Below are 1,086,766 nucleotides of genomic sequence, written 5' to 3' on the forward strand. Positions count from 1 at the left end.
AGTGAGTTTCTAGCTGGAATCCAGTCAAGATATTCAGATGGTTTATGCATCAAATAGTGGATGCTTGAGTAGATTTCTGACTAGAAAGTATTTGACAAGTTTACATAATTTATATGGAGGATAATGAAATAAATGTTGATTCTATAGGCAAGAATCCAATAGACTAATTAAGATAGCAAAAGATGCCTATGGTATATTGTGCTGTCTCCTCCTATAATTTGTGCACCATGGAATTTAAAGTTCAAAGTTCAACCTACACTTATTATCGAAGTATGTGTATCATATACAACATTGAGATTCATTTTCTTGCAGGCAGCCACAAAGTAAAACAATTGAATCCAGTAAAAAAGAACAAAGCCAAGACTATTAAATGCACAATGTGTGTAAAAAAGAGGAAGTTGTGTAAACAATAAAAGAGTGAACAAACAACGCACAGAACATGAACCACAGAGTCCACAGTTCAGCAGGCAGTCCAGGAGCCCATCAGCTGCAGGTCACAGCCACACAGCCAGTTCAGCATTGAAAAGTAAAGCCTCATGGAGCAGTGAAAGGAATCATCTTTCACCCTCAGCCACAACGCTGTGATATTTTTCATCCGGCTCGGTGCCTAAATTGGCTAAACATCATTTCGTTTCTTGTTCTCAGGCCTAGGCCCTGCCACTCCAAACCGGCCCAAAGCTTCAGTCCAGCTCCAAGTCTGCTCCAGCAATGATCATTGTATTCACGAGAACTCAGTTTGCAGAATCCCCCAGGATACCGCAAAAACAGCAGGTTGTACGAACGGTTCAAAAGCACAGCTCCCAAAGGGAAATTGCAGGCTACGCATTGCGCTGAATGTAGCCCAGAAAACGTGCATGTAATAAAATAGTTATTAGTTCTGTTCTCAGCCCGCAAAATGTCACTGTGTCCTGCCAGTGCCATTTTGGGTTAGAAATTACAGTAAAACAATAATTACAGTAAAAAATATAAAATGTAAGGAACCCCAAGAACTTCAGTTTGTATCTTACTCCTTGAGCCCTCCGTATATCTTAATACAATTGCACAGAGACCAAGCGTGTGCTACAGCATCCAACAATTGCACATATAATTTCAATGATGCCAGTGTACCCTTGGTGTATGTAATCTGCTCGTGCAGAAGAATGTCCTCCCAGAATCTCTGATGTCTACTTTAGTGTGACATAAAGAAGACATTACTGATCAACCATTTGCCTTTATTCTCCATGGTCCTTCAGATTTGGGTTAGTTCTAGACGAATTAAAAGCAGAAAAATGTTGAAAACAGTATTAGAAAGCATCAGGGGAAAATGAAACAGAATTAACATTTCAGATCTGAGGTTCTGCTGAGGGGTCCCAGACCTGAAATATTAACTGTTTCTTTTCCCACAGATGCTGCCTAACCTGTAGAGCAGGGGTCCCCAGCCTTTTTTGCATTGCGGACCGGTTTCATATGGACAATATTCTTGCGGACTGGCCGACCCGCGAGGGTGGGAGGGGTAGGGTTGCCAACTGACAAGAGTAGCAGTCAAATACGTTGTGTTTACCCTGAGAAAGACTACAATGACCATGAAGCCTTGCGCGGGTACCAGTGCGCATGCGTGACCTGCGTATGCGTGTACGTGCCGATTTTTTTCTACAAATCGTTTATGGCGATTCTGTTCGGGGCAGGTGTTAATCACGACTGGAATATAGGTGATCAGTGGCTAATACGCTCAACTTCATTTCTAAAAGGGTTTATCTGACAAATTTAATATTAAACACACACTGCATATTTTCCGCGCATGAATATAGCGATAAGTCAATTATCGGGGAGCTTGAAGTAAGTGTTGAACGAACTTCCAGTAGAAGTGGTAGAGGTAGGTTTGATATTATCATTTAAAGAAAAATCGGACAGGTATATGGACAGGAAAGGAATGGAGGGTTATGGGCTGAGTGCAGGTCGGTGGGACTAGGTGAGAGTAGCGTTCGGCACGGACTAGAAGGGCCGAGATGGCCTGTTTCCGTGCTGTAATTGTTATATGGTTATATTGTTATATAAGTCAATAGCATCATAGCATTTTAAGTAACGTTTGGATATTAAACGCACAGCACATATTTTCCCCGTATGAACATATAAAATCATTGCAACACACCAATATCGCTGAATCAGTGGGAGCCCTGAGCTTGTTTTCCTGCAACAAGATGGTCCTATCGAGGGGTGATGGGAGACAGCGATACTCGAAGGGGGTTCCTTATGTCCAGTCTATTCCGCAATTTAGTTTTCGTTGCCTTCATTGCAGAGATGTGTTGGAAATGGAAGCAACGTTTTCAGTGCTTTCGTGGCTATCTCAGGATATTTAACCTTGACTTTGATCCGGAATGCCAGCAGAGATGTTCTGTCAAACATACTTTTCAGCCCGCCGTCATTTGCAAGCTTGAGGAGTTGATCTCCTTCCCGCGCTGACATGGATGACGCGTGGGTAATGACCTCGTGCGCGTTCAAGCTCAACAGTGGCCGTGACAGGGAATGAGGAAAGGTGCAGCTGACTCATATCGCCAAATAATATCAGTTCCTCGCGGCCCGGTAGCGCATACTTTGCGGCCCGGTACCAGTCTGCGGCCCGGTGGTTGGGAACCACTGCTGCAGAGTATTTCTAGCATTTTCCACTTTTGTTTCAGATTTCCGGGATCTGCAGGCTTTTTAAAAATTTTATTTTATATTTTCTAATCTTAAAAATGCTTTATTTTTGAGCCTCATGCTCGAATGGATTTCCCAAACACCAGACCCAAGAATTATATGCGTAGCCCGCAACTAATTGAGTGCCAAAAATGCTTTCACAGCCACCACCCAAGCTGTAGGCCATCATGTCATTAATATAGAAAAATATCCCTTGGCACTTTACAGAATCATTCAGATTAAAGCCGAGCCCATGCTAGAGGGATAGTGTTCAAATGTGAATGTTATAGAGTCATAAAGTTAGACAGCTCAGAAACAGGCCTTATGGTCCTTCTGGTCCACTCTGATCAAGTCTCTTCTCCAAAAGTCTTATTTGCCTGTATTTGGGCCATATCCCTCTCAAACTTTTCTATCCACGTACCTGTCCAAGTGCCTGTTAAGCATTATAATTCTACCTGCCCCTAGCACTCTCCTGGGCAGCTCTTTTCATACACTAACCACCTACAGTATGAGTGAAAAAGTTTTACTCAGATCCCTTTAAAACTTTTCCCCTCTTACTTTGAATCTATACCCGCTAATATTAGACTCCACTATCCTTGGAAAATGACTGTGACCATTCACCATGTTGTCACATGAACAAAGTCACCAGAGAGACTCAGTTGGTAAATGCAAAAAGTCATCTTTTTATTTAAATTAGATTATGAGGACACGCAGTCCTCTGTTATTGTCATTAAGAAATGATACAATATTCCTCCAGTGTGATATCACAGAAACACAGGACAGAGCAAGACTGAAAAACTAACAAAAACCACATAATTATAACATATAATTACAACAGTGCAACAATACCATAACTTGATGAAGAACAGGCCATGGCACAGTAAAAGAGTTCACAGTCTCTGAAAGTCCCACATCTCACGCAGGCGGGAGAAGGAAGGAAACTCTCCCTGCCATGCCTGACCACAGTCCGACTCTGAGTCGTCTGAAAACTTGAAGCTCTGATCAGCCCTCCAACACCGAGTACCGAGCACCATCTCTGCCGAACGCTTCGACCTCAGCCTCGGTCACCAGCAGCAGGCAAAGCCAGGGATTTTGGGGCCTTCCCTCCAGAGATTCTCGATCGCACAGTAGCAGCAGCAGCGAACCGGGCATTTCAGAAATTTCTCCAGATGTTCCTCTGCATCTCACGTCTGTCTCCATCAAATCAGAATTGTGCACGGCATCCTAATTACAAATACGATATCATTTCACCGGAGAGCTGCACGCGCTGCGTCGCGTCACCATCTTCTCCTCCTGCCTTGATACTCATACTCACAAATAAGCTGACAGCCCTCTGGACTCATGAGAGAGAGAGAGAGACCCTTTCCGAGCAAGAGGTCTGCCTGACCCAACACTACACGACATTTTATACACTAAAAATCACAGGAGAATTCAAGCTAAAGATCACTCACCCAGTAGCACAGTAGCACTCACATTTATGGTGATTTATGCTTTGAGAAGTTGGTCATGGCTGGAATGAACTCCTGCCTCAGCAAGGACCTGGACCTCTGCAATTTGCCTAATGCCATAAAAGGTCTAAGGCAGACACAATCTCAATGGCTCTTCACACAGCCTTAGATCACCTGAACAATTCAAACACGAGTAGGATGCTGTTCATTGACTATAGCTGAGCATTCAACATCATCATCCCCACAACCCTGATCGAAAGTTACAGAACCTGGGCCTCTGCCCCTCCCTCTGCAATTGGATCCTCATCTTCCTAACCAGAAGACCACAATCCGTGTGGATTGGTGATAATATCTCCTCCTTCCTGACGATCAACACTGGCAGACCTTAGGGGTGTGCGCTTAGCCCACTGCACAACTCTCTCTATACCCATGAATGTATGGCTATGCATAGTTCAAACACCATCTATACATTTGCTGATGATACAACCATTGTTGGTAGAGTCTTAGATAGAGATGAGGGGGTGTACAGGAGTGAGGTATGCCAGTTAGTCGAGTGCTGTCACAGCAACAACCTTGCACTCAATGTCAGCAAGATGAAAGAACTAATTGTGGACTTAGGAAGGGTAAGAGGAGGGAACACAAACCAATCCTCGTAGAGAGATCAGAAGGGGAGAGAGTGAGCAATTTCAAGTTCCTGGGTGTCTGGTATGGGGGGAGGGGTTGCTACTTCACTGAACACAATATCATAGAATTAGTCAGCTCCACAGTGGGCACTAGCCTTTATAGTATCCAAGACATCTTCAAGGAGCAGTGCCTCAGAAAGGTGACGTCTATTATTAAGGACCCCCATTACCCAGGGCATGCCTTTTCTTACCATTATCATCAGATAGAAGGTATAGAAGCCTGAAGGCACACATTCAGTGATTCAGGAACAGCTTCTTCCCCTCTGCCATCTGATTCCTAAATGGACATTGAATCCATGTTCACTACCTCACTTTTTTACAATACATATTATTTCTGTTTTTGCACTACTTTTAATCTATTTTGCTATAAATATATACATCCTGTAATTGATTTACTTCTTTTTTTCTCTCTATATAATCATGTATTGCATTGAACTGCTGCTGCTAAGTTAACAAATTTCACGACACATGCCAGTGATAATAAACCTGATTCTGATTGTGAAAAAAGACAACCACGTACTTACAAAGCTTCCTTTGGACTACACACCACCCGCACACCTCTCTCTTCGCAGCCACACCACAGACACCCAAACAGCAAATCGAAATCAGCATTGCCTGGTCTTCCAATTAAGTGTGGTGCCTTCGAATTAACTGTGGTTCATAGTTCTTAGAAACCCTTCGTTCAGAGTTGTGTTTTAAATTTAATCCACAGATCATATTTGTTTCTGAAGGCTGGTGGCTGAAGTAATTTGTTGAACCCTAAAATCATGCTAACAGCCTTATCTACATGCTCCATGATTTTACGTACCTCTATATGATCACCCCTCAGCCTCCTATGGTCCAGGAGAGAAGTCGTAGTCTATTCAGCCTCTCCTTATAGCTCAAGCCCTCCAGTCGTGCTAGCATCCTCCTGAAACTTTTCTGTGCCCTTTGCAACTTAATTGCATCCTGGGTGATCAGAGCTGTGCATAATACTCCAAAACTGGTCTCACCATAACTTGTACAGTTGCAACATGACTTCCCAACTCCTGAACTTAATGCCTACATCCTGTCTGCCCTCTACCCTGGACCCCCATCAATTTGCCGATCCCACCAACAGGTCAACAGAAGATGCCATCTCCACCGCACTTCACTCTGCCCTGACCCACCTGGACAGCCCCAACTCTTACATCAGAATGCTGTTCATTGACTTTAGTTCAGCATTCAATACTGTGATCCCCTCCAAGCTGATCACCAAACTTCGCCAGCTTGGTATCAGCGTATCCCTCTGCAATTAGACCTTGGACATTCTGACTAACAGACCCGAATCAGTTAAGTTAGACAACCTCTCCTCCTCCTCCTCCTCTCTCACCTTGAACACCGGCATGCCTCAAGGCTGTGTGCTGAGCCCTCTTCTGTACTCCCTTTTCACCTATGACTGCGTTCCTGTACATGGTTCTAACTCCATAATCAAGTTCGCAGACGACACCACGGTGGTTGGTCTGATCAGAGGGGATGATGAGACGGCTTACAGGGACGAGGTCCAGCACCTGGCTGCGTGGTGTGCCGACGACAATTTGGCCCTTAACACCCAGAAGACCAAGGAGATCATCGTGGACTTCAGGCACACCAGGAGTCACACTCACGTCCCCATCTACATCAACGGAACTGTAGTGGAGCGTGTATCAAGCTTCAAATTCCTTGGTGTCCACATTTCCGATGATCTCACCTGGTCCCTGAACTCCTCCATCCTGGTCAAAAAGGCGCAACAGCACCTTTATTTCCTGCAGAGCATGAAGAAAGTTCACTCTGTCCCAGGATACTGACAGTCTTTTACCGCTGTACCATTGAGAACATACTCACCAACTGCATCTCAGTGTGGTATGGCAATTGTCCCGTATCGAACCACAAAGCACTCCAGCGTGTGGTGAAAACTGTCCAGCGGATTATCGGCACCCAATTGCCCACCATTGAGAACATCTACCGTAAACGCTGCCTGGGCAGGGTGAAAAGCATTATCAGGGATGCATCTCACCCTAACCATGGACTTTTTACTCTCCTCCCATCCGGTAGGTGCTACAGGAGCCTCCGCTCCCGCACCAGCAGGCACAGGAAGAGCTTCTTCCCTGAGGCTGTGACCCTGCTGAACCTCACATCACAGCGCTAAGCAGTATTGCACCCGTATTGTACTGTCTCAGTACTTTTATATTTGTGTGCTGTAGCACTTACTTTATTTGCAGTTATTTTGTAATAACACTACTCTTTGTATTTCTGGTCAGATGCTAAATGCATTTCATTGGCTTTGTATCTGTACTCGGCACAATGACAATAAAGTTGAATCTAATCTAATCTAATCTAATTCCTCTCTAAAAGGAAAAATCTGTTAAAAAAAAGATAACTGGAGGGAATTCTAGCAAGGTGGCCCAGATATTTATATTTGAAAATCCAAAGGGAATGATTCCTGTAATATTTAAATGCTTCAGAGGGGACCTGAGAAAGAACTATTTCAATTCTGAGCATCACACACAAATGCAGGAGGAACTCATCAAGTCAGACAGCATCTACGGAGGGAAATTAAACAGCTGGCATTGCAGACGGAGACACTTCATCAGGACTGGAAAGGAAGGGTGGCAGAAGCCAGATTAAGGTGGGGGGAGGGGAAGGAATAAAGTTAGCAGGTGCTAGGAGAGACCAGATGAGGAAGATGGGTGGGGCAAGGGGGTTCAAGCTGGGAAGGGAACAGTAGGTGGAAGGGGGTAAAGAGCTGAAGAAGAAGGAATCTAGTAGGAGAGAACAGTGGTCAAGGAAAGGAAATGGGGAACCAGTGGGAGATGATGGGCAGGCATGGAGAACAGAAGGGATTACAAAAATGAGGAACGGAAAAAGAACGAAGGGGGAGGAAGAAGATTTGTGTCCATTTTGTTGAGCACCGTCTCTCTGTCCACTGCAAGGGAAGGATCCTCCAGTAGCTGCCCAGTTCAATCTGACTTTCCACTTCCATTCTGACAGGTTTTCCCATAGCCTCCTCTATTGCCATGATGAAGTCAAACTCAGGTTGGAGGAGCAATACTTCATGTTCCGTCGGCGTAGCCTCCAAACTAGTGGCATGAACATCGACTTTTCCGATAATCACTCCCCAGTACTCTCTACTTTTATTCCCCATTCTGGTCACTCTCTCACCCCTTCTCTCATAGATTGAAGAAGCCTGGTTTTCTGGTGCATGACTATGAATTTTCTGGTACAAGGTGGTGCTGCTGAATGTGAGTAACTACTTATCGGTGATTACCAAAACAAGGAATGCAACTAAATACTTTATTAATAAACACTGTTCCTGCAAAAAGTATGGTAAGCAATTGCCACAAACAATGAAGGGGAGAGGTCAGGGCGAGGTTGTGGCATGTTTGAGGCGAAGTTGAGGTGAGGTCAGGGCAAGGTCGTGGCATGTTTGAGGCGAAGTTGGGGTGAGGTCAGGGCAAGGTCGTGGCATGTTTGAGGCGAAGTTGGGGTGAGGTCAGGGCAAGGTCGTGGCATGTTTGAGGCAAAGTTGAGGCGAGATTGAGGCATATTCAAGGTGAAGTTGAGGTGAGCGGAGCAGAGCAAAATCAGAACGGAGGAGAGGCAGATTCGAGGCCTGCCCACCTAAACCGAGAGGAAGGTTTGATCGATCTAACACCAGGCTGATTTACAAAGGTCAGGTACGAGCCGAAACATGGTGGCGGGGTCCAGGCCCACAGCCTATCAATGCAACAAGGCCCAGGTCATAGAATGAGGAATGACCCGATGTTTCGACAACTTAAACGCCGGGCTGGATGGATTGAAAAGGCGGGACAAGTGGCAAGGGTTGGGCCAGTTCTGCTCGCTGCTGCACGACGTTCACTCTGCTGTGTGCTGAACTGAGGCTTTGGCCTGCTCTAGCGGCTTTGGGCTTCATGTTTGAGGACTCACTTCTTTTCTAAATCCTATTTGCTTATTTTTATCGCTTCCATGATTTGTTTTTTTTTCTCTTTCTCTCTGCACGTTGGATGATCATTGGATATTTATGGGTTCTTTGAGTTTCTTTGTTTTGTGGCTGCCTGTAAGGAGCAGAATCTCAAGGTTGTATAATGCATACATACTTTGATAATCAATGTATTTTGAGCTTTGAAGAGCAAGTACATAACACTTCCAAGAGGATCAAAACCTTGCCGTGGTTTGGAAACTTGCATAGAAACATAGAAAACCTACAGCACAATACAGGCCCTTTGGCCCACAAAGTTGCACTGAACATGTCCCTGCCTTAGAAATTTCTATTTTTCTAAGCTCCACGTACCTATCCAAAAGTCTCTTAAAAGACCCTATCGTATCTGCCTCCACCACTGTTGCCGGCAGCCCATTCCACACATTCACCACTGTCTGAGTAAAAAACTTACCCCTGACATCTCCTCTGTACCTACTCCCCAGCACCTTAAACCTGTGTCTGCTTGTGGCAACCATTTCAGCCCTGGGAAAAAGCCTCTGACTATCCACACGATCAATGCCTCTCTTCATCTTATACACTTCTGTCAGGTTACCTCTCATCCTCCTTCGCTCCAAGGAGAAAAGGCTGAGTTCACTCAACCTATTCTCATAAGGCATACTCCCCAATCCAAGCAACATTCTTGTAAATCTCCTCTGCACCCTTTCTATGGCTTCCACATCCTTCCTGTAGTGAGGTGACCAGAACTGAGCACAGTACTCCAAGTGGGATCTGACCAGGGTCCTATATAGCTGAAACATTACCTCTCGGCTCCTAAATTCAGTTCCATGATTGATAAAGGCCAATACACTGTACACCTTCTTAACCACAGAGTCAACCTGCGCAGCTGCTTTGAGCGTCCTATGGACTCGGACCCCAAGATCCCTCTGATCCTCCACACTGCCAAGAGTCTTACCATTAATACTATATTCTGCCATCATATTTGACCTACCAAAATGAACCACCTCACATGCCTCAATGACCCAGAGAGCTAGGTTGGAGCCAGTACTTCATGCTTTGGCTCTTGGTGAGGTCCCCCATGCCAAACAGGTGAAAAGGTAAAGACAGGCTAACAGTAGGCCACTGCTCCTCCAGGTTCAAGGGTTCAGCTTAGGGCTAACAACCTTGAATGGTAAAGCAAAATTGTTACAGAAAGAATGAAGAAGAGTCCTTCTACATCTGAGTGCAACGGTATTCCTGAGTCTCCACCTGGGACTTGCATGACTGACAGTAGTGAAAACTGAGAAGCTACTGACATGACGATGGAAACCCTGAACACTGCCAGAGTAGGGGGACCTTCATTGCTGCCCTAATCACCAGCGGTGTAACAGGCAAATAAGTATTTACATAACAAATAGGTTTTTGGACGTGGTAGCAAATTGCAGCTAGTGCCTTTTGAAGTATGTTAAATTATGAATACTAGGGATTAAGTCATAAGCAGGAATCTAAACAAGATATTCAGTTGGTTCTCTGTGGATTCATAATTCTATGGACTGTATTCTAATCAAATAGTCCTGTGGTTTACATGAAACGCCAAGGCTAATTAGGAATTACGAATTATAGAACATAATCTCATTAGGTTTTTCAGAGGTACTTGTATAGAAAGTAGGAATCTGGAAACTTGAACAGTTTATAACGTTATTAGTAAAGGTTAAGTTGTATATTTTCCTTCAGAAGTGTTTAATTGCTATAAACTAGGATATTCTAAGGTTATCAAAATCATTATATATATATCTGTTCTTTACTTATTTCTTTGAAACATCTCAATTTCCCTTTCCTTTAAACATCAAGATAACATTTAATAGCATAGTGTATGCAGTATGGTTCATTGTGGTTGACTGTAAATGTTCATAATATTGAAGATTTTATGGGGTATAGGGAGGGAGAGATGAGTCAGAATGTGGTATAATTTCCACTTCGGTTTTTCCTACTCTCATGAAAGCAGTAACTCATACTGAGAGATCCTTCCACAGGCACAAACTGCACATTGCTGCCTTGCCCAAATATTTATTCCTTATGAAAGCAAAATACACTGGATGCTGGGAATCTGAAATTAAAAAACAAATAAAAGCAGGGAATGATCACCAGCCCAGGCAGCATCTATAGAGAAAGGAGCAGATAATATTTTATTTCCTTAAACTTTCATCAAAACCAGGCAAAATTTGTGACAGAGGAAGTTTTAAGATGCAGTGAAAGAAGGAATCAGAGGAAGCAACAAAGGGGAGAACTTGTGAAAGGATTAAATAACAAAGGCAGATGGTGCGAGGAAAAAGGATGAATGAGATAATTAACAAGGGATAACTCTCAAGGAAATATAAATAAGAGTAATTGAATAATTTATTTAAATTATTGAACTTGTACATTGTGTAACTTTTCAGCAGGCTTTGAAGAGCTGTAATTAGTGCTCTGATAGTAAGTTTTGGTTAGTCATACTCATCCAGAGGTGTCCGGGAAATCCCCACATTTCTTTGCAGAGGAGCTGCCAAGTTTTGGATTCCCGAATGATTGGAAATTCTGAAACTCTTGGCTGTTCTGCAATTTCTTGGCACTGAAAGTCCAACAGCAAAGTGGGAACTCATGGTGATTCCCCAATGCCTGCCACCCTCAACATTAAGAACTGAGAGGTTGTTTAATTGCAAGTTGAGAACATGTGTGTGTTCTTAGCTTGTGGTGAAGCTGGGTGTATTGCTGCTGAAAGCAAGTTCTACACACCTTGAACTATTAATTCTCACTTCTCTCCTTACAGAACTCTCCCCTTAATGACCTAACTTCAGTCTCCTACCTCTCCTCCATCTCCATTATATCAGTGCTTCTTGCATGTCCTACTAATGTTAAGGTTTCCCTCTACCTTTTTAAACAAGTTTCTTGACTATGTTTGCTCCATTTCCAGCATTTTCTTTATCCCCCCTTTTCCTCCCAGCCAGGACAATGAGAAGGTGCCACTTAACCTCATTTTCTACCCTACTAGCTTTCACAGTCAAAATGTTTTTGAAATTTATTGCAGCACCAGGGAGGTGGGATAGTCAAACCCACCCTCTCTATTTCAGAATCCCAAAGGGGCTATCCAGTTGACAATGCCTCCAACACTTCTCGCTTTCCCACAGCACCCTTCCAAACTAGTGGAGGTAAAGCTATGTCATCCCTTTCAGCTCCTGCCTTGCCATTATCCTAGGCACTCACCACTCCTTCCACATAGGCGATGATTTTCATGTACTTCTTTCAAGCCATCATACTACTTTTACCAGTTATAATGTGGCTTCCAGGGACGGATTAGTTGACGATGATCTCCATTTAGATCTCAATCATGACCCAAGATTCCACGTTTTATTTTATTCCTCCATCTGTTTCCACTTCTTATATTCATTGAAAGGATGCAGTCTTCATAGGCTGAGCCACCATTTAATTGCTGACCCCTAGTTTCCCTTGAGAAAGTGCTGTTGACTATTGCAGTCATTATGGTGTGAGTATGTCCAGAATGTTGTTTGGGAAAGAGTTACAGAATTTTCACCCAGTGACAGTGAAGGCATGGGCGATATAGTCTGATGGGGCAGTTTTTGCCATTGTTGTTTCTGGTGCCTAGATTGATTTTGGATGATATAAAACAAACAACAGGAATTCTGCAGATGCTGGAAATTCAAGCAACACACATCAAAGTTGCTGGTAAACGCAGCAGGCCAAGCAGCATCTGTAGGAAGAGGTGCAGTCGACGTTTCAGGCTGAGACCCTTCGTCAGGACTGAAGAGCCGAAGAAATTACAGATGGGGAGCAGTGAGAGATGGTTTCACTGAACTCCCGTCGAAGAGAGGATCTAAACTTCTTCGGTGTAGGCATCACCGGAAGAGGCTTCGCAGTAGTGAATTTAAGGCAAACAACAGGAATTCTGCAGATGCTGGAAATTCAAGAAACACACATCAAAGTTGCTGGTGAATGCAGCAGGCCAAGCAGCATCTGTAGGAAGAGGTGCAGTCGACGTTTCAGGCCGAGACCCTTCGTCATGACCTTCGGATGATATAGTTGGTTTTACTTGCTTGTGGCTTTCTAGTGGTTTATTACAACTGAATGGCTTGCTAGGCGACTTTAGAGGGCATTTCGGAGTGAGCCATATTACTATGGGTGTGAATCCTGTGTAGGCCAGACGAGGTAAAGATGGCAGATTTCTTCCCCTATAGGAGATTAGTGACCATGTTACAACAATCAAAAGGGGTCAGTATTAAAGTTCTTAAATTCCAGAATTCAAATTTGAATTTATCACTGTCTACTGTGGCAGGATTAGAACCCATGAACTCAGGCCACTGCCCTAGGTCATTAATCCGGTGATAACATTACTGCAGCATCACCTCTAATGGCCTGCTCATTTCTAATGTAAAAGTCACTGGGCTAAAATATTAGTTTGGTTTCATTCACAGACTCTGCTCAATCTGCTGAGTGTCGTATTTACTGTTTTGATTCCCACTCAAACATGTCTGCTTTCATCCCTTTAAACCCATCCAACGTAAGGCTGTAGATTATCATTTCCTCTTTCATTATGTGTCTTACACCTTTCCCACCTTGAGTTCACCAATTTCAGATAATAATTATTTTCCCTGTAGGCTCCTTTATTGTTGAAATATTTCCTTTTACTGTCCCTGTTGCCTTCCTCTGTAATCCCATGTTATTTTGTCTTCTCAGCCCTTCTTTTTTATTATTTCACACCTACTCATTAGCCCCCTCCTCCTTCCTCCCACTTTACTTCTGAAAAGAGGTCATGAATTGGAATATCAATTGATTTTCTCTCCTCATACATCCTTCCTGACCAGCATTTTCTATTCCTAATGCATTCTTTGTGTATGAGTTTCAGATAATAACTCAAGTAAACGATTATTATTCATCATGTCCAGAGTTCTTGGTCTGGATTCTGGGGTCCCACCAGTGCTAGTACTGGGGCTGAAGCCCAGAGGTTGATCGGAAGTTCAAAACTCGAAACTCGATGGCCGAAGTCCTGGTCTATGAGTCTGATGTCCACTAGGGAAGTCAGAGTCCTGCTGTCTGTCAGTATGCTGCAGGTGCAGAGGCCAGCCCCGGGGTTGGAGAATTGGCTGTGTGGGTGGGAGATAGGGAGGAAAGGGCTTTTTTTTTTGCTGTTGTTGCTCTCTTGCTGTGTTATGTTTTGTTGTGTTCTTTGCTGTTCTGCTGAGCATTGTATGCTATATTGGCACAGGAATACTTGGTGACACTTGTGGGCTGCTGCCCGCTTTTGGTTGTGCTTGATGTTAACACAAACGACTGTATATTTTGATGTACATGTGATAAATAAATAAATCTGAATCTGAATGCAAACCTTCATTCGCCTTCTCATTGTCAATAAAAAATTCAAGGCTAACCAATCATGAAATTGATAATTTGGCATCAAATGCTGATAACTTCTACAACAGCACCATTTAAACCCATAAATCTCTACCATCAAGAACGACGACAGCTCAGGCACAAACACAACCAACAGCTACAAGTTTTTATCCAAGTTTCACATTATCCTGACTTGAAAGCATTATTGCTGGGACTAAAACGTTGAATTTACCACCCAACAGTACTCGTCAGAGAAACTGCAACAATTTTAGAAGACAATTCAGCAACACTTTCCTAAACCAGTTAGGGGTGAAGAATAAATTTTGACCTCTCCTCACTAACAAACTCTAAATGCTTTTTTTAAAAAAATCACATGAATGAAATCTCATTCTTTGTTGCTTTACCAGAAGATTAAAGACCAGTCCAAAATATTAGTTTAAAATATTGCTTTTTAGGATAAATATTTGTGTTGTTTCAATCTAAGTGAGGATTGGTTAAAGAGCTACATGGTGAAAACAGGCATGTAAGTTTTGAATTTGCTGGTGACTTTTCTGGCCAAACATCTTGTGAAGCTATAAAGGCAGAGTCAAGAATTCTAGATGAGATGCAGTTCCTTAGGGCTTGTCAATGGCCTTCATAGGGAAACTACAGTCCTGATTACAACCAGCAAAATGTTGAGTTTGACCTAGCTCTTTGTGTTTTGCAGATCTATTGTCATGTGTGACACAAGGATAGATGGACAAAGTGCTGCTAGGAGAAAATGATTTGAAGTACATTCCTGATTCCTGTTCAACAATTTAGTGTATGTTGGTGGTGCATAGGGACAAATAATGGGCCCCGATTTCAATAATTTGACAGTACTCCTCATTTTTAGCTTAATTTGAGAACAATACCAATGGAAGACTGCTGCCATATTTTGAGTAATATCTAAAAAGGCTTAGAAGAATTGTAAAGATAGCGGAACTAGATGAGACCCTAAGACTAGGCCCTAACACATGCCCCCGGCTCTTTAGTCCCCTAACCAAACCTCAAGAAATTCTACCTTTCTCTGCATTTGCCAGCCACCTTAACATCTATCTTAATAACCAGGAAGAAAATTGAAAAATCACAGGTACAAAGGGACTTGGAAGTCCTTGTGTAGAATTCCCTAAAGGTCAACTTGCAGTCGATGGTAACGACTGGAATATATGTGATGCTGATGCTTTATATGGCATTGATCAGACCGCACTTGGAGTATTGTGAGCAGTTTTGGGCCCATTATCTAAGAAACCATGCGCTGGTATTGGGGAGGGTCCAGAGGAGGTTCAGGAGAATGATGCTGGGAATGAAAGGGTTAACATATGAGGAACATTTGACGGCTCTGAGCCTGTACTTGATGGAGTTTAGACAAATGAAGGGAGAGATCATTGAAACCTATTAAATAACATCAGAATAAAGGGACGTCCATTTAGAATAGCGATGAGGAGGACTTTCTTTGGCGAGAGGGTGATGGATTTGTGGAGGCCAAGTCATTGAGTGTATTTATAGCAGAGGTTGATATGTTCTTGATTCGTCAGGGCATCAAAGAAGGCAGGAGAACAGAGTTGAGCAGGATAATAAATCAGCTATGATAGAATGGTGAAGCAGACTCATTAGGCACAATGGCCTAATTTGCGCCTATGTCTGTAGACTTATGTCTTTTGTAGATCAGATTGCAATTATTTGTGACTGCACTTTGGAAGATTTTACAATGTTTAGGGCCTTATTGATCATGAACACAAGAGCAGCTTTAATGTTCCCTCGAGTCCACCATGCCATTTAATGTGACCATTTTTGTTCTTCAGAACAAGCAAACAAACTGCACTCCTCCACCTGCCCCTTATAACTCCCTCAGTCCCAAAGATCTATTTCCTTCTATCTTGAAAATATTCAACTGAGTAACCATGACCCACTGAATCTTAGAGATCTATGGCAAATGGAAGGGTGGATTACATCAAGTTCTAAATTCTCTATCTAAGGGAAGATTACCTCAACGATCCTATTTTTATAAAAATTACATAAATTTCTGTGATTAAAATGAAGTAGTGTTTGATTACCGTGTTGATCTTCTCCTTCTCTCCACATAACCTCCATTTTCTGGTTCTCCCACTGATTTCTTTCCTTTAAATTAGTCCCTACATTGAGGAATCTACTATTAATTAAATATCAGTCACGCAGTTTACTTTCAAAAACAAGAGGGCCAAATAGGATAGCAAGTCATAAATTTTATTTGCGTTGAAAGGAAACAGGTTTCTTTGATGACATGAATATGTCTTTTCTACAACCAGGGTTCCCTTCTTCTGTATAGGGAATTGTTCAAATTACTGAGTACAATAAGTTTGTAAAAATTAACATTGCTTCTTTAGGTTAATGCTATGAAATGAAAAGCAATGCTTATACAGAGTAGGAAATGTATGGGATTAGATTAAAAGGATTAGCAAATGGTCGAATTGGGAAAATAATTAGGAAATATTTGCTCTACGAGGGAATGTGGGATGGAAGTTTTCTGAGACTGACTGATGGAACCCCAGCATACAGGTCATAAGTTTCAAAATGTTCTTTTAAAAAGTAAACATGATTCTGATGAAGATTCATTGACCTGAATTGAAAACTCAATTTCTGTCTTCATGCAAGCTTTCTGATCTGACAGATACTTTGAACTTTTTATCTGTTTTCATTTAAAAAGTAGGAACTTGCCTTTCATGACCTAAGTACATAACACGATGTTTTACAGACATTGAAGATCATATAAAGTGTAAAATAATGTTGTAAAGTAGGAGATACGATTGATAAATAATTTAGTACACACTAAATTCTCCCCAGTAACAATGGAATAATTTGTTTTGATGACGTTAGTTGAAGGATAAGCATTGGACAAGACCTTTCCTATTCTGGCAAATGTTTCAGAGTTTCTAAAGCCCAACTGAGACAGCCCAAATGTAATCTCATTAGAAAATCAGTCCAGGATACTCACAGTACAGAAAGGATGGATTGTGTACTGGAATCCCATGAGTACTGTAGGTCTTCAACTGCGCTGGGTCAGAGGGCATAGCAAAGCCATGCTATACTGTATTACCATATTTTATTCATCTTCCCACATGATACAAGGAAACTTATTGAGACACTATTTGTCTGTTTTTCAATTAAGTAAAATGTAACTATTGAGAGAAGATGCCTGAGATATTAAATCAGTGTTCATAACACTCTTGTTCTTGACAAAACACTTCAAGGAGGTGCTTACTTTATCCAGAATCAGAATACAGTACAGGCCCTTCAGTGGCCAATGGTCTCTATCTGATTGGTAAAAGTTGCATTTATTTTGGTCAAGTAAAGGCTAGGCCATAATCATTTCATTCATTTTTGTATTGCTCCCATTTTAAGGAGTTTAATACACCCCCACTTTCCCTTGATGTCTGGGGTGTGTGGGGGTTGAAGTCCTTTGAAGTGGGAGAAGGCCTTATAAAGACATTACCACCAGGTTAGTTTCTCCATAATTTAAACTTTGTAATATTCAGTATCAATTCAAAATTAATTCGGGAGGCTCTGAGCATGACCTTGCAAAACTTCCTTAGTCCTCTGTTGAGTTCTGTGGCCTTGGCCAAGCTGACAATAAAGAACTTGTTTGGGAAAGCGCAACACAAGTGTGTTTAGTAACCATGGTATCAATACTGATGGCGCTGGCTTTGGATGAGATATGCACTGTCATTTGTGCCTTGGTTTTCCCATTTGCTTCTAAGGATTCATTGAAGGTACTGTTAGTGATGCTGTTGGAAGTCCTTTCAATGTCTTTCATATGTATCCCAGTATTCAAACCAATAAACAAGGGTTGATATGGCTTTAGATTTGTAGACAGAGAGCTTGATTGAGGTCTAGGGGTCATAATTTAAAAATGCCATGCACTGGATTTCCATAAGGAGAGCAGACATATTTAGTCTTGTGTGGGATGTCTTTGTCAATGTTTACTTTATTTGAAAGAAAACTTCTGGGGTAAACAAAATGCTACAAGTCAACTAGTTCTTGTACTTCACTCTTGATACTTTCTGGTGACATGGGCTGCCAGGTTGATGTAAAGCTATTGTTCCCTCAATGTCGGTGATGAATCCCAGTCATATGCATGCATTTGAAAAGAAGTTTGCAATGTTATGCATGTCTTCCCTTGTGTGTGTCACAAATCGTTACTTGATAAAGGGTCTCTGCCTGAAACGTTGACTGCTTATTCCCTTCCATAGAAGCTGCCTGACTTACTGAGAATTTTGTATGTATTCCTCAAAATTTCCAGCATCTGCAGAATCTCTTGTGTTTAAATTCAGAAGTTGGTGACAAGTAGGCAACGTTGAATTTTTTCTCACTCACTCAGTACTCAGTTGCACCCTTAGCAGTGATACTTGCTGTCAGGAAATGGCCTGAATCTAACCATTACAGAAGAATGTGGAAATCATGAGTTTACAGGAGGTCTCAATGTTGCCATACATTATCAGTAGCCAAGCTTAAGTAGTTATCGCCAAAGAACCTCATGGTTAACAGAAGACATCAGAAAGATCAACGAAGGTCACTATCAACTCCCGGTAATGCAATAAGATTTATTCTTTGATTTGCCTGGCTACAATTATCATGTCAATAGCTCCTCTTGCTAACAAAAAGCCACACTGAACTGAGAAGGATACTTCAGAAAGGGAAAAAAATGGGCAAAGTATTTGACAGCAGTGTGGAGAAGAGAGATGCCATCTCTTTTATAAGGGAAGCTCTATGGTAGCTCCCCACAGTCAAACTTACCCATCCTTTTGAAGATGTTGTCTATTTAGCATATACCAGGATTTTCTTCAGGTGTTAACTCTGATGCAATAGTCCACTGGTCAAAGCCTCTCCTCTAGTTTCAAGGATCCCTGTTGCAATGGTATCCAAAGAGAACTTAGTTTTCTTTGCCTTTAAAACACTATAAAACTTACTGAGAGGTTGGAGAGCAGGAGTGAGCATACAGATTGGGGATTGAATAGATGATATTTTGTGGCTACTGTGGTATGGACTCATAATCTTGTATTCAATGTCATTCAATGTAATTCAGTGACACCCATGCCCATTTTGGAAACATTGGTATGTGCTTTGTCCATCCAGCTTTGAGAAAAGCTGTCCTTAAGGAAGATGATACCATCTGGGACAGCAAAGTGACTAAGCTGAATGAGTTTGAACTACAGGTGTACTAAAGAGTCTCCACATGCCATGTATCAATGTATTGACCCAAAGCATTGACTATGCCTATGTCTCCACAGATGCGGCATGACCCACTGAGTTACATCAAATATACTGTTACAGATACTGTTGGGGGTGATGACCTACCAGAGACAGCCAGGTCCCTGGCACTAAGTCTGGCACTATCGTTCAGAAAGGCAGGGGGCAGAGGAGGAATGCAGTGGTAATAAGAGATTCCATAGTTAGAGAAGTAGATAGGAGAGTCTGTGGACATGATAGAGACACCCAGATGGTATATTGCTTCCCAGGTGCTAGGGACAGAGATATCTTGGATTGTGTCCACGACATTCTAAAGGAGAGACTGAGTAGCCGGGTCGTGGTACATATTGGTACTAATGACATAGGATGTAAAAGAAAGGAAGTTCTAAAAAGAGAATTTAGAGAGCTAGGTAGAAAGCTGAAAAGCAGGATAGTCTCTGGATTGCTGTCTGTGCCACTTTCCACTGAGGGCAAGAATAGGATGATTTGTCGGATGAATATGTGGCTGAGGAACTGGTGTAGGGTTCAGGGTTTCAGATTTCTGGATCACTGGAATCTCTTCTGGGGAAGGTATGACCTGAAACCAAGAAGGACCAATATTCTTGCAGACAGGTTTGCTAGAGCTGTTGGGGAGGGTTTAAACTAATTTGGCAGGGGATGGAAACTGGAGTGATAGAGTGATAGGGCTGAGGATGCAGAAGTTGGTTTACAAGTAGATGCAGTGTGCGGTGAGACTGTGAGGAAGGACAGGCAAATGACAGGGCAAAATTGCACTCAGTGGAAAGGTTTGAACTATAAAAAGGATGGCAAATACAGGACAGAAGGAGTTCTATTTGAATGTATGCAGTAAAGGAATAAGGTAGATGATCTTGTAGCGCAGTTAGAGATTAGCAAGAATGACACTGTGGGCAACACTGAGTTATGGCTGAAAGAAGGTTATAGTTGGGAGCTTAATATCCAAGGGTACATAATCTATTGAAAGGGCAGGCAGGTACAGAGGAGGAGGAATGACTCTGCTGATAAAAAATAAAATAAAATCTTTAGCAAGAGGTAACATTGGATCAGAAGATGTAGATTCTTGTGTGTCAAGTTAAGATGCTGCAAGGGTAAAAAGACTCTGATGGGAGTTACTTACAGGCCTCCAAATCGTAGCCAGGATGTGGTCTAGAAATTATAGCAGGAGATTGAAAAAGCATGTCAAAGAAGCAATGTTACATTAGCCATGGGAATTTCAATATGTAGATATATTGGGAAAATCAAGTTAATGCTGGATCCCCAGAAAGTGAAGTTGTGGCATGCCTCTGAGTTGTTTTTTGGAGCAGCTTACGGTTAAGTCCACTAGGGGATCAGCAATTCTGGATTGTGTTTTGTGTAATGAACCAGATATAATCAGGGAGCTTAAGGTAATGAAACTCCAAGGAAACAGTAATCATAATATGATAGAATTCACCCCGCAATTTGAGAGGGAGATGCTAAAGTCAGATGTATCAGTATTGCAGTGGAGTAAAGGGAATTACAGAGCATGAGAGAGGAACTGGCCAATGTTGAATGGAAGGGGCCACTAGTCAGAATGACAGCAGAACATTAATAGCTGGAGATTCTGGGAGCAATTTGGAAGGTGCAATATAGATACATTCTAAAGAAAAAGAAATATTCTGTAGGCAGATGATGTAACCATGGCTGACAAGAGAAGTCAAAGCCAACATAAAAGCAAAAGAGGGCATTAGTGGGAAGCTAGAGGATTGGAAAATTTTTAAAAAGTAACAGAAGCCAACAAAAAAAACCATAAGGGGACAAAAGATGAAATGTGAATGTGAGCTTGCCAATAATATCAAAAATGATACCACATATTTTTTCAAATAAGTAAAGGATAAAATAGAGGTGAGAGTAGATATTGGACCACTGGAAAATGACACTGGAGAGATAGTAGCAGGAGACCAGGAAATGGCAGGCAAATTGAATAAGTATTTTGCATTAGACTTTACTGTGGAAGGTACTAGTAGCATGCTAAAAGTTCAAGAGTGTCATGGGGCAGAGGTGAGCGTAGTTGCTATTACTAGGAAGATGGTGCTTGGGAAACTGAAAGGTCTGAAGGTGGATAAGTCACCCGGACCTGATGGATTATACCCCAGGGTTCTAAAAGAGATAGCTGAAGAGGTTGTGGAGGCATTAGTAATGATCTTTCAAGAATGAATAGATTCTGACATGGTTCCAGAAGGCTGGAAAATTCCACTCTTCAAGAAGGGAGGGAGGCAGAAGAACGGAAATTATAGGCCAGTTAGCCTGACCTCAGTGTTTGGAAAGATGTTGGAGTTGATTGCTAAGCATGTGGTTTTGGGGCACTTGGAGGCACATGACAGAATAGGCCAAAGTCAGCATGGTTTCCTTAAGGGAAAATCTTCCCTGACAAATCTGTAGGAATTCTTTGAAGAAATAACAAGCAGGATAGAGAAAGGAATATTGATGGATGTTGTGTTCTTGGATTTTCAGACGGTTTTTGACAAAGTGCCGCACATGAGGCTGCTAAACAAGATAAGAGCCCAGGGTGTTACAGAAAAGATATGAGAATGGATGGAGGATTGGCTGATTGACAGGAGGTAAAGAGTGGGAATAAAGAGATTCCTTCTTTTTGGATTGGCTACCCGTGGCTAGTGGTGTTCTACAAGGGTCTGTGTTGGGACCACTTCCTTTTATGTTGCATGTCCATGATTTGGAAGATGAAATTGAAGCCTTTGTGGCCAAGTTTGCAGATGATATGAAAATAGTTGCAGGGACAGGTAGTGCTGAGGAAACAGAGAGACTGCAGAAGGATGTAGATTAGGAAAATAGGCAAAGAGGTGGCAGATGGAATACAATTTCGAGAAGTGTATGGTCATGCTCTTTGGTAGAAGGAGTAAAAGCTTAGACTATTCTCTAAGCAGGGAGAAAACTTTAAAAAATCTGAGGTTCAAATGGATTTGGGAATCCTTGTGCACGATTCCCTAAAGGTTGTAGTTTGAATCGGTGGCAAGGAGGGGGAATGCAATGTTAGCATTCATTTCAAAAGGTCTAGAATACAAAAACAAGGATGTAATGCTGAGGCTGTATAACACACTGATGAGGCCTCACTTGGAGTATTGTGAGCAGCTCTGTGCCTCTTATTTATGAAAGAATGTGCTGACATTGAAAAGGATCTGGAGGAGGCTCATGAGAACGATTCCGGGAATGAAAGGATAATCATATGAGCAGGGATTGAAGGCTCTGGGCCTGTACTATCTGGAATTTAGAAGAATGAGAAAGTATCTCATTGAAATCTATCAAATGTTGAAAGGCCTAGATAGAGTGGATGTGAAGAGGATGTTTCCTTTGGTGAGAGAATCCAGGACCAGAGGGCACATCCTCAAAATAGAAGGTTGTCCATTTAGAACAGAGATCAGGAGGAATTTCTTTAGCCAGATGGTGGCAAAATCTATGGAATTCATTGCCACTGGCAGTGGTGGAAGCCAGGTCACTGGGTGCACCTAAGGCAGAAGCTGTTAGGTTCTTAATTATTTAGGCTGTGAAAGGTAATGGGGAGAGGGCATTGAGAATGGTATTGAGAGGGAAATGGATCAGCCATGATTAAATAACGGAGCAGATAGGCTGAATGGTCTAGTTCTGCTCCTAAGTAGTATAGCCTACTCCTTGTCAGCACTGCTTGCGATTGCAATTTGGTACTCCATGAGAGGGAAACTTTTCAATGTTGCCTACAGTCTTTTGTGTCTTTATATATCAAGTCTGTGTGCCAACTCCTGGATTTCCCATGAGTTATCCTTAGCTATTCCAGATTTCTTTAGTAATTCTGCCTCTATATATTGCTGTCAGCTGCACTTGCAAAACTTCATTGTTGTTTTGCCATTCCCAAAACAGAGCCCAAGAAAACTCTCTCTCTCCCCCCTCCCTCCCTCCCTCTCTCCCTCTCTCTCTCACTCCCTCCCTCCCTCCCTCTCTCTTTCTCTCTCTCTCTCTCTCTCTGATTTTGGAAGGCCCTGTAGATGGCCATCTACATGGCATACTCAGAAACTTTAGGCTTCATCACCCAATATTATCACAGTTGATCTGACAGAAATGATGCCCAGATCAAGAGTTTACTGGAGCTTTATACTGCACTTTGAAGCTGGGCCACAAATGTGGCCTGAACTTTAATTTTAGTCCTTGATCAAGCCACTTCAGAGAAGCGGTAATATCTAGTCTGTCGTACTACTGTGCGTCCTCTCTTTCGACTCGCCCACCAACGGGGTCTGTGCGAAGTATAAGCTACTATGCACATGTTCTCGAACTGAGAATGTATTATAAAAGGAAGACTGGTTATCCATGAATGTTGCATCTCAATGTGTTCCGTGTGGATTTCCATTGTGTGAGGGATATTTCAGCATTGCAAAGTCGTCGGGAATGCTATTTGACCTCTTCCAGTTACTCTATTTATTGTGTGTTCTACTATCATAATGTCATCAAAGAACTTCTATCAAACTAGTCCTACTATCATATGCCTTGGACTAGTTCCATTGCTTTAGAAATTTCTTATTTCATTATTGTTGCTCTGAATTCCTGAAACGGTTTTTGTTAAATATATAAAAAGCTGCCCCCACATTTGCATGAATAAAATATTTTTCGCTGTTTTTTTTATATTAATGAATGACTGAACACTTGTTCTCTTTGTTTTATTAAACTCCATGTTAAATCCATTCACATTAAAATCTACCGAACAGCTTCGAGTCTGAAGGAGATGCTCACCACTCCGTCCGGTTCTGTATTGTCAGTTTAACCAGTGTACCACTTACCAAGTGCCATTGACCGACTGTAAGTACGACACGAGAAATCGTCATAGTGAAACCTCAGTAGATTAGATTTTTTTTAGATTACGGTTTGAATTCGAACTGAATTGATAATCTTAAATTAATTACTAAAATTCAACCTTCCAAACACAGAACAACGTTCCCAAAGCATTCTAAAGGCGGGAGAAGCAATTTCTAATCGTATTTTTAAAGAATGTTTTCCCTTGGATACTCTACCGTCTGTTTCCACCTGGAATCAGTTATGTTCTACTTGAGATTTATAGTGCAGTATTGGTTGAGTCACGAGATTTGCAGAGATGGTAAAACAATTTATTTCCATGTCTGCGATTATTTTTTGAGTGGGTGGGTCATGCTCCATCTATTTATAGTTTTTTTTGAAGAACGGTTCCTCTGCGTTGCCAAGACTCGTGCCAGGGATCTTATTTTTTACAAGACAGTAGAAAACATTTGCGGATTTAAACGGCATATTGCGCAGCAATCCCAATGCATTTTAGCCGATGTCTTTGAAACATTTGTGATGTGTGCCCGAGCGCCCAGGGAAGGTTATGTGTTTATCTGTGAATAAAACAATTTGGTAGAAGAAGCTGTCTGTTGTCATTTGAAGCTGGAGATTCAGAACTATTAATAATAATCCGCACTACCCCGCCTTCTGGCTGCATAATTATAATGTTAAAAATGAGGATAATTTGGTGCAATTTTACAAAATCTACGTAAATTTCCAAATCCTGGTTATTCATTTCCGGATGTTGCGGAGTTACTGGCAATATTGCATCAGGCGATGGAAATACTGCGTGTGTGAGGTGGACAAGGTGGGGTTAGCTCGGTGAAGACAGGACAAAACCCCGATTAAGGGGCGGGATTACTGCCGGGATTGGAGGGAAGGTGGTGGAAAGATGGGGGCAGCGCCTTCATTATCAGTATATGTGCGTCTTCTTTAATAATAATTAAATATATAGATAGCTCAGTACCGGACTGTCTTCAGTTTCTTTGTAACCGGAGGAATCTGTCAAACTGTGATACGTAACCGTGGGGTTAGAGAAGGGAGATCGCTAATCAGTGATGATATAGTGTGTGTTTGAGTGTGTGTGTGTGGGGGGGGGGTGGTCGTCCTCCCGTTTAGGGAGTTTGTCCATGTAAGGAGGAATTTTGTGCAAAACTCGGCAACAATACCGAATTGTATCGTTCCCCCCCGCCCCCCCCAGCACAGCGTGAGGTGCCTAGGGTCAGTTTCACTGCGAGAAAAAAATAACAAAATGACCGATGTGTCTAAGATGAGTATTTAAAAAAAAACAGTTCGTACAGTTTTCAAATGTGACAAAGGAACATGTTTTTTTCTGGATTTGTGTTTACTTTAGTTAAGGGTCTTTCTGCATTGTAATCAGACTCTACAGGAACAAAGTATTGTTTTGTCTACCAAAACTAAAACTATAATTAACGAGAACCCTTCCATATGTTTTATTTACTATGCAACTCATAAACACTTTTTAAAATCCATGCTTAGATGGAAAACACCTTTATTGTGCATTTTTACTAGAAAACGCACTAAAAAGGGTAATGCAAGGGTTAACGGAGTTTCTTCATATCACAATACGTAATAATCAGGAGAGTTTATTAAATATACATATGCATAAACTGGACATGGCTATTTTACCTGTATTGCAATCAGGTTGCTGCCAGACAAAAAAAGGGTCGCGTATAATAATCTAATTGGTTTGATAACCTGGTTTGCAGCTGCAAAATTGTTATTGTAGCTGGTGTGTAGTGATAGAGATTTAAAAGGCCGGTGTCTGCAATACACATTGTCCTCACTCAGCAAGTCTGCAATAGCATAGTAGATTCTGGCGTAAACAAAGAGAGCGCGGGGCTGCCAATCAAGACAGGCGCACCCTTCCTTCCTTCTCCACCTACTGGGTCTCTGCCAATTAATATGAGTGGCAGATGCAGCAACCAATAGGAGGAGGAGAAGTTGTTATGTAAAAGGCCAATCGGAAGACAGAAGTTAGGAGGCGATGTAGCCAATAGGAGCGAAACGGTGTGGCTATGACGAACCCTTGTTGGTTAAAAGGCATCGAGGTGGTGTTACAGACAAACATCGCAAACGCGGCACCGTAGTAAACGGACCAAAAAATTTCTCCCTTCTTTTAAAAAAAAGGAATCCTGCCCCAGGACTGTGCTTCTCGTTCCATTTAGTTATTGCTATCGCTGACTATTTGCAGAAGGAATCCCTGGTTGGTTCTGCATTTTGCTGCGCTCGTTTGTGTTCGGGTTAAAGTGCCCGCTATGTCCAGCGTGCAGCAGCTCTTCAGCAGCAGTTTGGAGAGGATGACGACGAGGAGAGCATTCCCTCACCAAGCTAGTACCGCCGTCTGCAGGAGTCTCTTCGGACCCATTGACCACGAGGAGCTGCGCCGGGAAACCAAGAACAAACTGCGGGAGATCAGCGAGCAGGCCCAGCAGAAGTGGAATTTCAACTTCGCGACGGACACCCCGCTGGAAGGAGGGGAGTACCAGTGGGAGGAAGGTAGCGACGTGCCCGGTTTCTACCGGGAGATCATCCAGAAGGGAAAGGTCCGCCTGCAGTGTCCGGTTGTCGAGTCCTGCAGCTCGGAAAGTGAGAGTAGCGGTTCCGCCGTCCTGGACTCCCCGGAGATCGTCGACCGATTGTTAGGGCTGGAAAGCAGAGAGACCAACCAAGAAAACCGATCGGATAACTTGCACTCAGGAATTAAACCAAGCAGACTAGCATGCGCGCGGAAAAGGGGATCTACTGGGCACATCACAGGTGAGAGGAAATTCCTGACCACATCTACACCTCCTCGTCCTTCGGCTCGTTAGTGAACACTTTTTAAAATATCGTTTACCTTGCGGACGTATGCATTGTGGCTTTTTCTGGTGGTTGTTATTTAGAGGATGAAAGACGAAAAATTCCTCTATAATGTAGCCGCAATTCTTCTCCCAGAGAACTGCTTACACAGCAACTTTTCGTCCAGTGAGGAAAGCGAGAGATCTGCGCTAACAACCCGATCTAATAATGTTGGAGTTTATTACCTTTACTTTTTAACATTTAAGAATTAATTTCACCCAACATGTTCGCGTGTCTCCTTTAACTAGTTTAGAATTTATTTGTTTTGTATATAACTTGTTTATAGTTTGGGAAAAATGCTAGATTTAAATGTGTGCGTGTTTTTTTTTTCTCTGATTAGATTTTTTCGCCAAGCGAAAGAGGACGATCGTAGCCAAAGCTTCGAGTGAGAACGGGTCTGTTTCTGTTCTGCCGGGAGAACAAACTCCGCGCAAGAGAATACGATAAAAAAAAGGACAACATAAATAAAAGTTAGTAGATCGCGTGTCGAACAACTAGAAATCATGAACTGGGAGAAAAACAACTACGGGGTCGGACATGAGCAATGGCTCGTAGTAGCGAGTAGTAAACAACTTGGTCTTTTTACGTCAGGCCAGTGGGGCGAGGTTTGAGCTGTCATTGTCCCGTGACTCTGATCAGTATTTTGTGAACTGCAGTAACCGAGCACAGTTGCAGCTGAAGTCTCGAGTCAGCTGCAACTTTTTTTTTGCTTGTTTATTTTTAAGAAACAGTGCTGTAAATGTAAATTTCAGATTGTGGGAACGGTGGATGAGTTAGCACCATCCATGTGGAAATTAACTCGCCTTGGAAAGTGGCAATGATTTTAATGTCTCCGCCTCACGATATTATTAAATATTTTAGGATCTTAAAAAGTTATAAATGCAGCAGTATCTCCCGGGAGCCAGTGACGTCAGAGCCGTGTGTGTGAGCTGGGGGAGGGGTAGCATGCGACGTCACGGTGCCATCGGATTAAGCTGACTCACCACTAATGAGGGCGCGATCTGGTTTAGTAATACCATTGACAAATCTGATGTATGCTTCGAGACCTGGATACTAATACTGTTTTCTTTCTCTTCTTCCCTTAACCGTGTAGTTATTTGCACTCTACGTTTTTGTTCTTGGTATGATGAAAGAAGTGGCTGACAGGGACCATCGCCATCCTTGCTGTTCCTAAGACTGATCAAAAGAAGAGGACTCTGACCCGAAAATCAGAAGAGTGGATGACTGACCGCCTTTCGATTGTGTAGTATGCATATACAGTAAATGTAGCAAACCAGCCCCCCAGTGGTGGAAAAACCACTGCAGCCAGTGTTATGGAGCACAGCCAGCAATTTAAATCTGAACATTTTGTATCTACACTGGTTTGAAGTGTAATGCTTAACAATGAATATAATACGGGGAAAATTAAGTTCTAAATAGTGCTCTGCTGATAATCTCAGTACAACTCGAGATGTAAATTTGTAAATTACAAAAGCTTATACTAACTTATATTTCCTATTTATGTTAAGAATGGTTTCATCAGTTTCTGGCACCCAGTGAGCTCCCTTTGTTTTGGGACCAAAAGGGCATTCTTGCTTTATGTACAAAGTCTGTAAATAATGTTTTTTTAATTTTTTTTTAGTTTGTGTCTTGCGTCCACAACTTGTTTGTAGCCAAACTGTTTAGTATACTTGAAGGTTGAGCATAGGGTTCCATGTTTTTTTTTGTTTCTGAGCCGTTCATGTACCACTGCCACTTTTGTGTTGGTAAAATTTGGAAAAACAAAAACATCGCATTTTGCAGCTGAATAAATGAATACAGTTTATATTGTTGTGTCTCGTTTTACCTTCTTCACATTTGTCCAGTAAGAATAATTAGAAACTTCAAATTTCACTTTTTGTGGCTGGTTTTAACAATGAAAATATTAGGGTATATTAACAGTTCAGACTTCAGTTAGCTGGATTGTTTCAAAACTGCTTTAATTCCTCGTTGCCTCCTTGCACGTTTTAAAAAAAAACACTGAATAGGTTTCAGTATCAAGGTGGATCAATGAGGACCTGATTTGCAATTTCAATATTTAAAAATTGGTTGGTGGTTCTTTAGCATTCGATGCTGAAAACTGCAGAAATTGGCCAGTCAGCTTATAAAAACATTTGGAAATAAGATATTTTGTATTTTGCCAGTAAGGACTTGTGTAAATATAAGGCAGGTCTGAATGAGAGATCATTTTGACAATGATAGCTCGGTATCACTTCAGTCTGTCTAATTACATGTATCGGGTACCTAGGTGTTCCCCAGGTCCTCATACTAAGGCTCTATTGACTTTTAAACACCTGGCCATATTAGCTACAAAGCCAACGCCAGCCGAATTCCCGCCTTCTCAGTTTGATTCTTCCAACAACAAAACCCTCAGGGAGTTGAGTGGGGGGAGGGTGACTCGAGATTGATGGCCCGTGTGTAACTTTCTCCTTGAATCAGGAAGGCATCTCTTCCATTGTCCCGAAGCAAGTTAGTTAAGAAACATGTCCTATGATATGTCAAAGACACGCGTTACTCTCCAAATGCTTACATATTTCCATTAAAATCACCGTCAACAAAGGATATAACTTTAGAATTGAATCCAGTGAGCCTTTAGAATAAGATGAAAAGTAAGATCATCCAGCCCTTTTACGTTCAACATTGACTCTTATTCTTTTAAAGAGTTGCGTGAGTCCAGTAGGATGTGTTATTTTTGTTGAGTTGCCGTTAGTATAACAACAGATTGCCTCTCATCAACTACTTTGTTCGTATCGACAAAGCCTAATCACCTGGAGTTATGATTTACCTCGTGTGTGTGGGTGTATGTTGCGTAAAGTGATGGGGATGGGGTGGGGGGAGGGTTGACAACGAAAACAAGACCATCATTTTAAACGTTTAACCCAAACTATCTCCGTGAGCTTCTTGCTCTCAGAGCAACTGTATCATCGCCTTTCCGTGTCAGCATTTCTCCGTCGAAAATAAACAAGATGTAGTTGGGGAATTCGAAAATAAATTGTCTGAAATTCCAATCATCGGCGGACGCTCCCTCCCCAACCACCCAGAAGACACAAAGATGCCAGAGAAGGAACCCAAAACAAAAGATTATCGTGGCTGGCAACTCAAAAATAAAATCAACACGTGCTGGAAAACACCCAGCACTCATACAAATTCAGAATGAAATGGATAACCAAATAATAAGAGGCTGGTCGGCCTCGAAATTACTGAGATTGAATGACAGCGAGTCTCCTCAGCCAAAGGCGGAGAGAGTGAAACCTGCACAATACAGAGTGTTAGCAATATCATTTTTATTTCCCGAGGGGGAGGGGTAGTGGGAATGGTCTTTGTACTTCAGTGACCATGTTAAACAATATTAACAATGGACTCAGGAAAGGCAGCTGTATGGAGCCCGATTTATAGGCTCTCTCCTGCTAGAATGGAAGCAGGTGTCTTATGCACCATTGTGAAGCCAGTCTCCAACCAAAATAGCCTCGTCGAAATCACAATGACTCACTTATATAGTACTCTGCTCCAAATATATGAATCTGATGCTAGAATATGTGTGTGTGTGTCGCAGTCATGTAATATAGTCAGACATGTCCATCACTCTGTGCCTCAGGTTGTAGATGATTATTGTACTGTATTTTTTTTTGTAGTAACAGTGCAGGAGCCCTGTTCTCATTACGGACACAAGGCACACTGGGCCCCTATTATTCACGAGGTTTGTAGCCATATGGCAAATCCGTGTAGACATCGTCGAGATCTATTTATTCGGAGCGATAATGTCTTGCATCGGGAACAATTGGAACTTTGTTTGGCTGCTTTATATAGAAGCGAATAAGAGAGAGGGAGGGGAGATAATCTAACTATGAGAGATATCCAGCTAATTATAAACCAAACCCATATGTGTCTATAGTTTTAGAGTAATTGAATGAACTGGACGATACTGCGGGGTAAATAAGCCATATGAGTGGATATACTGTATGCAAAAGATGAAAAAATCCTTTTGTTACCTTAAAACACTGATCAGGAAGTAAGTGAATAGGGAGATATGCAATATAATATAAACTAAAACCAAAGCCACAATGATCCAATTTTTAGAGCAGGAGTTCACGGGCCCCTCGGTTAATGGTAGGGGTCTATGGCATAAATAAAGTTGGGAACCCCTGCTCTAGAGACTCTGTAGAGATGCGCCTTATTCGAGGCAATTTATTTCGGGATAATCGGTCTACCTAACTCTAATTTAGAAAATTCGGCTATTATTGCATATACTAAAGTATATTTGCTTGACATTAAACTCGATACAGCCCCTCCCTTGTATTTATACACACATACAGAAAGAAGGCATTTATAACCTGTATTCTTTATGCAGCTAAAATAAAACGTCAATCTTATTTGCTATCACAAAATAACTCCCACAGACGTATTACTAATACACCCAATATCTGCTACAAAACTGTTTAGGATAAATGCAACTATTGTTTATTAGAGTTACCATGGTAATCATGACTGATATCAACAGACCTGTCTATATATGCTAATACTCCTTGTAAAGAAACCCACATACATTAACAGTGGATTCAATGATTCACAAACAACAGAAAATCTGCAGATGCTGGGAATCCAAGCAACACATACAAAATTAATTCAATGAAACAGTAGGTTCTAAATTTTAAGGAGAAATGATTGATTCTTTCCACGTGACGAATATATTTTAATCAATAAATGCCCAGACGATAAAATAAATCACACGGATAATATTACTTATTAATTAAATAGGAGAATTCATTACGTATTTCCCTAAGTATTCCGTATCCTGTTGAAAATGCACATGCTATCTAACAAGATCATCCACCTCGTTCCATTGCTCCAAATATATATATATATATATAGTTCTGGTGGAATGAATGTAAACATTGCACTGGACGAATTAAACCTTCCCGTAGACTTTGGTCTGAGAAGGTGGTTTCAAGATTCACACATGGTGAAAACCCAGACGAATCAAAATCAACATCACTCCAGACACATTAAGCAATCTCAGAGGGCTCAACGTAACTTCATCATGTGTGTATCACTAGCCACAGCATCCGTTTACTTATTACTCATTGACCACCTAGACAAACTCATGTTCAGTTCGATTTAAAGCGGAGGGAAGACTTTGGCTCGATCGTGTGTTCGAAATCTCTGATCTTCAAAGAGGCGCCCACATAGCTCTTCAAACACTTGTGAAAACGTCAGTCATTGAAGAAAGTAGCGACCCTCTAGTCTGGACTAACACATCTGCATTGGGGTGCTTTATTTGATCCATGTAATTTACCTGCTACTAAAATCGGTCTACTTATAATTATATTATTGAATATTTTATTCAGTGGGCATACAATATCGCAACAAGTTGTGTGAAACCTAAATCTTTAAATAACTGTGTGGTCTCCGTAACCTAATCTGCTGTCATTGTATGCGTAAAGGTTTCATTTCTTCCATAAGGCGATTATCACCACTGCTGTATAATACTTATTGCGGTCGTATTCAGAAATAATCCTTAGCTGTAAAAGAAAGTGTTGCGTCTTCCATGAACCATTCATACCTTGTATTATTATTATTAATAACGCCAGGAATCTGAAAGCCAAAGTGCAAAAACTGTTTCGAGTTTATCTTGCATAAGGCATCACATGCAATTTGACCGAGGGATATTGTTAACTTGGGTCAACAAAATCCATTGTCTTCAGGAGAGGGAGGAAGAGAAGATAAGTGAAATAAGGAAGAATCAACCAAATAACCAATACAGTTTTTTTTGTTGCTTTTTCGGATGGAGATTGTTTACATTTGCTTGCGAGTAGGTGAGGTCTTCGTTCAGAATCTGTTAATCACACTGAGAACCTGGAGGGGTTTGCTAACTTTACCGTCATTTTAAATTGCGACAAATGGAAAACTTAAAAAGAAAAAAAACTGTGGTCCAGAATGCAATGGTTTGTCTCATGTGAGCTTCAAATATCACGCTCCCTTCCACTGAAAGTAAAGTATTATTTTTATCAGAATTTTATTTTATGTATATATATATTATGAAAAGCGGCTGCGATCCCGGGTCTTTGAACAGCCAATCCTGTTGCTTACTGCAACAGTCCGTCGTGGTCCACTCCTCCTTCAGTAAACTCTATTGTGTAACGCAAACTATTGTTGCTTTATTTTTTAAAATAAATCATATATTAAGTAAACAGCGAAAACCAAATACTGATTTTGAGAAAGAACTTAACGTGACCCCAGCATGAACCTAATGGCAATTTCCTATAAATCCGCCGAATATTGGGACAGTGGACTGGTTGGCGAGGCTAGCTTTACACTCAATGTTACAAAGCTGATTTATCAGATTTAGCACATTCAAGGTCTGGATGGGGGACCGCGCCTCGGTTTAAATCCACAGACATTCCTTGCCCATCTGCAGAGCAATACAATTTAATTCCGGGGGGGGGGGGGGTGTATAGAGAGAGAGAGAGAGAGAGAGAGAGAGAGAGAGAGAGAGAGAGAGAGAGAGATAGAGAGAGAAAGCTAAGACAATTAGCATTTTACACAGGGCATCTGGCACTAAGGTTTGTTTTGAAGCAGACGACGTTTGTGGATGAATAACAAAAGAGAGCTTCATGGCGCGTTTAGGCTGAGGGTTGGAGTGAGCGTGCCACGCTATTGACCTGTAAATAAGCTATTGTACCCGAATTAAAGCACTCCCGTCCCGGGGCTCGCAATCAGCTCGATCGACCTCAATCAGAACGAAAACACTAATGAGTGCCGTCTGCCTTCTCACATACTCGCATTATGTAGCCAGGGTCCCGATAACAACAAGAAGGGTCTACGAAGGTGATTAGCGGTATCAGCAGCTCCTTGGGTTGTACCTCCTCTTCCAGCGCACCCTGAGGAGGGGTCATGGTGTTAACAACCTGTCTCTCTTAATAAATTATATTAGGCAAACCACAAATACTCGGTCGCTGTGACTTCTGTTATTTTATGCGTTGAAGCATTGATATCAAATAGTTTTGTGAGTGAGGTTGCGGACCAAAAAAGGCGCAAGAGGCGGGAAAACATTTCGTTGTCCCGTCAAATTTTGCCTAGGAGAAAATCGATCACTTGTTTCAATTTATTACTCCGAGAGATTCACACACAAAAAAAACAAGGAATTTCACTGTACCCTGGCGTCTACGACAATAAACTAATCTGAGATACGCAGGAGTCTGGCAAACTAAAGTTTTAAATAACACCCGAGAAAGTATATTCATTTACTTCATGTGTTTTGAATTATGCTGAAATACAGGGTCAATATGAAGCAACCTACTGGGCTTTTTGCATCCGCCTCTTTATTTTGTGCAGAAATATTTGGCAATTAGAAATTGTACCTGAACAGATCACGCCCATCTTTCGCAATGATTGTATGCGCGGGAAAAGCGGCTCCTTGACTGGCCTGGCCTCTCGGAGGAGCGGCATTGCGGAGAGCGCTCGGCAATCTTAGTCTCCTCGGAGCGGGCGGAACAAGACCGATCGATCAATCAATCAGTCTTAGGGGCCCGAATGAGCGCGGGCTCAGGGGAACAGCTCACCAACCACCAGGCGCGACCGATCAATCGTGTGTCCCTGGGCCAGAATGAAACCGACCGACCGTGTGGAAACTGGGAGGTGGACAGTACAATCAGCAGAAAAGCGTCGGTTAAAGCACAGTTATGTTTAAAGAGCGGGACATAGCCAGCAAGGAACAACTTCTTCGCAGAAGTAACGCTGCAGATGAAGCAGTGCTCCTTTAAGAGCAAATGCAATACAAAATAGCCGACAATTTAAAGACATTGTAACAAATACCCAGAACTAGCCCACCCTAGGCATTCAGTAGATTGCTCATACTGTTGGAAAATAAAAGGGAATCTCTACACATTTTCTGACCTGACTTAGTACAGAACTTTCTGTTTTTATTTATTTAAATGCGAAGAACTAGCCTATCTTTTTAGCAACTACCGGGAATTAAATTGGTGTTGAGTTGACAGAGCTGTTTATCTTGCTGTAGGGATATTTGTTGCTCGCTTGAAAAATGTAAAATAAAGACAAAGGACTCCACTTCGGTATTGTAATTCACCCCCTTCGCTTCAGTGTCCTTTTAAAATGCTCTTAAACCCAAGCTGTTGATTACTCTGCACTAATATTGTCTTGGTGTCGAACTTTGATTGATAACTCCGATGAAGCGATTTGCAACGCTTTTCTAGATTAAGTACATTCGATATTGATACAGAGCGGAACAGGCTTCGAGCCGAGTTGCCCGACAACACCCGATTTAATCCTAGCCTAATCACGGGACAGTTTACAATGGCCAATTAACCTAGCTTTTTAACAACTACCGGGCACTAAATTGGCATTGAGTTAACTGTGGGAGGAAACCGGAGCACTCAGAGAAAACCCATGTATTTATTATACGGGGAGAACGTACAAACTCCTTACAGCATCGCGCTCACCGCTATATTAACTGTGGCGCCCACAATTTACATGAGTGGTATTAGGTATGTGCTCCATTGCCAGAATTGGGCGAATCGGACACCAACATTTTATCTTGCCCTTGTTCACTCGAAGCACCTATTTAGCCACCAGTGCAGTGAAAAGGAAGAAGCCGATTTTCTCCTCTCGTGCTTGGTCGCTCCCAGGTGTTGGGAGCGGTTGCTTGTTTTCCAGTTGCATTTATCTCCAGTGCAAACAATGGAGACTCATTCAGGCAAAGCGGCCAGGCAGGAGCCTGAATGACAAGGACTCGTGGCAGCTTGTTCGATGGACAGTGAGAGGCCGGCTTCGCCGGACCGATTTCTCAGCACAGATACGTTTACCGGAGAATTCTAAACCCCTGCGAGAGTACTGGAGGAAAAATACTAGCCGACGCAGCCCAGGACGTGTTCGCTGAACCGGCCGTGTTCCGTTCTGCTTTCACCCCGCCCCCTCTGTTTTTATCGAAGCAATTTATTATAAGATTAGGGAGTGAGGCTTATCATACGTTACAAATCTGAAATCAGGAGGAAATAGTCTTACCACTACACAGAGTTGTGGAGAAAGAAACACGATAAGGAAAACAAGTAGTCCGGTCATATATGTATTTACGTCGGGCTATTTGGTCCAAGGGTTAAGTAAAGAGAAGGGATGCTGTTCAGACCACTTTCAGCTCCACAGGGTCTTGCAGAGAAGGGCACATCAAATGCATCCAAACTTTCTCCCTCTGTTGACGATTGGGTAGCAAACTTCAAGCTACCACTAATCTAGATGAACCACCTTCATGACCCTTCCACCTACTGGCCCAGAATTATTGACTTCCATTGTACACCCTGGCACAGCCAAATTCTCAGCATCCTGTACCCACAAATGGTATCACAGACTCTTGTAGTATAGAAACAGCTCCTTCATCTGTCTGGACCAACCAATCGTCCCAATTCTATTCACCTCAGACTAATCCCTTTTAAAATTCTCCACAGTTTTAAAAATTCTCCCCCTGCCACCAGGTTCTATTGCTCACCTACATAACTTGGGAAAGGTGGCTGCTCTTAAAATGGGAGAACATGAAGGGCAGTAATATCCTTGCAGGAAGGGTTGCTAGTGCTGATCCAGAGGTTTTCAAAGGGTTGCAGTGCGATAGGAACCAGAGTGCAGGGGCAAATAGTGGAGTAGTTGTGGGGAAAGATGTAGTTAAACCTGCATACAAAGACAGGAACTGAAAAGTTGAGCATGGTGGGAATAAGGTTCTGAGCTGTGTCTAGTTCAATGTAAGAAGCATTAGAAGCATTATAGGAAAGGTGGATGAGCTTAGAGCATGGATTAGTATGTGGAATTATGACATTGTAGCTATTAGTGAGACTTGCTTGCTGGAGGGGCAGGACTGGCAGCTGAGTGTTCTGAGATTCTGCTGTTTTAGACGTAATAGAACAGGAGGGATTAAAGGGGGAGGGGTGGCATTACTAGTCGAGGGAAATATCACGGCAATGCTCAGACAGGACTTGTCGACTGAGGCCATATGGGTGAAACTAAGGAATAAGAAAGGTTTGACCATGTTAATGGGATTATAATGTAAACCTGCCAATAGTCAGCAGGATTTAGAGGAACTAATTTGTTGATAAACAAGACTGTTATAGTAGGTGACTTTAGTTTTCCACATATAGACTGGTACTTCCATACTGTGAAAGGACTAGATGGGATAGAATTTGTCAAATGCGTTCAGGAAAGTTTTCTTGATCAGTATATAGAAGTCCCAATGACAGAGTGTGTGATACTTGATCTGTTATCAGGTGACAGAAGTTAGTGTTAGAGAACACTTTGCATCTAGTGATCACAACACCATTAGTTTCAAATTAAATAAGCAAAAAAGATAAGTCTGGTCTGTAGGTTGAGATTCTAAATTGGAGAAAAGCCAATTTTGATGATATCGTAAATGATCTGACAAGTGTGGTTTGGGACAGGCTGTTTTTTGGAAAGGTGTAATTGGTAAGTAGGAGGCCTTCAAAAGCGAAATTTGAATATGACTCTAATGCTATAAAATGCTTAATGGATTGAGCTTGCTAAATGTGTTCAGGAAAGTTTCCTTAATCAATATATAGTGAGTGTGATACTGGATCTCCTATTAGGGAATGAGACAAGACAGGTGACAGAAGTGTGTGTAGGGGAGTGCTTTGGATATAGTAATCATAATTTCATAGGTTTCAAGATAATTATGGAGAAGGATAATGGTTGAGATTCTAAATTGGAGAAGGGCCAGTTTTGATGGTGTCAGAAACCATCTGGAAAATGTGGATTGGGATAGGTTGTTATCGGGCAAAGGCATGCTTGGTACGTGGGAGGCCTTCAGAAGTGAAACTTTGAGAGTACAGAGTTTGTATGTTACTGTCAGAATAAAAGGCAAGGCTAACAGGTTTAGAGAACCTTGGTTTTTGAAAGATGTTGAAACCCTGGTTAAGATGAAGAAGGAGATATATAGCAGGTATAGGGAGCAAGGAATAAATGAGGCACTTGTGGAGTATAAGTAATGCAAGAAAACACTCAACAGGGAAATCAGGAGGGCTAACAAAAAGATTGCTCTAGCAGACAAGTTGAAAGAGAATCCAAAGAGCTTCTACAGATATATTAAGGGCAAAAAGATATCAAGGGACAAAATTGATCCTCTTGAAGATCGGTGTGATTATGGAACCTAAAGAGATGGGGGAGACATTAATTGGAATTTTTGCAGATGGATTTACCTGGGAGATAGACACAGAGTCTATTGAACGAAGGCAAAACAGCAGTGAGGTTATGGGCTGCATACAGATTAGAATGTAGGAGGTGTTTGCTGTCTTGAAGCAGATTAGGGTGGATAAATTTATATGGCTTGACAAGGTGTTCTCTTGGACATTGTGTGAGGCTAATGCAGAAGCTGCAAGGGCCTAGCAGACGTATTTAAAATGTCCTTAGCCATGGGTGAAGTGCCAGAGAATTGTAGGATAGCTAATGTTGTTTAAGAAAAGACCTAAGAATAAGCTGAGAAACTATAGGCTGATGAACCTAAGTCAGTAGTGGGTAAGTTATTGGGAGACATTCTAAGGGACCAGATATAAATGTATTTGAATAGACAGGGCCTGACTAGGGATAATCAACATTCTTGTGCATAGTACGCCATGTCTAACCAATCATTTTGAGTTTTTCAAGGAGGTTACCAAGAAATTTGATGAAGGAAAGGCTGTGGATGGGAACACAATGGACTTTAGCAAGGCTTTGACAAGGTCCCACATGGGAAATTTGTCAAGAAGGTTCAGTTATTTGACATTCAGGATGAGGTAGTTGTTATGAGATGCTCCTACCCACGCCAACTTCCGAGATGTAAACGCTCCAACTCTCCAGAGTACGGAGGGCTAAAGGAGGGCTTAGGACGTTCCCATTAATTGGTAATTATGCTTTGGCAGCTAAGAATTGAGTATTTAAGGGACTTATGAACATAGGTTCAATGCTCAATTGTAACCCTACCAGTGATTTCGTCTAGTGTTTGACTTGTGCTCAGTTTCTTAATCCCATTTGATAATGTGTCTCGATCCCAGCCTTGCATATTTGGGTCCAAGCCATTCTCATCAAAGACTTTGGTCACAGTATGACTGAGTCAACATGGACCCAAGAGGGTATCAGAGTCTACGTCTGCTGTGACCAGCCATAGTGAAGATATTTCCAGATAGGGCCTTGAGATTCACGACCTCCATGTAGCCATTGGTCAACTTTTGCAAGGAGGAAGACAGAGTCACTTGGAGGAACCAGATGGTCCCGCTCTGGAGCCAGTACATCTTCCAACTTCATAGAGATTCTTCAGTAATCCAGGCTCCTGCTGCTACTTCCTCATTCAATACTCATTAGTATTTGAACTTCAGCTATCTCAGTTCCCTTTGGAGCTTGCAAAAATGGCCTTCATTATCGCTCTCCTGACTGGAAGAGCCCTGGCCTGGATCGCCATGCATTGGGAACGTAGGTCAGAGTTCTGTGCGGATTTGGAGGAGTTCATGGTCACCATGAGGAAAGTGTCTCATCACCCCACCGCAGCCAGCCAAGCCTCAGACTGTCTGATGAAGATCCAATGGGGGGACGGTCAGCGGTCGACTACGCGGTCGAATTTTGGACCTTGGCCCAGGAGCGTGGTTGAAACAAGGAGGCCTTGGCCACACTATACTGCCATGGACTCTGAGATGAACTAAAGAATGCCCTCACCTTGGGAGAGCCAGCAGAGAACTTAGAGGTTTTCATCGACCAGTCCATCTGTCTTGATAATCGCCTGGAGAGTGAAAGTGGAACCACTTCAGGAGATCGAAGAGAGCTGGTCCGAGCCCAGTCCCCAGCCATCACAGTTCCACTCCCCAACCTTGGACCATGACCAGTACATCACCTGCTCAAGATCCAGTCGAATCCATGCAGGTCGGTTGCATTAGACTCTCTGCCAATGAGAGGTCCTGGTGTCGAAGTCAAGGCTGCTGCTTTTACTGTGGAGAACCAGGTCACCTGAGGACCAAACGTCTGAACCTGCAGCCACCTGGAGAACTGTTATGACCATCCAGTGTCGGGAGGACTGTGACAACAGCAGCCACTGTGTCCAATTCCATGGATTTTAGATTTGCGATAAGAACTCAAGGCAAATGAAGGCTTTTGTGGACTTTGGGACCATGAGTAATCTTATAGATTTCGAAACTGCCCATCAGTTTGACATACTGCTGCAAAAGTTGAGTCAGTCCTTGCTTGTAACCGTTTTGGATAGCCGAACACTATATTCCTGGCAGATCCAGACTGTGGATAGGGAATCATGTAGACGGTATTAATTTCTGCATTATTGACTCACCACTCGTACCCCGGATCCTTAGATATCTTTGGCTGTCCCAGCATAACCCATCCATGGACTGGAGAGAAGGGAGAATCATTGCTTGGTCCAGTCATGGTAAGAGGCTTTACTTACAGCATGGTGTTCTGACTCTCTATTGACCAGTGACCAATAAGAGGGCAGGCTTCAGTACAGGGAACCTGAGACCTTCTGGAGACCTATTCCAGTCCTCAAGAGCGGACAAGCCAGTTCTGGCCAACAGAACAGTGCAAATCATGACCCAGCCTGGTTGGAATCCCACAGGAACTAGAGAGAGGGACTTACTAGGTCAGGAGAAGACCAAGGAGAGGCCTGAGCAGTCTGGGAGACTTGGTGCTAAGCTGAAGGGAACCAGCCACCAGGTCTCAAGAAAGGGAAAGACTCCTTTACCACGATCCATGAAACCAATCCCAGAGGGTGCAAGAAACCTCTGTAACACCTCATCGTCGTCGCCTTTGGGGAGTCAGACTTTGATTTGGCCATTGTTTCCACAGATGAACTTGTGAGCTCTGAGGCCCGTTGACTCACCCCACACAAAAGAAATCTCAGGAGTCATCCTTGAAGGAAGGTCCAGAGGAGATAGCAACACCAAAACCAGTTGAAATCCCCTCTGTTTACAAGGACTTAGAGGAGGTTTTCAGCAAGGGAAAGGCCTCGACTCTTCCACCGTACTGACCCTATGACTGAGCCATAGACCTGCTATGCAGTATTTGTCCTCTGTGGGATAATTTTTACGTGCTCTCAGGCCCAGAGAGAAACATAAAGGAAGCTCTTGCCACAGGCTTCATTTGGCTCTCCACTTCACCTGTTGGCACAGGTTTCTTCTTCGTACAAAAGAAGATGTGAACCTGCAGCCATGCATTGATTAAACTGCATAATGACTAAGAATCACTACTCCCTTCTTCTTATGCATTCAGATTTTGAATTACTCCAAGGGGTGAGGGTATTCACAAAATTAGACCTCCAGAGTGCTTACAATCTGGTTCATATCAAGGAGAGCGATGAGTAGAAGATGACATTCAATACTCAGACAGGACACTGTGAGTACCAGATTATGTCCTTTGGCCTTGTGAACACACCAACCATTTTCTAAGCCTTTAGAAAACCACGTGCCATGGGATACTCTCCATAAGTATGCCTTCACTTACTTGGATGATATCCTAATCTTCTCGAAGTCTATGCCCATGGAGGAGCACATCGCTCAAGTCATGGGCATTTTAAAGAGGCTGCTTGACCATGCACTTTACGTCAAGTTGGAGAAATCCCAAGTTTCTGAGTTTCATGTGACGTCTGTTTCATTTTTGGGTTTCATCATTTTAAATGGTAGTCTCAAGATGGACCATACCGAGGTCCATGCAGTCAGAGACTGGCCACCATCATCCAATATCAAACAGGTCCAACGATCCTGGGGTTTGCTAACTTCAGGAACTTCAGCTCGTTGACAGTTCTACTGACAGCCCTAAGTAAGAAATCCATGGGCCCTTTTGTTTGGACTACTGAAGTGTAGGCTGCTTTTGCAGAGCTTGAACAGTGGTTTACTACAGCTCCCATCTTGGCTTCTCCTAACCCGGACCTTCCCTTCATTGTGGAAGTGGACGCCTCAGTCATTGGAGTAGGGGCCGCCTTGTCTCAACGACCACCTTTGGACAGTAAACTGCACCCATGTGCATTCTTCATTACTGATTGGAGGGGGACAAGAACCTTTTTATTGTTTGGACTGACCATAAGAACCTGGCCTATATTCAGGAGGCCAAGAGGCTGAATTCCAGGTAGGCCAGTTGGTCTTTGTTTTTTAACCAGTTTAATTTCATCCTGACCTAGCGACTGGGGTCTAAGAACCAGAAGCCTGTTGCCCTGTCCCTCCAGTTTGACAAACCCGAACGAGGGGGGCAGCCTACCAACATTTTGCCGCAAGTCAGGGTGGTATAGCCAATTCGTTGGGGGATTGACGCGCTTGTTTACAAGGCCCAAGCGCAAGGAGGACAGTCCTCCAACACAAATTCTGCCCAGTCCTAGGTACTGCAGTGGGGACATTCATCAAGAATGACCACACACCCAGAGATTGCCAGGAACCTCGAGTTTATCAAGAGGAGGTATTGGTGGCTGGAGTGATGAAAGAGGTTTGGCAGTACGTGCAGGCATGTGAGGTGTGCGGCGGAACAAAGTGTCTCGCACCCAACCTCAAGGTCTCCTCCACACCTGACCATTTTGAAAAGACCTTGGGCACACATCTCCATAGACCTTGTCACAGGTCTCCCACCATCCAGTCATCATGGTGGTTGTCTATCGGTTTTTGAAAGCTTATAAGTTCATTGCCTTAGAGAAGCTACCTTCCGCGGTGGAGACAGCCGAGACCACATAATTATAACATATAGTTACAACAGTGCAAAACAATACCCTAATTTGATAAAGAACAGACCATGGGCACGGTAAAAAAAAGTCTCAAAGTCTCTCGAAAGTCCCATCATCTCACGCAGATGGTAGAAGGAAGAAAAACTCTTCCTGCCATGAGCTTACAGCACCGCAAACTTGCCGATGCATTACCCTGGAAGCACCCGACCACAGCCGACTCTTGAGTCCATCCGAAAACTACAAGCCTCCGACCAGCCCTCCAACACCGAGCACCGAGTGCTTTGACCCCAGCCCCGGCAACAGGCAATAGGCAAAGCCGAGGATTTGGGGCCCTCCCCTCCGGAGATTATCGATCGCACAGTAGCAGCGGCAGCGAAGCAGGCATTTCAGAAGTTTCTCCAGATGTTTCTATGTGCTTCTCACATCCATCTCCATCAAATCAGGATTGTGCACAGCACCCTACTTACAAATACGATATCATTTCGGAGCCGCTGCGTCACGCCGCCATCTTCCCCTCCCCTGACCAGTGTCTTAATGAGGCTAAATTTTGAGTATTATCTACAATTTTGGCCACCTACCTATCTGAAAGATATCAATTAGATTGAAAGAGTACAGCCAAAATTTTCAAGGATGTCGCCAGTTCTTCAGGACCTGAGTTATAGGAATAGGTTGAACAGGTTAGGACTTTATTCCCTGGAGCATGTTGTGACAGTGTCCAAAGTCATTGGAGAGACACCGAAACTGGTGATACGGAGGTTTTTATTCATCACATCAAGCAGGCTTCATTCTGGAGACACTCTCAGTAGAGGCTCACAAACCCAAAAGTATATAGGTGATAGTAGGCGGTACAATACAATTTCAATAATTACAATGACTTTGTTTACTTCAATATTTTGAGTTGACAATGATTCCCTGAATTTATTTACAATGGTGCAATTTACCTAACCCTGTAGTTGTCTGGATTGCTGCTGAGCAATTAATACAACTCCATTGCCTTAATGTGTAGCTCATGCATATACAAACATCTCGGTCACCATTTTGGAAATCATACCTCTTAGTCTGCGGGCTTTTAACTTCAGTTTACTGTTTGCAAATTACAATAAAAATTGAAGACAAGTTCTTGCTTGATCTAATACCGACTATATTCACATAAATCCAGAAATACTCCCTAACAGAGTGAAAGAGAATGAGTGGAGATTTAATAGAGGTACACAAACTTATGAGGGGTATAGATATGGTAAATGCAAGCAGGCTGTTTCCACTGAGATTGGGTGAGCTAAGAACTAGAGGTCATGGGTTAAGGGTGAAAGGCGAAATATTTAAGGGGAACTCCTTTTCTTAGACTGTGTTGAGAGTGTGGAATGAGCTGCCAGCGGAAGTGGGGCTTGCCGGTTCAATATCAACACTTATAAGTAGTTTGGATAATACATGGATGAGAGGGTTATGCAGGGCGATGGTCCAGGTGCAGGTCAATGGGACCAGGCAGTATAATAGTTCAGCATGGACTAGATGGGTCAAAGGGCCTGTTTCTGTGCTGTAGTGCTCTTTGACTTTATGACTCAATTTGTCTCTGGACAATAAAAGCACACTGCTTTTTGTGTATAGCTAAACACGCTTGTCTAGCAGGTTCAGCTAAAACCTTTGAGGTGGCCTTCTCTGATTCAACAAGAATTCCCCATAGATTACAGCATGTCATCTTCATGGTCGTCCCACTGCAGAACAAAGTGAGCTATGTTGTAAGAAGTGCCTCCACTTGCACCTTCAAGTGGAGCTAAAAAGTCTTATATCACTAGCTCTAGAAGGCAGGTCAAACATCATCTGATCAAGTCCTCATTCAGGGTTTTAATCTGAAACATCAACAATTCTTTTCTTCCCATTGGCGCCGCTCGACCCACTGAGTTTCTCTGTTGCTTGTTTGCTGCTCCCGACTCCAGTGTCTGCGGTCTCTTACATCTCCATCTTCTGACTCTCCTACAGAAGTTGTACCAGTTTCCCGATATTTCACGATGGACTTACAAGAAGCCATCCAGTTGGTGGAATGCTTGGGACCTCAGCAGAGCCTGATCTTCTGAGCTTTCCAATTTTAGATTACCAGTAAATTACCTTCCACTCCAATGTCTTATTCCACTCCCCCACTGTACTCTCCCTAACTACATCTGAGCTATTAACTAGCCCACCAAGCAGGAAAAAGAGAAAAGAAAAAAGGTAAAGAAAACGATGATGAATCGAGGTATGGAAAGAGACAGAATAAGTAGAAGATAATCAGAAATAAAAGTTTTAAATTAAAACATGTAAATTACTGCAGGAATAGGCCACATGTCTCTTTGATACTTAAGTTAAAGGGTGAGCCCCATCATTGTCCGGTCCTCCAGATAATGTCATATTGATCTCCGTAAAATTCGAATTGTTGGACATCATGGAAAGACAGCTAGTTTCAGAGAAAATAGTGAAGGAAGAAAAGATAAGATATTCATGTTGGGTAACCACCGTGTTAGTTAATCTGCTGCAAGTGCCTGAGGTTGACTGTATGTGCATATTTTATGTGTAACTATTTTCCATTTACACTTTTCTTTGAAAATTACCCTGCCCCTTAGGGAGGACATGTGGTCTCTGCTTCTTTCTCTCTTCAAAGAAACTCTATTTTCTAAATATATTACTTTGTTTGATGTACAATGAAATGTTTGCTGTGAGTCCACTGTGAGCCCCTCCTTCAGTCAATTGGCCAATATGGTATTGTCAATAAATATTCCATTTCAGAAAGAAATCTCATTTATTTTTGCAGGTTAACTCAAGGAGAAAGCAGATTTAAAATTAAAATCTGTACACATTTTTTTCTTGATAGAAAAAATGTACAAAGTAAATCACAGCTTCAGGGACTGCAGTTGAGTATGTCATAATCAGCTTTTAAGATTGGTCACTCTGCCAATAGTTATTACGTATTCCCTGTTCCTGATTCATGCCTCTCCTGGTGTAGTTTTTGGACTGCAAAACCTAGGATTAGCAATTATCATAACTATGGTAAAACTGTAAACTGAACTTTAATTAGTCTCCAGTCAATGTATAAAGCACAATATTATGTATATGTCAAGACCAGTATGAGCCACAATTATATTTATGTAACTATTATGAAATACACTGAAATACTCTGCAGCTACACTCAGCAAAGCACAAGGCTATATACTGAAAGCATGAGTTGTATAAAAACAAAAAAAAGTTTCGATAGAAAACATTGCCAGTTTAAAACTAATTTGATTTAAGGGAGCTAATCAGAAAAGGCAGCAGAACATTTGTTTGAAAGATGCTTTCTTAAGGTTGCCCTTAAAGTATCAGCTCCTAAACTTGCTTCTTTGATCTTCAATAGCATCAGATTAACAAAATTCCTTTAACAGGGATATAAACTAACAAGAGCAAACTGATGATGAAAAGTGCAGGAAGTCCTTGGCAATTGATCTGTGAACATTTAGGCAGTTTCACAAACTTTGCAGTTCAAACAGTTAATAGAAGGACACTAAAATATACCTCCTTCACAATATTGTGGGTGTACCAGATGGCACAATTAAAATTCAATTCAGAAGCCCAGACATCTACAACATCATCTGCGAGTATATACATTCTGTTTCTGCACAGATGTCCACCAGCAAAGCATTGGATAAATGAATGAATTTGCATTTCAAGCAATTGCTGAGGTCTATTCCCAGAACACCAGGAAATGTCTGACTTCATTTTGATCAGCCTGATAGAGCTACCTGCACAATGTAAAGTGTAACGTAATGACATATTCTAACACAGTTGTGTATTATCAACACTTATTCAAGACCAGGTTAATATTTCCACCTCAGGGTGAAGCCATCTCTAAAGTGGAGGGCTTTCAAGATACTTATTTTCAAATCACTTCAAAGCCTCAACTATCCCTGCAACTTTCTCTTTCTCTGGAATTTCAACCACATAACATACCCCCCTCCCTGAGATACATCCTTCTTTTCTAACCTCCAGCTCATCCTAAACTTAATTGCTCTATAAATGGCAGTTGTGTCTTTATCTGCCAATGCCCTAAACTCTGGAATAATCTTTATAAAACTCTTCAGCTTTCTGACACTTTTTGATCCCAACTCTTTATCAGTCTTTTGAACTAACTCTTTGTTTGCCTCAGCATCAGACTTTGATTTTTTTCAGAATCAGTATCAAGTTTATTATCGTTGATTTATATTGCGAAGTTTTTTGGTTTGTGGCATCTGTACAGTGCAAGACATAAAAAAACAAGTTAATGATGTAATAAATGAATAATGAGGTAGGGTTCATGGACCACTCAAGAAACTGATGGTGGAATGGAAGAAGCTGTTCTTAAAAACCGAGTGCAGCTTTAGGCTCCTATACCTTCTCCTGTGCTCTCATGATAACATTTAGAATGTTTTACCATGTTGAAGGTGCCATATAAATACAAGATGCTGTTGCTGTTACTTTGGAGATGATGTACATTTGAGATTTGGGTTCATATTCGGTCCAGAACTGAACCCTGATTTCAGCCGAGGGTCAGTTTGTTGCATGCTCTCTTTGCACTAAAAATTTCAGCTTCAGGTCATACTCCAGAGAATGGAGTTTAGCCTAGTAACTCCAGCGGAGAACCCGGTACTGTAGTTGTTCCTTTTAGCACCATGTGGCACACCGGGTGGCATTTTTGGCTGTTTCTGTGGCACTTGACTAATTTTTTTTTATGAGGCTGAATTGCTAGCTTGATGCTCAACCCAGCACAGATGGAAAGCATGCAGGGAACTGGCCGGATTCGAGCTCTGGACCATTCACCTCAAAGTCCGGCGCTGATGTCACTGCACCACCGGCCGGCAAAGGAGCACCAAATGAATGCTGCACTACTACTGGTGTTGGCTTCCAGATAATATATTACACTAGAGCTTTATCGGTTCTCTCAGGTGAACATAAAAGTCACCTTGACTCTGTTTTATAAAGGCCTAGGGTAATTATCCTTGGTGTCCTTGCCAGTGTTTATTCCTCAGTCACCATACCTAAAGTACAGGATATTTCATTATTGAAATAATGTACCAACCAAGGCAGCCACATGAGTGGTAACAGTGCCATGGTTTTAAGTAAAAAGTTAATACCACTGAAAGTATTGAATGTAAGATGCTTTGTGCTGTGTTTATTCTTTTGTATATATTTTTACTATGAATAAAGTGTATATTTGAAAAGTAAAACAAATAGTCACTCTTGTTGTTTATGGAAGCTTACTGCATTCAGATTGACTGCTGTGTTTCCCATGTTTTCACAACAATGACACTTCATAAGTACCTTGCTGGGTGCAAGCACACCTTGGGACGTTCTGAGGGAATAAAAGATATTGTATCAATGGAAGTCCTACTTTGAATAGTAATCAGAATCATTATCAGTAATCTGTTCATAATTTAGTTCTGAGCTTTGGCATTCTATCCAGTGGCACTCCATGCTAGTGCACCAATTGAGATTTTATATTGTTCCTAGTAAGTACTGTCTTCATCAACATTACTATAAAGATGATCCTTGTCTGTAGAATCTGGCTGTTCAATATCAAAGTTCCTTCGAGCAATGCCATTAGCATAAACATCTTCAGCTGCTTCAGAAGTAGGGATGTTTTCTGGTGAATGCATGGCATTTCATTCTACTGGCAATCTCCCACCTTACGAAGCAGTATGTGCTAAGCAGCTGAACTGGTGAAATGTTTAGCCTTGGCCTAGTAAGAGGCAAGTAACAACGACAGCATGGCTGCTTTATTTGGCATACCTGTACACCTGCCCATTGATGCAAATATCTAATCAGCTAATCATGTGGCAGCAACTCAAATGCGTCATGATCAACAGGTTCAGTTGTTGTTCAGACCAAACATAAGAATGGGGAAGAATGTGATCTAAGTGACTTTGACCATAGGATGATTGTTGGTGCCAGATGGGGTGGTTTGAGTATCTTAGAAACCGCTTATTTGTTCTTGTGTTCATGCAGAACAGTCTCTAGAGCTTACACAGAATGGTGTAAAAAGAAATATCCAGTGAGCAGCAGTTCTGTGGGCGAAGATGCTTTTTTAATGAGAGAGGTCAGAGGAGAATGACTAAACTGGTTCAAGAAGATAGGGAGGTGGTAGTAACTCAAATAACCATGCTTTACAACAGTGGTGTGCAGAATAGCATCCCAGAATGCACAACACATCGAATCTGAAAGACCACGAACATACACTCAGTGGCCACTTTATTAGGAATTTCCTGTATCTAATAAATTGGCCACTGAGTGTATGCCACACTATTGTCAGAGAAGAATATGCCACATTACTGTCAGGCAATGATTATCCCCTGAAGGAAACACTTTAACCACCCCTCATGTGGTCCGAGCATGGTGGCTAACCCACTGAGCATTCTCCATTTTATTTTGGTCTGTCACCATTTGCAGTGTTTGTGAATGGTCAAGAAAGCGCAAAAACTGATCAATGTCAGTCTTTCAGAAATCTGGATAGTTCAGGCTCAGACAATTCAGTTGCCAGTCATCCTCAGTCAGAGTGAGAAGGTTGCTTGCCCTATGAGTCACCAGTCTGATCCATTTGTGAGATGCAGAGCAATTGCTACATGCTTGATAAAACTTTCAGCAGCAAAGGCCAGAACGGTGGTGATGACTTTGCACATTATTTCAGTGTACTTACTGTACTGGAGGTTAGTTTCCAGCAATTGACGCAATCCTACCACTCCTCTTTTGACAGATCCATGACAGTATCTGAGCCTGTGGCTGTAGCTGAATGCGTAGCTACAGTGTGTTTGTAATCTAAAACAGCTGCAACCGTACCTGTCTGTTGTCTCGTTTTTATTCTTCCAGTGACCTGGGTTGAATCCTGATCTCCAGTGTTCTCTGTGTGGAGTTTGCATATTCTCCTGAGTTTCTCCTTGTGCTTCGGTTTCATCCTACATCCCTGAGGCACCCAGAGGGCTAGACTAATTGGCCACTGTAAATTGCCCTTTGTGGCGTGGCGTAGTGGGAGATTCTGGGAGGGGAAGGATTGTTGCTGGGAATGTGGGCAAAAGTGTTACTGGAACAATTGAAGACTAGCGAGATTGTCCTGTGCACTAGCATAGATTCAATGGGCCAAAATGCCATTTTTCTACAAATCATTTGGAAATATGGAAGTAATCTAAATGTGGAAATATAGCACATATTCCACCAAATGGTAAATGACATCTAAAATTTTGACAAACTTCTATAGATTGTAGTGGAGAGTATGTTGACTGGCTGTATCACAGCCTGGTATGGAAACACCAATGCCCTTGAATGGAAAATCCTACAAAAATAGTGGATATGGCCCTGTCCATTACAGGTAAAGCTCTTCCCACCATTGAGCACATCTACTTGGAGCAGTGTCACAGGAAAGCAGCATCCATCATTCTGGACCCCCACCACTTAGGACATGCTCTCTTCTCACTGCTACCATCAGGAAGAAGGTAGAGGAGCCTCAGGACTCACACCACCACTAATAACTAATAACTAGAACAGCTATTACCCCTCAACCATCAGGCTCTTGAACCAAAGGGGATAACTTCACTTGCCCCATCATTGAAGTGTTCCCACAACCAATGGACTCACTTTCAAGGACTCTTCATCTCATGTTCTTGATATTTATTGCTTACTTATTTATTATTATATTTCCTTTTTGTATTTGCACAGTTTGTTGTATTTTGCACACAGGTTAAATGCCCGAGTTAGTGCGTTCTTTCAGTGATTCTGTATTGGTTATTATTCCATAGATTTGTTGGGAACACTCGCAAGAAAATGAATCTCAGGGTTGTATATAGTGACATATATGTACTTTGATAATAAATTTACTTTGAACTTTGAAATAGTCACGGCTGGGTAAGCGTGGAGAGAGTGGCTGGCAGCCTGCCTCAGTGAGCGAGTCTGCTCACTGCTCCCAGCTCTGCTCAGCTCCAGCCAGCCCCTCACTGTGGCGACTGTGATGAGGAAGTTAGGTGGAGGGGGGTCGAGAGAAGGCAAGCAGAACTGCCATGCTTCAGCTGGCAGATGATGCTCGCAACCCCATACTCGCAGGCAATTCTATTCCTATCCGTCTCTCAGTGTTCCTTCATTTTCACAGGCCGAACATAAGCTGGATGTTCATAACCTGGGTAACCCTTTTGCTGTAATATGTCCCAGTGGAATATGTTAAAAGCTTAATCAGATTTACATTTTTCCCAAATTTGTACTAGATTCCTCTGTCTATTACCTTAACTGAAGAATTAACACAGTGAGTAAACTAACATCTCCCAGTGTTTTAAGGATTTAGCTGTCCAAACATTATTTTGAACTTTTTTAGTAGGTATAGCAGACATCATGGTGAAACAGGTGTCTCCCTGAAACAAGGAGCCTGTGCACATTATTGTGACAACTAAGTGCAGACGAGGTCACTAATTTCTTTCAGTGAAGATATGCTGGCTTTCACCTGTTAAAGATGTGCTGTGTTTTTCTTTTGAAGCTTAAAGGCTGCATGCAGATGGATAGAGGAGCTCCTGTAACCTGATCCTTAACTCACAACTCAAGGTCAGCCTGAGGTCACTGGCCATACAAGCAACTCCATTGAAAGCTTTGTTGCTGGCCTGGGATGTTTAGTTAGGCAGAGCTGATGTTGGGACAAAGTACAGCCTCATCCATCCAGGTGTACAGGAGAAATGCAGTCACTACCAAGAGTAACAGGCTCTACCATATGGGGGGAGGGGGTCAGCTCTTAACTCAAGACACATGTTAAAATAAATGGTCAAATCATTTTAAAATTTACTTCAAATATTATGACTTTCTTCTCTATTTTTCCAACAAGTACAGTTATTTTTTTTATCCCCGCTGTGGTGGTTGTAATTTGATTAAAACCTAAACCTGTTTAGTTTCTGCCCCTTTGACAAATCACCAGACATCTCTTTCAAAGGGGAGGTCAAGTTCTCGGCCATGCCCGCTCTATCCTGTCAGTAGTTTGGGGGCATTTCATCTGGGACTCTGTGACTACTTCAGGGTCTACTGCAAGCTGAACTATAAGATTTGCTGACTTGCAGCTTGCTTCTGCTGCCAATAGGCCTGGTTCCCTTGTGGGCCTAGTATAGAATCTGAGACATAAGGCAAAGGAAATGAAAATAGAGGGATTAATTCCTTTCACAGTTTAAGCTATCAGTTCCATACAATTATAGAGGGGCTATTGGATCAATCTTTAAAGATGGCAGGAAAGGTGAACGGACTGTGAAAATAAAAGGCATATGGCATCCTTAGTCAATAATAGACAATACAAAGTTAAGTATAAAATACTGGTCAGATATCTGCTGGTCTTTAGCAGGTAGTTCTGCTTTCACATGTTTCCATAATGCGGAATGACAGATGAGGGACACTACTTTCATTAAACATTATTGGATATAGTTCAATCATGATTTGGAAAATCTATTTAAATCTGTGCTTCAACAGCAACTATAGCATTTTCTGCTATCATGCAGCTTTCTGTAATACAAGGTTTCTATCACTTTACAGTAAAACTAGTTGTGTTTATTTTTGGAGGCTGTGTTTTAGGGAGACTTTTCAGTCTCTGGTGCAGAGGTGGTGATCAGGATGGCCAGAAGCCTGGAAAGATAGGGGATACTGGGATTGTCATTACCAGGCTGAGAAGAGATTTTACAGCAGTTTCCAAAATCATTTTGGTTTTGGTATGATAGCAGAAGGCAAACTGGAGTGAAGGAAGAGTAGGTGATTAGATTCTATGTTCTTTCATTGTTTGGTTCTAAGTAATGTTTCACCTCCTTCTATTTTGTCACATCCTAGCACGACTCATGTCTTTCAGGACAGAAGGGACTGACTCCAGACACCAGACTATGATTCCTCGAGTGGAGCTTCTAAAATCATCAAGCTGGGCAGGTTTGGATTTTAGACAAATTACACCCGTCAGAACAGAGATGACAAAAACAAACAGTGCATGTTGGAAAATAGAGAAACAAAAATATTGTAAATTTGTGCACAGAATACTTGAAGTAAAATTTTAAAACAACAGCTATTTATGCTAAGTTGTGCCTTGAGTTAAGTCCTGTTATGGTTCAGCCTGTTCCTTTTTGTGTGACTGTTTCTCCTGTACACCTGGATAGAAGTGGCTGTACTTTGTCACAACATCATCTCTGCTTAACTAAACATCCCAACTGAACACCAAGCATTGGCACAAATCAGAAGCACAGGAAAGAGTTTCTATTTTCTGACGACATGGATGGGTGCCATTCAGTCTGTTCAGCCCATGCTGGCTCTCAACATGGCTCCTTCAATCTCATTTCACCATTTTTTCCCTGCAACTCATTCTCTTTCACTTGCCCATCAACCCTCATCAATTCTTCTATCACCCATCTGATCTAAGGGCAGTTTACAGTAATTGATCAACACCTTTGGGATGTGAGAGGAAATTGGAGCACCAAGAAGAAGCTCATGTGGTCACAAGGGTCACACGGGCAGCAGCAGCAAGGTCAGGAACAAACCCATCTCTCCGATGTTTTACTAGCTATGCTGCTATGCTGCCATGTCACACTAAAGTTTTGTCCTGTTAAGATCTTCTACTCCTGGGTTGGCACCTATTTAAACAGCTTTCCCATGCAAAGCAAGAGGGACAAGGCTATGACGTTTTGCTTTTCTGATCTAATGGCAAATTGGGTTAAGTTTGTAGGAAAACATTCCTGCATCAGTGCAAGAAAATCTGCAGAAGCAAAGAAAAATCTGCAAATGTTGAACATTTGAAATGAAAAAAAAAAGCAAAGACTGCTGGAAATACTTAGGTCAGTCAGCACCTTACAGAGAGAGAAAAACAGAGTTAATGTTTCACATTGGTGATGTTTTGTTACGATCAAAGATAATTTTTTCAGTTTTTCTCTCTCCACAGATGCTACCCAAATTGTGGAGTATTCCCAGCAGTCTCTGTATTTATCTGAGCCCAGCTGATTTGCATCACCCTGAGGATCTAAGTGACATTTGGATGCCATCTGCTGGAGCCATACAAACAGCAAAAGTTACTTCAAAAGGTGGGAACGGAGGGTCAGGTTTAGAGGCCCTAGGGCCATGTTTATACATAACATGCTGAAGGCTTTGTTTTGAATTCTATTGGCACTGAAACCTGTGGCGAGTTGAGTTGAAGGGTTTGTGTCCATTTTGTATAATTTTGTGACTCCAAGTAGTGACTAACTTTCGTTTCCCACTTCTAGCTGTTAGGCTCGATGAGAGAGAAAATGGAGCCTTGTTTGAGGACCATCTGGCCTATATAAATAAGATGGGTTCAGACTAAGACAGGCAGAACATAGAGATCTGTTACAAGCATCTTCCCCTTAGTAATAATGATCAGAGAAGCACAGAGAGAATCTTTATTTACCGATAAGTACCTTTATTCTCTTAACTAAGAAGTATGTGAATTTACACAACCGACTACCTGTGTGCACACCTAGTAAGTTTCCCTGATCCATTGAACAGTCAATGAAAAGAAAAGGTATTACTGTAGCCAGTAGTCAATGCTGGACAGTCATTCCTCGTGGTCCCGTTCCAATCTCCACGTGGCCGTGGGGTCTTCTGAGATGGTTGGTCTCTTAGCAGTTGTTGCTGCCTTACATTCAAAGCTCATTACTCAAAAAGAAACAGTAACAGTTCAAATGGTGCATTTCCATTTTATTGGCTCCAGGTCACCTGACCTACCTGGGTTACCTTCATATTCGCTCTGGTCCAGGGCTACAACCAGCATTTTGTAAGAGTGCTGTTGTGATTGGCACCATATAGGGTGGGTGGCATATCCTGTTCACTGCCATCTTACTGTAAAGCTAGAGCAATGAAGTTGATTTCCTTTAATCTAACAGAAATTCAGATTGAGGGATGAGAAATTCTGCTTGTTCATGTGATGCAACAATCATGAGTACCCACTTTCCTCAGTTAAACTTACTGCAACCCAGAATTCTGCTTTGAGCTATTCTTAATTTGTTCATTTCTTGGCTCACTGAGATTTGTCTTCCAGGATGCAAATCTGATGATGTTTTCAAAAGGCACTATTCATTCAGCTCACTTTCTGTGGAGCTCCAACCCACATGCTGTACCATGTAAGTATCATACATTATCAGCACAATGATACACCTCTTTTAAAACAGCTGCAGAAAACGTTTGGAACAGGAACACACAGAAGTCATTATCTGTAATGAGTGTGGTGCTGAACCTCATGTCTGGACTTGGTCCGACAAAATTGAGTTGTAGGGATTTCAGTTGATTCTGACCAGTTTCAATTTCACTTCTTTTTCCATGCTTTAAGGTGACATTTAACCTTGTTTATTAGCAGAAATATTTCTCATTTATTATGCTGCTCTCAGAATTATTCAGGAATTTGTGGAACAGAATTTATGATGACTCGAAGCCAGCAGTTCTGAGTTCTAGTTGCCGTTGCAGAAAGCATGCCCACTGATTTGCCCTCAGTAGGGACCCTGATCAACAATGTGTTAATGGTCTGATATTATTGTAATGATGGCTGAAGATTATATATTGAATGTCCATTGGAGGCAACTGTTATTCAGAGTAATACTGGACTATTTTCAAATATCCACACTGGACAGTCATAGCGTGGACTTAAAATCCTGGGCAAAAGACCTTCAGTAGTGCACTATCCCCTTTCTCTTGCCCTGGTGTATCAGGCTGTATGTCCTCGTGTTTCTGGGGAGTGACTTGAACTCACAACATTTTGACTCAGAGGCAAGAATGAGAAAGAGTTAATGTCCCAACATGTAAACATTTATAATTCAAAAAGACAATATTTCTCTCATTACTTTGTCAAATTTAGAGTGCTCTGCTCGCAATCTGGATCCTACTTGTGAGGGGTGGGTGATTTACGTAGAAAGCTCTGCATATTTTGGCTGGGGTTATGGAGCCCTTCCTCTTATCACCGCACAAAATAGAATAGAGTAAACACCTCAAATGACTGCCGAGGAATAGCTAAGTGCAGCCGCCACAAAACACTTTGATCGTACAGTGTTCGCAGTCTTTAATCTCAACCAGCAGATGGGCCAATACATTTGTTCCCTGAGGGACAGCTTCCAGCAGCCAAGAACAACAGAAGGAGCTTAAATGAAACTGGTTCATTAAAATGCAATTAATGCAATTCTAAAGAGCTATAAAGAAGTGTTCATGGTATGTTGGGACTGTGTTGACATAAATGTACAGTACATTAAGAGTAAGTGGAGTAAATTACCTGATCCTTAGGCTTAGTTTAAGGTAAATGTTTTGGATAGTAATAGGCATTCAGGACCTCTACAAGAATGTTTGGCTAACCTGCAGAACTTTATCTCAATTTTCCAATGACAGGGAGAGGAAATAACTGAAGAATTTAAAATATTGCAATCTCTTTTGATGAAAGCACAGAATGCATTCACCTGCTGTTTTTACTAAACTGGTGATATTTAACAGATTTGATCTGGTTAATTTTATAAGGTACACAACAATCTTCTGAGGCACCAATTACAAGTACTGTACGTATATAATATTACTCAGAAAGAGGTTGCTGGATTACACTTACAAATCTATTCCATACCCACCCATTACTTTTGAGACAAATTAGATGGAAAACTCTCAACTTATTCCATTCAGACTCACATCTCAAATGGGTGTAGGTTACTAGCAGAGCCACAAGATCTTGAAATACAGTATTCTACATCTACACACTTACCTCTCTATGTACAATTACATTGTCTACTTCTTCACTCCAATTTTTGACTTCCGGTCACATTTCTCTTCATGGATCCCTTTATCTCTAAAACATGCCCCCCCCCCACTATTAACTTGCAAGTACTAGAAGATCAGGTCTGTCCAGTTTCCTTCCTAAGTTCCATTACTCTATCACTCCTGTAATAGTTTGCACATCTGCCTTTTGTTGAAGTTGGTTCATTCTGTTTCCCATTTACATCGTTGTTCTCTGAATGTAACAGTGAAACGTTATTGTGACGAAGGTTACACCTTTACCCTTTGTGCTCTTCCATCTTGCAGAAGGCAGAAAAAACTTTAGAGAATGGAAGTTTGGATTGACTCATTTTCTTCTAGATTTAAATGGGTGGACAAAGCATCTTGATCAGATTTATTTAATGCAATTTATCTCTGCACAATAACGTAAAGAGAATAACTGCATCATGCTGTTTCACTTCAGTAGTTTACTTTGCCCATCACGCACAAACCAGCTGAGAAATATTTGGTCATAAAATGCAATACTAATGGAAGGGAGAATTGGGAAATGTGTAAAATAGAATCACTTTCACACTTCTTGTCTTACTGAAGTCATCCTGATTATAACCTGAGTCTTATCACAAACAAGAGAAAATCTACAGATGCTGGAAATCCAAGCAACACATTCAAAATGCTGGAGGAACTCAGCAGACCAGGCAGCATCTATGGAAAAGAGTACAGTCGACATTTTGACCTGAGACCCTTCACCAGGACTGGAAAGAAAGATGAGGAGTTAGAGTAAGAAAGTGGGGGGAGGGGAGGAAGACTCACAAGGTGATAGGTGAAACCAGGAAGGCGGGGTGGGGGGGGGGGTAGTGAAATAAAGAGCTTGAAAGTTGATTGGTAAAAAAGATACGGGGCTGGAGAAGGGAGAGTCTGATAGGAGTAGACAGAAGGCCATGGAAGAAGGCCAAGGGGGAGGAGGACTAGAGGGAGGTGATAGGTAGGTAAGGAGATAAGGTGAAAGAGGGAAGTGGGGAATGGTGAAGGAGAGTTTGGGGGTGGGTGTATTACTGAAAGTTTGAGGAATTGATGTTTATGCCATCAGTTTGGAGGCTACCGAGGTGGAAAATAAGGTATAGCTCCTCCAACCTGAGTATGTCCTCATCACGACAGAAGAGTAGAGCTGAGCACCTATGCTCTGCGATGGAGCCACATGCAGGCTGAAGGAGCAACCTGATGAAGGGTCTCGGCCTGAAATGTCGACTGTACTCTTTTCCATAGATGCTGCCTGGCCTGCTGAGTTTCCCTAGCATTTTGTGTGTGTTGCTTTGGATTCCAGCATCTGCAGGCTTTCTTGCGGTTCTGACTAGAACTTCATTCCGCCTTTTCCATATTTTCTGGGACCTTCCTACCTTACTTGTATTTTCCATGAGAGAAGCTTAGTTAATAACAGATGTCAAATACTGTAGCTACTGTGTTCATGTGTGTTCACAATTGGAACAGGATCAAAAGCCTTTCACTGATGGGCATAACCATCAGGTTGATTAGATGTCGGTTGTTGCTTAATAATTATACTTTTCAAGGTTCACATTTCACTTCAAAGACCAGCACAAAATCCAGACAGACGACCACTGCAGTACTGAGAGAGTGCTGTACACTTGGAAGTGCCATCATTCAATTGAACCATTGATTATTTGCTGGCTTGAGTGTACATCAAAGATTCCATCTCAATCTTTTGAAGAAGATGAGCCAAACTCTGCTTGTTGCCCTGACCTAGTATTTACCTGTTAACCAGCATCTCATAAACTGATCATTATCTCAATGTACTGTGTATGCTGAGAGCTCATGAAAAGTTCTATATAATGTAAACCTCTCTTTCAGAGTTCATATTAGTTATGAGAAAATAATATACTTGTTTGCATCTCGGTCATCTACTGTCAGACTTTTTTAGTTTGATTTTCCAAATTTCTAATATGGGAAAACAGTCGAACTATCTCTGACACATGTTCACAAGTTGAACATAGAACATAAAATAGTACAGCACAGTACAGCCTCCTTGGCCCACAATGCTGGGCTGATCCTTAAACCCTGCCTCCCATATACCCGGCCCCCCGACCTTAAATTCCTCCATATTCCTGTCTAGTATAGAACATAGAATTGAGACGGAGAAAACCGACAGACTCAGGAAGTGCAGGAAGTTTCACAGGCAAGTCCAATGCTGCTGCCTTCCAATGTGAAGAAAAGATGAACTGCAGCAAGGCTTTCTGGATTGCAATTATGAATTGAGAGTCTTGGCTGGTAATCCTCTCCTTAACCCGGGGTCAGTGAGAACAACCATGTCTCCTCTTTTGTTATCCTGGCCGACCTTGGTTAACTCAGTAAAGATTAGTAATGAATGATAGTAATGCTAATACAGTTCGCTGACTGAACTTACTGAGCCATGAGGATAACACTTGTGCTTTTATTTTATTAACAGGGCACTGCGAGAACATTGAGTCAAAATGCCCAGCTGTAGAAACATAGAAACATAGAAAATAGGTGCAGGAGTAGGCCATTCGGCCCTTCAAGCCTGCACCGCCATTCAGTATGATCATGGCTGATCATCCAACTCAGAACCCTGTACCAGCCTTCCCTCCATACCCCCTGATCCCTTTAGCCACAAGGGCCATATCTAACTCCCTCTTAAATATAGCCAATGAACTGGCCTCAACTGTTTCCTGTGGCAGAGAATTCCACAGATTCACCACTCTCTGTGTGAAGAAGTTTTTCCTAATCTCAGTCCTAAAAGGCTTCCCCTTTATCCTCAAACTGTGACTCCTCATTCTGGACTTCCCCAACATCGGGAACAATCTTCCTGCATCTAGCCGGTTCAATTCCTTTAGGATTTTATACGTTTCAATAAGATCCCCCCTCAATCTTCTAAATTCCAATGAGTATAAGCCTAGTTCATCTAGTTTTTCATCATATGAAAGTCCTGCCATCCCAGGAATCAATCTGGTGAACCTTCTTTGTACTCCTTCTATGGCAAGGATGTCTTTCCTCAGACTAGGGGACCAAAACTGCACACAATACTCCAGGTGTGGTCTCACCAAGGCCTTGTACAACTGCAGTAGTACCTCCCTGCTCCTGTACTCGAATCCTCTTGATATAAATGCCAGCATACCATTCGCCTTTTTCACCGCCTGCTGTACCTCCATGCCCACTTTCAATGACTGGTGTATAATGACATCCAGGTCTCGTTGCACCTCCCCTTTTCCTAATCGGCCACCATTCAGATAATAATCTGTTTTCCTGTTCTTGCCACCAAAGTGGATAACCTCACATTTATCCACATTAAATTGCATCTGCCATGAATTTGCCCACTCACCTAACCTATCCAAGTCACCCTGCATTCTCTTAGCATCCTTCTCACAGCTAACACTGCGGCCCAGCTTCGTGTCATTCGCAAACTTGGAGATGCTGCATTTAATTCCCTCATCCAAGTCATTAATATATATTGTAAACAACTGGGGTCCCAGCACTGAGCCTTGCGGTACCCCACTAGTCGCTGCCTGCCATTCTGAAAAGGTCCCATTTATTCCCACTCTTTGCTTCCTGTCTGCCAACCAATTCTCTATTCACATCAATACCTTACCTCCAATACTGTGTGCTTTAAGTTTGCACACTAATCTCCTGTGTGGGACCTTGTCAAAAGCCTTTTGAAAATCCAAATATACCACATCCACTGGTTCTCCCCTATCCACTCTACTAGTTACATCCTCAAAAAATTCTATGAGATTCGTCAGACATGATTTTCCTTTCATAAAACCATGCTGACTTTGTCCGATGATTTCACCGCTTTCCAAATGTGCTGTTATCACATCTTTGATAACTGACTGGAGCATTTTCCCCACCACCGATGTTAGGCTAACCGGTCTATAATTCCCTGGTTTCTCTCTCCCTCCTTTTTTAAAAAGTGGGATTACAATAGCCACCCTCCAATCCTCAGGAACTAGTCCAGAATCTAAAGAGTTTTGAAAAATTATCAACAATGCATCCACTATTTCTTGGACTACTTCCTTAAGCACTCTAGGATGCAGACCATCTGGCCCTGGGGATTTATCTGCCTTTAATCCCTTCAATTTACCTAACACCACTTCCCTACTAACATGTATTTCCCTCAGTTCCTCCATCTCACTGGACCCTCTGTTCCCTACTATTTCCGGAAGATTATTTATGTCCTCCTTAGTGAAGACAGAACCAAAGTAATTATTCAATTGGTCTGCCATGTCCTTGCTCCCCATAATCAATTCACCTGTTTCTGTCTGTAGGGGACCTACATTTGTCTTAACCAATCTTTTTCTTTTCGCATATCTATAAAAGCTTTTACAGATTATCCTCAGCCAGTTCATCAGAATAGAATAATATGCAGAAGGAGTGGTGGGGAAGGGAATAAAGGAGTAGTTCACTGGTTCATTCTTCTGCAGCTCTTAGCTAGTTCAAGGTAGCAGGGGAACAGGAAAGGATTGATGCTATAAAAAAAGCTAAATCACTCCTAAAGTTATTAAGAAATTGTAGAGTTGAGAATGCCCATTGCTACGCTCTGCTTTCTGCATGGCAGCTTGGCTTTGAATCAAGCACCGACCAGGGAGTTGAACATTTGGCACGTTATAAATCATTAGTTAGGATGCATCAAGATGGGATCCAAATTTGATTGAGCATGGCCATACTTAGCAACTTAAAAATGACTGTCACACCAGATGGAGAAGGAGCATAGGTACAGTAGTCAATATTCTTTTTAAGAACTAACTTAAGGTAGAGAGTTTGGGCGGATCACAGGGGCTTTACTTTGTACACACTCCATAATGCATCTTTGGTGTAGAAAATGGCACTAAGCTATATTTTCCAAATATACTTGTCTTTTATCATGAGGGCATACAATGTGCAATGGATGAATCTACCTCTGACCTGCATAGCCTAGTATAATCCTCCTGTGGAATGTGGTAACCTCTAGTTTTGCTCTAAAAACCTGTCCATCTCCAGGCTTGTAACAGAGACTTACCCTCTCCTTAGCTGATGTTTTTGAAAAGTGCATATTTGGGATCTTGATAGCATCAGCTAGGTCTTCCTAATTCTGCTGGCAAAACAATTTTGGACAGACCCTAAGAGACCTTCTCACATTTGACTGATGTGCTGAAGGCCTATTATAGCTGGTACCGAAGGTAAAAGGAAGAAGGATGACACATGAGAAAATAGCACTGATTTATAACATTATGTGATTTGTTCTGAAGTATTTTAAATAACTTTGCCAAAGGAAGGAGAGAAGTGCATGCTCTGTTACACCTCAATGCAAGGAGGTTGCTTCACTCTAGTTCTTCATCATTTACCACCCATACCTGACTATTATTTAACTCAATGGCATTATAAGATCCATAAAGTACCTAACCTTGCAGACCTCCAAAGCCCATGAACACAATGATCCAGAACATTTTTTATATAATTGAAGAGGAGGCAAAGGAAGAAGCCCTGTTTAGTAAAGCAAAAAAACTAGAACAAGAAAGAGTAGGGGAATTAAAATAATAAAGAGCAAGTCTAAAGTGATTACATCGGACAACAAAGATTTTGTTTTCTGAATACTTTTGGATATACCTTATGGATTTTGGGCTGCTGATCATGAAAACCACCATGATATTTCCCTATCACACACTATATTTTGAAAATGGGAGGGGAGGAGAAGAGGGCGGCGTAACGCAGCGCACGTGGCTGCTCCGAAATGATATCGTATTTTTGAAGTAGGTACCATGCACAATCCTGATTTGATGGAGACAGCTGTGAGAAGCATGGAGGAACATCTGGAGAAACTGCTGAAATGCCCGCTTTTTTTTACCATGCCCATGGTCTGTTCTTTATCAAATTACGGTATTGCTTTGCACTGTTGTAACTATATGATATAATTATGTGGTTCTTGTCAGTTTTTCAGTCTTGGTTTGTCTTGTGTTTCTGTGATATCATTCTGGAGGAACATCGTATCATTTCTTAATGCATGCATTACTAAATGACCATAAAAGAGGACTGCGAGTCCTCATAATCTAAAAAAAATGCCTTTTTAAAAAATTTCAATTCATAATTCAAGTCAATTCAAATGTTGCCCTGAATGTAAACTGAAAAGCTTTCTATCTTGTCCAGGGATGCCTGGTCATGCCTAGACAGGGTGCATTTTGCGTAGCAGAGGTTTTAGAAAAGCTATAAACTTCCGTGAGGAATTTTGATATTTGAGACAAATGTTTCCCAGAATAACTGATGCCAAGGTTAAAGAAGGTATTTTTGTTGGTCCACAAATCAAACAGGTCACTAATGACAAGCAATTCGCAGAACTTCTGGTGGGACCAGAGAGAATCACATGGAAGGCATGTTGTTGAAACATTTCTTGGCAACTACAGAGCATCAAAATACATACAGCTGGTTGACAACATGCTTCAAGCACACAAGACCATTAAATGCAACATGTCACTAAAGATTCTTCTTTTTTTGCATTCCTATTTAGACATCTTTCTTGTAAATCTTGGTGCTGTCAGTGACAAGCATGGTGAAAGCTTGCACCAGGGCATTGCAGTCATAGAGAAAGTGTATCAGGGCAACTGGAATCCATCAACTTTGGCTGATTATTGGTGGACACATTAAGCAAGAAGCCTCAGACACTAAGTGCAAATGAAAATCATCAACACAACATTTTTAGCTCGGTTGAACTATTGCAAAGCATCAGCACCTTTATGAAATTAAACACATATTAAAAAAGTTAATTTTGTGTTTCTTCAAATTCCTATGTGATACAAATAGTCAGAATGTATATTTGTGTTTAGCTTCAAGAATTCTATCATAAACAAAAAAAAAATTCTGAGGAAGGAACACTTTTGAAAAAATTAGTTGTCCTGTGTTATTAATGCAAATGCTAAAGATGCACTGAAGAAGCAGGGTTTAGAAGAATCCTCCCATCTGTACCTTAAACAAAACTGTGCCAGAGATAACACAGAAGGATGAACAATATCAGCAAATCAGAGATAAAAAAAAGGAAGATCGAAGCTCGCCGCGAACAATCACTCAAAGCGTTAGCTGAAGCATGTCAATAAGCAAGAGTAGTCAAGACCCAGGAACTAAAGTGAACTTGCTGCGTCAAGCCAGAGCAGATGCTCCAGTCAGCCATTGGATATTGAAAATATAAATAATGGAGTAAAGTTTGCAGACAATGGTAACCGGACCAAGGACAAAACCTTCGCGGATATTGTCAGCAGCTGAGTAGCCATGCAGCTAAGAACCTACCGACAACAATGGCAAAAGAAGAAAAGGGAAGGAGTGAGATGGCTTGTGCCTGAATACGGCCTGGAGCTGCACATGCTGTCGTCGCCATAGAGACTAACCTCTCCCTTGAGAAGGTTTGATGGAGTATTGTCTGGAAGACATAAGATGTGTCATACACCAGATGGTCGTGTGCTGTATAACTCAGTTATCTGTCAGCATCAAGTGATGGAATGTAGGTTGCAAATCGCTTCAGAAGACAGAACAGGACACCATCTGTTCCTTTAGACTGAAGGCACTCATAAAATATATGGGGAGGATTTACATGAACAATAGCTGATCAAGAACAAAATGAAACGTGTGCATAAGTTTGGCAGGGAGTGGCTGGGGGAGGGGAAAGCCAGGGAGAGAAGAGAGAAAATGTATGTTGGATAAGAATATATAATACTACCTAATAAACAGAGCTATAGGTTTGACACCTGTGCTTGTTCACAATGGAGAGCAAAGGTAACAAATTTAAATTAATGATGCTTTGATCTTTAAAAAATCACTGTATAAAGTCAATTACCATTCACTGATCAAGAGCAAGGTCTCCATGTGCAGAGGTACATGTTTGAGGTGTGGAAACCCCACTTGTTGCACCGAAATGGGGTACAAATTAGACTGATGTTCAAGTGACTTCATTAGTGACCGTGGGTGCAAAGCAATGAAGTATTTCAGGGGAGCTTGTGCATGTTAGTTAGTGTGACAGTCCAGATCACAGTGCAGCTCAGAGTCACAACATTTACACTCTCACAAACGATCTCATCTCCAATACCAGTACTCAGTATCATTAAACCAAAACCACTAGTGTCACCTGACCTTTATTCTGTACCGGACTAATATCACTTAATCCAGTGTCAGACTGAGATACTTGCTGTCCCATACAAAAATTATGCAGCTCAGTATTAAAACAGAATGATGTCATGCCGGAGACACGGGAATCCCATGACATTAGTTACTGTAACAGAATCACACAGTTTATAAACTGTGATACTGAATAATAGCATTGGAATAGCAGCACTAATTAATACTGTGATACAGTGACAATCTGTACTATGCTAAGGAATACATAGCACTCACTTTACTCTATTATTAATATATGGTTAGTGCTTTGCTACTGAACAACAGTATCTGTCATATGCTATTGAGTCAAATGCTTACAGGTCTGAAAACCATACAACCTACTATCTACATTGTGACATTCTTGGATAACTTTAACATTAACCACCAAATGAAGGAACTGATGGAATGAGATCTGGTGCTTGTTTTGAGCTCTGTACAATTTTATCCCTTCACCTGAACTCAGAGTGAGAAAGGTGCCAATGGGTGCAGGAAGGGGAGAAAAGGCACATTGAGATCAAAACTGATTGACTCAAAGGGAGAGTGTGGAATGAATGGCCAGCACAAGTGGTGCATGCAAGCTCGATTTCAACATTTGAAAAGTTTGGATAGGTACATGAATGGTAGGGGTATGGAGAGCTATGATCCTGTTGCAGGTTGATGGGAGTAGGCGGCTTAAATGGTTTGGCGTAGACTAGATGGGCCAAAGGGGCTGTTTCTGTACTATATTTTACTAAGAAAGCAAATTAATGAATGGGAACATTTACTTTGAAAGATAATTAAGTTTTAATTTGGGAATGAGTATGATTAACAATATTTCTCAAATCCTCCAAACTATTTATAAAAATAGACAATGGTCAGTAAATCAGATTGGGGAAAAATGAACTTAACTCTGCTGAATGTGCACATTGTTTCATGAGGGCCTCTTTCACAGGATTTTATGTGCTGTGTCAAGACAAGTGTCATTTAAAACCAGGCCACAATTAACAGAGCTTTTGCTTTTATTTGAGGCTTGATACCTAATTGGCATCTTCAAATTTACACACAATATTTGAGTTAAAAAAAGAAAGCATCTTATAAAATTGAGCTTATAAATCATAGCCTGAGTCCCAGATAATTTGCTTCATCTGTAGGTAGGTTTGTGAGCTGCACATTTGCACTGGATTGAAATGCAGGGAAAAGAGCCTAACAAATCATTGAAATCTTAGTCTACTCAGCAGAGAACCAAAAGATGTCCTGGAAATGGGCGAGGAGAAGGATGAAGGCGAGGAAGGGAAATGGAATAGGTGAACAGATAGTAAAGTGAAAAGAAACAGGCTGAAGCAGGGAGAGAATGGGAAGAGGAAGGTAAGGAATTGGGAGAGACTAAAAGGACAGAGAGATGCAAAAAATGAAGATGGTGGAAAGGCAAAACAGAAAGCAATGAAAGAGAGAGAGGAGGTAGAAGGAAGAAAAACAGCAATGCTTCAAGAAAATCATTAATCACCAATAACCTTAAGTGAAATTGGAAAGGCCAAAAATACTGGCATTGCCCATACCTTGCGAATGAATAAGGAGGAGGCTATTAGAGGAAGACAGGAATGAATGGAGTGTGAAAAAAGAAGGTCAAAACAGGGTAGAAAACAGAAGGAAGGGAGGACAATGAGAAAGTGACAAGGAAGGAATCAGATCTTACTAAAATAATGGATGTAATTGAATCAATTTAATTTGATGAGGAAAATTTATAAAAATTACAAGATACCCCAGGTTGTTTATACCAGTAAAAAATCTGCAATATATATTCTGTTTTTTTTTTACACAAAGATAAAAGGACTCTTTAATCATTTTGTAGCTTGGCATGCCAGCATCAGTAGTTGTCAATTGCAAACAGATCCTTCTATACAGCATCAGTGATCTTGGCAGGCACCAAGTGATTTCATTCTTAAAAAGAAAACGATTAGTTATAGTGCTTTGTGCAATAATCATGGCATCATTTACACATTTGAGATGTACTGGACTTCATTGATTTTCTCTAGCTTAGAATATCATCGGTTTCCTGTTTTGCAAGTCTTTTGAGCTATATCTATGGTTGACACAATGGCTCCATTTTCATTTACATATTGTGCTCTCCCGTCTCTCAAAGAGGCAGCACACATGAATCAACTCCTTAGAGAAAACTTCCAGGTTTGATTTCCAGGACTAGCTTGGTTGAAGTATTACGCTCTTCCATTGTGAAAGCAGTCTCCTCTCATCCTCTTTCTTAATATCAATTCATAGAGGGCTGTGAGGGTGTTGGTAGATGAATTATGGTCCATTGCAGTGATGTTCTAAATCTGAAGAATACTCCTGTTTTTTTTCTAGCACCTAGTGTTGCAAAAGCACAAATTACGAAAATTTACTCATTCCTTCAGTTGCATTTAGCTGGTAAGGGGCTGCCAATCTGGTAATCATTTCACACACTGCCACTTGCCGAAAGTAGCAGGGGTCATCTAAATTGGAAGAGTCATTCCGAAGGAATACTATGGCAGCATCACACTGTGGCATATGGTGCAAGCCTTGCTATGAACCTTAACAAGAAAGTTGATCTTGCACTGGATCCTAGTTAATCCCAATGTTGATGTTGTTAGATATCCACGTGACTGTGGTTGCTTGGAATTGTGACTGACTTTTTAACCCCTCGTCCTGCTCCAAGGTGCCAGAGTAAACTTCCCAGACCTGCTTACTGCTGCCCTTATTCAAGGTAGCTGAGATCTAGCTCAATTCTTTCCACAGACTTAATACCATAACTCCTAAATATGATGCACAAAAAGTTCAAATGGAGATGGACAGAGGCATGAAATGGGCAACTTTGGATGTCTAACCACTCACCGAATCATACAAATGTATGCTACTTACCAAGATCATTTGACCCATTATATCAATATTGGCCAAATATAGACTTCAAGTAATTTGCATTTTCTAGGCTTTGCTACATACTCTTGTAGGACATGACTATACAATCCTCAGTGCTAAGCCCATCCCTTCAACATCCCACCCAATTTTCATTTCAATTGATTTCAAAGTGATGGTATTTCTTCTGTGTCTGACTGTGGATTATAACTCATCCAATCATGAATTAATTTTATCTTCTAGGACAGCTGGAGCTGCTTGACCTTTATCATTCAACTGATCTTCTGATAAGCTGCTGCAACAGGGCAACAGTAATTCCGGTAGCTTGTAGTCACAGACTATATTGGTTATTGACAAACAGACTCGACTCATCGATCTTTGGTTCCTGGATGACCTGACAGATTGACACCAGATTTGGAAAGACAGCATTTCACAAAGGCAGTTTAAATTTCAACTCAACATGTTACAGGACCCACCATTAAACTGATGTGTCCTTTGGAATCAAGGGTTTGGGAGATTGTGTACTTTTCCTTCAATTTGTCTGATAACAATGACATTAAGGTTATAAAAATCAGCTGCAGAAAGACAAGAGAGGGCATAATATCGTGCCCTGTTATATAATGGTGGACAGACATTGGCAACTTCACCTCATTTGAGACTGAAGTATATGGAAATAAAATCATGGCACAAATTTTAAATGGATGACTGCTTCACTGTCATTTGCTTTTGATTCCAGTTTCCTGTAACAACGTGAGTTTCCTCCGAGTGCTCTGATTTTCTCCCACATCCCAAAGGGTTGTGGGCTGCTGGGTTGACTGGCCACTGCAACAAGCACCAAGCATGTGGATGCACGCTAGAATCTGAGGGGAACTGGTGAATAGGCAGAGAGCATGGCTTGCAGGAAAAATTAGATTGGGAATGAGAAGGCGAGTCCTTTAAGCTAGTATAATTGCATCATCTGAAATGACCCGCTTCCATGTCATAAGGTAATTTGGCCATCATGCTGTCAGAAATCCCCAGAGTGAATTCCTTGAAATCATGCCTGCAGTGAGCATTGAAATATAAAACCACTTCACATCGCGTGGAAAAGAGGATGCTCACTAAGGGAGACTAGGATAACCACAGACTTGAGGACTAGCAAATCCCTTGTAAATTAATCTCCGGTTGTACTTACAGTCTGGGGGATGGTCTGCTATTGCAGCTAAAAGGAGAAGTGTGGCTCCAGAGGTAGCAACTGACTTGCCTGAAGACATTCAAAAATAAAAGAGAGAAGTGAAACTATCATAATAATCGAAGTGAAGTGTGGATTACTGTAGCTTTTATAAGAACATACTTATCCCTTTATGGTGCTGAAAACAAAACAGCAACCTGGCCTATCTGGAATGAACTGAGATAAACATTTTAGAGAACCTGTCGATGCTCATCAACCTGCTGGGTTTTTGGAGATTTACATGTGGTGTAAATTGCCTGTGCATTACTCCTCTAGTCAGTCTACCTGCACAGCAGAATGGACGAAAGAGACAGTGGATTTTCACAGTTATGCTGTCACTGAGCGGTTTGGGGAAGATTGCACTGACACTGAGTTAGCGTTCATACATCTTTCATCAACCATACAATATTTTGAATTTTGCATTTAAAACAAATCTATTCTAAAAAGGATTACAATTTTTCTTAACATTGGGTGCTATCAGTCTTTTCCTCCAGCCTTACAGACAGTCTAAGCATTGCCTTCACCTTTTCCTAAACAAGTAACCAGAGGGGCATTGAAATGTGCTTGGGAGATGTCCAACAGAATGCTACGAAGAACTCTCTGTAAAACCAATGGAATCCATAAACCAGAATCAGAAGGGACATTTATGTCAAGAAGGCAGATAGAGTCCAATCATGGCTGGTTTCAAGTTTCACACACTTGTTCAGTGCATTGTCAGCTCCTGAAGGTTCGTGTCGGTTATGTGTATAACCTTGAGGCTTACTACACAGCATCCAAATGGTCTCTCTTGCAATCTCATGAATGTGGTTGAACTTGAAACACCAGAGGGTCGAGGATTAGGCCATGTTGTCTTGGTCGTTCCTGTGCACTGTCAGCTGCTCATAGCTGGGTAGAGAGCTGTGTCTCGAGGAAACACGTTGTGAAACAGTTCCCTGCAGCATTTGCTGAGCCTGCAAGTGTGAATGTCCCTCCTGGTTGGCAACCAATCGGTGCAGCATGTCTGTGATGGCGTTTAGTTTCTGGTCCATGTCCACAACCTACCAGAAAAAAAATAGAAACACAGTCTCTCAGTGGAGGGCAACAAAAGATGAAGACTGCAATCAGCTGTTGTTAGTATCAGAATCAGAAACAGATTTATTATCACATCGACCCTCTGTGATGTGAAGATTGTTGCTTTGCAGCAGCAGTATAATGCATAGACATACATGAAAAATTACTACAAAATACAAAATTAATTATTAATGCAAAAGAAAGGAATAACGAGCCAACTTCATTAAGTTTTGATATTGGAAGCAAACAAAGTAACAATACTTCTCAGAATTTCAGAGCACCCCAGGCATAAGACAGCCACTTAGAGGACTTTAAGCATTGACTCTGGTGTTTCCAATTCGTACATTGCAGGGCCCCACAGACTGAACTGTGATCATGACCCGCCAACTTGCTTCTGTTGTGAAGCTGGTGTAAGGTTAATTATTATTAACCATAGTCTCATTGTTTCTATATTCTGTGCTTTCACCCTTTCTTCCTCGCTTTTTTGTGCAAGGAAGGGGGATTCGGGGGCTGATGTTCTTGTGTTTTTTTGCGAGGAGAGGTGGGTTTGCAGGTTGATGTCCTTGTATTTCATGGGGGGAAGGGTTTGGGGGGAGAGTTATGATTCTTTTTTTATGCCAGGGGTGGAATGGGTTTGATGTTTCTCTAGGAGCTGAACTCCATGGTTTTCTTTGTTCCGTGGCTCTCTGGAGAAGACAAATCTCAGAGTTGTATACTGCATATATACTTTCAGAATAAATGATCCTTTGAACCTTCTGAACTTTTATTGGCCAGCATGCCAAGGAGAAGTCCCCTGCCTTTCTTGTGCTATGTGATCTTCTCCATCCACCTGTAACTACAAATGAAGACTTGGTTGCCCAAAGAAAGTTACTTCCAATGGCATTACAGCACTCAATACCATGTGTAAGTCTCTGATCTGCCATCCAACAGCAGTGCTGCTGCTGTGTAATTCAGCCAATAACTGTACACTGAAGTTGAGTAAAAGACCTACATCCTGCTAAATCTCCTTAGTTTAATCGAATAATTAGTAAAGCTTGAAGTGTATTTATTGTCAAAGTATGTATACTATATACAACCTTGAGCTTCTCCTTACGGGCAGCCACTAAACAAAGAAACCCAATAGAACCTGTTAAAAACAGACCGTCAAACACTGAAAGTGAAGAAAAAACAAACTGTGCAAACAACAAAGACAAGCAAACAATGGAAGTTCACGAAGATGAATCCACAGCCGTAAAGTCAGCTGTCACTGCAGCCGATCCAGTACCCTGTTAATTGCAGGGCACAGCCTCAGTTCAGTGCAGAGATGAATAAACCTCACAGAGCAGAGAGCTGAACCAGTCTATCTGGCCCCGACGCCCTGACCTTTCATTCTGGCCCAGCACTTAATTCATCCAGACCTCAGCTTGTTTCTCGCTCTCTGACCCAGGCCCTGACGTTTTGCTACCCTCTTGGGCCTGAGCCCTACAGTCTCGATTCAGTCAGTAGTCGATCTTTCCAATTTGGCCTGGCATTTAGATTGATCAAATCTTGGGTCACTCCTTGCTAACCGGACTCAGGCCTTGGGCCTGGACACTGCCACCTCGATTCGGCCCGTAGCCAACCTTTCCAAAATGGCCCACTGCTTGAATTGATCATACTTCGGGTCTTTACTGGGCCTGGGCCCTGCTGTCTCAACTCTGCCTCACCTCGGTTCTGTTGCATCAAATCACCTCCAAGACTGCTCCAGCAATGGCCAAACATTAGCTCATTCCCCACTGTTATGCCTGGGCCGCACCACTTCAGTTTAACCCATACATGCCATGCCACAACCATCCTGCACCTTTGGGACTTTAGTTCACACCACAAAAATACCAGGTTGTTCAGGCGGTTCGAAAGCTCCAAAAGAGATATACAGGTTACTCACTGCAGTAGTCATTTCCCAGAAAAAGTGTGACAGTAAAGTAGGTAGTAGTTTTGTTTGGGTTTTTTTGCTGCTGACAAGAAGTCACTGTGCTTCACCAATGCTAACTTAAACCGGAAGATTTAATTTTTAAATCAGTCTGCAAACTCCACACATTGGGAGTGGTGTGATATGGTTTTCCTTGTCAGAGCAAATTAAATTTCTAAGGCTCAACAAAGAGGTGACAGGAGATCTCCCGTTAAAGAGTGATCCTGAAGCAGGGTTCTCAACCCTTTTTATGATATGGATCCCTACCACTAACTGAAGGGTAGCCAGGTTAGGAACACTTGCCTTAAAGTTAGTTTCCTTGGGTCTTGGGGCATTACATTGGCCTGCGCAGTCTCAAATAATCATTACTGACATCACCATACTCAGAATCAGAATCAGAAGCACGTTTAATATCACTGGCATGTCATGAAATTTGCTGTTTTATGGCAGCAGTACAATGTCATACATAATAACAAAAAAACCATAAATCATATATGTACTGTATTCATAATTTAATTAAAGAAGTAGTGCAAAAAGAGAGGAAAAATATTGAGGTAGTGTTAATTGTCCATTCAGAAATCTGATAGCGTAGGGGAAGAAGACATTTTTGAAACACCGAGTGTGCATCTTCAGGTCCCTGCACCTCCACTTTGATGTTAGCAATGAGAAGAAGGCACGTCCTGGGTTGCGGGGTCTTTAATGATGGATGCCGCCTTTTTAACGAGGCTAGTGCTCATGATGGAGCTGGCTGAGTTTACAACTTTCTGCAGCTTTCTTGAATCTTGTGTGGCCCCTCCGTACCAGACAGTGATGCAACCAGTTAGGGTGCTCTCCACTGTAGGTCTGTAGAAATTTGCGAGTGTCTTTGGTGACATACCGAGCCTTCTCAAACCCTCAATGAAATATAGCCGTTGTCATGCCTTCTTTGTAACTGCATCGGTTTTTTGAGTCCACGATAGATCCTCAGATGGTTATGGTCCAGCTGCAGGTAGACGGGCTTGGCAGAAAAATTGTTTGGCATAAACTAGATAGGCCAATTGGCCTGTATCTGTGCTATAATGTGCTCTTGTTCTAAGTCACATGCCATACTGGAAAGATATTGACGATCCTTCATTACTTCAGAGATAAAATCCATGACTGGTTGAGTGCTACTTTTGCCATAAGGCAGTGGCTCATCACCACCTTCTCCGGGACAATGATGGTTGGAAAAAAATGCTGCTATCACACATATCCCGTAATGTGAATAAAAATTAGGAGCTGATACACCCTTGTTGGTATGGTGGTAGAAGAAGGATGCAATGTTGCAGACTGATTCTAAAATGCAGGATGGTGAAGTCTACATAAGGATTACCCATGAAAGGAAAGCAACTGTGTCCTTGTTATATATGGAGAGCTATATATAGTGAGAAATGGTTCCTGCAGATTACACTGTTCAGGTACAACATGGGACAGAGAGTCTCTGAAAATGTAAATAAAGTAGAGGCTGGTACATGTTTACCAGCATGCCTTTAAACACTTTATTCTTTTGAAGATACTATATAAACTGCAAGTTCCTGTAGTTTTATATTAAACAGTTAAATAAAATCTCCAAAGACCAGCTTGGGCATGTTTTTTCCTCTTTTACTCTTATGAAGGAACAAACACTTTTGTGTTACTTGTCACGTGGTTTAAACAAATTGCAGATTGCAGCACATTTTTTCCCAAGACCCAGTCTTTTCTCCCATAACCTGCCCAGGTAATTTATTTTGATTATAGAAAATAGGTTTTATGCAAACAGGGGAGTCAATAGGCAGAGAATTTCACAGTGTGGGAGGTGGGAGAGTCGGCATTGTTTGGCCAGGTGTACCAGTGAGATTAGCGTTCTGCCTCTGTTGCAGGCCAATGCTCACGAGCTGTTTTAATTACCAGCTAAGCTGGGGTTTGAGACCAGGTGCAAATCCCTACCCCTGCTGTTCCTTTCAAATACATAATACAGTCTACAGTTTAATATTGATGTTCTGCATTGACAATGTAATTGGAATTGTGTGAAAATGGGACTTCCAATGTTACCAGACTGGCCGGGGTAGTTCATTGAAAGCCCGACTTTCCGACAGGGAATCTTGATAGCTAGGTATGCATATTCAATCTGAGAAAACGGAGCATCTGGGGTTAACATCAGGGGTGCAGTGCTAATTTTTTAGGTGCCGGAGCTGACAAAATGCTTGCCATTTCCTATATCCTTTCTCTATATATGTGATACCCAATTTGTGTACCTGCTCATTTCATGTACTGGGCAACTTCCTTGCCCCATTCATGTAATGAGCAGGTACACAAGTAGGGTGTGACATATATATATATCTATGAATATGTGTTCTTATAATGTCAAGCACTAAACCAAGATGAAAGAAATATATGAATTCCAGAGCTCCACAGAAATATAGTGATAGTTAAGGCATTAACAATATTATAGCCTATCACTACATTTCAGTGTGTAACTGGTACAATAAAACATATAATACTTAATTTAATAATATGACAAAGTATTGCAGGGTTGCACTCACTAATTATCATATAATTATCAAGTAAAGAAAAAGACAGTAATCATGTATTTTACCAATTTAAAAGTAATTACCAGTAATTATATTTAGTCTTTAAATATATAAAAAGTTAAAGAAGCTTGAATCTTTACATGAATTATTATCATAACTATACAAATAAAAATATCATATTTTGGAAGTGACAAATGATACAGGGGATGAAAGCAAACATTTGGGAGGTTTGGAAATGCGTTTCGCCTCTTTCATTGCCTCACTAAATTACTCTTTTTCCTGTCAACACAGAGAGAAAAAGAACCTCTTTCCCATCAACTATAGTTGGTGGAGCTAGACCAAGGGGTTGATCCACTAGTAATGATAGTTGAAATGACGTAAAACTGGTTTATAGCCTAGAAATGTTTTTTTTCCATTTGGCTCGTAAAAAAAACTAAATTTATCCAGGTGTAGAAGAGGATTTTGGATGATTACCTTGAATATTTAATCAAAATCAGGCTGAAGATCAGCGAACAGCAAATTTTTCTTTCATTATTTTTGACTTTTAACCTTAGATTTCGATGGTCATTCCTTGCTTAATATAGCTCCAACCTGGAACCCAATGGTACCCGTTGGAAAGAGCAGAAAAATGCTCACACTTGTGTACAGTCATCCCTCGGTATCTGCGGGGGATTGGTTCCAGGACCACCCCTCTCCGTGGATACCAAAATCCGCGTATGCTCAGGTCCTTATATAAAATGGCGTAGTATTTGCATATAACCTACACACATCCCCCCCGTATACTTTAAATCATCTCTAGATTACTTATAATACCTAATACAATGTAAATGCTATGTAAATAGTTGTTATATTGTATTGTTTAGGGAACAATACTCAAACAACAAATGCTGGAGAGAGACTGAGGATCTGTGAAATGGCGGGAGGCTACAATAGACAATAGACAATAGACAATAGGTGCAGGAGTAGGCCATTCGGCCCTTCGAGCCAGCACCGCCATTCACTGTGATCATGGCTGATCATCCACAATCAGTACCCTGTTCCTGCTTTCTCCCCATGTCCCTTGACTCCGCTCTTTAAGAGCTCTATCTAACTCTTTCTTGAAAGAATCCAGAGAATTGGCGTCCACTGCCTTCTTAGGCAGAGCATTCCACAGATCCACAACTCTCTGTGTGAAAAAGTTTCTCCTCAACTCTGTTCTAAATGGTCTACCCCTTATTCTTATATTGTGGCCTCTGGTTCTGTACAGCAGATATGCTGGGACAACAGGTTGAGCAAAGAGGACTTTCACAAATACCTAAATAAAAAATAGTCACAGCTCTAGGATTTCACCAAAAACGATCAAATATCCTTATGTTATTAGTGGTATTTTCCCTACCAGCCACCACCCCCTCTCCCCAACCCCTGCTTCCGTAAAATTCCCTCTATTTAATATGCGGCTGCTGTTAAATTTCCCGCTTGTTTACTTTGACTTTTTTTTTACAGAGGTGCCGGATCGGTGCTCCGGTGAGCTCCGGCAGCACTGCACCCCTGGTTAACACCTTGTTAGAGGGATGGTACCTCAATCAGTACAAGTGTTCCTTAATGTCCTTAAATCTAGGACCCATAAATCTCTGAATCAGAAGCAAAAGTGTTGGCAACGAGCAATAGTGAACACTAAATCATTACATATTAACAAACTATGAAACAAATAATACTTCTTATTTAAAAAAAGCAGTGCTACTGGCTCATTTCCCCAGCTGTGTTTAGTTTTCAACAGCACCTCTGATAAATACAAAGAAAATATTTAAATGCCATGCGGGAACTATATTCTGGAGGAGTGGAGTCCAGTCAGGTGGCCTAGGGCTCTGCTATTTCTGAGCTTTGTGCCTCCCCCTGAGAGCAGCTTCCATTATAGTCAATGGCAAAGCTTGGGTTTCAGTCAGATCCCTGCCCTGAAAAGGAACATTCAGCCTGTGCCCATGAATCTGACTCTCCACTTCCCCTTATCTCGTCTCATCTTTCACTAGTCTGTGCCTTGTGGCAGGTCACTGCATTGGAATGTTTAAATATTACAGGTGCAGATCTTTTTTGCTAATGGCTTTTATACACATTGATGACTTGTTTTCCTAACCAGGCCTGCACACAAGCTATCCACTTACCAATCTCTCATATGCATGTTATTTACTCTAAATTGTGTTGAACGCTAAAACCCACACTCTATGTCTGCTATGGATAAATGCACCAGAGTGCCAATTGTCCCATCACTAATTTTTTATTTTACAGGGGAAAGATTGAATCAATTAAACCAACTTTTCTAGACACGGCTCAGATTTGTTGGTAGCACCTTCATCTCTGGTTGAGGATTGCGAGTTTGAATCCAGCTACAGAACCTGAATGTATTATTGGGTAACAAGTCTGAGCATTTTCATAGTTGCAATAAGTAGGAATTGGAAAGCTGATTTATTTTCACACTACCTACTAGTCTTGAGGCCAATTGAAATATCCTTGATAACCATTCCAAGTTGTCAGTTACCTCAGGGGTTGGCCCCTTGATTCTTAGGACCTGCTCTGCCATTCAATATGATCATGGTTGACCTACTCCAGGCCTACAATTCCCTGTAGCTCTCAATTTTATGATCTTAAAAGCTTGTATCTGCCTCTTCTTGGAATCTCTCCAATGACCTGGCCCCCACAATCCTGAGTACATAATTGAAGAGATTCACTTTCCTCTGCAAGAAGCAATTCTTGCACACCTCAGTTTTAAGTGACCACTATCCCTCATGAGGATGGATGAAAATTTACACTTATTTACTGAATCATCCGAAGTACTTTGCAAGAACCTTATTGGACAGAATTTGACACCTAGCTACATAATGATGTAGATGACCAGAAGATAGGTCAAAGCACTGGATCTTAAGGACTCATTTAAAGGAAGGAAGGAACATGGAGAGAAGACACATTTAGACAGGGAATTACAGAGCTCAAATCTCAAGTGGTCACAAACAGTGAAGTCTTTAACTTTCGAGTTGCATAAGAAGTAGGAGTTAGAAGAACTCCATTATCTTGTACGGGTGGTGGGTTGGAGAAGGTTACTGATATCAGGAACAGGCAAGAGCATGCATAAATTTAAAAAGAATGGTTATTTTAAATTAGAAGTTTTGCTTAATTAGGCAAATGTAGGGTATTAGGTAAAAGGGTGATGGGTGAATGTGATTGCAGCTTACAGTCATACTTATACAGCATAGGAAAAAAATCTTTGGTTCATTCTGACCAAGACATGAGAGGTTCTGCAGATACTGGCTGGAAATCTTGAGCAAGACACACAAAATGCAGGAGGAACTCAGTAGGTCAACACCATCTATGGCCGGGGGCGGGGGGGGGCGCGGAATTCATAGTTACTTTTTGTCTGTTGCTCAGGATTTCCAGCATCTACAGAATCTCTTGTGTCTCTGCTTTGCTACTCCACTGAATTTTCTTCAGGGTATACGCTGATGGAGTTTTCCTCTGTTCTTTTTGGCCCAAAATGTCGACTCCGCATTTCCCCCCATAGACGCTACCTGACCTGCTGAGTTCCTCCAGTGTTTGTGTGTGTTGCTCACGTTGACCAAGCTGCCTACCTGAGCTGGCCCCTTTTTACTGTGCTTAGCTCATATACTTTGCAACCTTTCCTATCCTTGCATGCGTTGGTGCAGAGAGGGTTTAATAAATATTATTTTGCCATGGTCAGTCACTGGAATCTAGTTGAAAATATTTTCGAACAGCAAAGACTAGAAAGCATGGACAAAGATTTTGCCAACACATGAGCTAAGGCAAAGCTTTGGTAGGGTAGAGTTATAGACATAGCAACAATTGGATTTCATGTTTGAAATTCTTATGTCTCATTTGCAAACAGTTTGGTTTAACTCTGGGCAGTTTTCAGGCAGAGTGATGAAGTCAATGTCTGGGAAATGGATCACTCCAGGTTACAGACATTACAGACCCCATTTCAACAGTTTTAGAATAACGCAAGTTCTCTCAATGTTGTAAATAAAGTCCTTCTCTCAACCCCAGTAAAGCTAGATTAACCATGTCTTAATGTTTGTGTGACCTTAAAATGCACCAAATGATTTTATGGAATAGCATTGGCCATTCCATCTCAAAGTAACTTACTGCACATAAGAAACCTTGGTCTATTTTTGAAATAGGTATAAAAATAGCAGAAAAAGAATTATATATGATCCACTTTGCTAAACAATTCTGTGCCTGACTGAGTTTGCACACAAGCATTTCTGATATAATGTCTCAGTTGTCTTTTTTGTGGATAATACCATCTTGCTGATTTACATCACAAGATCACTTTGTATCACTTTACATCACTTTGTAAGTGATAAATGTACTCAATCTCACCATTTGTGTTTTTTTTATATGACTCCATGTGCCAAATCCCACCCATTGGGAGCTTGTAACAATTGTTTGGATCCTTCCCACACTTCCATGTTTGAATTAGCTAACAACCACATATGCCTGCTTCTATCTGGTCTCCTCAGAATGTTTGGTTGGTTTGTGCAATGCCTGGCACAGACCCAGATCATTGCAAATATAAAGTATTGCTTCCTGGATGAGCTGCAGGGCAGCTCATGTTTCTTGTGATTCTACAAAAACTCCATGTCAAGAAACCCTACAGTAAAAGATACAGCAAGAAAAATTGATAAAACATCTGCCATCTGTGGGGGCAGCATGACCTTGGGAAGGAAGTGAAAAAAAATTGCAAAATTAAAGAGGAATATTTGAAAATATGAGATATTCTTTTCTTTCTTTACAGAACTGCAGGTAGCTATTAATCCATCTAATTCACTCCTTTAATCAGTGGCCTCATCACAGTTCTAACGATTGCTCCCTACATTGAGTTGCTCTTCTGGGAACTGCAAGTGATGAGTTAACATCAATCATTTTGTTTCAAACCAATTCTGGTTCACCAATTCTAAATCCTCTCAATAAGAAAAAGTCATCCAAAGTTCTGTATCTAGAGCATATTATCCAATCCATGTAACTTCCCATCTCTTCTTCCAGCTCCTTCTCCTCTTTCTCCTTTTCAGAGAGTGAAATTTCACCTTCCCTGAAATGGAGGGATCACAAGTGAGTTGGTCTCACTAGGCAAAGGTTTAACTAATACAAGATTAGATAGGGTAAACAGAGGAAAGAGCTTCTGATTCCTAGAAGTTTCAATTTCGGCTGAAAAACAAGGCTGTAGTAACAAGGTAGGGTGGAGGGGGTTGTAGAATTGCTGACAGGAGAGTCTGAGGATAAACTTTTAATGCAGAGAAGAATTTGATCTGGAAGCGACTGGCTGCAGGATGGTGTAAGCAGAATCAACCAGAACTTTCAAAGGGGAATTGTACTGGTACTTGAGAGAGAGTAACATGCAAAATGCTGGAGGAACTCAGCAAGTCAGGCAGAGAGAAACTTGCTTGGTGGTAGAGAAATTAGAGGAGAGAGGGAGTGACAAGATTCAATGAGTTGGTATATATCCAATGAGCCTCCTTCTGCGTTCGAACAGCTCATTGACTTATATGTCACCTCCCATGTCTGAATCACACCACATAATGATAATGACTTCATTTGAAATGCTCGGGATTTCTTGTCTGCTCTTGCAACCCTGCCATTTCTTTACAATTTAGCAGCAAAAATTGTCAAACAATAACAAAATATTAAATCCCCTACATTCGTGTTCTCTTGTACAATTTCCCCATTCCATCTGAAAATGTCTGAGTATCCTACTGCAGCCAGTTTTGACTCCTGAATAGCCAAAATAAAGCTACTTTCAGATTCCCTACTGTACATTTCACGATGTTTCCCCCTGGAACTCTTATCAGATTCATTTCACTCTACTGTTTGATTCTGTAGTTCTCTCATTCCTATTCTGCCCCACGACAGTTACAATTTTATTTTATATATTATTTGCAATAGTCAATTCCCTTTTAATCTGCTGTTTTTTCACTTTTATCTTTTGGTCTCAAAATTTTCAGAAAAAAATAACAATACAGTATATTGTGGAACAAAATTTACATCTGGAATATGATTATTCGTAAGGCCAGTGATGTTGTGGGGATGGAACTGGACTCTCTGACAGTGGTGTCTGAAAAGAGGATGCTGTCCAAGTTGCATGCCATCTTGGACAATGTCTCCCATCCACTACATAATGTACTGGTTGGGCACAGGAGTACATTCAGCCAGAGACTCAAACCACCAAGATGCAACACAGAGCGTCATAGGAAGTCATTCCTGCCTGTGGCCATCAAACTTTACAACTCCTCTCTTGGAGGGTCAGACACCCTGAGCCAATAGGCTGGTCCTGGACTTATTTCCTGGCATAATTTACATATTGCTATTTAACTATTTATGGTTTTATTACTATTTATTATTTATGGTGCAACTGTAGCAAAAACCAATTTCCCCTGGACTATGACTATGACTATGACTATTGCATATAAGTAATTAGAATATAGTTATGGAGACATACAGCACACAAGCAGACCCCTTGGCACATCACGTCTGTGCTGATCATGAAGTACCCATTCTTATGTTTTGTAACTCCATAACATAAAACTAATCAGAAGAAAAACACGGGAGCCCAGGGTTAAAACTTGTCTACTTCATTTTTACTGTAGTGAGGCACATACAGATGACAAGGTAGCGCAATGATGTAAGCCAAGCAAATAATTGCACTCTTCTCCAAAGAACCAGGAAAAGTATTTGCACAGTTCCGGAGCAACAACATGTCAGTACCTGAACCAATCAAGACAGCAACTGGAAGAGTATATGGGAAAAAGAAGCACCAGTACTCAATGGCTGAAAGACCGACAAGCAAGCCTCTGAAATCTCCCAACCAGTCACCATCACAGCAGTAGACGTCCAGTGATGGGTAGCAAGTATGAAGAACTGGACATCCCCAGGGCCGGACATAATCTACGCCTATTGACTGAAGGAACTAACAGCGTTATATACACATCTGGCAACTCAAGTGAACCAGCAGCTTTGAAGCAGGCTCCCACCCTGACGGGCTAACTCAGGGAAGGACAGTACTCATAATGAAGAATGAAGGGTCCTCAAAAAGGAGCAACAGCATCACACCGTAGAGATGTCTGTTATCTGTCAAGTAGGGGACCGTACATAATTCTGATTTGATGGAGACGGACGTGAGAGTACGGAGGAACATCTAGAAAACTTCTGAAATGCCGGCTTTGCTGCCACTGCTACTGTGTGGTAACCGGAATCTCCGGAGCTGAAGGCAGCTGGGGAGAGCTCGAAGGCGCTCAGCAGAGGATGACGCTCGGGAGGCTGTATCGGAGAGGCTGGTCGGAAGCTCGAAGTTTTCGGACGGATGGACTCAGTGTCAGCTGTGGTCGGCTGCTTCCAAGGCATCGGCAAGTTGACGGTGCCTGGAGGTTTATGGCAGGGAGTTTCTCCCTTCTGCCGCCTGCTATTGGGGACTATTGAGACTTTATTTACCGTGCCCATGGTTTGTTCTTCATCAGATTATGGTATTGCTTTGCACTGCTGTAACTATATGTTATAATTATGTGGTTCTGTCAGTGTTAGTCTTTGGTTTGTCCTGTTTTCTGTGATATCACTCCAGAGAAACACTGCATCATTTCTTAATGCATGTATGCATTTCTAAATGACAATAAAAGAGGACTGAGTGTTCTCATAGTCTAAAAAAAAACACAAACTACCAGCCTATAACCTGCTTGTCACCAACATGGAAATTCCTATCAGGCATCACAGCCACCAAGCTGAAGGAACATGTGTGTAAATCCCTGAGCCCTGCTCAGAGGGGGTGGGAATTAGAACCAGAAGCTCCAAGTACCAACTACCGGTAGGCAAAGCAGTAATGTGAGATTCCAAGACAGGCAAACTAACCTGACCCAGCCCGGATCGACTACCAGAAAGCATATGACTCAATGCCCCACACACGGATCCTAGAATGCCTGTATATGTACAGGTCGACAAGACACTAACAACCTTCTTCAGTAACTCAATGGGCCATTGGAGGACAGTGCTAGAAGTTAACTGAAAGCCAATAGCACAAGTGACCATCAGATATGGAGTATACCAGGGTGATGCCCTATCCCCACAGCTGTTCTGCATAAGCCTGAATCCACTCAGCCAGATCATCTCAGAGAGTGGATATGGGCACAGGTTCAAGAGTGGAGTGACCATCAGCCATCTCTTGTACATGGACGATATCAAGCTGTATGCCAGAAATGAAAGAGACATTGACTCACTAATCCACCTGACAAGGGTGTACAGCAGAGACATTGGGATGTCATTGGACTGGAAAAGTGCAGCTGGATGGCAGTGAAATGAGGTGAACTCATCAAGACTGAAGGAGACGAATTTCTTGAGGCCATATACCAGATGTAAAGGACAGCTACAAATACCTGGGGATCCTGCACGTGTATGGAAGCCACGGTGAGGACCCAAGGAAGTCTGCAACATCCAAGTACTTCCAAAGAGTGAGACAAGTCTTAAAAGGCAGCTGAATGTGAAGAACAAGATCAGAACCATTAATACATTAGCCCGACCAGTCATCAGATATCCAGCTGCAATAATGTGCTGGCCAAGGAACGCCAGTCATCAGATATCCAGCTGCAATGGTGTGCTGGCCAAGGAACAAACTGGAATCCACTGACATCAAGACCTGGAACTACTCACAATACATGAAGGATTCCATCCTGAGTCCAATGTTGATCAACTGTCCACCAGTCAGAATAAAGGAGGATGGAACTTGGAAGTGTCAAGGACACAGTCCTGGAAGAAATGCGAAACATCCATGAGTGTGTCAGGAAGGTGGCCCCTAAGGATCACCTGCTGGAGAATACCTCAGACGGCAGGCAGGGGATATGGAAATGGAAGTGGGTGAAGCCAGAGGACCAGAGGCCATGGCAGGACTAGCCACTGCACGGGATATACCATCACCAGATATTAGAGGTGGCTGATATAAGAAAGTCCTACCAATAGCTGGAAATGGCAGGGCTGAGGAACAACACAGAGGTGCTTCTCATTGCTGCACAAGGACAGGCGCTGAGCACAAGATCAATAGAAGCAGGGGTCTATCACACTAGACAAGACCCAAGGTGCAGACTGTGCAAGGAATCCACCAAAACCATCCAGCACATCATAGCAGGGAGCGAGATGTAAGCAGAGACAGCATACACTGAACGGCACAACCAAGTCGCAGGAATTGTGTACAGGAACATCTACGCTGAGTATGGATTAGACACTCCCAAATCCAAAAGGGAAACACCTGAGAAGGTAGTGGAGAATGACAAAGCTAAGATGCTTGGGATTTCCAAATACAGATTGATAAACAGGTACTGTCCAACCAACTGGACATGGTAACACTGGAAAGGAACAGAGGGAAGCAATAGAAATACATGTGGCAATCCTGAATGACACTAACATTTGGAAGAAAGAATATGAAAAACTACCAAAATTCCAGGGCTAGAAAGAGCAGATAAAAAGGATGTGGAAGCTTAAAGCCAGAGTAATCCCAGTGGTGATAGGAGCACTTGGAGCTGTGACACTCGGACTGAGAGAGTGGCTCCAACAAATCCCTGGATCAACATCTGAGATTTGGGTCCAGAAGAGCGCACTACTCAGAACGGCAAGGATACTGTGCCAAACCCTCAAGCTCCCAGGGCTCTGGTAAAGATCCTAAGATTGAGGGAAAAACACATACACACCATCCATAAGGGGTGAGCAGAAAAAAGATGATATATACATAAGAGAGAGAGAGTATACTATATACATTTGTAATACAACTACTATATAGACATCCATGACATTTTAAGTTGTCCCTTTCAGGCCTGAAGATTTAATTGCTGTGGAGGGTTTCTTACTTTTGTGGGATAATTTCTTTCCTGACAATAGAGTGTCACTCTGCTTGGCTGGTGATATTTGCGGCTGTGAAACCAGCTCAGGTTCTGAGGCCTTCCCTGTGGTGGTTGTAAGAGTTAGCTCCGGGGCTGTACGGAGTGGTTCTGACACTCTGGATGCCTTTCTTCTCCAATAATTGACCTTGATCTCCTCAAAGGATCGATGTGTCATCTCCAGATGACACCTGACACAATCTCCACTGTGTAGGAGAGTGGTCCAGTTCTGTCATTAATCTTTCCGAGTACCCACTTTTGATCACCTCTGTAGTCCCTCACCAGAACTGCTCGTCCTGGAGTGAAACATCAAACATCCTTGTCTGAGGAAACCTCAATTTGTCTCAGCTGTTTGTCCTTTATACCCCTTCTGAGACTGGGTTTGAGGAAATCCAAGCGTAAGTACAAGGGATGACCCAAGAGCAGCATAACTGGTGAGTTGTAGGTTGTGGAGAGTGTTGCATTGCGATATGTGAGGAGGAAATTGGCGAGCTTCTGATTCAATGTCAGTGTAGTGTGTTCTGCTGACATTGCTCGCAGTGTATTCTTTAGACTCTGGACAAACCTTTCCACCAAACCATTTGTAGCTGGGTGGTATGATGCAGACTTAATATGTCTTATTCAACACATTTTCAGGAATGACTGAGACTGTTCAGAAAGAAACTGTGGTTCATTGTCACCCACTAAGTGCTCTGGAACATCAGTCCTTGAGTGGAGGCTTCTCAACACGTCAAAACTGTAGTGGAAGTGATTGGGAGCAATTCTGGTTATTTTGTCCTGCATCCACTACTACCAAGAAATTTTTGCCCATAAATGGTCCAACAAAATCCATATGAATCCACTGCAAGGGCAATTCAGGCTATTCCCATTAATGTAGAGGTGCTGCTCTTGGCATTTTCTGTACATGTTGGCATCCTGAACACCGCATGGCAAGCTGATTGATCTGCTGATCTGTCTCAGGCCACCAGACAAAGCTTCGAACTAATGCTTTAATTTTGACTTTGCCTAGATGACTGGCATGTAGCTCCCCCAACACCTTAGCTCTCAACTTCGATGGTACGACAACTCTCACATAAGGCAACCCCGATCCAGGGCAAATTCATTCTGGTACTGGCAAAAATGGAGGAACTGGAATTTCTGCTCCACATTCCAGGCATTTTTGGTAGCTATATAGACCTGAGGCAGTGTGGGGTCTTTTCTGGTTTCCCATTGGATCTCCTCTGCTGTAAAAGGGAGACTTTTGATTTGCATTAGGGAGAATACGCCGAGAAGTATCCTCTGTTGTAAGTTTTTTGGGTACATTATCTCCTTATCCAAGGGTAAACAGGACAATCCATCAGCATTTCCATGATTAGATGTCCTCTTGAATTCAATCTTATAATTGTGTCCTTCAAATAAGTGGAACACCCTCTGTGGACTGGAAATACACACTAGTGGTTGATCATCAGTAATGAGGGTAAACTCTCTCCCATACAAGTCTGGTTGAAATGTTTTATAGCCCAACCAAGACACAAGGCCTCAATGTCAGTCTGTGCGTAATTTTTCTCTGCAGTGGTAAGGGAACGTGATGCAAAGGCCATGGGGGTGTTCACATCCATTACTCCTAACATGCGACATGACCGTACATGTACAACAAGGCAATGCATCAGAAGCAAGCTTTTCTGGATGATGTGATCATGGAGTGTAAGTACAGTATCTGCCATCACCATTTTTTCTACCTTTTTGAAAGCCACCTCACATTGCTTTATCCATTGCCATTTTTTCCCAATCTGTTAAAATGAGTTCAGGGGGTGGACACAGTAGCCAGGTTTGGCAGGAGCCTGTTATAGTAATTGACAAATCCTAAAAAGGACCTCAACAGCAACATGTCCTTTGGCCTTGGGACATTCACCACTGCTTGAATTTCCTCAGCACACTTGCGTAACTCCTGAGCGTAAATGCTATGATCACAGTAAGCGATGCTTGGCTTGAAGAATTCACACTCGTTGCATCATGCTCTGAGCCTGTAATCTTCTCAACTTTTTAACACTGTCTTGAGATCTTGGAGGTGTTCCTTGTCAATCTCGCCAATGACAATGATGTCATCCAGGTAATGCTGAGTGCCTGGGCAGACTTGCATCACTTGGTCCATAGCTTTCTGCCAGAGTGCAGGTGCAGATGCTGCTTCAAAAAATAAGCCTATTATAGCGATAAAGTCCTTTGTGAGTGTTTATGGTGTGAACCACTTTGGACTCTTCTTCCAACTCCATCTGTAGGTAGGTCTAGGCTAAGTCCACATTGCCAAAGTGTTTTCCTTCAAAAAGGTTTGCAAAGATATCCTCTATCCTGGGCAGAGGGTGTCAATCGACTTTTAGTACTGGATTGATGGTGACATTAAACTCACCACAGATCCTAACACACCCATTCTTCTTGGATACTGGGATCTCTGGTATTGCCCATGGGTCCACTTAAACTTGGAAACAACTCCTTCAGCCTCTATGTGATCTAGTTCACTGGCTACTTTATCACGGACAGGAAAAGGATCAAGACAAGCTTTGTAAAACTTGGATGTAGCATTTTCATTTAACACAATTTTATCCTTGATATGTTTGAGTTTTGCATTGACATCCATGAACACTGCTGTGGCATCATCCTGTACCTTTCTGAAATTGCTTTCTGTTGACTCTATTGCAGGGATGTGGCATGCACATGGTGGATAGATTGTCAATCAACTTGTAGTTGTCTGAGCCAATCACAACTCCTCAATGCTAGCCCTCCTGATTTTACTACATATAAGCCCAATATGGATTGTCCATTGTTGTATTTCACTGTTATGAATGTCATTCCCACGGGAGTTACCATTTCTCCAGTGTAAGAGTTTGATATCTGTCAGCTTCAGTTCAGTAGCTTTGAAATGACATTCAAACTCATTTTGTGGAATGACTGAAACTGCTGAACCAGGGTGCGATTCCATTTTAATTAATGCTTCTAATATAAGGTAGCGTAATACACACTCTAAGTCTCAAGGCTACCTAGTCCTGTGTCACTCTCATCATTATCGGATTTTTCACCAACAGCATGCAGATTAGTGCTCTTTTTGAAACTGCAACTTGACTTTTTGTCTTGTTCTCTTCCCTGTGCAGTCCATTTATTTTTGTTTACCTGACTGACTCTTTATATGCTTCCTACTTTGTAGCTTTTTCGGCAAGTTTTGCTTTTAAATCTACATTGGTCTCCTGTATGTGAGCCCACACCACAATGGTAACACAATTTGTCTGGCCAGGCTTGTGTCTGCTTAAAGGTTGCAATTTTGTCCACACTCACTTTCATTCCAGACTGCAACTCAATTGTGTCTCTGGCTGCTGTTTTCAATGATACAGCTACTCCAACTGCTCTTTTAAATGTTAGTTGTGCTTCAGATAGGAGCAGCTTTTGAATGCCTTCTTGTAAGATTCCACAAACTAAAACGATCGCTCGGTGCATCATTACTAAACTGATAATGCTTCGACAACCTCTTCAATTCAGCCACGTACATTGAAATAGACTCTGCTGCCTTTTGATTCTACTTATGAAACCTAAAGTGTTCTGCAATCAACAATGGTTTCGGTTCTAAATGTTCCTGCAATACTTTCACAGTATCAGCAAAGCACATTTCAGTTGATTTGATTGGAACAGTTAAACTTCTAAGCAATCTGTATGCTTTTCCACCCGAAGCTCTCAGCAAATCTGGCATCGATTTTCTTTGGCTATTTCATTTGTTTCAAAATACTGCTCAATTTACTCAGTATATAATATTCACTTATCTCTTGTGCAATTGAACACAGCTATCTTTCTCGCATAGCCAGTTATTTCTGCTTTTCTTTTTATTTATGATTATTATCACTACTTTCGAACCCATGAATTTCATTTGTTTTCTTCCTTTTTTATAACTCAACTGTCTCTGTCCATTCCCAAAGAAGCCTGTGCTGTCCTTTTTTAAAACTCAGATGTTTCACTGTACATTTTTAACTTGAACGAACAGATGTGCTTCAAGAGGTAGGTAGTCATGTAGGGTTCATTTAAAACTTCCTCGTCTCCACTGTTACAATTTGTAACTCCAAAACATAAAATTAATTGAAAGAAAAACACGGGAGCCCAGGAATAAAATTTGTCATCTTTATTCTTACTTTGGTGGGGCATGCACATATGACATGATGGCATAATGACATATGCCATTCATGTACTTTTATATATAAACCATAATGAGTTATGTAAAGAACAAAGAATGCTTAATCAAACAATATATTTACAATCTTACTCAAATATTAAGTACATAACTCCTATTTACACTCACGCCAATCACCAGCACTTGCTATGTGGCTTGCAAAGTGTTGGCAATTCAGGCGCTTGTCTAAATATTCCTTAAATGTTTTGAGAGTACCTGCCTCCACCACCTACTCTGGTCGTGTGTTCTAGTTTAGAACCACGCAGTGTGTGATGACATTTTCCTTTAAACCACTTACCTCTTAAGCTAAATATGTCTTTCAGTTTTAGATACCTTAGCTACAGGGAAATATTTCTACTCTCTGTACTGTCTTTACACCTCATAGTTTTGTATTCCTCTATCAAGTCCCCACTCAGCCTCCTTCAGGTCCCCCTGTATTCCAATAAAGTAAAAACTCTGTTCAAGATCTCTGTAGCATGCTTCTTCAGATGAATACATCATGAGATATGTTCAATTTTCTTTACTGGATGGTGGTTTTGAGCAATGCATTGTTTTCTTTACAATACACATGCAGTGTGCTGAGTTTGGTTCAATTCATAGCAGCCAAAACGTTTGAACCAAGTATTTCCAGAAATAGGCCATTGCAGCTGAGGAAAGTGTTAACAGAAATGCAGATTCTGTTAGATTAATTGGGTCTGATTGGCCTAGATCTGGACCAATCCTTGAACTCACCTTGTGCCTGCACCAACCTTTTTAGAAAGCAGAGAACTGGTAAGCTGTCTTTTGTACTTGAGGGGAGTTCTGTCAGGTGGCTTGGGCTCCCTGTGGCAGCAAATTCTCAGCAGGTAGATCTTGAGGCCCTGCCTTGTAATGTTTGCTGCTATCAAACCCATCGATGCCAGGAACTTTCTAACAACAGTTAGAATAAATAAATATAAATAGTTTAATACCAAGAAAAATAAACTGGGACGTTTTAAAAGTGCCACGGTACCATGGCGATTAGTACGATGCTATTACAGCTTGGGACGTTCCGGGGTTTGGAGTTCAATTTCTGTAAGAAGTTTTCATGGAATATGTGGATTTTCCCCAGGAGCTCTAGTTTCCTCCCACAGTCCAAAGATTTACTGGTAGGTTAGTTTGTCATTGTAAATTACCCTGTGATTAGGCTAGAGTTCATCAGGTTTGTTGGGGCTGGCTGCAACGGCATGGCTTGAATGGCCAGAAGGGCCTACTCCACGCTGTATTACTAAATAAATAAAAGTAAATTCATTGATCCTTTGTACAAGGGGTTGTCAACCTCAGGCAAATGAATAGGTTGCGATCCTCCTATCAGTCAGACCCAGTATGAAGTTATGGGACAAGGACACCTGGCCACTTACCACAGCACACTAGAAGCCCATTGTTGGAGGAGTGGGGGGAGGATGACCTTCAGATCATCCTCGCATTCTGCACTTCAATGCGTGGATGTAGATGTCTGAGAAGAGTTGAGCAACCAGATTGAGGAGCTGACAGTTCCTGAAAGAGCTACTGACAGAAAGTCAGCATTGCTTTGCTCAATGGCTTTTCAGAAATATTCTAGGTAATCAGAACCTTCATAGGAAAGGGTAAGGTAAACAAATTATCTTTCAAAATTAGAATTGATGATAGAAATGAAGGAGACTTAATTTTAGAAGGGTATCTGTAAAATAATGGTTTAGCATTAAATTGATATTTTAATTGTGCATATAATTAAATGTAATGATTACTTTCACTTGTTTTCTCTATGTTTAATAAAGCTGATAGTTATTTTAATTTTAAACAAAGTCAGACTTGCTGCCCTCTATGTTTTAAAAATCAAAGTTAAATGTTATGGAGCCTTAATGAACAAGAAATACTAAATTAAGTTTACAGTTTGTTTTTGTCAGGAGTGTTTTCAAAAGCTTACACATAAGTAGAGGAAACTGGGACTCACCCATAAAAGTGATCTAAGATATCAGAAGCAGGATAATTCATGGAAAGATTAAAAATGCATCCTAAATTTAACAACTTATAAGAGATAGGAAATTGACTTTAAAGCACTGATTCTTTTCTCCACATTATTCTGTTTTGAGTAGCTTTTTTCCATTTATTCCTCTTAAGCCATGTTCGATCCCCACCCGTAATCGTTATTTCCAAAATTCAATTAACAGACCTGAAAACGTCATTCATTATTACTCACTTATAAAGCCAGTATTACTTTCCCAACCACACATTTGTACACCAATTGCAAAATAAAATCCAAAAGTACTTCAGTCGAGATTGTTACGTGGAGATATTTTTCTCTCTATGTCTTGTCCAAATTGGAAGTGATTGCAAATGTAGTTTTATTTTCTGACGTTTAGGCCTTCCATTGTACCTCCATTTCATCTGGTGGGGTTCCACACCACCAGCTTTTCTCATATAATTTTGGTGGGTGCTTTCCTTGATATGTCACAACACCACTTTCAAATCCCCGAGTCACTTCCTTTCTCCAAAGATTACACTGTTTAAATATATAGGTTTTAGTAAAAGTTGAAATGAACTTCCTATTCACGTTCATTCTTCTCCTCCATACCCTTGGATTTGTGTCCATATATGTGTCTACATATTTAACTTCTTCCCAATGACTGGCTCACATTGCACTCTTTTCTATTCCTTGCTTAAACTGTGACATCAATGGAAATTGTTACAACAGCTATACTTCAGCGTTCTTCAGAAATGATCACAGCAGGACGGGACATAGAAACTCCTCTCCTACATGTACAAATCTAGATCTTCTCGATCTCCCTCAAATTAGTCCAAAGTGCGGAGGGCCAGTAATTTCTAATCCATCTCCCCACTGTTATTTTTCTCTTTCCATTTCCATGGTTTCTGAAGGCCGTTTTATGGATCTTCATCTCCTTCTTTTGTTTTCCCTCATCTCAGTGAAGTCCCGAAACACTGCAAGCAACATGCCATTTGGGATTCCCGGTAGTTCTTGAACTTTCATCTGGTAGTACCAGTCATCTTAAATGTTGATCCTTGCCACTGGGAGCCATTAAAACACAAAAGCTCTTCCTTCCTAAGTTCTATTGCTGAAAATCTGTCAAATATCTTTAGCTTCACAGGTTTGCTGCTTTGTTTTTTTTAATAAAGCCTTAAGTCATCCATCCAAATTTTGTTGTTGATTTCACTGTCTTCCTTTATCAAACTGGTAACAACTTCACAGAAATACATTGCTTCACATGTCCTGCTTCATTGCAGAACTTAACAACATTAATCACTGAGCCTAACTAGTCATTTGGGGAGAAATTCAACTATCTGCAACCTTTTCCCCATCTCCATTCCCTCCACCACCACCATTTACCTCCCAGAGCCATTAATACCTATCATGGAATACCACACATGAACTGTTAAGCTCTTCAGTCAATATTGCAGTTCAATGGTCCACAAGCAAATGTGAATTCCCAAATCCCGTATGTGGATTTCCATTTTATTCTGGGGAGCTTTGACTTTGCTATTGTTCCTGATTCTGTGTTGTAAAACAATACTGCAGCAGCACTCAGGGATGCTAAAGGTTAAAAGAACAGCCAGCAGCCAAACTCTCCTTAAAGGGAAATGACAAACTGGCAGATTCATTTGTTTTATTCAATTAATAGAACCCAATTGTACAACCTAACACAATATCAATATTTACCAAAATTGTCAACCGTTTGTTAACACTGAAAGGGAACTTCTCCTTTCTTTCTGTCAAGAGTGCAAAGTTCCCAGGGTTTTACTGCAGAGGCTTGAGTTCCTTTGTGGGCCAAGACCATAGGCTCAGGCTGAATAACTCACTTGATTCTTATTTAAGATGCATTTGTTCAGGAAAGCAGAATTAGGTGAAGAAGTCAAATAAAATTCTTCACTGCGAGTAAAGTGAATTCAAGTTTCAGATGTCAAATTAATACAGGCTGTTTGGGTAATGTAAATTTGCCCTTGGAGAACTCACAAATTACTCACCAAAAATTTGAGATATGAAATAAAATTTTCTCTCTCAGGTTTTATGTGAAAGAAAGGTAAAGTTTCTCCAGCATGTTGTTTGTGTTGTTCTGGATTTCCAGCAACCACACAAACTCTTGTGTTTGTAATAAATAAACATATTTTATTCCCAGCTTGCATTTCATCACGCATGTCCAAGTGACATGGATTTGTATTGAGGAAAATCAAGAAATGGATCATTTACTATCAAAGTAACCTACTGTAATGTTGAGCTCATCTGTAGCCACTTCAATCTTTGAAATTTTCCAGTTTTTTTTGCTGATTATTAACTGCGGGTAATTGTCCTCGGTGTGACATTGTCTGTGCATTACCAACCAAGGAAAGATTCCTCTCATTTACTCTTTTCTCCAAGGAGCTTTGATAATCAAATAGTATTGTCTGATAATTACTTTCTTTTTCTACTTCACCTCATGTTCTCAATATTTATTGCTTATTTATTTACTATTACTATTTCTTTCTTTTTGTATTTGCACAGCTTGCTGTGCTTTACACACTGAATGAACACCCAAGTTGCTATGGTCTTTCACTGATTCTATTATAGTTATTATTCTATTACGGATTTATTGAGTATGCCCACAAGAAAATGAATCTCAATATTGCATATGGTGACATATATGTACTTTGATAATAAAATTACTTGAACTCTACTTGTTCCTTTTGCAAAGTATATACTTCAACAGTTGCCTTCTTCTTTTTTTGCCTTGACATGGAATTGAGACTATGCCTAAAATGCTGTGTATAGGTCTGCTCTCCTTACCTATGAGGAGAGATTGAATAGTTCTGGAAATTGAAAGGCGATTTCATCAAAACATACAAAAAACCCTGAAGCGACTGACAGGCTGGATGCAGCAAAGATACTTCCCCTGGCTGAGGAGTCTAGGACCATGCAGCACTGTTTCAGTATGAGGACCAGGCTGTTTAGGACTGCAATAAGGAAATAATTCTTCATTTAAAAGGTGGTGGATTTTAGAAGCCTCTATCCCAAAGGGATCCGGAGGCTGTACCAATGAATTCATTTAAAGCACAGATCAATCGATTTCTGGAAATTACGAGAATGAAGGGCTATGAAATTAGTGCTGGAAAGTGGCACTATGGTAGCAGATTTAACTAATCTGAAAGGAAGAATCTTTTATCAGTGAGTATGAATTGTCATGAAGCTGTGGATTTGTGATAAAAGTTGAACTGGGTTACCATGCTCTTGAGGGAAAAAAAATCAGTCATCTTTACCCAGTTCAATGTACTTGAGATCTCAGTTCAATCATACAAAATTTTAAGGTTTAGCAAGCCTTTTAGTGGTGTTACATTACTATGAGTGATACACAAGTCAGATTGCCACCACTTTCTCAAGCTGGCTAGGCAATGCTTGTCAATAACAAACTCAGAATGAATTAAATAGATCCAGCCTCCAGATAACTCAACACTGAGGACTCATTCTAATTGTGTCTGCATTCTTTAAGTGCTGTGTAATTGGAGAACAATTTCTTTTGAATAACTGTGATGATAACTACTTCTGCATTGCTTTGTGACACTGTAGAAATTAAACAGGGAAATTGCTGGCCGAATCACTTATGGAACCCTGGCCTGCATCCTGCTTCGTCAGGGATGCCTTCATTTCCTCATGTAACACATCTTTTGGAACAATTGAGATGAACTTGGATCAACACTGTGATCACATCACTGGAAATGCCCAAGGCCGCATGGATTTCCCACGCTAGCACCTGTTCTGAATGCTTGCCAGACAGGTGAATTGCTTCCCTTCATCGACAATACCGCATGGATCTCTGCCCACCATTCCCAAACCTTTGCCTCATCCCCAAACACCAAACAGATTTCCTTCACGACCCTGCAATTCTTCACCTCATTGAAAATGCTAATTTCTCATACCCCTCCAACCTGTCAGCTTCCTTATCCACCGTCATCGTAACTTCCAGATTCTGATGAAGGAAAACATGTTGCAGGGTTTACTATCACTCTGTCCATTTGTCTTGCTACTTACAAGGAGCCAAGGTCCTTCCGTACATCAATGCTCCTAAGAATGTTGCCATTTATTATGGTATTACTTTTCCATTCCTTGGTTCCTTAAGGTTGTTGTAGCTGGGGGTGGTGATGCGGTCAAGCTCCCACTACCTATTAAATGCTCCCAATGACGTGTGCCTCAAATAGCCTCTGACAACCAAGTCCAGCTCTTGGCCTCCATATGTGGCTTAGCTACTAGGCCCGGCAGAACCGTTTCTACCACAGGAGAATGGGCAAAGGCAGGTTACTGGCACCTTAAAACCGGTCACTTTGGGCAGGTGGAGTTCATCAACCACGGAAGGCAGCTCACCTAGGAGAAGGAAAACTCTGATTTCAAACCTCTGTTGCCTCATGGCTATACCCACTTTGGGAGTAAACCCTGAGAGAAAAAACTGGAGTTGGAGTCCCTGAAGCAGTCCTGCATTAAGTTCAATGCTGACTGGCAACTCCTGTGACACTGCTGGTACCAAACTGTATCGGTCTCCACCGTTCCTTTGGATTCATCAGATGTATGGAGAGGGGGAGCTCGCTACATGGGCCACAGCTTTCTCTCCGTATCTAGGCAGCTAGGATATAATATCCATGGGCAAATCTGACTGACGAGACCTCAGGCCAGCTCAGACCTGTTGCATTTGACCTTCCAAATTGCACCACCTCATACTTGTCTGAATTAAGTCCTATCTGCCATTTCTCTGCCCAAATTTCCAACTGTTCTATATCTAGCTGCCCCCTTCCTCCATATCCACAGCTCCAACATAGTAAATATTGGCAAATACAACCTGTTTAATGCTTACTAGAGGTGAATGCAGATCTCCATCAAGTAAACAAAGACAAAGCTTGCATTGTTGTTATACCATTCAGGTTGTCTGGGCATTTTATAACCAATAAAGTCCTTGTAGTCAGTGTTGTAATAGAGTAATGTTGGCCCACCTGTTCAGTGCAAATTCCTACAAGCAACAAGGGAGAAATAGTGAGTTCCCTGTTTTAGGGGTACCAATGGTCAGCAGATATTGGGCAGGCTAACCACAAGAACTTCCCTATGGCTCCTGGAATGACATCTTGTGTGTGCAAAATCAAGGAAAGATGGGGCTATGGTTCAAAAGGATATCCCACCTAACTGTGTGGCATTTTGTTACCATGGCATTAGGGTGTCATCTGGATTTTGTGGTCAAACAAGATAGTTTGAGAATTGATTAAATGCATTAACTAAAGTGTGTACAGTTAGAGTCATAGAGTTATGGAAGACTACAGCACAGAAACAGACCTCTCAGCCCAGCTAGGCTGTGCCAAACTATTAATCTGCCTACTCCCATCAGCCTCATCTGGAGCATAGCCCTCCATTCCCCTATCATCCATGCACCTACCCAAGTCTCAAAGCTGAGAGTTGAAATCAAACCTGTATCCATCACTTCCACTGGCAGCTTGTTCCACACTCTCGCCACCCTCTGAGAGAAGATGTTACCCCCATCATGTACTCCTTAAACATTTCACCTTTCACCCTTAACCCATGATCTCTATTTGTAGTCTTACCCAACCTCAGTGCATTTACCCTATCTATACCCCTCATAATTTAGTATTAAATCTCCCTTCAGTCTTCTACTATATGTTCCAGGGAATCAAGTCCTAAGCTATTTAAACTTCCCTATTGTTCAGATCCTCATGTCCCAGCAACATCATTCTAAATTTTCCCTGCACTCTTTCAATCTTACTTACATCTTTCCTAAAGTAGGTGACCAAAACTGCACATAATACTCCAAATTAGGCCTCATTAACGTCTTATACAAATTCAAAATAACATTACAACTCCTGTACTCATTACTTTGATCTATGAAGTCAATTTGCCAAAAGCTTTCTTTATGACCCTACCTACCTGTGAGGCTATTGTCAAGGAATTATGGATCAGTATTCCCAGATCCCTCTGTTGTATTGTGCTCCTTGCTGCCCTATCACTTGTTGGCAAATCGTCACACAGCCTGTCTTGCTTGAGAGGGATTCAGAGATATTTTCTCTTCCTTCTCATCAGAGTTCTTAAGTGCAGCAAGGATGGGAAAATCAGAGTCCTTGTCATGCCTCTCTGGAGTCTGGCATGTTTCACTTGAAACACAAGACTCTGAAACTGCACTCTGATCTCAGTACTGGTCAGTAGAGCCAACTCAGACTATGGGCTGAGATCTATGGCATGAACCTATAGTCTTCTAGAACCAGCATGAATGCTACTTTGAACCAGGGTCGGCACTGGAATTTAATATATTAAATCCTCCTTCAAAATACTGTTTAAGTTGCTTTTCTGAGGACAAGATGGTGTGAATTTGTTCTTCCAGGTTACAATGCAGGTGCATGTGGAGCATGAGAGTGTGATTTTCATATTTTCTTACAACAGAAATGCAAAGGATCATTTAAGTCTATATTTAGTGCACTATATTATCTTGGAATGCATGATCATATGTAACATGCTGGATCCACTTTCATGATCTGAGGTAGTGACATGGAAAGATGGAGAATTTGGAGATAAGATTTATGAAGTAGGTCTTGGACTTACATGAATGTGTTGCATAGTCAATAGTGGGTTGAAGTCAGAGGAATCAAAATGGTGAATTTGCTAAATTGCTAACGAATTCACTATCACCTGCTTAACACAATTCACCACCTTTAGATCTACTCTTTTGGATTTAACATTAAAACTAACAACCACGCTTTTTTGCATTTATTAATTTTAAGATGATTTACATTTTAATCATCTTTAAACAGTGCAAGCCTGAAAGTTTTAGCCACTGTTATAGGCTAATAAACTTCAAATCAACAACAGAGTGGCCTTCACCTTTGCTGAACAGAACATTCTTTCATTGGTAGCACACTGTATGCCTCAGCAGTTTTATAAACAGACAGACCTGTGATAAATATGTATTAATCAAATAGGAGATACCATGAAGCATGAAGTATTTTGACCTTTTTCCAGTCACTGGACTTGAAGATTCCCTCCAGATACAAAAATACTTCCAAATAGTAATACAAACAGCATTATAATTCTGCAAAAACACAGTGATCATGTGGTGTTTATGAGTGCAAAGAGCCAGCCTGAACTGGTTTCAGTTGAATACAGTGGTAAAAGTCCAATCTTGGCACACTATCTGGCCTTGATTTCTCACTAATACAACATGAAGTTCTGAAGTAAACACCAGTGCCTGCAGAAAAAAATGTATACACACTTGCCTGAGGTTTGAAAGCAAATACATCATGAGGATGTTTTATTATGGAGGATAAGATCTGCCTTATGCTATTGTCAATTACCTTTTTATTAAACATTAGGGATTAGTCAGTGCTTTGCTTTTGTGAGGGACATTTGGTATTGATCAGGAAATCATCTGCAAGATCAGACCAAAGGTGCACCTATTTACAAAATGTCATATTCTTCTGTCATCTTGCAGCTGTTGAATTATCTTTGTCAATATTATGCAGGAAAATTAGGAGTCAGGCTTGTTTTTTTTAGGCGTGACTCCTGAAGTCAATCACAAGGTATTTCCTGTTGGTGTAAAATTCCTTTGGCCTACTGTAATTGTCTGTTTCTTCTCCCTGTTTTTCAGGGTGAAGTCCATTTCACTGGTCTTTGTCCTTCTGTCCATTTACCCAAGCTTTGATCAAAGAACCACAGACATTTCAAAAAGGCACGTGGAAAGCTTAGAGGCATGAGAAGAGGCTGGCATTTGACAGATAGGGGCAAATTGGTGCTGCTGGGATTTATCAACAACCTATTTTAAAATCTATTTAAATATTTACAGTGATTGCTATCAAAGGCAAGCAGTGATTAAGTTCCATTAAGTATATTTTTGGAGTAATCAATCTGTGGTGATTTTGCTTCACTGTCATTCATACTGAGACTGTGATGAATTTGGTCTGAAAAACATGTCTATGTTAGATTTACCCTCAGCAGACCTCTTGGCACTGCAAAATACATCATTCCTCTCACAGCATCACCTGCAGGTGTGAGAGCTACAGCACATAATGCTGACCTTCACTTATCCATGTTAAGATATGTTAGAAATTGCATTCCATAGTGCTGCGACCCAAGAAGTACTGTGCATTTGAAATTGACACAGAAAATGCTGGACGCACACACCAGGTCAAGCAGCATCTGTGAAAAGGGCGGAAAATGGTCAACGTGTTAGGTCTGTGACTCTGATGCTGAGTTCTGGTTGTGTTATCTAGACTGGAATGTGCTGAATGAGGCCCAAAGTGAAATTGAGGGGAACAGGGAAGAGTTTAAATGTCAGTGGGTTGAGGTAGACTCCCAGAGGCTCACAGATTTGCACAAAGTACTGATATAGACCCTTCGGTCCAATTTGTCCTGCTGACCATGAGGTAGTCTCATTCAGCCCATTAATCCTTTGCTATCCAAACACATTTAAACATTGTAAACAAAGAAGGAAATGAATGTAATTGAGCCTCGGCAAGCTGATTCATAAATCCCAAACTAGTCCCAAGTGAGCACGCATTACTATGGATGGAAATGGGCTAGGGAGATGGCATATAATCAAGGCCACGCTGCAGGGAATAGTTGGCCTAGTGTTGACTTGTTTCTCCTCCTTGGAGGATTCTGTACACATAATGTTGGTGCTACCTTTATCTTTCCAGTGGCTTTGAGGCATCAGATCTAGGTCTCAGAAGCATGTATGAGGACAAGAGTCATTCTACCTGGTAGAACATGAGCTTTGTGCCAAGACTGAGGTCTTGTTATTACTCCAGCGAGGTGTTGGGAAGGAAGAGGAATGAAGTCTTCTGTGTCTTGGCACTAAATGGTCTTGAGACCCTTCATGAGTCTTGATGAAGGGTCTCAGACCAAAACATCGACTGTTTCTTCACCTGCATAAATGCTGACTGACTTGCTGAGTTCCTCCAGCATTTTGTGTGTGTTGCTCAGGATTTGCAACATCTGCAGATTCTCGTATGTTTCTGGTTCTTACAACGTCCTGCCACTTGGTTAATTTGATGGAAACTCCGAAACAACTTCCAGCCCTCTTTTCTTTGATGAGGTGATGCCAATTAGATTTCCACAGTTGGCTGAAGTCGATTGGAAACTGATTGCATAAAGCAAATAATTTATAAAGCATGGGATGTTGATCTTGGAGAAAACACTAATGTTGGCCTGCTAATTAACTCCCTATCCTCCTTTCAGTGTATGTGTTGCTGCTTGATGCTCGCTTTGCTCAGCTGACTTCCGCTTGGCGTTATTTATAAACTGGAGTCTTTCAACATCACATGAGCTAACCCATTTAGAAGCACTGTTGGTTTACTCTGATCCACAGGTCATAGAATCAATAGTCATGAAGCAGTACAGCACAGAAATAGGCCCTTCATCCCATCACACCCATGCCAGCCTATCTCAACTAATCCCACCTTGCCTGCACTAGCTCCTACATCCTTCTATGGTTTAGAGGGAAATATCAACATTACATGATGTCATGTTGATAAGGTCCAGTATCTACTTGCAGAATTAGTAACAAACTATTAACTGTTTGGTTAATCCAACAGTTCCGGATACCAATTTCAAATAGTCTGAAACAAATTTTAAGTTTTTCAGAATAAGTTTCTTCAGGAAATGTTATTTTACATTTTTACCTTATTTTTAGATTAGATTAGATTAGATTATGAGGACAGGCAGTCCTCTTTTATTGTCATTTAGTAATGCATGCATTAAGAAATGATACAATATTCCTCCGGTGTGATATCACAGAAACACAGGACAGACCAAGAATGAAAAGCTAACAAAAACCACATAATTATAACATATAGTTACAACAGTGCAGCAATACCATAACTTGATGAAGAACAGGCCATGGCGCAGTAAAAAAGTTCAAAGTCTCTGGAAAGTCCCACATCTCACGCAGACGGGAGAAGGAAGAAAACTCTCCCTGTCATGCCTGACCACAGTCCACCCCTGAGTCCGTCCGAAAACTTCGAGTCCCTAACCAGCCCTCCGACACCGAGTACCGAGCACCATCTCTGCCGAACACTTCGACCCCAGCCTCGGTCGCCAGCAGCAGGCAAAGCCGGGGGTTTTGGGGCCTTCCCTCTGGAGATGCTCGATCACACAGTAGCAGCAGCAGCGAACCGGGCATTTCAGAAGTTTCTTCAGATGTTACTCTGTGCTTCTTACGTCTGTCTCCATCAAATCAGAATTGTGCATGGCATCCTACTTACAAATACGATATCATTTCATCGGAGAGGCTACGCGCGCTGCGTCGCGCTGCCATCTTCTCCTCCCACCTTCTCGATGCCTTTTGCTGCCAACCATATCTTTTGATGAAATTTCCACAATCAAGCAGCAGATTTGTAAAATAAAAGTTACTGGTAAGTTACATACAGGTTCAAACTTCAGGGAGAATTTCAAACTTACTGGCTGTGCACAGAAGGATCAGTATGAAGCTCCATAAAGCTGGGCACAGCTGAGCCTTCCTACTATGAAAAGAGCAAAATTGCATTGCTTTTCTTCTTTGTGAATCTGCCCGAAAGCTGAATCTAATCTAAAATAGATTTGATACTGATTGATGTTTCTGACTGCATTATACTACCAATCTGTTACTTTGTAAGGAGTTCTCCCTTAAATCTGGAGATTTATAAGGGATGCTACGGTTCTTATTCACCTCTGTCCTCCCTCACTGTAAGGATAAACAGAGAAATAATGGGTAAGGTAGATGAAGGAACAGAAATAGAAAGAAGGAGAAAACAAAATAAATGATGAAGATATGAGAAAAGAACAGGTGAAGATGCAAAGAGAGTAAAGAGAAGGGAAGTCAGATCGCCTGAAATCCTCTAGGCAGCCATATGGTTTTGTCAGAGTCGTAGAGAAGTACAGCACAGAAACAGGCCCTTTGGCCCATCTAGTCCATGCCAAAACCATTTAAACTTCTTACTCCCAACGACCTGCACCTGGACCACTCTCCTCCATATCCCTACTATCCATGTACCTATCCAAACTTCTCTTAAACATTGAAATTGAGCTCACACGGACCTCTTGTGCTGGCAGCTCATTCCACACTTTCACGACCCTCTGAGCGAGGAAGTTTCCCCTTCTATTCTACTTAAACTTTTCACCTTTCACCTTTAAGTCATGACTCCTGGTTGTAGTCCCACCCAACCTCGGAGGGAAAAGCCTGCTTGCATTTAATCTGTCTATATCCCTCATAACTTTATATACAGTACCTCTATCATATTTCCACTCAATCTCTGCATTTTGAAGAATACAGTCCTAACCTATTCAATCTTTCCTTATAACTCAGGCCCTCCAGACCCGGCAACACCTTGTATATTTTCTCTGTACTCTTTAAACCTTATTAATATCTTTCTCGTAGGTAGGTGATCAAAACCGTACACAATACTGTGCAGTTGTAAATGCTCCAGGACGGCATTGGTGAAACACGGTGATGATTTACAGGCAGCTTACAAAACTATTAAATATACTTCATCTGAATTTCTGGCACTGCAAGCTGCAGTTCTACTTATCAAGAGAGTTTTCCTCCCATGAAGGTCAATGTTAACCAAACACTCGTGGTACTGAGTGCAGTGATTAGCAAACGAGAAACAGGCTACCCCGACGCCTTGTTGAGGACTTCATTCAGGCTTATTTGAAGAAATCTCTGCTCAATTATCATCAACATACTACCTGCAGCACAAGGGGCCCCAGCACACTCAACCACTGTCACACTACAATTAAGAATGCCTACTGTTCCAACCCTAGACCGCATTTTGGTAAACCTGACAATTTGAGGTTAAAGAGGCAGAGGCTAAAGAGCTAAACTCCAGAGATAAGGACAACAAAGAAGTGGGTGTGGGAGGCAGGGGAGTGGGTATGGGATTGCTTCAAGTCAGTGGACTGGGGCGTGTTCAAGGACTCATCAGAGGATCTGAATGAATAAGCTACCGCTTTCATAGACTTTATAAAAACAGTTGTAGATGACTGTGTCCCCGCAAAAAAATTCAGAGTCTTCCCCAACCAGAAGTCCTGGATAAACCAACAGATCTATTGACAGCCAGATAGGTCGTTCACGTCTGGTGACCAAGTAAGCACAAAAGGTCCAGGTACAATGCCTATAAGAAGTATTCATCAGCTCTATGATTCAATGTTGTAAAACAATAAAACCTGGAAGCTTCCAAGGGTGGTGAATACTTTTGATAGGCACTGTATGACCCTCGGAAAGCCGTCTCACATGTGAAGTTGAATCAACTGAAGGACGCTTGACAGCCGTGGCAGGGCTTGAATGATATTACCTCCTACAAGGTGAAACCAAGTGACATAGTTGATAACAAGGTTTCGCTCCCAGATGAGCTCAGTGCTTTTCATGCTCTCTTTGATCATCAAAACTGGGAGGCATCTTCCCTCAGCCCCTGACAATCCAATGTAAGAGCATCCTTCAGGCAGGTAGACCCACGGAAAGCATTCAGCCCAGATGGGGTGCCTGGTCGCGTTATGAAGACATGTGCTGATCAACTGGCTGTAGTGTTCACTGATACCTTTAGCCTCTCACTTTGGCAGTCTGAGGTACCCACCTGCTTCATGAAGGCTTCAGTTATACCAGTCCCTCAGAAGAACGTGGTAAACTGTCTCATTGACTATCATCCAGTAGCATTTATATCCACTATGATAAAGTGCTTTGAGAGGTTGGTGATGAAACATATCAGTGCCTGACCGAGGTGGGACTTGGATCTGCTCCAATTGCCTACCGTCACAACAGGTCAACAGTGGATTCTACTTCATTGGCTCTTCACCCGAACTTGGAGCTTCTGGACAGTGAAGATGCACTCAACATTCAATATGATCAACCTTTCAAAACTAATCAATAAGCTCCAAGAACTAGGCCTCAATACCTCCTTATGCAACCGGATACTCAATTTCCTCACTTGCAGACTCTAGTCAGTTCGGATTGGTAACAACATCTCCTCCACAATCTCCATCAGCACAGGTGCACCACAAGATTGTGTGCTTAGGCCTCTGCTCTACTCGCTTTATACTTATGACTGTGTGGCTAAACACAGCTCCAACGCCATATTTACTGCCATATATACATTACTGTCTTTGGTCAAATCAAAGGTGGCACTGAATCAGCATATAGTAGGGGGATTGAAAATCTGGCTCACAACCTCTTACTCAATGTCAGCAGGACTAGAGCCGGTTATTGACTACAGGAGGAGGAAACCGGAGGTGCATGAGCCAGTCCACATCGGGGGATCAGAGGTGAAGAGGGTCAGCAGCTTTAAATGCCTCAGTGTTATCATCTCAGAGGATCTGTCTGGGCGCAGAACGCTACAAAGAAAGCAAGGCAGCTCCTCTACTTTCTTAGAACGTCGCCAAGCTTCAGCATGTCATCTAAAACTTTGACGAACTTTTATAGAAACAGCAATGTTCTTGAATGGAATATCCTCCAAGAAGTAGGATTATGGGTAAAGCCCTCCCCACCATTGAGTACATCTACACAGGGCGCAGTTGCAGGAAAGCAGCATCCATTATCAAGGACCCCCACTGCCCAGGCCATGCTCTCTTCTCACTGATGCCATCAGGAAGAGTGTATGAGAACCTCAGGATCTGCACCACCAGGTTCAGGAATGGTTATTGCCCCTCAACAATCAGACTCCTGAACCAGTGGGGGATAACTTCACTCACCCCAACACTGTGCTGTTTCCACAACCTTTGGATTCACTTTCATGGACTCTTCATCCCATGTTCTTGACATTATTGCTTATTTTTTATTATTAGTACTATTTTGCTTGAATTTTTTTGTTTGTTGTTTTGTATTTTCTGTGAATGCCCGCAAGAAAATTAAACTCAAAGTAGTATATGGTGACATATATGAAGTTTGAACTTTACTTTTAAATTTACTTTTAACTTTGAACTTTAAATGCTTCACATTTACCAGTTCAGCCATAAGCTGAGGTTGAATCTAAACTGCAATATCGAAAGTGGATAGGATGCTGGTTAATAATGGTAGTTTAGTCAAGTAATTTTTCCTTAGATCTTCATATAGTATTGGTATTGGTTTACTATTGCCACATATACCAAGACACAACAAAAAAGCTTGCCTTGCATACTGTTCGTACAGATAAGTCATTACACAGTGCTTTGAAGCTTTGAAGTAGAATAAGGTAAAACATTAGGAATGCAGGAACAAAAATAGAATGATTCCAATTGAAGTAACGAGTGGATCTGCTGGGAGCAGTTTGTAGAAAGTTATCACATTCTGGCGTCCTTCCAGTTCAAATCTAATCAATTTTTGTTTTCATTCTTGTTGATCCCAGAGCTCGGCACTATTTTCAGTTGCATGTCACCCACTTTCTATGATCACATTTGTGACTCTAGAAGTTATGGGAGAAAGTCCTGCTTGGCTTATTTAATCTGGTTATTGAAAAAAAAGTTTGGAAGTGAATGCATATTTTATTAGAGAGAGGAGCCAATTTCCAGTGTTTCTTTGCCCTTGCTGATGTTTTCATAACTTGTCACTGAGTAGAAGACTATAACCGTGTTTCATTGAAATACAAGCTGCTGGTGTTAACCTCCCTCTTTCCATTACTAGCTACACCGTCATTCACACGGAGTCAGTACACTTTAACAGCCAGAGTCAAGTCTTTGGGTTTGCTCTTGGAAGGACATCACAAATGGGTTGTTTTCATCCTAAACTGCAAAGGCCTTACTACTATGCCTCCGTAAATCAATGCTCCAAGTCGTGCACAGAACTGTCAGCAGCAGAGCTACTACCAGGAATCACAGGGTCGGTTTTGACAATTCCATCTATCTGCTGTGCAACACTGCTTGAGAGGCAGCTCCTGGCGTCTTGCGCCATTGATTGTTATGTTCCCCAAAAGCAGCAGCAACTTGTCTAAACACAGCAAGGCGCAAGCCATTTCAAATTCAGGAGACTATACAGTTAAATTCTAGTTAACTGCTGAGATCCAGGTTAAATGGAACCAAGGAGGTCGATCTTAACTGCACTGCTGACACTGGCATGGTGGAAAAAAACAAACAAGTTCTTCCTGACATTGCTGACTTTGACCTGAAGAGATTGGCAAGTGATGAAGTAACTGCTCGAAGCTACCTAATGCATGCAAGTCTCATCCTTGTACAGAATGTTGACAGAGTCCCAAATGCATTGTAAACACGAAAACAGGCTATTCAACTTATTTAAAAAAACCATAGCCACAAGGAATGCAGCATCTTAGGAAGAAGACTATTGTCACATGTTTCAGTCATCTCGGTATAGTCTAACAAATTTGGTCTTCCAGTGTGATTCATATACTGAGAAAATTTTCGTAAAACATTTGAGCAATGTGCAGTTATTCCCCTATTACCACTGTAGTTCTGGAGTAATTTGGAACACCTTACGGTTTCACACAGCAGCTTTCAGAAAGTGTGGCTGTTTTTAGGAAAATTCCCTGAAAACAGAACTGAAATGAGCTGCAGCTTAAAGTTATCGTTCCATGTTAGCTATATCTGGCACACAAATGAGGATTGAATAAGGTCCCATTCACCAATATTTACAACACCACTTGCCTTTGTTGAACTCTGATAGGGTCAACATCTGGAATTAAGGTTTACTTAACTTGTGCTAATGATGAAGAATAATGGTTGGAATAAATAAATTTTAGTGTGTTCATTTCCCTGAACAATCACACCTTATATTTCCTTAACCATTGATCATTGTACTTTCTCAAAACTCTGCCACCACTCTCTTCATCCCAATGTGCTTCACAGCTCAGGAAGTATCTTTGATATGTAGACATCGTCGCGCTGCAGGAATTGCCGTACCAAATTGGTGCATCGTAAACTCCTAATGAGTTCTGGCCGGTGGGAAGATAAAGTGTGGGACTGCTGACAGTATTGTTCTCAGATGAATTTGTACAGCCTATGCAGAAAGTGGGTGTCTAAGCCGACTTCTCAATTTCTTTTTTTCCTCTTCATCTTTCTAATCTATCCCCACTTGCCCTATCTACCAAATAACGGCAACATTGTACAGGCTACAGCAAATACAAGGAAGCATTCTGTCAAGTGCTACAGCATTCCTCCAGTTAGATTCCAGATCCGAGCAAACCATTCAGCCTGATACTCATATAGTGATGAGGGACTGCAGTATTAAAGGTGATGCTGTCATTCCAACAAGTCATCAAACAGAAACCCAAAAAGTTCATGTAAAAATTTCAGTGCACTATTTCTTAGAAGAGGAATTAACTTCTATAACAGTGACCTACAGAATATCCATGGCTCAATCAACTTCCCTGACACAGATTTTCTAGAAATTATCACATTGCTCATTGTGGAAGTTAGCTGCTTCATTTCCCACAAAAAGTCCCCAATGACCATACAAATTGCTGGGATATTCTGGAATAATAAAATGCATCATAACATATGCTAGCCTGACTTCCCCTCTCTTTCCATCTAATTGAAAACAGAACTCTGGCAGTCTATAATGATATGCAGTACTTGAATCTACCACTTAGCCCAACCATCTCATTGATGTTCTGCTCCAATCTTCTTCTCATGCCTCCCTTCATGTACATCTATCAGTGAAACCCTCTGTTACCTTCTTCCTCAACTGCATGTCCAACTTCCTCTTACCTGTATTTTACCACGCATTTCAATCATCCTTTGGCAGCAGCTTTCACTTCCTCACCTCACATTAGGTGAGCTTGTCATTTGTCAATCCCCTAATGGATTTCATGGTAACAATCACCTACTGATGGTGTCTAGCTATGCTCTTTCTCACATGGAAATATTCTCTCAATATCCACCTTTTATCCTTTGGAATTCTTCTAGAAGGCTGCTCATCAGCTGTCATTGCTCAACGGAAAGAACCTCTGTCTATACATTTTTTGTACTCTCTGTCTCTTCGGGTATCTTCCATGTGAATCTTTGCAATTGTACCTGTGCTTCTAAGCCCTTCTCATATCAAAGAGCCAAAACCTGTAGACAATACTGCAAATGTAATGAATAAAAGATTAGCATAATTTCCCTCATTTTTTTGCCAAGGAAAAACATGCTGCTGGAGATATAATTATGATCCTGAGTGGACTAAATATGGAGAAAGAAGAAGTACTAAAATGATGAGGTGTATTTGAATGTAGATAAAACTCTGGTTCAGAGGGATAGTTACTAAAAAAGAAAGACAGGAAATTGCACTTGCATTACCCATAACTTTCTAAACATCTATTGGTTCAGGAACGTTGCCGGGGGATGGAAAGTAGGAAATATTATCCCCTTGTCCAAAAGAAAAGGTTAGAAGAATAAACCCAGTACCTATAGTTTCAGCTTGGTGGTGAGGAAAGTTCTGCAAACAGTAATCAGGGACAGAATTGTCCGCCACTTGGATAAGACTGGATTCATTAGAAAACTATGACATGAATTTGTTAACAGTAGATTGTATCTAAATTGAGAATACTCTTTTTCTTTGAGGAAGTAACAAGGAGGATCAATGAGGGAAACGCAGTTAATGTGCTATATATAAAATTCCAAAATGTGTTTGGTAAAGTCCAAGTATTTAAAGCAGGTTTCTCCTTCTTTGTCTACACCAGAAATGCAATCTGGTATTGCGGTAGAATAGCCTTGTTCATCACAGTGGCAGAAGAAAAAGGAGAAAGGCAGCAAGATTAGTTGTGACATAGGATCGCTGGTGTTTGGAATTGATTGCTAACATTGATCCTGTGGGTGGTCATTAATCTTCACCCAACTCTGGAACCAATCTTTGGGACAATTCACATGCCTACGCTCCCATTGTTCCCGTAATTGGTATCAATGCTCCCCAACAAGCACAATATCTTCTAGCAGTGGTCGGATTCCAAGGACAATTCTCATTTATGGTATGCAGAGGTGACATCAATTAGCAAAACTTGTTACAGTAATTTCAGGACTCCTGAAATTACTTGCCTTTACCATGTACTAATGAGGAAGACAAAGTTATTAGCCTCCCTTACGTCTTGCATGAGCTGTGCGTATAAAAATTACACACTAATGGCATGTGGACATGATGGCAGAGGTTCTCTCGGACAGACCTATTTTCTCACACGCTTTTGCCCATAAGTGAATTGTTCAGCCATCAGGTCTAGAAATCATAACAGAGTAGATAAAAGTTTCAGCGGTGGAGAGTCTGAGGTAAGTGAAAGTAAGTAGTCATAGTAACTCACAGAACCTGTGGTTTGAAGTTCAGCTTGGACTTTTGCACAACCGTCTGGCTGTTTTGAAAATCTGATTTAACCTTATTAAGAAGCCAACAATGGATTTGAGAGCTCAAATGTAGAGCTTATGATGAGGGCTGAGAGTATTGTCATTGGTTTTATACTAGGTTGGTGGAGGAAATTTCTACAGATGGGATTATTGGTCAACAGCTGATCCATGGCCACAGATGACGTCACCGGAGAGAAACATGCAAATAAGGAAGTGACTACTTCATCACTATTCCAGCTCGCAGTAGCCTCAATATAAGTGATCTGACTTGTTCATCTGTGTTTGCCCTCTGGCTGTTCTAATTTGCTTTGTGCTGTGGTAAAATGACACCTCTCTTTACACACACACACACACACACACACACACACACACAAACACACACACAAATTCATGCAGCTATTGCTTCCGCCTCCCACCAACCACTATACCCCGTATGTCCTGACTTGCTGGGGCACTTCAGCTTTATGCCTACATGTGAACCTGCTGCCTGCATTAGCAAACTACCTGTCATTTACGGAAACCACCTTATTTTCAGTTCCATGCAAAATAAACAAATTGCATTCTCGGGAAGAATGGCTCATAGAAATAAAGAAGGCTGCTTCATTTCGATTTCTGCTTGCTGCTTAGTTAACTGAGAGCTTGGTTGGTGTGACAGAGTGCCATACAGCACAGAAACAGCCCTTCAGCCCATTAGGCCTGGGGCAATGATCAAATCCCCATTTGCACAAATCTAACACGAGCCCACTTTATTCTGATCATATTCCCATCAACTACCCTCAGTTTCTGCCACTCACCAACAAATCAGGAGCAATTTACAGAGCCCAATTAGTATGCCAACCTGCAAATCGGATGTGGGAGCACTTATGGGGAAACTCACAGGGTCACAAAGAGAGTTTGCAAACTACATAGAGGGTAACAAAGGTCAAGATCGCACCCAGTCGCTTTTGCTATGAGGCAGCAGCTCAGTTGGCTGTGACACCGTGCTAGCCCATTGTTTGGGGCTCATGCAATTGGATTCAGTAACTGTGCTTCAGAAAGCTGAGGGTACTACACAGAGTCACTATCCTTCAAGAGGTTAATGCAGCAATATAATAACTGTTGGACTTTAGTAGCATTCTCCACTGAGCCTTAGACCATAAGACTGTAAGACATAGAATCAGAATTAGGCCATTCAGCCCATCAAGTCTGCTCCACTATTTCATCATGGCTGATACCGGATCCCACTCAACCCCACACATCTTCTTGCCATAATCTTTGATGCCCTGACCCAGCATGAAACTATCAATTTTCATTTTAAATATACCCATGGTCTTGGCCTTCACAGTTGTCTGTGGCTGAGCATTCCACAGATTTACTCTGGTTAAAAAAATCCTCCTTACTTGTGTAGATACAGGTATATCCAGAGGCATCACAACTTGGTCTGGCATCTTCATACCTGAATGAATATGCCTCAGCTGTCGCTGACTTCATATTTTTATGCCATGGACCAATACCATTAAGGAAGGGGTCTGTGCACTCCAGATTGGGAACCCTTTGATGTAGAGGGACATAGGTCAAACCCAGACAGTTGGGACTAGCTTAGATGGTAGTCTTGTTTGGCATGGACCAGTTGTGCTGAGGGGCCTGTTTCAATTCTGTATGACTCTATGACTCCAGAGTCATTCCAAAGTAGTCACTGACAGTCTCACACACCTTCAGTGCAGGGCTCTCTAACACAAACCTTTTAAATATTCTATACTAACAACACATAAAATGCTGGAGGAACTCAGCTGGCCAGGCAGCGTCTATGGAAGAAAGTACAGTCGATATTTTGGGCCGAAACCCTTTGGCAGGACCCTTCTAGGCTGCTAGGGTCCACTTTCTTGTGTAAGACCCATGATGATTGTGAGTTGCTTATGTGTGAATCTGTTTCACAAAGGAGGTGTCAACTGAGCATTGCACCAGGAGTGATCCCTACCCTGTCCTCTGTGTACTTTATGTCTGTGCACAGTACTTGCACAGGACCATCCAATGAAAGGCTTGTGCTATAAACTTTGAGCTAGCACTGCAGTCAATTCAAGCTTAAAATCAACTGCACAACATGCAGAAAATAAAATGAAGCCGATGTCCAAACTGCCTTTGCAATCCTGTCCACAGCTCAAGTCACTCCCTGTCCTTGGGTTACAACAGCCTTTGATGTCTGGTTTCGTTTCAGCTGATGACTGTAGACTCTTCCAGCATGTTATGTTTTTTCCAGCTTCGCGCTTTTATCCGACCACTCCCAAACTATTTCTTCTCCACCTTCATATGTGGTTTTAAATGTTCCATACACTTTCATTCTCCTCTTGCCCAACATCCAGAGCCACCTGCTAATTGTATTCATGGTTTGTTGAATTGGTTATGCTTAATTATTATTTGTTAAATCCTTCAGGATGCTGTTCATGAATGCAAATTGTTGTTGTAAATTGATAAAATTGTTGTTGTAAATTAATAAAAGTGCATTATTTGTAGTGGCCATATTTGTAAAGGGAGGGTGCAGAAAAGTTATAGAGTGCTGAACGCGTTAGAATTTAAGCCATATGCTTTAAACAATTCTACTATTAACAAATTAAATTTAGCAAGTTCATGTTTTTTTCTGCTTCCTTCTAATTTGTTAACTTGCTTATTCTCTAAAAATGTAATTAGTTAATCTCAACCTGGTCTGAAGGTAGTATAAGCAAGTTTCTTGAGAGTGTGTTTGTCTGATCCCCCTTGGGACAGCGTAGAGGTAGGGCCAACTGGTTCCATATTAAACCACTTAAAACAGTGTGGATTGCCACTGACCTTTTAAATTTCTCTTGCTTGTTCCTAATAGCTTCCAGTGTTCGATCCCTGCTGCAGTCCCCGCACCTCCCTGCTCTCATTCCGTTCCATATGAAAGCTCCAGTTGATTTTTGGTAAGAATTACACAGAATTCAGTGCACAATTGTAAGAGAAACTACAACACTAAAACTGGTATTCAGCTTTTCACATCTGTGCCTAATTCCTCATTAGTATCTTCTCTGACCCCAACATCATCTTATATTCCTTCCTTCCTCATAAAATTACCTAATCATCATTTAATTTCATCAGTTTGAGAGAAAAGAAGACCCTCTTAATTAACGCTATGGTATTATCTTGAAAGTTGCCTTGAAATTCTATTGTACATCACATCACTTACGTGTTCTCTGTGATGGAAATTTATTTATTTATTTATTTTAATTTAGGGATACAGGGCGGACCAAGCCTTCCTGGCTCAGTGAGCTGCACCATTCAGAAACCCACCTATTTAACCCTAACCTAATTACAGGACAATTTACAATGGCCAATTAATCTAACTGCTGTGCCTTTGGACTGTGGGAGGAAACTGGAGCACCTGGATGAAACCCTTGTGCTCACGGGAAGACCACTCAAATTTCTTACAGATGGCATTGGAATTGAACTCTGAACTCCGATGCCCTGAGCTGTAATAGCATTGCGCTAATTGTGGCGCCTACTTCTATGGGAACAATTTTTTTTAGAGCAAACCAGGACAGGTGGCATGGATTATGAGATCGTAATTTTGTTCTCCAGAGTGTATTATTATGTTCTTGAACCATTAACACAAGGAGGTGCCCAGATACGTGAAGAGATGTCCAACTTGGGCTTTATTGGAGCACTGCTTGACCTACAGGGTGTTGGAGCCAGTCATGTAGAAGCAGGCCCAACAACACACAAGAGCTTGCTTTGTCTTTTGGAAATCCTGTGTCTGGGAATCAACTTCTACTAGGTCTTCTTCAACATAAAACTTACCCCTCAATGAAAGTTTTCTTTGTAACAACCCAAACCTCAATCCCACCCTGGTTGCACACTTTAGCCAGATCCCACACCACTGCCACAAAGCCATGTCCCCTTCTCCATTGGATGACAAGGGTAGTAGTGTTCCCTTCAGCAGTCAATTATTATTTTCCCTGAAATCCCTACCCAAGCCTCCCTAGCCTATTCTCCACTCCAAAGCTTAAACCTCTCCTCTAAATATGTGGACTGTTTCTTCCTTGCTTTCCAGGGACCCTGAACTAGGTTGGCAATGTCAGTGGGAGTGGAGCAAAGGTCTGGGAGTACCTGACAGTTTAATGGGTGCTGGAAAATGTCTAGATAATTTTGTTTGTTGTTAATGAAGTCATTGCTCATGGTGTGTGAGTGTCAGGCCTGAGTCTTCACTGACTCTATAGCTTATGTTATGGAGGCTCTAAGTCTTTGAGTTGAACAGGTCAGGAACAAATCCCTTTGGTGCACTATGTCCATGCTGAAGATTTGGCCCATTTGCCCACATTAGGACCATGTCCTTCCATACCTTGGCTATTTAGGTATCTGTCTAAATGTTAAATGTAGTAATTGTATCTGATTCCACACTTTCTCTGGAAGCACATTCCATGTATCAAAAATTTTCTATGTAATAAACTTACCTCTTGATTCTCCTTCTTATCACCTTAAACCTATATCCTATTGGTACCTTACCATGGGAAAAGGATTTTGAATATCTATCACACTGTAGGGCTCTCAGGAATACTAGATGGACTGTTAACTGTTAAATGCTTATTACCAAAATGGGTTCTCAGAAGTGTTATATTAAATTGGCTTCTTGTAATGTTAACTGCTGAGCAAGGGGTTCTCTGTAACAGCAACGTTTGGGTTATACAGTGTGATAATGAAAATTGTATTCATTTGTTAGTCAATGGAAGTCATGTTCTGTTATCTTGTATATGTGTGCTGAGTCCAGATTCGCGGGCTTTTTCGGGAGGCAAGCAGACAGGGCGGATATGTGAGGAACGGATAGCGGTTCCAGGGCAGCGGACACTGGACCTCGGGGGTTTGGAGGGTGGCCGGAGTCTCGGAAAGACATTGTGGACGGAATCAGAGGTGTGAGCTCCAACATATTAAAATATTATGTGCATAAGACTGTTAAGTTACTTATGTGGTGCCTTGTCTTTTAGTTGTTGCTACTAACCCATCACCAAAAATTTGCTATAAAGTATAATTCTTTACTCGCACTTTTGTATATTGTTTCATATTTGTGTTGTGGCTGATCATTGGGCGACTCACACCTTATCCGCACCAAAGCATTTGCACTGTTTGGTGGGGTCGACGGCTATTCACCCTAGGCAACAGGAATCAGTGGGGCAAAGACCGTTACAACACCTATGCCTCATAATATTTTATAGATTTTTCAGGTCACCTCTCAACCCCGCAAACCGGTGCAGCCTATCCAATCTCTCCCCATTACTGGTGGCCTCCAGTCCAGGCAACATCCTGGCGAAGCCTCTCAGGACTCTCTCTAATACTGTAGTGGCAAGAAATGTACACAATATTTCAAAGTTCTTTCAAGCTACTGAATAGATACATTTTCGATCGCACTGATCAAATTCCAATTACATGATTATTGCTGCTGTGTTGGGTCAACCCATTCTGAGTACTTGCTGACTGATCACAATATTGTTCCACTCATTACAAATCATGCTCTGCTGCTAATTAACTACGATACACTAGACCACTCCACTTCACATCAACTGGACTGGATTTATACAGATCCTTGGCATATGGCTTTGGTCTCCTTGACCAAGGAAGGATGTACTCAACACAGAGGGGATGCCGCAACAGTTCGCCAGACTTTATTTAGGGAGAGGTTAAACTGGCTTGTTCCGCAATAACCAGAACTTAGGAGAATGAGAGGGGATATAAATGAAGCTCAAAGTTCAGGTAGGGTAGATGGACTGGATGCAGGGAGGATGTTTCCACTGGTTGGGATATCCATCCAATGTGTAACAGCCTTTGGTTACAGGGAAAAGGGTTTACAATAAGGTGAAGAGAAATTGTTCATAGGAGTTCACCACTGCAGAGCTGTAAATTGCTGAAATATTTTAAGATGCAAATTCTAAATATAAAAAGCATCAAAGGACTAGGGTAAGAGCAGGAATATGGTACAAAAATTGATGAGCAGCAATTATAAAGCAGATTCAAAGGGCCAAAGAGTCTACTTCTATAGATTTGCGGTGGAGAGTGTATTGACTGGCTGAATCACTGGAAACACCAAGGACCTTGAACGGAAAAACCCGCAAAAAGTAGTGGATGCGATCCAGTTCATCACAGGTAAAGCTCTCCCCACCACTGAGCACATTGATATTCATTGCTTCAAACAAGAGGAATTCTGCAGATGCTGGAAATTCAAGCAACACACATCAAAGTTGCTGGTGAACACAGCAGGCCAGGCAGCATCTCTAGGAAGAGATACAGTCAACGTTTCAGGCCGAGACCCTTCGTCAGGACTAACTGAAGGAAGAGCTAGTAAGAGATTTGAAAGTTGGAGGGGGAGGGGGAGATCCAAAATGATAGGAGAAGACAGGAGGGGGAGGGATGGAGCCAAGAGCTGGACAGATGATAGGCAAAAGGGGATATGAGAGGATCATGGGACAGGAGGCCTAGGGAGAAGGAAAAGTGGGCGGGGGAAACCCAGAGGATGGGCAAGGGGTGTAGTCAGAGGGACAGAGGGAGAAAAGGGAGAGTGAGAGAAAGGATGTGTATATAAAAATAAATAACAGATGGGGTACGAGGGGGAGATGGGGCAGTAGCAGAAGTTAGAGAAGTCGATGTTCATGCCATCAGGTTGGAGGCTACCCAGACGGAATATAAGGTGTTGTTCCTCCAACCTGAGTGTGGCTTCATCTTTACAATAGAGGAGGCCGTGGATAGACATGTCAGAACGGCTTTATTTATTTTTTGCTTAATTATTATCATTATTTTTCTTTTTGTGTTTGCACAGTTTGTTGTCTTTTGCACATTGGTTGTTCATCCATCTTGTTATGTATGGTCTTTCAACAATTCTATTCTGTTTCTTTGTATTTACTGTGAATGCCTGCAAGTAAATTAATCTCAGGGTTGTTTATGTTGATATATACATCTTTTCAATAATAAATTTACTTTGAACTATGTTTCTAACTACCTATTCTGGAAAAGAGACAGCTATCAGAATCAGAATCAGAATCAAATTACTAACTTCCTGATTTTCTTTTTCTGTCACTTGTGACGATAACTGTTTAACGTACATCATGGAAAGAAGAACTATTTATTCATTTTATACATAGCACATTTTTCAAGTCTAGCTGCCCAAAATGCTCTCTGGCCCCTTAACAACACTTGCAGAGTACAGGAACAACAGTATAGGCAGAGGCATATGGAAGGAAGTAAAAAAATAAATCCTCAAGGGTGACTATTTTATGTTTTCACAATGCATGGCCTGAGCTCATTGCCAATTTGACATGAATACTGATGATGGCTTCACACTGTCTGTAAAAGTCAAGGTCAGATGTATTATGGAGACTGTGAGACTATTGGTGAATGGGGATTTGGGACTGACATGAGTTCTAGTTGAGCTTTAATTAGTAATCTAAAACTGGTACCTGTAATGTTAATCACAAAGCTACTGAATCATCATAAAAAAACTCTCTAGTTCACCCAAAAGAACATTCGCCAGCCCTATTTCACTTGGGTCTATATATGACTCCAGAACACACAAATGTCGTGGACTCACATTTGTCCACTGATATGGTCTAGCAACTGAAACTCAAATTACAAAGTGAGCTTCTTGTCAGAGAGGTCCTTATCTAATAGATGATGAGGGTTACTGGTAGATCTTCACAGAACCAGGGCAGAAAGAGACTGTCATAGTTTCTTCTATCTTCTCCTCCTTCTCATTTATTCTTGAAAATTAGTAACAAAATCACGTATGGATTTCATTCTTCTGTGGGTTTCATTGGAACAGGTCTCACTACGACCTGATTTCATCAACATCATTAGAAAAAGGAAGAGCAGGCTATAAATGTGACCCAGAGAGATTACAGACTGGCACCTAGCCAGCTTTGCTTCTGAAAAAAAAAGAGGGTGGAGAGACTGTAAATGGGCCTCAAGAAAAACTGGCGTTATGCCAATTTGTTTGTCAAAAAGAGTGTAAATGGGGCCCACAGAGAGATAGGCCTGACTATAGACTGGCAATAGGCCAGTCTTTTAATGAAGAGTTCAAATAGGTCACAGACATGAACATCAATATGTCCTGGTACTAAGTCAGCCCATTTATTAAAGTGAGGATGTGACAATAAATTTAATAGGCTTATAATTAATGGTATAGTTTCTTTCCCAGGACCTCAGAACTGTGGAACTTTACCTTTCTCCAGCTTTGCTTTCCATTATAATGCTAAATTTAGCACCACCTAATCCATTACTATGATTAATTTAGTTATGGATTAGGTGATACTAAGTAACTCCTAGCCTTTTCAAATTTGATAGTATTTGGATTTTCTAAAGTATTTTGAAGGAACTGTAATATCTGGGTGGTAGTTTTATGTTTCCCATGTTAGAAACCTTCCCCTCTTTAAAGCATACATGCACATACTTTAAACCAACAAATGATACCTCAGTAAGAGAAGTACAGAGAACATTTTAGATGATTTGAAATACTAATTCCCCAAATGAAAGCAAATTTCAGACAAGAAGAACAGAGCTGTGCACTTGACTGTTTTCCAGATTCTTTCCATTTCAATTAATTTGTCTTAAAAGCCCAAATTATGGACCACTTGGTTTTCATGCGTAAGTCATGGAAAACAAATCAATTTAACCCAAAGACTACCCTAGGGACAACTTCCAGGTGAAATAGTTTCTGTGATGTATCTGTTCTTCCCGATTCTATGACGCTGTCCCTGTCCTCAGATTCTACCACTCGTCTATGCACTACAGGCAATTTATGGTGGAGAATTAACCTTCAAACTAACACATTTTTGGGATGGTAGAGAAAGCCTGATGACTTGCGGTGACAGGAAAGTCATACAGGTCGTGGCAAAGGTCAGGATTGAAACTAGGTCTTTGGAGCTGTGAGATAGCTGTGCCAAGGACATGAAATATATTCCTACTTTACTCCACTAAGTAAGCATTCTCACACAAGGAGACAGTTGGACATTTCTCCCTCTGACTCTTCCTTTGTTTGCACTGGCTGGTCTCCTGGCTCCCTACATGCACGGGGTATCCTTCCTACTATATCTCTCTCTACTGAGAGCTTCTGCATCCCTTTTAAAGAATCTGGACATTTTCTCCCTCTCATACAGCCTCTACCTCTTTGATGTTAGCTATGGTAGGTTTTACTGCTTTCAGGCTATCATGGGAAGTGTGGATTTAAAGGTAATCTCAGATTGGTGTGCATATTCACTTGGCAATGGTAGTAGATCCTGACTATGCCAGTGATGTTCAGATCTTGAAAAGCAAGGAGAAGTAAAATAAACTGGGAAAAAAGTAACTTCTTTAGGAATTATTCAAGCCTCACGAATACGGTATTTTTCTGGATCTAGAACTGTCTGACAACATTTCAAGTAACTCTTTGTACAATTTTAAGATTTTTTTTGTTGGGTATCCAATTGGATTTTAGAGCAGAACACATTAATGATTTGAAGCATCATGGCCATGTAAAATCCAATTTCAGGGGGCAAAAAAGTTGAGAAAACAGTGAATATTGCACAGTGGGAAGATAAATCTGTAGTTGTTTGGGTATGCTGAGGGGGAAGGAAGTATTAAGATGTATGTTAATTATGGGTTAGATGTTACCCCATCTGTACCAACACAGAAAGGGTACCATTTGCTTGAAACATTTACAATCAGTAGGCAAAGTATATTTGAATTCAGGTGGCTAATCAATCATTTCAAAGAAATATTCTTTCTCTCTGTCCTTTCTCAGTTTGGTTTTCCTGAGCAAAATTTTTGACCTAATTATTGTAATTAGAAAGCTCCTGGGTACATATAAGTAAAATCTTTATATTAATATCTTCCTATACTTGTGCCACGGTTCCTTAATATCACAATTTGGTATGGCAATTGTTCTGCCGAAGAACTCAAGAATTTGAAGAGAGCTGTGAACATGCAAACCAGCCTAAACTGTAGTGAGGGAAAAGGTGCAGGGGCAGTTGTAGTGCTTGTCATACTTGCAGAGATAAGTGCTTGGAGGGAGATCAGCAGACAGGGACGAGCGGAAAGCAGAGTGGGGAAGGAAAGATAAGCTTAGTGTAATAGGATCCTGTTGGCGATGGAGGAAGTGATAAAGAATGATCCGCTGGATATGGAGTCTCATGTGGTGGTAAGTAAGCACAAAAGAAACCATAATCTTGTAATGACAGTGGGAGGATGGGGTAAGGACAGATGTGTGGGAAATGGAAGAGATGCGTGTAAGGATAGCTTCAATGGTGAGGGAAGGGAAACCCCATTCTTTGAAAAAAAGAGGACATCTCAGATGTTCTAGAATGGAAAGCCTCATCTTGAGAATGAATGTGGTGGAGATGGAGGAACTGAAGAAGGGGATAGCAATTTTGCAAAAGACAGAGTGAGAAGTGGTATAGTCAAGATAACTGTGAGAGTTGGTAGATTTTAAAAAGATGTCAGTAGATAGTCTGTCTCCAGCAATGAGAGAAGTGAGATCGAGAAAAGGAAAAGAAGTGTCAGAGATGGAACAAGTAAGTTTAGATCAAGGTAGAAGTTGGAGGTAAAGTTGACAAAGTTGACGAGCTCAGCATTGGTGCAGGAAACAACACCAATTGATTCCATTGAATCTGTTACACTTTCCACTGCTTGAATAAGGCACTAAACATAATCACAGATCCCTCCCACCCTAGTCCTTCTATCTTCTCACTTCTCCCATTGGACAGAGAAGTAAAAACTGAGGTACACATACCACCAGACTCAAGCACTGCTTCTTTCTGCTGTTATCAGACCCTTCATGGACCTCACATACTTTAAAGATGAAACATTGATCCCTCAATCCACCTCATTGAGGCCCTTCTGTTTTATTTGTCTACCTGCACATCACTTTCTCTGTAACTTCAACCCAATATTAGAAACATAGAATCATAGAAACCTTACAGCACAACACAGGCCCTTCGGCCCACAAAGCTGTGCCAAACATGTCCCTACCTTAGAACTACCTAGGCTTACCCATAGCCCTCTATTTTTCTAAGCTCTATGTACCTATATAGGAGCCTCTTAAAAGACCCTATCATTTCCGCCTCCACAACCACTGCCAGCAGCCCATTCCATGCACTCACCACTCTCTGCATAAAAAACTTACCCCTGACATCTCCTCTGTACCTACCTCCAAGCACCTTAAAACTATGCCCTCTTGTGCTAGCCATTTCAGCCCTGGGGAGAAGCCTCTGACTATCCACACGATCAGTGCCTATCATTATCTTGTACACCTCTATTAGGTCACCTCTCATCCTCCATCATTCCAAAGAGAAAAAGCCAAGTTCACTCAACCCATTCTCATAAGGCATGCTCCCCAATCCAGGCAACATCCTTGTAAATCTCCTCAGCACCCTTTCTAAGGTTTCCATGTCCTTCCTGTAGTGAGGTGAGCAGAATTGAACACAGTACTCCAAGTGGGGTCTGACCAGGATCCTATATAGTTGTAACATTACCTCTCTGCTCCTAAACTCAATCCCACAGTTGATGAAGGCCAAATGCACCGTATGTCTTCTTAACCACAGAGTCAACTTGCGTAGCAGCTTTGAGTGTCCTATGGACTTGGACCCCAAGATCCTTCTGATCCTCCACACTGCCAAGAGTCTTACCATTAATGCTATATTCTGTCATTATATTTGATCTACCAAAATGAACCACTTCACACTTATCTGGGCTGAACTCCATCTGCCACTTCTCAGCCCAGTTTTGCATCCTATCAATGTCCCGCTGTAACCTCTGACAGCCCTCCACACTATCCACAACACCTCCAACCTTTGTGTCATCAGGAAATTTACTAACCCATCCCTCCAATTCCTCATCCAGGTCATTTATAAAAATCACAAAGATTCGGGGTCCCAGAACAGATCCCTAAGGCACACAACTGGTCACCGGCCTCCATGAAGAATATGACCCCTCTACAACCACTCTTTGCCTTCTGTGGGCAAGCCAATTCTGGATCCACAAAGCAATGTCCCCTTGGATCCCATGCCTCCTTACTTTCTCAATAAGTTTTGCATGGGGTACCTTATCAAATGCCTTGCTGAAATCCATATACACTACATCTATGGCTCTACCTTCATCAATGTGTTTAGTCACATCCTCAAAAAATTCAATCAGGTTCGTAAGGCACGAGCTGCCTTTGACAAAAACATCCTGACTATTGCTAATCATATTATGCTTCTCCAACTGTTCATAAATCCTGCCTCTCAGGATCTTCTCCATCAACTTACCAACCACTGAAGCAAGACTCACTGGTCTATAATTTCCTGGGTTATACCTACTCCCTTTCTTGAATAAGGGAACAACATCCTCAACCCTCCAATCCTCCGGAACCTCTCCTATCCTCATTGATGATGCAAAGATGATCACCAGAGGCTCAGCAATCTCCTCCCTCGCTTCCCACAGTAAACTGGGGTACATCCCGTCTTGTTCTGGTGACTTATCCAACTTGATGCTTTCCAAAAGCTCCAGCACATCCTCTTCCTTAATATCTACATGCTCAAGATTTTCAGTCTGCTGCAAGTCATCCCTACAATCGCCAAGCTCCTTTTCTGTAGTGAACACTGAAGCAAAGTATTCATTAAGTACCTATGCTATCTCCTCCGGTTCCAAACACACTTTCCCACTGTCACATTTGATTGGTCCTATTCTCTCACGTCTTATCCTCTTGTTCTTCACATACTTGTAGAATGCCCAGGGGTTTTCCTTAATCCTGTTTTCCAAGGCCTTCTCATGTCCCCTTCTGGCTCTCCTCATTTCATTCTTAAACTCCTTCCTGCTAGCCTTATAATCTTCTAGATCTCTATCACTACCTAGTTTTTTGAAACTTTTGTAAGCTCTTCTTTTCTTCTTGACTAGATTTACAACAGACTTTGTATACGTTGGTTCCTGTACCCTACAATCCTTCCCCTGTCTCATAGGGATGTATCTATGCAGAACCCCATGCAAATATCACCTGAACATTTGCCACATTTCTTTTGTACGTTTCCCTGAGAACATCTGCTGCCAATTTATGCTTCCAAGTTCCTGCCTGATCGCCTCATATTTTCCCTTACTCCAATTAAACGTTTCCCTAATTGCCTGTTCCTATCCCTCTCCAATGTTATGGTAAAGGAGATAGAGTTGTGATCACTATCTCCAAAATGCTCTCCCACTGAGAGATCTGACCCTGACCAGGTACATTTCCCAGTACCAGATCACGTACAGCCTCTCCTCTTGTAGGCTTATCTACATATTCTTCATCCTGTTTTCCTTTTTTGACTACTTCAATTTACTCATATCTGAAGTGCATGCATGGACATCTCTTACACACGACTGATTTCCATGATGGACAGGAATGTATCCACAACTCTGCGATTTCCTGAGAAAAGCCATACCAAGCTGTGATGCATCTAGATAGGCACAAAGTAAAATCAGCATTGCAAATTTGCAACACCATAATTCAATGCAAATTGCCCTCACATAATTCAATGCAAATTGGGCCCCGATCCCACTCAAGAAGGCCTACATAATCATCAAAGTGGGAAATGATAATACCTAACTATTTGGAGAGATGCGGGGGGATCAAATCTGAAACAGTCAGCATGGCTTTGTGCATGGGAAGTCATGTCTGACAAATCTCTTGGAGTTCGTTGATGAGATAACCAAGAGGGTAGAGCAGTGGAAGTTGTCTGAATGGACTTTAGCAAAGCTTTTGACAAGGTCCTTCATGGTAGGCTAGACTGGAAGGTTATATCCAGGGGATCTAGGGGGTTATAGCAAATTGGATTCATAATTGGCTCAGGGGTTGGTAGCAGAGGGTGATGGATGAATAGCTCTTCGCTGACTGGAGGCCTATGTCCAGTGGTGTGCCACAATGGTGTGATGGGAACTTTGTTGTTTGTAATTTATATAAATGAATTGAATCTGAACTTATGAGGCATAATAATGTTTGTGTATGTTACTAAAATAGATGTTGTTCTAGAAAGTGCAGAAAGTTATGAAAAATTACAAGGTTATCTTAGTCAGCTAGTTATGCGGTCTGAGGATTGGCAAACAGCTTTCAATCCAGATAAATATGAGGTGTGCATTTTGGGAAATCAAACAGGGCAGGGCTTATACGGTAATTTGGTGGACCTGGGAAGTGCTATAGAACCGAAGGACTTTGGAGTGCAAGTGCACAGTTCACTGAAAGCAGTCTCGCAGGACAGTGAAGATAGCATTTGGGACACTGGCCTTCTTAAGTCAGAGCAGTGAGCATTGCGGTTGGGAGGTAATGTCACAGTTACATATGATATTGGCAAGGTTACATTTAGAGTTTTGTATACAGCTGAAGCACTGTCTGGTATGGGGAAGTGGGTGAGGGGGGCTACCGCACAGGACCGAAAGAGGCTGCAGAGGGCCGTGAATTTAGTCTTGGGTACTAGCCTACAAAATACCCAGGACATCTTCAAGGAGCAGTGTCTCAGAAAGGCAGTGTCCATTATTAATGGTGTCCAGCAGCCAGGGCATGCCCTTTTCTCTCTGTTACCATCAGGTAGGAGGTACAGAAGCCTCAGTGATTCAGGAGCAGCTTCTTCCCCTCTGCCATCCGATTCCCAAATGGACATTGAACCCATCAACACTACCTCACTTTTTAAATATATATTATTTCTGCTTTTGCGCGATTTTTAATCTAGTCAATATACAGACACTGCAAGTTATTTATTTATTTATTTATTATTTTTTCTTCTATATTATGTATTGCACTGAACTGCTGCTGCTGCTACGTTAACAAATTTAATGAACATACTGATGATAATAAACCTGGTTCTGAATTTTGATTCTGATCTTTTGTAACCCTGTTATAAGAAAGATTTTAGTAAATTAGAAGGAGTGAAGAAATGACTTACCAGAAAGTTGCCTGGACTTGGGGGCCTGAGTTACAAGGAGAGTTTGCATAGACTAGGATTTTATCCCCTGGAACATAGGAGATTGAGCAATGATCTGATAGAGATATATAAAATTATGAGGGCATAGTCTTTTTGCCCGGGAGAAGTTGCTAAATTCAAGATCAGAACTGTGTGATTTAAAAGGGTCATCAAGACACCATCTTCACGAAAAGGGTACTGTATAATTGGAATGAGCTGCCAGAAATAATGGCAAAATTTAAAAAACTAATCCAGATAAGTAGAGGGTGATATGCCAAACTCAGATAGGTCTAGCTTGCTGGACAACACAGTCAGCATGGACCTGTCGGGCCAAAGGGGCTGATCCAAGCCGTATGACTCTATGTATGGAATGATTAGTCTGACTGGATGGTATGGAACGAAAGCTTTTCTCTGTATCTATTTGAAATAGAAAAGACCCAGTGTAAATTGGGTTAATCTTATGTATAAAATGAGCTGAATCAATCCAACTTGGGAGTACAGTGAAGCCTATCATCAACTCTGAAATAATAGATACATGCTTAAATCTAAAACTATAAAATGACTCCATTGGTAAACTGCATATTCGTGAAATTGATGTGATAATAGTGGCCAAGCTTAACTCACAACTATGTAGCCGGTCATGAAGAAGAAATTGAGAATCCAACCAAGATGTCGGTGGAGCTGGTGGAAGATGGTGACTCAATATTATGACAGTGATTGAGGAGGAAGGCTGCAGCAGTGAAAGGACCCCAGTCATCTAGCAATTCGTGCATCTGGACCTGGACCACCTGATTGGTGGCTGCCCGTGCACGCTAAACAAAGTCGCACACAGGCATTTTCATTAAGGGAATCCACCCTTACATCTCATATTAAGTCACGTACATGGACAGCCCTTTAGGAGAACAGTGTACTCAACCCGAGTGATTACACTACTACTGCTATTAATTAGAATAAATTAGCAATGCCATTACGATCCAGATGGCTAAGTTGCCTGAGAAGCATTGTCAAGATAGAGCGTCATTTTAACTCAAACAGAAGCTATCTGGTTTAACTGTATCTCGATGTCTTGCTAGTCTGAATCTCCCACTTTCCCTTCCACCCACTGCAGATGATCCAGGGATAGGACAGGGGGATGTTTCTTCGGTCTGAGATCTGTGCACAAGTCTTGGATTTGGCTTTTACATTTAAATTAGAATTAATCCTTTTATCTTCCAGATACAACAATGATCTAGCATCTCTGCATATAATCTGAAATTAATTTTTAAAAAGGTGTACTTGGTACTTTTGAATTCATCAAGATGAGAGCTCTCTCAGGGAAGATAAACTTCTTCATTTCAGCTTTTAAGGTTGGGAGTAGGGGAGAAACTGGTGCTTGCTGAAACTCTGTCTGAGAAATTGATGTGAATATCAATACCAAACAGTTTTTAGGAAGTACCTTCAAAATAATATTGCGATTTTTTTTGTGGAAATATAGACCAAGCAGAACTCAACATAGAGACACAGGAGGAATGAAAGTGTTATAAGCTGATTAAAACTAAAGCAAACCAAATGAGCTGACAACATGGGCATGGATATTACATAAGACTGCCAGTCAGGCTGTATATTTTATACATTCTTTGATAATAAGTGCACTTTGAATCTTGAATTTCTGAATCTTTAAATTGTGTGACTGACACAAGCTTCTTGGAACTAATTTCCAAGTATACCCAATTCCCCATGTTAGACTTGGATTGGCTCCTGAATACTTTGACTCAACATGCACAAGGTCCCTGAATTTCCTGTTGAGGCAGATCAGAATCTGCTGCCAATTATGCAAAAGAAACCTTAAATGGAACCAAAAGGTACAATGATTTCTTGCTGCCTATTTAAATTTCACGTCCCTACTTCCCTTGATGTTCCAAACTTGCTTGCACAGATTGATTAATTTGGTGATTTCTCCTGCACTTCGAAGAAAAGGAGGAAAAATATCATGTATTTTTTCTAAATGCAGGAGCTAAATCTTGTATATTTAATTTGAAGTAGAATGGATGGTAATGCTTCTAAAAAGGACAGATCACTCTATGAGAACAATGATGATAGAGCTTGCAATATTTGCCTTGCTGTCTACTTTCTCCAATGACTAGTCTACTACTATTCTCACTGTTCTACATTCCCTCCTGTGGCTGGTTTGTTCCATTCTGCTCATTAGCTTCCATTTTAATTTTTTTCATTTCATTTTATTAAGTTCCAATACAGCCACTTCATCAATATTCAGGGGCCACCTCTAACAGCAAAAAGATGTATCAGTTCCACAAGGTCGATGTCTTCTTCAGCATCCTTTGTGAGCTAAGGAACAGGTCCCAAGGAAGCCTTTCACTTCCCACGTACACTCAAAACCCTACCATAAATATCAGAATCAGAATCAGGTTTATTATCACTGAATTATAGCATGTGAGATTTTTTTGGCAGCAGTACAGTGCACAGACAAAAAATTACTATAAATCTGGTCAATTGACAGCATAATGGTATTCCCAGAAGGATCCACTAAGATGGGAAAATAAGATTTTACAAAGCATTGTAGTACCCAAAGGAAAATGTTGGTGGAAGTACATTTTTGTTAATACTTCAGCAACAAAGGATTCAAAATTAATATAATGTTTGTAATTCTATACTGCAGAAGAATTTTAGCTGTTTAAGCAAAATACTATGTTTCTGAAACAAAAACAGAAAATGCTGACATATTCAGCAGTTCAGACAGAAACTGCACAGAGCAGAACATTAACAGTTTGATGATTTATTACAAATCCCAATGAAGAATCAGTAACCTGAAATATCAGTGCTGTCTCTTTCTTTGAGGATACTGCTTGCCATTTCCTGAATGTTATTGGCATTTTCTGTATTTTTAATTTATTTAATTACTTAACTTTATTATTGGGAATTTTTTTCAGGAAAACACCATTCTAGTTTAGCAAATGGAAATAAAGCATTAAGCTTCTGCCCTGAGACTAGTAGCCAGAGATTGGAAACCAGCCAGGTAGTGCCTCATTATATAGAAAGTGCAGCACGTGTGTGTCTGAATGTACATGCATATTTCCCCTTGCAGTTGTTAAAATTTAAATATGCAGTGGTTTTGAACAGTGCCTGCACTGTTGAACCTCTCAAATATATATTATATAATTTATATAACTCACATACAGTATATATAGAGACTTTAACACAGTAAATTCCACAAGGCACACCACAGGAGTATAATTAAATGAAATTAGTCTCCAAGCCATGCAGGATATATTGGAATCAGAGGTATGTACTAAGGAGTTTCTTAAGGGACGGATTACATAACTATGCACTTTGGTGGAAGAAATAAACGATCAGACTATTAATTAGATAGAGAGAGAATTCAAAATGCAGAGATGCAGAGGGATTTGGGAGTCCTTGTGCAGGATACCCTAAAGGTTAACCTCCAGGTTGAGTCAGTAGTGAAGAAGGCGAATGCAATATTGGCATACATTTCTAGAGGTATAGAATATAAGAGCAGGGATGTGATGTTGAACTCTACAAGGAACTCATGAGACCACACTTGGAGTATTGTGTGCAGTTTTGGGTTCCTTACTTTAGAAAGAATATGCTGACATTGGAGAGGATTCAGAGAAGATTCCCGAGAATGATTCCAGGAATGAAAGGGTTACCGTATGAAGAACGTCTGGCACTCTTGGGCTGTATTAAACATAGAAACATAGAAAATAGGTGTAGGAGTAGGCCATTCGGCCCTTCGAGCCTGCATCGCCATTCATTATGATCATGGCTGATCATCCAACTCAGAACCCCGCCCCAGCCTTCCCTCCATACCCCCTGATCCCCGTAGCCACAAGGGCCATATCTAACTCCCTCTTAAATATAGCCAATGAACTGGCCTCAACTGTTTCCTGTGGCAGAGAATTCCACAGATTCACCACTCTCTGTGTGAAGAAGTTTTTCCTAATCTCGGTCCTAAAAGGCTTCCCCTCTATCCTCAAACTGTGGCCCCTCGTTCTGGACTTCCCCAACATCGGGAACAATCTTCCTGCATCTAGCCTGTCCAATCCCTTTAGGATTTTATACGTTTCAATCAGATCCCCCCTCAATCTTCTAAATTCCAACGAGTACAAGCCCAGTTCATCCAGTCTTTCTTCATATGAAAGTCCTGCCATCCCAGGAATCAATCTGGTGAACCTTCTTTGTACTCCCTTTATGGCAAGGATGTCTTTGCTCAGATTAGGGGACCAAAACTGCACACAATACTCCAGGTGTGGTCTCACCAAGGCCTTGTACAACTGCAGTAGTACCTCCCTGCTCCTGTACTCGAATCCTCTCGCTATAAATGCCAGCATACCATTCGCCTTTTTCACCGCCTGCTGTACCTGCATGCCCACTTTCAATGACTGGTGTATAATGACACCCAGGTCTCGTTGCACCTCCCCTTTTCCTAATCGGCCACCATTCAGATAATAATCTGTTTTCCTATTTTTGCTACCAAGTGGATAACTTCACATTTATCCACATTAAATTGCATCTGCCATGAACTTGCCCACTCACCCAACCTATCCAAGTCACCCTGCATCCTCTTAGCATCCTCCTCACAGCTAACACTGCCACCCAGCTTCGTGTCATCCGCAAACTTGGAGATGCTGCATTTAATTCCCTCATCCAAGTCATTAATATATATTGTAAACAACTGAGGTCTCAGCACTGAGCCTTGCGGTACCCCACTAGTCACCGCCTGCCATTCTGAAAAGGTCCCATTTATTCCCACTCTTTGCTTCCTGTCTGCTAACCAATTCTCCACCCACACCAATACCTTACCCCCAATACCGTGTGCTTTAAGTTTGCACACTAATCTCCTGTGTGGGACCTTGTCAAAAGCCTTTTGAAAATCCAAATATACCACATCCACTGGTTCTCCCCTATCCACTCTACTAGTTACATCCTCAAAAAATTCTATGAGATTCGTCAGACTTGATTTTCCTTTCACAAATCCATGCTGACTTTGTCCGATGATTTCACCGCTTTCCAAATGTGCTGTTATCACATCCTTGATAACTGACTCCAGCAGTTTCCCCACCACCGACGTTAGGCTAACCGGTCTATAATTCCCTGGTTTCTCTCTCCCTCCTTTTTTAAAAAGTGGAGTTACATTAGCCACCCTCCAATCCTCAGGAACTAGTCCAGAATCTAACGAGTTTTGAAAAATTATCACTAATGCATCCACTATTTCTTGGGCTACTTCCTTAAGCACTCTGGGATGCAGACCATCTGGCCCTGGGGATTTATCTGTCTTCAATCCCTTCAATTTACCTAACACCACTTCCCTACTAACATGTACTTTGCTCAGTTCCTCCATCTCACTGGACCCTCTGTCCCCTACTATTTCTGGAAGATTATTTATGTCCTCCTTAGTGAAGACAGAACCAAAATAATTATTCAATTGGTCTGCCATGTCCTTGCTCCCCATAATCAATTCACCTGTTTCTGTCTGCAGGGGACCTACATTTGTCTTTACCAGTCTTTTTCTTTTTACATATCTATAAAAACTTTTACAGTCCGTTTTTATGTTCCCTGCCAGTTTTCTCTCATAATCTTTTTTCCCCTTCCTAATTAAGCCCTTTGTCCTCCTCTGCTGAACTCTGAATTTCTCCCAGTCCTCAGGTGAGCCACTTTCTCTGGCTAATTTGTATGCTTCTTCTTTGGAATTGATACTATCCCTAATTTCTCTTGTCAGCTACGGGTGCACTACCTTCCTTGATTTATTCTTTTGCCAAACTGGGATGAACAATTGTTGTAGTTCATCCATGCAACCTTTAAATGCTTGCCATTACATATCCACCGTCAATCCTTTAAGTGTCATTTGCCAGTCTATCTTAGCTAATTCACGTCTCATACCTTCAAAGTTACTCTTCTTTAAGTTCAGAACCTTTGTTTCTGAATTAACTGTCACTCTCCATCTTAATGAAGAATTCCACCATATTATGGTCATTCTTACCCAAGGGGCCTCTCACGACAAGATTGCTAATTAACCCTTCCTCATTGCTCAAAACCCAGTCCAGAATAGCCTGCTCTCTAGTCAGTTCCTCGACATGTTGGTTCAAAAAACCATCCCGCATACATTCCAAGAAATCCTCTTCCTCAGCACCTTTACCAATTTGGTTCACCCAATCTACATGTAGATTGAAGTCACCTATTATAACTGCTGTTCCTTTATTGCACACATTTCTAATTTTCTGTTTAATACCATCTCCGACCTCACTACTACTGTTAGGTGGCCTGTACACAACTCCCACCAGCGTCTTCTGCCCCTTAGTGTTACACAGCTCTACCCATATCGATTCCACATCTTCCCGGCTTATGTCCTTCCTTTCTATTGCGTTAATATCTTCTTTAACCAGCAACGCCACCCCACCTCCCCTTCCTTCATGTCTATCCCTCCTGAATATTGAATATCCCTGAACGTTGAGCTCCCATCCCTGGTCACCCTGGAGCCATGTCTCTGTGATCCCAACTATATCATAATCATTAATAACAATCTGCACTTTCAATTCATCCACCTTATTATGAATGCTCCTTGCATTGACACACAAAGCCTTCAGGCGCTCTTTTACAACTCTCTTAGCCCTTATACAATTATGCTGAAAAGTGGCCCTTTTTAATGCTTGCCCTGGATTTGTCGGCCTGCCACTTTTACTTTTCTCCTTAGTACTTTTTGCTTCTACCCTCACTTTACACCCCTCTGTCTCTCTGCACTGGTTCCCATCCCCCTGTTGTGAACTAACCTCCTCACGCCCAGCCTCTTTAATTTGATTCCCACCCCCCAACCATTCTAGTTTAAAGTCACATCAGTAGCCCCCGCTAATCTCCCTGCCAGGATATTGGTCCCCCTAGAGTCAGGAGAATGAGGGAGGGATCTCATAAAAACATTTCGAATGTTAAAAGGTCTGAACAGATTAGATATGGTGAAGTTATTTCCTTTGGTAGGGGAGCCTAGGATAAGAGGGCATGACTTCAGGATTGAAGGACAGCCATTTAGAACAGAGATGTGGAGAAATTACTTTAGTCAGAGGGTGGTAAATCTGTGGAATTTGTTGCCATGAGCGGCTGTGGAGGCCAAGTCATTTAAGGCAGAGAAGGATAGGTTCTTGATTAGCCAGGACATCAAAGTGTATGGGGAGGAGGCAGGGGAGTGGGGATGACTGGAAGAATTGGATTAGCCCATGATTGAATGGTGGAGCAGAATCGATGGGCCGAATGGCCTACTTCTGTTCCTATATCTTATGGTCTTATGGCTGCGGATAGGACATTAAACTAAAGATTAGCGAGTTCCATTTAACAGCTTGGAAAAGTGTGGATAAAGTAAAAGGGGTAGGAAAGAGTAGGAAAGGATGCTGAAGACTTCAGAGTAGAGAATAAGAAAATATTTAGAAAGGCAACATGGAGACAAAATTCAAAAAAAGTTTGGTGAATACCAGACTAAGCATGTTATGTTTGAATGTCCACACTATACAGAATAAGTTAGATGATCTTAGTGTGCAGTTAGAAATTGGCAGGTATCATGTGAACATCACTGGGTCATGATTGAAAGAAAATCACAGTTGAGAGCTTGAATTCCAAGGATAAACATCGTATCGAAAGGACAAAGAGCCTGAGGTGGCTGTGTTGGTAGAAAATGAAATCAAATCCTTAGAAGAAATGACATGGGGTCAGAAGATGTAGAAACCTTGTGGGTAGAGTTAAGGAAAGGCAAGGATAAAAAGATCCTGAAGGGAGTTATATATGAGCCTCAGGCCAGTAGCCCGGATGTGAGGTACAAATTACAATGGGGATATAGAAAAGGAACTTTATAGGGCAATGTTACAATGGCCACATGAGGGACTTCAATATGATGTTAGATTGGGAAAATCAGCCTATGAGATAGCTTTTTGGAGCAATTTGTAATTGAGCTCACTAGGAAAAAGGTAATTCTGGTTAGGGTCTTGTATAATGAGCCAGATCTAACGAGGGAGCTTGAAGTAAAGGAACCCTTAGGAGACAGTGGTCGTAATATGATAGAATTCACCATGAGTTAGTCAATTCACCCTGTAGTTTGAGAAGGAGAAGATAAAATCAGATGTATTGGTAATACAGTGGAGTAAGGGAACTACAGAGGCATGAGAGAAGAGCCTAAGTTGATTGCAAAGATTACAGTAGAAATGTCTGGAGATTCGGAGTGTACATCAGACCACTGGAAAATAATGATGGAGAGATAGCAATGGGAACAAAGAATTTGCAGTTGAATTGAATCAGTATTTTGCATCACTGTAGAAGAGCATATCTGAAATTCAAGAGTGTCAGGGAGCAGAAGTGGTAGTAATCACTTTTGCTAAGGAGAAGGTACTTGGGAAGCTGTAGGATCTGAAGGTAGCTACATCATCTAGACCAGATAGACTACACACCAGAGTTTTGAAAGAGGTAGTTGAAGAGATTTGTAGGCAGTAGTAGTGATTTTTCAAGGATTATTAGAATGTGGAATCCTGAGGACTGGAAAATTACAAATGTCACTTCAATCTTTAAGACGGGAGGGAGGCAAAAGAGATGAAATTATAGGCCTGACTTCAGTGGTTAGCAAGAAGTTAGAATCCATTATTAAGGATGAGCTTCTGGGGTTCTTGGGGGCAAAGGCTGAATTCAGCATGGTTTTCTTAGGAAGAAATCTTGCCTGACAATCTGTTGGAATTGTTTGAGGAAATAACAAGCAGGAAAAAAAAAGAAAAGTCAGTCTATCTTGTTTTCTTCGATTTTCAGAAGGCCACACATGAGGCTGCTAAACATGATAAGTGCATTAAGCATGGACAGAAGATTGGCCAACTGGCATAAAGAAAATAATACAAATAAAATGGTTGGCTGCTGGTGACTAGTGGTGTTCTGCAGGAGCTGATGCTGGGACCACTTCTACTCAAGGTATATGTCAATGATCTAAATGACAGAATTGATAACCTTGTGGCAAAGTTTGTAGCTAATACAAAGAGAGGAGGTGAAGCAGGTAGTGTTGAGGAAGCAGAGTCTGCAGAATGATTTGGACAGTTTAGGAGAATGTGCAAGGAAGTGGCAGATGGAATACTGTTTAGGAAATTGTATAGTCATGGACTTTGGTAGAAGGAATAAAGGCATACTCTAAATGGGGAGTGAATTCATAAATTGCGAGTCCTAACATAGGATTCAAAGTTTAAAGTTCAAAGTAACTGTAAAGATTAACCTGCAGGTTGACTTGGTAGTAAGAAAGGAAAATGTAATGATAGCATTCATTTCTAAAGAACTACGATATAAAAGCAAGTATGTTATTCTAAGCCTTTCTAATGCATTGGTTGGACTGCATTTCGAGTATTGTGAGCAGTTTTGGTTTCCATATCTAAGAAGCAATGTGCTGGCATCAAAGAGAGTGCAGAGGAGGTTTACGAGAATGATCCTGGGAATGAAAGGGTTAACATATGAAGACCATTTGATGGTGCTGGCCTCACTGAATTTTATAAGAATGAGGGGGTATTTCACTGAGGCCTACAAAATATTGAAAGGCCTAGATAGATTGGAACATGCAGAGGATACCTCCAATATTGGGAGTATATGGAACCACAGGACAAAGCCTCAGAATAGAAGGACATCCCTTTAGAACAGAGATGAACAAAAATTGACCAGGGGATGGTGAATCTGAGGGACTTATTGCCATAGACAGCTGTGCAGGCCAAGTTACTGGGTACTTTTAAAGTGGAGGTTGACAGTTTCTTGATTAGTAATGGCATCAAAGGTTCGTGGGAGAAGGTAGGAGAATGGAGTTGAGATGAAAGATAAATCAGGCATGATCGAATGATGGAGTGGACTCAATGAGCAATATAGCCTAATTCTACTCCCAAGTCTTGTTGTCTTATGAAAGATAGGCATTTAGAATTAGTGAGGGAGTTCCATAGATTGAAGTCTAGGCATTTATGTGTGTGGCCACCAGAATTAAAATTATGATAATCAGATACCCAGAAGATAGTTGGATATAGATCCTAGTGTCTCGATTTGTATTTTATTTCAAAGGATAAAGCTCAATAGTGGATAACTTGCATGACTATGGGAAATGAGCAGAAAAATTGGACTGATCGAATGTTTTAGCTGGCACAGGTTTGATGGACTTCATTTATACTACAGTTCTACAAGTGAACTAAATCATTACAGTAAGAATAGTTATAATAATCATTGTTGATACTGTGTCTGGCTTATGTGAAAAATACTTTATTTGTAGATGAACAATTTTGCCTCGCGACCTACCATTGTTTCCTTATGTTTGTTTTATTTGGATGCCTTTTTTTTCTAGTCATGTGCAAAATTCCTCCTTAAGTCAGTGACATAATCTTTTCCAGGAAAAATCATTTTCAATTCTGGTTTTTGCCCTTGACTATAACAACAATAAGATCTAATAAGCTTTGATCACTATTACCCAGGTGTTCCTTTCCTAAAACATTGAACACTTGTACTGCTTCATTCCTCAGAAGTACATTAGTGCTGTCTTCCTCTTGGGAATAAAAATTAACTAAATAAATTTATATGCGCATAATTAGGAATCCTTCAACCTGTTTGCCTGTTGCTTTTTTGTTCTAGTTGATTAGAGTGGACTGAAATGTTTCTATTATCCTTACATGTCATGGAAATGGCTCACTGATTTTCTGTTTCTCATACCACAGCAGCTTATATCAAAAACAGAAATGGAGCAGCAATTTTTTCTTCTTACAGTCATGAAAATGGATTTAGCTTTTGAATCCCCCAAAAATTCATGCCTTTAAAGAATTATGATATCATCCTTGATCTATGCTGGTACCCTCCACTACCAGCACAATTCCGTCTCATAAGATTTTTCTCTATTTCTTCTCTTCAGAATTTGTGATAGCCAGGAACATTTAGCGTTCACAACTCTTTGTTTCTGTTATAGCCATCATATCGTAAAATGGTAATTTGAGCCTGCACCTCATCGATCTCATACATAGCACTCCATGCATTAGCATCCATGTGCTCCAGCACCAAGCTTGCTTACTGTGTTATTTTCCTTCTTTCAACATTAATCATGGTGTCACTTGCCCCCCTTCTGTTTCTTTTCTGCACAGTCTCTCCTCTCTGTTGCTGTGTCCCTGCATGTAAGAAGGCCTCAACAGTAGATAAGCTGAGGCAAGTATGCAATCAGGCAATGTTATGGTCAGTGTTTAATTATATCAGGGGCTGGTTGGCAGGAGATATCAAGGGGGTTACAGAGGGGCAATTTGAATGTCAAGATGAAAGCAGGCAGCAAATGGGTATTAAACTAATCAAATTCACCTGCTTAAAAGTCTGGATTATGGCTGCAGTCTTGGAGCTAATTGCCAACAGTGCCTACCGCTCCTCACTGGTGGCTTGATCATTTCTTAATTAGGACAATGTGCACGCGACATACACACACACACACGCACACACCTATTGAGTGCATGAGGTTCACAATGGCATGTTTCATGAAGGTTCAGGGTTCTGGAGTAGGCTGAAAGAGTTCTTGGGATGCTGTGATGTTGGAGGAGGGTCAGTGGAAGGGGTAAGAGGAGGGCCACATGACTAACTGATGTGGTAATGTGGCAACAGATGACTGATGGTGCCTGCTACCCACAGAATGCTGCTCCTGAGCTCTACTAAAGTTAACATCTTGACGTAAGTGGCCAATGTCTTACAATTTAGTTCAACACCCACATACTTACTATTTACATACTCCACACCACTGTATGTTTCGCAAGCATTGCACAGATCTCTTCAATGAGTGCAAGTGTACGCACACACATGCTTTCTTACTTCCTTGTCCCAATTTATACACGGTCATCATTCCTTCCTTAAACAATTCCTTCCATTCACAATTGTCTCTCCTCCCTTACACAATCATCACTCCATCCATTCACAATTTTCACTCCTCCCTTACACAATCATTACTCCTCCCATTCACAATTATTACCCCTTCATTCCCAGGGACTCACGACCAGCTGCTTTTCAATATCCCAAGGATGCAGCCTAGAAGCCAAGTGTACCTTCGAGGTTCCGAGGCTTCATAGCCCTGTGGACAAGCCAACTTTATGCTGGTGTCTCCAAGTGAAGAGTCATGGGAGAAGACAGAATAGTGGGAACAGCGAATTGTCTGTCTGTCTGTCTCTCTCCCTCTCTCTCTCTCTCTCTCGTTGGTAGGGGAGAGTTTGCTGCTGATTCTTGAGTCAAATCACAGCAGACTTTATCATCACAAATCAGTTGTTTTCTTATGTCTCCCCTCTTGCTGTTCAATGGTAACACCTCTCTGTCCCTTCATTGGGGAGAGAGAGACCCTGTGGTATGTCAAATTGCTGGGTGAATGATTAGCTTTTGTTGTACTGTAGACCATGGGCTTTCTTGGGACCTTTGCTATTGCTTGCTTGGTGGGTGGAGGATGATGATGCTTTTTTTTTTGCTGAACTAAGTGGGGGAAGGGGAGTGTCACTGCTTTGCTACTGTCTGTGTGTGGGAGGGTGTAGTAGGGGAGTTTGGGGGTTCTAATGTTCTTACTGTCACTCATTCTTTGGGGCACTCCTCTTTTCATGGATGTCTGTGAAGGACAAGAACTTCAGGTTGTATATTGTGTAGATTTCTCTGATATTAAATGGACCTATTGAATAATTGAACTATTTCCATTCTTCTCTCTTCCATCCGCTGATCCACCTATCACTTGCCAGCTCTGGTCCCAACCCTTCCCCTCACTTCTGTATACTGGCTATCCCCACACTCCCATTTCAGTCTGGATGCAGGGTCTTTTGATGAAATGTCAACTGTCCCTGTCCCTCTACTGCTACTGCTTTGTAAACTGAGTTCTTCCAGCAGTTTGTCGTTCTCTCTCTCCAGATCCCAGCATCTACAGCCTCCCGTTTTACTCTACATTGTAATTGTTGCTATCCTGTGGCTGTGAAGCATTTTAGAACACCTTAAGGTCATGAACGGAGTTCTAATAACATATGGCTGTGTTGTCAACAGACCACAAGTATACAAACAATCAAAACCAACAGACAGGTGAAATATGATTATCCAGCAAGACTGCCGCACCCCATGGTACATGAAGGAGCATGACAGAACGCTTGCTCACTCCAACCCAACGTCATTTTTCTGTGCCCGGCAGCCACACAAGCAATCCAACAAAATACAACTTGCCCGTACATCCTTTTAGACGTCAAGCACAGTTGAGCTGGTAGTAATCGCCTCTCTGAATTAGAGTGTACGTCTACTCCTGAGACTTCTGGTGCCAAAGTCTTGTTAATCATTTGAGTCCTACAACATGGAAACAGGGCTTTCCACCCATCTCATTCATGCTGACCAAGATGCCCAGCTAAGCTAGTCCTCATTGCCTAACGTGATCCATGTTCCATTAAATCTTTCCTGTCCATCTACCTAGCCAAGTGGCTTATAAAATGCATTATTAAATGACAACAAAAGGGGACTGCGTGTCCTCATATCATAATCATAATCATAAAAGTCGGTATTGTTACCTGTCTCAAAAACTTCCTCTGGTAGCTTGTTCAATTTATGGGCCTAACGCCACATAAAAAAGTTGCTGTTCCAGTGCTGTTAATTTCCAATGGGGGACACTAATATCAAGATCTATCAGCTCCCTCAGGCAATCAGTTAAGATACAGCAAGATCAGTTAGAAAAGGAGCAGGAGGTTAACTCTATTACCCTCATGTTTAACCTTACTACACTAGTCAATATACATCTTACCACGAAAATTACAAAAATATTTCAAATCATTCTCATATTGTCATTTATGGCAGCTTTCTGTGTGTGAATTGTCTGCCATGTTTTCTTCAATATAATGTGTTGTAGGATGCTTCAGGGCATTTGGAATTCTTGAAAGATGCTGTATAAATGTAAGTTTCCTTTTCTTAATTAATTACAAGATATTTTTAGGAAGCATTTCAAACTTGAAGTGAACATAATGCTAGATTGACATGAGTAATTGATTTTTCAACCAGTCAACCTAATGCTAATTAGTGCAGGGTTCTGCAAAAGATCTCAATTATTTTCTTCACCTTGATCCCTGGACCTAAAATCTTGCATGGATTGATGACTTAAACTGAGTGTTAGCATGTATGTGACTTTGGAAAAACTGACTAATTTTATGATCACTTCTCCTGTGATGGTATTGGGTTTGCTGACCACAGAGCTCTAAACTCAAATGAAAATTTTAAGCCTTGTCTGATGTTGATAGCTACAGGTGCCCTCACTAAAGGGAGGTTACGCTGTAGCTACCTACCCTTCAAAAACTAGTTCATTTTCCTGTTTATCCTACATAGTGAGCTTAGCTGCTAATATCCACTATTTGAGCAATGGGTCCTCTCTCCCTACCAAGCAGGAGATACGTCTGGCTAACAAAGTAGTTTAAACACAGTTTATTTATTTTTTGTGATACACATTTAAATTTAAATAAAGTTCTTAAAGCACATTTAAAACTCACAGAGGTTTTTTATCTTGTAAAATATATCCACATTACAAACAATTTCAAAAACACAAAGGATTTCTAAAACATAGGTACAATTCCTCTAAGCTAAAAAGACATACCAATAAGTTGCAGATGAACAAATCATACATCACAGAAATCAATGGCAGAGGAATGGACTCTAGATCACCCCGTCTTTCTGTCATTCTTCTTCATGTTTCTTAAACATTCCTAACAAGCCTGACTACTGTCTTTTGCCACTTGTGTCACTGTTCACACATGTGATTCTTTTTTCAGATAACCTTTCACAAAGGTGGTCTAAAACAGTGGTCCCCAACCTCCAGGCTGCGGACCGATATATTGCCATGAAGCATGCAGGGGTGCAGCAGTAGCCAGGACGCATCCAGCACATCTTTAAGAAAAAAGCTGAAATAAACAAGCTAATTGATTAGGTGCCACCCGGCACATAAATGTCGGCCCAGATCAGAGGTGATTGCTGATTGCGTCGCCTCTGATCTGGGCCGACATTTACGTGCTGGGCGGCACTTAATTAATTAGCCTGTTTATTTTGGCTTTTTACTTAAAGATGTGCTGGGTGCGTCCTAGAGGTTGGGGACCACTGGTCTAAAAGCTTCTGGGGAGAGAGTTCTCAAGTGCCCATAATTAATGCTATGTAGCTTACTATTTGAGTACACAAATCTTCCAACTTCCATAGATCAGCTATTTGATGTGCTAAGTGATAGTATCAATCTGGTCTGCAAACTTTCCTGAACAAAGTAACTTAGCCCATGTTGTTTGTTTTGACTCAAGCCAACTAACAATGGTCCCATTGTCCTATACTGTGACCAGCTGAGTGTTATGGGCCAGCATCTTGTGTTCTGTAGACTGTGCCATTTGTTAGCAAAGTTGTTCTTTTAACTTCAGGCTGATTATTGCTTGCCATTTACATTAAGAACTGAAGAGGGGCTCCCATTTATGACGAGAATTTGAACAAAGAATTTTGGTTGGAAGTTTAACTTGCTCAAAAACAACTCCTTAATCTCTGAAAGTATCAGCTGCTGCATTTATAAAGCTGAGCTTGGCAAAAACGAAAGGCATTCTGGCCCAGACAGTGAATATACATCACACTCCTGGTGTCTATTTCTTCAGCTCTTTCCTCATAGAACCAATCCTCTGCTTGCCAGTGGATCGGCTACCCCAAGTTCAAGCTGATGTCCACTGCAAGAAGTCAGATAGCCACTGAATAACAAGGGGTATTAGTTTAAAAAAGTGTGGCTTAGGCATTCAGGAATATCAAGGAGTCAGTATGTTTTAATTAAGGAGCACAAGTCCTCATGAGGTTAGACCTTCTTACTTTTTCTTTTAAGTTTTCTGTCCAAGATGTTCCGAGTGTGTCCTGCAACCCTCCTTGCAGCATCTGAAGCTGCAGCCGCTTGTGCGGTGGAGATTTATACCACAGGGTGTAAACACACACTTTTCTTTTGTGAACAGTTGCTGCAGCGAGACCGGGCGGGAAAGGAGCACACAGCACACACAGTACGGTGAATGTGGGCGGGTATCCCACCCTTCACTCCTGTCCTCCCCACCCCCACCACAACTCCTTATTTTGATATGTGGCTGGTGGCTGAAAGCACTGACTGAGTCAGCAGTTCCCACTACCCAGACCACTCGGCACTGCCGCTCTGAGGCTCCATTTATCATTTCCTGCAAGAGAGTTTCTTGGCTTCCCTCCTTTCAAAACATAATTTCAAAAACAATGCAGCATTCCAGCAGACTCAGAATACCAGAGCGTATATCCTTCTCTGTTCTCTGGCTGTTTCTCATTGCTGAGAGCTAAATCTTTCGATCCTGTTTTTAAAGCTGCACATACCCACTCCTGGTGAACAACGATAGCATTTTAGGGTGTCACAGCCACAGTTTTAAACTTGCATTGATATATTGATTTTCCGTGCAGTGTGCACTGCCTCCCCCACCCCACTCCAAATGAGGAGGAGAGAGATAATTGCATTTCTTAGTGCCCATCAACAGCTCTGCAACAGTGAGAAGGAAGAATTATTATTACTGATCCAAAGCATTTATAAAATACTTGGGATGTGCTGTCAATTTTGGAAAAGTGGTGCACAGAAAGATGCCATAATCAGCAAGGGGATAATGAACTGACAAACTATTTTGTCATTGGTGGAGGAGTACGTCCAATCTCTGTATAATCCCTTTACTTTTTGAGCTGTGCAATAGGAGCCCATAAATTCTATTGCATACTGCAATTTTTGGCCATTAAATTTATATGCTGTAACTTCTGTAAGTGCAACTGGGGAGTTCCTACAAAATTTTCCTTCCAGCAAGTCCATTTTGCTGGAATACTACAACAAGAGTACACAATTGTCCAACGTACTGCAGCACATAACAGGGTGCCCATCCCCAGATGTCCTTCCATGGACAATGCAACCCACTTATACATGGATATGACTGTTCCCACTGAAATACAGCTAGAACTGAGCATTGGTTGTTAGATGCCAGAGAGCAACAGATGCCACTGCATGATACTGCTCTGGTTAAGTCCGATGGGCTGCCCATATTTCTTCAAGACCAAGGTGAAAAACTTACAAGATCTCACATGGTTGAGCAACATGTTTCAATGGTGATCATGGTGATTATGTGTGCAGTGCTTGAGGGCAAGTGTGAGGCAGCAGAGTTCCTGACAAGAGTTAATAGGTATTCAAAGTGGTGACGGAGGAGCAGAATGGCAGCAGAGAGGGTGTGGGAATGGGGTCCAGTATGCTACTGGACAATCTCACAGGCTAACAAGTTTTGGACATAAAGCTCTCCCCTCTCCTGCAATATACCCACTGCCTGGAGGAATATAAGTAAATGCCTACCTACCAGTCTCCAGCATTTTTGTAGAAAGAGAATTCAGAGAGAAAGGTAGAGAAGAATAGAGAGGGAAGGAGAGAGGGAGAGGGGGGAGAGGGGGAGGGAGACATGGGGATGGGGGGAGAGAGAGAGTTAGAGAAAGAATAAAATATGTAGGGGGAGTGAATGACAGTGGTAGTGTGGAAAGTGCTGCTTTCATTATACTACACCATATAAAATAAGTGTAGGGCTCTCAGTAATACTAGATGGACTGTTAACTGTTAATCGCTTATTACCAAAATGGCTTCTCTGAGGTGTTATATTAAAATGGCTTCTCATACTGTTAACCACTGAGCAAGGGGTTCTCTGTAACAGCAATGTTTGGGTTATACCATGTGATAATGGAAACTGTATTCATTTGTTAGCCAATGGAAGTCATGTTCTGTTACCTTGTATATGTGTGCTGAGTTGAGGAGCGCGGGCTTTTTCGGGAGGCGAGCAGAGAGGACGGACGTGTGAAGAATGGGCAGCAGCTCCAGGGCGGCGGATACCGGACCTCGGAGGGTCGAAGGGTGGCTGGAGTCTCGGAAGGACGTTGTGGATGGAATCGGAGGTGTGAGCTCCAATGTATTAAAATATTATGTGCACAAGTCTGATAAGTTACTTATCTGGCGCCTTTTCGTTTAGTTGTTGCTACTAACCCATCACCAAAACTTGCTATAAAGTATAATTCTTTACTTGCACTTTTGTATATTGTTTCATATTTGTGTTGTGGCTGATCATTGGGCAACTCACACCTTATCCGCGCCAAAGCATTTGCACTGTTTGGCGGGGTCGACGGCTATTCACCCTAAGCAACGGGAGTCAGTGGGGCAAAGGCCGTTACATAAGTCAATGTGCACACAAATAGTAAACCCTCTTTTTCTGAAGATCTATTGATCAATTGCTTAAAGGCCTTTGTTTTTTTTGAATGCATTTTTATGCCAGGATTTTCCATTATTTTTACATTTCAAGATTTACAACTTAATTTCATATGAGTGGGAAACACTCATGAAGAGTTTGAAGACTCATGACTAGGAGTTCAGCCCAGAAAGGGTGGACATTTTGTTTCATTCCGTGGGTTTACTGAGTTGAACAAGCCACACTCTGAAGGGCCCGTGGAACAGTATGGTTGTAGCCACAACAGTGAGATGAACATAAAACCACCTTGTCGTTTGGAGGCTATTTCTCGAGATTTATTTTCTCCTGCAAAACCCCAATGTTTTTCCAATATTGACCTTCTCACTCACCCACACACCCAACACCTTATTTTATTGGTGAACTGAGCAAAAAGTGTGATGTTTATTTTTGTTTTTTTCTTCATTGAGTTTCTGTGCTTACTAAAGCAAAGGTTATCGAGGTTTGGAATGGAACTTTTCTCTCACTTACACCCACTCAAAAGATAAAGCACTTTCGGTGCTAAATTGTGTATAGATAAACTCAATCCTTGCAGAACTATCTCTACTCGCCCCTCATTCCTATTCTGCTGTTATTTGGTACTTATCCTCACGCAAAACCATTTTTCATTCAGTTGTATCCATTCATCAAATTTCTCTGAGGGGGTAGTTCATTTAGTAGTAATTAAAGACTCTATCACCTAGTTTTATGCTGGTGACCTTCAAGTCAATGTTAACACAGTATAGGCCACATTCACTGGCAACAACTGAAGTAGTATTGTATACCGGCAAGTGCCTATAATTTCCACGGGCAAGTGGATGGAAAAGGGGGCCTTTTAACCTTTGAGAGTGAGCAAGTAGGATTAAAAAGCCTGGTCTCATGGGTAAAAGGGCTATGCAATGTAACGAGTTCCATTGTTTTGTCCTTTAGGAGAATGGGCTCATTTCCTTTGTTTAGCTAAAAGGGAGAGCTCAATACTGAATCTCGCCCCACACTCAATCCCAAGGTCTGGACTCAGGTACACATTGTTTTAAGGATGTTATGGATGGCACTGAGATGCTGTATTCTTTCCTTTTTTTGATAGCTTTGATCTGCAGTCATAGTTGGCAAAAGGGGGTCCACCTGCAGCTTTAAACTTGAATATGACAGTTCGATTATATTTATAAAAATAATCCTAAATTCATACTAACTTCCTTCAGTTCAATGCTAAAACCCCAAGTATACACTTTCTCATGAGAATTTGACTATAAACAATTAAAGCTGTGATGGACATGCATTTGCTCAACACAGAAATCACCAAGTAATTAGATAATTGATTTCTATAAACATGGCATGTCAGTCAACTAGATGTGACAACATTCTAACACTGTGTGCCTGTTCCTTACCCAGAGTTAAACAGAGGCAGGCCTAACAAAACACAACATGCTCTGTCTTGAAAGTTGGAAAGAAAGGGAAGTGAAATGTGGGTCAGCAAAATAATAGTAGAATTTGTGTTTACTGAAGCATAGAATAATACTCCCCTATGGAACCAGCAAGCAACCACAATTCTTATCCAAGTTTCATGGTTTTTTTAAAAAATTCATATGATCAAAATTATAACTACAGCCATGGTATGCCATGTACTGCCACGTGGTCAGAATGATGCTATTATAGCTCCGGGCATCAATGTTTGAAGTTTAATCCCAGTGTCCTTTGTAAGGAGTTTGTATGTCCTCCCCATGGAATGCATGGGTTTCCTCTGGGTGCTCCAGTTTCCTCCCACAGACCAAAGACATACCAGTTAGTAAGTAACCTGTTCCACCATTAGGCTAGGGTTAAATCAGAGATTGCTAGTGGTGTGTCTCGAAGGCCTGGAAGGGCCTACTCCACACTCTATTTCTAAATTAAATAAATAAAATAGCCCATAATATATGCAACTGTTAAAGGGTTATCTCACATATAAGCCATTCATTCTTTTCAAATCTTGTTCTTCTCCAGTTCTTGATAATTTGAACTTTACCCAGACATCGACTACCTATATTCCAAATTCCATATATGCCCACTAAACTTTCACTTATACCTATATCAGCAATTCCTCATTATGGAAAACCCCCTTCAACTGTTTTATGCTCTCATCCCTCCCTCCCCCCATAACCATTTGTAATAATAATCCTCTGGATTATTTTGTTCTTTGTTCCACTGTTGTTGGCTGTCTTCAAATGTCCATCTCTGGAATCTCTTTTCGAAGTGTCCTTGCCTCTCCACCTTTCTCTTTACATTTTATTCCTCATATAAGTTAATCACTTAATGGCCATAGAGTTCCACCTTAATGATACTGTCAAATAGCACTTGGGATATGTTACTTTGTTATGCAGGTAGTTGTTCTGTCAGTCTCAATACCTACAAGTATCTGGCCCAAATGGGCTGGTATTTTTGTCTGAGACCAGCCTGGGATTACGGACAGGTCATTCAGCCTAGGATGATTAGGGTCAACTCACTCATTTACATTGGATATCATTAAATCATAGAAATTACATAGGAGGCCATATAGCTCATGGGTCCATGGCAGGTCCTTATGAAAAAAAATTATACAATTCCTTTCCTCAGCAGGCAATGAGTTCCATGTTATAGGTAACCATGATATTGAGGCTTTTCCATACTTCCTTGAATGATCTTGCACATCTCCAAGAAATCTCTGTTCAACTTTTTTCACCAAGAAAAAATCCTAGCTCTCTAGTCTAACTTTGTAGTTGAAGTCCATCATCCCTGGAACCATTCCACTCAATTTCTCTTGCACCCTCTTCAGAGCTTACGTATTCTTCCTAAAACTCAATCACATGAAATTAGACCTAAAACTCCAGCTTTGACCCTCTGTAAGAGTTTGGTGTGGCTCTCTGCTTCTGTGTTCTATTGCCTTTATTGGCAAAGCCCAGAACTCATTATAGGTTAGGAACCACTCTGTGAGTATGACCTGCCATTTTCCAAGACTAGTGTATACCAATTCCCCGATTTCCATTTCTGTGTACCCTTTAGAAATATTCCATTAAGCCCATATTATAATATCACCTGTCTCTCTCGGTAACCATTGACTCTTTCAGTATATTTTGTCTGCCACCTGTCTGCAGCCCTTGATCAATTTGCATAGATTACCTCCTCGGTGTCCAATCAGCTGCAACCCTCCTCCAGCTGCTTTACATACCACTCAAGGTTTATGGATTTCCTTTCATATTAGCTGCATTTCTATTTTTATATTCTCTCTTTGTCTGCTTTAGTTTTTTTTTCACCTTGCCTCCCAGCTTCCTATATTTACCTTGGTTCGCTCTTATAATTTGACTGATCTGAACTGTTTTTTGCTTCACCATCCTCGGTGGAACTGTCACTCTGGGTCTCTCACTCATCTCCCCTGCAGGACTCAAGCTAGATGGTGCATTGTTGGAAGCCAGTAGAGCTGCTGCTTCACAGTTCCAGTGACCTGGGTTCAGTCCTGACCACAGGTGCTGTCTGTTTGGAGCTTGTGTGTTCTCCCCCTGACTGTGTGGGTTCCTATGCTCCACCCCACCTAATGTACTCCATTTTCCTCCCACATTCCACAAACGGGCAGGCTTGTAAATTTGTCCAGCATAATCTGCACCTAGCCTGCAGAACAGTGGTGTAATTTGAAGGGAAGATTAGATTAGATTATGAGGACACTCAGTCCTCGTTTATTGTCATTTAGAAATGCATGCATTAAAAAATGATACAATGTTCCTCCAGAATGATACCACAAGAAAACACAGGGCAAACTAAGCCTAAAACAGACAAAAACCACATAATTATAACATATAGTTACAACAGTGCAAAGCAATACCATAATTTAATAAAGAGCAGACCATGGGCACGGTAAAAAAAAAGTCTCAAAGTCCTGATAGACTCATCATTCCATGCAGGCTGCAGAAGGGAAAAACTCTCCCTGCCATGAACCTCCAAGTGCCACCAACTTGTTCATGCAGCACCATTGGAAGCACCCGACCGCAGCAGACTCTGAGTCCATCCGAAAACTTCGAGCCTCCAACCAGCCTCTCCGAGCACCATCCTCTGCCAAGCGCTTTGACCCCACCCCAGCCACTGAGCAACAAGCAAAGCCGAGGACTCGGGGCCTTCTCCTCCGGAGATTCTGGACCACACAGTAGCAGCAGCAGCGAAGCAGGCATTTCAGAAGTTTCACTAGATGTTCCTCCGTGCTCTCATGTCCATCTCCATCAAATCAGGATTGTGCACAGCACCCTACTTGATAAATAACAGACATCACCACTGGAGTGGACGCTGAGAGCTGTGTCGCGCTGCCATCTTCCCCTCTGTTGGGAATGTGGCGAGAATAAAATGGATTACAGTAGAATTAACATAAAATGGGTGCTTGATGTTCAGCAGGAACTTGATGGGCTGAAGGGCGTGTTTCCATGTATGTTATCTCCTTCTATGACTCTTTCTTCTCTATAAAGGTCTCTCATTGTTCTGACACATTTTTACCTATCTGCCTTTACTCTCTTTACCCTAACCATTCAGTCCACTGGTCAGTCCCCCTTCAATGAGCAGTATCATTAGATTGGTTATTGCTCTTCTATGTTAATAAACTAAATGAAAAGCTCCAATGATTAGCCTTCCCCAAGTAGTCCTCTGCTGATACATTGCCCACTTAGCCACCTCATCCATAGAAGGTCATTCAACCACAGCTCCTTCCTCATTGGGTGAAAACATATTGGCCAACAAATTTCTCTTGAACACACTTCATAAAGTCTATCCCTTCTCTTCCCTTTATCCTAACATTAGCCCAATATATATTGAGGTAACTGAAGTCTTCCAGTTCACTAAATCTCTGAAATCTACCAGAATCAGATTTATTGCCACTGTATTATATGACGTAAAATTTGTTGCTTGGTGGCAGCAATATAGAAAACTATTATAATTACAAAATAAATAAATAGTGCCAAAAAGAGAAATAATGAGGTCGAAGCAACACACACAAAATGCTGGAGGAACTCAGCAGACCAGGCAGCATCTATGGAAAAAAGTAAACAGTCGATGTTTTGGGCCGAGATCCTTCATCAGGACTGGTCGGAGGGCAGCAGAGATCACAGAGGGGGCCTTGTCCTTTGGAAGGGTCTCAGCCCGAAGTGTCAACTGTTTACTAGATGCTGCCTGGCCTGCTGAGTTCCTCCACCATTTTGTGTGTGTTGCTTGGGTTTCCTGCACCTGCAGGTATGCTCTGGTTTGAAGTAAAAAAGTCGTGTTCATTGGTTCATGGACCATTCAGAAATCTGATGGTGGAAGGGAAAAAGCTGCTTCTGAATTGTTGAATGTAGGTCTTTGGTCTCCTACCCTCCTCCATGATGGTAGTAATGAGAAGAGGGCACATCCCTTATGGTCAGGGTCCAAACAATGGATGCTGCCTTCTTGAGGCACTGTGTCTTGAAGATGTTCAACAAAATTCACGACATATGCCAGTGATATTAAATCTGGTTCTGTTTCTGGTGGGGATTGCTGTGCCCGAGATGCAGCTGTCTCAGCCTACAACCCTCTGCAGCCACCAACTGCTACGTTTTGCATAAAGCACACAAAACTACTAGATACTCTTATAGATACTCTTCTTCTGAACTGCGGTCATTGCAGTCTGCAGCCTGTAATTTCCCTTTTAAGGATGTCCGTTTGAACTGACTAAACAATCTGGTGCTTTTGCAGTCTCCAGGGGCATTCGGCGAACGTGACTCTCAAGAGTGCGGGTATGGCCGGGGTGGCCGTCGCTGGAGTGGACATTGCGTCGAGGCCTGACGGTGGAAGATGAGCCAGTGGTTTGCACCGATTAAAGCAACGAACAAGATTGTTGAGGACGAGAGCAGAAAATGAACAGTATTCAGCGCCATCTGCCTGCGTTTGACCGGTCTGTCTTTCTTCTCACTATGACTGTCCAGTGGGAGATGGAGAAGTCTTGGGTCCCACGCCGCCAGGTTCAGGAGCAGTTGTCGCCCAGCAGCCATTAGGCTCTGAGACGGCTTCACTCGCCTAAGCACTGAATTAGCTCTAGCTCTGGGCTCCCTTTCAGAGACTCCAGCAGTTCACGTTCCGTGAGATTTTGTTTACCTTTTTTAAAAACTATTTGCACAATTGGCAAAGGATGATCCAGTGTTCAGCTCACTATTCCATGAGGTTTACTCACTTTAGAGCTGAACTGACTCTGCAGCTGCGGCCTGCAACTATCGGCACTCACCTCAGTGAGGACTCACGATCGGGGACTTTGTGGTTAATATTCCATGTTTTGTTTGCTTTTTAATCATTTGCATGACTTTTGCTTTCACACATTGAGTGTTTGATGGTCTTTGTTTTGTGGGTTTTTTAAAATGAATTCTATTGTGTTTCTTTGTTTTGTGGCTGCCTGCAAGAAGGTGAATCTCAAGGTTGTATACAATATACATACTTTGATAATACTGTAAATATACTTTGAACTCTTGCAATTCTGGAAGAGGTTTAGAGCCTCAACCAGACAAAATGCTCTCCACTGTATATCTATGGAAATTTGCAAGAATCTTTGCTGAATCTCCTCAAACCCCAAATGAAATAAGGCCTTTGTCTGTTGATATGTCACCAATTTGATGGTCTGCAGTGGGCCCAGGTCCTTGCTCAGGCAGGAGTTATTTTAACGATAACCGATCTCTTGAATCTCCTTGTTATGGTAGATATGACTGCTAATGATTGATACTCATTGAGACAGGTCATCCTGCTCTTCTTGGGCACCGGTATGATTGATTCCCTTTTGAAGTAGGTGGGAATCTGGGCAGGAATAGTCGTGTCCTCTTTTTGAGATGTGTTTAAATTCTCACCATTGCCACTGCCCTGTGTCTACAGCTCACTGGGCTTATTCACCAAACTCTGTTATTTTTATGGTACTTGCTTTGTTCATTTACCCTCATACATTATAACCTATCTTTGTTTTCCTTGTGTTCAGTTTTCTACTCTACATCCACCTGTCACTCCCATCCTGTGTGCACCTCTCTTTGGCAGCCATGTGTGAGTGCTTAACTATACACTTCCCTGCAGATGTACTGGACAGCAGCCAGGAACCAAAAAGGGTGTAGGCAACTGCAGAGAAAGACATATACTGGCTGCGGTCTAAGTATCTATCTTGCTGACTGACGTTCCATGATTCCAGCAATAAGTGAATCAAAAATTATCTGTTCCTTCCCTAGTGTCACAACAAACAATCTGCACTGTTCCAGTTTCTCTCTTGTACTAGCCTGCAGCCAAAGACATGAAATTATCCAAAAAACACTTCAATCTGGCTGTTCCTCCAAACATTACGATTGTTCCAGGTCCTTGCAATTGCACAAGCCCGGAGTCATGCTGTTTTTAAGAATTACAATAAAATTCTGATAATCCAGAGGCACAAGAGACGGCAGATGCTGGAATCTGGCGCAACACATGGAAAACACTGGACAACAGCAGCATCTTTGAAGGGATATGAAACCCTTCATCTGGACTACAAGACTGAGGGGAGGCAGCCAATACAGAGAAGGTGGAGTGAAGGAATGGAGCAAAAACTGTCAGTAATAAGTGCAGCCAGGTGAGGAAGTCCCAACAGCCAAATGAGAGAGGGGGCAGAGTGAGAATGATGTTAAATGCTGGGAGTTGACTGCTGAAGGTACAAAGGGCCGAAGATGATGGAATTTGATAGGAGAGGAAGGTGGACCCTAGAGAGAGGTGGTGAAGACAGATGGGGTAAATCTACAAAGAGTTGTCATTGTTGCAATGCAGGGAATACAAGCAATTGGTCATAGAGTCATTGAGAGATTCAGCACAGGATGATCAAAGGAAGGAGAATGTGCGTAATGGACAGACAGAGGATGAGAGAGGAGAAAATATGGGGTGATAATCCCTTTGGTGGTGCCAAACTGGCAGACTTTCCAGAATATTGCTTGTTCCTGCAATGAGTACTCCTAAAAAAAAGTTTAATTAACTTTATTTTAGATGTTACACAATATTGTAATAAATTTTTCAGTGAACACGTTAAGTTTAGAGAAAGCTTGGAAGACAGGGCCCCAGTCAGTTTAAAAAGAAGTCTGTAACTGCGGCCCTGGTGAGTTTAAAGAGAGAACAGGAAACAGGGCACCATGTGCTTATTGTGAACATCACCCAGTGAGCCAGATACCAAGCCACTGGGAGTTATAAACAGCTGAACAGCACATTGCTGGAGGTTTATTACAAGCACTTTCTTACTATTTTTCTCTGCTACCACCCCTCACCTTTAAGAGACAGCACTGAGGCAAAATTCCACAGTTGTGGTTGAATTCCAACATCTCAATAGAAGAACCATTAGCTTACTATTTATTATGAGCCCCAACAATGAGTTTAGCCCTCCTTGGGTATGAAGAACACCCTCTAATGCAGAAACACTTTACACTAGGGCTGATTGCAGCAATAGCGGTCTTGACCACACCCATTTAGCACAACTCAGAAATCTACAATGCACACGTTAATGCTGGCACATACACTATTTTACCATCTAGTCCAATAGGCAAATGCCACATTTGTCGGCAAATGTAAAAGTCTTGAGATGACTCTATCTCCCCGATTGTATTGCTATAAGACAGAGCAACAAAATGGTTAATTAAAAAAAAATTACAGCTTGCCAGAACTTTGAATTATCTGCAACAAAGAAGAGGGAGGGAATGGAAGAATTAGAGCTCTGAAAAGTAGGAATTTGAAGTTGAAGGAGGTAATTCCTATTTAAATATTACTGTTTTAGAATACCGATAACGTTATCTTACTACAAGGCTGTGCATCAGGAGAAGACTATTACAGTAACAGATTCTATCAGAAGACTGTAGGTAATTATTTTTACCCAATCCCACCCTCAAATCCTCCCACTTCATGTAAAACATCTCCCACTACTTGTAAGGATCACACTTGTTCTTAATATCTTTTGAATATTATATTAATGCCTCTGAACAACCAGCTGTACATCCCTGCAGACAACTGTCAGTGATTCACGCTTGATTATTTATTCTGACAGCCTTTGGCTGACTTAGTCATACAGTTACACTTCTCATTGGAACACAAGTACAGACAGGGTATTCAACCTGGAGAGCGTCATAAGAAAGAAAGCTTTTCCTCAGCTGACAAGAGAGATTATTATCATAGGTTCCTACAGAATGGAAGGAGGTCTTTCGACCATCAAGTATCCATTTACACTAATCCCATTCTATTCCACCCCCCCAACATTCATCTATCACACCCCCCACCACCAAAAAAAAGTATCTGCCTCTCTCACTATGGCTACTTAACTATGAACCTAACCGTCTCTGGGAAGTTGGAGGAAACCAGGACACCCGGAGGAAACTCATTCTGTCACAGGGGGCATGTGCAAACTCCTCACGGAGAGCATTGGAGATTAGAATTGAATGCAGTCGCTAGTGCTGGGAGATAGCGACTCTCCTTTTTTTGAGCCATGATACGGAATAGGAACTTGCTTTATCAAACAGAATGAACTGAAGTTAGTTCAACCATCCACCATTTGCAAAGTTGGCCCTAGTTCTGACTGAACTTCCAAGTTCAAAGATGATTTTAAGCTAAAACCTCTTCATCTCTTTATCATCCCCTCTCTTTGACTGCAGTTGTAACCACGTAAGATACAGCAAAGAAAGGTTGGATGAGGATGTCAAACTTCCATTGGTCTGACAGTGGTTTCAAATTTGTAAGCAGGGGTGGCCCTGGTTATTAGTGATTACTGCAGCCAAGGCTCAATGGCAGAAAGGTCAACCTAAAACCCAGATACAAGCATAAGATCTTGGCTGAGACTTCATTGCTGTACTGAGGAAACCTGTGCTTCCTAGATGAAATGTTAAAGCAAGGTCTAGCCTGATGCAGGATTAATTATCCCATGCATAAAGCGCCTTCCATTGTCCCTGATATTTATCCCTGAATCAAGATCTCAAACAAATGATCTATTCACCACCTCACTGCCATTTATAGAGGCACCTACCTATTCAACAATGGGTGAAGAGTGTGGACTTATTGAGTTGAAGAATTGTTTCTGTGCACTGTCTCTCTATGACTCGATGACCAATTGCTTGTAACATTCCCTACATAACAACAGTGACTACTCTTTGCAGATTTATTGGTTGTAAAGCACTTTGTAACATCCCAAGGTTATTAAAACTACTTTATAAATTATTTGTTTCCTTAAAAGGTCTGCCCTAATAAGTCATACAGAATATTGTGGATCCAAGAAAAAGCTCAAAACTATGAAAATATTTTGTAAAAAAACAATGTGTGCATTTATATTTTAATTCCACATCCAAAATCTTAACATCCGTGACATGTTACTTACTTCATAGTAGCTGACATAATTAAGCTGTACTCAATCAAATAAGTCCCTGGACAAATACTATCAGAGAGAGAGAGCGGCATAAATGGCAGAAAGGTGGCAGCTCAGTTTGGGGTCTGCACACTGATGAACTGAAGCTGAGTAGCTAGAGAATTCCAAAAGCCAGTCTGAGCTCTCTGCTCAGCTTGTCACTCACAGAATAACTAGGTGACAAAACACAGTGATGGTGCATGTGACAGAGCAAAAAACATAGCAGCAGCCGGGCTACAGAAATCAGTAACAACCCTATGAACAGCAGTGACACTCTTATCAATCAAACAAACATGGAAGCAAATGACATGGCTGCTTTAGATGAAAACAACCTTGATTAATGGTCTTTATTGCTATTCTGTAATCCCTATTTCAAAATATATGGGCCTGTGTAACAAGCAGAGTAGGATTGTGCTTGCCTGAGATTTGTCATAGAGTCATACTGCTAAGAAACAGGCCCTTTGCCCCACCATGTGCATGCTGACTATCAAATGGATATTCATACTGATCCCACTTGGTCTTTAGCTTTCTACGCCTTGGCAATTCAAGTGTTTGTCCAGATCCGTAGAGAGATCAAAAAGAGTTAAAATTTGGGCCCAAAGGCACAAAGAATAGAGACCTGGGTGCTGACTGTATACTGTAAACCTCCTCAGAGAGAAGAGGAGGGGGACAAGTTGTATTGTGTTGTGAAGAATTTGCACTGATGTCCTCTAAAATGTGCATGCAAGTACCAGTTACAGAGTAACCCCGGCCTTTGACAGGAAGGAAACCTCATGGTCTTGGACTATTGTGTGGATCTAATGGGTGTTTCATCACTTGCAATGGGAATGTCAAATGCTGATGTTCCAAATTAACGGTACTGAAAAATAAAGACAGCTATGTCTTCTCTCTTATCACTTCTCCATGCTTATTTCACTGCTCAGTGTATTCACACAATTCCACATGTCCTCAGTCCCAGTAATTAGTGTAGGTTTAAATTTTCCCTCAGCATTGTCCTTGCGTATGCCCAACTCAAAAAAAAGTCTTTCTCTCTCAATAGTTCCTATAAATCAATTATGTATAGTAGTATTGTTAAGGAGACGGAGACACATGGCTCACTACAAGTCAACTATACTCTGAAGCCATGCTTGGGACAGAATGTCGAAGGCAAATTCGGTCAGTGGTCTGGTCAAATCCTGCACTCTGGTAAGGTCCCATCACAATTGCCAGAAAGAGTGCCAGCATCTTGTAGAGAATGCTGGGAATCAGCTCCGTGTGTCCACTGCAGGATGTTCAGTGAAGGGCTGAGCGGCGGTGGATGGAGACGGTGGGGAGAATACAATGTAAGCTGTACAGTGAAGTTTTGAGAACAGATTATCTGTCTGGAAAGATGTGATTCAGGAAAGCAGCAACACTCGCATTTCCTGAGACAAGACATCACTTCCAAAATTAATTTATTCTCAAAGATTTATGATTATAATGCTAAATCCTCATAATTTAGAAATGGCGAGGGAATAGGATAAACCTAAATACTAAAGAACCTGTCCTTGCTCTGCTAAGATTTATTTTCAATCAACCTTAGCTTGGACTTCACAATCACCTAAAAATGCATTCTGGCACAAGTTATGTTCTAAAGAACTGCACTTCTGAAAGGTAGAAACAGAATACACTTGTATTTCTTTCCGGTCCTCTCACTCTCTCCATAAACAGCGTCGTGATACAGACATTCCAACAGAACATGACAGAGTTTACCCTGGCCGACAGAGGAAAGCTGCCCTGAGGGTCTCCAGAAGGAGAGTATCTGCCATTACCAGAAAGCTGGCCCACTCAGGGGCAATGGTAGTATAGTGATCTCAGGATGCTCTGGAAATTGAAACCACCTGCCAAAACATCTGTTGATGCTCTCTGGAATACACCCCTTTTTAAGTTCAGGTAAGCTTGAAAAGAAGGGCATTCTAAAGTGTGCTCAGAACTGGATGGAGAAAGTGAGCCCAGAACAAATTCTCCAAGATGAGGGTCACAAGCCTGTAAAAAGCAATTTCAGAACAGATATGAGTTGTCAGGCTGAAGAGTCAAGATTAAGGGAGCTGACTTACTTAAAAAGAGGCTGAAAACTATAATGAAAAGTGACCCAGTAAAAAGTAGAAGTTTGAAGAGCTTTGGCGTGTCACCAAAGACTTCAGCAAATTTCAACAGATGTGTGGTAGCATTCTGACTAGTTCCATTATCACCTGCTGTGGAGGCTCCAATATGCAGGATTGTAAGAGGCTGTAGATGGTTGTAGCCTCAGCCAGCTGAATCACAGGCACAGCCCTCTCCACTATCGAGGGCACCTTCAAAAGGCAATGCCTTAAGAAAATAACATCCATCACAAAGGACCCAGACCATCTGGGATATACCCTCTTCTCTTTACTACAATTGGGGTGGAAGTCCAGGAGCCTGGAGACACACACTCAACATTTTGCGAACAGCTTCTTCCTTTCCACCATCAGATTTTTGAATGGTACATGACCCATGAACACAACCTCTTTCACATCATCTTCCTGTCCACCCATCCACTTTTTGTAACTGATGGTAATTTTTATGTTCTTTCATTGTACTACTGACACAAAACCACAAATTTAATGTGATATAAGACAAGGGTAATAAACATGATTCTGATTCAATTTGGCTGTAAGTTACTCAAGAATCTAACTTGTGAATTAATCAGCAATTAGTTCAGAGGAAATATGGAGGTGTACACGCAACACACACAAAATGCTGGAGGAACTCAGCAGGCCAGGCAGCATCTATGGTAAAGAGTAAATAGTCGACGTTTCAGGCCGAGACCCTTCATCAGGACTTTGGCTCATGAGCATTTTGTGTGTGCTGCTTGGATTTCCGGTATCTGCAGATTTTCCCGTCATGAACGTGTATATACTTATTTAGTTCTTGTATACAGATTTATTTTTAAATGATTCTTTGAGTACACACAATACTTCCTCATTGTGCAGATATATTTTTAAATCCTCATTGATTAATGTTATTGTTGCATTTACGTGCACATGGGAGAATTTTACTGTTGCGTTTAAACTCACTGTTCTTTTCATTAATTTAAACATTTCCAATAGACCTCTCCTCCATATAACAGCAGTCTACTCGTGATGCAATACGCTCTGCCACAAAGCCAGATTATACAGGCTGTCCTGTGAATTCCTGATCTCAACTGTCTCAAGTGGAGGATGGCCATTTCCCGTGGGAAGGAGGGAGAAACATTGGAGACAGAAAGGCACAATCAATTCTCATGCACCTCCATGCTGGCTGCACACCAAGGTTGGCAGTGGTTCAGGAACAAGTGGCCTCTCAGTTCTCTTATTTTAGGCAGATAGTGCGGGAAGGCCACACGAGATGGGGAAACAGATAAAGATAAACAGACTTTATGCTGCATACTTTATTACATTTCCCTGTAACACTTTAACACAGCTAGACCATTTAACAATAATCCTATGAAAAGTCTGTCAATGAGCAATGGGCTAGCCAAGTTCTAATCGTTGCTCAGGGGATTCTATTGTGAACTGGCAGGAAAGCTTTCACCATCTAGTTTGCCAAGTCTCACCCATTTTCTGGGAATCTTCGCCCTTCATGAAATACCAGGTCTCTGCCATAGCTCAATGGGAGCACTCCAACTCAGAAATTGAGTTAATATTTCAGATTGAAACCCTTTCCTCAAAAGGACTCTAATGAAGTGTCTTTGACCTGAAATGTTAATGCTGTTTCTCTTTCCTCAGACACTACCTAACCTGCTAAGTGTTTCCAGTATTTTCTGTTTTTGCTTTACAAAACATTGGTTTAGTTTGTAACTTGAGTGTAGTCTGGACACCCTTCTTCGGGAAAGGTGTAAATGCCTCAGATAAGGCTGCAGAAAACATTTGCCAAAATGATTCCACGGAGGAACTTTATTGATATTGATGGATGGAGAAGCTGGGGTTGATCTTTTGGGAAAAGAGAGAGTTGAAAGGGTGTCTGTTCAAACTATTTTAAATCACGAAGGGGCTTGACTGAATAGAGAGAGATATTGTTCCCATTATTGGAAGAGTTAGGAACTAGAGGGCGTAGAATAAAACTGGCTGGCAAAGGTGATGTGAGGAAAAAGTATATTTTTAAGCATTACCTGTAGATGTAGTTAACCCATATTTCAATGGTGACGATGAAGTGGGAGCAGTGCAAAGCACTTGAAAGAGAAGAATTTAGCAGGCTAATACAATAGGTTTCAAGAAAAGGATGCTTGATGGTCAGCAGAGTCTTGATGTGCAAAAAGAGCCTGCTTCCATACTACATGACATTGTAACCTGTATGGATATGGGAATAATTTGGGGAAGGGGGATGAGCTGGAGGGGGGACTAGCTTGCTGAGTATTGGTATGACTTTACAGGCTGAATGTCTGCCATCCTGTGAAGAATCGCTTCCTGACTTGCTGCACCTAGTTAGCATGAAAATCCCAAACCTTGGTTAATCACAAAGAAGAGAAAATCTGCAGATTCTGGAAATACAAGCAACACATACACACAATGCTGGAGGAACTCAGCAGGTCAGACAGTATCTATGGAAAAAGAGTACAGTTGACATTTCGGGCTGAGCCCCTTCATCAGGAATAGGTTAGGTAGGAATTAATCCCCTGTATGGCTGACAGATGAAAAAAAACAGAAGCAAACTTCAAAAGCTTTGTTTCTGCAAAAGCAAGAAGGCAGTATTTTTTAATACTGACATAAGCAGATCAAAATCCAAGGCAAGTCAAAATAATCAGAAGTGTCAGGGAAAAACAAATCTAATCAGTAGACCTGAAACATTTTTATACAGACTACCAACTGCTGCCAAAAATTTAACTGGGTATGACCGTACCAAGGTCTTGTGTATGAAATAAGCATTAAGCAATATTGTTTCCTCTTTCAGAACATATGTGTAGCCTTCACCGTATCACCTTCTCATTCATCTCTCTATGGTTCTTCTTAGTAGATCAGCCTTTACTCCTTCCTGCAACACCATTTTGCTCACTGCCACAATGGTGCCTTTGCTCCCTTTGCTGCCTCTTTGTGATGGTTCTGTGATCCCTCTCAGGTGATTAAGGTTCAACCACACTGGTGAGTCTGGAGTCATATTTAAGCCAAGGATAGCACCCTTACTGCACTAGGGGATAGTAATGCATTAGATTCATATTTCTTCATGACCTAGGTAGAGATATTTGAGTCCAGGCAAGTCAAGGCCAACTCGAAGAATAATCCAATTCCTCCATGTAACCTATTCTCCCCATATTTCCATTGACTCTCCCCCATTTTACAATGACCAGCCAACCTGTATGTCTTCAGGAGGTGGGAAGAAACAAGAGCACCTGAAGGAAACCCATCCGAGCACAGCAAGAACGTGCAAACTCTGCACAGACAGCATCGGAGATCAGGACTGAACAAAGGTCACTGTAGTTGTTACACAACAACTTTACTAGCTGTGCCATTAAGCCAGTCTTGGGTTTTATCACAACACTACAGTTTCACAATCACCACTGATGAAAAAAGGTTTTATATTAAGTTTTATATTAAATTTCCAAGTTTATTTATTTCCTTGAATTTTAATTCCCCAGCTGCAATGGTGAAACTTAAACATGTTGTTGGTTCAACGATGTAGGCCTCTGGTGTACGACCCAATGATCTGGATCGACTGCTTTACGAATAAATTGAGGCCTATTTGATGAAAATGATTTTCAAGGATAGAGGGTGTGTTGTTCAGTACACAATCAGATAATGGCAATGTGCTTTGCTTCATTTGTGAATCCATTTACCTTAATTTGCCAGTCAATTCCCACCACTGTCTGTAAGCAGGTTGTGCATTCTCACTGTGACCTCGTGAGTTTCCTCTAGGTGCCCTCCGAGACTTCAGTGAGCCTCCTCCCCGCCCCAAACCACCATCTTATTCTGGTGTCTTCCCCCTTCCTTCTCAGTCCTGATGAAGGAGCTCGGCCTGAAACGTCGCCCATCTACTCATTTCCACAGATGCTGCCTGACTTGCTGAGTTCCTGCAGCGTTTGTGAGTGTTGCTCTGGATTTCCAGCATCTGCAGGTGCTCTGGTTTCCTCCCATGCTTCAAAGGTGTACAGGTCAGTGAAGGTTAATAAGCTTTGGGAATGCCATGTTTACGGCATAAACATAGTGACATCTGTGGGCTGCCTCCAACATATTCTCATACTATGCTGGTTGTTGGCACTAAACAAACCACATCACTGTATGTTTTTAAAAACGCAAACACGAGGAAATTTGCAGATGCTGGAATTTCAAACAACACACATAAAAAATGCTTCATCAGGACGAAGGGTCTCGGTCTGAAACGTCAACTGTACCTTTCCTATACATGTTGCCTAGCCTACTGCATTCACCAGCACTTTTTATGTGTGTCACGGTATGTTTTGATGTATGTGTGACAAATAAAGCTAAGATTTAAGATCCTTAAATTTCTTCTCTGGTTTATGACTAGCTGGGGTAGGGACCATAGATCACATGGTGCATTGCAACTAAAGTAAGAATTAAATCTGGCAATTATATAATGCATTTCCCTGCTGGAGTACACTAAATTACTTTTGGAGCATAGTCATTGTTGCAATGGTTGAAGTGCAACTAATTTGCACTAGAAACTCTCACAAACAGCATCATGGTGTTAACAGAATAACTGCCTTGTTCTTCTTTGAAATTAGCTATGGGATCCTTTACATCTATCTAAGAGCACTTAATGCCTCATCCTGAAGAATCCCTTCAGTATTATACTAGAACCTTAGCAGTATTTTTTAGATAGCCAAGCTGCTGAAGTGAGACTTGAACTCATAACCTCTGATTCAGTGGTGAGTGGGTGAGCAATTTAGCCACAAGATAGAATAGAACCAAGTAGTCTTCTCCCATGTAAAAGTTACTCATGACTTCTTGATGGATTACTTTGTGGGATATTAATCCACTGCCTCAAACACTCTGACTACCAAGATCCTCCGGGAGACTGATTTGTAGAGAAATAGTCTCCTGTGATCACATGCAGAAATAGAATCAAAGGAAAATAAATACTATCCTCTATTGGAGTGAATTTTTTTCACTGGAATGGTTAATTGGATTAGTATTTGTTTTCAGACAGAAGCAACAGTGGAAAGAATGATATTCCTTGCCTTTGAGATGCTGGTGAGGAAGTGTCCCTTTGAGCAACAACAATTCATGTGGATAAATTGCTGCCACCATGCCAGTTGGTAAAGGAGTTCCAGGACTTAGACAAATTGTGTTATCGACATTGCTCTGAATAGCACATCAATATTACAATGTAGAAGTAGTCGCCTATTTGCAAATAAGTTCCCACACAAAGCTATGTGATAAAAACCTGATTATCCGTTTTAGCAGACAGAAGAGAGTGTAGATGAGGAGCAACACCTAAAGCAGCTGGAAGAACTCAGAGGGTCAAGCAGCATCAATGGAGGGAAATGGACAATCAACATTATGTTCCCCCATCTCCTCTGAGTGTTGATCTGATTTAGAAATTTTGATTTGAAAGGTACTACTTTGCAAAGACTCCAGGCATGACACCTTTCCTATTCTCCATAATGGTCCCATAACCTCTTTCATACTCATCTGTGATAATTTAGACAGTCACATTTGCTTTGAGTCAGAGGTTGAGTTCTGCCACTTCGAACGGTTTCCCTCTGTGTTGAAACCTCTCCTTGACCTCACTCCTTCCTAAACCCATTCAAGCCTCATGGAACCTTCTTCAAATTCTGTCCTCTTGAGCATCTCCCACTTCTTTCACCCCAGCACTGGAATTCTCCCGGTAAATCCCTCACCCTTAGCTTTTTTTTCACTTTTAGAGACTCTCCTCATCAGTCCTCCTTGACCAATTATTGACTGTGACAGTGCTGCTGCACAGGTGGCTCAAAGTCTGGCTCTCTGTTGACAGCGTTCTAGCCTTCCAGGTGACAGGCTGGGGGTTGTAACTTGGATGATTCAGTAATAGAAATGCAATAAAATTAATCATTAATGAGCAATTTTAAACAATCCCTGGGTTTCAAGGTTCCTGTTCAGTAAAAGCTGAAATGGCCTGCTGTTCGGATTGATAGTAGTCAATAAGGATGAGATCACCTAAGCTAGTGTAATGAAGTGTGGCACTGAAAGCCGTTGCGAGGCATTCCTACAGAACAGCTCACCTAACTGACTAATATTTCTACTGACGCCTACATTTTCAATTTCACTCACTTCTGGTGTTTTAATTGGGTTCTGTGCCTTTCTGTAAAGATATATATATGCTCCCCAAAAAATTACTGAAATGATACATGCCTGCTTAAAGAAATCATGATTTTTGTCCAAATTGTAGGGGCTAAAATCACACCTGGAATTCACAGAAGGCAGCTGTCCACAGAGCTCGGAGTTGACGCGTTTTGTTTAGCTGCAAGGTGCAATTAATGCAAACACTCTGCGGCAACCATACAAACTGGACAAAGATGATGGGAAGTGGATAGGGAGTGCAGGGAGTGAAAAGGGAGGGGGAACCCTGGGGCGGGACGGATGGAGGGGGAAAGGTTAACTAACTTGCACATGGTGTGTGACGGGTCTTCTCGGATTTCAGAGTGGTGTGATCGGGCCTCGTGCCTCGGGAGGACTGTTTAAGCATTGGTCACCAGGGTCATATTTTGCAACAGACAGTGCTCAGATAGCCTAATCTTTATCAGGGCTACTTGTCTGCAAAAAAGGCAGAGGGTGAAAAATGAACTTTGGGGAGTCGATGAAAACAAGCACTGCATTCGCCTTCACCTCACCTCTGATGCCCGACTTTCTCCGGTGACCGGGAAATGAGTGTCAAAAAAGGTTGGGATTTATTGATCAGCCAGGGATGCCTGTTCCGATGCTGTCATCAGATGCACAAGACGTGGCGCTGGCAGACAGAGGGCACCTACATGGGGGGGGGGTGGATTGCGCCAGGGACGGACAGAGGTGGGCACAGATGTGTGCGAAGCGCTTTTGCGGTGCGTTGGAGTAAACAGACGCAAATAGCTCGTTTCTAATCTTACTTGATAAGGGTGTTCCCCCCCTCCCCCACCTCAATCCGAGTCAATCAAATGGAGGTCATTGTTTTATGCACAAGCACTGTGAGGCACAGGTACAGTGAAAAACTTGCTCGAAACAGCGTCACAGGCGCGTAGATTTAGATAACACGCAGAATTTAAATTACACGCAAAGTGTGAAAGAAAAACCACAAACCCTTGCAAACAGAATGAGCTTGCCAACGTTTATTCCCCCCCCCCCCACACAAACAGTGCCCCATTCCGAGGCGGTAATGTACTCCTTTAAGAACTGTGAACCGCTGGGGAAAACAAAGTCTCAGCCTGTGTCAGCTCTTTTGAAATCAGCCACGGGGTTGTGTGTGTGTGTGTGGGGGGGGGGGGGGTAGTTGGAAGAACTTCTTTTCCCCCTCGGTGTCCTGCAGTTGCTCAGAGAGCAACAGACTGTTGCTCTTGGCTACTCGCTCCGAAAGGCACCACCTGAATTTGATTCTCTTCGGTTTGCTCACTCGTGCTCTAACCTATGTAAACACAGGAAGCAGACAAGAGATGCCGCGGAGATGGAACATTATGTACCCTGCGCACTCTTGACAGGAACAGCACACAAACCCTTTCATGGCTTCTGTACTGCCTGTCTGCAGCCAAAACGTGTCTCGCAAGTGATTCAAACTGTTAGATACAAGGCTTTAGAGAACAGCACAGCTGAACAGAGTGGGGAAAGACTCGAAAGATTTTAATGTGATCTGTCTCTGTGTTTTTGGAGGCTTTTAATAGTTTCATTTTGCGTCAGTAAAACACATTTTCAAAGTGCCCAGTTTGGCTCGCTCGACTCTTTCCATACAGCTGGAATTATTATTGACATTCTAGAATAAAAACAACAGCAAATCCCCACCCCCACCTCACTCAACTACCCCCCCCCCCGCCCCACACCCCAGTCATTCGATCCGCGGTTTGCTTGTTCAGGTGAAGCAGCTTCCCCTTGCCTTTGGGGAGCTGGGGGCGGGGTAGGGGTTAGGGGGAGTGAAGAACTCTTTAAAGGACCATTGTCTTCATGGGAAAGTGTTTGGCAAACCTCTCTCTACGTTTGCAAACAAAACCATCTGATGAATTCATTTGCATAATTATAGTGTCATTATGGCATCATGTTACACACTGCGCTCTCAGGCATTGCAATTATGTAAATTAAGCCAGATTGTTTGCAAATTCAGAGAAAGACCTGTTAGGGGGGCTTCTATAATAAACCATGTCCCTGTAATTAAAGATACAAGCTGATTAAAAACACATTATTTTTACGCTTCTGTGAAGTGCATTGGACTATCTCTGCTAAACGGCAGCAGAAACATGTTCAGGTGGATTACTGGTGCTCCTCCAGCAACACTAACATTAAATCACAGCAAAAGCATCTTTTACAAAAAGGCACAGTTCGTAAAAAAAACAGCAATTCAAAAGCAGCTCTGAAGGTAAGCCAAAGGTATATTTATACTAAAAATTCAAGCAGTCATGGGCCTGTAAGATCAGTGGTTGGCATTTCCATTCTATGCACATCAAGGGGCAAAATTCCATCAGCTCTATTCATTCCTTATCCCTATCCATTTCTGTTTCACCCCAGACGACGAGGTGTCTAGAATAGGATACCACCCTGCAGTGGATGGCATCTAGCTCAATAACATCAAGTGAAAACTGGGCCCATTTTTAGTTGGCATGGGGTCATCACTTCAGGTTTTTAAGGATTCCAGGAGTTTAGGGATCTGAATTAGGCACAACAGCACCTCCTTTGCCTCAGACAGTTGAAGAAGTTTGGTGTGGGCCCCCAAATCCTAAGAACTTTCTATAGGGGCATTATTGAGAGCATCCTGACTGGCTGCATCACTGCCTGGTATGGGAACTGTACTTCCCTTAATCGCAGGACTCTGCAGAGAGTGGTGCAGACAGCCCAGCAAATCTGCAGATGTGAACTTTTCACAATTCAGGACATTTACTGAGACAGGTGTGTAAAAAAGGCCTGAAGGATCATTGGGGTCTCAAGTCACCCCAACCACAAACTGTTCCAGCTGCTACCATCCGGGAAATGGTACCGCGGCATAAAAGCCAGGGCCAACAGGCTCCGGGACAGCTTCTTCCACCAGGCCATCAGACTGATTAACTCATGCTGACACCATTGTATTTCTATGTTATATTGACCACCGTGTTGTACATACTATTTATTATAAATTACTATATGCACATTGCACATTTAGACGGAGATGTAACATAAAGATTTTTACTCGTCGTGTACAGTATATGAAGGATGTAAGTAATAAAGTCAATTCAAATTCAATTTATAGTTGGAGGGGATTCTCCCAGATTCCTTCCCTGGTTTATTATCTGATTTCTCACTTCTCCTGGGCGTGGTTCGCCACAGCTCCACACTGAACACAACCTTCCTCATGTCAATGGGAAATATTGGCCCTTTGCTTTCTTCTTTATTATGAACCAGAAGGAAACTATGTAGTCAATGGATCCAGGCTGGATCCCAGTAGGGGATTCCCACTATTCCCATCCACCTCTCCTCATTCCTCTGTAAATCTCTCATGTTCATCAACTCCCCTCTGATTTCTTTGCCCACTTTAGGGGTAAGTTACAGTAAACCAATTCCCCTGTCAACATGTATATGACTTAAGTGACTCCCACATTACAGTCAAAAAATGCAAGTTGGAAAGGAAATATATTTTGTGTTTAGTTCTTTGCATTCCCCCACCACCCCCAGTTCTGTGAGTTGTGCAAACTCCTCATCTCAGTGCCCTGGAATAGACTTGAACCAGAATCTCTTGTGTTATGAGGAAGCAGTACTCTACGAACTGCTGTGCCACTGTTCCATTCATAAGAGTCTGGTTCAGGTCATCCAAATACCTACAATGATTTTCTTGACCAAGGGATGTTCAACCCTGGCGAGAAAAACTAGGATCTTTCAATTAAATCAGTCTGGCTCAACGTTCACTTCAAGAAAACATTGAAAGTTATCTCAAACCCAAGTAAAACTCACTGTAGCTCCTCTAGAAGATCTTCCGGTCATACATAGTACAGTGGTGGGGGGAAGGGGAGGGTTTAGAATGAGGAGGGTAGGACTGAAAGAGAGGCTATAGGAGGGAGGAGAGTGGAAAGTGCAGGAGATGGAAGGATAGGATGAATGGGAGGGAGAAGAAGGAAAAGGGAAGGAAGAAGAGGATGGGGAGTGAGTAGGGAGGAGGAAGAAGGTTTGATAGTGGTGTGGGAAGGAGAGAGGAATTGATAGGGAAAGGGCTCGGGAAGATAGAGGAAGGTTAATGCAATGAGGAAAAGAAGATATGTAGGAAGTAGGAGGGAAGGTTTAAAGGGAGCAGAGTTGGTAGAAGAGTGGGCAGGGCAGGAGTGAGAAGAGATGGTAGCATGTAGCATGGAAGGAGAGAGGGGAGGGATGATAGAGTGTAAAATGGGATAAGCAGATGAGGAGACAAGGTGAGACGAGGGAGGGTTGAGCTAAGAAGAAAGGAGGTTGTTTGGAGAGATGAGGGAGTTTAGGATGGCATTGGGAAAGTTATGATGTGGAAAATTAAAGAGGTAAGAAGGAGGATGGGATGATGTTGGAGAGAGAAGGGAGAATAGGAGGGAGTGTAAAGGAAGGACGCTGCAGATTAGCAAGAAGAAAATTTGGAGTGGAGAATGAAAGCATGGGTGGTTTGTGGTAGAGTGTGTGGAGGGAGCATAGGAGGAAAGTGAGGAGGGGAAGAGTTGTAATGGGTTAGAAGGGAGGAGGATGGGGAGGTAGGAAGAGGGGAGGGAATAGTAGTGGGTGTTGGCAAGTGGAGGGATAGGAGTGATGAAGTATGGTGCAAGGCATGGAAGGAGAGTTTGATAAAATAGGGTTTGAGGTGCGGTAGGAGAAGAGGAGCAGGTCTTAGGAGGCTGGGGGGCAGGTTAGAGAAAGGAGGAGAGAGGAGAGGAGGGAAAAAGGATGTGTGGATGAGATAGATGAGGGGATATGGGGGGCTTAGGAGGGGTTAGAAACTGGGAGGGAAGAGAAAGATAGGGGGAAAGTTAGCGTGACGTAGTGGGAAGTGAATGATGGATATGGAGGTGAATGATATGAGGTTGTCATGATGGAATAGGAGGAAAGGTGGAGCATAAAAGGAAGGAAATAGGATGGGGAGAGATTGGGAAGGAGGGAGGAAGGACTAGGAAAGGAGATTGGGAAGGAAGGTGGAATAGGGGACAGATTCTGGGAGGGAGTGTACATGTAAGCAAGAGGAAAGACAAAGGCTCAGTTTAGCAACCCCAACAGTACAGTAGTCTCTCAGAACCAGGGTTTCCGCCTTGATCTTGCGATCAAGCCTCCAAATTGATAGTTTCAACCCTTTTCAATGAAATATCCAGTTATTCAGTCAGTATAATATATCCCCACAAAACTGCCTGACACCATCATTGGCCTCTCCTTGGCAGGAGTCTAAGGATTTTCCAGGATCTCTGAGGATACCTTTCACCTCTATGATTGGGGAAGTTGGAGTGCTGTGCATTTTTACTTCCTGCTTCCTAGTTCTCTTTTTGTGAACTTTCTAACTAAATTAAGTCAATATTATTAGGGCCTCACAGATCCCTTATAAAACTTGGCATTTCTCAGGTTGGGAACCCCTACTCCAGAGTAAGAAGTAAATCTACAGCATTGTTTTTTGGCCCAGAGTCAAGTGTGTTAGCAAATGAGCCATAGCTGACAAGGCCCTAAGCAACGTGGGAAATAAATTCAGAGCACCATTAAATTTATGTAATTTTTCTCTGAGCTAGAGGTATTGGAAATGTGCTGTAAAGTCTGAAAATCACGTGTCTTCCATACAGATGATTAAATACATTGGTAGGTTAGTTGACCAGTTGGTAGGTAAGTTGCCTCTGGTGTGTAGGTTGTGGGAGAATCAGGGAGGAATAAATTGGGATCAATGCAGGATTAGTGTGAATGGGTGGCTAATGGTCACCATGGATTCAGTGGCCCAGGGGGCCTGTTATCCACCATGTCTCTATGATGTCACATACTATCTCAAGGATGGATTCATTGAGTGACTGTGGGGCCAGGATAAATAGTTAGAAGTGATGTGGATTCTACTTGGGACTGAGACAAAAGGCAGCTCGTTTATTGCAGATGGTTGTAAACCTTGGGAAATTTCAACCTAAGAGGGCTGGTGTTGCCCTGCGCTTGAGTATTCAAGGTCAAGATCCATGAGATCAATAGATTTTTGGAGACACAAAGGATCAGGATGTACAATAATTGGATAAGAAACTGAGCGGCAGAGTAGAATTAATGAGCTAGTTTGGCCACCCCCACTGCAGTTCACTGTTTTCTTAAAAGTATCCATAACAAAGTTTCCATCCACGTTCGGCAACACCAGTGCCGAAGGAACACCCCCATTTTTACAAGTTACTTCAGATGTACATCAAGGTTATGACTGTGACAGAAGATCCAGAGCCCTGGCTTAATGCTGTGAGGGAAAATAGTTCAATTCACTCGCCCGCAGTTTGGAAATTTTAAATGGCTTTAATAAAGTTTTTCTCAAGGAAAAGCTGCATCAGCAGTGATGACTGTGAAACTCTCAGTCTGCATTAAAACAAAACATTTGGTTCACTGATGTCCTTTAGGAAAGGAAATGTGCCATGCTTACCCTGTCTGCTCCACAAGTGACACCAAGCAATGAGCAATGTGGTCAAACCATAACTGCTGCCTGAAATGATCAGGAAACCCAGTCATTTGTACAAAACTGCTTTTACAAAGTGCTAAGTATGAATAAAACTGGATTAATCATACTGGCTTCAAATCTCAGCTGTTAATATGACAAAGGCAAATACATATCCTATCCTGCCAACCCTACAAAATCTTCTCATTGATATCTGGAGATGTGACTGGGAGAACTTTCTCAAAGGCGTGCAAGCAACAGATTGATGCAATCATATTCACAGAACCTTGGCTTTCAGGCAATGCCCCTCATCTTCTGTATTAGCATGCAAGGAAAGTCTCACCAGAGTTAGGGTCACAATGGCGCACAGGCAGGAGAGAGCATCACTGAGAGTCCTCAGTTTTGACTCTGAATATTGACACCCAAATTGTCTGCAAGTCAGTACTTCACTCTCTCAAACAAGGTTTGGAAAAAACAGTAAGAGCTTCAAGGGCATACAAGGTACTCTGGGTGGGAATCGCAGTAACCCTCACCAAGTATGGACCAGTAACAATCCTACTGATGGAGGTGTCTGAGTCCTGAAGCTGTAATCCCTGGATTGGATCTGCAACAGGTGGAGAGAAGAACAACAAAAGGGAAATTGTACAATCTCATCAATCAAACTGTTACATATGATGGAGGTGGCCATCAGATGTTCACACAGAGACAAAGTTCCACCCTCAAACAGGTGACACCCTACTTCCAGCAGATCTTGCATATCAAAAATTGGCATCTATGAGGCAATACAAGCCAAGAGCAGCAGAGAAAACTAGCTTCGCAAATGCAAGGAACCCTTCTGACAGGAAATTCTCATCCAAAAATGAAAAAAAAGCATCAAAAAGCGTTGGCTGTCAATCCTTCCCTTTCAGTGATTTCCTAAACCAGGGGTTCCCAACCTTCGTCCATGGACCCCTTGCTTAATGGTATTAGTCCATAGCATAAAAAAGGCTGGGACCCCTTGTTCTAAACAGAACCTGAATCGCTTTATGTAACATTGGTCACTAGATCCTGAGCACAGAACTTGCAAATGACACTTAGTTATTCCTACAGCATTCAAACAACAAGTTAGACACTTAAGACTGTTCTGACATATAATGAAATCATTGCTGATCTTGATATTCTCTTTTGTTCCAAGTGTCTTAACATCTTTGGTAAAGGAAGATCTATTGATCTTAAGTTGAATGTTACTATTTTCTTTAATACCATTTTTGTCCTTTATGCGGAGATATTCCTCCAAACTTCACTCCTGTAACTTATGACTGAGCACTCTGCTGCCTCGACTTGCCCAGTAATGAAAGCTTTCTCTCTTTTGTTCACCCTTCATTCAGGAGTTGGAACCACTCACAAGTGCAGGAGTGATGGAGAGTGGGGCCCACACACTGCTGAAGCCAAATGTGGATTGTTGGCATCAAAGCAAAGCCCTGTACTTAACTGCTATCAATTTACTGTTCTTCCTCTCTGAATACATTGACAGCTCGCTGGGCTACACTTCTGTGTCCATTCATTTTCCCACACTAGCTCTCTCAAATGATCATTTTTCATGTGTGAAGCCAGAGAACGAGGCTGGCTATGTTATTGCAGAGACCATTGCAGCCAATCTTCAATCACCACCCATTCTTGCACACTTCAACAAGAGTGTTATGGGGTGACAATCAGCGACAAGAACCCTTGGCTATTTTCCCTTTCCAAGCCCAAAGGATAAAGGCACCAGAGTCAAATCTCTGCATTGCTCAATGCCATCATCTACTGAGATACTGGAAAGCAGAAATAAAGAAAAACAGTATTTTGAATTGTATATTCACAATTTATATATAATTGTATATTTCAAGCTACTGATCATGCCTTTGTTGTTTTTAATGATAATAATGCACCTCCAAATCCATTATATTTTATAACAACAGCATTAGCTCTCATGGGAAAGTAGCAATTATAGGGAGGTGAGGAAAACACTCAGTTGGAAAGATTTTGTCCAGGGGATCACAGAGTTCAAGATACAGCTGTGGATGTTGGGCTTGATAATGCTTATTGATCGACAATCCAGGGAGCTGGAGCAGGAGTTCAGGGAATATGATTCAAATCACACCACAGCTAAGAGTTTAAAAAAGAATCAGAAAACAATGCTGATAGTAGTGGAAGTGAGCATAAAGTTCACAGGGTAGTGAAAAACAAAAGAGAGAAAAGACTGCAGATGCTGGAATCTAGAGCAAAAGGCAAAGTAACACACGGTGTATGATGGAGGAACTCAGCGAGACAAGCAGCATCTATGGAAATGCATAAGCATTTCAGGCCGAGGTCCTTCTTCAGGATTGGAAAGGAAGGGGGAAGATGTCAGGATAAAAAAGTGGGGGGAAGGGAAGAGGCTAGCTGGAAGGTCATTTGTGAAGCTAAGTGGGTGGGAAGGTAAAGGGCTGGAGAAGAAGGAATGGTTAATGTTCTGGGCTGAGACCTTGTATTGAGACCTGATCCAGGTTCTTGATCCAAAATGTCAACCACCCTTTTGCCTTCACGGATGCTGCCTGACCCACTGAGTTCCTGTAGCAGTTTATCATTTGCTTGTTGTGAAAGCCAAACTGGTTCAAGTTCTTTAGGGAAACTTGTCATAGTTAAGATTCACCAGACTGGTTTTAGGGATGGCACATACACTGTATGAGAGACTGAGTAAACTAGGACTGTATTCTTTGGAGTTTAGAAGATGAGAGGAGATTTCATTGAAATCTGTAGGCTAGATGCAGTGAGGGTAGAAAAAGGGGGACAGCCTCAGAATAAGAAGTAGGTTCTTTGGGACTGAGATTGGGAGAAATTTGTTCACCCTGGGTATTGTATGATTGGAATTCTCCATCCTGGGCAAAGGTAGAGGCTGTGTCATTATATATATATTCAAATTACACATATTCAAATTAGATCATAAAGCTGAAAGGCATAGGAGCAGAATTAGGCCATTCAGCCTATCAAGATGCTCCAGCATTCAATTATGTCAATCCTATTCTCCTCTTCACTTTTGACACCCTTACCATTCAAGAACCTACCAGTAAGGGATATTATGATAGTACAAGAAAAATGAAGTTGAGGTTTTTGAGAAATGATGGAGTAGGCTGGAAGAGTTGTGTCCCTGCTCTCATGGTTTTTTTTTAACTGAAGGGAACTCATTGTCTTTACCTACACTGCTGATATAGGACTCCAGTCTCACCAATGTAAATGGATGCTAGTTGGCCACAACTGCACCTTACACAAGGAAAGTCTTGGCTGAGTACAGATTCAAGTCTTGCCAGTAACATTCGCATCTCTAGATCCACTAAAGTGAGTGGAAGTTAGGAGTGGAATTTTTTGAAATACATTCCAGTCAACTTCTGCTGATGCAATAATTGATCTCAGAGGTCCAAAACTTGCCACCTAAATCTTTGTCACCTGAACATCCCCACAACAAGTGCTGGAGAAAAGCCATACAACTGGACATGGTCAGTGAAACTCAACTTTCTTTGCACTCAACAACAGAAGAAACAGAATGAAGAGTAAGTCCTTTTGCTCCTTGTGAAGCAATAGTGCCAATTAGCTTCCCCAGGAGGAGAAGGTTGGTGTCACACAGTGGAAATCTTGACCAATACACACAAAATGCTGGAAGAAGTCAGCAGATCATGCAGTTTCTATGGAGAGGACTAAACAGTTGTGTTTCAGGCTGAGACATAGACTATTTATTCCCTTCCACTGATGCTGCCTGACCTACTGAGTTCCTCCAGCATTTTTAAAGTTCAAAGTAAATTTATTATCAAAGAACATATATGTCACTATTTACAACCCTGAGATTTGTTTTCTTATGGGCATATACAATAAATCCAAGAAACACAATAGGATCAGTGAAAGTCCACACCAAACACAACAGATAAGCAACCAATGTGCAAAAGACATCAAACTGCACAAACACAAGAAAAATAATAAATAAATAATAAATAAATAAGCAATGAATATTGAAAACATGAGATGATGAGTCCTTGAAAGTGAGTCCATAGGTTATGGTCGCAAACACGAGGAAATCTGCAGATGCTAGAATATCAAGCAACGCACATAAAAGTTGCTGGTGAATGCAGCAGGCCAGGCAGCATCTCTAGGAAGAGGTACAGTCGACGTTTTGGGCCGAGACCCTTCGTCAGGACTAACTGAAAGAAGAGCTAGTAAGAGATTTGAAAGTGGGAGGGGGAGGGGGAGATCTGAAATGACAGGAGAAGACAGGAGGGGGAGGGATGAAGCCAAAAGCTGGACAGTTGTTTGGCAAAAGGGATATGAGAGGATCATGGGACAGGAGGCCTAGGGAGAAAGAAAAGGGGGGGGGAAACAGAGGATGGGCAAGGGGTATAGTCAGAGGGACAGAGGGAGAAAAAAGAGAGAAAGAAAAAGAATGTGTGTATATAAGTAAATAACGGATGGGGTACGAGGGGGAGATGGGGCACTAGCGGGAGTTTGAGAAGTCAATGTTACCATAGGTTATGGTAACAGTTCAGTCATGGGGCAAGTGAAGTTGAGTGAAGTCACCCCTTTGGTTCAAGAGCCTGATGGTTAAGGGATAATAACTGTTCCTGAACCTTGGGTCCTGAGGCTCCTGCATCTTTTTCCGAATGATGGCAGTGAAAAGAGAGATGGTGTGGGTGGTGGGGGCTCTGATGATGATACTGCTTTTCTGTGACAATGCTCTGTGTAGGTTTGCTCAATCATGGGGAGGGCTTTACCCATGATAGACCGATTCACCACTTACATCTTATTTATTTATTATTTATTGAGATGCAATGAAGATAGGCCTTTCTGGCCCTTCACTCCACATCACCTAGCAATCCCCCAATTTAATGTGAGCCTAATCACGGGATGATTTGCAAAGACCTACTAACCTATTAACCGGTATGTCTGTAGACTGTGGGAAGAAACCGGAGCATCTGGAGGAAACTGACGTAGTCACGGGGAGAATGTAAAAACTCCTTATAGGCAGCAGCTGGAATTGAACCCAGGTCACCTGTACTGTAAAGTGTTGTGCTAAACACAACGCTTCCATGCCATCCCATTAGTGTTCCATACCAGGCCTTGATGCAACCTGTGAATATATTTTCCACCATACATCTATAGAAATTTGTCAAAATTTTAGATGTCATGTCGAATCTTCACAGACTTTGAAGGAAGTAGAGATGCTGCTGTGCTTTCATTAAATGGTACTTATGTGCTGGGCCCAGGACAGAGCCTCTGAAATAATAACACCAAGGGATTTAAAGTTGCTGACCCATTTCACCTCTGATGCCCCAACGAGGACTCCAGTTTCTTTCTCCTAAAGTCAATAGCTCTTGCTAACATGGAGTGAAAGGAAGTTATTGTGGCACCACTCAACTAGATTTTTAATCTCCCTCCAGTATGCAGATTCATCATCACCTTTGCTCAGCATTTTCTCTGGTTTACTCAAGATTTCCAGCATCTGCAAAACCTCTTCTGTCACTGTGCGACGCCTACCTTCTCCCCTTGGAGAAACTAATTTGCACCAGTGGAAGGCCTGGACTAACTACTTTAGAAATAGAAGGAGGAGTAGACCATTTGGCCCACGTTCTTGCCCTGCCATTCAGTAAGATCATGGTTGATCTTTTATCTTCTATTTTCCTGTAATGTCCCCATATACTTTGAATCTAATAATATCTAAAAGAAGAGCGTTAATCTCAATCTTGAATATAATCAGATTCAACCTAAACTTCTAGATTTGCATTGACCTCCAACCGTGGTGTCCTGGGTCTCCATGACTCCTTCATCCACTTACCTTCTGTCTTCGACCTTCAGGCTTCTACCTTTGGGTTCATCGTGCTCTGGACTTTGACCTTTGGTTTTTCCCTCCAAAAATGGTAAGCACCTGGACTTGCCAATATTATCAATAACTGCACCTCTGTAGTCTTCTTGTGTAGATAATTCCAAAAATTCTAACCCTTTAGGTGAATATATTTCTTCTCATCAGTGACTTGAATGGTTTATTTTGAAAGTTTACTAGGGGAAATATCAACTCCTCATTCACCTGTCAAAGTTGTAAGAATTTTATGTAATTCAATCAAAACATCCATCCAATGACAAGCCTTGTCATTGGGTTTGGAGGTTTGCATGCTTCAATGACCAAGAGAGCTATGTTGGCTGGAGTCAGGGCTTTGTGGTAGGGTCACCCATGCCACACAGGTCAAAGAACAGCAGCCAACCTAAGAGTGATCCACCGATCCTCCAGGTTCGGGGGTTCAGCTCAGGGCTACCAGCTCTGATTGGTAAACCAAATTGTTATAGAATCCTTCTACATATGAGTGCAAAGGTATTCCTGAGTCTCCACCCAGACTTTCATGACTGACAATAGTGAAAATTGAGAGGAAGCCACTGGCATGATTAAGGAAGCCCTGAACACTGCCAGAGATGGTGGAGCTTCATTGATGCCCTAGATGCCAGTGGCATAAAGGGCACTAACGGGCAATGATAACATCTCACTTCTGAACTCATGACAAAGTAGGCTTACTTTGTTTAACTTCTCCTCCTTTGATTAACCATCCATCCCTGAATGAACCTGGAGGACCTTCACTCCATTCCCTTTATCACAGGCATCCACTTCCTTTCAATAAGACAGAGTGTGTTTTTTCCAACTGTTCCTGCACTTCATCCACTTGCTGGTGACCACATATGGAACACTGATGCCACTTTGTGAGATATTGGCCAGGATTGGTTCAGTGATGCCACTTGTGCCTTTCAGTCAGAAGTTCAATCCCACTTCAGGGAGTTAATCACACAGTCTGATTTTACACTCAATTCCCACATTATCAAACATGCAGATTATTTCAGAGTAAACTTCGACCCCATATTCCCTCTTGCCAACATAAAAGCTACCATGGCACAAACAGGAGGAAAGTGAAAAATTTGGGATAATATTTTCTCCTTAATCAACAGCATGAAAAATGAATAGACCTTTAAACTTGTTGACCTTGGTAGTGTTTGCTGCATTTTCCTACATCACAGAAGTGACTGCACTTCAAAACTCTTTACTTGAACATGAGGCACTTTGAGATGTCCTAAAGATGGTGTTTTATAAACATGAGTTAGTCACATGTACTGCAAGCAATTGCTGTTTTAGTAAAAATAAGTGCTTGCACGTGGGAAGGACAACACAATACAGCGCAGTAATAAAAGCTGCAACAAACCCACTGGTATGGTTTATGCAATGCACCTTTCACACAGTAATAAATAGCCAAGGGATAACTTTTCTCCTTATATGTTAAGTGTTATCTCACCACCCCCTAACTTTAGCCCTGAGCTGAACCCCCGAATCCAACTTCTTTTTCATATGTTAAGATTTTTGGAGAATGGCCCTAGCTGGTTAATATGTTATGTTTATATATATATATATATGCCTCTCTGTCTCTCTGGATTTCAAGATGAACTGAGTGCAAAGAAACTTTTTTTATTGTCTATTACAAGTGCTCTACTATGGGATCTGGGCGGTAAGGGCTTTTTTTTTGCTGCAGTCACAGTGAAAGAACATTGTGCAGCTTCCTGTTTGAAGAGGAGAACTGCGTGTTCTTGATCTATTAAAACCACATCCTACTTTGCAATGTCCTGCGCGTGCCAGAGATATACAGCCAGCTGTTCAATGAATTCTGGCAAAAATACTTTGCATACAAAGAAAAAAAAATATAGTAAGAGCTGCCACCTGAGGGTTGGGGGAGTTGAGGCAAGATGCAACCACCTCACTCAAGAAAAAGTGTTAACTCTATATTTCCCACTCACCTGTTTCGACACCCAACAAAACCTGAAACAGTAGAGTTAAATTAATGGTAACTAATTTGGAGAGGACTGGGGCATGGTTTGAGGCACAAGGTATTTGGATATAGATGAGGCAGACTCTGTCCTGCCTGAAGTTCATCTGTTGGGAAGGGGTGTAATGGTGGAAAGGATCCCGGGTTTTGGGGGAGGAAGGAGAGTTTGCAGTAGAGGCACAGCTACATAAAAAGAGCTGAGAAGAGGAGATACCTCATCTTAGGACCAGAGTTATGCCACAACAAAAACTTGAGACTTGTTCCACAATGGTTCACACCATTCTCCTGTCCCACAAGACTGCACTTGCCCTCAGCTTTCTAGATTTATATTCAGCAATAATCTTCCTAAACCTCCTGAAATACAACTGCTTGACCAAATATTTTCTTACTTGCGTTTGCTTTCCACTCTTAGTCTTGGTAACAATTTTTCTTGGTAGTGCTCACAGTCACTCTCCTTGTAGTACAGTATCTTATTTTAATAGGGCAATATATAAATGAGGGTTGTTCTTGCTCTCATTTCTGATGAGCCAAAAATGGTGGCGTCTAGAAGTTCCTCAAGAAGAAGACAGGAGTCAACCTGTCTCACAAAGACAAAAGATTCTGAAGAGGCTTGAAATCTTGAGCAATACACACAAAATGCTCAATGAGCTTAGCAGGTCAGGCAGCATCTAAGGAGGGGAATAAACGGCCAAGACTTTTCATCAGGACTCATGAAATCCTGTTGAAGTGTCTCAGCCAGAAAAGCTAACTGTTCCACCATTATAGATTCATCTCTATAAATAATGCCTGACCTGCTGAGTTTCCCCAACATTTTGTGTGTGTCAGCCTGTATCACTCTTCTTCATCTAATCTGCTCCACCACTCAATAAAAGCATGGTTGATCTTTTATCTCAGCATCACTTTTCTGCATTCTCCTTTGATTCCTTTAATATTTGAAGTTCAAGCTTCAAGTTTAAGCTTAATTGTCATTCAACCATACATGAATACAGACAAATGAAACAGTGTTAGTGCAGGGCCAAGGTGCAAAACATAGTGTCAACACTCATAGATAGCAAGCACATATAAGATATCAGTAAAATACTGTCAAACAAAAAAATGCAACATTGATCTGTGTTTTGAATAGTTAGTGACTGCCTTCTACAAAAATTTGTTTTGACTGTTTTACTTTTCATTTTCATACTGTAACATCTGGTTCGAGAAATTCCAGCTAGGAAAAACATCATAACTGCATTTATCCCACCAAAATCCCTCAGAAGTTAGTGTGACGATACTACAGCGGGGGGTGGCAGATTTTGCAGTTCATTTCTGGTGCTGTCTGTGAGCAGTCTCTGTACATTTTCCCCACGGAATGTGTGGTTTTCCCTGGGTGCTCTGGTTTCTTCCCACAGTCCAAAGATGTATTGAGTAGGTTAATTGGTCATTGTAAATTGTCCTGTGATTGGGTTAGGGTTAAATCGAGGTTTTCAGGGGTTGCTGGAGCAGTGCAGCTTGAAGGGCCGGAAGGGCCTATGACATGCTGTATCACTAAATAAATTAATTAATTAAATAAAGCCCACATGTTTCAATGGGATCAACTCTCATCTTTTCTGCACTTAAATAAATACACACTCAGTCAGCTTAACCTCTCCTCTTATTGAAATTTTGTTACCCCAGGAATCAAACTTCATTGCACTCTTTTAATCATAATTATATCCTTCTTTAGGGAGTGAGATTACACACTATGTTCCAGATGCAGATCTTTATATAGCTGAAACGTGACATATTTACTTTTGTGCTTAAGTCTTCTTGCAATAAAGTTTAAACATCATTAGTCTTGTTAATTATTTGTCGTTTCTGCCTATTAAGTTCCAGTGATTTGTGTACAAAGACACTTTCTGATTAGGAACACCTATCAGAATCCCACCAATTAAAAAAAAAGTACTCTTCTGTACCAAAGCTGATGCCCCTACATTTTCCCACATTATATTCTAACTTTCATATCCCTGCCCACTTAATTAAGCTCCTTATATTTTCCTCAAGCTTCTCAACATCTTTCTCAAAGTTCACAACTGCCACCCAATTTTGCATCATTTGCAAACTTGGCTATATTATACATGGTCACTCCTGAAGTGATCAAAATTATGAGTAGCATGGATTCCTATAACATTAGTCACATCTTGTAGCCAAAAATGCAAACAACAGGAATTCTGCAGATGCTGGAAATTCAAGCAACACACATAAAAGTTGCTGGTGAATGCAGCAGGCCAGGCAGCATCTCTAGGAAGAGGTGCAGTCGATGTTTCAGGCCGAGACCCTTCGTCAGGACTAACTGAAGGAAGAGTGAGTAGGGATTTGAAAGTTGGAGGGGGAGGGGGAGATCCAAAATGATAGGAGAAGACAGGAGGGGGAGGGATGGAGCCAAGGGCTGGACAGGTGATAGGAAACCATTCAGGGCCCCAAACAGTCCTTCCAGGTGAGGCAACACTTCACCTGTGAGTCGGCTGGGGTGATATACTGCGTCCGGTGCTCCCGATGTGGCCTTTTATATATTGGCGAGACCCGACGCAGACTGGGAGACCGCTTTGCTGAACACCTACGCTCTGTCCGCCAGAGAAAGCAGGATCTCCCAGTGGCCACACATTTTAATTCCACATCCCATTCCCATTCTGACATGTCTATCCACGGCCTCCTCTACTGTAAAGATGAAGCCACACTCAGGTTGGAGGAACAACACCTTATATTCTGTCTGGGTAGCCTCCAACCTGGTGGCATGAACATTGACTTCTCTAACTTCCACTAATGCCCCACCACCCCCTCGTACCCCATCTGTTACTTATTTTTATACACACATTCTTTCTCTCACTCTCTTTTTTCTCCCGCCGTCCCTCTGAATATACCCCTTGCCCATCCCCTGGGTCCCCCCCCCCCACCGTCTTTCTTCCCGGACCTCCTGTCCCATGATCCTCTAGTATCCCTTTTGCCTATCACCTGTCCAGCTCTTGGCTCCATCCCTCCCCCTCCTGTCTTCTCCTATCGTTTTGGATCTCCCCCTCCCCCTCCAACTTTCAAATCCCTTACTCACTCTTCCTTCAGTTAGTCCTGACGAAGGGTCTCGGCCTGAAACGTCGACTACACCTCTTCCTAGAGGTGCTGCCTGGCCTGCTGCGTTCACCAGCAACTTTTATGTGTGTTGCTTGTAGCCAAAAATGAGTATTTTTGTCTTATTTTGCCTGTAAACTAATTCAGTGTTCATCAACATGTCATCTCTTATGCCCTATAATGTTCTGCAATAATTTAGGATCGGGTACCTCATTGAAGGCTTTATTAAAGCCATATTGATTAGTTATCTTTTTCATTGGAAACAGCCTCAAAAATGCCAACAGAATTGTAAAAAACATTGACCCCCTCCAAATCCTATTAAAATTTTCAAAGTGCTTTGTAACCCCATCTGTTATAATAGATTCTTACACTTTCCCACTGCTATCACTTTCCTGCTTTCTCTCTCTCCCTCCTTTTGTATATAGTGCAGCTATTATGGGTTTCTTCCAGTCAGTGAGATCCATTCCTGAATTTATAGGAGTTTGGAAAATGACAATCAGTACAGCCACTATTGCCACACCATCTCTTTCGAAACCCCAAAGACAGAGGTCATTGGGTCCTGAGGAGATTTTTGCTTTTTACTTTCACTAACTTCTCCAACACTAGTCTTTTGCTAAGGCTAATCTTTTAAGATGTTACTGGTAAGACCAGCATTTAATTGCAACCCCCAAATGCCACTGAGCTATTAGCTTAATAGGTTGTTTCAGTAAGCATTTAAGAGTCAACCACATAAGGTGGTCTTGGGTCACATATAGGCCAGATCAAGTAAGGTTGACAAATTTCATTCCATGAATTATTTTACTGAACCAGATGGATTTTTACAACCTAATAGTTTTGTGTAGTCGTTACCTTGGCCTTCCTTTGCAGAATTCAGGAAGTTTCCCAATCTTATATACTTTTATATACTTTATACTTTATTGTCACCAAACAATTGGTACTAGAACATACAATCATCACAGTGATATTTGATTCTGCGCTTCCCACTCCCTGGATTACAAATATTAAATATTAAAAATAGTAAAAATTAGTAAATATTAAAAATTTAAGTTATAAAATATAAATAGAAAATAGAAAAATGAAAAGTAAGGTAGTGCAAAAAAACCGAGAGGCAGGTCCGGATATTTGGAGGATACGGCCCAGATCCGGGTCAGGATCCGTTCAGCAGTCTTATCACAGTTGGAAAGAAGCTGTTGCCAAATCTGGCCATATGAGTCTTCAAGCTCCTGAGCCTTCATCCGGAGGGAAGAGGGACGAAAAGTGTGTTGGCTGGGTAGGTCGTGTCCTTGATTATCCTGGCAGCACTGCTCTGACAGCTTGCGGTGTAAAGTGAGTCTATGGACGGAAGATTGGTTTATGTGATATGCTGCACTGTGTTCACGAGCCTCTGCAGCTTCTTTCGGTCTTGGACAGTACAACTTCCATACCAGGTTATGATGAACCCTAGAAGAATGCTTTCTACGGTGCATCTATAAAAATTAGTGAGGGTTTTAGGGGACAGGCTAAATTTCTTCAATTTTCTCTGGAAGTAAAGGTGCTGTTGGGCCTTCTTGGCAGTGAACTCTGCTTGGTTGGACCAAGTCAGGTCATTTGTGATATTGACCCCGAGGAACTTAAAGCTTTTGACCTGTTCCACTTGCGCACCACTGATGTAAATTGGGTCGTGCGGTCCGCTACTCCTTCTGAAATCAACAACCAATTCCTTCGTCTTGCTGACGTTGAGGGATAAGTTATTGTCTTCGCACCATGCCAACAAGTTCTTAATTTCCTCTCTGTACTCAAACTCATCATTACCTGAGACACGGCCTACAATTGTTGTTTCATCAGCAAACTTATATATTGAGTTCGATGGAAACTTGGCTACACAATCATGGGTGTACAGTGAGTACAGCCGGGGGCTGAGTACACAGCCTTGTGGAGCACCAGTGCTCAGAGTGATTGTAGAGGAGAGCTTGTCCCCTATTTTTACAGCCTGGGTCCTGTCTGTGAGGAAGCTGAAGATCCAGCTCCAGATCTGAGTGCTAAGGCCCAGGTTCCGGAGCTCAGGAATCACTTTATTTGGAATGATGGTATTAAAGGCAGAGCTGTAGTCCATGAGAAGGAGCCTTACGTATGCATCTTTATTCTCCAGGTGTTCTAAGGAGGAATGTAGGGCCAGAGAAATGGCATCTGCCGTTGACCTGTTGCTCTGGTAGGCGAATTGCAAAGTGTCGAGGTTGACCGGTAGGCTGTGGTTGATGTGTGCCATAACCAATATCTCGATGCACTTCATAGCAATTGATGTCAGAGCCACAGGTCGATAGTCATTCAGGCATGCCACCTTGCTCTTCTTCGGCACTGGGATTATCATTGCCTTCTTAAAACACAAGGGGATCTTAGACTGAAGCAAGGAGCAGTTGAAGATGTCAGCAAACACTCCAGCTAGCTCGCTTGCAGAGGCCCAGAGAGCCCGTCCTGGGACGCCATCTGGGCCCATCGCCTTCCTTGGATTTATCTTCAGGAAGGCCCTTCTAATGTCCTCCTTGGTGATGACGAATCTCGATGCCACCAGGTCCGGTTCATCCGGAGGGAGCGGGACGCTCCTCTTCTGTTCGAATCTTGCGTAGAATACGTTAAGTTCGTCAGGAAGAGAAACACCACAGTTATTGATATTCCCAGCCTTTTCTTTGCGCCCGGTGATCTCACTTAGACCCTGCCATAGGCTACTGGCATCCCTTTGGTTAGTCTGGGCTTCCAACTTGGCTCGATATTGTCTCTTGGCGCCCTTAATGGCTTTCCGGAGCTCACGCCTGGATTTCGTGTAGCAACTGGTATCCCCGGACCTAAAAGCCGCAGCTCTAGCCTTTAAAAGGGACTTGACCTCATAATTTATCCAAGGTTTCCAGTTAGGGAATACCTGGAACGTCTTGCGAGACACACAGTCCTCCGTGCATTTCCAAATAAAGTCCGTCACAGCTGAGGCATACTCATTGAGGTTAGCTGCCGAGTCCTTGAATACTAACCAGTCCACCAATTCAAAGCAGTCATGGAGGACCTCATCCGTTTCCTCCAACACGACACTACTTTTGACACCGTGACCTCCGGCTTCAGTTTCTGTTTGTAAGCCAGGAGGAGGAGTACGGCTTGATGGTCTGATTTTCCGAAGTGAGGTCGTGGGATGGAACGGTAGGCATCCTTGACTGCTGTGTAGCAGTGGTCAAGTATATTCGGGCCTCTAGTGGGGCAGGAGACATGTTGGGAAACTTTGGCAGCACCTTTCTGAGGTTGGCCTAATCTTCAGCCTCATTACCTTTTTTCTGGAAAGATTACATGTCTTTTCCTTTGATCTTAAACATTAGCATTATCTGTTTACTGATGTATCTTTTAATGTCATTTCCCAATTTACTAAAGCTAACTCACACCTCATTCATTGGGAATCTGCTTTATGTAGATTTATGACCATGCCTTTAGTTTGAACTGTCATCTTCTCTTTCATAATATACAATTCTGTCACTGTTCTTTAAAGACACTATAGCTATCAGATCCTTACCTAATCTTTTCTCATTTCATAATACTCAATCTAAAAAAAGCCTGATCTCTTGAAAAAACTGATCGAAGAGGTCATGTCATGCATACTTTGAGAATTTGTCCTTCACTCTGTTACTGTTCATTTGGTTTCACCAGTTCTTATGTATATTATTCCCCTGTGAATAATTTCATGTCTGGCTTATTAACTGTGTGTGAGAAAGTAAGTATGAAATTCGAGACAAAAACCAATTCTAAACTGATTTTATGCAGCACAATTGTGCACTGATATTTTGAGAAAGGTCATAATCCATTCTAATATATTTTTCTTGAGTACTAATCTCTGGAATGCTGTAATAATAAAGATGAAGTATGAGTTCAACACCAAGCTCCTATTTCCAATTAATTTGCAATGACAGCGTTGGCTTGGTGAACAACAACCCTCTCCCATAACAATATTGGTGGGGGCCATTTGAAGAGAGACTGGTAGTGATAGAAACAGAATGAGAGACAATTCATGTACTTTATAACTTCTTTCACAATTTTACAATATCCTAGAGTGTTTTACTTTTGAAATGCAAACTGTTATAAAGTAGGTAGTCTAGCGGTCATTATTTGTCCTGACCAAATAAACTTATTTTTTAACGTTGAGAGCAAATTAGAGCTTTGAGTACATCCCTATTCTTCATAATAGTGCCATGTGGTCTTATTGGTATAATATCTTACCTGAAGGACATCCTGTCCCACTTGGAAAATGGTGCCACATATGCCAGGATGCTGCTTATTCAACTTCAGCTTGGCGTTTAATATGATCATCACTCAGAAGCTAATGGGTAGAACTGTCCTCACTGGGTCTCAACACCTCTCTCTGTAACTGGATCTTGGACTTCTTGACAGAAAGACCAGTCAGTCCACGTTGGCAGCAACATTTCTAGCTCCACCAGGCTGAGTACTGGTGCCCCTCCAGTGCTGTGTGCACAGGCCGCTGCTGATGCATCAACTGCACTGCTAGATCCAGCTCCAATGGAATCATCAAGTTCGCTGATGATGCAACAGTGGTTGACGTCATCAGCAATGATGGCGAGATGGCGACCAGAGAGGAGGCAGAGCAGCTGGTAGAGTGCTGCAAGCACAATAACTTGAGTCTCAATATGGACAAGCCTAAAGAGGTGATTGTGGACTGTAGGTTGGTTCAGGCTGACCACTCCTCACTGCACATAAACAGCTCCTCCGTGTAGAGAGTTAGGAGCACCAAATTTCTGGGAGTGCACATAATGGACGATGTTACCTGGTCCCTCAACACCACATCTTTAGCCAAAAAAGCACAGCAGTGTCTCCACTTCCTGAGGAAATTGAGGTGATCGAGGCTTCTCTGCCCCCCCCCCCCATTCTAATCAATTTTTATAGATGCCCCCTTGAGAGTGTCCTGACCAGTTGCAGCACCGTCTGGTTCGGGAATTGGAAGGCATCTGACCACAACACACTACAAAGAACTGCTGAGAGGAACATTGGGGTCTCTTTACCATCTATCCAATATATTTATCAGGAGCACTGCGTTCATAGGATCCTTAGCATTGTCAATGATCCCTCCTATCCATCCATCCATCCAACAATCTTGGAACTCCTACCATCAGGCAGGAGGTACTGTAGCAAGGACTGGGGAAAATCTCCTTCCCAGGCTGTGAGACTGCTGAACTTCCTGCCACATCCCAGGTTTCATCATACATTAAGTGCCAGTAGCAAATACTGTTCACTTTTTGACTTGTGTTGTAAATGCACATTATTGATTGTTAAGTTATTTGTGGTAACATTTCTTTTGGGCTGTTTGTGATTTATAAGTACTATTCTGTGCACTTTGGTCCAGAGGAACCTTGTTTCGTTTGGTTGTATACAGCTGAGTGACAATAAACTTGAACTTTGCACCTCTCCACCAGAACTTCAGGGAACATAAAAAAATCCATCAGCCAACAGCTTTCTACATTAGTGTGTTCGTGCTAACACAGAACGATTGTTGAAATTACCACAAGTATTAGTGAGAATCCCAAGCAGATTGTTTGCCTCTCTCCATATACCTTCCTCAATTCCCTTTGGCAGTACTCACCTCTAATGTCCCCATTGTAGGGGATTTGCTGCTGCTATACATGATTAATCAACTGATCCACTACCTCTCATTGCAACTACTTTTGATGCCAGCAGTCAGGTCTTTCTAGCATTCAGTTAAACAAAGGCATGCTGATGCCCTAAACCATGCCTCTTCCCATTTTACTCATCTCATACAAGCGCCATTTTGACAGAACAGGTTTGCAGTGCTAATTTTCCTGCTAACCTTGCCCTTTGTCTGGTTAGTCACTCCTCCTCGTTCTGTCCCTGGTCTGGTTTCCCCAGTAGTTCACATATTTTGCTCTCCCATTCAGCAGTTCTTGGCAGTTCACGATTTACACACCCCAAAAGTAAAATAATCACTAGCTTGGCTGATCAAAACAATCCCTTCAGTTCACATGCTCTACTGGTTTATAACTCATAAGCATAAGAACTCTAGACACAGGCATTCCAAACAATTTCATTTATTTTCACTCACCCCATTATATCAATTTGTAGACAGCAGAACGGTTCCAAAAGACCCAGGGGCAGCTTAGGGCATCCAAAAATAATGCCTGGGTTAGTGGGAGCAGGCACACTACACCCGACACAAGCAACAACATTGGTGGGGAGACATTATTCTTTTCTGTTCGTCTAAGCATGTGGACACTGATCTATGGGTTTAACTAAGGTATTCTTTTGTGGAATAAAACTGAAGGATGTTAGAATCTCTGTTTAAAATGTTCCAATTCTGCATTTGAAATAATTATTATGGTTTGGTCACATGATTATCTCGGCTCACCTCCGCCCCTCCCAGACCAATGGTAGAATTTACTGGTCCTTCTTGGCCAGGCGAAGGCACATTTAAACCCTCAGCCTGGCCTTGCTAAAGAGGTGTGGAGGTTGAATTTAACAATGGGTGAATGGTTATTTTGGAAAGTAAAAGACAAAGTGTGTCGTGGAGAAAGTCTCTGTATATTTGTAAGTTTTTGTACATACATGTCTGTTTCCATTTGTCTATTTGTAAGTACTTTTTACTTCTCAACTTTTGGGCAGCACTTGCATTCTTTTCACCAGGAACCAAATAAAACCCCTTGCACAAATGTGCTGTTGTGGCTTACCATCTGTTCTTTTCCAACTGGTGACCCTTGTCGGGCACGCTTACCCACACCTGATAGCAAGGTGTGACAACCATTTTCTCTTCCTTTCATGCAAGTGACAGGGCAATGAGGTGACCCTTCAAGGAGAGCTGCTACCTCAAATCGTGAGAGTCCCAGGTTCATTCTTGACCTCAGGTGCTGTCTGTGTTCCACATTCTCTCTGTGACAAGGGGGGTTTCCTTCCACATCAGAAAGGACTGCAGGTTGATAGGTTAACTGGCCACAGAAAACCTAATCTTAGGGTATACTGTAGGTGAGAGGAAGAATCCAAGAGCAGTTTACTTGGGAAGAATATAAAAAGGAATTAGCGGAGAATAATTGTAAGTACTCCTTCGATAGTCAGCAGGGACTCCTGACCAGAGGGCTTGTTTCCATGCTGTGTGACTTCATGTCAAACCAACAATTATGTACAAAGTATAAACAAAGTTTTAAGTGGTAAAAAAAAGTCACACAATGCACTGATTATGCTGAAAAAAAGAAGGGATATCCTCTTCTGACGGAATAATAGATTTTACTGATTTAGGTGTTAACCCTTCATTAGAAAAATGAAGAATCTGAACCAAACCTGTGAGTCTGTGACATACTTTCTGCACAACCTGTTGCATATTTCAAATATTAGCAATGCTTATCTTTTTCCATGAAAAAGGAAGCAGACCCTTAACTTCAGTCATTTTTCACTGATTTAGCACCCCCCCCCATACATTCCTTGTCATTCTGCAGTGGGTGTTTCAGTGAGGTTTGCATATCCTTGCCTGGGAAAGAAGAAGAGAAAATTACTAGGCACAGAAGCAGATATGCCAGCGTGTAGGCCGAATGGTGTCATCTGTAGCAGATGGTTGAGAAGGTACATCGAAAAGATGCAACTTCTAACTAGTTGGCCAGGAAGCTTCAGGAAGTAGTAGCTAAGCTGGAACATGCAGTGAAAAAGTGGCCAGACCAAGAGATGAAAATGACTGAGCCAAGTGAACAATCAATAGGGCCAAGGGTAGGAACAGCAGCTCTGATGACAGATCACTGAACTGCTATGTTAGCTCTTGTTCTCTCTCTGCTTGACATGCCGAGTGCTTTCAGCATCTTCAGTTTCACTGTCTCATAGCAAATAGAAGCTGGTCAAGGGGGAACGAATTTCAGAACTGGGTCGAGAAGTGCCAGGTCACGAGGGCAGCCAATGGTAACTGAGTGAAGAGGACAGCCAATAAACACTTGGGCCAGGTTGATGGCCAATAATTTTTGGGCCCAGTAGTTAGTCAACAGTGGCTGAGTCAAGAACATAGCCAATAATCATACCGCTATGAAAAGAGGCCTAAATTGTCCATGTTGATCATGAGCTAGTCCAATTCGCCTGCCTTAGCCCATATTCTTCTAAACCAAAGGTTCCCAACCTGGGCTCCACGGACCCTTGTCTGATAGTTTTGCTCCATGGCATAAATAAGGTTGGGAACTCCTGCTCTAAACCTTTCTCATACATGAACTTGTATAAATGCTGTAATTGTAAAAGTTGTACTTGTAACCACCTCTACTAGTTCCTCTGTTAACTTGCTCTATATAGATACCACCTTGATTGTGAAAACTTACCCTTTAAACCCTTCCCCTCTCACCTTCACCTGGGACAAGAGAATGGACAACAGTCAAGAGTGTAGTTAATAGTAATATGTCAAGAAACCCCAAGAGTAGTTGAGCTGGGAAGATAGCTAAACTCTCTAAGCTAAAAGGACAGTTGATTTTAGTTGGACCTACAGTATGTCTCATAGTTCTCCCCTACTTTCTTAAAACATGGAAAGAAGTCATTCAGCCCATCAAGTCTAAGCTGACTTTCAGTGCAATCCCATAAAGCCCATTGACACACTTATTTCAATCTAACCTCCTTTTGCAATTCAAACCATCAGTGCCCCCTTGATTGATCTACCACCCTCTTACACAATGGTAATTGAAAGTGGCTGATTAATCTTTGGAATGTGGCAAGAAACTAGAATCCCAGGGAGAAAACCCATGCACTCACAGCAGCACCGGAAGTTGGGACTCAATCTGGTTCACTGCTGCTGTGAAGCAGGAGCAAGAGTAGTTAATAATAATAATAACTAATAATATTCAAGTCAAGAACCAAGAACATAGCCAGATGTAGCTAGATATAATAGATTCTCAACCGCAATTGGGATTGAGATGAAACCAAAAGCATGTGGAACTAAAAAAAAGTGCAATTAATAACTAAAGAGATTAAGATGTCATTATCACCAGACTATAAAGTCTATTATTCAGATAGAATGCATTTGGCCAAACTTCCTATTTGGTGGGTGGGATAGGAGCCGAAAATCCATATATCATTTTAATTCAGTGACTTTCATTTGAGTAACACCTACAAAGTGGTAAAATGTCCCAAGGCGTTTTAGTAAAACAATCATCAAATGGAAGCCACATCTGAGGAGAAATGAGGAGATGACCAAAATCTCAGTCAGAGAAGTACTATATGTTTATGGAGCTCTTTAAAGGAGGAAAGGTGAAGAGTGGACCATGGCAGCTGACGACATGGCAATGTAAGCAGCTGCAACGAGAGACACATAAAATACGACAGACCCATGTTCCAGACACGGTAGTGGGTGCACAGAAGAGCAAACAGCAGAAGGAGGACAAGGGAAATAAGCTTTTGTTCAATCAGTTTTATCTAGTGCACGGAGCAACAATAGACTTCAGTACGTAATTGCACTGCTGCTGTCAACATGACAGCTGTAACCAAGTACTACAGTTAAAGGGAGTCCAGTCTGTGTTTAGAATTACAACACGAGAAGCAAATATCAGGGAGTGTTGATAGGACATGAGCAGATTTGTTAGCTCAGTGATGATTGATAGCTTTTACTTTCGTGCTAGACTTTCCAAGATGTCAGGAGCTACTCTTAACAACAAGCTCACAATTAGGGAAAGTGCTGACTCAACAATCAACATTCACTGCCGAAGAAAGCTGCAGGTTAAAACAATTCCAGGAGAAATGCTTTCAGCATTCAGCTCATTACTGAGAGGTGAAAGCAAGCAGGGAGTTGCTGGGTTGCCAAACCATTGAGATTGGCCTGGAGTCTCCAAGAATTAAAGTAATCATAAGGGCACTGTTGCAACCAGAAGGGAACTCACAGGGACTGAAAAAGAAATACTTTCATTTACTCTATTGTGATAGTTCCCTGCATGAATTACAATACAGGCAAATAAAGTGTCGCTTATCAAAAGCGTAAACAAAAACCTTTTCACTTTCAAACCGGCCTGGGTTCCATGAGGATGGATGTTGTAGATAACCAGTGTCAGAGGTGTGGATGAGAAGCTGTAGATGGCAGGAGGTTGTGGTGAAACCTCCAGAAAGGCATCCACTGGGAGTTGGTGACCCTGCTGGTGCATGCTTGGAGGGGTTGCTGGTGAGGGGAATGATAAGAGCAGGGAGTCTTGATGAGTCATTGGAGGCTAGGAGGGATCCTTAATTTCTCCTGAATGAATTGCCTTCTCCATTACAGACAGTCATACAGCACCGGGAAAAGTTTCTTCGGCCCATTGAATCCATGTCCACGTCTACCATCAAGCACCATCTACACTAATCCTACTTTATTCCCACCACATTTCTATCACCTCTTTCTAAATTCCACCACCCAACTACATATTTGGGACAAATTACTGTGACTAAATAACCTACCAACTCACATGCGCCGGGGATATGGGATACACATGCAGCACCAGAGACTGGGATTGAACACTGGAACTGAGGGGCAGCAGCCCTACCAGCCCCGACACCGTGCTGTCCCAGTCTATCCCTCAACAAAGACAGCTTGTGATCCCGCCGACACACTTTTAGAGAAGTACTGCTGGATTTGTAGCTTTGCAAGTGATCTACTAAGCAATGTGCTCATGTACGGTGAAGCAAAAATCAGTGGGCCCCAGATGGCTTGTCACCTTCTTAACATCTACTGTCACAGTCAATGGCTCCTGGTCTGGCAATGCTCTGATTTTAAAAAATTCTTCCAAATACATTTATGGTCACACTCTCCTCTTCAGGGATCTGGTCTGGTTCTCCAGCAGACCGCCTCCACACCCCTGATTTTTAAATTACTCCATAATATTGGAGGTAATTTTTTCAGCTGTTTGACTCCCTTCTCTAAATCTCCCTGCCTCAAACTGACCTTGACGAAGTTACATCTCAACCGCACCTGAAATAATACCTTCTCGTGTGGCTTGGTAACAAGTTTTGTTTGACAGCACACTTCTAAAGCAGCTTTCCTACATTAGAGCTGATATAAAACTGCACATTATCATCGCGGGTACATTTTCCAAGCAATGTTGAGGTCTGCCAAACAACCTGAGGTAACCACATGTTTGACCCATCTATCTGTCAGACCCAAGCAGCGTTGCTGCGATCATTGCTGAAGCCCCTGCTCTAGGGAGTGCGATGAAGAAGGACCAGCAGTGGCCCCTGCTGGAAGGTCTGCATGTGCGGACGTCACTTCAGAACTGGAGTTGCAGGCTCTGATGCTGCTTAGGACTGAGCAGCATCAAGACTGTGGGCAGTGATTAGCTGCCTGATGTCCAGCACCTCTCCCCCCCACCCGAGACTCTTGGACAGGGAGCAACCATGGGAGAAAAAGTAATGGTGCACAGAAGTAACATATCACCATGCAGCAGGCTTCACTGGCAGAAATATGGGCCTTGAAGCGCATGATATAAACTGTACACAGTGTCAAAGGCATTTTACCTCAGAAATTTGATGCTTGCTAATGAGCAAACTGCCTGTGGTCCTTGAAGCTGAGCCAGATTGGTGGCACGTTCTCAATAATGCTCTTCAGGTGTACTGCCTACTTATTGTCGACATCCCTGTTCAAATGCTGAACTTAAGGCCGCTTAAGTCTCTTAAAGGCAGCCAATGCTTCTTCAAGAGGAGGTACAATCTGGTTGAAAAATAGCTGCAGGAGAGACAGACTGAGGATGGAGGTTGTCAGATTAAACATAGTAGACCCTGGTCCATGAGAGGCATATGATACAGGAGAACTCTTTGTCTTCCAGACAACATTAGATCACCTGGACAATCAATGTGAACCTAGATTCAATCTGTGATGATGTGCCTCACTGACAGTGAACAGGATATTGAGGATGCATTGTCACTCCATATTACCTAAGTGTGTACTGTACCAGTTAAGAGGCTGACATGAAGCATCCTTTGGAAATAAATGCAGGGCTGCTGTCTTCATCTGGTGAATCAGTGGCCAGGAACTGGAGCAGGTGAAAGGCACAAAATTGTTGCAAGTTGAGATCACGTTCTCGTGCTGTTACAAATGATCCAGAGTTCACCTCAAGGGTTCATGCGTCTGAATAAGGCTGATGGATGAACATCAGTGTACTCCAGGGGTGCCGGGCAACTTGCCAGTGAACATGCTCTCATAGTTCATGGCATGGAACTGTTCAACCCTTACTGGGGTAGACATAATTCTGTGTAAAAGCAGCCCAACCAGAAGACTGCCTGGACATGATGTGATGCCCATCATAAAGGAACCACTCCGACAGTTTCTATGGATTGTCGCAAAGCTGTCAGAGAACAGTAAATCAGACCTCAGCCATATTGTTTATCCCCAGACTGAACCTCTGCACAATGGGCATTCTCTTATGCCCCATGGTAACACTGTTGTATTAATTTGGAGGGCAGAGTTTGAATGTTTCCAGAAATTTGAATGACTTTGGTATACAAATCATGCTAAACATGATGGAATGAATACACTTTCAGAAGTATTCCTTGCATTCTGTCTAACAGATGCTAAAATGATTAACATAATACAGTTATACATTTTACTCAGTAAGTCCAGGAACTGTGATAACATCTCCATCTAGGTGAGCCCCTAAAGGTCTGTGTACTTCCTGTGAATGTGCTTACATTTGAACCTTAACAGCAAAACACTGAAGACCAGTTCGTAAAGGTCTAATTTTCCTGTTTGAAGAGTGGCAGAGTGGTGCAGTAATTAGAGTGCTATCTCAGAACGTCAGGGAGCTGGGTTCAGTACTTACCTTTGGCGCTGTCTGTGTGATATTTATACCTTCTCCTAGTGACCATGAAGCTCACCACTCAGGCTTTCGGTTCTATCCACTTCCCAAAAACCTCTAGGTTGGAAGGTTACCGACCACAATAAATTACACCCCTCCCCCAACTGTGTGCAGGTAAGCGGCAGATTCAAGAATTGATACAAAGGGGATTAGAGTAAGTAGGTCCTTGATGTCTGGTACATGCATGGTGGGCTCAAGGTCTCCTTCCATGATATATGTATCCATAACTCTCATTGAACCAACTGGTTCAGCCAGGAGCAGATATCATCAGGTGGTTCCCAACCTTCACAGAGTGTTTCGACCCTTAACCACGACACTCTCCAGTTGGTGGGCCGGCAGTGGTGGCCAAGTCACTGCCCATCTTCTCCTGGCTTCCAGCTTCCCTCCTCTCGCCTACTCCAAATCCAAAAAGAGGCTCATTCTGCCTCTTCTCCCATCCTACAAGCTGCTTGTTTTTTGCTCCTTTCATCCAGGCCCAGATCTGACAACACCCGCCATGCTGATTTGGCTGGGAAACCTCTGCAGCCGATCTCCACAGGGAGCAACCATGCCTGCCATCCCTTGTCTTTACACTCCTGCAATAAGGGCTGGTACTTCAAGTCCTTTCTCTCGTGGGCCTCTTCCCATCCCTCCTCCCATGGCACAGTCAGCTCAACCAGAATTATTTTCTTGACTTTGGTTGACCACAGTACAATGTCCGGGTGTAGGGTTGTCTGCTCCACATCTGAGAACTGCAGCCTGCTTCCTACATCGACCCTCATCTCCCAGGACCTGGCCGTTAGCAGTAGATTACACTGTTTACATTTATTTGTCCCAAATATCTGCAAACTACCCCTAGATTCCACCACTCATATACACTCTAGGGTAATAACCCTGGCCTAATGTATGGACCTAGACACTTTTGGGATGTTGGAGGACACTGGAGTGCCTGTGGGAATCCATACAGTCATGGGCAGATAACTCCACACAGACAACACCAGAGGTCTAGAGTTGTTGGAGTTACGAGCCAGCAGCTTTACCAGCTGTGCCTCCATGTAGCTCAACATTTATTTGCAATATTTGAATGAAAATGTTCATTAAAATATTCTGTGGCTCAATACATGTCTGGAATTTTCTTTACAGATTTCCCTTATATGAGAAACTAAAGAGTAAGGAGGCACCTGACTACCTGAAGTCATATGCAATGGCATACAGCACATATCTGGGCAACAAGTTTTTCTCAAGTTCGATTCTCATCAGCCAGCCAGAGGGAACTTGCCCAAGCAAGTTATAGGCTTTGTAGTCTGGTGCTAGGAACCCAATTCAGGTAGGTCATCTTTAAATTAAAAAAAAACCCTCTTGGTGGCTCTCCCTGCGTCCCAACACATCCATTAGAGAATTTCAACAGCCCTCAAAGAAATTAATTTGTTTTCATGCAATATTTTCTATTTCAATTCAAATTACCAGGGAACCTTGGCAGGTAAAATGAGGGAGGGCTCATGGTAATCTGAGAGTTTCTTTCAATGTCCATGCCAACCATCAACTATCTATACTGAACCAGAAAGTCAAAGGACAAACTTCATAGAACATAGAACATAGAAATCTTCAGCACATTACAGGCCCTTCGGCCCACAATGTTGTGCCGACCATGTAACCTACTCTAGAAACTGCCCAGAATGTCCCTAGCGCATAGCTCTCTATTTTTCTAAGCTCCATGTACCTATCTAAGAATCTCTTAAAAGACCCTATTGTATCCGCTTCCACCACTGTCACTGGCAGTGCATTCCACGCACCCACCACTCTCAGTGTGAAAAACTTACCCCTAACATCCCCTAGTGTTAGCCACTAAACTATGCCCCCTTGTGTTAGACATTTCAGCCATGGGAAAAAGCCTCTGACTATCCACACAATCAATTCCCCTCATCATCTTATACACCCCTATCAGGTCACCTCTCATCCTCCATCTCTCCAAGGAGAAAAGGCCAAGTTCACTCAACCTATTCTCATAAGGTACACCCCCCAATCCAGGCAACATTCTTGTAAATCTCCTCTCTACTCTTTCTATAGTATCCACATCCTTCCTGTAGTGAGGTCACCAGAACTGAACACAGTACTCCAAGTGGGGTCTGACCAAGGTCTTACATAGCTGTAACGTTACCTCATGGCTCTTGAACTCAATCCCATGGTTGATGAATGCCAACATACCACACATCTTCTTAATAACACTGTCAACCTGCACAACAGCTTTGAGTGTCCTATGGACACAGACCCCAAGATCCCTCAGAATCTTACCATTAATATTATATTCTGTCTTCAAAGCTGATCTACAAGAATGAATCACTTCACACTTATCTGGGTTGAAGTCCATCTGCCACTTCTCAGCCCAGTTCTGCATTCTATCGATGTCCCGCTGTAAACTCTGACAACCCTCTATACTATCCACAACACCCCAACCTTTGTGTCACCAGAAAACTTACTAACTCACCCTTCTACTTCTTCATCCAGGTCATTTCCTCTCTAAAACCTTTCCTAAATGAAGACTGATCATGACAAGTCATCGCCGAGCATGATTTACACTGACTTTTAAGTCCTTGCTTGAACATTTTAGTTTTGCATTCTGACCAAGCAGAGCTACCATGTAAGTAAACGGAACAAGGCAAGATCTGGGTGATGAATGGTATGACAGACAGCCTGGGCTATCTAGATTGCTGTGCCTCATTTCTCTTTCTCATCTCCTAATCTTCCACTACTTCCCACTCCAAAGCTAGAGTCAGTCCTCAGATAATGGCAACAAAATGCACAGCACAAAGAGTACTGCAGGTGTAAGAAGCATTGCTGGTCAGTTGACTGCTGTATATATCCTGTGCGGCAGCCTGACAGTCTCCCTTATCCACGTTTTCCTCCCCACTGATCTTCCTGGCACTTATCCCTGTCAGGAGGACAAGTGCTACATCTGCCTCTACACCTCTTCCCTCAACATCATTGAAGGCCCCAAACAGCCCTTACAAGTGAGACAACACTTCACCTGTGAGTCTGCCAGGGGGCACCTACTGTATTTGGTTTTCCCAGTGTGGCCTCTTCTACATCTTGAGACCTGACATAAAGTGGGGGACCACCTTGTCGAGAACCATCGCTCTGTCCATCTCAAAAGGCAAATTTCCTACTGGCCACCATTTTTAGTTCTACTTCCCCTTCCCATTCTATTAGGCCCATCCATTTTATTCTGTACCATCACAATGAGGCCACTCTCATGTTGGAGGAGCAACACCTCATATTTTATTTGGGGTAGCCTCCAACCTGATGGCATGAACGTCAAACCCTCTAGCTTCTGACAATTTCTCCCTTATCCCCCTTCTCTCATTTTCCATTCCCCAATCTGGCTCCATTCTTATCCCTTCTATTCTCCTCTATATAAAGATAGGTGGAGGAGCAGGTAGTGTTGAGGAAACAGAGAACCTGCAGAGAGACTTAGATAGCTTAGGGGAATGGTCGAAGAAGTGGCAAATGAAATACAATGTTGGAAAGTGTAGGGTCATGCACTCTGGTGGAAGAAATAAACCGACAGTCTATTATTTAGATGGGGAGAGAATTCAAAATGCAGAGATGCAAAGGGACTTGGGAGTCTTTGTGCAAGATACCCTAAAGGTTAACCTCCAACTCGAGTCAGTGGTGAAGAAGGTGAATGCAATGTTCGCATTCATTTCAAGAGGTATAGAATGTAAGAGCAGGGATGTGATATTAGGCTCTATAAAGCAATCGTGAGACCACACTTCGAGTATTGTGTGCAGTTTTCATCTCCTTATTTTAGAAAGGATATACTGACATTGCACAGGGTTCAGAAAAGATTCATAAGAATGATTCCAGAATGAAAGGGTTACCATATGAGGAACGTCTGGCAGCTCTTGAGCTGTATTCCCTGGAGTTCAGGAGAATGAAGGGGGATCTCATAGAAACATACAAAATATTAATAAGCCTGAACATATTAGATATGGCAAAGTTATTTCCCATGGTAGGGGATTCTAGGACAAGTGGGCACAACTTCAGGATTGAAGGATGTCATTTTAGAACTGAGATGCAGAGAAATTACTTTAGTAAAAGGGGTGGTAATCCTGTGGAATTTGTTGCCATGAGTAGCTGTGGAGGCCAAGTCATTGGGCGTATTTAAGGCAGAGATAGATAGGTTCTTGATTAGCCAAGACATTAAAGGGAGAAGGCAGGGGAGTGTGGATGACTGGAAGAATTGGATCAGCCCATGACTGAATGGTGGAGCAGACTCGATGGGCCAAATGGCCCATTTCTGCTCCTATATCTTATGGTCTCATGGTCCTCAACTGCCCATCACTTTCCTCTGGTGCCCCTCCTCCTTCCCTTTCTCCTACAGATCACCCTCCCCTCCTATCAATTCCTCCTTCTTCAGCCCTTTTACAGTACTTCTTCTACCTATCACCTCCCAGATTCTCACCTCATCCCCCTCACCACACACCCACCTTTCCCCTCACCAGGTTTTACCTATCACATGCTAGCTCGCAGTTCTTCCCCTCCCACATCTCCTATTCTGCCTTCTTCTCCCTTACTTTCCAGTCCTGTTAAAGGATCTTGGCCTGGCAAGTCAACTGTTTATTTCCCTCCATAAATGCTGCCTTACTTGCTAAGTTGCTCCAACATTTTGTCTCTGTTGCTCTGGATGTCCAGCATCAGTAAGATCTTTTGTGTTTATTTCTCATTATACCATATACCTGCTGCATATGTGTATTGATGGTGATCCACAGTTAAAGTCCATGTCTTCAACAAACAGTCCTTTAAAGCTGGTACCACCCCCCCCCCCCCACACACACACACAGTGCAGATGGTGCACAGGACTGTTAGAGGTCAGGGTTTAGGACAGCTGGCCAATTCTCTACTTCTGGCTATACATTAAGGAAGTGAAATGTTCTCCCAATCCAGTTTATATCCAATTTAAATGGAGTATTTACTTGGCACATTCACGTTTCCTACTGCAATCTCTACCCAGCCTGGAAAGTCCGCCTAGTTCTCTCTAGCAAGACACTGAAATTAAATCTGACTTGTTGACGTAAGAGGCTTATTGACCTCCCTTATCAACAGTAGGTGGTAAGTGGAGGGATAGCATAAATGTCTCCAGCTCTATCCTGGAAGGATCAAGAAGGTGCATAGGGCTTCAAGACTATGGTGGCTTTGGCAGTCACTGGCAGTGTGGTCATTTCCCTGTTCTGGGATTGCACTGTAACCACAGACATCAGAATGTCTTCCTTACGGAAGATCTGACTTAATGCACAGAGAACCAGCCAAGATTCACGTAGGATATTGATCACCGTGTGTGGATATTGCCTTCTGTTGAGAGTCCTTATTATTCCCCCCCCACCCCTCCTGCCCCTACTCTGTTCTATGTGCCCTCTGCTCATTTTCCCCATAAAACTGTATTCAAGGGGAATGTCTACAAATATACAAACGTCTTGGAACAACTGATTTATGCAGAAGCCAGAGAAGTTCAGTGACACATATCAAACCACATTATGCACACTTTTGCCGTATAAATATCTGTGGCTGATATTAAATGCTCAGTCATTGCAACAGCCCGATGAAACCCATTAGCCTGTGAGCATTTGATGACCTTTCTAAATAGTAGGGCTTGGGGACTCCCCTGCTGCTCATCACATTGCTAAGGAAGGAAGCATTAGAGTTGGGGGTGAAAGTAATATAATTTTGTTATTGATAGGTCTGCATTGCCAATTTCACACTTTTGTTGAAGGTAGCAGCCACTTCCTCACTGGTACATGGTGAGCCGCTTACTTTCACTTCTGTTCCAAAGTAACCTTGCAGGTGTCAAACCATGCTCTGTACATTTTGATGGATCCAATGTTGCTTTTGTTGTGTTTTACCCACGGACGTGCACCTTCTCATCAGTGCTAATTTGGAATTGGTCCCTAAAAAACACTTCCACCATGTTGCCTGTGGTCAAGTGGAAAGGTGGAGCCGAGGCAAGGCTTGGGGCTGCACTGAAATGAGCTGTCTGCTGATAGATGGCTGAAGGAAATGTCAATGACTAATTATGCTCTGTAGTCACCAGATCCCTCTGAAGTACAGACATTTAGAAGTTGTGGGCTGCAACACCCAAGGATCTTTAAGCAGTAAAGAGTTGATGAATGAGGAAAGGGTTCACCATTACAGCACTAATTAGAGAGAACATGCCCAAGTGTGAATGATAATTAAAGTCCTCAGCCTGGTTAAGATGAAGGGAAATGCAGGAAACCAATGAAAGGAAAACTCAGTAATCCAAAGAATGACTGGGGGTCAGAGTGTGATAATGGGCTGCCTGGGAAGGTAATTTTCTGTTGTCTAAGCTAATTTCATGAGCAACAATATTGATTGGAATATACGAGTTTTGAGCACGAGGTACTGCCTTTTGTATTGAAGGCCCACTGCTGGTCAGCTCTACTATCCTGAGGTAGAGGTGCTGGAAAAGCACGCTGGATCCCTTTCAATCACCTTGTGGACATCCAGCACTGTCACAGTGAATTCACCGATCACCCTGGATCTCTGCAAACCATATCCCAACTTGGTCTTTAACTATAATCAAATCACAAGTCCTTGATGGGGTGGGTGGGTGTGTGTGTGGGGGGGGGTGGGGAGGTGGTTGGGGAAGAAGAATCTTGATAGAATTCAAAACAATCCTTTGTAGCAGGGAGAAGAGTAATTTTGGACCCTGCCCCTGACAGACACAAGCTGGAGAACAAGGCTGCGCAGGCAGCAGATTGCCAGAATCGAACAAGGCTGCAAAAGTACACCCATCAGACGTGGTTTACTGAGGCATGGCTTGCATTAAAGGGTGGATGGAGTGGCAGTGGTGGATATTTGAACCACAGCATTAAAACCACCCCCTTGCCTTTGTCAAAAATAAAGGCAGGAGTAAGCTAGCCAGTATAAAGAGGATAGAGAGGAAAGGGTGGGGCAACAGGTGGCATGTGACAGGTGGATTCAAGTGAAGGCGCAGATGGATAGGCAGATTGAGGAGGAGGGATGGAAGAATGGGATTGATGTTCGAAAATGGGAGCTGATAGGTGAAGGTGACATTGGATTGAAAAGGATGGTAACTGATAGGAGTGGAGCATGGAGTAAAGGGTGGGAGGTGGGGAGGGCAGAGGCAAATAGTGGCAGCGGCAATCGTCGGAGGGGTGTGTGGGTGACGGGCAAATGGAGTGAATGGGAGGAGGGCAAAGAGGTGGGGTGATGGGTGCAATGGATCAAGAGGAGAGAGGAAAGAAAATGGGAAAGGACAGAGGGGGTACATTTACCAGAAGGTACAGAATTGCACTTAGTTTAATCCATTTTTCTTTATTCATTTGCAAATTAGAACATTTGCATCATCTAATTGTATCAATCAGCAGCACACTAAGGGCAATTTATAATGGCAATCAACCTATCAAGCGGTACATCTTTGACCTGTGGGAGGAAAGCAGAGCAACTGGGGGAAATCCCATGCAGTCACAGGTGGAAGACAGTCTACCGGAGATCAGCATTCTACGCAGGTTACTGGGGTTGTGAGGCAGCAGCTCTGCTAGTTGCATCACCATTCCCCTTGACCTTGAAACGGAGATAAATTAGCATACTGTATTGGAGAGTACATAATGTTAAGATAAGGCTTGGTTAGGGTTGCAGGGTGGTGGAGCTTGTTGGTTTTTGGGCAGGGAGAAGGAGAGGCTGAGGGCAGTCTATTCAGTGGTCTAGCAAACGCTTGCTGAAAATTCTTTCACCTTGCTATGATTGAAGCTCCTTGACAAGCTCTTGGTCTGCACAGCAGTTGTCCATTTTACAAGGAGTGACACTAGCTGCTTCAGGTTTTGTGTTCCAGTTTCTGGGCAAAACACTAAGAAAACTTTATATATATACACACACACACCCTCCTCAATTCCAGCCAAAACTGAATGCATTTCTCAGCAATATCATTTAAAAAGCAAATAGTGTTTGGAGGAATTTAGAGCTGGGCACCATTCAAATAATCAAGCCATCATTGAAAAAGAAGCGGCCTTGAATTTTTAAGAGCAGTCCTTTATAAGCAGAATCAATTCTATTCAAGTCAGTGTGAAGTTCACTGAACTCACTCAATTGTTCCCTGTCAGGTTTATTTTTTAATTAGCTTCTCATTGTATTGAAGGGAAACATGGTAAACTTAGCTCAAAAATGCTGGTAACATTCAACCTGTTCTGGTTATTTGTCCCCATTGCTCCCCCAGTAAATGCTCTCAACTTGTTCTCATCTCTTTCCATTTACTGCATTCCGTCTTCCAACCCCACTCTCATTCCTGAGCACAAATGCAACTGGCAACAGCTGTCACTCTCTTTAAGATTTATGTTTGCAATGGAAATCCATTATAACAGGACTTCCAAGGTAGTAATCTCTGGATTACTCCCAGTGTCATGTGTTAGTCAGGGCAGGAATAGGATGATAGTACAAATAAATGTTTGACCAAGGGAGTGGTACAGGGGGCAGGGTTTCAGATTTCTGGATCATTGTGATCACTTTTGAGGAAGGTATGACTTGTACAAAACAGAAGGGTTACACCTAAACCCGAGGGGAATCAATACCCTTGTGGGTAGGTATGCCAGAGCTATTGGGGAGGGTTTAAACTACGTTTGTAAGTTGGCAGGGGGATGGGAACTGGAAATGATAGGGCTGAGGATGGGGCAGCTGGTATACAAATAGATGCAGTGTGTACTGAGACTGTGAGGAATGACAGGCAGATGACAGGGCAGAATTGTAGTCAGTGGGATGAGTTGAAGGGTAACATGGAGGCATAATTGAAAAGGGTAATGAATACAGGATTGGAAGTGTTATATTTGAATTCCTGTAGTATACGGAATAAGGTAAATGACCTTGTAGCGCAGTTTGAGATTGGCAGGTATGATGTTGTAGGCATCAAAGAGACGTGACTGAAAGTAAATTATAGTTGGAAGCCGAACATCCAAGGATACATCTTGTATTGAAAGGACAGACAAGGGAGCTGAGGTGGAGGCTGTGCGTTTACTGTGGTCCCAGATCGACTTGAGCACTCGCAGCAGAGATGGCTGAAATTTGGAAAAAGTTGGTGATTGTTGGAGATGGTGCTTGTGGCAAGACATGTCTTCTGATTGTCTTCAGTGAAAATCAACTTCCTGAAGTGTATGTTCAAACTGTTTTTGAAAACTACATTGCAGACATCGAAGTGGATGGCAAGCAGGTTGAACTTGCACTCTGGGACACAGCTGGGCAAGAAGATTATGATAGACTTCGACCTCTCTCCTATCCAGACACCAATGTTCCTTTAATGTGTTTCTCAATTGATAGTCCAGATAGCTTGAAAATATTCCTGAGAAGTGGACACCTGAAGTGAAGCACTTTTGTCCCAGTGTGCCAATAATTCTAGTCGGAAACAAGAAGGACTTGAGAGATGATGAAAACAAACAGAAAGAACTTGCCAAGATGAAACAGGAACCTGTAAAGCCAGAGGAAGGGCAGGATATGACCAACAAGATCAGTCCTTTTGGTTACATGGAGTGTTCTGCCAAAACAAAGGAAGGTGTCTGGGAAGTCTCTGAGATGGCCACACGGGCTGCATTACAAGTCAAACATAAGAAGAGACGCGAGTGTGTGTTGTTGTAGGGATCTAATGCATACTATCACATGTACTGTATTAGACGTAATAACATTTATCAACTTTTTACACAGCATATGGAGACTTGCTGTGCCCCTGGTTTCCAAATGACTACTTTTCAAACACTATAGTCTGAGCCGTTGACTTGCTGTGTAATGCTTAGTATCTGAAATAGGGCAATAGGAGGAGTTTAGAGTTGACCTGACCATGAACACCAGCACCTCATGACAGGGTGGGTTTAAGTATTGTATGATCAGGGGACGGGGAAATGGGGGTGGGATTTGATACCATTTGGGTATCTTCATTGTTATAAATTCATTATAAAACAAGGTAACCATAGTGTCAAATACAACTTTTATGCATAGTTCCATTAACTTGAACATTTAATACAAAGCATGAATTAGTTTGTGTAAACATTTTATTCTGTGGCCTTTTATATTTTAAAAAAAGATAGGACATGCAACTAGGCGGAGAGGGTAGGGTGACTTTGTTTGGCGAGAAAATGAACTCAAGTCCTTAGAAAAATGTAGGATCGGAAGATGTAGAATCATTGAGAGTGGAGCTAAGAAACTGCAAGGGTAAAATAATACCCTGATGGGATTTATATCCAGGCCCCTGAACAGGAGCCAAGATGTGGGATCTAAATTTCAACAGGAGATATAAAAGCATGTAATAAGGGCAGGTAATAGTCATGGGGGATTTCAATATGTAGGTAGACTGGGAAAAACAAGTTGGTGCCAGATCCCAAAAGAGAGAAAGGGTTTTTAGAGCAGCTTGTAGTTGAGCCCACCGGGACAATTCTGGATTGGGTGTTGTGTAATGAACCAGATTTCATTAGGGAGCTTAAGGTAAAGGAACCCCCAGGAGAGAGTGATCATAATTATGATAGAATTCACCCTGCAGTTTGAGAGGGAGAAGTTAAAATCAAATGTATCATTATTACAGTGGACTAAGAGGAATAACAGAGGCATGAGAAAGGAGCTGGCAAAAGTTGATTGGAAGGGGATGCTGTCAGGTATGATAGCAGAACAGCAATGGCCAGAGTTTCTGGGGGCAATTCAGAAGGTGCAGTACAGATACATCCCAAAGATGAAGAAGTATTCTAAAGGGAGGATGAGGCAACCGTGGCTGACAAGGGAAGTCAAAGGCAGCTTAAAGGAAACCAGAGGGCATATAATATAGCAAAAATTAATGGGAATGTAGAGGACCATGAAGCTTTTAAAAACCAACAGAGGCAACTAAAAAAGCCATAATGAGAGAAAATGAAATTGAAGGTAGAACTTGCCAATAATATAAAAGAGGATCCCAGAAATTTTTTCAGATATATAAAAAGTAAAGAGAGAAAGAGAGGCAAGAGTGGATATTGGACTGCTTGAAAATGACATTGGAGAGGTAGTAATCGAGGATAAAGAAATGGCAGATGAACTTAACAAGTACTTTGCATCATTCTTTACTGTGGCAGACACTAGCAATATGCAAGACATTCAAGAGTGTCAGGGGGCAGAATTGAGCGTAATTGCTATTACTAGAGAGAAGGTGCTTGGGAGCTGAAAGATCTGAATTTGGTAAATCACCTGGACCAGATGGACTGCACCCCAGGGTTCTGAAAGAGGTCGTTGAAGAGATTGTTGAGGACTGGTAAATTTCAAATGTCACTCCACACTTTAAGAAGGGAGGGAGGCAGAAACAGAAAAATTATAGACCCATTAGCCTGCTTTAGTAGTTGGTAAAATGTTGGAATCCATAACTATGGATGAGGTTTCGGAGTACTTAGTAGGCCAAAGTCAGCATGGTTTCCTTCAGGGGAAATGGTGCCCGACAAATCTGTTGGAAATCCTTGCTGAAAAGAGCAGGCAGGATAGACAAATGAGAGTCAGTAGATGTTGTTTACTTCGATTTTCAGAATGCTTTTCACAAAGCCTTTTTCATGTCTTACAAGGTGCAGATTGGAAGTCTGTGTGGGGCACCACTCCTCACACAGACACTAGAGCAATATGTGGTTAAGTGCCTTGCTCAAGGACACAAACATGCTGCCACAGCTGAGGCTTGAACTAGTGACCTTCAGATCACTAGATGAACGTCTTATCCACTTGGCCACTTGCCCAACATGAAAATGCCCGACACAGGCCTTATGGTCTGAGTCGACGTACCCTCCCACCCTCCCCTTTTCACAAAGTTCCGTACATGAGGTTGCTTAGCAAGATAAGGAGGGGCCATGGTATTGCAGGAAAGATACTGGCATGGATAGAAGATTGGCTGACTGGCAGGTAGCAAAGAGTGGGAATAAAAGGGGCCTATTCTGGTTGGCTGCCAGTGTGTAGTGCTGTTCCGCAGGGGCCAGTATTGGGACTGCTTCTTTTCATGTTGTATGTCAATGATATGCATGATTGAATTGATGTCTTTTTGCCAAGTTTGCAGATGATACAAAGATAAGTGGCGGGGCAGATAATGTTGAGGAAGTAGGGAGACTTAGACAGATTGGGAGAATGGGCAAAGAAGTGGCAGATGGAATATAGCGTAGGGAATGTACGGTCATGTACTTTGGTAGAAAGGATGAAGGTGTAGACATTTTCTAAATGGAGAGCAAATTCAAAAATCAGAGGTGCAAAGGGACTTGGGAGTCCTTGTGCAGGATCTCTTAAAGGTTAGCTTACGGATTGAGTTGGTGGTAAGGAAGGCAAATGCAAAGTTAGCATTCTTTTTATAAGTGCTGGGATGTGATGCTGAGGCTTTATAAGGCACTCGTTAGACTGTATTTGGAACATTGTGAGCAGCTTTTGGCCCCTTATCTATGAGAAGATGTGCTGGTCTTGAAGAGGGTCCAGAGGTGGTTTACGAAATGTTTCCAGGAATGAAAGATTAACATATGAGGAGCATTTGATGGCTTTGAGCCTATACTCACTGGAAGAAATATACATCTGTATGGTTGAATGACAATTAAACTTAAATTTGAACTTGAACTTGTATGTGTATAAATTTGGTCTTGAACAGGATATAAGCCTTCATTACAGGGAATGAAATAAGTTACAGACCTTTTGGCACTAACTGTACAGATATACACTTCTTCAAATCATGAAGAGCAGATTTCATTTGGACAGTGGTACAAGCAGACCTACCTGGGTTGCTAGACTGAGGGCTTATCTGCAGCAAGCAGGTCTCCATTATGCTTACAAGATGGGCTCAGAACTCTGCCGAGGAACTTTAGCCCATGCTCCCAAGAAAGCCAAGCTTACATCGTAACACAACAAGATTTTCTACATGTAACTGGGGGAGGGCTGAAGGTGAATCATCATTGTTCAATATGTTTTAGCTATTTCTCCAAGAAAATTGCAGTCATCCTTTAATTCCTGGAATTTTAAGACATTTGGCTCTGAGGTAAGCAAGCACTGGTGAATTCAAGTTGCAACAATTTGTTAAAAGGGCTTGCTTAAAAATAGTCAAATTCAAGTCCTCTTAATCTGCCACACAACCTCTGCAAGCAAGCGTCCATGCTCAATATATTGCATCCTAATTGGCTTAAAGATTATGCTGAGGTTTGGCAGTAGAATTAGATTTGCTCCTGTAATAAGCTTTCTGGGTTCATTGCCGTTTTTACGAGTTTCTGGACCTGTCTCTTTCTGTGGATCATTCACAGAGTAAATAGAAAGCACAATTTGTGAACCCAGCAAGGGGAGTGGTCAAAGTTAAGAATCGAGTCTACACTTTCAATGACCTTCAAAAAGCAAACATGCTCTTCCCATCCCCCATACACAAAAGCCTCAGAGCACGTTTGGAGCATACGTGTCAGATGGAGCAAACCCCAAGCCCCCAACCATGGCCGCTTTTGCAAGCACCAACTCTATGCTCCCTCTCACTCATTTAAACCACAACAGAAGCAAAGGAAGCCTGACAGCTAGTAAAGAACTAGAGGCTGGTCTCCTCCTCTTGAAGGGTGTTTATGTTTACACATTTAAACATTCTTTAAATCAAGTGCAGCTTAAAAGGCTTGTCTTTTTCATAGGTTCTAGTGTTTTCAAAGTTCAAAGTACATATATGTCACCATACGTAACCCTGAGATTCTTGCGGGCATTCATAGTAAATACAAGAAACACAACAGAATCAATGTAAGACCATGGAAGAAAGAGAAGGGGGAGGAGCACCAGAGGGAGTTAATTGCGAAAACTGTCCCCCTCCTCACTTTCACCATTCCTCATTCTTGTTTCCTTCTCACATCTTCTCTTCTTATTTGCCCATCACCTCCCTCTGGTGCTCCTCCCCCTTCCCTTTCTTCCATGGTTTTCTGTCCTCTTCTATCAGATACCTCCTTCTCCAGCCCTTTATCTCTTTCACCAATCAACTTCCCAGCTCTTTACTTCACCCCCGCTCCCTCTCCCAGTTTCACCTATCACCTGCCACCTTGAACTTTTTCCTTCCCTCCCCGCACTTTATTATTCTGACTCCTTCATCCTTCTATTCCAGTCCTGATGAAAGGTCTATCCCAGTCCCGATGTCGACTGTTCACTCTTTTCCGTAGATATTGCCTGGCCTGCTGAGTTCCTCCAGTACAGTGCATGTCTAACTGATAATAGATTCTCTAATTCTAAATCAAGCTTGATGGAAAAGCAGAAATCTCCCATGTTGTTATGTTGTCTTCCAAAAAGCATTTTATTCTGTCTCATACTCATGGTTAATAGAATATATATAAACTACACCCAATACTTGTGAAATTCCACCAACATCTAATGAAGCATTGATTGGCATGCTATAATCACCCTATCTATTAAAAGCCAAAAAAGAACAACCACTGTTATCAAAATAAATCAAGGCATTTTCCAGGGTAACACTTTAGGCCCACAATGGTTTTGTCTACCTTCAAAACCACTCTCTACTTTATTGAATCAGATGAAAATTGGTTATCAAATCAAGAAACAGCCAAACAAATTGTACTTTGACATACCCTCTACATATGGATGATTTGAAATTATATGTTCCATCAGTAATGCTAAAGCAATTTAAATAGTAGAACTATTTTCTAAAGATATAAACATGAACTTTGGAGTAGATAAGTGCAGAACATTGCACATAAAGAAGGGTGCAATAGAGCTAGTAGAATATAAAACAGAGCAGCAAAACACAATACAGCTTATGGATGAATGTGAGTATTTGGGAAATCAACAAGCTAAGAAAATAGATCATGGTGCGATAAGCCAGCAAGCACTGTGAGGGTCATGTTTTTTGACTTCTCCAGTGTGTTCAACACCATCTGCCCTGCTCTGCTGGGGAGAAGCTGACAGCGATGCAGGTGGATGCTTCCCTGGTATCATGGATTCTAGATTACCCGACTGGCAGACCACAGTATGTGTGCTTGCAACACTGTGTGTCCGACAGAGTGATCAGCAGCATTGGGGCTCCACAGGGGACTGTCTTGTCTCCCTTTCTCTTCACCATTTACACCTCGGACTTCAACTACTGCACAGAGTCTTGTCATCTTCAGAAGTTTTCTGATGACTCTGCCATAGTTGGATGCATCAGCAAGGGAGATGAGGCTGAGTACAGGGCTACGGTAGGAAACTTTGTCACATGGTGTGAGCAGAATTATCTGCAGCTTAATGTGAAAAAGACTAAGGAGCTGGTGGTAGACCTGAGGAGAACTAAGGTACTGGTAACCCCTGTTTCCATCCAGGGGGTCAGTGTGGACATGGTGGAGGATTACAAATACCTGGGGATACGAATTGACAATAAACTGGACTGGTCAAAGAACACTGAGGCTGTCTACAAGAATGGTCAGAGTCGTCTCTATTTCCTGAGGAGACTGAGGTCCTTTAACATCTACCGGACGATGCTGAGGATGTTCTACCAGTCTGTGGTGGCCAGTGCGATCATGTTTGCTGTTGTGTGCTGGGGCAGCAGGCTGAGGGTAGCAGACACCAACAGAATCAACAAACTCATTCGTAAGGCCAGTGATGTTGTGGGGATGGAACTAGACTCTCTGATGGTGGTGTCTGAAAAGAGGATGCTGTCCAAGTTGCATGCCATCTTGGACAATGTCTCCTATCCACTACATAATGTACTGGTTGGGCACAGGAGTACATTCAGACAGAGACTCATTCCACCGAGATGCAACACTAAGCGTCATAGCAAGTCATTCTTGCCTGTGGCCATCAAACTTTACAACTCCTCCCTTGGAGGGTCAGACACCCTGAGCCAATAGGTCGGTCCTGGACTTATTTCCTGGCATAATTTACATATTACTATTTAACTATTTATGGTTTATTACTATTTAATTATTTATGGTGCAACTGTAATGAAAACCAATTTCCCCCGGGATCAATAAAGTATGGCTATGACTATGACTATGACTAAAGGGAAAACTTCTGACAGAATTTACTTCAAGGCTTAAGAAAATAGAGCTCAATAGTAAAAATATAACAAAGGCAATAAACCCCATATTAATGTATTCTTTTGGTGTAATACCTTGGACCGAAAGCGATCTGGTAAATTCACAAAGAAAAATAAAAATTGAAATGACAAATTTTAGAAAACTCTATGTTCACTCAAATGAACTTAGATTAATCGTACCTAGGACAGAAACAGGAAGAGGAATAACAGACATAAAACAATTACACATCAATCAGATAAAGCTTCTGAGGATATACTTCCAACAACGAAAACGGGATTCAGCACTCCATGTGAGCATTTGGAATTCTGGTAAGAAGTACACAACACTAAACCCAAATGAAAGCACAACCAAGAACAATGAAGAAATTGTCAGTAGAGAAGAGAAAGTTAATCTAGGGAAGAGTGTGACCCTCCATGGAAGACATTCCCATGATCTGAGCAGACTAGATGCCGACAAGGAAGCATCAAACGCTTTGCTCAGAGGTGGAGTCCTCTTCCCAGAAACAGAGGGGCTCCTTGTGGCAAAACAGGATCAGGTGGTTAACACAAAAAAATCAAAAATACCTAATAAACGACCAACAGATTCAAGACGATAAACACACAAAATGCTTCCAGAAACTAGAAACAATCCAACACATTACAACAGCAGTTTAACTCAATCTGATTACTTACACAGGCACAATCAAGTAGCAAACATCATTCACCGAGATCTTGCTTTAATATATAAACTCATAAAATACACCATGGCTTACTATAACTACAAGCCTGATCCAGTTTTAGAGTCAGAGACATACAAATAGTATTGCAACTGATTCATTATTACAGATAGGTCAATCCATAATAACTGTCCGGATATAATGATACAGGATTAACAAGCAAGAACTGCTTGATTAATAGATATATTCATTCTAAGCATACAGAAATCAGTAAGTGAAAAATGCCTGAAATATGCTGAATTACAAGAGGAAACTGAAAGACAATGGAACATGAACAGGGTATACGTTGTTCCAATAGTAATATCTACAACTTTGGGATAATATCTATTATCCCAAAGTTACTACACAATACCAAATGAAACAATCAGGTCTACAAAGCAATATTTATGTAAATCTCCAGGAAGTTATAATAATAAATACCACTAGAATAGTCCAGAAGTTTCTAGCAATTGAGAAATGAATGTGCTTCGTTAATTCAAAGAAGGAAGTCTGAGAATCGGAGCGGGAGTGCGGAGGAAGCCATTTTTGAATTTTTCGGTTTTTTTCCATCGGTGTTCAGAGAGGCGGGACTGCGCAGGCGTGCGACATCGGGCAGTGAAGCGCGGAAGATTTAAAAGGAACAGAGCTTCATACAGTGGGCAGCGTAGTTTGCGGGCTGCGGAGAGAGCCGGGAGCAGAGTGAAGGCTTAAGGGCTTCGGCTCAACGGGCTTAGGCGGAAACGGGCGAGGTGAGGAAGGTTTGGTAATCATTTTTTGTTATTTGAGGAAAGGGGTAGTATGAATGTGAGGGCAGCTTGTTGTCCTCGGTGCCGGATGTGGGAGGCCCTGGAGTCTCCAAGCCTCCTGGACGTCCACATCTGTGCCAGGTGCGCCGAGATGCAGCTCCTAAGGGACCGCATTAGGGAACTGGAGCTGCAGCTCGATGACCTTCGTCTGGTCAGGGAGCATGAGGAGTTGATAGAGAGGAGTTACAGGCAGGTGGTCACACCAGGGCCACGGGGCCACAAGAGGCAGACAAGTGGGTCACGGTTAGGAGAGGGAAGGGGAAGAGTCAGGTAATATAGAGTACCCTAGTGGCTGTGCCCCTTGACAATAGGTACTCCTGTTTGAGTACTGTTGGAGGGGACAGCTTGCCTGGGGGAAGCGACAGTGGCCATGCCTCCAGCACAGAGTCCAGCCCTGTAGCTCAGAAGGGTAGGGAAAGGAAGAGGAGGGCAGTAGTAATATGGGACTCGATAGTAAGGGGGTCAGATAGGCGATTCTGTGGACGCAGTCCAGAGACCCGGATGGTAGTTTGCCTCCCTGGTGCCAAGGTCCGGGATATTTCTGATCTCGTCCAAGATATCCTGAAGTGGGAGGGTGAGGAGCCAGAGGTTGTGGTACATATAGGTACCAATGACATAGGTAGGAAAAGGGAAGAGGTCCTGAAAGGAGAATATAGGGAGTTAGGAAGGGAGTTGAGAAAAAGGACCGCAAAGGTAGTAATCTCGGGATTACTGCCTGTGCCACATGACAGTGAGAGTAGGAATGCGATGAGGTGGAGGATAAATGCGTGGCTGAGGGATTGGAGCAGGGGGCAGGGATTCAAGTTTTTGGATCATTGGGACCTCTTTTGGCGCAGGCGTGACCTATACGAAAAGGACAGGTTGCACTTGAATCCTAGGGGGACCAATATCCTGGCAGGGAGATTAGCGAGGGCTACTGAGGTGACTTTAAACTAGAATGGTTCAGGGTTGGGAATCAAATTAAAGAGACTAGGAGAGAGGAGGTTAGTTCACAACAGGGGGATGGGAATAAGTGCAGAGAGACAGAGGGGTGTAAAATGAGAGTAGAAGCAAATAGTAGTAAGGTGAAAAGTAAAAGTGGCAGGCCGACAAATCCAGGGCAAGCATCAAAAAGGGCCACTTTTCAACATAATTGTATAAGGGCCAAGGGTGTTGTAAAAGCAAGCCTGATGGCTTTGTGTGTCAATGCAAGGAGCATTCGTAACAAGGTGGATGAATTAAAAGTGCAGATTGTTATTAATGAATATGATATAGTTGGGATCACAGAGACATGGCTCCAGGGTGACCAAGGATGGGAGCTCAACATTCAGGGATCTTCAATATTCAGGAGGGATAGACATGAAAGAAAAGGAGGTGGGGTAGCTTTATTGGTTAGAGAGGAGATTAACGCAATAGAAAGGAAGGACATTAGCCGGGAGGATGTGGAATCGATATGGGTAGAGCTGCATAACACTAAGGGGCAGAAAACACTGGTGGGAGTTGTGTACAGGCCACCTAACAGTAGTAGTGAGGTTGGGGATGGTATTAAACAGGAAATTAGAAATGTGTGCAATAAAGGAACAGCAGTTATAATGGGTGACTTCAATCTACATATAGATTGGGTGAACAAATTGGTAAGGGTGCTGAGGAAGAGGATTTCTTGGAATGTATGCGGGATGGTTTTTTGAACCAACATGTGGAGGAACCAACTAGAGAGCAGGCTATTCTAGACTGGGTATTGACCAATGAGGAAGGGTTAATTAGCAATCTTGTCGTGAGGGGCCCCTTCGGTAAGAGTGACCATAATATGGTGGAATTCTTTATTAAGATGGAGAGTGACATAGTTAATTCAGAAACAAAGGTTCTGAACTTAAAGAAGGGTAACTTTGAAGGTATGAGACGTGAATTAGCTAAGATAGACTGGCAAATGACACTTAAAGGATTGACGGTGGATATGCAATGGCAAGCATTTAAAGATCGCATGGATGAACTACAACAATTGTTCATCCCAGCTTGGCAAAAGAATAAATCAAGGAAGGTAGTGCACCCGTGGCTGACAAGGGAAATTAGGGATAGTATCAATTCCAAAGAAGAAGCATACAAATTAGCCAGAAAAAGCAGCTCACCTGAGACTGGGGGAAATTCAGAGTCCAGCAGAGGAGGACAAAGGGCTTAATTAGGCAGGGGGAAAAAAAATTATGAGAGAAAACTGGCAGGGAACATAAAAACTGACTGTAAAAGCTTTTATAGATATGTGAAAAGAAAAAGATTGGTTAAGACAAATGTAGGTCACCTACAGACAGAAACAGGTGAATTGATTATGGGGAGCAAGGACATGGCAGACCAATTGAATAACTACTTTGGTTCTGTCTTCACTAAGGAGGACAGAGATAATCTTCCGGAAACTATTAGGGGACAGAGGGTCCAGTGAGATGGAGGAACTGAGGGGAATACATGTTAGTAGGGAAGTGGTGTTAGGTAAATTGAGGGGATTAAAGGCAGATAAATCCCCAGGGCCAGATGGCCTGCATCCCAGAGTGCTTAAGGAAGTAGCCCAAGAAATAGTGGATGCATTAGTGATAATTTTTCAAAACTCTTTGGATTCTGGACTAGTTCCTGAGGATTGGAGGGTGGCTAATGTAACCCCGCTTTTTAAAAAAGGAGGGAGAGAGAAACCGGGGAATTATAGACCGGTTAGCCTAACATCGGTGGTGGGGAAAATGCTCGAGTCAGTTATCAAAGATGTGATAACAGCACATTTGGAAAGCGGTGAAATCATCGGACAAAGTCAGCATGGATTTGTGAAAGGAAAATCATGTCTGACGAATCTCATAGAATTTTTTGAGGATGTAACTAGTAGAGTGGATAGGGGAGAACCAGTGGATGTGGTATATTTGGATTTTCAAAAGGCTTTTGACAAGGTCCCACACAGGAGATTAGTGTGCAAACTTAAAGCACACGGTATTGGAGGTAAGGTATTGATGTGGATAGAGAATTGGTTGGCAGACAGGAAGCAAAGAGTGGGAATAAACAGGACCTTTTCAGAATGGCAGGCAGTGACTAGTGGGGTACCGCAAGGCTCAGTGCTGGGACCCCAGTTGTTTACAATATATAGTAATGACTTAGATGAGGGAATTAAATGCAGCATCTCCAAGTTTGCGGATGACACGAAGCTGGGTGGCAGTGTTAGCTGTGAGGAGGATGCTAAGAGGATGCAGGGAGTGGGCAAATTCATGGCAGATGCAATTTAATGTGGATAAATGTGAGGTTATCCACTTTGGTGGCAAAAACAGGAAAACAGATTATTATCTGAATAGTGGCCGATTAGGAAAAGGGGAGGTGCAACGAGACCTGGGTGTCATTATACGCCATTCATTGAAAGTGGACGTGCAGGTACAGCAGGCGGTGAAAAAGGCGAATGGTATGCTGGCATTCATAGCAAGAGGATTCGAGTACAGGAGCGGGGAGGTACTACTGCAGTTGTACAAGGCCTTGGTGAGACCACACCTGGAGTATTGTGTGCAGTTCTGGTCCCCTAATCTGAAGAAAGACATCCTTGCCATAGAGAAAGTACAAAGAAGGTTCACCAGATTGATTCCTGGGATGGCAGGACTTTCATATGATGAATGACTGGATCGACTAGGCTTATACTCGTCGGAATTTAGAAGATTGAGGGGGGATCTTATTGAAACATATAAAATCCTAAAGGGATTGGACAGGTTAGATGCAGGAAGATTGTTCCCAATGTTGGGGAAGTCCAGAATGAGGGGTCACAGTCTGAGGATAAAGAGGAAGCCTTTTAGGACCAAGATTAGGAAAAACTTCTTCACACAGAGAGTGGTGAATCTGTGGAATTCTCTGCCACCCAAACAGTTGAAGCCAGTTCATTGGCTATATTTAAGAGGGAGTTAGATATGGCCCTTGTGGCTAAAGGGATCAGGGGGTATGGGGGGAAGGCTGGTACACGGTTCTGAGTTGGATGATCAGCCATGATCATACTGAATGGCGGTGCAGGCTCGAAGGGCCAAATGGCCTACTCCTGCACCTATTTTCTATGTTTCTATGTTTCTATGCCGCACCTCAGGTTTTACCAGCTTGAGCTGAGAAAAAAGCTATAATAAGAATAAATAATTACAGCAATAATACTAAGAAAAAATAAGCAATAACTCTCAAAAACATGAGGTGAAGCGTCCTTGAAAGTGAGTCCATAGGTTGTGGGAACATTTCAGTGATGGGGCGAATGAAGTTCAGTGAAGCTATCCCCTCTGGTTCAAGAGCCTGATGGTTGTGAGGTTAGGAAGAAAAATTTATTCAGCATTTTTCACAACCTCAGGACACCCTGAAGCACTTTGCAGAAATAAAGTATTTTTGGAGTGCAGCCTTTACTGTAATTCAGGAAATACAACAGCCAATTTGCACACAGCAATCTCCCACACACTGTAATGAGATGTACATACAGGAAGTCTCTTTTTTCAAGGCAGACTGGTTCTTTGGGCTGAACCATGCAATCCTTTTAAAGAATAAATGCTGCAAGTCTGAAATAAAAAAAAAATGCTGAATCTTTTGGGGGTGACACGGTAGCGTAATGCTACTTCAGTGTTAGCAGCCAGGTTTAATTCCTCTGCTGTCTGTAAGGAGTTCATACACCCTCCTTGTGACTGCATGGGTTTCCTCCGGGTGCTCTGGTTTCCTCCCACATTCCAAAGACGTATCGGTTAGTAGGTTAATTAGTCACATAGGTGTAATTGGGCGAAGTGGGCTAATGGTGCTGGAAAGATCTGTTATCACACTATATTTCTAAATCTAATTCTTTATTATGTTAGAATATGTGGGGTCCTTTATATTTCAAGATTCAAAACTCTTTTCTCGTCATTCTTCAGTACACAAGTGTAAAAGAGAATGAAATAATTTACAGATGAAGACAGAACTTCAGTTTAGCAGCTGACTAGATTGACTGAGGAGGTCTCGGTTTAAGATCACCTTGAGCTATCGCGTTAATCTTGTCCACAATACTACATCCAGGGAATGACTTCAAATTAAATACTTGGTCCCAGTTGACCACTGTGCACATTCACCATAACTCAACTCACAAAATCCACACCCAGTCAGCTTTGCAACAGGTGGTACAGTGGAGTGTAGCTGCCTCACAATATACTCCTGGCCTCAGGTCATGTCAGTATGTTCTTCCTGTGACCAGATAGGTTCCCCCCAAGGTGGTCTGTTTCTCTCCCACTTTCCAAAGACTAGCAAGTTGGGAAGTTATTTGGCCATTTCAAATTTTCCCTGGTATGTAGGTGGATGGCATGTTCTGGAGAGAGTTGACGACAATGTTGGGTGAATTAAAAAAAAGGATCAATGCACATGGTGCTTGATGGTCAGCACAGACTGAATGGGCTGCAGGGCCTGTGTCTCTGCTGTTTCTCCCTTTGCCTCTAAGAAGTTAACTGTCACTAGCTGTGGGCTTGAATAAGCCCATAAGACATAGGAGCAGAATTAAGCCATTCAGCTCACAGAGTTTGCTCCACCATTTGATCATGGCTGATTTACAATATTTTCCTCTCAACCCCATTCTCCTGCCTTCTCCCTGTAACCTTTGGTGCCCTTACTAATCAAGAACCTATCAAATTTCGCTTTAAGTACACCCAATGACTTTACCAGCAATGCGGCAGATTCACCACCTTCTAGTGAAAGAAATTCCTCCTCATCTCTGTTCTAAATGGGCATCAATCTATTCTGAGATTGTGCCCCCTGGTCCTACAATCTCCTACTATTGGAAACATCCCTTGGAAACATCCTTTCCACATCCACTCTATCTAGGATTTGCAATGCTCACAGTGCATAATCTAGTGTGAACAGTTAACCCCGATTGGGTTTGTTTTTCACATGTTACAGTAAACCAAAAGACCAATTCAATGGCATTATTCCTCCTTCAGTTGACACCACCAGTACAAATTTACCAGTCATTTAATGTTAATGAGGCCTAACTGTATGTAAACTGACTGCAGAATTTATCGAGATTGTGAGAATGACTGCATTTCGAAAGCATTTCTCTTGCTGTGACACAACCTCCTGCAAATATTTAATCAAAACTGACGATGGTAGCAATGATCAACAACAGAGTGTTTCAGCCTGTATGTTTGTGATTCAAAAAAAAGTTGAGGGAAATAAAAAGATGAGTCCTTGTTACACATCAACCATTATTCTGGTAAAAATTGAACTATTAACAGCACTTACTAAAATCCTCCAGCACAGATACAGTCCTCCTGCAAAACCACAACCAAATGTTATGCAAACTTTGTGTTGAAGTTGCTGCATTGGAAGAGTCCAGAGTCTGGGCCATTTATCTGATCGTTACCTTGGTGCAGGAGAAGTGATGTGTGTTACCATAGGAAGGCATGTCTGAGGGATACTGGATGTAGGCCAGTCAGTGCTACTGAAGTGCCTTAAATCTCATTATAAAAATCAGACTGAAGCAATTCCTAGTGTCGCTGAATCAAACTTAAATATCTGCCATTACTTGCTAATGTTGCAACATGATGAGCTACATTTAAATATTAATTATTGTTGCTAAGCTCAAAAGTAAATCGAAATGACTAAAATACTCAATATTAGCTAAAGGCAAAAATTAAACAGATCTCTGCACTCCATGACACATTTGATCAGCTGTGGGTCATTGTGTTTGAGTGAGCAGATGGAAAGCAAACTTTGAAATCTTTTAGAGCTGTCGAATCCTTCTATCGTGGGCCTGGGGGTGGATACAATCAATCAGAGGCCTGAGGAAAAAAATTGTGAAGGTAGGAAACTTGAGGATGCTACTGAACATCCCTTGTGTGATAAGATGGACCCTTGACATCACAGTCTACCTCATTATGAACTTGAAGTTTACTGTCTACCTGCATTGCACTTCCTCTGTAACGGTAGCACTTTATTCTGCACTCTGCGATTGTTTTATCTTGCACTACCCCAAAGCACTGTTGTAATGAATTGATTGGTATGATTGGTATGCAAAACTATACCTCAAGGACAATAATAAACCATTTTACTACTTTACATCTGTGTTCCCTGGGAATGGTCCAATATAATGGCAGGTTTCTGTTGGACCCCACTACTATCCTAACACTGCCACATACACAGCTAGAGAAGGAACAGTGGGGTAAGGAACAAAACATCTAAGGACCCTGCAAGAGAAATTTTGTCTATGACTCCCATTTGGTTCACTACGACAGTAATTGGTCAGTTAGTGTTTGGAATATCATAAACGATTATGGGCCTGTATCTATGGAAAGATGTACTGACTCTGGAGAGTGTCCAGAGGAAGTTCACAGGAATGATCTCGGGAAAAAAAAAGGGTTAACACATGAGGAGCTTTGGTTTTTTTCTCAGCCTGTACTCAATGGAGTTCAGAAAGATGGGAGGGGAGGATTCTCATCAAAACCTACTGGACACTGAAAGGCCTGCATAGAGTGGATTTGGAGAAGAGTCAGGAAATGTAGATGGGGCTTGATCCAAATGCAAAGCAGCAAAGATGATTTAGTAGTAAATGATATTTTAATAATAAACTGCAAATTAACAATCTATGAATTCCAATAAAATAAGAGCAAGTGGATACTTAACACAACAAGGTAGATAAAAGCGAAGGACAACCGGTTGAGGCTGGTTGGTTAACAAGGACTATGGATGAGAGTTGGGTGTAAATAGGCTGTAGGTGATTCCTGTTAGCTGGGTGGAGACTGGGAGTTGCCGGTCTGTGCTAGCCTGACAGGAAGATGTTTCCATAAATAGGAGATTCTAGGATCTGAGGGCACAGCTTCAGGAAAAAAAAGGTTGTCCCTTTAAAACTGAAATGAGGGGGAATTTCTTCACCCAGAAGGTGATAAATCTCTGGAATTTTCTTGCCATAGAAAGCTGTGGAGATCGATAAGTTAATGCTTGGTAAGGGGTTAAGGGTTACAGAATGAAGTTGCGAGCATGGTGCTAAGAAAAAAAAAGTCCTGATTGAATGATGGAGCAGACTCAATGGGCTGAATGGCCTAATTCTGTTCCCCTATATTATGGTCTTATGGACACCACTTCCAGCCAGGGAGTTAGGGCAGTTACATGTCTCATAATGGACAGGAAAGGCCCATTGCCTTTGAGTCTCATATGTGTACAAGGACCAAGATGACTACATCCAAATAGAAAGAATACTATGGGCTTCTGAGGAGGACAAGTTATTGTTATGAAAAGGCTACTGACCACAAACCATTGTTGACAATTTTGAATTAGGTATGGAATTCCATAATGGTGGCCTCAAGAATGAAACAATGACCCGTCCTTGTGTCCCAATTTCCTTATGATATTGAATATCAAGCAACCAAACAGATGTGTTATCAAGATTTTTCTATTAATTGTGGAACACTGATACACATTGACATACAGTATATGTAGAGAATGGAATACACACATGGCAGGATGATTAGAGAATGTTTTTCTTGTTCTGGCAGTGACAATCTCTAAAACTGACACAATAAGATTGAATATTAAAACAAATCTCTGGAAACACTTTGAATGACTGGACTGATTTGGACAATACAACACCTTTCCATCAAAGATATGAGTTTTCTATTAATCAGGTCTGCATCAAGTGGGGTCACAGAATAGTTATATCCAAAAAACTACAAAGCAGAATTATGAGGGAAATTCACTCTGACCTCATGGACACTCAAAATCGACAGATATAAAGGAGCCTGCCAGCAAGTGCCACTGGCAGACATCAACACAAGATCTATCCAGTCTTTTCAAGTCGGCTATGGCAGTGAAGGTCCTGTTGTTAGTGCACAATAATTTTGAGTTTAAGCAGGTGAGTCATGTAACACCACTGAGAGCACCTGTGAGAAATTCTGATCAATTTTAGCATTGTGTTTTGAATTGGTGGCCTGCTATCCCGATACGAGTACATGACATTATGAGAGACATAGTAAGGTGCTCAAATACAAGAGAGAAAAGTTTTAAGGTGAAAGGAAGGAGATTTAAAGAGGATTAGAAGGAGAAGTTTTTCTTACACAGACATTTCTTGGACATTGCTTCACATCTCCTAATAATGCTACCTCAAACAGAGAAGCTGTGAGATCAGCACACACAGTGAGTGAACAAGGCACTAAGGATGTGAGTGAACCTGGAAGTGAAAGTGGAAATACGCATATCACATCGAGTAATGGGGGGTGATTGAGATTACATTAAGATACATGTGCTGAGAAAATCAGGAAGGACGGAAATGAGAAATGGGAAAAACAGAAGGATTGTGGAGATATATGTTTCCAAAGATGATCTCGGAACTGTAGAGTCAGAAATGTTGGTAGACTACCTGATCTCAGCATGAGATACTGAGGTGAGTAGTAATGAACATACTTCTGAAGTAAGTCCTTTGATTGCTGAAGGCAAGTCAGCAGAGTGAACATGATTGAAATGAGTCAAGTAGTGATTCCTTCTTAGGTCCAGAAATTGTTGCCACAGTAACAACATCTGTTCAGCCTCCAGGACCAACACAAGCGATAGTACATCAAAACACAGTTAATGTGTTTAACCAGTTGCACTCCCCTTTTGAAGGAAGAATCAGTGTTGTAAGTATGACTTCAGGGGATGATATATTTGACCAGATGTGAATCATGGTATGCATGGTGCAGTTCAGGAAGAACCTCAAATAATCCAGTCGCATCTTCTCATGCTCTCAGTATTTCCTGCATGCTACTATATAGACTCTGCATGTCACTACAGTGGAGACCAGGAACCCACAGGGGCATACATATTACCACTCTGAAGCCAAATCTGAGTTCCATTTCCCATTCACTGACCCTTGTCAAAGAAGACATTTTGTCTGTCAATAAGCAAACTAACACAGGCTTCATTAACAAGAAATGAATCTGTCTAAACATCAAGGCGATAACTGTACTCAGTTGCAGCCAGGGAATATTACATTCAAAAAACAGGCAAAACTTTCCTGTTCACAGGGTAATAAATGTAATTATTTCCCCCCCCCACCCCTTTAATGAATCTGATGTGACACTACATTGGATAAAGTCAGTGACTTCTACATTTTATCAGGAAGAATATTATATTTTATAATTATGAATGTGGAGATATCATAGAACAGAGATGATTTCATGGAATTATTGATCCAAAGTCTATAGCAAAAATGATAACTTCTATTGATACAGCACACTAATATAGAATAAGTGCCAGAAAATGATTGATTGGATATCATATATTAAAAAAACAGGAGAAACGAAGCCACATAAAGAAGTACCAGAACAGGTGATTAAAGGTTTGTTCAAAGGGGTCAGCTGCAAGGAGCATTTTGAAGGAAGAAAGAGAAGTTAAGAGGTGGAAAAGTTTAAGAGGAAATTCAGCAGATTGGGCAGCTGCAAGATGAGCTGCAAACAGTAGAATATTTAAGTGTGCAAATTTCCAGGTTTGTCTGTCCAGGATTGGAGGAGAACAGCTGTTTTTGGAGGGTGAGGGAGCGTGAGGAGATTACATACATAGGCAAGGGTTAGTACATTGAGGATTCAGAATTTTAAAAGTCCTAGTTTTATTGAAAGTTTAGACTCAGTGTAGGCCAGCAGATGCAGGGGTAATGGACTTGGTGTGAGTGAGTGAGTTTTGGATAACCTTAGGTCATCACAATTGGAATAAAGGAAGCAAGCTAGAAGTGCACGGGAAAGGTCAAGTGTGGAGGTGACAAAGACATGGGTAAGGGTTTCAGCAACAGATTGGCTGAGGCAAAGCCAGAGTCAGGTGATGTGAGGAGGTGGAAATAAGAAGTCCTACAGACAGTGTACATATGATGTTCAAAATTCAACACAACGCAGAAAATACTGGGCTAGTTTTAGACAATTGCCAGGGAGATGGACGTCTTTAGTGGTTTAGGATCTGTTGAGCTTTTAGGTGATGGCTTTAGTTTTTCTAGCATTTATTTGGAGTAAATGTTTGCTCCTCTAATCACAGGACCGAAAGAAGCTGCAGAAGGTTGTAAATCTAGTCAGCTCCACCTTTGGCGCTAGCCTACAAATTACCCAGGACATCTTTAGGGAGTGGTGTTTCAGAAAGGCAGCGTCCATTATTAAGAACCTCCAGCACCCAGGGCATGCCCTTTTTCCACTGTTACCATCAGGTAGGAGATACAGAAGCCTGAAGGCACACACTCAGCGATTCAGGAGCAGCTTCTTCCTCTCTGCCAACAGATTCCTAAGTAGACATTGAAGCTTTGGACACTCCCTCACTTTTTTTAATATACAGTATTTCTGTTTTTGCACATTTAAAAAAATCTATTCAATATATGTAATTGATTTACTTGTTTACTTATTATGTTTTATTTATTATTATTATTTTTTTCTCTCTCTGCTAGATTATGTATTGCATTGAACTGCTCCTGCTAAGTTAACAAATTTCATGTCACATTTCATGGTGATAATAAACCTGATTCTGATTCTGATTCTATCTATTGTTACTTATTTATTCAGATAGATAGATAGATGGATAGATACAGCATGGAATAATCCGTTCCAGGCCTTTCAAGCCACACTTCCCACTAATCCCCTGATTTAATCTGTGCCTAACCACAGGACAATTTACAATGATCAATTAACCCAACAACCAGTACATCTTTGGACTGTGGGAGGAAACTAGAGCACCCGGAGGAAACCCACGCATTCATGGGGAGGATGTACAAACTCCTTACGGGCAGTGGTGGGAATTGGACCCAGGGCTCTGGTACTGCAAACCACTGTGCTAACCACTAGGCCACTTGTGCCGATGTTGGGGAAACAAAATTAGATGCAGAGATGGGCGGGGTGAAAAGGACGATGTTGCTGAGGTAGAGTTAGTGATATTAACATACATTTGGAAACTGACACTGTATTTTCATATCTGCCACTGATTGGACTATTCTTTGATATTTAGTCTATTGAGCATGATATTAAATACTAATGCATCAGTTTGAGAATATGAATACAGATTTTAAAAATATCTAGGAATAATAAGTAAATATAAAGCTGTCTTATATTCTCTGTTGAAGGATAATTTCTGTGCACAATAGTGCTGTTTATACAAATGTATATGTGACTCAAGTTCTATGCTTATATAATTTATTTTAATAGTGGTGGCTTTGGATCATGGCCAGAAAAGGATGGACAGTAAATGTTGATCTTGGCAGTAAAGATCACTTATAAAGAAATAGACCTGAACAACACAGTCTTCCCCAATATCTCTCCACTAATTCTGGCTCGCATTCTTGTCTCCAGATAACACCAAGGAACGTGGTAGGGCCTGGAATAGTTGTTCTCTCTCAGGATTCTACTGGGGTTTACTTGGTCCACATGAAACAAGTGCATTCAAAATGGAGCCTGAGAGTCTCAATTCATCGAGTGATCCAGACATGAAAACAGCAGTTTGACAATCTTTCAGTTGGATTCAAAAAGAAAGAAAATATTAATCCTCTTTTTTGTAAGACTTACATGCTTCTTTTAAGGATGACATCACTAGGAAAGAAGTGAATATTTCTGAACTAAGTTTAATAGTGCAAAACAGAAACAAATACATGAAATATCACGACAAAACCTCCTTCAACCAGACCCTGGTATCTTGTTACAGAGCTCAGTTTGCATAGGTGTATCTAGTAAGAATTAGGAAGTCTCTCCATTGTATCCAAGATTGCCCAAACACAGGACTGTCCTTAATACATTTCCTTCCTTTATGATCTCCTCTGTGCTGTTTCCAGCAGAGATGTTAATCTCCATCTTGTTCTACAGTGCACCTGATTCCAGACTCCCTAGACCACACTGTGGCAATAAAGTTGCAAAAAGGCAATTCCCATGCTTGTGGAATGCAAACGCAGATTCAAAATTTCCGTGGAGCTACCCCACCAATCACTGTTGTGCCTTAAGTGCAGGAAAGCTGAATCCAATGATTTAATGCAGCTACTGGGATGAAGCATTGATGTGAAATCTCTCTACCTTTCATGCTTGCATACCTTTTGTTTTCAAAGACAAAGGGAAATTGCAGAGCCTGCATCATCTTGAACATTTAATGTTGTCAGTCAAGGATGCAGTTGCTCCCTCAAAGTTGTGAGATCAAGTGGCACAGAGGAAGAGAAAAGTTTGGCCAGTCTTTTTGCTGGAGGCAAGAGTTTCCATATAGCAAAGAAAAGGCAAAATACAGGCTCCCAAAATTATTGGTTAAATAGCATAGGATTATTCTTAATTTCTCAGTGGTCGAGAGGAACATGTTGAAAGGCAAGCCATGTTCTGGGAGGGAAAGTGTGCTGCCAGTACACTTAATCTCCATTCTCACAGTTTGCTGTATTGCATAAAGCTCCCATGGTGCTGTTACCTTGCAATGGACATATGCTTTTTTTCTGCATAAAGAACACAGAGGAGTTTGGATCATTAACATGGGTTGAAATGATGCATGAGGCTGCTGCACATTACTTGATCTCACCTGAGAAACACGAAAGCTACACAAGCCTTCAAAAATGTTAAGCTTATCCAAGAACCATTGGCGCTAAATGTATTAACTTGAAGAGAACTCAATCAATAGTGGATCGGTAATTTGAATTAACACGTTCATAGGTGATGATATCTGTAACAAAGACAGCTAGGTGATGGTGCCTGTCAGCTATGTTGGAGAAGAAGCCAAAACAATGCTCCCCACAATTCCTGGGCCACAAGCTGAACGCCTGAAGGAATATCTATCAACTCTGCGGTGACCTTTGAAAAATAATATTCATTTTTTTCAGGCAGGTGCCACTGGCAAGGCCAAAATGTATTGCCTTTCCTTAATGGTCTTTGAGAAAGTGGTGGCGTGCCACCTTCTTGGACCTCTTGAGAAGGGGCTCCAATGTTCCGATAACTTAATTGCTCTGTCAGCACGGCTCTGCACTAGCTTTGACCCAGCTTCTTCAGACAGTGACTGCAGGCAGGGCTCGTCTGGCCTTGGGGGGATATCCTGAGATCTTATCACCATTTTGGAACCTTGCTTTTTTTTGCTGTATGGGCAGCTCCTGACGGGGGCATGATGCACAGAATTGCGTCTATTAGACGGATGCATTACCAGTTGGACAATTCTCCCAACTTTTGATGATCTTAAGACAGCATGTTCCTGCTAGAAAACACAAGGTGTGTTCAGCTTGGGCTACACAGACTGAAGGGTGGAGCTGATATGGTCAAGAAAGTTCAGTCACTAGGCATTCAAGATGAGCTAGTAAATTGGGTTAGACACTGGTTTTGTGGGGGAAGCTAGAGAGTGGTAGTGGATGTTTGCCCCTTTGACTGGAGGCCAATGACTCGTGGTATTCCGCAGGGATCAATGCTGGGTCCGTTACTGTTTGTCAGTTATATCAATGATCTGGGTGACACTGTGGATACCTGAATCCACAAATTTGCAGGTTACACCAAGATTGGGGGTGCAGTCGACAGCTAGGAAGGCTATCATGGCTTGCAGCAGGATCTGGGCCAGCTGGAAAAAAACGGGCTGAAAAATGGCAGATGGAATTTAATGCAGATAAGTGTGAGGTGTCACACTTTGGTAGGACCAACCAGGGTAGGTCTTGCATAGTGAACAGTAAGGAAATATTGAATACGTTAGGACTTTATTCCTTGGAATGTCGAGGAATGAGGGGGATTTGATAGAGCTATACAAAATTATGAGCAGTATAATTCCGTAAGTGCAAACTAGCTTTTTCCACAGGTTGGGTGGGACTACAACTAGAGGTCATGGGTTAAGGGTGGGGGGCGAAAAGTTTGTGAACATGAGAGGAAACTTCTTCACTCTTAGGCTCATGAGAGTGTGGAGCGAGCTGCCAGCGTAAGTGGTGCATGTGAGCTCGATTTCAGTGTTTAGGAGACATTTGGATAAGTAAATGGGTGGCAGGTGTATGGAGGTATATAGTCTGGGTGCAGGTCGATGGGAGTAGGCAGTTCTAATGACTCAGCACAGACTAGATGGGCTGAAGGGCCTGTTTCTGTGCTGTACATTTCTGTGATTCTATGACTCTAAAACCTCTGCTTCAGAAAGGTTTAATTATCATTAATATATCAGTATATCCGAGCCAGTTTGAAACCTAGAATATTTTATGCATGCCATCAGTGCTTAAAGTCAGGAGATCTATAAACAATGCCAACAGCACTGGCAAGTTCAAGAATTGGGTTTGGACATAGTACCACCCACCATTAAACAGTCTGTAAATATGCAAAGATGAATCAGCAATTAATACCTCTAGAGATCATCACAGTAAAAGTACAATTCCTGAATGCTATGAATTGATTGTCAAGATCACTTAAACTAAAATGAACAGTTTAGATCCAAGATTTTGTGGTTAACTCATCATTACAGCTGTAGGTTGGATGTTGGCATGCGCAGGAGGAGAAGAAGTTTTGCAGATGCATCCTAAGGAGGCAGAGGCAATTATTAGGAAATGCTCAGGAAAGAAGACAAAAATTATTGTATCTTTAGGAAAAACCTAAAAAAAAACCTCAAATCGTTAACATTTTCTCAAGGCTGAAGGGGAATCTGGCTGACATGAAATAGGCAATAATGGACAGAAAGAGAAACAACTTTGAAGGTAATAATCCTGAATGATCTAATGGAACAATTGCTTACTCTGCTCTTGCCTGTCAGAGTGGAGATAATGTTGCATGAAGTGTTCAGAAGGTGGACTCTATTTGTAATCCAGCATGCCTGGAAGACGTTAGAGACCTTACTTGAACCTAAACTAAGTAATCAGCTTAACTCTTCTCTTCGTCAAACTCACATCCATTTTGTTGACATAGTTTTTCTGCAGGAGGCAGTGGTTCATATACGGTGATGAAAAGGCAGAATACAGGCGTCCATTTAGTTGTAAATCAACATAGAATAAAAACTTTGATTTCTCAATGGCTGAGGAGAGCATTTTTGAAGGGCAAACCGCATTCTTGGAGGGAAAATGTACTTTTTTGGAGGCGATCCAACATCCACTCTTCATAAATGTCAGTTCATCCAGGATGTTGTTATATCCTAACCCATATCAGGTCGACTTTACTCACGTGTATTCAGAACCAGAATCACAATCAGAATCAGGTCTAATATCACCGGCATATGTTGTGAAACTTGTTGACTTAGTGCAGCAGTACAATGCAATACACAATAAATATCGCAAAAAATAAATAAATGAATTAATAAATGAATAGTTAAAGTAAAAATAGTAGTGCAAAAAAAGAAATAAAAAAAGTGAAGTAGTGTTCATGGATGGGTTCAATGTCCATCTAGAGATTGAATGGCAGAAGCTGATCGAACACTATCTCGGATTTAGATCCCTATGTCAGATATGAAGTTGACAAGTGAAAAGTAGCCTTCTCCCCATTAATCACTTCAAATGTAAGTCAGGCTGCAGGGTGAAGTACATGCCCCTGTCTATATCAATAGTGCTGAGATCATTTAGAGCTTCAAGTTCCTATGTGTACATATCACCAACAATTTGTCCAGATCAGACCATATGAATGCTGTGAAGAAAGTGCACTAGCATCTCCACTTCTTCACAAACCTAAGGAAATCTGGCATATCTGCAATGTCTCTCACCTGTTTTTTTTACAGGTGCACCTTAGAAAGCATCTGCTCCAGGTGCATAACAGCTTGGCATGGCAACTGCTCTGCCCAAGACCGCAAGAAATTGGTGAGAGTTACAAACGCAGTCCATTCCCTCAGTCTTCCTTCCATTCAATCAATCTACATTAGAAAACAGCCAACATAATCAAGGACTTCTTGCAACCCTCCCTGCACCCCTTTCCTGTCAGGTAGAAGATACAAATACTTGAGAGCACATGCCATCAGGCTAATGGACAGCTTCTATCCTACCTGAACAGACCTCAAGACTCTCAAAAGTGAACACAATCTCCCAGTCTACTTCACTGAGGCCCGGCCGTTTAACTTGTCCATCTGCACTGCACTTCCTTTCCAAACATAACATTGCTTTTCCTTTATACTACCTCAATATACTTACTTATGTTTGTAATGATGTCTAAATGACACACCAACAAAAACCTTTCATGCTTTTAACATATATCGATATAAGTGACAAGCTAATATGAATTCAATTTCCTATTGGTGAAATGCTGGTGGAGCCTCATAAAAGGAACTTGCGTAAGATGTTTGGTTAACGAAATTCCATATTAAAATCCAACTGTCCAGCCAAATAATTAACCTTTGTTCTAGACTTTGGATGTAGTTGTGGGGGTCATGGATTCAAAGAGCGCAGGTGGATTGATTTTATGTTGACTCTTTCAAAGAACTGCTGATTACTCTTACGTTTCTCGTACCTTCTCCACACTGTGTAAGTTCATCCTTTTGGAGCAACTATTTCTGTTTTGAACATAATCACGGAAACTGCCTTTCAGAATCAGAATCGGGCTTAATATCACTGCTTACAGTATGTCGTGAAATTTGTTGTACAATACAGTACATAGTAATAGTGAAAAAACAGTATGTATATATATTAAATAGTTAAATTAAATAAGTAGTGCAAAAAAGAAATTAAAAAGTAGTGAAGTAGTTTCATGGTTTCATTGTCCATTCAGATATTAGATAGCAGAGGGGAAGAAGCTGTTCTGAAATTATTGAGTGTGTGACTTCACACATATTCTGCATATTGAGGTCAATTATAATCAGCCATAGAACTATGGTGCTTTATGCGCTAGACATTTCATAGGAACTTTATAAAACACAATCTGAAACTGAGCCATATAAAGAGATATAATAGAAGATAAATACATCAAAGTAGCTTCTAAGAAGGAAAGAGGGGGTGAGAGGTGAGGAGCTTTAGGGAGCAAATACCCGTGCGTAGGAGCTTGCCAGTTGAAAGTCTCACCACCAACTGTAGAGCTGTTAAAACTGTAGATGCACAAAAGGCCACAGATCTAAGGAGGCTAAAGAAGGATTCAGAGATTAGAAGGTGAAAGGTGAAAGGTGAAAGGCCATGGACAGATTTTAAATCAAGTATGCAAAAATTAGAGGTATACCATAACTAGGACCCAATTTGACTTAACAAGCATAATGGGGTACATGGGTGATGGGTGAAGGGAAATTAGTTCAAAAAAGAATGCAGGCAGTCATTCTGTACGATCTTAAGTTCCAATTTGTGTAAAACAAATTCTCCTTGACTCTCTCATGGTTATTTTGCCAAGTTTCTTAAGGGTCAACCTTACAAACTGCTGACTCAGAGACAAAAGTCTCTTCACTGAGCCAAGCTCGTGCATTAAGTAAAAAGCATTTGAATTGTTGGCAAGCTTTGTTGAGCTTGAGCTTTCATATTTACACATGCACAGACCCTGAGAGATATTAGAGCACGTCTCAGTCTGAAAACTGTCTAGGGCAAACAACAGTGAAACCAGATATGGAAGGACTCCAGAGACTGTTCTCAGCTTGCAACCAAGCTGAGAAGGACTGCCGAAGTCAATGACACACAACCTCCCGAGCTGGAAAGATGGGAGTGCAAACTGCAGCTTTAGAGTTTAGTTCATTACTGATAATGCAGCTCTGTAATTCCACTCAAATTCATCATCCACCAATAATGAGCATTGTAGGCTAATAAGGAATTTGATTAGTTGCTGAATTAACAGCCAATTTAATGTCAATTTTTTGGGGGAGTATGACAATGTTAGATTAATACCTGTACCCATACAAATACACTACCACCAGTCTCAGGGAACGATGATTGTCTTATAACTGACTTGCAGAGCTAGGGGTAATTTTGAGTTCAGAGGTAAAGATGAGATGGATAAGAAAGGAAAGGGTATGGTCTTATTTCTCAGAAATAGAACATGGAAGAGTACAGCATAGGAAAAGGCTCTTCAGTCCAAAATGTTGTGCTGAACTCATTAAATTAATAATCAAACACCCAACTAAACTAATTCCTTCTGTCTACACAGTCCATTTCCTTCCACTTCCTGCTCATTTGTGAGCTTAACAAAGAACCTCTTGAATGCCTCTATTATATTTGCCTCCACAGTAACCAAAGGCAGCACATTTCAGGCTCCCGCCACTGTCTGTGTAAAAACTTCTACCCGCACATTTCCTCTGAACATTACCTCTCTCACTTTAAATGTGTGCCCTCTGATACCACGTATTTCAGCTTTGGGCAAAGCTACTGGTTGTCTGTTCTACCTATCCTTATAGTAATCTTATAAGCACCTATCAGATCTCCACTCAGCCTCAGATGCTCCACAGAAAACAACTCAAGTTTATCCATCCTCTGCTGACAGCACATGCCCTCTAAACCAAACAACATCCTGGTAAGCTCCCTCTGCACTCTCTCCAAAGCCTTGACATCCTTCATATAATGAAGTGACCAGAACCTACTGCAATACTTTAGATACAGCCTTAATGGAGTTTTATGAAGCTGCAACATAACTTCCCAACTCTTAATCTCAATTCCTCGACTAATAAAGGACAGTATTCAATATGCCTTCTTTACTACCCTATCAACCTGTATTGCCATTTGGATCCCAAGATCCCTTTAACACTGTTAACAGTCTTGCCGTCAGTAGTGTACTGTTAATTGCAAGACCCTTTCCGCTTGAACCCTGCAGGACCTGATACATTATTTTGACCTAAATAGTTGATAATTCCTTTCCTCCCACAGTTGCTGCTCGACTTGTTGAGTTCGTTCAGTAGATTATTTGCTGCTTTGTGTGTTTAAACTGCTGCTAACACTGTTGATGGAAGGAGAACTTCTTGGTGCCTTAGCCAATATTAATTCTGGAACTGACACCTTGCTGAGCAGTGCTGCAACAACAACCTCTTGCTCGGTGTCTGCAAAACTAAAGAACTGATGGTTGACATCAGGAAGGAGAACAAGGGTGAACATGCTCAGCGATGGAGATGGTCAGCGGTTTTAAATTCCTGGACATTAACATATTAGGAGACATGTCCTGGGCCCAAAATATTGACGCAATCATCATACGGAATGCGTGCCACCATTTTTACTTCCTTGGTAGGTGAAAGAAGTTTGGCTTGTCACCAAGTGTGTCTAAAAAACTTCTACAGATGCATTGGTAAGTTAATTCTGACTGGTTGCTTCACAGTCTGGTACTGAAGTTCAAATGTATATGGAAGTGTGAAACTGCAGAGCGCAGTAGACTCTACCCAATGCATCATGGGCACATTTCTCCCCACCACTGGTAGTATCTACAAAAGGTGCTGCCTCAAGGAGGCAATATCTAGCATCAAGGATCCCCCCATTGAGCCATGCTATTTTTTTACAGGTACCATTGGGTAGGAGTCTGAAGTCCCACATCACCATGTTCAAGAAAAGCTATCAACTATCCAGCAAAACTCTAAACACTATACTTTACTCTATGAGCACTTTGACCATTTTGCATTAAAATTAACTTTGTTTTTTATTGTCCAAATTTATGTTTACCGCTTTATCATCCCCTTAAAACTAATCAATAAACTCCAAGACCTATGTCTCAATACCCCCTTGTGCGACTGGATCCTGGATTTCTTCACTTACAGACCCCAGTCAGTTTGGATAAGCAACAGCATCTCGTCTACAATCTCCATCAGCACAAGTGCACCACAGGGATGTGTGCTTAGCCCCCTGCTCTACTTGCTTTACACCTATGACTGTGTGGCAAAACCCAGCTCCATATTCAAGTTTGCTGATGACATCACTGCTATGGGCCGTATCAAAGGTGGTGATGAATCAGCATACAAGAGAGAGACTGAAAATTTGGCTGAATGGTATCCTAACAACGACATTTCACTCAATGTCAGTAAGGCTAAGGAACTGATTGTAGACTTCAGGAGAGGGAAGCCAGAGATCCATGAGCAGGTCCTCATCAGATGATCAGAGGTGGAAAGAGTCAGTAACTTTAAATTCCTGGGCATCACTATCTCAAAGGACCTGTCCTGAACCCATCATATAAAAGCACGACAGCACCTTGAATTCCTCAGGAGTCTATGGAGATTCAGCATGACATCAAAACCTTGGCAAACTTCTATAAATGCGTCGTTTGCAATTACATTTACATGATGGGTCCATGTCCATGGAGAGTGTGCTGACTGGCTGCATCACGGCCTGGTATGGGAACACCAATGCCTTTGAACAGAAAACGCTACAAAAGGTAGTGGATTTGGCCCAGCACTACACGGGTAATACCCTCCCAACCATTGAGTACATCTACTTGAAATGCTGTCATAGGAAAGCAGCATCCATCATCAAAGATCCTCACCACCCAGGCCATGCTCTTTTCTCACTATTGCCATGTGGTAGAAGATGCAAGAGCCTCAGGACTTGCATTACCAGGTTTAAGAACAGTTAGTAGCCTTCAGTCATCAGCCTCTTGAACAAGACAGGATAACCACACTCATCTATTGAGATGTTTCCTCAACCAATTATCTCACTTTATGGACTCTACCTTGTTAACTCATGCTCTCGTTATTTATTGCGATCTATTTATATTTACATTTGCACAGTTTTTTGTCGTCTATGCTCTACTTGATCTTTCATTGATCCTGTTACAGCCACTATTCTATAGATTTTTTGAGTATGCTCACAGGAAAAAGAATGTCAGGGCTGTATGTGGTGACATATATGTACTCTGGTGATAAAATTTGCTTTGAACTTTGCTCTTTTTTGTAAAAAATGTATAGAATTAATATTTAAATTATGTTTTTTTTTGTAAATGACGTGTATCTGTTGTCACGTGCCTGTAATGTTGCTGCAAGTAAGTCTTTCATTGCACCTGTGAATACATGTACTTGAACAGATGACAGAGACCATAAGTTCAAAACCTGAGGTAACACTTAATGTAGCTGTAGATGAGGAGTGGCACAATGAAGTAGGTTTATAATGCTGCCTCACAGCTCTGGTGATCCAGCTTCCAAGCTGGCCTTGGTACTGTCTGTGTTGAATGTTCACCTTCTGCAGACGACCACATGGTTTCCCCCGGGTGCTGCAGTTTCATCTCCCTTTACAAAAAGCACACTGCTTGGCAATATCCCCTCGACTCACTGGACTCAAGGACCTTTCATCTCATGTTCTGGATATTTATTGCTTATTTATTTATATAATTGTTTCTTCTTTTTGCATCAAACAACACGGAACAGCAACAATAAAGTGAAAACAAGCCTCTTTCCTGCCTCCCACCCCTCCACCCCCCAGACACATCCACATAGACAGCCCTTCTCTCCCAGGAGAAGCCACTGGGCCTCCAGCAGACTTATGGACAACAGGACCCTGTCTTTCCGTGTGCCCTTCAGACTGGTAGATCCAGGGCTTCAGGCATCAGGTTTTGACTTTCAGACATCCAAACGTACTTCAGGCTCGAATCTTCGACATTGACTCCTGGACTAGCCAATGTTGGGACCCCGAACTCCAGGCTGTGATCTCCAGACTTGCCGACTCGTGTACCTAGGGTGTCACTGGCTCTTGAGTCTCCTGTCTGGATGGACTTCTGATCCAAGGACACACCATCCCAGGGGGACTAGCTGACCTAGTGGACACCAGACCACATTCTTCTTGGTCATTGTCTACAGCACTCACCAGCCTGACGTACACAGGTGTCCTTTGTCATACGTCCACATCTCTGGCCTTCAAGAGCAGTTCTTAGGTCTAGACTCCCAACGTCCTTTCTCACACGTCCATGTTGTTGGTTTTCGAATGTAAAGCGCAGAGTGGAGGACTAACCTGAACTCTAACTCCTCCACATCCCCATCCCTAACCTGATGCCTAATTCCTCAGTCTCTGACTCACAAATCTTCCCCACAAGCTCAAAAAACAGCAAAAATGGAGCCATGAACCAGCATGGATTACTTCACTCACCTTAACACCGACCTGTTCCATAGCTTATCAACTCACTTGTGTTCTTATTAATTATTCTTCTTTATTATCATCATTATTATTATTCGTTTCATTATGCATTGGTTGTTTGCCCGTCTTTCTTTGTGTGTGGTTTTTCCTTGATTCTGCTGTGTTTCTTTGTACATCCTCACAATAAAATAAATCTCAGGGTTGTATCTGGTAAAATCTACATATTTTGATAATAAACTTACTTTGAATGTTGATGGTGACTACAGCTTGGCGTCATCTTGACTGGAGAGAGAATGGATCACAGGGAAATAAGATGGTCGGTTAATTGACCAAGGGAAATTGTCACATGTACGTGTGTGGTTGGCAGAATCTGGAGTGTATTGACTAGAATGTAGGGAGAATGAACACAAATGGGATTAATGAAGGATTAACATAAATGGGCAATTGTTACCGTGGGCTTAGTGTGTTGAAGGGTCTGTTTCTCTGTTCTATCTCTCTCTGTGATAAGATTGTTCTGAAAGCTAGAATAGACTCAGTGGGCCAAATAGCCCCCTTTATGTCATGTGACAATTTATGAATTGTCTGTTATCATTATATTACTTGTGAACCCTTGTCAGGTGCCTTTTAGTTGTCACATTTCCTATCCTGCGTAACAGAATTACTTAACTGACTGTAAAACACTTTGGATTGACCTAAGGTAACAAAATGCAAGATAGAAACTCATATCTTGCATTTTTCTTTTTATTAGGTCCAAGTCCCGTGTCAGTCTAACTGGAGCTTTAGTCAGGTTTTAATTGTGATTGTCCTGACCTAGGGTTTGGTTGGATACAGGCCCACAACTTGTGTCAAGCCAGAAGCTCAGACCCTAGAAATCAATAAAGAAGATGACATGGACCACAAAGACACCTTTGATTCTGCCACTAAGTAACTAGAGCACTAATGAAGACTGGACAAGAGAGTTGGCGCAGTGTTTTAAAATGGGATTGAAGGAAAACGTGAGACTAAGACCTCAAATGGCTCAACTTCAGCGCTCCTCTCTCCTCCTCGAACCTTACCCCTCTGACGCTCTACCCTCCACTCCCTCAGCACCAACCCTAACCTTACCATCAACCACACTATAGTGTAGTGGACTCACCTGTACCTTGCTGAGGCCAGGCAGCACCTCGCAAACACTGCATCTTATTTACCTCTTGAAAAGGACCTCACTCAGGACCATCAGCAAGGTGTCTCCAACACCATCACGAACCTCATCAATTCTGGAAAACTCCCACCCTCTGCCACTGAACTCATAGTTGTCAGAAGTGGTCCTCACCCTCAACAGTTTCTCCTTGGGCTCCTCTTACTTTCTCCAGACTCAAGGAGTCACCCGCATTGACATTAACTTATGTCTGCCTTTTCATTAGCTACGTAGAACAGTCCATGTTCTAAGCCTTCCTTGGCAATGCTCCCCAACTCTTCCTCTGCTGAAGTGATGACTGCTTTGGTGTTGCTTCATGCAGTCAAGCTGAGCTCATCAACTTAAACAACTTTGTCTCCAACTGCCACCCTGCTCTTAAATTCACTTGGTCCATTTCTTCCACTTCTCTCCCCTTTCTCGATTTCTCAGTCTCCATATCTGGAGATACTGTCTATTGACATCTTTTATAAACCTACAGATTCCCACAGCCATCTTGTCTATATTGCTTCCCACCCTGTCTCCTGGAAAAATGCTATTCCCTTTTCTCAGTTCCTTCGTCTATACCACATCTGTTCCCAGGGTAAGGCTTTCCTTTTCAGGATATCAGAGATGTCCTCCTTCTTTAAAAGTATAGGGGCCCCACCATTGATGCTGCCCTCACTCACATCTCCTCCATTTTGCTGACATTCACACTCACCCCATCTTCTCGTTGCTTTAACACAGATAGAGTCCCACTTTTCCTCATCTACCATCCCATGAGCCTCCCCATCATTCTCCACAACTTTTGCCATCTTCAACAGAATTCTACCATAAAACACATCTTTTCCTTCCTACCCCAGCTCTCCGCTTTCCCCAGGGGTCATTCCCACTGTGATTCACTTGCCCATTCATCCCACCCCACTAACCTCCCTCTTGGCACAGATCCTTGGAATTGATGGAAATGCTACACCTGCCCACTTATCTCCTCCCTCTCCTCCACTTAGGGCCCCACACGTGTGAGACAATACTTCACCTGCAAATCTGTTGGGGTTGCTCATTGTATCTGGTGTTCCTGGTGTGGCCTCCCCTACACTGGTGAGACCTAATGCAACTGGGGGGACTGCTTCATCAAGCTCCCCTCTGCTCCATCTACCAAAGGTGGAATTTCCCGGTGGAAAACTATTTTATTTCCTATCCACATTTCCCTTCTGACATGTCAGTCCATGGTCTTCTCTTTTGACATGATGCGGCCACACACAGGGTGGAGGAACAACACCTATATCCTGTCTAGGAATGATGACATGAACATTGATTTCTCCTTTTGGTATTTTTTTTTGTTCCCTCCCCTTCCCTCTTCTATTCCCCACTCTGGCCTCATACCTCTTCAATTCATCTGCCTATCACTCCACCCACCCCACCCTTCCCCAGCGCTCCTCCTTCCCTTTCTCCTATGGTCCACTCTCCTCTCCCATCAGATTCTGTTTTCTCCAGCCCCTCCCCCAACGTTTTTATTCTGGCATCTTCCCTCTTCCCTTCCAGTCCCAAACAAGTGTCTCAGACTGAACCATCGACTGTTTACTCATTTCCGTAGATGCTGCCTGACCTGCTGAGTTCCTCCAGCATGTTGTGTGAGTGTTGCATGGGACTAAAAAAGCACTCCCTTTTCCATCTCTCTTGTGTCTCAACAGCCAGCACATGTTGTTTTGGTCAGCTGAACTGCAGCTGACTACAAGGCTGTAAACCCAGCTTTGTGGTTTCTCTTGCGGTGCAAAGGCTGGCTGTTTTTTTTAACGATACTGAGTGCAGAGGCTGGAAAGAGCAGCTTGCATGCAGGGTTTGGATCGTAGTGTTTAAGACAAGGCTGTCCACAACAATTTTTCCATTACAGCTCGAGACTGCAGATAATTTCCTTTGTTTTTTTTTCTCTCTTTTTTTCCATTGGTATTCGCCAGACTGCGGGGGATGGGTGTGGGTGGGCTCAGCAAGCTTATTTTGTTATGAGTGCAGTTGTAACGTGCACAGTGTCAGTTGAACATCATAAGCAATGGAGAACAGCTTTATTCCAGTGCTGGGTAGGCCCATTTTCTCAGTCTGCTCCTGGCCCGCTGATCTCTTGTCCACACACCTCGACTCCATTCTATCCCCTTTGGTTCAGTCCCTTCCCACCTACGTCCCTGACTCCTGACATGCTCGCAACCTCCTCAACAACTTTCAAGCTGTTCCTGTTAATCTCCACAAGCACAGAATTACACAATGAGTTTAGTTGTGTCAGAACTATTTTGGTCTTTTAAAGGAGATACAAGAGATTGTAGATGCTGGAATCTGGAGCCAAAAGAAAAAAACAACAATGAGCCCCATCCCTGGGGGGAAATGGCTGGCAGTTTTGAAATTCTGCATCAGGACTGAGAGAAGGAGGGCTGGTATAAAGAGGAAAGGGGGAGTGGTGAGACAGGGGCCGGTTCGGTGACAGGTAGATCAAGGAGGGATGAGGGACAACAGGCAGAAGAGACCATTCAGGGGAGGGTGAGTGGTGGTGCTGAGAGACAAAGGTAGATGGAGGTGATTGATAGAATGAGATAGTTGGACTAAAAAATAGTGGCTGATGGAATCAAGTGGGAGAAGGGAAAGATGAAAATGGAGACAGAGGCTGGAGGACAATAAGTGAAGTTACAAAGGCTGCAAGGGCTGAAACCTGATGAGGCAATTTTGTTTCCTTGACTGCTTCCACTTTTCACCCAGCAGCCACAGTCTCAACCCTCCCCATTTAATGCTGGCTATCTCCCCTCTCCACTGTCAGTTCTGATGCAGGGTCTCGAATCGAAACACCAACCAATCTCCATGGATGCTGATCACGCCGACTGGCATGGAGGTATGGAGGCACAGGATGGAAAATCTCAGCCAGTTCCATCAGGGACACCAGCTTCCCCAGCGCCGAGGACATCTTCAAGGAGGCAGCATTAAGGACACACCATCTGGAAGAAGCCTTTCCCTCATGACTACCATCAGGGAGAGAATACAGGAGAAGGCAGGCCCACACTCAATGTTTAAATAACAGCTTTTTTCCTCTACTATCAGATTTCTGAACAGTTCATGGACACTAACTTGTTTTCCCTCTTTTTAGTTATTTCCCTTCTGCATGAGAACATAAGAAATAAGAGCCGGACCAGGCCGTTTGGCCTGTCGAGGCTGTTCTGCCATACAATAAGATTATGGCTGATATGACCATGGACTCATCTCCACCTACTGGCCTTTTCCCCACACCCCTTAATTCCCCGACTATGCAAAAATCTATCCAATCTGTCTTAACTATTGTTGTATTGCAGCTGTATTGTAACTTATAGTAACTTTTTTGCCCTGTACTGTACTGCTACTACAAGTCACCAAATTTCACAATGTGTAGTCGTGATAATAAAGCTGATTCTGATTCAATGGTGTGTGTTTTACGTAGTCTTTTAAAGAGCGTTTTCACTTCCGAATTTAAAGTTTTATTTTGTGTGACAAGAGGAACCAGCAGTGGGAGTAGCCTCAACATGATGGAGAAATGGCAGAGTGAGGGCAGGAATCTCAGGCAGAGGGTGACGGCTGGGATTGGGGGGACCCTCACACTGATGGCAATGGCTAGCATTAAGGCCAGAGATTCAGTATTAGCAATAGTTTGAACTGAAGGTAGGAGACAGTGAGGACAATGGCTGGGAATGAAAACAGGAGACAGTGTGGACAACGGCTGGGAATGAAGGCCAGAGACAATGAGGACAATGGCTGGGAATGAAAACAGGAGACAGTGAGGACAATGACTGGGAATGAAGGCAGGAGACAGTGTGGACAATGGCTGGGAATGAAAACAGGAGACAGTGAGGACAATGGCTGGGAATGAAAACAGGAGACAGTGAGGACAATAGCTGGGAATGAAGGCCGGAGACAGTGAGGACAATGGCTGGGAATGAAAACAGGAGACAGTGAGGACAATGGCTGGGAATGAAAACAGGAGACAGTGAGAACAATGGCTGGGAATGAAGGCCGGAGACAGTGAGGACAATGGCTGGGAATGAAGGCAGGAGACAGTGAGGACAATGGCTGGGAGTGAAAACAGGAGACAGTGAGGACAATGGCTGGGAATGAAAACAAGAGACAGTGTGGACAATGGCTGGGAATGAAAACAAGAGACAGTGTGGACAATGGCTGGGAATGAAAACAGGAAACAGTGAGGACAATGGCTGGGAATGAAGGCCAGAGAGAGTGAGGACAATGGCTGGGAATGTAAACAGGAGACAGTGAGGACAATGGCTGGGAATGAAAACAGGAGACAGTGAGGACAATGACTGGGAATGAAGGCCAGAGAGAGTGAGGACAATGGCTGGGAATGAAAACAGGAGACAGTGAGGACAATGGCTGGGAATGAAGGCAGGAGACAGTGAGGACAATGGCTGGGAATGAAAACAGGAGACAGTGAGGACAATGGCTGGGAATGAAAACAGGAGACAGTGAGGACAATGACTGGGAATGAAGGCAGGAGCCAGTGAGGACAATGGCTGGGAATGAAGGCCAGAGACAGTGAGGACAATGGCTGGGAATGAAGGCCAGAGACAGTGAGGACAATGGCTGGGAGTGAAAACAGGAGATGGTGAGGACAATGGCTGGGAGTGAAAACAGGAGACAGTGAGGACAATGGCTGGGAGTGAAGGCAGGAGACGGTGAGGACAATGGCTGGGAATGAAGGCCAGAGACAGTGAGGACAATGGCTGGGAATGAAAACAGGAGACGGTGAGGACAATGGCTGGGAATGATGGCAGGTGTCTGAGTGTGGCAGTGTAATGGTGGAAGTAGAGAGCAAGAGACTCAGAATTTAAAGAATATTAAGGGAACAAGGGAAGGGTAATAAAAACCCGTACAATAGATTCACCAAAACACCCCAGCTCTTATTTCACCTATTGCTACTGAGTAAGTAAGGCATGAAGATTAAGACACGAAAACTGGGACCAAAGGGGTTAAAATGACCAAGAGCTGAAGTTTGGCAAAATAGGGTTACTCCCTGAAGGAACTTATGAGAGGCTGCTTTGAAGGACAGTACGCTCTGACAGACAGAAGAAATGATTTAAATGAAAGTCAGTCTGGGGTTAACTGGGGAAAATTCAAGGGACATAGTTTAAATGTGATAATATATTGCTATTTACAACACTGAAACAATACAAAGTCTCCTTGAACATCCTCTAGTCCAATTAGAATCCAAATAAACAACATTTCTTAGATTCTGTGCCTCTGACTCCCAAATATTTGCTACATTATTTCAAACCACAACTATTTGGAGGTTTCTAGCACTAGGGCAATGTTTTCTTTCTCCAGTATGCATGTAATACATCTATGCTCCAAAGCAGCAATCGCTAATTGTTACGGCTTATCTGCTACGATGATTAATTTGATTAGTGCAATCTTTAACTAGACTTGGCTCCACTACAAAGATCCTGCAGTGGGGAAACTGCGCCTTCAAAGCACTTTAAAACAACAAATTGGTTTGTAAATATTAGGCTTTTAATACTCAACCAAACTACACTGTCACTTAAATCACTTCAGATTATTCTAATTTATGAACTGTTAGGCTTAGTGCAATATTCCTAAAAGATGTACTTACATCTTTTGAAAATCAATCTACAAGAAAAACAACTATTCTGCATAAAAATCATGATTGCATTCCATAACAGAGTTGTTCGGTAGCCCATTGTATTAGTGGGGCAGTAGAAAGTAGAGAAGGATGATGGCACAAACAAGTATTCCAACTGGAGAGAGGAATAGGATGGGTTATTCAATGTTACAATTACAACAGTTGTTTGTAAAATATAATTGAACAATATTTGAATATAGAGAAAACATGTCAAAGATTATGGATAATCTAAAATTTGTCAATGTGCAAATAGAGGGAACCTATTTGTGGCACACTTCAGAAGGGTATTGGTTGTGAAGTGGAGATTCATACAGAGATGAAGTTCAACAAAATATGAATAAAATTTCCTGGCTGTCTTTCATGAGCTGCAGGTTGAAAAGGATGCAGAGCAGGAAAAAGATCTTCCACACTCAGTGACTTAGAACAGTGGTCCCTAACCACCGGGCCGCACGGAAACGATATGATTTGGCGATATGAAATGATACGATTTGGCGATATGGAACGATATGATTTGGCGATATGGAATGATATGAGTCAGCTGCACCTTTCCTCGTTCCATGTCACGCACTGTTGAACTTGAACATCCCCCCAAACAACAGGAATTCTGCAGATGCTGGAAATTCAAGCAACACACATCAAAGTTGCTGGTGAACGCAGCAGGCCAAGCAGCATCTGTAGGAAGAGGTGCAGTCGACGTTTCAAGCCGAGACCCTTCGTCAGGACCTCCCCCTCGTACCCCATCTGTTACTTATTTTTATGCACACATTCTTTCTCTCACTCTCCTTTTTCTCCCTCTGTCCCTCTGAATATACCTCTTGCCCATCCTCTGGGTCCCCCCCCCCCGTCTTTCTTTCCGGACCTCCTGTCCCATGATCCTCTCGTATCCCCTTTTGCCAATCACCTGTCCAGCTCTTGGCTCTATCCCTCCCCCTCCTGTCTTCTCCTATCATTTTGGATCTCCCCCTTACCCCCCAACTTTCAAATCCCTTACTCACTCTTCCTTCAGTTAGTCTTGACGAAGGGTCTCGGCCTGAAACGTTGACTATACCTCTTCCTACAAATGCTGCTTGGCCTGCTGCGTTCACCAGCAACTTTGATATGTGTTGCTTGAATTTCCAGCATCTGCAGAATTCCTGTTGTTTATGACTATAGCCATGTTCTTTTCTTACTTCAATGAAAGAATCCCTCTTGGCAGGCTCCACTGGATAAGCTGTGAGAAAATGAAGAAGTCATTCCATCATTCCAAGACCCACAGCCACCAACACGTGGCTTAAGGAGATTAAGACAGCAGCAAAATGTGTGTACCATGTGTACCATAAGCCACCAGGGCTGAGTAGACTTATGACCAGGCCGTGGGTAAAAGGTGACATAGGCCAAGAAAATGTAGAAACCTTGTCACCATCTGCTGCTCACAGTACAGTCTTTCCAATTCAGTAGAGAAGTCACTGGTCACTGCTGGAGTGAGAGGAGCAAGATGCTCACACACCAGTAGGAACAGGAAGTATAAACTGAAGATTGAATGAAGCACGATGAGCAGGAGACTACCAGCCTACCTTAAAACTTATATGAGATGCCAGAGAAAATAAGCAAGCTTAGTTCCAACTATACACGTGGTCTTGTTTGGAAACTGGGGCCCATGGAGAATCACGTGTATCGGGATATATAAATTGGAATTTACCTCACTGATTTTAGAATAACCAAGCAGCAGATGTCCTTTAGGTGCTAAATAGTGAGGCTTCACATGTGTTGGTGACTAGCTGGCGTCCATTTTACAGATGGCGTACATTAAAGGCATTGCTCCTGCACCTGAGAATGATGCTGGTGACAGATGGAGATGAAAATAACAGTTGGTAAATGTTCTGAATAAATCCAAGTTACTTCCACACCTCTGGAGCTGCAGCCATAGACAGAATGAACAGTAATCTTGCCCACAAGTGGAGGAATTCTTACGTCTTTGAAGCCATACCTATGGACAAATAGAGAACTTCAGCCCACTCACCCCCTGACATGTTCTTACAATGCCTTTGCAAAGTCTGGAGATGAATCCCACAATGTATAACTTTCACCCTCTGTTGTGCTCTCACTACCCAAATGGCTAGCGTGAGTCATTTCCTGGTTAGTGGTGAACCTGAGGGTGCTGGTGGTAGAATAAAGCCATTAAATGACAAGTGCAGGAAGCCGGGTTGATCCTTCATAGAGGATCATTGTGAGGCACGTGCACAGCTTGATGGCAATTTGCCACTTATCACTGCAAAACTGATTGTTACCAAGGTCTTGCCTGAGCCGCTTCTCCACTCCCTTATCAGCAAGTGGCATTATTATTTGAACCACAAGGTATTTGGAAATGTGTATAGAAATGGATGGTCTACCATGATCTTCCTCTTCATTCTCCAGCAGGCATTTGAGATACCCTCATTGAAATTAACTGCTTCTCTGCAGCAGTACCAAGCAACAAGTGGGTGGTCCATTCTGCTATGGACTGGATGGGATTATCTGACTGGTGTAGACATCAAAATCTTTATTTGACCATTGTGATGGTGCGCAAGGTTTTCCCAATGGTTCTGGTAGTTAATAGGCTTGCCAGCATCTCCAGGATCTTTGACTGGAGTAAAGGCACATCATTTCAAGTAAATTCCCAGTCACACCCTCTTGCTCAGCAGTTGAAACATAGCTGACAGCCTCAAAATGAATGAATCATGCAGGCTTTCTGGGTGGAAGGCACTGAATAGCAAGTTCTCTGGAAATTGAGCGAACATCTGCTCAATTAAAGAGTGATAATGTATGTTCCGTTGGTATCTACAAGAACTTCACATGGATGTGAACATTATGCTTGTGACTTAGGCCGATCCACATGCCTGCTCTGTAGCAAAAGTTTACAGGTTTCAAAAAGATGGTACTTCTACATGAAATGATCCAAAGAGAGAAAGGCCAAGCAAGAGGGACTTTCCACTCTTCAAGGAGAGTTGGGTCAGCCATAGCTGGAACTTCAAAATTCTTACATTTGCAGATTAATTGTAACCTTTCATTCAAAGCCTAGTGTAGAAGCCTTGTGTATAAAGAGTCTCAGGGTGGATCATCATGGGCAGATCCTTTTCATCTCCATTGATAAGGGTTGTTTATCCATGGCCCTTTTCCTCCTACTTCAGGAGTTCTGTACCATGATGGATCTCCTACAGTTTATATGAACTCATATCTGCATATGATTTGATTCCTGCATTTTAACAAGAATAGGGCAAACCAAATGCAAAATGTCTTGTGCAACCCTATAGAGAATAATGGGCTTTCCTTTAAGTCAATCCCCAACATACCTCCCTATTGAAGAATCCCTTTAACTAACTGAAGTATGTGGCTTCTGTTTGCTGTTTATTCACATTATCCTTGTGAAATTGTTTGTGATCACACAAATTAACACAGCAATTATCACAAGGCAAATAGATTTGCAAACTGATATGCCAATTGTATTTGCCATAAAGAGTTATCCATGGTGATATGAGGGTGAATTAGTATGCCAATCACATTTGAAGAAAGTGATTTTAATAAAGAAAAGTGGCATTTCTCAGAATTCAGTCAGTGCGAAGGGTGCTGGGGGGAGGGAGAATGGGGGTAGAGAAGGGGGGAGCGGTGTGGTTGAATGTTAGATAGTATTAAAGAAGAGATGGAAAGGTTTATGGAGAAAATTCCAAAGAATAGAGCCCAGAGAATTTATTTCAATGACCTCAGCTGGGTCACAGAGAGGTAAGTACACAAAAGGCCAGAATGCGGATGCAGTGTTCGAGCTCATTAACGTGGGATAAAGTAGGCACCAGTGAATTTGCCTATATTAGTTTATTGAGTACTATGAATGAAGGGAAATCATAGGAGAATTGGAATAATTGAGTCTGGGGAAATCCTTGCAAATAGCTCTATAAAGTTATATTATTGAAAATATAGTCCTGATCTTATGATTGGCGCTGAGTTAGAAATCTCTTAAATCTGCAGTTTTTAAGGGCAAGAAGCACACACCACAATTAAGACTTTAATTCTTTCATTTGTGTAAAGCGAGAAGCAAGACTATCTATGTGACATTCTTGAATATGTCAACACTGAGATTCTGTCATTTAATGCTAGATGTTTAAACTAAATGTAGAGTTCAGGTGAACAGGATTACAGGGCAGGGGATAATTGGACAGAGCTTGCAACAATATTCATTTTCCAATTTAAAATTATATATTCAGTTCTTATTTTAGAAACTATGTTAACTTTCTTGTTCTTTAGAATTATATACCATAACAAGAACAGCTTGAGAATTAAAAAGTAGAGTTGATTTGTATGTCTTTAGAAGTTAACGGGAAGCAGTAGAAGGATCAATAGGTTCATGAACCTGTATGACAGAATGTGGTAAGAATTCTTTTTCCATGATTGGAACCAATAGTGATTCGTACTTTACGCTAGTGATGTTATGATTTCTCGCATTCGATTTGGCCATTTGGCTGCTCACCCAGAATTCATACAACCTATAGCCAGTGTGGGGTTTGAATCATGATTGGGTGGGAATATTGCCATGAAAGTTCACTACTTAAAGTTGGTCAGAGCTCAGCAACTTATATTCGATACAACTTGAAGAGCAGGGAGTAAAAACAAAGGCAGAGGCAAGTAACTATAGCCTGAAAATTTGCTCAGAAAATTTACATTATAAATGGAAATATATAATCTCTTTCCCATTTTATGTATATGATGACCATTTACAGTTTTGTGATTGGTTCTGACATTTGAGAATCTTATCTCTGATTGGCTGAAAACTGATTCTGTTGATGCCATAACCAGGCTATATTATCTTGGTCCAACTCATAGTCCAATCACCATCTGGAAAACGGTTTGTTCTTGGTGTATTCAGGGCTAAAAAAAACAAGATACATTTTTCCAGAAGTTGAGTTGGTTCATTACTGGTGAATAAAATATTGTTGCATTTAGTACAGCACCAAATCAGGCTCTTTTCTCAAGAAAAAGGTTATGGAATTGGTCAAAAGCAAATGAACAATATTAAAATGTGACCTTCATGATTCCCAACGGGAATTGCTGAAATTCAGCACAGCTGTTGAAACTTTCTGCACAGTAATCAGAGAACGGTATCAGCTCTTAAAGGCACACGGCCCACCATAGCCTGAGAGCAGCAGCCTGCAACCTGACTGAGTTTGAGTAGTGACAGGCCGCAGGAGAGAGGAAGAGTGATGAAAGGGCCAGTGAGATGTGAGTGAATGATATGCACACCATCACACATGTGACTAGCTGTCTCCTTTACATGTGAAGAAGTGGTGGATAGCCACAAGAAATAGTATGACCTCACATGCTAACAACGATTGAAAACACTGCTCTGTTGGGTAGTCTACAACCTGATAACATGAACTTTGATTTCTCAAACTTCTGGTAATGGCCAACCCAACTCCCCCTTCGCCATTCTGAACCCCTTTTCCCTCTTTCACCTTATCTCCTTATCTCTCTATCGCCTCTCTCTGGTGCTCCTCCCCACCTTTCTTTCTCCCATGGCCTTTTATCCTCTCCCATTAGATTCCCCCTGCTCTGTACTACAGGGAGATTTCCATTCTTTTACTTAATCCATTCCCTCGCACACCTCACCTTTTCCTAACACCAGTTCCAATCTTCTCCCTGCTATTGACCTTCTAATCCCCTTAGGCTGAAGCACTGAATTTAAGACCCCAAGTGTATGGTCACCTGATGCCATTCATCTCCTCAATTTAGGCTAAAACTGCAAGGAATATGAGATGACCATACAGATGAAAACAGGGTCCACTGGAGTTCAGTGGTTCACCTGTCTGGATATCCTGATTCTCTTTTGGGGGAGGGGGCTCAGGGGGTATGAACAGCCTTTCCTACTGAGACATTATGAAATTTTCCAGGCATTCTTAGCAAATATTTCATTTCCATCACCATTATTGCTATCCATGGCGCTACGTTACCATAATATTGTTCTGGGTGCAGCTTATTGATTCAGTTCTCTTCTGTTTCGACTATGCTATGAATAAGAGCAAGCTAAAGCTGCACAAGCCTTCCCTGAAAACTTGAGCAGTCTTCTGTCAGGTCACTTCTGAAGCTGCTTTAAGAGATGTTCTGATGTCGGTAGTGCACCCCCTTAAATCTCTAGTACAGGAACGGGATAGCCTGGTGTGCTCTAAGTCCTCCAGAGGCTGCCTCATGAGAGCCAATCCCTGCAGCTGTGGGCTGCAATTTATATTGGGGGCTGAAGCAGGCATTGTGCAGAACAGGTAGCGTTATTAGGTAGGCACAAGATGCCAGGAAAACATCAGGTATGGTAACATTGATCATGAATAGAAGTGCTTGATTCAATTTTGCAAATGGGGTGATTTCACCCAGAGAAAATTACATCGTTTGCAGATCGATTTTGGACTGTGTAGTGCTGAAAAAACAGCGCTACGTGATCTAATTTCTAAGCGATTCTGTGGTTAAAAAAAAACAAACATTTTTCAGTACCTTTTTTTGAACTAGTCAGTGAAACAAACTCCAGATGTTCTGAGGGAAAGGTGAAGGGGGAAGGGAGTCCTAGCATTAAAACTGGAATCTGTGCTTCACTTCAGTGATTTATATCTCTGTACCAAGAACGCTGTCCTGCAAACACAGTGTGGGTGTAGGGCACTACCAGAAGTGAACTTCCACTAGTCCCGCTATTGTGAGCATGCTCAGCAGTCAAAGTAAACCAGATCTCCAAGCAAGTCTAATTGACCTGAGCAGACTTTTGCAAACATTAGACAGAAGATCATACCACATTTTTCAAGCCGTGACTACTGATGTAGCAAAAGAGCAGAGCATTTATCAAGCTGTTCATTTCATTAAAATATTTGGCAGCCACGCAACATCCCTTGGCCTTAATCTGACCAATATATTTTGGCTTGGCTGGCCAAATGTTAAGCAGCAAAAACAGTTTACAATTACTTGGTGCTTTCCAAGCAAAATTAATTGTGGATGTGAAGACAGGCGTGATAATAAGCAAGGGTAAAATGAGGAGAAAACAAAGGCCCAAACAAAGATATTGAACATTTTTTGGAGGAAGCTTATGAAAGCAGAAAGGGAAAGAGCAAGGTGGAAATATTTGACAAAAGAATTCCATAAGACAAGAATATGGTGGACGGAACATAGGAAAACACAATGTGTGGACCTACTCATCAGTGGTGGGTTAGGAGAGGAGGATAAGAAAGAAGAAAAATGCTTTTTGCTTTTGTCATGTCTAGTGTACACTACATTTTTCACAAAACTCAAACAGTCAGCTTGTTTAAAAAATCTCACCAGTCTTGCTCAAAGCCTCCAATTATTGCTAGATATGTTCTACCCTTTTAATAATACATACCTCTTGAAAGGTTGGTGGAAGAAGATGCAATGGTAACTTTAAAATGAAATTGGAGTTATACTTTTCCAGTAAAGGGTTGCAAAGATCTGTGGAAACAGCAGCTACATATTTTCCGTGTTATATGATTCTGTAAGTAATTATCGATATTGCCCCAAGCCAGGATTTTCATTGTGTAGGGCATTACATCTGTGACCAATTCAATTCGCAGCCAATGCACTTGCACGCGTACATGTACATGCAAGAGTATTTTATAGCACAGGTGACTGGGCTGGAATAAGGACCAGGCTTAATTTTCACATCTCCCATCAGAGGAATGTGGTTAGTCAAATAACTCAATTGTCTTCGTGGCTGAGATAGATAACTAAATAAATACTGGGAATCAAATAAATTTTGTCTTGATTGTTCACCATAGTATTAATCCAAGCAGCATAATTACCCATTGGATTCAGTTGTCTTTTTAAATAGACAATCTCTGGAGCGGCAGGGAACAGACTCAGAGAAATGGTGAGATGGTGACTCCAGCTTCACTACAATTTTATTCTCTACAGGGAGCAACCATTCCTGTTGATGTTTTCTTTTTTTGCTATGTCCCTCTGGCTACTCTCTTACCACTGTTTATTCAGCACTCAAAATATTCTCTGTCGCTTTATGTGGCAGAGTTCAACTAATGGCTGTAACTGCTTCTAATGAAAACAATCACTCCCCACATGCTACTATCTCTTGTCAGAGAACAGTTTATTACAGGTTTATTTTTGTTACGTCTAATGAGCAAGGAATTTGTAAAAATCACAGAGTGAGAGCCTTCTGCCATCATGTACAAACTTCAGATTATGGCAAGCATCCCTAAAGCTGTTCCAGAATGCCAAAACAGTTGTGATTGTCTTAACCGAGATTCCTGAAGAGCAATGGCTTGAAGATGTTGGGTTATATGAGGGTTTATCCATAAAATGAAAATCTTCTTCCTCAGCTGTTTGCAAACATATTCTGAACTACTTTTATCTGGCTTTCTGCACAAATTTACTTAAATTTTCAGCCAGCAGCTCCACTTGGAGAGAAAACAGGTATCTGCAGAATGGTTCAGGCTGTGGTTCATACTCCAGCCTTTGATGGTATGATCAAAACTGAAACTGGGCTACTTTGACAAACTTCCATAGATTTGTTGTGGAGAATGTATTGACTGGTTGCATCATGGCCTGGTATGGAAACGCCAACAGAAAATCTTACAAAAGGTACTGGAATTGCTCCAGTACATCACGGGTGAGGCTCTCTCAACCATTGAGCACATCTACATGAAATGCTATCAAAGGAAAGCAGTATCTATCAACAGAGATCACCACCACCTAGGCCATGCCCTTTTGTCATTGCTGCCATCAGATAGAAGCTACAAGAGCCTCAGGACTCACACCATCAGGTTCAAGAATAGTTTCCACCTCTCAACCATCAGGCTCTTCAACAAAAGGGGATAACTACACTTACTTTCCCATCCATTGGGATGTTCCCACAACCAATTACCTCACTTTCAAGGACTCTTTATCTCATTATCTCATGTTCTCATTATTTATTGCTATTTATTTACATTTCCCTTTGCACAACTTGTTGTCTTCTGCACTCCAGCTGATATTTCATTAATCCTGTTATGGTTACTATTCTATAGATTTGCTGAGTATGCCCACAGGAAAATGAAATTCAGGGTTGTATATGGTGAAACGCACACACACTTTGGTAATAAAATTTACTTTGAACTTTGAACACTGTGGATTTTTCCCAATGCCACAATGCAAAAATGAATGATAGTAAATTATCTTCTCATTTTACAGCTCATATGAGTTTTATTTCTACTGAAAACAAGGATTGGATTCATAGGCAGCTTTATGACTCAAAATCCATTTATTGTTACTTAAAAATGCCATCCATTTAGATTTCATTAATAAGAATTGTTTGCAGATTGAGACTTGCACTTTGATTTACCAAATGGATCCAGAGCTAAGAAAACCTTAGCAACTACAGAAACCATGGCTTCTCTTTTAAGCATTCCAGTCTCCTGGCCAAGCTATAAATTCAAATAAAAAGATAAAATATAGAATTTCCTATGAATTGAAACTGGACAGGTCCCAGGACCCATCATAACATGTAGGAGCAAAAAAGTGCAGATCAAAGGAGCTTATATTGTTGCTACTGGCACTGGTCAAAGCATTGTCTGGAATATCATGTGCAGTTCTGACTGCTTAGTCATAAGAAGGATAATTAATATTCCTCTTCAAAAGATCCAGAGGCAAGGAATGAAGATGATTGTAGCTGGAAACATTTCCCTGTGGGTTATGTGCTGTGGAATTATAAACATATTGATAAAAAGCCCAGGTGAGAAAAGCCTGTGGATGTGGGTCAACTGAAAATTTCAAGGCTGGGTTGACAGATTTTTATTCATGAATTATTTCAAGAGATTTGGATCAAATGCAGGCACACAGATTTGAGGTCTCGGTTACCCATGAGCGAATTGAATGGCAGTACAGATTTGAGAGGCTGGATGGCTTACACCTGCTCTTATTTATGTTATGGTTCAGCTTTGGGATGGAAACATCACTGCTATCTCTGGCATTTCTTGCCTACTATCATCGTGCTTGGGGTAGTGACAATGAACTGCCTTGTTGAACTGCTTTTGTGTCGGGAATTCCAAGTATTAGGGCAAGCAGCAATGAAGGAATAGTGATACATTTCCAAGACAGCGTGATATGGAGGGGAACCTACAGGTGGAGGTGTTCCTGAAGTTGTTGGACATATCGTCTTTTTGTTCTTTCTTTTCAAATCTTTTTATTATTATTATATTATTCAAAAATAATACGAGTACATCGCAGTAAACAACACTTACAATATCTCAAGGAAAAAAAAAGGATTGAAAAATTTTTGGTGATAATAAAAAAAACCTACTAAGCCTACTTTTTGGTGGCCAACTTTGGTGTAGAGATGAGTTCATAGATATTAGCCTAAAAAGAATGATTACTAAATTAAAAGATAGAACTAATCAGAGCAAACGAAAAGGTGAAGATTGGGAAAGAAGTTATCTCCGGAAGTGTCACTGATGCCCAGTAGAAATGGGTTCAAGATTGGATTCAATAGCAATGACTTCGCAAATCATGGAATTCCTAAATGATGGATGTACAAATAATAAAAGCCACTTCCAGCCTGCCTATTCTGAAAAAAAAACAGAACGATGAATCCTTTCATTAAATCATTAGTTTTTCAAAGGATTCCAGGGATTCTACCTTAATCATTCCTACGTACATTTTTCCCAAGTGTTAAGAATCCATTGGATGAAGAGAAACAAGAAGATTCCAAATGGGAGGTGCCCTGCGGTGCACCAGTACGTACTGATGTCACCGTTCCTTGAACATCATTGGCCCCTACTCTACAAAGCCTTCCCTAATGGACGCTGAGACTATCTGCACCATATGGACTGCAGTGATCAGGAAGGAAGCTCACCACCACTTCTTCAAGGGTTACGCTATAATTGCTGGCTCTGATATTAGTGTAACCATGAAGAAACTTCCTCATGCTCATGTAATAAACTTTTTCAGACCTGTGAGAAGTTCTCCATCCAGTCTGAGGAGTTATTTTTTGCTATTTAGTGTCCAACATTTCCACCTGAGGAAGATAAATGAAGATTTTGTCTGGAATATCTACATTCGTTGTTGTTTCTGGAATTAGGTTTTTGGAGGAATGATCCAATACCTGTGAGGGAACAGTGATAAATGTCCACCTGGGAAGCAAACATCAATGTCACAGTGATGACTTTTCCCCAACATTGCCTCCATTGCTGAAAGAGACTGCAAAGGGAAGCAGTGCCTCTTAAGTAATCTTATTGCTGTCCACCTTATAATGAGCCATGCACTCAACATCAGCAAGTTCAAGGAATTGATATGGACTCCAGCATGGGGAAGTTGGGAGAACACACAATAGCACCTTCAAGTTCCTGGGTTGCTAAATCTATCGTGGCCTAACATATTGATACAATCAGGAAGAAGCCATGCCAGCGTCGTACTTCATTAGGAGTTGGATTAAAATTGGTATTCTGGCAAATCTCTATAGATGTTCTGCGGAGAGCATTCTGACTGGTTGCATTACCACCTGCTATGGCAGCTCTAATGCATAGGCTACAAAGGTTTGCAGACTCAGCTAACTTGAGTATGGGCATAAGTCTCCTCACCACCTTCAAAAGGTGAATGCTCAGGAAGGTGGCATCCATCAATAAAGGCCCTCACCATCCAAGACATACCCTTTCCTCATTACCACCATCAGGGAGGAAGTACAAGAGACTGAAGATACACAGTTAATGTTTTAGGTTCTCCTCCAGCATCAGATTTTGGTCCATGAAAGCATGATCACTACCTCACTATTCCTCATTTGTACTACTTAATTATTTTACTTTAAATTGTAACTGGCAGTAATTGTTTTTATGTCTTGCACTGTACTGCAACCACAAAACAATAAATTTCACGACATATTCTGTACTTCACTTCCAACTAGCTTTTTTGTGGAATGGGGCTAATCTACAGGATATGTAGAAAATCTGTTCAAGCTTTGTCACTTCCACTGCAGAACCAGGGTGAATCCAAACTAAGCTGCTGAAATACACAACATAGAGCTAATACTGTGTACGTGCACTTTCAGAGACAACTCCAAATTGACACCTTTACCGAACTATACAAAAGAAAAGGCCTGACAAGACCAGGAGGACAAGGTTCCTCAGCCAAAATGACCTTGCACACAACACAGCCCTCCCTTCTTCCCACTACCTGAATCCACAGTGAACAACTGGAAAGCATGAAACCCTTGTCATACTTAAGGAGCAAAAGAAGGCATTGTTGAGAAAGTTCAGTACTGATTCCAGTACTCCTGCATAGTCCTTGGAAACTGGAGAGGTAAATTGTATTGAAGAACATGGCCTTAAATCCGGTACTAAGCTCACGTTCTATGAAGAAGCAAAGGTTTCCACTATTCTTTTCATAAATAGAAGACATCCTATACTATCAACACTGTCTCTGCAAAACCCTGTTCATCACTTGACAGGATAGGTGAATAAATGGAAGTTTCCTCTGCCAAAGCAATATCGCCAGGCTGTGATGATGCCCACCCAGGAAATGGGCTGATCGTATGCTTGCTGACATCAGAATCCCATAGCAAGCACTCAGCACTGTCATAGGAGGAGAGCTGCAAGAGGACAGAGAAAACACTTCAAGGATTAACTCCACATCCCCTAGAAGGACTGTAACATCCTTATTGAGTCATGGGGCTCCTGATAGCTTGCAGATGAGGAGAAGCATCCATGAAGACTCTGAGAGATAATGGGTGACAGGAGAACATGAAGGTTGTGTGCAGACATTGGAAGCAGCAAAGATCATCCCGAACAATCGACTCTCCTCCCCCATTAAGCACCAGCTGTCCCATTTTTTGGCTCCATAGTATCCAAAGAACTGAGCCAAATCATCCTTATGGGTCTACTTATAAAGAATAATATATTGTACACTTCTGATGCAGGGGATAGACATTGAGCCTGTGTAATTTTAAATCAGGTTCATGGGTCTGGTAAGTGAGATGGGAAATGCACTGACTTTGAATAGGTATATTAATAATTTATTTACAAACAGTAGAAATTTGACCAAACATTCATGTTCCCCAAGTTATAGACAATACAAAGCTGAGCACTCAACAAACATATGTACATTCAACAAATATTCTCAGTTAAAAGTGCACAAAGAGTATTCCTTCCCAAATGTTTCACTTTAAATAAAGGAAGAAGAGAGCAGGTCCCTTCTCTGTGCTATTTTATATACCCATGATATATGAAAGTGGACACCAGGCATCTATCCAATGGGAGAAGCAGCTGCAGCTTCTAAACTAACCAATCACAACGGAAGCCACTTTTGACAATCAGAATAAGGCACGCCCCCACAGCACAGCCCTATGTTAGGAGCACAGTGTTTTCTCCTGGATGACCCTGAACTTGGGTTTTGTTGGAGTTCTTTTAATGCATTTGGAATGTAAATTTAAAGACAAAATCAAGCACATTAGCAAGGTGGGATTTTTCACTTGGATAGAGAATGCCTGCTGTTTATTAGATTACTCTTCTACAGCTAATTAAGTTTACTCCTGAACACTTAATTGTCAGGATATTGACATAAACTAACAGGCTACTAGCTGTCCATGCATGAATTGGTAGAATTTAGAGCAAGGCGATAGGACATTTAGTCCAATGTTTGTATACCCAAAAGAGCCTTCTCTCATTCTGTTGGTTCTATCTTATCAGCATAACCTTCTGTTCCTCTGTATTTATCTAGATTCCCCTTAAATGCTTTGTTTAGACTACTGCTTCCAGAGCAGTATCTGTGAGCATGATGCTTGGTGAATAACCCATGTTATACCAGAGTCTGCATCTCACACAGAGCTTAATGATAATGTTAATTTAGTTTCCCAGGCAACTTCTTTTTATCACATAGGAGAACTGAAGTAAATCTTTGTGGATCCCACAATTGCGAGAATTTCGTAATAACTCACTGTCTGCAGTCAGTGATCTGTCATATCATGCTGAACCCACTGGATGAAATGAACTAACAAGAGGTTAAGAAAACAAAGTGTTGAGCCAGGTTACTGGAAGATAGAGTTTAACTGGAGGACAGCCAGTTCCAATCAAGTTCAGGGTCAAGAATAATTTATTTACTTGCGGTGTGAGTGCAGTAAGCGAGATATAAGGATGACCTGTTTATCAGCAGGCCTTTCCATCCAAATGCTCACAATACTTCAGCTCCCCTGCACATAATTTATGCAGACCACCACGAGATGTTCACATCCACATCAACCAGGCTAATGACCAATCAACAGGAATTCTGCAGATGCTGGAAATTCAAGCAACACACATCAAAGTTGCTGGTGAGCGCTGCAGGCCAGGCAGCATCTGTAGGAAGAGGTGCAGTCGACGTTTCAGGCCGAGACCCTTTGTCAGGACTAACTGAAGGAAGAGTGAGTAAGGGATTTGAAAGTTGGAGGGGGAGGGGGAGATCCAAAATGATAGGAGAAGACAGGAGGGGGAGGGATGGAGCCAAGAGCTGGACAGGTGATTGGCAAAAGAGATACGAGAGGATCATGGGACAGGAGGTCCGGGAAGAAAGACAAGGACAGGGCAGGGGGACCCAGAGGATGGGCAAGAGGTATATTCAGAGGGACAGAGGGAGAAAAAGGAGAGTGAGAGAAAGAATGTGTGCATAAAAATAAGTAACAGATGGGGTACAAGGGGGAGGTGGGGCCTTAGCGGAAGTTAGAGAAATCGATGTTCACGCCATCAGGTTGGAGGCTACCCAGACAGAATATAAGGTGTTGTTCCTCCAACCTGATTGTGGCTTCATCTTTACAGTAGAGGAGGCCGTGGATAGACATGTCAGAATGGGAATGGGATGTGGAATTAAAATGTGTGGCCACTGGGAGATCCTGCTTTCTCTGGCGGACAGAGCGTAGATGTTCAGCAAAGCGGTCTCCCAGTCTGTGTCGGGTCTCGCCAATATATAAAAGGCCACATCGAGAGCACCGGACGCAGTATATCACCCCAGCCGACTCACAGGTGAAGTGTTGCCTCACCTGGAAGGACTGTTTGGGCAATCAGCTATTTTCAAATATTAATTGACAGAGATGTAAATAGTTAATATAATTCAATCAATTGCTATAAATAGACCAGATTTATGTTTGCCCATCGCCCTCAGCATAGTGAAATGTCCCAAATCTGTTCACGGGAGCATAGTCAAAGAAAATGTGACATTGGTGTCTAAGAAGCTGAAGGGAGAAGAGAGAACAGAAGAAATGAAGGAGAGGTTTTAGGGAATTCTGGAGCTGAATTGGTAATTGGTACACCACAAGAGATAAACATAGAAAAATAAATGTGATTCTGAAGAGGATCTTGATTAACTACACCAGCAGGAGAAGGTTTATAGCTGTGTGTCGGCCTTTGAATTCAGAAACTTTAGAACCAAATAACCCTGAGTAGTACTTATATTTTTCTTAAAAATATACTTCATTCACAAAAATTGCAGATATCTAATGCAGTGCTCACATTTGTCATCATTTACAGTAAGGCGTATTGACAATAAGATTTACATTATATTAGTACGTCATCATTTTTTCTTTTACATATATTCCACAAGCACTAAGTCCAGCAGGTTTTTGCACGGGTTTCAGCTCCTCACTGTGTGGTTGTTCGAGGATGCAATACAGAGGCCTTTTGCCAAAGGGTCTTTGGGACAATGCACCAGGCTTCAATGGGCTCTTCAGCACACAATCCTGTACTTTGGTTACACCTGACCATGGGTGTGGTGATATGACGTGTCAGAATGTGATTGGAGAGAGTTCTGAGCATGCACAGAAATGATAGAATGATCTGGAACATGGCTTGGTAAAAACGTGGTTTGGTTTTGTTGCTGTAAATAAAAGTTCTAATTTTTCCAGAATATGATTCTTTATTATTAACCCATGGTAGGTATAAATATAAAGAACACAACAATGGGGAGTTCCTTGCAACGGAGGACCAGCTCAGAGGACTTCATTCACCAAGCTCATAATCATTTGTCAGCAAAGATCATAAAACATTGGACTGTAGCTTGGACCACAATATTGTTCCAGCCTTTTAAACTACTCCATGATCAATCTAACCCTTCCCTGCTATACAGACCATAACTCTCCATATTTCTTTAATCCTTGTGCCGATATGAGAGTTGCTTAAATGACCCGAATGTATTTCCCTCTACTTCCATCCATGGCAATATATTCCAGGCCCTTTCAATGGGTACACTCACAACACGCTGGAGGAACTCAGCAGGTCGGGCAGCATCCGTGGAAAAGATCAGTCGACATTTCAGGCCAGAACCTTCCTGCTGACGAAGGGTTCCGGCCTGAAACATCGACTGATCTTTTCCACGGATGTTGCCCAACCTGCTGAGTTCCTCCAGCGTGTTGTGATTGTTGCTTTGACCCCAGCATCTGCAGATTATTTTGTGTTTACCTTTCAATGGCTGGTGTTTCTCTCAGTAATGAACAGCCTATGGGGCTGTTACGCGAGTGTTTGAGCTGAACCTCAACAAGCTCACTGCGTTCTCTTTCAGAACCTTCTTGGCATGCTCCAGAAGGTGGTCTCACTTCCACTGCATTGCCGCTGTGGAAACGTGAGATGGACCTAAATCCAGCTCAGGTGATGGACACTCAACACTGGAATGCAGTCTCCACATCTTGTTCCTCAGAAAGTTCATTCAATAACTGGCCAGGGCAATAGACAAGTCATGGCTAGAAAAGGAAAGCTTATCATACCCATGGTGGAGTGCGATCATTAGTAGCAGTTGACATAGGAAATTTAGCAATTGCTCTCAGTGATCTTGCAGGCTGCTGGTTAAGCAGACACAATATTCCCTTCTCTTGGCTGCAGTGGACAGCAGCATTCAATTAGAATGAATACAAACAGAAGAAGAAAATCACAGTACACAATGAGGCCTTCCAGCCTCTCTGACCCATGCCAGCTCCTAGTAAATGCACTCCTATTCATTCCATTTTCTGATTGTTCCCCATATCCTTCAACCAGCCATCCAATTCTCTTTTAAAAGCCATTTAGCTCTTTGTCCAAATAAGAGCAATCCAATTTGTTCACTCTTCCCTATAATCGTTCATATTCTTTCCTTTCAGATACTTATCCAGCTCTATTTCAAAAATGATAACTGAATTTGCTCATATCAGACTCTACAGGCTGATGAACCAGATCATACATACCTAAAGCACGAAATGTTTTTTTTCCCTTTTTCTACAATCACTTTAAATCTGTATGTAGATTCTTCTGCCAGTTTCTCTTTATTTAAGCTGTCTGGATCCCAAATCAACACTCAACCTTTTCAACTCAAAAGAGAACAAGTGTATCTCTGCAATCTTTCTACTTAGCTGGTCACTCAGCCTAAAACCATTCCAGTAAGTCTTTTCTGCACCATCTTTTAAAGCTATTGCATCCTTTCTAAAGTTCAGAATCTAGCATGGACATAACACTGAAATAGTTACTTAACCAGAGGTAATAAAATTCTTGTTTGCTTTTTCATCAGTCTCTCTGCTTACTCTGTTCCCTGTACTCATTTTAGAATGGTGCCTTTTATATTGCATTACTTCCTCTAATTCTTCCTACCTGCACTTTCCTGTACTAATATCAACTAGAGCATGTTTGTTCATTCTATCAGCCCCTTGAAATCACTCACTATAATCTTCAATATTCACTATGTTTCAACATCTGCAGATTTTGCAAAGTTAGTTTGTTACCCACACAAATCATTTAGGGATCAGTGTTAAATGCTGTTCTTACCAGCAATGTCCACAATGCCTGGGGTTCAGTGGAATCCAGGATCAGCCATGATGGAATGACGGAGCAGACTTGATGGGCGAAATGGCCTAATTCTATTGCTATGTCTTATTGTCTTATGGTCTAATTCATAATGAACAATAAATTTGATATGTATAAAGAAAAACAGTGGTGCTAGCTCTGATTCTTGGAACAATATCTCTGTCTCATTATTACCAAGCTGAAAAACAACACTCTTTCCTGTTACATAGACAATGCATCTAAAATTGTAATTTTTTGGAACAACCCCATTTGTGGCACCTTAACCAACATCTTCAGAAAACCCATATACACAAATCAATAGCAACTCCTTCATTAATCCTTTCTGATGTCTTGTTATAAAATACAGGTTTTATTAAACAAAATTTGCCTTTAAAAATATCCATGGCATCTGCCTTTATTAATCTACACTTGCCCAAATGATTCTAAATGATCATTTCCAGCATCTTCCCCACTGCCAAGATTTGACTGACTGGCTGGCCTACAGATACTGGGTTTATCCAAGGTTCCTTCTTTGTATAAGGGTGTAACTTTGGCAATTCTCCAGTCCTCTGGAACCACCCTGTACACATGATGGAATGGAAAATTATAGACACCACCTCTGAAAACCTCTACCTCTCAGCAACCAGATGTATCCCGTCTGGAGCAATTACCATCTGCTTTAAGTAGAACCAGCATTCCTAGAACTTCCTATTAGTTAATTTTAAACCTATCCAGTATCTCAAATACTTTCACTTCTACTGTGACACTGGCAGCAGCAACTTTGTCTGTGGAGTCTAATGTAAAGGACTCATTTAAACCTATTTAGTGCTCTTTGCATAGACCTTATTTGGTCACCAAAAGGACATATAGCAAAGAAATTGACCCTTCAGCCAACACATCCATGTAAACCATTTTATTTATCTATAATAGTCCTATTTACTTGCAAGAGGCTCCACCAATCAATTTATCACCACTTACTAATTATATGCTAATAGAAGACTTCTGGATACTCATTTTCTGCTCACCACAAACCCCTTACTTAATCTGTTTTTGTTCTTATTTCTTTTACTCTTCCACCTTCAGCTGGTTTTCACCAGTATCCTCAAACTGACATGTGTCTTGCATCAGTGTATTCTGTATCTCTGCTTTTTTCAGGAGAATATTGGCTTATATTGTTCCTACCTTTTCTGCTGGTAGAACTGTAAATGGACCGTTCCCAAACCATCTCCTCTTTAAAGACTTCAATTGTTTGATTACGGTTTTTTCTGCCAATCTTTGATTTCAGCTTACCCTGGCCAGATCTGCTTTCAACCCTCTCAAACTGGCCCTCCTCCAATTAAGTATTTTTATTCTTGATTGCTCTTTGTCCTTTTCCATTGCTAATCTAAACCTTATGATACCATGATAAAGTTCCCTTAACATTTCCCCACTGACACATGATCCACTTAACACAGCTCATTCCCTTGAATGAGAGCTGGCAACATCTTCTTTCTTCTTGGGCCAGAAATGTAAGCAAGTTCCCTTGAACACAAACTCCCCTCTTATCCCTATGTATATTCACTACTCCAGTCTGAGAATAGTTAAAGTCTCATATTATTGGTATTCTAGGGTTCTTATGTCATAAAATGATTTCCTTTAAAAGCTGCTCCTCCATATCTACCCCACTTATTGCTGGCGAAGAATATATATTCAAAAGTGTAAGTGACTTACATTTTTTGTCAACACTATCTACTGAATCCTTGATCTGTCAAGCACATATCTCTCCAGCACAGTAAAATTCTTGTTAATAGTGTCTCTTCTATCTCAACTAAGATCTTCACATCCAAAAATATTTAGACTCCCAATCCTTCTCCTTGGTTGTGTTCATATTCACATGTGATTAACACACACAAGATGCTGGAGCAGCTCAGTGGCTCAGACAGCATCTATGGAGGGAAATGAACAGTCAACATTTTAGGGCAAGACCCTTCATCATGTTGACTGTTCATTTCCCTCCATGGAAGCTGCCTGACATGCTGAGCTCCTCCAGCATTTTGCGTGTGTTGTTCAGGATTTCCAGCCTCTGCAGTATCTCTGCATCCCATGTGGTTACTTGTGCCTCCAGCTGACAAAATTTTTTACAATTTTTTTTTGTTTATTCATCGACATGATGTTATGCTCTCCCTTTGTCACATCCCATTTAAAACTATTATTTCTTACACTAGGACCATCTATCTCTGAGTCTGGTGCACAGCTTATGTCTCCTTTCTAAGAATAAATCCTCAAATTTCTTCCACTGCCCTACTTTAAACCATTCTTAACTTCATCAGTAACTTCACCATTCACCATTACCCTCATCATGATGATCTCAGTTCCATCTTGACTTTTGCCATCCCCACCTCCTGATGCCACAGTTTATTCCCCTCTGTCATTAGGTTCCTAAATGATCCGGGAACCCATGAACACTATCTCACTGTTTTTGCTCTTATTTTTAAAACACCGTTTATTTACCTATCTATCTATTTATTTATTTCTACTGTATAGAAAAATATATACACCGTGGCCACTTTATTAGGTGCTTTAGTGGAAGTTGGTGTGGTCTTCCACTGCTGTTCTCCATCCACTTCAAGGTTCAACATGTTACGCATTCAGAGATGCTCTTCTGCACACCACTGCTGTATCGCGTGGTTATTTGAGTTATTGTCACCTTCCTTTCAGCTTGAACCAGTTTGGCCATTCTCCTCTGACCTCTCTTATTAACAAAGCATTTTGGGCTCAGAGGTGCTGCTCACTGAATGTTTTCCTTGTTTCTCGCATCAGTCATTGTAGACTGATGTGCATGGAAATCCCATGAGATCAGAAGTTTTTGAGATACTCAAACCACCCCATCTGGCATCAACAATCATTCTATGGTCAAAATCACTCACATGAATGTACAAACACTAATTTCTTCGCCATTCTGATGTTTGGACTGAAAAACAACTGAATCTCTTGACCATGTCTTGAATATGCTCTTCTGCATTCAGTGTGTGTGTGTATATATATATATAATCTAATCTAATATACATACATACACACACACACACACACACATATATTAGAGGTTCCCAACCATTTATATGCCATAGACCCTTACCATTAACTGAGGTGTCCATGGACCCCTGGTTATGAACCCCTGTTATATAGTATATTTTGTTTTTCACTACTTCCTCAAAACGACAAATTTCATGGCAGATATTAGCCATAATAAACCTGATTCTGACCTAGCCTCCTAGTCTCTCCTCCTAAGTGAAATCGCTCCCACCAATCCATAGTCTGGTGAACCTCCTTTGCACCCTTGCAAACATTAACATGTCTTTCCTAAAGTCTGGTGACCAAGTACGTTGTTTTCTGAACTTCCACTATGGTATGGTTCTGATAGTAATATGAAGAATGTCACCTTCAAGGTCTGTTTTTCAGAAACTCATCTTCAAAATCTGCCTGCAAGTCCTCATCTCTCTTTGTCCTCAAGTCATTGATGCCAGTAAGGACTATGTACCCCATCAACTTCCCACTAGAGAAGATTCTGCAGCAACATGGAAACTCCACACAAGTACCATGAAGACAACCTACAATTCTTTAATTACACCTTCCTAACTGGTCCCTATTCATATTTGTCTTCCTGGCTCACATTCTCCCCCTTCCCACCTGACTCCCTGACTCCATTGTTCAGTTGAGTTCCACTGACTTGCCTGTCGGCTGCACCCCTAAAAAGAAATACTGGCCTCACCAGAATTCACAACACTGATAAGTATGTAAGCTGCACTTAGGAAACTGCTTCACCGGCTGCCCTGTCTCTCTAATGGTCACCCGTTCCTCCTCTGTCTCAGTCTTCTTAAGATAGTGACAGATCACTTTCTAAAACATGTCATTATGTATCCTTCCTCAATCTCACAGATACGCTGCAGTGATACCCTTTACCAGCAGAAGGCTAGAGCCCAGTCTATTTTGAATATTGGTTCTTTCTGCCTGTGTGATTGTCCAGAGTAACAGAGACATACTGGAATTCCCAGAAAGGATGCATAAATATGGACGGTAGTACCTCACATTGTCTCTCTTTTTAGCTGACTACTGACTAAAATTTACAAGCTCATTCGAAAAAAAACAAAGGAGGAAAAGGTCTGATTTTGGTTCCAATAAATATGTTTTTAATCTCCATGTGTGTAAAACCAAACAAAAAAATTTGGTTCTTTTTGTTCATTTGAAGCATATTTCAGTTGGAGATAAAAAACGAATGAATTAAGCCTCTTCAAATTTGCACTTATTATTTATTATTTTCCAGAATCTCTGAGGAAGGCCCACACCCTGGATGTCTCACAGAGCTACACTGTCATTAGTATCTTTACTGGAAATACCATCCCACCCAGCCATTTTTTCATAGAAAGTGTAATCCTATAACTCGAAATTTAAGTCATTTGTGTCAAAGGAATCCTAAAATGTAAATAGGAAAAATTTGCAAATGCTGAAAATTTGAAGTATAAACAAAAACTGATGGAAAAATCAGTGCACATCTGTCAAAAGGCAAACAGTTTATGTTTCAGGAGATACAAGAAACCAAAGATGCTGGAATTTGGAGTCTTCACCCAAATCACCTCTATTTCCTACAAGTCTCCCCCAGACAGGACAGGGATGAAATTACTCTGAACCTCACTTATCACCTCACCATCCTATGCATCCAGCATATTATTCCTTGTAACTTCTGGCAGCTACAATGAGATCCTACCACCAACTGTGTCTACCTCTTCCCACCTTCTAAAAAGATCATTCTCTCCATAAATTCCTCAAACTTTTTCCACTGGTGCACCTCCATTCTTGCCTCCCTTTATTTGATACTTCATCTACTTCTCTTATCTGGTTCCATCATCTATGGCGCCTTGCCACTTCCACAAATTACAGCTTCTGTGGCTTCTCCCCTCCCCATCTGTCTATCACCACCCCCACCCCCACTGTCCCTTCCCTCCACCTTTTTCAACTGCATATCTCCCCGCTACCTTTCTGTCCAGATAAAACATCTCAAACAGAAATATCAGCGATCCATTTCCCTCCAAAGGTGCTGCCGGACTGCTGAGTTTCTCCAGTTTAAGTTTCACATCTGGGACGATTCATCAGAGTGGAGAAAGAAAGAAACAAGTAAGTTTAGGTTACAGAGAGGATGGGGATAGGGAATTTCTCTGACAGAGTGAAAAAATGTAGCTGCTTATCTCCATTTTATAATATGTTGCTCAAGTCAGTGTAATGTTGCAAGGTCCTGCCCACTGGGACTTGCCTAATAAGGCAGACAAACCAATGAAAGAAATAGGGATAAAGGGATAGAAGGCAAAAGTGGCCAGCCCTGGTACAACCAAGAAGAGCAGGTTGTCTAATGTCAGCATGTTGCAGGTGGCAAGGTATTCAGAAGTACACTGCAGGTTTGCTCTCCAGTCTTCAGTGTGTGCATCCCCGTGACCACGTGGATTTCTGGTTTCCTCCCACATCTCAACGTATGCTGCTGGATAATTGATTATTGTAAATTACTCCTAAGGTAAGTGTCAATAGAACTAAGGGGGAGGTGATGGGCATGTGTGGCAGAATGTGTTATAGGAACAGAGCAGGGGAAGGAAGAAGAATGGAACTGACGTGATAGGTTTGCCGGCAGTTATAATTGACTTGATGCACTGAATGACCTCGATCTATGCCAATAATAAGTAATTTATGTTTTATTCAACTACTGACAACAGAAGTCTCAGCAAAATGGGTCAACTATTAGCTGCTTCTGTTGATTCATGATATTGCTGCTGAGTTATTGCAGACTAAAGGGCACACAATGAAAAGTAAACACGCCGTCATGTTCTTATCTAAGTGACTGATAGCTGCATCTGACACAAAGCCAAGCAACAATCTCCAAAAGTTACAAAGCAAAATGCTATAATGTCACCGGGTCACAAACAGATACATGCCAATCATCTGCACTGACCATGAGACACCCACTTTCATACTATCCTACCCTCATTCAGTTTATTCTCCCTAAATTCTCATCAATTCACTCTGAATTTTACCTCTCTTTGACACACTGGGGGTGACTGAAAGTGGCCCATCAACCAACTAACCTACAGAACTTTGGGATCATGCATGTGAGAATGCAAACTCCACACAGACAGTACCAAAGGTCATAGTCAAACCACAGTCTCTGCAACTGTGCACACCTGTCCTTTCTATGGAAAAGAGAGTACAGTCCATGTTTCGGGCCGAGACCCTTCAGCAGGACTGGAGAAAATAGATGAGGAGCAGATTTAAAAAAGGCGGGGGGAGGGGAGAGATAAACGTAAGGTGATAGGTGAAACCTGAAGGGGGAGGGACGAAGTTAAGAGCTGGGAAGTTGATTGGTGAAAGAGATACAGGGCTGGAGAAGGGGGAATCTAATAGAAACATAGAAACATAGAAAATAGGTGCAGGAGTAGGCCATTCGGCCCTTCGAGCCTGCACCGCCATTCAGTATGATCATGGCTGATCATCCAACTCAGAACCCTGTACCAGCCTTCCCTCCATACCCCCTGATCCCTTTAGCCACAAGGGCCATAACTAACTCCCTTGATCCCTTTAGCCACAAGGGCCATATCTAATAGGAGAGGACAGAAGGCCATGGAAGAAAGAAAAGTGGGGAGGAGCACCAGAGGGGGGCAATGGGCAGGCAAGGAGATAAGGTGAGAGAGGGAAAGGGGAATGGGGAATGGTGAAGAAGAGGGGCGTGCGGGGCACTGCCGGAAGTTCAAGAAATCGATGTTCATGCTATCAGGTTGGAGGATACCCAAACGGAATATAAGGTGTTGTTCCTCCAACCTGAATGTGGCCTCATCGCGACAGTAGAAGAGACCATGGAGTGACATATCGGAATGGGAATGGGAAGTGGAATTAAAATGGGTGGCCACTGGGACATCCACTTCTCTGTCGGACGGAGCGTAGGTACTCAGTGAAGCGGTCTTCCAATCTATGTTGGGTCTCACTGATATATAGGAGGCCACACCAGGAGCACCAGACACAGTAGATGACCCCAACAGACTCACAGGTGAAGAGTCACCTCATCTGGAAGGACTGTTTAGGACCCTGAATGGTAGTGAGGGAGGAGGTGTAGGGACAGGTGTGGCACTTGAATCTCTTGCAAGGAGAAGTGCCAGGAGAGGAGATCAGTGGAGAGGGACGAATGGACAAGGGAGCCGCATAGAGAGTAATCCCTACGGAAAGCAGAAAGTGTGGGGGGAGGGAAAGATGTGCTTGGTGGTGGGATCCCATTGGAGATGCATTTGATGCATTTGAACTCAGCTCATCCGAGGGAACAATCCGTGCCACGGATTATCTAGATAGATTTTCAAAGCTTCTATTGAATTCAAGGCAGCAATTATATTAGTATATCTTGGAATTAAGCTCATCTGAGCATCTGAAACACACCAGCTTACGTCATGTGAGCCGGTGCTTGATTAAAGTATCCCGGAGTCCCTGCAAGAGGTACATTAAACGTGAAACTGAAGCATGTGAGAAGCATCTCAAATCTTGCTGCTCTTGCCACAGCACAACATATCTCAGAGCAACTCCTACATTGTTGACATGCAGTAGAAATTCTGATTCTGGAAATAAACAGAAGAGCTTGGTGCTCTTCCGATGGAGTAAATTAATGGATGGATGTTGCTCAGGAATTTCCAAGCCAACGATTCCTTGTCAATTTACCATCCTGACATATTTGGACTAGGTGCACGGGACTGTTAGTCCATAATCTGCAACTATTATACCTGCAGACCTCCAGTTGTTCCATTAATATAGACTGCAATGCCAGTGAGGGCAATACAAGAATAGCATAGATTGTCTACTGGTGAAGCCTGAAGTGGCATAACAAGCTACAAACCACTCCAAAATATTAATGGCAGACGCTATACTAATTTCATCTTGGTGCACCGAGTAGTATCTGATTTAATAAATGTCAAAACATTATACAAATAATATGAAATAATTTCGCCAGGATGTCTAGTTCTCATCCACTTTGATCCTATGTATCACCAAGTGTGAGAGCTGATACACGACAAATGTGCTCACCTATGGATGCTTACCTCTGTGACTGTTTGAGCAGCGCGCAATAGCAGCACAAATCACAGTGTATACATATCACACTAGGTCTAGCCTGAGCTTGTGTTCCTCCTCCTCTCGGCTTGGTTTGATGACCATGTTCTAGCATGCCCGCTGAGATTAATTCACTGAAACTTCAGAAGAGAGAGCCAATGTATTTTAAAGTGATATTACTACCACTTTTTTTTCTTGCAATAATCTTATGCCTAGGGGCTGTGTATTAGGCAAACAGGAATAATACAATGAAGCAGATAACCTTTGCTGATCATAAATTACCGTTACCTTTTATTTTATACAATTCATTTGATCAAGTGCTGGGAAATGACTTGTGCACTTCAGAATGATGCTGTCCTTTCAAATATGAAAGCAACAATTTATAGTTTCCTCTACCTGACCAAATATTCAGTTTCTTCTTTTCCATTTAGAAGAATCAAGAGATAAAGAGTTAGTGCAGGAATACAGCATTGAGATGAAAGAGCAGCCATCATTTTATGGAAAGGTTGACATGGCACAAGAGTATGATTGGCCAACTCCAGTTTCCATTACTTATATGATGTGTTTGATTACTGTAGTTGTGCATCTGAACAAGCTGCCGTCAAACAAAACAAGCATGATAATGCAACTGTTGACATGCTTATATCAGGACAGTCTGACAACATGATTGATTCTGATTTTAAGATGGTGCTTCTGAATCTCAGTGATTTCTAGCTGGTGGCTATTGAAACAAAATAAAACAATAAAACACTTTGTTAGTCACTCTTTTTCTGGTAAGTGATCAATGCCAGTGATAGCCTGTAACTTCCCTTTGGGCTTGGAGGCAATTCAATGTGGCAGAACTGAGAAGAGGCAACGGGCCTGTCACTGAGTGCAAGGTTGACTCCAGATTCGATTGATTTCGGTTCCGAGCTGAATCAGAAAGGTCGGATACAGGCCGAGTCGAGATGGCAGGGTCCAGGCCCCAGAGTGTATCGAAGCAACTGAACCCGATGTTTGGACGATGATTGAAAAGGTCAAGTTGTCGGCGCCCAAGACAGAGGACTGGCCGGTTCAGATTGCTGCTCTGCTCTGCGCTGAACTAAGGGTCTGTGGACTGATTTCAGTTCAGAACGTTATTTACTGGCATTTATTCTTACATGATTTGGTTTTTTTTTTCTCTCTGCACATTGTGTGTACACCAGTCTTCCATTTTTTAATGTGTTCTTTTTGGGTTCCTAGTTTCCTGGCTGCCTATTCGGAGATGAATCTCAAGGTTGTATAATGTATACATAATTTGATAACAAGATGTACTTTGAACTTGAACTTTGATTCTTTCAGTTTGTCTGAAACAGTGCTGCCTCAACTAGTTCCATCTGATCCCCTCTCTGATACTATTGAATCCCTCCACAGGACAACCTGATATAGTCAACCCTTCCTTACAGCCACAGCTACTCTGGATACAATCCTACCACACACCACCACATCTGCATATCTGAATTCCCAAGAAACAAAGGAAATACTGCATCAAATGAAGAAACAAAACCGTTAGTGCAGAAATTTCAACATGACTATTCAAGATGGAAAAAAAATTACTTCACGTACTTTTGTTTGCTGCATTACCCTGGTAATACTGACCATGTCAAACTGAGATGAATGATAATCTCCAGCTGTTTGTCCTCCAAATCTGAGAGGGATGACCTCTCTTTGAATAGATATTTAGAGCAGAGAAAAAGTCCTTGTGGATTCATCAGAAAGCCTTATGACTTGAGCAAGGTTATGTCCTGGAAGCAATGACACTTGCCAAGCTTAATACAAATGTTCTGATCCCAAGAAAAAAATATAGTTCCATCCAGGAGTAGAAGTGCATCTTTGAGTTCAAGTTGGGCTAAACCAAAGGAAAGGTCTTTCTTTAGTTTAATAATTGAATACCCATAGAATCTTTACACATGGAAAATTCTGAGCTTCACCAACATTAAATTTAGAATATATCTCCCATTTTAAAATAAGAGCATCATTATGCTATTTCTTTTTAACATTTAGTGAGCTTTGTGGATACTTTTTAAATGATGTATGTTATTTTTTATTGAGTGGAGCAAAAATGACTGTAAGGCTGATAATTATATTGTCCTGCTATCATTTCATTTGACATACCCTGGCCAATTATAATTCACAACTCAGGTACAAATGGAAAAAAAAACAATTTAGACCAATTTCTCCCAATTTAAGAGAAGATTGAATGAGTCTCCTTCTGATTTAGATGTCTCAATGAGTGTAACATCAGAGGTACAACCATAGCCTTCAGCACCTATTGACTACCAATACGAAGGGTGATTGATATGTTCGTGGTCTAAGGTAGAAGAAGTCAATTTTAGAAAACCTAGCACATTTATTTTTCAACATAGTCCCCTCCTACATTTACACACACAGTCCAGCGGTCGTGGAGCTTCTGGATCTTGGACCTCCAGAAAGTGTCCACAGGTCGGTGATTGATAAGTTCATGGCCTAAGGTAGAAGGAGATGAGTTATATAGCTCCCGTTAAATGCACATGCACGTCAACTCTTTGAGTGACTGTGCAGAAATTTTGAAGTTAATAACTCATCTCCTTCTACCTTAGGCTGCGAACTTATCAATCACCCCTGATGAGTTATTAACTCCAAACTTTCTGCATAATCACTCAAAGAGTTGACCTGCATGTGCATGTAACGAGAGCTGTATAACTCATCTGCTTCTACCTTAGGCCATGAACTTATCAATCACCCATCTGTGGACACTTTCTGGAGGTCCAAGATCCAGATACTCCACGACTGCTGGACTAAGTGTGTACATGTAGGAGGGGACTATGTTGAAAAATAAATGTGTTAGGTTTTCTAAAATTGACTCCTTCTACCTTAGGCCACAAACTTATCAAACACTTGTACTTCCTTAGGATCTCACTAGAAAGCAATCTCGACTGTCCAGTCGTAAACCTTTGCCACGTCAACAGGAAAGCAATAAATGCACAAGCAAAGCCAGTCATTTATATTTGCATGGTTATTTTAATGCAGATGCAACAAAATGTTCCAATCTGTTTCGCAGCAACAATGCTGGTCAACAGAGACGATGGTGGGAATAGGACTTTGGAGTACAGCTTAGAGGACAATAGTTATGGAGAACAGAACAAAGGCCAGGCAAGTCCATAATTGTTAAAAAAAAAAGTAAGGGGTTGGATAAAGAGGCAGATTGAGACTGTTTGGTTTAGGGCAGATACTTAGCTCAAAGCTCGCCTCCAGGTCAAATATGAACCTTAAATCAGACTTCAGGTGGTGATTGGGTAGATAGGTGGAGTTGGGGGTTTGGGAAATAAAGCTTTAGTTTTGCTTTGTTGCTGGGTGATGTGCTGAAGGGAGCCTGGAGTCTGGCATTCAGATGGCAGAGGGAAACAAACAGTGACTGCTCTCTTTAATAGGAGCTTCCTGGAAGAACAGCCCTTCAGTCGGCCTATACTTTGTGCTCAAATAGAATAGGCACTTGAAGTACTCTTAATCAGCGATGCCTCAAAAAGGTGGCATCCATCATTAAGGACCCCCACCACCTAGGACGTGCCCTCTTCTCATTGTTACCAGTAGGAAGGAGGTATATATAGAGGCCCGAAGGCGATTCAGGAACAGCTTCTTCTCCTCTGCCATCCCATTTCTGAATGGCCTTGGAACCCTTGAATGCTCCCTCGATGTTCTTTTCTTTCTGTTTTCGCACTACTTATTTAACTATTTAATATACATGTTGTTGTTGTTCAATCATTAAGTCGAGTCCGACTCTTCGTAACCTCACAGACCATAGAGTCCATAGGGTTTTCATGGCAAGATGTGGAGGTAGATTGCCAGGCCTTTCTTCCGCGCAGATACTGCGGTAGGGACCTGGCTGGGTTTGAACTCAGGACTGTCTGCCTTGAAGTCCAGCGATGATGCCGCTACACCACACCACCCCCCCCCCCAGCCCTACATATTCATATGTATACATACTTACTGTAAATCACAGGTTTTTTTCTATATTTGTCATGTATTGCAGCTGCAAAGTTAACAAATTTCATGACATAATGCCAGTGATATTAAACCTGGTTCTGACTCAGTACTTCCGTCTAAACCGGACGATTGAAGTATTTCAGTCAGCACTGCAGTACAGCTGGTAGCACTGCAGCTTCCGTAACCTGGGTTCAATCCTGATTTTTTGGTGCTGTTTGTGTGAAGTGTTCACATTCTCCCCATAACTGGATGGGATTCCTCTGGAACATCTCCCACATCCCCAAAAGGGGCATTGCTAGGTCAATTGGCCACTGTGTGTTCCCCCTAGTGTAGAGTTGAGTAGTTGAGTCTGGGGGAACTCATGAGAATGTGGAGAAAACAACAGAGTATTGACGTACTGTAAATCAATGCTTGCCGGTCAGTGTAGAGTCTGTAGGCCAAAGGGTCTGCTTTTGCATCTCTGTGACTTTATTGCTAAGCATATTACATACGTACAATGAACAGTAGTTTACTTTCTCCTCTTCCCTATAGACTGGCCCCTTCACTGCCCTGCTGCTGATGTGATTTGCAACCTATGCATAACCACAGTGAAGAAAGTGAAGCAACACCTTCCCCTAGACACCAATAAACCATGGCCTTTGGCAGTAGGGAAGCTTACCTCACAGCTACAACCGGACACCCAGTAAATTAATTCTGTGCTTCCTGTCCGGCATGGACACCCTATGACCGTCTTGGTGCAGGGATCAAAAGTAACTGCAAGCAACTATGAGGAATCATACAGGAGTAAGATTCCTGGGGGGGGGGAAGGGTCACAACAACACCTCAATGTCAGCAAGACTAAGGAATTGATAACGGACTTCAGGGAGGGGAGCACATGAGAGCACAATCAGTTCTCATTGCTTCCCTCCTCCATCAGATCACTGAATGATCTGTGTACATTTCTGTTTCCTTGCTTTTTAAGATTGCACATGTGAATGATAATATGATCTACCTCATTATTCCACTTTTGCATATTTATTTATTTTTGTAATTTATAGCAATTTTATGTCTTTGCACTGTACTGCGGCCACAAAACGACAAATTTCAGGTAATCTAGGACAGTGATAATAAACCTGATTCTAATTCCGATATGAAAATATGTGGTATTTTTAGCGTGTTCTAATATATCTGAGTTACTCAAAGTTTAAAGCAAATTTACTATCAAACCATGCATATATCACCAAATACTACCCTGAGATTTAATTTCTTGCAGGCATTCACAGCAGAACAAAGAAGTACAACAGAATCGATTAATAAAAGCTACACACGAAGGCTGATAAGCAACCAATGGGTGCAAAAGTAGACAAACTGAGCAAATACAAAGAGAAAAAAATACTAATAAATAAGTAATACTGCGAACACCAGTTGTAGAGTCCTTGAAAGTGAGTGCATCGTTGTGTTCAATGATCAGTGTTGAGGTGAGTGAAGGTGTCCATACTGGTTCAGGAGCCTGATGGTTGAAGGGTAGTAACTGTTTACCCCTTAACCATCATAACCGTGCAATGATGGTGTTTTTCCTTAGAAATGGGAAGAGGTGCACAATGCCATGGTTCCACACAGGATATAGTTCTGTTTCCTTGCTGTTCAATATTGCACATGGGAAAATGATAAGGAATAAGTTAAAAGCAAATTACATTTATGTAGCAATTTTTTTAAAGAAATCTGTAGACATTGGGAATTCAAAAAGGAAATAGATAATGCCAGAAATATTCAATCATTTAAGCAGCATTGGTGGAAAGAGAAAAAGTTCAGATTTCAGGTTGAAGGGTCCTTTTACAACTTTAAGATGCCTTCTGCATTTATGTAGCATCTTTCATGAGTACAAGGGACTGCCTTCTGCGATTACTGACAAGCAGTCATTGACAGGTTCCAGTAAATGCTTCAGTCAATTTGCAAGTTGCAAGATTCAAGAAGATGCAGTATGATCATGAAATTGGTGCAGATGGGTGCTCGATCATTGACCTGGAGTCGAACTGAGGGGCCTATTTCCATGTTCTGTTGGTCATTAATAATGACCTGATAAGCTGACTCCATGCACAGATGTTGTGGGATATATATATATATATATATATATATATATATAGAGAGAGAGAGAGAGAGAGAGAGAGTCCAGGACACTGCAATAATCCCCCAAAGTAGAGTAATGGGATATGTAGCATCCACCTGTGAGGAAAGGCAGTCTTCTTTAGTTCAATTGGCACTTTCAACACTGTGACATTCCCTCAGTAGTCCAGTTATCCTACAGTATATGCTCAGGTTTCTGGAGTGAGGTTTGAACCCATGAATTACTGTCTCTCAAGGTAAATTGACTGCAATTCAGCTGTAGTTGACACACAGCTGGTTTGGATGCTTGTCAGAGAGTGGAGGACTAATTTTGTTACAAATCCACCAGTAACCTTTTCAAGCCACATCATTCATTTCTGAAGCATAATCAGTTAATGCAGCTTTGTCAGCATTTCTGGATATTTTTGTTACAGACTGCTCTCCTCGATGTGAAAAATAATATCAACTATGTTCAAAGAGTCAGAGTACTCTTAACTCTGACTGCAGGGGAATGGAATGTCCTTCTCAGGGACTAAAGGTGAAGAAGGTCACACCATAGATTTGTGCAAAGTCCAAGATACAACATACAAAGCAAAGTGGTTATCTGCAAGGTTTCTGTATCACATTTTGTAAAAGAAAACATAAGTAACATTAATATTGTCAACAATCATACTAAAAATAAACTTATGGATTGAGTGATATTGCTTGTTGAGCTGCACTGATTTTTGGAGGGTACTTTGGTCGAGTTTTTCCGCATCTGTTTCTAGCCCCATATTTTTAAAAATATTTTTTGAAAGGTGAGCATAAAAAAGGATAGAAGAATTCCTTAGCCTGAGGAAAGCACTTGCCAAGTAAAGGGACACAGCAAAGGTGGAGAGAGGCAAGACCAAAAGAAAACATGCAACGATTTCTTATTCGTTAGACTATTTCATACTGATACAAATAAGTATTTAACTCTTCCAGGGGCACAGCAGCAGCAGCCAGGCCAGTGGCAATGTGGCCAGCTGTAAGGCTGAGCAGGGTAAAGTCAAAAGGAGTGATAGTGATAGAAGACATGATGGGAGGATGGAGATTCTGTGACCACTAAAGAGACAACAGGGTTCTGTGTTTCCTTCCAGCTGCTGGGGTCCAGGATGTCTCTGAGTGGCTGCAGAAGATTTTTGGAGTGTGAGCAGCCAGGGGTTGTGGTGCATATTGGCACCAATGACACAGATGAGTAAATGAGCATAGAGAGATAGGGAAGAGGCTCAGGAGCAGCACCACCAAGGTAGTAATCTCTGGATGACTCTCGGTACCACATGCTAGTCAGGGCAGGGATAGGATGGTGGTGCAATTGAATGAGTAGCTGAGGAAGTGGCCCAGGGGGCAGAGATTCAGATAGTCATAGTCATAGTCATAGTCATACTTTATTGATCCGGGGGGAAACTGGTTTTCATTGCAGTTGCACCATAAATAATAAATAGTAATAGAACCATAAATAGTTAAATAGTAATATATAAGTTATGCCAGTAAATTTGAAATAAGATCTCTGGATACTTGAGATATCTTCTAGGGAAGGTATGACCTGTATAAAAAGGATGTGTTACATCTGAACCCGAGGGGGCCAATATCCTTATGGGAAGGTTTGCTGAGCTGTTGTGGAAAGTTTAAAGTAATTCTGCTGGGGGATGGGAACCTGAGTGATAGGGCTGAGGATGGGGCAGTTGGTATACAAGTCAAAGCATTGTACAGTGAGGAAGGACAGGCAGATGATCGGGCAAAATTGCAGTCAGTGTAACATGCAGACAAAGTCAAAAAGGGTGATGAAAAGTAGATAATCTTGCAGTGCATTTAGAGATTAGCAGGTATGATGTTGTGGGCTTCAACGAGTCATGGCTGAAAGAAGATCGCAGTTGAGAGCTTAGCATCCAATGATACACTTTGTATCGAAAGGGTGGGCAGGTAGGCAGAGGGGGTGAGTTGGCTCTGTTGGTAAAAATTAAATCAAATCCTTAGAGAGAGGTGACATAGGATCAGAAGATGTAGAATCCTTGGGGTAGAGTTAAGAACCTGCAAAGGTAAAAATACCCTGATGGGAGTTATATATAGAACAATAACCAGGATGTGACAAATAAATTACAACAGGAGATAGAAAAGGTATGTAAAAAGGTATTGTTGCATTAGTCACGGGAGATTTCAATATGTAGGTAGCTTAGGAAAATCAGATTGGCACTGGATCTGAAGGGAGGGAATTTGTAGAATGCCTACAAGATGACTTTTTAGAACAGCTTGTGGCTGAGCTCACGAGGGGAAAAGCAATTCTGGATTGGGTGTTGTGCAATGAACCAGATTTGATTAAGGAGCTTAAGTTAAAGGAACCCTTCAGGTGGAGTGATCATAATTTGAGAGAATTCATCCCACAGTCTAAGAGGGAGAAGATAAAGTGAGATGTATCAGTAATACAGTGGAGTAAAGGGAATTACAGAGGCGTGAGAGAGGAGTTGGCCAAAGTTGATTGGAAGGGGACACCAGCAGGGATGACAGCAGAACAACAATAACTTGTATTTCTGGGGACAATTCAAAATGTGCAGGATAGAATTGTCCCAAAGATGACTTATTCTAAAGGAAGGATGAGGCAACTGTGGCTGACAATGGAAGTCAAAGTGGCATTAAAGCAAAACGGAGAGCATATAATATAGCAAAAATTAGTGGGAAGTTAGAGGATTGGGAAGATTTAAAACCAACAGAAGGCAACTAAAAAGCCATAAGAAGAGTTTACTGCTGGGTTCCTCTTGCTTTTCTTGCATGCGGCTTGGATTTCCAGCATCTGCAGATTTTCTCATGTTTATAACACAAAATTGTCTATAATTTAGCACTGCTTGGAAAGTAACATTGATTCTATCAGGAGAAATCAGCAGGAGATGTCTCCCTGAGATTGGGAATTTCTAACAGGCAACATTAGCTCAGAAGGAAATTGTTTCTGGCCCATGCTAGGGACGAAGTCCATCACTTCTCAGCAGAAAAAATGGCTCTGAGCAGCAGCTGACATTCTACTTTATTCAAAATCTTCACCACAATATCATAAAGCTGCATTTCAAATGCACTCTTAATATTTTAGGACTAAATCCAATTAAAATTAATTCCAAATGATGAACTTTAAGACTAGTGTTGAATCCAGTCAACCCAAGAAAGGATACTGCACTGAGATTCTAATGCCATTCTCTGTGAGGAGCTGTGATCCTGAAAATTTTCTGTGAGTAATGGACATAATTGTCACACACTCAGCTATGTGAATCATAAACCAGGACTGGGGTCAATTTTCTCTGAGGAAACTCCACGAGGGAGTAGCCAACCACAAATGATAATCTATTTACTATTACACTTAGAATACAGCTGCAAAATGACCACTTGGAAGACTACTTCCCCTTTGCTCCTTGCAATTGTGATTTTGGCCATTAAAACATGGGTAGAAAAATATGCTTTAATCTTGGTGTGAATTGCCATGGGAAGAAATTACCTTTGTTGGTGCAAAATGTGACCTGTACCATCAACCCTGCCTGATATTCAGGCATTTCTTTCTTGGTGAACAAAGAGAAGTTGTCCATTTAGTGCCATCTTTTTGACTTGGTGATTTTAATCAATTAACTCATCAATCTGCATGTAGAACTGGCACAGCTCAAATGCCATCTATAAATTTGCCGACAACACCACTATTGTTGGCAGAATTCCAGATGGTGATGAAGAAGGCATAAGGAAGCCAGATTGATCAGCTGGTTGAGTGGTGCCGCAGCAATAACCTTACATTCAAGGTCAGTAAGACCAAGGAATTGATAGTAAGATGAGGACACACATACCAGTCCTCATCAAAGGATCTGTAGTGGAAAGAGCTTCAAGTTCCAAGGTATCAATATCTCTGAGGATATATTCTGGGTCCAACATATTAATACTGTATTTCATCCAGAGTTTGGGGCGAATTGGTATGTCAGCAAGGCCACTTGCAAATTTCTACAGATGTACCATGGAGAGCATTCGAACTGGTTGCATCACCATCTGGTATAGAGAGGCCACTACACGGGATTGAAAGCTGCAGAAAGTTGTAAACTCCTCAACATCTAGGCCACCTTCAAAAGTTGATGCCTCAAAAAGGCAGCATCCATCATTAAAGACCCACGTCACCCATGACATATCCTCTTCTCATTGCTACCATCAATGAGGATGTACAGAAGCCTGAAGACACAAAGTCAGCATTTCACGAATAGCTTCTTCCCTTTTGCCATCAGACATCTGAATTGACAATGAACCATGAACACTTCCTCAGTATATTTTCCTCTCTTTTTACACTACTTATTGAACTTATTTTTATTACATATATACTTTTTTATTGCAATTTACAGTTTTTATTATTATATATTGCATTCTACTGCTGCTGCAAAACAAAAAATTTCACAACATATGCTGGTGATATTAAACCTGATTCTGATTTTGAACCTGAAGAATGACTGAACATTTGAAGGAGAAGAAATGTTAGGCCTGGTGTTTTTAAGAGTCAGGTCATGTAAGTACAGAACAAACTACTGAACAGTTGTTAATGCCAATGTAGATCTCCCCCAGCTCTTCAGTCCACCCAGAGCCCAGAGTAAGATCCAGCACCTTCAGCACAATGATTAACAAAGTGTGGTGGGAACCTGGTCTCTGTTTCTCTTAAATTTGTCTAGTGATTGACAGTGTGGACAGTGTGGCCCCCACTTCCAAATGGCATAGATTGTGTTAATGAGGTGGCAGGCTGCTACCCTGTTCTTAACTGACAACCTCCTGATTTATTTTGATCCGGGAGCCTGGAAAACATAGGGTAGCAGTCTATCTTCATCACCCTGCTCTCCAGGGACTCTCCTTGAGACGACAAATTGGTGAAATAAAGATATAAACTACTTTTTTTATATTTAAAATCATTCTCCTCTCCGCCCTGTCTCTTTCCCTCCCTATCTCCACTTGCCCCTTCATTCCTGAAAGAGCCGAGCTGAGCCCTCCTTCCCTGTACAGATTGAAGGATAATTACAGGAAATAAATGCTTCAAAACAGAAGCCATGAAAACCTGTGCATTCATTTCACAGGACAGGAGAGGATCTATTTGCCTTAAGAAATCTTTCATTGTAATCAAGAACCCCGTTTACACAGATCATTCTCATCTTTCTCCCCCCTTCCATCAGGCAGAAGATAGAAAATCTTGAGAAGATGCACCACCAGGTTCAAGGACAGCTCCTAACCTACTGTTATAGGATACTTGAATAGACCTTGAACGATAAAGAAGAACTTTTGATCTCACCATCTATTTCATTTTGGCCCTGCACCTTAATTACCTACTGCACTGTACTTTCACTGTAACTGTGAACTATATTCTGCATTGTTTTTGTTTTCCTTTAGAACTATCTCGATGTACTTAGGTAGGGAATAATCTGTATGAATGGGTTGCAAACGAAGCTTATCACTGTATCTTGGTACATGTGACAACAATAAACCAATTTCCAATTAATTTAAAATTTTAGTCAGAAAAACACCTTAGTATGGCATTACAGCAGTATCAGACTGTCAGCCTTTGACATGACTGCTATCTGTGGCTTTCCTCCTACCATAGGATGCCATTCGGCCCATCAAGTCAATTTCAGCTCTCAGTTAATTCACTTCGATTCCATTGTTTCTGTCACTGTAATCTTTTCTTTCTCATTTTGCCCCAGGTCTCCTGTCACCCACCTACACAAGCAGTAATTTACCACAGCTGATTAACCCAGCCATTAATTCAAAGTCAAAGCTAAGTTTATTGTCACATGCACAAGTATGTGTGTGTACAGGTGCAATGGAAAACATACTTGCAGCAGCAGCAACACAGACGTAGTATCATATGAGAAAGATCATAAAATATGTGTAATTTTTACAAGAAAGCACACAATTAGAACAAATATGCCAATTTTTGAGCAAAATGATCAAATTGGGAAAAGAATTACGAAACTGTAGTACAAAGAGGTGTTCCTGTTGTTTCAAGAACCAGATGGTTGAAGGGAAGTAGAGATGCTGAATCTGGTGGTGAGGGGCTTCAGGCTTCTGTACTTCTTGCTTGATGATAGCTGCTTATAGATGGCTTGGCCTGGATGGCGGGGATCTTTGATAAGTGATGTTTCCTTCATGAGGTTGCACCTCTTGTAGATGTCTTTCGGATGCGGTTGAAAGCCAGAGTACTTGGAGGAATTCCAGGCAGTCACAGGTAGCACCTTAGAGGAGGATCAAATGCCAAGCACTGGAACTGTATGGTGACTGTATGGTGACTGATTGGAAAGGAGGAGTGCTGCTACTGAGTTGTGACCGAAATCCATTTTTGGAATGGAGGCCATTGCAAAACTGCAGTGTTTCCTCAGGTGAGGTGGGACAAATCATGAAGGAAAAACAAACTTAAATTTATTCCTGGCAAGAAGAAGTTGAACACTGCTGGCAGTAGCAGTCAGATTAGGTGCTCACTAATCTCAGTCAGATAGGACAGGGGTGGAGAGTGCAAAAAAGAAAGTAGAAAAGTCCACAAGCACCAATAAACAATGCAGAGAGTATTAATTTTGTATTTCATGAAAAATTCCACTCTTTACAATTAAATTATTCTCATAATTTTTTGGTACATTTTGTGCTGAGATAAGCAATTAGGGCATTTTGCTGGAGTCATGTGCAACAAGGGCAGTAAATTATTCCCAGATGTAAAAAATCTGGGAAGATTTACTGCTGAGTCGACTGAAACATGGGCTTCAAGGAAAACATTGCGAACCCCAGAAAAGGTCATGAACCTGGGCAATTTGAGGTCATGACCTGACGCATGTATATTCTGGTGTTGACAAAGTATCTGCTTTGCGAAGTGTTGCTCGACCGAAGTCTGGCACGGATGCCCTTCTCTCATATTACACATCAATTATGCTCATCGAAAAAACTTGCTGCGAGCAAGCTTATCGGAAGATGGCTGGGCAGGGAAATATAGAAGAAGGGGATAGGATAGGCTGCTTCTAAAAGTGATGGGAATGGAGTAATTAAGACTCTTTGGTGTTTGTATTACATGTTGTACAATAAACAAAATTTGTAATATTGTAGGCTACATGGACACATTGATAAGCATTGCTGCTTATCCTTAAGAGCTACAGCCCAGACTTTATTGTCACACATACCATTATTCCTTCTTTCTCTAACGATCCACTCGACCCATGATTATTTCTCTCGCTTTTTATCTGAAAACGTGTGCATTTGATTTTGCATCCTGCCTTCGTATTCTAATCCCCTTAGTCACTGGAAACAGTAAATGGTCACATCTACCCTGTAACATTCCACCACACTTCTTGGAAATAAACCCTTTAATCTCCTCTGCATTAACAAAAAGCAGCTCCAGGTCTTCAAATCATTCATCTGCTACACCAGTGAAAGGTCAAATAGCAACAGTTCTGAGTCTACAATGAACTATGAGTGGATTGATTGAAGACTTCGAGAGATTATTTATGCTTGAAGCTATTGCTGACATTTATGCCTCTCAGTGCTTCAATAAAATAGAGCAATTTGTGTTTAGGAGGTGATTATTAATTCTATCTTCCCCTCCCCCTCCTCACCCTTCCTTTTCTGGACTCATGCTGGACTAGGTTTTGCACGTAAGGGATGACATAATGTCCTGTTATCATAACAGTGTCATGACACATGAAGGATTTATCACTTTTAATTCTCTTTAGTGTGATACGTTTATTAACCGCATGAACTCCAGGACCAATAAACTAGCAGCAGCTTCTAATCTTCAGTCTCATTTCGCCTATTTTAAACACAGCCTCAACAGCACTAAGCTTCTTGTCGGGTGATGCTTCATGTGGTCACTGCTTGTCTTGCACTAGGCAGTGAAGACAGTGGTAGTGGGGTGCGCAAATATTTGAACACAGTGAGCAAAATTTGCACAGGGAAGGTGGCCAACTTTATGGGTTCTCTATGGACAGTCTGATATGTCTATCCACGGCCCCCTCTACCGTAAAGATGAAGCCACACTCAGGTTGAAGGAACAACACCTTATATTCCGTCTGGGTAGCCTCCAACCTGATGGCATGAACATTGACTTCTCAAACTTCCGCTAATGCCCCACCTCCCCCTCGTACCCCATCCGGTATTTATTTATTTCTATACACACATTCTTTTTCTCTCTCTTTTCTCCCTCTGTCCCTCTCACTACACCCCTTGCCCATCCTCTTGGCTTCTCCCCTCCCCCTTGTCTTTCTCCCCGGGCCTCCTCTCCCATGATCCTCTCATATCCCTTTTGCCAATCACTTGTCCAGCTCTTGGCTCCATCCCTCCCCCTCCTGTCTTCTCCTATCATTTCGGATCTCCCCCTCCCCCTCCCACTTTCAAATCTCTTACTAGCTTTTCTTTGAGTTAGTCCTGACGAAGGGTCTCGGCCCGAAACGTCAACTGTACCTCTTCCTAGAGATGCTGCCTGGCCTGCTGTGTTCACCAGCAACTTTTATGTGTGTTGCTTGAATTTCCAGCATCTGCAGATTTCCTCGTGTATGGGTTCAGCTTGTAGTTTCTGGAATTGAGGATTATAGGAGGCAGCTCCTGCTGTTGCAGTATGAACATACAAAGCCAACATCCATCCAGATGGTTCTGCAGTACTTTACGGATCTGCTTCTTACTCATGCTATTGCCTCCTTCAATCAAGGGGATTGAATGGGTAGAATAGAATTCAGCATTGAGGTTACAATAAAATTATCTGTCTTCGTTAATGACAAAGTGATCTGCGACAGTGGTAAGACAGGTGCAAGGAAGAAGGAGTCTGGCCCACATCTGAAAAGTTGATAAATTCACTCGGCAGAGCAACTACATCACAAGAGCATTACTTAAGTACTCACTCGCTTCAACACTGGCCAATCAAAGATGCAGTGTGCACCATCTACAAAGCACCTCGCAGCTATTTTTTAAGGCTACTTAGGCAGAGCCTGCAAAGACTGTCCTCAACCATTTAAAAGTCAAGGACGTGAGACACATGGAAGCACCACTGGCCCTGTGCTTCTTTAAATGTCACATCATCCTGCAATACTTCTCCAATCCTTTATCATCATTGGGTCTACATCTTGCAAACATATTCAATGGTATAATGGGATGATATTCTCTGGAAAGACTCGAAGGTTCACCACTTCCTTTTCAAGGTCAATAGGAATGGGCAGCACCACTGCCATCTCATTAACTAAGGCGTGCAATGGTTGAGTAAACAACTGACGAAGAAAGATTTAGCTTTGAAATACTGGACTTAGAAGTCCATAGCAACAAGTTACTGCCATGAGGCAAACTACCTCAAGGAGACATTTTCACTGCTCCAGTCAGTGCCAAACTTGTGGTTGAAGAGGACGCTCTGAAATATGGATTAGATTGCAGTTTCAATTCACTGACTACGATCTTGCATTGCCATGAGGATGGTTTTGTTTTAATTCATTTTTGAGATACAGACATCTTTATCAAGGCCACCACTTATTGCTTATGACAAATTGCCATTGAGAAGAAGTGGTCTTCTTGAACCAGAAAATAAACCCACAGTTCTGTTGTGTAGGGAGTTCCCGGTTTGCAGTGCTAGTGAATGGTCAGCTTGCTTGGACCTCAAGGAAGAAACATATGACATCTTTTTCCAAGGAATCTAGTGATCAGGGTCACCAGACAAAATCTGGCTGCACAGTTGAATTAGTTGCCTCTCTAGCTGCTTGGTTCTGGTGTCTGCCTCTAGGGAAAGTGGTGAACTTCACATTGTGAGCAGAAGCTCTAACAGCTTCTCATTTGTTCAGTTTGGAGACCTAAGCATGATGATAACTGTTTCTATAATTATTGCATACATTATTATACTTGTAGAGCTCCACCCTCAAAATATATATATCCCTGGTGTGTGGAATAAACATTCTTGATGGCAGCAAAGAGTTAAAAAAAAACATAACCAACTTTTCATACTAATAACCCCAGTGCACCCTGGGAACACTTAACCTACTTAACCCTGGAAAAAGCTTAATAGTCTGTTTGTAAAACAATTTTTTATCAGCAGGCAGTATTGTCGAACAGAAACAGCTGGGAAGAACAAACCTGCCAATGGGGGCATCATTTCAGTAACATGCATTAATTTCAGGGGAAAATGGTGTAAACTCAATTTAGACAACTGTATTTCAAATGTTAATTTACTTCACATATATCTCTGTTATTCAATAGCTAAGGAAGTAATGCACCCAAAGCAATCAAAGCAACACTCACACGCCCTGCTCTTTGAAACTTATTTAAAACAAGTGCACAAAGAGTTTATATGGCATATGCAAGCCCTGTGTGAATTGATGTTTTGAGATCATGTGCTAACTGATCTGTCCATCACTCAATTTATACTTATTAATCAGAAGAGGAATTGGACCGAAGTGGATTGCCATAAACCAGCAATGCTCATGTATCAACCAACATCAAATTTATATGATAATATAACCATGCTTTAGAAAATAAGAGACTCGTTTCACCACTCTGTCAGATTATTATCAATCTTATATTGTGTCCAGAATTATAGTAAGATTATTAATTTTACTATTTTACTTTTGGTTGATCACCTTCATGCGAGCACTTAAGTGTCACTTTTGAATTGTATTAAATACATGCCATTTTAGTTTGTCACCTTTGTAAGTTCCTGTAAGGTCATAAAGGGAGGCCTCATGAATGCTGCCCTGGCCTCAACTCTCTTTCACTGATATGACAAAAGTCCTGCAATGTACCTCACACATGAGTACACCCCTCACTCAAAGTCAATTACCCAGTGACACTGGGCCAACAAACCATTAACAATTGCCTAGAGTCCCGTGTAATTACCCATTCATTCACTGACAATTACAGATTAAAGGAGCAGCCTAATCCAGGCTGGGCTCTTACAAGGAATTGACAATCAATACAGTCAAACTCTTTCAAATCTTTCTCACGTATAGAGTGAAATAAACAGTGACCTTCAATCATTACAGTCATTTTGTAATATCATCTCTCCCTCCCCCTCCAGCACTTGTTCAAAACTTTTCCTTCCCAACATCACCAATTTCACCCCCCACCCCCAACCTCTCACCTAAACTCCCCACGCTCCGCAATGTTTCTTGACTGAGAAGAGGATAGACAATCCAACCCTCTACTAACACAATCTTGTCATACTCCGGAAGCCCTGGATGTGGAGTTGCCTTGGATTGAGTTCTCTTCCTTCATGGTGCAGTGAACCATGCACTGCCACATTAAGTCTTGTTCAGTGCCTTCTCTGCAAAGATCAGAATCTCACAGTACAAATCCAAGGCACATAACATCTGCAGACTGTGTTGTCTTGCAAAGTAGGGAAAGAATAGAAAGAAAAAGCCAGCAAAAACCCACGTATTATGGTCAGGGTTAGACACCGACAGACAGCTGTTGCACTTAGCATAAGACTATAAAACCATAAGACATAGGAGCAGAATTAGGCCATTTAGCCCATTGAGTCTGCTCTGCCATTCCATTATGATTTATTTATATTCTCTCTCAACCCCATTCTCTTGCCTTCTCCCCGTAACCTTTTCATTCTGGTGAGTACAGAGCCATCAAATTCTCCTCATCTGTTAAACGCTTTCATTCCTAGGATCATAGTTGTGAACCTCCTCTGGACCTTGACCAATGTCAGCATATCCTTTCTTAGACTGGAGGTCCAAACTGCTCATGATACTCCAAATGTCACCTGACTAATGTCTTAGCATTACATACTTGCATTTATATCTTAGTCCTCTTTAAATGAATGCCATCTTTGTATTTGGCTTCCTTACCACAGACTCATCTTGCAAGTTAATTTTAGGGATCCTGTACTAGGACTCTCAAGACCCTTTGCTCTGCCTTCCTTAAACATATCCACACCATGTCATCCCAACTTTGCAATATTCTCCAGTGCTTTAGGCTCTGGAAACAACCTGCTTATACAGGATTTTTTTTTGACAAAACAGGCTACTCCTTTAATATATAAGATCCACATGAGCCTCCTCTAACCCAATTGCCTTGGCCAATAGTTTATCCTTTGGCTAACACTATTGTCATAATCAGCAACAAACAATCTGCTGGTGGAACTCAGCAGGTTGAGTTTGTGGGAGGAAAGGAATTGTTAACATTTCAAGTCTTGTCATCCCAAAATGTTGCCCATTCCTTTTCCCCCACGGACGCTGCTCAACCTACTGAATCCTTCCAGCAGACTGTTTGTTGATCCAGATTCCAGCACCTGCTGTCTCTTGTGCCTCTTTCTCATCATCATCATATGATTATTCTTGGGAACTTGCTATATAGGGATTAGTCTCTACATTTCCCAAGTTACGATAGTACCTCCACCTAGTCACACCAGCTGTTTTGAGGTCATTCAAATTCTGCTTGCATGACCAAGAACTAAAGAAAACAGGAGTTGGCTATTCAGCCCCTTGAGCCTGCCTTGTCATTGCTGTACATAAACTACTTATCTTGTGTATCTTATGCTGACATTTTCTTTATTTGGATATTGCACTTCAACAAGAATGTGTGTGAAGAACTGAAAGGAAGAAGGCTGGACAAATACATTTTTTTTCTATTCATGTATTTTAGATCTGAGCGGGTGCATGTGCCTGAAATATTAATGAGGGAGAATTTCCTCTGCAAGTACATTGACATCCTAATTTAAGGATAGATGTAGATAATTTGCACGTCACTTGACAACCCTCCCTGGATGTTTTGAGATGTTAAATAACTTATCCTGAATGCCAAAAATATCTCATTTTTGGTACTGAGAATAAGTTATTTAACATGTAATTTTAATAAAAACAACATGTTAAAATAACATGTAATATGTATTTTTTCCCAATAATGCAAAAAGCTTTGTGAAATTCAGGTAACAATTAGGGAGGAGAAGATGGCGGCGCGACGCAGCTTGTAGTGGCCACTCCGGTGAATGATATCTGTTATTTGTCAAGTAGGGTGCTGTGCACAATCCTGATTTGATGGAGACAGACGTGAGAGCACGGAGGAACATCTGTGAAACTTCTGAAATGCCTGTTTCGCTGCCGCTGCTACTGTGTGATCCAGAATCTCCGGAGGGGAAGGCCCCGAGTCCTCGCCTTTGTTTGTTGCTCAGCGGCCGGGGCAGGGTCGAAGCGCTCAGCAGAGATGGTGCTCGGTGTCGGAGGGCTGGTTGGAGGCTCAAAGTTTTCGGATGGACTCAGAGTTGGCTGCGGACGGACTCAGGGTCGACTGCGGTCGGGTGCTTCCAATGCATCAGCAAGTTTGCGGCGCTTGGAGCTCATGGCAGGGAGAGTTTCTCCCTTCTACCCTCTGCGTGAGATGATGGGGCTATCGGGACATGAGACTTTTTTTTACCGTGCCCATGGTCTGCTCTTTATCAAATTACAGTATTGCTTTGCACTGTTGTAACTATATGTTATAATTATGTGGTTTTGTCAATTTTAGTCTTGGTTTGTCCTGTGTTTCTGTGATATCTTTATGGAGGAACATTGTGTCATTTTTTAATGCATGCATTTCTAAATGACAATAAGCGAGGACTGAGTGGCCTCGTAATCTAATCTAAATTCCTTAATGACCCAGCTACAGCTGGAATGCATCATAGTCAGGTAAGCAGAGTCATGATACTCGTGCATTTCATAAATGTTGAATGTATTGGGGCTTAATGAAACGTTTTGTTGCAAACATTTATCTTGATTTCAGCTTGGCATCACGACGTACTTAAGGTTTACAATTATAGTGCAAAGTCATTGATTGCATCTGATTCTATCATTACATACGCTGCCTGGCCCACTGAGTATTTCCACCCATTTCCAAGTTTTATTCCTACAGAGCTTGAATACTGTTCAACATAATTCTGACAGGAGGTATTCAACACTCTTCTGGAGAATACTGATAGCAAAAGATCATTTTGTAGTCATAGTACTGGCAGATTCAAAGGACCTGCAGCTGTGTGTTGGATTCTCCGAACAATACCATTTGGAAATGCCTTTGTGTAATCGTGGCTGTTACATGTGTTGCATAGAAACCAGTCTTGCAAAGTGAACTTTAGAAAAGCATATCAAATTTAGTAAAGGATCAAAGATTATCACCCTCAGTTTAAATGGCATCATTTCCCCTTGATAGAATGTACTTAGAGCACTATAATTTGAATTGGCCCCCCACCACCATCAGCTGCATAACCAGGGCTCTGCTAAAGAAGTGTTGGACCATCAGAGATGACTACGTTTGACTGAGACATTGAACCAAGGGACCACATACCCTGTCAGGCGACTGCCAAAGATCCGATGGAATGATTGAAAGAAAGGCAGCTGAAGTTTTGCTGAAGGTAATTTATGTAAACGGTTATATAATGTGTACACATTTGGGGCTACTGTTACTTGAATGGCTGGTTTTAAAATGGTTGAGTTTGGAACTTGCTTTCATATACCATGAGCAAAGAAAGACATTAGTATGTTGGAATCTTGTTCCCAAACTCTGTTTCATTGAAACCAACAGGAGCAAATTTTGGAAGTGGAATACAATATGCATACACTATACTTAGTGCATCGGCCAAGACAAAGTTTCTACTATAAACTCAAAGTTCAAGGTACATTTATTATCGTAGTATGTATACTCTGTGCAACCTTGAGATTTGTCTCCTTACAGGGGGCCACAAAATAAAAGAAACAATGGAACCCATTAGAACAAGAAGACTGTCAGCACACAATGTGCAGGAAAAAAACATTTGTGCAAACAATGAAAGCAAGTAAACAAGTGGCATTCATGGAAGTGAGTCTTCAGCCGCGAAGTCAGTCATCACTGCAGCCAATTTAGTAGTCTATTAGTTGTAGGCCACAGCCTCAGTTCAGTGCAGAAACAAGTAAACCTCACAGAGCTGCGAATTGAACGCTGGCTGTTCCTCCGGCTCTGACACCCTGACTGTTTGAATTTGGCCCAATGCTTACCTCGTTCAAACCTTGGTCTCGGATCCAGGCCCTGTCACCTTTGCTGCACTCTGGCCCAGGCCCTGCCACCTTGATTCAGGCCGTACCCGATTTTTCCAATATGGCCTGGTGCTTAAATCGATCAAACCTGAGGTCGTTCCTTGCTCTTGGACGCCAGCCTTGCTGCTTCAATTTGCTCTTGGGCATGTGTCCCACTGTCTCGGTTCGGCCTGCACCTGACCTTTTCAATTCAGGCTGTGCCCTGCCGCCTAGCCTCTGCTTTGCCTTGGGTCTGCTGCATTGAATCGCCTCCAAGTGCACTCCAACAAAGGCCAAACGTTGGCTCATTCCCCGCTTTCGGGATGGGGCCCTGCCACCTCGATTCGGCCCTAGACGCCGTGCCACAACCTCCGAGTCTTCAGCTTACACTGCAAAAATGCCAGGTTGTACAGGCAGTTCAAAAGCTCAACTCTAAAAGGAAAGTTACAGTCTATTGATCGCAGTGGATGTTCACCAGAAAATGTGTGATTAATAAATTAGCTTGTATTTTTGTTTATTTTGCTTGCTACCGAAAGAAGTTGCTGTGTTTCACCAGTGCCATCTTCAACTGGAATGTGTACAAGTGAAGTTTTTTCCTCGTTTTTGCTTCTGAAGTTTAGCTGATGAGAGCTGTGTGTATTCTCCTGCATTTATACTGGCAAACTGAAATGCTGAAATCAGTGTCAACAAAACCATTTACCTAATAGATAACAAGCTGAAATAGCCAAGGCTTCTGCTACATGTGTCTATACTACCCAATGGATTAGTTCACTGATGAAGTTTGCAAGATTTTATGCTCACCTTCTGACATTCAGTAATCTGATCTGAACCAGAGGTTACAGATTCAGAAATGGCATGGACTGTAAATCTCCCAAGCACAGACACACCGATCAGTATCTCGTCTCCCACCCCCACCCCCAACCCCCATTCCTCAGCCCTCCAGACTCTAACAGCAGCTGGAGGCAGCTGCAAGTTCAAAACCAACTACATGGCTTCAGGAGAGATTCTACGAGAGCTCTGTTTTAACTAGTCTTAACATGAATTGCATGTGGCATTTACCATCTGGTTTCCCAAAAGAGTCAGGCAGAAGCTGCCAGTGCTTTACAGTTAAGCTCCGCCTGCTTCCGTGACTGAATGCAATCAGACGAAAATGAAGTGTAGGAATGAATCACTGCAGGTTAATTGTATTTCCAGATAAAATAAATGGAAACTGTCAACAAGGTCAGAAGCCATTCCTAATGGCTTGCCATGCTGCAGATGGATTGTATAGGGTCCAAGCATAACCCATGTTCTAATGAAGGTAATAGTATATGACCTGCAGAGACTTCAGATCGTTATGTAAATAACTGCACAGATTCCATTCAGATACAGCATTACAATTTGAGTAACGTTTACAAAATTTGTACTGTTTTAACATACCTAATGTCGAAACTTCTACAGAATTTCTAGAGCTCCAATATAAAAATGACAAAAAATTCTATGAAGACACCATAAGCTAATCTCTGTAATCATGTACAAAATTCTTACGCCCATTTTCAATCATGAGTAAAAAAAATTTGAATCTATAAAATACACGTGGTGTATGTGACTGTACATAGCCGGCACAGGCACTTTCTAGTACTTGTGGTCTCTAAGTATCTGATATAGCGACTGTCTATAACCTGAACAAGCAGGTTCTAGTGTGCAGAATCCTCAGCAAAGCTAATTAGTAAGTACAGCTCCTACGGAAAGTCCCGTGACTCTCCTGAATCTGGCATAGCTCCAGGTTCCTCATTGAGAGTTGGAGCCTTCAGGGAATGTAGCAAGAACAGTTAGTGAAAACGATGGAGGAAAATGAATACAAGAAAACATTTCAGAAAGAATAAAAACTACCAGCTTCTGAGAAGGTTACATAGCAGGAGGTAGATGTTTATGTTCAAGTATCATGAAAATTTATTCCACTTTATTTCTACTGACTCTTTTTCAAACGAGACCTTTACGTTGCAAACAGAATTTTCTCTCCTCATGATCTCTGATATACAAACCTAGTGATCGGTTCAGCAGGATGTTTGACGTCACTCAACCTTTGGGTCAATGAATAGAAGTCAAAAAGTACTGACTCATTTTCTCCAAATTAATGTTAGGCTCCGACTTCCAGTGCAGGAGAAGACACGTTGTTTTGATATACTCTAGCATCCTTCACTCACTAGTGTGCTTTACAACCAATTAAGTAATTGTTTCAGAATACAATCCCTCATCTAATATTGAGAAAGCAGCAGCCGATTTGTGCATGAAATCAATCATGCTGTAAGTTTCGGTGAAGAAGAAACAAAATATTATATCTGCTAAAAACCCTCAGAAGAAGATACTCAACGGGTCGGGCAGCATCTGTGGAGAGAAGCCGAGTTAATATGTCAGTTTAGTGGCTTTTCATCAAATTTTATTGACCCTGTTTCTCTTTCCCTAGATGTGCCTGACCAGTGATTATTGCCATTATTTGAAATTATTCACCACCTTTATTTAAGTTTCAGTGAGGTTGTTTGAGGACTAAATACCAGCCAAGGCAATAGAATTAAATGGTGCTGTCATATTGTTTTACATCATTCTTAAGGCTTGGAGAGGCACTAATTTAATATCTCATCCAAAACACAATGCAGCACCAGATTCACCAGAATGGGACTCCAGTCCATAACTTTCTGACTTAGGGACAAGAGTAAAACTCCCTGACTATGCACAAATTCTCACACTTAATTCACAAAACAGAAGTGATTAGAAATTGCATTGTGCTTACAGCATTCACCTTCGCTTCAATTAATAAAACTGTATTTTGGAAACAAAGTACAAACAGCTGTGATATATGGTTTCAGACTGATGCATAACTTACTCCCTCTCATTATGTAAGCTCAATAATTTTCTGAATAAATTTACAATGAGAGGAATTCTAACACTCCCTCTTTCTAGTCATAGTCATAGTCATAGTCATACTTTATTGATCCCGGGGGAAATTGGTTTTCGTTACAGTTGCACCATAAATAATAAATAGTAATAGAAATAGTAATAGTAATATTACTATTAGTAAATAGTAAATAGTAATAGTCATAGAAATAATAAATAGTAGTAGAATAGTAATAGAAAATAGTTAAATAGTAATATGTAAATTATGCCAGGGAAGTCCAGGACCAGCCTATTGGTTCAGGTTGTCTGACCCTCCAAGGGAGGAGTTGTAAAGTTTGATGGCCACAGGCAGGAATGACCTCCTGTGACGCTCTGTGCTGCATCTCAGAGGAATGAGTCTCTGACTGAATGTACTCCTGTGCCCACCCAGTACATTATGTAGTGGATGGGAGCCATTGTCCAAGATGGCATGCAACTTAGACAGTATCCTCTTTTCAGACACCACCGTGACAGAGTCCAGTTCCATCCCCACAACATCACTGGCCTTACGAATGAGTTTGTTGATTCTGTTGGTGTCTGCTACCCCCAGTCTGCTGTCCCAGCACACAACAGCAAACATGATCGCACTGGCCACCACAGACTCGTAGACCATCCTCAGCATCGTCCGGTAGATGTTAAAGGACCTCAGTCTCCTCAGGAAATAGAGATGGTTCTGACCCTTCTTGTAGACAGCCTCAGTGTTCTTTGACCAGTCCAATTTATTGTCAATTCGTATCCCCAGGTATCTGGGGATACATTTCAACGGAAGGTGTACCAGATCTTAAGCTGAGCAGCTTTATGGTCATTGCACTTAGATTTCGAGGTTTTTTTTAGCACTTATCCTGCTAAACCTTATACAATTTTAATCTGATGGCAGACTTGTAGAGGTGGGTAAATGGTGTGGTAGGGCCTTAGGGAATGATTGTAAGGATAAACTGGTTTTGGGTAGCAGACAAAAAAAGATGAGAGCAAATCATTTGGGAAAGAATTTAATCAGAATTCAAAATTAGCTATGTTTTTATTAACAACCATTTTCTGTGATCACAGAAGACTCACGTTCTCAGTATTATTTTCTTTGCACAGTTTTGCATTCTTTTGCACATTGGTTGTTTGTCAGTCTTTGTCTGTCTATGTGTAGTTTTTCATAAATTTATATTGTATTTCTTTTTTCCTGTAAATGCCTGCAGGAAAATGAACCTCAAGGTAATAATTGAGTTCCACTGGGAACACCTCTCAACCCCAGATCCATTGATGTCATTAGGGGTTAGCCTGTCTCCATTCCTCCCGTAATCCACAACCAGCTCCTTTGTTTTTGCGACATTGAGGGAGAGATTGTTCTCTTGACACCATGTGTCAGAGAGGTGACTTCTTCCCTGTAGGCCACCTTATTATTGTTTGAGATTAGGCCAATCAATGTAGTGTCGTTGGCAAATTTAGTTAGCAGATTGGAGCTGTGGGTGGCGATACAGTCATGGGTATACAGAGAGTAAAGGAAGAGACTCAGTACGCAGCCCTGAGGGGCTCCTGTATTGAGAATCAGAGGGGTGGATGTGAGAGAATCTACTCATACAAGCTACTGATGATCTAACAGGAAGTTCAGGATCCAGCTGCACAAGGCAGGGTCAAGGCTGAGGTCTCTGATCTTCTTGTCGAGCTTGGATGGAACTATGGTGTCGAATGCTGAACTGTAATCCAAGAACAGCATTCTCACATAAGCGTCCTTCTTCTCCAGATGTGCAAGGATGGTGTGTAGAGCTGTGGCTATCATGTCATCAGTCGATCGGTTGTGCTGGTAGGCGAATTGTAGGGGTCCAGTTTGGGTGGTAGCAAGCTGCAGATGCAATCCTTGACCAGCCTCTCAAAGAATTTGCTTATTTTTGACGCAAACAACGGGAATTCTGCAGTTGCTGGAAATTCAAGCAACACACATAAAAGTTGCTAGTGAACGCAGCAGGCCAGGCAGCATCTCTAGGAAGAGGTGCAGTCGACGTTTCAGGCCGAGACCCTTCGTCAGGACTAACTGAAGGAAGAGTGAGTAAGGGATTTGAAAGTTGGAGGGGGAGGGGGAGATCCAAAACGATAGGAGAAGACAGGAGGGGGAGGGATGGAGCCAAGAGCTGGACAGGTGATAGGCAAAAGGGATACGAGAGGATCATGGGACAGGAGGTCCGGGAAGAAAGACAGGGGGGGGGGAACCCAGAGGATGGGCAAGGGGTATATTCAGAGGGACAGAGGGAGAAAAAGGAGAGTGAGAGAAAGGATGTGTGTATAAAAATAAGTAACAGATGGGGTAGGAGGGGGAGGTGGGGCATTAGCGGAAATTAGAGAAGTCGATGTTCATGCCATCAGGTTGGAGGCTACCCAGACGGAATATAAGGTGTTGTTCCTCCAACCTGAGTGTGGCTTCATCTTTACAGTAGAGGAGGCCGTGGATAGACATGTCAGAATTGGAATGGGATGTGGAATTAAAATGTGTGGCCACTGGGAGATCCTGCTTTCTCTGGCGGACAGAGCGTAGGTGTTCAGCAAAGCGGTCTCCCAGTCTGCGTCGGGTCTCGCCAATATATAAAAGGCCACATCGGGAGCACCGGACGCAGACTGGGAGACCGCTTTGCTATATACTGTGTCCGGTGCTCCCGATGTGGCCTTTTATATATTAGCGAGACCCGACGCAGACTGGGAGACCGCTTTGCTGAACACCTACGCTCTGTCCGCCAGAGAAAGCAGGATCTCCCAGTGGCCACACATTTTAATTCCACATCCCATTCCCATTCTGACATGTCTATCCACGGCCTCCTCTACTGTAAAGATGAAGCCACACTCAGGTTGGAGGAACAACACCTTATATTCCGTCTGGGTAGCCTCCAACCTGATGGCATGAACATCGACTTCTCTAACTTCTGCTAATGCCCCACCTCCCCCTCCTACCCCATCTGTTACTTATTTTTATACACACATCCTTTCTCTCACTCTCCTTTTTCCCCCTCTGTCCCTCTGAATATACCCCTTGCCCATCCTCTGGGTTCCCCCCCCACCGTCTTTCTTCCCGGACCTCCTGTCCCATGATCCTCTCGTATCCCTTTTGCCTATCACCTGTCCAGCTCTTGGCTCCATCCCTCCCCCTCCTGTCTTCTCCTATCATTTTGGATCTCCCCCTCCCCCTCCAACTTTCAAATCCCTTACTCACTCTTCCTTCAGTTAGTCCTGACGAAGGGTCTCGGCCTGAAACGTCGACTGCACCTCTTCCTAGAGATGCTGCCTGGCCTGCTGCGTTCACCAGCAACTTTTATGCGTGTTGCTTATTATTGAGGTGAGTATGACAGGACGTCAGTCATTCAGGTGTGTTACCTTGGTCTTTTTTGGAACAGAGGCAACGGTGGATAATTTGAAGCAGGAGGGCACTCAACACTGGGAGAGGGAGAGATTAAAAATGTCAGCAAACACACCTGACAGTGGTGCTGCGCACATTCCAAGTACTCTCCCTGGGATGCCGCCTGGTCCTGTAGCCGTGCGACTGTCCACTCATTGGAAACATCCATGTTCCTCAGCCTCAGAGATGACCAGGTTGCAGGTTGTAGCGGTGGCTTTCCTTGGAGGCTCAGAGTTAGTGACGTTGAACCTAGCATAAAAGCGATTGAGCTCATCTGGGAGAGAGGCCGTGATGTTGGCGGCACCATAACATTTGGCTTTGAAGTCAGCGATGGGAAGCAGCCCTCGCCACAAGCCATGTGTCACAATGGATCATAATAAACTCTGCGGCATTTCAATCCTAATGTGGTGGTGTCGCTAATGGCCATTGGAAATACTTCTGGACACAATAAAAAAGAGTGTCAGCTGTTAAGAAGTAGCTATTAAATGGGGGGCTGGGTGGGGGCAGAGGAAGAGGGCTACTGTCTGCTCCACAATTTCAGATCATCAAGCCTGTGACACTTTGTATTGCTTCAGTGATTTCAGTAACATGCAGAAACAGGCCCACCTGCTTGTATATACACCTCTTTAACACAGCCATATTGCTCAAAATAACAGAAACTCAAAATGACATTTATCATCTCTTAAAATGGAAGGCAGTTTTACCAAGTAAGGTTCATTAAATCAAATTTGGAAAGTGTTATGATTTGACTTAAGATTCAAAATGCCGTTAAACTGACTAAGGAAGAGCATGCACTTATTTAGCTCTTTATCATACCTCATAGCTTATTTAGCTTGTTATCACATCTCATAAGATATTTTAAAATGGCTGAATGCAAGTGAGAAGTGATGATGTCCATCCACTCTTGTTCTGTAGGGGAACATGTAAACCATGTTTTGGTTCACAAACCAAAACATTTTTTGCACAGCAAGATTCCACAAACAGGACTGAGAATTTATTTATTCATTGAGATATAGTACAGAGTAGACCCTTCCAGTCCTTCGAGCCAATCCCCGATTTAATCCTAGCCTAATCACTGGACAATTTACAGTGACAATTAACCTACTGGGACTGTTGGAGGAAATCAGATCACCCGGAGGAAACCCACACGTTCTCAAGGAGAATGGATGTCCAAACTCCTTACAGGCAGTGGTGAGAATTGAACCTGGATTGCTGGTACTGCAAATCACTATGCTATTGTGCCAGCCAGTGAATGAGTACCTAATCTTTTTTATGACTTCACTCTTATAAAGGAGAGAAATGAAATTATACAAAAGCAGTGCCCCAAAAGGGAACCAAAAGGAAAAGCAGAAACTGAGCCAAAATACAAAAGGGAAGCAAATACAATGAACGTACAGAGGGAAGAAAGTAGAAATAAAGAAACTCAATGAAAACAAATAAGCTGAAAAGCAGCCAAGAAAAAGACCAGTGCATTAAAAGGAAAATTAATGTTAAAAACAAACGTAAAAATTTGTCACAAACAAGTGAAAATCCGCAGATATTGGAAATCCAAGCCACACACAAAATGCTGGAAGAACTCCATAGGTCAGGCAGCATCTATGGATTAGAGTAAGCAGTCGATATTTTGAGCCGAGCCCTACATCAGGACAGGAAAAAAAGGGTGAACAGTCAAAATAAGAAGCTGGGGGGGGGGAGGGGAGGGAGAAATGCAAGGTAGTAGGTGATTGGTCAAACCAGGAGAAGGAGGCGGGGTGAAGTGAAGAGCTGGGAAATTGATTGGTGAAAGAGTTAAAGGGCTGGAAAAGGGGGAATCTGATCAGAGAGGACAGAAGGCCATGGAAGAAAGGGAAGGGGGAGGAACACCAGAGGGAAGTCGTGGGCAGGTAAGGTGATAAGGTGAGAGAGGGAAATCGGAATGGGGAATGATGAAGGAGAGGGTGAGGGAGAAGGGCTATTACCGGAAGTTTGAGAAATCAACTTTCATGCCATCCGGTTGGAGGATACCCAGAAGAACATAAGGTTTTCATCTTCCAACCTGAGGAAGTTCTCATTATGGCAGTAGAGGAGGCCATGGACTGAAATTCAGAATGAGAATGGGAAGGAGATCCTGCAGTTTTTGGCAGATAGAGCATCGGTACTCAGCAAAGCAATCTCTCAATCTCTGTTGGGTCTCACCGATGTACAGGAGCCCACACCGGGAGCACTGGATACAGTAGATGTATCAGTTTCTTGGCAGAAAGAGGTCAAAGGTTGCAAATCTACCCCACTGTCTTGAATATTTAATGCAGTCTTTTGGAAAATCACTGGCCCCCATGTACACTCCCATTAATTCTTTGTGCGTTTTGCACTGACCCAGCAATCTAGCTATTGAAGAACTTATCATGGGTGAATAGGGTTTGAAAAAGGTGGGGTCAGTTCACCCAGAACCTGGTGTCGCTCCAGCATCACTTCCACCTCTGTCCACTCCACTGCGCCCTTTCCAACACACAACCTCTATCACAGCACTCCATTCCCTTACTATATGTGAAGTGTGATCTGCTGCCACAAATAACAAATTTCACATGATATAAGGCAGAGATAATAAAACTGTTTATGATTCTGATGGGTCCAATAGGAGGGAGGGATAGGAGCAAAAGAGAATAGGACTCTGCATGTAACATCTAGTTATCAATTATCAAAATTTAGCTGAAATAATCATTGATTAATACAATTAATTTTGCAAAATGCATGTAACTTGAAATAAGTTACATGAAATAGGAGAAGAGGAAGAACAAAAAGACAGTTAAATGTAGGGGACAGCACAGAGGAGGCACTTAATATGTAGAATGAATTAGTGAGGCAACAAAGACAAAAAGATCTGCAAATTTAAAAAAACTGCAGAAATAATAACATAGAATTCTGAAAACACTCAACAGGTCAAGCAGCAACTAGTGAAAGAGAAACAGAGTTCCTTCATCAGAAAAATTCTGAGTAGGAGTATGAATAGGTCACTCAGTCCCTCAAGCATTGAATATGATCTGTCCCAGGCCACATCTCCTCTCCTAATCTCACTTAACCCTCACTTCCCCAATATTTCGAAAAAGAAAGATCTATATGCCTTTTGAAATAAACCCTGGTGATCTAGCCTTTACCATTCCTCTCAGACAGAGAGTTCCAGAGATTCACCAACCTAATGAGAAGAGTTCAAGGCTTGGTAACTCATAAGATCCGAAGGCCAAAGTCACAGGGGCAGAATCCGGCCATTTGGCCGATTGGAGTCTGCTCCACCATTTGATCACGGTTGATTTATTTTCCCTCTCAACTCCATTCTTCTGCTTTCTCCCCGAAAAAGCAAAATTGATTCTATAAATTTGCTGAGTATGTCCACAGAAAAGAAGAATCTCAGGGTTTTATGTGGTGACATCTATGTACTCTGATAATAAATTTTACTTTGAAATTTGAACTTTTTTTGAACTTTGAGAACTTGGCCTCAGTACCTCTTTGTCCAACTGAATCCTTGATTTCCTCACTTGCAGACAGTTTAGATTGGCAACAACGTCTCCTCCACAATCTCCGTCAGCACAGGTGCACCACAAGGCTGTGTGCTTAGTCCCCTGCTCTACTCGCTTTACACTTATGACTGTGAGGCCAAGCACAGCTCCAATGCCATATTTAAGTCTGCCAATGATGCCGCTGTTGGCTGAATTAAAGGTGGTGATGAATCAGCATACAGAAGGGAAATTGAAAATCTGGCTGAGTGGTGCTGCAACAATAACCTCTCAATGTCAGCAAGATCAAGGGGCTAATTATTGACTTTAGGGAGAGAAAAGTGGAGTCCATGATTCAGATTTTGTTGGGAAATCAGAGGTGGAGAGTATCAGCAACTTCAAATTCCTTGGTGTTATCATCTCAGATGTGTGGTGGATAGTATATTGACTGGTTGCATCAGAGCCTAGTATGGAAACACAAATGCCCTTGTATGGAAATGACAACAAAAAGTAGTGGATATGGCCCAGCCCGTCACAGGAATAATCCTCCCCATTGTTAAACAGATCTACATGGAGCCCTCTCACAGAAAAGCAGCATCCATTATCAACTACCCTCATCATCCAGGCCATGCTCTCTTCTTGCTGCTGCCACCTGGAAGAAGGTACAGGATCCTCAGGATCTACATCACCAGGTTCAGCTACAGTTATTACCCCTTAACCATCAGGCTCTTGAACCAGCGGGGATGACTTCACTCTACTTCACTTGCCTCATCGCTGAACTATTCCCACGACACATGCACTCGCTTTCAAGACTCTTCATCCCACGTTCTCGATACTCATTGCTTATTTATTTAATATTATCATTTCTTGTTTCCTATTTCTTTTTGTATTTGCATAGTTTGTTGATTTTTGCACTCTGTCCTGTTGGGTGTCAACACCTCAGAGGATCTCTCTTGGGGCTCAGCACATAGATGCAACCATAAAGAAGACATGTCAGCGTATCTATTTCTGACAAATCTAGGGAGCCAGAATATCATTAAAGGCTCTGTCAAACTTCTACAAATATACAATGGAATGCCTCTGACTGATTACATCATAGCAGAGTATGGGAACTCCAATGCATAAGAATGCAAGAGAGTAGTGGACTCAGCCAGTTCCATGAAATTTCAAATGTTCAGAGGAAGATTACTGTCAAAGTTTATGTTCCCCATATACTACCTTGAGATTCACTTTCTTGTAGGCATTTACAAGGAAAAATGAAGTAAAATAGAATTTACAAGAACTATACATAAAGAGACAATGTACGAAAGAAGACAAATTGTGCAAATAAAATAAAATATAATGCTGAGAACAGGAGTTCTTGAAAGTGGGTCAGAATCGTTTCAGAGTAGTGGCAATCGAGGGTTCAGAAATGCAAAGGGTGAGCAATTTCAAGTTCCCGGGTGTCAACATTTCTGATGATCTATTCTGTGCCCACATATTGATATGATTACTAAGAAGGCATGACAGCGGCTATATTTCATTAGGAGTTTGTGGAGATATGGTACGTCACCAAAGACACTCAGAAGTTTCTGCAGATGTACTGTGGATGCATTCTAACTGGCTGCATCACTGGCTGGTATGGGGTAGCGGGTAGCACTGTACTAGATGGAAAGAAGCTGCAGAAAGTTGTAAACTCGCTCAGCTCCATCATTGCTACCATCAGCGAAGAAGGAGAGGAGCCTGAAGACACACATTGAATGATTCAGGAACAGCTTCTTCCCCTCTGCTATCAGATTTCTGAATGGACATTGAACCCATGAACACTACCTCATTTTTTTGAACGACTTATTTAATTTAACCTTTTTAAATATATATATACTTCTCACAGTAATTTACGGTTTTATTATGATGTATTGCAATGTGCTGCTGCTGCTGCATAACAATGTATTTCATGACATTCGCTTGTGATATTAAACCTGATTCTGACCGTAATTTAAGTTATCCACGGTTGTTCAGGAGCTTGATGGCTGCAGAGTAATACCTTTTTCTGATCCTGGTGGTGTGGGAACTTGGGCTTCTATACCTCCTGATAGAGGTGAAAAGAGGGTGTTATAGGGTGGTGGGGCTCTTTGGTGATGGATACTGCTTTTTTTGTGGCGTTGCTGCATGTAAATGAATTCAATGGTGGGAAGGGTTTTCCCTGTGATGGACTGGGATGAATCCACCACTTTTGTAGCTTCTTTCAGTCCTGGGCAATGGACACCTACAAGAGGCAATACCTCAAGAAGGCGACAACCATCACTCAAGACCTCCACCATCTTCTCATTACTGTCATCAGGTAGAAGGTATGGAAACCTGAACACCATCCGCCCAAATCAGCCTCCGCCCTGGCATCCCGAAGTTCAACCACGGTTTCTTCCCCACTGCCATCAGGTTCTTAAGCCAAACTGAAATTCCTTAATTCTATTTCTGATTATATTTCCCTCAACTTGCACCAAAGGAATTTATTTTATTTTGTTGTGTAAGCTATGTAGAATTCATCTTAATTTAAGTTGATGTAATTGATGTTTGTCATGTTTTTGATGTACTGTGGTGCTCCTTTTGCAAAAATCTGATTTTCATTGCATTTATTGTATGGGTGTATATGCCATTAACAATCAATGTGAAGTTGGTAGGTGCAGATATGGTGACCCATAGGGCCTAGTCCATTGTAGGGAACGTGCAGCCAATTTGAGCTCAGACAATTTTGATGGACATCAATGAGGTGACAACTGGTTAATTACATTGCATGAGAGATAAATACTGGCCAGATGGAGATTGTTCACGTCTGAGGTTCTGTGATGGGACTTTCAGGGCCAATTTATATTTTCTAAACGACAGTGTAACAGGGGAAGAATGTAAATAGGTCACTGCAATGCTTAACAAGGTTGGGAGAAAGTAATTTTTATTGCAGTCACTTCTAGAAGCCTGGAGGAACAGGTGCCGATTGAAGCCCAAGTATATCTGGGACATGGAAGCCTGAAAATATTGTTGTTTGGCGACTTTTCTTCTTTTCATCACTTGCAGATGTTGCTTTATTTCCAGGCAGAGTTTTTGAGAGCCACACCTTAGAGGGATCCTGGGAAATCTTGTAAATTAGCGAGATTACAATCAAGAAGTAAATTATAGTTTTGGGGATGAGGGTGGTGGCAGAATATACAGTATTAGGTCTGTAACTTTAAGTTTTCAGCTTCGAAACAGACTCCTTCAGTTGCACCAGTTTTCTGACTTCTCCTCGTGTTTGTAGCCTTTACTTTGCATTTAATTCCTGGATGCCTCTACAAATGCTGGTGAAATTTGAAGCTATTCAGTGCCTGGCCTGGTTCCAGGCTTTAAACAAAAACAAAGTATTTGAGAAGCAGTCGCTGAACACGCAGCCATGCAGGACACGGGATACGAGTCTCCCCTGCTCCGATGCACTGGTATTTTTGCCCTCGCTGGCTGCATGAAGGGATTTTGAAGGCAGCTCTGATTGTGACCAGGCTAACAAAGGGGAAAGAGACACCATTTCTTTAACTGACAGGAGTGATAGCGTTAACAGTGATAAGGAGGGAGAGAGAGAAAGAGAGAGAAATAGCACTACAGACTTAAGGAATCATTCCTCAGTTATTTCCCCGATTCACTGTGTTTATTTCAATGGAGAGACAGAATGTGGAAGAGAGTAAGACTTGCACAACAAATGGAAGGAGTCAGACTTGTAGAGAAAGCAGAGGAGGGGAGAATGGGAGGAGTCACGTCAACAAGAAAGTGAAGGCGGGTTATGCAATCAAGCCCTGAACAGCTCACCACCACATTAGACCTTTGCCAAATAAGCTGGGGTCGGGAGGGGATGGTGGTGGTGAGGGCTAGGATCGGAATAATGCCATGATTCTACGCTGCTGAATGAACACCAGCCTGGCGAGGCCGGTGCCAGGTACAATCAAACAAACATTGTGGCTGAAATTGGGCGGGACCAGGCGGTGTTAATTTCCTCCTATGACTTCTAGGTGAACGTAAGAGGAGGGAATGTGCAGCCGTGTTCATTACAACAGCAACTGATCTGACTGCCAGGAACTGGCCTCGCCTAGTTCTAACCTGATCCTTCCAAACCTTGCACCACTTCTTAAAGTCCTGGCACTTGGCGTGTTAGTAATAAGTTGGACAAGCACAGAAGGCTGCTGTGACAGTGGGGATTGGAGGTGGGGAATCTTGCATACTTGTGTTTGTAAATTTAAGGGCTGGTGAAGGAAGTACAAAGTATTTTGAATTGTCACAGGAAGGTGGATACCAGATTAATTCTTGCCTCACGTGAAGTAGAGTGTGACAAAGCACTGTCACCTGATGCTTGCTGATATTATCGTACTGTCTTACACTCACAAGAAACTGGAGAAGGATGCCAATTCCCTCAAACCTGCCTTGACATTCAATATAACCATGGCTGATCATGGCCTGCTTCCCATAGTTCCCTGAATTCCCCGATCTTTCAAAAATGTATCTATCTCCTCTCTCAATATCGCCAGTGATTTAACTAATGAACTTCTGGGCTGGAGGATTTTTGAGACTAGCAAACTTTGAGGAGAATGAGCAGCCCTCATGGCTAATTGTAAGAGTATATCGTTCAGCTCACTTTTTCAATCCCCCTCTGTCATTGTGGCATAGACTGTCATCTGTGACAGGGCCGAGGTGAAGGTTCATCTTAGCGCCTGGAGTAATTGTGAAAATTGTGCACTGTTATGGCATGCAGAGAATCAGAAATCTGATTCAGAGTCAGGTTTAATATCACCAGCATAAATGGTGAAATTCGTTGACTTTGCAGCAGCAGTACAATGCATAGATAATAATAGAGAAAAGACTGTGAATTACAGCATATTTGTATATATTAACTAGGTAAATTAAATAAGTAGTACAAAAAAATGGAAACAAAAACGTAGTGAGGTAGTGTTCATGGGTTCAATGTCCATTCAGAAATCTAATGGAAGAGGGGAAGAAACTATTCCTGAATCATTGAGTGTGTGTCTTCAGGCTCCTGTACCTCCTTCCTGATGATAGCAATGGAAAGAGGGCATGTCCTGGGTGGTGGCGGTCCTTAATGATGGATACCGCCTTCATCAGGCACTGCTCCTTGAAGATGTCCTGAATTCTACAGAGGCTAGTGCCCATGATGGAGTTGACTTATTTTACAACTCTCTGCAGCTTACTCCGATCCTCTGTTCACTGGATTATATTCCTCATTGAGTTTGCCTGAACTGCAGCTGAGAGCTCTGACCTTTTTAAAAAAAAATGTGTGCACAGCATTATGGAAATAAACATTCTGCAATATATCTTTCTCTCTTACTGAGTGAATATAAGAGACAGTTCAGTATTTTCCCCACACTGTACATCCTTGACATGTATTGCACATTATGAACAATTATTAAGTAAATTTCTGTGAAATCTGAAATAAAAATAGAAATAGCTGGAAATATTCGGCAGATTGTGTAGTGTTGGTAGAGAGTGAGAAGGTAACATCTCAGATTAGTGGCCCTGACAAAAGATTAATGGCATGACATAAAAACTGCCTTCTTCCAATGTCTTCTGTACTCTATCTACTGAATGTATTCCTGTTTTTATTTCATTCATTGACTTTTGGGTTAGTGCATTTGCCGATGACGCAATCTAGAGTGGATAGTGTAGAAGATGGTCAAAGGGTGCTGCAGTTTATAACTCAGTTGCAGAAATGAGTGGTGAAATGGCCGATGGAATTTAATCTGGCCGGTTGTGAGATGGTCCACTGGGGGACATCAAATGTAAAGGGTCAGTACACTGTGAATAGAAGGATGCTCACCAATGTTGATGAGCAGATGGTCATTGGGGTCCACAGCTCCCTGAAAGTGTCCAGACAGGTTGACAGGGTGGTAAAGAAGACATGTGCAATGCTTTCCTTTATAAGTTAGGGCACTGAGTTCAGGTGTTAGGAAGTTATGTTGCACCTTTATACAGCTCTAGGTGGGCCACTTATGTCCGCAGTTCTGGTTGCTGCATTACAGGAAGAATGTCAAGGCTTTGGAGAGAGTGCAGAAGAGGTTCACCGGGATGCTGCCTGGGTTTCAGAGTGTTAGCTTTAATGAGAGGTTGGACAAATGTGAATTGCTTTCTTTGGAGTGTTGGATGTTGGGGATGACCTGATCAAAGTATATAAAATTGAGAGGCATCCCCACCACATTTCATTGGTTTTCTCAAACTACGTTGTGTTTAAACTTAGAAAAAATTAGAAGTGTTATTTATGATCCCTCCATTAAATTTGAAAAGACTTGGAGGCCATTTATTCCATACTTGCATAAGATGTAATTTGACCTTTTCCAAACCTATTCTATTTCTTTTTAATAGATGTCAAGAGGAGAGGAGTTAACGACACTAATGGTTTTTTTTTGATGTTACGTAACAGCCCATGTTTTTCTTTCTTTAGTTTAGTTGGTTAATATTGTTTAGGCTTGGTTTTCTTTGGGAGTATTTTTTTTAATCTTTTTTTTGTATACTATATTTGTATCCTGTACGATTGAGAAGTTTAATACCCGTGTGTCAACTGGGTTCATGTTTAAAATATGTTAACTACAACAATGTAATCCCAATAACTTTGTAGCAATACTATGTTATGTTTATCATTATGAAACTAATAAAAAGATTGAAAAAGAAAGAAAAGAAAAGAGGCATTGACAAGGTAGATAACCAGAGCTTTATTCAGAGGACGGCAATATTATCAAATACCAGAGGGCCTAGCTTTAAGGTGAGAGTGTGCAAGTATAAATGAGAATTGCGAGGGAAGTTTTTTTTAAGCACAGACTGATCGATGCCTAGAGTTCACTGATGGTTGAAGAGGCATTTGGACAAGCACATGGACAGGCAGGGAATGGAGGGATATGGGCCCCATACAGGCAAGTACACAGTTTAGATGCCATGATTGGCACAGACTTTGTTGGTCAAAGGGCCTGTTCTGGTCCCTGCTATACTGTTGTATGTTGTATGTTGTATGTTCTGGTCCCTGCTATACTGTTGTATGTTCTGTGTATCCATTGCTCTTGTACTGAGTGGCTTGCTGTACCACTGCTTAGAGATTAACCATATTGATGGGTCTGGAGCCGCATTTAAGCCAGTGTGGCAGATTTCCTTCCCTGTTTGGATAAACCAGATCAGTTTTACATCAATTTAGTGGTTTTGTGGTCTCTGCTACTACAAAAGAAGTTTGTTTTTGAATTGCAGATTATTAATTGAATTTAAATCCCACAGCTGCCATGTTTTTTTTTATTAATTCTGCAGATATACGTATGCTTCACAGGCTGAAGCAATGTTTAATTGCCCAGCCTTTGAACAGTGGTTGTAACCACCCTTCTTAGACCACTGCAGTGGTTGAGGTGTGAATCAATGCTGAAAGGGGGAGAGAGATCAAAAATTTTGACCCAGTGTTGGTGAAGGAATGGTGATAATTTTACGAGTCAGGATGGTGTGTGGCTTGGCAGGCAACTCCCAGGTGGAGATATTCCCATGCTTTTGCTAACCTTGTCACTTGGTAGAGTCTGTGAGTTTGGAAGGGATTGCAGTTGCTGTAGATGGTACAATCTGCTGCCACTGTGCATCAGTGGTGGAGTGGGTGTTCAAAAGTTCAAAGTTCAAAGAAAATTTATTATCAAAGTACATATATGTCACTATATGCTACCCTGAAGTTAATTTGCTGAGTGAACGGATGTAAATGTGGTGCATATCAAGCAGGCTGCTACCTTGAGCATCTTGAATGTTATTCAATCTGCTAAGAGTGAGAATTGGAGAGAAATATGAGGAATCTGATAAGCAGCTGAAGGAATTGGAAATCAGCTGATTTTTGTCCTCTCATCGCAATCAGTTCAATCAGAATAACACAGCTACTAATTTCAGTGTATCCATCTAGATAACTTTCAGTTCTTGCTGGATTACAATCCCATTAAGAGCATTGCTGATGGCTTACTGACTTGAGTTTTAGGGTTAGAGTGGAGGAATTATTTCTTTGCTATTTAGATTCGGTGCTATCAGTAGCACTAGCTACATACAAGGAAATGCCAGTCCTGGAATCAATGCCAGCACTGAACCAGATCTGTTCAATGAAATGCCTGGACTAGCTTTAATAGCAGCATCAGTACTTGTCCTGTCTGATGACATGTAAGGAATAAAGCCAATGGCAGCGTTATGCCAGTAAAATGGAACACCCTGCCCAGGATCAGTCTCAACTAAATTCCAACATAATGATTTGTCCTGTCTAGAGTCTGTGCCATTCCTAACCCATTACAATGAGACATTCCATCGCAGACTAGTGTACATACTTCTCTAACAGAACAAACTGGTCAGTTTGCAGAAGTATTGAAAGCATTGGTGTGACGGAGCACTCGGACTGTTGGCATTGAGTGTACATGTATCCACTGCAATGTATGCTCACCACAGCTGCTTTTCTGTACTTGGACACATTTGTTTAAAATAACAACAAATTTGCATCACACTAGGCGTGGGGGGGGGCAAGGAGAAGAGAACTAACAGTTCAACATGTTGTTTTAATCTGTATTATTTGTAGGACTTGTAAAATTCAGCCAATGAAATTGCACACACATTGGTTTCATTAACATTATTAGTGTTCTGAAGTTGTCAATAACATAGAGAGGTTGCACTGATGACTGACTGCAAAGACCTGCCTGGAACTTTTGCTATTCAATGCTTCACTTTCTGGTGTAAACTGACCTACTAAACTCCCAATATGGCAAGCAGGAAGAGTTTGCAGAAACCATATAATTGTAGATCCCACCATACTAGATAGGGTAGATGTGCTTTCACCAAGAGTACACGTTGGTAGTAATTACAGACCAGAACAACTTATTTAAACTTATTTTGGTTTTGTGGTCGCTGTAGGACCAATTGCTCAAGTTTGGACTGCAACAGAGTGTTGCTTAGCACAGACTCACGTAACGCTTAATGACTGAGTGAATCCCTTTCTTATATGGATGACACTATGGAAAAGAATGAAAATTTAAAGATTAGCTTTATTTGTCACATGTACATCAAAACATACAGTGAAATGTGCTATTTACGTCAAATCAAATCACGAGGAAACTGGAGCACCTGGAGGAAACCCACGCAGTCGTGGGGAGAACGTACAAACACCTTGCAGACAGTAGCGGGAATCGAACCATGATCTTACAGTCAGTGTTGTACAATGTTCCCCAATGCCATGCTAATGTACTGCCCTTCATCACCCAAGATTAAAAGAATACTTCCCCTCCTTCTCTGCAGAGCACCTTAAACAACAACATACCATACATGGATTTTCCATCCCAAAAGCATCAATCTCTGACTTCTGCCTCAACCTCCACGCCCATTTCTACCTGAGATCTCCCAGTTGTTCAGTTCTTTCCAGGAGATTTGATGTAACTCAAACAGTGACCCTGCTTTCAAGAAAATGTGTTAAAAATTTGCAATTACCAGAAAACCAAGATAAGAACAGCAAAAGCTGCAAACGTTTAGCAGGCCAAATGGCGATTGTGGAAAAGGTTGAAGACCTTTTGTCAGAATATAAGGGAGAAAGATAAAGTTTATTTTAAGTTTTCAGAGAGCATCCACTCACTCCAGCGTTGGCTGACTGATGTTGTCTCCCAGTTCAACAAGACCTCCATTTTGGAATTATTTCTTTCTCAGATCTCTCCAAGGCTTCACCCCTTTTTATTTCTGTAAACTCCTGTAGCACTCTCTTCAATTTATTTTCTCTCTCTCTCTCTCTCGCTCTCTCTCTCATTTCTGGCAAAGGGTCTTCAACCTATAAAACACAATTCTGTTTTCCCCCTACAGATGGTGCCTGAGCTTCAATTTTTATTTTAGGTCTATTTTCAATCAAGCCTTGTGGAGAAACGGGAGATTGCAGATACTAGAATCTGGAGCAACATACAATTTACTTAGATACTCCTGTCTCCATGCAAAGTTTCAAACTGAAATATCAACATATACACCCCCCGCCCCACTACTGAAATATGCTGCTCAAACTACTCAGCTTCTCTGGCAGATTTTTTTGTTATTCAGTGAAGCCTCCACTGACAGCTCCAAACAACGGTCCCTTGAGTTTTGGAGACTGACTGTCTCTCATCAGCTGTGAGATGCTTGATGCCTGGAGGAGAATGGGTAAAGAAAAAATAATTTCATAAAGAGCACTCACAAAGGCAGTGAGTACACCAGTTACCAGAGTTAAGTGTTGATTTAGTGTTGTGCTTTTGTCTTACCATAGTTAGCAGTATGACAGCTATTAGTATGAAGAACACCTTTTTTGTGAAATTATATCATAAGACAGTCTATTATCCATGGCAGTGGGTCTTAAGTCCAATATCGAGGGTGTTTGACCCAGAGAAAATTCCCAGGCATGTGTATAGCCTAAACATAAGGCCACAAATCTTAGTCAGTGTTCTAATTGCTACAATTGACTGAGTATCTTTAGTGTTGAATAGCAAAGCTCTTCCTCAATAATGCAGTGGCGGCTGCAGGGAAATACTCTGGCTTAATGCCAAACCCTCTCTTCATGTTCGCCCCCGCCCCATCCATATTGTCACCCAATACCACCTATGGTTACACTGAAACTCACCTACCCTGGAGGGCAGTCAACATCCAAGCAACTGAAGCCCAACAAAAAACAGCCCTTCTGGTGAAGAGAGAGTGAAGAGGGGAAAATGAAAGAGAGGGGCCTTTAGTGAGGGGTATTTAAATTGTGTTGCGTCTCTCAGGTCATCGATATTGCCAGTTGTCTGATACAGCATGTGAAATGGGTGCTTTTGTTGGAGGATGAGCAGGCATTTTTACACATGTTTTTGTTTTAAGTGTTTTTCTTAAATTACTAGTTGAGTGCTTAAATTGTGCTTGTGGACTGGGTCTAATGTGTTAACTGCACCAAGAGACCATTAAGCACAGATGTTACACAGCAACACGACCAATTAATTATTTAACAATGCAGTAGTTCATTGAAGAACTGCTCCAGAAAATGTTAACCCCTGTAAGTCTGGAAAGAACCGTGCAAAGATGGAATTTCAGAAATAAAGGTTTGGTCACCTACGAATATGAGACACAAGAAAATCTGCAGATGCTGGAGATCCAAAGCAACACACACAAAATGCTGGAGGAACTCAGCAGGTCAGGCAGCATCTATGGAAATGAGTAGACAGTCACCATTTTGGGCCAAGACGCTTCTTCAGGACTGAGAAGGAAAGGGGAAGATGCCGGAATAAAAAGGATAGGGGAGGGGAAAGAGGCTAGATGGAAGGTGATAGATGAAGCCAGGTGGGTGGGAAAGGTCAAGGGCTGGAGAAGAAGAAACCTGATAGGAGAGGAGAATGGACAATAGGAGAAAGGGAAGGAGGTTGGGACCCTGGGGGAAGTGATAGACAGGTGAGAAGAAGTAAAAGGTCAGAGTGAAGAATGTGTGGGGGGGCGCAGGGGGGAAAATCGATATTCATGCCATCAGGTTGGAGGCTACCTGGATGGAATATAAGGCGTTGCACCTCCCTCCTGAGGGTGACACATCAGAACGGGAATGAAAATCGGAATTAAAATATTCGGCCACATTCATCGCTGCTGTTTAACAGCGTGACATTGATTTAATGGTAAATACTGTGAAACAACAGCAAACAGACTCAGCACCTAACTGTTAGACTTACTGCCACAAGTGGTTAGTTTAAGCTTTATTCTCACCAATTTTCTAATCAGCTCCTCCTCCAGTTCTCAGATATCTTGCATGAGGTGTGATCATTAGACCATAAGACAGGAGCACAACTAGGCCATATGCCCACTGAGTCTGCTCCGCCATTTTAACATGTCTGTTCTATTATCCCTCTCAATCCCATTCTCCCGCCTTCGCCCTGTAACCTCTAATTCCTTTTCCAATCAAGAACAAATAAATCTTTTCTGTAAATATACCTAATGACGGCCTCCAAAGCCGTCTGCGGCAAAGAATTCCACTATCCTCTGACTCAAGAAATCCCCCCTCATTTCTGTTCTAAAGGGATGTCCTTATCTTCTGAGGCAGTGCCCTCTGTCCTAGACTCCCCCACTATAGGAAACATCCTCTCTACATCCATTCTATCTAGGTCTTTTGATATTTGATATGTTTCAAAAAGATCCCCCTCATTTTTCTGATGCTAGTGAATACAGGCCCACAGCCATCAAGTGCTCCTCATACGTTAACCCTTTCATTCTTGAGATCATTCTCGTGAGCCCACTCTGGGCCCTCTCCAATGCCAGCACATCCATTCTTAGATGAAGGGCCCAAAACTGCTGATTATACTCCAAGTGCAGACCAACCAATGTCTTATAAAGTCTCAACATTACATTCTTGCTTTTACATTCTACACCTCTTGAACTGAAGGTTAAACTTCTTCAATACCAACTCAATGTGCAAGTTAACCTTTAGAGAATACTGCATGGGGATGCCAAAGACGCTTTGCACCTCTGTTTTCTGAATTTGCTCTCTGTTTGGAAAATAGTATATGTCTTTATTCCTTCGGCCAAAGTACATGATCATAAACTTCCCTACACTGTATACCATCTGCCACCCTTTGCACAGTCTCTTATCCTGTCTAAGCCCTACTGCAGAGTTCCTGCTTCCTCAATACTGCCTGCCTCTCTAAAAATTTATCTTTGTATCATCTGCAAACTTGGCCGTAAAGCCACCAATTCCATCTTCCAAATCATTGACGTACATTACTGAGCAAAAGTTTTAGACAACCTAGATTTGTTACATGATTTCAGGTGGTATGGCCTTCACAGAGCCCTGATCTCAACATCATCAAGACTGTCTGGATTACATAGAAAACATAGAAAACCTACAGCCCACAAAGCTGTGCCGAATATGTCCTTACCTTAGAAATTACCTTGGGTTATCTATAGCCCTCTGAGCTCCATGTACCTGCCCAGGAGTCTCTTAAAAGACCCTATCGTATCTGCCTCCACCACCGTCGCCGGCAGCCCATTCCATGCATTCACCACTCTCTGCATAAAAAACTTACCCCGACATCTCCTCTGTACCTATTTCCAAGCACCTTAAAACTGTGCCCTCTCGTGCTAGCCATTTGAGCCCTGGGAAAAAGCTTCTGACTATCCACACGATCAATGCCTCTCATTATCTTGTACACCTCTATCAGGTCACCTCTCATCCTCTGTTGCTCCAAGGAAAAAAGGCCAAGTTCACTCAACCTAGAGAGACAGAATCAAGCGAGACAGCCAAAGCCTAGAGAAGAACTGTGGCAAGTTCTCCAAGATGCTTGGAACAACCTACCAGCTGATTTTCTTATAAAACTGCACAACAGTGTACCTAAGAGAATTGATACAGTTTTAAAAGCAAATGGTGGTCACACCAATTATTGTTTTGATTTAGTTGCTTACTGGTTTATTTCTCTTTATAGTATTTTTTAATATTTAGAAACTTTCATTATTTTTGAAAGCTTCTTCACTTTACAGAATTTTTTTACATGTGTATAAGACTTTTGCACAGTACTGTGTAATGTGAAAAGAAGTGGTCCCAACACCGATCCCTGCAGAACACCACTAGTCACTGGCAGTTCGCAGTAACTCAAGGCACCATTGTTCAATCGAAAGTTGGCAGTGCATTGAATGAGAATAACTTTGCCCGCATTTTGTCTGCGACTTTAGCTGTCTTTTGGCTGAAATGTCAAATTGAGGCTCAATCTGTTCTCGCAGATCCTGTTGCAGTGTTTCAAAGAGTGGAGTTCATGCTGTCATGGCCAATATTTAGCTTTCAAACAGTATGATGAAAGGAGATGATTTGGTTGTTAACACATTGCTCTTTCTAAGACATACTTGTGTTCAAAATTGTACATAACAACTGTCAGCTCAAAAATATTTCATTGTCAGTAAAAGGCCTTGCAGCATTCTTAAATGATTAATAAACTCTTTATAAGTCCAAATTCTTTTTTCTAGAGAATCAGTTTATGGGTCTCAGTCAGCAGTGAGTGTTGGCGAACTTCCCAACAGTGTGGTACACAGCAGCAGCCATTCCTTAATTCCTCAATCATGCAACATTAACGTGCAGTTCCAGCAGTTTTTAAATGGCCCATGCTCCTCTCCAAAATGCACGGCCACTGAAGGTAACCTTGCTCTTACTACTCTGTTTGGAGCAGGGCTGCAGTTTGTACCTGGGACTGCCATGATCCAGATTTCTCAGATACATGCTGCATACATTTCACAGCCATCACTGAACTGGTTGTATAGTGGTGTAACCATTTGTAGTTACTAGGTTTTCACATCTTCCTCCATCACTTAATACAATATTTTCCAAACTCCAATACAGCCTTCCCTCCAACGATACTTCTTGCTCCCTCAGTAAAGCAGGCAGCATAATCGAAGACTATCCCACCCCTGACATTCTCTCTTCTCCCCTCTTACATTGGGCAGAGGACACAAAAGCCTAAAAGCTGTAACTTAATGCACCATTGTATTGTTGGAAGTAACCTGACAAGTAACACTATGGTCTGGCAATATGAATGCACAGGAACAAACTGCACATTCATATGTGAATGATCACAATATATGTGCATTCATATGTTCATATATTCTGTGGTGTACTCAGCTGATTGCACACAGCGCTCCCCATCAATAGTAATATCTCCAGGAAGTGCCACCTCAAGAAGGCAACATTCCTCATCAACTATCTCCAGCATCCAAGCGACACCATCTTCTTGCATCTACCATCGGGTAGGAGGTACAGGAGCTTAAAGTCCCACACCACCACTTGATTCTTCAAGCAAAGCCCTAATAACAACATGTTAGCAACACTACGATCACTGTTTATTTTTGTTCTACTTATGTTCTTTCTTGTAAAATGAATATGTATAATTTGTTTTTCATATGAATGCTGCTTCGATGATGCTGTGCTCCTGTGATGCCACTGCAAAATGAGTATTTCATTACACCTGTGCATACGTATACTTGTGTATATAACAATAAACTTGTCTTTGACTTCAATCCAAAGCTAGATATTGACAGTACATTTAATAAGAGCAACTTTGCCCGCATTTTGTCTTACAGTTTTTCTGTTTTTCAGTTGGAATATCAAACTGATGCTGAAACTGTCACTGGCTCTCCACTCATCCTTGGATTAGCTGGACAACAGCAATACCTTCATCAGGCTACTGTTGAGTGATTACAGCTCAGCGGTCAACATAATCGTACCCACAGTTCTAATCAATAATCTCCAAAACCTGAGCCTCTGTATCTTCTTCCACAGCTAGGTCCTTGACTTCCTCACTGGGAATCCGTACAGGTTGGAAATAACATCTCCTCCTTGCTGACAATCAATACTGGTGTACCTGGAGCATATGTGCTTCACTCACTGTTCTCCTATCTCGACAGCCATGACTGTGTGGGTAAGCATCTATATCATCTCTAAAGTCGCTGATGACACAAATATTGTTGGCAGAATTCCAGATAGTGACCAGGAGCGAGATAAAGCAATTGGTTCAGTGGTGATGCAACAACACCTTATGCTCAACATCAGTAAGACCAAGGAATTGATTGTGGACTTCAGGAAGGGGAAACACACACCAGTTCCCATCAAGAAATCAGCACTGGAAATGGTGAATGGTTTGAAGTTTCTGGGTGTCAACATCTCTGAAGGTCTATCCTGCATCTAACATATTGATGCAATTGCAAAAATGACTCGACAGTGGTTATGTGTCATAAAGAGTTTGAAGAGACTTGGAATGTCTCCCAAGACACTCACAAATTTCTACTGGTGTACCGTGGAGAGCATTCTAACTCGTTGCATCACCATCTTGTATGGAGGGGCATAGGATCGATAAAAGCTGCAGAAAGTTGTAAACTCAGCCAGCTCCATCATGGCCACTAGACTCCACTGCATCCAGGACACCTTCAAAAGGTGCTGCCTCAAAAAGGCAGCATCCATCATTGAAGACCCCCATCACCCAGGACATGCCCTCTTCTCATTGCTACCATCAAGGAAGAGGTACAGGAGCCTGAAGACAACACTCAGCATTTCAGGAACAGCTTCTTCCCCTCTGCTATCAAATTTCTGAATGGGCAATGAACCCTCCAAAAATACCTCACTATTGTTTTTGTTCTTTTTGCACTACTTATTAATTTTAATTTTATATACATTTCTTATTGTAATTTATAGCTTCCTTTTAAATTATTTTGTATTGCAATGCACTGTTCAAAGCTTAAAGTATATTTATTATCAAAGTAAATATATATGTCACCATATACAACCCTGAGATTCATTTTCTTGCAGGCATACTCAATGCAATAACTATAATAGAAAACTGTACCAGCAGGGCGGACACCCACTGAGGAAAAGACAACAAACTGCGGAGATACAAAAAGAAAGAAAGTAATACATACATAATAAAACAAATGTATAAACAAATGGATGAATGAATGCATGAATGGATGCAAGCAAGCAATAAATATCAAGAACATGAGATGAAGAGTCCATGGAGTCTATAGGTTGTGGGAATAGTTCGGTAATGGGGCAAGTGAAGTTGAGTGGAATTATCCCCTCTGGTTTGGAAACCTGATGGTTGAGGGATAATAACTGTTTCTGAACCTGGTGGTGCCAGTCCTGTTGCTCCTGTACTTTCTTCTTAAGGTAGCATTAGGAAGAGAGCAGAACCTGTGTGGTATGGGTCCCTGAAGATGGATGCTGCTTTCCTACAACAATGCTCTGGTTGGATGTGCTCAACGGTGGGGAGGGCTTTACCCATGATGGAGTGGGCTGCATTTACCAGTTTCTGTAGGATTTTCCATTCAAAGGCATTGGTGTTTCCATACCAGGCTGTGATTCAGCCAGTCAATATACCATCAGCTACACATCTATAGAAGTTTGTCGAGGTTTTAGATGTCATGCTGAACCGTCACAAAACTCCTAAGGAAGTAGAGACACTACCCTGCTTTCTTTGTAATTGCACTTATACGCTGGGCCCAGGGCTGGTTGTCTGAAATGATAACACCAAGGACTTGCTGACTCTCTCCACCTCTGATTCCCTGATGAGGACTGGCTCATGGACCTCTGGTTTCCTCCTCCTGCAATCAGCAGTCAGCTCCTTGGTCTTGCTGACATTGAGTGAGAGGTTGTTATTATGGCACCATTCAACCAGATTACCAATCTCCCTTCTATATGCTGATTTGTCACCAGCTTTGATTCGGCCTATAAAGGTGGTGTCATCGGGAAACTTGAAAATGGCATTGGAGCTGTGCTTAGCTGCACAGTCATTGGTGTAAAACAAGCAAAGCAAGGGGATAAGCACACAGCCTTGTGGTGCACCTGTGCTGATGGAGATTTTGGAAGAGATGTTGTTGCCAATCTGATCTGAGATGGGACCGCAAGTGAGGAAATCAAGGATTCAATCCCTCGAGGAGAAGCAACAAAACCAACAAAATAGCAAACTTCACAACATATGCAGGTGATATTTTGACCTGATTCTGATTCGGAAATCATCCCTCCCATTGGGTAGAAGATATCCACCAGGCTCAGCAGCCATTTCTATCCTGCTGTTATAGGACTGTTGGAATGATCCTCTTCTACAATACGATGGATTATTAACCTCAGTCTACCTTGTCATGGCCCTTGCACTTTATTGTCTGCCTGCACTGCACTGTCGCTGTAATTGTAACACTACTTTCTGCATTCTGCTATTGCTTTTCCTCTGTATCGTGAAATGATGCGCATAGATGACATCCAAAACCATATTCTTAGCTGTAAATTGGTACATATGATAATAAACCAATTTATCAAATCTCATGCTTCATGGCTAATTATAGCTTATTAATCTTCCATAAGCCACTCTCTCTGTCAGCAAACCCGCTTCGTACAGCATTTCCACGAGTTCCATGTACAGTATCAACTTCCATTCCCATGTACAGTGTCAACTTCCGTTCAGTGGCCACTTTATCTGGTATACCATTAATGCAAATATCTAATGAGACAATTATGTGGCAGCAACTCAATCTATAAAAGCATGCAGACATGGTGAAGAGACTCAATTTTTGTTCAGACCAAACTTCAGAATGGCTAAGTAATGTGACCTGTGTGTTCTCACCTCTGGTAGCAAAGTAAATATGCTGATAGAATTTAGGCAGGACTCTTTTTAAGTTAGTGTGGTTGAAGTCGTCAACAACAATAATATTATCCTTCAGTAAGGTGGCAAGCTTGTTTGATTTCAGTGGGTTCTACAGGGTCAACCAGAGGTGTTACTGTCTTTTTTAAGGGACTTATTCAAGCTGGAAGTCTGTAATTAGTAGTGTTCCACAAGGATCTGTGCTGGGACTTCTGCTGTTAATGACGTATGACCTGGATGAAAATGTAGATGAATGGGTTAATATGTCTGTGAATGATACCAGGATTGGTGGAGTTGTGGATAGTGTAGAAGACTGGCAAAGAATACAGCATGATATAGGTCAGTTGCAGATATGGGCAAAGAAATGGCAGATGGAATTTAACCCAAATAAATGTGAGGTGTTGCACCTTAGTAGGGTAAATGCAAGGAAACAGAACATTGTTAAAGTCAAGATCCTTAATAGTGCTACTGAGCAGAGAGATCTGGGGATCCAAGTTCATAGCTCCTTTAAAGGGACTACACAGGTCAATAAGGTGGATAAGAAGACTTATTCAATGCCTGCTTTTATTCGTCGAGGAATTGAGTTGAAAAGTCAAGAGGCTAGTTGCAACTTTATAAACCTCTAGTTGGCCAATATCTGGACCATTAAATACATTTCTGGTTGCCCCTCCATAGGGACGATGTTGAGGTTTTTGAGAGGTTGCAGAAGAGTTTACCAGGATGCTGCCTGGTTTAGCTGGCATGTGCTATCATGAGATGTTGGATAAACTTAGGTTGTTTTCTCTGGAGTGGTGGAGGTTGAGGGGAGATCTGATTTAGGTTTATAAGATTATGAGAGGCACAGACAGAGTGGGCAGAGAGTATGTTTCCCAGAGTTGAAATGTCTAATACCAGAGGGCATGCATTGAAGGTGAAAGGGGGCAGGTTCAAAGGGGACATGAGGGGTAAGTTTTTTATTCAGACAGTGCTGGATGCCTGGAATGCACTGTCTGGTATGGTGGTAGAGGCAAATACACTCAAGGCTTTGAAGAGCCGTATAGATAGGCAATGGATGGCGGGATATGGACATTGTGTAGTTAGGAGGGATTAGTGTTCAGGTGTTTTTGATTTACTGTTTAGGTGGTTTGGCATAACATTGTGGGCTGAAGGGCCTATTTCTGAGCTGTACTGTTCTATGTTCTATTTTCTATCTATTTTACAATAGCAAGATCCTGCTGGACATTAAAAACTTAAAGTTCTGCAGGTCTACCCCATCCGCGAGTTGCTCGTTAGCAGAGAAACTGAAGGAGCTGAACTTGGTGTGGATGGTGTTGCCTGCACCAGAGGAGTCGGGGTACCAAGCAGGTGAGCAGTCTAACAGCGAGTGATCGTCTTAGTCTCTTTTCTTGTGATCGTTAAGACCTCATTGGATATTGTTAATGTAACCGGATGACGGTGGGATCTTATTCAGTATCATTAAAAGTGTACTTAGGTATCCATCAGGGTAATGCTAGAATAGTTGTCTGTGCCTTTAAGGGAGAAGGTGATGTCATTACGCTTGTGTGGGATAGTGGGGAGACCATTTTGTTTTCTGCTGAAGATGCTGGTGGGGCGTTGGAATTGACTTCCTCCCCGAGACTGGGCATGGTGAGGAAAAGTGAGCTTTAATTGACAATATCCATGTGAATTTGTTTATGCTTATTTGTGAATCGAGAATATCGGAAATTTGACATGTTTTACATGTGGATGCTTTAGATTTTTACGAGTAAAGGGGTGTGGATCGAAAGTTAAACTGAGATTGTTTTGCGACCCTCTGCTGGCACTTAAACATCTAAAACAGATAAAGGAATTAAAATTTGAAAAAGTATTTGTTGTTCTGAGCGTGTACTTTTTCCCAGGCTACAAAATTAATATGGAATGCAGCAAGTCCAATTCACTGAGTTATTGGCGGACGACGAGGGTGAACGGCAGGGGAGCTGCGTGTCCTCAGCAGTAGCAAGGATTAGGCCTCAAGCCGCAGTGTCGCTTGTTTATGGCTGCCCAGGAAAGACGATCAGGAAAGTCATCTCCTAGCATCCTTTGTTAAGTTTCACAAATAATCTGATTACCTGGCTACAGTAACATTGCTGTTAGAGAGATCATTCTATGCAAAGATATTTTCACCAACAGTTGTTAGTATACCTGATAAACAGTTAACAGGTGTACAGCTCACTTGAAAGTCATGAAGAAGCCTATAATGAAAGAGGTATTTTTGGCTCTTTATGGTCCCATATATGTTTTCCAGGGTATCTCAAATAAGTTTATTGGAGAGATTTTGGGAAAGATATCCAGACGGATAGGTGGATGATAGCACAATCACAAATCCAGCCATGAAGGGAGTGAGAAATGCACGGAGGGCAGAATTAGAAGAACAGCCAGTTGGATTGTAAAGAGTTGTAAGGCTAATGGGTGGAGACAGAAAGCGGATGGCATCATGTCATGTAGAGCTTCAGGCACTAAGACATTTGTAAATTCTAAATTTTGAGAGACTAAGTGTCAAGGTGACTTAATGTATGAGCTTGACTTGCTGTTCAGTTGAATATGGGCAGCAGCATTATCTGCCGCATTCTCCTGCAAAGACCACAGTAATAACATTGACCTCATCATACTAAAGTGGATTTGGGAAAGCTATGCCACAAATACACCTGGGAGCTCGAGAAAAGCCATCTTGAAACATCATTGAGAATAAATGAAGTACGTATATCCCCGTGTGCTGCCTGAAGATATTGCTCCTTGAATGACATTGGGCAGAACATTTTTCATATTGTGATAAGCAGGCCAGGCAGCATCCATGGAAAAGAGTAAACAGTTGATGCATTAGGCTAAGACCCTTCACCAGGACCCTTCATGAAGGGTCTCGGCCTGAAGTGTCGACTGTTTACTCTTTACCATAGATGCTGCCTGGCCTTCTGAGTTCCTCCAGCATTTTGTGTGTGTTACTTGGATTTCCAGCATCTGCAGATTTTCTCTTGTTTGTATTGTGATAAATTTAGTTGGTAGAGTTACAAAATGAGAGTGGCTGGAAAAGTCTGCTCTCTTGACAGAGTTTAGTGCACTAGGTTCACATTCTGGTGAAGCAAGGAGAGAATTCTCCTCCATCTGAGATGCACCCTTTAAGGTCAGGCCTTCAAACAAAATTACATCTCCCTCAGGTACATAAAGAAGACATCACAAAGAACAAGGTGTATTGGCAAATATTTGTCACTCAGCTAATAAAATTAAAATAGGTAGTCTGGTGATTACCACATTTCCAAGAGTTTGATGTGTACCAAACTTTCCATCTGATAACAGCACTTACATTTCAAATATAATTTTCTGGCTGAGACATCCTGAGGTCAAAGAAGGCATTATATAAGTGCAAGATAGTCCCTCGTCTGGCACATTCCAGCCCACATTGCTATAGGTATCACATAGATTCACACATTACAGATGCAGAATTTAGACAGGCAGTCCATTCACCAGGGATAGGCAGCTACACAAATTTATCAGTAAAAATGTACAGGAGTCTGCAGATGCTGGAAGAACTCGATGGGTCAGGGAGTGTCTGCACGGGGAAATTGACAGGGGGAAATTGGATGAAGATTCTTCATCTGGACTGAAAGGTAGAGGAGGTACGTCTAAGAGAGGAGGCAAAGATCTTCAAAGTGGGAATTTCTTGGAGACATTTCACAAAATTCTCATTCAGACCAAATGATGGGTCTTGAGCTGAAACATCAACGGCCCATTGTCCTCCACAGATGCTGCCTGACCTGCAGATTTCCTCCAGCATTCTCTTTGTTGTTCATGCTTTTGATGCTGAAATGTACCCCTACAACCCCAACAAACCAGGTGTGTGCATCCAGTAAACAATAAGGATGTATATTTATCCAAGTTCAAAGACAACATGTACCAACAAGAAGGACCAAAACAATTATAAACCCACTAGATCTGATTGTAATCTGCACTTCCCCATACCTGTTCAAATTCGTTGGCAAAGGTAAATGGAGGACATCTCATAAAGACAAGAGCACTAGGAATAAGATCTCCTTCTCCTTCCCTCCCAACCAGTCAAATGTTACATCTGGAATAAAGGCATAACATGCTGGAAAAGTACATAGACTCTGTGAAAACCGATACAGTTAATGATACAGCAAAAGCAAAATCAGTTTGCTGAAGGAACTCAGTAGGTCAAAGCAGTATCTGTGGAGGCAAAGGGACGATCAACGTATTGGGCTGAGCTCCTGCACCAGGACTGAGAGGTGTAGATGGAAGGTAGCTGCTATAAAGAGGTGAGAAACATTCTCAGTTTAGCACCTTCTGAAATGATCAGGTCTGGGGCCCTTCAGTACTAAGAAGGGAGAAACTAATTATTCTACATAATGTAGCTAATGCCTTCTATAACAAGGGTTCCCAACCTGGGGTCCATGACCCCTTGGTTAATGGCAAGATTCCATTGCATAAAGAAGGTTGGGACCCTCTATTTAGAGGTTAGGGAAGGGCAGAGAGTTGAATAAATGGGATTTTTCTGTTAAGGAGAAGTAATAGAGGCAAATAAGATAAGTCTAAATTTTTTAATAATAATTTGTTGCTAACGTATACAATCTGTGCAAGGTTGCATGGCCTGGCTACAGAAAAAAAAAGGAAGAAAGAGGAGGCACAAGATAGCGTACAGATGGCAGAAATCTGGAATTACACATACAATGCTAAAGGAACTCAGCAGGTCATGCAGCACCTATGGAGAGAAATGGACAGCTGATGTTTCATGTTGAGGCCCTTCATCTAAAAAGCAATGGCAGGCAAAAACAGCCAGTCCTGATACAGACAGAAAGCATGGAATCTGAAGTTGAAGGATTCAGTACTGCATCCAGAAGTCTGCAACATGCCTATATGGAAGATGAGGTATTGATCTTTAAGTTTACATTGTCACTAGCATTGAACCAATGTCCAACGCTATTGGACCAGGCATATGTGTGTGGATGTCAGATAGGTATCTCTTCTCTGCTTGTCTCTGCCAGAATAAGAGAACCCATGGTGTCCGCTGCAGAGACATGCTGGAGAGGGATTGCAAGAAAATGCAATGGCAAGCTAGGAGGCGGAAGCCATTACTCAGCTTTAGTAGTACCGCATACCTATCAGGCAGTGGCTGTCTTTGAGGATAAGCACTAAGCCATCAGGAATGGAAAGAGTGAGAGGAGAAAGTCAAGAGAAAGGTTGCACTATCAATATGCAGCTGACTGGCAAAGAGACATCTGTACCTTCTGTGGTGGGTTTGTGATCAACTTAATACTCATGAATTAATATATGGTCTGGTGGGCACGTGGCCAAGTGGTTAAGGCACTCGACTAGTGACCTGAAGGTCGTGAGTTCGAGCCCCAGCCGAGGCAGTGTGTTGTGTCCTTGAGCAAGGCATAACACACTGCCCTTCCCTTGGACAACATCGGTGTCATGGAGAAGGGAGACTGGCAGCATGGGCAACTGCCGGTCTTCCATACAACCTTGCCCAGGCCTGCGCCCTGGAGAGTGAAGTCTTTCCAGGTGCAGATCCATGGTCTCCCAAGACTACAGGATGCCAAAAAAAAATAAGCTCATCCGGGAATTGTTGCCAAATCAAAAACATGACTGAGTTTTAGAATGACAACATTCTCAATCCTTGGGCTCCAGCTCCTCTGGATTCAGTTGCTAATCTATACTGAATTCATTAATGTCAGCTAAGTCAGTAGTCAAGGATAAGGTGATTGAACTCAGCACCAATAGACTACAGGGCAGAAGGAGGAAGAAGCCCGGGGTTGTGCCCATGAAATCGAGTTGGAGCAAAAAAATTAATTTGTCGGTGATTTTAAAGATATCTGTTATATTACAGATATGTATGTCCATTGTACAAGATATACGAGGGTGATTGATAAGTTTGTGGCCTAAGGTAAAAGGGATCAATTTTAGAAAACCTAGCACATTCATTTTTCCTACATTTACACACTTAGTCCAGCGGTCGTGGAGCATACGGATCCCTTCTTTGTAGAAGTTGGCGTCTTGGACCTCCAGAAGTGGTCCACAGCAGGGGTGATTGATAAGTTTGTGGCCAAAGGTAGAAGGAGATGAGTTATTAACTTCAAACTTTCTGCATTTTCACTCAAAGAGTTGAATGCACGTGCATGTAATGACAGCTGTATAACTAATCTCCTTCTACCTTAGGCCATGAACTTATCACCTCTGCTGTGGACCACTTCTACAAAGAAGGGATCCGTATGCTCCACGACCGCTGGACTAAGTGTGTACACGTAGGAGGGGACTATGTTGAAAAATAAATGTGCTAGGTTTTCTAAAATTGACTCCTTCTACCTTAGGCCACAAACTTTTCAATCACACCTTGTACAAATATACAAAATATTTTCACATTTTACTGTCTCATTTTCTAAATTTAAAATATATTGAAATAGGATTTTTGAGCTAATCTACAAAACATTGTGCATCATGTCAAATTAAAAGCAAAATTTCAAAACCTGTCAACAATTTACTAAAATTTAAAAGCTAAAACTATGAGGCTGAAAAGGTGTTCATCCCCTTTGTAATTATTAGACTAACTTACCTCAGTAGCAATATATTACCTTACCAACTCACCCAATTTGCTGATGTGGAAAATTGGAGGATGATTGCTTTCAATGAATTTATAAACATATTATAAATACCCCCTCTCTCTCTGTATGGAGTATGGTAGATTTTTAACAGACCAAAGAGTATTCAAGACAAGTCAGGAAAATGATAATAGAGAAGCACAAATCTGGGCAAGGGTACAAAACCATCTCAAAGGCACTGATCCCTGGAGCTCAGTGCAGACGTCATTGAGAACTGGAAAAGGTATGAAAACCCACAGCCACTCTGCCTAGTCGGGCCGGCCTTCTAAACTTAGTTGCCAGTGAAAAATGGCAGTCCTAAGAGAAGCTATTGTGATGACAACAGTCACTCTGAGGGAGCTGCAGAAGTCAATGGCTGCAACTGGAGATGAAGTTCATGGTTCACAATCTCTAAGGCCTTGCACATAAAGAATAAATATGGAAGAGTGGCAAGGAAGAAGTCTTGGCTAAAAAAAAGTATATCCTTGCCCATAAAGACCTTGCAAAGCATCACTTAAAAAATACTGCAAAGATGTGGAATAAGGTCTTGTAGTCGGATGAGACTAAAGTGCAACTTTTTGGTCTCAGTACTAAGTAGTACGTGTGGTGTAAATCTAGTACTGCACATCAGCCAGGTAACACCGTCCTTGGTGGAGGTAGCATTGTGCTATGGGGATGCTTTTCAGCAGCAGGGACGAGAAATCTGGTCAGGATTGATAGGAAAATGAATACTGCTAAATACAGAGAGATCCTGGATGAAAGCCTGCTAGCCTCTACCAGGAAGCATAGACTGGGGAGGAAGTTCTTTTTTCAGCAGACTGTGACCCAAATCACACTGACAGAGCACCATGGAGTGGCTTCAAATTGAGGAAATTGATTTCCTTGAGTGGCTCAGTCAGAGTCCTGATCTTACCCCGATTGAATATCTCTGGCAAGACCTCAAGATGGCTATATACTGCTGCTCCCTGACTAACCTGGCACAGTTTGAGTAATTTTGCAAGGAGGAGTGGGCAAATCTTGCTCCATCACATTGTGTAAAGCTAATAGAGACTTGTCCAGAAAAACTACTGGTCATAATAACTGTGAGGTGGTTCAGCTAAGAACTGAGCAAAGGGGACAAGAACTTTTCAACTGCTGACATTTCAGTATTTGAATTTTTAGTATATTATGCTTTACAATTTTCCCTGTTTTTGAGGCTCTACGTGAAAAAGAGGCATGTGATTCAAAAATAAAAAGTATCAGTTAAATTATTAGAGATCCCTGATTGTAATACCCATTTATGTGAACAAAGGGTTGGGGACTGAATACTTTTTACAAGGCTCTGTATAAGTCTGAATGACGGATATCACCTAGCATTTATTTATTTATTGAGGATCAGGTGGAATAGGCCTTTCCGCATCCCCTACCCCACAACACCGAGCTGTGCATCCCAGTAATCCCCTAATTCAATCCCAGCCCAATCACTGTTGAATTTTTAATGAACAATTAACCTGCCAACCGGTATATCTTTGGACTGTGGGAGGAAACAAAATATTATAAAGCTTTGACATATTGAGCATTTTGTTCTTTAGGAGGATGTTTATCAGAACACTTTATCTCTGGTAACCACAGCGTCCCAAGAAGAACAGTGTAACTGTAGCTAACTTAATCAAACTCAGCTCCACGCAGCATTAACCCTATGTTAACAACAATCAGGTAACTTTGCAAGGCTTTCATTTTCCAGATACAGTAAATGTATATTTCAATCTTCATTTTAAACCTGTCTACAATCTAATTACAAAACTAAATAATTAACATCATGCAGCACAAATACAGAAGTTTGACCAGGTATTATGTATCACACACCACAGATATGGGAGTTAGACTGGGTCATCAGTTTCACACATCACATAAACAGGAGTTAGAGTGGGTCATCATTATCGAAAAATATTTACAGCTGCTGATCTGAAACAAAAGCTTTCTGGATATTAAATAAGGGAGTTGTGGAGGCAGAGCCAATGTTTCAGGCTGTTGAATCTTTCATTGGAATTTGGAAAACTTACGAAATAGATTTTAGCATGTAGAGAACAAGAGGTGGAGAGAAAATTTGTGAAGTTTCATGATAGGGCAAGATGCAGGAGAAAATGAATGATACAATTGGTCATCTAACTAAATGAAAAAGAGAGAAGGAGGTTACAATAAATAACAGATTTGTCCAGAAGAAGTGAAAATAGACAAATAAAAGCAATAACATCTGAAATGACAGCTAAAAAGATTTGCAGAGAGTGGATAAGTAAATCGCAAAATATAGAACTATGATGCAAATCACTGGGATTGTTGAGTCCAAAAGCTTACTGTGAAATGAATGAGACAAGTTGGAAACTGAGGTGCTGTTCCTTGAACTGACATTGGCCTTCCTTGGAATATCGTAGATGGCCAGAGTCAGAAAAGTCATGGTGGGAATAAAATAGTGAACTGAAGAGATAGACCACTTCCTTTTTCAAGGAAGTTTCCAAGCAAGTTGATGAAGGTAAAGCAGCGGATATTGTCTTCATGGACTTTAGTAAGGCATTTGACAAGGTCCCACATAGAAGGTTCATCAAGAAGGTTCAGTCGCTCAGCATTCAAGATGAGATAGTAAATTGGATTAGACATTGGCTTTGTGGGAGAAGCCAGAGAGTGTGATTAAATGGTTACCTCCCTGACTGGAGGACTGTGACTAATGCAGTGCCATAGGGATCAGCACTGGGTCCATTGATGTTTGTCATCTATATCAATGATCTGGATGTTAATGTGATTAACTGGATCAGCAAATTTGTAGATGACACTAAGATTGGGGGTGTAGTGAACAGCGAAGAAGACTATCAAAGCATGCAACGCGTTCTGGAGTAATGGGAAAATGGGCTGAAAAATGGCAGATGGAATTTAATGCAGACAAGAATGAGATGTTGACCAACCAGGGTAGGTCTTACACAGTGAATGGTAGGGCACTGAGGAGTGCAGTAGAATAAAGGGATCTGGGAATACAGGTCCATAATTCATTGAAAGAGACACACAGGTAGATAGGGTCATAAAGAAAGCTTTTGGCACATTGGCCTTCATAAATTAAAGTATTGAGTACAGGAGATGGGAAGTTATGTTGAAATTGTATAAGATATTGGAGAGGCCTAATTCAGAATATTGCATGCAGTTTTGGTCACCTACCAATGGGAAAGATATAAATGAGGTTGAAGGGCTACAGAGAAAATTTACAAGGATATTCCTGGGTTTGGAGAACATGAATTATAAGGAAAGAGTGAATAAGTTACTTTATTCCTTGGAAAATAGAAGATTGAGAGGAGATTTGCTAGACGCACACAAAAATATGAGTGGTCTAGATAGGGTAAATGCAAGCAGGCTTTTTCCATTGAGGTTGAGTGGGACTACAACCGGAGATTAAGGGTGAAAGGTGAAAAGTGCAACGAACATGAGGAGAAACATCTTCGCCCAGAGGGTCATGAGGGTGTGGAATGAACTGCCAGCACAAGTGATGCATGCGAGCTCGATTTCAACGTTTAAGAAAAGCTTGGATAGGTACATGGATGGTAGGGCTATGTTCCCAGTGCAGGTTGATGGAGTAGGCAGTTTGGCATGGACTAGATGGGATGAAGGGCAAGCTTCTATGCTGTATTTTTCTATGACTCTATGATTCTATAACTGATAGCTCAGTATCTTCGTCGTGAACTGAACAGAGGTGCTATGTAGTCAGGACAAAACTTAAGAGCGGCAATAGATTGTGATAGTGGCTAAACAGAGGTGATGTCATTCATGATTGAAGCCATGTCAAGAGCAGAAATATGATTGGGGGAGGGGTGATTCAGACAAAGAGGACTGGAAAGATGGACACATATTTGCAAGTCTCCAACATGCTCAAGAACTCTCAAGAGGAAGGTAAGAGATTGTTCATATAGACAGTATCTAGGATTGGATTTCTGAGAAGAGGAAGTGAGGGGACTGTATCTGAGGAAGGGAAGCAATGAACAACAGCAAGTAAATCAGGCAACAAGACAAGAAATCAGGTTGTTATTAGTTTAGTGGGAATAGAGTGGAGAGAGCAAAAGGTGTTTCGTGGACATGGCAGTTCGTAGATAGCTGAAGGGGAGTAGGAATGGAAGTTAGGGATAGCTGAAGTTGCAGATTAAGGCTGGGGTTTAACAAAAGGTCCAATAATCAGAGCACAAATATAGAATGAAATTACACTCAGTGGCCACTATTTTAGGTACAGCTCTACACCTGCTCATTAATGCAAATATCTAATTGGCAAATCAAGTGGCAGCAACTCAATGCATAAAAGCTGGCAGACATAGTCAAGAGGTTTAGCTGTTGCTCAGATCAAACATGAGAATGTGGAAGAAAGGTGATCTTAAGTGACTTTGACCATGGAATGATTGTTGGTGCCAGACAGGATGGTTTGAGTATCTCAGAAATTGCTGATCTTCTGGAATTTTGATGCACAACAATCTACAGAGTTTACACAGAATGGTGTGAAAAATGAAACAAGAACATCCAGGGAGTGGTAGCTCTGTGGGCCAAAATACCATGATAATGAGAGAGGACAGAGGAGAACGGCCAGACTGGTTCAAGTTGATAGGGAAGCGACAGTAACTCAAATAAACATGTCTTACAACAGTGGTGTGCAGAAGAGTACCTCAGAAAGCACAATATGTCAAACCTTGAAGTGGACGGGCTACATCAGCAGAAGACCACAAAGATGCACTCAGTTGCCACATTATTAGGTACAGGAGGTACCAAATAAAGTGGCCACTGAATGTAAGTAGACAATATCACATGGTACTGAACTAACTTTGTGCAATCAATATGATATGTTCCAAGTACTGGTTTTGGGGGAGGGAATTGTGAAGTTTAAGTCATTTCCTGCCCAGTTACACAGTAATGAAAAAAAATGTCAAGTTCAAATGTTATCAGAATTTTCCCTAGAAACCTTGAAACCTCTTAAAGAGGAACTAAACCTATACTGGGTACTCATTCCCTCCCTCCCATTGTCTGTGATAATTAGGGACAGACTGCTTCACCACTACTGCTGTGACATTAACATTCTGATGAGCATATTTTATTTATTTAGATCTACAGCAGGGTGATAGGCCATTATGGCTCAATGAACCCCTACTGCCCAATTACACCCGTTTGTCACATTAACCCACCGACCCAAATGTCTCTCGAATGTTGGAGGAAACCAATGTAGTCACAGGGAAAACGTACAAACTTCTTAAGGATAGGGGTGGAATTGAACCTGAATTGCTGACTTAATAGCACTATATTAACGGCTACAATATTATGCCACCCAGGAAAACATAGACTAGCATTCATTAAAATCTTTCCCTTTAATTTTTCCCACGAGTACCTCATGGAAACCATTGGATGGAGCAGGAACAGCGACCTTTGAAAAGTGGAGGGACTGAATAAAGAAATGCTTGATGTCAGTTTAATCTTTATAGTTTATTTCAAGATTGAAAGTTAAGCCACTTAGGAGGTACCTTCAAATTTAATAAATACAAAAATGCCAGCCACATTCCAGAAGGTGATGTAGCTAGTGGAGAGGACTAAATCTGGCACTTGAACATGCAAAATGATTTGGGTCAGAGAGCTCTGCTATTGTAATTTCCTCAAATTGTGTGGTTTTCTGGGTCAATGCAATTCCTTACTGCTTTTTATATTGTAAGGAGGAAGCATGTTCTGCATGGCCTTACTAGTGAGGATTTTGAGGAAAGCCGTATCTGGGAAATAATAACATGCAGAGCAAAACAGTGTACTCAACTACTTCAGAAACAATTGGATGGGCTGGGCAACATACAATCTGCTGACTGTGCACTGAGCACACATCAGCATCCCGTAGCTTGCTACTTAAATTAAATCCCAGCTTTGCTTTAAGGTCAAAACTTTGGCCATCTGATGTGTCGCATTATTTTTGAGAAATTTGATCTCATGTGGTAGAGTCACTGATTAGCCAAGATAAATCTATTCACCAATTGATGGGTAGCTTTGTGCAAAATTGTTGCAGGTTGACCTAGTTTCAAGAATTAAGACTTTCAAAAGCAACTTTTAAGTCAGGTATACTGCATTTGAAATATAGAGTGTTAGGCATATAATAAATTATCTTTGAATGCTAAAGGCAGAATGTAAGGATAGCTTGCCAGTTTTCCTTATATTTCCTTCTTGCCTGGGCATGTAGGGATCTCAAGTGAATCTTTACACAAGGAAAGTGGCCATGAGAGGGCTTCCAGTGAAAGCTCACTATGTGACAATCTGCTAAGGTTCTCCTCCCCTGTGACCTGTTTCTATGTTCCTTTTCTTGCTATGCCTGCTATAATCTTGGGTAAGTAGTGAGTACTCCAAATAGCATAATTATGCAGATGTCCACAGATGGTGAGAAGATATTTCACACTCAAATGGGAAATACTACATGAAAAACACCCAAGAAGCATAGACATTAGAATTGATTCGTAAGGCATCCAGTGACATTCTCCACCAGATTCCAGATGGTAATGCTTAAAACTGTTGTCTGCTGTACAAGCCAAAGAACAGAAGAAAGACATAGTCCTGACCCTTCAAATTCCCTCGCTGAGTGGAAACAGTTCCCAAAATTTCTGATAGATTTTACTGACCATGACAAATTTCTACAAATGGATGACCAAAAGTTGTGTGTTGAGGGAATGATATCTCTTGCAAATTTTGCAGAGCTCTCAATTCAAATTGGTGCTTCAAGGACAGATGTGTGCAGTACACTGCACCCTCTGACACTTCCGGCAATTTTCACAAAACAATATGATCCCCTCAGCATAATTCTGTCTCACCAAGGAGAGGGAGAGACTTTCTCCTCAAAGAAAAAGGCCTGTGTCAGTGAGCTTCCTACCACTGTGGGGAAGAGAAAACTGGGACATAACACAGGCAACAACTGCCATCATACTGAAATTCAGGGCAATGGTCACCTTGACCTCTAGGAAGGAAATGTCTAAGCACAGGCTCTTGGTTGCAGGATGTATCTAATCAGTTTCCACTGTCTTTGAAAATCTGACTTCACTCCTCTTGAAAAGCTATAAATTGGGTCATGGCTGCTAGGAATTAGTGTCTGCAAACATTCCTTTATCTCTCCTCAGTGACAACACTATTGCATATTGAGTTATGTACAGTATCATACATTTTGGGACTATCATAGAAATGCCCATATTAGAAATCTTCTTCCTCTTCTCAGCTGGTCCTTGGAGATCAAAGATACCTTGCTTCCATTCTGGCTTTTTGAATTCTGAGGTAGCTAATGGGGCCAATGTAGGAATCAGAGCCTTTTCCATAGATGTGGCTGGTGGGGCGGACAGATGGCCAGTTTCTAAGGTGGTGTCCTCCTTCTACTGCTTATTGAATGAATTCTTCAGGGGCAAGCTGTGACTTAACTGAAGCAGGAAAAGGTATTATGAGCTGAATACTTAGGGAATCATACATGCAGGGGATGTTGGGACAGAAGAGAATACTTGTCTTTCCAGTGAATTTGGAGGTTTTTTTTAGAAGTGTTGGTGTTTTCGCCAATGGTTTGAAATTCCTCTGTAGGTGGTACATGTGTCAGAGGGATCACTGCTGCCAGGAGACCATGAATCTGTCCAGCATTCCTAGTATTGAAAGCCTGGCTACTCTCCATTAGATATGTGTGGGCAGGTCAAATCATTTGCATTCCGAACACCCAACCCCCAAAACAGATACGCTATTCCAAGTACAGTGCTAGGAAGATTTTCCAAGTGGACAGATGAAAAGACTGGAGGAAGTGCTCAGATGGGTAAAATCGCAAAATCCTTTGAGTCCTGGGGATCTCTGATGCATGACTACTGCAAGTGCTCATGGAACATCCGATGTGGATTTGAGAACCTTGCATTCAGACATCAGCAGTATACAAAAGGCTTTGCGTAAGCAGTGGAAGGAGATGAGCAGCTTTCTCTCCTTGCCGGCGGCTAGATAAGGCAGCTGCCCCCTGCCCCATCTACAGTACCGCAGGTCGTGCATTGGTTTTATCAGCCATTGCAGAGCTTGTAAAGCTGGACAGGAAACAAGTCATCCACTTTCTCACAGGACTGCCTAGGAATAAAGGAATAGCATATAGCAATTATCTTCGAAACCATGTTCACTTTCTGTATATGACTGACTGAAGCATCCACACCATCAACAGCTGTAGCCAGATCAATAGAAAGGATCAGCATCTTTAAATTCCTCAGTGTTATCATTTCAGATGACCTGTCCTGGGACCAGCATGTAAGTACAATTATGAAGAAAGCACGGCACCATCTTTACTTCATTAGAAGTTAGCGAAGATTCAGCATTACATCTAAACTTTGATAAACTTCTATGGATGTGTGGTGGAGGGTATATTGACTGGCTGCAGCACAGCCTGGTGTGGAAACACCAATGCCCTTCAATGAAAAATCCACAAAAAGTAGTGGATATGGCCCAGCCCATCAGAGGTAAAGACCTCCCCCCACCACCACTGAGCACATCTACATGAAGTATTGTCGCAGGAAAGAAACATCCATCATCGGGGTCCCCCACCACCCACTTCTCACTGCTGCCAAGAGGAGGAAGGAACAGGAGCCTTAGGATCCACACTACCAGGTTCAGGAACAGTTTTTGCCACTCAACCATCAGATTTTTGAACCAGTGAGTTTAACTTCACTCAACTTGACTTTCTCCATCACTGTAATGTTCTCACAAACTATGGACTCACTTACAAGGACTCTTCATCTCATGTTCTTGATATGTATGGCTTATTCATTTATTATTATTACTATTATTATTTCTTTCTTTTTGTACTTGCACAGTTTGTTGTCTTTTGCACACTGATTTCCGGTCAAGATGACACCAGCGAGAAACAATTTCTCAGGTGGCATCTGAAAGATAAGCCAATCTCTTAATTTTTTCTACACCTTCTGCTTGTTCTTTTTGTCTTGTTTGTGTTAGCAAAACTGTTGGAGCTTGTGACGTGCAGTTTGGAGCTTGATCAAATGATCTTCTGTGTCCGAAGAGCTGCTTCGTGGGGATCCAAGACAGGGACCCAAAGAGAACCGAGAACACAAAGTGACTTGTGGAAAACACTAGAGATGGGGCGCGGGGTCATGAGCAGCCTCATCTCGAAGCAGCAAGGAAGATTGAAGCAACAAGGTGAATTGCTAACAATGGAGGCCTCCGGGGTGATGACGGTGAGCAGCCGGGTTTATGGCATTCAGACCCGGCGTAGTTACTCTTCATGGAAGGACAGAGTTCATGCAGTCGCTCTTCTTGTATGCTGACAGAAAGATGTTTTTGATATTCTGACATTTATGTGATTATTGGACTGTACTTTATATTGGTCTCCTTCAGTTTTTCAGTGTTTTCTTTCTTGTGTCCGATTGATGGGTGGGTGATTTGTTAGCTTTTTTGTGTGCACCGCCGGAGGTGGGGGGAGGCGTGGATAGGGTTTTGATGCTACTGTTGCCGGTTTTTTTTGCGAGTGAGGGGGTTGGGGATTGTTACTGTCACTGTTTTTTTTCTGCGGGGGAGGGGTCTGGGATCTGTTGCTATTATCTTTGTTTTCTCTCTGTCGGGGAGGGATGGTTGCTTTGATGCTATTGTCGCTGTTTTTTTTCGGTGGGGAGGGTTTGGGGATTTTGAGGTTTGCGAGTTTGTTTCATTTTCTTTTTCATGCTGGGGGAGGGGAAGTTGATGTCTTTTTTTTCAACAACACCCATGGTCTTTCAGTATTTCATGGCTATCTGGAGAGGATGAATATCAGAGTTGCATTGTACATGCATACTTTGACAATAAAATGAACCTTTGAGTGCCCAAGCTGGTGTGGTCTTTCATTGATCTTATGATGGTTATTATTCTACTATGGATTTTTAGAGTATGCCCACAAGAAAATTACTCTCAAGGATGTATATGGTGACATATATGTACTTAAATGAATTTGATTTTTAAAGAGACAAACCATCTGTCATATCAGGCAGAGATAAATAAAGCAACAGAGGTATTTGATGAAGAGCTGCTGCCTTGAGCAGAAACAATATCTAGTCATCGTGTCATCATGGGTGCCCTGTACTATGTTGCTGTGTGCTGTTAGGCTGCAACTCTTACTAATTCCATGAGTTCCTTTGCAGGCAATTGTCCACTGATGGCATTGGACTGCTGAATTTTACCCTATCACGATATTAGAAAGAGAGTCCAGGTGATTAAATGTTGTTTGTAAATAAGCGGGCAAAAGTTCAGGTCTTACTGATTGTTCATTTCTACCATAATTATTTGTGTTGAATATTAATAATACATTTTCTGAAGTGGCATTATAAATCAGAATCCTCTTTAACCTCACCAGCATATGTCATGAAAGTTGTTGTCATTGCAGCAGGCAGTACAATGCAATACATAATAATAGAGAAAAGAAACTGTGAATTACAGCAAGTATATATTATATATATTAAATAGTTAAATTAAATAAGATGTGCAAAAATAAATATTAAAATAATTGGATGGTGGAGGGAAAGAAGCCGTTGAGTGTGTGTCTTCAGGCTCCTATACCTCCTTCCTGATGGTAGCAATGAGAAGAGGGCACGTCCTGGGTGATGGGGGTCTTCACTGATGGATGCCGTCTTTTTGAAGCTTTGCTCCTTGAAGATGTCCTGCATGCTGTGGAGGCTAGTGCCCATGATGGAGCTGATTAAGTTTATAAACCAGAATATGTGTCAGTACTTGCTGAGACTACCTTGCATAGTTAGAAACCTGCAGGCTATAGAATGTGTGGAGCCAGTTAATGTAAGCAGGTTATATTTTGAACTGTGCTGTGGGATAGGTGGAGTCAGTGGCAAAATCTAGTGGTACGTACATTGTATTTGCCTTCATCTTTTCTCCACCCCCTGTAAATAAACTATTCAATGTACTGAATCCATGGAGCTTTTAACTTCCACTATTTGTTTGTTTCTTTGAGAAACAGGATGTGGGGGAGACAGCAGGTGCAGTGACAATGGACAGCACAGAGTTTTGTTCAGAATAAAAATGGATATGCTTTCAGTTAGCTTAGAGAGGATATCCTCACTTGTTTTAGTTAACAACTATGATTTTGAAAGCTAAGAACGAGAATCTGGTAATGTGGTAGTCAGGCCTGTTTCAAAATGTTTGATGGTAAAGCTCAGCAAAGAGGAGTGAAGCTCACAGTTGAAGCTAGTCTGTACAACAGGAGGCGGGTAACAAGTCAGATATAATTCATGCACAGACCTCGAATTATGTTAGAGGCAAGGTTACAATTAGTCATGATTTACAATGACCTCTTTCTCTCCTAACAGTATATTGCTCTTTCTCTCCTAACAGACAATCACATAATGTAATGCAAGGTAAAAATAAGGGAATAATGAAAATAAGAAAAAAAGTCACAAACGCTCTGTAGGTCAGGGTGAATCTGCGGACGGAGAAATAGTTAGCATTTCAAGTCCAAGACCTTTTGTCAGTAGTGGGAAAGAGAGAAAACAAGATTGTTTTCAGTGGCAGAGAAGGTGGAGGAGGGCAGGACAGAATAAAGGGAATGTGATACCAAATGGGTTAAAATAGCAGTTAAAGTGGCAGTTGGAAGCACATTCTGGTCTGTGTAATATATTGTCAATAGTAAGGCTGTGACACATGTCCAACAGGCTATACTAGTAGAAAAGGAAAACAGAGCTAAAATGATTCTGGGTAGAAATGGCCTGTTCTGATAAATACCAAACGAGAAAGTTAAGTACCTAAAGTTGGTGAATTCTGTATCGGATTCAGGTGGATTCAATATGCCAGACAGATGATGAGGTGCTGTTACTCAGGTTTGTTTTGGCTCTGGCTGTAAAAACACAGGAGGCTATAATGGGAGTGGAAGGCCGGTGGGAAATTAAAGAGGCAGGCTACAGGAAGCTCAGGGTGTCTCCTGCAACTGAAAGCAGTTATTCCAAAAAGTGGCTCCCTTTCTGCTCTTTCCCAGGAGTTCAACTGTGCTCTTTCCTCCCTATCCACCTCCCCTACCTCCTCAAACTTGCTTGATCTCTCTCCAGCTTAAAACATTTTCTGCAAATGCTGCTCGATTTGTTTTGTACTCCCAGGATTTTTATTTATTATGGCATTGTGCCTTTTATTGAATATAAGATGGGTCACCCACGATACATAAGCAGTGATTAAAGTGGAGTTACAGATTTATTGCTTCCTTGGAACAAATCAAAATGATCAAGCTTCCCCAAAATCCGCTTAACACCACAACTATTATACGTGGAGTCAAACACTGTATACAGGTGTTCCCCGCTTTTCGAACGTTCGCTTTACGAAACCTCACTGTTATGAAAGACCTACATTAGTACCCTGTTTTCGCTTTCGGGAGGTGTTTTCACTGTTACGAAAAGAAAGCAGCATGCGATAAAAGGCAGCGCGTGCCCCAAGCAGCTGCTCTCCCCTGGATTTGGAACGCATTCTCGCCTGCATCACTTAAACACGTGCCTGAGAGCAGCCATTTTCAAGATGAGTTCAATGGTATCAGAAAAGCCTGAAAGAGCTCGTAAGGGTGTTACACTTAGCGTAAAACTAGACATAATTAAGCGTTTTGATCATGGTGAATGAAGTAAGGACAACGTGAGTTTGGCTTGTGGAAGCTGACGAACATGATGTTGAAGAGGTTTTGTCATCCCATCACCAAGAACTGACAGATGAAGAGCTGATGTAATTGGAAGAAAAAAGGATAACAATCGAAACCGAATGAGTAATGATAAAGTACGACTTTAATTTTGAAAGGGTACGTTGGTTTAGGGGATATTTGCAGATGGTTTGAGTCCTTACAAAGAACTGTGTGATAGAAAAATGCGCAAGACTCAGCAGTCAAGCAAGCCTTCCACATCAGCCACAGCAGATGACGAACCTCGACCTTCGACATCGAGGTGGGCAGTCATAGGAGAAGATGAGTTGCCTGATCTAATGGAAACAGATGACAAGATAACTCTCCAGTGTCCCACCACCACAACCCCCAAGCCATGGACAGATTCCGATTCGCGGAGAATGCAACAGTAGCTGGGAGGTACATAGCAGATCTTTAAGAAAAAAGCTGAAATAAACAAGCTAGTTAATTAGGTGCCGCCGACACGTAATTGTCGGCCCAGATCAGAGACAACGCAATCAGATATCAGCACTGATCTGGGCCGACAATTATGCGCTGGGTGGCACCTAATTAATTAGCTTGTTTATTTCGGCTTTTTTCTTAAAGATGTGCTGGGTGCCTCCCGGCTATCGCTGCATTCCTGCATGCTTCGTGGCAATGTATCACTTGGCGGCCTGGAGGGTGGGGGCCACTGCACCACCCCAGCCTGCGACGACTCAGTCTAACACACCATCATCCGTGTGCTCGGCAAGCTGTCTTCCTAATTCTGGTAAGTGATACTACACTGTACATAAGTTATTTCTACTTTATATAGGCTGTGTATTTTTACGTGTTATTTGGTATGATTTGGCAGCTTCATAGCTTAAAGGTTACTGGAGAGAGTGTTCTTGCCAACAGCGCTTATGTGAGATTTTCTGCCGAGAGCGCTTGCATGAGATTTTCGCTTCGGAGAACAGTTCAGTAATGATCGTGGAAAAGTATTTCTACTTTATATAGGCTGTGTATTTATCATATCATTCCTGCTTTTACCATATGTTACTGTTATTTTAGGTTTTATGTGTTATTTCACATGATTTGGTAGGTTGTTTCTGGGTCTGCGAACGCTCACAAAATTTTCCCATATAAATAAATGGTAATTGCTTCTTCGCTTTACGACATTTCGGCTTACGAACCGTTTCATAGGAACATTCTACCTTCGGATAGCGGGGGAAACCTGTACTGTGATGCTGCTCAAATGAATGGCATCTACAATCCATCTTATCATACGAGGTCTTTTTCAACATACCAAATACCCTGACCAAATACACATGATCCATGAGAAGTCTACATTTGTACAATGACCATCTCGATACTTTTATTATTATTTTTATCCCTCCACAGACGCATATCGACAGAGATCAAGAATAAAATAAATTAGCTTTAGCCATAGATAAAACTTTGTCAAAAACATTCACAGTGGACTAATGGTAACTCTATTAACAAGGCCAAGAAGCTGATCATTGACTTCAGGAGGAAGAAACCAGAGGTGCATGAGCCACTTCTGATCGGGGGATCAGAGGTGGAGAGGGTCAGCAACCTAAGTTCCTCTGAGTTATCATTTCATAGGATTTGTCCTGGGCCCAGCACATAATTGCCATTATGACAAAAGCACGGCAGCACCTCAACTTTCTTAGAAGTCTGCAAAGATTCAGCGAGTCGTTTGGAAATTTGACAAACTTCTGTAGAAATGTGGTGGAGAGTATATTGCCTGGTTGCATCACAACGTGGTATGGGAACACCAATGCACTTGAGCAGAGAGCCTACAAAATGTCATGGATATGGCCCAGTGCATCATGGGTAAAGCCTTCCCCACCGATGAGCACATCTACATGGCGCGCTGCTGCAGAAAATCAGCACCCATCATCAAGGACCCCCACCATCCAGGCCATGCTGTCTTCTCACTGTAGCCATCAGGAAGAATGTACAGGAACCTCAGAACCCACACCACAAGGTTCAGCCCTCAACCAACGGGCTCTTGGATTAGAGAGGATAACTTCATTCAATTTCACTCATCCCATCACTGAACTGTTCCCACTGAAATAGGGCTCACTTTCAAGGACTCCATCTCATGTCCTTTATATTTACTGCTTACATATGATTATTATTTTTATTTTTTCTCAGCTCAAGCTGATAAAACCTAAGGTACAGGCAAAGCCAAGCACACTCATTTTTCGACTGCTAGGAACTTTCAGACTACTCAAGTGTTGTTTGGAATTGTGGTTTCCTGGAGATTTATGTAAATATTTCTGTGTAGCCTAATTGTTTAATGCTGTTGTGCAGTGAGTTTGAGATGATAGCAGATGTAGATATTACTGTTGGGGCAATGTATACCCTGATCATGTTCCTTAGTCTATTGATTTATTCCTTTAATTCAGCATATTTCTGGTGTTTTCACTTATTGATTTCTGTATGTCATGTGTGTTTGGAATAGCTGTACCTATTAAGTAAGTTGTTCTTGCTTCTTTATCCTGTAATATTATATCCGAATGGATATTATAGATTGTCCATCCACAATAATGGATCAGTTGTAGTATAATTTGTAGGACTCTGATTCTAAAACTGGATCTGGCTTGTATTGATAGTAAGGTATGTTGTCTTTTATCAGTTTATATTTTCAAGCAAGATTTTGGTGGAAGACATTTACCACTTGAGTGTGCCTGTGTAAGTAATCAGATTGAGTTAAACTGCTGCTGGATCCTGAATTTGTTGGATTGTTTCTGGTTTCTCTTGGCATTTTCTACATTTATCGTCTTGAATTCGTTGGTCTTTTATGATGTATTTTTGATTTTTTTTGTGTTAACCATCTGGTCCTGTATTGCTAAAAGGAACTCCTTTGTTTCTTGGAAGAAGTCCCTAACTCTGAGCCAGGCATTTGCTGCTCCCTTGTCAACATCTCGTCTGCTCAGATTGTGGGGATCATGATGTTGATGATAATGATGATTATTGGAAATAATTTGAATGATGTGTAGTTTGGATGGTTGAGGGTTATGTTGAGTTGTTCTCTGATCTTGGCAATTTACTTGCCAACGTTTCGTCACCAAGCGAGGAGATATCGTTAGTGTGCTGTTGATTGCAGTATGTCCTCTGAATACTTGGCCCTTATATACTTTTCAATTCAAAATGAGATCCAATAAGAAAGTAAATTGGCAAGCTCAGAGAACAACTCAACACAACCATGATAATTATTATGATTTATTTCCTTATTTCTGCATTTGCGCTGTGTGTTGTCTTTTGCACATTGTCTGTTCGTAGTGTTGGAAGTGCTCTTTCGTTGAATCTCCCAATGGCGACCCATTTTAATTCCACTTCCCATTCCCATTCTGACATGTCAATACATGACTTCCTCTTCTGTCGCAATGAGGCCACACAGTTTGGAGGCACAACATCTTATAATCCTTTGGGTAGCCTCCAACTTGATGGCATGAACATCAATTTCTTGAACTTCTGGTAATGGCCCCCACCCCTCCTTCACCAATACCCATCCCCCTTTCCCTCTCTCACTTTATCTCCTTGCCTGTCCATCATCTTCCTCTGGTGCTCCTGCTCCCTTTTCTTTCTTGCATGGCCTTCTGTCCTCTTCTAGCGGATTCCCTCTTCTCCAGCCCTGTATCTCCTTCACCAATCAACTTCCCAGCTCTTTACTTCACCTCTTCACCTCCAGGTTTCACCTTTCACCTTGCATTTCTCCCTCCCCTCTCCCCACCCTTTAACTCTACTCCTCATCTTTTCTTTCTACAATCTTGCTGAAAGGTCTAGGCCCAAAACACCAACTGTACTCTTTTCCATAGATGCTGCCTGGCCTGCTGAGTTCCTCCAGAATTTTGTGTGTGTTGCTTGGATTTCCAACATCTGTAGATTTTCTCGTGTTTCATTGATTCTATCGTGTTTGTTGTATTTACTGTGAATACCTACAAGAAAATGAAACTCCGGGTTGTATACGATGACATATATATACCTTGATAATAAATTTACTTTGAACTTTGAAGTTTGTGTGAGAGTGGGAATCTGAGAGAGAGAGAGAGAGAGAGAGAGAGAGAGAGAGAGAGAGAGAGGGAGAGAAGGGAAAATCTCTAAACAAGTAATCCGTAATAGCCCAAGCCATTGAGTAGTTTGCTTATGCAAAAACAAAAGGAGGATATAGAGTAAAAATATATTATGCTTCTTCCCTGCCTTCCCTGGATGAGGAAGTAGGACTTATATTGTTGAAAACATAACAGTATTTTAGGTTTCCTTGCACAATCTTAACCATGATTTTTATTAAAAAAAAGCTTCAGTATTTACATCAAACTAGACTCTCAGTTTGACTCACACAATTTATTGGATTTTTTTTTACATTCACTTTAAATGTACAGGAAGAATTCTGTGCAGCAACTAGAGGTGTTCAATAGATAACAACCCATTGTTACAAAGTGCCAGAGGCTGTGAGTGTAACATCACACCATGTCGCTGAGAAAGTTACAGCCAGGCTCACGGAGAGCAAAGGAAAGGCAGCTGAATGATCAGGAGAAGGACACAAGAAATTCTACAGATGCAGGAAATCTTGAGCAATACACACACACAAAATGCTGGAGGAACTCAGCAGGTTAGGCATCATCTATGGAGGGAAATAAATAACCGATGTTTTGGGCTGAGACCCTTCATCAGTATTGGTTAGGAGAGGTGGATGTGGAAACAGAGCAAATGAAGGAAAGTGATAAGACCTAGAGAGTATGTAAAAGAGTGTGGGAAGTGGTAAAGGAGTAGGGAGAGAGGAGGCCTAAGAGATAGGGACTGAAAGCATTAGAGATGGGGCTACTGCACAGGATCGAAATAAGCTGCAGAGAGTTAGTCAGCTCCATCATGGGCACTAGCCTCCATTGTATCCAGGACATCTTCAAGGAACGATGCCTCAAAAAGGCAGATTCCATCAATAAGGACCCCCATCACCCAGGACATGCCCAATTCTCCTTGCTACAATCAAGAAGGAGACACAGGAGCCTGAAGGCACACACTCAGCAATTTGGGAACAGCTCTGCCATCCAATTTCTGAATGGGCATTGAACCTATGAACACTACTTCACCACTTTATTGTCATTTTTATTTTTGGAATACTTATTCAATTTAACTATTTTATATATACCGTAATTCACAGGTTTTTTTTCTCATTTTCTATATATATTATTGTACAGCTGCCACAAAGCCAACAAGTTTCATGACATATGCTGGTGATAATTAAACCTGATATTGAAACAAGGGAGAGTTCATGGAGTGAAATGTGAAATACTATGTAATTGAGAAGGATACAAGAAATAAGGATACAAAAGAAAAACAAATGAGGTTCTTGGATGGAGAAAGATGACAGAGTGAATGGGCAAGGCAGCAGTGTGGAGAAAGTGAGTGGAGAGAGTGAGTGGGAGACAAATGTGCCCTAAGACATAATGAGTGAGATATGCCACAAGGGACCCAGAGAGAGTGGAGCCACTGAGTGCAGAGGAAAGAAAAGAGTTTGTGGCTACAGGCAAAAAAATCATCTGTTTATCTCTTGCAATGCAGATATTACTGTACTTAGAGGTGATAATGATCCTTTTCAACAAAGTGATATGATAATTGAAGGCATGAGTTTTATCTGTCAACTTTTACCCAACTCCAGTAACACATGCAGTGACAAAACATCTATATATAATCAGGCAATATGCTTGCACAGTTATTCTGCATCAGAAAAAAATGTGAACATGCGTAGTACAAATGTCAACATATACAGTATAATCATTTCCTGGAAATTTATTATTAAACAATTACTTAGAGTTTTCTGAATCCAATAATTCTGAGCTGAGTTTCACAGAATTAAGTCTCCTCAGCACCTTCTATTTTACAAGTCTGCTCTGCACTCTGCAGCCTGTGATCTCTGTCGGGACTTTCCCCATTACGTATTTCCTCCTGTCATCTCCAAGTACAGATTTGTCTGCTTCCTTGGCAGAGTGGGGGAGGAAGGTGAGAGGAGATTCAGTTTGATATTAAATGTTAGTTCTTCATTTATAATGCTGTATATCCGGCAAAGGGAAGAAAAGGGATTTTTTGTTATTAATGAACAAGTTGTGATTTAGGGAAGAAACTGCCTGAAATGCAACCTCTTCAAAGTGGAATAGGTTAAATGATTGAAAACAACAGAATCTTGAAAAGACAATGGAGAGCGTGTGAAGGAATGGAAGCAAGGTGGCAGATTGTTTAAAAGCATATATACAATTGACCAAGTAGCCACTTTTGTGATGACATTTAAATAACTCAACTGCTTGAGCCACACAGATTTGCGCACAAGTATTCAAATTTGCTTCTCCACTTTTGGAGGGGTTATCTTAAACGGGTACATGCTGAAGACGTCCTCATATGTACATGTCCTTAACGTGCTTAATGATTACTGGAGGAGGGAAGGGAATCTGTGTCCCACCCCTGTGAATATCTTGCTTTAATCATGTTCTGTGCACTAAAGTAGTCTGATGCACTTAGGAACTTCAAACCTAGGTGGGAGATTAACAGGATAGAAATAACGCCAGTTCCTGCCCATCCCATCACCAAGTATTAATCACTGGAGAATAATATTTAATAACAACCCATTACTGTGGGTTTCTCAGCTTCCTAGTCAGGTTAAAATTCATTTTCTGTTCCCACCCACTAGGTTGCTGCACAATTCAACACGGCTTGATGTACAAGGGGAAGTCACAGATTCATCATGGACAATTGATTTAAATGAAAAACGAGAGGGGATGGCTAGGGGATTGCCACTTAATTTCTATTGTATCTGTGAACAGGGTTGGGGCCACAAAGACTTGACATTCTGAGAAAAGCAATATTGCTATTTTTTCTTCTATTGAACTGATATTTCTCTGAACTCGTAATTCCAAGTCAACCTTTGTTGATAATATCTGATAAAATACTGGTTGATCACCATGCAGAAGAGGTTTATAACCAGCAGAAGTAACAAGTAACATTTGAAAGGGTTTTCTTTCTTGTATTAAATATTCAATTGAAAGAAAGCCCCTTTTTGGTTGCTTTTTCTACAATGAATGGTTGATACTCTCCATCGACTGAACCCTGTTCTTTTGCTGGAATTTCATAAGATTCCAAAGCAGTCTCCTTGAACTTTAACTAGGACTAACAGAATCTCGGTTTAAGGATGCACAATGTCACATTACTCATTAGCAGCTAACCTCAGTCATTATTCTTTCTTTCTGAGTAGGAAGAGTTCACTTTATAGACCTTTGCTGGACCAGATACAGTGGGAAGTTCATTTAAAACAACTGGCTATGCACTATCCATGATTTTCTGTCCACGTTGTTTGAGGAGTTATCTATTATATGGCTGACTGCATTTCAGGTCTCAATGGTGCCTCAAAGAAATTCCACCCTTCTCCAAACACCACGGGAGCAACAACTTGGAATGGGAAAACTGACTTTATTTTGTTCCCCTATCTCTGCACCACGACACTGAAGGCAGTTATAGCACTGGGTTCCAATCCTGGCCACAATCAACTATTGACACACAAGAGTGTCTTGCAAGGTAACTGTGTCTCAAGTTAAAGTTGTAGTACTCAAGAGCTAGTCAAAGGAGTATTAGATGAATCTATGCATACAGCTGTATAGCATCAATTAGCCAATGTACTTTCTATAAGATGAAGTGTGCTTTTATAACCCAGTCATGAGCCTCTAATCTCATACTTCAGAATGCAGACCTCAGAATCTATACAACAAAGGTATGTTGAGGACAGGTTTTGTCACTGGTGTTAGAAAATCTAACTCCTTACACAGGAGGTGCAAATGCTGTGTCTGAGAGTGAGGTACCTCATAGTTGGGAACCATTTGTTTTTCCCTGACTTCACCACCAGGGATGGCAAGAGAGCTGCAGCTGATTTGCTTCTCCATTTTTTCCCTCCTACATACGTGTCCTGCCATCTCCTTCAACACATCTCCTCAGTCTGCGTGGATGTGCAGACTGACCTGGATGTGTGTTGGATGTACATTACCCAATGTCAGAACTGAACCCTATACAAGAAGCAAAATAGCTGGGGTGTACTCATTAATACCGTGAGAAACATGAGATTCCTTCAAAATGGCTAGTCCTGGTCAGCAACAAGATTTTGGTACAATATGTGTGCAATCAGTCAGCCAAACATGTGTTAATTGTACAGCTGTCTTACCTTCTCTTCCACTCTGTTAAGCCTAGCTCCAATTGTGTTCTTTCCCCTGTCCTGGCTCTTTTCTGAAACATACCATGAGAAAAAGAATGAAATTATTACTTGTTCAGTATTTCACAAAAGTTGATAACAATATGTTTGGATAAATATTTTTACAACTGATAAGAATAAATTGCATTTCAAATCTATGTAACTGGAAAACTCATTAAAGTATCAAATACACATTTTGAAATAATTTTCTTCACACCAAAGAGTCCCTGCTGTAAACTGGATTAGTTTTCAGGCAGATTGGGGTTGTTAAGTCTTAACACTTTACAACTGGCTCACACGTTTAACCCCTGTAAATGAGATGTTCCAAGTAAGATATTAAAGTACTTCTCACCATGAGCGGTGGATAAATTCTGATCTTCTTTGTGTCATGTCAGATAAATTGAATTTAATAATAAATAATGCCAAATTACCTTGTAACACAAGGCATACAAGATGTAAAGATATACTGTACTTCAGGGTCTTGGCTGGTATGGTTTCAAAACGGAAGAATCGTCTGTGCATCACTTAATATGGAAGGGCATCAACGCTGGAGAATGGTGAATATTTCTTTATGTCAACACAATGACAGTAAGGTCAAGTAGAGTATGATACTTTATGTGGAATGAAGGTTCCTCTATACTGCTGCAAACTCAAAGTATCTCCTGCCAATTGTCTTCATGGAATATTTTCAAGCAGCTAACCTCAAGGTCTCTCTGAATGAGACTTGACAATTTAGTGCCAATAATTGCTAGAGTGTGTAGAAAATCTACTATGGACTCACGCAGAAAACTGCACATAATTTCGGCAGCCATTACATTGCCAAGTCACCTCATTTAAGAATTACTTCCGCATTCAACTTGGTTGGGATTCAAACCCAAATCCTAGTTCTCCACTTTCTGGCCATTTTCTATTCACCTGCCCCTCTTTCTTCCTGAAGTCATCGCGTTCAGGCTGAGATTTGGATACGCTGGTGGTTGACACCCATTGAAGTCTTATCCCGATTCATTAGTGATCAGTGAATTAGGACAGTCCGTTCTGTTGTGGGACATTGTAGTTAAATCTGTCTATATCTTTATGCAACGCCCAAATACCAGCATGGATGTCTCCACATGGACAGGATTATAGGCTGGTCCTCCTCTCTCTAATCTAAAACTGCATGTTTTGACCATATATTGTCTCATGACATAGAAAGAGACCATTTTCACATCACAATTCCAGCAATCTTATTCCCTTAGTTATTCCCCTGTAATATGCTCTCTCTCACATGCAAATGTATTCTATTTTAACTCTTCTACCACCCACCTATGCAAGGGCAAATTTATAGCTGCCACTTGGTCTATCAGCCTGAGTGGCTTTGAGATTTAGAAGGAAACTGGAGAGCCCAGAAGAAACCCAAGCATTCACAGGAAAAGCATGCAAAGGCCACAGAGCCAACAACTTGAGGTTTTGACTAAAGATGATCACTAATTCTGAAAGGCCTCTGCACCACTGTGTCCAAGAAAGGAACAGGTTTGGAGTAGAATGACACCAGTACACAGTTCACACCCACTGTGAACCATTCCCAAGTCATCACAGTTTCCATCCAGATTTTGACCCATTCATAGTCCTATTGTCCATATCGTTCTACACAAGTGCACAGTAGCATAGTGGTTGGCACCATGCTTTACAGTACCAGCAGCCCGGGTTCAATTTTCACCACTGCCTGTCAGGAGTTTGTACGTTCTCCCCATGACCATGTGAGTTTCCTCCACAATCCAAAGATGTACCAGTTGGTAGGCTAATTGGTCATTGTAAATTGTTCTGTAATTAGGCTAGGATTAAAATCAGGAGATTGCTGGGCAGCATGGCTCAAAGGCCCGGAAGGGCCTATTCTGCTCTGTATGTCAATAAATAAATAAACAAACAAAGAACACTGTACTTCCCTGATGTCCCTGCACACCTCAACTTCAAATGCCTCAGACACACTCGACTTAAGTTCCCTTATCTCTGAATGGATCTCTCTCCAAACCTTCTTTAAAACGTTATTCTTTGATCTTGTAATCCGTCCTTGTTAGTAAACCACATTGTATAATGCAGCCTTCTTGACCTAAGCTCAACAAGTGCAGGTAACTTTCTTCCTCTGTTTGAATCAGGACTGAGCAATTCTGGTCAATCCTCCTGTAACTCATAGATCTGTAAGTCTAGATCAGTTTTTATCTCTACTAGCATGTTTCAGCAAGATGAGTATTCCCTACAAGTCTGCAATTCACAGCTTTTTTTGCTTGTTTGTTCAGCCCTCATTAATCTATTAACCAAAACAATCTCATCAGCATATAGTTTTACCCTATTCCCTTCATCTCATCCTCTCCCCGCCCCTCTCCCTCCAACTCCCTCTACAACTTAAAACTGATTTTCTTTTCTATTTTTCCCAGTTCTGTTGAAGCGTCTCCTGCCCTGAAACATCAACTTCTTCTCTGCTCCCACAGATGCTGCATGACCTGCTGAGTGTTTCCAGCATTTTCTGTTCTATATTTCAAATTTTTATCATCTGCAGCATTTGATTTTCTAAACTACATTCTTCTCAGCACTATGAAGCAATTTAAGATGTTTTACTAAGTTAAATATATTATTGCGTGTTAACATCAGTGCAATGTTTTGCGGTTTGCTATGTTTTTTTGTTGTTGACACCAACTAACCCCTACTACATACAGGATTTGAAACTGAAATCATCTTGGTTCCAATGTCCACTTTAGTTGATGGTTGCTGAATGGGAGGCAGTAAAGTTATCCTGCATTTTGATGTCGATGATATACTTCCATTTTTCGTTAGGTATCACCCGATTTAGGTGATTGATATATTTACCTGACACAGATAGGAACATGGTTGGTTTTCCCAAGGACTGGTCTAGCCTAAGAGAAAGAGAAAAAACTGAGTTAACAATTAATGCAGCAAATGTTTAACATTATACATAAGATATGATCAGAGACTCACCACTTTCAATAACTATGAGTAATACATTGTTGATAGCAAAGACACAAGAAGTTAGTGTTCTTGCTTTGGGTGTTATCAGTCACCTTAAAGACTTTAAAATTGGCTTGCAAGTTTGACTTGAATGTTTAGGTAAGATATAAAAAGATTTCTCACCTTGATAGAGTTGCATTTTGCTTGCACCAAATCATGTCTATAAAATTATACCAACTTGAATGTAGATTTCAATCTTCATGAACCCCATAATTTGCATTTTGCCAAGATTAATGCCCATGAAGGCACAACATAACCGTTCAATGTTCCAGAATTATTTATTTTTTATTTTATTATTGTTTATTATTTATTAAGATACAGCACAGAATAGGCCCTTCCGGCCCTTCAGTCACAGCAATCCCCCTGTTGTGTACATACATCCATTGATGCTTCTGGACACATCTTCAGTGATGTTCCTGGAATCATCGGGTGTTTCGGGTCTTTCAACATCATACAATCTCCTCCAGGTAACCCTGCCGGGGCTGATCAGACCCCAGCTTGTGTCCAGATGGCTAGCTACTTATGACTCCATGGCTCCCCTCTTTTGAGCCACAGCCATCTTGAGGCCCTCTCTGCCGCGTCGGTGGTACTGCGGATGGCTCTCCTCTTCCTCTCTCCCTCAATACCCAAAATGCTGAAGGCTCTAACTAAAGAACAGGAACATCTTCATCAAACTGCTTCCACAGTGAAGTCATGTTAGCTGCAGGCCACTTGATCCACCTCCTGTTGGACTTCATGTTCGAGGGGTTAGTTTGCAACACTTGGAGATTCCGGGCACTATGGGGTGACTCCGGGCCTGGCCCCTCCTTCGTCTCACCAGGTTGGACACCTGCACGTTGTGCTGCTCCTGCTCCTGCCAAACACTTCATCCTCGCTTGGTAGATCTTCAGGCCGCGATCGTTCTTGCAGATTTTACCACATGCACACTGCTTCCTCATCGTCGTTTGTTCATTGCCTGGGTCTGATGTCGTTGTGTCCATCCGACTGGGGTGCTCATCCTCCCCCGCCTCTCGGGCACCCCTGGGGGTATCTTTTCCTTAGATTCTTTGTAGCTTTTGTGGGGGTCCTCCTTTCAGAGGACACAGATTGGGTTGCCAGCCCGTTCTGCCCTAGTTGCCGTCTCTCCAGGCTGTCACTGACTCTCCAGTCGTCACCACTCTTTTCGTGGTTGTCTCCCAGTCTTTCCTGGTTGTCACTGATTAACTCAGGGTGTAAGCTGTGTACATACATCTATTGATGCTTCTGGACACATCTTCAGTGATGTTCCTGGAATCATAGGGTGTTTCGGGTCTGATTTAATCCTAGCCTAATCGTGGGGCAATTTACAATGGCCAATTAACCTACCAACTGGCATATCTTTAGGCTGTAAGAGGAAACTGGAGCAGATGGAGGAAACCTACGTGGTCACGGGGAGAACGTACAAACTCCTTACAGGCAGCGGGGAGTATTGAACCAGGGTCGCTGGTAGAGTAAGGCATTGTGCTAACCACTACACTACTGTGCTTCTCAAAATATTCCTAATTGTATTCAGAGTTACCTTGAGAAAACAAATTTAAATAACTGGAAGTGGTTTAAAATAGTGCAGAACTATTTTCTGGTTACATTCATTTACAGTGATCAATTGCTTAATACTTCAAAAAAAAAATTCAACTGCTTTGAAAATGTGCCAGGTTAATTTTAAGAGCCTCCTTGAAGCCCTGAAAATGGGCACAATTACTGGAAACTCCCAATGCTGATTAGTTTGATCTGGAGTATGGCCAGTTTTGTGGACAGGACCAGTGTACAACATGATTTTCAAACCAGCAGAAAAGATGGCAGAAAATCAATTTGCCATGGACTGAACTTATGCTTTGATTTTTTTTTTGGATCTATTGTAACGGTTTGGTCAATTTCAAGCAAATTGTACTGAAGTATAAAGTCCAACACAATAGAAAAACTGGCCAAAATATGTAAGACAGAGGTACAACGATTGCTTAATTTTTCTCTTTTAAAATCTGGATCTATGCATTGTTTCTCAAATTCTCATTTTACATGATCTCCTAATCATCAATTGGATGTATGAAGAATGCTTTGACATTATATTGTGTTTTTCAGTCTGGATCATAGATTTTGACTCCCTGGGTAGTTTAGGAGTACTTGTGAAAGCGGACACCACTATAGCTCCTAATGTAAGGAGACAGGCACTGAAATTTGTCCAATTCCTTTTCAGTGCTGATCCAAGAATGAATGAGAATTGTCATGCACACAATGTTCCTTACAGTGAAATAGCTCCACTGTCTGGTAACAATGAATGCATGTGCATAGTCTGGAAAAACAGTATAATCGTGTTTTCCAGGCCTTATTTAATATTCTACACTTAATATTCAATTCTACTACTTAAAAATTCTCTGTTTAGTACCAGTCGTCATTCAGTCAACGTGGTAGATTTAATGGTATAATGCAGCATCAGTTCAAGCTGTTCTTCTGCATTTCCCGTGGCCAGTCAAAATGACATTGGGACCTTTGCAGCAGTGCCTCTCAGACCAGCCTTCTGAATGAAGAAGCAAGGGGACACTGGTCCAGCAGGTATCCTGACTGTTTTTGAGAAAAATGGAACCTGGACAATTAAGTATAACAGCTCATGAACACTCGACATGTTACCCTGACCTCCCCTGAACTTGGAGCACATGTGTGTATAACCCGCAGTCCTACTTTTGAGTTTCAGAATATCCCCTCAATCCACCTGGTCGCACAGACTTGTTAGTTTTTTTTCCGTCTTTGCATTCTTCCCTCAGAGAACAGTTTAAAGCATGTCTGGCTTGCCAGAGTTCATCAGAATTTCCTACTTGATTAACTGTCTGGCAGGCCACGAGATGAAAACTCCTTCTACGGTCATACCATGTGCGCCCATCACTCATTTGATAAGCAGGAGCTCATCCACCCACACACCACAGCCCCAGCAGAGCCCTTTGGATGCAACTGACCTGCAGCAAGTCAACACAAAACTCAAACATTCATCTCCCACATGGTGAATGAAATTTGATTTGGGAATAGGAATGCTCCCGCAAAGCCTGAGTCTCTTTTCTTCATCACACAAAAATTAATGACAGAATTGTTTACTTCTAAATGGGTTTCAACTCACGATGCAGATTTAAAATGCATTACAATATTCTAACTGGGAGTATATGCAGCAGTTGCATAGAAGCCAATGTACAGTTTATCTAGCACGTGACCAGGCATCTGGGCGTGGTGGAAATGAAGCAGTGAAGTTAGACTGTTGTTTGACTACTCCAAACAAGCAAATTTGCACCAGAATTATTGCCCTGTAAATGCATTGTAAATATCAGGTGTAACACAGACACTGGTGCTTAACTTTGGCAAGTTGTAGAGAGTTAATAACTAGGCTGCAGATATATTCTTAAGGATTAATCCTTACTTTTTTTTAACAGAAATATTAGGTCATCTCTTACTCTGTCTCATTGCATCTCAGAGAAACAAAGTAATGAAACTTCTGAAGTAGGTCTCCCTTCTTCAGTCCAGTTTCAGCTGGGCTCCAAGCTTGCTTATTAGCAAGTTTAAAAAGGGAAGTGCCATGCAGCTGAGCAAATCAACTTGGAGTCAGGTGTGAGGAAGGACATAACAAGTAAAGAGGACTAAAGATTAAAAGCTGAATGTACTGTTAAAAAATATTTTCAGTGTGTTAACATCTACTTTCCATGTGTTTCAGATCCTTTGATATGTAGGGTGGATTCTTTGGCTAGAGTCTCACTGGTAACCAGGAAAATGCAAGCAACGGGTACGTGTCGACATCATGACCAGCGATGCCAAAGTGCTCCAAAATAAAGTAACTATTGCTTTTTGAGCCTCTTCCAAGACTCCAATGAATAAGGATTTTAGAGCCAATGGATATCAAGGGGAAGTACTTCAAATAGCTGAAGTCATACTTCACATGAAGAAGGTGATTTTGGTGGTCAGAATATAATGATGTCAGTCTCAAGACATTGATGTAAGATTTATTATTATTAAGGACCTCCCGCACACAGGACATGCCCTTTTCTCACTGTTACCATCAGGTAGGAGATACAGAAGCCTGAAGGCACACACCCATCAATTCAGGAACAGCTTCCTTCCCCTCTGCCATCCGATTCCTAAATGGACATTGAAGCTTTGGACACTACTTCACTTGTTTTAATATACAGGATTTCTGTTTTTGCACATTAAAAAAAATCTATTCTATACATGTAATTGATTTATTTATTTATTATGTTTTATTTTATTTATTATTATTTTTTCCGCTCTGTGCTAGATTATAGAAACATAGAAACATAGAAAATAGGTGCAGGAGTAGGCCATTCGGCCCTTCGAGCCTGCACTGCCATTTATTATGATCATGGCTGATCATCCAACTCAGAACCCCGCCCCAGCCTTCCCTCCATACCCCCTGACCCCCGTAGCCACAAGGGCCATATCTAACTCCCTCTTAAATATAGCCAATGAATTGGCCTCAACTGCTTCCTGTGGCAGAGAATTCCACAGATTCACCACTCTCTGTGTGAAGAAGTTTTTCCTAATCTTGGTCCTAAAAGGCTTCCCCTCTATCCTCAAACTGTGGCCCCTCGTTCTGGACTTCCCCAACATCGGGAACAATCTTCCTGCATCTAGCCTGTCCAATCCCTTTAGGATCTTATACGTTTCAATCAGATCCCCCCTCAATCTTCTAAATTCCAACGAGTACAAGCCTAGTTCATCCAGTCTTTCTTCATATGAAAGTCCTGCCATCCCAGGAATCAATCTGGTGAACCTTCTTTGTACTCCCTCTATGGCAAGGATGTCTTTCCTCAGATTAGGGGACCAAAACTGCACACAATACTCCAGGTATGGTCTCACCAAGGCCTTGTACAACTGCAGTAGTACCTCCCTGCTCCTGTACTTGAATCCTCTCGCTATAAATGCCAGCATACCATTCGCCTTTTTCACCGCCTGCTGTACCTACATGCCCACTTTCAATGACTGGTGTATAATCACACCCAGGTCTTGTTGCACCTCCCCTTTTCCTAATCGGCCACCATTCAGATAATAATCTGTTTTCCTATTTTTACCACCAAGGTGGATAACTTCACATTTATCCACATTAAATTGCATCTGCCATGAATTTGCCCACTCACCCAACCTATCCAAGTCACCCTGCATCCTCTTAGCATCCTCCTCACAGCTAACACTGCCCCCCAGCTTCGTGTCATCCGCAAACTTGGAGATGCTGCATTTAATTCCCTCATCCAAGTCATTAATATATATTGTAAACAACTGGGGTCCCACACTGAGCCTTGCGGTACCCCACTAGTCACCGCCTGCCATTCTGAAAAGGTCCCGTTTATTCCCACTCTTTCCTTCCTGTCTGCTAAGCAACTCTCCACCCACACCAATACCTTACCCCCAATACCGTGTGCTTTAAGTTTGCACACTAATCTCCTGTGTGGGACCTTGTCAAAAGCCTTCTGAAAATCCAAATATACCACATCCACAGGTTCTCCCCTATCCACTCTACTAGTTACATCCTCAAAAAATTCTATGAGATTCGTCAGACATGATTTTCCTTTCACAAATCCATGCTGACTTTGTCCGATCATTTCACCGCTTTCCAAATGTGCTGTTATCACATCTTTGATAACTGACTAGCATTTTCCCCACCACTGATGTTAGGCTAACCGGTCAAAAATTCCCCGGTTTCTCTCTCCCTCTTTTTTTAAAAAGTGGGGTTACATTAGCCACCCTCCAATCCTCAGGAACTAGTCCAGAATCTAAAGAGTTTTGAAAAATTATCACTAATGCATCCACTATTTCTTGGGTTACTTCCTTAAGCACTCTGGGATGCAGACCATCTGGCCCTGGGGATTTATCTGCCTTCAATCCCTTCAATTTACCTAACACCACTTCCCTACTAACATGTATTTCGCTCAGTTCCTCCATCTCACTGGACCCTCTGTCCCCTACTATTTCTGGAAGATTATTCATGTCCTCCTTAGTGAAGACAGAACCAAAGTAATTATTCAATTGGTCTGCCATGTCCTTGCTCCCCATAATCAATTCACCTGTTTCTGTCTGCAGGGGACCTACATTTGTCTTTACCAGTCTTTTCCTTTTTACATATCTATAAAAGCTTTTACAGTCCGTTTTTATGTTCCCTGCCAGTTTTCTCTCATAATCTTTTTTCCCCTTCCTAATTAAGCCCTTTGTCCTCCTCTGCTGAACTCTGAATTTCTCCCAGTCCTCAGGTGAGCCACTTTCTCTGGCTAATTTGTATGCTTCTTCTTTGGAATTGATACTATCCCTAATTTCTCTTGTCAGCCACGGGTGCACTACCTTCCTTGATTTATTCTTTTGCCAAACTGGGATGAACAATTGTAGTTCATCCATGCAATCCTTAAATGCTTGCCATTGCATATCCACCGTCAATCCTTTAAGTGTCATTTGCCAGTCTATCTTAGCTAATTCACGTCTCATACCTTCAAAATTACCCCTCTTTAAGTTCAGAACCTTTGTTTCTGAATTAACTATGTCACTCTCTATCTTATTGAAGAATTCCACCATATTATGGTCACTCTTACCCAAGGGGCCTCTCACGACAAGATTGCTAATTAACCCTTCCTCATTGCTCAAAACCCAGTCCAGAATAGCCTGCTCTCTAGTCGGTTCCTCGACATGTTGGTTCAAAAAACCATCCCGCATACATTCCAAGAAATCCTCTTCCTCAGCACCTTTACCAATTTGGTTCACCCAATCTACATGTAGATTGAAGTCACCCATTATAACTGCTGTTCCTTAATTGCACACATTTCTAATTTCCTGTTTAATACCATCTCCGACCTCACTACTACTGTTAGGTGGCCTGTACACAACTCTCACCAGCGTCTTCTGCCCCTTAGTGTTACGCAGCTCTACCCATATCGATTCCACATCTTCCCGGCTTATGTCCTTCCTTTCTATTGCGTTAATCTCTTCTTTAACCAGCAACGCCACCCCACCTCCCCTTCCTTCATGTCTATCCCTCCTGAATATTGAATATCCCTGAACGTTGAGCTCCCATCCCTGGTCACCCTGGAGCCATGTCTCTGTGATCCCAACTATATCATAATCATTAATAACAATCTGCACTTTCAATTCATCCACCTTATTACGAATGCTCCTTGCATTGACACACAAAGCCTTCAGGCGCTCTTTTACAACTCTCTTAGCCCTTATACAATTATGCTGAAAAGTGGCCCTTTTTAATGCTTGCCCTGGATTTGTCGGCCTGCCACTTTTACTTTTCTCCATAGTACTTTTTGCTTCTACCCTCACTTTACACCCCTCTGTCTCTCTGCACTGGTTCCCATCCCCCTGTTGTGAACTAACCTCCTCACGCCTATCCTCTTTAATTTGATTCCCACCCCCCAACCATTCTAGTTTAAAGTCACCTCAGCAGCCCCCGCTAATCTCCCTGCCAGGATATTGGTCCCCCTAGGATTCAAGTGCAACCCGTCCTTTTTGTACAGGTCACGCCTGCGCCAAAAGAGGTCCCAATGATCCAAAAACTTGAATCCCTGCCCCCTGCTCCAATCCCTCAGCCACGCATTTATCCTCCACCTCATCGCATTCCTACTCTCACTGTCGCGTGGCACAGGCAGTAATCCTGAGATTACTACCTTTGCGGTCCTTTTTCTCAACTCCCTTCCTAGCTCCCTATATTCTCCTTTCAGGACCTCATCCCTTTTCCTACCTATGTCATTGGTACCTATATGTACCACGACCACTGGCTCCTCACCCTCCCACTTCAGGATATCTTGGACACGATCAGAAATATCCCAGACCCCGGCACCAGGGAGGCAAACTACCATCCGGGTCTCTGGACTGCGTCCACAGAATCGCCTATCTGACCCCCTTACTATCGAGTCCCCTATCACAACTGCCCTCCTCTTCCTTTCCCTACCCTTCTGAGCTACAGGGCCAGATTCTGTGCCGGAGGCACGGCCACTGTCACTTCCCCCGGGTAAGCTGTCCCCGCCAACAGTATTCAAACAGGAGTACCTGTTGTTAAGGGGCACAGCCACCGGGGTACTCCCTATTACCTGATTTTTCCCCTTCCCCCTCCTAACCGTGACCCACTTGTCTGCCTCCCGTGGCCCCGGCGTGACCACCTGCCTGCAACTCCTCTCTATCACCTCCTCACTCTCCCTGACCAGACGAAGGTCATCGAGCTGCAGCTCCAATTCCGTAACGCGGTCCCTTAGGAGCTGCATCTCGATGAACTGCTGCTGCTAAGTTAACAAATTTCACGACACATGCCAGTGATAATAAACCTGATTCTGATTCTGATTCTCATCTGATCTGACGCCTAAGCTCTTCAGTTCTTTTATATGGTCAGAGCTGCTCCTGATCACTTAGTGTAATCATTGTATCACCTCTGATCGTGAGACTTTCTATGCTTTGTAGCTTGCAGCAAGACCTAGGCATCACTCAGGCACTGATTGATGACTCTAAACAACACACAAGGAAGGACCTAATTGCTATTACATAGACACTTACGGGCATTAACCCCATCAAAACAAACACATTCAATGGCATAAGGGTCATCATTAACCAGAAACTTAACTGAAAAAGCCGCATGAATTCCATGGCTACAAGAGTACGTGGGAGGTTGGCTATCCTATGGCAGCACCTTTAGTGAGCACCTGGTCCTCCATCCTTGAAGCACCTTCAATTACTCCAAAAGACTGAGGTTTGGTAAAATACTGAAAGGCTTTTATTCGCTGTACAATACGACCTCCACAGTGAGTGTCTGCCCCCGGACTGAGGGGGAGGGGCAAGGCAAACTCCTTTATACAGGACTCTGTGGGAGGAGCCACAGGGGCAGTCAGCAGAGGGGTGTGTCTAGACAGGTAACCGAGTTACAACATATATACATGGTTTACCACAATCCTAAACTTGCATGTTTGTCAACACTGGATCACTATGAACATCATACACAAAATGCACTTCAGCAACTTACCAAGGTTTCTGCGTCCAGCACCCCCCACCAGCACTGCCAAATATTTAAAGAGTCTGCAAGTTATTGATCATAGAAGTTTCACCAGACTACAGCCAAAAAATCTCCACATAAAATATCTAATATTTATACTGAAACAGGTCAAGGGTAATCATTCATTTCAGCTTTTGCAGTGTGTGTCTGAAAGTTCATATAACATCACATTTATTGAAAAGTCCAACTAGATAATTCTGAAATACAGGAAACAGATAAAGATAAAATTAAAAAATAAACCACAAAGATAAACAAAAAGAAAATAATTGAGAAAATGACAAAGTTAGTTTAAGAGTCTCGATACTATTAAAGAGGTGAAAAACTAAGAATTATAGAGTTAAAATTTCCTCTTTGGGGTGGTGAGAATGCCAATTCAGATTCCTCAACCTTGATAAGATTTACTTAATCTTTCAAAATAATAAAAGATCACAGGCAGTTCTGGCAATACAGGAAGCACCTGTTGAGAGAAAAACAGATTAATGTTTCAAACTGCAAATATTACATCAGAATTGAATGAGATGAGAGATAAACAGGGTTTAAGTGCAGAGAAAGAGGGGATAAGACAATGTACAGAGAGGTCTGCAAGAGGACGGAAGATGAGAGGCATTTGATGTAAAAGATGATATTGCAAGATATCAAAATCTGAGGGGAAGCGAAAGTACAGAATAATTATCTAAAGTTCCAAAGGAGCAGGAAAGGGGAAATCTGAAATAAAAATGCTGTAAATCATAATGTGAACATACAAATTAGGTGCAGGAACAGATCAAAGAGGCTCTTCAAGCCTGCTCTGCCATTCAATCAGATCTTGGCTGATCTGACTCTAACCTAATTCTACATTCTTCCCTATTAAAATATATCTTTCTTTGCCTTATGAATATTCACAAATGCTTCTTCCACCGCCCTTTGAAGAAGAACGTTCTAAAAACTCACAGACACTGAAAGAAAATATCTTGCTTCATTTCAGTGTGAAACAGACACCCCCATGCTTCTGAACAATGATCTTTAATTCTGGTTTCTTTCCAGAAGAAAACACTCTTTCCACATCTACCCACTTGAAGCAGACAATGAAAATACATTGCCATTTCTTCATGGAGACAGAAGAGAATACAAATACTGGATTCTGCAGTAACACATAATCTATAATGATATCGTATTTGTAAGTAGGATGCCATGCACAATTCTGATTTGATGGAGACAGACGTGAGAAGCAGAGGAACATCTGGAGAAATTTCCGAAATGCCCGGTTCGCTGCCGCTGCTACTGTGCGATCGAGAATCTCTGGAGGGAAAGCCCCAAAATCCCCGGCTTTGCCTGCTGCTGGCAACTGAGGCTGAGGTCGAAGCGTTCGGCAGAGATGGTGCTTGGTACATGGTGTCGAAGGGCTGATTGGAGTTCGAAGTTTTCGGATGACTCAGAGTCGGACTGTGGTCGGGCATGGCAGGGAGAGTTTTCTTCCTCCTCCCGTCTACATGAGATGTGGGACTTTCGAGAGACTTCGAACTTTTTTACTGTGCCATGGCCTGTTCTTCATCAAGTTATGGTATTGTTGCACTGTTGTAACTATATGTTATAATTATGTGGTTTTTGTTAGTTTTTCAGTCTTGGTCTGTCCTGTGTTTCTGTGATATCACACTGAAGGAATATTGTATCATTTCTTAATGCATGCGTTACTAAATGACAATAACAGAGGACTGCGTGTCCTTATAATCTAATCTAATCTAATCTCCTGGAGGAACTCCATGGGTCAAACAGCATCTGTCGGGGGGAGGGGAGGGGAAGGAAATTTCAAAGTTTTGGATTGAAACCCAAAAGGTCTTGATGCAGATTTTCCACCAGAAATATCAACAATTTGATTTCACCCCCCGCCCCCCACAGATGCTACTCAATCCACTGAATTCCTCCAGTGATTTGTTTGTTTCTGTCATTGTTGTGTCTGATTAATGGAGCTCACTCCAAAATAACTTGACCAGCCTGAATAAAGAACTGCCACAGTTTTATAAGGAAGCTCACCTCCACTTTTTCCAATTAAGAATGATACCCACATCTATAACTGAATAAAATATTATGAATAGAAGAAATCAGTATTTTGAAAGGAAGTCACCTTAATGGCTTCATGGCTTTATTTTATTTGCCTTAACAGAAGAGATTCTGCTGAAAATCAAGAATAACACACACAAAATGCAGGAAGAACTCAACAGGACAGGCAGCATCTATGGAAATGAATAAATTGTCGACATTTCGGGCCAAGACCCTCCTTTCCATAGATCCTGCTTGACTTGCTGAGTTCCTCCAGCATTTTGCGTGTGTTTCTTTTCGATTTATTTAAATAATTTTGTGGGTTGTTTCCCCACCATGCCCCAGGAGCAATCATCATGGTTCCACTACACTGTGCTACTGAACTATGGTGACTGGAATGGACAAGGAGGAAAATAAACCTGAAGTCTGACCCACAGTTTAGCAGGCTAGAAAGTAATGCAGGGAAGTACGGGAGTGCAGTGGGGAATGGGAATGGAGACTGAGGATAAAAAAACAGCCATACTTTGCCTTCCAGTGCCACCGAGGAAAACTGAATCCTAAAGCATTCAGCCATTTGAACTGCATACAATATCAGAATATATCCTGAAATGTGTTGCTTTATGGCAGCAGTACAGTGCAAGTCTTAAAAAATTGCAATAAGTTACAATAATAAATAAAAAAATAGTGGGGAAAGAAATAGTGAAGTGTTCATGAGTTCATGTACTGTTCAGAAAGCTGATGGCAGATCTGGTGGCAATATAAAGGAGTTTAAAACTATGCTTTCCACTGGCTAATTATTTTCTCACAGTTAACGTATACCCTTTCCTACTCTTAGCTTTCTTGTGGATGCTGCAGCTGGATTTTTTGAAGACTATAATCTTAATTGAAGTGCCAAGGCACACAATGCTGGGTAGATTCAGGGCTGAACTAAGTCATTATCCATATGCCATTTCAGCTGACAGAATGCATGTGTTTCTTTGGCCTGCAGTGTGGTGAAGCTTTCTTATGCACTGATTCAGACTCTTGGGTTATTGTCTCCTGCAGGTCCTGTAGCTTTGGTCACATGCCTCAAGTAAAAGGTGTTTGTTAACTGACTGGATTTGATGGCAGAGGTAAAGGGAAGCCAGCTGTGATAATGCTTTCTTCAGAATTTTCAAACTTTTTTAATTGGCACTCAGCTGATGTAAATGGCAGATATTCCAGAACTCACATTGCTTCGTACAAATGGTGCGAAATACCCAGAAAGCTTAATGCACAGTCCAAGCCGAAGAGTTTTATTCAGTTGTATTCTGCAATACATATGCTTTACTTTTCAAGCTAGAAGAGTGGTGGGGGGGGGGGGTGAATGACAGCTCATTAACTTTCACTCAACCCAATGAGCATAGCGCCAGGATACTGAGCAAACTAACACACAGCCAACCACTATAGGACCTTATCTACAAGGAGCCCTCAGTTCTGTAGGATGCTAGAACAATATCCTTCCAATGTTATAACAGAAAGAGGATGGAGTCCATGAAGTTGGGAGATGAGAATGGAGCAAGGGCACTAAGCATAAGGCTTAGAAGTTGAACGGAATATCAGAAATAATTTATTTCTTTACTGATTTAGAGATACAGCATGGAACAGGCCCTTCCAGCGCTTCACGCCATGCTACCCAGCAACCCTCCAATTTCATCCAGCCTAATCACAGGACAATTTACAACGGCTAATTAACCTACTAACTGGTATGCCTTTGGACTGTGAGAGGAAACTGCAGCACTCAGAGGTAGCCAACACGCACACGAGAAGCAACGTACAAATTTGCTTACAGAGGACGCAGGAACTGAACTCCAAACTAAGATGCCCAAGCTGTAATAGCGTTGTGCTAACCACTATGCTACCATGGGACAGAAGTAACATTTTATAGGCTACACTCTCAAGATTGATTTTTCTTTTCCAGAAAAAAACTAATGGTACAGCACCCAGCATCTAATAAAGCATGTGCAGTTTTATACATATGCAAATTAGAAGAGGTAGTAGTCAACCCAACCTCATTTAATAAGATTATGATTGATCTGACTCTAATCTCAATTTTGGCATTCCTGCCTGCACTCAGTAACCTTTCGCCCCATTGAGTAGCAAGAACCTTTCTATCACTACCTTAAAGATGTTCACAGACTCTGCTTTCACCACCACTTGAGGAAGAGAGTCCCAAAGACTTATGGCCCTCTGAGAGAAAAAAATAACTTCCACTTTTTTCTGTCATGAATGGATGATGCCTTGTTTTATAAAGAATAGTCTCCAATTCTAGATGTTTCCACAAGAGAAACTATCCTCTGTACACCAACCTTGTCAATATCTATTCAGTCTTGTAAATGGAGATACTGGGTTAGAGATGAGAATTTATTGTACTTGTTGGGGGGTTGGGGATGGGGGTGGTTGTGGAATAGTAAGTCTACGAGTGTAGAATCCACACTTTTGTAATTGGCATTGATCCCACGACAAATGTGTGGATTCTTTTTTCGATTATTCACTGAGGATCACTGAAAGGGAAAAGTTAGATCCTTGAGGGCATCATTAGATACTGAATACCTGCCACTTTGACCCCTTTGAGACATTAGCTCCAGATTCAAAAGGCCTTCTCAGAATCTTTCTCAGAAACCTCCACCTGGCAGTAATTGTGTTTACTCTCAACTATTTGTCTTTTGGTTTCTCTCACTTCTCTCCAAACCAAAGGTATAGCCAAGGGTACTTGTATGGTCTCCAGTTCTACCTGCCTTCTCATGCGGAGCCATCCATATTCCAAAATTAGCCAGCACTGTTTCTCAATCCATGCTCTGCTGTATTGATGGATGCATTGGTGTTACTTGCATTGGTATCAACTTTGTTGCCAACATCCAGCCCACCCTCAAATTTAATTGGTGCATCTTTGACATCTCTCTCCTTTTCATTGAACTTTTTCTCAGGAGACAAATCCACTGACAAGTTCTACAAATCCCATTGTAATTCCCACAGTTATTCAAATACATCTCCGTTAACCCTGCCACTTGCAAGGATATTATTCCCTTTACTCAGTCCTCCCGTCACTACTACATTTGTTCTTATGAGGAGGCCTTCTATGCCAGGACATCCAAAATGTCCTCCCTTACAGAAGTGCTTTGAGTCTCCATAAGCACTTGATATCTTGGTTTAAAAAAAAGTGGAACAGGAGTTGAACATTATTCACTTAATTCCTGCACCAGTAGCAATGACAACTGGAAGCTCTTCCACCTGCACTGACTTGCATGCACACTGCCAGCACAAAGTATTACATATATATTGTTTTCAAACAAAAAGGTGCTGTGTTTGCTTATTCTTCCAAATCTCATCCCATCCATCCCTTATGTAACTCATGCCAGATATGAAACACTGTCAGAGCCAGAATCAGGCTTAATATCACTGGCCTATGTCATGAAAGTTCTCATTTTGCAGCAGCAGTACAATACATACATAATAATAAATAAATAAATCTATCAATAAATATCTCGTGCCAAAAGAGATGAAAAATAGTGAAGTAGCATTCATGAGTTTATTGTTCATTCAGAAATCTGATGGCAAAAGGGAAGAAGCTATTCCTAAAACACAGTGTGTGTCTTCAGGCTCTTGTATCGCATCATTGATGGCAGCAATGAGAAGAGGGTATGTTCTGGGCAATGGGGGTCCTTAATGATGGATGCCGCCTTTTTGAGGCATTGTCTTTTGAAGGTGTCCTAGGTGCTGTGGAGGCTAGTGCCCATGATGGAGCCAACTGGGTTTACAACTTCCTGCACCTTTTTCCGATCCTGTGACCACTCCATATCAGATGGTGATGCAACCAGTGAGAGTGCTCTCCACAGTACACCTGTAGAAAGTTGTGAGAGGCATCATTGACATACCAAGTCACCTCAAACTCTAAATGAAATATAGCTGCTCCCGTGCCTTCTTTGTGTAACACTCGGGGAAAGGTTTCACTGCTAATGTAATGGTTTTTCTGTAGCAGCAGTGTTTGGGTTTTGGCTAGAGATAACGGGGGCTTTGGAACAAAGCAACACGCACAAATTGCTGGAGGATCTCAGCAGGTCGGGCAGCATCCGTGGAAATGAACAGTCAACGTTTCGGGCCAAGACCCTTCGTCAGGACTGAAGAGGGAGGGGACAGGGGCCCTATAAAGTAGATGGGGGGAGGGTGGGAAGGAGAAGGCTGGTAGGTCCCAGGTGAAAAACCAGTAAGAGGAAAGATCAAGGGGTGTAGGAGGGGAAGCACAGAGGGGATAGGCAGGAAAGGTGAAGAAGGAATAGGGGAAAAACACAATGGGTAGTAGAAGGAGGCAGAACCATAAGAGAGATGATAGGCAGCTGGAGGAGGGGGCAGAGTGAAACTGGGATGGGGGAAGGGAGGGGGAAGGAATTACTGGAAGTTGGAGAATTCAATGTTCATGCCTGAGCCGTCCAATGAAGGGAGTGCTTTTTCTTGTTGTGTGCCTGCGACCGAAGTGATCTGGGTCTTTTGTTCGACGGAAGTTGAGGAGCGAAGACGCGAGAAAGGAGAGGTCATAGACAGCAGAAAGGAGTGGACTTGGAGTGGAACCGGGAGTCGACAAAGCCCAGGGAAACCGATGGAGGGCCTGCGGAAGGGAAACCATGAGTTCCAACTGCTGCACATTAGACTGTTTCATTAAAATGGGCCCTTTTTCTTTTTGTTTTTCTTTACTAACCCTTTAGTCAAATTAAGAATTATAAAGCCAAATCATTCAATTGCATATGGTGTACTGTCTGATATTTCATGGTACTGATTTGTAACGAGGGAACTGATCAAACAGCATCCACACAAACAAGTTTTGCATCTCAGATTTCACACGTTTGCTGGGGCCAGAGGCTGTCTTCCCTGGACTAATGCCGGCAGCCAAACCTGAGGATTACATTTGTAATTGCATCAATATGTTGGGCCCAGGATAGATCTTCAAAGATGTTGACACCCAGGAACTTGAAACTGCTCACCCTTTGCAATTCTGATCCCTCAGTGAGGGATTGTATGTGTTCCCTTTACTTCCCCTTAAAGTCTACAATCAATTCCTTGGTCTTACTGACATTGTGTCTCAGTTAGCTGTTTCAACACCACTCAACTATCTCACCTGCTGTCCAGGTGACCCAGGGCCGAGTGAACAGCCAGTAAGATAGTGTCCGCTTTAGACCTATTGTGGAAATAGGCAAATTGCAACAGGTTCTGATCCTTACTTAAGCAGGAGTTGGTTCTAGCCATGACCAATCTCTCAAAGCACCTCATCAAAGTATGTGTGTGCCACTGGATGATATTCATTGATGGAGTTCACCCTGATCTTCTTGGGCACCGGAGCGATTATCATCCTTTTGAAATAGGTGAGAACCACCAACTGCAGCAGTGAGATCTTGAAGATGTCCTTGAACACTGTAGTCAGTTGGTTGGCACAGGTTTTCAGAGTCCTACCATGTACACTATCAGGGACGGACACCTTGCAATAATTCACTGACTTGAAAGGTATTCTGATGTTGGCTTCTCAGACTGAGGTCACATGGTCACTAGATGTAGCAGGGATTCACACAGGTGTTGTTTCATTCTCCTTTTCAAAGTGTGCGTAGAAGACATTGGGCTCATCTTGGAGTGAAACATCACAGCCATTCATGATGTTATGTTTCACTTTGCATGAAGTACTGGCCTGCAAACCCTGCCAGAGCTGGCATGCATCCGATTCCATCTCTAACCTCAATTGGCGTTTTTTTTTTTGCTCTTAAAATAGACTTCCATAGGTCATACCTGGACTTGTATAGTTCTGGATCACAGGTTTGGAATACCACGGATCTAGCCCCTAGCAGACTATAAACCTTCTGGTTCATTCACAGCTTTTGGTGTGGGCGTATCCAGTATGTTCTCAAAGGCACAAACTTATCCACACAGGTCTTGATGAAGTCAGTGACAACAGTGACATATTCCCTGAGATTCGAAGATGAATCCCTGACTATTGCCTATTCGACTGACTTAAAGCAGTTCCTGTAGGTGCTCCTCCACCTCCCTTGACCGTATCTTTTTGGTCCTCACTGCTGGTGCTGTGGTCTTTAGTCTTTGCCTGTACGCTGGGAGTAGAAGAATAGCCAGGTGATCGGACTTTTTAATGTGTGGACGTGGAATGGCACAGCAAGCATTCTTGATGGTCAAATGTGTTGGCTCCTCTGGTTTCACAGGTGATATCCTGGTGGTAGTTGCTCAGAGACTTCTTCAAGCTGGCCTGTTGAAACCCTCACAGTGATAGGAAAGGCATCAGGGAGCACTGTTTTGTGCATGCTGATTGTGGAGCACAGCTCCTTCAGTGCTGGGATGGAATGTACACCGCAACCAGGATGATGGCAGAGAAGTCCTTCGGCAGATAAAATGGACAAAATTTGACCACTAGATGTTTCAAGCTGGGTGAGCAGGACTGAGATAGAACTGCTACATCTGCGTACCATGATGAGTTAATCATAAAGCATTCTCCACCTCCTCTGACTTTAAATGACAGAGCTCTCCTGTCTTTGCAGAAAAGAGATGAAACCATTGAGCTGCACTATTGCATCTGAAATGGCGAGGGAAGGCCATGATTCTGTGAAGCATGCTACACAGCAGTCTCTGATGTCCCTCTGGTCCAGCAATCTTGCTCTGAAGTCTTCAGTTTTGTTTCCCAGGGACTGTATATTCACTAGCAGGATAGTCAGATGTGGGGTCCAAAGCCCTTGTGTTTCAATCGTACCTGTAGATCGGCTCAGCTTCCACACTTCAATCTTCTTAAAAGGATAACTGCAGTCCAAGATCCATCAATTTTGAGTATCAATTGATTATTTTAAAATGTCTTAAAAAAATGTTGCTTACTGAAGTACCCATAGCTGTGACTGTGGATTTCACCTTAGCAGACCTGAAAGGGAGCTGCATGCAAAGAGTCACCCCTTATTGGAACCATCTTATAAACGAGTCTGTTTTAGTTTCTGTATTCCTTTGAGTAATTCTGCCAGAACTTTTAAATGCACTGATAACGCAGTAACCTGAACTGATTTTAGTGCACAAGAAAGACTGCTGGGTGAGGTACAGCTGCATCAGTCTCAAACACACACTACTGCTTTTTGCAAACCTTACAGCACTCACTGGAGACCCTCTGACCATCTAAAGGAACAACATAAAGTATTCTCCACCTCCTCTGACTTTAAATGACAGAGCTCTCCTGTCTTTCCAATAAAATGTTTGAGAAATCTGAACGCATTGTGCATTCTGTTTCTTTGTTTTCTAAATTACCACCTGCTTTGCAAGAGTAATCACAAGGAAAACATGCTATCTCTTATCCATTTACCCCTCCCCACTAATCTCCCTCCCAGCACTCATCCCTTCAAGCGGCCAAAGTGCTATACCTGCCCATTAACCTCCTCCCTCACCTCTACTCATGGCCCCAGGCAGTCCTTCCAGGTGAGGCAACACTTCACCTGCAAATCTGCAGGGGTTGTCTATGGTGTCCGGTGCTTCCGATATGATCTGCTCTACATTGGTGAGACCTGTTGTAAATTTGGGAACCGCATTGTTGAGCCAAAAGCAGAACTTCCCAGTGGCGAAACATTTTAATTTCAATTTCCATTCCAGTTACGACATCTAAGTCCGTGGGCTCCTCCTGTGCCACGATGAGGCCACTCTCAAAGAGGAGCAGTAACACCTTATATTCTGTCTGGGTAACCTCCAACCTGATAGCATGAATATCAATTACCCTTTCCAGTTAAAACATATTTCATCCCCCACCACCCTTCTATTCCCCACTCTGGCCTCTTACCTCTTCAAACCTACCTATCACCTTCCTCTGGGTCCTCTCCTCCTTCCCATTCTCGTATGGGCCACTCTCCTTTCCTATCAAATTCCTTCCTCTCCAGCTCTTTACCTTTCCAACCCACCTGGCTTCACCTGTCTCCTAGCTATCCTCCTTCCCTTCACCCCACATTTTATTCTGGAGTCTTCCTCCTTCGTTTTCAGTCCTGAAAAAGGATTTCAGCCAGAAAACTCAACAGTTTATTCATTTCCACAGATGTTGCCTGACCTGCTCAGTTTCTCCAGCATCTTGTGTGTGTTGCTGTCAATTTGTCTGAGTAGCTTTTTGCATTTATCATATTGAAAATTATATAGAGGTCTCAAACCATGACCAATTTCAAAGCAACTGAGAATTTGTATCTCAGAATTTTGGTCCCTTCTGAAAAACTTCTCCAAGCTGTGATTAAATGACTGTAGGAAAAGTCACTTTGAGTCACAACTTCGTCCTGGCTCATGAACTTCCTATCCAATACACCTCAGATAGTCAAGATGTGTTATGTTTTATAACTTCAACACTTAAAAATTAATTGAAAGGAAAACAAGAGTGCCAGCAGGTAGACATGCTTACATTTGTTTTTTCTTTAAGCGATATGCACACATACCATGGGATGGCATGATGACATATGCATTTATGTAATTTTTACAGATAACCTGTAACCAACATAGAATGCGTAATCAAACAATATGTTTATAACATTACTCAAATATTACTGAACTATTAAATACACAACATTGCTCCCTGTTTAGCTATAAACTCCAACTCAATGTAGAATGCATCTGAACTTAAACACATATATATACAATATCCTATATAATACAGCTACTATATATGCATCCATGGCATAGTAAATCTTAAATTGTCTCATTCAGGCCTATAGATTTAATCACTGTGGGAGATTTCTTAGTCTTGTGGGCTAATGTATTTTCTGACAAGGGTGGGAGAGTTCGTCACTCGGCTTGGCAGGTGAGACTTGTGGCTGTGAAACAATCTCAGGGTCTGGGGCCTCCTCGGTGGTGGTTGTAGGAGTTGACTCTGAGACTGCAGGAAGTGTTTCCAACAGCTTTGGACACCTTTCTTCTCCTTCTCTCAGCTTTTTTCTCTGGATCTACTTGGAACCTTGCATCTCTCCTTTTCAACTTCTTGTCTTTCTTTTCTCACCTTCCTTTTTCTTCTTCTAATTTCTTGTGAGTATCTCTGAACTTGCTAGTTTCTCAAGAAATTAGGGCTCGTTTATCCCATTGCTATAGCACTTATGTCATCCTCCTTTTCCTTTTCCTTTTTCTTCTTTCTAGGATGTGCATCTTGATCTTGGGATGATGCAGTTAGTTCACTGGAGTAGATTTAGATTAAGAATTAGACTAGATTTAGATTATGAGGACACGCAGTCCTCTTTTATTGTCATTTAGTAATGCATGCTTTAAGAAATGATACAATGTTCCTCCAGAATGAGATCACAGAAACAGAAGACAAACCAAGACTAAAAAAACTGACAAAAACCACATAATTATAACATATAGTTTCAACATTGCAAAGCAATACCGTAATTTGATGAAGAACAGACCATGGGCATGGTAAAAAAAAGTCTCAAAGTCTCTCGAAAGTCCCATCATCTCACGCAGACAGTAGAAGGAAGAGAAACTCTCTTCCTGCCATGAACCTCCAGCGCCGCAAACTTGCTTATGCAGCACCCTGGAAGCACCCAACCACAGCCGACTCTTGGGTCCGTCCAAAAACTTCAAGCCTCCGACACCTAGCACCAAGCACAATCACTACCGAGCGCTTCGACCCTGGCCCCGGCAACAGGCAATAGGCAAAGCCGAAGATTTGGGGCCTTCCCCTCCGGAGATTCTTGATCGCACAGTAGCAATGGCAGCGAAGCAGGCATTTCAGAAGTTTCTCCAGATGTTCCTCTGTGCTTCTCACGTCTGTCTCCATCAAATTAGGATTGTACATGGTACCTACTTAAAATATACGATATCATTTCGGAGTGGCCGCGCACGCTGCGTCGCGCCGCGTTACGCCACCATCTTCCCTTCCCCTTTATTCTCTTAATAATCCTTCTATTGTTCCATTTATGATCAAAGAAGCTGTCATTGATGGAGTGCTCTGAGGCAGAGTGGTAGGGCTTTCGCTCATTTGGGCTTCGGCGAAGTAAGTGGGTAGGTGGACTTCGTTTCTTTTCCCTTGCATTTTTTTTGGAGGATTTAGAGCATGTCTGTAGGGTTAGTACTTTGTTCTAGGTGTGAGATGTGGGAATACTGGGATAATTTCAATCTCCCCCATGGCCACATCTGCACCAGGTGCATCGAGATGCAGCTTCTGAGAGAACGTGTTAGGGATCTGGAGCTGAGGCTCGATGACTTACAGCTTATTAGGGAAAGTGAGCAGGAGATAGACAGAAGCTACAGGGAGTTAGTCACCCCAAGGCTGCAGGAGTTAGATAAGTGGGTGACAGTCAGGGAAGGGAAGGCAAGGGAAGAGCTCAGATAGTAGAGAGCACCCTTGTAGCCATCGCCCTCAATAATCGTTATCTTGTTTTGAATGCTGTGGGGGGGGGGGGGTGACCTGACAGAGAACAACCACGGCGATCGGGTCTCTGGCACTGACCCTGGTCCCACGGTGCAGAAGGGAAAGAGGAAGCTGAGGAATGTGGTAGTCATAGGGGATTCCATAGTGAGGGGAACAGACAGGAAGTTCTGTCAGCCAGATAGAGATACCCACATGGTGTGTTGCGTCCCAGGTGTCAGGGTACAGAGTACCCTGCCATAGAGGGAGTACAAAGAAGGTTCACCAGATTGATTCCTGGGATGGCAGGACTTTCATATGATGAAAGACTGGATGAACTGGGCTTGTACTCGTTGGAATTTAGAAGATTGAGGGGGGATCTGATTGAAACGTATAAAATCCTAAAGGGATTGGACAGGCTAGATGCAGGAAGATTGTTCCCGATGTTGGGGAAGTCCAGAACAAGGGGACACAGTTTGAAGATAAAGGGGAAGCCTTTTAGGACCGAGATTAGGAAAAACTTCTTCACACAGAGAGTGGTGAATCTGTGGAATTCTCTGCCACAGGAAACAGTTGAGGCCAGTTCATTGGCTATATTTAAGAGGGAGTCAGGTATGGCCCTTGTGGCTATGGGGATCGGGGGTATGGAGGGAAGGCTGGGGCGGGGTTATGAGTTGGATGATCAGCCATGATCATAATAAATGGCGGTGCAGGCTCGAAGGGCTGAATGGCCTACTCCTGCACCTATTTTCTATGCCTCTATGTTTCTATGTATTCTGAAGGGAGAGGGTGAACAGCCAGATGTCTTGGTACATGTTGGTACCAATGGCATAGGTAGAAAAAGGGAGGAGGTCCTGAAGAGAGAATTCAGTGAGTTGGGCAGGAAGCTGAAAAGCAGGACCTCCAGGGTAGTAATCTCAGGATTACTGCCTGTGCCACGTGCTAACGAGTGCAAGAATAGCATGATCAGGCATATTAATGCATGGTTGAAAGACTGGTGTAGGGGGCAGTGCTTCAGGTTCCTGGATTATTGGGGCCTATTCTGGGGGATATGCGACCTGTACAAAAAAAATGGGTTACACCTGAACACAAAGGGGGCCCACTATCCTAGCAGGAAGATTTAATAGAGCTGTTAGGGAGGGGGTTGGAAACCGGAGTGATGGGCTGAGGAAGGGGAAAACAGAAATAAATCAAAGATAGTGTGCAACAGAAATGATAGAAAGGACAGGCAGGAGATGAGGCATAGTCACAGCCAGTGGGATGAGTTACAGGATAATAGAGACATGCTGCAGTTAAAACAGAAAGCAGCAAAAACTGGACTGGAAGTGTTGTAGTTGAACGCACGCAGAATTAGAAATAAAATGGACAATCATGAAATTCAGCTACAGATTGGCAAGTATGACCTTGTGGCCATCTCTGAAACTTGGCTAAAGGATGGCTGCCATTGGGAGCTGAACATCCAAGGATATATGGTGTATCAGAAAGATAGATTAGTAGGCAGAGGGGGTGATGTGGCCCTGTGTATAAGAAATAATACTAAATCATTAGAAAGGGATGACAAAGGGAAGGTGTAGAGTCTCTATGGGTTGAGTTAAGAAATGACAGGGTAAAAGGACCCTAATGGCAGTTGTATACAGGCCTTCAAACAGCAGCTGGGATGTAGATTACAAATTACAGCTGGAGGTAGAAAAGGAGTGTCAGAAGGGTAATGTCATGATAATCGTTGGGGATTTTAACATGAAAGTGGATTGGGAAAACCGGGCCAGTACTGGACCTCAAGAGAAAGAATTTGTAGAATGTCTGAGCTCACTACGGGATCAGCTGTGCTAGATTGGGTGATAGGAGAGCTGAAGGTTAAGAAACCGTTAGGGATCAGTGATCACGATATGATTGAGTTCACTTTGAAATTTGAGAAGGAGAAACTAAATTCCAATGTGTTGGTATTTCAGTGGAATAAAGGAAATTACAATGGCGTGAGAGGGGACCTGGCCAAGGTTGACTGGAAAGGGACACTAGCAGGAAGGACAGCAAAACAGAAATAGCTGGAGTTTCTGTGAAAAATGAGGGAAATGCAAGGCAGATATATTCCAAATAAGAAGGAATTTTCAAATGGAAGAAGGACACCACCGTGGCTGACAAGTGAAGTCAGAGCCAAAGTAAAAGCAAAAGAGGGAGTACAATGAACCCAAAGCTAGTGGCAAGGTAGAGGATTGGGAAGCTGTTAAAAACTTGCAGAAGGAAACTAAGACGGTCATTAGGAAGGAAAAGATGGATTATGGAAAGGAAGCTGGCGACGAATATCAAAGAAGATACTAAAAGCTTTTTTAAGTATATAAAGGGTAAAAGAGAGTCAAGGGTAGATATAGGACTAATAGAGAATGACGCTGGAGATATTGTAATGAGAGACGCAGAGATGGCAGAGGATTTTGCGTATTTTGCATCAATCTTCACAATGGAAGACACCTGCAGTATACCGGACATTCAAATTCAGGAGTGTCAGGGAAGTGAAGCATGTGCAGTGAAAATTACAACTGAGAAGGTGCTCAAGAAGCTTAATGGTCTGAGGGTGGATAAATTTCCTGGAGCTGATGGAATGCACCTTCGGGTTCTGAAAGAAGTAGCTGGAGAGATCGCGGAGGCATTAACGATGATCTTTCAAGAATTGATAGATTATGGCATTGTACCGGATGACTGGAAAATTGCAAATGTTATTCCGCTATTTAAGAAGGGTGGGAGGCAGCAGCAAAGAAACTATAGACCTGTTAGCCTGACATCAGTGGTTGGAAAGTTGTTGGAATCAATAGTTAGGGATGAGATTCTGGAGTACCTGGAGGCACATGACAAGATAGGCCAAAACCAGCATAATTTCCTGAAAGGAGAATCCTGTCTGACTAACCTACTGCAATTTTTCGAGGAAGTTACAAGCCGGGTAGACAAAGAAGATGAAATGGATGTAGTATACTTAACAAGATAAGAGCCCGTGGAATTACAGGGGAGTTACTAGCATGGGTGGAGCATCGGTTGATTGGCAGAAAGCAGAGAGTGGGAATAAAGGGATCCTATTTTGGCTGGCTGCCGGTTTCCCAGTGGAGTTCCACAGGGGTTGTTGTTGTTGGGACCACTGCTTTTTACGATGTATATCAATGATTTGTACTAGGGATTAATAGTTTTGTGGCTAAATTTGCCAATGATACAAAGATAGATGGAGGAGCGGGTAGTGTTGAGGAAACAGCGAGCCTACAAAGAGATTTAGATGGTTTAGGGGAATGGGCAAAGAAGTGGCAAATGAAATACAATGTTGGAAAGTATATGGTTATGAACTTTGGTGGAAGAAATAAATGGGCAGACCATTATTTAGATTTAGAGAGAATTCAAAGTGCAGAGATGCAAAAGGACTTGGGAATCCTTGTGCAAGATACCCTAAAGGTTAACATCCAGGTTGAGTTGGCGGTGAAGAAGGCGAATGCAATGTTGGTGTTCATTTCTAGAGGTATAGAATATAAGAGCAGGGATGTGATGTTGAGACTCTATAAGGCATTCGTGAGACCGCACTTGGAGTATTGTGTGTAGTCTTGGCTCCTTATTTTAAAAGGATATACTGACACTGGAGAGGGTTCAGAGAAGATTCATGAGAATGATTCCAGGAATGAAAGGGTTACCGTATGAAGAACGTCTGACAGCTCTTGGGCTGTATTCCCTGGAGTTCAGGAGAATGGGGGTGTGGGGAGGGGAAATCTCATAGAAACATTCTGAATGTTAAAAGGCCTGAACAGATTAGATAAGGAAAAGTTATTTCCCATGGTAGGGGAGTCTAGGACAAGAGGGCACGACTTCAGGATTGAAGGACGCCCATTTAGGACAGAGATATGGAGAAATTACTTTAGTCAGAGGGTGGTAAATCTATGGAATTTATTGCCACGAGTGGCTGTGGGGGCCAAGTCATTGAGTGCATTTAAGGCAGAGAAAGATATGATCTTGATTAGCCAGGGTATCAAAAGGTATAGGGAGAAGGCAGGGGAGTTGGGGTTACTGGAAGAAATGGATCAGCCATGATTGAATGGCAAAACAGACTCAATGGGCCAAATGGCCTATTTCTGCTCCTATATCTTACAGTCTTATCTTATGATCTGATCTCTTCTCTCGGTTTTCTCATCTACAACATTATCTGACAAACCCACTGTTTTCGTATCTCCATCGACTCCTTTCCTTTTGACCTTCCATTCATCCAGCCGGGTTTTGGTCTTTACATCTACTTTTATAAGCAGCTTTTGTCTCAGTTGAAGTTTGTGCAATAACTTTAATGCACACAGAGTGGATTCTAGTTCTTTATACTCACAAGGGCCAAAGGCTTATAACTTTCCCAAAGCTCCCTGAGCTCTCTTCCAGCTTAAAACCAAGCCACATTTCACAAGTAACTGCCTAAATAACATATCAGAAGCTTTCTCAGATATGTTGCCTACAAAAACTGTTGTAGTTGGATTGCTGCTTTTGTCACTTTCATTTTTCCTCTAAGTAGCTTGGCCCTTTCTTGGTCCAATTTGCTTTTTAACCAGAGCTCAGAGGTTGGGACCAACATCTGTTTGCCCCCTGTTGGGCAAAAGTTCATGGTACAGCAGCTGTAGTTGCCTCAGCCCTCAGATCCCCACATTGCTGGCCCTCTTGTTTTTACAACGTACAAGCCCAATGTGGCTTGTTGATTGTTGTATTTCACTGTTATGAGTGTCATTCCCACAGGAAAGATCTCTTCTCCAGAATAAGTTCTTAGTTGGATAGCAGCAGGTTTCAATTCAGTATCTTTGAAATGCTGCCCAAACTCATTTTGTGGAATGAGCCAAACCACTGTCCAATACCATTTTAATTAATTTGCCCTTCACTTCTGGTGTAAGCCATATTGCTTGTCTATTTCAAGTTTTCATATTATAAATCTTACTACTCAACCTTGTGTCAATCCCATCATTATCAGATTTTTCATCAACAGCATGCAGATTAGTGCTCTTTTTGAAATCGCAACTTAACTTTTTATCTTGCTCTTTGACTGTGTCCTAATTTGTTGCATTATCTACAAGTTTAGCCTTTAAATCTGTGATTGTCTAGTGTATGGGAGCCCCTGCCACATTGATAACACTATTTGTTCAGCCAGGCAGGCCTCCATCTAAACACTGCAATTTTGATCACATTTTACTTTATTTTCTGACTGTAACTCAATTGCATCTCTGTCTGTTGATTCCATTAATACAGCTATTTCAACTGCTCTTTTAAATGTAACTTGTGCTTCAGTTAGGAGTTATTCTTGAATGCTTTCTTGTAAGATTCCACAAACTAAATGATCTCTCAGTGCATTATTAAGCCCATCATTGAACTTGCAATGCTCAGACAACTTCTGCAATTCAGCCACACACACTGAAATTAACTCCCCTTCCATTTGATTCTGCTTATGAAACCTAAAGCATTCTGCAATCAACAATATTTTCAGTTCTAAATGTTCCTGATTTACTTTCATGATATCAGCAAAGTTCAATGTGGCTGGCTTGTTTGGAGCAATCTTTTTTAAGTTGACTGTGCCAGTCTCCTTTTCTGAAGAAGCACATGCTGTGCTGTTTTTTAAACTTGACTATTTCTTGCTGAGTGTTTTGTTAACTCGAACATCTCACTGCACTTCAACAGGTAGGTAGTAGTTTGTTCTTCACTTAAAAAATACCTTGTCGCCACTGTTATGTTTTGTAACTCCAAAACATAAAAACTAATTGAAAGGAAAACAAGAGAGCTGGGAAATAAGCGTGAGTTTGTTTATTTTTACTTTAAGCGAGGTGAGTGCATATCAAGTGGTGGTGTGATGACGTGTGCCATTTACTTATTTTTACAGGTAACCCGCAGTGCGTTATGTAAACAACAGAGAATGCTTAATGAAACAATACATTTACAATATTACTCAAATATTTCTGAAATGTTAAACACACAAGATGCAAAACTGCACCTCCCTCCCCATCATCCACAACATGGATGCCCCCAGGGCTGTGTGCTGAGCCCATTGCTGTACACTCTATTCATACATGACTGCACGGCCAAACACCCACATAATCACATTGTCAAGTTTGCCAATGACATGACAGTTGTGGGATTCATTCCCAAAAATGATGAGACAGCCTACAGAGTGGAGGTGGAAGAGGTCGAGGCTTGGTGCCAGGTCAGTAACCAGTTACTCAACATCAACAAGGCAAATGAAATGGTTATCCACTTCAGGAAGACTCGCACCACTCACACTTCTTTACCTCGATGGCACGGCAGTGGAGACTGCAAGCAGTTTCAAACTCCTGTGAGTGCACATCTCGCACAGTCTCTCATGGTCCCAGAACACATCCTGCACAATCAAGAAAGCTCACCAACACCTTTGCTCTCTGAGGAGGCTGAACAGAGCTAGACTACGCAATTGATATTCACGACTTTCTACAGATGCACAGTAGAAAACATTCTAACATACTATATCACTGCATGGTACGGAAACTGCAATGCAGCAGACAGGAAGGGTCTACAGCTGGTAATCAAAGCTGCATGATGCATCACCAGTTCCAGCTTCCCCTCCGTCAAGGACATATATACAGAACGGTGCCAGTAAATGGCCAGAAATATCTTGAAGGATCCGACCCACTGTGCTCATGGACCGTTTATCCCACTCCCATCAGGGAGGAGGATACATAGCATTTAGGCTAGGACCACTAGAATCAAAAACATTTACTTTCACCGAGCAGTAAGGCTGATCAATACCTCCATCCACTAGCCCACCACACCACTCCCCCCAACACCACAACTTTATCATTTCCTGTCAGGTCACTCTACATAAAGCCACTCCTGTAGATATCACTTCAGGCACATATAATCAACCTAAGCAGATAAGCTATCTTTTGCACTTATATTTATTGCGTTTTTGTGCTGTTTATCTTAGTGTGTATTTTTTATATGCTGCATTGGATCCAAAGTAACTGTTATTTCATTCTCCTTACACTGTGTACCGGAAATGACATTAAACAATCTTGAATTTTGAATATGGAACTTTGAAAACCGTTATAAAAACCCTGATTGTTCACATAAGGAGTGCCTTGATAACAGTTCTTTGCCATCTGCTGTAAGGCCTGGTGAGCAGTTCAAAAAGAGAACAAACATGTATTCATACAATGTTTTCAAATCTGGGGGGCATCTCAAGAGCTTTATGGTCAATTAAGTACTTTCTCAAGTGTGGTAAAGGAGTGAAATGCAGCAGCTAATTTATGCACAGTAAGAACCCAAATAATCAAGAGATTAATGACTCATTAATCTGTTTTAATGATGTTGACTGAGAACAAATATTAACCAAGACGCCAAGAGATTTTCATGCTCTTCTTTCAATATTCCATTTATGTTCAACTGAAAGGACTTTAAAGTCTCAGGCATAGAACAGAACTTCTGATAGTGTAGCACTCCAACAAGGCTGCACAGGAACATCAGTCTGAGTTATGTGCCAACTTCTGAATTGGCTTGAGCCTACAGCCAGTGTTATTATGAGTCAAAGTTGAATAGGAATTGTCTTAGATATGTGATGTGTCATGGAAAGTCAGATTTCGTTCTTTTAAATTGAATGTCAAAGCTTAAGAAATGATTCATACTCATTTTGAGCATCAAATTCAAGTTCCATTGCCTCCCTTGCAATTTAGCAGAACTGGCTTTCTGTTTGAGCAGTTCCCCTTCATTAATATTATCCCAATTTTTAAAGCACAAATGGAAATGTATAAAAGTCATAGTGTCATCGCATTAGAGAGCACAGCACAGGACTTTTCATTCACTAAGTCCACACTGACCATCAAGTATTCACCTACACAAATCCTACAATTCAGAATCAGAATCAGAATTAGGTTTAGTATCACCAGCATATGTCGTGAAATTTTTTAACATTGTGGCAATAATACAATGCAATACATGATAATACAGAAAGTATATATATGTATATTAAATAATTAAGTTACAGTAAGTAGTGCAAAAAACAAATTTTAAAAAATAGTGAGGTAGTGTTCATGAGGCTAGACTGCGCAGGCGCGTGACGTAGAGTGCTAAAGGTTTAAAAAGGAGTGTAATTTTCAACAGTCTTTTTTAAGTCAGAACAAGAGGCCGAGAGAGAAGGAGTAAGGAATCTCAGAGAGAAGACATTTTTTTTTTACACTGCTCGGGGAAAAGAGGCTAGACTGCACAGGCACATGACGTAGAGTGCCAAAGGTTAAAAAAAAGACCACCATATACAGCAGGCAGCGGAGTGAGAGGGAGCAGAGTGGGACGGCTTTGGTTCAACAGGCTTCGGCGTGAACAGGCAGAGGCGAGGGAAGGTTCCGGTAAGTTTTGTTTTGTTTGTTTAGAGTAGAGAGAATGCCAGGCAGGATGTTGGGATGCTCCTCTTGCAGGATGCGTGAAGTCAGGAAGATCTCCGGTGTCCCTGACAATGACACCTGCAAGAAGTGCATCCAGCTGCAGCTCCTAACAAACCGCATTAGGGAACTGAATGACCTCCAGATCATTCGGGAGAATGAAGTGTTGATAGATAGTAGCTTCAGCGAGGTAGTTACACCAAAGGAGCAGCACACAGGTAATTGGGTTACCGTCAGGCGAGGGAAGGGGAAAGGGCAAGCAGAGCAGGGTTCCCCTGTGGCCATTCCCCTCAACAACATGATTTGGATACTGCTGGGAGGGATCACTTACCTGGGACAAGCTGCAGCAGCCAGATCTCTGGCACTGAGTCTGGTTCTGTAGTGCAGAAGGGAGGGTGGAAGAAGAGGAGAGCGGTAGTGATAGGGGACTCGATAGTTAGAGGTACAGAAAGGAGGTTCTGTGGTCGTGACAGAGACTCCCAGATGGTTCGTTGCCTCCCGGGTGCCAGGGTCAGGGATGTCTCTGATCGTGTGCACAGCATTCTGAAGTGGGAGGGTGATCAGCCAGATGCCATGGTACACATCGTAGGATATACGACGTAGGAAGAAAGAGTGAGTATAGAGAGCTTGGTAGGAAGTTAAAAAGCAGGACCTCGAGGGTGGTAATCTCAGGATTGCAACCTGTGCCATGTGCCAGTGAGGATAAGAATAGGATGCTCTGGTGGATGAACAAGTGGCTGGGGAACTGATGTAGGGGGCAGGTTTTCAGATTTCAGGATCATTGGGACCTCTTCTGGGGCAGGTGGGACCTGTACAAGGGAGACAGGTAACACCTGAACTACAAGGGGACCAATATTCTTGCAGGGAGGTTTGTTAGTGCTTTTGGGGCGGGTTTAAACTAGATTTGCAGGGGGATGGGAACCAGAGTACCAGAACAGATAGTGGAGCAGGGGTGAAAATAAATGATGTTAAAATTTCATGCAAAGTCACAAACAGAAGGGTTGTGTGTGGTGGTAATAATCTTCTGAGGTGTGTCTATTTCAATGCAAGGAGTATTGTGGGGAAGGCTGACGAGATGAGGGCGTGGATTGACACATGGAATTATGACATTATAGTCATTAGTGAAACTTGGCTGCAGGAGGGGCAGGACTGGCAGCTTAATGTTCCAGTATTCTGATGTTTCAGACGTGATAGAGGCAGAGGAATGAAGGGTGGGGGGTGGTGGCATTGCTAGTCAGGGAAAATATTACAACAGTGCTCAGGCAGGACAGATTAGAGGGCTTGTCTACTGAGGCCATATGGGTGGAGCTGAGAAACAGGAAAGGTACGACCACATTAATGGGGTTGTATTATAGACCATCCAATAGTCAGCGAGAATTGGAAGAGCAGATCTGCAGAGAGATAGCAGACAACTGCAGGAAACATAAAGTTGTGATAGTAGGGGATTTTAATTTTCCACATATTGTTTGGGATTCCCATACTGTTAAAGGTCTAGATGGGTTAGAGTTTGTAAAATGTGTTCAGGAAAGTTTTCTAAATCAATATATAGGGAGGGGAACGTCGACTCAGACCATGAGAGGCCTGCATCGGGCATTTTCATGCCTTACAAGGTGCAGATTGGTAGAGGTATATATATAGGGGACTTGATAGTTAGAGGTACAGAAAGGAGATTCTGTGGTTGCGACAGAGATGGTTTGTTGCCTCCTGGGTGCCAGGGTCAGGGATGTCTCTGATTGCGTGCACAGCATTCTGAAGTGGGAGGATGATCAGCCAGATGACACAGTATGCATCGGTATCAATGACGTAGGAAAAAAGAGTGAGGAGGTCCTGAAGAGTGAGTACAGAGAGCTCGGTAGGAAGTTAAAAAGCAGGACCTTGAGGGTGGTAATCTCAGGATTGCTACCTGCGCCACATGCCAGTGAGGGTAGGAATAACACTTTGGTTCCAGTGAACATAACACCATTAGTTTCAACTTGATTATGGATAAAGATAGATCTGGTCTTTGGGTTGAGGATCTAAACTGGAAAAATGCCAAATTTGAAGAAATGAGAAAGGATCTAAAAAGCGTGGATTGGGACAGGTTGTTCTCTGGCAAGGATGTGATTGGTAAGTGGGAAACCTTCAAAGGAGAAATTTTGAGAGTGCAGAGTTTGTATGTTCCTGTCAGGATTAAAGGCAAAGTGAACAAGAATAAGGAACTCAAGGGATATTGGAACTCTGAAAAAGAAGAAGAGAGAGATGTATGACATGTATAGGAAATAGGGAGCAAATAAGGTGCTTGAGGAGTATAAAAAGTGCAAAAAAAAATACTTAAGAAAGAAATCAGGAGGACTAAAAAAAGACATGAGTTTGCTTTGGCAGTCAAGGTGAAGGATAATCCAAAGAGCTTCTACAGGTATATTAAGAACAAAAGGATAGTAAGGGATAAAATTGGTCCTCTTGAAGATCAGAGTGGTCGGCTATGTATGAAACCAAAAGAAATGGGGGAGATCTTAAATGTTTTTTTTGTGCCTGTATTTACTAAGGAAACTGGCATGGAGTCAATGGAAATAAGACAAACAAGCAATGAGGTCATGGAACCTATACAGATTGCGGAGGAGGAGGTGCTTGCTATCTTGAGGCAAATCAGAGTAGATAAATCCCCAGGACCTGACAGGGTATTCCCTCGGACCTTGAAGGAGACTAGTGTTGAAATTGCAGGGGCCCTGGCAGATATATTTAAAATGTCAGTATCTACGGGTGAGGTGCTGGAGGATTGGAGGATAGCTCATGTTGTTCCGTTATTTAAAAAAGGCTCTAATCCGGGAAATTATAGGCCAGTAAATTTGACGTTGGTAGTAGGTAAATTACTGGAAGGAGTACTGAGAGTTAGGATCTACAAGTATTTGGATAGACAGGGACTTATTAGGGAGAGTCAACATGGCTTCGTGCGTGGAAGGTCATGTTTAACCAAACTATTAGAGTTTTTCGAGGAGGTTACCAGGAAAGTGGATGAAGGGAAGGCAATGGGTGTTGCCTACATGGACTTCAGTAAGGCCTTTGACAAGGTCCCGCATGGAAGGTTAGTTAGGAAGATTCAGTCGCTAGGTATACATGGAGAGGTAGTAAATTAGATTAGACATTGGCTCAGTGGAAGAAGCCAGAGGGTGGTAGTGGAGGATTGCTTCTCTGAGTGAAGGCCTACGACTAGTGGTGTGCTGCAAGAATCAGTGTTATTTGTCATCTATAATAATATCTGGATGACAATGTGGTAAGTTGGATCAGCAGATTTGCTGATGATGGAGTGGACAGTGAGGAAGGTTTTCAAAGCCTGCAGAGAGATTTGGACCAGCTGGAAAAATGGGCTGAAAAATGGCAGATGGAGTTTAATACAGACAAGTGTGAGGTATTGCACTTTGGAGGACAAACCAAGTTAGAACATATAAGGTAAATGGTAGGGCACTGAGGAGTGCAGTAGAACAGAGGGATCTGGGAATACAGATACAAAATTCCCTAAAAGTGGCATCACAGGTAGATAGGGTCGCAAAGAGAGCTTTTGGTACATTGGCCTTTATAAATCAAAGTACTGAGTATAAAAGTTGGACTGTTATGGTGAGGTTGTATAAGTCATTGGTGAGGCCAGATTTGAAGTATTATGTACAGTTTTGGCACCAAATTACAGGAAGGATATTAATAAGGTTGAAAGAGTGCAGAGAAAGTTTACAAGGATGTTGCCGGGACTTGAGAAACTGAATTACAGAGGAAAGTTGAACAGGTTAGCACTTTATTCCCTGGAGCGTAGAAGAATGAGGGGAGATTTGATAAAGGTATATAAAATTATGATGGGTATAGATAGAGTGAATGCAAGCAGGCTTTTTCCACTGATGCTAGGGGAGAAAAAAAACAGAGGACATGGGTTAAGGGTGAAGAGGGAAAAGTTTAAAGGGAACATTAGTGGGGGCTTCTTCACACAGAGAGAGGTGGGAGTGTGGAATGAGCTGCCAGATGAAGTGGTAAATATGGGCTCACTTTTAACACTTAAGAAAAACTTGGACAGGTGCATGGATGGGAGGTGTATGGAGGGATATGGTCCGTGTGCAGGTCAGTGGGACTAGGCAGAAAAATGGTTTGGCACAGTCAAGAAGGGCCAAAAGGCCTGTTTCTGTGCTGTAATGTTCTATGGTTCTATGGGTTCAATATCCATTTAGAAATCAGATGGCAGAAGGGTAGATGCTGTTCCTGAATCAATGAGTGTGTGACTTCAGCCTTCTGTACCTCCTTCCTGACAGTGCCAATTAGAAGAGGGCATGTCCTTGGTGGTGTTGGGTAGTTAATGATGGATGCCACCTTTTTGAGGCACCACTCCTCGAAGATGTCTTGGACACTATGGAAGCTGACACTATGGACCTGACTAATTTTACAACTTGCCGAAGCTTCTTTCAATCCTGTGCACAGAACTCCTCTCCCCTCCCCATACCAGACGGTGTTCATGGTACATCTGTAGCCCAATTTATTCTCCCAATACAAGCTTCCCACAGGTTCTACCTCTCGCTTACATATTGCAGGTAAGTTACAGTGACCAATTAACCTGTCAACCCACTTGTTAGGGCATGGAAGAAACCAGAGGGATATTCATGCAGTCACTGGTAGAATGTGCAAACTCCACACTGGCAGGATCCAAAGTCAGGAATGGATCCAGGTCTCCAGATCTGTGAGACAGCAGCTCTATTCACTGCACCACTGTGCTGCCTTGTTAGAGGTGGATTTTATTGTCTATTTCAGTGAACTCTATGGACAATGTGTTTTTGGCTGCAGTGCTTTGAGTGGCAGAAGAGATGAGAAAATAACATATACTGTATTTGCTGCCATGACCATGTGCAAACACAACTGCAGCTTTTTTTGTTCGGGTAACTGCAGATCGCTTTGTTGAGCCAGAATGATTTGGCTAACAGAATTGTGAAATCTAATGTCAGTTTCAGCATTACTTTCAAATGACAATTTCAACAAGCTTCTGCCTGTTTTTTATCAACACCTGCAAGCAGGAAGTGGCAGTGTTTTCCAATCTGGATAGAACTGTTTTAAAGCTAAGAAGAATGTGGAGTGCCATACACCAATTCCATCTGCTCTGCAGTTCCGTCAGCAAAAGCAGCAATTGCCTGAAGCAGACAGAACATATGTTTAAGATGACTTGGGGGGTGGGGGGGTGATCCATTTGTGTGAAGGGGATGTGGTCAGCGATATACTGTGTAGTCCCTTGGTTCAGGTTCGTAGAATACCACATCGCTGCCACTCACTTCCTTAAGTGATGAATATTCAGAGTTGTTAAGGTCTGTTACAACATAGAACGAACAGTGTATGATGTGTATTTTAACTGTTGCTTTGTTCTGTCTCTTCTGTATTATGTTGGCATGTCGATTTTGCCAGATCTTTGTGCTTGCCATTGCCACCAGTTCAGTGGCAGCAGACAGCTCAGCTCAATAGGTTCCCTAAATGAATGGCCCCGCCTGAGGTACTTGGATGGGAAATCAATAGATTGCCAGGCTGCAGGAAGCTTACTCTGTCACATACACCGGTCCTCTGCTGTCTGACGAACAGACCCCATCTTTGCTGATAGTTCATGCACAATGAAAGGTACACGATTAACAACGAGATCCTTAGGAGCAATGATATACAGAAGGATCTTGGGGTGCAAGTCCATTGCTCTTAAAAGTGGTAGCACAAGTGGATAGGCCGATGGCATGCTTGATTTTGTCATTTGTGGCATTGAGTATAAAAGTTGGGAGCTCGTGTTGCAGCTGTGTAAAACTTTAATTGGGCTACATTTGGAGTACTGAGTACAGTTCTGATCACCACTCTGCTGGAAGAATGCGGTGGCTTTGGAGAGAGAGCAGAAGATGTTCATCAGAATGTTGCCTGGACTAAAGTGTGTTAATTATATGGAGGGTAGACAGATTTGGACACAAGCGACTCTGCAGATGCTGGACATCCAGAGCAACACAGACAAAATGCTGGAGGAAGTCAGCAGGTCAGGCAGCCTCCATGGAAAGGAATAAATAGTCAACATTTTGGACCAAGACGCTTCATCAGGCCCTGTTGGTGGACAAACTTGGGTTGTTTCCTCTGAATTGTTGGCTACTGAAGGAAAACCCAATAGATATCCATTAAATGATGAGAGAGATAGCTACTGGAGTCTTTATCCCACGGTGGAAATGTCAAATAATAGAAGGTGTGGCATTAAGGTAAGAGGGGATATGCTTAAAGGAGATATGTGAGGCCAGCTTTACATTGAAAGTGGTCAATACCTGGAATGTGCTTTCAGGAGAGGTGGTAGAAGCAGATGTGGTTCCAACGTTTAAAAACATATTTAGACAAAACATTTAAACAGGCAAGGGTAGAGAGATACAGACTACATGCAGGAAGATCGGATTAGATAGACTGACATCGTGGTTGGTGCATACAGGGAAGGCCAAAGGGCCTCTTCCTGAGTGCCCTGTTCTATGTTTTATGGAACACTTACTTCCAAAATAAAATTAAAACTGCATTTCCTATTGCTTCATAGCCACAGTCCAACTTCTCTGACCACTTAAGTAGCATTCTGTACAGGAGAAGCGGAAGTGTCCATTAACTTAGCATTAGGAAGGCAGAGGCAGTTGTCTTCATTCTTTGGCACAAGATTCCTTGCTGAGTCACGACTTCCATCCCTCTCTCTGTCAACTGCTTACAGCTGTGGCTGTATATTTGACTGTTGGACCACTAATCCACACTGTCATTAGGACAGTCGGTTTCCATATATCTTAACTTATATCATCTCATTCTCTCAAATGTCAGTACTTGCCCACCTACACCACCTCCTCCTGGATGGACAATGTCTCAACTCTTGCTTTTGAACTTCCTCTATGACTGATGTTCTCAATTCTATGCTCAAGTATGGCTGTTGAATTGTCCACTATCTAATTGGGGCATCTGCTTAATTGGGCCAAAATGTACTGGTACCAATTAACCAGAATCTGCTGTATTTCCTTATTGCTACAGTTTAATAGACTAGTTATAATTTCATTTAACAAAATGCTAAAAAGCATTTGAAGAGTGTTTTTGTTATTGGTAACTGGACAGAAATTGACTTTGATACTTTCAGGCCTTAGAAGACATCTATATTTTTGCATCCTTTCACAATGAAAATCTGCTCTGTGGTTATTAATAGATCTTATATGTGTTCTGTGTTTCCACAGAAGAGATGTTGATTGCAAAGCTGTGAAAGGACAGTAGCAGGTTAGAAAGGAACAGGATGTTTTTGGAGTGCTGTGCAGGCTGGTTACAAAAAAACAGGTTCCCTTTACTGTTGGTGGTAAAATCTCAGAGGAGGTATGCAGGAGTGAAATGGATCGGCTAGCTGAGTGGCATCGCAATGCCAACTGCACACTCATTGTCAGAAGACCAAAGAACTCTCCTTAAGGGATCAATGGTGGAAAGGGTGAGCTTTACATTCCTTCAACATCTTGGAGGATCTATCCTGGACCGAACAGACCGATGCATGAAGAAGGCATGCCAGTAGCCCAACTTTGTTAGGACTTTGAGGAGATTTGGTTTGTCACCAAAGACTAGCAAATTTCTACAGCTGCATCATGGAGAGCATTCTAACAGGTTGTATCATCACCTGACATGGAGGCTCCCCTGTGCAGAATCAGAAGAAGTTGTAGAGGGTTGCAGACTCAGCCAGTTTCATCACAAGCACAACCCTCCCCACCATCAAGGATATCTTCAAGAGTCTTTGCCTCAAGATGGTGGCATCCATCATGAAAAAACCTCACCTTCTGGGACATGCCCCCTTCTCTTTACTACCATCAGGGTTTTAGGCACAGGAGCCTGAAGACCCACACTCAACAATTCAGAAAGAGTTTCTTCCTCACCATCATCAGATTTGTCAATTGTATATGAGCCTATCAACATTGCTTCTTTTTGTACTTTTCCCTTATTTTGTAATTTAAGACAGTGACAATAAACATGATTTTGATTGTTTGAGCTATAGATGAGTAAAGCAGGAGATTATATAAAGTGGTACAAAGCCCAGGTTAGGCCACAGTTGAAGTACTGCATTGGTACTGGTTACTGTTTTACAGGATGGATGAAGGCCTGAGAGAGGGAAACTGAAGAGACTTCCGAGGATAGTGGCCGAGGTTGAAGGACATTGGGTACGAGAATGACTGATCAGGCTGGGATCTGTGACGAGAGGCCTAGATGAGGATAGTAAGGACCCAAGTGTTGGAGTAACCAAGACTAGAATCGAGATGCGATTTCGGGACTGAGACAAGAGGGGGTTTCTTGACTAGACGCTAGTTGAGAACTTATTGTCACAGTCATAGTCATAGTCATACTTTTTTGATCCTGGGAGAAATTAGTTTTCGTTACAGTTGCACCATAAATAATTAAATAGTAATAAAACCATAAATAGTTAAATAGTAATATGTAAATTATGCCAGGAAATAGGTCCAGGACCAGCCTATTGTCTCAGGGTGTCTGACCCTCCAAGGGAGGAGTTGTAAAGTTTGATGACCACAGGCAGGAATGACCTCCTATGACACTCTGTGTTGCATCTTGGTGGAATGAGTCTCTGGCTGAATGTACTCCTGCGCCCAAACAGTACATTATGTTGTGGGTGGGAGACATTGTCCAAGATGGCATGCAACTTGGATAGCATCCTCTTTTCAGACACCACAGTCAGAGAGTCCAGTTCCATCCCCACAACATCACTGGCCTTACGAATGAGTTTGTTGATTCTGTTGGTGTCTGCTACCCTTAGCCTGCTGCCCCAGCACACAACAGCAAACATGATCGCACTGGCCAGCACAGACTGGTAGAACGTCCTCAGCATCGTCCGGTAGATGTTAAAGGACCTCAGTCTCCTCAGGAAATAGAGACGGTTCTGACCATTCTTGTAGACAGCCTCAGTGTTCTTTGACCAGTCCAGTTTATTGTCAATTCATATCCCCAGGTATTTGTAATCCTCCACTATGTCCACACTGACCCCCTGGATGGAAACAGGGGTTGCCGGTACCTTAGCTCTCCTCAGGTCTACCACCAGCTCCTTAGTCTTTTTCACATTAAGCTGCAGATAATTCTGCTCACACCATGTGACAAAGTTTCCTACCGTAGCCCTGTACTCAGCCTCATCTCCCTTGCTGATGCATCCAACTATAGCAGAGCCATCAGAAAACTTCTGAAGATGACAAGACTCTGTGCAGTAGTTGAAGTCCGAGGTGTAAATGGTGAAGAGAAAGGCAGACAAGACAGTCCCCTGTGGAGCCCCAGTGCTGCTGATCACCACACTGTTGCAAGCACATGTACTGTGGTCTGCCGGTCAGGTATTCAAGAATCCATGACACCAGGAAAGCATCCACCTGCACCGCTGTCAGCTTCTCCCCCAGCAGAGCAGGGCGGATGGTGTTGAACGCACTGGGGAAGTCAAAAAACATGACCCTCACAGTGCTCGCTGACTTGTCCAGGTGGGCGTAGACATGGTTCAGCAGGTAGACAGTGGCATCCTCAACTCCTAGTCAGGGCTGGTAGGCGAACTGGAGGGGATCTAAGTGTGGCCTGACCATAGGCCGGAGCAGCTCCAGAACAAGTCTCTCCAGGGTCTTCATGATGTGGGAGGTCAATACCACCGGTCTGTAGTCATTGAGGCTGCTGGGGCACGGCGTCTTCGGCACAGGGATGAGGCAGGACGTCTTCCACAGCACAGGAACCCTCCGGAGCCTGAGGCTCAGGTTGAAGACATGGCGAAGTACTCCACATAGCTGAGGGGCACAGGCTTTGAGCACCCTGGTACTGACACCATCCGGTCCTGCAGCCTTGCTTGGGTTGAGACGTTTCAGCTGTCTTCTCACCTATTCAGCCGTGAAGCCCACCGTGGTGGTTTCGTGTGGGGAAGGGGTATAGTCATGAGAGCAGGGTGAGGGACTGTGAGGAGGGGTAGGAGGGGAGAGTGGAATATGTGTTGGTTGGGGGCTGACAACAGATGAATCATGTGGGGGATGGGCAGGGGCCACAATGTCAAATCTGTTAAAGAACAGGTTAAGTTCGTTGGCCCTGTCCACACTGCCTTCAGCTCCTCTGTTGCTAGTTTGCCGGAACCCAGTGATGGTCCTCATCCCACTCCAGACCTCTCTCATGTTGTTCTGCTGGAGTTTCCACTCAAGCTTCCTCCCGTACCTGTCTTTAGCCTCCCTGATCCTGGCTTTCAGCGCCCTCTGTATTGCCCTCAGCTCCTCCCTATTTCCATCTCTAAACACTCTCTTTTTAGCGTTCAAGATGTCCTTAATGTGCTTTGTTACCCATGGCTTGTTATTTGAATAACAAAGGACAGTTCTTGTCGGAACATTGCAGTCCACACTGTTGATGTAATCAGTGATGCACCCTGTGAGCCCATCAATATCCTCTCCATGTGGCTCACAGAGGGTCTGCCAGTCTGTCACCTCAAAACAACCCTGGAGCGCCTCATAAACCTCCTCCGACCATTTCCTCACTGTCCTCGAGGTTGCGGGTTTACTCTTCACCAGAACTTGATGAGACTAGTTGAGAATCCAAAGGAGACGGAAATCCTAAATGCAATAGCAGGCTGAACCAAAGTTGAGCTGATGACTGAGCACCGAACCCGAGTTCAGGTGCTCTTTAGATTCCAAATCTTGGTGCCAAGATATGGCTGCCAATTAGTGGAGCAGACCAGGATCTTCAAAGGGACAGCACCAGCTATCCATACGCTGGAGAACTGGAATGTCTAAACCAAAGGGGCTAGTATGGTTGGGTGTGTACCATAACAGGATTGCTTCTATGTTAAAGGAAGATTTATCCGATGCACAAAACGTTTAAGATGGGCAGAATGATAAGTTAAAATGGCAGAGTGCTGCATCGAATAGATACCAGATCCCAGCGATTTGGGTTCAATCTTGATCTCCGATACTGTCTGTGCAGGGTTTGCACGTTCTCCCTGTGTCGGTATGGGTTTCCCCGGGCGCCCTGGTTTTCTCCCCGTTTCAAAGACATGCAGATTAACAGGTTAATTGGCTGCTGTAAATTGCACCTAGTGGGTAGCTGAGTGGCAGAATCTGGGGGGGGTGGGGGAAAGTTTATAGGAGTATGGCCCTCCGTCGGTTGAGGTCGACCATGGATGTTTTGTCCTAGCTATCTACGTTGCTGGTTCAGTGCCGTCTGAGGCTGACGAGACCAATGCAGGAGTGCCAGTTTGTGTTGCAAAGGTCACATATGAAGTGGTCCATCCCTGCTGGAGACATAGCGTTCCTCTCTATGGGCCCGTTTCCCTTCAGCTGCTTTCAGGAATTTTTCCTCGCCTACTTAAGGTGTTGTTTCAGGGTGCTTCTTCACGTGGTGCGGTCGGCTGCATATTCCTCCAAGGACTCAGTGTTGATGTCCAGCACCTTCATGTCCTGCCTGCAGATATCCTTGTACCAGAGCTGAGGATGACCAGTGGTTCTCTTGACTGAAGCCACCTCACTGTAGAGGATGTTTTTTGGGATGTAGCCATCCTGAAAATGGCAGCCATGAACCAGCCAGCAAAACCTATGCTGCCTGAGCAGGGTGTACATGATACAGAGACTGGCATGAGGGAGAACCTCTGCATTGGGTCCCTCCAGGAAATGCCAAGATACAATAAGATGGGAGTGTGGGGAGAATAAACTTGGATTTGTATAGAAATATGAAGAATTGACTAAGATTCATGTAGGATTGTGCAGGATGTTTCAAAACCTGGGCCTCTGTACCTCCCTCTGCAACTCGATACTTGACCTCCCCTTGAGGAGACCTCAGGTCAGAGCGGATCAGAAATAGCATTTCATCCTCACTGACAATCAACACAGGCACACCTCAAGAATGCATGCTTAACCCACTGCTCTAGTCACTCTACATTCATACTGTGGAAAGCGTTCTGAGTGGTTGAATCACCTTCAGATGCGACCACTCAGAATCCTCTCCCCTCTTCCCAAGGCTTGAATGCCCAGGATCTAAAAAAAAGCTACAGAGGGTTGTAGCCACAGCCAGCTCCATCATGGGTACCAGCCTCCCCACCATCAAGGACATCTTCACGAGGTGGTGTGTCAGAAAGTTGGGACTCTCGCTATCCAGGACACACCCACTTCTCATTCCTACCATCAGGGAGGAGATACTAGAGCTTGAAGAGCCCTTAAATCCTTGAACTTACACAGTTCATGCACAGATGTGATGGTTCTGTCTCAGTCCTGCCCTCCTGACCTGGAACGTCCAGTGTACAACTGTCCTCAATTTAATCTGCCAGGGGAGTTACCTGCTGTCATTCTGGTAGCGCTGTACATTCCACCCCTGACCAATGTAAAGGTGGCACTAGAGGAGCAGAGCACCATGACCAGCAGTCACGAAACAGAGTACCCTACCCCTATCAGTGGGGGGTTTCGATCAGGCCAGCTTGAAGAAGTCTCTCACCACCTGTGGAACCAGAGGAGCCAAGACACCTGACCACTGTTATACTACCCTCAAGAATGGTTGTGCCCTCATTTTGCAAAGTCCAGTCACCTGGTTGTACTTCTACTCCCAGCATACAGGCAGAGACTAAAGACTGCAGCACCAGTGGTGAAGACCAAGAAGGTATGGTCAAGTGAGGCAAATGATACAAGACTGCTTTGAGTCAGTGGACAGGACAATATTCAGGAATTCGTCTTTGAATCTGAGTGAATATGCCACAGTTATCACCGACTTCATCAAGACCTGTGAGGAGGAATGTGTGCCTTTGTGAACATACCCCAGACATGCCCAGACCAGAAGCCTTGGATGAACCTGGAGATTCGTAGTCTGCTGGGGGCTAGATCTGTGGCATTCAAGACCAGTGATCCAGAACTACACAAGAATTCCAGGTGTAACCTATGAAAGGCTATTTTAAGAGTGAGAAAACAATTCTGATTGAGATTAGAGACGGAAACAGATGCATGTCAGCTCTGGCAGGGTTTGCAGGCCATTACTTCCTAAATGACAAAAGCTAACATCATGAATGCTTCACTCACAGATGAGCTCAATGCCTTTTATGCACACTTTGAACGGGAGAATAAAGCTACATCTGTGTGAATCCTTGCAACATCTGGTGACCTTGTGATCTCTGTCTGGGAAGCCAATATCAGAACACCGCTCAAAAGTGTGAACTCTCAAAAGGCATCAGGCCCTAATGGCGAACCTGGTAGAGCTCTGCCAGCCAAGTGATGGGAATATTCAAAGACATCTACAGTCACAGTTTCCCACCTGCTTTTAAAGGGCACTAGTAATACCGCTGCCCAAGAAGAGCAGGTGAGCTGCCTCAATGACTACCACCAAGTGACACTCACATTTACTGTGATGAAGTGTTTTGAGAGGTCAGTCATGGCCAGAATCAACTCCTGCTTAAGCAAGGACCTGGATCTGTTACAATTTGCTCATTGCCTCAACCGGTCTACAGAGGGTGCAGCCTCATTGGCTCTCCACTTGGTCTTGGATTACCTGGACAATAGCAATGCAACGTCAGGCTGCTGTTCCGTGATTACCACTCAGTATTCAACACTATTATACACTCAGTACTGGTAAACAAGGTCCGAAACCTGGGCCACTGTAACTGGATCCTTGACTTCCTTCATCGGGATACTACAGTCAGTGCGGATCGAAAATAACATCTCCACCTCACTGACAGTCAGCACTGGCACACCGCAAGGATGCATGCTTAGCTCATTGCACTACTCTTTTCACCCGTGACTCTGTGGCTAGGTACAGCACAAAAAATCTATAAATTTGGCGATGATATAACTACTGTTGGCAGAATTTCAGACAATGACAAGGATGCGTAAAAATGTGAGATGCAGTAGATCAGCTAGTTGAATAGTGTCACAACAACACCCTTGCACTCAACATCATTAAGACCAGGGAATTGATTGTGGACTTCAGGAAGGGGAAATTGAGGTATCACATTCAAATCTTTGAGGGTTTGGCACTGGAAAGAGTGAGCAGTTTCAAGTTCCTGGGTGTCAACATCTCTGAAGATCTATCCTGGGTCCAACATATTGATGCAATTACAAAGAAGGCACGACAGTGGCAATATTTCATTCGGAGTTTCAGGAGACTCTGTATGTCACCAAGGGCTCCAGCAACTTTCTAACTGATTGCATCACCATCTGGCATGGAGGGGCCACTGCAGAGGATCAGAAAAAGTTGCAGAAAGTTGCAAACTCAGCCAGCTCTATCACGGGCACTGTCCCCCCACCCCCCAGCATCAGTGATATCTTCGAAAGGCAATGCCTCCAAAACATGGCATCCATTATTAAGGACTCCCATACCCAGGACATGCCTTCTACTCATTGCAATGATCAAAGAGGCAGTACAGGAGCCTAAAGGCACACACTCAGTGTTTTATGAACAGCCTCTTCCTCTCCACCTTCAGATCTCTGAATAGACAATGAACACATGTACACCACCCCACTACTTTTCTATTTAGTTTGCCTTTTTTTGCTCCACTTATTTAATTCAATTTACAGTGCCTTGAAAAAGTATTCAGCCCCCCAACTATTTTCACATTTTATTGTCTCATTTTCTAAATTTAAAACATATCGAAGTAGGATTTTTCAGCTAATCTACAAAACGTTGTGCATCATGTAAAATCAGTAGAAAAATTCCAAAACCTGTCAACAATTTGCTAAAAATTAAAAACTAAAATTGTGAGGCTGAAGAAGTATTCATCCCCTTCGTAATTACTACATAATTACTTAGTGGCAATATAATACATTACCCACTCACCCAATTTGTTGATGTAGAAAACCAGAGGAGTAACTGCTTTCAATGAATTCACAGGAATACTCTAAATAAAATTCAAAGTTCAAAGTTGGAAGTACAAGAGTTGAATTGTTGAAAGTATATTTATTACCGAAGTGTGTATTAGGGCATATTCTGGGGTTAGGGTATATAGCAAATACTAATTTCAACAGCAACCAGTCTTTAGATTTGAGTGTGGATTGTAGATTGAATTTAAAACACAGCTCAGAACAATGGTCTTCCTGGAAATGCAGACTGGGGTTGAATGCACACCAGGAAACAGCATTCATTTGATGTCTGCATTTACATGAATGCAGCTAGAGAGAGACAATGCTGTTTAACATTCATTTTGGGTGTCTGGAGTGTGGGTGTGCAGAAGGAAGTGTTTGAAAATTATGGAAGCATTATGGATAACTATAGAATTGCCCTGCTATTACCTTTGATCTTTAGCATATAAAAAAGCCATGTAATATTGGGTCAGGCAAGCCTCTTCTTCCAAGGCTGTCTCGAATATAATGCCTGCTGCTTGTTTTTTGCAGAATAAACACCTCTATATCCATTAGCTTCAGTGTCTGTTTGGTGATATTGTTCAAAGTCACAACAGTGTGCATGCAGTATACATCCCTGAGAGTCTTCTTCCCACAGACAGCATGAAACAAAGAACTATCCCCTCTCTCTTTGAGGTCCAACAGTATGGTCGACTTACAGCAAAGCAAACCAAAATGAAGACAGAAATGCATTCAAGACAAGTCAGGAAAATTAAAACAGAGAAACACAAACCTGGGTAAGGGTACAAGATCCTTTCAAAGGCCCTGAACAAACCTCAGAGTTCAGTGCAATCCATCGTGAAAAAGTGGAAAAATTATGAAACCACAGCCACATTGCCTAGGTCAGGTGCATCTCGAAACTTAGTCACTGGAGAAGAATGGCACTTGTAAGAGAGGCTGCTGTGATGCCAACAGTTCCTCACAGTGAGCTGCAGAAGTCATCGGCTGCAACTGGGTTTGAAGTTCAAAGCTCGACCTCTAAGGCCTTGCACAGAAAAGGTATTTATGGAGGAATGGCAAAGAAGGAGATCTGGCTTTTAAAAAAAGCATATCCTTGCCCTTAAAGACCTTGCAATACAATAACTCAGAAGATACTGCAAAACTGTGGAAGAGGTCTTGTGGTCAGATGAAACTAAAGTGGAACTATTTGGCCTCAACACTAAGTGACACGTGTGGCATAAACCTAATGCTGCACATCACCAGATAATACCATCGCTATTGTAAAGTGTGGTGGTGGTAGCATCGTGCTATGGAGTTGCGTTTCAGCAGCAGGGACTGGAAATCTGGTCAGGATTGATGGGAGCATGAATGCTGCAACATACAGAGAAACCCTGAATAAGAACCTGCTCGCCTCTGCCAGGAAGCTTAAATTGGAGAGGAAGTTTGTCTTGCAGCAAGACAACGACCTAAAGCACACTGCCGGAGCAACCATGAAGTGGGTCCAAATGAAGAAAATTAATGTCCTTCAGTGGACCAGTCAGAGTCTTGGCCTTAAACCAATCAAATGTCTTTGGCAAGACCTCAAGATTGGTGTCCACCACCATTCCCCAACTAACCCTGCACAGCTTGAGCAATCTTGCAAGGAGGTATGGGCAAATCTTGCTACATCATATTGTACAAAGCTAATCAAGACTTATCCAAAAAGACTGCTGGCCGTAGTAGCTGCGAGAAGTGGCTAGGCCCAAAGCGTTGACTGTTTACTCATTTCCAGAGATGTTGTTTGGCCTGCTGAGTTCCTTCAGCATTTTGTGTGTGTTACTTTGGATTTCCAGCATCTGCAGATTTTTTTGTGTTCAAGAGGCAGTTCAACTAAATAATAGGCAAAGAGGATGAATACCTTTGAACAGCTGACATTTCAGTTTTAGAGTTTTTAATTTGTCATGATTTAAATTTTCCCTGTGTTTTGGGCTCCATTGTGAAAAAAGGAGCATGTGAATCACAAACAAAAATTCTCGGTAAATTGATCAAAATCTCTGGTTTTCTATATTTTCTTACTGTAATTTCTAGTGTTTTAAATTATTATGCATTGCACTATACCACTGCTGCAAAACGACAAATTTCATGACACATGCCAATGATATTAAACTGATTCAGATTCTCTACCTCATTATTTTTCTGTCTTTTAACACTGTAATTTATATATATATATATACTTTTCATTGTAACAATAATTTTTAATGCATTTCACTGGACTGCTGCTGTAAAGTAACAAATTTCACTGCATATGCCAGTGATAATAAACCCGATTCTGATACTGAATTAGTGTCGTTTATCATTTGCCGGTCAGCATGAACTCAGTGGGCCAAAGATTTTAATAGAGTGATTAAGGAAGCCATATTGGCTCTGGCAGAGAGCCATCATTTAGAGAGCACTAATTTAAGTTCAAACCTACAAGGCTACACTTAAAGCTGGGAAGCAGCATTAGTGGTTAAAACAAAGTTCTTTTTATCTAGCAAGGTCACAGTGGGCTGAATTGATTTTATTTGATTTTTCTGTTCTAGTCTGAATGCCTGAAAGAAAATGAATCTTAAGGTAGTGTATGCTGATATTTACGTACTTTGGCAATAAATTTACTTTAAACTTTGAACTTTGGCTCCCTTTCATATTGAAGTTTTCTATAAATCCATAACTGATTAATTATTCATTCCCAGGCTATTTCTTGGGTAGGGAGATGGAAAAGTCACTGATCCCAAGAAAACTGCAATACTCAACACCAATGATTGCAGCAAAGAAAAGTACTAAAAACAATACCTTCCCTCTTCACTGGTGCAGCCTGCACTGCTCAGTGTTTCCAGTGTTTTCTGACTCCCCCAACATCCACGGAACTGTTCTACTCTTAGTTCCTACTTTCCAATCCTCCCCGACACAACAAGTATAGCATAGATCTTATGTTACACTGGACGTTTGCTACTGATCTGACAATAGTCATTTTAAGACATAACTACATAGGGTCCAATAGGGTCAGGCTGGAAAACTTGAGGAGATGGGTGACTTTGCTCAGGAATATAGAGTGCCCTGGAAGTTTACATTCACCAGTCTGTATGCTGCACATTATGGAACCTGTTTACTTTCTACAAGCAATTCTCAGGGTAAACTGTTAAATACCTTCTCTGCAGTTCCTTGATTCGCACCATCAGGTTGAGATGACCCTGAGAATACTGCTCGATTACATCTCTGACATCATAAGGCTTTCTGGCTTGCTGTGAAACAAAAGAAGAATTTGCAGAACCATGAGACAAAGCAAGTTTGGAAAGTCCGGTGTGTTTCTCCCCAGTATGCTGTGAAGGCAGAAGTAAATGCTTACTGGCATCAGGAAGTCAATGAATATTATTACCTTAAATGCAATTGTATCCAAGATTATTCTCATTATTGATATGAGGTGGAACTGGTCTTGGCTATAAAATTGATTAAAGCAAAGAGCCAGCCCTGCAATGTAATAATGATTCATTGACTTTAATGGAGAGTCAATCAGGTGAACTGTGAAATGTGTTATTCTCTGCTTTGGATAATCACCCAAGGCCAATCCTACCCAATAGAATATCGTGGCTTGATGCAAGCATGGAGTTTTAAATCTCAGACTGTAACAGCTTAGTTTCCCTAGGGTTTTGTGGATTTATTTGCTGTTATTATTGTACAAGCCATTATCAACTAATTGTGACTGTTTAATAGAGTCCTGAGGAATTTTATGCTTCACAGGCAAGGAAAATAAAGATTTTTGTGGCTCTGGTAACATTAATAAACCAAAGCTGTTGTAAACCTGTGGGAGCTGCCTGTGCAGAATGATCAATTCCAAAAACTCAAACATGAGGAATCCATACGCAAGGTTCAGTTCAGCCTATTATCAGCAATGAAAAACCCTCAGTCTGTGAGACCAAATGTTTCAGAAATTGTTTCACACTGAATGGCTCCCAGAATTTCCCACTGTTAGAAATGTATATACTTAACAGTTGGTATGAATATATTTGAATCTTTGGATCTGAGGCAGCCTCTAAGTAAATATTTTGGGCCATAGTCTTTGAACCTGAGAGATTTATGTGGTGTGAGAGCTAAGAGTGATGTTACAAATGTTTCCAAGCTCTCTGCAATAGCCCTTGTTAAATCAAAAAATGGGGCAACAAGCGCAACAAGGAATGCCTTCGTGTCTCCTTTGATAATATTAACCATCAGGATTGTTCACCATCCTGTGTCTTCATCTTTGAATCTAGACTCCCTGGGCTCTGTGATATAAGTAGTAAACATTATTCTGGTGCAAATTGGGCAATATTGGGTTATAACACTGCTCCACTCTGAATTTCATTGCCCCTATCGTAATTGGTCTCATCTCCACATGCAAGCATCGATTCAGGCTCTAAACCCATTTCCCTCGCATCTGCTGTTTTTCCGTTTCTTTCCAATGAACCCGTGGACAGCAGAAGTGGCCCACGCCCAGGAAAGGGAAAGTGAAAGTGACCTATACAGAGCTTCTGATTGTTTTCTCATGGAAGGTGAGGACTACAGATCATGAACAAATCCGGCCTTTGAGGTTCTGCGGTCCTTTATCTTCTATCTCTTAAGATGGTGCAACACTTTGTTGTTGCCAAGCACCCACTTCCTGGCAGGGATCCTCAAGCCATCCAGTGTGAAAACATGATGATCCTTGCCCAGTAAAACTGGATTGCGGTACCATGGTGGCTTCCTTTGTTTTAACATTAGAAACTGACGTTTCCTACTTTGTCTGATCTGACTTGTTGTATTTTCATTTTAAAATTGTTAACATAGCATAATGATCCAAGTAAGACTTCTGATTTGCAAGAAAATTCAGTGTGGTACTCTCAGGGAGAACTAAGCACAAGACTTTTCTGGCAAAGCATCACCACCACTAGCTGAAAGAGTGGAGTATGCTTTCTTTGGAATACTAACACATAGTATCATAGAGTGGTGACACAATAAATACCTTGGTGAGGGTGAGCGCTGCAGGTGTGAGAGAAGCAGCTGAAGTGGGTAAGATCAGCAGCATTTTGAGAACACATGTTTAATTTCCTCCACCTCCTCCCACTTCCACCTATAATTGAGGGAAAGGGGACAGGGCTTGTTCTGCAGAATAGTGGTAAGGATGAAATGAATGGTGCAGCCGATAGCGCTGCTACCTGTGAGATCCAGCGACCTTGGTGCTGTCGCGGTCTGTGGTGCTGTGTGTCTGAAGTTTGAACATTTGTCCTGTGGGGTTCCCCAGAGTGCTCCAGCCTCCTCTCACATCCCAAAGACGTGTTGGTTGCTGTAAGTGGCCCGACGTGTGGAAAGAGTGGAAATACCGAGGGTTTGTTTTATGGGAATGTGTGAGAACAAAATAGGATTAATGTAGGATTAGAGTGAATGGGCCCCTTCTGGTCAATATGGATTCTGTGAACTGAAGGACCTGTGTTGCTGCTGTGTGACCTTGCGACCAAACTGAGTACTGACAATAAATATACAACAGGTCTAATATGCAATTAATTGCACAAAGTAAAATAAATGGTAAAAATGAAGGAGAGCAGAACATGCAGAAATGGTCACTGCTTTGCACAGCATCATCTAGGAAAGGCATTAGTTAAAAAATGGGTCAAAGATTTGCAACAGACTGGCTTCTTATCTTGTAATCAAGTAACTTCACACAAGGGATGGAAGTGACTGCAGAGTCGATGAAAAGAAACAGGAATGTGTTAGTGGAAAGTGATATACATAGGTGCTGAAGTTGAAGAGTCAAGGTCATTGGCAGAGAGAGAAATAATTTATATTCATCCAGGTCGAGTTTCAGCAATGCCTGTTCTTCCATTCCTCGTTGAAATAATCTCCTCCATTAAGGAGCCCAGAGAATAAAGGGTAGAACTTGCAGCCTTATAGAAGATGGTTACCTCTGCTAGCCGTTCCTACAGAGTCCAAATGAAACAATGGGAAATATTTTTTTGACTTTCCCTTCTATCATTAGGCACTCACCTGAAATTTCTTCTTTGCTACAAAATACTGCATCCTGCGAATCACCTTGATGGTGATCCTGTGGGAATCCCTCAGCCTGTAAATAAAGCAGGAGCATGTTAGGAGTGAAGACCTTTGAGAGAAAGACTTCTTCATGAAGTTTTATTTTCTGAGTATAATTAAACATCCTCTTTTTAAAGCTATAGTTCATGTTTTATTGTTGAAACAGAAAAAATGCATTTTCAATTTTGCACATTAAATAACTAAATACATTTTAAATGCAGGTTAAAAGATTTTCCCATCCTATTTCTTCCTTTCCTTCTGCTCTCCTACTGTGTTTAATCCATCACTGGAATATGATTTCATTAACGCCAATCTCTTTGTTTAATCTGGGTTGCAGTTCTTCAGCTTGTAGCTGAGACAATGTGCATTAAGTGAGTGTGACAATGTGCAGTCACTGCAAAACTTCACTGGTTAACCAGAGTCTCTTTACTCAGTGTCTGCATGCAGGTATGTCTACAGATATCATCATCAAAAAGGAATTAAAGATCACTAAAGTCTTTCATAGGACTTCCTTGTTCACACCTGCTGATCAGAAGGTCTCAGCCTGAAACATCAATTATTTATTCCACTCCATGGCTATTGCCTGACTTGTGGAGTTCCTCCAGCATTTTGTGTGTATTGTGTGTGTTGATCAGAACTGGGTCCTTCTGAATTTGATTGCCTCAGTTAGGTCAATGAGCAACTCATCTTTAGGAATTATGAGCTATTACATATTGGTACACTGAACAAGATTAGAGCAAAATTATTGGGCCAATCAAGTTGAAATTTAACCTTTTTTTTCAGGGGAGAGCGCAAACGCAGTCCCCCACTACAACAAATTCTGCGTTCGAGTATCCTGCATTTGGGGATATCGCAGGTGTCAGCACACCTGAAGTGCAATGGGATAGCCTTGTCCTGGAACCTAGGCCCTCCTGACCACCGATGGCTCCCTATCAGGAAAGTACCTTGGACACAATGACCTCACAACCGTCAGGCTCTTGAAGAAAAAGGGATAACTACACTTACTTGCCCATCCATTGAGATATTCCCACAACCACTTACCTCACTTTAAGGACTCTTTAACGTGTCATCTCATGTTCCTGTTATTTATTGATATTTCTTTATATTTGCATTTGTACAGTTTGTTGTCTTTTGCACTCTAGTTGATCTTTCATCCTTGACCCCTTCGCCTTTCTTTCTCCCTAGACCTATTGTCCCATGATCCTCTCATATCCCTTTTGCCAATCACCTGTCCAGCTCTTGGCTCCATCCCTCCCCCTCCTGTCTTCTCCTATCATTTTGGACCTCCCCCTCCCCCTTCCACTTTCAAATCTCTTACTAGCTCTTCTTTCAGTTAGTCCTGGCGAAGGGTCTCGACCTGAAACGTCAACTGTACCTCTTCCTAGAGATGCTGCCTGGCCTGCTGCGTTCACCAGCAACTTTTATGTGTGTTGCTTGAAATTCCAGCATCTGCAGATTTCCTTGTGTTTGTGATCTTTCATTGATCCTGTTACAGTTACTATTCTATAGATTTGCTGAGTATACCCACAGGAAATTGAATCTCAGGGTTGTATATTGTGACATATATGCACTTAAAAAATAATATAAACTGTGAACTTTGAACTTAGAAGGACTAGATGTACAATGCCCCAGTGGTGAAATTCATTTCCTTTGGACTTCAATAGTTAGCACTGGTGATCCCAGGTGAATTTCAACTCCCAATTGTCTTACCATTTCTTTCAACATCTCCATTGATTAGTTATTAAAATCCTAAGGAAAATGAAAAATCAGCCGTTTGAGTGGCCAGGGCAACTGAAAGTGAGAGTTCACGCAATAAATCACCAGGAAAACATCTAACTGTAAATATCAATTCTAAATCTTTTCAATTCAGAGTTAAGTAAGCTTAAGTAAAGTTACTCAATTTACACCAATTTACACAATAGACTCTGTTGTCATTACAAAGACCTTAACAATGAGCTATCTGGTCATGCATGGGCACGCTATGCAAAACAAACTGGCGGTATTTAGTTTAGATATGCGCTCAGTGTACCTTCTGTACCTAATAAAGTGGCCACTGTGTGTATGTTTGTGGTCTTCCATTGATATAGCCCATTCACTTCAAGGTTCGATGTGCTGCGCATTCAGAGATGTTTTTCTGCACACCACTGTGGTAACATGTGGTTATATGAGATACTGTCACCTTCCTGTCAGCTTGAACCAGTCTGAACATTCTCCTCTGACCTCGTTTATTAACAAGGTATTTCCATCCCCTGAACTGCTGTTTAGCGGATTTTGTTTTGTTTTTCGTCCCATTCTCTGTGAACTCTAGAGACTGTTGCGCATGAAAATCCCAAGAGATTAGCAGTTTCTGAGATACTCAAACAACCCTGTCCAGCATTAACAATGATTCCATGATCAAAGTAACTTGGATCACATTTCCTAAGTTTTTATGCATTGAGTTACAGCCACAATGATGGCTGATTAGATATTTGCATAAATATGTGTACCTAATAAAGTGGCCACTTTAAAAAAGATTTAAAAGATTTAAAAAGAGTGTTTAAAAAGATTTTAGTGATTTGCTTTGTGACGAATATTAGTGGGGCGTCCATCTTGGAATGAGGAGCTTTAAGTAGCTAAGTTATTCCTTTGTGCAGTTGACATATCACTGCAATCTACCATTTATATTTATATCGATCAGGGTTCATTTCCTACTGCTGTCCAAAGGGAGCTTATACATTCTCCCCATATCCATGTGGGTTTCCTCCAGGTACTCAGGTTTTCCCCCACCTTTCAAAGATGCAGGGAAGTTATTAAGGTTAGGGTTAGTAAATTGTGGGCATGTTATGTTAGTGCTGGAACCAAGCAGGGCGACACGGTAGACTGCCACCTGCACAGCCTTCGACTGTGTTGGTCGACGCAAATGACAAATTTAGCAGGATGTTTCTGGTAGTGTGATTTTTGGGTTTAGCATATCTAGCAAATGACTTCAGCCACCAATCTTCAAATCTGAATTATACAGTGGATTATAGATTAAATTTAAAATGTATCTTTCAATGATAGGTTTCTAAAAGCCTTGAATCACAGACCAGAAAATGCTGATTAAAATTCATTTAGATGTCTGTGGTGTGGGTGCGGATCAGGAGGTGTGAATTTTGTGTGTAGTTTCAAAGAAAGCATCATGGATGCGTCGTAAATATGGATTGTCCTTTGATGTTTAGCACATAAAATATTAAGGCCCATGTTGGGCCAGCCAGATATTTCGACTGAAAGGGCCTCAACATGATGCCAGCTGTATCTTGTTTTGTCGAATAAAGAAGCTGATTCATATTTGCCAGGACTTTTCTCCGGTGATTTCATTCACGCAACAACATTTCGATGTATATGTGACAAATAGAGCTAACCTAATCTAAGCAACACACATCAAAGTTGCTGGTGAACACAGCAGGCCAGACAGCATCTCTAGGAAGAGGTACAGTCGACGTTTCAGGCCGGGACCCTTCGTCAGGACTAACTGAAAGAAGAGCTAGTAAGAGATTTGAAAGTGGGAGGGGGAGGGGGAGATCCAAAATGATAGGAGAAGACAGGAGGGGGAGGGATGGAGCCAAGAGCTGGACAGGTGATTGGCAAAAGGGATAGGAGAGGATCATGGGACAGGAGGCCCAGGGAGAAAGAAAAGGGTCTTGCCCCGAAACGTCGACTGTACCTCTTCCTAGAGATGCTGCCTGGCCTGCTGTGTTCACCAGCAACATTGTTATGTGTTGCTTGAATTTCCAGCATCTGTAGAACTCCTCATGTAACCTAATCTAATCTAATATTTATAAGTAGATGATATATATCATTATATTTTATTGAAGGTTCTGGAAAAAAGGATTCCACAGTCAAAATTCATACAATTAGAATATCCCCTGCCTTAACTAGTGATAATTTTATGCAGTTTTAAAACATATAGGATGTGGAAACATTTTAGGAAAAATGATTTTTGGCAAATCTGGGATTATTTTACTTTCTAGATTTACAGCTTTTTTTTCCAATACAATTTCTACAGATACAAGTCAAGGGGCCATAAATTTTCCAGAAAAAAAATGTATTTTTCCAAGTAAAATGACTATTTTTTGTAGAATAGCAATTACAGACTGGAACAGCAAATGTACTGGGGTTTATTTTGCAGTTCGCGAGCAATTGCGAGCATCAGAAATTTGATAGTCCCACTGAGTTCTCACTGCTGCTGAGACAAGTTGGATTAATTACAGAAATATCCAAACTTTGGTCATAAACATTCAAAGCCAAGCCCTGAGTAACTTAAAATGCTTTTACACCAAAAACAACAATGTTATGTCTTCCATAAAACTTGGACTAATTTATATTTTCTTTCCCCCCAATTTCTAGCTTTCAGTCACCGATTAAGCATTGCTTAATAAAAAGTAGAGAGCATTTTTTCAAATGAGATTAAAAGAGGAAGTCATTGAAAAAATTGTTGACACAGATAGAGACAAAGAAGGAATGAAAATTACTGAGTGTGGAGGCAAATAGGGTAAGCAAATGAAGGAGCCAATTATAAGAGATACAGATGTAAAATCAGGCACAGAACAGCAACCAGCCAGAGAAGGAATACAGATAAATAGTGAAGGGGAATCACTCAATGAGAAAAGAAGAAAGAAAGATAATCAAAGCAAAAACTGACACATAAAAACATTGCAAGATATATGGAGCATAACACAGAAGGCTGAACTGGTAAGTCTGCAGATCACTATACAAAGTGAAAAGTAAAAGAGATCATTAGATGGATAGAAATAGGACATACAAAGCACGAGAGATAAAAATCACAGAGAGTGAACCAGAGGGAACAACGCTCTGATGGAGAGCAAGATAAAAAGACAGAGCTGGACCAATGCCAATATCTTGCCTTTGATCAAATTCATTATCATTCACTCGACTGCCACCTTGCTTTTGAATTTTAACAAGGTTTCAAGGTATTTTTGTTTTTTTTTCAGACATTCACTTAAGTTGCCTGATTGCCTGTGGCTTGCAGGCCTGCCCCAGCTTTCCAATTTAAGGCATCATTTAAAGAGACTATAACTTGATCCGTATTATGTCACCCCATGAGGCAAGACCCACTGACCACAAGACAGAAAACTAATAATATATTGTCAATAAAAGCTAACATGAAAACATAATTAGTGAACATGAAACTGCTCCATTAACAAATCTGGAGCCTTCAATTTCTATTGAGAATAAAACCAAAATCAAGAACATATTGCATATCAGCTTCCCCTGTACATAATTCTTAATGATGTGAGGTTATATTGCTGCACTTGCCACCACTTGATTTGCATGCAACAACAAAGGGCAGGCTGCAGGCAAATCTACAGAAACACCCAACAGTGAATTACTAATCCCAGCCACACACACTTAAAATACTCGGGGATCTATCATTTAAGGGAACAAAATCTTCCCAGCAAAGTATTCTAGCATGGAAGATGAACCATGCTGTCTTTTCTACTGTCCTCAGTGTGGTACATACTAATAACTATGATGCAAAGCAACACAGACAAAATGCTAGAGGAAGTCAGCAGGTAGGCAGCATCTATGGAAATGAATAAACAGTCAACATTTCAGGCTGAGACCCTTCTTCAGGACTGAGAAGGAAGAAGTATGATGCCAGAATATAAAGGTGGGGGGGATGCTAATGACACTAGCTGTCAGGTGCCCCTCCCCTCCCATTTTTAGTCTGGCATCTTTCCCTGCTTCCTTCTCGGTCCTGAAGGCTCTCAGCCTGAAACATCGACTGTTTATTTATTTCCATAGATGCTGCCTGACCTGCTGAGTTTCTGTTGCTCTGGATTTCCAGCATCTGCAGACTTTCTCATGTTTATAACAATGATGATGCAATTAATAACTCAGGATTGTTCACCCAAAGAAATAAAAAGGTAACTTGTCAGGTTTAAAGAGGCAGGGAAGAAGTTCACTGTCGTGGGTTAATAGGGTAAAGAAGAAAGTATGGCCAGTACTTTTATTCCATTGCTCCCACTGGACGAATTCATCAAAGCTTGGGTCACAAAACAACTCAAGTGGTGAAATATCAACAACAATGAAGAATTATACAGAGTCTTCACCATACAAAAATGACCCAAGGCATGACATGAGGTATTTTATTAAAATTTTACACTCTGCCACAAGGAAGTTGAAGACAAAGTTGATATGGTTAAAAGTTTGGTCAGAGAATATACTGTAAAGGGGTGCTATAGGGGAAAGAAATGATGAATGGCAGTTCATTTTTGAGAGGGGATTCCAGAGCTTGGGGACTTGGTGGGTGAAGGAGAAGAACAATTAAATTTAGAAATTATTAAAAGACCAGACTTGGAAGGTTGTAGAGGTTGAAGCTATACCAAAATCATGGAGACTTTTGAAAAAAGCGTGAGAATTAGAAGACTGTTGGATGAATAGGAACTAGCATAGGTCTGTGAGCACAGTGGTGATAATTGATTTGGACTTGATGCAAGCCAAGACATGGACAACAGAACTTTGCATGGCCACAATTTTGTAGAAGTTTAAACAATGGAGACAGGCCGAGACCAGATTTAAATAGTCAGGTCTAGAGGTAACGAATGGCACAGTTGGCTTTTCAGCAGCAAAGGAGAGTATAGAGTTGAACAATATAACAATAGTGATAAAAAAATGCACAAAATGCTGGAGGAACTCAGCAGCTTAGGCAAGATCTGATCAGGCTACTGTATTACCACCACTCACGAGAAAGTTAGAATCATTGGGAGCTCATTTGACAAGTGATCACTGCCGGTCAAAAGCCTGTAATAGAGTCACTATTTATGTTTAAGCTTTCCATTCTAGATCATTTTGTTAACTTCTATCAAGATTTGCATACATGAGTAGCCAAAAGTCACGATGACAGACAAGTGGTCATAAATGATACTTGCACAGACATAAAGGCTTATAGACTATAAAGGAGGTTTTCATTTTGGATTTTGGGGTAAAGTGTAAACAGTAAACTTATGATAAAAGCTGAAATGCTTTTCTTGGCTGGACCTATCAAACCCCATGAACTTTTAGCAAGCACAAGGAGGAATTCAGTCTGAAACTTTGACTGTTAACTCTTTTCCCTAGATGCTGCCTGGCCTGCTGAGTTCCTCCAGTATTTTGTGTGTGAACTTTTAGCAACTACTTTTTCCATTGCTCTTCATGTTTTTTGTTATTTCTTGAATTTTGCTTTCTATCAATTTTACAGAATATAGCAGGTCCACTAGTTCAAGATGGGGGCAAGCTTCAGGTTTCATCTTGTATTTGGAAAATGCAAAATAATGCTTAGTCACAATCGTCCCTTAATTACTAATTGTAGAACACAACCACCTGTGGAACTATGCAGTCTGCCGGACTGCTGAATATAAAAAGAAGCCTGACTTCAAAGGCAACCTCATCCCTAGAAATCTTATGACTTCACAAACCACCTGCCCGCCATCACTGTGCCCTCTTCTGTGATCAAAGTAAATTGTAAACTTAATCCTTTGCCACTTGCCGGAAATCTTCCAAAGAAAGCCATTCAGTTTTTGATTGTTCTCTTTGAGTGGGCTGTGGGTCAGAGGAATGGAGTGCTTTTCTAATCATCAAGGAGCATAGCTTTCTCCTTAACCAACTATAGTCTGAGAGTAAGTGCAAGTATTAAATATATCTTTGCTGTGACCTAGCACCAGTCCTAGTGCCTATGATTCTAGGCAAATATTTTAATGCCATATCGAGCAACATTAAATAGAGGCACATCTCAGGTTTATTGAAGAAGGATAATGACCATGTTTCAAGGAAAAGCATGTAAGTTCTCCCTACTAACCTGGCCAATTTCTATTCCTTCACCAGAATTATTACAAATGGGTCATCTCATCAGTAACATGTTGTTTTTTGAGGACACATCCTCCACATATAGAAATTGGTTCACTAGCTACAAAATATCTTGGGCTAACCTGAGGCCACAAAAAGTATTCTATAAATGTAAGTTCTTCTTTTTTTCATATTTAAATTAGCACAACTGCAAACTATATATGAGGCGAGCCATGTCTGACAATGACAGGGTTGACCTGCACAACTTTCTCCAAGGATCACCTTAAGTGACTACCTGTAGGGGAATCTACAGACTGGTTACCATCTTGCTCAACGTTGGAAGGAGAAAGAGGGCTTGCAGAGCACCCACTCCAACATGTGGTATGAAACACTTGGAAAGCAAACTTATCAAATGGTGAATCACCCATCATTTCCTCTCATTAAATCTGGAAATCCCACCACCCCTGACGGAGCTGTACAAAACTTAAAAGAATTGATGTCATTGTTATGATAAGCTTATCAAAAAACCTTCAGTTAATTATCAGCTTTTGGCATCAAAATGATTTCACTTCACCTCTCTTTTCCAACAAGTTGGTCACCCACCACTACCTTCAGAATGGTGTGACCACGAAATGGGACCTGTGAGAGTTAATTAACTTAGCCCAAATCACAAACCAGCTGAGATGTCTAAATAAGTGTCCACATTTACCACTTCAAATGTTACCCTGTTAAGTGAGGTTGGGAGGGGGGAGTGGTGAGGGAAGTGAGAGAGGGGGAAGCAAACAAAGAGATGACATATACCATAGTGACTCTTTGAAAAGAACCCGGCCTGACATGATACTGTAAAGCCCGGCTCCCAAGTGGCCCGCCAGGCAGACAAAAACACTCAAACCTCTGACCTCTCATTTACTTGACTCCAGCGTTGCCATAACGACAGTAAGATCAGTGAAGGAAAACATTAAAGAAAAGTGACGCATCCCATAAAGCTGACTGCAGTGGTTAAAAATACTCCAATCCCGATTATCCAGAGAAACAACATTCCTGCTTTTTATGTTCTTTCCAGGGAGGCTTTTGTATTCATTATTTTAACAATTTGTGACTTGGTTTTTAAAAATCAACTGCGAAATATAAATTGACAGCAGCGGATATAACAAAATAAACACTAAAATATTTTGTTTAGTCAGAGAAAGAACCTAAAGGTTACTTAAACACCAAATTGGAAGAAAAACATTCAGACTTCATTTCCTTCACCTTTTATAAATTAACTAGTCCAAGAGAGCTCATTGGTACAACAACTTCCAGAAGCACACATTTAAAGCTTAGAGTGGTCCAGTAAAGACTTATCTTTCTGGGAACTATGAAGGTTAATTTTCAATGGATCTTGCCCGATTAATTATTGTAATATAGTCACAGTCAGTATGAGCAGAGATCTATTTTTGCTACATCGCCTATGATTCAATGTTCCATCTAGTACGTATTCTAGTTAGGCTTTGAGCTATGAATGTGCATCTAACTATATTAAAAGCCATAACACTTAGGCACACAATTTCCCAAGCATATTGTCAACTAAAATGGATGAGCAGAGGTGATGAAGTATACAGTTAGTGAAAGTACTTTAATGAATACAATTTTGAGCTATTTGTGATAAGTTTCACCCTGTTTCTTTTTGCTTTCAACAGGTGATCAGGGAAACAATGCAGAAGGAGTTTTGACAGAGGCATTTTGTACCATAAAGCCACTGTAATGGAACAATAAGCTTTAAAATGGAGTAATCAAAACCACCTACTTATGAAGAAGAAGCACTAGGGCAGAATCTTGAGCCCGGATACACATGAGGGAGATGGTGTTCACTAGTTAGTACAGCATGGGAAGAGGCCGTTTGGCCCATCTAGTCCATGTTGGCTCTGTGTAAGAGTAGAACTGTTAAACCTGCTCTTCTCACTTTCCCACCCCTCCTATTGCTTTGCACACTAATCCTTTTCAAATGCTTATCCAATTGTCTTCTGAACACACTTCATTCTTAAAAATTACTATCACTCTGCCCCCTGTCACTTTGTCATCTCCATCCTTGCTACTGCTGCCTTTGTTATTGCACAGCCTCTGATGGCTGATATCTCGCACTTTTCTTAACAATACTGGAGTGTGTTGGGAATCATTCTGCCATTACGACATTACGGATAGCATAATTACGGGTTCACAAATACAGGGAAGTCTGCAGATGCCGAAAACCCAAAGCATCACACAGAAAATGCAGAAGGAACTCAGCAGGTCAGGCAGCATCTATAGAAAAGAGTAAACAGTGGACGTTTCAGACATTCATCAGGATGGAGAAGGAAGGGGTAAAATGCCCCAGTAAAAAGATGGGGGAAGAGTAAAGAGGTTAGTTGGGAGGTGGTAGGTGGGAAGGGTCAAGGGCTGGATATGAAAGAATCTGATAGGAGAGGAGAGTGGGCAATTTGGAGAAAGGGAAGGAGAAGAGGTTTATGGATTAACTAAAATGAGAATGAGCCTTCAGGAAATAAATCCTGTACAGAATTTAACTCCCACTGATACCATGTGGCTAGTGAAAGCAATACAATAGATCAATATTCCTAACATAAGGTGTATCCCTGCTGCTTAAGGCACAGTTCAGAACAGATCTGTTGGCCACTTAACTTTCTGGTTAGCTGTATAAATATGGTGCCATCCTTCAACACTGTAACAAAAGGAGAATATTTTGGGTGTTTCACTTTTGGAAATGACACCTGTGCTGAATATTCAAGAGGACCCTGCTGACTGGATGTGATTGTAAATATGTAATACTGTAATTTTTTTTAGATTATAAGAACACTCAGTCCTCTTTTATTGTCATTTAGAAATGCATACACACATTAAGAAATGATACAGTGTTTCTCCAGAGTGATATCACAGAAAACAGGACAGACCAAAGATTAACATTGACAGAACCACATAATTATAACATATAGTTACAGCAGTGCAAAGCAATACCATAATTTGATGAAGAACAGACCATGGGCACAGTAAAAAAAAAGTCTCAAAGTCCCGAGTCGATTGACTCCCAAGTCCCCGATAGTGGCGGCAAAAAGGAGAAATTCCCTGCCATAAACCTCCAGGCACCGTCAACTTGTCGATACCTGACTATATTGAAAATGTTAAAGTTAAGTAGGGGATTATGGAAATTTAAACCTTGGTTAATTGTTCATTGTTATTTTTGATTTGAAGAAGTTTAAAACATCATTTCAGGAGAGTGAGATTTTCTTGGAATCTCCTGGGCTCTCTCTCTCTCGGAGGTTTGTTGTGTGAGCAAAGACCCTTCTATTTCCAAGTTACAGCTTCTGTGTGGCTCATTTTGAGTCATTCACAACAGATTGTTCTAAAAAAAAACACACATCCAAATTGCTGCCAATTCTAACTATCAGCATTACTTATAAGAGTTTCTCCAGTACTGAGACATTTGCTGTGCTTGTCTTGTATCCTTTCTTAAGCAGGGTGAGAAGCTGCTGTATAGAGTATTGTATCAACAACTGTAAGGACTTGGCTCCTATTTGTGGCCCTTAATTTGATCATATCCCTTTAAATTTACCTACCAACACTTGCAAGCAAATTCCTTCACCAGTCACTCAGTTCAATGCCAATTTTGAGGCAAGATCATTGTGATATCAATTCCAGAGCATTTCAGAGACTTCAGTGGAAAGAATGTCTTGATCTTAATTTTAGTATGTTTAGGTGCACTAACCATGTGCGAGTGTCCAAATGGGTCATCTGAAAAAAGATTGGAGATTGGCCAGAAAAAGAAACAGGGTCATATAGGCTAATACTAGAATCATGCACTGACTGAGATGGACATCTCAGTCCGAAGGCACAATCAGTGGCGGGAGCAGAACACAGTTGTCGAGGATTCTCGCAGGTTGATGACACTTGCTTAAAAGGAGAGCTTCGCGGCCATTTGGACATTCCAGAGGCCCAATCAGTGGCTGGAGCAGAGCGGAACAAGTGGGGTGACCATTGTCAGCGTGGCCATTGTTGTGAGGAGGCTAGTGGTGAGAGTGGGAATGTCAGGCATTGGCTCAAAGGAGGCTTCAGCTCAGAAGAGTCGTTGGCTCTGGAGAAGTTTTTGTTAAAATTCCCTTTTTCTCTCTCTCTTGCTGTACATAGTGTAGTAAATGGCCATTGTGTGTTCTTCATGCTGGATGTTGGAGACCTGGGAGACTAAGAGTCTCCAAGGGAAATACATCTGCGTGAAGTGCATCCGGCTGCAGCTCCTTGAAGATTGTGTCAGGGATCTGGAGCAGCAGCTGGATGACCTTCGGCTTGTACAGGAGAGTGAGGACGTAATCGTTCAGAGTTACAGGGAGTAGTCACCCCGAAGCTGCAGCAGGTGAGTAGCTGGGTAATTATCAGGAGAAATGGAAATGTGAATAGGCAGTTAATATGAATAGCACCTCAGTGGCCATTCCTCTCAATAATAAGTATACCATTTTCGATACTTTTGAGGGGGATGACCTCCCAGGGAAATGTCACGGAGACCAGGTTAATGGCACTGAGCATGGATTCGTAGTGCACAAGGTAAAAAGGGAGAAGAGGGGAGCGGTAGTGATAGGGGACTCGATAGTCAGAGGAACAGACAGGAGATTCTGTGGACGTGAACAGGACACTCGGATGATATGTTGCCTCCCAGGTGCCAGGGTCAGGGATGTCTTGAATCACGTCCACTACATTTTGGAGAGGGTGGGAGAGCTTGGTCTTGGTACATATTGGTACCAATGACATAGGAAGGAGAAGCAATGAGGTCCTGAAGAGATAATTTAGAGAGCTAGGTAGAAAGCTGTGAAGCAGGACCTCCTGGGTAGTAATTTCTGGATTGCCGCCTATGTTGTCTGGAAGACCGGCAGTTGCCCATGCTGCAAGCCTCCCCTCTCCACGCCACCGATGTTGTCCAAGGGAAGGGCACTAGGGCCGATGCAGCTCGGCACCGGTGTCGATGCAGAGCAATGTGTGGTTAAGTGCCTTGCTCAAGGACACAACACGCTGCCTCAGCTGAGGCTTGAACTAGCGATCTTCAGATCACTAGACCAATGCCTTAACCACTTAGCCATGCGCCAACACATGCTAGTGAGGGTAAAAACAGCATGATTTGGTAGATAAATGCACGGCTGAGAAGCTGGTGCAGGGGGAAGGGTTTCAGGTTCTTGGATCATTGGGATCCCTTCTGGTGGAGGTATGACCTGTACAAAAGTGACGGGTTGCACCTGAACCTGAGTGGAACCAATTTTCTCGCAGGCAGGTTTGTTAGAGCTGTTGGGGAGGGATTAAACTAATTTGGCAGGGGGTTGGGATCCAGAGTGAAGGGCCTCAGGATAGGACAAATGGTAAAAAAACAAAAATAGCATGCAGTCAGAATGTCAGGAAAGGCAGGCAGATGATAGGACAAAACTGCAGCCAGCTGAGTGAGTATTAGTGTATTAGGGATGCAAAATCAAAAAGGGTAGGAAATGCAGTACTCAGGTGGTATATCTCAATGCATGGAGTATAATAAATAAGGTGGATGACCTTGTTGCACTATTGCAGATTGTCAGGTATGATGTGGCCATCACTGAATTACGGCTGGATGATGGTTGTATTTGGGAGCTTAATTTTCCAAGGTTATGCTTTGTATTGGAAGGATAGGAAGGTAGGCAGAGGAGGTGGCGTGGCTCTGCTGGTAAAGAATGGCATCAAATCAATAGAAAGGTGTGACATAGGATCGGAAGATGTTGAATCCTTGTGGTTTGAAGTTAAGAAACCGCTAGGGTAAAAGGACCCTTTTGGTAGTTACATACAGGCCTCCCAACAGTAGCTGAGATGTGGACTACAGATTACAACAGGAAATAGAAAAACCGTGTCAAAAGGGCAATGTTATGATAGTCATGGGAGATTTTAACATGCACGTCGATTGGGAAAATCAGTTTGGTAATGGATCTCAAGAGAGAGAATTTGTTTGCCTACGAGATGGCTTATTAGAGCAGTTTGGCATTGAGCCTACTAGGGGATCAACAATACTGGATTGAGTGTTACGTAATGACCAGAGACGATTAGGGAGTCTAAGGGAAAAGAGTCCTTAGGAGCCAGTGATCACAATATGATTACGTTCAACTTGAAATTTTATAGGGAGAAAGTAAAGTCTGATGTAGCAGTATTTCAGTGGTATGAGAGAGGAGTTGGCCAAAGTAAATTGGAAGGAGTTGCTGGCAGGGATGACAGCAGAGCAGCAATGGCGTGAGTTTCTGGGAAAAAATAAGGAAGATGCAGGACAGATGTATTCCATAAACAAAGAAATACTCAAATGGCAAAGTAGTGCAACCATGGCCTACAAAGGAAGTCAAAGCTAATGTAGAAACAAAAGAGAGGGCATACAACAAAGCAAAAATTAAAGGGAAGATAGAGGATTGGGAAGCTTTTAAAAACCTACAGAGAGAAACTAAAAGAATCTTTAGAAGGCAAAAGATGAAATACGAAAGCAAGCTAGCAACTAATATCAAAGTGAATAGTAAAAGCTTTTTCAAGTATATAAAAAATAAAAGAGAGATGAGAGTGGATATAGGACTGCTAGAAAATGAGGCCGGAGAAATAATAATGGGGGACAAGGAGATGGCAAATGAGTATTTTGCATCATTCTTCACTGTGGAAGATATTAGCAATGTGCCAGATGTTGTAGTGTGTGTAGGAAGAGAAATGAGTGCAGTTACTATTACAAGGGAGAAGATGCTCAAAATGCTGAAAGACCTAAGGGTACATGAGTCACCCAGACCAGAAGAATTGCATCCTAGGGTTCCGAAAGAAGTAGCAGTAGAAATTGTGGAAGCATTAGTAATGATCTTTCAAAAATTATTGGACTCTGGCATGGTGCCAGAGGACTGGAAAATTGCAAGTGCCACTCCACTGTTTATGAAAGGAAATTATAGACCAGTTAGCCTGTCCTCAGTGGTTGGGAAGATATTGGAGTCAATTGCTAAGAATAAGGTTACGGAGTACTTTGTGACACAAGACAAGCTCGGACAAAGTCAGCATGTTTTCCTTAAGGGAAAATCTTGTATGTGACAAACGTGCTGGAATTCTTTGAGGAGATTACAAGTAGGAAAGATATAGGAGATGCAGTGGATGTTGTATATTTGGACTTTCAGAAGGCCTTTGACAAGGTGCCACACATGAGGCTGTTTACCAAGTTAAGAGCCCATGGTATTACAGGAAAGTTACTAACATAGCTAGAGTATTGGCTGGTTGGTAGGAGGCAGTGAGTAAGAATAAAAGGATTCTTGTCTAGTTGGCAGCCAGTGACTAGTGGTATTCCACAGCGATCGGTGTTGGGTCTGTTTCTTTTTGTGCTGTATGTCAATGATTTAGATGATGAAATAGATGGCTTTGTTGCCAAATTTACAGATGATATGATGATTGGTAGAGGGGCAGCTAGTGTTGAGGAAACAGGTAGGATACAGAAGGACTTAGACAGATTAGGAGAATGGGCAAGGAAGTGGCAAATGTTGGAAAAAGCATGGTCATTCACTTTGGTAGTAGAAATAAACATGCAGGCTATTTTCTAAATGGCAAGAAAATCCAAAATCTGAGATGCAAAGGGACTTGGGAGTCCTTGTGCAGAGCACCCTGAAGGTTAACTTGCAGGTAGAGTCGGTGGTGAGGAAGGCAAATGAAATGTTAGCATTCATTTCAAGAGGTCTTGAATACAAGAACAGGGATGTGATGCTGAGGCTTTATAAGGCACTGGTGAGGCTACACCTTGAGTATCTTGAACAGTGTTGGGCTCCTCAACTAAGATGTGCTGGCATTGAAAAGGGTCCAGAGGAGGTTCACAAAGATGATTTCGGGAATGAAAGTGTTCTCATACGAGGAACATCTGATGGCTCTGAGTCTGTACTCACTGGAAGTTAGAAGGATAAGGGGGGGGATCTCATTGAAACCCTTCGAATGTTGAAAGGCCTAGACAGAGTAGATGTGGAAAGCATGTTTCCCATGGTGGGGGAGTCAAGGACAAGAAGGCACAGCCTCAGGATAGAGGGGTGTCAATTTAAAACAGAGATGCTGAGAAATTTCTTTAGCCAGGGAGTGGTAAATTTGCGGAATTTGTTACCACAGGCAGCTGTGGACGCCAGGTTGTTGGATGTATTTAAGACAGAGATTGACAGGTTCTTGGTTGGACACGGCATCAAAGGTTACAGGGAGAAGGCCAGGGAATTGGGGTTGAGGAGAGGAAAAACAGATCAGCCATGATTAAATGGCGGAGCAGGCTCGATGGGCCAAATGGCCTAATTCTCATTCTGCGCCTATGTCTTATGGTCTTATGAACATGGGGCCAACAGAAGCTGCAAGGGAAGATCCCAACTTTAATATCATGGTTGCACTGATCGATGGGAAGGGCATCACACCTTAATGGAATGCTGCCCAAACTAACTCCATGGCACAGCCACAGGACGACAGCAGAAAGCAATGCCACAGACATGACGGAAAATTGAGCATAGGAGCTGTGTGTGTGTGTGTGTGTGTGTGTGTGTGTGTGTGTGTGTGTGTGTGCACTCATGTAGTTGTTACTTGATGCATGCACAGACTGTCCCCTTATCAATCATCTTACCTTAATTAAACCTCACACTGCTTGCAACTCAATGCCAATACGAGGTGCTGGAGAGTTAATGACACAGAGCTTGTAGCATGGACTACTGATGTTCACTACGTTATATAAATGTTGCATAAAATTACTACAAACAGTAATGGAAATGTCCAGTGCAGTGTTTCAAGTATCCTGAGTACTGAAAACTAAGACTGACAAATGCTGAGTACAAGACATTGAAGTCAGCACACAGATCAATGGTAGAGTTTGTCACCAAGCTGAATTCCTCCAACCAATTTCCCTAGAGGCACAATATCACCTGGAAATGATTGTTTGTACAATCTAACTCTGATTAAATTGCTTTTTTTTCAGAATGAAATGCTTTCATCCAAAATGCTATGAAAGCAGGGCTTGGTTCCAGTTTTCATCTGTGTGAGAAGCTGAAAGGATTTGATAAATTAATTTGGCTTGCATGTACATTTTTTCAGCATTCCAATTTTCCGGTTGATGTTCTCGATTGAACCAGTGGCTACATCATTCGAAAGGGATGTGCTGTTTTAAATTGGATATCTGTTCATTCACTATAAATCTGGAGAAGTTTTGAAGGATGCTGTGGGATGGTCATCATTTTAAACAGGCCTTCTAGCTGCCTGATTAAAGTAATGAACAGAACTGCCAGAGGCAACAAGGTCTGAGGTTCCTTTGTAGATTCCTCTCAGTGATTATTACACTGAACTACTTCAAATTTCACAGCAGTGAGAGAAAAAAATACTTGGTCCAACAGGTCCACATTATCTATGTTCAACAAATGTAAATTGTTTCAAATCAGATTGAGTAAACTTATCGGTTTGGAATTTCTCTTCATCCCTTAGAAATGTATGGCATTTCCTGACATTACCTCAAGAGGTGCGGATAAGATATGTAATTAAGAGCTCCAGTTCCAATTCTTCCCTATCACATATATTAAGTCTGAGGGAGGATAACCTTTATTCGTACACTTATGTCCATTAAGTTAACTCTTTCATCTCTGAGGAATGTTGGGTCATAGGGCATATGGAGGCAAGACCTTTGACCCACCATATGTACACTGAATTGTACTATTCCCACTTTCCCCTCGCAGCTCCCAGTTCTCCTGCTACCGACCAATACCTGGGACAATTGACTATAGCCATTTATGTGGTGAGCTGGTTGTCCTTGGAGCACTAAGAGAGCCTGAAAATTTAGCACAAAAAGCACCAGAGGTCAGGTTTGAACTGGAGTTCCTGGAGCGATAAGGGAGCAGTCCTACTAGCTGCACCACTGCCTTACCCAAGGTAAAACTATTGTGCTGAATTCAGCTCTTAGAAAAACAGGTTAGAAATCAGTAGCTGATGTGTTATGGAGACACAAGGGACTCCAGATGCTGAAATTTGAAGAAGAGCACAATTCCCTGGAAGAACTCAATAAGTCATGCAGCATCTATGGAGGGAAATGAACAGTCAACATGCAGGTCAAGACACTTCATCCAGACTTTTAATTCAGTGCATATGAAAGGTCTCAACCTGAAATGTTGATTGTCTACTTTCCTTCATTGATGCTGCCTGACCACTAATTTCCTCCAGCACTTTCTATGTAGCAGAAGTATTATTATACTCAGTCAATAAGTATACTTAAGAATAGAAGGCTCCATTTTAACCCGGAGTGACATTGTAACCATATCTTGCCACTCTGTGAGCTTCTTGCAAACAAGGAAATTCCCTGTCCCCTGGTGTATATAATAATAAACTAAACAAAATCTGAATCTGAATCACTGTTGCATTTCAAGAGAAATTGATTCATGGAATTTTAGAAACTTTAATAAATGGTACTAATTTTCATACACAGTCTCCGGTGTTTGGCTAATGCCAGAAAATTTGGAAGAGATTTAAAACAGGCTGCTGATTCAATATCATTTGTTGCAAAAAACTGTTTTCCATCTGTTAATCGACTTTACATCAATGGTTTAACATTATGCCAAATTCCAGATGCTCTTCAACCTGAAATGCAAACTCCTAGTATATGGAACCATGTCGAAAGTTCTTCATAAATTCAAACACACCACATCCACTGATTGGCCCTTATCAATTCTACTAAATACTTTTTCAATTATCTCCAATTGATTAGTTCATAAGATATTGCTGACTTTACCTAATTCCATTCTTATTTTCTCAGAGAATTGATACTACTTGTTTTATTATAGATTCCAGCATTTTCTCAACTACCTATATCAAACCAATAGTTTTGTCATTTCTTAGGGATTAAAAATGTTTTCCTTTTGTTACTGGAGGTCAGATCTCACCAAAAATATATGTTCAGTCCAGTATTGTGTAAATCTTCTGCTTTTTATGATTTTCTGCTTTACTGGAGGAGAGATGATAGTGTAGTTGGCAAGATACAGAAGCAGATCTTCCACATAAATACTGCGCTGTCCAGGCTGAGACCCGGCCGGATTCGAACTCAGGACCATCCACCTCAAAGTCCAGTGCTGATGCCACTACACCACCAGCACAGCACAGACTTTCCAGTGACTAATGGACTCTGTGTTAAAAGACTTGTTGTTGTCCACTCATTTAGCTATCACTTAGTTTTTTCTAAGATTAGGGAGCAAGCCTCTTCTGATATGGCAAACCCATCATCTCAAGAACCAGTCAAATTAATCTTTGTTACATTCCCTTTATAGCATGTATGCTCAATTACCATCTCAAGTGTCTCCTGTACCTAATAAAGTGGCCACTGAGTGTATGATCGTTGTCTTCAGCTGCTGTAGTCCATCCACCTCACTCAGAGATATTCATCTGCACACTACTGCTGTAATGCATAGTTATTTGAGTTACTATCCAAAGTTCAAATACAATTTATTATCGAAGTATGTATACCATATACATCCTCAAGATTCATTTTCTTGTTGGCATTCACAGGAAATGAAAGAAAGAAATACAATAGAATCCATGAAAAACCAAGCAGAGTCCCTGAAAGTGAGTTTACGGACTGTGTAATCAGTTCAGCAGTGGGGCAAGTGAAGCCATCCACTGATCCTGAACCTAGTGGTGTGGAACCCAATTCTTCTGCATCTCCCATCCAATGGTAGTAACAAGAAGAGCAAGACACTTCAAATTCAGGCAGACAAGAGGGGCTCAAGTAAGGGATCTTGACTGGCCTGAAGTTGTGGGGCTGAACACTGGTTCATTTTCTGCTCTCGGGCCTTGACACTCTAATCTTGCTCAATACTTTAATTGTCTCCCTCTCTCTCTGTTCTGGCAATGGGTGAATGTTGTTCGCTTCAAGGGACCATAACTGCATCCTGAGAGTCAAGTTCGCCAAATCCTTCAGGAGATCATAAAATTGCTAGTTTGTTTAGATAGTTCAAAAAATATGTTTCTTAAGGAGAATTTACAGGCTGTGAATTGCAGCGTTCATAGTTTAGAAGAAGTGGGTCTAGTACAGTATCTAGTAGTTCAGTGAGCTGCCCACAAAACGTCATTGTATATTGCCAATGGTATCTTGAAATTGTCGCCTTCCTGTCAGCTTGAACTAATCTGGCCATTCCCCTTTGACCTCTTTCATTAACATGGCATTTTCACCCGCATTCTCTCAAAACTCTAGAGACAGTTGAGCGTGAAAATCCCAAGAGATTAGCAGTTTCTGAGATACTGAAACTATTCTGCCTGGCACCAAAATCAAAGTCACTTTGATCACATTTCTACCCCATTCTGATGTTTGATCTTAACAACAGCCTCTTAGGAGGAGGAGCTTAGGAGAGTCAATGGCGCCTAACAGTAACTCATTTGCTTGCATCTTTGGAAACAGCTCTATCTCTATCTTTAATAGCTCTATTTTTCTCTTTCAGGGTTCTTTTGAAGACTCTGACCTGGAGTTATACGCTGACTACGGTTCTTTGCGGGAATGGGACCCGCTCTCAGGGTTTCACGACTGGCCGTTATTCGGCATGCCAAGGGCACGGCTTCAGAGGTCCGAGATTTCATTGTGCCTGGACAGGAGATTGGTGTGTCATAGGAGGCGGAAGATTGAAGGCTGTGTGCTCAGAGACCCGAGATCTTTGAGCACAGAGCTTGGAAAAAGCGACTTTTAACATCGTAAACCAGCGAGTTGTTTGTTATGTCTCCCCTCTCACTGTGAAACAGGAACACCTCTTTCTCCCTTATTAGGGAGAGAGAGAGAGAGAGAGCCTGTGATATGTCGAATACCGGGTGAACGAGTAGTCTTTGGAGTACTGCAAGTCTATGTCTTTGCTGTTGCTTTGCTCACACTTGAGTGCTCGGTGGCGTGTGCTGATGCTCTTTTTTGCTGGTAAGGGGAGGGGGGATTGTTGCTTGCTGCCCCTTATGTGCGGGAGGGAGGGGAGCTGGGGGGGGGGGGACCTTGGGGTTCTAACATTTAACTGTCATTCATTCCTTGGGCCCACTCCTCTGTTTTCGTGGATGGTTGTGAAGAAAAAGCATTTCAGGATGTATATTGTATACATTTCTCTGACATTAAATGTACCTTAGATACCTTTGAACTGCACCACTTGACTATGCCTGTATGCTTACCATGCATTGAGCTGCTGCCACATGATTGGCTGATTGGATATTTGCATTAATGAGCAGATGTACGGGTGGCCACTGAGTGTATGTATATCCTTAGATAAGAAGTCCAGAATTGTAGGTAATGATTTAGGTATGGTCACTTCAGTAAGATATCTTTACTCTTGTTCTCATATCCTCTTGAAATAAGACTTACATACAATTTGCTGTCTTAAGTAACTATTGCGCTGCACATTAACTTTCAATAATTTGTGTACAAGGACACCCAAGTCCCTTTGATAACCAACATTTGCCAGTTTTTCACCATCAAAAAGTACTCAATATTTCTAATAATTTTATTGGCATTCGATCTCACTTTTTTCCACTTGCTATGTTGTTACTCATTCACTTGTCTTGCATATATTCTCTTAAAGCCTCCGAGCATCCTCATTGGTACTCATATTCCCACTTAGCTTCATGTCTTCAGGAAACTAGAAATCTTACAAATGAGGTCTTCACCAAAATCACTCGTATAGTTTTGAGGAGATGGGGATCAAGAAATGATTACTATCAACAGCATCGTGGTGCAGCTAGTGAAGCTGCCGCTTCATGGCTCCATTAAGTCCAGCTATGGACACTGTTTGTGTGGAGTTTGCATGTTCATCCTATGGCAGAATAGGTTTTATCCAAGGTGCTCTGATTTCCTCACAGACATGGACATTGTTTATTGTTTTATTGCCCCTTATGTGCAGTGAATTTAAAATTTCATGGGAATTGATAGGAAGACGGTATGCCAATCTACTTAATCCCATTCATTGTTTTTCACTTGCCAATGAACTTTTGGTCCATACTAGTATATTATTTCTAATCCCAGATGCTCTAACTTTTTTTAAGTTTCTGTTTGGGATTTTATCAAGAGCCTTCTGAAGCTTCAAATACACAACATAGTCATTGATTCTGCCTTATGTGTTCTGCGAGATATATTTGAAAGAACTCCAAATGGCTAATTAAACGTGATTTCTACTTAAGGCCATGCTGACTCTGTCTGGTTCTATTATTATTTTCCATGTGTCCTGACACCACCCCTTCTATGATACATTCCAGCTCTTTTCACAACTACTGTACCTATTTTAGACTAACAGTTTTCCCTCTTCTCCCTTTCTTAAATTGTGGTCATATTTACTACCTTTCGATCTGCAGAAACTATTCCAGAAGATATAATTTTGGAAGGTGATAACCTTTCAAGTGTCATCCGTTTTATCTGTGGAGAGGGTTTTTCACCATCATCCTGGTAGCAGTGTATATTCCACCTCAGGCCAACTCCAGGCAGGCACTGGAGGAACTGAGCAATGCAATCAGCACGCATGAAACTGTGCCCCCGATGTCTTCCCAAACAGGCCAGCTTGAAGAAGTCTTTCAACAACTACCACCAGCATATCACCTGTGGAACCATAGAAGTCAATACACTTGACCACTGTTGCACCAGCATTAAGAACACTTTTGTGCCATCGCACACCTGCACTTTGGAAAGACTGATCACCTGACTGTACTTCCACTCCCAGTATATAGGCAGAGACTAATGACTTCAGCACCAATGGTGAGGACCTGGAGGGTATGGCCACGGGAGGTGGAGGACCTACAGAAAGCTACTTTAAGAGTGTGAAAAGAATTCTGATTGAAGTTAGGAATGGAATCGGACACATGTCAGCTCTGCAGAGTATGCAGGGCATTACTTCCTACAAGGCAATACCTAACATTATGAATGGCTGTGATACTTCATTCCCAGATGAGCTCAACACCTTTTATGCATGCATTATAAGGGAAAATAAAGCTACAACTGTTTGAATCCCTAGAGCATCTGGTGACCCTGTAATCTCTGCACCAGAGTGAGATAGATCAGCTAGCTGAGTGATGTTGAAACAGCAACCTTATACTCAATGTCAGTAAAACCAAGGAACTGATTTTGGACTTCAGGGAGGGGAAGTTAAGGAAACACACACAAGTTCTCATCAAGGGATCAACAGTGGAAAGAGTGAGCAGTTTCACTTTCCCGGGTGTCAGCATCTTAAAAGATCTAACTTGGGCCCAACATATTGATGCAATTACAAAGGAGTCATAAAAGCAAAATTGGCTATATTTCATAAGGGGTTGGAGAAGACTTGCAATGTCATCAAAGACACTCACAAATTTCTACAGATGTACTGTGGAGCGTATTCTAATTGGTCGCATCACTATCTTCAATGGAGGGGTCACTGCATAGAAACCGAAAAGCTGTGGAAAGTTGCAAACTCAGCCAGCTTCATCATGGGAACTAACCCCCCTAGCATCAATGACATTTTCAAATGGTGATGCCTCAGAAAAGTAGCATCCATCATTAAGGACTCCCATCACCCTGGACATGCCCTCTTCTCATTGCTGCCTCAAGAAGGAAGTACAGGAACCTGAAGACACACACTCAATATTTTAAGAACAGCTTCTTCCCCTCTGCCATCAGATTTCTGAATGGACAAGAACCCATGAAAACCACCTTACTTTTTTTTTATTGCTGCTCCTCTTTTTGCAACAGTTACTTCATTTTTCTTAATGCAATTTATAGTGTTTTTTAAATTATGTATTGCAATGCCACAAAACAACATATTTCACAACATACGATACGTTAGTGAAATTGAATCTGATTCTGACACAACCAAACAAAGACCCCTGTCCTAAAGAAGGGTCTCGGCATGAAACATCAGCTGTTTATTCACTTCCATTGATGCTGCCTGGCCTGCTGAGTTCCTCCAGCATTTTGTGTGTGTTGCTTTGGATTTCCAGCATCTGCAGACCTTCTTGTGTTTACAACCAGAAATTGTTGTGAGAAAAAGGTAACAAATGTACGTGCAAAAGGTTTGGAGAATATAAATAAACTTCAGCTTGTAAGTAATGAAGTGTTTGTTTACAGATGCTAAACCTGATGATGACGCCTTGAAATTTATACCAGAATAGGTGTAGAGTGAAATCTTTATGTTACTTCCATACTGAAGCAGTAGGGGTGAACAAGTTGTTACAAGACAAATCACGGCAAGAAGTTTGGGGAAAGGAGGAAACTAAAGAAATCCTAACCACTTCCTAGACAGCAATATAATTCACTCATTGCATTTGCATGGTTCTGTTTCATTATAAGGATTACCACTCAAAATCCTTTTGCTGACAAGCCTGATTTCAATTATTTACACACGCTGCTTTCATAGTTTCTTTCACTAAGCTGGAAATTTGATCCAATGAAATAATCCAAGGCCTTGAATGTTATTTTGTACTGCTGCACTGCAGATGCATTTTATAAATTAAGTTTAATATCAAGGGAGAATGCCTGAGCAGGTATTCCAAAGTTCAACGTTTGGATTCTCTTTTCTGACTGGCAAAGAGTTGGATTTGGCTTGGGGTGGGGGGGGGGGGGTGGTGGTGGTGGTCATCTCGCTAATGGTGGAGCAAGCAGGAAATGCAGTACCTTGTCCTGTTAATCAATGTTATCTCCTGGATTGGTTTTGATCAGTAAAGGGAATCAGTGAGAAGTTTTCCAGATATTCCTACCACATCCCACCATGTCCATTCAAGATCTTCTGTGGTAAATTTCTTGCATGTCCATTATCTTTCTAAACTGCACAGGAAAAAAAGAGGTCCATTTATAATAATAAACACAAGAGTTTCTGCAGATGCTGTGAATTGAGAACAACACACACAAGATTCTGCAGGAACTCAGCAGGCCAGGCAGTATCTATAGAAATGAAAGAACAGTCAAGGTTTTGGGCTGACGTACTTCATCAGGACCGGAAAGGAAGAGGGAAGAAGCCAGCTTCTTTCTTCGTCCCCTTCCCCCACTTACCAGGCTTCACCTATCACCTTCTAGCTTGTACTCCTTCTGTTTCCCTTCCCTCCCACCCCACCTTCTTGTTCTGGCTTCTTCCCACTTCCTTTCCGGTCCTGATGAAGTACGTCAGCTCAAAACCTCGACTGTGCTTTCATTTCTGCTGAAATTCATTTCATTTCTGTTTCTTTCCTGCTGAAAGGTCTCACCCTGAAACGTCGACTGTTTATTATTTTCCATTGATGCTGCTTGACCTGCTGAGTTCCTCCAGCATTTTGTGTGCATTGCCATTTGTAACAATTTCTTCATTCACCAAACATCGGTTATATCCCTAATGCTTCCTACAAACTGGTAAAGTGAATGAAATAATAAGCCCTGAGCAAATCAGATCTGCATGCTGCCTCTCAATTTATGTTCGGTTTCCATCCATTACCCACGTCAAAGAAATAATATCGGTCACAGCAGCCAGTTTTTGATGGACTCGTCTCCTGCCAAGTTCCTTCAGACCATCATCTGTAAGACTGAGCAGGAGTGGTGTATCTGTGAAGTCATCCAAACAGTAGTGTAGATGTGAACCATTTTGTAAAAGGGTAGGCATAGAAAAGCCGTCAATTGGTGATCTTCCCCTTCCTTTTGTTTGTCAATTTATCTTAGAAAAATACAAAGTGCTTCTCTAAAGGGGATCACTCACTGATCCATGTCAGTTGCTTTGAAGCCTTGCCTTTGATTCTATTATGACTGAGTGTAAATCTTAGTTAAGAGCTGTGATTCTGATATCCATATAACTACTAGAAATATACTCTTGGCTTTGGAAAGGCAAGCTGAGGGAGGGGCTTTATTTTGACAATGGAAGCATTCAGTAAGTGCTGCCTGTGTTGGAGCAGCTGATTAGATTATGCTATTAATTAATAACCCCCTGATATACATTAATTGCTCCGAGCACTGCATGACAACGGTTTGTTTTCACAATGTCTACACTGGCCAGTAATTGGTTGTGTGAGATCACTTTATTTTTGCCCTTTGTTTAGTCAAAATGGCAGGACCAGTTTTCCCAGCTTGCAGCTCTAGACAGCATTTTGAGACAGAGTTTTCGAAGAACTAAAATGCTTTAAACTATGACAGAAATCCATAAGGAAACAAAAATAAAGCTCCTAAAATTTCCATGATTGTTTACACAGTTCTGTTCAGTTGTGTTGGTTATAGGAGAAAACCAGGGAATCCTTATGGAAATTCTGATGGAGGCATTTTTTTCAGCAGCACATGTTCATCACTCACAGATGATACTGAGTTAAGGAAAACAACAGGCATTCAGCTGATGGAAAAAGGAAGCATCAGAAATGGGGCAGGGAAAGGGACATTTGAAGAGAAGCTTTAATAAATGGCTTCTGAAAATAACAGTGTGGAAGCAAAGTGGGGACTATTAAAGATCATGGACACAATGATGCTGAATCAGAAGGAGGGAAGAACAAAGGCCAAGCAGAATTAATGATTCATTCACTGTAAGTCACGAATCAAACTAAAATAGTGGAGAATAACCAGAATATTACACTATGCCTCTCCCAACAAACTACTGAGAAAGAATAAAAAAGTGTCCCATTAATATGTCACACCCATTTACAGGAACAATTCAATATTCTAATATGAAATCCATGCTCACGATTGCTGTAGGGGTTACTGTTTCTGTTTGGATTTTGTGGAGCCAGTTCCACACATCCTTTCATTCTATTAAACTATAAATCTCTGATCCGTACCTAAATTCCTTGTCCTAATGACCACTGTTTTGAAATCTTTTTCATTGGCCATGTGTCAAGTCTCCATCAACTCTGAACATGGTGTGCATTCCCACTTTGTATCTCACCTCTCAACAGATCCTAACATTAGCCCTTGATCCACTGGGTCACCGTTTTCAATCTGCCCTTTGAAATCATGCTTATACTGTCCCTCTTGGAAGTGCAAAAATTAGACTTTCTCCAGTTCAAAAATGATTTATTAAAGTGGCAAAACACATAGGTAACCAAAGGAAGGTTGTTAAAATCTCCAGAATACTGGAGTCTCGAAGAACAGTTATCCTTTCTATTATACAGCCTTCACTCTCCAAAAATGTCTTTTTAGCTATTGCATCAGAAGCATTAATATTCTCTGATGTCTCACCAAGGCAGCTATAATTCCTGTTTTAGACTTAACTGTGAGAGTTTTTGTTAGAGAATACAGAGCAACATAGTCAGAGGGTATACTTAATGGAATCATTGATAGTAACTAAGTACCAGCCTTAAACCTAACTCTTGAAACTCAAGAGATTTTGGAGTCTAAAGCAAAAACAAATTGCTGTAAGAACTTGATGGTTCTGGCAGCATCTGTGGATGCAGAGGGATATTTCATACTTCGGGTTAAGAACCTGCATCAGAACTGAGAATGTAGAGAGGAGATTGCCAGAACAAAGAGAGGAAGGGGTCAGGCAGGGGTAGGCAGCCTAGAGGAGCGGGCACATGAGGAGGGGTTTGATGGGTAGGTGGACCCAGGTGGAAGAGGAGGCAGGGGCTGGAAGCTGAGAAAGAGGAACAACAAAGGGCAGTAGATTTTGGGAACTGCTGAGTAGGGAAGGTGAGAAATGGAACCAAAGAAAGAGGGGTTATAAGCAGGAGGAATCTGTTGGAGGAGGGGATAAAAGTCCCCGTAGGTTAAAACTGTGGATGATGGGCAGATTGAAACAGATGGGGAGAGGAATAACCAGATAATGGGGAGCTAAGAGGGGCATGCATTGTTGGAAATTTGGGGTGAAAGTGTATCAGAAGGAGAGAGAGAGAGAGATCTCCTCCTCATTGACAATCATCACTGGGCAAACTTGCCCACTGCTCTACTTTCTCTACACCCACAACTGTGTAGCTAGGCACAGCACAAATGTCATCTATAGATTTACTGATGACCCAACTATGGATGGTGATGAGGAGGTGTATAGGAGTGAGATAGATCAGCTGGTGAGTGGTGTTGAAACAACAACCTTGTACTCAACATCAGTAAGACCAAGGAATTGATTGTGAACTTCAGGAAAGGGAAGTTAAGGGTGCACACATCAGTCTTCATCAAGGGATCAGCAATGGAAAGTATGAGCACTTTCAAGTTCACGGGTGTCAACATCTCTGAAGATCTATCCTGGGTCTAACATATTCATACTATTACAAAGGAGGCACAGCAGCAGATATATTTCATTAGGAATTGAAGAAAAATTTGGTATGTCACCAAAGACTCTCACAAATTTCTGCAGGTGTACTGTGGAGAGCATTCTGACTGGCTCTCTGTCTGGTATGGAGGGACCACCGCGCAGGATTGGAAAAAACTGCAGAAAGTCACAAGCTCAGCTAGCTCCATTATGGGTATTATCTTCCCCAGTATCGAGGCCTAATCTTCAAAAAGCCTTACTTCAAAAAAATGGCATCTATCATTAAGGACCCCCACCACACAGGATGTGCCCTCTTCTCATTGCTACCATCAAAGAGGAGGTACAGGAGCCAGAAAACACACACTCAACATTTTGGGAACGGCTTCTTCACCACGGCTGTCAGATGTATTGCAAAGTACTGCTGCAGCAAAATAAGGTATTTCACAGTATATACCAGTGAGTCTGATTCTGATTCTGATTTTGAGAAAGGCACTCAAGGGTTTGGGTTATCTGATATAGTGAAATTCAATGTTCATACCATTGGGTTGTAGACTATTCAGGAAGAATATAAGCTTCTGTTCTTTTAGTGTGTATTTAGCCTCAGACTAGTAGTGGGAAAGGCTAAGGACAGACAGGTGGCTGGGCAAATAAGGAGACTTGAAAGGGCATGCAACTGGGAGCTCAGTATGGATATCCTACTCCTATTGTGCCTAATATTGATGTCATAGAATCGCTAGTTGATTAGTGATACACAAGCAACAAAGCACAGTTGAAACCGCCAGGGCACCAGTGCCAACAAATACAACAAACACAATGTTTGCACATTTGGAATAACTGGGCTACAGCAGTAGAAGACCACAAATACACACTCAATCGTCACTTTATTGGGTACAAGGGGTACCTAATAAAGTGGCATCTGTGTGCTATTCCCCCATCCTTTCCCATCTAATAGCACTATTTGACACCCTAACAGCTTACTGTGACTAAAGCTGATGATTCTAACTGTGGAGGACCAAAGTAGGAGGTCCTCACCCAATCAACTCATAACTCCATCACAATGCCACAGACCTCAATTAATGTCAAAGTCAACTGGTATCAAGGAGAGTTATGAATTAAATATAACCCATGCCTTGATATACACAGCACAAATACTCTAATTCCTGGTCTGAGATTATTTAAGAACTTGCACTTAACACTGCCAATAAGGATGTTACATTGGCCTGCATTGCTAGGTCAGAAGATGGAAAGTGAAGGAGGATGAGAGTTTGGATAAAGAACAATGAGAATTTCTCCCCCACCCTAGCAGTTCTATCCAAGTATATGACAGCTGAGAATACCAACACATTCAGCTGTGTTGCATCTGAAATTGAATCCTTTCTCTACTTGTAAGCTTCTTTATTAACACGTTTAAATCAAATCAGCATCAGCATCAGTCAGATTCCGGCCCAAGCCCTCTGGGGATTAAACCTGCAACTGTCGCTGTGCACCAGCTTGGTAGTTATCGAATGAATGACGTGAAAGTAAAATTTAATGCATCTGTGAAGGTTTTCAGGGGGAAGGAGGAGTGATGTACGCTTGTATTCCCATCGCCAGCCCAACATCTTGCTTGTTGTATGCAAAGCAGCACACTGGCATAGCTTGTAGAGCCACTGCCCCTACTGTTATCAAGGATCACACCCATCCATCCAGCATCCTCTTTGGCTTTCTACCATCAAGCACGAGACTCTGCTGCATAAAAACAAGACCGGTCAGTGTGGGAAACAATTTCTTTCCTCGGGCCTCTAGGCTTCTGAACTCCCCGCCCCATCCCATTCCAAGTGTCACTGGTTAACTTGTTCTGTACCTTACAACATGTCATTTGTGCACTTTAGTTTGTTTATTTACACGTAATTCCTCTGTAGATTTTATCCTTACTTTCATAAGTTATTGTGTGTTATATGTGCGTTATGTGTAGTACTGTGCTTTACACCCTGGTTCGGAGAAACATTGTCTCGTTTGACAGTATACATATATATAGTTAAATGACAATAAACTTGACTTGACTTCTAGCAACTCAAGATCGATTGCAACATCTTGAGCTGTTGGGTGTGGAGCTTACACATTCCCTCTGTGACCGGTTGGGTTGAGTTGTTTTCTGATCTTGGCAATTTACTTGCAAACGTTTCATCACCACGCGAGGAGACATTGTAAATTTACCCTCTGCAATTTCCCCCCTGTGTTTGTAGTGAATGGTGGAATCTGAGGTAAGGGCTGCTGATTGGAGTGTGGCATGAATAATATGGGATTAGTAGAAATGGAGATGATGGACATTGTGTGCCAAAATGCCTGTTGTATGACATTAGGTAATATTCTTGCGACATAATAGTCAAAGTAATTAAAAGTGAATGTGTTTACAGTTCAGCTGGACTAAAGTAAAACAAGCAACCAGTGATGATACCAAGAAGTTTCTGTAGGATGTTATTTTTAGCCAAAGATCAAGGTATCTGAATGAAGGGGAAGGAAAGATGAGAATAGACAAGTGTGTTCCTTCTAAATTATCTATTTCTTAATAACTGGTCACATTTGCCAATGACCTTCACCTTCAACTCCTGTAAGTAGCCTTTTTTTCATTGACCTGTTTTACTCTTCCTGTGATTGACACTAGTATTTAAAAAATGGAAGATAAGACTCTTTTAATGCCCCTATGTATTTTTTGTTCTTAATTCTTTATATAATTGCTCAAGAATCCTGGGAGACTGTGCAGGATTAACAAGTCTATCCCTGTACCCTAAAGCTCCCAACCCCTTCCTTTGCCCACACAAAGTTCAGGTGAAAGAGAGACTCTGGATCACACTGGTTCTACTCCACTGTCATCTCCAAGGACAGGATTAGAGCCCAGCCTCGGCCTCAGAATAGTTGGGTAACTTCTTACAATCATTAGCAATCTCGTCAGGACTGAACAGTAGAGCTCGCTAGCAAACTGGCTTTAACAGAGAGAGAAAAAAACATCCAATCTACATCATTTGAGGGTCACAATGGTTCTGGGTCAACTGAACTCCAGCCAGTGAAAATATCTCCTCTCTCCCTCCCATGCTTCTTGTGCCAAACTGCTGTTTGCTTTCCTCCACATACAGAGCATTCCAGTATGGGTGCCTGTCATCCCTTAGCCAGGTATCCTACACATGCCTCACTATCAGGCTATTGCAGATTAACATGGCAATATGTTGAGTTTTAAACCCATTTGAGAAGTGAGTCTTGGATGCTGCCTTTGTTTTGGCTGATCTGGGCGGCTAGCCTGCTTGAACTAAAGCATTTCCTGTAGATAGGCTGGGCTGGGGTGGGGATGTGAAACAGGACTTCTATAATTGCCAGTTAATTAAAATTACCAGGCCCACAAACAGGCACCGGGCCATGGACTTCTTCCTGGCATACTGAAACCATGAAAGTGAATGGCAGCCCCCTAGCCAAAATCGAACTAATCTGATAACCAGGGCTGGGGCCAAAGATATTCCAGAAATCCCTCCCCCCTCACTTACCCACCCTGCTGGGATCTGGCTTCAGGAATGTAATCTCTTGCTTTTAATGGATTTAAGTATCAGCAGTGGTCAGCGTATTTTCAGCACTTTAAAAGGCCTGCTGGCACAAAAATGAATTGTGCATTCCCTACCCCCGAACCACCCCCGCCAGGGATGATTGATCTAGTGTGTCAATCTGACAGATAAGAAATCTCGTGTATGGGTTGAACCCAGTGGATGAACTGCAGATCTGAAGGCTCCTGGTCCAGAAACAAATGTTCGATAAAAGGAAAGAAGGAAGAATGGTTCCAAATGGTGGAAGAGAATATAGCAAAGGGGAGAAATTGTTTTTACTGAGGTCAATTGCTATAATTTGAAAAAAAAATTCCCTTAAAAGATGATGAAAACAAATTCAGTCGTTTCTTGTGGAAGCTAATGGATATGTACCCATAAACAAAATTTCAGTACTATGATATAGGGTTCTGCTGTGAGTTAGCAAAGGTGCAATGGGACAAATGGGCTGATTCTGTGCTGTTGGATTTGCTGGTTATTGAGAATTGCCCATCCTTCCCATGGTCATTGTCTAAATGGTTGTGTTGAGTTGGTCTCTGATCCTGGCAATTTACTTGCAACTGTTTTGTCACCATGCGAGGAGATGTCATCTGGATGCTGTTGATGTCTCCTCGCATGGAGACGAAAGGTTTGCTAGTAAGTTGCCAAAATCGGAGAACAACTCAACCTGACCAATACCCACCCGAGCTACACAGCTTCCGAATGATCTTCGGTGGTCAGAATACTTCCAATCAGATGATAAGTTATTGGACAGTGACCGCCCAGAAAAATGGTCTTTCAAGGACCAAGCTTTACAGACCTTAGGAACATTGTAACCTCTGCACTGCAATTCTTTGTTCTTTATATTCCAGTCATAGTGTCATACAGCAGACAGTATGGAAACAGGCCCTTTGTCCTGACCGGTCTATGCCAACCACAGCATCGTCCATGCTAGCTGCTGGTGTTAGGCCCATAACCCTCCAAGCCTTTGCCCTCTATGAACCTATCCAAATGCCTCTTAAAGTTACAATTACACCTACCTCAAACACTACCTCTGGCATTCTAGGTACTTGTTACTGTCTGTGTAAAGAAGTTATCTTTCATGTTTCTTTCAAATCTTTCAATGCTTATCTTGCATCTGTTCCCTATAGTTTCAGACTCCCCAACCCTGGGAAAAAGACTATAACCATCCACCTTATCCATACCCATTATGATGTTATAAACTGCTTTGAGGTCACTTCTCATTCTCTACTCTCCAAGGAATAAAGATCTGGTTTTGCCAGCCTCTCCCTATACTTCAGTCCCTCTAGGCCAGGTAATATCCTTATAAATCTCTTCTGTACCCTCAAGACCCTGTGGGCACAGCCTCAGAATACAAGGACATTTCTTTAGAACAGAGATGAGGACAAATTTCTTTATCCAGAGGGTGGTGAATCTGCGGAACATATTGCCACGGATCGCTGTGGAGGCCAAGCCATTGGGTATTTTTGAAGCAGAGGTTGATATGTTCTTGATTAGTCAGGGCATCAAAGGCAGGAGAATGGGGTTGAGATGGAAAATAAATCAGTTGAATGGTGGAACAGAGTCGATGGGCTGAATGGACTAATTCTGCTCCTCTGTTTTATGGTCTTATTAAAACAATGACAGCTTGACAATGTCTTTCTTCTAACAGTGTGACCAAAACTGTACACAATACTCCAAGTGTGATGTCATCAATGACTTTTATAATGTCTCCACTCCTAAACTCAAAGCTTTGACTGATGAAGGGCAGCATGTTAAATGACTTCTTCACCACCCAACTACTTTCATGGCTGCTTTAAGCAAACTGTGTACTTGTACTCCCAAGCAACATATATTAAATGCTGGAGGAGCTCAGCAAGTCAGGCAGCATCAATGAAAGGGAATAAGCAGTGGACATTTTGGGTGGAGACCCTTCGTTAGGATCATCATGAGTCCTGATGAAGGGTCTCAGCCAGAAATGTCAACTGCTTATTCTCCTCCGTAGATGGTACCTGACTTGCTGAGTTCCTACAGTATTTTGTGTGTGTGTTGCTCAAGATAATCAGCACCTTTTGTCTCTATGACTGGTAGTCTCAACTCCCTTTGTTCTATAATGCACGGCAGTGCCCTGCCAGTCACTGTATAGGTCCTACCCTAATTTAAATGTCCAAACTGCATTACTCCACACCTACCTATGATGAAATCCATTTCTTTGTTTATCATGGATTATTTTAAGGCAGAAGCAAAATTAATGGTAAAATACTGCAAGGAGAACAAACTGTTTTCCCCTTAAGCGCCCAGACAGCAATTTGAAATTGTTCACTGTCTTATGCATATATTATTTTGCTGATAATCAAAGTAATGTAGGATGCATAGTGAATGTGTGAACTACCATTCCAAGTGCTATCCTCATTGAGAAGGGCCCTTGTTCTATTGTGGTTGCCTGAAGATTTCAATAGATCCGGGTTTGGACTATATAGATACATACTTTGCGTGGTTGCATTTTACTGATATCCTGTTTGTTTTTGCTATCTTGTATGTGTGAGGTCTTGGCCTCAAGCTGCAGTGTCACCTCTTTACAACTGCCTGGAGAGAGGCATCAGCACTGGTACGCTCGAGCAGGGGGCGGTGTGGTATGGCATCCAGACTGGAGTCGGTGCTCCCCCCCCCCCACCCAGTATTCGTTTGGCAGAAGACAAGCTGTATTGTGATCAACTGCAGATTTTCTGCGGCATTGGATGGCTCAAGTTTGGACTCTTTTATTGTGAGGCTGTATCTTTCTATCTTATACATGCTTTATGTGCTTTGTGCTGTGTATGACTGTTGGTACTACGTTTTGTATCTTGGCCCCGAAGTAATGCTGTCTCATTTGGCTGTATTCATGCGTATTTATGTATGGTTGAATGACAATTAAACTTGAATTGAATTGAATTTTTTAAACCATGCCTCTGCGACATAACACTGGAAAGAAAAATGGTCATTGTCCTTGTAACCAGTGTGCATTGTTGCATGTGAGAGAGACTGAGAGGGAAGAGGGAAAAGAGAGTGACCTAGTGAGAATGAGATAACTAAGAAAGAGCAGTAACCTGTGCACACTTGCACATTGGAGAAGATGAGAAATGGAATCCCCAGAGACATGTATCAAGTTGACACACCTGCCAACATTCATGGCTTTGTGTTATTCTGGCAAAAAAATGTAGTTTCAGTGAATTCACTGAGAATTGAGCTGCAAAACGAGCAGTTTTGAGTGAGACTCATTGCTGCCTGTTTAATGTAAGAGACAACAATCATTGCTGATTGCCTCCTTGACCATAGGTTGGAGGTGTTTTTACAGTAAGTCATCAGTTTTCACCAAAAAAATTAAGTTTTAAATCACACTGCCAATGATCTTTACAACATTCTACCTACAAACCTCCTACCAGTATGAGGTTAGAATTACAAGAAAGGCTTGGTACACAAAGGAAATGTAATAAGAGATTTTTTTAAATAAATAATTTTTGGAAGGCAGATGGAGAAAGTCTGTGCCTGAACTTGATGGAAAATGGCAGCACTTCCATGATAATATTGAAGCATTTACCTACCTTATACATTAGTATCTCTGAAACCTGTGTGCAAACACAGAACTTCTCAACGCGGCAGCTATGCTCTGTGTGTGATTTCCTGGCTGCACTCCAGATATTGAGAGCCCCGTGACAGGACTCATGCTTAGCGGATTTCTCTACCCTGATTCCGGAGAATTTGCCACTGAACCTGCTTCATTTAAGCCTTCCAAGCCCATTCATTTGACTGGAGAAGAACAGCTGCAGGGAAGAACGCTAAGGATAAGATAAGCAATTTTAATTGAATAAATTTGCTTTAATGTTTTCAAATGTTTGATAGTGTTTTAAGTATTTAAATGTTGTAATTTAGTAACCAATTTTAAATACTTCATTATTTACTTGAATTTAAAGCTTTTGCATGTAGGTCAAGTACTCTACTCCAGTCCTTGATAGTTGGGACAACTGGCACGTTTCTCCAGTCATGTTGTAGGCTGGTCTTGTTCTGGCCCACTGATATGATCAAAGTGAATCATTCCGCTGGGCTTCATCATTTTGGACACCGGACTTACTCATCACAACTTACACGCAGCGGGCTGCTGGCACCAAGTTTTGCCCTGGTCTTCACAAGTTCAGGACTCGGAGTAAGAAGAAGCAGATGCAGTATTATCAGCAGAAAATTGAGCTTAGAGATCAGTAAATCCTGTTTCTAGTCCTGCAAATCTGCTCTCACCTGTTTCCCTCTAGCAATAGTGTTCGCCTTATTCTCATCTCCCACCACCATGAGCTTCCACATTCAATGGATCTTCCTGGGCAGTTGAACAGTGAGCACAACACCACCACCAAGCACATCTGACCCTACGCTCAACTTTCTGCATTCCAAAAGCAATGTTCACCCCGCCCTACCTTGGTCCACTCTTCATGCAGTCCCACCTCTTCCCATAATACCATTCTGCTCAGCCATGGGGGGTGTAATATTTACCATTTTAATCATCTAAACCCAAAACACTCCTTTCCTGCTGCTCATGATGTGATCTCCCCTACTTGGAGGAAACAAGCTATAAATTGGGAGACTGCTTTGCAGGGTACCACCATTCACCTGTGATGTTACTCCAAATTTCTTGGCTTCCATCATTTTAATTCTCTACCCACTCCTACCCTGCTTACAGCTTCAATTTAAGCATAAGAATCATTACCTGACCTTTCTACTAAATATCTTATAGCCATCAGGCTCTAAATTATGTTAATTAAGACATATAATGATTCTGTTGTTCCCTGTTGAATATTGAAATTGAATCATTTACTCTTGTTCTTTATACATAAAATGCAGATAAGATCATTTGAGTTGTGTTTTGAGGCAAGTGGCTATTTCTCTTTGAAGTCCTGCCCATTAGAAAAGTGGAGGATGGATTCCCCCACAGGTGGATGTCATTTCTTTAGGGCCATTTAACCATTTGATGAGTTTAGTGCACTGGATCACACATAAAAGTTGCTGGTGAATGCAGCAGGCCGGGCAGCATCTATAGGAAGAGGTACAGTCGACCCACTCCTACCCATGCTTCCTATAGATGCTGCCTGGCCTGCTACGTTCACCAGCAACTTTGATGTGTGTTGCTTGAAATTCCAGCATCTGCAGATTTCCTCATGTTTGCGTTTAGTGCACAGGATGCTCGCTTCCTCTATATTGATTGTATCGGCACAAAAATGTGTTTTTCACTTAATGATCAACAAGGGACAAAACTCTCACTTAGTCACCAGGTAGAAGTAAGCTACAGTGTCTCTCCTGAGAAACTGGTATCCTGCCCCTTGACTGTGCCGAGCAGAGCAGTAGATTTGAGGTGTATGCCTATAACCCTACATGCACAGTGGTCAGTGCTTCCAATTTCTTCCTGTATTACAATCCCATATCTGACATAGGATGCACAGGCACAACTGCTGTGGCTCGCAGCCTTCGGCTACTGTATTGTGACTGCTGTGGAAAATGTACTTGAAGCCACTGATCGCTTCCCAGCAGTCAGTCTGGGAATGAAGAGCAGCTGCAGGCGCCGTATGCAGCTGCTGTTGAGAATCACACAGGCTGCAATTGAACAAAGGGAAAAATATGCAGCCCACCCTAACAATTCTTCAAAGGTGCACATAATCAATTTTGCAGGTTTTTTTTTGTGTGGGTCCTTTTCGGGTGAAATGCAGCATCCACTTAGCAAAGATGGGTGAAATCCAATTTCCTGGCAGTCCCTTTTTTATTTAAAAAACAAAACACTTTACCATGCTGATAATGAAAATGCAATTCCATATAAAAGGATATAAGGAATTGGCTGGGTAAGACATGAAAGTGGGTAGCTATAGCTGGAAAACAAACAAAGCACTGGCAAGATAAAACAATCAGTATCTACACTGAATCTAAGAAAGACAATACAGACTTTTTCTCTAAATGTTGATAGACCAGGAATTGTGGAGGAGCCAATGGATATTGATGTTCACATACAAAAATCACTATGAGCATCTGGGTGGTTACAAAACATAGTCAGAGTGACTAATAGAAAGCTGGCCTTGATCCCATCAGTGGAGCTAGATTGACCAGAATGATAACCAAGCTTGGACAGCGAGCCTACTGTTTTCTGATTGAGAGGCTGAGACGTGATCTAATTGAGGTATTTCAGATAATAATGGAATTGAATGAGGAGAAATTCTTCCCCCTGGTGGGGGATTCTAGAACAAGAATTCAGATGGGTTTTCAAGCAAAGAGAGTTGGAAATCTGATGTTCATTTCCTCTTTAGGCTGTGGATACCAATTAAATGCTGAAGTAAGGTTGACAGGGTGATGTTCCTGTTCCCACACCTCAGCAAAATGAGTGCTACAAAGTCATAAAAGATGAGCAAGACACATGGAATGGAACACTGAAGTATGTACTCAAAATTGTACAAAGAACACAAAGGGTTGTCAAAGAATGGGCTGTACTTATTAGGGACCATGAAAGGATGATTGTGTGTGTGTGTGTGTGTGTGTGTGTGTGTGTGTGTGTGTGTGTGTGTGTGTGTGTGTGTATGGTAGTACAAATGAGTACTTGGTATTTTTCTGCATGAAAGAGAATACAACAAATAGCCCAAAAGGGTAGGTGGTACAGATATTGGTTGACCTTAAAAGTAGAAAGAAGTGGTACTTTGAAGGCTGCATAGTGGAGGATGGGATCAGTTTAAAGTTTCTGAGTGAGGAAATAGTAGAAGTTAAATAGCATCGTGATAAAATCTACTTCTTTATCTTGGAGGGAAAAATAATAATCCTGGTAACTCCAAGGCTTGTACATCATGAGGAAACTTCTACAATATTGCAGGACAAAATTAATTGTCACTTTCAAAACTAAAAGGTAATGATCATTGGCTTGTTAAAAGCAAATTGCACCTGGCTAAAAGATGGTGAAGAGAATAACATGTCATAGGGTCATAGAACATGGAGACAAGCCCTTCAGGTTTTGTTTCCATACTGGAAATTCTGGTAGGATAGTGGTACACTTCAACGCAGCAGCTTCTCTGGGTATAAACAAAGGTGTAGTTGGTTGTCCTTTATGATTGCAAGACTGCTAGATATTAAGAACATCAAGTATGGTTGGTCTACTGCACTAGTGAATTGCTGAAAAGCAGTGGAGCTGGTCTTGTTGCAGCTTGTTTCAGCCTCCTAGGGAAGAAGGTGTCAGATGCAGTGCAAGGAGCACGATCCAATGGATGGTGTGGGTGATTGTCTTAGATGTTTTTGTTGTTATCACAAGACCCTGATGGAAACTGCGAGTCTGATTCACTAGTTTATTGGCGAGACTGGCAGCATGGGAGTTGCATTGCCTTGTTTGAATGTGCACACAAGGGCCTCATGCGTTGGTGTCCCTGTTGTAGCCGCTGGCAAAGGAGACGCAGAGCTGGTTATGTGCCATTGGATTCTGTATTGGTTTGTAGGCTAGCCCCTTCTGTCGATGTTGCTCTCTGGGATGACAAGTTGGATTGTGTTTGGCTGTAGCTGTACTTGAGCGAGATAAGGAACTGCTGTGGCTTGATCTTGCGGAAACGTGGCTCCAGGACAACATCCGTGCACTATCAATCTACAGGCCACGACACTCAGGGACTTGGGCTATATTATTATTATTTTTAATATATTTTCTGTGTAACTGTTTGTTTTTCTGCTATCATAATTATATAGGCTATATACTGTATGCTGTGACTTTTGTACCTTGGCCCCAGAGGATCAGTGTTTCATTTGGCTGTATTCTTGTGCATGGTTGAATGACAATTAAACTTGAACTTGAGGTCACTAACTCTGTGCCAACCATCACACATCCACTTACACTACTTTTATTCCAAACTTATGTTATTTTCCCACATTCCTATTTATTCCCTCCAGGTTCTTTCACTCATCTACACACTAGGGGCCATATATGGTGGCCAATTAACCACTGTGTGAGAGGAAATGGGATCACCTAGAAGAAGCACATGCACCAGCACTCGCGATCAGGATTGAACCCAAATCAGTAAGGCTGTGAGGCAGCAGCTCTCCAAGCTGTCCTACTGTGCCACAATGTGTGTTTTTGCTTTGTACACATGTGGTCGCTTAAATGGCTGCTTGATTAAATGCATATTATATACAGTGCTGATGACAGCACTGTCATAGGCAGAATCAAAGCCGGTGACAAATCAGTACATAGAGGGAAACTCAAAATCTGGCGGAGTGGTGCCACAGCAACAACCTTTCACTCAATGTCAGTAAGACCAAGGAGCTGATTATTGACTTCGGGAGAGGAAACCAGGTGGTCCATGAGCCAGGCCTCATTGGGGGATCGGAGGTAGAGAGGATCAGCAACCTTAAATTCCTCAGTGTTATTGCAGTGGACCTGTCCTGGGCCAAGCACGTCAGCGGCTCTTCTTCCTTAGGAGTTTGTGAAGATTCAACAAGACACCTAAGACTTTGGCTAACTTCTATGGAGGTGTGATGCAGGGTATATTGACTGCATCACAGCTTGGTATGGAAACACCAATGCTCTTCAATAGAAATTCAGATTCTTTATGGCCCTGTTCAACTTGCCTAAAGACCTTCCCACCATTGACCACACCTACACAGACCATCGTTGCAGAAAAGCAGCATTCATCATTAGGGACTCCCGCCACCCAGGTCAAGCTCTCTTCTTGCTGCTGCCATCAGGAAGAAGATACCGAAGCCTCAGGACTCGCATCACCAGTTTCAGGAAGACTTATTACCCCGCAACCATAAGGCTCTTGAACCAAAGGACATAACTTCACCCAACTTCACTTGCCCCATCACTGAAATTTTCCCACAACTACAGACTCACTTTCAAGGACTCTTCATATAATGTTATGAATATTTATTGTTTATTTATTTATTTATTTGTTTGTTTGTTTATTTATTAATTATTTCTTTTCTTCTTTCTTTTTGTATTTGCACAGTGTATTATCTTTTGCACATTGGTTGTCTGCCCTGTTGGTGTGGTCTTTCATTGATTCTATTATGGTTCTTAGATTTATTGAGTATGCCCACAAGAAAAATAATCTCTGGGTTGTATATGGTGATAATAAATTTACTTTGAACTTTGATCATGGGCATCAAAAGAGGTACGGAACTAGCCAAGAGGCAGCAGAGCACAGCACTGAATAGTTTAAAACTAGCTCCATGAATCTGCCATTGAAGAACGAGAACCACCAATACATTGGTATGTTTTGACTCAGTGCTATTAGCTGAAAGGTAAAGCTGTATTGTCTTAATTTGTGCCCTGACACATCTCTTCTTACATTGCTGACATGCTGAACCTCATTCAAGAGCTCTTGATAGCATTGCCCTACGCAGAAGCGAGGAACAGCGGAAACTAATAAGAATACATTAGCATGCATTTATTCCAATTCTGACATGATTCCCATGAATAGTCCTCATTAACATATAATGGGTGGTCTGCAATCAGTTCAAGAGGTTAATGTGTTTCCTTTTAATCAGTAATCTTTCTGTTTTGTCCCACTCTTGTACAAGTATGACCTTCTGAGGCAAAGTGGGAAGTGGGTCATTAAAGGTCAGTGTGACACCCTGCCTTAGTGTGTACACTTCAGCAATGCATTTTACAACATTGTAATCACTTCGGCTCCACGAAGATCCCATTTCATTGGAGTCTCATAAACATTTATGATCTTTTGAAGCCTCAAGTGTAAGAGAGGAAAGTTCAGGTCATTCATGACAGAGCATCATTTAGGTATGCAAAGCCACACAAAATATGGTATTTCTAGGAATTACCTAGATCATAATGCTGCATGATGAGAGAAAGGTCTTATCATGTGTCAGATCTCTGTTGCTTTTGAATTATTCATCAAAAACCTACACAACAGTGCTTTCTTTTGAAGGATTATTTAAATTTGATGACACGTGCCTTCACAATCATCACTACCAATCTAAATTTACTGTAAAGTCAGAAAGGAAAGAAGTAATATACTTCCACTTATCAGGATCAAATATGAATATTTCCATTCAAATTAGTGGGTTCTAAGTGATTAATGAGGTAAGAACTGGAGACTCTTCCATAGTGGCAAAGTCAGACCATCGGGATTAGGGGTCAGTGCGAGTCCGGAAATTGAGGCCCAAAGCGCTCTGCAGTTGAAGGTCGGCGGTCAGGTAAATTGGGCTGGTCAAGGCCCAAAGGCTCAGCGATTCCTGGGGTCGGTACACAGAGGTTGGCGAAGTCTGAAGGGCAAAGTTAAAGGTGGAAGAACCAGAGGTTGGTGAGTCCAGAGGTGGAAAGCCCAAAAGGTCAAAGACTGGTCAGTGAGTCTGGTGGTAAAGGCACAATATCTGCGAGTCTGAAACTCTGGAGCTTTGGACTCGTGGCCCCGGTACAGCCTGCCCTGTGGTTGAAGGCCTGTTAGTGTGTGTGAAGGGGTAGGTGGGTGGGAGGGCAGGAAAGGGGCTTGGTTGGGTGGCATTGTCTTGTTCTGTTGTGTGATTGTTGCAGTTAGTGCTGCTTGTGTTCCAGTCAACATTGTGGGTACGCTATATTGCCGCCCGAATTGTGTGGCAACACTTGCAGGCTGCCCCCAGAACACCCTTGGCATCCTTGAGTGCATCGGTTAATGCCAATGATTCACTTCACTGAATATTTCAATGTACATGCCATAAATAAATCTGAAATGAATGTGACTAGGAGATAAGACAATGGTGTCTTATGGGTGGGCAAGTAGTAATCTGTGAGGTTATTTACTCCTTTTACCATTTATACTAGGCTTCTGTGTGCTCCTGATATTAGCCTCAAGATTTTCAATAGCATCCAGAATATTAGACAGATGTCAGTCAAAGCTAACCATATTCTACTCAGATGCAAGCACCCGTCAACTACAATTAGACTAGTGCTCCATGTGACCTCAGCACCAGAAGACCCGGACGGATTAACGCTCAGATATTCCAGGGCCCTATTGGCTTTCAGTCACTTTCATTGTGATTGTTGCACCACTTGCTTCTGGTCGGGGTCACCCCAGTCTCCACACTGACAGAAAACTGGCACTGGTCACTTCAGTCAGGTTCAAAAGATCCCCACTCTCAGTGGCAGCACTTCAGACAAAGGGTGGAGAGCAGTACAAGATAAAACCTTTGTGTCATTATTACACTTTCACAGTGCCTCTCCGCTCTTAGGAGTGATTATAAAAGAAGTGTATTTCCCTAAACTAAAGATAAGCTGGAATGGACATTGACAACAGCCTTTGTAGTTCAGTGTATGGAGATGTCTGTCTAGAAGTGTTCCCACTCTGGACTAACATTAACACTTTGAAGTTAAAAAAAAGCCCTTTTAGCCCTTCTGTTCTTGGATGTAAAGAAATTCAAATACTACAGTAGTTTCACAGGTAATATTTACAATTTCAGAGCTTTTTCTGAATGGTCAACATATAAACTTGTGTTTATGAAGGGTTTAACTTGGTAAGCACATTATATATAACACAAATGTAAAGGATAAAACCTATGTATCACAGTGTTTCTCATTAACTGATCTATCTGCCAGTTTCAATTCCTGACTGCAATATTTTTGATCAACCATTCAATTATTCAAGCATTTAATTTTAAAAAGAAGACTTTTTTGCCGTAACTTCTATAATCAATTTTGCAATAATCATTTCATTGACAGCCAGGCAATGTGTACTTTAACAAACAGGTAAGAGGTGGTTCCAAAAGTTAGAAATAGTGAATAATGTTGGTAACTGAGAGAGGGTTAAAGAACAAATAAGAAAGGATTTAAGAGGCTGAAAGATGGTGAGAGAAGTTTTCAGAGACTGGTAATATTGAAGGAAGGATTGCAGAGTGGAAACAGTGAAAGAGGATTTAAGAAAGTTAGTCACAGTGAGAAGAGATTAAAAAGACCTCCACTATTTTTATCAGAGCACCCATATTTTAAATAATATGGGAGTTATAATCAAACCTCAGGCAGGAGAATATAAAGAAGCATAGATTTTGCTTTGGGGAGCATCATACAAAAGGCTGACTCAGTTGGGGGATTAACTCAAATATCATTTCTTAAAATAATATCTTCTATAAAGGACAGCTGGGGACTACATTTGATTATCTTTTCCATTGTACTTTCTACAGATGGGAGCTTAGAAACAGATGAAGCGGCACGTCATAATAAACCACAATGCCACTATGAGTAGAAGATTTGTCATTGCTTTTGCTGTGACGCATTTGGACTGAAGCCTACTTTCCTATTTATGTTTTCCTGTGGCATGTGCAAGTGGGAGGCAGGGGATGGTGTGGACCTCCTCAGTATCAGCTAAAAAAAAGTGAAGTGGTGAGCTTTTGAGCAAGAGTTCGCTTCGTAACACTGAGGATGCATTACCTGCCTCAGAAATATGAGGAAATTCCTATACATGGCTTTTTACATTCTCCTCCTTGTTGACATGTGTTCAGGATTACTATGAAATGATGTGGATATAGGAGCTAACATAAATGAGAACCAGTCTTCAAAAAAATCCATTAAGTATGAAGTAAAAGCAATAATCAATTTTGAGTTTTAAAGCACACCTATGTGAACAAACAGAGCTGTCAATATGTCCACAGCAGGACATGGCTCCTCAAGAGATAGGATCTGTAAATGGAATGAACATGAGGCATTCTCATATGCATAAACCAATTATAAAACAATGGGGCTGTGTTAATTGGCCTACACCAAATCAGGCACTTTCAGCTAAATTATTTTGGCACTAAATAATCAAACATGGTCATATGCATATTTACTCTGTTTTTGAATTATTGGGATATGTGTGTACCCCAGAGAGCCAACCTTCACAAGAATGCCTGGATCTCGTTTTTTTTAGACCATCTGTGTGAATGAAAGTAACGCACATAAAAGTTGCTGGTGAATGCAGCAGGCCTGGCAGCATCTATAGGAAGGGGTACAGTCGACATTTTGGGCCGAGACCCTTCGCCAGGACTAACCCTTCATTCACCAGCAACTTTTATGTGTGTTGCTTGAAATTCCAGCATCTGCAGATTTCCTCGTGTTTGCATGTGAATGAAAGTGTTTGGATATTCAGTTATGATGTGCTCCTATTATAGACATGCAATTCAATACTACAATTTGTTGGTAAACAATATCATTGAAACTATTGAAATGATATCGCATCACCAGCTGTTATCTTTATTCTTTAGTGTTTAAAAACTTGATGCATATATGTTCAGGGAGATTCTACTGAGAGGGTTTCTAAGGCAATACTTGATTATTATTATGAAGGAAGACATTCCACACCTACCAGTTTCTGTCATGTCTCCATTGACCTAGTCATGGTCTTAGCATGTTTACCTGAGAAACACAAAGCCCTCCTATACTTTTCCTATTGAATTGCAAAGCAGTGAGTGGTACTTGTCGGAAGAAGACCCTCACAATCCAGCCCAGTCCAGCCCACACCTGGACCCACAGGTGCACATCAAGTCTTTCTTGCCCTCAGTCTGGTGATCACAAAGCCAGTTCTATGTCACTCGCTGACCTCAGCACAAGTCCTGAGTAATCCACCTGATTCACTCATTCATTTGCAGAATTGCTGCATTGCTTATCATAGAACTGGACAACACAGAAGGACAAACACAAGAAAATCTGCACATGCTGGAATTCCAAACAACACACACAAAACGCTGGAGGAACTCAGTAGGTCAGGTAGCATCTATGGAAATTAATAAACAGTAAACATTTCGGGCTGAGACCCTTCATCAGGATTGAGAGGGAAGCCATTTGCCGCATATTAGCTGCACTGATGCACTGGAAGTGTTACCCATTAAGTTCTCCCTTCTTCCTGTCCCACCACATTGCTCTGCAAATTGCTTCACTTTTTTTTGAAATCAGTGTAAATCTGCTGTCAAGAAACTCCTTATTGACAGTGCCTTTTTTTCCACAGTAACTGGATTAATTTCCTTTTCTATCTCCTCAATAAAACCAAAATCTTATCTTTTTTTAAAATCCACAAATGTGGAACCCAGATGAAACCAATGTGTCTTTTAAGCTTCTAACCTGTGGAAATTATTCTGTTATATCTCTAACCATGCTCACTTTTTCAATCCATATTTACCAAGCAGTAACTTTGATAGAAAAGGGCTCAAACAATACTTTTCTTCCGATGTTTAAAACTAATTAATTTCCTTGCCCCTCACGCTATGAGATCCTTCCAAACCACATGCCACTCATGAAAAAAATGGTGGAGCCCAGGTTTTGTCACATATGTTTGAAAATAGTATGTCTGGATCCAAAATAGGAATAGCCTGCATATGAATTTAGTTTCCCTCATTCCTGAGTAAAGAAAAACACACAAACCAGTATTCAAGCATCAAACGTAGGACACTCAATTTTAATTATTACAGGAAGTCAGAATGCCCTCTGGAGGTCAGAGGTCAACAAAGGGGGAGGGTGTCACACCTTTTGACACCCTTAACATCTGACCTTCACATATTAATCTAATTTCCTGTTATTCCAGAGACAGTGTGGGAGCAAATCATGTTTAGTACTTCCAGTGTGCCATCTGCATTGAATAGTCTTCTTCTTTTTATTGGCCACATTTGTTTTATGCAATTGATCTCTTTTAAAATGGGGATTTGATGCATACATGTATCAATTTGGATTGACAGGAAATATCAAAAAAATCACCATCTTACAGCAGTTCATTAGAAATCTGCACTCTCTGCATTGGAGGCTGGAGATAGGTAGGGGTCTCTTTGACAAGGGTTCACCACTATTTTTTCCCAGTTTTTGCCAAATGTTTCATGCGAATCAGAAAAACAAGCTCTCCTAGTTCCTAAGGTAGCCAATTATTTTTCAGCCATCCATCCACCTTGCACCCTGCAACCGAAATGCTAACATCTTATGGCTTGTTAATGGAGGTTAAACCTGCTTCAGGTGGTTCACCTGCAGTAAATGCTGGCCACCAGCTCAATTGGCTGAAAAATGTCCAGTGAGTATGTTAGAGTGAGTTTTTGGGTAGATGATTCATTTACACTTAAATGGCTTGGCCACCAGTCTCCTGTTTGACTAAGTGCTGTGGATTGAGTTCATTTGTAACAATGCATTTCCTAAAAGCTGTGAGTACCAGACGCTGCTGATGTCTCTGGGATGAGGTTTACAGGTAGTTTCGAAGACAGCATTATCTATACTTCATAGATATGAATTGTCTTCTATGTTAGGATGTAAAATGCCAAATAAATGTATTGTGGATTTAACTTGCATTCCTAAAGGCTGTAGATACCAACCCAGACATGCTGGCATTGGAAGGAAAGGATGAAGTCAGAAGGTGTGATGTTTGTATGTAGCTTCAAAAGGAAGCATTGTCTATGCATTGTCTATAACCTTTTAAGTAGCGATTGCCTTTGTGTTTAGCATATAAATATCGAGCCCACATTGGGCTAGCAGACCCTTTCTACCGAAGGCGTCTCCGTCCGTATGATGCCTGCTGTACCTTGTTGTGTTGGATAAAGAAGCTGCTTTGTATCTACCAGTGACTCTGTCTGTCCGGTGATTTCATCCACGCTACAAGAGTAGATATATCATGTGTTTCTAAGTACGCTGTGTTCTTCAATGTTGGCCCTTGTTTATCTTTGATTTTCACCACTCCACCATTGGCAGCCATGCCTTCAGCTACCCGAAATTTAAAATCTGGAAATCTCTCACTAAATCCCATATCTGTCTCACTTTCTTCTGGCATTCCTTAAAATATACACCTTCGACAAAGCTGTTAGTCACTTGCCTTAATATTGCCCATATTGTGAACTGAGAAGCTAGCTGGACCTAATATTTATGCTTCACTGAAGAGGGTGCAGGGGAGATTCACTGGGATCACTGCGATTGACACTTTCCATCGTGAGCAGGGACTGAAGGAGCTGGGTTTGTTTGCTTTCAGTGGAGAGGGCTGAGGGGTGATGGGAGGCATGGATAAAATACATCATCAACATTTTCCCAGTGTGGAAGAGGGGTCAAAAGCAAAATGGCATAGGTTTTAGTTGAGATGAAGGGGTTTTAAAGGGAAAGTGAGCTGTAAGATTTTAGCATAGAGAATGGATGATATCTGGAATGTGTTCCCACCGGAACTGAAGTGGATTCAGATACAATTCACACAGACACTCAAGTAGACAAGGCATAGAACGATTTGGTACTAATATGTGCAAATGAGATTAGTGTATGTGGGCAAAAAAGTTGATGTGGATGTGATGGGTTCTATATCATAGAAGAAACAAAGAAAACCTACAACACAGTACAGGCCCTTCGGCTCATAAAGCAGTGCCGAACATGTCCTGACCTTAGAACAACCTAGGCTTACCCATAGCCCTCTCTTTTTCTAAGCTCCATGTACCTATCCAGGAATCTCTTAAAAGACCCTATTGTTTCCGCCTAAGTTCCTTTTTATTGCTAATTTTTACTCTTTGTCTCTTGTTCTTACACAGAGGCACAGCCAGGAGGGCTATTGCTTCAGTGGCCAGGTTTCATTGCTGACCACCATTGTTCTCTGTGTGGAGTTTGTATGTTCTCACTGCGACTGCGCGTGTTTCCTCCAGGTACTCTAGCTCCCTCCGACGTTCCAAAGCTGTGGGTTGGTGGGTTAATTGGTTCAAATATACAGTGAAGGTGTAACATACAATAACAAATTAACCTGCCAGTATGCTTTTGACATATGGGAGGAAACCAGAGCACCTGGTGTAAATCCACACAACATGAGGAGGATGTGCAAACAGCACACACACAGCAGAGCATGGGATTTAAGCAACACACACAAAATGCTGGTGAACGCAGCAGGCCAGGCAGCATCTATAGGAAGAGGTACAGTCGACGTTTCAGGCTGGGACCCTTCGTGTCACACACAAAAGGCTGGTGAACGCAGCAGGCCAGGCAGCATCTATAGGAAGAGGTACAGTCGACGTTTCAGGCTGGGACCCTTCGTGTCACACACAAAATGCTGGTGAATGCAGCAGGCCAGGCAGCATCTATAGGAAGAGGTACAGTCGACGTTTCAGGCTGGGACCCTTCGTGTCACACACAAAATGCTGGTGAATGCAGCAGGCCAGGCAGCATCTATAGGAAGAGGTACAGTCGACGTTTCAGGCTGGGACCCTTAGTGACACACACAAAATGCTGGTGAACGCAGCAGGCCAGGCAGCATCTATAGAAAGAGGTACAGTCGACGTTTCGGGCCAGGACCCTTCCCACATCTGCAGCAGATTTCCTTGTGTAGAGCATGGAATTTAACCCTGGTCTTTGGAGTAATCAGGGAGAAGCACAATATGCTGTGCCACAATGATTTTAACACTCATGCCTTCATTTTCCTCACAGACTTCCTTAGCTTCACTATATCCAATTACTTTATCTACCCATTGGATTATTTTGTGGCACCAGTTTTCTTGCCCCGAGTTACTTCTTTGCTGTACAATCCCCACCCCACCCCCAAACACTGTCACCTCTCAACAACTCACAGCATCAGGATAAACATACAATGACTTGGCTTCAAGTTCAGCTCCTCAGTGACTCACACTTTGGATTCAATCACACACTGACTGTAAGGCACAGCTCTGACACAATCAGCCTGTCTTTGATCAGCGGCACGCTGGCAATAATCCACAGAACACAGCTCTAATGACACAGCTGAGAGACAATTGCAGCCATTCTCCTTAGGCTCTGGTTAGCATTTATTTAATCCTCTAAGCAGCCCTTTGATCTGCAGCGAGTGGGGTCCGGCAAGCTCCGTGTACAATCTCTAACAATAATGGTGCACTGTTACTGACACAATTCACTCGAATGAAGGATGCAGGATTTATAAGTTGCCAAGTTACAGTTTTGCTTCTAAGAAATAAAGTAATTATAGATACCCATAAAAAAATCTTCAATATGATGCTGGCAAATTATTTCAATTTAGTGTATTTGTAAATCCCTCTTAATAATAAGTGTGAGGCAACAGAAAATGTTTTTTTAAGAAATCTGGTGTTTTGTGACCACAACACACTGTTTCACTGATGCTGTTTCTTCGTGGAATTCCCTGCTGTGAGTTGCTGAGCCCTGAAGAGGCCCAGGGTGGATCTCGAGGATCATAGAGGCATACGTACTGAGGAATAAAACAGGAATTAGAGAAGGTAAATCCAGAAAGATAAACATCATCAGTGTTAAAGTGAGAGGCAGAAAGAAAGATGGGGAAAATAAGGAAAGACTGATTCGCAGTAACAGAAAACGTGGTGGTTGTGAAGAGAGGAAAAGAGAAAAAGAATGCAGGGTGGAAGTGAATAGAAACACAGTAACATAGCAGCAGTGCTAGAAAGATTAATGGACATTTGGGAATTCTGCAGCAAACAAGTCATCTCTGGATGTCCCATAGCCTTTCTGCTGAATAAACTCTTCACTGGCTTCCAGCCAGTTACAGGTATTGATTTTAACCAGCATTTTGATGCAAACTCTGCCATCTTCATCAGGGATGATGCCTAACTAGGCATGTCTAGTCTGGTGGTATATATACTCCCGTCATCCGTCCCTTCTGATTGGTTAGTCCTCATCCAATCATGTTTCATCTGTCCCACCTTGATTGGATGAGGACTAACCAATCAGGAAGGATGGATGATGGAGATATATATACCACCAGACTAGGCATGCCTAGGCATCATCCTTAATGAAGATGGCAGAGTTTGTCATTGAAACGTCAGTTAAAATTGATATCTGTACCCAACTGGAAGCCCAAGGAGAGTTGGTTTGTTTGTCATAAATGCCAGGAAAGTGCTAGAGCCTTTCTCTTATTTATAATATTTACGTCTGGAGTGCGATTGAATACTCTCTATTAGCCTAGAAGAATGAAACTGCGGCAAGAAGCAATATATCACCATCCTTAATAAAAAAAATTGCCCTAAATCTTCATTTCCAGCACCACTGCATCACTGTGACTGCAACGTGTATTATCTACCAAAGGTAGGGCAACATCTCCAAAACTAGTGACACCACCTTCCAGACCAATGACGGCAGTGAGGAAGAGAGGAGTGTCACCACCTGTAGGTAACTGATCAAGCCACACTCCATGGTAATTTGTCAATATATTGGCTGACCCCGGGTTATGAACTCCCAAATTATGGAATCCCCTACACCCGAATGAACTGCTGCAATGATACTAAATTCAGAAGTCTGACATACATAGATAAGTTCATTTCTATGAACAGCAGAAGGTTTCCTTTCTTTTTCTCCACATTTGGTAATTGTTCTTTCTTATCAGTTTTATGTGCTTTGGATGTCATTCATTATAATACTATGGAGGTAGCTAACATATTGAGTACTGCTTACATTATTTCTGATAAAATCAACTAAAGAACATTTGTGAAAACATAATACGTTAGTTATCTCGAGAAGATGTGTATCACTTTGCATTGTTTGGTCCTGGTACACCTTAGCCAGCACACCACATAGGCAGCAGTTTTTCAGAATGAAAGTGCACCTACTCAAGAGTGGGTCCGGAATCTCCGGAGGAGAAGGCCCCAAATCCTCGGCTTTGCTTGTTTCGACGGCCGGGCGAGGTCGAAGGCGCTCGGCAGAGGATGGCACTTGGGAGGCTGTATCAGAGTGGCTGGTTGGAGGCTCGAAGTTTTCGGACGGACGGACTCAGTGTCGGCTGTGGTCGGCTGCTTCCAATGCATCGGCAGTTGCCGGTGCCTGCAGGTTTATGGCAGGGAGTTTCTCCCTTTGCCGCCAGCTATCGGGGACTCGGGAGTCAATCAGCTCTGGACTTTGAGACTTTTTTTTACCGTTCTCATGGTCTGTTCTTTATCAAATTATGGTATTGTTTTACACTGCTGTAGCTATATGTTATAATTATGTGGTTCTGTCAGTATTAGTCTTTGGTTTGTCCTGTTTTTCTGTGATATCACTCTGGAGAACATTGTCTCATTTCTTAATGCATGCATGCATTTCTAAATGACAATAAATGAGGACTGAGCGTTCTCATAATCTAATCTAACTCAATATGTTGGTCTTGTCAGTGGCACTCACATTTTGAACATTAAGGGAGAGGGTAAAAGATTGTAAAAGGCCTGACCATTCAAAGGTAACTTCAGCAGAGGAGTGGTCAGGACTTTACACCCTGCACACCAGTGTTCCCTGCAAGCTCAATTAGAAATTGGGTTTGCCACTAAGAAGTGTGGTGCTGAAAGGAGTGGAATAAATGTCTTTAAAAAAAAGTTATGGATAAAGCACAAGGAATAAAAAGCAATTACCATACTTTCTGAGAATTTCCACAAGTCTAATGGCATGAATAAATTTCTTGTTGTAATGCTCAATGAATTGTCAAACGTTGAGAGTGACATAGTTAATTCAGAAACAAAGGTTCTGAACTTAAAGAGGGGTAACTTTGAAGGTATGAGACGTGAATTAGCTAAGATAGACTGGCAAATGACACTTAAAGGATTGACGGTGGATATGCAATGGCAAGCATTTAAAGGTTGCATGGATGAACTACAACAATTGTTCATCCCAGTTTGGCAAAAGAATAAATCAAGGAAGGTAGTGCACCCGTGGCTGACAAGAGAAATTAGGGATAGTATCAATTCCAAAGAAGAAGCATACAAATTAGCCAGAGAAAGTGGCTCACCTGAGGACTAGGAGAAATTCAGATTTCAGCAGAGGAGGACAAAGGGCTTAATTAGGAAGGGGAAAAAAGATTATGAGAGAAAACTGGCAGGGAACATAAAAACGGACTGTAAAAGCTTTTATAGATATGTAAAAAGGAAAAGACTGGTAAAGACAAATGTAGGTCCCCTGCAGACAGAAACAGGTGAATTGATTATGGGGAGCAAGGACATGGCAGACCAATTGAATAATTACTTTGGTTCTGTCTTCACTAAGGAGGACATAAATAATCTTCCAGAAATAGTAGGGGACAGAGGGTCCAGTGAGATGGAGGAACTGAGCGAAATACATGTTAGTAGGGAAGTGGTGTTAGGTAAATTGAAGGGATTGAAGGCAGATAAATCCCCAGGGAGGGCCAGATGGTCTGCATCCCAGGGTGCTTAAGGAAGTAGCCCAAGAAATAGTGGATGCATTAGTGATAATTTTTCAAAACTCTTTAGATTCTGGACTAGTTCCTGAGGATTGGAGGGTGGCTAATGTAACTCCACTTTTTAAAAAAGGAGGGAGAGAGAAACCGGGGAATTATAGACCGGTTAGCCTAATGTCGGTGGTGGGGAAACTGCTGGAGTCAGTTATCAAGGATGTGATAACAGCACATTTGGAAAGCGGTGAAATGATCGGACAAAGTCAGCATGGATTTGTGAAAGGAAAATCATGTCTGACGAATCTCATAGAATTTTTTGAGGATGTAACTAGTAGAGTGGATAGGGGAGAACCAGTGGATGTGGTATATTTGGATTTTCAGAAGGCTTTTGACAAGGTCCCACACAGGAGATTAGTGTGCAAACTTAAAGCACACGGTATTTGGGGTAAGGTATTGGTGTGGGTGGAGAGTTGGTTAGCAGACAGGAAGCAAAGAGTGGGAATAAACGGGACCTTTTCAGAATGGCAGGCGGTGACTAGTGGGGTACTGCAAGGCTCAGTGCTGGGACCCCAGTTGTTTACAATATATATTATTGACTTGGATGAGGGAATTAAATGCAGCATCTCCAAGTTTGCGGATGACACGAAGCTGGGTGGCAGTGTTAGCTGTGAGGAGGATGCTAAGAGGATGCAGGGTGACTTGGATAGGTTGGGTGAGTGGGCAAATTCATGGCAGATGCAATTTAATGTGGATAAATGTGAAGTTATCCACTTTGGTGGCAAAAATAGGAAAACAGATTATTATCTGAATGGTGGCCGATTAGGAAAAGGGGAGGTGCAAGGAGACTTGGGTGTCATTATACACCAGTCATTGAAAGTGGGCATGCAGGTACAGCAGGCGGTGAAAAAGGCGAATGGTATGCTGGCATTTATAGCGAGAGGATTCAAGTACAGGAGCAGGGAGGTACTACTGCAGTTGTACAAGGCCTTGGTGAGACCACACCTGGAGTATTGTGTGCAGTTTTGGTCCCCTAATCTGAGGAAAGACATACTTGCCATAGAGGGAGTACAAAGAAGGTTCACCAGATTGATTCCTGGGATGGCAGGACTTTCATATGAAGAAAGACTGGATGAACTAGGCTTGTACTCGTTGGAATTTAGAAGATTGAGGGGGGATCTGATTGAAACGTATAAGATCCTAAAGGGATTGGACAGGCTAGATGCAGGAAGATTGTTCCCGATGTTGGGGAAGTCCAGAACGAGGGGTCACAGTTTGAGGATAGAGGGGAAGCCTTTTAGGACCGAGATTAGGAAAAACTTCTTCACACAGAGAGTGGTGAATCTGTGGAATTCTCTGCCACAGGAAACAGTTGAGGCTAGTTCATTGGCTATATTTAAGAGGGAGTTAGATATGGCCCTTGTGGCTACGGGGGTCAGGGGGTATGGAGGGAAGGCTGGGGTGGGGTTCTGAGTTGGATGATCAGCCATGATCATAATAAATGGCAGTGCAGGCTCGAAGGGCCGAATGGCCTACTCCTGCACCTATTTTCTATGTTTCTATGTTTCTATGTTTAAGTAGCAGTAGAAAAGGGGTAGGGTCAGAGGAGGACTGTATTTTGGGGTTAGAAGTAAGAATTCTGTGCGAAATGTGTGAGGTTCAAAGACCAGCAGATGACTTAAATAAACACAGTATGAGATCACCTCTTAGAGTGTAATCAAAGAAAGACTTAGGATTCAGAGTTGGATTTCAAGTAGGAACTAAGTAGGCTACGTCCCACTACGCCAGATAATTTTGAAAACGCTGGTTTCGAGTAACAACGACAGGCGTCCACACTGAGCGTTTTTCAAAATATCTCCGTCCACATTAGATGGATATTTGGGCGAATCTCCTCCTACTGAGCATGCACAGGACACACAGAAAACAAGCGAAGAGGAAACGGTATACTTGGTGCGCATTTGTCCAGTTACAGAGTAGAAAAACTTTAAAGGAATTGCTCTTGGCTGTCGTGCAGGAGGACTTAAAACTAAAAAAAACAAATACTGGAGCATATGGAGGCAACTGACAGGGAGTTCATGGACAGTATGACCCAGCTGATGACGAACATTGAAAAACTGACTAACTCTGTTGCATTAATAAAGCACCTTGTTAAATGTATAAAATGCCTGCATCAGTGTTATCTTGTATTTCCAGACAATGTTACATTAGGCTGTTACACATCTATTGTCAGAGAAGTACTTGCATAAATAGGTAAACCACCTTCATACAAGCAACGACAGAGAACAGGGCGAAGTGAGTATACTTATTTATTCAGTAAGCTATGGGTCAAAGTATTTGGTGAGTACATTTCTAACCTTTCTGGCTTCAGTCTCGTTACTGTCTGTTCTGAAATTGTTAGGTGGTGGCGTTCAAGAAAACAATGAACATCTGTTCCGGCACGTCATGACAGCGTTTTTAAATAGTCAAAAAAGCTTACTTTACAATTTAACTCTCACGCTGTTCACACCGACTGCACGTTATAACAGCTTGCGCAGTACCAAGCAGAAGCAGAAAAAAGCATTGTTGTTCTGGTGTTGTCATGACAGCATTTTTAAATCTCTCTGTTTACCCTGTACACACTACAACGGATATTAAGTGTTTTCAGATTTATTCACCCTGGAGACCGTTTCTGACAATCTCCGTTTTCGGGGATGAAAACATCGTTTCACTGTGGACAAAGCGAAGATTTGGTTTGTTTTCAAAGTTATCTGGCATAGTGTGGATGTACCCTAACTAGTACAATTGCTGGCTGGTAGTGGCATCAGCACCAGACTTCGGAGTGAAGGCTCCTGAGTTCGAATCCAGCTGGCTCCGTTGCAAGCTTTCGTCGAGCTAGCAACTTGGCCTTGTAAAAATAAGAAAGCCTGCTAAAAAACGCCGTCATGACGGTGTCCCAATGACTCCACCTGGAGTTAAGGGCTTTCTTCTTCTTCTTCTAAGTAGTAAGATGGAGGAAATTCAGCCCCATACATGACAATGTCAGGCATAAAGTGAAACAGCCATTGTGGTGTAGATGTAATTAAAATGCAGGAAATACAAACGCTTATTTGCAAACATCTAGGCTCCCCCAGAATATAATGAAGTATTGGCCATCTAATCTATTTTGTTGATGCTGGCTGAAAGACAAATTTTGGCTAGAACACCATGGAGAACTTCTTCAAGTTTTGGGATAATTCCTGTGAATTATAGTCCACAGATAGTCTCTCCATTTGACAGCTCTGCTAGGGCAGCTGTCCCTCAGTAAAATATATTAGATCTTCAGCCTTGATTTTTATCAAGGTCAGGTATCAATGCCACATCCTGCCAGCTTGGAAGTGAGAACACTCTCACTCAACCATACCTGACACAACTGGGTTCATCCTGCAAGATTTAGTGAGAGTTAGTGTGAGGTTAATCACATAGAAATTCATTTCTGATACTCATTGACTCATAGTTGCTATGGAAACTTCAGCTGATGAACTGTGAAAGTTGGCACCAATTCCTCAGTTTCATTAAATCAAATGGAAACTTAGAGCTTTGCTGCACTTGTGATTTAAGAATCTCGTGCTTCCCCACTTCAGTATTTAAATAGTCTCTGGAAAGTGATGGAGAGATTAAAAGACACAGCATGGCAAGACATAGAGGAGAAGGGAAGGCTATGCAGGCAATGGCAAAATCTATCTTATTCTAAGTTTGAGATGTTTAGAAATTATTCCAGTAGTGGTTACTGTATTTCAAAATAACTTACTGACTGTTTCACATTCAACCTGTGATCATCACTGATGGAACATAAACTCCATTAGTCTACCATCAGTGATCTACCAATGATGTTAGTATCAACAATTTTCTCATTTGAAATCCAGTAGACATTTCTTTTTTTTTCATTGTGTTTCAGATGTTTTCATTGTGAAGCAACATCAGCTTAACCACAATCGACAACGTCCTAAAGTACAATACTTCTTTTTTATTTTCTTTCTTATAACAACATAATGAAAATCAAATGAATGTATGCATAGTAAAGAAGCAAAAAGAAAAGGAAACCCTATGACCCTGTCTTCTTCCCCCTTCCCAGCCCTCCCGTCCCCTCGCCCCTCCCGTATGTGCTGTTTAGGTCCAACCACCCCCCACACTTAGTTCAGCTGTCGGTCTCTTCTAAGTTCAACAGTAATGGTTGCCAGGTTTTTTCAAATTCCTTGAGTCTGTCCTTGATAACGTATCTTATCCTCTCTAGATGCAAAGTATCCATTAATACAGCCAGCCATTGTCTGAGTGATGGAGTTTCCTCCTTTTTCCAGAACATCAGTATGAGTTTCTTTCCATTAAGTATGCCATATGTCAGGAGTTGTTGCTGGGTAGCCTGGAATTTATTTGACCTCGCAGAAGTTCCAAAAATTATTAAAATGGGGTCTGGTATTATCTGAACCTTTAGTACCTTGGATAGGACCTCAAATATTTGCTTCCAATACTCTTGTATCCTGGGACATAAAGCATAACTATGTAACAAATTTGCCTCCGAGGACTTGCGTTTCTCACACTTTGGGAACACCTCTGGGAGTATTTTATGAATCCTTACTTTTGAGTAATGTAGTCTATGTAAGATATTAAATTGTATTAAACAATGCCTGGCATTGATGGAACAGGAGTTATTGTACTCCAAAGTCTCATTCCATATAACCTCCTCTATCTCTGTACCCAACACCTCTTCCCACTCTTTTTTAATATTATCCATTGTTGTATGGCAACTGTTTTGTATGGCATCATACAGATAGGCAATGATGTGTTCTGTTCCTAGACATGATCTTAAATGATTATCTAGTTTATCAGGTTCTGCCGTCTCAAAACCAGAAAGATGTGATCTTATATAGTGTCTTAGCTGGAGATACCTGAAAAAAATTACTCTTTTGCAATCCGAGTTTGTCCGGGAGCTGCCAAAATGACGCAAAAATCCCTTGTATGTTTAAGTCTCCAACGCTGCGTATCCCTAATTCTTGCCATGCATCAAAGGCCCCATCTATACATGAGGAGATAAAAGAGGGGTTCACTGATATAGATACAAGAAGAGATAGTGTTCTGAGTTTCAAATGCTTCCCCATTTGTCTCCACATTTGTATGGTGCTATGGATAATGGGATTGCCTCTATAATAGGCTTTATTTAACCGAATAGGGAACATAATGATTGCCCCTATGGAATATGGTAGGCAATCCTCGTGCTCCATCTCCAACCATCTAGGAAGTACAACTGTATCATCTATCCAGCATGCTATATGGCTAACGTTAGCAGCCCAGTAATAAAAAATAAAGTTGGGTAGTGGTAGTCCCCCACTAGTCTTATTCTTGCAGAAATGCTCTTTCCTAATTCGATGGGCTTCATAATTCCATATGAAAGGTAGAATTATCAAATCTAATCCTTTAAAAAAAGTTTTGATAAGATAGAGGGGCAGGTTCTGAAATAGATAGGGCAATTGGGGAAGGAAGGTCATCTTGACTGCATTTACTCTACCCACTAAAGAAATTGGGAGTGTCTTCCAAACTTCTATTTTCTTTTTAATCCATTCAATTAGAGGGGTAAAATTCGCTTCAAATAGAGAACTATACTTTTTGGTTATTGCAATTTCAAGGTAAGTAAATTTCTCAAGGATTATTTTGAATGGAAATTGTTTAAGCCCCTCCTGTTCTTCTACTTGGACCAGAAATAATTCACATTTCCCCCAATTAATCTTATAGCCTGAGAAAGTGCCAAATAGATTGACTATTTCCAGAAAAACTGGAATAGTAATATATGGTTTCATTACAAACAACAAAACATCATCCGCATAAAGGGAAATTTTGTTGATAGTATATTCTATATTGTAACAATAGATTTCGGGGTGAGAACGTATAGTCTCCGCCAGTGGTTCCAGGGCCAACGCAAACAAAGTAGACATTCCTTAATTGATCTCTGAGCTTTGGAAGGATTTTTCTATTGCTATTTATATAAAAAGTTGCAACATATAAAATCTATATTGCAAATCCAGAAATAAACCAAAAAGTGATTGCATCAAGCACGTTGATGAGGAATCCTCTTTGGCCATCCTATTCTGTACCCCTTCAGTACTCCACACACACAAAAAGACATAATTGCCAAGGATCATGGAATGTTTAATGGATGAAAAAGTAAACAATGGAAAATGCTAATTGTGTGACGACAAACTATTTCTGCTTGGGTAGCAAACAGCCCAATTCAGGGCACTAAATGCAGCATAATAACGGGAAGGGAAGGGCGTAGGTCTCTTTGGAGAAATAAACAGTTTGTCAGATCTGTGTATGCCATCACAAACAGCAACAGCCAAGCAACTTATCAACAGAGAACTGAAAACAGGATGGGACTCTATGAGGGAGGGCAGGATTGGTAGAGGTACAGGTTCTGGTGGTGATTAATTTTACAAAAGTTCATTCATTGGCCTGTGATGCATTATAACAGCTAAGTCCGGTGTCACTCTTGAACCACAAGGGCAGCCTCACTCTGCTTCATTTCAAACTCATTCAGTGCTTATCCTGTGAATTTATAACAAGCAGATATATTTTTGTAACAAAATAGGAGTCGATTTGTGCAGGTATGAAAGGATATAAGGTAAAAGCATCCTTAAATATCATCCTAAGAAGCAGTCATTGATTCAGTCAAGGCTTGGATTGATCTTCACATATTCTGTAGTACAGGGGTCCCCAACCTTTTGGAGGGGGGGGCGCTGGTGGGTAGGGTTGCCAACGGACAAGAATAGAGCCAAATACGTTGCTTACACAGAGAGACTACAATGACCATGAATCCTTGCACTGGCACCAGTGCGCATGCGTGAACGTGCCGATTTTTTCTACCAGTCGTTTTTAGCGATTCTGTTGGGTGGGGGGGTGTTAATCACAACCGGAATATAGGTGATAAGTGGCTAATACACTCAATTTCGTTTCTAAAAGGGTTTATCTAACGAATTTAATATTAAACACACAGCGCATATTTTCCTCGCATGAAAATAGCGATAAGTCAATTATCAGGAAAGGACAAGGGAGATTGAAGTAAGTGTTGAACGAACTTCCAGTAGAAGTGGTAGAGGCAAGTTTGATATTATTTAAAGAAAAATTGGATAGGTATATGGACAGGAAAGGAATGGAGGTTTATGGGCTGAGTGCAGGTCGGTGGGACGAGGTGAGAGTAACGTTCAGCACGGACTAGAAGGGCAGAGATGGCCTGTTTCCATGCTGTAATTGTTATATGGTTATATAAGTAAGTCAATAGCATCACAACATTTTGAGTAACTTTTGGATATTAAACACACAGCACATATTTTCCCCGTATGAACATCTAAGATCATTGCAACACACCAATATCACTGAATGCTTGTTTCCCTGCAACAAGTTGGTCCCATCGAGGGGTGATACTCGAAGGGGGTTCCTTATGTCCAGTCTATTACGCAATTTGGTTTTCGTTGCATTCATTGCAAAGATATGTTGGAAATGGAAGCAACGTTTTCAGTGCTTTTGTGGCTATCTCAGGATATTTAGCCTTGACTTTGATCCAGAATGCCGGCAGAGATATTATGTCAAACATACTTTTCAGCCCGCCGTCATTTGCAAGCTCGAGGAGTTGATCTTCTTCCCGCGCTGACATGGATGACGCGCGGGTAATGACCTCGCATGCGTAATGGCTCAACAGTGGGCATGACAGGGAGTGAGGAAAGGTGCAGCTGACTCCTATCACCAAATCATATCGTTTCCTCGCAGCCCGGTAACGCATGCTCTGCGGCCCGGTACCGGTCCACGGCCCGGTGGTTGGGGACCGCTGCTGTTGTAAGACTAGTCTTCAATCTCCATCTTCAAAAACAGTGAGGTAGTTCTGATACTATCCAGGCCAGCTGATACCAGTGCAAGCTTGTTTATGTCTATTTTTGTATGGTAGCCAGCGTTATAAATTGAACAGTTTCATAATTTTACCGTGCTATTTCCCTGAAATCTAATATTTTAAGAATTAATTTCAAAAATACGCTTTCCTAAAAGAAATTGTTTTCTTAAAGAGCCCGGTGCGCATTCCACTTGGACAGTAATTGTTATGAAGGTGCCCATCATTCTATGCTTCCCCAATCCACATAAGCCCAGATGAAAAGCTCTCTGTTTCTATAGCTACCAAGATTTTGACACTGGAATGAATCCAGATCAATGTTTGTGAAATAAATGTATCAGCACAGAGCTGGACTGCCCAACAGTGAGTTGGTGGACACAGACGTTGCTTGGCAACATATGTCAAATAGGCGGTAGCAGTGTGCCAATGCTCATTGTTATACTTGGTCGTGTTTGGATGGCTTGACAACAGTTTCCATAAGTCATCTGAAGTCTCCTGTGTACGGAGAGCTGTCTCTATTTCATTCCCCATTGTATTTGGATTGGAGCAGCTCAGTCCCAACAATTACCCTTCCTTGTGGGATTGCTCACTGGAGAACATGGAAGATGCCTGCTTTACTGGTGTCACTTTGGATCATAAAATTTCCAGTGGGCTAAGTCATAATTCCAAATTCAGAATCAAAATTGTGACAGCAAGGCATGGTATAAGCAGATCACTAAACAGCATAACTTTTGTATGGAAGAGCTGGCATTGATCCACACTGAGTTAATCTATCATTTTAAGTAAGGTGCCTTTTAAAGTTGTTTGAATGTATCAGTCATTTGGACAAATCAGCTAAATCTCCTGTTGCCTTGGTTACACTACCCATATGCTCAAAGTACATCTTTTAAGACAAGATGATGTTCCAATGATATGTGAGCTTCCAGGACTCATACTGTTCAATACAATTTTGCTAGAATGAAAGATTAACAGCTACAACTGGGATATTTATCCCATGAAGTTTTATGATGTGAATTTTTTTGACACTGCTAATGATATAAAATGCTAGCACTACCTTCAGAGCTCCGTAATTGATGGATTAATGATTTATACTGCTGTGTTATACACTCGATTAAACATTTTAATAGCTTCTTCTCTGAGTCTTATGTTTTTGCAAATTTGACATTCCTCCCTTAGTCCCCTCATCCTTATGATTTTTTTCCATGGGTAAATGAATCAGTGTCTTCAAAAGCAACAAACAATCTGCTGGGAAAAATTCAGCAGGTCAAGCAGTGTCTATGGGAATGGAGGAAGGAAGTATGGACATTTTGGGTTAATGCCCTTCATCAGCACCAGACATAATGCAGATTTTTGTTCTGAATTGACAACAATTCCTTTCCCCTGCATGTACTGCTTGACCTGTTGAGTTTATCCAGCATTATCCACTTCATCCAGTTCATTTGTTCTCCACATTCCAGCATCTAGAGTCTCTTGTGTCTCTTGTGTCTTCAGACAACAATTTAAGGTTATTGACTAAGTAATTAAGAGACTAATTAGAATGTCTTACTATAGATAATGAGTGTTGTGCACTATTTGAAAGGATAGCGGAAACAGGTTCACTTGGTAAAGATCTAGGATGTAGAAATAACAGGGCAGTGACTCTTCCAAAGATAATGGTTGAATGGCTTCCTTTTTAGGGTGATTCACTGGTAGGTGAATCAAGAAATCTCACCAATACCTCTATTTCTTCAGGAGGCTAAAGAAATTTGGTATGTTACTGTCAACCCTTACCAATTTTTAATCAATGTACCACAGAAAGCATTCAATCTGAATATATAGCAGCTTTGTGGGAAAAAAAATCTTGGCACATCACAAGAAGCAACCTCCCCTCTATTGACTCTGTCTATACTGCTCTCTGCCTCAGTAAAGTAGCCAGAATAATCAAAGACCACATCCACCCTGGAACTTCTCTCTTCACCCTTCTACCATTAGGCAGAAGATACAAAAGCCTAAACCATCTATCACCAGGCTCAGGGATGGCTTCTTTCACTGTTATCTGGCTCTTTAACAGATCTCTTTATGTTAAACTAACACCATAAGACATAGGAGCAGAAGTCATCGAGTTTGTTCTGCCATTCCATCATGACTAATTTATTATCCCTCTCAAACATATTGTCCTTCCTTCTCCCCATAACCTTTGATGTCCTGACTAATCAGAACCTATCAACCTCCACTTTAAATATACCCAATAACTTGGGGTCCACAGCCAACTGTGTTAATGAGTTCCAAGATTCAGTCTTGCTTTTATTATACTGTCTTTAACTTCTGTAGTCAGCCACAGTTGTGTCATCCTCCCTTTAGAATACTTCTTCTTCTTTAGGAGGCATTTATCTTGTGCCTTTTGAACTGCTCCTGGAATCTGCAACCATTGCTATTCTGCCATCATCCCTGCTAGTGTCCCCTTGCAATCAACTTTGGCAAGCTCCTCACCCCTGCAACTGTAATTCCCTTTACTCCACTGTAATAGTGATATATTTGATTTTAGATTCTCCCACTCAAACAATAGGATTAATTCTATCATATTATGATCACTATTTCTTAAGGGTTCATTTACCATAAGCTCCCTTAATCAAATCTGATTCATTACACAACATCCAATCCAGAATTGCCTTTTCACGAACGGGTTCAACCACAAGCTGCTCTAAAAAGCCATCTCAAAGGCTATAACAAATTCAAATTCCCTCTCATGTCTACAGAATCTCCTGTCTGCTAACTATGGAATCCCTTTGCACTGTTGTACTTCTCTTCTGTACCCTTCCTCTCTGAGCCACAGAGCCAGACTCAATACCAGAGGCAGATTCGCTATGGCCTCCCCCTCAAACGTCATCACCTCCAACAGTATCCCAAGCAGTATAGTTATTATTGAGGTGGACTGCCACAGGGGTACTTTGCACTAGCTGCCTCTTCCCTGTTGTCTCTTTTGTCAGTCACCCAGTTACCTGCCTCCTACAACTCTGGGACTCTGCACTTCCCTGAAGCTCCTATCTATCACCTCTTCATTCTCCTGTATGAGCCAAAAATCGACTCCTGGCCTCACAATCTAACTTGTTATGATCTTGTACTTTATCGTTCACCTACACGGCACTTTTAAAGAAGCTTTTACACTTTGTTCTGCATTGTTGTTGTTTTACCTTATTCCAGCTCAATGCACTGTGTAATGATTTGATCTGCATACACAATATGCAAGACAAGTTTTTCACTGTGTCTTGGCTCAAGTGACAATAATAAATCAATATGAAAGCAAGTAGATTTGAGGAGCAGTCTATGCTAACAAATATAGTTGTAGCTGAGATCTTTGCCTAAACATTGCAGGAGAATAAACATACAACTAAAAAGAGCAGAAAAAATCCGAACAGTAATACAAAAGCTGTAAAGTTAAAAGTTCAAACAAATCACAATTAAGCTAACATTAGTCAGTGACAGTATAAAGCAGGGGTCCCCAACCATTTTTATGCCATGGACCAATACCATTAAGCAAGGGTTTGAATAGCCTTTAAATGTCCTTGAAGAATAGCATTTGACAATGCAATCAAGTATTTTTTTCCTTAAAGGCAGTTTGTGTAAACTGAAAAAGATTATAATCTTAGTGTAAACTTCTGCATTGGAACATCAGTCACATCAAGGATTATATCAGAACAAGATTGTGTTCCAAGTCTTTTATCTCAAGGACAAAGGCTATCCGGTACAGTAAATAAGCAAACAAAAAAAAATTAAGATGGAAGAAAATACAGGTCACTAAGTACAAGACCTGCGGGAAATGAAGCAACAGACGAAGAGAGTGCAATGGAAATTGGTGATAAGCATGAGGGATGACAAAAGGCAACTGCAAAACAAAATTATACTCTCAAGAGGCAAGACTGTGTATCAGTCTTGCACAGTGGCCACAGAAATCTTCACTCTTTTGTTGCAAATGAATCCCACAAGAAAAGGAATTTCAGGAGTGTATATAGTGACATATAAGTACTTTGATAATAAATTCACTTTAAACATTGAACCTCGAATTACAGTATTAGTGAAAAAGTGAATAACATTGTATTAGAGCTTAAGAGAAATCGCTGAGAGTTTGTGCGATTGGGTAATTCCTCTGTGAACAGTTTGGGCAAGTCAAGGGTGGAACATGGAAGCAATAGCCTTCAGCCAATTCAATTCACCCAATGTGATATCGAGAAATGGTTGAGAGCACTGGAAACAGCAGAAGTGACTGGATCAGAAAACATAGCAGCTGCAGTTCTGAAGACCTGCTCCCCACAGCCAGCTATGTTTCTGTTGTTCTGTTCCAGTACATTTACAACAAGTGTTCTTATCAAATTACGGTATTGTTTTGCACTGTTGTAACTATATGTTATAACTATGTGGTTTTTGTCAGTTTTTAAGTTGGTTTGTCATGTGTTTCTGTGATATCATTCTGGAAAAACATTCTGGACAATAAAAGCGGACTGTGTGTTCTTATAACCTAACCTAATTTAATCTAATATTTTAGTTCTCTCATCAAAATAAATGCCAATATTGCATTTGTCTTCCTTACTACTGACTCAACCTGCAAGTTAATCTTTAGGGAATCCTACACCAGCTCATTCAGCTCATTATCATATAACGTGAAATGTAATGGATGCAACATTGACCTCTGCCGAACATCATGAATCACTGGCAACCAACCAAAGTGATCCCCTTTATTCTCACGCTTTCCTTCTGTCAGTCAGCCAATCTTGGATGTCACCTTGACCAAAAACTCAGTTGGATATTTAATGCAAACACCATGGATATTGGAACAGATGAGAGGCTGGATATCCCATTGGAAGTGGCTAGCCTCCTGATATTTATTTATTTATCTGTCTACTGAGACACAACATGGAGTAGCGCATTCTGGCCCTTCGAGGACCATCGCCCAGCAACCCATATTTAACCCTAGCCCAATCATATGACAATTTACAATGACCAAATAACCTACCAAGCCGTACATCATTGGACTGGTGGAGTTATTTATTACAGTGCGGAATAGGTCTTTCCGATCCTTTGAGCCACCCAGCCCAGTAATATCCCCAGTTTGGTCCTATTTGCCTGATCACAGGACAATTTACGATGACCAACTAACCCACCAACTGGTACGTCTTTGGACTCTGGGAGGAAACCAGAGCACCCGGAGGAAACCCACATGATCACGAGGAGAACATACAAACTCCTTACAGGCAGTGGCGGGAATTGAACCCGGATCGCCTGTCTGTAAAGCACTGTGCTAAACACTATGCTACCGTGCCACCCTCATCTCAAAGCCATTCCAACAGTAAGCATAAGTCAAGAGTGTGAAGAAATACTCCAAACTGGCCCAGATGAAAGTAGCTGTAACTGCTCTCAAGAAGATTAACACCATCCAGGACAAAGCAGCCCATTCCATCAATTATTGACACTCCATCAACAATCCTAAATATTCAACACTCCACTAATAGCAAACAGTGATGCAATGTGCATTTACTCACCCGGGCTACCTTGACAGCTTGCCAACTCCGTGACCTCTACTGCCAAGGAGGCAGCAGATGCATGGGAAAACCATCAGTTACAATTTTCCCTCCAAGCCATGCACCATCCTGAGATAGGAAATATATCACAGGAATTTCATTGTGGCTGGATTTAGGAGCCGGGACTCCCTGCCCCAGTACATTGTGAAGATAACTTAACCAGAAGGGTAGTTACAGTTCCAGAAAGCAGTTCACCACCATATTCTCAGGGGCTACTCGGGATGGACGATAAATGCTGATCTTGCCAGCAAAGCCCAGATCCCACAAAGAAGCAAACAAACTTCTATTGAAAGTCTGTTGACTTGAAACATGACATCTTGTTACACATACAAAATGCTGGAGGAACTCAGCAGGTCAGGCAGCACCATGGGAAAGAATAACTGATGAAGGGACTCGGCCCGAAACATCAACTGCTTATTTCTTTTCATAACTGCTGCCTGACCTGCTGAGTTCCTCCCTTCCACACCTTTTCTGAGTTACTCTGGATTTGCAGCATCTGTAGAATATTTTGTGTTCATGGGTAGTTATTGTTTTTTTACACTCCTGCCTGGATGTAATCTGTTGTCTCAAACATTTTCATCTTTAACATCCGATGTGTTGAATATGGATGAGTGGGACAATTCAGATTGAAAGTAGGGTGTTGGATGAGCTAAAATTTATGCTGGGTATGGATGGGAGCTAAGGAGGAAAGCATGATGATAGGTATGTCTTGTGGTAACTAAAGCATAGGTAAGGGTTTGTTGAACAAAATTAATGGCTAGAATATCAGCATCTACTTTGTTTACACCAACAAACCTCTGCATCAGAGCATCTCCTCCCTGCACAGTCACATCTACAAGGAGGAATTTGAGGAGAATAGATGACAAACCTTTGAAGCCATTTTATTTTCTTGACTGCACTGAGATTATCCCAGTGAAGGCCAGGATAAGGCAGCACATAGTACAGGGATCTCCAACCTTTTTTGCACCGAGGACCGGTTTAATATTGACAATATTCTTGCGGACCAGCCGACCAGGGGGATGGGGGTGTTCAAGTAGGTTTGCCAACTTTCTCATTCCCAAATAATGGACAAAAGTAGCAGTCAAATACGGGACACTTGTGTTTACCCCGAGAAAGACTACCATGACCATGAAGCCTTGCGTGGGCACATGTGCACGCATGCGTGTACGTGCCAATTTTCTTTTCTACAAATCGGTTTTGGCTTAATCTTCCTGATTCTGTTAAGTGAAACTACACTGTACATACATTATTTCTACTTTATATAGGCTGTGTATTTATCATATCATTCCTGCTTTTACTATATGTTATTGTTATTTTAGGTTTTCTGTGTTATTTGGTATGATTTGGTAGGTTATTTTCTGGGTCTGGAAATGCTCAGAAATTTTTCCCATATAAATTAATGGTAATTGCTTCTTTGCTTTATGCCATTTCGGCTTATGAAAGGTTTCATAGGAACACTCTACCTTAGCGGGGGAAATACGGGACAAGGGCGGTCCCATATGGGACAAACCAATTTAGCCGAATATACTGGATGTCCCGGCTAAATCGGGACAGTTGGCAACCCTATGTTCAAGTTCAACAGTGCATGACAGGGAATGAGGAAAGGTGCAGCTGACTCATATCATTTCATATCGCCAAATCATATTGTTTCCTCGCAGCCCAGTAGCACATGCTTTGCGGCCCGGTACCAGTCCGCGGCCCAGTGGTTGGGGACCACTGACATAGTGGAGTGGGGAGTTGATCCACCAGTTGTCCTTTTCATATGATCTTAAGCCCATAAGACAAAGGAGGAGAATTAGGCCATTCAGCCCATCAAGTCTGCTCTGCTATTCTATCATGTCTGATTTATTATCCCTCTCAACCCATTCTGCTGGCTTCCCCCTGTAACCTTTGATGCCCTTAGTAATCAAGAACCTATCAACCTCTGTTTTATATATACTCAATGACTTGGCCTCCACATGCACCTGTGGCAATGAATTCCACAGATTCACCACCCTCTAACTAAAGAAATTCCTCCTTGTCTCTGTTCTAAAGGGACTTCCTTTTATTCTGAGGCTGTGGCCTTTGGTCCAAGACTTCCCCACTGCAGTGAACTGGCTTGCTGCAATAGATTGAACTAGGATTGCCCTAGGATAATATCAGATAAGCAGTTCGCAACATAGGGGCAATTACTGATTACAGAAAGCCACAAACAAGAGTCTTACATAATCCTAAAGTTGATGAGCAGGATATGAACAGCAATACAATTGTGCTACCAGCAGCAAAAATGTAGCAGTCTTAAATTTAAGTAAAAGTTAATGATCAGTACATTGATCTGAACATTGATGTGAATGTTAACTGCTTGATTATGCAGAGAGATAGGTATGTCAAGAAGTTCCAAAACAGGGGTTAACAGAATTAATGTGCTTAGGCTGAAGACACAATACAGCAAGACAATGTAAACCCTGTGATATAAAATTTATACTTTCTTATAATGGACAAAAATTGAATCAATCAATAATGGCAACTGAAGAACAGAATGGTAGCCTTATTGTAAGAGAATTTTAAGACAAGAGCAGAGACACATTGCCTCAATTATATATGGCTTTGGTGAGACGAGACATATAATATTGTTGAGAACACAGGAGAAGTTCTGGAATCTGGAGCAAAAAAATAAACTGCTGGATTAACTCAGCAGGTAAGACACCATCTGTACAATTTAATACACGTACAGTATATCTTTTGCATGTCTGGTCTCCCTATCTTAGGAGAGATATTGTGTATTTGTGACAGTAGATATGCAGAGAAGGTTCAGCAGGATGACTTGTGTGGTGAACGCAGCAGGCCAGGCAGCATCTGTAGGAAGAGGTACAGTCGACGTTTCAGGCCGAGACCCTTCGTCAGGACTAACTTTCGTTAACTTTCGTTAACACAGCAACTTTGATGTGTGTTGCTTGAATTTCCAGCTTCTGCAGAATTCCTGTTGTTTGACTTGTGTGGTGATGGGTTTGTTATTGGAAGAGGCATTTAAAGAGTTGGGAATAAACTTTCTAGTGCTTAGAAGGGAATGGCCATTCAAAACAGAGGTGGGAAGGAATTTCTTCAACCAGAGGGCAATGAATTTTCTATACAGAAATGCTGTGGAAATTCTGTCTGGTGGAATGATATGATAGATAAAATGGCCTATTTTTACTTCTGTTCAAAGGGAAAGTTCAAAGTGGATTAGCAACTTCACAACCTCATCTAGGTAAGTTTCTAGAAAAGAATATTCATCCCAGCATTAAGGGGCACAAAGCCCATTCATGAATTGAACAAAATGCTTTTCAAATTTCATTCAACCACAGTCTCTACCACATGTAAAGATGGTTCAACAGAATGAGATGAATAAATGAGAACAATACCTTATTTTGATCAAAACTCCACAGAGTAGTTGGGTGACATTTGCTGCTCTGACCGAAACAGGCTTGGGCAAAACTACAACAACAGGAATTCTGCAGATGCTGGAAGTTCAAGCAACACACATAAAAGTTGCTGGTGAATGCAGCAGGCCAGGCAGCATCTCTAGGAAGAGGTGCAGTCGACGTTTCAGGCCGAGACCCTTCGTTAGTCCTGACGAAGGGTCTCGGCCTGAAACGTCGACTGCACCTCTTCCTAGAGATGCTGCCTGGCCAGCTGTGTTCACCAGCAACATTTATGTGTGTTGCTTGGGCAAAACTATCTGGCTTCATGGAGATTGTAAAGTACTATGGACAATGAACAATTTGCTTTGCCCAAGCTGTATGCTGCTTAGGCAGGGGGCTTTGGCTTTACCAGGTTGGACCTGCAACACATGCATGCACATTAAATGGTGATTTAAATAGTCACCACAATCCAACAATCAACACATATTTCTACACTATGCCCTTGATAGCATTCCCTTAAAGAAAAGTTGATACAATTGACTGAAAGTTTGAAAGAAGTAGGTTAAAGCCATACAATCTTGGCTGATGCTTCGGGCTACTGTTGAAATATTGTATTGTCAGAGTATTTTCTTTCTGATTAATGCTAAACATTTAGGATTAACTAAGGGGATTCTTGAAACGTGGCTTTTGAGGCAGATGATCAAACTGTGCCTGTGGTTTCTGATACAATGGCGGACTCCAGCCTCGAAGGTGCCTAACACACAATATCTTTTTGTCATCTCAACTTGACAGTTCACTGGCCTTGTAGGCCTTGCCCTGCTGAAGTGATAACATGATTTCTAGAGCATGGGCATCTCATACACAAATTCTCATTGAGGTTTATGTAGGAGAATTGCTCCGTGAGCACTCAAGATGAATAAGGAACCTTGCAGAGAGCTCCCCTACCCCTCTAGCAACTCGTCATGTGCTGTGTGGCCCTTCATGTCAATCTCTCACTCAGCTGTGCTATATTCCAAGGGAAAACTTTACCAGAGCATCCATATCTAGGAAAATGCAGAAGCCCAGCTATCAAGGTATTGCCCTTTAGTACCTGCTATATGACCTGTATGGTACCTGAACGTAGGTGATCATTTTGACAGCTGGTGAAATTTCCTTCCACTTTTAATAAGTGTGTATCGCTAAGATGGCACTTTTTGGAAGTGCCGAACCTCATAACTACAATGCTGACATTAATCCAATATTGTTAACTTTAGTTGGGCATAAAATGCATATGCACATAGGCACTCGCTGAAAAGAATCCAATGCCATTCACTCCACAAATCTCTGTGCATGTTTGAGTGAAATTTTGGTAACAAAAAGAAGGCATCCATAACTTTATGGAATCATATTATTTTTTACCATTAACCTTTTCAGGCTGGGATGTAAAAGATCCAATGGTACTAATCTGAAAAGAGTTAAAAATTCTTCTGATACCCAACCAATATTTATCAGACACAGCACTAAAACAAATTGCCCTGAACCTTCCTACCTTGTCTAAACTTCCCTGCAGGATGTGCATCAGAAACCCAGTTTCTGCAAGCCAACAGTGGTTTCACTCTATTTCTTTAAAGTAACAACATCAAAGTGGCAGATATCTGAGAAGGTTTGGGACACTAAATCCAGTCTCCCATATTATTATTTTTATTACGCAATCTTGCTGTTCCGTTTGTTTTAAACAGCTGTGACAACACTTGTTCCATGAAAACTGGGAATCACAAGTGGGATATCTTAAAGCCAGTGTTGTTCAGATCAGTTCGAAATAAAGTTATTATCAATGTACATACAGTATATGTTGCCATATACAACCCTGAGATTCATTTTACTTGCAGGCATTCACAATTAGAACAAAGAAATATAATAGAATCAATGAAAAACTGCAGACAGTCTGACAAGCAACCAATGTACAAATATAAAATAAGCAAATAATAAATAAATAAACAAACAAATAAATAATACTGAGAACTTGAATGAACAAATGATATTTTCCTCTTTTCTTCTTTCCTAACATGCCAAAGCAATTGAACTGCCTAAATTCCAAACAAGAGAAAATCTGCAGATGCTAAATACACAAAATGCTGGAGGAACTCAGCAGGCCAGGCAGCATCTATGGAAAAGAATACTGTCAGCCTTTCGGGCCGAGACCCTTCACCAGGACCTGTTGCTTAAACTGCCTAAATTTGTTGCTCAAGCACTTTCAGGGGGCAACTTAGGAATGGACAAGCATGGATAAATGGCAATCTTTTTCCAAGAATGTTCTTTATTAAATATTCATTATTGAATGTGGACAGCAGAGCTTTGCAACTGATTCCATGCCAGATCCTGCAGCTGCCCAAGTTGTGTTAACTTGTCAAAACTTTGCCTTCCAAACTAAAGTTAAGCAATGTCTCAAAGGTTTAAGCACTCCTTCAACTCTGCCTTCTTGATCATCCTCAGTTTTAGTTGCTCCATACTTGGTGCTGGTGCTCTTGGCGACCCCCAAGGACTTGGGTCCCATGTTAATTGTCCCTGGCTCTCCGTCTCTCTTTGTCGCTTGAAGACAACCCTTAAAACTTCACTACTGACCAAGCTTTTTTGATCAGGTATGTTACTATGTTCTTGGATGACTCGATGTCAAATTCTGTTTCATAACACTCTCACGGACTTTCTTTAATTTTTTATAGCATTGAAGGGTCTTGTGGTTGAGCAAGGAATAGCAGCAATCACAATGTTTACATTAGGCAGCTAGCTGATAGTCGGGACACCTACGTTAGGTTTAAAATCAGTAAAAAGCATCAAATGAAAGAGTATGTACTTGAAGTGCTTAAATAAGGGGTTTGACTCTTTCTTTTGTGGGTTTAAGAATTTGTGACAGTCGAAGAGTACTAAACTGTCAGAGAGAAAAAAATAAAGATGACGGTTTAACACCTTTCATAAATCAAAAGGAAGTGGCATCTCCTTTCCAGGCAGTGATTAGCTGGCACCGGGATGTTACTCCAGCTTCAAATTATAGAGAAGCAAAACCATCAATCACAGCCCAAACATCATCATCAACAAGACAAATAAAAGGAAGGAAGTCACAGGTAATCAGTACATGGAACACACTAAGCTGGTTTTTGGGCTATGGAGTAGGTAAGTCTTTATAACTCAGAAACCAAAATGCTTTGAATATGTTCAGAGTGTAAAGATATTCTTAAATATACTTCACATCTAAATGCCTTATAATTTAAATGTAGACTCCTTATAATATATTTAAATAATAGCAATCAATCATTGCTGATACCAGGTTTGCCTCCTTTGAGTCAGTTATTGATCTTAAGTCCTTATTGTTGCCTATAATTTTCAATGTGAGACAACCTTGATGAAACAGGAATACATAGAGAGACAAAGTGAACAAACAATTCTTCTTTTATTCCAGTGCAATGAAATGTGTTCTCCCTGAACTCAAAACTTGGAGGGATGTTAAACAACGAGGAAGATTGTAATGGATGTTAAAGGACACAATAGGTCTCGCGATGGTACAGCTATTAGAGGTGCTGCCTCCGAGATCCAGCAGTCTGGGCTCAATCCTGACCTCTGGTACGGTCTGCATGGAGCTTGCACTTTTAATTTGTAGCCACATGAATTTCCTCCACATGCTAATTGTTTTGTTTTCTCAATATCCCAAGGATGTGGCAGGTTCATTGGCGACTAGAAATTGCCGCTAGTGTGTGGATGAGTTGCATAATTTGTGGAGGCATCTATAGGAATGTGGGGAAATTATGATGGGCTAGTGTAGGATTAGGGCAAATGAGCAATTGATGGCCAATGTGAAATCAATGGATGTAAGGGCTTGTTTGCATGCTCTATCTTTCCATAACTACATGACTTGCAGTAAATAAGTTTGCTTAATAGGCATAGAAGTCACAGATGAAGTTTATGAATAAGAAGTTAAAGTGATACACTTTGATGACCAATATGGATAATGTAGCACAGTTTTAAATAGTGTGCAGTTTACATGTGCTTAGATCTTTGACAGTGGCAAAATATTTCTATAAAGCACATAGGATGCAGAGTTTCATGAATAGCAATATAGAATGAGGCATCAAATAGTATTAATGTATTCTATTATCATCATTATGTTTTATTAAAGGTGTAGTGGTCTTGGGAAGTTGCAAGAAGGGCCTGATACAAATTTAGACAGGAGAAAATAGGTTTCATCATTTTGGACCAATTAAGTTTGAAGAGATCCAACAGAAGTGTATAGTAAGATAGGTTGATAAATAATGAGAATCTGAGTAGATGATTCAAGAAATAATTCACATGGATTCAGAGCATTGAACAAAAATATACTGGAGAGATACAAACATAGATGTTTCTTTTCAGACAGAATATTGTTAAGAGCTTGAACTCACTGCCTCCAGGTGGATAAATATTAGTTATTGCACCAGGCAAACTTTCCTGATATTCAACAATACCACAAGAGCATTCAACTGCGAAGACAGTAAGGGACCTCAGTTTAAGTGAAAGAGGGGAACACGACATAAGGAGGAGGAGGGGAGGAGGAGGAAAAGACTAGCTGGCTGCTTGAGTACCCTCTGCCCTTCATCAATGCCATTTTCCAGCATTCTTCTATATCCCTCGATGCCCTTCATTCTCTGAAATCCATCAAGGTATATTTTGAATGAATTGATTCCTGGGATGGAAAATTCCTGAGGTTCACTGCCTTCTGCATTGAAGAAATTTCTTCTCATCTCATTTCTAAACAGTAGGACCATAATTCCCAGACTTTGTTGCTGCTCCCAAAATCCTTACTCGGGAGGAATATCCTCCCTGCATTGAGCTTGTTTACCTCCTTGTAAGTTTGTATGAGATTTACCCCCGGCATCTAAACTCTAGAGAATGCAGTTCCAATCTACTCGATCTCTTAGATATGACACACCTTCCATCTGCAGAAGCAGTCTAGTAAATCTTCAGTACATTCCCTATATAGGGTGTAAGATCATGCAAATATTTACAAAAAAGATCATGAAAGATCTCAGTGTAAACACTGTACCACTCAGTCAGAACTGCACTACAAAGTCAATGCATGCTCAACCCTCTGAAGCAGGGCTTATACCTTCTTAGTCAGAGGCAAGAGTGCTAACTGCTGACTTGAAAATTACAGTGATTGACAGCATTGCTGGCTGAAGGCCGGAAACATCATTTGTGACAGCCAGGGTAGTAGGTGTAGTCATGGAACTGGTCTTAATACCCCTGGGTTGGAAGGTGAAAAATCTATCAGATCTTCTGTTCCAAATGACTGCTGGAAATACGCACATATGGACGCTCATTGAGAACAGGATTGCATTCAGCTGTGATGGTCTGGCTGTAGGATAGCATGCCTGCGCTTACTGTTTTGGCTCAGTAGTGAAGAACTGCTGATTCAGCTGTCTGCAAAATTGTGTTGAGATGTAAAGAGAAGTTTTGATATAAAAACGAAGCCAAGCCCGCCCGGGAACTTCACCTTACGCAACCTTGTAAGGACACCTGTGAGCCCTCGTGATAGCAGATTTAGAAACACAGAAAGATGTTGTTAACCTGTTCTGGATCAGAGGCAAATGGAAGAGCCTCATATCTCACTCACTCTCCATTACAAACAATGGCAGTAGATGAGGGATGTGATCAAATTAGCAACATTTTTTTGGAACAGGACAAAAAAAACTCTCCATTCACCATTTGTTTTGCAACAAAAGACTCCCTAAACTGATCCAATTTATTCAAATTTAAGGTTGCTCTTTTCAGTGAACTTTCCTCACTTCCTGGGAGTCATTAATCACCACATTTCATTCTGTCCCCTGCTTCTGTACTGTGTGTCAGAACCTGAATCGACCATTAATTAAAACCAAGAAAAAAACAGGGCAGGCCTCGAGAGCACAAGCTCTGCCATCCTCTCTCATTTGCCATCCTTCAAAAGCACTGAAGCATTAAATCAAAGTTTTTTTTCTCCTTTTAAAAGAGAAGCAAAAAAAACCCCTCATTCGAGGAGGTTTGGCAATAATAAAATCTATTGTGTGCTGGGCAAACCAGGGACTCAGTCACAATCCCAGCTTTGTAACAGTCTGGCAATTGCAGAATACACTAGATGTCCACATGTCCCAGGTTAGCAAACATTATGGTGCCCTGCAGAGAGCAACACGGGCGGGTACAGTAAAGCCACTATGCACACCAGCATTGATCAAATCACTAACAACAGATAAAAGATCAATTTTACTGCGATTTCACTTCAGTTCTTCAAAGCACGCTTTCACTGCACAAGAGCATTTTCGTCAACATAGACTTCTAATAATAATCACAGATGGCTGTACTTGGCCGGGATTGCAAGGCCAATGGGTGATCTAACGCAGAAGCTGTACATGCTGTTTGCAGAGGCAGTCTCTGTAGAAAGAAAAGAGCTCTTTTATTTGCCTCCCTAGCCAAGCTCGTTTACAGCCATGAGCACTTCTTGAGTCCCAGCTTCTCCTGGGAGCACGGGGATCTGTGGCAAAGGCATAAAGTCAGCTGCCTCTCAACTATTCTTAGTTAACCATTTCAACACTGAACATTCTTAAGAGTATGTTTTTTTATCCCAGGGAGCAATTTTAATCCCTGACCCCCTCACTTTTAATTCACCCAAGATCCATTCCACTTACAGTCATTGCAACAGATGTTCCTGCTCCATTAAGCATTAAGCAAAGAAGTGTGCCTGTTGTCAGCTGCAGCTCGCTGATAACTCCCGCCCCTTTGTTAGAACATTGTGGGTTCAAGTCCTTTCGAGAAGGTCTCTTTTTATTTCAGTCATAATATATACATAATGTATATGCGTTAGTCATATTATATACAGTAAGTAACAGTCATACTTGCCTTTCTCTACATTTGGAAAATCTGAAGAAGCTGGACATCCAAATTGGCGCACACAAAATGCTGAAGGAACTCAGCAAGCCAGGCAGCATCTATGGAAGTGAGTAAACAGTCGACATGTCAGGCTGATACCTTCATCAGACCCTTCTGAGTCCTGAAGAAGGGTCTTGGCCGAAATATAAACTGTTCACCCTTTTCCGTAGATACTGCCTGGCCTGTTGAGCTCCCCCCAGCATTTTGTGTGTGTTGCTGTACCTTCATTGTGCCTTGTAGTTTGGTGCTTTAGTTCATCACTGAGAGAATACTGCATTTTTTGAATGATACATTAACCTGAGATTGCATCTGACATCTCAGATGAGTGTAAAAGATCCTCTAAAGCTAGAGTTCCCAGCTTTCTTTATGCTATGGACCCTTACCATTAACCGAGAGGTCCGAGGATCTCAGGTTGGGACACCCTGTTCGACAGCTAATTTACTAAAGGGGAGGGGTTTTCTCCTTGACATCCTCGCCAAATTTTAACCTTCAATCAATATCATTATCATTATCACGATTAATATGTAGGTCAAAAGTGACTTTGTCATTATCAGTTTGTTGTTTGTGGGATTTGACTACGTTCTCATTCCTGCTCCATTTCCTGAAATAAAAATATAACAGTGCATGAAAGGCACAGCATATGTCTTTCTCAGCAACACACACAAAGTGCTGGAGGAACTTAGCAGGTCAAGCAGCATCTATGGAGATGAATAGATGCTGTGTGGCCTGCTGAGTTCCTCCAGCATTTTGTTGCTTTGGAGTTCCAGCATCTGCAGACTTCCTTGTGTTCACGTCTTTCTAACATTAGCCATTATTGAAAAGACAAGCTTGTAATTTATTTGCCGTCCACTTTTCTCATTTATCAATGATAATGATCACATACCCGACGATCGCAAAGATGGTCAGTGTAAGCCTACAGAGCAGGAATTAGCACCAAAATCAAAGCCTGCATGACATTTTGAATTGTGTAAATGGAGTTTTGGATGTGCATTCCTGACAAAAATATATTGTGAAGTGAACAGCCTGGTGGTGCATTTATGAGAAAGACAAATGAAGATGTCTTCAATAACAATGATAACATTCATTAAATTATTCATCTCAATAAATAAATAAAAGGTTTCTACACAAGGAAAAAGTATCAGCTATGTACTCCATCTCTGCTAACTTCTGTCAAATGTCTCATCAGACTCCACTACTTTAGAGAAAACAACACTAGCTTGTGCAACTTCTTATAGCACATGACCTTTAGTCCAGGCAGCATTCTGCTAAACCTTTTCTGCACCAGGCTCCACAACTCCTTCCTATAACAAGGAGACCAGAATTAATCAATCACAGCTTACATATGTCCTGCCAAGTCTAAATGGTTCCAGCTATCTTTCTCAATTTGCTACACATAGATTTTAATCTCTGAAGCTCTTGGTTCTATGGAGCCTGAGATTGACAGCATTCACCCAATGAGCATGATTTTAAAAAAATGATGCAGGTTCTGTGCTCTCTTGTGTGATCTTGCGGGTTGTCAGCTATAAAGGTTGGGGAAGAGAAGATGGTGGCGTGACACAGCGCGCGGGGATGCTCCGAAGTGATATCGTATTTGTTAAGTAGGTACTGTGCACAATCCTGATATGATGAAGATAGACGTGAGAAGTACGTAGGAACATATGGAGAAACTTCTGAAATGCCTGCTTTACTGCCGTTGCTACTGTGCGATCAAGAATCTCCGGAGGGGAAGGGCCCAAATCCTCAGCTTTGCCTGTTGCTGGGGTCGAGGTCGAAGCTCTCGGTAGAGATGGTGCTCGGTGCTCGGTGTCGGAGGGCTTGTCGGAGGCTCAAAATTTTCAGACGGACTCAAGAGTCAGCTGTGGTCGGGTGCTTCCAGGGTGCTGTATCAGCAAGTTTGTGGTGCTGGAGGTTCATGGCAGGAAGAGAGTTTCTCTTCCTTCTACCATCTGCGTGAGATAATAGGACTTTCAAGAGACCTTGAGACTTTTTTTTACCGTGCCCATGGTCTGTTCTTTATCAAATTATGGTATTGCTTTGCACTGTTGTAACTATATATTATAATTATGTTGTTTTTGTCAGTTGTTTTAGACTTGGTTTGTCTTGTGTTTCTGTGATATCATTCTGGAGGAACATTGTATCATTTCTTAATGCATGCATTACTAAATGATGATAAAAGAGGACTGCATGTCCTCATAATCTAATCTAATCTACTAACTAGGTGCACTCTTAGTTCTTTCGTCAGGGTCATGTGTTCATTTTAATGTCAGCCTTACTCAAGTAACACTGGAAAAGCTCCAGCGATCCTGCAGGATTGATCTGGGGGGAATGTCATGTCAAATGTATTGTCATATGCACAATCAATGTGAGTTACAGGTACAGTGAAAACTCCACATGCAACCAGCAGCATAGGCATGTTACTTCATTAATAAAGAGAGCAAAGAATAAAAAGTAACATGACATTCGTGCAATAAAACATAATCGGAGACAAGCCTCTGCTGATGCAAGAGGTGGTATGTACTGTTCTGTTGCCTCGATAGGATTAGGGTTGTGCAGGCCTTTTGCCAAGCCTGATGGTTGGAGGAAAGTTAATGGCATGAGACTTCAAGCTTCTGTACCTCCTGCTTGATGATAGCAGTGATGATAGCTTGATGATGTTTCTTCAGCTAAGGAGCCTAGAACCAAGGATTGCAGTGTTGCATGGTGAGGTGGACCATCAGGAAATATTTCATCAATCAGATTTCATCCAAAGTAAATTACCGGAATTCTCTTCCCAGACATCTGTGGAGGCACGTTTATTCATTTCATTCTAAAAGAGGCCAATGGAGCTCTAGATAATGAGAATGAAGAGGATATGGAGCTTTCAGCAAAATGTTGCTGAGGGAGAAGGTCAACCATGATCATAATGAAAGGCAGAGCAATCTCAAAAGGCCAGATGGCCTGCTGTTGCTCCTAATTCTGATTAGTTTGCGCAGTCCTCTCCAGAGACTTTGAGTCATTGTTAGAGAATTTTCAGGTTCCTTTTGTTTAGAGATAATTTTGCAGAGAGATAATACACAAGGACTAGGTTTTCTGATTTCCTGTGCAATTCACTCTATAGGCCAAACAAACGCAAAGCATCTCGATAATGCCACTGAAACTCTCCATTAGCCAAAATCAGGTTTCTGCACTCTTTGTGCTGTTTTTCTCTAAGTAACATAACAATGGAAGCCAGGTACTGCCTACAAAGTTGCCCATGTGTCCAAGTTGAATTAATCATTGTGCTGTTTCTACTAATTATGGCTGCCTTCAAGGAGACCCTTGTAATTGAGCTGTTTTTTGATGCAAAGAGATAAAGACATGTTTTAAAAGTTGCTAATCCTTTATTTTCAAAAGGAGAAATTTACTTAGAAACTGACTACTCTTCTCACCAATATAATTGGGAAATGGTTGTATTTTTTTAAAGCATTAGTTTAAATGTTTATGTACTCACAGTGGATTAACCATGACCAAAAATGCTTTTATTCTGATTAATCTTGTTCAGCTGTGGTGTTCCAGATGCACTATTTCCACCTTTAAGCATTTTGAAGAGTATTCTTTAATGGTTGAAACCAAAATTTAATGTAATGCCCTTGTTCATCTGATTCATGGAACATTTTACAAATGTGATAATGTAAATGCACTCAAGTAGAACATTGAACCATAACATCAATTTGCAAAATGAATGCAATCCTAGGTACAATTTGGAGTACTGATTGCAGTCAAAAAGCATCTCCTTCCCCAATATTTAGTGATGCAAAGGAGAAATCAGGCAAATATGCAATAGCATACTAATACTGTCGTAGCCAGGCACAAACTGACATGAGTGAGGTGTTATCTAGACAGTTCCTTCTCTGTCCTCACCTTCCATTTCCTTGGTCCACTTATAGGCAGTTTTTTAGCCCATTTGGACTTCTTTTCCTTTCCTTAATCACATTGTCACTTCCCTGATAGACCATAAGATATACAGTAGAGGCAGACTTAAAGCCTTTTGGCCCATCAAGTCTGCTATGCCATTTGATCATGTCTATTTGTTTTCCCTCTGAACTTCATTTTCCTGCCTTTTCATTTAGGCTCTGATGCCCTTATTAATCAAGAATCTATCAAGCTCTGTTTTAAATATACCCAATGACTTAGCTTCTACAGCCATCTGTGGCAATGAATTCCCCAGACTGAACAGCCTCTGGCTAAAGAAACTCACCCTTATTTCTGCTGTAAATGGATGTCCTTTTATTCTGAGTCTGTGCCCTCTGGGCCTAGACTCTCCAGCTACAGGGAACTTCCTCTCCATGTCCAAACTATCTAAGGCTTTCAATATTCAGTAGGTTTCAATGAGATCCCCCATGATTCTTCTAAACGCCAGTGAATACAGACTCAGTGCCATCAAACACTCCTTATACATTAACCCTTTCATTCCTAGGATTATTCTTGTAAATCTCCTCTGGATCTTCTCCAATGCCGGCATATCCATTCTTCGATTTGGGGCTCAAAACTGCTTACAATACTCCAAATGTGATTCAACCAATGCCTCAGCATTATATTTTTATTGTTTTATTCTAGTCCTCTTAAATTTAATGCTAATGTTGCATTTACCTTCGATTCTACCAATTTAATCTGTGAGATATTGTTTACGGAATCCTACCTGAGGACTTCCAAGTCCCTGAACATCGCGAATGTCTGTATTTGCTCCCTATTTAGAAAGTAGTCTATACCTTTATTCCTTCAAGCTCTTCTGCAGACACTTGCTTCTTCAACACTGACTGTCCCTTCTTTGTAACATCTGCAGACTTGGTCACAAAGCCATAAATTCTGTCATCCAGATCATTAACATATTATGTGAAAAATAGTGGGACCAACACCGACCCCTGTGGAACATTACTAGTTCTTGGCAGCCAACATTTGTCCCCACTCTTTGCCTGCTGTCTGTCAGCCAATCTTCTGTTCATGCTGGCACCTTTCCTGTAATACCATGGGCTCTTATCTTGCTTAACATCCTCATGTGCGGCACCTTGTCAAACTATTACTACTACTACTACTACTACTACTACACCGACTCAGGCCTAGGGGCGTGGCGTCGGGCACGATGACGGACTCTCCACTTCTCCCTCTCCCTCATCAGTGCGTTCAGTTCATCTACATTAGCCACGCCACTGTCTTCTAGGAGCATGTTGACCATAGTCTTGGGAGGGCGCCCAGGGTTCATCCTCCCATGCTTGGGCTCCCATATGATGACTAGGCTGGCAGGTAGCTCGGGGTGGCGTAGACAGTGCCCTGCTAGTTGCAGTCTTCTCGCCTCGATTTTAGTGGTGAGCATCGGTAGGTCGTCATAGAGCTCGACGTTCGTCATGTGCTGTTGCCAACTCACGTCAAGAGCCATCGTAGCATTCGTGTATAGCAACCATCTAGAGACTTTCGCATAGTCTTGGTGAGTGTCCACGTCTTGCATCAGTACTTGAGAATGGACTCTATGACTGCTATGAAGATCCTCTTTTTAAACCCTCTGGCCAGAGTCGACTTCCAGATTTCCTTCATGTCGTTCATAGCCCTCCAAGCCAGCGCCTTCCGTATCTTTATGTCCTTCTCCGAACTCATTATTCTTGACCTGAGGTACTTGTAGTCAAAGACTTCCTTAATGGTGTCATTCTTTACGATGACAGATCTTGTCAAGGGCTTTCTGAAAATCCAAGTAAGCAACACCCACTGACTGGACTTTGTGTACCGTGCCTGTTATTTCATCAAGGAATTTCCGCTGATTTGTCAAGAACGATTTCCCCTGAAGGAAACCACGGTGACTTTGACCTATTGACTTTCAGATTACTATCCAGATGGTTGGGGTGAGTAGCTGTAGGAAGAAATATCTCAGGGACCCTAACGCGTGATTAACATGGGTCTGTTGATCACCGAGCAAGCAACGAGCCAGTTTTGACCACTTACAAAAAACAACCTGTGCTAATCACAGTGATCATTGATTTGACACGTCAAAAGTTAAAGGTCAATTTGCACTTCTTGAAGTAGCGTTCTAGAGTCATTAGGCCATTCGGTGCACTGAGTTTGTGCTGGCTACCAAGCACTCACTCACATAAATTCCACACTAGTACCTTCTTTATTAGTTGATTTTAGTGCAAGGTTCATGTGAATGAATGCTTGGTGGCTAAGCACATTCACATCGATTTGTCACACACCATCCCACCAGATAGTACCACTCACTTGCACACCAGAGCCATTCACAGCTGCCCTATTAACCAACCTAATTTGGGATGTGGGGAGAAACTGGAGTACCTGAGGCAGTCATGTGTAAACTGCAGGCAGACAACACCAGAACCCTGAGCACACGAGGCTGATAGGAAGCAGCTCTACTCACTGGACTATTGTACCACCCTGATGCGAAGATGCACTGGACCTGGAATAGGCACTGGTATGAACATCTGATTGGGAGAAGAGTGAAGAACAGCACAATGTGGGTGGTGTTAGCTGCAAAGAATCGAACATGAATTAGAGTCCTTGGAATAAGAAGTACAACATAAAGGAGATGCCCTTCCACAAGAGTCCAGGTGGATTCCGAGACAAATGCTCAGCAGGAAGTCAGAGCAAACAACAATGGTGCATGAAAACCAAGAGCCTGTGTGTGGAATTAGCACCTGGAGGAAACCCATGTGGTCATGGGGAGAACGTACAAATTTCTTACAGGTAGCGGCGGGAATTGAACCCAGGTGGCCTGTACTGTAAAGCATTGTGCTAACCACTACTCTACCGTACCACCCCTAATACCAAAGGGAAAGCATGGAAACTGAGAGGGAGAAAGCTCAAAGGAGATGCGCTGTGCAGGTATTTTACACGGTGAATTGAATTGAATTGACTTTATTACTTACATCCTTCACATTCGTGAGGGGTAAAAAATCTTTGTATTACGTCTCCATCTAAATGTGTAATGTGCAATTCATAGTAATTTATAATAAATAGTATGAACAACAAGACAGTTAATATAACATAGAAATACAATTGTATCAGTGTGAGCAGCGAGTGTTTGCAATGAGCTGCCAGATATGGTGGCAGAGGCAGATACAATGGCATCATTTAAAAGGCTGTTGGACAGACATATGAATATGCAGGGATTAGAGGGATATGGACCATGTGCAGACAGAAGGGACAAAGTGTCATTAGCTTAATTAGTTTGGCCAAGGATTGTGGGATCAAGGGTTTGTTCTTATGTTGTACTATGTCCTATGACAGGGTAGCTATGTTGAATTCTGCTCCTGGCACCCCAATGACAAAGTAAAGATTTCATCAGAAGGAAGTTGGAATGATAACAAACAACAAAATAGGATGTTCAACTTTATTAGTTTGTATCTTTAAAAAAGGAGAGATCAATCAAATATCTCCAGCCCACTCTATCACAGGCCAAGCAGCATTGATGGAGACAAATATGATGTGTAGATAGTTTCTGCTGAGACATGTGGGACTGGGGAAGAAGCGGAAAGATAGCCAGTTACTATATACGTACAGTGTGAGGCTGGGCTGAGATAGGAGCTGGTAGGCAACAGGTGGCATCTGAGGAAGAAGAGAAGAATGGACTTTGGTGAGGGGGAAGAGGGATGGAAAGGTGTACAGAAGGTTTGAGAAACTGAAAAGTCATGTCAACATCTTTTTTCATTCCTAGACCAACCTGTTTTCCCTTGTCCTTCACTACAAAGGTGAGACCAAATGTAGACTAGAAGAACAACATCTCATATCCTGCTTACATAGCCCATAGTCCAATGGTTTGAATACTGGTTTTTCCAAGTTCAGATCACCATAACCCTGTGTTCCCTTCCCATTCCCATTATTCTCCCATGTTTTCTGATAGGGTAAAGATAGGATGCAATGGTGATTTCCATGTTTACAAAGCTGTAATTATTGCAACCATCTCAATGACCTACCCTGATCCAATTAGACATATCCCCTTAGTCCTATCCATCTCTCCCCTCTCCTCTCTGTATCTCAAAATTCATTTATTTTCTTACTTTCCTGTGAAGGGTCCTTGACCTGAGATGCAAACACAGTTTCTCCTTCCACAAATGCTGCCTCGGCCAGTGAATGATTATTATGTTTTCTGTTTTATTTTATTTCAGATTTTCAGCATCTGCAGTTCTTTTATTTAATTTTCAATTGGAAATCTACTTGACAGTAATGGGTCTGGACAACACTGATAGCCATTCCACAACAACCACTTTCTTATTATATTGCCTCTGATGAGAGACAGTTTACACTTGTAACTAATCAACAAAGATTAACCTTGAGAATGAATTAAGTAACCTGCTTGCTGTTATGACTGTGATCTAAGTTACTGCAGAGATAGTGAAGCTGGTGATATAAAGGTCTCTATTCACCATGACAAGCAGGCCTTCATGGTAGAGTCTCCCAAACTCAAAGTATATCATACTTTTATACCCTTAAGATCAAAGGTAGCAACAGGTGATTCAATATAATTTCAACACTTACGATGACAACTTTTGCTTTAATATTTTAGGTCGACAATGGTTCCTTTAAATTATATATCTACAATGGGAGACTCCTCTAAATGTTCAAACACCTTTGCTGTACAAAGTAATGCACAGAGATGGTCTTAAAGTTTCTGGGGACAGAGATCCCAGACACCCAAAATTAATGTTGTCAGGGATGACTCTGAGTACATAACTATCCCAGCTACTGATTGATCAACTATGCTGATGACCATGTTTGACTGTGAAAACATCAGTCTGGTCTGCCATCTTGAAGTCAGTCACAAAAACAAAATCACTTAGTCCGTGTCGCCTGGTTTGATGCAGGCCAATTAACAAAACCACACGGTTTTACATTTGGATGATGCATACGAGAATGTCTTATGGTGACTTTGTTCTGAAAATCATATCTCCTGGCAGTCAGCCATCTGCTGTAGACATTGCAGTTTGCAAAGCTGAATTTTTGTTTTCAAACTGATTACTGCTTGCAATTCACATTAAGAACTGAAGACTAGTACTCTCTTAAATTAATATCTGCTATATTCAGATAATGTCATAACTCCAGAATAATTCCTAAAACTTGTGAACATCATATTGCAATTACTATCACTTCATGACTGCGTGCAAAGTATCAGGATACTTTGAAAGTTAGCTCTGAGAAATAAAATTAGATTATCTAGAAAATGGAATGTGTAGTGCAGTTTCTTCCCATGCTACAGGATCCAAATTCAGTTTTTCCCTAAATGAATCTCATAAGTGATCACATGAGCTAAATGTAAAATTGTACCTAACACTCTGAACCCTAATATGCTGAGCCCTAATCAGTTCCTAATACTTTCTCCAGTATCTACTGGCGTCAGTTATTGTACAACAATTTTCAGCCTAGACTGGTATGAAAAGCAACTCAATACTCTGCACAACAACCAACACACAAAGAACATAACATCCTTCATTTAAAGGACCACTCTGCTGACACTAGAACATTTCACAAGGCAGCTCTAATATTCACTGGAGCTTTTGAGTACACATAGCTGGTTGTGCACAGCCAAACAAGAATGTTTCTGAGTAGTGTGTGGAGTAAGCAAATAGTGTTATGTATGCTTCCACCATCATCTTGCAAAGACCATAATCACAGGACTAGGTGTGGCACACGACTTGAGGGGTGTCATCTCCCTGGGTGAGAAGGCAAAGAATTGCATACTAATGAAGAACCCCCTCCCATCCAGCCTCACTCCTGTCCCTGGCACCACAATTATGTCCCTTAGAGCTGAGTACTGATCATCAGCAACGATGCCCATCGGAACACAGGCTGATTGTTATTCAGTACATCTGTTGGGGGAAACCATATCAAAATTCTTGTAGCTTCTTTTTTAATCAATTTGTTTGTCACTTGGGGACATTAATGCTCCAGAAATGGTGAAGTTCAATTTCCATGCAAAGGCATAACTCAAGTGGATTCAGGAGTGGTAATTTGTTACTCAGCAGCCTGTGGTCGTACTATGACAACCGAACAGCTATTAAACAATAACCTCCAATGACATCAGTTCCTTTTCTTGTTCCCGTGCTCCACCAAGAATCAATGTCTGGGGATTCTGATGATATCACTCAGTCAACGCCCACTCAAAAGACCTCAGGAATATTTTCTCCTATCTAGTCATTTCAGCAGACACATTACTCACTACATGTGGTATGTATGTAACAAAAATGAAGCAGGAAGTGAAAATCTCTCTTACAATTCACAGCTTTTTGTCTCAAGGAAGACATTACTTCTGCCAACCCTCTTGTCAGGGTCTTTCAGAACTATCTATTTCATTGCCAGCCTGATGCATTTTACAATGACATCAATGAAAAGCATGATCACAATAGTTAATGTTGAGACTACAGCAGAGGCTTTAAGCTAGGGTGATTCAAGAAGGATACTTGGGGTCAACAAACAACATCAAATGAGGGTTAAGGGAGTGAGGGGTTAAGGGAACATGGGTTAGCAAATAGAGAAACTTGGTAACTTGGGAACAAAAAACAGCTGATCAAGGAGGAGTGGAAGGAGTGAATTCTTTAGTCACTAGCTCTAAGCAAGAGATATGGCTTCAAGTTCAATTTACCTCCAGCAGATTCACTTAATGAACTGTTTCTGCAAGAGGCAGAAACAATGAGTGAACAAAACTTTCACATGTTCCGTTCAAGGGCCCTTCAACGAATTCCGCAAAGCACTTATTTGCCTATTGTGAAAGGGGGCCCTGATTCAAATTAATCCATGTGTACGGGTGAGAAATAAATCTGAATCTGAAGTGATGAAGGAACACATACCAATCCTCATAGAGGGATCAGCAGTGGAGAGAGTGAGCAGTTTCAAGTTCCTGGGTGTCAAGATCTCTGAGGATCCAACCTGGTCCCAACATATCGATGCAGTTATAAAGAAGGCAAGACAGCAGCTACACTTCATTAGGAGTTTGAAGAGATTTTGCATGTCAACAAAAACACCCAAAACCCTCTGTAGATGTACCGTGGAGAGCATTCTGACAGGCTACATCACCATCTGGTATGGGGTGGGGTGGAGGAGGCTACCACTCAGGACCAAAAGAAGCTGCAGAGGGTTGTAAATTTAGTCGGCTCCATCTTGGGTATAAACCTACCAAGTACCCAGGACATCTTCAGGGAGTGGTATCTCAGAAAGGCAGCGTCCATTATTAAGGTACTTCAGCACCCAGGGCATGACCTTTCCTCACCGTTACCATCAGGTAGGAGGTACAGAAGCCTGAAGGCACACACTCAGCGATTCAGGAACAGCTTCTTCCCCTCTGCCATCCGATTCCTAAATGGACTTTGAACCCTTGGAAACTACCTCACCTTTTATAATATACAGTATTTCTGTTTTTTGCACATTTTTAATCTATTCAATATACGTATACTGAAATTGATTTACTTATTTATTTTTTTCTCTTTTCTATATTATGTATTACATTGAACTGCTGCTGCTGAGTTAACAAATTTCACGTCACATGCTGGTGATAATAAACCTGATTTTGATTCTGATCACGAGCTGAAATGAATAGGCAAAATGCCATCTGATCAAGTTGGAAGGGTGCGTGTGGAGGGACATGCAAGCTGCGGGTGGAGATTGACTTCCTCTTTCTTGTCAAATTTCTTCCCATCTTTCTTGAAACTCCTGACTTTTGCAAGGCACGGGTCCTTACAAATTATATGTATGTAATTCTAATCCATCTGCTAAGGCACAATATTAATCTGTAAACATTGATGGTAAATGCTCTGGGATAGGGATGGTCCAGTCAAATCCAGTCCTACCCACAGCAGATGCTTTGAATTGTGAACATATCGGTCAGAGACTACTCCTTAATGAACAGAAGTGGGAGTTTGCATAGAATTTCCTTTCCTCTCTCCAAGGACATATACTAGTATGTCTGATAAGGTTCTGGGATCACAATGAATCAACTCAGCATTGAATGAACCTGGAATCCATTCATTTGAAATAATCCCCTGCCAGTGTAACATTGCTAGGGGATCCCTTAGCTTCAGAGTCAATTACAGTATATGCATATGGCCCTCCAGTTTATTGATTCTCACAAAGTTCAGTACTAGAAAGTAGTTTCTCAACAATGGATCCACTCTTGGCAATCAGGAGATATTGGTGTACAAAAGAGAAACAAAGCAAGTACCTATAAATTAAAGGCAAGAAAAATAGAGCCAACATTGAATAAACCAGTGTTGAAAGATCATTGACCCTGTTTTCCTTTCTATAGATGCCACATGACTCAATGAGTATCGCAGCATTTATATATTTAAATTAATAACAGGTTTTCTAAGATTCCTAAGATGGACTTGTATCTAGCAGTGAAAGAATAAGACCAATGCAAATCAATCATCTGGAGAGTATTTGACACAAAAGGAAAATGTGATCTTGGCAGGAGAACATGGTGACCAAAGTTCCTTTTTCAGTCTGAGCGTCATTTCCACAATGGCACACAGATATTTTGAAAGGACAAATTGACCAGGAAAAGTTAGGGAGGGTAAACGTCGAGAAAGAGGCATCACCATGAGAGAAAACAAGGATTCTACCAGTCAAAGGAAACTAGAGTTAGGAATTGTATACTTGCATTGATGAAGTGGGCGCATTTTTAACATAGAGGTGGGTAAGAAAATATAAATAGTGCGATTATAATGTACATTTAAGTTAATTTTCATATAAGCTAATGAAAGCAGAACAAAGAAGTGGCATCAATCATTAAGGAGCCCCACCATCCAGGTCATGCCTTGTTCTCATTGATACCATCAGGAGAGAGGTACTGAAGCCTAAAGGCACACACTCAGTGATTCAGAAGCAGCTTCTTCCCCTCTGCCATCCACTTTCTGAATGGACACTGAACCTGTGAACATCACCTCACTACATTTTTATTTCTAATTTTGCACTACTTAGTTAATTTAACTACTACATTAAACCTGATTCTGATTCTAGTAACCATCAAATTGAGATCTTATGGACATAGAAGTCATGGCCAAGGTGGTAAATAGGAATTTGCATACCTCTTCACTGATGGAGAGGCTATTGCCAATATATAGTAAAGGAGAAGTTAGAAGAGAAGTTACAAAGGATAAAAATAAAGGAGAAAACTTAGAATATTGGCCGTGGACAAAGATGAACGTCACTCAGTTTAAATGACGGCTGAGGGTGGCAGGGTGGAAACTGTAAAATCTTCCCATTGTCTCCAGGTAAGGGAGTTGTACAAAATCACTTGAAGATTGCAGGTTTTACCACTCTATTTAAAAAGCAGGAAAGGGTCAAATCTAGTAATTGCAAACATTCAGCCTAATACTAGGAATGACAAAATTATATGGTTCTTGGTAAAACGTGGATTGCTAGATGAATAGCAACAAAGATTTGCTAAAAGTGAATAGTGTTTGACTAATTTGAAATGAAATAACGGGGATAATGGATGAGTGCAGTGCAGTCGATAATTGTGTATGTGAACTTCCAAAAGGCATTTCATATAGTAGCAATTAAAGATTTAAAGGCCAGTGGCTATATGGATATAAAATTGACCAAAAAACAAGATGCAGAGTGCACAGGTAAAAAGTTGTTTGCAGAGGGAAGTGGGCAGTGATAGCCTTGAGTTTGATGTTGTCCCACTGGTGTCTTTTAATATTATTAATACTACAGTATATAAGCATAATTAGAATTAGATAACAATCTAATACTGTGTTACTAACATTGACCAAGAATTACAAACCAAGGATTTGAAATGTAACTAAGAGAAACTTTGAAGGGACAAGTTTATCACAATGAACTGGGCTGCACTACTAAGAGACAAGCAAAGCATTCACAGGGACATTTGGCATAACCCAGAACCAGTACGTTGTCCTAAAATGTTAAGAGTCCACTCAAGTAGTGAAGCAAACTTAGTCAACAAATAAGATCAGAAACAGTCAAGATAAGAGGAAGGCTTACATGATGTAAAAGACAGTGAATATCCAGCACTCTTTAAGAGTTAAAAATTAAAGTACAGTAGTTAATTGGGCCATTGGTTAATTGGGGCAGCTGCTTATTTGGGACAACTCTTAAGAAACAAAAACTAATTGAGAAAATAGCCAAGATTCCCTTTGTTTATTTGGGAGACTGTTCCCGAATAGTTTCTAACTAGTGTCAGTCGCATGCACTTAGGTGTTTTTTGGACATTACACCATGCATAAAGGGGACAGTTACTAAGTAGTATCAATTGCATGTGTTCGAATTCAAAAAGCAGTGATTTTTGTCAATGATGGTGGTGCGAAATAAGCAGTAAGACAAATCAGAACTGCTTTGCTCACTGCCGTTTCCAGTATTCAGGCTTGGAAATGCCAGAAACGGCCAGGAGCTAAAATGAAATGATTTTACTACTTTAACAATTTAGAAACTACAAAGAATTTGACCGTATCAACAATCATCTTGAATGTTATAATGAAAATGAAGACCTGCGGGACGTAATCGTTGACAGTATTGTATGAAGGCAGTCCGTTATCTACACCAGGTGTCTGTGCTGACTTTGTTCATTCACAGTCAATCAAAAAAAACACAGCATTGTACAATGAGTGAATCCCTCCATTGATAACTATTAGGAACTAATACACAGTTGAATAGTACTGTAGCAGTATTGGTAGTAGTCTAATTTGCTCTATATATAATCTAAATACATAATTTGATACTCAGATAAAGGGTGGCTCAGCTTTTTTATAGCTTTTTAATTAAAAATGCAAAAAATGAATAGCAAGGATACAAAAAATAATTATTATAAATGTATTAAGAGAAAGCATTTCAAAGACAACATGATCACGTCTATCAACACACATCAAAGTTGCTGGTGAACGCAGCAGGCCAAGCAGCATCTGTAGGAAGAGGTGCAGTCGACGTTTCAGGCCGAGACCCTTCGTCAGGACTAACTGAAGGAAGAGAGAGTAAGGGATTTGAAAGTTGGAGGGGCAGGGGGAGATCCAAAATGATAGGAGAAGACAGGAGGGGGAGGGATGGAGCCAAGAGCTGGACAGGTGATAGGCAAAAGGGGATACGAAAGGATCATGGGACAGGAGGGCCGGGAAGAAAGACAAGGGGGGGGGACCCAGAGGATGGGCAAGAGGTATATTCAGAGGGACAGAGGGAGAAAAAGGAGAGTGAGAGAAAGAATGTGTGCATAAAAATAAGTAACAGATGGGGTACGAGGGGGAGGTGGGGCCTAGCGGAAGTTAGAGAAGTCGATGTTCATGCCATCAGGTTGGAGGCTACCCAGACGGAATATAAGGTGTTGCTCCTCCAACCTGAGTGTGGCTTCATCTTTACAGTAGAGGAGGCCGTGGATAGACATGTCAGAATGGGGATGGGATGTGGAATTAAAATGTGTGGCCACTGGGAGATCCTGCTTTCTCTGGCGGACAGAGCATAGATGTTCAGCAAAGCGGTCTCCCAGTCTGCGTTGGGTCTCGCCAATATATAAAAGGCCACATTGGGAGCACCGGACGCAGTATATCACCCCAGTCGACTCACAGGTGAAGTTTTGCCTCACCTGGAAGGACTGTTTGGGGCCCTGAATGGTGGTAAGGGAGGAAGTGTAAGGGCATGTGTAGCACTTGTTCCGCTTACACGGATAAGTGCCAGGAGGGAGATCAGTGGGGAGGGATGGGGGGGGATGAATGGACAAGGGAGTTGTGTAGGAAGCGATCCCTGCGGAATGCAGAGAGGGGGGGGGAGGGAAAGATGTGCTTAGTGGTGGGATCCCGTTGGAGATGACGGAAGTTACAGAGAATAATATGTTGGACCCGGAGGCTGGTGGGGTGGTAGGTGAGGACCAGGGAAACCCTATTCCTAGTGGGGTGGCGGGAGGATGGAGTGAGAGCAGATGTACGTGAAATGGGGGAGATGCGTTTAAGAGCAGAGTTGATAGTGGAGGAAGGGAAGCCCCTTTCTTTAAAAAAGGAAGACATCTCCCTCGTCCTAGAATGAAAAGCCTCATCCTGAGAGCAGATGCAGCGGAGACGGAGGAATTGCAAGAAGGGGATGGCGTTTTTGCAAGAGACAGGGTGAGAAGAGGAATAGTCCAGATAGCTGTGAGAGTCAGTAGGCTTATAGTAGACATCAGTGGATAAGCTCTCTCCAGAGACAGAGACAGAAAGATCTAGAAAGGGGAGGGAGGTGTCGGAAATGGACCAGGTAAACTTGAGGGCAGGGTGAAAGTTGGAGGCAAAGTTAATAAAGTCAACGAGTTCTGCATGCGTGCGGGAAGCAGCACCAATGCAGTCATCGATGTAGCGAAGGAAAAGTGGGGAACAGATACCAGAATAGGCACGGAACATAGATTGTTCCACAAACCCAACAAAAAGGCAGGCATAGCTAGGACCCATACGGGTGCCCATAACTACACCTTTAGTTTGGAGGAAGTGGGAGGAGCCAAAGGAGAAATTATTAAGAGTAAGGACTAATTCCGCTAGACGGAGCAGAGTGGTGGTAGAGGGGAACTGATTAGGTCTGGAATCCAAAAAGAAGCGTAGAGTTTTGAGACCTTCCTGATGGGGCATGGAAATATATAAGGACTGGACATCCATGGTGAAAATAAAGCGGTGGGGGCCAGGGAACTTAAAATCATCGAAAAGTTTAAGAGCGTGAGAAGTGTCACGAACATAGGTCGGAAGGGATTGAACAAGGGGTGATAAAACAGTGTCGCGGTATGCAGAAATGAGTTCGGTGGGGCAGGAGCAAGCTGAGACAACAGGTCGACCAGGACAGGCAGGTTTATGGATCTTGGGTAGGAAGTAGAAATGGGAAGTGCAGGGTGTGGGAACTATAAGGTTGGTAGCAGTGGATGGGAGATCCCCTGAGCGGATAAAGTCGGTGATGGTGTGGGAGACAATGGCCTGGTGCTCCTTAGTGGGGTCACGATCGAGGGGTAAATAAGAGGAGGTATCCGCGAGTTGTCGCTATGCCTCGGCAAGGTAGAGGTCAGTATGCCAGACTACAACAGCACCCCCCTTATCGGCGGGTTTAATAATAAGGTTAGGATTAGTGCGGAGGGAGTGGAGAGCAGAGCGTTCCGAAGGAGTGAGGTTGGAATGGGGACAAGGTGCGGTAAAGTCGAGACGGTTGATGTCCCGTCGGCAGTTAGCGATAAAGAGATCCAGAGCAGGCAGAAGACCAGAGCGGGGTGTCCATGAAGAAGAGGAGGGTTGAAGACGGGAGAAGGGGTCATCGGTGGGGGTGGAAGAGTCCTTGCCGAAGAAGTAGGCTCGGAGACGGCGACGGCGGAAGAAAAGTTCCGCATCGTGGTGAACACGGAACTCGCTGAGGTGTGGGCGAAAGGGGACAAAGATGAGGCCCTTAATCGTCACGTCTATGCTGTATTTAATTAGCCACTGCACAACTTCAACTAAACTGTATATCCTTCTATTCCTTTCTTCCTCAAAGATATTGTCAATAAATAAGTAAAAAATTGAGAGCATATGGAATTGGAGGTAATCTTTTAATAGATAGCAAGAGATGATGTGAAAGAGAACAGGAAATATTCACTGATTCCCAGGATATGACACCCTCCAAAGATCTACTGGAGTCTTGTCTTTTTTACCATATATGGTAATAACTTGAATTAAGAAAGCGAGAATGATATATCCAAGTATGGCGATAGTTGGGAAACACAATATGCTGTTGAGAAAGTTACAAAGGGGCACACAAAGCATGCAAGTAAACTATTGCATATAAAGTTTATTGTGGGAACTTAGATCACCCAGTTTGCTCTTGAAAATTATAATTAGAGTTTATTGCTTCTACACAGCCATTCTCAGAATTGCGGAGCAGCAAGAGCATTTAGATAATTAGGGACCATGACTACTAAAAACAGCTCTATAGTTACAAATAAGGATATTTAAAAGACTAATGAAGTATGCCATTTTGTTCTTAGGGCACTAGGCGGAGAACTGGTGTGACCCCGCCTTGAGAACTGCATTCAATTTTAGGCAATGAACTTCAGGAAGGATTTGTTTACATTTAAAAGGGTGGTTCGTAAATTTAGCAGGATGATACTAGGAATTAGAGGATCAAATTACAATTTATTATATAAAACGTTTGATACATTGGGTATCCACTTGAAAAAAATAGGGGCATAGCAAAAGTACAGAGGCATTTGCCTGTGGTAGAGAATAAAGCTAAAGGTTTAAGTTCATTGAAGACTCAGCCTGATAATGGAAATTGACACCAAATTGTGCTCCTGATGCCCCAGCCTTTGAAGAAAACTTTAGCGATGACATTTCTCCCAGCAGATGCAGGCCTCTGAGAATGGGGCTGGTGCCAGAAGATCCCTCCCAGGTCACTGTGCTACTGGGATTGGTATGATGCCACCGCTCCAAAACTATGGAAATTGCTAAATGCTAGATCCTTGAACCTGCGGGAACGGCATGGTGCCAGCGAGATCACAAATCAGGGAGGAGAGCTCTCCCTCTGGCTGCTCAGTCACTTTCTGATTGTTGCCAGTGTAACTCCACGCACCCTTAAGAGGTCTCCAATAAAAAAATAAAGTCTCCTAAGATAATTCCAAGATATCAGTACTGACACAAAAGTTACCACTTCCATTCTCTTTCACTATATTTCCCTTCCTTCCGTGTTACCCAGTCAATGTAAACTAAAATGTGACAATTTGAGGAACGATGACAGACTGCAGAAAGAGAGTGGAGAAGAGAATTAAATCAGAATTGCAGTGACATTACATTGGAGGGTGGGTCAACTATCGATCCAGTACATCCTTATCATCCTTCATGAAAGGAACAGCGAAGTACACTCAGCATGTTTAGGGGAAAGACTACATAAATCTTCTCCGATCTATAAAGCCTCCCACAGAGACAGTCACGTCTCTATTTATATAAAGCTCCAGTGTGCATCAGCTGCAGACACCACAACAGTTACAGTGTGGGTAGAAATCCTCCACATCAATTGATGATGAGCCGAGGATATACGGGGAAATATGGGAACCCATTAAAATGACCGCCAGGAGCTGCAGAGGCTTGGGTCACTTAGTTATCTTCTTGCTGATAGATTCATTTGCTGCTCTTTTCTAAAAGCATTTACCCCACATAGTGAGTCCACTGAAGCTAATTGGAAGCCAAGAGGCAAGGAAAATCCTTTGTTGGCAGCCTGTAAATCAGATTATTCATGACTTCTGTACCTGTGAAAGGAAATGATTTAATGGAGTTCCGGTGGAAGAGCATGCAATGGTCACTTTATTAGGTACACCTGTACACCTGCCTGTTAACAAAAATATCTGATCAGCCAATCATGTGGCAGCAACTTAATGCATAAAAACATGCGGGCATGGTCAAGTTGTTCATCTAATATATTAGAATGGGGAAAAATGTAATCAAAGTGACTTTGGCCATAAAATGATTATTGATGCCAGAGGGTGGTTTGAGTATCTCAGAGACTGCTGATCTCCTAGGATTTTCACGCGCAACAGTTTCTAGAGTTTACAGAGAATGATGCAAAATAAAAACCAAAAAAAATCCAGTGAACAGCAGTTCTGTGGGTGAAAATGCCTCGTTAATGAGAGAGGTCAGAAGAGAATGCCCAGACTAGTTCAAGCTGACAGGAAGGCGACAGTAACTGAAAAAAACGTGTTACAACAGTGCTGTGCAGAAGAACATCTCTGAACACACAACACATTGATCCTTGAAGTGGATGGGCTACAGTAGCAGAAAACAACAAACATACGTTCACTTGGTCACCACTTTATTAGCTACAGGTGGTAGCTAGATGTATACCTCAATCCTGAATTTCCATAAACCCATGAATATTTCTCAGTGAAATGTTAATTATCTGAAATATTAAGTCTGTTTCTTTCCCCACAGGTGCTGCCTGAACTCTTCAGTGCTTCTGGAACTTCCTGTTACTACTGCAGATTTTCAGCATCTGAATTTTTATTTACTATTCAAATCAAATTCCATCCACTTGAACAGTTCAGCTTAACATACTGGTTAAAAGACTTAAATTGAAATCTATGTCAACTCTGGAGAACAATTAAAAGGAAGAATCTCTTGGTTAAATGAATTTCAGATGCTCTCAGTATTACCTGATATCTGCAATGACATTTGGACTGGTTTACAGAGTTTGCAAAGCTAGCCTCTTCTGAAAGACATTGATTCTAAGAGTAGAGCCTGAATTTTAAAGGACTGTGCTTTAGACCATGAGGACTGTGGGTGGCATGGTAGCTTAGTTGTTAGCACAATTTACATTATCAGTGGGTTCAATTCCTGCCTCTGTCTGTAACAAGTTTGTATGTTTTCCCTGTGACTGCATGAGTTTCCTCCAGGTGCTCTAGTTTCCTCCCACAGTCCAATGACGTCATTGTAAATTGTCCTGTGATTAGATTAGGGTTAAACCAGGACTTGAAGGACTAAAAGGAACTATTGCACGCTGAATCACAATAAATAAATAAATCTTTCTTAGAGTAGGCATCAGTCTGTTATAAGTCGTACAGAAGAAACTCCAATCACAAGTCACTGGGATTACAATACACTGCTAGTGCAATTACTGCTGCTAGAGCAAATCAGAAATAACATCTCCTCCTGGCTGACAATCAACACAGGTGCATTTCAAAAATGTGTGCTTAGCTCTCTGCACTACTCTTTACACTCATGGCTAGGCACAAATCAAATACCATCTATAAATTTGCCAATGACAGAACTCATGTTGGCAGAACTCAGATGGTGAAGAGGAGGCATACAGGAGTAAGATAGATCAGCTGGTTGAGTGGTGTCACAACAACAAGTAAAACTAAGGAACCAATCATGGGGAAGTCATGAGAACACCGAACCAGCCCTCATCGAGGGGTCAGCATTGGAAGGGGTGAGAAGCTTCAAGTTTCTGGTTGTCGATATCTCTGAAGATCTACCTGGGGCCCAACACATCGATGCAATTATGAAGAAGGCACACCAGTGGCTATACTTCATTAGGAGTTTGAGGGGATTTGGTATGTCGCCAAAGAACTGAGTAAATTTCCATAGATGTACTGTGGAGAGCAGTCTGACTGGTTGCATCAATGTCTGTTATGGAGGCACTGAGATGCACATGATCAGAAATAGCTGCAGAGGGCTGTAAATTGAATCAGCTCCATCATTGGCACTACCCCACCCATCACTGAGGACAGTCTCGAGAGAGAGCCATCATCATTAAGTAATCTTGCCATCCAGGATATGGCCTCTTTAGGGACAAGGCAGAGGAGCCTGAAGATAAACACTCAACATATTAAGAACAGCTTCCTATCACCTCCCCGTGGTTCCCCTCCTTCTTCTCTTCCTTCCATGGTCCACTCTCTACTCCTATCCGATTCCTTCTTCTCCATACCTTTATCTTTCCCAACCACCGGGCTTCACCTATTCATGTTCTAATTTAGACTCATTCCCCTTCCCCAACCATTTCATTCTGTTATCTTCCCCCTCCCTTTTTTTTCTAGACCTGATTAAGGGTCTTGGTCTGAAAAGTTGACTGTTATTCATTTCCGTAGATGCTACCTGGCCTGCTCAGTTCCTCTAGTATTTTGTGTGTGCTGCTCTGGATTTTCAACGTCTGCAGAATCTCATGATTCTGCTAATACATTGCTGACATTATGAGCAGGGGTGCAGTGCTGCTGGAGCTCACCGGAGCACTGCTCCGGCACCTCTGTAAAAAAAAGTCAAAATAAACAAGCGGGGAAATTAACAGTGGCCGCATATGAAAAAGAGGGAATTTTACGGAAGCGGGGGTTGGGGATAGGGGATGGTGGCTTTTGAGGAAAATACCACTAATAACATTAGGATATTTGATCATTTTTGATGAAATCCTAGAGCTGTGACTGTTTTGTGAAATTCTTCCTTGCTCAACCCGTGGTCCCAGCATACCCTGCCAAAGCCTCCCGCCATTTCACAGATCCTCAGTCTCTCTCCAGCACTCGTTGCTTGAGCATTGTTTGCCGAGAAAATAAAAACCTTAGATCTTTTGAAAAGTGGCATGTCGCTTGCTAAAGTGGGCCGTAAGGTCGGTAAGAACGAATCGAGCATTCGCACAATAAAGCAGAAAGAAGCTGAAGTTCGTGGAAGTGTTAGTGCTACCCCTACAACGGCAAAAATGGCCTCTCTGGTTCATGGTAAAGTGCTTGCAAAGACTGAGAAAGCATCAAGTGTGTGGCTGGAGGACATATCACAGAAGCATATCCCTGTTGATGGCAAAATTATGCGTGAAAAAGCACTTAGCCTCTGTGAGCACTACTGTGAGGGGGTTGAGGAGAGCGAGAGGAAGGAGTTTAAGGCTAGTAAGGGATGGCTGGCTAGCTATGTAAAGTGCTACAGCCTCAAGAATTTAAAGATCACTGGAGAATCAGCATCGTCTGACGTACTAAGTATCCTTTTATGGAGCCGATCAAAGTACATGCTTGAAGCCTCTCAGAAAAAATAGTTGATCACAAACTATCAAAAGCTCACGCTGCTGCTCTGTGTTGAAAATATAGTTAGTGAAGATGCTCTTGGAAAATTATGTGACACCATGAATGCTTCACATCTAAGGCAACTTGTTCAATTTTTAATTCTGCATTTTATTTAGCTCAGAATGACAGACCATACTCTGATCACTTTGGTTTATTGGAACTTCAGAAAAAAATGGTATTGACATTGGAATCGGACTGCATTCCCGCATTAGTGCTACAGAGATAATTAATCACATAGCCATTAATATGAAAAAGAAAATTTGCCAGCATATCCAGCAGGTAAATGGCAAATTTTCTGTTCTCATTGATGAATCAACAAGCCTGAGCATTAAGACCACTAATAGTTTATTTGAAATGTGAAAGTGATAAGGAAGGTGATCCCCATTTTATGTTTTTAGATCTAATTGAACTGCCTGATCAGAAAGCTGCAAGTATTTCTAAGCAACTATTGAACTGTCTCAATAACCATGGGTTTGATGACTCTCACTTGAAACAGAACCTTGTAGCATTTGCTAGTGATGGGGCAAGCGTAATGCTTGGTGTAAAATCTGGTGTTGCTACAATTCTCAAGGAACATTACCCTGATGTGATAATGTGATAATCCGTCTTAATCACAGATTAGAACTTTCAGTAGGTGATTCGGTGAGAGAATTTCATGGAATAAATCATTTTCAATCATTTATGGACAAATTGTCCTCTGTTTACAGTAGATCACCTCTAAATCAAAAGGAACTGTCTGAATGTGCCTCTCAACTAGAACAGCAAATTTGCAAAATAGGCCGTGTTCTGGGCACCAGGTGGGTAGCTAGCTCATTTCGAACAGTTTCAGCAGTGTGGCAAAATTACGAAGCACTGTGTTTTCATTTTGAAAAAGCAATGAAGGATGAAACAAGATCTGGGAGTGACAGAAAAACCTATGAAGGTCTGTTGAAAAGACTCTCTTCAGAACAGTTTCTTTTGGACTTAGCTCTAATGTATGACATGTTGCATGAACTTGGTTTACTGTCAGAGTGTTTACAGAAACGCACTACTATGCTTGTTTATGCAGACAAACTGATCCAACGGAGCATAAGAACACTGCGTGGACTGAAAGAGCAACCTGGTACAAAAACTCTAGAAGCTCAAGAGGCAGTTGAAAAGGGGAAGTTTGGAGAAATACCTTAACAAGCAACAACTAAATTGTCTCCATTAATTATCTACAGATTCTTATTAGTCTTATAAACAATTTGCAGCACCGTATATTCATGGCAACATCCTTGAAAGGTTCTCAAACTTCTAAACCTCAAAGTATGTATAAATCCCTGCTAAATGAAATGTGTGTCCTTGATAAAGATAACTGGCCTGCTGAAATAGCACCTAATTATGGAGAAACTGCAATATCAGCTCTCTGTAAGAGGTTTAAGCTTTCTTCTTCCCCTGTAATAAATGCCTTCAGAGTTTATGTGGAGGATCGTGGACGCCACACCCCCCAAGATTTACGGCCATTACTGAGCTGTTCACAAGTTATTCCTATTAGTACTGCTGAGTGTGAGAGAGGATTCAGGCACATGAACTTGATAATAACAACAACACGCTCAAGAATTCTCATTAATCATGTATCAGCACTTATGCTTGTTAAACTACACGGACCTCCTCTAGTTCAGTGGAATCCTGAGCCATATGTCACATCATTGCTGCGGACCCACAGATCAGCAGATGACACCAGGACAAGAGTTGCTTCAGACCCCCGAACACATATTATGCCTGACCCTTTGCGGAAATTATTGTGAAACTTCTCATTGGTGGCAATTACTTTTAAATTGGTAAAATACATGATTACCATCTTTTTCTTTACTTGCTTGATAATTATATTTTATGATAATTAGTGAGTGCAACCATGCAAAACTTTGTCATATTATTAAATTAAGTATTATATGTTTTATTGCACCAGTTATACACTGAAATGTAGTGATAGGCTATAATCTTATTAATGTCTTAACTATCACTATATTTCTGTGGAGCTCTGGAATTCATATATTTCTTTCATCTAGGTTTAGTGCTTGACATTATAAGAACCCCTATTCATATATATATATATATATGTTACACCCAATTTGTGTACCTACTCATTACACGAATGGGTCAAGGAAGTTGCCCAGTACATGAAATGAGCAGGTACAAAAATTGAGCGTGACATATATAGAGAGAGAATATAGGAAATGGCAAGCATTTTGTCAGCTCCAGCACCTAAAAAATTAGCACTGCACCCCTGATTAAGAGTTACCACCCAACCAGAATAATGTGTAAAAATCTTGAGAACACATTGAAAACTTGCAGGTTTGACTTTCTCCATATTACTCAACATGTTGGGAAAAGAGTGACAATATTTGGGATGATTTAGTGTTGCCAATTATTGTGGAATTTGAACCTTTTATTCTCTAAAAAGAGAATACACTTAATCTGCCCACAACATATCTTCATCCCAATGTCTCCTGAATGGTTAGCTTGAAGAAGGAATCTGCTAACTTCAGGAAATTCCAATTAGTCTCTGTCACAATGGCAGGGGCATTTGGAGCAAGGGTGGACCGAAATGCAAGACACATCTTGTGAGGTTACTTAGATTTAGTTTATTGTTTGACATCAGGAGAGCAAGGCAGGAGCAGGAGTAGCGAACTGGACAAAGACCGAGGACCACGACTAGGCTGGGACCAAAGGTCTGGGCCAGGACTCGGAATCGGCTCCCAGAACTAGAGGAGACATGAAGAGGCTAGGGTATGGACTTCAAGCCCGAGACTGGGCAAGGACCCAGTACCTGGGTCTTGCCTCAGGCTCGGATCCCAGAACCAGGCATGGACGTGACATGGGCTAGGGAGAGGAGGAACTTGGGAACACAGAGCCTCGGTCTTGGGGAGCAGGTACATGGAACCATGGACACATACACAGAACACAGAGCCGGGACCCCTCCTTGGGTACAGGACATAGGGCCGGGGCTCATGACCCTCCGCGGGGCAACGGCAAGACGGCCTGACTTACCCCACGGAGGCGAGGACAAGACAAGACAAGACCAACATGAATGAACACCAAACAGTACCTATCTAGCTCTGGTGATGGAACTAGACCGAAGTGCAGGCGGGGGCTGCAGATGAGGGCTAAAGGTGAGAGAGGCAGAGAAGGGATTCAGACAAGGGGGTAGGACAGGAATCACAGACTGCCAGGGCCAGGACTAGACTTAGAACTGGAAGCCGCCAGGGCCAGGACTTGACGTGGTACTTGGATGCCGCTGGAGCCAGGATGTGGACGTGGTACTTGGATGCCACTGGAGCCAAGTCGTGGTGCTTGGAACCTCCCGGTAGTGTCGAGCTCTCGACTCGGCCTGGGAACAATAGACAGCGGCTCTTGATTCTCTCTGGCAGGTTAACTGACCGACCCACCTCGGTGAGGAAACTTTGCAGGCTCGCTTCGGCAAGGTAACTGGACAGGGTTGCTCCGGTGAGGAAAGGCAAATTACCGGTGCACGCTTTGGGCGGAGACTAGGCTTGCTCCAGCCAGATGACATTGGCACGCCGTGACTTTGCAGACGCTCCTGCCTGAACGGCAGAAAGCCGGAGACTATAAACTACCGGTTCAGCCAAGCATTAATTGCCTCTAATCACCAAAGTCAAGGGACACGGGAAAACAGGGAATCAACGGTCCGGATCGTAGCATAAACAAGCTAAATTTAAAGAGACCCCGATCTGGACCATGACAGTCTCATGGTTTGAAGCAAAGCGCTCCAGCTTCTCATGAAACAGTCTCATATATTGGTACTTCTATGGATAATTCTTAATCTGGGAAAACACAGCAAAACATGCTACCCAAAATGAGTCACCCTGTGCATAGAAACTAGGTGTGACTATAAATATACATCTTAAAGGTTGAGAGGGTTTGGAGTGTGTGTGAAAATTGAGGAATGTGGGCAAATTGCCACCCTGTTAAGCTGTTTTTCATTAAATCGGTTAACTGGCCCACACTGTTTTATTATGGAGTGATTGGCAAAGTGCAATTTATTGATCCTGTAACTCACAACAAGTTTTCTCAATAAAAGTTAAATTAAAGAATAATGAGCACCTCCTGTTATCTAGAATAGAATATCAATTTTTTCCCAATAGTTAATGGACAGTAAATTCACTCCAAGTTGTCCTTTAACTAACTTTATCACCAACTTTCCAATTTGTTTTACAGAATTTGAAATACTTTTAAACTGCAGTCAGTCTTACAATTGAAGTGTTTTAAATGTGGAACCTGTAAAATCTTTGAATATATGCTAATTCAGTCATAAGGTTACTGAAGGCAGAATGGACAGAATTGTTTTTTACACTTGCTTACACCTCAACAGTATCGTACTGGTAAGGATTCCAGATCATAAAAACACCTGGCTCTCCAATCACTCTTGAAAATTTCATAAATTGCTCCTATTTCTTTTTTCCTATTTATACTTAAATGTATTTTGCCATGTCTTTAGTCTGTTTGCAGCATTTTTGACTTTCTCTCAAGTACCTATATTTTATTTGCCATTTAGCATACAATTTTAAAAAATAATTTCAAAGAACTTTATCATAGTTGTTTTTAGAATGTCTCACTTACCTAAAATAAAATTATAGACACCTTCTAGATCTCTAAATGCTCTTCTGAATTTAACAAATTTGGTTAAAGAAGTTGGGTAAAATGACATTTTATTCCCTATCTGCTCCTTAAGCTTCCCTAATGTTTCTTCAGACTATTACAACTCGATTTTTAAATATTTCTCATGAAACACAGATGCTTGGGATTTGATTTTTGCAAGCAAAATTGCAAGAGGAAGGAAAACAGTATAAGAAAAATTATTCAAGGCAAAGGCAGAAATGATTAGAGGATAATGGAGCTTAATATAGCCAAGAAAGTAATAAGTCATATTAAGAAGACATAGTAAGTGTTTAATAATACAGAAACCAAGTAGACAGGAAGATTGGATGAAGCATAATTGCAGCCAAAAATAGGTTTAAAAATAATTATAGGGAGCTCAGGAAAATCTTCAGACTGTTTCTCCAGTAATGATGTTTTCTTTATTACTATATTTACATGGTGTAGCAGGGATGAAGGAAAGATTCGTTTAAAAATTATGAGGGATATGGAATTCAATAATAAGGAATAGCTGTTAAATAGTTACTTCAGCTATTTTGACTGGGATCCATGAATGGCATGATATAATTGAAACTGTGGTGCAAATGCAGATTAAAAAAAGATTATGGCGACAATATTTGTCTTGGTGGTGCAAACAAGCTGCTGATTCGTTAACACCCAGTTTTTACAGCCACCCAAGATGAATTTTATGCCATAATGTTTGAAATAAGGAAACAAGGAAATGAGAACACTTCTCTGGAGGCAAATTATAGTTGTTCCAAAATTAAACAAAAAAAGTCTATGGTCATTTTGCAAATGAAGTATTGAGGAGCATATGCAATCCACCACAAAGTTGCTCTGCTTTTGCTAGTCTCCCACTGCTCCTATTTTATTCATTGCCCTGTGCGCACTTGAACAATATGAGAGTTTGTTCTGCTCTGCCAACCAATGCAGCTGATGAAATCCCAAACTTCACTACTGCAGATCTTAATCTAACTAATGTACTGAAGCCAACAGTCAGTTCAGGTCAGTGCCACTCCATAGGAGAGTAGCTGACTCTGAATTTGTAAGGCAATTTTTTGCTAATTAGAAACTGGTATTCAGCAATTTTCCTTATGAATCTATATCACTTAAGTTTGGACTTAATTAGAACTTTGAAGATTCTATTCCTCAACTACCTCCTTTCCACCAAAGTGTAAGGAATCAAGAACTGCTGTTATCAAGATGACCAGGTCTTCATTCAATAGCTTATTAAGATTTGAATTGCTTGAGCAATTCTAAGGTATATCTATGCAACTGTTGATCCAATATATAATATTAACAAAGAAAGCCAGACCACTCATTATCTTAAAGTTTAGACAGGTTTTTCCTCTAAACTGAATCTACTGGTGGACAGCACAGTAGCACAGTTCCAGCATCCCCAGGTGCTCCATTATGGTCCCACACCTCAAGGACATGTTGGATGGGTAGGGCATAGATGAGTGGTGGACTTCGGGAAGAGTTGACGTGAATGTGGAATAAATAAAATGGAAATTAGTGTAAATAGATGCTGAAAGTCAATTCAGAATTAGTTGGCAGAAGGGTCTATTTCCATGCTGAGTGTTTCTATTTCTACTCTCAGTCAGAGACTTCCCCAGACATTAATGTTTAGCAGTTAAATCATCTCAAATACTTATTTTGTTTGACTTAGTTTATTGCATTTTTGTCTTGATCAAGTGAAGAGTTTAAATACTGATAAGAATGTGGAATATTGTTCTCATTTTCAATTTTTTTCCCAGTGTCAGCATCAAGAATGCCCAGAGCACCCTCAGCATAATAAGGACAATAATTTATATTTACGCAGTTCCTTCAAAATAGTAATATGTGCCAAGGTGCTTCATGGGAGCAGGAGCTAACAACATTGGGAACTAACCTCCCAGCTGATATTAGAACAAAGAGGCATTTTTTTAATGAGAACCTTAATGGAAAATTGAAGGGGATAGAGAAGCATTAAAGGTTGGGAAGGGAATTCTTGAGCATAAATGTCAAAGATGATGAAAATCATTGATACGAGGAGGCTAGAATTGAGGAGCCCTTAGAGAATTCCAAGGAAGGTTTGAGTCATTCTGTTCCATTAAATGCAGTGACAGTTTGAATTTGGTTGGTAAGGTTTAAAAATACACAAGAAGTGAAGTGCTTTGAAAGCTTTTGATTTTTTATGTTACGTGGGTGACTTGGACAATATTCAATGACTAGAATCCACACAATTTAATAAAATGATCTGAGTGGGCATAAGCTACTGATTTATGCATTCTTGGAATTTGTAAAACGATGAGCAAGTTTTTTCCAGCACTTTCTATTTGTTGTAAATGTTTGCTGTCCTTGTCAGAGGTGGTGTATTCGGAGGCTGTGAGAGGAAGTTTTGCCCACCCATAAGAAAGCAAATATTAGAAAGTGAAAATTATATCACTGATGTCTGTGGGTTGGGACAAAGCATTACCATTCCAAGGTGCAATTTAGCGCAGAGTGTCATTGCTTTCATATGAGTTACATGATAGTTTCATAATGCTATACTCTGAAGTAGGAGATAGTTGCAACATCCTAAAGGAGATTGTAATAGAGCATTGGCATCTTATGGAGCGATGTGTATCACTATCCGAAGGAGTGAACTGAGTAGAGCATCAGCATCCAATTAAGTGGTTGATTCATCTTACAGAGTGCATTATTGATGTGCCACCATCCTATGAAGTAGGTTAGCAAGAAGGTTCTCTGAAGTATTCAGAGAGCTCATGACATTGCAAGGTGGGAAATGGAGGAGTTGATGAGCTTTGAAGAGCATAGGATTGAGGTGGTCAGAATAATAAAATTGCACAAGGCTAGGCTTGTTCTCCTCGCAGCGGAGAAGATTGATGCAGGATCTGATGGAGATAGACAAAATTATGAGAGTCATGGACAGGACTGATGGGAGAAAACTTTTGCCCATAGCAGAAGTATCTGGATTCAAGATTTGAAGTACATTTATTATCAAAGTATGTATGCAGTATACAACCCTGAAATTTGTCTTCCCACACACAGCCATGAAAGAAAGAAAAACATCAAACCCCAAAAGAGCAAAAAACGGCAAAAAAAAGAAAAACATAGAATATAAAAGATCAAACCATCATATAGTCGTCAAAACAGCGCAGAAATATTCAGCTTAGCTCAGTTCAGTTCAATCTAGCGCTGCGTTGTTTGTTGACTGTAGGCGGCAGAGCCAGTCAGCCCCAATCAAAATTGTACAAAATAGCAACATAAAAGGAGCACTCTGAAAACAGAAACACATCATAAATTGAACTATTCCCAAACTGCTTCTAAAACTAGCGGGTAGGAACCTAGACCAACAGATTTAGAGAGACCTGAAGAAGAAATTTTTCATCCAGAGGGAAGTTGCAATATAGAACATACTGCTTGAGTTGATGATAGAGAAATTTAAAAGGTACTTGTATGTACAGTGGATGAGCACATGAATCACCAAGGCCAAGGCTACCAACTAAGTGCTGGAAAATGGGATGAACATAGATAAGCTCTTCAGAACCAGAATCAGGTTTATTAGCGCGGTCTTATATGGTGTGAAATTTGTTGTTCTATGGCAGCGGTACAGTGTAAAGACATAAAGTTACAATAAATTACAAAATAAATACTGCAAAAGGAGAATAATGAGATAGTGTTGATGAGTTCTTGGTCTGTTCAGAAATTTGATGATAGAGAGGAAGAGGCTGTCCCTGAATCACTGAGTTGGCATAGATATGATGGGCTGAAGGGCCTGTTTATATGTTGCATGACTTCATGACTGTATGATTTCTCTTTAAATAACTAATTTTTAAACTCCGAATTAAGGTAGTGTATGCCTTGAAATGCACCCTTTAATTGCTGACAAGAACTAAGGCTGTCCTTAAATAGCAACCCTAGCACAGTTCTGATAAGAAAATGAAAACAGTTTCCCTAGCAGTGGAACATGACAAGCTCTCCAAAACAATGGTTTCATTGAAAATCTCTGTCAAAGTCACTGACACGCCTGCATACAACTGTCAATCAGCCAATGTCTTTGTGCTGCCACCTTGGCCAACAAAATACCCTTTGTTTTACTGTAAGAATAGTCACTCTTCAAACCAGGGTTGGTCCCATTTCATTTTAGTGCTCCATTATCAACATGCAAATCAGCTTCCATCCCAGCAACTGCTGGATTAATAGGAAAAATCTTTCATTCCGACCTTTTGGCATGAGGTGGATGCGGACACCCACGTGCGTTTCAACTTTCATTCATTATTTAAGTGTGGGCAGCAGGAACAAATTCTGGAATGCTTTTTTTTAAATTTGAAAGTGAGGTGGGGAGGGGTGCAGTTGACAGGAGGGGAAGATGAGATGGTACAACTGGGAATGGAGGCTCAAGTTCTGGCAGGTCCAGAGATTGCCAACTTTCTTCAAGGTGCCATTTACCCACATTCCCAATTGAAAAACCATTTCATACAAATTCCATGGAGAACATGTGCAGCAAATCTATCCAACATTACCAGACAACTATCATTAGAAGAGCTAATACACAGATCATGAGGGGCTCACGTTACATTCTAGCATCCAACTCACCAGGAGGAAAGGAATGTGACATGTCCCCATCAAAGCTCACCAATTTTTATTCATACACATCATGTCTGGATGCATCACAGTTTGATATTGCAACTGTTCTGCACGTGACTGCAAGGAAGTGCAGAGAGTTGTTGATATAGATCAGTGCACTGCAGAATCCAGCCATCCCTCTATAGTCTCTATCTATACTTTTCAATGCCTCACTAAAGCCACCAGCATATCAAAGACCCCCAACAATCCTAGATATTATTTTTTTCTCTCCCCCTTCAGATACGAGGGACTGAAAGCATGTTCCACCAGCTCAAGGATATCTTCTGCTCCACTGTTATAAGAATATAGTATGGTTCCTTTTTATGATAAGATCAACTTGACCTCAAAGTCTATTCTGTTATGACTTTGCACCTTATTAAGACTCTACCTACACTGTAGCTGTACACTTTACTCTGCACTCTGTTGCTGTTTTTCCTTGTTCTACCTCAAAGCTTTATGTGATGATCTGATCTGTGTCAACTGTTTGCAAGACAAGCTTTTCATTGTCTTGCAATATATGTGAGTGTACAAAGCAGTGGTGATCCCAACGCTCCTGTATGCATCAGAAACCTACGACATCTGAAGGCACTTGAAAAGTTCCATCAACGCTGTCTTCGAAACATCTTAAATATCAACTGGGAAGATAGAAGAACCAACTAAGTGAAGCAAAAACAACAAGCATTGATGCCTACGTCATCAAGGACCAACTAAGATGGAACCGTCCTGTTGTTCGGATGAAAGACGAATGTCTGCCGAAACGAATCTTCTACTCCCAGCTTAAAGAAGGAAAGCGTAAAAGAGGTGGACAACAGAAGAGATTCAAAGACGTCTTAAAAGCCAACATGAGGAAATGTAACATCGACATCAACAATTGGGAAACCAATGCCAAGGACAGGAAACTCTGGCAAGCTATCATCCGAGAAGGAACAACAACTTTCGAAGCCAACAGATGTGCAGAATTAGAAGAAAAGAGAAGAAAATGGAAAGAAAGGCAGCAACAACCAAAGCCCAATCTGCCATCTGGAATTACCTGTCCTGAATGCGGAAGAGTCCCTTACTTCTTTCCTTCTTAAACCTACCTTGATAAAAAAAAGTGAAAAAAAGTACATCGCAGATGTGAGAAATCTGAAATAGAAGCAGAGGAATGCTGGAAACAATCAGCAGGTCAGGAAGTATATATGGAGAGAGAATCAGACATGTAAATGATATTGTAATAAGAAGTGTTCCTATCTGAATGTTTCCAGTCCTTATTCCATCATGTCGCCTTCCTTTACCACAACCCATTGACCACCCCCCATCCCCATTTAAAATAAAAAAGCATTCCAGTGCCTTTGCTTCTTTCTGATAACAAAATTTAAACACATTTTTAAATGTGTGATGTTTCTGATGTTAAACGACTATTAACTAGTTCCCTAGTATTATCAATTAGACTCTTGACATCACAGTCTATCAGAGGGATAGAAACTATCCTTCAGCCTAGTAAAACATTCTTTCAGGCTTTTGTATGTTCCACCTGAATAAAAGGGGGAAGAGAGAATATCTGGGGTTGTAAGGGTATTCGATGTGATCTACTACCTTATTGTTTACCTGCACTGTATTTTCTGTGCAGTTGTTACATTTTATTCTGCATTGTTATTGTTTCACCTTGTTCTACCTCAAAGCATTGTGTATTGATATGACCAGTGTGCAAAAAATACTTCTAACCGTACTGCAGTACATGTGACAATAATAAAACTAATACCAATATTCATAATCAAATATTTCACAAGCCAAACTCAGTTTCTTATTGTATCTTGTTCCTTATGACAATAATAGACCAATTTACCAATCTTGAGCTGTTGCGTGATCTGCTGAGTTTTTACAGCATTTTCAGTTAAAACGTATTTGTCTGTCCAAAGACTTGACCAGCTATCCTCACATACAATGCCATCTATAGATTTGCCAATGACACCACTGTTGTTGGCAGAATACAGGAGTGAAATTGATTGGCTAATGAGTGGTATCGCAACAACAACCCTGCACTCTGTGTCAACAAGAGCAAGGAATTGATTGCATTCTTCAGGAAGAGGATATTGGGAGAAGACATACCAGTCCTCATGGAGAGTTAACTGGTGAGAAGGATGAACAATTTCAGTTTTCTGGCCATCAACATTTTAAAGGACCTGTGACGAGACTCAAGAGTTTGAGATGTTGTATGTCACCAAAAACATAAACACATTTCAACAGACATTCCGACTGATTGCAATAACACCTGGTTTGGAGGCTCCAATGACAGGATCATAAGAACCCTTGGAGGTTTGTAGACTCGGACAGCTCCATCATGGGCTCAAGCCTCCAAAACGTCAACAGCATTTTTAAAAGATGTTGCCTCAGGCAGGTAGCATCCATTATTAAAGACCTTTACCATCTGGAACATACGTAGAGATGATGCTTCTTTTTGTGGGGGAATCTAGGGCCAGAGGACACAGATCAGAATAGAAGGGTGTCCCCTTAGAACAGAGATGAAGAGGAATTTTTTTAGCCAGAGGGTAGTGACTCTGTGGAATTCATTGCCACAGGCAGCTGCCAAGGCCAGATCACTGGGTATATTTAAAAGGGAGGTTGATACATTCTTGATTAGTAAGGGCATCAAAGGTTATGGGGAGAAGGCAAGAGAATGAGGTTGAGGGGGGATAATAAACCAGCCATGATGGAATGATGGTGCAGACTTAATGGGCCAAATGCCCTAATTCTGCTCCTGTGTGTTATGGTCTTTTCATTATTACCATCGGACAGGAATTACAGAATCCTGAAGAACCTCATTCAACATGTTAGGAAGAGCTTTGTCTTCTCGGCATTTGGATTTCTGAACTGCCCATGAACGCTACCCCACTATTCCTCTTTTGCATGGAAGCACTGGTGATGTAGATTGGTTGTAATATACTGAGTTACCTTAAGGCTCGACCATGATTTTCGGTCGGGCGTCAGGTGCTCGGAGAGATTCGGTGGAGGGCCGTGGTCTAGCGGTTGGCGACTTGGGCCAGCTCTCCCACCGGACTTAGTCTGGTGAGGAGGGTGTGAGGACACCCCAGCAGGACTGAAAAAAACAAGACCTGACAAAGGTCGGATGAGTTCCTTGTGAGCCAACGGCCATCTTCTGTGGAAGAGATTAAAGCTTCACCATGTATCTATGAACCGTATGCCATACACCTGGTTAGTAGAGACATGATGAACTTGGGCGCTGCACCGTGTGCCTGGACCTGCCCGAGGCCTCCGCCTAAGGAAGGGCCGAGCTTGAAGAAGTGGCTGCGGCTGGAGGCCGACACGGCCTCGGGCTCGAGTTTGGCGGGGGTGGCGGCAGGCGGTGCCAAGGCGGCCAACGAGAACAAACTGGAGGAGAGGCTGTACTCGGTGCTGTCGCAAGGTCAAAGAAGATGGAGGTGCATAGCCACCAACCCCGGATTTGGGACGGCACCCACTGACTGACTGACTCTAAGGCTGTGGTCCCCAACCACCGGGCTGCAAAATGTACTACCGGGGCACGAAGAAACGATATGATTTGGCGATATGGAACGATATGAGTCAGCTGCACCTTTCCTCATTTCCTGTCACATACTGTTGATCCTGAACACGCACCCCCTCCCCCCCCACCCCTGGCCGTCGGGGTCCGCAAGAATATTGTAATATTAAACTGGTCCACGGTGAAAAAAGGGTTGGGGACCCCTTCTCTAAGGGGGATATTATAAAGTGCATGAAAGCAATCTGATTACAATTCACCCACTCTGTGGCTTGCTCCCTACTAATGGCAGGATTTGGGAATTGGAGTCATCATTTCTCACTGCCAGCACACTGACCCAGTTCCCTACTTACTGCCAGCGTAGACACACATTGCACAGGCCAGTCCTCACCCTTCTCTGCCAATGTTTAACTGCCACTCCTCACTGTCAGTGTAGAGCCATAACTCACTGCTCAGTCCCCACTCCACCCCCGTTTTTCATCACTCCCATATGTCCTCCCATTCCTCTCTCCTCACTAGCTATCCAGTTCCTTTCCTCCACTGTGGTGTTATAACACATGTACCATGCTAGACATAGATTATTCAGTTTCATTGTACTGTCGTTTATCCTACACTATTCCAATTTCTTGATGGCAATATATTGTCACACGTGCTCTGTCCAGTTCCAGCTTCTCGCCATCGGTGCCTTACTACACGCAGCCCACCCAGTCCTAAGCCTTTGTCACTGATTTCTGGTTCATGTTTGAACAGGCCCAGTTCCAGAGTCTGTTTCTTTAAAGAGGCTTTTGTAGATTGTGTTTCTTTTAACTCCCCCAAAAAAATACAATTTACAAAAGCGGATAGACAGAGTGTTCAAAGACCTTGGAATGCTCTACTCCTACCGGGGACATCAACCCTGCATTACACAAAAACTTAAATGCTAATGACTGTCGTCATCAGCCTAGGACAAGAAGCCAGGAATACTTTGCTCAAAGCAATTCAATAATTGCTTATGCCAATCAGTAAACATAATTGTTGTAGGCTGCAGTAAGAAGTGATTTTACGTCCCTAACAATCTGACATTTATACTCATAGTCTAAATACGCTAATGTGAAGCAAGCAGCAGCCAAATCACCCACATTCTGCTTTGGTGCACACAATACTAAATTAGGATTTATGTTTCGAACAAAGTTTTATGCATTTAATCTAAAATATGTTATTATGAGGGACACAGGAGTTCATTCATCCCTGGATTAATTTACAATGTGCTAAGCATGTTGACTAACAAAGGGTCACTTGTGTAGTTTAAAGCAATTCATACAATCCTCTTTCAGTGGACTCATTATCTTTACAAATTGCCTTAAGTACTTAACAGCCCCTAGTTGTGCAGCTATTACATACAGTAAGATCACTTCTTGGAAACAAATCTTTCTGAGATACAATTCAATTCTTATTACAACTCGGCACCCATCCCCCACCATCTTTACTGAAGGGAGCGTGTTGGACCACATATAGTTTCTTGGTCAGCAGCTGCCCTTTTGGACTTATCTCAGGTGGTGATTTATCACAGGCAAGCCTGCATGGATATGCAGAGATATTTGATTATGAGGGCTTCACAGATACGTCAGATTCTACTCTTGTCTGTGAGAGCACCAGTGAGATAGGAGTTTTAAATACCAATGAACAAGAGAAAGTTTGCATGGGATGCATAGTGCAGAAACAAGCCATTTGTCTCAACTGCTCCATGCTACTCCTCAAGTGTCCTCTTAGCTTCTTTCAGTCAAATCCATCAGTGGAACCTTCTATTCCCCATCTCCCTCAGACGCTTGTCCAGCCTCCCCTTGAACATACCTCTGCCATTCACACTAACAACTGCCTGCAGTACCAGGTCTCACATTCCTACTCAAGAGTAACACAATGCAAGAACATAAGAAGCAGGAGCAGGTATCTCAGAATTTGGGTTAATATCACTGGCATATGTCATGAAATTTGCTGTCTTGTGGCAGCAGTACATTTCAATACATAATTCTAAAAAACTATAAATCACAACAAATATATCTATATAGGCATCCGTTAGTCTCATGAGACCATGGATTTGCGCCTTGGAAGGTTTCCAGGGCATATATAAGGTAAGTACTGCAAAAAAGAGAGGAGGTAAAAATATTGAGGTAGAGTTCATGGATTCATTGTCCATTCAGAAATTTGACGGTGGAGGGGAAGAAGTTGTTCCTGAAATGCCTTCAGGCTCCTGTACCTCCTCCTTGATGGTAGCAATGAGAACAGGGCATACCCTGAGTGATGGGGGTCCTTGATGATGGAAGCTAACTTTCTGAGGCATCACTCCTTGAAGATGTCCTGGATGCTAGGAAGGCTAGTGCCCATGACTCTCTGCAGGAGCTCGTCCATACCAGACAGTAATGCAACCAGTTAGGATTCTCTCCATGGTACATCTGAAGAAATTTGCAAGTGACTTTGGTGACAAATCAAGTTTCCTCAGACTACTAATGAAATATAGCTGCTGTCATGCCTTCTTTGTAATTCTATCAATATGTTGGGCCCAGGATCTTCAGAATTATTGATACCCAGGAACTTAAAGCTGCTTCTTATTCTTTCTTCTGCTGATGGCTTGATGAGGACTGGTTTGTGTTCCCTCGACTTCCCCTTCCTGAAGTCCACAACCAATTACTTACTCTTACTGATGTTGAGTGCAACGTTGTTGTTGTGACACCACTCAACTAGCTGGTATATCTCACTCCTGTACATCTCGTCACCATCTGAAATTCTGCCTACATTAGTTCTGTCATCGGCAAATTTAGATATGGTGTTTGAGCTGTGCCTAGCCACACAGTCATGGGTGTAGAGAGAGTAGAGCAGTGGACTAAACCTGCATCCTTGCGGTATGCCAGTGTTGATTGTCAGCAAGAAGGATATGTTATTATTGATCCACTCTGACTGTGGTCCCCAGGTGTGGAAGTCAAGGATCCAGTTGCAGAGGAAAGTACAGAGGCCCAAGTTTTGGAGCTTGTTGATTAGAACTGAGGGCATGATTGTATTGAAAACTGAGCTGTAATCAATATAAATGTAATTGCAAAGGAAGAATGACAGCACCTCTACTTCCTTAGGAATGTGCAGAGATTTGGTATGACATCAAAAACTTTGACAAACTTCTATAGATGTGTCGTGGAAAGTGTGTTGACTGGCTGCATCATGACCTGGCATGGGAGCACCAATGCCTTTGAGCAGAAAATCTGACAAAAGATAATGGATTCAGCCCAGTACATGATGGGTAAAGCCCTCCCAACTATTGAGCACATCTACATGAAACATTGTCAAAAGAAAGCAGCATCCATCATCAAAGATCCTCACCACTCAGTCCATGCTCTTTTCTCATTGTTGCCATCAGGTAGAAGATACAAGTGCCTCAGGACTTCCACCAGCAGATTCAAGAACAGTTACTACCCCTCAACAATCAGACTCTTGAACAAAAGAGCATAACTACACTCATCTACTGAGATGTTCCCACAACCAATGATCTCACTTTAAGGACCCTTTATCCTGTTATTTCATTCTCGAGTTACTTATTGCTATTTATTTATATTTGGATTTGCACAGTTTGTTGTTTTTCTGTGCTCTTTCATTGATCCTGTTTACAGTTACTATTCCATAGATTTGCTGAGGGTGCCCACAGGAAAACAATCCCGGGATTGTATATGGTGATATGTATGTATTCTGATAACAAATTTTATTTTTAACTTTTTGACGTTAAACAGAAGCCTGATGTAAGTAGTACTATTGTCCAGGTGATCCCAGGCTGATGTGGAGAGCCAGTGAGATTACATCTGCTGTCGGCCTATTGTGGCGATGGGTAAGTTGCAATGGGTCTAGGTCCTTGCTTAAGTAGGAGTTAATTCTAGACATGCATACATCTCAAAGCACATCATTACAGTAGATGTGAATGCCACTGGTACCTACAATAGTTACTGAGGCTCTTTTTGAGCTCTGATATGATTGTTGCCCTTTTGAAACAACTACAGCAGTGAGATATTGAAGATGTCTTTGAACATTCTTGTCAATTGTTTGGCACCAGTTTCCAGAGTCCCACTATGTACAGCATTGGGGCCTGACACCTTGCGAGGGTTCACCTTCTTGAAAGATGTCCTGACATCAGCCTCCGAGAGAGAGGTCACAGGGTCACGAGATGCTGCAGGGATTCACACAGGTGTAGTTTTATTCTCTCTTTCAAAGTGTCCATAAAAGGCATTGAACTCATCTGGGAGTGAAAGATCACAGCCATTCATGATATTAGGATTGCTTTGTATGAAATAATGGCCTGTAAACCCTGCTAGAGCTGAAATGCATCTGATTTTAATCCCTAACCTCAATTTGAATTGTTTTCTCACTCTTAAAGTAGCCTTTCATAGGTTGTATGTGGAATTCTTGTATAGTTTTAGATCACCAGTCTTGAATGCTATAGATCTAGCCCTCAGCAGTTCATGAATCTCCTGGTTCATCCGGGCCTTTTGGTCTGGGTATGTCTGGTATGTTCTCATAGGCATGGACTCTTCTACACAGTCTTGATGAAGTCAGTGACAACCGTGGCATATTTGTTCAGACTTGAAAATGAAACCCTGAATATTGTCGAATCCATCGACTCAAAGCATTCCTGTAAGCCTCGTTCACCTCCCTTAACCATACCTTCTTGGTTCTCACCACTGGTGCTGCAGTCTTTAGTCTCTCCCTATATGCTGGGAGTAGAAGTACAGCCAGGTGATCAGACCTTGTAAAGAGTGGGTGGCACTGGAAGCATTCTCGATGCTGGTGTAACAGTGGGCAAGTGTGTTGGCTCTTCTAGTTCCACAGGTGATACATTGGTGGTAGTTGGTCAGAGACTTCTTCAAGCCGGCCTGGTTGAAATTTCCCACAATGATAGGGAATGCATCTGGATGCGCAGTTTTGTGTCTGCTGATTATGTTACTCAGCTCCTCCAGTCCCTGCCTGATGTTGGCCTGAGGTGGAATGTACATCACCACGAGGATGATGGTGATAAACTTACTTGGCTGATGAAAAGGACGACATTTGACCGCTAGATGTTCCAGGTCAGGTGAGCAGGAGTGAAACAGAACTGTCATGTCTGTGCACCACGATGAGTTAATCATAAACTGTACCCCATTCTCCTCTGCCTTTAAAAGACTGAGCTGTCGTGACTTTGTGGAGAATTATGAAGTCATCGGGCTGCAGTGCTGTGTCCAAAATGGCAGTGGATAGCCATGTGTCTGTGAAGCAATGTACACATCAGTCCCTGATGTCCCTCTGGTACAGCAATCTTGCGATGAGGTCTTTAATTTTATTCCCCCCAGGGACTGTACATTCACCAGCAGGATAGTTGGGAGTGGGGGATTCTCAAGCGAACCTATAGACCAGCACACTGTCCTTGCTTCTGATTTCTTAAAGGGGAACTGCACTCGTGACTCAAGTCTACCACCTGAGGTTTGTCAATTTTGAATATCGATACATTTTTTAAACATCTTAAAACAATGCTTTCTACTTAAGTACCCATGGCTGTGACTCTGGATTTCAACTGTATTAGTCCTAAATGGAAATATTTGATGATTTCCATTGGAACTGCACCCAAAGAGCCATCTTACCGGAAGCTGTTATGTACTATTTAGTCTCTTATGACTGCTTTGTCAATCAATGTCCATGGATAATATACCTGCCCTATCTTCATATCCCTTGACTATTTAGTATCTAGAAATCTAACTATCTCTGTTTTGCATGCTATCCATGAGTGAGTCTCCACAACTCTCTGGGGCATGGAATTCTAAAGATTCACCACCCTCTGGGTGAAGAAGATCCACCTCACCTCCGTCTTAAATTTCCTACCTTTTATTTTTGTGCCCTGAGCTCCAGGCTGATAGCCAGAGGAAATATTTTCCCCGTACTATCCTCGCATGGATCAGTAACCTCTTATTGCCCATCTCAATGAGATTACCTCCACCTCCTCTAAGTCCTGGCAAACGCAGACGTAGCCTTCTCAGTCTCTCCTCATATGACAAACCTACCAACCTTGAACCATCTGTTGACACCTTGCTCGCTGCGGGGAGTAGGAAAGAAGAACAAAGAAGTGGACGAAATTCCAGAGTAAAAACAGAAAATTCTAGAAATGCTGAGCAGGTCAGGCAGCATCTCCAAAACAGAATTAATCAAGGTTCCAGGTCTATGACCCTGTAACCTGGACCTGTAACATTCATTGTTTCTCTCTCTGCAAATGCTGCTTAACTTGCTGAGTGCTTCTATTTATATCAGTTGTCCTTTTTTTTAATTTGCAGACAAAATTCTGTATTCTTTAGAATTGCCAATTTGATTTCTAGTTTACTTTAATTGCTGCTGGACATAATCTTTCCTACTTGTGGAAATATTCTCACTGTATCGACTTAATGAAACTTTCTATAATTTGAAAGACCTCTATTAGATCCTCTCTCAGCATCCTTTTCTTCAAGGATCCTATCTGTTCAGTCCTGTTGGATGCTTTTCTTTTTCTGAATTCAGAGACAGCATCAGCTGCAGAGACAGAGCTTGTGTTTTGAATGATGTCCCATTTATATCAGGGACCAAACCTGGAACCTATCATCTTAATTTGGAAATACTGATAATTAAATACCAACATATACCCCTTAGTAAGTGGACCTACAATATTTGTGCACAATGAGGATTGCATCTGAGCAAAAGAATAATTGGACTGAATTCTGCCTCTGCTCAGGAGGAATGAGGTGGATTGAGTGGCAAAAGGAAGTGTTGCTGGCTGTAAGATTAGAGAAACCAAACAATTGATCAATCTGAATGTTCTGGTCAATGTCCACATCGAGCAATCCAACTCCCTGCGCTGCCGTATCATTGATACGTCCCTCCATAATGAGAAAAAAAATCCCATTTATCCCCTCTGTACATGCGCTATTTGCCTCCACCAGCATGTTATTTTTGTTATTGTGGCAAGCACTGAAGAATGGGAAAAAAGTATACAGTTATTTCTTGATTAACAGAAGCAATGCATGACTAGAAATTGAATCATTAAATGAAGTTTTGGAGCTTGAAAAGGCCCAGCACAATTATGGGTATGCTGGCACAGTGTATTTTCATGCATAGAGAGTGGCGTGTTTGCTTTGTTATAGCAAGATCCAGTTGCAAAAATCAAAACCATATAAACCAAAGAGTGATTCTTCAACCTGAAATATTAATTGTGTTTCATTCCACAGAGTATTTCCAGAACTTTTAATATTTCTTATTTCCAGATCCTCAGGTTTTTTTATTAAGTTTTTCTTACCCCAAAGAATTAATGCATTCTAAAAGCACAAATAAATTGAATTTTCGTAAATCACAAGTACTTTGTCTTTAATCTTTCTTCTGATAAAAATCACGGACAAAACGCACTCCACCCACCAGTCTAAAGTCAAACATGGCATTTGTTGAAGATCAGTCATTTCAGTCACAGTACAGTGCAGTGCTGCAGCTATTGTCAGTCCAGTGTTTTAGGCCCAACCATCTTCAGTTGATTCAATGGTCCTGTACCCGCATAGCACAAATCCTAAATACCAGTCAAGGGGTGATAAATGGCAAATAATATTTGCTCACACATGATAATCTACAGCAAGAGAAATCTATCTATTCTTCTTGATGATCAATGGCATTTTATTGTTGAATTATCCCTCTATCTCCCCATTGCATTCGAGGGTTAGAATTAACCATATTCCAGAGACATAATTCCTGACAAAATCACAGGTGTTACATGTTGAATGACTCATTGCTGACTTCAACTACCTGAAAGGCATAGTCAAGATTGTAACACAACATTCTCCTTTTGCCCACTGAGATCAGATCCATGAATACCTGAGAAGTTTGGTGCTACTGAAAGCAAGGTAGTCCACTTCAGTGGTACCCATTAAACATTTGCTCCTTTCATCACTGCTACAATGTCTACAGCAGTTATCATTTAAATATGCAAAGCTTTAACTTCTCAAGACTTTTCATTACCTCTACCATTCATAAAGTCATGGGCATGGCATTGTCCCCACATGCAAACTCTCAATGGACACAAATTCCAGCATCGTCAGGATGTTAAGTTCATTGTTCTAGTGCAGTGGGGGAGAAAATTCAACAAGTGGACTGCTAAGGTTCAAAGTGGAAGTCAATCAGCATCCTCTTAAAGATAGTTAAATTTGAGCAATAATTAATAGTCTCCCTCATTTCCCTGTCAAATAAATTAATTCTCAGTTGTAATGAGGGATCCCTTATCTGAAGCAGTAACGGTTTATCTTTGTACAGATGAGTCATGACATGATCACCTTTCCCAGCATTTCCCATCATCTGTTTTTATATCTTCTTGGCTTACTTTCTCTTGTCCTTACCACACACAAGTATAGCCTGCCAAGCAAATCCCACCATTTTACCATTAACAATGCATTACATACACCTCAAAGATTAATGGGATGATAAATGCCCCCAATAAGCCATTTCAATTCATTCTATCTTTGCTTACACATCCCTTTGCCACCTTCTCTCCTATGGAAGATCTTTTTCCATCTCTCTCTCTGACAAAGGCCGACCAACAACATTAATTGATTATCTTTCTACAGTTGCTGCTCAAACTGCTGAGTTTTCTGCTTTATTTTGATTCAGATTGCTAACATCTGCATGTTTTTGATTTTCAAATACTGCTCTTGCCAGCGATATTCAAGTCCAGTAATGGACCATCCAGTTAATAGAAAGAAAATTAACTTCCAATGCACCAGTACACCCTGCAATTACATGTCACGGCTCAGTGCTGATTAACTAGATGACAAAGTTCCAAGATTCAAGATTCCAGCACACTTGTGTCAAGGAAAACAAAATAATTGTTGCTCTGGATCTGATGTGGCACACAAAAAATGCAAGATAAAGAACACAATAAATATAAATACATAAGACAGCTTACATACATAGATTGATTGCACTGTATGTCCATAAAGTGATGCTAGACACAGAGAGTGTTTGTACAGAAAGTGACTAACAGGAAACGAAAAAGTAGTGGTGCTTGGGGGTGTGGTAGGGTGGGTTTGCGAGTGAAATTGTTGATCAGCCTTGCTGCTTGGAGAAAGTAACTGTTTCTGAGTCTGCTGGTCCTGGTGTGGATGTTGGTTACTACACAGCCTTTTGTGAGATTTGAGCTCAAAAAAACACTTACCCATGCTTTAATAAGTATTTTATATTTATTAAATAATTTTAATTATTTTTCAACCTTGATTCCTTTTTGAAGTTTTGCAGCCAACACCGATAAAGCCAGCAGCCTTAAGAAACCCATCTGAAAGAGGTGGGTGCAAGTGGAGGAGACAGAGAAAAATGAGTGTTGGGGGAGGGGAGGATTTATTTCTTCTGGTTTTCTATAGCTTTGGAGTCAACAGAAAGGGGTCAGAGGTCACTGGGTAAAGAAAAAGGGAACATAAAGGCAGTTGGTGGGGAGAGAAATCCTCTGGAATTGGCGGCAAGCTTTTCATGCACACAAAGTAATTAGCAAGTCTATGAGTCACAAGATGACAATCAATATGGGGAGAGAACGAGGTGGCCACTAGGAAAAGGCAGCCTCAGGGCAGAGATCTCTCACTGTCCACAACATAATGAGAAACCGATTGTAAGATAAATTTTGAGTAAGAATCCACACCTGCACTGAATTGGGAAACCTAAAAGTGGAAAGACAGATTGAGAAAACTGACTAAAACCGAAGGGATTTGAGCTCATTTGCCTGGTGCAGCAGGTGACAGCAGCAATTGTTCCTATTCAAGCGTTGGACTAAATCTCCCCCTTCCTCATTCGCCAGCTCACCTGGAGACCATTGTTGCTGTATCTGGAACAAGACGTGCCATTCCCAGCTCCTTCTCAATTTGGTACAGCTGTCAGCATTTTCGGAGTATCAGAGCAGGTGTTTCTTTTCCAATGCACAACAGAGCAGTTTCAGCAATTGGGCTATAAAGCACTACTGTTGCCACCTCACTGTTTTTAAGAGTACGGAGCATTTCACTGACAGATTGTAAGCAAACACATCAGTCAGTTAAAACTTGATTAAAACTCTTTCTCGAGAGAAAACCAGTGAGTCAATTTATCACTTGCACCTTCCTCACCAACATCAAATCCTTTAAAAGTCCAATATTTATACATCACAACTTATAACTCACTTGATACATTCAGATCGTCAAACTTCCTCAAACTCATTCCCTCATTCACCACACAACATCCCATTCAAAGCAAGGAATTTATTTCTGATTTTTACAAGAATTAGATTCCAGCCCCAATTACACATCCCAGCACACAAGAGAATGCGTTCTTTTTGTGCCAACAGTTTCTTATTTAACAATGTAAAATACATTTCTCTTTTTTCTGATTGCATCAATATGGCTATGATCATCTGGACCTTATGTTCCTTCTGTATTTCAAATGAAAGTAACACTGGACAGCAAAGATTTTGCTTCCTGAATACTTTTGGGTTGTATCTTATGCATTTTGGGCAGCTGACCATGAAATATCACCATGAAATTTCCCTATCATGTATCATTTTTTTGACATTGCCTGTATTTGTTATTTCAATTCATAATTGTAATCAGAATAACTAATGCCAAGATTAAGGAAGACATGTTTGTTGATCCACAAATCAAACGATAACAAACAATTTGAAGAACTTCTCGTGGGACCAGAGAAAATCACATGGAAAGCACTCAAGGATGTTAATGAAAATTTTCTTGGCAACTACAGAGCACCAAACTATGCGCAGCTCGTTGACAACATGCTTCAAACATGCAAAACCAAGAAGTGCAACACGTCACTCAAGATTCATTTTCTGCATTCACGTTTAGACTTCTGCCCTGCAAATCTTGGTTCTGTCAGTGATGAGCAGGGTGAAAGGTTTCACCAGGACATTGTGGTCATGGAGAAATGGTATCAGGGCAACTGGAATCTATCAATGCTGGCTAATTATTGTTGGACACTTAAGTGAGAAGCCTCAGACTCTGACTACGAATGAAAATCATCAACAAAACATTTCAGCTTAGTTGAACTGTTACAATGCATCAGCACCTTTATACAATGACATGCTTTATATTCAGTTAAAGTTGATTTCTTGTTTCTCCAAATTCCTACATGATACAAATAGTCTGAAATTATATTTGTGTTCAGCTTCAAGCGGACTATCTTGAACAAAAAATATATTCTGAGGAAGCAACACTTTTGAAAAAAATTGTTGTCCAGTGGAATTTCTTTTCCTTCTGCACACATCTTCCAAACACTAAAGGCAAGGATTGTTGTGTCTTCTGCTGTCATTACTTTTTGCTCAGGACTACTAGGCTCCACTTAGATAGCTGACACTCTTTGTTATGATTCATGAATTATCTGGGCAAAAACTGCAATGTTGAAGCATCTCATCTTTATATCAATATTTGTAAACTATGGGCATGTGTCATGTGATTTGACACCATGAATAAACATCCAGGAGTATGTGCAGCTAGCAAGATATGATAAAAATAGATTCACAATTGACAAATGCCCATGGGATTTTGCTGTACAAACATTACCATGTTTGCAGAGGGAGTAATGACTGCATTTTTAAAGTAATTTAATGGTTGCAAAGAGATATTAAACTTCCTATAGCATCAGTTACTTCATAAATGTGGTTTGCTTGTGTTGGAAAGGATACATTTTTTTTCATAATAATTCTATACTGAAGCACACTTCTCATTCATAACTATGGTTCAATCTAAAGATGAAAGAGAGATTTGGCCTAATGGCACCATATATTTGGAAAAAGAAATAAAAAGAAAAAGAAACACTTGAGGAAAAATAAAAAATTCTATATTGCTTCTCTTATCGGTTGGATATGTAAAGGTGTCTCAACAGTTACAAGGAAGGACATCCTGATGTCACTTTTTGTCCTGATTATCTGAACTTAAAATGAACATTTATGATAATATGTGTGTTCACATTGAAATTGTTGTCTGGGTTTTTCTAAATAACTTAAGTTAGGTCAGATTTCTTGATTGGCCACTATACATTGCTTCAATATTTAACCGCAGAGATACAAAGTGGACCTGAGAACACTAAGTCATTCAGTCATAGAGCACTACTGCACAGAAACAGGCCCTTCAGCCCATCTAGTCCTTGGTTCTGCCCAGTCTCATCTATCTGTACCTGGACCAGGGCCCTCCGTGCCCCTCCTATCTAAGCTTCTATTAAATGTTGTTGTTGAATTCATGCCCACCACTTCTGCTAGAAGCTCGTTCCACACTTGCACCACCCTCTGAGTGAAGAAGATCCCCCTCAGGTTTCCCTCAAATATTTCACCTTTCACCCTAAACCTCTGACCTCTAGTTCTAGCTTCACCAACCTCAGGGGAAAAGGACTTGTGTGTACTTACTCTGTCTACCTCCCCTCATTCTCCTGTGCTCCAGAGGTTAAGAAGTGAAACGGAAGATTGTAACATCGGAAGAGCGAGTTGCTGGTCTCTGCTCTTGTTGTTGCATGAGTGACCTCTCTCTCCCTTCTGGAGAGAGAGAGCCTGTCTGAGAACCTGAAATGCTGGATTGTGGACTGTAGTTTGACAGACCCTGGATCAGTGGTCTCTTTGGTCCTTCCGCTGTTGCTTGCATGCTGGGGGGTGGGTGTGTCAGAACTTCTGCTTGCCCGGTTGGGAGTGAGGGGGGGGGTTCGATGATTTTTTTGTTGTTGCTTGTGTGAAGGGAGGGGTCTTCGAGGCTTCGATATTTCTATTGTTCTATGGGGTTTCTCTGTTTTGTGGATGTCTGTGAAGAGGACAAATTGCAGGTTGTGTACTGGATATCAAATGGTCATGCACTTTGGATATTAAATGTACTTTGAAGCATAAGAACAATGCAGTGTATTAAATTTGTCTGGATTTCTTTGACGTCATAAGGTACCACATAATGAAAGTAAAGCCAAGTGTAAACACTTAGTGGCCACTTTTTTAGGTACACCTGAAAGTTAATGCAAATATCTAATCTGCCAATTATGTGGCAGCAACTCAATGCATAACAGCATGCAGGCATGGTCAAGAGGTTCAGTTGTTATTCAGATCAAACATCAGAATGGGGAAGAAATGTGATCTAAATAACTTTCACCATGGAATGATCGTTGGTACCAGAGTGTGCATCTCCCCTCACCCCCTCTTGGATGTGAACCAGGTTGTAAGCATTGCGCGGATCTACCTTGGAGAACATCCTTGCAGATGTTCAAATGCAGACCAAGCAGGGTAAGAGTGCAGTGGTTCTTCACTGAGATGTTGTTGAGCGTACGATAATCATTGCAGGGATGGAGTGTGCCATCCTTCTTGCTCTCAAAAAGGAAGCCCACGCCTACTGCTGAGGTACTGATGGACAAATAAATCCTAAGGCCAATGCTTTCTTAATGTACTCATCTATGGCCACCATTTCAGGACAAGAGGAGGAAGTTGGCTGGCCCCTCGGAGGATTAGAACCAGGTAGGAAGTCAATGGCGAAGTCGTATGGCTGGTGTGGAGGCAGGAAAGTCTTCTTACCGAAGACTTCAAAAAGGTCAGCATGCTCAGCTGGAACACTAGACAGGTCCAGGCTATCCGGCTCAGAAGTGGGTTATGCTGATAGGGGCTTGAGCTGGACAAGTAGACAGGCATGAGGATCCCCACTCTTGGAGTGAACTTATGGACCAATAAATCAATGGGATGTGTTGAAAAAGCCAGTGAAGGCCAAGGGCCAACAGCAATTCAGGTGAATCATGAAGATAGAAGGAGAGCTGTTGTTTATGGTCGCTCTCCAGCACAAGCTGGAAGGGTACTGTGGAAAGGTAGATCTTGCCAGTGTCCATGATATCAAAATTCTCTCTCAATTGTTGAGTGGGAACTCCCTATCACCGAGCCAGAGAAATATCCATGAGGTTCCTGGCTGTGCCAGAGTCAATAAATACTAGAAGCTCATGGGTCCGGGGCACCCAGAGCAGGAAAAATGAAGCATTACTTGATTAGGGGAAGATACTTGCAGGGAGAATTGACCCCTCAGAGTTCTCTTTCTTATTAATGGGTCTTCCTCTTTTACCGGGTGTTTTGGACACGATGCCTGGAATTGTCCTAAAGAGCCACAGTGAAGTTAACAACATATTCTTCTGCACTGACCTTGTTCGTCCTGAGATAGGTTCAGGCCTCCGCCCACCTACATGACCTCCACTGGGATCCGTAACTATTCCATCAGATCATCACCTGTTGGAACCAGGCTAAACATTGTGAAGAGATGACAGGGAAATTTCTGAAAGGAATGTGTAGATTATTTTCTAAACAGGGAGAAAATCCAAAAATCTGAGATACAAAGAGACTTGGGAGTCCTTGTGCAGAACACCCGAAAGGTTATCTTGCAAGTCAAGTGGGTGGTGAGGAAGGCAAATGCAATGCTGGCATTCATTTCAAATCTGCTCCTCCATTCAGTCATGGCTGATCCTTTTCGCAGCTCCTCAGCCCCACTCATCAGCTTTCTCCCCGTAACCTTTGTTGCAGTGTCCAATCAAGAACCTATCAAGCTCTGCCGTAAATACACCCAAAGATCTGGCCTCTATAGCTGCCTGTGGTAATAAATTCCACAAATTTACCATCGTCTGGCTAAAGAAATCTCTCCGCATCTGTGTTTTAAATGGATGTCCCTCTATCCTGAGGCTGTGCCTTCTTGTCCTAGATACCCCCACCCTGGGAAACATCTTTCAAACATCTACGCTGGCTAGGCCTTTCAACGTTTGAAAGGTTTCAATGGGATCCCCCCTCATCCTTCTAAATTCCAGTAAGTACAGATCCAGAGCTGTCAAACGTTCCTTGTACGATAACACTTTCATTACCAGAATCATCCTTGCAAACCTCCTCTGAACCCTCTCCAATGCCAGCACATCTTTTCTAAGACGAGGAGCCCAAAACTGTTCACAATACTCAAGGTGAAGCCTCACCAGTGCCTTATAAAGCCTCAGCGTCACATCCCCGATCTTGCATTCTAGACCTCTTGAAATGAATGCTAAAATTGCATTTGCCTTCCTCACCACCAACTCTACCTTCAAGTTAACTTTTAGGGTATTCTGCACAAGTACTCCGGAGTCCCTTTGCATCTCAGGCTTTTGGATTTTCTGCCCATTTAGAAAATAGCCTGCACATTTATTTTTACTATCAAAGTGCATGATCATGCATTTTCTAACATTGTATTTCATTTGCCACTTTCTTGCCCATTCTCCTAATCTGTCTCAGTCCTTCTGCATCCTACCTGTTTCCTCAACATTACATGCCCCTCTTCCAATCTTCATATCATCTGCAAACTCGGCAACAAAGCCACCTATTTCATCATCTAAATCATTGATATACAGCATAAAAAAAAGCGGTCCCAACACCGACCCCTGTGGAACACCACTAGTCACTGGCAGCCAACCAGAAAAGGATAATTTTATTCCTATTTGCTGCCTCCTACTAATCAGTCAATGCTGTAACCATGCCAGTAACTTTCTTGTAATACCATGGTCTTTTAACTTGGTAAGCAGCCTCAGGTGTGGAACCTTGTCAAAGATCTTTTGATAGTCCAAATATACAACATTCATTGAATCCCTTTTATATGTCTTATGTAAATCTTCTTAAAGAATTCCAACAGGTTTGTCAGTCAAGATTTTCCCTTAAGGAAACCACGCTGACTTGTGCTGTGTCTTCAAGTACTCCATAACCTCATGCTTAACAATTGACTCCAACATCGGAGTGACTTTTGCAATTTTCCAGGCCTCTGGAAAGATCATTACTAATGCCTCCACAATCTCTACTGCGACATCTTTCTGAACGCTAGGGTGCAGTTCATCTGGTCTGGGTGACTTATGTACCCTTGGATCTTTCAGCTTTTTGAGCACCTTCTCCCTTGTAATAGTAACTTCTCTTGCACTAACTTCTCTTCCCTCACACCCTTCAACATCTGGCACACTGCTAGTGTCTTTCACATTGAAGACTGACGCAAAATACTCACTTAGTCCATCTGCCATCTCTTTGTCCCCCGTTATTATTTCTCCGGCCTCATTTTCCAGCAGTCCTATACAGGTGTCCCCCGCTTTTCGAACGTTCGCTTTATGAAACCTCACTGTTACAAAGACCTACATTAGTACCCTGTTTTTGCTTTCAGAAGGTTTTCACTGTTACGAAAAGAAAAGCAGCGCGCAAAAAAATCAGCGCGCGATAAAAGGCAGTGCGCGCCACGAGCAGCCGCTCTCCCCCGGATTCTCGCCAGCATTGCTTAAACACAAGCCTGTGAGCAGCCATTTGTAAGATGAGTTCTAAGGTGTCGGAAAAGCCTGAAAGATCTCGTAAGGGTGTTACACTTAGCATAAAACTAGACATAATTAAGCGTTTTGATCGTGGTGAACGAAGTAAGGACAACGTGAGTTTGGCTTGTGGAAGCTGACAAACATGACGTTGAAGAGGTTTTGGCATCCCATGACCAAGAACTGACAGATGAAGAGCTGATGCAATTGGAAGAGAAGAGGATAACAATCGAAACCGAATGAGTAATGATAAAGTACGACTTTAATTTTGAAAGGGTACGTCGGTTTAGGAGATATTTGCAGGATGGTTTGAGTCCTTACAAAGAACTGTTTGATAGAAAAATGAGCGAGGCTCAGCAGTCAAGCAAACCTTCCACATCAGCCACAGCAGACGACAAACCTTGACCTTCAACATCGAGGCGGGCAGAGATAGAAGAAGGTGAGCTGCCTGCTCTAATGGAAACAGATGATGACGAAATGACACCCCAATATCCCACCACCCCAACCCCCAGGCCACGGACAGATACCAATTCGCGGAGAATGCAACGGTAGCCGGGAGGGACACAGCACAACTTTAAGAAAAAAGCCGAAATAAACAAGCTAATTAATTAGGTGCCGCCGACACGAAATTGTCAGCCCAGATCAGCGACTGCGCAATCGGAAATCGGCACTGATCTGGGCCGACAATTATGTGCTGGGCAGTACCTAATTAATTAGCATGTTTGTTTCGGCTTTTTTCTTAAAGATGTGCTGTGTGCCTCCTGGCTACCGCTGCATTCCTGCATGCTTTGTGGCAATGTATCGCTCGATGGCCTGGAGGATGGGGGCCACTGCACCATCCCAACCTGCGACGACTCAGTCTAACACACCATCATCAGTGTGTTTGGCAAACTATCTTCCCGATTCCCGTAAGTGATACTGCACTGTACATACATTGTTTCTACTTTATATTGGCTGTGTATTTTTATGTGTTATTTGGTATGATTTGGCAGCTTCATAACTTAAAATTTACTGTAGAGAGTGCTCTTGCCAACAGCGCTTGCGTGAGATTTTCTGCCGACGGTGCTTGTGTGAGATCTTCGCTACAGAGAACAGTTCAGTAATGATTGTGGAAAAGTATTTCTACTTTATATAAGCTGTGTATTTATCATATCATTCCTGCTTTTACTATATGTTACTGTTATTTTAGGTTTTATGTGTTATTTGGCATGATTTGGTAGGTTATTTTTGGGTCTGCGAATGCTCACAAAATTTTCCCATATAAATAAATGGTAATTGCTTCTTCGCTTTACGACATTTCGGCTTACGAACCGTTTCATAGGAGTACTCTACCTTCGGATGGCGGGGGAACCTATATCCACTCTCATCTCTCGTTGATTTTGTACATACCTGAAAAAGCTTTTACTATCCACTTTGATGTTGTTTACTAGTATGCTATCATATTTCATATTTTCCCTCAGAATAATTCTTTTAGATGCTCCCTGTAGAGTCTTAAAAGCTTTCCAAACCTCTGTCTTCCCGTTTATTTTTGCTTTCTTGTATGCCCTCTCTTTTGCTTTTAAGTTAGTTTTGACTTCCCTTGTCAGCCACAGTTGTACTATTTTGCCATTTGAGTACTTTTTTTTGCTTTTGGAATACATCTATCCTGCACTTTCCTCATTTTTCCCAGAAATTCATGCCATTGCTGCTCTGTCATCATCCCCGCCAGCATCTCCTTCCAATATGCTTTGGCCAACTCCTCTCTCATACCACAGTAATCTTCTTTACTGCACTGAAATACTGCTACATCAGACTTAACTTTCTCCACATCAAATTTCAAGTTGAACTCAGTCATATTGTGATCACTCCCTCCTAAGGATTCTTTTACCTTAAGCTCCCTAATCACCTCCAGTTCATGACAAAACACCCAATCTAGTATAGCTGATCCCCTAGTAGGCTCAACAACACACTGATCTTAAAAGTCATCTCGTAGGTAATTAACAAACTCACTCTCTTGAGATTCATTTCCAATCTGATTTTCCAAATCGACTTACATGTTGAAATCTCATATAACACTGCCTTTTTGACCAACCTTTTCTATTTCTTGTTGTAATCTGTGGTCCACATCCTAGCTACTGTTGGGAGGCCTGTATATAACTGCCATCGAGGTCCTCTTACTCTTGCAGTTTCTTAACTCAACCCACAATGATTTGACATCTTCTGATCTTATGTCACATCTTTCTATTGATTTGATGCCATTCTTTACCAGTAGAGCCATGCCACCCCCTCTGCCTACCTTCCTTTCCCTCCTATACAAAGCGAAACCATGTAGCTCCCAACTACAACCATCCTTCAGCCACGATTCAGTGATGGCCACAACATCATACCTGACAATTCATAACTGTGCAACAAGTTCATCCACCTTATTTCATATACTACGCACATTGAGATATAACACCTTGAGTACTGTAATTGCTACCGTTGTAGATTCTGCATCGCTAAGGCACTGAAATTCACCCTGCTAGCTGCAATTATATCCTATCATCCGCCTCCCCTTCCTGACAGTCTGACTGCACACTATCTTTTCTTTTTTACCATCTGTCCTTTCCTGAGTCCCTTCACTCTGGTTCCCAGCCCCCGCCAAATTAGTTTGAACCCTCCCCAACAGTTCTAACAAACCGGCCTGCAAGAATATTGGTTCCCCTCAGGTTCAGGTGCAACCCGTCACTTTTGTACAGATCATACCTCCACCAGAAGGGATCCCAATGATCCAAGAACCTGAGGTTCTGCCCCCTATACCACCTTCTCAGCCAAATTATCTTTCTACCTTCACGGGCGCGTGGGATGGACAGCAATCCAGAAATTACTACCCGGGGTGGCGGGGGTAGGGGGTTCCTGCTTCTTAGCTTTCCACCGAGCTCTCTAAATTCTCTTTTCAGGACCTCTTTGCTTTTCCTTCCTATGTCATTGGTACCAATATGTACCAAGACATCTGGCTGATCTCTTTCCTTCTCCAAAGTGTTGTAGATGTGATCCAAGATGCCCCTGACCTTAGCACCTGGGAAGAGATGTGAAGCTGCTGCATTCTGGCCTTCACTGAAAGAACATGCCCTACTCGGCATTTTAACTCAACAGCATGACTCTGCTCCGTGCGGATAGACACTCCCTGTAAGGGAAATCCAGCAGAGGTGAACTCTGTATGTTTATTAACAAAGGCTGGTGCACACACTCCACAGTAGTTTGCAGTCACTGTTCTGTGGCAATTGAACCACGTACAATTAAATGCCCGCCACATTACCTGCTCAGGGAGTCTACTGTTGTTTTCACCACTGCTGCCTACATCCCCTCAAACACCAAGGATGCACTGGGACAGCTTTACAGTCTCATCAGCTCTCTACAAAACAAGCATCCGGACGGTCTCTTCATAATTGCAGGAGATTTCAATCATGTTAACCTGGAGTACATTTTACCCAAATTCCATCAACGTGTCACCATGTCCACTCGGGGAACAAACAGATTGGTCCATGTTTATACAAACGCTGTACTTACAAAGCCATCCCCTGCCCTTATCTTTCCTTCTCTGACTACATCACCATAATGTAAATCCCAGCAAACCAACCACTGCTGAAAATGGAGAAGCCAGTCAGGAGGACCGTCACTGTATGGCCTAATGAGGCAATCTCTTTGCTTCAGAACTGTTTTGAACGGAGAAGATACAGACCTTAAGGAATATGCTTCATCTGTCACTGGCAACATCTGTAAGTGTGTAAACAACAATGGTACCTCAAGAACGGTTATCTCATGGCTCAGCCTGAGCACAGAGGTGTGCTCCCTACTAAAAGTACTGGGACACTATCTTCAAACCAGGAGACAGAACAGCTCTCAGAGCAGTCAGGAGGAATCTCACCTTAAACATCAAGAGGGAAAAGATAGCCTGTGCACAAAAAATTCAGTAACGGTTCCTGGCATATGTAGCTGGGCATCAAAGACACTACTGATTACACAAGGAAAAACAGCAGCTCCAGTGGCGCCTCCCTCCCCGACAGTGTAAACAACTTTTATGCACGCTTCAAAGCATGTAATATAACGCCAGTCACAAAAGCTTCCAGGTGAACAGCCACAGACATGAGAAGGACTCTGCAGAGGGTCAACACCCCTAAGGCTGCGGGGTCAGGCAACATCCCAGGCCAAGTACTCAGGCACACCAGCTCACTGATGTCTTAGTGGCCATCTTCAACACTTCACTCATCCAGGCTGCTGTCCCTACATGCTTCAAATCAGCCACGACCATCCCTGTACCAAGAACTCTACACCTTCTGAACTACTGACTACCACACTGTGCCACACAGTGCCACACTGTGACACTAACACCAATCACCATGAAGTGCTTTAAACACTTAGTAATGCCACACATCAAACATCTATTCTGACTACACTGGTCACTCACCAATATGTTTACCAATAAAACTGCTCTACAACAGATTCCACAGCATCTGTCATACACCTGGCCCTGACACACCAAGGAAGCAAGGTCACCTATGTCTGGATTTTAGTTCAGCATTCAACATGCCTGTCCCATGGATCTTAGTGAACAAACTCCTACTTTTCGGTCTAAATACACCACCATACAACTGCGTGTTGGACTTCCTAACCAACAGAGCTCAGATATACCGCATAGACAGCCGCTCCACCAAACCATCATGCTCGATGTGGGTACTCCCAGGGCTGTGTGCTGAGCCCGCTGCAATACACTCTCCTCACACTCAATTATTCTGCCAAACACCCGAGTAATCACATTGTCAAGTGAGACCAACGATGAGGTGGCCTACAGAGGAGATGGAAGAGCTTGAGGTCTGGTGCCAGGCAAATAACCACTTCTTCAATGTCAACAAGACGAAGGCGATGGTTATGGACATCAGGAGAGCCTGTACCACTCGTACCCCTCTTTACATCGCAGCACAGCAGCGGAGATTGCGAGCAGTTTCTAACTCCAAGGAGTGCACGTCTCACACAACCTCTCATGGTCCCAGAACACCTCCTACACATCAAGAAAGCTCTCCAATGCCTCTATAGTCTGAGGAGGCTGAAGAGAACTGGACTGTGTGCATCAGCATTCACCACCTTCTACAGAGATGCAGTAGAGAGCATCCTAACATGCTGCATCGCTGTATGGGATGGAAGCTGACCTGCAGAGGTGAGGAAAATTCTACAACGGGGAGTCAAAACAGAAACTACATCACCAGCACCAGCCTACCCAACACTAAAGACATGAAAGTTGCCAGGAAAGGGCCAGCAATATCATAAAGGATCCCACCCACCCTGTTCATGGACTGTTTGTCCCAATCCCACCAGGGAGAAGGCTATGAGGAGTGATTGATAAGTTCGTGGCCTATGGTAGAAGGAGTCAATTTTAGAAAACCTAGCACATTTATTTTTCAACATAGTCCCCTCCTACATGGACACATTTAGTCCAGCGGTCGTGGAGCATACGGATCCCTTCTTTGTAGAAGTGGTCCACAGCCGATAAGTCCGTGGCCTAAGGTAGAAGGAGATGAGTTATACCACTCTCGTTACATGCACCTGCAGTTCAACTCTTTGAGTGGAAATACAGAAAATTTGAAGTTAATAACTCATCTCCTTCTACCTTGGGCCACAAACATATCAATCACCCCTTCCTGGTGGTCCAAGATGCCAACTTCTACAAAGAAGGGATCCACATGCTCCACGACTGCTGACCCAAGAGTGTAAATGTAGGAAAAATAAATGTAAACATGAGGAATTCTGCAGATGCTGGAAATTCAAGCAACACACATCAAAGTTGCTGGTGAACGCAGCAGGCCAGCCAGCATCTCTAGGAAGAGGTACAGTCGACGTTTCAGGGAGTCCTGACGAAGGGTCTTGGCCTGAGACGTTGACTGTACCTCTTCCTAGAGATGCTGCCTGGCCTGCTGCATTCACCAGCAACTTTGATGTATGTTGCTTGAAAAATAAGTGTGCTATGTTTTCCAAAATTGACTCCTTCTACCTTAGGTCACGAACTTATCAATCACCCCTCGTCTGTAGCATCCACACCAGGAGCACCAGACTTAAAAACAGTTACTTTCCTCAAGGAGGAAGACTAATCAACAGCTCCACCCACTAACCTATCCCACCCACCTCCACACCACCACCACCTTATCATTTCCTGTGAGCCACCTTACGTACATACCATCAATGTATGTATATAAACCCTCACATATTGATACTTAATATGTTTTTATTATTATTATTATTGTGTTCTTTATCTTATTGTGTTTTTTGCACTGCATCTGATTGGAGTAACAGTTATTTCATTCTCCTTTACACTTATGTTCTGGAAATGACATTAAGCAATCTTGAATCTTGAGTTTCTTACCTACTTTAACATTTTGGAATATAATCAGGTAAATTTGGAGAATTACGTAATTAAAATGGCAATACAACCCATCAGGCAGAACTTCTTTTAATATTCAATACTGCTGTCTGGTCCAAAAGTTGGATTAATATTCACCTTTTGTTACAGTGTTGAGGGATGTCTCCATGCATATACAACAAACAGAAGATTAAGGAACAAAACAGATCTCTCCTAAACTGTGTATCTGTCCATGAAATGGCAGGGATACGCCTTAAACAATGATTTCACCTGTAACAATATCAGGGACATTCAGCTATCATCCTCCCCTATGTAGTTTCAGTGGGACAAAGTAAGAATAATTGGTTTCACTAGCAACAACGTATTAATTATGTACAGGTCTTATTTCCTGAAGGCAGGTTCTCAGTTTAGTTAAACCATAATTACATTATCCAACATTGTTTACACTCCAAATAATGATCCTAACAGACTCATAGAGATAAATACTATTGAAACAAGCCCACCCTGATGAAATTGTCTGTATGAGCGAGTCCCATTTGGCCCCACACCTCTTGAACCTTTCTTATTCATGTGCCTGCCTAAATGTCTTTTTTAAATGTCATTATTGTACTTGTCTCTACCACTTCCTCTGGATACTCATTCTACATATCCACCACCTCTGTGTGAAAATTATACCATTCAAGATCAAGCAGATTAATGGCAGAGAGTCTGAATGTCAGAGTTAACCATCCTTAGCTTGCTTGCTTCCCTTTTTTCAATCTAGGATGCCAAAATGATTTCTCATTGAAATCTGTTCAATATTGAAAGGCCTAGACTTTACTTTATTGTCGCCAAACAATTGATACTAGAGCGATATTTGATTCTGTGCTTCGCGCTCCCTGGAGTACAAATCAATAGTAAGTAGTAAAAATTTAAATTATAAAACATAAATAGAAAATAGAAAAGGGAAAGTAAGGTAGTGCAAAAAACTGAGAGGCAGGTCCGGATATTTGGAGGGTACGGCTCAGATCTGGGTCAGGATCCATTCAGCAGTCTTATCACAGTTGGAAAGAAGCTGTTCCCAAATCTGGCCGTATGATATTCAAGCTCCTGAGCCTTCTCCCGGAGGGAAGAGGGACGAAAAGTGTGTTGGCTGGGTGGGTCGTGTCCTTGATTATCCTGGCAGCACTGCTCCGACAGCATGCGGTGTAAAGTGAGTCCAAGGACGGAAGATTGGTTTGTGTGATGTGCTGGGCTATGTTCACGATCTTCTGTAGCTTCTTCTGGTCTCGGACAGGACAACTTCCATACCAGGTTGTGATGCATCCTAGGAGAATGCTTTCTACAGTGCATCTATAAAAACTAGTGAGGGTTTTAGGGGACAGGCCAAATTTCTTTAGCTTTCTCAGGAAGGAAAGGCGCTGGTGGGCCTTCTTGGCAGTGAACTCTGCTTGGTTGGACCAAGTCAGGTCATTTGTGATATTGACCCCGAGGAACTTAAAGCTTATGACCTGTTCCACTTGCGCACCACCGATGTAAATGGGGTTGTGCGGTCCGCTACTTCTGAAGTCAACAACCAATTCCTTCGTCTTGCTGACGTTGAAGGATAGGTTATTGTCTTCGCACCATGCCACCAGGTTAGACACAGTGGATGTGGAGATGGTGACTCTAGGACCAGAGGGCACAGCCTCAGAATACAAGTTGTCCCTTTGAGTCAGAAGCTACTGAATCTGTAGAATTCTTTGCGACAGATGGCTGTAGAGGCCAAGTCATTGGATATATATATTTATTTTATGTACTGTGTATAGTGGACATTGAGTCAGGAAGAGGAAACTGGTTCATGAGCCAGTCTTCATCAGGGGATCAGAGGTAGAGATGGTCACCAACTTTAAATTCCTCACTTTTATCATTTCAGAGGACCTGAACTCAGCCCAGCATGTAAGTGCAATTATGAAGAAAGGACAGCAGCGCCTCTAATTTCATAGAAGTTTGCAAAGATGCAGCATGACGTTAAAAACTTTGACAAATGTCTATAGATGCATGGTGGGGAGTATATTGACTGGTTGTATCGCAGTATGGTATAGAACGCCAATGCCCTTGAATACAAAGTCCTACAAAAGGTAGTGGATATGGCCCAGTCCATCACAGGTAAAACCCCTCCCCGCCACTGAGCACATCCACATGAAGCGCTGTCACAGGAAAGCAGTATCCATCATCAAGGACTTCCACCACCCATGCCATGCTCTCCTCTTGCTGCTGCCATCAGGAAGAAAGTACACGAGCCACAGAACCCACACCACAGTTATTACCTCTCAACCATCAGGTCTTGAACTAGTGGGTATAGCTTCACTGCCCCATCTCTGAGCTGTTCCCACTGAAATGTATTCACTTTCAAGGGATCTTCATCTCATGTTCTCGATATTTATTTCTTATTTCTTTATTACATTTCTTCTTTTGATTCTTGATTAGTATGGAGAAGGCAGGAAAATGGAGTTGAGAGGGATAATAAATCAGCCATGATGGAACGGCATAACAGACTCAATGGGCTGAATGGCCTAATTGTGCTCCTATATCTTATGGATGATCACATTACTTGTGGAAAATGTGTCTCCTTACCCTTAAGCAGTAGGAGTTGTTTAGCAATAGGACATATTTTTACTATTTCCTTGCCAGAGATCTCTTTCAACCAGCTGCACTATTTCTTCTGTCATGCAGTCTCTCTTGGTCTTCACCCAACACCAATCTTCTCCACGCCCATCCCACTCTACACAACTCGAAACATAAAAAAGAACTCGTCACAGTTCTGTCATTCGTCTGGAATATTGACTCATGTTTTTCCCCTTTTACAGACACTGGTTGTACCTGCTGAGTATTTGACTTTTTTTTCCCTGTTTTAAATTCCTGTAAAATGAAATTAGTCTACAAAAATAAATTATAAAATTCTACAGTTGGATATTCTATATCTCTTTTCTTGCATACAGGGTCCATTAATAGGTTCATAGTATTCAATGTTCCTAAAGTCAAAGCCAAGTTTGTTATCATATGCATGAGAGCATGTATGCACTTCAATTAAAACTTAATTGAAGTGGCATCACAGGCTAATAAAATAATATATAAAGGTGGTGCTGGACAGAGGTGACACTTAACTGGCAGCTAACACCAACATAGTTTCATACTCATTTCCCCAAGTGGCAATCCTTTATGTGTGAAGTATTAAATGACATCGGGATCTATGACTAAATGGTATATTGCAGCTCAGTCCAACCTGTTTTCACCTCAGACATGCGACTTCTAGGTTGGGGTTTATAGGGTGCTGCGGCTCGCTGGTGATCACTTATGTTTTCCATTCTATCTGGGGGGACTGAGGCCAGGCCACAGTGAAATGCCTAAACAATTGAGATTTGGTTCAGTCTGACGTCTGGTGCTATTTGTCTACGGTTTGCTTGTTCTCGCTGCAAAATTCTGGGCTTCCTCTCTCATGATGTGGAAGGGCTGATTAGGTAGGTTAGTGGACCACTGTAAGTTGCCCCAAGGTGAAAGGATTGATGGGTCTGCAGGGAGAATAGGTAGCAAGGAGATACAGTGGAGAAATAGGATTTGCTCCGTGAGCTGGCATATTAGATGGGCCAAATAACCTCTTGTTATGTTATAAGGAAATATGAAGTAACTAAAAGCTTCACACAGATTGCAAAGAATCTGCAGGCCAACAGCAAGCATGTCTGCTTGTGGAAATACTCCATAGCATCCTCTCAGATCAACCTACTTTATCTGATCTATCCCACCCTCAAATTCCCTGATCCTTGGAGATTTATCTAACTTCCCCTTAAGTGTGTCTTTCCTGTTCACCTCAACTACTCCTTGCAGCACTCTGTTCAGGAGAGAGGTAGAATTCAAAACAAAAATCTACAAAGGGCACATGCAAATCCTGCACTTCCTTATTAAACTAATTTGGAGAATGCAGTGATCACAGCATAGTTGCAAGTTAGGCAATAATAAAGTCTTATAAGTTATCTTATAGGCAGTTTTGGTTCAAACAACCAAGGACAATTAGTTGTTTGAAAGTTTAAAAAAATCACTAGATTCTTAAACATATAAATATACTGAATGCTGCAGAAATCTACTCCTTCCTTATCCAAACAAGTCCTTGATCTTTCACCCAGCTTCCAACCATTATTTATTAATGTTAGCCTACCAAAATATTTTTTAAAAATCTCCCCTGTAGGTATCCTACATCCCTTTTAGTTCTATTTATATACAGGGGTCTATTAACAAGCCCAGAGTACTCAACAGTCCCTTTAATTTCTATTTACATACATAGAAGCATTAACAGGGCTCTAATTTCAACACAGTCTTAATATTCTAGCAGTTCACTAGACCATGGCATGGCTGCTATCTTTAGAAATCCCATTTACCATTGTTACCAGTCTATAATTTAAATCAATCTTGAGGCTTAAAAGGTGAAATATGAGACACACATTTTCAGTTTAATGAACAAAGGGCAAAGAGTTTAGCATAAAGAAGCTGGGTGGTCCCAGCGCACAGCACTCACTGCACACTTCTGCTTTATTCAGACTGCAGCCCCGCTGTCCATTACAACTGACTTCAATAACTCACCTTTTATTTTGCTTCCTTCAAGAAGCAGAAGGAATAGTAATTAAAGATAACAAAAGATTTAAGCACACTTCCAAGCCTTGTGCTTGGCAGCATCTGTCCAGATACATTTCACTTCTCATGCAGAACTTCACCATCATCAGCTTAAATAGGATTGCATACCTGGTCCGTTTCCAATGGAAAACCAATCTCTCCTTTAGGACACAGCTATCCTAGATGCATTGCAAGTCTGATATAGGATTACTCCTGATCCATCGCACAATTCTGATTAGCATTGCTGCTAATTCATCAAGCATTCACACAAGATCACTCAATCTCAACTTAAAGTTCAAAGTTCAAAGTAATAGCAATGTACATATATGTCACGATATACTTAGTATGCTCTGAGGAGCTGCCGACATGCCTGAAAATGTTGTTCTGGAATGGTGCACCCAAAATTGCAATACACAATGAAGTAGGAAAAACAAAGAGTTATAGATGGATCAATGTGATTCTATTAGCCACAGATCACGTCAAAGTCATAGCACATTCAGTTGCATAACATAGTGGGCAACGAAGGAACTGCTGCAGGGAGGAGATACTGAGCTCATCATTTGTGTGCAAAAGACATGGCTGAAATTATTGCAACTACCTTCAACAAAAAGCATCAATCCTTTCCAGCCTTCTATTGAGGTTACAGCATCAAAGATCTCTACTTTCAGCATATTTAATATTATCCATATTACATCAATGGGCATTGGAAACATTAAATTCAATGAGTCCCAATAACAGCAAATGACAAAGTGGTGCAGATGGGAGATCTACTTCTTCACCATGGTCCATTGTTCCATGAAAATAACAGCAGAGATAGACATGGTGGTGAAGAGTGGAGATGACATGCTTGCCTTCATAGGTCGCAGTGCACAATATAACAGTTGAGACATTATATTGCAACTTTACAAAGCATTTTTTTTTCAACAGTGAATGACTTAATTACATAGAAAACAATTCCATTGACCCAATAGGTCAAGGAAACATAATGACCAATATGTACAAACCTAATCACTATATAAGTACAACAACATTATCACCATTTTGCACTACAATGGACTTTTGTTTTTTGTCCTGATTGCTTACTTTATGGTAAAAAATGTATAATTTATGTTTATTTATGTTTTCCTTGTGAATGCCGCTCATGTGATGGTATGTGCCTGAGATGCTGCTACAAGTTAGTTTTTCATTGCTCCTGCATATATATGTACTTGTGCATATGATAATAAACTCAACCTTGACTTTAACATTACAGGTCGAAGAATGTTCCATTTTTTTTAAATTTCAGATTTCAGGCATCTGTAGTTATTTGATTTCATGTTCCATTGATGTATTTGATCACATAACCCATGAGAATAAATTTTCAGTTCTGCTTTCAATCAGATTCATTTGGTTGTTTGTCATGTGTCAAATAACGTCATACTAAACGCAATGAATGGGAAGAGAAGTCCACTCTGAGAGAACATTACAATCTATTTTCATCAGCCTTCCCTTTGCCTCCACAGATGCTGCTTCACCCATTGAATTCTTCCAGCAGTTAATTTTATTGCTCCAGAATCGAGCATCTGTCGTCTCTTGTGTCTCCAGTCCATTATCTGGTCATGTTGCGGGCTTTTCTGCATAACGAACAGTGACGACAGCTCAGGGGTACTTCATCGGCTGTAACTGAAATGAGCTTCTTAGCTTCTTAGCTGTTTGTCTGCAGATTTGCGATATTAAGTCAATTCACCTGCATTAAAATATCTACTAATAATTTTAATTTCTGATCTTGAAGTGGCAGATTAAGAACAGTTGTGTAGAAATAATAGTCAAATGCCTCAGAATTCAGACAATCTTTTACAGAAAATGCTCTGGAAATACTCTTCCAAACCTCTTCACAAATTACAAATGCTGGAACTTGGAGCAATGATGTGCTAGTAGAACTCTGCAGTTTGAGCAACATCAGTGGGAGGAAAGAATTTACGTTGTTTTGTGTCCAATTTCTCTCCATCTCTCTTGTTCTCATCAATTCTTCAGATCAATCGCTTTGTCCAACCAATGTCTTCCTGTCCTTCTGTCTGCTGTTTGGTTACACTATTACTATGCGTTCTGGGGCACTTTAATACATTAAAGGCACTATACATATATTCCCACAAAAGATGTTTTAGTTTCTTATCTGTCTGATCGATATAAAACTTTATCTGCCAATTGCCTGAACAACACCAGGCAAAACATTCTAAAACTTCACTGTTACAATAAGCTTTACAATCTCAAGGAATTTCAAGGAGCCTATTAGTCCTAATTTTGGGGTCTATGGGGAGCGGGGGATGGGGTGAGTGGAGCTACAATCCCATGTCGCAGACCTCCCCCTACTGAAGTGATTCTGCTTTTGGAGAAATATGTATATTTCCAGTCTCAGGAGTGTCATTAAGCAGAAATCACTACTTTACATAGAAATTTAATATGGGTTTGAAACAAAGGGCTTTGAGAACTGGAGGGATGGTAGAATTAAGTACATCCCTTGAAGGTAAATTGAATTGACTTCTGCACAGAAGAAACAAGTGGATCTCTGAGAAAGGCAAATGGTAGTGGAGCTTATTGGAAATGGCAGCCATAGAACCAGCATGTGCACCATTTACTTAGTTTCACGTTTACTTTTCTCGCTCTATATCTGCCTTCTCCAAAAATGACATTTACCCAGTCCTTGCTTCCTACTTCCCCTCCTCTCTCCTAGTAACCACGTCTGGTTGCCCTTGGGTCTTCCCTCCTCGAATGTGTTCCTCAGTCAGATAAAGACATCTTTGAACTTTAGACTTTGTTCGTCGATATCAACCCCAGACATGCCAATGATGGGACCTCAAATTCCAGACCTAGAACTCTGATATGCTGATTCATGTACCTAAGGAGACACTGGTTCTTTGAGCCTCTTTCCCACACGGATCTCCAATCCTGCTTAACTTACAGGGTCTCACTGACCTTAGTGGGGGGTGGGGTGGGGATGATGCTGGGCAGCAAGGTCCTCATCCTTGCTGGTCTTGCTGGCCTGACATCCATCCACAGATGTCCTTCGACCATGTCATCTCTGACCTTCAAGCATCAAGCACAGACTGGATGCCTAGACCAGCCTGACCTCTAACTCCCAACATTCTAGTCTCTAAACCCTAACCTAACCCCTAATTCCCCATCTGCCCTGAAAACCAGCCCTGTGCACCTAGAAAACAACTGTCTGAGCCATGACCTTGACAGAGACCATAATTAGACGTCATCTAGACTGCATCAATTTAGAATCAGATAGATTGAGAAGGATGCAACTACAGATAAGTTTTAAAAATAATGAAATGAGGCATGAAAAAGGTTTATTGTCTGTCCCACTGTCACTGCCATTTTCATCTGAAAGCAGACCTTTCAAACCTGGGTGGTAATGGGCAGTCTGGGAGGGAGATGCAAGACAAAGATCGGAGCTCTCATTTGCATAAAATTCCACTACTTTTGCCCTTTCCATTAAGAGAATTGAACAATGTTAATTTTAAGAGCGTGTACCTCTTCACCGGAATATAAAGGCAATCCAAACATATTTCACAGACTGCCTTTTCCCATTCTCCACTTTAGTCAAAGTAAATGCTCTGAGGGCTTCACGCATAAAAAGGCAAATTCAACACCACCCGCTGCTGTTTGAAACACACATGTTGTGAAGCTGAGGCTGACTTGACAGTCCTTGCAATGGGGTCTCTCATAATGCTGCTTTAGAAAGCCACCACATGAATAGTGTGGAAGGCTTTACATGTACTTCCTTACAAGCATGCAAAAGAGCATACATTGGTGAATGATTTCCACAAATCATTCCAAATTTAAAGTCTATCAGGATTTCCATTTAATAGGAGACAATTCTAATAAGTTTGGAAATGCTGCCTTGCAATAAGCTGATGCATTTGAGTTGCTGGGTGCTAAAATGCAGAGGAAATTTGCCAGTATATTTTTTTTATATTGTAGGTAAGTGAACAGCTTGACAATATGAAATTGCATCACAGATTAAGGGTTATAAAACCATAAGACATAGGAGCAGAATTAGGTCACTTGGCCCATCAAGTCTGGTTCACTATTCAATCACGCCTGATTTATTAATCATCTCAACCTCATTCTCCTGCTTTCTCCCCATAACCTTTGATGCCCTTACAAATCAAGACCCTATCCTCCTCCCCTTTTAATATATCAAATGTCTTGGCCTCATCAGCAAGATCTCCCTCTGGCTAAAGAAATTCCTCCTCATCTCTGTTCTAAAGGGATGTCCTTCCATTCTGAGGCTGTGCCCTCCAGTCCTAGACTCCCCCATTATTAGAAACATCCTCGCAACAACCACCCTATCTAGGCCTTTTGATATTTGATAGATTTCAATGAGAATTCCTATAAATTGCAGCGCGTACAAGCCCAGAGCCATCAGATGCTCCTCATATATTAACCCTTTCATTCCCGGGACCATTCTTGTGAACCTCCTTGGGCCTCTCTCCATCCTTTCTTATATAAAGTTTCCAAATACTTCATGGGCAACAATACATTTCACCAATGCTGAAGTTTGCAAATAATTTTTCACACAGAAGATGACAAAGATCAGCAGACAGCAACTTTATAACACAAACAAATGTCACTGTTTAACGTGCTGTTGCTTCATAATGGTCTGAACCTGTCTCAAGTGTGAGCAGTGGATTCAGAGCAAGTGGAACCAGAATATGTTAAATGCTGACTTTCTGATGAGATCTCGAACTGCTGTCCCACCTGCTCTCCGTCGTCACTGGATCTGAATCCTGAACCTGTCTGTCCACCAACAATGGCAGGGGGAGTACTTTTATCAAAAGGAACTGCAGCTACTCTGGAAACTGCTCACCGACACCTTCACAGGGGCAGTCACGGATCAACAACTGATGTAAGAAACTTTGGTTAGGCCACAGTTGGAGTACTGTGTGCAATTCTTGTCACCACATTGCAAGGAGGATATGGAGGCTTCAGAAAGGGTGCAGAAGAGGCTCATCAGGATGTTGCCTCAATTGGAGTATTGGCTATAAAGGTAGGTTGGACAAATTTGGGTTGTTTTCTCTGGAGTGTCGAAGGTTGAGGGGAGACATTATAGAAATGTGGAAGTGAGGGAAGAAAAGATTGAGCCAGAGGCAGAAGGTGCCTATTAACACATGGAGCTCAGGTGTTCACACCTAAAGATGCAGCCAAGCAAGCAACCCGTGCCAAGGATTTTGCACAAAAGCATAGATACACTGATGCAAATGTATGTAAGCTATGGCATACTGTGATTTGACGTCTTTATTGGTGTGGAAACACTGCAGGGGCAATTTCTTTCTATGATTTTATGAGAAGTGCAGCTAAGTCCCAGCAACACATACAAAATGCTGGAGGAACTCAGCTGGCCAGGCAGCATCTACAGAAAAGAGCACAAATGATGTTTCAGACTGAAACCCTTCAGCAGGACTCAGCCTGATACGTCAACTGTACTGTTTTCCATTGATGCTGCCTGGCCTGCTGAGTTACATAGAACATAGAAGTCTACAGCACATTACAGGCCCTTTGGCCCACAGTGTTGTGCCGACCATATAACCTACTTGAGAAACTGCCTAGAATTTCCCTAGCGCATTGCCCTCTTTTTTTTCTAAGTTCCATGTACCTATCTAAGATGCTTTTAAAAGACCCTATTGTATCCGCTTCCACCACCGTTGCCGGCAGTGCATTCCACACATCCACCACTCTGTGTGAAAAACTTACCCCTGACATCCCCTTGTGTTAGCCACTAAAACTACTCCCCCTCGTGTTAGCCATTTCAGCCCTGGGAAAAAGCCTCTGGCTATCCACACGATCAATGCCCCTCATCATCTTATACATCTACACTTCTTCCAGCATTTTTGTGTGTGTTGCTTGGATTTCCAGCATCTGCAGATTTTCTGTTTGCAGTTAAGTCCCAATTATTTTTAGTGACAAGGCTCTTCAATAAATCTTAATGTAGCTTTGATAAAGCCAAAGCTTCTTGGATTAAATAGAGTTTATTTGATGGGAAGTGAACAGAATTAATCTGGGATCTGGCTGTAGATATCCAAGAGTAACAGTACTGAGGAAAATGGAAAGTATAAGACAGCATCATCCATAAACATTGAACTTGAGTAATTTTATTCACTCAGCACAACCTTTTTCAACTCTAACAATAACCACGACACAAAGCATTCAGATTCATCCCAGTGACAGTGGGAAACATTTTTTTAAATAGCAGCGATTTCTTGTTTTGTTTAAGGTGCAAAGAAATGTAGGCAACTTGTGGCTAGCTTTTTGCACTTAACAACAAGGAATGTGGCTGCAAATAAGTCCCATGTTTTTGCACGCCGGCATCTAATTGATGCACAAACACGTAGCGTGATTTGGCACCCTTGCCAGTTTCAACTCCAGTCAGTTTCAGCTCTTGCGCTTGTATTTCAGAGCCAGGTCATTGGATCAAAGCCACTGGGAGCGTGAGGCATTTGAATCTCCACTGTTCAGTCTGGACTCCATCATTAAAAGAAATTCATTAGGAAAATGACACTTAAATGCTGTGCTGTTCTGACTGGAAAATATGGCATCAATTAGAAAGCCTAACTAGTCACATATAGACAGATCTCCAGTTAGAACAGTTCATTCAAACACTTGCAAGATCTATTAATATCTTTCCCACTTTTAAAGCAGTAATGTGAATCATAGCCATGGTTTAAACAGAATAAACCTCATCCAAATGTAATTTGCAAACACTGCTATCGGATGCAATGCACAGCATGGTATTTGCCACACGTGTTTGTGATAACAGACATCTGATTATTTTTATTCTTTTGAAAAGTACCCTCAGTTTTTCCAGATAAATTTCCAGCAGCTCACGCCTGATTGAAAATCATTAAAGTAACAACATATGATTACTGGGACAAACCATTTCTATTTAGCCAGCTGTATAAATACGTGAATCTGTGTACCCACCAAACAGAAAAAAAACACATTTTTGTAGATCAATCCGCTAAAACCACGTTTTTCTAGGTTTGCCCCTGCACATTGCCTGTTTTTTGATGTAGGGTTTAGGCAGGCAAGCTAGCATGATCTGCTGGACTGAACTGCTGTCCACTTTAACTAGCTTGTGAACCCACCAGACCGCTGAGCCGCTCAGAGATTTTTGTGCGGATAATATTCCTAAGTATCTTTTGACGAAGGGTTGCTACTTGTTGCTGGTCCTTTCCGATTAGGCCTGGACAGTTTCCCCACTATGAATTCTCTACCACCAAAAGCTTAGATGGGCAAAAGGGTCGGAATGAACACAATGGACCAAAGAGCCTTTTTCTGTGTTCTGTAAATCAATGCTTCTCTATGACTCTATTGTATGTTGAGAGAAGAGCAAGTTCAGTGAAAGGAGATCCTCTTCTCCCAACATGCAACAGAGGCATAAAGAGCCATTGCAAAGCCATCAGATTAGTGAGGTAAAATTCAGAGAACTGGCATCCACAACATTATGCACTTCATACAGTAAACAGGCAGGAATGCTCCTATCTGTGTTTAATCAGGAAGCATTGCCTGTAGAGACAAAGCCACGATTTATTGAGTTATGCTACATACTGAGAGCAGATTTATGGCCTCCTTCACTCTTGGTGCTATTCTGCCAGTGGATCTTACGGTAACCACAACATAGTTCCAATCCATGAGATGGTTCTGCTTTGCTGCAGCCAGTTTGAATGCTGCCATCTAGTCAGTGCACAACTATGTGGAGTGACTTGGCATTTCCCAGCTCTTGCTCTATTATTTTGGAGCAAGGGGCATCCAAGTTCAGCCTTGATGTCACCACATGAGGAATCAGCTCTCCCCACATAAAGCACCTTTGTAATCAGCAGTCAACTATCACACGACAAACAACTACTCTTCTGACAACTCCCTGTGTGCCTTGATTCTTGCTTCAGCTTCCTTATATTGCCAGTCTTTAACTCAGAAAGGCAGGTCACTGGGCACTGTTTCGGATCCAAGCCTAACATTATGATCACTCCTGATGAAGGTTCTCAATCCAAAACGTCAACTCTCCATTTCCCTTCATAAATGATGCCTGATCTACTGAATCACTCCAGCATCTTGTGTGTTGTTCCTGGTGATATCAAAATGGCTCTTTGTCCATTGAATACTACCTTAAATATGAACAATAAGTAAGAAAGAAAGCATGCTGACAGGACCAGATGTAGCTACTTCAATACATTCTTTGATAAAAGAATCATTTCAATCAGACCCTCACTGCTCCACTATCAATAAATACTTCATAACTGCATTGTAGCCAAGCACCCTAGGACATCAGGTCAGATATTGTCATGATGTACTGCATTGTGCGTAACATTGCCTTAGGTATATTTATTTATGGCTTCGAGGATGCTGGCTGCAGAAGGATTAACAATTTGAAGAAAAAGTATAGAATAACCCATTGATTATATCAAGGGATGTTTGTACCCATCTGATATGGGAGATCTTTTCTTGATATTCATTTAACCCAAGGCATAAACAGATCCATCTACAGCTGTTCCTTCCCCACCACAAGGAAGCCATGACTTCTCAACTCCTACTTGTGCACATCAATATCTATTCCCACTATCTCACACACCACTTCCATACCACACAAACAGTAACATCTCAACTCTCAGTGAACTGAGTATTAAGGTAGCTTTATTTACATACTTTACTGTCTACATTTGTTTCATTTTTCTGACAACTTGTACTCCCTCTTATTTTGTTTTGAAACTTGAGCTTTTTAATCTGATTTAGTGCTTCTACTTCATGCTCATTCAATGGTTGCTGCATACAATGCGCCCCCTCCCACTTTCAAATTTCTTACCAGCTCTTCTTTCAGTTAGTCCTAACGAAGGGTCTCGGCTTGAAATGTCAACTGTTCCTCTTCCTAGAGATACTGCCTGGCCTGCTGTGTTCACCAGCAACTTTGATGTGTGTTGCATGTGATTGGTTATCAGGTTTCGGGATAGTCCATGCCCTTGGGCATCAAAGTCCTGCCTGCGATTGTTGCCCCACATTTATTATCAACAGCACACAATATTTGTTATGCAGAGGACCAGGTTAAGGCCACCCAAGACATTTTTTTTTATTTCAGGCATTCTATTTTAACAGATTTTAGCGTAATGCTTTACAAAACTAGCGATCACCAAGGGGGTTCAACTCCTGCACTGGTTGTAAGGAATTTGTACTGTAAGTTCTCCTCGTGACCGCACAGGTTTCCTCCAAATGCTCTGGATGCCTCCCAAATTCCAAATAATACATACGGTTAGGGTTCGAGCTCGTGAGTTGTGGGCATGCTGAATTGGTGCAGGAAGCTTGGTGATCCTTGAGGCACTGACCGTCAGCACAATCCTCTGTTGGTCGTTGCGCAAAATAACGCACTTCACTAGATGTTCAGATGTTTCACGGTACTACCACTGCTATAACGTTGACTCAGGCCTAGGGGCCATGCACATGTTCACGGTACATGTGACAAATAAAGCTAATCTTTAAGATTTAAAGATCGAAGATGCTCAATGTTTAAATATCATAAGGTGTTGATATTTAAGTTATATTTCAATCAATAAGAGTAACAGTTCTCAATCCTCCCTCATGTTATTTTCCCTGCTCCTTCACTGCCCTCCACATGGGTCCACTTGCCAAACCTCCCACATTCCTTTCTACTTTATTAAAACTATGCCCACTGGTACAGCGCTCCAGTGTTATATCGTGACTGATCTGTACTCACCATTAGAGTACTCTGTGTTATATCATGACCCACCAGCATGCACCAGTGCTGTTCCTGTTTTATTGTGACTAATCCATGCCAATCAACACAGTATGGAGTATAGAGAGTAGTCTAGAAGTGGATTTCAGAATTAGGATCAGAATCAGGTTTAGTATCACCGGCATGTGATGTGAAATTTATTGTCTTTGCAGCAGCAGTACAATGCAATACAGAATAATACAAAAACAACATGAATTATGGTACACATATGTATATTAAATAGTTTAATTAAATAAACAGTGCAAAAATAGAAATAAAAAAGTAGTGAGGTAGTGTTCATGGTTTTAATTTTCATTTAGAAATCGGATGGCAGGGGGAAGAAGCTGTTGCTAAATCACTGAGAAGCCTTCAGGCTTCTGTACCTCCTCCTTGATGGTAGCAATGAGAACATGACTTGTGTGATAAGGGTCCTTAATGATGGATGGTGCCTTCTTGAGGCATCGCTCCTTGCAGATGTACTGGATATTACAGACACTAGTGCCCATGATGGAGCTGACTAAATTCACAACTCTCTGCAGCTTCTTTCAATCCTGTGCAGTGCCCCACCCCCATACCAAACGGTGATGCAGCCGGTTAGAACACTCTCCACAATACATCTGTAGAAATTTTCGAGTGTCTTAGGTGACATGCCAAATCTCCTCAAACTCCTAATGAATTTGGCCATGGATCTGGATTTAAGACTGAAAAATTTGGCCCAAGGCTTGTGCGGTGCACATAAATGATTCATGCTATGCCACAAGTATCTACCCCTACTCACTTCCTGCTGCATACAGAGAGAAACTCACTCTGCTATCTGGTCATCATTTGTGTGCATTGTCACAAATCTGTGCGGGAAAAGACTTAATTACTCCAATATGATGACATATAAAAAGGAAACCATAAGGCCTTTAAAATAATAGAACACCCTGAGGTGTTTCTCAGAATTTTCAAACTAATTTTGACACTAAGGAGATTTAACCATTAACTCTGGTGAGATTCTGTGCTCAGCAGCAACCTTGGATGCCTTTTTAAAGAGTTACAAACAATGCTCAGTTTCTGAAGTTCTTTTCTACCTCTCATTTCCCAAGGACATACACCCTTCCTATGATTGGCACATGCCAATGTTTATGAGTTACTCTCACAAAGGTCCTAAACTATGCAAGGGGTACGTTGGAACTGTGGAGAAAACAGAAGTTGCTTCTTCCAACAGTTGCAAGTCTCAGGAATTGTAACCTGGCCTCATTTCACCATGTTGGTTCTTGCCTGATATATCAGAAGCCTCCAGGTGGCTATCCCAAAGCCCGTAATGACCATCTCCCCCTCCATGCTATATTTGTCTGAAACAGTATCCACTACAGCCTGTTGTTCAAAATTGAAAGTAAATGTTATTATCAGAGTACATATATGTCACCACATACAACCCTGAGACTCATTTTTCTGCAGGCATACTCAGCAAGCCTATAGATTTGTAACTATAACAGGATCAATGAAAGATCAACAAGAATGCAGAAGACAACTAGCTGTGTAAATGTAAATATAAATAAACAGTGAGAACATGAAATAACAAATAAAGAGTCCTTAAGGTGAAGTCATTGTTTGTGGTAACATCTCAAAGGATGGGCAAATAAGTCTAGTTATCCCCTTCTGTTCAAGAGCTTGATGGTTGTGGGCATACTGGCAAAGCAGGTTACCCGTGCTCATGCGGATATACCTCTGCACCTTCATGCATTTGTCTGCACTGAATTGGCCATTCAGAGACTTGCTGTCAGTTTGCTTTTTCCTTTCTCCTCAATCATCCACAGCCCTCTGCATATTTGGGAGTGGTACTCCAGTGTAATGTACAATACCAGCCAGTAATTATGTTTCACGTTTGGCATGCCGTACCAGGTCATTTATTTCCTTTCTTAGGCAGAACATTTGTATATAGGTCAAGCACACTTGGCAATTGAATAACAGAGACAGCATGGAAATTTCTATTGTGGGTGGGTATTCCCCCCGGTTTGCATTTGCAAGATTCCAAAGGATATTACTTTGGACACTGAATTCACTTCTCATTCTGCCAATGGGGAAATCATGTGCAAGAGCAGACATATCATTTGTGTGAAAGTAAACAGAAACATCCACTTGAACATGCCCATCTCACCAGGAAGCTTGTACTAGCTCTTTGAAAGGCTATCCAATTAGTTCAGCTCCACTACTCTTTTTCTCCATACCCTGCAAGTTTTGTCTTTCAACTATTAGTCATCTTGCATTAGATTGCCATTGCTATCTGATGCATGCTGAGGTACAATGTAGAATCAAACTTAGCAGTCTTTTTAAAATGCATATTTATACTCCAATATATTTGTCACAAAACATCCAGTGATTATGGACACTTACAATTCTCATACTAATCTGTGACATATCTTTCTAAACTCTTTAACCATGACGTTTGATTCTCCCAAAATGATAAAAATATAGGAAATAGAGGCAGAAGTAGGCAATATGGTTCTTGCATTCATTCCACCACTTAATACTATCTTTTACTTCAATGACACTTTCAAGCATTAACCCATATCCTTTATTTCCCAAAATACTTGAAATTCTGTCAGGTCTTTCTTGAATATACTCAAAGAACTTCTGCAGTCATTGTGGGCAGAGAATTCCAAAGATTAACTCCATCTCTGGATGAAGGAATTTCTTTATCCTAAATTGTTTTGAGCTTGTGACCCTTGTTCTGAACACACTGGTCAGAGGAGACATCAGCTCTCCATGTACTCCATCAAGGATATGTGGCATTTCAATGAGATTTCATTTCATCCTTCAAAACTGGAGACAGTATAGGTTCAGTCTGCTTAATTTCTCTTCACAGGACAAACATACCGTCCCAGGAATCAATGACAAACCTTTGTTGTGCTCCCTAAATCCCATTATTATCCTTCCCTTTACAAACTAATCTCGTTCACATACATCTAGCTTCTTCCTCCACAGCTACCATCAAAGCCGTCCGCTCAACAGTTTCTCTAGTCCCTACAAGTGTTGCACCAACTAAGTTGTTTGTTACAATATAAAGGAAAAAAAAATACTATGTGACCACTGATAAATATTCCAGGAAAATTAGATGAAGAAAATAATAAAGAAGCATGTGATCCAGGGAAAACTACAGGAGGAGATTGACCAGGATACTGCTTGGATTGGAGAGCTTGTCTTATCAGGAATGGTAGAGTGAGTTAAGGCGTTTCTCCTTGGAACAAAGGAGATTGAGAGTTGACTTGATAGAGGAGACATTGATAGAGTGCACATCCAGCAGCTTTTTCCCAGAGTGGAAATGATTAATAGAAGAGGGCATGATTTTAAGATGATTGGGAGCAGTGTCAAACTTAGGATTTTAACACAGAAAGTGATGGGTGCATTGAATGCACTGGCAGGGGTAATGGTACAGGCCGATACATTAGGCACAGTTAAGAGACTCTTACATAGGCACATGGATGAAAGAAAATATGAAGGGCTATTTGACAGAGAAGCAATAGACTGATCTTGGAGTAGGTTAAATGGTTGGCACAACATTGCTGGCCAAAGTACTGAGCTGTACTGCTCTATATTTTATGCATTTTTAATATTTGGACTCAGAATTGGCTTGCCCATGGAAGACAGAGAGTAGGGAAGGAAGGCTGTGTTCTGCCTGGAGGTCTGTAACCAATGGTGTTCCCGCAGTGGTCGGTACCATGAGCTCTGTTGTATGGATGAAAATGTATGTACGGGGTCTTTCTTTTTTGTATGTTAAATATAAAATGGCTTCTTTGTTATGTTATACTTGGGAATGCTTCTTTGTTATGTTAAACGCTGAGAAAGTCTTTCTCACTAGCAGTTTGTTGAATCATTTTACTGATAAGAAGATATTATGAACCAATTGGGATAGTTGTTATGGTTTTGGTGTATTTGAAGATACTGTATGCGTGGGGTTTTGGGGGAGAAGGTGGGAGAGAGAGACAGAGGATGGACCAGGTGCTGTGAGTCCGCTAACGGGGTCAGACCCCAAGGAGGGCGTTCGGCAAGGAGACGGAGACAGACTTGTGTGGAGCGTCTGGTTGACCACCGTTGTTGGTCCCAGGCGGCCGGTCGAGGTGGTCCGAGGGGGTCACAGGATGAAGGAGAAGGTCCTTGAGCTCCAACGGTTTTTGTGCACGAAGAGATTGAACTTTGATAAGTGTGGCGCCTTTTATTTTCCTTTTATATTTTATTCTCTTTTAATTATATAGTTCCAGTAATATCTATAAACTGTAAATCATTTAATCGTATCTGGTGTATTGTCTGTTATTTGGGAGGGGTGGGGTACATCACACAGCATCCACACAAACTAATTACCCAGTTTGGTGGGGCAGAGGCTGTTTCTCTAGACCAGCGGTCCCCAACCACCGGGCCGCGGACCAGTACCGGGACGCAGAGCATGCGCTACCGGGCCGTGAGGAAATGATATGATTTGGCGATATGAGTCAGCTGCACCTTTCCTCATTCCCTGTCACGGCCACTGATCAGCCATTACACATGCGTGTTCATGACCCGCGCGTCATCCCTGTCAGGGTAGGAAGGAGATTGACTCCTCAAGCTTGCAAATAACATCTCTGTCGGCATTTTGGATCAAAGTCAAGGCTAAATATCCTGAGATAGCCACGAAAGCACTGAAAACGTTGCTTTCATTTCCAACATTTTTCTGCGAAGTGGTGTTTTTTGCAATGAATGCAACGAAAACTAAACTGCGGAATAGACTGGACATAAGGAACCCCCTTCGAGTATCGTTGTCTCCCATCAGCCCTCGATAGGACCGTGTTGTTGCAGGGAAACAAGTCCAGGGCTCCCACTGATTCAGCGATATTGGTGTGTTGCAATGATTTTATATATTTATACGGGGAAAATATGTGCTGTGTGTTTAATATCCAAATGTTACTAAAAATGTTATGATGCTATTGACTTATAAGTGACCGTATAACAATTACAGCATGGAAATAGGCCATCTTGGCCCTTCTAGTCCGTGCCGAACACTACTCTCACCTAGTCCCGTCGACCTGCACTCAGCCCATAACCTTCCATTCCTTTCCTGTCCATGTACCTATCCAATTTTTCTTTAAATGATAATATCGAACCTGCCTCTACCACTTCTACTGGAAGTTTGTTCAACACTTACTTCAAGCTCCCCTGATTATTGACTTATCACTATATTCATGCGAGGAAATGCGCTGTGTGTTTAATATTAAATTCGTTAGATAAACTTTTTTGGAAACAAAATTGAGTGTATTACCCACTTATCGCCTATATTCCAGTAGTGATTACCACCCACCCCCACGAACAGAATCGCCAAAAAGGATTTGCTGGAGGGGGGAATCAGCAGGTCACGACGCACATGCGCAGTGGTGCACGCGCAAGGCTTCATGGTCATTGTAGTCTTTCTGGGTAAACAACGCATTTGACTGCTACTCTTGTCCATTGGCAACCCTCCCCGGTCGGCCGGTCTGCAAGAATATTGTCAATATTAAACCGGTCCGCAATGCAAAAAAGGTTGGGGACCCCTGCTCTAAACAACAGCGAGCCGAGCGACCCTGAGGGTGGCCGGGGAGCTACATGTAAATGGGTGTATTCTCAAGTTTGTGGATGACTCCAAGGTTGGTGGAGTTGTGGAGAGTGTAAGTGACAGCATGCATGTGCACGACTTGTGGAGAGCAAGAGGGAGCATGAAGATTATGGTGGCGCCACGGTGCAGCAGGTAGAGCTTCAGCCTCAGAGTTCCAGCAGCTCGGGTTCAGTGCTGACCTCCTGTGTTGTCTGTCCAGAGTTTGTACATTCACCCCGTGACTGTGTTCCTTTTCCCCTGGGTGATCTCGTTTCCTTCCACATGCCGAAGATATATGGGTAGATTGTTAGTTGGCCAATATAAATTGTCATGGCAGAATCAGGGGTGGCCAAAAGGAGTTTGGGAAGAAAAACATGAGATTAGTGTAGGATTAGTGTAAATGGGTGTTTGATGTTCGGCACGGACTCTGTAGACTCAAGGGCCTGTCTCCATTCTGTATGACTCAATGACTCCGTAACAATCGCCAACTAATTCATCCTCAGGCAGCATTGTAAGTATTGCAGGAGTCAAGTGATTGCTAGTGAAACTGCCTAAATATTCAGAGCCCTTCAGCAACTTGAATGCACAAGTTAGACACAGGCAGGTTCAGGCACTCCTGCTATCTGCACACTTCGTATGCACAGGGAAGCACAGGGCGCATAACCCACAGCTGCCGTTGTTCCTTTGGGGGCTTCTCACAAGACGGAGCCACCTGTGGAACTGACACCCTCATGCGAGGGCTGGGCCACCAACATGGCCAGCAGCCACTAAACACACATCCTTCCTTGTCACTCAAATGAGAATGGGGGAGGGAGGGGTAGAATTTTAAAAGCAAAGTTCACAGTTCCTCATTACAATTCTAATTAATGATGACACTGTTAAAACAACAAAAAAGACTCCTCATGTTTTATTTACAGATCATTTCCTGAACAGATCTGCACTTTCTCCATCTGGAGGAATAATTGCATCTAACCTGTTATTTCTAGCAAAAACTCTTCCCCTCACACACACCCAGCATCCTTTTTTTCAACCTTCCTGCTTCTCTTCACTATTACATAACAGCAACAACATGAATTTATTTAGCATACTTAGCATCAAACTGTTCTTCATTGGAGTTGAGTCAAACTAATCTCATAAGGAAAAATTGGATAAGTGAACAAATATACCTGGGGATACGAATTGACAATAAACTGGACTGGTCAAAGAACACTGAGGCTGTCTACAAGAATGGTCAGAGCCGTCTCTATTTCCTGAGGAGACTGAGGTCCTTTAACATCTGCCAGATGATGCTGAGGATGTTCTACGAGTCTGTGGTGGCCAGTGTGATCATGTTTGCTGTTGTATGCTGGGGCAGCAGGCTGAGGGTGGCAGACACCAACAGAATCAACAAACTCATTCGTAAGGCCAGTGATGTTGTGGCGATGGAACTGGACTCTCTGACGGTGGTGTCTGAAAAGAGGATGCTGTCCAAGTTGCATGCCATCTTGGACAATGTCTCCCATCCACTACATAATGTACTGGTTGGGCACAGGAGTACATTCAGCCAGAGACTCAGTCCACCGAGATGCAACACAGAGCGTCATAAGAAGTCATTCCTGCCTGTGGCCATCAAACTTTACAACTTCTCCCTTGGAGGGTCAGACACCCTGAGCCAATAGGCTGGTCCTGGACTTTCCCGGCATAATTTACATATTACTATTTAATTATTTATGGTTTTATTACTATTTAATTATTTATGGTGTAACTGTAACAAAAACCAATTTCCCCCGGGATCAATAAAGTATGACCATGACTATGATTATGACTAAAGGCTTGACTATGAGGTAGATTTTAAGGAGAGAGTGAGAAAGACAAGGGGCGTTATTAAGGGAACTCCCAATCATAAAGTTTCAGCCCCTGAACACAAAGGGCAGTGGACTTAACTTCATAGCTCTTCAAGTATTAAATGAACATGACTGAAGGGTTCAGTGAGAGTATATTGGATGAGATAATAGAGATGTGGTATGATAGTGGCACTCTCAGTCCAATCAAAGATATATTTTTTGTCTCTTTTATAATCAAAACTCACTGACGGATACTAAGAACCTCAAATAATGCAGGACTATCCCATCAGTGAGTTTCTCAATAATGATGGAGTTCGACATATTATGTACCTTTGTTGTGTTGTCACCTGGATTTACTGTGTAGTTTGTGCTGAGTCAGTGCGCAGTCCAAAAAGAGATGCAAGTGATTAGCTTGGCCGTTTTTATTGTGATCACAAGACCCTGTCTGACATTGGTAACCTAGAACATTGCAAGCTGGGTTCACTGATTCTTTGATGAGACCAACACAGAGGAGTTGCATTGCCTTGGTTGTAGCATGGACCAGGCCCACATGCCAGAATTAGCTGTGTGTGTCTGGATTTTGTTCTGAGTTAGGGGCTGGCCCCTCCTAACAGTGCTGCCCTCTAGTGTTCACTTGGCGCTGCCCTCTGGTGTTCGCACAGTGCTGCCCTCCAGTGTTCACTTGGTCCTGTCTTCCAATGTTGGCTCGGTGGAAGAACAAGCTGGACCAGGACAACTCATGGAACTGGGTTATATTATTTTTTTTCTCTTTGTGAGTGTATGCTTCTTCTCACACTATAACCAATGTGTTACAGTGTTTGTACTATGTGCTATGTGCAGTGTGCTGCGTGCTGTTGGTAATGTGGTTTGCACCTCGGCCCAGAGGAATGCTGTTTCATTTGGCTATATTCATGTATGATTGAACGAAACTTGAATTTGAAATGAGGAAGTGAGTTTGAAGACATCAAAGCACTTCCAAAGTAAGGGTGAATTCAGTGCCAGTTAGGGAACAGCTGGCAGCATTTTGGCTTTAGCTGGCCTCCTGTTAAATATTATCTGCTTCATTCACTCTTTGTGGTCATGCATTTAAATGTTCTGAGAAATGTTCTTAATTCATAATTACAATTGTTGTAAATTCTTACAGTTATTAAGATGGAGATTTCACAATCAAGGGAAATTCTTGTCTTATTTTCTATTTCAAGTAATAGAATTATGGCCTGGTCTGAGAACACCAACGCCCAAGAATGGAAATGCCTGCAAGAAGTTTGGATACTCTCCAGTCCATCACAGGAAAAGACCTCCATACTACTGAGCACATCTACAGGGATTGCAGCCACAAGAAAGCAGCACCCATCAAGAACACCCAGCCTCCAAGCCATGCTCTCTTCTCATTGCTGCCATCAGGAATGAGGTACAGGAGCATTAGGGCCCACATCACCAGGTTCAGGAGGAATAGTTATTACGCTACAAAAATCAGGGTGCTGAGCCAGTGTGGCCAACTCCCCTCACTTCAATTCTGAACTTGTTCTACAACCAATGGATTCACTTTCAAGGACTCTACGTCTGATATGTGCAGTATTATTAATTTATTTATTCTTTATTTTTATATTTTTATTGTATTTGCAGTTTGTCTTTTTCACATCGGTTGTTTTTCAGCCATTGTTTGCTTATGATTTTTCATTGATTCTATTGACTTGCTTTGTTCTACTGAGAATGCCTGTAAGAAAATCAATCACAAGGTAGAATACAGTGACATATATACGCTTTGACAATAAACTTACTTTGAACTTTGAATTAACAACTGTTAAACACAAGAGATTCAGCAGATGCTGGAAAGCCAGAGTACCACACACAAGATGCTGGAAGAACTCGGCAGGTCAGACAGCATCCATAGGGATTAATAAAATGTCAGTGTTTTGGGCCAAGACTTACTTTTTACATGATCTAAGTGGAGCCCAGTGCTATGCTGAAAAGTAAAATTCACTTCCAGCTTTCCAGACTTTCATTCTGAAGGCATGTTCTAGTGAACCTCATACTGGATTCACACAGTCTTATGGCATTAAATAGGCCCTTTCGCCTACTGAGTACGTGCTGGCTACCAAGCACCTACCTACACTAAACACATTTTATTCTCTCCACATCGCCATCAATTCCGTCTAGACCCTACCGCTGCCCTTGTGCCTGGAGTAATTAAAATGGCTGGCGAACCACCCTGCACATTTTAGGGATGTAGCTGGAGAACAGGGTACTCAGAAGAAATACATGCAGTCATAAAGCAGATGCCCTCTCAAAGGGCAATCGTGACAGGTGGAAGTGGGTAGGTCTGGCCAACAGGGCTCCAGTGAAGCTGTATAGGCCAATACCCTGTACAGAGTGTACAATAGATTACAGTAACATTGATGAACTGCGACCACACTACCAACGTTGTGAGAAGAGGCTCATCACCGAGTGAGCACATGATGCAGTATAGAGAAAGTCATCAAGATCCTGCACAGCCCACCACTCTTTCGTAACCAAAGTCCATACCTACCTTGGGTACATGGAAAGTGAGAACCATGTAACAGGCAGGAAAACCCGCCCTCTTAGCAAGTGAGATGAGCACATGGAGGAGAGGCGTCGAGGCCGAAATTAGATGATGTGGACACTCCCTCGAGAATCTGGCTCAGAACAGAGGATGATGGAGTCGAGAGGTCGTTGATAGCCTATACTCTACTGGGAGCTGAGGGCCCCAGAATAATAAAGCTGATAAACCAACTCCATCAAGACAGCACTCAAGGTCAGGATAGAATCCAGTTGGGAGATGTAAGGTAGCAGATCAACTAGCCATGTCACTGTGCAACCCCAACAAAACTACACAAAAATTGAAAAAAACATGTATTCCACAAAAAACAGGAAACTTCCAGTCCAACCAGCTACCATTCCATTAATTAGCCTATGCCTGATCAGCAAAATGCCAATGATAGATCTTTTCAGCATCATTTAGTCGACAAATACTTGGTTACTGATGACAATTTTTGGATTCTGCTCAGATCATTCATTTCCAAAATCTCGTTATATCCTTGGTGTAAATGTGAAGAAATCACCTAATCCCAGAGCTGAGGTAAATATGGATGCCCCTGACATCAAGCAACCTGAGTAGTCAATGGCTATTTAGCAAAAGTTTTCTATCAGAGTGAGTCGAGATTGAACAATTTTTTAAAAAAGCTGTTCTATTTAGTAAAGGTTACCCCAGTGTCTTGGCTTCTCCTGGAGTCCTTTAAGACAATGTCCTGCACTCATTCATCTTCTTTCGCTTTTGTCATGGGGCTGATTCATATTGTCCAGTAACAACAATGATGTGTGCCGCAACAGTTGAACTGCATCAGGTATAGCATAAACAGCATTTGAACAATTGTACAATTACCATGGAATGGCCTTCTTTCGGTACAAAAACAGAGGCTAGGCATGGTGACTGGCTCAAATCTATTTCTCGAAAACCTTTCATCCACCTGTAAAGCATATCAGGAATATAATAGAATCCTCTGTGCGTGCCTGAGTAATAACACCATTGATACACGCCCTTCCGTTCAATCTGTCCATACCAACTATGGTGCACGCCCAGCGAGTCCCAAATGTCTGCATTCAACCTGTATCTCTCTAAGCCCTGCCCCTCCATTTATCTATTCAAGTGCTTCTGAAATGATTCTATTCTACTTGCTTCAAACACTTCCTCTTCCAGCTTGGGACAAATACACTCCACCCTCAGAATGAAAAGGTAGTCCCTCAGCTCCCTCCTAAATCTTTCCCCTCTCAACCTAAACCCTTTCCTCATTGTTTTGGACTCACCTGCCCTGTGGAAAAGACTGTTATCATCCACCTATATCTATGTCTATCATTATTTTAATCATTCTTTAAGGTTGCTGCTCATTCTCCAATGTTCCAGTGAATGAAGACCTACTCTGCCTATTTTCTCCCTGTGACACAGTTCCCCTAGTCCTGTCAACATATTTGTAAATCTTCTCTGTACTCTTGCTAGTTTAACCACATCTTTCTTATTATAGAGTAACTAAAACTGTAACATAATGTCCCAACTCCTGTACTCAGTACCCCGGCTGGTGAAGGCCAGCATGCTAAATACCTTTTTCAAAAACCCAGACAACCTGAGAATATTGTCAAATCACACTCAAGAAGCTTAACATCATTCTAGGCTAAAATAATTCACTAGAAACTCTCTATTAACACTCATCCCCTGTTCCTTTACTGTGACACACCTCCAAGATCCACAACAGAAGTTTTTTTTCAATTCCACTAGCTCAGAACTCTTTAACCTGCCGATCTAACAGCAGTGTGAGAGTATCCTCATCAGACAGACTGCAGCAGTTTGAGGCTGTGGGTCACCATCACCTCAGAAGCCATTAAGATCAATTAGAAATACTGTTCATGTCCACAATGCCTACGTCTTTAGGATGAATAGAAATAAGCCCACTTTATGCCATTTCTATTCCTGCATCAGACAATTTTTATGGCCTTTCAAGAAAGACGCTAGCAGGATACAAAAACCAGTCATTTTGCAGGGATCTTTTCAAGATAATCCACCATAACTTTGGTAAAGTATTGTCATCAGCTCTGAAAGAACACCATAAACAATCATTTATGACATAAAAATATTCCTGCCAATTTTCTGTTCCTGTTTTAGTACTGGTTTGGAACCCCAGTGGAAAATTGTATCTCCTGACAATAATGTTTTCATATACTAAATCTGAAAGAAACTTGTTCAACACTGAAGTTCTGCAGTGAGATGATACTCTACAAGAAAGCTGTCCAGTTTTTCACATCTAACTTAGACAACAGAGCAGAAATTTTATGTTTGACTGATATTGAAAAAATTAACCATTCATTTTTTAAACCCAGCTTGTTTTTACTTTCCATAGAAAAGGTACACAATCTGCAAAAATACTTAACTACACTACAACAGAGTCAGGTCAATCTTACTTCAGAGGTGGTTAGCTTCAGTATGAATGATTAGTCTCTCCACAAAAATGCTGATTTCAAATTTCCCTAAAAATTAATTCTTGATTAATAAATATTCCATTTGTCCTCTCACTTCTTCCCACTGATATTCACCATCTCCAGTCAAACGTCCATCCTGCCCTTCTTATCATTCTGAATATACCATTGATCTCCCCAAACCCCAAGACATCTTGGTTCATTCTACAATGTATTTACTGCTCAAAAGGTGGTCTTCTTTGCATGGGATTGATCAACTGCTGAACGAATGATTGCATATCATCAATGAGTAAGGGTGATCCTGTGCTTCTTAACAGGTGTACTCTTGTTCTCTGTGCCCAGCCACTCTGAGCTCACTGTCCTTGGTCTCCCACATTGCTCCACTGAAAATTAAAATGATGAGAAAAAGCTGGGCGGATAGGTTCTCCATAAAAGCCTCCTGCTGCCATTGACATTCTCGCCTTATTTGTCAGTCACTAACACTGTTTAATTCCATTCTTAGAAATGCAAAAAGGAGAGGAAGGAGGGAAGGAAGATCTGAGAGATGTGTAACTTCCTTCCAGAAAATAACTTTTCCATGCAAGCGCCATATTAAATGCATAGCTTTTACAGACAGGAGCAAGTCTCTTGATCCAAAAGTTCTGCATTGATGTTTATGCTCCATACAAACCCCCTCTTACTTTATTTCATCAATCAGCCACTTGTCTATTTCTTTCTTCCTCAGGGACCTCTGCCTTGTTGTAGAGTAGTGCATTTACTGAACCAAAGCTGTAATCCTGAAAATCAGGCAATTGTGAGCAATCAAATTTATTTTATTCATAAATAAATGATTAACTGCTGTTATAATTAAAAACATTGACTTTGAGAATGAAATAAGTAACAAAAAACAGTTGGCCAGAGCTGCAGGAAATGCTCTTTAGCATTGGACTGTAGGTGACCTGGCTATATTCTGAAAAGTTCCTGCACAGGTTGTGAGTCACCGCTGGGCCAGTTGGAGCTAATGATTCATAGAAAGAATAAATCGAGCATTCATATCCCAGCTGCTGAGTACTTAACTTATGGAACACCAACTGGCTGAACATCAAGTTGCATCCATTGGTATGGTGGGGTGGTGGTGGAAGTGGGGAGGGGTGCTAATAGGCGGATGTAATACATATTGAATTGTCAAACATACTATGCAATGTGCAGTCGACAGCCCAGAACAAACTGGTGCCAAGTTAGATTTGGAAGTTACACTGTGACATGCTTGGGCTTTTGGCATCTGTACTGAATTTTGGTTGTTATCCAGTCATCTGAAGCAAATGCAGATGTCATTGGCCGAAAGGAGCACTCTGATGTGAACCAATGGACTGTGGAGCCAAGGAATGGGTGAGCCTGGCCTTATGCCCACAACTCTTCCTTCCAAACACGCTTCCTCTCTCAACTACCTAGCATTGTGTGTGGGGTCGGGCTGGGGCAAGAGTGTTGATGTGTGAGGGACTGCTGTTTCTTTGAAAGCCATGAGAAAGTACAAATATATCACCTGGACTGTACTACTGAAGGTTGCATTGGCCTATTTCACAGCTGCAGTGAGTAAAGTGGCTGAAAGCCTTCTGCCTTGCTCACAGATGCAATTCACCCTTAACTGGCACACTTAATGCAATAAAAATAACCCACAGACTGCATTACAGAAGTAAAAATGTGTAGAATAAAGCTTTTATGTGACTCACAATCATTATATAGTGCATTTAACAAGGTTATCAAACCACTAGATTATAAGTAAGCAAAGTATAAAGGAATCTTGATGTACTTGTGCTGAATCAAAAAGTTAGCAGGCAGGTGCATCAAGTTAACTAGGCAAATGGTAGTTTGGCCTTTATTGCAAGAGGGATAGAGTTTAGAAATAGGCTAGGTAGTGTTGTTACAATTGTACAGAGTACTGATACGGCCAGATCAGTCTGGTCACCCTATTTAAGAAAGGATACACTGGCATTGAAGGCAGTCCAAAAGAGATTCACTAAGTTAATTCCTGGAATGAGAGGGCTGCCTTTTCAAGACCAATGAAAGAAAGGAGATCTATATTCTTTGGAATTTAAAAGAATGAAGGATGGTCTTATTGAAAACATATAAAGCTTGACAGAGTAGATGTTAAGATGTTTCCAGCAGAGAAAGAGAGTCTTGAACGAGGAGACATACTTGCAATTTAAGGAGGCAATCATTTAAAAGTGAAGAGATTTAATCTCTGGAATAATCTATCCAGTGATTTGTGGAAGAGAGTTCACTGGAGGTATTTAACGAGGAGATTGATACATTTTTGAAAGACTGAGGAATGGAGGTCTATGGAGAACTGTCACACAATAGTAGATGAGGCCTGAGAACAGATTACCACTATTATATTGAATAGCATAGCTTATTCTTGCTCCTATTTTCTGATGCTTTTGCACTCTAACCCCAAGGCTGCCATTAAGGCAGTTGATAAAAACTTGGTCTTAATAAGTGTTTTTAATGGGAATGAAAAGGGGAGAGACAAACCATGGTTTAGAGAGAAAATGAAAAATTTAGGATCCAGGATGCTGATGCAAAGGGACAGTAATTAAAATACAATACATGCAAAGGCTAGAACCAAAAAAGTACATTTTTCAGATTATTTGGACCTGATGTGACTCTTTGACATTTGAGGACCTGGCTATGGATTGATTTGAAAATTTTACTGTTGAGTTGTAAGTCAATATGGATTGCCAAGCAAAAGCTAATGAGTGAATGTGATTGGTTCTCCTTCAGCATGGTGTTGTAAGCCATAGTAATAGAGGCACAACGTAAGATATGGGCTGCAAACTCTAGGGGACAACCACAAGACTACAGGAGTAGTTGTCCAGAAATAATAAAAATGTAGATGAATGTTTCAATCTGTGGAGTGAAATGCTCCGTGGTGTAGGGGGAGACAAGCAAAGGATAGAGTACTAGGAGACACCTGTGGTAGAGGTTCAGAAGCAGAAAGAGAAGTCATTACTAATAATTCTCTGGCTATGATTAAACAGTTAAGAATGGAACCAGGTGAGAATGGTACCATTCCGATGGACAACTGAGACGAGACTAAGGTTGCTGAAAATACTCAGCAAGTCAGGAAGCATCTGCAAAGACTGAAAGAGAGTTTAGTCCAATGGTCTTTCATTTTTCAGAAGAATATTGAAGGAGGATTGTGCCATCATCATGCTCTCTATCTCCTTTACCTCATTTGGGATATTTTAAAAACCAAACTGGATAAAAAAGTGGACAATACTTGAACATTTTCAGAGTCACATAAGATTACTAATAGACATTCAGAGAGATTGGGCATGGAGACCTGATCACACAAGTTTAGACCGAGTGTCACAGTACAGTAACGGTTACCATAATGCTACTACACCATCAACAACCTGGTTTCAATTCTGCTGCTGTCTGTAAGGAGTTCATGCATTAAGCTTGTGACCACGTGGATTTCCTCCTATTACTCTGGTTTCCTCCCATATTTCAAAGGTTAATAGATTAATTGGTCACGTGGAGGTAATTAGGTGGCAAAGGCTTCTTGGGCCAGGAGGGTGTGTTATCATGCTGCGTTTGTAAATAAGTAAATAAAACATAGAAACACATCTGAGATGTGTATGGATTATGGAGCTGACAACATGATCAAGTGCAAAGGAAGGTTACAGGTGAAGCAACAGCTTACAAGGATAGAGGAAATATATAAGAGAAAATGACAGACAGAGAGAGAAGGGGGACAAGTGTCAGCTGACATAGAGAATGGGAGGAGAAGCTGGTGGGAATGTGCTCAGGGATGATGTGGAAGGTATTATGGGTAAATACATTCAGAAATGGGTTTAAATGGGAGTAAAAAAAGTGGTGGAACCCCTAGAGAACAGATGAAGTGAGAGAATAAAGAGAGACAGCTGTAGAGACAGTCTTAATCTTGGTGACAAAAAGGACCATGAACTCTTCATGTTTATTGTAAGCGAAGGGTGGAGAAAGCAGGTAAGAAGGCTTGTAGTGGTAGAGCATAGAACATAAAAAACCTTCAGCTCAATACAGGCCCTTCAGCCCAGAATGCTGTGCCGAACATGCCCTTACTTTAGAAATTACCTAGGGTTACCCATAACCCTGTATTTTTCTCAGCTCCATGTACCTGTCCAGGAGTCTCATAAAAGACCCTATTGTATCCACCTCCACCACTGTCACCAGCAGCCCATTCCACACACTCACCAATCTCTGCGTAAAGAAACTTACTCCTGACATCACCTCTGTACCTACTTCCAAGCACCTTAAAACAGTGTCTTCTCGTGTTAGCCATGGTAGTGATGAGATGTTGAACCTAAACCGTAATCAAAGAGCAGCTTCTGGAAAATGTTTTGATGAAACAAGCAGCATGATAGGGTACAAAATATATGAATAGGATTGAGACTGCAGAAGGCTCTGCTGCCAGTGGTGAGGGGTGGGACCTAAACTGATATGTTTAGATAGGGGGAAAGTAGAAAGATTCTATTAAGAAAGACAAACGTGCCTGAAAACCAAGTAGGTTGCAATCATTAGTGAAATGCACTAGTGCAGTGAAATTTTATTGTCTAAGTTATTTGTAAATATCTTCAAGTACCTGAACCTCCTATTATTCAGACACTTGTTTTCATCCTTTGTTTCTGAAATAAAGCCACCATACCAACATTTCTAATGCTACAGCCTCGGAGTAAAAAAGGGCATGGCCCAAAATGTCGTATTTTCTGCCCGCTCAACTTCACCAGCCAGCAATGGGTGGACTACGGAAATAAGGTTAAAATGACATCACGTCACTTCGCAATACTTCACTTGATAGGAAGAATAAGGAGAGGTAATTGAAACTAAATTGTAGAATGTCAAAGTGGGTGTAGGAACGGAATGACCCAGGTGTGTACATACAAGCCTTTGAAGGCGTCAGAACAAGCTAAGAAAGCTATTATAAAGATCTAGAAGACACTTGCCCTTATTATTAGCAGCACAGAGAACAAAAGCAAGGAAGCTAGACTAGATTTCGAAAAGTCATTCAAGACAAGAAACTGAATTAGGAAAAAAATGTTGTTTTCCTATTATATGTATTCTTATGTGCACAAAAATGTGCATAGAGTCATAGAGCAACACTACATAAAATAAGGCCTTTCTGCCCAACTGGTCCTTGACAACCACAGCATCCTCACTGCTAGTCCTAGTTGTTGCATTTAGCCCATAACCCACCAAGCCTTTCACCTCCATGTACCTATCCAAATGCTCCTTCAATAGTGTAATCTTACCAGCCTGACCACTTCCTCTCTCAGATCATTCCAAGTACTCTGTACATTCTGTGTAAAGAAGTTACATCTCAGGTCTCCTTTAAATCTTTCTCCTCTATCTTGTGTTGTGCCTTCTAGTTTTGAACCCACCCTCCACCCAATCCTAAGGAAAAGTCTTTGTCTGTCCACCTTATCCATACACCTCATGATTTTATAAATTTATGTGAGCTCACCTCTCATTCTTCTATGCTCCAGGGAATAAAATTCCTACATGGCTAGCCTCTATCTATAATTCAGGCTCTCTGGACCAGGCAGTATCCTTGTAAATCTCTTCTGCACCATCTCCAGCATGACAATGTCTTTCCTGTGATCAATACTCCAAATGTGGCCTCACCAACGACTTACTTAACTACAACCTAATGTTCCTATTCCTAAACTTGATGCACTGACAGAGGAAGGCCAGCATGCTAAATGTCTTCTTGTGTGGTGGCCGCTTTCAATGAACTGTGCACTTGGACTACCAGGTCTTCCTGTTCCACAGTATCGTCAGTGCATTGCCATTCACTGTATAAGTCCTGTACTTGTATAACTGTCATTTCAATCCAGTTTTCTGGTGGAAAGTTGGAAAAACATACTGTATATACTGATATCATCAAAAGAGGGATAGGCAAAGTAATTCTGACATCAGCTCTGGGTTGTGAGTGGATGTGCCCAGTACAGTTTCCTGATGGTCAGAGTTTCTGTTGGAATTGGTTTAGACACTTCAAAACATGTAGGGTTCAGCTCAGGATCATCTGGGAAGTTAAGGGCTTCAAAGATCAGGCTTTTATTAAGATGGTCACACCCAAGGTATAGGCTTCTTACAATCAATACTCTTTAATCCTGGCAACATAATTGTGAAGCTCTTTTGCACCCTCCCCAAAGCCTTTACATCCTTCCAAGAATACTACAAACAAAACTGCATGCAATACTGCATTGAGGCCTTGAAATTTCCTCAGTGACTGAATGTCCACAGCCCCTTTGAGTAGGAAAATTCAATAGTTCATTTCCTTCTAGTGAGAAAATATTCTTCTCTAAGCCTTGAAAGACTTACTTTGAGACTTTCAGTTTGAGACTATGATCCCAGCTTCTTGGTACCCAGGCTGGGAGATAGATCATCCCTACATCAATCCCAAAATAATGTTGTACATTGCAATGAGTTCAAGCAGCAGATGCCATCGATGTCATCCTGGGAGAGGAAAGTTTACAGGACTGTGGATAAGGAAATGAATGGCATCTTTCTGTGTGTGTGCCATCTATGATTCATTGCCACATTGCACCCTAAAAAAATGAATCGCAGGGTTGTATATGATGACATATATGTATAGTCTTTGATAATAAATTCACTTTGAACATTGAACTTTTGACAACCAAGATCATTCATTTGTATAAATAGGTGTCAAAGGGTGAAGGAGCTGAGTTTAATGTGAAACACCATTTACAGAATCATGAAAGAGTATCAGAGGAAAACTGTAATTTATTTAAGCAATTTATCGTGGGTCTCAAACATTTTCTCTCCAGCACCTGTTGGACATACAGCAGTCTTTGTATTTTTTGCTGTGCCTAGACTTTAATCCTTCTATACGAATCTTTGTTGTGCCAGGAGGGAGATGTAAATCTGGTTCGACTCTAAATGATCTCAGACCCACCTGCTAATGACTTCATGATACTGAGTGGAAGATATCAGTCCCATCTGCAGTACATGGATGTAGAAAGCAAGTGATGGATGGCTTAAGTAAATAATTTAATCTCCCTCCTCTGGATAATTGGCAGCATTGAGAGAGGATTTTTGAAACTACAGTAAACAGGAGGGTTGTTGAAGGGAGTTCAGGATGCACACATAGCCTTATATGGTCTATCATTCAATGCCATGTCCTAAAGGAATTGTGAAACTCTCTGAGTGTTCCATTTGTTTGAAAGCGACAGTATACAAGTAAGTGCATATATTCAGACAGCCTCCTCAACACCTCTGTATTAAAGTTGTTCGCCAATATTCTAAAGCAGTTCTTGAAATGCTATATTAGTGAAGAAACTATATGCTGTGCAAATATTTTGATTTGGCCCAAACACTTTTCTCAATCTTTCTCACCCGAATTCTGCACCTCACCTCCAACAAGGTTCCTGCTGGAGTGGAACTAATCTGTAGGGTAAATGAGAAACCATTGCCTCCACCCAGAACCAAGGCCGCATCCACCTCTGTCACCAGCCTGCAGTGAGCACATCTAGGCCAATATGCCAGTCCTCATATACTTGCCGGAATATAGAAATTAGACAGCACAGAAACAGGCCTCTCATCCAAATAGTCCCTTTTTTATGATACTGATCCCACTTTAATCTCCTCACATTCCTATCAACTCCCCTCAGATTCTACCATTCACCTACAGACTAATAGCATCTTACTGCAGCTAATCAACCCACCATTCTCACAGCTTTGGGCCATGAAGGAAATTGAAGTACTCATCGGAAATCCGTGCAGACACATGGAGAACATACAAACTCCATATAGCCAAGACCGGAAGTCAGAACTGAACCTACTCAGTCATCAATCCTTCCATAATCAGACACACATGAAGAAGTCATTAAACTATGTAATGCTATATCAAAGGAGAATTCAAGACAAAGTAGAAGATTATTAAATGCAAAGCAGAGACTCTTGGAAATGAAGAGGAAAGCATTCTTAACTATGTTTAACAAAGGGTTCAGAAGCATCCATAATACACACTTTACATCTGTATTCTTCCCCTCTGTCGTCTGATTTCTAAATGGACATTGAACCCATGAACACTACCTCACTACGTTTTTTTCTGTTATATTGCACAACTTATTTTAACTTAGCTATTTAATAGACGTATATATACTTAATGTACTTCAGGTTTTTTCTGTATATTTATTTATCATGTATTTCATTGTATTGCTGCCAGAAAGTTAACAAATTTCACAACATATGCTGGTGATATTAAACATGATTCTGATTCTGACTCTGACATTTCCTTACATTACCTGGCAAGTGCTCTCTTGACAACAATTTTAGTTTTTTGCTTAATTTCCTTGTTAGTTCAACAGCAAATTAAGGTTAAGGGTCAAGTCCCCTGCAGTACTTAACCATTTTGGAATGTAGAGTTTACTGCCTAATCTTGGAATGAACTGTGCCAAGTGCAGTGAGGTAATCCTTAATGTTATCAGATAACCTGCTTTTACTGCAAAGATCAGGAATTCTAGAATGAATTCACCACAGTCCTTTCAACAAGGTTCTGTGAAAACAGACACCATTGTCTAAGATTGTTGTTTTAATCTCATTTTTTTTCAGAGATACAGACATTATTTCCATCCATATTTCCCCAGTCAGGAGATTCATACACCTTATTTGTTATCGGGTACAAGTTACAAGTTAGCCATTTGGAAAGTGTGGCAGATTAAAAATTCATCAGGTTCTTATTAACAGATATTGAGCAACTCTGCAAGACTATAGAATTTCACACAGTCAAAGAGTCACTTGCTGGTCTACGCAGTAGCTTAACATAATGAGCAACACACATCAAAGTTGCTGGTGAACGCAGCAGGCCAGGCAGCATCTGTAGGAAGAGGTGCAGTCGACGTTTCAGGCCGAGACCCTTCGTCAGGACTAACTGAAGGAAGAGTGAGTAAGGGATTTGAAAGTTGGAGGGGGAGGGAGAGATCCAAAATGATAGGAGAAGACAGGAGGGGGAGGGATAGAGCCAAGAGCTGGACAGGTGATTGGCAAAAGGGGATACGAGAGGATCATGGGACAGGAGGTCCAGGAAGGAAGACGGGGGGGGGGGGGGGGGACCCAGAGGATGGGCAAGAGATATATTCAGAGTGACAGAGAGAGAAAAAGGAGAGTGAGAGAAAGAATGTGTGCATAAAATAAGTAACAGATGGGGTACGAGGGGGAGGTGGGGCCTTAGCGGAAGTTAGAGAAGTCGATGTTCATGCCATCAGGTTGGAGGCTACCCAGATGGAATATAAGGTGTTGTTCCTCCAACCTGAGTGTGGCTTCATCTTTACAGTAGAGGAGGCCATGGATAGACATGTCAGAATGGGAATGGGATGTGGAATTAAAATGTGTGGCCACTGGGAGATCCTGCTTTCTCTGGCGGACAGAGCGTAGATGTTCAGCAAAGCGGTCTCCCAGTCAGAGACCCGACGCAGATGGGGAGATCACTTTGCTGAACATCTACGCTCTGTCCGCCAGAGAAAGCAGGATCTCCCAGTGGCCACACATTTTAATTCCACATCCCATTCCCATTCTGATATGTCTATCCATGGCCTCCTCTACTGTAAAGATGAAGCCACACTCAGGTTGGAGGAACAACACCTTATACTCCGTCTGGGTAGCCTCCAACCTGATGGCATCAACATTGACTTCTCTAACTTCCGCTAATGCCCCACCTCCCCCTCGTACCCCATCCGTTATTTATATACACACATTCTTTCTCTCACTCTCCTTTTTCTCCCTCGTCCCTCTGACTACACCCCTTGCCCATCCTCTGAGTCTTCCCCCCCTTCCCCCTTTTCCTTCTCCCCGGGCCTCCTGTCCCATGATCCTCTCATATCCCTTTTGCCAATCACCTGTCCAGCTCTTGGCTCCATCCCTCCCCCCTCCTGTCTTCTCCTATCATTTTGGATCTCCCCTTCCCCCTCCCCCTCCAACTTTCAAATCCCTTACTCACTCTTCCTTCAGTTAGTCCTGACGAAGGGTCTCGGCCCGAAACGTCGACTGTACCTCTTCCTAGAGATGCTGCCTGGCCTGCTGCGTTCACCAGCAACTTTGATGTGTGTTGCTTGAATTTCCGCAGAATTCCTGTTGTTTGCGCTTAACATAATGATTAGTGTTGCTCAGCAAGAGAGGGGGAAAAGAAAGATTTTCAAAAATTGATAAATCTTACTGACATTTCTACAATTATCATTTTGAAATGCTTTTGCTTCCTGTATTTCAACACTTCAAAACTGCTTCATCTGTAGTGAAGTGCTTTAAAACATCAAAGTCATTACCCAAGGGCAAGTTCTTCCTTGCATTGTAAAAACTAAATGCAACCTCTCCTACCAAATTTTGTCCTCATGTTTTGATTAAAATTTACCCATAACAGATCTAGATATGTTTTAACCGTAAGTCTTAATTTTGTTCAAGCAAATGGGGTTATTTTAAAATGCTAATGTGCGTCAGCATTACTCAGAAATCCCTTGACTTCCAGTTTTGATTTCTAACCACCAAATTGATGTTAAGTTGATTGTGGCAACTTCAGTGCACCAGGAAACCAGACAGTAACTAAGACAGCAGGAAGTGGAACACCGACAAGCCACACTGGACTTTGTAAACAAGACCACATGTAATGTGATACCATGACCTCATAAAAAGCATACAACTGGAAACAGAATTTGATGAGCTTTTGGTCACGAAATAGAGCTGCATGAGATGCTGTTGTGAAAAACTACTAAATTACTCAAATATTGTGCAATGTCAGCAGCCTAACAAACAAGGAAATATAAGGGAGAGAACTAAACAATTCATCTCTTGAACCTTATTCCATTCATCTGCTCAGTAATGATAATGAGTAAACCACATTTTCCATTGCAGACCCAGAAGTACAAATGGTCTTGCTTTCACAGACTTTTAGCAAATACTCAGTTATCTTTGCAAGCGAATGACCTCATACTTGTCCACTACTAAATGGATAACATCAGCAAACATTAATGGAGCCATTACCTCTTACTTGTGGAATCAACATCTATTTAAACACAAAGTTGAAAGTTAACTCACAAGCACTGTCTTTCGTTGATCAAAGTATGAGTGTTGTTATGAATCAGTCCCATCCAGAAACACAAAAGAAAACTTAAAGCAAAGGGTGGTCAGCCTGAGAAAAAACTATTCCTGTTTCTCTCTCCACATTTGCTGCCTGATCTGCAGTGTATCCCCAGCAATTTCTGATTATACTCAAACTTCAAACATAGCTCCATTGGTTAACCTGAAGACTAACCCTATGAATGACCCCAAAATTCAAGATGGATGCAACATTCCATAGATAATGTAATCCTTTCATGTGTAATATAAAGCAAGATCTATCATTTATGCATAAGGGAAATCTAGATCTTGCACATTATATTTTATTTAACTTTACAACATTCAAAATGTTTTTCAGTCACTTACCTATAGATTGGACTTTAGACGTTTCTGACGTACTAATTAGGTGCTTTCTTAGCATTAGGGACGCAACAGAAAGAAAGACTAAAGTGATAGGGTCTTAGCCCAAAATGTGAACTCTTTATTCTTTTCCATAGATGCTGCCTGGCCTGCTGAGCTCCTCCAGCATTTTTCTGTGTTGCTTTCGATTTCCAGCATCTGCAGATTTTCTCATGCTATAGTGAGACATCCCAGTTTTATGAAAATGCTTGTCCTGGAGTACTCCCTTTATGAGAAGTTAAAATATGCTGCACATTACTGCTTACTAAACTTGCAGCTGTGATGGGTATTCATGTTCCAGGGCCCAAGTGGCTTAATCTCAACCTCAGCTTTCTACTACGGCAGCATGGCATTTCCAAAGGGTCAGAGAAATTTAAACTTCTAGCAAATATTCCTTTCTCAGCTTCTTGTTGTAAACAAGAACCAGTCCTCAATCCTTAAAGTAAATTGCAAGCAGTAATCTTCTTTAAGTTAGAAGAACACCTGAGCTGGCTGCTATGAGATGTGGTTTGCAAAGTGACCATGACATTTCTTGTCTTCATTGGCCAAATGCAAGACAGTGGGGCTCTGTTAATTGCCCTAAATTAAACCCAGGCAACTACAGCTATACTGGCACAGACCAAACTTCATATCCGGAAACTCAAGTCAATGCAACTCAATCAACAGTAGACCAAGTAATAACATTTGAATGCATTTACTAGAATTAGGAGACATGTCCTACTTGTTTTATACTGATGACTGTGAGACTAAGCACAGCTCAAATGCCAGATTTAAGTTTGCTGATGGCACCACTGTCGTAGGCCAAACCAAAAGTGGTGAAGAATCAGCATATATAGGAGGGAGATTGAGAAACTGTCCAAGTGGTGCCAAAACAATGCTTCTTACTCAATATCAGCAAAACTACAGTGCTGATTATTGACTACAGGAGGAGGAAATCAGAGGTCCAGGAACCAGATCTCATCAGGGGATCAGAGTTGGAGAGGGTCAGCAAATTTATATTCCTTGGTGTTATCATTTCAGAAGATCTGTCCTGGGACTGGAAAGTAAATGCCATTACAAAGAAGACACAACAGTGCCTCTCCTTTATTAGATGTTTACCCAGGTTTGGCATGTCATCTAAAACTTTGACAAACTTCTGTTGTTGCGTGGTGGAGAGCATACTGACTGCATCGCAGCCTGATATGGATACACCAACACTATTGAATGGAACAGCCTATAAGTAGTAATGGATTCAGCCCAGCCAATCACAGGTGAAACCTCACCACCACTGATGACATCTACAAGTAGTACTATCACAGGAAAGCAGCATCGATCACCACGGGCACCACTCCCCTCCCCCCACCATAAAGGCTATGCTTTCTTCTCGCAGCTTTCATCAGGAAGAAAGTCCAGGAACCTCAAGTCCCACACCACCAGGTTTAGAAACAGTTACTACCATCAGCCATCAAGCTCTTGAACCACAGGGGATAACCTCGCTCACCTCAACACTGAACTGATTCCACAACGTACGGACAACCTGTGGATTCATTATTACGGACTCTACAACTTATGTTCTCAATATTTATTGCTTATTTATTTATTACTTTTTTTCTTTTTTGTATTTGAACAGATGTCTTTTTCATGATGATTGTGCGTTTTTCATTGAATCTGTTGTGTATTTTTGTATTTACTGTGAATGCCCACAAGAAAATAAATCTCAGGGTGACATATATGTACTTTGATAATAAATCTATTTTGATCTTTGAACTGGACTCAGGCTGCTGCAGAGAGTTGATGTGTGTGTATGGGGTTGGGTGTGGAAGCGCAGGGATTTTGTGAGCAAACTGAAGAGAGAAATCAAGATGGCTGAGGAAGTCTTTAACTACACATGGGTTCCTGAGTCATGAAGCAGCCAGTGGGGCTGGTTTGAGAAAGCTGTGGTCAAGCCAGGAACATCTCAGGGGCAATTATGTGATGCCATGACATTTCTAATGCAATAAAACTGGTGGAAGAATGAGTGGCTGGTTTATAAGTCATGAAGCAATATCCTGGTAATGCCCCTTTCAATTTCACAGGATTCACTACATTCACTGAGATGAATACATTACCAAAATTACAGGCCACAAACTTTGGGTTGCTAAGTAATTAAAATAAGCTATATCCATCTGCGTGGGAAATAGAATTGGAAATAGAAGCCCACATTAGGTGGAATTGTGACAGGACAGGCTCTAGCCCTGTTTCAAAATGGATGCAAACACTTTGCTAAAAGGTTAATTATGTTTTTTATTGCACAATATGCATGCATTGAAATGGAGAGAAAAAATAAATTGAACTTTGAGGTAAATGAGAGTGGTCATTATCTCATTGTGTGAATTGAGGTAGTCAATTGGCTTACAGACAACAATAAAATAAGAATCAGATATTCCTTTGGTCATATTGGTTTAAGGATAAATACTGACTAGATCCCGATAAACCTAGAAATATAAAAAATAAACTCCCTACACACTAACTTTAAAAGATGAACTCGTTGAAGTGAACACAACCAAAGCCCACAAAGGGAATATATTGGTGGATGATGACAAATTGTTTACGGTTAAAAATGTGTGACCAGCACATGGAAGACACTAAATGTAAAGTGGAGTTCAGGGGGGAATGCAAAATTAGACTCAGTCACTGGCATTCTTTGGGTGTTCTAAGAACCTTTCAACAAGGCTCAGAATGATATACATGGTATGTGGACAGGTGTGATCTGTGTCATGCCAGATATCATGCCAGTGAGGTAATTACTTTTGAATACAGAAAGCATACTGGGAGTATGCAGACTAGGAAAATCAGCACGCATCACTGATTTGAATCAAGCACAAATACTTTGGAGCCACACCAGCTAGCTAACCCTTTTTAACTATGCATGGCTGACCTTAGTGGTGTGTGGAATGCCATTATTGCCTCATCTCAATGCATCCTAAACCCATGGAACCTAAAGAGACAACAAGCTCTTTGCAGATTACCAGTGGGTTAATTTTGTCTTGCTGTTGCTCTGACTGTGTGACTGTTTCATGCTTTTGGAACTGATTCAAGTTGCAGCAGTTTTCAGTGAACGATGTATTTGGCACTGAAGGACATTTTTCTAGTCAAAATGGGACTCCCAGCACCTGGTACATTACTAGACCTCAGAATGCTACATAATCAGAGCAAAAGAGCAAAGGAAAGGACAAAGTGTCAGAAGAGGAAGGAAGAGTGGGAAGAAGCCTTTCAACTCTGGGCCATATCCATCTGAGATGTTCAAGGACTACTCTTCCTGAAAATCAGTGATGGACAGCATGTGGGTTGTCTCCTTTCTCCATAAAGACAGTTTATCTGAAGTGCAACTCTAGGATAAGACTAGAAGTGCTTTGCTAGTAGCGTCAAGTCAACAATGGTAATTAAGTAATTACATTTGTCACATTAGTTTTCTCATTTAAAAAGATAACTGACTATACCATACAGAAACCGACAAATTTTTTGGAAGGGTTCTTGCCTTTTGTGCCATTGACTCAATGCATATGGATTTGAAAGGTTCAGAATGATATAGGGCAAACACAGACAAATGGAAGTAGCTCAGGTAGGTACCTTAGTCAGCCTGTATGAATTGGGGCAAAGAGCCTGCTTTCATGCTGTATGACTATGACTCACAAAATACTTTCATTCTACAGCAAGCTCCCTTGTTCACCATACATTGGAGGCCTTCCAAAACCCTATTACTTGCTTCCTAACTTGTAACACATCCTGTTCACTCAGTGCCACTGCAGCTGTTGATCTACATGATCTTGTCATCTCTTTGCAATCTCCTCCCACCCTGTAACCTTCCTCGATACCTGTGCTCCTCTATTTCTGTCCTCTCGATCTTCCCCAAATTTAATAGTTCCACAATTGGCAGGCAGGCCTTTACCTGCCAAAGCCATAAATGTTGGAATTCCCTCTCAAAACGTCTTCAACTACCTTTCAGACATGTCTTCTAAAGTAGAACTTTGACTGAGCATTTGGGCTCCAGCCCTAATTAATGATTCAGCATTAATTTTTGATTAGTAGTTATTCTGTGAAGTGTGTCATGTGATTTCCAGCCACATTTGAACTAATACAATAAACCAAAGTGTGATAACCAACAAAAGATGATGGAAACTGAAAATGCTGGAAACACTAAGAAAAGTCAGGCAGCATGTGTAGAAAAATAAAACATATAGGACAGTGTGATATGGTGGAAGATAGCAACATTAAGAAAGAGGGCTAAATAAGTGGAACTTTTGAAAAATATTAGGATAGGTAAGTCCCCAGAGAAAGATGGAATATGACACATGTTACTAGGGGAAGCAGGAGAATAAATTGCATTGTTTTTGGCTATGATCTTTGTCTCCTCCTAGCTATATGAGTAGTGCTGGAGAATTGCAAGGGTGGCTAGTGATTTTCCTTTGTTCATGAAATGTAATCAGGATAACTCTGGGAAATATAGACCAGTGATTCTGCAGTGGGCAAACTCATGGAGACGAGAGCCTGAGCAGATTAGATATGGCAAAGTTATTTCCCATGGTAGGGGATTCTAGGACAAGAGGGCATGACTTCAGAATTGAAGGACATCCATTTAGAACTGAGATGCAGAGAAATTACTTTAGTCAGAGGGTGGTAAATCTGTGGAATTTGGTGCCACAAGCTGTGGCAACAAGCCTTAAGGCTGTGGATGCCAAGTCATTGGGTGCATTTAAGTCAGAGATAGATAAGTTCCTGATTAGCCAGGGCATCAAAGGGTCTGGGGTGAAGTCAGGGGAGTGGGGATGACTGGAAGAATTGGATCAGCCCATGATTGAATGGTGGAGAAGGCGCGATGGGCCGAATGGCCTTCTTCTGCTCCTATATCTTATGGTCCTAAGATTTGCAAGCACCAAATAAAGTCAGTCAACATGGCTTTGTGAGGGGCAGGTCACGCCTTACAAGTCTGATTGAATATTTTGAGTAAGTGACAAGGCAAAAGTGACAATGCACATTAATGAAGGTACGGCAGTAGATGTATATGAATGCTTGACAACATTCACCCTGGTAAACTCATACAGAAAATCAGGAGGCATGGGATCCGTGGGAACTTGGCTACATCAATTCAGAACTATCCTGGATGACAGAAAACTGAAAGGCAATGTAAGTGAGAATGCTTAAATTGATCTTAGAGTAGGTTAAGGGGTTGGCATAACATTATGTGCCAAAGGGCCTGCACTCTGCTGAATTGTTCCATGTTCTATGTTTTATGACACATCTGATTGAGTAGCTAATAAAGTAGCAGTTAAGATTAGGCTCCGTTATCAGTGTAATGTGTTGCTAATGGCACTTTAATTAACCATCCCACTGATACTCTGTGCTATCTGCCTTAAGGCTGATTTATACTTCTGCGTAGACTCTACGCCGTAGCCTACGCAAGTGGCCTACGCCATTGTGAGCATTTATACTTGTGCATTGGTGCGTCTGTGTCGCTCTTCAATTCACCGCCAAAACGCTAGTTGGCGCTGGGGTTTCTATGCCACTGTGTTGAGTTTCTTTGTGTATTTCAAACAATGACGACTGAAACTGAGCGCATCATGTTCTACTTGGAGCTAATAAATATTGAACAAGGGTTACTTTTATTGAAATTACTGCAACAGAAAAGAGAGAAGATGTTGGAGGAGATGGTGTGTACAACCATTGAACGGATTGAGGCAGAAGGAGGGTGAATTTTCTGTGCTTGTCCAGCCACTGAGAGACATGGACGAGGAAATGCATTTCAAATATTTTCAGATGTTGGCAGGTAGATTTGACAATTTGACAAGAAAAAGCAACCGGAAATGCGTAGTAGGAAATGAGATGCTACCAAGCCCACCAATCACAGTTGTTACGGTCTGCGTCGCCACGACGCGTGGTTACATTTTTAGGGAGCTGCACATCAGGTCACGGCATAGGGTACGCGGCTACACCATACCTACGGCGTAGATTCGACGCAGAAGTATAAATTGGCCTTCCTGCAGAGTTATAATATGGTCCAGCACAAGCTGGAGGATCAATATCTCAACTTTGCAGTCATCTGGACTCAATATTACATTCTCCAACTTTTAGGGTCCTTGTTCTTCCTTTCTATCTGTATCAAAACTCACCACCTGCCTTTCACAACTTTATTTGGTTTTTCCTTTCATTATACAGTCTGCCCTGCTGGGAGTGTTCTACAGTCTTAGCATTGGCAACACATTACATTGACAAGGAAGCCAAATATTAACAGTACCTGCTTGTCTTTTCACAGACACTGCCTTGCCTGCTCAGTGCTTCCAGCATTTTGTGACCAGGTACGGAGATCTCTAGTGGTGGTACGATAAGAGTACATGGCACTTGCCATCCGATATATATTGGGAAAGTGAAGAAAGAGGGGAAGAATAGCAAGAACAAATGAAGAAGCGAAGTTGGTCAATCACTAACTGGCAGAGCTGTCAATGAAGAACAAGGGTATGTTTCCAATAATGGTGGATGGTCAGTCTTTCTCCCAGGATGGAAATGTCAAATACTAGAGGACACACCTTTAAGGTGAGAGGGGTAAACTTTAAAGGAGGATTAATAGGCAGACTTTGCTTTATTCATATAATAGTGCCTGCAACATGCCACCAGTGAGGTGTTGGAAGCAGATGTAAGGGTTTAAGAGGTTTAAGAGATATTTAGACAATTACACAAAGAAGCTTGGAATCATATGTGGGCAGACGTGCAGTTTAAATTGAAGGGCTCTTTCCTGAGCTGTACAGTTTGATGTTCTATGTTCTATAATCCTATTTTCCCATTCATTAAGAGTTCCACGTCTCACTGACCATCAGAGCCAGCTCACAGTTCAAAAATAACTATCGCCCTAAAATAGAGATTCTAAATTAAATTCACAAAGTTTCCATTTGCCATGCAAATCAACTAAATACCTTTGCAGTATTTCTTTTGTGACAGTCTTCAAACGTTCCTATATCATGTAATCCCAGAGGCTAGCAAATTGTGGCTGACATCCAGTGAAGCAGACTGCAGGTGGATTTTAGAATCAGAATCAGAATCAGGTTTAATATCACAGGTATAGGTATAACCGAATAGCATGAATGGCAGCAATGCTTCACTACCAGAGGAATTCAATGCCTTCTATGCCTGCTTTGAAAGGGAGAACACAACTACAGCTGTGAAGATCCCTGTTGCACCTGATGACTCTGTGATCTCCATCTCAGAGGCTGATGTTAGGCTGTCTTTAAAGAGAGTGAACCCTCGCAAGGCAGAAGGTCCCAATGGAGTACCTGGTAAGGCTCTGAAAACCTGTGCCAACCAACTAGCAGGAGTATTCCAGGACATTTTCAACCTCTCACAGCTACGGGCAGAAGCTCCCACTTGCTTCAAAAAAGCAACAGAAGAATAATGTGAGCTGCCTTAACAACTATCGCCCGGTAGTGCTCACATCGACAGTGATGAAATGCTTTGAGAGATTGGTTATGACTAGACTGAACTCCTGCCTCAGCAAGGACCTGGACCCATTGCAATTTGCCTATTGTCACAATAGGTCAATGGCAGACGCAATCTCCATGGCTCTTCACATGGTTTTAGACCACCTAGACAACACAAACACCTAAGTCAGGATGCTGTTCATCGACAATAGCTCAGCATTTAATACTATCATCCCACAATCCTCATTAAAAAGTTGCAGAACCTGGGCCTCTGTACCTCCTTCTGTAATTGGATCCTCAACTTCCTAACCGGAAGACCACAGTCTGTGCGGATTGGTAATAACAAATCCTCTTCACTAACGATCAACACTGGTTCACCTCAGGGGTGTGTGCTTAGCACACTGCTCTACTCTCTGTTTACACATGACTGTGTGGCTAGGCATAGCTCAAAAGCCATCTACAAATCTGCTGATGATACAACCATTGTTTGTAGAATCTCAGGTGGTGACAAGAGGGCATACAGGAGTAAGGTTTGTCAACTAGTGGAATGGTGCTGCAGCAACAACCTGGCACTTAACATCAGTAAGACAAAAGAGCTGATTGTTGACTTCAGGAAGGGTAAGACAAAGGAACACATAGCAATCCTCATAGAGGGATCAGAAGTGGAGAGAGTGAACAGCTTCAAGTTCCTGGCTGTCAAGATCTCTGAGGATCTAACCTGGTCCCAACATATTGATGTAGTCATAAAGAAGGCAAGACAGCAGCTATACTTTATTAGGAGTTTGAAGCAATTTGACATGTCAACAAATACACTCAAAAACCTCTATAGTTGTACAACCTTAGAGTAATGATGATCAATGGTTATGTTTCAAAATAGAAGCTGCACAATAGGCCAACATATGCATGCCTGTTCAGTCAATAAATATGTAAATAGTTATCAAGTTCACACTGGAAGTCAATGGCTCCAAGCTCTACTTAAGGCTTTGTTGTGGGGCTCTTCTCTGGTCTTTGATAGTGGGCGAGGGTTTTCTAGCAGGTCGAGAATACTCTGGGCATTTCATGGCACAAATCCATCATCTTCATATAGGCTGACCATCCAGATTCTCAGCTGTACCCTTGTCCATGTTGTGATAAGCTGGCACCTGCAGACATCCCATCCTGCAAAAACTCATTTCAGGGAGGTAGCACCATCAATTTGCTGGAGACTCCAAGAACTTCCGGGAGAGGTGGGATATCTGCACCTGTACAATCCTTTGCTGGCTACAGTCTAGTGTGCACAGTGCTTCCACCACATATAAATTCTGCTCTATGTCTTCCTTGGAACTAGGTTCAGGCTCAGTGTCTGAGCTGACTTCAACTGTGTAATCAAGTCATGTTCCATTTTTTTTCTTATTCTTCCTTTTCTTGGTTTCCGCTACTGTGTGGTCAGATTACAAACTTGATTTTCTTTAATGCTGTTGGGATGAAAATAATATTGAGGTGCAAATTGCAAAGAATACTAAAGGCACACACTTGCACCTTCTAAAGCTTTGTAAGTCAGAAGGAGCTGTAGATTGAGGGATAGGAGAAGCATTAGGTAATAAGGATACTCTCTCCTTAAAAGTTCCTTGTCCCTCACAATGGGTGCCCCAATAATGGGCAGCACTGAAGTGAATTGTACTGCCTTGCATCCTCTACATAGCAGCTGCTCAGCTTGTGCCACTTTCTCTTCAAGAAAAAGGAAGTGTGTTAATGTCACAGGTTGTGCTTGGGTGAGTTCATTGTCAAGGTCAAATAGCTGGCAGCACATTCAAATTCTTAGGTAAGAGCACAAGCAGTACTATACACACAAGGGTGCAGTGGAGCATATAGGTACAGATCCTTCTTGATGGAGATTACTGCGGTAAGTGATGGAGTGTGGTTACTTGAGCAGTGCCTGAGGCTGGTGGTACACTTGGTGTAATCTGACATTTGAAGCTTTGGCTCTGAACACCTGCATGTGAGGTCATTGTACTTCTTGCAGCACCACATCCAGGTCATCAGCACTTGATTCTTTGACTGATGGACTGCTGCAGACTGCTTGTCAAAAAGTCATAGTCATGCAACTTGAAAACAGGCCCTTTGGCCCATCTTATCTGTGCTGATTCTACAATAAATCTATTGACCAGTCTGCTATGCCATTCAAGTGCTTGTCCAGGTGCTTTTATAATATCTGGCAGACCTTCTGGCTTGACCCTGCTGCTCAGACAAGATCACCAGTAACAACCTATCTCCTCAGCCTATCTCACATTAGTTTTAATTGCTACTAGCCATTGATTGAACTGTCCAGCTATTGAATGGACTGAACTCCACAACAATTCAAGGAAGGAAGTGATTTGCACACTCGTTTTGCTCATTTTTAGGTGTTATCAAATTTAGTCCCCAAGAAGACTTGATAAGTGGTAATATAAACCACTGGAATAGGTCAAACACTTTTTACACAACAGAATGGCTCAAAACCTGATTTCTATCAAAAGCTAAATCAGAAGCTGATTTGTCACCAGATATCATTATGAGAGAAAGTGTGAATTCACCCAGACACAGAACGAAGAGAAACACATTACTGAAACAACTGTTCTCCTTTTTAAATAGGAGTCATTACTGCATTTATAGTTTGGAAGTTGCCCGAAAGCAACATTGACTGACTAAAACTGATTGTGAATGTTAATTAGGTTAGCAATTAGGATGCGAGTTAGAGTAGCTCGAGGCAGAGGTAAATTTAAAATGACATGACTTTGATCATTCTGAAATGTTTCAGAAAAGCCTTCAAAGGAGTTGATTTGCTCATTAATCATTTTGTATCTGAAGGAAGATTTACAGAGTTGAGTACATGAAAACTATAATCGAAATATCACAAGTGCACAATTTCACAGGGCAAATTATGATTGTGATGTACTGGAAGATGTTCTATTGCATTAGTAAAATGACATCCTAACTCGGCAGCCCTATTTTACAGCTTGTTTTAATTTACCAGCATCCGTAAGAATCCGTAAGATTTTGTTGTTTTGTTCTTTTCTCTTTTATGTATTTTAAACTGTAGACAACAATCAGAACTAACAGAAAGAAATTCTCAGCTCAGGGCTTGAAGAAAACCACAATGTAATCCTTTGTTATGACATTATTATTTCTTAGTTTTGCTGTGTGGTAAGCAGAAAAACATATTCTCAGAAAATGACAGGAAAGGATTCCTAACCATCCCCCAACAAAAAGCTTTGAGTCATAATGATAATTTGCAGCCTACGTTTATCAGCCCACTCAGCGCATACCGCAGCAACTGAACCTGCGAGTTAATTCAATTGTCAGCTGCCATTGCTGTTCCTGTTGCTGCTCTTACAACAATTGAAAGCAGAACATTGTAGTTTAGGGAACAAAGTACAATCAATTGCCCCCTGCCCCTTCTTCAATATTCACTTCCAACTTTGTTTCCTTTCGTTCTTGACTGAAACATACATGCATACTTAGCTCCAAACTTCCAGGATTTGGAGGGCACTTTTCATGTGTCATTTAAAAGGTGTCATTTAAAATGAATATGTTGAGAACCTCATTCTTAAATCAGTAGCGTAGTGGTTAGCACAATGCTTTACAGTTCCAGTAACCAGGGTTCAATTCCCACCACTGTCTGTAAGGAGTTTATACCTTAACTCTGAGACCACATGGGTTTCCTCCAACAGACCAAAATGTACCATTTGGTAGGTTAATTGGTCATCGTAAAATGTTCTGGGATTAAGCTAGGGGTAAATCGGAGGTTGCTGGGCAGTGCACCTCAAAGGGCTGGAAAGGTCTATCCAATGCAGTATCTCAATCAATCAATAAATGTAACCCACTTGACATCCAATACCATGGTCATTTGCTTATAATGATAAAAGAAACTCTGGCAAACATTTTTCATCCTGGCTCGGAAAAGCTGTGGCCATCTTATACTGAGATCAATCTAGACTGGAGACAAAGAGTGGAGCATTTTTTCCTGCAACTCAGCACCATCCCAACAATTATAAAGCGAGATGGCTGACTACAGACAACTCATTCATTTTAAGGTAAAAAGATTCTGTGAAGTGTGACGAGAATACACATAGATTAAGATGTAGCTGTCCTGTGCTGGCACCAGTGGGATCAGCAGTTGGTCTGCCACCTGTCTTCAGGAGAGAGAGAGATAAGGAAAACAATGGAGCAGCATTTGGAGATGTGTAATGAAGGGACGGGAGAGAGAGTAACAGAAGGAGAAAGCTGTCAAGAGCGGCTCCCCCTTTGAACCCTGAACTGTTTGAAGTGATGGACAGGCGATACCCCAGCAGGGAGATAAAAAGGGACAGGTTCGCTAAGGCAGGACACACACTACACCCGAGGTAACGAGACCCTGGAAGCGGTGCGTCTCTCACAGGTCAGTGGGAAGTATCGGGCCATAAACGCACAGGGTGGAAAGGCACGATTGGCGGGAACCTGGCGTGTGTCCACCCTTGCTTGGGTGCCAGGTTCACCGCAAGGAATCGATCGTATCTGGAAACGGAGGGGTCACGGTCAGTGACCTCAGATGTCATCACAAAGGATTTGCCCGAAAGCTGACTGCGAAGGTCTGTGTGGAAGCCTTGAATATTCATTTGTTTTGCTCTCTCTCTCCTTCCCCCCACTGTCCATCTCCCACGGCAGCGATTACTGCGAACTGAACTGAATTCAATTGAACTGAACTTTGCGTCACTTTGAAACTGGTCATTTACCCCTAGACAACGATAGAGCTTGATTGATCCTGTTATCTTAATTCTGTGTACATGTATGTTTATCATTGCTGAACTGTTGCATTTATTATCTGTTTGATTAGAGTACTGTGTTGCTTGTTTCTTTAATAAAACTTTCTTAGTTCTAGTAATCCAGACTCCAACTGAGTGATCCATTTCTGCTGGTTTGGCAACCCAGTTACGGGGTACGTAACAGATGTGACTTTTGGATCAACTGTGTGTACAACAATATGCACTTACACTGTGACTTAAACATAATGAATTTGAACTTAAACATAATAACATTGAAACTTCAATGCACCTCACAGGATGGAAGATAAACTGTGATGCTGAGTGACATTGAGAAGATCAGACAGGCAAGTTAGAACCAGAACAGGGATAAAAACTGTTTGTACTTCAGCAGTACATAGATTGCAAACTATTCTGTAATATTTTGGGGAAAATCAAAAAGCTGGTTGAAAACCTTTTTCTCTGTTAAATACTGTTGTTGGGTCCAGTGGTGCCTATTACTCATAATGGCAGATGAAGAACGTTAATATCAGTGCCTTCTTGTGATCTAATCTAAATATTCACCTGTGGCTTTCTAACCCTTCAAATAAGGCAGACTGAACAAAAAAACAGGTGCCCAAGCAAGCAGGTAGTGAATATGAAGTCAGCACTGACTAGATACATTTTATTTCTCAGTCAATAGATTCTGTAATAAAACAGGTAGGAATGAATTCATTAAATTAAGAATCCAAGCTATCATTGTGTGACTTAGCTGCATACCCCAGAAGCAAAAGACCATGTTCCTAAATTTAATAAGAAGGCTTCTGGTATTCAGGGCCAATTCTAGAGCCGGAACACAGTGCAGAAGTTGTAGTTTTGCAGAGAGCTACAGAAAACGATTTTTTATGGCAGTAACAGAGTTTGAAGGAATATCTCTACATATAGTCATTATGGATGGCAGTTTGCTACAGGTTTGATACAGCCAAAATCCGAGGGAAACTATGAGTGACACTCAGACCTTTTGAGAAACTGTAACTTTGGAGCATTTCTGAATTGTGCATTCAAGGACAGACTCACATTTGGCCCATGAGGATCCAGTTGAAGCTCTGGGCACTAGAAAGTACTTGCATTTGATTTGGCTTGAAGGATTGCAAATTCTATGGGAAAGGAAACCAAATAAATATTTATGAAGTAGCAGTTAGCGATGTAGCGCTTGTCTACAGTTACAGGTTGACTTCTGAAACTTTTGTCCAGAAAGAAGCAGGAACAGCACCATATGATTGCAACTAGCATGAGCAACTTTGATAGACAGCCATGACACAATTAACTTTTAAGAAGTCCAAATACGACTCATGTAAAAAAGAAAAGAAACATTATAGTGCTTTATAGGATGAAAAACTGAACAAGAGGCAGGAATGTAGCAGCAGCAGAGATGGAATGAGTTTCTCAGAGAAATCTACAAATTTTACACCGAAAGCAGACAGCGGGTACAGAATTTACTCTGTTCACCATCCAATTCAATTAGTTGTCTGTGATAACATAATTTTAAGCTTGGTCTTGATTGACAGAAAGTCATTAGACTTGACATAGCTGCAGACTGTTCCATTGTGGGGAATGCCAAGCAGTTCAGTTGTTTACCCATAGTAAAGAGAAGGGTCAGTCTTAAGACATATTCTGACCTGATTTTTTAGCTTTTACAAAGAAAATGTCAGTCTTGAGTAGCTAACTTAGTTGACCAGTGACAATTCACTACTCTTTCTACTAAAAGCAGATTGATGCTACATTATTTTCATTACTTAAGACTGCAGAGCAAACAGTGAACAGTACCCTTCTCAGGTCTTCATGATAAATGAAACAACGGAATTATCAGTGATTCAAAAGCACAGCAAAAGGATGAGAAAATGATGTCAGAATAGAGCATTCTGGAAACATTGAACATGCCAGGCAGTATTTGGGGTGAGAGGGACAGAATTAACAACTCATGTAAACAATCTTTTGCCACGGTTCCATTTTGTTCATGGAACCATCAAGTCTGTTTCTTTCTCCATGGCTGCTGCTTGGCCTGCTGAGGGCTTACAACACTCTCTGTTTGTACAACAGAGGAATTAAATCAAGTGTACATCTGTTCAAGACGGATGAAGGGATAAAGTGGATGGGAGGTAATAGATTCATTCACGTTCACTTCCCCTTTGTCTTTTTGCCATTTGATCGCTCTTGTCTTCCATTCCATTCCATTTTACCTGCCGTATGCTCCCCAGCAACCCTTTGCCCACCCTCGCCTCACTGCATTTCAAAACTTACTTTGTCACTACTTTTTCCACTTCTGATGAAAAATCTTCAACCTGAAGTGTCAACTCTGCTTACTTTCCGTGTCAGATGCTATCTCAGGTTAGGAATACATCCAGCATTTTCTGCTTGTATTTCAGATTTCAGATTTCAAGGCTTCAGATGAACCCATCAAACTGAGTCCTTCCACAAGCCATACAAATAAAAACAGCTGCCTAAGAAAAATGTTTCATATAAATTCTATTTGCACTTCCATCATTTAATGCAAGCCTGTTATCTTCTGAAAAGCACTTGTCTCATTGCAAAAAAAGCAAGTGTCATCATATTCGTAAGTAAACATCAGTGAGACTGATTTTTTTCTCATAAATTGGGTAAAGCTGAACATAAAGTCATCTATCTATCAGTCAGTCTAATTAAGCATTACTTCATTTTTACTCAATTAGCAAGCCACTCAGTTACAGCGAAATCCATGAGATATTCTTGCAGACAACAGTAAATGAATCATGAATAGCTTTAAAAAGTTTGATATTCCTGTTCACCCTGCAAAACTAGTGGAGAATGGTTCAACATCAGTACTTATATAACCATCAGACGCTAAGTATTTCCCATGAGGCAAAAACCAAGCACCTAAATTGTCAGCAGATTTGTAACATAGAAAAAAAACTGCAGCCATTTTGGCTGCAATATGACATTGTTACTTCAGTACAAAATCTATTCTATTTGCTTTTAAATAACTCCATCATTTAGCCACTGTTCAGTGCTCATGTTTTCTGTCTGCAGGCCACTGTAATTTCTCTGGAAAAGAATACGAAAAATATGCTGAACATGTTTTGACTGGAGGTTAATGATAAAGAACCAGTAGGAGATTATCAGATTCTACCCCGTGCCAGTGTTATAGTGAGTGCAATTGCTGATCCACTGACCCAATCTGAACTCCAGAGTTTTCTCTCTGGCCTCCTAGAAGTTTCCATAATTCAGCATCAGCAGGAAAGGAGTCAAAGGTCATTTATGCAGCATTTTCGCCCTGGTTTTGCAGTCACTGAGTAGTGCCTTAACCCTTCCTAACCCAGGATCAGTCGCTTTAATTATTCTTAGTGCAGAGGATTGAATTTGGCTTGAAGGCTTTAACCTTTCTCAAAGCAAGTCTGGGTCGCTGTGACAAAAGCTTTTACCCTTTCCAAAGAGGATCTCAGGGAAACTCTGACCAATAATTTAGATGAACCTTCTGTAACTGTGAGGAACAGTAAGCTATTTAACGATAATCAAATATGAAAAATCAATCTTGGCCCTAAAATTAGGCAACCTTCATGCTGAAAATGCAACAGGCCAAAACCCTGTGCATTGTTTCTTATGGTTAACCTGCTTCTGAGGGCAAATGTGCCCAGAAATTCATTTGCACAATGCAGACTCTATCAGTGTTATACAATTGAAAATTGATTTTTTTTTTCTCATGTTGAAATGTGGTGACCATTATTTTCTGATTGTTTTCCATCACTTCAGAAATGTGACTAGTCACCTTATGGAGTGAGTCACCCTAGTGCCCAGGTGCAATTTCTGTGTTGGGTGCAATGTATAAGGATAGAGCTTATTGTTCTGGGATGAGGGATACCCACCAGCTTCTCATTGCCTGTCAAACAAGCGGGACAGAAGCCTGATGTCCCACACCACCAGGTTCAGGTACAGCTACTTTTCTACAACCACCATGTCCTTGAATTGACCTGCTCAACCTTAATCTTACCTCAGTGATGGAACACTATATACCACTTATTGCACTATCATAAACATATCTCTGATTGTGTCTTGTTGTTCCGATATCTTGAGTTTGTATAGTCTTTTCTGTCTCTCTCTTCACTGTCTTGTATAATTTATGTATAATTTAGATTCTGGGTGTTGTCTGTACCCATGTATAAGCCTGGGATGCTGCTGCAAACATATTTTTTCATTCTATGCGCACCTCACTATACTTTTACATATGACAATAAATTCGACTTGACTTGATTTGAGTGAGGATTACTGAGCACTTCCAGAATAATTAGGCTATCAAAATGCAATGCTGGATAACATCGCCTGGAGTTCCCAATCTTAGTGCATTCTCCCCACTTACAAGATATCAATCAGCCCAACATGAGGCAATACCCTTTACCCACCCCCCGTAGATTCATTTCCTAACCCCTTCCTCTTTTCCCACTCCAACCCCTCTGTTATGACGCTGGCCCCAAATTCCCAATGGCCCATCTAATCTACCTAGCAACTTTCCACCACCTCCTTCTCAACTGAGGCTTCTTTAATCCTTCCACAATCATCTCAAATCCCCAACACAGTCCTAGTGGTAGAACCTATCAACCACCCACTCTTTCAATCTGACACATGAACCTGACTATTACCCTCAATTCTTGGTCCAAATCTTCTGCAGAGATTACTCTTCCCCCACCACCCGCAACATGCTTCTCCATCCTCTCCCTGAACAATAAACACCCACCTGCACATTTTCATGGCATAATCCAAAACTAGTTTTATAACTCTCCAGCCTCCACAGTCTTATATCATTAACACAAAAAATGCACAAACATTATCTGTTTTGTTCAGTTCTCTTAAAAAGGAGCCTCTATATTGTGACAAGGTGATTCACACTCTAACAACATCAATGGAGGGAGAATATGTTACATTGTTAAAAGGACTATTGGGAATATTGGATTGCTCTATGAATCGGTACAGATGGAATGGGCTGAATGGCCTGCTATGTTGTAATGATATTTGGAAATATGGATTACAAGCACAGTTCAAGGTCAAACATGAAACTGAAGCAGTGTTTCGTTACTTTCATCCTGGTTAAATATCCAGGAGTAGGCTCAGAGTTTGGATCTTAAACATGGTTGGTTCAGACTCACCACTGACCTGACAATAAAGGTGACAATGTAAGGCAGCTACTTTAAACTATAAGCTGCAAACATGCAAGAAAGTTAATTAATTAATGATTAAAATTGGAACAAGGCAAAACACTTGGCTGTCTAGTCAGAACTCTCTCGACCTTTTCTTCACCACTCCTCCTCAACCAGGTAGAGCCTCCTTCTCAGCTGCTGAACTATTGACGTTAGCCTGGTATTGAGCAATGTTCCTGTAGCACTTCAATGTCTCCTCATTTATCTTGGCTTCATCAGCATTTGAAGTGCCAAGTGCCACACTAACCTTGACCTTCCAGTGGGGTAAATAAATCAAATGTTCATCTGAAAAGTGGGCATACACGATTTTTAAGCCAGACAGCACAAACTTTGACTGTCAACTTATTGACAGAGAAAGAAGATTTTAATTTAATTTGTGAAATACATATTTATCTATTCAAAATAATATGAAACAAGCAATTTTTTGAAGGTTATGTTTGGCATAGAGAAGTTAGTACCGGATAAATAGCCTTGGTTTTGACTCCCACCTATTTCCCATTGACCACACAGTGTTAAAGAGGGAATTACAAACCTTAATATCAAGAACCAGCTCCGTACCATGATAGTAATTTTGATGAAACAAGCCTACGAAGAAACTCTTGCTAAATATATGGAGGATATACTTACAACTTAGACATCCTGACCTACATGAAAGATATCAAAAGTTTGCAAGAGTGCAGTGAAAAATTACAAAGATGTTGCCAGGACCTGAGGAACTGAGTTATAGGGAAAGGTTGAATAAATTTGGACTTAATCCCTGGAACGTGGGTGAGGCCGCACCTGGAGTACTGCGTGCAGTTCTGGGCTCCTTACTTGAGGAAGGACAAACTGGCTTTGGAGGCGGTGCAGAGGAGGTTCACCGGGTTGATTCCAGAGATGAGGGGGTTAGACTTTCAGGAGAGATTGAGTTGCTTGGGGCTGGACTCACTGGAATTCAGAAGAATGAGAGGAGATCTTATAGAAACATATAAAATTATGAAAGGGATAGATAAGTTAGAGGCAGGAAAGTTGTTTCCACTGGTAGGTGAGACTGGAACTAGGGGACATAGCCTCAGGACTCGGGAGGGTGGATTTAGGATGGAGATGAGGAGGAACTGCTTTCCCAGAGAGTGGTGAATCTGTGGAATTCTCTGCCCAATGAAGCAGTGGAGGCTACCTCAGTAAATATATTTAAGACAAGGTTGGATAGATTTTTGCATAGTAGAGGAATTAAGGGTTATAGCAAAAAGACAAGTAGGTGGAGATGAGCCCATGACCAGATCAGCAATGATCTTATTGAGTGGCGGAGCTGGCATAACGGGCCAGTTGGCCGACTCCTGCTCCTATTTCTTATGTTCTTATGTAAAATGAGGAGATATCTTAGAGGTATACAAAATTATGAGGTGTACAGATGTTGTGAATGCACTCAGAATATTTTTCCCCACAGCTTGGTTGAGAATACAACTAGAGATCATAGGTTTAGCATGAAAGGTGAAATATTTAAGGCGAATTAGAGGAGAAACTTCTTTACTCAGAGGTTGGTGTAAGTGTGGAACAAACAGCCAGCAAAGTGGTGGATGCAGGTTCAACTGTAAGAATGAAGGAGGGTGCACTTCAATAGGAACTAGAGAAAGGGTAGCAGGTAAGTTGGCCACCTCAAAACCACAGGGACCTTGGTTCGATTCCCTGACATCCCAGAGATATGCTGGATGGGAGGTTGATTGGCTGCCTTAAATTACTTCTAGCATAGCTGAGCAGTGGAAGATTCAGAGACAAAGGGGATTCCACAGATGCTGGAAGATCTCAGCCACGTGATGGAGAACAGGTTGCAAGTAAATACTTGCGGGGGAGGGGTGGGATAGGACTGGTGGGATTGCTCTGAGAACTGGCATGGAAATGACGGACTGAATGACCTTGTACTGCGCCATAATAAAATATGAAATGTGATTGAGAACGTATGAAAGGTGAATGAGAACTCTGAAGGGCAAGTCAATAGACATTCACATATTCAAGTGGAAACATTGGAGAATTTATAAAAATGGATGTGATCTTCCTTCAGTGTAAACTGTACAGCTGTGAAACCTACCTCAAAGGCGAGTCTAACTTAACGTGGCACATATAATTGCACCCACATTGTTGAACAGAGGCCTATTTTCAGGCAATTTTAATGCAATATGAGTTCCAAGCACCTGTATAAACAGATACTACAAGCAAAAGAACCTAACTTGGCCCAAAAGAAATTAACTTTTATTTTTTTGGCACAAGCAGACATTGGAGAGGCAGCGATATTTTCAGATCTGGTTTGAAGCACAGGTTCTGTTCTTTGTTTATAAAGTAGACCAGCAAGTTGTAAGCTGAGTTATAACTGACGGTGTGGATTTGAACAGCCCAGCCCAGCTGTGAGTCAGGCTTCCCCTTTCTGTCAGGGGATTGAGGAGTGCCCACTCCACTTCACCTCAAACCACAGTCCAAAGGACAATTGTCCAGGCAGACGGCAACAGACTATTACTGACATAACTTAAGCAGTATGAGTCTGACTGGACAGTGAAGGTTAGTGTGTGTGTAATACAGGGAGACTCCGAAGAATAGGGGGACCTGCTGAATCAAGCAAGAATGTAAAAGCACATATTATGTTAGCTAAATAGTTTAACCTGCAGTGTGATGGTTAAACATTTACGGAATAATTAGCAGGCACAGCTTTTGTTTGTTTTTGCAGGACCAGGAGGTTCTTCATACTGTTGATTATCAACCGTTTTAAAGTAAAAAAAAATGCTGCTAGTTGCCTGCTCTTCCTGCTCAATGCCATGCCAAGAATATTAACTTCACCACATGATCTTTCCAGGCCTGCAGGCAAGACCTAAGAAACAAATCAGTGGCTTTGCCAAGAAATGTCTTCTTGGATCGAGATCTTCAGCAAGGCTGATAAAAATAGCTTTGCCCTCAACCCCACCACCAGCCGCGCAGGATCCAGCCACTCAATCGTTCATTCAGCAACTTTACCTAAACAAACACGACAGAACACACACGACACATGGCTGACGGGTAGGAAGCAGGAGAGTACCCACATTTTGTATTAAGTGCAACACTAGGGAGAAGATGCCGCTAAAGGGAGACTACATTATTCTGCAAATGGAATTTGGCAGCATTAGCCTGATATAACCAACAGGCCTCTTGTGGTAAATTGGTGGATAGTCACTTAAGAACACAGAAACTGTGTGCAAACAAAGACTAAATAGTTTGCCTCCTCTCATCTTAATGATTCCATGATGCAATGATAATGAAGCTATTGATTGAACAGAGCAATCAATCACCCATCTCCTTGGGCAGGTCCAAGGGATCAAGGATAACGTGCCTTGTCCCCAGTTCTGTGGACTCTGAGTTGGCTGATAAGGCCAGTGTGTGAATGCAGACTCAGGCTCAGAAGAATCAGGTTTATTTACTGACATATGTCATGAAATGTGACGTTTTTGTGGTACTAGTACCGTGCAAGACATGAAAAAAGTTAGCATGTTACAGTAAATAAATGAGTAGTGCAAAAGAGGAACAGTGAGATGGTGTTCATGGGATCGTGAACCATTCAGAAATCTGATGGTGGCAGTGGGGAGGAAGCGATTCTGAAAACATTGAGTGTGTGTCTTCAGGCTCCTGTAGCACTCCCTAATGGCATTAACCGGAAGAGGGCATGTACTGGGTGGTGAGGGTCCTTCACAATGGATGCTGCCCTCTTGAAGCACCAGTTTTTGAAGAAGTCATTGATGGTGTATTAGAGGCAATGTTGTCTGATTGGATGGGATGGGGTGTAGGATGTAGTCTGTGAGGTGGCAGCTTCTTCCACCATTAAACAAGGTCTTCATGTGCTCCTGACACTTGCTTTCAATGTTCCCTGGGCTGCCCTGAATGCTCCTTCTCCATTTTTAGCAGTCGTGGGCCAGGGAGAACTAGGGTTCAGTGGTAATGTTGCATTTTTAAGGAAGTTTTGAGCATATCATTGAATCTTTTCTTCTGTCCAGTTTTCATTTCTTCCTGTGACAAAGCTCAGACTAAAATGTCTGTTTCAGTAGTCTGTTGTCAGGCATACAAACAACATGGCCTGTCCATTTGAGCTGACAGTGTGTAATTATGGCCTTGGATGTTGCCTGGGTTAGAAAATTGATATTGGTTCATTTACCCGTTACTAAATTTGGCAAATTTTGAGGAGATGGCATTGACGATATCTTTCCAGTGTCTCGGGCTACCTTCGGTAGGTAGTCCAGAGCCCAAAAGCACATAAGAGGGCTTGGTTTGCTGTTGCCCAATAGACAATACATTGGAGGCCTTGATCTTCAAACACCCTTTTCTTCTGAAACCCAAATAACATGTTAGTTCTTTGAAGTCTATGGTGAATTTCAAGATCAATGTCTGCCTTTGTTGAAGGGTGTTCTGAGATATGGAGAGCATGTTCATTCTCCAGAGTCTCTGTCATAAACCTATATTGTTAGAAGATGTCGTTCTGAAGCAAGGCACTTGCAGGTGTTAAACATAAGAGCCATTCTCCTGTATGTTTCTGTGAGCAGACTGACAATAACTTGGAGCATTATATGAAAATGACGTGAGCTAGTCAAGATTGCTGCCTTCATCTTGCCATGCTCATCTGCTTCTAGTTATGCACTCTCAGCAAATGGTGGGTACTATACCCCGTAGCCTCTGGCAGCCCAGATGAGAAACCAGACCACGGTCAGGAAGAGAGCCAATTGTGTCCTGAGAGGGAGGGGAATTCCAAAAGTTGAAAGGAGGCTAACTTTGGAGGTTGGGAGGGGTTTGGAGAGCAAGGAGAGGAATACTCAAGAGAGGAGAGAGTTAGGGACAGTGAAGAAAGAAGAAATGAGGGGTCTATGGATGAGATTAAAAAAATCAGCATATATCAATCATAACAGACACAGATGTGGAAGAAAGAATATCCAAGAGGTAGAGAGATGGTTTGATCCACCCTCTTGTCTCTGTTAAAACCAGATGAATTTGGAATTGGATGGTCTTAGATTTGCATTTCCTCTTGTGTTTAAACTCATCATACAGTTCAAAAGCTCATATTCTATTTTATTTGAATTTATCTTCTGAAGTGTTTTCTCTCCTTCTCCTTCTTCAGGTGCAAACTGCCCATTCTAATTTCTTGAATGCCAAACGATCACATGAATTTAATTTTTACTGCCTACTCAATCCTTTCCCCAATCTTAGTTCCTTAACTTCAACAAAACTATCACAGGACCCCTTCTCTCTCTGTCAGCCCTCATCCATCCTGCAAAACTGCTTAATTGTGTACACCTTTGCAGGAAACGGAAGAAGTGGTAAGTCTCCTGATCCCTGGCTGATCGCCAGTTGTCCATGCAGACGTCTCTGCTGCTGGAAAAAGGCAAAGAGAGTTGGATACTTTTCCCTAATGCAATAGTACACACATCCAGCAAAAGCAAAACAAGAACTCATCATAAATCCTCTCAGGGTACAATAATTTCACCAGTAAAACATCTCGGTTGATTTTCTTTTCATTACACAGGTTTCTTCCTCCACTTTTACCAACAAAAGCGAGGAGACACAGACTTACTAACTGATAGCTGTATCTTCTATTTCTGTCCAACTAGTTCAGTCTTCTATGATTCTGCATTATACCAGCACATTCATCCTAATCTCAATAGTTCCACCCTTACCTTTCCACATTCTACATTCCAAGATTACGCTGTCCACAAGAGCCACTTAATTGTTGACCACAGAATTCTTCTCTTCCATTCTCCATGACCTATTATTTTTAATACTTCTCTCTTTTTGGGTACAGTGACCACAATCTTTACTCTCCCATCAAATCAGGCATCATCATCCCACTTCTCAAAGATCAAACCCTTGATCTCTCCAATCTTGTATACCAAAATTTCATGCCCCACCTCCCTTTGAATGTGCTGCCAGCTTCAAAGCCTGTACCTATTTTTCTTGAAGCCCATCTAGGTATGTTACATCCGGTCACAGTGATAGTAAAAAGGTTCCAACAAGTAACTTGAAATTGAATTCAGTTATCTTGAAATGATTTCTTACTCTGTTCCTGCATTGATAATACCCCTATCCTCACTGAGGGTTATCTTTGTCCTCCTTTTCTTTTTAATTGTCTGCCTGCTGCTTATCTGCAAAATATCCATAGGTTTCCAAGTGCAAGCTAAGTAATTTCTAACTATGTCACCACAACCTCTCGCCACTTCTCCACATTCCCATTATAGTCAGTTTATCTGACACTGCATAATGCATGAGCACAACACTTTCCATTACAACATTGGGAAGTTGAAGCCATTTTCTTCGGTTCCTACCATAAATATCTGAATAATCATCAACTCCATCTTTCTCCTCAGGAAATATCTGGGAAAAAAAACTGCTTGCTGCCCTTGTTCTCCCAAGATGAGCTTCCAAGCCAAATTTCTAAGCAATTTTCAGACAACCTACACCCACCTATTTAGCATCAATTGTTCTGTTTTTGTCTCTGGTCATCTGCTTTGGAATCCACATCCACATTTTTGTAAAATACTGGAAGATAGTTCTATTGCTCTGCAGCTTGTCCTCCCAGTTTTCACCTCCTAACAATGTATCAGCCAAAACTCCACTGAAATACTATAATTTAAAGTAAATTTCCTGCTGACCAAGGTTCCAAAACTGGATTTTCAAGTTCTTTACAAGTGCCTTTTTAACCTTACTTATCATCTTTAGAACTGCCTTCATCCCTACAATGCTCCAAGATATCTACATTCCAAAAATTTTTGTCTTATGCACACCCCAATTTTAATTGCCATCCACGCCCCAGCTCTGAAGTTCCTTTCCTAAACCTCACTGTTTTTGGCCAGTCCTTTCTCATTTAAAATGGTACTTAAAATGCTTTCATTGTAAGTTGCATCTATATTGTTCCTTTAATGGGAGTGTGATTCAAATTTGACAGCAGGCTGCATAAAGTGACAACAGGATCTTAGATTTTGTCAAAGAGGTTAGTTTTGCTGGCTGCTTAAAGCAGTGAAAAGAGCTGGGTTGGCAGGCAATCTTAGTGAGGAGTTAACAAGAAGGAAAGGCAAGAAGCTGCAGATGCTGGAAATATGGAACACACAAAAACTGGAGAAACTCAGTGGGTCTGCAACAGCTTTGGAGAAAAATGGACAGTTGACATTTGCCCATTTCCCTCTATAAATGCTGTTTGACGCACTGAGTTCCTCTAGAGTCTTTGTGTGCTGCTGGGGAACTATCCAGCTTGGGATGTTGGAAGCCAGCCATCAGTAGTTGAATGATCAAAATCAGAGATACTCAAAAAGCCAGTATTGGAGAAAGGTGAATAACTTGTAGTTTTCCATGGATGGAGGAGATGGCAGTACAAAATCAGAGAGAAATTTTAATTATTTAAAGTTGAAATATTACTTATTATATAAGAGACATCGCAGGTTAACTAGGATGGAGGCAATGGATGAAAGGGCACAGGAAAGAGAATATTGGACAGCTTCAAGTTTATGGGGAACGGAGGACTGCAAAGTCCTTGAGCAGTACATTAAAGTAGAGAAAGGCAAGGTACGGAACAGCAGTTGGGTTTGAGCTGGGGTGAGTTACTATGTTGTGGAGCTGCAGATAAATAGTTTAGTCAAAGTCAAGGTAAATTTTTTTATCAAAGTGCATATATGTTACCATATACAACCTTGAGATTCATTTTCTTACAGGCATTAACAGAAAAATAAAGAAATACAATTGAATTTATGAAAAACTATACACAATCACAGACTGACAAACAACCCATGTGCAAATAAAAAAAAATACTGAGAACATGAGTTGTAAGAAGTCCTTTAAAGTGAGTTTGTAGGTTGTTAAATTAGTTCAGAGTTGTGCTGAGTGAAGATGTCCATGCTGGTTTAGGAGCCTGATGGTTGTGGGGCAATCATAAGTTCCTTATCACGGCGGTGTGTGACATGAAGCTTTTGTACCTCCTGCCCAATGATAGTAGCAAGAAGAAAGCATGGCTTGGATAGTGCAGGTCCTTGATGATGGATGCTGCTTTCTTGTGGGAGCGCTCCATGTAAATGTGCTCAATGATGGGCAGGGCTTTGCTTGTGATGGACTGAGCATTATTCACTACCCTCTGTAGGATTTTTCCATTCCTGGGCACTGGTGTTTCCATACCACAACATGTTGTAACCACTGTGTATCAATACATGTTTGTCAACATTTCCACTGTGTATCAATACATGTTTGTCAACATTTTTGGTCTATGCCAAACCTACTCAAACTTCTAAGAAAGTAGAGGCGCTGTTGTGCTTTCTTTCTGGTGGCACTTATGAGATGGTCCCAAGACAGATCCTTTGATATGATAAATCAAAAGAATATAAAACTCCTCCACCTCCGATCTCCAGATAAGGAATGGCTCCTAGACCTCCAGTTCATGACACAGATGGGGTTGGAAGTTCATTCCAGATATTATCTTCCATCTGGCTCCCAGAAGTTAGAAGGGGCCTGGAAACCCACTAACTAAAATGATGGTAGAGACAGAATCCCTTATTATACTTAAAAGTTACTTAGTTGTGCACTTAAAGACCCAGAACTGGCTAATGACCAAGTTCCGGAAATGGGGTTGGTCCAAGCAACTCATATTCAGCTGTCGTAGATGAAATGGGCAGAATGCTCTCCTGTGTAATAAATTTACTCTGAGCCTATGATACCATGCTTCTAAACTGTCTGAAACATTCCTGAAAGTCAGGGAGAAGGTTTAGTCGCCATTTGTGATGGCAGGATCTCTGCCCTAAAATTCTCTTAGTTGTCTGGGTGTCAAATTTTGTTTGCCAGCACTCCAGTGACCCACCTTAGGGTGTCTTACAATTTTGAAGGCACCTGTGTAAATACAAGTTACTGATGTTGTTGTCATGGATCCCAAAAGTTCCTGGAAGATGGCATACAATCTAAAATCAGTGTAAACCTCCAGGGGGCAAGTTAATACTTTGTGTGATCAGCACAGAAGTTGCCCCATGGACTTATTTTTCACTTTTCAAGGTGAGCCCGGATCCTTACAGATCTTGGAGTCACAAGAGACTGCAGCTGCTGGAATCTCACTGAGCTTCTCCAGCATTTACTCCTGTACTTGCCACATACTGCTAGAATGGCCATTGTGAGGGTACAGGGCCAACCATGGCTTAAAACACTCATCATCGTCTGAAGTCTCTCACTCATCACAAAGGTAAACATGCAGCTCAAGTGCATTCAATAACCTCTTTTTTAGTTCGGTCAACTAGACTTTTAAACCAATTTTTTCAGGATGGTGGTAGGAAACTGCAGGAGGTGGGGGAAGAGAATTGTGGGAAAGAAGGATGAATAAGGCTAATTTACAGGCAAATACTAAGTTGACTTAAACTGCCCATTGTTTGTCAAAAATCCTGTTGCTCTGCCATCTAATCAATGTCCGTTGTTCACACTTTACTCACAGAAGGGTAGATGACAATCATTTCAGTTTGCTTTCTCAACATTACCTCACTTGCACATAACCATGAAAAGGCATCAAAGTGTTAACAAGCACATTTTGGATGTGGAGTTACATCTACACAAGGGGAATGGATTCAGGGAATGCAATCAATGTGTAGACTCAGTGCCCTCTACTGGCTACTTCTGGTGAGACAATTACATTAGCCCGGAAAAATGGTCATTTTCCAAACATGTGGAGATAAGACCGGCTGGAAAATGATTAAACCACACTGTTCCCCAATCTTCTAATCATAGAGTGCATTACTGTTGTGTACAGACCACAGAAATTTCATATTAGGTCAGGACATTTGGTGAACTATACCATGACATGATCCTTTTCCTCATTGGAACCATGCACACAAAAATTAATTCCTTCCCACCATATGCATCATTTTAAGTATTTTATATGGTCTCTGACAAGTTAATATTTATCCACGAGAAAAGCAAAGGGATGTGATTAGTAGCAAATAATGTGACTGTTTTGGAGCAAGATTCTGGCTCCACTCTTCTACCTGTGTCCTTGCTTGCCCAGGTGGACACCAAACCTCGTTGAACCAATCAAACCTTCTTCTCCACACCACAATTGGTGTAACAAGTGGAAACCAGTCGCAGCTAAGCAGATATTTTTCATAATAGCTTTCTCACTGCCCTCACTTTCTGCCCCATCAGACTTCACATCCAAAAGTTCATCACCACCAAGCAGACCTTCTTCTTGTACCTATCGGCAGTCTGCTAAAGCAACCGATCCTCAGTCTGACAGACGGCTTGAGAGCAAGAGTCGCAATTTGTGTTTCTTTCTACTCAAACACAAGTAAGTTGAATGTTTTACAAAACATCTTCATTTTGGACATAATTCTGATTTGAAGCTTTTGACTATCAATACTAAACTTTTCCATGCCACTCCCAATTGAACCTATCCTACACTAGTTCAAAGAAGCTCAAAGAAAATTTGTGGAACAGCAGCTCGTTATTCAACTAGATACATTACTGTACATGCTTCCAGCCTCAACAATGAACTTAACAATTTCAGTTTATGGTTCTGTCATTCCCAGTTACATATCTTCTTGCACACTGCATTATTGCTCCTTTAGTCATTTAATCCATTGTGTACTCAATCACAGAATCACTGTTGATCATCATCTCCTCCCGCTTGCAGCTCACCTTCTCTGCATGCTAGCACTGTTTAGTTGGTTTACTAAGGGACAGCAATAATCTCTATAGTGCATGCCATCCATAAAGGTAATTTCATCATATTAAGTCCCATTGAGGTAATACAGTAGAAGAGTAATAAAGTTTTACAGAGAACATGCGGTGCAGGAAGAAAATAAGGTGCAAGGCATGACAAGTTAGATTTTACCTTATCATACAAAGTCCATTCAATAGTCTTAGAGCTGTGGGATATAACTGTACTTGAGTCTGGTAGTACATACTGCCAGGCTTTTGTGTCTTCTATCTGATGGGAGGGGTGGGGGGGGGATGGTCTTTGATTATGTTGGTTATTTTACTGGGAGAGAAAAAATGCAGACAGAGCTCATGGATGAGGGGCTAACAGGGATAACATATATTTATCCCGAACATTTTCTATTTCTGATTGCAAGTGATCAACATGAATGTGAATTCTGTTTTATTCTCTATGGATGCTGAATGACCTGCCTTGTATTTCCCGCATTTTCTGTTTTTATTTGAGATTTCCATCGACTGCAGAATTCCACTTTCTAATGCTTTGTAATTTCTACGTTGTTTTGCCAGTTAGCTGGTGAGCAAGCACTTACAAGCAAAACGGTCTATGAGATGCAACCACAGCAAATGAACTGCTTCAAATTCAGATTCATTAACAATGATTTGATTAGAAGTAGGAGCTGCGGTGGCAAAAATATATTGCAGTATAGTTAATATCATTGAAGAGTTCTGAGCAGATAATGAGATTCCAGTTTTCAAAATAACACTCAGTTGTTGGTCCTTTCCATTGTTTAATGGACAACAGACCACCAAACCATGAGATCAGAAGGTATCATAATCAAATTCTTGAGTTGTCCTGTGCCATTCTAAGCAAGGAGAACAAAGTGTTTTAATTGACATTGTATTGCTAAATTTGGGAAGTTTGGATTATCACTGAGGTGACTTGTGGGAAACAGGCAGGAATGTAGAATTGGGACCAATATTCAATCAGCCATGGTCTCATTGAATGATGGAACCAACTCAAGCAGCTGAAGGCTTCCCTCTATTCTGATTTACTTTATGCTTTGATCCAAGGGTCCATTCTAATTCTTGGGTTCAATGAGCAGTAAGTATGTTTCCGTTATTCTTGGTAGGCATTGCTCCCAATTCTCTCTAGCGAGACAAAGATGCAATGGTCTATGGAGTGAAGGAGGTTCGTAGCTTAATTTGTTTTCTGCATAGTTTACATTACACGTGGGTTGGAATTGGAGGGAGATTGAAGTTAGTTCCTTTATATGTTGTATCAGGAGAACGGTTACATCTCCCAATTGGATGTATTAGTAACTATCTTACAGTAATGGTCGTAAACATAAATGTCGACTGTTTACTCTTTTCCATAGCTGCTGCCTGACCTGCTGAGTTCCTCCAGCATTTTGTGTGTGTTACAGTAATGGCCATGATGTTGCATGGAATCACAAGGCAATACTTCTCAACACCAGCTCTAGTGATCACTGTTGTGATTTTAGCAATCTATTGGATCACTGCTCCAATACCACTACCATACACTTAATGCCCATCACTGCTCCACCAAGAAATATAGGGGAAAGCAATGCTTGAATGATGATTTTCACAATTAAACAGAAGGTGTTATTCAACAAGCATGAAAATCTGCAGATTCTGGAAATCCAAGCAACAGACCCAAAATGCTGTAGGAACTCAGCAGGCCAGGCAGCACCTTTGGAAAAAGAGTACAGTTGACATTTTGCGCCGAGACCCTCCAGCAAGACTGCTTTTCCTCCAGTCCTGCTGAAGGGTCTCGGCCTGAAATGTTGACGGTACGCTTTTCCATGGATGCTGCCTGGCCTGCTGGGTTCCTCCAGCATGTTGTGTGTGTTACTGCAACAACTCTGCAGCGGGCAGATTCACAGCTGAGGTGCTGTGGATCGCATTGCCAAGTGCTCAAGCAAAGGGGCATACAGGAGTGAAACTATGTGTACCCTGAGCCTCTTCGCACTGAACCCTACCTCAAAGAACATTTCTTTTTTGTCAATACCTCTCTGTTTAGCAATGCCTCTCTCAACTATTCACTGTACAAGGGTTCTTTGTGGGGGCGGGGTAAGTTGCTAATACACTCTGGACTGTGGGGAGCCACACGCTTCTGCCCAACGCAAGTTAGCAATTGTGACTCCTCCAACTCTAACTTCCCGTGACATCCAAAAACAAACAATAAAAGGAGGATGTTCTTCAGGGGCAGAGTCCTCATTATCAGATCAAAGGCTCAAAGTGGTGGAGTTTGAGACAGCAGCTCAAATCAATGCACTTTAATTACTGACATTAATCATGTCTGGGGCCAGCTCACAGCTGGAGAACCATCTCATAAGGGAGCTGGCAGGCGAGGGCACTCAAAACACAAAAATAAATAAAACACAATAATCACAGTGAAATGTCACAACCAAGAGCTTATCTTGTTTATGCTTATCCATCTTAAAGGAGGCCCATTTATGAAATAAACATTTTATATATGGAAGAGTTTGTTGCCAATGTTACAGTATATTATCATGACTACATCTACCATTGCTGATGGTGTTTATTAAATCTGCCATTACGTAACTCGGGATGCACCACCTCCCCCTCCCATGCCAGCTCCCATGGTGCACTCATCTCCCACTAGATTTTTTTGGACGAGATAAAAGATGCTTTGTTTATTCATAATCCTCTCCTGGTTTCCCTCGATCTCACTGATTCCAGGTGATGGTTTACCTGCTCAGTAGTTCCAGCAATTTCTGTTTTAAAATCAGACCCGTCTAATTTTCATTTTCTGTAAGACAAGATGGAGCCATGATCCAATAGATTGCTAAAATCACAACAGTGTTCAATAGAGATGTTGTTGCGAAGTATTATCTTGTGATTCAATGCAACACCACGGCCATTACTGTAACACACACAAAATGCTGGAAGAACTCAGCAGGTCAGGCAGCATCTATGGAAAAGAGTAAACAGTTGACTTTCATGCCTACAACCATTATCGTAAGATAGTTACTAATGAATTCAATTGGGAGATGTAACTATTCTCCCTATACAACATTTAAAGCAACTACCTTCAATCTCCCTCCAATCTCAGCCCACACGTAATCCAGACTACGCAGAAAACAAATTAAGGTATGAACTTCCATCTCTACATAGGTCATTGCATCTTTGTCTCGCTAGAGAGGATTGGGAGCAATGCCTACCAAGAATAAAGGGAACATACTTACTGCGCATTGGAGTCTGCCTGAATATATATTTATTGAGCTGCACTGTAAATAATAATCCCTTACAATCATGGTGTTTGAACATTGTATTCATGGTAACATGTTGGCATTCATAGCAAACATGACTATAAATAGCTCTGCCCTCAAAGAGGCCTCAGCAGAGCTTCTGTTCTAAAAGGAACCATTTCTAAAAGTAACATAGAGTGCCAAGGCATTTATCTTTCATGTATATGAATGCTCCACCCATCTCCACAAGGATTTGTTGTCAGTCCCTCTCTGAGACCCACTTCAGCCATTTTATTTTTACGCATGTGCTACTGTTTTCTAGAGGAGAGAGAAGAGGAATGAGGTTTCTGAGTCATGTGGCACATATAAAATATTCAGTTAATATTTTTCTCAAGAGCTCATCTAAAACATTGCATTGATCAGTTTGGAAAGGTAAAAAATAATTTATGAGAACTGAAATTCAGGGAGTTTTCATCACTAGTAGAAGTTGTTTATGTGGTAATAAGTTGTTACACACTTTACCACTAAAAATTGTACACTTCCAGGAAGAGATAAAGCTATTTTTCCAGAATTCCCATTCGCCTAAATGCAAAGATCGCTGGATATGTTACTGAAACATATCTGAAATATGGATGACATGATTTATATTCATTTTATATCTGTTATATTCATTTTATACCTGTGGTACTCTTTATTAAAAACTTCCTTTAAAAATAACTTTTTCAATATTTCTGAAGGAACAAAAAATTGGTAGACATTGTTTAGGCAGTTTAAGTGAGAGATTTATACTCAGTGGACATTTTATGAGATGCACCTGTACACATGCTCATTCATGCAAATATTAATCAGCCAACCATGTGGCAGCAACTCAATGCATAAAAGTATGCAGGCATGGTCAAGAGGTTCAGTTGTATTTCAGACCAAACATCAGAATGGAGAAGAAATGTGACCTATGTGAGTGTGACTGGAATGATTGTTGTGTCAGGTTTGAATATTTACCTCAGAAACTGTTGATCTCCTGGGATTTTCACATACAACAGTCTCTGGAGTTTACAGAGCATGTTGCAACAAACCAGAAGATGTCAGTGAGTGTCAGCTCTGTGGGCGAAATCGCCTTGTTAATGAAAGGGCAGAGGAGAACGGACAGACTTATTCAAGTTGACAGGAAGGCGACAGCAACTCAAACTACCACACTTTACAATAGTGGTATGCAAAAGAGCATCTCTGAATGGATAACATATTGACTCTTGAAGTGGGCTACAGCTGCAGAGGTCCATGAATGTACACTCTTTATGAAGTACATGAAGGGCCTAGTAAGGTGGCTCCTGAGAGCATTGCCATGTAGAGCAGCGGTCCCCAACCACCGGGCTGCAAAGCATTCACTACCGGGCCACGAGGAAACGATATGTTTTGGCGATAGGAGTCAGCTGCACCTTTTCTCATTCCCTGTCACCCCCACTGTTGAGCTTGAACGCATGCGCGGTCATTACGCACACGTCATCCATGTCAGCACGGGAAGGAGATCAACTCCATGAGCTTGCAAATGACGGCGGGCAGAAAAGTATGTTTGACATAACATCTCTGCTGGCCTTCTGGATCAAAGTCAAGGCTGAATATCCTGAGATAGCCACAAAAGCACTGAAAACGTTGCTATCTCTGCAATGAATGGAACGAAAACTAAATTGCGGAATAGACTGGACATAAGGAACTCCGTTCGAGTATCGCTGTCTCCCGTCATCCCTCGATAGGACTGTCTTGTTCCAGGAAAACAAGCCCAGGGCTCCCACTGATTCAGCGATATTGGTGTCTTGCAATGATTTTATATGTTCATATGGGGAAAATATATGCTGTGTGTTTAATATCCAAAGATTACTTAAAATGTTATGATGCTATTGACTTATATAATCATATAACAATTACAGCATGTAAACAGGCGATCTCTGCCCTTCTAGTTTGTGCCGAACACTACTATCACCTATTCCCACCGACCTGCACTCAGCCCATAACCCTCCATTCCTTTCCTGTCCATATACCTATCCATTTTTTCTTTAAATGATAATATCGAACCTGCCTCTACCACTTCTATTGGAAGTTCGTGCCACACTTATTTCAAGCTCTCCTGATAATTGACTTATCTCTATGTTCATGTGAGAAAAATATGCGCTGTGTTTAATATTAAATTCGTTAGATAAACCCTTTTAGAAACAAAATTGAGTACATTAGCCAATTATCACCTGTATTCCGGTCGTGATTAACACCCCCCGCCCCCCGAACAGAATCACTAAAATCAATTTGTAGGGGGGGGAGGGGAATCGGCACGTACACGCATGCGCACACAGGTGCCCGCGCAAGGCTTCATGGTCATTGTAGTCTTACTCCGGGTAAACAACGTATTTGACTGCTACTCTTGTCCGTTGGCAACCCTACCCCCACGCCCTCCCCCCCACCGCGTCGGCCAGTCCGTAAGAATATTGTCAATATTAAACCGGTCCGCAATTCAAAAAAGGTTGGGGACCCCTGATGTAGAGTGAAGGTATCATCTGAAAGCTATTTGCTCCGTCAACCTGAAGTGGATCACAAGCGTTCAATCCACCATTCAGCAGGAGGTTGTCTGATGGTGTTGCAGCATTAATACCAGAGCTCCTGTCCTCCACTGGAAAGCTCTGCTGATGCACGAGACAGCTATTTTGTACAGTCATACATCAAAGACACAGACCCTTCAGTCAACCAACTCCATGTCAGACATCAAGCACATGTTTACACTTCATCCCATTTGATTCTCCCCGCAAAATCTTACAAAATGCACCCCACCCCCACACCAGATCCATAGCCACCACTGCACTCATCTACAACCTTGGGGCAATTTACAAAGAGCACTGAACACAGAACAGTACAGCACAGCACATAAAAGGGCCCCTCTGCTCACCCTATTTTTGTTGACCACGATACCAATACAAGCTAGTCACATCTACCTGCACTGGAGTTATATCTCTCTATTCCGTGCCTGCTTAAATGTCTCTTATATATTGCTTTCATATGTGCTTTTAAACTTCCCCGGCAGTGTGCTCTAGGTACCCATCCATATCTGTCTCTCTGCCTCTCTGCTTCTCTGTCTCTCTGTCTCTGTCTCTCTCTCTCTCGCTCTCTGTCTCTCTCACACATCTGGACTTGTAAATCTGCTTTAAACTTTCCTTCTCACCTTCACCCTGTGACAGTGTATTTGACATTTCCACCCAGAGAATAAAATGGACTCTCTACCCTATCTGCAGGTATGACTTTCACAATCCTATAAACTTCTATCAGGTCTGTCCTCAGCCTCCAGAGAAACAACCTGTGTTTCTCCAACCTCTCCTGAGAACACCTTTCTTGCATTTTCCCTAACAACTCCATTGTGTTTGATTTGCACATCTCAGTTGATTTTTGCATTAAGTAAAATTGAGGTTCTCTTGGTAACAGCTCGTTTCTTTAATGATCGTGGCTGGCAAGTGCGAAGGTAGGGCTGATGCACCTCCCCTAACCCATGCGATGGCCAATTAACTTCTAAGCCTCACATGTTTGGGATGTGGGAAAAAAGCAAAGCACTCTGGGAAACCCAGTCACATGGCGCCTTGAGGCACAGCTCTGTTTTCTCCATCCCCCGCTCTGAAATTAAAATACAAACATGCATTTCAGCATTGAAATTCAGTTTGAAGACAAATTAAATGGTTCAGACAGTTTAAGATTTAATTCGGAGAAGCAAAAGCTTCTGCAGATGGTGGAAGTCTTGAGCAACACACACAAAATGCTGGACGAGCTTATTTTGTGTGTGTTGGTGCATGCAGGGAAATAAACCAGTGCTGGTGTAATGTTTCAGCTCAAAAACCTGACTGGTTATTTCTCCCCATAAACGCTGCCTAACCTGCTGGATTCTATTGGAAGCAACTGTTTCTCTTAAATAATACTTTTTCTAAGATTTGTACTTTTCATGTAGTTTTCACACTCACTGGAAGAAAGCAGCATAGCAGCTAAACTAACGGTTAATCAGCTTTCTCATTTTTCATTGGCTAAGTATTAGCACATTACCCACATGAGGTAATTGTCTTATTTATGTAGCCTATTAACTAATTCATTTCTATCTGAGGAATTTCTCTTATCTTGTCTATAGAATTGATGGATTTTTCAAAGACGTCACCTTGGCTTCTTGGCTTTTTCTTTAGTCCTTTGTTTTACACCCCTAGCATTGTTTCCCAGTTCTTTATTTACTTTGCTTAGTATTTGTATCAACCAACACACATAAAAGTTGCTGGTGAACGCCGCAGGCCAGGCAGCATCTCCAGGAAGAGGTACAGTCGAGGTTTCGGGCCGAGACCCTTCGTCAGGACTAACTGAAAGAAGAGCTAGTAAGAGATTGGTATGTTTGTTTGCACTTTAAAATAAACTGAAATCTTGGAATTAAGACTACTCATCACTCCTGCCTCCCGGAAGAGCTCTAAGAATCAGAAAATAAACAGAGGTACAAGGGTCCCTCCAGCATTTTGTATGTGTTGCTTAAAGTCTAATCCTACAGAGGCACTTAGTGGCCAGTTCTTGTGGAAGCAATGTCCTAAATTAATTTATTTCTGTTCAGACAATGCAGGTTGTCATCTCATTGTACAGTTTTTGTCACAGAATTCTGCATTGCTTCCCATTTCCTTGGGTCTCCCTCACACATTACCATTGTGCTTGCTGAGCTGCACACACCAACAATGCTTCTGTTTCCAGATCTGCATCCTCCTTGGAAACTTTTCCCATGGGTCGAAACTGCCTGTTGTGTATTTAATATTTAGGTAATGTTTGAGTAATCTTGTATATACTGAATATTGGTTGATTAAGCATTCTTCTTCCTTTAAGTAATTCATTAGGGGTTATATGTATAAATATGCGAATTACATGCGTCATCACACTACCATGTGATACACACGCCTCGCTTAAGGTAAACTTGAAGTTAACATTTACGGATTCCCATGTCTTCCTTTGAATTAGTTTAACGTTTTTGAAATTCCAAAACATAGCACTACCTCTGCACCCTATTCTACTCCCAGAGAGCTCCTAGATCTCTGACAATTACTTCTTTTGCTCTCTTGATTTTAATCACTTCACCACCAGTAATCAAGTCTGCAGTTTCCTTTGGCCTGCGCACACAAATTTCTCTGAAAATGCTCCAGTTCTAAACACACTCAAGTGCACGCGCGCGCGCGCGCGCACACACACACACACACACACACACACACACACACACACACACACACACACACACACACACGCACACACACTCGCTCGCCTACACACACACACAGACACAAAAACTTTGGAGCACTTCCTGAGTTTTTCCAGCATTGTGTCACCCAAAATTTGCAGCATCTGCTGCACTATCTACTTCTTGTGTTTCTAGTTCTAAACATAAAACAGAACATTACAACACAGTACAGGCCTTTCCATTCAAACCGACGTTTGTATCTTTCACCAACCACTTGGTCCTTTGTCCTTATATCTCTCTTGGTATCAGATATTCCCAGCATTTCATTTGATAAAGATTCTGTTAAAAACATTGAGAGTTATTTCTATTGTATATTTTGGGAGTAAAAGAGGGTGCAGTGGTGGGGTAGAACCACGAAATAAGGTTCCAAGAAGGACGCAGATTTGGAAACACAGGCATTGTTGGTGAGTGAACTCAGCAAGCACAAAGGTAATGTGTGAGGGAGACCTGAGGAAGAGACGATAGACTATAGGATTATAGGGAAGCAATGCAGAATTCTGTGGCAAAGACTGCAGTGAGATGACAACTTGCAAGTGCTAAATAACTCCAATGTTTTTGTTAATCCTCATGATCCTTGATGGAAATTAAAAGGACTGTGGTAGGGAAATTCTGCCCAATTGTTATTCCTTAAACTAATGCCTTGGCAACAAACTACCTGGTCAATAATCACAAAGTTTTTTATGGGACACTGATGTGTGCAAGCTAGTTGCCATGGTACAGTGGAGAGACCAGAGACTCAGTTGTTCGAGAAGTATTTGTAGAGGTGAAGAGGTAGTTGCCACTTTCAGCTCAGACTCTGCATCAACACTCCTTCTCTACCTCCACAGATGGTGCTCAACCTGTTTGCTTTTTGATTTATATAGTAGAATAGTCATTGCATCTTAAAAGTGTTTCATTGGTTATAACGTTCCTTGGGACACACGTTTGTAAAAAACACTATATAAATTTAAATTCTTTCCACCAATCAGTTTTATCTCATTAATCCTTCCAGTGCCAATAATAGAATCAGATTAATTAATTCAATCAGCTTCATCTACTTTCAGATATTTAAAATCAGGACATATTCCCATGCTGCATCAGATCAACAGCTCACTGTCAATGCAAGCAATGCCTCCTGTCAGCACAGCTGTCTTATTTCCTGTTACAACTTGTATCTCACCAGTTAAGACTTCCACTAAGTTGCAAATCCCTGCTTTAAGATACTATCTCAATGCAACTTTTCTCTTTGTGTAATTTGCACTGTTAGTTCTCTGCATTGTAAGTGCCTGTGATCACAACGTGCCCATTTACACCTCATTACAATCCAAGCAGCCAATCCAATAGCACTAGGAATATAGACAGTTTGGGCAATTGAAGACTAAAAGCATCTGGTTTCGGTATACTTCATACAACCTTAATGAGAACGGGTCACTGTTTTATCTAATGAAGTAACCAGACACATTTAAAACCTGTCTCAAGACAAACCAGTTTTTATTTAATTTGTGCTGTATTTTGTCCATTAGTTCAACGTTTGGACATTGGTTTTAAACATGCCAGGCCTAAGGAGTATCACATCGCAACTTAAATTTTCCTTGCTTCTGTTGTCCCCAGTGCACCAGATTCTAATCAGTTCATCCAAGTAATTTCCATGTAAATTCCCTATTGCAACAGTTTCATTAATGCTGTCTGGTGCCAATATCACTTTTGCAATTAATTTCAAACTAATACTTTTTGTATTAACATGATCTTGGGATAATAATTATTTTCGCAAATTTCTCTGTGGAACATTGGTACAAGGTGTAAAACACACCTGACATAACAATCTGGCCACAATGAGAAGTAGAAAGATAGAAACATAGAAAACCTACAGCACAATACAAGCCCTTTGGCCCACAATGCTGTGCCGAGCATGTCCTTACTAGTAATAAACACTTTCAGATCATCTAATTTTTCTTTAATTCAATCCATACAATGTAAATCCATGTTTGATAAGTCAGTAAAACTTGTTGTAATCTAATGCTGAAAGCATGTCACCAGCATGGTTGGTATCAATATTTGAGTTTACATCTTTTTACCTCCTCAGAAATGTAAACCATTGCCTGTCCTGCAACTCCTGAGACATGTGCTGCAATACCTTCTCCATCGCTACTTCCACCCCCCACCCCCCACCCCCCCCAGTCTTGGGAACAAATGTCACCAACTATATTTGTGTTAGAATATCTATATTTCTATAATCTCAACACCTCTGCATCGTCAGCATATCATGAACTGGAACATATGCATCTCCCTCTCACTGACCATCAACACAGGCACAGCTCAGGCCTGCATGCTTAGCCCTCTGCCCTACTCTGTACCTATGGTGGTGTGGCTAAGCACAGCACCAACACCATCCGACAACACGTCAATGACATGACAGCTGTTGGCAGAATCATGGATGTTGATGTGGCTGTATAGCCAAGTGAAACAGGTCAGCTGGTTGAATGGTGTCAGAATAAAGTCCTTGCACTCAAAGTCAGTGAAACCAAGGAATTGATGTCGACTTTAGGCAGGGAAGTCCGCATTGAAGGATCTGTGGTAAAAATGGAGAGAGGTTCAAATTTCTGGGTATCAACATCTTGGAGAAACTATCCTCGTCCCAGCACACAGACAAAACCACAACGAAAGCATGCTAACATCTCTACTTTTTTTTTGCACTACCTTACTGTCCCTTTTCGATTTTCTATTTATGACTTATAATTTAAATTTCTGCTATTTACTATCGATTTGTACTCCAGGGAGCGCAAAGCACAGAATCAAATATCTCTCTGTGATGATTGTACGCTCTAGTATCAATTGTTTGGCGACAATAAAGTAAAGTAAAGTACTTTGTTAGTTTATGGAGATTCAGCAGGTCAATAAAACTCTGACCATCTTTACAAATGTATAATGGAAAGCATTCTGACTGGTTGCATCACAGCCAGGTATGGAAACACCAATGCTCAGGAATGTAAGAGGCTACAAAGAGGGTTAGACTAGGCTAGGTCCTTAATGGATACAGTTCTCCCTCCCATTGAGCTTATCTAGAAGACATTATATACCATGAAGGCGAGCTGCCACTACCTGGGCCTTGCCCTCTTCTTGGTGCTGCCATCAAGAAGGAGGTAAAGGCACACACCTCAAGGTTCAACTACAGCTTCTTCCTGACTGCCATCAGATTCTTAATCTACTAACACTGCCTCCGACAATATTTTCTCATTCTCAACCATAACTTTTGTAAGTTTATTTTGTTGTTTATTTTTGTGCATGTGTAACTTAGGTATAATTTTTGTTTAATTTAAGTCTTTGTAAAAGTATTTTGCCATGTTTGTAATGTACTGTGCTGCTGCTGGAAAACACTAATTTAATGGCATTTTTACCCTATAAACGCATGACTATGACAATAAGTTTGAAGTTGAACTTCCCATGATGTAATGCCTTGGAGAATCGACTTTCTTGTGCTCCCAAAGCCTTGGAACAATCAAATACTGGAGGCAGTAGTTAGGTATTTAGAATTATCCTCAGGGGTGTCTTCTTCCTTTCCCCAACTAATTTCCGCTGTTTTGTCAATGACCTAGCATTCACTATAAAAAGAGAAATGGGGTAATTCACTGATGACTGCCCACATCCAAACAGCAGCCCAGTCCAATAAAGTGAATAAAGGTAATCACAAAGTCTTTCAAGGAACTAATGTATTTTGGTTAAGGAGCCACAAAGCCCCTGCTCCACTACATATACCTCATGTGTTGAACCTTGTGTAGCAAATGCCAAAGTTCTTATCACCTCCTCCCGAGCCCTATACCAATGTGCATAGCATCATGACAATTCAAAGATTGCTATACTTTTTCATATAGTGATAAATAATCTTTTGAAAATGGTTCCTTCTTATTGCTTTTTCTTCCAGCTTCCTGAAAGGGTGACAATGCCTGATGTTCCAATTGCCCTCTACCAAGGATTCTCCAGAAACTTACCTTGGTCATCAGCACTAATGTAGAAACCTGATTAATAAATATTTGCAAGTAATCTGGCAAAACCAGTTTGGGCCTCAGCCTTTTTCCAGAACAGATATTGAACAGTAATTAAGTTCAATTAGTGCGAAAGGTAGATTAGAGCAAGAAAGAATGTCTGGGTGAACTTGGACAGAGGGAATGTTACAACGATGGGGATAGCGGCTGAAAGAGTTTGGTAAAGGCATGTGATTAACAAAAGGTATATCTAGTGTGAGGATAGAAGCATAAAAGTGAAAATGAGAGATACAGACCTGCAATGGCCAATTCTCTGAAATTGTTGAATTCAATGTCAAGTTTGGTTGGATGGTACTGTGGAGTCCCTGCTTCACAGTGCCACAGTCTTGGAATGGATAACTTAAAAAGTGATATATAAACCCAAGTTCACACTTGTGGACTGAATGGAGGTGTTCTACAAGTTCAAGCTTAATTGTCATTCAACTATGCATGAATACAGCCAAACAAAACAGCATTCCTCCAAGGCCAAGGTGCAAAACACAGTACTATACCAACAGCCATACACAGCATAAGGCACCATAGCAGTAAACCCCACATTGACGTAAAAGAAATATATAATATATCCCAAGTCCCTGAGTCCAGGAGTCTTGTCAGCAAGAGCAAGCCCGCAGCAGACTGCAGACAAATGCTGTCTTGCCGAGTGAACTCTGAACATTGGAGTGCTGCACTAATGCCAGTATGGACACGCATAACACCTCCTCTGGGCACTAACGTTAACACCTTCCTCTTGGACGGCTGCAGACAGGGGACATTGCAGCATGAGACCTCGTCCTCTCTACAGCTGCAGCCACACAGCTCACTTGCCATCAATCCCGCCAATAAATCTGTGAACCGGACTTACAACATTCCACATTACCAACGTTCCACAGGGTCTTGCAATCACAAGAAAAATAACTGAGAGAATCACTCGCTGTTGGGCTGCACATCACCTTCGCACACTGACTCTGATGACTCTCTGTAGCAGGCAACGACACGGTCCGCACCGAGTCCAGCTCCTCCGCCAATGAGCAGATCCCTGATGGAGCAGACCTGCACTACTTGAAGTTCTTAATTTCCAGCAGTATCTTACAATCATAAAAAAAAGACGTTTAAAAAAGACAATAACACCTTTGGTTGGCTCCATACTGTAGAGGCTGCTGAGTCCAAGTGCACCTCCATCTTACCAGAAGCCAAAATAGACACCCAATTAATGTTTGGCTTGTCCAATAAAGAGAAAACAACCAGCATGGGTCAAAAGCACAGGTGAAGTGCTGCTTCACCTGGAAGTAATCTCTGGGGTCAAAACAGTGGAAATAAAGCCCATTATCAGGTTGCAAATGTCCAATGTATGGACACCCCTGCATACCAATAATCTCCTATAATAGTTCTAAATTCAAAAGTCCAATGGCTATATTTGTTCGTTCCTACAAATGGCAGAAATAATTTCCCCTCTTTCTTATCAGTTTTATGTGCCTTTGATGCCATTCATTACAACTTTGTGTTTATCAGAGAATGCTTTGAGCAATGCAACCTTCTACCATTCTTCTCTTCAAACTGTTCATTCTCTACCCTTGAACTATTTTTCACTACTACCTCTAACTGAAACTACACTACACTCGAATTTCACGACATTCTGCAACTACAACGTAATCAACACCTCAGCTATTCCTTCCCATTTCACTCTCCCTTTTGAGTAATGCTTTGGTCCAGCCAGTGTCCATTTTTGCCTACATAGGGCATAGGATATCACATCAAGGTGACTCATTAGCACTTGATGCCTCACACCTACTTGTTAACCACGCCAGGAATAGAATGTAAAGATCTCAGTTGCACCATAAAAACTGAAAACAGCTGCTAAATTTATGTGGTCATTTACACCACAAGTTTGAGCTCTGGAGAGACATATCAGCACCTGTGCAGCTCAGCTGCTTTTATCTAATTACCATACCACCCAAGGTAACCTGGCCACAGGCTCCTCTAGGCGCAGTTAAGTCTGTTTTTCATGGTTCTATGTGCTTTAGGGTTGAAGAGGTTATGCTTCGTTCTAAACACCTTTGTCCAACATCCAATGAGGTCTGGTTGGTTCAGAAAAGAAGTTGTGGGTTCGAAATGAAAGGAAAGGAGGAAAATATACTCCTTAAATGTCCACCTGAGTAACTCATATTCTCATGGAGGGGAAAAAAACCACTTGATTATCCTGAGGATGTATGCTCCATATTACACCGAAGACTATTATAAAGTTAGAAAAAGAAACAGAAAAAAAGAATGAAGGGATGGATAAAAAAACACAATACTAACAACAGTCACAGAAAGGGAGCTAGAACTCAAGTGAACTGTAAGCTGTTTGACAAAAAAAAGGTAACATAAATGATCATGTATGTGATGACATAGATGGTTAGAACTAGTGTGGGTGCTAAGACGTAGAACATTTAAAGCAAAAAAGAAATAGCAAAACAAAACAAGGAATATAATGCCTTAGGAGCAGCAAGAATAACACTGCAGAAAAAGAGGAAGTCAATTGCAGGTATAGGCAGCATGGAACAAATGAGATGCTTGAGGAGTATAAGAAAAGCAAGATATAACACTTAAGAGGGAAATCAGGAGGGCTAAAAGAAGGCATGACTGCTCTGGCAGACAAGGTGAAGGAGAATCCTGTGAACTTCTACAGATAAGTTAAGAGCAGAAGAATAGCAAGGATAACATTGGAACTGAAAGAGATGGTGGTAATCTTGAATGGATTTTTTTTTCACCTATCCTTACCCAGGAGATGGACAGAGTCTATAGGATGAAGCTAAACAGTAGTAAGGTCATGGACAGTATACAATTGCAAAAGGGGAGGTGCTTGCTGTCTTGAGAGGGAAATTAAAGTGGACAAATTCTCAGGGCCTGAAAAGATGTCCCTTTGAACCTTGTGGGAGTCTGGTGCAAAAATTGTACTAGGGCCCTGCAGAGGTTTTTAAAATGTCCTTTAACCATTGGTTAGGTGCCAGAGAACTGGAGGATAGTTAATGTTGTTCTATTGTTCAAGAAAAGCCTGAATAAGCTGGGAAAGTATAGGCTGGAGAGCCTGAAGCCAATAGGGGATAAAAAATTGGAAGGCATGCTGAGGGACAGGATATGCAAGTATTTAGATGGAGAGGACCTGATTAGGGATAGTCAATATAGCTTTGTGGATGTTAGGCCACTTCTACCTAATCTTACAGCATTTTCGAGAGGTACCAGGAAAGTTGAAGAAGGAAAAGCAGTGGACGTTGTCTACATAGACTTTCGTGAGGTCTTTGACAAAGTCCCGCATGGGAGGCTGGTCAAAAAGGCTCAGTCACTTGGCATTCAGGATGAAGTAATAAACTGGATTCAGAATTGGCTTAGAGGAAGAAGACAGAGAGTGGTATTAGATAGCTGCATCTCTGAGTGAAGGCCTGTGACTAGTGGTGTGCACAGGGATTGGTGCTGGGTCCATTGCTGTTTTTCATTTATTTCAATGATCTGGATGATAATGTGGTTGACTAGATCAGTTAATTTGCAGGTAATACTAAGACTGGTGGTGTATTGGAGATCAAGAAAGAGCATCAAAGCTTGTAATGGGATCTGAAACAGCTGGAAAAATGTGCTGAAAGATGGCAGACAGAACTGGAAAAAAAAACAAGTGAGGTCTTTCCCATTGAACAGTAGGGTACTGGGGAGTACAGCAGATCAAAGGGATCTTGAAGTACTGATCTATACTTCCTAGAACATGGTGTCACAGGTAGGTAGTCTTTAAAAGAGAGCTTTTGGCACATTGGCTTTTATAAATCAAGGTGCTGGGTACAGGAGGTAGGATGGTATGTTGATGCTGTATAAGACATTGGTGAGGCCAAATCTGGAGCATTGCATGCAGTCCTGATAACCTACCTACAGGAAAGTTATCAATAAGACTGACAGAGCCCAAAGAGAATTTACAAGGAAGTTGCTGGGACTTGAGGACCTGTGTTACAGGGAGAGATTGAATAGATTTTCCCTGGAGCATAGGAAAATGAGGGGAGATTTGATACAGATTGTGAGGGGTACAGAAAGGGTAAATGCAAGCAGGCTTATTCTACTGAAGTTGAGTGACACAAATAGAGCTCACAGGTTATGGATGAAAGGTGAAATATTTAAGCGAAACCCGAGGGGGATTTCTTCACGTGGAGGGTGCTTCAGGTGTGGAATGAGCTGCTCGTGAAAGTGATAGATGCAGGCTTGTTCTGTAATGTTTAAGAAAAGTTTGGATAAGTATATGGATGGGAGGTATATGGAGGGCTACTGTCGAGGAGTGGGTCAATGGAACTGGGCCAAATAACTGTCTGGAATAGACTAAATTGGGCTGTTTCTGCGCTCCATGTCTCTAAAGTGCAGGTGAAACATTGTAAATTCACTCATCGAGAGGACAGATCCTGTGCCAAGGAGCTAGACCCCCACCTGCACTAATCCCTGAGAGCTGGTCTTTGGTTTAGGTGTAATCCTGTCTCCTCTCCCTCCCCAGTGGACACAAACAAACCACTTCCCCTCCACTCCACACAGATAAGCATTCATTGCAGCGAAGAAAATGAAGAATGTAGCTGAGCTCTAAAGCTGCTAAACTATGTGTTCAGATCAGAGGAGCTTTGAAGTTAAAAAAAACAAGAATGTACTTCATCTTATGACCGGTCCATGGGGTAGTCTGATGAAGGGCATGCAGCCAAAACATTATATTCTACTTTAACTGGTGCTGATTATGCATCCTTGCTCTTTCATATTGAATTTAGTTTCAAACATCTGTTGATTTTCATTTTCTTTAACCACCAGTTCCTTCTCCCAAATTAGCTCTTGCATTGTCACAGAACTATCACAGATGCCTGTCAATAAATTATCATCCTATCATTAATCCAGAACCTATTGTATCTGAGTCACTTGGATGTGATATTCCCACCAATGCTTCTTGATGTGAGGAGACCCCACAGTCACTGAACTCCTTGGATGTATACATATCAAAGTCTCGTAACTTTGCCAATTTAATCAATAAAAAACAAAATCATAAGGACCCAACTCATTTTGAGGGCATAGAAGTGGATTGAACCGGGGTGATTGCAGAAAGTTCCTTTGAGCATAATGACTTCGATTTCATTCCCGAATTTCCAACTGCACCTGTAATGCCGATTTTCCTCATGCACCCAATGAGATGAAGCAAGAGTTTTGCTGGACCAGGTATCCTGATAGAGTGGCTACCCCCTGTTGTTGTTCCAATGGTACCTTGTAAAAGCATGATTACAAATGGACACAAAGACAATGTTCTCCAACTAAATACATTTCTGGACCACAGTGTCATAATACTGATGGTGCTTGATGAAATTGCAAATGATTACTTTGCCATTTCCTGGTCCCTGCTCCTATCAGTTCACAGAAGCACCCACAGCATGGATTAAAAGCTCAACTGGGCCAAGACTGCATGAACTATCCCATAACAAACCAAACAGTTAAAGGACACACGCTCTTTCCTCTCACATCTATTATTTTTTTTAACCATTAAATGATTCTTTAGAATTATTGATTTAGTCCTGCCCTGTATCCTGAACAGAACATTACATTAGGTTTTATACAATATCAATTATTAACTGAACTTTGTTTATAAACTGAACATTTGTAGTAATAAACTACATTTGGGCAAAGTTTTATAGTACAGAAGCTGAAGAGAGACAGAGAGTAAAATGCAGTTTTTGATTAAATTCATATCCAATCAATTAACTGTTTTTCTTTGGAGAGAGTGACCCATTCTTTTATGTTAAGCCTAACAACAGCCTGATTGCCCCTGAATTATGGTGTTAATCAAGAGTATTTTTATCATTACTTATAATACTGTTACCCAACGAATTTGTGCCAGTAATTCTTCAAAAGCAAAATGCTGCAAATGCCACAGATCTGAAATAAAACCTGAAAAGGCAGGAACTAATCAGCCAACTGACTGCATCTGTGGAGAGGGGAAAACAGATTATGTTTCAGTCTGATGACCTGTCTGCAGCATCTGCGATCTGGTTAGTGACCTGAAAAACATAATCGCGCTTTCCCCTCTACAGACAATGTCCAATCTAAATATTTCCAGCACTTGAGACATTTTTTAAATTTCAGCAAGAGAGAGATGGAGAGATGAAAGAATCCAAACACAACTTTTAGAAAATACTATAGATTAATGGCAAATATGTTGAGTTTTCAAAGAATATATATCTTCTTGTTTTTGGAATGTATGCAATCTGTCAAGCCCTTATTTATTTCCTCTTAGCTCGCCATCATATGGACAGGAAAATCTAAATATATCGAGAGAGAGAGAGTGAGAGAGAAAGAGAGAGAGAGGGAATGAGAGAGAGAGAGAGGGAGAGTGAGAATGAGAGTGAGAGAAAAATTCATTTTTTATAAATGGTCATTGAATTGAGAAGTTAACTCTCTTCCTCTCTCCAAACATGCTACCTATCCAGTTGACTATTTTCAGCATCTTCTGTATTTCACATTTTCAGCAATATCTTCCTCCTCTAGTACTTTGCTACTGTACTCAAGCAGCAAGACTTCTTATTTAACCATTCTTTCTCAGCAGAATGCTGAACACATCGGACAATTTTCCTGTCTTAATTCTCATGCCATCCATTTCTATTTATATAATTAGTTTTTGCCCAGGGTGAAAATTCTGAGAAAATCCTTCAGTTTAAATCAATGGAAGTTAGTTACATCTCTAATGTTCCCCTAGCTGCAAGACAGAGGAGCTGGGGAAAAGAGGTATGTTCCAGCTTCTCTCCAGCTCTTACCCTTCAGGTCTGCTGTATTCTCCCAGTTGTCTGAAATATTCAGCATTCAAGAGAAATTAACTTAAAACTGATTTTTTCTGTCACTTGAGTACATGCTATTAGGTCTCTTCCAGACACTGTATAGCTAGTTGGTTGGGCTGAGGATAGTAATGGCAAAAGATGTACTGGAACTGCTGACTGGATGCATTTATGGAGGTTTCATTACACAACTCCTCCCATCCCTGCATTCCTACCATCTACTGTCTACATCATCTGCCCCCCCTCCCACCAAATGGAATCCAAAAGACTTATTCATCAACCAGTTAGAAACTTCACCCATTTGAGCAGCAACTTTCCACACACCCTGTTCCAATCTGCAAAAGTTGTTCTAACATTATTAATGCCTCTATGACTTCTCTCTCAGGTTTCTCAAAGCAGAATCTTGGGGGTTAATTTTTAATACTTGAAGATACTTAGACCATTCTAAAGGGCACAGGCAGTATCGAGAGTCATTAATAGACAGCAGTTCTATTCCTGTTTATTATTTTGTATCTTCAGGTTCTTACAGGGATTCCTATTTGCAACCTAGTTGTTCCTTATCACCAGATGAGTTTGGCAGATCACTAAGTCGCTGCCCATTACTCTTGGGTCATTCCCAGCTCAGTTACTGTACTGCCTTTCTGCTTCATCTGCAGGTAACGTTGTAAGAGAAGGCAAGTCTATCAGTAAATCAATGAAATGTACTGAGTTCTTAAATGTAGTAGAGAAGGGATTGCCAGGCGACACATAGAAAATGCTGGAAGTACTCAGCAGGCCAGGCAGCAGTTTGTGTGTGTTCCTTGGATTTCCAGCAACTGCAGATTTTCTCTTGTTTGTGAATGGATTTCCTGGAATGTGATAAAATGGTGGCATGCTCAGATGCGGCGGCAACAAGAGGTCCAACCAAAGGTGTTATTATATTTTTTAAGACATTTTTTACAATCGCAAGACCCTGCTGGACATTAACAACTTCAACTACTGCAAGGCAACCCCATCAGAGAGTTGCTCATTGGTGGAGTCACTGAAGGAGCTGGACTTGGTGCAGGTTGTGCTGCTGCTTGCTTCGGAGGACTCAGTACATGAAAGCGGTGTGCAGTCTAACAGTAGGTGATCATCCTAGTCACCATTCTTGTGATCACAAGACCTTGTTGCACATTGTTAATCTGGAAAGCTCCAAGTCTGATTCACTGTTTTATTGGCGGATGGTGGGGGAGTTGCTTGGTTTCAGTCGTAGCAAGGACTAGGCCTTAAGCTGTCAGTTTACAGCCGCTCAGGAGAGCCAGTGGCATTGGAGTCAGAGCGCTCCATGGGAGTGCTGAAGGAGATATGGCATGGCATCCATGCTGGAGTCAGTGCTGCCCCCTGGTGTTCACTCAGAAAAAGACAACCTTTATTGTGTTTGACAGCAGATTTCTACAACTTCCGTGGACTCAGGGATCTGGACTATATTTTTTTGTGTGACTGTATTTTACCACTACCTTATATGAGCCTTGTGTATGACTGCTGCTACTGTCCTTTGCACCCTAGCCCTGGAGTAACGCTGTTTTGTTTCGCTTTGTTCATGGGTATTCATGTATGTTTGAATGCCAATTAAATTTGAATGTGAACTTGGGACTTGAAAGAATAGTAAATCACAATTCATCTGCAATTCATTTTAAACTGTCCGTTTTCATCTTTAGATTCAGAAGTCCTTACATTTTGAAAGTAAAATGGAAGCTTGGCTAGAGACTCTAATAAAGGCAGATGACAATCTATAGAGACATTATGACATTATCTAAGGAGGAATACTCCAGCTTTAACTTGACAATACGCTTTGAGAGTAGAGGAGAAACAGATTCAGAAATTGTTTGCCTGGAGCAGTGAACAGATCAGCTTGTGGATCTAACAATTTAATTTATAAAATAAATTTGTGAAGCATTTTTTCATTGTCTTATTGCTCTCTGAACCAGAAAGTCAGCTTCAACATCAAGAGAAAAATTAAACTAGTCATTCCAGAAACCTTAAAAAAAGACACTAATGGAATTAAACTTTGACTGCAAACTGCTGTATCAACATCAATTGGTTTTACTGCTGCGTAAGCTTGGTTAGAACATGCATGTGTTCTTAACGCATGCTTGTCAATTGGGATTGAATACAATGTCATAGACATGATGTCATCAGCTTTCATTACTGGTAAATTGCATCCAACTGTTAAAAATTAAATGTCTTTTAAGCATATTCTTTGAAGATTCTTTGAAGGCAATATAGATGAGCATGAGCATGCTTCGATTTCCCTCTGAAGCAAGGATTGCAGATTCCCTGATGAGGAATGTCAGCTTTTTAAGTCAAGAATTCTTTTGTTCACAAATAAATTGACTGATCGCATGCCAACTGCATTTGTCTCCAAAAAGAAGCTTTAAGTTCCATTCAGTTAAAGATATCTAACACTTCAGATTGGCTCTATGGGATGTGTGTGTGTGTGTGTGTGTGTGTGTGTGTGTGTGTGTGTATGTGTGTGTGTGTGTGTGTGTGTGTGTGTGTGTGTTTTCTGTTTGTGTGTGTGTGCATGTGTGTACGTGTGTGTGTGTTCATGTGTGTACGTGTGTGTGTGTTCATGTGTGCCCTTGCATGTGCATGTGTACATCTCATTAACTAGACTTCCCTCCAATACTAAGTTATAACCATCAACATTCCCCTCCTTAACAACCAATATTCACCATGCTACTTATAACATTCCACCACAAAAGTCTCCAGACATGGAAAATATCACTAAACAGATTTGTTGGTTAAAGGTTGCCTTCACCCAGCTTCTGACTTACAGTTTATTTTTCCAGTTAAAAGGTTGCATTCAAATTGCTTCTGAGTCAATTTATTTTTGCTTTTAAATACACAGGCTTAAAGTTATAAATACTGTCTAATCCCCTTTGAAAAGATCACTTTACTCCAATCATTTCTTCCCATATTTTGCTTCTTTTTTGAGAAGGGGCAAGTCACTGTGATTTCCCATTGATTCATTCCTCTGGGCGGGAGCTCAGTGGATTCAGACGGACATCAAAGGCATTTCAGTTGAGAGAAACAGGGCTATTTCTTTGCATGTTTCCTTTCCCACGCGGTGCAGTGTCTTACTGCCATCTAGTTCTCCGCCTCAAACCTGAGTATGGAAATTTAGTGGTTCCGTTAATAGACTAGTTACTCAGTAGGGGCTGTGTCTCCTGTCGTGGAGCATTCATGTTCAGGGCCAGCAGCTGTTGTAGGAATAACTTCAAGGGTATCCTTGAGCAGGTGACGGGGGGAAGCTGAGGGCTGAGAAGAAGAGAAATGGTAAATCCAAATACAAGTGAACTGATGATGGAATATCCAAGATAAGGTGAACTTTGATTCCACAAGTTGCTCATGAAAACTCCCTGAATTTGAACTGGCAATCAACAGTAAAATGGTAACACTGAGATTTCTCTCTTAACCAATGGTAATATGATGTATTTAACTGGCCATAATAGATGTAAATCTTTCCATTTGTAGCTCGTATGCAGTCCACACTGATGTCCACACATGAACCGGTATCCTATTTGAAGAGCCATCAGGCTGTCTTGTTGATATTAGTTTTAATTGTTCATATCTTGTTGGACATTGAATCACCTGGGAACCTCAATGCAGATTGAGAACCACTACAGCAACTCCACTGTGTATTGTTTTGGTCCATTATGAATGCTTTTAGTCCCCTTATTTAAAGATGGGTGGGCTACCAGTTGAGGCTGTGCAGAAGAGATTCATTTGGTTGATTCCTGATACAAAAGGTTTGTCCAAACACAAACAAACTAAATGAATAACATTAGACCCCAAATTCTATGGAGCTTAGTACAATCTTATTGAACCTTACAAGATCCTAAAGTGGTATGACAAGGTAGATGTTGAGATATCTCCATAATGGGAAAATTGTCCATAAAAGGGTACAGTTACAAGATAAAAACCGTGGCACTAGCTTAAAGTTATAAATATTCTCTATTCCACTTTGAAAAGATCAAAATTTTCTTCTCATCATTTGCTTCTTTTTTAAACTTCCTCTCAAAGGAGAGTAGTGGATCCTTAGAATTGTTACCCCAGAGGCGCATGGAGGCTAGAGCACTGAGATTTAAAGTTGTTGCGGATACATTTTTGAAAGGTTGAGGAATTAAGGGCAATGTGGAACTGGCACAGGAGATACCTGGGACAGGTCAGACACAATCATACTAAATGGAATGGCAATCATTCCCTTGTTTGCATTTACACTGTACCTGTTAATATGATAAAGAACGTCACAGGAGCTCAACCAAACTGATGTTGTTTTTTCCCAGCTTTATTTTAGGGTGGATATTAAAATATTGGTTAAAGGCTTTCAGGAGCTTCTTACAGAAGACCAAGAAATAGGCCAAGAGATTTTGGGAGGAGTTCCCAAGTCTCGAGCCTTGGCACCTAAAGATGGAACTGCCAAATATGGAACAATGACACAGGAAGATGAACAGAAATCAGAAATGAAGGAATATCATACCTTGAAGAGTTATTTGAGTGGAGAAGATTATATAGATAAAAGGGAAAGGCCATGGAAAGGGGAAACATGGGTGAGTATTAGAATATTTCATATCAAAGCATAACTTAACCATGAGCCAGTTCATGTCAGTAGTGACTGGCCAGTAAGCTGTTGCATTTTATTATGCAGGTGGCAGAGCTCACTACAATGGTGAAGTTTAAAAATACCAATGCCAAAGAGGACTTTAGCATGAATCTAAATCAGTAGAGAACTTGAGCGAGATTCTGGAAACAAACATAGGTGGTCTTTATGATGGCATGGTTGTGAAGTCTTAGAGTCAACCTAGTTGAAATGTGACACCAAAGTTTAGAAACTTTGGTTCAAATTCAGAAAGTTGCCCAGGAGAGTGATAAGAGTTGGTGATTAGCAAATGCAGTTTGTGACAGGGACCAAAGTTAATTGTATCAGTCTCCCTGATGGTTAGTTGAAAATTTCCACTCATCTGGCACCCATCTATCTTTGTATTTTTTTCGATGTGAACTTTCCGGCCGAGGGCAGAGTTTATTTCACATTCTAGATTAGCCTTGAGGTAGTAGTGGTGAGCCAACTTCTTGAACCACTGCACATTCTGGTGAAGTTACACCCACTGTCCTATAGGAAAGGTACTTCTAAGATTCAGGAACAGCGACATGCTTATGAATCAGGAGAGTGTGCAACTTTTAAGCCTACATGTAGGTTCTGTTCCCACATGGCTGCTGCAGTTTTTCTTTCCTAGTGTTGCATATTATATATCAGTCAAATATGTTAACAGCTTATAGATATTGGGGGTATCAAGTGAAATGGCAATGGGCTGAAATCACATATCATCAAAGCCAATAAAAAAGTGATAAGTGATTTCAGATGCCGTTGGATGTGGCTACATATTGAAGCTGACTAACACACACTGGCCTAAGAGGAACCACAGGATCATAAAGGGCAATGTGCTTGGTGGAAGGAAGCTATGACCTCCTTTAAGATCAGAATTTTTTAAAGGATCTTTCATAGCGGTTTAGGACTTACTGCACAGAAGGAAACCAAGGGGTTATTGATCACTCTTTAGCACCATTTTAAACTCCAACAAATATATTTTCTATTTCAAATTTTAATTCCATTTCCTTTTAAATTAAGTTTTAGTCTCAACAACTATGGTATGTGTTGAAGTTTCCCAATTAGTCAGTTGAACAGCATGAGTTAACTGCTCACCCATGCTTTTCCCTTTACTTGTTCAGTCAATGGAAACAGTCTTTCACTGTTTAGCCACAGCAGGGTCATCAAATTTCATTTACTTCTCCCTCAGAGTCCTTCCCACTCACCATCTTTCTGTTGCCTCACTTGGATACGGGAAGAGTCAGCATTATCCTCACTCTAACATGTCTACTTTGTGATTTTCTATGCTGTGGCATTAATTTTCCACAGTGAGCTGGTAGAAACTATATCTTTATTTTAGGGTCGACTGGGAAACGTCAACTGACTGTCACCTCAGTAACCAAAGTGCTAAACCCAAATTTTAATGGCTACTCTAATGCTCCTTTAACAGTCTCAGTCAGATACTGAAATGATGACACAAGTATTCCCTACTTTTCAAATGAACAGCCATCAGAAATAATGGAGAATTACATTAATTGAATGACATCAGAAGCATCAGTCTCTTCAAGATAACTCTCTATTCACCATGCTTCCATGTTGAATGGCAGATTGTTCGATACTTTGTTTAAATGCTCTAATCACTCACCAATACAATGATAAGGTTACATGAGTCTTTTATTTGCCTCTTTGAACATTGCGCTGGGGCATTAATAAAATAATCCAATTCGTATGTGAAAGACCCAAACTAGGTTATGTGTCACTGGCAACATTCTGGCCATTTTCATACAAAGGGGAAATGTTTGGAAACTCAATACATCACCTAATCTTTTGCTCCTGGAATCAATTAATTGTCAAATGAATATGAAATTCAGAAAAGCTTCAGGGAGAAAGTTCAGTTAGAATCTAACTTTCTACATTAACTCACTGCAGACCTGATGACGCCTGAACCAACTACAACAGCTAACTTCCTAACTGTGTGACAATAAACGATTGCAGACAAAAACACCAGGAAAGAAGATACAAAGAGCCATGACTGTAAGTGAAAGAAAGAGAGAGGAAGAGAGAAAGAACCAAAGCTGACAACAAGGAAAAACCTAATCATTGTTGGCTACTTTCGAGAACATTGCAGCCCTAAAATTTATGCTTGGCTCTTTGAATGGAAAGTTCACATTCTATATTTCAATAGAAAGCTGTAAAACACATTTGTGGTTGATCTGTGGTCATGTTCTTGCCAAGAACAAGAGTGAAGGAGAAACAATGGTGTCCCACCAGATACAGCAACCCTGGCCAGATTTCCCAACACCATCCTGATACATAAACGATGCTTGAACCAGACCAGGGAGGATTATGTTTATGAGCAAAGGCTTGAAATATATACAAAAGTAAGAAGATTTTAAGTTTCATTCTTGCTGATGCCGGAACTTTTCACCTGCACTGACAGCTTTGACTTTGTGATTTATTGAATAGCTCAGGACCAGTGTGATGCTTCTGGATTTAATCCTAACAAACCACAAGCTATTCAACAAGAATTGCAATGGTTATTAATAATTAACAAACAAAGAAACAACATGTAACAATGGAATATCACATTGACTCAACCTAGATGCAGACTGCCAGGGAGTGATTTGAATCTGCCCATGGGACTGGAATCTGACCAGACCTTACTGGATATATTTTACAGTCCAATTGAAGTCAATGGAATGTGAAATGCAGGCAATCCAATCAGCCTGCTGCTGGGTGCATTACGTTTAGTGATCCTCAATATATCTCAGTCCGTGAGGAGCTGTTGTACTACAGGAAGGTAAATTTTCTTGGGCTCCTGCCCATGTACATTAAATTGATTGGGCGCAGCCTGTGCAGATAATTTTGAACAGGGAAACACTTACATTCATCTGTAAAGGATTTTCAAAGACTTAAAAATTAACAGACTGAAAGATAGGCATAATTCCTTTGTGTTATGTAGCCCCACTCAATATTCTTTTTAGTTGTACCTTTTTTTGTCCAGCATTCCTTGGATGAAGTGTTCCTGGGTGTTCCCAGGAGGCATATCCAGGAAGATAAATCCTCAATTCTTTAATGAAACATTGCAAACTGATCTGTATACCTCAGTGAACAGACAATAACCGCATGCATTTCAGAAAACACAATCACCACATTCTGAGTTGTTTCTGAAACAGTTGTTCATTTGACCCGTAGAAATGGTGAGAAGTTTCAATCAACCTATGACTTATTATGGCAAACATTCAGAAATAATATGGTAACTCAATCAAGCAAGTCGTTCCTGGAGCTATAATACTTTAGAGTGAATATGATGCCATTTTGTGACATCCAGGAATTTTAAGAAAAATACTAACCACTTGCAGTAGAGTGTGCCAGCTGCCAAGAACTCCCCAAAATCTCAGCGACATCAGCTTAATTATTGTACTCAGTGACTTACTGCGAAACATGTGTGATGGGGGCCAGTGCTGGCTCTCCCTCGATGAGGTCAAGGTCATCTCCGTAGCTGTTTGTCCTGGACAATGTTCCACTGTTCACATCAAGCATCCCCAGCGATTTCTTCACTGTGAGGAATCAGATTTAAAAATGTTGAAGTACATCCGTCCGCATATAGCACAAAAAGAGATCAACATTTGTTGTCATTTCCCACCACAACTTTCCTCCATTTTCCCTTCTCTCTTACCATCACTAGTATGAGCTGAGGCAGGTTTTTGGTTACAGGCATGACCTGCTCCAGTGCCTTTGCCAAGTGGCCATTATTCCTGCTCAAACCTTGATAGCAAGAGTTGGCAAGCTGTGTGCATCAAGTCAAATCCTGTACTACATCCAGATGTGCCACCCCCCAACATCAAAATGCCTGCACTTTCCAGCAAGGGTCACCAGTGACTAGGAAAAGGAATAAGTGGTTGGCTTTCCCATTTCTCTTGGTTAGCAATGAACATCCTCCAACTCAGCAAATTGACCCAAGAATCCATTGCCTTCCCACCAAGCCAACCTTGCAGACATATTCATTCATATTCCAAAACACAAAGTAGAGACTTATACAGAGAAGTGATTTACCTTGGGTTTTGGAGCATTGAAGGATATATTATACTGGTTGTATTCAACACACTAGTTCACATCCATTATGCTTGAGACAGAAGATAAATTTCTCCCCTTTGCTTTGTATATAATCACGGACAATATGCTACTTTAACAGGTTTTTTAAAAAAATGAATAAAAAGCAATGCTTTCAGTCTTCAGTAGAAAACATAAAGATGCTTTTTACCTTCATTCAAATACTGTTGAAGGTAGAGGCCTTCCTCAGAGAGTGAATTTATCCCTGAGCTAAATTTGACATCCAACAATGAGGTAAGGTTTTCCCAGACTTACCATATGACAGGTCTGTGCAATAAAGTGGGAGATGAATTCTCTTTTGTAGCTATTAGCCAAGCGAAAAGTTGCCTAATGCATGAGCCAGAAGAGGGAGTTCTACTGTATCCGTAATAACACTTCACAGCACATAAACATAATCATCCTTATGTTTAAGTCAAGGGGACTACAATCAATATGGGCATGTATGAGTCACCTTGACTGATTGAAAAGTATTTTATTCACCATGTATGGAATGGAGTCAAAGAATGACACAGGAAGCAAACAGGCCCTTCAGCCCATTGAGTCTGCACCAACAATCAAGCACCCATTTATGCTAATCCCATTTTGCTATAGAGACACATAGATACATAGAACAGTACAGGAACAGGCCCTTTGGCCCACAACGTTGTGCTAAAACTAGCTAAAAAGTAAATCAAAAACTCCCCAAAAATTAATCCCTTTTACCATCTTCTTCACACCCATGTGCCTATCTAGACATCTCTTAAAAGCCCGTAATGTGTTTTCCTCTACCACCATACCAGGTAGTGCATTCCAGTCATCTACCACTCTCTGAGTATAAAACTTACCCCTCACATATCCTTTGAACCTACCTCCTCTCACCTCCAATGTATGGCCTCTGGTATTAGACATTTCCACCCTGGGGAAAAGATACTCCCTGTCTACTCTACCTATGCTTCTCATGATTTTATAAACATCTATCAGATCTCACCTCAGCCTCCACCCGCTCCAGAGAAAACAGACCAAGTTCACCCAGCCTCTCATGATAGCATATACCTTCTAAGCCACCTTGTTATCAACCGTCTCCAGACTCTACTACTCACCTACACACGATGGACAATCTACGGTGGCCAATCAACTACTAGACCAGAAATCTCTGGGAGGAAGCAAGAACAGGCAAGCTCCTCACAGACACCACTGGAGATGGAGATTGAATCCAGATCACAGGAGCTGTGTACTATCCTGTAGAGGATAGTACTCCAGAACCCATCTGAGAAGTGTGTGGGGGTCAAACTCCACTTCAGATGCTCCAGTGTGTTCTATGGGGAAACCATTTTTGGGTGAGATATCATACTTGGGCTCTGTATATTCTTTCAAGTGGCTCTATATTGAGAAAGGACAGGGAGGTTAATCATTGTACTCTGGCTCAGCCCTCGACCCACACTTTTCATAAATAGATCTGCTCTTTGTTGAAATTTCCTGTTCCCAAATTGCATGTTTAGATTCGATATTGATGAATATCAGAACTGTTTTTGATCATGCTAAGAGGGGACTGAAGAAGCCAGTTTTCTTTTAAACATTTTTATTCTTATTTGGTGAACCAAAGTTTTTTTTTTCAATCAGGCAGAGAGGTAGAAAAACTACAGGTTAAAAGGGGCTGCTAACTATTTAGCCCAGAGAAACCAAAGAGGATTCCTGGTCCTAATTTCTGCTGCAAGAAGTTGGTGTTGATTTTCTCTTTGGACTGGTGGAAATGAATGATTATGCATCAGCCACCTGCTTACATCCCCACGGGCCATTTTCCGCCATGAAAAAAAGCGTAGTATGTGCAGGGAAGTCAAGCGGGGACAGGAGCATGTGAGGCCATGACGTTCTTGAAATCCTGTAGGCTCCTAGCTTAAATATAATGATGGGCTCTTGGCTGAGGCAGTAGAGGTTGTAGCTACCCACAGAGCCCATGAACAAAATTCAGTATCCTCTGGAGAGAGAGCCTCTCAAAGGAAATGGTTAATTTCATCACGCTAAATGAGCATGATTAGGTTGTGCTGAGATAAATGCAATTAGAGAAATTAAGATTTCTTTATAAAAGTATCTCCAGTGAAAAGGAGACTAGAAAAGTAATTCACTTCCTCCTATGGGACACTTCAATAGAAATAAAAATTGGAAGAAGTACAAAATAAGCAGCAAATATACTATCAATCATTTTACATTAGGGCATATTCAAAATCTACACCTTAGACTTGAGTACTTCTCCAGCACTTAATGCTTTCTATCATCTTAGCGATCAATGCCAAAAGGAAAACACAGGGAAGTCCTATTAGTCTGGTAAAGGCAGGTTGTGATAATGAGGGGAAACTGCTTCTAAATCCACACAAAGTGCAATCATTGCCTAAAACATAAGTTTCTAAGCAAGTATAACGCTCTCAACTATTCTTGACAGAGGGGAGTTTGCTCATATACTACCAGTTCTTCAAGGCATCCAATACAATCCAAAAAATGAAGCCTCTTTGACATTGTACGTGTATTCCAGATGATGCCTCCATGCCCTATTGCCCCCACCTGCTGGAAATATACTTGCAAAATTTCAGGGAGAGCTTTGGTGCAGCACAGCTCAACATATCTGGAGAAATAAAACTCTGAAATGCAAAACTATTCATATCTTGCTAGCACACAGAATATACACCTGACTGGGTCTTCCCATTGCATGCAATCAAAAACAGAGTGCACAATCTGACCCCAATGTAAGGTTAAGTGAGGCAACTAATTGCCTTTTTTATACCACCTTCATAAATTCCTTTCAACAAGGTCAAGGTCACTCTTATTGTGTGTAGCTTTCCAATTCCAGCTGCAATTTTATTAAAGGCATAAACTTGTTCAGTATGGTTAGCCACAGGATTCCGTCCCAACATTCTGATATCACTAAAACATGTGAGGAAGATCTTATTTCTGCAATTAAATAGATTGAGGATATAACCTAACCAATTGCTGGAATCTTTGTCTCACTCACATCTTTCCCATTAACAACAGCATTAGTGAAATGAAAGAAATACTCTAAATTACTCTTGAAGTTTTGTCTACTGGCAGATTTCAATCAGAATAAACGTGGTTCTATAATGCCTCACAACAGTAGACCCAACACTATAAAGACAGTGAGGGAAGGCAGGGCTCAGAGAAGGACATTAGATAGAAGATCCACACAGCTAGATGAAAGATCCTGGTGAATGTAATGCCAATCACATCATATTTTCTCTTTCTCCCATTTTTCACCAGGCATTTAATCAGATTCTCCAAGAGGACCACAGCCTTGTCATGGTTTGGAGTCTTGCATACCTCAATGACCTGGAGAGCTATGCTGGTTGGAGTCAGGCTTTATGCTTTGGCTCTTAGTGGAGTGACCCATGCCAAACAACTCTAAGTGTAGAGGACAGGGTAAAGCTGGTCCTCTGGTTCTCCAGGTTTGGGGTCTCAGCTGAGGGCTACCAATCCTGGCTGGTAAAACAAAATTGTTACGGAAACAGCAATGAAGAATCTTTCAGCATCTGAATGTGATGATATTCCTGAGTCTCCACTCAGGACTTGCATGACTAACACGTAGTGAAAATCAGGAGGAAGCTACTGACAGGATGAATGAAGCCCTAAACACCGCCAGAGATACAGGACCTTCATTACTGACCTAAATGCCAACGGCATAACAGGTTGTAAGTAAGGAAGCACTCAATCAGATTAACAGTGCCCAGCTATCAACAAGGAACCCAGCAACAGAAAGATGCACTAAAGAACTGTAGGAAACATGGGATGCAAAGTGGGTGGGGCATGGGTGCAGAATCAAACTTAGCTGGGGGTTGTTGAAGTGAACTGAATTAGTTTGCAGGTTGGATTCAGCTAACTGGAGGCATGGAGAAACTATCCTGCTCCTCTGGCTCCACATGGCATGCTATCTGCAACGACCTGTTGCACCCATCTTCTTTTTACTACCAAGCTTCTCTTGCTCCAGGAAACATGATCAGACGTTAATAATGTCAATTTGCAGCCAAAGTATGAGTGGAGCCTTATTTTAGTATTATAATCACAGACCTATCTTTCAATTGAATTCATTCACTTCTAAAAAGTTTAATTCTATCTGAAGCAGACCTGAGTATTTAGATGTCTCAAAACAATAAATCGTTAAAATGATCGAAGGGTGTTTTGCTTTTTCCAATTTAAACCTTGTGCCCTCCTCGCCTCCTTCTACTCGTGGGGGTGGGTATGTCATACACCTTTACCCAGAATGTTAATGGGCACATTCCATATAGACATCTAAATGGCAGACTATGCTTAAATTCAATGTGATGCAAGACTTAGTAATAATCTACTACTCAAAGGTGATAAAATAATGGAATTACATGGAGAAAGATACGTCAAGAAGACACAAAGGAGAACGTATTTCAGAATTCAAAGGTGGTGAGAGGTGCAAGGTGCTTTACAGAGACAGTGCTAAGTTAGCTTATTTTTTATAATACCTTTCAGAAAAGTTCAAATGTCTTACAGTACTTCAAAAGTATGGGGACTGCTGGAAAATGCATATGAATAATACATTTAAAATAGGGCTAATCAAATGAAGGAACTACTTTGGAATTTGGAGATCACCCACCAAATAGAAGGAAATCACAAACTTTGAAGGAGGGTGTATGGGAATGATGACTTCACATTTGGAATCGGTGTAGTTACAATTAAATTTTATCATACATATTAATAACTGGGGAGAGAAAGTTTTAGATCCATATTTGCAGATGACAAGACAAATTGTACAGATGTCTAGAGAGGTAAATAAAAGTTGGTCAATGTATTACTTTCTTTGGAGCAAGAAGAGGAGACAGGCAGGGTAGGGAACAGCTTGGAGAGAGATTTCCACAGATTAGCAACAAACAACTTAATACACAGGTGAGCAACACTAGCAATAGTTAAGAAGCCAGGACTGGAGGAGTTTTGACATCTTAGAAAGCTGTGAAGCTTTAAGTTTCAAAAGGTATAGGTGGTGGGTAGGAAAATGGGAGATGTAATGTAGCTTCTGTAAGTTCAAGGTAGAAGTGAGGGGCAGGTTCTTTTTATATGGAGAGTGTTGGGTGCCTGAGGAGATGGTCGAGGCAGATACATTAGAGACTTTCAAGAGACGTTTAGGTAGGCATATAAATGTGAGAGAATATGGACATTGTGTAGGTAGAAGCAATTAGTTTATCAGTGATTTGATTACAAATTTAATTGGCTTGGCACAACTAGGGGAAGGGAGGCTGAAGAGCCTTTTCATGCACTGTACAGTTCAATGTTCTATAATCACTATTTCTTTATCAAGCCAACTGTCGTAGAGAAAAGATGGTTCAATCACTTTGAATATAATTGTCCTACTCAAGAACATGAAAAGAAGGAATATGATTTAAAATCTTCATTTTCAGTCAACCACTAATTGTTTAGTTGCTTCAAATTTTCACTTTTCAATTTAAGCCCATAAGATTCCCAGGAAATTTTAGTGGAAATTGCCAATGAAAAGAATGGCATAGATTTTAATGTCAATATGTTAATTATGCTTTTTTGACCAAATTCCTGTGAACATGGATTTAGACCTGGTCTAAAGGCAGTGGGTGTAAGCTCCATTGTGTGATTTCACTTCAGTGCTTATCTGGAAAAAAAAACATAGTATTTGGTTGAGAAAGCGAACTGAGGTCCTACTTAATTCTGTCATTGTTTCATGCGAAGATCTCTCTCTACTGTTTGAAAAAGAATAACAACTTTTCCGCAGTGTTCCAGTTGGCATTGCTCCAATAGCATTTCAAGAAAAAATTAGTAAATTAATTGATCAATGGTTATTATCAGTAATTATTCGTTAAAATACACTGGTGATAGAAAATTGTCTTCATTCTTTTCTAATATAATGACAGCTGAAATCCAATGGCTTTGGTAGACATAAATTGGAAGAATAATACATCACACAGTTGCTACAATATGTGTACATATTGACAGAGGATAAATTCCTCATCCTGTATGCCTCGGTAATAGGTGGCATAGTGATATAAAATACACCTTTTTACTTTTTATCAAATCAGAGAGGCGCTCACGACAGAACCCTAGCTCAGACTAATTGAATCCACTCTGTTTCTTCCTTATCAGGAAGAGAACTTCTTTCATCTTTAAGTTATTGAAGTCAATCACTTTACTGAATTGTACATCATAAAGACAATCTTAGCAACACTGCATCAACTCCAAGTGGGACAGGTCTCAATTGACCAAGCTGTGGAAGCATTTGTACTGAATAATATCAGATGAAGTTCAAATCTCTAATCAATTCAAATCAATTTCTTGCATCCAACTTGGCCATTACCTTGAGGAAGAGGAGAGCTGAAGGAATAGAGTGGAGGAAAGGAAGCCCAAGAATGCTGACGAACTTGGTCACCAGCCAGAGAACAGGAGAAAAGGGAATAAACAGAAGGAAGACAACCATTACTTACAGAAGAAAGAATAAAAACATTTTCTCCATACCTGCCCAGAAGGAAATGTTTTTTCTGCACTTCAATCCATTCGATTCTTACCATTACATAATGTGAAATGAGACAGCATTAATGAAAGAGACAAATCAAGAAACAATTATCAATACATGGGACTATAACCTGTGGAGTGAACCCATTTCCCATATATCTGCAGTAAATAATGATGTAAGCCTATAATAATGCCCGGACAATAGGTCACCGAATGAAAAAAGAGATTAATTAAGATCGAGGTGGATTTGTGGAATAAATTAAAATTTTGAAAGTGACAGGAACTTGATGGTGGAATGAAAATCATTATTTCAAATATTTTTTTAATTTATTGAGCTACAACATGGAGTAGCACCTTCAGGCTCTTCGAGCCGCACTGCCCAGCAAGCCGAATTGACTCTAGCTTCATCATGGGACAATTTACAAAGACCAATTAACTTACCAAACAGTACATCTTTGGACTGTGGGAAGAAACTGGAACACCCAGAGGAAACCCATGCGGTCACAGGGAGAACGTACAAACTCCTTTCAGACAGTGGCAGGAATTGAACCTGGGCCGCTGGTACTGTAAAGCACTGTGCTAACTACTATGAGGCAGCACTGTAGCATAGTGGTTAGCACAATGCTTTATGGTACAGATGGCCCAGGTTCAAATTCCACCTCTGCTCCCTTAAAGGAGTTTATACATTCTCCCTGTGACCGTGTAGGTTTCCTCTGGGTGCTCTGGTTTCATCCCATAATCCAAAGACGTACAATTTGGTAGGTTAATTGGTCATTGCAAACTGTCCCATGATTTTATATATATATATAGGCATCTGTTAGTCTCGTGAGACCATGGATTTGCACCTTGGACTGTTTCCAGGGCGCAGGCCTGGGCAAGGTTGTATGGAAGATTGGCAGTTGCCCATGCTGCAAGTCTCCCCTCGCCACGCCACCGATGTTGTCCAAGGGAAGGGCATTAGGACCCATGCAGCTTGGCACCGGTGTTGTCGCAGAGCAATATGTGGTTAAGTGCCTTGCTCAAGGACACAACACACTGCCTCAGCCAAGGCTCGAACTAGCGACCTTCAGATCACTAGATGAACGCCTTAACCACTTGGCCACGCGGCATGATTAGGCTAGGATTAAATTGGGGACTGCTGAGTGGTGTGGCTCGAAGGGCTGGAAGGGCCTATTCTGCACTATATCTCAAGAAATAAATATATTAAGCATAAGAAGCGGGGAAGAGGAGGATCAGTTGTCAAAGAACACTTAATAGTGGAGCATGATCTCTGAGCTTTTGCAAGGTCCACTATACAGAAGGAATGGGATGGGGCAGAGATGGTGTGGCATAGGCTCTGACATCCTCCCCGGTACCACTAAGTTCCAGGTGAAGTGCATCACATTCCAATCCCCTAATATTTCCGAGAGAATTGGAGTAATGGCACTTGAGACATCTGGTACTTTTATTGTCAAGAGAGCAATGAAAATTCATTGAATATCAACTTATTTGTTCCATACAGCTCAAAACCATGTGCTTTTACAACTCCTCCCTTGGAGGGTCAGACATCCTGAGCCAATAGGCTGGTCCTGGACTTAATTCATAATTTACTGGCATAATTTACATATTACTATTTAACCATTATATGACTATGACTATGACTTATCTTTGGAAGGGCTTCATGGTCTAAACAAAAGTTGCACCCAATTCTGGTTTCTCCATTCTAGGAAGGGAGTTGAGGCTTGGGGGGTGGGGGTACAAAAGAGATTTCATGGGATGCTGCTTGAGTTAGAGGCCATGTGCTATAAGGAGATGTTGGACAAACTTGGATTGTTACCTCTGAAGTGACAGAGGCAGAGGCGAGATCTGATCGAAGTTTATATGATTACGGAGGCATTGAAGTAGACAGCCAGTATCTTTGACCCACAGTTGGAATATCTAATATCGAAGGGCATGCACTTAATGTGAGCTGGGGTAAGTTCAAGGGCAATGTGCGAGGCATTTTTGTTTTTACACAGAATGGTGTGTACCTGGCATGTGCTGCCAGGAGTGGTTGTGGAAGTGGCATTTATGAGGTTCTTAGATCGGCATATGAATATGCAGAGAATGGTGAGACATGGCCCCCTTGTAGGGAGAACAGATTAGTTTAATCAGATAATAAATTACTAGTTTGATTAGTTTGGCACAACATTGTGGGCTGAAGGGCATGTTCCTCTTCTTTACTGTTCTATGTTCTAAAACTGAGGCTACGCAAAGTTGACCACCAACAAAGCAAGGTCGATATGCGCCAAAACAAAATGAGCAATAAATGAGGAGAAGACTCCTTCTTCTTTGCAAAAAATAAAAGCATGTGCTCCAACATGACAAATAATGACTTCAGTATTGGCCTACATTACATTGATTGGTCAAATTATAATCTTTCCAGCTCTAAGTAAAAATCACAGTCAGGAAACAGGAATAAGCCATTTATCCCCATGAGCCTGTTGTGATACTCAATCAGCTTTTGACTAATCTAAATCCATATCCCTTAACCTTCTGGTTGATAAATTTATATCATATTAGTAAAATTTAAAATTAATAGCTATCACAAACAATCAGTTGCTATTTGAGGAAGATCATTCCAGTTTCTATGCTCCTTTGCATTTTCCTCATTTGTTCTGCCTCTAACTTATAAACAATTGTGTAGAAGTCTTAGACTCCCCTACCAACAGAAAGTTTCCTTCCATTCAAACTATTAGATCCCCCTAATATCCAGAAAACCAAATAATCTCTTCACTATATAAACTATAGAAAATGTCACTGTGATCTGTGTAAATCCTCTTCATTATATAATCCTTGGGGATTTTGTAATTTAGATCCATGCCTAATGATTCCTTCCAAGGGAGTGGTGTCCAGAATTGCTCTCAGTATTCTAGCTGTCATATAATCAGTACAAAATTGAGTGTACCACAACCTCTGCCTTCATAATTTCAGTCCTCTAGAAAGAAAGGCCAGCAGCTCTTTAGTTCTTTTATTCTCTGTAGTTGTGTTTAACCTTTCAATAACCTGTTTGAATGGACTTCAGCATGAAACATTTAATCAGGTATGATGGGAATACAGATCTATAGTTCCTTGAAATGGTGTCACAAGTTGACGGGGTCATGCAGAGAGCTTTTGGCACATTGGCCTTCATAAATCGAAGTATTGAGTACAGGTGTTGGGATGTTTTGTTGGAGTTATATAAAATGTTATTGAGGCCTAATTTGGAGTATTATATGTAGCTCTGGTCACTTACCTACAAGAAAGATGTTAATAAGTGTGAAAGTGTACTTCACTTGTAAAGTGAAAATTTACAAGGATGCTGTCAGGCTCTGAGGGCTTGAGTTATAGGGAAAGATTGAACACATTATGACTTTATCCCTTGGAGCATAGGAGAATGAGGGGAAATTTGATAAAGGCATATAAAATTTTGAGTGTTACAGGCAGGGCAAATGCAAGGAGTCTTTTTCCACAAACAAGAGAAAATCTGCAGATGCGGGAAATGCAGAGTCCTGCCAAAGGGCTTCGGCCCAAAATGTCAACTGTACTTTTTTCCATAGATGCTGCCTGACCTGCTGAGTTCCTCCTGCATTTTGTGTGTGCTGCTCAGGCTTTTTCCACAGAACTTGGGTGAGATTAGGCCATGGGTTAAGGGAGAAATGTGAAATATTTAAGGAGAACTTTCTTCACAGAGGGTGGTGAGAGTGTGGAATGAGCTGCCATGAAAGTAGTGGATATGGGCTTGATTTTAACATTTAAAAGAAGCTTGGATAAGTACATGGAAGGGAGGGGTATGAAGGGCTATGGTCCAGACACAGATTGATGGGACTAGGGAGAATAATAGTTTGTTGTACAGAACAGATGGGCTGAAAGGCCCATTTATGAGGGCTGTAGTGCTCTTTCACTCTATGGGCCTCTTTTGTTTCTAGATATTTACCATTCAGGAAATGTTCTCCTCTGCCTGCTTTATGTTGATCCATTTGCTGCAGTTTTGCCCATTCTTTGCATTTATTAGTCAGACCTATAATGTGACTTAATGAGTGTTTAAGAAGAATCCTGTGGTACACCTCAATGATTGTTTCTTTTTTGCTTTCAGCTTGTTATTCCTACTTTCCATTTTCTCCCATTTAGCTAACTTCAATGCCAGGACAATAATATCATTTCAGTTCCACAAGTTTCAACATTGGCGAAGAGTTCTCAAAAGAACATTTCTAAATGCCTTGGAATATAAACATCTATAGTGTAGGGATCATCAGAACAGACATGACTAGGACAACATTCAGTTCCTCTCGCCAATCAAATCCAGTGGACATAACTCTATCAATTATCAATGATCCTCAGCTCCTGTTCTATCTTGTGCAATTCTTTACAGGGCACTGATGTACCTCCCACCACTCTGCTGCCCAGGCATTCCTAGATTGTCCATGGCAGTATAGCCAATCCATGGTGAGCTCAGGGGGTATAGGGTGAATTGGAAGATCAGTGGATGACCACAGGTCATTCAAAATCTACTGATTAGTGAAAGATGCTTGTACCAGCAGTTACAGAAGTAACTTCCAGCAGAGACTTGGAAGTTCCATACCCTAGTGAGAGAAGATCTGTAAGTTTTTATTAGTTGGAAACAATCTCACCTTTTAACAGCATTGCTTTATTAATTACTATGATTTTGCTTATGTTAACTTGAAAGAATAGTTCCCCCCATTCCATATAGTTTCTTTATGATGTGCAACACTGTCTTTTTCTGCTATTATAAATGGAGAGGTAATCATTCAACTTGTTTTCATTTCCTTATTTTACTTTAACCATCTTCAAGAGGTCCAAATGTTTCTCACTACCCTGTTGTTCCTAATCCTCTAATTAAAAATGCAATGTTTTTGTTTTAGCTTCAGAGGTCTTGACCTTTTCTGCAGCAGATAATAATTTCCTGGCGTAGACCTACACTGCAGTCAATATTTGTACTTAGCAATGACACAAAAATAGCAGAGAGAATGCACTGCTTTGGAACTTCATCTTAGAAACGGAGCATGCTTAATTCCGATTGCTGAACTTCACAGGTCTCTATCGCTCTAAACTAATCACCAAGACACAGTTTGCAAGAGACATCACCCACAGCATTTGTCACAGCACTGAAAGCTCCAGCTTAAAAACAACATAAACAGGTCTACAACCACAGTCTAGGACAGCTGGTAACTTACCAGTTGTTTTCAACATCTTTGCTTTTCCTGTATACTTGCAGAAGTGGGAGAGAGGTTACAGACAGAGGAGTCACAGACAGAGAGAGATGGGAAAACAGTCAGAAAATTTCAATGTTGAACATATTCAAAACATTACAAAATACTTTAGTCGCCTGGAGTTCCATGTGGATGCAAAAAAGCCGAACGATGAATCCGGAGTCCAAGTTTACAAGTGACGGGGTGACACTGATGTGATGGGAAAGTAGGAACATCATGTCACAACAGGGATGGGTTGGAGGTGTCTGCTAGCAAGATATGGCATACAAAGCTTCAGCAAGATCAAGATCACCTAACCAAATGGACTGTGTATGGATGCATCGGCCACTCGAGCTCAAACAAACGGTGACATTTCTTGTCCTATTCATCTTTTCTATGAACAAAAAACACTGCTGAACAGTGTTGCACTTTGCTACAAGGATTTTGAATTATATTTCATTAATTTATTGATAGTGTAATATTTTGGTTTATATGCTGTGTGTGATATGTTGTGTGGGTGCATTATAGTCTGGAGGTACATTGGTTCATTTGATTTTAGATATGTACAGGCAAATGACAATAAACTTGAATTTGAACTTGGATGGGAAGGGGAAGGGACCATAATGGTAATGGCACTGAGGTGAGGTGGAGGGAAGGGGTGTACAGTTAAATGACAATAAACTTGTATTTGAACTTGGATGGGAAGGGGAAGGGACCATAATGGTAATGGCACTGAGGTGAGGTGGAGGGAAGGGGTGTGCCAGTGAAAGGAAGCCACTGCAGTACTGCCAACTGTGCTCTTTGCTTTTTTCTCCATAAGAAAAAAAAGAACAAAGTTTATTGGCTTTTTTTTGGAAAAATAAGACGAATAAGACATGAGTAATTGATATCAAATATACATTGGACTGTACTGATAAATGGTCTCCATTCTGATGATGTGCCAAGGATGGAAACGGAACTTCCTTCATCTAACCATCTCCCTCCTGCTTATTCTCCTTTAATTCACATTTACCTCTGGTCATTGTTTTCCCTCACTATGTCCACACTGTGACTGTTCTGCCTGGCTTGATCTTTGTTTTTTTTAACTCCAGCATGCCTCCTGACCCAGTCAGAAATAACTTACCTACTTTCCTCCTTTTCCATTTTTCTTTTTCTGTCCTTCATCCCACTTTGTGGTTTGCCAGCACATAAAAAGTTTCTGCCACTTTTTCTACTGACTCTAATTCCTGTTGCTTCCAGAGTCTATGCAAACTTCTCATTTTGGGGTAACAGCAAAATATTTGGCGCTTATCTTACATTTATTATCAAAAGATAAAACACCAACATTCCCCAGTTCTTTTACTGCATGACACACTTGTATAAAACCTGTAACATTCCACATTCGATAAACCTCACACAGCAAAACCAGCAAAGTCCATAGCTGGATTGTAAGAATTCACTATATAAGGCCACTGGAGAGTCAGTTTTGTGATCTCCACTAATGCAGAATCGGAAAGATTAGCCACACGCAAGTATAAAGTCTCATCAACTACGTTCTAGCTTCTTTTCAAAGGCCTTTTCAACTCAAGCTTCTTAACAAAGATGCAATTAGTAAGGTTTATTTTCTAAATCCTCTCAGTGAATTGTTATCAGTATACGTAGATCTTATAAAATACATTAGCTTTCTGAAGGCATTTTATTGATAGTTTAATAATTTTTTTCTGCCTCACCTTTGCATTAAGAATTGTGCACCAAAATTCTATTTATTTATTTCTTTGTTTGTTTATTTGTTTGTTTATTTATTGGGCTACAGTGCAGAATAGGCCTTTCCAGCCTTTCGAGCTGCGCCGCCCAAAAGACTCCCAATTTAATCTGAGCCTAATCATGGGACAATTTACAACGACCGATTAACCTACCAAATGACACATCTTTGGATTGTGGGAGGAAACCGGAGCACCAAGAGGAAACCCACATGGTCATGGGGAGAACATACAAATTCCTTACTGGCAGTGGTGGGATCAAGTAATGAGTACTAATTTGATCTCCAGGTACCTCACTTCAGGTTCTATATCCTTATCAGATGAAAGGTAATTTGTTTGATACCAAGTTTATCTATTTAATCTTAAACTCTCTAGACTCTCAATTTACAGCTTCAAATAAACTTTCATTGAAGATAATAAGATTGAAAATAGCAAGATGCAAATCTATAGTAAAAGTTGACAGCTGCAAGTAACACAGATAAAATCAGCTTATATATCTTAAAGTGTTTTTTAGATTGACGCACCCTCAAGCAACAATGACTACACACACTGGGATTATTGTTGTGGAAGATTCTGTTGGAATACCTATCAACTTGTTCACTATGCTATATATAAAAAAAACATTTAAAATGTCATTGTGAATTTGCAAATGAATAAAGTAATAAAGTTTTCACTATTTTGCTCATGAATTGAAATTGAAATTAAATGGTAGCTAATTTGGTTTTGCGAGAAAGTAACCAGCATTTGCATGCTAGCTCTGCAGAGCATAATTTCTACACTCAATATAGAAAATATATAGTAAACATAGGAACTACTCAAATCGCATTGCATTTTTCAACTTAACTTCAGAACTCACAAAACAACTGAAAGGGGTGGCCAGTAAAAGATGAAGCACATGTTCCCTTTCACTTTTTGCTTTTTGACATTTAACATTCAAAGTCATGGCTGATCTATTGCTTGAAGTCTGTCATTCCTCATGAGCCTTGTGAAGTTTGATATTGTTTGACTTCAAGACTTTATCAGCTCAGCAACTGAGTGTCTGCAGATGCAGAATTCCAAAGATTCGCAGAACTTTGAGTGAAGAAATTTCTTCTTATCTTATTACTATATGGCAAACTCATTATTCACGACTATGCTCCCTTGAGATATAATTTCTAGCCACAGGAAGTACTCTCTCAAGATATAGTTGTGTTTCAAGGAGGAAAGCAATCTGATAATTTTATGGCATATCATGTGGGTGACTTAATGCACACTTACTGACATTTTTTTCTTTAAAAACATCTAGTATTTCATGCTTGATTTTAAAATACTTGACCCTCAATTTTCAAGATATGGTAAATTCCTTCATCCTTCTTAACGTACAGGGATATCATTCCCTAACATTAATAGCTTCATCATTGCTGTCTGTATGATTAGTTGCCAAGGCCTTTTGCTTTGAAATTGCCACCTTAAAAATCCCACCACTTTTCAATCTTTCTTTCCTCCTTTATGGCATCTTTTTAAACCCTAGAAACTTTTGGACAACTTCCTCTTGCTTCATGGCAGTCCTTTCAAATGACTTTATAGATTTCTTTTGCTATATTAAACATTCTATTTAAAGGTTAATTGTTGAGAATAATAGAGAAGTGAATTTTTTGCCTTCATTGGTTAAGAAAATATGTTCTGGACTTCTTAAGCAATTACTTTTAGACAAAATAATTCATGGTTGGGCCATTTTAAGAATTTATTTAATTTACAGTCTATATTTAACTGGTATTGAAGATTTACTGTGTATTGGAGAACCAGTGTGCTTAATGGATCATTTCTGCAATAGGAAAACTAACCTAAGCAAACTGGACCACACTCATATATATATTTTAGACCCTTAAATGCTCGAAGTGTTATGTAGTCAAATGCTTGGCCTCTCTCTTTTAATTAAAAGCAGCTCATTTTAAAAGGATAAAATATAATATTTTACGGACTTTTATTTAGAATTTTTTTCTGAATGTTGTTAATTGTGGGACTTTTCCTAATGTTCCTAGCTTTCCAAACATAATTGAAACATTTACATGACTGCACATTATAATTTCGTTATCAAGTTGAATGAATTAGTTTGGTTCATCTCAACAGTAAAAAAAAAGATTGTTCAAGTATTTCCCAGAAACTAAAGCTGCAGATGTGGGAAATCTGAAAGAAAAACAGAAATACTCAGCACATCAGGTAACCTCCATGGGGAAAGAAACAAAACTTCATTCTGAATTGTTAGCCCTGTTTCTTCCACAAATTTTGTCTGATCTGCTAAATAAATTCAGCATGGTCCATTTTGATTCTAAATATTTGTTGAGGCTACATTGAACTCATCAAATACCTCATTGGGAGGTTATTGACTAATATGACAACAATTGTCTATTTACATTTGACTATCTCTCCTACCTGATGAATCGTATCCATCGATATTTGAATTTTCATATTTCTTGTCATCCTTATCGAAAACATAGCCATACGTGATATTGGGCACATTCAGTGATTTCTCAGAATTCAATCCGTTGTCTTTATCAGACTTCATTCTCTTTCTTTTCACCTAAAAATGCCAAGCAGTCAACAACATTGTTAGTCAAACAGTTTTTACAATGCATATGATAAAGCTTTTCTAAGTGCACATCCAGAGTGGGACAGGAATGAAAGGGTGTGTAAGGTCACATCAGGTGTGTGTGCATATGGTGGTATGACACTTACAGCATTTTTCTGAAACAAAATTAGTTATCGTGTCTGGATAAGGTTTGCCTTATAGGTTTGTATAACAGACTTTTCACCCGACCAAGTTCAAGTCCATCAAGCATACATTTACTATACTAATTCCATTTCATTCACCCCAAATTTCCAAGAACTCCCTCCAGATTCTACCACTCACCTACACACTAGAGGCAATTTACGGTAGTCAATTAACCTACCAAACCTCATGTCTTTGGAATGTGGGAGGAAACTGGTGCACCCAGAGGAAACCCACATGTTTACAAGGAAAATGTGCAAACTCTTCATAAATGACTTCGGAAGACAAGACGGAACCTGGGTTACTGAAGCTCTGAGACAACTTCTCTACTAGCTTTGCCACTTTACCACCCTAAAGAGAAATAGGAAAAGGACTAAGAGCAGTAGATAAAGGAAGGCAAGAGTTTGGAAGGAGGGTGTCAAAGTAAAGAAATAGAACAGAAGATTGTTATTACCACTGGTTTCTTTGTCTTTGGACTTGGAGATGGAACATAGAATTTGCTAGGTTGCCGAACATATATTTTCCATGTTGCAGATTCATGGTTTTCTGCTGCATAGCACCTCCATGATGTCTAAATGGAACAAAATCAATAAAGCTGCTTAAAATCTCTACTTTAAACTAGCTAAGTATTTCTTTTGAACTAGGAGCACAACTGTTGCAAATTCATGAAATGTTCATTTTGCACTGATACTGCCTGACCTCCTGAGGATTTTCTGCACTTATATTTTTTCCTTACAAAGAGGTTTGGTTTTCATACTGAATTCATTTGTTGCAATGTTCAGAACAAATTATTTCACAATTATGTTGTGATTAAGTCTCAGAGACACAAATGCTTTCAAAACTGAAGATCAGCTCATTGGTGTTTCATTATTCCTCAAACCTGGTAAACAAATTCAAAATGTCTACCACCTCCAGCAAAAATATGAGCTTTGTGAATTTTATCATCATATCAGCAATCGAAAATAAATCACAGTTGAAAGCAGGCTCAAAATAGAACTGCTGCTGCTTAGAAATGAATCATTGGCTAGTTAAATTCAGGCTGGATCTTTGTAGACAATCGACTCCTACCCTGTAGCCCTGCAAGTTATTTCAACTTTCTCTTGAGTAATTCCCTTTTAGTTTCCCTACTTGGCTCTGTTTCCACAACCTTTAATACTACCAATTCCAAATTGTTTGTAAGACTGCATGAAGTAGTTGTTTCTCTTGTCTCAATATGTCCCTTGCTCAACCGTTTGAATCTGACCATCCTCAGTCTTGAACCATCACTAACAACAATGCTCATTCTGCTAACTTTTGTTCAAATCTCTTCCCAATATCATTCAGATCAGTTCAGTTTCAATTTTAGAAAATGGCTGTTAAATTTCAGAACTATTTATTTCTTTCTTCTGACTCTACTGAAATATTCATGAGATTATTCTGTATGGGGAAGATTTATCAATTCATTTTCTACCATCAAGTATATCTAGATTCCTCCCATTGATACTTCAATTTAACCCTTGATTGCAGGGTTTTATACAACTACAAGTACACTACTTAGTTTACTCCATTTATTATTTCATTCAGTAAATGAAAAATGTCCTCATAACAGTCCTAAATTTAATACTGCATTATATTGATGAAACTAAAACTGATCTGGAAAGAAGTTGTGAAGGTAATGGTGTGCAATCAAAGCAAAGACTAATTTCAAAGGAGTAGAAGAACCACACACTTTGGATCTTTCGCTCGGTGTTACACTAGGGAACGGTTTCCCTCGACCACCCCAAAAGGTCCCTTTCCTTTCTCTTCATCTGGATGACTGTGATCTAGCTCTGCAATTGATTGTACTTTGCCCACCTTCCAGGACCACCTAGCTGGTTGCATTATTCTACAAAAACATCGCTTGAGAAAATAGCTGGACATCCTGTTACTGGTACAATTATTTCTTCTTTTCCCATATTAATACACTCTACTGCCACACATACCAAACTTCCCCTTTGTTTGCAGGCAGTGTGAGGAAGTGCTGGCAGACTATCATAGGAGAATATTAAAAAGCAGATCATAAATGCATTAAGAAGGTATATCTGGCAAAATTAATACAATATAAAATTTATATTCTCTCAAAATAACTTGGGATTTATTTCCTGTTGTTGTTCATAATGTACTCACAAATCACTTGTGTGTACCGTGATGACAATAGAGCAGCTTCTTAGAAAATAAATTAAAATGCCTTGACTTTTTTTTATCATCCTACAGACCACAATGTTTGAATTAGAGCTGCTGGTAGGACATCAGAACAATATTTAAGTAAAATATATTACATTTTCTAAAGTTTCCAGAAAGAAAGTAAATCTGCTGATGGAAATTAAATCTCATGGGTAAATAACCTGATTATAATGATCTCAAAAAGCTAAATGCTATATCAATGTAGGTTTTTTTAGACAGTAGAACTTCAGTCATTTTTAATTCCCCAAATGCTAAAGCATCAGATTCTATTCAGTACATAAATTGATTAATAGACCATGATGTACCTGAATAAGAGAAGCGGCTGCTGGAATCTGACGGTTAAAATGCTTCTGTCGCTGCTTTTGTTGAACTTTGAGAGCAAAACCCGAACCAAGAATCCCCTGGTTGGCAGAAGAGAAAAGAAAATCAAATTGCTTGTGTAGGTTTTAATATTGAAGTATTTAGAATGGGTGCAATGGGATAGGCTGTGGAGTGCACGGATCAATAACAGGTCAATATTGAGGTTTTGCTGTAGGCAAACATCTTTTCACCTGTCTTAACCTTCAATTACTTTTTTTATCATCTGTTTGTCAAGAGCATCAGTACTTTTCATCTTCACTGCTTCTTGTTGTAGTAGGCTTCACAATCTCGGAATTTCCAATGAGATAACTATCCTAGTTCATTAAATGAACTTATAAACCGGACACTGCACCAAGACATCTCTGCTGCCTTGACTGGAAAAACAACAAGCTGTTGCTCATAGAGCTGTGCCTCGAAAAGTGTTCTGGGCAAAAGAATGTAATGAGCTTTGAGCAGATTTGGGGTGAAGAAGTGAAGAGCTGAGCCAAAGGAAAACATCTGTTCAGCCAATCCCAAGCACTCAGTGAATCCTAAAAACCGATGCAGACTCTGGAAGTGTTTTTGACTCACTGAATTCCTATAAATGAGATCTGAACCTTTTTCTAGCAAGACCAGGTCATCACAGATGAAAGAGTAACATGGATGAAGGCCAATGTCATTACCCAAATGGAGTCATAGAGGAAGTTTCCAGAATTTATTTCACCTTTCTTTTGGTGTTCAATCTGATCATTTGACCCATCGTGGCTGGCTGGTGGCGCAAAGGCATCAGCGCCGGACTCTGGAGCGAAGGTTCCCGAGTTCGAATACAAGTCGGACCACCCCCCCAAGCGCGTTTTCCATCCGTGTCAGGTTGAGCGTCGGGCTAGCCGCTCGGCCTTGTAAAAAAAAAGGGTCGAGTCAGGAACGTTCATATCATGACCTGGTTAATCCAAAAGGAGACCGATCCTGACACCACGCACCAGACAAGAATGGCTGACTGTCTGGTGCGACACGCAAAGAAAAAAAAATTTGACCCATAGTAGTTATAGTAGGATGGTACAGCATGACAGAAAGCTGTGATACCAGAGTCAATCGAAGTGCTTACACCATTGCTCCTCATAGTAAATATGTTTGCATCACTCGCAATGTGAAGGAATTGATTATTACTGGACTGACCACTTCCTAATTTGCTCTATCACCTTCAAAACACTGCAATCAAAGGTTTGCCAAAAGATCAATATCAAATCCATAACAGATCCAATTTCTATGAAAACTGGTGTCAGACAAGATGGATTCATTGCCCTAACATCTCTCAATGTCTCTCTCACAATGTTGTGCTTCACCTCCAACAAATTAGCTAATCTTCAGAACCAGTGGGAAAGTAAGGTGACAACATTTTAGAGCCAAAGTGTGCAGATGACACTTGCATTTACGCACACTCAGAGGCTGAGCTCCAAGACAATGCCAAATGAAACACTGAAACATATCAATGAATGGGCCTTCTCTTCAACATTATCAATACAATGATTGTCCATCAACCTTCTCATGTTGCACCACACTGCCACACAATACTAGTTTCAGAATTAGACCCTAGAAAAGAAGGACTACTTCTTCAGGGATCACCCCTCAGTGAAATCAGTCATCAACAATGCCTTCAATGTGCCAACACAGCCTTTGGTTCATCTGAAGATCAAGGCACTAAACTCATTGTCCACCAGGCAGCAGTGATTTCAGCCATCCTCTATGTATTCAATACCTGAACTACCTACTGCAGGGATCTCAAGGCACTAATAAAATATAGAAACATAGAAACATAGAAAACCTACAACACAATACAGGCCCTTCAGGCCATAATGCTGTACCGAACATGTCCCTACCTTAAGAATTACCTAGGGTTACCCATAGTCCTCTATTTTTCTAAGCTCTATGTACCTATGCAGGTGTCTCTTAAAGAACCCTATCGTATCTGCCTCCACAACCACCATCAGCAGCCCATTCCATGCACTGACCACTCTCTGCATAAAAAATTTACCCCTGACATCTCCTATCCCTAAGCTTGACTTTATAAAATACTTCAACTTCACAGGAAAGATAAATTAACTAACATCAGAATCCTCTCCCAGGACAATATCCACAGCACTGCAGTCCAAGTTATAGTCAACTGACATGGCCGGAGACATTGTTCACTTCCTAACACCAAGCTCTCAAATGGCACACTTTGCTCCAAGATGTGTCTAGAGAAGAGATTACCAGGCAGGTGAAGAAAAATACAGAATGGGGTGCTCAAAGCTTCCTTGAAGAAATGCAACATTTGTTCAATTGCTCAAAATCTCTGGCCCATGATTGCTCTGAGTGGAGGAGCGATTGCAACAGTATAGATGACCAAAAGTTCATTAAGTCCTGTGTGGGTAGTAGAAGGTGTGTATCACCTCACAAGCTCTCCACCCCACAACCCATCAGACACCTCCTGCACCCATCTGTGGAAGAGCATGAACCATGAGAGAACCAACTGAATTACTAGAGAACAAGTCATCATCAATCCTGAGGCACTGCCTAAGAAGTGCAAAAATATATTGGTTGGAGACCACTTTACATCTGAGGTCTTCTAGTTAAACATTATATCATTATCAAGTTATCAAAATCTTTGTTTTGATACAACATAGAACAGTAGAGCACAGGACCCTTCAACCCCCAGTGTAATGCCCAGAATTCGTAGATTGTTTCTTCTACTTCTGTTTTCTAAGTCAATAATCCTCTGTCTTAATTCTTCATTAGACTTTGACTGATTTTCACAAAGCTTTTGCAGGTCTTCAATTTTTGCATCCAAAAAACGTTTCCTGTAATCGTTTATCATGTTCAGTTAAGATTTTTTGAATAGAATCCAATTTTACATCAATTTGTTTAATCTCAGCGCTTAGTTGCTGGGACTTCTGCTGGAAGTCCTCAGAAAATTCTTCTTTATGTTTCCGAAGCATCTCCATAATAGAGTCCAAAGTTGCGGGAGGGTCCTCTTCGTTTTTAGTAGCTTTAGCACTCCTCATGGTTACAATATTATGTTTAAAAGTAAGATTTCAAAAGTGGTTGGAATCAGCAAAGTAAGTAATATAGGAACAGCTCCAAGAAACTGTTACTCCACCAACAACCAGTAGGCAATTCTGCCACAATGTAATGCCAATCTAATTAAATTAGTAATCAAATGTCCAACCAAGTTGATTCTTTCTGCCTTTACAATGTCCATATCCATCCATTTCCTGTACATTCATGTGCCTAACTAAGAACCTCCAGTCATATTTGCTTCCACCATGACCCCTTTGGCAGCACATTCCGGGCACCAATACATGTCCTGCACATCTCCTTTGAACTTAACTCCTTCCCACCTTAAATGCATGTCTTCTGGTATTATAGTCATAGCCATAGTCATACTTTATTGATCCCAGGGGAAATTGGTTTTTGTTACAGTTGCACCATAAATAATTAAGTAGTAATAAAACCATAAATAATTACATAGTAATATGTGAATTAGGCCAAGAAATAAGTCCAGGACCAGCCTATTGGCTCAGGGTGTCTGATCCTCCAAGGGAGGAGTTGTGAAGTTTGACGGCCACAGGCAGGAGTGACTTCCTATGACGCTCTGTGTTGCATCTTGGTGGAATGAGTCTCTGGCTGAATGTACTCCTGTGCCCAACCAATACATTATGTAGTGGATGGGAGACATTGCCCAAGATGGTATGCAACTTGGACAGCATCCTCTTTTCAGACACCACCGTCAGAGAGTCCAGTTCCATCCCCACAACATCACTGGTCTTATGAATGAATTTGTTGATTCTGTTGGTGTCTGCTACACTCAGCCTGCTGCCCCAGCACACAACAGCAAACATGATAACACTGGCCACCACAGACTCGTAGAACATCCTCAGCATCATCCAGCAGATGTTAAAGGACCTCAGTCTCCTCAGGAAATAGAAACGGCTCTGACTCTTCTTGTAGATAGCCTCAGTGTTCTTCAGTATTAGATACTTCATCACGGGGAAAAAGATACTATGGCCTACTCCATCTATGCCTCTCTTAATCTTATGAACCCCTATCAAACTTCTGCTGCTCCAGAGAAAACAAGTCTAATTTTGTCCACCTTCTCCTTAGAGCACATGCCCTCTGATCTGGACAGCATCCTGGTAAGCCCCTTCCACATTCTCTCCAGAGCCTCCACTTCCTTCCGATAATGGGGTGATTAGAACTGTATGCAATACTCCAGAAGCAGCCTGTCTAGAGTTTTATAAAGCTGCACCATCATTTCCTGACTTGTGAACTCAGTGTCTCCACTAATAAAGGCAAACATGCCATATGCCTTCTTAACCATCCTATCAATCTGTGTAGCCACTTTCAGGGAGAAGGAACTTGGAAACCAGTCTCACTCTGCACATCAACATTGACAAGGCTCTTGTTATTAACAGTGTACTGTCCCTTTACATTTGATTTCCTAAAGTGCAACACTTCAAATTTGGCCGGGATAAGCTCCATCTGAAATCTCTTTGCCCATATCTGCAGCTGATGTATATCCCCTGTATTGTTTTGTTGTCTTCTAGGCTATCAACCACATCACCAATCTTTGTATTGTCTGCAACTTATGAATCCACCTATCTACATTTTCATCCAGGCCATTTATATACATCACAAACAACAGGGGTCCCAGTATGGATCACTGTATAACTCAAATAGTCACAGACCACCAGCCAGAATAGTCCCACTGATCTCTACCCTCTCTCTTCTATGGGCAACTCAATTCTGAATCCAATCAGCCAACTCATAGTATATTCCATGCATCTTAATCTTCTGGATGACCCTCCCATGAGGGACCTCGCCAAGCACCTTACTAAAATCCATGTGGAAAAATTCCATACTTTTATCTTCGAATCATCTTCATCACCTCCTCATAAACTCAAATAAATTAGTAACAAACAACTTGCCCCACGCAAAGCCATGCTGACTGTACCCAATTAGGCTGTGGTTTTCCAGATGCTCATAACTCCTGTCCCTATTTCTTAGGTCTACCCCTATTGGCTAAGTGGTTGAGCCCTTTATTTAGTTCCTTCTGAGTGCATTTGTGACATTGTCCCTGATTAATCAGTATCAGAAACAGGTCTATTATCACTGACATACAATCTTTCATGAAATCTGTTGTTTTACAGCAGCAGTACATTGCAACACATGCAAATTACTAAATTACCACAAGAATATATTTAAAAAATTGTGCAAAAACAGAGCAAAATAGTAAGGTAGTGTTCATGGGTTGAAAGGCTCTTCAGAAATCTGAATAGTTCAACTCCCTCCTTCCCAGCCCCACAACATTTTATCTCCTTCTCTACCTCTTTAAAACTTGTTACTGTATCTAGTTTTTCTATACATCTGCCCACCATATACCTTTCATCATGATAGTCGCTTTGTACCTGAGCTCTTCCCAGATATCTCTTTGCCTTTATGCTGAGACTTGCAAGCAAGGCTGGGAATTTGAATGTCGCTTAACCAGAAGTCAGTACACATCAGCAAACATAAAGGTTATAGTTCAATGGGATTCTGTACAAAGATAGGCACATGACAACATGGTTTTTGAATTTACGGGAGCTGGGAGGGGCAGGGCAGAGATGAGGTAGATGGAAGTACATTAGTAAAGGTGTAGAGAAGAGTGTGAGTGGTAGCTGAAATATGGTACAGACAGTATTGGTATGCTTCTTGAGCCTGTTCTACCATTCGGTAAGATCACAGATTATTTGCATTCTAGTCTATCTCCTACCTCCTGTAACTTCTAACCCTTCACTTATCAAGAATCAACCTGCCTTTGCCTGCTGTGCATTAGTAGTGATCAGATTCAGATCTCAACTGACTTGCCCTCTCACAAGTTTCAGAAAGTACCATAAGATCATAACAAATAGAAACAGGAGTAGAATTGGCAATAGGTACACACTCAACTATGAATGTGAATGGTCCTTGTCAGGGCCAGACAAAACATACATTTGATGGCAAGGCAACAGAGTTTGTAATACTTATACATCTATTGTCCATATACCATCTCTTTACCTTGACACCTACTGACTATGCATCACCTCTTCATGGAGGCACTTATCAAGCAATGCTGAATGTGAGTACAACGCTTCATGCTGGTGACCAGTTCTCGTGGCCCCATTGCTCAGGCCCCTCCCACTTTCAAATCTCTTACTAGCTCTTCTTTCATTTAGTCCTGACGAAGGGTCTCGGCCCAAAATATCAACTGTACCTCTTCCTAGAGATGCTGACTGGCCTGCTGCGTTCACCAGCAACTTTTATGTGTGTTGCTTGAAATTCCAGCATCTGCAGATTTCCTCGTGTTTCCATTGCTCAGTTTGATATGTTTATAGTCCTGAAAACTTCATTACATTCAATCTTCATTATCCACTGATTTGCTACAGTATCCATGGATCTGACATAAACCCCAAGCTCCATTTTGATTCTTTTCGACCAGAGGACCATAAGACATAGGAGCAGAATTAGGCTATTGGCCAATCGAGCCTGCTCCACCATTTAATCATGGCTGACTCCTGACCCTTTCCCCCCCTCCTCAGCCCCACTCCCCGGCCTTCTCCACGTAACCTTTGATGTCGCATCCAATCAAGATATAATTGCTTTTCTAGCAATTATATCTATATATTTGTATATATTGAGGAACCAATTATTGTCTATATAAAAATAACAATTAGTTTCCCGATCATTTGTTATAATTTTTGTAACATAACTGATTTCAAAACTAATCATTGCTTGTTAGTTCCAATGGAGTAGTTTGCTCACTAACATCATTTCTTTTTTGGCATTTAAACACTTAAATGTTTTCAATGTAAGTCAATGCAATAATTATTACAGGGCATATGTATGTTTATTTGGCAGGTGTACTGGTTATAAAGGAGAGGCCCGTGGTGATACCCAGATTTTTGCTATTGTTGGGAAGTCCATGTCCTATTCCTCTTGGATAACAAGAATTAGTGCAATTCAAACAAAGCAACATAACTTTCTCGATTTATTTTTTATCTTTGACAGGAATGAATGCACAGATAGAAGATAATTCATGTTTCAGGTAACCAGAACAATAAACTGATGATTAAATTCAGGCAAACACTTACCGCAGGAAGAGCGAAGAAGGAAATTGCAAATACAGAGAAACATGAAGCAATGGTTCTGCCAATCCAGGTCTGAGGGACCTTATCTCCATATCCAATTGTTGTAACAGTTACCTGATTAGGAAGAAACCAGCCAGTGAATTTTAAAGTTACTCTCAAGGAATATTCTGCAATAGAAAATACAGAAGTGGAGTACTTAATTCAGTTTGAATTATTTGCCGAAGGATTGCTTTGCTCATTTATGCCCTGCCCAATATTCAATGCCATCAAAATTAATGATACAGAATATTTAATGAGATGCACAATGGGCTGCAGCAATTAGATAATGTGATTCAGCCAACCTGGAATGACTAATGATTAAACTATTCAAAATGCCAATGTCCACATAGAGATATTACATTCCTCATACTTGGGGAAATATGGCTATTACACTCCTTCAGAAGTATCACAATCAATACACCATAAGATAGTCACTCTAATAGAAAAAAAACTAATGAATCTGATAAAAGATCAAAATCTAGGTTAAAGGAGATCATGATCACAGTATTGCGTGGGAAGGGTGGGAACGCAGAGGTGGGAAACAGATAGAACAAAGATGCAGGAAATCAGGAAGATTAGACCTTCAACAGGCCTGGAAAAAAATGGCAAGTAGACTGGATTATCATTTTTGAAAGTTCACAGGTTCCCATTCACGGTCAGCTGAGACGAGAGACTCACACGTTTCTGGGACATTGTGCAGGATGGTACATCTCAGGTAGGTGGGAAGGGTGATATGTTTCTGGATGGGTGGGAAAGGTGGAAGGTTCCTGACTGTTGGGGAAGGACTGATTGTTGATCATGATATCAGTGAGAGGACTTAGAATGAACAGGCCTAAAGGAGACATGGATGGAGTGGCCAGAGGAATTGAGAAGGAGCAGAAAGTTCAAGCAATATGGAGAAAATTGCTGGCCATGGAGGGCAATGGAAAGGTTTTAGACAGGGGAAAGGGGCCCAATAGCTATGAAGATTAGTTGGTTTGCTTCTCAAAGTTCACAAGCAGTCGAGGAAAAGACCTCATGTCTTACTTGTGGCAGATCTCGGCATCACCTCATACCACAGCTCTGCTTATGCAGGGTCCTTGGTATTATCAAGGACCCCACCCATCCATCCAGCATCCTCTTTGACTTGCTAACATCAGGCAGGAGACTCCGAAGCAAAAAGACAGGGTGGGAAACAGCTTCTTCCCTCAGGCCATTAGGTTTCTGAATTCACTAACACATCGCATTCAAAGCATGCCTGGACAATTTGTATACTTTAATGATCACAGAGCTCCAAAGTTGAATGAAAGAATCTGATACAGGCCATCTCCCTAAAACATTTAAATACGACAACACTCCCCCTTTCAATTGTCTGGTTATCTCTCTCCTGTTCTGCTTAAGTTAAAGTGCATCAGTGGTTTTGTTTCTGCTTCAGGAGTTTCTATTCATTTATACTTATTGTTTAATTTTTGAGATTAAAATTCCCATTCTAGAGTTCTAAAAGTTCACAAGATAGAACAAAGCCATTTTGTCCAATATCCGCTCACCAGTTCTTTGGAAACTGATGCGGGATCATTTACTCCTATGCCCAGCTAATTCACTGCAGCCTGGCCATTATTTTCTGTTTAATTATAAACCAAATTCCATTTTGAAAACTGCTGTTAAACTCACTTCCACCATTATCTCATTCAAGATCACATCCTGCTCCATAAAAAACATGCTTCTGATATTTCTGACAAACCTATGTTACACCATGACTCCCTCCTCTAACTGTGAAAACAGTCTATCCACAGACAAATCATGCCTAAATTTCCGATGCTGTGAAGAGAGTAATTTTGTTTGCCCCACACTCTTGGTAACCGAAGCGCCTTATCCACTGTTGTAAATCTTCCATACACTTGGAACTTGGGAACTTGGACCTCTCCTGACTGGCGGTGAGAGGGGCCCTCCCAGTCAGATCCCTCCTGTGTGCCCGGAACGTCATCTCCACACCGCGCTGTCCACGGGAGGACTGAAGTGAGGAGGAGTCTGTGACCCACCTCTTTGCACACTGTCAGTTCGCAGAGAGGGTGTGGAGGAGGATGGACGGGCAAGTGTCACGTTTCATCCCCAGCAGCTGCGTAACAGAGGACTCTCTGATCTACAGGCTGTTCCCAGGGACGCACACGGAGACCAACATCCGGTGCTGCTGACACTCTTTGGTTGGCCCAGTACTTGATCTACCAGCACATGGAGATGTCTGTGGGAGAATGCTGCCGACTGGCACGTTCTCAGCTGCAGGAGTACGTGCTGAGGGACGCACTGAAACTCGGTGCAGCCACCGCAAGGGCCCGGTGGGGAGGGACCACGGTTTAGGGTTCTTCTCCCGCGGGAGTGGGAGGAGTCAGGTGGCGGCGAGTATACCCCTCAACAATGATGTGTTAAGGTGAACCAACGGAGTGCCACGTAGGTGGCTAAAGGTGTGGAAATGTATAGACCATAATGGAAACATTTGTAAAGGATTGACAGTCATTGAATGGTTTATTGTACATAATTTTATTTTTGAATAAAGTATATTTTGAAATTTAAAAAAAAATCTTCCATACACTGGCTACAGTCTGAACTGAGGTGGGGGTTGGGGGGGGGGCGAGCGAGCCTGGCCCCAGAGTGTACCAGAGCAGTTGAACCTGATGCTTGGATGTTGATTTAGGTGCAGGGCCAGATTCAAACGGTTAGGGTGTCGGGGCCCGGGACGAGGGACAGCTCGCTGCTCATCACTACACTGAACCATGGGTCTCGGACTCTCTTTGTGGACCAGACAGGAACGCTACTTGCTTGCAGTTATTGTTTGCATGATTTGTGTTTTTTTTCTCTCACTGCACATTGGATGTTGGACGGTCTTTTTTTATGGATTCCTTTGGGTTTTTTGTTTCATGGCTGCCTGTTAGGATTTGAATCTAAAGGTTATAAAATATACACATGCTTTGATAATAAATGAATTTTGAACTTTAATGTCTTCGCACTCTTCTAAAATGTGGTGTTCAAAACTGGAATAACAGCAAAGAAGCTAACCTTTAAAAAGATAAGGATACCATATACATATTTTTCAAAGGACAGTGTATGTGAACTCTAAAGTGTTTTTATTCCTGAACCTTTTTTTTGAAGTGACTTTATTGAGAACAAGTGTCTGGCAGCAACAGAAAAACGAAGCATTTGATGGTCATTGAAAGTGTCATTTATTCTATAAACAGCTGCCTCTGAATAAAAAACTAGCATCTGAGTCAGGGGTACCTAATGGGAACCTTGCCTCAGGAGTTAATTGCAAAGAGGGTGGGGAAGCAAGGGGGTTGGAGGGATTGCTGGCTGGTGGGGTGGGATGGGATTGGCACAATCATAAACGTATGAGGGCACAAGTTAATAGCATCTAAGTTGTACAGCTCTCATTCCACAAAGAAGTAAAAGAGACATTTCTTTGTTTGAAATCAGATACTTAACAAGTTCACTCAGGTAAAAGCCCTGTTAAAGATTTTTCCCCACTCTCTCTTCTTACTGAAGCAATGATTAGGAGAACAATGAAGTGGAGCACAGCTGGGGAGCATGTGCCAGAACAAAAGCAGAAAGGATTAGAAATGTGAAGTCGCACGACAGCACGATAGTGATGTGAAGCAAAAGCTTCAGCTTTCAGACCTGGAGGCAGAGCCACTGACTGTTACCACTGCACAGATGTCCTCTCTTCAAAGATAACACAGCTATATCAATAATTCACCAATGCACATCCTTGGTTTCCAATTTAAGTGCAACCAGGTGTCCCATTACGGCATTGCACTGATTCACTGCAGGAGAAAGTGAGAAAGCCCACACTATAGTTGGGGGGGGGGTCTTATCACCAAATAAAGCCCTTTGCTGTGCTACAGGCTTAAACAAGGCTTCATGTTACTAGCCCCACAGAGGAAAGGGGAAGTGCTTTAAACATCAGTGGAGTGAAAGATGGGATAAAAGCTTGCATAGGTGTCATAAGCAGCTGTTAAAAACTGCACCAAGGGGAATGTTACTTACACTTTTAGTGCGTTTAAAATAATTCCCAATCGAAAGATGGTAAGATGTTATTGATAAACATTTGCATGACCACAATCCACAAGCATCATTTCACAGTAGATTGTTGATGTTTCCTGTGAGATTTCTCTTCAAATCATACAGTAGCCCTTCCATTGGATGTTGATATAATGTGTCAAATTGTATATAATGGATATACTCAGAGCCACCAAATAAGAGGCAGGGTTGATTTAACATGGTGATCCAAGGGTTAAAATTATTGGAGCAATAAAAGATGAAGGAGATTCGGGGTAGGTTGAGGAATAGAACACAAAACATTGCTAAATATAAGGATGCCTTAAGGAATCAAATAATTATTTCAATGAATTAACAGCAGCACATTCACTCAGTGATAAAGTATAATAATATGAATTAATATTCAGGTAAAGAATGATTTTAAACTAATGAGATCTGCAGTCAAAATAATCATTAGAGAGTGAGAAAAAACATTAAAAAATAAAATAAATTAACTTTAACTATAAAGTGCTACAGAGACAAGTACAGTAGGCAATCACCATGGACAAAACTGGCTGAATTGTTGTAGTCGGGGCTGTTATTTCCAAGATTCAATGCACACATAGTTTATACCACAGAGAGAGAGAGGCAGAATAAAGTTGATAGATCAAAGTAAACATACTTACCAGGTTTCAATTTTTAGGATTTTGGCATTGCAGAAATCCTATGCTGTATTGTTCTAAGATGATTGAAATTTCTCAATATTTTTCTAAGCCAAATGGTTTATTATTCTTGAACCCAGCTCTATCTTCACTCAAGTGGTGCAGCAACTTACTAGGGGTTCCCAATCAACTTTTCAGGGGCATTTGGGGATGAGAATTAATGCCAGTCTTTGCTGAGCGGCCCACATTATTTGTGTTGAAATTAGGAAGGCATATCTACTTTGATTTATCAAGTTCATTCTATTGCTTTAAAGTTTTGCTCTGACAACTCTATTCCCTTCCTCTTTCTCTCTCTCTCTCTCTTTCTTCTTTTTCTCATATAGTATCAAGGTGGATCTTTTAATTAAAAAGCAGTAGAGATCTTCCAAAATGATGGCACTGGGTCATTGCTGTTTTTCATCTATATTAAAGATTTAGAGGATAAAATCGTTAACTAGATCAGCAAATTTGTGGATGACATCAAGATTGAGAGTGTAATGGACAGCAAGGAAGGATGATCTTGACCAGCTGTGAAAAAATGGGCTGAAAAATGGCAGATGGAATTTAATGCAGACAAATAGGGAGAAATTTGTCCCGGTGAGGAAGATAAAGAATGGTAGGGTGAAGGCACCATGGGTGATAAGTGAGGTGGAAAATCTTGTCAGGTGGAAGAAAGCAGCATACATGAGGTTTAGGAATCAAGGATCAGATGTGTCTATTGAGGAATATAGGGTAGCAGGAAAGGAGTTTAAGAAGGGGCTGAGGAGAGCAAGAAGGGGGCACGAGAAGGCCTTGGCGAGTAAGGTAAAGGAAAACCCCAAGCCATTCTTCAATTATGTGAAGAACAAAAGGATGATAGGACTGAAGATAGGACCGATTAGAGATAAAGGTGGAAAGATGTGCTTGGAGGCCTTGGAAGTGAGCGAGGTCCTCGATGAATACTTCTCTTCGTTATTCACCAATGAGAGGGAACTTGATGATGGTGAGGACAATATGAGTGAGGTTGATGTTCTGGAGCATGTTGATATTAAGGGAGAGGAGGTGTTGGCGTTATTAAAATACATTAGGACGGGTAAGTCCCCGGGGCCTGATGGAAAATTCCCCAGGCTGCTCCACAAGGCGAAGGAAGAGATTGCTGAGCCTCTGGCTAGGATCTTTATGTCCTTGTTGTCCACGGGAACGGTACTGGAGGATTGGAGGGAGGCGAACGTTGTCCCCTTGTTCAAAAAAGGTAGTAGGGATAGTCCAGGTAATTATAGATCAGTGAGCCTTACATCTGTGGTGGGAAAGCTGTTGGAAAAGATTCTTAGAGATAGGTTCTATGGGCAGTTAGAGAATCATGGTCTGTTCAGGGACAGTCAGCATGGCTTTGTAAAGGGAAGATCGTGTCTAACAAGCCTGATAAGAGTTCTTTGAGGAGGTGACCAGGCATATAGATGAGGGTAGTGCAGTGGATGTGATCTACATGGATTTTAGTAAGGCATTTGACAAGGTCCAACATGGTAGGCTTATTCAGAACGTCAGAAGGCATGAGATCCAGGGAAGTTTGGCCAGGTGGATTCAGAATTGACTTGCCTGCAGAAATCAAAAGGTCATGGTGGAGGGAGTGCATTCAGATTGGAGGGTTGTGACTAGTGGTGTCCCACAAGGATCAGTTCTACTTTTCATGATTTTTATTAATGACCTGGATGTGGGGGTAGAAGGGTGGGTTGGCAAGTTTGCAGACAACACAAAGGTTGGTGGTCTTGTGGATAGTGTAGAGGATTGTCGAAGCTTGCAGAGAGACATTGATAGGATGCAGAAGTGGGCTGAGAAGTGGCAGATGGAGTTCAACCCAGAGAAGTGTGAGGTGGTACACTTTGGAAGGACAAACTCCAAGGCAGAGTACAGAGTAAATGGTAGGATACTTGGAAGTGTGGAGGAGCAGAGGGATCTGGGGGTACATGTCCACAGATCCCTGAAAGTTGCCTCACAGGTAGATAGGGTAGTTAAGGAAGCTTATGGAGTGTAAGCTTTCATAACTCGAGGGATAGAGTTTAAGAGTCGCAGGGTAATGATGCAGCTCTATAAACTCTGGTGAGGCCACACTTGGAGTACTGTGTCCAGTTCTGGTCGCCTCACTATAGGAAGGATGTGGAAGCATTGGAAAGGGTACAGAGGAGACTTACCAGGATGCTGCCTGGTTTGGGGAGTATGGATTATGATCAGATCTAAGGCTTTACTCTTTGAGAGGAGACATGATAGAGGTGTACAAGATAATAAGAGGAATAGATAGAGTGGATAGCCAGCACCTCTTCCCCAGGGCACCACTGTTCAATACAAGAGGACATGGCTTTAAGGTAAGGGGTGGGAAGTTCAAGGGGGATATTAGAGGAAGGTTTTTTACTCAGAGAGTGGTTGGTGAGTGGAATGCACTGCCTGAGTCAGTGGTGGAGGCAGATACACTCATGAAATTTAAGAGACTACTAGACAGGTAGCTGGAGGAACTTAAGGTGGTGGGATATATGGGAGGCATTGCAGGCCGAAGGGCCTGTACTGTGCCGTACTGTTCTATGTTCTATGTTAAAAGTGAGATCGGACTTGCACAGTGAACCATAGGGCATTGAGGTGTGTGATAGAACAAAGAAATCTGGGAATACAGATGAATAATTCCTTGAAAATGGCATCACAAGTAGATAGGATTATAAAGAGTGCTTTCAGCATATTGGCTTCATAAATCAGAGCATTAGGGTAGGGACACAAGTGTTGGGAAGCTATGTATAAGTTGTGAAAGATGCTGATGAGGCTGACTTTGGAGAATTGTACACAGTTCTGGTCAACCATCTACAGGAAAGATATCAAGAAGCTTGAAAGAGTGCAAAGAAAAATTTACAGTGATGTTGATGCAATGAGAAACTGAGTTATAGGGAAATGTTGAACCGATTAGGACTGAAATGTAGGAGAACAAGAGAAGATGGCACAGCAGTGTAGTGGTTAGTGTAAAGGCTGATTTATACTTCTGCGTAGGCTCTACACCATTGTGAGCATTTATACTTGTGAGTTGGTGTGTCTGTGTCGCTCTGCAATTCATTGCCAAAATGCTAGTTGGTGGTGGGGTTTCTATGCCACTGTGTTGAGCTTCTTCACGTTGAGTTTCTTTGTGTACTTCAAACAATGGTGACTGAAACTGAGCACATCATGTTGGAGTTGGAGCTAATAACTGCTGAACAAGAGTTAATTTTATTGAAATTACTGCAATGCAGAAAAGAGAGAAAACATCAGAGGAGATGGTGTGTACGGCCATTCAACGGATTGAGGCAGAAGGAGGGTGAATTTTCTGTTATTGTTCGGCCACTGAGAGACATGTACGAGGAAATGCATTTCAAATATTTTCGGATGTCGGCAGTTAGATTTGACAATTTGACAAGAAGAAGCAACCGGAAATGCGATGCTACCAAGCGGACTAATCACAGTTGTTGCACTCTGCATCGCCGCCGCGCGTGGTTACATTTTTGGGGAGATGCGAATCAGACTACAGTGTAGGGTACGCGGCTACGCCGTACCTACGGCGTAGATTCGACACAGGAGTATAAATTGGTGTTAATGTTGTAGAGTGCCTGCAGTTGGGGTTCAACTCCCACAATGAGTTTCTACGGTCTCCCCAAGACTCTGCAGTCTTCCTTCGAGTGCTCTGATTTCCTCTCACATCCCAGAGAGGTGCCAGTAAGGGTTAGAAAGTTGTGGGCAGGCTATGTTGGCACAGATAGCATGGTGACACTAGCAGGTTGCCTCTGCACATCCTTGGACTGCAAATGACACATTTCACTGTGTGTTTCAATGTACATGTGATGAATAAAGCTGATCTCTATCTTTAATCTTTATAGATTAGTGACATAGATAGGTAATATATGCAGGCCTTTTCCCCTGAGGTTGGGGAAGACTAGAATAGTGGGCGTCACAGGATTAGGGTTTCCTGAGAAGGAAATTCTTCACTCAGAGGGTAGTGTGAGTGTGGAACGAGCTCATCATAGCTTGTCACACCAGACAGCCAGCCACTCTAGTGTTGTTTGGTTGATGTTGACCAGGTCAGTGTCAGCTAAATTAAGTGAGAGTGGGCAGTTGCACAGAATGTGTTCAATGTTCTGCACCCTTTCGCCACACTCACAGGATTCGCTGGTCTTTAAACCTCACTTCACCATATTGTCTCCCAGCCTACAAACTCTCGGTCTCGCTCTGTTGAGAGTGCACCACTTCCGTCTGTCAAGCAGTGCCCCATCTGGCAACATTTCTGTGGGGCCTTGTACTGTATTGTATTGTTTGGTGGGGTTCTGGCTTCTGTTTGTTGCCAGAGGTCAATCCTGTATGTTTGGGGGGATGTTCCATGTGGTAATTCCTCCACTATAGCAAACCTTTTCCTCGGTATTAGGTGGTTGGAAACTGGCAAATGATGATGCAGTGGGTGCAGTGGATCCGAGTTCTGTCTACCTTTTACACTTTATGTTGTAATGTGTCTTCGGATCTCTGGGGGAGCAATGCCTGCAAGTCTGTAAATGATGTTAGTGGGTGTGGGGCACAGTGTGCCCGTTGGTTATTCGGCAGGCTTCGTTAAGCAACGGGTTTATTTTCGTCGCATGGGTTGATCTGCCCCACACAGGTGCACAGTATTCTGCAGGTGCATAGCAGAGTGCTAGGGCAGTTGATCTAAGTGTGTGAGCATTAGCTCCCCATTTCGTGCCTGCTAATTTTTTCAAGAGAGAATTGCGAGAGCCAACTTTCCCTCAGGGTTTTTAGATGAGGGTGGCAAATGAGAGCGTCCTATCCAGTGTCACGCCCAGGTAAATTGGAGTCAGAAATTTTTCACTCAGAGGGTAGTGTGAGTGTGGAACGAACAGCCAGTGTAAGTTGTGGGTACAGGTTCAATTGCAGCATTTAAATGCAGTTTGGATAGGTGCATGGATGAGAGGGGAATGGAGGGCTATGGTCCTGGTGCAGTTAGACGGGACTAAGAGAAAAAACATCAGCACAGACTAGATGGGTTGAAGGGCCTGTTTCTGTGGTGTAGCGTACTTGAGAACAAACTCAACTCTAACCTTTTGGTTTTAGGTAGAGGTTGACCAGGCAAGGTCTTTATTCCTTGGAATTTAGGAAAATAAGGGGAAAAAACAGAGATAGAAGTATTTACAATAATGATAGGTATAAATAAGATGGATGGTAACAATATTTTCCCCAGGTTAGGGGACTCTAAACCCAAAGGGCAAAGGCTTAGGATAAGAGGCGAATGATTTACAAGGGTCCTGAGAGAATCTTAGTTCACAGAGTGGGTGGGGAAAATATGTAATGGCCTGCCTGAGGTTAACGGTTGAGACAGGTACAATAGTATCACTAAGATACGTGAATAGATGGGGCTTACAGGTATATGGGCCAAACACAGGAAATTGAGACAAGCCGGGTCAGCATGGACTACTTGGGCCAAAGGGCCTGTATCCATGTTGTATTGCTCTATGTTTCTCATAATGTCTGTGTGCTTCACCTGTAACAATGTGGGTTTCTTCCAGGTATTCCCATTTCCTCCCACATCCCAAAGACTTATGGGTAGGTACATGGATGAGAGGTTAACAAAACAGATGTTTTATCCAGTTCAATGTAAATTTATTGTCAATGTACAGATATGTCACCATATACAACCCTAAGATTTGCTTTCTTGCGGACATACTTAGTAAATCCAAGAAATATAGTAGAGTCATTGAAAGATTGCACCCAACAGGACAGACAGATGTAAAAGAAAAAAGAAAAGAAATAATAATAATAAATAAATATTGAAAACATGAGATAAAAAGTCCTTGAAAGTGAGTCCATAGCTTGTGGGAGCAATTCAGTGATGGAGCGAGTGAAATTATATTATACCCTCTGGTACAAATGCCTGATGGTTGAGGGGTAATAACTGTTTCTGAACGTAATGGGTCAAGTCTGAGGTTCCTGTACCGTCTTCCTGATATACATTAGCTACCTAGTAAACCAGGGGTTTGTAGCATAAATATGAGGCTTCAGGCTGTAAAACATAATAAATTTGTTTAAAAAGAATATATTTATGAATGTCCTTTGCTATCTGAGCATGAAATGAGCAACAGATAATATGAGCAAACAGCAAAAGCATTATGGTCTTATAAATGATAGTAAAAGCATCTTTAAAGAGTGTGAGGACCATTGAAGGTTAGAGAGAGAGTACAACAGTGGAGGATAAAAGCATAACAGAGATAAATATAAAGATTTTACATCATTCTTTAGTGATGGTGGGAGCGTGAGAATGTAGGTGTTCTAGAAAAGGTTGTGGTTAGAGGAACTGGTGACAAGATTACCCAAACTCAAGGCTGAATGAGCCCAGTCATGTATACTCTTGACCTCTGAATGGTTGGAAAGAAGAGAGAGGACACTCTCATCACAAGTCCTGTAGAAATCTAAATAGAACTGGGGAGGAATTAATGTTCTATACTTGTGGACAAAGACAAGGGAAGATAAACTGAGTAACAATGGGTTGTTGGACAAACTGGATTCATATTTTCACCGATCATATGTAGATGATTTAGAATTGGGCATCAAAAGCATAACTGCAAAATTTGTTGATGCTCCATAGATTGGATATTTGCCAATTACAGAAAGATAATTTCAAAAGATTTTATGTGAAAAGAAAGCAAATTGCAACAGGAAAGAAGAGCTGGCAGATGCAACATTAACACAAATGTTGGATAATAAATATCGAGAGTAATCTGATAATAAGAAGTTAGAATGAGATAAAACAAACAAAAAGTAAGAGAACATAATTCTTAGTAAGTGGGTTGTAGGCAGTTACATTAATAAAAATAAGGCATAATTTTCAGAGATTTAAAAATAAAATCATATGAGGTATGAATCATAATGATGAATTTATATGAAGATTTGTTATGAGGAGAGATGAGATAGTGGGCTTTATATTTATTAGGGCAGAGGAGACCAAAGAAGATTTAATTGAGGTGTACAGATTATGAGATGAAAAGACAGGGTAAATAGAAAGAAACATTTCTCACAGCCATACGCTTAAGGTGAGGAATAGAAAGTTTAGAGGGACCTGGGGAAGAGTTTTTTTTTCATCAAGAGGTTGTTGCATTCTGACATGGACTGCCTGAGGAGGTAAACATAGAAACATAGAAAATAGGTGCAGGAGTAGGCCATTCGGCCCTTCGAGCCTGCACCGCCATTCAGTATGATCATAGCTGATCATCCAACTCAGAACCCTGTACCAGCCTTCCCTCCATACCCCCTGATCCCTTTAGCCACAAGGGCCATATCTAACTCCCTCTTAAATATAGCCAATGAACTGGCCTCAACTGTTTCCTGTGGCAGAGAATTCCACAGATTCACCACTCTCTGTGTGAAGAAGTTTTTCCTAATCTCGGTCCTAAAAGGCTTCCCCTTTATCCTCAAACTGTGACCCCTCGTTCTGGACTTCCCCAACATCGGGAACAATCCTCCTGCATCTAGCCTATCCAATCCCTTTAGGATTTTATATGTTTCAATCAGATCCCCCCTCAATCTTCTAAATTCCAACGAGTATAAGCCTAGTTCATCCAGTCTTTCATCATATGAAAGCCCTGCCATGCCAGGAATCAATCTGGTGAACCTTCTTTGTACTCCCTCTATGGCAAGGATGTCTTTCCTCAGATTAGGGGACCAAAAGGTGAAGGTAATAGGAACTCGAAACAACATTTAAAAAGCATCTGGATGAGCACTTGAATTCCAAGGGATAGAAGGCTACATACCAATTGTTGGGAAATGGGATTAGTATATGATGTGCTGAATGGTAATTTTCTGTGTTGTACATGCTATGAACCCTAGGTTAGATTACATTTGAAGAACAGTTGTGCATGTCATGGTTTTGGAAGGCTGTCCCATGTGGTATCCAAAATGATAGCTTTCTATGACACCTGCCAGTGTGCAGGTCACACAGATGATGACCTGTTCTCAGGTGATGGCAATAGAGTATCTGATTTCTATTGGTCCCTTCTTCCATCAAGTCCTTTCTTCACAGCTGAGAAAGAAGGGGAAAAGTTAAAAGGTAGGAGGAAGGGAAACAGGCTAGCTAGAAGGTGATAGGTGAAGCCAGGTGGGTGGGAAAGGTCAACAGCCAGAGAACAAAGAGTCTGATAGGAGAGGAGACTGGGCAATAGGAGAAAGAGAAGGAAAGGAGGTGAAGAAGTAAAGGGTCAGAGTAGGGAATAGAGGAAGTGGGGGGGGGGGTAGTTTTGTTCACAGAATGGAGAATCTGATATTCATACCATCAGGTTGGAAGCTACCCAGACGGAATATAATCCCTGTTGCTCCTCCACCCTGAGGGTGGCCTCATCTTGGCTCAAGAGAAGGCCATGGGCTGACACGTCAGCATGGGAATGGGAATTGAAATTAAAATGTTTGGCCACCAGTAAGTCCCACTTGTGAGAGATGGTGCGCTGCTGCCTGACAAAGTGGTTTCCCAATTACGATAGGTCTCACCAATGTAGAGGAGACTATAGGAAGACCTACTCTAGAAAGGACTCAAGGACTATAAGCAATTCATGGCATAGATTAGCCAGGACAACATCAACAATGAGAAACAATGACACACTTCGGATACCAAAAGCATATGCAGTGATAAAGAACAGGGGAAGATTCATATTATCCTCAAAAGGACAATAAAAAGTGGAATAGTTCTTTTGATCAGGAAGTGGTCATTAAGGAAAGGAGAAAATGTTTATCTGCTACAAAGTTTGACTGAAGAGAGACAAAGATAATCTTTTGAAAGTGAAGTGGTTAAATATTTGAAACAAAGGAAGTATCAAGGTATGAAGACAAAGAAGAGTATTGGGATTAGTAATGGATAACTTCAACAAAAAGTCAAGAAATGTATGATGAGCCAAGTGGCTACATTCATAACTTAAACTGCAAAAGTTCCAAGGCACATTGGTTTTTCCTGATAGAATATCAAGTATATAAAATAATACAGAATGATATATTAAAAACATTTAGTATACTTAGCAGCAATTTGTTGAGTATTTGTTCAAGCAGATTCCATTGTTGTGGAGCCCTAAGTTACTCTAATGTCAAATCAGTTGGTTCTACTAAACAGACAAATTTCACCCCTGGCCACTATAAATCAGGGCCCAGCTTTGCTTACAAAGATCCATGTCACACCAGGCAGACTTTGGGTTCTGTGCAATGCCTTGTTGGAACAGACGGCACAAGTTTCTTATTAACCTACCCAGATATCAATCAGAAAATTGTAACAGGAGAAGACAAGAGTTGTAGCTGAGCAGAAAATTACAGGAGTGCTTCAAACTGAAAACATCAGATACTAATTATCCTTGGCCCCTATTACTGTTTTTTTTACAGTCCATTTCCTTATCGGGTCGTATTGTTGAAGTAATTTCCAGTTCTCAAATGACTCTGCTAAGCGGAGAGTTTTCCCACTTACAAACACTTACCACACCCCACCACAGTGCATCTGCATAGCTGCCAAACTGCTGGGAGCCACTGTCATCCACTGCATCTTTTTCAGCCAGATATACAAAGTAGGAAGAAAAGATGAGGCCCAGGAAGCCAATGTACAGCGTGGTGATCAGCTCCTATTCAAATACAGAGTGACAAGAAAATTAAACTCCAGATGATTGTAGCTCAGAGTTGTTCACTGCACAACAGAGGAATATCTTGTGCTAGTGAGCAAACTCAGCATCAGAACACGGAAGATGGAGTAGACCATTCAGGCCCTCAAGCTTGTTCATCCAATCAGTTAGATTCAGGTCATCCTAGCTCAATTTACCAAACCTAATTTATGTGTCATAGCTGCCAAGGGTCACTGATACCATCCCACCCTATTGGGACAGAGAGAATGCTTGATTTTCATTTACAGCTCATGTGCAGAACTTTTTCATGATTTTCTCCTTAAAGGCAAACAACAAATTTTATGATTATACAGTATCGTCTGGTACTTGAAATTGCTTCCATGGGAAATAGTGTCTCTGCACCTACCCTAATGAACTAGTTTGACATTGCAAGCATCTCAGTTTGTTTTCCCCTCGACTTTCTTGATGAAGTGCAAGCTGAAAGAAAATAGAATTTTAAACTTTCACCATCAGGGCAGGGCCAATGTGTTTCACTTGTTGCAGAAACCAAATAACACTCTTACCACAGTAGTCCAACTTTCATCCCTTCTTGTAAAAAGACTGATATATTTTTACAAAGCTGCACTTTGCTGTAGACCTATCATCACAAAGCAGCTCTAAACTTTATATTAATTCCCAAAACACATTTTCATGCTTGTGTGGAAAAGATGCTTATATGACATTAGGCCAAGTTAGAACTAAACCCAGATATGTTAAAAAGGGTGTGTGACATCCTGATTGCATGCAGTTAACCCTCTTAACCTTTAAATTCATGTTTTTCAGTCTTTCTAATATACAATAATTAAATCAGTGAGTTGAGTCAAAGCATGTAAGAAAAATAATTGTCTAAAATTAAAACAAAATGTGGCTGATTTTCTTTCTAAGTGCAAAATGGTTCCAATATACAGAAAGCTTTTATCTTTGATTGAATAACTATTGTCTAATGCTACAAAAGATGGTGGCGCCATGCCCAACCAAGTTTCACTTCTATTGATTTGTTGTTCCTCTAAGCTCTTTCCAAATTTCCACAGGCCTAAGAAAAGGTTGTATCATTGCATTATGTAGCAATTTAAAGATCTTCACGGCCCGTTTGCTTATCTTCAGTCAACGCCGCATTTTTACACATAATCACAATGAATGCAAGGACCAAATCAAAGAGCCTACAGAACAGCATGCTTGCACAATGTTGAGACTGACACTCCAGCACAAGAGCATGGCAATGTTGCACTGTTGAGATCTTTTGAATTAGATATGATACTAAATGACCAAAGTCCTTGGACAATTTGCACAGTGCTGCTTCAAAAAAACAGCCTTGTGAGCCTGTAAATTTCATAATAAATTCATGAAGTTCCTGTGTTTGCACACTTATTATTTATTAAGCATGCCACAGGGCATCAAGTCTAATAATTAACAATGTTAAAAATATGCCTATCAATTGCTTTGGCTCAGAATGTGAACAAATAACCTACCCCCCACCTCCCGCCCCATTTTGTCAAGTATTTTGGGACTTTATCAATGTCAAATTTTAAATTTCTATTGCTTTCTCTTTGTTTAATGTTTAATTCCCTCAATATCAATGTCTGACATTGAGTTCAATTGAGTCTTTGTTCTGTTTATATGATGATTCTGTAACTTCACAGATTAGGTTTTTCTATTGCCCTGCATGTCCTAAATGTCCTGTTACCAGTTATCAACTCACATTTTAACAGCATATAGACAGAGTGCAGGAAAGGTTCAATGAAACAGATACCCTGTGTGATAATCTGCTCCAGTGAATTCCAGCTCACTGACATTTTCTCATTGCTAAAATTAACCTACTTGAGCTCAGTAGGAAAAGGCAAGATATGAGTTGGAATGAGGGCATTCAGCAAATAACCAAGCGGTTTTACTTCTGCCAGTTATTTTGAGAACATTAAATGGGAAACAAAATCTGAATCAAATGATGAGGGTAGGAGTTGAAGAAAGTTCTGATCAAGATAGATTAGGTGAGTTGAGCACTTCAATGAAAGGCAGCTGCCTCTCAGTCGGACTTATTGTTCAAATCGGTCCCTGGAATATAAAACCAGGTTCACCCACCTGCCGATGAATAAAGACAACTGATCCCAGAAGTCTCCAGGTGCCACCCTGCCGATCGACATGCAGCATTCGAAGAATCTGCAGAAAACGAATGCCCCTGGAAGAAGATAAAATTAGTGGAATCACTTATTAACTATTTGTATAACAGGATAAGCTGCTACCAGTGGCACAGTCCTGGTGTTTAGGCTTTAAACCTAGCATTTGATGCTGAAAATAGCAACTAGTTAGCAATCAAGATTAAACCCAATCTAGAGCCTGCTGCCTTGGAACATCTTGTTTGCTTCCTTCCATAATTGTGTACATTAACTGCATTTATCACAAGTTGCTCTGCAAAGATAATGGGATAGCTGCTTTTCCTGAAACCAAGACAGCTGATGTATTGCGAACAATGCTTGTGGATGTGATATATCTGTGTGATTTGCAACAGTACTTCAGAATGTTATTTAATCTTAACCACACTAATGTAGGCTTCAAGCTCCTTTCCTCAAGGAACAGTAATGAATCAGCTGGGTTGTCACCACAACCTGACAGGCTTCATGAGCCACTTGTATGGGCTTTTATTTCCAGATTTTTGAAATTGGACTCAAATTCTCAATGTGGAATGATGGCGCTGGAACTCTGTTTCCCTGCACCAGTAACCCAGATAGCAGGATTAATTGTGTATCAGTATAAAATGGTTTCAGTGAGGGCCAGTAGCTCTCTCATTTTTAAATTAATCCATGTGCAATGGTACAACTTATGAATTGTTTCTAAAATAATATCAGCTTTTTCAGCCTATTACCCTGCGTGGTAAAGAATGCAAATAAGTTCTATGAATGTTTGGTACAACAAAAGGAGAAAGAATGAAGATTAAATTGGAGAATAAACTCCTCATGGTGAATTCCTGCAACATCAAGTCATTCTGCTCCAGAAGATGGGTGCAAGCCAACAGATAACTCTTAACACCAGGGGTGGTGCAGGTCAGAGAAGGGCCAGACAAAGCAGACCCTGGCATTGAGCCATGAGGTCTCTCAAGATGGGATAGTGGTCTTCTAAGTGGGAATTTTCTGACTTCACATTGTCTGTGATCCATCTGCCCCAAACATTACAAATGTATTATTTAGATAGATGGAAAATCAGGCTGTCATCCAACATGTGGAAATTTGAGGAGTTCACATAAGGGCATAACATTATTCCTTTTCTCAGTTAGGATTTTAAATGAGCAGAGATGTACTAATGATGATAATAAATATCAAACAAAACTAGATGATAGCAGAAAATACAATGCAGACAAAGAAAGATCAAGGAAAGCATTAACTAATAATATCCTTTCCAGCATGGTACCCAAGTTGATACTAAACTTGTTCTACCTACCTGATGGCTGATGTTGCAAAGACTTGCCCATTCGAACCCACACAGAGGACTATCACCGAAGCCACCACCACTATGAGATCTGTCAGGTTCAGAAACCAATTTAAGGAAGGTTACAGAAGTCTAGTATTTACCTCACATGCCCCACCCAAAAATAAAGTCAATGCTTGAGATGGGAGATACAATAGACAATAGACAATAGACAATAGGTGCAGGAGTAGGCCATCCGGCCCTTCAAGCCAGCACGGCCATTCACTGTGATCATGGCTGATCATCCACAATCAGTACCCAGTTTCTGCCTTATCCCCATAACCTTTGATTCTGCTATCTTTAAGAGCTCTATCCATCTCTTTCTTGAAAGCATCCAGAGACCTGGCCTCCACTGCCTTCTGGGGCAGAGCATTCCACATATCCACCACTCTCGGGGTGAAAAAGTTTTTCCTCATCTCCGTTCTAAATGGCCTACCCCTTATTCTCACTCATCAGCGGGAGCATGCTTCCTGCCTCCAGCGTGTCCAATCCCTTAATAATCTTATATGTTTCAATCAGATCCCCTCTCATCCTTCTAAATTCCAGAGTATACAAGCCCAGTCGCTCCAATCTTTTAATATATGACAGTCCCGCCATCCCGGGAATTAACCTCCTTAACCTACACTGCACTCCCTCAATAGCAAGAATGTCCTTCCTCAAATTTTTAGACCAAAACTGCACACAATACTCCAGGTGTGTTCTCACCAGGGCCCTGTAACAGCTGCAGAAGGACCTCTTTGCTCCTATACTCAATTCCCTTTGTTATGAAGGCCAGCATGCCATTAGCTTTCTTCACTGCCTGCTGTACCTGCATGCTTGCTTTCAGTGACTGATGTACAAGAACACCTAGATCTCGTTGTACTTCTCCTTTTCCTAACTTGACTCCTTTAGATAATAATCTGTTTTCCTGTTCTTACCACCAAAGTGGATAACCTCACATTTATCCACATTAAACTGCATCTGCCATGCATCTGCCCACTCACCCAGCCTGTCCAACTCACCCTGCATTCTCATAACATCCTCCTCACATTTCACACTGCCACCCAGCTTTGTGTCATTTGCAAATTTGCGAATGTTACTTTTAATCTCTTCATCTAAATCATTAATATATATTGTAAACAGCTGCGGTCCCAGCACTAAACCCTGTGGTACCCCACTGGTCACCGACTGCCATTCCAAAAGGGACTTGTTAATTGCTACTCTTTGTTTCCTGTCAGCCAGCCAATTTTCAATCCATGTCAGTACTCTGCCCCCAATACCATGTGCCCTAATTTTGCCCGCTAATCTCCTATGTGGGACTTTATCAAAGGCTTTCTGAAAGTCCAGGAACACTACATCTACTGGCTTTCCCTTGTCCATTTTCATAGTTACATCCTCAAAAAATTCCAGAAGATTAGTCAAGCATGATTTCCCCTTTGCAAATCCATGCTGACTCAGACCTATCCCGTTACTCCCATCCAAATGTGTCGTAATTTCATCTTTTATAATTGGCTCCAGCATCTTTCCCACCACTGACGTCAGGCCATCCGGTCTATAATTCCCTGTTTTCTCTCTCCCTCCTTTCTTGAAAAGTGGGACAACATTAGCCACCCTCCAATCCACAGGAACTGATCCTGAATCTATAGAACATTGGAAAATGATTACCAAAGTGTCCACAATTTCTAAAGCCACCTCCTTAAGTACCCTGAGATGCAAACTATCAGGTCCTGGGGACTTATCAGCCTTCAGAACCAACAGTCTATCCAACACCATTTCCTGCCTAATATAAATTTCCTTCAGTTCATTAAATACCCCAGGTCGTTTGGCCACTATTATATCTGGGAGATTGTTTGTGTCTTCCCTAGTGAAGACAGATCCAAAGTACCTGTTCAACTAGTCTGCCATTTCCTTGTTCCCCATAATAAATTCACCCTTTTCTGCCCTCAAGGGCCCAATTTTGGCCTTAACTATTTTTTTCCTTTTCATAGAAACATAGAAACATAGAAAATAGGTGCAGGAGTAGGCCATTCGGCCCTTCGAGCCTGCACCGCCATTTATTATGATCATGGCTGATCATCCAACTCAGAACACCGCCCCAGCCTTCCCTCCATACCCCCTGACCCCCGTAGCCACAAGGGCCATATCTAACTCCCTCTTAAAAATAGCCAATGAACTGGCCTCAACTGTTTCCTGTGGCAGAGAATTCCACAGATTCACCACTCTCTGTGTGAAGAAGTTTTTCCTAATCTCGGTCCTAAAAGGCTTCCCCTCTATCCTCAAACTGTGACCCCTCGTTCTGGACTTCCCAAACATCGGGAACAATCTTCCTGCATCTAGCCTGTCCAATCCCTTTAGGATCTTATACGTTTCAATCAGATCCCCCCTCAATCTTCTAAATTCCAACGAGTACAACCCAGTTCATCCATTCTTTCTTCATATGAAAGTCCTGCCATCCCAGGAATCAATCTGGTGAACCTTCTTTGTACTCCCTCTATGACAAGGATGTCTTTCCTCAGATTAGGGGACCAAAACTGCACACAATACTCCAGGTGTGGTCTCACCAAGGCCTTGTACAACTGCAGTAGTACCTCCCTGCTCCTGTACTCAAATCCTCTCGCTATAAATGCCAGCATACCATTCGCCTTTTTCACCGCCTGCTGTACCTGCATGCCCACTTTCAATGACTGGTGTATAATGACACCCAGGTCTCGTTGCACCTCCCCTTTTCCTAATCGGCCACCATTCAGATAATAATCTGTTTTCCTATTTTTGCCACCAAAGTGGATAACTTCACATTTATCCACATTAAATTGCATCTGCCATGAATTTGCCCACTCACCCAACCTATCCAAGTCACCCTGCATCCTCTTAGCATCCTCCTCACAGCTAACACTGCCACCCAGCTTCGTGTCATCCGCAAACTTGGAGATGCTGCATTTAATTCCCTCATCCAAGTCATTAATATATATTGTAAACAACTGGGGTCCCAGCACTGAGCCTTGCGGTACCCCACTAGTCACCACCTGCCATTCTGAAAAGGTCCCGTTTATTCCCACTCTTTGCTTCCTGTCTGGTAACCAACTCTCCACCCACACCAATACCTTACCCCCAATACCGTGTGCTTTAAGTTTGCACACTAATCTCCTGTGTGGGACCTTGTCAAAAGCCTTCTGAAAATCCAAATATACCACATCCACTGGTTCTCCCCTATCCACTCTACTAGTTACATCCTCAAAAAATTCTATGAGATTCGTCAGACATGATTTTCCTTTCACAAATCCATGCTGGCTTTGTCCGATCATTTCACCGCTTTCCAAATGTGCTGTTATCACATCCTTGATAACTGACTCTAGCAGTTTCCCCACCACCGACGTTAGGCTAACCGGTCTATAATTCCCCGGTTTCTCTCTCCTTCCTTTTTTAAAAAGTGGAGTTACATTAGCCAGCCTCCAATCCTCAGGAACTAGTCCAGAATCTAATGAGTTTTGAAAAATTATCACTAATGCATCCACTATTTCTTGGGCTACTTCCTTAAGCACCCTGGGATGCAGACCATCTGGCCCTGGGGATTTATCTGCCTTCAATCCCTTCAATTTACCTAACACCACTTCCCTACTAACATGTATTTTGCTCAGTTCCTCCATCTCACTGGACCCTCTGTCCCCTACTATTTCTGGAAGATTATTTATGTCCTCCTTAGTGAAGGCAGAACCAAAGTAATTATTCAATTGGTCTGCCATGTCCTTGCTCCCCATAATCAATTCATCTGTTTCTGTCTGTAGGGGACCTACATTTGTCTTTACCAGTCTTTTCCTTTTTACATATCTATAAAAGCTTTTACAGTCCGTTTTTATGTTGCCTGCCAGTTTTCTCTCATAATCTTTTTTCCCCTTCCTAATTAAGCCCTTTGTCCTCCTCTGCTGAACTCTGAATTTCTCCCAGTCCTCAGGTGAGCCACTTTCTCTGGCTAATTTGTATGCTGCTTCTTTGGAATTGATACTATCCCTAATTTCTCTTGTCAGCCACGGGTGCACTACCTTCCTTGATTTATTCTTTTGCCAAACTGGGATGAACATTTGTTGCAGTTCATCCATGCAACCTTTAAATGCTTGCCATTGCATATCCACCGTCAATCCCTTAAGTGTCATTTGCCAGTCTATCTTAGCTAATTCACGTCTCATACCTTCAAAGTTACCCCTCTTTAAGTTCAGAACCTTTGTTTCTGAATTAACTATGTCACTCTCCATCTTAATGAAGAATTCCACCATATTATGGTCACTCTTACCCAAGGGGCCTCTCACGACAAGATTGCTATTTAACCCTTCCTCATTGCTCAAAACCCAGTCCAGAATAGCCTGCTCTCTAGTCGGTTCCTCGACATGTTGGTTCAAAAAACCATCCCGCATACATTCCAAGAAATCCTCTTCCTCAGCACCTTTACCAATTTGGTTCACCCAATCTACATGTAGATTGAAGTCACCCATTATAACTGCTGTTCCTTTATTGCACACATTTCTAATTTCCTGTTTAATACGATCTCCGACCTCACTACTACTGTTAGGTGGCCTGTACACAACTCCCACCAGCGTCTTCTGCCCCTTAGTGTTACGCAGCTCTACCCATATCGATTCCACATCTTCCCGGCTTATGTCCTTCCTTTCTATTGCATTAATCTCATCTTTAACCAGCAACGCCACCCCACCTCCCCTTCCTTCATGTCTATCCCTCCTGAATATTGAATATTCACATACCTAAAGAAGATTTTACTATCCTCCTATATATTCTTGGCTAGTTTACCTTCGTACCTCATTTTTTCTCTGCGTATTACCTTTTTAGTTATCTTCTGTTGCTCTTTAAAAGTTTTCCAATCCTCCAGCTTCCCGCTCATTTTTACTATGTTATACTTCTCTTTTATATTTATACTGTCTTTTACTTGTCTTGTCAGACACGGCCTCCCCTTACTCCCCTTAGGATCTTTCTTCCTCTTTGGAATGAACTGATCCTGCACCTTCTGCGTTATTCCCAGAAATACCTGCCATTGTTGTTCCACTGTCGTCCCTGCTAGGGTATTGTTCCATTGAATTTTGGCCAGCTCGTCCCTCGTAGTTCCGTATTTCCCTTTGTTCAACTGTAATACTGACATTTCTGATTTTCCCTTCTCCCTTTCAATTTGTAGATTAAAACTTATCATATTATGGTCACTACCTCCTAATGGCTCCTTTACCTTAAGGTCCCTGATCAAATCCGGTTCATTGCACAAAACTAAATCTAGAATTGTGTTCTCTCTGGTAGGCTCCAGCACAAGCTGTTCTAAGAATCCATCTCGGAGGCACTCCACAAACTCCCTTTCTTGGGGTCCAGTACCAACCTGATTCGCTACATGCCAATTTTAACTCTTGTTTAACTTACACTCTACATCCAGACTACCGTTTGGGGGCCTGTGGATAACTCCCATTAGGGTCTTTCTACCCTAAGAATTTCTCAGTTCTATCCATATTGACTCTATGTCTCCTGATTCTATGTCCCGCCTCGCAAGGGACTGAATATCATTCCTCACCAACAGAGCCACCCCACCCCCTCTGCCCATCAGTCTGTCCTTTCGATTGGACGTATATCCTTGAATATTCATTTCCCACGCCCTGTCCACTTGAAGCCAAGTCTCTGTTATTCGCACAACATCATACTTACCAATTTCCACCTGTGCCTCAAGATCATCTACTTTATTTCTTATACTTCGTGCATTCATATACAATACTTTTAATTCATTACTCCCCTCACCTTTCATATCAATTCCTATTTCACTTGGCCATACTGTACGATCCCTTCTTGAGCTTTCTGCTCCGTTGATTCTGTTGTCTTTCTTAAGTTTTCTTATACAAAATTATAAAAGGCACTTAGAGAATGGGAAATAATTGTTCATGCAATTGTAACAAATGGACTGCACTGATAATTTATTTTGTATGCTTTCATTGTTCCCATTTTAGATATTCAACATTTTCCTTTACTTTGGGCTCACAGCAGTATTCAGCACCCCTCAAATGAACATGTTATCAGTCTCCCATTGAAGTTAAGAAGTGTGGCTCTGAAGCCAAATGTAAGGAGTTACACAGGCGCAGGAGCCGCTTATGTTAAAGTAACTGATTGTCGCACACCATGTGGGTGGAATATTATTCATCTGCCACTCACCAATAATTGAGATGGGCTTCCTTGCAAAGCGTAGCCTTCCCCAGAATCCAACGTATTTACTGCGGCAGCCTGCTGACCATAGTCGGACGATGTACTCAGTTCCAAAGAACACCACTAATACAATCTCCTATTGAGAAACAAAGATGATAGATGTGGAGTAACTCCAAACGGCACAAGATCTGGACACAAGTAGAAAGTTTAGAGGTTTCACTGTGACTGTTAAACTCTGTGCAATGCAAGACTGGTGCAGCAGTCATCCTCTAAAACAATGGATCATTTGAAACAAAATAGAGAGTGGTGAAAATCTCAGGAAGTGAGGATATTGAGATTGCCTCATAGGCCTTAATCTGCTTAGTCTTTCCAACATTTGCAGGATCTACTGTATCTTGCTGATGGATTATTTATTTATTTATTTAGCAGCGCGGCATGTAATAGGACCTTACGGAGTTTCGAGCCACACCACCCCAGAAATCCCCAAGAATCCCAATTTAACCCCATCATAATTTTTATTTTAGATTATCAGGACACACAGTCCTCTTTTATTGTCATTTACTAATGCATGCATTGATAAATTATACAATGTTTTTCCAGAATGATATCATGGAAACACATGACAAACCGACTTAAAAACTAACAAAAACCACATAATTATAACATATAGTTACAACAGTGCAAAGCAATACCGTAATTTGATAAGAACAGACCATGGCACAGTAAAAGTCTCAAAGTCTCTCGGAAGTCCCATCATCTCACGCAGACGGTAAACCTCCAGCACCGCCAACTTGCCGATGCAGCATACTGGAAGCATCCGACCACAGTCTGACTCCGAGTCCATCCGAAAACTCCGAGCCTCCGACCAGCTCTCCGACACCGAGCACCGAGCACCATCTCTGCCGAGCGCTTCGATCCCAGCCCCGGCAACAGGCAATAGGCAAAGCCGAAGATTTGGGGCCTTCATCTCCAGAGATTCTCGATTGCACAGTAGCAGCGGCAGCGAAGCGGGCATTTCAGAAGTTACTCCAGGTGTTCCTCCGTGCTTCTCACAGCTGTCTCCATCAAATCTGGATTGTGCACGGCCCCCTAGTTACACATGCGATATTCATTCGGAACGGCCGCACGTGCTGCGTCGCGCCGCCATCTTCTCCTCCCTCCAATCATGGGACATTTAAAAATAACCTACATTTCTTGGACTGTGAGGAAAGCAGAGCAGCTGGAGGGGAACCCATTCATTCCACGGGGAGAACATACAGACTCCTTACAGATGACGCCGGAAGTGAAATCCGAACTTCGATACCCCGAGCTGTAATAGTGTCATGCCAACTGCTATGCTTTTGAGGCACCTCTCGCAGATAATTTGTAGTGAGGTTGGAATTAGGAGCAGGCATGTTTGAGAGCAGACTGCAGTTGCAATGGACTAACAGCAAAAGAGATATATTCCATTTCATTTGCTTATCTTTGAGGACTGAGGAGTACTTACGTATTTGTGCATTTCAGTAAAGGCCGCATGACTAGCACACTGCCTCTTCCTGCTTTGGATATGACTAGCCAGTTCATCTTTGAGAATACTTTAATTATGTTAGATGGAGAGAGCAATTTATAATCTTGCAAGGGGAATCTATTCTTATTTTAAATTGGAATGAATATCTTAGATAAGATACTTTCTTTACAAATTTGACCTGAGCCTTTGTGCTAAGTGTAGAACTTTCCTAATATGGTGCTGAGATTTTTTGGAAAAAAAAGCAACAGGTGTTAGACGCATCAATTGAAGCTGGTCACACGCTGCCACTCTAAATAGTCTGCAATAAAGCCACTTTTGATAATCGAGCTCAGATCCAAGCAAAATAGAGTCAAGTTAAAAGCCACAAGCTCTGTTGCTGCCCTTACATTGACTTTCTAAAGATTCAGAGTAAGATGCACATTTCTGATCCTCGACAATCCAAGCAGAAACACTTTGGTGTCATGTTTTCATTTGTCATCGAATACACCAATTTGTTAAAAAAATGTAAATGAGAATAAAGTGATGTCACTTCACTGCTAAAGACAGGACTGCTTAAAATTCTTCCCAACGCACCACTGTCCCACATCTTCCTTTTAATCCATTTGTCACTTTGTGTATTGTTCTCTTTTTAACAATGCTTTATAAAAGCAGTAAGAATGTTGATTGCTCGGGATGAAACCTTGCTGGAAACATCCAGAGCCAAACTACCGGTTGACAGGAACTGTCTAATGTATCATTCTATGCTAGTAGATGATTATAGGAGTGGTACCAGAGTGGTGCAAGCTGTAGAAACACCAATGGAATTGTCACTGGGCACTCCAACAGCATTACAAGACAAACAATACATTAGAGAACCAAACTAATGCTAAATTAACTGTTTGGTCACGCACACACAAGCTGGCACAGGTTTGGGTAAAGCCCTGAGAACAAACTTCAATGAATAATATTTATGCTTAGGGAATCAATCATGAAGTTGGTATAAAAGTCTTCTTTAAGTGTTTATCAAGTTATTTAATTGACAAGTTAATTAGCGTTCATGGACAGATGGTAGTCTCCTTGTTGCTTAATAAAGGGATCCTTTGATTGGATCCCTACAAGGAACCGCCTTTCACATTGGAATTCACCACTCTTGCCACTCAATATTCCTAAGTTTATTTCTTTCTCTCTGTCAAACCCCATGTCTCTGAAATAAGAATTTGCACTTTGAACTAGCATTGTCAAAGCAGGAAACTTCATCAGCTGCCACACCTCTTGAAATGATTTTAATCAACAAGGGAAAAAATACCCTATTTTTATTATTTTTTTCCATGTGTACAGCTTGTAAACCAAGGCATTGTCAAATATGTAAATGTGCACTGTCAGCAAGACAAAGCACAAGACAAGTAGGCAATGGTTACTGTCTTTGAATTCCTAACTCTACATGCAGACAAGCTAAGTGTGCATCGATCAATCTTGCAAGAGACTAAAACGACTAAAAGGAGAGGACTAGTCGGCTGAGCGCCAGGCGCCATTATTCACGTCTGATGTTTAAATAAAGGACCACTGACCCCAACGAGACCTCAGATATTCATGGGAGGTCAAAGGTGAAAGTGCACAAGCTGTTCTCCGTAGCTGTACAAAACCAATCCAGGTAACCATTAGCAACCAGAACATGCCCCCTGGTGACTGCTTGCTATCGGAAAGTATTTTCTTCTTTAGGCCCTTGCATGAGCGCAAACAGCTTTGCAGTTTAATAAATAGCTTGTTGCTACAGTTCAGTACGTTTATTAAGGGCAGAGCCAGAGAAGATAATATTACCAAAGAGCGAGAAATAAATCAAGTTTTTAAAGGCTCAGATCTTTGCAAAGCTGCATATTCTAACCAGTGAGTGAACACAAAAAGGAGAATCAATTAAGGAAAATACTGTATATAATAATCAATGGTCATGTGCAAGCACATCCAATTGTCCCAACAGCGCACATGTCAGGGCAGTAGGAGTGGGATTGGGGATTACCGCGCTCCAACAATTACAGTGAGGCAGTCCCATGTGGATCATTGAACCCTAACACTAAATCTTTAGGCAGGGGGTGGTAAATTAGTTTTAGAAAAAGACCTGTTTAAAACTGTAATATAAACAGCTCGAAAGGCTTTTGGCCTCTGATGGAGGGAGATTTTATCTTTGCACGAGAATTCTAGATCACTATTCTCTGCCAAGATTCCTTATCTGAGATCTCTGGCGATGCTTCATATGAGTTAAATAAACTAAGTATGGATTTAAACAAAATAATGAATATCATAATTCAGCTCTCCACAACAACTTGCGCAACTTTAATGAGAATAAAAACAGAGTGAAAACAAAGTTCAGGAATGTTATTTAGTGCGCTTAAGTCTTTGCATAAAGGCCTCTTTAGGCAAGTAAAAGACACAAATCAGATCAGACCTAAGTACCCTAATTAGAGTCAATTATTCTTTTTCTCCCACTAGTAATTCATTTAATTCCTCTGTGCTGGGGAACAGTGACTGCATTTCAAGTCTGAGGAAAGATATGGAGTTTATGTTCAACTCTACCCATCATTAATACTGATGATTTGCCACATTTACGTTATGATACACTCAGAGAAATCCTGATGATATTTGACGGAGGGAAGGTGAGAAGCAGTAGAATGGTGCTTTACTCCCTGAGTGAAGCAATAACACAGCAATGAGTGAATGCCACACAACCCATGAATCATGAACTGCCATTTAATTCATGGCTGATGTGTCCTTCATTTCCCTTTACCTGTCTTACCTTAGATGTTTTTCCCTAAAAATAACCTATCACCCAGTCTTTTTACGAGTCAGCCTTTGAGGGAAGTCCATTCCGTTTTCACTGCTTTCTGAGAGGCAAAATAACAACTCCTCCTTCACCCCGTAAATACCATCTGCATTTTAATTCTAAGATTGTGCATCCTTACTCTGAATTCTGTCACCATGAGGAACAGTGGGATGTTCTGAGTCATATTGCTGAAATGCAGGATAATGGCACATGTAGATACAAAGGACTGTAGGTGCTGGAATCTGGAGAAAATAACAAACTGCTGGAGGGATGAAGTAGATCGGGCAGCATGTGTAAAGGTTAGTGGAGAGTTAATGTTTCATGTTGAAACCCTACATCACAGACAATGTCATACGTGCTTTGTCCTTTCCTTCCAAAATTCTGTTGCATTAACTTAAGTGGAATCATCCTTTGGAAATAAATTATAACATGCAAGCACCTCTATATCATGAATTTAGCAAATTTCTATCCCAGTTTATCAGTACTTTATGGACCAATGCTAAGCTTACCTTTCAACTTTCCAAGCATGCGAGTGTAGGAATAAAACGTCCCACCACTTGGGACAAAATTATATATGTTACTGGCTCAGGGTTTTGTCAGTGTTACCAAATTAGGAAAAGACCTGTGCGATTATGGCACAGTAGCCAGAATAATCCAAGAACAAGGATATCCCTCACTCAACATAAGATATACATTGGATCAAGTAATATCAAATAGTTTATCTTTTCCGCTTGAAAAATGCATGCAAGAAAGCAATTCTTCGAGTATTCTTGCAATATGAGATGCTAAGCTGTAAGAATCCTTTATATTTGATAAGCCAATTACTCATATCTTCCATTCATACCATTTCATTTGCATCCAACCATGGTGCAGGAATAGGCTATGATTAATATGTATATCATGTGTCTCACAGTAGGACATTCATTTAGTTAGAATCCATAAATAACATAAGACAGTGAGTATTTAATGCCAATATGTTATTAGATTGTTGAACAAAACAACTTTGAATTGATTTTATTTTACAAAACAGTTACCTAGAACAAAATAAACAACTATAATGCAAGCTTGGATTCCAGTGAGGTTCCTCAGCAGTCAAGGCCATGGGCATTAGGCTTAGAGCATGTTCTAATTCTTCATTAGAGACCTTGTAATCTCACTACTTACTGTAGATTAAATCATAATCAACAGATTGATAGTAATATTGTGAGGAATCCCAGCAGTGCCCATGACAGCAATGTGGCGGAAGTATTCTATAGATTCACATATATCATACACTGAAGGGGTAGGGCACATATATCAAATGAAGCAAAAGACTGCAGAAGCAGAAAACCTGAAACAAAATCAGAGTCTGCTGGAAGTGCTCAGTATCAGTAGGATGAGAATCTTAGTCATCATCTGACTTATTGTTAAAGTGGAATTCAGAACTGACCTCCCAACTGAAGGAAGCCGCAGGCAAATGTGCAAACTAATTTATGCACAACAAGCATGCACAAAGAGAAGTGAGATAACAGATTCTTCAATTTGCTTTCTAGTGATTATCATCGAAATGAAATGCTGACAGTGAATGCAGGAAGACTTTCCAGTTCTTCTTCATTCTGCTACAGCCACCTAAGAAAGCAAGTTAGTGGCTTCAGTTTCATATCCCTTTCAATGTAATGGTTTCTCCCTCAGTGTAACATGAAAGCATCACTTTCAGCTACAATATCTCCATCATTAAATTCTCACCTTTATCTTTAAATCTCCCTTGGACCTTGGCCCTTTCTAATCTCTGCACTCATATCCAATTCTTGCCTTTTAAACATCCTGTGTTTTGTTCACTTCTTCGTAAGCACCCTTGCCTTGGAATTTCCAAACTCTGGCTTTTCATCTCAACCACCTCCTGAAATCCTATCTCCTTGACCAAGGTCCCGGCCATCATCCTATCAGCTCCACGTGCGACTTGCTGTCAGAATTTATTTGACAAGCAAACCTGTTAAGTGCCTTGGGAATGTTCTATCACGTTAAAGGCACGAAACAAATCCAGCTGACGTATGGATAATATGCTCAAATCCCCAGAGTAGGGTTTCAACCCATAATCTCCTGACACACAGGCAAGATTGCTGCCAGCTAAGACAAAGGTGACGCCACATTCAAAGGGTTAAATGTCAGGTGGGAGCAACATGCTGAATTCAGGACACAGAATACATTTGCAGCAGCTTTCCATTGGAGCTGTCAGCTGTGAACACTGAGTGGTTGGAATGGGTACACTGCTGCCAGATTAACTGTGCAAACACTTATAGTGTAACAAAGCTTGACGAAGTAGGTGAGATCAAAACCCAGTACAACTCCCTAATAAAAGTATGAGTTTATTTTACAAACTACACTGCTGGGGTAAATAAAAAAAAGTAATCATTAGTGAGATCAGAAATGATACATAAAATTCTATTTCTATATCACAAAGACAAAAGAACTACTAGTAGGAGAAACAGAAGGATCTTTGAATACAGGGAAATTTGTGAACATTTTGTGACATACCAGTGATATTGACCTTGGTTCTGATTCCTAGAGCCACACAAGTTTTAATTTTATTCAAATACAAACACTAAATAAAGTCAATTCTGTTCTATTTTTTGTAACCATGTAAACCAGCAAGAAATGTCTTGTTCATGAATAAACATTCTTCTTCATTGAAACTGGAAAACCAGGGCTTAAAATCTGTGCTCTGGCTCCAACCTAAAAATCTTTCCTTGTCACTTATCTGAAATGACTAGTATGAAGCAGCAGAGCGAATATCAGGAATGTTTCACAGAGAGTTTAAGTTTGTTTATAATCTCCTTTCAGCTTCGTCCAAGTCAGCTGCAACACCCTGTCCAACTCTTCAATGCAGCAGAGCCAGACACACTCAGCTGGGAGTAAAATATCATGAAACTGTTGAGGAAGATCAGGAAATTCTTCCCAACAGTACTCCAACCAACATCTAGCTACTTATCTTTTCAACTGGAATTTCAAGATATTCACAGCGCAGTTACCTGACACATGTGGCCATTGATGCCAATCTAACTGAGCCTTTTCCCTCTCTTTGCATCTCTTCCTATTTGCTTATCCTTCACTTCAGTCCAATTAGTCCTTGTGGTAATAAGTTACACATTCTAACCACCCTCCCTGAGCGCAGAGTTCCCTATTGGATTTACTTGCTGCTGTACTACACTGCAAGTAAAACCATCTCTACTTCAGACTGCCCAATTTTCTCAGGACCTATCATGCTACTTACCTTTGTGTCCTTTCCAAGAGAAAATACTTCCTCTTCTCAATATTTCCTAATCAATATCTCAGTTCTGATCACAGTTTATTGGTCCTTTCCTATTTTATAATATGGAGATCAGAACTGCAAATATGATCTAAAAAATATAGAACATAGAACGCAGAAATTTAGAGCACATTAGAGGCCCTTTGGCCCATAATGTTCTGCCGACCATGTAACCTACAATGAGACTTCATACATTTATAAACAAGAGAAAATCTGCAGATGCTGGAAATCCAAATTGCACACACTAAATGCTGGAGGAACCCAGCAGACCAGGCAGCATCTATGGAAAAAAGTACAACTGGCGTTTCAGGCCGAGGCCCTTCAGCAGACTGGAGAAAAAAAAGGTATGGAGTAGATTTAAAAGGTGGGGGGAGGGGATGGAGAAACACAGGATGGTCTATGGTAGGGATGCCTACCCTGAAGAAGTTTAAATCTTCCCTTCAATGAGAGTTCAGTGAAACTCTGTCTCAGCACTCCCCCTCTTGTGATCTCTGTGTCCCTCCAACTCTTCGGCCACGCGCATATCCAGACCCATTATCACAGATCATACATTTATCATTGTTTTTTGCTAATCTCTTCCATTTAGAAATGAAACCCAAGCTTTTTAATCTGCATCACAGATTCCCAACCTTTTTTATGCTGTGCACCAATACCATTAAGCAAGGAGTCCATAAACCCCAGGCTGGAAACTCCTGATCTACATTACGATTGATAGTTTATCTTCCATCCCAGCACTTCAATTCAACAAATTTTCTAGACAGCATGCCCCTTGCAAAATATACCACCTTACTGTCATCTTGTTGAAATTTAAAATGGGTTGTCTTGCCTCTGAATTTGTGATTGCATTTCTAGAATGTATCTTGTGGGTTGTACAGAAATGTAGTGTGTCCTTTTGTCATGAAAAGTACAACATAAATAGATGCCTTTCCTTTTTTTTAATCCTATTTCTCCTAACTCAATCCAATCTTGTAGCCTTTATCTAACTCTACTAAACCTAGCATTTTCTTTCTAATATCCAGTTCAAATCTGTGCACGTATAACAGGAGAAATAACAGAAGGACAGGTTCCCGATGAAATCCCACTATAATTGGACTCTGCTGTGTGACTCTGTGCAGGGGTCCATGACATCATGGAGTAATAGATGTGCCATCACCCACCATGCAACATGGCGCTGCACTGATGTTACTCTGAGCAGAGCCTGACACTTCCTGAACTAAAAATGGACGAATGCTGCTGGTTTCCTTTGGAATTTCACAGCTCAGTAAACTTTCAATTTCACTAAATCCTAGTGAATCTTACTTAACTCTGCATCCTCTTTCAACCAGCCTAAAGCCACTTTCAACTAAATTCCTCTGAAAGTTATTCTGTTGTCGACTGTTTCCTTGATCTGCGGTGCTCATCAACTCAGCAGGCTAGGTAATGATAGAAAAAGAAAGGGAAAAGCTGAGCCGAAATGATGGCAGACAAAAGTGGCCAGTTCTGAAAATTTTTTAGAAAGACCGAGTTATCTGAAGTTGGAGTAATGGATATTATGTTCACAAGGCTGTAATAAGCTCAGTCTGAAAATGACGTGCTGTTCCTCAAACCTTAGGCCTCATTGTAACAGTGCAGAGGCCACAGGCGGAAAGGTCAGAGTGGGATCAGGATGGTGAATTAAAGTGGCCGGCAGCTGGAAGGGCAGTGTCACCCCTGTGGACTGAATGCGAATGCTCTTTTCCACACTAACCACATCTTTGGGAATTGAACGCCAGTGCACTAAGTGATATGCTTGGAGGAAAGATTCTTAGGAAATCACTCAGGGTAGTTGCAGACTGTTCCATTGGGAGGAGTTATGTAGTTTAAGATGGCATTCTTTAAAGAAAAATACTTATTTTTTGCAAATTGCCACTATCAGGAAGCTAAAATCCTTTGTTTATGCACTGAATATGTTTGGTTTTGGGAAATGTTGGCAGGTATCAAAGTGTTTATGCTTTTTAAGTTGTTTTCCCATTCTGCTCCCCCGCTCCATCAAAACGAATAATCTTACAGACTTTTGCAAATTACTGCAAATAAGAAGAAGCCAAAATTATTTCTCCCAAATGTGTTTTGTCTGCAGCTCAGTCACAATCCTTTGAAGTGAATTCCACATTTTGGGCATGATCTTCATTTAATCCAGCACATTGATTTAACAAGATTTTACATCCATCAGTAAGTTGTATTTGAAAGAAATAATTGATTTCCATAGATTTCATGATCTGTTATTTCACAATTCTAGGCTTGCTTTTCGTAAATATTTAATCTGATCATTGTTGTAGGTTTTCCCCTTGAAATTGTTTTTTTGTGTTTTCCATGGATCTTCCTTTGCTTTCTTTTTCATTAACTTCTTGATCTTATAAATGTTGGATTTAAATTTGCTTTACATCTTACCGGAGTCTCGCCCCATCAGTCAAAAGTTTGGAGGGGAAATCTGAGCAAGTAAAGCTGACATTCTAGAGCCGAACTTGTTTCAAGATATGGATTCTGCATCCACTTGCTACTTGCCTTGTAGATAACTATGGCTGCAATGTGCAGTACATGGGTAACAGACAATTCCACTTTGCTCCCAGACTGTTCTGTCGGGTAAACCATTGGTGGCCATTAACTGATATTTGGCTTGCAGAGGAGATCACTTAAAAGGCAAACATTTGCTGATGGCATGATGTCCTTCTTCTTATGCACACCCTTTGCAGTCAAAGATGATTTGCTTTCACTAATGTAATGGGCAGAGGGAACATGTGATTTTTCTGATGGAGGGGTGATTGGCAGTTGCAGATCAGCTCCCATAGAGACTTCACCAAGGGTGGGTTTGGTCCAACAGCAACAAGGCTCAAGACAATTGGTGACCATGTTCTGATGAATGGGCACACACAACCTAGAGACCTCACATCTGGTTAAGTCACTCACAAACACTCTAACCACATCCAGTTCCGGTTTCACGCAGCAGTGGCACTCTCATCCGCCTCCAAACCCCTCCCCTCATCTATATCTGGTCTATCTGCCCTTTACCTTTCCCCTGCAGTCCTTGTTCTCAGGAGATGCAGTCTGACAACACAGACACCTGCTCCTGCTCTGAGCACTAATATGGAAAGGTACAAGTACATACATTTGGGAGAACAGGGAATGGGGGAGGAGACAGTTTCTTTCAAGTCATGAGTGATTAACATGGAAATCATTTGTGCCCCACTTTTGAGATGGTGTAAACTCATTTCCATCTGTTACCCTCAACGATAATGCTCCTGAGAAAGGTTATCATAGTTTCACCGATCAATCATTTGGGAGGAAGTGGAAATTCAAAACAAGTGAAGAAATATTATGGCCTTGTTGGCTGATACTTCAAATGCACAATGTTTGCAAAGTTCACCCATGAAACTGACTACCTCTCGCCAGGAGTTCCAGACTGAGCCCGAGACCCTGACAATGCCCAATGTTTTAATCAGTTGTACCCACAAAGCTTTGAGGAACTGGGCTTTTGGAGGGTGGGGACCATTAGCCATTGGAAAGTCTGTGTGATTCAGCGAGAGACTAACCATGTTGGTGGGCAGCTGGCCGAAAGGTGGTCAACTCAGTAACCTGCAAACCCCTCTGCCAATCACAACACCTCCCACTTGACAACAGTTCTCTTAACTGCTGGTGTGTGGATATACAGCCCTTTGCATTCTAATCTATTCTTTACAAAGAATTGTGCAAAAGCTAGGCTTTTTTTGTTGTTCAATCCAACATTCATTCTTTAACTAAAACCACCCAGAAGACGTTATCTCATCTCATTGGGTGGAACTTCTATTTTGAAGTTGCACCACACCTCACTCTGTGTTGCTTCGAGTTGGCCTGAAAATGTGCTAAGCACTGTATTAATGCAAATTATTTGTCTTTCATTTCCTCATCATATGTTTCCCCCGATTGTCAATTTACCCATTCTCCTTCATTCAGTCTCTTTCTGCCATGACTGAATCAGTGAAGGCTAGAGCTGGCAGTCCAAACCCAAGACCTTTTGGCAGCACTGTCAAGAGACTTACCACAGGTCTTGGCAGCAGATGAAATATTTGTCAAACCTTTGGCAGTGACAAGGTGAATTCTTTTCCAGGAATTTTGACATTGATTTTACACATTACAGAATTCACCAGGAACATTACAAAGTGCCCTAAATCATAATGTAAATTAATTCTGCAAATGGGATTTTCTTCACTGTAAAACTGGGGTGGGGGCCAAAATGTAGCTTCCTGGAATGTACGTAATGCAAAGAGAGTGTCCGGGGCAGACAGCAATTGCCCCTCTGGTTGCCCCTTATTATGGTTCTCTGGAAAACGAACAAACACCAACAGCCTGACGCGAACTTTGCTCTGCTGCTTGCAAAGATACAAGGATTCCGATTATACAGGGTGACTGTCTGAGCTCTGTCCTGGCACCAATTCGCTTTAATCAGTCTGATATTTTCACCTCAAGAGGATACGTCTGGTTCGTGAATAAAATGTGCACTACTGTGGTTCACTTCAAAAGGAGCTGGGTGGTATTTAATGCAGGAGTAGATATTTCATCTTCTTACATTATGCAGTTAAATAATATATAATCACATGTGCTGTATTATAGATTAGGGTGAATGGAGGGAAATTACATTGCAGGATCAATTAGATATTAAATTCACCAGCCATATACATCAATTATTTGTCTTTGAGAAACCAAGGACCGTTGCTCTTTGTGATTTTGATATGTGACTCGAATGAGGAAGGGGAAGGATGGATTACTAACTTTGCTGATGATACAATGATTTGAGGAACTGTGGATAGTGTGGATGGCTGTTGAAGGTTGTGGTGGAACATTGACAAGATGCAGAGCTTGGCTGAGAAGCAGCAAATAGATTTCAACCTGGAAAAGTGTGAAGTGATTCACTTAGGAAAGTTGAATTTGAAGGCAGAATATAGGGTTAGTGTCAGGATTCTTGGCAGTTTGGAGGAACAGAGGGTTCTTGGGGTCCGTGTGTCCAGCAGATGCAATCTCACTGGCTCTCCATTTGGCATTAGATCATCTGAACAATAGCAATACTTATGTCAGACATACTGCTCCCTCTAAGCTGCATGGGTGTGCGGCCGCACAGCGACTGAAATGATCCTGTGCTCATAGCCTTTGTTACCATGCAGTTTCTATAATTTTCAAATTATGCCATAATAATTTTGAAATCTGTTCATATAATTGCGAAATACCATGTAATTAACTATGCGTTAATAAATATAATCCACAAAATTTCACAATAATAAATGTACCATAACCTTTACTTTGAAACATTTTGGTGCTTCAGTATACTTCCATTGTCAGTGTTTAAAGTTACAACACTGTTACAAATTGTAACAACAAACATTGTATGGAAGTTTTGTGGTAGCTCATTGTTAGTAAACTGCTAACCTACTGAATGATGAAGCCGTCTAGTCAAAACATTTTACTTTTTTCATTATGTCTGTCAATTGTTTTGACATCATTTACTTGAGTTATGAATTGTAGTTTGTGATTGATGTGAAAAAATTTATATTCTGACTTTCTTGGTAAGTAAACTTTCAAAAATCATATTTTAATAAGAATTCTTAAAATAAAATTGTGTTAGAACAAGGTAAGAATTCATTTTTATAAAATTGTTTGCATGACTGCTTAAGGAAGTAGCCCAAGAAATAGTGGATGCATTAGTGATAATTTTTCAAAACTCATTAGATTCTGGACTAGTCCCTGAGGATTGGAGGCTGGCTAATGTAACCCCACTTTTTAAAAAAGGAGGGAGAGAGAAACCAGGGAATTATAGACCGGTTGCCAAACGTCGGTGGTGGGGAAACTGCTGGAGTCAGTTATCAAAGATGTGATAACAGCACATTTGGAAAGCGGTGAAATCATCGGACAAAGTCAGCATGGATTTGTGAAAGGAAAATCATGTCTGACGAACCTCATAGAATTTTTTGAGGATGTAACTAGTGGAGTGGATAGGGGAGAACCAGTGGATGTGGTATATTTGGATTTTCAAAAGGCTTTTGACAAGGTCCCACACAGGAGATTAGTGTGTAAACTTAAAGCACACGGTATTGGGGGTAAGGTATTGATGTGGATAGAGAATTGGTTAGCAGGCAGGAAGCAAAGAGTGGGAATAAACGGGACCTTTTCAGAATGGCAGGCAGCGACTAGTGGGGTACCGCAAGGCTCAGTGCTGGGACCCTAGTTGTTTACAATACATATTAATGACTTGGATGAGGGAATTAAATGCAGCATCTCCAAGTTTGCGGATGACACGAAGCTGGGCGGCAGTGTTAGCTGTGAGAAGGATGCTAAGAGAATGCAGGATGTCTTGGATAGGTTGGGTGAGTGGGCAAATTCATGGCAGATGCAATTTAATGTGGATAAATGTGAAGTTATCCACTTTGGTGGCAAAAATAGGAAAACAGATTATTATCTGAATGGTGGCCGATTAGGAAAAGGGGAGGTGCAACGAGACCTGGGTGTCATTATACACCAGTCATTGAAAGTGGGCATGCAGGTACAGCAGGCGGTGAAAAAGGCGAATGGTATGCTGGCATTTATAGCGAGAGGATTTGAGTACAGGAGCAGGGAGGTACTACTGCAGTTGTACAAGGCCTTGGTGAGACCACACCTGGAGTATTGTGTGCAGTTTTGGTCCCCTAGACTAAGGAAAGACATCCTTGCCATAGAGGGAGTACAAAGAAGGTTCACCAGATTGATTCCTGGGATGGCAGGACTTTCATATGAAGAAAGACTGGATGAACTGGGCTTGTACTTGTTGGAATTTAGAAGATTGAGGGGGGATCTGATTGAAACGTATAAAATCCTAAAGGGATTGGACAGGCTAGATGCAGGAAGATTGTTCCCGATGTTGGGGAAGTCCAGAACGAGGGGTCACAGTTTGAGGATAAAGGGGAAGCCTTTTAGGACTGAGATTAGGAAAAACTTCTTCACACAGACAGTCGTGAATCTGTGGAATTCTCTGCCACAGGAAACAGTTGAGGCTGGTTCATTGGCTATATTTAAGAGGGAGTTAGATATGGCCCTTGTGGCTATGGGGATCAGGGGGTATGGAGGGAAGGCTGGTGCAGGGTTCTGAGTTGGATGATCAGCCATGATCATAATAAATGGTGGTGCAGGCTCGAAGGGCCGAATGGCCTACTCCTGCACCTATTTTTTTTCTATGACTGTGGTTATTTTATTAAAATATAAAATTTTCAACTACCTTGTTATTTTTTCAAATAATTATTATTATTTTTAGTATACTAAGGATGTTGAAAAGAAAAGCAGAAGAGTTAAATGCTTTGAAGAACAAAGTTTGTATAAACTTTAAGGTACAATGCCTTTTGCAACTCATAAATGTGAACTACTGTCTTTGCATCAAACACAAAAAAAAATTAAAAATTGGCAAAATTTTTACATATCAAGATATTGGCGATGTTGTATGTACTATTTATGCAGAAGCAAAAATTGAGGGCGAGATCAGTAGTAAAAAAAATTGGAAGAATGGAAGTTACAATACTTAAACCAACATTTTAATCAGATAATTCATATAGATTCAAAACTACCAAATTGTGCATCCAGAAGAGAAGTGGAATTTTGCACGTGAACTGAAACTCCAAGAGTGTGAAGCAAGAATGAAAAAAGACACATGAAAGAAGTCTAGCTCTGGTATGGTCAAAGTAGTAATTGACAACATTATCTTTGCAATTAAAGTTAACATTTCTCTGCAGTCCATGCAAGAAATTCAGAATCAGAATTAGAATTAGGATTAATATCACCGCCATTTTGTACCGGCAGCAATACAACGCAATACATGATAACATAAGGAAAAAAGGTAAATGAATTACAGTGAGTATATATACACACACACACACATATGTATAATAAATAGTTAAATGAAAAATAGTGCAAAAACAGAAATAATATATATTTAAAAAGTGAGGTAGTGTTCATGGGTTCAATATCCATTTAGGAATCGGATGGCAGAGGGGAAGAAGCTGTTCCTGAATCGCTGAGTGTGTGCCTTCAGGCTTCTGTACCTCCTACCTGATGGTAACAGTGAGAAGAGGGTATGTCCTTGGTGATGGGAATTCTTAGTAATGGATGCTGCCTTTCTGAGGCACCGCTCCTTGAAGATATCTTGGATACTATGAAGGCTAGTACCTAAGATGGCGCTGACTAATGTGACAACTCCCTGTAGCTTCTTTCGTTCCTGTAGAGTAGCCGCCGCTGCATCCCCCCCTCCCCAATACCAGACAGTGACGCAGTCTGTCAGAATACTCCCCATGGTACATCCATAGAAGTTTTTGAGTGTTTTATGTGACAAACCAAATCTCCTCAAATACCTAACAAAATACATCCACTGTCATCATTGATATGTTGGTACCAGCTTAGATCCTCAGAGATGTTGACTCCCAGGAACCTGAAACTGCTCACTCTCTCCACTTCTGATTCCTCTATGAGGATTGGTTCGTGTTCCCTTGTCCTTCCCTTTCTGAAGTCCACAATCAGCCCGTACTGACATTGAGGGCAAGGTTGTTGCTGTGACACCACTCAACTAGCTGGTATATCTCACTCCAGTATGCCCCCCTCATCTCCATCTGAGATTCTGCCAATAATGGTTGTATCACCAGCAAATTATTTGAGCTAAATCTTGTCACAGTCATGGGTGCAGAGAGTAGAGCAGTGGGCTAGAACACATCCCTGATTGTTAGCAAGGAGGAAATATTATCATCGATCTGTACAGGTTGTGGTCTTCTGGTTAGGAAGTCAAGAATCCAATCGCAAAGGGAGGCACAGAGGCCCAGGATTTGTAGCTTATCAATCAGGTCTGTGGGAATGATGATGTTAAACACTGAGCTACAGTCAACGAACAGCATCCTGACATAGGTGATTGTATTGTCCAGGTGATCTAAGGCCGTGTGAAGAGCCATTGAGATTGCGTCTGCCATAGACCTATTGTGGCAATAGGTAAATTGCAGCGGATTTAGGTCCTTGCTGAAACAGGAGTTGATTCTAGCTATGACCAACCTCTCAAAGCATTTCATCACCATAGATGTGAGTGCTACTAGATGTTAATCATTAAGGCAGCTCACACTGATAAGGCCCTTGTGGCTATGGAGAGAGGGCAGGTACAGGGTTCTGAGTTGGATGATCAGCCATGATCATACTGAGTGGCGGTGCAGACTCGAAGGGCCGAATGGACTACTCCTGCACCTATTTTGTATGTTTCTATGTTTACTCTTCTTAGGCACTGGTATAATTATTGCCCTTTTGAAACAGGTGGGAACTTCGGACGGTAACAGTGAGAGGTTAAAAATGTCCACATGCCAGTTGGTTGGCACAAGATTTCAGAGACTTACCAGGTACTCCATCGGGGCCTTCTGCCTTGCAAGGGCTCACCCTCCTGAAAGACAGACTGACACTGGCCTCTGAGACAGAGGCCACAGGGACACTGGTGTGGTTCGGATCTTCACAGCTGTAGTTATATCCTCCCTTTCAAAGTGGGCATAAAAGGTGTTGAGCACACCTGGTAGTGAAGCATCGCTGCCATTCATGCTAATGGGTTTCGTTTTGTAGGAAGTAATGTCTTGCAAACCCTGCCAGAGTTGATGTGCATCCGATGTTGCCTCTAGCCTCACTCGGAATTGTTTCTTTGCTCTTGAAATAGCCCTCCACATGTCATACCTGTTTTTCGTGAACAGACCTGGGTCACCAGACTTAAATGCCACAGATCTAGTCCTCAGCAGATGACGAATCTCCTGGTTCATCCACAGCTTATGGTTTGGGAATGTACAGCAAGTTTTCGTAGGCACACACTCATCCACACAGATTTCAATGAAGTCGGTAACAACTGTGGCATACTCATCCATATTTGAAGAGGAATCTCTGAATACGGTCCAGTCCATCGATCCAAAGCAGTCCTGTAAGCGCTCCTGTGATTCCCTAGTCCAAACCTTCTTGGTCCTCACTACTGGCGCTGCAGTCTTCAGTCTCTGCCTATACTCAGGGAGAAGTACAACCAGATGATCAGACATTCCAAAGTGTGGGTGTCGAATAGCACAGTAGGCATTCTTGATGGTGGTGTAACAGTGGTCCAGTGTGTTGTTTCCACTAGTATTGCAAGTGATTTGTTGATGAAAATTATTTAGCAATCTTTTAATGCTGGCCTGGTTAAAATCCCCTAAAATGATGGTGAAGGCATCATGCACATGTGCCCAAATATGTAAATATACCAGAGAGTTGGTGCAGCAAGAATGATAGATTTGATTTTGTTCAGTGCATCCGCTTTGTGCTTCTAAAATTGATACTGGAAGAACTGCGGAAATCTGCTTTACATACACTAATTGCTGACAAAAGTACAGATATTTCTGTACTGAAAATGATAATTTCATATTTTAAGTTTTGACCTGAAAATGAAGCTTCCTATAAGACCGGGTGATCGCATATTTTGAAACTGGATGTGAGAGTATCACTACTATTGAAGCATTAAAAAATATTTATCAACAACAATCTTGATATTCAAAAGAAGTTGATGTTTATGTCAGATGGGGCAAATGTTATGCTGGTAAAGAATAATGGTGTGGCAGCAATTCTTTGATAAGTAAAGCATCTTGCTGAGCAACATTGCATTGCACACAGAGAAGACCTGGGATTAGATGACACATGGAAAATGTTTCAGTTGTGCAGGATATAGAAACACTGCTTGAACAGTTTGTACAATGTTCTTCAGATTGTTAGTTAAAAAAGGAAAGCTCAAAGAATTAACTAATGTCACAGAATCTAATGCTGTGTCATTTAGAGCACTAAATGAAGTAAGATGGCTGTCAATATATTTTTTCGTAACTGCTTTAATGAGCAATTACAAACTTTTGATCCACTATTGCAAAGAGCAAGTTAATGTATGTAACGATCCAATCTGCAACTACAGCCTGTAGATTTTGACTGATCCGCAATATCGAGTAGCATTATCTGATCTTACTGATGTTTTAGAAGAATCTGGCATCTCTTTGTAAATATCTTCAAAAAAGCTGCTTGAATGCAATCGAAGCACTGCAGTATGCAGAGGTAAAAATTAACAAGTTACACGCTAGCATTTATTGCAACGACAAAGTGAATGATCTACTTGCACCTTTAGGTTCTGACATTGATACTGTGCCTTCATTGTGTGTGTTATCACTTGGATAATGGATATCCTGATGATGAGCTAGAGAATGGAAAGCTTTTGATCCTGTTGCTATTGCAAAATGCAATCCATTTTAAATTTGGAAATGAGAATGTTGTACGAATGACAAAAAAAACTCAGCTACTACTACGAGCTATGATGAAAGCATTGCTTCAAAAATATCACAGCAATATAGTCATTTCAAATTTGTTGTTTTCTGAGAAAATTAAGTGGTGTAATTAAGAAGTTCACTGATATGTTGAAGTATGTGCTTTAGAAACAAAGAATTTGAAGAACTGTCAATTCTTGTTGACACTGTTGGAACATTTCAGGCTTCTAGTTATGACTGCAAATTTGGATTCAGTCTTATAAATTCGATCAAGTATCTTCAATACAGGAACAGACTAGAAGTAGAATATTTGGATAGTCAAATAAGGATTAAGACGAATCTTTAATCTGGATAGTGTTTATAGAAAATGGATTTGTAATAAAACAGATGAGAAAAATCTTATGAAATGCGGAAGATTTTCTTTGTTGTACTGTATTTTATTACATCCTGAATAAAAGAAATCAAAAGTATGTGATTTTTCAATTTTCTTTCTAAATATTCAAAGTATCTATATTACAAAAACAACAGTTAAAATGTGCACATTTTTCAGGCCATATGAAGATTTCCTGTTCAGAGCAATCGTTGGTCCAAACAAATGCAAAAAAAATTGTTGGTCAGGCTGCTGTTTATTGACTATAGTTCACCGTTTAACAATATCATACCCTCAGTACCAATCAACAGGCTCCAGATCCTGGGCCTCCGTACCTCCCTCTACAACTGGATCCTGGCCTTCCTTATCTGGAGACTATAGTCAGAGCAGATTGGAAATAACATCTCCTACTTGTTGATGATCAGCACCGGAGCAGCTCATGTTTAGCCCACTGCTCTACTCTCTACACCCATGACTGTGTGGCTAGGCACAGCTCAAACACCATACGTAAATCTGCCAATGACACTACTGTTGGCAGAATTTCAGATGGTGACGAGGAGGCATACAGCAGTGAGATTGTTCAGCTGGTTGAATAGTATCACAACAACAACCTTGCACTCAACATCAGTACCATCAAGTGATTATTTGTGGACTTCAGGAAGAAAAAGTCGAGGGAACACACTCCAGTCCACATTGATGAATCAACAGTGGGCAGTTTCAAGTTCCGGGGTGTCAGCATCTCTGAAGATCTATCCTAGGTCCAACATATTGATGCAATTAGAAAGAAGGCACAACTGGCTATATTTCATTAGGAGTTTGAGGAGTATTGGTATGTCAACAAACACTCTCGCAAATTTCTACATATGTACTATGGAGAGCATTGTAACTGTTTGCATCAACATCTGGTATATGGGGTGGTTGATGGGGGGGGGCAACAATTGCACAGGATCGCAAAAACCTGCAGAAAGTTGCAAACTCTGCCATGATGGGCACCAGACTCCCCAGCATTGAGGACATCTTCAAACAACTGTATCCATCAATAAGGACACCCATTACCTAGGACCAGTCCTCTTCTCATTGCTACCATCAAGGAGGAGATACAAGAGCCAGAAGACACACACACACACAACATTTTAGGAAGAGGTTTGTCAGGACACTGAAGCAGGGACCCAATCGCAGAGCAAGTATTGTGCACACTGTGATAGTTCTTGAGTAACAAAGTCGGCATCAAAGTTCAGGCAGGGATTAAAAGTTCCAGAGAAATCCAAAAAACCAGAATCAGAAAAAGGCGATGTTCAGATGGACAGAATTCAGATACAAGTGCTGGAAAGGCTCAGGAAAACTCACTGGCACAATCTAACAACAAACAGATGAGAACACAGGACTAAAACACACTGAGCAATAAACAGAGGCAAATAATACGTGAAGTACAATGAGACACAGGTGCAGCAATACAGGTAATAATGAGAAACAGGTGAGAGGCAGAGTACTCAGTAATACAGGGGCTGGAGTAGAGCAGCAAAGGGGACGGGAGCACATGGGGCATGAAAACAAACAAGAGCACATGGCAATACAAAACCACAGACTGACGGCTGGGGGAAACACACAAAAAGACAATTCAACTGGAGGTACTGACAAGCTTCTTTCCAACAGTCAGCAGATTACTGAATGGACAATGAATCCGTGTAAAATTCCTCACTATTTTTTTCATACTTTTGTTCACTTTTTGCGCAACTTATTTCATTTATTCAATACATACACAGTGGATTCCAGTTAGTTGGGACACGTTGGGACCAGTAAAATTTGACCCAATTAAGCAGCTCCCCCAAATAGCTGAAGTTTCAGGGAAATAGTTAAAAAGTACAAACAAGACAAACTACCATTTAACTGAGTAACAAACAATGCATTTAAAAGAAATACAGAACAAATTAGAACACTGTCAATAACACTAAGATACTATAAAACTGTTTATTAGTTCCTAATAGTTATCAACAGAGGAATTCATCCAGTGTATGCTGTGTGTTCTTTTGATTCACTGTAGGTGGAAAAAAAACACATCAGCACAGACACCTAGTGCAGATAACTTCAGGCAAGGATTTAGACAATTGTATTATCCGAATTTTCATTTTCATTATATCATTCAAGATAGTTGTCGATGCCTTCAAATTCTTTGTAGGTCCTAACTTGTCGAAATAGTGAAATCATTTCATTTTCACTCCTGGCCATTTTTGCATCTCCAAGCCCGAATGCCTGAAACCACAGTGACAGAACAGTTCTGAATTGTCTTTCTGCTTATTTCTCACCAACCGTCAGTGATAAAAAAAAATCACTGCTTTTTGTACACAAACACGCAATTGGTGCTATGTAAAAACTGTTCGCTCTAAGTGTCCAATAGCCAGGCAAGTGCTGACGTTAGTTAGAAATTGTTCAGCAACCATCTCCTGTACCATTTAAGCTGCATGGCATCCCAAGTGTACAGAGGTATCTCAACTATTTTCTCGATCAGTTTTTGTTCTTTAGCAGTTGTTCCTAATAAGCAGCTGTCCCAATTAAATGATGGCCCAATTAATTGGAATCAACTGTTTATATGTTCTTATTGTAATGAATAGTTTTATTTATTATTATGCATTGCAATGTACCGCTGCTGCAAGACAACAAATTTCACGATAGAACGTGGAAGATTTAGAGAGGGTGCACAGGAGATTCACTGGGATCCTGACTAGATTAGAGGGCATGTCTTATGAAGATAGATTGAGAGAGCTAGGGCTTTTCTCTTTGGAGTGAAGGAAGATGCAGCAGACTTGATAGAGTTTGCAAGATGATAAGAAGCATAGATAGAGACGTTTTCCCAGGACAGAAATGGCTAATACAACGGGTCATAATCTTAAGGTGTTTGGAGGGAAGTATATCAGAGATATGTTCTTCATACAGAGAGTGGTGGCTGTGTGGAACACCCTTCTAGGGGTAGTGGTAGAGGAAAATACATTAGGGACATTTAAGAAACTCTTAGAAAGGCACGTGGATGAGAGAAGAATGGAGGCTATGTAGGAGAAGAATTAAATTGATTTTAGTGTAGGTTAAAAGAGTGGCACAACATTGTGAGCCAAAGGGCCTGCACTAGGCTGTAACGTTCTATGTTCTTTGTTCTATGAAAAGGAGAGCCTGACCAATGGATTATCAGGCCAACATCTTAATCCATTCAGCTGTTCACCTGTGCAGGTTGCTCTTCTCAAAGCAAGATGGATATGCTTTTTTTCTAAAAGGTTTGCATCAGTGGGAAATGCCCTCACCCCGAGACAGAAGGACGTAGGCTGGAGTGAGTTAGGAGCACAATGACAGAATGATACCCATGGACATTTCTGAGAGAGCTGAACTAATAGTGGCCATTTGTGATGGGGCAGCATTGTGACACAGCAGGTAAAATTCTGAGTCCCTTTCAGATTGATATAAGCCATCTTCGACCCATTGGAAACGTGCACATCAACATCCTGCTAATTTTTATTCCCCAACTGATACCATGAACACAATCATCTACTTATGACCACTTTGCTGGTTGCATGTTATTCCTAACCTTCAGCATCTTGTATTGTTAACTGTAGACTTCACTGCATGCAGACTGGTGCCTTGCTTCCCCAGATCACGTCAATAATTTCACTTCAAAAGCTTATTTTAATGTCTACAGAATGATTTGAGATATCCTGAGAGAGGCTAAATGAAAACTTCTGCTCTCTCCTGTTTGCAATGCAGTGTACAAGTGTCAGCAAGGATGGATTTGCATTCAGCTACTATGAGTGTAGGGGCTTTCTGTGGCAAGGATGTATAAGATGCCATTACTCATGGTAGGGATGGCTACATAAGCTCATCAAATGATCAGATAAAGGTTCACTGTGAGACTGGGGGGTGGGGAGGAAGAGACCAGCTATCAGGCTAAAAGTCAGTGTTCACATGCCTTCCCATTAGCTTTGCTGAAGTGGTCAAATCTAATGACATGATTGCCTTAACAAATGAGACAGGCATTCATGGTGACTAATGGTTCTAAGATCAGCATGAATGTGAAGTGGTGAACTGTCATATCATCTAATGCAGAGGGCAACAACAAAGGTAGAAATCATTCACCGCTTCCTAACACACGTCTAAGCCTACATGTGACTCTTCCACAGAGTACTGAGTGTTTGGGCAACACTTTGCCAGCGGACACCCAACACCAACTCCTTCAATATCATAATAAGTGAATTGGATTCAAACACGCTTCCAAATGGATCGGTGATCACCCGTAAAGATATCCCTTTCCCATCATCAACAATACGATTTCAACTACTTGAGTGTTCACTGGAACTGATTAACTTGGAACGCAACATTTCCAACATAACAACATAAGAAATAGGAGCAGCAGTAGGCCACCTGGCCCATCAAGTCTGCTGCACCATTCAATAAGATCATGGCTGATCTGGCCATGGACTCATCTCCACCTACCTGCCTTTTCCCCATAACCCTTAATTCCCCTACTATGTGAAAATCTATCCCTACCTTGTCTTAAATATATCTACTGATGTAGCTTCCACTACTTCACTGGGCAGAGAATTTCATAGATTCAGAGAACACACTAGCTTGTCCTGTAATGATTGCACTGTTGTTAGCACAGCATACTGAAGAGTGTCCATTTATTATGCAGTTTTGGACTCGCAAATGGGCCAGAATTTATTGACAATGGATAATTGCCCCTAAGATGAGTGGCCTTCTAGACCATTTTGGCTCAAAGTCATCTGTATTGCTGTGTGTCCAGTTACATACAGTGCATGTCAGATTGTGTAAGGATGGCGGAACAAAGATGTATTTAGGGAAGAAGAAGTTAGATATTAGTGAACTAAGTATGTTTTTAATCACAGCCACCAGTACTGAGATTGATATTTTATATATTTTATTAAATACGTTGAGTCAGCAGTTGGATAAGGAGCAGTTTGCTACTGTTATGTTCTGTAACTCCAGAACTTAATTGAAAGAAAACGGAAGAGAGCCCAGGACAGCATATACTTTGTTTTTTCTTCTAGCGAGGTGCATACTTAGACGCGGTGGCACAATGACGTGTGCTATTCACATACTTTTACATAAAACCCTTAATGAACTACTTAAACAATAAAGAATGCTTAATTGAACAATATATTTACAACATTACTCAAATGTTACTGAAATGTTAAATACACAACAGCTATGGATTATTGAATCAGGATAAGTGTTGTAATAGGATTACAGGGTCCACATTAAAATCTTAAACATCAATAAAACTAATGCATAAAATAAAATGTTCTCAAAAATAAACCAATAATAACACTGCTGGTAAAATAGTTATATGAATCCAGCTCCTTTCTTGCTACTTTAACAGTGTTGTAAATTTTACTGACACCTAAAGGCTTCAATAAAAACCTGATTTCATAAAGGTTTGGGCCGATTGCACACAAACAATCTGTCACCTTGTTTGCTTAAGCTGCTGTTATGAAAACAGCCTCTGACTGGGCACTCAGCTCTGTGTCGATAAACGTTACTAGTTTTCCATCTGAGGTTGGCTCTGGGGAATTCCCGACATGCTCCGCCACACAGCTGCAACAACAGTAAGTGAAACCAACCCTCGTGGTCCAGCACTTAACAGTTCTCAAAGGAGCAAAGTTTTGTTGGCAGCTCGAGTTGGCAGAAATGTTCAACCCCTGTGCGTGATTAGTGTTTGCACTCGATATGCCCCCTGGCCCTGCCAATCTGCGGCTGGAGTTAAAGATTCTTTAATGACATACACAGGAAGCCACCATCATTAGGGAAAAGACAGGATCTCCAAGTCAGCCATTCCACACTAGATATTGCGTGGATTTAAGGAAAAGCTAATGCAATTTTAATCAGCAAGACATTTACAGGAAGCAAACAACTTTTCCAGAAATACTGTTAGGGCCTGCTGGCCGTGCAGGACTTCTGGATTATACACCACTGACTAAAGATGACGTGTAAAAATTCTTGAATATTTTGCTTCTTTTTTCAATTTTCCACTTATTTTTCCATATTTCAATTTTATCTGTTTTCCCTATAGGCCATTGGAGTTAACTTCTTACTGGGATACAAGTCATACCATGACCATGATTTATATGCATGACTTTAGCCTGCACCATTCACGGTTTATCTAATGACAGAGAACACAGAACATAGGACTTGAGTCATCTCTCACAGCAAGGGGTAATCCCTGCGTGAACTCCATTTTCACTCCAGTAACAATAGACTGTCATGAAAATTTCAATTGATCCATCGTCAGGAGCTAGTTCTAGGAAATAGCTCCAGATTTTCATTACCAGTTTTGAGACTGAGTCATTTTGTACCAGCTGCCTGCAAGAAACAGTTTCACTTTCAAAGTTCTAACTGAATTCATGAGCTTCAGTTCAGTCACCCTCAACACATTTCTCTTGATGAGACTGCAAGGCAAGGCTATGGAACACATCTTCATTGTTTAATGATCTAGAATAGAGTTTCACAGTCTTTAAAATCTCAGTCCTTCCAGATGCAATGTGTGGTGCCTTCACTCAGAAAATAAAGAATCCTTGGAATTTACCACCAAGGGTACTCTGAATGCTCATTTGCCAAGTATATTCAGGACAGATCGAGAAACCTTTAGACAGTTAAGGATATGAGTTAGTGCATAAAAGTGGCTGATCTTATTGAATGGCAGAGCATGCATAGGTGGTCAAATTGCCTCTTCTTGCTTCCACTTATTATATTTCATGTTCTTAATCATCTAGGATGCATATATTTAAAGTTTCAACCCTGTCCTCTTCCAATGCCTGGATGTCACTGAGTCATAGAGAACAGAACCAGCCCTTCAATGCATCAAGAATGCTCTGACCATCAAGTGACAATCCACGCTAATCCCCATTTTATTCTCTCCACATTCCTATCATCTCCTCTCAGTTTCTAAAATCCACCCACACAATTTTCCCAGTTGCTATATATATAAGGCATCCGTTAGTCCTGCGAGACCATGGATCTCATTTCCTCATCTCATCTCATGGAGACATGGAAAGTCTTCACTCTCCAGAGCACAGGCCTGGGCAAGGGTGTATGGAAGACCAGCAGTTGCCCATGCTGCAAGTCTCCCCTCTCCACGACACCAATGTTGTCCAAGGGAAGGGCATTAGGACCCATACAGCTTGGCACCAGTGTCATTGCAGAGCAATGTGTGATTAAGTGCCTTGCTCAAGGACACAACACATTGCCTTGGCTGGGGCTCAAATTCACGGCCTTCAGGTCGCTAGTCCCATGCCTTAACCACTTGGCCAAGTGCCCACACCACAGTTGCTAATTAACCTACTAACACACGTATAGTACCTTAGGGATATGGAAGGGAAAGAACATAGTCAGAGTACCAGCTGAGCCATTGTGCCACTTATTTCTAGTTGTGGGAAAACAGGAGGTTCTTAAATTGGAGGCCAAAACTCTGAGATCAAACATACTCAGGAGCTTTATTGGAGTTTACTGAAAACAAAACAAGTTATGGCAGATTAACTATCAGGGCAGGTGGTGGTTAGAGATGGAGGTCCTTTGTGTCGAACCCTGTTAGCAAACAAGTCCAATAGTTTCTGTGTAAGGCAGAGATTGGTATACCTGAACACTACATAAGGCATGAGCTGTCTGAATGACATGTAAATATTTTTCACTGTATCTTGGTATGTATAACAATATTTAACCAATACCAATAATAAACATGTTCAGTCATGGGATTCACAATGTTGAATGGTGCTTCGATAATCTCCACATGGTAAGGGCAAGTAAAATATAAATGAGAGATACCCTGTGAGGCCATCCGTGTCATCTTACAGGTCATCATCATAGGTTTGAGGGCAGAACAGCAGAATTACAATGGAGAGGGGAGAAAATGGAGGGAAAGTGATGTTCCTATTTACTCGCTAATGACTCCAAAGGCGGATATTCAGTTCACCGCTACCATAACAGCATTAGTTCAATTCCAACTCCTTATTTCCCTGTATTCCAGCAGTTTATTTTCTCTCACAGATAAATTCATAAAGATTAGGACTTTTCAAACCCTTTAGTGCAATTTATATCTGATACCATTAACATGAGGAACTAGGGCACAATTACGAATGACAGAAATAAAGATGGAACGTAGGCATTCACATTAACAGACTTAAAAACAGACTCGTGATATCTTATTGAAACAATGTAATAAATTTTATTTAGATGAATAGGAGCCAAATGTTTTTTTTTGCAGTGAAATAGAAATGCATAATGGATCTTGTTGCCTCTAATTCTAACAAGCTTGAAGGCATCAATGTCAGCTCATGTCATGTACAGTGTCAAACCAGGTACTAAGTTACATTTGACATAAACCATGCACTGTTGGAAATCAGGCCAGAGTGCCATATAATGGAAAGAAGGCAACATCTTGTCAATCAAGCACCCTTAAACTGTAGGGAAAATTGCTTTAACTCTTTCACTATTACACTAACTTGCACTCTCATTAGTTTCACATTAACGACCAACATCTGCCCAGCATGAACAATTCAGCATCCACTCAGATATTATGTTGGGCTGCACATGTGCCCCTTAGCATTCCTGTCAAACGAACAGAAATTAAAATCAACTTGTTCCTGTCAATCACTGCACAATAAGAAAACTCCATGAAGATCACTTGTGACTTGGAGCAAGGTGGGAAGTAAAACAGCCAGCTAGAAACTGAGGAAGATTAGTTAAAGAGAAAAAGACAGATTCCGAAACCTCGGAGAATATCAGACAATGGCTGGGAGATTAAAGGGCTTTGCTTACTGGAGAATAAACAACTAAAACTGCATATTAAAACTGTGGAGCTAGTTAACAGGAATTAAGGTACTAAAAATGCACAGACTACATCTCCTCTTTCCAGATGTAAGGTAGGCTATCAGGTTGGACTGAGTCATAGTATTCCTGTAGGATTTGAACTGGCATTGACTAGTCTGAGGCACCACCAACTGAAAAATCAGAGTGAAAATAGATCATGGGCTTCTCAAGCAGGTCATTGCCTTAAGAAGATGATCCATATTTGATGCCAAACAGCAATCTGTAATCAACACAGTGATTTACAGAATTTGTTTACCCTTCAGAATCAATTCACTCATACCAACCAAATACCATTCCATACAATAGTCAACTTTATTAGCAGCTCCTGAGCCCCTTCTGTGCTGTACATTATGTATATTTGATATTATAGTTGGTAAAAATAACGAGGATCATAAATTATCCCAGGGAAAGGAAAAAGGAGGGGTTAATTCTTTGCATATTATAGCCTCTGTAACGACCAATATCTGCGCCTGCAGTGGGACCAAAGGGCAGGTTTAAAACCAATTGACCAAAGGGCAATTCAGGAAGTCTTCATTGAAGGGAGACTTGAAGTCTCTAAATATTACAATAATCAATCACATAGATTCAACTCACAGATATTCTCAAGGCGCTTCTTTTTAGAAAACTTCCAACCACTTCTCCTCTCACCAAACTGGCCTCTTCCACACGGCAAGGAAAATGATCCAATTTTACTTTTTGCTTCAACTTCCACAATGAATTATGAAGGACCTCAGATTTTTCTTGCTGATCTCAGCCCATATCCAACGTGCCTTTACAGCAACATTACATGAGCAGGGGTCACTTTGTCCAGTATCTAGCAATGTCTGACAATCATCAATTTGACATTGAACGGATTATGTTTCTCTGACTTGGATAAAATATAAATTTTACCATGGGTATACCTCTTTACACAGTGGTAAGAAATATGTTGGAGAAGCTTGTACGTTAAGTATATGGCTAATATTAACCTTTGCACTTAATATAATAGGGTTGAAAAATGCTTCCATTTTTCCCATAACAGAGTTAATCGTACTACTATTCGAGGAGTGATTGATAAGTTCGTGGCCTAGGGTCAGTCAGTTAGTCAGTGGGTGCTGTCCCGAATCCGCGGTTGGCGGCTATGCAACTCCATCTTCTTTGATCTTGCGACAGCACCGAGTACAGCCTCTCCTCCAGTTTGTTCTCGCTGGCCACCTTGGCACGGCCGCCCCTGCCAAACTCGAGCCCGAGGCCGTGTTGGCCTCCAGCCGTGGCCACTTCTTCAAGCTCAGCCCTTCCTCAGACGGAGGCCCTGGGCAGGTCCAGGCACACGGTGCAGCACCCAAGTTCATCGTATCTCTTCTAACTGGTGCCTAGCACACGATTCGTAGATACGTGGTGAGGCTTTAATCTCTTCCATGGAAGATGGCTGTTGGCTCACAAGGAGCTCATCCGCCCTTTGCCAGGTGTTTTTTTTAGTCCTGCTGGGTGTCCTCACACCCTCCTCACCAGATTAAATCCGGTGGAGGAGCCGGCCCAAGTCGCCGACCATTCGACCATGGACCATGGCCGAATGCCGGGTGCCCGCCCCTTGTCGAATCCCTCCCAGCGTTCAGTTAATTAACTTATCAGTTAATAACTCATCAGGGGTGATTGATTAGTTCGTGGCCTAAGGTAGAAAGAGATGAGTTATTAACTTCAAACTTTCTGCGTACTCGTTCAAAGAGTTGACCTGCATGTGCATGTAACGAGAGCTGTATAACTCAACTCCTTCTACCTTAGGCCACAAACTTGTCAATCACACATCTGTGGATCTGTGGACACTTTCTGGAGGTCCAAGATCCGTATGCTCCACGACCGCTGGACTAAGTGTGTAAATGTAGGAGGGGACTATGTTGAAAAAGACATGTGCTAGGTTTTCTAAAATTGACTCCTTCTACCTTAGGTCACGAACTTATCAACCACCCCTCGTATTTACTCTGATAAACGTGGTGATATCCTAGTTTGACAATTTGCATATAAAATTGGCAAAACAAGTTCAGAGCCTATTATATAAGCCATATGATTCTTATTTTAATTTCCATTAAACAGAAGATGGAAAATGCCTGGTTTCCATAATGGTGGGTGATCCTCAATGCCAGTTTTCCACAATGGTGACAGGTTTAAACTCTACCCCATTTTGCCACATGACAAGGCAGCAGCTCATAAATTGCTGTTAAAGCAAGAACAAAGACAACAGCGCTTATGAATGCTAGTGCAAATTCCACAGCAGCTCAGAGCACGGGCAGAGAAGTGATTAAACACAGAACTCTAGAAGCTGCTGTGAAAAATATGCCTCCGGCTTTTTGAAAGTAACATTTTGCTAACTGCATCCCAAGTCATTTGTGCTGAGTAGTGTGCACTTACTCAGCTTACACAGTATATGTAGAGGTAGCTTGCAATGGATTGCCAAATCTCTGTGTACTACTTCTTTATTCACCTGAAAATTTTCTAAAGGGGCAAGAGAGTATTCTCCAAGTGTCATAAAGTCAGACTGCACAGAAATAGACTCCTTGGTTTACCATGTCCATGCTAGCCATGAAGTACTCATCTCTACTAATCCCCACTCCATAGTGTTCATCCCTACTACTCAACCTCTCTGGGATGCATATTAACAATTATAATTGTGGAGTTATATTTCTTTAAACCAGCATGGAGGACTTTTCATAATTTATAGTTTTTAAAGCTCCTTTTCTCCTCCTCCTAAACTTTTCCTTACTTCTGTTTCTGCACAAACTCACAACCTCATGTCCAGGAAGAGAAGAACATTCCAGGTGTATATTGAGCCACCATATATGTGATCATCTTTGAAGAAAGGAGACAAATCCAATTGCACTGAATGCAGAAGGGATCTACTTGCTTTCTGCTGCAAAGAATGACATTGGCAGATCCTTCTTGTTCTTCCAAAGAAAGACTCTCTGAATGCAGATTCCAGTCATCCAGCAATACAATGGACAAAACCCTTATTATGCCATATCAAACAGGTTCAGCCACTGTACACAGCCTTTAGTCGTCACATAGAATCTTTAATCAATCAAAAGGGACTCCTCAAGTTTGGCTCCACTGGAAATCTATCTCCATCTTGCATCTGCAAGCTATGATTTTAATCAGTTGGTCCACAATAGATCCAGTCTCAGTGCGGACCGATACCAAGCAAAGGATGTGTCATCGCCCAACAATTTTTCTCAGTCCTTCCCACTGCAACTGAGGCTGGCTAATGATAAAGCAAAGGTGGTGCTCAACTGCAGTCTCCAGAGGTTATGGCTCACACCTAGTTAGTATTTAGGGTTTTTGTAGGTTTATAAAAATGATTTTGGGGACAGAGGGGGAGGTTGGGGTGAGGTGAGGGACAGGGATGCGGTGAAATTGGAAGACAGACTAGAGTCTAAGTCTAAGTCTAAGCATTCGCCCTGTGTTCAAAGCAAAGCAGTAAGGGCACGGTCGGATGTTGGACTGACAGACCAGCGAGGCATTTGGGGTCCTGTCAATGGTAGTTTTGAAGCCTAGCTTTCAGGATCTCGTGATCAGCAAGTCCAGCATTCAAGGCCTGGAGTTTGGGCCATCAGGGTCCTCATACAGCATCATCTTCAAATCCTGAGTCAGTACCGAAGATAGAAGCCTGAAGGTTGATCAGAGGTCTGGATCGAAACCCAAAGGCCATTTGGAGGTCCACAGCAAAGCCCAAAGGCCTATTGAAGGTCCAGAATTCGAGGCCTGATGACCTGAGCTCCAAGCCTGCATATCTCTATGAGCCCGCTGCAGAAGCAATGGCCCTGTGTCTGCAAATCCATGTGTCTGCAGCAGGATGACGATGGCCTGCCCTGGGGTTGGCGGATCGTGAATGTGCATGGATGGATGGATGTGGTGCAGTTGGGGGGGGGGGGGGTGGTTGCTGTTGCTTTGTTGCTTGGTATGTATAGTTTTTCTCTGTTCTGTGTTGTCCTATTGAGCATTGTGGGCATGCCATGTTGGCGCCGGACTACGTGGCGACACTTGCAAGCTGCCCCCGGCGCGTCCATGGGTGGGTTAATTATTTAAGCAAATGACACATTTCACCGTAAGTTTCGATGTACACGTGACAAATAATCTGAATCTGATTCAGATCTGAGTCTGAATCAATGCTGCACCACAAACAAGCTTCTCCTAAGAATGCAGCCAGTTTTCAAGACCAAAGGTAAACTACACTCTCTGTCTCCAGCCCAGAACCAAAGTCACTTGCTGAGCCGCAGCATGCAGGTGACGCTGGCACATGCACGTGTCAGAAGGCCAAGCTCCTTCACTTAATCACATGGGAGAATGGAACTGAAAGATTGTATTTTAGATGACTATCATCTGCAATGTGTTTTTGCTTTACACACGCAGTGCTGTCTGCGATATGGGTGTGAGGGCTTATTTCTGTCTAGGCATGAATGAGGACATTGGGCAGAGAAGAAAAGAACCCTGCACCTGCTGGGAATCTGAATCCACGGGGGATTTTGGAAATGCCCAATGGTCTGGGCAACATCTGGGGAGGGGAGAGTGGAGGAGGTGGCTGAACATGAGGAGAATGCTACCTGCGCTCAGGGTGGGGGAGAGGGGAATGAGAGCATGTATATGGGAAGTGGAGCAAACACCCGATCAGAATTATGGCCTGCATTGGGTATTGGATTATTACAAGCAGGAAACTTTGCTCAAATGTTTACACACCATTTGAGAATCATAGTGCGAGGCAGGCAGACTGTATTCCTATTCTGGCCTGGAACAAAATTCGTTAATCGCACGAAGTGTAATCTCCATTATGTGGCACGCAGAAGCACCGTATCCTGTGATGGAATTTTTAAGGACCTTCTTGCTGAAGACTGCTATTCAGTGAATATTCACGACATGAGAATTTGTGATGCTCCTACTGTCAGATAGTCATCTCATATATAGAAAGTGCTCATGGACAAATGTAACTCGGGTAATAGCTCCAGTTCTAGGATTTACTGAAATGTGTTCTGGGGGTGGCGAGGGAGAGGGTACAGAGATGTAATAATTTACAAAGTGACCTTCCCCTGACAAAAATGGCCTAAGCACGATCTGAAAGGTCACTGTGCACCAGATTTTAAATTAAAAAAACGTGGCCATCAATGAGTTTTGGGAAAACAAAACATAAGGAAAAGGGCAAATACGGTAGCTGACTAGAGACGGGCAAGCTGGTGATTGCTAAACCATCCAAGTTAATGACATGTTTGGAAGGATCTGTCTCCTAGGAGGCAGTGAAATGAATAGGGCACATTCTAGGCTCATAAATCTCTTGGTCAAGGAGCAGACTGGAACATGGGCACCTGTTGATTTGACCAGAAAAACAAATTAGCAGCACTGTGGCTTTACATAAACCCATTGCTTCTGGCGCCTTCTTTACTTTTCTTATCTGTTCTGCAGTGCCGGGTGCATCGAAGGTACAGGCAGGAGAGCGGTGAGGAGATTAATGTTACTCAGGGGGGATGAGACACCATTGTTATCCTTGTCTGCTGGAGGTACTGCATACTCCTTTTTATTACCCTTTTGCACTCCAAAGTAAACTTAAACCTGTGACCCCCTGAAAACTGAAAGCTTAAGGCTGTTAAATTTCCTTGGCAAACTCTCAATCTAAAGATGATCTCTTTTGTTATTTTCTGCAGGGGTGGGGTGAAGTTACATCAACTTGACTCTTTCTATGCAGCCGTAGTTCTAAAGCGTGTCCTATCAAAGTCATAAATAACGTCCGGTGTTCCTGTGAGAATGATAGCCTGTCCTCCTGTGACCTGCCCATGGCCTTTGACATTGTTGACTGCATTATCATCTTCCAATGTCTCTCCACTGTCTTTTCCACTGAGGCCAACACATTTGCAGAAGAATGCCTCATATTCCACTGCAGCTTTTCATAGTCTGTGCTGAATTCTTCAAAGGTAGACCATTCTCTCTGTATCAGAAATGGCCCTTTTTTTCCAGTCTTCCATCTGCGATTTTGGCTCAGATTTCCTCTCTCCTCAAGTACACCTTGATCTGCTAGGCATGCTTCAGAGCTTTGCTATTAGCAACTGATATCATGGACGGCTATTGAAGATAAAATGGGAAAAGCAAATTCTTCCACTCTTGGGAAAGGTGAAGACCAGCAGGGCAGATGGATAGGCAGCTTGTGGTGGGATATGCTCCTAACACAAGATGTCTGTGAATTCCTGATGCATTATCCTTAATATTACCCTGGATGCCCCTTCCCAACTTTGATCTGCCTGGAGCTACAGTTTCCCAGGAGTTGATGGGGATGCCATCCTTCTTCAGGAAAGACTTGAGCGCAAGAAACTTTTCCTTTGGATTCCTGAAAGTCACCTTCCTTGACGAAGCCTGGATTTGAGCGTCTGTTTTGGGAGTCTGGTGTCAGCTAACCGGGCCAGCATAACTATCGGGAATGCTTGCCTGATGTCGGTTCCTTTCCTTCCAGTGAAGTTAGAAGATTATGTGGAAATTGCTATGGTGGCATTTTTCCAGTGTTTAGGATGCCCACTGTAGGTAGTTCAGGTGTTAGAATAACACACAATGGCAAGGGTCACTGCTGCCTGGTTGATTGCGAGTTTTGCATCAGCTCTGAGTTGCTAATCCTTAACACAATTTTCCTCCATTGGCCAAAGACTGTGCTGGCACATTGAAGGTGATGGGGCTTTTGATGAGGAGTGGTTCAATTATCGATTGCAAAGAGACATTGATAGGGTGCAGAAGTGGGCTGAGAAGTGGCAGATGGAGTTCAACCCGGAGAAGTGTGAGGTGGTACACTTTGAAAGGACAAACTCCAAGACAGAGTACAAAGTAAATGGCAGGATACTTGGTAGTGTGGAGGAGCAGAGGGATCTGGGGGTACATGTCCACAGATCCCTGAAAGTAGCCTCACAGGTGGATAGGGTAGTTAAGAAAGCTTATGGGGTGTTAGCTTTCATAAATCGAGGAATAGAGTTTAAGAGTCGCGAGGTAATGATACAGCTCTATAAAACTCTGGTTAGGCCACACTTGGAGTACTGTGTCCATTTCTGGTCGCCTCACTATAGGAAGGATGTGGAAGCATTGGAAAGGGTACAGAGGAGATTTACCAGGATGCTGCCTGGTTTAGAGAGTATGGATTATGATCAGAGATTAAGGGAGCTAGGGCTTTATTCTTTGGAGAGAAGGAGGATGAGAGGAGACATGATAGAGGTGTACAAGATATTAAGAGGAATAGATAGAGCGGATAGCCAGTGCCTCTTCCCCAGGGCACCACTGCTCAATACAAGAGGACATGGCTTTAAGGTAAGGGGTGGGAAGTTCAAGGGGGATATTAGAATGTGGTTGGTGTGTGGAATGCACTGCCTGAGTCAGTGGTGGAGGCAAATACACTAGTGAAATTTAAGAGACCACTAGACAGGTATAAGGAAGAATTTAGTGTGGGGGGTTATATGGGAGACAGGGTTTGAGGGTCGGCACAACATTGTGGGCCAAAGGGCCTGTACTGTGCTGTACTATTCTATGTTCTATGTTATTCAAGGTCTCATTTATAAATTTTGTTGCAATGAGATGCATCTGGGGCATGTTGGTAGAAGGTGAGGCATAATTTCAAGGTGATTGGAAGAAAATATAAGGGAAATGTCAGAGGTAAGAGTCTTACACAGAGAACGGTGGGTGCAAGGAATGTCGTCCCAGGTTGGTAGTAGAGGCAGATGCATTAGGATCATTTAAGAAACTCTTAGGAACATGGGTAGTAGAAAACTGGAGGGCATGCAGGAGGAAAGGGTTAGATTGATCTCAGAATCGGGTAAAAGTTCAGCACAACATCATCGGCTGTGGTGTGCTGTAGTGTACTATATTCTACAACAATGTTTTTGGGGATGTTGAGTGTAAGCCCCATCTTCGCATTTACTTCAGTGAACAAGTCAACTATTTCTTGGAGCTGAGTGTCTGAGTATGCACAATGGCAAGAGTCATCTGTTCCCTGCACCTCCAGAACTGAGATGTGGGTGACGTTGGCGTGAGAGTGCAATATTATAATTGAGAAAAATGTTGGGGCGTTGACAGAGCCTGGTTTGACACACTAATTTTCACTGATGGGTATTGTGGCACGCATGTCATTGTGGAACAAACTAAGATGGGACAGATTTCCGTGGGCAGCAAAATTTGAGAAGCGTGTTCCACAGTCCCTCCGAAAAGATGAAGGCCAAGTGAAAAATACTTCACCGGGGTACCGCATCACTACATTGCTTTAGATCACAGAGGCGATGAACCAGTACTAGTGAATAATGAGGGGTCACCAGAGCAATGCATTACATCACAATGGACCACAAGTACAAAGCTACAAGACTCCTGCTGGTTCAATGCACCTGTGAATCACGGCAGAACATAAATGCTCTTCAGCACTGTGCCAGTGACAGAGATAACATAATAACAAAGCTTTCTGGTGTTGAAGGAGCAAGGGAACAAGCATGAGAAACAAATGTAAACCAGATACCAACCTTGTTGGCATCATAAGAGTGCCAATGGTTTTATTTTCTGAGTCTCACACACAGTTATCTTTATAAGCAACATTTCCTCTATTTTTTTTTACAGCTGCACAGACCAACCTTTGCACTGAGCAGGAAATTTTTACACAGCCTGAAAACTGCACAGCTCTTCTGAAATTTTTTTAGTAATATGCATACTATGAATAGTTGAAGGGTGTAATGAAATTACAGTGCAACAAGGAATATCTTTCATGTTTCATGAACTTTTTCTCGTCTGTCTTTATTACAAATCCATTGTCTATGAACACTGTCCAGATTAATTTTGCACCCTGATGAAAGATAAAGTACATCTAAATCCACATAAGATCATCCAATTGTCCCACTTCTAGTCTGCTTCTGAATTTACATTTGATTGAATTCATAAGACTGAATCCATGTCCGCAGTCAGCACTAGAAATTTGAAACGTTCCAACAATGTCGACAAGCATTAACAGTTCTTCAAATTCTTTGTTTCTAAGCATGTTTATTGTTACATTTGTAAGTGTTGTAACTTGAAACAGTCACAATAAAAATAGAAGCTCTAAAATGTTTCAAAGTAGAGGTAGTGAAAATTTTGAAGATTTATGGATTATATTCATTAACACAATTAATTACTGGGTATTTCACAATTACACACTCAGACCCTGCATAATGCTACCCAGCATAGTACTGATTCGTCACAATGTGGTTATTCATTACTTTATTAAAATGTTTTAAACTGACAAATATTCATTCTAAATAACACTTAAAACTTCTCAAGACAGGCCACCATTTCAGTAAACAGTCAATCAGCCAATGAGAGCACTTTACATACGCTCTGAGCCAATCACATATTAGTTCACACTGCCTCTCCCGCGTGTGTAATGTTTTTGCTCCCTCGCCAATTTATTCCATTTGCTTCACCCATAACGTCTGGAAAATGGCCTGCAACTTCCAGTGAGGGTAGCACATCTAAGATGTCCAGGAAAAGCATTAGCATGGATGTGAAACTATAAAGGATACAGCGTTTGGATGCTGGTGAGAGTTAGGTTGATGTTTGCGTCTCTTTGAAATTTGCAATGTTCATCGATGATGACCCAGACTGGGAGCGAAGCAATAAGGCAAAGAGAGGTGATCTCGACATGATTTCCTGCTACCGAGAGCTGCTTTATGAGAGGAAATTTAAGAAAAGGTGATCAAATCTCGACGCCTACTTGAAGAAGAAACCAAAGTTAGAGGGACCCACACCTTGGCCCCTCCTCTAAGTCGTAACCACTCCCGCTTTCCTCCACTGCTGCTGCCATGTGTTGCTGCTCCACTGATTTACAGGTTAGGCTTGTTTGCATGTTCGTTATTCTACAGATTATTGTGTGTACAGAAAATAATACATCATATATCTCAGGTCTGATTTTTAAAAAATCAGGCACACATGTTCATTCATGTAATTATAATGACCCCGCATAGTGCTGATTTACATAGCACTCCGCCTCCAAGGAATGCATCCTCAGCATTAAGTGGGGTCTGAGTGTAATAACATAGATTTCAAAAATATATTAACAGTGTATAAAAGAAAATTCCAGCTGGGCAGCAACAAAGGCTATATGCGTGGGAGCATTTCGGTTACTGAGCAGCCACGCATCCGCACAGCTGAGTGTTTGTAGGGTTGTGATTAGACAGCAAGGTGGCTCAGCTCTCTTTCCCATCCACTGACAGCTCCACAAACTAAACAAAGAATCAGAATCAGGTTCACTGTCATGACAAGTCATGAAATTTGTTGTTTTCTGGCAGCAGTAGAGTGCAAGCCATCAAAAAATTACTATCATTTTAAAATAAGAAATAAAATAAATAAATGGTGCTGAAGACGAGTACTGAGGTAGTGTTCATGCGCTCGTGGACCATTCAGATATTTACTGCCAGATCTAAAATGCTACAGTAAGTGTGTGATTTCAGGCTCTTATACCTCCTCCCTGATGGTAGTAATGAGAAGAGAGCACGTCCCAGTTAATGGTGGTGAGTGTCATTAATGATGGACGCTGCCTTCTTGAGGCACTGCCTTTTGGAGACGTGCTGGAAAGTGTGGGGTGTTGTGGCTATGATGGAGCTGTCTGAGTCTACAACCCTCCAGAGCTTCTCTTGATCCTGCGCATTGCCAACTCCAAACCAGGCGGTGATGCAACCCGTTGGAATCCGGGAGGTTCATGACAAGCCCTAACTGTCTGCAGAACTTTATACTGTTACATATCCCGTGAGCACGATGTAATGGCCTCATGCCATTGGAATGATGTAATGGCCTTGTGATAACGGGGTGATGTGATGTCACGTGATGGCATGGTATAAAAAAAGCCCGCCATGGTGACGCAGTTCTCTTTTTTATTTTTAGTGTAACGTTGTTGCCGGCAGTTTCGCCAATCGCTGCCAGTTTTTGTTTGTTGCACATTTGTTTTACTTTTGCAGTCTAGTATTGGAGAGTGAAGACATTAGCAGAGTTATCCGAGCAAAGGATTGGGTAAAGTTGATGTCGTTCAGCTTCTTGGGAATGAGCGACCGTTTTCATCTTTGTTCGGGAATGTAGCACGCACATTTGAGTACAACGCCTGCAAGATTGGGAAGGTTTGTGCAGCGACCATCCTCCAGTCAAAAGGTCAGTTCCTTTATATCTTAGTGATTCCTTCAGACAAGGCATCTCTGGGCTGAGATCGACAGATTCATCATTACTTCGAAGAAATCGTTGTTTCAGGGAAGTCTCTCCTTAATGACTGTATAAATCACATGGACTTTTGAATTTACCACTTTAAGTCTGTGCTTAGATGCGAAATCATTAAGAACAGTTTATAAGTTTAACTGTTTGTTCGATATGGTCGCCTAACTTTAACTTCTGGTTAAGTTAGTCCTTCGTTTACTTTTCGATGTTTTGAGCAAAGGTTAATAAATATCGTTGTTTGTTTATAAACCCTGACTCATTTCATATCCATTGCTGCTGGACACGTGACAATACCCTGGGCTACAAATGTCGTTTTGCTTAAATGGCAACATTCTCTGAGGAAAGACTTGCCTCGCATTGTTTCAGGAAACCAGTTAACTTAAACTTGAACAGAAAGATGGACAGCAAATGAGGTAAAGAAAAACAAATTAAAGGAGGCTTTATACTTGATCCTAACATTGCCAACTTCGGAATGAATGAGGTGAGGAGGGGTGAGTTACTACGCTTATAAAGCTGCAGGTGGTAACCAGAAAAGAAATTAAGAAGAGTTGAAACCCTGGATATCGCGGTATCACTTCTGTCAATAATCTAATAAGGTATAATGCACCATGAAGTGCGTGAAGAGGTAGGTATGCATTGATAAAGCAGATACCATGTTGTTTATAGTAAGCTACATATTCGCAAATCTTTAAAATATCTGTTGCATTGCCTGTGATTTCAATAGGTTTGCTATCCAGCCTATTATTAATAACTCATCAGAATAGATAAAGCAAAGGAGCAGATAAGTGAAAATATCAACAGAATCATTTTCATAATAGAAATGAATTAAAGTGGAACTCCACTTGGAAACATCTCTTCAAAGTCATGGAAAATGCTTGCTGCCTGATACTCTTAATGGAAGGCATTTGGAAAATAGAATGGCAGAAAATTAAGGTGGAGAAGATGGTCATTGTTAAATAGTTAGTAGGGGAGAGGAAAAGGATTCTAGAAATATATTGAATACTGAAGATTTATTTATACATCAAAGACTTGTCATTGCATTTTACGCAATGTTATCTGGGTTATCTGAAAATGAATACTGAGCAGACATGTTTACCATGTTCAGGGGAAAATAAAGATGTAAGCTATCTTCTGGGAACACTTGCATACTGATGTATATAATAATGAAGCAACATCCATTATTAACTTGGCTTTGAGGCAAAGTTAACAGTTATCATCAGCTGACTATAACAGGGTCAGAACACTTCTAATTACTTATGCACATACAGCTAGTGTATGAACTGTGAATGAAAGCAGTCCCGAAAACAGGGGCTAAGCAAATGTTTCAATTGGTTTGGCAGGAAATTAAGGCGAAACTGTGAAAAAAACAAGTAAAATTTTGACATGAAGGCACTCAACAGTAGGTTAAGTATACAAAGCCACAGTATATATGCATCACGAGATGGCAGTTTATTTGCAAAACTGAACACTTAACGAAATTTACAGACATTAAGTCTTTAAGCTCCTGTTACAGACTGACTGTCTGTGACATTGTTACAAAGCAGACACATATGAGCCGCCTGTCCAATCAAGAGCATAGTGTGAACACATAATTAAAGACAGCAAGAACAGCACATCAGTGCTTTGTACTACACCAAACACCCCCCCCCCACCTCTACTTGTTAAAGGAAAGGTTATTTTTTCTATCCTTTGAATATCGGTGCTCTGATTTTTGCCTGAGCATTCACTGTAATGTCCTCATTGACTGCACTTGGTGTGCAGACATTGCAACAGAACATCAGGGAAGGCATTCTGCTTATAAACTCTCTGTATGTCCCTTTAAGGTTTCAAAAGCCTGACTTCAATATGCACAGCGAACAAGAGTCTGGCAGGATAAATTTGCCTTTTGCTGCAAGGTTACAGCATCCTCTGCTACCTGGGAACTTGATTTAAGATTGCATTTCTGACTTGTGAAAGAAAATAGGAATAAACATCTGACAGGAACAAAACTCTGCTGTAACCTGCGGAGGACATGTGTTTGATTGTAGCGCAAAAGAAGGATTGCCCATCCATCTTTGAATTCTGAGTACATTCAGTTATTTAGGACATAACATTGCCAGTGATGATGAACAATCTGTTATTATCATAGGAGCAATGTGCCATGTAAACACTGATATAATTTCTTCCATGCAAACACTTTTTTAAATGCTTTCTTCTCAATGTGTGCACAGCTGTACGTGCTCCTCTTGCATATAATCCACCACGTGGTTTATTGCCTGATGGTTTAGAATGAGTTGGCAAGAAATCAGCTGGGCAAAAGGCCTATTTCCATGTTGTATCCCTCTATATGGTAACTTAAAGCAGACATCCCACCCTGCAAAAACTCATTCCAGGGAGGTAGCACACCTGCCTCCCCGAAACCACATATCTGCTCCCCCGCCCCACCCCACCCCCCGCCGGTCGACCTCTAAAGGTGTATGTAATACTTTGTTTAGTGATTTTGTCTAATCTGTAAGCCAAGTTGGGTATATGCAGAAAATGTGACATTAAAATATGTACTTACATTATATTATCATGTTTATTCTATTACAACTTTAAGCAAGTCTACAGGGAGTTCGGCCTCATCACGTAGGACATCAATTGAGTAGTTCCTTAGCAGCTAGTCAGCTAGTTTAAATAACGTTAGCTACGCTAATGAATGAATGACACCTGTTAAACTCACCTCAACATGTCTTTTACATTTTAACCTACCATGGGCAATAGAAAAGTCACTGTTGCAAACAGTGCAGCAGGCAACACTGTCGTTATTTTTGAGGTTGACTGTAAAGCCCTCCCACAGAGAAAACTGATAGGTCTACTTAGCACGAAGAGAGACTATTCAGGATGCTCCCTCCACTCTCGCTCTTCCTCTTCCTCGCCCTCTCCCTCTCCCTCTCCCTCTCAAAAAATACGATTTCCAGGATATTGTATATAATTTGCGGGCGTCACGGAGTGGCCATCAATATGCAGGAGACTCCCAGAACTTCCGGCAGAGGTGGGATGTCTGTTAAAGCATCATGTGCCGACTTCAACTTCGATATCATCTGGTAAAGGAATGTAGAGAGTTCCACTTGCTGGAATTTTCTTTCATTCTTCATAATCATATTGTTTCTCCTTGCTCCATTTGACTATTTTTTCAACAGGGGATGCAATGGTGTAAGCACCATCAAAATATCAGCGCGCAATCAAATGTAAAAATCTCCAGTTACAGCCTCAGCTCCTCCTTCAGTGCTGTCTTCTGGGCACTGGCAGTAACCTTCAAGCCACCTTTTGCAGCAAGTGCACAAAATTGTTATGTGTTAACTTCACATTGTATTGATGTAGTCTCCTGAACACACCCTCCAAGATCAACAGGTTTTCTCCTATGCCATGGCAACTGACAGATCATCATAGTTACCCAGGAAGCATTCTATTGCTAGCAAGGCTATATCTGCTGAGGACTTGGAAAATCCGAGTGAAGATTTGACCCCATATCTTGAGAGTGGATATAGACCTTAGAGTCTTTTGTGTGGAAGGTGGCACAATATGTAGCAACAGCCCAACTGCTTCAGCAACCAATCTCGATCCGCCTAACCTGTGCCATCTATTGGAGGTCATAGATGGTGTTGGTTTCTACAATCCTGATCCAGGTGAAAGAATGCTGTTAGTAGGTAACTAAACAACCACCAACGAATGACCCACTAGATTTTTCTAAGTACCACTTTTTGTTCTACCCTATACATTTCCTCCTCAACTTGACATTGGAACGTGTAGATCAGCCTGGGTTTGTGAAATGATCATCTAGTCCGATATGAATATGTTGATTGCACACTTTTATCTCACTGAAAATGTTTTTAAACATAACTTCATTCACTTCTAACACAATGCCATGATGTGACTTTGAAATGTCACTATTGGAAAAATTAGCAGGAGTTGTTTCAGCCAGTCCTTCCCCTTTAAAAATGATCTATTTTCATGGTATTTTACAGTGATGGGCAGCTGCACTCACTGTCCATTATGTTGTGCTGCCAGTTCCATTTACCATAATGTCCACCGAATCTCTCTAGTGTAGGACTTTACTATGACACAAATTTACAACTATGGTACCTTCCTGAACTTGCTTGATTTGTATCTTGGTTCACGGACAGTAGGAGTACAATTGTGCATGTCATTGGGAACATCTTTATTTGAAATTCTATCCACTGCCATTACCATTTTCAGCACAGATACTGTACAATCACAGCTCCATGTTGTCCGAGTGAACCTCCAAACTGTGAAGTTCTCTTTCCTGTTGTCATTTTAAATGACCTCTGAATTGTTTGTCCTCGTATTGGACCTATTGGTTGTTGAAATATGATTTTTTTTACACCAATTCAAACACTTGGCCTTTATGAATTGATAATACTGAGGAAAATGAATAAATTAAAGTGGTAACGGCTGACTAAGTTGGTCTCAGAGCCTTGCTCTGACTCCATAACTGTGGATGGTAGATTTGCTGGTTGCTTGCGGACAATAAAGTTTTCTGGTATTCTTGGAAGCTATTTCCACTGACCAATTAGTTTTAATGCAAGTATGAATTCTCAACAGCTTTTATTGAATATATTCATGTACCAGTTTAAACATTACTTAAGGGATGATCAAAAATGAATGAAAATGTAAGGCTATATTCTTTCCTGAAACAATGCACTCTCTAATTATCTTGCCCTCGTCCCAACTGAATAGTATTCAGCTATTTCTACAGGCTTCAGCTTAAAATACTCTTATAGTTTTTGTATATTTTTAAACAAGGCACGTTGAATGATGTGAGAAGATTCCTTTGCATGCCTTTGGCTTCTGACTTAGTCTACAACAAGCATATTGCTTTATTAAGGATTATGATTTGACATAATAAAGGATAAAATCCTTTATTATGTCAAGGATCTCCACATAGTTGATTAAGACAGTGCTATCTTTGGTATGTGCAGAAGTCCAATGGTATGTTAATGCCTGTGTGTGTAGTCACTGTCATTTGTTGTGGTATGCACACTCAATGTTTCATATAGACAAAGACAAAAATAGAATTATGTCAAATCATAATTCCATGAGAGTGATCACAGAAAAGTATTATGAAATATCAGTTCCGTCCTGCAAACTCACATAAGACTGCTTTGAAAAGTCATGTGTATCAGCAGGTTAATTGCTTCCTGTAATTGCCCTCAGTGTGTAGGTGATTGGTAGAATGTGGAGGCGGGGGGAGCCCTTAGGAATGTGGAAGGAATAAAACTGGATTTGTGTCACATTGGTTGAAATGGGTTCTTCATGGTTGACATAGACTCAATGGGCTAAAAGATTATTTTTGTGGTCCACAAATCTATGGCTTGCCAAGTGAGAGTTATCAGTATCCTTGAAAATTCCTAAGAAAAATTTCCACATTTGTTGCCAGTTTAGACTTTCATCACACATGAAGCAGGACATATATACAAGTTAATTTGCAAAGTAGACTATCTAATATCTTTAATTTCTTGCCACAGACTTTCCGCAAGTACAAAGACAGTCGCGCCTGTTCAGGATTACTGTGTGAAGAGAAAACAGCATGTCCAGGCTGAAATTTGTAGTGCAGAAATCTACCGTTTGATTATTCAGATATGTTTGAGGGGAATTAATTGAATGAAAGAATCCCACAACGTGAATGAAGTCCAAACATAAGGAAACAAATATTACATAACTTGATCATATAACCTAATCCATACAATTTGAATATTGGTTGCACTATAATTTATATCGGTACAATGAGAATCATATTGTGCATATATTGCAACTCTTACAGTACATGTCCAGAGGATGTGAGAAACAAATAAAGTAGAACTAGATTCTGTATGTAGCATTTGTGTTCTTGAACCACTGTACAAGTATTCAAGCAATAGAATAAAGATTGGAATTTAAAAGCGAACTTCACCATTTTAGGTTTTTAATCTCCTGTCTCTGCAACATAAGACTTTATTTTTCCTTCCCCTTCTTGGGATTTTAGCAGGTGGTCTACTGTGATTTTAAGAACATCAGCAATCGCCAATAACAGTCCTTAGCAAAGTGAAAGAATGCAAGCAAAGTCACAGACAGGAACTTATAGGAAGTGATCAAACCCACAATTTTCACCATCACTTTTGGAAACCTTTGTCTAACCTAATGGAGAAACCCCTAAAATACCAGCAAAATTCGCAAAATTCTCTGCTGGGATATTAGAGTTTCTGAATTTCAGTCTAAATTTTAGCATGGTTCTGCTTTCACGGTTTGCCCACAATAACGCAGAGTTAAATGAAACCCACAGCACAGGAACAGGCTATTGAACCCAACATGTCTGTGATGGCATAAACACTCAATATACTATATGCCCCTTCTACAGCCTAGTGGAAGATAATCAGAAGGTCTTCCATAAGGAATTATTAGTTAGGCAAAGATAAAATAAACACAGTTCATAGGAGTAGAATGTGAAGAAGAAGTAAGGATCAGGACTAAACAAATCTTTGTGTTAGACTACGATTAAATTCTAAAAATGTGCTTCCTCTGCATGGTCCAGATTTCTCCACATCCCAATGATATGTGGATCTGTACGTTTGCCAGCCAGTGTGAATTGCCCCGGCTTCTCAGATAGAATCTGGGGAGAGTTGAAGAAAATAAGGGGAGAATAAAATGGGATTATTGTCAGATTGGTGTAAATGTGTGTTTCACATTTGGCATTGATTCTGTGAACTGAATATTGGCTATTTAAAATCTCAGTAATATTTGAGTAATAGTTTGATTAAGCATTCTTTGGTGTTTACATAATTAATTACAGGTTATATTTAAAAGTACAAGAATGGCATACATCATCACACCACCATGTCAAGTGTGTGTGTTTCACTTTGAGTAAAAGCGAAACCAAGACACGCATCTCTCGGTATCCCTTGCTTTTCTTGCAATTAGTTTTACCTTTTGGAATAACAAAATATTATTGTGACAGCAGCGATGAGGAAGTTTTACACAAATCCAAGACACCCAACTGCCAACTGAAATGCAATTAGACATTTGAGTTTTAAAAAAAAGTGCAGCACATGCTTCTTCAGCAGGGGACAGAAAAGAAGGAATTAAGAAAAGGGCAGAAAATGGACAAAATTCACAGCTTCATGAACAGTGAAAATAGGTGATAAAATCATAAATAAAAAAATGTAAAAGTAGCTGGCTACATTGGAAAGATAGACAAGGTTGATTGAACAAGAGATAACTGAATATTGTATACTGAGCAAATTGAGCAGAATTTTGAAGCAAATGAAATAGCCAATGAAAAACCGAGGGCCAATTTTGCTGAGTGCATTGGATTTAGAGGCATACAGTTTGCTTAGGGCTTGACAGCTCCAAGCAAGTTAGATAAGATGAACTTTGCTGATATTGTGAAAGTAACGCTTGGACATTTAGAGCCAAAACCATTGTTGATTGCAGAAAGCATTAGGTTTCATAAGCAGAATCAAAAGGAAGGAGAGTATATTTCAACACAGGTGGCTGAACTGAACTTTCTTGAGCATTGTCAGTTCTGTCATGGGGTTAACGATGCACTGAGAGATCACTTAGTTTGTGGGATCTTATAAGAAAGCATTCAAAAATGGCTCCTAACTGAAGCACAATTCAGATTTAAAAGTGTAGTTGAAATAGCTGTTTCAGTGGAAACAACAGACAGAGATGCAATTGAGTTGCAGTCAGAACTGAAAGTGAGCATGAACAAAATTGCAACACTTAAATAGAAATTGGCCTGGCTAAACAAATTCTGTTATAGCTGTGGCAGGGGCTCAGACCAATTCAGGTTTAAAGGTGAAACTAGCAGAAAATGCAACAATGTGGAACACATATAAAGAACATGTCAGGCAGACAAAAATAAATGAACTACACAGTGAAAAGTAAAAGATACAATCAAGTTGCAGTTTTAAAAAGAGCATGCATCTCCATGCTGTTGATGAAAAATCTGATAATGATGAAAATGGCATAGCACTGATTAGCCTGGAGATTTACAATGTTAAGACTAACAATAGACATGCAATATGGCTTTCACCAGAAGTGAAGAGCAAATTAATTAAAATGGAATTGGACACTAGCTCGGCTGTTTCAGTCATTCCACAAAATGAGTTAAATGGCTTTTCAAAGATACTGAACTGAAAGCTGCAGATCTCCAGTGAAAAGACAGCTCCTGTCGGAATGACATTCGTAACAGTGAAATACAACAACTAACCAGCCACATAGGGTTTGCATGTAGTAAAAACAGGAGGGCCAGTATTGTGGCATCGTGAGTGATTGAGATTAGCACATCTTGACTGGAGGTCCATCCACCATTTGCATGCCACATCCGCTGTAAAAGAGTCAACTGAAAGCGAATTAAGAAACGTACTGGATGATGGCACGGGAAGGATGGCACTGGAAAACTCAACCATATCAAGGATAAAATAATGTTAAGTGAAAATGCCACACCCAAGTTTTACTAAACCTTTCCGGTCCGTTATACCATCCATGACAAAGTATCCAATGCACATGGAGACTGAAGGATTCCTTTTCAAGGTTGAATGGAGTCTGTGGGCAACACCAGTTGTCCCAGTAGCCAAGGAGAATAGATCTTTCAGTATCTGTGGTGATTTTAAGGTCACCATCAACCCAATACTAAAAGTAGATCAATACCCTCTGCCCAGGATAGAGGATATCTTTGCCTGCCTACAGATGGAGGTGGAAGCAGAATCCAAAGAGTTTCTCACTAGAAACACTCAAAGAGAATTTTATCACTATAATAAGCTTATTTTTGGAGTAGCATCTACACCTGCACTCTGGCAGAAAACTATGGACAAGGTTCTGCAAGGCTACCCAGGCATGCAGTGTTATGTGGATGACTTCATTGTTACCGGTAAGGATAAAAAGGAATATCTCCAAAATCTCAAGACAGTATTAAAGAGATTAGAAGATTATGGGCTCAGAGCACGGTGCAATAAGTGTGAATTCTTTAAACCATACTGCGGGGTCACACCGTTGATGCACAAGGATTACACAAGTGTACTGAGAAAATGCAAGCAGTGGTGGATGCCCCGAGGCCAAAGGACGAGTCACAGTTGCAGTTCTTTTTAGGATTTGTTATTTGTCAATTACTATAGCAGGTTCTTGTCAAACCTGGCTGCTGTGCTTCATCCCATGAACTCATTACTACAGAGCGTAAGAAATGACAATGGAGAAAGAAGTGTGAGGTGACTTTCAAAGTGGTAAAGGATATTGTGATGACAGACACTGTTCTCACATGTTATGATCCACATTGTCTAGTGAAACTTGTTCATGACACCTCAACTTATTGTATAGATGCAGTCATGTCACATCTTATGAGTTATGGAAGTGAACACCCCATAGCTTTTACATCATGTTCCCTTATCACTGCAGAGAAAAATTATGCGCAGATGGACAGAGTCTGGGGTAAAACATTTCAACTCGTACCTGACTGGAAGGGGGTTTACCCTCATTACTGATTATCAACCACCAGTGTCCATTTTCAATCCAGAGAAGCTGTTCCACTAACAGGAGCAGATCGAATGCAGAGATGGGCTGTTTCTTAGAGGACACAAGTACAAGATCAAATTCAAGAGAACAACTAATCCATGCAGATGGATTGCCTGTTTACCATTGGAAAAGGAAATACTTGAAAAATTTACAAAGTAGGACACACCTCTTGTCATATTCTCTCTAATGCAAGTTGAACATCTCCCTATTATGGAAGGGATGATACAAAGGGAAACCAGAAAAGACCCACCCTCCACTGTCTCAGGTCCACATGGCAACCAAAAATAGCTGGAATGTGTATCGTTTTGCCATTTTTACCAGTGCCAGGTTGAACTTGTTTTGGATGGGGTTTGCATTATGTGGGGATTGAGAGCTGTTGTACCTTCCAACCTGAGGGATATTGTATTGAAGGAGCCACATATGGTCACCTAGGCATGGTCAAAATGAAAGCGTTGGCTCAAAGCTTTGCCTGGTGACTCGGGACAGATCAGCAGATCGAGCAGCTTGTCATGCACTGTTTGGGATGCCAACACATCCAAATGAAAGTTGTCCTGAGCTGTCAGAGCTACTTCCTACTGTCCCATGGTCAACTGCTACAACCACCATGGAATAGGCTCCAGAACCTGAGGTTATTTCACAGCCACAAGTCTCACCTGCTAAGCAGAGTGTCCACTCTCGTCAGGAAAGATGTTATGTCAGTTAGTTTTGAGAAGTAGAGAGGCTCCAGAAGGACATACAGATTAGGAGAATGGGCAAAGAAGTGGCAGGTGGAATACAGTGTCAGGAAGTATATGGCCATGAACTTTAGTAGAAGAAATAAAAGGGTAGACAATTTTCTAAATTGAGAGAAAATTTTAAAATCTCAGGTGCAAATGAACTTGGGAGTCCTTGTGCAGGATTCTCGAAACATTAATTTGCAATTTGAGTCTGTGGCGACGAAGGCAAATACTATGTTAGCATTCATTTCAAGAGGACTAGAATATCAAAGCAAGGATATAATGCTGAGGTTTTATAAAGCACCAGTGAGGCGTAACTGGGAGTATTGTGAGCAGTTTTGGGCCCCTCACCTAAGAAAGGATTTGCTGACAGTGAAGAGCATTCAAAGCAGGTTCACAAAAATGATTCTGGGATTGAGAGATTTGGTGTCTCGGAGCATTTGATGGCTCTGGGCCTCTACTCACTGGAATTCAGAAGAATAAGAGGAGACCTCATTGAAACCTGTTGAATGTTGAAAAACCTCGAGAGAGTGGATATGGAGAGGATGTTTCCTGTGGTGGAGGAATCTAAGACCAAAGATCACCGCCTCAGGATCAAATGTGTCTTTTTATAACAGAGTTGAGGAGGAATTTCTTTAGCCAGAGTGCTGATTGTGTGGAATTTGTTGTCACAGGCGGCTGTGAGGAAGCCAAGCCATTTGATATTTTTAAGGCAGAGGTTAATAGATTCTTGATAAGTCAGAGGATGAAGGGATACAGGCAGGGAGAAGACAGAAATTTAGGGCTGAGAAGAAAAATTGATCAGCCATGATGAATTGGCAGAGCAGACTTGATGGGCCAAATGGCCAATTCTCTTCTTCTATCTTATGGTCTTGTCCCACAGGAGTAAGAAATTGTCCACAGTGATTAAATCTTTATGCCTGAATAAGACAATTTAAAATTCACATATATGGTGGATGTCTATTTAGTGGATGTATTATATAGATATAAAAGTTGAGATGCATTCTATCATTCTATATTGAGTTAAACTTTTTAGCTACCCAGGAAGGAGTGTTGTGCATTTAATATTTCAGTAATATTTGCATAATTTGTAAAAATATTGTTTAATTAAGCATTTGTTGTTGTTTACACAATTCATAACGGGTTATATGTAAAATTACATGAATGGCATACATCATCACTCCACTTTGTCATATGTGCACATCTCACTTAAAGCAGAAATTATACTAAGACACACATCTCTTGGGCTCTCTTGTTTTACTTGCAATTATTTTTCTGCTTTGGATTTACAAAATATAACACTGAAGGATATATTTTCATGCTATGAATGAACAACCTCCCAAAATCCAACCTAAATATTATTTAAATACTAGCTAACTAAGAGCATTTTACCAATTTTTGTTCTTTTTTAACTGAGCATCTTTTTATTCTGTGCTACGACACTAACAGCAGGTAACTACTCTATTCTAATGAAATCACTGATAACCCTTAACCTATGAAAGCACTAGCACTGCCACCATCTCACTTCTATTCGTCATCACACAGTTAAATCCCAGCCAAGAGATTCCATAGCCAGTCTTGGATGAAATTAAGTGATTCCTTTGGGGAATGGCTTCACTGACCAGATGTCTCTAGCCAGGTCTGGGGAGAGACGTTGGGCCAAGCAGAGGAGGGGAGTGGTGGGAGTTGGGGGGGGGGGGTTTGCGGGGGAAGCAGCTGCAATGCCTTCCTGGTTGTCGTGGACACCAGCTTTCCCATCCATCCTGCAGCAGTGAAGAGGGGAGTAGCTGCCAGCTGTTGTCACTGTGCCACCGGGATAATAAACAAGTGGGAGGCTTGTGCTTGGCCAGCTCACAGGCCTCCAAACAAAAAGGCAAAAGAGAAATCTCCTGTGCCACAAAGCCGCCTGTGTGGCTGCTTGCTTCTGTCCAATTCCTGAAAGCGAGTATTCCTTCCTTCATTCCCGAAACTTCAGATGCCATCTGCAGCAGCAGGGGATGCGGTGATGAATCTGTTTGACGATCTGATGATGCAGGTTCATTTAATTGGAAATGCTTCCCCGCCCCCCACCAGCCTTACTTATTGAGAAGTTAAATGGTTTTACGAGCTTAATCCTTGACTTTCAGAGCTTGTTTTCTTGGACTGGTTTGCCAGTTTCAGTCTCATTCCATCATTTCAACAAAGCTTAATTAAACTCCCCTGCAAAGATAAACTAATAGGACACGGTTTAACCCTTGCAGTAAAGTTCATCTCCTTCCCCACCCCCCTACCATGCCCCACCATCCCTTCACTATTAATAAGAGTTGATCTAGATAGCTATCTCCCCAGTACCCCCACCCATCTCTTTGCTCAAAGTTTTAAATGTCTAATTATAGCTTTGCTGAGCTAATGATCAATACATCAGAGACCTCAGGATAACTTTGAAGTCAGAATACACTAGGGATGGAGAGAGAGAGAGAGAGAGAGAGAGAGAGAGAGAGAGAGAGAGAGAGAGAGAGAGAGAGAGAGAGAGAGAGAGATCTAGTTTTCAGAGGTTGGGGGCTTAGGGGTGAAGATGGGGCTGGAGGAAGTGAGAGATGGAAAGGAAGGAGATAATAAATAATGTTCTTCCCCCACCCCCACTCTCCCACCCCACCTGCAGACTTCACCAACTCAACATACATAGAGTGGTGACTCTTATGGTAAAACTATATAAATAGGCTCCATGCAGACAGTTGGGGCTTTCGTTCAGAGCCGCATCTCTACCTCAGGCTAACAAATGGCAGCACACTCGTTCAGCCCTTTATCATTAAAAAAGTTTCAAACTTCGTGTTCCATTGTGCGTCTCCTTCATCCAGCCCTTTTCACTTTCTAAGCTGGCTAATTACTACCATATATAGCCTGTCACTCTGCTGAGAATATAAATATGATTAGCTCCCCCTCCAACCGCCGCCTTTGTCTCCTTCCTCTGTTCCAGCTACCTTACACTTTCCACGTGACAGGAAATGTTATAACACTTCAAACGTTATTTTTACTTCTCTTACTCCCACCCTCACCTTCCCAAACAACTATCCCATCCCCACCAATAAACCCCAGACTGTCCCTCCTCCTCTCTTCGTTTTTTCATTAAAAGCACATACACTCAGCCTTCTGAACTCCCCCAACTTGTCGCCATGGGATGGCCTGGCCAGGATGTTCAAATGAAACAATCAGTGTCTTTCCTGCCCCAGGCTAGTCCGGGGCTGTTAATGAAAGACTGTAATGAAAGTCCCCCACTGAGAGAAGAAGCACAGAGAGAGAGGAAGAGAAACTCAAAAGAAGCTCAACTCCCACAAAATACTGGAGAAACTCAGCAGGCCAGGCAGCATCTATGGAAAAATGTACAGTCCATAGATACTCCCTGGACTGCTGAGTTTTCCAGCATTTTTTGTGCGTTGCTTGGATTTCCAGCATCTGCAGATTTTCTCTTGTTTGAAGTTCAACTCCAAACAAGTAGGTGGGGCATTTATGGAAACTACCGGAAAATGATAACCATACTGCAGAAACATTACGCGCAAGGTTAATCTGCGTTCCTGATAAGACTATATGGAACGAATTTTAGCTGATCTCAAACACCTGGGACCAAAGGGACCAAATACCACGATACAGTGAAGAGCAACACACATAAAATGCCGGTGGAACGCAGCAGGCCAGGCAGCATCAATAGGAAGAAGTACGGTCAATGTTTCCGGTCAAGACCATTCGTCAGGACTAACGGAAAAAAGAGATAGTAAGAGATTTGAAAGTGGGAGGGGGAGGGGGAGGAACCCGAAGCATCAACTGTACTTCTTCCTATAGATGCTTGGCCTGCTGCGTTCCACCAGCATTTTGTGTGTGTTGCTTGAATTTCCAGTATCTGCAGATTTTCTCATGTTTACATTTTTAACTACAGTGAATCGGCTGTCTTGCACACTGTTCATACAGATCAGATCACTACACGGTGCATTGAGGTAGAACAAGGTAAAGTAATAGCAGAAAGCAGAATAAAGTGTAACAGCTACAAAGTAAGTGCAGGTTAGGCAAAAATAAGGTACAAGATCATAGACTGTGAAGTTAAGAATTCAACTTATACTAAGGAGCCTTTTAATAGTCTTATAATAATGGGGTTTTAGCTGTCCTTAAATCTGCTGGTACAGGTTTTCAAGCTTTTGTATCTGTCTGATGGGAGAGGTCTGGGGTGGATGGGATCTTTGATTATGTTGCTACTTTACTGAGGCTGTGATAAGTATTGAGAGTCCATGGAGGGGAGGCTGGCTTCTGTGATATACTGAGCTGTGTCAATAACTCTCTGCAAACCCATGTCATACCAAGCTGTTATGCATTCAGATAGAATAGTTTCTATGACAGATTAATAAAAATTGGTAAGGGTTGATGGGAACATATCAAATTTCTTTAGCCTCCTGAAGAGGTGGGGCATTGACTGGTGAGCCTTCTTGGCAATGATGTCTACGTGGTTGGACCAGGACAAGCTATCTGTGATGTTCACTCCTAGGAACATAAAGCTTCCAACCCTCTCAATCTCTACAGCATTGATGTAGACAGGAGCTTGAGCACTGCCCCCCCCTTCCTAAAGTCAATGACCAGCCAACATTGAGGGAAAGTTATTGTCATTTCACCATGTTACTAAGCTCTCCGGCTCATAGTTATTTGAGATATGGCCCACTATGGTAGTACCGTCTACAAGTTTGCATATTAATTCATTCAATTACTGTGTACATACATCTATTGATGCCTCTGGACACATCTTCAGTGATGTTCCTGGAATCATCGGGTGTTTTGGGTCTTTCAATATCATACAACCTCCTCCAGGTGACCCAGCCGGGGTTGATCAGACCGCAGCTTGTGTCCAGATGGCTAGCTACTTATCACTCCATGGCTCCCCTCTTTTGAGCCACAGCCATCTTGAGGCCCTCTCTGCTGCATCGGTGGTACTGTGGATGGCTCTCCTCTTCCTCTCTCCCTCGATGCCCAAAATGCTGAAGGCTCTAACTAAAGAATGGGCTACGAATCCCCTACAACCAACCTCCACTAGAAGACACCTCGCTCTCCATCCAGCCTGCTGACAGTTGCTGACCAGTCCTGCGTACTTGAAGAGCTTCCTTTCAAAGGCCTCCTCCAAGCTATCTTCTCATGGGACTGTCAGCTCCAGCAGCACCACTTGCTTAGTCGACTCAGACACTAGGACAATGTCTGGTCGCAGGGTGGTGGCTGCAATATGGTTGGGAAACTTCAGCTGCCCTTCGAGGTCCACCAACAGCTGCCAGTCCCTTGCAGAGGTCAGAATGCCTGCAGATGTTCTTTTGGCAGGTACTGGCTGCTCCCCAGCTCTGACAAAGGCAATGGTCTGCTTGGAGGGTCGGGACCGCTTTGCCCACTCAACTCCTGCGCTGACGGCTTCAGCGGTGGTCTTCAGGACCTGATCATGCTTCCACCTGTACCGTCCCTCACCAAGTGCCCTTGCACAGCCGCTGAGGATGTGCTCCAGGGTTCCTCGCTTGGAGCACAGTGGGCACGCAGATGACTCTGCCTTGCCCCATGTGTGCAGGTTTGATGGGCTTGGAAGCACATCGTACACTGCCTGGATGAGAAATTGGATGTGGTGTGGTTCGGCTTTCCAAAGTTCAGGCCAGGTCACTTTCCTCTCAACCGCATTCTCCCATCTTGACCAAGCTCCCTGTTGCTTCATTCCCACCAACTTGCAGACTCTCATCTCCTCCACTACTGCTCTCACCTCCTCCCGAACTAGATGACGCCTTTCCTTCCCTCTGGTGTCCATTTGGGGAGTTGGAAAGGATCCTAGCCCAGCTCGGCCTCGTGTGACCACTCCCACCAGCCTCCTGTGACGCAGCCTCACCTCTGCCTCCTGAACAGCTTCCTCTGCCCTCCACTTTCTGCCAGTACTTACTTGGATCCCTGCTCTAGCCACCTTTGGGTCACTTGAGTCCCTATATTGTAGCTCTTCTCTGGCCCTTGTTACCTTGAATTCTTCCTCCAAGGATTTGAAGGGCAGTTGCAGTTTGTTGTGGTGTCATTAATTAAGCGTGGACTATCAGTAAGGTTGATATTCATGATCTATCCCCGGCTGCCGCTGAGAAATTGCTCCATGAACATCAGGAGTTTGTGTAGAGAAAGTGATTAACCAGCCAATTCAGGGCTGGGACCCGACAGTGATGTTGCAATTAGCATTATGTTCCTGAGTTCAGATGTTACATGGCTGCCTCACTATCCAGAACGCCCAGACCTACTTGCCTTGTACTGTTTTGGGTTACGCACTGCTTTCATTTCATTGGCTTGCTATCTGCACCAATTATATGAAGCTTACAGATTGCTGATGTTATCTTCAGATGCTTAACAACCTCACTTTGCCTGGTTTCCTGGTGCTTGGAGTTGACTAAGGCTAACTATATCCTGTCATTACAGTAACTGGTTTTAACCCTTAACCTGACTGTAGCCTAGGATTTGGCACTAACGTAGCTGAGAGGGTCTGTGTGATGTATGCTCCTTAAATACAAGAGTATCAAAGGTGTTACTGATTTAAACCAAACACTAAAAGAGGGTCCAGTAAAAGCATTTGAAATTCAATTGCCATAGGTAACATTACATTTACCTGTTACACTCTTCATCAATCTTCAATAAGTCTCTCATCTACCTGTACTTGATCCCCATATTTCCCTATGGCACAGGAAGGCTTTTGGCCTCTAGTCTATGCCACCTCACAGAATAATTCCATCTCCCAATAATTTAACGGGTAGCCTATTCTCCTTACATTCCCATCAACATGCTTCACTATTGAAACATCCTTTGTGGAAAGTATGCTGCCATATTCCTTTCACCCCATCCATCCATAATCCTCTTTAACTTTCTACCATCAGGCAAGAGACTCCAATGCACAAAGACGAGAACGATCAGGATGGGAAACACCTTCTTCCCCCAGGCTGTTAGGCTTCCGAACTCCCTGCCACATTGCAAATCACTGGGTAATTGTCTATACCCTACAATATTTAATTTCTGCACTTTGCTTTGTTTATTTATGGATAATTAATTTATAAATTTTATTCTTATTTTCCTAAGTTATTTTGTGTTATATTTGTGTTATGTGTACTACTGTGCTTTACACCCTGGTCCGGAGAAACAATGTCTCATCTGATGGTATACAATTATATAGTTAAATGACAATTAACTTGACTTGACTTAGTGCACTGTTTTTCTTTGTAATTTATAGATTTTTATATATTTGTACTGTACTGCTGCCATAGAACAACAAATTTCACACCATACGTCACTGATGATAAATCTGATTCCGAGAACTCTTACACACTGAGCTTCAGTTATAGCAGCAAATTTTAAATTAACTCCTATGTTCTTTGCAATGGAGTTCTAGTTATCCTTATTACAGGGTCAAAGATCAAAATTGCAATTGAACGATGGTGGAATAATATATCCACTGCCCTCACAGTGTGTATATACAAAGTTGTGCAGCCAGTTAAACACTTTCTCAAGAATTACCCGAGACGGAAGCTTCCTTCAGGGTTCTTAATGAGAATGCTTACTTGGGAAACTGCAGAAAGTTAAGTAAAATAAGTATTAAATTCAATACAGAATCATTGCATGCCAGTTATTCTAACAACCAGGGGTAACCAAAGTAACACAACACACATATGCAATTTCTTAACTACGTCGTGTAAACAAGTGTAAACTTGTGGTACAATGACAAACTTAAACCTAATCCTTCCTTCAAAAGTTACCTACTACAGGAGTCCCCCGCTTTTCGAACATTCGCTTTACGAAACCTCACTGTTACAAAAGACCTACATTAGTTACCCGTTTTCGCTAACAGAAGGTGTTTTCACTGTTATGAAAAAAGAGAACGTGCGAAAAAAAATCAGCGCGCGAGAAAAAAGCAGCCGCCGCGCGCCCCGAACAGCCGCTCTCCCCTGGATTCGGAATGGCATTCTCGCCGGCATTGCTTAAACATGTGCCTGTGAGCAGCCGTTAGCAAGGTGAGTTCTAAGGTATCAGAAAAGCCTAAAAGAGCTAGTAAGGGTGTTACACTTAGCGTAAAACTAGACATAATTAAGCCTTTCGATCGTGGTGAACAAGTAAGGATAAAGTGAGTTTGGCTTGTGGAAGTTGACGAAGATGATGTTGAAGAGGTTTTGGCATCCCATGACCAAGAACTGATAGATGAAGAGCTGATGCAATTGGAAGAGGAAAGGATAACAATTGAAACCGAATGCAGTAGCGAAAGTGAAGTCGTCCAGGAACTGAACATGAAGCAACTGCGTGAGGTTTTCGCTGCAATGACAAAGTACAACTTCAATTTTGAAAGGGTACGTCGGTTTAGGGCATATTTGCAGGATGGTTTGAGTCCTTACAAAGAACTGTATGATAGAAAAATGCGCGAGGCTAAGCAGTCAAGCAAGCCTTCCACATCAGCCACAGAAGACAACGAACCTCGACCTACGCCATCGAGGCAGGCAGACATAGAAGAAGATGACCTGCCTGCCCTGATCGACGATGAGGTGAAACCCCAGTGTCTCACCACCCCAACCCCTGAGCCTCGGACAGATACCGATTCGCGGAGAATGCAGCGTAGCTGGAATGCACTCAGCACATCTTTAAGAAAAAAAGCCGAAATAAACATGCAAATTAGTTAGGTGCCGCCCGGCATGTAAATGTCAACCCAGATCAGAGGCGATTGCAGATTGCGTCGCCTCTGATCTGGGCCAACACGTACGTGCCGGGCGGCACCTAATTAATTAGCTTGTTTATTTCGGATTTTCTTAAAGATGTGCTGGGTGTGTCCCGGCTACCGCTGTACCCTGCATGCTTCGTGGATCGGTATCAGTCGGTGGCCTGGAGGGTGGGGGCCACTGCACCACCCCAGACTCCGACCACTCAGCCTAACACACCATCATCAGTGTGCTCGATGTCTTCACGATTCCCGTAAATGATACTACACTGTACATACATTATTTCTGCTTTATATAGGCTGTGTATTTTTACGTGTTATTTGGTGTGATTTCGCAGCTTCATAGCTTAAAGGTTACTGTAGAGCGCTTGCGCCGTGTTTCTGCCGAGAGCGCCTGCGTGAGATTTTCGCTACGGAGAACAGTGCGCAATGATTGTGGAAAAGTATTTCTACTTTATATAGGCTGTGTATTCATCATATCATTCCTGCTTTTACTATATGTTACTGTTATTTTAGGCTTTATGTGTTATTTGGCATGATTTGGTAGGTTATCTTTGGGTCTGCCAACGCTCACAAATTTTTCCCATATAAATTAATGGTAATTGCTTCTTCGCTTTACGACATTCCAACTTACGAACCATTTCATAGGAACGCCCTACCTTCGGATGGCGGGGGAAACCTGTATATGTTTACTAATATTGGCAATAACTTAAAACTCAGAGATATTGCTGTTTCAAGGGCAAACAAAGAGTGAATGGAGATGGAGGTCTTTCTACTGTGTGTTTCAAATTGAATTAAGCTAACCTGCGCAGGAAATGGTATATAAAATGACTTCATATAGGAAATGATATTTGTACAAAATGAACTGTGCCTTTAGAGCAAGAACTTTTCCCGTCTAACATGCACAGTTTGTTAAACTGAACTACTGAAACTAAAAGTCAAGTGATCACTTCACTAGGCCTTTAGCGAAAGAAGGACAGTCTCAAAGACTGGTCTTGAAAACAGTCTTAGAACTCAGTCTTCAACCGTTCTCTCTTTGAAAATACCGGCTTTGATGACGTACTTGCTCATGGTAATGTCTAATGAGCAGAGAGTTGATAAGATACTCACCCTGAATGATGATTGGGTGGAGGTACCTTTGAAGTGAGCAGTGCCTTCTTTGCCCATCCTCCAACTCACAGTAGCCCCTCAGAGTCAAGAAAGGGACAGAGTTTACTAAGGGTCTTTGTTTAGGGAGAGGTTCCTGCTTTGAGATGCACTGCACTTCCTCTGCATAAACCTGGCTTTGATCAAAGATTCTAACCTTTGCCCGATTCAGACGCTCTGTGTTGCGAGGTTGCTTACAAACGTGCCAACCATTGCAAAGGCTGTCATTGGTTACTCCTGTAAAGGAATGAGCAATATCCGAGAATTGGGCAATTGCTCTGGGAAGCTCAGAGTGCGCACTGCCAAGTTGGAGCAGTGTCGGTCGACGCTCGCGGACCTCGTGGTCCGCTAAGTTGAAAGTTCCCTACTGACTATGTTCCTATTGCAGGTCAGCAAGAAATTCTGGGCCAGTTATCCATGAGGAGATGGTGTGCTGATTCTCTTGCAGCCCTCTTGTGGAAAGATCAGATGGGTTGAGATCGGTATTTATTTATTTAACGATATATCATGGAGTAAGCCCTTCATATTGCAACCCCTTGAGCTCCATTAACCCTAACCTAATCACAGGTCAATTTACAATGAGCAATTAACCTACCTAGTACGTCTTTGGATTGTGGGTTCTAGACCCTTCAAGAGCACGTTGTTCAGTGATGTGCATTTGAACTGTGCACTTGAATCAAAGACAATTCGTATTTGTGTTTGTTTCTTGGGGTGGTAAACACCCCAAAGTGGGCGAATGCCAGTTTTTCTGTTTGGATCTGGTGAGGGAACTAGCTGAGCCTGATTGTCCCTGAAGTGTCTGTCGACGAACTCCATCATTTCTGGTTTCCTTCTCAATGGGCGACTGAGCCACATGATTAACTAAAGGCTTGTTCTTTTTATTGGAGTCGTCATGGAAAGCAGAAAGGAAGGGGAGCTACCCAACTGTTCAACTCATCTTTACTAAGCCCCTTGTTTATGATTCGAAGGAAGACTTCATCTTCGATGGAAGATGCTAGCTTATAGTTATCTTCTGAGTAAGAGAAGACCAGCTTGCATAAAGCAAAAGTTGAGTTAAGTATGTCAGAGTGCGTGGTTTGCTTACCTACAATCTTCCTTTCATGGCAGATTCTACCCTGAACTGACTTGGGCGCCCATTCTCCAGGAAATTAGTCTTAAATGTGCTGATGGTCCTTTCAGGTAGATGTTGACTAGACATATTTTCAAGCAGGATTTGCCTTCAATGCCTTTTCAGCATATGTCTGTACATTAGGAAGTAGCTGCAGCTGATGGATGCTCAGCTGGCTTCCTGCTGTGCTCTGATACAGGTGTGCTGGAACTAGTCCCAGTCCAAGGTGCTAGCCCTGAATGAAGTGCTGATATGTACTCTTCACTGTTGCACTCAGTGCAGTGTATAATAGCTTAACAGTTTTTTGTTTGGTGTACTGTTGAAGCACAACATTTGAAGCATATTGAGTGCTACTTTGGAAAGTGTCACCAGTCTACAGTGTGTTAGAGCATATTCTGGAGTTATGGTATACAACAATTAGTAATTTCAACAGCAACCAGTCTTCAGACTTGAACATGGATTGTAGATTGAGTTTAAAATGCAGCTCAGAACAATGGTGTTCCTGGAGCTGCAGCTTGGGATCGATTGCAAATCAAGAAATACCCCATTGACCTGAGATGTCTGCTTATGCATGAATGCAGCCCAGAGAGAATGGTGATTGACATGCTGGGTGTCTGGAGTGTTGATGTGAAGATCTAGGTGTTTGAAAATTATGTGTAATTCAAAGGAAGCATTGTGGATACATTGCAGCTATAGAATTATCCTGATGTTACCTTTGATCTTAAGTACATAAAGATGTCATGTAATATTGGGTCAGGAATCCTCTACCGGGAGTGTCTCCATTGGCGCCTGCCTGTTTTGCTGAATAAAGACTGCTACAGCTTCAGTGTCTTTCCAGCGACTTTGTTCACGGTCACAATAGCAAATTTTCTTATGGACAGGGTACTGTCTATTGAAGTTCATGATAGATATTTCTACTTCAGTTGTAATTAGACAGATTAGACAGGAGAAAGGCTTGACTGGTTTAAGCTGACAGGAAGGTAACAGCAACTCTAATAATCACAGGTTACAACAGCGGTGTGCAGACGAGCATCTCTGACTGGACATCATGTCGAACCTTGAAGTACATGGGTTACAGCAGCAGAACACCACAAGCCTACACTCAGTGGCCACTCTTTATTTACAGGACATACCTAAGAAAATGGTCATTGAGTGAATTTCCATAATATTACTAGATCCATGCCTTTGTAGTGCGAGCACGTTCTGTATACCAAGCACCCAATGCCATTCCTTTTGACTCCTACGATAATACAAACTTTGTGTGTTTCAGAGGCTTCAACAAAAGGCTTAGCCCCTTGATGTCTAGTAGTATAAAGACTCTAAACAGCAGTCCTTTCTGGTCGCCTCACTACAGGAAGGATGTGGAAGCCATAGAAAGGGTGCAGAGGAAATTTACAAGAATGTTTCCTGGATTGGGGAGCATGTCTTATGAAAACAGGTTGAGTGAACTCAGCCTTTTCTCCTTGGAGTGACGGAGGATGAGAGGTGACCTGATAGGTGTGTATAAGAGGATGAGAGGCATTGATTGTGTGGATAGTCAGAGGCTTTTTCCCAGAGCTGAAGTGGTTGCCACAGGAGGATGCAGGTTTAAAGTGCTGGGGAGTAGGTACAGAGGAGATGCCAGGGGTAAGTTTTTCACTCAGAATGGTGAGTGTATGGAATGGCTGCCGGCAATAGTGGTGGAGGTGGATATGATAGGGTCTTTTAAGAGACTTTTGGATAGGTACATGGAGCTTAGAAAAATAGAGGGCTATAGGGAAGCCTAGTAATTTCTAAGATAGGGACATGTTTGGCACAACTTTGCGGGCTGAAGGGCCTGTATTGTGCTTAGGTTTTCTATGTTTCTATGTTTCCCCACAAGGCCTTTATGTTGCCTTCACCAAGCTTCAGTGCATCACTCAGCATGTACTCCTGCAGCCTGCACTGTGCAAGTGAGCAGAATTCCCTTATGGGTATCACAACAAGTTTAGGACAGACCAAAGTGCCTCTTTCACTGAGCAGATGATTTTCAAACAGCATTTGATACTTGTCACATGCGTGAGCCTGGGAGCAACCTGCAGATCAGAAAGTCCTCTATTACACAGCAGCTCACGACGAACAGCGACAAGATCTCTTGCATCCTTTCCCAGAACTTTGCACATCCAACACTTGGCCAATTGGCTCATCCCCAAGGCAGCCGTCCCAAAGTCAGCCTGCATTGCGGATGAGATACCAATTGTGTAGGGAGGATCGTGTGCGGAGGGCACCTCTCACTAGCAGCCACGCATATTGTCACAATTCAACAGCTGCTTTTAAGAAGCCTAAGAATTTAAATACAAGACTACACAGAGAATCAGCTGTGTTCCTGTAACACCAATCATATCACATACATTGTGCAATTTAAATTGGGCCTCGAGGGCAATCTGATCTCCTTCCGCCCTCCACTTTCCAAAAGATAAGAGTAATTGAGGAGGAAACAGACGGGCAGTGACTACCTTGAGATTAGGCTGATCAAACTGAATGCCCAGAATACAATGTGTTCTGGGAAGAGCAGTAGGGTGTGCACTAGGTTGCTCTGTTTGGCAGTGATTCAGCCATTGACAGATAAAATTCATCAGTGTATCTTTAACACAGAACCTCATCACACAGAGGAGCCCACGTTGTCCAGTGCACTTGTGACAGTTTCTAGACGATTGATTTGCGTTTATGTAGGATGCATATTTAGGATTTCTTACATCCCTTTCTCAATATTTCAAGAGACTTTCTGTAATTTGCCAAAATCCTGTAAATGATTTTTTTCTGAAGGTTTATTCACTTCTGAATTATTGAATCTCTTTTCAGTGATTCTGCTTGTCTATAATCATAAAAAGGTGCAAAAAGAAAAGATTATTCTTGTCTTATTCAGTTATTTTAAATTCCTGTCCTTTTGTTCAAAGTTCAAAGTCCAAAGTAAAATTTATTATCAGAGTACATGTCACCACATACAACCCTGAGATTATTTTTCTGCAGGCATACTTAGAATTCGGTTATTAATTCTCTTGCCAGTGGAATAGTTCCTTCTGAGAAGCCGTATCAGCTTGCAACAATGGTTCCACATTAGCATGGCCACTTCACCGAAGCCAAAAGTGAATTGCTGGAGGAGTTCAGCAGGTCGAGCAGCATCCTTGGGGGTCGGGGTTGGGGCTGGAAGAAGTGCCAGCATTTCTCAACCCTTTCCCTTCACAAATACTGACAGACCCACTGAGTTCATCCAGTAGTTTGTTTTGTTTTGCTCCAGATTCCAGAATCTGCAGTCTTTTCTGCCACAACTTATATATGGTTTTCCTTCATGCTGGTGGCTATAAAAGGAATGGATTTCCTCATTAGCAGGAAAAGCTTTTACTCACAATTCCTCCATCACACATTGCAAACAGTAGCAGCTAATTGCACACTTGACCTGTCTTTGAATTCCAACATGGTGATATGAAAAGAAGGCAAAAGCAATGGTTGTTCTTATTTTCAAGTTATAACTCAAACATTCAATGTACAATAATGAATCAGGGTTAAAATTCCATGTGTGTGACTGTGAAACTAGGGTAGAGAGAGAGTGAGAGGCTTGAGAGAGTGGGTCTGAAAGAGTATGAGAAAAGAAAGAGAACATGTGTGAGCACATGAACTTATTTTTGGAGAATATTCAAGAAGCTAATCAGTGACATTCTTTTTTTTGTCAGAGCGGTAACAAGAGCAAGTGGCTTTAATATTGTGCAAGATGGATTGCTCATTTGTACAACAATCAGCTGTTTCTTTCCATGGCACCTTTGAAGAAAGTTTAATTCCTTCCTGTGGAGGTGCTAGAGATCAGAGGCACTTCCATATCTCCCTCCTCACAAGTCTCACAGAGAACAGGGCAGGATGACCTCACAGAAACAGGCCCTGCCCTCACCATAGTTCACAAAGAAACAAAGGCCTACTGCACAGGCGGCCATCATTCAATCTCTCACATCCACATTAGCTGAAATAAATAGCTATCAGGATTAATTTCCAGGTCCATAACATTGTTAATTCCCCTATAACAAGTGCAAATTCAGATATTTTTGAAATGAACTGAGGGCTTCCACAAGATGCTGGAAATGAGGGAGTGGGGCTCAATGGTTCGGGCAGCACCTTGTGGTGGGAAATGGCCAGTTGACGTTTCAGGGAAGTTGACCCAAAACCCTTCACAGATGCTGTCTAACCTGCTGAGTACCTCCAACATCATTTGTTTTGCTCCAGATTCCAATATCTGTAGTCTCTTGTATCTCCAAGAGGGCTTCCACAACCATCACCAAGTCAGTGACTTCTGGGACCCTTCACTCATTGGGCAAAAGAAAATGTCCTCAGTTGTCCTCTAAATTTTCAATCTGTTTTCTTTAGCTGGTGACCCATACACTGAGGAAAATAGGTTGTTGCTGTTCAACATACTTAAATCCCTGATAAATTCACACATCTCAATTGAATTATCACTTTTTCCAATCTTTGCTCATAATTGAATGTCTGTAGCCCAGGCAATGTCATCAAATCTAATCTTTATCCTATTCATACTTTCACTTCCTTCTTGTACTGCAGTGGCCACAAGTGTACACAGTATGGGAGGCATGGGATCCAAGGGGACATTGCTTTGTGGATCCAGAACTGGCTTGCCCACAGAAGGCAAAGGGTGGTTGTAGACGGGTCGTATTCTGTATGGAGGTCGGTGACCAGTGGAGTGCCTCAGGGATCTGTTCTGGGACCCCTACTCTTTATGATTTTTATAAATGACCTGGATGAGGATGTGGAGGGATGGGTTAGTAATTTGCTGATGACACAAAGGTTGGGGGTGTTGTGGATAGTGTGGAGGGCTGTCAGAGGTTATAGCGGGATATTGATAGGATGCAAAACTGGGCTGAGAAGTGGCAGATGGAGTTCAACCCAGATAAGTGTGAGGTGGTTCATTTTGGTAGGTCAAATATGATAGCAGAATATGGTATTAATGGTAAGACTCTTGGCAGTGTGGAGGATCAGAGGGATCTTGGGGTCCGAGTCCATAGGACACTCAAAGCTACAAGCAGGTTGACTCTGTGGTTAAGAAAGCATACGGTACATTGTCCTCCATCAATCGTGGGATTGAGTTTAGGAGCCGAGAGGTAATCTTGCAGCTATATAGGACCTTGGTCAGACCCCAGTTGGAGTACTGTGCTCAGTTCTGGTTGCCTCACTACAGGAAGGATGTAGAGACCATAGAAAGGTGGCAGAGGAGTTTTACGAGGATGCTGCCTAGATTGGGGAGTATGCCTTATGAGAATAGGTTGAGTGAACTCGACGGAGGATGAGAGCTGACCGGATAGAGGTGTCTAAGATGATGAAAGGCATTGATCATATTGGATAGTCAGAGGCTTTTTCCCAGGGCTGAAATGGCTAGCATAAGGGGGCACGATTTTAAGGTGCTTGGAAGTAGGTACAGAGGAGATGAAATGTTAGGGGTAAGTTTTTTACGTAGAGAGTGGTGAGTGCGTGGAATGGGCTGCTGGCGACGATAGTGAAGGCGGATACGATAGAGTCTTTTAGGAGACTCCTGGGCAGGTACATGGACCTCAGAAAAATAGAGGACTATGGGTAACCCTAAGTAATTTCTGAGGTAAGGGCAAGTTCGGCACAGCATTGTGGGCTAAAGGGCTTGTACTGTGCTGTAGGTTTTCTGTCTTTCTATGATAGCTGCAGTCATCTCGGGCTATATAAAGTTTTCGGATGAGTTCTGTGTTCTTCGTCCATCAGGCAGTGATCAGCATGAGGTGCCCTGAAGACATTGTGGGACAGCAATTTCTGATGCTTCCCTGAGCCAATTGCCAAGTCATCTTCAGAATACCTCATTGTCGGCAAGCACCAAGACCTCGATTAGCTGGTGGCGAGAGGAGCCATCTTAATCAGATTCTTCCAGAACCAACGAAGTATTATCCCCAAAACATGCTGCCCTTGAAATGGTCACTCATCTCTTTTCAGAAGGTCAATTTGCTAACGGGTGTGACAGGTGTGGAGAAGGATACATGGGACCACAAACCAATTCATCGCAAATAGCTGTGTAACGGAGGATTCTCAGATCTGTGGACTGTTCCCAGGATCACACATTGAGACAGACCGGAAAATAGTCGAATCAGTGAGGGGCATTCTTTAACCCTCCTGACACTTGTCGGTTTTCAAGTAGAGTGAGATGTCTAGAAGGGAGCAGAGGAGTATGTGCTGAGGGATGAACTAGAGCTCGGTGCAGCCAATGCAACTAGTTTATGGAAAATGACCAGAGACCAGTTTCCTTCCCATGTTACACATGGAGGGGAGGAGCCAGGCGAAGAGGTCTCTCAGACATTGAAAGGTTGCATCACTCCAGGGGACCACATACGTGGCAATGGTGTTATGATTTAAAAATGAGTTAACACTACTGAATAAGACACCATTGAGTGTTAGCAAAGACATTCACATATTTCTACAGATATACCATGGAGAGCATTCTAACTGGCTGCATCACTGTCTGGTATGGGGGGGGCACAGGAGTTGGGTAAATCTACTTTATAGGATCAAAATAAACTGCTGATTTGTAAACATAGTTAGCTCCATCATAGGCACTAGCCTCCATAGTATCCAGGACACCTTCAAAGAGCGATGCCTCATAAAGGCGGCATCCTTCATTAAGGACTCCCATCATCCAGATCATGCCTTGTTCCCAATGTCACCATCAGGAAGGAGGTACGGAAGCCTGAAGGCACACAGGAATAGCTTCTTCCCCTCTGCTATTCAATTTCTGAATGGAGATCAAACTCATGAACATCACATCATAACTTTTTGTTCCTATTTTTATAATACTTTTTAAATGCAACTATTATATATATATATATACTTACTCTAATTCAGTTTTTTTCCTATTATTATGTATTGCATTGTACTGCTGCTGCAAAGGCAAATACCGTTTGTAAAATTCACGACATATGTTTCTGATTCGGTACTGACCATGAATGTAAAATGACTTGCATTGTTCATTCTTTTGTAAACATATTTTTATTGTGAACAGAGTTTACTTCTGAAACAAAGCAAAATCTATCATTCAGCCGACAAACACTTTATGCCTTTTAACCATACTACCAAACTTCAGGGATTTCTGTGCCTTCCTGTTTCACAGCATCATATTATTCACAATAAATTCTCCTGCCTTGTTTGCCCTCCCCATCATTCTTTGACTGAATTCCTATTGCTGTTTTTAACCCATTTAACCATTTCATTATCTTCCTGCAGTCTTTACCTTTCTTCTTCACTATTGACCACACTGTAAATATTTGAATCATTTGAAAACTTCAAAATTAAACTACTTATATTTAAATCAAAATCACTGATGTATATTACATGCTGACACAACTGTATTTCTGTTATATTGACTGTCCTGTTGTACATACTATTTATTATAAATTACTATAAATTTCACATTATACATTTAGACTGAGATATAATGTAAAGATTTTTACTCCTCATGTATGTGAAGGATGTAAAATTAATTCAATTCAATTCAAATATGAAGTGGTGAAACCTGTAGGAATACTTTTCCATACAGTCTTCTAATCGCCTTTCAGCTTTAACATTTTACTTCTAACCGTTGAGCTAATTTTGAATGGGACCTGATGTTTTCCCTCACGTCCCAATAACTTTTATTTTTGTGTGGAATTTTGTCAAATATCACGCTATAATGCAGACAACAAATAACGTGCTACACTAATTAAGCCTTCTTGTTACTTCCTTAGAAAATCAATTGTTGGCACTTCCTTAGCACTACACAGGGAAGTCAGCCTCATTTACCTGCTTGAGTCTCTGTAATGGGACTGGAATGTACAGCCTATTGGCTGGCACAAGTGGGCCAGTGTACTGCCAAAGCCAGGGAATCTCCATATACAATCCTGTCTCAGAACGTTACACTGCAACCTGGCACCACAGCAGTTTGTCCAAGGGTCAAATACCTCACTCTGTCATGCTGAGGAAGTGCTTCAAGTGGACCCTGTTTGCAGTGATTTATCAAACTAGGTAAGATCCCTTCCATCTTCTCGGATAAATTTCAAAGTTCCTCAAACTTCATTCAAAGTGTTGGTGGAAACCCTGCCTGATGTCCAGGCATTAGGTATCCAATAAACAACCTCCCATCACTAAAACAGATTATTACTCACCACCAAGATACAATCTGTGGAGCTTGTTGTGTGCAAATTGCCTGCCTACCCATTTTCCCTCATGCACACGGTGACTACATTTCAAATCTTCAGCCGTTATGAAAGGTGCCGATATAAACATGGGGAGATGGGCATCTTCGCACGTGGAGAGAGAAGACTCCTAAGCTACTAGAGATCTGCATCTGTACTTTAAAAGGACATTTGGAAGAAAATCTGAAAAAAACAGAAAAGCTTTGTGAATAACCACAACAGCCGTTTTTCCCCTCTAGCACTGAATGGCGGTCCGGTCTACGTCAGAGTGAAATGAGTGAAATCTGTCAGACACCTGGTGACAGAGGTAGGGAACTGGAGCAAAGGAGTGTGTGGGAGGCAGGGTCTGTACCCTGAATATTCACGCATACACCCAACATTCAAAATTGAACTTTTAATCTGGGTATCCAAAATAATCTTTGTAAAATCTTTAAAAAATGTCTAATTTTATTTGCAAAATCCTTGAAAAACTGTATGTCCTAATCTTGGAAGAAGTTGAGAGGGGCTAACTGACAAGAAGACAATTTGCTTTCGTTGCATATTTATTTCTGCTCAGCCAAAACTGAATGTCCCCAAATGAATTCATCTTTAAGTCAAATTTACCTGCTGATGAATAACTGGTTTTAAAACATTCCCAGGCTATATCAGTTGCTTCAATTGCATGTTCCATTTAGATTCTGATATTTGGCATTTACAAACTCACTTTATCAGATTCCACATTCTTTAACTCAATTTAAAGCCAGAAAACGAGATGCAATTTACATTTTACTCAATAATAATGCACTAAGATTACACTAAATGCACAGGACCTCTAGGGAAATGGCTTGTCTGGTTGCTGCCACTGTGTTGGCGACAGACCCCAGCCCCTGAGGCAGAGGGAGCCCAGACAGACACAGATGGGGAATGGCTGGGAAATGACTATGAGGTGGCACGAAACTCGAGACATGACAACTCCTTCACCTGCACAAGACAAAGGGCAGAGCTTCGGCAAGAGCTAGACAGCAATTTTCTTTTAGAAAAGAAAAGAAAGCAACTCCTGTGAAGGTAGTCTGCTTCCTGATTTTATTTTCCCTTTTGGGTGAGATTTTAAACAAAGGGTCTCATCTGCTCTGTCAGGTAAAGGCTTCCATGACACTGTTCAAAGAAGAGCGGAGGAATTCTACCTGGCATCCTGGCCAGTATTTATTCTTTAGCCTACATGATTAAACAAATCATTTGCTCTTTGCTACATAACTGCTTGTGGGAGCTTACTCTGCATCAAATCTAATGCTACATTGCACACGTTATAAGAGCATCTAACTCTTTAGCTAATAAGTGCTCTGGCACATTGTGAGGCTGAGAATGGCACATTATAAAGTTGTTCCTTGATTTTCACTGACACCAAAATCTGGATTTAAGGAACATTGGACTGCACAGGGTAAAATTCAATCCAAAGATTAGTAAGTCTCAAAAAACACATTAAAGCATGCAAAGTTTGCTTGAGGCAGTGTGAGATAACGATGATTGCCCTAAATAGAACACCGAACTAATCGCTGGCTGTACGGTAAAAGATCAAGCTGTTTACGTAGACACCAGACTGCAGATACTGGAATCTGGAGCAACAAACAGACTCAGTGGGCCAAGCGGCATTTGTATGGGGAAAGGAATTGTCAATGTTTTGGGTCAAAACCTTACATCAGGAGTTGTTTATGCATTTCAATCATCAACTGCTACCAATGACAAAAATATTCCTGACTAAGCATTTGCATTTGGAACAGAATGCTGAAATATTCAGTTTTAGTAAAAGTAGCTAGTTTCTTACTCCTTTAACTATTGGATAACATTGAAACTCATGGCTTAAGAGGTATTGTTGGAAACCTTCAAGACAAATATTCCAAAGCCAATATTGCTACAATGACATAAGGTATACTATTCAGGACACGCTTGGAGTACTGTGCGCAGTTTTGTTCCTCTTACTTAAGGATAAATTGGCATGCAAGGCAGTCCAAAAGAGATTCCCCAGACTAATTCCTGGGATGAGAAGACTTGCATTATCACAAGTGGCTAAAGAATTTGGATGTATATTCTTTAGCATTCAGATGAATGGGGTTGATTTTATTGAGACAGATCTTAATGAAGCTTTAGAGAAGATGACAGGGCAGATGACATATTTTCACTTAATGAAGAATCTGATTGAGTGGACATAGTTATAAGATCAGGGAGCAGTCATTTAAAATTGAGGTATGTAGGAATTTCTTGCAGAGGCTGGTGAATCTCTGGAATTCTGCACACCGGAGGGTGGTAGAGAGAGGCAAGACCTCTTGGGGTATTTAAAATATAAGTAGATAAATTAATGAAAGGCTGGGGACTCGAGAGTTTTGAAAAACTAGCACAGAAGAAGAGATGGAAAAGATCAGGCATGATCATATTGAATGATGGGGCAGTTTGAAGGTCAGCCCTTATTTTCACATGTTTTAGTATCTGACCATCTTGTGCAAAGCAATATGGCAGAACTTATTTTGCTTTGGACAACTAACAACTAACCAATTTCTCACACCTGGTTTTTTTATGTTGTTGAAGACAGAGAGTGATGGAAGAAAATCATTTCTGCCAATATGCATTTTCTTTCTTTTAAAACTGCTGCTTCTCTGGTAGTGTGGTAAACTATTCCACGTGTGAATGTTAAAGGATGCTGTGATCCAATAAACTGTGAAGATTCCAGTGGTAAATATCTTGCAGCAATCCCCATTATTTCTTCTCTCTGCCTCAGCTCATGCATCCAAGCCTCTTTCTTCATGTCAGCTGAGGCAGGAAGATGGAACAATGAGGATTGGTAGAAGGTATTTAACCAAAAGAATCGCCACAGACAAGATCACACCCTCCCTTTAATATCGACACGCACATTACTGAAAGTTATCAGATCTTAATGAGAAACATCTCCGTGCCAATTTCTCCCCTCCCTAGCCATGCACGAAGGTCACTTTGTAGAACGCTCACCAGGCAGGATCTCAAACCGAAGTGTCAACCAAACATCTGCCCCACAGATCTTGCTCAACACACTGAGTTCCTCGAGCAGTTTGGTTTATGCTCCAGATTCCAGCCTCTGCAGTCTCTTGTGCCGCCTATTTACTCCCATTAATCATGCTGGAAATTGATCATTTAAGAGGGACAGGGAACTGGACCAGTGACCTTCTAGCCTAATGCTTATGGGTTAATACTTTTACGATCTATCGTATCTGCCTCTGAGCTTGATAAATGGAACCAATCTCATATGACTATATATGCCTTAAGGACGAACCACCCAGGACATTGTTACCCTCGGGAAGAAGGTACAGAAGCTTGAAGGCACTCACTCAATGATTCACTACTTCTTCTATTCTGTTTTTTTTTGCATTACTTATTTTTAAATTAACTATTTAATAAACATATATATACTTACTGTAATTCAGTATTGTTTTTCTCTATATTTTTTATCATGTATTTCATTGTGCTGCTGCCATAAAGTTAACAAATTTCACGACATGTGGAAAGCAGGCAAGAAGCTGGCCGAATTCGAACCCAAGACCATTCGCCCTGAAGTTTGGTGCAGATGCCACTATACCACTGGCTGGCTTTATGCAAAGCAAGCTTTTCTCTATATCTTGGCGCAGGTGACAATACCAACATTTCAGAATATCAAGTATGAGACAAAACTTGGAAAGGGAGGAGAGAAATGGCAGCCTTGGAAGTTTTTGAACCATTTCCAGTTTGTTGGAAAGACAAATGCACTCACCCCCTTTTAATTTTGTATGTCATTGGTTATCGTCTTGGTCTAGTTGGGAGTAGGATTTCCCAAGATGGGATTAACGTAGGACATCTGGACTATTATTTTACATTTAATTCATGAAGTGTTTGATTCAATGCCATTTTCAAGGTGTCTAAAATATTCCACTTGCTGAGCATTTGATCCTTCTCTGCAATGATGTCCACCAACTAGACACTGGAGATTGCTTTCCCTTGTTAAGCCTGCTCATTATCAATAAAAAGGCCAAGGCAGAGTGCTCAGGTCATTTTACATTTAAATCACACTCAACTATGCTCTGCAATGACAGCCTTATCCTCTATGGACGTAATTTCAGGAGCTCTCCATGAGCAGTGTCCTAACCTCTATAGTTCACAGATAGACAGGGCTCTATCAACAAGCAGCTAACAAAATTCCAGATAAGAGATCTGTCAGTGACCATTGTACTGGCCCCATTATCTAGAATCAGGGGCTTTAAGGGAGACTAGCACTTTTTAAAAAAACAGCATCTCCACTGCCAAATAATATTCCTGTTTGCAGATATTATATTTTATCTAATGTAATGCATCCAATTCCGTATTAGCTTCAGCTGTTCTCATTAAATCTGAAATCTGGGGAACTCAGGGGTTTTAATTGTTAAAGAAAATAATTGGTAAATGAAACAATGGAGATATTATATGCACTTATTCAGCACCACTTAGTTAGCCTGTAATTGAGGGCTCTCTTGGCTCATTTTATGTACAAAGTATGTTTTCAGTCAATGCAAAAGTTGTATAAAAAGCTTGAGGATATTTGCTGAAAATGCCCCCATTTTCTCAGATGGTTTGTTTCCTGACTTGTGAATGAATTTACAGGGAAAACTGCATTAGACCTGCTGAATCTTTATCAGTTTCTGTGCACATGATGGCTCTTCTGATCCCTCCTGCATCCACTTGCAGTCCAGTAATATGTACGGCTGTTTCTGGTCCCATGGCAACCTACAAGGTGCCAGATACTCACCTGAAGCAGTCTGTTGGATGCACTGATTGTTTTTACAATCCTCTCATTTATTTCAAGGGTAAACACACAAGACATAATAATAATAAAAGCTAAATTACAGCGAGATGTATATAGAATCAGATTAATGAATGGTCACTGAACTCATGAACACCTCCTATGTACATTTAAAGAGTTAGATGGAATAAGTAGTGCAAAAAGAGAAAATTAAGTAGTGAGGTAGTGTTCATGGGTTCATTGTTCTTTCATTAATCGGATGGCAGAGAGGAAGAAGCTGTTCCTGTTCACTTTGCTACCATCAGGGAGGAGGTACATTGAGTGGTGTGTCTTCAGGCTCCTGTACCTCCTCCCTGATGGTAGCAAAGTGAACAGGGCATGTCCTGGGCGACGGAGGTCCTTACTGATGGATGCTGCCTTTTTGAGGGTGTCACGGATGCTGGGGAGACTGGTGCCCATGATGGAACAGGCAGAGTGTTTAACTTTCTGCAGCTTATTTTTTGCTGCAAATCTTTGTACTCATTCACAATATAGACAGTGTGCTGAACTTGAGAAGTACAGTACACTGGGAAGGAAGGAATATTTGACAGATTAAAGTCCTCGGCGTTTACTGAAGCCAAGTGAAAATGGCGCCACCTGCAGTATTTGCAACTTCAAGAGCAGCAGTATCTGTAACATAGGGGCTATATATTGAACAATTGAACAAATATTGAACAATTCAAGTTAAAACTGAAAATGGGAAATACTTAAATAGTATCTGCAGAGAAAATGTTACCCTTTTTCCCCCTCTGCTCATGGTGACCTGCTGAAGTTTTCCAGCTTTTTCATTTTATAATTGCTTCTATAACTTTCTGTACACCTCACTATCTCACAATACATACCACCTTCAGGTGGTTATCAGACTGTATCAGAATGTACAGTGCCTATAAAAAGTATTAAACTCCCCCTTGGAAGTTTTCATGTTTAATTTTTTTTACATCATTGAATCACTGTGGTTTAATTTGACGTTTTTGGCACTGATCAACAGAAAAAGTGAACAGTCAAAGTGAAAACAGATCTCTACAAAATGATCTAAATTGATTACAAATATCAAACGCAAAATAATTGATTGCATAAGTATTCATCCCCGTTTAATATGACACACCAAATCATCACTGGTGCCCCCATTTGGTATTAGAAGTCACAAAATTAGTTAAATGGACATCTGTTTTTGAAGACTCCTATGCAGTCAATGTGTTCCAATTGACTGCAGTGAAAATGCACCTGTATCTGGAAGGTCCAGCTACTGGTGAGTCAGTATCCTGGGGAAAACTACACCATGAAGACAAAAGAACACTCCAAGCAAATTCATGAAAAGGTTATTGAAAAGCACATGTAAAAAGGTGGATATAAGAACATTTTCAAATCACTGAATATTCTTTGGTGTGCAGTTAAGTCATAAATGGAAAGAACATGGCACAGCTGTAAATCTGCCTCGAGCAGGTTGTCCTCAAAAACTGAGTGAATGTGCAAGAAGGGGACTAGTGAGGAGTGCCGCCAAGAGACCTATGACATTTCTGAAGAAGTTGCAAACTTCAGTGAATGCAACAACTGTAGCCTGGGTGCTTCACTGGTCACAGATTTAAGGGAGAGTGGCAAAGAGAAAGCCACTATTGAAAAAAACTCACATGAAATCTCAGCTAGAGTTTACAAGAAAGCATGTGGGTGAAGACAGTTGGAAGAAGGTTCTATGGTCTGATGAAGCCAAAATTGAGCTTTCTGGCCGTCAGACTAAACTCTATGTTTGCGCAAGCCAAACACCACACATCATCAAAAACACACCATCCCTACTGTGAAGCATGGTGGTGGCTGCATCATGCTGTGAGGATGCTTCACTGCAGCAGACCCTGGAAGGTTTATGAAGTCACATGAATGCAGCAAAATACAGGGAAATCCTGGAGGAAAACCTGATGCAGTCTGATTGGGGTACAACTGTAGACAGAGTAAAGAGTTAAATTGTATCACAGAAGCAAAATTCATAAGGGCGAAGAATGCAGGACTGAATGTGGTATATTTAAATGTGTATAGCATCTAGAATAAGGTGGGTGAACTCATGCGCAATTAGAGATTGGTCAGTATGACATGGACATTCCTGAGTCATGGCTGAAAGAGGGCCATAGTTGGGAGTTTAACATCCCAACAGAAAGGACAGGCAGGAAGGCATAGGCGGTGATGTGGCTGTATTGGTAAGAGATCGAATTACATCTTTAGAAAGAGGTAACATAGGGTCAGAGAATGTTGATTCTTTGTGGGTGAAGTCACTGCAAGGGTAAAATATCCATTATGGGAATCATATATAGGCCTCCAAATATTAGACAAGATGTGGGATTGAGATTGCAAAGGGAACTGGAAGGGCCATACTTTATACTTTCTACTTTATTGTCGCCAAATAAATGATACTAGAGCGTACAATCATCAAAGCGATATTTGATTCTGCGCTTCGTGGAAAAGAGACTGAACTATTGTCACTAAAGGATTTCCTCGCTCATGATATGTTAGAGTTCTAAGATTTTCTCTGTGTCTAGAAGACCTCCTGATTTCAGGCTCTTTGTGAGGATTCTCTTTTGTCTTGTCTTTTCTAGACAATACTTAATCATGTGTCTCTTTTTTTTATCTAATCTCGGACTCATCTGGATTGACAAAGTTTCCAGACTACTATCATCACTGATTACACATTTTCCCGTTTGTTGCTTCTTCCACAGCGTTTTCTTCAGGTCTGACAGGTAAGTTACTTTCTACAGTGGACTCCTCTACATCAGGCAAGTAACTTTAATTTCTTTGGGGTTCCAGCACTGGGTCTGCAACCAGAGCAATTGTAAATGGCTGACTAGGGCTTGGGTAGGAGCCCACAATTCTTTTGGTAACTGTTCACAGGTTTCTTAACTCTACAAAAGTTCATCTATAATGCCAAGTCTCATCTGAGGTAGTAAACCTCATCCTAGTCCTCTTCAGAGTCAATCGGATTTTCTTCCTCTTCAACCGACTGTTCATTCTTGGTACTTCTGTGGGTTCTGTACTTGTGAACAGGGACTGGAGAAAGTTGTTCATAGTCTTCAGAAGGAAGAAATTCACAAGGGAGCAATAGATACCTATGTAATGTTTGTATGGGCCCAGACTGATGCTCAAGATGTACCTTGTGTTCAAGCAGATCATCAGCTTGGCTCACCACTACATACACTATTTCTTCCCATTTATCAGCAAGTTTGTTTTACCTCATAGGGGCCCATTCCTTACTAGCACCCGACCTCCTTCTTTCAACTCGGAGGCTGTCACATGTCTGGCATATCTGGTCTTGTTTCAGTCTGCCATTTTCTGTGAGTTCCCTATTGCTATCTTGAAGCTTTCCTCAAGATGAGATTTCAAATTTTGTACATACTGAGAGTGCGATGTACCATGTTTATCTTTTAAGGGTAGTCCAGAAGCTAAGTCTACTGACGTCTGAATATCAGTTCATGCAGACTAAAGCCAGTCATCTCATTCCTAGTACAATTATAAGCATGGACCAAGGGTTTCAAAAATTCTCGCCAGCAGCTTTTACTTTTCATCTCCAGGGTTCCCAGCATACTTAAGAGGGTCCTGTTAAACCTCTCGACAGGGTTTGCTCTGGGATGATATGGTGTAGTCCTGACTTTTTGAATTCCAGCCATCTCACACAATTCTTAAATCAAGTGGGATTCAATATCAGGCCCTCTGTTGCTGTGTAGGCGCTCAGAATAACTGTAATGAGAGATGAAATACTCTCATCGGCAGTTCACAACTGTTGTGCCATTTTCATTAGGTGTAGAAATAGCCAAAGCAAAAAATGATCAACTATTATTAAAACATCCTTCGTGTTACTTTGATCGGGTTCCAATGCAAGAAGGTTCATGCAGACCAGCTGCAAGGGACCAGTACTCACAATATTCACTAATGGAGAAGCTTTCTCAGGCAAGGTCTTTCTTCTTAAGTATCAACTACATGTTTTAATCTTGTGTTCCACATCAGCAGCCATCCTGGGCCAATAGAATCGGCTTCTGACTAAAGCCAGGGTACAACCAATACCCATGGGACCAGAGTCAGTGTGAAGTACCTTATATTGAAACTTCTCAGGTAAGACAGACTGTTATGTTGTTTTATCTCCAGTTAATCTTTTCCTACAGAGAATTCTGTCTTTTAGTTCTAGACGATCCCATTCTCTGAGAAGGTAGGGTAGTCTGATGATTGCGTTTCTCACAGAAAGGGATGGCGTTTTCACCACTTTCCGTCTGCTTGATGACTTCTCTAATACAATGATCAACTAACTGGGGGGGCTGTAATCTCGGCATCAGAGAGATGAGAAATGACTGATAATCCCCCACACTGATTTCCTTGTGCGTAACTGTCAGGTATAGCACTTGAATGCATTGTTAGGTATCCAACAAACGCAATGGCAAGATCCGCGGCAGGTTCTGTCTGTTGGATAAGACGACTCTCACATACAGCTTGCAGAACGTCAGCGCTAACTGCACCCACGTCACCCAAGTTCACCGGCCAGGACTTCGTCTTATGACTAGACTAGGGTTGAGCAAGTGTGTTGCTGGGCAGCTCATTGGGCTGGGAGGGCTTATTCCATGCTCTTTCTCTAAGTAAATATAGAAACTATAACATAGTGGCCATTTATTAAGTGTCACTTACTTGTACTAAACAACCTTCATATCAAAATGACAAAATGACATGTTTTGCCATAAAAACCACTTACTACTAAATGTTTGATTGATAATCCATAAATCATAGGTAAAAATGATTATATCACGGACTACTATCATGATTGAAATAAAAAACCACTTCATACAATGGACATGTAAAAACTTGTGTTTCAGGTATTGTAATAAATTGCTTCTATCTTTGTGTTGTCAAACTGGTACCCAGGATAACTGGGATAAACTGCAATCAGCTGCAGTATCACCATCAACCTGATGGAGGCGATGTTGGATCAGTAGCACACAGTCTCACCACTAGGAGTCACTGAGTGGTATTATGACTGCGGACTATTGTTCAGCTTTCCGATGAATTTTAATAAATTCCAAAGGTATTATTGAACATTACCGTGCTCCACCGGGAAATAGAGAGCCACAACCAGTTTTATCATATAGTCATAGAATCATACAACATAGGGTAGGCCCTTCGGCCCATTATGCCAATGCTGACCATCAAGTACTCAGTTATACTTGCTACCACCCCCATACTGGTTTGTTCTACTTCATGAAAAACAAACACAGCTAATGCAGTTTCACCTCATACCCAAAACAGTCCATCCTAGGTGGCATCCTAGTGAATTACCTCCGCACCCTCTCCATTATAATCATGTCTTTCCTAAAATGTGGTGACCACACTTGTAAACAGTAACAATGCTAGCTATGTTTTAGAACATTGCACTATAACCTCTCTGTTCTCACAATTTATGCCCTCGCTTTCAACAGCAATTATTTCTTTTCTGTCATCTTATCCACCTATACTGCCACTTTCAGGGACCCTAGGTTTATATGCCCTCAATTCTTTCTAATCTCACATTGCCTAATAGAGAAGACAAGACCCTTGATGGCTGTGTTTAGGTCCTTAGTTATTTGAGTGGGCCCAGCAAACCAAGGGTTCTTAACTTTCAATAGGGATAGACTTCCAGGAAGCATTTCAGCACTGGTTGAAATGGTGAAAAGTTTAATCTCTGTTCAGTGGGAGAGGTTTGCTCAGTCAGTAGGTAATGGAGCAGATGCCTTAGCAAAGTTTTCAACTTCTGGAATAAGTTGGCTGGTTGAATGCAATTTTGTTGCAGCATGTGAAAAGAATGTTGGAAAAGACTGGAAGTCTCTGGTTCTTGGGGACATCACCCACATCCTTTAGATCTTTTATCCACCTTTTCTAATGCTCAGCTCCCACCCAATATCTTCAAGGTTACCTCCTGCCTTATGTTTATTCGCCTGTTCTAATCTTACCAATAGCTTCTGGAAAATCATACAATGAATCCCCTCAGACCTTCCTCTACCCTGAAACACTGTTCAACGAGGCACTGTTCTTCTAACTGGTCACATTGAAACTCTCAGGACTCATTCATGAAATTTATGTAACTCACTTTCTCTATCTGTATCAGAACTTGCCAGTTCTATTGCAAGTTAGCCATCTGAGATTTTGGACAGAACAACCTACAGGGCATTTCTAGCAGCCTATACTTTGCCTATATCAAGTATGTATTTCTCTTTCACTATCTCTCTCACCCCTCCTCTCCCTCTCTCTCTCTCCCTCTCTCTCCCTCCCTCCCTCTCTCTCTACTCCAAAAGACTGTCAGCTTAATTGATTGAAAAGAGCACTTTTCAAATAATGAAAGGAGCATTTCCCACCCTAACACCACCAATCACTCACCTCTCCCTATTCCCCCCTCCCTCTTTTGGGTACATCATGACCAGTATATTTGGGCCCAATTAAGTGGTGGTCCTAGTTAGCTAAAGTTCTGAAGTTTCTTGGAAATAGTTAAAAGGAGACAAATTACTATTTAACTGGATAACAAATGCAGAACAGACTAAAATGCTACCAATACCTCTACAGTATGATAAAACTGTGCATTAGTTTCTAATAGTTATGGAAGGAAGAATTCAACTGCCATGTACTTTTGACTGACTATAAATGAATAAAATCAGCGCAGACACGTAGTGCAGGCCAGGCACTGCCTACATACGATCCTTTAGACAACTGCATCCTCCAAATCTTCATTTTCATTGTAATATGGAACTATTAACCAATGACCACTACAACTTAGCCCAGTAATATAAAAGAGGATACTAAAATTCTTTTTCCAGATTTTATAAGAGTTAAAGAGAAGCAAGAGTGAAAATTGGACTGCTAGAAAATGATGCTGGAGTGGTAGTAATGGAAAACCTTACAGAAATGGTGATTTATTTTTCCTTTTTTTTTCTTCTCTCTCTCTCTTTTCTCTCTCTGTCCCTCTCACAATAACTCCTTGCCTGCTCTCCATCTTCCTCTGGTGCTCCCCTCCCCCTTTCTTTCTCCCTTGGCCTCCTGTCCCATGATCCTCCCCCTTCTCCAGCCTTGTATCCCTTTTGCCAATCAACTTTCCAGCTCTTAGCTCCATCCCTCCTCCTCCTGTCTTCTCCTATCATTTCAGACCTCCCTCTCCCTATTCCACTTTCAAATCTCTTACTACCTCTTTCAGTTAGTCCTGATGAAGGGTCTCGGCCCGAAACGTCAGCTGTACTTCTTCCTGTGGATGCAGAATGGATACAAGATTGGCTGACTAGCAGAAGGCAAAGAATGGTAAAAAAGGGAGCCTTTTCTGGTTGGCTGTCAGTGACTAGTGGTGTTCCACAGGAGCCACTATTGGGACGGCTTCTTTTCGTGTTATTTGTCAATGATCTGGATGACAGAATTCATGGCTTTGTGGCCAAGTTTGCAGATGATACAGAGATAGGCAGGCAGTTTTGAGGAAACAAGGAGTCTGCAGAAGGACTTAGACAATTTAGGCAAATGGGCAAAGAAGTGCAGATGGAATACAATGAAGCCGATGTTTATGGTCATGCACGTTGGTAAAAGAAATAAAGGTGTAGACTATTTTCTCAACAGGGAGCAAATTTTAAAAAATCATAAATACAAAAGGACTTTTGCAGGTTTAGTCAGTGGGAAAGAAGGCAAATCAAATGTTATCATTCATTTTGAGAGGACTAGAATAAAAAAGCAAGGATGCAATGCTGAGTACTGGTGAGGCTGCACTAGGAGTATTGAGAGCAATAATGGACCAATATCTAAGAAGGGATGTGCTGGCATTGGAAAGGGTCCAGAAGAAGTTCATGAGAATTATCCTGTGAATGAAAGGGTCAGTGCAGAAGGCATGTTTGATGGCTCTGGGCCTTTATTCACTGGAGTTTAGAAGAATGTGGAGAATCTCATTGAAACTTATGGAATATTGAATATAGATAGTGTGGAAGTGGAGTGGATGCTTTCCACAGTGGGAGAGTCGGTAAGGTGGATGTGGGAGGATGTTTCCTATACTGGGGGAGTCTGTAGAGTGGATGTGGAGAGGATGGTTTCCTATAGTGGGGGAGTCTGTAGGACCAGACAACAGAAAGTCAGAATTCAAGGATGTCCCTTTAGAACAGAGATGAGGAGGAATTTCTTTGGCTAGGGAGTCATGAATCTGTGGAATTCATTGCCACAGATGGCTGTGGAGGGTGTATTTAAAGCAGAAGTTAATAAGTTCTTGATTAGTCAGAGGTTATGGGCAGAAGGCAGGAGACTGAGACTGAGAGAGATAATAAGTCAGTCATGATGGAACAGTAGAGCAGACTCAATGGGCTAAGTGGCCTAATTCTGACCTTATTTCTTAAGATCTTATAGTCTTATGATTTTACCTCCTTAGTTCATCCTTAGTTCTAATAAAGAGTCTCTTCCTTGAAGCTCAAAATGTTCCGGTATTTTCTGTTTTTGTGTCAGATTTTCAGCATCTGCAGGTTTTAGATTCTTATGCTCCTAGGGTACTTCATTTGTAAAATGTTCTGAAGATTTGGGCATCCTTATTTGCTATTCTACCAGCTAGGATTTGCTTACACCATCAATCCAGCCAGGCATGAAATGCTGAGATGAATTTTTCTATAATGATGTTAAATGCTGCAATAACAAAGAAAACAACCTTAGGAAGGTAACCATAGCAACACCTGTGAAACTATTCCAAGACTTATCTGATATCAAGACCACTGCCTCACCTTTGATTGACAGGCACCCTGTTCATTATGATAAAATCTTGACAGATTGCCTGCCTTGGGAACCAAGACTGTTACATCAGGCACAAAACAATGGAATCGTAGAGTCTTACAGCATGGAAACAGGTCCTTTGGCCCAACTCATCCATACCAATCAAGATGCCCATCTAGTTAGTCCTATTTGCTGGAGCTTGGCCCTTTTTCCTCTGCAAGAGAATTGTAAATGGCCAAAACCACATGTTAAACAAGTCTAACACACTAACAGAGGTTCTATGGAGTACAGGGACTTGCGGGCTCCAATGTCCAGCCTTTATATTGGACTTTTTGGCTAGAAAAACATTTGCCACAAAACGAGAGAGAACCACTGGGCTTTCTGCTGCCTGAATCAGTCTATACAAGTGCCAGGTTAATGTTTACAGGATTACTGTGTATTCAGTGATGATGATGAACTCCAGACTGAGAAAGATCTGTAAATAACAGGAATTCTGCAGATGCTGGAAATTCAAGTAACACACATAAAAGTTGCTGGTGAACGCAGCAGGCCAGGCAGCATCTGTAGGAAGAGGTGCAGTCGGCGTTTCGGGCCGAGACCCTTCGTCAGGACTAACTGAAGGAAGAGTGAGTAAGAGATTTGAAAGTTGGAGGGGGAGGGGGAGATCCAAAATGATAGGAGAAGACAGGAGGGGGAGGGATGGAGCCAAGAGCTGGACAGGTGATTGGCAAAAGGGATACGAGAGGATCATGGGACGGGAGGTCCGGGAAGAAAGACGGGGGGCGGGGGGGAGGACCCAGAGGTTGGGCAAGAGGTATATTCAGAGGGACAGAGGGAGAAAAAGGAGAGTGAGAGAAAGAATGTGTGCATAAAAATAAATAACAGATGGGGTACGAGGGGGAGGTGGGGTGTATAAAAATAAGTAACAGATGGGGTACAATGTATAAAAATAAGTAACAGAACTTACAATCCTTACTGCGTCCAGTGCTCCCTATGTGGCCTTTTATATATTGGCGAGACCCAACGCAGACTGGGAGACCGCTTTGCTGAACATCTACGCTCTGTCCGCCATAGAAAGCAGGATCTCCCAGTGGCCACACATTTTAATTCCACATCCCATTCCCATTCTGACATGTCTATCCACAGCCTCCTCTACTGTAAAGATGAAGCCACACTCAGGTTGGAGGAACAACACCTTATATTCCGTCTGGGTAGCCTCCAACCTGATGGCATGAACATCGACTTCTCTAACCTCGGCTAGGCCTCACCTCCCCCTCGTACTCCATCTGTTACTTATTTTTATACAGACATTCTTTCTCTCACTCTCCTTTTCTCTCCTAGAGATGCTGCCTGGCCTGCTAAGATCTGTAAATGTTCAGCAGGTCAGGCAGCTTCTGCAGAAAGAAAGTTTATGCTTCATTTTGAAAGTCTTTTCTCAGAACTGGTAAAATGAAAGAGTTAAACCCAGAGAATCCACTATTCAAATATTCAACAGTTGGCTCATCGGGTGATGCCAGCAGTACTCCCTCCCTAACAATCCTTGAGCCCGAATCCTCCCTAACTCACAATCCTTCATCCTGTCTCCTCACTAACTCAGAGTTTTAATCCCGTACTACCTCCATAACTGACAATCCTTGATCCTGTCTCCTTACTGATTCACAATCCTTGATCTCGTCTCCTCCCTAACTCACAAATCCTGATCCTGTCTCCTCCCTAACTCACAATCCCTGATCCCATCTCCTCCCTAACTTACAATCCTTGATCCCATATCCTCCCTAACTCACAATCCCTGATCCCATCTCCTCCCAAACTCACAATCCCTGATCCCATCTCCTCCCAAACTCACAAATCCTGATCCTGTCTCCTCCCTAACTCACAATCCCTGATCCCATCTCCTCCCTAACTTACAATCCTTGATCCCATATCCTCCCTAACTCACAATCCCTGATCCCATCTCCTCCCAAACTCACAATCCCTGATCCCATCTCCTCCCAAACTCACAAATCCTGATCACGTCTCCTCCCTAACTCACAATCCCCGATCCCATCTCTTCCCTAACTCACAATCCCTGGTCCCGTCTCTTCCCTAACTCACAATCCCCTGATCCCACCTCCTCCCAAACTCACAATCCTTTATCCCATGCTCCTTATTAACTCACTGTGGCCTCAGTGCCCACTCTCTCTTCCACTTACCAGGCCCTCATTTCCCATGCTACTGGGAAAAGTTATTACAATGCTGTGCAACATCTAAAAAATGTGAATTAAAAATATGTTGTGGTGAAATAGCCCAGAAAATCTGCTATTTTAGCACCATGACAGTCCTGCCTCTTATAAATGATTAATGATTTGCTGCAATGTACCCGTTGAACCCATCATGAAGGACCTTGTACTGCTGCCACAAAACGACAAATTTAATGACATGTCACTAAACATAAACCCAATTCTGATTCATTGCATCTTCCAGTGCTTCCCCCACTGGGTTCCCAAGACTCGTCAAGTTATCCTTCAGCTACTCCTCATGATCAAGCTAAAAAGAAATGTTGATAATTTCTACAATCTAGTAAAATCAGTGAATTTCTATGTGTAGCCAATGGGAGTTCTACTTCCTGCACTTCACGCCTCACTCCTCAGCCGTTTACCTAAGTCACCGTGAAGTGAATTACAGCATTGTGTATTTAAAACCAGAGTCTCTATGCTCCTGTTCCTGTGCACAGTTTTGGCTGAGTGACTGTTCACTTGGGGTATTGTATGGTTTTCTTCTGTATATATATATATTTATGAATGAAGTTTATTTCTGAAATAAAAAATTCTTCATGGTATCAAGGGGTAGATGAAGGATGACCATCTAATGTGCTGATGAGAGGAGCTGTTATCAGAACTGCAAGCCACATAAAAAGAAGGGTTACCCACTAGGACACAGCAAGAGGAATAAACCTTCCTATAGAGAGATTACCAAGCGGAGGATAACTGAGGTATTTACGAATGAAACAATACAGCATGTCCCCCTATCTGCCATTTTTATTGTGCTGCCAAGCAGAAATGTGAAATGACCCTAGTTCTCACCTTGTAGTAACATGTTATTCAAACAGGTCTTCAGCAGAAGTAAGGAAAACCAAAGCCCATCGCGGTCAACAAAACTGAAGTAGAAAACTATGTCATGAACCCCAATAGACAACGACTAGTCCATAAGAGACATTACCCCTTAAGAAAATGCAGGGGATTCAGAGAAAAACTGCTAGTTGACTAGTGATGCTGTCAGGCATTGTAGGGGAGGCTTGACACAAACACAGAACGGAAGTGGCAATTTAGCAATGAGTACGCACTTCACTAATAAATTGCAAAAGAACAAACCATGAGGGCCACAAATAAGAGTGAACGGATACTTATCATCCAGGTAACTGAAGGCTAGGAGCAACTAATTGAGATTGATGAGTGAACAACAGCTGAGGATCACAGCTGGGTTTAAATAGGCTGCAGGTGATGGGTTGGAAATGAGTTGCAGATGACTTCTGCTAGCTGGTGGAGACTGGGAGGAGAAGGGCTGACAGGACTCCTCCCTCCTATGAGCAGCACCTGACGGCCCAGGATGATCTACATGGATCTGGTGGAACTCGATGAGCGATGGATCCAAGATATAAACTGGATGACGCCCAAGAACTCTCTCCTGTGCTGTACCCTTCTCAGTTGACCAGGTACTGAGCACCTGGTCATGATGCCGTAAATCCATCAACTGGTGAAATGAGTACATTGGACAGCAAACTTAAGGCAGGATATGTGGAAGGTAGGTGCGGCCCTGAGGGAAGGTGGCAGCTGGAGACGGTAAGTGACTGAGTTGATGTGATGGGAAAAATGAAATATGGGAGTCGGCTTCCAGGGGCAGATCTCAGGTGGGCAGCTATCTCGGTCCCCAGGCTGGAGAAGTCTGGCTGGGCACTGATGGTGGTTAGACTGGTGGCAGGAGGCACAGTTGGCAGATAGGATGACCCTTCATGCCCTCTTTCAAGCATTTTGGTATTGTGAACCAGGGCCCTGGTAGATGGGGCTCCTCTGCAGGGAACAACAGGGGTTGGTACTTCAAAGAATGACATATCTGTGGCAGAGGAGGTGTGTAGATTGTGGGCTAATTCATCCCAGAGCAGATGCTTCGCCCATGCGGAAGAATTAGAGGCAGCAAAGCATTGCAGAAAGTTCTCCACTTCATGATTGGCTCTTTCTGATTGACCATTATTCTGTGGATGATAGCCAGAGGACAAACTCACTGAGGAGGGCACTGTCATGATCACAATGGCCGCTTTGGAAGGTGGAGAACCTGTCATGGTATCCATGGCGATATGAGACCATGGGTGTCAGGAGCCCAGAGCTGGAGAAATTGGACCTGGCAAATTGAGGACAGGCCAAGACGAGCTGATGTATACCTGTGGTCATGATGGGCCACGAGAACCAGTGTCACAGAAAATCCAGTGTTTGTCATGCACTTGTGTGGCCTGAGAGCGGTGAGGGGTGAGCCAGCTGGAGATCCTCAGAGCGCACAGCCCCTAGCATGTACGTGCATTTGTCAAGTGTGTGTCGGCTGGAGAAGGCTTACGCTGCAGGGCCTGGCCTGGCGGATCTGGTACTCAAGGTCCCAGATGATCGGGGTGAGGATTTGTGAGGATGGAATGATGAGATGAGGTTCGATCTCCATTTCAGCTGGGGTGAACTGTCATGGCAGGGTTTCCACCTTAGTGTTCTTGAAACCGGGTCAGTAGGAGATGGTGAAGTTGAATGGCTTGAAGAATAGAGCCCAGCCAGCCTGGTGTGGATTGAGTTGGCATCTGTTGTATGGATATGAGGTTCTGGTGGTCAATCCAGAGTCGAACTTGGGCGAGAAGAAGGCACCATGGTACTTCTTCCCATCTGGTTCTCATTAGGAGAGGATGGCTCCAGCTCCAGAGGAGGAGATCGCGCAGGATCCTGGACCCTACTCTGCCTTTCAATTACGTAGTGGCTAACCTGGTTATGACTCCACCTTACCCTGAGGAAGCCCTTATCACTACAGTATAAAAAACACTATGACCTCCTTGATCACTTTGCACAGAAATTGAATTTTTTTATTCTATTTGTGTTCTTTCTTGTAAAAGTCAGGTTCAATTAACATTTAATATATCTATATTGGATTTTTATGTCTGATGCTTCTGCAAGTCATTTATACATTGCACCTATACTTGTGCATCTGATAATAAACTTGACGGTGACAGTCACATACCAAGAACCTGCCTACTTGACCTCTGGTAGTGATCAGAATTGACACAAAGGTTGACCTTCCCTTCCACCAGTCTGAGGAGGTGTCTTGAAACGAGTAGAAGCAGGAGACACTGCATGCACCTGTTCCATCATTTAATAACATAATAACTAATCTTTTACCTCAACGTCATTTCCCTACACTGGGCCCCTTAATCTTATTGCTCAGTTGCGATTGCTGGACACAATCCTGACCAGACTGTGCACGGAGCTCCCTGCTGACCTACACAACCCTGTGCAAAGATTGACGCAGATTCTCTGTCAGCCACCCAACTCCTAATGGCTGCCCATGGGTTGCAGAGGTTGACACACCTGCCATCTCTCTGGATGTCGCCATAAATCTCCTCTAATTGAAAACAGAATTCAGGGACTCTGTATGGACTTGGTGTTTGGGCTCCTTCTCCCATTTTATTAGAGATAAGGTGGTCCTATCACGCTCTGTGCCCCCAGTGCAAATTGATAGACTGTCTACTCCTGTTGGCACTCAAGCCACCATTCTTTGGGGCTCCAAAATAAATGGGTACTAGAAGGGGAGCAGAGGTGTCCCTCTAACACCTTAAGAACTGCGCCCTAAGTAATTTTTTCTGAGTTTTAAACAGCTAAAATATAATTACGCTTCAAAATACAGTGATATTCCCATAGTACAAATCATCAATTCAGATTACTTGAAAATACATAATTAAAATGCATTATCTTCAGTGGAATGTAATGTGCAGAGATGTGCACATTCTTAAATAAGTTTAACATGGGCAAACAAAGTTTCAATCCTGATAGAGGATCTCGGCCTGAAATGTTGACTCTTTATTTATCTCCATAGCTGGACCTGCTGAGTTCCAAAAGAATTTACATGCGTTACTCTGGATTATTAGCAACTACAGAACCTCATGTGTTTATGAAATCACATTCCCTGCTGGTATCCTGGCCCACTTTTTCCTTTTTACAGAGAACCAAAAGATTTTCTGGTCCCTGGCTGGCTTTGGAAAATGTAGGAAATATCGCCATCTTTTGGACATTCAGGGTATGGCAGTGTAAAGGTATGGAATTTAACCAAAGATTCCAGAGTCAATTTCCTTGTGTTTAAGGACATTCAGATCAGGACAAGTTAAGATAAAAAAAAAAGGAAGCAAACATCACTTATATTTGAGCCTCAGTTTGAAGCTCAAAATGCTTAAGGGCATAGACTATAAGGATGGGCCAAATAAATAAAAATTCCTATCTCGGTAACAAATTGTATTCAGCCCTCGTGAGATCCAGGCTGATGGAGTCCAACCATCTGTGCCTATATCCAGTCAGCACCAGACTGGTTCAGCACACTTCCACGACAGGAATCACATCCTGTATGTGGCATTACTGTATGTGAGTGATGTGCTTGTAATTGGTTACAGACAAGATGTGGAAAGAATAGGGACCCGAACTCAGGCTGTGTTTGGCATGGTGATGCCAGGTTTTAATCTATGTCCAGCTCTCCAACTCTGTCAAAGGCAAAGTACCAATGCAGCATAAAGAAGGGCTTCATGTGTAGTTTTCCAGGGCTGTAACTTCAGTTTCTGTCCATGAGAGTGGTTATTAATGTAAATCAATGAGAATCACAATCAGGTTTATCAACGCTAATATATGCCATGAAATGTGTTGTTTTGTGGTACAGTGCAAGACATATAAATTAAAATAAATAAATAAAGAGTGCAAAAGAAGAAGAGTGAGATATTCTTCATTGCTTCATGGACTGTTTGGAAATCTGAAGCAAGAGGGAAAGAAGCTGTTCCTAAAACAGTTATGAGGTGTATTTAATATTTCAGTAATATTGTAAATATATTGTTTGATGAAGAATTCTTTGTTGTTTAAAAAATTCTTTATGGGTTATGTGTAAAATTACGTGACTAGCATAATTCATGATGTCACATTGTCATATGTGTGCCTTGCTAAATCAAAAACGAAGTACACAAGTTTATCCCCGGTCTCCCCACGGTTTTCTTTCAATTAGTTTTGGAGTTAAAAAAAACATCAGGGTGGAGATGAAGAAGTTTTAAAATTAACCTGAGATGACAACCTACCTGTGCGAGAGAGAGCGAACGAGAGATAGAGCAAGAGCGAGAGAGAGAGGGGCAGAGAGAGAGAGAGAGAGAGAGATTTTTTAAAGAAGTTCAGCATGCTATCTTTCTTTAGAAGCACAGTGAGACATTCAAGTTAAACAAAAAAGGCAGAAAATGATTGAAATTCACAGGTTCATAAATAGTCAGTGCCCAGTCATAATAACTATACATAAAAAATAAGCAGAGATGCTTGGCTACCTCGGAAATACAGATGTATTTGATTGCATGATTTGATAACTGGATTATGTATACTGAGGGAATTGAGCAGTATTTTCAAGCAAATGAAATAACCGAGGAAAAATGAGTGCTGAGTGCAATGGGTGGACAAGCATACAGTTTGCATAGAAATTTAACAGCTCCAACCAAATGAGCCAAAATTAACTTGGCTGAATTGTGAAAGTAACGCAGGAACTTTTACACCCACAACCATTGTTGACTGTAGAATGCTTTAGGCTTCATAAGTAGAATCAAGAGGAAGGGGAGTCCAGTTCAACGAAACTGGCTGAGTTGAAGAGATTGTGTCTGATCATTGTCAGTACAGTGATGGGCTTAATAATGCACTGACAGATCATTTATTTTGTGGAATCTTACAAGAAAGCATTCATAAATCATTGAGAATCTTTGCCAATTAGAAGATCTGAATGAACCATGAAATCCACAATCTGCTGAGAGCCACATCTGCAGCATTGAAGTCTGGTGACCAAGAAAGTTAAAAGAAATCCAGGTAAGATCTCTGGAAAGCTATCTCTTGGATGAAGTGGCAATTCCGGACTAAACTTGAATCAAATAAGGATGATCAACAGTTGCGGCAGAGCTTGAATTGTTACGTACCCCGTAACTGGGTTGCCAAACCAGCAGAAGTGGATCACTCAGTTGGAGTCTGGATTACTAGAACTAAGAAAGTTTTATTAAAGAAACAAGCAACACAGTACTCTAATCAAAAGGATAATGAATGCAACAGTTCAGCAATGATAAACATACATGTACACAGAATTAAGATAACAGGATCGATCAAGCTCTATCGTTGTCTAGGGGTAAATAACCAGTTTCAAAGTAACGCAAAGTTCAGTTCAAGTTAAATCAGTTCAGTTCGCAGTAATCGCTGCCATGGCGATGGACAGTGGGGGGGGGGAGGAGAGAGAGAGCAAAAATGAATGAATATTCAAAACGGCTTCCACACACAGACCTTCGCAGTCAGCTTTCGGACGAGTCCTTTGTGATGTCATCTGAGGTCACCGACCGTGACCCCTCCGTTTCCAGATATGATCGTTTCCCTGCGCTGAACCTGGCACCCAGGCAAGGGTGGACACACACCAGGTTCCCGCCGATCGTGCCTTTCCACCCTGTGCATCTATGGCCCGGTACTTCCCACCGACTTGTGAGAGGCGCACCGCTTCCAAGGTCTTGTTACCTCGGGTGTCGTGTGTCTCCTGCCTTAGCGAACCTGTCCCTTTTTATCCCCCTGCTGGGGTATCGCCTGTCCATCACTTCAAACAGTTCAGGGTTCAAAGGGGGAGCCGCTCTTGACAGCTCTTTCTCCCGTCCTTTCATTACACATCTCCAAATGCTGCTCCATTGTTTTCCTTATCTCTCTCTCCTGAAGACAGTGGGAGACCAACTGCTGATCCCACCGGTGCCAGCGCAGGACAGCTACATCTTAATCTATGTGTATTCTTGTCACAGAATGCTATCACCTCTTATAAAGTTAAATTAAGTGACCTAGGTGACAGCAGGGCTTTGCTTCCAGATGAGCTCAATGCCTTCTATGCTTGCTTTGACCATCACAGCATGGAGAACCATCATGGTCTCCCACATCCCCCAATGATCCAATGATTTTAGTCTCTGAGGCTGATGTGCGAGCATCCTTCAGGAGGGTGAATCCATGATAAGCATCCAGCCTAGGTGGGGTACCCAGCCAAGTAATTAAAAACTTGAGCTGACCAACTGGCTGGTGTGCTCACTGAGATCTCTAACCTCTTGCTTTGGCAGTGTTTGATACCCAGATGCTTCAAGCAGGCCTCAATTATACCGGTGCCCAAAAAGAGTGTGGTGCCCTGCTTCAGTGACCATTACCCAGTCACACTTACAGCCACTGTAATGAAGTGTTTTGAGAGGTTGGTGATGAAACATATCAACTCCTGCCTGAGAAGCAACTTGTGTCTGCTCCAACTTACCTACCAGTGCAACAGGTCCACAGTAGATGCCACTGCATTGGCTCTTCACTCAACCCTGGAACATCTGGTCTGCGAAGGTACATACATCAGGATGCTCTTTATCGACTACAGCTCAGCATTCAATACCAACATCCCCTCAAAGCTAATCAATAAGCTCCATTCCTTGGCCTCAATACCTCCTTGTGCAATTAGAGGCCGGATTTCCTCACCTACAGACTCGTCAGTTTGGATTGGCAACAACATCTCTGCCACAATCTCCATCAGCCCCGTACTACATTGACTCAGGCCTAGGGTCCATCAGCACAGGTGCACCACAAGGCTGTGTGCATGGCCGCCTGCTCTATTCGCATTACACTAATGACTGTGAGGCTGAGCACAGCTCCAATGCCATTTTCAAGTTTGCTGATGACACCACTGTGGTAGGCCGAATAAAAAGTGATTATAATTCAGCATATAGAATAAAGATCGAAAATCTGGCTGAGTGGTGCCATAACAACACCTTACGCAATATCAGCCGGACTTATTGACTTCAGGAGAAGGAAACCAGGTCCATCAGCCAGACCTCATCAGGGGATCAGAGAAGGAGAGGGTTAGCAATTTTAAATTCCTCAGTGTTACTATTTTAGAGGACCCATCCTAGTCCCACCAAATAAAGCACAGCAGCGCCTTTACTTCCTTAGGAGTTTGTGGAGATTTGGCATGACCTCTAAAACTTTTGACAAACTTCCATAGACATATAGTGTAGAGTATATCACATCCTGGTATGAAAACACCTGTGCCCTTGAATGGAAAATCCTACCAAAAGTGATGGATACGGCACAGTCCATCACGGGTAAAGCTCTCCCATCCACTGAGCACATCTACATGAAACACTTTCACAAGAAAGCAACATCCATTATTAGGGACCCACGCCATGCTTTCTTCTCACTGCTGCCATCAGGAAAAAGATGCAAGAGCCTCAAGACTCACAACACCAGTTTCAGGAACTCTACCCTCGACCATCAGGTCTTGAACTGAAGTGAATAACTTCACGCCCGATTATCGAAATGTTCCCACAACCAATGGACTCATTTACTTTCAAGGACTCTTCATATCATGTTCTCGATATTTATTGCTTAATTATTATTATTATTATTATTATTTCTTCTTTTTCTATTTGCACAGTTTATTGTCTTCTGCACGCTGGTTGAATGTCCTAGCTGGGTTGTCTTTCATTGATTCTGTTATCTATAGAATTATTCAGTATGCCATCAAGAAAATTAATCTCAGGGTTGAATTTGGTGACATGTATGAACTTTGATATGAAATTCACATTGAACTGTGAACTCATGAATGGCTCCCAACTGAAGCAAAACTCACATTTAAAAGAGCAGTTGAAATTGCTGTATCAATGGAAACAGCAGAAAGAAATGCAGTTGAGTTCCAGTCAGGAATGAAAGCAAGTGTGAATAAAATTGCAACATCTAAACTGAAAACTAACGATAGACAAGCAAGTATTGCTAACACCAAAAGTGAATGACAAATTAATTAAAATGGAATTAAGACATCAGTTCAGCTGTGTCAGTCATTCCACAAAAAGTGTTTGAATGGCATTTCAAATATTCTGAACTGAAGCTTGCAGATATCCAACTAGGAACTCATACTGGAGAAAAGATAGCTCCTCTGGGAATGATATTCGTAACAGTGAAATACAACTAACAAGCCACATTAGGCTTCTATGTGGTAAAACAGGAGGGAGCATTGTGGGGTCATGATTGGCTGACACAACTGAAACTTGATTGTAGATCCAGCCTTCATTTACATGCCACAGCCCTTGCAACAGAGTCCATGAAATTGAATTAAGAAAGGGACTGGGTGATGCCACAGCAGTGTTCAAGGAGGACACTGGAAAAGTCGAAAACACCAAGGGTAAAATAGTGTTAAATGACAATGCCACACCAGTAGTAATTAGCCAGTGAGCTAACTCAAATGGAGGCTAAAGGAATTCTTTCCAAGGCTGAGTGGAGCCCATGGGCAACAACAGTGGTCTCAGTGGCCAAGAAGGATGAATTTTTTAGCATCTGTGGTGACTTTAAGCTCACCATCAACCTAGTCCTGAAAATAGATCAATAATGTCTGGCCAGGACAGATGATATTTTTGCAAACCTTTCTGGAGGGAAGCACTTCAGCAAAGTGGACTTAACTGAGGCCTACGTACAGATGGATATGGAAGAAGAGTCCATAGTGTTTCTCAACATAAACACACAAAAGGGCATGAATGCCATAATAGGCTTATTTTTGGAGTAGCATCCGCACCTGCACTCTGGCAGGAAGTTATGGACTATGTGTTGCAAAGCTGCCCAGGCGCTCAGTGTTACCTTGTTGACATCATTGTAAGGATGACAACGTACATCTCCAAAGTCACAACACAGTGTTAAAAAGTTTAGGAGATTATGGGCTCAGAGCATGAGGCAACAATTGTGAATTGTTTAAACCAAGCATCACTTATTGTGATCACACCACTGATGCACAAGCATTACACAAGTGTGCTGAGAAAATTCAAGCAGTGGTGGATGCCCCAAGGCCAAAGGACATATCAAAGTTCTGGTAGTTTTTGGGATTTGTCAACTACTATAACGTGTTCTGGCCAAACCTAGTTAATATGCTCCACCCCTTGAGCTCATGATTACAGAACAGGAAGAATTGGCAATGGACAAAGCAGTGTGAGGTGGCTTTCAGAAAGGTAGAGGGAATGTTGACATTAGACACTGTATTCACACAATATGATCCAAATTACCCAGTCAAGGTTGTGTGTAACACCTCACCTTATGCAATATGTGCAGTCATGTTACATTTTATGAATGATGGAAGTGAACACCCTTTTCATCACGTTCCCCTACCATTGCAGACAAAAATTAAACACAGGTGGACAGAGAGTCCTTGAATCTGGTATGGGATGTGAGAAGTTTCAACCAGTACCCGTATGGGAGTGAATTTACTCTCGTTACTGATCATCAATCACTGCTGTCCATCTTCAATCCACTGACAATAAAAGAATGAATATGGAGATGGTCTCTGTTTCTTGGAGCATACAATTACAAGATTGAATTCAAGAGAACAACTAATCATGGAAATGCAGATGGATGGTCCTGTTCACCCTAATCATGGAAATAACAGAAAAAGTTACAAAAGAGGACACTCCGCATGAAGTATTCTCCCTAATGCAAATTAAGAGTCTCCCTATTACAGCAGAGATGATCCAAATGTAAACTAGAAAAGACCCTTCACTCTCTCAGGTCTACATGGCCACAAAATAGTTGGAATGTGCACAGGACCTCTAGTGCCCATTGTTACCAGTGCCAGGATGAACTTGTCTTTTGATGGGAGCTGCCTTATGTGGGGATTGAAAGCTAGTGTTGGAGGAGCTACATTTTGGTCAACTAGCCATGTTCAAAATGAAAGTGTTGGCTCAAAGCTTTGTCTGCTGACCTGGGGTAGATCAGCAGATCGAGCATCTTGCCAAGCACCACTCGGGAAGCCAACAGGTACAGAAGATGCCACGTGCAGCTCCTCTCCGTCCCTGAGAATGGCTTGCATTGGCCGAGCAGAGGATTCTTGTGATTTTTGCCAGACCATTCATAGGCACAAATTTCTTGGTAGTAATGGATGCAACTACAAAGTGGCCAGAAGTGTTCCCACTAGCCTCCACTACAGTCTCACACACCTTTGAGAAACCTCTGAGAAGCTTTGAGAAGACATATTACATCTGCACCATACCACCCAGCTACAAATGGTTCATCAGGAAGGTTTGTCCAGGGTCTAAATGATTCACTGCGGGCAACATCAGCAGAATCCACTACACTGACACTGAATGAGAAGCTTCCCAAGTTCCTCCAAGCAAATCGCAATGCAGCGCACTCCACAACCAACAATGCACCAGCTATGCTGTTCCAGGGTCATCCCTTGTGCTCACACTTCGATCTTCTCAAACCCAGTCTCAGAGGGAGAGGGTGGGACAAAGAGCTGTGACAAATTGAGGCCTCGTCAAGCAAGGAGGTTCAACGTTTCACTCCGGGATGAGCTATCCCACCCCCCCCCCCCCGAGGGACCACAGAGGTGATCAAATATACCAACTTGGAAAGATGAAGGACAGAACTGGAATCATCGGAGATTGTGTCTGATGTCATCCGGAGACGACACATCGATCAGCTGAGGACAGCAGAGTCGATTGGCAGAGAAGAATCCAGAGCTGTTGGAACCACTTCCTGCAGTCCCAGAGTCAAGTCCCACAACCACCACGGAGGACCTGAGACGGTCTGACAGCCACAAGCCTCACCTGCCAAGCAGAGTGACCACCCCTCCCCCACCTTGTCAGGAATAATGTTGCCAAAATCCCCCCACCTCAATTAAATTTTAAGTCTGAATGGGACAATATAAAACGTGCTATGCTGTGGATGTCTGTTTAGTAGTTGTATTAAATAGTATATTGTATGTATATAAGTTGAGATATATTCTATTTTGTATTTGAGTTTATAGCTAAGCAGGGAGGACTGCTGCGTATTTAGTATATCAGTAATATTTGAGTAATATTGCAAAATGTATTATTTGATTAAGCATTCTTTATTGTTTAAATAATTCATTACAGGATATATGTAAATATACATGAATGGTTTACGTCATTACACCACCAAGTCATAGGCACCTTGCTAAAGTAAAAACAACGTACACATATTTACGCCCGGGCACCTCGAGTTTTTCTTTCTATTGGTTTTGGAGTTACAAAAACGGAACAGTTGAGTGTGGGTTTTCAGGCCTCTGTACCTCGTGCCTGATGGCAGTAATACGAAGTGGGCATATCCTAAATGGTCCTTAACTATGGATGTCGCCGTCTTGAGGCATCACCTTCTGAAGATGTCCTTGATGCTGGGGAGGACTGTGCTCTTGATGGTTCTGGTGATTTCTCAATAACCTGCAGCCTCTTTTAATCTTGTGTATCAGAGCCTCCCTACCAGGTGTTGATGCAGCGAGTGAGAATGCTCTCCATGGTACATCTATACAAATTTACTAGAGTCTCTGGCAACATACCAAGTCTCCTTAAACTCCCAATGAAGCATAACCATTCATGTGCCTTCTTCGTGATTATATGAATGTCTTCATGAAATAATTCAGCCTAAGCCCACACTTACAGCAAGGTGCAAACTCAGGGAAGAACTCTGATGGAGCTGTTGCAAAGGGGCAGCAGTGACTGCCTTGGCCATAAACTTCACCCCCACTATGAACTTCAAACCAGTGGAACAGGTGCTTCTTGGGCGACTGGATCAAGGCCAAGATTGATGGTCGGGGGAGATGGCTGGCAGCCTCAGGTTCTGGTTACGGGGGGGGTCTGGTGGTGATCAGATGGGAGGGGGTGAGGTGGAGTGGTCCAGGACTGGGGAGTTTGCAGAGGTCAAGGCTATCACTGGGGAACTGACTGGTTGTTGCATTGTGTTGATGGGTGGGGCAGTCACCAGAAGGAGGAAATATGAGTGAGGGACTTAGCTGACAAGTCTCTGGATCTCAGGAAGATGGTGTTGCAGTCATAGATTCATACAGAACAGAAACAGGCCTCTCAGTCTACTATGCAAACCACTGCACACTCTCCCGATACTAAAACCACTTCTGTCCCCAGTCCCATCTCGATTCTCGATTCTCCTGCCACAATGGCTTATATATCAGTAATTGAACAAACTCTCATCTTTGGGGTGTGGGTGGAAACCGGGGCAACTGGACAAAAACCCACAGGGAATAGTGTGCAAACCCCACCCAGGCAGCGCCACATGTCAGCATTGAACCTGGGTCACTGGAAAATTAACTATCATGTCACCATGTAACCTTGGAATATCCTGGAGCCTGCTGCGTCTATTAGCTTACTCTGCATTGTCATAAAACAGAAAAGGAGGCCATTTGGCCCATCCGGTCTGTGCTGGCTTTCAGAGGAGTCACACAGTCCAATTAGCATACATATTTCTGTCTTCTCTCTGACATGCCCATCAACCTATCCAGAAGCTCCCAGGACAACATAGTCTAAATACTCCCAGGAGAAGTGATCAGCGAATGACATCCTGCCATTGTGTCGAGCACAAGGACAATTCTGTCCCTGAAACAGTCTGTCAAATTTCCGGTGTTACTGTGTTTCACTCCATTTCCATTTGTGCGAGGTTGAAAAGGAAATGGTGTTATGCAATTGAGCCTTAGGCCTGACTGCTCTAAGAAAAAAAAAGTGTATCATTCGATCTGCTACAACGCGTTATTGTCAAGGATGAGTGAGCACTTCTGCACTCTGGTGATGCTGGAACTGAACCAGGATTTAATTAAGGAAGAATGCAGTGTGGAAAACCTGACAAACAGAGGCAGCCAGGGGGTGGGAGAGGTGTCAGCTTAAATTGGGAAACTTTCTCCAACAAAGATGCTTTGCTCATCAGCCCACAAGGCCCAGGGAAGGACCTCCAGCTGGTTGTCAAGGCAACTTTCACACTTCTTTCAAGCTGAGAATCATACCATATTAACCCCATGCTGAACCGCGTCAGCACCTACGTTGTGCGCCTGCCAGTCGACTCTATTACCACAGCTGCCAAAACAAATTGCCTAAACCGCTGCAATCATGATTTGGGACAGGCTTGCTGCCTGATTTATGGTATTTTTTCATATTAATACCCTAAGACCATACAAGAGTACACCATTCTGCCCATTGAGTCTGCTCCACCATTCAATCATGGCAGTTTTATTCCTCAACCCCACACTCATTCCTTCTCCCCTCAATCTCTGCCTTAAGTACTCCCAAAGACTTAGCCTTCACCATCCTCCATAGCAACGAGTTTCACAGATTCATATTCTCTGGCTAAAGAGGTTCCTTTTAATCTCTGTTTTAAAGGGATGCCCCTTTGTTCTGAGGCTGTGCCCCCAGATCCTAGACTCTCCTGTTATTGGAAATATCCTCTTCACATCTTTCAGAGACATTGTTCCTCATGCTTCTGAACTACATTGAGTATCGGCCCAGAGCCAACTCACACTTCATATTCGAAAATCCTCTGAGCAAAAAAACGGATTAGCAAGGACAGGTTTAACTTAAGATCACGAGAATCACACAGTGTGGCAAATCTGTGATGTTATAAAACATGCAGTTTTGTCTAACAAACCATGTTAGAGTCCTGGTTACATTAACCACACTGCAGTTGCTTAACTAGAACTGCTGGTGTCCATCTCCAGGGATAGGTGAGGGTGAAGGAGAAGCATCTGCCATTGGTACGCCAGCTGATGGAATTCCTTAAATCCAGCTCAATCTTTACATCTCTACAGCCCATGATGGTGAGTTGTCTGGGAAACGTCGACACATTTTGGGTATGAAGTGAGACTGTCTAACATAAAAACAGAAAACGCTGGTGATACTCGGCAGGTCAGGCAGAGGCAGAAACAGAGCTGACCTTCCGATATTTGATGAAAGGTCATGGAACTGCAACATAAACTCAGCCTCTGTCGCCAAAGATGCTGCCTGACCTGCTGCATATTTCCAGCACTTTTTGTTTTGATTACAGGGACAGGTTTCTTTTTGCTTTTGGTAGTTAAGTGACACCTGATGGTCAGGAATTCAGATGTTCCAATATCCAGACCAAGGAGGAGTCAAGAAATGAAAGAATGCCTGCACTTCCAGGGCATTTCTTCTCCATTTGTGCTGCTGGCTCTGAAGCAAGGGGGTTAAGGCCACTGCTATGGAGGTAAGATGTCTGGCTGTAACATCGAAACACATAAAATGGGGACAGGAACAGGCTCCACCATTCAGTATGGGTGACCATCTATCTTAGTACCCAATTCTCACTCTCTCTTCATTCACTTTTAATGTTTCCTGTGTCTAGAAACTTCCTACATCCCTCTTCAATACACTCATTGAGTTGACCTTCACAGCAGTCAGTGGTAGAGAACTCCATAAGAGCACCACCCTCTGAGTGAAGACATTGTTCCACATAGATCAAGGTTCAAAGGCACACTGATAGTGTGTAACCTTCAGTCATTTTGTCGAATTCTGGAGGCACACAGTATGTAAATGGCTCCTTGCCCACTGAATCCATGCTGACCACCATCACCCATGTACACCATTCATTACGTTTTATAATCATCCAACATCGCCTCAAATCCCACCATATTCCACCAACTCACCTGCACACGAGGATCAGTATACAGTGGCCAATTAACCTACCAAGCCACGTGTCTTTGAGAGGTGGGAAGAGAATGCAGAGGAAACCCACAGCATCACAGGAAGAACACCCAAACTTCAAACGTGAGTTCAGGATTGGACCCCGTGTGACTGGGATAGGGAAATGGCCGATCTCTGTTGGTTCAGATCCCAGTCCTGTTCAGCTCAAATGCAGCAGCAGGAGGGACTCAGATCACAGCCATTCTGACCCAGCTTGACTCTAAGTGAATGCCTGTCTACACTGATGATTTGATTCCATCCTCAGTCTGCCTGAACGAGCATTCATCTGCTCTAGTTATTATCTGTGGTGCCAGGGCAAACACCTGATGTGATTATCACGAGCTGAAACTTGCTGCTGGCCAACCCCTCCTTCAGGCACCAACAGCATCAGGAACCCAGGCACAGCTTAAGACCTGTAACTTCTCCCACTCCCCTGCTTTAAACAACATTGCCTGGAGACAACGAGCAAGAAAAATCTTCCATTTTGATCAGGGCTAACTTCTGCCTGAATTTTGCCCCATCAAAGCCAAGCTTCAGTGCAGACAATTAAAGCCATTGTTCCTGCTATTTGCTTTGACCGTAATTTAACACATAGCATGTCTTAGAATCAGTAAGAAGTGGTAGCATATACGTGCTCTTAAAACAGAAAATTATTGGAGACATATAAACTGAGGTGTTGACACCAAGCATTGAGCCCACCTGAACCGAGTGGAGCGGGATTTTGATCGCATCCCAATCATTTTGAGGCAATACAATGTGGGTGCCATCTCTTTGACCCAGGCACATTGGCACTCTCCTTCTGCCACCTGCCATGCTTTACTTACCTTCATCCCAAGTCAATGAAATCTTTGAACCCTCACAACCTTTCACCATGCTTGTTAATAAAGAGAACCATGTTGTGGGCCATGCCTAACATTCTGGAGTAGGTCGAGGACCAGGCCCCCACAGTAGTGACACACACTCATGTTGCTGTGCACTCTGCTTGCGGGCATCCACTGTGAGTGGCTAAAGCTGAACTGCACTGAAAACAGCGCTTTCCCTCCTGTGTCCAACAATGGCACAAACTGATCTTTGTGGAGGGAACATGTTGACGGACCTTAGGAGAACAATGGTGCCTAACAGCGATCCCTTTGCTTGCACCTTTGGAAACAGCTCTATTTCTATCTTAAATTTTTCTAATTTTCCCTTTCAGGGTTCTTTTGAAAACCTTGACCTAGAGTTACACGCTGACTTAGGTTCTTTGCAGGAATGGGACCGGCTCTCGGGGTCTCACGACTGGCCGCTATTCGATATGCCAAGGACGTGACCTAGAAGACTAGCGCGCCTTCAGGGCTCCGGGGTTCCATGGCCCTGGAGGCAGGCGGACTCGAGACCAGTGCCACTGCAGGTAACTGGTGAGTCGTAGGAGACGGAAGATCGAAAGCAGCAAGCTGGCTGCTGGCTGTGTGCCCAGAGACCCGGGTTCTTTGGGCACAGAGCCTGGAAGAAGCGATGCAACAGACTTTTAATATCATAAATCAACGAGCTGTTTGTTTATGTCTCCTCTCTTGCTGTGAAATGGGGACATCTCTTTTTCCCTTATTAGGAAGATGGAGAGAGCCTGTGGTATGTCGAATACCAGGTGAATGAGTAGTCTACTGCAGGTCTGTGTTTTTATTGATGCTTCGCTGCATGCTTGAGTGCTTGGTGGGAGAGGCGCCGATGCGTTTTTGCTGGTGGGGGAGGGTGGATGTTGCTTTGCTGCTGCTTGTGCGTGGGAGGGGGGAGCGGGGGGGGTACTTTGAGGTTCTAACATTTAACAGTCATTCATTCTTTGGGGCAACCCTCTGTTTTCATGGATGTTTGCGAAGAGAAAGAATTTCAGGATGTATATTATATACATTTCTCTGACATTAAATGTACCTTTGAAACCTTTGAAACATCCACTTACAGAAGATGCTCACAGGCACCAGGACAGATTTTCTTGCATCCTCACTGCGTGTTAGCCTCTGGCCTCCCAGAACTGCCCTCATTATTTTTAACCCATTCAAGTTCTTTGTCATGAGGTGAACACCACTAATCAGGCCAACATTATTTGACCCACATCTAATTTCCCTTTTGCAAAATACTCCATGTGCAGCCAAACCAGTGTCAGTACAAGCACCACATGATGTCCCATGTCATGATTCTACAGTACATAACCTTTCTAGCCACTTAAAAACTGTTCTATTTTTCCTACCACAGTAAGTACACTCACATTTTCCCACATTGTACTCTATCTATTATATTCTTACTCATTTATTTTTAATGGCCGTATCCTCTGCAGATTCTTCACATCCACCTTACTGTCCATTTTATCATCTGGCTTTGTATTAACAGCAAGCTTAGGCTCACAAATGTTAGTTCTTTCATTGAAGTTACTGAAGGATTCAAAGTACATTTATTATCAAATTAACTTTAAAGCATCTGTTAGTCTCATGAGACCATGGATTTGCGCCTTGGAAGGTTCCCAGGGCGCAGGCCTGGGCAAAGTTGTATGGAAGACCAGCAGTTGCCAATGCTGCAAGTCTCCCCTCTCCACACCACCGACGTGGTCCAAGGGAAGGGCATTAGGACCCATACAGCTTGACACCAGTATCATCGCAAAGCAATGTGTGGTTAAGTGCCTTGCTCAAGGACACACACGCTACCTCAGCCAAGGCTCAAACTAGCGACCTTCAAATCACTAGACGAACGACTTAACCACTTGGCCACGTGCCAACACAATTATCAAATTATGTATTCAGTATACAATCCTGAGATTCATCTTCCACATAGACAGCCACAAAACAAAGAAGACCATGGAACCCATTCAAAGAAAAACATCAACCCCCTCCCCATGTGTAAAAAAGCAATTTACATTGTGAATAGCTGAGGGCTCAGTACTGACACCTGACATTTAACTGATCCCAGTTGAGACATTACCCTCAACCTAGCAAGCCCTTATTTTCTGCAAAACAGTATTGTTTTACTGTATCAAAGGCACTTTGAGAATCCAGATTGACTATATCCACTGGTTTCTCCTTCATCCATTCCCAGCCTTTCTATAAAACTATGTTGACTCTACCTAATCAGTTTATGATTTAAGTGCTCTGTAAACAAATCCTTAATAATCGATTCCAACACTGGCTGACAATTGATATCAGTGTTATTAGATTTCCAAACTTATCTCCGGGACTGTTCCAGAATCTCAGGACATGTGCTTGATCAATTTATTCCGCAGCCACCTCTCCTAGAAATGAAGGAATTAGGACCAGAAATTTGCCGGCTTTTAGACCTTTAAATCCTTCAACTCATTTTTCTTTGGCAATATTAATTGCCTTCAGTTTTTTACTGGTGCTACACTCTTGCTTCTCCATCATCTCATTTTTGATGTCTTCTTCAGTAAAGATAAAACATACGTATTTAATACTTTAATTACTTTATTCTCCAATACAATTTGCTTCTTGTACCCACACATACTATTGTTAATCACTTTTTTTTATATATAGAAGCTTTTACAATGTTTATAAATCTTTCTAATTTCCAATATCTCTATTAGGATTTTGATCATCCTTTGCTGTTCACTAAAACCTTATTCTTTGTCTTTATTCTTTCGAGTGTAGAAGGCTAAGGGGGGACTTGATAGAGGTATTTAAAATTATGAGCGGAATAGATAGAGTTGACGTGGATAGGCCTTTTCCATTGAGAGTGGGGGAGATTCAAACAAGAGGATGTGAGTTGAGAGTTAAAGGGCAAAAGTTTAGCGCTAACATGAGGGAGAACTTCTTTACTCGGAGAGTGGGAGCTGTGTGGAACGAGCTTCCAGCAGAAGTGGTTGAGGCAGGTTCGATATTGTCATTTAAAGTTAAATTGGATAGCTATATGGACAGGAAAGGAATGGAGTGTTATGGGCTGAGTGCAGGTTGGTGGGACTAGGTGAGAGTAAGCGTTCAGCACAGACTAGAACGGCCGAGATGGCCTGTTTCTGTGCTGTAAAAATTGTTATAAGGTTATATGGTTAAAACTCCTAGATGTATTATTTTTCTGAACATTATTATCCCAAGTCTCTAATTCTGCTGATTGATGGATTTTATCACTGGGATTTTATTTCTCTAAATAGTTGGTGGTAAAGAAATGCTTCTTTGAAAGTTTCCCCAATCTACATTGGTCAAATTGCTGTTCTGACCCAGTGATCACAATGTCAGTGAAACAATAGGCCATAGTGCAGCAAGTATACTGGCTGATAATGAGCATGCAGCATTGACCTAGACTCAGTGTACTGAATCCAGCAGCTGTTTAAGCACCAGATGTAACAAATCTGTCAACCATAGCAATCTCATGGATAACTGACCAGGAAAAAAGGATTAATTGCTCAACACAATTATATTTGGCAAGGTAATTTTTGCAGCAATGGGCACCAATCCATTCATCACCTTGAGAAAGTAAGATTCAAAAATTGTGACATGTCAGGTTTAAGATTACAACACAAGATTTTTTTATACATTATTCTGGCTACAGACTGTAAGAGATTTGTATACCCAACTAGAAGAACGCCAAATGTTGGGAATACTTATTCTTAATAAGCAAGCCCACATCACAGAGTGTGTGCAGAAGAAACTATTCCATTGTTGGTAAGAACATTTGTTTACGTACCATCCACACGAGAGCTCTGTTGGCAAAGTAATGGTATTGTTCGATTGTTGACATGACACTGAAGATGAGGCAAACCAAAACAATAAGAAATCTGAAAGGCAAAAAGGAAATGAAATGAGAAGAGTGAAGAGCACAGAGATACAAAATCAACATTTTGAATAAGGCAAATTCACCATTCTTTCAAAAAGAGGAACAACTACATCACTTCTTTCAACCGGCTTATGAGGAAGCCACGTATACCAGCTTTGTTTGCTTAACCATTTACAGGAGGATAATGTGTGGCTATCCTGCCCACTGAATGAGGGGAACAAAATACACTTGGTCAAGCACCCTAATTCCAGCTTATGGACGGGAGAGTTTTAATATAGCTGCACACACTTTGGTGTCCCCCCTGTTAATGGGAGACGAAATCATAGCCAGACCATTTCTGAAATCTGATGGAGGAAACACAGTGAAGATATACACTGCCTCAGTGGCTCACTCCACTCACATGTAGTGACGAGACCATCCTTAACTTTGCATTGCAGCACAGTACCACTGTCATTGGTGCGCCTACATTATAATATCACAATGGTCCCCTATTAGTTCTTATTCTATCCGTGAAGACTCAAGAGACTGCATATACTGAAATCTGGAGCAAAAAAAAATCTATTGGAAGAGTTAAGCAAGTGGAACTGCATCTATAGGGCGAAAAGAATTGTCAACATTAGGATGCAGGGTCTGGAACTGAAATGGTGACAATTCCTTCCACCAACGCCCCCCCCCGCCATTTCCCAATCCCACAGGTGCTGTTCAAACCATTGAGTTCCTCCAGCAATTTAATTTTGATTCCATTAGTGCTCTTGTACCCAGGGATGGAAAGGAAGTATCAGTATTTGAAATTACAACCGTTATAAATTTAACCAAAGAGTTCAATGCGATAATGAAGAAGTGGAATGGAAGTTAACATTGTTTCTCCAATAACTGATAATTCTGCTGGATTTCATCTCTGGATATTTCATTTCTGTCATACAGAACAGACCTCACATCGTTCATCTCAAACCTCACAATTGTGCACATTGTTGGGCATTTACCTTCCATCTTATCTGTGGGTTCTTCAAAAGGCATAGGTGATGCATTGAAACCTCAGAAAAATGTTTCTCTAACATTGGGGCAACATATTACAGGGTCTTCTGCCAAACATCTTGCTGTTGAGAATTGCAAATATTACCATTGCTCTAAATATACTAAATCAAATGCTTTGGAGTCAGGCTGTTCAAAGCGAGCTATCCTTCATTGAGAAACATCTCTACCCTGGTCTAATTCTGGAGCAGTACAGTGTTTTGCTTCACTGGTTTGTCTCTCAAATCTTACGGTGGTCCTCAGAGACGACTCTGTAATTAATAGTTTCTGTTCTGGTATCTCTGCTATTATAACACATTGCATGCTTCACTTACTGACCAAAGGAAAATGGTAAGTGCCCATCCCCTGCTGGCAGGCATGTGAATGATCAATGTTGCAAATCTGTGACATTCCATAAATATACCCAATATTCCCTTTATGTCATAGAAGCTATGCTCTTTGTTGTTATTACCAACTCACATGACCAACCAACTTCTCTACTGGCAACCTTGTCGCACTTCTCCACTGGTAACCTGCAGGATTCCTCCTGTATAACTACCTAACAGCACTTGGCTCCACCCCAATGGAAGATGGTCGAAGTAATTCCAATGCACGTCTTGGTCTTCAACCAACTAACAATGCAATATCTATGGACTGGCATATCACTCCTTTCTCTATTAATTGGTTTGAAATTCAACATTCTGTTTCCATCTCCTCATTACCTAATTGTAAGTATTTCAAGAGGACTGTTTATTATACTTGGACCATGTACTTAAGACAAACAAGGAGTTTAAGTTTAAGGCAAATATTGCTGGTTGGTTCCTTCTACACAGATTTATGTCCTTTTGCAACATACCCCGTCAGTAGCAAATCTAGCATTAAGTCATTTTGAACAGGGATTTTGAGGATCTCCTGATACACATTGTAATGCTCCCATCTTTTGTATTCATGTGCCTTGTTACTCATATCTTGATCACCATAACTCCTCGGTGCAACCTGCAGCATATGTTCACTGCTCTCTTAAGCAACACACAAAATGCTGGAGGAACTCAGGAGGTGAATAAACAATCAATGTTTCGAGCTGAGATTCTTCATCGGGACTGAAAAGGACTTATGACATTATTGTGTGAATCCTGATGAAGAAACATCAGATGTTCAAGGGTACTGTTTGCCTCGAGGTGCCTGGCCACAATTTCAGAGTGAGGCAAAATGATCTGGATATGGTTATAATATCAGATGACTTGGAAAAGGAATCTGTTTTTAATCATGTGCTCCTAAAATATGCAATTAAATTAATAAGCAAAAGCACTTTCAACAGGTTTGACAAGGTAAATGCAAAGGTGGTGATGGGATGTCCAGAATACAGGTCATGCACAATGGGTCAGTATAAGGAGTTGCACACTTAGGATGGAGATGAGAAATGTCTTCACTCAAGGAGCTACAATTCTCAATTCAATAGATATTGAGTTTTTGCCTGCATTCAAGATAAATGTTAGATTTTTGGATAACAAGGGAAATGGGAATAAAGTGGAAAGGTGAAGTAGGGGTAGCAGATCAACATGACCTTATTGACTAGCTGCATTATATAGTGTGTGCTGCTTATGACTTTGGATGCATTGTTGTATCATTCCTTGCCATTGTTTGGATATTGTTAGCCATTAATAAAGGTTTGCCATGAAGTTCTATCCTGTGTACAAGTCTAATTGATCAGAAGTACCGAAAAGAACACCATATTGGTAAGGAGGATCCAATGTTCCGCCAGGGAAATAGGAAGAAACAACTAAGTGTAACAGAGGAATGACTGGTGTTCCCTAGATAAAGTGTGAATGGTGCTAATGATATCTGTCATGGTCCAGTCTGTGAAATCTGTATTCCGGTGCACGGTCTGGTCCATCGACCCTTGCTCCAGGTTTTCCTGTCTACCCTGTTTCTGTTCCTGTTTGAGCACTAATTGAGGCAGCTGTTTCTCATTGGGGCTGGCTGCATAAATACCTCCAGAGACCAGGCGGGGGCTGGATTGTTCTTGTCCTTACCCCTTGTATCCCTTCCCCTGCCTTCTGTTTCCTCGCCTGAAGCCTTGCCTTATCTTGCCGGTAACTCTCGCCTCACCTGAAGTTCTTGTCTCGCCTTGCATTGCCTGAAGCCTTGCCTTGTCTTGCTGGTAACTCTCGCCTCATCTTGCCTGAAGTCTCGTCTGGGAGCCACCCTGAACCTAGCTCCCTTCCTGTCCCTTGCCTCCATCGGGTAAGCCAGGCCAGATTGCCATTACCCTGCGGTGGATTCTGTCCCTTCCTGTCCCTCGCCTCCGTTGGGTGGAGATCCGCGCCCTGCCCAGGAGGAGCTTCAAGACCCCAAGCCTCGAGCCTTGCCCCCAAGCCAAGCTTCAAAGCCCCAAGCCTCAAGTCTCTGGTCTCAAGCCTCGCCTCGAGTCTGAAGACTCCAGCCTCATCCTGCCTGCCAGCCAAGTCACGTCCTTGCTTAGTTCTGGGGTCTGAGCCAGAGGCAAGACCCAGGTTCTGGGTCCTTGTCCAGTCTCTGGCTCGGAGTCCAAGCCGGGGCTCCTACCTCTCCTATCCAGTCCTGTTCCGGGTTCCCGGTTTTCGTGTCCTTGTTCTAGCCCTCACCCTGTATCCTAGTACTTCAGTGTCTGTGTCTTGCACTTGGGTCCGTTCCCAGCCACCCCCTTATGACAATATCAGCTAGTAGATGTGGTATATATCGGTGAATTGGAAAAGTATGAGAGATCACAGCTATTTGCTCCTTATAGGAGAATGGGAGAGAAGACCCTGAGTGCAAATAATATTGTCAAGTTCCCAGGGGGAAGACAGAGAACAGAGAAATGGGTCCTTTTCAAATAGCCAAAGATGATAACTACTTCTAGTGGCAGGATCAGAAATATTTCAAGTAATAATGAATTTATTAGCGTCTTGAGCATGAAAAAAGTTTCTCATAAGGACATTGCGAGGATTTTGATGGGAAGTTAAATCCCAGCACATTCAGAGATTTTCACAGGTACAATGGTTGGAACACAGGTCATCAGGTTTAAGACACTGGCTAAAAGAAGCAAGTTTCAAATATTTTTAGACTGGGTGTGGTGGGATCATTCACTTTGTTGTCTGGAAATGAGAGAGTTAATGAAAAGTTGTTCGACCCAATGGAGCTTTTTTCAAACGATTGTGTTGAATAGTCTGGAAAATGGAAGGGACACCAATCAATTTGAAACAGATTAATTCAGGACACTGTCCTGAAGTTGGGCAGGGAGCAACCTCAAGACAGATAACAGCATAGTCTTCTCCTTTATGATCAAGTCACTTAATGCTGTGATATTTTCAGAGGAAAATCAGTAGAGCATATGAGTGTCAGATATCAGAAGGCTAGAGTCCTGTGGATGGAATAGATGGGAGGATTTGCCATTGTTTGATATGGGTGCCACCTGCATCTTCAAGAAGCTGATGTTTTCATGGCCCTGAAGAGAGAAAATTACAAGTGTAGGCTTCTTATGAGTTTCAAGATGATGCCACCATAGTGAGCTGTATCTCAAATAATAAGTCCAACTAAAGAAATGAGATAGGAAGCTTAGTGAAGTGATGTCATGGCAACAAGTTTTCCCGCAATGTCACCAAATCAAAAGAGCTGGTCATTGACTTCAGAAAGGGGAATGGTACACATGTTCCTGTCTAGATCAGTGGTGTTGAGTTTGAAAGGGTTAGGAGCAAAGTTCTTGGATGTGAACATCATCAGAAGCCTAGAATGCTCCAGCCATGTAGATGCCATGGCTAAGAAAGCTCACCAATTCCACACACCTCCAGGAGGCTAAAGTAATTTGGCATATCCGCATCAACCACTGTCAATTTTTATCAATGCATTGTATAAAGCATTCTGCTTGGATGCTTTAACGACTTAGTATGGACCTGTTCTGCACATGCCCACAAGAAACTGCAGACTGTTGTGCAGTTTTTGAAATGTGAGGGAAAACCAGAGCACCCAAGCGAAGCCCATGCAGTCATGGGGAGAACGTTCAAACTCATTCCAGAGAGCAGCAGGACAATCTTTCAGCTGACACTGTGAAACAAGGCACTAACCATTACGCCATCGTGCTACTTGGCACATTATGGAAACCGGTCTTCCCTCTCTGAGCTCCGTCTATACTCCTCGTATAAAGCAGCCAAAATAATCAAAGACCCCAACCGTCACTGGCATTTTCATCACCCACTTCTAATGGGCATACAATACAAAGGCCAGAAAGCATGTACAGCTTCTACCCTGCTGTAGTAAGACTATTAGATGGTTCCCTCGAATGGTGTGATGGATTCTCGATCCCACAACCTACCTTGTTGCGATCCAGCACCTTACTGTTTACTGGCGCTGCACTTACTTTGTAGCTGTTAGACTTTATTCTGCATTTGTCATTGTTTTACCTTGTACTGCCTCAATGCACCATGTAATGATTTGATCCGTGGAGCCAGTACACAAGATAAGCTCCTCACTATGTACTGCTACATGCAACAATTACAAATCAATTCCAATTCCTGTTCGATTTTTCCCTGAATAAGATGACAGTTGCTGAGGGTAGTAATTCCTGATTGCCTGGGACACTAGGGCAAAGTGGATTGCCACCCATGTACGGGAATCAGACAGCAGGGAGAAGCAAAGTTGTGATGTTATATAAGTTTTGCAGTACACCTTCAGAAAGAGTTACCAACGATACCTTAATGACATCCCTTATCAATTAGTCATCTTGACAAGTGGGCATACTAATGCTACAGCAAGCCAGTCAGCTATAGGTAAAATATATACTTAGAATATCCGAACACTTGGAGTTTAAGAACAAATACGCGTTCAACATTATACAAGTGGGGCTCTACAGGGACTGGGCCAGATAGACTGGTGGTTTGCTATTGAGTGGAAGGACTGTGTGTTTCAAAGCCAAACAGCTACAGCTGTAGGAATGTGACCATGAAGAATGAGAAATCAGTATGTGCTATTACACAGGGCAAGAAAAGGAATGCCTAGAGGGCAAGGCAAGGTGAGGACAGTTCTCTTTATATCAGCAAGTGTGGGAACTGTGGTATAAGGAGCAATGCACCAGTAGTGATTCCGATGGCGAGTGTGATTTGGGCCATTAGGTGAAAACACATGTCAGTGCAAGGTTTTCTAATGAGGAGGAAACATAGCTTGTTTGGAGCTGGGGGCTTTAGTGGAACTATGTGATAGAAAATTGAAAATTGGTTCTTCCAGACACATTTAGATAGATAGATAGATAGATAGATAGATAGATAGATAGATAGATAGATATACTTTATTGATCCCGAGGGAAATTGGGTTTCATTACAACCGCACCAATCAAGAATAGAGCATAAATATAGCAATACAAAAACCACAAACAACCAAACAACAAAATGCAAACTATGTCAGATGGAAGATAAGTCCAGGACCAGTCTATTGGCTCAGGGTGTCTGACCCTCCACGGGAGGAGCTGCAAGTTCGATGGCTGCCGGCCATCTTACAATCTTACAATTCCTAAAAATTTAAGAATTTTTAAAAATTTAAAGATTTATGTTATTTGTCAGAAGTACATCAAAACATACAGTGAAATGCATCATTTGTGACAACTCAAACAAATGCCGATTGTTCTGGGCAGCGTGCAACTGTCACCATGCTTCTGGCGCCACCAGGCCATGCACACAACTCACTAGCCCTAACCACAAGTTTTTGGAATATGGGGGGAAACTGGAGCATCAAAGCGAAGCCCATGTGGTCATGGGGAAAACATACAAATTTATTCCAAACTGCAGTAGGAGTCGGACCATAATCTTTCAGCAGGCACTGTGAAGCAATGCCATTACACTACCACGTTACCCAGATATTTATGGTGTGGGTTAGAAAGATTAATTGAAATATCCCCCCTGCATGATCAAATGAATTACAAGAGTGCTTTCATCAACAATTTGCAGTGATAACTGTCTGAGTGTTGATCAGCAAGAACTGTGCACGTTTACTTCACTGTGGTTCAGTAACGACATACAGTCTCAGTAAGAAGGCCACTGCGAGGTAGAAGAGAGATGGCAAGGGTCAGAACATCAGGAGAACCATAAATGCAGAACATTGTGAGATATTCTACAGTGACTGATAATCTTTGATGAGTGGTTATAATCTAGGGTACGATGGAAATGACTGTAATATTCAAACTACATTGCAGCAACAACCCTGAAATTCATCTTCCCCACAGACAGTCACAAAGCGAAAAAGAACCATGGAACCAACCCCTTTCAAAGAAAAATATTAAATATCAAACTCTCCTCACCCCCTCCCCCATGCCAGAAAAAAATCGCGCAAATGCAAACAAAAAAAGTGAGCGAAACACAGAATATAAAACACAAAATCAAAAGGCATATTTCAGTTCAGTTCAGCTCAGGGTTCATTATCTGCAGGTCACCCCGATAGCGTCTTATGTTTATGATTTTCTGCTGTGCCGCGAAGTTTCTTCTAGGTATGCCTACCCCGAAGAAGTTTAAATCTTCTCTTTGACGGAATTTCAGTGAAACCCGCTCTCACTCCTCCCACTATGTAATCTGTGCTGCTGTCTGATTGCTTGACCTTGTGCTACACTGACTTGCACCTGTCACCTGCCAGCTTGCATCCCTTCCCCTTCCTCCCACCTTCTTATTCTGGCTTCTTACCCCTTCCCTTCCAGTCCTGAGGAAGGGTCTTGGCCCAAAACATTGACTGTTTACTCTCATTCATAGATGCTGCCTGACCTGCTGAGTTTCCTTGGCACTTTGTGTGTAATCTACTGCATGGTGTGGAAAGTCATTTTATCCTTTTGTCCTTGTGTAACCTGCAAGTGAGTGAAGGCAAGAAGATGGGAAAAGATAAAGTATAAGTTGTTGTTATTGGATTTGTGATACTAAAGAATATTTTGGAAACAACGTACAGTAATTATTAAGATTGTGGGAATTAACTCTTTTGTATGAGATCTGTGTAAAGTCAACTGAAAAAACGGGTGGATTTAAAGTCAAAGTTAAGGTTAAAGTTACATTTATCATCATGTGGATAAGCATAATGAGTCATAGAGCAAAAGAGTAAGGATACAGGCCCTTCAGCACATCAAGCACATACTGACCATGGTGCCCACCCAGTTAGTCCCAATTTCATGCATTCAGCCCATCTCCCTCTCAGCCACACCTCCCCATGTACCTATCCAAGTGTTTCTTAAATAATACTATTGTGCCTGCCTCAACCACTTCTTCTGACAGCTCATTTCATGTACTCATCACCGTCTGAGTGAAAAAGTTGCCCCTCAGATCATTTTTAAATCTTCCCCTCTCACTCTAAATCTATGCCTTTTTTTTTTGCCTCCCCTACTCTCAAGAAAAGACTGTTAGTGTCAACCTTTATTTGCCTCTCATAAATTTAGATATTCTTCTATGTTCCATGGAATAAAGACTTAGTGTAGCCAATGTCTCCCTAGAACCCAAGCTTTCTAGTCCTGAAAACAACCTTGTAAATATTTTGTACACATCCTTCCTATACAGATGACCAAAACTCTACATAATACTCCAAATGAAGCCTCATCACTGATTTATACAACAATTACGTCCCAACTCCTTTACTCAATGCCCTGACTAAATGCCTTTTTTTCACCAGCTATGCCACTTTCAACAAACTATGTATATACTCCTCGGTCCTCCTGTTCCATTACACTCCCCTGTGCCCTCCCATTCATTGAATAAGTCTTACACTAGTTTGACTCTCCAAAATGCATCACCTCACACTATCTGTATTGGAATCCATTTGCCACTCCTCAGCCCACTTCCCTGATTGATCAAGATTCCCTTGTAATCTATCATAATCTTCTTCACTATCAACAATCCTCCTAATTCTGTGTTGATTGCAAACTTACTGATTAAGCCTTGTTTCTTTGCACCCACAAACAAGAGAAAATCTGCAAATGTAGAAAATCCAAGCAACTCACACAAATACTGGCGGAACTCAGTAGGCCAGGCAGCATCTATGGCAAAGAGATTTCAGGCTGAGACCTTTCATCAGGACTGAGTCCTGGCCTGGCCTGGTGAGTTCCTCCAGCATTTTGTGTGCGTTGCTTTGTTTTCATCCAAATCATTTCATATCAATGATGAATATCAAGGATCTCAACACCAACCCCTGTGGCACACCATGAGTTACCAGCCTGCCTTCCAAGACACGACCTTCAAACACAACCATTCACCATGAGCGAAATTTCCTGGTGGTTAACAGTTTTCATTCCTATCCCCATTCCCATTCTGACATGTTGGTCCACGGTCTCTCCTTTTGCCAAGATTCAGCCACCCTCAGGGTGGAGGAGCAACACCTCATATTTCATCTAGGTAGCCTCCAACCTGATGGCATGAATATCATTCTTTCTTTCTACTAATTTTTTTATCTCTGCCTTCTCTCTTCTTCTATACTACACACTGGCCTCCTACCTCTTCTCCTCAGCTGCCTATCACCTCCCCCAGTGCTGCTCCTCCTTCCCTTTCTCCCAGGGCCCACTCTCCTCTCCTATCAGATTCCTTCTTCTCCATCTCTTCACCTTTCCCACCCACCTGTCTTCACCTAACACCTTCTAGCTTGAACCCTTTCCTCCTCCCATCATTTTTTATTCTGGCATCTTCCCTCTTCTTTTTCAGTCCGGATGAAGGGTCTCAGCCTGAAATGTCAACTGTTTATTCATTTCCATAGATGCAGCCTGCCCTGCTGAGTTCCTCCAGCACTTTGTGTGCTTTGCAGAGAAAGCCTATGCAGTCTCGGGGAGAATGTACAAACTGCTTACAGGCAGTGGAAGGAATTGAACCCTGATTGGCTGATCACTCGTGCAGTAACTGCTATGCCACCGTGCAAATGTACATGGTACATAGATACATTGTTGCATCAGCCACTGTGGTTAGATAAGTGCTGTTCACTCACCTTCAATAAAGAATGTTTGGTTAGAAAAACTTTACCTGTTGTAGGCCATCGAGCTATAGAATCATAGGGAGATAGAATCACAGAGCATGGAAACAGGCCTTTGATCCATGCTAAGCACAGCATCCTCCCTGCTAGCCCTAGATGCCCACATTTAGCCCATAACACTCCAAGCACCTCTCCTCCATATACCTATCGAAATGCCTTTTAAATGCTGCAATTGTTTCAGCGTCAACAACTTCCTCATTCCAGGTGCTCTATATCTGCTCAATATCTGTAAGGATATTACCTCTCAGGTCTCTTTTATTATGATCATGGATGATCACCAAATTCAGAATCATCTTCCAGTTCCTTTCCTATATCCTTCCAGCCTAAAGAACAATATATAACTCTTAAACATATTTAGTTATTTGGTTTCAACTGTTTTCTGTGGTAGGCGATCCCATGCCAGAAAGTTCAGTGTACATTTGCTTATAAATGAGATTGCGGTACAGCAGTCAAGAGTTGAAACCCGTGCCAATGATTGTCCTCTCTGACCTAGGAATTTGGAAGCCAATGTGGCAGTCCTAGGTTCTTTACTTTGCACAAACAGAACTCCGCTACTAGAAGCCCCTGTAACTAGGTCAAGTATGTAAGACATTCCTGAGCGTCATTACATTCTCCTGTGGTTGAGAAAAATATTTTTTTTTCTTTAATTGGAAAGTTTGACATTTATTGCTCACTTATCATTGCCCTTAAGAAAGTAGTGGGCATTTTGCTTCTGGAATTTCTGAAAAGGCAGCTTTGAGGTAACCAGTGAAATGATGGGCCACTTGAAAGGAAAGTTTACAGAAAGCCTGTGGTCTAGAGTGCAAATGTTGTCCACACAAGTGACCCTAAGCTTTGAGTTGCCAAATGCATTATCTGACCCACCCATCCCCCATCTGCCCTTTCCGCCTGTGGCCTCCAACACAATGAGATCCAATGTGAGCATGAGGAATGGCACTTCATCTTCCTTTTGGGCATGTTTCTGCCTGCATGACCTATGTCAAGTTCTCTCCAACACTAGGTAGCTCACTCTTTCTGTCTGTATCTCCACTGGCTGTTTCTGCCTGTCATCATGCAGGCTCAAAGCTCATTTTTTAAAAAACCTATGGCAAGTTCCAAGGCCTTACCATTTTCAAAACATTATACCATTCCATGGCACCATTTTGAAGCCATCTGTACCTATGCCCTTGATGGTAGGTAGACTGGTGCTGGTGAAGAAGCTTCACATGCTGGGTGACTGTCCACATTAAGGCATTTAGTCTAACCCTTTCAGAGATATCCATTTATATCAGAGTACTGTGTCTGGATTTCATTTCAGCATTCAACATTATTGTCCCACAGACCTTAGGGAAAAAAATTCCTACTCTTCTGTCCAAGTACACTACTGTGCAACTGGGTGTGGGACTTTCTAACCATTAGACCTCAGACAGTCAGGGTGCACAGACATTCCTCCCTCCCCATCACCTTCAACACGGGTGTCCCCCCCCCACCCTGGGCTGTGAGCTGAGCCCACTGCTGTACACTGCTCACACATTGTCAAGTTTGCCAATGACACAGCAATGGTGTACTCATCACCAACAACGATGAGGCAGCCCAGAGAGTAGGTGAAGGGGCACGAGTCCTGATCTCAGTGGCACAGCAGTGGAAACTACAAGCAGTTTCAAAACCCTTGGGAGTGCGCAGCTCACAAACCTCACATGGTCCCAGAATATATCCTGCACAACCAAGAAAGCTCACCAATGCCTCTACTTTCTCAGATGGCTGAAGAGAGCTGGACTGTGCACATCAAACATCACGACCTTTTATAGATGTGCAGTAGAGAGCATCCTAACACGCTGCATCATTGCATGGTACGGAAACTGCACTGTGGCAGACAGGAAGGCTCTACAACAGGTGGTCAAAATTGCCCAACACATCGTCAGCACCGGTCTACCTACCATCAAGCGCATTTATACAGAAAGATGCTGGAGAGAGGCTAGTAATATCATAAAGGAACCCAACCACCCTGCTCATGGACATTTTGATCCATTCCCATCAGGCAGTAGGTTACGTAGTATCTACACCAGGACAGTTACTTTCACCAAGCTGTCAGGCTGATCAACAAACACCTCTACCCACAGACCCACCCCACCATCACTACTTTATCATTTCCTGTCAGAGTCACCTTCACCTATGCCTAACATAATGTTATGGACGTACAATAAATCTATGTATATAAGTTGTCTTATGTATTTATATTGATTGTGCTTTTTATGATTTTGTTCTTTATCTTATTGTCTTATTGTGGTTTTTTTTGTGTTGCATCAGATCCGGACTAAGAATTATTTTGTCCTCTTTTATACTTATTTACTGGAAATGACATTAAACAATCTTGAATCTTGGTCGGATGCTTCCAGTATGCTGCATCAGCAAGTTGGCGGCGCTGGAGGTTTACCGTCTGCATGAGATGATGGGACTTTCGAGAGACTTTGAGACTTTTACCATGCCATGGTCTGTTCTTATCAAATTATGGTATTGTTTTGCACTGTTGTAACTATATGTTATAATCATGTGGTTTTTGTTAGTTTTTAAGTCGGTTTGTCATGTGTTTCTGTGATATCATTCTGGAAAAACATTGTATCATTTCTTAATGCATGCATTACTAAATGACAATAAAAGAGGACTGCATGTCCTCATAATCTAATCTAAACCTAATCTTGAAACTTGCTGTACCCATCACTCCTTCATCTTCTCTTCCACTGAGATCTAACTTACTTTTCACTCTTTCCTGGCTCTGATGAACTTAGAACATTAACTGTTTGTCCCTCCACAGATGTTGCCTGACCTGCTTAGAGTTTCCAGCTATTCTTGTTTCAATTTAAAATGGATCTTACTAGTGTCACATACCTGAGCAAGGGAACCAATTCTCCTCCCCTGCAATGGGTATTGGTGAATCATCATGTTCATCTCAACCTTCACCATCACTTTTGCCAATAGTAGATTATTCATTTCTAAATTATATATTGTACTTGCTCTTTCAAAAATGTACTCAAATTATTAAGCTTGCAAAAGGGGGTTTGAAAGTGCATTCTTCTGAATATCAGCACAAGTCCCAGGTATCAAGTTATATAACAATAGTATTCTGTATTTTATTTAAAAGTCCAAGTTTTCTGTTTGAACAATGGTTTGTTGGAATTTTTAAAGCAGACAAAATGAATGATGTCCTACTCTCCAAAGTAATTAATAAAGTAGATGGTATCAGTTTTCCCAGAAAAATAAGAGATTGGTTTCAGGATGGATAGGAGATACAACACATTGCAACCTGTATCCCAAACATGAGGAAATCTGCAGATGCTGGAAATTCAAGCAACACACACAAAAAGTGCTGGTGAACACAGCAGGCCTGGCAGAATCTATAGGAAGGAGTACAGTCAACATTTCGGGCTGAGACCGTTTGTCAGGACTAACTTCGTCTGAAACATCGACTATACCTTTTCCTATAGATGCTGCCTGGCTTGCTGTGTTCACCTGCATTTTTTTGTGTGTTTAACCTGTATCCCACCATGTTTTATAAGGATAGGCAGACCCCAGGTTACTGTCGAGTTCCATTCCTGAGATTTGTTTGTAAGTCAGAAATGAACAAAAACAGTATGTGGGAGAAGATCATTGGAACAGCTGTGGTGGGAGAGCAAGCAGGCATGGGAAGTGGAGCAATTGGGTGACCTCATTAACTCCGTGAGTGAGCAGATGAGTTTGTGCAGTTCTCCCAGCTCTGCTCAGCTCAGTTGTTATGACTCATGGGTGTGTGTGTGTGTGTGTGTGTGTGTGTGTGTGTGTGTGTGTGTGTGTGTGTGTGTGTGTGTGTGTGTCTGTGTGTGTGTGTGTGTCGAAGTTCCCTGCAGCCACACAGCAGCTGGCAAATTCATCCCCATCCAAGCACAAAGTTTGTATGTGTGTACAGGTTATCAATTAGTCCTATGTTCCTAACCCAAGGAAAACCTGTATTTTTAAGCTTTATAATTTTACAGTGAATGAATTCCCAACTTTTGGCTAAACATTTGTAAATGAGTGCTATGAAACAAGTGGCAATTTTATGCTCAAAACTTTATAGGGAAACTACGAAAATTCACACTTTTGCAACTGAAATCCCGGCGAAGCAGTTAGAGCAACGCCATTACAGCTCCTGGTGTTCTGGAGTTCAGAGTTCAATTCCAGTGCTGGTCTGTAAGGAGTGTTGGTACACCCTCCCCATAGAATGAGTGGATTGTCTCCTCCCACAGTCCAAAGATGTACCAGGCTAATTCATTAGTCATTGTAAATTGTCCCATGATTGTATCACTGTATCACTATATCACTAAATAAAATAAATGATCTTTTTCAGGAGTTAGATCAGTGCAATGTCTGCTGCCTGTTCCAGCTGTAGATTTCAGGAAAACTTCCCAGAAAATCAGGAAATTCCAAAATCTTTCCACAGTGACAGCAACTGCCACGACCCTCTTTATCCCCACGTAATGTCTCCTCACCTCATTGACATGGGAAACAAGCCTTCTCACAGGACAAGAGAGGAGATATATTTGTGGTCTGAGTCATGATGAAAGGAGCCAACCTGATAGGGTGGTAGAGAAGTAGTTGTGTGGTCTTTATCATTAAATCATTCAAACAGACTCAGATCTGAATGCAAGATGAAATGGATTATTTCTTCATGTCACCCTTCAGCACTCCTCCAGCAAGGTGTCAGGAGCAAGTTAGCAATCCACTCACTGCATGATTTGCTGTGGTGTGGTGTTTCACGCAGGTGAGAAACTGCTAGAAAGTTCAGTAGTCTAATAAACAAGGAGGCAATTAAAAGAGAGAGAGTATGGTGCAAGCTGAGACACGAGCTGGGAAGTCACCATGGTAACAGCTCAGAGGGGTTGAGCTATCGGACGCTGGAATTTGGGATGGATTATAAAAAGTTGATCCTCCTGTCTGATAACGGCAGAGAAGACACGACACAAGAGAACTGGGGAAGCTACCCGAGAAACCACTGGTGGAGTTGAAGACCACCACGAGGGTGGAGGCGATGGACCGATTAATTTCGACCCATGATTACCAGTGCGGGTAAGAGCTTGCCTGTGGGGGTCTGCTGGTGAACCCATGCCGTGGGTTAGTAGATCATTCCCTAGAAGGGGCTCTGTCCATCTGTGTCTGTGTGGGGGTCACACCAAGTGACTCTAAAGACTCGGAAGCAACTGTGCTGATATTCAGAAGAATGCACATGTATATAGGCAAACAAAACATCATTCCTCTGGGGCCAAGGTACAACACACAGTCCATACCGTATAGCCAGACACAGCACATGTAGGTATGTTCCAGAACATCTAGTCACAAAATAAAATACAAAATACTCTGCAGATGCTGGGGTCAAAGCAACACTCACAACACGCTGGAGGAACTCAGCAGGTCAGGCAGCATCCGTGGAAACGATCAGTCAACATTTCGGGCCAGAACCCTGACCGGTTTTTCACCTGGTACCTACCAGCCTTCTCCTTCCCACCCTCCCCCCCACCTTCTTTATAGGGCCTCTGCCCCCTCCCTCTTCAGTCCCGATGAAGGGTTCCAGCCTGAAATATTGACTGATTGTTTCCACGGATGCTGCCCGACCTGCTGAGTTCCTCCAGTGTGCAGTCCCTGAGTGGCATAGCCTGAATATTGATGGGTTGACATAAAGTTTGAGGTGCATGTTTATGGCAGACAGTATAACATTACTGGTACTATTTTACTAAAACAAGCAGCAGGGCAAATACAGAATGTGAAGCAGTAGCAATAAAAGATGGAAAGTGACCAGTGCAGGATGAGAGTGTGTCTGAGTTGGGGAATGAGGGGGGCAGTGCAGCAACAATTTGAACGTGCTTGAAAATCCCACATTGTTTGTGTAGTGGAGAAGGGAATAGGACAGTCTGCAGAAAACACCCTTTAAATTATCTAAACCGGCTGGGATCCAAGTGCAAGATCAATGAAAGTGAAGTTAGGTATGTGGTATTCCCCATTTTCACTAATGTCCTAGGCTAATATCACTCCTTATAAACTCAAGAGATTCTGCAGATGCTGGATATCCTGAGCTGCACACACACAATGCTGGAAAAACTCAGCAAGTCAGGCAGCATCTATGGAGGGCAATAAACAGTCCGAACGTCTTGGCCAGAAAGGTTGACTGCATTACACCATATGAATATTCATAGAGAAACTTGCAAATACCAAGACTAAGTTATACAGTAGGAGATATAGTAGGTTTGAAATCTACTCCAGTACACAAGAACACAAGGATATAGGAACATGGGTAAGCCATCAGGCCCTACAAACCTGCCTCATTTAATATAATCACAGCTGATATATGTTGGCCTCAACTCCTCTTTCATACCATTTTTCCATATTCCTCTATTCAACAAACTATCAAATATTTAAATACCACCACATTAAATAACTTCTCATGATTCAGCTTCCACCGTCTGCTGGAGCAGAGAATTACAGAGATTCACTTTCCTCTGCCAGGAGAAATTTTTATCAATTTAACACTCCGGTCCATTTTTGTGGTTATGTCTCTTGTTCAAAACCCTCCCATAAGAATGCTTAAATAAGATCCTATTCTTCTAAACCTCAAGGAATACAAACCAGACTATTTACTTTCTCTTCGTAGGAGAACCCTCTCATTCCAAGGGTTAACCTGATGAATCTCCTTTGTTTTGGCTCCAATGTTACTATATATTTTTTTTGAGGTCAAGGTATCAAACGTACATGCAGCACACCATGCGAGGCCTTGTACAATTGCAACAAAAGCTCCTAATTTTTAACCCATAACCCCTTTGCAAAAAATTCCAAAAATTCCATTTGCCTTCTTAACTATTTGTTAGACCTGCCTGTTAGTTTATGTTATTCACCTTGATCCACTAAAACACCTCGATCTCACTATTCGTTCACTCGCAGATTCTCTACCTTTAGATAATAATCTGCCTTTTGACTTCTCTTACTGGTGTGCATCCCCACATTAAAATCTATCTGCCAGTTCTCTGCCTACACATCTGACCTATCTGTGCCCCATTGCAGAATGACAGCTGAGTAAGAATAGATCTGAAGGGAAAATATACACTTCTTTATCATACGGTAAACTGTGCAATTATCCTAACCCTCGCTGCTTAGCAAAAAGAGCTATATGCAAGCCATAAGGCTATAAACAATCTCAGGTGGACATGGACAAGAAATACTCAGAAATCAAAGTACAATATTTCTGGAGGAAGATGAAGATGATATACTGATTTTTTTGTAATAATTAGTAAAACAAATAAATTGATAGCTTGAAAGCAAATATTGTAAAAAAAAACTTTAAAAGGGTGTAGGGAGTGGGATGAGGTAAGACATGGGAAAAAGGAGTGAGATTCCCTGTGAAATTCTATGATCTTTTGTCCACGGATGAGGAATGCTTGGGAGCAACAACTCACTGAGGATTGTCATTGGGACATAATTGGCCAAGGGATCAGGTAAGGTAGCTGCTTTGAAAATTTGGCAGTCAACTTATCCTTTACACTTTTGGAAAAAAATATATAATACCGTAAGTACTGCTGTATATTGTACCAGTATTATGTGCATAAATCCTTTGTGAATCAGGAGAATTAATGAAAAGACAATGCTGCAATGCTCCAATATTCAATTTATATAATGCTTCCATATAGAAGGAATCATATCCATTCCATTCCACCACTTACTTTCATGTAATCCCATTGTCCAACATGTGCCATTAGCAAACTCCTGATTTTCCAACCACTCACTAACACTGGAGCTAACTTACAGTTGTCAGTTAAGTTACCAACCAACAATTGGAATGTGGGAGCAAATGCAAGCACTGAAAAGAAACCCACATGGTCACGTGTTGAACAGACAGCTCTGGATGACAGGGCTGAATCCGGCTAGCTGGAGCTGTAAGACGACTGCTCTACTTGCAGTGCCACAGTGCAGCTCCTCTGTGAAGTAGTCATTCTCCCAATCCAATAGTTGAACTCTCAATGGATGTGAGGAAACATAAATGATGGGTTTGGGTGGAAGTATTCTCCGAAGATGCCTGCCATTGTTCTTGATACTTATAAATGAATCCATGCAACCTTCTTGGTTTTCACAGCCTTCAAGGCATGGAGTGTGCCTCACGCACAATCTCTCAGGTCAGACAACCAGATAAACTTGCTTCATCACCATTGTTATCACCGGATTTGGAACCTTTGGCTCTTGCCATTGGCAGCAGAAAATATCATGAATCGATGACGTCCCAGTAATACTGAAGATTAGCCCATATTTAAACAATAAATCTTTCTTGCACAAAATCCCCAGGTAACCTTCAAAAGGACATATGAATCTATTGCATTGTAGAGAAAACTCAGTCAGAAAAACTTTAAGTGCCTTGTTTGTATACCATGCAGTTGTCTATTATGGTTAATGCTCAAAGTCTAGATGTGTTTAAAGAATAAAACACTGTGAGAATAGACATTCATTGTATTTCCATAGGACATAGCAAGTATATGTCTTGCTATTAAAGGTAAGGACACAAACAAAATAAAAAAGTGAATTAATTTTTATTTCAAAACGGTACTCTATGACTCTCATTAAACGTGCTCAGAAGTAATTTTGAGGCATTCCTCTGGACTGGGAAATGGGCCAGGTATTATATAGGGCTATTGCTAGTACAGTAGAGGTAAGAGGAAGCCGCAGATACAGATCCTTCACGTCAACTATTGTTTTCCATCAAGAAAATAAATCCATCTAGGTCACATCGAGAGAACAAACCCCAATCAAAGTCAGCAGAAGCAAGTTTCCCTGAATTGCATTTCTCCAGTAAGACAACTAATCTCTATTTTGTGGCTCAAATTTTATGCTATAATATTGCCATTCATTGAAAGAGGCGTGGAAGCAATGAAAGAAAGAAAGAAAGTGGATTAAGGTTAATCAGATAGCATTCATGGCCACAGGTAGACCAAGCATAGCCAAACAAAGGAAACAAAGTTTCCAATTAACCTACTGAAAACTGGTAAACAATGAACATGCAATGCCTTGGAGCCTGTTCCTTCTGAGTGCCAGAAAACTTTAGTACAGTTTGGTGCTACTCTGAGTTCAAAATTTGTCTGAAGACTTTACATGGGCCTATGCATTTGCCCTTTGCTTCTGAACTTGCTTCACCTTTTAAAATCCTTCCATAGATCCATTCATTCAGCTGGTTCTTTCCGATAATTGTTAACCCACTGGCTCAAAGCCCTTTCCTTTCATTAGTAACTGTGCTTTTACGAGGCGCTATTTAAATATTGTCAGCTAAATCAGCAAAAAAAAACATGTCTTCCTCAATTCTGCAGACCTGTTATGAAACAAATTTGAGAGTTGAATGAAAAAAATGTGACATCCCTCAAGGCCACATCAGATGTCACAAGATGGGGGACTAATTTTGTATTACGAAGTGCCTTTGGCGGTGGAACAGTGTGAAGTATGGTGGGTTGGGGGTGGGGGACAGACTGGATGGGAATGGGATGAAAGGTAGCTAGCCGTCGGAATAAATCAGTGCAAAAAGGTGCAGCAATGAGAAAGCTTGCTTTAGATGTAATAGTGATGATTGAAAGCCATAAGCAGCTGACAGGAACAGCAGTGACAGCTTTACCTAGGGCAGCACAGTAATTTGATGGACAGCAGAGCTGCTGTCACACCATTCCAGTGATCCTCTGGTGCTATCTTGTTCAGAGTTTGCATATTTTGCTTCTGGCCATGTGGGTTTCACAAAACATAGAAGAGTAGAGCACAGTGCAGGGCCTTAGGCTCATGATATTATGTACTTTTAATCAACTCCAAGACCATTCTAGCCCTCTCCACCCCCCCACAAAGCCCTCCATCTGCCTTTCATCTGTGTACCTATCTAAGAGCCTCTTTAACTGCTTCTAATAGATCTACCTCTACCAACACCCCTGGCAATGCGTTGCGTGCCTTATCACTCTGGATAAGCCTACCTTCCTGACATCCTCCGGAGCACATGTTTCCTCCAATCACCTTAAAAGGATATACTCTCATATTAGCCATTGCCACCCCAGGGAAAAAAGCGCTGACGGCCTACTCTATCTAAACCTGTCATCAGTTTATCTAGTCGCATCGTATCCTCTTTCGCTCCAAACAGAAAAGCCCGAGCTTACTCAACCTTTCCTCATAAGACATGTTCTCCAATGTCAGCAGCATCCTGGTAAATTTGCAGCCTCTCTAAAGCTTCCACACCTCTCCCATAATAAGGCAACTAGAAATGAATATAAAACTCCAAGTGTGGTCTCGTCAGAGTGTCCAGACTTCCTCCTGTATCCCAAAGATGTGTGTTGGTAGGTAAATTGCCTCTACTGTGTGCGTGAGATGTAACATGCGGTGAGATTGGGAGAATAAAAGGCATAGGATTAACTTAAATGAGTGTTTGAGTGCTAGCGTAGACTTGGTTGTCTAAACAGTCTGTTTTCATGCTCTGTGAATGTACGGGACAACTGTTAGAATTTGCCATTTTGCACTTACCCTCTTGATATCTTTTTGCTATCATTAAATCAATGATATATTTTCATTTAACTAAACACATGCAGATAGAAATCTATTGTTCTGCGGTTTCACAGAGGCTGCCTTGAAAGTCCTTTGTTAATAATTGCACTCCTGATTATAAGCACGTTGCACTGGTAAAACCGCCTACCAAAGCATACAGCCAACCGGTCATTAATAATTAACCAGTGTATCTGACCTGCAATTATTAAGATTATCTTTTTAGCATTGAGGTTCAAAACTTAAAGGATCCGAGTAGCCTACTCATGCTCCAGATTCATTTGTTTAGATATTCATATCAATTATTCAAGTAACATCCTTAAAGTAAAAGAAACTTGAAGGCTAGTGCATGGGACCAATTGCTAAAGATGCACCACAGATATTAGCATCCTATCTCGATGCATCATGGCTCAGCATGGCAAGTGTTCTTCATAAGACCACAAGAAATTGGAGAGACTTGTGAACGCAGCCCAGTACATCACAAGCCAGTCTTCATTGACTCTGTCTACACTTTCTGCTGCCTTGGGAAGGCAAACAAAGTAGTCGAGGACCATTCCTGACCCAGTCATTCTCTCTTCTTCCCTCAGACGTCAGGCAGATTCAAAAATTGGAAAGCATGTACCACAAGGCTAAAGAATGGCTTCTACCCCACTTGTATTAGACTCTTGAACAGACCTCTAATGCATAAGAAAATGACTCTTGATTTCCAATCTACCTCCTCATGGCCTTGGAACTTCATTTGACTATCTGCACTAAACTCTGTAACTGTAACATTTTATTCTGTTTTCTTTTTCATTATCTCAGTGTACTGACGTATGGAATGATCTGTCTGAAGAGTCTGAAAACAAAAGGTTTTCACTGTCAATGTTCCCTCTAATTTGTAATGACCAGTGTGCGCAAAAATCTTTTGGCCTGCAATTTTCTGCCCAGTGACAACTACATGTGCACACTGAATACTTTCTTCAATAAAAGTAATATAAATAGCCATTTCTAAAATCTGCAGACAAATCACCGCAAACTCCACCTTGTTAACACTGTCGGAAACCGGAAAAGGAAATCTGATTGTGTACGACCGTGAAATATACTTAACATGCCAACGAGGTGGAAGGTTTTGTGTGCAGTTTAAATTCCTTTGTGCGCTAGTAGCAAAAGATGTGTGCACGCACACACTCATACCCTAGAGGGAACATTAGTCACTGTACCTCGGAACTTGTGACACCGTAAATCAATACTAAAATGTACTAAGAGCCAGCTGAATTGCAGGTGGTCATATGGCTGTCAAAATTGTACAACAAATGGACAGAAGAAAAATATTGATTCACAACCTAATTATTTTGAAAAAAATCATACATTGGCAAGCAATCGTGTCATACCCTTTGTCTCTGTCGTTATTGTATCATGGCTAACTTCAATTGGATTGCTCAACAAGATTGGGGATGCTTATTTTCTACTTCTTAGTATCATAGCAGCTCAATATGATAAATTGATCATGACTCTACTGAAAAGCGCTAACGTCAGACCCAAGTGGGCCATGTTCTGGATGATTAGATTACAGACAAATAGGTGTTGATGAGGCAAATCATTCTGGCATGTTATTGCAATTGTCATCCATGGGTTCATGTTGGCAACTGAATCTGTAACTTTCCTTCAGAGGCAGATGAGATAAATCTAATGTAGCTAATTTCAGTCCTCTCCCAACTGTGAACATTAACAGTTGCATCACAGCCTGGTATGGAAACACTAGCGCCCAGAACAGAAAGGCCTCCAAAAAGTGGTGGGTATGATACAATTCAGTGTGAAAGACCTCTGCACTACTGAGCACATCTACAAAAACCACTGCCACAAGAGAGCAGCATCCATCGTCAAAGAAACCCAGCATCCAGGCCGTACTTTATTCTCATCGCTACCATCAGGAAGGAGCTACAGGAGACTTAGGTTCAAGAACAGCTACTGCCCTCCAACCATCCTGGACCAGTACGGGCAACTTCAATCACCATAACACTGAATGATCACTGAACACAGCCTCTGGACTCACTTTAAAGATTCTACAACTCATGTTCATAGTATTATTTACTTATTTGTTAGTTAGTTTGCTTATTTATTTACCTTGACCAAAGTGCTACACCTGCCCGTTGCCTCTTCCCTCACCCCTACTCAAGGCCCCAAACAGTCCTTCCAGATGAACCAACATTTCACCTGTGAATCTGCTGAGGTTGTCTATTGTGGCCAATGCTTCTAAAGTGGCCCCCTCTACATTAGTGAGACCCGATGTAAATTGAGGGACCGCTTCATTGAGCGCCTCCGCTCCATCCACCAAAAGCAGATCTTCCTGGTAGCCAAGCATTTTAATTCCAATTCCCATTCCTGTTCCGACATGTCGATCCATGGTCCCCTCTTATGCCAACATAAGGCCACCTTCAGGGTGGAGGAATAACACCTTGTATTCCACCTATATAGCCTTCAACCTGATGGCATGAAAATTAATTTCTCCAACTTCCAGTTTAAAAAAAATTCCCTCCCACCCTCCCTTCTCCTATTCCCCGCCCTGCGTTCTTACGGCTTCTCACCTGCCTATCACCTCCTCCTGGATCTCCGCCTCTTTCCCTTTCTCCTGTGCTCCACTCTCCTCTCCAATCAGGGTCCTTCTTCTCCAGCCCTATATCTTGCCCACCCACCTGGCTTCATCTATCGCCTTCTAGCTATCTTCTGACCCCCTTCCTCACCATTTTATTCTGGCGTCCTCACCCTTCATTTCAGTCCTGGAAAAGGCTTTCAGTCTGAAACGTCAACTGTTTATTCATTTCCAAAGATGCTGCCTGACCTGCTGAGTTCTTCCAGCATTTTGTGTTGTCACATATTTGCTCCTGGAATTTCTAACACTATCCGTGATCCCTATATGCTGACGCTAATAAGGGCCCAGTGCAGGAGTCCTATCCCAACTGTCCCTCCACATGAGGAAGTTCAGCAGAGAGGTCTGATTGGTGGAGAAGTGCAAGGGTTCCAGTCCCACGCACCCCTGAGAGTCTTTGACAGAGGAAGGCTAGGGAGCAGCTTTGCCTTGCATCGTCTAGAATACTGAATATAATTTTGGCTACCTTCTTAAGAAAGGATATACTAATTTTGAAGGAGGCCCAGAAGAGAGTCACTGGAATGGGTGGGCTGCCCTACCATGAGTAACTAAAACAAAGAGTTTGACCTGTAAGTTTTGGTGCTTGGAAGAATGAGGAGTGATTGTATTGAATTATACCTGACTCTAAAGGGCCGTGATACAGTAGATACTAAGGTGTTACCAAAAGTGGAGAATATAAAATGAGGGGATATACTGTAGTTGCAAGATCAGGGCATGGTTATTTGAAACTGATGTGAATAAGAATTTGTTCTCAATTGAGGCTCTTTGTTCTCACAGGAACATCTTTGGAATACTCTATCCCTAAAGGCTGAGGCAGCTCGATCACTGCAGATGTATAAAATGGAGATAAATACATTTTTGAAAGACCTGAGATTTGAGCTTTATGTGGAACTGGCAAAGAATCAGAGCTGAAGCCTGGGGCAGATCAGCCATCATGATGATCTTGAATGGTCGGGCAGGTTTGAGTGGCTGATTGTCCTACACTCACTCACATTTTCACGTAAATTTTTTTGAGTTCTTTTCTCAATGCAATATTTGAATTTAATAGGTTTCATGTCAGTGAATGTCATAATCACATGAAAACTTCTCAAATTCAAATTTATCATTAAAACCAAGAGCAAATTATAAACAAATATTGTTAAAAATATGAAATTGAGGCAAAGTAAAACAAAACTTTGAATCTTCTTTACCTATTCTGTGGTTGAGAGTCCACTTTATATCAGTAGTGTGTCTCATCCAGTAGCAGAGCCATGTGGTGGGGAACTGCGAGGAGATTCACAAGCCAGGCGAATTCAACAAGACTGGGGGCTCTCCTACTGGGTCGATTAGACTTTGATTCAGGTAGACTTGATTCACTTCAAACCCAGAGCGTGCAAGAGACTGCAGTCGCTGGAATCTTGCTACCATACTAAATGTTGGAGACTCAGCAGGTCAGGCAGCATCTGTGGAAGGAAGGGGCAGGACCTGAAATGTCGATTACCCTTCAAAGATGTTGCCTGACCTGCTGAGTTCCTCCAGCTTTTTGTGTGTTATCGACAAGATCCAGCCCATCTCAATTCCAATCAAGGCTATATTTCTTACACACGATGCCCCAAGATCATGGAGGGAAGCCTGACCAGAATCTGAAATACTGTACTGCACAAAGAACTTTGAAAGGGTTTGTGATAGTGTGATGTAATGCTCTGCCAAGTTTCTAGTAATCAAAGAAACCTATCACCAAAGCAACAAAGTCAACTTGGTTTCTCTTCAACAAAACAAAGCAGAAAAAACACACCTTTACTTTTGACAGCAGTGCTGAGTGTCCAAACCTTTTACCTACACATACCTGTTGCTAGTACATGCCACACTTTCACTTGGCCCTGCAATGTTTTGCTCTACCATGCAGTATAATTAGGCTGGAATAATCATCCAGGAGGGGCCTCCTGAGGCACAGATGGTAAAAACTGAAGAAAAGCAGGTGCCGGCTTTGTCTCCCAACATTAATTGCAACCATCTGGAAACAACATGTTCGCTATTCAGTCCCAAAGTGTATTTCAGCAAAGGGACTTCAGATCCCAGTGGGATCCACAAAATCCTCTCATTTCAGGGATCTTCTTTTAAATCCAGATTATCTGCCAGGCCAAGAGCTTCATATGCATTCAGTTTGCACCATGACACGACAGTGCATAGCATACCTGAGTTCATGGCACAGAACTGCCCATAATTATCTCCATTGAGCAGCTCAGTTTAAAGAATGAAATAACATCATGTCAAAGTCAAAGTTAAAGTAAGTGTTATTATCAGAGTACATATATGTCACCACATACAATCCTGAGACTCGTTCCTGCGGGCATACTCAACAAATCTATAGAATAGTTGTCGTCGTAGTAGTAACGATAACAGGATCAATGAAAGATCAGCTAGAGTGTAACTGACAACAAACTGTGCAAATGCAAGTATAGATAAATAGCAATAAATAACAAGAACATGAGATAATGAGATCTTAAAGTGATATCAATGGTTGTGGGAACATCTCAATGGATGGGCAAGTGAGTAAAGTTATCACCTTTTGTTCAACAGCCTGATGATTAAGGCGTAGTAACTGTTCTTGAATTGGTGGTGCGAGTCCAAAGATTCTTGTATCTTCTCTCTAACAGCAGTAGTGAGAAAAGAGCATGGTCTGCGTGGAAAGGATCTCTGATGATGGATACTGCTTTCCTACGACAGCGTTTAATGAATATAGAGACTTGTTGTTATGTAGTGCCTTTCACAACTTCGGAACACCGCAAACCCTTTCAATGCCACAATGCAAGTGTGCTAATGTTGGAACTCTGACCGTTAATTTATGCATAACAAGGTTCTACAAGCAGGATCTAATTTATTGACAATGCTTTAAGTATAAATATTGGCTATAATGCAAGAGAAATACTTACCTGTAAAGGTAAGCTCTCAGTGAAAGGATTTCTTCCAGAAATGCAGCATTGTGCATTCATCTTAGATCTTTGCTGAACTCTGCAGAATGAGTTTAAAGCACATTCAGCAGTGGGAGCGCTACTGACTGAGCCACTACTAAATGGCCATAGAAAAGTCCTAACTAGCCAAATGACTCATTTACCCAGTTTAAGTTCTATTACCAACCAGCAATACTTTTCATGAATGCCCTTGACTGAAGCCTCCTAAAGTGCAGAAAATAAAGTGCTTGAAGTTGGAAACAACATCTATGCACCTCTCTGGGCATCAGAACTTTAGTAATGTTGATAAATCGAGATTATTGGGAATACAAAAGTGCACATGCTTGCTCTGAAAGAGGTTTGTTTCTTCTAAATGGAATCAGTGTGGAATTGGATTACAATCTGCAGAGCTATCTATTTCTCAGCCTGAAGCTTCCACGAAATGTTACTTGAATTTAAGAAGCCCAAGAATTTCTCATAGTCAGTTTGAAAAGCAAGCAAAACATCTATAATTTAAGATGCCACAATCAAACGTCACAGATGGCTTTATCTGCTTTGCTTCCAATAATAAGCTACTCACTTTTTGCTTTTTCCTGTATGTCTATGATGTGGAATAGGGTAAAATTGTGTCCAGCAAAAGAAAGTGCAGAGTTTTGTTGTGTTCAGAGGGCAGTAAAGAGCTCTCCGTTTATCTGTAGCTGAAATCCTTGAGGTAGTAGACTATCAACTTTTTGGCACCGAGAGCCCTAAAATTGTTCAGGGTCTTAGTGTCTTAATGTTTTGGGACCAAAAACTCTAAAATTATTATGGGTCTGAATGTCTATCCCGGGAACCTGGTGTCAGACATGCAAACACCATGTCCTGTCCATTGGAGAAAACACTGATGTTATCTGCTTATCCTTTCAGTAGATTTGGCAGATTTTAGTATCCCCATGGTGTTGGAGGTGCTTTCTTTAGGTTCTCTATGTCTTTGAAGTGTAAAGAAGGTTAGTGATCACTGCTGTCTGGTAGGTCAGGAACTCAAATCTTAGTTTTAAGTCAATAATTTTCAAATATTCTTTTCTTTGAATGGTTAAAGATTGGTGAATTGTTGAAATATTTCACTGAAATGTGACCCCCAAGGTGTGGAATCATCCTATGCTTTTTAGCAGCTCATCATGGATGTTTAGTGCTGGGGCCTAGATTGAAAGAAGTTATTTTTATGGATATTCAAAAGAAAACCCATTCTCAAGCATGCTTCAGTTAATGATGACTTGTAGCCTTCAAGCATGCATATACTTGAGTGTCATATGTATACCACACTCAATGAGTGAGGTTAAAATGGCCTTGCTCTAGAATGGATACAACAAAGGTCAAATGGTTTTACATTTGTCCCTTATACTAACTGTACTCCAGCTGAAAGTTTATTGGAGATGAAGCACACTGTTGTAGCGAGAAAACCTGGGAGACATTTTTGATGATGACATAGATTGCTTGACAGCAGACTGCACTGAGATTTGCTCTGCTGTTGATCCACTGTTTAAGATTATAGCTTGCACACATTCATGTAGCAGATGCATGATGGAGACGAATTTTTGCTCATGGCCTTACTTGCAAAGTACACTCTCAGCCTTTCTTGATGTTTATTGAGGTAAATAAAAAAGACCACTTATAATGGTTGATATTATTCCCTGCTTTTCTCTTGGAGTTGATATGCAGAGCCGATCATGTCTGCTGTCATTCACGTGGATGAACTCACACTGTTATTGAGGAGAAGCACTTCAGCCACTGAGAGGAGATGATTGATGAAGATCCTGGTGATGACCAGAAGACTGTTCAGTAATTGCCACAATTTGAGTTGTCTTCTTTCTTGAAGATGCACATAATTATGATCTCTTAAGTTCTCTGGGATGTTCTGTTCTTTCTAGGTGTCTGAGATGATCCTGTGAATGTGTGTGTATGAAATTCCTCTCTGGCAAGTTTTAGAGTTTCAGCATTTGCACCTGAGCCCTTGTTACTGTTTGCTTTAATGTAGATCTTTTGGCTGCTTGTCAGTCTGACATGGTGGCAAGGCTGGATTTGTGGTGTGCCTGCAATGAATCAGAGTCACAGTTGAGGAGTACTTTGGAGCCCTCACAGGTGCTGACTCTTGCTTCTTGATAATTTCTGCTCTGGCTTTGACACTCAGTAAGTTTGTGTTTGAATATTTGGGGTTTCAATGGTCTTGATAGTGCTGAAGCATCTAACCACGTTATACCTATCAGTGAGTTGTAATATCTGCTGTGTTCTTTCTACCTACCAAATTTCTTTGGTCCTTCACAAGTACCTAAAACTTACATTACTGATGTTCATTCTTGTTGTCCCTATTACATTGGGCCATTCTTATAGTAAAAGCAGATTAGGTAGTTATTGGTCCATGAAACACTTCATTCGCCTGTTTGAAAAATGACATGACCTAGCATCATTGGGGGTTATCATCAAGTGCTGTGCTTGCCTCTCGAACAAAACAGGGTGCAGTTTATGACAACCTATGCTCAAGCTATTTGTCCTGAGGTCTCTGTTGAAGCTACATTTTCTTACTCCCTCCTGCTGACCTTTCTGACCCTGATCTGACCTGATCATGTCTTGCTGACTTGGCAATGAGGTTTACCCAGGGGAATCAATTTGCCTCCTTCTGAGATAGGGGCCAAGATTACTTCAGAGTTGAAGCAGAAGAGATCCCTGGCCTCATTGCTAACTTTCAATGTGTGCTGATGACCACAGCATGGTGGTTCTATATCAGAATGAACTGGAGGCTCATATTCCACCAGGGGCATCATCGAGACACCAAACATACTTAGTCTTGATGGCAAACACATCCCATGAAAGACAGTGTTCCTCTTCCAGTTTGCCTTTCCGTTGCTTTATTTGTTCCTAGAGGTGACCACATCTAGAACCCCATTGGGTGACAACATGCCCAGAAAGCAAGGCAAAAAAGGCAAGCCTATGTCAGACACAATTATCACTATACAAGCCAGGAGCATAGAAAATCATGAACTGAAATTAAAATGGAAACCAAGGCAGTGAATGAACAACATAATAAAAGAATGACAAATAAAATCAAAGAAAATCCGAAGTATAAAACAAGCAAAAAGATTACCAAGGAAAGAGTAAGACCTATTAGTTAATGGGAAATTAACCTAATGGTGGAGGTGGGGCAGGTGAATGAGATTTATTGTAAATACTTTATTGTGGCTTCATAAGATAGGAGGATGATGCTGATGAGGGATCAGAGGTCAGGAAATCACTTCCTGAATGATTGAAAGTGGCAGAAGCTACCAGCACACTTTATCAGTCTCTTCACTTAAGGAAAATGTCACTACTTGACTACTTGACTACTCAGAAAAACAGAGGAGCTGTTTGTGGATTACAGGAGGAACGGAGACAGTCTAACCCCTATTGACATCAATGGATCTGGGGTTGAGAGGGTAAACAGCTTCAAGTTCTTCGGCATCCACATCACAGAGGACCTCACATGGTCTGTACACACCAGCTGTGTGGTGAAAAAGGCACAACAGCCTCTTTCTCCTCGGATGGTTGAGGAAGTTTGGTATGGGCCCCCATATCCTAAGAACTTTCTACAGAGGCACAATTGAGAGCATCCTGACTGGCCATATCACTGCCTGGTACGGGAACTGCACCTCCGTTAATCGCAGGACTCTTCAGAGAGTGGTGCGGACAGCCCAGCGCATCTGTATTTGTGAACTTCCCATGATTCAGGACATTTACAAAGACAGGTGTGTAAAAAGGGCCCTTAGGATCATTGGGGATCCAAGCCATCCCAACCACAATCTATTCTAGCTGCAGTGGTACCACAGCATAAAATACAAGACAAACAGGCTCTGGGGCACATCAAACTGATGAACTCATGCTGACTTCAGTGTATTCTATATTACATCGACTGTTCTCTTTATTATAAATTATTATGAATTACTATGATTGCACATTGCACATTTAGATGGAGATGTAACGTAAAGATTTTTACTCCTCCTGTATGTGAAGGATGAAAGAAATAAAGTCAATTCAATTCAATTCTTTATCTGGATTAACCCTCAGAATACAATCACGACACTCTTTGAAATGTGCAAACATGCCTCTTGCTGAGTTTAAGCTATTTATGTGCCACACTATCTGCTATTTTCACAACTAATCTATTTCAATCATTACTTTAATAGTCCAACGGAATGTCTGCTAGAAGGTGTTAAAACTGAGTAAACTTAGTTATGCTTTTAAAACATTTAGCCCCAAAACTTGGGTTGATTTCTGCTTCAATTACTTCTCTTTCACTGAACCCTTAAGATTTGTCTGAACTCAGCTCATTCATTGTCTGAGGCATGCATTATTAAGTCTGCTATTTAGCAAAAGGCAAGCTAATTCATGTTTCAATGTTAAACCTGAGTGCATCCCAACACTTCAGTGATACAGTGAAATAACTGTAGACTTAATAGCATTTTGCTTCATAAAGCATGCAGATAAAAGCAAAGAAAAGTGAGAACAGATACCCAAGACTGGCTGTTCTGGTAAATCATGACAAGAGAAAATAGTTCTCAGTTTTTCAAGTGCATGCTCTCCATACCATAGATCCAACATGTTTCACCTCAATCTATTCCAGATCATTTTCTACGAATACTAGTTATAAATCCCTTTCTCATAAAGGCATCACTGAGCATTTCTCCAGTTGTCGTTTCAAGCCGAGGCAGCTCAAGTAACGTGGTAGAAACTTCTCTTCCATTGAAAAAGCACCAAAACTTCCAAGTATAAGGGATAATAGCTGTCAGGTATCTTGTTCCCCAGAGTCAAGATCTGGGCCTGAAACATCGACTGTCTGTTCATTCCCATAGGTGCTGCCTGACCTGCTGAGTTCCTCCGACATTTTGTGTGAGTTGCTTTGGATTGCCAGCATCTGTAGAATTTCTTGTGTTCATAACTTGCTGTTCCACTGCGAAGTCCCTTCGAGGGATGCCGACCCTGAAGATACACCAAGTAAGGCTCACTTATGAAGAATCAGACACTGCATTAAAATATTTATAGTCTCTTCTTCCACTTCCTTTGAGGAATAGAGTTCCAGACTCACTACTTTCTGGGAGAAAAGATTTCACCACCTCATTTATCTTAAATCCACAGTCCTTTACCTTCAAACAGTTTCCTTAGTTCTTCATTCTGCCAAAAGAAGAAATCCTCTCTAAATCCACCCTGCCACCATCCAGACTTTATAATTTTTGTCAAAACTCCTTTCAGTCTTCCAAATACCAACAGATATACATCCAGTCTGCCCAACCTATCCTCAAGACAATCTGCCTATCTTGGTGTCAGTCTAGTTATACATCCTAATCTCCAATGTATATACAATTCATGTTGTACATACTAACCCCCACTGTTTATAAACCAATGTTTTATACACCAGCCTCACTCTACAAACCATACCCGCTGAAGAGGCATAATAATTCCCACTAAAGAGGCCACAGTTTGAATATATCACTCCAGTTGTACATACCAACCCCACTGTACTGACCATCCTACTTCCACTGTGCACACAACCCACACACGCATGTCACCACCACCTTTGCACATATCACACCTTCTGCACACGTCTCCACCACTGTCTATGCTATCCCTACTTTACCAGGTACAGGTACGTGTAAATGAGAGGGAGAAATTAGACTGGATTGACTCTGCAGGGAGTAATTGACAGCTGGGTTTGAAAAGTGAGTTTTAAGAAGTTTCTGAAACAGCGAAATGTTCAACCATTACACAGTCTCAGCTTGAACACAGCAAAGTCCCATCGATAGCAATATATAACAATAATCAATTAATCTGCTTCGTTAACAATGTTTCAATTAAAATCAGAGAATGTATACAGCTTACAACCTGAAAACCTAAATCTTGGCAGACCTCCATGGAACAGAGAGAAAAAAAAAGGATTATTTGATCAGGATACCAGTAGAACTTCCCAGTACAAAGCTTGTCACGGGATGCATGACATGAAGCTCAAGTTTAATGGCTTATCCTAAGGCCGGCACTTCAGACCGTGCTGAAGCCCCTCAGTGTAACATTTACTTGATCCCAATTTGTGCACCCTTGTGCTTCATATGCAGTACTTCCTGGTCATGCTGCTGATGAGTCAAGAACACTATCTGAAGCAGACTAAGAACTGCACCCTGGAACTTACCGCTTCAATTGGCTCCATCCCATTTATTGGTCTATTAAGAAAGACCCTTTCAGACCTAGAAGGACTGTTGGTATGAATCACTTCCCAGGATGTGCTCTGAGAGCTAACAATAAGACATCAGATCCGAATCATTCGGATAGTTGACCGTCAGGTCCGTTGTAAGATGATCTCAGTTACTGACATAAGAAGTAGGGATATAGTTCCTACCTGCCCTACCTCTTACCTTTAACACAGGGCTGGGATACAGTGAAAGAAAATATGCATCGATTCACTGTCGTTTGATATTCAGTAACTGAGCAGAGTTGCAGCATTTCACGTAATGAAGAACAAAACTTGAATTCATGAAGATTTCCAAATGATTAATTTTGGCTTAATTCCATTGTATAAGACCTGGTTCTAAACATATTCCTCTCACTCACAACTCGGGAACAAAGCGTATCTGATTTCTTGGATGAGTATCTGAATATAAAGAATTGTGAATGACCAAACGCAGCAATTTCAAACCAGTCGGAGCTCTATTAGCCAGAGTTCAAGTGCATCAATATACACCCTGCCCATGCACCACAGCCGACCCAAGGCTTCCTCACCATTTCTGGGTTTTTTTATGGTGGCTACCTTAAAGCTGGTTTTGTTTTTAATTGTACCAAGAGATCTACAAAGCTCTCCAGTAAGTGGCAGTTTAAGTGGGGCAGATGGGCTGAGGGGCCTGTTTCTGTGCTGTACTTCTCCATGATTCCACAACACTATAGCAACAGTGTATTAGCTAATGTATAGATTTAATAAACCTGATGAAAATGCAAGGCAAAAAGGAGTATAAACCAGAAAATATATTTTAATACACTTTTCTCTCATCTTTCATCATTTCCAGAAGAGAACCAAGTAAGCAAACACACACTGGCAGAAGGGTGCTGTAATTATGAATGCAACAGTGGAGGTCACAGTTCTGAGGTAGTTGATGATAAATGCAATACTGTCTTGTGACCGAGCCCAGACATTGTAAAGGGACTTTCAATCTAATGTATTACATTGAGCGTTCACAACATGGTCTCCCCTACATTGGAGAAAGCAAATGGAGATCGGGTGCCTGCTTTGCAGATCACTTCAGTTCAGTCCACAGGAGCAATACTGTGTTTTCTGTTCCCATCAGAGTTCCACTTTGACTTCTTTGACTGAGGCCTCCAAACTTTTATAGTGAGACCCAACATAAACTTTAGGAATAGCATCTCATCCTCTGTCTGGGTATTCTGTAGCCTTTAGGACTTAATATTGAATTCTACAACTTTGGGTAACTGAAGGAAGAACGCTGACTTGTTCACCATCTTCACATATGGTGACAGAATAATTAAACTTGGACTGTGAACTAACTTAATTTCTTTGTCTGTATCAACTGCTCATCTGTGACATTGGCTCAGCTTCTCTGTTTTTCCCCATTTTGTTTCTTCTGGAAGTGAAGAACATGTTCAGTCTCACTACAGGGCATGTCTCCCTGCTTTGCTTGTCAGAACTTCTGGAATATTTCATCTATGTTCCCACTCTTACCTTCTCCCATTCACTCACTTTCCAAATAACCTTGTCTATAGCTTAACTCAGTAATCATTCCTGTTTTACTGCTAGGAATTTCCCTTTCCTACCCACCTTGAGGTTTTACAGGCTTCTTCTGTCTCCTCCCTAGTTCTTTGACTTGAACCGTTAACTTGTTTCTCTTCACCCAGATGTGGCCTGATCTGCTGAGTACTTCCAGTATTTGCTGTTTTTTTTAAATTATTGCAGTAAAGGGGAGTGCTTGCCTGTACACCTACTCAGTTACCACATTTTAAAGTGCTACAATTTGAAACTATTTGTTAGGAGGAGCTTTGAGTCACGACCTAGAAATATTCTCATGTTTTTGTGCAGTGTAATCGAGTTTAACCAAAACCCTAACACCACGCCAGTAGTGAATTTCAGCAGCAGCAAACAATCTGCTGGAGGATGCCAGCTGGCTGAACAACATCTGTGGGATACAGGAGCTGTCAACAATTAGGGTCAAAACTCTGCATCATGACTGAATTTCAGTGCTCTTTCCAGACTTCTCTATGTACTTGCGATTCCAATACAGGAAGACACTGATGCCAAATGGCTGCCATCGTTTTTACACAATTGTAGTGTGCGTAGGAGGCCTATAGAACACAAGGACACAGGAGCAGGAGTAGGTCATCAGGCCCTGGAAGCCTGCCCCATTCAATATGATCTTGGCTGATCTATGCTCACCTCAACTCCTCCTGCATCATTTCTCCATACCCCTTTGCTCCTTTATGTATCAAATACTTACCCATCTCCACTTTAAATACTTCTTGTGATCCAGCTTCCACCATCGGGCAGGGCAGAGAATTTCAGTGATTCACCACCATCTGTGAGGAGGGATTTCTATATGGCTCAGTTTTACAGACACAAGAAAATCTGCAGGCGCTGGAAATCTAAAGCAATATACGCAAAATGCTGGAAGCAGCATTTATGGAAAAGAGTAAACAGTCAACGTTTCACACTGAGACCCTTCTTCAGGACTGAAACATTGTCCTGAAGAATGTTCCTGGCCCGAAATGTTGACTGTTTACTCTTTTCCATAGATGCTGCCTGGTCTGCTGAGTTCCTCCAGCATTTTGTGTGTGTCAGTTTTATTGGACTGGCCCCTTGTTGTTACATCTCTTTGTTCCACACCGTCCCACTACATAGTCATACGTAAATGGATTAAAACTCGATGCAGTGTTCCAGATGAGGTTTCACCAACATCCTGTACAACAGCAACAAAACCTCCCTATTTTGAAAACTCCATTCCCTTAAATGAAAGCAAATGTGCTTTTTGCCTTCTAAACTATTTAGTGAACTTGCCTTCTGATATTTTGTGATTTCTGAACGAGAACACCTAAATCCCTTTGATCTTCAATCACTTACAGTCACCTACCATTTGGATCGCAACATGTCCACTGATCTCTCTTACTGAAGTCTATGACCCCTTACTTCTCCACATAACACTCCACTTGCCATCTTTTGCCCACTTGCTCAATAACCATATCCCTTGCAGAATCACATTATTCCTGTCACCATATGCCCTTCCACTTATTTTTGTATCATCATCAAATGTGTTCCTTCCTTCAGATCATTAACATTATTAGTGAAAATTTGTGGGCTAAGAACTAATCTCTGCTGTATTCCACCAGTTGTCTCCTTCTAGTCTGATAAGGGCCCATGTTTACCAGGTCTCTGCCAGAGTTTTCAATCCATTGTAACATACTTCCCCTGAAACCATGGGTTTCTAACTTATGCACCAGCCTCCTATGTGACACATTGTCAGATGCTTTTTGGAAATCTAAATATACTCCATCTAGAGGTTTCCTTTGATCAGCTCTGCCAGATAAATCCTCAAAGAACTCAAGCAAATTTATCATCTAAAATTTATTTTTTTAAAAACCATGTTGACTGTGTTTAATTATATTTGTCTTGCACATATGATCAGTTATTTCCTCTTTCCTAATTAATTATTGTACTTTCATTGTGACCATTATTGAGACTAGTAGTTATTCCAGATTTATTTAATCCATTGAATATAAATTCAAGGCCAGCTCTTCAGCGCCTTCTACTAGCCTCTCGCTTGCTGCTGCAGGAGAAAGGTGCCTGCGTGTGACAGTCTCTTGTTCACTATTCCCGAGGGAAGGCTCCTGCATTCAAATGGTCTCTTTCTCCCTCGATGCTGTCAGGGGATGGTACCGAAGTTCTGTAATTGGATTATAGTTCAATTGGATTCTTTCAGTTTTAGGCTTTTATATTCTGCGTTTTTGCCCATTTTTTCTTGTTGCTGTTTGTGTGATTTGTTTGTTTCATTTTGCGCTTGAGGGGGTTGATGTTGTTGTTGCCATTTGTAGGAATTGTCTTTTATTTTGCAGGAGGGGGTTTGATGATATTTTTGCTGTTTGCATGATTATTTTGGCGCATGGAGGGGTGGAAGTTGATGTTTCTTTTTGAATGGCATCCATGGTTTTCTTTGTTTCATGGCTATCTGGAGAAGACGAATTCCAGTGTTGTATACTGCATACATATTTTGATAATAAATGTACTTGAACTTTGAACCTTGAAATTTCCCAGCTGCCATGGTGGGATTCATACCTGTGTTCAACAGTCAAGAACTTTGGCTGCTTGTTCAGTAATTGAACTGCAGCACTGTCACACAGTGATGCCATGGGGAAGTACTTTGTTATTTTCTTTTGAAGATTTGTTTGTTTCTTTGGATCAGATGAGCATTAAATATTCCACTGCACAATTTAAAGCAGTGCAAGGAACTCCTGGTGCTTTTTGAGTAACTTACTTTCTCAAAGTGCCAAAACATTAGCATTCACCTCAACTGCTCTGCCCCAAATGGACATTTGAGTCAGTCCGTATAAAATTTTTCATCCTTATAATGCAAAGATCCAAATACACTGTGTGTTTGGCATCTCACACGACTGAATCACCTGGGAGGTCATTGTTATGAACTTACTCTCAGCGGAATCCAAGAATCATTTTCCCTTCTCTGCTGGTTAAAGTTATCCCCAGGAGACAGCCGGCATTGCCCTTGGGAATGTGAATTAAAGGGATGAGAACTTATTGAAAAATTGCCTGGCAGATGTTACTTAATCTGGGGAGAACAAATAGCTATGCAGCGTAGCGAACCACATTGAGATGACACGAGGATATATCTGCACTGACACCTTTGCTTTCCATGTTTGTAAACAAACAGAATGGATTGCCACAACATTTTTCAATAAATGTGCTGCCCCTTTAATATCTCACCATATTGCTTACCTTCTGAAGATAGAGCCCAAGAGAAAGGTCTGAAGTATTTGGATCTTAGCTCAATCATATTACTCCTTACTTGAAAGATCCATGGAATTACAGTAATAATTACTTTATGCCAGTGAAGCCAAGTAGTGGGCACTGTGACTAAAGAGCATGTTTCCTCAGTTGCAGTTTTATTCCCAGAGTCTTCGAAGAGCTTTCACAACCTGGATAAAAGGCCCAAAGAGAATGTTTTTCCCAACACAGAGCCTGTCCTCATGGAGGCTTGCAAAGTTCAACTTCTTTCATTCCCAGTAGAGTTTAGTGTAGACTTGACTCAGATATAAACACAAGTAAAAATACTGTACAGCACAGGCAAGGCCCAGTTCAAGTTGGAACTGAACTCTTCCTGAGCTTTTGAGGGGAAAGCAGGGCACCAGCATTTAAACGAGAGTCAGAAGTGTCATTCAGTGTGGGAGGATAAAGCAGAAAGGGACACTTCAACACATGATATCCCCCTTTTTCACACCACTGTAATGCCCTGGATCATGTTTTTACTGTTATGCTGTATGTATTTCATTTAGCAGATCTGCAAGAGCAGTCTGTTCTGCTGTCAGCCTGTTTGGGTAATTGTTGAAGAAAATGGATGATGAGGAATGTGTGCCATCCAATTAGGATGATAGAATCAGGGGGAGGTTTTCCTGGTTAGGGACACTAAGTTTGGTCTTGGGCGTTTTTTTTGCTGGTTTGGCGGGAGATGAAGAGAGAAGACTCTGGGGAGGACTGGTCGTAGGAACGACCCGGTGGGAGACCCGTTTGTTTGAGCTGGATTGAGAACGACGTTCGGAAGGTGGTCTGTGATTTCACTCTGCCTACGGACTCAGCGCTTGAGTGACAGAGGAGCTCAAGATGAGATCCAACTTGTGTACACTTGACTGTTTAATTACAATGGACCCTTTTCTTTTTGTTTCTCTTTATTGACCCTTTATTTAAATTAATATTCATAAATATAATTCCTTTAATCGTGTACAGTGTACCGTCTGTTATTTTGTGGCACTAATTTATAACGGTAGCGAACTACACAGCATCCACACAAACTGGGGTTTGGGGCGGCAGAGCTGTTTCAGTCTCAAGGGTTTGGTGGGAACAGAGAGTGTTTTCCATAGACTTACACAGCCAAGGACACGAGGGGGTTTCACCACTAATAGCACATGCACCAGGAGGAGGATTAGTGGTGAGCACTATACATTATTATTAGGGTTGTACCAGGAAATATTACTCTGATAATAAGGGTAAGATATTACATCCCCAAAAGTCAGGGCATAAATATGTGCTTATCTTTTCCACATGTGGGAGCTAGATTTTCTAGGAGTTGGCTTGATGAGCATGGCAATGTTTTAGAGAACAGCAATTACCTGCAAAAATAAGAATGTCACCCCTGTTGATGAGGTGTGGGGGACTGAAAGGAAGTTCTCTCATCATTCCACAAGGCATTGCCAATTTCTGGTCCAGCGCAGAGCCCGGGCAATGTTATTAAAACAATCCCAACTTTTGCCAGAGAGACATATCAAGTGCATCATTCAACATACAAAGCAGCAAAAGGTCCCATCAAAATACTTCCTCCTTTTATACTTTCACTTGAAATTGTATGTCACTTTCCTGACTCCCTTTTCAAATTGTGACCATTAAGGAGCATAACTTGACAATGTCAGTGCATTGCTATCTAATATCAGAGCCAGTTCTTATAACTCCTTGCAAAGTGTTACAAAGGTGAAAATCTGACATATTTTGAGGTGCACATATTAACACTGTTGATTAACAGTTATGAAAATCTGTAAGACTCCAGGTACTGGAAACCTGAAAGAAAATAAAAAATTCTGGTAACACTCAGCAGGTCACATATCATCTCTGGAAAGGGAAAAAGAAGTAACATTAAGGTTCTAAATAAACATTATTAGCTTTAAGCATTAACTCTGTTTCTCATTCTATAGATGCTGACTGACCTGCGGAGTGTTGCAACATTTTTCTGACATTATTTTATGACTAAATGACGGAAGAGTCCTAAACATTTTCATCAAAGAAAAGATGAATAGCTTCAAGTTATTTGACAGCTTTTCCTTCCCTTTACCATTCTTACTTTTCTCATTTCTCATGAATTCCTAGTTCTCTTGTCTTGGCATTTTCTCAAAACCAGTGCATTGTCTCTTTCTCAAATTGCTCTTCATCACACTTTTCTGCTCCATTTCTGAAACATTCCTTCATCTGAAACCTCTTTCACTTGATTTTTACCATTCATTAGTGGTAGCTAGTAGGGTACAGGGGGATTGTTGCTGAGCTGTGAGGGAGCAGCAAGATACAATGAGAAATAGTGAGGGGGTGTAGGACATTGAGAGGGCAGTAAAGAGCGGTAACAAACAGTGAGGGACAATGAATGGGAGTGGATGTTAGTGGGAACAGTAAGGAGACAGGGTCAGTGAGGAGACAGTGAAGGAGATGTAAGCGCCAGTGATGAGAGCTGAACAATTGTATGTACATATTGAAATACAACTGAACATTTCAATAACTGATTACATATTGTTCAAATAAAACTCATGTTGCTCAGAAGTGGTTTGGATTGTAAATGTGGCACTCCCAGCTAAAACATTTTGCCTCGCTAGTGTAGTTGTAAGAAACTGTCACCTGCCCTTTGGGCCTGTGTGGATAATTGTAGAGCGCTGGGTTCTGAGGTTTCTATAACACCTATATTTGTTACTTGTTGCCTGAACTAGCATTGCTAAGCCCTTGTGATCTCTGTTCAATCTTGTCAATTTATTTTGACTGGCATGAGTTTTCTAAGTTCTGTGATTATTTAAAGAGGACTCCCAATTAGTCCTTATCACAGGGTCCTTGACTTGAGAATGATCCATTTCACAGTGTCGCTCAATCAAGCCACTGATGTTCTGTTAGAATTCCTATGTAAAAACTCTTGTTTCTGACTCTACATGCCTCAGCACTTGGGTTCAGTCGCTACCAGCGCACACTGTGACAAAAATCAGACTAAAGGGGTTTGCAGAACTCAGACACACAACTACTCTTCATATCTTTGTTTGCATCCAAAGTAACTTAGTTTGCAATTTATTGTTGACAAGGCACAAAGATTTTGGAAGTAACAATAGTGAGCTGGTTGAAATTTTTCAATAATCCGTCATTTTCCTGACTATACAGTACATACCAACATTCTGCCTTCTAGATATGTAAAAGCTCAAATTCGTTAGTTGGTGATGGATTTGAATCCATGATTCCTAGTTAGTTAATTGTTCAGTACATACTCAGCACATTATAAGGCATTCCATAACCAATTAATTATATTTTAACTGCCAATTCATTGTGTTCAATTAACCTTTTTTCTAATGGCAAACTGTCTCAAGGTTCCATTGATGGGTGCATAAATGAGCTCGCGATGCATCTGCCACAGCTCAGACATCACATTGAAACATGTGAAAATACCCATGCTATGTTTTAAAAATAAAGTTCTTAAAAGGTATTTCCATTCAAAAAAGAGAAATGATATCACAAGAAATTGCCCTTAAAAATTATTTTGTCTTCTACTTGATAAATTGGCTGAGGGATCTAGAATGAGGAAACAGAACAGAACAGAACTTTATTGTCATTGCTCTGAACAACGAGATTGCAATGCTACTCCAGTCTGGGCAAAATAGATATTTACAAAGCATACGGTACAGCTTAATTAAAAAAATGAATAAATTCCCATATTGACATGTAACAAGTGACTTTGATAGTCCGTTACACTCAAAGGCCATTGGCAAACTGGAGTGCAGCACTATTCAGCTGCACAACAGCCCTCGGGAAGAGGCTGTTTTCAGTCTCACCGTCTTGGCTAAGATGTTTCTGTATCCAGAATGGGATGTATCTTCAATGATGTTATGAAGAGACAGTAGACATCAAATGTTGCAGATTGTCTCAAGAACTAGTAGTTGAGCCCCAGTGATATGCTGAGCCATCCTAATCACCCGTTGGTGTGCTTTGTGATCTGTCTCACTGCAGCTAGAGTTTCACACTGTCATTCTCTGTGTTAGTATGCTCTCTATCGCATATCGATAAAAGTTGGCCAGTAATTTTTGGGGCAGACTAGCTCTCCTTGAGCACCTCAGGTAGTATAGTCATTCCCTACTATCCAAGTTGTGTTGGCGGATCAATCACTGTTACATTGTCTGCAAATTTGATGATTGGGTTTGTAGCATGAATAGGAGTTCAGCCATTGGTGAAGAGAGAGTAGGGAAATGACCTCAGTACACACCCCTGTGAAGCACTAGTGTTCAGGGTGGGGGGAGGTCGATGTGCTCTTGCCTAGTTTTACTGTCTGGGTACAATTAGTGAGGACGTCCACAAACCGATTACAGATCGATGTGCCGAGGCATAGATTGTGGAGGTTGACAGTTAGCTTGTTCAGTAGTATAGTGTTGAGGCCAGGCTGTAATCTACATCCTTATGTAGGTGTTCCAAGACAGCATGAAAGGTGATAGAAATGGCATCTTCAGTTGATCTATTCGCCTTGTAGGCAAACTGTTGCCAGTCCAAGGTAACTGGGATTACATCCATAGACATGAGCGCAAGTTATGTGTGGTGAACAGCCGAAGAAACTTACTTACCCATAGGTTTTACTGATGTACAACATACTGATAGTTTGAGGCAGAAGTAGTGTTGGCCGATGCAGCAGAGAGGGCCTCAAGATGGCTGTGGCTCAAAAGAGGGGAGCCATGGAGTCATAAGTAGCTAGCCATCTGGACACAAGCTGGGGTCTGATCAGCCCCGGCTGGGTCACCTGGAGGAGGTTGTATGATGCTGAAAGACCCGAAACACCCGATGATTCCAGCAACATCACTGAAGATGTGTCCAGAAGCATCAATAGATGTATGTACACAGCCTCTGCCACCCAAATCAGGAGAGCTTTGCGCTTCCACACTTGCAGCATGATAACACTAGGGCTGGATTAAACTTGTCCATGCCATCTTACAAGCAGTTCCTTGAGAATTCCAGTGAAACACTACAGTTAACCTTCAGATATTTCCAACACTTAATCTGAAACAGTTCACACAAACAACTAACCACTTTTTTCCTCTTTGTAGTCACCACCAGTGGCAGAAATCTCTGATTAATGTGTAACAAGCTTATATTGAAAGGCCTCTCCCCTCCTTATGATTCGTTTATTTTGAGAGCCTGCACAGATTAGGGCCTTCTGGCCCTTAAAGCTACACCATCCAGTAACTCCTGACAAACCCTGATTAAATCACAAGATAACTTACAATAACCAATTAATCCACCCAGTATGCCTTTGGACTGTGGGGGGAGTGGGGGGAACTGGAGGGCCCAGAGAAAACCCATGCATTTCACAGAAAGGATGTACAGAAACTCCTTACAGAAGATGCCGGAATTGAACACTGAACGCCAACGCCCTGAGCTGTAACAGCGCCACGCTAACCAATATGCTACCATGGCATTGTTCTGTAGGTAGGTGGGTGCGGGAGAACAATATCGATTGTCTCATTCTCAGAAATTCTTGGCAGGTGAGTGATACGGGAAAGAGACAATTACCCTGCTGTATGCATTTTTTTCTTCTTAGCAACAGAACCACATATCTGATTAAAGCAGACTTACTTTAGGGTGTATCTTATGGATTGTGGTCTGCTGATCCTGAACATCACCATGAAATTTCCCTATCGCACACATTTTTTAAAATCACCTATATTTGTTATTTCAATTCGTAATTCAAGTCAGAATAGCTAATGCCAAGATTAAGGAAGGCATTTTTGGTTGATCCACAAATCAAACAATGACAGGAAATTTGAATAACTTCTAGTGGGACCAGAGAAAATCACATGGAAAGTGTTCAAGGATGTTGAAATTTTTCATGGCAACTACAGAGCACCAAACTGCATGCATCTGGTTGACAACATGCTTCAAGCATTACAAAACCATGAAGTGCAACATATCACTTAAAATTCATTTTCTGCATTCCCATTTAGACTTCTTCCCTGCAAATCTAGGTGCTGTCAACGACAAACACAGGTGAAAGGCTTCACCAGGACATTACTGTCATGGACAAACGGTATCAGGGCAATGCTGGATGATTATTGTTAGACGTTTAAGCGAGAAGCCTCAGACACTTGGGACAAATGAAAATCATCAACAAAACATTTTTAGCTTAGTTGAACTATTGCCATGCATCAGCACAATTATGCCCTGTGTATTCAATAAAAGTTAATTTGCTGTTTTTCCAAATCCCTACCTGATGCAAGTACTCTGAAATTACATTTTATTTTCAACTTCAAATGGTCTATCATAAACAACAAAAAAATTCTGAGAAAGCTACACTTTCAAACATGTTGCCCAGTGTCGTCAATAGCACATATGTTCAACCAAAAATGTGGCTTTTATTTGAAGGTCAATTAATTTGGATGGAGTGAGTCTGCAATTCTTCAAGAAACAAAAATAAAAATTATGTCCTTGAAAGGGATCATCAAGATCTTTCAACCTTGGAACAGTAATTTCTTTTAGACGCAACCAGCAAAGAACTGCCATCTAATCATTACCTTTTAATTACCTTGAGATCTGATAATGAAGAGATATTGTCAGTAGTTCAGACTGACCTCCAAAGCAACTCCTGTAAGAATGTTTGAATTTGATCCAGTTTCTTTGACCATTTCAAATTAATTAACAAATTCTGTTTTATTCAAAATGCCGTTCAATCTTCTTTTGCATTGCTTCTTAAGAACAAAGATAAATCTGAATAAATAAAAATGGGGTCAATATATCTAAATAGGGAGGATTTGGTCATACTTATTTATTACAATACAGAAGGAGGCCATTTAGCCCATCGGGTCCATGCCTGTACCAGAGAGCAATCCTATCGATTTCATTCCCTGCAGCCCGGCAACATATTCTCTCTAACACGGCCATAAACCTCTCCTTTGATCTTTTTGCCACTTTTCTACAAATTGCCCAAGGAGTAACTTATTGTGGCCAATTAACTTTAGTGCACCTTCAAGGCATGAGGAGAAACCAGAGCACTCAAGGGAAATCTATGTGGTCATAAGGAGAATGTGCAAACAGACAGCATCAGGGGTCAGGATTGAATCCAGATCACTGGAAGTGTAAAACAGCATTTGCACCAACCACCATGATACGCTGCTTTCTGAACTTTACGGCCCATGGATTGGGTGGTGCTTTCTGCACAATACAGCATTAATGAACAAAAGTACCTCACTGGCTGTGACATGCTTGGAAATGTCCAGCAATCTTCAAAAGCAACACACACACGCCAATTATTCCTTTCTTTGTGGAAACGGTCTTCTACACTTTTGTGACCAGGCTGTCCAGTGTTTAATTGTTTAATCCATTAGGATGTCATAATGTTTTAATATATATTGTTGCTTTTTCCTTCTCATGCCCTGTGGGGAATTGGGCAGCATTTTTGCCATTTCCATAGTATTTGACTGCTTTATTATGAGGCTGAGTTGCTAGCCCGACGCTCAGCACAGCACGAATGGAAAGCATGCAAGCAGCCAGCCAGATTCAAATTCGGGACCATTTGCCTCGAAGTCCAGTGCTGATACCACTACCCCACTAGCCGGTGCCTTTTGTATATCTATGGCATTATCTAATGCTTTGTCAGATTCTGCCTATCAAGTAACATGGGAATTTTATTTTTATTCAATGGACTTCCACTAACATGTCTGCAGGAATCAAGGACCAAAACAATTAAAGTGTATTTTGCATTTTGCACTCAAAACCCTTCTGATTATGAGTCCAATTTGTTGACTACTGCCCATCATCATGCCCACCAACATCAGAAAGAATGCAGGAAGGAAGAACATTAACTGTTAAGTTATCAGTGGTGCCTAGTTCACCAAAAATAGCATCTTAGATAAGGACAGGATGTACATTTGCACGCTCATTTTTCTGTAATTAAGTTCATGTGCCTTACTGTTTCCTTTCTGATTCATAAAGCTGTATGCAATTTTTGTTTTGGTTTCATTGTCCACCTGTCTACACACAGCCCAAAGGACTGCCTGCGCTACATGAGTTTAGTGCCCAGTGCAAGACATTGAAAGTGAGATGGATTGCACCCATCATGAACAACAATTTGTAAGCACACAGGCCTTTAATGCAGTAGAACTTTGATGAATTTACTGCGACTGGTTGAGCAAAATGCATAGAGAAGCAAGGTAAACACAAGAAGGCATATGTAAATGAAGAAATGTGAGAGGAAGTTCATGTGATGTACAGATACCAGCAATGGATTGTTTATCCTAACCTTGTCCGACAGTGCTTCTCAACAAAAAAAAACTATAAGTAGACAAAGGAGAGTGAGTGGATGTTGTTTATTTGGATTTTCATCAAGCCTTTGAAAAGAGATGAGGAGGTATATCTTTAGTTAGAGGGTAGTGTATATGAGGAATTTATTGCTACATGTGGCTCTGGAGGCCAAGTTTTTCCTGTCATTTGCCTCTCTCCTTTCTTGAAGAGTAGACCAACATTTGTAAGTTTCAAGTCCTTTGGAGCCATTGCAAAATCTAATGATTCTACTAAGGTCACCATTCTTACCTCAATGATATCTTCAGCTACCACTTTCAGAACCCAGGAGGGTAGTCCATTTGGTCCAGGTGACTTATCTACCTTCAAACCTTCAGCTTTCCAAGCACCTTCTTCCCCTGACACTCTTGAATTTCTGGTGAACTGCTTGTGTCTTCTGCAGTGAAGACTGATGTAAAATATTTCATCAGTTTGTCCACCATTTCTTTGTTCCTCCCGCCCCTTTACCACCTCTCCAGTGTTATTTTCCAGCAGTACAATGTCCACTCTCACCTCTCTTTTACTCTTTATATATCTGAAAATAACATTTGGAATCCTCTTTTATGTTATTAGTTATCCTTTCTTCATATTTCATCTTTTCTAGAATTATTTTTAGTTGCATTTTGTTGGTTTTTAAAAGCTTCCTAATCCAATAGCTTCATTATATTGTATGTCATCACTTGCTTTTATACTATCTTTGACTTCCCTTGTCAGCCACCATTGCCTTATCCTCCCTTTAGAAAGCTTCTTCTTTGGAATGAACCGATTCTGTGCCTTTCAATTTACTACTAGAAACGCCAGCCATAGCTGCTCTACTGTCAACCCTATTAGTGACCTTAGATAGGCATCCGTTAGTCTCGTGAGACCATGCATTTGTGCCTTGGAAGGTTTCCAGGGGCCAGGCCTGGGCAAGGTTGTATAGAAGGCCGGCAGTTGCCCATGCTGCAAGTCTCCCCTCTCCACGCCACCAATGTTGTCCAAGGGAAGGGCACTAGGGCCGATACAGCTTGGCACCGTTGTCATCGCAGAGCAATGTGTGCTCAAGGACACAACACACTACCTCAGCTGAGGCTCGAACTAGCAACCTTCAGATCACTAGACCGACACCTTAACCACTTGGCTCCTTCCAATCAATTCTGGCCAGCTCCTCTCTCATGCTTCTGTTGATCCCTTTACTCCATCGTAATACAGATACATCTGACTTTAATTTCTCCCTCTAATCTGATTCATTACACAACACTCAATCCAGAGTTGCCTTTTTCCTTCTGGGCATGACCACAAGCAGCTCCAGCGCCAACCCAATTCCACCAGTCTACTTGCATAATGACTGTTGCATCATTGCCCTTTTTATATGCTTTTTCTATCTCCCATTCTAATTAGTATCCCACAACCTGGTGACTATTTGGAGGCTTGTATATAACTCCTGCCAGAGTCTTTTTATCCTTGCAGTTTCTTGTCTCTACCCACAAGAATTTTACATTTTTTGATCCTATATCACTTCCTTCTAAGGATTTGATTTCATTTTTTACCAACAGAGCCACCCTGTCTCCTCTGCCAATTGCCTATTCTTTTCACACAATGTATGTCCTTGAACGTTAAGCTGCCATCTCTGATCTTCTTTTAGCTATGACTCTGTGGTGCTCATTATATTAAAACTGTCAGTTTCTAACTGTGGAAAGACTGTCTTTTGTCCTCTGGGAGATGGCTCCACCTTCAGTCAATGACCAGCCAAAGCAGCAGAGCAGAGGGGAGAGACAGACTGGTACAACGCATCGAACAACCAAAGTACCGCCCCTTCATGGCTGTCCAAAGTGCACGATTCACTAAATCTTCTGTTTTGAGGTTTGCATTAATATTACAGCACAGAGACATGGCTGGTAGAGGTAATGCCTCACACCTCCAGCAACACAGGTTCAATCCTGACCTGTGCTGTCACTTCTGTGGAGCTCTTCTTCCTGTGATAGCATGCATTTCCTTTGGGTGCTCACAGTTTCTTCACACATCCCAAAGATGTACAGGTTCGTAGTTAACTTTGCATTGTGAATTGCCTTCAGTGTGTAGATGAATCAGAGAGACTTGGGGGAGTTGATGGGAATGTGGGGAGAATAAAATAATATTAAAGTAGGATTAGTGTTAACACGTTGATGTTGGCACAGACTTCGCAGAAGTTTCTGTTTCATTGTTATTTGACTCATGATTCATATATTATTCTATAAGTTTCTATGATAATAGTGACCAGAGTAAAGTAGGAAAGTGTCTTTTTATGTGTACATTAAATGTCCAGCAAGGTGGGAGAGCAGAGGAGGTGGTGAAGTATTTCTGAATGGGAAACTCCACAGGATTCACAGAGAACCAACCTGAACAGTGAAGATCAGCCAGTTGATAACGAGGCTAATCCTTGAAATGTTATCTCAGTTTCACATTTAGTGTTGGGTGTTTCATTTTGGGAAACCAATCAGCTGAAGTGGGTGTCAAATGAAGTGCCTTTTGAGGACTGCTTGTATGCTAAGAGTTCCTCACTCTGGTTGATCCTCACCTGCTTCTAACTTTGAGATTGTAATCCAGAAATTCCACTGAAGTCCAATTCTGCTCTCCTGGAGCTCCCAGTTCACCTCCACTGATGTCAACCCTGCACTCCACCATTATTCCCACCATAATCCCTCTGCCATCAAACCATTCACCTTAAGCACCACCTGATTTTTCCTTTAAACCCAGTGCCTGAACCCTACCTGCAGGCAGATGCAGAAAATCTACTGGTCTGACAGCCAGCACATACCTCAATCTATCTGATTACATCTGGAGAAAAATAACTTTGGACATTTTAAATACGGCCATGCTACCAAGAATGCATTTTTTTTCAAGGTGATAAACTTCCCTTAATTATTATTGAAGGTCAGCAGAAGGTTACCAGAGACGTTTACATAGAGAATTCCTGGTGCCCATGGCATCATCTATTTTTGTGATTCAGTGCTAAACCAATTGCAACATATAATGTCTACCATGTACAGTGGCCATCCAGCATACCAGAGCTAAAGTAAATGCCAAAAATTTCAGAGGGAAGATACTCACGCAGTGAATATTTCCATCTGAACCACTGGCAGAAACTTAGTTAATCATTGCTTTCAAAAGAATATATGGAACAAAGAACATTACAGCAGGATGCAGGCCCTTCAGCTCACGATGTTATGCTGATCTTAAACCTACTCTAAGATCAATCTAGTCTTCCCTCCTTCAAAACCTTCCATTTTTCTAACATCCATGTGCCTATCTAAGAATTTCTTACAAATGCCTAATGTACCTGCCTCTACTGCTACCTCTGGCAGGGTTTTCCATACACTCACTACTCTGAGTGTAAAGAAACTTATTGCTGACTTTCCCCCTATATTCTTCTCCAATCACCTTAACGTTATGTACCTTCCTTTAGCTGTTTCCCCCCTGGGAAAAAGTCTCTGGCCGGCCACTTGATCTATGCCTCATCATCTTGTACAACTCTATCAAGTCAACTCTGATCTTCCTCCTCTCCAAAGAGACAAGCTCTAGCTTACTCAAAACTATCCACATAAGACATGCTCTCTAATCCAGGCAGCATCCTGGTAAAACTCTACTGGACCCTCTCTAAAGCTTCTACATCCTTCCTATAATCCTGATAACCAGAAACGAAAATAATATTCCAAGTGTGATCTAACCAGGGTTTTATAGAACCACAACATTATCTTATGACTTATGAACTCTGTCTCCCAATAATAAAGGCCAACACGCCATACATTTTCTTAACATACACAAAATGCTGGAGGAACTCAGCAGGCTGTATCTAGGAAAAGAGTACAGTTGACGATTCGGGCCGAAACCCTTTCTTATACACCTTATCAATTCGTGGAGCAACTTTGAGCGATCTATGCTCATGTATCCTCTGTTCCTCCATGCTGTTAAGAATGAAAAGGGAGATGGATAATTACAAGAATGACTAAACTGAGGAGGGCTATGGAAAAGAGTTGGGGAATATGATTAACTATCATTATCATCTCCACCCAGTGACCAACCCGTTCACACCTGCCCATAATCACTACTTTATCATCAACAATTACACCCAGTAACCCACCCCTTCATACTTCCCATCATCATTATGAGGTTGTCTTTGGATAGAACGTAGGTACATCCCCTTCCTTCATGTTGCTATGACTCAATGATTCCTTCACTCCAGGGTGTTCATAAAGGCTATGATCTTATCAAGCTTTAACAGAAACGTCCTTGCATGATCTTCCTCCACTATCTTCTTGAAGCTCATTGACACAATCTTATCTCCTGTTTTTTTTATCCATTTATAATTTATGATGTTTACAATCAATATAATGTTCAAAGGTCAGGATATATTTATTGGCATGAACTAAATATTAAATTTAAAATAAATATTATTTGGACTCTCAGTTTACCAAAGTTTCTAAGACTAAGACCACTTAATGTATAAACAGGGAATTCACACCTAACAGATGCCTCGTCCCATTGTAAATGATATGCGTATGTCTGGAGTCCCTCAAATACTTCATTATACTTCATAGGTTGAAAATTTTTCTTTAACCAAATAAGAAGTGTGAGTAAACTTGCACCTTTACTTAATCAATAATCCGCTGGTCATATTGTTGGCAATCCCATTTCTCAAAGCTGTTAGTCACACTCAAATTTAGTGGATTAATGGAAAAATAACCACACACTTTCATATATCAGTAAGAAGAAAGGTCAGGGCTCCTTGACAACCAAGATCAAAACTTTTACATTTGAAAGTTAAATCACATAACTTAACCTGCAAAGAACCCTGCAATATTATTTACAATTCAAAGGGCATTCGGTATTGGTTTATCGCTATTCCAGCTGTAAGTGAAGCCCATATCTATTACTGCAATGGTTCCAGGCACGATATCTATTGTATAGTTATTTATAGTATTTTATAGCCTTTAATTCCTAACACAAGTGAATATTTATCAATGTTTTCATTGCACATTAAGAAGTTGAATGGAGCACAGTTGAAGTTCTGCTACAAAGCCATGTGATCAAAAGTTGACAATGGAGAATGACTTTGCAGTTAGAAGAAATCATCCATAATTTTTGCCACTTTGTGGAATATTTATAGGATAACTCTTGAAAAATGAAATCAGAAAGACACAAAATTCAAAACTTAGTGCTGTATGTTTCTGTTTGAATTTATTAACCCTAATTTTCAAAAAATTCCTAAACTGAGATTTATAATGCTAAGTAAATTCAGTATGAAGGGCTTATAGGTCACCAAACACACTTACAGGTGACCATGTTTTACAATTTAGCCGTAGCTGTGCCTTACTTGTTTCTGGTTCTTTGCTGAGGTTTGAATTCCTGTGTAAGCACCAAGATCGTTATATAACTGTTATATAATGTTGTTGGTTGTGAGAGTGGTTGATGGGAAATATGTTTTTCAAAATCTTAGCAGGATTAATTTAACTTAGCAATGACTAGAATTCTAGCTAAGCACTAAGTAAGAAGGTCTTAAGCTGACACAACAAATCATTATCAAGATGTTGTGACATCAGCAGAGATGTCAGAAATACCTGGGGATACGAATTGACAATAAACTGGACTGGTCAAAGAACACTGAGGCTGTCTACAAGAAGGGTCAGAGCCGTCTCTATTTCCTGAGGAGACTGAGGTCTTTTAACAACTGCTAGATGATGCTGAGGATGTCCTACGAGTCTGTGGTGGCCAGTGCGATCATGTTTGCTGTTGTGTGCTGGGGCAGCAGGCTGAGGGTGGCAGACACCAACAGAATCAACAAACTCATTCGTAAGGCCAGTGATGTTGTGGGGATGGAACTGGACTCTCTGACGGTGGTGTCTGAAAAGAGGATGCTGTCCAAGTTGCATGCCATCTTGGACAATGTCTCCCATCCACTACATAATGTACTGGTTGGGCACAGGAGTACATTCAGCCAGAGGCTCATTCCACCAAGATGCAGCACAGAGCGTCATAGGAAGTCATTCCTGCCCGTGGCCATCAAACTTTACAACTCCTCCCTTGGAGGGTCAGAAACCCTGAGCCAATCCTGGACTTATTTCCTAATTTACTGGCATAATTTACATATTACTATTTATGGTTCTATTACTATTTATTATTTATGGTGCAACTGTAATGAAAACCAACTTCCCCCGGGACCAATGAAGTATGACTATAATTATGACTATGTCAGCTTATAAATCAAAGCTTTGTGCCAAAGTCCCAGTTCTTCTTTCAGATGGGGATGACATCATATCAGAGATGAATGGTGTGTTCCAGCCAATACTTATTGTTCTGCCAACAATTCTAAAAGACTTCACATGGTTATTACTGCAGTGCTGCTTGTACAAGTTGATCATTGGCAAATTATCCATAGCATTATAATGGAAACACTGCAAAAATTAATCATTTGTGTAAAGGGAATTCATGAGTCTGTGAGACACATTCTTTCATAAGTGTTTTAGAAAACACGACCAAGGTCAAGAAAGGGAAATCAAAATGCAACTGAAGTTGTGGCCAGGTATGTGTCCTGACCAGTTGCATCATTGTCTGGTACAGGAATTGCAAGATGTCTGACTGCAGGTCTCTAAAAGGATTGCGAGGACTGCTGAAAGGATCATCAGGGTCTCCCTTTCATCCATGAGAGATATTCATGTGTACGCACAGCCTTAGCGTTGTCAATGATTCCTCCCATCCATCCAACTAGCTCTTTGACCCCCTCTACCGTCAGGCAGGAGGTCCATAGTATTAGGACAAGAACTGTTAGGATGGGAAACAGCTTCTTTCCCCAGGCTATAAGATCACTGAACTCGCTGCCACCACCCAAATCTCATCATGTATGAAGTGCCAGTAGCATTATAATGTTTACTTTTAACCTGTGTTGTATCAGCACCTTATTATTTGTTAATTTATTTCTGGTGATATTATTTTAGGTGTTATGTGTGTGAGTTATACATACAGTGTTGTGCATCTTGGTCCAGAGGAACATTTTTTTTTCATCTGGAGGTAAACATATGCATGACTAAATGACAATAAACTGAACTTGAAGATAGGAAAACGGAGGCAGAAATGAAGAAATAAAGAGAGAGGTAAAGAAAGAGGTAAAGGAAGGATGGATGAGGGAAATGTACAAAGATGTAGAAAAAGAGAATGCTACAGAAGAAGAGGTAAAAAGACAGAAATAAGGACTTCAGGAAAAGAGATGTAGAATAAAGTCTGAAATGCATTGCTGTGCCCTTCTTAGCCTCAAGCCATTTGAATTTTAACCAATTATGTACTTTGAAAGATTTCCTTTCTAAATTCCAAAACTATATTGGAACATTTGCCACCCTTATCAAAGAGTAAGACAGAGAGACAACAAGGTCAAATATGTCAGTGAAAAATGGATGATTAATTCACTAGGATGTTAGATCTTTTTAATAAAGTGATTGTGTGATGCTTCTACTTGTATGCATCAGTTCTTTTAGACATTCAGTAGAATTTTTTTATGAAATATTTTTTCCTATGTGTGACCTTCTTGGCATCAACTGTACTCAGTTTTACCTTTGATAATGATTTGAGAAATGCTGGAAAAATATGTAGCACAGCAAATCACATAAATACTGATAGAAGCCCAATTTATACTTCTGCATCAAATGTACGCCATAGGTACCACGTACCCTACACCGTAGGGTGACGTGCACCTCCCCAAAAAATTAGCTCATGCATCGCGGCGACGCAGACCGCAACAACTGTGATTGGTCTGCCTGGTAGCATCGCATTTCCTCATATGCATTTCCGGTTGCTTTTCTCTGCTATGTCTGTACACTGATGCGAAACAAATGGTTGGAGACGATGAACCAAATCAGCAAATCTACCTGCTGACATCTGAAAATATTTGAAATGCATTTCCTCGTCCATATCCCTCACGAAGAAACTCAACACAGTGGCATAGAAACCCCACCGCCAACTAGCGTTTTGGCGGTGAATTGCAGAGCGATGCAGACACAACTATGCATGCTTGCTATGGCGTAGGACTAAACAAAAGTATAAATCAGGCCTATGGCGTAGTCTGTACGCACAAGTATAAATCAGCCTTTAGACCATGCTCAGAGACAGTCAAATCATCTTATACTTAAAAAAGGTGCAAAGTGAGTGCTCAGAACTTTAAAGAAAACATGGCCAAAGGGAAACAGAAGTGACAACTGACTCATTTACTGAATGCCCTTAAAGCTCAAAATGGCAGACTGTGAGAAGCTTAAATAAATGGAAGGAATGAAAATGCTGATGAATTGAGAGAAAGTTATATACTGCATGGATATTGGGTGGCTTTGATTATCAGATCATACCGATGGTGGGTGCATAGTGATACTTATGAGGATTTTTGAGGTTACATATACAAAAATACTCCCAAAATTATATGAAGCAAGTTGATTAGGAGAGCAAGAAAGTTTACTGGACAGGAAAAGATTTTGATCTAGTCTCTGCCGGCATTATCCTATAAACATGTAAAATGGACATGCATTATAAACAAGCCATCTATAAAAGTATTGGATGTTTATTGTGCTGTATCACTATCTGAGTAATGGCATTCACTAGCCTATTTTAATCCTGCATCACTGGTATGCTATTAAGTCCCACAGCACAATGGGATGATTCATTACAGTGCTATTACTGCTGCAGACCTAGTACTTCATAGCTGCAAAGCCAAATGTACATCTTCTTCCATTAGGTGTTGCTCCCCCGACAATGGCTTTCTCCGTCCTTAGCTTTGTATGAAGAGGCATCCTTTGAACGCTATTGTAGGCAGAGCCGGGATGCAAGCAAGGTGCTGTCACGGCGAGGGTGTAGCTGCTTGGCATTGCGATTTGAGGCTCAGGGCTCAGGTCTCATCCTCTGGCCAGTACGGTACGTAGGGCCCTTGCTGGTGCTGGCTGCATCTGGTCCATGTGTGGACAGAGCCCCAATCCTCCAATCTCTCTCATCACCTCCTGTTGGCTATAACAGAAGCTGTTGTCTCCTCACCCCTTTGGATGCACCGATTTAACGTTGGTAATAATGGTGGTTGTTGGTCAATCTGAATTTTTATAGGAATATTAATTATAAGGATAATTATAATTAAATTTCTCATAATATTAATCAATTCCACTAATACTACATCACTGTCTGGTATGAGGCAGGCTACTGCACAAGATCAAAATAAGTTGCAGAAACTTGTAAAATTAGTCATCTCTATCATGGATACCAGCCTCCACAGTATCCAAGACATCTTCAAGGAGTGGAGCATTAGGAAGCCGGCATTCACTATGAAGGATCTCCACCACCCAGGACATGTCCTCTTCACACTGTTACAATCAGGTAGGAGGTACAGAAGCCTGAAGGCACACACTCAGCGATTCAGGAACAGCTTCTTCCCCTCTGCCATCTGATTCCTAAATGGACATTGAACCCGTGAACACTACCTCACTACTTTTTATTTTTGTTTTTTTGCACTACTTAACTACTTAACAGACAAATATGTACTTAATGTAACTCAGTATGTTTTCTCTATGATTATTTATCACTGCTGCCGTAAAGTTAACAAATTTCACAACATATGCTGGTGATTCTGATTCTTCTTTATTCATATTTCAGAGTTCAAGGTCCAAAGTACATTTATTATCAAAGTATGTATACATTATACAACCTTGCGATTTGTCTCCTTGCAGGCATCCACAAACAAAGAAACCCCAAAAGAATTTATTAAAACAAAAGGCCGTCAAACACCCAATGTGAGGAGAGGTAAAAAATTATGCAAACAATGAAAGGAAGCAAATAGCATTCAGAACTGAAGTTTTACGAATGTCGTGAAGCCAGGCATCACTGCAGCTGGAGTAGACTGTAGCCTCAATTCATCGCAGAGCCAAAAAGAAGAACCTCTGGCCTGCTAAGAATTAGCAATAATAAGATGGAGAAAGTAGCCGAGGAAAGGTTTTGTGCAACTAAGGTGATCTTAGACAACATTACACCGGTGTATTATCCTGTGCGACAAGGGATGTCACAAAGTAAGGCTAGTTGATTCGGATGATCAGCCTGAGCTTCAGAGGAATGAACTTCAGATAATGAAGAACGTGAATGATAAAAATGATGAATGATCCAAAGGGTCTGGCCTGTTTTACTTTGCAAATTTTCCACAAGATGTGCTCTAAAGATTGAACAATAAGCACTCCAAACATTGAGGAATGGAAGCAGTAACTTGCAAAAGTCTGGCTTGTAACAACTCATCTAACAATTCAGTTAGTTAAATTGTGGGGATGGTGTGTCAGGTATCTTTCCTTTCACAGAATCAAGAAAAATGGACAAACGCTGTGCAAGCCCCTGCTTTCTAATCTCTCTGCCACCAAATTATCCCTCCTTTCTGTGCAAGATACAAAGTACTAGTCAGGTGTCCTTCGAAACACAATGGAAAGGTTATTGGAATACATGCATTGGGTCTTACCAGATTAGAGGCCCCTGATATAAAAATACACAGTACACTAGATTCTTCAATGCCTGTATCTTATTTTTAAATGAACATGTTATGCTACTTGGAGAAAAATAAGTCCTTAAAAATAAAAGACACAAGAATAACTTGGCTTCATTCCAGCTTTGGGAAATTGTACAATATCAAAGGAAAGTTGATCTGTTGCTGAGTGAATGCACATTAAATCTCATTAATGAACATTGTAAACATGGGAGTAACTTCCTTTTCTGCTTTTATTTAGTAAATCCAATGGCAAGTGTGCAGTTTTGCAGAACAGTTAACAACCTCTCACTTCCATATGGAACACCAATATAAACAGTTAATGTTTTCTTGAACTTTAGCCACATAGTGGCCAAGATAAGTTAACTGTTATCTTATCGGACACGAGCTAGTGGAAAGTAATATACAGTGGCATGCAAAAGTTTGGGCACCCCGGTCAAAATTTCTGTTACTGTGAATAGCTAAGCGAGTAAAAGATGACCTGATTTTCAAAAGGCATGAAGTTAAAGATGACGCATTTCTTTAATATTTTAAGCAACATTACTTTTTTATTTCCATCTTTTACAGTTTCAAAATAACAAAAAAGGAAAAGGGCCCAAAGCAAAAATTTGGGCACCCTGCATGGTCAGTACTTAGTAACACCCCTTTGGCAAATATCACAGCTTGTAACGCTTTCTGTAGCCAACTAAGAGTCTTTCAATTCTTGTTTGGGGGATTTCACCCATTCTTCCTTGCAAAAGGCTTCTAGTTCTGTGAGATTCTTGGGCCATCTTGCATGCACTGTTCTTTTGAGGTCTATCCACAGATTTTCAATGATGTTTAGGTCAGGGGACTGTGAGGGCCATAGCAAAACCTTCAGCTTGCACCTCTTGAGGTAGTCCATTGGGGATTTTAAAGTGTGTTAGGATCATTATCCTGTTGTAGAAGCCATTCGCCTTCAGGTTTTTTACAGATGGTGTGATGTTTGCATCCAGAATTTGCTGGTATTTAATTGAATTCATTCTTCCCTCTACCAGTGAAATGTTCCCCATGCCACTGGCTGCAACACAAGACCAAAGCATGATCGATCCACCCCCGTGCTTAACAGTTGGAGAGGTGTTCTTTTCATGAAATTCTGCACCCTTTTTTCACCAAACATACCTTTGCTCATTGTGGCCAAAAAGTTCTATCTTAACTTCATCAGTCCACAGGACTTGTTTCTAAAATGCATCAGGCTTGTTTAGATGTTCCCTTGCAAACTTCTGATGCTGAATTTTGTGGTGAGGACGCAGGAAAGGTTTTCTTCTGATGACTCTTCTGTGAAGGTCATATTTGTGCAGGTGTTGCTGCACAGTAGAACAGTGCACCGCCACTCCAGAGTCTGCTAAATCTTCCTGAAGGTCTTTTGCAGTCAAATGGGGACTTTGATTTGCCTTTCTAGCAATCCTACAAGCAGTTGCTTGGAAAATTTTCTTGGTCTTCCAGACCTCAACTTGACTTCTACCATTCCTGTTAACTGCCATTTCTTAATTACATTACGAACTGAGGAAATGACCACCTGAAAACACTTTGCTATCTTCTTATAGCCTTGTCCTGCTTTGTGGGCAACATTTATTTTAATTTTCAGAGTGCTAGGCAGCTGATTAGAGAAGCCCATGTCTGCTGATTGTTGGGACAAGGTTTGAGGAGTCAGGGTATTTATAAAGCTTTGAAATTTGCATCACCTGGCCTTTCCTAACGATGATTGTGAAGAAGCCATACCCTAACAAGCTAATTAAGGTCTGAGACCATGCTAAAAGTTATCTGAGAGCTCAAATCTCTTGGGGTGCCCAAACTTTTGCAAGGTGCTCCTTTCCTTTTTTTTCACTCTAAAATTGTACAAAACAAAAATAATACACTAATCTTGCTTAAAATATTGAAAATAATGTTTAATCTTTAATGTTATGACTTTTGGAGATCAGTTCATCTTCTACTCACTTAACTATTCACAGTAACAGAAATTTTGACCGGGGTGCCCAAACTTTTGCATGCCACTGTAATGTACTTATATTGGACAGATGCTTCTGGCTGAAGTTACTTGATTGCATGGAAATTGCAACAGAAGTAGCAACTCTATTCTGTGCTCCAACTCAGTCCAGCAAGGTCTATTCAAGCTAGACGTAGTGGAAGCACTTTCCCAATCAGAGTTCCTGTGAGGAAGAAGTTTGTGAGCTTAAGTGCTACTCCATACGTGAATGTAAAACCTTAAACTGACAGTGCTCTAAGAGTTGGAGGAATGATTTTGGCTTACTTGTTAAGCCTAAGTCATGGTTGCTCTCTTGGTGATGAAAAGCGTACATGGCATCATTTCAAAGAAAAGAAAGTGAATCCTCCAAGATGCGTGGCCAATATCTATCAGTTCAGCAGCACTGAAAACAGATAATGTTACCACAGTCACCGTGGGAGATCACAGTCAGTGTAGACCAAAAATAACATCTCCTCCTCACTGACAATCAACTCTGGCACACCTCAACGATGCATGCTTCACCCACCGCTGTCTTCTCTCTATACCCACTTCTGTGTAGCCAGGCACAGCTCAAACACTGTCTATCAATTTGTCATTGACATAACTATTGTTGGCAGAATTTCAGATGATGACAAAAGGCTTCCAGGAGTGAAAGAGATCAGCTTGTTTAGTAGTGTTGCAACAACAGCCATGCATTCAACGCCAGTAACACCAAGGAATTGATTATGGACTTCAGGAAGAAGTCGAAGGACACACCCCAGTCCTCGTCAAAGGATCAGCATTGGAAAGGGTGAACAGTTTCAAATTGTTGGTGTCAACATCTCTGAAGATCTATTCTGGGCTCAACATATTGAAGGAATTACAAGAAGGCATGACAGTGGCTATATTTCACTAGGAGCTTGAGGAGACCTGGTATATCACCAAACACTGTTGCAAATTTCTACAGATGTACCGTGGAGAGCATTCTAACTGGTTGCACCACCACCTGGTATGGAGGGGTCACTTCACAGGATTAGAAAAAGATGTAGAAAGCTATAAACTCAGCCAGCTTCATCATGGGCAATGGCCTCCCCAGCATTGAGGTCATCTTCAAAAGGCGATGCCTCAAAAAGGCAACGTCCATCATTAAGGATCCCTATCACCCAGGACGTCACTCTTCTCATCGTTCCCATCAAGAAAGAGGTACAGGAGCCTGAAGACACACAGGCAATGGTTCAGGAACAGCTTCTTCCTCTCCACCTTCAGATTTCTGAATGGACAATGAACCCATGTAAACTACCGCACTATTTTTTTCTTTTATTTTGCTCTACCTATTTAATATAATTTTCATATGTACTTCTTATTTTAATTTATTATTGCAATGTACTGCTACTGCAAGGCACCAAATTTCGTGACATAACCAAGTGATATTAAACTTGATTCTGATTCCGATGATGATTCACTACTTGTCAAAGCTCAGCTTGGCTGCAATTTGTACATTCCTACTCTCAAAAAGTAGTTAATCAGCAGCAAGATACTTTAGAATGATACAAAAGGTGTAAGAAAAAATGTAGAGCTTTCTCTGAAGATCAAGAGAACTTCTTTGGCTTTTCAAACTATGCAATACCTTTTTTTAACATTTTATTTGTTTGTTTGCTTGTCTGTTTGTTTGTAGATACAGCACGGAGTAGGCCCTTCCAGCCTTTCAAGCTGCACCACCCCACATCCCCCAAGAGCCGCTATTTAACCTGAACCTAATCTCGGGACAATTTACAATGACCAATTAATCTAGTCTTTGGACGGTAGGAGAAAACCAGAGCACCCAGGGAAAGCCCACGCATTCCATGGGGAGGACATACAGGTGACGCCAGAATTGAACTCTGAACTCCTTTGCCTCGAGCTGTAATGGCGCTAGACTAACTGCTGCACTATCATGGCGCCGACTTTCTCTCCGCTGCAAACCTTAGATGCTGAAATTCCCTCTCAGTGAACTACATGGAATGAAATACTCATCTCCTCTTGCTGTCTGGCTGGTAAGTTTCTATACAAGTTGTTAACAACAGGCAATGCCTGTTGCAGAACTCCATTGCAAATAGCCTTCCAGTCACGAAAATGCCCTCAACTATCATACTTGGTCTTTTGTGTCTCAGTCAGTTTTGGATCTGCCTAATTATTTATCCCAGATTCCAGCTACCTTTGCTTGATTAGTCAATCTGCTTTGAGGGACCTAGTCATATGCCCTGCTAAATTCCACAGAAACCACTTCAAACACGATACCTGCACTGTCTGTTCTTGTTACCATATTGAACTATTCAACATAACTTTCCATTAATAAATTTACATGATTTTGTCTGATCAACTGGAGGCTTTCTATCACATAATTTTGTCCTCAAAAGGCTGGAACGGTGCTTGAAGGCACAACCTTCTCATCCAGGGGCAAAAGTACTCTCCCTGAGCTCAGACTAACTCTGCAAAGGGGCATACTAGGTGGCCTCTAGAAGGTGGGACACAAACTAGAGCAACACACCCAGCAGGTCAAGCATCATCAGTGGTGGGAAATGGGCAGTCAATGCTCTGGAGTCGAAACTCTTCATCTGGTGCACCCGCAGTGGCACAGCGCTGAAACGCCAGCAGGGATTTTGAAGTCTGAGAGGGAGCCTGCCTACGAAATGGTGATACATCACCGAGGCAGGATCAGGGAACCGAGGTTATGGGACGGCTCTGACGTAGAGTTAAAGCCAGCATTAATCAGCCATTATTGCATTGAATGATAAGACAGGCTTGAGGAGCCAGGTGCCCTCCTTCTCTCCCATTTTCTAGAGATCTGCAGTTCAACTGATTTCCAATATTATGACCTTGCTGATCACTCACCTTCGAATTGCACACTGCATCACCTGCACAAGCTACTACGGTGTAAAGTCCAGAGGATCACATCATAAACCAAGCAAGTATATATGCGGTTATACCACTGAAGTGCTATCCATTGAAATGGGGTGAGTCTCAGACAGGTGCATGAATGTCCAGAGAATTGCGGAGACAGAAGGTGTTAGTTGTGTTGAACATTTAATGATTAATTTAAATAATCTGGCACATTGTGAACTGAATGGCCAGTTCTGATGCAGTACGGTTGGATGTTCTAGGTCAATGAATCGTACAGCTGTAATCCTTCAAGTGGTTTGTATGCTAACACAGCAATTTGTTTGGAAATCATTCAGAACCTGGCTTTTGTGTTTTTGCCTTCACCATGACTAATTAAGAAAATAAAACTATCACTGCGTAAGTTGCACATCAAGCTCGTTAGCATTCTGCTATCTGTTCTTATATGACCATGCTCAAATTGTATTGCTTAAATGTGAATAGTCTCCCTTCCAGCCCTTAGAGCTGTGTGTTGTATTCACAGCGAATCAACAATGAATTACTTGTTCGGAGCAAGTGGAAACAAATAACTGCAGTCCATTAACTTCAATCTGACTACTGACAGCAATCTGCTTTGGACTTAAGTCTCCTGTACAGTTATACAGCACAGAAGCAGGCTTTTTGTCCCACAACCTTTAGATGGCTATCTACACTAATGCCATTTATCAGAAGTTAACTTGGAAAATTCTGTGTGTTGATGATTGAAGTGATTGTCTAGATATTTCTTAAAGAGTGTGAGGAGCCGGACTCAAGCCACTGCATTCCATATTCCAACTCAGAATGAAAAAAAATTCAGATCTGCCCTAAATCTCATACTCTTTACCTTAAATCTTGTAAAATTAGTCAGCTCCATCATGGGTACTATCCTCCATAGTATCCAAGTCATCTTCAAGGATCAGTGACTTAGGAAGACAGTGTCCGTCATTAAGGCCCCCTACCATCCAGGACATGTTCTCTTCTCATTGTTACCATCAGGAAGGAAGTGCAGAAGCCTGAAGGCTCACACTCTGCGATTCAGGAACAGCTTCTTCCCCTCTGACATCTGATTTCTAAATGGACACTGAACCCATGAACACTACCTCATTACTTCTAATTTTTGCTTTTTTTTATATATATATTTACTGTATATATATATATATATATATACTTACTGTAATTCAGGTATTTTTCTCTATATTTATCATATATTTCATTGTACTGTTCCCATAAAGTTAACGTTTCACTATGTATGCAGACATCCCACCCTGCAAAAACTCACTTCAGGGAGGTAACACCACCATTTCAGGGAGGTAGCACCCCCGCCCCCCCCCCCCAACCCCATATCTCCCCCCCCCCCAAGGGTGTATGTAAAACTTTGTTTAGTGATTTTGTCTAATCTGTAAACCAAGTTGGGTATATGCAGAAAATGTGACATTAAAATATGTTATATTATCATGTTTATTCTATTACAACTTTAAGAAAGTCTGCAGGGAGTTTGGCCTCATCACGTAGGACATCAATAGAGTAGTTCCTTAGCAGCCAGCCAGCTAGCTTAAATAATGTTAGTTACACTAATGAACGACTGACACCTGTTAAGCTCACCTCAACATGTCTTTTACATTTTAACCCACCACGGGCAATAGAAAAGTCACTGTTGCAAACAGTGCAGCGAGCAACACTGTCATTATTTTTGAGGTTGACTGTAAAGCCTGCCCACAGAGAAAACTGGTAGGTCTACTTAGCACGAAGAGAGACCAATCAGGATGCTCGTTCTCCCTCTCCCCCTCAAAAAAATCGATTTGCGGGATATTGTATATAATTTCCGGGGATCAGGGAGCTGCTATCAATATGTGGGAGACTCCCGGAACTTCCGGGAGAGGTGGGATGTCTGTGTATGCTGGTGATATTAAGCTTGAATCTGATTCTGATTCTGAAATCCATGCCTTCTAGCTTTAGACACCACTACAATCTGACAAAGTTCAAAGTAAATTTATTATCAAAGTACTAATAGGTCACCATATACAACCTTGAGATTCATCTTCTTGCAGGCATTCACAGTAGAACAGAGAACTAGAACAAAATCAATGAAAACTACACACAAGGACAAACGAACAACCGATGTGAAAAAAGACAAACTGTGCAAGTAAAACTGTTACGTAGCAACATGACTCCGAGATCCACAATTCCAAGAAAACAGAAATACAAACCTTTATATATATAGTGCATTCTGAATCAGCAGGTTGTCAGGTTTACATCCATGATTGAGCTCCATTTTCACTCCCGGTATGCTGGTGCACATAGGTTTAAATCACAAATACATGTTGGCCAATGGCACTAATCATTAAAGAATGAAACCAACCGACAAAAAGATACAAGCCTTTTTAGCGTGATTAACCAAATTGTTTATCAAGCCACAACATACATGGTGCAGAGATTTGGGAAGAAGCAGCGAGTTGTTGAAAATATGAGATATGTTTATTAGCTAACATTATACTACTTGCGGAAATTGTGATGGCATTTTTGCACATGCAAGTCCACATTAAAACCTTAGCAACTGCTTGTCTGCATCAGAAAAAGCTCCTTCTTGTATCCTGCTGACCAAGCACATTTACTTTTATTACAAACTCGTCCATCTGTGCAAGCACAATTATTTGGACTTGAGCGTATACATTGATGCCCCTTACAATAACTGTTAGCATATCACCCTGTGTTGTATTATAGTTACGTCTGCCAACAAAAGGGAAGCATACTCAGATCAGAACCTAATCGCTTCTCTGCTATGATGGACATGTCAGTTCTCAGCTGGTTTCATTGCTCATACTTTTTCTACTGGAGAACAGGATTATAGCGATGAATAAGAAGACTTACCACGAAGAATAAACAGTGTGCATTTTCTCTTTACATCACTGACAATGCATTTGTTTTTTGTCACTTTACACAACAGAGATCCCAACATTTATTAGTTTCAATGAAACAACATCTGCTCCTTTATATGACATTCAGCAACTTGTCAAAACACATCCAGATTAATTCTGAAGCAAGTGAAAGACTGGCAGACAGATCACATGTTCTTTTAGTGGCAAAGGACTGTAGCAAATCCAGGAACACAAGGGCATTTTCAGTATTTGGGAAATATAGTAATGTTTAACATAACGTGAATTTTGCACAAAAACAACTGCAAAACCTATTTCATATTTGGTAGTGCAGATAGCTGACCAGCACTTAATGTTTTCAAACGCTGTGTCACTTGTTACACATTCAACGCCACCTTCCACTATTAGCATGGCCAATTAATACCCCAGTCAAAGCTGCTGGCCATTCTCAACAGCTGGGACTCATTAACTACCTCATGCCAACCTCCCAACCAAATTTCTCTGGTAATTATAAGGATTTTCCTGGCTTTTCAAAACTTGTTGGAGAAATAGAGAACGGTGGAGTCAGGGAAGCCCAGAATTACCTTGCAGTGTCTGAAGAAGATGTCTGCTGTTCCTGGTCCCCCACATTGGTTGGTGAACTAAGATTTCATCTCCACGTTCTGGTGAGAGTGAAAGGTCCATGGAGAAGAAGCTGGTAGAGCCGCTGCCTCACAGTGCCAGGGACCGTGCTTCAATCCCAGCCTCTGGCACTGTCTGTGTGGAGTTTCCACACTCTCCCTTTGACCAGATACTGATTCTCCTGGGTGCTCCACATTCCTCCCATATCTCACTGACGTGCAGGCTCGGTGAGTTAACTGGCCCTGGAGTGTGGGTGAGTGGTGGAATCTGAGAGAAGGTGTTGGGAATGTGGGGAGAATAAAAATGTCGGAGTAGTGTAAATGTGAGGTTGATGGTTGACATGGACTCGATGGGCTGAAGGGCCTGTTTCTGCTCTGTATGAAACTATGACTATGACTTTTCAAAGAGCATCAGGTAGTTCTCCTGCAACCTTGAGTAATTTTTTGGTGTTGATGGTACTTGAGGTTAAACCTATCATGTTTAAATTGAAGTGCAACCAAGATTATAACATCAATACATTACTGTAGAGCACATCGGTCCTGAGAATATGGAACAATGCAAGTTGAGCATATTAACGCCAATTCACTCATTTTAACCTGCATCAAAACTCTAGGAAGATGGTGGCACGCTCGATCGCAGCAACCTCTTCAGTTCCAAAGAAAGCTGTAGTTGTTCGTCCTTTGTCTCTTCTCTGTGATCACAAGACATTGCCAGATATTGAGAACATCAAGCGCTGCAGACAATGTCCCACTGGCAAGTTGCTCGACGGCGGTGGAGCTATACTTATCGCGTATCGTGTTGCCGCATGGAAGCAGTCAGAGATGGTGCGCGGTCCAACAAACAGTGCAAGTGATTGCCTTGGACGTTTCTCTCATAATCACAAGACCCTGTTGGACATTGGTAATGTAGAATACTGCAAGTCCGTTTCACTGGTTCACCGGAAGAGACTGATGGCGGGGGAGCTGCGCAGCCGCTGTTGTTGCGCGGACCAGGTCCTTTTTCTGCAGGGTTGCTTGTTGCAGATGCCCAGGGAGGAGATGCCGGAGGCAGTGTTGGAGAGAACTGGAGCTCGTGCGGGGTTGGAGGCTTCCCATTCCATTGGTGCAGCCGTCCAGCGCTCCCTCGGTGGCAGATAAGCTGCACTTGCGTGTGGCAAGGACTGCCGCACGCTTGTTCTTGCAGAAACGTGGCTCCAGGACAACATCCCAATGCACCATCAATCTACAGGCCATGACACTCAGGGACTTGGGCTATATTGTTTTTAGTGTGGCTGTATGTTTTCCTGCAGTCGTGACTACATTTATGCCCTGTGCTGTGAGTAACTGTCGGTACTGTTTTTCACCTTGGCCTTGGAGGAATGCTGTTTCGTATGACTGTATTCATGTGCATGCTTGAATGGCAATTAATCTTGGACTTGAAATTAAACTTGGTATCGGAGTGCCTTACTGTAGAGTGCCTGAATTATATTCATGGCATTATACATAATAGACTGGTACAAACGATAAAGAAAGTCAAAGGGTCAGAACCCCAGCAATGTCAGCTGAATATCACTGTTATCTCCCAAATGCATTAACAACTTACGAACAGCACATTTGTCTTAAATTCTTTTGCATATTGTCCACACACATGATTCTGCCTTCCAAATTCAGGTAACATCCTGTCTTGAAAATGGCTTGCAAGTTCTTCATCAATTCCTGGAACCCCCTCTCCATCAACAGAAATATCTTCCCCACATAAACGGGTCTGTTTAAAGTGACTGATCACCATATTGTCAAAGATATTTCAGAATGGGAAATAAGCAGTCCCTGAAGAAGGGTCTCGGTCCAAAACATTGACTGTTTATTCATTTCCATCAATGCTGCCTGACCTACTGAGTTCCTCCAGCATTTCAATAAACACTATAATTGTACGCTGAGCTATATTCAAACTGCCACTTCATATATGAAGTGTCACTGTTCTGTACCTTACAATATTTAATTTCTGCACTTTATTTACGTGTGATTCATTGGTAGATATAATTATTACCCTCATAAGTTATCGTGTGCTATGTGTGGTATGTTCACTACTGTGCTTTACACCCAGTTCGGAGAAATACTGTCTTGATTCTATATATATCATATGGTTATTTACGTTATATACATGTTTGTAGATAAATGACAAAATACTTCACTTGACTTAACTATATGAGACAGTATGGTTAACTATAGAAAATGGACATTTTTGACTAATAGAAAAATTATATTACAGATAGTTCTCAGGAACAGAATCTTTACAAAACCCAGGAACTGCCTGTGCTGTTTTCCCAAATTTTCTTTTGTTCCACTTGAACATATAGCTTTCCACAGCAGTACAAAAGGAGTTCAGAATTATATGTGGCCTTTGATGAATGCAAAAGATTCCCGTGTATAACAAATGAAAAAAGAGCAGGATAGTTCTTCCTGATACTCTGGCCATGATTATCCCCTCTGTTGACACCTGCGAGTGGCATTATCACATCACCCTTTGTGGGACAGCTGTGTGCAAAATTGGTTGCTGGACTTCCAACAATAAAATATCAAAAATACTTCAGAATTCCCTCTTGGCCATAAAGAGCTTTAGGATGCTAGAAGTCCTCTTAACTGTTGTCCTTTTTTCTGTATAAAATAAATACTGAACAATTGCCAATTAATATAACTGCATGACGATTAGTAAAGCAGCACCCTGATAGGTTTAAACTGCAAACTGATTCTGTCATGAATTTGGCAGTTTGCTGTCAAGCATGTGTCTGCTAATAACAGACTGCTGGTCTTTATCTGCTCAAAATAATAGCCTGGCCAGGGTTGTGTCATTCATCTGTGGCACTTATGAACAGGCATTTACATCATCCAGCTGCCTTCCATGACAAGCTTTTATTGTGATGTATGGGGAAGGTGTTAGCTACAAGAATACGCCCTTCTTTCTCTTCTCACTCTCTCTATTGAAAGCAGTGACGTGGGAACAAAACAGAAATTGCTGGAAACACTCAGCAACTTACAGCACTTACTAATTTCAGAGTGATGATCTTTCAAGAGAGTTAGTGAGGCAAACAAAACTTGACCCGAAACATTACCTCTGCTTCTCTCCCAATAGAAGACACCTGGATCACTGCAGCTCCACCAATTCTGTTTTTAAATTTAGATTTCTGGCACGGAGCATTACTAGCATATTCTAAATTCGATATCATGGATAGAAATACCACTTAATATCAAATTGACCTCACTTGCATGTAAGTTTGGAATTTACTTGCATGGATTATAACAGCAGTGCTTAATGTAGCATTATAATGCCAGTGCTTCAGTAGTTTCCATCAGGGGCCACTGCATGTTTGCTAATCCTCCCTCATGACCGGGAGCCCTAAAGAAAACATTCAGTTTACACCATTGCACCGTGAGATGTCAACATCAGGTGTTGAAGTTGAGAATTCTTCTGCGATAGGTTTTGTTCCTGCACTTTTCTGTATTATAGCAAAACAGCAGGGGACACCCAAGTGAGGGGCTGTAAATATAAGGCTACTGCTTACAATTCTAAAAAGGAGACTTGAGAGAAATTCAGAGAACTTTGACATGAATGGGGTAGGTGCATTTTAAAAGGAATCTAGGGAAATTCTAGAAGGAGAATGAAGAAGGGGCCAAAGTGCTTGCTTCCATGAAGTATCTCTCTATGACTATCATTATCACAGAGAGATGGATCATGGAAACAAACCCTTTCACTCACCATGTCTGTGCCAAACATTAAGCATGAATTTGTATACTAATCCTGTTTTATTCTTACTCATACCTTTCCGAGGTGTATTGAACTAAATGATGTCGCAGAAGTAGCAAGCGGAGACTATCATTGAGGGGTCTGTAAACAGAGATGGGAATTATCAAGCTACCAGGTTGCCAACAAGGATGGAGGATTAGTTGGACTTTAGTTAAAGTTAGGAATCAGGCAGCAAGGTCTGGCACCGCTCAGAACCAGAGGGGTGGAAAATAGGAGACTGATCAGAAGAGTATGAGGATCATTGAATGTATAAATAACGAATGCAGGGAAGCTTCTGTTGTAAAAGAGTTGAGAGTGAGGACAGGTGTTGGAAATCATCACTGATGTAGTGGATGTACGGTCATGATCTTCACTTGATGTCAGATGTGCTCTTTCAAACTGCATCAGCCTCAAGTGACCAAAGCAATCTATAGTGTCAGTGTCTAGAGAGACTTGTGACAATGTTTAAATGCCACTGCGGAAGTTTATTAAGACTCTCATGCAATCTTGACAAACGTTGTCATCTCTACCTGCAACTCTCTAAACTTTCAAACCTTAATCGTTCGATTTTTTTCGCTTCTAAACCATCTTGGCATAATGTACAAATTGATTCAATTCCTATTTTCATCCATCTCTGTTTCACTATAAATTCTGTATCATTTTCTATTACATAAAGTCAATGGCCTTTTTCATTGTAGCTATACCCACAAAAAATAAACTGTATTGTACAATTATACCAAACAGCAGACAAGAAATTCTATTTCTATTGAAAATAGTCTAAACAGTCTTGTATTTCTGCAACACCTTTTATGACCTCAGTGTATTACAACATTTTTACATGGTATGTGTGTACTTTATAAAAATGTTATTACAGCTGTAATGAAGGAAAGGGAAAAGCCAGTACAACAGGTACTCACAAGCAGAAAGGTGGTATTGTTATTAACATTGATTAATATTTGGCAAATAATGCAAAATCCAATTTGGCCTTACTGGTCTTTAAATAGTTCATGGAATATTTTCTATCTGGCTAAAGCGGGAAGATAGAAGCTCAGTTTAACATCTCACCCAAGGAGGGGACCTTTTCAACTTTAGCACTCCATCAACCTACACAATACTTGGGCCTTCAGGATGAGATTTAAACCTACAAGTTTTGGATGTCACAGCTGACACACTCTTGGCTGTGATTAGCAAACCAGACATGGCCAAACATTTCACCCTCTGCTTTTAACTTTATTCATTTTTTCTTCTATGATAAGGATGTGGCTGGCAAGCAAAGGGGTGATAAATGGTCACTGGCCTTTTGTATTTAGAGAAAGCATAAAATGGAAATGTCTGTCAAGTAAGCCAGGCAAAATAAGAGGCTTTGGGAGGTGATTAAAAGTAGCTTGTGTGGGCCATTTGTTTTCTATGTGGTTTACAATTTATTAACTATTATTATTGTCCTTAAGAAGCAGACAGCATTTGAGCTCTTCTGATCGTTTCATTATTAATTAGTCCCTTTGTGACTTAGAGCCATTAGTGAAATAATGGAGCTCCCTATGAGCACTGCAGGCTGTTGTGTAATCAGCCTCTATTCTGCCATCTGCTCCTTGGATTGTCAGTAACTGACACTTTATTGTGTTCCAAACCACAGATTACAACTTGTCTAAACATAGTCTGAGTTACACTCACAGGCTTCCCTAATATAGCCTGTTTGAGAACAGTAGCAAAACCTACAGTTTAACAACAAATCAGGGCGACAAATGAATCTAATCAACCATTGTAGTTAACATATACAAAATCCTGGAGGCACTCAGCAGGCCAGGCAGCATCTATGGAAAAGAGTAAATGGTCAACATTTCGGGCAGAGAACACTCCCTGATGATGAGTCTTGGCCCAAAACATCAACTGTTTATTCTTTTCCATAGATGCTGCCTGGCCTGCTGAGTTCCTCCAGCATCTTGTGTGTGTTGCCTCGATTTCCAGCATCTGCAGATCTTCCCTTGTTTGTGATTTAACTATTCTAGTTAGCTTCCCAACTCTCCTCTGTTACCACACTGCACTCTAAACACTTTAAATCACATTTTATTTTGCTGTGTGCATTGTAAACACTGGTATTTATACATTTATGTGCATTTTCTTCTATATCTTTATTTTAAACTCCGACTTCATTTTTTACATAATTCTTTATTGTTTATAACTGTTGAATCCACCAAATTCATTGCAATGGCAACTAGCTTTTTAGTTCTGGGCTTTAAACAGAGCTGTAAGTACAGCATTAACTCTTCACACAACACAAACATGTTTACAACATGTTTTAAACAGCCTTCCTTACAATTCAGCTGCAAACCTTTTGTTTTCTTTTGTGTTTCCAATTATGTGAATGACATCATGCGCACAATACACTTGATTACACCCAAGACCAATCTGAAATTGCAGGAGATGCAAATCTCAGTAAGGTACCAACCACTTAAAGTAAATTGGCAGATGTTCTCCAGTGGCTGTGGGGCTTTGTACACCACACAGATGCAAGAAATCAAATTCTTCATGACTTTATTGGATTGCCAGGGACTTGGATTCGCCAACTACTGTGGTCACTAGGCATGATTAACTTTCAGAATCGTTAGCCAGGTTAGATAAGGCTGCAGACAGAGATTATAGGAAATTCAGCCCCTAATATCCATGCCAATCATGATACTAGATTAAACTTCTGCCTGCACATAGCCATAACAGCCATTCCCTCCCCATTCCCTCATGTACCTATCTGAAGGTCTCTTAAACACCATTACTGTATCTGCAATAGTACATTTCTCATCGCTAAAATAATTTTGTTCCTATCACATACTTTTGAATTGAAAAATGGATGCAAATCTTTCTGCACTTTCCATACAACAAACTACCCAAGTCATAGTAACTGTGCCACCTGCAACAGAGTCACCAAAAGGGACCCTAACCAAATGGAAAGGTATCTGGACTTCAAAGCATTATGCCTTTTATTAATGGCAGAAACTATTCAATGTCAGCTAATTTTCTAGCGAGAAGGAAAGGCCAAGCCTCCTGGTAAACCTTTACACTGAATCATACAATTGCTATAGCACAGAAGCAAGACATTCAGACTATCAAGTCTACACCAGCTCATTGTAAAATAAGCTGTCAGTCCCATTCCACCACTCTTTCCTCTTAGCCCTGTAAATTATTCAATTTCCTCTTACAAACATGGAATTACTCTGTTTCCACCACTACTCCTATGGGCAATGAACCTAACTACTTCCTGCTTAAATATTTCTTCACACCACCTTCTCGTATCGTTTGCTCCAAATTTTAATTATGTCCACCCTAGTTCTTGAACTATTCCCTCATGGAAACTGCATGGCTCAATCCATCCTCTCGAGCAAACCAAAGTTCAAAGTAAAAAAAACGCGATCTTGTAAAACCAAAATCCAAAAATTTAAATATTTTACTTAGCATGAGAAACAGAATATAACTCCAAAAGTATGTGAAATAGTGATCTTTCAATAATGTGGACAGACATTATAAGCATCCAACCTACAGACACTATATATAAATAAATTAGGTGTGATAATTACATTACATTTTAAAAATGTTTAAAAATCTCAAGCGTTGCCCATATGTTCATTTCTACAATTAGCAAAACTAGTTTTCCCTCTCTCCACTTTTGGTAATTGTTCTGCCTTATCAGTCTGATGTGTATTTAATGGTATGCTGTGGAAGCATTGTTACCAAATTAAGTGATTTTTATGCATTTTCCAATTTATAGACAAAAGTCCATTTAAGCACGTCTGTAAAAATAGAACTCTTTTGCTATTAGGGGATAGCCTGTAACATCTTCATATATGCCAGGTGCCCCATCTTAAGGTGTAATTAGCTGTTATGGAGCAATGACACATGACTGAGTACAAGAGAACAAATGGAAGAGGACAGAGTGAACAAAATAGAAGTTAAAGCTTAGTCATATGATTGAAAGAACAAAGAAGATGGTAAAATACCCAGTTGACTTTTCCCACAGTGAGATTATCTTCAAAGATTCACTATCTAACCACAATGCAAAGTAACCCAATCATTAAACCACTCTGCCATGCACAGTATCCATTATATTAGGACAATGAACCCTGCTTTGTAACAAGTGGAGCAGTATAAGTGATAAAAGTTGGCACCCACATATCTGGCCATAGAAATGACATGGATATGTTCTCTATGAAACTGGATCAGAATCAGGTTGACTATCAGTGTCTTCTGACAGCAGTCCGGTGCGAAGACATAAAATGACTATAAATTACAAAATAAATAAGTGGTGCAAACAAAAGGAATTGTTCACGCACCATTCAGAAATCTAATGGAGGAAGCGAAGAAGCTGTTCCTGAATTGTTGGTTGTGGGTATTCTGGCTCTTGTACCTCCTCCCTGATGGTAGCAACAAGAAGAGGGCATGTCCTGAGGGTGAGGATCCTGAATGCTGCCTTCATGAGGCACTGCCTCTTAAAGATGTCCTCCCCTCTGGGGAAGATTGTGCTTATGGTGGAGCATGCTGAATCTACAACCCTCTTCAGCCTCTTGCCATTCTGTGCTTTAGAGCCTCCATACCAGGCTGTGATGCAGCTGGTTAGAATGCTCTCCATTTATCTGTAAAATATTTGCTAGAATCTTTCATAACATAGCAAATCTCCTCAAGCTCCTGCAGGAATAGAGCTGCTGGCATGCCTTCTTCGTGACTGCAGCAATGAGTTGAGCCCAGAACAGATCCTCTGAGATATTCACACCAAGAGCTTAAAGCTGCTGTCCCTTTCCACTGTTGAAGGCTGGAATGACTGTCTGCAATGAGGACTAGTGTGTGCTTTTCCGACTTCCTCTTCCAGAAGTCCACACCAATTCCTTGGTCTTGTTGATGTTAAGTGCAAGGTTGTTTCAACATCACTCAACCAGCCGTTCTATTTCACTCCTGTACAACTCCTTGTCGCTACCTGAGATTCTACCAGCAACAGTGGTGTCATCTGTGAATTTATAGATGCCATTTGACCTGTGCCTAACCACACAGTCATGAGTGTAGAGAGGGTAGAGCAAAGAGCTGAGCACGCATCCTTCAGTATGCCTGTATTGATTGTCAGTGCCAGGGAGTTTTCTGGAGTTATGTGAATATAGCAGATATTAATTCAAACAAGAACCAGGCTTCAGTTCTTCTTGTAAGTGTAAGTAAGTTCAGGAAGTTTGCAATTAGCCTTCAGTTTTTTTTGTAAGTTTCCAGCAGTAAATTGAAGTTAAAAGCACTGACTGCTCCACAGACCTAGAGATGGCATATGCAAGAGCCAAACATTAAAACAATGGGGTTGTGTTAGCTCGCCCGCAACAAACCAGGCAACATAGCTAAATTATTTGCAGCATTGTGACTTGAGTCTAAACTGACAGACCGGACTGATGTTGTTACTTAGAATAACAAACATGGTTACAGGTATAGACAACCAATAGTTTTTTGTGTGTACTCAGGATATTTTTGAACTCAGACAGCCCTGACAATGTTAATTTTCGATATCTGGGATTGCTACCACCAGCAAATTTTAGACTATTTATGTGAATTACTTTGCGACAAAGATGTTTGAACATTCAGGGGTGTCTGTCACTGTAGATTTGTAATTCAAAGAAAGTATTGTCAACCCAGAACATTGAAGGAAATGACACCTTGTAACTGTTGAAATTGTTATTGAAATATCAGCTACAGTTACTTTAGATCTTAAGGGTATAAAAATGTATTTCTCATGCTGGGTTTGTGAGCCTCCACTGAGAGAGTCTCCATGAGAATGCCTCCTTGGTTGTGCTGAATAAAGACTTCTATATCACTAGCTTCAGTGTTTCCCCAGTGACTTTGATCACAGTCACAACAGCAAGGAGGAAATTTTAACACCCATCTCTACTAACTGCAGTTTCTCAATTAGGAAATCAAGGATCCTGTTGCGGTGGGGGGTTGTGGGGGTTACACAGGCCCAGGTTTAGAAGCTTATGATTAACACTGGGCAGATTATGGTATTGAGCGCTGAGCTATAATTGAAAAACAGCAGTCTGGCCTATGTTTTGCTGCTGTCTATGAACTCTAAAGTAGAGTGGCGAGCTAGTGAGATTGTAAACACAAGAGATTCTGTAAATACTGAAAATCCAGAGCAATGTGCACAAAATACTGGAGGAACTCTTCAAGTCAGGTAGCATCTATGGAGAGGAATAAACATTCAATGTTTTGGGCCGAGTCCCTACATCTGGATTTCATTAGTGATATTGTATCTGCTGTAGACCTGTTAGATATATGGAGAAGCATCAATGTAAAACATAAAAAGTTCTTTACAGTATGCAGTGTATCAACTGGTAGAACTCCATGGTGGAATTAGACCATTCAAATTTAATTCTTAAATCCAGCAGCTTTATCCATGATCAAGGATCAACTTTTCTTGCCACAAACCATTTATTTGTATTAAGAATTTGCTGCCAAAACCAAAGATGTGGCTTTTATGCTTATTTTGTGTTTTTTTTAATACTGTGTCAATTCCAGAGTTAACAATCATTTCATTCTCCTTTATATTCATCTACTGAAAAATGACAAAAAACTATCTTAAATCTTTAAAAAAAATCACCATTCAACAGTTATAAACAATAAAGAATTATGTAAAAAATGAAGTCAGGGTTTAAAATAAAGATATAGAAGAAAATGTGCATAAATACATAAATACCAGTGTTTACAATGCACACAGCAAAATAAAATGTGATTTAAAGTGTTTAGAGTGCAGTGTGGTTACCAGAGGAGAGTTGGGAAACTAACTAGAATAGTTAAATCACAAACAAGAGAAGATCTGCAGATGCTGGAAATCGAGGCAACACACACAAGATGCTGGAGGAACTCAGCGGGCCAGGCAGCATCTATGGAAAAGAGTAAACAGTCGACGTCTTGGGTCAAGACCCATCATCAGGGAGTGTTCTCTGCCCGAAACGTTGACCATTTACTCTTTTCCATAGATGCTGCCTGGCCTGCTGAGTTCCTCCAGAATTTTGTATATGTTAACTACAATGGTTAATTAGATTCATTGCTAGGGGGAAGAAAGCTTTAAAATGTGTGCTTTGTTTTGTTTGTTTAAAAAGCTACAGTGCTTTCCAACCAACCGAGACCTCAACGGTGGAAGAGGCGGACGAAGTTACTTCGAACTCAATGGCTGTGAAGGCGGACGAAGGCTGCAACAAATCCATCAGCTCCAATTGTCGTGGTTTCCATGCCATTGGAACCAGTCGGTTGATTTGTGAAGTATCGTGTGCTTCTTGGAGTGTACACATTAAACAAATACACACACAGGCGTCTCCACTCTGTGGGCCACTTCTTCAGAACAAAGACCATCATCCTCGACCTCGAGGGATAGCCACGACGACAAGCGCTTTCCAGAATGGGGCTTTTGGAAAAGGCAGTTTACTGGGTGTGTAGTGTTCACAATGATTTTTCCTGTCTACTTCTTTGTACTGGACACATAGAGTACAAGTCCTGTATTTTAAATGCATATTGTAATACAGCAATAGAGGGCATTGTGTCAGGAGTCAGTATTTATAGTTAAATTCAATTGGCTCCTCTAATGGAGCATTGAGGTGGGATGATAATTGTTTCCTTCAAAGGACAGTATTTCATTAGTACCTGTGGCCCAAGGCATTAGGTGTTAATCAGAATTGGCTTTACATAAGAAATGTGAAGGCAAACCCAGGGCAGACCATGCCCAGTGGATTGCAAGGGAGCCTCAGGTGTAGGAGAAGGACTGAATAAGAAGTGGGGTCAGCTGAGATCCAGTTGCAGGTGATGCAACTGAGGTCTGGTTGGGAGGTGAGAGTCGAGGAGTCAATGGCACTGCAGTGGTGAGTTGGCAGATTATGAGTTAATTGGCAGTAGAGTTAATACTGCTGATCTGGCAGGAATACATGTCAGGTAATGGCGACTGGAAGTTGGGCAACTGGAGATCATGATGAGTGTTTGTTTAATCAGTTGGAGAGTGGTCAGGTGATTAGTAGGTTTGACCAGGTCAGTCAATGGAGGGTATGTGATTTATCAATTGGGATGGGGGGAGGGATTGATCTGGTGATCAGGGCTGGAAAGATTACCCAAGTGCAGTTCCCGTCACTGGATTGGAACACAGAGTGAATAATGTTAAGAAATCCTGGTGCAATGACAAGTTACTTTGGATCTATTCGACCCAGTTCTTCCTGGAAAAATCTGAATGACAACTTTCTTGGAAACCAGCTTAACCAGATGTTATGACTCACAACTGGAAGTGCCTATTCAATTTTCTAGAGCGTTGCAACTAAAGTCAGAAAACATTATAATTATGCTGCACTCCAGGAAATTCCGGCTTCTACTGTATGTACAGGGCTCAGAAACAGTCAATGCCATGTGGCCAGATATATGTGTGAAGGCTATAACAGGGTCTCCTCACAGAGCTTCCAGGGGTAACAAAATTAACCCCTGTCAACCTATTATCGCACTTTGGTGGATAACACAGTTTTCTATGTGTCCTAAGGATCACATTCAGATATCTGAGCACCAAATCTAAGGGGATTGTTCCACTTCAAGGCACAATGTAATGATCTGATCTGTATAAACAGTGTGCAAGGCTCATAATAAGACCAGAAGACAATAAGATATAGGAGCAGAATTAGGCAATCTGGCTCATGGAGTCTGCTCCGCCATTTCATCATGGCTGATTCAGCTTTCCTCTGAGCCCCAATCTCCTGCCTTCTCCCTGTAACCCTTCATACCCTGACCAATCAAAGATCTATTAACCTCGGCCTTAAATATACAAAAAGACTTGGCCTCCACAGCTGCCTGTGGCAAAGAATTCCACAGATTCATCAGTCTCTGGCTAAAGAAATTCTTCTTCATCTCTATTCTAAAAGGATGCCCCTCTATTCTGAGGCTGTGTCCTCTGGTCTTAGACTCTCCCACTATAGGAAATGTCCTCTCCACATCCCTCTATCAAGGGCTTTCACCATTCCATAGGTTTCAATGAGGGCACCCTTCATTCTTCTGAATTCCAGTGAATACAGCCTCAGAGCCATCAAGCCAATAACAATCCAATTCAATTTCTAAATCCAGAACGACATTCTGTGAATGTCCTTGTATCACACAAGCTGTCTTTAAAATTGCTATTGGTCTTGGTCTTGGTTTATTATGGGCACATGCATCAATGTACAATGAAAAGCTTGTCTGTTTATACAGATCCAATCCTTAGGTTAGTAAGGATAGTTTAGGGAATAGTAGGGCTGTGCTGTGCAGGTAGGTATGAGACAGATTACTATTTAGGGACAGGAATGAGAGGAGTTAGAAGTCAGGGGCAGTAAATGAACAGTTCGAAGCAGGAGCCAGAGTCCAGGTCAATGATCAGCAGTAGAAGGCTAATGACCCCCATGGGAAAGTCCGTGCGGGCAAGAGGCACAAGGGTTGGTGACCCTCCTGCTGCAAGTCTGCAGTTCCCATGATCGGTGAGTCACTTTTGATGGTCGATGTTGGTGGTCTGGAAGTCAAGGCCCTACGTCTACAAGTCAAAGAAAAACTCGATGGTCAAAGCATGATATCTGCAGTAGGGAAATTCTCGGCAATTTCTAGAGTGGGTTACATGGTCAGCACAACATTGTGGGCCGAAGGGCCTGTAATATGCTGTAGATTTCTATGTTTCCTATGTAAGTCTGTGAGTCCAGGCTGGGGGCTGTATGTTGGACGCCTGGAGGTGGTGTCTGTGAATGGGTGGGGGGTAGTGAGGAGGGGACGGTTGGAGTGTTCTGCTGAACATTGTGGGCATGCTATGTTGCCGCTGGAATGTGTGGTGGCACTTGCAGTTCTTCTGGTTGTGTTGGTTGCTAACGCAAACAACACACTTCACTGTATGCTTCAATGTACAAGTGAGAAGTAAATGAATCTGAATCTGAATCACTACAAAAAATCAATGCAGAATAAAGCGTAACAGCTACCGAGAAAGAGCAGTGCAGGTAACAATGTTCACTTCTCCACCTACATCACAATGTGATTACCTGGTCACCATTTTTGTTACTGGGTGTTTATGTGTTTTGGCTGTTGCATTGTCTAAATCACATCGGGCACTACTACTTCTAAAGTTCATCACGAAATCTGAAGTATTCTCACAGTTTGAGGTGACTACTTAAGAATGGAAACTTATTTTCTGGCTGAGAATTTATTGGATACACTTTTCCATAAGCAATGTAATGAAGCATTAAACTGGCTCACTATCAAGTATTCTGTGTTGACATCTCTGACAAATTATATGTCAAGCTTGATAATCAGGGCTCATAAATACCATGCTTAACATCGGGTCACTCGAATGGTTGGCTGAAGAACTTGGCATCAGTTATTCAGTACATCTGGCAGTGACTAATGGTGAACAAAGTTTCTTCCCACCACTTCTAGTTCAGAAACAAAAATCGTCCCATCAGGCATGCTGCAATACTCTTGCTTCTTGCTGATGATGGGTCCTCTGTATTTTCACCAATATTCTGGGACAATTTCACCATGAAAGGTTTGAGTGAGAACGCTGTCTGTTGGTACAATGAATTGCCAATTCAATTCTGGGTTAAGGTTTCAAATTTGATTTACATGCAACTGAGACTGTGGTTACTGAAGCAGATGGAATTATTGAACGTGCAAGAAGGCTACTTTCATCTATCCCAGTGCTTAAATAACCAGGGTGGTATTCCTGTAGCTTTTTGGGGTTAGGTCACTTAACCAACAGAGGGCATTAATCTTTTGATTTGCAGCTGTGTGTGTATTAGACGTATTTGCTAGCACTGAGGTACAGTAACGCAGAGGCTAATTAACAGGGCTAGCAGTCAGGGGAAATTGGGGTGAGTAATAAATGCCAACATACCCAGTAATGTTCATGTCCTTTGTGTCGGTAGATAAAAAAACATTCACCCTGATCGTTTAGACTGATTGAATGGTTATTATCATGCTGTTCGCGGGAGCTTGCTGTGCACAGTTAAGATTACTACCTTGAAACAGTGCCTACAATTGAAAACTGACTTCATTGTAAGAACTGGGTTTTGGCAAAACTAAACTGTGTAAGTCTATTCTGGAAAAATAACCTGCAGAAAGCAGGTTATATCAGTAATGCTGGGTTGCATGTGGGCCTCGGCAAGAAAAAAATCAAACAGCTATCAATTCCTCATGTAGCAGCTCAAAGGGAGAGCCTTCTTTGCTTCCCACTGTGGATTGGTAGAGGCCAAATTTGGGACATGTATTTAAATATGTCTTTTACTTGAGAATGCAATGGGGAAAATAGCTGTTAACCTATGCACATGCATATATACATCCTAAATAGTCTTAATGATTTATCGCAACCCCATGCTTCTGTTGCGCTCTACACTTTCCTTGCCCTGTCTCTGAGGCCAAAGGACAGCAAGGAGCCCTTCAACATTTAAACGTTCCTGCTGGATGTGAATTACCTGGTGATTCATTGATTGAGTGTACACCAACAGGCACCAAGACCTCGCCTGGCTGGCGGTGAGAGGGGCCCTCCCAGTCAGAGCCCTCCTGTACGCCCGGAACGTCGTCTCCGCACCCCACTGCCCACGGGAGGACTGCAGTGAGGAGGAGTCTGTGACCCACCTCTTTGCACACTGCCAGTTCGCAAAGAGGGTGTGGAGGAGGATGGACGGGCTAGTGTCACGTTTCATCCCCAGCAGCTGCGTGACAGAGGACTCTCTGATCTACGGGCTGTTCCCGGGGACGCACACAGAGACCAACATCCGGTGCTGCTGGCAGATCATCAACTCGGTGAAAGACGCTCTTTGGTCAGCCCGAAACTTGATGATCTACCAGCACATGGAGATGTCCGTGGGAGAATGCTGCCGACTGGCACACTCTCGGCTGCAGGAGTACGTGCTGAGGGACGCACTGAAACTTGGTGCAGCCACCGCAAGGGCCCGGTGGGGAAGGACCACAGTATAGGTTTCTCCACCCGTGGGAGTGGGAGGGGTTGGTGGGCGGGGAGTATACCCCTCAACAATAAGATGCTAAGCTGAACTACTGGAGTGCCACGTGGGTGGCTATAAACACGGGTATTTTACTGAGTATAATGGAAACGTATGTAAAGGATGAAAAGTTATTGAATGGTTTATTGCATATATTTATTTTTGAATAAAGTATATTTTGAAATTAAAAAAAAATTAGTGCATCAAAGCACTATGTGGTTGACGATTGATTTATAGTAGCAATTACTCAATCTTTTTAGATTCCATTGGTATTACAATTCGCCAGTTGCAAGAAAAGGAAAAACAATTATTTAAAATTCAATCTGCATTTGTTCTGGCAGTTGGATAGATAGGCAGTGAATTTTGCAGAAAGTTGGCTGAAGGATAGAGGTAAATTGCCCAACCTAGATGCCAAGTACGGGTAAACATGGACAGAATCTTTGTTACATGATGTAGATTAACCACACAGTACATATTTGCAAAAATGAAATATTACATATAAGTTATTTTTTCAGGGTGAGTGAATACAATTGGACCCTTTCACTGAAGAGTATGACTAACTGAAATTCTTCCAGTAAGTCGCAAAACCTAGCCAGACTCTCTTAGCTCAGTAGATAATTGAGATTTTAATTAGATATCATAGATCCACAATACAAACTGTACAGTAGAGGAATAAAAATGAATTAATGAATTAAGACTTGAAAATTTAGTTCCTGTTCACTAGGCAGAAAATAGAGACAGTTGCTTTTGACCAGTGATGGACAACCATTTTATTTGTTTCTTTGCATTATATTGAATCAGGGCAGTTCAATCTTCTTGTTAGAGTGATTTTTGGGTTTAGGTCACTTACATTTAGCAAATGGCTCTGGCTACCAGCCTTCTGTTCCTTGATAGTGTATTGTGGATTTAATTTGGAACAATGCATTTCCTAAAACCTGTGAATCCCAGTCCACAGACGAGACTGGCATCTGTGGGATGGATGTGAACCAGAAGGTGTGAAGTTTGCATGTAGTTTCAAAGAAAGCATTATCTATACTTTGTAAATATGGAATTGTCCTTTACGTTTAACACATAAAACACCAAGTAAATGTATTGCGGATTCAGTTTGGAACAATGGATTCCTAAAAGCTATGGATCCCAGTCCAGACACTGCTGGCACATGTGGGATGGGTGCAAATCAGAAGGTGTGAAGTTTGCATGTAGCTTCAAAAGAAAGCATTGTCTATACTTTGTAAATATGGATTTGTTCTTTGTGTTTAGCAAATAAATACTGAGCCCCACATTGGGCCATCAGACCTTTCCACCAAAAGCGTCTCCATATGATGTCTGCTGTACCTTGTTTTGTCGAACAGAGAAGCTGCTTTGTACCTACCAGTGACTCTCCCTGGCAGGTCCATTTACATAACAACACTTCCCATGGATTATTCAAAAAAAACTCTTTGCTATTTTGTGACTTGTGTTGGATGCATGCTACGCAGTGCGTGTTAAATGAAGTTCTATAATCAATAACTCTTTGTGCAGATGTAAGTTCTTTGTGTAAGTTTATCGTGTAAATGACCCTACGTTGATGCCACACACACCCAAAATGCTGGAGGAGTTCACCAGGTCAGGGTGATGAAAGTGAACGGAGTAACAAGCCAGGAGGTGAATGGTGAAAAGGGCAAAGGGCTGAAGATGAAGGAATCTGATAGGAGAAGATAGTAGATCATGGAATAAAGGGAAGAAGGTGAAGTCTATGCCACGTTGTTAATGACAGACTAATGAATAATTCATAAATTGCACGTGAAATCCTTTCACCCTCTACCCTAAAACATTAATGACCTTTGGACTAATGATAAGGATAAAGCATTTCTGATTGAAGCCACAGGACACTTAAGAGGAATTGGAATTAGAAGGTTATAAGATTTGCAAAACCCAGTTGTGATCATTGGTGAGAAGATTGAAAGGGCTATTTGGGAAGTGATCAATAATCTTGAAGCAATTTGAGATGGTAAAAAGTGAATGATTATTATAAAGCAATAAATTAAACTGCTGAGTAAATATTAAAACAGTAGAGTACAGTATATACATAGACTGAAGAGTAAAGGTATTGGTCCAAATTTATGTTGGATACCAAAACTGAGAAGAATGCAAGTAACTTTGAGTATAGTAGAATGGTTGAAAAGTGGCAAATGGAATTCAAGATCAGCAAGACTACAGTGATACAGCTTGTTGTAATATCATAAAATAATTGCGCAAATCTGCGTGATAGAGAAAAACAAAATGGATTTTAGGTTTACAAGATAAATGCTGCACCACAAAGAAAAGGTCTTAACAAAAAGGCTGCATACCATAGCAATGAAATAATCAATCAAAGTGGAAATGATTGGATAATTCTGCCATTAATCAAACTTAGTGACCGCACTGCTGTAAGTGGAGGATGATTTTGTATACAAATTAATGTGTAATTATCCTCTGCTCTGTGCATTTTTGAGAGACATTACCCTTTATTTTGGAAGAATTTGGTGTTGTTTCTGTTCCTTTTGACATTATACCAAGGCTATTTTCTGAGTAATTGCCTTTATTTGCTTCCACATAATGGATTGATATATGACCCATCAAATCTCTAAAGGACAGTATCAATAAACTTGCTAAAATACTATTGGTAAGAGGTATAAAATAATGTTGAATTGATGCAAGATCTAGTAAGATCATAGATGAAATATTGTGTGATGTTTCCAACAATGGAAAGAAAACAACTCAGATTCAATGTGAGGAGATGTAAAAGATTTATACATTTTAGATTCAAACTGCCTCTTTACTGGCAGTTTAAAAGATTAGATGAAGAGTATTTTAGGATTTAACAGAGTGGTGCAGCAGGTAGAACTACTGCTTTGTTGCTTCAGGGACCTGGGTTCAATCTTGACCCCTGGAGCTGTGTGTATTGAGTTTGTACATTCTTTTCCTGAAGCACGTGACTTCCCCAATTGCATCAGGCTCCTCCCACAATATATCCTGGCACTTCAACTGGCTATTGTAAATTAGCCACAATAAAAGTAACCGGCAAGAGAATCAAAGGGAAATCAATGGGCATGTGAGAGAGAATATATTGCAGGGGTAGGAGGATATAGGGAAGGTGTAAAGAAACTAACGGCATTGCTCTGCTGGAAGCTGGCATGTTCAAAGTTCAAAGTAAATTTAATATCAGAGTACATATATGACACCATATACAACCCTGAGTTTCATTTTCTTGCAGGCATACTCAGTAAATCCAAGAAACACAATAGAATCAATGGAAGACCACGCCAACAGGATGGACAATCAACTAACGTGCAAAAGACAACAAGCAGCAAATACAAAAGAGAAAAATAAGACAAGTAATAAATAAATAAACAATAAGTACTGTGAACATAAGATGAAGAATCCTGAAAGTGAGTCTTAGTTTGTGGGAATAGTTCAGTGATGGGGCAAGTGAAGTTGAGTGAAGTCATCACCACTGGTTCAAGAGTCTGACGCTTGAGGGGTAATCACCATCTCTGAACCTGGCAGTGTGGGTGCTGAGGCTCATGTACCTTCTTCATGGTGGAAGCAGCGAGAAGAGAGCATAGCTTGGGTGGTGAGAGCCCTTGATGATGGTTGCAGCTTTCCTGTGATAGCTTTCCGTGTAGATGTGCTCAATGGTGGGGAGGGCTTTACTCATGAGGGACTGGTCCGTTTCCACTAATTTTTGTAGGATTCTCTGTTCAAAGTCTTTGGTTTTTCCATACCAGGCCGTGTTGCAACCAGTCAATATACTCTCCACCACACATCTGTAGAGATTTGTCAAAGTTTTAGATGACACGCCAAATCTTCACAAACTTCACAGGAAGTAGAGGCACTGTTATACTTTCTTCATAACTGCACTTATGTGCTGGGCCCAGGATAGATTCCCTGAAAAGATAACACTTTGGAATTTAAAGTTGCTAACTCTCTCCACCTCTGATCCCCTGATGAGGACTGGCTCATGGACCTGTGGCTTTGCCCCAAAGTCAGTAATCAGCTCCTTGGTCCAGATGACATTGAATGAGAGTTTGTTGTGGTACCGCTAAACCAGGTTTTCAATCTCCCTCCTGTATGGTGATACGTCACTATCTTTGATTCGATTAAGCAGTGTTGTCAGTAAACTTGAATATGGCATTGCAGCTGTGCTTAGCTACATAGTCATAAGTGTAAGATGAGTAGAGCAGGGTACTAAACACACAGCCTTTGGTGCACATATGCTCATGGAGATTGTGAAGGAGATGTTGTTGCCAATTCAAACTGACTGGGGTCAGCCAGTGAGGAAATCGTGGATCAAATTGCGCATGGACATACTGTGTCCGAGATCTTGAGGCTTGTGGATTAGTTTTGAGGAGATTATGGTATTGAATGCTGAGCTGCAATCGATAAAGAACATCCTGATGTATGCATCTTTGCTGTCCAGATGTTCCAGGGTTGAGTGAGGAGCCAATGAAAGGGCAACTGCTGTGGGCCTATTGTGCTGAAGGGCAAACTGAAGCAGGTCCAAGTCGCTTCTCAGGTAGGAGCAGATATGTTTCATCACCAACCGCTCAAAGCACTTCATCACAATGGATGTAAGTGATACTGGACAATAGTCATTGAGGCAGGTTACCACATTCTTCTTAGGCACCGATAGAATTGAAGCTGCTTGAAGTGGGTGGGGACCTCAGACTGCTGAAGCAGGAGGTTAAGGATATTGGTGAACACTCCAGCCAATTGATCCACACAGGCATTTAGTATTCGGCCAGGTACCCCATCTGGACCAGATGCATTCTGGGGTTTCACCCCCCTGAAGGATGCTCTCACATCCGCCTCAGAAACTGAAGTCACGAGGTCATTAGGGCTGTGAGAATTTGTGAAGGTTATCCATGTTTTGACGGTCAAGGTGAGCACTGAAGGCATTGAGTTGGGCCATGTCGCCTATATCAGCTGGTTTCACTTTGTAAGAGTTAATAGGTTTCAAACCCTGCCAGAGCTGTCACTTTGCCCATGAGGTGGCTTTCCAGAGATCCTACCTGGGCCTCTTGTATCTTGGTTGCCAGACCTGAATGCCACTGATCTGGCCCTTGGTAGATTGCAGATTTCACTGTTCATTTGGGGCTTCTAACTGGAGAAGGCTCTGAATGATTTTTTGGGGACACATTCATCCTTGACTGTTTTTATAAAGTCCATTTGTGGTGCATTCATTCAGATCTTCTATTGATTCTTTGAGATCCTCAGATGAATCCTTTAACCCAAAGGACAGATACGCCGCCTTCTGCCTGGCAACAGTAAGTAGACTGAAACAGTAGCATGCACTGTGGATAATCACTGACTCCTACTTCTGAAATGTGGTTTTGTCAATGTCAAAGTAGTAGCGTCATTTGCAAAGACTGGCTAGAAGAGCAATTAAGTGCCCACATTGAAAGGTATAAATGGGATACTTGGCAAAGGTATGGCAGAACAGAAGAAACCCCCAAGGAAAATTTCCAGTGAATGTTGACATTAAAGAACAGGTTTGGTTGGTTGGTGAAGGGGAATAAATGATTATAACAGCAGAACAAGCACAATGAGTTCAATGTTCAAAATAAATTTTATTAAGATTAAAAATGTTTAAGATTAAGATTACAAGTGACATCTGCATTACGGTGGTTCGGGTTACGGAAATTCACCATTAGAAAATTCATAAATAACTCACTCCCCAGGAATCGAGAAACAGGATAAATTCACTATTATAGTTTTTATGTGAAAAGTGTAAACAAATAAACACAAAGCTTTTTTGAAACTTGTGTTTCTTGATGCATTCGCAGATGAAACACCTTTGCATCATGGAAAATTGTGACACAGACTGTTTTTTTTGGAAATGCAACACCCTCCCCCTGTAGTTTAGGGGTCACCTGTAGTGCTCATGTGGAGGATTAGTACCAGAACAGATTAATGGACCCATAGATTCCATGCACGGGCATGTACGATTGGTCAATTGCCATCACTATAACTTTCACCCATCTTTTCTCTTGCAAAGCACCTTGGAATGCCCTTTTATGTTCAAGGTACTATTTTAGAGCACGTTGTTAATGTTAAATTGGTGATCGTATCAGTTAAACAAGTAACATTAGATGTTAGCTAATGGCCCTGAGATGTTTATATTTCTGATGCAATGGGCCATTTTAACCCGATAAAAGAAATCTCCTTTCTCTTATGCTCATGAGCATGGGGCCATGATTAGAGCAAGGTAAAGAGTAAATGGTGGCTGAATGCTGGCGGTTCCATATGTGTTGGGTATTGGGTTTATTTCATAACATTTTTAACAGGTTGCTAAATAAACAGAGATAAGATAAAGTGTTAGATCATCGAAACTTCTGTTGGTTCATCAGGGACCATGGGAATATCACCTGTGGAATGCATCCATTTTGTTTGTAATGTTAGATTGATATCATGGAACTTTGCTCTACTATTTGTAAGAGTCATAGAGCGATAGAACAAGAATGATCATAAATGAGCATCTTTTCTTAAAAATTATTCCTTTCAGGTGTACAAGCATTGCTAGGCTTAGACATTATCTATTACCTTTCCCTTAGTTTCTTAAGAGGTGAGTCTGTTCATAGTCCGAACAGGGAGTTTCCCAAATGAATTACTGTGAACCTTTTGCTTGAATAATCAATGATATTATTGCTTCAAGCAACGAGTATCACCATCTTGGAGACAATCATAATAACACTTCAAAGAAGCTTAATTTATATTGCGGCTTGAGCCTCACATTGACAGAATGTCCCCTTTTGACTTCCAGCTAATCAAATACTTTTCAAAGTGCAGTCACTGTCACTCAGAATTCAATCAAAGCAGCACAGAATGAAATAATGGTAAACTGAGAAAGATGTTTAATCAATCTAATTTTACTGGACCAGGATTTTAGAATGCCTTTTGTTTCATTATTCCTGTTAAGGATTTACAGCTTTGTTTGCAGTTGCAATTAATCACATCTTAGGTTATGGTCATTTGGGTTATTCAGTAATCACAAGGTCTCCCTAACATGCTGTCCCACTGTAGTGTTCAGCAGGAAAAGTCTGGTTATATCACCACAGCTGTTAAGCCATCACAAATAACATTATAGCAAGTTTTGTCAGAAGAAGCCTCATGTCAGTCCAACACATTTTGAGCATCATGACATCAAAGGAGACTTTGATATGAGAGAAAATTAGGTATGCTGTAGAGTTCACGGTACAATATTATTCCAACGTTCACAAGTGCGAAGCGTGGTCAGTTTGGAGAAAGCCAGTTTTTGTGCACTGAGTAACAATCCTGCACTGAAGCATATTTTAATCCTGACTAAAAGGAATTACTTAGCTTTGCTTAAGGACAGTTCATTACAAAAGACACAGTGAGAATCCGCCTGCTAGAGGGCTGCTTAGTATCTTAAAGTCATCTGAAAAGGTGAAGTGGTTTAATGCCTCATCTGTCAATGTGGCTGTGCTGTGTTAAAGTGTGAGCCTAGCTTACTTCTTTCTGGGCAGGAAGTAAACTTAATTGTTCAATTACTTATTTTGTTCATACTTTAGCTTGGTTTTAGAAAGTGCAAAATTTCCTTGTAATCGGCACTTAGCCTTTTTACTGAGATCACTTTTTTGGTCTTTTTTTTGTTAGATGGCTGTACATTCAGCCTTCTGAATGTTCTAATTAATATTTAAGTGGAGTATTAACATTATAGAAGCTATGACTTCTCAGATATTTAGACAAATTGATTTTAAATGGCTGATTTCAGTCCTTCATTATTTTTCTTCAGGCAGTCTCAGCTTAACTTCAAAGAACTATTATGGAAAAATTCCTGCAATGGGCAAGCAAAGACAGCGAAGCCAAATCTGAAAGGAAACTCAAAGCAAAAAACTCGTGTTTGCCTACGAATTTCCTCATGGCTGTTTGTCAGAGAGCAGGGAAAATGGCATTTTTTCCCAATTCCACATTCCAGGTGCTCCCTTACTTTGTTCCAATGAGGTGGTGACACCAGTGGCCACAGAAGACAGTGGAAGGTTTTGTATATGAAATGGATACACTTGAAGACTTAACTAATGAAGTTCAGATGAGACAGTGACTGCAACCCTTTCTTTAGGCAGCCTGACCGAGCTGCTTTTCAGGGCCGCGTTTGGGGAGGGAAGGGATACAACAGACCTGCTGCCATCTGAACAGAATCATCCAGCAGCTCTCCCATGGTGCCACGGCCACCCACCCAGGAAAGTGCCTGAGCACACCCACTGCTTTGCCCAATATCAGTGTGTCAGAGTGAGGCCATATCATGGACACTCTGGTCTGTATTTCCCTTCAAAGCTATGAACCTGTGGGAGATGGTGGAGATAAGTTTCCAAGATGGCAGGAAGCTGAGTTGCCACCAAAGCAGTCAGATTTAAAACTAAAAGCTTTCTGACTGAGGACCTTGCATAGAGGTGGCCATGCTCATTAATTCAGTACAGTTGCACTGGGACTTTGTTTTATTTAGAGGGGATTCTGTCTAGCATATTTGCAAAAGGCTCAGGCTGCATCGGACCAAATCTGCAGAATATGTATGTTTGTCAACACGCCACTTGCGTCCGTACCCGACTATCCCTCAAGTTCATAACTAAGAACAGATAATGCTGGGGATGCTCAGCAGGTCAGTTAGCGGTCACAGTGAGGAAGCAGAGACAACTATGGTTTTTCATCAGAACCGAGCCGTTAGAGATCAGACATGTCCTGAGACGCAGAGCAGGAGGAAGAGTGGTGAGATCAAAAGGAATGTTTGTGATCGGGAGGGGAACAAGTGACCCCATAACAAGTGGTGATGGCGATGCCTGACAGAAGGCAATGACAGCTTGTTAATCACAGCTGCTCAATCTATACGAGATGTAAATAGCAGGAGATGACTGAAGACAGTCGAGAAGCAGATGGGGGCGGTGGGAGGAGTGTCGGAACAGTGAACAAAAGAAATAAACTTTTTTAAAAAGTCTGCAATAAAAAAGAATTCTAAAAATATTCAATGGGTATATTGTGTGGAGAGAATAACAAGAGTTAGTGTTGCAGATCAATGTCCTTTCTGATGCAAACCGAAAAAGCTGGTTACCTGAAGTTGTTGACCCCAACAACTCATGATTCATTCGAGAATGCGAGTCTGCTCTTTGAGCTCACTTAGGGCTGAGTTGAACCAGATACAGAGGCCAGAGTAGGAGTGGAATGGAGAATTAAATTCACAGGTGACCTGAAGATCAGGGCTACCCCTGCGGACTACAGAAACTTATCAACCAACCTGTGTTTGGTTATACCAAAGAGGAGGAGACAACATGGCGAACACAAGATGCAGTATAATGAATTGGAAGTGACTCTCATATTCACCTGAAGTGTGGTTTTGGGTCTTTGATGCTGGGAAGGGAAGAGGTAAGTAGGAAGGTGTTTTAAGGAGCATAAGCATTGGAATATAATGATGAATCACAGAGTCAATAAGTCAAAGTCAACATTAAATAATTAATGGAATATTCACATCTTGTCCCCGAGCTGAAACATCAAAAATAAAAGTTCACCTAAGGAATGTTTTGATGCTGGAAAACTAGACATTCAAGCACAAATTGCACCCATGAAAATAATTGCTGGAAACATTGAGAGCATTTTCTGCACTGCCACATACCCGACAGTGCCTCTAAAAGACAATCACACTAGGGAAACACTAGTCTGTTGTGGTCAGCTACTATTTACAGACTCTCTAAAAGACAGGTCATCATGCTGAGCAAGTTTATGGGAATGCCTTTGGAGGGTGGAACCCAATTGGTCAATGTCGGATGCCTCGCCATCAATTTTTAACAGATTGCCTGTCATTCTGTAGAGAAACAGGGCAATCTATCCTCAACAAATTACATGAACAAGAGAACCAAAAGGTGTTTTAATTATCCTTTGGCTGTTAGATATAATTCTGAAAAAGAAAAATGATAAAAAGATTAGCTTTATTTTCACATGAACATCGAAGTGTGAAATACAGAGAAGTAGGGCATTTGGGTCAATGACCAGCACAGTCCGAATATCTGCTGTGACAGGCCGCAAGTGTTGCTGTGCTTCCGGCAGCGACATAGCAAGCCCACAACTTACTGATCCTTACTAATCTTCATGTCTTTGGAAGCCGGGAGGATACTGGAGCACCTGAAGGAAACCTATGCAGTCACTGGGAGAACGTACAAGCTCCTTATAGACAGTGATGAGAATTGAACCCTGATTGCTGGTGCTGGCCACTATGCTACCGTGATTCCAGGCTATCTGATTTCACTACTCGATTCTGTGAGCTGCATTCCATGTTCACAATGTAGACACCTTTACAGCGGCAAAACCAAATGCAGCAGCTTCCAGTTGCCAGCAGCTTTAATTCTCCACCATGCTTCCACTGCACTGTTATAATGAGGCTCACTGCAGTCTTGAGGAACCTTATCAGCACTCTGCAAGCTTCCCATTCTAATAACAAATTCCGCTATTTCAGTTGATTCGCCTTCTCTTTCTGTATCAGGAATGGCCAGTTTTGCTGTAGGTCATCCATCTGTGATATTAGCTCAGATATTCTCTCTCCATAGGTAAAATCCAACTTGATGGACATATTCCATAGTCTGCTATTTGAAACACTTTATACTTTGACTGTGTTTCCTTGAAGTCCTCTGGAAGTTCTTTGAACTTTTACCCTAGCACCTCCCTATACCTGATATTCCCTTCATCCCCTTTATCCTTCTGTCTTCTTTTCTGCAGCTTAAAACTAATTTGTTTTCTCCCTTTCCCAGTTCTGACAAAGGTTCTTTGACCCGAACCATTAGAGATCAATTTGAGTTTATGAGGGGATTATGTTCCTCGGAAACATTCATAACCCAAAGAGTTGGAAAATGGGAAATACAGCTGAAAATCAGTTCCCAGGTGGCAGAAGATCATGCAGCCACCAAATCTACCCCACCCATTCCCCCTGCATCCTCATTCATCGTTGTACATTGGTCCGGCTCTCATAAACCTCCGGAAAACTTCTGAAATGCCCGCTTCGCTGTCGCTGCTACTGTGTGGTAACTGGAATCTCCGGAGCAGAAGACCCCGAATCCTCAGCTTTGCTTGTTTCAGTGGCCGGGGCTAAGTCGAAGGCGCTCAGGAGGCTGTATCGGAGGGGCTAGTCGGAGGCTCGAAGTTTTCGGACGGATGGACTCAGTGTCGGCTGTGGTCGGCTGCTTCCAAGGCATCGACAAGTTGACGGTGCCTGGAGGTATTTGGCAGGGAGTTTCTCCCTTTTGCTGCCTGCTATCGGGGACTCGGGGACTTCTGAGACTTCTTTTTTTACCATGCCCATGGTTTGTTCTTCATTAAATTAAGGTATTGCTTTGCACTGCTGTAACTATATGTTATAATTACGTGGTTCTGTCAGTGTTAGTCTTTGGTTTGTCCTGTTTTCTGTGATATCACTCCGGAGAAACATTGTATCATTTCTTAATGCATGTATGCATTTCTAAATGACAATAAGAGGACTGAGTGTTCTCGTAATCTGAAAAAAAAACTGGGGAGAACCTGTACTTTGCTTCTACTTCTACAGATGCTGCCGGATCTGCTGAGATTTCAGTGCTTCAACAGGATGATCACTTGTTATTTTAATTAGTGTTTTTGTGAAGATAATCATACATATGGGTTTGTCTTTTACATGTCACCTCGAATTCTGGCACTATGATAAACAGAATCTAATTACATTCACGCACCACATCCTTGATTTCCAATAAATGTAGCCAAAAGCTCAGAAATGTCCTTGGTTCTCCATTACTAAAGCCACATCAATCACAAATAAGTCACTGAAGCTAAAATAAAAACAACTCAAAGGAAACTTAAGTGCTGTGTTATATTTTCACAGAAGGTGTTCTTTGGCAGGAAGCACATTATTTATCCTGATTATAGCCAGTTCCAAAACACATAAAAAGACTTGCTTCAAGACTCTATTACTTCCGAACTTGAGCACCTACCATGCACTGTACAGTCCACGTCACATTGTTGCAACCTGTTTGTGGTTTTAGAATTTGTTCCGATATCACCCTTCCGGCAATGTTTTCCAGTCAGGAGCCTATCATGATGGTGTGTATGGACACCTTCTGTCCTCAAGGTGAAGGGAGGAGCTGTCCTCCATTCTGACAGTTGCCACAAGGACACTGCAGTATAGAAGCAGGGCAAATAAGTCAAGTACAAAGATGATTTCTAATTATTAAAGTTAATGCAGCATGTGTCATTTTGATTTATAATTAAAAGGCATTTGGTAATTAAAATCTTTACTTCAATTATTCAAAAGCTTAACCCACTGGTGGGTGCAAATGGAGCGACTGAAAAGAAAACTGGCAGGGAAATGTGAGTTTCTGATAGGAACTCTCATCTTTTCCTTGTGTTCCTAAATCATTAATATGCCATGACACTATTAAATCACTGAATAGCTAAGCTACCAAGGAAATATAAGTGTTGGAGTTTTGCTGGTTTTCAGACCACTTGCTATCATGAACATGTCAAACTATCCTTAATAATATCAGCTATGAGTGCATTCATGTCACTCCTCAGTCCTTATCTACTACTGATGATTCAATATAAAGCCAGATGTGGATAATCCTTGTTTGGGCACCAAATTAGCCACGACTTTAACCTCATTATGACAGCAGATAAGCTGAGCTCTTGCAATAGCTAGGATGTGATATAAAGCGCAGCCCCATCACTGAGAAGTCTGTCTATCTAGAGTTCATAATTCACAAGACGAATGTTCAGAAATCCTCAACTCATATGTGAGGTAGTTCACTTCATGGACTTCTTCCTGTTTGTCCTCTCCTCAAGCCCACACCAAATCTCAACATTGACAGCCACTTTGAGTGATCTGTGCTTGCAAATTTATTAATACCTCCTTGCCACAATATATGATAGTTGCTGCCAATTATCTGGGCACTAGGTCTGTCTCGACTTGTGTTGTAGCACCAACAGAGATACCCATGGAATTTCCAGCCAGTGCTCCTTCAGATGGTGCAGGGACTGCAGCTTCTCCAGATCCAGCCCAATTGCAGGATTAAGCAGTTCAACTGTGAGCTGGCTGACAGTAACCTTGAGCATAGCTGGAGCTCTCTTGGAAAAACATACAGATATGAACATGTTGACCTACAGAAGCAAAGTCAAACTATGATTGTGGCCTCCTGTCTACATGGTGCTGGGTCTGGGGGAGATAGTGGAAAATAAAATCTGTGAAGGTGAGCAGCATTCAGAAGGAGCAGATATTCATTAACAGAGTCATTTAGTTATTTTACATTTTTAAAAAAATTTGGTTTAAATTTTAATGTGTATTTACCTTTTCAGCTTTTAAATTAATCTGAGTAATTTTTTGTAAGTCTTTCTCCTGAGTTATAGGAAGAAGTTGAATAGGTTAGGACTTTATTCCTTGGAGTGCAGAAGAATAAGGGGAGATCTTGTGAAGATATATGAGTGGCACAGATGGAATGAATGCATACAGGCCTTCTCCCACCAGGTAGGGTCAGACTAGAACTAGGTCATGGGTTTATGATGAAAGGTGAACTATTCAAGGGGAACCTGAGGGAAGACTTCTTCATGCAGAGGGTGGTGCAAGTGCAGAATGAGCTGCCAGTGGAATTGATCAATGCAGGTTCATTAGTAACACTTAAAGAGAAGTTTGGATAGAATATAGATGTGAGGGGTTTGGAGGGATATGGCCCAAATGCAGGTAGAGGGACTCGGAGAAAATTAGGTTGACATGGACTGACTGGGCCAAAGGTCCTGTTTCTGTGCTGTAGTCAAAAGCTTTAAGTTCCTCAGCGTCAATATCACAAATGACCTGACTTGGACCAACCAAGCAGAGTCCACTGCCAAGAAGACCCACCAGCGCCTTTACTTTCTGAGAAAACTAAAAAAATTTGGCCTGTCCCCAAAAACCCTCTCTAATTTTTATAGATGCACCGCAGAAAGCATTCTTTTAGGGTGCATCACAACCTGGTATGCAAGTTGTCCTGTCCAAGACCGGAAGAAGCTGCAGAAGATCGTGAACACAGCGCAGCACATCACACAAGCCAATCTTCCGTCCTTGGACTCACTTTACACCACACGCTGTCGGGGCAGTGCTGCCCGAATAATCAAGGACAAGACCCACCCAGCCAACACACTTTTCGTCCCTCTTCCCTCCGAAAGAAGGCTCAGGAGCTTGAAGACTCGTGCGGCCAGATTTGGGAAAAGCTTCTTTTCAACTGTGATAAGACTGCTGAATGGATCCTGACCCGGATCTGGGCCGTACCCTCCAAATATCTGGACCTGCCTCTCAGTTTTTTCTTGCACTACCTTACTTTCCATTTTCTATTTTTTATTTATGATTTATAATTTAAATTTTTAATATTTACTATTGATTTGTTCTCCAGGGAGCACGAAGCACAAAATCAAATATCGCTTTGATGATGGTACGTTCTAGTATTAATTGTTTGGTGACAATAAAGTATAAAGTAAAGTACCCTATGATTTTATAACATTTTAAGTGGTCTTTAATAGCTGGCAACCTTCATATGCTGTCAGAGGTATTCCAGCAGAGGCACTCAGGACACTTGCTATTCAAGGGAAGACATTCCGGTGTTTTGCATCCAGAGGGCAGGCACTGTGAGTCTGGGCAGACCCAGCACAATGAGGCCACTCATTTCCATTAACAGAGTCTTGAACCAATGACCATCAAACACAGAGTCAAAAGCACGACTGGGCAAATCACATCAAACACACTGTGGAAAGACTTCAAGAACATCATTACAGCCACGAACTATTTCGTGCGTCACCAGAGGTGAATCACACATTGCAAAATCCACTCTTCTGGACTCACTAGAACTAAACATAGAAACTGTTGGCCAACTTATAACTTGTTGGATCATGCACCATGTTCAAAACTGAAAAAGTAAATTTATTATCAAAGTACACATATGACACCATATACAACCCTGAGATTCATTTTCCTGCAGGCATACTCAACAAATCTATAGAATAGTAATTGTAACAGGTTCAATAAAAGATTAACTAGAGTGCAGAAGACATCGAACTTTCCAAATGTAAATATAAATAAATAGCAATTCATAACAATAACATGCAATAATGAGACAGAGTCCTTAAAGTGAGATCATTGGTTGTGAGGTCATGCTGCAACTTCAACAAAATAAACAGTCTTGAGAGAGTTACTGCTGAAGATGAAACTTTGTTCTTCTCAGTTTTGCTATCATTTTAATGTCTGGCAGTAACCCTTGATTGGATCAGTAATGAAGGCCGAGATGCCACCACAGCGATACACTGTCAATTCATTGACCCAATACAAATCATCACTTTATTCAGTTTGAAAGGAGAAGTTCTAACTGAATAAAATAACTGGTGAGCCTAGGGTCACAGGTCCTTTGACCCACTGAGTCTGTGACGACCAACACAGGACTATTTTAATCCTACACCAATCCCATTTTATTCTCCCCACATTCTGATTAACTTCCTTCCAATTTAACCAGTCATCCTCACAGTTGGGACAACTTAGAGCAAGCAGTTAGCCCAACATCCATTGGTTAGGGATGTGGGAGGACATCAGAGCACTGGGAGGAAACCCATACTGTGACAGGAAAGTGTGCAAACTCCATAAATCCAGCACTAGAGCTCAGTATGAAGTCCAGATTGTTGAGCTGTAAGGCAGGAGTTCTATGAGCTGTGTCATTGTGCTATGTCACATTGGTTATTGGACATGTGCTACATATACACACTGCTGAAAAACCAATAAAAACTGGTTAGCCTGATTCCAAGACAGATTACACATAGGACCACCTGATTCCAAGATGCAAAGGCCTACCATGAGCTTTGGAATAAAATAAGGCTTGATATTCTCATATGATCATGCATGAGACCAGTTACTGCAGTAATAAGTACAGTTCAGAATTTATGCTGGCCAATGGGGGGATATTATTACAGAAAGAATTCAAATCCATGCTTGAATCAACCTGAGTATCACACTGGTTTGCCAGTTTAATAGAGAAAATTTTACTTAGATTTCTGAGAGCAGAAATGCTTCCAGAGGGTACAAAGTGTGTTTATAGTCATTTTCTTTACAGATATTAGTAATAAGGTTGAAGATGAAATTGAAGCCTGCTTGACAGGTTGGGCCAGTTGAATGTGTGTGATAAAACCTTCAGGAATATACGCAACCACAATCTGCTAACTCTCTTCTGGTAATCGTTTTATCCTATGATACTGCAGGATTCTCAGTGCCAGAATTGTGGTGGATTTTTGTAGGGGGATTACCAGCTATATCAAAGGGCAGACAGCACTGTTAAATACACAGGGTCAAATTAGCAAAACACACTATCAATGGAAAACAGAGAAGAGTCCCTGGCTCATTAGTTGGACAATATTAATTTTCATTTTCAGATTATGTGCTTATTAAGATATGTTAAAAATTTAAACTGATGTGCTTCATTTCACCTTACAATGTTATATCAGCCATCAACAACTAATTTTCCACACCAGATACAATTATAAAACGTTAACATACTCCTTTTCCAATCAGTTTTGTGGTCATCACAGTGTGAAGATATGTGTAACCGTAAATACGTAACCTATAGTGATGTCATTCACAAAACTACAAAACTAGGGTTTCTGCCCCTTATCTATGAATAGGTGAAAATTCAAGTCTCCTGTGAACAACCATTTGCTTCCATTCTGATTCTGCCCCATACTGTGGGGTGCACCAATCCAGTTATTACAATGAACGCTAGCATTAAGTGGGTTTTACAAGATTCTGACTCACACGGAAGCAACTTTAGTGAAACATGTTAAAGAAAAAAGTAGATATCAGTTCAAAGAATAAGTACAGTACATTGACATGCCACAATGGTTCCTAGATAGCCTTGCATCCTTACTCAGGATATTAATTTGATTTCAGGAGGGGTAGCACCTAGTAGCCTTTCTCTCATGTTCTCCTGCAGGGCCAGGCATGGGAGGTTGCTGCAGTACTGCATTTCACACGAAGTAAGCAACTTTAGTAAAGGATCTTCAGTGGTGAAAGTTGTCTGGCTGTTATTCACATGCAAGCTCAGAGCAAAGTTTAATTACAGACGCAACCACTTTTTCTAACAACTGCATTTCCAACAGGGAAGAAAACAATGGATTTTAAATGTTTTGATCAATCTCGGGATTGAAGTTTGTGAGGGAAGCTCATGAACCTGAATCTTCTGTCCATTGATGCTGCCTGAGCTACTCAATATCCCCTGTTGATTTCAGATTTTCAGCCAGTCATGGAGCTACCAAATCAACAGAGGCATGAAATGATAACTCCTATTTATGATGTGCCTTTCACATGTAAAATATCCCCTGGTGCTACACACAATAGATCCTTTGATTACAGTACTCTAATCTCACTTTAAAACAAAAGACCATTAGATTTGACGCTGTGGTATTCGCTGAGCTTGTCAATTAGCTTCATCACCAGTTGAAGTGACATCCTCAGTGTACAGTTGTTGGTGTTTCTCTCTGGAAGTGCTTGCATGTATATAGGCCTCCATTCGCTTGCCTTGGTCCTGATCGGCTCAACTGGAGATGAAACATCTGTAAACTAATTGCTAAGCTCAGCAAACACCACAACATCAACTTCCTCAACTTGAGCTACCAATATTCACCACCATCCTAAACCATTAGATTTATTGCAAAACCAAACGATATGTCTGAACACATTTTGATTTGAAAATATTCCGGTTCAATGTCTAATATTTATGGTATGTTACTGAAGACGAGGAATGTTCCTTTAGAAGAAACTCTGGGACCAAGATTTACAGACATCAGTATCTGAGGAAACTTGGAATGAAATTTTTAAACTGGTTAATACTTCATTGTTATGTGCTTGCTATTCCCTCATACAATTTAAGGTGGTACATAGAGCTCATATGACTAAGAATAAGCTATCTCATTTTTATTTGGATATATCTCCCTACTGTGACAGATGGAGAAGCTTCATTAATTCATATGTTTTGGACTTGTCCGAGTCTTGAAAAATATTGGAAGGAAGTTTTTCAAACTTTTTCTTTACTTTTCAAAGTCAATTTTAAGCCTAACCCTCTGATGGCCCTATTTGGTATTGTTGCCGGACAAGATATCAAGCTAAAGACATCTGGTTTACATATTTTGTCCTTTAGCTCTCTTATAGCTAGGAGGGCACTTTTGTTTAAATGGAAAGATGTTTTTTCCTCCTACTCATGCTCAATGGTTATACTATGTTATGTCATGCTTGGATTCATTGTTCAATTTCTGAATCTCGTCAAGACTTTCAAACATTGTGGGGACGTTTTCTGAATTATTTTCAAAACCTTCAATTCATTGTTTAAATTCAGATGTTGGCTATTATTATTTTTTATTATATGAGAAGGTATTTTACCTTTTTTCTCCTTAATAAACAGCTTCGGTCTTGGTAGGGGTTAGATTCTCTTTTTTGGAATAAATTAGTATATTTCAATATAACTATTGATTAACTTACATGAATATGGGGTAATGAGATTGTTATTATGGATAGATATAATGTTAATTGGTAGTTTTTAAAACTCTTTTTTGACCTTATATATATTTTCTTGTACTCTGTATTCTTCTATGTAGAAACTAATAAAAATATTAGAAAGAAAATATTCGGGTGAAGTTGACTTGGAAGATGCATTAAAATGAACAGCTTCAGAGCAGTATTTGCCATTGCCCACTAAACATGTTTGTCCAATGCACAGTTCACTTTGAATATGCTTGGAGAGACTGAGAGTTGACCTCAAAAGGGGTTTAACCTTGCAAGTGTTGCTCACTCATACAGTAAGTAGTTGTTTTTTTAAAGACAGACAAATCTAATTAGGCTACCAGTACCTCAGACCACCACACCATTAAAGGAGGTTAAGGACACTTCCATGCTCCATTAGAAACAAATGATGCAGATCTGAAATGAACAGTTTAAAAACTGTGACTGAGAAGAGGGTGTCTTGGATGAGTGGAGGCTGTCATTTAAAGTTACTCAAAAACAATGCCATGCTTTTTTGGTAATGTTCACACACTCTGCACTCTGCTGCTCCTTAAGCCCAAGCTATGCTGCATTCTTTCAATGGCTAGCACTTAGGAGAACAGGAACCATGTCCCAGTATGAAAAGAGATCCAAAATGACAGGTTTGTGTTCAGAATTGGTACAATGTTGGCCGCTCTCAAAGTGATCAGGAAGACAGACAGATACAGGTTTACTTTACTGGAGTAAGAAGACAAGGTCACTGCAAGGACCTTTCTGTTTCTGGTGGATAAAGCAGCCATGGCTGGAATTTCTGGAGTTCGGGAGTTTCACAGTAGCATAGTGGTTAGCACAGTGCTTTACAGTGCTTGCTGTAAGACTGGAGTTCAATTCCAACCACTGACTGTAAGAAACTTGTATGTTCTCACCGAGACCATCTGGGTCTCCTCAAGTATTCCAAAGACATACGAGTTAGGGCTAGTAAGATGTGGACATAGGCTTGCGATTTTTGCCACCGGATTCATGACAACATTTGTGGGCTGCCCCCAGCATATCTCAGACCGCATTGGTCGTTGACACAAAAAATGCATTTCACTGTATGTTTGAATGTTTTGATGTACATGTGACAAATAAAACCAATCTTTAATCTTAAATCTTTTATAGGAGCAATTTGGAAGATGCAGTATTGGTTCATCCCAAACTGAAGAAATATTCTACAGGGAGGATGAGGCAACCATGGCTGACAAATCTACCATCATTCCTAACCCCTTGTGTTCTGGACATCTACCCTGATTCCAGCTACACACCCAACCACATCTAGACCCTGGACCTTGTTACCCACCTTCTTGCAGTTAGGAGACCAACTCTTATCCTGCACTAACCAGTGAGCTTGATACTAAACCATAAGGACATTCAAAAATATCCAGTTATCAGAGTAGAGGTGTTCAACTGTACTTGTTCGGGGCATCAGGCAAAAACATTCTCAATGCTCCTCCCAAGTCTCCTAGAGTGGCTATTGTGTCAGTGTTGACCTTAACTTGATATTAGTCATACAAAAGTCTTAAGTCAGGAATTGCAGCATTTGAACCATGGTATGAAGAACTGAGAATGACTGCATGTAACTTTATGGAACTGAATGGATTAGATAATTATCTGCTTTCATGATGTTGGTTGGGAGATGACTAATGGTCAAGGCAGCTAGGTTAATATCTTCATATGTCCACTTGAGAGCAAAGTTGATGTTTTGGTTTAATGTGTCTGCAAGCTGATTTTGTCATCATTGAAATGTAATCACGTAAGAGATCAGCAAGCATTTCCTTCCTTTCCTACTTCCAACAGCAGCAGGGCTGTATAGAGCTTAATAAAATTTAATCCCGTCACATAGGCCAGTTTTACTACTCTTGCTTACAGTCAACATTCTTTGTTCTTCCAAGGGCTCTAAGAGTTCAGGCTCTGGGTTCAAGTTGACTGACAGAAAGCTATCAGTTTTCTTTGCTGAACACAGGAATCTGCAACAATATAGATTGCAGGTAACTTTCCCTGTCAGGGCGTAAGCACAAAAGACAAAGTGGTTGCTGTTTACATAAAATGTAAGTTGTTGATTTTGTGTCATTAAAAAAAAGCCCATTCTTCCTCCAAATGTTTAACGTCATCACAACCTGCTCAGTGTTTATGGTAACACACACAAAGTGCTGGAGGAACTCAGAAGGCCAGCCAGTATCAATGGAGAAGAGTACAGTCGACGTTTTGAGCCGAGGCCCTTCATCGGTGTTTATGGTACTGATTTTTCAGTGCTCAGTTCCCTTCTGAATTTTGCACTCTTCTTTTTCAGCTCCTGACTGGCTCTATTATGCACATCTGCTCCTCTTCATCTCCCTTTCCAGTTGCAACTAAAATGGCAAGATATTGGACTCATCTTGTTGCAATATGCAAATGACATCAATGCCTGTACATATCTGGGCAATAGTTAAGCTGGCCCTGACACAGCCAGCTCATGCAGCTACATAGATGTCACAAGCAAATAAAATGGCTGGAATTATTCTGACCCCATTCAATATCTCATCCAACATTTGGAATCTGCTCCAAGTGAGGAAAAGTAGGCCTTTTTTTAGCTGATTTGGTCAGAATGTTTGGTTGCCGTTGGAACATCACTGCCAAGCAACCAACAGACTAAGATTAAACACAAAATACTCTACAGATGCTGGGGTCAAATCAACATGCATAATGGAGGAACTCAGCAGGTCGGGCAGCATCCGTGGAAACAAACAAACAACGTTTCAGGCTGAGACCCTTCATCAGGTCTGAAGAAGGAGGGGGCAGGGGCCTTATAAAGAAGGTGGGGGGGGGTGGGAAGGGGAAGGCTGGTAGGTGCCAGTTGAAGAACCAGTAAGGGGAAAGATCAAGGGGTGGGGGAGGGGAAGCGGGGAGGGGATAGGCAGGAAAGGTGAAGAAGGAATAGTGGAAAGCACAATGGGTAGTAGAAGGAGGTGGAACCATGAGGGAGATGATAGGCAGCTGGAATAGGGGGCAGAGTGAAACTGGGATGGGGGCAGGGAATTACCGGAAGTTGGAGAATTCAATGTTCATGCCAAGGGGCTGGAGACTACCCAGACGGTATATGAGGTGTTGCTCCTCCAACCTGAGTTTGTCCTCAACATGGCAGTAGAGGAAGCCATGTATGGATATATTCGAATGGGAATGTGAGGGAGAGTTGAAGTGGGTGGCAACCGGGAGATCCTGTCTGTTGTGGCGGACGGAGCAGGGGTGCTCGATGAAGTGGTCCCCCAATCTGTGTCAGGTTTCACCGATGTAGAGGAGGCCGCACCGGGAGCACCGGATGCAATAGGTGACCCCAACAGACTCACAAGTGAAATGTTGCCTCACCTGGAAGGACTGTTTGGGGCCCTGAATGGTGGTGAGAGAGGAGGTGTAGGGACAGGTGTAGCACTTACACTTACAGGGATAACTGCCGGGTGGGAGATCCGTGGGGAGGGACATCTGGACCAGGGAGTCGCGGAGGGAATGATCCCTGTTGAAAGCGGAGAGGGGTAGAGAGGGAAAGATGTGCTTGGTGGTGGGGTTCTGTTACCTCGACTATACCTCTTCCCACCAGCACCTACCAGCCTCCTCCTTCCCACCATTCCCCCCACATTCTTTATAAGGCCCCTGCCCCCTCCCTCTTCATTCCTGACGAAGGGTCTCAGCCCAAAACGTTGATTGTTCGTTTCCACGGATCCTGCCCAACCTGCTGAGTTCTCCAGCGTGTTGTATGTTGATTTGACCCCAGCATCTGCAGAGTATTTTGTGTTTAATTCAGTCTGCTGGTTGCTTGGCAGTGATGTTCCAACGGCAACCAAACATTCTGACCAAATCAGCTAAAAATAGGCCTACTTTTCCTCACTTGGAGCAGATTCCAAATGTCGGAAGAGATATTGAATGGGGTCAGAATAATTCCAGCCATTTTATTTGCTTGTGACATCTATATAGCTGCATGAGCTGGCTGTGACAGGGCCAGCTTAACTATTGCCCAGATATGTACAGGCATTGATGTCATTTGCAGAGTGCATCACAATGAGTCCAATATTTTGCCATTTTAGTTACATCCTTAAAGTTTTACTGGGGTCCTGTTACCTCGACTCTACCTCTTCCCACCCTGCCACATGCAAAAATGTTATTCCCTATTCCCAGTTCCTCCGTCTCCGCCACACTTGCTCCCGGGATGGGGCTTTCCGTTCCAGGACATCTCAAATGTCCTCTTTCGGTTAGGATTGTGATTTCCCTTCTGCCATCATCAATGATGCCCTCACCCGCATCTCCTCCATTTCCCACACTTCGGCCCCACCCCATCCTCCTGTCACCACAACAGGGACTTGTCCTCACCTACCACCTCACCAGCCTCCGGATCCAGCACATTTTATTCCGCAACTTCCGTCACCTTCAACAGGACCCCACCACTAAGCACATCTTTCCCTCTCTACCCCTCTCCGCTTTCCGCAGAGATCGGTCCCTCCATGACTCCCTGGTCCACACGTCCCTCCCCATGGATCTCCCACCCAGCAGTTATCCCTGCAGGCATATGTACTACACCTGTCCCTACACCTCCTCTCTCACCACCATTCAGGGCCCCAAACAGTCCTTCCAGGTGAGGCAACATTTCACTCGTGAGTCTGTTGGGGTCACCTATTGCATCCGATGCTCCCGGTGCGGCCTCCTCTACATCGGTGAATCATGACGCAGATTGGGGGACCGCTTCGTCGAGCACCTCCGCTCCATCCGCCACAACAGACAGGATCTCTCGGTTGCCACCCACTTCAACTCTCCTTCACATTCCTATTCGGATATGTCCATACATGGCCTCCTCTACTGCCATGATGAAGCCAAACTCAGGTTGGAGGAGCAACACCTCATATACCGTCTGGGTAGCCTCCAGCCCCTTGGCATGAACATTGAATTCTCCAACTTCTGGTAATTCCCTCCCTCTCCTTTCCCCCATCCCAGTTTCACTCTGCCCCCTCCTCCAGCTGCCTGTCACATCCTTCATGGTTCCGTCTCCTTCTACTACCCATTGTGCTTTCCCCTATTCCTTCTTCACCTTTCCTGCCTATCCCCTCCCTGCTTCCCCTCCCCCACCCCTTGATCTTTCCCCTTACTGGTTTTTCACCTGGCACCTACCAGCCTTCTCCTTCCCAGCCTCCCCCCACCTTCTTTATAAGGCCCCTGCCCCTTCCCTCTTCAGTCCTGACGATGGGTTCCAGCCCAAAACGTTGATTGTTTGTTTCCACGGATGCTGCCCGACCTGCTGAGTTCCTCCAGCGTGTTGTGCGTGTAGCAGACTAAGATTGTTTTGCTGTGTTCATTTCCTCTATAGGAGCATGAGTACACAAACATGATGAGGATATGTTATAACATCAGCCTTGCTGTCCTTTGCTTTGGTGTGAAATAGATGCAACAGAGAAGTATCACCTTCATTGACTTCTGCTTTAAATAACCGATAAATATTATTGATTTATCTTTGACCTTGAACCTATAGGCACCTGCCATGCATTTCTGAAATGTTTTGCGCAGTTTGTCAAGAATTTATTTTGATATTGTGAAAAAGGGAAAAGGAAAGATCGACAAGGTACAATGACGGTCAATAAACATTTTTCAATTGTTTACAACACATTATTGAACACACAGGTTATAAAATAATTAATTGCACGTGTAGAAAATGGGACATCACAGAGATAACAATCAAGCCTTTGGAATTCCTTTCAGATATCTGCTGCATGAAAAAGTCAGTGTCAAACCACTGCCAGTCTAAATGACTGAAACTTTGTTTCAGAATCAAACATTTAGAGTTGATTTAATTAAATCTTCTGGACTGTTCTCAGTCTGTGCACCATCTTGAGTATGTGGGCTATCACAAGCAGTGCAAAAGGGATATCCAATAAGAAGATAGGATATGATATTAAAAGGAACACAGCACTGTCATTAACTTTGTAAGATATCATCTGACTCTTCATAAAATCTGGCCACGTGAGGGGAAACATCTTATCATTTATCACCAAGGTAGCAATGTGGTCATGGAAAAAGATTACCAGATGGACAGAGGAAGAGATGCAAGAGTGTCTCAAAGTCTACTGGAAAAACAAACATGTCACATCCCTGCCACCTCTGGAAACTTGGGCATGGCATTGAAAGTGCAGAATGAACATTCAGGATGATACTTTTGAGTCCCTGCATCAGGATCACACAACAGCCAGGCAAACACACCTTACAAACTAACCACCAGCTTTCCCATCAGAAACTTCTTGCTCCATTCATGGTAGAGGTTGCCACAATAGCCACAGCAGTGACCCCAGAACAAATGTGGAATATCATACACAATCTTGGAGGCGGGTCACCTAAGGAGACCACTTTTACAGTGAATCACTATTTGTAATTAAACAACAGGCTATGTCGGTTGATAGCAGGTTGAACCATAAGTGAAAAATTGTTCCAGTAAGACGAAACACAATCAGATCATAGCATATGAAAGAGCAATGAACTCAACCTGGTCGCAACCAATGTTAATCACCTTTTCTTACGGTAGTGGGAAATACAGTGCTCTATTCTAGAATGGTGCAGGTGGATGTGACTGAGTAATTCAAGGGTTAACCAGAGATGTGCCCACATGGGCACCGGCTATGCCTGCCTTTTAGTTCGTAATGTAGAACCGTCCATGTTCCAAGCCTTCCTCAGTAAGGCTCTCCAACTCTTCCTCTGCCACATTGATGGCTCCCATGCTGAGCTTGTCCATTTCACCTGCTTTGCTTACAGCTTCCACCCTCCCTTTACAATCACTCGATTCATTTCTGACACCTCCCTCCCCTTTCTCGATCTCTCTGCCTCCATCTCTGGAGACAAACTGTAAACCAACATATTTTATAAACCAGCCGATTTCCAGGGTTATTTTGACTGCACCTCTTCCTACCCTGTAAAAATGCTACTCCCTTTTCTCAGTTCCTTCTCCACATCTGTTCCCAGGATGTGTCTTTCCTTTCCAGGACATTAGAGATGACCTCCTTCTTCAAAGAATGGGGTCTCCCTTTGTCTACCATTGACACTGCCCTCACCCGCATCGCCTCCTCTTCCTGAACATTCGCGTTAACCCCATCTTTCCCCCGCCTTAACAGTGATAGACTGTTGTCCTTATGTACCACTCCATAGGCCTCCACATCCAGCACAACAACATTCTCTGCAGCTTCCACCATCTCCAAAGAGATCCCATCACCAAACATATTTTACCTCCCCCTCTCCATTTTCCGCAGGAATTGCTCCCTCCATGATTCCTTTGTTCATTTGTTCCTCCTGGCACGTCTCTCTACAAGCAGCCAAAAGGCTACGCCTCCCCATTCACCTCCTCCTTCACCTCCAAACATGACCCAAACAGTCCTTCCCAGGTGAGGCAACACTTCACCTGCAAGTCTGCTAGGGCCATCTATTGTGAGGCCTGGCGTAAAATGGGGGACTGCTCTTCCGCTCCATCTGCCAAAAACAGAACTTCTCAGTGGCCAAATATTTTCATTCCAATTCCCATTCCCATTCTATCATTTCTGTCCTTGGCCTCTTGTGCCATGATGAGGCCACCCTCTGAGTGGAGGAGCAACACCTTATATTCCGTCTAGGTAGCCTCCAACCTGATAGAATAAATATTGATTTCTCCTTCTGGTAAAAAAAAATCCCCCCTCCTCTTCTATTCCCACTCTGGCCTCATACTTCTTCTCATCTGCCTGTCACCTCCCCTGAATTACCACCTCCTTCCCTTTTTCCTCTCATCAACTCTCCTGTCCTATTGGATTCCTTTCTGTCCAGCCATAGACCATAAGACAAAGGAGCAGAAGTCAGCCATTCGGCCCATCCAGTCTGCTCCGCCATTCTATCATGAGCGGACCCAATCTACCATTTAGTCCCACTCCCCCGACTTCTCACCATAACCTTTGGTGCCCTGGCTACTCAGATACCTATCAATCTCTGCCTTAAATACACCCAATGACTTGACCTCCACTGCCACCCGTGGCAACAAATTCCATAGATTCACCACCTTCTGGCTGAAAAAATTTCTTCGCATCTCTGTTCTGAATGAGCGCCCTTCAATCCTTAAGTCATGCCCTCTCATATTAGACTCCCCCACCATGGGAAACAACTTTGCCACATCCACTCTGCCCATGCCTTTCAACATTCAAAATTTTTCTATGAGGTCCCCCCTCATTATTCTAAGCTCCAAGGAAAACAGTCCAAGAGCAATCAAACGTTCCTCATATGTTAAACTTCTCATTTCCGGAATCATTCTAGTGGATCTTCTCTGAACCCCCTCCAAAGTCAACACATCGTTTCTCAAATAAGGAGACCAAAACTGCCTACAGTACTCCAAGTGAGGTCTCACCAGCGCCTTATAGAGCCTCAACATCACATCCCTGCTCCTATACTCTGTTCCTCTAGAAATGAATGCCAACATTGTATTCACCTTCTTCACCACCAACTCAGCCTGGAGGTTAACCTTAAGGGTATCCTGTACGAGGACTCCCAAGTCCCGTTGCATCTCAGAACTTTGAATTCTCTCTCCATTTAAATAATCGTCTGCCCATTTATTTCTTCTACCAAAGTGCATAACCATACACTTTACAACGTTGTATTTCATTTGCCACTTTTTTGCCCATTCTTCCAATCTATCTAAGTCTCTCTGCAGACTCTCCGTTTCCTCAGCACTACCGGCCCCTCCACCTATCTTTGCATCATCAGCAAACTTAGCCACAAAGCCATCTATTTCATAATCTAAATCGTTGATGTACAAAGTAAAAAGAAGCGGCCCCAACATGGACCCTAGTGGAACACTGGTAACTGGCAGCCAACCAGAATGGGATCCCTTTATTCCCACTCTCTGTTTCCTGCCAATCTGCCAACACTCTATCCACATATGTAACTTTCCCGTAATTCCATGGGCTCTTATCTTGTTTAGCAGCCTCATGTATGGCACCTTGTCAAAGGCTTTCTGAAAATCCAAATACACAACATCCACTGCATCTCTCTTGTCTAGCCTACTTGTAATTTCCTCAGAAAATTGCAATAGGTTTGTCAGGCAGGATTTTCCTCTGACCTTTACCTTTCCTACCTGTCTGGCTACACCTATCACCTTCCAGCTGTGGCAGTTACCTGAAAACAAACCAAAACCGTTCAGAGACTAAGCACAGGTAAGAAGCGCTTTCCACAATAACAAAGTTCTGAAGTTCAAAGGAGTACGTCTGAGAAACCAGCAAAGATGAAAATCTTGTAGCGATAAAAAACTAACAAAACTAAAACTAGTGATATAACAAAATAAGTGTTCTAACAATATAATAAGAGACCTAGTGGTGGTATCAAAGGTCAACAAAAAAAAATTCCGGCTGCCTCTCTGGCTCTAACTAGACTAAAGTGAACTTAGTCAAAGCGTGAATACATAACCATACTCATTTGCTTCTCCCATGGCCCAACCTACATGACAGATTAAGCATGCAACACAAAGTACAATACAGACAGACAGAAAATAGATACACTAGCTGTCTTCCTTCCACTCCCCACCACTTTTTCATTCTGACATTCTTTCCAGTCCTAAAAAAGGGATTTGGCCCAAACTGTCAACTGTTCATTGATTTCCACAGATGCTGTCTGACCTACTATGTTCCTCCAGCATTTTGTGTGTTGGTGGAGATTTAATGTTGTTCTATTGACAAATATTTGCCAATGGTATGAAAGAGTTTGAGGTTTTAAACCAAAGCCTCATCTTTGCCTTCATGTGGACATACAAGCGCAGTTGTCATTTCTGTCCTGATGAACTGATGTCCCTCAACATAATAAAAACACAAGGATGTTAGAATTTTTAATGTGTGTAATTTGTGTACTTGTTAATGAATGTGCTTTGAATCTTGAATCCTTGAAATAGGAACAGGAGGAGCCCACTCGCCTCCTCAAGCTATCTCCACCATTCATGGTCAGAGTCTCCCTCTCAACACATGCACCCTTGGACAGCTCGAATGAAAACAAGATGTCTGCCCACCTCTTTATGCAATTGTAAAGAAGGATGGAAGAGAATGCAAAGTTCTTTGCTGAAGTTCATCCTAATTATAACAGAAGACTCTCTGATCTGTGTGCTGTTCCTAGGGATGTACACCATGTGGTGGTGGAAGGTTATCAACCTGCAGAAAGATACAGTTTTGTCTGCCAGAAATGTGTTGAACTTTGAATACAAGGAGATGTCCATAGAGGAATACTGCCATCTGGCAACCTCTGAGCTACAGGAGTACACGCTGAGGTATGCGCTGAAGCTTGGAACAGCCAATGCAGAAGCTTAGTGGGGGAAGACTGTAGTCTAAGGTCCTGCTTCCTCTAGTCACTAAGGGACTTGTTGAAGCTTCACAAATACTTAAAGTTTGTATCATCCAAGGAATCCACTCAAATGGCAATGGTGCCCTGTGCACTGTATGTGCTAATATTACAAATGTATAGAACTAATGCTTGAATGTATCAACTCAATGGCACCACAAATGTAGAGGGTCCCATACTTGGGTTCTGCATTTCGTATATAATTTTATGGATAAAATTCATTTTTGAAATATATTTTTTAAAATTCCCCTTACTAGGAACTGGCTGGCTGGTTGGTATTATAGATGCGATCTATCTCAGTGCAAGATAGTGGAAAACTACTCAAGAGAACTCCTCTTAATATAGCATGGAAAGGTTCAAAGACAAAGAGATGATACTAACAAAGAAATTATTTAATAAGGAACTTCCAATTCTAAAGCAGATTATCTCAAAGTGCTTCAGATTGCAATTAATTACTTTGAAGTGCAGCCAGTTGTTCTTTAGGTAAATGTAGCAGTCAATTTGATACTTAGCAAAAGCAAGAAGATGAATGACCACTTAATCTTTTCTTGCTGGTGTTGTTACAGAAATGAATGCCTGGCTGTGGCACCTGAAGAAAACTTTAGGTAGAACTACTCAATCTTCCAAACCCAAATGAACCACTGAAGCAGGAATATTTTAATTTACTGCACCTTTCAAATAAACGTGGTTTGCGGGCAGTGGAGTGAGCCGGGAGCAGAGTGAAGACTTAAGGGCTTCGGCTCAACGGGCTTAGGCGGAAACAGGCGAGGAAGGTTTGGCATTCATTTTCTGTTGTTATTTGAGGAGAGGGGCAGTATGAGTGTGAGGGCAGTTTGCTGTTCTCGGTGTCGGATGTGGGACGCCCTGGAGTCTCCAAGCCTCCCGGACGTCTACATCTGCGCCAAGTGCATTGAGATGCAGCTCCTAAGGGACCGCGTTACGGAACTGGAGCTGCAGCTCGATGACCTTCGTCTGGTCAGGGAGAGTGAGGAGGTGATAGAGAGGAGTTGCAGGCAGGTGGTCACGCCGGGGCCACGGGAGGCAGACAAGTGGGTCACGGTTAGGAGGGGGAAGGGGAAAAGTCAGGTAATAGGGAGTACCCCGGTGGCTGTGCCCCTTAACAACAGGTACTCCTGTTTGAGTACTGTTGGGGGGGACAGCATACCCGGAGGAAGCGACAGTGGCCGTGCCTCCGGCACAGAGTCTGGCCCTGTAGCTCAGAAGGGTAGGGCAAGGAAGAGGAGGGCAGTTGTGATAGGGGACTCGATAGTAAGGGGGTCAGATAGGCGATTCTGTGGACGCAGTCCAGAGACCCGGATGGTAGTTTGCCTCCCTGGTGCCAGGGTCCGGGATATTTCTGATCATGTCCAAGATATCCTGAAGTGGGAGGGTGAGGAGCCAGAGGTCGTGGTACATATAGGTACCAATGACATAGGTAGGAAAAGGGATGAGGTCCTGAAAGGAGAATATAGGGAGCTAGGAAGGGAGTTGAGAAAAAGGACCGCAAAGGTAGTAATCTCAGGATTACTGCCTGTGCCACGCGACAGTGAGAGTAGGAATGCGATGAGGTGGAGGATAAATACGTGGCTGAGGGATTGGAGCAGGGGGCAGGGATTCAAGTTTTTGGATCATTGGGACCTCTTTTGGCACAGGCGTGACCTGTACAAAAAGGACGGGTTACACTTGAATCCTAGGGGGACCAATATCCTGGCAGGGAGATTAGCGGGGGCTACTGAGGTGACTTTAAACTAGAATGGTTGGGGGGTGGGAATCAAATTAAAGAGGCTAGGCGTGAGGAGGTTAATTCACAACAGGGGGATGGGAACCAGTGCAGAGAGACAGAGGGGTGTACAGTGAGGGTAGAAGCAAAAAGTTCTAAGGAGAAAAGTAAAATTGGCAGGCCGACAAATCCAGGGCAAGCATTAAAAAGGGCCACTTTTCAGCATAATTGTATAAGGGCTAAGAGAGTTGTAAAAGAGCGCCTGAAGGCTTTGTGTGTCAATGCAAGGAGCATTCGTAATAAGGTGGATGAATTGAAAGTGCAGATTGTTATTAATGATTACGATATAGTTGGGATCACAGAGACATGGCTCCAGGGTGACCAGGGATGGGAGCTCAACGTTCAGGGATATTCAATATTCAGGAGCGATAGACATGAAGGAAGGGGAGGTGGGGTGGCGTTGCTGGTTAAAGAAGAGATTAACGCAATAGAAAGGAAGGACATAAGCCGGGAAGATGTGGAATCGATATGGGTAGAGCTGCGTAACACTAAGGGGCAGAAAACGCAGGTGGGAGTTGTGTACAGGCCACCTAACAGTAGTAGTGAGGTCGGAGATGGTATTAAACAGGAAATTAGAAATGTGTGCAATAAAGGAACAGCAGTTATAATGGGTGACTTCAATCTACATGTAGATTGGGTGAACCAAATTGGTAAAGGTGCTGAAGAAGAGGATTTCTTGGAATGTATGCGGGATGGTTTTTTGAACCAACATGTCCAGGAACCAACTAGAGAGCAGGCTATTCTGGACTGGGTATTGAGCAATGAGGAAGGGTTAATTAGCAATCTTGTCGTGAGAGACCCCTTGGGTAAGAGTGACCATAATATGGTGGAATTCTTCATTAAGATGGAGAGTGACATAGTTAATTCAGAAACAATGGTTCTGAACTTAAAGAGGGGTAACTTTGAAGGTATGAGACGTGAATTAGCTAAGATAGACTGGCAAATGACACTCAAAGGATTGACGGTGGATATGCAATGGCAAGCATTTAAAGGTTGCATGGATGAACTACAACAATTGTTCATCCCAGTTTGGCAAAAGAATAAATCAAGGAAGGTAGTGCACCCGTGGCTGACAAGAGAAATTAGGGATAGTATCAATTCCAAAGAAGAAGCATACAAATTAGCCAGAGAAAGTGGCTCACCTGAGGACTGGGAGAAATTCAGAGTTCAGCAGAGGAGGACAAAGGGCTTAATTAGGAAGGGGAAAAAAGATTATGAGAGAAAACTGGCAGGGAACATAAAAACAGACTGTAAAAGCTTTTATAGATATGTAAAAAGGAAAAGACTGGTAAAGACAAATGTAGGTCCCCTGCAGACAGAAACAGGTGAATTGATTATGGGGAGCAAGGACATGGCAGACCAATTGAATAATTACTTTGGTTCTGTCTTCACTAAGGAGGACATAAATAATCTTCCAGAAATATTAGGGGACAGAGGGTCCAGTGAGATGGAGGAACTGAGCAAAATACATGTTAGTAGGGAAGTGGTGTTAGGTAAATTTAAGGGATTGAAGGCAGATAAATCCCCAAGGCCAGATGGTCTGCATCCTAGAGTGCTTAAGGAAGTAGCCCAAGAAATAGTGGATGCATTAGTGATAATTTTTCAAAACTCGTTAGATTCTGGACTCGTTCCTGAGGATTGGAGGGTGGCTAATGTAACTCCACTTTTTAAAAAAGGAGGGAGAGAGAAACCGGGGAATTATAGACCGGTTAGCCTAACGTCGGTGGTGGGGAAACTGCTGGAGTCAGTTATCAAGGATGTGATAACAGCACATTTGGAAAGCGGTGAAATGATCGGACAAAGTCAGCATGGATTTGTGAAAGGAAAATCATGTCTGACGAATCTCATAGAATTTTTTGAGGATGTAACTAGTAGAGTGGATAGGGGAGAACCAGTGGATGTGGTATATTTGGATTTTTAAAAGGCTTTTGACAAGGTCCCACACAGGAGATTAGTGTGCAAACTTAAAGCACACGGTATTGGGGGTAAGGTATTGGTGTGGGTGGAGAATTGGTTAGCAGATAGGAAGCAAAGAGTGGGAATAAACAGGACCTTTTCAGAATGGCAGGCGGTGACTAGTGGGGTACCGCAAGGCTCAGTGCTGGGACCCCAGTTGTTTACAATATATATTAATGACTTGGATGAGAGAATTAAATGCAGCATCTCCAAGTTTGCGGATGACACGAAGCTGGGTGGCAGTGTTAGCTATGAGGAGGATGCTAAGAGGATGCAGGGTGACTTGGATAGGTTGGGTGAGTGGGCAAATTCATGGCAGATGCAATTTAATGTGGATAAATGTGAAGTTGTCCACTTTGGTGGCAAAAATAGGAAAACAGATTATTATCTGAATGGTGGCCGATTAGGAAAAGGGGAGGTGCAACGAGACCTGGGTGTCATTATACACCGGTCATTGAAAGTGGGCATGCAGGTACAGCAGGCGGTGAAAAAGGCGAATAGTATGCTGGCATTTATAGCGAGAGGATTCGAGTACAGGAGCAGGGAGGTACTACTGCAGTTGTACAAGGCCTTGGTGAGACCACACCTGGAGTATTGTGTGCAGTTTTGGTCCCCTAATCTGAGGAAAGACATCCTTGCCATAGAGGGAGTACAAAGAAGCTTCACCAAATTGATTCCTGGGATGGCAGGACTTTCATATGAAGAAAGACTGGATGAACTGTGCTTGTACTCGTTGGAATTTAGAAGATTGAGGGGGGATCTGACTGAAACGTATAAGATCCTAAAGGGATTGGACAGGCTAGATGCAGGAAGATTGTTCCCGATGTTGGGGAAGTCCAGAACAAGGGGCCACAGTTTGAGGATAGAGGGGAAGCCTTTTAGGACCGAGATTAGGAAAGACTTCTTCACACAGAGAGTGGTGAATCTGTGGAATTCTCTGCCACAGGAAACAGTTGAGGCCAGTTCATTGGCTATATTTAAGAGGGAGTTAGATATGGCCCTTGTGGCTACGGGGGTCAGGGGGTATGGAGGGAAGGCTGGGGCGGGGTTCTGAGTTGGATGATCAGCCATGATCATAATAAATGGCCGTGCAGGCTGGAAGGGCCGAATGGCCTACTCCTGCACTTATTTTCTATGTTTCTATGTTTCTATGTTTCTAAACAGCATTATTAACACCTGGAGTAAAGCTTGGCTCTATAACTGAGTTACACAAAATGGTGGGATCGTTAAATTAAGTTGAGTATTTCCTATTCAGAATTTTGTGTGTGTTGCTTTGGATTTCCAGCATTCGCCGACTTTCTTGTGTTTGAGAATTTCCTGTTCACTTTGTCCATCTGGAGCATCACAAAAAAGCTGAGGAACTCAACGGGTGAGGCAGCATTCACTAAGGGAAATGGATATTCTGCATTTCAGGCAAGGCCCTTCAACAGGACCAGACCTATCATCACACTGTGAAGGGTTGATCAGAAAAATTACATTTGGACTACACCTTTCAGAAGCTGAGGACATTCCAATTCTTGGAAGTTAATTTTGAACAATACGTTTGAAGAACAGCCACTATTAAAACATAGGAAACATAGCAGGCAATCTGCATTCCGCAAGCACCCACATATAGCAGTGAAACAACAGGCCATCAACTGAAGAATAATTATTTGCCAGAACTATGGAGTGAGTTTTGGGAGGCCCTGTGGCATTGAAGTTAGTACTCCAGAGATTTGGGCTCAATCCCATCTTTGGGTGATGTCTGTTCAGAGTTTGTATGTTCTCTTGGTAGCTGTATGAACAGCAGGCACTCTGCAGTGGACTCGGTAGCTCTCAAAACCAAAACCAAATGTAAAGTTTAAGTACCACATCATGATCATAAGTCACAACCACAGTGATAAGTCTTTAGCAAGTTGCACTTGCACTTAAATAAAAAGGAATAAAATATTGAAATGATCCAGCAATAATTATCTCACTGAATCTTATGACTATAAACTGTAGATAATCCAAATCAGCCTCAGACTTTGTCAGAAACTGACCAGTGAAACAAGGGGCACATATCAACTTGGTGCACTATATCAGAGCGTTCACATCAAGCAGAAATCACCTCTGAGCAATGCTCCTCCCACCAGATTATTCAACCATGGAAGGGGAAATTAAACAGAAGTTAGGGAAGGAATTTGGAACTGAGGTGAGGAGGAGTTGAACAGAAGAGGAATGAACTTTCATTTAGGCTTTCCTTCTGCACCTTAATAGAAGGTGACTAATACAAGCCTCCCTCACTGGAGAATGAGCATAAGCAGCAGGTTATGATACTTCCCTGGGAGTCCCACCCATGTTGTGGCAAAGATAACTAGCAAAACCTCCAGGGAAAAGTCCAAAAGAAAGTATGGTTGAATAATGATTTGTGAAAAGCTCAAGGATATAGAAACCCTACAGCACAATACAGGCCCTTCGGCCCAGGAGCTATGAAGAATAACAGCTTTGAAAGCAAGTGTGAAGAAGGCCTTTTTACTTGTGGCGTTGACTATTGTCTGTCTATCCAAGTAACCTTGTTAAGGGAAAGTCTTTTGTTAGTGCTTAATCATAAAAAGGGATGCTTGGTTTGAAATACCTTGTAGTGCTTTGATGAACCCAAGTCACCTTACAGCTAATTATGTATTTATGATGTGGCTCAGAAGATTTCCACAAACATCAGTAAGAAAATAATCAAATAACGTCTTTAATGAAATCGGTTGAGTGATAAATATTGGCAAGGACACTCACATAATAACATCTCAGGGAATATTTATATCCTGCCTGCTATGATTTGTAACTCCAGAGACTAATCAAAAGAAAAGCACAGGAGTTGGGATGTTATGTCTACTTAGTTTTTCTTTCAGTGAGGTACTCACATATGACGTGGTGGCTGTTTTGCTTTGTAACTTCAAAGCATTAAACTAATTCACAGGAAGACCTAGGAATCCAAAATGTGAGTCTAACTTCCTGTTTACTTTAAGTAAGGTGCGCACATATCACATGGTAGCGTGATGACATAAGCAATTAGCATATTTATACATATAACCTGTAATGAATTTAAACAAGCAAGAATGCTTAAATAAACTATATATATACAAGATTGCTCAAATACTACTGAAATATTAAATACACAGCTCCCCTCCCGGCTTAGATATAAACTCCAACTCAATAAAGAATGTACCTCAACTATATTCTTTATACCCTACACTATATAATGCAACTAATATATACAGACATCCACAGCATGGTAAAGTTTAAATTGTCCCATTCAGGCCAAACAACTTAATCACTATGGAGGACTTCTTGAGGAATAACATCTTTCCTAACAAGGGTGATCACTCTACTTGGCAGGTGAGACTTGTGGCTGTGGCCTCTCTCATGGTGTCTCCTCCGCGCTGGTTGTAGGAGCTGATCCTGAGCCTGCAAGAAATGGTTTTGACAGCTCTGGGTACCTTTCTCCTCCTTTGCTCTCCGGATCTACTTTTGATCCTTGCTTCTCTCCCAGTCCCGGCTTCTTATTCTCTCATTCCCACTCTTTTTTCTTCTTTCTATAATGTGCATTTTGATCTTGGGAAGATGCATTTTATTCACTGGATTATTCCTTTATCAATCCTTATATCGCTCCATTTATGATCTGATCTTTCCTCTTGGTTTCCTCTTCCACAACATTATCTGATGAATTCTTTGTTTTTGTATCTCCATTGACTCCTTTCTTTTTGGCTTTCAACTTCCCTGAAGCTCCTTGAACTCTCTTCCAATTTAAAGTCAACCCATATTTCACAAGTAGCTGCCTAATTAACATATCAACACGCATCAAAGTTGCTGGTGAACGCAGCAGGCCAGGCAGCATCTCTAGGAAGAGGTACAGTCGACGTTTCGGGCCAAGACCCAGCAACTTTGATGTGTGTTGCTTGAATTTCCAGCATCTGCAGATTCCTCGTGTTTGTATAATTAACATATCGGAAGCTTTCTCAGAGATGTTGCTTTCAAAAACTGTTGTAGTCAGACCACTGATTTCATCACTTTCACACTTCCTCTGAGCAATACAGTCTTTTGATGGTCCAATATGCTTTCCAACCAGAGGCACAGAAGCTGGCACTAACACCTGTCTGCCCTGTACGTGTCCTACTTTGTTGCTTTTTCTACAAGTTTTGTCTTTAAATCTTCATTGGTCTGGTGTATGCGAGTCTCTGCCACAACAGTAACACAATTTGTTCAGCTAGGCTGGTTTCCACTTAGATGTTGCAATTTTGTTCACGCTCACTTTTATTCCTGATTGCAACTCTATTGTATCTCTCTCTGCAGTTTCCACTCCATAGCAATTTCAAACACCCTTTTAAATGTGAACTGTGCTTCTGTTAGGAGATGTTTTTGAATGCTTTCTTGTAAGATTCTACGGACCTCTACCTCACTGAGGCCAAATGGCAGCTCTCTGACACCTCCTCTTACTTACCCCTGGAACAGGACCCCACCAAAAAACATCAAACCATTGTCTCCCGTACCATCACCGCCCTTATCAACTCTGGAGACCTTCCATCCTCCGCCACTAAACTCATAATTCCCACACCCCGTACAGCTTGGTTTTACCTCCTCCCCAATCCCTACACACCTCCATTTCCCATGAAGAAGGCCTCCAAGCCCTCCGCTACTTTCTGGAGAACAGACCTCACCAGTTCCCCACCACCACTACCCTCCTCCGATTGGCGGAACTGGTTCTCACACTCAATAACTTCTCTTTTGGCTCTTCCCACTTTCTTCAGACCAAGGGTTTAGCTACGGGAACTCGCATGGGCCCCAGCTATGCCTGCCTCTTCATTGGTTATGTGGAACAGTCCGTGCTCCAGACCTATTCTGGTACTGCTTGTTGTAGCATGGATGAAATTACCGGAGAGACAGAGTCACTGGTAGATACAAAGCAGCTTCTTTATTCAACACAACAAGGTACAGCAGGCATCTCGAGACGCTTTCCGCAAAAAGGTCTGCTAGCTAAATGTGGGCTCGGTATTTATATGCTAAACACAAAGGCAATTACTACTTAAAAAGTTACAGACAATGCATAGACAATGCTTCCTATTGAAGTTACATACAAACATCACACCTTCGGATTTTATCCTTTCTTTCCAATGCCAACATGTCTGGGTTGGTCTCCATAGCCCTTAGTTCAATCCACAATACATTTATTTGGCATTTTACGTGCTAACATAGAAGACAATTAATATTTATAATGTATAGATAATACTGTCTTTGAAACTACAGCATCAGGCACCAGAAGCATATGGTATTTACACCTTTTAGGAAGCCCATTGTGGTGGACTCAATCCACAGTCCTTTGTCAAACAGTTAAAATAGAAGTCTGGTGGCCAAAGTCATTTAAGTGTAAACAAATCATCTACCCAAAAAGAAATCCACTCTTAGCACTGCTCCCCAACTTTTCCTTCAGTACATTGATGACTACATTGGTGCTGCTTCCTGCACCCATGCTGAGCTCGTCAATTTCATCGACTTTACTTCTAACTTCCACCCAGCCCTCAAATTCACTTGGTCTATCTCGGACACTTCTCTCCCCTTTCTTGATCTCTCGGTCTCCATCTCTGGAGACAGACTGTCCACTGACATCTTCTACAAGCCCACTGACTCTCATAACTACCTCAGCTATACCTCCTCCCACCCCGCCACATGCAAAAATGCCATTCCCTATTCCCAGTTCCTCCATCTCCGCCGCATCTGCTCCAAGGATGAGGTTTTCCATTCCAGGACATCTCAAATGTCCTCTTTCTTTAAGGATCGTGGTTTCCCTTCTGCTGTCATTAATGATGCCCTCACCCGCATCTCCTCCATTTCCCGCACTTCAGCTCTCACCCCGTCCTCCCACCACCACAACAGGGACAGAGTTCCCCTTGTTCTCACCTACCACCCCACTAGCCTCCAGATCCAACACATTATCCTCCGCAACTTCTGCCGCCTTCAACAGGACCCCACCACTAAACACATCTTTCCCTCTCCACCCCTCTCCACCTTCCGCAGGGATCGGACCCTCCGCGACTCCCTGGTCCACACGTCCCTCCCCACGGATCTCCCACCTGGCACTTATCCCTGTAAGCGTAAGTGCTACACCTGTCCCTACACCTCCTCTCTTGCCACCATTCAGGGCCCCAAACAGTATTTCCAAGAGAGGCAACACTTCACTTGTGAGTCTGTTGGGGACATCTATTGCATCCGGTGCTCCCGGTGCGGCCTCCTCTACATCGGTGAAACCCGACGCAGATTGGGGGACCGCTTCGTCGAGCACCTCCGCTCCGTCCGTCAAAACAGACAGGATCTCCCAGTAGCCATCCACTTCAACTCTGCTTCCCACTCCCATTCAGATATGTCCATACATGGCCTCCTCTACTGCCATGATGAGGCTAAACTCAGGTTGGAGGAGCAACACCTCATATACCGTCTAGGTAGTCTCCAGCCTCTTGGTATGAACATAAATTCTCCAACTTCCGGTAATTCCCTCCCCTCCCTTCCCCTATCCCTATGTCACTCTGCCCCCTCCCCCAGCTGCCTACCACGTCCCTCTTGGTTCCACCTCCTTCTACTACCCATTGTGTTTTCCGGTATTCTTTCTTCACCTTTCCTGCCTATCACCTCCCTGCCTCCCCTCCCCCACCCCTTTATCTTTCCCCTTACTGGTTTTTCACCTGGAACCTACCAGCCTTCTCCTTCCCACCCTCCTCCCACCTTCTTTATAGGGCCTCTGCCCCTTCCCCCTACAGTCCTGACAAAGGGTTCCGGCCCGAAACGTCGACCGATCTTTTCCACGGATGCTGCCCGACCTGCTGAGTTCCTCCAGTGTGTTGTGAGTGTTGCTACAAACTAAACAGCCTCTCAGTGTATCATTAAACCTATAATTGAACAGACAATGTCCAGACAATTTCTTCAATTGAGCCACATACGCTGAAACGGATTGCCCTTTCTTTTGATTCTGCTTATGAAACCTAAGGCAGGAGGAGAAGATGGCAGCGCGCAGCTCTCCAGTGAAATGATATCGTATTTGTAAGTAGGATGCCGTGCACTATTCTGATTTGATGGAAACAGATGTGAGAAGCAGAGGAACATCTGGAGAAAACTTCTGAAATGCCCGGTTCGCTGCCGCTGCTACTGTGTGATCGAGAATCTCCGGAGGGAAGGCCCCAAAATCCCCGGCTTTCCCTGCTGCTGGCGACCGAGGCTGGGGTTGAAGCGTTCGGCAGAGATGGTGCTCGGTACTCGGTGTCGGAGGGCTGATCAGAAGCTCGAAGTTTTCGGACGACTCAGAGTCGGACTGTGGTCGGGCATGGCAGGGAGAGTTTTCTTCCTTCTCCCGTCTGCGTGAGATGTGGGACTTTCTAGAGACTTTGAACTTTTTTACTGTGCCCATGGCCTGTTCTTCATCGAGTTATGGTGTTGTTGTTGCTGTTGTAACTATATGTTATAATTATGTGGTTTTTGTTAGTCTTTCAGTCTGCTCTGTCCTGTGTTCTGTGATATCACACTGGAGGAATATTGTATCATTTCTTAATGCATGCATTACTAAATGACAATAAAAAAAGAGGACTACGTGTCCTTATAATCTAAAGAAAAATGTTCTGCAATGAACAATGGCTTCAGTTCTAAATATTCTTACATTACTTTCACAATATCAGCAAAGTTCATTTCACTGGCTTGTTTGGAGCAGTGAAACTTTGAAGCAACTGTATGACTTTAAACCCAATGCATAATTTGTACTTTTTTCTCATTGGGTATTTCATTTGCTTCAATATACTGTTGAATTAGCTCAGTATCCATATGCCAGTTATCTTTAGTGAAATCAAACGCCTCATTTTTTCTGATGTAGCCAGCCATTTCTGCATTTTTTAGTGATTATTATAACCCGGTACTCACTCTTTATGAGCCTGTTAGTTCTTTCATGTTCTGCCTTTTTTTTAACCTGACAGTCTCTGCACATGCTGCACTGTTTTTCTTACTCGCCATTCCTTGCTGCACTTTTTTTTAGTTCAAGTGTCTTGCTGCACTTTAACAACTCAGTAGCCATCTCAGGTTCATTTTAAAAATACCTTGTCACTACTGTTAGGCTTTGTAACTTCAAACCATTAAACTAATTCAAAGGAAAACATGGGCATCTGAAATGTGAATCTAACTTCATGTTTGCTTTAAGTGAGGAGAAGATGGTGGCGCAAAGCAGCGTGCGCAGCCGCTCTGAATTAATATCGTATTTGTGAAGTAGGATGCCGTGCACAATCCTGATTTGATGGAGACAGCCATGAGAAGTACAGAGGAACTTCTGGAGAAACTTCTGAAATGCCTGCTTCACAGCCGCTGCTACTGTCCGATCAAGAATCTCTGGAGGGGAAGGCCCTAAATCCTTGGCTTTGCCTATTGCCTGCTGCTGGGGCCAGGGTCGAAGCGCTTGGCAGAGATGGTGCTCGGTGCTCGGTGTCGGAGACCTGGTCGGAGGCTCGGAGTTTTCCGACGGACTCAGAGGCCCAGACTGTGGTCGGGTGCTTCCAGGATGCTGCATCAGCAAGTTTGTGGCACTGGAAGCTCATGGCAGGAAGATTTTTCTTCCTTCAACCGTCTGCGTCAGATGATGGGACTTTCGAGAGACTTGAGACTTCTTTTTACCATGACCATAGTCTGTTCTTCTATCAAATTATGGTATTGCTTGCACTGTTGTAACTATATGTTATAATTATGTGGTTTTTGTCAGTTTTTTTTAGTCTTGGTTTGTCTTGTGTTTCTGTGATATCATTCTGGAGGAACAAATTGTATCATTTCTTAATGCATGCATTACTAAATGACTGAAAAAGAGGACTGCGTGTCCTCATAATTTAATCTAGTCTAATCTAATCTAAGCGAGGCATATGCGTATCATGTCATAGTGTGATGACGTACAATTCACATACTTATACATGTAACCCATAATGAATTATGCAAACAACAATTGCTTAATCAAACAATATTACTAAAATATTATTGAAATTTTAAATACACTACACTACCAATGTGAATAGAGAAGTGGTTTTAGCCTTCTAATGACATTAAACACCTTCTGAAGGTCAAATATACTGTAAAGCAAAATAGAATGAGATTTTCTTCTTCAGGAAGTATCAATTCATCGGCAAGTTAGGTGTTCACAAAAGTTGGTATGAAACAAAATACACTTTGAACACATCTATAATGCTTGTGCCTCAAGTCTTAAACATGGGTTTGAAGCATTCCTTTCCAAATTGTGCATGAGGTATAAAATGACATAGCGGTAGGCATGGTAGCATAAAGGTTGGTGCAGAACTTTACAGCACCAGTGATTTAGGTTCAATTTTGTCACTATCTATAAGCAATTTGTATGTTTCTCCCAAGTCCACTTGGCTTTCCTCTAGGTGCCCCAGTTTCCTTCCACATTCCAAAGACTTAGGGGTTAAGGTTAATAAATTGCGGGCATGCTGTGTTGACACTGGGAGCATGGTGGCACTTGCAGGCTGCCCCCAGTACACCCTCAGACTGCGTTAGTCATTAGTGCAAATGATACCCTTCACCGCATGTTTTGATGTTTAGATTGGCATGTGATAGATAAAACTAATCCTAAATCTTACCCCATTAAATGCTGGCTTTGCCAGTGACATTCCAATCTCATTGAATGAATGGGAAATTATCAACTTATATGCAGGCATGTCTTCACAATAGCAAGTGGTGTCCAGTAAGCTGTTGGCATTCAGACTCAATGGGTCAAAACCAGGATTTTTTTTTTGAAGGCATAATTAAAGATTACAAAATCTCATCTAAATATTATAAACACTTAAGAAAGGAAATTTAATTTTCAATTTAGTACTCTGCAGTAATCCCTTCATATACCATCCATCAACAGAGACTACCGCTGATCAGTCTGTCATCTATTCTCCATCCATCACAAGATACAAATAAGTTTGTTGTTAGGTCATTTCAGAAGGCATTTAAGGGTCAATCACATTGCTGTAGTCCTGGAGTCACACTTAGGCCGGGGATAAGATTATTTTTATTCCTTCCCTAAAGGCCACCACTTTTCAAAGTTCAGTAGTCTCATAAACAACATAATAGACCTTTTAATTCCAGACATTTAACTATATTTACATTCCCTGGAAGCTATGGTGGGATTTGAACTCATTACAGTACTCCAGATCATTAAACAGGATCTCTAAATTACTTATCCAGGAATAACAATGCCACTGTGTCGAATAACTGAATTAAGAGTTACCACATTATGCACCAGCATTTCCATAAATCCTGACTATTGAATTAGTTCAAGGATTTGAGTTTAAATTTATAACAGCAAAACTTATCTAATTTTATCAGCTCCAAAAATGTGTCTGAGTATTCCCACACTAATCAAAAGATGATTGTTTCTAATCCATTACAACTAAGAGTGCGAGAAATGCCAGTTCTGTTCATGCAAATACCCAATGCAAGAGCGACCACATACATGATAGCACAAAGCATCTGCCATGAATACTGAAGACTACTCTTTAAAGTAAATAATCTTCCTTGTAGCACACATGTATGTGATATTTTTTGAAGCATTACACTTTGCCAGCCAACGTCCTGCTTTAGCTTGCTTCAGAAATGTAAAACTCACAATTTCAAGCAGTTTCCTGCCAATAAGTGGGCGATATCCCATTTCCACAAGCTGACTTCTTTGGGACCAAACATGTGCATTTGAAAATACCTCATGTATTTACGTTGCTGAGTCAATGCCAAACTGTTTCGGCAAGTGAGACAACAGTTTCTCACCATCCTGGATTTCCAACTGGTGTAAATGTCGTTGTGTGGAGTGTAGATAGATAGGTAGACGGTTTATTGATCCCAAAGGAAATTAGTGTCACAGGAGCATTACAATCGCAAATATTAGGAGAGAAGTAGAAAGAATAAAAAAATAAGTTACCACAAACATTCTATCAGGAGGGGGTCATCACTTCCCTGGCTATAGGTTGACTCAATACAGAGCCTAATGACCAAGAGTAAGAATGACCTTATATCGCCCTCTTTGAAGCAGCACAGTTGTCTTAGTCTATTAATAAAAGTGTTCCTCTGTTCAGCCAAGGTGGCATGCAGAGAGTGAGAAACACTGTCCAGAGTTTCCAGGATTTTCCGTAGGGTCCTTTGTTCTACCACAGCCTCCATTGTGTCCAGTTTGACTCCTAGAACAAAGCCAGCCTTTCTAATCAGTTTATTGAGCCTGTTGGCGTCACCAATGTTCATGCCATTGCCCCAGCCCACATAGAAGAATGTTCTGGTGACAACAGACTGGTAGAACATGTGAAGGAGAGGCCTGCATACTCCAAAGGACTTCAGTCTCCCCAGGTAGTAGAGGTGACTCTGGCCCTTCTTGTACACAGTCTCTGTGTTGGTGTCCCATTCAAGTCTGTCATCCAGGTGCACCCCCAGGAACATCTAAGATCTCACCACATCCACGTCTTTACCATTAATAGTAACAGGGAGCAATGCAGGCTTCGTCTTCCTAAAGTCCATTCCCATCTCCTTTGCTGTATTCCTGATGTTGAGCAGCAGATGATTCAGCTTGCATCATTTGACAAAGTCCTCCACCAGGGCCCTGAAATCATCCTCCCATTCTCTCTTTATACACCCAACTATTGCTGAGTCGTCAGAGAATTTCTGCAATTGAAATGACTCAGTGTTGTATTTAAAGTCCGATGCATACAGGGTAAACAGGAAGGGAGCCAATACAATGTCCTTTGGGGCATTATAATGCTTAAAACCATTAATTGGGTTTGGTAGGCTTGGCCAGAAATGAACTTGATGGAGGATTGAAGGATAATCTGTTACTAATTTTAATATCAGGGGTTCATTCCAGACAAAGCCACCATGTACTGTGGATAATCAACTGTGGTACAAGTGAAGGGAACTGCATGAACAGTCTTGAGATAATAACTTGAAACAATATAAATGACCAGGTAATGTATTGTTGCAGGAGAATTAAAATGTTGACCACAATATTAAGGATTTCTCAGATAATACCATGGGAGGATATAGTGTTTGCCTTCAACTAGTCCCTTCAGCTATTTGGTTTATACAGTAAATCAATCTGCACATCCTTAATCAATACCTCAGATTTGCAACACTATGACTACTTTGCATTGGAATGGATTTATCCTTGTCCTAATTGTATTCTTTCTTGTGTATTGTTTAAATGCACCTGTGCATGGGACAATAAACTCAACTTTGACTTTGACCTTGTCAGAGTCATTTGTGGCATAGTTTTTATTGCTGAGCTGTAAGATTCTGGATTCATGAGCTTGTGCACAATGCTCAAGCTATTGTATGTGTGCAATCTTAAAATGCTTTTATCACTCTCCCAAAAGCCCTGGAACAGTATCACCAAAGAACTTTACTAAAGATTTTGAGGATCTAACAGACGTACTAACACCAGCGTACTGGAAGAGCGAACATGACCAGCATTTACATCGTGATAAAGCAACACCAACTCCAGTGGATAGGTCATGTCATCCGAATGCCTCACGTCTCCCCAAACAGATCCTTTACTCCCAGTTGAAGGAAGGTCATCAAGTCCTTGTTGGGCAAAGGAAAAGGTTTCAAAGGTGACATCAAAATCAGCCTGAGGAAATTCAGCATTACATCTAACAACTGGGAAGACATTGCACTCAACAGATGCACCTGGAGGAAATCTGTTCAGGAGGGAGCTGCATTACATGAGAGCAGACTCTGCTATGCTGCAGAGAACAAGGAGCAGCTGCGAAAGGAGGCAATATATGACAGAAAGACCCAACCACTCACCACAGCCACCATTTACTCACGTCCACACAGCTCCAGAGTATGTGGATCCCAGATTGGCCTCTACAGCCTCCTGAGGACCCACCAATAGACACACCCTTAGAAGAACCTCTTTCTCGACTCGAGTGATCGCACTACTATTATCGCTGTCTTTAGGAAGAACTTCTTTACCTGACATACGGTATGAAATATTAAATCCCAGCTCCACCCATTCCTATTCCACTCTGAGGAAGCCACTATTTATTCCTAATCTGCTTCCCGTCTATTAACCAACATGTAACCCCTAATCTTGAGTGTTTAATACTGCACATCAACCTTTTATCAAAGGCTTTCTAAAAGTCAACCTCAGCCACTGAATGTCCTTCATCTATTCTACCAGTTACAACCTCAAAAAACATTAGTCAAGTATCTCAAACACAAACATTCAAGGTCAAGGATAATAAGGGTAGTCACCACCTAATTAATTTTCCATAGCTTGGCAAGCAGAATGGTTGACAGAAGAGGTCTACATATTTTATTCTTTCAAAAAAAGAATTGGAGCAATTTCCAAATATTTACTAAGCTGCATGGCAGACAAACAATCTAACAACATGAAAGCTCTGAAGCTGTCTAGAGATAGATAGACGTTGATATTGACAATGTGGAAGTTAGACCTGGATCTATAAATTGTGCAACCAAAAGGCAGCAGGATTATAGCAGGAAGGGCCAGAGTACAGGTTTTTGGGACACTTTTGAATTAATAATCATGTGGAAAATAAATCACATAGGATAAGTAATTTCAACACCTGTTGGAGGATAGATTAATGAAGCAATGTGTTAACAGTGCAATATGTTATCTTAAATTTCCCCAAATAAAATATATTTTACGACAAACTGCACAAAGAAAACGTGCCATTAAATTTAAAAAACAATATGCCTGACAAGCAATGAATCACTTTGATGTAATATAATAATAGTAACTACCACTCAGAATTGACTTAGTAATTATAAATCACTTTGGAATATCCTGAGGATATGATTATGAGCCCAATAAATAAATGCAAGCTTTTGCTTATGCCAAAAAAATACAATAACATACCATTTGCCACACCCTATCATTGAAGGCTTTGGTTGAATACGGTGTAGTTACCAAGATGCCCTAAAACCTCTCTATAGTTTCAAAGTATTACAAGTGGAACATAGAAACCGGCTTCAGTTTAATATCCCACATAAGAATTAACTTATCCAATACACAGAACTCTGCCAATGCTGCACTACTGTACTTTTCAAAGCTGTGTGCTGCAATCCTCCATATGTCAATCATGGTTCATAACAATAAGTTCTCATCAGGGTCATAATATAAAGGGTTCAAGTCCATATTCCAAAGACTTTAATAAATAACCTTGGCTGATGACTCAGTGATGTACAGAGTGCAGGACCATCAAACATGTAATTGAACTAAAGAACCAAATGGCCTCTCATACAAATAGAAAATTTCCTATTATACTTTTCTTAAGAGTGTGGACACGTGGCCGAGTGGTTAAGGCATTGGACTAGTGACCTGAAGGTTGTGAGTTCCAGTCCCAGCCAAGGCAACGTGCTGTGTCCTTGAACAAGGTACTTAATCACACAGTGCTCTGCGATGACACTGGTGCCAAGCTGTATGGGTCCTAATGCCCTTCCCTTGGACAACATTGGTGTCGTGGAGAGGGGAGACTTGCAGCATGGGCAACTGCTGGTCTTCCATACAACCTTGCCCAGGCCTGTGCCCTGGAGAGTGAAAGTTTTCCAGGTGCAGATCCATGGTCTCGCAAGACTAACGGATGCCGTTAAATTTAAATTTAATTTCTTAAGAACTGCAGGAAGATTTCCTGGAGTATCTGGCTATTATTTATTCTTCAATGAAATTCACTGAAGCAGATTCTCTGAAAAACTTCTCAGTAGTGCTTGTAAAGCATGTTTCAACAGCGATGACATTTTGAAGGTAATTAATTATCTATAAATCATTCTGGGATATTCTAAGGTCCTGATAAGTGAGCTACAAATACAATTACTTCATCATATAGTTCTCCGAATTTTACCAGCCGAAGTCCACGTAGTTTATTCTTTCAAAAATAGGATTGGAGGTCTTGTTCTCTTGGGGTTTATTCAGGCACAGATAGTTTGTTTAAGTACATTACAAAATGTATTAATTATACCATTTTTTAACTTTCATTAAGTTTAATCCCATTAACATTTTTTCCTGTGACAAGTGACATCATCTGATTTTTAAAAATGCTTGAAGTCCATGATTTATTTTTTTTATTACAAAGCGTTTTCTCGAAATGAAAGCAGAAAATCCAGAAAATAGAATAAGTCAGGTAATATCAGCAGAGAGAAACAATTTTCTAATCAATGATCGTACATCAGAAATAGGAAATGTGAAGGAAAACAGAAAGAGAATGGAAGGAGTAAACAAGGTGAGATGGGTGATAATGCTGGAAATACCAGAGGATGAAATGGATAACAGTGTGATATAAAACATATTTACTGAGGTAAAAGGAGGGTCTGGAGGAAGTATAACAATGCCAGATGTTATCTTGACTTTTCCCAATGTACATTGTGTCAATCTCTACTGTGAAAACACAGCCTAGAATTGAAAAAAAAGCATAGCATAGCAGAATCATTTTCTGAAACTGGACATTAATTGAGTCCAGATGGCTCTCCCATGTCAGAAAAAAAGGAGATGTTGAGTGGTACTGGAATTGTATAGTTGGTTGAGAATAAAGGTGCTTGTGGATGGAATGTAAGTGTTTATTTATAATCTGTGCCTGGTCTTCTCAGTGTAGATGGCATTGTAGCGAGAGAAGTGACTATCTAATGCTGAAATTAAAGAAGTACAGGTGAAGCATTGTTGCATTTGGAAAGGCCCTGATCCGTGTTGGAGTGAAAGGGCAGGTGTTAGATCTGTGTATGGTCGTACCAGAACAAGTTACTGGAAGGGAAGGATGGGTTGCAGAAATCATTGTAAACTGGGGCATCCCAAAAGAAATAGTCTCTTCTGAATGCTGGTGTGCTTCAAAACTAGTCATCTCAGTTACTCTGTGTGGTGCACTCTCTCCATTTTCTGGGTGAAGGAGTTTCTCTTTGGATTCATGCAGACTTATAAGCATGCAAAATAGAAGTGGGAGGAGGCCATTTTGCCCATCAAACCTGAAAAACTATTCAATAAGATCTTGACAATCTGACTGTAGCCTAAACTCTGCAAAACTCACCACCCTTGCTAATCAATAATCTACAGTGGCATGCAAAAGTTTGGGCACCCCTGGTCAAAATTTCTGTTACTCTGAATAGCTAAGCGAGTAAATTTCCAAAAGGCATAAAGTTAAAGATGACGCATTTCTTAATACTTTAAGCAAGATTACTTTTTTATTTCCATACTTTACAGTTTCAAAATAACAAAAAAGGAAAAGGGGCCGAAGCAAAAGATTGGGCACCCTGCATGGTCAGTATTTAATAACACCCCTTTTGGCAAGTATCACAGCTTGTAAATGCTTTCTGTAGCCAGCTAGGGGTCTTTCAATTCTTGTTTGGGGGACTTCTTGCTTGGGGAACTTTCGCCATTTTTCCTTGCAAAAGGCTTCTAGTTCTGTGAGATTCTTGGGCTGTCTTCCATGCACTGCTCTTTTGAGGTCTATCCACAGATTTTCGATGATGTTTAGGTCAGAGGACTATTCACAGCAACAGGAATTTTGACCGGGGTGCCCAAATGCCCAAATGTTTGCTTGCCACTGTATGCCTTAAAAACATTCAAAGACTCTGGTTTGACTGGATTTACAGAGGTAAAAATATTTCACCTTATCTCTGTCTTAAGTGGATAATCTTCCTTTTGAAGCAGAGATCCCAGTTTGCAGATTTTACCACAAGAGGAAAAAGTCCTCTCCAAATCAGCCCTATCAAAACCTCAGAAAATCTTATGCATTTCTTTCACCCCATCGTACACTTCTAAAGCCTGATTTATACTTCCGCGTTAACTCGACGCTGTAACCTACGCAAGTGACTTACGCACATTGTGAGCATTTATACTTGTGTGTTGGTGTGTCTGCGTTGCTCTGCAATTCACGCAAGTCAAGCATGCACACACACCTGCCCGTGCAAGGCTTTATGGTCATGGTAGTCTTTCTCGGGGTAAACAAGAAGCGAGCGTCTTTTTTTGTAAAAGCAAAATGTGTCCTCCATAATTTCGGAGGTCTGTAAAACTTTATGGAAAGCATTGCAGCCAGAGTTCCTTCCCTGCCCTTCAGTCGCCCAATGGGAAGCTATTGCACCATAGGATGACATGCGATGCTACCAGGCGGACCAAACACAGCTGTTGCGTTCTGCGTTGCCGCGATGTGTAGTTACATTTTGGGAGAGGTGCGCGTCGCAGCAACGCAGGCTCTTTTGTAGGGATCCATGTCAGCTTTGCGTAGGGTTTGCGGTGACGCAGTACTTATGGTGTCGCTTTGACGCAGAAGTATAAGTCAGGCTTTACGCCTTTCTTCAGATGTGATCTCAGCCTGTCTAACATCTACTCACATAACAACATGTCCATTTAATTTATTAGTTCAGCGCTCGTCTGAACTGCTTCTAACACATTTACATCATTCTTTAAATGAGGAGATGAATATTCACAGAATCTTTGTTGTAGAGTTAAACAACATGGAAACAGACCCATCAGTCCAATATGTCCATGCTGACCAGTAAATATCTACACTCAGTGGCCACTTTTCTACGTAGAATGTGAATGATAAAAATAATGAATACAGTGAAGGCTCTGACCTGTAACAGAATTCGCCCTGAACATGCTCCACAAAATTTGCTCTGGATCAGAGATTCCCAATCATTTTATGCCACAGACCCCTAGCATTAATGGAGGGTTCGGTGGACCCCAGGTTAGGAACCCCCTGGTCTAGGTTGAACAGACTGCACTCCAAACATTGGGAAATGGGAACAGTAACTTATAAAAGTCTGGTTCATCTGACAATTCAGTTAGTTGAATCGTGATGATGGTCTGTCAGGTATCTTTCTTTTTATGGAATTAAGAAAAATGGACAATTCTTGCGCCAGCTCCTGCTCGCCAATCTCTTTACTGCCAACTCAGTCCTCCTACCTGTGTAAAGTGCACAGTAATGGTGCAATGTCATACTAAACACAGTGGAGATGTCACTGTCTGGCATACAGTATGTGTTACAAAATTAGAACTCCTTGGTGTAAAAAATACACCGTGCGTTGGATTCTTCAATTTCTGCATCTTATTTTTAAATGAATGCACTCAGTGGCCACTTTATTAGTTGTACCTGTACACCAGCTCGTTAATGTAAATATCTAATCAGCCAATCATGTGGCAGAACCTCAATGCATAAAAGGCTGCACACATGGTCAGACGGTTCAGTTGTTCAGACCAACCATCAGAATGGGAAATAAATATAACCTAAATGACTTTGACTGTGGAATGGTTGTTGCTAGACAGGGTTGTCTGAGCATCTCAGAAATTGCTGATCTCCTGGGATTTTCACGCACAACGGTCTCTGGAGTTTACAGAGAATGGGGCGAGAAACAAAAAGTATCCAGTGAACGGCAAATGCCTTGTTAATGAGAGAGGTCAGGGGAGAATGGCCTGACTGGTTCAAATTGATGGGAAGGTGACTGTAACTCAGATAACCACGTGTTACAATAGTGGAGTGCAGAGGAACACCTCTGAATACACAGCACGCCAAACCTTGAAGTGGATGGGCTACAGCAGCAGAAGACCATGAACATACACTCAGTTGCCACTTTATTAGATATAGGAGGTACCTCATAAAGTGGCCACTATATGTGTTCGTATTCCATTATCCCAAATAATGGGCCCAGAGCCTTGTCTGCCATTTTAGGTGCTCATCCAAGTTCTTCCAAAATATTGTCAGATTTCCTACTTCCACTACCCTCTGAGGCAGTGTTTTCCAGATTTCAAACACCCTGCATCTCCATTTCACCCTCCGAAATAAACTTTAAGCTGCTGCTCAAAATGTTTATGTTTCTGTTAGTCCTCTCTTGTTTTCAGTGCACAGTGCTCCTGAGATAGTCATACCAATGCACCACATCACTGAAGTATAACCTTCCTACTTTTATATTCAGTTTTCCTCAAAGTATAGAAAACGTGTCTTTTAGTTTCCTTGATTACCTGTTCGATCTGAATACTTACCTTTGGAGAGTCTTACACCAGCACAGCCATATACCGCTGTATCTCTGAGCTCTGCAATCTGACACCACTTAGATAACAGGCTTCTTTTTTATTTTTACAATTATACTGCAGTTTTTTTTCCAAAATTATTCGCCACATTTATGAAATCTTTGACTACCTACTTAACCTATCTATTTCCTTTCATAATCAGAACTCCTTTTAGAATTTACTTTCCGACATATCTTTGTGACTTGACTACCTTACGTTGATGATATTTACCTCTGACTTTCCCACAGCAGAGAACACCTTTTGTAGGCATCAACACTTGCCATAATTTTATACCTCAGTCTTTATTCAGAAACATAAGCCTCAATTCTGTTATCGTCACTGTCATTCTTTTCTGGCACTTATCCTGCACCTACGCATATATAGACGATGACAACAGAACTCCACATAATCTCTTACAAGGGTTCAATTCACCTTATTGCCTTATTGTGACTTTTATCAATTTTACGCATCATTTTCTAGATCTCTCCAGTTCTGTTTTTTAAACAAGTTGCTACCCCCACAAACCTTTCTGCCAAAAGCATGCCTAGTGACTACATAGTTCTTTTGAACACAGATGTAGCTGTGTTGATTTTCCTTGCTGAAAATCAGCACAGGCACAACTCAAGGATGCGTGCTTAGCTCTCTGCTATACTCTCTCTTCACTCATGACTGACGATATGGCTGGGCACAGATCAAACCTGTTCTTATCAGAATCTCAGATGGTAATGTGAAGGCATACAGGAGTGAGATCAATCAGCTGATTGAGTGTGGGTGCAACGACAACCTTGCACTCAATGTCAGCAAGACCAACGAATTGAGTGTAGATTTGAGGAGGGTGAAGACAGAAGAACACACATTATTCCACACTGAGGGATCATTGGTGGGAAGGGTGAGCAGCTTTAAGATCCTGAGTGTCCACATCTCCCACACATTGACGCAATCATGAAGGAGGCCTGCCAACAGCTGTACCGTAACTTCTTTAGCAGTTTGAGGAGATTTGGTATTTTACCAAAGACTCCGAGCAAATTTTTATAGGCATATGATGGCGAGTTTTCTGACCAGCTGCATCACAGCCTGATATGGGTGCACCAATGCACAGGATTGAAAGAGATTGCAGAAGACTGTGGTCTCTGCCGACTCCATCACAACCATCCCTACTATTGAGAACGTCTTCAAAAGGTGGTGCCTCAAGCATCGTTAAAGGCCCTTACCATTTGGGACATGCTCCCTTCTCATTGCTGCAATCAGACAAGAGGTACAGGAGCCTGAAGACAAACACTACATTTTAGGAACAACTTCGTCCCTTCTACAAATAAGATTTCCTTACGGTCCATGAACACTACCTCCATATTCCTCTTTTGCACTATTTTTTAATAAATTGTAACTTTCAGTTGCATTTTATGTCTTGCACTTTACTGCTGCCATGAAACAGCAAGATTAACAGCAAATATCGGTGATAACAAACCTGATTCTGATTTTGAAAAGTACAGCGCTCGAACAGGACCTTCTGCCCACAACAAGAGAACATCTGCAGATGCTGGAAATCCGAGCGACACACACAAGATGCTGAGGAACGCAGCAGGCCAGGCAGCATCGATGGAAAGAAGCACATTTGACGTTTCAGGCTGAAACTCTTTGACAGGTCCCTCAGCCCACCATGTCTGCACAAAGCATCATGCCAATTTAAACCAGGCCCATCTGCCTGGATATAGTCGTTATCTCTGTTACATATTTGCTCAAGTGTTTGTCTAAGTGCCTCATTAACAAACTATCAGATCTGCACCTACCATCTACTTGGCAGCACATTCCAAGCACCTACCACTCCCTGTGTAAAAAATCTTGTCTCACAAATCTCCTTTAAACTTTCACGCTCTCACCTTAAACTATGCCTCTAGAATTTCACACTTCACCCTGACAAAAAGACACTGACCATAAGCCCTAACTATGCCTCTCAAAATCAGGTCCTTCAGAGAAAATGATCCAAGTTTATCTGATTTCCTTATATCTAATGCACACCAATCCATTCAAGATCTTAGATGAAATTAAAAGCTTAGGTCAATAGAAAAACGACATTTACTTTTCTTAACAAGTCTACTAGTCAAAGATTTGTTTTTTTTATTTTGATTATTTTCACTGACTAATCACTGAAATGGGATTTTCCTCAATGTCTAATTTCAAAGTTGTATTTTTAAAATAAAATTCAAAGCTTCCTAACATATTCCTACATTCCTTGCAGATTGAGCTGGATGGAAAAGATATTAAAAATGAATAGCAAATCCTGGTTATGCAACCACTGTTGCCAAACAGACAATCTCTGAAGAGTATTGATAATGGATGGGGGGTCACCCATCTTGTAAGGACACTGCTGAAAAGAAGGCAATGGCCAATCATTTCTTTTGAGAAATTTGCCGAAGACAATCAAGGTCAAAACCACGATCGCCCATGTCATACGACAGGACATATAATGAATGAGTGAAGCATAGGAAAATGATATATGATTATTATGAGGATATCTGTTATCTGGCCAGACACTTATTTCCCTTATTTAATTATAGTGTGTGGCCATCACTGATAAAGCCACCAATTTATTGATGTATATTTATGCAGCAGGTTCACATGTTATGGGCTATGGTCAAAGATTGTATCTGTCAAGTGACCCTCTGTCAGAATAGTTCTGATGTCATCAGTTAGAAATGTCACAGCATCTCTTTCTCCGCAGGTGCAGCCTGACTTTCTGATTATTTACAATAGGTTTGAATGCTAGATTGCTGGCAACTCTAATATTTTGCCCTTGAACTTATGTGAAATAAGTAGTGATTAATTAGCAAGTTTAACTCTCATTTCCCCTTGGAAAAAGTTGCAATTAATAGCACTAGCATAAAGGTGAGCAGAGCTTTTGCTTGTGCTAGAGGTTCAAGATCTGTACACATCGAAAGTTTACCCTGCTCGTGATACATCTTTCTCTTTCATTTCCTTGGGCACAGGGAAGTTTTGTTTTTTTTTGCAATTCTGTGCAGAAGAAAGAAAATTATAGGCCAGTTAGCCAGAGCTCAGTTGTTGGAAAGTTGTTGAAGTCTATTATTAAGGATGAGGTTTCAGGGTACTTGGAGGCACATCAAAATCAGCATGTTGAAAACCTTGCCTGACTAATCTGTTGGAATTCTTTGAGGAAATAACTGGCAGGACAGAAAAAGAGATTCAGGGGATGTTGGTTATTGGATTTTCAGAAGGCCTTTGACAAGGTGCCTCACATGACACTTCTTAACAAAATAAGGGCCCATGGCATTATGGGAAAGATAATCGAATGAATAGTTGATTGGCTGACTGGCTTTCTCTGGTTGGCTCCCAGTGACTAGTGGAATGCTACAGGAGTGGGTGTTCAGATCCCTTCGTTTCACATTGTATATCAATGATCTGGATGAAGAAATTGATGGCTTTGTGGCCATGTTGCATATGATATAAAGATAGGTGGAAGGGCAGGTAGTGTTGAGGTAGGACGGTGTCTACAGAAGGACTGAGACAGATTGGGGGAATGAGCAAAGAAATGGCAGGTGGAATATAATACAGCAAAATCTTTAGTCATGCATTTTGGTAGAAGGAATAAAAGTGCAGCCTATTTTCTAAATGGGGAGCATATTCAGAGGTGCAAAGGGACTTGGGAGCCTTTGTGCAGGATTTTCTAAAGGTTAACTTGCAGGTGGCATTGGTAGTAAGGAAGCCAAATACAACATTACTATTCATTAACACAAGAAATTCCACAGATGCTGGAAATCCAAAGCAACACACACAAAATATACAGTATGTGTAATAAAATAACATTCATTTGGTATGAGGGCGGAGAATCTGTGGAATTCATTGCCACAGATGGCTATGGAGGCCAAGTCATTGAATACATTTAAAGCAGAAGTTAATAGGTTCTTAGTCAGGGCATCACAGGTTACAGAGAGAAGGCAGAAAAATGGGGTTGTGAGAGGGATAATAAATTAGCCATGACAGAATGGTAGAGTATACCTGATGGGTCGAATGTTCTAATTCTGCTCCTAGGTCTTATGGTCTTAAATAATATGCTAATTCACCCTGAAACACAAGATGCAATAAAGGGCCTCCTTTTATAAGATTTTTTTTTCTTTCCAGATTTCCTATACTCCACACCAGCCATAAGCAAGAGTACATGTAGCAGACTGACCAACTCCAAGATTTCTCAGAGCACTGCTCTATAACTGCTGCTGAGAAAACATCACTTTCAACTGAATTAAAGAGGTGAAATCTTTTCTTGGGACAGGTGAATAATCCTCTGTGCAAACAGGGAGACCCAATAAGATGTTCCACTAGCTTGTGTTTTGGCACATGATGCCACCTCAGTTTGTTATAGAGACAAGCTCCCCATTTTCCATATTTTGTTGTTCAAATTTTCATCTGTTTTGTCATTCATCCAGCTTCTCTAATGGATCAGTTCCTTTAATGATCAGCAATGGTCAAATGTACAATTCAAAGCATGTCTAAGAGTAAATATGGCACTCTTCTCAACTTGTTGGATGTGGGATAGTTAAGGTCTTTAATCTGGTTATGTCACCATGCGCGCTGGCAAGTGCAGAGGAAAGACAGACTCCCATGTAGAGACAGCAAACAGAGTTTATACATAAGAATTCCTACAGAAACATTCTCCAAACTAGTATTTCACAATAAGTGCTAAAGACCATTTACCTAAATAGTACAGATGACCCGGAAGAACCGAGACTATCAAATTAAAATTAACAAGGTAAAACAATTAACAATACAAGTTAAACAACAATTAACCAATTAAGGTACTCTAGAAACTAAGGAGCAAATGCTCTCTGGCTCCCCACACAGGCCGAGAGAGCTTATTACGGGTTAAGGTTAGTGATCCAGCACCAAATAATATCAGGTAGATTTGATAGCTTGATGCCTGAAATGCTTGGTCCATGAGAATGGGGAGAAACAACAGATTTAACATCTAAGATAGGGCATAACAGCGGTGTTGCAAGTAGCTTTTTGACCTTAAGCAAGATTACCAATATTAAGAAGAGAGACAAAACAAGAGACTGCAGATGCTGTGATCTGCAGCAACACACAAAGTGCTGGAGGCACTCAGCTGGTCAGGCAGCATCTGTAGAGGGAAATGGACCGCCGATATTTTGAGTGGTGACTCTTCATCTGAGCTGAATTCACAACATTAAACCTTTTTCACTACCTAGTCACGCCATTAAAATCCGGTGAACAATTATTGATCTGAACTACCAGTTTATCTTTCTTCACGGACGCTGCCTGACCTGCTGAGTATTTCCAACATCCTTTGTTCTTTTGTTCACCCCTCTTGTTCAGAAAAGTGTTGGGCCTCCACGGTTTGTAGATTTCCTTGACGGGCTGGTTTACCAAGTTTATTAACTTATAAAGAATGGGATTGTGATATCAATATCTCCTTTTCAGGACCCTCTTACTCACTGTGTGCTGTCTAAAGAATATGTATGTTAATGTGTTATTTGCTAAATCTATGTCATGTTAAACCTTCCCATAGAATTAAGGCTTGCCTTAAAACACCTCAATTTAAGAAGTTCTCCACATAACATTTCCACACAGATGCCATTGTTTTTATTTTTGCTCGATTTTCCTTTACCAGTTACAAGTGTCAGATCATTTGGGCTGAAGGGCAACTAACACCAGCAGAATTACTGAAAATGATTTCATTACATTTATATGAGACAATTATGTCACCTAAACTCGTTGATGGTTATTAAATATAAATCTATAAAAAGCTAACACAATGGTTTTGAGTTTATTATATACCAAAGTTTTGCATTGCTGATAGGTCTAAGTGAATGAATTTGCAGTTATAGCACATAAATTATAGTTCAGAATATCAGTGGTGTCTGGGCTTTATAGGAGGTTTCTGCTTCTCTTTCTTCAATTTACTCTAAAGGCATTGCCCACGATTACTCTCTTCTCCGTGGATTGACACTTAGCTGACCAACAACTTCTGTGCAACTGTTCCATGTGGTAGAAAGTTCCACGTCCTAAGCACTCCAGTACTGTACTGCCAATATCTTCTTTATTTTAAGCACCATACACTTTTACAATAAATGGATTATCAAACCTACTTTGACTTTTGTATGATCATCAATCAGAAAAGAAAAATGTCACCGGATTGAAGCGGTAGAGAGTGAAAAGATGGCCTGTTGCGTTTGCTGTTACACACAGCACATTAATAACTTGGAAGGTCATTTGCTTGCAAGGACAATGCTAAAATGTACTTCGTCACCAGATTTTTTTGCCAACGAAGGGCAGTACTTCTTTAAGGATGGATTTTTACCTCCACCCATCACATCCCCATTAGTAAGAAAAGTAGTACGATCAAACATTTTTTCTCTTTAATAATTTCGCTTCCCCGCCTGGGCCACTACCACAGACCAACCAAGATTAATGATTCTCACAAGAACAACCTGCCAACAATCGTCTGAAAGGGCATTGGAAATAAATTAAATAACAACATTCAAAGTACTGTAAAAACTCTTGTACCCTGTAAGACTCTATGCTTCTGTGAACTATAATGCAATGAGAAGATCCAGAAAGAATACTGAGATTTCTTTTTAAGGTTGCCTTTACTTTCAGAAGTTCTAAAGTAATGCGTTTAAAGGTGTGCCATGCCATTTCCAAATATTACTCATAAAAGAATAATATCTATAAAGAAAATGCTTTGTGAACACGATTCGATATGATAGGAAGGTCAAAGCAGAAAAAAATCGCAAACAATTGGGTCTTTCAGTCAAAAGATTTCCAATCTCATTCAATAAAAAAAGAACCCGGCCACTATTCACAGAAAGTTCACCAAGGTAAACAAATTAGTTCAATCTAATCGTTTATTGATCCCGCACACCTTTTGCAAGGATATATGTATATATGTAAATTCACGGAATGTATTTAAAGAATTAACTGGGGTTCTACCGTTCATGCCAAACCTCTCAACCTTTGCCAATAAACAGTTTTGCATTGGTATCAGTTTTAATACTTGCGTAGGTCATAGCAACATTGTTAGAAAGGGACATATTTTTATAACCGTTGACATCTCAACACCAGATAAATGGAGCTCAACCTAACTAACTCCGAATTGTAGTTATTTCAAAGACAAAAAGTCTTACGGTCATCAGTTCTGATACACCAGAATTCGGCTTTTCGGTAGGTTCTGTCAGACACTAAACAATCTCACTCTCCCTACTTTCCGTTTAGTACATTATAAAAGTCTAAAACTTGAACGAAATTCAAAAATCGACGAAAATAAGAGCGTTAAACTGACATTCTCGTTTTCTGCGAAAAGGCGAGAATGGACAAAGTTTGCAAAACATCGCACTTTTTTTATGAAGTTGTACTCACACTGTGAAGTGGTAGATGAAACATTTCCAGCCGGTGGGCCGTTCTAAGAAGTTGTATGTTCTGCCTTGGATGTTGACCTTAGAGAAGAAGGGCTTCTGAGTGCTGTACAACGACATCTGGTTCGGTAGGGTGATAGCCTTAGGGGGAATGGGGGAGTCAATGATCACCTCACCGGCTCCTGGGCTCTCTGGAGACTTGTCTGCCGTGCATTCGGGGTTGCTGCTCCTCTGTATGTTCGTGTTCTCGGACATCTCCAACATGGTCGGTCTGCAGACCGCTCCGCTCGCCTGGGAAGGGGAGCCACTCCATCGTGATTTGGTTTCGGAGGACATCAGGGTGGGAGGGACGCCCAAGCAGGCGGGTCAGAGCTTCGGGCCGTCAGACCGAGCACAGCTGAAGGAAGGAAAGAGAGGGGAGAAGGATTATGAAGACAGTGGGGACATGTGGCACAGGAGATTCAAAGGGTGGGTGGGCATGGATCGCCCACTGAAGACAGAGGAGAGGCACGATGTGTCAGGGCATGGGCTTTAAGATATCAGGCCGAATAAGGTATCGGCCTTTATGGGGCGGGGAGATTACTCCGAAGAGTCAGCAAATTTAACTCAAGGACAAGAGTAGTCAGGACTTTGAGAGTCTCCAGACCATAAACAGAGCGGGAAGACGGGATCACAGGTTAGGACAGGTGTTTCTGCAGGGGGTGGGGCTGGGAGTGTGGGAGGCAAGAACAAGGAAAAATCACCGCCTGATAAGGTTTAATATGCGGATGCTGAGGAGACCTGAGAGAACTCGAGCTGAGTAAACAGGGAGTTGGGAATAACAAGCTTGCCTGCACATGGGGACGCATGAAATGTCAACAGCGGGCTGCCATGGATGGATCGCGCCGTTTGCCTTAGCTCAGAAAACCCAGACATCTGAACCGAGGAAAAATAGTTTTAAAAGAAACGTCGACACCTCAAACAACTTGTCTATCATTACATTTTAGCAGTGCAAAAATATGTACACATCGAGAAACTAATCTGATTTAGATACGAAGAGTACTACTGTAGGAAAACAGGTCCTTCACCCCAACGTCCTTGCCGACCGACTTGCCCGCGTTTGGTCCCCATCCCTCAAAGCTTTAACTGTCCGTATATTTAAACTAATTTCAAACTGAAACTTAAAGTCAAGGGTTGACGTTTCCAGTTGCCAAGATTAATGTGGGAGAGATTTTAGTTTTGTAGATTTAGGCTATTTTTGAGTGTTTAGAACTGAGGTACACGTGCCGGAGCAGTAAACATAAAAAGAGACACTGGGAAGCTTCATATCGCATTCAGTTCAAAGAGTGACGGAACAAGCCTATAATCCAACAACTGGCTTGTTCCAGAGCTCGACGACTCTGACAGCCGCTCCGATTGAGTGACAGCTCTGAAACGGCAGGTCTGTCACTGGGCTGATGCTGCGGTGGCGGCGGCAGTGTTCCTAAAGGACGTGTCTGTTAAGAGTTTTTGGAGAAGGTTTTAGCGCAGGTTCTCTTTGCCTCTCTCCTCCCTGCAGTGCATTGCCAGCTGTACCTGGAAGCGTCTTAGGGGTAAGGGAAACTATCGGCCGGCGCCTGACATCGAGAAGGAAGGAAGACCTTTCAAACCATAAGTTGCACTCACCAAAGCAAAGCAGGCGGTGACTGGGTGCTGTTGCGAGACTGATCTCTCCCACCCACCCACCCCCAGCTCTCAAAAAAAGGGTTTTAACTTGTCTTAAAACAACAACAGACCGGCGGCACTTTGCGACCTTTCTTCATGACTCCGGTGAGGAAACCAACCGACTGAATGAACCGAGCCGAACCATGCAGCGGTTAGTTACTAAAAAAATTACCGAGCCGCTGGCCCGGTCTCCCTACTCGCTGGTCTGCAAGTAATCCGACAAACAGCCGCGGTTCCGAGAGCGTCTCTTTAAATGGGACCTACGAGTGTCTCGGGGCGTGGTGGATCGCTGACACTTCACGCCAAGTGTGCCTTGCCCCCTTCTGCTCACCTGAAACAGAGGGAGGAGACTCGTGAAATTCTTTACAGTTTTATCGGGACATCCAGAGCGCCAGGAATTCAAAGCTGCTGAATGCAAGTATAAAGCGTCCATTAAGATTGGGATCTTTAAATGGGAGTGTCTGGACAGACCGTGCTGTATTCTTATTCAGGGCCAATTGGTTTACACAGGTAGCATTTACACAGAAACTAACAAGATACTAGAGGAGTTTAGCGGGTCATGCAGCATCTGTGGAGGGAAATGGACGGTCAAGACGCGTCATCTGGACGAAGATTCTGCACGACCCCTGAGCTCCTCCGGCATCTCGTTTATTGCTGCCCATTGCAGCATCTGCAAACTCTCGTATCTCTAACGTTTACAGTACACCTCACCAAACATAGAGTAAGATCTATCATTATTTTTAAACTTCTCACGCTTTTTTTTACATTCTTACACTTTTCAAAGAAGGTTTTGAAGACACCCTGGTAACCCGAGCCTCTGCGCATCGGATGAGGGCACTGACATCTGTTCACTTATCTGCCAGTGGGTTTGGGAATTTTGTGGAGGTCGCGTTGGTGGTATCTCTCAAATGCTTTGAAGTGCCCACTGTAGGTGGACAATGATTCCCAAGCAGACGGGAGGGCTGAATCGCAGCTTCCCAGTAGGTTGTGATCTTCCAACATTGAAGGTTTGAACTCCAAATGTTCTTTTTTTCTCAGAAAGCCAAAATCTGTGCTGCTACAGAGAAGGTGTGCTGAATTTCTTAGTTAATGTTTGTCTTCATTGAGAGCTGACTCCTGATATGTTCAGGCTTGCCAGGGTCTCACCACAGGCCTTGTTAGTACCTGGATTGGTTGGATCATGGGCGGGGGCAGCATTTCAAATGCAGAGGAACATTAAGCCACAGTGAGTAGTGGATCCTGCGCTAAATACCACAGGCACATCCCTCGCCGCCAGTGGAAGTATTGACAGGAGGTGCTGCTTCAAGAAGGCAATATCCTTCATCAAAGATTCCCAGTATACAGGCTATGCCATCTCCTCACAGCTACCAGGAAGCCTGATTTCACACACCTCTAGATTGAAGAACAGCTAGTTCCCAGCAATCATTCAGTTTTTCAGCCACCCTACACAACCACTAATCATCACAACATAGGAAAGCAATGACCACTTAGGTCCCTTTGCACTGTGATGGACTTTTTTATTCTAATTGTACTTTTTTTCTTATAACATTTCTGTTTAACTTCTGTTTTTTAGTGAATGTTGTTTATATGCCGCTATGTGCTGCAGCACTAAGTTTTTCATTGCACTTGTGCATATGACAATAAACTCGACTGTAACTTTGACTTGTTCTGGGATAGTGTTCCACAGATGGTGGCAGGTTGGTAAAGACTTCCGTAACACTCATGCTCGAGAATTCCTTAGTCGATGATGACTTGGAGCTCAGACTTAGAACAGAAACATTCATAAGTGTCATCAGTGTTCTCCAGCTCTATAATTGTGATGATTTTGGTCCTAGAATGCGGACAAAGTTTCCCAGAGCCTATGGAGCACACTGGGCAGTTATAGGTGAGATGCAACACTGGGTAAAAAAGGGTTTGGAGACATGTTGGCATGATTGCACATCCTTACATGACAATGGTCTGCTGTGATTCAGTATCCTGAGAAACAGTAACCAAGGTCATGGTTTGCAAAAATTGTGAAGCAGACACAAGATGGAAATAAGTTTCTGTGCGCAGTCAAACTGAAGTTGCAGATTCTTAGCGATGTCCTAAAAGGCCATGTATAGTTGCCACTGCTTCACCATTCAACAAGGTCATGGCTGATCTGCAGTTGCCTTAAATTTCAATCTACTGCTTTTTTTGTTCCCTTGACTCTTGACTGCCTGATTGTCTACAATTTACTTGTCCCATCCTTCAATATTGAGCCTCTGCAGCTCTCTGGGGTAGAGAATTTCAAAGATTCACAACCCTCTGGGAGATGAAATATCACTTCCTTTCCATATTAAATGGGTAACTTTATTTCCCTGAAAACATTTCACCAAAGTTTGGATTTTCTCACAAGGAGAAACACCTCTTAATATTAATCCTGCAAGCTTTGCCAAGCATTATTGGTTCTAGTAAGATAATTTCTAATTTCCGTAAAATTTGATGATTATAAGCCCAACCTGTTCAACTATTTCTCATATGACAACCCCATCATCTCAGACATCATAGTGATTTTTTTTTCTGGATATACCAGCACGAGTATATCTTCCTTGATGGTCTTCTGCTGTTTGTACATGACCTCTTATGTGCTCTTGTCATGGAGTCTCAAGTTGATCAGTGCCTTCCCAAATGCTCCTTCTCCACTCAAGATGTCACAGCTGAATTATTCCCATGGAGTTACAAGGATATTAAATTTTACAAGATTATTCAAAGAAATCCCTTCTCATGCTGGAGCTTGGAGTCTGGTGTTGGGTATAAGGATGAGGTGGACAATCCACTAATGCAGATTACATGTAATTAGAAACTTGATGCTGGAGATGTAAGCTTGAGAGAAGGCACACACATATTAGTTAGCTCTTCCTACTAATTGAGTTAAGATGGCACTTACACTATTTCAAGTCCATCTGAGGAGTCTACTATCCATGACAATGAAGTGTACCAAAGGACAGGGATCTCTACCAATCATTAGGCCTTGGGTTTAATACCACGTGCCTGATCTTGTTCTTTGATACTTATCTCCATTGCTGGTCAATGGTTGACCTGGCAGAAAATATACAACATTTAATTTTCAATCAGAATTAACATCAGGGTTATTATCATTGCTATATGTTGTACAATGCAAATCATTAAATTTATGATAAGTTAAATAAATAAATAGTGCAAAAGAGGAATAATGAGATAGTTCTTCATAAATTCATGTACAATTCAGAAATCTGATGGCAGAGGAGGAAAAGCTGTTTCTAAAATGTTGGCTGTGGGTCTTCAAGCTTCTAACCTGCTCCCTGGTGGCAGTACAAGAATAGGACATGTCCCAGATGGGAACTGTTCTTAATGACGGATGTTGCCTCTTGGGACGCCTCATCTGAAAGATGGCCTCGGTGTCCGGAACGGTTGCATTTGTGATGGGACTGGTTGAGACTACAGCTCTCTGCAGCCTCTATCAATCTTGTGCATTCAAATCAATGTACGTCTGTAGAAATTTTCAAGTCTTTGGTGAAATACCAAATCTCCTACAACTCCTAATGAAGTAAAGCCCCAAGGCCTAGAGTTAGCTACCTTTTGCCCTCTCCAGAATTTTCATGTCTATTTCTATTGGCAAGATTTGTGAGACAATCTTTTAAATCCCAAGAAGGCGACAGTCAAAAGTGATATGTATACATCTATCCTGGCTAAAGGCAAACTGGATATATCTCCAGTACAGAATACAGTTGATACACCAAATAATTGTAGAATCATGCAACAGGATGATGCCAGTTATTTGAACAATCTTCCCGTCATGGTCCGGTCCGTGAAGTCCGCATTCCGGTTCACGGTCCGGTCCATCGACCCTTGCTCCAGGTTTTCCTGTCTACCCTGTTTTTGTTCCTGTTGAGCACTAATTGAGGCAGCTGGTTCTCGTTGGGGCTGGCTGCATAAATACCTTCAGAGACCAGGGCGTGGCTGCTGGATTGTTCTTGTCTTACTCCTTGTATCCCTTCCTCTGCCTTCTGTTTCCTCGCCTGAAGCCCTGCCTTGTCTTGCTGGTAACTCTCGCCTCGCTTCACCTGTAGTGTTGTCTTGGAGCTACCCTGTACCTAGCTCCCTTCCTGTCCCTTGCCTCCTTCAGGTAAGCCAGGCCATCTTGCCATTACCTATGGTTGGTTCTGTCCCTTCCTGTCCCTTGCCTCCATCGGGTAAGCCAGGCTGTATTGCCATTACCCTGTGGTTGGTTCTGTCCCTTCCTGTCCCTTGCCTCCGTTGGGTGGAGTACTGCGCCCTACTCAAGACCCCAAGCCTCGAGCCTCGCCCTAAGCCAAGCTTCAAGACCCCAAGTCTCAAGCCTCTAGTCTCAAGCCTCGCCTCAAGTCTCTAGTCTCCAGCCTCACCTCAAGTCTCTGGTCTCCAGCCTCGTCCTACCTACCAGCCAAGTCATGTCCTTGCCTAGTTCTGGGGTCCGAGCCAGAGGCAAGACCAGATTCTGGGTCCTTATTCAGTCTCTGGCTTGGAGTCCAAGCCCGGGCTCCTAGCTCTCCTGTCCAGTCCTGTTCCGAGTTCCCAGTTTTCATGTCCACATACTAGCCCTCACCCTGTATCCTAGTCCTGTCCCTGGTACTTCAGTGTCTGTGTCTTGCACTTGGGTCCATTCCCAGCCACCCACTAATGACTCTTCCTATAGAGCCCCACTCTGCCACTCCTTCCGAATAGCTTGCTACTGTTCTTCCTCCTCAAATATATATCCAATTTCACTTTGAACATTATCATTGACAGTGTATTCCATGTCATAAAACACTCACGTTATAAACATAAGTTCCCAGCTCTTCATTTATTATTATGTGTTAATTATAGCTGCACCTTATTTTATTCATATACGTAGCCCTCATTAACTCACACTGACCTGAATTTAAGTCATGCTCAGGGGCGGATTAATCTAGTAGCAAAAGTAGCATATGCTACAGGCCCCGCATTTTCGAGGGCACCCACCCGCACTAAATGCTTGCAAGCTGCAGTCTGGTGAAATCGGCGTCTCACTGTATTCTCATGACTGTTAGAGTGAGTTTTGGGTAGACGATTCATTTACACTTAAATAAATGACTTCAGCCATCAGTCTTCTGTTCTTTAACAAAGTACTGTGGATTGAGTTCATAACAATGCATTTCCTAAAAATTGTGAACCCAGTTTCATTTGTAACAATGCATCTCTGGTGCCTCTGAGACAAGAATGCTAAGTTTACAGGTAGTTATGAAGACACCATATCTATGCTTTTTGAATATGAATTGTCCTCTATGTTAGCGTGTAACATACCAAATAGTATATTTTGGATTTTAACTTGCATTCCTAAAGGCCATGAATGCCAGCTTCGGCATACCGGTGCCGGTAGAATGAGTTTAATCAAAAGATGTGAAAATTTCAAAGAATTGTCTGTACTTGTAACTATGAACTGTCCTTTGTGATTAGCAAATAAATATCGAGCCTCAATCACAAGGCGGTTAGACCTGTTCTGCCAGGGGTCTCTGCTTGCTGTAACCTTGTTTTGTCGAATAAAGAAACTGGCTTGTACCTATCGGTAATGCAACGCTCTGTGATTTCATCCACGCCACAACAACGATGATCTGGCAATGCTGTTGTTTTCATGTCGGGGGAGCTGCATGCTGCCTGGTGCAGTATGTGTGTGCAGGCGTGTGTTGCTCCTTGCTGTGTCGTGGTATAAATGCTCATGCAAACCAAGGAAGGGAACATAAATCATATCTATCTAAACAACATGTGAGGAATTCATCAATCTGATTGGATCCAGCATACTGGATCACATTATCGGTGAAGTGAACAAATACAAGTATTATTCTGTTCCATTGGATTCTACTCTAGGTATGTCTGATGTGGACCAGCTGACTTTGACAGTGCGCTATGTTTTGCTGTCTGGACCAGTTGAAAGATTTGTTTAGTTTTTGGATATGGAAGGTCATAGTGCTGAACAGCTTGTTCAAAGTTTACTTGACTTTTTAAAGGAAAATGACATTGATATAAAAGACTGCCGTGGTCAAAGTTATGACAATGTCAGCAACATGAGTGGCAAGTATTGTGACTTACAAGCACAAATTAAAGAGCTGAATGAGTTTGCGGATTACATTCCATGTTTTGCACATTCACTAAATTTGGATGGAAAATGTGTTGCTGAATGTTGTCAAGAAGCATTAATTTTCTTTCAGTTTGTAGAAAGCCTGTACACATTTTTTTCTTCTTCTACTTATCGGTGGGATCTCCTTTCTGCTGCATTATCTGATGGCGGTACTCATTTGCCCATTGTGAAAAGAATGTCAGATATCAGGTGGTTAGCTCGTGCAGATGCAACAGAAGCACTTTACTCAGCTTTTCTGCAATAAAACAAAAGACTTGTTCAAATAACAATGATCAGAAGGCAGAGTGTCAACAACAGGCTCGTTGACTACTTTCAACCATGATGAAGTTGGAAACAGGAATAATGGTCATATTGTGAGATCAAGTATTACAGTGTTTTCAAATGATCAGTGCTTCTTTGCAATCTTCTGGCCAGGACTTGAACACAGCTTGTGCACTCTATGAACCCTTGCATGGATATATTCAAGCTATGCAGTCTACTTTTTCAGACATTGAGCAAAAAGCCAAGGATCTGACTAAATGTGAAGATTATCAACAGCAAACTCATAGAAAACACAAGCAAAATAGCGTGTATGATGATTTCAGTGGTTCCAGCACTCTTAATCTACTTGTTGAATCTCAAACGCCTTCTCAGAAGTTTAAAAGCCAAACATCCCTTGCCATTATTGACAGCTTGCTTTCTGCCCTGTCAAAAAGGCAGAAAGCTTATCTAAGGGTGAATGATGTTTTTTGATTCCTTCATCAGTTACAGTCGTTTACACTGGAAGAGATTGTAAAGAGGTCATCAAATCTTATTAAATCATATGCGGAAGATCTGGAAGAAAGTCTTAATGAAGAATTTGTGCAGTTTACTGAACTGTTGAAAACTGATCTTGCTTCTCGTATTGGCGCCAAACAAGACCTTGTAGAGTTACAGTTGCACCGTTTGATAACTGACAATTCTTTGGAGTCATGTTTTCCAAATGTAGAAAATGCCTTGCACATCTATCTGTCACTCATGGTTACCAACTGCAGTGGAGAACACTCATTTTCAAAACTGAAAAGGATTAAAAATGAACTAAGGATCACCATGGGTCAAAACAGATTGAACAATCTCACTCTAATGAGCATTGAACATGAACTTCTGCGTGAAATAGACATTTCCAGTATCATCAACAAATTTGCTCTTGCTAAATCTAGAAAATCTAACTTTTAAATTGTACTTTTGTTACTTTTGACATTTGACATTGATACCTACATGTAAGTAATACTATTACTGAAGTGTCAGACGTTTGTTATATTATCTGGCTGTATAGCAAATGAAAAAATTGATTTACTTTATTATGCAAGTAAATAATTTATGTTTTAATACTTATGTGCATTTTTAAAATTTAGGGCCCCTTTATAACATATGCTATAGGCCCCGCACTAGCTTAATCCGGCCCTGGTCATGCTTAAAATGATTATGATACTTTGTACCTCAGAGACTGAAGATAACTCCTGAGCACTTAATATGAATAGCTTTGGTTGAGAAAATAAGATGTTTGCAGAATATACTCAGGAAATGGATACTGTGGTTTTGAAGAATGACAAAAAATGGAAAAGGATTTGCTGTGGAAATAAATTGTCACATGAATCATCAAATTAGTCATGAAAGCTAATAAGCGAATAAGCTCTTGCCAATTTGTGAAATATAAAAATGACAGAACAATAGTAAGCATTGTGATTTTAACACATTTGTTAAATAATGCAAGAGAACAAAACAAAAAAGGGCTTCAGGAAGTATTTTGCAACAATTATCATTTTGAATAACTGGTGAACACAATGCACATATGCAAGGCAGGTTTGATGTCTTACACTAAAATCATGATTCTGTTCTTATCAACGACTTCATGAAAGAAATATTATTGCATGAGCAATCACCACCTTCCAATAAATGTTTAACCGTTATAAATAATATACCGTAAATATCACATTCCTCTTAACATTAAGAATGGTAAGCAAAAAAGTAATTAGAAACTTATGTATTTATTTGAGTAATATTGTAAGTACATTGTTTGAGCATACATTCTTTATTTGTTTAAATAATTCATTATGGGTTATATGTAAAAGTATGTGAATGGCATACATCATTATGCCACTACATCTTGTGTACTCCTCAGTAAAGTTAAAACAAAGCCTACACATTTATCTCTGGCTCCTTGTTTTTCTTTCGATTAGTTTAATGTTTTGCAGTTACAAAATACAATTGGGTGATGAGGTAGTTTTAGCAAATCCAAGACAACTAGCTACCTGTTGAAGAGCAACATATTTTATTCTTTGTAAAGGAGACAGGGAGATGTTCGAGTTTTTAAAAAATGGCACTTTTTTTGTTCAGGAGCACAGTGAGGCAGTTGAGTTTTTAAAAAAAGGCAGAAAATCGACAAGCTCATGGGTTCATAAAGAATGAGTATCAATTGATAATAATAATAAAATAAAAAACAGAAATGACTGGCTACATCAGAAAGATAGACGTGTTTGATTGCAGAAAACATAACTTGTGACATGAAGCCATTGTTGATTGCAGGACACTAGGTTTCATAAGTGGAATCAAAAGGAAGGGGAGTCCATTTCAGCAGATGTGGCTGAATGAAAGAAATTGTCTGAACATTGTCAGTTCAGTGATGGGCTTAATGAAGCAATGAGAGTGTTTAATTTGTGTCATCTTACAAGAGAGCATTCAAAACGGGTGCCTAAGTGAAGCATAACCCACATTTAAAGGACCAGTTGAAATCACTGTGTCAATGGAAACAGCAGACGGATCACAGTTGAGTTATAATCAGGAAATTAAGTGAGTGTGAACAAAATTGCAAGGTTTAAACAGAAACCTGCCTGGCTGAAGAAATTGTGTTACCATTGGGGTAGGGTCTCATATACACTAGACCAATGCAAGTTTAAAGGTGAAACATGCAGAATATGCAGCAAAGTAGGACATATACAAACACCATGCCAGGCAGACAAAAACAAATGGACTGCACAGGGAAGAGAAGATGATAAATACCAAGTTGCAGTTTCAAAAAGAGCACTAATCTACATGCAGTTGATGAAAAATCTGATATTAATGTGTATGACACAGGTCTGGGTAGCCTTGGGATTTACAATGTGAATTGAATCAAATTGACTTTATTTCTTACATCCTTCACATACATGAGGAGTAAAAATCTTTACGTTATGTCTCTACCTAAATGTGCAATCTGCAATAATAATTTATAATAAAATGAACAGTCAATGTTACATAGAAATATACTCAAATCAGCGTGAGTTAATCAGTCTGATGGCCTGGTGGAAGAAGCTGTCCCAGAGCCTGTTGGTCCTGGCTATTATACTGCAGTACCTTTTCCCGGATGATAGCAGCTGGAATAGATTGTGGTTGGGGTGACTCAGATCCCCAATGATCCTACAGGCCCTTTTTTCACACCTGTCTTTGTAAATGTCCTGAATTCACAACTGCAGATGCACTGGGCTGTCCACACCACTCTCTGCAGAATCCTGTGATTAAGGGAGGTACAGTTCCCATACCAGGCAGTGATGCAGCCTGGTATGGGAACTGAACCTGGTATGGGAACAGACAAGAGACAAAAAATATGGCTTACAGCAGAAGTGAACAGCAAATTAATTAAAAGGTAAGTAACACTGGCTCGGTTGTTTTAGTCATTCCACAAAATGAGTTTGAATGGCATTTCCAAGATATCTAACTGAAGTCAGCAGGTATCCAAGTAAGAACCTATACTGGAGAAGAGAACATTCCTGTGGAAATGACATTCGTAACAGTGAAATACAACAACCAACATTGGGTCAGCATTGTGGGCCCATGATTGGCTGATTCAACTACAACTTGATTGCAGATCAATGCACCACTTGCATGCCACGTTCCCTGAAATAGAGTCAACTGAGAGAAAATTAAGAAATATACTGGATGATGTGTTCAAGAATGGCATTGGAAAATTCAAACATATTAAGAGTAAAATAGTGTTAAATAAAAATGCTGTACCCAAGTTTTACAAAACCCTCCCAACCCTTTATGCTATTTGTGATCATGTAGCCAATGAGCTAGATTGCATGCAGGATGAAGTAATTTTTCCAAGGTTGAGTGGAGCCCATGGAAGATGCCAGTGGTCCCAGTAACAAAGAAAAATGGGTCTGTCAGGAACTGTGATGACCTTATGGTCACCATCAACCAGGTACTGAAAATAGATCAATACCCTCTGTCCCGGATAGAGGATATCTTTGCAAGCCTTTCTGGAGAGGAACACTTCAGCAAAGTGGACAGCTGAGCTTACCTACAGATAGAGATGGAAGAAGAATCCAAAGTGTTTCTAACCATAAACACTCATAAAAGCCTTTATCACTATAATGGGCTTATTTTTGGAGTAGCATCTGTGCCTGCACTCTGGCAGAAAGCTATGAATGAGATGCTGCAAGGCTGCATAGGCACTCATTTTTACCTGGATGACATCATTGTTACTGGTCAGGATGACAAAGAACATCTTCAAAATCTCAAGACAGTGTTAAAAAGATTAGAAGGTTATGGACTCAGAGCACAGCGTGACAATTATAAATTCTTTAATCCAAGCATCAATTACTGCAATCACACCATTGACACCACAATTTACACAAGGGTGCTGAGAATAATCAAGCAGTGGTGGATTCCCCAAGGCCAAAATTGTGGTTCTTTTTAGAGTTTGTCAATTACTATAATAGGTTCCTGCCAAACTTAGCTCTGTGCTACAGCCATTACTAGAGACTGGGATGAAATGGCAATGGACAAAGCTGTGTGAGGTGGCTGTCCAAAGGAAATGGTGATGTCAGCCACGGTACTCACACATTATGATCCACTTCTTCCAGTGAAGCCTGTCTGTGATATCTCACCTTATGGTATAAGTGAAGTGATGTCACACGTTATGAGCAATGGAAGTGAATGCCCATAGCCTTTGCATCATGATCTTGTACTGCTGCAGAGGAAAATTACTCACAGATTGACAGGTCTTGAGCCTGGTAAACCATTTCAACCAGTACTTGTATGGAAGAGAGTTTAACCTTGTGACTGATCAGCAACCACTGGTGTCTATTTTCAATCCACAGAAGGGTCTTCCACTAACAGGAGAGTCACAAATGCAGAGATGGTCTCTGTTTCCTGGAGGACACAATTACAAGATCGAATTCAAGCGAACAACTAATCGTGGAAATGCTGGTGGGTTGTCCTCTTTACCCTTGGAAAAGAAAACACCTGAAAAAGATCCAAAAGATCCTTGAGATATTTTCCCGAACCCAAATCAAAATCTCTCTATTATGGCAGAGATGATGCGAAGGGAAACCAGAAAAGACCCGACGCTGTCTTGGGTCTACATGGCCATACAAAATAATTGGAATGTGCAGCAGGGACTCCAGTTCCCCATTTTTACCAGAGTCTGGATGAACTTGTCCTTGATGGAGGTTGCCTTATGTGGGGATTGAGAGTAGTTGTATCATCCAAGCTGAGAGCTAAAGTGTCAGAGGAACTATATGCTGGTCATCTAGGGGTGGTCAAAATGAAAACACTGGCCTGAAGCTTTGCCTGGTGGCCTGGAATAGATCAGTAAATGAAGCAGCTTGCCATGCACTGTTTGGAATGTTAACACATCCAGAAGATGCCAAGAGCAGTGCCTCTCCATCCCTGGGGATGGCCAGTATTGCTGTGGCAGAGAATTGATATGGATCTTGTCGGAACATTCACGGGCGCAAAGTTCTTGATAGTAGTGAATGCTGCTACAAAATGGCAAGAAGTGTTCCCAACCGCCTCCACTACAGTTTAACACACAATTGATGTATTGAGAAGCCTCTTCTCAGGGACTAGTGTTCCAGAACACTTAGTCAGTGATAATGATCCACAGTTTGTTGGGAACTGTTTCCATAAGACCATAAGATATAGGAAAAGATATAAGAGCAGAATAAAGCCAGTTAGCCCATCGAGTCTGCTCCACCATTTCATCATGTCTGATCCACTTTCCTCTCGGCTCCAAATTCCTGCCTTTCCCCAGATCCTTTCATGCCGTGACTAATCAAAAACCTATCAATCTCTGCCTTAAATATACATAAAGACGTGGCCTCCACAGATGCCTATGACAATGAATTCCACAGATTCACCACTCTCTAGCTAAAAAAATTCCTCATCTCTGTCCTAAAAGGACACCCCTCTATTCTGAGGATGAATCCTCTGGTCTTAGACTTTCGAGGCCTTTCAATATTTGATAGTCTTCAATGAGGTCACCTCTCATTCTTCTGAAATCCACTGAGTACAAGCCAAGAGCCATTAAACTCTTTTCATATGACAAGCCTTTCAATCCCAGAATCATTTTTGTGAGCCTCCTTTGAGACCTCTCCAAAGTCAGCACGTACTTTCTTAAATAAGGGATCCAAAACTGATCACAGTACTCCAAGTGAAGACTCACCAGTGCTTTATAAAGCCTCAATATTACATCCTTGGTTTTACAGTATATTCTAGTTCTCTTGAAATGAACGTTAACATCACCTTTGCCTTTTTCACCACAGACTCAAACTGAATATTAATCTTTAAGGAATCCTGCACAAGGACTCCAAGGTCCCTTTGCACCTCAGCTTTTGAATTTTCTCTATATTTAGAAGATAGTCTACGATTTTTAATTTCTTCTACCAAAGTGCATGACTATACACTTCCCAACACTGTATTCCATCTGCCGCTTCTTTGACCATTCTCCTAATCTGTAGTCTCTCTATTTCCTCAAAATTACCTGCCCCTCCACCTATCTTTGTATCATCTGCAAATTTTGCCTCAAAGCCATCAATTCCATCATCTAAGTCATTGGCATATAACATAAAAAAGAAGCGGTCCCAACACAGACCCCTGTAGAATATCACTAGTGACTGGGAGCCAACCAGAATCAGGTTTATTATCACCAACATGTGTCGTGAAATTTGTTAACTTAGCAGCAACAGTTCAATGCAATACATAATATAGAAGAAGAAAATAAATAACTAATAATAATAATTAATCAATTAATTGCAGTATATGTATATTGAATAGATAAAAATCATGCAAAAACAGAACTATTATATATTAAAAAAGTGAGGTAGTGATCACGGTTTCAATGTCCATTTAAGAATTGAATGGCAGAAGGGATGAAGCTGTTCCTGACTCACTGAGTGTGTGCCTTCAGACTTCTGCACCTCCTGCCTGATGGTAACAGTGAGAAAAGGGCATGCTCTGGGTGCTGGAGGTCCTTGATAATGGACGCTACCTTTCTGAGACACTTCTCCTTTAAGATGTCCTGGGTACATTGTAGGCTAGTACCCAAGATGGAGCAGACTAAATTTACAACCCTCTGCAGCTTCTTTTGGTCCTGTGCAGTAGCCCCCTCATACCAGATGGTGATGCAGCCTGTCAGAATGCTCTCCACTGTACATCTATAGAAATTTTTGAGTGTTTTTTGTTGACATGCCTAATCTCTTCAAACTCCTAATGAAGTACAGTTGCTGTCTTGCCTTCTTTATAGCTGCATCAATACATTTGGACCAGGTTAGATCCTCAGAGATCTTGACATTCAGGAACTTGAAACTGCTCACTCTCTCTACTTCTGATCACTCTGTGAGGATTGGTTTGTGTTCCTTCGTCTTACCCTTCCTGAAGTCCACAATCAGCTCTTTCATCTTACTGACATTGACTACAAGGTGTTGCTGTGACACCACTCCACTAGTTGGCATATCTTGCTCCTGTACGCCTTCTCGTCTCCATCTGAGATTTTACCAGCAATGGTTGTATCATCAGCAAATTTATAGATGGTATTTGAGCTATACCTAGTGACACAGTATTGGGCATAGAGAGTAGAGCAGTGGGCTGAGCACACACCCCTGAGGTGCACCAGTGTTGATCGCCAGTGAGGAACAGATATTATTACCAATCAGCAAAGATTGTGGTCTTCTGGTCACTAAGTCAAGGATTCAATTGCAGAGGGAGGTACAAAGGCCCAGGTTCTGTAACTTCTCAATCAGGATTGTGGGAATGATGGTATTAAGTGCTGAGCTATAGTCAATGAACAGCATCCTGACATAGATGTTTGTTGCACGGGGCGACTGAGGAGAACCCAAGTGCAGGACACCGGCACATTGACTGACTTGGGGATGCTGGCATAGACGTGAATGTAGAACAGCAACCCAGTGGAATCTTGACAAGGAGACGGGATTTACAGCTGAACTTGGAGCTAAACTTAGAACTAACAATTCTAATCGGACAAGAGAACGAAGTATCACACGAGAATAGACCAACAAACTGGCGACCTGTGATAGTGACGCCATCGTACTTATTTCACAGTCTCTGATGAAAACCAGCTGTACTGTAATTAAGTAAACTAGCAGCAATTGGAAATCTAATGACTGAAATTAGGGCATAATCAGGGAGAAAGGAGCGTTAAAGGGGAACAGCCAGACAGAACCATGACAGTGTTCACATTGTCCAGGTGGTCTAAGGCTGTGTGAAGAGCCATTGAGATTGCATCTGTTGTTGACTTATTGTGGCTATAGGTAAATTGCAGTGGATCCAGGTCCTTGCTGAGGGAGGATTTCAGTCTAGTTATGACCAACCAAAGAGAAAAGGATCCTTTTATTCCTACTCTTTGCCTCCTACAAATCAACCAATGCTTTATCCATGCTAGTATCTTTTCTCCAATACCATTGACTTTTAACTTGTTAAGCAGCCTTATATGTACCACCTTATCAAAGACATTCTGAAAATCTAAGTACTCAACATCCACCAATTCTCCTTTGTCTATCCTGCTTGTTACTTCTTCAAATAATTCCAACTAATTTGTTAGGCAAGATATTCACTTGAGGAAACCATGCTGACTACAGCCTGTTTTATCATGTGCCTCCAGGTATTCTGAAATCACACCCTTAACTATCGACTCCAACATCGTCCCAACCACTGAGGGCATACTAATGACCTATAATTTCCTTTCTTCTGCCTCCCTCCCTTCTAGAAGAGTGGAGCAACATTTGCAATTTTCCCTTCCTCTGGAACCCTGTCAGAAACAATTGATTCCTGAAAGATCATTACTTATGCCTCCACAATCTCTTCAGCCACCTCTTTCAGAACCCTGGGATGTACACCATCTGGTCCAGGTGACTTATCTTCCTTCAGATCTTTTAGTTTCCCAATCAACTTCTCCCTAGTAGTGGCAACCTCGTGCACTTCTGCCCCCCTATACTCTCAAACTTCCAGCATACTGCTAGTGTCTTTCACAGTGAAGGCTAATGCAAAATACTTATTCAGTTCATACGCCATATCCTTGTCCCCCATTATTACTTCTCCAGCATCGTTTTCCAGTGGTCCGATCTCCACTCTTGCCTCTCTTTTACACTTTATGTGTCTGAAGAAACTTTTGGTATCTTCTCTAATATTATTGGCCAACTTACTTTCATATTCCATCCTTTCCTTCTCAGTTGCCGTCTGTTGGTTTTAAAAGCTTCCCAATCCTCTAACCCCACTAATTTTCACTCTATTACATGCCCTCTCTTTGGCTTTTATGTTGGTGCTGACTTCTCTTGTTAGAAATTCTGAAAATGAATGGATTAAGACATATTACATCTGCACCAAACCACCCAGAATACAAATAACTTGGCAGAAAGTTTTGTCCAGAGTCCAAAGGATGCACTGCAAGCAATATCAGCAGAATACACTGCACTGTCACTGAATCAGAAGTTAGCGCTCACACTTGAATCTCCTCCAACCCAATCCCAGAAGAAGTATGCAGGACGAACAGCTGGGACAAATTGAGGGCTCCTCAATCAAAGTTGTTCAATGTTTCCCTTCCGGACAAACAGCCCTGGCGAGGGACTACAAAGCTGATCAAAAGTGGATACTTGGAAAGATTAAGGATATAACTGGACCACTTTCCTATGCAGTGGAGATTGTGTCTGACATCACCTGGAGATGACATATCGATCAATTGAAGAGAGCAGAGTCAACTGTTAGAGAAGAATGGGGCCAGAACAGCACTTCCTGCAGTCCCAGAGTCAACTCTTACAACCACCGTGCAGGAGGCCCCAGACCCTGAGATTGTTTTCACAGCATAAGACTCACCTGCCAGCAGAGTAACCACACACATACACACACACACACACACACACACACACACACACACACACACACACACACACACACACACACACACACACACACACACACGCACTCACACACACACACACTTTCAGGAAAGACACTATCCCACAAGATATCTGAGTTGAGATGAATTCCATATTGAGGCAGGAATTTACAGCTTAGCAGGGACAGGTGATGTTCATTCACTATTTCATTAATATTTGAGTAATATTGGAAATACATTTGTTTGAGTAAACATTGTTTGTCTTTTAAAATAATTCGTTATGGGTTATATGTTAAAGTACGGAAACGGCACACATTATAACACCACCAGGTCATAAGTGTGCACCTCACTAAAGCAAAAACGAAGCATACACATCTATCCCTGGGTCCATATTTTTCTTTCACTTGTTTTATGTTTTGGAGTTCCAAACCATAACAGAAACAAATGATTGAATCGCACAGCATGGTGGTGTTCCACACAGATCAATCCAGGGACCCCCGACCTTTGTGATTTTTATAAATGACGTCCACACTAGACCGGATAATTTTGAAAATGCCGGTTTTGAGTAAAAACGACAGGCGTTCACACTAGGCGTTTTTCAAAATACCTCTGTCCACACTAAAACGGATATTTGGGCGAATCTACTTCTACTGTGTAATATGGATAAATTTAATGTGGTTAAATGTGAGGTTATCCACTTTGATAGCAAAAACAGGAAAACAGATTATTATCTGAATGGTGGCCGATTAGGAAAAGGGGAGGTGCAACGAGACCTGGGTGTCATTGTACACCAGTCATTGAAAGTGGGCATGCAGGTACAGCAGGCGGTGAAAAAGGCGAATGGTATGCTGGCATTTATAGCGAGAGGATTCGAGTACAGGAGCAGGGAGGTACTACTGCAGTTGTACAAGGCCTTGGTGAGACCACACCTAGAGCATTGTGTGCAGTTTTGGTCCCCTAATCTGAGGAAAGACATTCTTGCCATAGAGGGAGTACAAAGAAGGTTCACCAGATTGATTCCTGGGATGGCAGGACTTTCATATGATGAAAGATTGGATCAACTAGGCTTATACTCTCTGGAATTTAGAAGATTGAGGGGAGATCTGATTGAAACGTATAAAATTCTAAAGGGATTGGACAAGCTAGATGTAGGAAGATTGTTCCCGATGTTGGGGAAGTCCATAACAAGGGGTCACAGTTTGAGGATAAAGGGGAAGCCTTTCAGGACCGAGATGAAGAAAAACTTCTTCACACAGAGAGTGGTGAATCTGTGGAATTCTCTGCTACAGGAAACAGTTGAGGCCAGTTCATTGGCTATATTTAAGAGGGAGTTAGATATGGCCCTTGTGGCTAAAGGGATCAGGGGATATGGAGAGAAGGCAGGTACAGGGTTCTGAGTTGGATGATCAGCCATGATTGTACTGAATGGCTGTGCAGGCTCAAAGGGCCGAATGGCCTACTCCTGCACCTATTTTCTATGTTTTTATGTTTCTACTGGGCATGCGCAGACACATCTACAGAAAACAAGTGAAGAGGAAATGGTATAATATTTATGTTTCCGCAATGGCATTGTGCTATTTCCATTAGTCAAAAACTAGAGTACCAACAACAACAGCGAAAGAAAGTTTTCAACAAAGTCCTTGAAGAATACAAAGAAAACCTCCACTGGAAAAAGCAGAACAGACTTCTTCGTTTAGATAGACAATGAAATCAAGCTGTTTCTGCGAATTACAAACTACTACGAAGTCAGCAAAGCAGTGGAGAACATGGAGATGTTTAACTCCAAACAAACTATTAACGTAGACAATAAAGTAAACAACATTTTCCATGGCTGAAATGGCTAATACGAAGGAGTGCCATTTTAAGGTGATTGGAGGAAAGTATAGGGTGGAGGTCATAATTAAGCTTTTTACGCAGAGAATAGTAGGTATGTGGAACGTGCTGCCAGGGGTAGTGGTAGATGCAGATACATTGGGGACATTTAAGAGTTAGATGTGAACCTGGATGAAAGAAAGATGAAGGTCTCTGTGAGAGGGAAGGGTTAAATTGATCTTGGAGAAGGTTAAATTGTCACATGACATCATGAGCTGAAGGGCCTGTACTGTGCTCTACCGTTCTATGTTCTATTCAGCCCCCTGTGCCTGTTATGCCATTTCTTAAGGTCACGACTGATCAGATTATAACCTTAGCTCTGCATTACCATGTACCCCACAAAATGTTCATTCCCTTGCTATCAAGAATCTACAAGCATCTGTGCATCTCTCCTGTCAAATTATTCCAACTCTGTTCCCACTTCCTTTAATGCAAGAGTTCCAGAGTCACACAAATGTTTTAAAGAGAAAAAAGTTCACATCATCTCTATTTTAAATAGGTGGCGTCCTCCCGTTCAACAATGATTCCTAGTTCCAGAGTCATCCACAAGTGGAAACGTTCTCCACACTGACTCAATGCAGAACCCTCAGAATCTGAAATACTTCAGCATCCCTTCACTCTTCAAACTCTTAGCAATCTATTTTGCTTCCATTCAGCCTTACTTCATAAGGGGAACTGCTCATTTCAGGCATGAATCCAGTAAACATTTTATGCACTGCTTCCAGCACGTTTAGAGCTTTTTAAAAATAAGGTGACCAATACTGATCAAATCCTCCAAAGACCTATGAGAGAAGACATGGGGCAAACTCTCAGTACGAAAGTCAATCTCCAACAGGATCCCACCACCAAACACATCTTTCCCTCCCCTCTACCCCCCACTTTCCACAGGGATCACTCCCTCCACAACTCCCATGTCCATTCCTCTCTCCCCACAGACCTCCCTCCTGGTACTTATCCTTGCAAGTGGCACAAGTGCCACACCTGCCCCTACATCTCCTTCCTTCACTACCATTCAGGGCCACGAGCAGTCCTTCCAGGTGAGGCGATGCTTCACTTTATCCGGTGCTCCCAGTGTGGCCTCAGGCATGTTGGTGAGACCCCACATAGATTGGGAAATAGTTTCGCGGAGCACCTATGCTCAATCCACCAGAAAAAAAAGCAGGATCTCCCAGTGGTCACCCATTTCAATTTCACTTCTCATTTCCATTCTGACATGTCAGTCCATGGTGTCTTCTACTGCTGTGATGAGGCCACACTCAGGTTGGAGGAGCAACCCCTTATATTTTGTCTGGGCAGCCTCTAATCTGATGGCGTGAATATCGATTTCTCCAACTTCTGGTGTTTGCCCCACCCCTTCACCATTCCCCCATTCCCATTTCCTTCTTTCACCTGTCTCCCTACCTGCCAATCATCTCCCTCTGGAACTCCCCTTCCCTTTTTTCCCATGGTCTTTTGCCCTCTCCTATCAGATTCCCTTTTCTGCAACCCTTTATCTCTTTCATCAATAAATTCCCAGCTCTTTCATTCCCTCCCCCTCTCCCGGTTTCACCTATCACCTACCACCTTGTACTTCTTCCTCCCCTTCTACCGCCTCCTTGCTCAGACCTTGTCTTTTTTTTCCAGTCCTGCTGAAGGGTCTCGGCCCAAAATGTCCACTGCTTGCTCTCTTACATAGACGCTGCCTGGCCTTCTGAGTTCCTTCAGCATTTTGTGTGTGTCCCAGTGTGAAAGACATCCATGATGCCATTAGAAGCCTGAAAATCAACAAAGCCACTGGTGCCAAGCAACAGAAACCCTCAAGAAAGGTAGACCAGCACTCGTGCACCACATACAGTCCCTGCTCCTGAAAGTTAAGAAAAGGAAGAACTGCTCTCAGAACTCTAATAGTGACCAGATTCACAAAAGAAGACAAGGCAGATTGTAGCAATTATGGAGGCATCTCTCTCCTGTCAAAACAGGCAAATTGCTTGCACGTGTCCTTGTCAACTAATGCCCTCTGCTATCTGAAGAAGTACTTCCTGAATCACTGTGTGGTTTCTGCTCATCTCAAGGGACCACAGACATGATCTTCACAGCATACCATTTGCAGGAAAAAGTCATGAACAAAGGCAACCATTGTACTTGGCTTTCATAAACTTGACACAGTACACGACCAAGCTCTCTAGCGAATACAATCAAGACATGGCTGCCCTGATAATTACTTAAGAATATTGAGGTTATTGCATGATTGCATGTTAGTCACAGTACTCAGCAATAATAGGCTGAATCAGAACCCTTCACTGTCAATACAGGAGTCAAACAGGGCTCTATCATCGTGCCCACCCTATTTGCCATCTTTATTGCTGACATCCTTCACCTCATTGGCCAAGACCTGTCACAGGGAATCCCAATCATGTGGACAATGGACAATAGGCTTTTCAACCTCAACCTGTTGTAGGCCAAGAACAAAATCAGCACTACCACTACCATGGAGCTTCAATATGTGTGTGTTTCACTCTCATCCCACTCTGAAGAAGACCTCCAATGTATCCTAAATGACTTTGCCAAGGTATATTAGATTAGATTAGATTATGAGGACACTCAGTCCTCATTTATTGTCACTTAGAAATGCATGTATTAAAAAATGATACAATGTTCCTCCAGTATGATATCACAGAAACACAAGACAGACCAAGACTAAAACTGACAAAAACCACATAATTACAACATATAGTTACAACAGTGCAAAGCAATACCGTAATTTGATAAGAGCAGACCATGGGCACGGTAAAAAACGTCTCAAAGTCCCGATAGCCTCAACATCTCACGCAGATGGTAGAAGGGAGAAATCTCCTTGCCATGAGCTTCCAACGCTGCAAACTTGCTGATGCAGCATCCTGGAAGCACCCGACCACAGTCGACTCTGAGTCCGTCCGAAAACTTCGAGCTTCCGACCAGCCCTCTGACACCGAGCACCAAGCACCATCTCTGCCGAGTGCTTCAACCCTGGCCCCAGCAGCCAAGCAACAGGCAAAGCCGAGGATTCGGGGCCTTCCCCTCCGGAGATTTCGGATCACACAGTGGTGTCAGCGAAACAGGCATTTCAGAAGTTTCACCAGATGCTCCTCCGTGCTCTCACGTCTGCCTGCATCAAATCAGAATTGTGCACAGCCTCCTACTTGACAGATAACAGATATTCATCACCGGAAAGGCCGTGCGTGCTGCATCGCGCCATCACCTGCTCCTCCCGCCACTGATATTAGGCCCTGATTCTTCTTCTGAATGTAAAAAAAGACACAGGTCCTATATCAGCCACCAACCAACCAGCCATTTATCCAGCCTTTAACAAAAATTGATGATATCACCCTTGAAAATGTTAAACACTTTCCCATCCTTAGCAGCAATCTCTCCTCAAAAGCGGATATTGACTCATAGACAACCACCACCTGCATAGTGCTAGTGAAGCCTATGCAAGCTTAAGGAAAAGTATCTTTGAAGACTGCAACCTACAGGTCCGAACAAAAATTTTGGTCTATAGATCAGTTGTCCTTCCTGCATTTCTATATGTAGCTGAATCATGGTCCACGTACAGAAGGCACCTGAAAGCCCTGGAACTATGCCATTAAATAACCTTACAAAAGATTTTGAGGATCAGCTGAAAGAACAGACATATTAACACCAGCGTACTGGAGGAGGCCAACATGAGCAGCATCTCCACCACAATAAAGCAACACACCAACTCCAATGGATAGGACATGTCGTTCAGATGCCTAACTCTCATCTCCCCAAACAAATCCTTTTCTGCCAGTGGAAGGAAGGTCAGGGAGACCCTGGTGGACAAAGGAAACACTTCAAAAATAACATCAAAATTGTCTCCTTCTGCCCCCTCAAATTCCATGGATATGTATGTTATTCCTGCATGAACTCGCCTCCAGGTCCATTAGTTGAGCTTGAATGATGATCTGAAGTTCCAGTGTGTGGGGAAAGAACCTCCCTGGCTTTGGCATTCCATTCCTCCACTTCTGCCACCCTTTGCTCCAAATCCTCAACTCTGCCTGTTATTACTTTTAAATCACCAACAATAGCATTCAGCTTCTGGTTAATTTCTTCTCTGAAATCCACCAGTTCCTCCTTTAGAAAATCCAAAGTATCACTCAGTTTTTTTCATGTCTAAACAAAGCCTCTGTATTTTGGCCATGATGTTAGCATGAACACCCCCCATATCCTTGTGTTCAGCTTGGTTGCTAGTGCCATGATCAGTGTCCTCACCATCAGTCAGTATTTTATCGCTTGTCTTCGGGTTTTGTTGCAGTTTTCCTCTTCTCTTTCGTTCCCCTCTTTCATGCTACAAGACACACTTTTCTATTGAAATAATCATTTCTTATCTAGGGGGAAATAAGACCACCTGGGAGCTCTTACTGATTATGCTGCTGGCCGTATTTGCGCCATACCGGAAGTCTGTGTTTCACTTTATCGAATGCTTTTGTGTAGTTGATAAAACAAACAACTCTTCTTGCTCTTGAATAGCTCGTTCTGATGTTATCCTTAACATCAATATCATGTTTCTTGTACCTTTGTCTTCCACAAACCACATTGTTCTTTACCTATTTCAGCTTGTATCTTTCTTTTAGCTCTTGTCATAAATGCTTAGAAGTATCTGAGTGATATGACTCATTAAACTTGGTCTTGTGTAGTTTACATTCTATTGCTCCAGGTTTCTTAGGCAGAGTGATAAATACTGTATTTTTTTTCTCTTCTGGTATTATTCCAGTCTCCTAAATGTCATTAATTAAATCAGTAAGTTTTTCAATTCTATAATCTTCAAGGGTGATAATTTGTTCTATTATTAATTCATCAGGACCTGCTGCCTTTCCTTTCTTCATCTTATTTATTGCATTACAAACTTCAGATTTTAAAATACTTGGACCTTCAATGTTCTTAATTTCTGTTTTTTTGCCCCGACCGTCTTCAAACAATTCCTGAATATACTCAGTCCATCTGTTCATTATCTCATCTTTTTCCATGATAATGGTACTGTCCTTTGCTTTCAAACATCCGCCTGAAGCCCATTTACCCCCTTGCAAAATTGCACAAGGTGTGCCAGATTAGTTGAGAAGTGTCAGTGGTTAGCAATCTTGAGTTCTTGCCAGAGGTATTCTATTGGGTTCAGGTTAGGACTGAGTGGGTCACTGAATGATGTTGAATTTCTTCATTTGATCTTAGAATCAGGTTTGTTAACTTGGCAGCAGTTAAATGCAATACATAATGTAGAAGAAATAAGTGAATCAATTAAAGTATATATATTGAATAGATTAAAAATCATGCGAAAACAAACTATATATATATATATATATATATATATATATATATATATAAATGAGGTAGTGTTCTACCTGATGGTAACAGTGAGAAAAGGGCATGCCCTGGGAGCTGGGGGTCCTTAATAATGGACACTGCTTTTCTGAGACACCACTCCCTGAAGATGTCCTGGGTACTTTGTAGGCTAGTGACCATGATGGAGATGACTAAATTTATGACCCTGTGCAATAGCCCTCGACTCCCATACAGCAGAATGCTGTCCACGGTACATGTATAGAAGTTTTTGATGTCATGACAAATCTCTTCAGACTATTAATGAAATATAGTTGCTGACTTGCCTTTATAGCTGCATTGTCAAAGTTAGAAACAGGTTAGGCCCTCAGAAATCTTGACACCCAGGAACTTGAAACTGCTCACTCTCCCCATTTCTGAACCCTCTGAGAATTGGTATGTGATCCTTTGTCTTACCGACAAGTGCAAGTTTTTTTTGCTGCACCACCAGTCCACTAGTTGGTATATTTGAGATTCTTCTAACAATGGTTGTATCATCAGCAAATATTTAGATGGTATTGGAGTTGTGCTGAGCTACAGTGACGGGTACAGAGAGTAGAACAGTGGGCTAAGCACACATCCCTGAGGTCCACTGGTGGTGTCAGTGAGGAGACATCACCAATCCATACAGAATGTGGTCTTCTGGTTAGGAAGCTTGGACAATGAATAAAATGTGAAATAGTTGGCGGGGGGGGGGTTTGAATACTTTTTTCAAGGCACTGTATGTAATGATCTTTATGGATGTCTTTGATCTGTGATCATGTTTGCTTGTGTCTATGCATAACCATGTCTGATGCAATAAAGGAGCTTAAAAGAGAAAAAAATAACATCAAAATCACCCTGAAGAAATTCAACATTACATCTGAAAGCTGGGAAGCCATTGCACTGAATAGATATATCTGGTGGAAATCTGTTCAAGAGAGAGCTGTGCTACATGACAGCGAGCTCAGCTACGTGACAGAGAACAAGGAGCAGCAGCGAAAAGAGCGACTCCACAACCAAAAGAGCCAGCCACTAACCACAGCCACCACCTACTCTTATCCACACTGGACCAGAATGTGTGGATCCCAAATCATCCTCTACAGCCACCAATAGACAATCCCTCCAAAGCCCTATATATCCTAATGCAGGTCTTCAGCATCAGGTTTAATATCAGCAGCATATGTCATGAAATTCGTTAACTTAGTGGCAGCAGTACAGTGCAATTCGGTATAATAGCAAGAAAAAACTGTAAAGATATATAAGAATAAATGTATATATATTTATTGTTCCTTTAAATATTACAGTAAATAGTTAAAATTTAACTATATATATATAATTGAATTTAATAACTTATGCAAAAAGAAACTTAAAAGAAGTAATGAGGCAGTGCTCATGGGTTCAATGTCCATTCAAAAGTCAGATGGCAGAGAGTAAGAAGCTGTCACTGAATCACTGAGTGTGTGACTTCAGGCTTCTGTACCTCCTTCCTGATGATAGCAATGAGAAGAAGGTATATCCTGGACGATGGTGATCTTTAATGATGGATGCTCCTAAAAGATGTCCTGGATACTACAGAGGTTAGTGCTCATGATGGTGCTGGCTGATTTTACAACTCTCTGCAGCTTACTTTGATCCAGTGCAGTAGACCCCCACCACCCCATACTAGACGGTGGTGCAACCTGTTAGAATATTCTCCTCCGTTCACCTGTAGAAATTTGCAAGTGTTTTTGGTGACATACCAAATCTCCTCAAACTCCTCAAGAAACTTCTTTTAATTGTAATGGATGTCTCTTTATTGCTGATCCAAAGTTGAACTGATTACAGCACTGTAGGAAAAGACCTGAAGTATACTAAATCAAATTACATAAGTACGACGGTTCGGAAAAAAAAAGCACAAGGTAGCAGTTAAATCTATCAGTGTTGCAGGCAGTAAACTGAATATTCTCATCAACTGTGCTGTGAGTCAATAAATCACTATGCAAATATAACACATTGCAAACAGCTCATTCAGAATTATCAGGTATCAAATCAGGAGTTAAGCCCAAGGCACCAAGTTTACAAAAGCTCAGTAGAAAAACTGTTCTGGATTTTGAAAGCAAATCTTTGAGCTTGTCAAATGCATTTTAAAGACATTTAAATGGTGGGACAAAACTATATTGGGTGGGGTTATCAGTAATCTAATGACAATAAGAAGATCACATTGTTCTAAGCAATTAATGTCTTTCAAACTTTACACAACTTTAAAAAGAGCTTGATATACAAAGAAGAAGTACGCATAAGGCGCTCCTCTTTGGGAATATAAACCACTTGCTCAAATTTCCATCCGGAGCCCAAGTGTGGACTACCTTTGAGGCAGTAGGCTCAACATGAAGGGTTATACAGCATGGAAACTGGCCATTTAGCCCATCATGGAAATACCAACCAGTGGACACACATCCTTATTAATTCCTTGTTTCAGTACCTGTCCTGTTGTATTTAATCCCTAGGCAATTCAAATGCTCAGCTTCACACCTCTTAAACGCTGCTTCCACCACTTTAATGCATTCCACGTATTCACCACCCTCCTCAAATTCCATTTAAATCCCTTACCCTTTACACTAAATCTAGGTCCTCTAATTTTATTCAACTCTGATAATGGGAAAAATTTCCTGCAGTCTAGCCGACCTATACCCTCATAATATTTGTACGCCTCAATCCTGTCCCCTTTTTACCTCCTCTGCTCCAGGGAGATCAGATCAAACCTCTCCATTCTCTCCTCATATCTGAAATATTCCATCCCAGGCAACAGCCTGGTGAAGCTGCTGTGCATTCTCTCTAGCACTATCACCTTTCCTCCAGTGTGGAGAACTGCATGCTGTACCCTAGCTAAACTCTGCCTAACGTTTTATAAAATTGGATTATCTCTTTGCACCAAGGCAAATGTCATGGAAATCCATGGGTATTCAATGGAATCCAAGGTTGCTAAAAATAGATTGGTACTTCAATCCTCTTCAGTCTTAAGGTTGGAGTGATATTCACTCATACATCTTATTTTGAAAAAGAATTGTTTTTATCCATGGAATAGCTTTGAATGGAATTCAACAAAGGGACTGGTATAGATATATTTATGCGAAGGCCAGAATCACAAAGAAGGGAGGAGAGATGGAGAGGGTTGTGTTGATGGAGATGGATGAGAAAATATAGGAGGAAGATCAAATAAAATACATTAAATTGGATTGATTGGCCAAAAGATGTGGCATATTCTATGTTAAGAAAACCATTTCACAAAACTAATAGGTGTGTGTTCTTGATGCATCATTTGACAAAGGCCATTAGTACCAAAGCCATGCTGAAAAGGTACTCGATTCAACAGCATTCACTCCTCAATGCATAACTTATTTTAGGTTTAAGGGGAAAGAAACTCTTTCAGAGGTTGCTAATGGGTGAATAACATTGGCAGGTGAGTTGGTGCCGAGATTAAGAAAGAAGCTCATTGTTGGAAATTTCCTTTTGAATTTAGTCATCTGTCCTCACACTATTTCCTCCACTAGTTGAGTCTATGTTGACTAAGAACACACTCAGAATTCTGTTCTTTGCAACCTTTTTACTTTCACATATTCATCATCTCCTTTCTTTGTGAACCACTGAATACATGGCAGTAACCTTGTTCACAAATTTTCCAGAAAAATTACAGTTGCATACTAGGAGCAGCTCTCACAAAATTCTCAGCCTAATTCTTTAAATCTACAGGTGTCAGGACGATCAACTTGCTTGGTGTACTTGCTTGGTAGGAGGAAATGCTGCAGAGGAGAAGCAGTGGAGAAAATGTTCACAAATGAATGTATTTCAAATTTATATTATAGGAAGCACAGAGCAGATTAACCGCACAACTGATTTAAGCAAAATACTAACCACCATTGTGTGGTTTTAGTTTCCGGTATTGTGATTGACATATCTCATTGTGTCAGATTAGTACTGAGATGTTTCAGCTTTCGTTTTCAAATATATGACTGACTAGATGAGAAACGGAAATTTTACCCATATTTAAAGCTGCACAATGATCTTACATTACAGAAGTTTGTATCACCATCTCTGGTGGCTCCTGAGATCAGAAACCTAACATTGCACCCAAATTTTCAAAATTATAATCCTGATTTGAAGGTAAAGACAGCAAGGCTAGAATTTATTGTTGATCTTTAGTTGCATTGTGAAAGAGATGGTGGGCTTTCATTTTAAACAATGCCTAGATTCATTCTTGGCATACTTTCTATTCTTTATTGATACAACTATGTGGTTTTGCTCAGTCACTTCAAAGGTTTATTATAGTTCTACCACACTGGTATTGGGCTAAGGTCAAATTTAGGCCAGATCAATTAGGCCAGTGGGCCTTCTTTAAAAAAACGAAAACATTAAAATAACTCTCCAAGGACTCCCACTTGATTCTAAATCTTGAGCATGGTGAGTTTAGTCAACAACCATGAATCTTAATTAATTTTCTCTCCACGCAAAACAAACCAAAGCAATTAATTTGCGTTTATAAAACACCTAGTGGGATATTGCACAAAGTAAAATCTCATGGCATTGCAAGTAAAACATTCACGTGGATGACAGGTTAATTACCTGGAAAAAGAGCTGGGATAAATGGAACATTTTCAGGTTAGCAAACTGTAACCAGTAGAACACTTTAGGAATCAATCACCTTCTTACAGTCTAAATTGTGAATCATATAAAGGAAATATATTTACTGCAGCTATATTTACTGACAGTAACAAAAATATTCTGGGGAGAGATGAGGTGAAGAGGATTTCGTTTTCTCAGACAGCTGTGAATCTTTGGAATTCTCTACCTTGGCAAGTTGTTGAGACAGAATCATTGGATAAACTCAAGGTTTATACTGACACATTTTTGATCTATAGGGGGATGAAGGGCAATGGCAATGGGTAGGAAAACAGCCGAGGCTAAATCTTAGTAAATGAAAGATTAGGCATAACAGCGGCTGTGACCTTATGTTCCTTGTTCACTTAGGTACTTCTGTTATAATCACTGCTATTGAACAGGCAAAGGCAAAAGACATTTTATACACAAGAAGATTGACAAGTATCCAATAAATCTACTTACTGGTGTTGGTTAGGGCAGGAATGTAGTTAGACCAGTCACCATCTCTTCTCTATGGAATATGACAAGAATGGTCCAATTATTGTTTAAGCTTCAAGTTTTAAGCTTTAGAATTCAATGCACCTTGGTTTCTGGACTTCTGCAGGAAAGAACTGAAATTCCCAGTTCAGTATACCGGGAAAAAATCCATCAGAGCAGTGTCAGCCCCCTGTTCCTCTGACACCAAGCTAATAGAAATACTGAAGTTAGTGTCAACTGTAGATCAATGATCACCTAGCCCATGGCTTCAAGTCCCTCTGCACAGACTTGAGCACAGAATCTAAGCTGACACCGAAAAATGTGCTACACTGTTGACGTTGCTATCCTACATTGAGATGTTCAACCTAGACAGCCTCCTTAAAAATCCATCGCTGCTATTTTGAATAAGCCTAGAAGTATTCATCCAGTGACCAAGCTAACAATATCACTAAAATGAGATTTCGTGTGCCAAATGGATATCGTTACTATCGAAGTTACTGTATCACAAAGCTATTTCATCAGTTGCAAACTGTCATTGAATAACACGGGGCAGCAAATTTCAAAAGGGTTGCTTCCTCAGAATTTTTTTATAATTATGATAGATCACTTGAAGCTGATTACAAATATAATTTCAGATTATTTGTATCACATAGGAATTTGGAGAAACTAGTACTTAACTTCTATTGAATATGAGTTTAATTGCATGACGGTGCTGACACATTGCAATTGTTCAACTAGTCTAAAAATGTTTTGTTGATCCTGTCTTTATTTTTCCACAACATGGAAAAATTTTCCTTAGATCCTTAGGTTCTGAGGTCAGTGGATGCTGATAACACAAATGCATAGGATTGAAATTCAGTTCCCAAGTGCCCCACCATGTCAAAGGGAGTTGGCTTTATCTTAACCAAGGGTATTTTTACACTTTTGTCAGATTATTTTTTTCCATGGATGTTTTTCTAAAGGTTGATTAGAAGACATAAAAGTGCGCAAGCTCTCTATCTGGAGTGACAACACTTCTTATTCATAACTGATAATTATTCACTGTCAGCATACCAGTGTTTGAAAGTTATGTGAATATAGCAGATATTAATTCAAACAAGAGACGGGCTTCAGTTCTTATTGCAAAATGTAAATAAATTCAGGAAACTTGCAGTTAGTGCTCAGTATTTTTGTGTGTAAATTGAGGTTACAAGCACAGACCACAGACTAAGAAACTGCATATGCACCAGCCATGGCATTGTGTTAATTGCCCTGCATTAACTATGGGTTTAAGGAATTTGCACATTGTGTACATTCGGGGAAGTGTCCCAGCCAAGGTATTTGAACATTCAGATGTGTCTCCCATTGCAGGTAGCAATTCAAAGGAAGAAGTGTCAACCCATAGTCTGAAGTGGCCGATGTCATTATAACTATTTGAATTGCATTGAATCACCTGTTGTTGCCTTTGATTTTAAGGGCATAAAATGTGATGCACCTTTGGGTTTGTGACCCTCTACTGGGAGTGTCTCCAGAATGAAGCCTGCTTGTTGTGCTGAATAAAGACTTCTGCATCAGCAGCTTCAGTGTCTCTCTGATGATGTCAACCACAGGCACAATACCACTATCATGCTTAGTGCTTTTTGGACTGTTCCACCTTTGAGCTATCAGCAAGGGTTCCACAGTAACAAGTGACAACAGAGATATTATTCTGGAGATGTGTTATCAGCGGCCTTAATTCTCCCACTTAATTTAATCTGGTTGACTAGTATGGGACTGATTAATCTGATTTCAAGAGATAAGATTTCACATTCTGTGCAAATTAATATTTGGTGAAAGTGAAATCCTTAATGAACAGGTTCAAGTATAAATAAAGGGATCAGTTGATCAGGATTTATCAGTGGCAAGGGATGGAGAAAAAAGATTAGAAGCCTGAAATACTGCTGCAAATGTAATTTATAAGAAATTCCTGTGCAATTCAGATGCTCATCCATGACTACAAATAAAATCGAGTTCTGAATTTAGTAAGATAGCGGTAGACACAACTGGGGCATTGAGTTTGAAAGGATACAGCTCATCATTGCTTCCAGTGTAGACATACGTCTGGTACAGAAAAAAATAACTCTGAAACTAATGTATATGCTTACATAGTTTTGAGGAAAGCATAAAGAATTTTTAAAACTTTTTGTTAACTTTTTTCTAAAGCACTATTTTGTTGATTCATTTCTCATTTAGTCTCTTCATTGATATATGTACCTTTTGATATATGTTTGCTAATAGCTTATAGTTTACTGCCTTCAATAAAAAAGACTTCTTTATGATGTTTTCCTTACGTTATTTGTTTTAGTATATTTAATGAGTATTAAGCAATCTGCAGATAATACGATTGCACAGGGATAAGAGAGTGATTTTGAGGGTGGATGTTGGTCAGACTATATAATGTGGCAGTGGGTGGGTCACGAGGAGGATCTACTGGTGGGCTTGCTCCTGGGCCTGGCCAAGATAGCCATTCAGGGGTCTAGGTGGCAGAAAGTCAAGAGATCTGACAGGGCCGACTGCCTGTCCCTCTTCTGAGGGTACGTTCATGCCCGGCTGACCTTGGAGAGGGAGCATGCAGTCACATAGTCATAGTAATACTTTATTGATCCCGAGGGAAATTTGGTTTTGTTACAGTTGCACCAACCAACAACAGAGTATAAAATATAGCAATATAAAACCATAAATAGTTAAATAATAATTAAATTATGTCAGGAAATAAGTCCAGGACCAGCCTATTGGCTCAGGGTGTCTGACCCTCCAAGGGACGAGCTGTAAAGTTTGATGGCCACAGGCAGGGATGACTTCTTAAGACGCTCAGTGTTGCATCTCGGTGGAATTATTCTCTGGCTGAATGTACTCCATTCAATGGGTATAGTGGGGGTGATATCTGGGAGCAGTGGGACCCCCACAGGGAATTGACTGTTTTATAGATGGTAGTAAAGCAGTGGAAAGCGGCCAGTGAGTGAGTGGGCCAGTGAAGGAGTGGAGCTTTGAGGCTTTGACTTGAGAGGCTTCGACGAGAAGAGGCGGAGGACAAGCTTGCTCGCAGTTAGTCTTTACAATGCCTCCTGAGACGGTGATGTGTCTTCATGTGAGATGTGGCAGTCTTGGGGGAGCGCCCCTCTCCCGCAGAGTCACATCTGCCAGAAGTGCATACGGCTGAGCAATCTGGAAGACCATGTAAGGGATCTGGAGTAGCAGCTGGATGACCTTCGACTCATAAGGGAGAATGAGGCAGTCATAGATGAGAGCTACAGGGAGGTAGTCACACCTAGGCTGTTGGAAGCAGATCATTGGGTGACAGTCAGAGGGGGGAAAGCGAAGGTGACAGACAGGTAGTGCAGAGCACCACTGTTGCCATTCCGCTGAATAATAAGTCTATCATCCTGGATACTGTTGGCGGGGACGACCGACCAGGTGTGAGCCATGGTGGCAGGGACTCCGGCACTGAGTCTGACCCGGTGGTGCAGAAGGGTGGGACGGAGAAGAGGAGAGCTGTATTCATTGGAGACTCTATATTCAGGGGAGCAGACAGGAGATTTTGTGGACGTGAGAAGGACACCCGCATGGTTTGTTGCCTCCCAGGTGCCAGGGTCCGGGATGTCGCTGACCAGGTGCACGACATCCTGGTACAAAAGGGAAAGCAACCAGAGTCGTGATACATGTTGGTACCAACGACATAGGCAGGAAGAGGGATGAGGTCCTGATGTGTGAGTTTCGGGAACTAGGCAGAAGGCTGAAGAACAGGACTTCAAGAGTGACGTTCTCAGGATTACTGCCAGTGCTACGTGACAGTGATGGTAAGAATTGGAGGAGATGGCAGTTGAATGCATGGCTGAGGAGTTGGTGCAGGGAGCAGGGTTGTAGATTTTTGGGTCATTGGGATCTCTTCTGGGGAAGGTGGGACCTGTATAGATTGGATGGGTTGCACCTGAACCCGAGGGCGAGCAATATCCTTGCAGGTAGGTTTGCTAGCATGGTTTGGGAGTGTTTAAACTAATTTGCAAGGAGGATGGGACCTGGAGCAATAGAGCAGTGAAAAAAGTGCATGGAGTAAAGCCAGATCTAACATATAGAGAGGCTTTGAGGAAAGAGAAGCAGAATAAACGGTGTAAAGACAGTAAGGTAGGTCTGAAGTGTGTGTACCCCAGTGCAAGAAGCATCAGGAACAAAGGTGATGAACTGAGAGCTTGGATACATACATGGAATTATGATGTAGTGGCCATTACAGAGACTTGGCTGGCACCAGGGCAGGAATGGATTTTCAATATTCCTGGATTTCAGTGGTTTAAAAGGGATAGAGAAGGGGGAAAAAGGGGAGGAGGGGTGGCATTACTGGTCAGGGATACTACTACAGCTACAGAAAGGGTGGGTAATGTAGCAGGATCCGCTTTTGAGTCAGTATGGGAGGAAGTCAGGAACAGGAAGGGAGCAGTTCCTCTGTTGGGGATATTCTATAGGCCTCCTGGTAGCAGCAGAGATACAGAGGAGCAGATCGGGAGGCAGATTTTGGAAAGGTGCAAAAATAACAGGGTTGTCATCATGGGTGACTTTAACTTCCTTAATATTGATTGGCACCTGATTAGTTCCAAGGGTTTAGATGGGGCAGAGTTTGTTCAATGTGTCTAGGATGGATTCCTGTCACAGTCTGTGGACAGGCCAACTAGGGGGAATGCCATACTAGATCTAGTACTAGGTAATGAACTGGGTCAGGTCACAGATCTCTCAGTGGGTGAGCATCTGGGGGACAGTGACCACCGCTCCCTGGCCTTTATAATTATCATGGAAAAGGATAGAATCAGAGAGGACAGGAACATTTTTAATTGGGGAAGGGCAAATTATGAGGCTATAAGGCTAGAACTTGCGGGTGTGAATTGAGATGATGTTTTTGCAGGGAAATGTACTATGGACATGTGGTCAATGTTTAGAAATCTCTTGCAGGATGTTAGGGATAAATTTGTCACGGTGACGAAGATAAAGAATGGTAGGGTGAAGGAACCATGGGTGACAAGTGAGGTGGAAAATCTAGTCAGGTGGAAGAAGGCAGCATACATGAGGTTTAGGAAGCAAGGATCAGATAAGTCTATTGAGGAATATAGGGAAGCAAGAAAGGAGCTTAAGAAGGGGCTGAGAAGAGCAAGGGGGCATGAGAAGGCCTTGGCGAGTAGGGTAAAGGAAAACCCCAAGGCATTCTTCAATTATGTGAGAAAAAAAGGATGACAGGAGTGAAGGTAGGACCAATTAGAGATAAAGGTGGGAAGATGTGCCTGGAGGCTGTGGAAGTGAGCGAGGTCCTCAATGAATACTTCTCTTCGGTATTCACCAATGAGAGGGGACTTGATGATGGTGAGGACAATATGAGTGAGACTGATGTTCTGGAGCATGTTGATATTAAGGGAGAGGAGGTGTTGGAGTTGTTAAAATACATTAGGATGGATAAGTCCCTGGGGCCTGACGGAATAGTCCCCAGGCTGCTCCACGAGGCGAGGGAAGAGATTGCTGAGCCTCTGGCTAGGATCTTTATGTCCTCGTTGTCCACGGGAATGGTACCAGAGGATTGGAGGGAGGCGAATGTTGTCCCCTTGTTCAAATGAGGTAGTAGGGATAGTCCGGGTAATTATAGACCAGTGAGCCTTATGTCTGTGGTGGGAAAGCTGTTGGAAAAGATTCTTAGAGATTGGATCTATGGGCATTTAGAGAATCATGGTCTGATCAGGGACAGTCACCATGGTTTTGTGAAGGGCAGATCATGTCTAACAAGCCTGATAGAGTTCTTTGAGGAGGTGACCAGGCATATAGATGAGGGTAGTGCAGTGGATGTGATCTATATGGATTTTAGTAAGGCATTTGACAAGGTTCCACATGGTAGGCTTACTCAGAAAGTCAGAAGGCATGGGATCCAGAGAGGTTTGGCCAGGTGGATTCAGAATTGGCTTGCCTGCAGAAGGCAGAGGGTGGCGGTGGAGGGAGTACATTCAGATTGGAGGATTGTGACTAGTGGTGTCCCTCAAGGATCTGTCCTGGGACCTCTACTTTTTGTGATTTTTATTAACGACCTGGATGTGGGGGTAGAAGGGTGGGTTGGCAAGTTTGCAGATTACACAAAGGTTGGTGGTGTTGTAGATAGTGTAGGGGATTGTCAAAGATTGCAGAGAGACATTGATAGGATGCAGAATTGGGCTGAGAAGTGGCAGATGGAGCTCAACCCGGAGAAGTGTGAGGTGGTACACTTTGGAAGGACAAACTCCAAGGCAGAGTACAAAGTAAATGGCAGGATACTTGAAAGTGTGGAGGAGCAGGGGGATCTGGGGGAACATGTCCACAGATCCCTGAAAGTTGCCTCACAGGTAGATAGGGTAGTTAAGAAAGCTTATGGGATGTTAGCTTTCATAAGTCGAGGGATAGAGTTTAAGAGTCACGATGTAATGATGCAGCTCTATAAAACTCTGGTTAGGCCACACTAGGGGTACTGTGTCCCGTTCTGGTCACCTCACTATAGGAAGGATGGAAGCATTGGAAAGGGTACAGAGGAGATTTACCAGGATGCTGCCTGGTTTAGAGAGTATGCATTATGATCAGAGATTAAGGGAGTTAGGGCTTTACTCTTTGGAGAGAAGGAGGATGAGAGGAGACATGATAGAGGTGTACAAGATAATAAGAGGAATAGATAGAGCAGATAGCCAGTGCCTCTTCCCCAGGGCACCACTGCTCAATACAAGAGGACATGGCTTTAAGGTAAGGGGTGGGAAGTTCAAGGGGGATATAGAGGAAGGTTTTTTACTCAGAGGGTGGTTGGTGTGTGAAATGCACTGCCTGAGTCAGTGGTGGAGGCAGATACACTAGTGAAGTTTAAGAGACTACTAGACAGGTATATGGTGGAATTTAAGGTCGGGGTTTATATGGGAGGCAGGGTTTGAGGGTCGGCACAACATTGTGGGCCGAAAGGCCTGTAATGTGCTGTACTATTCTATGTTCTATAATCAAATTTTAATTTGAATTTATTCACGGTCTTGTAAATAATTAATGTTTGTACTTTGTGTACTTGTTGTGTGAATAAACTTTTGTAGTTTTGTAAACAAATACCTGGCAGGGGAGGAGGTCCCCAGTGGAAATCTCTTTTTGCTGGGGTCCTTCCCTTGTATATTTGGGACCTGGGGTAGGAGGCATTGCTTAGGGCAGTACGGTGTAACAGGTTTTTAAGCAGGCTCACTGACACCCCATCTACCTATCATTTCTGTGGCCAGGAGGAGTCAGTGTGCCATGCTAATGTGGAGTGTGAGAGGTTGCAGCCCCTGTTCAATATCTAAGGAGGCTGCTGCTCAGGTTCCGATGGACAATTCAGGCCCACCTCCTTATATACAGGTACGCAGTACGGAAAGGGGCAGGTCGCGAGGAGGATCTACTGATGGGCATGCTCCTGGACCTTGCCAAGATGGCCATTCACGGGGTCTAGCCAGCGGAAAGTCAAGGGCACTGCCAGGGCCAAGGATACGTTTGTGCCCAGCTGTCCTTGGAGGGGGAGCGTGTGGCCACAATGGGTACAGTGGGGTATTTCTGAGAGCGGTGCCACCCCCAGGGAATTGATCATTTTATAGACAGCAGTAATCATACTTTACTTTGAATTTATTCACGGTTTTGTAAATACTTAACATTTGTACTTTGTGTATTTGCTGTGAAAAGAAACTTCTATAGTTTTGTAAAAAAAAAAATCAGGTGTCAAGTGCAGGATCATCGGGTTGGCACTCAGATGACTTGCTGTTCAGCAGGTAATCATGAGTAGGTGTGTGGAATAGGAATCAGATAAACAAGCAATTTGAGGTCCTTGAGATATTAATAGTGATGTGACATGATGCATGGGGGTTGATCAGAGCATATACTAATACTGTAAACCCAGATGCAGGAAAACCAACTAGGAAATTACAAACACCTCCATGATTATTTGGCATGGACCAGTTAAGTTGTCGCCCTTTAATGAACTTTGGAGGGGACCTCAACCCTTCATTGAAGGCCTGTTTTGATGAGAGCATAGATTAAATTTGTATAAATGAATTTTAAAACATGCATGGACTTGAAGTGTACATGCAATAAGCACAACAAGCAAGAGCACATTTTCAGAATTGGCTTGTTAGCATATAACATTCACTTTCTATAGACAAGCACTGGTGTACAGAAATTTTTAGACCAGAAGAAGTTCTATGAGACATAAAGAACTCATCCCTGACAAATCTGGGTGTTGCTGAACAATCTGGCTTCTATTTCATCCTTGATTGGCCCTAGTGGGAGTTGTTGGAATCAAAGCCTGAGGCAACCATATTCATGTCAGACTGAGTTACCTGGAGGCCAGGTGTACATATCAGATTGCCTTCCCTAAGGGAGTTCGGTGCCCTGTTGATCCTGTACAACAATCTGAAAGCTTTGTGGTGACTTTTACAATATTTCTAGATTTTATTTTAAAATGCAAAGATGAGATTTGAACTCATACTCTGCAGTTAAATACAGCTCATCCCAGGTTGCAAACACTTGACTTATGGGCACCTCAACCACCTGAAGCACCAGGTTCAGGAATAGTTATTACCCTTCAACCATCAGGCTCCTGAACCTGCATGGATAATCTCACTCGCTACAAGACTGAACTGATTCCACGACCCATGGGGTCACTTTTATGGACTCTACAACACATGATCTTAGTATTAGTTATTATTCTTGTTACTTGTGGGGTTTTTTTGCATTTGTACAAGTTTGTCTTTTTTTCCGCATTGGCTGTTAGTCAGTCTTTCTTTGTGTGTAGTTTTTCACTGATTTTATTGTACTTCTTTATTCTACTGTGAATACCTGCAAGAAGGTAAATCTCAGGGTAGTATATGATGACATATACATACTGTTTGAACTTTGAACAACATACAAATGAGATCCCATAATATCAATCATTTCAAAAGTCTGAGGTATGTAGATATATTTATTCCTACAAATGACAGAACTTGTTCTTGTTTGTTCTCTCTCTCTCTCTCTGTCTCTTTCTCTCTGTCTCTCTCTCTCTCTCCCCCCCCCCACTCTTAGTAATTGTTTTTTTATTAGTCTGATGTGCTTTCAATACTGTGGAAGTATGGTCACCATGGAGCAGAGGTTCCTAACCTTTTTTATGCCATGGACCCCTACCATTAACTGAGGTTGGGAACACCTGCCATGCAATGATTTTTATATATTTTCCAACTTGAAGGCAACATCAGCTTACGGATGTCTGTAAAACAGAACTGACTTGTTACCCAGGCATAGTCTGTGGTTGGAGAGCACAAATTATAATTGTTGGAACCTAACCACAAGTTAATTGGATCTGCTGAACAAAAAGCCAAAGTCTCTCCATGGCCTTGATGAAAGACACAGAGGAAACCTTGATGAAATGATCCGTGCATTGTAAGTGACAGTTGTGAGCATTTTGGGAGTTATTTAAAGGGAGTTGCTGAATATAACATCTAATCACTAGGAACGTAATTGATGAGGTTGTTGAAAACATGTTTGTGTGACCAATATATTATATTTAACCACTAAAACTCACTATAGATGGCAACTGTGTTCAATGCATTTATAAAAAGCTGTTATGCGCGATAGCATACTATCTCGTACAACCTTCGCTCTACTCAGTCACTAATGTGTAAGTAGTTGTCAGACTTGGCACAAAGGCAGAAGTTTTGCTTGAGGTTATTTTTCTTTTCATAGTTTTGAGTTGATGTATTTGCATGTCAGCAACAATATCATACAGAAGAGCTTACCAAACTTCTCTTTCCTCCCTGTGTAGCTCTTCCACCTCATTTTACATTTTAGCGGCTAATTATAATTATCATCTATCTGTCCTGACCGATGGTCTGCATGATTCCCTCTGACCAGCTTCCTGGCCATCTCTTCATCGTCAGTAACTATGCAGAAAGTTATCAATCCACCATCACACAATTTCACCCATTTATCTTTTTCATGAGATTTAAATACTGACATTTCATTTCTAAAGTTCCATTGTTGCACTATATTGCCACCCTCTAAATAAAATAAACTACACCATTATAACTTGAGAAAAGGAATGGCACAGTAAGATAAATATTTATATTAGGAAGGAATTAGCATGCTTCTCTACTTTAAAACTAGACGTTATTAAGCATCTTCACCAAAGCAAAACAGTCCTTAATAAAGTTGTGCCTAAACATATCATGCACAGTGGCCTGGTATCCTCGGTATCCATGGTGCATTATTATTACCATCCTTGGCAACGTGCTTGGTGACCATGATGGTGTTCTTGATTTACTTATTGAGATACAGTGTGGAATACACCCTTCTGGCCCTTCATGCAACCCTCCGACTTAACCCTAGCCTAATCACAGGATAATTTACCACTATCAATTAACCTACTATCCAGTATGTCTTTGAAATGTAAGAGAAACCCGTCCATTCTACGGGGAGTATGTGCAAACCCCTCACAGGTGACGCCAAACTGAACTCTGAACTTTGACGCCCAGACCCGTGTTAGCGTCGTGCTAACTGCTACGATACTGTGGCGCCTTTGATGTTGGCTCTCACCTACGAATGACAAAACTCAATCCAATGAGAAAGCGACTTATTTTTGAAAACAAGCATGGATTGATGCAGGATTACAACAGGTAAGTTTTATAATACCCAATACATAGGCGGAGAATGCCTCTTCGGTTCTCTCTTATTGTTATTGACATATTAAGTGTTGAATAATACCTGACCAAAGCAATGGTGACCAGAAATAAAAAGCCTGGACACTTCTGATCTACCTGATACCAATAGACACATGAGAAGGAATCTTGCAGGTGCCTTTAATATAGACTATAGAGAACGAGAGCTGTAATCATATCAGTTACACCAGTCATGGAGTGTATGAAAGCATTATACCTCATATCCCTTTTTATGTACAGACCATGAAATCTTTACTTCTGGAATCTAAAACTTAGTAAACAATACGTGTCTTATCTATCTAGGGACCTAAGTAATCCAAAGAGACACCAGTGATCCATGGTACATAGACAATAATATATGAATGTATAGTTCAGTTCATTGCGTTTATGTTATAGTGTCTGAATTGGCATAAATGTACAGTTTGCTGCTAAAAATTATACAGGAATATGAAATCACAGCAAAGTTAAACCTTATCATTTCCTTATCCGATTACAGTTCTATCAGTTCATCCACTGATGGTTCACGTTGTGATGTATTGCACCAAAACAGGAAACCTATACTTCTCCCTAGACACTTAGAAGGTAATACAAAGCCAACCTACCATTGGGCGACTGATGGGATTAGATGTTCTTCCCCGAAGTTGAGAGAGAATAATAAACACAAGGAAGTCTGCAGATACTGGAGGAACTCAGCACACAAACAAAATGCTGAAGGAACTCAGCAGATCAGATAGCATTTATGAAAAAGAGTATACAGTCGACGTTTCAGGTTGAGACCCTTCTTCAGGACTGAGAAGGAAGGGGGAAGATGCCAGAATAAGAAGGTGAGCGAAGGGGTAAAAGCCTAGCTGGAAAGTGATTGGTGAAGCCAGGTGGGTTGGAAAAGTCAAGGACTGGAGAAGAATCCGGCTAGCCTCTTTCCGCTCCTGCTACATTTTTATTCTGCCATCTCCCCCCTTCATCTTAGTCCAGAAGAAGAGACTCAGAGCAAAACGTCAACTGCTTACTCTTGTCCATAGATATTGCCTGACCTCTGGAGTTCCTTCAGCATTTTGTGTGGGTTGCCTGAGAGAGAATAATATTGGTATGTGTTTAAAACAGCCATTCCATTTCATGCCATTTGCTTCCTGTCTGATGGATTAGGCTCTAGAGGCTGTACAGCATAGAAACAGCCCCTTCAGCCCATCATGTCTATGCTAACCATTATGGTTGTCTCTACTAATCCCATGCCTGCATTAACTTCATATTCTTCTATGTCCTACTCGAGTACCTGTCATTATGTTGTTACTATTCCTGCCTCCACCCCCTTCTCTGGCAGCTCAGTCCAGATACTGTGAAAAATTTTACCCCTTAGATCCTCTTGAAACTTCCTCCTTCTCACCTTTAACGTACCCTCTATTTTTAGACATCCCTACCGTCAGAAGCAGTCACTGGCTTATCTATAGCTTTCATAACTTCAGAGATCTCTATCATGTTACCTCTCAGCCTCCTTTGCTTCAGAGAAAGGCCTAAATTATTTAATCTCTCCTGATAACAGCCAACACTATTATGAACATTTTCTGCACCCTCTTTAGCTTAAAAACTGTGGAGACCAGTACTGCACATGATATTTCAAGTTCGGCCTAACCAACATTAAGTACACTTTAACTGATGCTCAGTATGTTGGTCAATGAAAGCAAATGCACCATTAGCCTTACTCACCATTTTTCTTACCTATGCTTCTGTTTTCGGGGAGCTACGTACTCGTACCCCTCGGTCCTTCCTTTCTACAACAATCTCTCTGGCCCCACTATTTCTAGTGTTATGCCCAGTCCTGGTTTAACTTCCCAAAATGCATCACTTCATACTTGACAAAGTTAAATTCCATTCACTACTCCCTTGCCCACTTTCCCAGTTGATCCATGTCCTGCTGTAACCATAGATAACCTTTCTCCCTGTCCACTACACCACTAATGTTGACGTACCACCTACATTCTCAACCAAATCATAAGTTAAAACTATCCCCATACAATGTGCGCCATAATTGCTCTGCACAGATATGCAACAAAAATAATATTCCATGTACTGTTTTCTTCCTGTTGCTTGAATCAAGTCTTTTCTTTTAATGTGCATTGTGATACACTCAAAGCAGATGTCGAACTCCTGCGGAAGATCTTAACACTTGAGTCAATCTTAACATAAATTGCTATGGAGGAAGCAGCCAGCAGTACACTTCATTGAATTAAACAGGTGTACAAATAACAATCCTTGTTTTATCGCTTGCCAACTGTATTAAGGTATAAAATAATACTAGTTCATGAAAAAGAATAGAAAATATGTCATAAAACCAAAAGAAAAGTGTGCACTGAACTTGTGTGTTTATCTCGCCAGTGGATGTATCTCCACTAAACTCTTGTGACCCCGATCATATTTCCTGCATGACAGCCTTAGCAGATCCACACATTCAACAAAGACTGATGCATGGTGTACAGTTCACATCAGAACATGAGAAATGGCAGCAGAGACAGAATAGTCAGCCTCTTCTACCCACTCCACCACTCGACATCATGACAGGATCCATATATCAGCTCCATTTTTCTCCACTAGTCCAATATCCAAGCATGTATTGTTTTCTGTTGCACATAATTGGTGACTGAGCCTTCACAACTCTCTGTACAAAAAATTGAAAAGACTCCGTACCCTGTGGGTGATTAGAGGGGCCTGCACTGTTGCTGGCTGCCCATACCCACCTGATGGTGTCCCAAATGCAGGGGCCTAGAACACAACTCAGAGTGGCCTGCTGACCCCTGCCCGGCCCCCTGATTGTAGACAACCCAGCCAGGGGAAATATCATTTCCCCCTTCTGATCTGTCAAGCTATATAAGAGATCCATGTGGTTCAGAAGCCCTGGTTCTTTCAACCTATTATGGGTGTTGTCCCAGTCTGGCTACTCTCTCCTTTGGACTCATTCCTTCCAATCCACAACTAAATCCAATGAATCTTTGTTGCACTTTCTCTGTTAAGGAATATCTCTCCTTGGATTGGGGGACCAAATCTATGCAGAGTATTGCAGGAGTATTCTCACCACTGTCCTGTATATTTGCGGTAGATTCAGAGTCCTACAGCAAGGAATCTGACTTCTCAGCCCGCTGAGCCACATCAAACAGCCACTCACACAAAACGTACAGTAATCCCATTTATTGTTGTTCCCACATTTCCATCAGCTCCTCCCTATTCTGGCACTCATCTACACACTAGCGGCAAAATAAAACAGCCAATCTACTCACCAACTCCCAGAGTACTCAGGATCACAAGGGACAAAGTGGAAACTCCATACAGACAGAGTTGGAATCAGGATTGAATCTGGATTATTGGAAAATGCTGTGTCACTGTGCTGTTAGTAAGATGTCTCCTCTCATATACTCAAATTCTCCTGTGGGAAAGTCCAACACATTTCCCTTCACGTTTGTTTGAAGTGCTTTCACATTCACTTTTACTGACTTCTGCCAAGGCCTCCTTGGTCCCTTTGAATGCCAACACCTTTTCAATCTTTTGCAATTTATAAACACACAGTTTTTCTGCTTTTTCCTCCAAATTTTAATCCCTTTCGGCTCAACTGCCTACACATCATTTCCAAATTTATCTTTGATTTCTCTCAAATCGTTTCATCGAATGATTTCTGATTATTTTTAGTACAAACAAAAACCAGCATTGTGGAGTAAAAAAAATCATACTTAAGATAACTTGTTTTATTTGGTACACTCAGTAAAAGCAAGGAAACCCATAATCAGTTATTCCTAAAGGCTTTTCAACTATATATCCCAGAATTTACCACAGCAATCCATAAGACCATAATGTACAGGAGCAGAATTAAGCCATTTGGCCCATCTAATCTGCTGCACCATTTCATCATGGTTGATCCATTTTCCCTGTCAGCCCCAGTCTCCTGCCTTCTCCCTGTATCCCTACATGCCCTGACTAATCAAGAACCTATCAACCTCTGCCTTAAGTATACCCAATGACTTGGCCTCCACAGCCACCTGTTGGAACAAATTCCACAGATTCACCACCACTCACTGACTAAAGAAATTCCTCCTCATTTTCATTCTAAAGGGACACCCCTCTGTTCTGAGGCTGTGCCCTCTGGTCTTAGACTCCTCCACCATAGCAAAATCCTCTCCACATCCACCCTTTCGAGGCCTTTCAACGTTCAATAGGTTTCAACGAGGCCACCCTTCATTCTTCTTAATTCCAGTGAGTAGTGGCCCAGAGCCATCAAACACTCCTCATATGACAATGCTTTCAATCCCCCAGAATCGTTTTTGTGAAACTCCTTCGAACTCTCTCCAATGTCAGCACATCTTTTCTTAGGTAAGGGGCCAAAACTGCTCAATACTCTAATAAGGGTTTATCAATGCTTTATAAACCCTAAGCTTTACGTTCTTGCTTTTATATTCTAGTCCTCTCAAAATGAATGCTAACATCGCATTTGCCTTCCTTACCACTGACTCAACCTGCAAATTAACCTTTAGGGAATCCTGCATAAGGCTTTCTAAGCCCCTTTGCACCTGAGATTGTTGAATTTCTCTCCATTTAGAAAATAGTTTGCACTTTTATTTCTTCTATCAAAGAGCATAACTATACACTTCCCAACACTGTATTCCATCTGCCATTTCTTTGCCTATTCTCCTAATCTGTAGCCTTCTGTAACCTCCTTCCTCCCTCTAAACTACTTGCCCCTCCACCTACCTTCATATCGTCTGCAAACTTGGCCACAAAGCCATCAATTCTGTCATCCAAGTCATTGAGACATATAACATAAACTTAAGCGGTCCCAACACAGACCCCAGTGGAACCCCACTAGTCACTGGCAGACAACCAGAAAAGACTTCCTCTATTCCTACTCATTGCCTCTTGCCAATCATCGAATGTTTTATCCAGGCTAGAATCTTTCCTGTAATTCCATGGGCTCTTAACTTGTTAAGCAGCCTCCACATGTGGCACCTTGTCAAAGGCCTTCTGAAAATCCAAGCACACATCATCCACCGATTCAATTCTGTCTATCCTGCTTGTTATTTCTTCAAAGAATTGCAACAGATTTGCCCCTCATAGATGCAAAATCAACAGCTGCTTTGAATGTAAAAAGCATTTCTTCTTAACTCATGGCATCACCTTACACAGACCAATATTTTATGGTTAATTTGCTCAACTGTAAGAAGATACACATTTTTCCTCTTTCAACTGAATGAATTGAATAGTTATTAAGATTAAAAGCAAGGTCAGCTCTCTCCTAATTAAACACACTGGCTGCTTTTATCACACAGTATCAACGTCAAATGCTCATGTGCTACTGCAAAGTTCTCTCTTCTGTGCCCCTTCACAACAAACTCAGTTTTGTGCTCTGCTCACTGCAGAAATTCAGCTGCATGTGCTTATTTTAAAGGAAGATTTATATTTGTGCAAAGGCTTTAAGAATGTTTTAATATGTTTTACAGCCAATAAAATATGTTGTTAGTTCTTCCGCTATTTTAATGCAGAGAAGGTAAGACATGTTGAGTGAGTGAAAGCTGAGCTCAGGAGCTGGTGTTAGGATACTGACTGCAGAAGACGATTATACCTCCTTTGATAAGGTTCCACCAACAGATACACCTTTCCATGCCCTCTCTTTTTTGTTATTCCCAAGAGACCATTCTGTTCATGATGGCCTGTCCTGCTGTTCCATCTCTACCAACCACTCCCCTTCCTTGGCCCTTACCCATGTAACAAGGCAGCATCCCTTTTAGCTGTCTCACCATCCAGGTAAACAGACACTGTGCCCAGTTGAAACAACAATTTGCAAAACTCAGTGCTGAATTCAGTACCCACAGATGCTGCTTGACCTTCAGAGTGTTTCGAATATTATCTAATAGTTAGAGATACAGCTGAGTGCATGGTTGTGGGAGGAAGTAAGGAGGATTCTGGCCTGTGGTCAGCTACTGTGTCCAATGACCTTTCGAGGATCAGGGTGCAGATTTGAGAATCACACTGATGAATAGGCTTCACAATGACTTGTAGCGGGTGAGGGTATATTTAGAGATCAATGTTTTCATCAAGAGCCTTTAGAAAATACAGGATTAGTTAGCTGTGGTGTGACTTTGGGGGAACAGAGGGGTTTAGAATATCAGTGTCTAATTCTCAGGGAGTTAGGAGTAACCATAAAACCATAAGCTATAGGAGCAGAATTAGGTCATTTGGCCCATCGAGTTTGCTCTGCCATTTCATTATGGCTGACCCATCTACCCTCTCAGCCCCAATAGAAACATTACAGACCCACAATGTTGTGCCGACCATGCAACCCACTCTAGAAACTGCCTAGAATTTCCCTACCACATGGCCCTGTATTTTTCTAAATTTCATGTCGCTATCTAAGAGTCTCTTAAAAGACACTGTTGTATCTGCCTCTACCGCCTTCACTGCTGGCAGTGCGTTCCATGCACCCACCACTCTCTGTGTGAAAAACTTACCTCTGACATCCCCTTTGTACCTACTTCCAAGCACCCTAAAACTATGTCTCCTCGTGTTAGCCATTTCAGCCCTGGGAAAAAGCCTCTGGCTATCCACACGATCAATGTCTCTCATCATCTTATACACCCCTATGAGGTCACCTCTCATCTTCCGTCGCTCTAAGGAGAAAAGGCCAAATTCACTCAACCCATTCTCATAAGGCATGCTCTCCAATCCAGGCACCATCCTTGTAAATCTCTTCTGCACTCTCTCTATAGCCTCCACATCCTTCCTGTGATGAGGTGACTAGAACTAAACACAGTACTCCAAGTTGGGTATAGCTAGGGTCTTAAATAGCTAATTGTGTTTCTGTTCTGAGGTTCAGTTTTTCAGACCATTCCCCAAGGTCCTTGACCTATATTGAATCGAATTTCAGATTCAGATTTATTTATCACATGTGAGAGTGAGGGCCTCCGTCAATCGGAGTTGACAATGGATATTGCGTCCTAGTTGTCCAGATACGCAAGGCTGGGCAGTATGATATGGGGAGCAAACTGTTGCCCATGTAGCAAGCTCCCCTTCTCCAAGCATCTGGAGAAAATGAATGGCAGAGATCGATGCAGCTTAGTACGAGCAGCATTGCAGGCGTTGCCAGTTGGTATTGAACTCAATGTTGCCTTAGGGACTCCAGTTCTAGATTTTTCCCTCAGAGTTTTCTCCTAGATGAGCTGCTAACCACGGCTGATGAGCTCTATCTGCATGATGAGACGCCAATAATCCGCCTTTTCCCCTTCTCCTGTCAGTAGAAATGGTTCCAACAGTCTTAGTAGTTAAACCACATGTTTAAGCCTGGAGCTGGACTTGGTTGTCAAAGGCTATTTGAGGCTCATGCCATTGAGAGCATTTAATAGGTGGGAGCTTATCCCCATTACCACCCCTGGTTATAACAACCTTAAGGAACCACATTTGAATCAAAATATACAGTGAAATGTGTGGTTTATGTTACCAACCAACACTTCCAGGAATGTTATTTTGGGAATAGAGAGAGGAATTAGGGGCCAGGTTAGGAGTTAGGGACAGGTATGTGTGGAAATCGGGGGTCAGGCCGGAATCTAGTTCTCCACTCCACGTTTGTAGGCCAGAGGTGCAGATGGGCAACAACCATGGGCCTGGCTGGGATGTCTAGCGGATGTTGGGCCAACAGACGGACATGGGTGAGGTCTGGTTGCCCCTCTGGGGTCAGTGAGTTTCTGACAGGTTCCTTAGTCGGAGCTCTGTGCAGACAAGAGGAACAATGATCAGTGAGCGGCGAGACTGGAGTTCGAGGCCTAGTGTTTGGTGTCACACCATTGGCAGTTCCAAAGTTCGAGACCTGGTGTTCAGTGATCAGTGGGTCCTGGCGTCAATGCCATGGATTGAGGCTCAAGGGTTGAATCAGAAGTCTGGAAGTCGAGGCTGACTGGCTGACACCCCGAATCTTCAGACTCTGTGAGTCCAATAGAAAAGTCACAGTGCAATATCTGAGTCTGAGTCTGCTGGAGGCTGGAAGCTGAACAAGGAGGTTTGTCCTGGGGTTAGAGGATTGTGTATGTGTGTGGATGTATGGGAGCGAGGCATGGGTGAGCACGGGCTTGGTTGATCAGCCCCAAACCAATTCGAGTGTCCAGGAAATCTGCTGATAAGCGTACAAGCACAACAAAGTAACTTAAACCCAATTTATTGTCATAACCCAGAAGGCACAGATAAGCCACACAAAATCCTGGTAAATTACAAAAGTCTCCACAAAGATTTCAGGGCTCACGATTCTCTGCAACCACTCCATTGTCTCCATTGTCGAGGGAACTCCGAATTCCCACTTGTGATATATCCCGCGGGGTCTGTCTTAGGTGCTTCACCATGTTCCTTGGTCTAGGTGAGGTCCCAAGAACTGAGAAAGAAGTGCCTCAGTAAAGAAGGTTCATTCCACTAGCAGCGAGAGACATGCAGACAGTAAATTCTTTGATCCTTTTTCTCATGCCTCTAGTGCCTGAGGCTACAAATGAATACAGAGGCTATTTGCAAACACTTAACAAACCTACAGTGTAAGAATCCAGTTGCAATTACCAAACATTTAACGAACCTACAGTGTTTAACTTGTACAGGCACCTCACATACTGCGAGTTGACAAAGAGCTACAGTGTCTCTTGCAATTGTTCAGACTTACATCTAGTATTTTTACAAAATTTAATACAGCGCAAAACAATGGGGCTGGATTTGCTGTTGCTATTTTGTTGCTTGTTGTGTCTTTTCTTGTCGTGTTCTGCGCTGTTCTGCTGAGCACTTTGGGCGTGCTATGTTTGTGATGGAATGTGTGTTGACACTTGCAGGCAGCTCCCAGCTCAGCCTTGAGTGCGTTGGTTGTTAACTCAAATGACACATTTCACTCTATGCTTTGATGCACAGATGATACTTGACTTTTGAAACTTGAATAGAAACATAGAAACATAGAAAACCTACAGCACAATACAGGCCCTTAGGCCCACAAGTCTGTGCCGAACATGTACTTATTTTAGAAATTACCTAGGGTTGCCCATAGCCTTTTATTTTTCTAAGATCCATGTACCTAACCAGGAGATTCTTAAAAGACCCTATCGTATCCGCCTCCACCACCGTCGCCGGCAGCCCATTCCACACACTCACCACTCTCTGCATAAAAAAATTACCCCTGACATCTCCTCTGTACCTACTTCCAAGCACCTTAAAACTGTGCCCTCTCGTTTTAGCCATTTCAGCCCTGGGAAAAAGCCTCTGACTATCCACATGATCAATGCCTCTCATCATCTTGTACACCTCTATCAGGTCACCTCTCGTCCTCCGCCACTCCATGGAGAAAAGGTCGGGTTCACTCAACCTATTCTCGTAAGGCATGCTCCCCAATCCAGGCAACATCCTTGCAAATCTCCTCTGCACCCTTTCTGTGGTTTCCACATCCTTCCTGTAGTGAGGAATCGTGGATGTACTGAAGTCAGCCGGTAAGTGTGACCACAGTTTCCAGCACCAACGTAACAGAACAATGCAGAACACAACAAGGGACAAAATAATTACAGCAAAACAAACCCCATTCTTCCCTCCTAACCCACCCACACAAGCACAAACACAGTCCTCTAACTGCAGGATGGGCAGACTTCCTTGGCGCCAAGCCTCCTGGCTGTTCTTGGACTTGCAGACACGGGGAGTTCAATTTCCCCAGGGGACTCGCAGAGATTCGCAGGCTCAGGGCTCCGGCCACCGGGCCTGGATTTCTGAACATGCGATCAACCTTCCGGCTGTGATCTGGACTTCCAATCGACCTTTGTGCTTCGATCATACTATTGACCCAGGATTCTATGATGGCAATGAATGAGGACTCGAACTACAGGCCTCTAACGCTGGATTCACCATGTTGGGTCTGAAACACCAGGCTTCAGTCTCCAGTGTTGCTGCCTCTTGTCTGGTCAGAACTCCGATCCCAGGACATGCTGAAAACTTGCTGACCTGCAGGGGAGGGTGGGGGGAGGTGAGGCCATCAGCCCACGTCTTCGCAGATCTGTCAGCGTGACAACCAACCACATCCATGTCACTGGCCCACTGGCCTTTTAGCACAGACTCTAATTGTACTCTAATTCCTCCACATTGCTGTCTCTAAACCCTAACTTGATCTTTAACTCCCTTCTCTGTCCCCCAAACCATTCCTACAAACCTAAAAATAACTTAAAAAGGCCTCAATGGAAGCAACACACACAAAATGCTGGAGGAACTCAGCAGGTCAGGCAGCAAGTATGGAAGAGAGCACAGTCGACGTTTTGAGCCGAGACACTTTGGCAGGACTGGAGAAAAAAATGCTGAGGAGTAGATTTAAAAGGTGGGGGTGAGGAAGAGAAACACAAGGTGATAGGTGAAACCTGGTCCACTCCCTCCTTTTTCTCGATCTCTCTGTCTCTACCTCGGGAGACAACTTATCTACTGATGTCAATTACAAACCCACAGATTCTGACAGCTACCTGGACTATACCTTCTCCCACTTTGTAACTTGTAAAAACGCCATCCCCTTCTCTCAATTCCTCCGTCTCCACTGCATCTGCTCTTAGGATGAAGCTTTTCATTCCAGAACGAAGGAGATGTCCTCCTTCTTCAAAGAAAGGTGCTTCCCTCCCTCCATTATCAATGTTGCCCTTAACCACATCTCATATATTTCACGCATGTCTGCCCCCACCCCATCCTCCTGCCACCCTGCCAGGGATAGGGTTCCTCTTGTTCTCACCTACCACCCCACCAGCCTCTGCATCCAGCACATAATTCTCCACAATTTCCGTCATCTCCAACTGGAACCCACCACCAAACACATCTTTCCCTCCCCCATACTTTATGCTTTCCACAGGGATCGCTCCCTAAGTGACTCCCTTGTCCATTCATCCCTCTCCACTGATCTCCCTCCTGGCACTTATCCTTGCAAGTGGAACAAGTGCTACACCTTCCCCTACACCTCCTCCCTCACTACCATTCAGGGCCCCAAACAGTCCTTCCAGGTGAGGTGACACTTCACCTGTGAGTCTGTTGGGGTCATGCACTGTGTCCAGTGCTCCCAGTATGGACTCCTGTAGATCGGTGAGACCCCATGTAAATTGGGAGACCGCTTCACCGAGCACCTACACTCCATCTGCCAGAAAAAGCGGGATCTCCCAGTGGCACCTATTTTAATTTTACTTCCCATTTCCATTCTGGTACGTCTATCCACAGCATCCTCCACTGTCATGATGAGGCCACACTCAGCTTGGAGGAACAACGTCTTATATTCAGTCAGGTAGCCTCCACCTGATGGTATGAAATTGATTTCTTCAACTTCCGGTAATGCCCCTCCCCTTCACTATTCCTCATCCCCTTTTCCCTCTTTGACCTTCTCTCCTTGCCTGCCCATCGCCTCTCTCTGGTGGTCCTGCCTCCATTTTCTTTCTTCTATGGACTTCTGTTCTCTGCTGTCAGATACCCGCTTTTCCAGCCCTGTATCTCTTTGACCAATCAACTTCCCAGCTCTCTACTTCACCCCTCCCCCTCCCAGTTTCACTTATCACCTTGTGTTTCTCTCTCCCCTCCCCCCAGCTTTAAAATCTACTCACAGCTATCTGGACTATTCCTCTTCTCACCCTGTCTCTTGCAAAGATGCCATCCCCTTCTCACAATTCCTCTGTCTCCGCCACATCTGCTCTCAGGATGAAGCTTTTCATTCCAGAATGACAGAGGTGTCCTCCTTTTTTAAATAAAGGGGCTTCCCTTCCTCCACTATCAACTCTGCTCTCAAACGCATCTCCCCCATTTCACGTACATCTGCTCTCACTCCATCCTCCCGCCACCCCACTAGGAATAGGGTTCCCCTTGTCCTCACCTACCACCCCACCAGCCTCCGGGCCCAACATATAATTCTCCGTAACTTCCGCCACCTCCAACAGGATCCCACCACTAAGCACATCTTTCCCTCCCCGCCTCTCTCTGCTTTCTGCAGGGATCACTCCTCCTACACTTACACACTTAGTCCAGTGGTCGTGGAGCATACGGATCCCTTCTTTGTAGAAGTCAGCATCTTGGACCGCCAGAAAGTGGTTCACAGCAGGGGTGAGTAATAAGTTTGTGGTCTAAGGTAGGAGGAGATGAGTTATACAGCTCTCTTTACATGCACGTGCAGTTCAACTCTGAGTAATTATGCAGAAAGTTTGAAGTTAATAACTCATCTCCTTCTGTGAATTTGTGAATTTTGAGTCACAAAGGCCTTATCTTGCCATGAAGAAAACCTTCAAAAATTTCTCAAGGTTCTTAGCCTCCTCGAAAACATCATCCTCACCGAGTCCTGGGAATCCTTAGCCCATGACTGCACCAAGAGCGATTCAGAATGCTGTCAAGAGCATCATGCCCACATGCTGAGAAAACAGAGAAGCCTTGTAGCTGACAAATTCCTTCACCCACCATGTCTGGTGCTTCCTGTCCAATCTGTAGATACTGCACACTTGCTTTATCAACCACCTCAAAAACCACAACACTAGCCTGAGAAACTGAGAGGCGCATTTCAGAAACGTTCCAGGTAAAGATACACCACATCAGGAAAAGATAATAATTGCCTTTATGCAGCAGTCTGTGATTTGCTCAAGGTTTCAGCATCTGCAATCTTTAGTGACTCTAGTTCTCTTAACACTATACTGAGTATGCAAAGTCTGTTTTCCATACTTAGAAACAATGAGATTTGTGCTTCTTACTGAATGGCATAAACTGGATTGGTGCAGATAGGTGCCTGATGGTTATAGATTAGCTTATGGAAAGGGTGGGCCAAACAGCCTATTACTGTGCTGAATCTGGCACCATAACAAGCAAACAGCACTACTGAACTGCACATTCAGACAAGCCTACAATCAAAATGCAAATCATGTTATTGAAACACTGAGACAGTGTCTGAGAAACTGTGCACTTTAGTCCAGCTTTTCCTTCCTCAAATGTCAATCAAAATGGATTGGCAAAACTTGGCAGAGTCACAAAGAGACACAGTATGGGCACACACCCTTTGGTCCGTCAAGAACATGAAAGCCATCAAACATCCATTTATAATAATCCTTTGTGAATACCATTTTTCTATTGGCCCCACAATCCTATCAACTCCCCTATGATTTAATCACTCGCCAATAAATTGAGGACAATTGATAGTTGCCAGACTTTTTAGGTGTTAGCTAATCTAATATACCAATGTTTAGAGCTGGCCCAGTTGACTCCTCAGTGCCACTCCTCCACTATCCCAGGCAGCCCCCTCTGTAATGCTAATTGATGAAGCATGCTGGATCACAATGAGATGGTTAACCAGTCTTTTACTCTATTCATTTTACACATTGCTGGGTATTTTGCTAATTTTGTTGCTGGTATTTCAGTTCTTCTTCCTCAAGCAACATAAACAAAACAGCTATGTAGTCATTGGTCTAATTTTGACAGGATCCTGCTATTCACCAATGGGAGCAGTATTTCATTCATTATAATAGTAGTTGCACCTTGCAAAGTAACCCTATTGACCGTGAAGCATTGGAGGACTTCCTGAGACTGTGAAAGGCAGAGTGTTTTCATGGGTTTCATATCATATATCATTATTCTCTTAAAGCTGTACTGTACATCATTTCCTTCTGTTTGTGTCAACCTCAGACATTGTGACTATGCTCTGTTCGATCAGAATTAATGTATGCTTCTTTTGGAGTAGAGAGCTCAGAAGAAGGATGAAATGGAGAGCCAAGGAAAGCCTCAAAGTTAGTCTTAATTTGTAGATATTTTCAACATGCCACAACTCCTATATCTATTTGTTTCTGCCAGTGTTGTCCTGGGTGCAGTATGCAACTGGCACTCCAGCTCTCAGCTCATGAGCAAGGCCCAGCATAGCATTACAGAGGGCTGGGACCATTCCAGCACTGCAGTTTGTGAGACTCCACCCACATGCTCGCTTGCTGTCAAACCTGTCGCCATTATCACGTCTTTGTAAACGCCGTCACTCTCACAGAATTGAAAATCACTCAGCCATAGCTAAAAATAAAACTTAAAATATACATTTAAAATTAAATTTTAAAGATTAACACTCAAAAGCATGCACTGAGAAAAACAATTTAATCCAAATCAGATAAAAAGTCTTTCATTCAACCTTCAACTTCTGAGCATATCAATGCTACTGTAGTATCTTTGTCACATCCACCCTTGCACAGGGGATATTCCAACCTAAGGGCTGGGAACTCGCAGGAGGTGTACACCAGTGCCTTGCTGAACAGAAGGTTGTGCCAATGCCAAAATTTGCAAATGGGCTTACCAGCGGAGATTCTGTGCCAATATTATTGAGCAGAATGAAAGGAGTGGATCCAGCACATGGGATTCTGCGAGAATGCATGTATTTAGCTTACATTTGCGATTGCAATGATAGTGAAAGCATCAGCATTCATTGTCAACTAACAACCTGAGAAATTCGGAAAAGCAAGTTGCACATTTCAATGATGCTAACAGTGGGAATGATCTTCACCTCCAGAACTCCTTTTTTAACTACAGTCACGTATAGGAGGACAGACAGTTGCACATTTGTATTTCCTTGTAGATTTAAAAAAATATAATTTTGTCATTTAATATTCCAAATGCTGTAAGAATTACATCAGCATCCAATTGATAATGTAAACCTCCCCTTAGTATAGCTGTAGTCCTCCCAAAGTCTGCCAACTTCCGGCATATCTACCTTACAAGTACCAGTATTAGCGCGTGGCTAATAATGTATGACATGTGGCCAAGTGGTTAAGGCGTTGGTCTAGTGATCTGAAGGTCGCTAGTTCGAGCCTCAGCTGAGGCAGTGTGTTGTGTCCTTGAGCAAGGCACTTAACCACACCGGTGCCAAGCTGTATGGGTCCTAGTGCCCTTCCCTTGGACAACATCGGCAGCATGGAGAGGGCAGACCTGCAGCATGGGCAACTGCTGGTCTTCCATACAACCTTTCCCAGACCTCAGTCAACATCGAAAATCGATGGACAGCCTAAGAAGAAGACCAATATTAGAGTCCTTTACAGTGACAGCTCACTGAATGAATACAAGTTTGGCTGGAGGATAAAAATGGCACAAATGTGCCCTACAAACAGCTCCAAGGGTCAGGGTGGAACCATGGACCAAAGAGGCAACAACCTTACGTGCCACACCACCAAAACCATGTGGTACTATGATATGAGCAAAACTTAAATTTATTGGCCTTTTGATAAGGAGGTACTGTAGATAGACTAACGAACAAGCTGTTTGAAAACTATAACTTAAACATGTAGGTGACAGCATTTCAGTAATATTTAGGAATTAAGTGAAAGTTACAGCTATAATTACTGACAATACTCCTTTAATTCAGAAAGGCCAATGAATTGCACATGTAATAGGCAGATCTAATTGCCCAAGTCCTCCTGGAGTTGCAGATTCAGGATCAGCTTTATTGTCACTAACCATGTCATGAAATATGTTGAGTTTTTCAGCAGCAGTAAAAATTAAGATATAAAAGTTAAAACATAAAAATTACTATAAATTACACAATAAACAGAGCAAAAGATGAATAACAAGGTAGAGTTCATGCGTTCATGGACCCTTCTGAAATCTGATGCCAGAGGGCAAAACGTTGTTCTTAAAACATTGTGTGAGGATATATTAAAATGGATCCAACTGCACTGGACAATAAATATTTTGCTTCCTGAATACTTTTGGGTCTATTTTATGGATTTTGGACTACTGGTCATGACAGTCATTAAATGTTCCTATCACACACCATTTTTTTGAAATCACCTATATTTATTTCAATTCATAAGTCAGAATAACCAATGCCAAGATTAAGGAAGGCATTTTTGTTCATCCAGAAATCAAACAGTGACAGGCAATTCAAAGGACTTCTCGTGGCACCTCAGAAAATTGCATGGAAAGCATTCAAGGATGTTATTGAAAATTTTCTTGGCAACTACAGAGCACCAAACTACGTGCAGTTGGTTGATAACATGCTTCAAGCATACAAAACTATGAAGAGCAACATGTTACTGAAAATTCATTTTCTGCATCCCCATTCAGACTTCTTCCATGCAAATCTCAGTGCTGTCAGTGATGGGCATGGTGAAAGGTTTCACCAGGGCATTGCGGTCATGCAGAAACAGTATCAGGGCAACTGGAATCTATCAATACTGCCTGATTATTGTTGGACCCTTAAGCGAGAAGCTCAGGCACTGAGTACAACTGAAAATCATTAATAAATCAGTTTTTACTTAGTTGAACTAATGCAGAGTATCAGCACTGATTGCAATTAAGTGCATTATATTCAATAGAAGTTAATTTCTTGATACTCTAAATTCCTATGTGATACATATAGTCTGAAATTATATTTGTGTTCAGATACTGTCAAGAGGACTTTCTCAATTTTCTCAACTTTGAAAGATATCCTAACTATATTATCTCCCATAACTGGAAGCGCCCTTGGTGTAGCTTCCTGCCTATGAGCTATATAAGATAGAGCAGGCAAACAGGAAGTATATGTATTCAGTGAGATGATTGTTTTTATACTATTTCTATCTCTTTTAAAAATATCACACATTTAAGGGACCTTTACCAAAGAAAACGACTGCCTGGTGTTGGTGTCTGTATGAATAGGTGGGTGGGTCGATGGGAGGAGGAAAGAGGCCTGTTATGCTGTAGCTGTTTTGTTGCTGTGTTCTGCTGAACATTTGCAAGTGTCTTCTGTTGGTGCCAGAATGTGTGGTAACTTTTACAGGTTTCCCGCAACACATCCGTAGATTGCGTTATTTGTTAATGCAAATAATGCATTTCACTGCACGTTTCAATGTACGGGTGATAAATATATAATTCTAAAAGTGCCATAACTCAGTTATTATTTGAGGAAAGTTATGAGGGAGGTAGCAGAGCTTAACACTTCCCTCAAAATAAAATTCTCTTTCTCTCTTTGTGAAATGGTGGGGAGGTCTTTTCCCACGAGGCTTATAATTTTATTTTGGCAAAAGCCAGCCCAGCAATGCAAACCAAAGAAAATGTTGACACAAGAGACTGCAGAGATGGTAAACTGGAGCAAGATTTAAACTGTGGAGGAACTGAGTGGTTGATGCAGAGGCACAATCTGAAACCACAGACCACATGAGGGGAAAAGCAGTGAGAGAGAGACTCCCAGAACTCAGGAAAGGAGAAGGAAAATGCTGTAATCGTTCTCTAACCATCCTTCTGTCTCCACAGATGCAACCTGACATTCTAAAATTCCTCCAGCAGATTTTTTTTCCCCAAATAAAAAATGTAAGTGATACCATTTCATAAATTCAGTGATACCACAAGTTTATCTATGAAAGTCAGGAGGTAAGGTGTACAATAGGCTTTAGACATCAGTATCAAAAGCCAGTTCAGGATATCAATGATAAAACTTTAGAACTATGTATAATTTCCCAATAATTTTGAACCATAAAGCAGCAAGACATGGGTGGAAATTAGGTTTTCTCTATACCAGAATATCATTCTATAACGTTCATTCACCTTCTTTGACTGCAACTAAGTGACCATAGCAATCCATTAGGGCTTTTATGCACAATACACAAACTAATCACAGCACAAACCAGTAGGTCCATGGTGCTACCAGCGACTTAATGCTCTCCTCCAACCACCACTCCACCCCAATACTTCATTGTCAAGATTCAAAGCTCAAAGTTAATTTATTATCAAAGCATCATTTTCTTGTGGGCCTACTCAATAAATCCACAATAGAATAACAGCCATAGCAGAATCAATGGAAGACCACACCAACTTGGGCATTCCACCAATCTGCAAGCTGTGCAAATACAAAAATAAATAAATAAAAATAATAAATGAATAAACAATAAATAATAGGAATGTGAGATGAAGAGTCCGCGAAAGTGAGTCCATCGGTTGTAGGAACATAAAGATAGGGCAAGGAAGTTGAGTGAATTATCTCTTTTGGTTCTAGAGCCTGATGGTTGAGGGATAATAACTGTTCCTGAACTTGCCTGGTGCAAGTCCTGAGGCTCTCGTACCTTCTTCCTGATGTAAGCAGTGAGAAGAGAGCATGTCCTGGATGGTGGGGGTCCCTGATGATGGATGCTGCGTTCCTGTGACAATCCTTCATGTAGAAGTGCTAAATGGTGCTGAGGACTTTACCCATGATGGACTGGGCTGTATCCACTACTTCTTGTAGGATTTTCTATTCAAATGCATTTTTGTTTCTATACCAGGCTGTGATGGAACTAGTCAATATACACTCCACTACACCTCAGTAGAAGTTTGCCAAAGTTTTAGCTGCCACGTCGAACAAGGAAGTAGAGATGCTGCCGTGATTTCTTTGTAACTGCATTTAAATGTTGGACTTGACAGGTCCTCCAAAACAATAACATCGAGGAATTGAAAGTTGCTGAATCTTTTCACCTCTAACCCTCCGATGAAAACTGGCTCATGGACCTGTGGTTTCCTTCTGAAGTCAATAATCAGCTCCTTGGTCATGCTGACATTGAGTAAGGTGTTGTTGTTAAGGCACCACTCAGCCAGATTTTCAATCTCTCTGGGTAACTGGGTCTCAATGCTTGGCTCCCTGCGTTGTGAACAGTTATCCATTGATTTGAGGATAATCTCTTCCACAGGCGACAATTCAGGAGCTAGATGTTTGCTCCCAGTTAGTTGTCTGCTAATAAGCTTTTCTATTTCCTTCTTCTCATCTCACCAGAGTGTTTCTCCTTGCAACACGCCGTTGCCTGATGTGGTCGAATTGAGGCCCCTTAATTACAATTACTCTCAACTTGCAATATCTGGGTGTGCATTATTGATGCACTGTACATTTCCATGTGAGCTGGTCATAGTTCTTTGACAAGCATGGTCAGACTGTGGCCAAGCTGGAATGGCATGCTTGTTTAAGAAGAATGAAGTCTATCATCAACAGACAAATGTTTAGGCCAGTAGAGCTACTGCATGATTATCATTGCCTCAATGCTGTAACATTGGTTTCAGTGAGGTTGCAGGCACTGGTGTGGTGAAATTCTAACCTGAAATGACTGATCTTCTCAAGCCACAAGCAGGTAGCTCTCTTGACTCTTCCATCGCTCTGAGGAGGGCACCATGCAGGGATGATGATTGCTTTACAGATCTGGATCTTGTGTACTTCTCTCAGTCATGACAGAACCATCAGATCATAAGACAGAGGAGTAGAATTAGACTATTTGGCACATCAAGACAGCTCCATCATTACTTCATGGCTAATTTCTTAACCCTGTCAACACCATTTTCCTGCCTTCTCGCCATAACCTTTGATGCCCTGACTAATCAAGAACCTAGCAACCTCTGTTTTTAACATATCCAATGACTTGTTCTCCACAATGACTGTGGCAATGAATTCTATGGTTTCACCACCCTCTGGCTAAAGAAATTCCTCCACATCTCTGTTCTAAAGAACCGTCCTGCTACTCTGATGCTGTGCTTTCTGGCCCGAGACTCACCCCTTGTAGGAAACGTCCTCTCCACATCCACTCTTTCTAGGCCTTTCAATATTTGATTGGTGTCTTAAATCTGACCTAATGTCCATCCTTCAAGCTGGTACGGATATAGCCAAGCACACTCATTCTTCAATTGCTAGGAATTTTTGGACTATTCTAGTGATGGATGGACATTGGAGGGAGGAGAAGATGGTGGCACGACGCAGCGCGAGCGGCCGTTCTGAATGATATCGATTATGTATTAACTAGGGGGCCGTGCACAATCCAGATTTGATGGAGACAGCCGTGAGGAGCACAGATAAACACCTGGAGTAACTTCTGAAATGCCTGCTTTGCTGCCGCTGCTACTGCGCGATCGAGAATCTCCGGAGACGAAGGCCCCAAATCCTCTGCTTTGCCTCTTGCCTGTTGCCGGGGCCGGGATCGAAGCGCTCAGCAAAGATGGTGCTCTGTGCTCAGTGTCAGAGAGCTGGCCAGAGGCTTGGAGTTTTCAGACGGACTCGGAGTCGGACTGTGGTTGGATGCTTCCAGGATGCTGCATCAGCAAGTTGGCGGCGCTGGAGGTTCACCGTCTGTGTGAGTTGATGGGACTTTCGAGAGACTTTGAGACTTTTACCATGCCATGGTCTGTTCTTATCAAATTACGGTATTGCTTTGCACTGTTGTAACTATATGTTATAATTATGTGGTTTTTGTTAGTTTTTAAGTCAGTTTGTCATGTGTTTCCGTGATATCATTCTGGAAAAACATTGTATCATTTCTTAATGCATGCATTACTAAATGACAATAAAAGAGGACTACGTGTCCTCATAATCTAATCTAATCTAATCTAATCCTGATACCAGACAGTAATTTCAAAATTCAAAGTTAATTTATTATCAAAGTACATGCACGTCATCATATACACCTCTGAGATTCCTTTTCTTGTTGACAATCAGAGTGAATACAAGAAACACAATAGAATCAATGAAAGACTACACCCAACAGGATAGACAACAACCGAAGTACAAACTGTGCAAATAGAAATAAAGGGAAAAAAAGAAATAATAATAATAATAATAATAATAATCCAGACATTTCTGTAACCCGATTGGGCGGTGCAAATCCTGAGGCTCCTGTACCTTCTTTCTGATGGAAGCAGCAAGAAGAGAGCTTGGCCTGGATAAAGGGGATCCTTGCTGATGGATGATGCTTTTCTGCTACAGCGCTTCATATAGATGTGCTCATTGGTAGGGAGGGCTTTACCCATGATTAAGCTGCGCCAAACTTACTACTTTTTGTAGGGTTTTCCATAGACAAGGGCATTCCTGTTTCCATACCAGGCAATGATACTCTACATCACACATCTATAAAAGTTTGTCAAAGCTTTAGAAGTAATGCCAAATCTTCGCAAACTTCTAACAAAGTAAAGCTGCTGTGCTCTTTTTGTAATTGCACTTGCATGCTGGGTCCAGGACAAGTCCACTGAAATGATACCACTGAGGAATTTAAAGTTGCTGCTCTGCTCCATCTCTGATTCCCCCCAATGAGGACCGGCTGATGGACTTCCAATTTCCTTCTCCTGGTCAATAATCATCTCCTTGGTCTTACTGTCATTAAGTGAGAGGTTGTTTTTGTTGTGGCATCAGTCAGCCAAATTTTCAATCTCCCTCCTATAAGCTGATTCATCAGTACCTTTAGTTCAGCCAGTGTCAGTGGTGGCATCGGTAAACATGAATATGTCATTGGTGCTGTGCCCAACCTCACAGTCACAAGTGTAAAGTGAGTAGAGCAGGGGGTTAAGCACACAAATTTGTGATGCAACTGTGCTGAGGGAGATTGTGGAGGAGATCTTTTTGCCAATCCAAAATGACTGGGGTCTGCAAGTGAGGAATAGAGGTTCCAGTTGCTCAAGAAGGTACTGAGACCTAGGACACTTAGATCCCCTCCAGTTCACCTACCAGCCCCGACTAGGAGTTAAGGATGCCATTGTCTACCTGCTGAACCGTGTCTACGCCCACCTGGACAAGCCAGCGAGCACTGTGAGGGTTATGTTTTTTGACTTCTCCAGTGTGTTCAACACCATCCACCCTGCTCTGCTGGGGAGAAGCTGACAGCGATGCAGGTGGATGCTTCCCTGGTATCATGGATTCTTGATTACCTGACTGGCAGACCACAGTACATGTGCTTGCAACACTGTGTGTCCGACAGAGTGATCAGCAGCACTGGGACTCCACAGGGGACTGTCTAGTCTCCCTTTCTCTTCACCATTTACACCTCAGACTTCAACTACTGCACAGAGTCTTGTCATCTTCAGAAGTTTTCTGATGACTCTGCCATAGTTGGATGCATCAGCAAGGGAGATGAGGCTGAGTACAGGGCTACGGTAGGAAACTTTGTCACATGGTGTGAGCAGAATTATCTGCAGCTTAGTGTGAAAAAGACTAAGGAGCTGGTGGTAGACCCGAGGAGAACTAAGGTATCGGTGACCCCTGTTTCCATCCAGGGGGTCAGTGTGGACATGGTGGAGGATTACAAATACCTGGGGATACGAATTGACAATAAACTGGACTGGTCAAAGAACACTGAGGCTGTCTACAAGAAGGGTCAGAGCCATCTCTATTTCCTGAGGAGACTGAGGTCTTTTAATATCTGCCGGATGATGCTGAGGATGTTCTACGAGTCTGTGGTGGCCAGTGCGATCATGTTTGCTGTTGTGTGCTGGGGCAGCAGGCTGAGGGTAGCAGACATCAACAGAATCAACAAACTCATTCGGAAGGCCAGTGATGTTGTGGGGATGGAACTGGACTCTCTCGCGGTGGTGTCTGAAAAGAGCATGCTGTCTAAGTTGCATGCCACCTTGGACAATGTCTCCCATCCACTACATAATGTACTGGGTGGGCACAGGAGTACATTCAGCCAGAGACTCATTCCACTGAGATGCAACACAGAGTGTCATAGGAAGTCATTCCTGCCTGTGGCCATCAAACTTTACAACTCCTCCCTTGGAGGGTCAGACACCCTGAGCCAATAGGCTGGTCCTGGACTTATTTCATAATTTACTGGCATAATTTACATATTACTATTTATGGTTCTATCACTATTTATTATTTACTGTGCAACTGTAACAATAACCAATTTCCCCCGGGATCAATGACTATGACTTGAATCTTGGTTATTAGCATTGAGGAGATGTTAGTATTGAATGCCAAGCTGTAGTCAAAGACGAGAATCCTGACTACAACAGGATGCAACTTCATTGGCTAGATGTTCCAGAACTGAGTGAAAAACCAATGAAATGGCATCTGCTGTAGATAATTATGTCACCTGGTTTCACTTTGTAGGAGCTGATAGCATTCAAGCCCTGCCAAAGTCGTCCAGCATCCTTCAGCGATTCAATGTCGGTCTGGAACTGCCACTGCATGGGTGAGATGGCTTTCCAGAGGTCGCACCTGGACCTCTTGTATTTAACTTGATTGCCAGTCCTGAATGCCAATGACCTGACCCTCAGTAGATTGCGAGTCTCATGATTGACAGAACTTCTGGTTAGGGAAAATTCTGAATGAGTTTGTGGAGACATACTTTTCTATGACGTTTTTATAAAGTCCATGACAACTGTGGTGTATTCATTCAGATCCTCAGAAACACAGCTCAGTCTACTGACTTGGAGCAATCCCATAGCCATTCTTCAGCCTCCCAGGACCACCTCTTTGTTGTCCTTATCCCCAGAGCCTTTCTCTTTAGCCTCAGCTTGTACACAGGTAGGAGGAGGACAGCTAAGTGAACAGATTTCCCAAAATGCAGTCTAGGCATGGAACAGTAGGCTTTCCGAATCATTGTGTAACAGTGGTTGAGTGTGTGTTGCAGGCGATATGTTGATGATAAGGGGCTTCCATTCCTCCACAATCAATGCCGCCCACACCCACATCTCTTCCATTTCGCGCACATCTGCCCTCACACCATTCTCCTGCCGGCACACCAGGGATAGGGTTCCTCTTGTCCTCCCCTACAACCCTACAACCCTCCACATCCAGCACATAATTCTCTGTAACTTCTGCCATCTCCAATGGGATTGCACTATCAAGCACATGTTTCCCTCATCCCACTTTCCACATGGATCGCTGCCTGTGTGACTCCCTTTCCATTTGTTCATCTCCACTGATCTCACTCTTGGTACTTAACCTGGAAAGCAGAACAAGTGCCATACCTGCCCCTACACTTTCTTCCTCACTACCGTTCGGGACCCCAAACAGTCCTTCCAGGTGAGGCGACACTTCACCTGTGAGTCTGTAGGGGGTCATCTACTGAATCTGGTGCTCTTGGTGTGACCTTCTGTATATTGGTGAGACATAATGTAGATTGGAAACTGCTTCACCAAGCACCTTTGCTCTGTCCAACACAAAAAAGTGGGATCTTCCAGTGGCCACCCATTTCAATTCTATTTCCCATTCCGATTCTGACATAACAATCCATGACCTCCTCTACTGCCATGATAAGGCCACACTCAGGTAGGAGGAGCAAGCCATTATATTTCATCTGGGTAGCCTCCAACCTGATGGCATGAACATTGATTTCTCAAACTTCTGGTAATGATCCCCCACCCCCCTCATCATTCCCCATTCCCATTTCCATCTCTCATCATATGTCCTTCCCTGCCCATCGCCTCCTTCTGGTGCTCCTCCCCCCTTCCCTTTCTTCCCTGGACTTCTGTCCCTCATATCAGATTCCTTCTTCTCCAACCCTTTATCTTTCACCAATCAACTTCCCAGCTCTTTATTTCACACCCTCCCCCTCTCTCAGTTTCACCTATCATCTGCCACCCTGTACTTCTACCCCCCCTCCCTCCACCTTCTTACTCTGACTTCTCCCCTTCCTTTCCAGTCCTGATGAAGGGTCTGGGCCTGAAACATCAACTGTTTACTCTTCCATAGTTGCTTCCTGGCCTGCTGAGTTCCTCCAGCATTTTGTGTGTGTTGCTTTGGGTTTTCAGCATCTGCAGATTTCTCACGTTTGTGATATGTATTTGGGCAGAGAGCTAATCAAACAAGCCTGACTGAAGTCCCCGACAATAATTTGAAAGGCTTCAGGGTAGGCGGTTTCTTGTTTGCTCACCACTGCACTCAATACATTGAGTGCTTGGCTTAATATCTGCCTTCGGCAGTATGTAAACTGTGATCAGGATCACGGAGGAGAACTCTCATGGTAAGTAACGAGATCCACCCTTATTCTTCTAAACTCCAGCAAATACAGGCCAGAGCCATCAAATGCTCCACATACCTTAACCCTTTCATTCCTAAAATCACTGCCATGAACATCCTCTAGACCCTCTCAAATGCCAGCACACCCTTTCTTAGACAAAGGACCCAAAAATGCTCACGATACTCTAAGCACAGTCTAACCACTGCCTTTCAACGCCTTTGCATTGCATCCTTTTTTATATTCTAGTCCTCTCAAAATGAATGCTACCATTGCAATTGCCTTTCTTACCACTGACTCAAGTTAATCTTTATGGAATCCTGCACAAGTCCCTTTGCTCTTCTGATCTTTGAATTTTCTCCCCCTTTAGAAAATAACAGCACATTTATTCCTTCTACCAAAGTGCATGACCATACACTTCCCTACACTATGTTCCATCTGCCACTCCTTTACCCATTCTCCAGTTTGTTTGTCCTTCTGCAGAATCCCTACTTCCTCAATATTATATGCCCCTCCATCTATCTTTGTATCATCTGCAAAACTGACCACAAAGCCATCAATTCCTCCATCCAAATGACTGACATATAATTTGAAAAGAAGCAGAGCTAACACCGACCCCTGTGGAACACCACTAGGCAGCCAACCAAATGTCTGCTTTATCCCCACTCTTTGTCTCCTGCCAGTCAGTCAATCTTCTATCAAGCTCTGTTAAACCAAGCTCTCTTACCTTGTTCGGCAGTCTCATGTGTGGCACCTTGTCAAAGGGTTTCTGAAAATCCAAGTAAATAACATCCACTGGCTCTCCTTTGTCCATCCCGTCTGTTATTTCCTCACAGAAGTCCAATAGATTTGTCAGGCAAGATTCCCCCATAAGGAAACCATGCTGACTTTAGCCTGCTTTATCGTCTGCCTCCAGGTACTCAAAACGTCATCCTTCATACTGGATTCCAAGATCTTCCCAACCACTGAAGCCAGGTTAACTGGCAAATTAATTATTTTCTTCTATCTTCCTCCCATCTTGAAGAGTGGAGTGACAGTTGCAATTTTCCTGTCCCCCAGAACCATTTCAGGATGTAGTGATTCTTAAAAGATCATTAGTAATGCCTCCACAATCTCCTCAACCACCTCTTTCAAACCCTGGGGAGTAGTTTGTGTCGTCCAGCTGACTTTTCTACCTTCAGAATTTTCAGCTTCCTAAGCACATTCTCCTTAGTAATAGCAACAACACTCACTTCTGCCCCGACACTCTGGAATTTCTAGCATACTGCTGCTGTCTTCCAGAGTGAAGACGGATGCAAAATACTTAAGTGTGTCTGTTTTTTTTTGTCCTCCATTGTTACATCTGCAGCATCATTTTCCAGCAATCCAACATCCATCCACTGTTGCCTCGCTTTTACTCTTTATATATCTAAAAAACCTTTTGGTATCCTCTTTTATATTACTGGCTGGCTTACTTTCACCTCTCTTCTCCTTATAGTTTTTTAGTTGCCTTCTGTTGGTTTTTAAAAACTTACCAATCTTCTAACTTCCCATTAGTTTTTAGTATCTGACTTTCTCTTCTCCCTCTCAAACTGCAAAGTGAATTCTTTCATATTATCATCACTGTCTCCTAAGGGTTCCTTTACCTTCAGCTCCCTAATCAAATCTGGTTCAGTACACAACACCCAGTACAGAATTGTCATTCCCCTCATGGGCTCAAGCACAAGCTGCTCTAAAAAGCCATCTTGTAAGCATGCTACAAATTCCACCTTGGGATCCAGCACCAATCTGATTTTCCCAGTCTGTCTGCATATCAAAATCCTCTATGACTATTGTAACATTGCTCTTTTTACATACTTTTTCTATCTGCATTGTAATTTGTATACCTCATTCTGGCTAGTGTTTGGAGGCCTGTATATAACCCCCATCAGGTCTTTATACCCTTGCAGTTTCTAACTCTACTCACAAGGATTCTATATCTTCCAACCCTACGTCGATTTGATTTAATTTTTTTACCAACCGAGCCTCTTCATCCTCTCTGTTTACCTGCCTATCAATGTGTATCCTCGGATGTTGAACACACAACTATGATCTTTCAGCCTCGACACAGTGCTGCCCACGATGTCATAACTACCAATCCCTAACTGTGCAACAAAATCTTCTATCTATTTCTGTATATTGCATGCATTCAAATATAACACCTTCAGTCCTGTATTCATCACCCTTTTCAACTTTGTCCCCATGTTACGCTTCAACTCATCCCACTGAGTGTAATTTTACCCTGACTTCTGCCTGTCCTTCCTCATAGCCTCAATGCACACGGCATCTACTTGCATACCAACTGCCCCTTTATTAAACCTATCCCCCTGCCAACTTAGTTTAAACCCTCCCCTACAACTCTAGCAAATCTGCCCACAGTATATTGGTCTCCTTTGGGTTCAGGTGTAACCCCCCCCCCTCCATTTTTGTACTGGTCATACCCTCCCCCTAAGAGATCCCAGTGATCTAGGAATCTTTAACCCTGTCCTCTGCACCAGTTCCTCAGCTACTTATTCATCTGTACTATCATCCTATTCCTGCCCCGATGAGCACATGGCACTGGGAGTAATCCAGAGATGACCACCTTGGAGGTCCTGCTCTTCAGCCTCTTCCCTATCTCGCTGTCCTCACTCAGCACCACCTCTCCTCCCTGCCTACCTGTTAGAGTGGTTTTCTTTTTGGGTAGATGACTTGTTAACACTTAAATGACTTTGGCCACCAGACTTCCATTTCAACTGTTTGACAACGGACTGTGGATTGAGTCCACCACAATGGGCTTCCTAAAAGGTGTAAATACCAGATGCTTTTGGTGCCTGATGCTGTAGTTTCAAAGACAGTCTTATCTATACATTATAAATATTAATTGTCTTCTATGTTAGCACGTAAAATGCCAAATAAATGTATTGTAGACTTAACTTACATTCCTAAAGGCTGTAGATACCAACCCAGACATGTTGGCGTCAGGAGGAAAGGATGGTGTGAGATTTTGTATGTAGCTTCAATAGGAAGTATTGTCTATGCATTGCCTGTAACTTTTTAAGTAGCGATTGCCTTTGTGTTTAGCATATAAATATCGAGCCCCCATTTAGCTAGCAGACCTTTCTGCGGAAAGCGTCTCCATCCGTTAAGATGCCTGCCGTACCTTGTTGTGTCGAATAAAGAAGCTGCTTTGTATCTACCAGTGACTCTGTCTCTCCGGTAATTTCATCCACGCTACAACACTTGGGGTCAGGAGTGAGGTACCTTCATGACCCGTCGTGTGGCCAGCGTTCCTAGCGGTCTTAAGTTGGTGAGTATTTTTCTAAAATAACACTCACACTTGGATCTATTCGGTCGGTGATGCACGGGTCACGAGGTAATCACGAATGTGGAGAGCTGAACTGATAGATATTAAAGTAGCGTGTGCTTGTGCATGTGTGTTTATGTACGTGAGGAATCTTTGCATGTTAACTTGGTGAGAGTTGGACCACCAGTTGCGAAAGGTGGTAACCAACGGTACTGTTCGAGACGTCAGCGTGGGGGCGTGTATACTCGTTCGGGGAGCTGCATTTTAGTGTATGTGTGCAAGTGTGATGCAAGGGAATACAGCAGGCATCATGAGTTCGGGTACTCAAAATTGGCAGATTGTGGAATACATACTCTGTGGTTTTAAGTATGTACTGTTTAACTGCTACCCGACTATGATATTTTGCGTAGATTGGGAATTAGTGTGGAGATATCTCAGGGAGAGGTTTCACCCAGATATATCTACCAGAATGGCACCCATTGAGGTCAGGCAACGTCAGGTCGCGAACCCTGATGATCCGAGCCAGTCCTTGACCTTGATTACGACTATTCATAAGCCCTTCACCCCCGGGGAGAAACAGAGCATTTTGTCTGAGTTGCCCTCACTTAAAGTCGCCTGTGGGAATTCAGAGTTCTGGCGCAAACTCGAGGAAATGGTTGAAATTCACCAGATGCACCCTAAAGATATACATGTGTTAGTGAAAGGCAAGTGCCTGAGGAATATGTGGGACAGGATGGCCCAAGGGCTGCGGGATGGTACATGGACAACTACCAGGAGCGCCAGTAATGAAGAAAGATATCGCTCCTTTAAAAGGGAAGTGAGGCAGCGCCTGGGGGGAGGTGAGAGTAGCTGGGGAATGATAATGGCAGTGATTCAAAAAGCTGACGAGACAGCCATGGATTACGCAGAACGTAAATACCGAGTGTACGAGGAGATTCCGGGTTGGATAACCCAGGGAGGGATGACCCAGTCTTCCTAAAAATGCTGAGGGAAGGCCTGAGCTCAGCCCACCAAGAAGTTTTAGATTTAGGCATAATGGTAGGGTCCAACTACTCTGAGATAGATTCATGGGCCAGTGAGATAGACCAAAGAAAAGGCAAGAGAAATCGTAAAGTGGGTATAGTGAATGCAGCTGCTGTGATGTCCCGGAGGGCTTGCTTTGCTTGCCAGCAGCCAGGGCACTTTGCAAAGGACTGCCGGACCAGGTATAAGGCAGTGAAGGAGCTGATATGCTACAGCTGTGGCCTATTGGGACACGGCTGGAGACAGTGTCCAAAAGGGAGGGGGAAAACCCAGGCGAAGGAGACAGCAGACACCCACTCACTCACCCCATCAGCAACCAGTCTGACTGTGGATCAGATCAAAGAGTTAGTGACAGCGCCTTTTAAGGCAGAAAAAGATGTGGCAGCAGGCTCCACAGCCAGCTCTGATGACTCGCGGATGTACATTACGGCATTGTTAGGGGGACGGCATTGCAATATGTTAGTGGACACAGGGGCATCAGTATCAATAACAGACTTACCCTTACCAACAACCGGACAGGCCAATTGTATCAGGGGTGTAGGAGGGAAAACAGTAAAAGCAGAAAGAAGCGAGAAGCAAATACTAGAAATCGGGGGAGTACAGCTTCCAGTGTATTTCTAGGTATGTCCAAATAATGAGGGCACGATCCTGGGAATAGATATCCTAAGGGAAGCAGGAGCTGTTATAGATTCAGGAAAGGGAGAAATAATATGGACAAGTCATGGGCAGTGAACGCATACAACCAACAGAATACACGATCTGGCTGGCGTAGGCGCAGCTGCCCCGATCACCAGAGACTGATGTCTATGGGTTACTGTGTGGGCTAGAGACAAGCAAGATTGTGAGCAGGTAAAGATAGACCCAGTTAAAATAGAGGAGGGTCTGTATAAACCCCCGAAGCAGGACCCTATACAAGCTGACACACTGACCGCTATTATAGCAAAGGAACCAAAGCTCCAGGGGGTATTCGGAGAGACTGCGGCCATTCCAGAACATAAAGTTTTACCAGTTTTTTTTATTATATCTGGGAAGCCCTGATAACTGCTTTCACCCCTTACTTCTAGTGATCACCCATCTGCTATCTGATGCCTGCATTACTACCCGATGTGAGCACCTCAATAAAAGCCTTTGGCCTGCAAGATGGTCCTGAGTACATCCAACTCCACCTCCAGTTTGTTGACCTAGTCAGTCAGGAGCTTTAGTTTGATGCAGCTCCTGCAGATGTAATCATCAGCTGATTGTTAGGTACCCTGCTATCCCAAACCTTACAGGACCTTATATAATCAATGTAAATTCATTTGATCCATAACCTCTCCCTCATACACAACACCGCCTGGAAATGAAAATGGCTGTTTTATGGCTGTACACGTTAAGAATTGTACTAACAAATGTTGGTTTTGTTACAATAATATTTGTTACAATATAATGGCAGGATACTTGTAAGTGTGGAGGAACAGAGGGACCTCGGGGTACATGTCCACAGATCCCTGAAAGTTGCCTCACAGGTGGATAGGGTAGTTAAGAAAGCTTATGGGGTGTTAGCTTTCATAAGTCAAGGGATAGAGTTTAACAGTCGCAATGTAATGATGCAGCTCTATAAAACTCTGGTTAGGCCACACTTGGAGTACTGTGTCCAGTTCTGGTCACCTCACTATAGGAAGGATGTGGAAGCATTGGAAAGGGTACAGAGGAGATTTGCCAGGATGCTGCCTGGTTTAGAGAGTATGGATTATGATCAGAGATTAAGGGAGCTGCGCTTTACTGTTTGGAGAGAAGGAGGATGAAAGGAGACATGATAGAGGTATACAAGATATTAAGAGGAATAGCTAGAGTGGATAGCCAGCGCCTCTTCCTCAGAGCACCACTGCTCAATACAAGAGGACATGGCTTTAAGGTAAGAGGTGGGAAGTTCAAGGGGGATATTAGAGAAGGTTTTTTACTCAGAGAGTGATTGGTGTGTGGAATACCCTGCCTGAGTCAGTGGTGGAGGCAGATACACTAGTGAAATTTAAGACAGGACTAGACAGGTATATGGAGGAATTTAAGCTGGGGGGGTTATATGGGAAGCAGGGTTTGATGGTCGGCACAACATTGTGGGCCGAAGGGCCTGTAATGTGCTGTACTATTCTATGTTCTATGTTCTATATATTTAGTATAACAATAATTCAGATTCTCTGGAGAAGGGTACTGTGAGAAATGTCCTGATATTGTAACCAACTTACTTACTGCCCATAATGCCACTGGTGCTGAGGACAGCAGTGAAGGTCCTCCATCTCTGTCTGTCCATACCATTGCACACAGATATAGAAGTATTCTTCATTGCTGTTTCAATAACAATTTTTTTTGACCAAGCAGGGTTGTTAGCCCCGTGTTGAACACCCGAGCTGGGAGGACTGGTGGAACGCTCTTGGTCTGGCTTCTGTCCTTTAACCTGTTTGGCATGGGTGACCCTACCCAGAGCCAAAGTACAAGGCCCTGACTCTAGAACATAGCTGTCCGGGTCACTAAGGTACGCACATCTCCAAGCCCTACAACAAGCTTGTGGTCTTCTTGGAGGCCGATATTTGTAAGTTTTTGTTTTATTTGATAAAATATCCTTGCTATCAGTGCAAATTTTCTTCAGTATCTCAGAAAAAGATACTGGCACATCATGACAGAAGTGCTGCTTGAAGAATCAATGACATTTAGACGCCATGCTTGATTCAGAATACCAAATGCTGAGCATGGGTCTCTCAGCGGAGTTAACTGATGAACTTCCAATGAGAGACTGTGAGCTGTATGGTCCAATTGAGAGAGTGTGCAATAGAACATAGTCAGCAAGCTGCTGGATTTTTATGTTTATAACTTGCTTAAAGAATAGAGAGACTGGAGGCAAATCTACAAACCCCATTTCCAGAAAAGTTGGGATATTTTCCAAAATGCAATAAAAACAAAAATCTGTGATATGTTAATTCACGTGAACCTTTATTTAACTGACAAAAGTACAAAGAAAAGATTTTCAATAGTTTTACTGACCAACTTAATAGTACCTTGTAAACATACACAAATTTAGAATTTGATGGCTGCAACACACTCAGCAAAAATTGGGACAGAGACATGTTTACCATTGTGTTACATCACCTTTCCTTTTAATAACACTTTTTAATCGTTTTGGAACTGAGGACACTAATTGTAGTAGATTTGCAACTGGAAATTTTGTCCATTCTTTGATATAAGACTTCAGCTGCTCAACAGTCCGTGGTCTCCGTTGTCTGATTCTCCTCTTCATGATGCGCCATACATTTTCAGTAGGAGATAGATCTGGACTGGCAGCAGGCCAGTCAAGCACACACACTCTGTGTCTACAAAGCCACGCTGTTGTAGCCCGTGCAGAATGTGGTCTGGCATTGTCCTGCTGAAATAAGCATGGACGTCCCGGGAAGAGACGTCGCTTTGATGGCGACATTTGTCTCTCTAAAATCCTAATATACACCTCAGAGTCAATGGTACCTTCACATACATGCAACTCACCCATGCCATGGGCACTGATGCACCCCCATACCATCACAGATGCTGGCTTTTGCACCTTTCGCTGATAACAATCTGGATGGCCGTTTCCATCTTTGGCACGGAGAACTGGATGCCCGTTTTTTCCGAAAACTAGCTGAAATGTGGACTCATCTGACCACAGCACACGGTTCCACAGTCTTTTGGTCCATCTGAGATGAGCTCGGGCCCAGAGAACTCACCGGCGTTTCTGCATAGAGTTGATGTATGGCTTCCTCCTTGAGTAATACAGTTTCAAGTTGCATTTCTGGATGCAGCGACGGACTGTGTTGAGTGACAATCGTTTTCCAAAGTACTCCCGAGCCCAGGTGGCTATAATTGTCACAGTAGTATGAGAGTTTCTTAGGCAGTGCCGCCTGAGGGCTTGACGATCACACGCATTCAACAGTGGTTTCCGACCTTGCCCTTTACGCACTGAGATGTCTCTGAATTCTCTGAATCTTTTCACAATATTATGTACTGTAGATTTTGAAAGACCTAAATTCTCTGCAATCTTGCATTGAGAAATGTTCCTTTTGAACTGACTAACAATTCTCTCACGAATTTTGGCACAAAGGGGTGAACCAGGAGCCATCCTTGCTTGCAAAGACTGAGCCTTGGATGGACACTACTTTTATACCCAATCATGATACCTCACCTGCTACCAATTAGCCTGCTTAATGTGGAGTCTTCCAAACCGGTGTTACTTGAATATTCTGTGCACTTTTCAATCTTATTTTAACTCTGTCCCAACTTTTGTTGAGTGTGTTGCAGCCATCAAATTCTAAATTTGTGTATATTTACAAAATACAATTAAGTTGGTCAGTAAAACTATTGAAAATCTTTTCTTTGTACTTTTGTCAGTTAAATAAAGGTTCACGTGAATTAACATATCACAGATTTTTGTTTTTATTGCATTTTGGAAAATATCACAACTTTTCTAAAAATGAGGTTTGTATATTGAGCAACCCATATTGTGCTATTGTATGGGGAGACAATTGTACCATGTTGCCGACTTTCCAATGGGATCCTATAGAATGCATTGCAAGCAATTTGCAATCTGCCTGGAATAAAAGTTGTTTACATATAAACAGAATCAAGGTGAGTATTTTGAAGTTTCTTTGACAGAATGAGGTTTACTAGCAAATAACTGTAGTTTGGCAGACTTGAAGGACTGGCTCTTCAGAGACAGGGTTATTTGTGGAATTCAGGATTCTAGCCTAAGGGAGCAGTTAGTTTATGAGACGGAATTAACTCTATAAGAGTTAGACACATAGGCAGAACTATCCAAAACCAAATGAGGAATATCGAAACACAAAAGACTGCAGATGCTGGAGTGAAAAACAAGCTACGGGAGGAACATAGTGGGTCAGGCACTGTCTGCGGAAGCGAAGGACTAGGGAGTGGCCAGGAGCTTGAAGAAGACACAGTGAAGCAGGAGATCAGATGCAGGAAAATGAGCATACTGGTATAGGGACAATCAATGCTGATCAATGCTGTTTTGTCATGGAGGCATAAGGGACAGCAGATGCTGGAATACGCAGCAAAAACAGACTGCTGGAGAAAATCAATGGGTCAAGTACCATCAATGGATGTAAATGGACGATTGGCCTTTTGGTCATAACACCGTACTGTAGGGTTTTGACCCTAAAGATCTCTTTGCCTCCACAGATACTGCATGACCCCTGAGTTCCCCAGCAGTATGCTTTTTGCTGTTTCAAGCATTGTAGATGGCAATAAGAATGGATGAGAAGTTGAGAAGTCTTGCACAACATAGGCAGGGAAGCTGTTTCTACAAACAGTGCACAATAAAGAGGACATTGTAAATTGAGCGGATTCCACAAATAATCCAATCCCTGAGGTGCTAGTGCTTCAACTCTGCCAAACTAGAGTACAATCACCTGCTGATAGATGCCACCCATCAGTGAGCAAGAACAGAATTCACCCTCTTTCTGTTTGTGTGTAATGTTCAGACATTTCTTTTCCAGGTAGGTTCCTGTAACACATTCCCCAGGGTCTCAATCTGTGCCATGTTACTGGAGATTTATAACATGGTGTAATGAGCCCTGGTGGGAGAGAGACAGGGTTAGCTTCAGCTGATAGCAATGTACTTGCTGCCCTTTCTGTGAAACCGGCACCTAATACTGCATAAATACCAATGCTAGGATATTGGCATAAGGACAACCAGTGCCCCTTCAACTTGACCGGGGAGAAACATGTAATATTCATCATAATGCAAGCCATCAATATTGAGGCAGTACCAGTCAAAGCAAACAAGCCATGTACCATTGATGGAAAACAAGATTACACTGGAGAGTAAACCCAAGAATGAAGAGAACTTTGATTTGGATTTCATTATAGTAGATGAAAAAAAGATCAGAGTTATAATTGAAAGCAATAGAGTACAGCAGATGTAATGAATAAATATGCAGCATGATAGCATCATGCAGATTGCTTCTATGCAAGCCATCACAGAAATCACAAATTAATATGGAAATGTCTTTCATTGAACACAGAAACTGGAAGACAAACACTTTCTCAGGTCAGTTGGAGTTTATTGTCATATCCGCAAGTACAGTGACGTAGAGGTACAATGAAAAACTTGCTTGCAACAGCATCACCAGCATGTAGGTTCTGACAACAACACACAGGACAGAAGTTACATAAGTTATACAAGACAGTGAAGAAATAAAAGTTTCACCAGCAACTTTTATGTGTGTTGAAGAAACAAAAAGACTGTGCTAAACAAAACATTGGCGCACAAAAAAAACTATTAAAGACAAGTTCACCTAGTCCTGGATGAGAGGAGGCAATCAGTAATAGACACCGAATCATGTTCCAGTGGCTCTCAAGGGATATACCTAAAGACAAACTGGGAAGACCGACTATGATAAAAATAATAATCCTAGTAAACATGCTTAACTACAAGTATCCAGTTTGGTTCCTGTGGGGAAATCAAGCAGCCAACTGAGAAAACATAATGGAACTTTGAAGAAGAGCCTTAACCTACGAAGGCAACATGTGATGATTTGTCAGATCTGAGTAGTTCAAAAAAAAATCGGCATAGTGGATGCAAGGAGTAAGTTCTGGTATGTGGAGTTTGATTAGGAGAGTTCACTTTTAAACTGTAGCAGTACATCAGTATAAAAGCAAATAGTTTTAAAGAGGAAGAATGCAATTTGCAATCAACAAATAGCAAGACCCTGAAGCTACGATTTAAGGTCTCAGTAAAGAAAGACCTTCACAGAAGGCATATTACTCTTAGGTGTAGGGAAAAGTGTGCAAAATGTTTAGTTTTATCATGAGCATAAGATGATAGCCCCAATGAGCAGATGCACAAAATATAAATAAAGTTGAAACAAAATTCACAGTTCAAATCGAGGGATATATCTGTCACAGTTTACTTGATCAGAATCAGGTTTATTGTTGCTGTCCTATATTGCATAAAATTTGTTGTTTTGTGGCCACAGTACAATGAAAGACATAAAATAACTATAAATTTCAAAATAAATACAGTAGATAGTGCAACATAAAAAGGAATAACAAGGCAGCATTCATGGATGACGCAGAAGTCTGACAACAGAGGGCAAGAAGCTGTTCCTAAACTACTGAATGTGAGTCTTCAGGCTCCTGCACCTCTACCAGATGGTAGTAAAGAAAGAGGGCATGTTCTGGATAGTGAGGGTCCTTAATGATGGATGCCATCTTCTCAAGGCGCCACTTCTTAAAGATGTTGACGGTAGTGGGGAGGATTGTGTCTGTGCAGGAACTGGCTGAATTTACACGACTCTGCAGTTTCTTGCAATCCTGTTCATTGGAATTTTCATACCAGGATGTGATGCAACTAGTCAGAATGCTCTCCACTGCACATCCAGAGAAATCTGGAAGTCTTTGGTGACTTACCAAATCTCCTCAAACTCCTAACAAATGCCTGCTTTGTGATTGTATCAATGTTTTGGGCCCTGGACAGACCCTCTGAGATGTTGACACCTAGGAACATGAAGCTGTACACCCCTTCCACCGCTATCTCCTCAGTGAGGACTGGTGCGTGTTTTCTCCCCTTCTCCCAGAAATTCATAATCAATTCCATGACCTGATGATGCTGAGTGCAAGGTTGTTGTTGTGCTACTTCTCAACCACCTGATCTATCTCACCCCCAGAGATGACCTCAAACCAGATTCAGCTGCAGTGAAAGCGACAAAGGAGGTGCTAATTTTTTGCAGGAGTGCAATGTTGTCTTGGACTCATTGGAGATCTGAGCACATGCTGCTCCATTGGAGTCAGACCAGGAAGGATGCAGAGTGGTGTTGTTTGGGCAGTTCTGGACAAATGGTCAAATGATTTCAGCAGGCGGTCACAGCAGAGCCTGCATTGTGATACTTCAGTGACAGAATTAGCTTACAAAGCAAGCAAATGCTCCAGAAAAGGGTCTTAATTCAGTGCAATCAGTTGTTTTAACATATGACTAGAACTTTGATGGTGTTGAGATGTGTTATGAACAAACTGAGAAGGAGTTGCTGTGCACATTGAAATATATAGGTTTCACCAAGGCACAACTGGAGAACATATTTCCCATTCAAGGTCAAACTACTTGAGATCTCTACAGTTAAACCCGTCCAAGAGCACAAAGAATTTGCAGAATATGCGACATAAATATTCAAGATGGTCAGAGCAAGGACATGCATGTAGATGACACAAGCTATCTTAAAGACACAGAGGAAATACTACTGATATTGAGCCAGTCAACATTTAATAAAAACGAGAGATTCTGCAGATGCTGGAAATCCAAAGAAACACTTAGAAAATGCTGGATCATCAGCAGGCCGGGTAGCATCTATGGAAAGAAATTAGTCAATGTTTTGGGCCGAGTCCCTTCATCGGGACTGGAGAGGAAGAGGGAAGAAGGCAGAGTTAGATGGTGGAGGAAGGGGAAGGAGTACAAGCTAGAAGATGATAGATGAAGCCAGGTGAAGGAATCTCTCAGCCACTGATGCAGAGGTTAGCAGAAAAGAGCATGGGATGTAATAACTGATTCAGTCTGTAGAGACAGAGACATGGTGAGGTTGAAGCTGTTCTCAGACAATTCTTCCACATGAATGATGAAGTAGGCACTCAGAATGATATGATCTTCAAAGAGAAAAGGTAATTGATCCCAAGCCACAAGTGAACCATCCGGGATACAGACTACAGGCATTATTGGAGGTGCCAGTGTGATGAGGCATTTTGAAAGCTTATCCCCATCTTGTTGTAATTAAATTATTTTACCAATTGTAGATTTTTAAAATTGGGTGATAAAAAGAGAGGACAGCAGGTTAAAGGCAGGCAGCCCGGAGCAATGGAAGACCTTGCAATTTTTAAAAAAGTTTAGAATGTAAAAATAAAACTCAATCCAATAAAAAGCAAAAGGGAAAAGACATGCACGGAATGTTCTGCTGCCACTGCATCAAGAGTGACTTCGACTGACTGGAATCAATACTGATAAATGCTTAAATACTCTCCATTCTTAGTCCCGTCTCTAGCAGTGAGAATGGCTGTATCATCTCTTATCAGGCATGACCATATGGAAAATGTCACTGAAGTCAGGCTAATTACAATCATGGTGCTTGTTAAAAGGATGGTTCAGTGATGAGAAGAGCTATTTCTTGTGATGTTTATTTGTGGTACTCTTAAAGGGTGCAAGTATTTTAGGAATTTTCCTTGCCAAAGTACAGTTAGACACGTTGATATTCATGACATGAACTTGGCACTAGCTCACATTGAGCGAGTGACCTTTAGAGAGTACAGCAAGTAGGATTTATCTTTTTGGCTTTTTCTTTTTTTACTGCTATCGAGTATCTTCAGCAACCTGCTTACAAAATTCTACAAGGTATTTCAGGCCTTGTAATGGTTATAAACAAGAGAGGCATGCTTGGAGAAGGATTCTGCTGAGACCATGGCCCTCTTCCTTCACAGGATGCACAGGCAGGGAGACCTGATTTCAGTGAGGGCATTTTGGATTGACTTTGTATTTATTCAGATTCATGTGAATGGGCAGAAAGCCACAGACCACAGGAAGAACTTGCATTTAAATGAAACCTTTAACAACCCCAGGCTGTGCTGGAGTTCCTTACTTTTAGAAAGTTACTTTTACAAAGTTGGAAATGTAGTGAGCACCAGGCTTTACTGCAAGACAAGCACCGTTCCCTGCTGGATGATTCTGAGATCGCATAAGGCACGATCCTAGAAATTAAATCTATTAGTATGGAGAACAGAAAAGGTGCAACAATTGCTCTCAGACCCCTTTGCTTAGAGAGGGTTACCCCTTGTGCAGGGTTCCTGTTTGTTACTTGGGGTTGGTTAACGAATTGTCCAGGCCGGGTTGGTTAACGAATTACCAGGGCCGGGTTGGTTCACGAAATTGCCTGTTCCGGGTTTCTTAAGAATTGTCAGGACCGGCTGGGCGGATTAGCGGTTTGCCAGGGCCAGGTTGAAGAAATTCAATGATCCTGATTGGAACATATGCAACATGAATATTGGACAAGGATTACAACTAGGTCAAACGTAATGCTGTTGTAGTATCTCATGGTGATGAATCAGGAGACTGCTCCATCTGGTATAATAAAAGTTCAAAACCTACAGGCGAGTAGGAGAAACATATTAATCGCCTGCATTTGTTCTTTGATCAATTCCGTTCCTTGCACCAAATTTCTGTCCTTCATGGAAATCGTAATAATCTTGCTGCAATAAAATAAATCAAAGCATCTGTTACAGTAGTAGGGGAGGGGATTTGGCATTAGCTCATCCAGTGTTTCCAAAGCAACACTGCAAGACCACTGGCTAACAATTAGATTCATGTGAATTTGGTTGGGCAATGATTATGCTACAGGAGTATCATCCTGAGACTTTGCAGCATTAGATCAACAGATAGCCTTCATTCTCAGTAAGTGACTCACCTCCTGAAAATGTAATCATTCTGAAAGCAATTGCTTTATCATTGTAACCAGGCAGTACAGTTACAGTTCCTGGAAAGCAAATCCTGAGGCATTGCTCGAGGACTTCCCCCAGGCGGTGTTTGTCCAACCACCCTGACTTGCTTCATCAAAGACCTTCCTTCCATCATAACATCAGAAGTGAAAATGTTTAATGATGATTGTGAAATGTTTCATCTCATATGCACCCCTGTAACAAAAGAAACAACCTGTGTTAGCATACAGTGAGACATGGACAACTTCAGGCATTATAAGTGATAATAATATAAACACCATAAATTTGACCATCTTCAACAAGACAGAGTCTACCCAACTGCCCTTAAAAATTAATTACATTATGATTGCCGATCATTATCCTGGGTTTCATGGCTGATCAAAATCTCAACCCAGCCATCTACAGAAATATTATGGATAGAAGAGGAAATCAGAGTCTGGGTATCCTTCCATGAATATCTTCCTGACACTATGGCATGTAAAGAAAATGATGGAATACTCTCCACTTGTCTGGATAAGTGCAGTTCCAACAACACTCAGGAAACCTGACACCATTGAGACAAAGCAGCCAGCTTGATTAGTACCTAATCCACCATCTGAAATATTAATTCCTCTGTCACCAGCTCATAGTGGCTGCAACGTGTGCCACCCACAAAGGGCAGTTTAATTACTCATCTCTGCTACTCTGACAGCAGCACCCAACCTATGACAATTACCACTAAGAAGAACAGGGGCTTCAGGTTCTTGACATTATCACCAGCTGTGGGCTGCGCACAATCCTGATTTCAAAGTATACCACAGCTCTTTTATCATTGATGGGTCTATACCCTGGAACTCCTATCTCACAGTAGCTGGATTGAAGGAGCAGGCATACCACCACCTTCTTAAGAACAATTATTAATGGACAATAGACATTGACCATGCCAGCAATATCCACATTCTTAAACACTTTTAACAAGTATTGCCCAGAAAATAAAAAATGCCTGTGGTTGTCATAGGGGATTGCAGTAGTCATAGGGGATTCCATAGTGAGGGGAACAGACAGAGGTTCTGTCATTCTGGTAGAGATACCCGCATGGTGTGTTGCCTCCCAGGTGCCAGGGTACAGGATGTCTCGGATCAGGTGTAGAGTATTCTGAGGGGAGAGGGTGAACAGCCCAAAGTCTTGGTACACATTGGTACCAATGACATAGGTAGAAAAATGGAGGAGGTCCTGAAGAGAGAATTCAGGGAGTGAGGTAGGAAGCTAAAGGCAGAACCTCTAAGGTAGTAATCTCAGGATTGCTGCCTGTGCCACTTGTTAATGAGTACAAGAATAGCATGAACAGGCATATTAATGTGTGTCTGAGAGACTGGTGTAGGGGGCAGGGATTCAGATTTCTGGATCATTGTGGCCTCTTCTGGGGGAAGTACAACGTGCTTAAAAAAAAGGACAGGTTACATCTGAACCCGAAGGGGTCCAATATCCCAGCAGGCACATTTAATAGAGCTGTTAGGGAGGGTTTAAACTAATTTGACAGGTGGATGGGAATCGGAGTGATAGGGCTGAGGAAGGGGAAAACAGAAATAAATCAAAGATAGAATGCAACAGAGATTATAGAAGGAACAGGCAGGAGATGAGGCTTAATCAAAGCCAGTGGCATGAGTTACAGGGCAATAGAGGCATGGTGCAGTTAAAACAGATAACAACAAATACTGGACTGTGAGTGTTGTATTTGAATGCACGCAGCATAAGGAATAAAATGGATGATCTTGAAATTCAGCCACAGATTGGCAAATATGACGTTGTGGCCATCTCCGAAACTTGGCTAAAGGATGCCATTGGGAGCTGAACATCCAAGGATATATGGTATATCGGAAAGATAGGTTAGTAGGCAGAGAGAGTCGTGTGGCTCTGTGTATAAGAAATAATATTAAATCATTGGAAAGAGATGACATAGGATTGGAAGATGTGGAGTCTCTATGGGTTGAGTTAAGAAAACGCAAGAGTAGAAGGACCCTAATGGCAGTTGTATACAGGCCTCCAAACAGCAGTCAGGATGTGGACTACAAATTACAGCAGGAGATAGAAAAGGCATGTAAGAAAGGCAATGCCATGATAACTGTTGGGGATTTTAACATGAAATTGGATTGCAAAAACCAGGTCAGTACTGGACCTCAACAGAGAGAATTTGTAGAATGTCTAAGGGATGGCTTTTTAGAACAGCTTGTTGTTGAGCCCACTAGGGGAACGGCTGTGCTGGATTGGGTGTTGTGCAATGATCCGGAGATGATAAGAGAGCTTAAGGTTAAGGAAACCTTAGGGAACAGTGATCACAATATGATCGAGATCACATTGAAATTTGGGAGGGCAAAAAATAAAATCCAATGTGTCGGTATTTCAGTGGAATAGAGGAAGTTACAATGGCATGAGAGGGGAACTGGCTGAAGTTGACCAAAAAGGGACATTTGCAGGAAAGACAGCAGAGCAGCAATGGCTGGAATTTCTGTGAAATATGAGGGAAGCGCAAGACAGATATATTCCAAATAAGAAGAATTTTTCAAAGGGAAGAAGGACACTACCATGGCTGACAAGTGAAGTCAGGGCCAAAGTAAAAGCAAAAGAGAAGGCATACAAGGAAGCCAGAGCTAGTGGAAAGATAGAGAATTGGGGAGCTTTTAAAAACTTGCAGAAGGAAACTAAGAAGGTCATTCAGAAGGAAAAGATGAATTATGAGAGGAAGCGGGCGACTAATATCAAAGAAGATACTAAAGGCTTTTTTAAGTATATAAGGGGTAAAAGGGAGTCAAGGGTCAATACAAAATGATGCTGGAGATACTGTAATAAGAGATGCAGAGATGGCAGAGGAACTGAACGCATATTTTGCATCAGTCTTCACAGTGGAAGACGTCTGCAGTATACCGGACATTCAAGAGTGTCAGGGAAGTAAAGTTTGTGCAGTGAAAATTACGACTGAGAAAGTGCTCAGGAAGCTTAATGGTCTGAGGGTGGATAAATTTTGTGGACCTCTTGGAATGCACCCTCAGATTCTGAAGGAAGTAGCTGGAGAGATTGTGGAGGTGTTAACGATGATCTTTCAAGAATCCATAGATTCTGGCATTGTAATGGATGACTGGAAAATTGCAAATGTTACTCCGCTATTTAAGAAGGGTGGGAGACAGCAGAAAGGAAACTATAGCCTGGCATTAGTGGTTGGGAAGTTGTTGGAATCGATTGTTAAGGATGAGATTATGGAGTAACCTGGATGCACATGACAAGATAGGCCAAACCTACAGCAATTCTTTAAGGAAATTAGAAGCAGGGTAGACAAGAGAGATGCAGTAGACGTGGTGTACTTGGATTTTCAGAAGGTCTTTGGCAAGGTGCCGCACATGAGGCTACTTAGCAAGATAAGAGCCCGTGGATTTACAGGGAAGTTACTAGTGTGGGTGGTGCATTGGCTGGTCGGCAGAAAGCAGAGAGTGGGAATAAAGGAATCCTATTCTGGCTGGCTAGCGGTTACCAGTGGAGTTCCACAGGGGTCGGTGTTGGGACCGCTGCTTTTTACGGTGTATGTCAATGATTTGGACTATGGTATTAATGGATTTGTGGCTAAATTTGCCAATGGTACAAAGGTAGGTGGAGGAGCAGGTAGTGTTGAGGAAACAGAGAGCCTGCAGAGAGACTTAGATAGTTTAGGAGAACAGGCAAAGAAGTGGCAAATGAAATACAATGTTGGAAAGTGTATGGTCATGCACTTTGGTGGAAGAAATAAACAGGCAGACTATTATTTAGATGGAGAGAGAATGCAAAATGCAGAGATGCAAAGGGACTTGGGAGGCCTTGTGCAAGATACCCTAAAGGTTAACCTCCAGGTTGAGTCGGTTGTGAAAAAGGCGAATGCAATGTTGGCATACATTTCTAGAAGTATAGAATATAAGAGCAGGGATGTGATGTTGAGGCTCTATAAGGTACTTGTTGTAGCGTGGATGAAATTACCGTAGAGACAGAGTCACTGGCAGATACAAAGCAGCTTCTTTATTTGACACAACAAGGTACAGCAGGCATCATATGGACGGAGACGCTTTCCGCAGAAAGGTCTGCTAGCTAAAATATGAGCTCGATATTTATATGCTAAACACAAAGGCAATCGCTACTTAAAAAGTTACAGAAAATGCTTAGACAATGCTTCATTTTGAAGTTACATACAAACATCACACCTTCGGATTTCATCCTTTCCATCTGACGCCAACATGTCTGTGTTGGTATCCACAGCCTTTAGTTCAATCCACAATACATTTATTTGGCATTTTACGTGCTAACATAGAAGGCAATTAATAATTATAATGTATAGATAAGAGTGTCTTCGAAACTACAGCATTAGGCACCAGAAGCATCTGGTATTTACACCTTTTAGGAAGCCCATTGTGGTGGACTCAATCCACAGTCCTTTGTCAAACAGTTAAAATAGAAGTCTGGTGGCCAAAGTCATTTAAGTGTTAACAAATCATCTACCCAAAAAGAAATCCACTCTAACAGTACTCATGAGACCACACTTGGAGTATTGTGTGTAGTTTTGGGTTCTTTATTTTAGAAAGGATATACTGACATTGGAGAGGGTTCAGAGAAGATTCACAAGAATGATACCAGGAATGAAAGGGTCACGGTATGAGGAACGTCTGGCAGCTCTTGGGCTGTATTCCCTGGAGTTCAGGAGAATGAGGGGGGATATCATAGAAACATTCTGAATGTTAAAAGGCCTGAACAGATCAGATATGGCAAAGTTAGTTCCCATGGTAGGGGATTCTGGGACAAGAGGGCACAACTTCAGGATTGAAGGACGTCCTTTTAGAATGAGATGCGAAGAAATTACTTTCGCAGGAGGTGGTAAATCTGTGGAATTTGTTGCCAGGAGGGCTGTGGAGGTCAAGTCATTGGGTGTACTTAAGGCAGAGATAGATAGGATCTTGATTCACCACAGCATCAAAGGGAAGCAGGGGAATGGGGATGACTGGAAGAATTAGATCAGCCTATGATTGAATGGTGGAGCAGACTCGATGGGCCAAATGGCCTACTTCTGCTCCTATATCTTACGGTCTTATGGTGTTATATCACTAATTATCTGCATCATTTTAAAACAACTTAAAGGAAAAAATTTTATTTATACATCTTTCAAACAATAGTCCATCTTAAAGCTAATAATGTATGCTTGAAACATACTGTAATTGTAACATAGGGAAGCAATTTCCATTTATTTAATTATGCTACTTGCTAAATTGTCTGGTTGTTACATACTATTCACAATAAACCTTTCAAGCTTCAAGTGTTCCTTTGTGTGGAAATGTTATTTTTCCACCGTAAGGTGTAAACTATGACTTTGTGCAAGAACGTGGAACCAGTAAAAGCAAACTAGCAGCTTATTTTACATCACCGGTCATTTCCATTATTGTTAATGTTAATGGCACTCAGAGGAAGGCTAATGCCCACAGCCAGCTCTCTATCACATTTTACAATATATATTTTAAAGAAAATCCACAAAGCTCTTTGAAAAGTAAAATATTTTGTAAAATGTCTTCTGTTGTCCTGTAGATTGCAGTCAATGTTTGACAGATCTTGGTTGCAATAGTTAATGCTGATGATGCAATAGATTTGGAAGATATCCTGTGGTAGATGCTCAGTAACTGCTCAGACATTCCTGTTTGTTATGCCCTCATCTCTAGTGACGCACCTCTCCATCACAATCAAATTAATTGAATTCAGATAAGCCTGTTTTAAAATAGGCAGGAAAAAGCTGGTGTGAACAGCAGTGTCAAACTTCTTCATAGGAGGTGGTTCATCAGGGTATGAGAAGAGAAGTAACTGTAGGAAATACAAGCCTCAAATCTTCTTCGCTATTTGATAAGATGATGGCTGACCTTTGACACTGACATCTTCCTCTCTGATCACATATTCCATGTTTCTCCTGGACTACAATATCTCATCTTTCCTACACAATCTGACTGAGCAATCACAGTCCCCAAAGCAGAGAATTTCCCAGAGTGAAGAAATTCCTCCTTATCTCAGTCCCTATCCTAATACTTACCCCTCTGTTCTTGACTGTGTGAATAGTGTGGGGAAAGGAAACACCTCACAGCATCCACTGCTCATCTTCTTTTGGAATTTAAGATATTTTAATGAGATTGCCTTTCATTTTGCTAAACTTCATTGGCTCATTCAACACCTGCTCACAGTCAGTCTCTCAGCTGTCAGTCATAATGGCACGACAAGTTTTAAACACTTTTTCACAGTGACCTCCTAGATCAAGCGCATCCAGTGCACAGGATCCCCTTTGTCTCAATGTCATTTTGCAGGTCACACACTTGATGGATTTTATCAGTAATGCATCAAAATTCTGAAACTGCACACTAAGCAGTGCTGTGAGAATACTATTTACAGCTTATCTCCAGGCCATCAAGCGCTGACCTCGCCAGCAATGTTCCGTCACAGAGTGAATTTCAAAAGGGGATTTCAAACACTTATTTTTCTTCAAAGTTAAAATGCTGACAGTCAAGTGAACGTTCTTGCTTGTTTCACTTCCCATGAGACAGATCCCCAATTGAACCAATCAGGACTCAGGATACTACTGGGTGGGACCTAGTATAATAGCAAGTGTTGTAGCAAAATGCACTCCCCATAGAAAACTAACCCTCCTGCACGTGTGAGTCTTTACAAATCACCAGTCACCTATTTCCCTCACATTCCCCTGAACTCACCAAGATACTGCAACTCACCTTCACATAGGAGCAGCTTACAGTGGGCAATTCACCTTCCAACCTTTCACCTTTTGGGTTGTGGGAATAAATCACAGAATACGAGGAACCCATGTATTCACAGGGAGAACGTGCAAACTCCACACCACTAGTAAAAATGTCAGGACTGATACCAGGTCACTTGATTTGTGAAGCGCAAACTCTTTGTGCCCCATATCCTCCTTAAAGGTCTACTTATACATCACTATCATTTAAATGCTACTGGTGTGTTCTGCACTGTGTAATGAACAGTAACACACTTGTCAGATCACTGCGTGACGTTTTTGAAGATCTTATCAACCAGATCCTATGGCAATTACACAATCTGGCACTCTAAGGGCTCTCTCATAAATTTGATGCTGAGTCACCTTAGAGTGCATTCTCACTGTACCAATTTTAGCAAACTGTGTTTAGGTATCAAAGTATCACCTCATACTTCCCTGTGGAGGAAATAAGTGCCTTATTACTTGGCTGGAAACGATGAATGCTTACACTTTTCCATTAATGCTGCCTGACCTGCTGAGTTCCTCCAGCATTTTGTGTGTGATGCTTTGAGCTCCTCACCTTTTATAAACTGTTTTTCTCACTGCTTGGTAATAGATTTGAAACCAACAATATTATAACTGAGGCTTTATCCACTTTGCTGCATTAATAATGGACATACTTGTAGCAGGCTTTAAATAAACTGTGTGATTGTTCCAGCAACAGATATGCATAAGGAAACTGGAGCAGCAGTAGACTATTTGGTCCATAATCCTTATTCTGCTACTTACTAAGATAAAGGTTGGCCTTTCACCTCACAACAGTAAAAAAAATCAACAATCAAAATTCAAGGAATGTGGCCAATCAGCAAGTGGAGAAGTTTCTGTGATGCTTCGCTGCCTCTAACCCATCCACATGGAGGAAGTATCTGCTCTGGACCATACTGTTCCACAATGTGCACACCTCCTCTGCCACAGGTATGTTACCCTTTGAAGTGCTTCATGGCTACCATCTTATGTAGAGGAGACAACGGTGGAGATTTCTTCTGCCAGGACGCTGGTTCATCAGTGCTCAGAAGATAGTATGGTGGGCCATCCTGGCAGCCAACTGAGCCTCCTGCTGCCAGGCTAACCATCGGCTGTGCCCAGCCAGATAACTCTGGTGTGGGGACTGTACCTGGCTGTCCACCCAAGATCTGCTCCTGCACACTAACTCCTACAAGCTCTCACCCCGGTTCATTGGTCCCTTTAAGATTATCCATTGCATCAACCCGGTCACTTACCATCTCCAGCTACTACCGTCCCTCAGGATCACCCCTATTTTCCACATGTCCTGCCTCAAACCCATTGTCCATGGATGACTCAACCCACCCAGAACCAAGGATACTGGAAGGTGGTCCAATGTAGCTGGTTCGCCAGTTGATGAATTCACACCGTTGTGGTCTGAGTGTTCAGTACCTGTTGACTGGGAAGGGTACAGCCTGGTGGAGAGGTCTTGGGTGCTACCCAGCTTTATCTGGGATCTATTGCACATTGAGGAGTTCCACCAGACCCCATTTGGATTCTCCTGGGCCGTCTAGTGCTGGCTAAAGTAGGGGAGGTTCTGTCAGGCCTGCACAGGCAGACACTTCCCAGTCTCTAACCTGCCAACAGGAGCCACCTGCTAATTGTTTTTAACTCATCAACTGCAGCCTATTTAAACCCAGCTCTCATCCACAGCCTTCCATTCCCTCACAATCCAGCCAGCCTCAACCAGTCACTCCTAGCCTTTAGATACTTTGGTGCCTTGTTATCTGTCCTGTCTTGCTTTTTGGCACCTTGTGCTGTTTTATTTTACAGTTTTTTGAGTATTATTCATTGCAAAATTATCTTTGTTGTACTGCATCTGGGTTAAGCCTCCTCTACATTTCCTGACCACTCCAGTGTCATATTGAAGGAACCCTGCAAAGTGGGAGGTGCTACTTGTAGAGGATTTGCGAAGTAGAGGCCGCCTTCATTGCAAGGTGAAAGTATAAGATCACACTGCCTTTCTGGATGTGCAATAAGATGCAAGTGGCTTAGTGGCATCAGCGCAGGACTTCAGGGCAAGAGGTCCCGAGTTCGAATCCGGCCGGCTCCCTTGCCCGCTTTCCGTCCGTGTCTGGGTTGAGTATTGAGAAAACAACTCGACTTCGTTAAAAGAAAGCCTGGAGAGAGATGGGCTCTGCCAGGATTCAGATGCCCAAGGCACGCTGTACAATGAGCATACCAAAAAGATCGGTGCAAAAAGCTTGTCATGACGGCGCCCCGACAACTCCACTAAGAGCGCACACTCACACACACCTCTATGGACCCAAGTAACATTTATTTTCTCAATCAATACCTACAGATGGATGATCTGGCCATGAATATCACTGCATTATCTGGTGTGTTTCCTCCTCTTCTTATAGCTAAAGATAATCTTCTTCCATTCTAATCCTGTTGGTTCTGAGTATTTGCTTTATCAATGTGACCTCATCTTCCATTCTTGCATTCATTATTCAAGGCGCCTTGTTCAAAGTTCTAGATCCCGTACAGGCGATGACAGTTTCTAAGTTTAAAGATTCCTCTATCAGCACAACTCAGTTCAGAGATGTCAACCCAAGAGCCACTTTTACTCACTGGTCTGATGCTCTATGATGCATTTAATATCTGAAACCAGAAGCAACTCTGATGTCAACTGGGTTGAGCACACTTTCTAAGCACAACATTATTCTATGTGATATAATAGAGTTAATGGGAATTCACCTTAGTGGAGAAAGATCATATGCTGAATTACGTATCCTGTCCCTCTCAAGTTTCAGGCCTCAGTTTGGGAGTCACAACTAGTTACAACTAGGTGTAGAGAATGATGGAGAAATTAATTATAATCATCTAAAACAACATTGTGTTAAAACAGTGATCAGCCCCATAGTACTGAAAAATATTAGTTCAGGACAAGTGATTGTCACCCTACTGAAATGTGAATCACACAGGGATATGAATAAGTTGCTGAATAAACAGAAACTTTGTCTGCATACAGTGAATGGATAAAACATTCCTCCGGAGCAATGATCTTTGGCTCTAATGAATTGGAAGTCCCCTCTTTACAACCCCACCCCAATAACGCTGGAGTGAATTCATTATCAGAGCCATGCTGAGGGAGGTTCCAGAAGGGAAATATAAAAGCATTCTTGGGTGCCTTGCAACAGTTACTCAGTTAGACTGAAAGTGATCTGTGAGCAGATCTGATTGCATTCACAGAAGAGAAGAAAATCGACAGTATAGATCTGTAAATGTAACGTGAAGAAACAGAAATAATCTTCTGGTTAATTACAAAATATCTTTGTGTTTGCAATGCAAAAACGTTATTCCAATTGGACAGAAAATACAGCTTCAGGCTCTGCTGTTGAGAATCCATGTGCTTGCCTCCATTGATATGTCACATCATCATGAAGAGATTATTGAATGCAATGCTATACATAGCAAGCTTCTCAAATTACAAGAACTAATTTAAACATGCTGTCACTTCTGTAACCTTAAGGAAAATACTTAGCATGAATGCACTTTATAATTGCTGGAAAAATGAGGTAATTCAGAACATAGGTTAATGTGACAAAACAGGTATAACTGGTAACAGAAAATGGTATTGTTATTTCTCAAGCACATATTAAAAGTTGCTCCTTGACAATTTCAGTACCAAGTCCTAACCCTTCAATTTGTATGAGCAGACCTAGAATGCACTGTCAGCAACAATGGCAAATGTTATTTCAATCTTCCAAAAGCAAAAGATGCTCTTTTCATGATACGACTAAGCTGGAACTTGAGAGCATAAACTGGGAAGAAGTTTTCTCAGGGTCATATACTGAGGAAATGTGGAGGTTGCTTAGCGAGCACTTGCATGGGATTCTGGATAGGTTTGTCCCACTGAGGCAGGGAAAGAATGATAGGGTGAAGGGATCACGGCTGACAAGGGAGGTGGAACATTCAGTCAAGGGGAAGAAGGAAACACATTTAAGGTTAAGGAAGCAAAGATCAGTTAAGGCCCTTGAGAGTCATATGCGACCAGGGAAGAGCTTAAGAAGGGCCTTAAGAGAACATGTACATGAAGAACAGGAAGGGCTAATTTTGGATAAAAAATTAAACATGTGCCTACAGTCAGAGGAGGTAAGACAGGTCCTTAATATCGCAATGAAGCCATACTCAGGTTGGAGGAGGAACACTTCATATTCCATTTGGGTAGCCTTCAACTTGGTGGCATGAACATTGATTTCTCCTTCTGGTAATGTCCCTCAAACCGCCCCCCCCGCCACATTATTCCTCATTCCCATTTCCCTCTCTCACCTTATCTCCTTATCTGCCAATCACCTCCCTCTTTCCTTTCTTCCATGGTCTTCTGTTTTCTCCTATCAGATTCCCATTTCTCCAGCCCTGCATCTCTTTCACCAATCAACTTCCCAGCTCTTTATTTCACCCCTCTCCTCTCCCCTCCTGGTTGCACTTATCACCTTGTGTTTCTTCCTCCTCTCCCCCCACCTTCTTCCTCTGACTCTTCATCTTTTATTCTCTAGTCCTGATGTAAGATCTTAGCCCAAAACATCAACTGAACTCCTTTCCATGATGCTGCCTGGTCTGCTGAGTTAATCTAGCATTGTGTGTGTGTGTGTGTGTGTGATGGGTCTGGTCTGTGAAGTCTGCATTCCAGTTCACGGTCTGGTCCATCATTCCTTATTCCAAGTATTCTGGTTTTCCCTTGTTCTGTTGGGTGCTCTAATTGAGGCACCTGATTCACATTTTGGGCTGGCTACATAAATAGCTTCTTAATTCAGCTTCATTTGCTGGACTGTTCCCTCCCCTTCCCCTTCCTTCTGAAGCCTCACCTCGCCTCGTCTGCTACCTTCGCTGGAAGCCTCGCCTGTAATGCCGTCAGGTTCAACCGCCAGGGCAAGATCGGGGCCTTGCTGTGTCTAGATAAGAAACTGTCTTTTGTTGTTTGGAACTGTCTCTTTGTGTCCTCGCCTTCGCTAGGTAGGTCCGGCTGTTTGCCGCTACCTTGAGTTGAGAACTGTCTCTGTGTCCACGCCTTCACTAGGTAGGTCTGGCCATTTGCCGCTACCTTGTGTTGAGAACCACCTCTTTGTGTCCTTGCCTCAACTGGGTAGGTCTGGCCGTTTGCCGCTACCTTGAGTGAAGATCTGTCTCTCAGTGTTCTGTGTATTAGTCCTGGCCCTATGTCCTGTTCCCAAGGAGGGGTCCTGGCTCTGTGTTCTGCGTTCCCGTCTCCCAAGACCACCAAGGCTCTGTGTTCTGCGTTCCCGTCTCCCAAGACTACAAAGGCTGTGTGTGCTGCGTTCCCGTCTCCCAAGACCACCAAGGCTCTGTGTTCTGCGTTCTCATCTCCCAAGATCACCAAGGCTCTGCGTTCTGCATTCCTGTCTCCCAAGACCAAGTCTGAGCTGCTTGTTCTCATCCAGTTCTAGTCCCGCATCCTGCCCCCACATCCAGTCCTGTTGCCTTGCCACGTCTTGTCCTCGCCTAGATCCGGAGTCTGAGCCCGAGTCAAGACCCAGGTTCTGGGTCCCTGTCCAGTCTCTGGCTCGGAGTCCTTGTACAGGTTCCAAGTTCCGAGTTCCTCTTCCAGGTCCCACTTTCCTAGTCTAGTCCTAGCCCAGGCTCTGTATCCTAGTCTCGTCCAGGCCCTGTGTCTTGTCCAGCGTCGTTTCTTCGCCACTTCCCTTGCTTTCTTGACACACCTAGTCCTGTACTCTGTGTGTGTGTGCGTGCGTGTGTGCGTGCGTGTGTGTGTGTGTGTGTGTGTGTGTGTGTGTGTGTGTGTGTGTGTGTGTGAGATTTCCAGCATCTGCAGATTTTCTCTTGTTTGTACTTTGCTTCATTATTCACCAGTGACAGGGACCTTGATGAATGTGAGGTCAGTGTAGGACAGGGTGAGGGGAAGGTCATGCTTTACGAGCCTGATTGACTTTTTCAAGGGAGGGATAAAAACAAATCAATGAAAGTAAAGCGATGGATAGGCATAGAGCTGTATATGGATTTTAGTAAAGTATTCAACAAGGTTTCCCATGGTGAGCTCACCCAAAATGTCTGGAGGCATGGGTTCCAGGGAAAAATTTGGCTGTGTTGATTCGGAATTGGCTTGCCCACAAAGGTCAGTGGGTGGCAGTAGATGGAGCATATTCTGCTTATAGGTTTGTAACTAGTGGTAGTCCACAAGAATTTGATCTGTGACAACTTTGTGATTTTTAGAAATGACTTGGATGAGGAAGTGGAAGGGTGGGTTAGTGAGTTTGTAGACGACACTAAGATTGGTAGTGTCATGGATAGTGTAGAAGCTTGTCATAGATTACAACAGGACATTGACAGAATGCAGCGCTGGGCTGAGAAGTGTCAGATGGAGTTCAATCCGGAAAAGTGTGAAGTGATTCACTTTGAAAGGTCAATCTTGAAGGCAGGAACAAGATTCATGGCAGGATTCAAGTGTGGAGGAGTTCACATCCATAGATCCCTCAGATTGCTGCACAGTTTGATAGGATAGTAAAGAAACCATATGGTGTCTTGGCCTTCATTAGTTGGGGATTGATTTCAGGAGCCATGAGGTAATGTTGCAGTTTTACAAAACTCTGGTTAGATCACACTTGTTATCTTGTGTTCATTTCTGGTGCCTCATTATAGGAAGGATGTACATTACATAGGAAGGATTTGAAAGCTTGAGAGAAGGTGCAGAGGAGATTCACCAAGATGCTACCTGGATTAGAGAGCATGTCTTATGAGGTGAGGTTGAGTGAACTTGGGCTTTTCTCTTTGGACTGAAGGAGGATAAGTGTTGATGGTAGAGATATAGAAGATGATAAAAGGCATGGATAGAGCAGACAGCCAGAACCTTTTTCCCAGGGTGGTAATGGCTAACATATAAAGGACATACTTTTAAGGTGACTGAAGGAACGCGTAGGTGAGATGCCAAGGGGTGGGTGTTTCTTTTACACAGGGTGGTCAGTGCATGTAACACACTGCCACAGTAGGTGATAAAGGCAGATACATTAAGATATTTAAGAGTGTCTTAAAGGAACATGGATGAAAGGAAAGTTGAGGGATATGTGGGAGGAAAGGGTTTGATAGATGTTGGAGTAGGTTCAAAGGGTGGCATATCATAGGCTGAAAGATCTGTACTGTTCTGTACTTTTGTGTTCAGAATAGGCACTTTTTATGTTATTCAAGTAGGAGATATACAGTCATCTTCTCTATATGTATAGTTACTTAACCATTGTATTGTAAGACTTATGACCAAGAGATACAAATTCAAATGATCAAACAGCTGGGGAATTTAAATCCAAATAATAATGTAACAAAGAATTTTAAAAAAATAATATCTTCACGTGAAGTGACCAAATTTTTGAAACTGACTGAACTGGTTCACTGAAGTCCTTTAGGATTGAAATCTGCAATCTATAGTTGGTCAGGCCTATACTTTACATAAGGTGCACAGCACTTTGGTTGAATTTTAACTCCCCTTGACCCTGCAATCTTCTCGGCTGTTAAGAATTCAACTCTCAATAACCTTCTCAAGGGCAACAGGCAGATAACAAACACTGGCACCAGCAATGCCCACAGCTAATGAATTAATGAAAAAAAAATTGGTCCAAAGTAATTTCAAATCTGGACTCACCTTTTGGGGATTTATTGCTGTCAATTTGTCCTGATCTAAAATCTAAGTCCCTCAACAGGTATTGTCATCATGTGGTAGTGTGGGGGGGAGGGGTAGGAGAAAGACAAGATAGTTGAATGCACTTTGACATCTGGCTAAATTATATGCCCAGTTTAATTGACTGCCAAGCCAGCCAGGTCCCCCGGATGGAAATCAAAAATAAACCCTGCAGATGATGGAAATTTAAAATTAAAGCAAAAATTACTGGAAGTATTCATGCTACAGATATCCACATGTGCAGTCTGAACTGCCGAGTATTTCCAATATTTGCTGTTTTTACTTAAGGTCTACAAACACTTTTAAAGGTATCCCAATTTGAGAAAATCCAAAATCAATGAAAGAAACGATCAGAAAATCTAAGAATTATTTTAAAAATTTGAACACTTTTGACTAATTAAAAATAATGAAGTAAATTCAATTAAATCAAATCAAACCAAATGTAAATGACTTGGTGCTTACCCTCAGGTCCTCACAGCTGTTCTATACCTTTAATTCAATGGGCTCTCTGTTCTTAGATTCATAGTTAAACTGCATGGAAGCAGGTGCTTTGACCCTCTATGTCAACCAAGATGCCTGTCTGTGCTAAATCAAATTTGCCTGCAGTTTTTTTCATATCCCTCTAAACTTTTCCTATCCATATAAGAGCATGACTGTATCATTAAGCACCTTGGGATAATTTTCACATTTAATCTGTTGCTAATTAATATGAATATGAACTACATTTACCCAATATCTGACCATTGCAATCATTACTGAACAAAATCGTTTGGCAATAGACTTCTGTGTTTTTTGATGTCTGAACACGTGTCATTGAAACATAAACAGAAATGAGTATCATGGAGATCTCTTTTTTCTCTTTTGAATCAGGGATGTTGAGGTCAGATCTGCAAACAGGATTACACCCATGGATCCATATTTTCAGAATATTTTGCCTCATCTTTTCCTTTCTTAACCCTGTCCAGGTTCTCGCTCCCTTTCTCTATGATGCTTCTGACATCCTCATGGTCTTCAGCAGTCTCCCATGTCCTGGTTGTAACAACTTCTTTCTCACTGTGACTGTCTAGTCTCTTGAGGACTGCCCCATCACCTTGATGACTTAAGGATCTTTGTTGAACAGCAGCCCAGCCATTCTCATCTCTCTGCTTGGCTGAACTTGGTCTCACATTGAACAATTTCTTCTTGACTCCTTTTTGTTACCCTAGTAGACAGGTGTTGCTATGGAAACCTCCACTTGTCTTTAGTGCTATAACTGGAACATTCTATGTCCTAATCCCCCTTGTGTGTTCCTTTCCTCAGGCCCTTCTTCAGTAGTTTAACGACAGTATTGGTCCGTCTGGTGCAGCCGTCAATGCATTTGAAAAATGAAGGTTGTAATCAAGGATTGTTGATCATTGGGTGTTTTATGGACAGTGTTTGCTGTGGCTGAAGCCTGTTGAGGCTGGGTCTCATTGTTGGTGGGTCTTATCTTGCTTTCTGGGAAGGATTCCAATAGGAAAGATCACTATAAAATAAGTTGCAATTAATTTGGAGATCAGTGAAAGGTGGCCATTACTTATTGTAGATCACAAAATCCTAGTTCATTGTGTCTGTCATACAACTCCAAAGCAAGCATTGGCCTCTAGATAGAGAATGAAAGATTCAAGCTTTGTAAGCTTGTGCTTGGGTCAGGAACTGCAGGACACGCACCCTGATGGACTGTTTATTGTCACTGCAGATTTTAACCATGCGAACCTTAAGTCAGTGCTCCCCAGATTCCATCAGAATGTGGACTTTGCAACAAGAGGGGAGAACGCGTTGGACCTTATTTACACAAGCGTTCCTGACGCGTACTGGGCGGAGCCCTGCCCCGATCTCAGTTACTCAGATCACATCTCGGTTATGCTAATCCCAGCATGCAGACCGCTCGTCAGGCGCTCCAGACCAGCTCAGAAGCAGGTGAAAATCTGGCCAGCAGGAACCATCTCTGCTCCTCAAGACTGCTTTGAGCACACTGACTGGCACATGTTCAGGGAGGCTGCAACCGATGGCAACTCTACCAACTGAGAGGAGTACATGGCATCAGTGACTAGCTACATCAGCAAGTGCATCGATGACAGCACTGTGGCCAAGACCATCACTACATGCGCTAACCAGAAGCCATGGGTGACCATGGAGGTGCGCGCGCTGCTGAGGACCCATGACTCCGCCTTCAGAGCAGGTGACAAGGCAGCCCTAACAACAGCGAGGGCCAAACTGTCCTGGGCCATCAGAGAGGCAAAGCATGCACACGCCCAGTGAATTCACAACCATTTCCAGTACAGTGGCGACGCTTGGCGCATGTGGAAGGGCATTCAGGACATCACCTGCCTGTGCTGCTGATGCCTCCCTCCTAGATGCGTTGAAAAGTTCTACACTCGTCTTGAGGCGGAAAATGATGTGGCGGCGAGGAAGACCACCCCTCCTCCAAATGACCAGGTGCAGTGTCTTACCGTGGCCCATGTGAGGAGAACCCTGTGCAGGGTTAACCCACAGAAGGCTGCTGGACCAGACAAAATTACTGGCAGAGTGCTTAGAGGATATGCAGACCAGCTAGGAGAGATTCCCACTGACATCTTCAACATCTCCCTGAGCAGCGCCGTCGTTCCTACGTGCTTCAAGGCCACCACCATCGTCCCCATGCCAAAGAAGTCTTCAGTGTCCTGCCTCAACGACTACCGTCCCGTTGCACTCACATCCATCTTCATGAAGTGTTTTGAGAGACTCATCATGAGGCACATCAAGACCCTGCTGCCCCCCTCACTAGACCCCCTGCAGTTTGTGTACTGTCCCAACCGTTCAACAGACGACGCCATTGCCATCACCCTCCAACTGGCCCTAACCCACCTGGACAAAAAAGACACGTATGTTCGAATGCTGTTCATAGACTTCAGTTCTGCATTCAACACAATCATTCCTCAGAAACTGATTGGAAAGCTGAGCCTACTGGGCCTGAACACCTCCCTCTACAACTGGATCCTAGACTTCCTGACTGGGAGACCTCAGTCAGTCCAGATTGGAAGCAGCATCTCCAACACCATCACACTGAGCACGGGGGCCCCCCAGGACTGTGTGCTCAGTCCACTGCTGTTCACTCTGCTGACCCACGACTGTGCTGCAACACACAGCTTGAACCACATCATCAAGTTCACCGATGACACGACCGTGGTGGGTCTCACCAGCAAGAACAATGAGTCAGCATACAGAGAGGAGGTGCAGCAGCTAACAGACTGGTGCAGAGCCAACAACCTGTCTCTGAATGTGAACAAAACAAAAGAGATGGTTGTTGACTTCAGGAGAGCACGGAGCGACCACCCTTCGCTGAACATTGACATCAAGATCGTTAAGAGCACAAAATTTCTTGGTGTTCACCTGGCGGAAAATCTCACCTGGTCCCTCAGCACCAGCTCCATAGCAAAGAAAGCCCAGCAGCGTCTCTATTTTCTGCGAAGGCTGAGAAAAGTCCATCTCCCACTCCCCATCCTCACCACATTCTACAGAGGTTGTATTGAGAGCATCCTGAGCAGCTGCATCACTGCCTGGTTCAGAAATTGCACCATCTCAGATCGCAAGACCCTGCAGTGGATAGTGAGGTCAGCTGAGAAGATCATCAGGGTCTCTCTTCCCGCCATTACAGACATTCACACCACACGCTGCATCCGTAAAACAAACAGCATTATGAAGGACCCCACACACACCTCATACAAACTCTTCTCCCTCCTGCCATCTGGCAAAAGGCACTGAAGCATTCAGGCTCTCACAACCAGTCTATGTAACAATTCCTTCCCCCAAACCATCAGACTCCTCAATACCCGGAGCCTGGACTGACACCAACCTACTGCCCTCTACTGTGCCTATTGTCTTGTTTATTTATTGTAATGCCTGCACAGTTTTGTGCACTTTATGCAGTCCTGGGTGGGTCTGTAGTCTAGTGCAGTTTTTGTGTTGTTTTTACATAGTTCAGTGTAGTTTTTGTATTGTTTCATGTAGCACCATGGTCCTGAAAAACGTCTCATTTTTACTCTGTACTGTACCAGCAATTATGGTTGAAATGACAATAAAAAGTGACTTGACTTGACTTGACGTGTGTGTGTGTGTGTGTGTGTGTGTGTGTGTGTGTGTGTGTGTGCGCGCCTTTTGATATTTGGGACACCTTATTATAATAAAGATGCCATATAAATGCTGGCTGTGTTCATTATAAAAATAATTGAATGAATATTACCATGTTCAGATTCACAACACAAGATTGTGGCAGGATACTTAGTGTTGAAATGCTAAAAATTTGACTGTGTATCCCAGTTATAATCTGTGATGTTAGATTTGGCATACAGCCTTTCTGAATGTTGCAAGTCTGGACTTCAATATAGATCCCCAGTGGAAAGAAAATAAAATTATCAGCAATGATATATGCAAGTCCTGTCTCATGCCATAGTAGCAATCACGTGTTTATTCCAGTCAATTAGAAGCTTCTCCCAATGATAAGCCTTCTGGTACAATTAACACCTAGTTATGATAACAAGATAAGCCTCCATCTCTAACACAAAGCAATGTCAGCCTGTTGCTGCTTTGTACCTCTCTTGGGATTATGTCTACTATAAACCTACTGACTCTCACAGCTACCTAGACTATTCCTCTTCTCACCCTGTCACTTGCAAAAACGCCATCCCCTTCTCGCAATTCCTCTGTCTCCGCCACATCTGCTCTCAGGATGAGGCTTTTCATTCCAGGACGAAGGAGATGTCCTCCTTTTTTAAAGAAAGGGGCTTCCCTTCCTCCACCATCAACTCTGCTATTTCACGCATATCTGCTCTCACCCCATCCTCCCGCCACCCCACTAGGAATAGAATTCCCCTTGTCCTCACCTACCGGCCACCAGCCTCCGGGTCCAACATATAATTCTCCGCAACTTCCGCCATCTCCAACGGGATCCCACCACTAAGCACATCTTTCCCTCCCCACCTCTCTGCTTTCCGCAGGGATTGCTCCCTACGCGACTCCCTTGTCCATTCGCGTCCCCCCCCCCAACATCCCTTCCCACCAATCTCCCTCCCAGCACTTATCCTTGTAAGTGGAACAAGTGCTACACATGCCCTTACACTTCCTCCCTGACCACCATTCAGGGCCCCAGACAGTCCTTCCAGGTGAGGCAACACTTCACCTGTGAGTCGGCTGGGGTGATATACTGCGTCCGGTGCTCCCGACGTAGCCTTCTATATATTGGCAAGACCCGACGCAGGCTGGGAGACTGTTTCGCTGAACACCTACGCTCTGTCCGCCAAAAGCAGGATCTCCCAGTGGCCACACAGTTTAATTCCATGTCCCATTCCTGTTCTGATATGTCTATCCATGGCCTCCTCTACTGTCAAGATGGAGCCACACTCAGGTTGGAGGAACAACACCTTATATTCCGTCTGGGTAACCTCCAACCTGATGACATGAATATTGACTTCTCTAACTTCCGTTAATGCCACACCTCCCCTTCGTACCCCATCCGTTATTTATTTATTATTATTATTAATTTTATTTTTTTTCTCTCTCTCCTTTTTTTCCCTCTGTCCCTCTCACTATACCCCTTGCCCATCCTCTGGGCTTCCCCCTTCCCCCTTTCTTTCTCTCTAGGCCTCCTGTCCCATGATCCTCCCGTATCCCTTTTGCCTATCACCTGTCCAGCTCTTGGCTCCATCCCTGCACCTCCTGTCTTCTCCTATCATTTTGGATCTCCCCCTCCCCCTCCCACTTTCAAATCTCTTACTACCTCTTCTTTCAGTTAGTTCTGACGAAGGGTCTCGGCCTGAAACGTTGACTGTACCTCTTCCTATAGATGCTGCCTGACCTATTGTGTTCACTAGCAATTTTTATGTGTGTTGCTTGAAATTCCAGCATCTGCAGATTTCCTCGTGATTGGGATTTTGTTTGTTTGTTGATTTACTTATTTATATTAGTTTAGATTCAACTTTATTGTCATTCTGCCGAGTACAGATACAAAGGCAATGAAATGCAGTTGCATCTAACCAGAAATGCATAGAATAGCGTTATTTACAAAATAACTGCGAATAAAAAGTAAGTGCTACAGCAAACAAATATAAAAGTACTGAGACAGTACAATATGGATGCAATACTGCTTAGCACTGTGATGTGAGGTTCAGCAAGGTCACAGCCTCAGGGAAGAAGCTCTTCCTGTGCCTGCTGGTGCGGGAGCGGAGGCTTCTGTAGCGCCTACCAGATGGGAGGAGAGTAAAAAGTCCATGGTTAGGGTGCAATGCATCCTTGATAATGCTTTTCGCCCTGCCCAGGCAGCATTTATGGTAGATGTTCCCAATGGTGGGCAATTGGGTGCCGATAATCCGCTGGGCAGTTTTCACCACACGCTGGAGTGCTTTGCGGTCTGATACGGGACAATTGCCATACCACACTGAGATGCAATTAGTGAGTATGCTGTCAATGGTACAGCAGTAAAAGTCTGTCAGTATCCTGGGACAGAAGTGAGCTTTCTTGATGCTCCGCAGGAAATAAAGGCGCTGTTGCGCCTTTTTGATCAGGATGGAGGAGTTCAGGGACCAGGTGAGATCCTCGGAAATGTGGACACAAAGGAATTTGAAGCTTGATACACGCTCCACTACAGTTCCATTGATGTAGATGGGGACGTGAGTGTGGCTCCTAGCATGTCTGAAGTCCACAATGATCTCCCTGGTCATCTGGGTGTTAAGGGCCAGGTTGTTGTCGGCACACCACGCGGCCAGGTGCTGGACCTCGTCCCTGTAGGCCGTCTCATCATCCCCTCTGATCAGACCAACCACCGTGGTGTCGTCTGTGAACTTGATGATGGAGTTAGAACCATGTACAGTAACGCAGTCATGGGTGAAAAGGGAGTACAGAAGAGGGCTCAGCACACACCGGTGTTCAGGGTAAGAGTGGAGGAGGAGAGGTTGTCTATCTTAACTGATTGGAGTCTGTTAATCAGAAAGTCCAAGGTCCAATTGCAGAGGGATGAGCTGATACCAAGCTGGCGAAGTTTGATGATCGGCTTTGAGGGGATCACAGTATTGAATGCCAAACTAAAGTCAATGAACAGCATTCTGACGTAAGAGTTGGGGCCGTCCAGGTGGGTCAGGGCAGAGTGAAGTGCCGTGGAGATCATGTCCTCTGTTGACCTGTTGGTGTGATAGGCAAATTGATGGGGGTCCAGGATAATGGGCAGACAGGATTTCAGATGTGATAGAACCAGTCTCTCAAAGCACTTTGCTAAGATGGGGGTGAGTGCAGCTGGGGGGATATCATTCAGGCCTGTGGCAGTGGAATGCTTCGGCACTGGCACGATGGTGGCGATCTTGAAGCTTGTGGGGACAACTGTCTGGGCCAGGGACAGATTAAAAATGTCTGTGAAGCCACCGGCCAACTGCCCTGCACAGACTCTGAGCACACGGCCAGGTATTCCACCTGAACCAGCTGCCTTCCGTACATTCACCCTGCTCAGGGTGGCGCAAACATCGGAGGTGGAAGGTGAGAGAGGCAGTTCGCCAGGTGGGAGATCCGCTTTGAGGGTAACCTCCTTGTTCTCTCGGTCAAAGCGAGCATAGTAGTAATTGAGCTCATCAGGGAGGGAAGTAGAGCTGGAAGGGGTACTGGAACAGGTCCTTCCAGCTGTTCGACCCATGCCAACCAGCAACCCCCGATTTAACCCTAGCCTAATCACAGGGCAGTTCACAATGACAAATTAAACAACTAACTGGTAGGTCTTTGGACTGTGGGAGGAAACCAGAGCACTCAGTGAAAACTCATGCATTCCACGGGGAGGATGTACAGATTCCTTACAGGTGACATCGAAATTGAACTCTGACACCCAAGCTTTAGTAATGTTGAGTTAACCACTTCGTTAGCTTGAGTTAGGTGGGATTGCAATTAATCACAATTAAATTCACTACAGCGAAGGATTAATTTTGATGTGCAAACACCTGTAATGCAGTTGCATAATTAACACATCACCAATTAAACCAATTAATTATGCTGAGTGGAAGGGATAATTATATGACCTATGCTTTCCCAGCTATATTATTTAAAGGCTCGTCACAAGTCTGAAATGTCATGTTCAGGAATTGCTGCTCTATAAAAATGAAGAAAATATAAAGTATTTGTGGAAATGCTATCTCCTAATTTTCTGATGCCTTACCAGTGTTAGCTGCATCATGTTCTCTGAAGGTGGGAGGAAAGCACCTGTAGATGACAGCAGGAAGACCTACCTGGAGGTAGCCAAAACAGTGACAGGCTTGTTCCCCTGCTTGTGCATTCAATATCATGATCACTTGAGGATCTCTCAAACAAGGGAAAAAAGTGAGCACAGTGGAACTTCCACCTATGTTCTGCTCTGAATTCTAATCTAAACCCCCATCCCATCCCTCCCCAATAATATCCTCTCTTTACCACAGTACCACAGTACATATTTATATATTTAGCAATTATATCAATGATTTCTGTCGACACACTTCCTTGTGTTCACAGCTGTCCAGCTCCCACTCACATTCTCACCTAATGCGTTGCCCCCCCCTCCACAAAGACATAATCAATAAATGTTTCTCTGTCTATTTCTTTGTTCAAGGAATGCTTCACTTTTGTGCAAAGGTCACTTAACCTCTTTCTGGAGGAGGCATAGAAGATCAAAGATAAGGGAACAATTCTAAGTTCAAGTGTTCAAAGTAACATTTATTTTCAGAGTACATACATGTCACCACGTACAACCTGAGATTCTTTTTCCTGTGGGCATATTTAGAAAATCTATAGAACAGTAACTGCAAACAGGATCTGTAAACTGTAAGCAAGCTATGACCGTGCAGATATAAATAAATAGCAATAAACAATGAGCGCAAACACAATATAACAGAGTCCTGAAATGACTGTAGCTATCCTGTCTCATTCAAGAACCTGATAGTTGAGGGGTAGTAACTATACTTAAACTTGGTGGTGCGAGTCCTGAAGCACCAGATGGCGGCAGCGAGAAAAGAGCATGGCCTGGGTAGTGAGGATCTTTGTTGATCGATGCTGGTTTTCTATAGCTATTGAAAGGACTGCCAACTAACATTAGAACGGAAGGCAAAAGAGGAGAGGTGGGCTTGAAAGTGTGAGTGAGGGCAGAGGACAAGGCAGAATTCTAATAAGTGTCTTTTGTATTAGATTAGATTATGAGGACTCTCAGTCCTCATTTATTGTCATTTAGTAATGCATGCATTAAGAAATGATACAATGTTCCTCCAGTATGATATCACAGAAACACAAGACAGACCAAGACTAAAACTGACAAAAAGCACCTATTTATAACATATAGTTACAACAGTGCAAAGCAATACCGTAATTTGATAAATGGGCACGATAAAAAAAAGTCTCAAAGTCCCAATAGCCCCATCATCACACGCGGACAGTAGAAGGAAGGAAAACTCTCCCTGCCATGAACCTCCAGTGCCGCAAACTTGCCGATGCAGCACCCTGGAAGCACCCGACCACAGCCGACTCTGAGTCCATCCGAAAACTTCGAGCCTCCAACCAGCCCTCCGACACGGAGCACCAAGCACCATCTCTGCCGAGTGCTTCGACCCCGGCCCTGGCCGCCAAGCAACAAGCAAAGCCAAGGATTCGGGGCCTTCCCCTCCGGAGATTCTGAACCACACAGTAGCAGCGGCAGTGAAACAGGCATTTCAGAAGTTTCACCAGATGTTCCTCCGTGCTTCTCACGTCTATCTCCATCAAATCAGGATTGTGCGCGGCATCCTACTTAACAAATAACAGATATTCATTCCGGAGTGACCGCTGTGTGCTGCGTCATGTCGCCATCTTCTCTTCGTGTATCAGTATTTACCAAGGAATAGGGTGCTGCCAAAACTTCAGTGAAAAGAAAGGTTAGAGAATGATAGATGGGATAAGGGAAGGGTGTAAGGAGGTCTAACAGTAGATAGCACTTGGTATGCTTGAGACTGCTAAGTGAAGGTGACGCGAGGGTATGTGGGTGTGGATTGTGATTGCAAGAGTTAAATAAGAGTGGAAATTTGCACAACACTACAATCAGCCATGTTGTGATGGTGGAATGGAAAATAGGAAATCTGTTGAGCTGATCAAAAAGATGCTTGGCATCTACAGGCTGGTCAGCTTAAGTAACGGGGACTTGCTTACAAAGATGCTTCAGAAAGAATGTAAGCATGAAGAAATCTGAAATACTAAAGGAGTGCCAGCACAGATTTGTTAAAGGAAGAAATAATTAATAAATTAATTAAACTGACTAATCCAATTGAAATTTTGACAAGGTAGCAAAGAGCGGTAACCATGATAATGCAGCTGTTGTCATCAGTACTAATTTCCTCAAGACATTTGATAAACTCCTCCACAAGAACTAATTTAGCTAAAACGAAGTCCACTGAATGAAATGGCTTGATAATTTGGATAAGAAATTGCTCTAAGGATTGAAAGCAGAATTAAGACAGAGTAACCCTGATATTCTTTGAATTATTGACTTAGACTAGAGTATCTCTAGTTTAAGCCTTGTAGACGTGACTTAAACAAGAGAAATCTATAATTTTACAGTACAGAACTTGTGCAACTCCATAGGCAAAATAATCCCCTTCTCTGCTGTTATGATTCTATGATCTCGTTCTGTGATTCCAGATTCTCAGCTCTCCCTCGCTTGTGCACTCACCAGGGTCTCATTGGAATCCCTGTGCTCCAAATTAAATTTGCCAAATGCTGTTGAAATCATTCTTCATGAACATTTGAAGAATTTAAATAGCCAACCTCATTTTCAGAAAAGGATTTCCCAGATCCAATGTCATGCATTTAATGGCAAAGCTAGAAATTGGTAGATCACATTGGCTTGACATTTTTCCACTTGGTTCTCTTTACTCCTGCAAAACCTTTGTGTATATAAGTGTAACCGGGTGACCGTTGGATCTTATTCAGTATCGTTAAAAGTGTACTTAGGCATCCATCCGGGTAACGCTAGAATAGTTGCCTGTGCCTTTAAGGGAGACGGTGATGTCATTATGCACGCGCAGGATAGTGGGGAGACCATTTTACTTTCTGCTGAAGACGTGGTAAGGCGTTGGAATTGGGTCCTCCCAGAGTGTGCTGGGCATGGTGAGGAAAGGTGAGCATTAATTGACAATATCCATGTGAATTCATTTATGCTCGTTGGTGGATCGAGAATATCAGTAATTTGACATGTTTTACATGTGGATGCTTTAGATTTCCACGAGTGAAGAAATCAACGCTGGGTAGCGTGGCTTATACCAAGTTCCTCACCAGCCAAGTAGGTCAGTCTTCCTGTAATTTAACTACCAGGCAATACCTTGTAAGAGTTGGGCCAAAGTGTACCTTTTATCTAACTTTATTGTATCGGGACTGATTGTGCATGTAACTGTGTAACGTGAATGTTTAGTCTCTGTTTGGAAGTTCAGCACGTGTGTACATCTTACATGAGATGTATTCGCTTACATTTTTCGCTGTTATGCATAAGTTGCATGGTGGGTGGGATTCTAATTTTGTTTGTATTGTGTTCCTTCAGGATTGTCACTACCATATTTGTACTGTATTAGTACCATATTAGTTCTGGTATTTTTTATACTGCATATACAATTCTGTCCACACACAAGGGTGTGGATCAAAAGTTAAACTGAGATTATAATGGCAAGAACTGGTTGTAAATTCGTTTGTTTTGTCTCACAACCCTCTTCTGGCACTTAAACATTGAAAACTGATAAAGGAATTAAAACCCGGAAAAAGTCTTTGTTGTCCTGAGTGTGTACCTTTCCCCAGGCTACACAAGGATTAAGAACCTCTCCATAAATGTGGAAAATGCATGTTTTAATCTAGTTAAGAGTCATGCCTTTCAGAAACAAGCATAAATATGAATAAATATGTGAGTGATGTTAAGAAATCACAAGTCAGAGTAACCAAGTATTTTTAAACACTGACAGTCCTTATTTCTCATCGTACTGGTGCAAAACTTTCCGAGATAAAGTATTCCCTGTTTCCATCTGTAAACAGTTTTTTTTCTTAACCAAAGAGGGCATATGACCCCTATAAATAGCTCTGCTGATATAGATTCTCATCCTCACAGCCACTGGAAATTCCCCTAAGGATGGGTACGAGTGTATGAGGGAATCCTTTGCATCAGGGAACTTCCCATTGTTTTGCACCAAGGTTACCTGCTGATTTCTGTAAATCCCTCACACTTGCCTTGTTCTAATGGGAAGGGTGAATAAATTACACAATGAAGGCGAAAGCAATCTGCAAAGTAGAGCAATAGAGCATGATAATATTGATTCCACAGGTGGACATTTTAATTCTCTCTAACTGCTGATAGTTGTCATCATGTAAACAATCAGTTTAATTCTCTATCTAAGCAATCTTTAATTTTATCCTGAACGAATGCCTTCAATATTTAGGTAATGACGGGGACTTCCGGTGAGGCACGAGGCAAGATGGCAGCACAGCACTGAGCGCTGACATACAACCCTCCTTTTTCAAGTTCTTCAGGGCTCATAGACGGTCTTAACACAAGGTTGAGTTGGAGGAAGATCTAACTAAAGACATGGCTTCAAAAAAAGATCCAAATTCAACCAGGAAACAAGATACCAGCAGACGACACCAAGCTAGCTATTCATCCGAAGGAATAGTTATGCTAATTAAACAAATAATGGCAACAGAGATGGAATCGCTGCAAGAAGCAGGTAGCCCACATGCTAACAACAGGAATTCTGCAGATGCTGGAAATTCAAGCAACACACATAAAAGTTGCTGGTGAACGCAGCAGGCCAGGCAGCATCTTTAGGAAGAGGTGCAGTCGACATTTCAGGTCGAGACTCTTCATCAGGACTAACTGAAAGAAGAGTGAGTAAGGGATTTGAAAGTTGGAGGGGGAGGGGGAGATCCAAAATGATAGGAGAAGACAGGAGGGGGAGGGATGGAGCCAAGAGCTGGACAGGTGATAGGCAAAAGGGATACGAGAAGATCATGGGACAGGAGGTCCCACATGCTAAGGGAGTTGCTGGAAAAGGCTCTCGACCCCATACAGAACCATATGGCAAAGAATGGCAACATCCTCTGGTCGTTAAAGGAGCAAGCAAGAATGTTATGTCTCCAGTAGACTCGTTTACATTTCTGGGCACCAGATAAGACGTCATTGGCGCTAAAAAATTTAACACAGTCTTCAATAAAATAGACAACATTCAGGTTTGCTTACGCAAGAATGAGAAAGTTACTATCTCCTGTCTTACAGAAGTGTCTAAGATATGGAAGAAGTTAAATGACTTGGAGGACAGATCCAGGAGAAACAATGTGCGGCTGGTCAAATTACCGACAAGCGCTGAGGGCAACGATCCAAGAGGTTACCGCCAGAAGATGTTGCCTAATTGGATTCCAGCGCTCAAGAATTCCCACAGCACTCCATTGGAGATCGATAGAGCACATAGGATCTTTTCCAACAACACTTCAAGACCGCGGACCATGATTTTTAAGCTTCTACGGTACACTGACCGGCAGGCTATCCTGGAGGGAGCGTGGAAAGCCAAATCTACTCTCCCGGATGGCACCCAGCTGCAGTTCTTCGCCGACTACAGTCCCGGCACGATGCAGGAACGGCAGGGATACAAGGAGATCTGCGCTAAACTTCGACAGAAGAGGATCAACTCATTCCTCATATACCCAGCAATTTTGAAAGTGAATATCAAGGGCATGATGATGTCGTTTAACTCGGTAGAGGAAGTGAAAGGAGCTCTGAAATCATCGGTGCTGGGAGATATGGAAGAAGAACCTGGGCAAAGTCCACACTCCCCACGGGAGGAGATGGAACGGCATTAAGAGCTCGGACTAGCCTGTATGCGCAATCTATCAGGCACGGGCAAGTTAACATTCTAGGTGTGAAGTTTTCTGGTTATTCTTTTATTGGAAAGTCATTCGTTGCACCTTTGTATTTAGTTAATTAAGGGGCTAATTTGTTTCTGACTATTGCAGGTCAGAGTTTTAAGGTAATATTCGATATACTCAAATGTAATACTTCATCAAGAATGAAGCTGAAAAACAGTAGGTTGTCTCCAATAGACTCGTTTACATTTCTGAGCACCAAATAAGACGTCATTGGCGCTATCGCTAAGCGACGGTCTATTGAAGCGAAAGTTTCTTGCAAGATAGCTGTTGGGATCTTGATTATGTGTTACTGTATACTATTTTGAGATGGAAACGGTTTTACTTATATAGGTTAACGGGTTTGTCCAGGTTTCTTTTTTCTTGTCTCTTTGATGTGATCGTCTATGAGAACTGCTTTGCCTTTCTAATTTGTTGGTGCTAGAAGAGGGGCGGTTGATGTCAGTGTTCAGTGTCTGACATTGCTAAGTGACACTCACAGATGTTGCAAAGTAAGAGGTTGAATGGGAGAGGGTGGGAATGGGGTAACTCAGGGCTCCACCACCAACTTACAACAACAGATCCAGGGGAAGATGAGCAACACAGATAAATTAGAAAATCTTACTATTGTATCATTTAATGTTAGAGGATTAAACTCTCCCTACAAGCGTTCAAAGGTTTTAGATTTCTTATGCAGAAAGAAAATAGATATTGCACTGTTACAGGAAACACATCTTAAACATAAGGACATTCCCAGGGTTCAAAACCGTTTTTATAAACCCGTTGTGGTATCAGCTGATGATACTCGTACGAAAGGAGTTATGATGGTAATGAGACGTAATATTAATGTATCAATTGAAAGGACGGGCGCCGACAATAAAGGACATCTAGCTTTTTGCTGCGCATCCATTCAGGGTGAAAAAGTTGCATTCATTAGCCTATATGCCCCAACTATATTCGAGGTTGAATTTTTTCCCTCAATTACCTCATAATTACTGAAGTTAAGTGACTACCAACTATATGTTGGTTCGGACATGAATGCTTTGGTAAACATTAACCTTGAAAAATCTTCTTCAGCTATATCAAGCTCTCAAGAATCTGCTTCCAAAGCACTTAACCTTTTTCTAATGGATTTAAATTTAGCGGAAGTGTGGAGGGTGCATAATCCGTCTGCTAAAGACTATACCTTCTTCTCCGCAAGACATAAAACTTTCTCTCGGATAGATTACATTCCTATATCCTCCAGTCTGCTGCCTGTAGTACACCCAATAGAATTTTTGCCCAGACATCTATCTGATCACAACCCAGTCATATCTACTTTTAATTATGGCAAAATTAAAAATAAGGCTACTAGGTGGAGGTTTAACTCCACCCTTCTAAAAAAAACAACAAATTTCTATCACAACTGAGAATAAAACTGACAGAATTTATAAATTTAAATAAAAACAGTGTCTCAGACATGACAGTGATTTGGGCCTCCATCAAGGGTTTCTTACGAAATAACGCTATATGGTTCAGTTCTCACCTACATAAAAGCTGGCTTCAAAAGATTTCCACCTTAGAAGATCAATGTAAGGTTTTGGAGAATGATCTCAAAAGGAGATACACCATAACAAAAGAAAATGAACTCAAAACAAAACAAGCAGAATTAAATGATTTATTAAGAAACTGGGCAGAATATATGATCCATATAACCAACATAAGTATTACACAGAAAGCAGCAGACCGAGCCATCTTTTAGCTCTAACACTCGAACAACAGGAAACTAAAAGGTCTATGCCAGTGATTAGATGTGCTTAACGTGGAGTAGTATCTTCAACAGAGGAAATAAATGAGACATTCAAGAATTACTTTAAAGAATTGCATATAAGTGGCTCAGTTCCTTCTGAGAAAGACTTCACTGATATTTTTCGTGGATTAGACCTCCCTACGTTGTCATTAGAGGACACCAAAACTCTAGACTCTCCTATTACACTGGATGAGCTACTCAAAGCAGTTAAAGCTACTAATTTCCCCCGGGATCAATAGAGTATGACTATGACTATGACTATGACTATGAAATAAGGACCGTACGCCAGGCATAGATGGCATACCTGTGGAACTTCACCTAGCACTTTGGTATATTCTTGGATCAGTATGGTTAGAAACATTAAATTATGCTTTTGGAAATGGTGCTTTCCATAGAGATCTAAACACAGCCCTCATCACAGTTATACCTAAGCCCAGTAAGGACCCTTTGGAGTGTGCCAATTACCGTCTAATCTCCTTGATAAATGCCAACCTCGTTATTTTCCAAAGTCTTAGCCAGTAGACTTGAGACAGTAGTTGGGAAAATAATTAGCCCAGATCAAACGGGCTTTATCAAGGGGTATCTCGCATCTGATAATATTCGCCGGCTCTTACACGTACTGAGTGCAACACATAAAATCCCGCCTGCCTGTGGCCTGCTATTTCTAGATGCTGAAAAAGCGTTCAATCGCCTTGAATGGCCATATCTTTGGAGAGTTCTAAAAGAACTTACGTTCGGCGATAAATTTATCAATATGATTCAAACACTGTATGCTAATCCTTCAGCCCGGGTATGTGTGGAAGGAGGTTTCTCAGAGTTATTTCACATAGGACAAGGCACACGACAAGGGGACCCTTTGTCTCCGTTAATTTTTACTATATCTATTGAACCGCTTGCACATTTAATTAGAAACTCTCCTCAGATCTCCCCTATTACAATAGGTACAACATCACATTCAATATCACTTTACACGGACGACACGCTAGTTTACATGGCAAATGTTCAACAAACTCTCCCCTATGTTTTAAAAACACTGGAGAAATTTGGATTTCTTTCAGGATACAAAGTTAATTTGTTAAAATCAGCACTGATGCTGATTAATACGGATAAAAGTAAGGTGTCTCTTCCTCCCCAGATTAAAGTTACAAATGAAGTCCTCTACTTGGATATTAAAGTTAATACTTCCCTATCATCTGTGGCTAAAACAAATTACTCTTTAATTCTGAAAAAAATAGAAGAAGATATTAATATTAATATTATGACACCTGCCATCATCAGTCCCAGCCCGTATATCGGTCATCAAAATGAACATCTTATCCTGCATTAATTTTATCAGCTCAGTGATTCCACTTGCACCTCCAGCAGGATGTTGGCAAAAACTGGACTCCTTACTACAATGCTATGTTTGGAACGGTAAATGACCCAATATAAAATGGTCAGTTCTACAATTCAATAAGTTGAATGGGGGATTGGCATGTCCAAATTTTAAATTGTATCACTGGGCATTTGTATTAAAAAGTCTTAGCTATTGGATGGAGGAGGATAAAGTTTTGTCCTGGAAAAATATAGAACAAGAGCTAATAGCACCAATAAGGTTGAAGGACTTTCTCCTTATAGGTATGTCTACCAAAAAATGTGATTTGTATTACGGTCCAATTTTAACCCATATACTGCAAGCGTTTAGAGCAGCTGAAAAATTCCTAAAATTTAAAAGCGTATGGTGCAAACCATCTCCATTATGGAACAATAATCATTTTCTATCTGGGGGGAAACCATTCACTAACAGAATTTGGGAGGATAAGGGTATTACTACTCTTCAAGATATTAATGGGGCAAGTTACTATCCTTAGCTTTCAAGAACTGATATCTCGATATAATATTGATAAACATTCTCTTCTCTTCTACTTTCGAGTAAGATCAGCTTGTAAAGCCTACGGCATTCCCTGGGGGTCAGATTTAAAGGACCATCCCATTTTAAGTTGGATACAGAGTGCTCCAGGACAGATAGTGTCATATATGTATGATAAATTAAACTCCCAGAGTTCTATGCCCACATCGGGAATGAAAGCTTAGGATAGGGACATATCTGAATTGGGACAAGACTTAGACTGGGATGCGATTTGAGATAATGCTGCCGGTGCTTCGAAATACCCAAATCATCGGTATATACACTTGAAATTTTGTCATAGAGCATATTTAACACCGAGAAGTAGACATCAAATGGGACTGGTTCCTGACCCTTATTGCTCATTTTGCCCCATGGAGTCATTGGCTCATTTATACATGTTGTATGGGAATGTCCAGGGGTTTTTGGTTTGTGGGGGATGGTTATCAGTACTCTTACAGAACTAACAGGGGTACAATTACCAATGGTCCCCGCTGTACATCTTCTAAATGATGACTCCCACCTTTCCCTTATGGAAAAAAACACGTAAAATCTGGCTGGCAGGCCTGACTGCAGCTAGGAAGATTGTAGCCCAGCATTGGAAACCTCCCCATGATATTTCAAATACTCACTGGCTTTGGAGCTTTTTGGACATTTCTTACCTGGAACTTTCATCAGCGAGAGTAAATGATGCACGACCAAACACAATCATATTGTGGACAAATTTGATATCTAACTTAAAAAATCTTTTGTTAAAATAGGAATGCTTTGTTTGTGTATGTACTACTATTCAGTTGATTGGTGGAGGGGAGAGGGATGGGGGGAGAGAGGGGTGGCGGGGGGTTGGTGATGAAGGTTGGGGGTGACTGAGTTAAACAGTCAAAATGTAATTGGCAACTGGTTGTATTGAATGTAATTTGTTGGTGTTGCAATAAAAAATTAATAATAAAAAAAACATTTAGGTAATTACTAATGAAGAGAGCCTGTAGGCGTCACCCTTGCATTAGTAATTGGAAAGATTTCAGCTTTATTGCACTAAGTCTCATCATACACTCATCTATAAAAGGCAGTTCAGACAGGCAATGAAGCATGCCCCACTCGCACTGTACAAGTACAACTCAGCAGTATTCTTAAAGTTCAATACCATGCAGGATAAAGCAGGTGACTGAGCATTTGCTTTCTCTACCAACACTGTGCATTGTGCTCCGTCCATTGTCCTGCAGTAACCTACTGTTACTCCTTTCGCAGCTCTTCCCAAAAGCATGGCTTTTACAGCCTCCAAGAAAGAAGGCAGCAGGTACTGGGAGACACCAATACCTGTGTGCTACCACCCCGCCCCCCCCCCACCCCCGCTCTAGTTATGCAACACCCTGATATGGACACAAGTCACTATTCCTTCTTCATTGCTTCTCAAAATCAGAGATTTTCTTACTTGACAGCACAAAGGTTTACCCTCAGAAGGTCACTCAAGATGGTACTGGCTGTTAGGGTGAGGTTTTTTTTGGGTAGATGATTCATTTACACTTAAATCACTTTGGCCACCAGACTTCTATTTGATAAAGTACTGTGGATTGAGTCCACAACAATGCGCTTCCTAAAAAGGTGTGAATACCAGATGCTTCTGGCACCACCGTTTGACCTGATGCTGTAGTTTCGAAGACAGTATTATCCATACTTTATCAATAACAATTGTCTCCTATGTTACCATGTAAAGTGCCAAATAAATGTATTGTGGATTTAACTTGCATTCCTAAAGGCTGTGGGTACCAACCCAGACATGTTGGCATCAGAAGGAAAGGATAAAGTCAGAAGGTATGATGTTTTTAGGTAGCTTCAAAAGGAAGCATTGTCTATGCATTGTCTATAACTTTTTAAGTAGTGATTGCCTTTGTGTTTATCACATAAATATCGAGCCCACATTGGGCTAGCAGACCTTTCTACCAAAAGCCTCTCCGTCCGTATGGTGCCTGCTGTACTGTACCTTGTTGTTTCGAATAAAGAAGCTGCTTTGTAAATACCAGCGACTCTGTCTCTCTGGTGATTTCATCCACGCTACAACACTGGCCAACACTGTGTCAAGGTCATCAATCACTGAGCTTGCCAACAATTCCCACATCCCATGTTCAAAATGAGAAGGATGGCAAAATATTCCATCTAGAATTAATGGTCACTAAACAGGCTATTCCAGTTTTATGGCTACAAGATGTCATAACATGTGGATTGGGGGAACACTTGTAAAGAGCTGGACTATTATGGAATCAGTGATCCTAATTCTCAGCATGTCAGTTTGATGTACAACAATACATACAATTGATTTGTCATTATATTTTTTGAACAACGCCCCTCTCCATTTCACATCCACAGCTGTCAAACTGGATAAGAAAATCAAATTTTGCATTCCAATACTTAACTTTGTTACGTAAAGATCCAATTCAATTGCGTCTTCAGTTGTGGTTAGATAGTCCAGTGGACAGTTATGGTTGGATAGTCCAAGTTTGTGCACAATGATTGATTATTCATTGAGTATCAGAAAATCCCTCATTCCTGGAGATTCTCATTTAACCAATGACCAGTCTACATCTTTCCACTATGAGCAGCTGAAGAAATTAAATCTTTGTTCTTTAGTAGCATCAAAAAACGTAAGAAAGTCCACAGGTGTCGGAAGTACAAAGCAACACACACACAATGCTGGAGGAACTCATCAGGCCAGGCAGTGTCAGTCCTGATGAAGGGTCTTAGCCTGAAACATAACTGTTTAAACTTTTCCAAGGATGCTGGCTGGCCTGCTGAGTTCCTCCAGCATTTTATTTGTGTTGCCCTGTATTCTTTAGTCCTTAGAATAATGAGTGAATTCTTGTAGGAATCTTCAAGGTTAAAGGGAATATATCAGGGTAGATGTTTTCACTTGTAGGAAAATTTTGAACAAGTAGCATTATTTAAAGGTGATTTATGGCTGAGGTGTGTAATAACTTCTTCATGCAAGGTTGGTGAATATTTGGAATTCTCCTCTGCAGTGGTTAGATCAACAGGTGTATTAAGATGAGGTAAATAAGTTTTTGGAATGTTGGGAAATTCATGATGAGAGGAAACTTGGCATAGAACAGAAGTTGAGGCTTGGAAGAGATCAGCCATAATCATTTATATTTGTGAAGCAGGCATGAGGGGACAGTGGCTTACTCCTGATCTTATTTTCTTGTGTCCTTATAAACATGGAGCAGAATGGAAATCCATGAGATCTTGGATCTTGAAATCAACTCCTTTTTATTGTACTATATAAAAAGATTTTTCCATGATAGCAAATCAGAGATGCATTTCCCTTCAAAATAGCATGCCTCCTTACCTATAGTAAGCCTTCATTAGTAAGAATTTCCAATGAAGTAGGATATAAGTTATAAAAAAAAAGTAGATGATATATATTTACTTATGACATTATTTGCACCCCAACTTGAAACCAGCTTATAGCTTTGAGAAATGAAAAATTTAGTACATTTGAAACTGTATATAAAACAGTATCAGATAAAGTATTACAGTTGATAATTCTGTAAAGACATATCTGTAAGCCAAGGCTATTGGTATGGAAACGGGAGTCTGAGTTCTACAACACTGCTGGGGAACATAAATTCAGATAGTTAAATAACTCTAGGGGAAAAAAAGCATGTATCATCAATAGTGACCATGAAGTTACCAGATTATCAGTAAAACCCAATTGTTTCACTATTCTCTTCAGAAAAGCTAAGTTGCCACCCATACCTGATCTGATCAAAATCGGTTCTGAACCCATTGCAACTTAGATGAATCTTCGCAGTTCAGGGGCAATTCGGGATGGGGAATAAATCTCAGCATTGCTTTTGACATCCATTTACTGAGAAGAAATAAACAGAAATAAATAGTAACAGATTTGTTTCTGTCCAGAATGATTTTACACTAACATTACACTGATTTGTATTTCCTAAAATGACCAGCCTTAATCTGATACATTTAGACGATCATAGGCCCTAACATACTTTGGAAAAATACTCTTCTCTGAACACTTTATTTCAACAATAAAGCACAGTATAATCCAAATTCTCAAGTTAAATATAGCAGCTGCAATATTGTGGTTGTGATTAATAACAAAAACAATCGATCTATTCATTAGAACTATGCAGCTGTAATCACTGTAATATGACCCTATCTTCATTTACCTCCCCAAATCTAGATCATGCCTTCATCTGATCACTGTCTCAACAGAATGGCAATACAATCTTTAACAGCTCATATATTTCTCTACAAGTTGTTAAGGAGAGCTTAAAAACTTTACAAGACACACAAGCTCATCTCTAGTGTTCTTATGGTTTTCTATCTCTCTTTTAAATCTAAATTGTATGTACATTTCATTCTGCACCTCTGAAACTGTTCTATCTTGTACTGCTTCAATGCACTCTTGTAATAAGTTGATCTGTATGAACAATATGAAAGTTTTTCACGGTATCTGATTGCATGTAGCAATAATAAACCCATTTATCAGTTTGATGTATTTGTCTTTAATGATTTATTTATAATGTAGGCCATCCTCAAATCTCAGAGATCACTGACTGCTTATACTGTATGTCATTCTATGCAAAAAAAGTACCCCACTTTATGACAGAACTTATTCTTGCTAAAACATGAACAAAAAACTAGAAAAACTCGCAAGTCAACCAGAATCTGAGGGGAAAAAAAAGTGTACATTGTTAGTCTGCGAGCATTCATTAAAACTGGAAAAGAGAGAGAAGTAAGTAACTTTCAGTAGGAGGGAACAAAGAGAGTGTCTGTCATAGGATGGGGACAGTTACTGGCACATCAAGCTTCTAAGTCGATGTTATGAGTTATAAATGGTAAGTTGATGGGACTTGCCCGGAGACTGGCCTGATACATGTGGGACAAGAAGAAATGAAATGAAAATACAAGAAAAAATAAGAAATCAGCTACACTTTTGTTAAGGAAAACTGTTAATGTTTTGGATGAGGGACCATTATTCCTGCTGAACATTTTCCATTTTCTGGTGAGCTCTGGTGAAATATGGCCTTTTTATTAACATTATCCTCTCTTAGATGTCTATAGAACAATTCTGAGTCTGAGGCTTCCATCAGTCAGAGCTGACCATGGATATTTTGTCCTAGCTGTCTAGATAGCCTGGGCAATACAATATGGAGAGCAAGCTATTGCCCATGTGGCTGGCTCCCCCTCTCCATGCAACTGATGAGCCCAAATGAACAGCAGAGACTGATAACAACAGGAATTCTGCAGATGCTGGAAATTCAAGCAACACACATCAAAGTTGTTGGTGAACGCAGCAGGCCAGGCAGCATCTCTAGGAAGAGGTGCAGTCGACGTTTCAGGCCGAGACCCTTCGTCAGAGACTGATACAGTCTGGTACCAGTAGCATCACAGGAGTAGCCGGTCAGCATTGACTCAATGTAAGAATGCCTTAGGGAATCCAGCTCCGGATTTTTCCCTTGGGGTTTACTCCCGAAGACTTCCCCATAAGTTGGTATAGCTGCAAGGTAGAGGAAGTTAGAGATCAGAGTTTTCTTTCTCCTAGATGAGCTGCCAACCAAAGTTGTTGAGTCCCATCTGCCCAAAGTGACTGGTTTTAAGGCACCAGTACCCTATCTTTGCCCCTTCTCTTGTCAGGAGAAATGGTTCTGCTGGGTTTAGTAGATAAGCCACCCGTGAAGGCCAGAAGCTGGATCGGTTGTCAAAGGCTATTTGAGATGCACACACCATTGGGAGCATTTAGTAGGTAGTGGGAGCAAGTAGCACCCCCGCTATAACAACCTTAAGGAACTTATAAAACAATTAATCCACATACATAAAACAAATGTCTTAATCATTTGGAATTAAAATCAAACACTATATTAAGAATACAGTTTGACAGGAGTATATAGTTTCAGAACAATAGGTTTCAAGAGAAATAACTGAAGGCAACAAAAAAATACATGAATCTAAGAAGAGTTAAGATTGCTCCTCAAAATAGCCAGCACTATGACAATGGACCAATAGTCTCCTTTTGTATTGTTCTACAAAATTTGGAACTATACAAATAAGTTTTCATATACCACCAACATTGAACTTGGAGATAGTATCCCCACAGTTAAGTAACTCAGTAGCAAAAGGTAAGCAGTGTGTTTTTATTTCTTGCTAACACGTAAAATATGGTCACCCGGACAGGAACCTACAAAATGAAATCTTCAAAAGTTTTTATCAAATTATGCCTGAGGAAATATCAACATCTTCAGAAGAGAAAGCGAGCAGGACATTGGAGTAAAACGTAAAAACCATTTCTCTCTTAGCCTGTAAACAAAATGCTGACAAACAGCAAACTGCTTAGAGGAAGAAATACCAAAATGTTCTGAAAAGAATATTCAGTGAAGCTTCTGTGCTGTCTGCCTCTGAAAAGACACCATTTTCAAAGGAAGGGCAGCTAATTAGTCACATCTGGCAACGTTCTGGTTTAATCAAAGATCCATTCTCAGTGGGACTATTTTGGAAGCACCAACATACCAGCACCTAGGGGTTTCCCAGAGCTTCAAGCGATAAGCATTGCACTTAGGAGGAGAGAATCATTAATAGAACTGCCCAAACAAAAATTGCATGGTGTCGAAGTAGAACCTGCTTAACGCTACATTTGCAACCACATATCCAGAAGTACAAAATTGCCACAAAGGGCTACAAACTCAGTCATCACATGTGATGCCTTGAAACAAGGGTAAGGTTGGAAACCATTCTTAATGGATCAATTTGATATCAAAAATCTGGACCGGTAATATCTTCTCTAATGCCTGTAAAGATTGAGTACTGAGATCTTCTTTGACTTCCTGCATTATTCTTTGCAGAATAAAAACTCATTGAACTCTTTTGTATTCCACCTATATCCCGGTACTTGGGAGAAGCTAGGGAAAGGAAATGGTCTCATTAGACCTAGGGAAGATCATGGCTTCTATTTAAAATGTCCACCCAAAGGTAAATGAAAGAACTGCCAGTTATATTAGCTTTCTTAATGCAACACAACATACTCCTTTTACACATACCTGTCCAGGTACAAACATTACTATCAAGTCAGAACATATTGTATCATAAAAAATGATACCATATTTCTTTTCCCCGCTAGAGGCATAATCATACTGTTGTTGCATTCCCATACCTACTGCTTTATAACTAAACCAGATCACTGTAATCTGTTTCTCTTCAATTCAGCCACTGATAATTATGGCACGATCAACGTTATTGTGAATATCATGCTCAGAGAGTTTGTATTCCTCCAAAACAACAGATGACAACTGCTTTTCATTTTGACTTCCACTGTTCCACCCCTTATTTCAAAACTTCCTCACTGACTGTTTACTACTGTGGCCATGAAAACAAGTCAGGAGACTTATATATCCTGTCTTATACATCTTGTCACTTCAGCATACACCAAAACAGTAACTAAAGGTCATCTGATGCAGGATCAGAATCAAAATCAGGTTTAACATCACTGGCATATCTTGGGAAATTTGTTGTTATGTGGCAGCAATACATAACAAAAGCTGTAAATTACAGTAGGAAGTATATGTACATACAGATATATATATATATTTAAAAAGTTTAAACTAATTAAGCAGTGCAAAAAGAGAAAATTAAGTCGTGATGCAGAGTTCTTGGGCTCAATGTCCATTCAGAAATCTGATGGTAGAGGAGAAGAAGCTGTTCCTGAATCATTGACTGTGTGCCTTCAAGCTCCTAGACCTCCTCTATGATGGCAGCAATGAGAAGAGGGCATGTCCTGGGTGATGGGATCCTTAATGATGAATGCTACCTGTTTGTGGCATCGCTCCTTGAAGATGTCCTGGATGCTAGGGAGGCTAGTGTTCATGATGGAGCTGACTGGGTTTACAGCTTTCTCCTGCTTATTTCAATCCTGTGCAGTGCTCCCTCCCCCCCATACCAGACAGTGATGCAGCCAGCTAGGATGCCCTCAACGGTGCATCTATAGAAATTTGTGAGTGTCTTTGGTGACATACCAAATTTCCTCTGACTCCTAATGAAATATAGCTGCTGTCGTGCCTTCTTTGTAACTGCATCAATAAGTTGGTCCCAGCATAGATCCTCAGAGATGACACTCAGGAACTTGAAATTACCCACCCTTTCCACTTCTGATGAGGACTGGCGTTTCTTCCCTCATCTTACCTTTTCTGAAGTCCACAATCAATTCTTTGGTTTTACTGATGTTGAGTGCAAGGTCGTGCTGCAACACCACCCAAACAGCTGATCTATCTTGCCCCCATAAGCCTTCTCATCACCAGCTGAAACTCTGCCAACAACTCTTGCGTCGTCAGCAAATTTCTATGTGGCATTTGAGCTGTGCCTAGCCACGCAGTATGGGTGTAGAGAGAGTAGAGCAGTGGGCTAAGCACACATCCTTGTGCCAGTGTTGATTATCAGCAAGCTAGAGATGTTATTTCCAGTCCGCAAAGACTGAGGTCTTCCAGCGAGGAAGCTGAGGATCCAGTTGCAGAGGGAGTTACAGAAACTCGGGTTTTGGAGCGTTTTGATCAGAATTGTTGGAATGATGGTGTTAAAGACTGAGCTGTAGTCAATAAACAGCAGCTTAATATAAGTATTAGCATTTTCCTGTTGATCCAAAGCCATGTGAAGAACAATGAGATTGCGTCCACTGTAAACGTATTGCAGCGATAGGTAAATTGCAGTGGCCCCAGGTTCTTGCTTAGGCAGGAGTTGATTCTAGCCATAACCAGCTTCTCAAAGCAGTGGGTTAGGTGGCATCTGTGAAAGCAAAGGTATGGGAACCTTTTGGGCCACTTTATGACGTCTTGCATCAGGACGCATGCGGAGTCAACCATCCCTTTGCCTCCAGAGATTCCACTTAATCTGCTGAGTTCTTCCGACAGTTTATTGTTTGCTCCAGATTCCACTATCTACAACTTTTTTATGCCTCCGTGATGTAGAAGTAACTGAGGAGGCCAGTCAGAGGTACAAACTGATTGTTCTCTTGTTCTGGATGACCCCTTCAGTGGCAAAGCTCATTCAGATGACTGTCTTGCCTGCTTTACCCATAGTCTCCAACACATCCACACGAATTTTGTTGAAGATAGCTGCAGGATGCAGTTGATAAACAGCCATAAATTTTGACAATTCCTCTGCAAATGTCATCAGCTTTTCTCGAATAGTTAAAAATTTATCTCCAAAGTTTTGCATCCAACTCCCCCACATACCTTTTGTGAAGAGAACCTGTCACAGAAGTGTTCAGAAAGCATCTCTGGGGTGACAGAATTGATAAAACCTCCTGCAAAATTTTTAAATTCAACTCCCTTGGTCCACCTCCTCTGCTCAATCCCTTTGCTTGATTATGGAGTTCCAAGTAGCCCAGAAAATCTCTGCAGATTGATTTAAACCACAGACTCCTGTAAATAACTCTCTTAATTAGGGATTACTCAGCTGAAATCACAAACCCAGCTCTCCTGAGAGAATTTCCTGACTGCAGCCTACTGCCACTTGATTAAACACGAAACGCATCAAGGTGGCTTTGGGTTTCCAACACTAAGTCACTTTTACACAAGCAACATACTGAATGCTGAAGATCTGAAATCAAAACAAATAATACTGGAACCACTCAGCATCTGTGGAGAGGGAAACAGTTAATGATTTAGGTCAGTATATTCTGATGGGAAGTCATAGCCTGAAATATTAACCCCATTCCCCAAAAGTTATGATCCGTCCCAAAGCTTTTAAGCAGTAGACATGCACAAAGATAACAATACACCATGTTTAATTTCCTAGGAGAATCGGGTCATTGACCACTTTCTGTTCTGGATCCCTCTACCAGTTGTTACAAAGTGGCTGAGAACTTTGATGTATTTTTTTTCATGAATAGTAATTATGGCATGACTGGTGTTATTGTGAATTAGACACTCAGAGAGGATGCATTTGACAAGAACAACAGATGCTATTTGTTTTTCATCTCGTCTTCCATTGTTCCACTCCGTACTTCGAAACTACCTTGTTAACTGTTTATCAGCACGGCAATGAAACTAGGTAATGCCAGACTTATTCATTTCAGACACCCTGAGTAAGGTGTTCATCAGTCTTTCCTACTTTCACATCTGCACATCCTCTGCCCCCAATTCCACCAAACCTGCCCATCCAAACCATAAATCACCCTGCAAATAAACAACTATCCATAATTACTGTGTATTTCAATCACAAGCTTAACTCAAATTCCAATTTTATATGCAATTTTATATCAATATAGTGGATTCCAATTAATTGGGACACATCAGGAGCATTTTGACCCATTTAAACTGTTGCTTCAATTAGCGGAAGTTTCATGGAAATAGATTAAAAAAGTATAAAATAAGACAAAAAGAATAACAACTTGTGCATTTAAATAAAATATAGAACAAATCACAATCACAAGAAAAAACAAAATTATCTTAATCTCATATAACCTGACACTGATGTTTATCTTCATGTCTCAATACGCAAATGCTGTAGTTCTCCAATACTTCTTCCTACCTTTTCAGACTGCCCCTGGTACTGTACCACAGTGTTATACAATGTGGATTCTATGCCCACCTATACGGCATCCAGTGTTGTACAGAATCTGATCTGTGACCACTGTACTCCAGTATTATATAGTAACAAATCTATCCCCACCAGTTCTATACCCATGTATTATTGCGAAAGTGCAGTGCCCACAGGTACCCTGTGTTTTAGATTGACAGACCTGCAGCTGCCAGTACTGTACCCAAGTAATGCAGTGATATATGTATTGTAGACATGCTATGCTGCACTAGAATGTGTGGTGAAAGCTTTGGGCTGCCTCCAACACATCCTCGGTGTTGGTTGTTAATGCAAATGACACATTTCACTGCATGTTTCAATGTACATGTGATAAATAAATCTGAATCGGGCAGACCTGCTGCGATCACTATTGTACCCGTATTGATTGTACAGAGGCAGATCTTTACTGTGCAGTATTTTATCCTATTGTTATACAGTGACAGACATGCACCCACCATTAGTATACCCCAGTGTTATACTGAGACGGACCCATGCCCATCAGTACTATACTCCAGTGTTAGACAATGAGAGACCCATGTCTAACCATACTATATCCAGTGTTATATGATAATAAATAAGTTCTCAATGGTACTGTATGCACCCTGGTGTTATAGAATAAGGAATCTGTAACTACACTCATGTCCAATGATGTCAAGGGCTTCTCCTTTTAAGAAGTTAGGTGTCCTGACAAGTTTGGCACATATTTTAGAACAGGGGTTCCCAAACTGGGGTTCACAGACCCCTCGGTTAATGGTAGGGGCCCGTGGCATAAAAAAGGTTGGAAATCCCAGCTTTGGAAGGAACAATACTGCCCTCCTGAGGAATTGATGAGTACTATGAGTTGTGAAATTCAAGGCAGAGTCCATGAGTCGTAGAGATGATCATGAAAACCACTGAATTGACACTTACCATTGCTGGGTCTGTGCAACCACATATCAATTAAATAAAAGCACACATGTGGAAGATAACTTTATCTGGTGTTTTCACATTGCTGTGAGAAAGAGAGAGCAATGCGCATGCATAGGCAACAGATCAGTGCACATGCATAGATAACAGATCAATACGTAGTGCTAAGGGGAGTCATTGCTCTAAAATAGATCCATACATTACACTTCCTCCCCCTTTAGATTAATGTAATATAATACTGTACATGTACATGTACAAAACATTCAATTTCCCTTTTACAAACCAGAATCACATAAACATGATTTCACAATAACAGTCCACAGCTAACTTCACTGTTCTAAAGATTCAGTCTTTTGGGTGGCACTCTGTTTCTTTCAGGGACCTATCGGGTGGGATCAGGTTTGGTAGGTGTCTTGTCTAAGACAACGTCCTTCATTTTTGGTGTCACATTGCTGTCAGTGACAGCATCACAAAGAGGTAAGTCTAGTGACTGTAATGTGTCCGTCTTGTTGGAAGCAGTTGGCTCAAGTGTGCTCTTAGGTTGAGCATCTAGTATCTGGTCCACGTCTCCATGCTTGATCTCCAACGTCCTCTGTGTACATCAGTTCTTGCAGCTATCCTACTGGGTGTGCATTTGTTTTCTTGGTAATCATGCGCTAGGACTTCCTGTCCAATCTCGAAGCTCCTTGTTGATTCACTTGGCAACTGGCTGACCTGCTTACCCTGCACTTCCCTCCATAGATCTGGTTTCAGGAGGTCTATTTGAGATCTCATTTCCTGCTCGTGAACAGTGTTGCAAATTTGAAATCACATGAACAGAGTTCCGATACATAAAAGGGAAGTTGTCCACTTTATGTTGTAGAGAAATGTCCTCCTTGTCCATCGCTTTAATGGACTTTTTGAATGTTCAGATAAACCTTTCAGCTAACCCATTCATTGCTGGGTGGTGAGGAGCTGACTTGAAATGTCTGATGCCATTTTTCTCCACGAACAGTTGGAATTCTTCTGACTTACATTGTGAACTGTTGTCACTCACAATTTGTTCTGGCAAGCTATTTCTGGTGAAGATAGTCCTCAGAGCAGAGACAGTCTTTGCTGAGGTGGTTGACTTCACTGGTATAACCTTCATCCACTTCGAATGAGCACCCACAGCAATCAGAAACATGGAGTCCATGAATGGCCCAGCAAAGTCAATATGTACTCTTTGCCATTGTGATGATGGCCACTCCCACGGGTGTAACTGTGCCTGTGAGGGTGCATTTTGAACTTTTTGGTATCCTGAACAGCTTTTGGCCAAGTCTTCAATCTGCTTATCTATTCCCGGTCACCACACTTAACCCCTCACACCATCTCCACGAACTGTTTGTTCTTCTGCCATCAGACAAACGTTACAGGAGCATCAAAACTAAAACCACAAGGCTACTAAACAGCTTCCTCCCACAGGCAGTCAGACTGCTAAATAGCCGCTCTACCTGACTCTGCTTTGGACACTTTTAACTTGCACTGGACAATTATAACTTGATTTTAACTGACATGTGGCTGTTGTGTTTTACTATTTATTGTTATGTTTATTATTTAGTGTTGTGTTTGTTACATTATGATTGCACTGCTCCTGGGAAACGCTGTCTCATTCTGCCCTGCAGAGCTGATGTACGGTGAGAATGACAATAAAGTTTTCTGAATCTTTGAATCTTGAATCTTGAATCTTAACTCCGAGCGAGATTCTTCATCTTGACTGTACCCAGGTCCCCCTCATGCAGATTCTTGTCGCAGTTTAGAGGGAACCACAACACGAGATCCACACGCCAGCCTTCTCTAAGATAACGACAGTTGGTCTCGTCTCACTGGGAACTCTGGGAACATAGGGTTACCATGAGCTGGTCATCCTTGCATGGTGATGTCATAGACTTTTGAAAATATCAGGTTATTTCTTGTTTCTCTTTGTATTTCCGAATTTGTTACTGACAACTGGCCTACCAATGCGGTGTGGAACAGCTGCTGGGTCACAGTATGAAGACTTTCCTTCTTCAGTTGTCAACAGTGGAAGTGACAAACCATCAACATTGCTATGTTGTTAGGTGCCTTTTAAATATATGTCTTAAGAGTGGGGACTTGAAACAGTGTAGACATCACTGGAATTGAAAATGGACACGAGCTGGTGTTCTGTCACTAGTGTAAACTTTTGTTCATAGAGGTAGTGAGTGGTAGATCTTCTTTATTCCCCATACTAGACTAAGGGCATTAGACTGTGCTAATCAGTGATCTTGAAGCAAATGCAATCAGACGTTCAGATCCATCTTTCATAGTGTGTGACAAAATGGCTCCGATGCCATACATGGATGGATCTCACATCAGTCTATTGCGATCCATATGATTTTGTGACCTGCTTCAGTAATACCATGCAATTCTAAGCATGAAATCTCACCTTTGTCAGACTCTATGTTGTCTGATTCTGTTTTACATTTGGTCACTTTATACATTAGTTTTGTGTTTGAGACATTTCACTTTATTTTGCTTTTTGTCTGCCTTGCACACTCTCTCTATGTGAACTTGTCAGTGACATTTTATGCAAACTTTTTCTTTGAAGCTACAGTCATTTGCATCATGGGAGGATTTGCCACATTGATACCATTTTTGGCTTTTTGCACTCTTCAGGGATATTTTGTTCATTTCACATTCTAATCTCCTTTTCGTAGTTCTGCTGCATCTTTTGCTGCAGTCTCTAACAATATTGCAATGGTCAATGCCCATTCCAAGGTTAGGTATCTTTCTGTCAATATCCTCTTTTGAGTGCTTTGACTATGCATGCCACATACAAGCCTGTCCCTTAATGCATCAGAAAGTCCAGCTGTAAAGTCAGAGTACTGAGAAAGTTTGTGCAGTTTTGCAGAGTATTCAGAAATGTTTTCATCCTTTGACTTGTTCCTTTTTTAAAATCTATATCTCTCAGCTATTACCAGTGGTTTAGGGCTCAAGTGTAAAATTGTAACACTTTCTTCGAACATCTTGCTCGCTGAATTTTTAGAGGTTACTAAGTTGCATAAGAGACAGTACGTCCTAGCACCCATTAAGCTAAGAAGTGTAGTGGCTTTCTTTTCCTCATCCACGTCGTTCACCTCACAACATAGTTCAAACCTCTCGATATACAATTCCCAGCCTTCATTAGCACTATCAAATTCATCAACTTTCCTGACTGAAGCCATCGCCATGTTATGTTCACTTTAACTTTGCTAATTGTGTCTTTCACTGTGTACTATGCGGTGTCCTCACGGATCACTTTGTTACAATCCATGACGGCCTTCTCTGTACAGTTTAACCCTTTCCTCTTGGCTGCCTCATCCCGTAACTGTCGGTGCAGTTTGTGGTATTCTCTGACATTCAGGTTCGTACTCATCACCAATTTGGTTTGTCTGTGCAACTACATCAATTAAATAAAAGCACGTACACAGGAGGTGGTTTTAACTGGTATATTCACATTCCAGTGAGAGAAGGTGAACAATCCGCATGTGTAGACATCAGAGCATACGTAGTGCTCAGGGGAATCATTGTTCTAAAAGAAATAGATCCATACATTACAACCATCAACCACCTATTTACACTAAACCTAAAGACAAGTTCCTAACCTGCTGTTAGAAGACTATTAAACTGTCCCCTTGTATGATAAGGTGGACTCTTGACCTCATTATTGGCCTTGCACCTTAATGTCTGCTTGCACTGCCCTTTCTCTGTCACTGTAATACTATTCTGCCTTCTGTTATTGTTTCTCCCTTGTACTTTCTCAGTGCATTGATCTGATGAAATGATTGTATGGATGGAAAGCAAAACAAAGATTGTCACTGTTCCTCAGTACACAGGACAATAATAAACAAATTACTGTATCCAGTTTTATTCTCCTCACACTCTCATCAACTCTCCCCAAGTTCATCTACACACTACAGTCTATTTACAACGGCCGATTAACCTATCAACACACAAATCAATGGGATGTGGAAGGTAACCAGAACACCTGGAGGAAGCCAAAGCTATCAGAGGGAGAACATGCAAACTACTTCCCATCTTGTTTCCTGTAAGGACTCCATCTTATTCTCTCAATACCTCTGTCTCTATTAGATCTGCTCCAGTAATGAGTCCTTTCACAAAGGTGCCTCTGAGATGTCTTCACTCTGTGGCTTCCCTCTACCATGGTCAACAAAATCCTTGACCACATCTCATTTCCACTCCATGTGGCTATGGATTCAGTGGATCATCCTTCAGAAGTTCTAGCAGAAAAGAGATGTTGGAAATACTCAACATGTCAGGCAGTATCTGTGGAAAGAGAAAGAGTAATAACATTTGAGGTTGCATATCCATCACAATCGATAAGGGTAGAAAACTGTCTTAAAACGTCACCTTTCACCTGCGCACTTTACAGATTTTAGGACTTAACATTCAATGACTTGAGTTTTACAATTCCTGGTAACTTACTTTCTCTGTTGCATAAGAATTGGCCACGTCTGTTTCACATTATACATTAATTGAGTCATAAAATTACAGAAAACTACAGCACAGAAACAGGTCCTTCGTCCCACCTAGTCCATGCTGAACCATTTAAGATGCCTCCTGCTATCGACCTGCACCTGGACCACAGCTATCCATACCCCACTACCCATGTACCTATTCAAACTTCTCTTAAATATTGAAATCAAAATCGCATCCACCACTTGCGCTGGCAGCTTGTTCCACATGCTCATGACCCCCTGAGTGAAGATGTTTTCCCTCATGTTCCCTGTAAACTTTTCACCTTTCACTCTTAACCCATGATCTCTACTTGTAGTCACAACCAACCTCAGTGGAAAAAGCCTGCTCATATTTACTCTATCTATACCTCTCAAAATTTTCTATACCTCTATCAAATGACCCCTCAAGCTTCTACGTTTCAAGGAATAAAGTCCTAACCTATCCAGTCTTTCCCTATGACTCAGCTCCTTCAGTTCCAGAAACATCCTTGGAAATTTTCTCTATACTTTTTCAATCTTTCTTAAATCTTCCTGCAGGAAGGTGACCAACATGATACACAATACTCCAAATTATGCCTCTTCAACATATTATAGAACCTTAACATAACATCCTATCTCCTATACTCAATACTTTGAGTTATGAAGGCCAATGTGCCAAAAGCTTTCTTTATGTCCCGACCTACCCGTGCCGCCAACTGAATTACCAGATCCCTTTGCTCTACTACACTCCTCAGTGCCCGACTGTTCACTGTGTAAAAATTACCCTGGTTGGTCCTACCAACTCAGAGGCACAGTTTTATAGACAACACACACCAACTGCTGGTGGAACTCAGCAGGTCAGGTGGGATCTATGGAAATTAATAAACAGTCGACTTTTTGGGTGGAGATCCTGATGAAGAATTTTGTGTGTGTTGTCTTGAATTTCCAGCATCTACAGATATACTTGTGTTTGTGATTCTCACACAGTTTTTTATCTCTTTGCTGACACTCTACTTCCTACAGCACGGATCTACATTTCACAGCTTTAAATGTCCCTTTTATTTTGTAATCTATCAACTTGGTGATTTCATTGCAGTTTATTGCAAAGATAACACTACTGAGAGATATTCCCATTGCCCTATCCATTTCTCCCTAACCTTCTTTAGAACTTAAAACCTACTTGTCTTCTTTCTTCCTTAGATCCATTGAAGGGTCTTTTGACTTGAAACATTGTTTCTCTTCCCACAGACCTGCTAATGCTTTCAGCATTTTCTATCTTTATTTCAGATTTCCAACGTCTGCAGTTCTTAGATTTTCAACTTTGAACTAAATTGGGAAGCAGATTGTGAACTGTAAACCTTACTCTGGTCTCACATATCACAGCATTTTGTTTTGCTTATGACAATCATACTTATGAAGATATTTACACATTATACAGGCATTCTTAGCTCCCAGTGGAGCATAGGCCATTGATGACTTCCCATCTCCGTCGTCCAAAGTTGATGGTATAGTTGGAGTTCATCAATGTTTCTGTAATCCCTTGTATCCACTGTACAGGGGATTGGCCTATACAGCTTCACCAGAACCCTCTTGGCCAGCCCTATCCATTTCCACCTCTCACGATGGGTATGTAGGAATGGACTTTGAGAGGCATAAAGGCATTCATGAGCAATCAAAAAAACAATTGAGTTTTTTTTGAATGGGTCATATTCTGCATGGAGGTCGGTGCCCAGTGGTGTGCCTCAGGGATCTGTGCTGGGACCCTTACTCTTTGTGATTTTCACAAATGACTTGGATCAGGAAGTGGAGAGATGGGTTAGTAAGTTTGCTGATGACGCAAAGGTTGGAGGTGTTGTGGATAGTGTGGAGGGCTGTCGGACATTACAGCGGGACATTGGTAGGATGCAAAACTGGGCTGAGAAGTGGCAGATGGAGTTCAACCCAGATAAGTGTTAAGTGGTTCATTTTGGTAGGTCAAGTACGATGGCAGAATATAGTAATAATCGTAAGACTCTTGGTAGTGTGGAGGATCAGAGGAATCTTGGGGTCAGAGTCCATAGGACACTTAAAGCAACTGCGCAGGTTGACTCTGTGGTTAAGAAGGCATACAGTGTATTGGCCTTCATCAATCGTGAACTTGAATTTAGGAGCCGAGAGGTAATGTTGCAGCTATATAGGACCCTGGTCAGACCCCACTTGGAGTACTGTGCTCAGTTCTGGTTGCCTCACTACAGGAAGGATGTGGAAGCCATACAAAGGGTGCAGAGGAGATTTATAAGGATGTTGCCTGGATTGGGGAGCATGCCTTATGAAAATAGGTTGAGTGAACTCATCCTTTTCTCCTTGGAGCGACGGTGGATGAGAGATGACCTAATAGAGGTGTATAAGATGATGAAAGGCATTGATTGTGTGGATAGTGAGAGGCTTTTCCCAGGACTGAAATGGTTGCCACAAGACGACACAGGTTTAAGGTGCTGGGGAGTAGGTAGAGAGGAGATGTCAGGGTAAGTTTTTTACTCAGAGAGTGGTGAGTGCGTGGAATGGGCTGCCGGCAATGGTGGTGGAGACGGATACAATAGGGTCTTTTAAGAGACTTTTGGATAGGTACACGTAGCTTAGAAAAATAGAGGGCTATGGGTAAGCCTGGTAATTTCTAAGGTAGGGACATGTTTGGCACAACTTTGTGAGCCGAAGGGCCTGTATTTTGCTGTAGGTTTTCTATGTTTCTATGTTGATGAAGACAGGTACATTAATCTTGATATCAGAATGCTTGGAACTTCTTTCAGTGGTTTAATGGGATTGTACTTATCTACTTGGACAAAGTAACAGGCACTGTGTTAATCTTTTGAGTGACAGGTCTGAAGGTCTGACAATACAGCAGCAGCAGAGCACTGCGCGTCAATCTCTCGCAAGTCTCTGCGCTGGTATCGTGAGACAGTGGTACAGTGAACTCGGTCAAGCCAACACAAAACTCAAAATTAAGCATAAGTTTACCATGTATAAAATGTTCCAAATATAGAAATCAGGCATTGTAATAAAGATAGTGTAATACTTAGATCAAATATGGTCTGTTTATTTCTAATTGGGTGAAGCTCCTGCTGTCTGAGACTGAAGGCCTCCTGCACTGGCCAGGGAGTTTATGTTAGTACAGCCCCTGGATGCAGTCTTCTATTGAAAGGCAGGCTTCTGGCACCATGGTCATTATAGCTCAGGGTATGTTATCTATTCCAATGCAGGAGCCCATTCAGTCCACCAAGTTTATTCTGGCTCTTAGCAGAGCATTCCCATTGGTCCCATTTTCCCTTTGCTCCCTGTAGCCTTGCGGCTTATCAGAAATGAAGTTAGATTATCACTGGCATTTGAAATGAAATTTGTTTCTTTGCAGTAGCAGTACAGCACAAAGACAGAAAATCCATAAATTACATGAAAAAGCAAACAGAAAAGGAATAACAAGGTCGTGTTCATGGGTTCATGGATCATTCAAAAATCTGATGGCAAAGATGAAGAGATTGGTCCTAAATCAATGAGCATGAGTCTCCAGGCTCCTGTACCTCCTCCCTGATGGTAGTAACAAGAAGGGGCCATGTCCCGGATGGTGAGGGCCAAGAATAATAAATGGCACACTCATGAGGCACCACCTCCTAAAGTTGTCCTCAGAGGTAAGGAAGGTTACAGTCAAGGTGGAACTGGCTGAGACTACAATCCTCTGTAGCCTCTTGTATTCTTATGCATGGGAGCTCCCATACCCGGCTGTGATACAATTAGTCAGCCCTCCACCGCACATCTGTAGGACTTTGCCCGAGTCTATTATGGATCACTCTGGTGTCATAAAATCATGGATAGCATAATTATAGATGAACTAAAACGAGCACCAGTCTTCAGGAAATAAAACCTATACGTAATTTAATTACAGGAATACCCTCTCTGTCCGATCAGACTGCTGACCAGATAGTCAAGTCTGTGAGGACAGCGTCCAGGTCGGACAAAGGACTGACAGCAGCCTCTATTGTAAGTGGTGGTCACCGACAGATGTACACAAAATGTACATTAGAAGGTCAGCGATGAGATATTTTAGTGGACATAGGATCATCTGTGTTAATAACTAATCTACCATGACTGGAGATTACCAGTTCAGGATGTGGGGCAAGGTCAATGAGAACATGTGAACCTCAGGTATTTGAGGTGGAGGGAGTTCAACTTCCTGTAGATTTTTGGGTGTGCTGAAACAATGAGGGTACTGTGCTAGGGATAGAACACACTGAATAAGGCAGGTACTATCATAGATTCAGGAAAGGGAGAACGATCATAAACAAGACAGTGTCAGCGAACGCGCATGATCCACAGGGCTGACACCATGACCCACAGAGGGAAAGCAACCTCAGAAAGGGACAGAAAACAGGACAATATGTGTAAGTCATGTCTGGATGTCCTAAGAGTAAAGGCCACACACAGTTAAGAACGGTTAAAAGTTGTGCAGCTTTAAAGGTAGCAGTAATTAAAGATTCACTGGAAGAGGTGGGGTCTCCAGCGACTGCACATTTGCTAACAAGATGCTGGGTAGACAGGTCCTCATCCCTCTGAGTTTCAGCCTGGCTTGCAATCCCCCCACCTCGCTTCCAGCCATGGTGATGTATCTTTGTCTGCTTATAGGTGCCATACTTGCTTGGTCCACCAAGTCCTTCAGAAGATCATGAACTCTGTAGGTCAACAAGTTGATTTAAAAGTATATTGGAAAATTACATGCTGCAGATTGCAAATTTATAAGTATTGCACGTAGCCCACAGAACGTCTCCATGGTTCACCAGCGCCAACTTGTTGATAGTGTTGGAAAGAAAGCTTTTGGCATATTGGCCTTCATAAATCAATGTACTGAGTACAGGAGTGGGGTGTTCTGTTGAAATTGTATAAGACATTGATGAGGCCTCATTTGGATTATTGTGTCCGGTTTTGTTCACCTACCTTCAAGAAAGATGTAAATAAGATTCAAAGAGAGCAGAGAAAATTTACAAGGTGTTGCCGGAGCTTGAGGACTTGAGTTATAGGGAAAGGTTGAATAGGTTAGGATTTTATTCCTAGAATGCAGAAAGAATGAGGGGAGGTTTGAGCAACACACATCAAAGTTGCTGGTGAACGCAGCAGGCCAGGCAGCATCTCCAGGAAGAGGTACAGTCGACGTTTCAGGCTGAGACCCTTCGTCAGGACTAACTGAAAGAAAGAGCTAGTAAGAGATTTAATATTTAAGAGATTTGATAGAGGTAGACAAAATTGAGGGATAAAGCAAACAGACTTTTATCCAGTGAGGTTAGGTGAGACTAGAGTTCATGGGCTATGGGTTAAAGATGAAATGGTTTAACAGAAACATGAAGGGAACTTCTTCACTCAGAGTGTGGAGCAAGCTACTAGTGCAAGTAATGGATAAGGAGTCAATTTCAACAGTTAAGAGTGTTTTGGACATGGATGAAAAAGATACAGAGGGGTATGGTCCAGGTGCAGGTCAGTGGGATTAGGCAGATTAAACACCACTCGGCACAGACTAGATGGGCTGTTTCTGTGTTGTAGTGCTTGATGACTCTAAATGCCAATTTAGTATAATTATACGGAAATGCGACGGATTATTGCAACCAGGTTAACTCTGGGGGACAGAGCAAAATAGTAGCAACATATTGCTGAGCAGAGAGCCCAAGGAAGAGAAGAGAATCCTCCCGCAGTCGGGAGATCAAGTCACAGTAAAGGAGCTGCCTGAAAAGGCAGCATTCACTCCCAGGTGGAGGCAAAGTAGCCAATAGAAACACAGGACTCAGGTTGAATGCAATGACTCACCTTCTTATCACCCTCTCAAGCAGACCAAAGGACCAAGTTCACCCAATGACAATGTCAGTGCAGAGAATTTAAGTGATGAACATGAAGTGCTGCTTCACATCTGACTGCTCCCAGAGTGGTCTGCATCCCAGAGTGCTTAAGGAAGTAGCACAAGAAATAGTGGATGCATTAGTGATAATTTTTCAAAACTCTTCAGATTCTGGACTAGTTCCTGAGGATTGGAGGGTGGCTAATGTAACCCCACTTTTTAAAAAAGGAGGGAGAGAGAAACCAGGGAATTATAGACCAGTAAGCCTGACATCTGTGGTGGGGAAAATGCTAGAGTCAGTTATCAAAGGTGTGATAACAGCACACTTGGAAAGCGGTGAAATCATCAGATGAAGTCAGCATGGATTTGTGAAAGAAAAATCATGTCTGACGAATCTCATAGAATTTTTTGAGGATGTAACTAGTAGAGTGGATAGGGGAGAACCAGTGGATGTGGTATATTTGGATTTTCAAAAGGTTTTTGACAAGGTCCCACACAGGAGATTAGTGTGCAAACTTAAAGCACACGGTATTGGGGGTGTGGTATTGATGTGGATAGAGAATTGGTTGGCAGACAGGAAGCAAAGAGTGGGAATAAACAGGACCTTTTCAGAATGGCAGGCAGTGACGAGTGGGGTAGACCATAAGACCATAAGACAAAGGAGCAAAAGTAGGCCATTCGGCCCATCGAGTCTGCTCCGCCATTTTATCATGAGCTGATCCACTTTATCCTATTTAGTCCCACTGCCCCGCCTTCTCACCATAACGTTTGATGCCCTGGCTACTCAGATACCTATCAATCTCTGCCTTAAATACACCCAATGATTTGGCCTCCACTGCTGCCCGTGGCAACAATTCCATAGATTCACCACCCTCTGACTAAAAAAATGTCTTCGCGTTTCTGTTCTGAATGGGCGCCCTTCAATCTTGAAGTCATGCCCTCTCGTACTAGACTCCCCCATCATGGGAAACAACTTTGCCACATCCACTCTGTCCATGCCTTTTAACATTCGAAATGTTTCTATGAGGTCTCCCCTCATTCTTCTAAACTCCAAGGAATACAGTCCAAGAGCGGACAAATGTTCCTCATATGTTAACGCTCTCATTCCCGGAATCATTCTCGTGAATCTTCTCTGTACCCTCTCCAACGTCAGCACATCCTTTCTTAAATAAGGAGACCAAAACTGCCCACAGTACTCCAAGTGAGGTCTCACCAGCGCCTTATAGAGCCTCAACATCACATCCCTGCTCCTATACTCTATTCCTCTAGAAATGAATGCCAACATTGCATTCGCCTTCTTCACTACTGACTCAACCTGGAGGTTAACTTTAAGGGTATCCTGTACGAGGACTCCCAAGTCCCGTTGCATCTCAGAACTTTGAATTCTTTCCCCATTTAAATAATAGTCTGCCCATTTATTTTTTCTGCCAACGTGCATAACCATACACTTTCTAACATTGTACTTCATTTGCAACTTCTCTGCCCATTCTTCCAATCTATCCAAGTCTCTCTGCAGACTCTCCGTTTCCTCAGCACTACCGGCCCCTCCACCTATCTTCGTATCGTCAGCAAACTTAGCCACAAAGCCATCTATTCCATAATCCAAATCATTGATGTACAATGTAAAAAGAAGCGGCCCCAACACTGATCCCTGTGGAATACCACTGGTAACCGGCAGCCAACCAGAATAGGATCCCTTTATTCCCACTCTCTGTTTCCTGCCAATCAGCCAACGCTCTATCCATGTATGTAACTTTCCTGTAATTCCATGAGCTCTTATCTTCTTAAGGAGCCTCATGTGTGGCACCTTGTCAAAGGCCTTCTGAAAATCCAAATATACAACATCCACTGCATCTCCCTTGTCTAGCCTACTGGTAATTTCCTCAAAAAATTGTAATAGGTTTGTCAGGAAGGATTTTCCTTTAAGGAATCCATGCTGAGTTCTGCCTATCTTGTCATATGCCTCCAGGTACTCTGTAACCTCATCCTTGACAATCGACTCCAACAACTTCCCAACCACCGACGTCAAGCTAACAGGTCTATAATTTCCTTTTTGCTTCCTTGCCCCCTTCTTAAATAGCGGAGTGACATTTGCAATCTTCCAGTCTTCCAGAACCATGCCAGAATCTCTCGACTTTTGAAAGATCATCGCTAATGCCTCTGCAATCTCCACAGCTACTTCCTTCAGAACACGAGGGTGCATTCCATCCGGTCCAGGAGATTTATTAACTTTTAGCCTATTCAGCTTCCTGAGTACTTTCTCTGTCGTAATTGTGACTGCGCACACTTCTCTTCCCTGCCACCCTTGAGTGTCCGGTATCCTGCTTTCTTCCTCAGTGAAGATTGATGCAAAATATATGTTCAGTTCCTCTGCCATCTCCTCATCTCCCATTACAATTTCTCCAGTATCATTTTCTATTGGTCCTATATCTACTCTCACCTGTCTTTTACTCTTTATATACTTGAAAAAGCTTTTAGTATCCTCTTTGATATTATTTGCTAGTTTCCTTTCATAGTTAATCTTTTCTCTCTTAATGACCTTCTTGGTTTCCTTTTGTAAGGTTTTAAAAACTTCCCAATCCTGTCTTCCCACTAATCTTTGCTTCCTTGTATGCCCTCTCCTTTGCTTTAACTTTGGCTTTGACTTCTTTTGTCAACCACGGTTGCATCCTTTTTCCACTCGAAAATTTCTTCTTTTTTGGAATATACCTGTCTTGCACATTCCTCACTTCTCGCATAAACTCCAGCCACTGCTGCTCTGTCGTCTTTCCCGCCAGTGCCTCTTTCCAGTCAACTTTGGCCAGTTCCTCTCTCATGCCACTGTAATTTCCTTTACTCCACTGAAACACCGACACATCAGATTTCGGCTTCTCTTTTTCTAATTTCACAGTGAACTCAATCATGTTATGATCATTGCCTCCTAAGGGTTCCTTCACCTCAATCTCTCCAATCACCTCCGGTTCATTACACAATACCCAATCCAGTACAGCCGATCCCCTAGTGGGCTCAACAACAAGCTGTTCTAAAAAGCCATCTCGCAGACATTCTACAAATTCTCTCTCTTGAGATCCAGTGCTGACCTGATTTTTCTAATCTACTCGCACGTTAAAATCCCCCACAATTATCATAACACTGCCCTTCTGACAAGCCTTTTCTATTTCCAGTTGTAATTTGTAGTCCACATCCCTGCAGCTGTTTGGAGGCCTATAAATAACTGCCATCAGGGTCCTTTTACCCCTGCTATTCCTTAGCTCAACCCATAAAGATCCTGCACCTTCCGATCCTATATCACCTCTTTCTAATGATTTAATATCATTTCTTACCAATAAAGCCACACCTCCCCCTCTGCCTACCTTCCTATCCTTCCGATACACCGTGTATCCTTGGACATTCAGCTCCCAGAGACATGCATCCTTTAGCCAGGTCTCAGTGATGGCCACAATATCATACCTGCCAATCTGTAGCTGTACAACAAGATCATCCACTTTATTCCTTATGCTGCGTGCATTTAAGTACAACACCTTAAGACCAGTATTTGATACTTTTTGCTTTGATTTCACTGCAACTTTATTGCACTGCAACTCATCCCAACGGCTACACATTTGACCCATCACCTGCCTGTCTTTCCTGACATCTTTACTGCTCACTATCTTAGATTTATTTCTGTTTTCCCCTTTCTCCGCTCTATCATTCCGGTTCCCATCCCCCTGCCAAATTAGTTTAAACCCTCCCTAACAGCTCTATTAAACTTTCGCACCAGGATATTGGTCCCCTTCGGGTTCAGGTGTAACCTGTCCTTTTTGAACAGGTCATACTTCCCCCAGAAGAGATCCCAATTATCCAAGAATCTGAAGCCCTGCCCCCTACACCAGTCTCTCAGTCAGGCATTCATCTGCCTGATCCGACTACTCTTGCCCTCGCTAGCACGTGGCACAGGTAGCAATCCCGAGATTACTACCCTGGAGGTCCTGCTTCTCAGCTTCCTTCCTAACTCCTGGAAATCTCTCTTCAGGACCTCCTCCTTTGTCCTATCTATGTCATTGGTACCCACATGTACCAAGACAATTCGCTGCTCACCCTCCCCCTTTAGAATATTCAGGACCCGATCTGAGACATCCCGTACCCTGGCACCTGGCAGGCAACACACCATGCGGGTATCCCTGACAGGCTCACAGAATCTCCTGTCTGTTCCCCTGACTATGGAATCCCCCACGACTACCGCATTTCTCTTCTCCCTCCTTCTCTCCTGCACAACAGCGCCAGGCTCAGTGCCAGAGACCCGGTCACTGTGGGCGTCCCCTGTCAGGTTATCCCCCTCAACAGCATCCAGAACAAGATATTTGTTGCTGAGGGGGACAGCCACAGGGGTGCTCTCCACTATCCGGGCATTTCCCTTCCCTCTCTTGACAGTGACCCAGTGTTCTGACTCCTGTAGCCTAGGGATGACTACCTCCCTGTAGCTCCTGTCTATCACCTCTTCACTTTCCCTGATAAGCACTAGGTCATCAAGCTGCAGCTGCAGATCCCTAACACGCAAGGCTCAGTGCTGGGACCCCAGTTGTTTACAATATATATTAATGACTTAGACGAGGGAATTAAATACAGCATCTCCAAGTTTGCGGATGACATGAAGCTGGGCGGCAGTGTTAACTGTGAGGAGGATGCAGGGTGACTTGGATAGGTTAGGTGAGTGGGCAAATTCATGGCAGATGCAATTTGGTGGATCAATGTGAGGTTATCCACTTTGGTGGTAAAAACAGGAAAACAGATTATTATCTGGATGGTGGCCGATTAGGAAAAGGGGAGGCGCAACGAGACCTGAATGTCATTGTACACCAGTCATTGAAAGTGGGCATGCAGGTACAGCAGGCGGTGAAAAAGACGAATGGTATGCTGGCATGCATAGCAAGAGGATTCAAGTACAGGAGCAGAGAGGTACTACTGCAGTTATACGAGGCCATGGTGAGACCACACCTGGAGTATTGTGTACAGTTTTGGTCCCCTAATCTGAGGAAAGACATTCTTGCCATAGAGGGAGTACAAAGAAGGTTCACCAGATTGATTCCTGGGATGGCAGGACTTTCATATGATGAAAGACTGGATCGGCTAGGCTTATACTCTCTGGAATTTAGAAGATTGAGGGGAGATCTGATTGAAACGTATAAAATCCTAAAGGGATTAGACGGGCTAGATGCAGGAAGATTGTTCCTGGTGTTGGGGAAGTCCAGAATGAGGAGTCACAGTTTGAGGATAAAGGGGAAGCCTTTTAGGACAGAGATGAGGAAAAACTTCTTCACACAGAGAGTGGTGAATCTGTGGAATTCTCCGCCACAGGAAACAGCTGAGGCCAGTTCATTGGTTATATTTAAGAGGGAGTTAGATATGGCCCTTGTGGCTAAGGGGATCAGCAGGTATGGAGAGAGGGCAGGTACAGGGTTCTGAGTTGGATGATCAGCCATGATCGTACTGAATGGCGGTGCAGGCTCGAAGGGCCGAATGGCCTACCCCTGCACCTATTTGCTATGTTTCTATGTTTCTATGTTTCTATGCTCCTTAATGAAAGCAGGCCAAAGAAATTGGGACGTGAATGCAGCAGTCATAGAGAGTGTGTCAGAAAGTGATGAATAAAGAGCTAATGTATAATGGTAATTGTACTTTGTAATGAAGGGTGGTTCTGGGAGAGAGATGATTGGTTGACATGATTAATAGATGATTAGTTAGATCATTGGGGACATAATGGCAATCAAATGGGAAGAGGGCCATTTTTACTCCACTACTTAATTAGATCGTACTTAAAGCTTGGTCTCCATGGGAAGGTCAGAGAGAGGGGAAAGGGAGGCATTTATATCAAATACAAAAGAGTGTTACAGGTACTAGGGTAGGTGGTGGGTACAGAAGAGAGGAGACTGTGTGGACTAGGTTCAGTCTGGGGCACTGTACCTTAAACAAAACATTGAAAATGATAGGGAAATACCAGACAGGATTGTATGAGGAATGTCAGGAAGAGGAATCAGTAGAACATGTAGTTCTGAGTTGCAGGAAGTATGGGATACAGAGAGAGATGATGAGGATTAATCTAAGAGAATTGGGGGTGCAGGAATTCACATTAAAAGGGTTGCTGAGCATGGGTGAGAGAGTATAGGTCAGAGTATTTTTAGCTTTCTTAAGGGATACAGGAGTTTTTTATAGGATATGATAGATAAACAGGAATAGGATACCAGAATGGCCAAAGATAGGAGGATAAAGTGTAGGTTAGGGTGTGTGTGAGTGTGTGAGAGATTGGGTGAAGGGATTTAGAATGTAAGTCTATTGCACACTCTGGAGGAGAAGGTGGCAGTAATGAACCATTTAGATGGGTGCCAACCGCCGTAAAACAAGATGGAGAAGAAGCAGGAAGGTGCGGGAGAGGGGGAGGGGATGGAGGGGGAGAGAGTGGAAAGAGAGAGAGAGGGGGAGGGGAAGTTGCATACAGCATCTGAAAACAGCCACCTCAGCATGAATGCGAGTGAACACAAGAAACCTAAACTCCTTTCAGTAGTTGGTCCAGCGAGTGAAGGGACAATCTGGGAGGGGGTGCCACCGGGGTGAGGTTTTTGCAGCTATTCAAATAGAGACCACTCCAAACCCTCCTGTACTTCGATCAAAGGGACTGAGAGGCTTGTCAGATTATTATGACAATCTTCTCTCATGGTATGGAATGTGAACTGTCGCCTGTGAATCTAAAACAAGGTTACCTTGCTAGTGCTTCCTGCTCACACTCACTACAGACAGCCATGGGTGATAGTTTGAGTGATCGGAAATTGAATGGGTGAAGATGGAATGTAATGTATACCATCATGGGCCAGCAGGGAAGGAGCTAACAAGCAAAGAGTCATGAATGACAAAGCTGCATTTTAAAGACTGGTTGAAATCAAGAGTACAAACATTTACAAGAAGAGGATGTGATCACGTGCCTGGAATGTTCTATTGACATCTCTGCTAGCCTTACAGATAACCAGATAGGGATGACAGACAGTGTACATGTAGGTCGACATGAGGGACATGGTAGCGATGAATTGTGGAAGGGATCCAAAGTGAAGGGCATTTTTTTGCTGCCCTACTTAATTAGGTCCTCCTTAAAGTTTGATCTTCCTGGGACAGATTTCTGTCCAGGAGCCAAGAGGAGGGCATGCTAAGGATCATTTTGGGGTTATGAAATCATGGATAGCATAATTATGGATTAACTAAAATGAGAACCATTCTTCAGAAAATAAATCCTGTACACAATTTAATTTTCAACTGGTAGTTTGTGCCTGACCTGCTGAGTTCCTCCAGTATTTTGTGTGTGTTGCTCAGGATTTCCAGCATCTGTGAAAACTCTTGTTTTCAATCTGATTTTTTCTTTCTCACTCAAACTACATAGGGAAAGACAACAGTTCCTGCTATTAGCACATTGTGTATCCCTACTACTGAATGCACAGTCCAGGACAGGTCTGTTTTGTCAGTTAAACTTCTGGTTTGTTGAATAATCATGTAGCCATCTTTCAACACTCCAACAAACTGGGTATATATTTGGTCCCTGTATTTTGTACTCAGATGCTTTTGGAACCATCAATAGTATTGAATATTCAGCAACACACATAAAATGCTAGAGGAATGCAGTGAGTCTGGCAGCATCTACAGTATGGGGGGGGGAAAACATCAGCATTTCAAGAAGACCCTTCATCAGGGCTAAAAAGTAAAATGGAAGAACCCAGAATAAGAAGGCGAGGGGAGGTGGGAGTGGAAGGGGAAGGAGTACAGGCTGGCAAGTGATACTTGAAACCAGGTGAAGGGGAAGGTAGGTAGGTGGGGGAGAGGGCTGAATTAGGAAGCTAGAAGGCGACAGGTAAAGGTCTGAAGAAGGAGGAATCTGAGAGAAGATGACAGTGGACCATGGGAGAAAGAGAAGGAGAAAGGGCACCAGATGGAGGGGATGGATAGGTGAGGAGAAAAGAAAGGTGAGAAGGAAGTCATAATAGGGAAAATAGAAAAGGATAAAAGGGAAGTGGGGAGGAATTAATGAAAGTTAGAGAAATCGATTTTCATGCCAAGAGCTTGGAGGCTACCCAGACGGAATATGAGGTGTTGCTTCCCAAACCTGAGTGTGGTTTTATGATGGCAGTAGAGAAGGCCATGGACTGACATGTCAGACTGGGAATGAAGAGTTGAATTGAAGTTGATGGCCACTGGGAAATCCTGCATTTTGTGACAGACAAAATGAAGGCACTCAGTGTAATCTATATTGGGCCTCACTGATGTTGAGGAGGCTGCACTGTGAGGACCAAAAACAATTGATGACCCAAAGGACACGCTTCAGCTGGAAGCCACATAAGAATATTGTATTAGATTCCACTGTGATGAAGCGGTTTGAGAAGCTGACGATGAAACATATCAACTCCTGCCTGGAGAGCGAATTGGATCCACTCCAATTTGCCTACTGGCACAACAGGTGTACAGCAGATGCCATCTCATTGGTTCTCCACTCAACCCTGCAATTTCTGGGCTGCAAGGTTGCATACATCGGGATTCTCTTTATCGACTACTGCTCGGCATTCAATACTATCATCCCCTCAAAACTAATCATAAGCCTCAAAACCTAGCCTCAATATGTCCTTGTGCAACTGGATCCTTGATTTCCTCATGCACAGACCCCAGTCAGTCGGATTGACAACACCATCTTCTCCACAACCTCTATCAGCACAGGAGAACCACAAAATTGTCCCCAACTCTACTCACTTTATACTTATGACTGTGAGGCTAAGCACAACTTCAATGACATATTAAAGTTTGCTGATGACGCCACTGTTGTTGGCCGAGTCAAAGGAGGTAACAAACCAACACATAGGAGGGAGACTGAAAATCTGACAGAGTGGTGTCACAACAACAACCACCCATTCAATGTCAGGAGATGATTATTGACCACAGGAGGAGGAAATGGAGGTCCATCAGCCAGTCCTCTTTGGGGGATCAGAGTTGGAGAGGGTCAGCAACTTTAAATTCTTCTGTGTTTCTATTTCAGAGGAGTTGTCCTGGGCCCCGCATGTAACTGCCATTACTAAGAAAGCACGGCAGCATTTCTACTTTCTTAGAAGTTTGTGAAGAATCAGCATGCCATCTAAAACTTTGACAAGCTTCGATAGATGTGCGGTGGAGAGTGTATTGTCTGGTTGTATCACAGCCCGGTATAGAAACACCTATGCCTTTCAGTGGGAAAGCCCACAAAAAGTAAAGGACATAGCCCAGTCCATCACGGGCATATCCCTTCCCATCATTGAGCACATCTACAAAGAATACTGTCGCAGGAAAGCAGCATCCATCATGAAAGACCCCCATTATCCAGGCCATGCTCTCTTATCGATGCCATTAGCACAGAAGTACAGGAGCCTCAGGACTCACACAAACAGGTTCAGGAACAGTTATTACTCCTCAATCATCAGACTCTTGAACCAAAGGGAACAACTTCACTCAACTTTACTCACTCTAACACTGAACTGTTCCCACAACCTATGGATTAACTTGCAAGAACTTTTCACCTCATGCACTTGATACTTATTGTTGGTTTATTTATTTTTCTTTCTTTGTATTTACTGTGAATTGAACACGAAAATTAATCTCAGAGTTATAAATGGTAACATACATATACCTTAATAATAAATTTACTTCGAACGTTGAACTTTACTAATTAAGGTGACTACAAACTTAAAATCATCACTGAGAGAGAGAGAGAAAGAGAGAGCAATAGAAGCTTATCAAAGAAATTTGATGTATTTATAATCTTTATATTTCCTTACAAAATTGAAAGGAGCTGTCAAATGTACAAGCTTTCAGAATAATCATATTCCCATTAATTTTCTTTGTTGTCTTATCTCCCCATATCTCCAACAAGCCTCTACCACTCACCCATACATTAGTGGCAATATACAATGGCCAATTAACCAGCCAATCAGTATGTCTTTGGGAAGAAGCCAGAGTACCTAGGTGGAATCCAGAGAAAATTAACAAACTGCCCACAGACACTACTACAGGATAGAATTGAAGCTGGGATGCTGGAGCTCAGATGTAACAACTCTACGAGTTAAACCATTGTGTCATTAGTTGATATTTTTAAACGAGGTTATTAGTGGAAGTTTGCATACGAGGGGTGATTGATAAGTTTGTGGCTTAAGGTAGAAGGAGTCAATTTTAGAAAACCTAGCACATTTATTTTTCAACATAGTTCCCTCCTCATTTACACACCCAGCCCAGCGGTCATGGAGCATACGGATCTTGGACCTCCAGAAAGAGTCCACAGATGGTTGATTGATAAGTTCGTGGCCTAAGGCAGACGGAGATGAGTTATACAGCTCTCTTTGCATGCACATGCAGGTCAATTCTTTATGTGATGATGCAGAAAATTTGAAATTAATAACTTATCAGTTAATAATGCATCAGGGGTGATTGATAAGTTTGTGGCCTAAGGTAGAAGGAGATGAGTTACTAACTCATCTGTGGACATCTATGACCCATCTGTGGACACATTCTGGAGGTCCAAGATCCATATGCTCCACGACCACTGGACTAAGTGTGTAACTGTAGGAGGGGACTATGTTAAAAAATAAATGTGCTTGGTTTTCTAAAATTGACTCCTTCTACCTTAGTCCACAAACTTATCAATCACCCCTCATACCTCAATGTTGTATTGTCTTCCAGAAGGTGTTGAATAAATTAAGAATAATTTTGTTCAAGAAGGTGTTGAATGAATTAAGAAGATTCTACACAATGAATTATTAATGAAAGTTAAACATACAGCATTTTCTTAATATTATGCGTGGTTTAGCAAATAGATTGAAATAGGTGATGGAGGGTAGAGGTATTTGATTGTTTGGATCTAGCAATTGGTACCCCAAGACTCCTTATTAAGATTTTGCAACAGATCATTAAGAAATGGGATAAAGTTACATCAATTCATAATTGGTCTTGACTACAAAAGCCACAGATAGATACAGGAAATTACAAAGTAATGCAGATAAAATGAGTAAAAAATCAGTGGTAGATGAAGTGTGACAGGCTGTGCTGTTGACTAAAGGAATGATAAATAAGGATTGCTTTTTTTCAATTTACGGAGCAGGAACTGTTGATGGAGAAAGAATTTTGATTCCTCTGTGCTTAGATCAGTAAATGCTTGTGCACAAGCATAACAAATAATAAAAATGCAATCATAAAGTTGGCCCTTTTCTTAAAGATTAGCCATAGAGGAAATTATGTACCAGTTGTTTGGAGCCTTGGGTCAGATGCAGTACTGCAATCAGTTCGGGAACTACTCCTCAAGATTCAAGATTGCTCAATGTAATTTCTGTAAAGAGCATTGAAAAATACATCACCATTGGAGATGGTTACTTGGTGCAAACCTTAGAAGAATGGAAGTGGTCTCACTGGAACTATGGTCTGACAGGCTAGATTCAAAAGAATGTCTCAACTGAGCAGTAGATCTGAGAGAGGAGGTAGTTTGTTTAAGATTGTTTAATGTAATTTCCAGTGCAAATGTGTAAAGGAGAATGAAATAACTTACTCCACGTTTGATGCACCACCAAAACACATAATAAGAGGTGTTGATTAGTCTGACTTGGGGAAAGTAACTGTTTTTGAGTTTGGCAGTCCTGGCATGAATGCTACGTAGCCTCTTTCCTAATGGGAGAGGGACAAGCAGTCTACGAGCAAGGTGGATGGGATCCTTCATGATATTGCTGGTCTTTTCCTGGCAACTTTCTGTTTACCTGTCCTCGATGATGGGAAAGCTGGTGCTGGTGGTGCATTGGCCAGTTTTGATTATCCACTGTAGAGTCTTCCTGTCCACCGCAGCACAATTTCCGTACCATGCAGCTCATTAGGATGCTCCCTATGTACATCTGTAGAAGTTCATGACATTTGATATACATAGTCCAGCTTTCTTCAGCCTCCTCAAATGTAAGACATAAGACATACGAGCAGAATTAGGCCATTTGGCCCATCAAGTCTGCTCAGTCATTTCATCATGGTTGATCCATGCTCCCTCTCAGCCCAAGTCTCCTGCCTTCTCCCCATATCCCTCCATGCCCTGACCAACCAAGAATCTATCAAGCTCAGCCTTAAATATACATAAGGATCTGGAAAGAGTTACACGGATTCACAAAGGCATTGGTGAGCTTTCCTGATTGTGCAGAATATGTTCTGGGACCATGAGAGTTTGTGTTAAGATGTGCACACCCAGGAGTTTGAAGCTGCTCACAGTTTCCACTGCTGTGCCACTGATGTAAAGAGGGGTGCGAATGGTGTGAGTTCTCCTGAAACCAATAGCCATCTCCTTCATCTTGTTGACATTGAGGAAGAAACTTTTTGCCTGGCACCAGACCTCAAGTTCTTCCATCTCCCCTCTGTAGGCCCTCTCATCATTCTTTGTGATGAGCCCCACCACTGCCGTGTCACCAGTGAACTTGACAATGTGATTACTCAGGTGTTTGTCTGTGCAGTTGTGTGTGAGCAGAATGGACAGCAGTGAGCCCAGTACACGGTCTTGCAGGGCACCCATGCTGGGAACGATGGGCAGGCAGGAGCAGTTGTGCATCTTGACAATCTGAATTCTGTTGGTTAGGAAGTCCAATTCCCAAATACACAATGGTGTATTTGGACTGAGTAGGAGTTTGTTCACCAAGGTCTGTGGGACAATAGTGTTTAATACCAAAATGAAATCCAGAAGCATTGTTCTGACATTCATTAAATGTCCTTCTTTTCTAGCTGTGTCAGGCCAGGTGCATGACAGATGCCAAGGCATCTTGACGCACATCTGGGATCGTTATTGGACAGGTGTTCCTGAATAAAGGCCCCAAAGAAGGCACAACACACATTCAATTAACTTGTGAGGTGAGGGCCTCCGTCAGTCACGGTTGACCATGAATATTGCACCCTAGCTGTCTAGATACACAAGCCTGGGCAGTACAATATGGAAAGCAAGCTGTTACCAATTTAGCAAACTCCCTCTCTCCACGCATCTGATGAACCCAAAGGAACAACAGAGACCGATACATTTTGGTACCAGCAACATCACAGGAGTTGCCAGTCAGATTGAATTCAATGTAAGAGTGTCTTAAAGACTCCAGTTCCAGATTTTTCTCCTTGGGGTTTACTCCCAAAGCCTTCCCCAGGAGTGGGTACAGCCGCAAGGCAGCAGAGGGTTGAGATCAGTGTTTTCTTTCTTCTAGATGAGCTGCCATGTAATAAAAGTTGCCAGATCTCACTTTCTCCACACATATGGTCATCTTCAATAACCAAGAATCCAGTTCCATCCCTCTTTCTTAATCACTTAGCACTTCAGTTGAATTCCCCTTTGGGAGATTGTAAAACAATCCATATTGCTAATTTATTGAACAGGAGATCTCTTCCCCATGATATCCAGTATTTATCATCTGCCAATTTCATCCAGTCAGAGTCACTATCTGGCTGCTGTTTCGGGACCCGGAATCCACATTTCCCCACATAGCAGCAGGTACTTCCTATCCAAAGTGCTTGATTTGTTGTGAGATACTTTGAGAAAAACCAAGCGTAGGAAGCATTCTGAGGATCAGGCAGTATCTGTGGAAAAGCGAAACGGAGATTACATTTGAGGTCGGTCGCAGGTCCGTTGAAACGGGAAAACTTAGAAACACGCTTTCAAACAGCGCTGCAAGTTAACACAGTACTGCCCGCCCTGCCGAGCGTTTCCAGCTGTTTCGACTTCTAGTTCAGATTTCTAGCATTTGAAGTTTTATTTTGCCGGTGCTTTATGAGGTCTAGAATTTGCCGAACATGAGCCCTTCTGAGACCCGGTGCAAGAACTCGTTCAATTTAAATATAAATACGCACGGCCTCACCTCATTGCATTCTTAGCCCAATCCAAAGCCGCTAGTTGGTGTTTGCTTTGCGATAAAGTAAGAAGGCGTCGAATATTTCATCACGGTATTAAAAGCGGAAGCGAGATCAAAAACGTCCAGTGCGCTTTATTCCCAACTCTCCCGCCCCCCCCACCCCACCCCACCCCACTCCACCCCAGGGCAGAGCTTCTGACATCCCTCAAGCAGATAGCGCAGAGCGAACTCATTTCAACTAGCTTGGGAGAGAGACGAGGCGCAATGACCAGTGGGGAGCATGTACACCTGGTGAGAAATATTAACTATGTTTAATTTAATTCTTGCCTCCCCACAACCAAATCATTCGAAGAAGAGTTTGCAAGATATGATCCTCTATACTTGGGTGATAGTTTGGGGAAGAGAAGCGGCTTGTTGGTGCCTCTCGGAAAGCCTTGCATTCCGCAGGTGGATTATATGGGTTTAGCCTGGTTCTGCCCTTTTCTCGGGTTGTTTCTATTGTCCTGTGTTCTTTCTGTCTATGGTTATAATTGTACTTTTTCGCTTCTGTAGTCGGGGGAAGCGAGCTGACTTTTCACAGACTTGGAAGAGACGAAGTGTTAAACACAAGTTGTAATTATTTGCTGGCTCTGTTCGGCCCCCGGATGACCTCTTATAACCCTACTGTGAATTATTATAAAGGACTAGTTTGTTTCCAACGCACTTTCATTTGTATTTTAAGCAGAGCGCATAGAAATGTCATGTGCAGTAGTTCTTGGGACTTTTTGTCACTGTGAATTCGAATGCCTATTTTCTAACGGAGGGATCCACTGAGCTTTCGTGTCCTCCGGCACATCTTAATCAACTAGCCAACAGTTTAGAAGAAGCTTTTAGCCATCCAGCATACAGACGGGTCCTTCAACTCAACTAGACCATGTTGATCAGGATGCCTATCTAAGCTAGTCAATTTGCTCGTGTTTGATCCATATCCATCTAAATTTTTCCATTTACCTATTCAAGTATTTCTTTTAAGTCATTACTGTACCTGTCTCAATCACCTCCTCTAGCAGCTCACTCAATATACAGTACTGTGCATACTGTGAACTCGTGTTCGTGTCTCAGGCATATATATCGCTTGGGTGCCTGATATTTGACAGTACTGTACAGTATTTGTCAAAGTGTAGCGGAGAGCGAGTTTGTAAGTCTGGCAGAAGCGAAAGGTGTTGGGAACGGTCAGAGTGAAGCACCGCGGGAGGGGTGTGAGACAGGTAGCTGAGGAGTGCCGGGGCGGGGGCGCAGGCACAACCAGCCTCGAGACAACGGGCAAGGTCATTTGATTCCGAACAATTGGTTTATTGATCATTACAGAATGTCTGTCTGGTCTTCCCGCTCCCTCCCCTCTCCCTGCTCCGTTCCCACTCCCAGTCCACAGTAGAGACCTATATCAGAATCAGATTTATCATCATTCATAGATGAATATCATGAAATTTGTTTTTTTTTTTGTGTAGCAGCAGTACAGAGCAATACATAAAATTACGACAGTACTGTGCACTTAGGCACCCTAATTCTATATATGTTCCTAAGGATTTTGCACATTACTGTACATACCATTTTTGTGTGGAAAATGTTGCCCCTTGGGTTCCTGTTACATCTTTTCTCTTTCACCTTAAAACTATGTCCTCTAGTTGTTCGTTCCACAACCCTAGGAAAAAAAGATGATGTTTATTGATCCTAACTAAGCCTTCATGATTTTCTATATTTCTATAAGACCGCCCCCAGTCTCCTTGCTCCAAGGGAAAAAGTCCTAGCTTCTCTAAGTTCTCCATATAACCCAGACCCAGTTCTCGCAATATCCTCGTAATTCTTTTCTGCACTTTTTCCAGCTTAATGGCATCTTTCCTACAGCAGGGTGACAAAAACTGAACACAGTACTCCAACTATGACCCCAGAAAAGGTTCTGTACGACTACAGCGGAACATTCCAACTGCTATACTCCGTGTCCTGACTGATTAAGGCCAGTGTGCCAAAAGCCTTCTTCAGCATCCTGTCTACTTGTGACACTTCTTAGTTAGCTGGGAAAAAGTTTAAAGCAAATTTATAATCACAGTGCATACGCAGCACGTCACTAACTCCTGTTCAATTCTTTGCTGGAGAAGTTGGTTAGCTGTGTGAGATGCGTATTGCAACAAGCTCAGTATTATGTTGGCGCAAAAATTACTGGCAAAATTGAACTGTCTGCCTGTTTAGTGCCTTTAAAAAAGTAGCAAAGGGCTCCCCTACTCTTATTTATAGCTAGATATCTGAAAGAGATATTCCTAGTGTTGAAATTTGTGCTTCCAGTTTGGAACATGACACGATGATGGGAGTGCATGACCTATGCTCAAATAGTGAGGTCTGAAATACGACTGTGTTTCAGGACTAGGATAGGAAGAAGGCAGAGCGGGTGATTGGAGGGTGGGGAAGAGGCTGGGACAAATTGAGGAGGAGTTTCTGGAGCTGCTGGCTATTCAAGGGAGTTGTTTTCTCCTGAGGTTGAGCGGTGAATAGATAGACCTATACAAAATTATGCAAGGCAGTTAGATAGTCTGAGTCTTTGTTCCCAGGGTGAAAATGCAAATTAATCAGGGGCACGCCTTAAAAATAAAAGGGGGAGCAAAACAGGCCAACTTTTCTTTCCTACAGAGCATAATCAGTCCTTGGAACACGCTGCTGTAGGTCTTACATAGTAAATGCTGGGGCACTATGGAGTACTGTAGAACAAAGGGATCTGGGAATACAGACCCGTAACATTGGACAACAAAGATTTTGCTTCCTGAATATTTTTGAGTGTATTTTGCACGTATCTTATGGATTTTGGGCTGCTGATCATGAAAATCTTCATGAAATTTCCCTATCACACACCATTTTTTTAAAAAATCACCCATATTTCAGATTTCAATTCATAATTCAAGTCAATCAAAATGTTGGCCACAATGTAAACTGAAAAGTTTTCTATCTTGTCCGGTGATGCCTAGGTATGCTTAGACAGGGCAGATGCTGCTTGGCTGGACAGGTTTTAGAAAAATAGAACATGGAGTCCAGAGGAGGCAGATGAAGATGCCATGATGCACAAGCCAGCAGTGGAAAATGGCACTGATACTGATACAGATTTTGAACCTTTTATGTCAAGTGAGCCTCTGCTGATAACTCAATCTGAGTTCAATTGCCTGGCAGAGACGTAGGTTCATCAAAGGCAAACGCATAATTACTGGGTTCAAGGCTGCAATGTTGGAATCTGCTGTCATTGGGCACAAAAATTTCCGAGAGGATTTCTATATTTGAGACAGATGTTTCACAGAATAACTGATGCCAAGAATAAGGAAGGTATTTTTGTTGGACCACGGAACAAACAGGTCATCAATGAATAGGCAATTCAAAGAAACTCCGGGGGGACTGGAGAAAATCACATGGAAGGCATTCAAGGATGTTGTTGAAAACTTTCGTGGCAAATACAGGTCACCAAACTATGTGCAGCTGGTTGACAACATGCTTCAAGCAGACAAAACCATGAAGTGCAACATGTCACTAAAGATTCATTTTCTGCATTTCCATTTAGACTTCTTCCCTGCAAATCTTGGCACTATCAGTGATGAGCATGGTGAAAGATTTCACCAGGACATTGCAATCATAGAGAAATAATATCAGAGCAACTGGAATCCATCATTGCTGGCTGATTATTGTTGGACACCTAAGTGAAAATGCTCAGACACTGAACGCAAATAAAAATCACAAAGAAAACTTTTTTAGTTTCCTTGAAATATTGCATCAGTACTGTTATGCAATTACATACATTATATTCAGTAGTAGGTAATTTCTTATTTATCTGAATACCTATGTAATACAAGTAGTTTGAAATTATATTTGTGTTCAGTTTCAAGCCATCTTCCAACAAAAAAAATTTCTGAGGAAGCAACATTTTCAAAAAAATGTGTTATCTAGTGTAATTCATTGAAAGTGGTGTCATAGTTTGATAAGGCTGCAAAGAAAAGTTTCATAAATCAAAGTATTGACTACAGAAGATGCAATGTTATCTTGAAGATCTATAGATTTTGGTGAGGCCTAATTTGGACCATGCTTTGTCATGGTCCTTACATTGAAGTCTTGAGTCATTAACGTGTATTAACAAAATCAAGGGCTAAAGTACAAATCCCTGCAGATTTGCTTCTGGTCTCAAGAACAGTTACCACCCTTTGAACCTTGACAGTGAATTGGTTTTGGATCCAGTTTACCTTTCTTCCTGAATCCCATTGGCCTCTCCCTTATCATGTGGAACCTTGTCCAAAGCTTTTGCTAAAATCTGTCAAATGTACTGTCCTAATTGATACTTCATGTTACGTCCACTCCTCAACAAATCTATGATGTCTATCTCTGATTAGTCTGTCAATTTCTAAATAAAGAGCTGTATTGTCCCCTAGATCAGATTTTGATCATTTGTCCACCACTAAAATTAAACTCACTTGTTTTAATCAACATACGTAAAATGCTGGAGGATCTCAGCAGGCCAGGTAGCATCTATGGAAAAGAGTAAACGATTGACCTTTCGGGCTGTCGACCCTTTGTCAGGACTGGAGAAAAGAAGATGAGAAGTCAGTATAAGAAGTTGGGAGGAGGGGAGGAAGAAGTACAAGGTGGCAGGTGATAGGTGAAACCAAGAGTGAAGGAGAGGTGAAGTAAAGGGCTGGGACATCGATTGGTGAAAGAGATAAAGAGCTGGAGAAGGGGGAATCTGGTAGGAGAGGACAGAAGGTCATGGAAGAAAGGGAAAGGGAATAGCACCAGTGGAAGGTGATGAGCAGGTAAGGAGATCAGGTAAAATGAGGAGAAAGTCCTGTGCTACATCGAGGACTGCATTGGTGCTGCTTCCTGCACCCATGCTGAGCTGGTCAACTTCATCAATTTTGCCTCAAACTTTCACTCTGCCCTCAGATTTAACTGGTTCATTTCCACCACCTCCCTCCCTTTTTTCTACCTCTCTATGTCTACCGATATCTTTTATAAACCCAAACCAGCTACCTGGACTATACCTCTCCCCTGCCTGTTACTTGTAAAAATGCCACCCCTTTCTCTCAATTCTTCTGCCTCCAAAGCATCTGCTCTCAGGATGAGGCTTTTCACTCCAGAACCAAGGGGATGTCCTCCTTCTTCAAAGAAAGGGGTTTCCCTTTCTCCACCATCAATGCTGCCCACATCCACATCCCTTCCATTTTGTGCATGTTTACCCTCACCCCATCCTCCTGCCACATTCAGATCCCATCTGTGAGCCAACTTCCAGTACATGCCAAGTTTTTATACCCTAGGAGGTGACTGCAAATGCCAAGTCCTGCTCTTCTGCTATGATTGACCAGGCTATGTTATTTGACAATGTGGTAGCTAATGACCAGATGGTTTGCCTGTCATTATAGAAGTGAAAGGAAGAGCTCATAATCTCTGCTGCTTGTAAGTAGACTGTGGGGTGAAAAGATAGTAGACAAGAGATGAAGTACCATGATCAACATCAACATCATCAACTCCAGTGCTAACCATGGACAGCATTATAGTCAGATACTGTGTAAAGTCAAAGTCAAGTTTATTGTTAAATGCACAAGATCATGGACGACGGTACGTTGGAATCTATGCTAGGTTGTGGGCTGGCCCCTCCCATTGGTGCTACTTCCCATGTTCACTTGGTGGAAGACAAGCTGGATTGTATTTGTCTACACCATCAATTTTCAGGCCACACCACTCTGGGACTCGGGCTATATTATTTATTGTGATTATATTTTTCTGCTAAGATAGGTGTATGTGCTCTGTGTTGTGTTTTTCACCTTGGCCCCAGAGGAATACTGTTTCATTTGGCTGTATGGATGTGTATGGTAGAATTACAATTAAACTTCAACTTGAACTTGCTGATTGCACAGGTGCATTGATAAACTTACTTGTAACAGCATCACAGGCACATGGAATCATATAAGGAGCATTCACAAGAAAAATGTAAATTAAATATAAATTATACACAATTTTTACAAGGAACGGTTAGAACAAAACAAAAAACGAGGTCTATTTTAATATAGGTGGTCTTCTTCACAATCTCCATCAGTACAAGTGCACCACAATGTTGTGTGCTTAGCCTCATGCTCTAATCACTGTACACTTATGACTGCAAGGCTACGTACAGCTCCAATGCCATATTTAAATTTGCAGGTGACACCACACTGAATCAAAGGTGGTGACGAATCAGCATAAAGGAGGGAGATTGAAAATCTGGCTGCGTGGTGCACAGAAATTTGTGCTGTGCAATTTTTTGCCCAGTGACTTACAACATGTGCACATTGAATTTTATACATAGAGGCATTCATTTTAACAGCTAGCATAACACTGTCAATAAGAACTTTGATCTCCTCTGGGTTTGATTGTTTTCACTCTTGTTAATCTGCACTCCCACAAAACACGTAGTGAGTAATGAAGGATCTTCTTAGATTAGATTAGATTATTAGATTATGAGGACACACAGTCCTCTTTTATTGTCATTTAGTAATGCATGCATTAAGAAATGATACAATGTTTTTCCAGAATGATATCATAGAAACACATGACAAACTGATTGAAAAACTGACAAAAACCACATAATTATAACATATAGTTACAACAGTGCAAAGCAATACCGTAATTTGATAAGAACAGATCATGGGCACGGTAAAAGTCTTAAGGTCTCTCGAAAGTCCCATCATCTCACGCAGACGGTGAAACTCCAGTTCCGCCAACTTGCTGATGCAGCATCCTGGAAGCATCCGACCACAGTCCGACTCTGAGTCCGTCCGAAAACTCCGAGCCTCCGACCAGTTCTCCGACACCAAGCACCGAGCACCATCTTTGCCGAGCGCCTCAACCCCGGCCCTGGCAACAGGCAATAGGCAAAGCCAAGGATTTGGGGCCTTCCCCTCCGGAGGTTCTTGATTGCACAGTAGCAGCGGCAGCGAAGCGGGCATTTCAGAAGTTTCTCCAGATGTTCCTCCGTGCTTCTCACGGCTGTCTCCATCAAATCAGGATTGTGCACAGCCCCCTAGTTAACACATATCGATATCATTCGGAACGGCTGCGCGCGCTGCGTCGTGCCACCATTTTCTCCTCCCTCTCCTTCTTGCCGGAGCTTTTGCACACTATCCATATGTGACTTGCTTGCTAAATAACACTTTAAAAATTCAAGTTACCAAATATCACACCAATGCTTTCCACTTGCAAATTCTCCAGCAACTTTTGCATCGCGACAATACACACAGGAAACACCAAGTTTCCGTGTTGAACATAAATATTTCTCATAGCAGAACATTCCTGACCTCATGAGTTTTTGGTGTAGCAATTTCTACTGTTTCATTAAGCTACTCGCTTTAAATCAACTAGCAGTTCATTTGTCTTTCATGCCCATTGTCTCTTTAATATTGAACATAGTGAATCAATAATTTCTTCAATAAAAACAGTATAAATAAGCCAGTTCTAAAATCTGCAGACAAATCATCACAAACTCCACATTGCAAACACTATCTGCATCAGAAACCAGAAAAGGAAATGTGATTGTGTATGATGTGAAATATATTTAACATGCCAACGAGGCAGAGGGTGACAACTTTTTGTGCGCACATTTAGGGGGAAAATTGGAAGGAGGAATCTAGAGAACCATGAGCCAGACCTTATCAAAGGATCTGACATGGACAGGGACAGCAACTTGAAGTTCTTAGGTATTATCATTGCCTGAGTCCAGCACTTAACTGCCATTATAAAGAAAGCAGGGCAGTATCTTTACTTTCTAAGAATTTTGGGAAGATCTGTCATGTCCTCTAAAACTTTGACAAACTTTTAAATGGAGAGTATACTAACTGGTTGCATCATAGCCTGGTATGGAAACAGCAGTGCCCTCGAACAGAAAAACCTACAAAAAGTAATGGATACAGCCTAGTAATTCATAGATGAAGCCCTCCCCACCATTTAGCACACTACAAAAAACACTGTTGCAGGAAAGCAGCATCTATCATCATGGACCTCCGCCATGCAAGCCATACTTTCTCCTCACTACTGTCATCAGGAATGAGATACAGGATGCTTAGGTCCAAGCTACCAGGTTCAGGAACAGTTATTTCCCATCAACCATCAGGCTCTTGAATCAGAGGGAATAATTTCACTCAATTTCACTTACCCTAATATTCAACTGATTCCACAACCAATGGAGTCACTTTCTAGGTCTCTATATTTCATGTTCTTACTATTTATTGCTTGTTTATTTCAATGTTGAAAGAAAATTTATTATCAACGTACGTGTATGTCACCAAATACCACCCTGAGATTTGTTTTCTTGCAGGCATACTCAGTAAATCCAAAAACCGTGATCAAATCAATGAAAGACCCATCCAACAGGATGGAGAAACAACCAATGTGCAAAAGACAACAAACTGAGCAAATGCAAAAGGAAAAGAAACTCTGATAATAACAAATAAATAAATAAGCAATAAATAGCAAGAACATGAGGTGAAGGGTCCTTGAAAATGGACATTGGATTAAATATTCTTTTTCTTTTTGTATTTGCGCAGTTTATCTTTTGCATATTGGCTGTGCATCTCTGTTGTGTGTGGTTTTTCATGGATTTTATTGCGTTTCTTTGTATTTGCTATGAGTGCCTGCAAGAAAATGAATCTCAGGGTTGTATATGTTGATATATGTACTTTGATAATAAATTTACTTTGAACTTTGAACTTCAAAGTGTCAGAGTGTTGTAAATTCGAGTGATTAGAGTTTAGCCAATTGCTTCAAGAACCAAGTGGATGAAGTTATGTAGCTGTTCTTGAACCTGGTAGTGTGGGACTTAAAACATCTGTACCTCTTGACTGATGGTAGCTACAAAAAGGTGGTAAAGAAGGTGCAAAAAAGTAAAAACACTTCACTTGTGAGCCTGTTGGGGCCATCTATTGCATCCGGTGCTCCTGGTGCAGCCTCCTCTACATCGGTGAGACCCGTTGCAGATTGGGGGACTGCTTCGTCGAGCGCCTCTGCTCCGTCCACCACAACAGACAGGATCTCCCGGTTGCCACCCACTTCAACTCTGCTTCCCATTCGCATTCGGATATGTCCATACATCCCCCTCATCTACTGCCATGATGAGACTAAACTCAGGTTGGAGGAGCATCACCTCATATACCGTCTAGGTAGTCTCCAGCCCCTTGGCATGAACATTGAATTCTCCAACTTCTGGTAATTCCCTCCCCACCCCCCCATCCCCCATCCCAGTTTCACTCTGCCCCTCCCCCAGCTGCCTATCACCTCCCTCATGGTTCCACCTCCTCCTACTACCCATTGTGCTTCCCCCTATTCCTTCTTCACCTTTCCTGCCTATCACCTCCCTGCTTCCCCTCCCCCACCCCTTTATCTTTCCTCTTACTGGTTTTTCACCTGGAACCTACCAGCCTTCTCCTTCCCAACCTCCCCCCACCTTCTTTATAGGGCCCCTGCCCCTTCCCCCCTACAGTCCTGATGAAGGGTTCCAGCCCGAAGCGCTGACTGATTGTTTCCCTGGATACTGCCCGACCTGCTGAGTTCCTCCAGTGTGTTGTGAATGTTGCTTTGACCCCAGCATCTGCAGAGTATTTTGTGTTTGCAAAAAGGTGGTATGGGCCGATTGGTGGGATCTTTGTTGATGGATGATATATTCCTGAGGCAGTACCTCCTGTAGATATTACCACTGGTGGATTAGGATGTAGGGATGTGCCTGTGATGTATTGGGCAGTGTCTGCTATTCTTTCCAGCCTCCTACATGCCTGCACATTCGAATTGCTTTTCCAGATTATGTTACAAAGAGGTATGTAGAATGCTTTCAACAGTACATCTGTAGAAGTTTGTCAGGGTGTTCAGTGACAAACAAACCTTCTTAACTTTTTTTTAGAAAGTAAAGGCACTGGTTCCCTTTTGCTATGGTTGTATCAGTTAGCCACCGAGTTGTGTGAGTATAGAGAGTAGATCAGGAGGCTAAACACGCATTCTTGAGATTCACTGGCACTGATCAGTGAGGAAGAGATATTGTTACCATTCTCACAGACTGACGTCTGCCAATGAGGAAGCCAAATTTCTGAGTGCAGAATGATGTAGAGAGGCCCAGATCTTTATGCTTAATGAGTTTGCATGGGATGTTTGTGTTGTACACCACTGTAGTCGATGAGCAGCAGCCTGATGTATTGGTTCAAGATGTCTAAATGGTGCAGAGCAGAGTGAACAGCTGGAAAAATTGCTGTTAACCTGTTGTGGCTGTAGGCAGATTGGAGCAGGGCCAAATCATCTTTGAGGCAGGAGTTGATTCTCACCATAACCAGTTGATATAGGTGCTATTGGGCAGTAGTTGTTGAGGCAGGCCTCTGTGACCTGGGCACTTGTACAACAGCTGCCTTATTGAAGCAGGTGTATCAATGTTACCTGTCAGTTGTTTTGTTATCACCTTGATGTCAGATTGTCCTGCAATGTCTCAGTCATTGATGCAGCATGTGTTTTTGTTTGATGTTCCTGACATTGTTGCTTTGTTTGTAATAGCTATGATGTTTGAGTAATGTATGAGGTTATGGTAGGCATTTCATTATTGAGCCAGAATTCTTTTTGAAACAGATTGTTTCTAGGCTGCATTAATTGAGCAACAGTTGAGGCTTGTACTGCAGTTGGTAGGGTATGCTAATTGGAGTTGTATCTATTCCAAAGCAACAGAGACAGCAACTGCTCATGACATAAAGTGTCTTTATCAAACACAGCTCTGACCTAACATTACAGATTGGGGGTGTAGTGGACAGCAAGGAAGACTATCAAAACTTGCAGCAGGATCTGGACCAGCTGGAAAAATGGCGGATGATGCAGATAAGTGTGAGGTCTTGCACTCTGGGAGGACCAACCAGTGTAGGTCTTACACAGGGCACTGAGGAGTGCGATAGAACAAAGGGATCTGGGAGCACAGGACCATGATTCATTGAAAGTTGTGTCACAGGTAGATAGGGTTGTAAAGAGAACTTTCAGCACATTGGCCTTCAGTGTATTGAGTATGGGAGTTGGGATGTTATGTTGAAGTTATATAAGACGTTGATGAGGCCTAATTTGGAGTATTGTGTGCAGTATTGTCTGCAGGAAAGAAGCAAATAAGATTGAAAGAGTACAGAGAAAATTTACAAAGATGTTGTCGGGACTGGAGGACCTAAGTTATAATGAAAAACTAAGTAGGTTAGAACTTTATTCTGTAGTATGTAGAAGATTGAGGGGAGATTTAATAGAGATATACAAAATTATCAGAATCAGGTTTAATATCACCAGCATATAATCATGAAATTTGTTAACTTAATAGCAGCAATACAATGCAAGATATGATAAATATAGAAAACAAATTAATTACTATATATGTGTGTATATTAAATAGTTAAAATTAAAAGCAGTGCAAAAACAGAAATAATGAAAAAAAAATGAGGAAGTGTTCATAGATTCAATGTCCATTTAGAAATCAGATGGCAGAGGGGAAGAAGCTGTTCCTGAATCGCCGTGTGTTTGCCTCAGGCTTCTGTATGCAAACAGGCTTTTAACACTGAGGTTGGGTGAGAGTACAACTAGAGCTCATGGGTTTATACTTTATATTTTATTGTCGCCAAACAATTGATACTAGAACATACAATCATCACAGCGATATTTGATTCTGCGCTTCCCGCTCCCTGGATTACAAATCGTTAGTAAATATTACAAATTTAAATTATAAATCATAAATAGAAAATAGAAAAATGGAAAGTAAGGTAGTGCAAAAAAACCAAGATGCAGGTCCGGATATTTGGAGGATATGGCCCAGATCCGGGTCAGGATCCGTTCAGCAGTCTTATCGTAGTTGGAAAGAAGCTGTTCCCAAACCTGGCCGTACGAGTCTTCAAGCTCCTGAGCCTTCTCTCAGAGGGAAGAGGGACGAAAAGTGTGTTGGCTGGGTGGGTCATGTCCTTGATTATCCTGGCAGCACTGCTCCGACAGGGTTTAGAGTGAAAGGAGTATTCTGTAAGCAAGCATGAAGGGAAACATCCCCATTCAGAGGGTCACGAGAGTGTGGAATGAACCGCCGGCTCAACTGGTGGATGCAATTTTGATTTCAACATTTAAGGGAAGTTTGGATAGGCACATGGATGGGAGGGATCTGAAGGGCTATGATCCAGGTGCAGGATGTGTCTAGGTTATTTAAATGATTCAGCATGGTCTAGATGGGTGAAAGCTCTGTTTCTGTGCTGTAGTTTTGTATGACTCTATTAAAATGTCATTGTCTACAAGTCCTCCACCACAATATCCTGCACCTTACCTGGATATTTAAGTGCTGTGGCTGCAAAAGCAGATAAGATACTGTGGAGAGTGACCCACCTCATGATTCCCCAAAACCTTTCCACCATCTGTAACTGCAAGTTTGAAGTGTTGAAAGTTCACCATTTGCCTGGATGAGTGCAATTCCAACAACTCTCAAGAAGCTCAATGCCATCCAGGACAAAGCAGCCCACTTGTCTGGTTTTGGTTACTCTATCAGCTTTGCTCTACCACCAGTACACCATACTGCGGTTAGTCACCTTGGCTGCTATGACTGCATTCTCAAGCCCACACCCTCCATCACCAATAGGCAACTGGTGAACAGCAGGAAAAGCTGGCTACAGTGGGAGGTGAGGGAGGAGACTGCTGAGCCTCTGGCAATGATCTTTGCATCATCAACAGAGACGGCAGAAGTACCGGAGGATTGGAGGGTTGCAACTGTTGTTCCTTTGTTCAAGAAAGGGAGTAGGGATAACCCAGGAAATTATAGACCAGTGAGTCTTACTTCAGTGGTGGGCAAATTAAGAGGACCCTGAGGGAGGATCAGATTACGGGTAGTCAGCATGGCTTTGTCAAGGGCAGGTCATGCCTTACCAGCCTGATTGAATTCTTTGAGCATATGACAAAACACATAGATGAAGGTAGAGAAGTGAATGTAGTGTATATGGATTTCAGCAAGGCATTTGATAAGGTACCCCATGCAAGGCTTATTGAGAAAGTAAGGAGGCATGGGATCCAAGGAGACCTTGCTTTGTGGATCCAGAATTGGCTTGCCCACAGAAGGCAAAGGGTGACTGTAGATGGTTCGTATTCTGGACGGGGGTCAGTAACCAGTGGTATTCTGCAGGAATCTGTTCTGGGACCCCGCCTCTTTCTCATTTTTATAAATGACCTGGATGAAGAAGTAGAAGGGTGAGTTAGTAAGTTTGCTGAAGACACAAAGATTGAGGGTGTTGTGGATAGTGTGGAGGGGTGTGAGAGGTTACAGCGGAACATCGATAGGATGCAGAACTGGGATGAGAAGTGGCAGATGGAGTTCAACCCAAATAAATATGAAGTGGTTCATTTTGGAAGGTCAAAAGCAGAATATAATATTAATGGTAAGACTCTTGTAGTGTGGAGGATCAGAGAGATCTTGGGGTCTGTGTCCATAGAACACTCAAAGCTGCTGCGCAGGATGACAGTATTGTTAAGGAGGTGTATAATGTGCTGGTATTCATCAACTGTGGGATTTAGTTCAAGAGCCATGAGGTAACGTTACAGTTATATAAGACCTTGATCAGACCCCACTTGGAATTTTGTGTTCAGTTCTGGTCACCTCACTACAGGAAGGGTGTGGATACCATAGAAAGAGTGCAGAGGAGATTTATAAAGATGTTGCCTGGAATGGAGAGGTTGAATGAAGTTGGTCTTTTCTCCTTGGAGCGACTGAGGTTGAGAGGTGACCTGATAGAGATGTATAAGATGATGAGAGACATTGATCGTGTGGATAGCCAGAGTCTTTTTCCCAGGGCTGAAATGGCTAACACGAGGGGTCATAGTTTTAAGGTGCTTGGAAGTAGGTACAGAGGGGATGTCAGTGGTAAGTTTTTCACACAGAGATTGATGGGTGCATGGAACGCACTGTCAGCTAAGGCGGTAGAGGCAGATACAATAGGGTCTTTTAAGAGACTCTTAGATAGGTAAATGGAGCTTAGAAAAATAGAGGGCAATGCGGTAGGGAAATTCTAGGCAGTTTCTAGAGTAGGTTACGTGGTCGGCACAACATTGTGGGCTGAAGGGCCTGTAATGTGCTGTAGGTGTCTTATGTTCTATGCTCTATGAAATACTCAGCAGGTCAGGCAGTATCTGTCGAGGGGAAAATATTCTACATTTCAGGTTTATTTCCCCCGGGATCAATAAAGTATGACTATGACTATGACTATAGCCTTTTATCAGAATCTGGTAGAGGGCCCTTATGAATTCCACCACCTTGCAGGTTCCCTTTTCAATGAGACATTTTCCTGACTCAAATATGTTGTTTGTCTTCTTTTGTCACTGGGTCTACCCCGGAACTCACTCCCCAACTGCACCTTTACCATAATCTCTGCAGTAATTTGAGAAGGTAGCTCACCACCACCACATTAAGAGTGACTAGGAATAAGTATTAAATTCTGGCCTTCCTAGCAACAGCTTTAACTTATTATAAAACATTGTTTATAAGAATGATGGACTACTCGATTACATGTTGGGTAGATTGCCTTGTGTCTTGAGGGATATAATGAAGCTACATGAAGTACCAAAAATCATGCACAGAGTTGGTCTGTCTGAAAATTTGCCTAATGAATTACAATTTGTTGAAACTTCCAGACCCTTTCTCCCTCCTTTACCAACACCATTGCCATTAACAGTCTTTTTGAATGGAGAATATTGTGCATCAGAACATGTTTCAGAATCAGAATCAGGTTTAGTATCACTGGCATATGTCGTGAAATTCGTTGTCTTTGCAGCAGCAGTACAATGCAGTATATAATAATAGAAAAAACATGAATTACAGTAAATATATGTACAGAAATATATATATATAGTAAATATATATATATATATTTGCCGCCCAATGCGCCAAATGAGGCACAGGGAGGAACTTCAGGTTTCTGTACCTCCTCCCTTATGGTAGCAATGAGAATAAGGCATAATCTGGGTGATAGGGATCCTTAATGATGGATGCTGCCTTTTTGAGGCCAAATTCAGTCGCTACAAGCATAAAAGCATTCAACTTCTGTAGTTAAGTATTCCAGTTAGCGGAGCAATAAGGGCTGGCCCTTCCATTAGTTGATTCTAAACATGGGTGGAATATTGTCATTCAGAAACTACACAGCAGGAGCCATTGGGTTACATTGAACTCTGTTTCAATTCTGCTTTATTATTTGCTTTGGAGAATTTTTACTTTTAGGGAGGAGCTGTATAAACACAAGATGTTGCGGTGTTTAGCTGCACCTGAGAGTTAAACAGATACCAAGTGCAATTCCAGTCTAATGGTAATACATTAGGGAGGTCACGTCTATGAATGCAAATGCAGTTACTTATTTGTTTAGATGTCAACTGTTATTGTTACGTATAGTAAAATCCAACCTCATCAATGTCAATGGTGTTTGGTACTATTCAAATACCAGAACACGAAAATAAACTAGCAATGAACAGATGGCGGAAATCTGAAACAAAAAATAGAGGCTGACTATGGTACGGAGGTAGACAGGAATATTAAACATTAATAGAATAGAGGGAAACAAATGTGGAATGGGATAGTTGTGACCCATGTGCCCTGCAACCCCCTGGTCTGAATGCTGACTGCTTTTATTTCAGACATTGGCATTCTGATTATTTTAGATTGGTTAAATTTTGCGAGGGAGAGACAGATTGTCCAGTGATATAGTGTCTAGCATGAGGGTTGTCAGCTCAGGGTTTATCCCTGGAGATATTTCCACATGACACCTGAGTGTCAAATAGTCTGACACTGATGTTTTTGTAATGAATTACAAATGTAAATAAATTACTTTTCTCTTGGCTCTCTATAAAATTCAGGGAGATCTCTGGTAATCATGAATGTTTGATACACCTGTTTATATATCTGCTCCTGGAGCACTGGACCAGGCCCATATATATTTTTGTCCTTGGGTGAGAATGTTCATTGTTCATGTTGAAGCTTTTTCTTCACAAGGAAGGATTGTCCAGTCTAAGCACATAGCCTTACACCATGTTATTCATCATTATAAATGCCCTCTGAGTCTCACTGTGCCTTCTACTGCTTTCAGTCTTCACGAGTGCTTCTGCAAAACTCCCCAAGCAAGCTTGAGAACCAGCGTATTATCTTTCTATGAGTTAGTTGCCTTACCTAGGAATTGACTTGTTACGAAGGGCGATAGCTGACCTCTTCCTGCCTTTAGCAAGAGATTTGTTAATAATGTTCATTGGGAGAAACCACACGAAGATAAACAAAGGAAGAGTAATAGATTGGGATCCAGTTTGCTGTACATGAGATTGAGGATGTGCTAAATGGGCGGAGAGAGAACTGCTGAAAGGGATACAAGTTTAAATAGACCTACCCAAAGGCCATTGACTAGTGCAGGACACCCTTGGCTGAGAACAACCTTCCTAATTCATATGGAAGCAGAGTATTTTGAAAGTCCATTTCCTCCTGAGTGTCCTGCAGAGATATACAGGCACCAAATTCACAGAAGTGCCGTCAAAAGAATGAATAATGGAGGTAAATGGAGGAATTTAAGGTGGGGGGTTGCATGGGAGGCAGGGTTTGAGGGTCGGCACAACATTGTGGGCTAAAGGGCCTGTACTGTGCTGTACTATTCTATGTTCTATGAATAAGACAAACTATTGAATTAATACAAAGATTCAAAGTACATTTATTATCAAAGTATGCAGTTTACAACCCTGAGATTCGCCTTCCTCACAGGCAGCCACGACACAAAGAAAACCATGGAACCTGTTCAAAGAAAAACAGCAAACCCCCTCCCCCTCACGCGCACAAAAGAAACAAATCGCGCAACCGGCAACAAAAGAAGAGCGAATAAACGCAGAATATACAACACAAATTCGAAAGAGTCCAGCAATATTCAGTTCTGCTCAGTTTTCATTATCTGCAGGCCTCCTCGATTCAAAGTTGCCCAAAATAGCAACAAAAAAAGTAGAGACCAGGAAGCAGAAAAGCAACATAACGTGAACTACATAGTCCAATCCACAAATACTATATAAGAAATAAATTGTTTTACATCTTATATAATACTTTCTAAGATGTAAAACGTTTCTGAGTTTTATGAATATATGCTGCACTTCACTATAGATACAGTTAGAGCTTGTGTGTCGGTATGTCTGATGCACAGAGGAGATAAAAAGAAAAGCATGGGCTTTGGGTGCTTGGGTTCCTCCAGATCAGGGGTTCCCACCCTTTTTTATGTGAGTGTTTGCAATGTTTTGTCTGTGGACCCCAGGCTGGGAACCCCTGGTCAGGATTGTGCTTGTAAAGAAGAGGTATGGCTGTAGCACACACAAACATGAAACCGCACACAAAGATTTCTCATCTGAGTTTCAAATCATCGCAAACTCGGATAACCACTGTTTTTAGCTGTTCAGAAGCAAGGGTTTGCCTTTGACTTCCTGAAGGTTCAAGAAAAAGACTCGCTTAGTTTTCACAGCTGATAATTGCAGTTGTGGTTTATTCTTGGCTGCTGTATGTTTCCAATGTAAGACTGGTGAAAGCTTATAAGAGTGGGCAGGAATGTGGAGTTGCCTACAGACAGCCATGATCTTATTAAACAGCAGAGCAGGCTCAAGGGGCCGAATTGCCTACTCCTCCTCATAATTCGTATGCTTGCATGTATAATCATATGCACACTAGTCTAGCCTAAAAAAGCCAAAAATACTGTGCTAAATCTCACTGAAGTTTGTTCCAATCCTTTTTTAAATGACAGATAATTCCACTTGAATTTGTAGCTTTAATCAGAATCAAATTTATTCTCACTGTTTTATATGACATGAAGTTGTTAATTTGCTGCAGCAATACAATGCAAAGACATAAAATTGCTATAAATGACAAAATAAATAGTGCAGAGCGAAAAGGAATAATGACTAAGTGGTTCATTGGTTCATAGATCATTCAGAAGTCTGAAGGAAGAGGGAGAGAAGCTGTTTCTGAATCACTGAGGCAACAAATCAATATTCCTTGCCCTCTCATAGACCTTGAGATTACTCATAGCTGGAGATTGAGAGTCGTGGAGTTTAAATTTGCTGACACATTTATTTTCCACAGGTCCTTTTGTGATTGAATAAGGTTCATAACTGTAACTAGCTAGACTGAGGGGCCAACTGACTATCAGCTAGATGGTGTTGAGCACTGGATCATGGCCCCAATAAGAACAGTGGGAGGATGAGAGGAACTCTGTAGTAGACTGCAGGAAAGCTAAGGTGTAGGGGGCAGAGAGCCAGAATGGATTAATGGGTCAAGTTAGGTTAGTGTTGTTGGGGGAGGTCTGGGAGGGTGGAATACTTGGGGAGATGGGGATATCAAAGGAGCTCCCATCTAAGGGGTTGTGCGAAGCCTTCTTTTTTCCTGAGCGTGGCCCAGAAACTGCACTGGAAAAGCGTTTACATACTGTGCTGAGCAGGATTTGTCTCTCTTCAGCTCCTGGGTGACCAAGTCTGGAAACACCATCATCCTATACGACATTTACAATTTTGTTAAAATAATTTCAGCTAGAAATGCCTGCGTTCAAAGTAGAATTTGAGTTTCACCTTTTTATCCCAACATTACTCTGACTCACCTCACTTTATTTTTGAGGGTTAAAATTCTTTTTGTACCTTCTGCACATAACTTCTGTTCATCAGCAGCAAAACTCACTACTCATCTCATAGACACGAGGGAATCTGCAGATGCTGGAATTTCAAGCAACACACATAAAAATTGCTGGTGAATGCAGCAGGCCAGGCAGCATCTCTAGGAAGAGGTGTAGTCGACATTTCGGGCCGAGACCCTTCGTCAGGGCTAACAGAAAGAAGAGATAGTAAGAGATTTGAAAGTGGGAGGGGGAGGGGGAGATCAAAAATGATAGGAGAAGACAGGAGGGGGAGGGATGGAGCCAAGAGCTGGACAGGTGATTGGCAAAAGGGATATGAGAGGATCATGGGATGGGAGGCCTAGGGAGAAAGAAAGGGGGAGGGGAGAAGCCCAGAGGATGGGCAAGGAGTATAGTGAGAGGGACAGAGGGAGAAAAAGAGAGAGAAAAAAATATATATAAAATAATAATAAATAATTAATGGATGTGGTGTGAAGGGGAGGTGGGGCATTAACGGAAGTTAGAGAAGTCAATGTTCATGCCATCAGGTTGGAGGCTACTGTCAAGATGAAGCCACACTCAGGTTGGAGGAACAACACCTTATATTCCGTCTGGGTAGCCTCCAACCTGATGGCATGAACATTGACTTCTCAAACTTCCGCTAATGCCCCACCTCCCCCTCGTACCCCATCCATTATTTATTTATATACACACATTCTTTCTCTCACTCTCCTTTTTCTCCCCCTGTCCCTTTCACTATACCCCTTGCCCATCCTCTGGGTTCCCCCCCCCCTTTTCTTTCTCCATAGGCCTTCTGTCCCATGATCCTCTCATATCCCTTTTGCCAATCAACTGTTCAGCTCTTGGCTCCATCCCTCCCCCTCCTGTCTTCTCCTATCATTTCAGATCTTCCCCTCCCCCTCCAACTTTCAAATCTCTTACGAGCTCTTCTTTCAGTTAGTCCTGACGAGGGGTCCCGGCCTGAAACGTTGACTGTACCTCTTCCTATAGACGCTGCCTGGCCTGCTGCGTTCACTAGCAATTTTTATGTGCGTTACTCTTCTCACAGAGCAAGGGCCAAGATAAAACGCTTGATTCAAGCATTTTGTGGCACTGAACCTTCTTTAGCAGAAGGACTGGAGGAAACATCCAAATCACTGAACCTGTGGATGGTCTCTCAATCGAGCAAATTCTGGATCAGGACCTCCTCTTCCAATGTTTTGTCCATGCTTCACATTTCCAGCTTTTATTTCTTCTTTCCTATCCCTCCCACCTTTCACTTTCTCTGAATCCTGAACCGTATGGCATCCTTTTTAACAACTTTTTACTTTTGCCATGCATAACTGATGTCATATGATGTATTATTCTTCCGTTGATACTCCTTCAGGAGGGGGAATCCACAGCAAATACCTGACCCAGATGGAGTATATGGTTGAGTACTAAAGACCTGTGCTGATCAACTGGCTGGAATGGTCACCAATTTCTTTAGACTCTTGCTTCAGCGGTCTGAGGTACCCTCCTGCTTCAAGCAAGCTTCAATTAAACCAGTGCCTTAGAAGATCATGGTAACCTGCCTAAATGACTATCGTCCATTAGCACTTACATGCACAGTGATGAAGTGCTTTGAGAAGTTGGTGATGGAAACAATAGACAATGGACAATAGGTTCAGGAGTAGGCCATTCAGCCCTTTGAGCCAGCACTGCCATTCACAGTGATCATGGCTGATCATCCACAATCAGTATCCAGTTCCTGCCTTATCCCCATAACCTTTGATTCCGCTATCTTTAAGAGCTCTATCCATCTCTTTCTTGAAAGCATCCACAGCCTTCTGGGGCAGAGCATTCCATATATCCACCACTCTCTGGGTGAAAAAGTTTTTACTCAACTGCGTTCTAAATGGCCTAACCCTAATTCTTAAAATGTGGCCTCTGGTTCTGGACTCACCGATCAGCGGGAACATGCTTCCTGCCTCCAGCGTGTCCAATCCCTTGATAATCTTATACGTTTCAATAAGATCCCCTCTCAGCCTTCTAAATTCCAGAGTATACAAGCCCAGTCACTCCAATCTTTCGACATATGACAGTCCTGCCAACCCGGGAATTAACCTTGTGAACCTACGCTGCACTCCCTCAATAGCAAGAATGTCCTTCCTCAAATTTGGAGACCAAAACTGCACACAGTACTCCAGGTGTGGTCTCACCAGGGCCCTGTACAGCTGTAGAAGGACCTCTTTGCTCTTATACTCAATTCCCCTTGTTATGAAGGCCAGCATGCCATTAGCTTTCTTCACTGCCTGCTGTGCTTGTATGCTTGCTTTCAGTGACTGATGGACAAGAACACCTAGATCTCATTGTGCTTCCTCTTTTCCTAACTTGACTACATTTAAATAATAATCTGCCTTCCCGTTTTTACCACCAAAGTGGATAACCTCACATTTATCTACATTAAACTGCATCTGCCATGCATCTGCCCACTCACCCAGCCTGTCCAAGTCACCCTGCATTCTCATAACACCCTCCTCACGTTTCACACTGCCACCCAGCTTTGTGTCATCGGCAAATTTGCTAATGTTACTTTTAATTCCCTCATCTAAGTTATTAATATATATTGTAAACAGCTGCGGTCCCAGCACTGAACCCTGCGGTACCCCACTGGTTACCGCCTGCCATTCCAAAAGGGACCCATTAATCGCTACTCTTTGTTTTCTGTCAGCCAGCCAATTTTCAATCCATGTCAGTACTCTGCCCCCAATACCATGTGCCCTAATTTTGCCCACTAATCTCCTATGTGGGACTTAATCAACGGCTTTCTGAAAGTCCAGGTACACTACATCCACTGGCTCTCCCTTGTCCATTTTCATAGTTACATCCTCAAAAAATTCCAGAAGATTAGTCAAGCATGATTTCCCCTTCGTAAATCCATGCTGACTCGGACCAATCCTGTTACTGCTATCCAGATGTGTCGTAATTTCATCTTTTATAATTGACTCCAGCATCTTTCCCACTACCGACGTCAGGCTAACCTGTCTATAATTCCCTGTTTTCTCTCTTCCTTCCTTCTTGAAGAGAGGGACAACATTAGCCACCCTCCAATCCACAGGAACTGATCCTGAATCTATAGGACATTGGAAAATGACTACCAATGCGTCCATGATTTCTAAATCCACCTCCTTAAGTACCCTGGGATGCAGACCATCAGGTCCCGAGGACTTATCAGCCTTCAGACCCAACAGCCTATCCAACACTATTTCCTGCCTAACATAAATTTCCTTCAATTCATCCATTACCCCAGGTCCTTTGGCCACTATTACATCTGGGAAATTGTGTTTTTCCTAGAGAAGACAGATCCAAACATATCAACTCCAGCCTTGGAAAGGAATTGGATCCACTCCAATTTACCCACCGGAGCAAGAGGTCAACAGCAGATGCCACCCCAATGGCTGTTCATCCAATCCTGGACCATCTGAACAGTGAGGATGCATACATCAGGCTGCTCTTTACTGACTACTTCTCGGCATTCAATATATCATCCCTGCAAACCTAAACAATAATACAAGCATGCTTTAAAAAAAATTGTAACTGGTCTGTTCACCATGGTAAAGACTTGATCAAGCTCAAACTAACAGATCCTTCAAAAAGTTGAAAACTTTAGTCCGGGCTTTTACAATTTTCCTCTTTTTCCTGAGGAAATAAGCCTAATTGTTTTCTCTCTTGGGCCCGTCACTTGGAGTTCTCTCCGGGAGCTTAGAAAAATAGAGGGCTATGCGCTAGGGAAATTCTAGGCGGTCTTTAGAGTAGTTACATGGTCAACACAACATAGTGGGCCAAAGGGCCTGTAATGTGCTGTAAATTTCTATGGTCTATGTTCTAATAAGCTTCGGGTCCTAGGCCTCAATACCTCCTTGTGCAAGGGATCCTCAATTTCCTCACTTGCAGACCCCAGTCAGATCGGATTGGCATCAACATCTCTTCCACAATCTCTCTGAGCATAGGTGAACCACCAGGCTCTGTGCTTAGTCCCCTGTTCTACTTACTTTATACTTATGACTGTGAGGCCAAGCACAGCTCCAATGACATATTTAACTTTGCCGTTGGCACCATCAGCATATAGAAGAGAGATTGAAAACCTGGCTGAATGATGCCACAACCTCTCACACAGACCTCATCAGGGATCAGAGGTGGAGACAGTCAACTACTTCAAATTCCGCCGTGTTTTCACTTCGACAGGTCTGTCCTGGATAGAGCACGTAAGTGTAATTATGAAGAAAGCATGGCAGAGCCTCTACTTTCTTAGAAGTTTGCCAAGATCTGGCATGTCATCTAAAACTTTGACAAATGTGTAGTGGAGGGTATATTGACTGGCTGCATCACAGAGTGGTATGGAAACACCAATGTGTTTGAACAGAAAATCCTACAAACAGTAGTGTCAATGGCCCAGTCCATCACAGCTAATGCCCTTCCCACCACTGAATATATCTATGAAGAGCGCTGTTGTAGGAAAGTATTATCCATCATCAGGA

At 41.8% G+C, this 1,086,766-nt stretch overlaps 2 protein-coding genes, 1 long non-coding RNA gene, 1 other non-coding gene and 1 pseudogene across 8 annotated transcripts; 3 read left to right on the top strand and 2 right to left on the bottom strand.

The window, feature by feature from the left end:
- Nucleotides 1–26,206: 26,206 nt before the first annotated feature.
- Nucleotides 26,207–28,803, top strand: cdkn1cb (cyclin dependent kinase inhibitor 1Cb). Its single transcript, XM_072272250.1, has 3 exons — nt 26,207–26,918; nt 27,340–27,469; nt 28,093–28,803. The coding sequence occupies exons 1-2, from the start codon at nt 26,417–26,419 to the stop codon at nt 27,444–27,446; spliced, it is 609 nt and encodes a 202-aa protein (XP_072128351.1). The 5' UTR covers nt 26,207–26,416; the 3' UTR covers nt 27,447–27,469; nt 28,093–28,803.
- Nucleotides 28,804–65,540: 36,737 nt separating this feature from the next.
- LOC140205086 (potassium voltage-gated channel subfamily KQT member 1) lies at nt 65,541–917,373 on the bottom strand. Of its 5 annotated transcripts, none has more exons than XM_072272252.1 (19): nt 917,192–917,373; nt 915,442–915,834; nt 776,310–776,400; nt 671,704–671,830; nt 665,512–665,590; nt 664,159–664,255; nt 661,906–662,046; nt 647,694–647,804; nt 640,515–640,610; nt 638,462–638,578; nt 637,671–637,818; nt 633,505–633,531; nt 628,158–628,220; nt 621,153–621,276; nt 393,321–393,396; nt 390,474–390,568; nt 342,588–342,634; nt 339,720–339,781; nt 65,541–69,672 (listed from the first exon to the last, which is right to left on the bottom strand). In XM_072272252.1, the coding sequence occupies exons 2-19, from the start codon at nt 915,771–915,773 to the stop codon at nt 69,472–69,474; spliced, it is 2,034 nt and encodes a 677-aa protein (XP_072128353.1). In that variant the 5' UTR covers nt 915,774–915,834; nt 917,192–917,373; the 3' UTR covers nt 65,541–69,471. The 5 variants fall into 5 exon arrangements, with proteins under 5 accessions (XP_072128353.1, XP_072128352.1, XP_072128354.1 ...); XM_072272251.1 differs by having other exon boundaries at nt 917,082–917,373; XM_072272254.1 differs by lacking the exon at nt 65,541–69,672 and adding an exon at nt 304,170–304,296 and having other exon boundaries at nt 917,082–917,373.
- LOC140205503 (rho-related GTP-binding protein RhoC pseudogene) lies at nt 199,447–200,094 on the top strand (annotated as a pseudogene).
- LOC140205087 (uncharacterized) lies at nt 260,577–269,896 on the top strand. The gene is made up of 3 exons (XR_011887751.1): nt 260,577–260,785; nt 268,583–268,787; nt 269,847–269,896. It is a non-coding gene; the product is annotated as an uncharacterized lncRNA (long non-coding RNA).
- Nucleotides 394,143–394,306, bottom strand: LOC140205687 (U1 spliceosomal RNA). The gene has a single exon (XR_011887954.1). It is a non-coding gene; the product is annotated as a U1 spliceosomal RNA (small nuclear RNA).
- Nucleotides 917,374–1,086,766: the final 169,393 nt, after the last annotated feature.

This window comes from Mobula birostris, chromosome 11 (genome assembly GCF_030028105.1).
Source record: "Mobula birostris isolate sMobBir1 chromosome 11, sMobBir1.hap1, whole genome shotgun sequence".
In the NCBI taxonomy this organism is placed as follows: domain Eukaryota; kingdom Metazoa; phylum Chordata; class Chondrichthyes; order Myliobatiformes; family Myliobatidae; genus Mobula; species Mobula birostris.

Excerpts from the sequence above, each read along its gene's own strand:
- cdkn1cb (XM_072272250.1), top strand. The coding sequence starts at position 26,417 with ATGTCCAGCGTGCAGCAGCTCTTCAGCAGCAGTTTGGAGAGGATGACG. Across the intron at positions 26,919-27,339 it reads ATCTACTGGGCACATCACAG|ATTTTTTCGCCAAGCGAAAG; the intron begins GTGAGAGGAAAT and ends TTCTCTGATTAG.
- LOC140205086 (XM_072272252.1), bottom strand. The coding sequence starts at position 915,773 with ATGTCCTCCGAAACCAAATCACGATGGAGTGGCTCCCCTTCCCAGGCG. Across the intron at positions 664,256-665,511 it reads TTTGCAACATCAGCCATCAG|GGGCATTCGTTTTCTGCAGA; the intron begins GTAGGTAGAACA and ends ATCTTCTTCCAG. Across the intron at positions 628,221-633,504 it reads AAAGATGTTGAAAACAACTG|TTCGTCAGCATTCTTGGGCT; the intron begins GTAAGTTACCAG and ends CTGGTGACCAAG.